A 953,951-nucleotide genomic window follows, 5' to 3' on the forward strand; every position below is an offset into this window, starting at 1 on the left:
CCTTGAATGGCACGCGGACGATCTCGGCAGGAAAAGTAGATCGTCGAAGCGCGGTGATAGTGACGGATCACCTGTTAACAAGTCTGTCCGACCTTTTGCAGCTGGTGCCGGCCTACCTGTCGCCGACACGCGGCGGTTTCGTCGCGAGAAAGGAGATACAGACGTGCACACCTTCGCCTGTACTTCTTTTGTGTCTCCGCGAGCGCCGTCGTACGCGAAGTTAATTGGCGTGCGTAATTAAGCTTTGCCTATGCGCAACGGGGGATAACCGACGAATCAGTCAGGCGCGGAGAATCCTATTCAAAGATGATTGTATCACGTAGAGTGCGGCGAGGGTTTACCCGCAATCTACGTGATGTTTTTACACCGCGCGCGGCCTGTTACTTTGTAAAAACATTTCGCAATATAAAATAAGTTAATTAGCTGAAACTGAACGGGTAAATGAAACGGCTTCACAAAGGGAAGCGGAGCCTGTGGAGTCTAAAGAATGAGCTTCGCAACGAAATTGATTTTAGCGAACGATCGGCGATGTAAAATAATTGTTGAACGCTCTTATTTATTAACAATATTTTAAAACGCAAAGACTATTTCGTGCGCAACAAAAAAATGTGTTATTTAACTAATTGATTAATTAAATATTTGCTTCGAAAATCGAGGCTTGAGCGCTGCTGCGCGGGAGCCACATATACATCCGAGACGCAATTCTTTTTCGTCGCTCGCGTCGAGATGCATCTCAGAGACCCTGCACGATGGGCACGTCGACGGAGACGCGGCGATGACGAAATGTGTCAGCTCTCCAACTACCGGCTGCATTATTGCATCTCCTCGCGATACGATACGGACGATGAAACTCCGCTGTCACGGAAAATAGGACGAAAAACGGCGGGCAGCAGATGGCGTAGCCAATATCGCAAGGCGATTTGTGCAATTTCTGTAGATTGTAAATTGCAAATGACCGCGTGTTGCGGGGTACCTTGGCTAAAGCAACACGTCTGCTTCTGTGAATTTTACGAATCGTCGACAGCCAAACCGCGCTCGCCTTATGGCACCGCCACGAAAACCGACGTGCCTTCTTGTTTCGTTACGGAAATTAAAAATCCACGCAAAGCAGCGTCATTGCAAAACGAGCCGCCTGGTCCTCGCAACGATACTCGCCGCTTTTTAATTACGCGTACCTCGGAAAGCCTCGAGAACCACCGTGCTTCTTTAAAAAACTTGCCGCTTCGTACTTGATTTCCGCGGAAAAAAAAGCTCTCCGCAATTAGCGAAACTTCGTAGCGCGGGTGACTAATTACTTCGAAATTCAATTAAAAAAATATAAAGTTATTCAAAAATCTACACTTTTCTGCCGGTGGATTAATTTAAAGTAGATGCTGAAGCCGACACGTGCGATAACAATAGGGCAATCCCGCCGGTGCTATCAGAATTTACAATGCTAGGTGACAATCAACGTTATGACGCGGCACGATCGGAAAGGCAAACAGGTTCCGATAGATGCATGCAGCTCGAAACGTCGCGCAACCGGTTCGCGGGGTCGGCAATCGTCATTGTCAGGGTCGTTCCCGGACTCGGTTCCGCAGTAAACGCATTGTCGAGGCGTATAATTTCGCGCCCGCGAATAACGCGACATTAATCGAACAGCCGCCGGCGGTTAGGTCTGGCTCCGAAGAGCCATCAACCGGCTTGAATCGTGAAGAGAAGTCGGAAGACGATCTCGTCCGTTCGGATGAATAATAGAGGATTGCGCAAACGCTACTTATACCTTTTAGCGTCGGTCACTCGTGGCCCGAATCGGCTCAATTCACACTTTAATAGCGTTGCCCAACGGGTCGTGACCCCCCAATGAGAGACTTTAGACAGCTCTAAGAGAACTATAGCACGTAATATAGCACGTAATAGAAGTTAAAGACAAATAGTATACAGTCAATAAGAAACGAATAAATTTTTATTAATTAATATTTAAAAAAATACTTTAGAGTTTTATCAATTTATTTTAATTAATATTAAATATTAAATCGTAATCGCGATACGTTTGGCTGATAAAAAGATATTATTTATTCCAGTTACTTGAAAAAAAAAAAGAAAAAAATGTACGATTTATAAATATATTTTAAAATTAATTGTTAAGTCAGCGTACATGTTTTAAATACGCTTTTCTCTTGAAGAACGTCCCGACGATCCAGGATGAACCATAGCTTTCGTTACGAATCCGATTGCGGCTCGAGCTCGCTTGCTCATGTAAATTACTTATTGCCGTGATCGAACTATAACCTTATATATCATTCAACCGCGACTCTTCCTCGACTGCGGTATTGTCGATCGGCGATAAATCCAACCGATGCCGGGGAGTATTTGATGTAATCCTGCCCCCGGTAACGAGGCGCGTTCGCGATAATAAATGCAGCGGGCGCCCGGGCGCCAGCCACCTACCAGACCAGGAACCTAAAAGAAGGCATTCATGCGATTAGACGGCGGTATTACGACAGAGCGCTTTCTCCATTACATTAGACGAGAGCCGATGACAGAGGAAAGCGCGAATCCCAGCGGATGTGCACACACACACACAGAAACGGCGATCCGATCTTTTTGCGAAACTGGGACGAGCCATTCGATCGATGTATCAGCCTTGCGAGCGTGACTAACGTCTTACGTGAGTCTCTCAAGCCGGCAGAAGTCATCGTTCAGCAAGGCTTCAGCGAGCGAGGGGGTTAAAAAAACGCACCGACAGGTACTTAGCATACGTGCGCCACGGAAATTTGCCGAAGTCGATGACTCCTGCGAGATAGTCGCAGCACTAAAAGAGACATTGTTCGCTCGTTGACGTGCCGCGGGACTGCGCATACGGCGTGCGGCAAGGAATCGATATCGGTGGCACAAACGGCGACAACGTTCGCGTAACTCGACTTAACAAAGGAGGAACGAAAGCTTATACGCCGAAAGGCAGATTTGGCGACGGCAGCTAGCGAACGTGACTTTATTATAGCTTCGTGCGTCGAATTTCACATATACCGCATGTATAAACCGCGCCGGCCGGATTGCCGATGACTGATTTCTCTCCGTTCTCTCATCCCCTGCCTTTACCGTCTTTAAAATTACGTATGCTAGCCGCTGTCGCCGCAAAAAATGCCGTGTCTGCCCTTCGGTGTACGGCGAGCTCTTTGCCGGCAACGAGAAATCAAGAAGCTCCCTGAAACGCCGTCCCTTCTTATCGGGACAGGCCGTTATTGATCTTGGATTCCACGCAACCCGGGAAACTGGGACATTTCAATGTAGATTGTAGATTCAGCGATTTTAAATACGCCGGCTTTTTCAATATTTCAAGCGGAACAGACGCGGGTAGAATAACAGATACACAAGCTGTCTTCAATCAGGCTCTCAATGCTCTTATAAAAATTCTACATTTTTTCTTTTTACTTTTACCGTCGTCTTTTAGGGGCTTTATCGACTACTCGCGCTTAAACCGTCGAAGTAAGTGCTTCCTTGGTGAAGAAACGCGCGGGACCAATCGATGCAAACGCTAATTCTTACTCTTAATAATAGCAGTTCTTTGTTAGGCAGCTGAGTTCTCTATTGACGAGCAGTCGATAAAATGTTTAATTACGCGAGTGTTAATATCCAGTAAAATCTAAACTTCGAATAAAATATTAATTAAAACTAATGGAAACGGGAGATTTTATAAAAAAGAAAAATTTTGAAACTTTATTACCGTGCCCCAGATGCAAATGGTGACATCGATCATCGATGATACTCGGGCATGTAAGATATCTCATTGGCACGTATAAGGAACGCGGGCTAATGGCCTTTTAATGACTATCACACCGCGTTTGCACAATTGCTTATTATCTGAGATATTGCACGACTCATTCATGAGCGATCAAACGGGAAAAATCCAGCGGTGCGCGAACAAATCGCCCCGCTATTAGCTGAACGCGACCGTCGATCTGTGGAGTTGATTTTGATCAAATTTGCGCACAACGTGCGCTCATTACCGAGATACAAACAAACGGATTACGCCATATAGTTCAACGAGCTTTTGATATACCGCATACGAAGCGTTAGAAGTACGAATCGTTCGAACGATTACCGCCGAATTGTTTAGAGCGACGCAATCGGAACGTGTTCGCCAATGACGCACGCTTGTTTCAAAATTGCTCGTTACACTTTGCGAGCGCAATGATTAAAACAGGAAATTGGACAGCGTAAAATATCGGATTTGCCTCATTATTACAAAACAAGGCGGTAAGTCGATCTGTTGTAGAATACCGGTTTCAGGTATACCTCGTTTACTCGTAAAATATCACGCGGCTAATTGATAAATAAATGCGAATAAATGAGACTTCTACGGCAAAACGCATTCCGTATATTTCTTTCTTCCTTTTTTTATTTTTTTTCTTTTTTTGTTATTCTTATCTTAAAAAATTCGTGTAACGCGTAAATTAGCTGTTAATTGTTACTCTTAAAACCGACGTTGGTTAGTTAATTAATTAATTTGCAACTGGGATCTTTTGAAAAATACGTGCAAAAAATGTGAAGCGTGCGCAAAATTTGTTTTAGTAATTAAATAAAAAGATAAGGATAAGCGGCGTACGTGCCGAACGTGAGCTACGTTCCCCCACTACCTCCACCATCGCTCTGTCCTTCTCCAGCGGTCGAGCGAGACGTACGTACGCAGCACGTGCTCCGTACGTATTAAAGATCTACGCACATTCGACGGGCCAGAGGGACATAATCTGGCGTGAATTAACATCCTGGATCAATCGTGCGTACCGGCGACTACATCTTTTCGATATAAGGTAAGTTAAAACCACGTGTACGTGTACATGAAAATCGTGTCTCTTTGCCGTAATCTAAGTGTCAACGAGTACAGTCGGACTCGAGAGAAGAGAGATTCGATCGACGAGTTCGCAATAGATTCGGGAGATATTCATTCGAGGTGTAAGAATGCGAGGCTTGAAAAATCTTTTCGTGAACGTATTTTTGTGGCTGCGTAGGGATCGAGAGTAGAGGTCGGTCGGTCGCGCGCGCGGCGGAGCACCCAAGTGCACGGGGAAAGGGGATGGGTGCTCGCTAGCGGCAGTCAGCCGGCTCGTTTCTCATACGTATTGCGTAGGTTCAGGACTCGACGGCTGTGGGCACGGGGAGCGCGGGGAGTAGAGGGAATGATGGGCGCTAGCGTGCTAGCGCTGAAATGTGCGTCCGGTCACCCGCAACCCAAACACGCGCGCGGTAAGAAAAAACAATACGCGTTGAATAATCCCTTGAACAGAACAGAATATTAACTATAATTTTTCTGTTTCAGATAATACTCTATCATTGAAGAAGGACCACCCCGACATCCCGCAGACATCCTGAGAGGAGGAGGAGGCCCAGGAAGGGTATCCTGCCCCAGCAGAGCAACCCCGGGGTAAGTATCAATTTTTTTTTCGTAATAAAACGCATTAGATTTTTTATCACATTTTTTCATTATTTTATTTAATTATATGTAATATCTATAAAATAATTTTTTCCTTTTTCTGTTACAGATCAAGAGAAACTCCGCTGGGTCGCATCGTTCAGTGATAAATAGTGCCGCACGCCGATATTAAATTATACGAACCGCAGCCGGTTCGTCGGTCGTTTCGGGAGTGTCGATAGTTACCGGGCGCTTTTTTACGATTCTTTTTTTTTGGGGGAGTGTCGAAAAATAACGTGCGACAGTGTTAAGTCATAATCGCGATTGTAACTTCACCCGGTCGCGTTCGCGAGTTTCCAGTGCGCGGAAGGATGACTCGTCACGTCCCATCTGAGAGGAGGAGCAGGCCCGGGGGGCATCCTGCATCGGCGGAGCAACTTTTAGGTGAGAATTAATTCTTTAAAATTAAACCTTTATTTAAAAAAAATTTTTATCTTTTTTTTTATTAATCTTATTAATTTACTAGCACGTCTACATTAATATTTTTCTTTTTATGTTACAGTCACCGGCAGAATTTTATAACTCCGCTGTTTATGCAGATTGGTAAGTCAAATAATTTTTTTTTGTGGTTTGTAATTAGAGTCTCATAGAAAATAGCGCGTGTAGCGAGCGCATGGTTTCTTCTAGTATCTTAAATTGTCCTGTTCAAATTTTTATATTTTAAATTATGCCGTGCGATTCTTTTCTATTTCAATTTTCACCGACAAATCATAGAATAATTATAATCGATGAAGTGCGAAATCGTACGGAGGTATCGCCGAGGACGATGATCATCGCGGCTCACTTCGACGCTTTAAAGACCACGGGACTCATTACGAGTGTCTACACGCACGTACGTCGACATACGCGATAAATCACAATTATTAAGAGTAAGAGGGAGCGTTTGTATCGATTAGTCCTACGGGTTTTGTTACGGCCGAGGAAACAGCCTCTATTAATCTTCGAGCATTTGCTTTATAATTGAGTACATTCAATAAAAAAAAAAGAAAATATGTTACACACCCTATCCGTTCTTAACAAAGAAAATACCATTTCACAAATAAACTTATTAAAAAAAAAAATCTAAAAATATATTAAAAAAATTTTTTTTTAATCTTATCACCGATTATACTCGTGTTTCTCTTGCCAATCTTATCACTTATAAACTCGATTATGTTCACGGATAATTGGATATCGATTACTGTCCGTGTTGCGGGGTAGAGCGAAGGTGGAACAACAAGAAGAGTTGCGGACATAGTTTCAGCGATCTCTATTAATCTCCTTGGATAAAAACTTTTCTTTCTAATAGATGCAAAGTATTGTGCATGTCGCGCCACTAATCGTTAAAGAACAAAAGGATTATAAAGGAACGGTACCCTGATGCGCGCATAAAATAATTTCTTGTAACGCACGAAGCGTTCTTAATAGCCAGCCTCTTCGTATGAAGTGGCGATCGTACGCGGCATCGCGAGGAATCGGCGGTGATCAATCGCATAACAGCACGCTCGTAGATGCGACGGTAATGCAGACGCAATATCCCGCGCGCCGCGGACGCGTGATTTCACTTTTCCCCGGATTACGACAACGGGAATTATCGATTATCCCTGCGAATATGACATTCGGAATGTAGATATGTGATTTGATGAGAGAAATTCCATGCCGCGATTGCGCGAGATGATATAACTTTGCTCGTCGGACGTTAGCCGATCGTTCCCGGTGGCTAGCTAACTAATCATACCGCGGACTTCTTGTTGATTGCGGTATATATCGCGGGGCGGTCAGCTCTTGACACGTGGGCGACAAAAGTGCGCTGTTGAAAGAGCGCTCTTTATCCACAGACGTAATGAAAGATCGCGGTTAAACTTGATTAATAGACTCCGGGCTCGCAAAACGGTATCCAGGAACAAACGATACAGCAGCGGCGTAAATCGTGAACGTCGTGTACAACGTCGCCTGGAAATTAACCGATGATCTTAAATCATGCCCTTAGCGAATGCTGCATGCGGAGCGGTAGTTTTGGTATTCCATTCGCGAAATTCTGTTGAAGTTTAAATCGCATTGTCTCTGAATTTTCCTGGGAATACATGCCCTGGAGTTTCGTCCGAAATTGAATTTAAAGTAACTTAAAATATAGCTCAAATGTATAAATATAATATACATATAATTAAGATAAGATAACAGATACGTATAATAAACACAGTTAAATACTGTGTAACAACAATAAAAATCACTATACAAATTTAATTTGCCAAACGACCTGCTTTCGCGATCCAGCGAGTAAAAATAAATTTATCGCGTAGGTAAGAGGCACATATTACGAGACCGCTATCTGCATCTCCGAGCTACCGAGCGAGAATAAATAATTGCACGCCGCTCGGCGGAATCCGTGATCGAGCGCTCTCGCCGTCATCCTCCGGCACTCTCGATAACGGGGCTCGCGCCTAAACGTAGCACGCGCGATCGCTCGCGCGCCCGGTCGCCTCTAACAAAGACGCTTATCCGATATTATTATCGTATAATCCGATCGCGGGGATCATCCTCTCCTCTCGCGAGCGGCGAGTTGACATACTTTCCATTAAAGTGGTACGCGCCGGGTGTGCGGTCGCGGAACTCGGGCCTCCTTGCCACCGTGCTCCGTAAAACGGGGGATTTAGAGACGACGAGATTGTAGCCGCTAACGAGCGCGATCCGCGACGGAATGTAGAGGAATTGGGGAGAAAGTCGCCTCGCCATAATAGGCGATCGGATCCTCCGCAGCTTCGTTCTTTGCATGCAACCTCGGCGCAGCCTCGAGATGCCATCCTTCTCTCATGACGTCTTCAGCAGACGTCGGGATGATAGATGGGGGCAACGCCGCGGATCGCCGTTGCTCGCATAAATTATGACGCGTCTACGATAATGCTGCAGGATCCGCGAGGATCCTCTTTTTTTTTTTTTTTTTTTTTTTTTGCGAGAGAAAGGGACGCTGCGTAAAATGTTTATTCCGCGCGTCGGAAGCCTCTAATTTCATTGCTGAAGCGAAGCTAAATGCAACTTGATTTATTGTCTCGCAAGGCAGGGAGACCCTTCGCCTGATTACCGAGGGAAGAACATTCGATTACCGAGACTTCACGGACGTCTATCTTCCGTCAAGCTAAGTCTATCGGCGACACGGTTGGTTCGCGGCCGGTTGTCGGTCTTATGAGTAGAAGAAGGCTGCGTTCGTGAGTCTCGGAAGAGAACCGTACGATCCTAATTGTTTTACGTTTCCGCGGGCATAAGCGGAGCTTCACTCGTTACATCGACGTTATTACAACTACGCTTTCTCTATTCGGCTCGCGTTGAGCAAACCGAGTGCTCTCGCGGAACACTTCTCATGTGTTAGCAGACGTGAATGCCCAGCCTTGGGTCCGACACGGGGTCATTTCTACCACCACGAGCCGACTCTAATCTCGGTCCATCTCGCTTCTTCTCTCGTTCCGTCTTAGAATATAATATAATAATAAAAAGCGATAAAAAGTGGAAGTGATCAATGGGCGTTATCGGTTCCTACCGGACGGCTTTCGAGCTCTCAATAAGTGTATAATCGAGGAAAAGAAGCTCAGGAAAACAGGCTAGTTTCGTCTCTCCCACCCGATACGCAAAGTAGATGAATCGGCATCCGAAAGCGGCCGGGAAAGAGCGGTTCCACGATCGCGGGTTAATTACCGCCTTGCGCAATTACCTCATCCGCGCGTGACCTCCAGCATCATTCTCTCTCCTTCTTTTTTATTTTCCTCCCCTCGCCGTGAGATCGCCCGAGATTCGGTAACACGTCGTGTCATCAGCGCAAAACAGAGGCAACGATCCGAATCGGCATACAAGTCACTGGCACGGTGAAAGCGTTCGGCAATTCGCGTTCGCGGAGAAATGGCACGTGGTCCATTGCAAAGTACGTCGCTTAGGCATGTAATTGCGCGCTCAGATTACCGTCGTTGATGCATTCGACATGTTCCTCGATTCGGTTGCGCAAATATGTGATTAAACCTAAATTTGTCGTAATTTGATAGCCGTTATAAAACGGCTAAAATTAATTTCTTCGAGTTAAATAACAGCTTCAACACTAATACGCGAGTTGTTAGAAAAAAAAATAAAAAAACTTCCCCAATCGCATATCCGAGAAGAAAATAAATGGTAATATAATTTAGAAAAATTAAAAAATTAAAAAATGAACAGGTTTATTTGTCGTGAGGTAATTTTTCCGCTGTTTTATAAGAAAATACACCCCGCTCGTTAAAACCGATAATTCCCCCGATAATCGACAGGAATGTAGTAAATCACAATCTTTCCATCTAAAAATTATTGTATCCTTAAGTGTAATAGCCGGTTAGCAAGCCTTAACCTTTTGGCTCACTTAACACGCGATGAATGTGACGATCACGAGAGCGCTAAATGAAAAAAATTAATTGAGCTTTAATATCTCTAGGGCAATACACGCATGCGGACGCTAGCTAAAGATCAAACTTGAGAAATCTTTGAAAAATATAAGATATAAAAAAAAAAAAAAAATTAAATAACATAAACGCCTTCCCGAGTGGAAATTGATTCCCACCGTTACCTAATAATTAGTTAGCCATTTCGTGATTCATCTCGTGACTGTGTAGCAAAATTGTCTCCAGCACTGAGCCAGAAATGTAACGCTCAAAATGTACTAAGTACGAGATAATTATTACTAACTAATAACGAGCTAGAAAAGCTAGATATGTAAACGTTTTTCGTCGCGTAACTAGTTTACTGCGTGAACCTTCTTACGCAATGCTCGACTGCCGAATCCGCCGGATCCGCCGACCGCCGCGGTAGGGTGAATGCGTGCGTGTGTTGATATCTGGCCGGCACCTTGTGCTCGAAGTTTGCAAAGTAGCGGACGCGCGGGCTGCGGTCGGCGAGAACTGGTTTACCTGGCGAATTCAGAGTCGAGCGTGCGTTAGCTAGGTCAAGACGCGTAGTAGACAGTACGCGGCGAAAAACGTTTAGACATCTATTTAGATACATGGCCCGCGCTGACTAGACGACCGATACTAAACAGATTTTTTTTTTTTTTTTTAAATGACAATTTTTCTTTTTGAAGACAGTTACTGCTGCAAAATTAGATTAGATAAATTTCCACTCGGGTTTCTATTTTTTACTGAAAGATTTCTTAGCATCATCTTTGCCCGGTTCCTCTTCGTTATTCCCTTCGGAATGCGCAGTAAATAGCGTAGTAATTGTCGATGGTTTTTATACGGCTGTTCACGCAAGCCTGTGCGTCATATAACCACCTTGGTAAGCATTTAATTCTCGCGCGATCAGCGGACCATATTTAAACAATAATCCGCGCGCCGCTCGGTGCCACGAGCGGCCGATAAGCGGCCCGTAAAACTAAAAAGCCTTAATTGAGCCCGGGCAATTGGCCAACACACAGTAATCTAACCGCGTACGCCGCGAGAGTATATCGTGGCCGATTGCATCAGCCACGACCTTTTACCGCCTCACCAGTAGAGCGCGAAGATAATTGTACGGACGGGTGAGATCCACGTTCAGAATCGGACCGGCCTCGATTTCAGGTGTCCCGTTTGGGCGATACAATGAGCCTCGCCTAAGTATTTTTTACCGAACACTCGGCGGCGTCCCCGAGGAAACGTCGCGCAGAACGTTATAAAATTGTTAGGACAATCAATCGCTTGTTTTAAAAATTAATTTTTTTCACGGAAGAAAAAAAAACAATTATCGAACGAGAAAAGAGCGCATATTTTTTTTATGCGGTAAAAGGTTTTGCGCAAGTTTTAAGTGTTCGCAAAAAGACTAGGTCATCGCATAATGCGGCGAATCAGCATTGCTCCAACGAAATTAGATAATCTTGACCTTCGCCGTTCTGCGGATTTCCAAATCGGTCGCGCGACAAGCACCGGTTATATGTCGATCTAGTTTTGTTCACTTTGTATGGAATTTTTTTTTCCACTGTGACACCCACCCGAGAATTGTCCTGTGATTTGTACAGTCATTAGGTTCGCGCGCGTACGGGTATATCGTCTATTATGTTAAACTACCGCGCCGATAGCGACTCTCGTTGCTTAACATTTGGATTTTGCATGGTATCTGATCGCACGTCCCTCGCAGCGTTATTTTAAGTGCGCCGCGATTGTGTCTTAACAGTTTATCCCCAACAGATTTTTAAAGATAAGTTTGACAGGTTGCAGTTATATAAATAAATGGCGTAGTAACATATTAAAGTACATTAATGTAAAAAAAAAAATTCTGTAGAAAAAATTAAAAAACGCTGTAAATGTTTGAATAAAAATGTTTCCGAGATGTTCTACGTACTTTTACATCGTGTTAGACACTCCTGTAGGCGAATATGACGTTCAAATAAGTAATTATCGGGTGGTTCTACTTACATTTGCGGAAAAAGCATGATGTTGAAGGAGTAACGATCTTCTTCCTGCCTCTTGTAACTCTTCAGACGGATACCGATCTCCGGACATTAATTTGAATATGTTGCGTCGAGGCGGCGAATTGATCTCGGTCTTGCTGAAGGCGGATGTCCATTCGCATTGTAGCCAAGGCAAAAGTTGCGCCACGAGCGGTGCCTGAAACCGAAAGACTCCATGCCTGAAAAGTTGGCCAACTCGAATATAGTTCTTACATATTGATTTACATTTGCAATTATCGTTAAAATGTTTTCTCCATTTTACGATGTTTTTAAAATCACTAAGCAAACTAATAATAATAAAAATTTAATTGAAAGCAAATTTTTTTGAATTAGAAATTGAATGAATTATCGATCAATTTTCCTCAATTAATTTTTTACCTACTTATTAATTGAAAACTGAAAACTTTCGAGGAATTAATTTTACAAAAGAATATAGTTTACAGACTAAAAAAACAGTCACCTCTTAAATGATTCACTACTAGTATACTAAATCATCAATAAAATAAATCATTAATAAAATGTTCGTTTCGGAGGGCGATCGAGCGGTCACGCGTAATCTAAAAAAAAAAAAAAACGCCGTCCTTGTAGGATAATTTTGCAACCGTGCAACAGAAGATCATACGTACATACGACCTCCTCGTAACGCTTACGATTTATAAACGTGCGTCCTCAGAAATATTAATCAGCCATTTATGCAACGGCCTCTGACCCCGAGCCTTCGCTACGATCGCTTCTCTCGCGTTTCTTCATTAGGCCGCTTGTAATCGCACGCGTGTTCTCGCGGGAATTTTACGATCGCGTTACAAAAATCTCGTTGCTATTCTTTTATAGCATCGTTAAGCCCGCATGTCAATTGCGAAACGCGCTTTAATTTTATTTTTTTAATCGGAGTACTCGAGTCGTCGCTGGAGCGCGGGTTGCGAGATTCCAGAAAATGTATGCTCGCTAATGCGCGCTTGTACATGCCGAATTACCGGACGCTGATATACACGCGCGATGAAGGGGAAGATTCCCTCTTTCTGGGTGTTTGCGCAATCGACGGTGGACGTTTCGCTGTCCTCATTTTTCCGGGGATCCGCCGCAAAAACATTAATGACGCTCATTAGTTTGCGCGAGTTATTAACATGTAGCCGCGCTGACACTAGCTGCGAACCACATATATCAAGCGTAAATGACTTCCTTAACAATTTATGGTTCCACTCTTTCAACGGTAATAACATTTTGCCTTCGGCGGGCGGATTCACATTTTTCGTTACAAATTGTCAATTAAAAACACCGAGGCTCTTAAAAATACGATTGTACATTTAATTTAGTAACATAATAGTTGTTTCTTTATGCACAAATGATTTACGTGTAACGAAATATTTAATCACAACATTAGATTGAAATTAAATATGACAATATTTCAGAAAAAAAAAAAGAGAAATATTAAATCCTCTACAAAAATCATCATTAATATTATTAAGGAGTACATTGTAAGGAAATATATGAAAAGATTATGACATTGTAAGGAATATATGATCATGATATGACGAAGTCCCGTGACACGTAAAACACGGCTAAACAAAACCCTGTAGATATTTATTCACATACTGTACAAAGGTATATTACACAAAGTCGATACACAACTACACGCTAAATCGCGTACTTAAATAGTGACCTAGAGACCCCATCTGGACGTGTCTCGGGATCGCGGCGGAAGGGCGCATCGCCGATCTCGAAGCCGCCCAAACGAAAGGGAACATTACCAACACCGTAATTTCAAGTATGAGTTAAACTTACTGTTAGCCGTAGGTACGTAGGAATCGCAACGCAGCAAAGGCGAATAAATAATTTTACGCGGTCCGCCGTAAGTTCCGACAAACCCACTCTGGGGAGTCTCTTAATTCTTTTTATAATACTGGATAATACTTCGACGGCTAATTTTGAGTAGAAGTATGCGCACAGAAAAAAAAAGCATAATTACTTTTAAACTCAGCCATTCTTTTATCATACTTTTAATAATAAATGTAATGGGTTTATCATATTTATCGTTAAACCATAAAATTGTGGATGAGTCCAAAAAAGATTACACTTTTTTTTTTTTTCAATGTACGATCAGACGCTCCGCCGAGTATCAATTTGATGAAAAATTAATACCGTCCAGAAAGTAACGCGTACACGTATCTCGAAAGCGAACGATAGTGGCCTCGTTAGGGGAAGACACGCGGGGAAAGGATTGAAATTGTATCACGTAGAGTCCGACCGGTACGGATACCCATAAGCGTGCATGGTGCAATTCACCACGTGCTACCACATTCCGCCAATTTCGCACGTGATTCAACAAAGAGACGAGCTGCAATTTGACGATGCGGCAGACCTGGTAGCATTACGAGAGGCGCGAGAACGTGTCAAAATGTTTACTCCTCTTTTACATTAGCATACGGAACAGTTACTGTTTTACACGAATATGTGCGCTAAAAGTATATAAACTAAATATAATTAAAAAAAAATTCTGCATCGGCAATTAAAGGTTTTGGTTCTTTTTTCGAATACAAAGATTAGTTAAATATTTTAAAAAACTGTAGATATATCATTACATGACAAATGTGAGTTAAACGTATAAAATTATCTTAATTAATATGTGCAAATTGGTTTGATTTATAAAAAAGACATAGAGAGCAAAGTTGCACCGTTCGCATATTCGCTGAACAGAAGGGACGAAGTATGGCAGGCATTATATATATTTCTTTTTTTTTTTCCTTCAATTAACAGTTACCGATGTTTCGAGGCGATCGATATTTTATTCTTAATCAAAAGGACGGCGAGTAATACATAATCTTAACGTCGGACTACAGCCGGTTAATTGTTACACTTTGTCGATCGATGATCGATCGGGACTCCGCGTATTAACCAACACGACTTACGTCGGTCGCGAGTACCAAGCAGCCGCGGCTCCGGTTTACATTACCGTGATCGATCGCCGTGCGATCTGCTTAATATCCGCGAGCGCAGATGTCAATCTCGGCCCCAAACCAAATCGAACCTCGTGATTTGAGCTCGAACAAGCTAATCCTCGGGTCGAATTAAATTTTCTCGAGTACCGTACGCAAATATAATGGTACAGAGATCGTAATTAATAATATAAAAAGTATAAAGTCAAAATTAACCGAATATCGACTTTTTGTTTGACAAGAAGTTTAATATATCATATCTGTCTCGGAAAAAATAGACGTAAAGTGGATTTCCTGGTTCGTTTATGGGCCCAGATAAACATCGGTTCACCGTTCGAAGTTGAAGTCCTTAAATTTGGGCTAAGTAGAGTGACACGGTAAGTGACAGCAATAATCTACTCCGACATATCGACAGGTAGACGTCTTCTGGTACTCCAGTGAGATTCTTGTCTCGCGAGCCCTTCGACGTGCGCGCAGCTCCGATCGGTCGTCGATTATGCGGCTTCTCAGCCCCACTTGGCGGCTATTGTGTAAAGCGACCTGAGAAGCTCGATGGCTCGGTTATCAGAAGTGGCGGCCTCGTTTTCTGATAAGGAATTATTCGCCTCCGAGACAACGACGTCCGATCTTCGGGCAAAGACGTTGGCACTTTCAGTAGTCGTGCGGAATTTTCGTCCTGTTCTGCTGCGAAACGTGGTAATAGGTATCGGAGACGATGTGGGCCTTACGGATGATGCCCGGGGAGTTCTCATCGTCGTAGAATTAAACGTACCAACCGCTCGCAGATTAGCTGCAATATAAAAGAAATTAATATTATTTGTATATAATATTATTCGTACGTAAAATATTTGCATAATAATTTCTTTTTATTTAATTTAATCTTAATTAATTTAATTAATAATTTAATTAATAATTTAATTAATAAATAAGAAATAAAATATTATTTTTGTTATGCAATACGTACAAATCGGGAGATTAAGTCTGTTGATGCCTGCGATAATTTCTCGCGATTCTTCCGAGCTGAATTCGTTGACGGGCAGCCTCAGAAGAGCGTCTATCAATTGCTCTTTCTCCTGTTCCATCGTTTTATTTTTCGGCCCGTTGCAGTGATTTATTAGTAGCAGCACTAATTGCCTCACCGTCGCGTTGTTGTCGGCCTGCTTCATCACCCGCATTAACGTACTCGAGCTCGTTTCGTTCAAATTACCGAACATTTCGTGCGCTTTAACCACCTCGTTTTCAGTGGCATTTAACACGCTGCCCGTTGCGAGTGGCAGCAATGTAGATGCCAGATTGTCTCGAGAAGCAGCGTTGGTTGACGTTACCGAGGAGGTGATCGTAGTCGTTATGCTAGACCGCGTTGTAATAATCGGAGTCGGCGTCGCCGTATTCTCTGGGAAAGTCGTCGGCAGTAGAGTAAACGTAACGGGCGGATTATTGTCGCTAGTCGCCCACTGCCAAGGACTCGGCGTGCTGGTGGTCCGTGGCTCCGTTGTCACGTCGAAGTCTAGGCTTGACAGAGTTGGCGACCTCGCAGTGCTCGCTGTGGGCCGCGACTCCCCGCGAATAGCGTGGCCGACTCTGCCGGACGATTGAGTGGTGCCAACGTTCGACTCGAGTCCGTGATTGATGTGCCGGGGATCCACGAATACCGTGGTCTCCCACAGCTGATTAACCATAGGCGAAGAAGTCCAATGATCGTTGTTTAGCTGACCCGAATGTCTCGACGCGTTCATCGGTTTGCTAGACGTAGCGCGAATGACGGTTGCAGTGTACGGAGTAACGTCACTGACGGTCGCGGTGACGGGATTTAATGTCCTAGCTTCGTCCCGGATTGTCGTCGGCGCTGTCGTTGTGGCAGGTTTGCGAGTATTTTCCACGCGATTGTTATCCAGCCTGTAACTGTTTCGATACTTGGTATAAGAGCTACGAGCAGTGGCGAGAGATTCCGATGGCGGCGTCGTTGATTCGTAGTAACGTATCCTGAACGGCTGCACGGTGCTGCTGGCGGTATTGTAAGTCGATTTACCTCTCGGCAGAGGTGTCGTCGAACGTACGGGCAAGATGCTGTTTGACACCTCGAAGTTTTTCACATTGCCGTAGTGTTGAGAATAATGAGGCGGCGTAAGATTTTGAACGGGTTTATCACCAGCTGAACCTCGGCCCCAGTTAGGTGTCGTTTCTAGCTCGGAATTTTGAAAAGACGCCACTGTCGACGACGCCACATAATTATTTATAGGCGTGGCGCCGACCGGCTTAACATTTTTACCGTAAGGCGAGAAGGTCCCCGCCGTGTTATTCTGGAAACCGCCGATTCTGTTTCGGCTTCCGTCCTCATCCAAAGGAAAATAATTGTCGTAGATCTGTGACAAATCAGTCGAATCTCTCGTGTCGCCATCGTAATTTTGAATATCGTTTGTCGTAGTGGTAGTAAAAACGCGATTCACTTCGAAGGCGAAGGTGTTGCCTCCTTGCGTCGATGACTCGTCGTAGTCTCTTGAATCGTATGACGAAGCGCTGGGCGGTAGCAACGTTGTGCTCGGATAATAAACTGGCCTTCGTGTTTGGCTCTCTGTCGTGTAATACTCGTCATTCGGCGTCGTGTAGTAAGTTGAGTACGATCTGTCGGTGGTTACTGGAGGCTGCAAAGTAGTGGGAAATGCGGTAGACGGTTTGCGTTTCCTAGTGATGTCGGTATCGTCCGAAAAATCCAAAACTTCGTCCTTCTCTTTCGTCACCGATGCGTACTCTTCCGCAGTCGTCGGGTATAGCGTTGTTACTTCGAACTGGCCGTCGTCGACAGTCGTCGTCGGTGGCTGCGTGGGCCTTATTTCCGTAAGTACCTTCTTAAAAGTATCTGGATCTTGTAGATATGCCGACAAGGCGTGAGTAAAGACTTGAGCTAGTTCGCGCAATTTCGTATTATTTGATCTCTTCGCGCCATTCACTGGGCCCTCGCTCTGTTCGATTTCCAAGTCATCGTCTATCTCGCCGCCAACGTCGTCGGCCTCCGACGTGAGCTCGGCCATTGTGACGTTTCCCTCAAGCGCGTTGTTTAAGTTAAACAGCTCAATGTACGAGGAGATAGTATGCTGCGTAAGAATATTAGTTGGCAATTCGACCGACGCGTTATGCGAATGACTCGCGTCTCTGTCTTCAGCTTCTTCGACGCTCGCGGTGGATTCGACTGTTTCGTTCGAGTCGAGATTGTCGCCAGCCGTTGCAAAATACAGAGCTAGCGAGTGTAAAGTGGACGGGCCTAGCGAAGAGGGCCGGCTTCGACCGCTCTCATCTTTCGTGTCGATTTCGCTCAAACTCGCGACATTATTTTCTAAACCTTGAAGAGAGTGCAGCATGCTGAGTGCGTGCTCTCGTTCGGCGTAGGGCCTGTCATCGAGAGTCGGCGGTTTACTGCTGACCTCAGGTAGATAAGTCTTAGATCTGCTCGTTACCGGAGATGACGTTTTCATTTTAGGTATTAAAGTGCTTGGAGTAATGCGGTAATTCGTCAGGGTGGGGCTGTAGGTAGGCTCAGTAGTCGGAGGTTTCGGCGTCGGAGTGGTGGTCATCGTAGAATAAACGTAGTTTTTCGTAAAAGGTACATACGGCCCTAAAGTAGACAAAACTTTTCCTTGTTTGTAAGTAAAACTAGTGTCGTACGGGCTCAAAGTTTTGCTAGTGGAGCTGCTTTGCTGATACGCGTTGGTGCTCCTCCACGGCTTCTCGGTCGAGCTAATCGAATTCTGCTGATAGCTCTGTAAAGTCGCGCGCCACGGATCTCCTGTCGTTCCTTTATTTTCGGTATTCGCGATGTTATTTTCGTTTTGATAATTGGCGTGAGTTTGACTACGAGAATTCTCGTAGAACGGCGTCGACGAAGAAGATGCATCCTGACTGGTGGCATTATGTCGGTAGCTCTCCGTGTTCACGTAAGAGCGCGTAGTTGCGAAAGAAATATCTATATCTTTCTGTTCGGTTACTCTGTTGTCTACGTATTGTTGATTCTGATAATTTCCAGACGCGGGTGGAACTCTCCCGATGGCGGCGGGAGTTCGTATATCGCTGTACGTGGTAAAGGACGTAGTTGGATAATTCTCGGACGAGAACGACGTCGCCGTTACGGTGTCAGCGTTAGCATAAGTAGTTTCAGGAATGTCGTTTTGTTTGTAGTTCGGAGTGCTGTAGTAAGGCGTTTCGGTAGTCGGCGTGTACTGCAATGTCGTTTCGTAAGGTGGCAACGTCGTGGTCCTCGCTTTGTAAATTGGAGCGTACGTAGATCCGGGATACGATGGGGCGCCCGTTTTAGGCGTAAAGGACACCGTTTCACTCTCCTCTTTTTTTTGAGGCACCGAAGTGGTCGTTTCGTGACCGCGAGAATCAGCCGTGGAGTGATCCCGGTAATCGTACGAGTGATAATAATACTGTCGAGAGTTCTCAGCTTTGCCCGCGTTAAAGCGATTCCCTCGATTAGACACGAAGGCCGCACTTTCAGCGAACTGTTGGTACTCCCTCGGAGGTGCCGCAGTGGTAGTTCTGAAGGTCGTTGTCTCCATGTACGTCGGCGTAGACTTTTGTGACTGATTAGAACTGAAAAGATTGTTTCGCGTCGAGGTACGCGACTTCTGGCTGTTGAACGCCGGTTTCTCGTTGCTGCGCTGCGTATTCTGATTAGACTGATAATTCTGCGGGCTGCTCTGGTAGTTTCGGTTGTTCTGAAATTTGTTGCTATGCTCGTTAAATTTGCCGCTCTGCGTATCTAGTTGATTTCTCTGCCTACTGGCCTGATAATTTGATCCGCCGTCGTAATACTGCCGCTGTTTCGGCGGCTGATTGTAGACTTCGGGCGTCTGGCTTATTTTCTCGTTAGTCCGTAGCGCGTTCGCGTTACTATCCTGAAAGTGGCGAGCAGAGCCACGAGTATTCTCGAAAACGTTGCTCTGCTTGAAGTGCTGGTTAGACTTAGATTCATCTTGCCTCTCCGGGATCTGATTCTGCTTCGCGGCAGACTGGCCGTACGGATTCGTTCTGCCATTTTGCCTCCCGTCGTAATCGACGTTCTCGTAGTAATCGACGGTGCTTTGCTGCTCCGTGTGATGAAACTCGGATTTCATCTTCCTCGCTTCCGCGCGCCTCTTCTCCTCCTCGGCAAGTTGCTCGGCACTTTGTTCGTATAGCTCAGTGGATTTGCTGCAGTCCACTTTGAACCACCAATCGCATATAAGCTGCGATTGCTGGAAGATAGTACCGTTGGGACACAGGAATGAGATCTTACGCCCATTGTCGCAAATGTGGAATACCTGAAATTACATTTGGTGTCGGTGACAAGCGCTTCGTTAATCGGGACATTTGCGTAAAAACATTACCGTCATTTTATTACTTTCTTAAAGACACTTACATGCATAAGTTACGTTAAAACTTGATATAAGTAATAAAGAAAAATTTTCCAAAAAGATCTTATTTTTTCTAATTACTATATTTAAGATTTATTAAATATATATATTATATACATATATATATTTTTTTTAATAACACAAATATTCGAAATTGGATAACTCATAATTCTCGCTCACCGAAAAAAAAAATCCCAGTCACTTTCGGATCCAATCATAATTTTATAATATTTCTAACGAGAAATATAATTACCTCAATTATTTTTATAATTGACTCAATCACGTTTATCGTCAGAAGTATCATAAGATTACGTCTGGGTCCAGAAGTAACTATTTTCAGTCATGAATCGAGTATCAATTTTTCGCGACGTTTGCTCAAATCAAACAAGCCACGTAATACCGATGTCACTTACTTGGCAATTCGTTTCTAGATCTGCGTAATATCCCCCTCTCAAACCGCGGCAGCTGAATGAAGTGGCCGGGATTGACGTGAGGGCTGGATAATCCACCCCCGGCTGTCCCTCGCCTGCGTGACGAAGTAGAGTGTTATTAAATTTTACAGCGCTTATCACGCGGCATTGGTGTCCATCTCGCGCGCTTTTAAAACGCACTTTTCATGCTTTTAAAACACAAATATTGCAAAGGCAATCGAGGGCTTGTGAGCCGTGCCATTGATTTTTGCCATGCGGGGGAATTTCTCGCAAGCCGATAACTATCAGTGCCAATAACAAGGATCGTACGTTACGCCGTTTCGCGGGTAAGATGACAAACGAGGGATTATCTGTCGATGCGCGCCGCGTTTCGAAAATTTAATTATCGAGCGTAACAATGCGATTGCGTCACGTTTGGAGAAACAACAGATCGGAATAGCGTCGTAGAAAGTCTGTCACTCTGGTAGAAAGTCACGAAGCGCCGGCTCACAATCGTCGTAAAACGAAAAATTGCACCTCGTGGGAAAGCAGAAACGCAGCCTGATCGCCCCGAGATAGTCGCACGCACTCAATGACTTTCGCTTACACGGGCCTTACATAATATCTGACGCTTCGGCGAGGCGAGACGCGACATGCAACGAGCCATCGGGAGCTCTCATTTTCCGCCGCCGCACCGCCGATGTACAAGGGGGGGCTGGCTCCGAATTCACCGAGGAAACCCTCCCGACAAATATTTGCGCGGACTCCCGCCGAGGTGCATTCATACGACTGCACGTCGTGTCTGCATGCGAAAGACAAATATGCACATGCACAATGCAAATATATACATGAGAAAAGATAATACTCGAGGCGCTCGCGAGTAAAAAGTTGGAACAAGTAAATATTGTTTTTTTGCACTTGAGCAAATAAAAAACGAAAAAAAGGGGGGGAGGAAAAAACGCGAAGAAAATATTTATTCATAACATTTTTATCCACGCTCGGTGTCTTCTGCGATTTCGCTCGAAACGTTCGAATTACCGGGCAATTGACGTGCACGGAATGCAGGTAAAAAAAAAAAAGAAAAAAAGCAGTTTGTAAGAGCGCTTTTGAAGGACGGCATTGTACAAACAGTTTTTATCAAAGAATTCGAACGATGATGTTAAGCAGTTTATTCTGCAGACGTATAAAAGGACGGACGATAAAAGGGGACGGGCGCTAGAACGGTTACATCAAAGCGACACAGCATGCACAGAGGGAAACGCTTTAAGTAATAATACCCGCTCCTTTGAGCCACTCCTTGAGGAGGTCCTCGTTACCGAAGAACACTGGCAATAAAAAAGAAAAGCGAATCGTTTTAGTCAGGTCGAGAAAAAGAAAGAGAGATTAGTAGTGCAGTCTCGAGGTTACTAGGACAGAATTGAGAAAAGAACCTTGGTAAACTTGGTACTCGCCGTTCTTTTCGGGCGCCAGCCTTTTCACGATTTTCTTCAGCGCTTCGACGTCCTCCTCGGATGCCTCGAGACTCGACAGGTCCAATTCCGTGAGGAACTCCGGCAGCCTCGCGTGCCCAACATCCTGCGATGCCTGAAAAGTAATACGTTCTCAGAATACGGAACCATTTCCGGAAAAACCGCTCCGAAAAGATACGTTATACTCGCCCTACAACTCGCTCCGCTTCAATTACTTCCCTCCTCGAGTACTTACGTCTTCCTTAGACGCTATGTATCTAGCGAATCTAACCGTTCAATCGTCACTTAAGATGGTAACGTTAATGCGAAATCGATTTAAGAAAGTACAATATTCTTCGTTCGGAGTAAATTAAAAACACAAACGGTCAGTTACCAGTTTGCCAAAAAAAAAAATTGTGAAAAAAAATTAATTAATTAATTAATTAAATAAAAATAAAATAAAATAAAAAAACAAGCAAAGAATCGAGAGATTCAACTGTAATCCCTATTAGTGATGAGATATTATCTCATTGAAAAATACCTCTTGAATTCGGCGTGAAATCTCTCGTTTCCCTTCTACCTTTTTTTTTTACCTCACATGCGAAGTGTGGATAATTAGGGAAATCAATTTACGTACTCGCGAGCCTGAACGAGCTGTGATGAGTGCATTAAATGCTATTGATCTCGCGTGCGCGAAGCGGCACGACGCACAAAATGTGAACGGGCATCGCGTTATCCCGCACACACGTGGAAATTCGATACTGCAACTTGCATCCCACCGGGCAACGAAAGTTTGATTAAATTTCGCTGCAACGCGCGCGGGAGGAAAAGCGGGAAAAGGGATGAAAGGGGTGCGAAAGGGGTGTAGTCGCCGTTACCTACCCCTACGCGTCGCGTAAATCATGGTTAACTGGCAAACGGTGCGTCACGAGCGCATGTTGATCATCGTCGGCATTTATTAGCGGCGTTAGGACGGCGAGTTTAAAGCAAGATACTCGCGTGAGCGCGCTGTAATTTCACCTAAAAGTGATTTTTCGCGGGGATTCAACTCGAGACACTGGCTGTAATTAGATCCGAATTGAAACCCGGTGTTACATTTGCGCGGATGTAAAAAGAAGCGAGCGGAGAAGCATTTCCACGCTCGCGGCCGAAAGTTTCGCGTAGCGCGGCGTCGTCCTTTTCGAATTGATCGCTCGCGAAATACCGTAAATCGTCGCAATAACCGTCGCCGTCCGTACGGAATTCTGCGAAAGTTAAATTGCCCCGGTTGAAATAAGGGCCGCGGGGAGTTTAATTACTTAGCCGCTAATTAACCCAGGCGTCTCGAGTGCCGGCCGAATCGGAGACTTGCTCCTCAAGATTACCGCGGCGATCGGTCGATTGTACTTGAGAGCGGAATTAAGAAAATCCGCGATAAATACTGCGGGATGTTTCTCCGAACCGAACCGGACGATTGATCATACACTTCGCGAATAGCGCGAGATATGATTCACGGATATAGAGCTCGTCACAGATGACTTTGCGTAAAAGTCGGGAATTTAATATTAAACTCGCGAGATTACGGAAGACTGAATTAAAATTATCACCGCGAGATAAGTCGCATAATATTTCTATGGAACTGAAAGTTACGCACTAAACCCCAATAAAAAAAATTTCAGATTTAATTTTCGAGTAATTTAAGTCTTAATCAAGTCCGAGGAAAAATATAACTTCTTACGACTAAAAGAATTCCTGCTACTTTATACTATATAAATTATATAAACCTATATACAACCTAAATTATTATATTAAAAAACTATATATATTTAATGTAATTATATATAAATAATGCAGAGTAATGTGTAAGGAGAAACGGAAAAGCGTACTCACCCTCGTTTCGCAGCGGCCAGGCGTGTAAGTAGCGGCGATACCTGAAAGTCGGAAGCGCGGATTAGAGCCGGGATTAAACAATCATGCGTCTCACCGTGTAAGGAATTAGGTCAGCGGAGGTGCGGCCGCCTAATCCAAATGTTCTACGGTTGTTCTACGGCGGCCATTTGGCATATTTGTATAACCGCCTTCGAGCTGTAACACGACGTTGCGAAAATACGCGAGCCGCCATTAAAGTCGTTCCCGCCGTTGAATAAAGAAGCTTTATCAACGACAAGCATACCGGTAGAATCGCATAGTCGATGCGCCCGTATAATCCCGCGGGTATTATGACGGAATAGAATACGTCGCAATTTTTTTTTTCTTTTTTTTTTCCCTCCTCGCTGCCATTCGAAATGAAACCGGACTGAACACACCGAGAACATTATATTGAACTTATCAAACTTCATTTCGGCTTACGAGTAATTTTATTCTACTGGAGGACAATGGCGCTTTGTAGGTATTGGACACCGAGAGAGCGGAATAATTTTATTTTATTTTTTCTGAGAGTACTCGAATATACGTATTGAAGTATCGAGAATGACGTTGTACCAAGAGAGATGAACACATGGATATTGAAAATACAAAAAAAAAAGAAAAAAAAAGAGAGAAAACAGTTTTGTTTTGTAAATTGTTTTATTTTTGTAGAGATAAAATTTTGTTCCTTTTGGATTCGAATCAATCATCAATAAAATTGCTGGCTAAAATTAATTTAATTTAATGGCTTCCGGAAAATTGTCGGAAGCGTGAAAAATTACGACTATCAGTCTCAAAGACCCGCGAGAAAATTCCCTGAAGAATCTATCGTTGAGAGAAAGCGCGTGACACCTATGACACGTTACGTAAGCGCAAAAACTCGGGGTCGGAGGTCGACAGGCCATCGTCACTTCGTCATTTGCATGTTTGGCGTATATTAAAAGTTCGCACGGTATTCAATAATATAATGGATGATAACTGAAGGCAATTCTCCGCATACCGTACATTATAATATTGGAAATAATGCTTGAACGCCTCGCAGAGATATCTGATGAAGAGGCGATTTGTTTTTCCTGCCCGCACTGACAATGAAAGAAAAATATAAAGTTACTTCTAAACCCAACGACCAATTTTCTGATATTTCCATCGATAAATGCGATCGAGTTAATTATAAATACAAATCGTCACTCATATTTATCGTTAGACATATTATACAATTATGATTAGATTCAAAAGTAATTGTGCTTTTCTCTCAGTGTACACACATACACTTCGAGATCACAAAGAAAAAACCTAATGGCGCTGAATATAAAGCCGTGTGGAACATTATTGGAAAACGCGACGCGAGAGAAGAAGGGACGCGACAGAGTAATAAAGCCGGATAAAAAGTGATACGAACGGAGTCGTAACTTGCTCCGCGAAATTCTTTACGGGATCGCAGAGAACGCGCAAAGTTTCGCGAAGGTAAGCGACGAACTTTCAACGGGCGATGAAAAATTTTCCGCGCATACTTGCAGTAAGTCCCGGATATCGAATCGCGCGCTTCCGGCGAAGTAGTCGCGAACTTTTCCACCTCGCTACGTTGAGAGGTTTCTCAAACGTTATTCAGTAGCTCGTTCAGTTAATCCAATATAACTCCCCATTTTGCGATAAATTGTTATAGACGAACTCGCGACAATAACGTTGCGCAAAGTTTTTTGCAGGTTTTTTTTAAATAAAAAATGCCGTACTAACATTTAATTGTTAATTATGCTTAGTAGTCATTTGTACATTTTTTCGGCATTTACTTAAATTTAATCCCGAATTTTTCCCGAAACGACTCGAGCACGTTGCGCTTCTCGACACCCTTCGCGCGCGATCTCCGCGGAGAGAGAAATAAAATTTCCATATTTCTGCGACGATTTTACAACGACAGACACGATGACGAATGCCGCGTGAACGGCCGGCGAGTCAACAGCATCGATCTTTTCGCGGCTCGGATTGTGCTCCTTGGCGCAGGAGAGAGAAGCGACGAGCAAACGGTCGTAAATTCCCGATCCTACGTCGAGGTTCACCTTCGCCGCGGAAGCGAATCCTTGACTTTATCCGCGACAGGATGCCACGGCGCTCCCACGCTGCCAGAGATGTGGCCGCACCGATTGGTCCACAATTATCGGCCAGCAGCGCGGATGAACGGCACCGATAAGGGAGAAATAATAAATAAAAAATACTGAGTAATCCTACACAGAGCGACGGAGATTAATCGTTTGTCCACCGCTGATGGCCGATGACCAGCGACGAGTAAATGGCGCGTTTCACCGATTGTATTCCCGTATTCCCATCGATCCTTTAAATGCCAGAGCGTGAAAGATAAAGGACGAGGAGGGTACAACGTCGATGCGCGCGAGCTCAAAAGGAGGAATTTTTATTCCGGCGATTCACCGCGAGCGAATTGATTCGACGGGGAACGAAGTCCGTAAATCGCAAGGGACACGGCTGCGAAAACACTTGTTTTATTGATGAAGTTCTTTGTTCCTAGGTTCACTAACGTCGCTTGTACATCGTTAGAGTTTTATTTGCACGTCGGAAATGAAAAAAGAATTTTATTAGAATATAATAATAATAAAGAATATAATATAATATTTTTAAAAATATATAAAATACAATGAAAAAGATTGTATTAGAAAATCTCTTTCTTTTTTTTTTTATTGCGATTCTCTGTACTTTAATTTGATTAACTTTTTAGGACGAGACTTTTTTGTATAATAAATCTCGCAACAATCAATGGTATAGAGTCCATTGTTTCATTTGCATTTAAATCTAAATTTTTCTCATTACTTTTTTGCTTTCGTACTACAAATATCAAAGCATTCGATATTCGAAGATGCATCGCAATCACTTTTTGTACCAATTTGAATGAATCTCGCAATTAGTTTCAGAATAAAAATTGGCATTAGTAAAAGAAAGAATTGTTTAAAATAAATATTGCAATTTTTTCAATAGTATAATGTTACTAACGTTATATATACTACATGTAATTTAATAATTAGTAAATTAATAATTAAAAAATAGACATTCCAATTATACTTACACAGAAGCAAAAGGATCATGAGACGTAACATGTTTGACCGACGCTTAGCCACGACTCTGTAACATGAATTAAAAAAAAAAAATTATTAAACGAGGCACAATGACGTTACTTCTTCAAAAATCAATTCAGTAAAAAAGAAACAAAATCTTTTACACACACGAATTATCAATATAAAAATATCGTCTCAGTATTTCACCCCCGAAGTAGCTGAAATGTTAAATGAAACAGAAACCAGAGATAGCGCACCGACGTAATGCTCAGAAGTGCTACGCGGAGCATACACGATTCCAAAGCAGAAATCTAATTAAGACATTAATTGTTCTGGAAGCGTGCCGTAATTTCGGAACCCCGCGGGCAATATCGGTCTATGAGGTAACGAGCGTAGATAAGTCGCGTCGTTAAAATTTCAAGAAAGAAAACGCCGGGGCGTTCCAGAGAGCCGGTTCACAGACGACGACAGATCGATCGAGAAGCCCGAAATCCGGAGCGGGCGTATAATTAGTCGCGATAAATATGCAACAGCGTTAGGTAATGTGACCGCTCCAGTTCGAGGATCGTTGATAAACCCACCCACCGTTGCGTTTCGCAACGGACACCCCTACTCATCTCGGTGATTATTTCGAATTTTATATCGGCGGGCTGTAATTTATTTGCGATTTGCGCATTTCGAAAGACTTTCAAAGAGATACCTTCGACGTCCCGGTTGAGGGAGGGAGAGAAAAAAAAAAGGAAAAGAAACGAAAGAACCGAGTCGTCAGCGAGTGACTCGCGATAGAAGAGGCGCTGATTTTGAAACATTCTCTAATAAATAATCCGCTGAGCGGCAAAGGTCCAGCGTTAATACCATGACGTACAATGGATTGCGACATGTATAATGTGTCGGCCGTGTCAAATATCTTGCCTCACCGTGGACGAGCGCGCGATGAGCGTATGCCATGTAATTGCAATTTGTGCGTGTAATGGCAGCTACGCCAAACATACGCGGGGTCCATGCTCAATGAACAGGTCGTTGAATCGTGAATTACGCCCGCTGACTTTTACACTGAGGGGCATTATTATCGATATAATCGCGTCCTTACTCACGCGAGCGATACAATCGCAGCCTCGGGCTAGGTCGATGGACGGTGTGCCGGCGCGATGGTCGGGAGTTTTGATCCGCATACGCAATAATTTAATAATAACCGTTATTTAACCATATATTAAGAACATATTTCACGGAAAGGTTAAATTAATTAATTAAGCGGGGAAAAGGTTTACGGTCGTCCACTCCTTGATAAATTAATCTCTCGCGAACATCGTCAATGTTCCAACGCCACATTTAATAAAGATATAATTATAAATCTTAGAAAAGATGTAATTTAATTAAAGCATTTGCGTTGCTTTCGGTATAAAAATTCCGTATAAAAAAGAAACATGAGTTTAAAAATAAAATAACACAATGTAAAATTAAATTAAATTAAATTAAATTAACTGTATAAAAATTTTTTTTATGATAATATTAAATTCTATAAACGTTATATCTCTTTTTGTAACTTTTACAAAGAAAAAAAATTGCCGAAACCCGGGATCGAACCAGGGACATTTAGATCTTCAGTCTAACGCTCTCCCAACTGAGCTATTTCGGCTGCTTTTGAACTACCGCGTGATAAAGGATGATGAAACAGATTTCTCTCTATGTACTCTCTATAGATTACCTAACAAAAAAAACAGAATTAAAAAGAAAGATTGCCGAAACCCGGGATCGAACCAGGGACATTTAGATCTTCAGTCTAACGCTCTCCCAACTGAGCTATTTCGGCTTACGATTCATTCCGACGCTCTCGCAATACTACCGTGGAATTATATTATCAATAATGATTACGTGTAATCACTAACTTTACTTTATCAGTTGTTTTACGTTGCATAAAGAGATAAGTACTCCAAACTCATTACGTTTTTTTTTACCTTTAAAAATTGTTTCTTTCATTTAAATATCAAATAAAAGTTTATTAAAAATATATATTTAATATAAAAATATTCTCATCATAAGAAAGATCTCTCTCGTTCGTTTCCAAAGTTGCGCGAACCGGGAATCAATCTGCGGCCCATTATACTCAAGAAATGGCTTCCGATTAACGCGGAGGATTATAGGAAATGTGAAATTATTCTCGGTAATTTTGCTTTCTTTCTGTCACCACAATCGCCACAGTGACTCCACCGCCCACGATTTTTGCGACAGGGAAATCTCGTAATTACTGTGAAAACCGTCGGATGAGCATCTCATTTCCAATGCAATTTAAGCAAGAGGCACAACGACACGATCACGACGAGCGTCGTAATGACGCACTTTCACCAACCAAAAGCTAATCTCCTCCTCTTTGGGTCCTTAAACGTCTACGTCTGTTCGAAGGTACTTCCCGGCTTTGTCGACGGGCTGGGTTAGAATTCCGCGGAAATCGTAGCGAATCAATCAAATTCCCCGAGAAATCTCGAGAGAGAGAGAGAGAGAGATAGAGAGCCAGACCGAACGAACTGCATTAGCGAACAAAAGAAAATTGAAGCGATGTAGGGCAACAACCGGTCACCCTTCGCCTTCCATGCGCTATCCAGGTGGAAGTCCAGGATTATAAAGAACCCGACTCCATTCAAACGCTCGGAGGAAAGATTGCTAGGACGGTCGTCGTTATGTCACGGACGCGCGCGTTCAATCCGCTTATAACGGAGTTCACGTTCATGTGCAAATTGATACATATGGAAATACAGATCTGAATTAATGCACCACGTCGTCGAGCAATTCCTGAACCTTGTTACCATAATAGAATACGGCTAGATTCGCAGGAGTCCGCACAGATGTGTAAAATATCAAATAAAATATTACGCATAATGATATAATATCGTGCTTTAAAAATCTCACAAAAGTCGACCATAAAAAAAAATAATAGTAATAAAAATAGTCGTACGAGCCGTAGAATTATCTTCCGGGCTAAACGTGGTGTCGATGATTTAAGACATCGATAAATGTCGCTGACAGAGCGCGGAACATGGCGTCCCGGTAATATATCAAAGGAACGCCGAGCATTATTCAGGCGACTCGTAAAGTCGCGACCAGTTGATACACTGGCTGCGCATACGCGATCGAATACGTAACGCCGCCGGGGATCTTCTTCCTAGGAAGCACGCACGACATCAGCCGGCAGCGCGAATGAAAGTTTTTACTTTCGTTTGGCGATATTAACGAACCTGCGAGAGCATCGCGCGAGATACGCGAAGTCGAACGACGAGGATGCACCGTTATAAATCCGCTCGGTAAAGGAAGCTAGCGCGCGATGTAGGAGGAAAAGTATGCGGCCGCTTTCTTACGCGTAGAAAAACGAAATATGTATATACAAAATAATTTAATGTATAAAGAATATATTAATTATTTTATTTATATTTTATTTAAAATATCAGGCTTTTTTTTATAATACGATTTTAAGAAAAATAATTTTTTACGTAAAAATTTTTATTTTATTCAGTTATTTATTTTAAGCAAGTAATACTTTAATCTTCGCTTTCAACGAGTAAATTTAGGCCGATTAATGGACCCATTCTTACACGAAAGGAAACTGCGAAATGTACAATGCCGACAAACTTGTTAAAACCATCTCTAGCCGCCGGCATTCGCGTGCGAGAAAACTAAACATCGTTCATCATGTCGTCTACGCGTCGTCTCCTCGTCATCTTCAAGATCTTTCTTAGTTCACGTATCTCGATCTATTAATTATCAATCCGGAGTTTGCCAGACTTGCAGAAATAATATAACACAAACTGCACTAAAAGTAATTAAAAAGTCAAATAAAAAAAATTCTAAAAATTTTCTTGTTTTAAAAAAAATTAAAATCGATAATCAGATAAATTTCTAAACAGCAAGAAATTAAATAACAATAAAAAACATATATGCAATTTCTATCAAATAATTCATATTTAAAGAATTATCGATTTTATATTCAAGATATGAATAAGAAGTCGGAATACTTTCCATTGAAATTAAATATTAACGCGCTCGAAGTAGTACTTAATAATCCTTACAAGATATCGATTTTCAAAAAGGTTTCAACGAGGGCTTTTCGGGTGTTTCAAATTAAATAATTCATTAAATTATTTTCAAAACGCCGCTATTCTATTTGGCTCGCTGTATTATTCAATACCGCGGCTCGAGTCTGTCGCGCTCTTTATTAAAAAATTGCAAGCCCTCTCCAGCCTCTCCGCCCAGCGGTACCGTCACGTAGCGATGAAATTGGCATAAAATTGCCACGTAAGCGGAAGAAACGTCGCAGTTATTGTCGGCCACCAGTTGTTGACCTTTAAATATGAAAAGCCTCCGGTACGATGCCACGCTCAACTTTCACCTTTTCGCGTTCAAGCGGAGACGAGCGGGCCCCGCGTGCGCGAGCGCCGGGGGAACATCCTTGAGAACGATCCTTGCCGTGAGCGAAGAGCGCTTTCGCGTTTTCCACATTGCGGGTGGGTCGCGACCCGACCGCGCTTCGCCGAATATAACTGAAATATCAACACGAAGATCATTTTGCAGACCCGCCGAGCGTACGAACCTTGTCACGCGAACGCCTGCGTTTGACATCCGCGCGTTCATTCACCAGGGAATCGATAAAATGACGGAATAAAAGTTGCTCCTGCGGAGAGCAAGTGGAGTTCGTTTGTGGCGATTGTACAGAGAAATGATTGACACATGAGTGTGTCGGCTAAAGCTCCGTCGCGACGTAGAGTCATAAGATGATACGACGGAAAAATAAATTGTTTTAAAAGACAATATGTCAAATAATACTTTCTTAAAAAAAAAAAAAAAAAAAAAGGCAAAGGAAACGAGAAAGATAATATACTTCTTTTTTTTCTTGGTTTTGTGCTTCGTATAGGATCGTGTAACGTGTACAACTAATTAAAATGCTCGGCGATTAAATAATAATATATGCAATTAGTTTAAACAGATAATAATCGGGTCACATGGCCACATCCGTTATTTCGACGGCCGAATTATTGATGAAAATTAATTAACTGTAATTATTATGAAAAGCGAAGCGAAATTAAAGAGATATTACACGCTGGATTATCCCGGTAAAATATACGAAGCATTATGCGTTTTCGTGCCTTTGACTGCCGCAACGGTGGACAGAGAAATGAGAGAGATTTCAAAATTACAGCTGCGAAAGATAAGCGAGAAAGAAACGCTGAATTATTAAAAAATGTTCTAAACGCGATGGAAACCAGATATATACTCTTTTTAAAACGTAAATTAATATATTTTATCAACTGTCCGCTTTCTCCGGATCAGATTTTCCTAAAAGACTTTGAAAACGCTGCGTCACTGAATGTGAATTTTCGTAGCCTCAAAACCATCGGTTTTAATGTGAAATATACAAATTAATTTTTTAATATAAAATGGAGAGAATCAACGTTTGTCATGGAAAATACATTAATAAATTTTTTTTTATTCCAATATACTCTTCATATCCATTTTATTCCATCCATTTTATTTCAATATACCAACATTTATTTTATTCCAATATACCACATCCAATATCTTATATATTTATACATATATATACCTACATATGCATTATTCGCGATCTTTCAAAAAGTAAGTTCAACAGAGAGAAATCGGCGAGAGGCATCCCGCGCCATTGAGCAACCGCTTAATTCGAAATATTAAAGACCATCGACGACCGCACGTAATCCCTGATAATCCCGTGTTGTGATTAGCTGGGCAGACGACGGCTCGAGATTTTCGCGAAAGGCGAGGGGGGAGTCCATTTGTCGCAGTCACGACTACGAGCGGGCCCGCTCATTAGGGGCGGGTCTGGAATTTCGGATTATCCGCGAGCGCTCGATTATTATTTTAATGCGCCCCGCGGCTCGCAATTGCTCGCGGCGAGTCGACGCTTTCAGGACCCACATAAATGCTCTAATTGCGCTGCTCATTGTCAGCAGGGCTCGGAGCTGCCGCCGCAATCTCCGTGAGTTCGAAGTTTCGTGGCCTGTATATTATAGTATCATATGCGCGGCTACGGGAGACTTGTTCGCGATAATGGAAACGTCGCGCAATTGGAGCACACTCTGATGTCGTGAGTTAAATCCGGCGGATATCGGAAAGCCACCAGTGTTCATTCTCGGAGAAGACGTCGAGGTGTCTCGCGCCGCGACAAAAACGAAGGAGGGAGAAAGCGGTATTCGTAACTTTGACGGACGATCCGATCCCCGATTATCGAGGTGCATTGAGACGAGCATCTACAAGCGGACGGGAAAGTGCAGCGTATGCTGCTGTGTCTCGGCTTACGAGCGGTAGCATCGTTGCTCATTAATGGAGCACTCAATGTTGCGCATATAACGCGCGGACGTTGCAGATGCATATGAATGCAAATGTCTCAGAAATCATATACTTTCTCCCGAGAAACTCTTTGAATATATTGGAAAGAAGCGTTTGTCTCGAATTCAAAGAGTTTTATTCAGAATTTCTCAAATGTGTTTGCAAAAGAGTGAGAAGATATTTTTATTAAGCCTCAAATTAATAATTATATTAAAAAGAGAAAAAGAAAAGCATGAATTATCGGCTACCTTTTTTTATTTTTTTTTCTCCATAAAAAATAACAAGATAATAAACGTATATGTATATTACACATATTTCCTTAAATAATTAAAATAGTTTTATCAAACTGTTTTATTAAAAATTGAAATGCGCACATTGATTTATAATTAAAACAAGCGATATCTATACAGTTAATTTGCAAAACTGCAGACTGCAGGTATGTTGATATTGATGCTCTGATACAATTAATCGACATTGCGAACCTGCATATTCCGTATAAAAAATATCGCGAAATTCTCCGGCGTGAAAATTCAGCCGCGAAAATAAACAGCGTTGCGCAAAAAATTCTTTCTTATAATCACGCAGAAAAAAAGAGAAAAAAAAAGAAAGAAAAAAAGGAAAAAAAAAGAAAAAATAAGAGGACAACTAATGAACGAAATTGCGCAAACGTGCGAATTCCTCGGCGCGAGACGACGCGTAGGACTACTTAATTCGCTCGAGATATTACATTTCGCGATTTTTCGCAGCGATCGACCACTTTCGTGTTTAGCGTCTCTCTAATAAGCGATACTGCGTGCGCGGCGCCGCGGCGGTTAATTAGAAACTTAGAAAGTAATGACGCGGGTGAGATAATTGTTACGTCGCCGCGAGTTTCCGCGTGGCGGTTACTTTCGAGAGTCTTCCTCCTCTTTGTCGCGGCACATTTCTCCCGTGTTTACGAGGCCACGCTCTCGGGCTCGTCCGAGCGTTTCTCCGGCGCGAATGCACTCGCCCCGGTTATCGCCCGGCATCTGGTCTTCCGCGCTGAATAGCGATTGAGAAAGAACACCGGCGGGTCAGCCTCCCGCACTCTTATTTTTGTGCCGCCTTTCGCGTGATAATTCGCGGTTTTCAATGAAACAATTGCTCAAAGGAGGGAAAAAGCGGCCCACGGCTAATTAAAACTTGTTTTAAGAGAACTTTGCAAAGAGGATAAAATTATGTAATAAATCATAAATTAATAAATAAACAAATAAAACCGCGTGTTTCGAGTTTGTCTTTTATATATATTACGAGGGTTTTGTAAAAGAAAAAAAAATAAAATAAAATAAGATTACGTGACAATTAGAGAGAAAACAATGGAAGTAATAAAAGGTATTTGTAAGATGGTATGCCGGTTAGCGATATTAATGAGACCGATAAAGACGAATTTCGTAACTTAATTAAAACAAGAAATGGTAATTGCTCCTTTATTAGAACTAATTGCGAGGCTCGTGAGCATCGTGATGAGGATCATATTTAACGTATGATCGCTAACAGTCTGCTTGCATACACAGAAACTGATAAATATCTAGGAAAAGACACGTGTACGAATAAAAATGACGAGAGTAAAAATAAAAAAAATACAAAATTAATTAAAATAATTATATATTGTTTTTATAAAATTTTTTTAATATTTTTCTCTTAACGCTGCAAGTAATCTAACTCCTATTAACTCGAAAGATCGTAAATCCGTGGATTATTCATGAGTACATAAATGCTCGAGAGAAACGGGACAAAGATAAGTCTTCGGTTTACATAAATGCAATCTCTTCTTGTTAGAAGGGAATGCTCGGTCCCACAGAAAGTTAATCGATACAATGTAAGTGATCGATTACCTTCCTGCATGATGCACGGCGAAAAACGAGGATGGCGGCGCGCAGGCAACCGTGAAAAGGACGGGGCTCGCGTCAGGTCGGCGGTTTTTCGCAATCAGCGCGGGTGATTACTTCCTTTATGCCTCCTCACGGAGGACCGACACGAAGCGGCCGAAGAAGCAGCCGCCGCGTTTTCTTCACTGGGATCGGCATGGCATTTCGTCGTTCGAAGATAATCGCGAGTGCTCGAGCGCTCTCTGTTCAAAGCAATGAGGCACCGTCGCGTCGTACCGCGGAATTTTGTCACAAGCGCGCCGTGTATAATTCGCGTGTCTCGAGGAGGACGACGCCGATTTTACGAATCGATACTCTAATTGAGGCCGGCTCGCCTGTCGATTCGGCTCGCGAGGAGAGCTCGCGTGATTATGACATGGCGAAAGGTCAGCGCCGATCGGCCGAAATCACCTGAGCCAACGGCAACGACCGCGAGTCACGATAGGATCAAAAGATCCCTTACACCTCCCGTTCCGTAATGCCGACTTGCTTTCGTAACCCGTTGCCCGTTACGTTACCGCGCTACCGGTCGCTGTAATTGAGGTCCGCGGAGCCTTCTGCCGTCGCTCGTAATCCCTTTAAATTTGTAATTGTAACAGCGTTTTAATTTCCGTCATATCGACTGCGCTTTCTCTCCGCGTCTGCCCTGATCAAACCGACTCCGATTTCGCTAATGGATTGTAATCGGTGGCCGGCAGCGTGGACGGAGATGTATCGCGGTGCCAGTTATTCTATTACCGTATGTATATTACCCCAGATGTCGTGAGCTCACCCCGCATGTAGGCGACTAGAATCTGAGATGTCACGAGACCGAGAGAATTAATATTAATTAATGGTAAATGACTGTCGAAGTAGCAAAGATCAGAGGTTAATTATTCGTATTCGATCACTTATTATATAAAGTAATTATGATAAATTACTTAAATAATTATTCTTTAAAGAATGGCAATGTAATTCGTATTAAAAAAAAATACGTACACACATAGAAATTTCTACAGCTGGTTTTTTCAAAGAAATATCTACTTACCGGAATTATTCATAAGTTTTTGGCGTCTATTTAATACCGCTGAGACATTCTCGAATATTAATTTCAAAGTTTCTCCGTAAAAAGTTTAAATAGCTGCGGGTTATTATGTTTATTATCAACGGCTTACTACAAAAGACGAGTTTTACCCTGAATTAGTTTAAGAATTCAACAAGTTGCGCGAATTCTGCTTTCGTACCATGTAATTATGTTGGCGCAGCACAGTTTTGTTTATTCCAAAAAATAAAATTCTGTTTAAAATACGATAGACGTGAATAAAAATAATAGATCTTATCGTTAAAAAAAAATCGGAGATTTTAAAGTCGGAGATTTGAGATTCGATCTAATTTGCAACTAAGATCTTTTGAAAAATACATGAAAAAAACGTGAAGCGTGCGCAAAATTTGTTCAAGTAATTAAAAAAAAAGATAAGGATGAGCAGCGTATGTGCGCGCGCGAGCTACGTTCCCCCACCACCCCCACCAACGCTCTGTCCTTCTCCAGCAGTCGAGCGAGACGTACGTACGCAGCACGTGCTCCGTACGTATTAAAAATCCTACGCATAATCGCCGGGCCAAAGGCACATAATCTGGCGTGAATTACCTTCCCAGATTAATTGTGCGTACCAGCGACTTCGTCTTTCTGATATAAAGTAAGTAAAAACCTCGTGTACGTGTACATGAAAATCATGTCTCTTTGCGGTAACCTAAGTGTCGACGAGTACAGTCAGGCTCGAGTAGAGGGTTTTAATCGACGAGTTCGCGATAGATTCGGGAGATATTCATTCGTGGTGTAGGAGTGCGAGGCCTGAAATATCTTTTCGTGAACGTATTTTTATGGCTGCACAGTGATCGAGAGTAGAGGTCGGTCGGTCGCGCGCGCGGCGGAGCACCCAAGGGTACGGGGAAAGGGGATGGGTGCTCGCTAGCGGTAGTCAAGCCGGCTCATTTTCGTACGTATTGCGTAGGTTCGGAACTCAATGGGTGTAGGCGCGGGAAGCGCGGGAAGTAGAAGGGACGATAGGCACTAGCGTGCTAACGCTGAAATGTGCGTCCGGTCACCCGCAACTAAAACACGCGCGCGGTAAGATAAAACAATACGCACTGAATAATCTCTTGAATATTAACTGTAATTTTTCTGTTTCAGATAATACTATCATTGAAGAAGGACCACCCCGACATCCCGCAGACATCCTGAGAGGAGGAGGAGGCCCAGGAAGGGTATCCTGCCCCAGCGGAGCAACCCCGGGGTAAGTATCAATTTTTTTTTCGTAATAAAACGCATTAGATTTTTTATCACATTTTTTCATTATTTTATTTAATTATATGTAATATCTACAAAATAATTTTTTCCTTTTCCTGTTACAGATCAAGAGAAACTCCGCTGCGTCGCATCGTTCAGTGATAAATAGTGCCGCACGCCGATATTAAATTATACGAACCGCTGCCGGTTCGTCGGTCGTTTCGGGAGTGCCGATAGTTACCGGGCGCTTTTTTACGATTCTTTTTTTTTGCGAGAGTGTCGAAAAATAACGTGCGACAATGTTAAGTCATAATCGCGATTGTAACTTCACCCGGTCGCGTTCGCGAGTTTCCAGTGCGCGGAAGGATGACTCGTCACGTCCCATCTGAGAGGAGGAGCAGGCCCGGGGGGCATCCTGCATCGGCGGAGCAACTTTTAGGTAAGAATTAATTCTTTAAAATTAAACCTTTATTTAAAAAAAATTTTTACCTTTTTTTGTATTAATCTTATTAATTCACTGGCACGTCTACATTAATATTTTTCTTTTTATGTTACAGTCACCGGCAGAATTCTTCAACTCCGCTGTTCGTGCAGACTGGTAAGTCATATAATTTTTTTTTGTATTTTGTATTTAGGGTCTCTAAAAAAATAGCGCGCGCGTAGCGTCGCATGGTTTCTTCTAGTAATCTTAATAATTTTATTAACAAAACGTTCAACGATGAAAATATTTCGCAAGTTTTTTTTTCTTTTTAATTGAGGCAAAATTACGTATTCATACCGAAAAGAGTATTACGCTTATTGAATCATTCGAGAGGTAACGCGAGATGATCAAACGTGATACAACAATGGAAACATAGAATGTCGAAGTAATACCAATGTAAACTGTGTCGAGCAACTTGTTCGAATCGATACCGATGCCGTGTTGCATCTCGATCCGCGCATCTAAACACTCGCATCCAGATATGCATACATGGATTATCATCAAAACGCTTGAACCAACGTTTACGTTTAAATGTAAAATAGAAATGGGAAGGCTATTTGCATGCTAAAGACTCATTATGTAAATATCTACATCACTGGTCAGGTCAAGTTGTATAATTTTGAGTATTTAAATTCGAAACTAAAAATAATTAAATTTTGCTGAAACGTGATGGAAATAATATAAATAATTAATAAATCTAAAGTCGTCAAATAAATTAGTTTTAAATAAAGTGCAGCTCGGTTTCGATCGAAAATTATCCCTTCGGTTCGATTAAATCAACACGTCAAATTAACGAATCGCAAACGGAGTAACCAAACGGTCTGGATTTTCCGAGCAACATCAGCCTGAACAGGTGCGACTGGCGTTAACAAATAATCGCGAGAATCGAAGAGTTAAAGTATTTCGGAATGCTTCATTAACTTTTATCCCCGGGTGACCAAGATTCTTGTCAACGAGCGGGTTTTCTATTCTCCGTCAAGAAGCTTCCCCTCCTCCCCCTTCTCCATCCCTCCTCGCGGCTCTCTATCTGAGATCGGCGGATCAATCGGTGGCGAAACGAGGTCTTCAAACAAGTAGAGTACCAAGGCGCATTCCCCCGCGCGGCCAATTCGGCGTGGGAGAAAGGAAGAGAGCGTTGCCCAAGCAGCCGCGCTACGTGGAACAGGAACGTAATTATTATCGCCGGGTTACGTATTCGGATGTTCTTCCGCTCGTCGAATCTTCTCACATACTACGCCGCGTGCATAGACGCGCGCGGAACAATAGCTCGGCCTCAGAAGCGATTCCCATATTATGCAAATACCAACGCTCTCCCTGCTCCGACCGGCTGCGCCTCGTTCCCGCCTCAGTTTCCCTCCTCGAGAGGATAGAATAGTTGTGTCGACTCGGTACAAGCGCAATAATTACGGGCAATCGGCTTCACGTGTCAAAATACTCGATCTTTTAAAGAACTTTCTGGGTCAAAGGTTCCGCTTGGGAATTTTTCAAACGGAAAAACTCCGGATTATACAGATAACGTTAAAAGAAAAAAAAAAAAACCCCAAATCCGTTGTATTATTCATGTTTTAAAAAATCCGAAATTGCGGCGCAAAGATTATAAACGTTCGCATTTATTTTGTAAAAAAAAAAAATTTTTTTTTAATGTATATAAAAATCTTTTACACGACGCTCTGTATATTTTCTGATAATATAAATTTTAATACCGCGATTCAATCGGAGGGCCATTTTCGTCAATCACCGCCGAAATTACAAAACACGTTGGCGTCGAATTGCAATTTTACCGTGTAAAAAAAAAGAAAAAAAAATACCGCGGTTATGAGAAAATCTCCCTCTCTCGTTTTCCAAGCGGCGTTCGCTTTTCGTAGGTCACTTTGCCAACTGCAAATGCAGAAATAAAATATTCAAAGCCGCTGCAGTTGGCTGAGTGCCGTTTATCTGCGCCAATATTAAACGCCTCCACGTTCTAAACTTGCCATCGTTTTAATAAGTGATAAACTAAGAGTGCTTTACCCACGTTTCATCCGACGTTTCTTAACGAGTTGAAAAAAAAAAGAAATCGATAAAAAATATTAAAAAAAAAAAAGAAAAAAGAAAAAAAATAGAAAACGAATCGCTAACGATACGAAGTGAACGCGAGCGTTTCACCTGTTCCACGTTTCGCAAGTTACTCAAACTCGCGCGTCGTCGTTACCGCGGTTTTCCGCGAGCGCAATTCATGTGAGCCTAAGGTCGTTACTTTTCGAACATGCCAATTTTCGCTCTCAGGGGGTACGCCGCATTTTCTCATATTGAGTCACCGTGTCGCAAGCTACGGGAGGACTCGTGTAATCTCATGTTTTGAATTAAGGGAAATGACGCAATCGCGGTGGAGAAGGTGGAAGGCCGCGTGCAGAAAATTTTTCGAAATACCAGGTCTTGTCGAGAAATTATGAAAGTTTCGCCTTCGGAGAAAAATTCGCGCGGGCGGATCAGAGAAACAGATAATACGGGAAGCTATTATTTGGCGGTCGGTGAGATCTCGGTTCTCTCCTTCCGCAATGAAAAGGCAATCGCTGTATCTCGACGGCGAGATCAGCCCTTTGAACAATCTCGTAATTGCAAATATAACCCTAAACGTCGCGGAAATTTATTATAGGAATTATTATAAGAAATTATAAGAAAAAAATAGTATTTAAAAAAAAAAATTAAAATGTTTGGGTTATATAAAAACGCTTCAGTATTTTTCACAAATGGAATCTGTATAATACATTTAACGTTTTTTAAGCAATATTTTAAAATGACGTTTCGACTGCGTTCAATGGGATTCGATTCCCACTTCTGTTTCACTCTTGATTCAGCGATAAACGCGACCGTTCCATTTCGAATTTTATCTATACGTAAATGTTCGCGTCGCCCGATGGATTGACGCAAAATAAAATCGTCGCGTTTATCGCAATATTTTATTTCACAACGCGCGATGCCGGTGAAGCGGAAATTCATCGACATTATTGCGCTCTCTCGTCTCGACGTTGCATTTAGCGCTCCGATTTCCGAGTGTTATTTGTCTAGCCTACGAGAGGCGATGCTTAATGACAGCAGTACTGGATAGGAGACAGCCGCATTTAGCATGCGGCGAGGATGCGAGGGCCAAAGTTTACTGCCGTGACCTAATTTACCATCGCGTTTCGCCACGTCGGCCGCTTTACATGCGAGATAACGAAATTAATGACTAATTGATCGACCGCAATAAAAATTACATTACAACCTCGCGATAAGTCAAGTAAAAAAAAAAAACAAGGCTGCTTGGCCAGCTGTTGTAAAAATCGCGGATTCGACTGGCAGCAAGCTCTCAATTTCAATTGAATCCAAAAACAGACGCTAATCAGAATCAGAGATTTTACAGCAATTGCAAAATAGCACTTTTCTGCCGAACGCAATCAATAATAACGTGCATGCAACAATGCCCGAATTGATTAAATTGATTTAATTGGCGTGCCTATAATTTAAACCAATTTTTGATTGAATAACGCGGCTAAGCGAAGCCGGAGTCTGGGAGGGAAAACGCGCGATTGTATAATAATCTCGGATACATCGCGCGTGTGACGAAGCGTGCAAGCGCCGCGAATTCAGCGAGAACGAGGAGGAACGGTAACGCGGGACGTCAACGTGCGCGGTGGATACGTGCCATAATCGCGTGTAATGATACTGTCTTCCCGCTTTCTCGGTGAAATAAAAGACTTTCTTTCCCACGCGTTTGCCTCGAAAAACCCCCTCGGCCCCCTCCGCCGATGCGCTCTAATCATCCGCCGCGAGCTGCAGCGTGCCGTGGCAACGATATCGCCTGGGGATTCTGCTCTGCTCGCGCGGGCACATAACTTCGCGATATCTCTTGTTCTGTAACAGGGATTTGATCTTTCCGAGCCACCGTCTCCGATTTTCTCCGCGATGACTCTTGACACGGTGCTCACCGATAACATATCTCGCGATCGAAATCGTCAACGCGGCGCGATGATTATCGCTAACGCTGCAATATCAGTTTAATAATTTTTATTATTTAATCATTTATTAATAAAATAAACACGAATTCTAGCAACGACGTATTAAAATAACGTTCTTATTCACGAGCATCGTAAAAGTTCTGTTATTAATTATTTTCCGTTAATTGGTAACTCCATACTATTAAACGAAAAACAGTTAAGAAACTTTAGTGGAGTTTACGTACAAGCTGAATAATTTGACAAATATGTAAAATAAGTATTGTTATTTTACTCGCATTAAACTCGGCTCGTAATAATTTAATAACGGCGGGCTATCATATCACCATCATATTTTCTCGATAATATTGCGCGAACTTATACCTAGTGCAATCGAAATTTTTATCCGCCCGAACGGTATTTAATCGCAAAAACCTATAATAGAACGATAAAGAGCGCCAGGAAATCTCGAGATCGAACCAACAACGATTTCCTTTTAGCTTGCCCAGTTATTCGCGGTGTATAACTCCGGGGAGACGTTTTTTTGCATGCCGCTTCCAATACAGTTTAAAAATAAATTGAGCGTTATAAAATTATGCAAGCAAGAGGAATTTTGAGAAAAAATCTTTCTAGGGTTTCTAAGAGATTTCTATTTTCGAAAAAAATTATCCGAAGTCGTCAAAAAAAAAAAAATTTCTCGCCGGTTATTATTTAATTTTAGAGTTTTTCAGACCCTTTGCTGCATGTACGCGGCTTTGATTCTGTACCACGAATTAAAAATCGCGTTCGGAGAGAGCACTCTTTTTACAGAATCGATTCGGAATTCGTTAAAAGGCCGCTGATGCACGGAACAGCGGACGGAAAAGGATCAGGGACACGCCGCGCGGAGAAAATATTCCGCAACTAATTTGCATTCTAATATTTCCGACGGGAATCTAATTCAATCCTTAATTTATTTGCGTCCGATTAGTTATCTCTTAAACCTTTCCCGTCCGACTCCATCCACTTGTTGTTCACAAAGCTGAAAATTAAATATCAAGATTTTTGTTTCCTTGAAAATTATTTCCTATCTGCGAATTTTTAGATCTCGCGGTTCTCCGGGATTTTTCTAATTGTTCGATCGCTTCTCAAGATTGTGATATTTACCTATACTTGTTAAGCTGATAGCGCAGCTACCCGAGTGGAAATTTATCTAGCTAATCTGATTTTACAGCTAGTGTTTAGATCGCGCAGATCAAATATATTTCTTAATTAGTGATTAGCTCGGTACAGAAAATAAAGTTGTCATTTAAAGAAAAAGAAACAAAATCTGTCTAGTATCGATCGTCTAGTCACTGTCCAGCGCGGATCATGTATCTAAATACATAGATATCCAATTGTTTTTCACCGCGTACTTTTTTACTGTCGTGTGTTGACCTTACGCAACGCTCGCTCGACTGCCGAATTCGTCGGGCAAACCAGTTCTCACCGTCTGCCGCCCGCGCGTCCTCCACCTTGCGAACTTAGAGCGAGAAAAAATTGCCGACCAGATGTCAACACACGCACGCACTCACACTACCGCGGCGGTCGGCGGATCCGGCGGATTCGGCAGTCGAGCATTGCGTAAAAAGGTTCACGCAGTAAACGAGTTACGCGGCGAAAAACGTTTAGATATCTAGCTTTTCTAGCTCGTTATCAGTTAGTAATAATTATCTCGTACTTGGTACATTTTGAGCGTTACATTTCTGGCTCAGTGCTGGAGACAGTTTTGTTAGGCAGTTACGGGATGAACCACGAATTGACTAGCTAATTATTAGGTAACGGTGGGAATCAATTTCCACTCGGGTACCTTCTTCGCCGCCGCGTATTTCCGTGACACTCGGAGGCGGCTTAATGCACAGGTCGAGTGATGACTTACGCGAAATACACCGCGCTGTGTGTTTAATTAACGTGACAGCCACCTGAGAACTCTCCGCACGCTAAGCTTCGCGTTTCTGATAGTCGCTCAAAAGGGAAGTCCGAACAAAAGCAGCTGGATAACGAGCCTGAGCCGGAACGTCTTAACTTGGAACGCGTGTGCACGTCGCGTCAGTTTTCTTTGTAATGCTAATTTGAAAATTATTTCAACGAAATTAGACGAGGGAGGAAACGCGAAAAAATAAAAAAAGAAACACGGAACATGGGAAAAATCGATGGCGCTAGTCCGGCGAATAATCTTTGGAAATTTTATGCACGCACCGCATATCCCACGCGTTTCACCATTCCGCTTTTTCCAAATTGACGCACGTCATTCTGAATGCAAGTTTTTAATTAACTTACCGAATTTCACGTAACGCGAGAGAAAGATACGCCGATATCGATTTAATCTGCGCGAGCGGAAATGTAACAAACTGTTTATGGAATTAATGTTTAATCAAATCTATTATCAAGTACTGGCAAATTTCCAAGTTTGATAAATACACCGGATGGATGAAGTACACGTATGTGTTCCCCTCGCGAGCGATATATTCGTTATTTAGTAAGTATATCCCGTGTGGAAATTGAGCTTAACCGTTACCTTATATATAACCAGCCAGCCAATTCGTGGTTTATCTCGTGGCTATCTAGCAAAATTGTTCAGCACTGAGCCTTATATGTAACGCTCGAATCGTTGCTAATACCAAGTTAGCCACTAGTCAAGGAACATATCTAATCTGCGCGATCTAGCCGCGCTGCGAAATCAGAACGGCTATGATGAATTTTTACTCCGAACTGCGTGTCCCGCAACAAACCTCGAAATATCCGCGGAATTGCGGCGCGTTTTCGCGTTTATCGTCAAACTTTTCAAATTCGGGATAAAAAGTAGCGCGTAAAGTTTGTTCGTTGGGTGAGGCGCGGGGTAAGTGTCGCGCAACATGCCGCCGGGCGTAATATCGATATCGATATGGCCGCACGCGCGACGTCAAATCGCGTGCTGGGGATCCATAGCGTGCTCCCCAGTACTATTAGATCAATAACTTTGAACATTCGCCGGGACACCCTCCCCATGTCGGAACACGGCTGTCGATCGATTGCGAGCTTGGACGGTGCCCTCTCCCCCGCTGTCGAACACGCGAGATTCAAAGACCCCCGAAAAAGTAATAACGACGGAGTTTTGTTTACGGCCTCAATAATGTTCTTCCCTCCCGAAAAATTCTCCGATATTTTTTAATAAATGAAAGAGCTTTAAGGCTGATGAGCTGGATATGCAATCCGTCCCGTGTCGTAACGTTGCAGCTGCATTTTTAATTAAAGAATGCATGGTGCTTTATTTATTTATTTATTTATTTTTTTATTTTTTTTTTTTAATTCTTTTGATACTAAAAATAATATTAGAATGTTGTAATATTTTAATTTAAAAAATTCTAGTAATATTAAATAATATTAAAATATTGTAACAATTAAGTTTGAAAATATGTTATTAAAATGCATATTAATTTTCGCGAGTTTAATACTTCCGAAAACTTTTGAGTTGTTCGAAATATATCAAGTGTCCCGATTGAAATCAGAGTCGATTCGTGTATCTGCAATAACGACGGCATTTTTATTTTTAATTGCTCTGTAGAAACATGTCATATCTAGATACAGATATTTTTCTAACTTTAGAAAATACCATATAAATATCCCGTACACATATAGTGCCTGCTCTAAGATTTGCAATAATAGCTTCTCATTAATATGTCACACATACTATTTCTGCAGAGCTGTAAATGTACTTTTGGACAAGAACACAGCGCACCGGCTGAAGTATAAATTTAGTGCCGCAGTTCATTCACGTCCTTCTAATAGCAAGACATTAATCTCCTAGTAACGCAGGAAAAGTCCTTAAGAAAGTAATCACCTTCGCTAAAGTAGCATACTTAATACAAGTTAGATTTATAAATTATTTATTTTATTCCCGTGTATTTACATGCAACAATTTTAATAAATTGCTTTCATGCATTAGCAAAGTCATCAAACATTAAACTAAAAGAGTTGAGCTCAAGAGTCGCAATTAAAAATTAAAAATGCTCGTAAAATATAATTGCAATAAATGAAAATGTTCGGTATTAAATCAGAAAAAAATTTTGTAATACTTTAACAGAAGATTTCATTAATAAACGGCGAAACGTCAATTCTTTTTTATATATCGCGTTCATTCGAGATAAAAAGAAGAGGAGCTCGTCGAGCGGCATTATACTCGATGTTCACGTCAAAGTGATTACATTTTATCGATAATGGGATTCGCGTTGGCTGTGCGACTTGTCCACGGGAGTGGCAGCAGCCAGAGCCGCTTTGATGTGAAGACCGGTCAGACGCTACTAGTAGTATAGCCAGAAATCGGGCATCCGACGGATCGTTTATCGCATTAGCAGATGGTCCACGGTTCCGCGCGCGGTACCTTCGATAAATTGGGAATTACGGCAATACCGAAACTTTGATGTGGCCCTGCTAGTTCCAGTCCGAAGTCATTTCCCGAGTCGCTTTAAATACAAACGCTAGGCCGTCGCCGAGATAATCGCGATACCCGTGCCGAAAATGCTCCCGGAAAAAAAAAAAAAAAAAAAAAAAATTTAGCGAGTCCCTTAGCGCGAATATTTGTCCGCGTAATTATATTTCGATGCAGCACCAAATTAACCAGTCACTTCTTACTTGCTTCTTACTTAAAGAAAGCTGTTTTACTCCTAATCAACTTCGGAAAACGAACTACGGATATATGTGTGCGTCTTGCAGGGTACATTAAGCACATCTCGTTCTTTAAAATATAATTTAAATATACATTTAAATATTAATTATCGTCGCTCTTTTTCCGTAAATACCGACCGCGACGTCCTACATAATTATAAATGCTATAGTCGTCGGTCCGGCGAAAAAGAGGCTGTTAAATAAATCTCGCGCGTGTGCCCCGTTACATTCTGTCGCAAAACGAGCTTAACGTGCCACGTAATGCTGAACAAGAGCATTTACATTGCACGCGATTAACGTCACAGGGCGAAGCGAATTATGCGCGCAGTACGGAAAGCGCACCCCCTCGAAATGCATCGAACCCCGCGAGCTCGTCATTACGTCGCGCGGCCGAATTAATATCCATCTATTGCATATCAAATTATATTAAACGCGCGTTTATGTTATCGCGTTTGTGACTGCGCCGTTATATCGCGGTCGTAACGTCGCAACTTATTGACGTCATTAGCTCTAATATTGAAAGGTACGCCCATAGAGACGAAACTCGACGGAAAATTATTAAATAGCAAAGTAATTTCTGCTTTTGTTCACGCAGCGCTCTGTCGAAAAACCTCTCCGTTGTGATAATACGCGGATCGTGTTTGCCGTCGGATTTGTTATTTTCAAAACTCGGATTTCGCGTTGATATTCAATTTCGCGTCGAAACGAAGCCCGATAAAATAATAAAATAAATTAGCGATTCGTCGCATGTATCGAGTATCATTTACATCGCACGATATTTGCGCGACACAAACAGGCAGATTTTATCGCCGACACTGCAAACGTTCAACGGATTTATTTTCACTCATCGGTCGCGTCGTGTTCCGAATAATCGCCCTTTCTTGCCGCTCCGATTAAAGAGTTGAATCACTTTGCGGGACCGACTGCCTTTTGCACCCGGCGGTTTTTGTAAGTATCGCAAACGCACGCGCGTTCCAGAACTACAATCGACTCCAGAACTAATCACTGTAATCCGGATCTAATTTGGCGCCGCGCTGGCAGCGAGCGAGACTCCCACTATAGGATCAATCAGAGACAATAATTGGAAACTTGTACCAAACGACAATCCCAAAGACGACTACAATAGTAGGCAGATAATTGATATCGAATATATCAAGCGATATATTTCGGCGCCCACGCGTGTGTAAAATTTATAATATATTAAAAATTTGCAAGAACTTTTCAATTATATACATAATCGTCAAAATTATATTCATCGACAGAGATATTATAAAATTATAATCAAGTCCGGAATTAACTATACTTCCTTCTTAGTCTAAATGATACCTACGTTTTAAAAAAAATTCTAAAGATATTGTAGGGCTTGAAGGGGTCTAATCAGCTCAAACTCGTAGTTTCGCGTATCGAAAGTTCGACTGCAATAAAATTCTTCATCGAGAAGTTCAAGCGGATCGCGCGCGTGAATGAAACGGAATTCAGCACCCGTCCTTTGAAGGGAGATGTGAAGGCCGAGGGAGGGTGGGGGCGGGGAATTAGCGGGATGAAGACATTTTATTGCTTTATTAACGCGAGGAATGTTCCATCGTCGCTTTCCCTCGCGCGTAAGGGAAGCTCGCTAGAAGCTCTCGGCGTTGCGCTCGCGCATAATTACGCCGATGTCGGCCACACAGCAGCGTGGGACCCTTTTGCGCCACGTTTTTGTCAGACGAACGAACGGGGAGCGAGATTTCTACAGGCCACCTCGCGTGCCTGGAAGTTCGCGTGCAAAAATGGGTCGCACATTTCGTTATGACGTATTGCCCAACGGATCCGCCGCTTTGTCCGCGTTTCTGCGTGCCCCGCGCATCTAGCCGCGGATTAATTAGAGACGGGATTAATTAATTACGGCGACCTCGACGAGTTCGACCTAGGAACGTCCCGCTTTGCCGTGTTCGACACGGAGTCGAGCAAGAAGTCGGTTCTCATCACCGAAAACACGGGTTCTAATTACATTTACACGTATGTTGATTAATTGAGACGTAATGAAGATCTGCTACATTTGCTACATTTGTTACGTGCGTTTTGCTCGAAAGCAAATAATAGCAGCATGAATAAATGCTATTAACTTCGTTAATTGTTTCATATAATTAGTAGCGTGCGGAGTTTAATTTCAAATAAAATATGTGTTTTGTACGAGATGTGTTTCGTATTCCTTGCGAAAATAAAAAAAATAAAATAAAATAAAATAAAAAAAAGAAAATTAGAACATTTTGGAGGAACATGTTTTTGAGTTTAATGCCAGCATTGCTAAGTATAGAGCTCGTAACCCTCTCTCGCCGAGAGGCTAAAGTTAAGGACTTTCAGAAGGATTTCTCGACACGATAGCACAAATTGGGTTTGCCAGATCCACATGTAAGACCTTCCTAAAGGAATGAAATTTGCCTGACGTCGCCCAACTATCTTTCAAGTTATTCCACCGTGCATTATTTGTCTGGCAAAATGTAGAAAGCTAATCTATCATTTAAAACGCGGGGAAATAATTAATAATTTATAATGTAGCTGTACGGCGGCTGTTGCAAATGTTATTACGTTAAACTAATTATAAATGTAATTAAGCTGAAATAAACCAAGCTCAAAATTAATAGAAGGAATAAAGAAAAATGCCGGCTCGCGTTCACAAGCTCTATGTTAATATTACTTTGCGTTAATGAAAAATAATATCAATCAAAGCGGTTATAAAAAAAAAAAAATATTGAATAACAGACCGAAAAATGACGTGTCAAGTAAAATATTGGTATTCAGCTTAAGCTACAGCGCGAAAGTTTGACGGCGGGGTGAAAGCAAAAAGGCTCTCTCGGAAAGATCTGTCAGTCTCCCGCGATAATGGAGCAGCGAAATTTCCTTTATGCATCGCGCAAGCTGCCTCTTGGTAAATAATTTCGCCGAGTCGACTGCCGGCGACGGATGCAAAGCGGATAATGATACCCCGGCAACCTAATATCATTGATATCGTGACATTTCCTATCGCGAAATGCCTCGCGGATTCGTCGGCCCTTGTTTGCGATACACCGCAAATATTCCGTGTCTAGTTTCGTACGATAAACGCGAGGAAGATCGGGTGTGCCTCCTGCACTTCCTTGTGCATTGTACGTATAATGCCGGATATGTTGCACGTTACTCATTATAAATAACACGAGCGTCTGACGTATCGGAGCTGCTGCTAATCTTCTTATACGTCTTGGGATTTAACTGACATTCCGATCATTGTGTTTTAATGACTCGCGTTACTTCCGGCAGAGAGAAATTTTTACGTTTAGGATCAGCGTGGCGTAGTTATCAACCGTCTCGGAATTACGCTGAGAGCAGACTGCACTCGCTTTCGGAGCGAACTACAATTTTATATTTCTACCAATATGCTGAACTCGATTATAATACGTACCTATAATTGACCCGAACATATTTATCGTTAGAAATATAAGATTATGATCGAAAAGTAACTATACATTTTCTTGCCAGCAAAAATACTTAAGCTTCAGGTTTATTCTGTCCGCGAAAAATTCTACATAGTGAATTGAATAAATTTTCACGAACGCGAAAGACGAAAATAATTCCTACATTATTATCTACAATATTGCAAGCAGTTTACGACGGAAAACAACGACGGAAAATAATCCGCCGAAAGCAAACGAGATGTTGCCGCGTGACAAATATTTTTCGCGACGTCGGCAACCGCTATTTAAATGCGCTTGAAAAACTGCGTCTTTCCTGGTGTCAACGAGAATAATACAAATGGGTGCGCGGGTGGAGGCCGACGCGTGGAAACGCGCCAAAGTTTGTTCGATTCAATGGCAACCCCCTGATACGTTTATAACCCTCGACGAAGGGTTGGGTAGACCGTAACGATATTAAGTGGCGGAACGTTGGGAGAGAACACTAAATTACATTACTCTAAATTTCCATTAAAAACTTGATTTATACAACTAACTGTTGAGGTCGCGCCCACATATAAACGACAAACATTTTATAAATCCATTAACCAGCCTTTCGTTTACATTGGTATTTTCAGTTTTATATAAACGATCCATCATTTTATTTGCAAATAAAATAAAATAAAATAAAATAAAATAAAATAAAATTAAAATGTGCAAACAAAGAACGGATCAATGATGGATCGTAGCTCGAGGATTAAATAAATTTACAGATATAAAGTCGATATTTATGATATAAATCAATGCGGTGCTCAATTTAGACTTTGTCGCGCTTAATTACTGGGACACGTTCGTCGGGAAAAAGCTGTTTGCGACTGTAGCAAAAACCGTGAATCTAATTAACATACGCTCTTAATTTCGGCCGAATGTAGAAGCGCACGGCAATAAGGTTTCCTTTTTTTTTTCTTTTCTCTTTCTTTCTGTTTTTTTTTTTGCAAAAATTGTAAAGTAGCTCTCGCTGTCGCGCGCAGCCAAAAAGGTTCGATAACGAGACGAATGCTTCGATTATTATGTAACAAACTTCAGAGAGAAATGTATTTCGCCAACGGCAATGTGCCGAAAGTACAATTTGCTTTGGGCTAAGAGGATTATTTGTTAAATATCTCCTTCTTGTGAAGTAACGTACCATCGATTCGCGTCAGCGCGTGTTACATCGGCTACGAAAACGTCGACGATGACCCTTCACCCGAACGGGAGATCCTCGTACCTAATGCGCCTTTAAATTTTCCTCGAATTTATCGGTACATTTTTACCTGAGCGCGATATTTACTGGCGCTCACCTGCCCTTTATAATCAGCTGCTTCGAGCGCGAAATCCCTCGCTCCGATACAACTTGTGTAAAGTACATGCTTTAAAGAGAAAAGCATTTTTTTTGCGCTATAAATAACGGCGACGAGGAAACCGGCGGATCGATAGGACATTTATATATAACAAAAGAAAAAGCAGTGTAAACGACGGATAAGCACTTCGCTTTTTAAACCGGAAGACGTGCCATCCCCGTCACATGTATCACCTCAGACTTTACGCGATTTACGGCAAGTTCTTCCAAACTTCTTGGTAACTTTATCCATTAAGTAAATATGCATTTGTCTTTAACTTGTTTTCTGGATAAAAGCAACGTGACACCTGAAGAAGCGAAACACATGACATAGACGGACGTTAAAACAACGGGTCCCAAAATCGCGTAAATCTGATGGCAATATTACGCGTTATCATACGTGATCGGTGCAGAGAGCAACTAGTACGACAATTACCGTACCTGGTGTCAAGCCGCGCGTACGTCCGTGATGAAAATACTATCCCTTCAGCTGATTTCCTAAATCTCTAAAACCTCCGAAGTGCACACACGCGGCCGGGAAAAATAAAAAACGGTAATCGAGGCGGCGAGAAGCGTCGCACGCGCGCGAACGCGGCGCGATCGCGCGGTCAGATGTTCGACAAAAGGGAAAAGGGAGATACGAAGGCGGAAAGAGAGAAAGAGAGAAGAAAGAAAGAAAGAGAAAAGGGAAAAAGAAAGGAAAGAGAGTCGACAGCGAACAGCCGTGGCGGAGGAACTAGGAGCGAACTCTCTCGTTGCGAGGGAGTCGCGGCACGATACTGACGAGTCGTTCGTGGGGCGCGCGGACCTCATGCCTCCACCAGGATCTCCATCCCCACCGGTCCGGCGCGGCGCCGCGCCGATATTCAGGGCCGCTTGATCCCGCAGCGTTTCGTCGCGATCCCGAGACGATTCCCCGTTTAATATCTCTTGGAGAGGAGGAGCTAATTAATTGCCCGCGTATTATACCGCGCACGGATTCCGCATTTTACAAATTATCATTTTGTGCCATTCAACCGTTTCAACGTGAACGAACGTACGTAAGCTTAGGAGAGCGACTTGAAATTGAGAATAAAAAATTGCGTAATAGTCTGGCGAGAAAAAAAAAAATTCTAGGCAATTACTGGGACTGAATTAATAGAGAAAGCTGTACATGATCGCTCAACAGAAAAAGAAAAAAGAAAAGAGAAAAAAAAAAAATAAAAAAAAGACATCGTTATGTAAACTACTTTTAAGTGAGATAAGACAACTGACTTTTCATCGCTGCAAATGAAATTAATCACTTAATTCACGTTAATCGTATAAAACGCACGGGCAGCTCAAGTAATAATTAATTAAGCGATATTAAAGCTGCGAAGAGTATAAATGAATGGAAGTTAATGAGAGGATATTGATTATAGGGACGCTTATGAGTGTAATTGCCATCATCGCAGGCACCGCGCTGTTTCCGATACTAAACTAACTTTCGATTATCAAGGAAATTAATTAAGATTTCAATGAGCCGATAACATCTTTCTATTCTATCCTTACTATTGCGGCGAACATAGGGTTCGAAAAAAAATTGCACAAGACAAAATCTCGCCGCCAGCGATTACGTGACGTAATTAAATTGCCCCCCCCAAAAAAAAAAAGAAAAAAAACCCGAGCTACAAAGCGACTGTGCGAAAGGGTACGCTCTTTAAGTATAATACAAATCGGTCATCAAAACATTTTCGAACGTTAATTCGCCGGAATAGCAATATTAAACCCACGCGCGCGGTACATTGTGGAATTGTATCGCGAATCACGTTCGTTTGAAGTTACGCCGCACTCTCATCTCGTTTCTAAAACCACCCCTCGGGCTTTTGCAAATCTACCGGGCGCGCTTGGAGCAAGCCCGATAAAGATAACGCTAAATATTTAAACCTAGAATAAATGTTTATTCGCCAATAAAACGCCGTCGTAAATGGTCGTTCTTAGTTATGCCCGTCCCGCGGGTATGTTGAGGCCGTAACGTTCCATTCAGGACGCGGGCACTCGATTGCTATGAACTTTCGATGTCACGACTCTACGATTCTTATCGGAGTCCTCCTCGGGGATTGCGTCGTTTATTACGTATCGTCATTATTACGTACACAAGGAGGCTCAGCTGGCTAATTTTCAATCGCATTATCGACTACGGTAATAATAGAAATAAAGATTGCAGGTTTGAGATAAAAATGCGTGGAAAAGCATAAATTGAATGTGAAATTGAGCGGCGGATTGAGCATTAGAGACATGAATAAAAAAAAAATTGCGTTTAAAGAATTTAAAATAAAGACGACGATAATTGATAAGTATAAACTCATCCGCGATAGGATGCGGGAGGAAGCGGCACGAAGGCGGAAAGAAAAGGCGGAAAACAAAAGTGATTTCTGTTCTTTTCAATCTCCATCGTACTCCCGGAGATCGAAAGGTTAGTCCCGCCAATTGGGTCCTTGCTGCTTTCTCCTTTTCTTATTATTAGCCGCAGCTCTTTTGACTCGCCAGTGATCTATTATCCGCTTACGTCATCGCCCGATACATTACAATGTGTCATAAAACGAGATAGGATCCGCGAAAATCGCGCAAAAATCTTTCGCTACCTCCGAGGCTCATCCAACAAAGTCGTTTAAAAGATTGACGCCAATCTTACGAAACAGAAGATATACGATCTCGGGCGCACTTTCTCCCGACCTAGTGAGCAACGTGGGCTGATATAAAAGGACTCTTTTCAATGTCAAGGCGTGGATACCTTCGTTAAAGAGATATCGATCATTCCAATCGCCCAGAAAACCTCTTACGATCAAACCTAATACCCCGTTCTAGTTTCTTTCTCCTCCTCATTCTTATTTTCTACATTTCGTACTCCTGATTAAAACGTTAAGTCGTCTTTTCGCCGCGGAAATAATAAAAATAAAAAAAAAATAGAAAAATAAAAAAATAAAATTAATCTCTGGTTCGCAAGAAAAAAAAACGGCAAGACGGGACTTTATCTTTTTTTCTTTTATTCGTCTGGAGGAGATCATTTCTAGATACGTTGAGGGATAATAGCGGAAGCGGCGGAGCCTCGAAGCGATACGATGTATCATACCAGATGCTCAACGGTTTACGAATTGCCGTGAGGGTCACGACGTGCGCTGTACCCGCAGCGGAATCGTAAAAGTAACCGCGGAGCGCAACTTTCGATCGTTTCTCGTGATGTGACGTACCGATAGCGCCCGTAGTAAGCGCTACCCAGTGAATGACACGATCTCCCACGCCTCTCTATCCGTCTTGCCGGCTGCGAGGAAGTCTCTCGAAGAGAGAGGCGACTCGCGGGCGCATCCTTTTACTGATGAGCGCGTCGCGCCAGTAAACTCACTTTCATCTGCGATATTAGCCAAGGCGAGCGGAGAAGTCGCCTTTCGATTCGCGCGGAACACGATCGAGAGGCCTGCCGGCATCTACGAGCGTCCTCGGATCAGCGATTAACTCGCGAGGGTGTTCGATTCGATCTATGTCCTATATAGAAGCTGACAGCACATAACTAGAATGTTCGCTATAAATCTGCGCTATGAGCGCGGCTTGGAATTAACACGTTACTCAGACCGTCTATGTAATAATTTTTTTTTTCGAGATTGAATCAGGATCTACGACATCAGGATATTTTTCACGTGAAAAAAAAACGAAAAATTCTGGCGATTTAACTGTTTGACGCGACTATGATCTGCAAACGTGACAGTGACGAAAATACAAGAGACACGGCGTTTGCTTTAATCCTGCATTGTCCTCTTTTCCTGGGAGTACATTGTACGCGCAAATAAAACGACATCGCCGCGCGCTATTGTCCTCCGATGCACTTCTTCGTGACGGTAATAACGGCGGGCGCGTGTTGAAAAAAAGGAAAAAGAAAAAAAAAGAAGAAGCAGAAAAACACACCCTTCGCGAAAAAGTCAAATTACAGTGGAAGTACCGGCGCGGCTCGCGGCGAGCACTTTTCTTGAATAACGTATGCGGACGTGGTTACGGTGCGACGTAACGACGAAGCTAGGCAGTACTTAAGAGGCGTTGAAATATGAGAAAGAATATTTTTAAATGTGCACTTTAACACTTCCCCTTCCCGCAGAGAAACCGTGAAAATCGTAAAACTTTTGATTAAAAAACTAAATTGATGGGCGCGTGTATATTTTACTATTACATTGTTTTTATAATGCACCGGACAGCACTTTAAGCGACGCTGTCGACGCTAGTGATTATTAAACACGTTCGTTTCAGGACGAAATTTGTATGCGACTTCGGGTATCCACAATAGGTTCCTTACGCGTTGCATCGCGTCAACTTGCCTGAACATTCAATTCTATTTTGGAAAGTTACCGGCGTGTCTCGACTTCGCAACTATAGAATCAAGAATTATTCATCACGCGCTATAAATTACAGTCGACAGTTTGTTGACGTCGCGTCAGCCAGCCTAAGGACTCACTTTCTTCCCCGTCATGATGCAAACTAATTGTTCGGTCATTGTCCTCCTACTTCTTTACGTTTTCGTTACGCCTAGCTCACCATCTGGTATTTCAATAAAACCGTTCCCTAATTCGTTTAATTAATTTGCGAAAGAAACGCTGACGGCATGTGTTTGAGATATGATGCGCCGCCTCGTCGGGGATCGTATTTTAATTTTCCATACTCGCTCGCAGCGAGTTATTAAAATTGTACAAAAGTCAATTCATATAAAACGCTCGGAAAAAAATTTTGATTCGATATTTATCAAAAGAAATAAAGAACCACAGAATGGATTTAATTAATTAACTTCGTCACTGACCCCAAGATAGAAAATGAACTAAACATTTTTCCGAAAATAATGGAAAGTGAAAACCCGGTGCGTGGCGCGCGTTATTACATTCGAACGTTAATTAAGCATAATTAATTTCGTCACTGAGCCCGAGATAGAAAATGAACTAAATATTTTTCCGAAGATAATGAAAAGTAAAAACCCGTTGCGTAGCGCGTGCGTTATTACATTCGGACGTTAGTTAAACGTAATCATTTCTTTATGATAATTATAAATTGAGTGGCGTGTTGCCGGTTCACTTACATTTGCAGAATTTGGTTAGGTTAGGAGAGGTTATTTTCCGTCCGTCCGTCTTTCCTTCCTTCCTTCCTTCCTTCCTTCCTTCCTGTCTTTCGTCGCAGTATTCCAAATTATCCTGACATCTTGTAGTACTTTACATCACTTTACACTGTGTTACACTGCTCTGCTTTTTCTTAATAATCACTATCACTGGTCACTGACACTATCACTCGAGAGACGAACGCCCGAAAGAACGACGCTGGATTATCGCGGCGATTTTTTCCGATTAAAATTGAGAGGCGCGACGAACGATCATTCGTTGTAGAAATTGGCAATCGCGATATTCATGGCGTTGCTTACTTCCACCGGATCGTCCTCGGTCACAAGAAACTGTCCTGTAGATTCTTCTGTTAATTCTCGACGGAATGAACGAGGCCAGGAACTTGTCCCAAGCGACGAACGAGACGGGGCCGCGACACGAAATGTTCCCCGCGCACTTTATCTTCCCCGAGATTCTCAATAATCGCTTGCTCGAAACGGGACGAGAGTCCTCGGCCGAGACGAAGAAGACTGACGAGGTGCAGATCTCTTCCTGGTCCTCCTGCACTATGACGGTTGCCGGAACTTTCCGAATAAAAATTTTAATGGGAGCCGGGTCGGAAATGCCCGAGGTGGAGGCTCACGTCGGACGCTTCGCACGCTGCGGTCGCCATATAACCCTATCGTTCCGAAGCACTTTTTTCGAAGCACGAAACGAAGTATTAAACGATGAATAGGATAGCACAGGCGTACCGAAATTGATCGTTCGTATCCCAGTCGACGACGTCGACACTAATTCGGGTGCGAAAACTTCCTATCCGCGGTCAAAAATACGCGTAATTGCGGAGCGGTCAGTAATACGTCCTCACGCCCGGGTCGCCACAACTGGACTGAAGTAGCCCGTTAGAGATTTCGGCCCTTGGAGAGAATGAGAGAACCTCGGGAGGAAGCGAGACAGACGATGGCGCCGATCGTCTACTGACCGTTGTCCTTCTCGCACCGAGTTCTCGGAAATGACGAGCTCGACGCCGAGTTGATCTGTTTACAATTTTTTTATGCACTCGGTCAGCTCGAAACATCGAGCCTCCTCGAAGATATAAAAGCAAAGCGTTTGTTCGCGATTAAATTTTTTAAGACATCACACTCAATAACGTGAACAGCTGACGATTACTCTTCACGAGTAACACTTTTTCTTCATAGAAATTTATATTTAATATTTAAAATTTATTTATCGTCAATAAAAAGAAAACTAAAGAGAAAGAGAGGTGTATTCGGTTCAAAAGAACGTTCGCAAAAATAGCTTTAAAGCCTTTGAGTGTCTAAGAAAGCAACACTTAGAATCTTTCAGTCGTCGTTTACTGAAACTTGTTGATTAGCTTCTTAAATACTACGCGACAGTGGTATTTCATTTCTCTTTACGATGCGTAAAAAGTATTTTCACAAGTGCATGAGAATGCACGGTGCTCCGTAATAATGTCAGATGTGGGAAACAAATCAGAGAGCTGTAATTTCGCATATCAGAATCGCGGTGCTATAGCGAGACGTGAAATTATCATCTCAACTCGGGCTATTATTCTCCGTCGGAGCGAAGGTTCTGAACTAATCATATTGAATCTAAGATGCCGGTAGCGAGAAATCGCACGTAATTTCTTCTCGCAGTAGAATATACTTGTAAAACGTTGCAATGAGAAAAGAATATAGTCACTTTTGATCCCAGCCATGATTTAACAATACAATATTTCCAACGATGAACACGTGTCAAATATAGATATAATCGATCCGTGGTTTTTCCATCAGAATTAAAATTACATTTTGTAACAATTGAAAAATATATTGCTAAAAGAAAACATATTTATCGTTAGAATTATCACAAAAATTACAGTTTAATCTAAAAGTAACCATAATATAATAAAAAAAAAATGTATAATGTACAATGCAACAAAACTTTCCCGTCCCACTTAAACAGACTGCGGACTGTCGGTTGTACATATTTTTAATATTTTCTGTAAGTACGACCGGTGTGGTTAAAAATTTTTGATGCATTCTACACATCATTTCTCTGAAAGCAATTTAATATTAGTACAAGTAAATATATGTAATATATGTGTACAGGCGCGCGCCTGTATTTTAATTCAAAGTAATAAGACAATTGTCTTATTTAATTCATTAAATAAGAAATTTGTAAAAAAAAAAAAAAGTATTACTTCTCTGAAAGTAAAATATATATTAAAGCATATGTGTATAAAAATATATAAGTATACATAAAACATATATAATATAACAATTAAAATAAAGACATTTAAATAAGAAATTTGTAAAAAAAAAAGTATTATTTCTCTGAAAGTAAAATATATATTAAAGCATATGTATATAAAAATATTTAAGTATACATAAAACATATATAATATTTAAAATAAAGACATTTAAATAAGAAATTTGTAAAAAAAAAAAGTATTATTTCTCTGAAAGTAAAATATATATTAAAGCATATGTGTATAAAAATATATAAGTATACATAAAACATATATAACAATTAAAATAAAGACATTTAAATAAGAAATTTGTAAAAAAAAAAAAGTATTATTTCTCTGAAAGTAAAATATATATTAAAGCGTATGTATATAAAAATATATAAGCATACATAAAACATATATAACAATTAAAATAAAGACATTTAAATAAGAAATTTGTAAAAAAAAAAGTATTATTTCTCTGAAAGTAAAATATATATTAAAGCATATGTATATAACAATATATAAGTATACATAAAACATATATAACAATTAAAATAAAGACAGTTAAAGGAATTTGTAAAAAAAAAAAAAAAAAAGCATGCAACTTATCAATCTGCATGAGCTTCAGCGGAGTTGTTGTCGGTGACTGTAACATAAAAAATAAAATATTAATGTAGACATGTTAGTTACTAAGACTCATATAAAAAAAGTAAAGGTTTCTTTTTAATAAAGATTTTAATTAAAAAATTAATGCTTACCTTAAAGTTGCTCCGCCGATGTAGGATGCCCCCCGGGCCTGCTCCTCCTCTCAGACATTCACATGAAATCCTCGATCACGACACAAGAAACTAGTTACGATGTCAAGTCACGATGTCACGTTACGATGTCACGTTACGATGTCAAATCCAGCGAAGTTGAGTCACCTTTCGATTCTTCGGTTAAATCCCGTCGGTGTAACGAACGATGTCCAGAGCTTGTACCAAACAGCAAATGAGACGGGCCGCGATGAAATGTTCTCCGCGCAGTTTATTTTCCTCAATTTATTAAAAGAATTGCTTGAATATGATGTATCTTGATGTATCTTGATGTATCTTGATGTATCTTGATGTATCTTGATGTATCTTGATGTATCTTGATGTATCGTCGATGAAATGTTCTCCGCGTACAAGTTCATTCGCAGGATATTCACGACACTTCCGTTAAGTGTTCGTTAAATGTTCGATCTTGTCCCAAAAAACTGTCTATGACGTACAGCAAATGTTCTCCGCTTACTTTATTTCACTGTTCTGCTTCAGTCTCTTTTATAGTCATTGTCTGTAGTCATTTTACTCGTACTGTCTCTTAGAGTTCAAATTATCATAAAACAAAGATTAATTGTTATATTAGAACTTATAAAATACTAAAAAATGCACCGCACCTCCGTTGTAACGCGAATCCCTCCAGTAGAAAATGAAGTTCTCCGCCTTGCATGTACTTATGAGACACGGCTTACCAGTGTGGAAAATCGACACCACCACCAAAGATCATCGCGTACGACGGCTGTGCGATAATCAATTAAAAAAAAAAAAAAAAAAAAAACGCGAATATTCTATTACGAAAACGCGAAACAATATTTCGATCACGAAAAAACGACCTTGTTTTATGATAAATTAATGTTCTCCGCGTAAAAGTTCATTCGCGGGATATTCACGACACTTCGGTTAAGTGTTCGATCTTTACACAGGAAACTGTCTATGACGCACAGCAGTCTGTCATTTTATAATTGTTCGGTCGATTTCCATCGGTGTAACGAACGATGTCCAGAGCTTGTTCCAAGCGGCAAATAAGACGGGCTGCGATGAAATGTTCTCCGCGCATAAGTTCATTCGCGGGATATTCACGACACTTCGGTTAAGTGTTCGATCTTTACACAGGAAACTGTCTATGACGCACAGCAGTCTGTCATTTTATAATTGTTCGGTCGATTTCCATCGGTGTAACGAACGATGTCCAGAGCTTGTTCCAAGCGGAAAATGAGACGGGCCGCGATGAAATGTTCTCCGCGCAGTTTATCTTCCTCAATTTATTAAAAGAATTGCTTGAATATGATGTATCTTGATGTATCTTGATGTATCTTGATGTATCTTGATGTATCTTGATGTATCTTGATGTATCGTCGATGAAATGCTCTCCGCGCATTAGATCACTCGCAGGATAGTCCACGACGCTTTCGTTAAATCCTCGATCTTGACAAAAGAAATTGTCTGTGACGCACAGCGAGATCCAGCTGTCACTTCTTGATCCTTCGGTCGATTTCCATCGGTGTAACGAACGATGTCCAGAGCTTGTTCCAAGCGGAAAATGAGACGGGCCACGATGAAATGTTCTCAGCGCATTTTATTTTACTGTTCTGCTTCAGTCTCTTTTATAGTCATTGTCTTTAGTCAATATCATCTTACTGGTACTGTCTCTTAGATTTTAAATTATCATAAAACAAAGATTAATTGTTATATTAGAATTTATGAAATACTAAAAAATGCACCGCACCTCCGTCATAACGCGAATCTCTTCAGTAGAAAATGAAGTTCCCCGACTGGCATGTACAGTGACCGGCAATAGTGACCTGACTTACTACGGCGACGGCAGCTAACGCGCGTGAGCTAGGATGCTGTGCGTCAGACCTTACCGCGGATCGCGTACGTGAGCCCTGGAGTACCGAAAGAAGCGAGAGAACGAGGGAAAGTTGGAGGAAGGCATCTTCATGCTCTGTTCTGTTCGCGACCGTGCATGTGAGAGAGAACACATAAGTGTCGCTAAGAAATCATTAGAGGCGCCTATAATGATTTCTTAGCGATCACTCATGCGTTCTCTCTCACACGCACGGTCGCGAACAGAACAGACCATGAAGATGCCTTCCTCCAACTTTTCCCTCGTTCTCTCGCTTCTCTCGGTGCTCCAGGGCTCACGTACGCGATACGCGGTAAGATCTGACGCACAGCACCCTAGCTCACACGCGTTAGCCGTCGTCGCCGCAGTAAGTCAGGCCATTACTGACGGTCACTGTCACACCAGCACGAAAAATCGACACCACCACTAAAGATCAACGCGTACGACGGCTGTGCGATAATCAATTTAAAAAAAAAAAAATTAAAAACGCGAAAATTCTATTCCGAAAACACGAAACAATATTTCGATCACAAAAAACGACCTTGTTTTATGATAAATTAATGTTCTCCGCGCAAAAGTTCATTCGCGGGATATTCACGACACTTCGGTTAAGTGTTCGTTAAATGTTCGATCTTGTCCCAAAAAACTGTCTATGACGTGCAGCAAAGTCCAACTGTCACTTTTTGATTCTTCGATCGATTCCCGTCGGTGTAACGAACGATGTCCAGATCTTGTACCAAGCGGAAAATGAGACGGGCCGCGATGAAATGTTCTCCGCGCATTAGATCGCTCGCAGGATAGTTTACGACGCTTCCGTTAAATCCTCGATCTTGACAAAAGAAATTGTCTGTGACGCACAGCGAGATCCAGCTGTCACTTCTTGATCCTTCGGTCGATTTCCATCGGTGTAACGAACGATGTCCAGGGCTTGCACCAAGCAGCATATGAGACGGGCCGCGATGAAATGTTCTCCGCGCAGTTTATCTTCCTCAATTTATTAAAAGAATTGCTTGAATATGATGTATCTTGATGTATCTTGATGTATCTTGATGTATCGTCGATGAAACTTTTATTTAATTATTACTCCTCAAGGCGCTGACTCATCGAAGTGACCGTGAACTTGAACTTGAACTCCGGTAGGGAACAGTCATCCCCCCTTTACACATCCGTTCCCGACTACGTTTAGGCGCGGACTGAGGGTAGCGCGGTCGTGATAACGGTACTTATGTTGGGGGGGTAATTAATTGGCGCACTAGGGAAAAAACGTTCCCACCTATCAGGTGATAAGAGAAGGGTTGTAATTGGTCGGCATGGGGATGATACTGCGAGTGTCCAATGAGTGTAAAAAATTTTGTATTGCGACCCGTTTATTTTTACCGTTATGCGCACTTTTTTGGCGCCGTTCATTCCGCTGACAACAAACTTTTTGAAAAATAGCGGATGCAAAGCGTGCACATGGTTTGTTTTAATATTAAAAAAAGAAAATAATTTAACCGGCTATAGACAATTTTTTTCCCGCGAAGCATACTCGTAAAGGCAATTATTTAGACATTTGTCGGTATAAGAAAAAGAGAGTTCGCAGTTTTACAATAAGTTAATCCGTAGAAAGCGAGAGTGATAACGTGCAAAAAAGCCACTCAATTATTTCGACGATTATTGTGAATAAAAATTAGACATGCCGCTTCTCACCCGCGATATCGTAAAGTTAAATAGCGTTAGTGACCAGCACACGCGAGTGATTCCTAGATGCGCTGTGTAAAACGAACACCGCCAATTAAATTATATATACAAATTTAACCCACTCATTAACAGTAAGCGATCCGATCGATGGCGTTCGTTTTAATCTGGAAACGTGATTATAAATCGAGATTGAGTATCGCATAATAGCTACGCGCATTAAAGCGCGTTTCACTGATACACATATCGGCAAAACAGTCACCGCGGAACGCTCCGGTAGCTTTAAAAGGCTTTAAATATTCTCGTCGACGTGAGGAACAGCTCCGAAGAGTATGTACATAGAAAACCTATCGGTACAAACACTGACGATGTGTCGATAAAGCGTTACGGTTGAATATCCAATTTTTCATTTACAGTACACTAAAAAGCAGACATATCAAAGCATAAACATAATGGGAAAAGAATTAATTTATTTCTATTAAAAACTTTTTATTATCTTTTGCACTAGATTACATTATTTTCTGTATCGGAGTAAAAGTAATGCTCTCTTATTTTCAAGTATTTTTCTTAAGATTCTTCGAGCGAAAGTTTATGTTATCGCAGTTCTACGTTATTTTACACGGAATAAAAATGCAAAGTCTTCTCAACAAAGAAAATTTTTACTTTTTTTCCCCCGCAAATTGAGTTCCCCATTAAACGTAATCGTGGAAATTGTACGGAATGATAAAGGGCTTATAAATTATTTCATTAAATCGATAATATTACATTTTACTTGCCTTCAACGTACTCGGATTGATATTTCAACAGAATAAACTCGGGAATTATTTTATTATCTTGTAAAGTCGCTTCCATAAAAATCAATTGATTTTCTAACAACCTCGCGGTAAGAGTTAAAACGATAATGGCATAAGATGATATTATTATATGCATTTCGCGACGGAGCGTCCGCTTTCCTAATACAAGGAACAATCAGACGGGGTCTAATAAGAGAATAATGATCTCCGCGTGAAACTTATTACGACTTGTTAGCCAATCTCAAATCCTCGAAGGCGAAATGTCACCGATGGATGGAAGGACATCCATTATGCCCGAGAGGATTCTCGCAGGACAGCGCGAGATTGGATAACATCGTTGAAAGACGAGAAAAATAAAAGATAAAAAAAGAAAAAAAAAGGGAAAAAAGCGTATTACTTACTAACGTTCCTCGAGTCACGGAAAGGAGAACGCCCTTTCGTGATATTACCGACAAGAGCTAGTGCGACCGATCGCTAATGAAAGTTCATCGCCGTCACATCGATCTTACGCCGATCCGTTGAAAGGGAATCGAGAATCTTGATCGAGCAAACGGAGACGGAAATGACGGATCCTACGAAATGCACGACGACATATACGGCGATTGTCTTCTAATGAAATTTAAACTGTGCAATCTTTTCTTTTTTTTGGAGGACCTTGATTTTAATTTCTTTTAATTTACAATGGACGCGAATTGAAAAAATCGGACGTGTTGCCATAGAAAGATTGCGACATTTCCATTCAGCAAATTTCGATTTCACCGGGAGAGTACAAAAATTGTGAGACCGTCCTTTGCGATTTTCACGCGCTTCAAAATTCATTGAGGAAAGAAAAAATGTGGCAATATTTCTGCCGCGAACGATAGTTCACTTTCAGATAATTTCCAAGTACGAATTAGTTAAAAATTGTTTCCCTTCCGGACAAAGAAAATTGCAATCTTAAGAACGGTGCGCACTTGCTTCGCTAGCGTTAGAATGTGCGTCCGGTCACTCGGCACCAAAACACGCGCGCGATACGATAAACGCGCGATACGCACTCAATAAGTCATTGAACAGAACAGAATATTAATTGCAATTTTTTTGTTTCAGATAATAATCTACCATTGACGAAGGACTACCCCGACATCCCGCAGACATCCTGAGAGGAGGAGGAGGCCCAGGAAGGGTATCCTGCCCCAGCGGAGCAACCCCGGGGTAAGAATCAATTTTTCTTCGGAATAAAACGCTTTAATTTTTTGATAACATTTTTTTAATTATTCTATTTAATTAAATATAATATCTACAAAATAATTTTTTCATTTTTCTGTTACAGATCAAGAGGAACTCCGCTGCTGTGCAGTGTTCAGTGAGGAAAAGTGCCGCACGCCGATATATGATTATACGAACCGTAGCCGGTTCGTCGGTCGTTTCGGGGGTGCCGCTAGTTATCGGACGCTTTTCTTTGCGATTATTATCTTTTTACGGGAGTGCCGAAAAATATCGCGCGAGTGTTTAATAATTATCGCGATAGTAATTAATCCGGGCGCGTTCGCGAGTATCCAGTGCGCGGAAGAATGGCTCGTCACGTCTCATCTGAGAGGAGGAGCAGGCCCGGGAGGCATCATGCATCGGCGGAGCAACTTTTAGGTAAGCATAAATTTATTAAAAAAAAATACTTTTACTTTTTTTTGTTAAACTTATGAACCAACTAGCATATCTACATCAATATTTTTCTTTATGTTACAGCCACCGGCAGAATTCTTCAACTCCGCTGAAGCTCATGCAGATTGGTAAGTCGCATGATTCTTTTTCCGTAATTTGTAATTTAAATAATAGATTACTTCATCGTTATTTCGTTGTCCCTCGATATCTCTCTCCCAGGGCCACCTTCTCTTATTCTCTTGTTCTTTCACGTCATTTACACAATACTCATTCGCGAAAACGCGGTTAATTATAATCGCGCGCGCGTACACTAATCACCGCAAGACAATGATCGCGCGGCGCTTTAAACGACACTTGCAACGCTAATCGTACGCGATTATTTTATGATTATAAGACGCGCGTTTGATTACACATTGTGACGGGAAAATAATAAACGGAGAAGCGCAATCCGATTATGTCTTCTATGGAGTGTCTGATTCAGACACTACCATGTCTCTTGATCTCATTCGAAAGCAGTACGAGTTAAGCTTAAACACAAGAAAAGTTTAAGGAATGGTGTAAAAAAGAATATAAATATTATAAAGGAAATAATTACCGCTTAATTTCTACTTATTATATTCATTATTTCAATGTGAAATAATTAAAATCCACGGAATATTGTTTCAAACTGTCATTGCAAAAAAAGCTTGAATTATTGAACGTTTAAATTAAAAAATTACGCAAACCGACAATTGCTAATTGTTAAAAAAATAGGAAAAGAAAAATAGAATTGAGTTTTAAACGGGAATAACAATATATGTAACGTTGACTATTGACGTCAAAAAATTGTAATTAGCAAATTGGGTGGGAATAAAATTTTACAAGATAAAACATGTGTGGGACAACGTTACGTTGTCGGGGGTTTTAATCCGCTGGCGAGATCGTGGATTCTTATCGATGTCTTTCCAACAGTCAGGACATCAGCGTCGTCAAACAATAGGCGCGGCGGGTGCGACGTAACGCCGCGAGGCGTGGGAGAACGCGTCCTTCCGGCATTTTAATATTCTCCTAGGTGTTACACGCGTGTTTCCGCGTGCCTGTGCGCGAAACAATGTAACAAGCCGGGACGAGAAGGGAAGAGTGTGGCAATTAAGCGACACGCGCTCCCACGCCCTGGGACATTGGCCCGCCGCGCCGGCTGCGAAACTGACACCTTAACTTATCGCGCGCATCCGTCCCAGTCAAACGACAGCTCCGCATCGCTTCTCTAATATTAATCTCACGACGATAGTCCTGAACACGCGGCTTGAGTGATTAAACCGCGATTATTATCACTTTCTCCAGTGATCTTTCACCTCTCTGCCTAAGCCCGAAATTCAATTTGCCGTACGTTTACAATACAGCCTCCTTTTGTAGTTTTAAGAACCATGGTTGAAATTGTAACCAAATGATTAACGTATAGACGTACTAATCACCTATATGCAGGACGAGGGTGGAATTAATTTATTATTGTTGGATAGGATATTGTTGGATTATTGTTGGATAGGATATTTAAAATATTTTTGCAATTTCTGCGCACAAATGATAACAGTTTCGATAAAAGTGACCGTGAGCAAATCCACTTTCTGACCTCTTCGCGAATTTCGCTGAAATAAGTACGACTAACTTTTATGCCCCACTCGCATAATATAAAATAATGAGGCGGGTAAAGATCGGGGGATTGCGTCACTCCGGGATGTCTGTAATGCGGTCTTGTCGGTAACAATAATCACGGCGGAATATCGCTTTGGAATAATGGAATAATACCGCAGCGATGAAATAGATGGGCGTTGGGGATGGATTTCGGCACGAGTTCGACGACGAAATTGTGTTGTGAGAAAGACGATGTTTGCACAAATCACCGTTTAGAACCGTCGTTACCTAACGTCTTTGTTAAGAAATGGTTTGTGCAACTTACAGTCAATGTAAATTATCCCACTTACCTTTGTGTCCTCTCGACGCGTACAGCTTCCAAAATTATCTTCATTCGCGTGTAACACGTCTCCGAAAGCTTCATAACGCCCAGTAAATTTTGCGTAACATGGCTTAGAAGTAATTACAGCTTATTATATATTTAATTATTTATCGTATTTGAAGATTAATTCGAGGATTATAAAAAAAAAAAATTTTAATAATTATAAGAATTTATTTTTATTATAAGAATGATACAAGCTTTAAAATATTCCACAGTTATATAAAAATTATTTTTATCTTTGTACATACACACAGCATTATCTATAATGTTATACAAAGTTTATCAAAACTTTTTTTTTCCTTTAATTATCAAAATATATACTTTTGTTCGCGAGATAGCAATATTAATTAATAAAAATTACAATTACAGACAACTCCAATATTAATCCGTAACTGGAATCGGTTCTATATCGTCATCAATAATTCCCTGATGAAATCTTTTATAAAAGTGTAACACGATGGTCTTGACACGTTCGCACTTCTTCTGGTTCATTATCGAGCTCAAATAGTTTTCGTATGCCAAGTTGTCTTCCATGAAATTAATTGTTTGAAATTTCTTGAGTTCATCCTCTTCTGCCAGAATCGGATTGATGAAAGCGCAACCGATGATCAATCCGTAAAGTGAGTAAATTTTAAACTCGGCCTCCAGCCACTCGGCTCCGAATTCCGCCAGAATCTTCTCGTGGACGTGTAATCGGCGTAGCTCGTTAAGTAGTTCGTTGTGATAGATCTTAACGAGGCTCTCGAAACTCCGCTCGATCAAAGACGACCGCACGCTGCTGTACATGAAGTAAAGAAAGTCCGTGGTGACAGAAGTGTATCTGAGAATCTGATAGTCCACTAGCTTTAGGTCGATTATTTTGCCGTCGTTGTTATGCAAAAAGAGTAGGTTGTTAGTCCATGGATCGCCATGGCAGATCGTTTCGTATCTTCGCTTCGGCGAGACGAATAGTGGACGTAGCATGTCGTACATTTTTTCCGTATTGGTAACAATATAATCCTTGATTGTTTCCACTGCCTCTGTCCGCGGCTCTATAATGTCTAAGTATTGTATAATGGACTTCATGTAGCTCTCGGTGCACGACCTCATCACCGCCGTCTTCGAATCGTCTCTGTATATCATCTCTTTTATGTCGCTTGTTAGCGTGTCGAACTGCTTCGGATTGTTAAACTTTATACCCAGGCCTACCGCGTGGAACTTGGCAAGTTTCTGCAGAAAGTTTAAGAAATATATACTACATATTAAATATATTAAAATAAAATATCCCGAGGAACACGGTCTAGTTGTATTAGCAGCGACAGCAAAAATATAGAGAATGTTGCGTTCTGTTTTATTTGCATTTGCCGATTGACAGCAACTATTTTTTTTTTTTTTAATATTAGCTGTGCAAGTACAGAGACTGCTAATAAAATAGTTAAAATTTATAGCCATTTTAACTACATTTTAACTACATGATTGATGTAGTTTTGACAGAAACCACAAAAGGCAACATTACTTGCAAAGAAATTATGCAATTTTTTTCCAACAAAATAACTGAACAGCAATTACGATAATAGCTACGATAAGACTTTCAAAACCTAACAGTTTGTCTCATTTTTGCTGCCGCAACATCGACAAGAACCTCTAAAAACAAATATAATTTTTACGCATTGACATTAAAAAAAATCATAAATTAAATTAATTTAAATAAAAATTGGAAATTAAATGTTACTCGACAACAATAGAAATATATGTTACACTTATAATAATTTTAAAATTTAAATTATATTGATTAGTATGATATATCATTCTGATTAACATTACTTTTCTTATTCATTATGCTTTTGATATCATGAACACTTTAACATCGTATCTCTATATCGCTAAATGACAATATCGCGAAGTAGCGAGATAAGATAAACGACGCATGTTCCAGAATGGCATTAGTCGAAACGTACTTTTAAGGCAAACACAGTATGATCTAAGTCCAGGTAATTGCGTCTTTCGCAGTTAACGTATCCTTTTTCCGCTAAATCTTCCATTATAATAGTATTTTCATCGGCGTATATGCACGAAGGGCCAAAAGGTCCAAAGACAGGCAGTACTTTTGTATAAGCATGTTTTTCTATATGAAATAACTCGGAGAGATTTATAATTGAGGATATATTCTTATTTGGTTGAATTATTTTGGTCATGAAAGTTTTGGAGTACGCTGCACAGAAACATATAAAAGAAATTTAAGAAATTTAGATTTTTACACTCACACTAAGCAAATCATTATACATATATACAAAGCAAATAATTAAATTTTGCCATAATTTTTAATTAAAGTATAACGTTTTTATTCTGAATAAATAAAAATAAAGAGTAAAGTAGCGTTAATGCGATTATATAATTTCATAAATCAAAACTTTTGTTCTTTCGCTGAATCAAAATTACTGAATTTATCGATAAATTTTGTTTGTCCTTGTTATAATGTAAGCCATAGCTAAAAATAGAAGTAACGTGACTAACGACTTCCGTCTCCTCGTGTACCGACGACTTTCGTTCTAATCATTAACGACGTGTAGTTATCACCGAGTTTCGATCCAGGCTTGTCCACAGCCTCATGGATGATCAGCTTGTCATCATTTTCGTACTTTCTTAAATAAGTTTGAAACTGTTTTATCGTTTCTGAAAATTAAGTATATTAAAATAATATCAAAAAGTATTAAAACAATATTTAAGAAACATTGAGATAATATTTAAAAGTCGCTTAAAGATAAATTATTGAATTCAGAAAAATATCAGAATTATTTTTAATTTTATAAAATAAAATTGTCTTATTTTTTAAATATAATTAATATCCATTTAACAGCTGGAAGATATAATATAAAATATTAAAACTGCACTAGAATTATCACTCGTCACACATAATTCATCTCACAGATTATTTCATGGTCGCAACATTTAAATGAAATTGACCTTATTCGCGGAACGATAAAGCAGCAGAAGCGTCAATCATGGTACAAGCTGAAATTTTTCAATGTAAGCATTGATAATCACATAACGTGCCTTAGCAAAACATAGGAGTTAATCTTTCAAGTTATGAAAAATGTTTACAATATTCTTAATACGCTATTTAACTGTATTCTTATTAATTGCACTTTGTTATTCTCACAGTGCCATTACAAGCTTAAAAGCTGTAAAAGAAATATTAACTTTCAAGTAAAAATAAAAAAAATAAAAAATTGTAATAGTATTTGACGGAAAGCACCATTTTTCAAGGATATTTGACGTGATGTTTATAAAAGCCAAGTGCAAATTAAAATCTTCGCTACGGATGTTCATAATTTGCGGCCAGACCATTACGAAATCAATCAAGTTATAAATTATATGTTCAGCTATAATTCCACGTCCGGATAATTTTCTAACACAAATTATATAATATGACACAGTAGGTTTTTATTACGCATTCATTTAATAAAAATTAAAATATATGTATGTAATAAATGACAAGTATTGAAAGAAAACTTATAAAACATCTAGCAAACACTTAACGACTCTACTACGCACAATAAAATACGCATAAAAAAAACTCATTTTCATAAAGAGCTCTTTAAAACGACTGAAGAATTATATTTAATATTAAAACCTATTGTATTATGATACTCTTTTATTGCATGTATCAAAACACTTTCAATATTAATTTTTTTTTTTTTTTACTACAATTCAGGAAGAATAATCAAAATTAAGCAACTGTCTGTCTTGATAGTTAAATACTTTTTTTTATATCTCTAGGTAGATTTAACGTGGCGTGTCTGTTTTATAATTTTGTCTATATAATTTTTTGACGCAACAAGAGAATTTTTCTTTAAAATTTTACGTACCTTCCGGAGACCGGTTAGGAATAAGTGATCCGTTCTCTGTCATTGTGTATTCCTTTATTGGTCACTATCATAGACTTTCGTTTATCGTTTTTAAATTGCTAATTCCCAAGCGCGACATTGATCATCACAGATGAGCGAGTCACAGCTTACTGCGAGAAGGTCCTCTGCACGTGCCGTTTTACTCGCAATGTAAACGTGAAAATGACGTAAGATTGCATGACGCTATGCAAGATTACGTAATCGTATCGACTATGAAACTCGTTTCTTGAGTTTTTGCACAATGAGAGATTTGATAAAGCATCCTTGTTACTCTTCCCGTAAAGTTTTATTACTCTTCGTATTGCTAATGATCTTATCTATGAGATTAGTTAACAAAGAAAGATAAAACAAAATAAAAAATTTATAAAATGATAAACTGCACATATTTAATGTATACGGTGAAAATAGCTGAAAGGCATGTATCACAAATATGGTATTACAAATTTATTTTATTGACTTAAAAAAGTAATTATACTGTTGAATTATTATTGATCGTGATTAAAAAAGATTTAATTTCTAATACAAAGCATTAATTATATCAATAAATTTTTTACTTACCTTTATAGCTTCACAATAATTAAACAAATTTTTTCGTTGCTCTTGATAGAAATCGTAAATGAAAAGAAATATATAACGTAAAATAAGTAAAGATAAAAAAAAATAGAAAACGTAGTAAATGGAAAGAAGGAAAAGTGTCTTGAGGAGTTATGAATTTTTCAAGATTAATATGACAAACTCAAATTCACATACAGGACAACCTTTATTACTTAATGCTGTACTAGTCACAATATAATACTACGAATTATTACAATATTAATAATATTAACATAGTCATAATAGGTCATAATTTTTAATATATATGCGTATATTTATATGTATACTCTTATATGTGTATTTGTAATATATTAATATACTTATCTATACCTTGTTGTTACATAATACACATTCCTCTTTCTTACATTATCACGTACCATATATAGATATAATATATATAGATATAGATACGTACATATATATATATGTATATATGTATATACGCGTACACAAATATATATACATATATATATACGTCATCAGGATGGTATAAATAATATTGTATTTCATAAAAGCACTTCTTGTTGCTTATAATATTATCGTTTTCATATTGTTTTTTCTACCTCTGTTAATGCCTCTCTTTCTCAACTTTTTGCCATTTTCTCTCGTTTTACCTCATTCTCACAACCCTCGCTCTCTTTTTTTAGTTCTTCTCTTTCCGTTTCTCACACTACACACATTCATCCATACGAACAAACCTACACATGCACTCTCTCTCTTTTTCTTTTTTTTTTTTTTTTTACTTATTCACTCACTTCTATACATGTCCATTTTCACATTTTTCTTCCTCTCTCTAGGACGTCCCAAAAAATTTTTCACCGTTTACACCAATTTTGGATTTATACTATCATTCATTTAACTACCTTACAAGTTCCACTGCTTCCCCCTTAGCCGATGACTGACGTTTCTTTTCTTTTCTTAATTTTTTTTCGTACACGTAATTTTCTCCTTCGTTACTTACAGTTTCGGTTTTGTATTTTTTTTTTCTTTTTTTTTTCTTTTTTAGATTTTCCTGCAATTTATAAATTATGAAATTTGCCGCGATTTTACGATATTAATGTTCCTGCTGCCATGGTCCACTAACATTCCTAGAAAAAATACTCTTTGCCCCGATACTTTATTAACTATATACGAGAATGTACTACTTACGAACGGATGCTCAAATCCTTCGAGTGCTCTTTTACTTTTTGTTTTCTTTTCTAATTATTTAGGCAAAATTTTTCTCTGTTAATTTTCGTTTAAAGTTCCCCGCATTTTCTTCGCGCGTCCGAGCAATTCGGGGAAGAAATACGCACAACCAAAGGGTCGAGAAGATGCGAGATACTCGAATTCTTTGTCGGATATTTTTAACTCCAGATAAAATATTACTAGGTAAAATATTACAAGAATAAATTGCACAAAGAATAACGTTAGTAAAAAAGGAATTATTTTAAAACATAAAATACTTTAATACTCGCACAGGTATTAATTTAAAAAATTAATAAATAAATAATAAAAAAGATCAGAAGGTAATTCTTTAGAATATTTGTAAGAAAATAATTTTTAGAATATTTATGCCAATTGCATGTCTGATTTATTGTCCAGTCCTGGAATTCGGAATCGATGTTGTAATCCTTTCGGCAGCGACAACGTTTGAACGAATCATACGAGAGCACTCGCCGACTTCGTATGTTAGTATGGATTATCGTTGAACTTTCGAATATTCTCTGAGAGAAAAAAAAATACAGCTACTTTTGGTTTCGATTGCAATTTTATGATATTTCCAATCATATTATTCGTGGTTAAAAATATTATAAAGTTACAGTTGAGACCGAAAGTAACTACATTTATTTCCAATTGAAGCATATGCATAATAAATGAACCAATTAATTTTCTTATGCATATATCTTTTTGCATCCACACAAGTTTGTCTGGACAAACCCTTAACAATCATACTCGTCTACGCATCGAGTCTAATCACGAAGAGACTTACGCGAAAATGACCGACCCGTTTCGGCTTTTCGTCTCCCTTTTGGCGATAATTCGCGTTCCTCTCGTCCCCCATAAATCGTCGTCCGTTCGTACGGATGATAATCGCTTATTTAGAATACCGTTATCTCGATTTACTTATGTTTAACGTTATCCAATAAGTAGCTGCTTAACGATAATAGTGTTTACGCGTATTCCCGGACTAAACATCGGTCGCTTAACGCGATAAGCACGCGGCTATCACCGAACTTCTTCATGCAATTTCACGTATCCGTTCCTAACGTGAAAACGCGCCGCATTAATTAATCCTTAATTAATCTGCTCCTCGCAACGTAATTTTTTTTTTTTTTTTTTATTTATTTTCTCTCGTTTATCATCCAGATTGGACACGCTGAGTCGAAGGAACACTTATTCGTATATACCCTAAGATTCTCACGTACGCGTATATTTTTCTTCGTGTCGCTTCCTATTGTTGGCACGTGCCGCACGATGTTTCCACTTCCTCCGAGCATTTCTTGGCTTCTTTTTATTTTCCCTTCTCCTTTTCAACCCCTTGACCCGGCGTGACCGTTTCATCGAGAAAACAACGGTCAGGCTGCCTTGTAAAAATCGACGTTTATTTATCTTCGCGCGGATAATGAATTGCCCCGGGTTTCTCTGGCGAGCCACTTTCATCGCCGGCTCTTCGCGGGCGCTTCATCGTCTGGAGAGCTTTACGTTTATCTCACCCGGCGTATCACCGATTGCGCCGCTGAGTGATAAGAGGGCCGGGGTGAGATATTTTCAATCGCCATTAGCCAGCGCGAATCGCGCCCACCAAGAAAGATATACGCGTCTCACTTTACCTTATATTTACTTTGCATGTACCCCTTATGAAATTGTTTCGTAAGTCTTGTGTGGTTTTGTGTTGTCGCTGTAGGCCACGTCAGCCGGCGGGAGAAAGTCTTTTTAGAAATGTACGGGGTTCGGCCAATGATTCGTAATAATTGCGTCCAATGCGTAATGGTTTTTCGAGATTTGTTTCACGGTTTTGTAGCCTCGTGGCTGTTGGAGACTAGGGATTAAAAAAAAAAAAAGACATTATCGCGACGAATAAATATCAACTATCAGACATGTGTCGACATGTTTCCCTTTGAAGCAACCAAGCTGGTACGATCCGCGTACGATATCATTGGTTTGCAATTTGATTGTAAAATACTTTATTAATAACGGGAACGTCAGCATCTTTTTTCTCTGCACCGCTTCCTTTTATTATTCCCTCCCAAGGGACTTTTACATAAAAATACACGTCTAATTTTCCGCTCGTATTTTTCCCTTCGTTTTCTAGATGCAGAAAAAATGTGATACCATACTAGAGCCGCGTGACTTTTCTCTCGTTCTATCGACGATTAAGTATTCTCGTTTCTTCTCACTAGCTTTATCCTATATGCGCGGGAGCGTGGACTTAAAGTTAGATTAACGTTAACATCCGAATCCCCTTTTGGTGCGCCCGTAGTTAAGCTCGCGCGAGAACATCGTTGGCTGCGTTCGGCAGAAGCTTTATATTTGCAATTGTTGTGAAAAATTGGAATCCGATTGGCGCATGCTCCTTGATTCAATCAAAATTAAATGTTTAAGAAAGTTCATGATTTTTACTTCGGCTGCAAGCAAGACAAGCTCTTTCTGCCGAGCGCAGCCATTATTTATCTGCAAAATGCAGGCATCGTAATCACGAGAGATAGCAATTAATCACAAAAACGCGGCGGAAAAACGATCACGACGTCCCGTCTTCTAAAAATTGTTTCCTAATACGAATAATCCTCCGAGGGAGTTTGAGAACTGCCTCGGAGATGCATTCCCTCGCGTAATCAAAAATGCAAAAGCGCTCGCGTGTCGTTAATCACATCGCAGTCCCAGATAAAATCCGCTTTAAAGCGACAACCTGCCGCATTATCCCGTCGAGCCAACGGCGCTCTTACATCTCGGCAAAAAATTTACACGAACACAAATCGGTCCCTACACTTTTCGAATTTCAATCGAGAACCCATTTTTTTGTTCCCCATCGATACAAATTTAACTCGCGTATAATTTTTAAATTTCAACAAGATCAATGCTGCTCGGTGAGCCTTTAGTTTCAATTGGCAACTCGACGACTTATTTTAATATCACGGTCTTATAAAAAAAAAATTAAGAAACAAAATAATAATAATACAATATATTAAAATAAAAATTATGCGGTTTCTTTTTTTTTTTCAACTTCGTCGCGAATTAAATTTAATTGCGAAGGAACTAAAGTTCGTAGATTCCGCAGTCCAGACGCGAATCGGCGCAAAGTACGCGGCTTCTCTCGCCCCGGTGTGATTTCAACGATTTTAAACAAAGTAAAGAATGGCTAACGGCGAGTGACGCTATCGCCGATTAGGAGAGAAGATCGTGTGCAGTATCCGACGCTCTTGTTTCTTGCAACATCACTTTCGCTACTTTCGATTTCTAGAACAAAATAAACAACCGCGTTGCACAACGTCACTGCCCCGCTACGTTACCCCGTTGAAATTTTGCACGACCTTTTTTTTTATTTACAATTAATTGAAAAAAAAACCTCTTGTTGTATAAAATAAAAATTTTCTCAATTTTCTTTTGTAATTTAAGACTAAAGTTCTAAAAATGATTTGTCGGAATAATGCTCGCGTCATTAGGTAATCAAATAAATGAGTAATGCTTAGTTTGATTCACACTTATCAGTTAATAAAAAATCCCCAGGATTTTTGCAAAACCGCGAATGCAAATTTATTTTTTTAAACGAAAATCACCGAGCGAGATTACAATCAAGCGAAGTGTAACAAGATAATTGGACACAGTACGATCGAGACAATCGGAGAGATTTTCGTTTATATAATTTAATAAAGAGAGTTACACGAAAGGCTGCTTATAATTCCGTGACAAATGTGTCAGAACACTTTCAGACGCAACCATCTTAATTCGGGAAATCACTCGATGTTTTCCTCACCCTGATGATATATAGCGATATTTTTTTTATTTTTTTTATTTTTTTCTTTTTAATTCTGCTCGTTCGGCGTTTCTAATCTAATTGTGGATTTTTCGCAAACGTCATTGAGACATCGGTATCCCGATAAAGGTTTTCCTTTACGGTACGAGTGGCACAAGTTAATCACATACATGCTACGAAGAACACGATTCACCTCTACACGCTTCTACCTTTCCCTCTCGCTTAACTTCATTCCAGAAGGCTATACTCCCTAAGGATAAAAAGGACAACGCAACTATTTCCCAATAATAAAATTTATTGATAACTCTTCGACAGCCAGTTATTTTTTTGATAGCCCCTCCGACCCGCAGGTCATCACTAATTATTACCTTGATAATCGTTAATTTTATTATCGATAAACCATTGTGTCGTCCCATACAGTCGACGATCTTGATTAGCCCCGCTCACGGCCTTTTAACGATACTTCAAGCGCGAAAACGCGTTATCTCGCGTGCAACGCCCGTCCAGTATCTCATACCACCCTTCAATACGCGATCGAGGTAGGAGAATACTGCCGCCTAGCTGTATCGGTCGCCCTTAACGCTTTAAGAATTACACAGCGAAGACATTTAATACAGAGACACTTAAGACCATGCAATGCTTACGTTTGTACATGTGTCGGTATATGTGCGTACGATATATGCGCCTATTTAGGTATATGTCGAACCACCGGACGGCCCCGGGGATTCCGCTACGTTCATCGCACTTTCATATTTTCGTTTCTATATTCCTCTTGGGAGGACACCGCGACGCGGACACGCGCCCTCGCGATATGCTGCGACGATGATCATTCCGCGCTACGTTCGTTAACAATGCCCGCGCAACGAAAAAGTGGGTCACGAATCTTAGCAACAATTTCTATCGAAACGAAAAGCTTTCCCCATCGTCGATACGACGCCAGATTTGCACGCCTGGCCCGATAACGCATTTTAGATAAGCCGTTATCTGCTGAATACCAAATCGAAATTCGATTCAATAACCTTCCAGGCAGACAGAAGCTTCGATAAAAATTTCTGATGGTAGATTAGTGGGCTAAGGGAATTAAAATGTTACAAGCATTCGTCGATCCTTTCCCTAAGAAAATATGGAGACTAGGTTATGCCCTTTACAGGCTCGCAAAAAGTTGATTACTGTAAAAGTTTAGATATATCATTACGCGTGCAAATATATATGTTTCATATGTTCCCGCCTAAATATATATGTATATATAAACCGCAGTCCTAAGATATAGACTTCAAGACTTATCCTAGTTATTCCTAGCCTCTTATCTTACCGAATATCAATATGTATTTGAAGATATAAATTTGACAACAATCACGAATAGACGTCCTTCTGATTCTTTGGCCAAAAATAAGTAAATGCAAGTTTTTGATTCGACGTATATTTAGATTTTGTTAGGTTGCTCGCGAACGAAATTGTGCAAAGTCGACTTATTTTGGACCAAGAATTCACGTCTCGTCGAAATCGCAAGTTTTTTTTTCTTCTTTTTTTTTTTTTTTTTTTTTTTTTTATCAAACGTGTCGTTTTACTTTCGACAATCTCGTGATAACCTTCTCGCTTTCAACACGTTCTCTTTCCCGTAACGATGTAGTTCCTTTTGTTCCGGTTAAGTGTCGAATGATGTCTTCAAAGAATTATAAACTAATAAAATGCTGAAGAGGAAAAATAAAAATATTCAAAATGCGATTTTTATAAAATTACTTAATATGATTAAAAATAATTATAGAAAAAAATGTTTGTACGATATAAAAATGCAAAACGTAACTTAAAAAAAATATATCCAATAAAATGAAAATAATCTCGAAGATTATTCGAAGTTCTATGAATTTTAGTATAATACTTTTCTTTTGCTTCGCAACATTTCGTATTTATTACTTTATGTAGTAAAGTTCCAATAAAGTCGACAAAACTGCGCTATTTTTTTTTTTATTTTTTTTTTATTTGATATTATGGTTTTAATAAAATATATAAGTTCAGATTTTTACGAAAGAAGATATTGTGCTGCGCCTTTCGACCGTAAAAAATTAATAAAGCACACACTAAGATATTATTTTAAGAGGAGACAATATCTATAGTTAAAATACAAATCTTACCTGATTTATATTGCGTATCTCTAGCACGAGGCGACGCCTGAGAAATTTTTTCCCTATTCAAAATCTATCCTGAAATCGTTCAATTTTTCATTTCTCATTTAATCAAAAAATATAAATTTACGCATTGTTCTGCAATCGTTGTTTCACGATTAACGGGAGGTTCGTTAATAACTCTCGGAATTAATATAACAACTAAGCTTTCGCGTACGCAAACAGATACAAAATGTACATATATAAAATATAAGCAATTACTCCGTCTTTCCTTCCACAATTCATTGTCACTTATTTAATCCGAGTTTGTCGTTGGAATCGCGTAGAAAAAAAAAAAAAAGAAATTTAATCGCCCGCGTTTAAGCGCACGACTTCTCATATTTATTTCTCGAAACAATGAGACCCCGCAGAAGATGATCCCGTCTTATCGCCGTTGATAGCAATCGCGTAACCTTCTCGATTGGTTAAGGAAGATTAAATATCCACTGTCTGTATTTCCATTTTCCTGATTGTAATCGTTTTTTTTATTTTTCGATATAATAATAATAACAATAAAAATAATAATTAATAATAATAATAATTAATAATAATAATAATAAGAGCAATGATAAACTGGTGCAGACGATAATCATATTAATAGCCATTATAATATATTAGTACACGTTAAACACTAGGTACGCTTGGTTACACTTAGGTACGGAGGCTTCGTGTGCTCCTCTCTCTCTCTCTCTCTCTTTCTCTCTCAGACGGCGAAAGAAAAGGAAACAGAAAAGGAGAAACGTGGAATATATAAAAGTAGCGGCATTTCGCGAAATTGAACAGATCGATGGACCGATCGCTTCGCTCTCGGAGGCCTTTTTAATTACTCGAGTTAACCAACGTATTAATCAACATAGCATATATATTGGCACACTGTCCATTAATTTTATCCTCCCTTCGCCGTTCCATATCGCAACATATTAACGTACTTTTATGGCAATCGATCGGGACAAAACGAAATTGATCGTGAAATTGTCAAAGAATGCGATCGTCGTACTTTTTCTTTTTCTTTTTTTTTTTTTTTTTTTTTTTTTACATACATAAATAAAGTATTTAAATAAATTTACGTCGCAAATTAAAAGTCCACACCGCGTTATAAATTAAACAAACCACAAAGTCTCTCAAATGCCCGTCTATAAAAAAAAAAAACAATGATCACGCGATAAAATCGATTAGAATAATACGTAATATACGATTTAGAGTCAATCTCGATAATATTTATATAATATATGTAATATGCAATAAAATATATATGTATATATTAAAAAAATTTTTAATAAACTATGTCAAAGACGTTAATATATATTCATCTGCCACTAATGACTAAAGTACGTAGCTATTAAATGTCCCGTAAAGTGTCATATTTAATAATTAATTTACCTCCTCGCGAATTAATTGTCAGATTGGAGAGTTTGATTATGGAAATCAGCGATCCGATCGAACGTTTAATTAAGTCGATGGCGATCAATAAATAATTATTTTGATTATTCATTCCGATTGTTCAGTACATTGATTTAAAAAATAATAATAATAATAAGTATTTGGCGCAACTAACACACGTAACAAAATCAAACCTTTAAATTAACAAAAAAAAAAAAAAGAAAAGAAAAGAAAAGTAAAAAAATACAATGATCTCGTCCGTTCTTTTACAGTATTCTCTGTTTTCCTTTTCCGTTTTCGATCAATGAATTATCTCACACGTGTCCGTGTAAGTTTAATTCTCTCATTCTGCCCGTCTTCTCTCTCGCTCTCTCATATCACCCACACACACACGCACGCACGCACGTACACGTAGCAGAGCACAGTCTCACACGCACGCAAAGCGTGTTATAGAATACCCTTTTCTCTGCTACCTACTTATCCGCTAATCCGCGCAAGTACCTGGATCGAACTAATTAAAATCATACGGAACTTAAGGGCCTAATTAACTACAAACGAAGAAGTAATGTAATGCTCACAACACAGTGTTACATACGCGTGTCCGTGGGTGTGTTTCGTTATATGTGTGTGTAGACCGTCGTTAGCGTGTAGTGTCCTACGTCTTACCTACGTCGTGCTTCCTTTACTAGCTTTAATTAATACTCGCGTTTGTGTGTATAATTGGCATAACGTTATACTCACAATAATGCTCGCCAAATAGAAATAAAAATAATAATAATAATATTAATAAGGAGTAAAATGACGATGACACCGATGATGATAATGACGACGACGACAACGATAATGACGACAATAATAATAATAATAATAATAATAATATATATCTATATATTCATATATTTATTCATGTGTAATTTTTATCATGTATATATATATATATATTCATATATCATATAGTACCGCCGGTTAAATATACTTTTATATTATTGATATCTGCGTATATATATATAGATATATATATATAATATATAAACCTTTGTTTAAATTCATTTACTTACGCTTAATAATAATAAAATCATATTTATTAATATATATTTATATATATATAGCGTGTACGATTACATTGTCACATTTGAAAAGTACTTGTCTAGAGCATAGGGATGTTGGCGTTTCACAGATTCGTTTCAGAGCGGAAAGAACACTAGTGCGCCTACGTCACTTCCTAACTGACTCAGTTCGCAGACGCCGACGCTCTTAATTATTTTCCCCCTTTCACAAACCTTGTTTCTTTTCCCTCGTTACCTGGATATAGACTTGTTCTAGCGTCGCGGCGAAGAACCCGCCGCGATTTGATCGTTCGACACCCCCAAGTCGATGAGAAAGACGTAACGCGGGAAGGGTCCATCGTCCACGATAGTACTCAGTCCCTTTATTCCCTAAGAAAACTTAGTCGTCGACGCGTATATTCCGCGAACTGCACGCACGTCTCGCAGTTTATTCGCGAGCCTGTTTCACGGTGGATTTTCTTTTTATTTTTTTATTTAGTTTATTTTTTTTTTTTTCGTTTTATTTTATTTTTGGGAAAGTAAAATTTCAGTCGTGAGAAGATGATATAACCGAGCCTAGTACCCAAGAGCTCACTCGTCGGTAGGTTCGTTAATACCCGTAGCGGTCTGGCCGGTCCTTCGTGCTTCGGTCAGTCTCCCCGCGATGCGCCGCGAGAAGACGACGTTCGTTCGCAGAGAGTGTCGGAATTAGTCGAAAAGAAGCGTATATCCTTTGAGCATTTGATTAATCCTTGTCCGTGTCTTTCGTCTTTTGGGACGATCGCTCGCGTCGCGCGATCTCTCGCGATCGCCGTGCGAGCCTGGAGAACTTTCGACGCCCGACTCTCGAGTGCAAAGGGTTGAAAAAAAAAAAAAAAAAAGAAAACAGTCTAATGATAGCGATATCACAATTGTCGACGTTCCGCCGCGCGTGAGAAGGACCTCGGGAAGCTCGCGCGAAGCTTCTCTCGCGATCTCTAGATCGCGAAGTGAAGTAATAATGTGCGAAAAGCACACGTCGTCGCGCATTTTTTTTTTTTGGACGAAAACGAGCGAGGGGCACCTAGAACCGGGCAGAACGACGAGATTGGCATCGCCGAGGTGCTTTACGGCGCGGAGAACACCGCAACGGAATTTCAAGAAGAGGAGTCGGAAGGGAGGGCATCATCATGTTCGGGGTCTTAAGGCCACTTCGTCGATCTAGTATCCTATCTGAAAGATCGCGCGGGGGACGAGTTTGCTGCGCGGAGTCTCACGATTGCATCTTACGTGCCTCTGTGTGCGTCTTTTTTTTTTTTCTTTTTCGTCCGATTTTGCAAACGGGAAAGGAGATTTACGAAAGAAAAACGTCGCGAAAGGAGAAGGGAGCTCAATTAATTTCCGCCATTTCCTAGGAATGTGTCTCTCTCTCTCTCTCTCTCTGTGAATGCAATCATGTGGTCAGCAAATGCAAGTGGACTTTCTTTTCGCAACATCTCGACTTCTCTCTCTCGCTCTTTTTCACTCTCTCTTTCTCTTCCTTCCTTTCTCTCTTTCTCTCTCTCTCTCTCTCTCTCGTTCTCTTCCACTCGCGCTCTATTCTTCTCACACGGATAAAAATATTAAGGCAAAGTATCCATAACTTACACATAAAGGACGTTTGATTATGTTCGTTAGGTGTCTCTCGTTTAGAAGAGTTACAGTTATTATTAAAAATACTCGCCACTTTAGTTCACTATTACGAGATTAGTAACTTAGCGCCTAAGTGTTAGCCTTACCGTTAGTTAAATAACTTTTACGCCTTAAAAAACGTTCACGGATTCAATGCGTTCGCTCGTCCGTTCTCAATCTCCGCAAGTTTCCTTTTGCTCTTCGTTAACCTATTATGCTTATTTTTTTTTCTTTTTTTTTTGGGTTTTCTCTCTTTTTCTTTCTCGTACTTTCCTACGCGCTATGTGCCCTTGCAGTCGAGTGCTCTCCTGCCCTCCGTCTACTATCGCTCACCGTAAAGCCCTCGCGACGCGATTCACAAATCGTCGAGACACGAAATCGAATCTACTAGTGCCAGTTCGTCGATCGGATTCACGGGAAAATGTCGTGCCGGCCGCAGAAAAAAAAAAAATTATCGGGTCTCATCTCATCTCCGTTCTCAGGCGAAACTCGATCCTCGCCTGCTGCAAATTGTAATCGCGACTCCGTTTGCTCGTTCGACTCGGCCACGCCATTTTCCAAGTCTACGGTTAACCTTTGTTGACCCTGTACACTCGAGGGGGCTCAGTCGACCGAGGAAATTCAGGGCGACGTGCTCTCGTCGAGAGAGCGAGGGGGAGCTTTCACCGTCATTCACGGTACCGTGAATTCGAGTCGAAAGCGGCCCGAAGTTCCTTCGAGCGGGAAAACTAATTTTTCGCCGTAATAACTCTTCCGTTCACGGTGTCACGTGCAGACGGCCGAAATCTACGCGAGAACAGAGAGAATACTAGTATTTTCAGGTAACCCCGCGCAAAATTCCGATCACTGCAAACAACGTCGGGAAGTTTTTGGCGGTGCGACTTTGTGCGCCTTGACGAGGCAATGATGAACGCGCTCGCACCGACGACGACACGCCGCGATTTTTTTATTCCTTATTCCCGATCGAATCCATCCCGAAGAAGTGCTTTTGTCACCCGCACCGCCGCCATCGAAAAGGGCTGTAGTTCGTCTAATTATTATCAGTTCGATTATTTAGTATTTACACTTTAATAAATTCACTATTTCCTTGCCTCCCCGTGCAGTCTTTGTCGAGCAATACAATTTCAGTATGCGTATTAAAATTTTGTATGTACAAAATAAAGGGAGAAACGTCTTTGACTATTAGTAATTTCGGCTTGACTGAACGCGCGTTTAATTATTCAAAAAATTGACTAGTATATAGACTTTACTTTTGAAGAACGTCTCGTTTTTCATCGGTCTGAGTGTCCCATCGATAAATGGCGACCCTTGTAGCAGGTCCACCCGCCATCGAAGGGACGTGGGAATACAGAAAAGTTCGAGAGAGCTAGTTCCAGCAAATACCGTCATTGTACCGTTTTAATACCGTGATAATACCATTGTGAGGATCGTGTTGCACAGTTTTTCTTTTTCTTTTTTTTTTTTTACCTCATTTCGCATGAGAGAGAAGTATTCTGGCGATCGTTCCCACCCGAATATCGGAGAACCGCTCGATACCGAACACCGAGCTTCTCAAGTCACAGACTCCAACAGTTCGTGGTCATTTTGAAACGTCGACGTCGATTTAAATGAACGGGAACATTTGCAGTCCGCTTGTGATCCCTACGTTTGATGCGTCGAAATAGAGTCGGCGACGCCGGGTTTCAAGACGAATGAGATTTACGGGAAACTTAATCAGTAAGTAGAGTCAAGATCGACTGTATACGTTATCACAAAGCACTTTCCAGTTGCCCACGTCTTTCTTACGTAGTGCTCGAAGTTGCGCGACAGTCACGTCGCGTCTTTCTTTTCTTTTAGAAGGATGTCGTTTTTTTCCTATTTTTTTTTTTTTCTTTTTCTTTAAAAGAAGAGTCAACTAGGTAAAGCGATATTTCGAACTTCCGTCTAGAGATTAGAATACAATCGAAAAATATGTGCGAATTGATATCGACAAAGTTACTTTATTGATCCCTCGTAAGTGCGCTCGCGATCGGTCTTACGAAGTCGTCGGCCCTTAATTCGGTCGCATTCGCGCACCCTCTCTCGCCCTTCGCGAAGGGAACTCGGTTTTATTCACCGAAGCGTAGTGGTTAATATCGAGCGTATTGAGAAATCGATCTCTTCAGGTCACATCGAAAGTACGCGATTCGCAGTCCCGCGGCTGTCGACTGGCGTCTCGACAGCACGTCGTGGATGAATAAGTACAGTGGTACGTCCATAATCGTACGCTAAAACCACGAGTGCATTCAACACATACAATCGATCGAGCGCTCGGTGATTTTGTAATATAATTGGTCCACCTCCCGATTCTTCTTGGAATCTAAGTGTAGAAATCAATTGCAATTAAGAATCACCGAGCCCTTAGCGATCAGTTGTGCCTCTTGAATGCAATCAATATCTTCGCGGAGAGAGACACTTCCGTCGCGCGATTCCGCTCGATGATCGAAGACTCCCTCGGATTCGGCCCAGGTCTTGCTTACGAAACTGAATATTTCGTCGACTACATATCGGAGCTCTCAAAGTTTTTTTTTTTTTTTTTTAATAAATAGGAGGGAAACAAAAGATTCGAAGTCTCGAAACCCGTTTCCCTCTTTGGAGGCAGAGATTCCGCCGAGCGGCGTCGGCAAGCGCGTGAATTAACGAAGCTAAAGTCTAATCGCAGATAAATCTTAAATGTACAGAATACAGAAATACCACTATAAATTCATGATCGTTACGCGTACCTATAATATATTGCACATTTATTGTAGTCGTTACAGACAGTGCTGCTGTTTCGTCGATTCCGTCACCATCGCGTGAATCGCAAAGAAGCGTCGAAGGCCCAAGACAGCTTAATTAATCACTAGGAGTCGAGACTGTCCGGTTCAATTTATCATCGCGTTTAACTGACGTTAACTTATACAGTCCTAATTGGTTAAAAATTCATTATGCTGCTGCCGAAATACGCTTCTTATTTCATTTCTTCCGCCTTGACGGATTGAAACTCGACGTCAAACGCGATTTATGTTAACAACAATTAATGAATTTCTTCTGGCGATTATAAGTTAGTTTAGAAATAACGAGACGATCGGAAAGAACAGACTCCTCCTTCGTTTGAGACAACTGTACCGGAGCGCGACTAGCGATATCACCGCAATATTTTATCTTCTTGTTTTTATTATTTTTTTATTTTTTTTTTTTCTCCCTTTCGCGATACATACTTCTTCCGAAGCTCTCGTCTCGAGGTCGCAAGAACACAGAGAGAATCGCTGGGCGAAATTTGTACAGACCAGCGACGAGAGAAGCTATCGTCAGATGAAAGCCCTACGAAAAGGTGTGAACGGTGCTCGCGAAAGTCGATGACTAGGTGTACCCTTCGCGAATTCTCGATTACATAACGGAATCGACACGAGCCAGCCTCGGTTTCGGACATATCTCCTTGATTTCTCATCTTTCGTTCTCGCAATCCCTTATTTCTCCCCCACCTAAGTCTGCCAATTTGTGCATTGAACTGACGCAAAATGCGTTTGCAAGGTATGCCTGTCAACTCGGCGAGTATTACGTCTTTCTGAGGTGAACGAAGCTGACGCGAAAAGACGGCGTGGAATGATGCGGAGGAACGGGCGAAAGTCTAACCGAGTCCTTCGAGACGCCGCGGAGATTTTCGGCCGCAAAACCGAAATTGACCGGTAAATGCGGACAATTTTCTCGCGAGGGATGAGATGAGCTCTCGCGTTCTCTCGCATTGCCAACTCGCGAACGTCATTACCTCCCGACGCATACCTGCGGCCACTGTTATTCTTACTGGCTTGCGTGAACGCCGGCTTACGCAATTTGTGCTGAACTGAGCATTGGTCTTGCAAATCGGATACAAAACTGGACTCGTAAAATAAGAAGAACTTGTCAAACGCGACTCGTCACCCGCGGCGCAAAACGCGCCGCCTCGATAAAGCCCATCCCGTCCCGTAAGAAAGTAAGCAAAGTCCTTCGGTTACAGCGCTCCGGAGGTAGACAAAAGCGTTGTTCCGATCCGTGATAATAATGAAGAAACTCTCGTTAATTTGTTTACCCTAAACTAGACTGACTTTTGTACTTAACAATTACACGAGAGCTCGAGTAGCGCCATTCTGAGTAGTAGAAACGTGAAAATAGTGCTTACACGGGAGAAGGAAAAGGCGCAGATCGCGAGTACAGCGGTGATAATTAGTAACGGCGATAACGATAGGAGCGGCAGAACAATAGTTTGACAGCAATAACCGTAACGATAATAATAGTAATAGCGGCGATAGTGACAGTAATAGTAACGGTAGCAATAAATAGTAATGATGACGCAGTAGTAACACAGCAGCGAGAGTAATACCGATAATATCAGCGACATTAAAGACCGTCGCAAACAAAATTCCGTAAGCAGTAAAATTTAAGACTTAGGAATTTTCAGCCACAATGGAATTTTCAGCGTTGCCTCGCTGTATGAAAATTACTGCGCGAGTTCTCTCGACTGTAATCAATCGCAGTCTTACGTTCTTGCGGAATTTTGCGCGCGACATCGGCCTTAGCCGGCGCGTTGCGGTGTTTAATAACGATATAGTGACGATACTGATTTCAATTCCGCGACGAACGGCGATAATGGTGGGACCCGCGAAATGGCTCGCCATCGCGAGAAAACGAAAATTTACAGGATAGCAGCGCGGAGTGCCTTCCGACACATTCCGCAAAATCCGCTCGAAATCATTCCTGTGGAAAGTCCAGAGAACGGTACCCGTCTCTGTCCTCGTTACGATTTGAAAACGTATTCCTTCGCAGTGGCACAATTAATTTCCGTTTAAAGATACACATTGGAAAAGACAGATATCACAATATCGATAGGTAATACCTTTTAAGCCATACAAAGAATTGAACTTGAAACACGCGAGCCCGGCGAAGTGTTTCCTTACACGTAAACTTAAGGTATCACCGACAACCTGAAAGGAAGGGAACGCGTTACAATTGACAATATTGAGGAGAAAAAAAAAAGAAAAAAAAAAGGAAAAAAAGCACGGAAGGGAAAAGTCTTTAATATCGAGCAGCCGTTCGCGCGCAGAAAGGGCTGTTGGAAAACGACGCGCCATCGATATTATTGCACAATAATTTCGTCGTAAATGATAGTCCAACTTTTTTTTTCTTTTTTTCTTTCTTTCTTGTCAATGCGGCTGTATCAATCGCCGAACGACGGGATTATTCTGCGATATGGAAAAGCGGTCGTGATCGCTCGCCCGGGACGCGCGCGTCCCGCGCGTAAATTGCAGCATGCGAGTATCACTTCCGGGTCATTATTGTCGGTAACGGTATTAGATCGCAGTTAATTTCCCTCCCCATCCTTGAGATCCAGAGCGCGCGAAGATTGGCAAGACTTCGGGTTCTAGTTAATTGGCGTACGATCGGGCGAGCTTCGCGTTAATAAATTCGATCAGTCGCGGCGCGATATTGCCTCCGAAGCGAGATTGTGTCGGTTTTTTTTTTTTTTTTTTTTTTTTTTTGGGAAAGTAATGACCTTTCGAACGTTCACGTTAAATTACATAGACAGCCATTAGGTTACACAAAGTGCTAAATTAGACAACCATTATTGCTAACATTATTATTATTAATATTATTATTATTATTAATATTAGTATCAGGGTATTATTATTATTACTATTAGAATATTATTATATTATTATTATACTTTTATACTGGATCAATAGACGTTTTCGACGAGCTCCCGAGATTATCTTATTAATTTAATAAGCTTTCAATAGATACACACAATGAGACCGCTTTGATAAACGCTTACGGGCACTTATAGATTGCATCGAGATTGTTATTACGGAACACAAAAGTATAATTATCGAGGATAGCGAGTAACTACTATTAAGCGACAAACAACTAGAATTGATGCGATTAGTACTGTTATCGTAAATAAAATACAGCCGACTTCTTCGTTCCTACGACGTAACTGAATAAATAAGTAAAACGGAAACGTATATACACAGGCGATTCTCGTACGGCGCGTTATCGCGGGTAATCTTGTCGCATTGGAACGTCCATTCCGTCCGCGAGGCTGTAGGACCAGATCTCGCGTGAATCCGGAAGTAATCGACGACGAAATAAAATGCATCGCGATGGAAAACGATAATATAATAGCCTCGCGAGAATTAACGTTTTATTGCGTTAAAATAAAAATCGCCGTATTGAGCTTAGTGAATTAAAGTTTACTCAAATTTTGCGACACTTTAAAAAAACGCGCAATTAACTGCGAAGCAATTCGGACTCGCGCCGCGTAAAAAAAAAAAAAAAAAAAGAACGAATTGTACTCTTAAGAATCTTTGAATTTTTAGACAGATATCGTTTCCTTAGATCGACAGAGAGGATATGGATGGTTTTTTTTTTACGATTACTTTAACGCACGACTTCCTTACGTAATTTGTAAAAGCAAGACGTGCCGGGCGTTCCCTAAGTCGTTTATAAAAATAAGCTTGAGCGCGAACGGCGAATAAGAAACCCAGAACAAGATCATTACGCAGCGAAATTTATGAGCTTAATATCAAAAGTACCTTATCGTCTTATTGATTTCGATCGGTTTACACTCGAAGAGCTCGCAGTCTGCGAACGGAAGCCTTAAAAAGTAATTCAAAGACATTCGAGATCCGTGAAAAAATAAAATTTAGCATTTCCTTATAGCTTAATATCGAAACAAGTATCTTGGTCGTAATCTCAGTCGATTACACGCGTCCAAGGAGAAAAATCTTAGAAATAATTTAAAAAGCGCGAGGTAAAAGTAACATCTTTGTCAGAAAAAAGTACTCCTAGAAGAATTCCCTCCTCTGAATGCCCTCAAATAAATACGCAGATATCCTCCGATTAACCGGTAAAAATTTATTAATTACAGACCTACCGCGATCTTAGTCGACAATTAGATTAACCTTCAGCCGACAATTAATTTAATATCACGTCGCACATTAATACGTATCGTTTGAATTTTGGGCTTCTTTATACGGTCCTCCGCGGTTATCTCGTTCGACGACGCGAAACGAGGGTCGTTCGATATTCTTTCGTAAAGCGCGAAAGATCATCTTGGAAAGAAAGTTCAATCGAAGCCACATCCCCGCTTGATTTTCACGGAAAAAAAAACAGAAGAAAAGTCGATTAATTAGCGCGCGATAAACGTCCCTCTCGCCGCAAAAAGACGGCCCCCTTTTTATCGGGGACTCGAGCGTACCGCGAGAAGGAAGCAGGCGATCTAATTGTAAGTCACACGCGAGGATCTAAGTGCGGAGAAACGAACGAGTATACCAAGGAATCAAGGCAGACTTGATAGACACGATGGCAAAGAACTATGACGACTAACAAAGCGTTACGAGCTACGGTCGATAGAATGGTTACACTTTTATAGAAAAATAAGTATGAACGCTTACGGACTAAGATGGCATGTGACACACTTAGAATTTTGCAGACTATTTCCTCACTCCCGGGAGCGACAGTCCAAGTTCTTTTTCATTCGGGAGTTGGGCTAAAGAGACCATCCCCGGTTAACACGAACGAAATCGAGGTAAAGGCAGGAGGGTTGAAGGGACGGGCAAAGAGTACCGTTTCGATCGACGGCGGAAAAATCGTCGCGGCGAGACATCGTCGAGGGGGATTTTCCGGGCACGAAAGCGCGTCGCAAATCTCAGTTATCCGCTAAACAGACGCCGATAATATACACGTCGTTGGAAATATATAGGTCGCGCTTTACACGTAGAACTTACGAGATGTTTTTATAAAACCCTTACCACCGGTTTCAGGTACGTCGAAACACAGCAGGACGCGGTTAACTTCATGCGGAAACTAAATCGTAGATATTCGACAGCGTAAAAACGAACTTAGCAGCGAGAGTTAAAATCTAAATTAATATACTTATTCGGCGCGTGTACGAGATATTATTTCGCGTTGAACTGCGCGAGAGTCCAAAATCAATTATTAAAAAAAAAAAAAAAATAGTAATAATAATAAAAATATATATATAATCATTTGATATCTGATCGGCTATCGCAGACGTTTCAGCGGGGAATTTCGCGAGAAGAAGGTGAATGAAAAATTGCAAGTAATTGTAGCTTGCAATTTCATCTCGATAGTCACGCTTTATCTTCCATACGATTGCGCAACGAAGATAACGCGCTTGCCACTGACGCGTCGCGTGCCGCTTCCTGCAATCGTAGAATTTCGACGGACGACAACAGTACTTTACTCGGCGGCATTAAGCGCTACGGACGCGAAATTCTCGGATATGTAGATAGAACAGGACTCTTAGAAGAAAAAGAAAGATAAAAAAAAAAAACGTGCGTTACGATTAACTCCCCACACTCCCTACAAAGATTGAGATTGAGTGGAACTTTTGCTTCCGTTGAGAAGCTCGCGAGAGCACTTTTACAACCTTCTACGCGATAGCGTAGTACTTTTGCCCGCGGAGTGAAAAGAAGAGACGGGAGGACAGGAAGGGAAGAACGAAGGGAAGATAGAGCCCCTTAATAGACGCATCCCTCGGATCTTGTGACGTTGGTTTCCCTCCCAACAGTTATCTACCCTAAAACGCGAAATTACATTGTACACCTTTCGGCTTCGCACATTTTTGGTCGTTTTCACGGTCACGCGAGTTTCTCTCTCTTTTTCTTTTTTTTTCGTTTTTTTTTTCTTTTTTTTTTTTTAGCATTTTTCTCTTTATCCGCAAAAACCTTCGAACACGTACACACACTTCCGGATTATCTCTTACGTATATGTAGAGTTTCCCTTAAATATATTATTATATAGATGTACCTTAAAGACTAACGCGAAAAGAAGGACAAACGCCAACTATACTCGTTAGAATGAACGTCTGTCTTATCGGACAAGACACGAGAATATCACATTGCAGATGTATATGTATGTGTATGTGTATGTATGTGGGTATGTTAATTCCTCTTCTTTCCTTTCTTTTTTATTTTTCCCCCCCTTAATTCGTAATAACGTCGCTTAAGAGCTAAGGAGTCCTTATGTCAAGTTTTACACTATAAGACATGGGCGCGCGTGCGATGTGTGCGTATATACGTGCGAGTACGGTATGCGATGGCTACAGATTCTTTTTTATTTTCTTCCTCCTTACTCTATTTTTTTTTCTTTTTTTTCCTTTCCTGTCTTTTCGATCGACGTTACAATCGGTTTTCGGATTTTGGTATCGCGACGAGGACGAAACGTGGCACGCGAAAGTTATCGCAGCTCAAAGAACTCAACGTCGAATTTTGCTTTAAGTTGACGGAGCGTTGCTTTAAATATATTATTATTATTACTAATGGTATACGCGTTCAAGTGAAAAATAAGTAATGTGGAGGGCTTTGCCAGATTTTAAAAACGCCATTCGCACTCGAGGCACTTTAAGGACCATCTCTACCAACGCGAATTAAATTTAATCTCGGTTTAACTTGCTTTTTATCTCGTCTTAATTCTTAGAATTAGAAGGGGATAAAAGACAAGTTAAACCGAGATTAAAGTTAATTCGCGTCGGTAAAAATGGCACTATACTGTTCCTCATCTCACGCTCTCGTCCCTCGGCGAAGAGACCAACGCTTGGAATAATCACCGATTAAATTGCCGCATACGACACGTTTAACAAGCCCTTCGTTTTATCCCTTATTGCTTTTTTTTTTCTCTTTACATTCGATCTGTTGGAGCACGTACTGCAAGCGTTTGTTTCCGTACGCGGCACATCTGGAATAATATTTCAACTTGCGGTATTGTGCACTTCAACCCCGCGGCTTCATCCCTCAATTAATACCGGAGCTATCAGAAAAAAAAAATTTGTACGTTTCTTTGGACCACAAACGTGTCGTTTCATCCTTCTGCGGATTTACGCCACGCTGATCATTGGGCTTACCGATATTCAAAACTGATCGCACGATTCCATACTCTATTTTGATCTCGAGTTCGCGTCCGTGGACTGCAAGATAAATTAAATATCGCAATAAAATACACGCGGCAAAATATGTAATAAGTAAAGACAAAGCAAAAATAAAACCCGATGGGGCTTAATCTAAAATATTTATTTTTACAAATCCATGAAAATAACTTAAACTCCTTTTTATAAATCATATACTGATATATTAGACCTGATATTCTGTATTCATACGCAGGATTGCATCTGCCGGTCATATTTATTACACAAAATATTCAGTCTAAAGTTTACATAACCTAGGTACAACATATATCTCGCAATGCAGCATTGTTTAATACGAAAGAATCGATTTCCTTTATAATCATCTGCTACAGGTATTAAATAAACGTGTTACGCAGCGTTACAATCCACACGATCAGTTCGTTGATTGATTTGGCGAGCCAATAAAAATTGTATAACACAGTGGTATCACATCAAATCATGTGCAAGCTAAAGGCGTATAGAAGCATATATAAAATTTACAAAACTCGAACTGTAAAATTTTCTAAAATCTTTAAATCATGATACAAAACCAACGAAAATTGAGTTACTCATTGTTAATTTTCAAACTTTATTTTTTTTTTTCTTTTTTTTTGTGCAATCCTCAATACAATTATAAAGACGTTAAAAATAATCCATTTTCTGCAGGTGAAGAAACTTTCTAAATTTTCAATTTTGATTATATATTTATGTGCATCAATATGGTAATAATTGAAACACTTAAATAATATTTTACAAAATGTGAAAAAATAAACTCTGCAGATAATGTATTAAAGCCGATTGCATTTATAATATATATAAAATAACTATCTGTTAACTCCGCCACACTGGCGTGTGCTTACTTTTAAAATAAATTTAATTTCTTGTATACGTGTCAATTAAATTCTTTTATCATCACATTCGTTATTTAATTTTCGTGTTTTAATATCTTGCCTCTTAACACTCGAATAAATATCGCAACCTTAGAAAGATTTCAAATATTATTCCAGCTGTTAGCGTAACGAAATATTCAGTATTCAGCAATTTAATTTCTCGAAAGATATTCAGGCGCTATTTCACCAAAGTAAACCTTTTTCGCTTCGCGAGGTTTCGCGTTCTATTTAAGCTAATTCTGCAGCCTCGTTTTCGGAGCGGTACTTTGTTTTTAGCTTCCTAATAAGTACTTTAACGCGTGTCTTTTAGTCGCATAGGAAATAACACTGTAGGCTTACAAATCGTTGATTTATATATATATATATATATATATATATATATATATATATATATATATATGAATTTAATATTAAAGATACAATACCAAATAAGTGAGAAGAACCTCGTTTTGCACGAGCGAATGACAAAGTGAGACTAGAGATTAGAAATTTCGGAACGTAACTGTTTATATGACTATAAACAAGCATTATTACAAACGATTCTGAGTTTAATGCCGGTATTAAGGTCTGATATGAGATTAATATCGCAAATCCTGTGTCAAATTATGAACGTGTGTACGTGTAATGTGTCCCGAGTATAATACTGCTGTCCGGTGATCGAAACGACCCGAAGCAAAAAGTTCCTGAACAATTTTCTAAGTCGACGACTAAAGAAAATACTTTGCGTAAAATACCAAAAGCTTCCGTTAACCATCCTTCGACTTTTCCCAAAATCCTTTCCTATCGAATTTTTCTGAATTTCCACACGTAGAATTACTTATTTTCTAAGTTTTATTTCCTAAGTCAGCTGCTTGCCAAATGAGTAACGTTAATCAACCTCAATAAACTGAATTATTTTCTTTCTATATCTATGTTAACATGAGACTGTAACGTACAGGAATCGTTAACGCGGATTTAACACATTAATTAATTAATTAACCGTTTATACAGTTCAATAAGATACTGTTTTCGGGGATACTTTCGCGTTCTGTCGCGTCTAGTTTTATCAACGCAAAGTTCCGATGTGCGATCAAATAGGTAAAAACGAAATGCATTCTATATGTACATAAATTATACGCGATACTAAATTAGTGACTCAATTACTAGGAAACACGGGAGTTTGTTTAGATCCGCAGTGGAAGAAACATTTTGTGCTACATCTCGCGAATCATTTATCTGTTACGACCAAAAATAATTTGTGTCACATCTCGGACTTGTAGCAAACATGGACCCCGTGCGTAAAATATATATTTTACGCCACGTAATTATCTAGAACTCGAATCGATACGTGCAGTTAATAAACGAAATTCGAACCGTATCCTGTAACCTGGAATCAATCATCGGAACTACAAGCGTGCGAGAACCTTCTTAAGTCAAAGATAATTACCAAAGTAATCGGTGCAAGTTATTCATCATGATAAGCGGCGTGTTTCTAAAACAATTAAATGGTCTTGGGTCCGTTCGAAATTCCAATTTGACTATTTTCATGACTCCGACTAGGATAGGATTCCAAATAATAACCGAAACAGAGCGGCTCTTTTAAACTACCGATCTAATACACTTCACAGACGTGGTCCGATTCAAAGATTTCGTTTCTACTACTTTAAAGAATTTCAAGCGACTTGGCGCACGCGAACTAACACGCGCCGGGAAAAACTCAGCCGCGATCGCCTGTGACCGTGAGGCCTGATCGTAATTATGGTCCATAATAGAGCGTTACATCAGCTTGACGGAGCAACGCTGATATTTCTGAACAATAGCTAATGCTGTACTAAGTGATGTGGTATAACACGACGATATCGACTTATAAGACCTGGATAATCTTTTTCTTACGGACCATTTGCGCATCTCGGAATCGCGGCTGTCACGCGCGCCGGACTCTGTCGAACGGATAAATCGCCCTAACGACCGGGATGAAAGCGTCATGAAACGAAATACTGGCTTCACTAACAGCGCGATTTCGACATTGATCCCTCGGCGGTACTTAAAAGAATGACATTAGAGCGACGTCCCAAGTCGTCGTAAGTCAGGCTTTATAAAAATATCAGACGGAAGTTCAGTGATCGGGTCTTACAATTACACAATGTCCGAAGGAAGGGAAAGGCACGCGTAAAAAAAAAAAAAAAAAATTAGATTATTAGCCGCGCGAAAAGAAAGCCGACGAGTCGTAATGACGGCGCAACGGCGAGGCGATATGTTCTAATTAATAATTAATGTAACTCTATGTAAGCGTTTTGACGAGCTATTGCACGTAATGCACGACCGCGTGCGGCGTAACGAGGAATTAGAATACTGTTGTATACGATCATTTGTACCATTATTGTTGCGAATTGATATGAAGCGATTGTCACCCGACAATAAATGCGAACCTTCCCGAGAGATTGAAAAATCTCGCTAGGACTACCGACTCGAATTTTCTTTCGTTTTTTTTTTTTTTTTTTCTTCTATAAATAGGTTGTCGCAAAATCGCTGTCGCAAGTTTCGCTTCGATTACACAACTTGTTAAAGAATTATTTTTGTTATCACATACGACAGCAATGATACTGCTTTATTTGGAACGTTCGCGCGTTTTTTATTATTTTTTTTTTTATTTTTGATCGAATTATTTTCTATCTACAAAAGTATCAATGTCACGAACGAAACAGATATTAAACGAGAACCGCCGTTCCACCGTCATTTCCGTTATCTTGAAGTACTTCCGGGACACAACGGACGTCTTACGACCTACAGACTCACCTACTTCCTTTACTTATCTCCTTCGTATAAAAATATTTCATTTTAATAGTAATGTGATAAAATATCATTGCATAAAATTTGAGAGTAAAAAATTAACGTGCTTCTAAAAACAGATTTTTCAAACTCATTTTCTTATATAACGTGAGTCTCAATTTCTACAATGAATATTATAAAAAGAAAACGAAATTTACTCGACTTGGGAGCCATTTCTACCAACGCAGATTAACTTTAATCTCGGTTTAACTTGCCTTTTATCTTTCTTAATTTTAAGAATTGGAACAAGAAAAAATGCAAGTTAAACCGAAATTAAATTTTATCCGCATTGATAGAAATAATCCATAAATATATATTGGCAAAGACACGCACACACACACACACACACACTCACACACGTATACAAATTAAAAACTAGCTCAAAATAGAAACAAAGATCGTGTAAAAATCTCACACTGTCAGAATGATATACGAATAATTTACTTTCTTGTCCCATTAACTATTTTTTTTTCCTCTTTTTATTTACTGGACTTTTCTACCTCTTTTGTTTTTCAGCTGTTATTAATCGTCAATAAAACAACTGCTTTGTAGCAATATTTCCAGGTGTGTGCGCGTGTATATGCATTAACAAATTTAATTATTATCTTACATCCGCTAGTCAGTCCATTTTTATCGAATTTATCGTGTTTGTTGTCTCACGACCACGCGTCACCGCGTGTGCATTAGTGTGAATGTATCTGTGTGAAATGTATCGAATAATAAAAGGCAACGAGTTAGAAAGATTAAAGTTAACTCGCTATAAAACACGAATAAGCGATAGGCTACGCGTGTCGGTATCGTTAAAGTGTTCGAACAATTAAAAATTATACTTTTTATATTACTCCCAATATCACCCTTATCGCATTAAAAATTATAATACACATATATGCGCACACGAATGTGTATTATCATTGTATCTCGCACTATTTTCATCGCGATGATCGACCGATCGTTCCACCCAAACGTGCCCGCAGTATATACGCACAGATTTCACGCACGCACATTTACAAGTACGCATTTTGCACCTTTCGGGGGGCTTTATATATGTGTGTATATATATATTTTTATATATATTTATATATTTTCTCTACATATATGAAAGTCAATAATTCATTTTTCAGCAATTCATGCTCGGTTTCGCCGATCGGCTACTCCCAATTGGTTGTTTTGTTTCTCTCCGTCGTTCAATTATTATTACAGATATTATTTTTTTTTTTTATCATTACTATTATTACCGCGATTACTTATGCACGCGATTGAAATTTATCCCTTAAGCTTTACGGTACTAATATTGAAATCCGTCGGATTATATGAATTATCCCATACTCACACTGTAAGAGACCCTAAACACCTAAATATAAATACCTTGGCTATTAATCACTGTTATCACAACAAATTAGCGTTAGGTTATCCGATTTACGTTCTTGGCTAACTCGGGGAAGAATTCCCCTTTGATTTTCAAAATTAACGGCCCTCCAAATATGATTCGATCTCTCAATTAGCCCTCTTCAAATTAGCGTACGCTAATTCACTCGCCTTGCACTTGAAATGTTTACCGAAACTAAATAAAAAAAGAAAAAAAAAAAACTGTAATGAAAACGCATGTTTGCAGGTATGGGAAAAAAGCAAACGAATGATATTCGCGTGCTCTACTTTCATACCGCGTTTCGTTTTTGTGAAAGCTAGTAATTAGATTTTTGCTTCTACTTGTTCCTTTACGTTTATTTCCCTCATTTACTCGCTTCATTTGTTTCACTGACTCAATTTTTTTTTTCTTTTTCTTTTCCACTCAGCTTCATTCATTCTATCGCCTGCCTCTTCACCTGCATCCATGAATTTAAGTCTTCAAACACTTACGTCCTAAGTTTACACCCTTAAAATCTATACAACTGTTAGAACGCCATTATATATTCCCATTTAAAAACTCCCTACCGTTTACTCTAGTCCTCTTAAAATAATTATTCCAAGATTTCATTCGGTGAATTGTTTCGCCAATCCTTGTCAGAGCTTATCACCCACAAATACAGCTATGTCGTTACCTAGTTAGTAGTATCGGTAGTTCGATAATCATAGATTTAGGGTACGTAGCATAAGCGTGCAGCATAAGTTCATAGAGTAATTACACCTAGCGCGATTTCCCCGCATACTCCCGTTCCTACACACTGCTAAGCTTTGTTAAGTAAAATGTAGGGAGGCGTTACGCCATACATATACATATTACATATATATATGTACGCACAGAGGGAGGATGCCTGTGTTACTATATAACATAGTAATGAGAGATTTTTATGAGACCCGCGTCGTATTTCTGAGAGCAGTCGGTCACGCAACTCGAAAGGTCCAAATTGACAGTTCGATCAGCTTCCGATTTTAATTTCCACTCGTCGTATCTCTCGTGAGACTCGTCGTGGCTCTGATTTCGAAGGCAATCGGAAAAGGCAGCGAGGAATTTATTTTGTCAATTATTATAATAATTAAATGTCAATCTAATTAAAAAATTTTCTTTTCCGCCCCCTTTAAACATTTTCACGAATTTAAAAGAAGCGACGGGGCAGACGAAGTCCACAGATTCAATCCTCGGACGAACCCGTCCATGAACAGTAAATGGAATCGATCTGAAGCTTTAAAGCCCTTAAGCGATCACACTGCCTTACTTTCATCGCCTTAAACACTACCGTCTTAATACTATCCCCAGTGTCACCGCTTAAAAGCTCGCTCTCCCCGACTTGCGTGGTGTTCCGTTCTCAGGAATACGACGCAGTTATGTACAAGAACGACTCTCACAAGCGGCGCTCTTTTACTACTTTTTTTTTTTTTTGTAATTTTTTTCTTTTTCGTGTATTGTTTTCGCAAGGGCAGCTCACGTAGTCGTCATAATCGCATCGTCGTATATCTTTCAACCACTTCCGCCCGAACCCTATTTACGCTACACAGTAATTATGAATATCTTAGATTATGCGTTCTTACGAAAATATTAAAATTAAATATTACGCATGACAACACTGGCCGACAGAGTCGAAGCGACACGACCGGAGGAACCACGCGGATTTCTCGTCGCGCGGTCATCAGCATGGACCGATGCGCCCCGTCCTCGCGAAATACTTTTTGATGACGTCTCCCCGCGAGAAGCGATCCCTTTCTTTCTCCCTTCTCTCCCCCTTGGAAGGCAGCGAATATATAAAAATCCCCAATGTTTTGATTTATTGATACGCCGAAGGATATATGGTCCGGTATCCGCGAGGATCGACCGATCTCATGGAAGCGGCGGAATCGTTGTCGACCAATGCTACTGTACGTTTCCTCAGCTTGGCGTGTTTGACATTTAACTGCAAGTATGCAGGTTCAGTCACGTATGCCAAACGTGTGTGATCGACGTGTTGTGTGTATGTAGTTGTTCACTTTTATTGCGCGCGTCTCGCTGAACAGCATCCTGATTGTATCTTTTTTTCCTTCTAGTTCTTATATACGCTTACACATGTAATATATATTTATATATATATAATTTTCTCTCTCTTGCTTCTCTCTTCTACTTCTTTCAGTTCGCGAAGGAAAAAAAGCCGCCTCTCTCATGTCGTTCGCGGTTGCGCCAGTGATTGATCTCGCGAAACGCTTCCGAAAAAAGGAAAAAAAAAAGAAAAAAAAAAAGAAAAAAATACACTCCGCCGACGCGGAGAAGCGGAAAGTAAAACTGTTGTGCATGAGTAAATAACGGTTCGCTTGTTCGTCGTTTGGTTATCAGTCCGTTCAGGTACCTTTGACGTTGAAGAGAAAAACTAATTTTTAATTCACCCTAGACCGAGCTACGCAATGCGCCCGTAATAAATGCCATACGTTCGTAGCATCGCCGTTGCTCTCTCGCGTTGTGATCCCACGCGAATCGTAGTGACTCCTCCAGTTCGAACATCACTAATGAGAAGCGTAATGTTCTACGTACCGGAGACCAGTACGTAGCGCTCGTTACAGGTCTTCGCGTTTACTTCACGTAAACCCGACTTTCGGCCGTGCTCGCCAGTCGTTTCGTCGGCACTTTTCCCTCGGTCTTCCTTCAATCTTCATCTCGCCATTTTCTTCCCTCGTTCTTTCTCTCGCGTGTAACTTTTCTTTCTTCTTTTTTATTTTTTTTTTTTCTTTTAAATTCTACATTAATAAATGGTAAAGAGACACACTGGACATTGGCACGACAGGTGGCATCTAGATTTAATATAGAATAAAATTTACGTTATTGCGATAACATTTGGTATCGTTGCGTCGTTGCCCAGTTGATCTGATATCCCTGCATTCCTTGTTCTTTCCACATTATTCGTGGGGGCTCCGGAGAGTACGGTGGGGGACGGGGGACGTGGGTCGGGGCAGAACACCAGGCAGCGACGTCAATGCTTGTTTTTTTTGTTTTTTTTTTTTTTTGTTTAAGGTTTCTTTCTTTTGATTAGATTGATACAGTCTACGTTTGATACTCGCTGCAGTCTTCAGAACTGTCCAGCAAAAATGGAACACTCTTTGACCTGATCAGAGACCCTCGGCCGATAAATCTTCAATGAAAAGCGCCCGCCATTTGCGATTGAATGGCGGAAAGCGCGGAGTTCTCTTTTTGTCTTCTTCATCTGCCTTCTTCTACGCGTTATCTTCAGATTAGAAATGCTTACTAGGTTGGCTTGGAAACGACAAGAACCTCGCTGGTTTGTCGTTAGTCGTGACAAATCGCACGCAATATACGCACCACTACATTAATAAAGAGACCGTTGTAGTTGGTACAGCTTGATCTTCCGCAATCCATAGATCTCCTTAGAGTAATGACGCGACCGCAAAATTAATATTTGCATGTGCCTTCTCGTTCTCGTCTGTATTTTGTCGACGAACGTGTTGTGTATGTGTATGTGTATTAAGTGTGGCTTGTCATGTAAAATTAGATATTTATCGCACGAACTGGCTGCGTGCCACCGCGACTTCTTTTTCTCTTGCTTACGCGTGTTCTACTCAAGGCGGATACGAGGGTAATAATGTTTTTTTTTCTTTTTTTGTTAAGTAATTCGTTATAGTTAATTGCGTTTCTTAGCAATATAATTGACGTTTCGTGAAGACCTCGTCCGTCTCATTCTCTCGCACTCTTTCTTTCTCTCTCGTTCACACTCTCTGTCATTCTCTAAGCCTCCCTTCTACTCCCGCGTCCTCTCATGTGCTCGTCTTTTCTTCAATAACTACACAAACGGATACGTCTGGCATCCGCTTCAGCCAAAGACACTGATCGATACATGATAATACTAAGATATACAAAATGTAATCGTGTTATCTTAAAGAAATGAGAGGCGGGGACTAAAAGGGAAGTAATGTACATTCAATCACGAAGTTGCGTCAGCCGAGCTGCATATCTGGACTTGCGTAATAAAGCAAGTGGGCTTTTTAGTTATTTGACGAAATTTCGGGCGGATGGCCTCTCGTTCTCTACATCGACTCACCTCCCAAGAGATCTCCCGGTAAGTACGAGTTGAGAGAACTGGGAGTTGCTCGTTGCTGATCGCTGTTGTCAATTCCCGCGTTGCTCCATAGGGAATTACTGGTGGGCGGAGCGCCCCAGAGTTGACTAGAGCTGCCTCCCCATGTGTCGGGCGGTGGGCCAGCTTTATTAGTTGGTCTAAGGCCCCAACCAGCTCCTCCGGAACCACCGGCTTGTTGCTGTCCGCCGTGACCGAGTTGCTGCAGAATCGTAGCAACCTCGCTCTCTGCGGGTGACTCGGCAAATATCGTTGTGTTACCCAGGACGCAATTGTTTAGGGCTCCTTGAGCCTAAAAAAAATCAATAATTAAATAGTTATTATTAAGAATAAAAAATATATATTAGTTAAATTAGATTCTTTAAAAAAAAAAGCAGCGAATTATATATTACCTTGATTGCTTCGTCGCGAGAGGAATATTTTGTCAGAGCTATTCCATGATTCTGGTAGAGACGGAAATCTTGAACCGGTCCATGCTGCATGCACAACGTCTTCAAAGTAGAGCCGTCGATTTGTGGAGTAAGATTCTTTAGCAGAAGCCAAGTAGACATCCAGCCTGAGTTCCACGAACTAGATGACCTACTAACACTTCCTAAACCGGCACCCCAGCCATTGCTCGTGTTCGTAGCTCCTTTGCTGCTCAAACCAGGAGGTGGACCGCGTGCTTTGCTCATCGGTGCACCCCAAAGTTCCGAAGTCACGGCAGTAGGCGGAGGAGCGGATTCTCCCCATGTATTTTTGGAAGTGCTGTAGATATTGAATTAAATGTTTAAAAAGTATTCGAGAAAAAAAGCAGCGATAATGTACGCTCATCATAAACTAAAATTAAAATTTATTTTTTATTATTATTAATTTAATTAAATTATATTAATTGTATAATGTAATTTAATTAATATAATTTATTTAATTTAAAATTGTTACCTAGTAAATGCACTAGGTGTAGTAGCTGGCGGATTAAATGTCCATGTAGAGTTGCTCAAACTTGGTATTGACGTATCAGGATTAGCTGTTTGCGGTGGCGGTGACGTTTTGCTGCTCGATGAAAAGATCGTGTCAGTGTCTTTAATTGTGGCCAGAGACAACGGAGAACGTACAACAGAGCCAGGAGTGATGCTAGGATCATCTTCGATGCTTTTTATCTGGGTACCCTAAAATGAAATGAAATATAGGTGGACCTGGATAAGCATTAAATACTAACACACTGTTTTTGTTATATACAATATATCAATAATTCGCAAATTTTATATATATATATATTTTTTTTTTTTTTTTTTTTTAACGTTTAAATATTCATTATAAAAGTAGTAATATTTGACGGTATTGGAAATGGATTACCTTCCATGGCTTCCCTGGCTCAAACTCTGGCACGAGATCAGTATATGCGGCACCGCCTGGTTGCCAGTCTTTTCCATCGGTTGAATCGCTATTGCTCGGATCAGGCCAGCCACTGTCACCAAGTCGAGAAGACCATGTACCGTCTCCCTGACCTAGCAAGGGATTCATATTCGGACTGCTATGCGACTGAGTCAATCCACCAGGTGTTGCCGGTGGCTTGCTCGTCGTTCCGGGAGCACGAGAAAAATCATTTGATACCAAATCGCCGTCCTTGTCAATCGATGGCAATTTCCACTGATTTAATCTCGATTGTTGCTGACTCTATAAAAAATAACGTAAAAATATAGATTAAAATTATAACTGCTCGTATATAAATTTTATATTTCTTCTATAAATCACGGATACGTACCACTGGGGGTTCTTTGTTCATTGCCAAATCGCTGAAACTGTTTTGCAGAGCTGACATAGGATCGTGCACGGAAGATTTGTAATATTCCGATGCTTGCGATGGAGGAGCTGGATGTTGCTGCTGTTGTTTCATGTATGTCGCCTGTTGAACCGCGATTTGATTTTGCAAATTCGTGATCTGCTGCTTAGTCTTTGTGATCTGAACACTGATCTGCAAAGCGGACTGGTTGCTTCCCTTCATCGTATTTTGAACAGCATGCTGTTGATGTAACTGCTGCAGGACTTTAATCTGTTGCAGTAACTGATTTAGTAGCATCAAAGTTTGAGGGGCCAATGGTTGATTTAAAATTTGATGATTCAAATATCCCTCGTGTACGGCTAATTGAATTTGTTGCACAAGCATTCGCAATTGCTGTGTACTTGGTTGATTTTGCGATGCGCGAGATGCCTGAAAATTAATTTTATCATTATTATTTTATTAGCATTATTAATTGTAAATTTATATTAATCCGATTAAAAAATTAAAATAGATACATAATTATATTTTTAAAACGTAAATTATTGTAATTAATACCAATTGTATTGTATGTATTGTTTATCGAATGGTTATAAAATGTTAATACTTTATTAGTAACATAATAGTGATTAACATGCATAGGATTAATATAACTTCAAACGCAAATTTAAAAATTAATCGTGCATTTAAAAATTACGCTAAACAAAATAATTAAATGTAAGCTAATATAAGAAATAGAAAGAGAATTGTCATTACTTGGTAAAAATAATAATATTAACTATCCAACCCATAAGATTACGACCCAATAAATTTTATTAATAAATGTGGCGAATAAAAAATAATTTTTACTATAAATTTTCTTGCAAGTATTCACAATGTATGTAAATCTTTTTAATCAAAATACACTATAAAATATTAATTTTTGATTATTTTTCTGTATAAAAAAAAAAGTTTTATGTTAAAACTCGTAGTGCTATTCACATGGTGATAAAATTAAACATTTATCTTATTGTAAATTTCTCGTAATCAAAGAAATAAATATTTAAAAACTATAAAACTCCAATGTATATGTAAAAAATATATGGAATTTCGTTAAATATGAGTTTCACCTGGTTGAAAGGGGGTTGTGGCGTATTGGTACTTGGTTGCTGTTGCTGTAACGGAACAGCTGTTTGCTGCTGTTGCTGTTGCTGAAGCTTGAGAAGACTAGCACTGGTGACAGACCCACCCACGCCCCCACTGGTTGCCCCACTGGGCACTCCGCCGCCACCCTAAGTTAAATACAAATTGTACCCCAAACGAATTTTCTCTTTCTCTTTTTTTTCTTTATTTTTTCAATGAAAAAACTGTAAAAAGTACACTTTCTTTCCTAGATATCAATCAAGAATTTACATCTCTTTCTTTATATTCATATTTCATATTTTTTCAACAAATCAGTCGTTATTATTTCCAAACAATAATAATTAAAAAAAATTCATCACACGTAAGAAAAAAAAACAGTTAGTAACTACTCCGCATTTGCAAATATTCTTTTGTTAGAAAAACTTCTAAAAATTATTTAACAAAATAAGAATACTTAATATGAATTAAACTTACCGGAGGGAATGACATCTGTTGTCCGACGTGATTAAATCGGGGATAAGCTGGCGTGGTGGTTGTTTGGTGTGCCGGATCGTAACCGGAATGTGTCTCGTGACGTCTCCACTGATCGACAGGACGTAATTGATTGAGAAGTTCCAATGCTTCTTCTCGGTTCATCTCTCGGTTTCTTAATGCTACCTCGACATCCTCTTTCTAAAAAAATAAGAATAATAATTTATTTTACGATTTATATATATATATATATATATATATATATATATATATATATATATATATATATATATATATATATATATATATATACACAGGATATTCAAAATAAAACGTCAAAGATATCGTACCTTAAATCCTAAATCGCAAAGGTAACGAAACTCGCGACTATTCCAAATAACTTCTTTCGTTAAAGCAGGCTTTGCAGGATGCGCCCAACTAGGAGTAGGATCCATATCAGAATCGGTCCAACTACCGGCAGGTCCCATAGGCTTTGGCTTGTGCGCAGTTGGACCACCCCAACCGGGATTTAATGGAGGTTCGTTCCATGTAGCCGGTGTCTTAGGATCATCCCAAGATGCAGTATCGTGCGGCCCGTCTGTCCATGTTCCATTACGTCCGCCCGGAGCTCCGGGATGACCCCACATAGGGTTGCTTACATCTGTTGGTTTCATTCCAGGTTGGCCTGGCATTCGGTTTTGCGGCATACCCGGTGGACACTGCATGCCTGTGGCAAAAATCACGCAGATTAGTATCATCAAATTAAATTTTAAAATAAAAATTAGTGCATTATTTAGGTTATTTAAGAATCGTTCCTTTCCCCGTTTTTTTTTTCTTTTTTTTTCTCTTTCTTTTCTTTTAACAGTATAAAACAAAGAATAAATTTTGGAACGCTCTGCAAACGCGTACCTCCACGAGCCAAGTTAGGTGCAGGTATATCCTTCCAGTGTGAAACCTTGCTACCTGGCATAGCACGTTGATTAGCAGCCGGATTTCCCCAGAGGCTAGTTCCATCGTCGTAATTGGGCACGTTACGTCGTTGCGTAGGTGGCGAAGGCTCTTCCCAACCAGACGGTTTGCCGGGCATAATGTCCTTCGGCGGTTGTGCAGCCCATTGATTCATGTTCGACGGATTAAGCATCTTAGCTGGCGGTCCAGAGGGGTGTTGGTGGCCCATTTGGTGATGAGGTGGTCCGGGTGGTTGACTCCACATGGCGTCCGCATTTGCACCATGCAATCGACCTGATATTCCGCGTGGATCGCCACGCATGTCGGCCATTCGTGGATCGCGCGCCATAGGATCCATCACTCGCATATGATCTCGAGGATCCAACGACATACGATGATCCCGAGGATCACGCATTTCTCGTGGATCCACAGATCGTAAGTCCCTTGGATCTCGATGATCAATTCTGGGATCGCCCCAATTGGATCCTGTCGCAATCAATGATTCTTATAGTCATGATTCCTTCGTTGTGTGCGATAATCATATCGATTTATAAGATTTATATTTATCTGAACATGATTATGCTTCGTCAAATCTGCATTATGTTTAATATTGCAATTTTACAAAGTATTTAATTTTATATACGCAGATAATGAACAGAAAAATAATCACTTATAAACCGATAGTTTGATTTTGCCTTGCAATCAGTTGTAGAGCAATTAATATAAAAAATTATGTGAATTATAATAAATAATAAACGAGTTATACAATTTAAAAAATAATAAAAAAAGCAAGATAAAAAATATTGTAATTATATTAAACTGTCGTTTTTCTATGCACATGTTAATATGAAAGCATCTAATATAGCACTTCCACATAAAAAACGTATTTCCATAAACTGATAGCACTTGCAAAGGCAAATTTGCAAAATCAAATGAAAATCGCTTTAACTGTAACCTCCAATTTTATTTTAAAGCTTTGTAAACGCCGGAGTCTCTGTTCAATTCACTAATTCATCAAATAGTAATATGCAAAAACCCAAAAGTATTTACTACATTAAGTTTAACTAAACTTCTAAAACGTTATCACAAAAGTGATACTTTTCTTATACAATATACGAATTATAGTATACTACAGTATTTTTTTTTTTTATTATTCTATAATTCTACTAAAAATTTTTATTAACAAGTAAATAAGATTCGGGTTTCTGAATATAAAGAATACGTTAGCAATACGCTAACAGACACATTACAAACAGCTAATACTATAAAAATGAAGAATATTTTTTAATTAAAATCAAGTAATTTGGAAAAATATTTTGCCTATAAAAATCTACTATCTCCAGCCTTCACCAGCCTATCTCCCCACATACCGGCTTGATTACCGGCGGCACCGGTCCACTGAGCCGCGCTCGGCTGAGACTGTGTCGGTGCACCGGTCCACATGTTAGACGAATCTGCTGTTTCATCGTCCTCGCCCCAAGTGCCGCCAATGTTGGTTGCAGGAGTATGACCCCACGGTGTTTTCGTTTGTTGCTGAGGCGGTGGCTGTCCGCCGTTACGCAAATTCGCCTCCCACAAATCGGTGCCGTTATTTACCGGAGGCTTCCATATCGGTACACCATCTTTAGTAATGCTTGGTTCGGGTGATGTTGGAACGTCCCAATTTGTATCTTGATTAACGTTTTGCTGCAAAATAATTCATTATAGTTCATGTCACATTAAATATTATATGAAAAAAATAAAAGCATATAATTAGTATCTTTTTTATAATTATAAAGATTATTGGCGCATATTATTGTATTATTTTATATTATATTTTTTTTACATATAAAATTAAATCTTTTATCAAATAATACAAATAATTTTAATATAACCATTTTTAAATATATAATTTTACTTACACAACCCCAACCGTCGTGACTGAAAAGCGCTTCTCTCATTGTGTTAAGTTGTTCAAGTTGCTGCTTCGTAGACGGATTATTAGTCGTTGATGTGTTACCAATGCTTACAGTTCCTTGAGTAGGATTATTGGACTGATTATTATTTGCGCTTGAACTTGAAGATTGCTGTTGTTGAACGCCACTACTGTTGTTGTTCTGCACTGATGGATTTTGTCCAAGACCGCTTGGGTTATTAGATTTTCCCTGAGACCATTGGTTATTATTCTGATTTCCTTGAGTAGGGTTATTTGATTGAGATGTTGGAGGACCAGATTGTTGATTCGATTGTTGATTAGGATTATTAACTTTACTCACATTACCTAAAAAATTAAAATAGAGATCTTATTATAAATTAAAAGCAAAAATAAAATTGTTTTTCAATTAACATTAAAATAATTTTGTAAAGATGTATTTATACATATTTAAAATATTCATATTTTAATATTAATATGTAACATTATAATATTTTAATAAATCTGAATAATTAATACAGTATTCAATTTAATAGCAATTGAAGTAGATAAAATTATTACACAAAGTAATTTGATAAATATTAAAAGTTTTTATAAATACTTGCGAATATTTTGAATATATACATACAGAATTAATAATTAATGCTCTTACCTGGATTATTTTGGTTTCCAGGCGGTCCTTGATTTTGATTTTGATTTGGATTACCAGTGACAGATCGGTTGACAGTGTTTCCGCCCCAATTATTCGGCGCATTAGCACTACCGGGAGGATTGCCGGGTGTACCGCCCCATCCACTCTGGTTAGTATTATTATTATTTGGCGTAGTGGCTTGCGTAGTTCCCCAGCTGGTAGCTCCTCCGCTGTTCAAAGAGCTTTCACCACCTCCTACTAAGCGCAATCCCATCGGTATGCCCCAGCGTTGCTTGTAGCTTGTAATAGACTCGTTGTAATTTTCATACAACTCAGAGATGCATTTGCGAAATAAGACATCCAGGACAGATCGTAGTCGGCGTCGGTTAACTTCGTATTCGTATGTGTTCGTCTTGTAAGTTTTCTGACAAGCAGAAATTAATTCACGCACATAGTGTTTGAGGAGGTGACATATCGTAGTCGATAGAGAGAAATCTTCGTTGCTGTTGGTTGTGATAGCGTTATCGTCATCATTCTTACGACTTTGGTCGTATTTGGGAGTATCTCGGTGATATTTGCAGATCAACTGAGCGTCATCTTTCGATGTTGCGGTAGCCTTGAGCTTGTCGGTAGCAATAATTTGCGCATCTTTAAATTTCGTCGCGTCATAACGACACAAGTCATCCTTATTAAGATCATCTGTATGACTTAGCAACATATATTGGATACATATTTGGTCATTTTGGAGTATATTGAAATATTCCAATCGCATATCATTGTCGTTCGTGCGGCTCTCCGCCCGAGATACAGGTACAACAATTGTTTGGGATGCGACGGTGGCTGATTGGCATGTAAGCGTCATCGTAGGCTTGCAGGTAGTCATTATAGGAATGTTGACAGTCAACTTAACTTGCTTACTGTTGTCAGATTCGTCAAGTCGAGCGGTATGAGATGTTTCAAACTTAACGTTACTACACTTATCGCTGAACTTAGACCTAAATACAGACTTAATGGTAGAGTTAGATTCGCGACCGGCAGCGACCGATCCCCTATGTCTACTAATCTTAAAACAAGTGTTTAGAGGCTTATTGTTATCCTGAAATAAAAGAGCACCAACAGTATATATTGTTGCTTCGGTACAACTAATACCATCATTTTGAGACCCTAAGATCCTAACATTAGTAATCATCATTACACTAGTCTTGTAGCACACAGCGATGTCAACAATGTCTCCGATAACATCTGGATTATTATTACTAATATTAATTTCTTCTTCAATACTACCAACGTTACCGTACTCGTTATTATAATATTCATTATAATTATTACCAACGTTGTAATCATTACTTTTACATATTATTAATAGTGGAACACATATGTGTTGCATCAGCTCGGTCACAGTGACATTACATAATGGAGAAATAGAAGATTGTACATATAGTTGTGTGAGATTTTTCAGGAAAGATCGCAAAGTGTGGTCAATTACTTCGTTTCTGGAAACGATAAGCGTAATGGAAGAACTTGCGGTGTACATCGCGAAATTCCGAGCGCAAGCAGACACCGGTGGTAGAGTGTTGTAATTCAAATGCGATTCCAAGAAGTGTCGTGCTATTCGGCAGCTCAGCGAGACGCGGATGCCAGAGTTAGAATCATCCAGAATTCTATCGTTTGCAAGCAGTCTAGAGATCTGAGCAAAACTGGTAACTAGGGCGTACTTATCACCTAGTAGTTTCATTCTATTCGATGTGGTGGTGGTAGAATCGTCCCTTTTAATACAAAGTACCGGGATAACAGCAGCTATCTTGTCAAAGCCACCACTAAAGAGGAGGTAATGGTTACTGTAACTGGTTGAGCTGAGCAATATCACAGATTTGGAGTTGTTATTACTTATGTAACTAAAATTAGCCTTAAATTTATTGTTGTCGCCTAGGTCAAGGCAGGACCCTAGTAAGGAGTAATTGTCATCAGAGTTAGGGAGGTGTAACAACCGTTGGGGACTATCAGACTTGGGTATCCTAACTAGGCTAGGTACCCCAACGATGTTGTAACACACTTCGTCCCTTACAAAATTTACACTTACCCTTATATGTGTTATCCTAATGTATACAGTACTAAAGCTAGTCTTATTATCACTTAATGTCTTACAAGTAGACTTAGAGTTATTGGCGGAGCTGCCCAGCTGCGGACCAAGCAAGCCCGGTGTGTTTTGCTTTCTGTACTTGTGATGATTATGTTCTGCATTGTTGTGATTATTTATTTTATTATTATTATCGCAGATTTGAGGGTGATTTGTTGGGTATTTTGTGGTTGCTGGCGCCACTGACTGGCAGGCCTTACCTATGCCGGTTGAGTTGAACTCACCTGCAATTAGAATACAATGTTGCGCCATGGATTTAATTTCTATTTTCCTACATAATTGCCAATATTCTTCTTAGACGTTTAAAAGCATTTATTTCTTAAAGTAAAATATATTTTTAAATGCGCAAAATCAAAATTATATTAAAATAACTAATAAAAAATTATTAATTGTACAGCAGTAACAAAATTATTGGTAATATAATTTAAAGACGATATTCACATAAAAAAATTTAAATAAAATAATTTGCTTTTAATACAAATACGCTTCTTGCAAAATATTAATTCCAAATATTTGTCAGCTGAGCTTAGAATTTTATTCAGCTTTACAAGTTTATAAAATAAATACCAATATTCAAATAATATTTTAATTTCCAAACAACATACTTAATTTTGTATATTAGTACATAAAACATTAAATAAATTTAATTAGATAAAGATAAACAAGTTCAACAAATATATGCAAAATATTAATACCATTAAAATATATAATTCACTCACCAGCTTGGTTCAGCAGGACGGTTGAAAAGTCATTGGCGGCGGTAGCTTCGGGATGGCTAATAGGTGCTGCCATCATGCTGCTGTTTGCTATCGATTCGATATCACAGTACCTAATGTGCTCTGATCCTTCCCCTTCCTCCACCCCATCCAGACTGCTTTCCTCTAATACTACTACATCCCCCTATAAACATATAAAAGTAGCATGTAACGTTTGCACTAAATAAAAATTATTATCTTTAAACAAATAAGATTAATAAACAAATAATGCGAGAAATAGTACGGTATTAAAGCGATATTATTGCGAAGATAAATGAACACCAGATGACTGTAGTAATTGCAGATAATTGTAATTTACAAACTATAAATTTGCAAAAAAATTAAAAAAAAAAAACAATTTAACATATCTGCGCGTATAAATGGAGATAATTAAATACTCGTAATAAATGATGCAATTTTAGATTGCAGCAATATCTATAAATACTATTATAAGTTATACATGTGACTGCAAAGTTTTTTCAAGTCGTTTCAATACAAAAAAAAAATTATTTTTATGTATAAGTTGTACACAATTTTTATATATTTATTACTTTTAATTTAATATATTATAGACATTATTTTATATTACTTTTATATAAGTTAGTTTCAAAAAGTTTTTATAATTTTCACAAAGTAAAATTTATGATATAAAAAGTTTAATAATTTATAGTATCACATCGCCACCGTATCATTACAAATTAAACATTTATATGCCGGTGATGTGACACAACTATTAGTTTAAACACTTGCAATATAATGTGCACATAATACATACCATGGAATTTTGTACGAAGGCATTTGTTTCTGTAGAAATCTCATGTGAACTAGAATTGTGTGGAAACATTGGGCTCAGTTCTTCTTTGGCAGGCAATGCATAGAAACCAAGATCTTGTATGTAAAACACAAATATGTTTGTCAGTAACTTTTTAGTTTTTACATAGCAAAATTTTTATTCTATCAGATATATTATTAGAAATATAAATTTTTGTGTAAAAAAAAAAATTTAGATATTTATGTACGTAATTTTACAGACAATATAATAATAATAAATTGTACCTCGTAAACTAACGCTATCAGTGCGCTCCTAGCTCCATGCCAGTGGAGATCTAAAAAACAAAAAATTAGTACCATTATAATTTTGCAATATTATAAAATTGATTAAGCAATGCATTTTTATTAGAAACAAAAACGGAATGTTTTTAAGTTTACAATTATCAAATAAGAATACATTGCAGAATAAATTTTAGAATAAGATATTTTCAATAAAAACTACACATAGAAAAAGCACGTTGAAAGGATCTTTGTGCATTTGTCAATATAATTTGACAAGTAAAAATTCGGTTAGAATAAATTTACTCAGAATTATAAAACAGATAAAGCTATTTCATTCATTTACAATTCAAAAGACAGTTTTAACTCTAAAAAGACGTTCTTTCATTCAGTATACGCTTAGTATACATCACGTAAAAAATAATAAACATCTCAGGGTTCAAGCAAACTTATAATTTAACAAAAAAAAAAAAAAAAAAAAAAAAAATGGAAACAAAGAAATTTAATCTGTAAATTACATTAATACATAAATATTATTTAAACTTAAAAGAAAAATCAAAATTAAAAAAAAAATTAATTTATCTTCACATCGAGTGATTCTCTTTCGAGTGTTCAAGCAAATCCACTGCGAACGCAGTCTTTCCTACAGCTCGCTGCTGCTATCGATCGCAGCACTTCAAAGCAGCAAAACGAGAAAGAAGAGCGTAAAAGATCCGTTCAAGGTTAAATCTAAGTTTTCTATAGCCGGGTGCGGAACCGAGACCCGTTAGTCGAACGTCACGACATTGTGCCAGGACCCTAACCTAAACCGACGTAATTGCCGCACAGGCCATCCTGGCTCACTCGATGCCCGAAATATCGCACGGGCGGGCGTTTAGCATCTCGGCCACTCGCGGAAGCGACGAGAATGATCAGCGTTCAACTCGACTCGACGGCGACGACGATGGCGAGTGCGACGACAGAGAAAAACGCTGCGCGACGATATACGATCGTTTGATAACGCGACATTATTTACGTCCGTAGATGCCACCTCGATGCTCCGAGCCTCCGAGGAGTCCGGGGTGTTCTGGGCAGACTCCGAGCTCAGCGCGGTGTGCGACAAACGTCACTGGTGGTGCGAGTAGCACGACGCGCGACGCACTTCCCGGTGAACAAGCGGAGCTCGCAAATGTGCCGAGCGCACGAAGCACGGAACAGAAAGAGCGAGAGAGATAGAGAGAGAGAGAAAGAGGGGATAGATAGGGGAAAACGACAAAGATGCTAGCACGGAGAATGGAATAGTCGTAGAAAAGAGATAGCGAACGAGAAACAGGGAAATTTTTTTTATCCATCGAGGAAAAAAAAAACGTACCTCGAACCGAGCTTCGCACATCGGGTCACTCGGGACGATTAAAAGACAACCGACGTAGGATCCTGCGTACTCCCTTCTGCCCTCCCCGACCGCGCGAGACACATTCGCGAATGAGCGTCGGCAACATCGGCGTAGCCGCGTAAATTCCACTTAAAAAGGTTAAGACAGCGGCGGCCACGGCGGTAGTGGTAGTGGGCTGCGCGTAGGGACGAAAGGTAAAATACGAAAAGGGCCACCGCGGGGAGTGCCGCGCGAGTGACCCTTCGATCGCGGCCGGGGTACGCGACTTCGCCCGCGACGATGACGACCGTCGTTTTTTTTTTTTTTTTTTCGAACTTACGCTCGGCTTCCGGGCACACGAAGAACGGACTCAGTCTCAGCACGAAGCTATTTCGCTAGAACGCACGGAATAGCGAAGCGTAGGTCCGCTCGCTCAGGCTGGCCGTTCCCGCGAGCGACCATCCTCCCCCCGCCGTATGCAGTGCGAACGTTGCGCCGCGTCGCGCGCGCGATCGGAGCGATCGGCGCGGCGAGGAGTGGCGCGGGCGACGTTACCTTCCTCCTGCCTCTCAACGCTACGTTTCTCGCCCGTCGCCGCTCAGCTGCTGTGCTTGTCCCTCCCAGTCGCACGGTACCTAAGCTGCCGCGCGATGAATTGGACGAACTTTTTCGCGAAATCGCTACCTTGTATTCTTTCCAGGCTTTGACTCCATCGCCGGTCACCGTGCGGCATTTTCGCGTTATTTTTTTATATGCTCATATTGCTCTCTGGGGAGAACGTATCGACATTACGATTAGCGCAGAAATGACATTTCGCCAAGCAGACGACATATCGACGCCACGAAAAGACCATTAATATTTCGATGGAGCCTCCAACCAAGATTACGTAAAATTATTTAACGCGTTCACGACTCCAAGTTCGGATTTCGTTTTATCTTCCGCCATGCTAATCTTAATCTCTCACCCATTCTTTTTCTTGCCTTCCCTTTCTTTATTCTTCTGCCTTTCTCTCTTTCTATCTTTGTCACTCCACCTTCTCTTCTTTCTTTTTCTTTCGTCGAAAAGAAAAATTCTACTCGCGTGTCACATAATCGGTTATGACAAACGCCATAAAAAAAATCTCGCGCGAGGTCGCGCGCTTCATTCAAATTTAGCCTCGCTACCACTTGCGATTCCGCATCCGTGCGGGCCACATTATTTCCGTACGGTTTATCGACTTAAACGGGAAGCCATCCGAGAATAATTTCCGACGCGCAACCGAACCCGAGAGCGGATCGCCATCGCAGACGCCGTCGACTAAGACGCGAGGGACAGAAACTTGGTCGTGAGATCTTGAAAGACGAGAATATTGAAACGTTTATCGACCCAGCAATATCCATACATTTTTCCAACTTCGAAATACTAAAAGATTAAGACTGACAAATACAAGAATAATACTTTCTATTAATTTAATGCTACGTTTTATCAAACCTTTTCGCAAGGAGCAGCCAGCAATTTTCCGAAAGCCGTGTAAAAATATAACGTTAAACGCGTGTTTAATTAGCGTTACTCGGAAGTAACAAGCGTTCCCGCTTGATGATTATATAGAAAGAATGCATGATCATCCGCGGAACGCTTGGGCTTTTTCAGCCACAGGTATCCGTTGTACCACTTCCGCGTCAATACGAGCAAGCCCTAGGAAAAAGAGAGAGAGAGAAAAAAAAAAAAAGGGGGGGGGGACGTCGCGACGTCGTAGCATTTTCGGATCAAACTCCGGCAAAAATTATGTTTGCTTTAAGACTCCGTGAGATCTGATTTTCGCAGCAGAAGCGCACGACGCGCTTTCAACACTGCATTATCGCACGGTTGTTAATCGATATATGCCAATCTCTTATCTAATCTAATAGTTTACTCAATGAAACGCGCACGGTTGCGTATTTTTATCAGGCATGGAGAGAGAGAGAGAGAGAGAGAGAGAGAGAGAGAGAGAGAGAGAGAGAGAGAGAGAGAGAGAGAGAGAGAGAGAGAGAGAGAGAGAGAGGTGGAGATGCGGGAGGTGTACCGAAGGGCGTTCCGGGAAATACCCATCTGATTAAACGTACGTACGTCTCTGCAAACTCGCGTAAAACAATTGCAAACAATATTCTCGCCTCTCTATTAAACCGCGCACGGTCGAGGCTGGCTTATATCGATTAAAAATGGCGGATCGCTCGGACTCCCAGAGTGTCTCTAGCGCATCGGAACGCGAAGCGCCGCTATTCGACGCGACTCTGTCTCTGTATGTGTGGCGTGTACACACGCGCGCGCGCTTGACTCCGCTTTACGTGTAAAGGAAGCATCATCTTGCCTGCCGCGATCCGCGGGGCATTTTCCATGCGCATTTCTTCCCCGCGTTTACCCACCCTTTTCCCCTCCGCCCCCGCCGTTGTCGTCGTCGACGCGACGTAACTGCGTTGCATGCGCCGCGAGCGCGTATTTTGAATGTCCCGTACGCGAGTATCAAAAATTATTGATCCACTCGATGCCGCTGCGCGTGTGTGTTGCGTGTACGCGCGCGCGCGCACAGGTAGTCATTGTGTGCACTCGCAGACCAGTGGCTTTCAACCCCCGCGCATTCGCACCTAGGTATGAGATCTACTCGCGAAAGTCGCTGATGAATTTCACGGGACTTCTTCGATCTTCACCACGACACGACCGAGGCGATTCGGAGTATTCTGAGCAGAAAATTGGACGCCTTGAATAGACGAAGGTACTAACCTTTCATATCCTACGTAAATCTCGCGTGAGCGGATATTGCGGTATTTTCGAAATTTCCGCGAGTATTAGATTCGGGTTACGATTAACCGAAGTCGTGCAAGCAGCTTCGAACCGAGTACCGTTATTTCGAAGGCTTCGACATCGCGCTCGGGGACGGGAACGGCGAGGAAAAAAAAAAAAAAAAAAGATATACGCGATCTGTCAATGTAAGCGTGGAGGTAGAAGCGTCGTCGTTGGTGCGCGCGTCTACGACCGGTCGGCGGAACTGCGTCGTTAGGAGCAGCAGCCACGGAGACTGAGAACCCCGGGACGTGTGCGCGAGTGCACGTAGGGTGCATGTATATGTAAATACGTGCGGAGACGAGTAACGCGCGCTGTTCTCTCTGGCGCACGTCTGCCCTTCTACTTCGAGTCGCCGCTATTTTGAATACATCCTAAAGATAGCGTAATAATAGAGTGCACGTAACCATTACCGTCGGATCCGAATCACTGACGAGACTAATTCGCACGGATCCGCATCCCGCATTCCCGGCGACGAAACAAACGGCCCGGATAAATTGATTCTCTCTCCCCCGCTTCCCGCGGTCGCTACGCCGAAATAATAAATAACTTTATCTCTCGTTATCAATTATCGCGAGCCTCTTTTCGGAACTCTCGAGTCGGATTTTTGAGGAGATATCTAGCTCCTTTAGCCGCTCGAATTCGAGCCAACGTATCGCAAAAGTAGCACTTGCCACATTGCTCACTGGTGGGTACAATATCAGTCGCGTGGCACACATTTTTGCGCGATATTGGCGACCTGCGAAAGGTCTGATGCTCGCTAAAGAAATTTGCGGTCTCGTTCCGCGAGGGAAAGCCTCTCTCGTTATTAAAGGCGGATTAAAGTAACGAGCTGTTTGCCGAATGAGGCCGTCGCAATAAAAGTTCACTCCCTCCACATCGAAGGACGTGCCGATAAGAGAGGAAGACGAGGAAAATTGATACCGTCCTTCCTCCGTGGAGAAAAAAAAAAAAAAAAGAACGTCTAGTAGGGCAAACGGTACGGCACGGCGAGTTGGCAAAGTCTCGTTTATCGGGACACCAAGGAGTTATTATCAGCTCGAAAGAACTCATTAGCCTCTTTATATTGTAACACTCGTTTCATAATTATTCTTAGACCATCTGGCGTTATCGTCGAATCGGGCGTTATCGTTCACGAAACTCCATTCATTTCTCTATTTCTTTCAATTCTATTCCGCTCCGTATTTTTCCGCAAAAATACCATCAAAGCGAAAATTATTAACGACGAAAATTGTTGCTCTCTTCCTCCCACATTTTTTTTATCCATTTTACGCTGCGCGCCGCTACGCTCGCGAGAAAGACTATTTGAAATTTGAGATCGCCGAGAGAAACGGAGTTGGTTTTAACGTTAAAACTTTCGTACTCGCGAAATTAAGAGATTCCTCCGAATCCGGAATTCCGGCGCGCAACTTTTTCTCCCTTGAAACGCAACGCGGTGGGAAAAATAATCCCGTTCCCGGGGAATCGTCTGTTCGGAATTAAAATCGGATAAACGTGATTTGCACGCGAGATAAATTTTCACGCGGCGCAACACAATTCGCATGCGGTAGTTAATTCGCGCGATGACGCTAATTGTAGCCATGCTAATTCGATTACGTTACGCGGGGGAAGGTCATCAGTGGGTGCGTTCGTGATCAGATGCAGCGATTTTATCGGATCAGCGAACAATGTGACGTCTCTGTATTGAATTGTCACGAGTAATGGCACCCCAATCGCAAATGAGATATCAAATTACTCAAATAAAACTCCCGTTGGTGCAAAAGTACGTCAAACACGGTAATGCAATTACACGATTTATTCCGCGGAAACGTAACGTTTAATCGTAACGCGTCGATATTAACATCAAAATGCTTATAAATATTGTTTAGGGATCACTGTAGAAAATTTATTGCGAGACATGTCACCGCAGCCAGCGGTCGACCTTGGATAGCTTAATAAATTTTTATCGAAAGGGGAGGAAACCAAGAATATTCTTAATGGATACTTTTGTGAGTAAATTACGTTAGAATTATCATTGTTGCATCAGATCGACGATATACAACGATCTTAAGTTACGCAAATTATATAAAAAACATAAATGTGTATTAACGTTCTCGAGCAATCGGCAACAATTAAGTAATTAAAACTCTTGAACTCGATAATCAGGGAAGTGATAGAGAAAACTCATAACAATAATTAAACAGGGGGATAGTAATTAAGAGAGACGTATAGATTATACGTTTGGGAACTCTAATGTACGACTCCGAGCTAATATGAGCGATCTCCCCCTAATCTACAAAGCTAAATGAAACAATAAAAAAAAAAGAAAAGAAAAATTTTACGATTGCGTTCGCTCGACACGTCCATCCGGAGACGGATTTCATTTGCGAAACAAAGTTTTCGAGCCAACTTCCGCGGGCACCGTGGATCAATAAGAGACGCTCGGTGTCGACGAGCACCTCAACCTGTGTGCTCTTCAACCGATAACGAAAGCTGAAACACTCGCGATACTATTTTTCCATGGCAAATAACTCGGAAAATCGTTCGAAATTTCCTTTTTTCATCGAAATAAATACTCGATGTGCTTCGTTAGATCATAATAATTCAGAAATAAATCGTATTTTAATTATTGCATAATAAATATATGATAAGTAGGCGCAAAAATAGACGCGAAGCGTGAGCCGAACGTGCCCCGATACGCGTTTGGCAAAAATGCTATTTAAAACCCAGGCACGATGTTTAATGCAGAGCACGGGAGATAAGAATAAAGTGTGGAATAAAAGAGAAGACACGCGGCGTCGACTGCTATTGATGAAAGACGCGTGACATAATAATTACAAATATTTAGCGACCGAATCGATTGATATCTTCTGCTCCGCCGGGTATTATCGAATGCGAGAAAAAATAGCCGGCGCAGCCCGAGGTCCCGGCATTGTCTAATCGGCGTAAATGCATTATCGGGATAAATAGAGGCGTAGGAAAATCGATTTTCATTGTGAGCCGGGTCATGTGTGTCCCGCACTGATACCGCCGCTAATAAACTGCCCTCGGCGCGATTACATGTGGTCCTGTTGCAGCAACGGCAAACATAATAAACGACGCTTTAACGGCCTGTCTTCGCGGCGTCTTACGTAACGGGTTTATTTTTATTTCCGAGCGCTCCGAAATGACACGCCAGAATCGCGCCGACTATATTCACGCGCACATAAGTATGTATACGCATGTGCATTAAGACGCATTAGGAAGTGCTCGATAATGCGGCAGCATCGCGAGCGATCTTAATTAATTATCACTCAACGAAGACAACGAAATTAAATCTCGGGCCTGACGAGAGTGGTCTCGTAACGAGGAAAGAAATGTGCGTGAGGGATTTTTTTTTCTTTTTTCTTTTAATATAATTTTGAGTACGTTACACGAAAATTGGGAACCGGTTTCGTCTCGCAACATCTGTAAAGTTGGTCCCCCATCTTTTCCAACGTCTAAGTTTCCATCCGAGAGTTCGAATTGGGTCAAAATCGGGTCAGGGTTGAGTAATTAGTTACTAGATATGCTGGTTACAGCGGAATTAATTTTTTTGCCGTCGTAACTAAGATATCTATTGACTAATTAATCAACCCTGACTCGACTTCGACTCGATTCGAACTCTCGATGGAAACTTAATTGATAATTGTTCCCTATATCGTTTCGCAATCAATGGCTGTGTTTTAGCTGCTTCGCAGCTGCTGCGAAAATCATGAGTCCGATTAGCGTGTGATCTTTAATTCGATGAAAATTAAAGGCATACGCCAACTAAAGCCGCAATTTTTTAACAGTTGCAAAGTAGCCTTTTTTTTCGCTGAACACGCCGGCCATTCACGCGTGCACGGGAGTTTCGCGAATGCACGCGTCGCACCGGTTCGCGTTCGCTATGCACGCAGCGTTAGCTTGGCAACAAGCTGTTGGCCAGCCGGTTGCGGGGCAAGGTCGGCTCTTTCTCCGTCTCTTTCTCCCCCGGCTCGATTTTATCCCGGGTATATATTTATTACGAAACTCCCGTGCGGTATATCTTGTCTCTCTGGGCGCGTTGAAACCCGCTCGCGCAGAAAATCACGACTCCGACACGTTCGCGGGAGCTCTCGCTGCAGAAATCGGCGCGTATTCCGGTATTCCGTAAAAAAAAAAAAAAAAAAAGGAGGGGGATAAATGCACACGAAGCAAATACCCACAGAAACGTGCACAAATATGCACAGACTGGAGGATCGAAGCACCACCGGGAAAGCATCACACGCGCATAAAATCGTATCGGTGAGAATATAGTGAATGTGATACGACGATGTCTTTTTTTTGTTTCTCTCTCTTTTTTTTTTTCCTCGACGAGTTTCGCAAAACGCTAAAAATTCGCACAGTCATCCTCGCAGGTTTTACACGTTTCAAAAGACGGCTTGGAAGGATTCGATCGGCATCTGAATACGTGCCGGAAGTCGCGGAGAGAAAAAGAGCCATATTTGGTTTTCTACGTTTGTAAATTTTATTCCCTTTCGTATTTAATTTTGATTTAATTTTAATTTTTTTTTTCAACTAATTGTATTAATAACAAACGTCTATTAATTACAGATTTATTAGTTTTCTTGTTATTTACGCCTTCTTTGTGAGTGTCGATAATACCGTCTGCTTCGCGATAGATGTAAGTATAGCACATTATAATAAAAGCAAATATCAACTTGTTGCACAGAAGAATTTGCAAAAAGCGTCCGTACAAGCGTCAGCTGTTATTACAGCGCAAAAATAACAGAGATTTAGATATTAATAACGACCGATAAATTAAAAATTCCTGAAAATATATGCATCACGTTAAATAAAAAAAGAAAAAAAAAAGCATCCTGCCGTTTCAATCGGAACCCGTTAAAACACTTCGTATTCTTTTCGCAAACGACAAGCTGCGACGGCATTATTATTCCGCGATGCGCGATCAAAAATTCACGCGGTGAACAATATACAATCGCATGAGACATCGTTGTTTTTCAAGTCCCTTCGAATATGCAGTTTATAACACCTCGAACTTTCCCCGCGCGAATTAAGGATAATGCGCCCAGATTCGATACGTGGGCAGAGCCGATTTTGTCCTTCCCTCCTGACTGACCTACAAAACGATTTTCGGAGCAGCTTCCGATAGAATATCCGATCTCTTTCGCGTGCCCGGTCGCCGGCGTTCGCGCAAGTTTTCCCGGATTTGCTGCACGAAAGCGATTTCAGTGAAAGCGAAGCGCGTCCACTTTTCTCTGCCTTATTCTTCCGCGTGCCTTGGAATATCCCTCTTCGTCCGCCTGCAAACGCAGTTCTCGCATTGTCGTTAAAAATAAATGACGATAATAATAACCGCGACCCTTCGCACGTTTCCATTTGCGAGTAAATTGCAATTGTCATGCGACGCATCCTGTTTTTCGCAACCGGCAGTCTTCTATATCGTTTTCTAATGCCTTCGTGAGCGGTAAGCGTTAGAGTGGTTGGACGATTCACTCCGAATGCAAATGAAAGAAAGAAGGGAGCTTCGCCGCGATTCGGATTTCGAAATGCCGATAGCCACGGAGCGAGAAAAATGTTCGATGTGTCGAGGCGGCTCAGATAGTATCGTATAGTTAAAATAGTCTAAGGTGAGCGGGCAACGAGATAAATAATGTAATTTTCACAGAAAAGTCAAAGCCACTCACCTAACCTCTTCTCTGTGCGCGCGTGCGCAACCTAACCTGTCCTCCACTCGCGGCAAAGAGGAAGAGACCAAATTATTTTCGCAGCGCGGCCTCGGGCGTCCGTAATCAAATGGGATATCTTTTTTTTCTTTTCCTCCTTCTCTTTCTTTCTTTCTCCTCTTGATTGTCCCGCGCGGCCCTCGCACTCCCGTTTGCCCGCTCACAATCTACAAGCTCTCCATGCCGCGCGAGAGGAACGGCCAATTCCTCGGCCAGTTAACATCGATTAGCTTCGTCAAGCGCCCTCCGACCATGCCACGTAGTGCCCACGAACGCACGATACGCGCTAGATCCGTTAGATACCTTTGTATATAAAATCGAACGCGTGCCCCGTCGTCTCGGCGCACATTTAATCCGTATTACATCGGACGAGCAACGGAGGAAAAAAAAAAGAAAAAGAAAAGACCACCCGTGAAACTTTCGAAGACGAGTATCGTTATCGCTATAAGTTGAAAAAAATTAAAGAAAAAAAAAAAGTTATTATCTTATCCTGATTATTCTTAGACAAGGCGCGCAAGAAATCTAAACTCGCGAAGCGTAAAAGCACGACGGGGAAGTAAAAATCGCGAGAGTCCACGAGCCAGCGATACGATCTCGGCTGAAATTTCGACATTACAGAACGGATTTCTACGCCCGGCGCTGATAAGGGAAACGGAGCAAATGGCGTAGGCACCCATCGGATTCCCCCTGTTTTCTTGCCCGCTGGAGAAAATTTTATCCGCGTCGCCGGTTAGAATGTTCTCTTTTATTCCCGGTCGGACACGCAGCTGCCCCGGCAAAGGACAAAAAGGAAAGAACGAGGCGTCCGACGCTTCCGTTCCTTCCCCCTCCTCCCCTCCTATCTCCCTAAGAAAACCGGGCACACGAGGTTGGGCCAATCTCCGCGTGTGCCGTCCTCTCGGCCTCCTCGTTAGAGATTCGCTTAACCTACGCGACACGGATTAGAGAATCTTCGTGATGAGGCCTGGTGGCGTGAGAGCGCGCGCGTCCCTGAGACTTTCTCCTCGTTCCTCGCGCATCTACGCGGCCCTGCGAGCTTCACGAACCGCACACCTCCCCGGCGAGTGAAACGAACTTCGTGAAGTAGTCGCGCCATCGAATCGCTCGGTTTCTCCACCTTCTTCACGTACACACGCATATACTTCATATACACGTACACCGTATTTTTCCCGCAGAAGTAAAAGTAATAAATAAAAGCGAAATACGGAATGAGAAAATTTTCACAAATACGTACATGCACGCGTCTTTGGTAAAAAATATATATACGAGTATATTTTCGCGTACGCTTGTATACTATATATAGACATTGCATAATGTGTATAATTACATATGACATGTACATGTTCGCATACATGTACAGCTCCGAAAAAAAAAAAAAGACGAATACGCCGGACAATAATAATTTTCGACCCGGGCAGTCGCCCGGACCTAGCGGGTCGCAAGCGCCGCCGTCGTTACCTCTGATACTCCGTTGCGCTCTCGTTCCCAACGAGGGTTCTCCGTTTTCTTTTTTTTTCTTTCTTTCTTTCTTTTTTTCTTTCCGTTTATTCTTTCCGTTCCTTTTCGTCGACGCGGAATGTCTCTCGATCCCGTCGCGATCCCGGGTGGCCGAGGCGCTGAAAAGGCTGGTGCTCCCGAGCAACGCCAACCGAAAGGTAGGAAATGTCGGCCGAGTGACGTGCAATATGGTAACCGGCGCGTCGCAACGGCGGAGCGGAAATGCGGCAGGGTCCGCGCCTTACATAAGTATTTCCAACTCCCCTCGGGGCCGTGCGGGCCTCGTTCGTTCTCTCGCGACGCGAAGCGTCGTCGTCGGGACGCGTACGTGACGTCAGCACGCGAGCGCAACGTCGATACGCGTGCGTTGCGACGTTACACCTCGAAGCCTGTTTCTCCTCAGCGCGAAACGACGTACGGCGCCGTGCAAGAGCACGGGAGATATCTCGTTGTTTCACAAGCGAATAAATCTTACCTGCGAGACGGTCCGTCGTGTGCCGGCGCTTGTCTCCACAACGTCGGTCTCGCTTGTCACACGTCGAAATCACACTTTTCACACACTCAAAAACCACATCTCGTTACGATCACAGTGTCCTTATTGAAAATGCTGTTAATAGAGAACGTGCGGTGCCGTTAAATGGGGCATCTCTGGCGTAAGGGACTTCGCGGACGGGCTCAAAGATGGCGCGCCGACGACGGAGATTTTCCGTACTGAATCTCCGCGAACTCCGCGCCCCTTTATTAACAATCTGCAGTGGCAGTGCCACGAACTTGCGGGAATGAACTATGTTCAGACTTGTAGAGATCTCAGCTGGAAAAGAATTAATTTTAAACGTAAAATTAAAGCAGCGCGCTCGTTTACTTGTGTCATTAATTAATATTTTTAGATCGCATGTGCTTTCATTAATGCATTTTTTTATACGCGCTAAAACAAAATTGAAAGTCTGAACATTATATACTGTATTTTTATATACTTTAAAATTATGTAGTTTTAAAAATTATCAAATTTTATTAATGCACTCAGTATACATTTCTCGTTAGACTTAAAATTAAATAAATATATTTATGTACAAATAAAATGTGCTAATTAATTATTAGATTCTTTCATACATTCAAATAAAAAGTGAGAATACGAAGTTTAAATATTATTTATTTAGAAAAATATATAATGTAAAATAGAGTGTAGATGTGTGTACTACATTTTGTAGTGTCATTTTATACATTTTCTATTTTTTAAAAGTTACGTAGCTTCTCTATTTTATACACCGTAGGTTTTTCTTAAATAAATTGTTCAATTTTTAAAATACTGTTCAGTCTTTGAATTTCTTATTTATATATATTTAATTTTGTTTCATCTCTTGATGCTATTAAGTTATCTCATGAATTTAAATATGCATGTCAGTTCACGATAGTCATTATTTTTGATATTCAATTATTTTCGTTATTTCAACTTATAATGTAGAACCAATATGTCTCATTAATCTTTTTTAAAAGATAAAATAATAAAGTTTATTACATAGAAAATTGTATAAAGTAATTATAAGAATAATAAAAAGTTTTATATCTGCTGTAACATTTTATCATGTTACATTCAATTCAACCCAAATAACGTATCTACGTCATTCAATAGTTTATAGACTTTTGTACGATAAAAATAATGTAATGATTATTTTTTAATCTTAAAAAAGGAACGCGCATTGTTTATTAAAATTATTCGTCATTCAGAAGAAAACTTATTCATATGTCGACGTTTAAAAGTGGTCCCATATTAAAGATATCTTATTTTACAACTATTCTCCATGAAAAATCTAATAGTATATATATATCTCTAAGTAAATAATAAAATTATACATATAAAACACGTTCTGTTAAGGGCTTTGTAATTGCTTATTATCAGATTTTGTTTTTGTAAGTGACATATTAGGTACAGTTAAACTGTCACTTCGCTCTTGAACGCTTTCAGATGTATTTGTAGTAGATCTCTCGCTATTGGAATTGGAATTATGAAATTTAGGCGTGGAAGTTCTTCCTTTTAACAACACAGCTTGTTCGGTACTCTTGCTAGCCTCTTTGATCGATATCGACGATACATCACTGATATCCGGAAAACCATTCGAATCATGTTGTTTTTTAGTAGGAGAAATCATCCTTCTAGCTGTATTTATCGGTGTAACATCTGAATTTGAAGAGGAACTAAGAGCACTTGCTTCTCGCGTTTTCTTTAGTGTCGTAACTGCCCAGCCCAAACCTAATTTTTTCAAAGCTATTTCCATTTCTTCTGGAGATGAATTATGTTTTAACATTTCTGACGAGGGAGAACTCGTTATTTCAGAAATTCCAGATATTCCGGAAAAACTGTACAAACTAGTGGACGTTGTTTTTCGTTTACTTTCTTTATGCACATTATTAAAATCGGTACTTATAGAAGAATCAAGCTTTTCTTTTGTTTGAGAAACAATTTCCTCAGTAGTTGTATTACCTTGTAATTGTGTGCTACATTTTTCAAGCATATAATCCCGCTCAGCCTCAACTTCTGTTCCCGTAATACAACCAGCATTACTTTTTAACTTTTCGGGAGAATTGCAAATAGTTGTAGCTTCTTGTGATTTCTGTACAAAAGATAGCTTTTCAAAATTTTTCATACCAGGCGATAAATCCACTGATTTCTTGGCAGAATTTTGATCTTGCTGAACAGGTAAAGGAGCGACATGAACCGATGGCTTAGACTTCGTCGGACTCTTGTTACTTTTATTAACTGTATCCGTTGTATCAAATTCCACAATCGTCGATAATTCATGTCCTGATGATTCTAATTCTGGTCTGTTTAAATAAAAATAAAATCAGAATTATTCATAAAAGATAAAATATCGTTAATATAATTAAAGAATTTATGCTAAACAGAATTTAGATTAATTTTACCTGTACAATCCATTTAATAACGTAACAGGAGGTTTAGGTTTAGGTCTTGCACTTATTAATGTTACATTTCCGTGATTACGCAATATTTTCGGAATGCCAGTTAACGTAGGAATATAATTTTCTCTTTCTGTTGCTTTCTAAAAAATAATTTTTGTTTATAAATGAATAAATATACTATATACATATTGTTGCGCTCACGCTCGGTTACGCGTGAGTTGTGAACTTCGTGTTGAGCAGAGACGGGCGCAATATGTATAACATAGACAATAATATTAAAAAATGTTACCTCTGAAGTAGAAGTAAGTTCCTTTGTAGTACTACTGTCTTTTTCGCATTCCAGTGAGGTGCTCCTTTTTAGATCAAGCTCCTTAAAAGACACATTATGTGTTTCGTCATTTTTTAAAGCTGCAAAAGCGGTCCTTGCTTTGTCCAAGTTTTTACTCTGTTCTAAAATTTCTTTTGATAATTTGTCTATTATATCTTTTTCGTGAAGAGAAAGTATACATGGAGGCGAAGAACTACGTTCCGATGCTTTTGTTGCTGCCGTTGGTTGAGGTATTTGCTGCATTTTAAATTGGTTAAGTTGTACATTAACTTTTTCATTACTTATAATTTTTGGTTTGCCTTCTACTAATTTGGATTTTTGTATATGTGTTTTAACACTATCTACTAATTTACTTCTTGGAGTAGAAGTCATCGCTTGAATTCCCGCATCATGGAAAGTTTTATTTCTTGAAACTGTTTCGTTTTCTCGCATAATTCTTTGTGATTCAAGGAGAGTCCTTGCTAATTGGGCATGAAATCCTTCTATACTGTCGATTAATTTGCGTATTTCTTGTGCATCATTACGTGCTGGGGTAGATGCTTGCATTAAATTTGTATCGTCGTTGATTAACGATAAATTAATATCTGTAAATAAAATAAGTATTATTTTAAGTGTTCCTACAAGAATATAAAAAACATTAAAAATCGCTAATATCGATTTATATATCAAATAAATATTTTTTAAATAATATTTTACCTTTTTGATCATTTCGTACTCTTTCAATGAGATGAGTTAAAGACGCTATTCTTTCTGAACATAAATTTTGTAGCTCTTCATATTTTTGTAATATCTCAGGACAATTTTTCAAAGCATAATCGTGAATATTATTAAATTTTATATGTAATAATTTACACTGAGGATTTCGGCACGTGCAGCTTTCGGACGATGGTTGTTGCGAAGTAGTAGCTGTACGTTTTGACACACCTGCTTCAGATTTCTGATAAATATCTGATTGATTTGTAAAGGTGGATTGATCCTTTTGCGTCGACGACATCATATTACTATCATTAACCTCAGAATAACTATTATTAAATTTAAGCATTCTACTAATTTTATCGCGATGTGGAATATTCGATGGCATCATCATTGTACGTGGCGAAGGAGTTTCTGGTGTAGAAACAGGACTAATCTCCTGTAACCTTCTTAATTTTTCAAGTCCTGGATCAGAGAACTCTAACATTTCTAAGATTGACGTAACGTTACTCAGAGCGTCAAATACCGACTTGGACTTTATCGGCGGCGGACTTGCAAACGACGTTGACGTATCTGAGGTATCCCTTACTCGAATCCATTCTTTCCTTCGACGCTGAATCCGATATGGTTTATCTAAAGCTTGATCTTGATCGTTCACGCCTGAATATGTTTGTGAACTTTCTGCGCTAGCATCTATTGATACTCTTGTTTCCTGTGACGGATCTGAATCGTCATCGACTTGAGTAGATTCGCTCATATGCACGTCAACTCTGCCAGCTGTATCTGACGAAACAAAACATTCCTTTTTTTTCTGAGGAGTGAAACGAGAGCTTGATTGAGTCCTTAAGAATTTTTTCACAGGCGATACCACTTTAGAACCAACGGACGTTGAACGAATTTTTTGATAAATTCTAGGTGATAGTCGCTTCGATGCTCTCACACTACTTTTTCTTTTTTTAGGTGTAACAATTACTTCTTCTTTGTCAATTTCAATAATCATCCCATTAGTCTCCGAGTTCGATGAATTATTACTACTATCGCCTGTTTCCGGTGTAATAATAATAACTTTTGCTTCAATCGGATGGGGTGGTCGTTCAATAGAATCTCTTTTGGAATGTTGTATGTGCATATTTTCTTGAGATAATTCCACTTGTACACCCTTATTTTCCACTGGGCCCGTTTGTTCCAATGCTGTTTGAACAGCAATCTCAATTTTTTTCGCAGGTGATTTACTTGGGGTTTTCATTTTACGATCCTGTTTAATACATTCGTCACTACTAGACATATTTATAACTTTAATTTCAGGTGATAAAGGTTTGGCAGTATTAGTCTCGTGTTCTTTTGTCGGCATTTTATCTTCAAAAAGTGATTTTGTACTGACATTAAATATATTATCTGGTAAAATGGCCCCAAAATCTTTTAATAACAATCTCTTTTGTTTTTCAATTTTTTTTAACATATCTAGTATTTGTTCTTCACGCGACATTTCGCTCTCTTTATCCCGTTGTGTACCACAAACATCTACTTGCTCTTCGAAGAGATGAGCATTTTGACACGTGGAATCTGGTACGTCGTCACGCACGCATTCTCTTTTTCGTGCTGGCAAAGTAATAACTCGTTTTGTAACAGGAGCACACCGAGTCGACGGACTGTCTGTACAAAAAATTCTTTTAACTGCACGATTCATCTTTTTTTGACGACCTTCTTGACTTTTAATTCTTTGATGTAATCGTATACATGGATCTTCGTCTTTCGAACAAATTTGACTAGCTTTTAATTTACATTCTTCCTTTGCAAGATCTAAATTTTTTAACAGAGCCTGATAATCTCTCCGCACTTTTTCTCGCAACATTGCATCTTCGCCGCGACGTTCAACGTTCGATTTGTGGGTTTTTAACAAAGGCGCTTCCGAATTCTCTATACGTTTCATAGCTCGCGCTACTTCCATTGCGTTCGGTTCATTTCTGATGTCAATTCTTTGAACTATACCAAGAGGTCTATCACATACATGTTTTCGATGAATATTACAATCACAATGCGATCGTAATTTGTACTTTGTGGAACATGGAGTTTTCGGAGTCTTTTCGATTGTAATTTGTTCTATGGTATCTGAAAAGTATGACGAGTCGTCACTCGTTGAATCAGAACTACTACTATTACTAACGCTACTTGATGCATTTTGCGTATAATCTTTTGGATTATATATTTTTTTCGTATCTGCTTTGTCAACCCTAGTCGGCATAGTGCTCATAATCGGTACTGTTTTTCGCGGTACTTGGTCGTCGCTTGCGTCGTCAATATTACATCTATTATGATCAGCCACCTGTTTGTCTGTTTTTTTTCTTGGAGATAACTCGTGAGATTGTACTGTAGCTTTCTTTTGTAATCCTGAAGGACCTGGCTTAGGTGATACTGTTCTTTCGGGTTCTTTTACATCCGATTTTTTTACTTTTTCGGGTGATTTTTTAGGCAAAACTTTTTTACTTACTTTTTTGCTTTCCTCCGATACAAGCGGCTTTGGAATTTTTGATACCATTGCAGCCCTAACATTTTCTATTTCTCGTACTTTACGTAACCTTTCTTGATGTACTGCTTCAGCATCATCTGTCTGCTTTGCTTCCTTCATCCATTCCATAGCTTCCTTTCCTCTTTTTAATGCCATGGCTCTGTCTTTCTTTCCTTCTTCTTCTATTATCACATTTATATCTGCTTGTAAAGCAGCAGAGGCATGAGCTTGACCAATATCCTCTAAATCTTCTTGATACTTGTTTTGTATGTCCATAATCTTTCTATCATGCATCTGCCTGAGTTCTGACTTCCCATCTTTCTCTAATTTACTTAGTGTGTCCCTCTTTATTTTATTAGCACGTTCTACAATTCGAGTTGATATCTCCTTCGATTGTTGACGGACCTGTAACAAAAGTTCCATCAATGTTAGAACATTAAAAAAATCGACATTTTAATTTATTTAAATTCCAGTTAATAAGAATCGAAAATCTATGCTTTACTCGTCTCGCTGAATCGAGCGAGATTTGAAACTTTATTCCTGAATTTACATACCTGTTCTATGCGTAACCTTCGTCGACGATCACGCTCGTTTTTCTTAATTTGATCCAGATCAGATAGCACCATTCTCCCACAGCGCACGTTCAAAGAATTCCCGATCATGGTAACGTGCATCGACATACTTCATTGAGAAAGATTGTGATGAACTTGCACGAGATTCTACCGACACAGCCGTGCAATACAGTTTAACTCAAATTTAAAATGACACATACGGCCATGTCAGATCCAAGGAATGGCTACGATCACAAGACGCGTACTCGCTCGTCATCGTCGACCACTAGGGGGCGAAACTCACCGTCTGGTCTTTGTCAATTTTAAATTTTCATCCGGCCAGTATCAATTGTCCATTGTGACCAATATTATTTCTCGACAAACAAGATTTTTTTTTCCCTCCTATTTATAATAGTTTTTGTTCGCACATGCAGTTAAAAAAAAAAAAAAAAAAAAAGAAAGAAAAGAAAAGAAAAAAGAAAAAAAAAAGATAGAATTTCTCTCAGGAAGAAAGGGAAAGAGGCGGAAAATCCATTTACTCTGTGAATTTGCTTTGCGAACGCCCGTGCTACGCGAATGAGCGCGCTGGTCGGTCGTGTTCCTGGACAGCCTGACACCCTGGCAGCACTGATTGTAATGGTTGTCAATGTTGATAAGTGGTTTGGTTATACGGCCGAGCGGCAACGATAAACGATCCCGGGCAGAGGTATCGAGCGTGGTCAAGCGTTATGCCTGTCAAGTGAGATCTCGTACCGATGAGAATCCGCGCGTTGGCCTGGCCGTCGCGCGAGGAATGGCAGCCTATGGAGACGTGGAGGGTGTACGACGTGCCTTGGACGTCGCACAAACTATGATTAACTTCACCGCCGATCAGCTCGACGATTTGCGGACCCAGTGCTCGGTTACCACGGAGTTGACGCAGCACGAAATAAGAATGCTCGAGGTGAGGCAATCCTCAAAGTCTGGTCGTAAAAATTGGGAGAAATCTGCCCGTCGTTGTTGATCGTTATGGCCCGGCGTCTCTTTGTTGATTGTCAACAAGTTGCAAATGTGCCATCCGAATATTTATTCTAAGCCTTAAAAATCTTCGAGTTTTGTCTCTTTAGCTAAAACACCGGAAAATACTGTCCTCTCGGTGCTTAGCGCTCTGACAGTATCTGACACTTGCATTTGTTTACATTGATTTTACAAATATTATTCTGCTATTTTTTATCTCTGAATGAACAAAATTGTAATATTAATTGCTATTGCAATTCTCCTGAAATATGTAGACAATATTGTTTATAACTTATTATTTTGTAATGTTTGGAATTATGATGTAATGATTATTAAGGATGTTTCAATGAGAAGAATTTATAGAGGGTGTTCAAAATAAAATGTCAAATCATAAAACTGTGGTAGTTTAAAAAAAAAAAAAAAAAAAAATATGATGTTTGATTTAAATCATTAATATTCTTGGTACATATTTTATGATTGAACATTATATTTTTAGCACAAGTTAACATTTATTTAAATTTATTTATATTTATAGGAGAAATTAATAAAATTATACTGCAAACAACTTGTGGCAAAGACTAGATTGACTGATCCATTACCACTGGATATAATAGAATATCCATCATTACAACAATGGTTGAGAGTAGTTGGTCTTACTCAAGATTCAATTCAGGTAATATAAATGTGAATGTGAATAGATATTTTATAATTTTTTATGTTTATTATAATGTTTAATATGGTTTTTTTATTATAATAGATGGTGTGTTCCAAAGTAAATACTCTTGAGGACCTGAAAGAGAAATCTGAACTTGAATTAATTAATATGTTAAATGAAAATTGTATATATTACAAAGAAGAATGTCGTAGGCTTTGTAAAGCATTAGATAATTTATGGCGATACATGGGTAAGTAAAATTTAACATTATTGTAAAAAAAAAATTAATTTCTTTTTGTATATACTATATTATTACATTTTTATTAGATGTACTGATAAAAGGAGATACAGAGAATGATTTAGATCTATACTGGGATTCTTGGGACAGTTATCATTTACGTAAAGAAATTTGTCCTAAGCCAATTTTATCCCGTGGACGGTGTTCCATTCCAACAGAGACTAGCATTCCATATCATAATAACAACAATGATGTACTTTTAGCACCTTCTGCATCTATGATATTAAGTAGTAGTCCTCCCTGTATTTCTTCATTACTAAAGCAAGAATGTGGTAAGTATAAAAAAAATATGTTAATTACTATTTAATCTGATAAGATCTACGAACGTTAAATAATTAAATAAAATAATTTATTTATTAAATTTGTATATTTTTTAATTGCAGAAATTAAATTTCCGTCAAGTCCTCCTTCGTGTAAAAAACAGTTAATTAGTGTACAAAACAGCTCATCAGAATCTGAAGTGTTTCCATTAGCTAAGTCAAAATCTCACGAATCACAATTGGCGTGTCGACCTGATAATATTCAATTTGATAATGACGATATGTCATTTAGGTAATACTTAAAATAATTTAATTTTATTATAATGATTTTATCGATAGACACTTATATTTATTAAAATATATTTTAGTTTTAAAGATGACTCTTCTATAGAGAACAAAAGTGATTCTTCTGTGAGAAGATATCTACCAACTGAACAAAGTTTAGATTGTGGTACAACAGACTCTGGGAAAGAAGAAAGTTTTTTGTCAAACAGTAGTAGTCCTATTAAATCGCCTATTAAATCTCCTCCTGTTAAATCTCCTGTTAAATCGCCTACCATTAAATCACCTGTTAAATCACCGCTCTCTCCTCTTTCTATTAAATCATCTCTTTCCTCTATTAAATCGCCTATTAAATCACCTATCAAATCACCTTTTAAATCTCCACCACCACCGCCAATCTGTACTACTACAAATGCAGAAAGTGAAGATTTTATGGGATCAGGTGTCTAAATAAAATAAAAAATGTGATAGAACAATTTATCACTGCTTTTTACAAATAAATTAATATTCTTTGTTTTATTTTCAGAATCGAGTCTTGAAGTGCCAAAATCTCCATCTACTCCTGTGTCTCGCGGCATGTGTCACATAATTGCTCATCGCTTTATCAAATCTTTTAATGTAATGACAGTATGTGACTATTGTGATAAACCAATGTTTATGAACACTTTAAAATGCAAGGAATGTAGATATAGATGCCACCGAGAATGTGGATCCAAAGCACCTCCTTCTTGTGGCCTACCTAGAGAATTTTATGCGGAGTTTAAACGAACTATACAGTCTGAGAGTACGTAAAAATATTATAATTTTAAAATTGTTGTATAATTATAATCTTTGTGTGTATCGAAATTTTTTTTAATATATATTAAAAAAAAAATTTTTGATAATATTTAATAATTAGTATAATAATGAAGAAAAAATTTTTTTAGGTAATTTGTTGAATGTTTCCCCAGTATTAAAAAGGCCTGCCATGACATCTTTAAACAATATAAATTTATTACCTCCTTTAACTCGCAGAGACAGGAGATTATCATATACACAATCTTCCATGAATATACCTTGTCAGGTATTTTAGTCTTTACCAATATATATATTTAGTAAATGTTAAAAATGTATCAAGTATTACGTACATCGATTGTCATAAAAAAATATAAAATTTATATTTATTTATATATATATAATTTATATTTATTTTTAGGGCGATTCCAGCTTAAATATTTTGAGATATAACCGCTCAACACCTTCTAGTCCAGCATTATTATCAAGCACTTTTAGTCATAATACACATACGATATTAAAACAGTTTCATTTTCCAGGTAAAGACATTGATTATTATGTTACGATTTGTAGTTTTAGTTTTAAAATGTTAAAATTTACTTTGTCTTTAGATGTATTAATTAAAAAAGAGGCACTTTCTGAAAAACTGCACGAGATGAGATGCAAATCTGAATCAGCGATTCCAAACGAGAAGAGAAGGAAAAGCAACACGGATGATAAGTATGATGACAGGAATACTTCGGAAATTAATAGTTCAGATTCAGAAGAGATACCAAAGAGAGCTGATTCTCAGGAATCTCTAAGCTCTGATGATGATAGCGAAGTAGCTGAAGAAACAAATTGCTGGCCAAGACAGGATAGTGTATGTATTATAGTTTATATCTTATTAATATCTTGATAAAAAATGTAATATTTAATTAAAACATATTTTACAGTTGTTGATGCAAGAATGGGATATTTTATATGAAGAATTGAAAATTAGACATTTGATTGGAAAAGGGAGATTTGCTACAGTATACAGAGGTTTTTGGCATGGCGATATTGCGATTAAATTTTTAAATATGAGTTATTATGCAGAAGACGAGAAGATATTAGAAACATTTAAATCAGAGGTAAGAGTATATAACTATATAAAAATACCAAATTGTTGGTACGAAATACTTTATAAATAATTTATATATTTTTTTTATAATAATAGACATTGTATATTTCTTATTATTATAGGTAGCTGCATGCCGAATAGCTCGGCATGACAATTTAATATTGTTTTTGGGAGTTTCTATGAAACCTCCTCAATTGGCTCTGGTAACTAGTTTAGCTAGAGGCATTTCACTCTATACTTATCTTCACGTACGAAAAGAGAGATTTACTTTAGGTGAAATTAATTCTATAGCTCAACAGATTTGTCAGGTAACATTTTTTAAATTATTTTTAATTTCTGTACTCATTTTATTTCTATTAATTGAATTAAACACAAATATACATTTTGATTAAAAAGTTAAAAAAATTAAAGATTTATTTAAATTAATTTATATTGTATTTTTAAACATTATTTTTCAGGGTATGAGGTATCTTCATTCTCGTGAAATAATACATAAGGATCTAAGGAGCAAGAACATTTTTTTGAACAATGGAAAAGTTACGATATCAGATTTTGGTCTATTTAATATTACCAAATTGTGCCACGGAAATAGGTAAAATTTATTTCTACCAAATAAGTTATATTCAAACATTTAAATTATGCTCATTCATGTAAATTTTTAGGAAAGGAGAAATATTAATTATACCACCAGGTTGGTTATGTTACTTAGCACCTGAAATTATTCGACGACTGAGACCATTAAATCGAGGTCAAGATAGATTTTTATATTCAGTTGGAACTGATGTTTACGCATTTGGGTTAGTATTTTAATCATATCAAAGTGCATAATTTTATGTTAAAAATTATAAAAATTTTGTATAATATTAAAAAAAAAAAACTTTGGCAGGACTCTCTGGTACGAATTATTATGTGGTGAATGGCCATTTAAAGGTCAACCTTGTGAAGCTATTATTTGGCAAGTTGGGAAAGGGATGAAACAACCTTTAGCAAATTTGCAAGCTTCCCGTGATGTAAAGGTATGTAGAAAAATTCAGAATATATGAATACAGTACATTTTTACAAAAACTAAGAAAAGTTTGTGATTTTTATAGGATATTTTAATGTATTGCTGGTCATACCATCCAAGAAAACGTATTGACTTCATAGAGATATTAACTCTACTCAAAAGGCTGCCTCGCAAAAAATTAGCGCGTAGTTCCTCCAATCCTACAAATTGTTCTCGTTCTGCAGAATCTATGTTTTGAATAGAATTAAGTTTATTTAAATATACTGTTCTTGTAATGTAAATATAAAATTATTACTTACCTGCGATCTTGACAGCACTAAAAATATTACGATTTTTTTTTTTTTTACATTTAAAATTACGATGTCAAACCTCTCTCATTTTTTTCAGGACGCGCCATGTATTATTTTAAAATAATTATAAAGAAATTGTCTATACGCGGATGTATATGTTCGACCTCAATTTATTTACAACAAAGTTAAGTTTCTTATTTTCGATTAATCTGTTACTGTACATATAATTACATATAATTACACAGTTTATACACACAAACGAGTATAAATCTAAGTCTTTTGTTTTTTACTACTCGGCCCGCTATCTTGATCGTCGTTTTGAAAAATCGTTTTTGGCTGCGTTTTCTTATATGCGGGTGCAATCCAGTACGGTTCTTCCTCGGCTATTTTGGCATATTTCAGGATAGCTTCCCTTGGATCCTGATCGTCCTCTATTCGTTTACTCAGACCTAGATTGCGTATAACGTAAGAGCTGAGCGTTCCCCCTGAGGAAGCCACTCTGCCACCTTGCCCGGAAGTAATGGGAAGATCAGGACGCCTTGACTTCACTGGATCGAGCCGGTCTTTCTCCATTTGCTTGCGGACTGACTTGGGTCTGTCTTGACGAAATAGCGGAAGTGCGTGTGGCGTTATAATCTGCTGAGTGGACATTATCTCGATGTGCTTCTGTTTCATGTGCGTTTTAACAACGCACAGCTTGGCACCTCTCATACTCTTTTTCGGGTCGTAATACACCTTGACGATGCCGTTACCGCACCCGACAAACACCTGATTCAGTTTCGGATGCCACAAAGTTTTTATCACGTGCGAATTAGTCACAGGAATTTCTTTGACCAAATCAAACGTCTTACTGTCGTAGAATAGTACTCTGCCAGTGGTTTCCCCCTTGTTCAAAGATTCTCCCGTGACGATCATTGAATCATCCGGACTGAACATGCAGTCCGTAGTGTCGTAGCGCGAGAATAAATTTTTGGCTTCGAAGATCGGCGATTTAAACGCTCGTAGGTCCCACAGTTTCAAAGTATCATCGCAAGCTCTGCTTGCCAACATCTGACCGAGGTACGAAAAGCTCAGGCTGGATATCTCGCTGTTTTGTGCGTGAGCATTTCTCAAGACGAGAGATGGATTTACGAAATTTTTTCTATGGTCCCACATTTGAATCGAACCGTCTATACAACCACACGCAACAGCCGCTCCTTCTCGGCTGTAGGCACACGTGGTGGGAATGGTTTTTACGCCGTTTTGCGCTCGGCATTTTATCAGACTCTTGTGCCCGCGCGGCCTGAACAGATTCCATATTCGACAAGTGCTGTCTTGAGAGCAAGTCATATATTCTTCCTTGGTGAACGGATGCCAACAGCCGCTGTTCAGACTGGCGGTGTGGCCTTTCGTACGTGCCATATCCGTGATGTACTGATCGCCCTTAACAGTTTCACATTTCTCAAAGCCATCTCGATCTAAAACTTTTGCCTGCGCTGCTCCCGAGATCACCAGTATTACATCACCGGTCGTGGAGTACTGCAGGCACTTGATGGGATGATTTTCGCAAGGCTGCAAGGTCCTAAAGCTTTTCATCGATGTGTCCATGCCTGCAAAATCCCAGAAGCAGACGTCGTAATCAATAGATCCGGACGCTAGTCGAGCTCCGGACGGATCCGCGGCAATGGCGATCACGGCTTTGGTGCCATGAGTCATCGAGACTTCCTGAGAACAAGGGATCTTGTCCTTCAGTGCGAGTTCTTCTTCCTCTTCAGTATCTGACGATTCTTTATCATTATCATCGTCATCGTCGTCGTCGTCGCTCTCATTCTTCTCAGTCTTTTTTTCTATATTTATTTCTTTTGTCTCTTCTGAAGCAGCTGGCAATAAAGACGGTATTGGTGGGCCGATGAAATCGTCGTCGTCGTCGTCGTCACTCACCTCATCCTCTTTCAATTCAGCTACTTTGTTAGATTTTTCCTTGTCAACTGTGGTTGCTTTACTAACGTTAATAGTCTTAGTGATGTTTTCCATCATCTCCTGCACGTCAAACGACTTAGCTTTTTTACCGAAGCCTGAGATGCCCATCATTTTCTGAATGCTTCGCGTTTCTTCCTCGTCCTCCGGTTTAATTTCGTCCATCTTCTTGACATTGGTTTCCTCGCGTCTTTTACCGAAAGTACCGAATCCGGAGCCGGAACCGGAGCCGGAGCCGGAGCCGGAGCCGGAGCCGGAACTGGAGCCGGAGCCGGAACTGGAGCCGGAGCCGGATCCGGATCCAGATACTTCGACGGGCACTTCAAGCACTGGTTTATTCAAGTTGACGCTGATCTTGCCAAAGGTTATAATCTTCTTTGAATTCATGTTTGCTAAACGGCAGCGACTCGGTATCAAATATTAAATCCACGTACAATTTCTATTACATATAACAAAATAAAAAGTTTTACTCCGAATCTCGCGTAGCGTAATTATATGGCAATTATACGACTCACAGGTTTATTACGGCTTGTTATTGTGATTTGTTTTGAAGATTACAGCTGATTACAGCGCGATCAACGATCCAGCGAGGGCAGAGAGAAGCGAGAAGCTTTAGAGGCCTGCGCTTAGGCACATAACGCGGGAGCCGAATGCAATAGCGAGGTAAACCTAACCTCAACAACACTGACGCTGTCTCGCACAATTTTCTGCGTCTCCGCGTGGGAATGTACCTCCGTGTTTTTTTAAAGAGTAAAACGTTGACTGTGCTCGAAGCAAAATGACGTCTCAGAACCACGAAGTGTCGTGGTCCGACCTGGAACTCGCTGAACTCCTGGAGGACGAGGAGTCCCACGTGCACTTTGCTAGGACAGTCAAGCACCTCGCTTTACATCCGTATCATTTAAACAACGTTCAGCGAGGTTTAAACCAGATTTTGAAGTCGTCGTTGAATTCTTACGATAAAGAGTACGGTATTACTGTTTCTTTTATACAGAAGTATACGATGTTCATTTCTTTAACGATTATGTACACGTTTCAGCTGAGTTTATTCGGTATTTGTAAAAATAAAACAATGAAATAACTAAACTATAAATCACATGTTAGATTATACATTAAATAATTATATATCGAATAATGCACAGTAAAATAATATTTAACAACTCTTTATTTCAGGTTAAAAGGATTTGTGCTAGCTTTTAAAAATCCTAAATTACTTAGCAATTTTGGAGAGACACTGTACGATTCCCCTTTTATTCACATTGACATTGAAGCAGATTTTTATCTCTTTCGACCAACAATTGGATCTTTTTTGAAAGGTAACTTATATTTTTACTAGCCCTTGTTATATGATTTGTTTTATAATAATTTATTTCGTTATATTACAGGAGTAGTAAAAAAGAAAGGCTTGGATCATATTGTACTATTGGTACATAAAGTATATACTGTATCTATTCCAAAACCAGATGATATAGAAGAATGGACCGGTGAATCTGTGGAGATTGATCAGCAAGTGAAATGTTGCATTAATCATATAGATAACAGGAGTAAACCTCCATTCATCCGAGCCACTCTGAACTCTGATTATTCGCAAGGTTGTAGATTGCCAGATAGCATAAATAAAATTGACAACGTGGACAGTACAATTGAGAGTATGAGTAGTAGTATAAAAATTGAAGCTTTAACTAACGGAATGTCGGAAGACGACAGTGTTTCTGAGAAAGAGAAGAAAAAGCATCGAAAAAAACATAAGAAGTCTCGTGAGAGTTCAAGTTCGATCTGTAAAGTGGAAAGTGAATCGGAGTCAACCGATAACTTAGGAAATATTATTTCTAAAAGTATCGATTATGAAAAGAAACCAAAATATCAAAATGTACAAGATACTATATTAAATTCTGACGAGTCTTTAAATAATTCAGCAATCAATAATATATCTAAAAAACATAAAAGAAGTAGAAAAAAATCATTAAGTGACGATACAACGTTGGATGAGCATATAACATTGCATAAAGCAGTGAAAAGGGAAAATTCTATTCCATTAGATACTGAACCAGAGACGAAAAAGAGAAAAAAACACACGAAAAAGTCTAAAGAAACTGATTCAGAATTACAAAACGAAGAAAAAATAATTAATACAGAAAATCCTGTTTCCAGACGTATTAAATCTGAAAAAATTGAACATATGACACTTAATTCAAACGATTTATTTTCAAGTAATTTAGAAGAAAGTGCACCTAAAAAACACAAGAAAAATAAGAAAGTGTATATGAAAATGTCAGAGTCCGATTCTGAAGAGCACGTTGTTAAAATAAAAATTGAAAAACCAGATCCACTCATAGACGATAATACTCAAGTCACCCAAAATTTAAAGGAAACTTTAGAAATATCCAAAATTGTGAAAAAAGAGATATCTATTGAATATGATTCCTTCGAAAAAGAAGGAAAAAAAAGTCCAAAGAAAAATACTTTAAAAGATTCACCGTCAAAGTCTGTCAAAATTAAAAGTGAAAACGTAATTAATAATGTCGATGATATTTCAGAGAAAGAAAAGAAAAAGAGTTCGAAGAAACATATGCCAAGAGATTCTGAATGTGAAATTAAAATTAAGAGCGAAAATATAACTAGTAACATAAATAATATTTCTCGAACAACTAAACGTGAGCCTGAAGGGTCTCAAAATATTAAGTATAACATATCAGCGACGGACAGTAATTTGAATGACTTAGACCACGATAATGTATCGAAAAAGTCTAAAAAGAAAAAATCTACAATATTATCAGATTTAGAATTAAAATATCCTGTAAAAATTGAAAAAAATGTGAATTAACGTGCTGGACATATATCGTGTCATCTTGATTATTCATAAACCAATTCATAAATAACGTAGAAAGTCCCTTTATATTCTTACCTCTATGTATCAGGCAGCATAAAATTTTTACTCATTCGACTCTCAGGTTTTATCTATGTGATAAAGAAATAAAAAATTAAAATACTAATAAAAAAATTAAATATAAGCATACAGTACAACAAATATTTTTATGATTGTATGATAAATTGTAATCTTTAATAAATTGTTAAACGATAAAATAAAACAACAGGATTAGTAATAATTAGAATTCTACGTGCACGTTGTAATTGTCGTGTACTCTGCGAAACAAATTTAAATACTTAATTATTTAAATTTGCCCATCGTTATCGTTACATTTGTTGGAAATTATAAGTTATATACATATTGTAGTTTATTTCAATTTTATTTCTTGATTATTTTTCATAATCAGCAACTCTAACAACAACGAATCTCTAAACAAATATAAATATTTAAACAATTACATGTATTAGAGCTGAATTTTTCAAATTAATAGGAATCTTCTCTGTTCAACATTTAACGATTTTGTACTTAAAAAGATATTAACACTGTTAATATCTAGACGATTTATTAAAACATCGATAAATCGTCGCGTATCGGAGTACACGATATATTACTTGATAATTTTCTTTTTAATACACATGATGTTAATAATCACATAATTTCTTATATATTGTATGTTAAAACAAAAAAATTTTTTTTGCCGATGTGTATAAACTTATTTCTTGTCAAAAAGTATACTAATAATTTTAGTCGTTCAAACAAGTACATAAATATACTATAATAAAATTCTGTTCAAAAAATAGTAAATTTTCCGTTGTATATAAAAAAGAAATTTTCGCAATAACTAGCTCGAATTTATACATAAGATTTACCATTCATTTATGCCAAATACAGATATAGACATCGAGATGTCTTATGAATATCTGTCATTTCTTTTTTAATATCGACAATAAATTACAGCAATGCATGTCATATTATTTACAGTAGTTCTTACCTTACCACATTCCATTCGTGTCTCTATAAATATTACTGTAATATTTCAGGTTCGAGTCGTAAGTTATGGCGAAATGAAATATACAGGAGTACGGTAAATCATGCAATTCAATTATCGGCATAACATTTCTATATAATGTGTTCGGGAATCCATATTTGCACATGTAACGATTAAGCTTCGTTCATCCCATATGTGTGTCGAGTTAAAAGATTTATTTTCTGAAAGTCCTCACAGATATTCCTACGATTAAATTAGGTACATTTAAACGGCAGATCGCGCGTGCATTCACGCGCGCCTATGTATTTACATTAACGTCAATTTGTCACATAGTTATTCACACATTATTGTACGCACTATTGTCACACCACCGTAATCTTTAAGAGCGTTCATTAACGTTCACTCATATTTGCAGCTAAGAGCAGCATTTTTTTTTCTTTTTTGTGAAATGAACAATAAGAGACAAAGGAAGAAATATATTATTCAAATTCACGGATATCGATCTTAAAGAACAGTTAATTAATTGTGATTTGAAAGTTCCATTTAAAAGTTACGGTTTGTTAAATTTAACAGAGTTCTATACCTTAAAAGCACCATTTCAGCACCAGATCTCGTTCGATCGTTCTACGTGTTTCGTTTGACCAGATAACTCTGTACTCTAAAACCGCAGACTAAAGTGCGTATGCATTATGGCAATGGCCACGGCAATCCGGAAAAGTCCACGGGACCACCTAGACCCGCATCCGCCTCTAGCAGACTCATGATAACAGCCATCGCTGCCTCGTCGTTGCCGTCGGACGGGATCGGATTTGGCGATTCGTTAATCGCAGTGCCGCCAATCATGTCCATCATGTCGTCGTCTGGTGACGCTCCTGAAAGGAGGTGGACGTTACGTTGTGCGTGATATCGTTAATATCGTACGTGCGATTGGACTATATTGTTAAACATAATCAACGCTACGTTCCGTGTGGTATATCAATTCGCCTCTCGTAATTTCTCTCGAAAAGAAATTTTATTAAATCAGTAAAACTGTTCTCACAAATGCACGTTGTCAAAAACGTTTTCTCGCTTGAGAACTTCACTCTGTACTTCCTTTCTTGTTTAAGAAACTTTGGCGAGCGCATTACACACCAAGAGAAACGACTCCTTAGAGACAGTAATAGCTATGACCTTGGTCGTTCGCGATGCTGTTGAGCTGCACGTTGTTTGATATGTGGTTGAACGTCGACGTGGGGTTGTTACTGCTGGTATCATTGCTGATGCCACCCGGTTGAGAAACGTCAGGTATCCTCTCTGGCGACGCTGTCGTTGTAACTTGCGACTAGAAAGATTGATAAATAATTAGAAACATCAGTTAATCTCAGCTAAATTCATATTTACCTCAGTATTCAATAAACCGGTTTCTGTTGTCGGCCTAGGACTACTACCCGAAGAAGAATCTTCACCGCGTCTCTGTAAGTCCAATACCTCTTCCGCTATTTGCCGACCGATTTTACTTACCTCCACATGACTCGAGATCAGTCTTTCTAATCCACCGTTACCTGTTCATGAGAAATAAAACACGATCTCTCAATCAATCGTTACGAAAAATCACGTTTGTTACATAAGCGCATATCACAAATCGCACTTACTCTGCGTAAAATAATCATAATTGCCCTGCACGCTCGAGTCTTCAGATCTGTTATTTCCACCTGATCGCGCATCACAGCTGAAAAAGGCAGAGCTCTTTATACGATAATATCGCGCAACACGTAACATAAAGGTAATCAATTATTACTTACAAAATAGCGGAATTCTTAGCGATTAGATACTCGATATCTTTGGTCCATGGATTTCTAAAAGACTTCCATTCGGACTGCAGCCGCACAAAATTCCCATCTTTACTCCTGAACCTATAGATCTACAAAAGCGATAATGCACGAGATTAAAACGCGGAAATCATTATTGCAAACATAGAATTTTTGTGTTTTCGATAACGATATCGCGAGAGTATTAAACATTTTAATTTTATTATAATTGCAAAGTAACAATAGTAATCACCTGAGTGGTAACGCATTCCGAAGTTTGCAACGCAGCTTTGTGAGATTCTGCCAGATGAGGAATATCATCGTGGTGATAATATTCGTACATACTGGTACCCAGCAATTCTTGAGGTAGAAAACCCAATACTGGAGTAGCTCTAAAATAAAAAAAGGTAATTCTGTATATAAGATGTTTGAATATTTCGACAATATTTTTTTGATCCTGTAATTAACACTTGAAATAAAAATTAATTTAATTGAAATAAATAACCAACTTTATTATACCGACCTTTGGTCCACGAACAGAAATTTGCCATCCATTGCGTGCCGCGAGACAAATTGTATGGGTCTAGAATGGGGCTTCCTCGACGATAACGTGACTGTTGATATAGCCGTTTGAATTCGGCCTACCGCTACCAGGCAAGATAAATTGCAAGCTTCGCCATCGGCTTCGCCTTCTTGTTCCTCCACGCCAATCTTTGCGGGCGCCCAGGACTTCAGATAACCCGTGCATTGAATCACGCAATATTTCCAATCTGAAAAAAAAGAAGAGTCTCTGTGCAGATGTGCAGATGCGCCGATTTTAAACAAGTTCGAAGCTTTTACAAATTAACATTAATTATAAAATTAATTTTTTTATTTCACTGTTGCAATTTATATTTGTAGAAGGGACAAAATTACGGAAAACAAGTAAAGGAAAAGTACGAGACTTCACGATTGCCGGTAAAATATTTGATGAGGATATATCAGCCTTTCACCGGCGTTTCGCTGCGATACACGGTTTCCACTTTTCACCTTTGACGAGCCATGCGACAAATTTACGCGCTGTATCTCCGATCGTGCGTGCGGCTATCTAAAAGACGCGTTTGCAACCCCGGTTCAAACACCTTAAATCGTCATATTTTTTTCGCATTGTGAGTGCTTTGCTTCTTAAAAGAAAATTGAATCCGCTGTTGAAAGAGAGACGCGACCCGGAATTATTTTCTTTTTCAAAGAGTTTATTCGAAAAAATACGGCAAAAATATTGGCGCGTGTAGCACAACATATTTTTATAAAAAGTGAAATACTTTTTGATCGATAAAAAAAAAAAAAAAAGAAAAGAAAAATGAAAAAATTATTTTGCCGATAAAATCTAAACTCCTTTACGCATATCCTACTCACGATGGCGGATTTAAATTCCAAGCTTTTCCGCGATTGTCGAGTAATTCGTGAGCTTCGGGTAATTAAGGGCACTCACCTACGTTTTGTTGCTTCTTTCGCCTGTGGCAGCCAACGGCAGTGTCGGTCTCCTCTTTCACCTGCATCTCGCTGCAACGGATCCCGTCGACTTTACGCTTCATCCGACAGAAAAAGGACCTCCGCGCACCCGGGCAAAGTCGCGATACACCCTGAGGCACGTCGGTTTTCACCGGTAACATAGCTAGAAACAATCACAATTATAAGCAACGATCCATCTGTCGATCAATAGTTTCAATCATCACCTTCAATCCCGCGTTTTTTTTTCCTTTAATTTTCGCTTTTAATCTTATTACTATGTCTATCGCATCTGATATTTCTTCCATACATTTTATCCACCGTATCTCTCGCATGTCTATAATAAACATTTATTACACGGTATTAGTGTTACGGCTAATACCGTGCAATAAATTAATGTCTTAAATACTTTGACGATCGAAGCGCTTCGCATGTAGAGATCGCGATGCAACATCCAAGGAATCCTGGTATTAGACCCGTTCGGCAACTCGTCCGTCTTCTTTCCTCATTCGGCGTGAAGCTTTCGCAACGCTCTTATCTGGTGGATACGCTAATTCAAAGATGTTTATCGACAAAGCTTAAGCGAGCAAAATGCTGCTGAACGACTGACATTTATCAGGTGAAGGTGGTGGAAAAGATGAGCGGCAACTAATTCGCGTTCGCGATGATCGACGCGTCGAGCGTGAGGCAACGTCGAGAGGACGCTATAATTAATGGCTTTGAAGGCGGAAAGTCTTCGCGTCGGAGAAATTAATGCCCGCGCGAAGCCGGTCAGCTCGCAATCGTCCGAAAATTCTGCGGGAAACAAATTCGGAACAACGACGGATCAGCTGGCTACTCACTTTTCGCATCGATCAGTCGCTCCCTCGGACTGAGATCGGAAGACGAGAGCTGCTCCTTTACCTTCGCAACATCCTTGGGGTGGAGGATGTCGAACCAGCTTTGACCCAACAAGTCACCCTGTGCAGAGAAAAAGAAAAAATTCTCGTTCCTTTATTTTAAAACTTTAGAAATCTAATGAAATCGCGGCGAAGAGAACCGAAGGCGGCGGAACGACTGATAAGTTTGTAAATTATATGTTCGTAAATTACGTTACGACACGGTGGCAATAGCGATCACTGTCAGTCAAACGTGTACGGAGTACCCGTTTCAAAACATAATTTATAATCAATGAGATGAATGCGCGGCAGGCATTACTCAGACAGAGGCTAATGGTGGCGCGGACGTTACGATTAATTAGCCATTGAAGGGAAATTCTTCTGCGCGCGGGATAAATAATTCGCGCTTTCACGCGATGATTCTATAAGCCGCCGGTGGGTTTCGAAACGCAATGAAAACTTGAAAGACCCCAAATGTGACCTCGGTACCTGGGAATAATTGAGGGTCTGCGTGACAGACTCGGACACGTAGAGGATTCTTCCGCGGTCGCAGCCCACGACGAAGACGAAGCCTTCCGCGGCCTGGAACAGGACAAGCTGCTTTCCATTACGCTGTGGAGAACAAACCGTCAATCGCAATCGAGGGGATTGTTGCACCACCTCGAATCGCGCGACTTTCAACGAGCGAGGCTTCTATCGCGCGGTTTTCCGCAACTTCAGCAGCCGCGCCGTTATCATTGTCAGGAATAAGAATTTAAGGCGATCTGATTAAGACGCGCGACGGTCTCGCTCATTGACGCTAATGAGCAAACGAGCGACGTCAACTCGAACGCAAATACGTAACATTTCGCATCGCAAATTAAAAATTACATTATTCATATTTTGCGCTTAATAAAACTGGCTTCTAAATTTACGGTAATCTATTAATCATCTGTATACGAGTATTAGTTCGTTGATTGTTAAAGCGGGAGATAAGAAATACATCCAATTAAATAGTACGCAAGAAAACTCGTTGATAGATTAATTGTAGCAACGAGTAAAACACTTGAATTAATGTCGCGTGTCGAACGAGAGATTTCGATGAAGCAAGACGAGTCGAAAGCGCTTTAGTTTCTTCTCGCGCGAACTCCCGGTCGAAGAAACGTCCATTTCGTCTCGCCTACGATTCGTATCGCTCGCAATTTCGTCGGATAGCCGGAGCAATTCTCTCGATATCAGTGTATCGTTTATCGTCCGCAACAGCTAGATGCTAAACGTCCGTGTTACATAATCGTCGGCGAGGTTTGACGTATCGCCGATCGCGTGTAACGTTCATTAATTAATCATGTAGGCGCGATTCAGCGACGTGCCATAGTTCCTCGTGCCGCGCCGCTCGCGTTTACGTTTCCGTGAGTCGATGGAGGCTCGGATACGATCGGGAAATACTGAAACCACGAGTGAAACTCTCTCCGCGTCGCGGATATATCTCTAATGTCGAACCGAGCGCGATAAATGTACACGTTTATTGCCATATACGGCGAGTTTCGCGCGGAATAAGCGCGCGCCGTGACGTTCGCGTTGATTTTTACCCCGCATAATCGGCGAGGAGACTTCAACATTATTCCCAGCCGTAACGCGCTTCTCGATAATAGTAACAAACACACCGATACGCAACAGGAGAGCTCTTTACGTCGCCGATTATGCGCGTTTAGAGCCGATCTGACTTGGTATGCCGGGTGTGGTCATTCACTCGCGGACATTTCCCTGCGGCAACCGCGCGAGAACGAGCGAGGAGGAAAAAAAGAGAGACCCCCCTCCCCTTCCCCTGATAAAAGATAAACGCGAGTAACGCGTACACACGACAATGAGAAATGCCTGGATCCGGCATCGGGTCCCGGAGCCGTTTGAGCGGAATCTAGGGTGGATAGGAGTTATCGGCCGCTCAAGTTACTCCTTTTTCTCGTTTTTCTACGCGAAGCGAGCTTTACAATACGATACGATTTTATCGTCGTAATAAATAATTATGCGACGGTTTTTCCAGCAAAGACCCCCGAGACCACATCGGCGAGAAGTAAATTTTAATCACGGAGTATTGCCGTTACAGCAAAACCTATCTTCTTATCTTGTACGTTTGTTATAATAGCGAGATAATTATAGCGGGTAACATAGATGCGCATTGCTATCACGGAAGATTCGTTTCGAAGGAAGATTCGAGCAGATAGTAATTCATTGGTCAAGAAGCTAAAGGCTCGAAGCGCGTAAACGTATGCAGGCTCGTTCGCGGTGGAAGAAAGTCTTCTGTTGACGCACGTTCTCTACCTGGGACCTCTTTCGCGTTAATCGGCTCGGAATTAAAGGCGTAGGTGATTCGAGAGCGCCTAAGGTACTATTAAGCGCGGTATTATAAATCTACATGCCTCGGACCTTTCCTTTCGCCATGCCGCGGCACGAGACCAAGCCGAATAAAAATCTGTAGCACGCCGGAGAAAGGGAGTTACCCGCCGGTTTCGCTCCGCTCGATCTCGTGCAAAAGGATTACAAAAGACGCCGGGCCGGCTTCTCATGAGACCGCGGCAAAAATACGCGTCTTAATGAATTTCGTGCTAACGACACCGGGACCAGGCAGGTTCGGGTGCGTTACCCGATCTCACGATCGCGTTTGATTTTAGCACGCTTCGCGCGTAATCGTCCTGCTTTATTCAGAAATGTCGCCGTTCAAACTGAGCGAAACGCGAACGATGACGCAACGGTGGCGAGGAAATTGTCTATCGATTTGTTGTGAAAGGAAATTAAAAAAAAAAAATTTAAGTTATTTTTATGGAATAGTAAAAAGGATTAAAGGTATTTTTGTCGATCTATCGCAGTCACGTATTGCGAAGAGCGAAAGGATTCTCTTGATAATTTTAATCGCCAGTTGTGAAATTTAATTTAATATATCTCTGGTCTCTAGCAATTGTTTTGTAGGTGTTACGCAAGTGTGCCGTTCAAGCTGGACTTACTTGAAGTATAAGCGTCTTGAGTTCCTGATCGCTGAGAAACGCGGGCTTGTAGTGACCTTCCGTGTATGAGGTAACTGCGCCGAGGATAGTCTTGAGATGCTGGACCGCCATTCGCAACACGGTTAGCTTGTCCAGCTTTCGCGACATCGCGTGGCACATCGGTACCATTGCCGAAAGCTCGGTGATGTACGTGTTCATCTTGTCTCTTCTGCGTTTCTCAATTTCGCTATGATTCTGTCTGAAAGCACAAATACATTTCTTCAGCATGCTGTAAGCGGCATTATTTATTAATTTCATTGGCAGAAAAAATTAAAAGTAATTTTTTAATAATCGCTTAATTATCGCCCGACGCGGCAATTTTTTTAGACAGCCAGTTTTAACGATATATGTACATATCCGAATATCTCGAGTTAATTTTCTTTTTTATATTTCGTATATTTTTAATAAGATTATATTAATATTTTATGTGAATGCTCGTTAATCGCGCGGAGTCTTATTACCATTCTCCGTTTCATATAAATAACAAGAAAACAAAAACAAATAATTGGAGTGTACGGAGGTATCAAATGATGTAATGTAGCAATAGTTAATTCGCTGATACGAGCAAAATTTCTGCAAAGATTTCATTCACGTGGATCGAAATCACGCGCACCCTTAAAACCGCGTCTCTCCCCTGTAGATTGTTTTAAGAAGCTCAGCAATCGCGTGTGGTATGACGAGGTCGGCAACCGATGATGTCACATCGTTTGCACGTGAAGAGGAAAAAAGCGATTCGTAAAACGAATTTTTGAGCGCACGCAGATTTGTCTCTCAAGAATTCGTTCACATCGTACTCGGAGGGAGAAACATTGCACGGCGGAAATCGCGGAAAAAACTGGTCCCGTTCGACTCCACGCTAGATTATTACATCGCGTAATTATGTCTTGATTCAAGTGGACATATCGTAATAGTTATCGTAATATCCGTTGGACCTTTACATCTATACGAGCGTTAAACGGGCACCCGAGACTTTTCACCGATTCGTGAATGTACGTACATATTAAACACGTATATAAAATTGTCAAAAATAAAAATATATTATATAAAAATAAGTTATAAAATATATAAAAATTTCCCAAAAATTTTTTTATCATAAAATACTGAAATCCGAAAAACGAGAAAGCTCTGCGACTGAATGACTATTTTCGCGAAGCGGTTCACAACGCAAAGTGGTAATACGTCGGATTTGGTGACGTCGCTGATGAAGCCGGAGCAAAGTATCTGAGGTAGGTCAAGGTGGCACTCACCTTGATAGTATTCGACATAATACTACGTAATCGCCGATCGACGATTGCGCTAAAAGCTTGGACTGATTGCGAAAATCCCGTTCTTTCCGGGAACAATAGACATTTGTTTTTACAATTTATACTTTACGACGGATTACTCACTTTTTACTGTCGTCGTTTGTGCGAACTGACTTGGCATCATCTCCCAAGTCGTCCAAGAGATCGCTTCCAGCGCTGAAACAGACAGTAATGAATCGGTTAAAAAATTATTTTCTAATTGTAATTAAATTATCACTATTGCTTATTACTTTTACATTAATCAAGAAATTTTTATTTTGACGACAGAAAATTATTTTACCGTCATTCTCTTTTGTAAGATATAATTTTGCCGATTAAACGCGACCAGCAATCTAGGCATGTAATTGACGAGATCCCTTCGTGGTGACTAAATTCGGTCGAAACATCACAGGAAAACAATTTCTTCGGCATATTACGATACCCTAGCAGACGGCGTTACCCCTTTGACGGGAAATTTCACGAAGTTTCGGCCGTGTAAAGCTTCCTTCACCCTTCCACCCCTGTCTTTTATGTCTCGAGTTCGAAAAGTCACACGTGGGTTTCCCGTTCTCGCGAGAAAATATTCGTCAACGCGATTTCTTCGTCGTGACTCAGAAACGGGAGACACACGCAAATATTTACAGCAATAAAAATGCGCGCATGCATTTCAATTTTGCTTAACATCATCAACGGCAAGATCAGGTTCTCGTATACGCACGTGATATCTTTACATAATAATCCATGCATGTTTATAGATCTGCGTTGCAAAAAAAAAAAAAAAAAACGTTGACACTACGAATTGCGGGCGCGTTACGTCCAGATCAATTCTAGACGAGGCAAAAAGATTTCGCAGACTCGAACACGTGGATGACGCGAGCGGTTGCGCGAAAAGAGACATCGTTCGTGATCGCGATGCTCGAAAAGAGATCGTAACTTTGACGCTGTTCGACGGGCATGTCCCGGCCACGTAGCAGCCGCGAGCAGGCAATGAAGGTAATTGCCGAAGGCAATTTCGACGGGTCGGGGATCTCGGGAGAGAGAGAGGCAAATCTTCCGTTCCATCGCAACGATTAAGTTCACCCTTTGACCGCGTATCCGACACCTTGATTGGGTAATTACTTGGAACTACCGGGCGAAATATCTCGAAACATCGGCATCGATGAGTATTGAGAGCGTGGAGAACGGAGAGGGTAGGGAGGAACCCAAGAAGGTAAGTCGCGGGTTGTTTGTCGCAGCTCGCGAGGCTCCAGACTTCTTGGCGGAGGCACATTTGGTGGGCTTCGTTTCGCGCTTCATGCTAATGTGTAATATTCCGCGATACGACTTCCACCTACGTGCCACGGAGTCGCGAGCCGTACGCTTTGTGCTCCGGTAAACGGCGCGGTTGTTGCCACGGCTCTCTTAGGTATGTTCGAGTGCCGCGGACAAAAGAACGTTGTTCCACGTGTCGCGAGATTCCGCGTAAGAATTTTCGATGAGAGCCCCGTATTTCAAGTGCTTCTCCCCGCTCGTTCATTTAAGATAGTATTTATGACGACGCGTTGATAGTCGATTCCGTCCGTTTTTGTTCTTGTAAACGTTTAAATCGCCCTTTCCTCAAATTAATCGATATAAATACAAGTTTGTTGCAATTAACTTTTCGTCTTATAATAATTTTAAACGCTATTTATACGCGATACATTTTTCTAACTTGAATGTCTTAAATTTGTCGTCGATTTATTAATAATGTACCATTAATAATGTACCACGTCAATGATAATTTCTGGCATATAACGATCTGTTACAAGTTTGGCCAGTACCGTCTGGTCTAAGAGGAACAGGTGAAATCAACCGTTAATCCCGTGGAGACACGAACCCCTCAAGGTTCTCAGATAAATTACGATCGGACTTACTGACAAGAAAGCTTTCGCTTCCTGGGAACCGGCGCAAACTCGTCTGAGGTGTCGGTAGCCGGTCCATGGCTAGGCGTGGTGGACGTACTACGATGATGATGCCGATGATGATGATGATGATGATGGTGGTGATAGTGATGGCCGGAGGCGGGTGCCTGCTGGTCGGGGACCATCGTCGGGGGTGTCTCCATGTGCTGGGGCGGTTCAGCCCCCGTTGCAATCTGCGGGATGGTGGCGGTGCTGCTGGTGGAGGTGGTGGTGGTTGTAGTAGTCGTGCTTGGGCTGCTGGGGGTGGTGGTGGTACTGGCGGTGCTCCCGCTGCTGCTGCTGGCGGGGGTTGGAGTCGGGGCGAGACCTTCGCCACCACCCCCCGCCGAGGCGGTGGTTAGCTCTCCCACCCCAGAACCCGTGCCTATCTCGCCGAAATAGACCGTGGAGCACAAATTTCTGCAAGCAAATTTTACACAGCTAGGTAAAACGGCATTTTAGCCGCGATCGTAAACTTGAAAGCGCATTGCCGTAGGCGTAGAATGACTGCCGACAAGCCGATGAAGTCGCTGCTATAAAATATAGCACGTAAGATCGTACGAGACACGCGGTATAAGTATCTCCAGGGTCCCGAGGGTATCGTACGGATGAAAGAAATTTCCATAAGCACGTACATAAAAGCTGTGCAAAATATGGCCAGGTTAGTGCAAAAGGAATTACTGAAAGAGAAACTTAATTCCCCTGTATTATTAATAAAAGTTTCAAATCGTTATCTTTTGAGTAACGAGCTACTTAGTTATCAAGATTTACAAGTATTTTAAAGACCCGAGGGAACAGGGAAAGTTGCAGTCGCATGGGAGTGCACGGCATTTTTTGTTTGTAGGTACGCTAATCATATGCGGGGCGTGTAATATGTAGTTACACTCTCGTCACATCCGGGAGTATTGAACTATCGTCATCGACCTTACGATCTATAAGCTCCTACGAGCGATACCGATCCAATCACTCGATTTACCTTACCTGTTCAAACGTATATAGAACATTTCACTGATCGATTAAATCTTGATCCTGTTATCACGTTGTCAATCGCATTTACGCATATAAGGATACGGCAAGTGTGTAATCGCCAGTTAATCGCCTAGCAATTTAAACACCTATTCTAATTATTTTAATTATATTAAAAATCACTCTCAATTTTTATAATACTAAAACCGTAAAGAATTATCGTAACATCTTATTTCTAAAATTTTCTTTCAAAAATCTTTCTACAAATGTAATTAATAAATATTAAAAAAAATTAAAAAATTGATATTGAATTAATAGGTCATTTCCAGACGCACGTATTTGTTTTCTGGTTTGAAGAACGTAGGACTAAGGCCTTCCTGCAATCTCGTCAACGGCAGATAGTTTTGTATATTATGATGTAATGCCGGCGATTAGCGTAATTCTATTTATTCATAGATATGTAATGACGCTGACGGCGATGTCATATTGTACGCGACACGACAGGTGGAAACTCACGTGTAGCTTGACGAACCCGATGCTCATGTATTTGCAATCCGAATTAATCTCTCGGGCGTGTTTTGATTCAATTTCTAAAACGTAAAGTATAGCCGAGCTTATCTAGACGATGGCTCTCCTACCTCTCGTCCCGATTTAATTTTCACCGGAAGAATTTTTGAGGCAAAACCTAATCAGTCTAGCCGGTGTAATTACATTGGCTAAGGTTTATCGAGATAGATCACGAGTTGCACGGTACTTGCTTTAAAAAAAAAAAAAGTTTTAAACAATTTCGAAGGCGTGGACGCGAAAGTGAGAGAGTGCGGCGTCTGATCGAGTAGCCAGCGTGGTGCATGAAAATTGCATTCGTTGCGGTACAAGACAATGATAAAGAGATGAATTACGCAATAGATCGAGACTCGTATAAAATATCGAGGGTCGGGATGCAGGGCGAAAAAAAAAAGTACCGGAGATAGAATAGAAAGCGCATAGACCTCTCTATCGGTTCTCGTTGCTCGCGATATTGCAACGATCGACACATCGAAATTAAAAGAAAGAAAAGAAACTATCAACCGAACGCTCATTATCTCGCGTGAACGACATCGGCACGTTTTATTCGCATTGCCGTTAATGCGTTATTATGAATGTACATACGCTATTTAAATCCGTTAGAGCGTAAATGCTCAACCGGCGATGACTGACAGAGTCCTTCGCGTCGTCTTTTGTCTTGCACGTGCACTGCAGATTGACGTAAAAGTAAGTAAATTTTATCAATTTTACCACGTAACGCCACTATCTGATAGTCACGTGAATTTAAGTCGCGTTCTATTCTTTTCGCTAATTTCTGTTGAGTACGACAGATTCGGTTGCCGCTAAAAAAAAAAGGAAAAAAAAAAAAAAGAAAAAAAGGAAAAAAAAAGAAAAAAAAACCTTGGTATACGAATCAATTCCCCAGCGATTTCAGGTATTACCAACGCGATAACTCAGTGTCGACAGCACTGATCATAATTCCAAAGCCGATTCCGGCAGATTATGTCAAGAGGCTTATCGACTGCTGCCGCACACAATGCGATATAAATAACGTAGTATCGCACAAAATAGCATAATGACGTAGTTCTGTTCATAAGATTAAGAGTCCGACCTAGCGTCGCAGCGATATTCTTATACCGACGCCGGCATACAACGCGTGTACAATAATTATGATTGTCCTTCGCATTATCATTCATGTCATTCGCGACGAATGTGACAAGAGATACGGCTGAACTTACTGCACGGACGAGAGATCATAGTAATCTCGCTGATGCTGCGGCTGCTGGCTGTCGCCTCGTTGCTGCTGGTGATGCTGAAGGTACAGCTGCGAGGCGGACGTGGCCAGTTGCGCGCAAGTGTCATGCACCGCGCGATGATGCTCCTGATGGTGAATGCGCGGCTGCAGCTCCTCCAGGGAAATATATTCCTGCGCCTCCTGGGTCGGCACCGCCGAGTGCAGGAGCTGCGCGTAGCTCTGTGCCATTTCCTGCGCCACCATCTCCTCTTCTCCTTGTCCAGGTGTGCTCTCGGGATCGCGGAATCGCAAGAGATCGCGCAGCTCCGACTCCGCCGACGGGTGCTGCTGCTGTTGATGGTGATGGTGATGGTGATGATGATGATGACGCTGTTGCTGCTGCTGATGAGGATGCTGTTGATGATAATGCAGTATGCGATCGTTCACGCAGGCGCCATCGTCTGCAGCGATCACCGCGTCATCATTCTCGACGCCGTCTCCGTTGGTGTCCGGCAGTAGACCACCCTCGTCTGGAGAACGAAAGAACGATTCGCCACTGGTGGATTCCCGACTGGAAGCGCGGAAGCGAAAACGCGTGCGGCGTACGAAGGGCTTTTCTTATTTCTCGCGCGAAAATAAGACGAGATCCCGGAAGAGGCCTCGACCGAGATGGGTCTCGCGATGAAACTTAATTTCATGATTTTGGTTACTGGCCGCTTTTGGCTCTCCCCAATCTCCAAGATTACGAAACGTCCGCGTGCACATTCGCGTAAATGATTATTTGCGTAATGTAAAGAGCAGTCGCGATCGCGAAGCAAACCGACGGTCGAAATACGGAGGCTGTTCTCGACCTGCTGTTTTTTTTTTTTTTTTCTCACGCATCGATGGCCGAATTTTACAATTAATTCCGTGTACCCGCAAAGTATCACGCGCCGTCTCGCATAACATCGCACATCGAGGAAGTGGACAGGACAAGACTGTCACATATATGTAACGTAATCTTCAACCTTGGGTGACAACACGCCAATGTCACAACGCGATTGCGAGTGCCGGTTATACACGTATTACCGGACGTCGCGCGACTTCGGAATGCGCGCAAATCACCGTCGACAGCACGTAGAGTATTAATGACGCAATAACGAGGAAGAAAGAGAGAGGAAGGCATGTACCCGTTATCAGGACGTCGCAAAGGTCCCTCATCGGGGAGGCGCCAAAAGCGTGAATTTACACCGGCGGTGGCTGAACAATAACGCGAAAGGTTGATGCCTCCTCCGGCACTAATATACTTTCCTCGTTTGAAAAATTTCGCGCGTACCTCGCGCGTCCGTGCGCCGTCCATCCGGGAGATGAAGAAGCCTCACAAAGGACTCACGTTTGCGCAAGATCGGCTCTAGATCGGCGAGAACGAAATCGGCAATCAATCAACGCGAACCCATGGCGAATCCATCCGCCTTCGGACGCGCATTAATTGCTACCTCGTGCCGCTGCCTGTCAGGCGATTCTGCGTTTTTATGACATTTCGCCTCGGAAAGTATTAATGCGCGTACGTGATACAGGCAATCGACGACAGCAATTGCAAACGGGAGGAATGTTTCCCAGTGGAAACCTCGTCTTGAACGATTTAAGTCTAGAAACCAGTTCCGAGGGGTTGAACACGCGAGCCGTGAATTGAAGAACTATTTTTCCTACGGGATAATATTTTACACGTCCATACTTTCACGCGACTATCTCTCTCACTGTTTTTACAAAAAAAAAACTTGCGAAATTTTGGTAATAAGATCGTAATGACCGCACACATTTACTTTAAATACGATTATGAACAAACAGGCGTGTGTCTTCTTCATCAAGCCGCGACGGATGAGCGATGCATCATCTCTCGCGATTTCCATTACGTTAAAATTTAACGTCAATTTTTGCAGGTACGTGAACTCTTCGGGTATATATCTTTTAATTAAAATAATTCTCCCGTCTTGCGAAAGCGCCGGTACGAGCTAAAGTTTTTAATCCTGTCGCGATAAAGATGAGATTCGCGTATACGAATGTAGTTGATGGAATTTAATCTAAATGCTAGTGTTACATAAGATTACGATAAAGATCTACGTTTAATCATTGTATAAGCAGCGAGTGCTCTTCAGAGAAGAATGCACGTTCGATGACGCGTAAAAAAATTCCTTAGAATGCAAGCAGAGCGACAATTGAGATAATAGTGACAATGACATTACCTAGGAGCTGCACAAAGCTGCACGTGCGCGCAACCTTCGATAACGACCGTACTTCGTAGTGATTTTATCAATGAAAATAGCGATCACGGTGTCACTGACATCGTTACATCGACAGTGTAACATGATGACATTTCTTACAATTTACGACACCAAAAAGCGCGACAACTATTTCGTGATAAAATAATGTCATTACATCGAAGAATTTAAGCATCCAAATGGAAATACGACTTTATTGCCGCGATTATAAAATAACGATAGAAACCGGAAAAGGCAGTGCTTTAAAAGATACCATTTATGATCCAAAAAACGAAATTGTCGGTAAGATTAGTAGTCATTTGTTGCAACGTAATAATAAAAAAAAAAAAGTACCTGAGATGACGGAAAATAATCCAGTAATTATTATTGAAATAACGCATTGATGAAAACGTGTGTAGCGCCTAATAACGTAGCACAAGATATCACTGACACAAGCTTCTCAATGAGAAACATAAATTTAAGAACACAAAAAAAAAAAACGATATGTACCACTCAAAAAAATATTAACGATATACTTAATTAATAAAAAATTATTCTATACTGAATAAAACATTTATGCAAAAATCGCGGAGCAGAGTTTCGTAATTTTGAAGCGCACACAGATTTAAAAAAAAAAAGGGATTTTCTCCCAGCGACGTGACCAGGAAAATCACGTAGATGCTTCGCACGTCGCGGGCGTTCGCGGGTAGTCGCGAGAAACTTCTTACCGAGAAGCGCGTACATCCACGTCGTCGTCGACGACGAGGAGGCGACGGCATCCTCGAGAAGAGGCCAGAAGGCCTGTCGCCTTCCCTCTTGGTGGGCGATACCCTCGTACCTCGAAGGTCGGGCCTCCTCGACTGCGACGACGAAGTCGTGCCGCTCGTTGAGCACCACCGTCTACACGAGTCGCGTGTTTTCGCGGAACAGCAGCCGGCACGTGTCGCTAAGCGAACGGTGAATTTACGAGGGGTGAAGACGAGTAAAAGCACCGCAGACTTAGCCCTCGTCGACGCTCGTCGACATCGAAGCCACGGATACTGTTTCTTGTAGGGTCAATCGGTGATGAAACCGCGATCAGAGATCTTTCCTCTCAAACTCGCGCGGTGGACAACGCGCTCGTCGACAGACGCGTCGTCTGTTTGACACTGAGAACGCGGGTGGGTGTTGATGACGGTGACAGCGATGGTGGTGGCGGTGGCGGTGGTGGAAGAGGCACCTCTGCCGACGACGGTTGTGACGGTGATAGAAGCACCCGTTATCGGCCGCGATGCTGTAGGGTACACCGGGGTGTCGCAACGGATACCACGTGGTCCGGACACAGGTGGGAGTGACTAAAGCCGCCCTGCGCCGAGGGAGAATCGCCCCCGCGACGACGAAGCTGTACCCCGTACCACCCCTACGTTGCAGCGGGGATGATGTATCGCGAGAATTCTTTGCGGCCGCGACTTCTCTCGAATGCTCGCCGAGTGCTCGCAAGCTCGTCGAAATAAAGCTGACTTCTAAATCTACGTATACCGCTAACGAACTTAAGATTTATATCGTTTGTTTGCTTGTTCGCAGCAAGTGCAAACAAGATTTTCGAATTCGACACAATAACGTAATCGTCGGGGAAGAAAAATACAAAAATCGATCGAGCCTCGCTGAGGAACAACTATTAAACGCGTGTAACGATACACCATTACCTATCAACGAAAACTGTAATTAGATTGTCGCAATTTATTAAAATTCAAACTGTACTAACTCATTAAAGTAATCAAATAATAAAGAGGTAATAATCGGTCGCGGGGAAGGAATATATCATTAATGGCTCATGGTAAACTTGCACACGCAAGACTAAGAACTGTATCTTGCCATTTTCTTGTTGCTCATGTCTGCGTTGAGAAATCGCGAATACGACAGTAGCAATCAGCCTCGCTACGCGACGTGACTTTCAACACGTCTAATTTAAAGATATACGCCCTCCAGATATATCACATTTTTTAAATATTTTTAGGTGTAACATGCATTTCCTTGCTGAGCGTTCCCTCGCTGACCGAATATTCCTTTCAATATAGACATTGTTTAATTCTTTTTTTTCTGATAAGTCGTTTGCTTTGTGCTATCGTAGAGTTAATTAACGCACACGTTTCATCCAATAATACGTAACGATATATGTGCACTTAAAGCCAACTTTAATTAACGTATGCCATCCTAATGCCTTATATAACTTTATTAATTTATGTATACGTAACCAGTTGGCGATAACATTTTAATATTATATATTTAATTAACTAATAATTAATATATATATATATATATAATTACATTCTGAAAAAAGTACGAATATAAAGGAGTGAAAGTAATGATTTCTTATAAACCATAACTTTCACCCGTTGTGTCTAAAATCGTGCCTATAATACTCGTCTTAAAATTTTTCTAGAATAAAAACTATTAATTAATTATCGAAACAAATAGGATGAATTGATTTGCCGTGACGTCTTACAACTGGACCATGGGCATCAGATCGGCGATCGATGAAAAACATACGCACGCACGCACGCACACGCTGGTAGACGTCCGTTCCACTTAATCGCGTTTTTCACCCCTTAAATCCGTGTCGCCGAGATTCCCGTGACCCAGCCGATTGCATTGTATTAATTAGCGCTAATTACACGAGCTAAGCCTACCTTGACCGCGCGCCGCTGTACAGCCGTTTGTAACAGAGCCGTTAATTATTATCGTCAATACGCTTTTGTCTGATACGCCATGGGTCCGGTTTACGATCGGCATTGACGTTTGAAGTGACCACAACTCGCTCCCGATCCACCCCCTGCCTCTCTCTCAGTCAAATCTCCCTCCATCCACTCATTAGCGTGATTTTTCGGTGACCAAGGATTAGCTTCTCGTTGATTAATTTACAGTGATTTCATAGCACTCCCCCCCCCCTTCTGTTTTATCCAATTATTCGCGTTTTTAGCAACGATCTTCGACCTTCGTTAACGCTCGCCACACGTCAACCGCGTCGCCGTTGACAAAATTTCCGAATAAAACGCAACGTTCTTCTTTCACCTGGATTGACGAGTTTTCAAATACATGCCGCGCGGACTCGGTGGAAGACAAGCCGTGAAAAACGACGATTGAAAACGACGTTCATATCAGTTGTCCAACGTTGTTCGTAAAATTTTAAGCTGCATTTATTAAAGATTAAATACCTCGTGGCATTTTACTTTAAAAAAAAAAAAAGAAAAAGAGATTCTACAATTTCTAATTATCTCGGTGCGTGTTAACACATAATTGCTTCGTTACCTATTCGTTAAACATATTCAGTATCTCGCCAATAAAATTAACATGATTACAATAACGTCTTTATTGTAACTGAATCGTCTTATTATGCGCTTCGCAACCATTAATCAAGCGACGATTAGGAAATCGGGGAAGGGCCTGAGTGACACAACGTTATTAACATTTACGCGTCAGGACGTAACTGGGATCGGACACGTCCTCGCACTCCTCGCGAGCGTATCAAGTATCAATTTACTTCGGACACCGCCGAGGAGAATGTCGGCTGCATCCTCGAATTCCGAACTGGCCGGCGATTCGGAATTCGTTTCTTAACATTGATTGGTAAACCGACACTGACCCTCCGCCCGTAACACAATACTTTCACGGAAACAACCGTAATCATTGTGTCATCTTGCCCTCAGCGACGTCATCTTATTATCTCTGCCTCGGCAATCATTCTTTATCGTAATCGCGTTGTCGGTTAACGAAAGCGTTAGTTTCGCGCGGAGGCCAAAATGTTAAAAGTAATTAGCTAAGATGCCGATTGGCAGGCACTTACCTTTAGATTCGTATCGAGCCCTTCCATGCGCCCATTCATCTGGATGGAACGTACCAGTGCCTGGAAGCAAACCGTGAGCGAGTGAGTCGTAAAATTATTAAACCTTAATTGATTCATCCGTCGCGCAAATTTTTATAATTGGACGCCTGTTTTTTCCGCGACGGTTTTTATTGTTTGTCACGCCGGGACGCGAAACGAGGGACGAGTAAATTTTACGCTCGAACAGGCAAGACGGCGAATTAAGAAGTAAATTAAGATTCGCAATAAGGAGGCTAGTTCAATATTTTACAAGGCAGGAAAAAGACACCGATGTGAGTTCCTCGTTTAATACACATTGTAGGTGGAATTGGCTTCGATAGGCGTAAAAATCGAAACAATTAAACGGCGTATCGACGTATGCATAATTAAGCGGACAGCCTTTATTCATGAATCTAGTTATTTGTCTGTCACGATATGAAAATTACACTGTAAGAAATAAATATTGCGTTTCCTGGAATAATATCAGCAACAATAGAGCGCAATAACGAGATACAAGAGTTATGTCAGGTGCACTGAGCGCTTGTTAAAATGTTATCCTTCATTGTCGCATTGTAACGAGCATCTGCGCCCTTGAGCAGCAAAATCGACACGTCCCACGTAATCGTAAGGAGATTTTTTCAACTTTTTATACATAAAATAAAACGCGGGAATCGAGGCTACTTTTTAACCCGCCGGTTCAACTACGAAACGCATACTCTCTGCTTAACATAATTTTTCTTTTTTTTTTGTTTTTACACACCTGTATCAGTTTAAAGCAAAATGAAAGATAAAACTGATATCAAGTAGATAACGAGCGTACCTTCGAATCTGCTTCGGGATATGTCACGCATCCATTCGTGCGGCCTCATAGTACCGGTATCTGCACAAAAAAGAAATGAAGACGAGATTAGTTTGACAAATTAATTAGGAAATTTCTATAGTCGATCGAGGTGACTTTGAATCAACGCGGAGCTTTCCACGAAAGCTTCCCACGGGGAAAGCTCCCCTTAAGCGCGCCGAACACGCAGCGGTAACACATTTGCCCGTTTCTCGTGAGAATGCGATTGAATTCCGGTTACGTAAGCGCGCGGACAACACAGTGTGCAACAATTTAACCACGTGATTATATAAACATCATCAGCGCCTGTGCTTGACAGATTATGCCTTGCCGACGACATCCCCTATCGTCGTCGCATCGACAAATCACAAAAACAGCCCTGTCGTCCCACCTGCGCCCGCGTTCCACGGCGTTTTAAAGTATTTGTTAACGCTGGAAAAGTCCGTCGCAGAAATCAAGCGAGAGTTTTAATTTGCCGTAAAATATTTTTATCGCGAGCAATAATTATTTCGCGTTTCAAGCCGCAACTGTAAGTATAAATATGTGAATCATGCGTTAAAAAAAAAAAAAATATTGCACGGTAAATCTTATATAATTGTAACCTCATTATAATGTAAGACAATCTAAAAAAAAAATTAAAAAAAAAAGTACGACAGCTATGAGAAAATAGACATTTAATAGACAGCAACGACACTTCGTTAGTATATTTCTCACAGAATCGCACACCTGTACTTGGAAGTCGATCGAACGCGAGATTTATGCTCCTCCTCGGGTTTGGAAATAAGAGAGAAAGGAAAAGAAGTTTCAACATACATGTGCATTATAATAAAAACGACCTCTGCATTGACGTCGTTAAATTGAGCAAGATAAGAAACATAGTCGTAAGAAAATGACTAAAAGCGTAGTGTTAAGATAGATAATTAATGTCGGGGAAAAAAAAAATACATTGACATGGATACTTGGTCATTAAAACGTGACAGAGTATCAGAGATCTGTCGATTTCCGTGTTAGCTAACACCCAAGGAGGAAAACGAGCGGGAACATCGATTTCCGACAAAAACGGTCGAATCGCGCCTACTAGTTGGCAATGTCAAGGCGACTCGCTTATTTCCTTATCAATGTGCGGTTACATAACCCGACTCCGAATACACCGATATCCGGACTCGCTGCCTTCGTTGTTCGCTATGCGCTTGACCCGTGAACACGCACGCCACGCACACACGCAATCAAGGCCGTAACGTAACATTCGCAATGATACCGTTATGTAAATTTAAATCGCGGGCTTTCTAGATTAACGCCATCGCCTTCGTTAACCGGTTCGGCACCTTCGGGTCTTACAATTATTACAAAAAAGTGGGAGATACGCGATTCGGCATCGGGACGAAAAGGAAAGTCCGCGCGGCACAATTTCGCGACGGATACCTAATCGACATTGAATATGTTGTAAACGTGAGTTATCGTCGGTATAAAAAGTAATTCCGGATCACATTCTCGTGACGAAAATCCGGGAATACGAAGGACGAATACGCGAGGACGTGCTCTTTTATCCGCGACACGTGCATGAGCCGAAGACCGAAATTGCATCTCGATGACGGTTGTGCGCCGTCACGTGAAAATGATCACCGCACGTGAAAGGACGTCAATGGACCGATCTCGGCCGACCGGCCGGCTGGATTTACGTCTCGCATTTGCAGACCCATACGCGCTTAATGCAATTTGCATTCGAGATACTTTGACCTTTTCAGAGCTGTGCACAATTCGAGGATTGATGCCTGCATCCATTTCCCGCGAACACTTAGCTCTCGTGTACGGATAGCAAACAAGACCTCCCGAGATAATTCGGTGGCAGGCGCATCTCGAGTCGCGAGTGAAACGGAGCTAGATCGGTAATGAATCCGGCGACGCGGAATCAGCTCGCGACTCCCTCTCCCCGATTACTTTTCCCTCGATCCTCGTCACATTAAACCGCAGGTTAATTACTACGCGGTAAATTCCGCCACCGGTCGGAATTAATTTGCGGTCGTTTGGAAACCCGCGGTTTCTTCACGACGGAAACCACGATCGCTTAATAAATATACCAGCGGGCTGTCGGTCGCCGTCGCGTACGTGCGGCGTGTGCACACACGTTTAAACGTTACGTAATGCTTCTTGCGTGTTTTGCTGTGCGCATTACCTCATATCAAAGCAATTCTCGAGCACGGCGGTCATTTTCCCACCGAGGCAGCCCCTCCCCAAGACTCGCATAAGCGCCCATACCGAAGTAAAGCGATCCCGATCTGCTCGCGGATTTAAAAGCGGTCACATTCCGGGTCTCCGAACGCCGTGACGCCGGTCGATTTCCGTCGAAATCTTCCGCGTTCGATCGACGGATCGGCGAAAGTCGACGGTTCCCTATTAACGACGCGCCGCGGCATCTTTCTTTGTCCCCCTTCTAGCGATCTCTCGAAGCGCCGGGATTCACGCGCGGAACCTCGGCGGATTAGACTTATCAGAATTACCACGTCTCAGATAATACGATTTCGCAGTCGATCGGTCACGATCGAGGCGATCGCCGTTCGTTTGGCTCGCGACTACGCGTGGATCTTTACATAACGCCAAGAGAACGGACTCGCGAGAGCGGCCGGGAAAAACTGAATCATCGATTACACTTGCAAGGCTTTGCCGGCATGGGCGATGGCTTCCTCGACCAACCTTGAATAAGTAATCTGTTTCTCGGGGTAATGCGCCGATCGTCCGCGAAAAAAAAAAATCGCCCCGCGAGCGCCATCGGGAGAGTTATCGGTCTTCCGCGGTGAAAGTACATATCGTGGTTGCGCACGGAGTATATGTTTTACTATCGGCCACGGACCTTCATTCACACTCGTCGAAGCTGAGACCGACTTGGCAAAAAAAAAAAAAGTGTCGACAGTTCGTCGAATTATAACTAATCGAAACAACTGTTTCATCTTTCCTTTGCGATTTTAGCGCGCGATTAGATCTAATAATTTAAGTAAAAATTTCAAACGTTTAACGAGTATCTAAGTACTTAAAATTTTTTTTTTTTTTATATTAAATAAACGTTTGCCTTCAAAACTGATCGACAAAATTTTACTAAAGCAAACTGTGTGTCGTTTGAAAAAAAGAAAATATTATAATTTAAATTTTTAATTAAAACATACTTTTAATTAGTACCGCATAGTAAAGATAAGTTATGAAAAGTGTGTGTTGAACCCTGTCGTACAGCTTTTAAAGGATTACAGCAGATGAATGGGTAAAGGCATACGGAAACCGGTCAAGCACCCATATCATCGCTGTAATGAAAAGAATCATATTCCAGCCGTTCCTTGAATTTTCGCGTTATGTAATCTATTGATGTAATAGACGCGGAATACGTATACAACGCTAATTATCTTTTAAGAGGCCGAGTCGAACTGGTAAACAAACGGGAGATCGAGGAGAAAAGAATATCGATCAGCTGTTAAAAAAGAAGAAAGGAGGCGAAGGTAACGTCACTGGGAAAACTGCGGGACGCGCGAGACAGATTCGCCGGAAACAGAAACGTCCGCGCGCGACAATTGTAAAGCTTTCCGCGTATACGAAAAATATATTTTCGCGAGAGAGCCCCCCGCTTTGTCTTCTTGCGTAATAGTTATCGCCGCTCGGCTCTCTATATCTCATCATTTTTAACTATTATGCAACGATCAACTGATACCGCGATCGCGGCCGAGTGCATCGCAATTGAAGCTACTTCATCCGTCAGCTCTGCTTGCGGGACATCCCCCAATGACCACGAACGCACACGCACAACGACCATACATATAATACCATATAAGACGACAATAAATCTTTAGATAACAAATGTGAGATCGATCCGGCTTCTCTAAATTACGAGTTAATTTTTTTGTAGCACGTCCGGTTTTAATTTTCATTGGATATGACGTCTATAAATCTATACTCGGCTGTTGATCGAATTTTTTTTAGATAAGATTAATAAACGTCGGAAATAAAAAAAAAGAAACCAAGAAGGCGAATGAACTGCGACGGTTCACGTCGTTAAGGAATCGCATTACGGGGGATGATCCGGTCTGCGCGGCTAGCGCGTGCACGGCGTCTCCACGAAAAAAAAAAAATCTTCCCCGTCAGCCCAGGACGCGGAACGCGTGCCGCGCAACCATGCGTCTTGCGCGTGTACGCGTGGACGCGCTGACGGACGCACGGGTGCATGCACTTGCGCGCGCGCGCGATAAGAGCCGCGTCGCGACGCGGCCGCGTTATATCACTGTCTGCTGTATGCGCTGTGATATTGTGATACGTTGCCTCCGGTTTCTTCAGCCATTGAACCGCTCGCTCTCACCCGCGCCCGCCTCAATTGCGGATCGCCGCCGACAAATTGGAGCGGGCGACGAGCTCTCGCGGACGAGCCGCAGCCTCCGGCCTTGTCCGGCGGTACTCGCGCGATCGCGTTATCGTCTACCGAGCTTCCGCGTTTCTTCGCACAAAAGCGATACATCGCGATAAACAAAGCGCGCATAAAAGGATAAAAATTGCGAGCCACGCGAGGGCAAAAAACCAACCCGGAACTAGAACTTTTCGAGCGATCGTACGATACTTGGCAGAAAATTCTTATTGTTCGAGAAAAGTACAAAGGCCCGGCTGCGAGCGATTAAATTGGAGCTAAGCGCGGCGAGCTCGCGGAATACCCTCCCGCACGCGACAGACCTGCAATCGATGCATTTACATGTCCTACTTACAGTTATTTATCGTTCCGGTCGCGGGTGCCATAATCCGTCGATCGCACGTTACGTTTGAATCGCGGAGCGGATCCGCTGCGCCGTCTTGTCTCGAAATATCACCGCGCGGCTAATTTCACGCGTTCGCGCGATGCAGGTGGGATGCGCAGAGGGGAGAAAGGGGAGAAATGCGAGGCAAATGCAGCGGCATTTTTGTGTCGCCGATGCGGAAAAACTCGCCGTCGAGTTGCGGTAATCGCGAGGGTTTTGAACACTCACCTTTTCGCCGTCGCCGTCGTCGTCGTCGTTCGACGTTTCGATGCACGCGCGCGATCTCTCACGCCGCGCGAATCCGCGTAGTACCCGCGGCAGCGTATCACTTCCGCGTTGCGGAACACATAAAGAAAACTAAAACACTCGCGCACGTAGGCCGAAATCCGCACGGAACTACGAAACACGCTTGCCTTTCGAACGCGCGCGCGGACCCGACGAACGCGACAGCGAATCGTCGGAACGCCGTCCCGCAGATTGCCGCTTACCCGGCGGAGCGCAGTGTTCTTTGCGGCCTCCCCTCGAAGGACCCGTGCCACTTGAGATGGCGCCACCGTCCTTATCGCCGTTGATTTCACAGCAGAATGACTGACTTCGCGCGATTGTTTGACCCCTCATCGAACTCGACATATACGAATTACCGTGTACACCGAAGAACAGATATGTCGTTTTTTTACAGCGACAGCGGCTAGAATACGTAATCCTAGGCGACAGAAGCAGAGGATGAGAGAACGGAGAGAAATCAGTCATCGGCAATCCGGCCGGCGCGGTACATACATGGGGTACTACATGTAAAACTCGACGCACACGACGCTAAAGTTACGTTCGCTATCTGCCGTCGTCGTATCTGCCTTTCAACGTACATTTATCATATATATATACATATAATATTTTTCTTGTATTTCTTTTCTGTTCGTTAAATTTATTTTTCCTATTTTTCATTCTTTCCCCCCTCTCTCTTTATATTTAATTATTTCGCGTAAAATAAATCGCATTACACCAGCATGTTAGGAATACCAGCATGCTGGCACTCAAATTTATTTGAAACTTATAATCTAAGCGAAGTATAAGAATGTACTTCGCTACGTAATGATAATTATATATTACATTATTAAAATTAATACCTTAAGATGAAAACATCTATATACAAAGCGACGAGAATTATTCTTCACGCTTGCAATACTGGTCTTTCGTGCTTGCCCTCCAACGAATCGTTAACAAATGAATAACCAGTGCCACCCTATACGAAAATTACAAATTTTATTCTATATATATAATTAATTTGCTATTATAATTAATAATGTTAATGCTATTATAATGAATAATAATAATAAATAAAAATAAATTATAAATAATTATATTGTTTCTATATTACTTACTCTTTGCAGAGGAATAATATCAGCCGGTGTCAATTTGGAATTATCGAGAGGATTGATCCAATCCTTTTTTATCAATTTTTCTACACATTCCATCGTAACTACATCACCTCTGCAAATATAAAACAATTAAATAATCAAACATAATAGCCATTATAATAAAGCAAGTTTATTCATTACTCTTACGTAGTTTTTATCACGGCACATGGAATGTTGTTGCCTAAAACGTCGTGTGTAATGGGACACATGTATCGTGCTTGTTTAACGATAAGTGATCTTTTGTCATCTGGATCCTGGACCACAGTGAATTTTATTGGAATCAGATCTTTCACTTTCAATGGCTTTCCACTAACGGGACAATAAATAGTCTTGTCAGGTTTCTGTAAAGCAATTTCTTTCACTCCTGGTGTCTTCGAAGGTATCCAAAAGCTTGGTAGAATTTTGTCCTTGCCATTTTTCATATTAGAGACTGAATCTTCATCTGTTGTACTAGGACCACTTGATACAATGGTTTTCTCACTTTTTAAAAAATTTTGTAGCTTCTTTAGTTCTTCGTTGGCCGTCTGTTCTTGTGATTGTTCCTGTAATAAATAAAATATAAATATATTACCTGTCTAAATTTTCACATTATTTTACTGGCTCAAGATTCACTTATTTACTGGTATAAAAATTACATAATATGTATATCAGTTAATTTACCTCTTCCTTTTGCTTTTGCTTCTCGTATTCCTTCAACTTCCGAGCGTATTCCCTTTTTTTGGTCAGAACATATTCTAATATTGCCTCTTTGTCAAACAGATAGCCATCTTTCCTGCAACAACAACGATGTTAATTGTGATAAAGAGAGACAAAGCTGTGTAGACAAATGTCATAAGTATATCGCAATCTTTAAAATACATACGTTATCACCGGATTCCTGCAGGGTTGTAGAGTCAGGCAGCAACAGTCGAAATCTTTGACAGAGTCCTTGCCTACTCGCTGAGTGTTGGTGCCATAACCTGACGCCGCGGCGTCCTTTTTCTTCTCGTGGTACGTGTACACCGCACCCGCCGTGCAGTTCCTCGCGTGTCGCGTCATCGCGGATCGGCAAGTTCACGAAAATACCTCTTTTCCTGGGAGAAAAATATTTCTCGTATCTGCTTCACTTTTGCTACAGACGCTGGCAACGTGAAACCAGCAGCACGACAGAAGCCATCTTAGTCGTCCTGAGCTCAGATTGGCTGGCGTAAACGCTAGTTGTCTCTCTCTGCTCGCGTCTTCACAGCGACCGTTTTTCCATTCCAAATGTGGTTTTCAAAGCCGAGATTGCTTCGAAAACATGCTTTTCTCGTCTTTCTTTCTTCCAGCGAAGGAAGACAAAGAGTACTTTGTCATGTAGCTAAATAAGTTAGATGACTGCTATGCTTCTAGAAATTAATGACCTAACGTTTTTCGCGTTGCAGGTTGATTCAGAACTCTGTAGATTTTATGTAGCACAGTAGAAAATGTATCTTTACGAATTTATAACATATTATACAATACTATTTCTGGTTTAATTACTTATTTTCGAATAAGTAGATTACAAATGGGTTTAATATAGGCTCGTCGCGTCTCGCGGCATTTTCAAAAAATATGCAATATGCAATTCAAAATACTATAGAATGCAATAAACATTTCTTAACACCGCACCACAAGATTATGTTAATTAATGCCGTCATTTTCGAACGGATTAGGAAACTGTGCGATGCAGCATTGCTCCAATTCTAAAAATAATTCTCAATTGATTTGCCTTACAGTACTTTGGGCTTCTGTACGACGAAAAATCGTGGAACGACCGAGACGTTTTCCCACAAATAAAATCATGTTAAATGAAATGAGGCGATGAAAATATCTAATCGCAGTATCAAGAAGTAAGGTAGAAGTAATCAAGTCTACATTACGGAACGTTTGAAATATTTCGTCAAGTTATTTTTTAATTCTCACAATTTCCATGACGTTTTTTTTTTACGAGAGTTGCAGCTTTTTATATCGGTAAAAAAAATACATGATTTTATTTAGACTCGAGTTGAAACGAGAATGTTAAGACGACACCTCCTGGATGGAGAAAAACGGCTGAGCACGCATACACGCGAAAACGTCAGTCATGCACCGTTCAATATTCAACGACAGAAGGAACTGGAATGGATCGAAGGGCACCGAAAAATTTATTCGTAACCAAAAGTTCATTTGTTTTTACCGTCGCTTTCGGAGGAACTATCTTCTCGCCTGCGTCTCTTACGTTTCTTATGCTTAGAACTTTTTCTCTTCTTCGTCTTCTTGGACTTCTTGTCTTCCTCGGTGGACGAGGACGAGGACGTGGACGAGGACGAGGACGACGATGATTCAGACTCGCTATCGCTGCTCTCCGAGCTCCCGCGTTTTTTCTTGCGCTTCCGCTTGGTCTTCTTCTCGCGGCGTTTTTTCCTCGCGTCCTTGAGTTTCTTCCGCAGCTCGCGCTCGCGCAGCTCCGTCAGCGGCGTAACGTAATTCTCATCGCTGTCCGAGCTCGTGCTGCTCACGTCCAGCACGATCTCCTTATTCGGATCGACCTTGATGAAGTTGCGGCACTGATAGGTTAAGTGCCCGGCGTAGCCACACTTCTTGCAGGCCGGTCGCACTTGCTCCTTGCTCTGCGGTATCAGTCGCGATAAGATGTCGGGATCCATGACTTCCTTCTGAATACTCAGCCACGCCGAGAGCCGACTAACTCACGATTTCAAGGGCAGTCTCGGGAGCGACCACGCCGAGATGCGCGTCGTCTGCCGGACGGACGCTGCCAGGCGCTGTATCGCTTGAAAATATGAAACAAGACGATCGCTCGGTGGCAAATCTTCGGGCAGCTGAATCTCGAGGACTGGGACGGAGACGTTATTATGCAAGCGATTCCCGGCACAAAAAATTCCCAGGCATGGTGAATCCCGGGGAAGCGGCTTGGCGAGCGAAACTCTCTTTTGTTCCTGTGCGTAGCTAAAAATCATGACAAAGGGCCCGGGGCAGGTGAGGCCAGGCGGGTTCTCAAAACGTGGTCGATCGGCGTCAGCACGTGAGCCTCGCGCGCGCACACCTACACACTCACACATACGCGCCCAGCTTGACCGCGTCTTCGAGCTATCGCGATGGTTCTAGACTTTCCGTGCGTGACGTTACATCCGGCTACCACGTAAATCGCGCGAGCGGTGCGGCCTGACTGCGGCCGAGCGGACGCGCCTGGCGCGGAAAATCCATTCACGTTGCGCCGCGGACAATTCTCGGGCCGATTTCCGCGAGCGGCCTGGCGCGTCGCGACGTCTCTGGCTTTCGCAAAAATTGCCCGGCCAGATATTCACTTGATAGAAGGTTCTGGAAACGGGCGGGCTTCCGCCGTCAGTACCTTCTAGAATATTCGGCGTTCAATAAAAGTGCGGCGCTGCGCGCCACTATTTGATACTCGTTACTGCGACCTCGTGCTGAACGGATCGTCACTCGTGAATTTTATCTAAGTGCTTTAGCGTGCCCCAATTCGGTGTGCGTTCTGCATCCCGTGCGTCACATTAATTAGTGGGTTCATCGCGCGAGCCCCAACGCTCGTTTAATACTGCGAGAATAATGCCAGAGGACGTGAGCATGTCGGAAACCGGCGATGTGGAGACCTTCGCCTTCCAGGCCGAGATCGCCCAGTTGATGAGCCTGATCATCAACACCTTCTACTCGAACAAAGAGATATTCATCCGAGAATTGATCTCCAACTCGTCCGACGTGAGTGGTTTTTGTAATTTTTTTTTTTTTTTAACAAAATTTACTTGACGTTGTTGTGTCTTTTCTATTACTGCTATTTATTTGTTAAGAATTATTTCGATTTTTCAATGATGTTAAATCTTGAATGTGTCTATTTAGGCTCTGGATAAAATTCGATATGAATCTCTCACGGAACCATCCAAGCTGGATACGTGCAAGGAATTATTCATCAAAATCGTCCCGAACAAGAATGACCGTACCCTGACAATTCTAGATTCGTAAGTATTGATTTTTTCGAAAGAAATACCATACAGAGTGTCTCACAAATCAATGGAATAGAATTCGGTATATAGGTTAAGTTTATCGAGACAATGAACAGTCCTGTACACTCAGTATAAATTTATATTAATATTTTATGGTATATTAACATAATAAAAAATGTGATCGATATAACTGATCTTTAAATAAAATTTTCTTAATTTTTTTTAGTGGCATTGGCATGACTAAAGCCGATCTTGTTAATAACCTGGGTACCATCGCGAAGTCTGGGACAAAGGCGTTCATGGAAGCTCTGCAGGCTGGGGCTGATATCTCCATGATTGGTCAATTTGGTGTAGGTTTCTACTCTGCATACCTTGTAGCCGATAAAGTAATCGTCATCTCCAAGCACAACGATGACGAGCAGTACTTGTGGGAATCTTCGGCCGGAGGTTCATTCACAGTTCGTCCCGATAATGGCGAGCCGATTGGACGTGGTACTAAGATTATCCTGCATATTAAAGAGGATCAAGCTGAATATCTGGAGGAAGCAAAAATCAAAGAAATCGTGAAAAAGCATTCTCAATTTATCGGCTATCCTATCAAACTCGTTGTCGAGAAGGAGCGCGACAAGGAATTGAGCGAGGACGAGGAAGAAGAGCCTGCGAAGGAAGAAGAGGCAACAGAGGATGAGAAGCCTAAAATCGAGGATGTTGGCGAGGATGAAGACGAAGATAAACCTAAGGATGAGAAAAAGAAGAAGAAGAAAACCATTAAGGAGAAATATACCGAAGATGAAGAACTGAACAAGACGAAACCGATCTGGACGAGAAATCCAGACGATATCACACAAGAAGAGTATGGTGAATTCTACAAGAGCTTGACCAACGATTGGGAAGATCATTTGGCTGTGAAACACTTCTCTGTAGAGGGACAATTAGAATTCAGAGCCCTCCTGTTCATCCCGCGTCGTGCACCGTTTGATCTGTTCGAAAACAAGAAGAGGAAGAACAATATTAAATTATACGTTCGCCGCGTATTTATTATGGATAATTGTGAGGACCTGATTCCAGAATATCTTAACTTTATCAAGGGTGTCGTGGATAGCGAAGATCTACCTCTCAACATTTCTCGTGAGATGTTACAACAAAATAAAATTCTTAAAGTCATCAGGAAAAATCTCGTCAAAAAGTGCTTGGAGCTCTTTGAAGAATTGTCTGAAGACAAAGAGAACTACAAAAAATGCTACGAACAATTCAGTAAGAATCTTAAATTGGGCATCCACGAGGACAGCCAGAACAGGAAGAAGCTTTCGGAATTGCTGCGCTACCATACTTCCGCGTCTGGCGATGAAATGTGTTCACTCAAAGATTACGTTGGCAGAATGAAGGAGAGCCAGAAACACATTTACTACATTACTGGCGAGAGCAGAGAGCAAGTAGCCAACAGTTCATTTGTCGAACTCGTGAAGAAGCGCGGATTCGAAGTCGTGTACATGACAGAGCCCATCGACGAGTATGTCGTTCAACAATTGAAAGAATTCGACGGAAAGCAGTTGGTGTCTGTCACAAAGGAGGGTCTGGAATTACCAGAGGATGAGGAAGAGAAGAAGAAGCGCGAAGAAGACAAGACCAAATTCGAAAACCTTTGTAAGGTGATGAAGGACATTCTGGACAAGAAAGTAGAAAAAGTGGTCGTATCCAACAGATTGGTTGACTCTCCTTGCTGTATTGTCACGTCGCAGTACGGTTGGACGGCGAACATGGAGAGGATCATGAAGGCGCAGGCGCTCCGAGACACGTCCACCATGGGATACATGGCCGCAAAGAAACACCTTGAAATCAATCCCGATCATCCTATCATGGAGAACCTGAAGCAGAAGGCCGAGACTGACAAGCACGACAAATCTGTGAAAGATCTAGTCATGTTGCTGTTCGAGACTGCGCTCCTGTCGTCCGGTTTCGCGCTCGAGGACCCACAGGTGCATGCATCTAGGATATATAGAATGATTAAACTTGGTTTGGGCTTTGAGGAAGAAGACACAACGAACGCCGAAGACGAAGAAATGGACACGGAAATGCCGCCGTTGGAAGGTGATTCGGAAGAGGCGTCGAGGATGGAAGAAGTAGATTAAGATACTAATTAAACCAGTACGATCAAACTTGAATATGATAATTAAATATCGAATCCAAAGACTTTTAGAACCGTGAAAAGCGAGAGACAGAACTTTTTTTTTAATTTTAATGTTCGAGGCGCTCTTGTTCTCGTTTTAGTCTCGACAATATTAAGTGTTACATCTATAAGAATTGCTTGATTTTCTTATAAACTTTACGAAATATCTTCTAACATACGTCTTCGCACAATTCTATCGACAGGCAAATATAGCCTTGCTACATTTCATTTTCGTTAGAACATCACATCTTTTTATATTTTGTATCTCACTTTGCCTTTTATCTCGTATTATTTTTTTTTTTTTCTTTTTGTAATTTTGAGCGTTTCACACTTACATCATTCCATCATCAAATAAATTAATTAGTAGAATTAAAGATGTAAACATTGTGCGCAATAAAATGAGTAATACATGTTTCAACCAATAAATATCTTTCCTGCTAATCCTTGATCTCAAATAAATTATAATTTATTCTGTAATCTAAGGAATAAATAAAATGTTTGATAGAAATAAAGAATTTTTAATATATTCTTTTAAAACTAATTTAGTTTCATATTGATGAGATATAAAAAATTGCAAGTATCCCTCGATATTATTAATCTTATTCTTTCAAAACCATTTTTTTTATTTAACTCGAGAAAAATTAATTAGATCATACAATTATATCATTTAATATTCGAGTTCTGGGCGTACATTTTGTAATGAAAGCTCGTGTCTCCTCGCGGAAGAATCTATCGTTCGTTATTGTTACAGAATGAGTGTGCTGTTTTTCGAAGGCGCTTCTCGCACCGTCTGCACTCGCCGAGTGCACGTACGGAGCTTGGATTAAAATTAAAAAAAAAGAAGAAAGAAAAAAGAGAGACAGCTCCGAGAGGAAAGGATTATCGCGGGTGGGCCAGATGCAACGGTGCTAAGTGCTAAAAACGAACGGACCTCGGCACGGATTTCTCGCGTAAGTCCACCACTCTCTCGCGGCGCGTTGGCTCAAAGGTGGAGCATAGAGTGCGACACCGTGTCGCGCGGCGTGTTGTCGCGTGTGCCACATCACCACCGGACCCAAACGAATCTTGGAAGCGTGTCGCCCCGCGGTGTGTAGATCGCGCTCGCGCCGATCGCCAGCCACCTCGCAGAACCTCGCGGTTGTACGTGGAAAGGAAAACGTGTGAGGGCCCCGCCGCCTGCCTCCGCAAGCCAACATGACGACTCGTCACTCCTGAGCTCGCAACTCGCCTCGCGAACAGAGACCTCTCCTTTTCTTTTCCCCCCTGCGACGCGCCACGAGGAGTGATAAACCGCGGAGTCACGAGCGCAGCTGCTATCCGAACCTCTGACCCGACAGAGAGGAAGAGAGAGAGAAATAGAAAGAGAGAGAGAGAGAGCGCTCACACGTGCGGATCGCTGAAACGGAGCGCACCCCGTTCGTTGTATCCCACCGATTTTCTCGTCCGGGAGTCATCATGAGCGCACCCCAGGCACCGAAACAGCGGAATGGCGTGGTCAAACAGGTGAGAGTGCACGGGCTTTCGCACGGGAAGTATTACATTCCCGGGGACTGCTGCCGTTTTGTGCCGCGTCGACACTATATTAATCCCCTTGCTCACTTGCCCAGCTGGCAGGTAGCACGTCGTAGAACATATGGTTGCATTCGGGAATATCGTCGGCGGAGCGATCCGCCACATGTTCCTTGGCATCTTTTAATTATTTGTTATGTTAATGAAAAAGTTTTTACTATCTCTTTACTTTTTAATGTTTTCCGATTTGTTGCAAATTGAGAAAGTTCAATGAAAGGTATTAGTAATTGTGTAATTAATATTCTGATTAAAGAGATAATATATTGTTAAAGATTTTGACATATTTTAAGTTTTGCCAGATTTTAAAATCTTTATTTTAAAGGTGACGTCAGGAGATACTGTTGTCATCCGTGGGCAACCTATGGGTGGCCCTCCGCCTGAAATGACGATTACCCTGTGCAACATTACTGCTCCAAAATTAGAACGCTGGAAAGGAAATGACAGGTACGGTATTTGTAAAAGTTTTTAAATAATAGTTTTATTATAAAACGTAATAATTAATTTTTAGCACGGACGAGACCAAAGATGAGCCATATGCTTGGGAAGCACGGGAGTTCCTACGTCGGAAATTGATTGGTCAAGATGTCTATTTTGCTACTGAAAAGTCGGTAAACACTGCTAGAACGTATGGAACCGTGTGGTTAGGGAAAGGTACTTGTCGTTCACAGCGTACGCACGTATTAAAAATGAAAAAATTTTAATTCTTGAATTTAATTGTAATTATTATGCAGACAGGAGTGGCGAGAATGTCATTGAAACTTTGGTGTCTGAGGGTTTGGTGAATGTTAAAAAGGACAACCGCAATCCTACGGCCGAGCAACAACGATTGATAGAATTGGAGAACATTGCCAAAGTCGCGAAAAAAGGAAAATGGTCGGATTCACCGAGCTCTGAGCACATACGGGACGTCAAATGGACTGTCGACGATCCTCGAAAATTGGTAGAGAAATTCGGCAAGAAACCAATCAAGGCGGTGATCGAATTTGTTTTCGACGGCTCTACCGTAAAGGCTTTTCTCCTACCCGATTTTTACAACATAACATTAATGATTTCGGGCGTGCGTTGTCCTGGCTGGCCCAATGGACGTCGCGAAAATTCTGTCGGCGATCCTTACGCGGACGAAGCAAGATTTTTTGTAGAATCGAGACTCTTACACAGGGATGTCGAAGTAGTCCTGGAATCAGTTAACAATAATAATTTCATTGGCAGCATTATTCATCCTAAAGGTAAATTAATTTGGCAATCAAGTGCCCGCACACGCTGTCTTACGTATAATAAATATTTAAAATAATTATATTAATGTTTCTTTTTTTAATTGTGTGCATTAGGAAACATCGCTGAAATTCTGCTGAGCGAAGGTTTTGCGAAATGTCAAGATTGGTCAATCAGCAATAGTAGATCTGGCGCAGAGAAGCTTTATCTCGCCGAGAAAGCGGCGAAAGAGGCACGTTTGCGCCTGTGGAAAGATTACAAACCATCCGGACCGCAGATCGAATTTACTGGCACCGTTGTGGAAATTGTTAACGCAGACGCGCTTATTATCCGAACGCAAAACGGAGAGAATAAAAAAGTATTTCTGAGCAGTATTCGACCGCCCACTCGTGAAAAGAAGAACACCGAAGACAGCAATAATACTGCTCGACCGAAAGATTTTAGACCTCTTTACGACATACCGTGGATGTTGGAAGCGCGAGAATTTTTGCGTGAGAAATTCATCAGGAAGAATGTAAAAGTGGTGGTTGATTATACACAACCGGCCAGGGATAATTTCCCGGAGAAGCTATGCTGCACTGTGACCTGTGGCAAAACGTGAGTGTATTTATATTTGTATACTTTAAAAATGATTAATAATTAATAATTTCTATCTTGCTAACATGTTAACAGAAACATCGCGGAAGCACTAGTCGGTCGAGGTCTTGCCAGAGTGATCAAGTACAGGCAGAACGACGATCAACGTTCCTCTCATTACAATCTTTTACAAGTAGCCGAGAGTAAAGCGGAAAAATCGCAACACGGATTACATGCGAAGAAAGACATTCCAGTTCACAGAATAGTGGATCTATCGAACGATCCATCAAAAGCAAAAGCATTTTTGACATCACTTAAACGAGCACAGGGAATCAGAGGAGTTGTCGAGTTTGTGACGAGCGGCTCGCGACTGAAGCTCTACCTTCCTAAGGAAGACTACGTAATCACATTTGTACTGGCTGGAATAAGAACTCCGCGTTGTCAAAGAACATTGCCTGGTGGTGGAGTGGTAAAAGCCGATGAATATGGCGAGAAAGCTCTCGCGTTCACCAAGGAACACTGTTTTCAACGAGACGTAGAAATCAAGATTGAGAATACGGAATCGAAATTGAGCGGTTTCATTGGTTGGTTAACTGTGAACGATGTCAATATGTCTGTCGCTTTGGTCGAAGAAGGTTTGGCTGAGGTCGTAAATTTCCCGGACTCTGGAGAACTCACAAGAACTCTTAAAGCCGCGGAAGAACGTGCACGAACAAAAAAACTTAATGTGAATAAATAATTACGCTTGATTATTAATTAATAAATAGTATTAAAGAAATTTTTTAATATGATTATAATTTATGTTTTAGATCTGGAAGAATCGCGTAGAAGCGCCAGTGGAAACTGATAAAATTGTGGACGAAAAGGAAGGACAAGAGCGAAAGATTGATTATCAGAAAGTTGTAATTTCCGAAGTTACCGATGATCTTCATTTCTATGCACAGTTTGTAGATCAGGGCTCCTTGTTGGAGAGTATGCTTCTGCAATTACGTCAAGAACTGGCTGCTAATCCACCACTTTCTGGCGCTTACAAGCCGACCAGAGGAGATTTGGCGGTTGCGAAGTTCAGCGGCGACGATCAGTGGTATCGCGTGAAAACGGAGAAAGTTTCTGGCGCTAATGTCAGTGTATTCTACATCGATTACGGCAACAGAGAGACCCTTAACGTTACGCGAGTCGCTGATTTACCTGCGCGTTTTGCAACTGACAAACCATACGCCCACGAATACGCACTTGCGTGCGTGGCTCTCCCAAGCGATGTAAGTAATTAATTTTTAATTTATTTTTTGAAAAAAAAAAAAATTAGATATTTGTAAATGTTTGATAATACTTTGCAGACGGATGACAAGAAAGCAGCAGTGGACGCATTTAAGGAAGACGTATTGGATAAAATTTTGCTTTTAAATGTTGAATACAAATTAAGTAACAATGTTATTGCCGTGACACTGGTGCATCCCAGTACAAACGAAGATATTGGAAGAGGTCTTATTTCCGATGGATTTTTGCACGTTCAAAAGCATCGAGATAAGAGACTCACTAAATTGGTTAGTTTCTATTATATTTGTAATTTACCATTATATTAAGACTACGTAATCTAATTTAATCGTAATATAATTTTTTTTGTTAAAATATTCTTAAACTCATTTTTATTACAGATCGAAGAATACAAAAAAGCCGAAGAAGATGCAAAGCACAATCATCGCAATATCTGGATGTACGGAGATGTAAGACCAGAGGACGATGACAAGGAATTCGGGTTGTAATTCATATAAGCGCTCAATCATGTGGGATAAGCATTATCAATATGGGGGAAAAAAAAAAGACAGATCGTATTATAAAAGAAAAAAAAAATTGCATAATAAGCAACAGATCATGATTCTATACTACATAGATTAAAAAAGAAAAAAATATTGATGGATGTCGATATGAGAGCTACATGTCGCGTTAGTCTGAATGCAATTATATATCTCATTATATAAAAAGGTATTTGTACATAACGACTTTAATAATTTCTTTAATACAATGAACAAAGTTCATATGTCTGTATACGGACATAGATCATGGATGGAACTATGCAGCGATTGGCATCACATGTATTCTCATTGACATAAGCAACCGTTATTAATTTGGTGCCACAAACACAAATTATTTGAGCATCTGATGTTTTTAATCTGATATGAAATCTTCAATGTGCAATTCAACATGTTAAATACGTTAATTGCTTTTCCTATGAATGAACGGAATAATCATGTTCAACTCATATACGCGCTCAAATCAAGTTTTATATGTAAAGATTGATCATGTAGTTGTAGAATTTGTAATCGCAGATTTAATCTGGCGCTGTTAAACCGAGATAAGGAAGATTCATATCAACAGAATATCAGAGTATTTTCAATTAAACGACGTTGGTTTATTAAAAAAAAAAATGAACCTGTCAATGTTTCAATTTTTGAGTGGCACGACTGCGCGCGTGTGCGTGCACAAATTCAGCATAATATAAATGGGGGATCTATAGTAATAATAATGTGAAGGAAGATACTGTAAAATTATACTTACTTGCCATCTCTTTCCGGGTGAATTTCACGTTATTCATGTACGTTATATGCATAAACGAGTTTGATATTAATGTACTTACAAGAAATTATTTATGCACAGTTATCCTACAAATCAGTCCTACAAATTGCAGTACAACAAAATATAAAATTTAAATGTTCAAAAATATATTTACGATAATTGTTATCTACTGTGTGTTCGGGAGAAGTAACTCGCAATTTTTCTGTGGTACAAAGAATATATGTCGATTCTATGCACCATGGAACAAAAATGCATGTTTATTTTATCAGAATTACTCTACACATTATAGCGTATCTTTAATTTATATCATCTTTAATCATGCTTGATAAATAACTTAAACTTTTTTACACACACTTTGTAATGTAAACTTTTATTCGTAATATTTTGTTCACGTTATCACGTTGTCATTGAGTGTAAATAAAATCCTATTGGATATTTGATATAACCGTACACACTGTAAGATGAGAAAGAAAACGAAAGCTTGTTTCGATTATGTTAATAGTATTACTGTTCTTTTAAAGATCCACAAGATATACAGAACGTTCTGTTATTGCTATACTTGACTCCTTTACATTACTGTTATACATAGCGATATACTTTATATTTTGAATATTTTTTTCTTTCTGCAATAAAGTAGAATACATTGAATAAACACAAAGTATCATAACTTTGTTGTAGAAATGTCTGAAGCAATGATCAAGAATAAATGCAAGAGGAATGTTTTCCAATATGTTAAATGTAACTAAAATTCTTTACACCTTGTACTACCGTTTAAAAATTAAGTTTTTTTTGTGAATTTTTGCTTTTACATTAAAGTTATCACTCAGTTTTCTCTAAACTACGATCTGTATTTCGTCGTTGATGTGTAATAAATAGTTTTCAATATCTCGATGGGAGAAAAATGTTCATTATATTGAAGTGTTGTTTCAATTAATAAATCGAATATTTTACAAAGAATTATTTTAATATTACAAAATGTTAATATATTCTTAAAGTCATTTAAAAAATTTTAATTTACGTATATACATGTTTAATCACTTTTCCGTCCCAAGCACATGAATATAAATCATCTTTACACCATGCGAGTCCTCGCACAAAATCACTATGGTCATTAAATATATACAACTCTAACATCTCCTTATTAGTATCAAATATTTTTATCACTTCGCTATCGAAACAACATGCTAGTTGTTCTTGCCTGGAAAATACATAAGCTGTTATAAGTATACTATCGTCAAGAGTATAGCATATGAGTTGTACAATCAAATAAATTGATATTTCCAGTAAATCTTTACCTTTCTGAATTTGGATTGAATAATAACTTGTGTATGCCTCTATTATTTTTTACTGATTCGTGTAACGGAGTTTTTGTTTGCCTGACATCAATTAAAACAATTTCGCCATTAGTTGTCCCTATTGCTATAAGATGATCTAAAGTAGAATTCCATGTTACTGTAGATAAAGGAGAATTATTCTTCTTGAATATACCTAAAAGAAAAAAAAAAGAATTAGAAAATACAGTAATATGAAGCGTAAAAACAAGATAAAATGCAAGACTGCTGTAAAAAACCATACTATTTGCTGGTTTTGCTCGTCTGATGTCCCATAGTAATGATTCATTATCAAATGATACTGATACAAATATAGAATTACACATGGGCTTTACATCTGTACTAGTGATTACATCTGTATGAGCATAGCTATAGGAGTAAGTTGAGATTAAATCCTCTGTGTCCCAGATTTTTAAGCTGCAACAAGTAAAAGATTAACAACCTTTTATCTCTGCTTGGAATGCCACATGCTTTGGCAATACTTACCAACAGTCCATTCCTCCTGTAACGATGTTTCTTTTATTGGGAAATACAGACACAGTTAGAACGCTATCGTCGTGCTGACAGGCATACTCAAGTTGCTGAAACTGAGATTGCCGGTTTGATTCAACTATCTGCTGGATTTGTACAGCTCCACTGTCCTCTACAATAACAAATTTGCTTTCACTGAGATAAGCGGCGTCGCAAATGCCACTTTCCATACGATGTACTATAGTGGCTTTGTCCCGAGAGAAGTTGGAAATATCTTTGAAGTTCCAGAGTATGCCGTACCAGTAGAGGTCGACCATGTTTGTGCCTCCGAGAATAGCATTGTGTTCTGAAACAAAAATCATATGTTAGAACAGAATTAACAATCGCCGAGCTGCGATAAAGAATACGAAGCCGCAGACGCGCTTTTTCACCGTCATATATTGCGAGAAACTGCAGTTGCTTGGTGTCTATAGGCGACCGGTTCTCCAAACAAGAGATATTTCTGAAAACATCCACGTTTGAGTTCGGCGTTATTAAGGTGGTCATCGCGAACCGGTCTGACTGTTAAAGACGGCAGAGGGATCAGATCTCGAGCGATCGGTTCTCGGGAACTTCTTTCTCGTAGCTGTTTCGGAGCATCGATTTTTGGAGCGTCACAGAGGTTGGGAACTTCACGAACATACAATACGCGTGTTCAGTTATGCGCATGTTCGTCGAGTGCATGCGTACCAACAAGAGTGAGAGGCGTGGGAGTAATAATCCAGCGGAAAATACATTCGCAAAGACGTGAACGGAGGAGGAAAAGTGGTAGGCTTAGAACGTGCGAATAAATAAATTATTCAGGCATCGATTAAGAAATCGCGAGAGAACAGAACCACGTTTTTCCGCTTCGGTGCGAGAAGGAAAGCGAGTGAGGAAAAACGAATAGACACAACCCAGGTGGGTTAATTGTTCCTCGACGATTAAACTCGCCGCCGTGTTTCTTTTTTTTTTTTTTTTCTCCTCTCGTAACGTGAACGCTCGCATGTAGTCTCGCATCGCCGCGCGGAAAGTGCAGATGGTGCAGGTGGAAAAAAACCGTGCGGCGGCCGTGACGTAACGCGAGACCTCGCGCGCAGTTCTTCCGGCGCTTGCGCATCGGCGGGCGGCCGCGAATCGGAATCAGTCCAACGGAATCTCGGTAAGGACGCGGGCACGGACGTGGTGAACGGCGAACGCGGGGAAATTCGCCGACGAGCACCCGAGCGCACCAAGCGACTTGTCAATACGCGGGGCCCAACGCGTCGTCGACCACCCGTTGGCGCTTCAGCAGACGTCGACGGCGGCGGCGGCGGCGGCGGCGGCGGTGGTAGTAGTGGTGGTAGTCGTGAAGAAGAAGCGGAGACGGAGGTGGCGGAGGAGGCGGTGGTGGAAGACAGCAACAAAGCCGTGACTCGGCCGTCGGGAAGTCCGTCTTGAGACCGCCAGTCAGGATGTCGTCGAGGCCCGCCGAAAAGCCAGAGCAGGTTTTAATTATCGAGCCGCAGAACGAGCTGCGATTCAGGGGTACGCACGCCGAAAGCAAACGATTCACAAACCCTACGTCTACCCGCGATCGTGCGCCGCTATCTATTGCCAGTTGCGTGTTCCCTACGCGAGGGTCCGAGCGAGTGAGCGAGGAAGCGCGTCGCGGTGATAGCGACGTTCGCGGATCCGAGGAAAATCGCTCGGCGACCGACTACAACGTCGTCGCTACGTCGTCAAGATGACGTAAGGCCGCGCGATCGTCTTGCCCGTTCGCTCGCGCGCACGTTCTTCGCCGCGCGACGAGCACGGTGAATCCATGATCTCGCGATAACGTGTGCGGTCGTATCGCGTCACGTCTCGCCGCACGCAGCGAGGAGGGCCCTCGAGGTCGAGCCTCGGCGAGCGTGTGCGCGACGTCGTCCGTACCTAACCCCATCTGTCCCGTTCGTATGTCATTTTGCTGTCATCTGCCACTCGGGGCTCGAACCCGAGCTCTTCCCGGTCTCCCTGCGGGTTCCCTCGACCTGGGGAGATCCTCGAGGAACCTTGCCGGGCACTTTCGGGACGAGGAAGCAAGCGGCAGGTGACGAGACGGCCAACGGTTCCCCGCGCCCTCTCTGCCCGCTTCCGCGATTTTCTTCCCCCCCGTCGCCCGACGGAAAAAGAGAGCGAGATCGGTCGATCGTTTCCCGGTGTTTCGTGGAGATCGATCGGCGCGGTTCTCGCCTCGCGTCGACCGTCACGATCCGCTAATCGCCGATACGCGGAAAGCCTATTTATCGAATTTATACCGCCGCTCTACTTTGCCCTCGCTAGCACGCGCCGCCAGCGATCCATAAGAGCCTCGTTTATTTATGCCCCCGCGACAGAGAGCGAGCGGCGCCGCTCGAACTTCCTTGCAACCGCCTCTCGGAAATCGTGAGAGATATCCCCCTCGGAGATGACACTCTTCTTTCTTTCCCTCCCGTCTGTTTCTCCCCGTCGCCGCTCTCCGAATTTCACGCAACGATATGTCATCGGATATTTGCGGACCTATCGGTTCGCAGGCACGTTTGGCTCGGAGCGTGAAGTTTCATTTAACGCTTCGAGCGCGAGGAGTCTGTTTACACGCGTGACGAGAACCCGTCCCCCGGCCGCGCACTCTCGCTCGGACTACCGCGAAAAGCGATTCATTAATTATGCTTAAATCGTATGATGCAACGTCCTTCGACTCTGCCCGGTGTCGCGTGTGTGTCGCACGGAGAGAGGCAAACACTCTAGCTCCGATCGACTGCGATTAGCGAGCGAACAGGCGTTATTGAAACCCGAGATACGTCCGATCGCCGAAAACTAATCCGAATTCCCCGACTAAACGTTACTCCCTCGAATCAGACGTCCCGTATCTATCCGGCTGTGGTCGTATCTTTGTGCCTTTTGACAATAACATATCTTGCGACAATAAAAAACGTAATTGTAATTAGCAGCATCTTGTCTTTTTGCGATTGGTAACTGCGATAGTATATCATGAATCTGTTTATCGTTTAACATATACATATATATATATTTCTTTTTTTTTTTTTTTTTTACGCGAGGAGTTTGAACGTTATCTAACGGAATGATGACTAACAGCCGAATGACTGGCAATAATGATGATTGATCTTGATCTTATTCTTTGAAACACATAGCAGGTTTGCTTCACGCTGCATTCTTTCCGAAGAATGTAAAAATTTTATTAATTACGTAGTTGATTGAATATGAACGGCTCATCAAAAAGTATAGCAATCGCATCGAGTTGCTTACGTATTCGCCGAGAGTTGATCTTCTTTATACTTTGTATCAGTAATTTTCCTGCTCTTTTTTTTTTCTAATATTCGTGCTTGATCTTTGTAATCCTAATGTTATTAATAAACGCGAAAAAAATGAATGTAAATGCTTATCCGACATCAAAGTTATAAATAGTTATACTTTGTTGTAAATTGCTAGTGATTTATTTTATTTTCTTATATTTCAGGCCCGTTTACAGGAGGTCCAGTCACATCGTATATCAAATTAATTAATCCAACGAATAAAAAGGTATATTTTAAGATAAAGACAACTGCCCCAAAGAGATACTGTGTACGTCCAAATTCTGGAGCTCTCAAGCCAAAGGATGTCACTGAAATAGCAGGTTCGTGTACATTACAGAAATTAAATTTAATTCTTTACACTTATGGAATTTGCATAATCCTCAAACGAATCTCTTAGATGATGTCGCCGCCATTCGTAAAATTAAAAAATTTTGTTTTATTGCAGTATGCTTACAACCATACGATTTTGACCCATCGGAGAAAAATAAACATAAATTTATGGTGCAGACTGTGGTAGCACCAGATGACGACGACGATGAATATCCAATTGATGTGGTAAGCGAGTAATAGTTTTGTGTAACTTTAAATAATAATTAATAAAATAATTATTAATTGTACAAATTGTATTTTTCAGTGGAAGGATATTAATCCAGATCAGTTAATGGACTCTAAATTGAAATGCGTTTTTGAAAATCCTGTAACTAGTACTACTACTAGTACAGCTAAAACGACTTCAACTTCCACAACAACTAAAGCAGACTCTAATGCAACTAATGGAAAAAATAAGACAGTCGGCGATTCAGTTAAATCGTCGCCCAAGGTAACATATTAAGTTTATTGCTATAGATCGAGAGTAATAATTTTTTTTTTTAAGTTTTTTACATTTCTAAGCAATATGACTCCCCAGGTTCTTGGTGAAGCAGAAGAAAAACTATTAAAAGCTGCGCAAGAGGTTAATCAGCTTAGGGTAGAGGAAAGCACTCTTAGGCAGGAAAATCTTCAACTTAGGGTGAGTATTAATATAAACTTAGCTGTTGCATTTAGATATGAATTTCTTAAAATAATTTAATCGCTCCATCTTGTTGTATTTGTACTAGCCACGTCTATACTAACGGGAAAATTATTTGATAATCTTGCTATTTTAATAACTCAATAAATAATTAGCAGTATTGAGTTTAGAATTTTATAAAATATATAATTCAAGGGTGTTGCAAAAAATCTACTAACAAGAACATTCTATATTTTTGTTTTACAGGAAGATTTAATGAAGTGGCGAAACGCGGCACTGGGCAGTGATGGTAACCTTGCAGCAGCCAGAGGATTAACCTCGCAGAGCAATAGCCAGTTATCTCCGACGTCAACTAGTATTCTCATCGCCATTGCCATGGTTATAGTCGGCTATTTGCTGGGAAAACTATTCTGAACAGCCTTTATCTTATTGTATACCTCAGTATATCCCCACCGCCCCCAAGTTTTTCTAGCCTGTCTTCTGCCGTCATACGCCACCATTCGATCGCAGACACAGACTCTAAACGTTGCGTTATTCGAATGTTCATAATAAACGCTATAAATACGAACGGTAGTGGTCTACATTAATAGAATTGCTCGTTACGGGTGTGTGTTTAACCTGATAAAATGCTTGGTTTAAAATTAATTTTATTTATTTTTTGTCTCTGTAAGAACGTTAACTTTATTGAAAGACACTAAATAACGTTCCACCAATTTATGTTTGTCATAGTTATATTCTTACTTTTGCGCTTATAAAAGTATCTTTGCTTTCTCGCGCCCCAAAATAGCAAAATATTAATAACAAATCCCATGAATAATGAATCATGTGATTTTATGTTTAATATATACATATATTCAAAGTAATTTGTCATTTGCATTGCTCAAGCCTTTTAAATCTTGTTCGCCGCCGGGAATATAAGTTACTAATTACTGATTGTTATTGCACTCTTTCTCAGATTTATACTTCACTTATTCTCTCGTAATAGGCCGAATCGTACTGGTGCAAAAGATCACACACGAACGAGTAAGGGTGCTGTTATTGTCATATAGCATCTTTCTCTACGTAATGTAACTTACATCACATTAATAATAATATTGTACAATCGGAGACAGACATAGTGTTGCTGGTGTACCACGTGAGAACGGTTGTTGCCCACATTCGCTCCATTTGCGCTACTTCGGTGCATCCGCGCCGGGCGTCGTTCTCGTTCCCCGTTGTACATATTGTGTCCATTTGAAAAATATATATAATACACATAGTGTCGGGGTCGGAGGGGACGAAGGGGATTAGAGGCGAGGCTGGCTGAAGAGTAGTGGTTCATGATCTAACAATTGGTTATGCTGGTAGTTGTATTCCGCCAGCGTTGGTATTTTAAGTGAAAAAGATTAAAAAAAAAAGAAAGAGAAAGAAGGAACGTTATAAAATGCATTGAACTTACTTGACGCTTCAGTGTACTTTTTATTTCTTTATGTTTATCTTATAAGATAACGAATAAAAATATGTCTCGGATATCACAAATACCGAAGGGTTTTGAATTATGCACCTCTCAGCTTGAATTGCCGTTGAAATTTAAGGTACACGATAATTATACATGGACATGATATTATTTGTCGAGGAGTCCGAAGCGTGCGAGTCGCTCGATCGAGTTTTACGGGTTGAGCCGACAGGTTGTCATATTAAAATATTATTGTTGAGCACGTAATATTTATCTCACATAGGTATAGAGATTTATATAATTGTGCCTTAGAACTAGAGGCAATATAGCGTAAACACGATTCAATCTGGCTTCCTCCGTTGCTACGAATTTTCTTTTTATCGCCACACTATTCGGTCCTCAGCAATTTTTAGCGAGCCACGAATTTCCGTGGCCTTTGTAATATACGATATAAAGATTGTAAAGAATACGTTCGGTTGTTACTAAATCTGACACGTCTTGTACAAATGCGTTTCGCTACGCGTGGTACTTTATATCGGTATGAAACTTCCAGCGCTGTATGAGTTACTGATTCGTAGGCAGTTTATATTCGGACTTCTCTTCAATAGCTATTACTTTCCGAGACATTCCTGCAAACGTTTGGCGCGCGAGAAGGACTTAGCGGTTCTTATCAGCGAGAGAATAATCTTAGATCTTGAATCGTGTAAAGCCGAGCTCTATCTCTCCTTACATATATATATATATATATATATATATATATATATATATATATATATACATATATATATATATATATATATATATATATATATATATGCAAAACGCAATATGCATATATATATTTTACATGTGTACCCCGTGCGTTAATTATGGAGTTCGTTTATTCGAACTTGATCTATGTCGCGTCTTTGTAAAACAAAATATGTGTACACATATACGTACGTATGCTTACACATATGTACGTGTACATGCACATATATGTATGTTATGTATATGTATGTATGTATATTCGTGCCTAAGAGAGGGCAAATGCACGTTTTTCATCTCGTGCGCGTTTTAACTGCACCAGAGGTACTCTCCGTATTCCGTAGAAAAGAAAAAGAAAAAAAAAGAAAAAAAAAAAACCAAGCGACGCAATTAGTATGCACAGTGCGTAAAGATCCCTTAGATACTACTACGTTAGTGAGATTTTATTACAGATATACCAAGAATTTGTTGTATATGATCTATATACGATTGTTATACGTATAATTATATATATCATTGCCGAGTTTTTGCGGTTTTGCTTCATGCGTGACCACGCCGTCACGTGCGATTAATCTATTAACAGCGATTTCGTTAACACTCGTGTTTGAATAAAAGTATTCTATTAAAGAATGTACCATGATGAGACTTCTGATGTTTCGACACCACAGCGAGTAATTAACTTTTTTTTTTTCTTTTTTTTCTGACCGATCTGAGACCTAAATCTAAATTTATAAATTATCGCTGATACTTTATTTCACACGTCTTTCAATCGGCAAGAATTTAAATGCATAAAAGCTGCAGAATCGCGGTCCAATATCAAGTTTTCATTGTGTTCGCGTGTTCTTTGGAGAATGAGACGTGCATGACACACATTCGCGGCGGAGAGAAAGAGACGTGTCTCGATAATATTTCGCGGTGATATGATACATTTATGAATAGAATCGAGTGATCCTAAATTATTTCGTGTATTCGCGTAGCTTCTTGACTTACCGGCTGTCCGAGTGGCTTGAATCTGAAATACCCGGTCAAAGCGGAATTAATGTTGGATCGGAAATATTGATTTCTTTTTTTTTTTTTCGGACAAGTTTTGATAGCGTTAATAATTTTAATATCAATTATTCCCTCGGGGATGAACGGGGTCGGAACGTACGGGGGAAAGAGGTTTCGTGGTTAATAGGACAAAACGCCGGGGGATCGCGGCCAGACGATTCGAGCGAGCACCCTCGTGACGCGAGACAGTTTCCCGAAAGGGGTAGCATCCCAGGAAAGGGAGCGCGTGGGTAGATCCGAAGTGGAGTAGGTCAACTCATAACCAGACCGCAATCTACGTATGTCTCCCTACGCTTCTGTATTTTCGATCACATCGGAAAGTCGCGTCCACCCATTGCGGTAAGAACGCCCAAGTTATAAGACCTCGAAGAGAGAAAGACACGGGGGAGAAAAGGTGGGGAGGGTGAGTCCGGCTTTTTTACACTCGTTCTCCGTTCGATGTTTACGTCATCGGTCTAAGCGGAAGATCAAATCGCTTTATACAAAAAGCTTCATTCTCGTCCTCGTTACGTCGGTCAAGCCGCAGCGGTTGCTCTATCAAAGATTTTTGGCAATAGCGTGCCACGTTTCTAAATATACCGGGCACACAAGCGGGAACGATAAGACGTGATCTAGATAAGAATCGCCACGACAACTCGCGATTTAGCGCCGAACGTGGGGCTTTGACCTTTACCACGTTATAAGTGGTGGGTCGACTTTTTTATTTTTTTTTTCAGCGGCGTTTTTCCCGGAAAGAGTTAACTTCGGGTCTCGCGCGGGGTGAAAACTGTGGGGTACCACTTCGGCGCTTCCACCGACTTTCAGCTGGAAATGCGTCGTGAGAAAACGGCAATCATAAAAGCTTTAGCGATTCTTAAGTTTCCGTGTCTAAGCAACCCCTACGCAAGGGAAGGCGACCCTTCGTGAGTAATCGCTGCTCGTTCCGCCGGAGCGTTCACTTTACAAATCGAAGGGCACCGTGCTCCTCCCCCTTTGAAGACCGACTCTTTAAAGTCGACGAAGAGGATGGAGTGGCGGTCATCGGAATTCCATGCGCCGCGACGTGTTACCGCGACACCCTCTCGTGTCGCGCCCTACTCCCTATCGGGTCGCTCGGTGACCGATGACGCTCGGCACCGAGAGACGTTCGGATGCAAACTAAAGTCGGGCACGACTCGACTTCCTCGGTCACGCCGTGTGGATAAATCGGGATACGGGGAAGAGGGAGGAGGCGACGGCGGCGGTGGCGGATGCAGCGCAGAGCAGCCTGATCAGGGTGGCGGCGGCAGTAGCGGCTGGCTATTGATTTCAAGGGCTTCCTTAGCCCCCCGCCTTGCCGCTGAGTGCCCGACGGCTTCAGGTCGCCCCGAAGGGCTCGTGGAGCCCGCGACCAAAAAACGCCCCCGACTCTTCTTTCGCGTGTCCGTTCGGGAAAACGTCTCAAAGCGCGAAGGGCGGTCGTCCTAGACTGGCAACGCGAAGGCTGGCGCGATAACGCGAGAACGCTCGCCTTTAATCGTTTCCGCGCGAGATCAATAATCTTCAGCCGCGAATCTACCATTTGGGCTTTCGCGAGGAGAGGAGAAAGGAGAACGGGGATATCGGAGGGACGGAGAGACCGATCGTCGAAAGGCCGCGCGGAATGGAGAATGACCTCGAAGAAATGTCTTCTCAGGGTTGTCGAATGGAATGATAACGCGCGGGTGCGGCACGCTCCGAGGAAGGGTTAAGAGATAAGGTCGCGCGAAAAAGGGGGAGAGGTGGAGGGCTGCGCCCGACCACCCCCGTGCGGCGGACGGCCCCGCTCGCGTTACGGTACTGCGCGCGAGTCGGGGTGAGCACAGACGCGGATCGCGGGGTGAGCCGTCGCTCGCCATACGTCGAACAGGGTGCCCCGCGTTGGGGCGTCTCCTGGCATCAGCGGGCATCGGTGTCGTGCAGTCGATCGGGGGACGAGCACCGTCTTCTGCGGGTCCCCGTGCGTGTAATCGCCGCGAAACAGAGAGAGAGAGAGAGATCGAGAGAAAGGGGGTGAGAGATATAGAGAGAGAGTGAGAAAGAGAGAGTGAGCGCGAGAAAGGGAGAAAGCGGGAAAGAGGGAAAGAGCGACGAAAGAGTGCGTGCGTTTTGTGCGTCCGTTCGACTCTTTTTTTTCTCCTTTTTTTTTCTGTTCCTCTCGCGAACCACCCCCGGTCTTACGCGTACGGCGCGATCGGGCGCCAGCCGCGGTATCAGCAGCAGCAGCACCAAGCACGCGAAACGGGGCGCACGCCAAGGGGCGCGACGACGATGACACTGCGACGATGTTACTCGGGGTGGTAGCGCGACCGCGGTGGTGTAATAGAGTGGTGGTCACCGTTGCGCGAGCCAGCAACAGCAGCAGTAGTAGTGCAGGCGTCGGCGTCGTCGTCGTCGGGTGTGCACGCGATCGTACGGGCGAGGAGGAGATGGTGCCCTCCCCGGATCGCAGGGAGGTGAGAAGTGACCACTCGTCGTCGTCAACATCATCGTCGTCATCGTCATCGCTAGTCCACGCTAAAATCGCCCGCGGTGCGGTCGCTACCGCCGCCGCCACCGTCATTGAGTTCTCCGCGTACAACGTCGTTGTAACTGCCATCTCCGCCGCCGCCGCCGCCGCCGCCGCCGCAGTCATCGTCATCATCGTGGGTGCTGCCGCCAGTCCCGCCACTGCCACTACTGCCGTTTCCGACGCGAGCACGTTCGTTGTCCGCGCTGCCAACGAGGCTTCCACCGCGACGGTCTAACCTCGAGAGGGTGAGTGCGATCATTTCCGTTCTCTCCGCTTCCTACATTCTTCTCTGCGCCGTGTAAACCTGACCCCGTGAGTTCTACATGAAACAACAGACGAGTCCGCTTTCGTATCCTCGCCTGTTTTCGCCGATGGTGGAGAACGGTGCGAGCGCGCGTCCAGGGTACGAGGGAAAATTCGGGGACGGACCATTGAGCGCAGAAAGCGGTACGCATAACGAAGGGAGAAACGGTAAAAGACGATTAAGAGTAGCGCGAGAATATGTAGGCGGCATTTCTCCGTTCTTTCGTTTCTCGGATCTTCCTTCCTCTCTTTCTTTTTGTGTGTTTTTTTTCCGCTTTTTTTTTTTTTTCCTTCCTCTCTTCACCCTTAGCTTGCTTGCTCGCGTCACGATCGCCGTGCCCCGGCGGCGAGTCCCTCCATATAACTTTCGTCAATCGATAATACAAGACGTCCGCAACGTCGTGCGGCGGCTCGCAAGATCGGCCCAGGAGGACGATGAGATTTGTGCCTTCGTGCCTCCCGTGCGGGTAAACGTGAGCGACGAGCTCACCAGCCGTTGAAGGGAAATGCGCGAGGGTGCTCCGCTGCGACCCTACCCTTGTTCGAGCGCGTTCGAGTCGACTCGAGCGAGCGAGCCATCGAGGGTTGCGTTCGACTCGTGGACGGGTGGACGGACGGACGGACAGACGAACGAACGAACGAACGAACGGCAAACACGAACGCACCCTCAGCACCCCTTCCGCACACGACAAGGCACGTCTTACACTTTCCTTCCCTTTTCCGTTTTCTTTTTTCGCCGGAATTAGTCGAGAGCACCCTCTAATTTCGATCTTCCGATGAGTCTGCGATCGCGAACCTAGCAGTCCAAATTTTTACACCTTCTCTCCGCGCGATCAAGTCTGACGGTAAAAATAGACCAGAAAATGGATCGTGTTTGCAATCTATTTATTACGTAAAACCCGCTATCTGCTCGCAAAGTGCTCTAGAATGCGAGTGTAATTAAAAAAAAAACCGTTCTAAAACGAGTATGAACAAATATGTCCATCATTCAGGTTCAAAACGAATGCAGTCTTAACAGAGCTCTCGATTCAGCCGCGGAGATAATATGTTTAAGGCTCAAGTTAAAGAAAAAAAAAAAAGAAAAAAAATTGATTCTAAATTTATCTACCCTTGACATATTGGATTCGGGGGCGCACGCACCGTGCACGAGAAAACGTCTGGCGCTCCTTCCGCGCGTGGAAAGCATTTCCGGTGGAATAAACGTCAACGATCAACGTTACCCGGATACGACGACGCATTCCGACGCTGCAGCGCCGAGTAACTCCGCCCGGCGCGGCGCGTCGCGACGCCTTGGCCCTAGACCGCGCTCCGAATTCCGCGTCCGATGGCTCGACTCGCGTTCACCTAGCTCGCGTGACTCCCTTCGATGTTGCCTAATGAGATTCGGGAGTGCACCGGGGAAAATCTCGGAGTTTCGCGGCGCACGGCGGCGGGTGCTCCCAGGTGCGAGGATTCATTTTTAACCACGCGACTCAGCAACCCGTTAGTTTCTCCCTCCCCCCGGCTAATGATCGTATCAGAGCGTTCTTATTTCATGGGCGGATCTATAGAGCGTCCTAGAATTGGCAGACAATCGATATATAGCCGCTGCTCCTGGCCGGAGTTAATTTTTCCTTGGCGCAAAATGTCGAGGGAGGTCGTCGCTTTAGGCGCGCTAAATTTCAACACGCCTCGACGGTCGGAAGGTCGCGCGCGGTGCCGAATGTTTTATTAAAATGAAGATTAAAACCGTCCGGCGTACCTGGACTCGAATTGACAAGCGGGACGAATTCCGCGAGGGAGTCACGGCGCCGCGGCCGCCGCTGATTTCAGCGCGCGTCGTCGTAAAGCCATTATTATCCGCCGGTGAAAAACCTCGCGGAGCAATTCGTCTCGCGCGTCAATTTTTCAAGACTCTCGTGAAAATATTCGGCCGCCCTTAGGAAGGGGCGTATTCACTCTGCAAGTATCCTAGAAGATATACAGCTGCTCATACGCTCTGAAAAATGCATGGCAACTCTTTGCGCGATTATCTTTCCGCCGGGGCCTTCTGAAAATTATTAATTTAGGGCCTTTCTCTCCCCCTTCTTCTCCCCCTCCTTTCGCGAAAAGAGTTCTTTATTTTATTCGCGGTACGTGCCGCCGTCCGTTTCGCTTCGGAAAAACCTTGTGGCCGATGCGTCAGCGGCGAATCTTCTTTGCGCATCTGCGGACACGCTTTCCCCGGGCGTATCCTCGTAACGGGGCGAAACGATAATATCTAAGGGCCATGCCGAACGAGCTAATGACGCGCGTGACGTTAATCTCGTTAGTCGTGTCGACGGCTTTTGCGGCCCAAGATGGGTCACCAGAATACTGCAACAATCCCAGGCTTTCGTTCGTTGATACGAGATTACACAGCGCTTCTATAGATGCATCTTCCCGTACGTATTAATGCATTACGTATGCATCATCGGAGCTCTCGTGCATCGAGCAGAGTAAAGACTTATCTTCGATTCGTGAGGGACAGGCGGAAGTGCGCTTTCAAGACTCGCGCTACATTCTTTTTTCATTTCTTTTTTTTTTATTTCAAGAATTATCGCAGCGGGATTGATTAATATTTATCACGTGCGTAGAGAAAAGAGAGAAAAAAAAATGGGGAATAATGCAACGCGAATAAAGCGAAAACGTGAGATTTGCATCGGGTCGCACAGCATCGCGTCGCGGGAACGAAAAGTTCGGGCTTTAGGGATGATCTAAGGGATGAATCGAGGGACAGGCAAGTAGGTCGCGGGCAATACGGTCGTCGGAGGCGTCTCGCACCGTGAACTTCGCGAATCCGCGGCTGAAACTTGTCGGCCGATGTCGTGGCCGAAGATGCATTGCGGGAATCTCCACAGCGACGAGCCGACGTGTCTCGTTCTGGGGCCGACTTCCACCACCGCCACATTCGTATACGAGGATAAATTCAATCCCCCTGCGGCATCGCGCCCTTCGAAATAATCGCGGAACATTTTCCGTCTTCGCAGTAACAAGCGGTTATTAAATTTCGTCTCGCGATTATGAATAGAAACGACGCGATACCTTTCTTTCTTTTTTCTTTTTCTTTTCTTTTCTTTTTTTTAATTTTTGTAATTTTTTTTTTTTTTTGCGAGACACTGCACCCAATGCGGAAGAATTAACACTTCTGACATTTACGAGGCACCCTCGGAATGAGGTTCATTAAGGTCATTATCGTATAAGTGGCGATCTTTAAGTTGTATAGCTATTAGGCGGAGTATGAGTAAAGGACTTTATTTTAAACGTCAGAGGACTTTTTATTTTTAAGACTGCTTCGTTATTTTCAACAGGATAAGGAAACGTTTATACTTTTGTAAGAATTGACTTTGAATATTAATTTTTACGTGTTTTCCTCGTTTACTTTTCTGATATAAAGCTGAAAAGGTTTTTCTGTTAATTTTTACGTGAAATAACGACATAATCGATGAATCGTGCTCAGTACGTTTAGGTTTCCACACGAGAATCCATAAGAACGAAGTCAATTTATGCAATAACAGCGTCTCTAGGACTGATGACTAGAGATAGGGCACATGAAAAATCAACATTACGGCGCGTACATAATGATGCACATTATACAGACCATTTTACAAAGCACGCAGCGAAATTCCTACGGTAATCAGGCAAAACGGTTCGAGAAGAATAAAAATTCTCATCGGCAAACGCTTAATCAAATGAACTCGGGAATCATTAAAAACTAATTTGCGAATATTGCCCGATTAAAAACATTTGATGAAACAAGCCTGGAAATTTTCTACGATTAAAAAGAAAGCTCTAATTAATAGTCATTAACTAGCGGAAAAAGAAAGAAAGAAAAAAAAAAAAAGAAATTCACGAATTATGCCGCATTGACTCAATGCAATAAAGAAGTGACAAAGATTTTGCGCGACCACGATTTATCGAACACCCAGTATTTTTCGCGTTGCGCTTTTACATTACGCTCTCGTTCCACGGCTGCGAAATATCGCGGAAAACCGCGAAAGAGGGAGAGATCCGGCAGGCTTGGCGCGCGCAAACCTTGACGGCGAAACGACAGTGGGAGACTGTTGGATGTAAAAGGAGGACAAGCAGCTCGCGATTATTAGTCAAACGAAGATAAAAGCAAAGTGACTGCACGTAACTCGCGGTGGTAGGAGAAACCGAGACCGAGAACCTGGAACGAGAGAGACGTAGGCCGAGGGAACCGAGAGAAATCCAAATGAATTCAGTACAGCTCAGTACAGTTTCGTGTCGAGAACCGAGCTTTTCGTAGGGCCTCGGCTAGCGCTTTGATGCACCTTGATTTCCGCGCGACGCGTAGCATAGCTCGAGTACCATCGTCGGTGCACACCTCCGCATTCCAGCCAGAAACGCGAATTGACGTGCCCGGTGCGAGCGAACACAGGCGAAAGTGTTTCTAGATCATCGTCGAAGCCGCTGTAAATGTGTCTCGTGTCAGTGAACGCGAACTGGTTTCCCGCCGGCAGATGCCGTTGGAATTTTCACGACGGACTTTTCTCACGATCAGGTAGATTTTTCTTGAAGCGCTCACCTACGGAAGGTTTTCGCCGATGCAATATGGCTCGATATATTCGTAACCTACATTACTCTCGAATTAAGCCGCGGTGCTAATTGAACAGACGTCTTACGCGTTTATTTGTATTTTTAGGAGATGAATGTGATTTCGTGGTCTATTAATTTATTTCGATTTATTTTCAGGCCCCTTTATGTTTGACGAAAATTGTTTTATACGCACGGGATAATAATAATTATCGTTTCGCAATTTGTGACTATTAATGTTGATAACGATTGGTGCTTCAAGTCGGCTCTTTATCTTAATTGAAATTTCATGAGCGCTGACATGTGCCCGTAGTAGCGACATGATAATGGTATCACGAGGCATCTTCACTCTCGACTATTTTTACAGTTTTTGCGCTGTTATCTAAAACGATTAAATCGTACAATTGTAATTGAGACGGAAATAACTAATTAATTACGTAAGCAAGCAGCCAGGGAAAGAAAGAGGAAGAACGCAACGAGTCTGTATTTTACTCTGTTAACCGAGTTATGTTTATCGCTCCTCTCGGCAATCACTTTATTACTCCCGAAAGCTCTATATTTAAATGAACTTTGATCAATGAGTAAATCGAATTTTTATCGTGGAAAAATCGTCGCGTAACAAATGCTCTTTTTTAGTGACTCAGCCGCGCTTTGTCTTCGTTTATTCACGTGCCGGGTGTCGCTAGAAACGTGAAAAAGTCAGAAAAAAAAAAAATTGATACTTTGACAGAAAACGTCGGCGTGCGCCAGTTTTATATTCCTAAGAAATTCGGTTGTCGACCGATTCGGTTATTCACGGTTGCGTTAAAGCTTAAAGCGACCGGCGCGGTGCAATATTCATAGCGCGGGCGAGAAATGCGGTCCAGTCGAGTCGAAACGCCGGTCACATTCCGAAATTCTGACTTGACGTAACGACGAGCGAGCGAGAGATACCTGGCAATAAAGTCATATCGAAATACGCGACACGTTACGTTTACACAATTTGCTACAACAAATTCTTCTCGAGCCGAACAAGCCCGGCAGAGCTTAGCGACGGTCTCTATAATCCGAGTCTTCTCCGGGAACTCATAATTTACGATAAGCAGGTGGAATATAAATGATTCTGTAAAATCTACTGGCTGGAAGAACCTGGAGATTGTCGGAGCATGCCAGAGATATGCGCGCGACTGACTATACCACGGCATAAATCGAAGAGGAAATACGAAGAAATAAGCGAAATAATTATTTGATCAATGGAACGTAGAATTTTAAATACAAATCTTATCTGCGTGCGATGAGATTGTAGTTTCTGTCGTGTTTCGAGGTAGACAATTTCCCAACGATCGGGATTGCGTCACGATCTTTACGCCGCAATAACTTCTCTTGATGAGCTCGCGGATTAAAAAAAAAAAGTCTTTCTCCTAATTTTTCTTCTTCGTTTGCTTGCCGGATTGCGTGATCTACGCGTCGTCGAGAACAGATAAATTCGCAGCATCTAGAAACGATAATTTTACGCGACTTTTAAGCAAAGAGCGTAGCTCCCTTTTTCTTTATTCGACGAAATAATTTTGCGCGAAAGTCATGAAGATATTTTTAAAGAAAGTCATCGCGCAGTCTCGCAACCTCGACGCTGACATTTCCGCAAATGTGACTTGAATGCAATCAATTAATTGATTCTGTCATTTCTAAAGACTTCAGAACAAACTATAGAACGCTACAATAAGCTTAAACTGTCATTCCAACGGGAAATTGTCCATAGCTCCACTTTAGATAACGATTTTCATCTCACTCTGCCATCCTTGTAATAGAAAAGGCGCCGCTATTCTTTTCCATTATTGCGTTACCAAGAATAGAACGCCGGTCGCAACAATTTTTTATTATCCTTCTCCCAGTTTTACAACTTCATAGGTTAATCAAATTGAACTCTGCTTTTTTTTTTTTTTTGTGTCACGCAATCCCGTTTTATAAATACTAGAAAAAACCATGCGCGCGCTATTTTTTAAGAAACCCTAATTACAAACTAAGGAAAAAAAAATCATGCGACTTACCAATCTGCACGAGCTTCAGCGGAGTTGAAGAATTCTGCCGGTGACTGTAACATAAAGAAAAATATTAATGTAGACATGCTAGTTGGTTCATAAGTTTAACAAAAAAAAAAGTAAAAGTATTTTTTTTTTAATTTAATTTAAAAAATTGATATTCACCTAAAAGTTGCTCCGCCGATGCATGATGCCCCCCGGGCCTGCTCCTCCTCTCAGGTGGGACGTGTCGAGCCATCCTTCCACGCACTTGAAACTCGCGAACACCCCGACCGTGATTTTATAATCGCGAAAATTACTCAATAATCACTTTCGCGCGTTCCATGTTCGGCACTCGCGTTTATAAGAAAGCCGTATGTCAAAAAATTCTGCCCGAATACTTAACGAACTTCCGGAACGACCGACGAACCGGCTGCGGTTCGTTATAATTAATAATATCGGCAGTGACGACACTTTCGTCGACAGCAGTGGATGCAGCTGCGTCGATCTGTAACAAAAAAATATATATATAATTTAATAAACGGTAACAATAAAATCAATTATCAGCTATTCAAGCGTCACATAATTTTTTTACAGATAAGATCCTTCTCCCAGTTTTACAACTTCATAGGTTAATCGAATTGAACTTTGCTTTTCTCTTTTTTTTTTTCTTTTCTTACGTCACGCAATCCCGCTTTATAAATAAACGTCGCGTCAAAGAAACCGGAGTGCTGAGATACCGATAACGGTGTTATAGTGCTCGAGTTCGAGTTAATCATCGCATATCGAATTTTCGTTATCGCGTTTTAATCAGTAATACATAGTCAATGAGATATCGGGGCAGTCTTGTCGGGTACTGATTGTTCGCTCGTTTGTTACAGGTCCCTAGCACTGGCCGCCTTGTACCGAGCCCGACACCGGTCCAGTCGATCGAAATAAAGGGTGCCGATCTGAAGACGCAAAACACGCCGGTGTTTCGTATCCACGGTGGAAATCTGCGCTATTTCCACCGTGCCGTTTCACACCCGCGTCTACACCCTCGTTACCCTTCTTCTCCTTTCCCTGTATTGTTTCGGCGCTTTCCTACCCGCCGGCGTAATCTCTCGATAGCCGATAGATCGGATCCACGAGGCTCTTTCTTCGTCGGGAGCGAAGCGAGGAGCAGGTGCGAGACGAAACGAGTCGTGTCGTGATATATCATCGCCAGGCACAATGGCTTGCGAATTCTTTAAGGTGAGTCTGTATTTCCTCATCTATGATAGATGGCCTGTTTCGGGGAGAGGAAATCTCCGCGCGCCGCGAGTACAATAACGTCGATCATTACGAGTTCCGCGCGGAGATCCTCTCCCCCGAAACCTCGCGCTTATTTCGCGACAGACTACTTTCGGAATCGTCGTTAAGAAACATGACAGGCGCCGGATTTATGCGACAATTACAGAGCGCGGGGGCTGCTCAGCTCGTAATCAGTCCTCTTTAAGTATAAAATCCCGTCTGCCTCCGAGAAACGGTACCTACATAAAGCAACCCTGACGAATTATGGATTCGCATCGCTGCGGTAATCCTCGCGTACGCCGCACGATAACTCACCCCTATTTCTCTATCAGCAAAAAATATTTTCGAAACCAGGCCCTCGCGATCGCGAAAAGCATTTTGCAACTAAATATTTTCTTTTCTTTTTTTTTATTTTTTAATTTTTTTACTTGCAACAACTTGTGCAATTACTTGGTGATGTCGCGCGGTGCGTTTAAACGCATTTAAAAAATAGAAGCGTTTATTAATTGGAGTTGGCCGCGGTGCAGTTTTACGAGGGTGGTTCGCGCACTCTTGCAACTAGCTCGCAGGCGAAATCGCGGCTCTCGTCGCTGCGAATCACTCAGCGGCCGTCCGAATGTGATGAGTTTAGTTTGTTCACATCCCTACGGGCGAGGGACAACTTTCGCCCCGCCGGGGACGCACTTCGGAAGGCAAACGCTATTACATCAGTTATCCTTTACTTCGCTCCGGCGTCTCGTATTATTTATAATATGATATTATTAACGCGGGCGAAAGTTTCCGCAGGCAATAATAGCCGCGCGTAAACTCCCGTGAATCACTTCTCCGCGTCGTCTGGCGTCGAAGATGTCCGCTGCCGGGTTTCGCGCACACCTCCCGGAACACCTTTTAATTAATTAATATACGCGTGCCCGCCACGATGCGTTACAGATGGCCCGCGAGATTTAATATCGAGGAGAGCAGCGGCGTCGGCTGGAGTCAGCATTTCGTCAATTAGCGAAATATCGCTGTCATCGAGATATTCAGTATCGCATTTGCTCTTTGCAGCGCGCTGCTTACGCGCACGTGGATCAATGCCGGCCGCGATACGCGATATTATTTTTTCGCTGTATCGCGAATTTCGTTGGCTCTGCCTCGTAAATGTTCGTACTACGATTTTTGATAATAATAATCGCGGACAATGCGGCCGCTGTGAGCCGGCAAAGGAATTGCCGCCGGCATCGTTGGTGCACGTAGAACGGTTAATTGTCGCGCCGGGATGAAAGGCGAGGAGCACGACGCTGTCACCGCTTCAGTTCTCTTGTCTTTGGGCGCAGCTTGAACGATGGCCGATTCACGCGGCTTCAAGCCAATAAACCAGTTGTGGCAGAGCGCGACGGATCAGGATTCGGAGTGTCTCTACGAGGAGGACCAGGGCCGGTCCCAAGAGACGGACCGGCCGGCTGGTGCCGCCGCTCGGCAGCGGGGGCAGGAAGAACAGCTGGAGGACAACGTCGGCGGTAGCAGGAAGAGCCTCGATTTCGGGGTACAGGTTGGCGAGAGTAGCGACTTCTGGGGCGACTCGGGCCGGGAGGAGGCCGTCGCTCGGGGTGGTACCATCCCCCGCAGCAGGGCCGACAGCGGCGCGCGATCGCGCAGCGGATCGGTCGATCGCCGGCTGTCGGATCGAGCGCGCTCCCGGGATATCGTCGTCAGGGTGGAGGAAGAGCGCTATGCCGCGCGCAGGACCCACGTGGAGTCCGGTACAGGCGCCGTACTGCCGCCTCCCGCGGCATCCGGCCAAAAGCTGACCAGGGGGCGAGCAAGCTCTACCAACACCGTCGCCCGGTACTTGCACTCAGCCAGCACCAACACCTCGGCGGCGCATTACCATCACCATCACCACGGGCAACACGGCCAGTATTCCTCCGGCAGATCGACCGGCAGGCATCACCGCCACCATCATTCTAGTCGCGGCTCGTACAGTAATGAGACGCAGGAAGAGGTACAGGAGGACGATGAAGCCACTCTACGGGAGTTGCTCGTAAGGTACGTTCTACGTATGCGAGCACCTTACGCGGTACGTGGTAGACGAACACGGTCCCCGACTCCCCCAGTTGTCGGTGTACACCACTCTGAACCATCGGTTATCGCGTTATCAATACAACTTCCGTAATACACTACGCCAGCAGGAAGAAGAACCGTTGTTCTAAGTTTTGTTGATCCCTCGATAAGATACGAGCCATTGAACGAAACAGTAATTGCTATTACATTCTCCGCTCTCGTTTTGAAAAACGAGAGAACCTGCGAGTCTATAATGCGCAATGCGGTTACGTTACCACGATGCTTTTACTTACAAAGAGAAGAGTTTAAGATTCTGTCGCGTTGATAATTATTCATGAAACGGCTCATTATTGATAATTTATATAATTATCTCGAGCTCGTGATGTAATCACGGAAAAACCAACAAAGCTTTTAGAACAACCTGATGTCGAAACACGTTATTCAAGGACAATTGGCGTCGCCACCGATGTCTCTAAGAATTATCTGGATTGTTGAACGTTAGGCAGCGCCGAGAGAAGTTCGCGAAGAGATCCGTGCCATCGCAAACTTCGCGTCGGCGACCTAACGTTGCAAGCTACTCGGCGCTTTTTTAAAAAAATTACCCCATTTATAAATGACCAAAATCAGATTCAAATGGTTAAAAGCTCGCCAGTATTCGCATTGTTCGCGCCAGTTGAAACGTTAAGCTTCTACGACCGGACGCGGATACCGCGATGCAGAAATAACACCTGAAATTAAAAGAATTCAATTTTTCGCGTATTGCGCATAATCTCTCTTCTTTTACAACGACGGTCGTGGAGGATTAACGCCGCGAATGTTGCGAGCGTATGTCCGAGAATTTCTATTTAAAATATTGTTCTAACATAGCTTAGCCTTTAGAATTCTGTATTGACTTTCACATTAGTAGTGACCTCTTTTTAGGGCCTTGTATAGAAATCGTACTTTACTCTTTCCATGACGAGTAAAGCGTAGAAAAGTTGACTTTTTTTTCTTTTTTTTTCTTTTTTTTCTTTTTTTATTTTTTTTAGTCTCTATACCTATCGCATAAATCTCACGTGGCACGATCGAATCGCCATTATCTGAACGTTCAACTTCACCGATTTATTCTCAATCCGTTCTATTTCTAATATTGCTCCTCCGATCGAAGCTAAAGTCGCGTAATTTTAAACCCTCGATCAGACACTCGCGTTTCTCATGCAATAAAATTATGAAGAGCTGTACGTTGCGCTATAATGGCTGAGGAAAACGAGCATTTCTACACGATTCGAAGAAAGGAAGCAAATTATATAATTACAATGTTTTATATATACATACGTATATGAATAATTATTTCGTTTGCTCGATATCAAATGTACCTTCTCGCTTATCGCTGAATTTGGTTATTTCAACAACATGCTCGCTGGTTCGCATAATGGGCGGCTCCATCGCGCTAATGTTAACAGTCACGAGAGACTTGGCCCTTTGAATCTCTCACGAGTAACTTAGCTTAGTACCTCCGGTAGAGTGGCGTGTATGAGCTCTCGAGACTCGCATACCAATCAAGGGGACACTCTTCGCTCTCTTTTGTCCGCTGTGTTAAAGTGCGCTCCCCTCCGCCCTTCCCCGAATCGATAATACTCATTTTATCGATCATATAAGCTTCGCCACTGACGAAAACGACCGTGCCATTCCATAAACATCGTTCTCTCGAGAACCTAACTGTGTTGCAAATGCATCCAGGTAATTCCGGCCTAAGTGGCGGTGCCTTTACCTTACGACAAACACGTGCCGGCAGGGGAAAAAAAAGAGAAAAAAAAAGAAAAAAAAGAAAGAAGGGGGAAAAAGAAAAACGAAGAAAGAAACGGACGTCTTCCCCGCTTATTATTTTTATATAGACTCTCTATGTATTCGAGAATGCAATGCAAGGCTTTGTGCCGTGCCATTTCATCATTTATACATATGTCACACTCGCTCTTAAACTTATTCTTGTACATACTACACACTCTCGGTCTCATCTGACAAATCGATGATCAGACACTACCGACACGTACCGTTGTTATTAGAACTTTTTGGCTGCGGCGCTCGCAGGCTTACCACTGATTGCTCATTCCATTCGAAAATCATGCCTCCCTCTCGAAGTCAGGTGCACAAATAAGCCCGCAATAGCACCGCCAGAGCTCGAAACGAGGAGTAAAGAACGGGAAATCGGAAATGGTATCCGGCTTGGACACGGTATACTCGTTACCGGGACACAGGCAATTAGGTCTCAACGAAGCGACTCGCGGTGCAATAATTCTGTTGGTAAAAAAAAAAAAAAAAAAAAAAAAATTGCGATTGCAGCGGAACTGTCCACGCGATTGTAAGAATATGCTCTAAATGTGAGGAAAATTATCCCGCCCGTTGGCTTAACGGAAGAATTGCAATTTTCACTGTGTGCGTTTTTAGTATTTCAAACGTCACTCGCTTTTCTGTTAACGCAACGTTCAGTCACGAGCATAACTAATTAATCACGAGCACGATCCCGCCGCTCAGCCCCCGATGCTGCGTGTGCCGTAAGACTTTTCTTATAAGACTACCTCACGTGCCGTCGCTGTGCGACTTATTTGTGTGCGTGTCTCGTTTCTCTTTATCATACTCATGAGGTCATGCTGATTTTTTGTAAATTATTTTGCCGACTGTTCGTTCCGCATAAAGTGATGGGCCATTCGAATTGTGCAAGCTCGCTTGTGGACGCGGGCGTCTAGGCAGGGGTGAGTAAGCTGGCGGTGCGTCGCATGGTGATGTGTGAAAAGTCTGTCTTTCACACGTGACGGCTCCGTCTTCTTTTTTTTTTTTTTTTTTTAATTAAATATATATATATATATATATATACATATATAGAAGCGAATTGGACGTCACGGTTACTAAATGCGAGCGAATATATCATTATGACATGATTTTATGACTGAACCACGACTGTGTTTCCAAACTAGGTAAAGTTTTACAGAGTGAGATAAGAGAGGAGGCAGGGGCGGGCGTCGTCGGGCCTTATACCCCCTCCCACCGTGTACGTTACCGTTGTGGACAACCACTTGACAACAAGCAGTTCAGAGTCAATTGATTGGATTTGGTGGATAATCCAACGTACGTACATATGTCGTGTGAACAAAGCAAAGAACAAATAGATCTCTGTGAGATTAAGACGAAAAACTGAATCAAGAGGAGTGAGTGGGGAGGCATAGAGGCTACTGTAGTTTCGGAACACAGCCATGGTCTCCTTACCTCCCAGGTACATGACAACATCATCACTGCTCTCTCTCTCTCTCTCTCTCTCTTTTTCTTTTTCTCTCTTTCAATCTGCCCTCGCTCTTTTTCCCTCTCGTCTGTCTTTACGTACACATATCAAAAATAGAATTGTACCACTTAATTACGTTTTTTTTTTTTAAAAAAATCAGTCTAGTATTGCGTCACGATATTAATCTCTCGATCTTTGGATGCATAAATCACTAGCTGCACTCGTTCCCGAATGCGTCTTTCGAATGGATCTTTGAATGCTTAAATCCTCGGTCTACTTTGTTCCTCCATCTCATTCGTTCTCGATTATTCGAGTAGAGAAGTGGTACAATCCTTTGCTTGATACGCGTACAGACTTCCGTCATTCTATCTTTTTCCTACATCTTTTACTTTCCGTCTTATCTGTCCGCGCCTTCGAATCATGTGCTCATTCATTTCTGCTATCACCTATCACTCATCATATATCATAAAACTAAGAAACTTTCGGTCTCTTTCTTTTTTTTTTTTTTTTTTTTTTTTTTGCTTTATTCTATTACATTTTCATCTTGAGTCTCACCCTTTATGCTTGGCTGTGCACATCGACCGATGAGTTTGCCAATTCACGGAATCGTTGAGTTTCATGAACCTTCATGTACATGTCGTACACATGAAACGTGTGCGAGATTTCAGTCATTTTTCATTTTACTCGCACCTTCATGCATCGCGGCCATGAGAGATAATTGCATACATCGAAAGAAGCGATACGTAACAGACCGGTGCGCGAGAATCCTAGACTTTTCACGAACGGAAAGTATCGCGAGGATGCTTTTCAGCAAATATCTAGCCACTTATATCTACCTATGTCTATTTACACATACGCGAATTCACAAACTTTCATCTAATATGTGCACAGCTGCGAAAAATATATTTGTACTACTACTATATATTACCACTTAGTGCCTATCACCCTTCACACTCACCACACACACCCTAGACGTGCTTTTAGTGGCGTTTGTGTTTTGTCTGCTATCGTTTTCTGCAATTTGACATATTTATTACGTAAATATATATATGTATATATATATGTACTATGTAGAGAGAGAGAGAGAGAGAGCCGATTGTACATATATATATACGTATATATATATATGTATATATGCATACGTGCATATATAAATATACATATATAGCTATTTATTCACGTATTAATATAATATCACAACATCGACCCAACATTTCCCATGGCTGCCGAGCTAACGCCGGCTCGCCGCGCTTTCGAGCTCTCGGGGGTAAGGTGTTCTCGCACTTTGCACCTGTCGAATCGTATCTTTTTTCATTCATACACAACGTCACATAGCTCCGCATCCTCATACTTCAAGTATAAACGCGACGTAAACGCGATACGAGCGCGCCGCGCTAAGCGAATACATTCGCAGGCGGAGAAGGCTCGGCAGTTAAGCGCGGAGGTAGTTGGACTTATCTTAGGGACCTAGGCAACTAGAGCTCTAGCCTTGAACGTCTAGTGTCAGTGTGCTCGGCAATATTGTCGATCCTACTATCCCGTACGAATCAGCGAGATTCACGCGGGGATTATGTGTGTGGGGACAGTCTGCAGAAACAGGTCAGCGTTATGAGTATGAACCTGAGTGCCAAGCTGGACGAGCTGCAGCGGGGTGACCGCCAGCTGGAGACGACCGTCGCTCTCTGCGAGATCCGCACACAGCTGCAGGAGCTCACGAAGAGCGTTGAGTCCTGCCAGAGCGAGGTCACCGAAGTCAAGCGGGATATGATTACGATAAAGGTATTTCTAATCTGACGTCCGTCTTTCGCAATTTCTACCGATTTACATTTGATCCCGATCTCGATCCGAAAAAAGATATACGATAGAAAATATCGCCCTAAATAGATGTATTAAATTATACATTAAATAATATTAAATATAAAAATGTTACATGTATGTACATTTTGACTTTGTCACTTTGTGATAAATTTTTTTTTTTTTTATTTGACAGTAAAAAATTCAAGGGAACTGTTTACTTTATTTATTGCAGGACAGTAACGTTAACGTATCAAATTGCGGTAATTCGAAACATGTAAAGGCGTGTATGCGCTTAACGAATAAAAACAGCGACCGCGAACATTCGTCGTGATGTGTTAATATTTTATTTTTTAGTGATTGATTTATTTATGAATGTTCGCTGTTCGTTCGGTATACGTTCGCTAAGCGTATATACACTTTAAGAAAATCAAATCGTGTGCGTAGTCGTAAAAGAAAAAAAAGAAAAAAAAAAATTAAAGTTGCGCGAGTTAATAGAAAATTTTACGTCTAAGTTTAAGAATATATATTCTTTGCGTTATTGAAAGAGCTTTTACCGCCTTTTCAATAACGTAAAAAAATTGCGTTTGGTATGTACAGAAGTACTGGAAATGTACTTTTTTCTTGACACGCAGCAAGAACTAGATACGGTACAGCAGGTCAAGGAAGAAATAGAGGAATTACGAGAGTACGTGAATCGACTGGAGGAGCACTCCCATCGACGGAAACTTAGGCTCTTGGAGCAGGTGACTTCCGATGTTAAGCAGCGTTGCTTCACTTTTTATTTAATTTACTTTTGTTGCGTTAGCGAGACTCGACCGAATGCGGGTGTGTGCACATTTTACGAATTTTCTTTTTTTTAGAAAACCATTTATGATTTTGATTTTTATTTAATTTTTACAACGATGTATGGACTTTTATTTTTCGTCGCACAGCGCTTGTGCAATATTATTAATAAAAACGAGATGACTTTTTACGTTTTTATGTTTTAATTTCATTTTGCAGTTTGCATCCCCGTCGCACTTTCCTTCCTCTTATTATTTATGCCGCATGTATGCTCGTGTTAAATGTCGTGTGATGTGTGTGTACGAACGGCAATTGTATTTCATGCTCAAGTCAAACGTTAAGTCCGGGTGTTCGCAGGGACTGACGCTTTTCCTGTCGTACGCGATACTGGCGGCCGTATTGGGGATGCTGCAGTTCGGATATAACACTGGAGTGATTAACGCGCCTGAAGTGGTACGTCTATCAACGCGTGAAGTCGCGTCTCTGTGTATACACGGCTGGTATAATTTTGATAAGCGAACACTTGTGTAATATGCTGTGTCCGAATTGTTTGCAGAATATAGAGAATTTTATGAAAGACGTGTACAAGGATAGATACGGGGAGGACATTTCGGATGATTCTGTTAAGACGTTGTACTCCGTGGCCGTGAGCATATTCGCGATCGGTGGTATGGTGGGTGGTTTCAGCGGAGGGACAATTGCCAACAGATTTGGCAGGTCGGTGTCTGGCTCAGCTCAATATAAACACGTTATTTTCGCGCGACTATAACGAGAGATCAGCGCTTTCCAAATTATAATCTTATCGTTATTTTTATATTTTCCGAGTGGAAATTGATTCCCATCGTTACCTAATAATTAGCTTAACCAGTTCGTACGTTCATCTCGCGGCTGTCTAGCAAAACTGTCCAGCACTGAGCCAGAAATGTAACACTCAAAACGTACTAAGTACTAAAAGTATTACTAACTAATAACGAGCTAAAAAAGCTAGATATCTAAACGTTTCGCCGCGCATTTATATACATGGTCCGCGCTGGACAGTGATTAGACGACCGATACTAGATAGATTTTTTTTTTTTTTTTTAAATGACAACTTTATTTTTTAAAGACAGTCACTAAATAATAAATACTTTTTTATAATTTATGGCTAGCACTAAGCTAATCACTAGTTAAGAAATATATTTAATCTGCGCGATCTAACCACTAGCTGCAAAATCAGATTAGCTAGATAAATTTCCACTCGGGTTGTGTTATAAAATTATAAGAGTTACACTCTTTCATGATTTATTTTTAAAGCCACGTTTTTTGATAAATAAATATATTTATCTTGGTTTTATACAAATCTTTTTTTTAATTATATTTTGTAACGCCGCGTAATTTGGAAAGTTTCTAAAAAAAAAAAAAACGATAATTGTTGTTTAACTATAAAATAGAAAGAAGCGGAGATTAATGTTAGCCTTCTGTCCCGAACCGTAGAAAGGGAGGCTTACTGCTAAACAACGTGCTGGGCATCGTGGGGGCGTGCCTGATGGGTTTCACGAAACTCGCTGAGTCGTACGAGATGCTGTTTTTTGGACGGTTTATCATCGGTGTCAATTGCGGCTTGAACACCTCGTTGGTTCCCATGTACATATCGGAAATAGCGCCATTGAACCTGAGAGGCGGCCTAGGCACGGTGAACCAGCTCGCTGTTACGGTGGGCCTCCTGGTCTCCCAGGTGCTGGGCATCGAGCAAATCCTTGGAACAAACGAGGGTTGGCCCGTACTCTTAGGACTAGCTATCTGTCCTGCCATTCTACAGCTACTGCTGCTTCCAGTTTGCCCGGAATCTCCAAGGTACGTGTCGAAAATAATACGCAATTGCATAATTAAAATTTTTTTTTTAAGTGGAGTCCTCGGAAAACTTGATTAAAAAATCTACGATAATACTGTACGAATTTTTTTACATTTCAGTGCTTGTAACTACATACGCCTGCAATGTTAAACTACACTAATAGACGAAACATTGTTTCAGATATTTGCTCATTACTAAACAGTGGGAGGAAGAGGCTCGGAAAGCTTTGAGAAGGTTGAGAGCCAGCAACCAAGTAGAAGAAGATATTGAGGAGATGAGAGCGGAGGAACGAGCTCAACAAGCGGAGTCCACGATATCTATGACAGAGCTTATATGCAGTCCAACTTTAAGAGCACCTCTCGTTATTGGTGTGGTTATGCAACTTTCGCAGCAGCTTTCGGGTATCAATGCCGTGAGTAATAAATTTGTTTCACCGTACGATTTTCTTTCGTTATTTTTTTTTCTTTTTTTTTTTGTTCTTTTCAGTAATCGCGGCGATCTGATTGAAAATTGTTACGCGTTTCAGGTATTTTATTATTCCACGAATCTGTTCACTAGTTCTGGTTTAACGGACGAGAGTGCCAAGTTTGCAACCATTGGCATAGGTGCCATCATGGTTTGTATGACGCTAGTGTCTATCCCACTCATGGATAGAACAGGAAGGCGTACGTTGCACTTGTACGGTCTCGGTGGCATGTTTATCTTTTCAATATTCATCACAATTTCGTTTCTCATAAAGGTGAGTTGAAATTTCACCCCATTTTTATCAGACACGTTATTATTTATCGCTATATTCACTTATTGTTACTCTAATAAGAAATCGTAGCAGACAATTTAAATTTAGAATTGTCTCGTCGCTCGACAATTCACAGTGATGTCTTAAAACAATTAATTCGATATTATCGATTTGGAACTTCGTTTCTTTGTAAATATTAATTATAAGATCTTTTATTAACATACGTACGTAAAAAATTTAAAAGATTTTAAAATAACAGACGTATATTTTTATTTCGCGTTGAAGTGAATAAATGAGGTTTTCGAAAAAAAACTTTAGAAGCCGAGGAAATAAAATCTTAACTTTAGACAAATTCTGTGATAAAATAATTATGTTTTATATCAAATAATTCAATAGAGAAATTTTGTCGTTGTATAAATAATGAAGGAATGGAAATTCCAGACGACTTTATTTCTTAATATTTCTCCGTACTGTTAAGAATTGTACTTTACTCGGGAAAACCGCATCACAAAGAACGTGAATTGTAGCTACGTATCTGTGCTTTAACACTTCATGCACCTTGGCGAAAGGTGTATTTAACACTTTGTTCACAGCTGGAGTGCGGCACTGCACCGACAGTGAGAATCACTATTATATATATACATATATATATATATATAAATATATATATCAATACGAATTTGCATCACAAAATCAACTCATTTTAATTTCTCCCCGCCATTCATGTAGCCAATAAGTCACGTCCTTTGCCCGCATGCCGTTTCTTTCATTTGCGCTGTAGAATTTTTATGTCCCGATACATGAACACCTACATGTCTCACGTGAAAAATAAAATATTATTCGAGCAATTATTATTACTATTAACGTTGGTTTATTTTTTTTTTTTTTTAATTAAACGCGTGATTAAGAAACCAATGATGGAAAATCGAAAAAAAAAAAATTAAAAAGCAAGAGAGACATCAAGTGGCGCATGTATCGCGTATCGCACGCCGTTTTGTTATTCTGGCTTACTAGTGATTCTGCTTTTTAACAATCCGCTTCCCCATCCCCTTCACCACTGACGACCTCTTTCGTGACTGTCTGGAGGAGATATTTAATTCCCGTTTATTAATCAGCCTATGTTCTCTACTTGGCTCAAACCTGTCACTGTCTTCGTATGTCACATTACATCAACAATTAACATATTATGCGCGAAGTCTCTAATATATCAATTTACATCCCTTGTGTATAAATTTTACTAACGGTCCCTCAGTTGCCGAATGTTTAGCACTGACGCTTTCATAGAATTCAATAAAGAGTAATTCACTATTACGGTAGTTAATTATTATTAATTAGAGGAGCCGTCAAGTACGAATTTGCATCTCACCTCTGCGCTAAAATTACGAGAACGTTATTTTTTCCGTACGAAAAAAAAAAAAAAATTTGTAAAAAAAAAAATCTAGAGCTGTCGAATGAACTATTTAGATGTTAAGTCTCGATTCGGGACTGCTTGCACATGGATGTTCCGTACGTACGATTAATCGCATTATCTATACTCTAATTGAGGTCAAAGCAAATCCTGGCACTTATCATGAAAAGCAGCGTACCGTGCTTCACCGCTTAACGAGAGATTGTACTGTACATAACAAGGCACTCCGTCGTTATACGAAATACTTTGCCGCAATCACTTTGTCAATGCCAATGCCTTTCATTACACAGGGTTGAGCTGCGCACTGCATGCGGCATTACAAATTATTACGCATACGTTCGACGTGTATTATCCGAGCTTTTCAGTTGAATCTTCTGGCCTGCCGTATTCTTTTTTATTTTTTTATTTTTTTCCTGGGGCTCCTCCAGCCGCTCAGGAAAGAAGAACACGATTCTACTGCCTGATAGGAGTTCTTCGGCTATGTGCAGGAAATGATTGACTGGATGTCCTACATCTCGGTGGTTTCGACCTTGTGCTTCGTCGTGTTTTTCGCCGTGGGACCCGGATCTATACCCTGGATGATCACGGCGGAGCTGTTCTCGCAAGGCCCTAGACCCGCCGCCATGTCAATCGCAGTTCTCGTTAATTGGATGGCTAATTTTTTGGTCGGCATCGGTTTTCCAAGCATGAAGGTAAGATAATAACGGCCAATTGTCAACTTATTTCAAGCATATTCTCTCCTGCTCGCGATTTAAATAATCGAACGGAACGCAATCGAGTGATATCGGAAATAATTGAACGGAATAAGGACAGAAGGGAGCGCTGTAACGTGTAATCGCTACGTTAACGTTATTACGGATCGTAACGATCGCTGGGCGTAATCGTATCGGAATCCCAGATCCGATTTGATATAAACTCGCTACGTGCGCGTCTTGTGTGTTACAGAGTAGCCTTGAAAACTACACGTTCCTACCGTTTAGTGCATTTCTAGCCATCTTCTGGATCTTCACCTACAAGAAGGTTCCTGAGACCAAGAATAAAACATTCGAAGAGATTCTAGCTTTATTCAGGCATGGTAACGACAGGTATGCAGCACATAAGCAACTTACTACCTTCCCCAGTACGTACTATAATAGCAAAATGTTATATACATAGTTGGATATATTCTGCATCCGCCTCTCTTTAGTTTCTTTCAAAAGGAGGTCTCTGGTATATATTTGTATACCTATATATACGTATGTATAGCTTAAATTCGCGATAGCTCCTCCTCAATCTGTATCCTCGTATTATTTTTTACTCCACTCAGATTGGGTACGTTTTAAATTTAAGTGAAAAAGAAAAAAGAAAAAAAAAACAGAAAAAAAATACAAAAAAAAATTAAAAAAGTCGAAAGAGTCGAAATTTACATTTCGGAATAGGATTGAATCCTAATAACCCGCACAATCTATTTAATTGCACGAGAGAGAAAAAAAAAGGAGAAAAATTTAGATGAATTTAATTCTATATCGTACTCGATTGTACAATGTACTGTTATCACATCCGTCCGTACGTCCGTCCGTCCGTTTGTATTTGATAATGACGAAATTATTTCTTACTTATATTAGGGATTTCTCAAATATTCAAGAAAGAATTTTATAATTTACTAATACGACCCGTATACATATAGATATATATATATACATACATACATATTTTCTCTCTATTGTATTATAACTCTATCTCTATTTTTCGGGATAGTATATTAACGCTACGCATTCTTGCATGCATCGCTGCTTGTTCGAAGCAATAACAGAAGTCGAACTGTGATAAAGTTTCGTTTTTTTTTTTTTTTTTTTTTTTTTAAGGGAAGGAAATTAGGTTCCACGTATACGGAGTACATGACTTGTACATATTTCTAAGTAACGTGCTGGAGTAGTTTGTAAATTTCGCCTTGAGGTTTCGTCACCCCGCTTGGTTACCCTTTTATTGCAAATCCCGACATTCCGTATTCCTCCTTTCATTTAAGCTGTTGCAAGGGAATTACGTACATTTTTACATATACTTACTAATAAGATGCAATACTAACCGATATAGCAAGTAGAAGAAATAACATGCACGACATTGTGAATCATGTAACGTGATTATAATACGACAGGAAAAGCGTTTAAAGAAATGGAAACCGTATCCGTAGGTTATTAGTTTCCGGAAAAAAAAGTTGTAAATGCCACAGAACGTAATTTTAGCAATTTTATTTGCGGATTATTGCGAACAGAGTACGAATCAGCCGTCTCGCTGTTGAACCTCTTGAACGTTCTGTTGGATTTTCAGGGAGAGGGCTCGTGAAAACGTGTCCGCTCTTTATTACGTTTTAAAGACAGTCGGTTACCACCGATCTATTTCATTTTTTTTTCTTTTAACGACATTGCGATTTCTCTCGATCTCTTATGTATTACGAGTTATTTGTTCGAATCGCGATTTGGATATTTTGCTGTCTTACTATTATATTTTCAAGGCCAAATGGATATACATTCTGTTTGTTTAACGTACTGTACCTGTATCATTTCAATAAATCAATTATTTCCTGGTTCTCTGGAAAACTTTCTGGATAATTTTCGTTAATTTGTTTCCGTGTTTCGTTACTACGATGACCGACTATTATACTGTGTTCGATATATCGTAACTGTGCTTTCTGTGTTATTCGGAGCAGGAGCAGCTTGCGGGACAGCAGACTTTATGGGTGAGTCCTGCTACTACACATTTCCTGTTACTGTGGTGGCTTTGTTGCGAGATATATTATACCGAACATACCGATTACTACTTAACTGCATGAAGATAAATGACCAAAGACGCCACTAGTTACGTCCAAAAGAGGGATTATTTTTTATGCGCTGAATAAAACGCCCGTAATTCATCAGTGTGCAAGTAGAATATATCTTTTTTTTTTCTTTGCTGCAAAAAGCTGGCTTTAAAGCCATCTCACGCAGACGTTGGGACACATTAAAATATAGAAGAGAGGCAGATGGAAAATCTAAACGAAGGTTTTCTCTTCTCGTTTCGCCATTCTTATTTCGCTTATCGTCGTCTCAGACCGCCGTTGTTTGAGACGCGGTTACGAGGGATTTCTGAACTGTTTAAAAAATAATCCTGACTTAGCAACGCGATTATCGTGACTTCAATCCGAAGGCCTGGCATGTCGAAACATCTTTACTATCAGCTAATGCGAGTCTTATTGCGTAATCAGCCAGGCTGACTAAGATAATCAGATATACATACATAGCTGCATGAACATAACTTGTTATCATGTTGTATATATATATATATATATATATATATATAATAAGATATATATATATATATATATATATATATATATATATATAAATTATTCATTTTTCTTTTGTGGAGATACATTTCACAGTTTCTAAAAGTTCGTCAGGGCTATTATGTAATCGATGAGTAACGTGCATATATTATACCTGCGTCGCGATAACCCCGACGATGTTCGCAACTCCGCGCTCTATCACTACCGTTCAGAAGCTACATGTATATATTTCTTTTTTTTTATTTTTTTATTAGAAACAAATTGTCGTGTTTACAAATCCTTTCGATCGTACGTCACGCTCTCGTGTCCGAGGAAACTTTTGCGTGCCGCGAAAGCTCGGGCGAGGTTCGAGATCACGTACATAACAGCCCCGATTACTTGACTTCCTCCTGGAGCCTTGTATTCTACAGCATGCTCCTTTTAGCGTACATACAATGCCCAGTTAAATGTTTCGGCGACAGGCAGAGTCTTGAAACAGTTTTTATGTCGATAGCTGGCACGAGTTTATGGCGCTGTACTGTGCGACTGCATGTTAGTGCTTACGTTACTGTTTGGCGTACCAAAGTGATTCCTAAGTTGTGTTAAGAGATACGATACCACAATGTCTTTGGAATCGGCGAGCGGGACACTTCTGTAAATTTAACACCGCGCTTTCGGCACTTCGATACGATTCGTGAAATTGTGGCTTTTCCTCAGAGAAATCGCACGATGTTGAAATTCAAAATTACATTATATTGAACTTTTATTGTGCAGAACATTTTTTTTGGTCGCGATTAAAATCGATTTTGGTCTTAATACCTTTCAACAAAAATTATTTAAATAATAATAATAAATTTAAAAAAATATATATATATACATTTTTTTTTTTTTATTCTTCAAAAATTGTTTGCAAGAATCGTTCAAAAAAAAAAGATCTTTGGCGAAAAGCAGACAGTCCAATTACGTCGAAATCGTGCACCGAAAACGGAGAGTTAATTTTAACAGAAGCTGAACGAACGCGACTTCAGTTCGCCGCTTTTTGCATCGTTTTATATCGCCGTTCGTCGTCATGTAAATATCGCGGGTGTTGATTGCGTTTAATTAATTTCCCCGCGATGGAAGTCGATAAATTTTCCTTTATATGACCAGTGCAGCTCTCGATAAACTCATATACGAGATATATATATATTCTTTTTTTTATTCCCTACCGGTTTCTCTTTTATTTCGCGATTCAGGTTTTGCCGAAACATTCATTAACAATTTAAACAGAAGTCTGACCCGCCAGGGCAGCTAAATCGATTATGACTTAGCGAAAGTTTCGCCAATCTGTTTGTTTCGAGACAAGCTAATTAACAAGGGCCTGTAACGTTACCGTGCTTGCAATTGGATGGTAATTAACATTGGATCGAAGATAGTGCGCTTGTGAGCTTTTTCGCGTTTTAATACATTTGTATTTATCGCGTGATAGCCTTCGAAAGCGAAAAAACGGTGATGGAAAATATTAATTAAGATACAAATATTAAGTGTTTGATGAATTGACTCACACGCCTGTAAATTTGTTTGCTTAATGAATAACAAACTAACAATACGATCGCTCTGCAGCTTGTAACGTTAATGTTGAAGCGACTGTCTATGCTGAGTTGTATCTTGACTATCTGATTTAATTGCTCTTGTGTTAGCGCACAACGCGACTTCTCTTTTATTTTACAGTTCTATCTTTAATAGGCTAGAAAAGAAGACGTAGTTAACCACAGTTAGATATCAGTACAATTAATTCATAGAATATTTCTATCTTATTTTAGAAAAAAAAAAAAAAAAGAAAAGAAAATAAAGTTTTTTTCACAGCAAACGCTAAATTAAAAAAAAATTCTTTACCGAGAAATAATAAAAAATTTAACCTCGATGATTTATTAAAGCCGACAGATTTTAAATTAGATAAAATTTACAAGAAGCCGCTTAGTTATAACGCTATGTCGTCGATTAGGTTCTCTACCTTAGATATAGATTACACGCCATTTATCTTGTGTGCCGGGGGAGATTATCGGTTCCGATCGCGACGCGGGAAATAACATTTTAGAGACCTCGGTCAGTCAGTAGTAGAGCTCGGCTGCCAGATACGATATTCGAAGGATACTTGGAAAAGAAAAAAAAGTCCTTTTCTTTTTATTCGACTGCGTAGGGCACGCGTCTGTCTTATTAGCGAACGGACTTGAGACTCGTGCAAATTCGCGCGAAAACGAATAAGATTTCTGTGACACGAAAGGTGAAACGATTCGAGGCCCGATCGCCATGTAACGTTGTTGTCTTACAGGGAAGAGGAGCTCGCCACTAACTCTAGCAAGGAGACCGTCCTATCTGACGCCACCACTGTCAACCATACCCACGCTACCAATAAACCATAAATCTAAACGTTAACGAGAACGTTTTAATCATCAATCGAGTCAACTGTTTATTAAAAAAAAAAAAAAATCTATATATATAAAATAAAGACTGGTGTCTCAGCTGCAGACTATTATCGATACTATACATTGTTATATTTCGGATGACACGTGAACTGTAGTAATCACTGTAGCGTGAAGCTGTTAATCGATACGCACTGTGTAATTCACGTTGTATTACTTAAATCTTGAGACTGCTCGTTAGTATATTATATTAACGAATATTTCGGCATTACCGAGTAAGGGCGTGAAATTTCTGGTTTAATGTTGTAAAATAAATCTGTTTCTTTATTTAATTATCCGGATTGAGTTTTTTCCTTCCATTCGTGCGATCGGAAAGGGGGGGCAGGGACGGGGGTGGGGTCGACTTTGATTCTCTCGCGGCAAAGGCGGAATCGAGGTGCGGCGAGAAATCGTGCCTTCACTAAAGTATGTGTAAATATGTGTATTATAATGATTCGTCAAAGTTCCTTCGGACGTTTCTTTTGATACTTCTGGTAGGAGACTGTCGACGAATTTTTTGTTACGTGTACCTGCCACACAGGCTGCCGATTATAAATGTTTGATTCTTAGTAAGTATACGTCAAGTTCTACTACACAGGCCAGTGAAAACGTTGTATGATAGTACAAGATTAGAAACTGTGAAATGAATCGTTGCGTATACATATGCATTTGCCGAGGGTGCAGCCGCAGCTGCGCGCGGATCCGCGAGAACGGATTCGTGAAGAAGTTGCTTCTCCGGTTTCAAATTCACGAACCCGTCCCCTCCGCGATCGCGGGGGATCCGCGCGGGTCCACGCCTCCGTGGGCTCACGAATGATCGTTACGATTATTGCAGAGGAGAGAAGCAAGTTTAGCTTGCTGCGCGCAAACTGAACCCGTTGAGCAATTCAGCTGTTTAACAATAACTGTCTGAATGCCGTCCAAGCGAGACTGGGAACGCATTTATTATCCCATCGTGTATAAACGATCTTAGATCAACATAAAGACGAATCTACATTTTCCCACCGTAAATCTCGCATCTTAAGTTTCTCTTTGCATTTATGTAGCTATTTTATCTCTCCTGCATTCGATCATCAATCATTGTTCAGAATATCATGCATCATCATATTTAATAATTCAGCTGATCGCGGTATATGGTAACGTTCCGACGAGTTCGCAATAAGATCGCAAATAATGGTACTGCTCGCACCGCGAGATTCGTGGGATCCGAATAGAAGCGAATTAATTACGTTAAGAGCGCGAGCAATAAGATTAAGTCGCGAGTTTGCCGTACGCTTTGATACGTTGTGTATCGAATCGGTGCTTCAAACGAGAATTTGTATAACGATGAGAGGGAGTAAAAAAAAAAAAAAAAATAATAAGAATCAATCAAAATGTGATTTAAAGAAGTGAAAATTTGGACAAGTCGCGTGATGTTTTACAGGAGCATGCTAAACTGTGTGAATGCATTAGAGGGACACATACCGCCAGCAGAGAGCGCAGCCCTGATGGTGGCAGAGGAGAAGCCACATCCTGATTCATGTAAGGCTCAAAAAAAAAAAAATCTGACCAGCATCAATCACGATACATTGTATAACACAATAATTTGTGTAACCCCAGTCATCTTTGTCCAACGACAAACAATTCTCTGAACGCGAATACGAAGTTGCGACCTAAACTATCAATTTTTTTTTTTTTTTCTATTTTCAAAATTGTTGCGATGATTAGGGGGTGATCAGTGCTGTCGACTCACCAGGCAAGCTCGAGTCTTCGTAACCTTTATCCCGTCGACGTAAGAATTGTCCTTCTCGACGACGATATTTCTACACTCGTTGAAATTTACGTAACCCGCCGATCGTCCCTGATTAAGTTCCAAAACTACGGAAATTTAACTACGCAATAGTTACTTTGCCGCATTTAAATTTTTACATCTCTCATAAGTCACATGTCATTCATTTTTTAACGCACACACACACATACAGTATGTGTTAAATTTATTTCAGTTAATTTTGTTTCACGCCTGATCACCTCATCAATCATACGCATTGTACTTTCCGCCGCATCTTTTCGGGCGCGTTAAAGGCATCGAAATTTTAAGAGCGTCGACAATTGACGCCAGTCGACGTCGATCATCGAGGAATTGTTTGCCACGCTTCACGCGCATATTCATCATCTTGCATGCCATAATGCTGTATACATGTATGTTCGTAAGTTTTCCTTATTTGTAGTCTCATTGTGGAACATCTGTTTTTTAATTTATTTGCGAACGTTTCTTTTCTGCTTTCAGTATAATTCAGAAAGTGCAGAGGCGTCTAAGTGCTGGTTATACGACAATCAAACTGTACATTGTGCCGCTTCGCGCTACAAGACACTTCGCGAGTGGTCATAGCGAAAAACACTATCAAACGTTATTCACCTTTTCGCGTTGAAAACGGCTAATTAAAAAAGGAAAAAAAAAAAAAAACTAACAAAGTTAGACTGATATCGGTGCAACGTGTGCCGCACCGAGAGATCAGACATTTGTATCTGTCCGTGACGTTACTCACCATTTAGAACAATTTGCACATATAAATTTTCCCTTTTTTTTTATTTTTTTTACCCCTAGTGTGCCTGCGAGGCAAATTAAACTTCACACTAAACCTATTTCTATCGATTTCCAACAGAAAATACTTCTGCCCGCGTTCACGAACCCTCGTTTTTCACCCGATAATTGACGTTGATGACAATATCTAATCTACTTTTTATTCTTAGCTTCCCTTCTTGTACTGCTTGAATTAGATCATTCTCGTGACATAAACCCACTAAAATTTCCCGCGAAGGAGCTTATTTTTCTGACAGTGTATTGCAGTAACAACTGTATCGAACGCGCATAGACGCGAATGGTACGTGCAGCAAATTTACGTCACACACGAGACGCACGATCGAATATCTCGGAACAGTTGCCTTCCTATTGTAAGCGATACCGTGACGATATCTCCCTCGCGTAATAAACCGCGCGCGATGTTTCAGAATAATAAGCTCCACGCGTATCACACGCATTTACTCGTCGCCATCTCTGCCGCAACACGACAATTCTCCGCCCTGTATCGTATCTACACTTTGGACTCGATTAATGCTACGTAATCACACGATACGAGAAAGTGGTAGACACTCACGTATATACTGCTTCGTTTCTACGAGTATTATATTATATTATCGTGTATTATGCGCTACTCGACACTGGCCTTTGTAGTAGTTAAAAAAAAAAAAAAAAAAGGAAGGCAGGCCAATGTGAATATATGTTTATTCTTCCCGATTGACACATTTATTATAGCGATGTAGCATCGGAGGCGGCCCCGCAGCCGGGGACTTGTTCCGTTACGCAATAACTTCTTAGGCCACTGTACATACATATACTTGGCGTTGTTGTTAATTTTAGTACGATCCGCTGTATAAAATCAATTTTCGCAGCATGAATGGTGTAAGAGGCATGCGCGCATGAATGTAATCTCTAGTGCGTAGGTGCCGAAAGTAACTTTATCTGCCGCGTGAGTTTCCCCCCCCCCTCCCCCCGTTTCGAACGTTTGGCTTTGAAAACCTTAAATCGCACGAGTCGGATCTCGCATAAATGACGCTATTACAGTTAAGATAGTCGAAGGAAGCCCACGGAATATATTCTCATTGACGTATATACAAATGAGTGCTATCTTGAGTCGAGTCCGCTGGCGTTCGAACGTCGCGTAAATTTTCAAATGTATCATAGACAGCAATAATATTTCATTCCACGTAGCGCGATGCCATCGTTCTCTTGTTCGATAAAAAAAAAAAAAAAATTTTTCTTTTTTAATACTCGCGATCAATAAACAATTATACTTTGCGGCACGAGGACGTTGTTTACCCCGTGAATACCTATCGCATCTCGGACACGATATTTTCCGCAGTTAACCCTTCTTTTTGGCCAATTTTCTACAGGCGCGCTTAAATTGCATGGGATTAGTTCTCAGCGGCTATAAAGAAGGAGCTTATCAGACACTCCGCGTGGATACTGCAAATAATTAAATGTAGACGATGCGTACCTATTTTCCTGTTAACGAGCCGCGTTTCCAGAGAAGTAAAAAGAAGTAAAGAAACGTTTCTCGTATCGAAGTCCGTCACGGTGAAAATTAATTCGACCGCAGGGAGAGTATGAGGCGGCCGCCGGTAGGAGCAGTAGAAGCTTGCTTGCTCGTCCCCCATGAGATACATACACACGATACACCTTTCTTTAGCGATGTGCCCGAGGAGTAGTTGGCGAGATAACGCGCGGACGTGTGGCGGCTGTACGCGCCCGCGTTTACGAGAGGTAGTCGCGTGCCGCGAGACTAACGTGCACCCCACAGTTGTGTTTGCAGCTGGATCCGAGCGCTCTTCCGTCGCTCCCGCTCAGCCGGAGAGACCACCGCCCCCGCTTCCCCCGCCACGCTTTCCGAACAGCGGTGTCTGACAACGGGAAACAGCTCCTCTTAATATCGGTAACCTAGTGATTATGAACGCGCCGATACCGCTGCCGTTGCTGCTCACCACCAGCAGCCTCAGCCTGGAGACGCAGCTCTACGAGATCATCACCGAGAGCAGTAAGGCGTGCGCGGCGTTCCTGCGGCACAGCCTCCGCCGCGCGATCAGCCTCGGCTGGACCGCGACCGAGGGCTTCGAGACGACGGCGGGCGACGCGATTTACAACGAGCACTGAGAAGAAACCGGGAAAAACGGAGTCGGAAAACGGAGAGAATTTTCGTGCGACGACGGCGACGACGACGACGCGGGCCAGGTGTGACTCGCGAGGCGCGCAGCATCCCGCTGGACCAGCGGTAGATCGCTCGGCGGACGACACGTTCAAGCGGAGCGTCGCTCATCGGTTGATCGCGTCTCTCTGCGAGCCCGGTTAGTTTAACGAAGAGCACGGGGTCGATCGGGGGTAACCCGTTGGGAAATTATTGCCGACGAATGTTACGAGAATATACCTCAGATTACGATAAGATAAACGAGGCATCGCGATATTTTCTCCACCGATTGACTGCCCGGTAACTGCTTAATCGTTCCGTGATAGTTGTTAAACGACATTACTCGAGCGATCTTGTGGAAGATAATTACGGTCAGGATCGTCGTAAAAAAAAAGAAAGAAAAAATCTGTTCCGACGCCGCGCTTGCTTCTCGCGTCGAGGCGAACCCCCCGGTCGAGCCTTCGTCTCGACGACGCTAGCGACGACAAATTCATTCGAGATGGAATAGTTTCGAGTAAGATAAATGCGTCACGAGGAATGCTGAGAAGCGCCTGACGGGCGAAATCTCTATAACAATAAGATAACGGCGAAGGCGAGATGATCCTCTTGGAAAGCGGAACGGCAATGCTCGCCGGTGTTCTTCGCGACGGAGGGTGTCACCACGCGTTAACGAGGACGATGGAGACGGGGCGCGCGATCGAGATAGATTAACCGAAATGTTGCGAAAGTGATTTGTGCCTAGACGAGTATGCTTGGAAAGCGGGAACGTGAATTATGGGAAATAAAAATCGCCGCGTCGCAGTCTCGCACACCACGCGAGTGCACTTTCGGGACTTCGTGCGACGTCGAAGGACATAAAGATCTGCGGAAAACGCGCGTACGGGGGGGGGGAGGGGGACGTCGAAGGCGAAAGGGAAAAGGATGGCTCCCCGTTCGATTCACCCCTCGTCGTCGCGGGCCCTTCGCTCCGCGGCGCGAAGGGCGGACACGTGTATCTATATATATCTTCACTTTTATATCATTAATTTTCTAGGACTCGTGTCGGGACTGCGTGTCGTCGTTTTTTGTATCACGCACACTGTCCTACGTACGATTCATCGCACCGCGTTGTGTAATTAATTAGACTGTGCGCTGTTACTTTCGCGACCACGACGACGACGACGACGACGACGATGATGATAATTATGATAACGATGGTGTACTATGCGCGCGACTGCCATAAATCCGACAACTTTAAAAGATTGTACGAGCTGCCCTCGAGACACTGTGATATTTTCTTTTCGTCATTTACCGGCGCTCAATCCCGGAATTATTAAGAGCGAAGTTACACGCTAATCGCCGGAGGAGACGGAAGCGTTCCGAGTTCGTTCGTTTCGCGAGAAGTAGTCTCAATTAATTTGACGAAGCGAATGACGAGCCCGACGCTTCAAGGGTTTAAAAGAAGAAGGATTCGTTAAATCGGGAGATAATTTCGTTCGTTCAAGGGCGCCTCGTGAAAGTGACGAATTGAAAGGGATCAAAACGAATTTCCGCCGATCCCTTTTAATCTGCCCATCTTATCGAAGAGAGTTCGCTTTGCGGGGAAAGCTAGTAATTTTTTTACTGAAAATCTCCGGCAGAAAAGGGGACCCGAGTGGAAATTCATCTAGCCATTCTGATTTCACAGCTAGTGGCTAGATCGCGCGGATTAGATATATATTCCTCAGCTAGTAACCAGCTTTGGTACTAGCTGTAATTTGTAAAGAAGCGTTTGTTATTTAGTGACTATTTAGCTAATGCCCAGCAGTCACTGTATAGGATTCAAAAAGTGAGAGTTGGGTCATTAAAAAAAAAATTAAATTAATAAATATGTCTAGTATCCGTTTAACCGCTGTTCAGCGCGAGTCATGTGGCGAGACAATTATTACAATTATTAATAAAAAAAAAACTAGAAAAACTGGATATCTAAACGTTTTTCGCCTATATTTCTGGCTCAGTGCTGGACAGTTTCGCTAGATAGCCACAAAATAAACCGCAGATTGGCTAGCTAGTCATTAGATGAAGCTTAATTTCCACTCGGGGGATTACTTGCCTTTTACTAATCGCGGCGCAGTAAGATTGCGTTTGCGAGCCGGCGTACGGCGACTCTCGTATCAAATGTCTGAAATTGGGCATCGACCAACCGCGTTAAATTAAATGTCAAAAGGAACCTACACGGAAAATTAGCTTTCGATTAGCCGCAACCTCGACGACGTTCGCGATCACGTCGTACTCGTACGGTGCCTCTCGACCGCAGTATACTCACGAACCAATCAATCGTATTTTATCTCATAAAACGCAGGGTACACTTCCGCGGTACACATCACCCTTCGGCCTAGCGGACGTGTCAATTCCTACATCGCTCGCCAAAATACTTCCGCAATACATTTCAGTCCTCCGAAATCGGCATTGAACGTAACTCCGAAATGTTATTCTCCACCCCCCGGAAAAGCACGCGAGCGAGAGGAGATCTGTCGAAAGACCTCGCGGGGTTCTTTACCGAGATCCTAAAATTTCAGCCTTCAAAATTTACCCCGAAGTATTCACACCCCCTCGCGTAAACTCCGCGATTGGTGATCGGCATCGCAGATTGCAGATGCGTTTCACCGCGGCAGGAATCGATACCTTCTCGGCCGAATCGAGGAAATCAATAACAGCGGCCAGTCTGCGCAAAGGCATGCCTTTTCTTACTCCATCATTGACCTCTCTTCCTCCTCCCGCCCTCCCTGTTATCGATCTTTTTAACGAAAAGTGCACGCGATTCGATATTTCGGGATACTCCGAGGGGAGGGACGACGATCCTATCCTACGCGCTGTACATACGTGTGTATATACTTGTATACTTTTACCGTGCTCGAAAGAAAACGTTGCTGAACCACACGGCAAGTGTATAATAATGCCGTGTAACCGGAAATATATAGCGTACTCCGTTTCTCGCTGAAGTAGCATTATCGACGAGTGACGAAAATGAGAACGGACATATATATCTTTGACTCGGAGCTGTTTCGAGTCTGAAAGAGAAATACCCACGGCGAAGATATCGATGTCGATCGAAAAACTCTTTCGAGTAATCCCTCTCTATTTCGCGACAGCGAGCGAACCAGCGAAATTGACGATCACATCCCGCACGCGGCTTTTATCGTTTGTCGTTAAATTCTTTTATTCACACCGAATAAAGACCCGGCGTGGCACGTTTACAGATTTTCGTCCGATTATAGAGTCTAAAAATCGGTGAATGTTCGGACGACTTAATTTTAACGCTTCTCAACCACCGATAGAAACGAGTAGTTCAATTCCCCGGATTCAATTGCCCGTTAATAATCGGACAACGGTGTCGTTTAAAGCGAAGTACCTTTGAAAAATTCACAATTATTCTTGCACGATTGCGAGCCATAAATCATCGATATCAGATTGATTTAAATCCTTTCTTGTTCCGCTCACCTCGCCCTTCTCACGGAGTTGAACAATTTAACTCTTCGAATAAAATTATCAAGATCGGTCGTTAGGCTTTATTTACGAAAGAAGAGAAAAAGATTAATTAATCGCGCCTACAAATGCAGGAACCAAGGAGGCTTAAGTCGGCGCTTGATTGCGAATCTAGAATAAACCTCCGACGGTTTCTCTCAAAGCAATTCTACTTGCGGGGGCAAACGCGGCTTGGATCGATATATTATTTCGAGTGTCGCGACGTAAACGCAATATAACAATTTAGGATAGAGAGACTAACCGAACGAGGAAGAAGAACCACCGAGATCCGAATAAGAATCACGTACGATATCATTCGATCGAGCAGTCAAGGAAGTTTTTAATTATAAGCTGTCCAAAACATACAGAATCAGTGAGAAAGGCAATAAAGGCTATTATTCAACTGAAATAAAAAAAAAATAAAAAAAAATGATATGATAAAGTAGATTTCCTTGCATTATGAGTATTATCAGAGAATTCAGAATACTATATTAATTATCGATAAAGCTAGGATAGAGGCGTATATACATATAGAAATATATATAGGCTACTAGACGATAGTAGCACGGCGTAAACGCGCTAATTAATATAATTGGAAACTTCACCGAAACAGACAACTAAACTCTCTCTCTCTTTCTCTCCCTCCCTCCCTCTCTCTCTCTTTCACGCATCTCTGCGACGGCTGTAAGATAATTATATCGTGAACCGCGAGTATATATATCACCGTGTATCTCCACTTCGAAGTCGCAAGCTTATACCGAACCGGGAAACCGAGCGATTATTTTAGCTCGCGCCCGGTCGAGCTCCCAACGATCCTTGAACCTCAACGCGAATCATTGCGTTCTTTAATCTAAACGGTAAAGGAACTCGAATGCGCGTTCGGTATCATCGTAGCCGTAAAGCTGCCCGACTCATTCGCGTTGCGAGAACCCGCGGGACAACCTCCTTTTAATCACCACCTCACTAATAATAAGAGAAAAGGCATGCTGCGATATGTGTTCGCAAAAGACAGATCACATTGGCGTCACAAATTAAAAAAAAAAAAAAAAACAAGAACAATATATATCATTTACACGAGCGGCAATTTTTACCTTCGAGATGCAGTATGCCGTATACACAAAGTCAACGCGGGATCTGTAAGGAAGTTATGAAGGACGCTTTCCCTCCGCGTTACGTATGTAGACTTGCGTTACTTTCGTTACTTTCGAGCGAGAACGTCGGACGGGAAGGCCCTTCCTAGCCCTTGTGCGAAAAAAAAGAAAAAAAAAAGAACTCACCTATCTGTAACTGATCCACGTATAATACTTATAAACAAATAATTCATTTCTAAAAGCGATTGTAATAACGTATACATATATACATATATGCATATACTATAAAGATGATTACTTTTTAAACGCGAAGACTTTAATCATGTATTTCGCACTCATCACAACTTTGATAAGAAGATAAGCAATGATCGCATCAATGGTTTCGAGTCAATGATAACAATATTAAAATTCATTGAGTATTACAACATTAGCCTTCAAGGAAAGCAGCAAAAGAGAGAAAGAAAAAAGAAAAGAAAAAAAAAAAAAAAGGTAAAGAGAAATTTTCGAACAGTCCAAAATAAGTGATTACAATAACGATTTGTAAAATAAGTTCACTGCCACTCAAACGACTTGCGCTCCTTAGGTGAGCGCCAATATTCCAAGATGTGAATGTGTACAGTTATGTGAAAAGTATATTATAATATAACGTAATTATATTTGCATATGATACTAATTAGTACTATGTAAAACTAAATAGCATATAACGACACTAAGAGTGGTATACATACGTAGGATATAGTTACCAAAGAATAAAAAAAAAATACACATTGATCGCAGAGCTAATCCAAGGAAAAAAAAAATAATAAAAAATAATAAAAACGTTTACGCGCCCGCTCATTTGTATATTACGATATTAAAAGTTAGCACTATACATCAATTCTCTCCGCTGAACGATAATCAAGTTCGATTAATCTTTCCTTTCGTCGTCTCGCTTCTAAAATGGGAAAAAAGGGGCGTCTATTTTTACTGTGTAATTATAAGTTCGAGATTTCAAAGCGTCACTACTGACAGATCCAACGAAAGATCTGGTCGTATATTTAATCAGCCTTCTATCTTGCGCGCGATTGGCAGTGCCACGTGATACGACGTATGTTTGTTGTTTCGGATTAATGTACCGTCTGATATTTTGCACTTTTTCTCTCATAGAACGCGCGATTGTTCTGTGCGATTTGAATTTATTAAGTGTTATGTAATTGAATTCTTTTTATAAAAGCCCTTACATTCTCTGTGAAAATATTTTATTTACCTCGTCACCATCCCCCTCAAAGATTTTTAATATTATGATAAAATCGATTAACGTCTGTACGTGTAAAATAATCGGTTATATTCACAATATATATTCACAATCTTATTATTTTAGTATATACAATAATTCGTAAGTATTAAATACATTTAGAAAAAAAAAAAAATATATATATATAATATATATATGTCAAATATCATCACTGTACATTGTGTACCGACGAAGTACACGTAAAGATTATTTATTTAAAAACTTTGAAATGTCTATACTTTACGGTTTGCACTCCTGATGATAAGGCTCCAAAGTTCGAAAGTCTCTCCAAGTTGGAGGAAGTGCACTGTGCAAATATAAACCGCAACGTTTGCACGGTTCGCTGAACAAGTTGATTAAACTATGAAACCATGTCTAAAAGAAAGAGAAGTAACGTAATAACGCACATACCGTGCATCCAAGATTATTAATAATTAAAAACTGTAGATTACCATAAACGATCGTACTGCTAATTCAGGCAACGTAGGCGAATAGAAATGCAGCATCGCGGCATGTGCGTTTTCTGTTACTTTGCGGAAGACTTTATATCTCGACTCCGTCCATAGATCCATTGTTTCTCCGTAACCTTTGACTACCACTCGTTCGATCATCAACCCTTTAAAAGCTATCACAGCTTTCAGGACGTGGCCTAACGTAACGTGTAACACGGCGTTTGACGCGAACGGACGGGAGACGGATACCGTCATGTCGTTAAACAGCCGGTCAAACGTCGAAATCATAGAATCGACTTGCCTATGTGTACAAAAATCGATCAAAATTCACATTTCGAAACGTGTGCTATTTTTTTTTTTTAGTGGAATTATTAACTGCATTGTAAAAATTAATCAAAATTGCTTACGCCTGAGGAACATTATGATTGCTGGTTTGGTATCTTCCCCTCTTTGTCCTACTCGCACTCGTGTAGGATCTCTTTAACGAATTCTGACTGAGCAGGCTCTGGGCGACATTACTATATTCATGAATCTTATCTGTCCATTTATAAGTACCAACAACTGTGCTATAAAGCGCCTGTCTGTCCTGTATAGTTTCCTGACTGAGATAAGTTGTGCTGGCCAAATTAAACGGGCCAGGTGGGGGATTTAAACTACTTATCGCCTGTTCTACATCCCTATGGTATTACAAAGTGGCAAAAATTAATTTGTTCCTTATGATAATTCTCAAAATTAAAAGTTGATCTTGATTACTATTACTAATTACCTGAGGTTAACATTCACAGTAGTTAACAGTTCCTGTAATTCAAACAAATACTTGGATTCTTTATTTTCATCTCCATGTTCTGCCCTTAAGCCATTTCCAAGGGAATCAAACACCTGCCCAACGTTAGAACGCAGCACTTTGATAGCAGTTAATGCCGTTTGTAACTGATCCATTTTCACACCTACTATAATAAATATGTTTTGCAATATACAGCATACTTCTCAATAAAACCTTACTAAAAGTTTTTTTTTTTATAATTAATAATTTATCTTATACATTACTTGAATAGTTTTAGTAAACAATAGTCTTCTTTAATGTAAAATTCATATTTTGTACGAAGTATTAGAAAATAATTAATTTAACAAAATATACAAAAATGATAATTCAAAGTGTCAGAATTTTAAATAAATTACTCGTTTTACATTGTTTTTTGGCACTTTTATCACATGCGATTCTTAAATTTGCTTTTTAATGCAATGTTTTATGCTTTCTAACCTATAAAAAAATAATCGTAATCAAAGTACCTTATCCAGGAAGTCGATCGTAGTACCAATAAGCGTTTTGAAATCTTAATAAGGCAAATGTGGTAATTCTATCTTCAATTAATTTCCAATTGCCGTACTTTCTTTTTAAATGAAACCAAGGATGCAAACCTGCCTCTCTCTCGATCGCATGCTCTTTCTCCTTTACGTACATACATACATACGCTCTGTCAGCCTAACCTATTACCTAACAGTCGCTAGATGGCAATTCGGTCGCCATTCAAGTCGTTTTTTCGCCGGCGAGCTCATCGTGCTCGTCGTGCTCATCATCTGATGCATCTGACGACACGTGTTTCTTTCCCTCCAACGTGCAATACGAGAGGTTAGAGTGTTACATGAGGGAAATTCAAAACAAAGGCAAGGCACTCGTCACGCGGCGATCAAAAAGCTGCAATCACGCGCGCGTGTTATCGAACCGGTGACATTAAAATCGGTTGTCGAGTCACCTGGATCTCGTCTTAAAGGAGGCTGCCTCGCGTCCTAACCTTCGCCCGCAATCTCTGCGAATGACGATCTGCACGAGACAAACACGGCTGAATACGGTGCGAGCATGAGCAACGCGACGAAACTCGACAATGTCAATCTGCCGGAAACCGACAGCGCCGAGGAAGACGAATCTGACGACTTGTTCTCAGGTACACAACTACTCCGAATCGCGTCAATAGAAATCTTTCTTTTCTTTACACGCACGAATTTTTAGATGACGAGCCTGAGATTATCCGCAAGCCTAACGTCTCCCTGGACACTTCGGCACTCCTTCGCTCAGGGACACCCTCGGCGTTATTCGATAATCCCGATACAATGTAAGATATTTTTACGATGTTATTTTTAAATGCTATTGGTTTCTAAGATAGTGAATTTAAAGCGAGAACACGTTTCTTGCACTGTTAATAGTTATTTAATTATACTGTTTGTTAATAATGCTTTTGTTCAGCTCTGATTTTTGAATAATTGTGAAATTTTTAATGACAGAATGCCAACTGATGCCGTAATTCCATCCACACCGCTGAGTTTAATGCCCTTTCTAAATAAGATAAATGACCAGTGGACCAGTGACCTAGAGACTCCTCAGGCAGAGGCCTGGAAGAACCAAGTGACTACCTCAACAGGAAGAGTAATACATTTTTTTTTAAAATAAACTGTTGCACTTGTGTGCTGTAATTCACGATCGAGTTTTAAAACGTCGCGTGTGTCATTAAAATTTCAGACAGAAACGACACCTCGGGTCGAGCAACGTACGCCAGATGTTTCAACTGTTAAAACCGTAGATAAAATTATTTCTGAATCCCCTGTTATTGCCTGTAAAGCGACACGGAGACGTTCCAAGCGTCGTATATTCAGATCTTTCACACCTATAGACCCAGTAACTGTGACCAACAATGAAGATGATACTGTAAGTGCGCAAGAGGAAACACCCACTACTTCTGAAGCTAATTTCGTCGAGCGGCATTCGCTCGATTCATCTTTTGGAACGACTCGTGATGATTACGAACCGAAGGACTCCGTTAAAGATCAACATCCATGCAATAACGAGAACTCGGAAATGAATGCAGCGTCTGATAATTTAAATACATCCACGCAAGAGTTCTTTAACAATGCCTCGTTCAGTAAGATAGATGAGTTATGCACGAAAACTTTTGATAATCTAAAAACAATAGAGACCGCTGCTGTGCAGCATAGCAACGAACGAAGTATCGAGGATATCGGCAAAGAAAGGAACATTGAGGCGAATAAAAGTATAAGTTTTTTTACTGCGTGCGGTACTGCAATTAATGTCTCAAAGCATGCATTATGTAAAGCGAAGAGACTGTTTGCAGATACCTTGGATACAGACGAGATGGAGAACTTTGATTCGTTCGTCAAAAGAAATTTCAACGAAGAGAAAAGCAGGCATCTACCGTCTACCTCGTTTGCCAGTAACGTTTCAGCCAGCATTGCAAAAGAAGCGTTACCTGTATCGAGAATGTCAACAGAACAATCGGGCATTTATGATAAAATATGTACTGCAGGTTGCAAAGAGACGATTATAAATAAAACCCCGAACGAAGGAGTTAATAAAGTTCCTATTTTATTTTCAACGGCTAGCGGCAATCCCATTAACATCTCACGAGAGGCGCTATTAAAAGCGAAAACGTTATTAGCAAGTGAATTGGACGAGGTTGACAATGAGTCAGTAAAATATTACGAGAGATCTACCGATAAAAATTCTCTGACAGTAAAAAATGTGGCTAAAACGAGAACGTTCGCGGAACAGTCGGATACTACCGTTGCATTCACTTCCAGAAATAAAATTAATATCTCTGATGTTTCTGATAATAAACAATGTAATATAAATGTTGTTCGTAACACACCTATTAATTCCGGGCAAATTAATTTTAAAACGGGAACGTTGCTTGCAAAACAATTAAATAATTCGTCAGAACCAATCGTCGCGAAAAATATTCACAGCAGTGAAAAGGAAATGAAAAAACAGGAAACGAATGTTTCGAAAATTGGATTTTTTACTGCTGGCGGTAAAGCCATCAATATCTCGGAGCAGGCTTTATCCAAAGCAAAAGCGGCGTTAACGGAGTACTTGGACGACAGGGAAAATTTTGCAGAAGAAACCACCTTTAGTGATAATGAAAAATTAGAAGTAGAAATGGCAAATATTATATTTCAATCTATCGATGATATCCCCATTTGTAAAGAGAAACCGATAGAAAAAATGTCTTTCATACAGTCGAATCGAAGAGAACCAGTCGTCGCGGGAACAAATAAAATCAACGATGCCATAGAAATCAGACGAGAAATAAAAAATCAAAGTATCGGGTTTCAAACCGCGTACGGAGCACCTATCGAGATATCTGCTCAAGCGTTATCCAGAGCGAGAGAATTATTTGCGGATGAATTGAATTGTCCTTCAGGAATGGACATTCCTGAGAACACCGGCGGTGATGACGGTCGAAAGATAAAAACCTGCGATTTAACCACGCAACCGCGTGGCGAACTGCAAACTGCAAGCGGCCAACGGGTACCGGTTTCGAACAATGCTGCATTAATAGCGCAGGAATTATTCTTCGATGACCGCTTGGATGAAAGTAATTCCGACTTGGGGCGCGCATCGTTGCAAAAGCGCAAACTAAGCGAGACTAATGTAGACGAGAGCACGCCCCAGGGCAGAAATTGCACGTCCGGAGCGAAGAAAGCTCGTTTTGGCGGCGAATTTCAAGCTCGAAAATTGTTTGCTGATAATTCGAGCGTCGATAACGACGAGAACCGGGATCTCGAAGAGGGAACACATCTCGTCGCGGATTTCGCGCTAACACCGCCGAAAAAAGACGCGGCAGAGTCAGACGAATCGGACGTAGCCTGCAGTCCTGTTATTGGAAGGCAGGTAAGCTTCTTGAGAAAGCAAAAGAGCTCGGGATATCAAAAGAGCGCACGCAGCACTTTACGAGCGGACAAAAAGATACTAAATAAGGAGATTACAGAATTACATGAGAACGTTGCGCAAGAAAGAGCATCCTGCGGAAAGATCGGGGACGATAAGTTAAATATAAAGATGCAGAAACCGACGCTAGTCGCGAGGGAACAAGTAAGAGACAGCAACATGGAATCGACCTACGGCGACACTCAACTAATGATAGATTTTGTCGATCAATCGACGAAAATCCTGCACGATCGCCTGGCAGCTGCGTCAGAACAGGACGCGGAGATCGCCGCGAAAAAAAGACGTGAAACGAAGCAATCAATGGGCTGTGTATACCGTTGTAGGCAGATCAATTCTATCGCGCGTTTGTCGTTGAGGAAAATCAGCGGCGACGCACCGCCCATGCCGCGTCGCCGCGAGGAGCTTGACGATCCACAAATTCTAAAGATCACTGCCACGAACGCGGTGACGTACCGATTCTGTTGCGCCGACTTTTACGGGGACGACGTAGCATTTAATAACGTGCACGGGATAAAGATGCCGGACGGCGGGCGTTTGATTCTCGACGAGAACGGATTCGCGGGAGTCTGCGAGCTTCAACGCGCGTTTCTCGCTAGTCCGGGCGTAGATCCAAATCTCGTTCCCGCGCGTTGGCTTGAGAATCATTATCGGTGGATCGTGTGGAAACTAGCATCAATGGACCGACTGAAGTTCGGCTCGGCTGAGCTACCCAGGTACAATAAAATCATCGCTGAGCTAGATTAAATCGCGCGGAATCGGCGCGATCTCACGAAACAAATTGCCTACATTTTTTTTTTGTACGCTTCAGGGCATTAACACCTTCGAACGTGATGGCGCAATTAAAGTATCGGTACGATCGGGAGATCGACCGCTCCCAGCGACCGGCGATAAGGCGCATCTTGGAAAAGGACGACGTGGCGTCGAAGACATTGATTCTATGCGTGTCGTTGATAGTAGAAGTAATATATGTTCGTCGCAGTAAATTTCGCGAGGCAAATTTTAGTACGTCGTTCACGCAATTTTAATTTTTCAGAATAATAACGTGAGTTTCGAGACAGGGAAGAGTCCGCGTATGGGTGTGCCGAAGTGGAAAATAGAGCTGACCGATGGCTGGTACGGTATAAATGGCTGCATTGACATCGGTATGGTGAAAAATATCTCGACTGGCAAAGTGAGAGAGGGCACGAAATTGGTGGTATCCGGCGCGGAATTACTGAACTGCGACCAAGGTTTCCATCCACTCGAGGTAGGTCGTCACGATTTTTATCGGAGTCGGAAGCGAAAACCGGTCAGCAGCTTTGATTTCTCGTCCTCCAGGCACCGGCTGACGTGTGCTTGAAATTACACACAAACTCAACCAGGCGCGCACGATGGGACGCGAAATTAGGATACGTGCTGCGTACGGAGCCGATATCCATCAAGTTAGGTAACGTGTGCCCGAGTGGCGGCCTAATCAGCAAACTGACGATCGTCGTCTCTAGAGTGTATCCGATGTTGTACCACGAGAAAACCGCGTCCGGAGATTCGAGTAAGATATCGTTTGAATCTAACTTTGCGCGACGAGAGCCAGCAACGTAATTCTTACGTTTATCTTCCCGCGACAGTTATCAGAAACGCCAAGAGCGAGGAGAAAGCGCAAAGAAAACACGAGCAGCAATGTTTGTCTAAGATAGAAGACATTTATGCCGACGTGGAGGATTTTCAAGGGAAAGGACTCTCTTGCGAAGACGACGATGTAGCGATTTTATTAAGCGAAGATTACGAAAGTTTGTCGACAAAGGTATACTCGGTTTATTTTGCAAGTTATTTTTTAATATATTCGTTAATATTAAAAATAGAGTTTTATTTCTGTAAAGCGGCGTAATGAGATGCTGCAAGAGCTGCGCGAAAGGGAGGAGCGTTTCAAGCAGAGGGTGCAAACGAAGATGCGTAAAATCTTGCCGGGACCACGACAGGTTTCCCAGCTGCTCAAAGTACGCGTGTGCGACGAAAACACGAATGCTATTCTTTCAGTTTGGTCACCTAACGAAGAGGTTGTCGACGCTCTCAAAGAAGGCGCGTGTGTTTCGCTCTACAACGTCGTGGCTTCCGGAAAGAGGTACTGTTCTCATAAAAACAAGTAACTGTATCGCCGCATGGACGTAATAATACGTAATGCTGGATTTTATGAGCATAATTGTTTAACAGGGGTACCGAATTGCAACTCACCGCGCGCCGGTCTGCAATTTTTAAACCGGGAAAGATGCGCGACACGTCTTATCCCGCTCGAGTGTGCACGTCGCTGTGCGAAATAGCGCATTCTGAATTTGCCCCAGAATACGGGGAGTTCGACACAGTCGGCCTTATTTGTTCAGTTGGTCCTGCCCCTTACGTAAGTGTACATTTTCTATTTTCAAAGTCTTTAATAGCCAAAAAAAAAAAAAAATAAAGTGCAAAATATAAAAATAATATTTAAAAAATATTAATAAAGAACTCTCGAATTAGCCTTTATTTTACATTTGAAATTCTTTTCGATATAATATGAAAACGTTGTAGGGTATGAAAGACTTCGAGGCTGTACATTTGGCACATTATAAAGCGGATTCAAGCAATGCGTCTTATCTCACGATATTATTTTGGCAAGGAATAGCCAGTTACGGGTATGCAGAGATTCTTACTGTCGGGTCTATCGTAGCTTGCAGCAATTTAGATTGGCGAAGGGCAACCTCGTGGAATGTCCCAGCGGCGTATTGCACCGAAAGAAGTGTTTTCACGTGCAATCCGCGCCGATATCATTTATACAAATCATTTGAAAATCTACGAAATCTAATCACGGTATGTTTCACTTTCTCTCTTTTCTGTTATGTATTTTATATAATATATAATTTTAACATAACTATTTGTTTAATTTTTTTGTAACATGCTTTGTAGAATTTTTTTGTCTCAGCTTTATTTATTTTTATAAGAATTTCTCCTAATTTAAATATGCTAACTCTAATTTTTAAGGATCCAACTAAGCATGTTGAAAAATGTATTCCTGAGCTTAACGTGGAATTGCAAAAGAAGTCGACGCCTACGCGCTACATGGCGGGTAAAAATACACCAATTAAAATGTACAGTTCAACGTCGAGTGTCGACAAAAAATTGGCCAACTACACATCGCCGCTGGCGACGCCGAAATTGGGAGCAGGCGATAGCTCCAGTTCTATCACATCTAATTCTTCGATTCAGAAACGGTACAAAAAACTCGAATATTATGGGGAAGCGCCCAAACTATCGCCTATTACGTTGAAAAACTCAAAGAGAATTTCTTTGGACTTTCGATCGCCCGTCGCGAATGCAAGCCCGAAGGAAACGAGTATTAATGAACCAGAGAAATTAAATTTATATAATACAGCAGAAAAGCATTGATAATTCTCATAAATTAATTTTATATTGTTTTACGTTGTAAATTTAATTGAAAGCGTGCAACGGCGTATTTTTGTTAATAATTATTATATGTTCATTCATAAACTACTTTATTATATATATATTTTTTTCAAATAAAGAGATATTTATAGAGTTTCAGCTGTACACGAATCCAGGTGTTCAGCCCATCTGTTACCCCTCTGCAGCTGGTCATTTTCACTTAATTTTTCTAAGCGTTAATAAGTACGGAAATAACGAGATTTTTCTTAAATACTTTTAAAAAATCCTATTTGATGTAATTATTGTGATATCATATTACGTAATTCAACGAGAAACGAGCTAACGATGTTAACGTCTAATAAAAAAAAAACAAAAAAAATTGTTTTGTTTCGTTTTTTTTTGGCACATTCAATTGTCAATGCTCTCGCCCGGTTTTTTTTTTATCTCGAATCAATTGTTTCTCGTATCAATAAATGCGCAAGAGAAGACAGTACTTTTTCTTTCTTCTGGTGAACAATACCGGTCTACCGTGCGGACCCTCTCAAGCGATTGGATCGCATGCGCCCATAGCAGACCGCGGCAGGAGAAACTAGAAAAGGACTGCGCGTGGAGTTTGGCGCTCAGTTTAACACGCGCCGGCGTACCGTGCGTCTCGCTTGCGATTTTTTTCCCTCGGTTGCTCCTGACCACCTGGCGTACGGATGGCGATTTAAAAGCCGGACGTTAGGCGGTAAGGGGGCATTAATCGTGTTGTGTTTTGTTTTTCCCTACGAGACTCGAGCGCGGCGATGATCCGCGTCACAGATGTGATCCGGTAAGAGAGCGGCATTCCGCGGCTCGTAGCGGCCCGTTGGTTGCGTTTGCGATCGCAGATATCCGGGGCGATGACGGCCGAAACCCCGAAGGTGGAGTTCGCCCTCGGCAGCGAGGTCTCGCCGGGTCGCTTCTTCAAGAGTGCGTTCGCGCGGAATTTCATCAGCAGCGGCCGCGACTGCAAGTCCCTGGATTACGAGCCGCTCGACAACGACGTCGCGGAGAACGGAGGTGATCGCAACAATAACGCTCGCAACAACAATTTCTTCTCGCTCGTGAATTTCGCGGACAGCAGGCCGGCGAACGGCGACGGCGCCGCCGCTCTCTGGGAGCAACCGAAGTCGAAGGAGGTGAATGCCTTTTGTACTGTTTTGCAGTCTTTTCTTTCACAACGCGATTCTCTTAATATCCCGCGGTAACGGTAACTACGCACGTGAAATATCATCCACTCCGGAGATGATGTTGCGGTATCTTGTTATATATACGGAAGGCGGGGGGAGGGAGAGGGGGATACAAGAAACGTTCTGTCGATACCGAGATTCCCATGCGTGCACAAAAATAATTTCCTTCGCTTTTTGATAATTTCCCGCCGAGGTGATTGAGAAATCTACGGTGCGATCGCGAGATATCTGGCGCATTCCTCGCGGATCAATCTTAAAGACGTGATACCATTTTCCTACTTGTTCCGGAAAGCTTGAATTACGACGGAGAGTAGCGATAGTGGTTACTCGAGTAGCGCGTGCTTGCCTACTTTACGACTAATTACGAAATTCGTAGCAAAGCGCGATGAAAGAAATCCTTGGAGCGTTAGACCACGCGCTCGGTTTTGCAACTTGATTTAAATACAATAAATGGGATTTCTGCTGGATAACGCTGGCCGTGTACGTGCCATTGTGCCGGACCGATTAAATGTCGAAAGACGCGGCGGCCGCGCTTATGAGCACCGGGATATCGTAGTCGGGAGGCAGAGGTACGCGTTACTCTCGTTGAAAATGCGCGCTTAATGCGTTACATATAAAGCGGCGGCCGTCAAATAATTTGATACTTTCTATTCTTGACAGGCGGCACAGCCGGCTGCAGATGCGAATGAATTGGAGAAACTTCGAAAGGTGAGTTTATTTATGCCCCGTCGACTTTATTATTGCACATTCATCCCCGACGCATCTCACGCCCGCCGTGCGTTGCCCGCGACGCGCGAACGTTTACCCCTTTATCTCGTTCAGCGCGTTGTCAATGCTAGCGGCACGGCTTATTTAGGATCCTGAAAAGGGTAGCCCCGGCTTTACTGTTTCGAAACTACTCGAGAGCGCGGTGTGCGAAAGCCGGAATGCCACGGCGATACTTTGTTTAGCACAAAGGAATTAACCTGCACTTTCTGTTTCATAACGTAATCGATTATTTCGGAGAATGAGTTTCATGCCGATCCGCGATCCGCGGAGTCTAATGTAGAGAAAAGTGCAAATCTAGCTTTATACATCGGACGAAATTGAGACAGAGGAAAACGGGTTAAGTCGATCTAATTGTTTTTTTTTTCTTTTCTTTCTTTTTTTCTCCAAAGGGTTAGAAACTCACGGCTTCGTAGAACGAAGGCTCTGTTGCGTCTTGCCGTACGACTTTAAATTCATGTTCTTCCGAGAATCACTGTTACGATTCTTTTCTTTCTGCGACGCGGTGGAAAAGGGCCAGGTGCTCTTTGGCCATTTTACAGCTCGACAGAGAGCTCTTTCATGTACGAGAGTCGCGATTATTTATTCCGAAAGTAACAGACCACGTTTCCGCCCGTCTTTATTTCGTTGTTAAGTGTTCCCCTGATTTTACCATCGAGCGGATGGTGACTAATCGGTCGAAACAACGAGACGCGACGTCGCGTAATATACTTTTTTCATGCCCATTTCCTACGTTCGGTGCACGCGCGTTACGCTGGAGCGAGCGAATCTCATCAGAGATATTCGAACAATCGCTATGACCCGACACTGCCACTCGGTCACCGAATATTCACACAGTGAGTGGACCGTCTATTCCCAGCTTACTGTGGACTCTATTTAGCAACTGTAGCGTGGCACTAAATTCCGGCCAATAAAATACCGTCCACATATCTCAATAATCGCAATTATAATTTTAATTCTTAAATAATACGACTGCATTATTAATAATCAAAGCGATTCGCTTTAGAACCTGAGCCATCAAGATTTCTTAAGCCAATCTGCCGGCTTTTAATTTTTTGTTTTCTTTTTGTACTTTTTCATAATTAAACGAGAAGATTGCCGTGCTGTAAAACATCTCGAGCTAACCGCGCGTGTCGATTTGATTGTTTAATCTATCCATCCGCAAAAGTCCACGCTATAAATGTCGCGAAAAGCGTCGAAGTCGCCGCCGTTCCTGAAATATCCGTAGGTGGTTTCTCGCTGTCCGACAGTCGTTCGCCGCGGATCGGGTGTATGTCGAGCGGAAGTCCGCTTCAGCCCCTCCCGTAATTATTATCAGCCGGAGGGACCGCGTGTAGGTCCCTTTGTGGGACCTATCCGAATGCAGGCCGCGTGTGTCTGTGCGCGCAAACGTTTGTCCGGCCACCGTCGGTGACGCGGAGCGGACCCGCGTGATGTCGCCATCCTGCTTTTTCGATCCCACATCGCGCAGCCCACACCGCAACACGTCGGTGGCCGGTGCAAAGAAAATTATCAGCCCTTCCCCGCGCCAGCGGCGCAATAACCTGTCCCGCGTGCGAAACCGAAAGAGCCGAGCGGCAATCCCTTCGCATTGCAGCGAGCCTCCTTTGTTTGCGTAAGATAACCGCGGGATCCTATCACGCGGCGTCAGTCACCGTGATAAAGTTGATTTCTCGGAAGATTTATTGCAAAATTGCGACCGGGGCTTTAAAATAGCGCGCGTTCCCGCGATTGGATTCCATCCGGCTCGTCGTCGCGCGTCCTCGGTACTTTTATCACCGTGGGCGACGTTCGCCTGGTTCTATGAAGTTATTTGCCTAAGCCTCGAGAAGTGCGTTTTAAGGATGCTTTCGTTGTTGCTTTCATTTGCACACCTGCGTAATGCATACATCACGGCACGACACGCACCCGTGATTCCCTTCCTGATCCTCGCCGACGGTTTTACGAGTCACGCGGATAAGATACGATCGTCCAAGGAAGGTTCGTAAGGGCCGGAAGAGCCCTTCCTGTCGATTGCGAAATCGCGCGTCGCGCCAACCGGTTCGCAACAAAGGATAACAACGCAACGCTTTTGCAAAAAAAAAAAAAAAAAAAAAAAAAGGGAAAACCTCTCCCCTTGAAACCGCTTCTCTTCGCGACGTCGCACTTCTCGCCTTAAAATCTGAAAACGTATCGCGCCTCGTTTTCTCCTCTCGCTCTCCATTCGGCGCCCGACATGTAAATTTCTCTCTTTCGTCAGCTCGTTTGTCGCACGGGGAGAAAGAGGCCACGGGGAATTTTTGCGGGCCGGCGGTAATTAGCGCGAGCACGGCCGATTAATTAACCCGGAGGTGAATTGGAGCCGCGGTAACGAAACGCGGATCCCGTTGCTCGCGTGAGAATTAATCGCGCGACTTCTCCTCTTTTAACCCGAAACGTTGCCGTAGTCCGCATTTGCAGGCGGCGGCGGCGGCGGCGGTGGCTAATAAAAGGCAAATTGCAGGCGCATTCTCTCGCCCCGCTGGCAATTTCAAGGCAACCGTTAACCTTCGTACGATTCCTTTGATCAACTTTTATTTTATTTTTTTTTTTTCAATATCCGTCTCGATGGCTCCTGTTGCATCGCCGCGATTATAAAAGAGAACACTTCTTTTTATAGCCCCGTGCTCTTCCGTGTTCGCGCGTTATGCCATCCATCTTTGTAGCGTTATGTAATATCGTTAAATCGAGCTTGGCGTTTAACTTTCCCCGTATTTTATTTTCTCCGCAAATATAAAAAAAAAAAAGAGCATACGCTACTCCGTTTGACGAGTTCTCTAACTACGGCAAGAATATATGATACGAGATGCATAAGATCGAACTTCATTCGTTTGTAAAATATTTCATGTCTTTACGGATATCGCGATTTTATTTTTAGCAAAGAAAGAAAAAAAGTGTACGAGATAATTACCGCGTTTCGAGAAAAATCCGTACGGCGGATTTATTACATACTTTTAAGCCGCGTTGAAGCTATTCAACGCAGTTAATAATTCAGGGATATAAATGTCGTTGCTAAAATAAAAGATAATAAAATACGCTAAGTAAACGCAGCGCGACAATCTTGACAGGAAAGTAGCGCAATTAGTTTCCTTTTGCTCGGGCTCTAATGCTGCCGCTATTTTTACATAGCTCAGCTCCGTAGAACGAAGCCACGCAGTTTCGAAGAAACTTCTAAACGATATCCGTTCAGCTTGCGCTCGCCAGAGATATACGATGTTTACGACGCGAAGTGGATTCGTGCGAGCGCGGCCGCGAAGCTTGTAAGAAAGGAAGAGATTAATCCACCGGACAGACCGAGGTGTTATTTCATTTATAGCGTCAAACCCGCCTCTCGACGTTTCTGAGAACAGCGAAGAGGAAGCTAACTCGATGATCACGTGATGAAATATTGACATGGAATAACGAGCGATCAAACGCGAGCGCGAAGACACGAGAGAAAATTGTGTCCGATTGTGAGTCGGAGAATAAATTAACGAAACATCTAATACTGCTTTGTTTATATCCCAATAAATTTATTTTAAAAGATCTTTAAAAAAAGAAAAAAAAAAAAGAGAAACAATTAAATTTAAATCGTTCTATCGACTTCGTCGCGATCATTAATTTCAACGAGGAATTACATTTTACATCGCGCATCCTCCAAGACAGCGTGTAACACTCCACGCGTGAACACTTCGTAAATTTAATCGCCGTTACCTGACGGCCCTAGAAATTCCGCGTGTCATCGGCACCGCGATGAAAATACCACGTTCCATTCACGTCGTACCGCGGCGTTCGGTATTAACGTCGGATCTCGCGATGTGGGAGGATGAGGCGAGCGAGAACAATATCGCGCGGAGGAGTTACACTTTCCGCGATCGCGCCCCGAAGCACCGTTATTCGATATCGCCGGGGAAGAGCGAGCGGGGCGCTTAACCCGGCGCGTTGTTCGCCGTATCGTAGCTATTTACATAACCCAGTCCGTACATTAGCGCACTCTCGGGAATGCAGCATCCAGCGGCATACTCGGGCGCGGGCTCGCCTCCGCCGCCTCTGCCTTCACCTCGTCCCTAGGTGCATGCACGGCTCTTCCGTTTGCCGCAGCCGCCTATGATTGCATGCCGCAATAATAATAAAGCCGATCCACGTGAAATCCATACATCTGACGAGAGACGCGGTGATAAATTACCGCGGTTTGCAATTACCGTCCCGACGTGCTTTGAATCGGTACGCGAGAGCGAATCCACGTTAGATCGATCAACGAAAACGCTGAGTGGTCCGGAATGTATGTGTGAAATGATGGATTGATGCAAAAAAAATCTCGAGGGGGATTATCTACGTTCTCACATTTTCCAGAGATGAATTTTAATGTCTTTCCTTTTTTTATTTTACACTTACGCGAGAATTAAGCAAGATTCGCCCGCATTGTTTAGAACTAACGCGATCAGCACATAGTCTGCTTTAATGGCTCGTTAAATATTTGATGTATCTTTTTTTGTACACGCGGCGAGATATGGAGTATCTTAACTCACGCAAACTCATAAAATCATTAAACGATAATTTATTGTGCGCACTGAGGGCGAATTAAAGCAACGATATTATTAGACGGGATGGGATCGATATTGTAAACCTTTTACTAGTCGCGAGGCTTTTTCAACAATTTATAATTTCATGTCCGATTAAGTTGTATGGGAATTATTTTTTTTTTTTTGTCGAAAGGTTGATGGACTTTTCAATAAAAATGCTTCACGCGTGATATCGATGATATAAGAAGAGGGAAAATTACTCGATACAAATCGAGGCTGTTATAGTTTTCCGATATTAGTCTATTTAATGTGTACGCAACATGTGTTATGATGTGTACGCGATAAACGATGAGAAACTCAAACAGATTTATCAGCGTGTAAAATGTATATCGTTACAAGCAGGAACAGCCTCGAGAGACCGCTTCGTTCCTCATTGTTGGCACATTCCTCGATCTAGATAAGGGCCGAATTGCCACAATGAGGGCGCCTAATGAATATTCATTTCATTTACACTACGAAAGAAATTGCAACGGGTGCATACGTCTATCGATGTAAAATAGAATAATGAGAATTTGCTTTCGCGAAATCGTCCGTCTGGGAATGGAAGAAAAAAATATCATCGCGCAAGAAATCCGGCGTTTGATTCAGGTATTTTCGTGAAGGTCGCTAGCTATATGAATATTTATGTTATCCGAATATGTTAATCAAGCTGACCGTTCCGAGAACGGTCCAGTCGAACGAGCGTATATATCAGTCCTTTTTACGTTCGCTTACAATATGTGGAATTTTCGTCGTGAGATATTACGCGAACGCGATAGATACCTCCCTCGGCCTATTCTCGGAATTTCGCGAGAAATTAGCTACGCGGACAAGGCGATTTGACGTTACGTCACTTTCGTCCAGAGATTGTGCATTACGCGGTCATAAAGCACAGTTCAATGATCCGCGCAATCTAGTTTGTAGATCGTAGCGCGAGCGTTTCTCTAGTTCTCTCTTCGTTTATTTGAAAAAATGAGCCGCGGTTAAACTCGTCGGACGTAAAATATCGAGTCAATGTTTGGCTAATCCATCGTTTCCAGTCAAGTTAACACAGACCGCTTCTTTATTTTTTTTTTTTTTTATTATGACAAAGACGAAAAAACGTATCTATTTTTAATTCATTTTAAAGCTGAATCTAAATTAAGAATCTTATAAATCTATATTTAAGTACAAATATGTATAATTTTAATTATACATATATATACACGAGTTAATTAAAATTATATAACAGATATAATGCTGCGTTAGTCAATTTATTAACTACGTCCCTGCTTACGAAGGTCCTTATTTGACGATTACTTACACCACAGTGTCATTACTCTCTGCACCGTCGAGCCGCGTTCCACTCGGGTGCCCTCAGCCTCTTCCGGTTGCCTCTATCCACGAAATACGCACCTTTCCGAGCACGTACAACATGCATTAACCGCGTACATTCCTGCGTGCGTACATTCCGACAGCCCTATCTCTTTGTCTCTTTTGTTGGCAACGTTTACGAGCACTGAACACTATATATGTATGAAGATCATGTGAATTTATCGCATAGCGTAATGTTAATTTATAACGCACTTCCATTTGTAACACCGAGAAATAGGAACGTGAAATAGAAGCGGAATCCGTAATACAGCATATTTCTAATTTCTTACAAAGTTACAAAAATAGAGTTTAAATTTATTAATTGTTAATTTTGAATTTCAATATTTCTATCTTGACATCGATTCGTAATGCAAGAATTAAATCAACTGATGTATTAACGAATACAATTAAAAATGCCAGAAGTGTGGCGCGTTGAAATAAAATCCCCGTTCGCATCCCACATTTAAATCAAAGAGTCAATAACTAGTTGGTTCTCGATTATGAGACGAGATATCGCGCGTGCCTAAGGGCTGCTTTGTTCATTTCGTTTTTCTATCTCGGGGAATCGAAACGCGGCTCTCTCCTTCGCGGGTCGTACTACTTGCTTTGTTTTCGCAATAACGAGTGGTCGGCGCGATAATGAGGGGAAGAGTCTTTAAATGCGAACCACCATGACTGTCAGGGAAGTCATGATATATAACGTTACGTTGACATTCAATTTGCATCACTTTAATTATGCCGCATGACACATTTACAATGAGTCTTTGCTACTTTTTTTTTTTTTTTTATCACGAAGCAAAAATAATAATTGAAAAAACAAAGTCCAGAATAACCTGACACGAATAAAAATTTATAAATAATGCTAATGTGATTCTCGATTCAATCTCAATCTCATGAATTTTTATTTTCCACGTCCGTCCTATATTAACCCCATTATTCAAGTACATAAACTTTAATGCGATGGAGAGTTCGCACTCTGCTTGAAAACTGTTGACCCATTGAACTATCGGAATACAGAACCGGGGTATGTCGAAATTACGGCCGTTTTGCGGCCAACGAAAGAAAAAAGAATGAAAGAAACGATTGCCACGAATCGGTCGATCAAGATCAAACGATTGAATCGAATCGTTCTCCACGTTCGCCAAATAAGTCGGCCTTTCTCGAGGCGGCGATTCAAGCATCCCGGGCAAGAAACGAAGGTAAAAACGGCATGAGTCACCAGATTCCTTAATTTTTACGAGCACTCGCGGATTCTTCATGGCCATCAAGATCAATTGCCAGAACCGATGGCCAGTGTGCCTAATTGCCACGTGACCTCGCGCGTTCGGATAAAACATACATACATACGCAACATAAGCGACTTTCCGATGCAGCGAAGAGATGTATGCACGCGAAAGCCGGCAAGCCGTGAGCTCGTCGTAACTAATATTCTGAGACTAACGAGTGCCAACGTCAAGGAAGTTTTTTTCGCGCGGCCGTAGAAGCGGCCGAGAGACGCTCGTCGTGTTGTTGAACTCTTAATAGTCGTCGAAATAAACGCGAACCGTAAAATTACCTACCGGATAGTTAATCCAGTCGGACCCTGACGGACTATAAATCAACAGGGGGAAACTCAAAATTCTCGCGTTCCTCGCAAATGAATCAAAATCACGTCGTTCCATCTCTCAAAGTGTCGCTTTCCGTTTGCTCACTTGCCTATTCCTGTTGCTCTTTTCATTCCGGGAATATTGCAAGATAAAGGGTGGCCGAAGAAAAGGGCTCGGTCAGGGGCATCGCGCCCGAGAATTTTTCCCGACAACCGCTGCGAACCGTATTCGAGTGAAAGCCAAACGTATGCGAGCGCAATGCAGTCGCGCGCGAACTCACCTACCTATAACTACGTATATATACGCACGTAACGGCGCGTTTTGTAATAAGCCGGCTCGCGAAGCCACGTTTCTCATCGTCGTTCTGCGTATAATAATTCGTCTGCGGTCTGCGCGTCCTCACGAGGGACGATCATTATTCCAGAGTGCTGGGCAAGTAGGCTCCCCTGCCGCTATCGCATCGGGGCGCTTATCTCATAATCTGATCGATAATGAGCAAACTGCTAATCAAACGCTTCCGGCATTCGTTGCGACCATCGGTTTCTAGCAAAGCTAGAAACCCGGAGTGTTTACGACAGAGTTTCTAATCGAAAATGACCGCAGCTTATTTAACATTTACCTATACCACGTGCTGGTTTAATTTTCGTGAAAGGAAATTTTCCAAAAAAATACTTGATAAATTAATGGGAGTCTCGATTTATATTTAACACACACGCACGTTAATACGTACCGTTATTATAGTCGATTAAAATAGTAATATGTACATCTTTTATATTTTAATGTATATATTCTGTGATTAGCGTAGCGTTTTAAGAGGAACCCACCCGTGAAAAATTGCATATCAAAATATTTATTAAAAACGGAAACTTTTCGTAATGGAGGGAATACTTTTTTTTTTTCCTATTCAATTGCAGGGTGCTATTAGCATTGATGGGCCCATAAAGACGTCTGGAAACTGGCAATTTATTACGAGTCCCGCAACAATGGCAAATAATCTTTTCACTTTCATGCGCGATCGGCAATTAAATCCGAATGCAAGAGACAGTCGATACAATAAAATTATAACCTTACTGAGAATAATCCTTAAGGACTGCAGTAATTGCAGTATGAATACACGTACAATGCGCGTGCCGATAAAAGTCGCGACAACTTTTCATCCGAGCTCTGCACGTCGGATTACCGAATTTTTCCTAGAAACATCTCTTTCATTTACTCGGCGCGCAAAAAGGAGACGCGGATTGTGGACAAAAAAAAAGTTGTAAAAGACCTATCTATTTCCGTCTCTAACACGGCCTTGAGAAGCACAGTCGTGCTTCCACGTCTCTCCTTCTGTGTTCTTCATCCTCCAAAGTCTCGTTCACGACCGCGATTCGACCCCCTTTTTGCTCCCTTTATCCGCCGGTCGGCATATTCGGCATACCGTCGAAATAACTTGCGCTACGCTTCTTCATCGCGCTCCGTTTGCTCCTATCGATTCCGCGGATCTCGGGAGCGCTTTTACGAGCCTAAAACCACATCCGCGATATCGCCGGGATTTATCCGTCTATGAAGAAACACCGCTATACACTCGCTCGCATTGGGAAACGCGCAACGACGATATTAGCCTCGCATTTCCTTTTCGCACGTGAACTCCACGGTTCAGATCGAAATAGACTTGTTCGCGGCGGAATACGCTAACTATCTCTAGATTATATACGTCGCGGATTTAACGGGTTCTCTGGATCCTCCCAGGAACAGTAATAAAGCTGGATTTTTTTTTAATTCGCTTTTAGATAATTCCAGTAAGAGAGTTTTAACTTCAAAATTAATTATTCGCAATTCTAGACATATATCTGTTTTTCTTTTTGTTCTGTTTAATTATCTTATTTATTGATGAGTATACAAAGCGTCGGCGAGAGTAAGGGTCAGACACGTCCTAATTGCGCGGCTGCCGGACGCGGGACATCGTTAATCTAATAATTGGCTTCATTAATTTATCGAACGCACGCCACCCCCTGGAACCACGTGTTGGCGGCGAGATATTGACACAGTTTGTCGCAATTATCATCGCGTGCCGCGTATCCCTTAATTAAGTGCACACCGTGCGTCAATTAAGGTCTGTTTAATGCACGCCCCCTTCCTCAGCGATTCAATATGCGAGCCTATGCACGAGAGCCTGCTTCTCTCTATCTTTCTGCGTGCTGTCTGATTTTCTACCTAAGCTGAGTCATCGCGCAAACCGCCGTAAAATATAATCCGCCATGTCTCGCAACGCGGGGTTTATTAAATTGCGCAATTGGCAATTAAACGGGGTAACCAGACTGATCGTGAGTTAAGTACATTACGCACAAACTACGAAAAAAAAGTCATGCGACTTACCAATCTGCATGAGCTTCAGCGGAGTTGTCGAATTCTGCCGGTGACTGTAACATAATATTAAACAATATTAATATAGACGTGCTGGAAATAGTTTGTGTTTAAATAAGAAAAAATTACAAAAATGCATTTAATTATTTAATAAAAAAAAACAAAGTTAATAAAGTGATAAATTTTAAAAAAGAATTAACTCTCACCTAAAAGTTGCTCCGCCGATGCATGTTGCCCCCCGGGCCTGCTCCTCCTCTCAGATGGGACGTGACGAGCCATCCTTCCGCGCACTGGAAACTCGCGAACGCGACCGGGTGAAGTTACAATCGCGAAAATGTCTCAACACTTTCGCGCGTTATTTTTCGGTACTCCCGTGAAAAAGATACGCGCAAAAAAGACGCCCGGTAACTATCGGCACACCCGAGACGACCGACAAACCGGCTGCGGTTTGTATAATTTAATATCGACGTGCGGCACTATTTATCACTGAACGATGCGACGCAGCGGAGTTTCTCTTGATCTGTAACAGAAAAAGAAAAAAATTATTTTGTAGATATTATACCTAATTAAATAAAATAATTAAAAAAATGTTATCATAAATTTAAAGCGTTTTATTCCGAAAAAAAATTGATACTTACCCCGGGGTTGCTCCGCTGAGGCAGGATACCCTTCCTGGGCCTCCTCCTCCTCTCAGGATGTCCGCGGGATGTCGGGGTAGTCCTTCTTCAATGGTTGAATATCATCTGAAACAGAAAAATTACAATTAATATTCTGCTCTGTTCAATGTTCTGTTCAATGTCTTATTGAGCGCGTATTGTTTATCGTCCCGCGCGTGTGTTTTGCTGCCGGGTGATCGGACGCACATCCAACACTAGCGCAGCTAAGGCGTACCGTTCTCCCTTCTCCCCGCGATCCCCGCGCCCACAGGCATTTTTACGATAAAAATTAGGAAGCGCGACGAATGATCACTCGTATAACTTTACGTACTCGATATTCGTAGCGTTGCTTACTTTTATCGGGTCTCCTCCGCGCATTGTCTTTCCCTCGTGCTCTCAACTTTGATCTAGAATGCGAGTTTATATAACACTTCGACCGCGAATATTGCAGCTTCGATGCTCGCGTATCGTCGCCCGATTAAAAGTACGCGAAACTATCACCGCGGAATAAAGAACGTGATGATTCACCTTCATGTGTCGGGTCGAACGTCGGTGAATGGGCATCGGCGGTGTCCTGTGCAAGACACTGCGGTTCATAGGGCTTCAGGGCAAGGCAAGACATAAGTACACGACGATAAACCATGCTAGAAAACACCTAGATGCCTCGAAATCCATCCCGAAAATCTCTCCGTGTAGACCGCGTGGCCGGCGTATGGTCTCTACTACGCGACGGGTCGTACAGATCGTTCGCGATCAGGCAATCGATAGAGCACTGCGATTGGTCGGCGCGCTAAAGACTCCCATCACCCCCCTGTCCGTCTCGAAGATGTTTAACCAATTCATGCGTCACACCAATTTTTTTAAATACGATTTAATAAATGCAATATATTGTATAATCATATAATTTAGTGGTTGCGGGTGAGGCGCGGGAAAATCGTCTGCTTGGAATTTAATTTAATATTAAAATTAAGTTTTTAATAAGATTAATCAATAGTTTCTCTCGATCGAGCGTTATTTTCTTTAAATACTCGCGGGATCCGCGTAGCAATGGAAAAAGAATGCCCATTTATTTCCGATAAACGACGTATAGTTATGGCCGAATCGCCGCGTGAAAGTAAAAGCGCATGCAAATGCGAACGCAGAAGGTCTTGTACGGGATGTTGTTGGGAATCGGATCAAGGAGAGTGCCGCCGATTATTTGGACGGCTGTTGTCGGCCGGCAGCGATTTCTCGGTGCAATCTCGTCCTCTCGTAAACTGCTTGACGCTTTCGTGGACACCGAATTTAGCGATTGGATACACACACATACATACACGAGCAATTGCCTTTCGACCTTTGCGCGCTTTCTGCTCTCACGAATCAAACGACGTACGGAGAAAAACGGCAAGGGACGCGTCTGCATGTCGTTTGATTAAAAGAAAAAAAAAAAAAAAAAAAAAAAAAAAATTGAAAATGACGCGTGAAGATTACTTAGTCGCTTTTTTTTTCAGGGAAAAAAATCTCGCGCGTGGATTAAATCCTTAGGACATATACCGCGATATGGTCGATACGAAGCGCGAATGCGTCGTCCCGTGTTGCGCGTGTGAAAAGTCGAGTCGCCGAGTGCAATGCGCGCATGTAATATCTCGGTATGTAACATTACACGTGCAAGATCACGGTCCAGCAGTCGTGATACGGCGTATCGGAGCTGAGAATCTGATCTCACGATGCGGCACCTCGCCGCTAAATCTCGACGATGCGAGACGCGAAGATGTTATGCGATAGTCGCGCGAGTACTCTCTTCGTCTGACGCAGCGTTTAGTATCTGCAGGTGTGAATAAAATACGCGGTGGTGCGCGTAGCGTACATGTGCGCGAACGGAATTCGCACGCGTAACAAAGTATGGGAATTAATCGCGCCGTTCTCGGCAGCGATCAATTTCGTAAGCCTACAATTTTTAATATGAATCAAACGTCCGAGGGATATTTATTTCATTCTATTCCAGTCCTTTTTCTATATTATCAACGTCACGGCCGTAAAATGCGCGTTAACTGGGGCTTAAAAAGGATTTAGCCGTGATAAAAACGAATCTCCCGTTTCTCTGGAAAGACAGAATTAGAAAATAAATTTTGAAACGGCTGCGCTCGAGTTTGTAATAATACACGCTAATAAAATGCTCTTCTTCCACACTGGCGGTATATATATATAGAACTCTATTTCCGAAGGAGAAAGACAAGTGTACGAAATCAGAGTTAATAAAATTAAATGATTTACCGCGTCAACGTGTGCGCGCTTGTCGAAACGGCACGTAGGGAGGCTTAATTATTGACGAAACTCTTCACGGTGTCGCGTTCGCGTTCGAAGGGCGTTACGTCAGAACGAGTTGTACGCGAGATTTTATCCCGCCGGTAATGACAAAGGAAGCCGTTGCGCGCATCTAGATGGATGACACAAGCGTGAGGAGTTCTTCGACTTCCTGACCCAGATAGATACGCGTTAGGTTCTAAATGCGGTCTGCGCCGGTCTTTTCGGTGGTCCGGAAATTCTAATGCGGGTACCAGTGTACGCGTTCGATAGCCGGAAGCTCACTCGAGCTACTATAAATTCGAATAAGTGTGATCGTTAGGGCAATTCTAATTTACATCGGTTGAAATTAGTCGGATCATCAATTACAATTAAAATGACCGTGGCTGTCTATAATACTTGATAAAACAAAAGAGGTTTGTGTGCCAGTTCGGAAAACCTTTTTCTTTTTTTATTCCACCGATGTTTTCCAGCAAAGCCTATAGAAAGAGCGTTTTGCACGACTGTAACGCGCCGCAACGACGCGAGAATAATTCGACCGGTGCGCGCCTAGGTGAGTTCCGGTAAGCGAAACGCGCGCTTTGAGATCCGGCCCGAAAGAAAGAAGACCGTGCCGAGTGCAGTACAACGCCGCAATTGTGTGGAGCAGCGGTCTCTCTAATCGCACGCTCTGATTACGCGTATGTACATCCGCGCAATGATTCCGCGGCGACGCGGCGATCACAGATGAGTCATCCGAATACCACTCAGGTGGAAGATTAATCGATCGTTCCGGTGAGCGTCAAGGACTCGCGACTACGAATCGAATCTAATTTTTCCGGCAAATTCCCTTTTCTTTTTACTATTCTTTTTTTTTCTAAATTACCGGAGGCAGAGACACGGCTTGTCGTGCCTCGTTGCTCGATAGCGTTGTTCATTGCGCAAAAATATTTCGCGAATTGCGGAAGAGACCACGAACTGCCGAACAGAATTCGATCCTCCCTCCCGAGTGGCATAAGAATAACGACGGTGATTTGTCCCACTTGTTTCACGCTCCAGATATCGCGGCGCTATTTGCATTTGCTTTTTAATTCACCGAAGAAACCAAGGAGCCCGCGTTTTGCCGTGGCTCCGAATCCGGGGGAGCCGTCGTGGTTTTATTTCCCCGTCTCTTTCGCGTCTTTCCCGCGGCGGATGCCATCCGCGAGGCGTGACCGAGCGGCGTCTTCGTCCCTTCTCGTCGAGCTAGCTCGATGCCACCGGGGCTCACTTTTTGGCGCCTCTCCTCGCGATGCACCGCGCCGTGCGTACAAGTCGTGGACTCATGAATGGCGATGGTGGAACTATTCGTAAAAGCCGACGGCTTATTTTCAGATCCACATTTTGACACGCGCGTGTGCGCCTCGAATGCACGCGAGCCGCGCCGTAACGCATTATACGTTATATCGCCACTTTTATCGTTCGCGCGATTCGCTACTCCGTCCGTATCTCACGTCAAAAATATTGCAGATATGTTTTAGCTGACGCAAAACAGCAAGCGTAAAAAAAAATGTTAATTATCAGAGCGTACGCGCGTGGATTGGATTACGAAATTTAATTCCGAGTTCTACCTCCTCCGGGATCGCGGAAATCATAACTAATTCCGCATTTTAAAAAGTCCTATATACGCGGGCAGGAATTTCTAAGTACCGATAAATTCCCGTCATAATTGATTGTAATTTACCTATTTTTTTTTTTTTTTTTCTCGGCGAGCACGATATACCGCGCGCAAGTGAAAATTGCGTTTAGAAAATATGCGGCACTAATCGCGCCGTCACGCTTCATATGCAGCTAGTACTCGCGTCGGCGAAATAGAAGGGATAATAACCCCAGCGAAGGCGACGCCGTTAGTCGCTCAAGAAGAGATTCACGGAGACGATGCCGTGAGTCACTAAACGGCGATTCGTATGCAGCGCGTGTAGCGCCGGCGTTTACCACGCATTGTGCGAGGGAAGTCGCATTGTCCGCGGATAATGTGATTCTCGCGGGGCATAAATTTCAAAATTCGGCACGTTCCGTACATCTGCGACGTAGCGACGCGACGCGAATGCCGTATACGAACCGTGATCATCGTATTACGATGGCCCACGGGAGCCCCGGGGGGGTAATTGGGACGAGCCAGCGCGCGATAACTGTACATAAATTACGGCGTTTAACACAGGCAATTTCTCGAAAACTGATAAACTCGCCCGAGAATTCTCTTCTCGCGCGACTTCGCGAGGGCGAGAACGCCGGCTAAATTGTCGGAGCGGCAAAATGGCGCCCAGACTCGGTCTATTTTTGGTGCATTCCAGTTGAACGGATGGAGTAGCCTAACTTGCAGACGCTGGGAGGAATCGCCTCTCATCTTGTTGGAATGCCAACAGCCTTCCCGCCCCGCCACCCTTTTTCCTACCTCTTTTTTCCCTCGCTCCCCTTCTTCCATTTCCTCTCACGCTCCGTTTTCGCGTCGGTTTATCACCACTTTGTCACTACAATCTTAACGTGCTCGCTGCCAATAACTACGAGAAAAAACAAATGTAGCAGCGAGTCTAGCCTAATTCTAATTAATCAGCTGTGCTAATTAATACACGAAAGAAGCTTTCACGGTCACCTTTTCATGTCACTTTTTTCACGTTACGTTTTCGAAAGTTTCTCAATATAGAACGCCTTGTAAAAAGAAAATCGAAAGGTTGTAATTTGATGTTGAGACACCTGTTATCATGACGTACTTTCATCCTTAGCTTCTTCGAGCACTTGTTATTGTTAAAAAACAAAAATGATAATAGGAAGAAAATAACAGGGTCATCGGTTTCTGGCATTGTGCAAATGATAAGACCCTGTTCGCCTAGTTTCTCGAGCGGAAGCGATTATAAAACAGATAGATTAATTATGCCGCTCCGTCACTTGACAATAACCCTTTCTGAAGGATAATGAAAGACCTGGCCGGGTCATAATTACGTGGCGGATGTCGATCTTCAGGTGAAAATAATCATTAATGTAGACAATAGGAAAGCGATTTGTGTCGCAGCCAAGGCGCTCTCACGGCGAAAGCTAAACGCGCGAGAAAAAAAGCCGGGACTGTTTGCCAGAAGTGTTTGCGCGACACGTAAAATCTACTTTTCACAAACGGAATTTCATTGAATATTACAATTCACTTTTCTCGTTATATTCTCAGTCGCGATCGTGCCAATAAAATATTTGTTCAACGTTCTAGATGCCAGCGAAGACAAATTGAATCTAAGTGTCGTCTTAATTAATTCGCAAATCTTAGTTTGTGAAAAGCATTAATATCATTATTCTCATTAAACGTTCCGAGTTCACACTCGGCCGCAGATATTTCGGCTTTTAATCGGGCGATTGTCTCTAAATAGCCTTTATCTATCGCACGATCTATGATTATTCATAAATTCATACTTTCCTTACTGCGGGGTCATCGCGGGTTAACGACTACCGGCTCGTCGCGAACTCATTCCCAATGTCGGCTGGAAACCGTTTCGTACGGTACCGAAGCTTTTTCTCATTAGTCTCGTCTCGTTCTCTTCCGTTTTTTTTTTTTTTTCCTTTTCCTCCTTTCCGTTCGGGGGAGAATGATGCATACATGTCGTAACTCGCATCAGTCGGTACAGTTTCGCAATTTAGTTTTTTCGAATTATCGTCCATGTAAAAGCCTTCATTTTAATGCAGGGAATTACAGACCGAGTAACGTCTTTCTACGCCACGCTTCAGAGCTGGACACTAAGATTTTACGACTCTACCGCGGTGCGATATCTCCCGGTCATAACGGCGCGGAGTAATGTCACGTTTAATTAAATTACCGATAAATTTTGCCGGCTGAATTATAAATAACGTGCGTTTGATTTAATCCCGCCTTCAGTTAGACTCAACAACGTTATTAAATGCAAGAGTAATGCTCCCGCGTGAGCGTACACGATACACCTCCCCGGCAGCGAAGTACGAGCGCGCGGAGCGGCGCCTGTGACGCCTCTCGACCGAGGGGCCTCGCAAAATGAATGGATTAAGTGGATCGAGATAGATTGTTAGGGGCAAATCGTCGAATGCCGGTCGCGCGGCTGCGATATTACACGTATCCGCCGCCGTTGCTGAGAACAAGTCGCAACTGGAATATTTACTATCGGCGCGAACGAGTCCGAGTTAATTCTCGAAGGATGCTACGCGCGGCGATCCTTCCTCTCTTTCTCTTTTTTTTTTTTATTCTTCGCTCGCCGCAGAAACTCGCCGTCGCAGAAACGCCGCGGAGCAGAGCTTTCTCACAAATCGACGGCAAAGAATTAAGCTCACCTTTCGGAGAGTAGCGCTCGATAACGAACGCGAACGGCGCATTCCACGCTTGGCTATTGTAGACGGTAAAACCGAAGAGGAGGGGGGAAAGGAACGCGGGTTTACGAGGTGCTCCCGCAATTTCATTCTGATTCCAGTAACAGCCGCACGAAATGAAGAATTAATCCGCGAAGCCACTAACGTCGCCACTCGTCCGAAAGACCTTCCCCATTACGCGTTCTAATACGTGTAACAGGTACATCCATCGGTTTGCGGAACTTCATCAATTTCTTCCCACGCGCCTCGGCAAATGCCAGGGCATTCAAGGATACAATGGCAGGAAAAAAAAATAACGTCGGACTCGTCGGGCCGTCCATCTGCGAAACGCTCTGCACGAACGCCGGCTCGAATAGCTTCCCTCTTCCCCCGCGAGAATTTTTCTTCCTATGTGTATTATAAAATAAATGCTGCGAGAAATGCGGCAGGCACCCGCGCGCGGTATAAATTGCAGATTAATCTTTGTGCAATCAGAAACGAACATCTACGCCAACGCGCGCGCGATAAATATTCCGCATCGCTTTCTGTGTACGCATATATATCCTCTCTCGTGTGAAAATCTCCCACGTGAGGTGAAACCTAACGTTAACTTCTAACGACGAGCGGGCCGGCAAGCCCGGGCCGCGTTGCTTTGTACGCGCGATTCTCACGGCGTCGGTCAAAGCCAGATTAATTTTTCGAACGAAGGAAAACGCGGCGATTACGAATCCGCGCGCGCCGGCGAACGCCAGTCTGATTCCGCGCGTGGGTCGCAAAGACGTTTCGCGGGGAATAAGTGAAAGGAGCGGTGCAACTCGAGCATCCATTTCATCCGAACGTGAGGGCAGGACCCGAGGAATGTGCGCGATCACGTTCATCTTAATTAAAATCCTAATTATTGGTTCTGACGGAGCTAATGAAGGCAAGGAGTATGAAGAAATATTAATTGAATATTTCTTTTTCTCAGCTGTGGAAAAGTCAATATAAATTTCATTCCCGTAAAAGATTTAGAAGGTTTCCAAGTAAATTGCACATTTATATATACTTTATCCATGCGGGAGTCTTAATTAACGTTCCCTCCCGCGTACGACCAAGTTATCTGCATACTCGGTTATTCAATTGAGACGGCGATAAATTCTCTACGGATCTTCTATAAGCGACGAAAGAAAAAAAAAAAAAAAAAAGGAAAAAATAGTACAGAACGGATGCGTCGAGGAGATAGAATCACGAACATTGAAGATTTCAATCGAGCACAACGCAGCTGACATTGACGTTGAACCATTTAGAGAACGGTGCGAATATCCGAACAATAGCGGTCTCGATGTCGTTTCTAATGATAGTCGTATTTCGATTTCTATTCCGTTCATCCTTTGTAACCGCGAGCGGATCGGCTCCGCGAGGGACACGAGAAAGACTTCTTCCTAAGCATTTCCATACAATAGCGGGAAAAAGACCCGTGCATATTGCGAGATATCCGGCGATGGCCTCTGGATGATAGCGAGGCCAGCGTGAAAGATGTCGAAAGAAGCCGCGTGTCCACAACAGTCCGCGTCTCGATCAGATTTTCGCGGCGCGACTTTAATACGTCACGGCCTACGTTACGATTCTTTTACGGCGGGGGAGAGGGCAGCCGAATGTTGTAACCGAGGCACGCATTACGGCGCAAGTGTAACGGACGCGGCGTAAAAAGTCGTTCATTGAAGTAACCCGATGTGTGAAAATCGGTGCGCGATCGGCGTCGAGTGGAGTCACGCGATTTCGTAACGCGCGCGCGAAATTGGACTATATTTTTTATTTTCCTTTTTTCTCTTTTTTATTTTTAGTCAGTAATTCCCGCCCGATGTTTCCTCCGCTTTTCCATCAAGTGCGCGAGGGTACATCTGCGAAAAGTTGAAATTTTCATCGGCGGCGACGGCGGGGGCGGCCAAGCGGATGGGGTTACGCATGGTCGCTCAGGCTGAACAGTCCACCGGCTGAATACTATCGTGACGTCACTCGCTACGGTCACTGCCTGAATTATTCAGTATTCCTTCGTTTCTAGCCGTTCTGACGATGCCGCGTGCAATCTCGTACGAAAGTTTGTTTTTACGCACGCGGCGCGTATAGTACCGACGCGCGCGTCTTATCGTAATCAACCTTTTCGAGACAGAGGCGTTACGACGAAAGTGAGAACCGCGTCCGGAATATCCGTTCATCGGCGACTTCTTGTTGCAACGTTTTCGCGATTAGAGACACGTCGGTGCGCTCGTTAAGCGCCGATTAATTGGAAAATACCGCGACACTATCCCGCGCGCGTTTCAGTGGCGCGAGCCTCGCGAGTTTAAGCGAGGATTCCGCGTTGGGATGCAATCACAGGTCGACCCTTGTAACGAGGTACCTTTCGAAGGACGACCATGGCCGTCCATTAATAGCTATAACGATCCCGCTTGGCCACGCTGCCGCCAAGGCGATGGCTATCGAAATTAGATAGAAAATTGCCTTCGTCTTATTCTCGACTTTCGCCGAGGGTTTCATTAAATTCTTCGGGAGATGCGGAATCGATAGATCCGCGCCGGATGCTATCATACGGTGTATCGGTATTGCGAGCGGCCAACAGCTGCCGCGCGCTGGTATCAGGCCGATCGATTAAGCGTTCGAAGGGAAAACAGGAACGCGCGCGAATAGGACGATAAGCATCTCGGGAATTAATACCCCGCTTCTTTCGCGGCGTCGCGGGATAAGCGAGATATATAATTTCGCCGGTTCGTTTAGAACGCTCCCCGTGGAAAACGTGGAAAGTGAAGCTGTACGTACCTTGTTAAATCCGTGCCGATTCTCTCCGACTTCCCCCGTGACCTTTTCTCGCCGTAGACTCTGATTTATGGACCGTCTCTCCGCCCGTTCGCCGTCGCCTTGCATCCACCTAGAAAGCAGATAACGTACGTTATTCGATGAAACATTTCCACGTCGAAATAGAGAATACCGAGTTCATTAATATATATAATATACATATATAGTGTGATGAATTAATGAGAATAATGAATCGCACGACGTTGATAATTATCGCGGGGCCTCTTTTTTCTTTTTCTTTCGCTCTAGCGACATATCGTTTAATTGTTTAAGCTTGACAAATTGCGCTGGAACTTTCTAAAAACAATTCGCTTAATAATTTGAAGCGTGAAAAAGGCGAAGAAGTGTGGCGGACTGTATAAAATGCTGGAGGTAGGGAAAGTATGGAAAATCTCACGATCTTAATGAATATATCGATAAAAACGGGAGAGTGTGTGCGTTGTCAATGGAAGGAGGTTTGTAGGTCTATGCTGATTACGATTGCATTTAATTAATTAACCGATGCGCGCGGATTACCGCAAAGCCGCCATTACATACCTCGTTTAACGGGGAGTATTTTTCTAATTTTTTTTTTTTTTTTTTTAAACGACGCTGTTATATCGTCGGACGTGATATTAATCGATATAAGCACTCTACATAATTAGCGGAATAGCGTAAAATTCATAATAATACGCTCACCGTCAATGGCGTCCTGTGATTAATTGCGGAAAGCTATCGGCGCGCTCGCCGTTTTTTTTTTTTTTCTTCGCGTGCGTCTCGCGTATGTTACATCTCTTTCATCCGCCTCGCGTTTCTCGCGACACACGTGGACCCGCTATTCCGCGCACGCAAAGCCTCACACCGAATCACCCTCGTTAGAATCATGATTTCGTAGAAGCACCGACTATTAGGCGCGCAACTCGTCCGTGTCTCCCGTCTCTTTCTCTCTTCTCTCTGTCTCTTTCTCGCGAGTGCGCGTGCACGTTATACGTTCCGTCTCTTTCGTTTCTCTACCTACACACCCGAAGCAGATCGTTACTAGGGTAGAAACGTGAGTTTTTTGCTAGTAAAGCGAGGTGGAATGCGCGGCGAGGCAGCGTCAATGGATCCATAAAGTCCAGCTCGCGCACCGCGAGTTCGAATCTAGTTACGACTGCGTGCGGCGCAAGATGAAAAAGAAGAACGTCGGAAGGAAAGGTATTGTCGGAAGAAAGTCCGCGTGGAAAAGCATGGCGAATTCGCGGGCGACGCGTGTTACATTTATTTTTATGGAGAGCAACATGCCGCCGGGAGAAATCTCACGAGGAAAAGAAAAAATTTATTCCCGCCCGAAGAAAATTATCCCGCAGAATTTCCCGCGGCTGATAGAAGCCCCTCTTCCATCTTTTAATTAATGATGCAAAACCCCATGGATATTTCCCTTTCCCTTCCTCAACTGCCTCTCTTTCCCTTTTTAAAACCAGTCGTGACGGCAGCATTGCATCAATCGTAATCTTAAATCTAAAGTATCCGAGAGAGCACGGATCCCGAGGATGTATAAGTAACGCAGTCTTGTTTTCACGTTGCAGCAATGCCAGTCGTTGAAGAAGGAAAACCGGAGGTTGCAGAGCGCCTTCCTGCAAAACGTCTTTCTTCAAGCGCGAGTCGACACGCTCCAATGGCAGGTCAAACAGGTTCGTAATCGCGTGATAGCTAAAGATCTGTAAAAGAAGAAGCGACTGATAACGCAGCCAACCGGTTTACCTCGCTCCGGTTACTCGATATCGCGTCACGTAACAACCGGCCGGCAATACGATCGGCTACTTTTCCTTCTTGGCTATCCAGACGATTTTCGTCAAGGTTTTTTCTGCACGCTTATCTATTATGTCACTTTACGAATTAACTTTCATTCATTCCGCGACCGATCTTCTAATTACTGATAACATCTCGCTTCGAAAGCGCTTCGGATTCTTAGGAACACGACTGCATCTATCCTTTTTTTTTTTTAAATAAAATTATTAATTTTTTTTTTTTGTGTAATAAAAAATCTATTTGTGATATCTTGGAAGACTTGTATTTTATATCTTCTTGCTATGGAACTCTTCACGGAAGATGTCAGGAAGTTTAATACTCGTTGCAAGAAGACTAAAACATCGTAGATTACATCGCGCGGGATTGTGAAAATAAACTATTAATTTTATAAAGATTCGCATCGGCTCATGTTATCGCTTTCTTCTTTTTTTTTTCTTTTTATTCTCTTTCTCGCAAACGACTTTATCGTTATATATTACGTTAGATTATGCTTTTTATTAATAGCGTAATTAATTCTCGGATAACCTTCGCATAAAATGTAATAAATTTGTACAATTAAGTGAGCAGGAATTAAGCTTGGCTCGTTTGCAGGTCGAATCGAGCAGGCAGATGTACCGTTCTACGATGGAGCAGGTCGCTCACTTCTTGGGTCGGGCTCACAGGAGCCTGGAGATCCTGCACGCCAAGGACAACCTCAAGGATAAGAGACGTGTGCCGCGTAGCCGTAGCGTGCACACGGTGGTACACGCGGATCCGTCGCCGAGCCGTGGTACCGCGACGCCGTCGACCTCATCGTCGACATCCTCGCCGTTCACACGGGCCAAATCGGTCACCCAGATCGGATCGCCTAGCGCTACCTGCCTGCGCGATTTCACCTGGTCGGTTCTGCGAAGAAACGACCCGGTGCACTGCACATCGCCGCGCGTCAAGTCACCGTTGGATCTCAGCAAAACGAGCGACGTTCCCGACAACGTCGTTTATCGCGAGCCCAAGCAAACGGAATTGAATCCGAACGACATACCGCCGGAAAAGCTATCTCAGGAAGCGTTCAGGTACGCGGAAAAATTTTTTTTACAAATATTAAAAAAAAAATAAATTGCTCGCAAGTTGATTTAACTTGTTAAGAAACATGACTAGACGTAGAAAAAATTTTTACAGGTTACTAAGGACCGTAGAGTCCTTGTTATCGATGCGAGAGCCGGATTTGGCGAGAATGACGCCGGTCGAGGAGAATGGATCCTCTCCTTCCCCTACGGTGGACCACCATCGTCATCACGACACGTCGTTCTCCCTGCTGAGCGGTAACATTGCTAATTCGACAACCTTGCAAGAAGCTGCCGCCTACTCCGGATGCTCCAGCAGCAGTCGCGGAAACGATTCGAGTAGCGGACAGCAGAGTGACAGCAGATCGCCAAGCCTGGCGAAGACGTCTGTTACGGAGTTTACACGGAATCTGCAGAACTTTGCCCCGAATGTGAGAAGGTCGCCCGACACTGCGTCCTGGAACTCCAGTAGCAGCAAAACGACCGAAGAGGAGGACATTGCCACGCTTACCACGTCGTCGAGCGTGGCAACGTCCAGCGGCACGCCGATCTCGACCCTCAGCAGGGCCGCGAAGCGACTAGAGAAGAAGGAACTCGCGGGACTGGCTGGCAAGGTTAAAGTAAAGCCGGCCAGCAGTCCGGTGAGTAGCGCCGAGGGCGAAAGTGGATTTTTCTCGATCAGCTCTTTCCAGGAGGTGGGCTTGCCCGCTTCGACGGCCCTACCAATTACGCCGATCAAGGGCTGCCACACGGAGGTAGGCTTGCCGGAAGTGCCGTTGGACAAGACCAGGCATCGACGGTGGTCCTCGACGCCGGCGGAGATCCAGGCGCTCTTCAAACAGCATCGGGCGAGCTTCGGCGGTACACCGCAAACCACTGCCGAGTCTGTCAGCGTCTGCTGGGTTTGAGTATCGCGGCGGCCGTCGATTATGATCCCACCGCAAACGAACGTCATGAGTTTCAGTCGGATCTCGCAAATTAAACTAGCTCGGACCGCGGGCAACTTTCAGGAACGACACTTAGATTAATCGATAGAGAATATCCAGGAATTTTGTAAATAATTTTCTTACTCAATTGCTTTATTTTTTTCTTTCTTTTCTTTTTTTTTTTTTTTTTTTTTAATTACGTTGATGAAGCATGTAGAGCTGTAGTGTTTGACGAAACGCCTGACGATTATTGCGATTCGTTCGATTGTTCCGATAAGATGACTCGAATGTACACGCGCAGTTTATAAATCCTCTCACGAGAAAATTATCTATTGCAAATTTACTGCTAATGGAGAGATAAGAAGCGTATTAAGAATATAAGGAATTGATGTACGCCCGGGTAATTGGGCAAGTTTCGTAGATAATGCGGCCATTATGTAAGTATAGAAGAAAAAGAAATAGTACAATCGCGACATTTTGCAATCAGCCATATTTCTTGTAGTTCCATTAAAGATACGAATTTCGTGCATATCCAGTATCGATGAAACTTGTTATCTATTACTGCATACGCGTGTGTTACGATTATGAATGACTGTGTACGATGACGACTTCGTCCGGTAAAAAATGACGGGCAAGTTTGATAAAAATGACGCGTTAAGTACGTTTTGCGGTCGACAATCACACCCATTTGACCGTCATTGAATAACTTAAAGATTATTCAATAAACTATTTTTTTTTTCTTTTTTAGATTCGAGTTAATTTGATTCAATTTGTACGTGACTAAAGAGAGTTCAATAATTTATACTAATATACCGTGATGTAGTTCGTGTTAGCGTAATTCGATTAGAAGACAAATTAAATTCGGAAGAACGCAAGCAATAAAATTTTTTTTTTATTTTAATCGACAAGTATTCCGCAAATTTTGTAAATTTTAATTGGATCGCAGTAATCCAACTGAGATTTGATTACTTGCACGATAATCACTTTGTTTGATATCCCGTTATTGCTCACAACGCGCGACGTTCATTTTTCAGGATTTTTTCGACATTGACAGACAAAAACCGTAATTCTCACAAGCCATTATACGACTATGTACTCTAATTCATGAAGACAACATATCTTTTAATGTAATAAAACAGCGTGATCTGAGATTATCATAGTTCTAGACTTTACAATATTGCGTTCTCTAGATATTCATCATTGTGCGTAATTTGTCATTTTCATTCGTAATTATATAATACAGTTGAATATCATGCTAAAACGTCTTATTTTATTTTTTTTTCCTTTCTTATCCTTGCGCTTTTCCACAATCTACTCTTATTATTATATTTTAATAAAATATATTTTTCACATTTCTGCAATGTGAAATGTAATTCTCGCAAAGTACCGAAACTCATTAAAAAAATTGACACGTTACGATTTAAGAAAATTTTATTTTCTTCTTTTTTAATATTCATATAAAAATCGCGAATTTATTTTTACGTCTAATTTAAATTAAATAACATTTGAATCTACGTACAATAAATTATTTTAAAGATATTTTATGTAGCGTCGTGCGATAAAGGTTTCGCTGTAGCCATCTAGTAGGAAGCTAGAAAGCTGCCAACAGCAGCCAGACATACACGAATGTATTCGACTGCGTTTATCATTCGATAGGAGCTCTAATTATCTTATCTACAAATCCATAGACTTAATAACTGCTAAGTATCTTTCATTTATGTCAAATGATAACTTATACGGTTAAATAGGTCACACTTGGAAAGTTTCCCTTCTAAAGAGAAATGTCGCGGGTCGATATCTGGGGACATATAGCCAATTTAATGGGGTTAAACGAACAAGACTTGGATTATTTAAATTAGCTCGATGTCATTAAATTTTCAACGTTTCGTGTTTTGAAACTGTTTTTCGATCGTGATCTGGACCGGACGACCTCAGCATCCGCGAGCGCGCACCCAAGAAGAGTGCCCCGGGTCTCTTATCGAGGCTGATCCAGAGAAACGACTCAGCTGCGGCACGTATTTCGGATATAATATCGTCTACGCGTCGCGTCGCTCCGCTATCGATGCGACGACGTTCCCAGCCGTTGTCGCCTCCGCGACTCGATAACACCAGCTAATCGGGTACGATATGTCGAAGGAATTATCACGCGGGCCGGGTGCGATCGAACGGCGCAAACCCGGTGCCGATCGACGTCGGTCGCTCTGGCGCGATGCGGCGCCGCGATGCGGACCCGGCGAAGCGGAGTAGCGCGGGGTCGCGAGTGCGCGCGCAGGCTCTGATAACGCTGAGACAGGCAAGACACGACGGCACGGGTGCCCGTTATCAGTGTGGCAAGGCGTCGGGCGGGCTTAAAACGGCACTCGGTCCACCAGTCGGCCAGGAGATCGCGCCACGAGGCGAGCCACTTTTAGATTGATTTTCAAGAGCACCGCCAGCACGGGGCCAGCGCTCCGCGTTTATTTTAACGCGCCTAGAGACCGCGAGAGAGAAAGAGAGCGGGTATAGGGAACGGGTCCGCGCGCACACGGCCGCACAGGCGTTTCAGGCTGATTGAGATAGTGTGAGGGAGCGACGTGACGACGTGGTGAGAGGTTCGGTAAGCGCGAAGCGCCTCTCCTCCGCGGCACGGCAAGACCGGTCTCCGACGGTACCGTCGCGCTGTTTTCCTCGAACGTGTGCCTACGGTCCGAGCGCACGCACCACGTACGCAACGTGCGAGCACGACGACGACGACGACGACGACGATCTGCGGCCGCGGGCGCGTGTGCCGTCACGAGGGAATACCGCCGAGAACGAGACACCGCGCGTACACATCCCTGGCGCACCGCACGTTTTTCCTCTCCTACGGTCGTCGCACGGTAACGTCGTCGGCTTCGTTCTTTCGTCGTCCGTCCGCCTGACCCTCCGCGCTCCGCGCCGAGCCGCCCCGCGCGCCGAACCGCTCCGTTCCGTCCCGTGCCTTCTCTCCGATCTATCTATACTACTCGTGCGCGGTGTGTGCCATCGAGTGCGTCTCCGCGTGTGCGCTGCGGTAGGCCCGAGGTGTGCGCTTGTAGGCTTCGTGGCGCAGTGCGTGAAATGAGTGACAAGGACCGCTCCTCTCCCACCCTCGTCGAAAACAGTCTCAAGTCGCTGCTCGACCAGCCCAGCATATTCCCGCTGATCGGTAAGTGTCGCCCCGGCTCTTCGTCTGATTGACCCGCGAGGTCCTAATTCATTCATCCTTGCGTTTATACGCGCGAGCGTACGTACACGACGCGCTGGCATGCGAAACGCGCGGACTTCCACGGTCACGCCGATCCCGTGCGTCGGCACCGTTCTTCACCGCTCCGCTCTCCTCGCTCTCTTTTTTTTTTTTCTTTTTTCCTCCGCTCCCGCTCGACCGTCGGATCTGTTCCGAGCGGCTTTCCGCCTGTCAACTCACGACGAATGTTCCTCGAAAGACTCGCCCGTGAGCATCTCTTTCCTGCTTAGCTCGTCGCTTCGCACGCCGGTTTCGCCCGCGGCGCGTGATCCTTGCGTGGCTCGCGCTCGCGCCGGTCAGTTTCCGAGGAGCGTAAACGGCGAAAGGCGACCCGCGCGAGGAGGGGGAGGGAAAAAGGATTCATTTCCTGCTTCGAAATTCGCGCAAACACGCGGCTATCACAGCGCGGACTGGCGGCGATCACGAGCGAGCGCACCGTGCGCATTACGTCCCACGGGAATTTGAATATTTTCGATGCGATCGCATTTGAATTTCGTGTCCGGCGATGCGTTCGCGTGTCCCTTGCGCGCTATAGGAACTCACGCCTTTTCCTATTATCGGACTGTGCGACTGCCAAGGAGGGCCAAAGTGCAAAGGGCGAGAACGCGAAACGGTCAGAGAGGGAGAAAGAGTAAAAGAAAGAGAGAGAAAAGAAAGAGAGAGAGAGAAAGAGCGGGGCAGATGGAGGAATAGAGAAAGAGCGGAGTCATGGAGGACAACGAGCTTGTGTTTGTGCGATCGTCGTCATTGCGCCGACGCTGTTGGTCTGCCGATTAACCTCGTTTAAGACCCCGTGGCGCACCACGTGATGCTGTCAGCCTTACCTCGCCCCGAAGCAGACCCAACCTACACGCTCGATTCCGCTCCGCTCGTCGAAGCGAGCGTGAAGCGACTAATCTTACACGACGCGCGGCCGAGAAGGCCGAGATGTTGGGAAGCCACACGATAGCGCGTTCTAGCTCGTCTCATTAGAGTGGACGCAAAAGAGATCGAGATAGTTGAATTAAAAGTGATCGATAAGAGCTCATCCCGCCACGTTATAGACGTTACGTTATCAAAATTTGAGACTAGCCCGAAATTTTCTCGACTAACAAACTTCTTCTTCTTCTCTTTGCGATCTCTGCTTCTTCTTTTTTTTCTTTTTTTTTTTTTATTTATTCTTTATTTTTTAATAGTTAATTGTAACGTTAAAAAAGGCGTGAATCAAGCTACTCTAGAATTATCATATCATATCTAACTTATCAATGATATAAAATCAACCGGACCAGTTATTTCGGTTGTGATTATCATCGCGTTCCTTTTTGTTATTTACTTAATAATTGTATAATGAGAAATAAATATCTCCCACTTTTAATGTTTTATGCACAAAAAGAAAAACCGCACGGTATAAGACGAAATAATTAATTTCTTATGAAAGTATAAAAATGATTAAAATTTGGGTTAGAAAGTCATGTTGTAAAATGATACCATAGTGTTGCGGAGTCAATTGATCTTAATTTATCTAATTTTTTATCCGGTTGATTACGGAACGCGCTTTTCCAGGAAACGACGCATCGTTTGATGTAAGTTGTAATCAAATGATGTAATTTTGCAATGCGCAACTTGCTTCGTTACGAACGACACCAGTTGCATAGCCAAATGGGAAGTAACTCGTTATGTTGATTCAGGAAACTGTCCCTAATTTACTACCTCACTGAATCGGATTATTAGTGCGATGGAGATTAAATAATTAGCAACGAAAACATGGATGCGCGCGTACGAGGGAGATAACGTTAATCGCTCAAAAAAAGAAAAAAAAAAATTTTTTTTTTTCTGACTCCGGTCAGCGATATATTGCATCTTTTTTATCGGTTAGATAACAAAGCCGAATCGCTTTCTCGATTACGCAAACACGATTATTTGAAGTGGACTCGAATCTCTCGCTATTCGAAAGATAAAGACGAGCGGAAAAAAATAATACCATTTCTGATTATTCCCTTTTTCTTTTTTTTTCTTTTTTTTTTTCTTCTTGCAAGCAGAGCTCATTACACAGCCGGATTGATGATTGATTAATTTTATCTCTCGCCTATTTACGTTATTCTTCGCGATACGCGTGACTTTCGGGCGCAGAAATAAACCTCCGCTAGAATAATTCGGCCTCGAATTCAATTGGCACTCTGTTCGCGGCTGCCGCGCATTCAAGTTTGGAGGGAAAAAAAAATGCGTCCTCGCCGTGCCGCGATATCTTCTCGTGATAAAAGATACTATGTGCCTGCAAACACGCATGATATATCACGACGGCGAAGCGACGCTTCGCGTTACTTTTTGATACTGCAACGTCGTAAGAATAAATCCTTTCATTCGCGTGGTTTGTAACCACGGCGACGCGGTTCTATTTATTTTCGGTATTACGACATCGCCGGCGTTAAACACTTACAGTGACTCGTATTGTGACAGCGACTGTCGCGGCATGTCACATGAAAATGCAATAATTTTTTTTTCTTTTTTTTTTGTGTTTTTAGCAGTCGCTATTGTTTTTTTTTCTCGTTTTTACATGACGTGAGAAAGCCTCGTCATTCCAGGCCACCAGGCATTTTTTTTTGCTCTCACATGCGCGCATATAACCTATGAATATAATAAAAATATTGATCATCTATGCGCAATCGACGGGGAGACCTATATATAAACCAAATTGATAGTTTACAGCCTGGGATATAAATTAGTGTGAATTATACATGCGCGGATAATTGGGCTTCTAAGGGCCGCTCTGCAGTCAGAAAAATTCACCCAAATTGATACGAATGGGAGCTCAGCTGGGACCTAACGTAACACGGTGCTCGTGGTTTAAGATTAAAGTCTACCCGGTCTACCGGGCAATATTACGTTACGCCGAGACGTGCACAAGACGGCCCGAGACCTCCCGGAGAGACGGGGCGAACTGCACCTCGTATTTATGCCGATCGATATGAGGGATATAAACGAGAGTAATAGTAGAAGGGCAAAGAGCCAGGGAGGCTCTGGACTTTTCAATTCGGCCAATTACGCCGTCGCGTATACCTACGTTTCTCCGTCTTTCGATTATTCCCACAGGTTTTACCGTGTCTTCGCTTCGCCGTTTGTCTTTGACGATAATGTAGCCCGACGCTTTTCCGCCTGCCAATTCACTGCGCAATGTAAACATTTCTCAAACACGTTCGGCAATTAAGAATCACCGTAGACGTTAATTAAAATTAATTGGAGCCGACTCGGCGGTTTACTTCCCTCGGGACTATATCTCCAAACCTCCTAAATACCGTTTAACCGTTATTAATTATTAATTTATAGGGTGAAAATAATGCCGAGGGCTTTTCTTGTTTTTTTCTTTTTTTTTTTTTAATTTTGTAGCACGCACGTAGTCGAGTGTGCGGAGCGCGTGAGGACGAGAAGAGTCATCCTTTATCTGTTTTCTAGCTGGAATAAAAGATTGGCGTATTGTTTGTCCCGATTCTATAGCTTGTGAGTGATCGATGTCACTTATGGTCACTGTCGCGGACGTCATCGTTAGTGACCCGGCGACTGCCGACGACGAGAAATGCAAGCCGGCAAGTAGACGCCGATAAGTCGCGTGCGTAGCGTCGTTTCATTTTTCATTCACTTTCCTACGATCGATACTTACGTCGCTCTTCGTATTGTGTCATCTCGCCGTAAGACGGATTACAGATTCACGCATATATATTGTCAATGAAACATATGTAAAGCAAACAAATATAGCACGCCATTATCGTACTGCCCAGCGCCCCCGAGCTATTATTGTACTAATGAGTTATGTTACTACTATTTATAATTTTTATTTCTCGCCAAGTGATTAATCTGCCGATTATAAAATTGTAATAAAACGTGTTCGATATGTGTCTGTTGAGAGAAGCTCTTTTAATGTTCCACTTTTCTCGTCTACATTTTCTCTTTATATAATTAGCGTGCCCATTTCTAGCGTGGCTAGAAAGATTATATTTAACATGTATTGTAACTGCTGTATGTGTAATAAAATGAGAAGTGCACATTTTATTAGAGGTTATCAATCATTAGAAATTCTAGATAAATTGCGACGTAGGTTTCAATTTTTTAAACAACCTGACCCTTCGACTTCGATTATTATCTTTAGTCTAAAAAAAAAAAGGAAAAAAAAAAATATATATATATGTAAAAAAAAAAATATAATTTAAAGCTATTTCTATCTTTCATTTTAAACATCGGTCAACAGGTTTTTAACTTAATCAAACGCAATTGTATAATAATTAGATAGCTATAATGTCAAGGTCGCGAATCACTATCGCGACGATAAATGTTTCAGTCATACAAATATTTTATAAAATACGAGATTGCTTATAACACATTCGTGAAAGAAAAAAAATAAAGAAAAATACTACGGTTTGTTGCTTAATAATGACGTTTAGTAATTAAAACTTTGTTTAACGTATGTCTCGCTTGCGGTAATTATCGGCAGACGAGTCGCGTCGGAAGTTTAGTGCTGGCATTACGATCCGTTTCTAACTGCGGTTCGTGCTCTTTTACAATATGCTGAACGATTATTTTTGGCGTGCCAGGTCCGTACACACGTCAATCCGTTTGATGGATAGGCTGGAAGACCAGAAAAGAGTACAGGCAACTTGACTATTGCCCGGCACAGTTGGGCCGTGCTTTCGCGTGTGACACAGCTGAGGAAATAATTCGCGCGATTTAATGTTTAATTTATATTTTATGCCAGCCATGCTCCAATTAATTCCACGTGTACCTCGACAGTTGTAATATTTTTTACGTACGATACAATTTCTGTTCAACAAATTTTTATCGGACCAATGTTTTTTTTTTTTTTTTTTTAAATCCACTAAATTCATACTCGATTAATAATGATTTATATATGGGAAATGTCCGCTGTTCAGAATATATCGTGTTTCATCGACGCATAGCATGAGATCGTTTTCGATTTTATTAATATGATGGAAGAAGAAACAATTGGCTCGCAACGCGTAGTTCTCCGCAATCTTTCTTCAGACGACGCATAGTAGTTATAATAGTGCCAACTTTATGGTGCACCAGATGCTGCCTGGTCGTTCCAAGTTGGCTCCAACATCTGCCATTCGCCGACAGTCGGTTTTCGATGCCGTTTTAAATCGTTCGAACGTACAGAGATCAAGGTAAAGGTTAATTACTTCGTTTCCCGTCGACAATTTCTAGGTTCGCGTCTTATAATAATTAAATTATCGTTGGTTTGGAAGAAGTCACTGGGACAGGAAAATGATAAAAATTTATATCACCGTACGAACGTTCATTTTTTTTTTTTTTTTTAATCCGCGAATTCTTTTTTTTTTGCGGAGACAGAGCGGCAATAAAGTTATATAACTGTCAAACAATTATTCCCCCCAAGTTATTTCTTATGTTTCACTATTATTACCAGCAGGCCAATTGGAGAGATTATTTGTCGAGCCTTGTGCATCACTAACTTCAAGGTCCCTCGGCATATCTGCGAGTCTTGAGAAGCGTTTAGCACCGCGCGATTTCGCTTGTTAGCACGTGTCGCTCAGGTCTCGTTCTGGTGTTCGGCGCGAAAATTTTCCTAATGGCTTCGAAATATAAAAGATCGCGAGACGGGTCATTTCCCGGCGTAAGTTTAACGAGAATTTCCTAATTAAGTACAAACAATAAGCTTCTTAACTTATTCCGTTATCCCGTACTTTTACGACTTGCGAGTTAACGGAGATTTATCTTGCTAGGAAGTTGTACGCAGAACGATAAACTTATCAAAGGTGGAATGTTAAAGCGTACCAGTTTCAATGGGTATTAATTCAGATAAGTCTTTTAAGGCTTCCATATAACAGGTAAACTTGCGCGCGTTAAAAAAAAATACATGTAAATTTTTTGATAAATGATTATCGCGCGTACTTATCGAATTAAATTTTTTTCTTTTTTCTCTTAATTTTAGCTATCGAGATAACGCTGGAAATTCATCATTTGCTTTGCTTTATCGTTTATTATTTATCATTGGCGGATCAATTCGCGATTTTTTTTCCCCGCGACGACCTCCCCCTGGTTAAAGATTCGGGCTGAGAGACCGATCGCTCGTGGCCTGGCGTGGCCTCCAAGCGGGTACCGCTTTTCTGGCCACCCGCCAGAACTTATGCCAGGTTTCAACATACCGGCCGACATGAGTATTTTCGGTTTCGCGGCGAAACGACGACGGTCCGTCTCTCTTTCTCTCTTTTCCCCTCCCCCCGCGTCTCTCTATCTGTTTCTCCGCCGATATGCCTCTTTGAGAGAAAACGTAAGGGACGATCTTTCCGCCATTACATTGGCAAAGTAGACGAATGGTGTTTTCGTTCGGCGAACAACTTCGGCGATTCAAAGCAAGTCGGATTCAGTCCTCGATGTAGCGTAAGCACGGAAGTCACGTTTATTATTCCCGCCGCTTTGCATAACGCCGTATATTGAACTGAAATTGCACCTGATTTTCCGAGCCCTACCTCCTGCCCGGACACTTGTCGAAACACAAGTGTAAATGTTTAATTATCGTTCGACACGATGGGGATGGCGGCAGCCTGCGATTAGTCTCGTAATAAACTGCTTTCATCGCGCCGGTACACGTCACTTAATCATGACCGACGGGACATATCACAATCGGTCTTTGCTAGACCTATTTTCCGCGAGATCGCCCCAAGAGCTATTTTCCTCTACGTTCGCGACATGTAAAACAACGGCCGGTTAAAATAGCGACAATGACTTAATGATTTAATATTGCCATCCGTTACTAACAACAATAATAACTTTTTTCTTTTTTTTTTTTTTTTAAACGCATTCAGTTTTCTATCGATAGACGAGCGATTAATAGCCGAGCTAAATTGAACGGAGACCGGTTTATTAACGGTTTATCGGGTCAGGATAAAAATTATCTTTTGTATCAATTATTGTCGCCGTCTGTTAGTTAACTAATTTGTCAATAATGTATGAAGAGAAAAAAAAAATTTAATTATTTAAATCGCATAAAGTATTACCACGTATCGGAATGCGAAGCCTTAGTATCGAAATGCCGAGGCTTCCGCGTTGGAAGTCAAAGTGTGCAACGGACTGGAGATAAAACATTACCTTATCAAATTGATTTTGCAATAATAACCGACGGCTCGTCGGAAGGAAAAGAGAGGATTGTCTTACGGTCATTTCAAGCGAACAATTTTCACGTCACCGAGCGTTTATCCGTACGAAATGCGCATAATAAATCCGGCGCGATAACAACGTCGATTCCAACGATCCCTCCTCAAAATAATAATTTTCACGCCGATTGCGACAAGCGAGTCGAGTCGATGGGTGGTGGACGCGCGAATATGCGGATTCGATATTCAATTTACTAGAATATATACGACGTTGGGATTGCGCTCGCGAAATTATTGGCCGAAACTGTGGGAGGACGACGATCCGGCCGCGGAATAATTCGATAGAGTCCAAATCGGCTATCTATAGCCGAAAATTGCTGGCCGGGTAGGCGGAGATCGATCGCGGTGAGCTCCGTCGAAGGAGCCCTGCCTCTAAAATATAGCCGGCTCCGTTCTGGAACGTAATTTGCATACGCGCCGCATACGCATGCACTTATCGTTTCACAGCTGGCGACACGACGGGGCAAAACACCGCCGCGGTCCGCCGTCGACGCGCGTCTTGCGTCTAGTCCTAGAGTTGCTAGGCGAAATAGTCACGCGGTGCGCGCATACATGCGTGCGCGGACTCGTCATTAGCGCGACTATCATTAGCCGACAAGGCCGCGTCCAGGGCTGTCGAACGAACGTCACGGATCCCCTGCTCTTCGGCGCCGACGGGTTTCTCAGGCGGGTCGGATTTCGCGCCGCAAAACAAGCGCAATTCCGATTGAATCTCACGATCGTGTTTCTGTACGTCGCGGCACCCGCGATGCGCGGAAATTGAAAAACGAGTACTACCAAGCGTTGGAGGGACAATTTTTCTGTATAATTAATATATAAAATACACGATACGCTGGGGGAATATGTATAAATAAATGTACACGACTCTCAAAATACGTGTAGAGATGTAAAACGGCGCGCCGTAAACGCATCTTTCGGCGACAACATAAATTTGTACATCTGCTCATATTTCAATGTCTTCGTTCTTTTTTTTTTCGTAAAAAAATGTCTAAATGTCATCGGACGTTGTTTAAGGACCGACAATTTTATGGAAAGTTCCGCGAATGCCGCTCGTTTGGATATTCACGCGTGAAGGTTTCGTTTCTGCGAGGATACTCGTCTTTCTTGTCCGCGTCGTTTCTCTTCGGGTGCATAGATGTTCGCCTCCGTTTCTATCTCTCTGGGATCAGCGCGTGTTCTGACTCTTCCGTCATTTCTTTCTCGTTTTTTTTCTCGGCCCGCTCTTCTCCTTCGACGTCCTCTTCGAGAGGTACGTCCGCCCCCCCTTTTCGCGCGTGATCTTCCACGTTTTCTTCGCCCGCTTCTGCCTCTTCTTCTCTTTCTCGCGCTTTCTCTCGCTCGTCGTTTCCTCTTTGCCTGCTCTCTAGCTAGCCTTGCCCTTCTCTTTCTGGCGTTCAATCTAGCTCTTCTTCGTTTTCTCTTTCTGGCACGTACGCCGAATCGCCACGGCTGGGACGGACAAGGTTCTATCACTCCGTCACCCGTGCCGTTTCCTGACAAGAGGTAGTCGCGATTGCACGAATAGTACCCTCTGGGAAGAATGTCAATACGGCGCTTTAGTATCGGCGGCAATCGGTAATCTCGCGTAAGCTATGATAGATTACCACAGCCGCGGGTTCGTCCTAGAACTTTCGTTCGCAAATGACTGGCGTAAATGAGACGCGCTCGTCGAGAAGCAGTTTATACGCGGCGGAATTCCTTTAAATATATACGCGCTCAGTTACTCAGCATTTGGAGGCCGAACTTACGAGTCTTTTTAATAGCTAAATTAAACGCTTTTATCAACGGGTATTACATTACGTTAACACGAAGCGCGCGGGGTGTGACACACCGATTATTTGATCAAGTGAGAACATTGTGTGCGCGATCAAAATATTTTTTTACGAAGTGGGTCACGTATCGCCCCCGTAATCGTGTCATAATCTATTGCGCTTTATTTTTGACCCAGCGGCTTTATCACTGGCATTGATAAGAGAGTTTTTCGTATTGCAGAAAATATAACATCGTAAATACGTTCAAACATATTACGCGATGGTTATTGCCTTTCTCTCGTAATAACTCGGTAATTCTCGAAAGATTAAATCGTAGCTGTCATTCCGAAATAACATCCGCGCGAATAGGGAGCGTAATATTTAATTTAATATTGAAAATATTTTAATTGCAAATCGGCACGGCGAGCTTTAAATATAAACAAGTGTAATTAACGGTATCGTTTAAACGATCGGAATCAGCGTTAAATCTGTACCTCTTCGAACGCTTAAGAATCCCATAGGACAATCCGCGTTTTAAAGCGAGCTGGACCTGCCGCTTGGTTTCCTCGCTGGGAACATTGTACTCCTGGGAAATATAGCTACTAATTTCCCGCATTGTGGAGCCTTGCACATCTTGCAATCTACGAATGGCATTTACAACCAGGGCCTCGATCTTCGGAGCCCGTCTAGCAGGCATGTCGGCTATTTAAGCAAAATGCATTTTTTTTTCTTTTTTTTTTTAATATACCTTGTACGCATAATGCGAAATCAGCGGAAGCTTATTATTTGTACGAATATTAATTTTTGCCCTAAGAATTTTTAGTCTCAAAAGTATACCTAAATGTAGGGATACCTACGTACGTTATGCAGAACGTGGCGGGAATTAATTTAATGATTTTTTTCTTTCCAAGAATGTGTATCGCAATCCATCAGATACAAACGGCTCAATAAAATGTACACTCTAAATTATTTTAATTCCTTGCATTTTTTTTTAGTTGATAGTTCTAATTCGGCACGCAAAATTTTTCACGAAACGGTATCCAAGGGAATGATCGTCAATCTCAAAACGATTATAGTGTTTTTTTTTTTTTTGTATCGCTGTAAATTAATTTTCTTTTTTTAAATCGAAAATATTGAAATCGATATAACGAAATTAACGAATCAATAATTTACTATACGTTGTAGTTGATGGAAATTATACAAAGTCTTCTGACGTACTATAGACTTTATTTAAAAGCTTCCTCACTTTCAACTAAGAATGCGAATTTTAAATTATGTCGCATTTGACGTATGTTCTTTACCGGTTTTCCTTGAACTTCGTTCCTGCCTATCTGGCATAGACTTGTAATCGGACTTATAATAAAAGTACGGCAACGAAAGTCTCCGAGGCAAGTAAAATTACAATCGAATCGGATATCTGCCTGATGACTGCAGTGTTTCGAATTTGTCAGCAATCGGCACACTTAAATTAATATTGACATTGCCCGATAATGACGAGAGAAATAATTTTTTAAAACTTGAATTACATTAATTTAGATTATTAATTACTTTAATTAGAGTGTTAAAAGTCACTATTATCATAGAAAAAAAATTATCAAAAATCTATTTGCGGCAAACATTCTCGTTCTTTCATTCTCTTCTTCCCTCGCTCTTTTTCTACCGCTATCTCGAACAGAAATAAGACAGCGCAAAATGGCACCAGAGTAGCATGTCAGACGTTTGTGTCGTGACAGCTCGGAATTCTTTTCTTATACCTTCGTAAATATAGTTCTCTTCCGGCTATTTGAATCTCTTGATCAAGGCGATACCAGGCTTTAGTGGCTACTATTATCATTAACTTCAAATAAAATATGTCGAAATTTATCACCGATAAATTGTACTTTTCGTGTGAAACGTGACTGACGTGACATTTATTCTATGTGAGAAGTACATTATTTTGAGAGACGTAAAAGCTAATTTAAGAGGCGTAAAAATCAATTTATATATACGAGAATATCTCGGGCATTTTGTACAATTGACAGCCAACATCTTTAAATCATCAGTCGATTTTCTTATTACACGATATACGTGATAACGAAAAGTTAACGTCTGTCTTATCGCGGAAATCGACGCGACTTATCATTTTATCGATGGTGTTGCAGTTACTGGCAGATATAACGTGTTTTATTAGATTCATTTATAATGTAAATACAATCAAAGCACGTTAAGAATTATCGACTTAATTTCTAAAGTATACAGATAAAAAGAAATACGCAGATTAATTGTAAAATTGGAAGACGATATTCTTTCTTTAAATCCTCAATTAAAATAAAATAATTTTGAAATATAAATCAATAAAAAAAAAAAAAAAAAAAAAACAAATACTTTATGTGATTCAAACATGTATTTATATGTTTCATAGGCTTTTTTAACTCTTATGGGTGCTCGAAATTTTGTTAATGCAAAACTTCGTATGCATTGCTCTAAAAATTTCTACTCTATGAAAAAAAAAAAAAGAGAGAGAGAGAGAATATCTATTTCACATATATTCTTGTACAATTTTTTTTTCAAACAGCGAGCTGACGTATTTATGGAAATTAAATTATAATTTGAAATAAACTATAAGAGATCCTTCGGTAAATCGCGTTGGAACGAGTTCCTGCAGAGTGCAGCACGGATCACGTATGGACTCTGCCGGCATCTGGTACCGCTTCAAGGGAATTGGTTTCGCCAAAAGTCCGTCATTGATACTACGCCCGCAACGATAACGCAGAAATCGTCAATGCCCATGTCTGATAGCTTCCCCGGTGCGATTCGCTTATTTCGAATTTGATTTTTGGATCGCGCTCTAAACAGCCCGAGAGTACGATTAAATAGAAATTAAGGTGCTTCGAGGCTGCGAGAAGTAATTAGCAAACCTGCGCGCGGCAAAGGGTCACGGTGATGGGCCTTTTCAGCACACGTGGAGGCACATTAAAAGAAAATTATCTATGAATTGTCAGAGAGACGATACATATGCATTCTCCAAGCATTCACCTGCGCGTGCAAGGGCACCGGACATACGGATCGCACACACGAGCATTGCGGACCATCAATGTGCCGCGCGTTTGTCACACGCGACACACACGCATGTACCCGTGCAAATGATGATTACTACCGGTGTATCAATGTTATGTGCTCAATAGCGCTGGAAACTAGTTTCAGTAAAAAAAAAAAAAAAAGAATGAAAAAATCTATCGTATTTGTGTCACGTTGCAATTTTATGATATAATATATTGTTCGGATTTATTTAAATTTTTGGATAGTAAAAAAGCCGAGTATGTAATTAGATAATTAGAACATTAGAGGCAGATGGAATAATTGGAAAATAAAATAGAATAAATTCTGCATCTTTCGAATGCGCTTCAGAGACGGTAACGCACGCTGATAAACGCCGCGCTGTCCGCGTTCTCCAAGCTGACGGGAGTGACAGAAAATTAATTTATGAAATAGGAAATATCTTGGCATTATTTTATTAATGCACGTGTGTAAGTACGCGCCGCCAACGCGTGCCCATTGTTAGCATTTTCGACCTTGCAGCACGCGAGAGTGTGCACGGGGGAACAATCGGGACGGTCAAGGAGAACTTACGGAATAATCGGTTTCGCGAGGGAAAATGATTGCGCTGCCTATGAATGAAAAGAAGGAAGCCATGAATTTCTGATTACCGTACACTTTGTAAACACCGTTTCGGAGCGGAGCTCACGAATAACGACGTGTCGTCTGCGGACAAGCAAAAACCTTTACCATAATCGTACCGTCACTTCCCAGACAGATTTTTGTGACAAAATTATAATGACCGTGGAATAGTCTTTAGAAGAGAGAGAGAAAAAAAAAAGAAAAAAATTATATCCGTGAAGACCAATCGTATTTAACGAGATATCATTGTCAAAACGTTCACACGATTATTTCAAGAACATCTGTAGGAATTTGTGAAAATGAATAGAGAGTAAGATCTCGCGGTATTAACAAACGTGATAATTGATTACATTCATTTGCATGTTCCGAATAGAGAAATTCCCCGGGTGCCTTCTTTCCATTTTCAGGTATTCAAAGAGTTTACGGAACAAATGTATCCCCGCCCGCGTGCTTATTAATACCGGCGAGACGAGACGCGCGCGGATTTGGAGCGTAATCATCGTGCGCCTCTTACGAAGTTATTATCGCCGTAAAGATGAATCCATAATATCGAGGCGAGCCGGCTCGACGCGGCCGAGCGAAAGTGCCTCAGCCGCATAAATGTCGGGCCGACTCGGCCGGGGAGGCGAGAAGGTGGCTTAACGAATGTGGAGAGATCGGTGAACCGGAAGCGAAAGGCGCGCGCAGCTTCACGATTCGTTTGGTACGACGTATACATAAGATCGTCAGTCTTCCCAGCCTTTAACGCTTCGCGGAACTAGAAATCTGTTTTTCACGCTCGAACCGCGCGAGCTTTGTTCACGCATCTCTATATTGTCGTGCGTGCGAATGAGAATTTTCCTTCTTTTTTTTTTTTTTTTTTTCCTAATCGCACGCCAGATGGAGATTAACCGTGAAGCGTGGACTGCGAGCGTCAGTAGACGGGACTGTGAAATATTCGTTCGACAAACGTGGAATACGATGCAAGTCATCAGCGGGTAAAACGTCTGATGAGTAATTAACATGTAGCGTGATAAATAAAATTTTGATAATTATCCCACCTCTGTGTAAATTATTTAAGCCGCAACAACCGCTGCGTTTTCCTATTTCGGCGACCGGTTAATAAATTTAATTAGATCGATCGTATCTGGCTGAAATATTTTTATTCGCGCTTTGCATTTATCGTGAGAAATAGCTGTTTCCACGTGTCGATTGAAAAGGTAATTACTACGTTACGCTTGCGATGCAACGCGACCTTCGACGCTGTCGAGCCGGACGCGGATGTTTCTAGGCGCGTCCGCACCGAGATTGCCGATCTAACGTGCGCTTTCGCGCTCGTAATTTTACGACGAGATCCTTCCGGGCAGATGTGTTTTCTTTCCTCTCTCTCTCTCTCTCTCTCTCTCTCTCTCTCTCTCTCTCTCTCTCTCTCTCTCTCTCTCTCTCTCTCTCTCTCTCTCTCTCTCTCTCTCTCTCTCTCTCTCTCTCTTTCTCTCTTTACGTGAACAATCCTAGATTTGAAAATTGGAAACGCGATATAAATGGAACCTGACCTCCAATAAGCCGGAGATACCCGGGATGCAATACCGGCATCGGAAATAGGCGCCCACGTGCGCTCTTATTAGATGCAGCGCGATTCACGTGGCGTAACACGTGAGCAGGTAGCTGCGACGGGAATTTCTACCGAGGGTGGCTTCGCGGATGGCGGTTGGGCTAGGTGGGGATCGTTAAATACGAAGCAAACGCGTGAAAGGGGTGAGAAAGGCGGTTTCCTCTCTTCAGCTGTTAATCATAATGTAAAGATAATTGCGCAATTATTATTACAGTGCGAAAAAAAAAAAGAAAAGAGTGAAAAATCTTAAACGCAACGTTGGCCTAGACTTTTTACAAGTAACCCTGGACAAAGCCGCGACCGCGGATATTTTTCAGCCGCGTTTTTACGAGAGTGTCCGTCTTCCTGCGCGATCGAGCACTTGGACAATTTATCCGCTAGATCTGAGAATAAATTGTTCTCGATTTTCTATTTGAGCACGCGACAAGTTGCGACGCGAAGAATCGCTGCGCGAGTCGCAATACTGCCGACGACAATAGAAGCGATGAGAGAATTACCTCATGCATGGCGGAGGCGGACGGAGCCACGGGGAATCGCCAGATCAATTTATATTTTAATCGTCCCGTCCGCGCACGGGAGCGACGAAGGGAGGGAGGGAGCTTTTATCTGTCGCATGGCAGGCGATGGCCCATCCGACCCATCTGACTCAATCATCGATCGGAGAAGAAACAAATGCGGCACCACGCACGACAGAGTCGGAGTCGACCCGTGCCCGATCTCCGGGTCTAAGCATCAACATCTACCGGGATACGATCGCCGCTCGACCGGAAAATACAAAGGGATGTGCGCGCGACGTACGTAGGTAGCTTCGGCGTTGCTGCAGTTGATGGATCGGCCGTGGGCGAGGAGAAGAATGCTCGTTAACCTAACGGTTCAGACAGCCCGTAATAAACACCGCGTATTTGCCTCTAAATTCGACGTACCCGGCGAAACGTACGCGATTATCCGGCAAGACAAACCGACGGCGCAGCTAAAGAGATAATAAAATTTGTATTAATCGGCCATGTGATTCAGGATTTATCCGCGTGAATTTCGAGTCGATCGAAAATCTCGTTGGGAATCAATGCGTGCAAATTTCCGTGCACCCTGCATTATACTCGATATTTATCACTGACTACTGAATGCGTGTACGATGCTTATCTATGAGCGGTAGACGCCGGGGTGCGCGCGATGCAAATGCAATGTCAGGTGAAAAGAATAAGGAGAGGTCAGAAGCGGGAGAAATTCCGAAGACGATGTATGCACGAACGAATGCACGAGTACGTTGACCTGAAATGACCTGACCTGCGACAACTCAACGTGTCCGGCGATAAACTGTCACGTATCAGAGTAATCTCATGCGTGGATTATCGCCACGCCGATTTATACGATAGATGCGTTACGCAACGACAGCGATGCATCGTTTTTACATTAATGGAAGCGTGCGGATGTTTTCCGCGTACGTATATACGACGACGATCCGCTTCCGCTACATCGGCTATCAATGACTGCGGCAAGATCGAAATTAACTATCACCAAACTTTCTCAAAACGTTAAGAGCTCGACGTTCTAATATTATCACACGCAGATAGTAATGCGGTACTTAAAGTAGCGTTTCTATAAAATAATGTGCAATGTAAAAATAGCAGTCAAAGTTTGACGATTTTAGAAGCATTGTTGCACCGCGAGTATTGTGAACGACCCTATTCGCGTGGAAAGGGGAAAAGCGAGGCTCTTATTCTTGGTACGTTTATCCTGTTACACCTGTATTCATTTGCCAGCTCGGAATTAACACCGGGGGTGCGCTTTCCAGAAATACCCGAGTGGGGTTGTGGGCGAACACGTGACTGGGAAACGTGCTCGCCGATGCACGTGGACCCCGGGCACATCCCCCGACATCGGCCGCCGACGCGCCTCGTGCCCTCAACCCTCTTTCGTTTCGAGGTGGAGGAGAAGCTTCCGCTCGTCTCAGTCATCGCCGAGTCTCTTCGGGTTGCGTGCGTACAAAATTGCATCGACGATCCCTCGCGACGACGCGGCCGCCGCGAGCCTCTCCTCCCCGCCCGCAAACACGTCCGAATTGTTACAAAGACGCGTCCGTTCTCGACGTTATGGTGCGTTTACCGGTAATCCCCGCGTGGTCGCGATCGCGACCTCGTCGACTCGCGTCGCGACGCCGGAGTGACAATCGATAGATCTAGATAAGTCGCGGAAGGTCGGCCGGGTACGCGCGGCAACTCCACGAGTTTAATCCCGCGGATCGTCGAACTGCAGATCGATCGAACCCTTGCAACTTCCCTTTCCCAGGGGACAATCGACGCACAGCGGAACGTAACTCTTGCTTCCTTGTCATCATGATTTTCCGCGTTACTTACTTTACGCTACACTCGTCCGTAATACATCCGACTTGCCGTTCCAATCGCACAATAGCACAAAAAATAAAAATAAATGTCTATATATTTTCTTATCTTAACGTGATATAAAGTTTCACTTCTTCTTTTTTTTTTTTTTTTTTTTTTTATACATAAATGTGATATAGGATATACGCGAAATGTTAATGCAAGATTCGTGTAATTTCGTGATACGGTGCTGCTGATAGTTAATTTATAATTTGTACAGATAAGAATCATTAACGTTAAAATTTAAAAAAGAATTAAAGATACGGATATCTCGTACGCTTTATCTGGCTTACTTTCATTAATGTGATGTATCGCACGCATATTTAAGAAAATGAAATTAGAGATTGATATGCTGAAATACTTTCACATTTTTGAATGAGATAATCAATATTAAAAAAGAGTTGAGTTATATACTATTAAAATAAATGTGAGCCATGTAATTTTTAGAAACATAGATATTTTTCCATTATTTTTACATCGCCTATTTTTCTTTCTTTTTTATTTTTTAATTATACTACGACAGGCACAAACGAGAAAAAGACTATAAAATATAAAATTTTGTTTGCTTTTTCATATATTTTATCGGATGTACAAAAAGTTTTAGAGAAATAGCTACATTCAATTACGTATTTAAACCCATTTGCTATTGCGCTATTGTTCGCGAGATCGGATGAAATATTACGGGAGGTATACTTGTATGACTATTTGCACGAAAGAGCTTCTTCAAGTCGTTAGTTTCTGTACAGAATTTGTAGACGTTTCAATGGTAATTTGCGAAATACTTAAATACGTCATACGAAAACTGAGTGCAAATATGATAGTTTCACTAATTTGTGACGGCTAAAAAAAAACGGCTAACCTAAAAGAGATTATTATTAAAATATATTTAAAAAATAAAAAGTAATTTTAACCGAAAGTGAATAAATAACGAGGAAAATTGTAAGAACCAGTTATCAATTTGGCGGAATTGATGAAATAGTAGTGGACGCAAGTTGAAGTCAGACATGACGCCGACTCCGCTTTGAATAGCGAGTGATTGTGCGAAAACTACCCAATATATCGTACGGCACGTTCAGCGAGGGGAAAAAAAAGAAAAAAAAGAAAAGAGCTACTGTCGAATCTAGAATGGATTCCTGCGGCTGGACGCGAATGGGAAACGAGGAGGGTGAAGGGATGGCTGGTTCAGACGCATCCGCCTCTTGGCAGCACTGTTACACCTGGTGCACTCCGTACTCCCATCCACACCCCCACCATCACCACCTGCATCATCCCCGTCAGTATCAGGGTAACCAGTATCAACAGCTACCGGGAAGCGCCTCCGCTACGACAAACGCTACCACCCACTACCCATCCTCTCAACAGCATCATCTGCAGCTGCAAAACACCCAGCCGCCGCCTCTGGACCAACAGCAGCACCTCCACCCTATTAGAGGACAGGGCGGGCTCAGGAGAGCCGTTCCTTATGACGGACCAGGTATCCAACTCGGTGTGCAACGCAATTTTTGATAACATCGATCCACTTCGCAATTGAAAACGAACGAGCCAAACGATTTTATACACAAAAAAAAAAGAAAAAAAAATCAACGCGTTAAGCTCAACGATTTATTCCTGATTATTAATTACTAGTATTATTTTGCGCTAATAATCTTAGCCCTACGCGATATTGATTTTACCGCCGGCGCGGAAGTTGATTGTATTTCTTCGAAAATTTTTACTCCGCTTATCTCGTGGGTATTCCAAATCGTCCTTCTTCTCTGGGGAAAATTTCTCAAATTATGTAAGTACTCCGGGGGTCCATCGTCACGCGATGTCAATCACTAAATGGATCGATCTTATCGAAAGGATTAATGTACCTCGTCGGTTTCAAGTCGGCCTCCAAGCGCATCCTAAATATCTCATGTGTTCGACGCTATACCCAAGAGATTTCAAGTTCCTTCGTCGTGAATTTTATGATACCGTCTTTTATCGGTAATGTAAAAAGTGGACATGGAGACGGAAAGATTCTACGATTTACGCCGCCACGGCGAAAGGGAAACCTGATCAAAAATAATATTTGCCGTTATCGGAATCTCGCGCACTAGCGTCCTTACTCTAACTTCCTGCCGATGATGTTACTCAAGATGATCCAATTTTCTAAAGACGATAGCGGGCGATTATAATAATGAAAGCCTTACAGCTGCAGGCGAAAGAAACATATATCGCGCGACGCAAAACGTGTGTGTGTGCATTTTTAACAATTTGTACAACAGCGCGAAAAGAAATGTTAAATATTTATGCAATTGCGCGAATTATACTTTGCGACGATAAAATATAATAAAGCTTTGCTATTTATAGAATACGAAGATATTAAAGCGAAGGCCTGGCTTCGTGGCGTTTTCACAAATTCTTTATTAATAAATTGTGACACAGGTTCGCGAATTAGTCGTTTCCGCACGACGGCGGCGTCAGAATGGCGAATACGCCGAATACAATTTTTCCGAACGCACGTTTGCGTAACGCGCGTTTCGCGACGAAAGGGATTTGCCACTCCACGAAAGCTCTCGCAAAAAGGCAAGGAAGAAGAGAAGTTGCCCACGCAACCATCGGTAAATAGTCCGCTGAATTATTCATGGGAATCTGTTGCTTCCATCTAAACGGCTGTACCGTTTTGCGATGCGGATTTGTTTAAGCAAAAGATATATTAGAGAAATAAATTGACTTATTGAGACTCGGTAGCAGATATTTCCAACGCCTATTGGCTTTTTCATCGCGATACAATACGCACGCGACATGATTTATTTATCGTTCGAATTATCATTTTTGCTTCTCTTCGGCGAAGTTTCTAGCTTTAAAATTCTCGACGCTTGTAAGTAACGTAAATGAGAAATAGATAAATTAATAGATCGTAATGCGACTTGATACAATTAACGGAACAGAACCTAAGCTGTGAATAACGCGACTCGTTATAATGTGATTCTTTGTAGAGATGACGCATTCCAATGACATCATTAAAATTGCACATACCCATCGTAATTATACTTCTTTGTTAGTATTTTCCGCCATGCGGCGCGTCCGCACTTTTCGTACCTATTGTTAGATGAGCGCATTATTTATTTATGACGTTCTCACATAAATATTTATTAATCCCGTTTATCGTCTACTCAATGAAACACAAACTTTATTCGTATCTCCAGCGATCTATTTAATCCCTTCGTTCCAAGAGCGAGCGATTACTTGTCGCGGGCCGAAGCTTATAATTTAGTATATAGATCTCAAATTGATCCGGTAAATACTCTATAAAAATGTGACCAGTTCCGAAAGAAATTAAAACGTGCTAATAAAGTTATCGTGCACTAACTCTTCGATAATTGAGACAACCGAGTTTCGTGAATGTAAGTTACGTTTCAGTACCGTATAAATACTCATACGTTACGACGTTTACAATCGTTCAAATTGATCTGTTTTGAAAGCCAATTACATAAGGGCTGTATTATTCGTTCGTGTTTATCGTCGGAGAAAATTTTCTAGAACGCACTGGGAGTACCGAGACAACTATCGTATCTGTCCGAGAAAAGTGACTGCAAATGGAAAATAGTCGTTACGAATGCGGCAACATTGGTGCATTATTTTCTCCCTCATGAAATTTTGAAGCAATCCCGATATCGAAATAAACAGCAGCGTCCATCACGCGGCGCGACGTAACACGAAAACTGTATCTAATCCCGGGCAATTTTCATGGACCGGGATCCTTTTTTCGCCATATCTTCTTTTATATCCACTCCGTTATTCAAATTGCATCTTGTCCGATCGGTTTTAAGATGCACGAGAGAATAATTCCCTATCTTTCGCAAACGTATCGCGATCCTCGTGAAACCTTTTTTAGTTATTACTACGTTTTAATTTGCACTGTTGCAAATTGATTAAAAAAAAAAAAAAAAATTAATAATGAGGATATTAAATATGAGTGTATCAATTGAATTGCGTATATATCTCGACGCCGATACACATTGTAATTTATGAAATCAAACGAGACGCAAAAACTATTAGATCATATGTTCTTTTATGGAGTTATAAATAATGCATAGAATAATAAGTGTAAAACTTATGATTAAATACCAGTTTCGAAATTTTTCAATTCCATTTTTGTTTCTCGCTGACTATTTCATACTTCAGAATTTTCGCTTCTGGTCGTTAAATATCAAACGTGTGAAAGTATATGATTAATCGAATGATTAACAATGTCGTGGAGAGTAGTGAGTGGAATGGAAATGCTACTGCGCGAGAAGTACGCCGATATGCGATGAATTATAGCGCGATCGTTTGATTAGCGGAACGACATTGGACGAAACACGTATCTTCGAGCAGTAACGTAAATCTATCCGCCGTCGGAACTCAATTACGGTAACTTCTCGCACACCGCAACGTTGTTAAGTCGCGGCATATTACTTATTGTTATTTCTCTACTATCACGCACTGTATGGAGGCAACAAATCACGGTACAAGGATCGGTCAAACTCACACGCGACAACAATACCGCAAAGAAAAAAAAAGCAATATTCTAGCTTATACAAAAAATTATAAAAATTATTTTACGTGTGAATTATTAATTGAAATTTATTATCAATAGAAGTGATAAACTCTGCCGCCTTGTCTTACAGAAAATAAAGTTTAAATAAAAAAAACAATCTCTTGCCTCAATTAACGAAACATACACGCGAGAACATGTTTTTGGATTATTTCTAATAACCGGTAAAAAACAATAAAAAAGATCATTATCGTCATAATTAACTTCCTTCCTGCGAACACTAATCAGATTGAAATTGCTCGCGGATTACTCGTTGGATTCTAAATGAGCGCGATTTCGTCGTCTCTTTTTTTTTCTCATCCACATGCGCCGATGAAAAATCGCGATACTTTATCGTGGTCATTGTGACTGTTCCTACTTTGTTGTATGGAAAAAAGATCGGATCGAAGGTTTGCGGAAAAGAGGCGGATTAAGACAGACGAACGAGAGGACGAGGGAGGCGTAACGTCGCGAGAAATGGTGGAAACAGCGGAGTTAGAAGAGTCAGGAGGCTAAAACGGAGAAGGAGAAGGAAAGCGATTACTACGACGACTCGTATCCTGCGCCAGCTAGCTCGGTTAGAAATAAACAGCGGTCGCTGGTTATCCTGAAACGTTGCATTATCCGTTGCAGCGAGATGGAACGCCTTGGACAAGCGTCCTTGAGCGCGGAAACGTACTTCAGATATCGCGGTGGTACCGTAGGCGAACGGAAAAATCAACGAGCTAAACGAGGATCGCGCTCGCGCCATCGTTTAATTATCTTCAGCTCTTCGCCTCGATTTAGGCGCGAGCTTTTCTCAATTTACCTCGGAGGAAAAATCTAGCACCGCGGTGTCTTTAGTAATTTAATGCTCTATTTAAATTTACTGGAACAAACCATGCGCACGTTTTGCGTGCGCTATTTTTTGAAACGTCTTAATTCGTGCGATTCATTATATTTGGGGACATCAAATAATTACAATAATTTCTACTATGAAAAAAAAATTATAAGACTTACCAGTCTGCATGAACTTCAGCGGAGTTGTAGTTCTTTCGGTGGCTGTAACATAAAAAAGAAAATATTAATGTAGACAATGCCGGTTACTTGATGAGATTAATAAAAAAAAAAGTAAAAGTTTTCTTTTAAAGAATTTATTTAAAAAATTCATGCTTACCTAAAAGTTGCTCCGCTGATGCAAGATGCCCGTCCTGGGCCTGCTCCTCCTCTCAGATGGGACGTGGCCAGGTGCGGATTTTTATCTGGACATAAATATTAATCAAATATTAAAATTAAGTTTTTAAGCAGCAACAATAAATGGCAATAAAAAAATCGATCGACATCTAATTCAGGCGTCACACAAATTTTTTTAAATAGCACTCTATACGAAAAGAAGCGTAACGTTTCCTAATTACAACCTGCCGAGTGTCGAACCCCAATACGTTTCGTACGATAATTATATATTTTTAAAAAACGATTAATGTCGCAATAAAAAAATAAGAAAGTCAGTGAAAGTAAAGAATAAAACCCACCCCATGGTTGCCCGATCGCTTTACGCCTGCCAGATCTCCTCCTTCTCTCATTGTCAATCTTTTGGTTACACAACGTTCTCGTGAAACACGATTAATCGCAAACGTGTACTAATTACGGACAAGCGTGTGACAACTTTAAACTTCCGACGTTAATCATACTCGATACTTATATTCGTCAGATATTGGGTGGTGTGGCATCGTCATATTCGGTATTAATTAACTTGAGTTCCTAAAGAAATTTCTATATACTGATCGACACGATATAACTAAGACAATCGAGATAAAAAAAAGATGGACGTTACATGGCCGGTTGCCATTATCTTTAGAAAATATTTAAAAAAAAACAGCTTTAATAAATATAAAATAAATTATGTAATTTTTTTTAACAAGATATTTCAGTGATATAACAAAGATCTATTTTAAAGTTCAACATATTGATACCTTTCATTAATTAATATCGTTCTTTGCCATTTTATTTTACAAATAATTAAAGAGCCGATACCTTTTGAACGGAAAGCCCTAATTATTATTAAGATTATCGACACGCGCACATATAATCGGTCACTTTTTTTTTTTTTCTGTTACTTTCTTATGCAATCACTACTGTAAAGGTGCGACATTTCTAAGTATTTACAGCTCAATTATTATTTGTCACCGGCCGATATCATTAGCAAATATCATTAAAGCAAAAAATGTGCGCGAGCGTTAATTAAATTTAACGGAGAAGCTCCCGACTGTAGAAATTCATTGCAATAAAGTTAAATAAAAATAAAAAGCAGGCTGATTACGTGTTTTAAATTATTGCTCGAAATAATCATTGCTCATTAGAATTTCATAACAATGTATACTTTACCGCGAGTGAAATTGTAATAGATGCGATACGAGGACACCTACGGGCAAATGTAACGCCTTAGATTAGATAAATGACCGCCCGGTTATTTGTCGCGTGGTTGCATCAAAACGTTTTCATCCTTCGCGCTGTAATTACCTTTGACGCGCGCGCTGTAAGACTCGGCACGAACCGGCGGGTACGTTAATGAATAATTAATAATCGCGAGTGAATATAATCGCGGCACGTGCAACGGCGCGATGCGACACAACGCTTGACTGTCGCTATGCTGGTGTTCTACGTTCGCCGTTTTGAAATAATGTCCGTGGCGGTGTAGCGGGTGGTGCCGCGGGCATCACCGACCCTAAGGTCGACGGAATCCGCCGTGCGGCGGCGATGCGGAGAATCCGAGAGCAGGAAAGTGGCCGGGGGCGCGTGGGCCCGGGTGGGCAGGGCCTTAGGGTCAGGGATCATCGGGCGGCAGAAAAGAACCGGGAAAATGTTCCTGCCGCGAGAGATACTCTATCTCTCGGTTCATAATACGCAAGTGGGAGGCTGCACGCATACGCATAGAGAAAGAGAGGGCGGGAGAGAAGGAGAGAGAGAAAGAGTGTACGCACGTTATGCGCTTGTCCTCGTATGCATCGCGATGCGGACGTGCAATCTCCGCGAAAGAAAAGGGGCCCTTTTGTCCGCTCTTCTTCCCTCCTCGCTTTATTGGGCTTTGTTTTACTTCGCCTCCACCTCCGGAGAATGCGATTCGTTGCGCCGCGGTCGCCATATGATCTTCGACACACGCGCGAGCATATAATATGTCGTATATAATGCACGTAGAATGAGAAAGAGAGAGGAAGAGGAAAGAGAGGAGATCTCTAATCGAAATTCGTTTAGAAATTTTCCCTCTCGGTTTCTCTTTCGTTTTTTTTTTTTTTTTCTTTTTTAGTCATAACGTTCAGAAGCGTTACTATAATTGTATCGTTTTCAGGTGACCCCATGATAACATCCTCTCTGAAGGGTAAGTGACTATTGACGATCTTTTTTTTTTTTCTTACTTTGCATATCCCCCTTCCGAAGGGTCCACGAAAGGATTCCCGCCGTAAAGTGTTCGCCCGAAACTCACATAAAAAACGACAGTATGATGAGTCGCTTTTTTTTTGCATGCATTTTATTCCGTTACGTTATATGCGCGTCCACGCTTCTTATACTCTACAATACTTTTGTAGATTATAGAGAAAATAGAAGTTTCGATCATGCAAGGCATCACGTAGCTAATTATTTTTTAAATTCAATTACTGTACATTTTAGAAAAAGTATTATATTTTAGGACAATATGAGCAGAAAAATGCATTAAATATTTTAACCCACGGTTAAAAAAAAATTATGATATATGTATATACACGTGGTACTTAATTACTTCTCAAAAACAATTTTATAAAACCTTATAAAGATTAAAGACTGAAAATAAAATTAGAAAGACGAAACAACGAAAGAACTGACGCGGTGCAAATGGATGAAAATTTCAAAGACTGAACAGATATATCGGGCAGTTAGAACGGCGGATGCACAGGCAAATTATCATTATACTGGTATATGCAATGGCATTCAATCGACGTGTATGCGATATTTCGCGAGAAACGCGAACAGGAAGGGTGGGAGAAAAGCGGCATATATGTGAAGAGTCGCCCGGCCTTGTGATGTCACATCCTGTCATGTCTTCGTATCCACTTACGTTACGATAGTCACGAAGCGAATGAAGAAAATTTCATGCATACGTTTAAAATATTACTTATTCGTTATGGCGTTTTCAAGTTGTGAAAGACAAATAATTATCAATATATAATATTTTGTTTAAACTTGATTTAATTTTTTTTTAAACGAATCATTATCAACGAGTTAGGAGAGCAAATCTCGTGACACATAAAACCGCTGATGCGTCTATTTCTGATACATTATCTCTTGCATACGAGACAATTTCTCGAGGCAGTCGAAAAAAAGGAGAAAAAAAAAATTTACGATCATGTACGATTACGTAACCCTAAGACAGTTCATCCTACATGTCTATGAAAAATTAATATTGCGTGTCGACATCGCGTGACACTCCCGCCTTTTCCCGTGAAGTTCATCTCGACGATTACGACCGAATTCTGGCGCGGATGCTGCGTTTAACAAAGGGCTTTAATTAAATGCGTGCCGGTGACGGGTAAACAATGCGTTTGTTCCCCGCCTGACTTAGCGGGGAAAAACGGCGCATAAATGTACCGTTGCACAAATACCGATTTCCGTGCGTGAACGATTCGCATTGCTTCCAGAATTATCACGGTACTTTCCTCTTCGTGCGCCAACTATTCCTAACAATCTGCAATTGTTGAGCGTCAATTACTACCGGAGGCTGCGTCAGATAATTGACCGGTGTTGTACAGAAAGAAGAACGAATTTAAATATATCTTCGAACGAAAAACCGATAAAATGCCGACTGCAATATTCTCGATGATGTACATTTTTCGACGGGGGAGAATTATACGCTTGTTTGAATTCATATCAAGTGTCCGATTGTGATGTTTTCATGGAAGAATATTTATTTCGCTCAAATTCACGAGATTTTTTTCTTTTTTTTTATTGAGCTTTCTGATTTTAATCGAGTGTATCGGATCAAAATTATTATCGATACGTTTAGTGAAAAATATAATTAATCAGAATGGCCTTGGCTCAGATATTTTATATGCTGTCGTGCTTTTTCTTCAACGTTTTTATCCCGATTGCATTAAAATACTTTACGTATTTGTCCGTGATTGAAATACTCCTTTTAAATATTCATAAATATAGAAAAAAAATATAATCCAGATAATTTTTATTCGACTAGTACTATTATTCACATTTTATTAATTAGCGAAAGTCTGTCATGGTGATAGGTTAAATCTACGTCACCCCGCGTTACTGATCATAATTGCTCCAATAAATTATTATATTAAATACCGCGCAATTTTTTGCAATTGCACGCCCGGGTCTCCTTCTCGACATCATGCATGTAGAATCTTATACGTGTTTGAACTCCCTTTTGATCTGACAACTTCTAGCTTAGCTCAATTAACAGCTGACGAGCAGATGTTAGCGGCATCGCGGAACATTTATGTCAAAAAAGATTATAAAAGATACGCGTGTAATTTCAATGCGCCTCTGCTACGCTTCCCGAAGACGACGACGTGCCGAGAGCACGTGCCGGGATCCGTTGAATTAACAAATAAAAAGATTAAGCAGTTTAAACGATCAGATGTTGATTCGCGGGATCACGTGCATTAACGAAACCGTCAGTGATAATTCAATCACAATTTTATTTTCAACAGTGAGAGTGCCGACTGTGAGAAAACGATAAGTTTGGTGCCTCTTCTCCATCTGCGTGTAGAATGCGAGAGGAGAGGTCTTCAGATTACACGTTTAATATGCCTCAAAAGTCTGACGAATTAAATTAGTTAAACGAGAACTTTTCAAGTCATTCTAAATTTTAATATACCTTCCAGGAAAAAGGGATTACTTTGGGAAAACAGCACACAAGCATATTGGGAAACGATTACGGAAGTCTCTGAGAGATGAACGTTCTATCGAACGTCGGTCCCGGCTAAACTTCGCGTCTTGGCAATCAATTCGAACGATAATGAGTACGTGTTGACTTACGTAGACGTGCAGTTGGCAGTCGAGAGTTTGTGGTGGTGTCGGATGCAAAGTTATTGCCGGGATTCATTCGGGTCCCTGTCATGCACGTTGAATCCGCGTGTGCGAAAGGTCGCGAACGAAAGTCCCGCGAACGGTATTTACCGAAAGGTAATAATTAATAAACGCGCTGCCGCTTCCAGGTTCACGATTTGCACCGCAAGCGCTCGACAGGCAAACTTCTTAGTTTTCGCTCTTCGCGAATCAGCTGTAGGGATGGAGGCTATCGCCGCGCGTTAGACGCGACGGTCTTAAGAACGGTTATCTAATGCAGGCTCTGCTTCACGTGCGACACGCAAGTAAGAAATATCGAGGTGACAGAAATCGATGAAGAAGAAAAATAAATAATTTTTTTTTTTTTTCAACGATTATTAATGCAAATATACGCGCGATGTAGATGATATCTGTACTATTAGAAGTATAATTAATTACGTTTATATTACTTTATCTAGTAGAGAGATTTATGTCGTAAATGGTATGAACGGTAAATTTTCAGATCAATAATTTAAGTATTAAAATAAATGCAAGGAAATAAAAATTTATACGGTATTTTTATAAGCAGTAAAAATGATGAACGTGGAAAAAATATTTATCGCTACACTCGTGATGTCAATATATTATAATAATAAATTTTTCATAAGACTGATTTGATTTATCGCTCTATATTTATGATTCACGTACGATAAAATTTTTTCCAGTTATTCTCGATCGGAAATTCAAGTTTATCAAACGCAGGAAAATCAAATCTTTCTTGTGCTTCCTTCTGCGCTGTTTATTGCATAAATTTTGATGCTATCAACGGTAGTGCGTAAAATAATTTGGCCAATGCGGCTCGAAGAAGAAACTGTATTTTCACGCATTCCGCTCTTCGCGGCTGAATTATTATCCGCATTCGCGAAAAGAGGCGTCCTCCGTAAAGAACCGAGCCAAGAAGGCAAGGCGATCCACACCCGATTCTGCGATAATGGCGAGAAGGAGGGAATGCACGTCTAGGTGAAAGTAAGTCGCCGAAAGTTTCGTTTTCACATCTGGCCCGGTCCTAAAGCGACCGGTTCCGACATTCTGATCCGATCCGTTGCTTCCAGATTGCGAAACTACCGGCTATCAAGATTCGGACCGAAAACTGCCGGACCTCGAATTGGTTTCCGCCCTGTGTCTTGTTATTGAGCGCGGACTAAAAATTCGCTGCACGACTAATTTCGGAAAATTGAAACAGATAATTTCAACCGCGCGAAATAATGAACTGGTTACGAAATACACGAGCAGATAATATCGCATTATACTGCGATAAAATCAATGGCATCATCTACCTTTTGCCTAACACGAATCAGAGATGGGAGTGAAAGGGTCCAGAATCAACAGGTTGCTCGATACCCGTTTCAGTTCTCGACCGACCTTTAGCCGGAAAGTTGTGGCATCTTTGCTCGCATTAAGATCTCTCGAGCTAATAGAACGCAAATCCGGAACGGCGTTCAATCTATTTTACGCGCAAACGACGTTAAAAATATTTTTTCGGATTAAAGAAAAATAAAGAAAAAAAAAAAAAAGAAAAATTTAATAATAAATTAATTGTCGATAGAATTATTTCAATTTTTGTACTATAATTATAGTAACAATTATAAATAAAAATTTCTAATGTTGTTACGTTTAGGATAAAATTTCATTCTTTTTAATTTTATATCGTAACTGCAATGATACTGCAAATATTTCACTTTCAAGAACGCAATATAAAATATTCAATATTAAAAATATATTCGCGTGCAATTAAGTTGAGCAAAATTTTGGTCAAAAATACCGGACAAATACCTGACGAATCTTTTCAAAATAAAAGGGAATTAAAAAACAGAAAAAAAAAAATTGGGGAGGAGAGAAAGAACGAGGGAACTAAAAACGTAGCAGGCGATATAAAAAGAAGTATACTGAGCAAAGAGGAGAAAGGAATCCTTCCGTGACTCGCGAGAGTCCGCAGGTCTCTCGTGGTTTCCGCATTCGCACAACAGGCATCGGCGTCTACCGGACCGGTTCTGGTGATTCAGAGCTTCATGCCTTCACTACGTAACTTATGTCGAGCCCTCCCGCACTCTCTTTTTTCTTTACTCGTGTGGCATACGATCGTCACGAAGGGAGAATAACTGCGACCTACGATTAACCGACAAACTGTACTTTAAATAAATATAAAACGCCGAAAGTAATTATTTCGGCATTTAAAATTATAATTTTTCGTTTTCTATGGAAACCTTAAAATATCAAAAAAGATTTATTTGCTTTAAAAAAAACGAGAAAGTTCTTTTTTTTTTTTTTCGTGCGAAGTGTTTTCTGATATTTCCTGATAAATTTTCACGTAAAAGGAAACTTTCTACAGATTTTTAACGTAGATAAATATATATTATAATTAAGCGTTATTATTCACAACTGCCTCTCGTTTTAGATTATTAATTTTCTTCTTTATTTTTCTTTTTTACTTCATAGTTGTTTTTATTTATCGCCGTATTTCTCCAAACTACACTAAACCACGGGCTAACTTCGACGCTTCCGCGTTCGTCGAAGGTATAACTGAGATAGCGGGATTTTTTTTGGATCCTGCCCACGAACGCCCGACCCTGATGGCCCTGACCCAAAGCGAGACGCGCTTTCGCGTGTTATAATGGCCGCCACCGAACATCTTTGTCTTCGCTCGCTACATTAAATTTGGATATTAAGTTAACTGTTAATCAAATTAAAAAAAAAATTCTTTTCGTTATTGAGAATAATTCGTCAAGCCTACATAAAGAATTCACTTTGTTGCATCATCCAAAGTACTTCGCAATTAACTCTATACATCATCTCATATCATGTGATGAACTTTAATGATCTAATAAAAAGAGAGAGAGAGAGAGAGAGAGAGAGAGAGAGAGAGAGAGAGAGAGAGATAAAAAAAAAAGAAATTGGTTGGACCACGGTCGTTCCGAACAATAACAAAGTGGGCTACTCTAATAACATAAATTGACTGGCTGTATAATCCGGAAATAAGAGAGTTTCTATTTTTATCGGCATTGAAATGCGTGAAAAGTTAAACGGGCGGACGAAAATTGAAAAGTGAGTGGCCTCGTTATATATAGAATGACACACTTCCTCAGGCGTGTTTCAATTGACCAATTTCTGAAATTAACGATAACGGAGCATGCCTGCGCTCCTTCGCTAAGTAAAATCGAAAGTGGCTAAATACCACAGTCGGGGCGAGACAAGGAGATAGCGTTTCAGTCTGGCGGAGAGAGGTGCATTACTTGGTGGGGGATACAGTTTCCTCTTCTACCGTACGCGATAGGAACGAGGACGACACTAAAGCTTAAAGTCGAGATGCGTCCCGATGTTTATCGATAAATAATCGGACGTTTAAATATCCGGGCGTCTTTCTAAATAAGGTAGCCCGAGAACTTGGAGGAACGAAGATCGCGGGAACGAAACCGGAAAAAGGAGTACGTCCGGGTCTGCATAATTGAAAACGGAGAGTGAAAACGAAAAATTCAAGGCGCTCGAAGCGTAACAATTAAATCGCGAATAAAAGATCTCACTTTGCTCCGCGGCGCTCGACGGTCTAGCTACAGGTATCGAGAGTGGTGATAAAGTAAGTAGAGACGAAAGGTGAGCCACGGACGGGACAAGTGAAAAAGTGCGGCGTGATCAGCCAGAGCGCGCAGACAGGCGGGCAGAACAGGTAGATTAGAGGAACGGTGGCGTTCTCCGAGCGGGAAGAAGAAAACCAGGCCTGGATCCTAGAAACTGAACAGGGACACCGATAGAGCCGGTGCTCGCTGGCGTATACGTATAGGAAGGAGAGACATCGTCGGCGAAGCGAAGAAGGAAGAAACCGCAGCAGCGCACGGCGGGTGTGTGCGCTCGCGCTTTTGCACGGCGAGTGGGGTCAGGTTTCAGACGTATAGTGGGAGGTGGGGGCGGGAAAAAGCGGATGTTGGGGTGGAGGAGAGCAAGACGGAGTATCGGCGGGCACGATAAAGAGGGAAAGAGCCTCTTGAACGGCGTGGCGCTTTGCGATTCACAGTGTCTTTCCGGACGCCACACGTTCGAGACACGCACGCGAGTTCTCTTTTTCTCTATCTCTCTCTTCTCTTCTCTTCTCTCTTTTACTCCAACCTCTTCCTCTCTCTTTCTCCCTCTCCCTTTCCTGTACCACCCTCTGCCTCTCTCTTTCCTACCGTCTACGCTCACCCGGACGCCTGTACCTCCGTCTTCCTCGCTCCGTCCTTCCTCGTGCTATCTCTCTACGCTCACCTCCAGGACGACGCAACGTCGAGGCACATCGTCCGTGCCCTGCCTCCACTCGCCGGGCATGGAGTGGGACCAATAGGAGCGCCGCTTCCGGCAACGATGGTGCTCCAATCGGCACACGACGCCGACGGATAGACGCTGACGAGAGGCGATTTTGACAGTCGACACTGTGCTACTCTCAGCGCTCGCGGTTTAATCGCGCTACCGGACTCTCTTTGAACCTGAGATCCTCGCGATTCGCGACTACGGAGTAGTGTCACCCTTCGCGAGCACGCGAACACGCCAGCTTCAAGACTCGTCCAAGTGTTCCTCCCGTTTTCGTATTAAATTTTCAGTGAATCACGATACGTCCCGAGCCTGCTAAGTGAGTGTATTATCAATGGGAATTCAACATCGAATCGCCCTGCCGGTATCAACGAGCTGACGATGACGCGAGAAGATTAGCAGCGAACACGTGGTCGAAGAGATAGCGATCCGCGCGGGGTTACCCGCCGAGATCTCTACCAAGCGAAGAACTAAGCGATTACGAAAAATTCCACGGCTGATCTATAAGACAAACTCCACGGGCGTTCTCACGAAGATTCCCGCCTCCGGCATCCAAAAATAATCGTATGCTCGCCGCAACTCGCCGCGTTTGGCTCTGGAGCCGAGTTCACTCGAGAGCGGGCGGTCAGCCTCGGTGATCCACGGACGGTGATAGAGATCCAAGTGATATTATTCCGTCGACGACATCGCGTTGGCTCCTCGCGTCGCGAATGCGTCGTCCGTCTCATCGCGAGTGAAAGGAACCTCGGTGAGGACTCGTCGCGCTGGACATTACGGGGGCGCGGGGGGGCGCGCCGCAGAGATACCGCCGGAGTAATTAAATGCGCGCGTGAGACAATCGGATGAGCTGCGCTATGGAGTATCAGCAATTGGCGCCACCGCCGGTACCAGCTGGGGTGCTGCACGCCCAGGCGCACCATCCTCAGCCCCAGCACCAGCAGCAGCCGGTGCAGCCGCCGCAGCATCCGCACATCGTGGTCGCGCCGGCTCATCAGCAGCCGCAATCCCAACAGCCGCCACCGCCACCCCTGCCGCCGACCTCCCACGGTCATCAGGTCCACCCGCCGCTTCCGCCTATTCACGAAGACAGCACCAGTTCCAGGTGGTCGCAGTATCAGCACTTATGGAGGCAGCATCACGTTTACATGAACGGTAGGCTACGCGCATGGTCGGGACACGCCGCACCAAAGCGAGAACGATAGATCGATAAAAACGTACCGTCGGCGCGTAAATCCTCTCCCGAGATATTATTTCCCACCGGCCGTGTGGGCAGAAATTAAAAATGACTTTTCATAGCTAATGATCGCGAATCGAAGTTGGTAACGCGCGCATATATCATTTGAAAAATCGACTGCAGAAGCGGCGGCAGCGGAGAAGGAGTAGTCGCCATTCAGTAGAAACGCCCACCTGTTGCTTACGTTAGCCAGCCTACACTCGGTCCGCGACTACTGTACGACGATCAGCACGGAATCAGCGTGCTTGTTCGTCCACGATGTGTAAATAAAAAAATTCAAGATAAAACGCGCACGAGTAACGATAGTATTTCGACAAGGCGCTAAAGGTTTCAAACTTCTATCTTAAAAGATGTTGAAGATAAAAGGATGTATAGAGAAGAAAAAAAAATATATATATACAAATTAAAAAAAAAAAAAACATCCTTGGTAATAAAAAGAAAATAAAAATGTGCATTTGCGTAATTAATTGTTCTAATTTAAATAATGAATGATGCAACAAAGTATACTTGTAATGGACTGTCATCGCGTCGTTGGGAAGCGTCTTATACCTGCGTCGCTTATCGCGAAACATATCTGTTAACTAGGCGGGTCGGGTTAATCGAACATGGAGCGTGAATCATCCGTCTCCATGTATGTAAACGTGTGAATTCATCTATGCACCTATCCTAGTTACAGCGGATTCGACTCAAGGCTTTTCGCATTTGCATCCTCCCACGTCCTCAGCTCGTTTCACTCCTGCTCGCGTTCTTCATTCTTTCTTTTTCTCGCCTATTCATCTCCTTTTGTCGTGCGCAAGTAGAAAATTTCCGTGGAGAAACTATTATTGTTTATTTCCATACGCTCCCGAGCCGCACCAATGTCGGATTAGAACGAGCGTGCTCTATTCTACTTCGTTTTATATATTCAGTTTCCATATTCATTACATTTTACATATCAAGCGTAACAAATTTACTTGCACAAACAAATTAGATACGATATTTATTCCCGGTAAAACGTGTAAAAATAGAAAAATAATTGCTAGGAATTTTAACGTCGTGACTGGGAGCATTAAAAAAAAAAAAAAAAAATATTTGCTGCAAAGTTACTGTTCGATTGTATAATTATATAATATTTATTAAATAATCAACGATTAGGATAAGTTGTTGATAACAAGTATCAAGATAAGAGGTGTGAAATTAATATAAAAACTGGCTCGCGTAAATTATTTTCGTTGAACTTCGTTCAAAGCTGTATGCTGATTTAGGTATACAAATTAGTGACCGATATAACTTTTGACTAGATGATTGTCGGAGTGATACTCGTATCCGCGATGTCCGCGATTGTTGAGCACAATAGATTAGAATCGCGTTTTAGGATGCACAATGCGAAGGATGGGTTAGTCTAGCCTCACCTAGTCCCACAGCATATAACGTTCTATTGTTAGCATCACGTCATTGTAATAGCGACAAATTCGAACCTCGAAATTATATTTTTCGCCAGAGTCACTCTAACTATATTAATATGTTATCCACATACTAGAATGCATAAAATGCATAAAATACGAGAGAAATTAAAAAACAAAATTTTAAGAGTCTTTATAAATTTTTAAAAACCTCCGATAACATATTGGATAATTAATAATTATTTTTAGATTTTTTTATCAAAATAAAAAAATGTTCTCGAGAGAAATTATAATTTTTATAACTATCGTTCTGAAAATAATTATTTGAAACCTGTTAGCTTTCTTACTCGATAAATTTTTTTTTTAATGAATTCGCGTTATTTATCATAATCGATCTATCTAGTTTATGGATATTAACACTATGAATATTAACACGCCTTTTAAACGCTCGAACTGATTACATAGGAATTATCAGACGTAAAAGCCGGTTAAACCATGACGCAAAGTAGACAATCTCGTCGATATTGAATCGCATCTCCGACTATAACGGGCGGAGTTTCCGAGTTAACTCGCTCACTGACCTACGACCTCGAGATATCTCGCTCTCGACCTTGATGTGTTCCAATTGAAATTCTACTTAAAAAGTTTCACATAATTTTTGTGAAAAATAAATCAAATATATTCATAACGATGCAATAAAGATACTAGAAAATCGCGAGGGGAAAAATAAAGCCCGCAAGAACTAATTTTAAATATCAATATGTACTATTTGCAAAATGGAATTATAAATTGTCTGGGACATATGCGAGAAAGTGTACACTCGCTTTTTTTCTTCAATAGCCACGCGGCTGCTGTATAAGATTCTATGCACGATGTCTGCCGTGCTGTTTTCTCGCACGAGCACGCGGTGTCGTTCGTACACGTATTCCGATAAAAACAAATGAAACTACAAAGTGAATCGTGCGCGCGTGTACGTAAATACGCGTGCACATGTGAGACATTTTTTTTTTTTCCCAACTTGCTAGTATATACCGTTGGACAATAATACGCGCACGTTGCGGAGTGTATTCAGAGCACGAGTGCAATCCACGTGCTCCGCCTTTTAAAGAAGTCTATACGCGAAATCCGATTTCGCCGACCTCGCTATCGCTAGAGACGATTATTAGTGGATTAGAACACTTACCCCTGATCCCTGAGGAGGCTCTCTGGCGAACGTTAGGAGACAGTCCTGTAACAGAAAAATCATTTGTTGATTAGAATATTGAATTATTCACATACGTTCATACGTAAAAATACACGCTTATCGAATTATTTATGTATTATTTTTACAAGACACGCTGCAAGTACACGCGCACGTGATATACTTTCTTCTCTAATCTTTATCGTGTCCGAATCGAAGCAAATTATCGCGATAGAACGAAAAGCGAGTGCGTATTCGTTTTAGCATTAACTGACTAATAGCTAACAACTGACGAATCGTTCTTATCTTCTTCCAGGTAAGTTTCACCTGCGAAGTTAAGTCTGGTTGCATGTAAAGTCGATCGTATTACGTCAGTGCATACGTTTACGTATTGCTTACTACATATAATAGTTTTAATAATTTCATCGGGATTCGTTGATTATTAATCGTCATTATTAATTGTTAATCCAATCACACGGATAAAAATGGCCTTCGATGGGCTTGCGATTAGTCGAGTGTTAACTACGCGGTAGATAATAATTACACTGGTACCATATGTCACTGCCGAGATAACAAATAATTTTTTCAACGGAACAGAGAAAGTGCGTTATGCAAACCTTCTTTACATTTGTGCAACAATATTGCGACAAACTGCGAGAAATTTAACTGGAAAGATCTCAAAGTTCGCTACTGTACCATGGCTATACTCGCGGATAAAAATATAATAGAAATCCGGTTACTCAAATTTCCGGGAATTTATGTAATTGGCTAACAATTATCATTCCATTACTGATATTTAATAATTGACCAGCGAGCTCTAATATACATGCAGAATTGCAATTTTTTTTTCCGAATATTGATATATTGGAATAGAAAAGTGCAACGACAACTATTTGCAATTCTGCATTTAATTACAATTATTAATATTCCTCGGTATAATTAGGAGAAGAAGAAACTGTTTTTCTCGAATCGCTGTGAAAACAGAAAAGAAATGCAAAATGTTGCGGACCATCGGACAATGAGCCGAATTCAAGTCAAATTGCTAAACATGATTAATATAATACGTAATTTTTTTTTTTTTTTTTTTTTTTACATAGCAGTTGCACGTGTGGATTCAACATAATCAAATGTTCACGATAAAGAGAGTAAAGAGTATGTAAATCGAACGATTTACAGGCGACCCGACACTGACGACGTGATTACCTCGTCCGAGACCCCTTTGATAACATTTTCTTATTTCTTTTTTTTTTGGTACACTCTATTTCCAGATGTAATACTAATATCTCAATCGCCGTATCGGTTAACGTTTCATTGTAACGTGCATACTCGAAAATTCGCAGAATCTTAATTATGATGGCCATAATCTGAATGTTGGGTCCTATCAATGCAAAATATATACATGAAATCCCGTTATTATTCAATCGTTCAAGGTTACATTCCCGAGCAGGTCAGTAAGGTTAAAGATTGCCTTTCGATAATTATCCGATCGATAGTCATTTGGAATGTAATGTGTAATCGGACTGTAAAGTGTTAATTATTCCACATGGCAAACATATGAAGAAAATAGATCGGAATAAAAAGATACGAAAGTACTTGATCCAATTCTAATGGAACACACTCCTCGCCCCTGACAGAGTTCCCGAATTTAATTATTCGTTTAACTAAACAATTTAACGTGAACTTTACGCTACGAGTTAATTCGAGTCCGCCGAGTCAAAAATCCCAGCTGGTAGTTTGCAATTTCGCGATTGCAATTTTCACGTGTGCCGTCACGCGCGGGAAAAGTCCCTCGATCTCACTCGCCGACGTCTCGCGAGGCTGTTTCTATCGCGCAAATCTGCGCCGCGGAAACCTGGCTATTCAGTCTCAAACCCGGAAGACAGCTGGCGTTGCGCACGACTACGTCGTCATCGTTGCGTCGTCGTCATCGTCGCTGGCATCGTCGACGAATGTCCAGCACTCCGTGCAGGCTGTCGGAGAAAGTAATCACGTGCCATTCTCAGGAATAGACACCTCCGCGCTTTCCGCAAGTGGCTCTCGTTATTGCCCGTGGAACTTTGTCGCGAAACGCATAATTGTCTGCGCATCTCACGTCGCGGGATGGTTTATAATATAAGTCCGCAGGCACCGAAATGCGAAAGGACCCGAGCTCCGCGGGATTGAGTTATAACGTCGTTAATTATGCCGCGAATAATCTCGCGATAACGAGGGGCGCTTGTTCTTAACTTTTTCAGTCATCTTTAATCTGCGAAGACGTGTTGTACGTCCGATAAATGAGAACAAACAAGAATCTGAAGATTAAAAAAAAAGCGACTTTACGATATTAAATTATAATTCTCGTGGCGAAGTATAAATAAATATGAAAGCGAAATCGTCGAAATAAAAAAAAAACTTTTAAAACTTCCTAGATACGTAAGAATAAACAAGTAGATAACCGGTTCCGTCGCTGCGGTCGATGTGAAGATATATTAGCTCCTGTACCAAGGGGACGAAAAAAAATGGCAACTCGATGACGATCGACTCTTAGAATCGAAGAATATTCTATACGATAACGATCGAGGGATCTACCCGTTTGGCGCTAAAAAAAACGTCGCGATTAAAAAAGACGATCTTGTTCGACGTAAATACCGCCGATAACGTTAATACAGGCAACGCGAATTACCGTAATTGCTCTTAAATACTTGAATTTTGCAAGGCACAGAAAATTGAATGGCTTCGTAATAAATAAACCAATTCTTTACCGATAATTACTTAAACGAGCAAAGTAGGATATGATTTATAATACAAATTGCCGCGTAAATAGGAAAACGCCAATTGCAGTTTCGTAAATTGCGGATTTAACGTGCGATCTTTGCTTGGGAATCACAACTTTCTTAATGTAATAAAATCACAAGAGAGTCATAAAAAATTTTATCCATTTTTGCTACCTTTTGCTCGTATAGAAAATTAGATTTGGCCGGATATCTCTCTTCGAGCGACTCGAATATAATGTGATCGATAAAATGACGTGACGTTAATAGACGGAATTAACTAATTCTTGCACGTTATAACAGTAATATGCATTAAAATCCCTTGGCATCTGAACGAGTATAATTTCTCAGAGCAGTAAACGTAAACGTAACCATAAGAATTAATTATTAGTTGGACATTAAAATCATACTCGTATACGCGTATATAAAAAAATATATTAGAAATGCTACGAAATAGTGCAGAGAGACACGCGACGTATGAATGAATATTAAATTCGAATTCGCGTGCGCTGCCTTTTCACGAACGTGGTAGTAATCAATGAGGGATTTGATCTCATTAACCGGCTAATATTACCGTGATCGTTGGACGCGCAGTTGGTTAACAGAAACGGTGTTTCAACCTGCTCGAGCTAAAACTAGTTCTGGCGCACTTCATAAATCAATGATAAATTCTCGGCCGAGCGGTGTCCCAAGGTTTCGCGGCGTGCGGTACGTTCCACGTGTCGATCTCGATGAATATAACGCTGCCAATTCTGTTATTATATTGTAACAAAAATCCATCGATCGCGACGCGTTAAAATTTAACCGAAATAATTACGTGATAAAAGGACGCACAATAAAAAAAAAATTAATTGATTTAAAGAAACAAAATACAAATTGATATGCGACTCACGAATGGTAAATCTTTTTTTAATATTTGGATTTTAAATTCATTATTTGTAAAAGTAATAAAAGCACTGCAACGGGTATATATCCGCATAATCTTTTCAACTGTCGCGTCGCATTAGTTCAGGATTCTTTTTCTTTTTTTTATAGATGATATATTAATCGACAAGAGAGGAAATCCACTGCTAATCCCGTCTATTAATCGTTATTACAAGCCGCGCGCGTTATTTCTATGCGAGAACCCGAAGGTACTATGATTCCTTTATACGTGAGAACTGGACAAACGAGCTAGAGAAGAACGAATTCGTTAAATTTACTCGCACGCGTGTATGCACGCGTACAGGTGTATAATGTATGGAACTTATGCACGTGTCATTATTCGTTATTATCTAAACGGTCTTTAAATAGACCGGTCGAAACGAGATAAAAAGCTTCAAAGCGCAAAAGACCGTCCCATCGAAACGGTAACATTTTTACCAATTCGCGATCTAACGTTACAAGTTTAATTTTATCGTTTATATGCGCGAGGAAAATTTTAATTTCTCGGACGACTTTAAGTTAAACTTGCTGCGAGCGAAAGGGCTTTGTTTGCCCCCGAACCCTTCCTTCAATAGCATGCGTTCGAAAAGTAATTTAAAGACGAGTTTCTCTTTTCGCACAGGAAAAAGGAACAAATAAAGAACGAGAGAAAGAAAGGGTCGCGCTGTTTACGAGAGAAAGGCGAACCGTCAGAGGAGCATACGTACGTGCGTGTTCGTATGAGACATATGCCCGCGGATATACGCAATCGTTCCTGCGTCCCCGTTATTTCGGTGAAAGTGAAAGTCATGCGGCACGCGACTTCCTACTTCGATCAAGCTTGCTAGACAGATAATTTGTAATACGACAGAGCCTTTTAGAAACGGTGAAATATTTCAGGGAATTATTACAGGGCAGGGAGACTTTTTTTTTTGCAAATTCGAATTTTCTCTTTGTCGAAAGAAATAAAAATGGTAATGAATTCGCTGCTTAGCGTTTTACTGTGCCTGCTTAATTTAACGTATCCCTTTTTACTCACGCCCAATTCTCGAAATTCAAACTCGCTTGGCATAATTGAGTGACACACTGAACGATTACTAATAATTAAGAGTCATTTGAATTAATGAAAAGCGAAACTCTCTCTCTATTTCTCAACGAATCCAGAAATGCAAATGACGGTCATAGTCTTCGCACGTGGGAACAGTCGAAATCGAGGATACTATCGGCCGCTGAAAGCGTAGCTATGCCAAGACTTTCCACTTTCCGGATATTCACAATCATTGCTCAAGTCGAAAAAGTGCAGTGCGAAACTTTGCGAGGGGAGATATAATCTTGCACGTTATATTGTATTAATATCGTGCGCGTATTACGATTTCGCTCAGCTTGTCGCAGGGGTATCGAGAATTATAGACCGAGAACTACGATTTGTCAAAGGTCTCGGCGATTATTTGCTCACTTTACGAAATAAAACGCGGAAATTCACAATGATGATTTTCCGCGTTCCATATCTGCATTATCCTACTTCTTGCTAGTCGTTTTCCACGTTTACTCACGTTTGATAATTAATGAAGGAAATGCGCACAACTGCTCGCACCGCTTTCCAGCGATATGGAGCGACAGGAAGGAGCTGCAAAAGCTAATCTTTCGTTACCGAGTAGGAAGTCTCGCACGAAACAAGTTTCGTTTTTTTTTTCTTCTTCTTTTTTTTCCTTTTTTTTCGCCGACTTATAATACATACATTTTATTCTCAAGCAGACTGACGTCGCGCGGAATCACCGTTTCGTTCGCACGTCCGGTGTATTCAATTGGGCTTCGCGTAAAGAGGCATGCCGAATCTTTTCCTATCCGGGGTACTATTCGCCGCGCACGGTTCGACTGTATCGAGACAACTTTTATTGTCAAAACTTTTACCCTACGCGCGAGATGTATTCGAGACACCGCCATGCAGGGCTGACATTTGGATGGCCTCCTTTCTCCAAGTGGCACGTGGGCTTATACTTTTCGGCACAGCAACGAGAAAGTTGTTGCCGTTAGATATGCCGACCCGCTGTTAACGAATACGGGTCCAGTCTTGTGAAATCCCTTTTTTTTTTTTTCCCCCTGCCTTCAATCCCGGAACTGTATATCATAACTGCCTACTACTTTTCTCACGTCTGAAGTACGTTTTAATGACTTTCCTTGAACGATTCCTACTCGATGAAAAGAAAAACAAAAAGATTGCTTTTAGGTAGCTGCGAGCTAAGGCTTGATGCACCTAACGTGAAAGTATTAAATAATACAATTTAAACAAGGTGTCGAAAAAGAAAAAAGAAATTTGTTTACGACTCCGTATACATTAGAGACTCGTTCAATTATTCTGGAGTGCTCACTAATTTCCTCATTCTATGAATAAAAATACGAATCGCGTCGCGGGAGTGGCCGTAGGGAAGAAGGGAATATTCTCGTCGCAGAAAGGAAATAATTGGCATATCTTAATTATCCGCCTCGTACGGTGTTTCCAATTAAAGATGTCTCGTGACGGGCGAATCGAATCAATTAAAATTGACCTTATAGAACGAGGCGAGTATCGCCTCGATCTGACCGTGTACTAAGGAAAGGAAGCGATAATTGTCAATTATTGTCGCAATAAATTGCATATCCTGGTGAAACGTGAGAGCGATAAGAGGGTCGATTATCGGGCGAAAGGTAATTATTGCGAGTGACACCGATGCATCTTGAGAACGTTCGGTAACGACCGGATAGGAAAATACTCGCGAAAACAACAAGATATACAAATATATAAAAATGTCGGGAATAAATCAGCGGGCCTTACGCAAACCGATATTTATCCCGCAATGCAATTTTTCTTACTAGACCTCTCGGGATAAATTTCGAGTGTAATTACGTTACGAGATAAATGGGCATAATTTCCTTCAAATGGAAACAAACTAGAAACTCTACTTAGACACCGAGTGGAAATGCGCATTCTTCAACGTGCGCACTGGGTGAAAATATTACGTTTTTCTGGTAAACGAAATCAATCATTATTTATCGCGATCGCGGTGGAGCATTAAGGCACGTATAATTAACACGCGTACGCGCATTCGGCACTTCCTCCTTTCTCTTCTTCCGGCTCACGCACTTTTTTTTTTTTTTTCGCCGTACCACCGCGAAGAGGTTGACGGAAAGAAGCGGAATGCGGCCTTGACACGACATGAAAATAATAAAAGCTGGCGGAATAAGCATGGATGCGCGATACATGCGCATCAGTCGTCGGCAGCTGTTAGGAATTAATTTTAGATTAGACGGCCAGCGGGTGCCTGACTAGGTCAACTTCGTTCGAGTCAACGAGTCTCGTAAATGCACGTCGTCTTTCTACTAACATGCTGAAGCGAAATCGTTCTCGGTATCTTTCTGCGCGTAGAAAGAATTGTCATTTAAAGCGTGCAAGTTGAAATGCGAATTTAAACTACACAAAATTCTAAGATTTCCAATCGGCCGCGACGTTAAACGAGGTTTTTCGCTACCGCCGTCAGCGACAAGATCACCGACATTTATAAATTGTTATACCGTTTAATTTGAGAACGTGATAACGTCGCTTGTTAAACAATTTTAATAATAAAATGAAAAAGTCTGCGTGTAATGCATTATCAGGCAGTGTGTCAATTTTGCTTCCTGAATCCACGTTGCACGCCACATTTACGCGTTTCACGTCGTATGCATGCACCACCAACACGCATCGAGCGGCAGTCCCGTTTCCGCGAGTTTTACACGCGTGAGAAAGGGAGAAAAAAAAAAGAAACTCTTTACCGCGAGTAAGTAGCAGAAGCAGAAGAAGGAAAGACATGGTTACTCTTCCTGACTCGCCCCCTCCTGCTTGTATCCATTCCTTTCGACTTCTCTTTCTCTTTTCCTCGTTCTTTAATAAACCATGCCCTCCTCCTGTTCCGCTACGAGCACGGATTTCTCTTTCATCCTGGCACAATCTGATTTCTCTGGGCGTACGCGGGTATGCCGCGCACAGATCGATGGACTTGACAAATAATTCAAAAAATTCCCGTTACGCCAAATATCCTCGGATCAAACGCTGATATCAAAGAGCTTATATTTTGCCGCGTGTAATTTCGACTATTAGAAGCTAATTTTATTAATTCTTGGCATAGAAAATTGTTGAAAATAATAAAATAAAAATCTGCGCATTGCGGATGGATTTAAACATGTTTTTTTTTTTTTTTTTTTAACTAGCTTTTAAAATATTTTATATACATTTACAATTATGTATTTCCTCGCAGTTGTTAATAACGATTTATGAAATTTCTGTTTTACAAAAATATAAAATTATACTTTTTTGCACGGAAAAAGCTTAAGATATTATTTCGTATATACGTATATATTCCGTTTGTGAGACCAAGAGGTGTAAATCTGTCATTGCGCGTCACGTTTAATCACGCAAAAATATTGCGTCGCGACAGGGCACCTTTCTGTCGGCGTACAATGCTCAGGACTCTTGTTTGCGGTGTTATTCGCGAAGCGGTGGTCTGGTCTGCCAGCAAGTGAAAGTTGCTCCGGCCACTTTCCCTTGGGGAGAACCGAGCGATCGCTCAGCTGGCTTCCGGGCTGCGAAGTCGCGATAAATGCCAGAGATCCACCGCCCTGAATCGACCGGACTTTGCGTCACACTATCTTTATAAATTGATAGAAAATGAATTCTGCCTCCTGTCCTCAAATAGCGACACTTTAACAGACCCATAAAATCCCCCGCGCACGACATAAATCTTCGAGCTCCACAAAAATTACTATTAGCGCTGGAATTAACAGATAGACAACGTTTGGAATATACTATTAAATGGACATTTTAAAAGCGACGTGTCGGACGCGACACGATTTTCCACGTCAGCCTTAGCGTCTCGATTAATAACAGTTGTCGGAAGAAGGCGCACCCCTTCATCGGGCGGTGGTTTCCGCGTACACTTTTCGCGACATTCGTAAGAGTCGCGCGTATGTACCGGAAACCACGGTGTCGCGAGGACGCGTGTGCGCGCACGTGCGCGAGAAAAGAGGCCGGGCGTTTGTACAATACGGCATCGCTTGCCCCCTTCCGTAGCTTTGTAATTTTCAGGAGAATTGCGTGTTCGCGGGAAATGATCTGTAAAATTACAGTCGCGGCTTCCTGAGCTCGCGCTGACATCGCGCACCCAAGTGCGGACGAGGCATATGCGTATCTGCCGCGTGCAAGCAAAGCGTCGCTTCGTGGACTTCGTACTACATCGCAAATTGTTTCCTTTAACGCTCGCGCCCCGTTCTCTTTCTCTCTTTCTCTTTCTCTCTCTCTGTCTCTCTTCGCGGACTTTCTCCTCGGATCGATTCGTATAATCTAATTGGTTCGGCGAGCGTAGCTGCGCGCATTGCGCGAACGGCTGGCTGCATCGTTAACGCGGAACTGATGCTCCCTCCAATTTTTACGTGAGCCCGCGGTAACGCCACTCTTCGCGATTAAATTTTTACATTGCCCAGCGTCGAAAAAAACACTCTTAGAAATGGCAATTTTTTTTATAGGCTGCGTTATCCGCCGTGAATTAAATTTTTTAGTTATCACGTTCGACACCGCTACATATCACGGAGGAATACGTATGCGTGCGTACGAATCTCATTTTGCGCGACGGCGTCTTATACTAATCTCGTATTAACTGACGACGAGCACGACAATCGCGCCAGGTATTTACTAGCGCATATATAATTTATCAAACGCTATAACGCCGGTCTTTCTTGGGATAAAAATACAATTGAAGATTCTATTCAGCGAAATGCGGTCAAACGCGCGTTGCCCCGGGTCAGTTTCCGCGTAACTTTCGCCCGTTGATGCCCGCGCGCTTCTCGTTACCCAACAATTACCTAATCGTGTCGTACACACAACGTCGATTAAGCGAACGGGCGTAACGCATCGATAATCGAGATGCAGCCTGCCTTGAGAAAAAGAGAGGCGAATCGCGCCGCGCCGCTTCACGCGTTACACTGTCAAGGACGCGTGTCTATTTTTTTTTTCTTTTTCTTTTTTTTTTCTCCCAACCAATCACCAGGAAACGAAATAATACGCTTGTATATCAAGGAGAGAAAATATACTATATTTAATCGATCATACGTCATTCCTAGGATTGCGAGAAAATTAATATCAAGAATGCAAGAATCCCGCGCGTTTAATGAAACTTGGAAATACATCACATTTAGCTCGATCATGTTTCCACATCGTGACGACATCAATTAATTGCACCTGAGTTTCCTTTGCCGCGATTACTATTCGTGAAAAATGCAAATTTATATCGGCAACGATCGTAAGATTACTTGTGTGCAGAAATTAATTTTCCGCGCATTTCTATACTGCGCATTGCGGGTATTAACAATAATAAAATTGAAAGAGCCGGAAGAAATTTAAATTATATTATTACATATTGAGTCATCAGGTTGAAGGATCAAATAAAAAGGAGCTCGGCTTTATTAAAAAAAAAAAAAAAAAAATTTTAAGACCGCATCTGATTACAAAATTACCAACATAAAAACGTTGTCTTTCACTTTCATTCAAGCACTAGATGTATTTGTGCCAGCGGCACTCGTACTGATTATTATTCTATTAACGTTTCGAAGATACTTGATCTAAATTAATCGTATAGCGTCGGCGCTATTTTCTTTTCTAGCAATCAAAACTCGACGATTATTAAACGTGCTAAGAATTGCAATTAAAAATCAAACCACTAATTTACGATTATGATTTTCAAAAATATACATCTGTTAAGCATCGAACTTTTTCAAAGTTTTAGTGAAACACCATAGAAAGAAAAAAAGTCAGAGACAAAAGAAATTATACATATATAAACGTTAAAAAATATAAAAAAAACGCGATGACGATCGAACGTATTGCATCGATTACGTGGAACGTAACGGTTAAGAATTACCTAAAAGAATTACCACACACGAGTGTATTACGCGGACGGCCATGTTCCACGGCCAAGGACGAGTCGCTATTCCGCGTCCCTGAAGGACATGTGTGCCTTTCGAAACCAGTTACTGAACACCCGATCGCGGAAAGTACAGCCGGATGCGGATTTATCTGTTCGACGTGTATCGGTATCGCTCTTTTTTTTTTTTTCCCCTACTGGTGTTATTCTCGATATTAGAGAGAAAAAGAAACGAGTGGAGAAAGAGTTATTTCGCACTGCACCTCGTAGAAAAATTATTCATTTAATTGCTAACCTTTAATTATCTATTATGTTGCGGCGCAATCAGCGCAATGAGTTATGCATATTTACTTGTTGCAAAGAAGTCCGAGAGACATGTAATTTCATTCGAGGTACATAAACGCATTGGCATGCCTCACGCGGAAGATATTCTGGTGAACATTTATTGCTCGTATAATGCATATCTGGCGGTTGGCATATAGTTATAAATCGTCTAGATCCTTTTTAAATGCTGACGTCGAACATGGGGCGGCGTACACAGGCGGAAAACTTTCTATAGCGAAATTATCGAACCGGTAATCATCGTAAAATACACCCACGTACTTTCTAATCAAACTACTATTTAAAACACGTCTCGTGCAGAGGGGAACGAAAGGGCGGGAGCGATTAGAAACCGAGAAAAAGATATCGGTCGATAATTGCAATATATATACATATAGATAAGTGAAAATAAAGGAAGAAAACGAAAAAGTCGGTCAATCGATCGCGGAATTGTTTCGTGAAGCAAATCTCTTAGTGATAGACGACTGTCGATCAGATAAACAGGCGTAATTAAGAAATAGTGAAATTCTGATTAAATGTACCGAACCGTTTAAAACTTTGACATTTTATTGCAATGGATAACATTAATTTTGACAATGACTGCGACTAATATTTAACTTCTATTAATATTTTCCGTCTGCCGTTCGACGTTTATTCAACGTACACTTCTCGAGCATACGATTGCCTATTGGGAAGCTACAGGTTGTCGCGATAGCGACAGCAACGTAGACAGGAAGTAATGCCGTGAGCGTGAACGAAAGGGTGAAAGCTGAACCTGGTGGGGAGAAAACGCAAACAGCCGGCTGCATTTCCGCGATCTTAACCGATTCGAGGCATTTCCTCCCGCATGACCAATCTTTCCATTTATCTGACACCGGGCGGCCGATTCGTCTCCGCTAATTCGTTTAGAGTAATCACACTTACGTCATCGTCTGGTCTTAACGGCGCGCCGATGCAATCGGGAATTACGATCGTTTCTTCAGAAAACTTTTCTACATCTAACAGGATCGAATGCAGGACGGCTACGTTAAGCAATCGCGAGTTAATTGTAAAGGGGTGCATCCGTTCGTAATTCGGTTTACCATTTCCGGCTCAGACACGATCGCGGACGTCTGCTCTCACGGTGGGATGACGTACTGCGATCTAGATCGGCATACGATATCGTACGCTGTTTCTCATACGCTGTTTCGGTTGACAGAGCCGCGCAGAGAAAACGAGAGAACTCGTTTCTAGAGCTGATCTACGCCGTGAATATTCGCAAGATCTTTATATTTCGAATAAGCTTGCGTATTCGCGGTTTGAAAAATTTAATTCCCACAGAGCGTCTTGATTTTGTTTTGTAATCGCGCAAAGTAGTACGTATAAAATTAATTTTGACGATAAACGTGCGTATTTCGGCGAGTCTAATTACCGTCGTGATTTCTGGCGTACATAATTATTAAACTGACGGACTTGTCGTTTGGTCTCATCTACATGTAGTAGAGTGGGTCACCAGGTAAAGAGGAAACGAGCGAAAGACTACCGCTGCGTTCTACGTCGTGCTCGAGGAAGCGGGAAGGCCTCTCGAACGAAAGCGAAAACCTCTTTCACTCTCTTTCGCGTTACGCGGATACTAGCGAGCCTAGTTTCACTCTTTATGAGGCGAGCTTGTCTCTCGAGGCATAACTAACCAGGTTAAGAAACGGTTCTCGCTCGAGCATCAATTAGTTAATGATAACTCAAGGAATAAATGCCGCGAGCGGCGCAACATTTCGTGCATTGAATTGATATTCGAATTATTTATCGATACTGTCAAATTTTTTTTTTTTTTTTTGCGTGATTGTTTTATTTTAATTTGCGAGCCCTCTAAATTATATTCATATGTGGCCGCGCGCATTTGCGGTTGCGCCCGATGAGAAAATCCACGCACGTGGTTTTAATCCGGATATGTGCATCAGACGATATAGTGTTCGCACACGCGTGCAGTATTAGCTAAATGCACGCGAGCGGAGTTAGCGTTCGTAAAAACTTGTGCCGTTTCTGGGGCTTATTTACAATGCTAATTAATATTCGTAAGTAATGCCACTCGAATGCACCGCTATTTAATTGGAACGCTCTACTTGCCGTACAAATATATCCGTATATTATATAAAATATGCACTTGTGCATTTCACGCGCGGTATCACGATTCGCCCCGAGAGAATAAAAATTCGAAAGAACTTGTTCCGAAATTGAAAATCTAAAGGACGTCGCGTGCGCTCAGATCATTACGTGAATTTTATTCATACGACGAACGATAGAAAACCATTTCTAAGAGGTCTAGCCGCACTCGGAGGAGCGGCCAAGGACGACTTCGTGGCTCACTGCGTGTTAGTTCGTTACATGCAATCATAAACAGACAGTAATACACGCTGCACATCTACGACCCGCGATTCTTATTTCCTGTCTCGCGTTCGGTTGTGTTCAGCAAACTAAATTGTACCGGTGTGTAAAAATCCACCGAGTACCGACAGTGAATGATCGAGAGAAAGAGAAAGCAGGAATATAAAATGTCTATTACAGTCTTCATCAACGGGCTTCGAAGTAATCTAATTCGCGAAAATTAATGTCCGCAGATATGAAAATTTATGCGCGTTCCTGCGAGGTGAGTGCGCAATATGTGATACGTACGTTCAACACGTACATGTGGGAATATTGAAGAAAATATTTCTTTCTTTTAAAGACATTGGAAATTATATATCATTGATTGCTTTAGGTTTCTAATACAATGTTTTATCCTACGACTTGCTGAAAAATACCCGCGCGAGACGCTGATGAAAATGGTGTTGGCTTAGAAGTTATTCGCTAATTAAACCGATAATTTCGCCTGTATCGCTTTCACAGTTGATAATATATGTCCTTGGCGGCGCACCTGTTCACACCTCACATAGCCGGCAGACAATCGGACAATTTCGTGTCCACGGGGAATTCGATCAAGCCGTATTTAGCACAGATCGATGAGAGTTCGTTATACGACGCGGAAAAAGCAGCAATTATTTTGTCGCTTGTAAGCCTCGCGAGCGTATGGTATCTTTTCACGAGGGTAAAAGCGGCAGTGGACGAACTGATCTGACATATTATCGATCACTGTAATCGGTTTAGTCATTTGGCCTCTGCGCGATATACAATATGTATATATATTTGCACATCCGCGTGCGAGTGAATACACCGCGACCTTTAAGCACGAAACGTGATTCAAAGGATTCCTTAATACCTCTAATGCTTTCGTATGTAATCGCCTGTTGCATTTTCCACAACGTGAAATATATATGTATATAAATCACTCTGCTGTTGTTGCTATGCGCGTATACACGTATGTAAAATATTAAATTGTTAATTATTTTGATTTAATTTTTTTTTTAATGCTGAAATTAAATCGTATAGCCAACTGCTCGATATTACAATTACTGGAAAACCGTTTCAGGGAAAAACGTAAAAAGAAAATCGTGAGTCACTGGACTCGAGTCGCGTCTAAAAAGTAGCGATAGGAATAATGAGGCCGTGTCGGGACTGAAGATAACGCCGCGTGCGCGCACACAAGCGCATGGCGAAAATCTAAGAAAACATAGGTACGAGGACTCTATAATTCTTGCCTGCATTTTCACGAGGCTGCTTCTCGAAGCAAGAGATAAGACTGATAAACACATGCACCATTGTGCGCGGTGCGAAGCCAGCGGTGAAGCGGCGGGATAGCTTTCTAGGAAATGTGTTTCGGCCGCTTGGACGATCGTACGTTTCTGTACGGACGGAGGGAACGAGGAAATGCCTTTTCTTAACGCTATTGCATGAGAAATCTCGCGTGAGAACGTCACCCGCGCCACGGTGCAGTAACACGCGGTCGCGGACCATATACAGCGCACCGCGCATTTCGGAGCGGGTAATATTAATTGCATTATGATACCATTATTCGTCCTGTTGCAAAGGCGTTACGACGGCTCCTCGTCGGGTGTAATTTCTTTCTCATTCCGCGCGCAGTCATCGCGAGTACGAGCGAGCGACTATAATTAAAGACGACTGAAGCTAATTAGAGCGTGCTCGAAAAGAGAAAGTGTTTTGGGAAAATAGAAGCGATGCCGGCGCTTCCGGCACCCCGTAGGAACTTATTACATACTGATGCGAGTTTTACGCGGATCGGTGTCTCGTAGGAGTCACCTAAATTTAATAACGGCCCGGATTATACGTTGCATTCTCCGGTGATGCGTGAACGGCGGAAAGAGGCGCGAGGCGGAAGAACGGGCGCGTGAGTTATGCAATAACGAGGTATCACGACTCGAGTTTTCATCCGTTGCAATTTTCATCGCGCGGCCGTAACGCCGACTTCGTACCCGGGTATACCCTGCAATTGCTGGGTATCTTCGCGTCTTTAATAGAATCTAAGTTGATACCGGTTACGGGCTGTACTTCAGAACGGTCGATGGTAACTTACCGCACGCACAAATCATCCAAGTACTGACAACGGCGCAAGATTTACAGATCGTAAGTCAAGTTCTTCCCGTACCATCGCGTTCCGTATTATGCTGCCTCTTGATTTTCCCTCCCAGGTATAGTTAACCGCAAGAAAATGCCGCTTCGACATTCTACTTGTTTAACGCCCATTGCGATTGTTTCACGCCGCTCTGATCGAATTTAGATTTTCTTCGACGTTTCCTTTCACGGAACCAGCGAAGTAATTAAATTGCCGGCTGGCATAAAATTTCATAACTTTTTGCATCGAAACGCTAGCTTTTACGATTATTTGTCGGTTCTTTGTAGGCCACTTTATGAAACTAGTTATTCTTTCATATTTTTATTTCTCTTTCTTGTATGCAGAAAATATTTATATTTTATAAAGATACCAATGTTTTTTTTTTTTTTTATGAGATTATTCCAGGTTGTTTGATAGCTTGAAATCCAAGTTTGATTAACTTCATTAAACGCATTACGGTTTCGCTGTTGTAAACGAATATTATGGCGATTTTGCGATTTTAATCGCGAAAATAGATCACAACGACGGAGTCGCGGTAGTAGTAACGACGGCTAAACAATCGTATTTGTTTGGAAAAGGTTTCCTGTGCGGCCTTGGTCGATAGCTATTTTGGACGGTCAGCCTATCCCACGAAGCTATTGTGTATCGCAGATTCGATTGATCGGGAAAGGTTTATCGACGGATACACCGTGCCGCCTATTGTGACGGAGAAAAATCGTACAGAACAAGCGACATTTCTACGTACAACAAGTTTCAATTGAAGGTTTACAGCGCCGTCTAGAGCGATAGATCAAAGGGGGAATCTATAATTTGATTTTTCGAAGCGTTTAAGCACAGCTGTTGTTTACGGGGCAGGTAAAATGAATTGGCTCTCTGGAGATATGCATTTAGATGTCGGTGGGTTACAGTTATTATCGAGAATTCCGAGGAGAGAACGGGCGCGAGAGTTATGCCAAAAATGCATTCACGGGGCACCCTCGCGTGTTCACCTGCCTAGACACTCGCGTGTCGTCAATTACGTAAATGACCAGCGGTATCGGAGCGGTTATTTTAGAGAAAAAGAATAAAGGCGGAAACTATTTCAGAGCCCGACCGAACATATCTTTCGAAAGCATTTCTACAGGTATTTCGTTAATTTCTCTGAAAAATTTCTTAAAAAAAACTATACTACTTTTTTCTTTCTTTCTTTTTTTTTTTTTTAAGTCGGGGGATAAAATTATGATTGTCAGTTACGGGCTGTGACGTAACGCAGCGCACTTGTGAGCGCGAAGATCGATAAATCAACGTCGACAGATACGAATGTGCGGTGCACCGTAGCGACGATGTGTGCGGTTTTGTCACCGAAGTGTAATCTTAAGAGCACGCTGCCAAGGCGACTATCTAAACAATAAAGCGCTCTGCAACACGCAGGTTTTTGCGTTCGCTGCAAGGTTTATTCAGTATTTAAGCAGCGCTTAAAGTCCCAATGATTTATTAGCCGATCTATCATTTTGCGAAGAGATTCTCTCCGTCGCGAGAAATGCGGTGTATTCTTTTTCAATGTCATAACCGTGGAACTACCACGCTCCACGATGAATCTTACGTTATTTCATTAACAGCCGTATAATTTCTGCATTTTATTAGATCATACACTAATACGATCGGTGAATAAGTGTTTTCTATCTTTAGCGAACATATTTTTCCAGTTATTCTTCAACATAAATAATGGCCACGCCATAGCTTTGTTAAAAAGTAGAACGCGTACCTGCGATACGTGCATATTTACGTCCACCGTAATTAACGTCGTTATCTTCGCGACTTTTATCTATCGGCGCAATTAACAAAATGCAACTGAAAACTAGTTCATATTGCATATTTGCAGGCATAAAAACGTCGGTAACGTTAACGAAATTTTTCCAGACCGCGCGTTTAATATTTTTATTTCTAATGATCGTAACTATTGCTCACCAATTAATTATTACAATTGTTGCAATTATATAAAATTTACAATTTAATCAGCCAACAATTTTAGCGCGTCTAATATACAAACTTAATAAATAAAATGAATAATCGAATAAGCATCTCACTGAATAGATAATAATTAATTATCAATTATTAATTGTCTGAACGTGACCGGTCTCATTGACCCGAAAATTCCTACGTACACTTTTGAAGAGTATATAAATTCCGTTCTACAGATTTATTTGCGTTGAGTTTCGCGTCGCGAAATCGCATTTCCGGTATCGCGAGCATAGTAATGGCTATCTCTAAAGGCCGGCTATTGTAAATAAACGAGGGACAAACGAGGACGCGAAAGAGAGAGAGAGAGAGAGAGAGAGAGAGAGAGAGAGAGAGAGAGAGAGAGAGAGAGAGAGAGAGAGAGAGAGAGAGAGAGAGAGAGAGAGAGAGAGAGAGAGAGAGAGAGAGAGAGAGAGAGAGAGAGAGAGAGAGAGAGAGAGAGAGAGAGAGAGAGAGAGAGAGAGAGAGAGAGAGAGAGAGAGAGAGAGAGAGAGAGAGAGAGAGAGAGAGAGAGAGAGAGAGAGAGAGAGAGAGAGAGAGAGAGAGAGAGAGAGAGAGAGAGAGAGAGAGAGAGAGAGAGAGAGAGAGAGAGAGAGAGAGAGAGAGAGAGAGAGAGAGAGAGAGAGAGAGAGAGAGAGAGAGAGAGAGAGAGAGAGAGAGAGAGAGAGAGAGAGAGAGAGAGAGAGAGAGAGAGAGAGAGAGAGAGAGAGAGAGAGAGAGAGAGAGAGAGAGAGAGAGAGAGAGAGAGAGAGAGAGAGAGAGAGAGAGAGAGAGAGAGAGAGAGAGAGAGAGAGAGAGAGAGAGAGAGAGAGAGAGAGAGAGAGAGAGAGAGAGAGAGAGAGAGAGAGAGAGAGAGAGAGAGAGAGAGAGAGAGAGAGAGAGAGAGAGAGAGAGAGAGAGAGAGAGAGAGAGAGAGAGAGAGAGAGAGAGAGAGAGAGAGAGAGAGAGAGAGAGAGAGAGAGAGAGAGAGAGAGAGAGAGAGAGAGAGAGAGAGAGAGAGAGAGAGAGAGAGAGAGAGAGAGAGAGAGAGAGAGAGAGAGAGAGAGAGAGAGAGAGAGAGAGAGAGAGAGAGAGAGAGAGAGAGAGAGAGAGAGAGAGAGAGAGAGAGAGAGAGAGAGAGAGAGAGAGAGAGAGAGAGAGAGAGAGAGAGAGAGAGAGAGAGAGAGAGAGAGAGAGAGAGAGAGAGAGAGAGAGAGAGAGAGAGAGAGAGAGAGAGAGAGAGAGAGAGAGAGAGAGAGAGAGAGAGAGAGAGAGAGAGAGAGAGAGAGAGAGAGAGAGAGAGAGAGAGAAAGAGAGACGGAGACACGGGGAGTACGGAAATGCAGTTCTCGGTGAATGAATGGATAAAATCAGGAAGATCCCCCGTGTCCCCCGGCCCGATTACATCGTGCCCCGAACACGCTGTTCCCCGCCCGTTCTCTCGGTGGTAATGCCGCCTCGCAACACGAGATTAGTTCCGCAGAGTTAGTCGGCCGGCCGACGAGCAGCCTTGAACCAAATTACGGGCCTGCCGTTGTTTAGTTGTTTAGCCATCGTGCGCTGCAGAGAAATCCCCGGCCGGGAGCGCCTAAGGCGACGCTACGGGCGCGGTTCGATCGCGATCTCGCTTTCCGCTCCTTTAATCGGCGCTACGTGGACGCCGATTATTTTTAGCCAACCGGTAATCGGCCGAATATCCCTAGCCTCGGTACGTGTTCCCCGCGGACGCGCGTTATTAAAATTTTTTTCGACGACGATGTTCTTGCCGCTGCCAAAAAGTCCCGCCAGCGACTCTCTCTTCAAGAGAGTTCGATCGCGCATATCCTATTCCGCGGTTTTGCGTAAATGTATATTCAACACACTCGCCGAGACAGGACGCGGTATTGTGGAGTACAGCCTTGAATTTACAGGCACGACTGTAACAATAGTTGAATAGAACGCGTTGGTACATCAGAAACCACAAACCTCGGTAAATCGTTCGCGCGAGAGTGGACTGCCAATATTCCGTAAACCGAAGAAAAAAAAAAAAAAAGAAAAATAATAATAATAATAATAGAGAAGTGACGAAATTAGCATGCCATTAAATAGAGAGTTACGTTACCCTTGGTTATATTTTAAGCGATGTAAAACCCGAAAAAGATGCTGTATTTAGAAAAAAAAAAATTCTTTGACGGGACGACTCAACAGTTAAGGTTTAAAGCTTAAATTTTCTACTCCGTATACGTCGTTTACACTTTTTTTTTTCTTTTTTAAACATATTTGCTGAACGCAGTTGTCAATTAGGATTCTCGTCATTGCTGTCACGATTATTATCATTATACTCATCATCATAAATATAATTGTCATTATTATCATTACTGTCATTATAATTATCATCATTCGTTTTATTTCTATCCAATATCTCGGTAACCAGCATCGAAACATGACAAGGCACGTTCTCATAGCCTTGACAGTCGACCCGACACTCCTCACACTCGATGACTATCGAAGTAGAAACACGAACCTAAATAACTGAACGATTTTGTCAAATTCTTGATAATGCGGTAAATAAAAAAAAAGAAATATGCGAGAAGTACGTGCGTATCAAGTGTATATACGTGCGCGATCATCTATTCGTCGAAAAATATTAATGCAATCGCGCGAGAAATTTAGTGGCTGTCGAACGCAGCCAAATAATATTAAATAAATTATATTAAATAAATATCAAATAATATTAACTAAAAAAAAAAAAATGTGTAATGACGAATACTTTTGATATATTAAAATTTAATCAACTTTCAGGGAAACAAGGTAAAGATGGGCCAGAAGAAAAGAAGGATACCGACGGCGAACTTTGGGGCAACGTGGAAGCGCAGGCCGCCTTTCTCGGGCCTAATCTCTGGGACAAAACTCTGCCTTACGATGCCGACCTGAAGGTATTGAACCATGTATGTATAAAGGCGCGTTACGGTAAGCGTATTTTGGCTGAATTTTAATCCCAAAAATTCCAATTAAATAAAATCAGAAAATCAAAACTAATCGTTTGTCGTACGTTTTGCCTTTTAAGTCGTTACTTATAAATTACTATTCAAATTGTTGACGTAATTTCTGTGTGACTTAATTTTCCTGTTGCGATAATAACGTTACCATATCTTTTTCAAAATTATATGTAGAATTTTTTTTTTCTTTTTAATTGATTTACGAAATATGCTCCGCAAAGCTCATATCATACACATCCCTCAAATTGCTATATACGCACGCCTATGTAATTGAATAAAAAATCAATGTAGAGGACTGTAACACTTATTCCGTTATAATTCGCCTTCCTGGGTCGAGAAACCGGGAAGCCGAATATTAAACTGCTATGCAATCGCGACGATAGCGGTCGCTTTCTCCGTTATGCCTCGGCGGAATCGAGGAAGTTTCGGCTATTCTTTTCTATTGCCATTATTATTTTTAGTCAAGTTAACTAGATAATTTATCAAAAAAGTATATCCTTGCAAATAATTCTCAATATAGAATAGCGAAACTTTAAAAAAAAAAAAAAAAGAAAGAAAGAAAATGCTTACTTCATTAAATAGTATATTATGTGGACCATTTATCATCTTAATTGATTTGGGTTTTTTTTAATAATAATTAATAATTAAAACGTTTATGCGATACGAATAAATTGTAATAAATAACGTAATTTTTGGAAAAGCATATAGAACTCTTCATAATCCTTTCGCCAACTTTCACCGCTTGCGTTCCTTCCACCGATACGCCGCTTGAATCTCAATAAAGAAACAGGGCAAAATTACAAAGTACAATACAAAATGAAATAGAAATGAAAATATTTTTCTACGTGAAAGCCTATTTCTTCATTATATTTAAAAGTTTCGCTGGGAATATGCCTTTTCGAAAATTAAGAGCGGTGTATGTACAAATATGAATAATTTTCACATTTATATTATAACGTTATAAAATTTTTTTAAAATTGTGTACCGAGATAAAATATTAATTGATATTTTAATAAGATACCTACAATTAAATGTCTCGATTCTGAATTTTCGTAATATTTTTAATCTCGTTGTTCATTATAAAGTATTAATTTTTTTTTTTTATATTATTGTGGGCTCGTTAAAAATGCGGGTTACTGGACTTTCGTTTAGAAATCTAAGACAATACCGACTCGAACTTGATAAAAGTTTCGAGGAGCCGTTTTCTGGGAAATAACACCTCAGATCTCTGTTGATAGTACGTCGATCTTGATGAGTTTCTTTCCGAAAACGGCATCCCCGTCGATGGCGTGGCTGGCGGCGGACAGGGTGCCATGCAAGGTGGCCAGATTCATAAAATCAACAACACCGAGGCTACCGGACATCAGGGACCGGCGGGTTTACATTTGGAGCCAGTTACCAAGCGCGAGAGATCACCGTCGCCGAGCGAATGTTGCTCGCCGGACACTCTGAACCCACCCTCACCTGCGGATTCTAGTAAGTATAGCGACGGTATCATCGCTCTTTCAGATTTATTTCTCGTCGTAGCCGTCGTTCGTGATATCGAGATCCTGAGAAGTGTCTTACCGCGACTCTCGCGTAAAAGGATGAAAAATTTCAGACGTCTAATAAATATCGATAAACATCGGTATGGGATATCAGAAGAAAAAGAGAAATAAAGCACACCACAGTGGGCGCAGGTGTGGAAAAATGAAGAAAAGTCCAGCAAAGTGCGAGAGCACTTGGAGTAAGAGAGAAATGCACTAGAAAGTCATAAATGGAAAGTTATACTGAAAGTAAGCGAGTTAAGAACGAAGTGACGAAAGAAAAGTACAAAGAAGCCGGCACTCTGACGTAAATAACAGTAGCCGCATTTTTACAGCGGGACACAGAAACGATAAGAAATACACGCTATCTCAGAATCGGTATTGCGATAACGTCGAGCTTGTCGAGGGCATCAGAGAAAACTAGACTAACGTCGACATTGTCGGTTGTTCCCCTCCCGCGCAACAGATTCAGAGGACTCGTCACGAATACAATATGGCTTGTCTCTTGTAGCGCTCTCGATGGCCTCATCGGGGCGAGACTTCGATCCACGTACCCGGGCCTTCTCTGACGAGGAGCTCAAACCTCAACCTATGATCAAGAAATCGCGGAAGCAGGTGAGCCTTCATTTACGTAATTATATTGTTGCCCGCGAATCGCGGCTCTCGACGTCAAATCCTCCCGGCTGTTGGTATAAACTCAATCCCTCGTTTCAAACTATAAAATATTACTACGCGCTGTTCTCGACACAAATGTACAACGAGCGTTCTAATGTTCTTATGCTTTTCTCTCTCTCTCTCTTCCGTTTGCGGCCACAGTTCGTTCCGGATGACTTGAAGGATGACAAATACTGGGCGCGTCGTAGGAAGAACAACATGGCAGCGAAACGATCGCGAGACGCACGCCGTATGAAGGAGAACCAGATAGCACTCAGGGCCGGCTTCCTCGAGAAAGAGGTAAATTTTCTCACGGTTGGAAATTTCAACCCGCTATATAGATCGTCTCTGTCGATAAAGCTCGTTGCTTAAGAATATAAGATCGACGACTCATGAGGAGAAAGGGGGGGAAAGATCTAAATGAAATCGAGACTTCCTAGAATTTTTATCGAGACAAAAAGAGAGTGTGAATGAAATTGAAGTATATCTCGCGCAGCTTTTAGCCGACTCTTGATTTTCTCGTCTCGTTTGCAGAACATGGGTCTGCGGCAGGAGCTGGACCGGTTAAAAAACGAGAACATGTTGCTACGCGACAAATTGAGCAAATACACGGACGTCTAACACCTCGTCAACGGCCATGCACCAGCTCGAGCGACACGCGAAGAAAGAGAGAGAGATGCGGACACGAGGGTGCCACCAGCCCCAGCTAAAACTCACTCGCTTATAGTCGCAGCACGCAGCAAGTCTTCGCCATCGCGGAGGTACCGAAGGGGATGCGGAGCATGTTGACGAATACTACAAAACTCCCGAACCGACTGCCGCCGCCCTAAAGTCGACAGAGCAACTTTATGAGAAATTTTCCAAGATCCTATTCTCTGCCATTCTCTTTCTCTCTTTCTCTTACTCTCGAATAAAATTCTCTCTTAATGGGTCCTCGCTCCTTGTCCCGCTCTAGAAAAACTCCTTCACTTGTAAATAGTTATATGTATAGCTAGATTATATACACACACACGTACGCGCGTGCGCGTTACATATTTGAATATATATACACATAAGAACATTTATATATTCGTATATATATATTTGGAGTAAAAGGAAAAGTATATATATACATATATATATGTATACTTATATATATGTATATAAATATATATATATAGACAGACACAATACAATGAATATGCGTTTGAGGAAGGAGATGCGTTCGTTACATGTAAAAAAAATTTATTCAACGCATGCAGCGCACGACGAGACACGTCGATTTACGCGGTTGACTATATTCCAATGGGGATTGAATTAATGCGAGAATAAGCGTGTAAAACGATTTCTCGAAATAGGGCTTGCTCGGTAAAAAAAAAAAAAAAAGAAAAAAGAAAAAAAAAAGAGACGAATCTCGTCGGCGCTCAGCACTGCCACACGTAAAGAGCTACAACGTTAGGTCGACATGGAGCGGAGGCAAGCGATGGTTGGGAGAACACGACGCTTTTCTGCGCACAGGTTAATTATCCTGGTTCTCCGAGAATGCGTTAATTACTGTAGCGTATCCCACGTGGTGATGGTATACAAGTGATTCTAGTTGTTTTAATCGTAAGATAGATGATGTACGTGTTTCGTTTTCATCGTTTCTTTTTTTTCTCTCTCTCTCTCTCTCTCTCTTTCTCAATCTATCCACCAAACTCTATCTCTCTTTTAGCGTGTAGCGAAAATTAATCCGGCCACGCGAGGAGTGCACTTGGAGTGCGCGAAAGGCGTCGCGACGCGACTCTATCCCTTTTCTTCTTTCGTGAACACCGCCCCGCTCGACCCACCCCCCAACGTCGGCGGCTCGGGCAGCGCGAATGATGAATACTGGCCCGTGCCGAGATATCATTTGCTGCGCAGCGAACAAACTTTTGTACAGGATGCCCTCTTGTAAAATATATACTTTAAGACGCATCGTGTAATTCTGACATACGGACGGTGACGAGCGCCGTTGTCTTTCACGGGGCTCGTCACCGCGGAACATGATGAAGCAAACGAAACGACACAAAACGAATCGTGTCCGACGATCGGATCGCGTAGTCTCCTAGTATAGGCGCGTGCCCCATCGACGGGGTGTAATATCGTAGGCATCGTCGTAAAAGTAAAAATTGTTACATGTACACGACACCAAGTTATGACCATCGTGCTTAAATGTAAGCTAGCTACACAGGCTCGCGTGCACTGGCCCTTCTCTACCCCTCCACCCTGCCACCCCTTTCTTTTTAAGTTTTTAGATGTTTATTTTTTTTTTTTTCTATCACCGTGAGAATCGGTGACGGTGATCGAGAGAGCGAAAGTAGAACCGACGAGGAGATATGCGCTTTTTATGAAGTAGCTATAAAAGTTATAGCTATAGAGAGAGAGAATCTATATTGTACAGATCAACGCGAGATCGAACGACATCTGAATGTGAGCGGTTACCGCTCGTTGCAAAATTTAGTGACAATAATAGTGACCGATGTATCGTGCGTTTTCAACAACGTGGGCGAGTAATCAGAACGTTGAGCGGCGCTGTAACCCGATCGCTGCAATTGACGATTTAAATTTAAAACGATGATTGCGCCAAGGCGAAAGCTTTGTGGACCGGCGATACGTAATAGTTTGGTTTTCCTTTTAACTGTACGAAAGAGGCACTCGAAATGCGCAAACGCGAAACACGGACATTCTGTACATATAACGTTGTCCTTTTTTTTATATAATCGAGAGGGTAAGAGAATCGACGTGCGGGAACTTTCAAATCGACCTGACGGTTGACGGCAAATTCGCTTAAATATCTTAGGACAATTTTATTGTGCAAAAACATCGTTTTATTCTCGCGATATTCCTTAAATCTCTCGAGCGTGTCGCACACACGTCCATTTACTGCAAAAAAAAAAAAAATTGCACACGTAACTGTAATTTCGTCGGAAGAAAATAAATTTTTTTTTGTACGGACAGACTGTCATGTATTCACGAGCGAGCGAAGTGATCCGGATGTTCGATGCCTTATACTTGTTCGAGTGATTTGCTGAAAGTCGCGCACGAAATCGTCCGAATACCGATGTTCTTCACGATTGCCTTGCACATTCTAACAGAAATACGTTGCGTAAATAACAAAGGATTTCGCACGATATCTACGACGAATTACCAAATCGATATCATGCGTCGACAGATTTAACGAACGCCTGCGCCCGATAGATTGCATATAATTTTTTAGTAGCGGCACAAAATTTTATTTTTCGAAAAATAAATCATATTGTAACTTATCTGAAATAGTTACTGCATGGCTTATTACCCCGGCGCGACGAGTTAAATGGGTGAAAGTAGCGCGGTATTGCGTATAACGGAAAAAAAAGCGTAATAGCAGATAACAGAATTTCGCGTTTGATTGTATACGAAGTTTCTCACGTTATTCTTTAAAGCGTATAACGTAGACTGCAAGGAAGTTTTTCAGTTATCTACAATATCCATTTGAAGTTTAACACGAGTCAATATCAGCTCGCATGTATTCTACTTGTTGCGCACACTTGTCGTCATTAAAGGCAATACATAATTTTAGACGGAAATAACGATCTCCTCTCTTGCTTTATTTTTATATATTTTTTTTTGTCTTTTACTATTTATTCGAAATACGAGTTTTAAAATAATTTCGAGTCGCAAAGTTTTCGTCAGAAAGTTGTATTAGAAATTGAACTGATCTTTTTTTATTTCTTTCATTCATTTTTCAACGCCGTTAATGACGCCGAGTGTGCGACATAATGTGGATCTCGGCACAAGTTATTGGCCTATAAGAAGAACGTTAGCGTGATCGACACACATTGCAATTCGATAAATAAAAATAGTAATAAAAATAAAATAGTAGAGAATTAATATAGCAGCGCGAGAGACAGACGCGGCCGCCCGGCTTTGTTCCAAATAGAACGGTAAGAAAATGAGATAGAGAACAGACGCCGCGTCTTCGATAAATAGGCGTCCGATCCACTTAAATAAAATATGAAAAAAAAATATAAGAAAAAATTAGATATGACCACCAACACGAGAAAACCTCTATTGTATCACATTTCGAGAAATATATGTATTTGTTATTGTTTTAATTGAATCCTACGGTTGTAAACCATACCCTGTTCTTCCACGCTCATCTCCTAATTAAACTTGAATACATTTAGCATAATCGAAATTATTATTAATATTTTAAATCTTTAGTATCGCAAGAATTTAAACCGACGATACTTGATTGAGTTATACTAGGAACAGAATCAATAGCGTATTATTTATTACTGCATACGTGCTCTATATGATATTTCCTGACATAAGAAACGAACGCGATGAATAATAACGTTACGGAAGTCTAGAATTATAAATCAACAGACAGGCTCATAAGCAGAAAGAAACTTCGGTCAGTTACTTTGTGTAGCATACAAAGTTCAATATGTCACGTCTGATGACTTCGATAAAAATGACACGAATATCGAGACACAGGTATTTTTTTTTTTTTTTTGTATAAGATTAAAATAATTTTTAAAATAAAAAATTTTTTTTTACACCACGACAAGAGATATTTATTATTTGGATCTCGTTTTCTAATTTTATCTCTATTTAAAGAGTGCTTTAAAGATTACATTTCCAACCGCTATTGTGAATATATTTTTCAATCTAATTGACAAGAGTCGTCAGATAAATCAACGAAAAATTTTGCATTAATTCAAACGATATCAAAGTAGCTGCGCTTTATTGCGTCTAGGTCTCGTAATATAATAAAAAAAAAAATTGACGGTAATTAAACGATAACTATAAGAAATTCATCTGCTAACTTTAAATAACGAAATAATATACTTAATATCGTGCAGTAAAGATATCTTTGTGGTGATTAGTTAATAAAACGTGCACAAGATATCCTACCGTTTTCCCCTACCATCAACCAACAATGACTCCGTTCAGAGCTATTGCAGCGCTATCGTTAGTCGTACATTCTACGTCGTATAAAGCGGACGCGTGATGTGGAAGTCTACGACCGTGATCTTCATCCTTGCCAGCGGCGTAACTCTTTTGTTCCGGTAGGTTCTAAGGATATATCGATCAATATCTTACATCAAACTAGACGTTCAATAAATTACCACGTTCCGATTAGTAAAACGTATTTTTCATTCTCGTGTCAAAATTATAAATAATTACCTAGTAATCAATGGTCAATTATGAAAAATAACACGCTGTTATCTTATCTGGTGCACAGATCTGCACCTCTAAATGTACCAGATTTGCCAGAGACGTTTTGGGGTCCGGAGAAAAATAGAGGCGCTTCGAAAGAAGTCCGGCCGTTCGCGATCAAAATAACAAAGTCGGTAAGTCAAAGTTGAAAAGAAAATTGATACTTATTTATCAAGCCTAGTCGTACGTCTCAAGGTTACATCTAACACCTTTAACGGTTCGTTACATAACGTATGATGATATATTATGAAGTGTTTTCGAAGTGTTGTGTCTAATAATAAATTTTAATTTCATATCAATTATGTAATATATATTTTGTGACTTATCTTGTTTGGATATGAAATCAGTATCGCTAAATTTGTTAATTTTATCAGCTCGCTGATGTCTGAAATTATTTTTAACCGAAGTAAATAACTATTAATATATTTATATACATATTTCTACATAATTGAATAATTCTCATGACTTTTTAAGAACATTTACAGTTATTCAAGAAAAAGAAATGTCTAATGCTTGACATATCAGTTCAATTAATGCAAAGTTTTTCATACATTTGTAAGTTTTAAAAATACTTGAATGCTCGTTGAATAATTCAATTTGCGATAAAGATAAAGAAATACAAAAGAGTCCACGTTAAAGGGATTTATATTTTCTCACACCTTTAGATTATTGTTAGTTACAAAATATGTGCAAGAAAATTTTGTTTGTATATTAAATGCTTCAAGAGTAAAATATTTTAACTTAAAAATTAAAAAAAAAAAATATGAAAGAAAATTAATAATTTAGTAATTTGTAATTTAGATCAATCGATTAGTTAATTTTAATTTAATGCAATTTTTTTTTTTTTATAAGGTAATTGAAGATTTAAATGAACGAATTACAAAAAGAAGAGAATTTGTAGAACCATTGGAGGATTCTGCGTGGACTTACGGTATCAGTACGACATATTTGAAAGATGTACTTACACATTGGAGCACGAAGTATAACTGGACTGAACGTGAGGCGCTACTCAACAAGTATCCTCAATACATGACCAATATACAAGGTAATAAAAATTTTTTTGTTTTCGTGATTACTTTGCGATAATTGCGTAAGATTCGTTTAGAAACGAGTGGTGGCTTTGCGCTCATTAAATATTTTTATCTCTTTCCGGCATTTGCTGTTCTCTTTCTGCTTATTATTAGTAAAAAAATAATAAATTCCGGCCCAGATAACCTAACGACGTTCCGTAAAAGTCCCGTTAGAGTGCTTTGCCGAAACGACGAGCTTGTTTTGCGCCGCGATAAGAATAGAAACAAAGAAAATGTATTTTCATTACTTTCATACCGGGAAAAAGAAGTGCAAATATTTTCGTTCGAGTATGTACGCGTGCTAATAAAAATTTTGTTTAGAGCGTAAAGCTAATCGAACACGTCGAAATTGATGTCAACAGGTCTGGACATACACTTTTATCGTGTAAAACCTTATATTCCACCGGAACGAAAGAACATAAAAGTTTTGCCGTTGTTAATACTTCACGGCTGGCCAGGATCTATCGTGGAATTCCAAAAAATTATACCGATGTTAACGACACCGCGTCCCGACAAAGACTTTGTGTTTGAGGTGATCGCACCTTCGCTTCCGGGATATGGATTCTCGCAAGCGGCCGTAAGACCAGGATTGGCTACACCGCAGGTAAAGTTGTGAAAACATTCCTATTAACCTTATTCAATAACTCTATTCACAACGCCTGACACAACGGTGAGCGATAAAAGAATATATTAACACGACGAATTAATTTTTACAATGTATAAATAATTAATGTCAATTGTTAATTATTTTTAGATAGCCGTTATATTTAAGAATCTTATGTTGCGCCTCGGCTTTAAACAATTTTACGCGCAAGGCGGAGATTGGGGCTCGGCTATTGTTTCACATTTATCTTCTCTTTTCCCGGACAAGTGAGTATTATCAACGAAAACTCGCTAAATGATTTTATGAAGGGTAGAAATTTAAAAATAATGATCTTTCTCTGTCAGCATTCTTGGAACCCATATGAATATGTGCACGGGTATTATGGGTACGTCTAACCTGATTTGGAGAATAATCGGTTCCTACATCCCATCGCTCGTCGTCGAGAGCGAACATGCTGATAAAATGTATCCCTTGGGACATCATATGAGTCGGCTCCTCGAGGAATCAGGGTATATGCATATACAATCTAGTAAACCAGATACTATAGGTAGGTACTTGATTTCACAAAAGTATACAGAAGCGTTTTTGCAAGACCGATAGAAAAATATGTTACTAATTTTTTTAAACATTAGATTATTAATACAACAAGCTTGTGCTTGCTTATTTAAAATAATAATCTTATCGGTTAAAGCATGAAAGTAATAGAAAAAAAATTTTTTAAAGGCACTGCTGCGGGAACTTCACCGGTCGCGTTAGCGGCGTATATTTTGGAAAAGTTTAGCACATGGACGAATCCCGAGTACAGATTTCGTCCCGACGGTGGCCTACTTGAGAAATACACTTTAGACGAGCTTCTAGACAATGTTATGATTTATTGGGTCACCAATTCTTTGACCACAAGTGTACGACTTTATTCCGAACATTTTTCGAAGGCTCATATGGGAAGCAGAATTGACGAGTACGTTTCAACTGTATTTTTACTTTTAGAAAAAAAATTTTGTTGATTTACTTTTAATAACATATGTCTAATTTTCAGATTGCCCGTTAGCGTGCCCGTAGCGTGTGCAGTATTTCCTCACGAACTATTTTATCAACCAGAAAGCCTTATTAAAGACAAATATCATAATCTGGTACAATTTAATCATTTACCGCGCGGAGGTCATTTCGCTGCATTCGAGGAGCCGGCTCTTTTAGCGGATGATGTCTTCAAGTTTGTCGCTACGGTTGAAGATTTAAAGAAAAAAAATATTGCTAAAAACAAGCAGAACACGGAGAAGAAAATAAAGGAGCCTACAAAAATTTAAATAAATATTCATTTCAATTAAGATAATGAGATGCAGATCAACAGGACTTGATCTACATATTTTCGAAAGCAATATCGTTGCATTTTTTGTAATTGTGTACAACATAAACCTTTGAATAAAATTATTATTTTCATATTACTTGGTTTTTTATTCAATCCTATTTCCGCAGAAAATGCATGTTAATTATAAACTATTAAAAAAAAATTTCCTATAATATTAAATTTCTTAATTTTATTATTTATTATATCCTTATTTGTCTTATCTTCTAAAAAGAGGCGTTTAATTAAAATTTTATATTAGTATCTACAATTAAATACATTGCACGCGTGTATTTTATCACAGTGTCGTAATTCTCACTTCATGATAAACAGCTATGTTAATGTGTTTAACGTTTGATGACTCTGCGAATATATTTGCGATTAAAAGCCTCGCACAAATCCGCTTCAATCTCTCTTTCAACGTGTCGGAAATAATCAATCGTACGTATCGTAGAAATTTATTTTATTCCCAATTCAATCCTAGCTCCCGTGTAATCGCGTGAATATATTTTACCTAAATCGTAGAAAAATACTTTCAAAAAATCTTTTAAAGGATATGATCCTTTATAAATATCCGTTCCTTCGTGACTTGGAAATTGAGGCTTTTCGACCTATTCACAGATGACCGGACGGCACTCGGCAGGCGGCGAGTAACAAAGGACCCCATAAGAACTCCGTAGAAGGGGCAGCGACTGACCCTCTCCGTTTCCTAAACGTGACGCATGATGCGCGCAAGTGCGATGAAAACGAATTGCCTGTGCCAAGTCGTCGTGTGACATTCGCAAGAATCTGGACTTTAATCTCGATCGGTCTGCTTTTTCGGTGCCGCAGTGACTGTTTGCGTTGATTTAAAATCTATTTCAATAACGCCGAGATTACGTTGATTTCGCGTCGTCGTATCGCAAATCAATATCAGATATATTTTTGTGCGAGTCAGTGTTAATAATTTCGTTTCATCGTTTGTTTAATTAATCAAACGTTTTCCTACGTCCAAGAATCCGCAAAAAAAAAAAAAAAAAAAAAAATTAACGATCTACCTAACGACATGTGCGTGCGATTTAAACGTGTTCGTGTCGGAGTAATTGACATGATTGAGCGGTTTCGCTAATAATTCTAAGTGAACATCTTATTCGCCTACCGATAAATAACCAACGCGTAGAGCGAAGGGTCTAACAATTGAAGGGAAAAGTGTTATTTTTAGGTACAATTTCGGAAAGATTCCCAGGTAGTCAGACACAGGCAGACGAAAGTCGTCAGTTGGTCGTGGAGTGTCGATCGGTCCGCTGCCGTAACACCGCTCGCTCAGACCAGGCAATTCTCCTAACTCGTCATTTTTCTTTTTTTTTTTTCTTTTATTATATAATTTCGCAGTGCGGTTAAAGGCATCGATATTACCGATATATCGCGCAGAATGGAGATTTCGTTTTTTTCGCTCGCGCGACAATCGTTTTAACGACGCGACGTTACGTATCGTCCGCGGTAACGGTGCGATTACTTTCCTCGTCGACGGCGAAGACTCGTAAGCGCGTGGGCTGCGCTGCGACAAATTCCAATCGACAGCGTAGGACGATCGGCTCGAAACAAGAGAGAATCCCGACGACCCACGTGACGGCACAAAGTGCAAGACGCCGGCGCAGTGTAATCATTTCGTTCCGGTGATATGACAGGCGGGAGAATGGGAGCAGAAGGAGACCCGACGACGATAATCGTCTACGCGGATGTTTACACGCAGGAAATCCCAGGCACGTCCGAGCATGGGCTCACGAGGTGAGTGCGCGACGTGTTGCGTGCGAATAGACAAATGCGCGCGTATGGGACAAACGCGATGTTACGCATTCGTTACGAGGTTACATTATAAGTCTGCCGAGCATCACGCCAAGCCTATGTCACTTGCCACGGAACACCGGCAATTGAACCGTACTGGCGAAAGACACGAGAGAGTATTGACAAGAATAATGCCTCGAATAAATCAAGAGACACGTGAAACGATACAACACGTCTTTTCTTTTATTTCACGTGACTTGCTGAAATGTCGGGATAGAACAACCACGTCTGGATTGAAATGTATTATTAAATCCTGATTTCTTTTTATTTCTCTAAGCGAGTACTTGACTATTAAATAAAAAAAGAATTAATAAAATAGTTTTAGACCTACGATAAAATAGCGGAAATAAAAAAAAATCGAAAAAAAAGAAAAATACTTCTAATAACTTTTCATTGACGAAATAATTCCTTTTAGAAAATGCGAGCAAAGGAAAAAAAATTTGTAAGTTTTTAGCGTACGTCTGCGAGACTTGAGCTCGGTTCCAAAGGTCTAACCGACACAATGCACATGCAAAAGTTTTCTGTTACGGTCTGCTTGACATTCGTGGTACGATTCGCACATGGGCCGGCGCCGTGCAACCATATCGGCACACTCCTTAACGTTAAATATCCCGTCTCTCCTTTTGTACGTGATATCTTGCCTTCGGACAAGCTTTCAAGTGCCCAGATAGCGTTATGTGTCCCCGGACACTTTGCGTAACTCAACACCGCGCGCTAACTCGCCGAGCGAATACGTGAATTCTCTGGGAAACTAATGCACGCGCGGCGCAAATGAATCTCCTCGCACGTGCCATGCGATGCGCGGGAATCGGTTTAACGCGCGTCAAAATCCGGGCTGGCGAATGCGGCTGTCGGATCTAAACCGCGACGACGATTCGCCACGCCGGAAAGATCGAGTTTAAACTCTGCACGCGAACGCGAGCGCTAACAAATAGCGGCTATTATAATTTGTACAGGATATATTCCACGGGAGACGTCGCGGCACGGGAGTTCCAATTTTTTTATCCTCACACGCTTCTCTCTCGCTTGCTCGAGGAACCGGTTTCATATCGACTACGTTTACATGCGCGTCTCAAAAAGGAGGCGCGACGCGAGCCTGAGAAAGGAGCGTAAGGCACCTTTCGGCGAAGCGCAAACACTTTATTTGATATTCGGCAACGGGAAGGAGAAGAAACGGCGGAATTCCCGCCGCGAAACCAGCCAGAGGAAGCGAATAATCGAAGATCTGCCGAAGTAAAATCGCAACGACTTGCTAAACGATCCCCTACGTCGGCCGATATATTCGATACGTCACGGTACGTGAAACTTTGTTACTGATTCCTCTCGTTTACTCGATACCGTTTCCACGCGATTTCCTATTTCCAAGTTCCGAATTAAGATCGACGTTTTGTGTTATGGGGTTAATTGCTCGTTTTATTGTTACTTAAAGAGCCGATTGTCAGTGGCGAACAGTTACACGCGAAACCGCAGTGCATCGCGATTGCTCGTTTAATGAGACCGGGCATGTTTTCGGACAAGTACGAGAGGTCGTGCGATTACGCGCAAAGAAAGCTCGAAGTGGAAACCGAGAGGTGCAACGTTTGGAAAGTTAGGGCGACGAGTCTCCTCAAGTGAGTTTGCTTTCATCGCGCGTGTTTTATTAGGCACGACGGAATCCTTTTAATCGCGTGCTTTTTACACTCGTCATAAATCGTCTCTTATCTCGCTCGGCGCAATCAGTACCGAATATTTAGTGATTCGCTGCGTCGAGAGTTGTTTATGTCGAAAGATCGAAGCGAGAGAAAAAAACAATTGCAATACTGATTTTATTCAACGATTCTATTTAAAGCAGCCAGTTTACCTTGACCATGATTATAATTATGCATGCCCAGCCTTTTTGTTATCTGTACAAGCTCGAGTACCTAATTGAGCTGTTAGACATAAAAATTAAAAAGAAAAAAAGAAATAAATATATATAAATACTTATTTGAAAACGCGTTATTCCAGATGAAGTTTACCGCTATGCAAGTTAACATTAGTTAATCGCGAGATTAATCTCGGTCTGCTTATCCAAATACAGAGGTGCTCAATAGAACGACGAGAGTTCTCGCTCAATTTATATGTTAAAATCTACCTGACTCGAAACATTAACGAGCCGTATTGAAAAGTATTCAATAAAATATTCAGCGTTCTTTCGAAACGTTTCGTGAGTATAAAATACATCGCTAATTACTTTTTAACATTAATAAAGCCGTTTTGGAAGACAAATTAACGCACTTTCGACCGAGTAGAACGTAAGAACCCGATCGAATCTCTGCTCGTAGAGAAGTTAAGATTGAGATCAAGGATGCCGCTCGAGAGACACTGTAAATACTAGCAATTAAAAACCGTGCGGTTCATCGACTGTAATTTACATGCTCGACGGAAGTGAGAAAAGGTGTAGCGTAACGATTGTATAATATTGCCTCGATCTGTTAACGCGTGTAGTGCAAAAAGCCAATTAAAGAGGTCAGAAAATAAATTTCCTCGAAACCGCCCGTAATTGATTTACCGTAACGCGATCCCTCGTTATGCTTTCGCGGCACTTGATTATCACGCAAGTGATATACGCGTTAAATCCACGTTAATATCGTCTGCTCAATCCTCTCCCGTATCCTTCACCGTCCACGTCACACGGTGTTACGCGACGTTCAAGCCGCATACCTCTAGAGTTACCAGTCTCGTGACACACAAAGGTGAATCTTTCTTCGATTTTAACTGTGACCGCTCATTATAGACATCGCGCGAACCTCTGTGCAGTTTTTTTTTTCTTTTCACGACGCGCTTTTCCGTCCGTGGCGTGGGAGTTAAATCCACGAAAGATTAACGCGTTCGCCGCGATGACGGAGCTAAAGACTTCAACATGCGCTAAGACGCGCAATTAAGACGAATGTTTGTTAGACGCGTAGTGTGACACGGCTATACATATACAGTGAACGGTGATTTTTGACGACAGTGACCGGATCGAGTAAGCATGTTCGGTTACGGGAAGTCGCGCGGTCACAACAGGATGAAAAAAGAGAGCAATAGCAAGAAGCATCACATTCGCAACTGGATGCACACGAAGAAAAAGCTAAAACACGAAGCTAACCTCTTTGCGTAAGTCCGACCTCTTTAACCTAGCTCTTTTCTCCATGACGATCCTACCTCCGCGCGTCGAGGCCCGGGGTTTCATTTTCGTCGCACGAAGGTTTCTACGGCCTCTAACTATTTTCGTATTATCGTCGTCGGTGATCTATCTTTCGCAATAAAAGCCAGGAGATTGAACGCGTCGCGCTTCCATTGTCACGAACCGACATGAAGTCCACGAAGATCCGTTTTCGTAATACGAAGATTCGTGCGCCGTGCGTTCTTCACGACGCCACGCCGCACCGACGTCCCGAATTTCAATTCACGCGGCAAGGTAGCCCCTGGGTCGAGTCCCTTGTCCTGGCCGACGCACGCGCGCGTGATTATACACACGCATACCTGCGTGAGCAAGATCGCTCGAGATGCCTTGGCAGCAGTGCAGTTTTGTTCGTATCCTTCATCGATCGCGGCGATCGCAACCGTACCAACGGCAACGACGAAGCCTGGCAGTCACGCTTGCGTTATCACCAACGTTTGCGGAACAATGCGCTTTAAAAATCCGTTATGGCAGCATGGGAGCTACAAGTAAGTCGAGAGAAAGAGAGAGAGAAGAGCGCTCGGTGTGCGAATGGGTTTTAGGTTAACCTGCCCTTCGCTCATCCTGTAATCCTATCACGTGTTCGCCCGGCTGAACACGGTTGAATTCTTTCGGTAGTTTGCAGGAACGACCGGCTCGCACCGTCGAGCAAAAACCCGGTTTAATTTACAAGTCCGCCGCCAAATCGTGTCGCTTAGCTTTTTTAGTTTATTGTTTGGAGATATACTCGGTTTTTGTTGCAAAATCTCTCGTGACTTTTATGTATTAGTCGCAAAATTTTTTACTAAGATAATTAACTAAATAGATTCTGCTCTTAGTCCTTTTTATTATTTTTTTTTTTTAACGTCGCGAGTATACGATAAGATAAATGGCTTTGAAGGATCAATTAGATAGGATACTGTGACAGTTTTCTTTGAATTTTTTGCTTCGATCAATATCATGTAACGGTGCTTGTAAATGCTTAACGAGACGAATCGTAAACGTGATCTGATAGTTCACTGATTTTAGAACTGTTAGTAGAAGTCCACTTTGACTTTGGAATCGCCTACTTTCTCTTCAGTGCTTATTTTTTTTTTTTTAGTAAAAACGAATATAGAACTAAACTGAAAAGATCCTGATTTTTTTTAACCTAATTAATTAACTTCTAATCAAAACCTACTCTCAATTGAAGCAGCAAAACAGCAAACATTTCTAACGACGAGTCTCAAATATAGAAACGAGTTGCTTAAAATATTTGATACCCAAAATATCCTATTTCCTTATATATAATTTTCTTTTTTTTTTCTTCAGTACTTAATCACTTCATTTTTTAACAGCTGAAAAGATATTACTAGATACTGAGCGCAAAGAAATGCAAACGATGTCAAATACATCTTGAAATGTTAGAAACTCAATTTTACAAAATTTTCCATTGATTTTTTTCCAACTAATTGTGTGATTTAATCGTCTCTGTATTTTATCTATATGTCTATGTGGAACCTTTGTGCCCGGTACGGCACTGCCGTGTAACACGTGTAAAGCTCACCCAAGGGTGGGATAATGTTCTCAGGGTTCAGGTCGGACAGTTTCACGACGACCGTTGACGGTGTATGGTTGCGGTACTCATTTTACAATACCGGTATGCGTTTCGTACCGTCAACGTTTTAAATATAAATTTTCGGTTACGTACAGTTTGCCGTTCGGTCTTGATCATTTCGACGTGTGCACAGGTGTTGTAACATTGATTAGAAATATTATTCAATATTCGTGTTAAAGAAAAGAAAAAGAAAAAAAAAAAAATAAATTAACCATTCATGACATAATACGTTTGGTACGGAACCACATGCCGTTATTAATTTATCGCCATTTGTGGTAATTTTATCAAGTACTTTATTGGTTGATTAACTTGTATCTTTAACGTCTTAATTAGTAAAAAATAAATTGCAAGTTGGTAAAAAAAGGAACGAACTGATGCGTCGAGTAGACGAGATTGAGCAAAGTCAGCCTAACAAACTTGGAGCTTATTGTTAAAATAATAGAAAACTGCACTTGTGCAATACTGTGTTGCGAAAATGATTGATGTGACGGGTTGTTTGCATTTCGTTATGAGTACGTTGCACGCATAGTATTTGTTAATTCAATGTGTATGCTACGTGTATTGTAAAAACGAATGTCTTCTATTTGTTACATTTAATCTTCGAAAATTCCATACGTTTTTACGTCGAGACTCAGTCTCTAATTTCTTAATTAAATTCACGCGATTTTTGTCAGCGGAGGTATAATTGTATACGCGTCACACACTACTGGTTACTACCTTGACTTTGTTCGCAGATTTTTTTTTTCTTTTTTTTTCAAGATTAAATTTGTATATTCATAATCAAATAAATAACTTAATATGCAATATGATTTAATTATTTCATGAATACAATAGCGGCTCAAAAAATTATGTATGAAAAAATCGCGGCCGTACATATGTTCCATCGACGATCTGACGCGTAATCGCAATTGTCATCTGCGCACGTAGAAACGAAGGTTACCATTGACTTCGCGTAATAGCTTTTGTGTTGACACGAAATTTATTTCAGCTGCTCCGTAGCACAGCTGCAGTTTTCCTTCCAAGTTTGACCTAGGCGAATACAATTGGTTGGGTGGGTCCAGAGCCCAGATGTAACGCCGCTAAAACTTATCGTTTTACGATATCCACATGGAATTTTTCCGGCCCTTTTTCTTAAATGATTTTCTGCTCAACTACGTGTACATTCTAAATTTCAAGGAAAAACAAATGTTTCGCCGTTGGTCTCAAAATTTTCGACTTGACATTTTTATTACAAGCGCGATTTTGCGAGCGGGTTGAATAATTTAGCATATTTTACGTGAAGTAATACGAGAAAAAAGTGACGTATATTATTTTTCGACAAAACCTTTAAGACTGGTTTCGTGTAAAATATATATTTTTTTAAAGTGGTTTTAGACTTAATTTTATAATCTGTTTCCCGGGAAAAAGAAGGGGCAAATTCAAGATAAGATTCTGCAAAAGTAATAAACTACGTTTGGTTATTAATTAAATCTTAATCGATGATATGTAACAGATTTTATTGACGATCATTAACTTTTATTAGCCGACAGAATTCCGACGGCATTCAGTCTGCTAATGCACTCCACGTGCTTCAGACTTGATCAATTGGGACGTAATCGGCGAGAGTGATGTACCAGATGTGACACAGATTATATGTATACATAATCGTAATAAAAGTATTTTATGACGGAGGATTCTGCGACGTTTACGCAAAAACCTGGGTACCAACGAATGTATATTTAGACGTGGAATCGTAAGCATGTATCTAACTGCCTATTCTCCTGCAGAGGCAAATTTTTTTTACAGTTATTTTGTATGTTTAAAGCTAGTAAGAATGCGAAAGTTGATTAGATTAGATGGACTAGATAAAGGTTACATCACGCTCCCCGAGTGGGAGTGCAAAGCATAGTGTCTCAGCGACAGAGTGCTGCGATAAAATTACAGACATTTCACGTAACGAAAAGTTGGACTTGCGAAATATGAAACAAGTGTCATTTTATTCCACCCTAACCGCAGAGGAAAGGACTCGAGCGCACCCTTGCAAGAGGACTAAGTGGTACGTTCCCCTTCAAGGAATCCCGGAAATCGTAATTCTTTCCCGACCTTCGTAACACCCAGAGAAGAGACATTCCCTCTTTATTTTATTATTATCTACTATCTGGCGAATGTACATGCACATAGAAATGAAATGTTGTTCTCTAAAAACAAACTAGCAATTTTTTTTAAGTTATTAAATATTCCTATCAAAATCAAAAACTTTTTTTTTTTAACTTAACAGATGTTGATAATATATTCCGTTTGTTTCAGCGTGATGACCTCTAACGATCCGTCATCTCCGACGCAGGCGTCAATATCTACAACGGATTTCGATGTGGTCGACGATGCGAGAATCGCACTGGAGAAACGATTGGACAAGCTTAGTATAAATGCGATAACATCACAACCTACGAAACCTGCGACTATGAATACCGATGAGATCGAAGAAGAGGTGGCGATCATGCAGACGACGTTACCTAAGCCCGAGATGAAGCCGAAAGTCGAGAAGAACGGTATCGAGACGAAGACAAAGAAATCGCCTGACGAGCCGAATGACGAGTGCCTAATCAATTGCATTTATTATACACAACAGTGTTGTGACTGCACGATACTTTGAGATCGTTTAACGTCCTTAGATAATGAGTTGAAGAGAGAGCGATCTCGCGATTATCCTTATCAATTACGGAGTCTCGGGGGGCAAACTCTTTCCGACGCGAAATTTAGGATCTGACGCTACATTAATTATTACGCGCCGTTAGAATACTTTGTGATACACGAGAAATATAATAGAAAACTCCGATAGCGCGTGAAAATTTTGTGCATGTGTGCGAATGAATGCATGATGGTCGTTATGATATACATATAAATTTTGGTATCGCATATTTAATCGAGCACTGACTATACGATTAAAGGCGCTTGTTAAGAGAACACGGCTAACTAATTAATTAATATGTTTAAAGTTTATCTCATTTCGTAAAAGTATTTCAATCTATGCAAGTAACCACTGCCATTACGAGGTAAAAAAAAACAAAAAAAGAAAAAATATTGCACTAAGAGACGTCGCAAAAGTCAATTATTAGTCCTAAGCATTCCCTCGCAATATGTTATAGCAATTTGTTTGCTATATTATATGTCTTCCTAACAAACTGACATTAACATTAATATCAGTAATACGCACTCGACAGTATTAATCGCGATAATTACTTGGGGTTTATATCTGTTTGTAATTTTGTAAATTTACGAGATAAAACAGATCTGTAATTATTTAAGAGGTATAGACATTCTTATACATAGAAGTATTATAAATAATATTAAATTGTCGATTCACGATTTAATCGTCGCTGCACTTTTACCATGGCATAAAAATCTGATAAGCTATGCCCGTATTTCATAGAGAATTTAAATTTGTATAAATATTAGTATTTATATTTCGATAATAATCGGAAACTGCAAGTATTAGCGTGTAATTTATTCAAATTTATTCATAGATGAGGACTAGAATATTTTGTAATATTACAACGTACGAATTTCATGTGAAGATAATTCTAAATAATAATATACATTTTTTTAATGTATTGTAAATACGTATCTCCTAAAAATAACATTACACACGACTAAATGTGCAAAATCAAAATTTAAAAAAAAAAAAAAAAATAGGTAAGTACAATAGGTTAAGGCTCCTATAAGAAAAAAAATCAAGTTACGTACTTTCAAATATGACAATTGAAAATCTAAAGTACTAACAGCATCTATTATTGATTCAATATTTTAGGCAGGTTTGATATTTTGGTAGGCGCAGCTAATGTTGCGTATTCATTTATTACTAGAAATAATTTTTTTTCTAATAATAAAGCAAATTAATTTTTAATTCTTTAGAATTTTTATTATTTTTTTTTTTTTTTTTCTAAACTAAATTAATTTCTTCCTTTGCTATTCTTTATTTCAAATACACGATTGTATGGCAATTTATAAAATAAAAATAAATAAATAACCATTTTCACTTCGTACATATATTCAGATGAAAACTAAAGAAAAATTGTAAAATAAGAAGTTGATATCCATAATTTTACAGCACAAAAAACAGGCTGTATCGTTTTATAAATTTCTTTTTAAGAGAAAAATCCCACAATTAATAGACGAAGTGCGAGAGCTCGAGGAACTTCGTTTAAACAAATTGATAATTGTGATAGTTGGACATTTAAAAAATATATTTATAAAATAGGTATAAGGAAAATTAAAATTTCTTGTGTATATAATTTTGTTTCTAATGCGTTACGAATCATATATTGGTAACGGATGACCTTCCGAATTGAATACCCACCTATCCAAATCTATCAATTGCCTAGTGTCATCAAATAACAAGTACAAATATTTTAAAGTTTCGGCAAACCAGAAACTTTCCGTCATATCCTGCTGACGAGTGTGTTGAATATTTCGGACGTTACCGATACTCGTGTACCCAGCCTCGACTTTGGTATAATTCTCGAAAGCCTGTCAAGACGCATTTCACATTAGAATTACGCTACATCATAAAGTTTCGTGAAAAGAACACTCACCTGGAATATCTGCCAACCCCAATCCTGATAAGTTTTATTCCCCGTAAAATACCACATGTAAAATAGACTCTCAATAAATTCGGGCCTCAGTAAATTATGAGCGTCGTTCGTTTTTACATACATATCCATTTGATTTTCACCCTCCATTTTCTACGTAAAACGATAATTATAAATCCTTTCCTTTCGCTACATTTAGTTTTATCCGAGTTATTATAAATCTTTCGAACTTACTTGTATATTAAAATAAGTAATCTCAGGCGCGAGGAATGTTGGCTGGATTGCATATGTTTGATAACAAGTTTTAACAAGTTCTTCCGCAAGAGCATTGTGCTCCGATGGCATTCCGTGATGCACGCCTAACGCTAAAGTACCTCCTAAGTAGCACGTGAGATGATCCTACAATATAAATTTGCGCAACTGTAAACTCTCGAGGTATATCGACTTTAAATTACTTTTGCATTTAAGCTAATTACCATTTTTGGTTTAATTTCCTTATTCGCGCCAACCAATTCGGCGATGAACAAATATTTATTGACTGCAGTATGTTTAACGAGATGCTTTTGCGTTCCGGAAATTCCAAACAAGTAATCGTCGCGTAGGCTAAAAATATCAACGATACAGGCTTGACTTAAGACTTATTTCATACGATTGCACCCTCAGTAACAAAATATACTAACTAGTTTATGGTTTTTCCAGTTTGTAACCATTGTTTCAATAAGTATTCGTAATAACTATCACCGCGAGCACCTAACGTAATCGTAGCGTACTCTCGAAACTGCCCGGTATTAGCATTAATAAAAATCGGGACTAAACCTTCGTATTTTTCTAATTTATGTACATGTTCGGAAACTCTTGCCGCTGCAGTCTGAAAAAAAATCACGACGTTAAATATTCACTTCGAAAGTCGCTTCGATTTTAAAATTACCTCAAATTTAAGTTCCCCTGTACTACGACTAAGATCACGAAACTCTAATTGAATAGAAGTAACTTCACTCGTGCTACTGTCAGGACCCCATTTCGGACTGTGCGCACTTCTAGTACCGAGATTTACGTCAGAATATGGAACACCTGATCTCGTAGAAAATGCTGGCATCATACGATCACCTAAGTCCATCTTGGATATAAATTGATAAATTAATGTTTACATCTAATTTTGTAAAAATTAATTAAAGTTGAAACTACTTTTTAATACTTACAGCCTTATTTAAAAAAAGTATATCACCAGAGAGATGATACGCTGCTAATAATCCACCTAATACTCTAATTGTAACTTCAAATAAATTAACATCTCTATTCATTGTAAACACTAAATTATCTTCCACCCATTTCCTTGCTTTCGCATACTCTGAAATATAATATAATAAGACCTCCCTTCTCATTTTCGTTTCGCTACTTATATGTCAAATATTTTAAAATTTAATTTTATACACACCATCGTATAATCCCATTATGTATATAGTATCTAATGAATCAACTATAGTAAGACCTAAGCCAAACCATTCATGATATCTCTTTGATATTGGTTTAACATTATCATGACCCCACGCATACTTTTTATATCCATTCCAGGAATGTTTAAATGCAGCTACAACGGCTTCTTGCCTGCTATTTTGTGGACCTAAAAGTCCCAAGCGTTACAACTGATTTTTAATCTAATATAATTATCTATGATATTATCAAGTTAAATTAAAATCTACCACTAAATTTTAGTATGTTTGGTTTTGGCTGTGGTGGTTCACCAATTTGATCATCATCAACTTGATTAATTTCTGGTTGAAATTCAGGCTCTTCAATTACTTCACCAGGTCCAGCAGCCTGTTCTTCATTATCTACAACAACTTCATCTACTGCCTGTGAAATAAAAGGAGCTTTGATATTTTTCCCGCGGGTTTAAGAGTTTTTTTTTTTTTTTTAGAATGTTGCTGCATACCTTTTCATACTTCGCAGTTTCTTGTACAACCTCTACATTACTATAATCTACCTCATTATCAGAAGTACCAGCTTTGGTTTCGCTAGGCAGAAGATAAAATATGACAAGTAAAACTGTAATTATTGCAAAGTATAGAATATTCCTTTGGAACCTGGACAATTGGTTCCATTGCTGAAAAACAGACGAGCAGCGAAATGAAGGACAGCTATATGACAATCTAAATAAATTATGTGGACTCGAAATAAGAATACACTTGTGACACTTTTCGTCGAAAATATACATACCCTCCATAAACTACGTGAAGTGCCTCGTGCGAATGACCCACTCTCATGAATATTTAAACTAATATAATCTGATTTACCCGAATCTCTCGGCGAGAACATATTTTCAGGCAGGTTAGTTTGTTCCGGCACGTGTGGAAACTAATCGTGCTGCCAGAACGCTTAGAGTACGACACTGTGATAAATCAGTCCAACATCCGAAGGTCCTCATTTATATGATTCGATCGCGTATACATTTAACTCGTTTTTACATTTTCATTAAATTCATATTATTATTGCTTTGTAACGTGTATCCTGCACATGAAGCAGATGGCGTTCACGTGCTCTCACGAATCTTACTCTCCCCATTTTACTACTCTCACCTACTCTAGTCATATGCACATATACTAATATAATTTCTAAAGTATTAGTTGTGTGATGTATCGCATGTTCGACTGACTGCCGGTATTTGTATGAAGAGTTTTTACGAAATAAATAAAGAGATAAACGTGATAATCGCCTCATATTTTACTACTTGACTGGTTTTAATAAAAGGACTTAAAATACAGTCGACAATGTGCCTCGCCAATATATCCGGCGTCCCGGATAAACATTGGCAACCACCTTTTGTCGTTTTTGAGACCACGTAAGTGCACTGTGTGCTTCCTAACTTAAAACTCATTCCCTACGCGTTTTTAATCGATTCTAATTATCAGGATGGGCGAGATAACCCTCGAGCTCTACTGGAAACATGCTCCTATCACATGTAAAAATTTCGCCGAGCTCACACGACGTGGATATTACAATGGCACCAAGTTCCACAGGGTTATCCGAGACTTTATGATTCAAGGTAACGCATTAGAAATTTGCACAGAAAAGTTTTACAAAATACCTACACTCATAATGATTTTATCTCTAGGTGGGGATCCCACTGGGACAGGGAAAGGTGGCATGTCTATATATGGTGAATGTTTTGACAATGAGATACACGATGATTTAAAACATACAGGTAATTTTGTGATTAATGATTAATAAATAATGTTGTTTCTATGTGAGTACTTTGGTTATGCAATATTAAAATTTACATAGGTGCTGGAATATTATCAATGGCGAATTCTGGGCCAGATACAAATGGATCACAGTTCTTTATAACTCTTGCCCCTACCCAGTGGCTTGATGGAAAGTATACTATATTTGGTAAGTTGTTGCAAATTAGCTGTGCTTACTATGTAACTGTATAACTTGTTACGTTTGTATTTATAGAAGTTAATTTTTTTTATTTATCTAACAGGTAGAGTTCATACTGGTATGACAATAGTAAAAAGAATTGGACTGGTTGAGACTGATAAAAATGATCGGCCTGTGGACGATGTTAAAATTGTAAAAGGCTCTGTGAAGAATGCGTAATTTCCACGAGGAAATATTTTTTATAACAAATATTAATTTTTAAAACATTAAAATAAAATAAAATATTTCTTTCAATCTATGTATATTGTTCCTTTTTGGAGAATGTATGTCATGATAGATAAATTACTATCAAGAAAAGTAATATGAAATACAAATATTTTTCTTTGTAATAACTTGCAGTTTCCGAATTATTATTGCCAATAAATAATTTATGTGAACATTTAAGAAATTAATGCAAAGTATTCTGTCATATGTATTGACGTAATTAATTCACGCGATGTATTTAATTAATATTTTTTATTTGAGTGTTGAATGAGGTAAAGTTGCTAACGTATACCGGACTATACGGAGTTTATTCACGCGAGGGAACGCGGTTACCGCGAGGAAGTCATGGCACTGCCATCTGTAGTGGCCGGCACATTTTTCGTCGATAATGCAAATAGGATTTACCGTTCGCGGCGACGACCCTGCTTGGATGCCCGAGGATCCGATCGATGACGTTGCAAGGGTTTATATCCATCACTTGTCTTTTCGGCGAACTCCAAGGGAAAGCTCCGTCCAAGTATCCACGATATTTGGCACCACACGACAAATGCACTGATCACTACACTATATATTTTATTTCACATCACATTTATGAATTTTTACAGCATATTTTATGCCGTATGATTCACTTCGATATGGTACCGATGACCAACACTCGCGTAAAAGATTCGTTCTCGCTGAAACGACGCAAAGCGAGTCGAACCCTCGAATCAGCCCCACGATCGTCCGATCCGAAGTATCGCTATTACGACGAAACGAGATATTCAACCCCACCGATTCGATTGATACACTCCCGGAGGTTCGGAGGGCCGAAGGATCGGGACGCCTGCTCGGGCGCGCAAAATCTGGCGACGGTTTGAAAAGCGCCACTGGCAGCGAAGTGGTCGAAACGGATACCTGCTCGATCGCGATTCCAAGAAATGCTATTGAAGAAGCAATGATGGCTGAAACGATGATCCTTTTTTGACGACGATTCCATACATGGCGAGGTGGCGAGTCGGCGAGTTAACGAACGTCTCGTATATCGATGATTAGCTTACGAATGTCGTTCTCGATGTTCTGGAAGCGCGAGACAAGGCGAATTTCCTTCCGGCCCATCCCCGAACCTTAGATTCGCGTAACCAAGTCGCGGCGTACCCCCTTGCTCCTCACCGAATTGCTCCGGCAACGGTCGCCCGGTGGAGTTTCGCGACACGATGCTCTCGAAGGCTTCCTCGAGCTTGTGAACACGCGACACTGTTTCTGATACTGACGACGACAATCCACTGGCGAAATTCGCTGTCGAAGCGCCGAAAATCTTCGAAAGTTCCCGGACGAAATCCGCGGCCGAACTGTTGCACCGCGACGCGTACCGTTGACTGAATTTGAAATGTCGGCGCACTTACCAATCAAATTGCAAGCTTGCAACCGAGGTAATGTCATCGAATATGTACATATCTATGTAACGAACTCATAGAAAAATCAAGTGCAAGTAGAGCAACATGGCTCACAGTCGATATTATTTTGACGAATAGAAAAAGAAAATTAGCACTAAGAGATAGTCGACGATAAAGTTGATCGTAGTGTTCAGATTTTTATGCCAAAGGAAAATTTGTAAGAAAATCATACATTTCAGGGGTATTTTTGTAACTCTCAGTCAGTTTAATGTACAATAAAAATTTTTCTATTTGATTTGTAGTCGAGTATGATAATCAATTTTATTCCTTAATTATTAATTATTTTCACAATCAACGTGTCAGAAGAATCGTTAACGTATCTTATGATTCGTATGCCGAATAATATAGAGCTAATTGCAATTAACTGTGCATTTGTAAGCGTCGTGTTGCAATGTATGTACATGATATGATATGAAAATTAAAAAGAGTAAAAGCCAAAAAAGCAACGATGGAAGCCGAGAGAAACGACAATAAAAGCTGACAAAAGTAACAACAAAAAGTAAAAGAAGCAACGACCAAAAGCTAACAAAAAGAGAAGAAACGATGGAAACTATACGACGTGGAATTTGACTATTGTAATAACTCTTAAATAATGTTATTTTAATTATTGCATTTATTTTTTAAATTGTTAATTAAATTAATTGTTAATTAAATTGTTAAATTTTTTTAATTAAATTATAATCCGCTTAAAAAGTGCTGACATTTTTTTAAATCGTGCGGTTGGAGCAATGCAAATCATTAGCTCGTGCTAACTTCATAGTGAACGCGGCGGAAAGTCGGCGCGGACGTGTCTCGCGGTCGCTCTGTATTCGACGGATTTTTTTGTCGGTCAAAGCTCGTTTTGCACGCAACTAAACGTCGGTAGAGTTAAACTGAGCGGCGAGGATCGTTTTGATCTATAAATCGGCTCGCGGAAGTTTGATACGGCGTACCTATCCGCGTTGAAAAATCTCGTCGCGCGGGAACGGCAACGGTTCGGGAATATGGCGGACCGTGTCCCGTCTCGTAATTTCAACGCGGCGTCTCAGAAAATCGACCGTCTACATTGCGCGGCCCGTGCTGGCGTGATTTTGCGTCCGATCAAGCCGGCGATCGCGCGGTACGCCGGCACGCAACCGCGCCGAGTCGTAATCGTACAAAAATTCGTCGTCACGAATTCGTTCGATTCAGCCGGGTCGACGCAACCGCGAAAGAGACGCCGATCGTCGTTCGTGCGAGCCCACCCGCGAGATGGCGACGGACGGCGCGGCCGGACGATGCCGCCGCCTGGTGCGACGTCGGTGCAACGTTAGTGTCGCGGGACTTGGCGTGCGTGGAAGTTTCGAAAAAGGTGCCCGGGCTCGAATGTACGGCGAATTGGCGAGGAGGTAAGTGGCCGTCGGCGTCGCGCCTCGCCGTGCCGTGTGCCGTGTGGACTTGACGACGCGTGTGCCGGGAGTTAACCTGAAAAAATGGCCGAGACGAGCGACTCGGCGACGACGGTGTCGGACGACACGGAGACCGGTGCCGTGCCTGGACAACAACCGACCCCCCCGGAATCGGAGGCCCCGAGGTACGAGGACCCGTCCGACCGCACAGGTACGTGAAACTCATCTCGAAACGGTGTACCGCGCGGCGCTCCAGTTTTCGCGAGCCGTTTTATTTAAATTGTGAGTGCGTCAAGCGTGGCCGTGCAACAAGTGGCACGGAGCAGCGTTCTTGCATGCTGGACAGGTGTGTAGCGAGACGCCGCGACTCCCTCACGTATCGGTTTCGGTCGGATAATAAACGCCTGGCGAACTTTCTCGGACTCGGTACGTTACTTGGACGATCGCACGTGATGTTTCTTACGCGTTGTTGTCAGTGGCTACGAGCATCTCGCTCGGCGAAATGTCACTTATGCGAATAGTTACGCAAAGAGATGGTCGTTACGTAAATAAAAAGTGACCAATATTTATTCCCGATATGCTAAAATTTCATATTTTATAATGGAAATAGGTTTAATTTATTTTTACCCACCCAGAAAAATTAATTTTTGTTCAGTCTTTTTATTCTTGTAAAAGTAACTTCTTGAATAACGCGATTGTTGGTACTGAGCCTCTTAAATGCGAATGAATGGTGCGTTTAGAAGGCATAAACAACTTTCAACTGAACTTTCGACTTGCTATCTTTTTATTCGGTTTCTGCTTAACTTGTAACTAACTAACTAAGGGAGATATCGTTGATAATTACTAAAATACTTGCATGAAACGGGAGCATTATCTATTTAATAAATATAACGTTGATAAATAAATAAATAGATTAAAAATCATTAATCTGAATCAGCCTAGGAGATGATCAGTGCACGCGATGACTAATCGTAATGGATAAGCTACTTCAAATTTATCTCAAAAGATAAGAATTTACTTTTTCTTAGAAAATTTGTGTCTTGCATAATCGACTTACATTTTTATTTATATCAATTTTTATTGCTCGGTCTCGATTAACGTTTAATATTTTTTATGGTTCTATTTGAAATGATATGGAATATTTATACTTAAATTAATATTTCGCACTTTATTCGAAAGAAATATTGAATTTTGTTATTTCTCTCTTCTCATCAAAAAGTTTCTTACGTAGCTCACGAAATATTCTAAGCATTCTGACCTGTCGCAAGCGGACCAGATAACGAAAAGGAAGAAAAAAACATATATATGTTGTAAAAAGTAAAATGCAACGAGTTTCTCTCGGAATTTTATTGCACTGTTCGTCGTCACTTTCTTTTATTTTCGGCAACGATATTTAACGCGAACTTCCAAATATTGCAACCTACGCTTTACACGCGAACGCATGTCCTTATTGTATATTTCGATAGTATATTTTATAAGTCTATTGCAAATTAAATTTTCAGCAACTAAAAAATAATTTAGTTTTCAAACATGAATTTCGAGCGCAAGTTAGACATAAATTAAAAATATTTCTTTTGCATATTTTAACTTGACATACGCTATATTTAATAAAATTTTAATTATTACTCCGTGAAATGTACATTTGTACACTGAAAGGCAGATATGACGTTTGCTTCGGCGACGGCGGCTAGCGTACGTGATCGTACGTAATGTGCGTCGAGTCACACACGAAGCGCGCGCGTAGATGTTCCGCAGAGTATGCTGGTCATCGAGGACTGAGGGGGAACGCATTCACTGCTAACCCCCTCGTCCGCGGCGGCCGAAGAAGGGTATCGAGAGGGGGGAAGTCACGTATTCCAGCTGGAGTAAACGCGATATCTGTCTTTCAACGTACACCGAAAGACAGATATGGCGTTTTCTGCGGTGATAGCGGCTAGCGTACGTAATCCTAGGCGGCAGAGACAAGGGATGAGATAACGGTGAGAAATCAGTCATCGGCAATCCGGCCGGCGCGGTATATACATGCGGTACATGTGAAACTCGACGAACAACGCTAAAGTCACGTTCGCTATCTGCCGTCGTCATATCTGCTTTTCAGCGTACATACATATATGATAAAAACGTGTGCATGTAACGGTTGGTATTATCGCGATTGCAGTTGCCTGCTGATACGATGGTAATACACGTTGAATTAAATATTTTACGAAATAATCCTGTTTTTAAATCTAAACTATATTTGAAAACGAGAGAATTGCAAACATAAATAATTAAAAATTGATACCTTATTTTTAAAGTTACTGATAATCTTTTGCGATTGTGATACATACCGCTCTTCACAGAGGACTCTATATTTAAGTTAATTCTCCAGAGAAACTGCACTTATTAGGACCAGTCTATACATTTGAATGAACCTGCATAATTTTTGCATTACATTTGAAAGATATTTCGTGAATATTTATGCGTTGTAGCGAAAGTTGCAAGCAAACATTTACATTTAAATTTTACACTTGACAACTATATTTATTTAAATACCGAGCCACTTAAAAATGTCAAAGATGTTAAGTACTTTTTATTGTAAAAATATACAAAACGCTTACGCTTATTTTCAATTATTTAATATAGTATATTTTTATGCCAATAAAATCGGTCAAGAAATTACGATTCTTGCCGTCTTAAAATTTTTTTAATACTAATAAGGACAATCAATTAATGTAAAAACCGTATATATTTTTAGCGGAGAAAAATACAAGGACTATTGTGAGTGAGGCTGTGGATAAGGAGCAAACCATGACGCAGGTTAACGGTGATATCGGTGAGCGACAATTTTCCATTAATAACATTGTCATTTCCTTTTTTAATAATGCATGAAAGTATTTTCGATTCAACTGTAATACCACGTCTTTTATCGTGCTTAAATTACTCAACACCCAGACAGCCCGCGATAATATTAATACCAAAATAAAAATTTATTCATAAAATCGTCGTCGGTAATATTCTTAATTAAATCGTTAGTTTCGTGCTGAAAACTTCGGAATTCGGAACCGAAACGCTCGTTAATTATAAAAATATCTCCCAATTAATTACTAAATATTATTTTTTGAATTTTTTTATCACGACGGAACAACGTTTCTCGGAGGAATATTCAGAAAATTTAATTTTCGTCACGTTGTACAAAAACCAAGGAAAAGTCCTACGAAAAAATGCATTACTATTCGCGCGCGCTATGCTCATTCACATTCGTCATTATTATTCTGATGGAATCCAGCTGTCGCTGACTTCCTTTCTTGCTCTCGTTCGTATTCGCATATCCTATCATAAATTCAAGATGCTTCCGCGTTTCCCGTCTCGCGCGCTCCCAGGCGAATGAGCGATACGATTCTGATTTTAGTAACTTCGGGGGGGCTACGGTAGTCGATAAGTAATGTCGAGGGTGAGATGCGGGGGCGACGAAACGGTCGTAAATTATATTGCCGCCCACCGATTACTCTTCCGTACTGAAAGGACGGCCTTGACCCTGATCCATCTCTTGCAGGCATCCGAAAAGCACCGCGCGTGGCGTAGCGTGTGAGAGACGGCTCGTTTTGGCCGAGCTCCGTAATCGACGCATCGCGGTAGAGTAAATTCGCGTGTTGCACGCGATCTTGCACGAGCGAGCAGGAAGTATCGAGTTCGTACGCGACGCCGATGAGAGGATCGCGCGATATTCGGGATGCGAGAGATATTCGCTATTGCGGCAGAGACGAATCTGCATAGCCGATTCCATCCCCTGACATTCAAAGTCTCGGTCGCGCGGCGAATGCAATATAAATGTCTTAATCATAGAGTGCTTCGTGCTAGTCTGCCTATATCTTCCGTTTGCAATATTCGACTGTAAACTAAATAAATAATTAACACCGAGATCAAGACGGAACTTTGTATGTATAACGTGGATTTAAAAGAGACGATTAAAATAGAAAGGAAAAAAAAAAGTAAAAAGTAAAAACGAAGACGATTGAAAGTTGAGTCTTAAGAGCGTCCTCTTATTTTCAATAGCGCGATTTCTTTAGTCGCCTCATCCTTTTATCGAGAGCTCTTGTTAGACACAATTAAGCCGGAATATCGAAGATTCAAGTTCAGCTAGTATCGATGCACCAGGCGCATGATTTTCGAGCACGACTACGCGATATACATGCCGATAGTACGGATTTTTGTTCTCAATAGGAGGAGCTTTAATACGCTATTTAGGGTGGGCTTGCGATTAACAGTTAACGGTTACGTTACATAGCGTGTACGAGCGGGTGAGCGGGTACCCGATATGCGTATTTCGAAGCCCGGTAGCGGAGCTTAAGCTTGCGCCGTTTGCCCGCCCTCGCTCTCCTTTTCTCCACTTGGTGGGTCGATGAGCTATCTCACTCCGACTTTCTCTCTCGCTCTCGCCCAACGTCGAAGCCTTCCTCTCTCTTCCGCCGGGTTGCTCCAGGTTCTCTCTCATCCCCAGTGCGCGCATCGAACCCGTCCTGGACGAAAGTCCTTCCCGCTCCGTCGCATGTAGAACGCACGTTTCCTCATCCCGACGGTTGACGTTCCCGACGTTTCGTCCCGTGCATCGGATTCGCGATCGTTCTCGCGATCGGCCGTCGCGTTTCCGGTTCCTAGTGAGCGTCGCGTAATAGAACGTCGGTCACGATCGCACGAGCGATCGCTCAGCGCGGGTGGATTTAGAGAGATTAGTTTGGTGCATATTTAATGGTGGTGCTCTCACGAAAGAGGGAAAACGTTCGTGATCGATAAGGTCGATTAAAGGAAACCGAGGAACAGGCGGTTTCTCGCGGTTGCTGCGACGGAGATGCGCGATGGTAACGATTACAGATCGGAGATAATCGCGCTCGGCCACTATCTAAGGATTATGGAAGTGGTTGGTAAATATGCTGTCGCATCTTATCCAAATTACCAGAAATGTGTAACCGATATGTAGGGTTGCGAGCGCCGGATATTGAAGCGTTGATAATATTCACGATAAATGAGATTATAAAATTTATGTCGCCACGCGCGATAAGATCGATCGTTATGAATTTCAATAAACAAAGTATCTGGAGCAGACTTTGCGTTTCTACGCTATTAATGAACTTTAAAACGAGTAGATTAATTATAACCGAGTTTAATCCTATCGCGGATGTAAAAGGTTCGTATCGAGAGCGATCGCGTTCTCGATATGTGCTTATTAAGATGTTATTGGAAATATTCTATAAATTTATTCTATTCACACTTGGTGCTACAGTACTACGGTAGATAAAGAATTTTCTGATAAACTCGTCTTGTTTTCCCGCTTGCTAATCAATTTATCTACAAGTTTTCTTCAAAATTTAACAATTAAAATCAACGACCAGGGAATAAAATTCAGTGCGCCGTAACTGCAAACTTTCTTTAGTACATACAAGAAAAATAGAGGCCCACCGGTATTGCCGATAAATTGGAACAGTCAATGTTATCGCGAAACGACAGAACGAAACCTCCAATTGAAATTAAACGCAGGGAACAATTGGAGATCGCTATTAGCATCGGATTTTCGATTTGTCTGAAGGAGACTGGTCTTTCTCTCCGCCAACAAAGGCGCGGTTCAATTTCTCGTTGGACCCTTCCAGTTCGCGAACTATCGATCAACCTGGCGGGCTTTGACGTATAAATAGCGCCGTGTTAATTTTACACATACCAGAAACGTTCGACCGTCGACCGCGTTGTGTAGACAGAGTTGGTTTTTATTTGATGAATCAGAATAACGAACGCGATATTTTGACGGCGGCGCATCTTCCCTGTTCAGCCTCAGCCGCGGCTTGGACCATTCGCATCGATTTTTTAAAAAAAAGTTTTGTCGCTATACGAGAAGCATTCTGACGAAAAATTAAAAACTTTCAAAGATAATTTAATACCGATACTATTATATTTAACGGAGTAATTCTTAATAAATAATGACGAATGGCAATAAATATTGTGTAAAGAAAAAATTAATGTACTTAACTTATTTTAATTTAAACAGAGTTAATCGGTATTTTTTTTTTTTTACACGAATCTACAAAAGAAATTTTAGCAATGTCCGAATAAAGTAATATTAATTTTTGCGTAGATATTCTTTTTGTTTTAAGTAATGTCATTTGCATGGACAAATTTTAAAGCTGTTTATTTTATGAATGTTTATCGATAATATTATTTCAGAATAATAATAATTTGAAATCTAAATTGTGCATTAATTATATGCATTCGGATTGATTTGGTACCTAGCAATAACAGCTAATGACAGCCATCAAAGCCATCGTGCTTTCAGTCGCTATATAATATGTACCGTTCGGTTAGATAATTGTATCGAGGTTGAACATCGTTATATCAAGTACTGCTTGTTACGGGAATTATATTGCTACATTTTTCAGAGATAGGATATTCAGTTTGCGCAATTTTTCAACCAAATATTTCAACGTATGGAGAAAAATAAAAGAGACACATGTTTCATATAGAAGCTCGAAAAAAATCCGAATAGTTATCGATTTTATTGAAGCAAATAATAGTCTGAATTCTGTGCGCGAAAGAGAAACTTATTGACGCTTCGATTCCGGCGATATCTATTTCTTTTCCATTTCTTCAAGGTGCTACCGATCCGTCGTCGTACAATCGCTATTGTCGGCCGTTTCACGGTGAAACGACGACACTGAAAAGAACGGTACTCGCGTCGGAGTCCAGTGTCACTGTAACCTGATCAATCGAGACTCGGACAATGAAAGAATCGTGTGAGAAGTATACTGACGATTTTGACGTTTGAGGAGGCCGAAAGGACGAGAGTGTCGTTGCGGGCCGGCAAGTTTGTTAGTGTCGTTTAAAGATCCTCTATCAGACTGCGAAATTAAATAAGCTTTTGTCTTCCTATTGTTCGTGAGTGGCACGCGAGCCTGTGAGTACCGTGCGCCACGTCTGTTAACAGTGGAGTGGAAAGCCGATAAGCGTGGCGCGGCCGCCTACGCTTTAAATCGTTTTCTACTTTCGCGTGTGCCTCACTTCGGTGAGCGAGTCGCTCCAATCTGTCGCTCTCGGAAGTGGTGAGTTTGTTGGGCCTCGCCGACGACGACGAGGTCCTAGCGGGCACGTCAGAGGAGAATAGGAAACGCGCATTGTGGCAGTTTTACTCGACGGGTATGCTCACCCACAGCCACAGCGACGGAGAGTTCCCGATTTATTCGCAAGGTGGGTGCCTGAGATAAGTGGACATGACACGCGAAGACGAAACAAGATACGCGCATATGCAACGGGCGGGTATGTCTGTCCGGTGGAAGGGAATAGGTCGATAGGTATTTCCTGCAAGCGGTTTACGGTTACGGTAAACTTTACCCGATTATAAAAAAAATGAGACGGTCTTTTAATACGAGGTGTTGGACGGATATTTGTATAAATAGTCCTCGAATCGATAGCTATAATTGTCGTGCGATCGTTGCGCTTCGCCAACTCGCTGCGTCAACGAGCGAAAATGCATGTCGTCTAAAAAACTATTCGCTTGCGCAGGTAAATCATATGTACGTCATACCTGGATTTATAAAGCCTGTGTATTTTTATGCGTAGCGGGTGTATAACAAACGCAGGCATCGTATGTGCCCCTACTGTATTTCTATGGCGATATAATGAGGAAATCGATCCGTGTTCGCGCAGATACACTATCCACGCTTTTCGTCGGTCGCGAAAATTTCTGTCGTCGTTTGTTTATCAGGAATTTTATCAGGAATGATACTAACTTTGACTACGTGGCGTATAATAGTTTAATTTAATATTAAAGTTATGAATTAATGAGGCAACCATTTATAATTTAAAATACTAGAAGAAACCACAAGCGGGCGTAACGCGCACTATTTTTTAAAAGACCCTAATTACGTACTACTACGAAAAAAAAAACTGTGACTTACCAATCTGCATGAGCTTCAGCGGAGTTGTAAAATTCGGCCGGTGACTGTAACATAAAATAAAACATTAATGTAGACATGTTAGTATTTAATAGTTAGTATTTAAATTAATGTAAAGATAAAGTCCTTTTTTTTATTTTCTAAAAAAGAAAAAATTTATATTTACCTATAAGTTGCTCCGCCGATGCAGGATGCCCCCCGGGCCTGCTCCTCCTCTCAGATGGGACGTGACGAGCCATCCTTCCGCGCACTGGAAACTCGCGAACGCGACCGGGTGAAGTTACAATCGCGATTATGACTTAACACTGTCGCACGTTATTTTTCGACACTCCCGCAAAAAAAAGAATCGTAAAAAAGCGCCCGGTAACTATCGGCACTTCCGAAACGACCGACGAACCGGCTGCGGTTCGTATAATTTAATATCGGCGTGCGGCACTATTTATCACTGAACGATGCGACGCAGCGGAGTTTCTCTTGATCTGTAACAGAAAAAGGAAAAAATTATTTTGTAGATATTTTATCTAATTAAATAAAGTCATAAAAAAATTTTATCAAAAATCTAAAGCATTTTATACCGAAGAAAAATTGATACTTACCCCGGGGTTGCTCCGCTGGGGCAGGATACCCTTCCTGGGCCTCCTCCTCCTCTCAGGATGTCTACGGGATGTCGGGGTGGTTCTTCAATGACAGAGTATTATCTGAAACAGAAAAATTACAGTTAATATTCTGTTCTGTTCAATGGATTGTTCAGCGCGTATTGTTTTTATCGTACCGCGCGCGTGTTTGGTTGCGGGTGACCGGACGCACACATTCCTGCGCTAGCACGCTAGCGCTTACCGTCCCCCTTACTTCCCGCGGCCCGCGCTTCCCGCGCCTACACCCGTGGAGTTCCGAACCTACACAATACGTACGAAAATGAGCCGGTTTGACTGCCGCTAGCGAGCACTCATCACCTTTCCCCGTGCTCCTTGAGGTTGCTCTACCGCGCGCGTGACCGGCCGACCTCTACTCGCGATCACTGCGCAGCCATAGAAATACGCTAACGATAAGATTTTTCCGGCCACGCATTCCTACACTGCGAATTAATATCTCCCGACTCTATCGCGAACTCGTCGATCGAATCTCTCTTCCCTCGAGCCCGACTGTACTCGTCGACACTTAGATTACGGCAAAGAGACACGATTTTTATGTACACGTACACGTGGTTTTAACTTACTTGATATCGAAAAGATGTAGTCGCCGGTACGCACAGTTAATGCGACAAGGTAGTTCACGCCAAATTAGGTGCTCCTGGCCCGTCGATTGTGCGTAAAACTTTTAATACGTACAGAGCACGTGCTGCGTACGTACGTTCCGTTCGACTGCTTGAGAAGGACAGAGCGAGAGTGGGAGTAGTGGGGGAACGTAGCTCGCGAACGGCATGTAGGCTCGCGCTCGCTCTTACCCCATCCCCTTTCCCCCCGGCTACTTATTCTCTCGTTTGATTTAATTGTAATATTTCGAATCGATCGAAGAATTAAAAAGACCTCGCTTTATATTATAGATGAGATAACGGTGTTTGTGAATAATAATAAATCGGAGGTATTATAATTGTACGGATAAAATTATAAATATTCATAATTATGCTATTTTAAAAATAAGATGTTCAAATTTAATTGTTGCTTTTCCCTTTTTCGCGGCGGAATACCAAAATCAGTATCAATGAATGATATAAAATTGATTAAAAGCAGAAAAGTTTAAAAAAGATTTTTGGAAAGCTTTATAAAGTGTATTGAGTTTCTTAGCAACTTCTTTATACGGGGTTCCATATCAGTCTTAAATCGTCAGTCAACCCACCGGCAAGACAAATTTCTCAAAAGACGACAACGTATCGCTGTGTCGTTCGCGATGCGCGAAAAGTATGTATGAGAAAAGTTGCAGATGCCATCGTGAAACGTAGTAACATACGGAATCTTCGATAAATCGTGCGCTACACTGCACACCCGGTCAAATCGAAAAGAAAAGCAATTTGCATTTCGTTTTCCGTGTCATTTCACCAGCTTGGAGACGCGAGTCTTGACAGCTACAGGGAATAAGATCGCGTTCTACTGTTCCCGACGGAATGTCAATTTTCGTAAAAAAATTTCATAAACGAATTTCCATTTTGTCGAGTTTTTTTTTTTTTTTTTGAGAGAGCGAGAGAGAGAGAGAGAATACTTGACGGAATAAGAAATCACAACCGCGTTTAAAGTATTATCGCCAGATATCATTATTACACTTCACCGTATTCTCACCGACGAAGTTCAGTTGACAAATCACGGTGTTCTGATAAAGAGGCTACTTTGGCTCTTTGGCTGAGCTGACTGTTCCGATTCATCAGCCACAGAACCGCACGAAGGTTGAGAGATTTGTAGACATTCATAACGAGCGCGAGGAAGAGTGTAGAGACGCAAGAAGTCGTACAAATGGACTACGATACTTTCTTTTTCCTTTTTCTTTTTTTTTTTTTTTTTACTATAAATCTTTCTCTATTCTACTGGCGACCGTACTACGGAACTATCTGACCGTGAGGGATCGAAGGGTGACAGGAGCACGCGTTTGTCATGTCCACGTATTGTAGGCGATTTTTTTTTTGCTCTGCGGAAAAACGAGAGTCATTTCGTTTAAGAACGCGATCGCGGAAACAAGCTTGCTAATAAAACAACGAGGGTACTGTAATGAGGAGTCTCACGCCGTGTAAACGCCGTGATTTAATTCTTACAACGTCTCTGTTTCTATTTCTCACGTGTAAATTGTGTGCATTAACCCTTTTAAGACGGTTTCTTCATTATTTAAAATTGATTATATTTTAATATTGTAAAAATTGTATACACTTAAAATATAGGTAGAAATTTAGCCAAAGCACGTAAAAATAATTTATGATGTACGATTTTTTATTTTTAAGAAGCATTTTTAATGCGTAACTTTAACACAGCTTTTAAAGGTGATATATCTGAAATTTATTTAATTCTTTTTTTTTTTTTTTGCTTTTGATTCGTTTTTTGATTTATGTCGGATTTGTAAAATTTTAATCGTGAACAGCAGTCAACCTTGACGAACGTTTTTACGCAATAATAATTGTGCGCCGTTTTCAAAGGATCCGAGGATAATTCATCGTTCGCGTTGACTTAATTGAAATCCATCTCGCCGCGCGTTTTCGCTCGCGTGGCGTAAACGTATCAGCGAGCATTACGGACTTGCTAGCGTCGAGGAATGGCATTAAATCTCACGGTAGGAATTAAATTTCGCGCAGTCTCTTGGTGGACGTTCGTGGAGAGATGGCGGCCGAAATTCGTCTTTGTTATTTCCGCGTCGACGGGAAATTAAGTCAGAACTGTCGGCCTGAGGAATGCGAGATGTCACATTAACAAGCAGAATAAAACGTGTTTGCTCTAGGCACGCGGGTTAAAGAGACAATTGAGAGTGGCACTAAATATATTTTGAGTATTTTGATATTCGCGTGGTCACTCGGTTTAATGTGCGATATTTCGCTTGAATATGAGGCTTGTTTTTTTCGCTAAAATCACTAGCCTACAAAGTAAGTGAGTTTTATTGCAGCACGCGAAGCGAAAGTTTATTCGTTCTTTTAATTGACAGCCCGAGCGTCGAAAAATCAAATTTAATCTTTCGCTAATTTTTATTCTGAGACTATTTAGAAACGAGACACGAAACTTTAATAAAATTTATCTACATTCTCCTCGTGCTTTCGGCAATTAACGGTGAATAAATAAAACGAGAAAACGATGAAGACGTTACTTCGCTCGCAGTAAAGTTAATGGCGGTAATCTCATGAATCTCGGCGGGAGGAATCGTGCTTAAACGTATGGAGGCACTCAAGCCCGCGCCCAAATTAGCGAATACTCCGTGAACCATCTGGTCAGCCGCAAAAGAAATTAATTTAATTTGCATTTAATCAACGCAGTGTTTTATATGAATATTCAAAGTATTTTCTTCTGCTGCAACGTTTCACCCGATTTCCCGAGAACAAATCGTAAAATTCGCACTAGTACTATCGGCATGTATTTTGCATCCTCGCTTTCTTTGTCGTTCATTCTCTTTCATTCGTTCACCCTTCGACTCTGATATTTTATTCGTGCGATCGTAGCTGCGAGGCACACTAAAAATTCGTATTGCATGGAAAGCTGCAATTTAGGCCTAGTCAAAGGTACGTGATTGCGCGTTATTTTTGCATGGAATTCTTCTTTTATCGCCGACGCACGGTGGAATTTTATGCAGTCTTTGTGCGAGCCAACAAAGTTATTGTTACCGCTCGGCACGTTATGTAACGGTTTAAACAGCTAAATAATAAATGCATACATTATAATAAAATGTCAAACAAAATATAAATGTTTCGGTTGAATTTTTTAAAATTAATTATAATACTAATTACCGACATTATTTCGCGTAATGCGGGAAAAATATTTGTCAATCTTCGCGAGCGTAATAAGCGGCAACGATAAACGCTAGTAGATAAAAGGCGGTATGGACCACAATTATTCTCACTTTGATCGGTCGCACGGAAAAAAAAAAAAAAAAAAGCGGGATCGCTCCTACTTTGCAGTCGACTACAACTTGCTTTGCGAAGTAGATACCGAGGATAAAAGAAGACGAGCAACTTCGTCATTCGCTTCTCTACCGGCTGACTGAGCCTTCGGGAAAGTTCATCCTCTTAGTGGTACGTTAAATATTCACGAGAATCTCTGTTTAAGCGTTGCATTACCGAAAGTCCCGTAAAGATCCCCAGCGAACTGGTGCCCTTTCCGACTTTATCTGGCAGCGTCGTTGTCCCCGGAGAAACGTGCCGTCACCATTCGCCTACACAGCGAATTTAAAGACAAAGGACTCGTTAAGATTGTCACGTTCAAAATCAGTACGCCCCGGGTAAAAGAGCTCTCGAGTTTCATTAATCCACCGCCATGACTCAGATTTATGGTTACTCTGAGAAAGACGATGTTTATATCTCTTCGATAATTGCTTTCTGAAATATGAAAGCGCCAAGTCTCACAGTGTTTTTGGAGCGTATCTTAAGTTTCATAAATTTTTAGATAAAATTATGTTCTAATTATGTTGACGGGATTAGTTGTTAGTTTACAATGTTTATTTATTTATTAATTTTTTTTTAAAACAATTTTTGGTTATCATGTCGAAATTGGAGTTGCAAAGTCGTTGAATTCTTTTATATCTTTATCGGTTTTATAAGAAGCAATATCCTTCCAATACTGTTCTTGGAAACTGTCGCTACTTCGGTCGATCCAATCAGTAGGACGAACTCCATTGCGGAAATCAGCAAGGCCCACAGAGCTGAGTAGCTTCCTTAGTTCCGACAGGCCATCGTAAGTTGAGGGCAGCGCGTCAATATATCCGTTAGCTATCGACACGTCGTCGTACAGCAGCTCCGGTGAATTAGGCCGGAACTGTTCGAGGTGAACACCATAATCGTTGTAATCGATATAGTCCCCATTTCGTTTTACCGAGATATCCCACGGTCCGTAGAAACTGTGTCTTCCGACATTTTGCCAGATAGATTTTCGCCCTACATTAGCATTATCAAATATTCTCGTTAGTTGAAAGATGAAATAATTATTTTCTTCCGCCTTTTAATTTTTTATTTGAACAAGTATCTGTTGAATATTGTAGTTATTAAAAATCTTTAATTAAAAAAGAAAAAAATTTTAACGATAATTTAAACAAATCTCTGACTTTTTTCCGACAAGTTATAGAACTTTGAAGTCTTTAAAATATTATTTCAGACAACTAATTTGAAGGTATTTACCCAATTCGAAATCGCTCGTAGGTGCTGACGTGACCTCGATCGTCGCTATTGCAATGAGAACGAAATGAAAGTGACTGCGGTGCTCCATTGATAATTGTCGCTCTGTTACTTCTCAGTTTACAGCTGATACTGGCCTTAACTATTTTGCACAATCGCTTATATACACTGCCGCAGTATAGGCAAATGTTTGACCGTATGTTTAGCAGGCGATGAAGTCCTTGCGGTAGTTGTAGCCTTCCGCGGGAACTAATTTAACTAATTGTTGTTTATTCACTTATTAAGATAATCACCTTAAATCAACTCAGATGACGGAAATTTTCAAGATCACGGTAGTGTTTTCGATATTCGTGGAATATACCACCGGAGGTATCAAACGTAATTACTTTTTTTTTTTTTTTGGTCACATTTATTTAATAATAAAATTTACTTCTAACAATAAGAGATACAGTGTAGCTACGTATATTTTATGTGACTCGTGTTAATGAAAATTGTTTAAAATAAGAAACTCGTAGAAAAAAATAATACATTATATGTCCTTAAATAACACCTACGATATAAAGCTATATAAAAGTTATACGCAATTTGTTCTTAGACGCAATTTGAGTTAGTGAAGTTTTCTGGACATTCACGCTTGGATGTTCCACCCGTTTCTCCTCAACAATCTCTTTTAACGACCCCAGCCGGCACTATTAAAAGAAATAATTTTTCTTTACATTAGTCGCTTCATTATAGTTGCGTTTAATTTAAATGTTAACTTTTCGTGTCTCTGTTCCTCCAAGTTTATTAGTTTTATTTAACATTTTTTTAATTAAATGTTTTATATGCTTCTCTTATAATAGTTATAACGAGAATTAAAAATAATCGTAGAAGGATATGAGTTTCATGAAAATAAAAATATTTTACTTCACGTTTAATGTAGCTCTTAAGTTTTTACAAAGACACGCGTTTAAAGCACTAATAAAATATATCTTTTTTTTTATTAATAGTAAATTTTGCGATAAAAGAAAATTTTTTTTTTAAGTAAAGACTGGTTGCGCTTTTAATTGGTTCTTACCCGACATTAACGTAAGACACGGTTGATGATCTACGCTTTCCATCTAAAACTTGTCCTCCGTTAACAATTTCATCGTCATTGTCGTCATTAATAGGTCTTCTGTACCAAAACCATGGAAAACCATAGTATGCCGTGTCTCTAGCAGCTAATCCTTCTTGACCACCTGTCAGATCAAGATTACAATATTAATTGTTAGGTGTATTGTATTATTCAGGTACCTGATAACTGGGCAAAGTTGAAGCTAACTCACCATCATCGAATTGAGGAAACGGTAGGGCGTTAATGAAGTTAAGCACCGCGAAAACAATTGCGAGGTACGTCACGAATCTCATTGCGCTTCGTCGGACATAAATCGTACTTAATAGGCGCTGAAGTTCGGTCTGAATTACTGCGCGACATTTTACCTTCTTATATATATACACTCATCTTTCGTTCCGCCTTGGGTTTTTTTATCGAATAATAAGCGAGACGTTAATTTGAAGACGTGACTCGAATGACTGATCTCGCTAACGAAGTCGGCAAACGGTAGCATTCTATGGTCGGCGAATTCGCTGTTTGTTACGACTGAATACTCCGAAAAGAATTTCACACGTTCTTGTTGACAAACGGTAGTGCTTTGTCGATTTTTTCAAATTTTATTTTTTTTCCTCGTATATTTTTCTGTCTTTAAATAAATCACAAAACAAAATAGAGAACTAAAACGGCAATTTTCTATCGTGACTTTTATTTATTCACCATATGGGATTTAGGGGATGTTTGAAAGTGATACCCCTTTCGATGGTTGGTAGCTGAAATGCGCAATTGGGACTTGTGTAAATTATGAATGCTTTTTTTATCGATGCTTACATAATTTCCCAGGAGAGCCGACGCTGCACGAGTCGCGGAAACGGAACGCCTGCCTGCATGTGCTGGCATTTCTGTATTTGCGCTATCCGAAACTCTCTATCGATCGTCTCGCCTTTTTGAAACAGCATCGTAGTTTAACGTGCCCCATAGCGAGAAATCCTGGAACTCTCGAATGACAATCGATTCGATCGGATTTATCAGGCTTATCGAGTGCTATCCGCGGCGAAATAAGCGTTTTGTCAAGTTTCTGCCTACAGTCTATATGTTTCTTTGCGTATTTAATTACACGACACTTTATTAGTTATATGTACACTTGATTATATACATATATTAGTTGAGAAACGAATTATTACGAGCATATTTAATTTCCATTTTTTACCAAGTCAAAAGATTACGTTTCCGTTTATTTCTAAAATCTGACCGTTTATTCCTTACATACCGAAAAGGATTGATGCCCAATCTCAGTGATTTTTTGAAAGTTTCCAAGAAGACGATTACAGGTAATTTGTCACTCTGTTGAAAAATGAAAAGTATCGTTAGGCGTCTCTTAATTAATTTTCTTTCTTTGAGCGATATATTTTAACTTATGCCTTCCACATATCTGCACAGTTTCTAAGATCGCCGATCTATTTTAGCGATGGATTGAAAATTCTTTCAAGGCCATTTTCTTCGCCACTGAACTTGGAGAATGACGCTTGGCATCTCCATAGTACTTCGAAAATCTTTTCCAGCTCATGGGTACAAAAAGAGAGATCTCCTTCCTCAATGTCTGTAGAAAAAAAAAAAAAAAAAAAAAATACTCGCGTCATGAGATTCTCGATGGCGACCAAGGCGCTTCGTCGATCGATTATCGTTATTAGGTTACCGCTAACTAGCGCTTTGAAGTAAACGACTTAGTCATGCGTCTTTCTCATAAAGAATATCGAGAAATACCTCTATGAGATTTTTCTCTTTTTTTTTTATTTTTTAATCATTGTTTCGCAAACAACATACGACGCGATATCGAGAGCTTCGCTGCATTGATAAGCATTTGTCAAGTAAAAAGAGTGTGGGGTAATACGTCGTCACGTAGCGTGAATGAACAAACGTTCATTGAATAGTTAAGATCTTGTGACGCATTTCCGGTTGCGGAATACGCCGCTTTTCGCGCGATGTTAGCTTGCTTTCTTGTTTTATCGAGCTACAGTGGTTACTCGGTTCTTTTCCGACTCGAACATTTCAAATGTTTAACAGGATATTTTTACTGCAAATTTAAAATTTCTAGCGTCGTGTCGATAAGACTGCACTTGTTTTGTGAATGTAAGCAATATATTTACATATTTTATTTTTAACGTGTCGCAATGTTAGCTCTTAATTTTATAGACAGATATTTAAGATATAAATCGTTTAAAATAAAAAAAAAAAAACGCGAATAGAGAGCTTTTTATTGCTGCAGATGTAATTCAGTCAATGATAAGTTCTATTATAGAAAATCACGGATTATTGATCCCGCAGAGACGGTAACCCTTTATACTTCGCGGATACTCCAACGGGCCGTCTCTGTTATCCGATAATTCTTTTGTCGGCGAGTAAGAATCACACTTTCTCTTTTAATCTTCCGCTTCTCGTAAGATTCAAGACCTTTCGTTTTCGAGATTTGACGTAGTCCGATCACGTAGCGCGTTTCCCGGGTTCTCGTCTGCCGGAGGAGCAATTCGGAGATTCGCTCGAGGTCTCGGGTGGTTTAACTGGTAATACTCTATACCGTGACGCTTTCGTGCTGATGAAGGCGTTTTACCAACGTGGTGGCATACACATCTTTAATAAAAAAACAGCGAATTGTTAATAGAATAAACGCTCGTGCCGCGGGAACGTGAAAACATTAACGTCAGATTCGGTACAACTAAAAGAATTAAAATCTAAAATTAATAATCGATATCGAACGAAAATATGAATTATCAATCTACCCTTTGACTTCGCTGACCCTCGGGTTTAATCAATTAATCGAAAGACCGTGCTTCAGTAAGTGTTCCTTGGCATCGATCTTGGGGGTAAATATATTTTACCTCTATCCAAGGATGACCATCGACCAGATATCCCATGACCTTCTTCCTTGGCTTCGCTTTAATGGTGGATGCCACCACGCGGACCGCGCTATTTGCGTCATGTAATGTGGCCGTAGACGACGATCGCTAACTATTCTTAGGATCGATCGCGATGATCGGACGGCGCTCGTCCGGGAAGCATCGAGGCACGACGCGCTGGCCGTCGGCGTGCAATCCGATCATACGCTGGTTGGTTGATCACAGAAAGAGAGAGAGAGAGAGAGATAGCTTTCCCTCTCTCGTGAAGGGAATAGTTCACCGCGTTTAGCCGCCGATAAGCGAGCGTCGGTGTTGGTGTGCTACCTGAAACGACGGAAGCCTAGCAAGGTGTGGTGCCGTCAGCACGTTTCAGTCCGGTGTAAACACGAAGCCCAGGTCGGGCTCCAGTGCACCCAACACCGTCGACGGGAACAGCCACGCGCGATTTTTAGAGTGACCCTTTCGTCATGCGACACGGTTCGCCGCGCTCGTCGAGCGTTAATGATTCGCGCGAAAGGATCCGCGGTCGAAATTTAATTCGCTAAATCGTTATTCGGACTGTCGCGCAAATTTCGGACGATCGGCCGCCGACGAGTTTACTTTCTTGCCAGCGTTTGCATTCCGGTGTAGTGATGAGATTTTAGAATTCGATGACGCTGTAAACTTTTTAAGTGGACTTGCGATTGACGATGTACAATTCTATTTTAATGTGATTATTCCAATTTAATATTGTTTTCCCAATTGGCGTTTAAATGAACTTGATATAAATAAAACTTCGCTTTAAATGCACATTGAACCTATTCAAGCGAATTGTTTGTCAACGTGAGTGTGCCACATGAATTGATTAGATAAGATTATCAGATATCTGGAAGATATATAAGTTGTCGAAATGGCAAATATTAGGACCGGAAAAACGATCAATGAGTTATCGATACGTTAGCTTTTGGCACGAGAACTGCACTATTAATGTATCCGTGACCATGTTAAAATATTCGATTGTGATAAGATAAACCGTTTCACGTATTGATATTTAACAAACAGTTCGATGGCGTAGTGCAAAAGAACTTAAATAACCGAAATCATCGAGCTAATGATTAATTTTCACTGATTTACGCGAACTTTTTAACAACTATTTAACCTGGGAGCCTGTGTCAATAGAAAATGCAATTTATCTCTGACGAGACTTGCGAGTGCGGGATAATTGTGGTGGTTTTGTTTCATTTTATCTGTACCTAACGTTGGTGAGGATATTATCAAAATTTACAGTGACTACGTACGCATAAATCCATCAAATCACTAAAACATAAAATTTCATTACACCGATACGTAATTTCGAAGGGAACGGACTTTATACAGATTGATAAAACGCGGGGCCGCGAGCGTAATTAAAGAAACATCCTGACGAGTTGCTCGTGTAAATACCCCTGCGGTCGCGCCCAGTCTGTTCGGTCTGCAGAGGGTGTGTCTTTCATGTGCAGGCTAGTCATTAACCACGACTGAGGGGACACATTCCGCGCTGTCCTAGAGGGATAAAGTTAACTCCGTATTTTGCTAGCAAAGTAATGGCAGCTGGGCACGATACATACGAACGCGCTTGCCTTGTCTTCGGATGATAAAACCATTTCAAGGGTTTTTTCTGTCCCTGAAAAACTATTTACGTGAACAAGGGTATTTGAAATATAAATAACTCGATATAATTAATTAATTTAAAACTAATTAAATTAATAAACGGAGAAGATTTTTTTTTCTTTTTTTTAATTTATTTCGCAGAATCGCGACGATATAGTTATTTGATATAAAATATATATATTTTACGTATTATTAATACCATAGCGATGGTAATAATACGAGACTCGTCAGGAATTTTTTGCTCAATTTTTTAAATAATTCAAAAAGATTTTCCCTCTCGGGCGGAATATCAAAGGGGTTTCTCATATCACATGCATAGATGCGATCGAAAACAAGCGCACGGAAGTAGATTGAACAAAGTCGAAGCAGTAACCTTTGTGCTTGGAAATGCAAATCGCCTTCTTGACGTTGGAGTAACGTAGAAGAAACTTTATACGGAAGAGCTTTTAAATTTGCTATTGAATACGTCGCGAATCGATTACGCGGAAAGGTTGATAATTTTATCGCAAAAATCTTAGTGATATACCGGAGGTTTACGAGTGTTGCGTGTTTGTGGAATTCTCTGCAAGATGAAGTAAAGGTGCATATTGCGTGATCTAATACTCGACTGGTTGCTGCTGCGTGTCCCGTTTTTCCACACATTGCGCAATGAGCTTGTGGCGGTTTGGACCTTTTAAAGATGGTACGTTTATTCTGTATGTGTACGTCACACACTCATGTATCGCGTAAGAACCAATTAATTACTGGATTGAAATAATCGAAGTGAATTTATAAACCGAAAGTGGCAAGACTTCTACTTATCATTTCAAATTGATGCTCTTTTCACTCCATTTAATTTTTATTTTATCATCACATATTTTATTTCGGATTTGCAATTTTTATATTTTATTCGCAGCACGTTTTCTTACACGCTAAGTAATGTATAGCGATACTTTAGTGCAATAACATTCAAGCAAAATTTATAATTACTGAGGATTAAAGATAAGCGTATTAAGAATAATATTCAACGCGATGTAGTAACCGAGAACAGTGAACGCGGAATTTATTGCGCTTATCTAAACACGCGTCGAGTGTCACGCATATACTTCGATGAGTCGAAAAAATCAATTGTCGATTTACGTCACTACCGGGATAAAAGCTTTTCTATATACCATCAAGCGAGCAGTTCTACATGCGCCATAGAATGTATCGCTTGCATAAATGTGCAGCAAACGTATATTCTCTATTCCTTCGTGAAATTTTCGTCCATGATGCACGGCTGTGATTAGATCATGACCTTTCATAGAACAATGAGATATTTGCATTTGCATTAGCAAAGAACTTAACTGGTTGCGACGGCACGTCTCGCGGTTTCTGTAAATGACGATCAAATCTTTCGAGAAATATAGTTAAATTAATATCTTTTACTTGGAAAGTTCTATAAACTTTTCTCTTTTTTTTCTTTTTTTTTTTTAATTTCGACGCAAAGAACTTTTTCGTAATTTATTATCGATTTATATTCAGCGTGGAGTGGAGTAGCAAAACTTTTTCCTATTCAAAATGCGCGATTGTATTCTTTTGAATTAAAACTGTTTTAACATTTGAAACTTTTTTATATGTAATAGAATTTGCAAATATTAAAGCCATGTCTTTTTATTTTATTCGTGCACGGACATTTATTAAGTTATTAAGGCAGCGTTGTTTAAATTCATAAATTATTATTGCGCTCGGAAATTCTATATTTATTTTTGAGAGATAAATTGCACGTGTAGTTCATTTCAGCGTTATTTCCAAAACATTTCCGATCGAAGCACTTCATCTAAATAAAGAGCATATCTTTTACGTCGACTTGGCAACGAACGACAATGGGCATTTAGGTCATCGATTGCTCTCGAGGGATGCAGTGTCCTTTTCCGGAGTCTTTCGAATCTCGTAGATGAGCCGTGAATTTTCAATGTCAATATATGTGATTTGTGCATAAATAATTATTATTGCTTCAGCAATAATAGCTAGTGCGGTTGCGTAGCGTAATTAAATTTGTAATACTATTTATTTTCATTTTTTTAGTTTTTTATCGATAAAACTTTCGATGAAAATGTTCTTCACTTAGACAAAGATTACCTCGGGACCCAGGCAATTCGACGTAATAAAATTTTAACTCCGATTTGATTTAAATCTCGAACGACCGTAGTTCGACGTGGCATTTTCTCGTGTCAATAAAAAGATATTTTAGTCGCGTTTACTGTTTCACACATTCACGCGTAACAGAAAATCGGCATTGATCAGATTATTTCACGGGTGTGTATAAAATTTAGCACGCGCCACACAAACGGGTTTGGAAAATTTAATTTATATTACGTGTTAAATGAGTAGTTCAATATACCTTATTAAAATTTAATATTCCGTAATTATACAATATACGTAGTCGCAATAGATCTGATTGTGAATTCACAGCGTTGTTTCACGCGGCAATTTATTTTTCGATAAGCGCCGTGATAAATATTTTTCCGGCACAATTTCCGACCGTGGCAAAAATGTACCAATTTTTTTCGAAGAGGCAGTTTTTATTTCTTTGAGAGATCTCCGAGTTACTTTCGCGCCGCAAAGACTTTTCCCGGTGTTGAAAGAGGTTGTGCCTAGGAAAGGGTTGCGCCGCGTTCGAGAGCGTCCTCGGGGAATCGCTGACGCTGCGGTGTTTCATTGTTATGTAACCGTTGTTATCCCCCACGGAAAATCGTCCCATTTCCACCTTACGCTTTAACGTGTCGTTTTACTAACTCTCGCTTTATTAATTCGTACCGTTCCTTTCTTTTTGATTTTGTCAGAGTTCCCTTTTCCCCTATCGGCCTTTAATAATCTCACTTCGCTATCGTTTGCGATATGTTTGCGATGAAAAAAATGTGCACGTACACAGTTAGCGGAGTTGAGCACTCGGCGAAAGCCGAGATGATGTTTGTCGCTTAAAGTGCCACTCTCAAGAGCTCGCGGTTTAGATATGAGATACAATACGACAACCGCAATAGATCCTCTTTTCAGGTCTTTGCTAGGCAGTGAAACATGCATTTCTCTTTATACGCGATATTTGATCGCGATGGGAATTTAAAGAACACAATGTCACCTTTCTCAAATATGTGACGCATTATTTTCTGCGTTTTCAATTATTAAAAAAAAAAAATTGATACTGCTATTTATTAAAATTGTACTTATTAAGAAATAAAATAGTATAAATGATAAATTTAAATGGATAATTGATTATTTAAGCATAAATTACATACATTTAATTGCGCGATTATCTCTAATACTCATCTTTATTTCATATTTGTGAATAATAAATTGCATTAATTTGGATTTAATCTTTTAATCAAGTTTAGCATCGAGTAGCAAAAGTCTTTAAATATAATTTAGAAAAGGTTTGTTTTTAGAATCTTCTTTGGACAATTTAATGGGCAACGTTAACCTCGCACCCATAAATTTCTCATAACCCCGATTCCACGTAGATACCTACTTTTATCGGGTCGTCGTCGCCATTTATCAGAATTTTCAGCGACGTCGTTTTGTCCGGGATGTTCCAGCTCGCTCCATAAAAGCATCTTCGAAGTAGACATCGCGCTATCGCTTGCATACTACCTCATTTTCGCTTTGGTCATGTGACGCGAAGATACCGGAATAAGCTCCCGCGTTTTTCCGCCGGTCTATCAGTAAATTGACGTTTGTAAAAGCGAGAGCTGGATGGTTCTCAGAAAAATAAGTACCGATCTACTTACTCACACTTTTCCCCGTTGTCCCGTCTCGGCCTTTACTTTGATATTTTCTACCGATCGTGAAAGTTTCGTTGACATGACCGGATAAGACGCGATCGCGGATAAAAGCTGGGATGCCTCTGGCGGAGCATATCGCGGTAGAGTGCACGGTTATTGAATAAGGCAAGAAATATTGCAGGGACGCGACGTCGAAAAACTCGATGAGCCACAGGCACCACCGTCATCATCGTTGCGGGAGGGGATGAGGAGGGGCGATCAGCTTTGTCTCACTTTTTCTCGCAAGACAGCTCGCGACCCGGCTCACCGCCGTCTATCGATTTTGCAGCTTCGAGCACTCTCGATGTAGTGACTATAATATGTCGCAAACTTGCGTAAAGTGCGCACGGAAATTGGTAAACAGACTTCGCGAAAACCGTCGCCGCCGTCGTTCGTGAAAACAGTAATCGAGAGTAAGTAATTTAGCTCGGAGGCAAAAAAATAGAAAAACATTGATTTAAGAAAGTAAAAAAAGTAAAAAAAAAATAAAAAAGTTTTTTTCTTTTCGGTAAACGTAGTAGTCATTAAAAAATAATTGACATGCCATAAATTACCTTAACTTGTAAAATAAGCTGCGCTTTCGAGAGATTAAAGACCTAGGTTAATTTCAAACTTGTGACAATACGCGGCAGTCTGTTATACATATATTAGGGTGTCCCTTAACGAAGTAATTTTGCTAACAAAGTTTCACGGTAACGCTCATTACGTGTTCGGAAAATCTTCTTTGCTTAACTCTTTGACAACGATATTTGCCACTGATAGTAAGAAAACTATAACGGCGTAAGCTGCAATATTGTTGGTAAAACTATTTCAATAACAGTACGGTTCCTAACATACGCCACCTAACTTTGCTACCGAACTTCTTGCCTACTTGTAAAGTTCCATACCAGTTACTAAAAAAAAAAAATTTTATGGTTTATGAGAAACGACAATGGAAACGGTAATATACATTTGCAGTAAACGATATTTTCGACATCTAGAGAAAAGTCAATGTTACTTTTTACTCTTCTTAATTAGCTAAAGCTTGAACCGAATATGATAAGTAAGAATGAATTAGCGAAAGAACATTTATCATTCTGTTTCATTTTAATGGGCAGTTATTGTAATATAGAGTGAAAATAAAACAATGACAATCGTTAAACCATGTAATCAGGGCGTTAAGACATGCTCTCGTGAATAAAACGGACGTATAAGATGAGGTTTAAAAATGCGTCTTTTGTGGAGAATTACTAAAGGAATTCAGTATTAAATTTCTCTATTATTGTTACGTACAACTTTCATATCTATTTCATTCCGTTGCACGTTAACAGCGAAGTGTGCAAGTTCACTTGGCTCGAGAAATGAAAACATTTTACCTACAAGTCGATGCTTTTATCATACTTTTACAAGCGACAGTAATGAGAAATAACGTTAGTTCCGCTTAGTTTGAGTTTTTGAACAAAATTTCTACGCTACTCTCGATCAAGGTATCCGTTGAGCACAATTATGATCTCTAATTGGAATTTTATCGCCAAATGAGATAACCCGTTTCTCTGGTAATCGGTGAAGAGTGGCTCTGTAAAAGTATAATTGCATTAAGAGACTTTATGCGACTCATTTCAGCGACTTAAAATCTTTCTTCGAATTTAGGTGGCCGTTACAACGAGTTATAGGCGTGGAATCGTAATCAATTATACGCGCAATAATCGAGTATCGATCGCGCATACTTTGCTTAATTTCAACGACAATTTAACACCTTCAATCGCGACTTTTTGTACATTTAATTGTACACGTTGCATGTATTAAAAAAAACTCTTTATTTTATTTTATTCTAGATTGCTTAAGAACATATGGATTATATGTCGAGCATATTTATATCGTTTGATAATTAACGTGTGCCTGGCTTTTTATATTTTACTCGCGGCATATACATTTTTAAATCTACGTTTCACCTTTCGCTGCTCGATATATCTGATGGAACTGTAACTGATTCACGGGGCATGCAAAGTGAATTCCTTTCTGTCGTTCTTTATTTTCTACTGCGCGACGTCCTAGAATACTGCAGGTTACTCGAAACCGGTTACGACATAACGCGCTTTCGCACTTCTTGTGCCGCATTCCACTTTCATTATACATGGTGGCGAGAAATAGCACGTAAATAAATTTTATGGAATATATTAAATGATATGAAGAAGTCGAGATTATCGTGGAATTATTCGTAAAATGGATCATAATAATATAGGGTACATAAAATATGCTTTAGCATAAAGAAGAAGCTTCTCTATTTGAAAGAAGTTAAAAGTAATAAACCTTCAAAATTTCTAATTAATTATAATTGCACTTGTCACGGCAAATATTTAAGTTTTAATGCATGATTATATTTTTAAAATTAAGTTTTTTTTTTTTTTTTTTTAAATAAATCTTAGTAAAAGTGTATTTATGGAAGATTAAGATATTACTTTTTTTGTACATATGTATTACTTACATCTTATTCGGGTCACCTTATAGGTTTGTAGTCCGGACGCAGTTACGACGTGCGGGTAACTTGTTTATGCAGCCAAACGTGGCAAAAGCAAGGCGATGTAGAACTAGGTGCAGTGTGCTCGATAATCATAGTAGTAATATACCGCAAACGATAATGTCCTTGTGGCACTCGAACTACCGTGCAACGACCGATTTTAATGAAGAGCAGTTTCGCGTGCGGCAGATTAGGTGTCTCGCGATTCTAATCACCTTTAATGAGATGGTGTTACAGAAATTTGTTACGGTTGTATCGGTCTCGAGCCAGAGAGATACGCGCGATATCAGAAGCAAGTAGATAGCAATTTCAAACTTCCCGATTAATTTCGAGGGAGGTTAACATTCGATGTTATTAGTATTTTATTTAAATCTCTTATTTCTCTTCAGCTGTTTTTAATTAAAAAATAAAAAAAGGCTAATTTACATTCTTTGTTCTGTTAAATTAAAAGTTATTTAAGTATACTCGGAAAAAATTTTTATTTTAATATACGTTTTTAATCTTTTATTTTTTCTCCCCCAAGTTTTTTAACTAAATAGAAAGAAAAATATTTCTAAAATTATTAAATCTGAAATATGTTTTATAGCGTAAACGTAGGATGTGCTTGCTGGCACCAGCCAGGAAGAATGCATCTGTCGCGAGAACAATACATGTCACTCTGGTACATTTTGCCCGTGTCCGTTTATCGCAAAAATTTATTTATGAAAAATAGAAAAAAAAAATTGGCAGACAGGTTGCACGTGTGTGATATGCAGCGCGTTTTATTCTTCTAAAAGCACATTTTCGCAAAACTCCAAAAACTCGAGTTTTTCCTAAAAAAAAGTCTTCTACGTTTAGTAACGTATACTGAACTGAGGCCTGACTGGCCGCACATGCGCGTAAAAACCCGTCCCATCTAACATAACTGCCCGCGATGCGAGATCTGGTCGCCGCATGCGGGGGCCATTGATTTCACAAAATGAGCACTCGCAAAACTGTTTCCGCACAAGTGGATACGTCGTTTCCCTCGTATTAGAGAAGCCGTTTCTTAACGTCCTATCTTCTATATTAGAGGTGCTGCAACCGTCATAAATAATCAATGAGAGAGTACCAATCTATTCCGTGGTTATCAGTTCTAGCAAAGGTTGGAATTTTTCGACCGACATTGAGAAACGAAAGATTATGATGCCGCAGTTAGAATATCTAATACGGAATATTGAGAGGTCCAGTGGTTCTATTATGCATTCTTTGTCGTAGAAAATATTACGTACCCTGAATCCGGGATATTCGATCTTATCTAGGTCTTTGCATTTGAATCACGACATTATGAAGGCAATATAAATTGATGTACCCATTGAGTCTTTTTTTATAGTGATTTTTGTCATTCTATCGATATTTCTCTACATTAAGAATGCAAACAAATTTGTGGATGAGGGGGATGAAGATAAGAGGAGACGGTATATAGCTTTAGGTGTGTTTTTTCGTATCGTTTTTAGGTTGAAATATTCTCAGTCAGAAGTTCGAGTCAAGCCTGATTATTTCTTATTATCAATCTCAAACAATTGCCTCGCGATAACGTGCGTGTTAATTATTCTTGACGGTGACAGCGATGCGCAAGCATTATACAGAGAAATCTGAATACGTGTGCAATACCCCGGCTCGTCTTGAGCTTTTACTAATTTTTGGAAAAACAAATCGCCGCCGTACACGATTATGAGATTCGCGAGAAGTTTGCACTGTGCAACGTTACTTCTCAACTCTCTGATGCAGTCCGCAGCAGACTCATCGGAAAGTTTTCGTCGACACAGAAAAGCAAACAAGCAAGCGACGGGCTTACTCCTAAAAGCCTGGGAATGAGCTAAGCAAAAGCGGGAGGAGAATTCCATCAACCTGCGAAAAACCAATATCGCGCACGTGCCGCGTTCGCGGACGTAGGATCCGTCGGTCCTTTACGGCGCATTCTGCAGGAAAATCTCGTTGCACTCGCCACGGTTATTTGTAGAATTCAATGTGCAATGACGCGAAGTGCTCTCAGGAGGCCGCCGGCGTCTTCCTCGAAATTCTATCATATATGTTTTCGCTCGGAAAACTGTTGGCGCTGGATCTTTCCCAGTATAATTCTCGTCTACATAATTTATTTCCAAGGCAGGATGAAATAAAAAGGCAATAATTTAAATGCGACATTTTTGTCTCGATTTCGCAGTTAATAAAGATTTATATAAATTTGTATATCGGGTAGACACGGTAATTATTTTTTCCTTATAGCTCGATAGTGACGATTCGATAATAACTCGGGAATCTACCGAAGGATGATCGGTGAAACGAAGGAAATGACTGGCAGGAATAGATTGGTTAAAAAAAAAAGGGTTTGCGGCTTGCGCGCGATTTTCCATTTGTAAATCGATCGACTCATACAAATTGGAGTGCCGTACCTTTGCTTTATTGCACGGTGGAATGGCAATGAAACTTAAATAGAGAAGAGAGAGAGGGACAGATTAATCAATTTAATCTTTGCATTGATCTCCGATATGCGGAATCGGATTAATAAACTCGTAACTGCATTCTCGTGTTACAGAAGTTTTGAAAAAATTACTTTTTCGTGTATTTAAATTACTTTATGTATGTTTTTATATTTATTATATTATTTGCATATTAAATTAAAAGAAAAAAAAATGAATAACTTGAAGATTAAAAGACTTATTCGTACACAAGCGAAGGGTTAAAAAATTTTAATACTCTCAGCAAATAAAGCTGATTAGAAAAATATTTTTTACGATTGTCTTCAAGTCCGCGACCTTATTTTATTCAGTTCAAGTAATCTGCTGATTGCAAACCGTTTTATTCTGGTTTCATTGCATTACAAACCGTGTTGTAAGCTACCTCGCAAACGACGACGAAACTCGTGGAATTCTTGAATGACAAGAACGTTATCCGAAGAATTTCCCTTGCGGTCGTTCTCCGACTGACGAGGCTGTACGATATGGAGGACGGAAAAGCTGGAATTAAAGCCAGCATTCTGGCCTTCGGATATATGTAAGAAAGTTTAGTTACCCGAACTGACAGTAATGACAGTGACGAAAATGAACAAGCAAAATCAAATCTGTATGTGAAGATATTTTCGCAATTAACCAATCAAGAATTTTACGTATTTCAACACCGTGACGAGAGTTGTAACAAAGTTTATAAAATATTTGGTGCATTATGTGGTCAGTTGAGTGACATATTTTTATAACCCAGATGGTTGCACCTGACATTAATTGATATATTACAGCACGTTGCATTTATCATGCTTATCTAGCTGTATTTTATTCGCGACCCTATCAACTCGCTACGTGCAGGTTTATCGTAAATCATTAAATTCTTTATTTACAAATCGTAACAGCAAATTATTAAAAATATGTGTTAATCTATTAATATTATTCCTTTATCGAAATCGATAGTTAACTTTTTTTTCTCGATAATTATTTTATTGCCTGATATTGATATCAACTTTAATGAACAAATCGGTTTATTAATTAATAAATTGATAAAAACGTAAATATTTTTTAACAAAATAAAATAATAATAGAGCAAAAGTTTAATTCTTATTCGTTCGTCAATTAACTGACGAGTATGGTTCTCGATTATACGTAGTATGGTTTATTTCATTATTATACTACTGAGGGTTTCTTTCGGTTAAGCATGCCTCAATAGAGTCGGTGCCGAGAAGATGGGTAGCCCCCAGCGCCTTGGGTGCTAGTGGTCGGGTTTTATACTTCTCTATGCGCGATTGTTGTTGACCTCACTCTTTCCGCTGGCAAAGTATTTCTCTCTGATTAAGTTAATTTTCTTTCTTTCCCCTTCCGTCTTCTTTTCCCGGCTTTATATTCCTTTGAGGATTATACTCTGTGTCTTGCTACTCTCATAAGACGCAGTTCATCCTTGAAGGTAGAGAAAAGTGGCACCTCCACCCTTACGCAGGCTAATCTTGCTAAAGGACTATATGTGCCAAACATTTTTTTTTTTTAATTTATTTTTAGTAATTTCCGATGTATATTAATGTAACGTAATTTTGTTTTACGATACGTGTGCAAATATAGAAATTTCTAAAAAGAAAATATTTTTTTCACATATGACAGCTGGAAAATATAAAATTATAATTGAAATTTCAATTCACGTTTAATTCACATTAATGTCACTTTTTATGGAAGCGATATTAACTGTTCGTGTTTCGCATGTCAAAGTTAAATAATATCCCGATTTCTCTGACGATCTTGTGCACAATTTTGCAAACACCGAAGTCGTATATCGCTCGAGTAATTTAATATGTACCGTTGTACCGTTTTAATGACATCGAGAGGATTTACATTGCGGTGAATTTTGTGTTAATTAATTGCAACTTGAATTCCGTATGTTTTATAAGCGGTGAAATGTATATCATGCGGAGTAGCTATTCTCTGCGATTTCAGGAAAAGATCTCTCTCCTACGATGATATTTTCGTCTGGGGTGTAACTCGCGCGATTGCTCGTGTCTTGTAAGTAACTGCATTCAGTACAGAAGCACGCTAAAGCACGCTGGACCGCATAAAATGCAACGCCAGCTGTTCGAGTCGCATGCAATTTGCCGTTTACGTATGGACACTTCGCTTTAACTATACATTTTTACAATTTAACGGCAATACGTTCTACAACTCGGACCAGCTGATTTATTATTCTTACCGCAACTAACGATACATCTAAATGGGTGATGTTTAATCGGAAAATTTTCAGAAAATTATATTAAATTACATGTCTATCGATTCTGCATATTTTTGTCTGGTAGCAATTGACAAGAATTCGATATATGAAATGCATATCGTAATAACTTTTCTTAATACCGCGGTTATATAAATTCAAGCAAGAAACTCGTTCACGTAGCAACTGCACGGTTAATCTTAGAATTTCTACAAAGAGCTCCTCCGTGCGCGCATCTCAGTCGACGCTTTTCGATAGCGGTAAAGACGAACGTAATAAGTCGTTCTCCGAGAGATTGCTATTTTTCAGGAATATGTAGATTGACCTTAATTTATTACGATCGATGAAGCGGGTCAGGAGACAGTTTGTAGCTTGCTTAACTTTGCGAAGACGGATTTTTACCATCCGCGCCGGCAAAAAAGATCGAAAGTTCTTTGACCGTTGAACTGAGGAGATACAATGCAATATTTTGACGTCGCAGTTGTTGACTTACTGATGTGCGGTAATGAGAGCGAGCTAATGAATTTTATACGACTCCGATTGGAGTTATTTCCGAAATGTGTTTACTTTTAAAACGTCGACTCGGGTTCAGCCAATGTATTTATAACGCCACGTGGGCTTTTTAGCCACGGCATATTTATTCGAGATAATGCGACGAAGGACTGAATTTAGAGAGAAGTGCGGCATGTTAAATTGCACAATGCGATGTGGAAAAAGTTGCCTGCATAATGTCGCGGTGGGACGTCCACGGTGCATACATAATGTTCTTTGCAATCCTTCCGACGTGTGCAATTAGCAATTTCTAAATAAGCAGGTCTTGTATACCGTTACTGACATACGTAGATTAAACATGTATTAGGCTTACGTTCGCAATTCCTCGCAGTTTAGTCGCGGCGAAAACACGTTGCAGATATGAGATGAACCCAGGAATTAGCTCGATATTACATTTACATGCAAATAAGAGAATTTTTAAATCCCCTCTGTTCTATTAAAAAAAATAATTAATTGCAGAAGAACAGGCGATCTCTTAAGGGTGATTCCCCGTTGTGCAGAGCCTGGCTCCGCATATCTGAAATTCCACTATAATCTGATAAATCACGGTGCGATAAAGATATAAAAATTCATAGGTCAAGCTATGCAGAGATTATATTGCAAGCTATTGATTATTAGCGCGTCCTCGTGCCGTCATGTTAAGTACATAGATACTTTCTAACGGGGCGACCTTCGGGAATGACAGGATTCTCAACCCGTTCCTCTCGTAAAGAGCGGAACGTTTCTCATATTTTAGGCTCTAGTTGCGGCGGCGGTGAGACTGGGCCGAAACGTCGGTATAGAGATTCGCGAGTCAGTTTAAATTAAGGAGTCTAGACGCCGTAGAAATACCACGTGGTGACGAGCGTCATACTGTATCCGCTGTCTTCGGATGTTCGCACCTCGCCACGTCCGCCCACCATCTCCGAACATTCGTCTCGATCCGTGACAGTTCGAAAATATTAGTTTGGTCTATAAAGTGATCTTTTGCCATACGCGAGATAAATCTGCTTAATTTGTCGTGTTATCGTAAAAAATATAACGCGCCGCGGGTATTTTTAACTTGCTACTTGTTGAGTTATAGCTCTCGCGATCGGAATATCTATCCGCGTTTTTTATTTTTAGTTTTCTTTTTTCTTCATTTAACGCACATCAGTCACGAGTTGTTGAAATGTAATTGAATTTTCTTGTCGAGAATTTTACTATTATCACCGACGCATTAAATTATCTTTTCACCGCGTGTTAATAATACTAAAAATTATAAACTGTGTACACCGAAGAGCAGATATGACGTTTTCTGCGGCGACAGCGGCTAACGTACATAATCCTAAGCGGCAAAGGCAGGGGGTGAGAAAACGGGGAGAAATCAGTCATCGGCAATCCGGCCGGCGCGGTACATACATGCGGTACATGTGAAACTCGACGCATATGACGCTAAAGTTACGTTCGCTAGCTGCCGTTGCTATATCTGCTTTTCAACGTAAATACATCAATGTAATAAAATTTTTATTTCTGTTTCAGGTACGTTTCTGAAAAATTTCTAGCTGGCTATTAGTCTTCGGCTCGGCTGTAAGTTATAATTTTAATTAAAAAAAAAAGGGGGGGAAAAAGGAAATAACGATTTACGTCTTTATCTTCATTCGAATTATGATAGACGTACTATATTTACGTCATCCTTTCATGTTTCTTTATTCTACTACTGTCTCGCGTTTGCCACACCCATGATTGTCACTTTCACACGTGCAATCTTCGGACTTTATGCGTGTAGATATTGAAGAAAACATATGAAACTGACAGTCACTTGATAAATAATCGTTTGCCATTTATCATAGCTTATTACTCGCGGACGTGATTTAATTGTCACGATGATTGACGTAGACAGGAGGGCACTTAAATTTTAAAAACAATATCAGCTGTAATCAAGTATATCGATTCACGTAGAAATGCGAAATCACCTGTCCCTCCGATTTAATATTAAATTTATATAAATCCACGGATTGCGCAGCGAAAGCTTTGAAATTGATGAGTACATTAATGATATTTGTCGCGAGACTTCAGCATCGTGACTTCGGAATTCTATCGTCTGACGTATCTAATATTTCTCTGCGTTACACCTAATGGTTAAACCCGGTACTAATTTATGTATTGGCACTGCGTATCAGTGGCTAGGTCGGTCCCTAGGGCTGCCACATTCCACCTAAGATAGATGGTACAGTCGATCTGTCTCAGGTATTCAGGCAAAACTATCTCAGGTAGAGAATCGAGAACGGGAATATAACAAAAAGAAGGCTACATTAGAAGGATTACGGGGAATTAGACCGAGGTCTCGGCACATTATGCTTGAAGCAATACGTCGATGCATTAATCTTTCTCGTTGTCAATATTTGGAGAAATGTTAGCGATCCACCCACGTGGCTCAGCTGATTTACAGCTTAGATTACGACGCGGACCGCCCTGGACCGAGGTTTTTCACGTGGTCGTGATCGTTAGCGTCTCGGGTGCGATACAACGGGAGCGTAACGACGAGTCGACGCAAGCAACACGTTAATTGGAAGGGAGTTACGGCAAATGCACCTTAGAAGTCTTTACCGCGCCCCGCGTCCCGCTGCATCTTGTCTCATCTCGACGCTCGGCTGGGCTCGGCTCGGCTCGGCCGCGACAGCCGGCTGCTGCCGTCTCGTGCTCGCCTGGCGGCTCTGGTGGAGGCCGTTCGGACGCGAGAAGGCGCTTCGGTCGCATGGCCGCCCTCAGTACTCGCGAGCCTCGCTCGGTGTGTGTTTCGTGGTGCGTTTGTCGTCGCCGTGACTGTCGTTTCCAGTTCTTCCCGGCCGTCTGTCCCACACGTCGGGCTGTCCGCGCGACGCTCGCAATTGATTCCGTTCGCGAATCCGTCCCGCCCGACGCCCCCGGCCGTCTCGTCGCGAGCTCCGCCGCCGCGAACGATATCCCCTCGCGCTCTCTCGCTCGCTCTCTTTCACTCTCGCGCGTAACAGGAGGTAGAGGAAGAGGCAGCGGCGGCGGCGGCGGCGGTGGCGTCCGTTGAGTCCGCGCGGCACGTATCCGTGTGTCAGTGTGTGTGAACAGTGCGTTGTGTACGATAGCGTCGTCGGAGCCGTCAGCGACGAGGAGGATCGTCCGGGATCTCCCGGGCGCCGTTTCCTTCCGATAACCCGCGCGTGTCTTCGCGCCGACGACGAACGGGTCCAATTTCTACGCTCGTGCCACGGAGTTTGGAGTACTACGCGCCGCTCCCCGTGTGTTTACGATCGTTGCGTCCTCTCTATCGCCGTCTCGCTCTCCTCTCACCTGCACTCCTCGCCGCCGCAGCGCGGACAGGTGTCCCGTGGAATCAACGTAAGAGAGAGAAAGAGAGAACCGACGCCTGCTCTCTGTGATAATAACGTCGGGCCCCGCGGTAGCCTCGACGGCCCTTCCCAAATCCTGCCGAGAAAACGAGCCCTCCACTGCCCGAGTCGTCTACCGTCGATCGCCGAAACGCACGTATGTATTTGTGCCGGACACTGCGGCGCCGGGGTACCGTGCCTTCACGGGTTCATTCTTTCGTTCGCTTCTTCCGTCGTCGTTTCTTCCGCGAGCGCCTGTGTGCGTACGTGTACGAGAGCACGAGGCGAGGAAAATTATTTACGCCTACGGATGGTTACAACACGCCCTCGTATCGCGACTGATGTTTGTCCTTGGAGGTTAGTCGGCCGTGCGAGCGACGAACGCTTCTTCTTTTTTTTTATTATTTTTTTTTCGCGCGCGCGACGCTCAGATCGCATTCATGAAACTGTCCCGCAAAAAGAAATGCTCGAGAGTCAGCTAGTGTGTTTCCGTTCGTGGAAATTTCCAATCGTAAGGATCGCCTCACGACCGGCGGAGCGGAGCTGATATCTGTTGAATGTCGCAGTGAACCGCGAGACGGGAGCTCGCTCGCGAAAGATCAACTCTTTTTTTTTTTTTTTTATGTATTTTTTTCCTCCCCGCGTGAGCTATTTCCGTTCGAGCAATCTCCCAAATTAGGTCGTCGGGGCGTGGTTAATTAATTAAACCAGATAATAATATTAACGTGCCGCGCGTAAGTGCGATCTCGCGAATGGTATCGATGAACTCGCGGGGTTATTTTAATTGCGATTCGATAAAAGACACGCGAGGATCGCGTATTTGTGCATTTAGCTCGGGGAAACAATACTGGCGCGGCTGAAAGACGGATCGATTTCTATTTTTACACATGCGCCGAATAAAGTTATTATCGCGTCATTCATTAAAACGCTCCCGGCCTGGTCGGCCCTTCGACATTATTTCGCCGATCGTAGGTCCGTCTGCGAATCCGTGCCTAAATAATTAAATATCGACGACCGGCGTTTCGTACCGCGCGGAAAAGCCGCCTCCGATATCCCTCGCGAAGTGCGGGAACAGCGCAATCCAATCTATCGCCGGATGAATCGATCCCTCGGAAAAATTCTCTTCATTTCCGCCGGGGCTGCATCCGCTAAATTTTCCTCAGCCTTGATCCGCATCTCATAAAATTCTCGGGCGAGATAAGGACTAGGTTGAGCTCGAGGAATGTTCGGGGAAGATAAGGTGGAATCGGGATTGCGAGTTTCTTACGTGAATTAATTATATAGCGCTTCCCTGATTTACTGGTTCGTTATTTTCTATTATTTTATTAATCTCCCGCTCGCTTCGATCATTTCCGAGCAATATTGCGACAAATCGAGCTCTCGTACACGTCGTTAATAATTTTTATTTAACGTCAAATGTTATCGGGGAATGACGTAAGATTTGTGTCAATTTTTTATGGGCCTAAGCAAAGTCTAAATTTAATTTTTTTTTTTTAGAGTTACGTTTTTTAAGAATTTTTATCGGTATGTATAAAATTTTTTTTTTTAATATCTGACACGTCGTTCGTTGTATAATTGTCGGTTGCTCGCGAGCGAACACAATGCGTGCTATTCACGACGGTCGGACAGTGGCGGTTAACTTTTCCTTATTCGATGATGCGCAGGGACGTGATTCTCCTCCAGTCATCAACGTCGTTCTCGTGCGAGTTATTTTCCGTGGTATGTGCCAATCGCGAGGAATTCCGTTGTAAATAGCCAGTGATTCTTCACGAAGCTGGTCTCGATCTAAACGACTATTTTGTGCGTTCGTCCACCCTGGATCCCATCAAGTTGCTCCGTGCCATAATCTCGATAGAGTAACGAAGTCGCTATCCGCACCGAGAAGAAATTTCTGCGTGGAACGTGATGACGCAAGATAATTAGCGCTCGACGTCTGCAATCGAGCGGGCGATAACGAGAGTGTCACTTGATATATACAACAATTAGGCGCTTAAACAGCTCGCAAGAAAGATCACAGCGTACATTCGGCGCGTATTTACAAAGCGAAGATAGAAGCGGCGAAAGATCACTCCGAGCGGATTCTACTACGCGACGATTCGGATGTGCGCTCGCCCGAGTGTGATCAGCAATTGTCGATAGAGCCCGTCGACGACCAGGACGGGCGCCAGGCATTTCGAGGATTATTATCGTTGTTACGAGATCGCGCTTGAGCACGTGGGAGCCGCGCGAATCTCACCGTCGAGCCGTGGAGCCGCGAACGAGAAGTGGTGAACGACGACGACGCGAGCCGCCGAACCCTCGAGCAGGTGCACACCGGGATGCACGCCAGGTTGACGGGGACCATCCGGTAGCTCTGTTGCCGGCATTCGTAGCGATCCTAAGCCCGTGGCGCCGAAAGAGACGGGGTCGCTGCAAGGATCGGGCCCCGAGCGCGATGTCCATACGCGTGAGTGGCGTTTACCTGGTGCCTACCAGTCCGGGTGCCACCGACAACGGCGGCAATGACAAAAGCGGCGGCTTGGACGGCGGCCTGCATCACCAGCAGCAGCACCATCATCATCATCACCACCATCACTCGACGGCGAAGACGGTGACGATCGTGACGGCGCCGCAGCGCAGCAACAGTCTGGATTACTTGAACTTTGAGGAAAAGCGACAGATCATCGCGTCGTCCTTGTCCCTAAGTGACTTTTTGGCGCATGGACCGGCGGCGGCAGCGGCTGCTGCCAAGGAGGTAGCAGCGAACACAGTTATAGGTGAGGGACTCAGTAAACATATCTTTATCGATGATTAAAGGTGCGCAATTATTCGCGCTGCGCGGGCGTGTTAATTATGCAAAAGGATAAGTTACGCGACAATTGACTCATCCTCGCAGATAAGAAGGTACTCGCTTTCGTTGGTGACATTCGAAAAGACATTAATTACCTCAGAGAAATATTAGATACTAAGATATAATTTCTAGCAGCTGTCATCAGCGAGAAAATTTAGTGGTGACTTCCGCGTTTGAAACGAGTTCTCGCAAAAGATAGCGCGATGCAAAGAATTATTAGTGTAATTACATCGAAGAGTTTCTATCATTGGTTGCTTCGCATGTGTTAGATGGAACGTAGATAATCGAACAAGATATTCTTGCCCGATCCGGTTTTGTATTTCAAATGGCATTAACGTTCTCATTTATTTACGACAGTGTCCGGTTTATCACATTTTCCGCCCGTCTTTTAGTTACGATATTAATAATTATCGCATTAGCGTGGTAAAGCTTCATCATATCGGATTTATTTTAATCAAGCTTATATACTTGGATATTTAAATGCTATTGCAAATAAATTGCATTCTAATAACGGATTATTTTAAAATCATCCTTATATTTTATTATTTTATTAAAATTAAAAAAGAAAAAAAAAGAAAAACATTAAGTTAAACCTTTTTGAGGGAGTTTGATTTTTCTCAATATGTTATACAATTAAATTTGCTTAGCTTCATCAATGAGAGCATAAACACGAGATGCACAAAAACCGTGCAGTCGCTCTTTTCGTTGAACCTCAAAGCAAACTTGATCGTCTCGCGTCGCTCGATCTTACGCAAGCTTGCACTTTATCGCGTCGATCCATAGCGCAAATTGCGTTAAAATAAATTAAACAAGTGCTACAGTAGTTTTCTATACCTATAATTCTGATCGAAAAAAGGGATACGTTTACGGCGTCGAAAGGATTAACAAGCGATGACGAGGCGCGTCAACTGCCACCGCGTTTGGATTACCTCGACGATAATTACCAGCGATTCGTTTTCACCGCCGACGGTTGCGTGATTTACGAGTGACGGGGGGGAAGGGTGGGCTAAGGATCTCAACGTCGTCGTTAGCTGTGTGGTCTCGGCTCGTCCTCCGGCGCGATATGGGGGCTGAGGTGGTCGGCGAATTGAGATAATCGGTGCGGCCGCGAAGGCAATCGGGGACGATGATGACGAAAGGAGAGCGAGCGGGGGCGGCGGTCCAGCAAGGACGACGAAGGGAAAGACGACGTAAAGAAACACCGTGCGTTGTACGCAAGGTGGAAAGCCACCTTGCCGTCTCACCTCAATTCGAAGTCAAGGAACTCTCGGCAGCGCCTTGAGAGAGGCGCGCCTTGTAAACAAACCTCGCGTGCGTAGCGTGCGTGCGTGCGTACGTGCACGCGGTGCGTCGGGCCACCTACACGGTGTTCCAAGTGAAATGGTCAATATCGCCGCGAGCGATAATATCGGCCTCGAACAATGAGAAAGCTCTCCCTCCTCGAACGTTTAGCATTACCGAGAATTTTCCTGTGCATCTCCCCGTTCGCCTACCTCCCGTGCCCGGATCTTCGTTTATCGCGGTATCTCGCGGGGTCGTCGGTCGTTGTGGGTAAAAAGGGACAAAGGGAGGCGTTACAGCATGGCGCCGGTAGTCCGCTTTTCCTTTCTCTCCTCTTCCTCGTGCGACTACGCGAATGCATCGCCCTTATTATCTCGTTGAGGTAGCGCTTTATCCGTAACTCTTTGGAAACGACGCGGGAAATCGCCGAGGGCGAATAGAACAGATAGAAAGAGATGTACGTGTATGTACGTATATACTTTTACGCAAAGTTAATACTCGGCATACATTCGCCGCGGTATTTAAAACGCTGCCATAAAGAGTCTTGCGCGTAAACAATGATTCCGCTGATGACTTCGTTATCGTATTATCGTTGGTTCAATTTTATTAACGTAATTAGGGTTATTTGCTTTTTTTTTTATCGCGCGGAAAGCTGACGGTGATAAATTTTTTGCCACAAATCCCTCCTACATTTCGATCTGCGATGCGAATCTGTTACGCACCGTTATTACTAGGTACTATCGATAAGAAATGTGCATAATCTTGCCCGGTCAGAGCTCTCAAATCAAATATTATGTTACGGTTTCGAGATCAATATTTGCCTCGTCCATTAGGCGAGATAATTAATCGATAGCAATGGTAAAGTTTCACGATCTTCTAAAGTGTCGGTGTCGATTAATCTCTCGGACAATGTTGGTTTATCAGTCGAGCGTAAAACGAAGTGTATGCAATTGTACTTAATTACATTTTTTTTTATTTAACGCAAACCTTACGTTCGTAGCGATAAGAATTAGAGCTGATGAAGATAGTCATTGATATGTTAATATTAATGATTTAATTTATAGAAGTTAATGGAATTTTACTGATTATCGCTGGATTTTTTTTTAATTGGGTTTTAATCACGGTCTTCCCGGTATGACGGACATGCATCTAGGCCCTTTCACCTTTTTTTTTTTTTTGCCTCTGAGAATTTCCTCGAGGCGCATCGCTGCATGCCTCGCGACCGAGCACCACAACGACCGCGCCTATACTGCATTGTAGCTGAATCACGTGCTCATGTCACGGTGATGATCAATCATTCCTGTGCATTCGATACACGACTTTAACTACGCATACTAGAATTGACTTTGAGACATTAAGTTTTGTCTTTGGTATTTTTTCTTCTAAGTATTTATACTGTAACATTAATTCTGCATAGATATTACACGTAGAAAAAGCGTAGACGTTTGCTTTTATTAATTGGCAAATTTTGCCTTTGACAATTATTTTCTAAAATTCTTTTTTCCTCAATGTAATTATCATCGAAGTCTAAAAAGAAAAAAAAGAAAAGACGGGAAACAAGTAAAATTACGAATAAAATCGATCGTCGCTGTAAAACCGGTTCTCGATTCGCTGTATCATTTAACAACAATGTAATTAGCGCGCTGCGAAACGACTAATGAATCAGACGCATTACGCAACGCGTGTAATCGTTCGCGTTCGGGAGAAAAAGGCACGAGATAGCATTGCCGATGCTGTAATGGGTGCAGAATGCAGACGTAGTATGGCAACGTTGCGCGGAAATCATTCATTGAGCAGAGAGCCGCTCTTGGTCGGTCGACGACTGGCTGATCGGCTCGGATAAGAACAGCGGAACTTTGGTAGCGAAGGGTTCTTCAACGATAACAAGAGACCCGAGTTCGGTAATCCGATGTCTGCGATGCGTCTTAGAGGTCTTGGAAGGAAACCCTAAGTCCCTTGTTTAAACACACACACACAAGCCAGATGTCTTTTCTCACGAAATTTACGTTAAAATTAGTTACCGTCAAGCACGTTTTCAATTACATTAATTGCATAACGTTAAATTCCATACTTGCGTATGTGATAATATTTTAAAGGGCGCAAAGTAACACGTGATTAATTTATTTAAGAAAAAAAAATTTTATTGCGAGGAAAGATTTCTAAAATTAATGTATTTTAATCGCCGTAAACTCGGTACGTTAGATACAGATATATCTTACGCGTTTAATGTGTAATTTTCTTTGATGAACGGTAAAGGCGGGAGAGAAATCTTCTCGATACATGTACGGATGTACGATGGGTGAAACGCTTAGTTAATTACTCTGTAAAAATAAAAGCTATTTTTCTTCAGCCACTCCCATTTATTCGAGGAATGTTATCATTCATTTTATTGAATTTTTTGCTATCTCCCTTGCGAATAAGGAACTTTTATCCACTTTCATCGATTTTTTTTAAAGCGCCGTGTTATTAATAATTTGCACTTTTATTAACGATATATTGAAGATAGTTAATAGGATTGTAAACGTTGTGGAAAAAAAATCTCGGAAAATTTTTTTTTTTTTTTTTTAGAATTTCGCGTTTAGATTCATCATTTAATTTTGCCTGTATACAAGTCTCTCCACGGCGGAAAGTTCGTTTACGTGGAGTTCATCTCCTTCAAAAGTTGTCTATAACCTTTTCCAACTTGTCAGAAACTGTCTTTTGATTATCTCGACATTGAGGTAAAAAGAAATTTTAATTTTACTGTAAAATTGAAGTGTTTAAAAGTAAATGAAATTATACCTGTTTTCGCAGAGAAATGCGGTACGTATTATCATCAATTTAAGGCTGCTAAATCTTAGATATAGGCACGTTTCTCTGTTAGTTAATTATTCAGCCGCGTATTTTTTTTTTTTTCTCTCTCTCTCTTCTCAGTGTTGCACGAAAGGCGCTTCTTTGCGTAACACCGGAGCTCGTCTAGCTCTCCTGCATTGGCAAGAAGAAATTGTGACTCATAAAAGATTCATCGTCTAATTTTGCAGGAGCGGTATACAGAAGTAGACGAGCTTTTCCACGACGAATAGCTCGTTGTTTAAAGAAAAAATCCATCTCTTTCGCAAGTTACTCGCGGTCTTTTTTAATTCATCACAATCGTCGATTAAATAGTTCAGTTTAATTATTATAATCCGTTTTAATTGAATTACGTTTAAAAGCTGTGCTCTGAACGGTACAGTTTTATCTTACTTTATCAAACGCGATGAAAGTATTCGTTGAAATAATTTTGGGATCTATCCCACTGTATATTACTATGCTTGGGGGATTGTATTTTAACGTCGGTCCCAGTCTCGCATGCCAAGAAAGTCGCCGCGGGCATATAACTGTACGGCACAAATAACATCTTATCCAGAAAAGCGTACGAAGTAAGCTAAGGGAAAAGTTTGCGGCCGAGATTGAAAGTCGTCTGGCGTAGTAGGTACATGTTCAAAAAAAAAAAAGTAACTTTGAAGTATGTCGTGTGATATATGTTTTATACACGGTTGGTAGACACCTAGTTCGATTTATGTACTGAAACAACGAAAAGTGACATTTACAGTTTTGAGATATTAGATTATTAAAAGCAATACTTTTTTTTAGCGGATTAATTAAAGAAAAAAAAAAAGAAATTGTTATTCACGTAATGAAAAATAATTATTGGGGATAATTTCGTATTTCAGTTTTACTTATTCGCGAAAAGGAGAGACTAATAAAATTTGATACTCAATTGTACGAGACAAATTTCGGTTCCGTACATCTTTAATAGAAATTGCTACGTATTCTCGGCTCATTTCGTGCGCTACGTCCTAATTTCACTCAAGGCCGAACTCGTTACATTTCGCGACTTAACAAGCGGTCGCCGTCGTGTGATCGGAGGAAGACTCGAGCCACGCCGCGAGCTAGTAGCCACGTCTCACTCGCGGAATGTCAAGGTTGTTGGTCGGAGGGAACGTAAATTTCTACGCAGAACGGACGAGCACGTTGCGCCTGCGAAACGTAGCGGGTATATCAATGGAAGATGTTCCGTCAGCTTTTCTGCGTCGATGAGCTCATCTATTTCGCGCCGTGCGCCAAGAAGAGCGAAAGCGAATGCGACCTGACGTGCGACACTCGCTTTTCGATTTATCATCCTTTACTTTTCTCCGCGAGCCTTTAGCTTTGTCCCTCTTCCGCCCTTCCGTCACTTGTCTTTACCTCTCTTTCTTGTTCTCTCTCCGCGCTTAACTCCCCGTGTAATTAGCTCCTCTTTGCTCTCGGTTAAAGAGCCGCGCGATTCCCACGTGCTATCGTCGGCGAGTATGCATGACATTACGAAAGCCTTGTCATCTCACCTCTTCGCGATGCGTTAACGCGCGCAATAAATGAGCTATTGCGTTCGCGTTACGAAATTTACGACGACGCGGATGGGCTCGCGCTATCAAAACCGAGAAATTATAGCGATGTAAATTACGAACGACAGTACATCTTGCGATTAGATTTCAGTATTATATTCGCAACAAAAGAGTTATGTAATTTTTTTTTTTTCTTTACGCCGCTTCAGAGTTTAAAGATATATTTTTTTTACGAGCGTTCTTGAAAAAATATTCACCGAGGTACTTAGCAATCGTAAAATGAACAATTCTTGGTTGTTGATCATCTGTTTGCAATATAAATATTAACCCCGTATTTTTCCATCCACTTTTTTTTTTATCGAATCACCTGGATCGGAAAGATCGATATATATTCATAGCTATTTCTATAGCGCGGGCAGGTGTTTTTTCTTCCCAACCGCACCCTACTTCTTATTTCTTCGACAATGCTCTCTTGTTACGACAGATAAAATTCTCTCAATAATACTTCTTTTTTCTTTATATCTTATTCTCATGTAATTATTCAATTATATAAAAATTTAAAGTTAATTTTTTTTGTACCTAATTATCAAGCTGTAATTCGACATAAAATATGAAGAAAATAAAAGTTACGGGAATAATTAAAAACTTGATTATTTATAATAAGTACATTATAGAATTAAGCGTGCGTTTTATCAATTATATACTTTTATAAACAAAAAATCAATTTTACTTTTTCTTTTTTTTATCGTGTCACTAGTTTCGACGCAAACGCGTTTAACGAAAACTTCCTGGAGAAACATGCCATTTTATACGTCTCTCGTATTAAATATCCAATCGTGCAAATGCCGCGCAATTTCGCCGTGGACTAAGGGCAACGGTATAGCCAGATTTATCCCAGCCGTTTACCTAAAGGATCGTTTTCGTCGCGAGGCGGATTGACCAAGTCGAAAACCTTTTCCCATAATAACAATGGCTACAATTCGGAACGTGTGAGCGTGTGATCAAAGCGAACACGTAATACGAAGTGAAATCGAAGTGCGGCGCAGTGTCGATGTAGGAAACTTTACTCGGCGCCATCGCACCCTTTCTATGGTTCTCCGTACCAAGTTAAAGTTCTTACTCGTCCCTTTGTGAGGTCTTTGTAGGGAACGGCGGCGTGCACGGACGCGTACATGTGTTGCTTTTACGATGGCGTCTCGACGCGGGTCAGGTGAGCGTTAAATCATTTGCGGGAACCGAAAGGGTTAATTTTAACGCGCTCGCAACTGTCCGAAGGGATTTTCATGGCGCAAATTCTGGTAGTAAGCTTTCTTCCGTCAAACGCCCGCGGATTAACATTAATAAATTACTTCTCACAAATTTATTGTTTGCTATTTGTTCTAACATTAATTTATTAACAGTTCGCGATATTGAATTAATGTCACGTTTTCCCGGTACGATATATTGGCTGTTGTTGATTCATCGGTTACGTCAAGCACAAACTCGTCAGAAATGTATTTCTCGATAACCTATCTCATAAGTAATATAGCATGTAGGTAATCTAGTGGATGAGGAAAAAGATGATATATGAGTTCAAGTATTATTTTTGAAATATAATATTTTGGTTGTAAATTATAATGCCGTGAAATTATAGAATTTTTGAGTAATATTATAAGTATTCGCACAAATTATATATTTATACAAACGTTATTTAGAAATAAATTTTCTTGCAATGTGACAGTCCACCGGTTAAATGCGGGATATATTATAATAAAATGTTGTCGCGTTTGCATAAGTCGAGGCGGATCGTCGTGAGATGATTTAGATTTCAGATTAAATTGTATCGTCTGCAGTTTCCACGCGATAAATTGCCGCGGACTGGTTGTCTTAAGAATTACTTCGACGATAATGACGGTAGATACGTTGTCGTTAGTCATACCGCGACGATCTCGACAGAGCACAGTTTTTCACCATTCGCGTCATACGACGCTCGGAGAAACCGTCGCGATTAACGGAAAATCATGTAACTATTACCGAGGGATCGTGCGCGAACGAAATGAAAGATATATAAAATATGTTGGCATAACAGGTTCCTTTGCGGGCAATGGACACGAGTTGCAAACACGTTATTGCGCTGTTTGCCTTATTTGCGATTCAAGTAAACGCGAATCCACGCGATAAAACTGTACTCTGCCCTGTGCCCTTTTTATAGTTCGCGACAGGTTTTATCGACAGTTTTACATCAATTTTAGTTTAGCGTGATAAATATAGCATAAGCTGTGGAACGTATGCGATGAGAAGGAGAAACTAGAAACTTGTAAATTGTAAGGCAGGCTCGTTGAGTAAAATTCTAAGTATTATGCGAAGTAGATATATTAAGTTTTAAAATACCAATATGTTGCAATAGGCAAATTAGATGCAGAGAGTCATCCAAACAGGAACATTCAATGTAAAAATATTTTAAATTAGAAATTTAAATTTACCGGTGGCAATACTGTTTTTTTTTTTTAGTTTCTCGCGGTCAACTAGAAAGATGATTAAACAAATTGAATAAACGCGATCGCTGCAACGTGGAAATAAATGGTCGACTGCTTTTCTTCTTCTCTCTTCCAATTATTCTTCGTTTTCTTCTTTACCCTCTTTCTATCTTACGCTTTAATTGCAATCATTTAACATGGGTTAGAGCAGAACTCCTTGCGCAACTTTAGCGAAACAAATTGCCGTATTCCTGGCTGCCGTAAATTTTCGAGGTCTATTTTCCTTACCGCCATTTTTACCAGTGTACGTCTCTTAATAACCCGCAGCGAAATTTTCCCCGTTCTGATCTTTAAATCATAATTTACTTCAGAAGAAAAATGTAAGGGAGGAAATATTAAATGACTTTGGGAAATATGTCTGGACTTTTCTTCCATACGCGCCGTGCATTCGTAAGTTTCCCGAGAAACGTGACGGGATTTTTTTAAACAAAAGTAGCCCTTTATGATTGAATTATCATCTTTATGAAACGCGTAGCATACGTTAGACGGTTATAATGAAAGTTCTGGGTCGTTGATTACTGACTCGTGCAAATTTTGACAATATTTTTTAATCTGCATGCACTTGGAATTTTTTTTTTTTTTGTATATTGAAGCGAAAAAACCACGTTTTTGCGTTTTGCGTTTAGGATATTAAATATCATATTAAAATATTTTTTGCTGTCGCGTCGAATATATATTATACAGTAGTACGATTCCATTCTCGGAACTGCATTACTCATTGTTTAACAAAAAACAGTATTCTACCTTTTTTTTCTAATAAATATTTCGTATACTGAGGTATCGATTGCCAATACGTTAAAAGCAAATTCGAATATATTTTACGAAGAAGACATCGCTTCAAAAGTTGCATCATTCTGAAGAATGCACGCGCTGCCTACGCGGTAATTCCACTAATAAAACTCGCCTAATTAAGAGCCCACGGGTTCAACGCGCTTTAAAGCTGTCGTATCTGTGTTTAAACTTTAAAATTTTAAATTACTTTAAACTTCAATAATATAAATTATAGGATATTTAGATAAACGGAACATAAAAAAGAAACGAAAGGAATTTCGTTTATATTAGCACTTGGTTACACTTTATGTAGTAGTGGAAATGAAATGTATATAGACTTGTTGAAGCTTCGAATGCCAATAAACGATAGAACGAGTTTCTGCTCCATTTTACAAGGGCGCAATTGCCCGAGAAATATATTCGCGACGCTTTCGCAAGATCGACGGACTCAAGCGGAATAAGAGAAAGCATTTAATAACACGCTATACGAATTAACGTTATTATTCTTACTATTCTCAATTGCCATTGTAACAGTTTTCTTCCGCGGCTAGCGTTTTCATTTCATGCTGACCGAGTGCAAACATGGTGATTGCAAGCAGTAAAGTAAAGCATTAACGCGCGATCATATTATTTAATTTTAATTATTAATTACATTTTTTTTTATTAAATTATTACGAGAAATATTAATATGTAGATATATGTACATTTGTAACATTTAATAAATTTAAGGAGAAGCGAAAGGGGCTTTTTTTTGCAACGATATTTCTAATTTATGGCTTTATGGTACGTGAGAATCATTCGTAAAAAGTAGTCCGGAAAGTAGTGGAAAGTCTTTGCGACAAAGTAGCCCGGAGAACGATGTCGTAAACAGCCAGTAGTAGACGTCGATAAAAGTTTCACGGCTAGATAGACAGCGGTGGGATAGACGAATATGGATGCCGGACACGAGCATCGATCTTTCTCTTCCGGAATTTCAAGGCGCTCATAAATAATCCCCGGTGAATCTCGGGGGGCCGAAAGTAAGAAAGTGCAATTCACGGGATAAACATATAGGCGCGCAGCGTGTACGGAATGCAGGCATTGCACGTGTGTAATTGCATCCTGCATGCATGTATATCCGCTCTTTCTCTCTCCTTCTCTCTCTCTCTCTCTCTCCCTCGATTCTGCTCTGGTATCTCGTTTGCGGGCGAAACAGGACATGCCGCGTTAATTACTCATTACGACACAGAGGCGAGCCTAGAATATTTCCGGGTAGCGACACCGTCGGAATTAACCCTAACAGGGTCGTGTTCCGATTTGTACCACGGCGTATTCTGAAGGGATCAATTATTATCCATTCGTGAAAAGCATATCCCTACGCTCCGAGATATTCGACGTAACATTAATTGATAATTTATTATACATATTAAAAACTAATTTTATTTTTAATCCGGACGCACGCCTAGTAGTTCGAATATTGAATATTTAAATGGATTTTTGGATGTGACCGGACCGTTGTAAGCTCGAGGGGCTGTTATTTTTTAATTTGCAATATCATCGGTGTTGTGACAACGTGCATTATTGCGATATCGTTCACTTAATGTGTTGGAAAACTCGACAGATTCGGTGAGGCGCGACGTTCGTAAAAGTAACGGATTTATGCGTTATTTGTTCAACCGTGACGCCGTTACCTCCAGGCATTACCGTTCCCATTTTTCGCCTCGATTACGATCGCTAGGGAAAAGGAATCAATCTAGACGACGTTGGTCGCACGTCTTTGTCCCGTCGTCGTGTCGATCGCACGTGCTTTTTATGACGTCAGAAAGGCCGGTTTGTACCGTCATTAATTTGCTGTATCACGTAGGGACGAACGGTTTTGCTATCGCGATCTATATTTCACATCACGCACTTGTTACACTTGCGACAAACGACCAACAAGTTGGCAAGAAATTTTTAATTTCTGAATGGCAGTGCTCAATTTATATTTTAGCTCGAATAAAATATTTTGCAACGTAAAAGAATAAAAGTAAGAGAAACATAAAAGTTGTTTCAACGTTGTAACTGCGAAGTCGTAAATTATTTTATTAAGCATTTGAAAAATAACGCGTTATGTTGTATTTTTCCTTCAACGAAATATTTATTCGTCACATATAAAAGGTGCCGAGCTGCGTCGAGGTATGCATTTTTCATCTCACATTTTTTTTTTCCGTGGTAAGATCGGTGTTTCCAGGATAATCAGTCGGTTATGTACAGCCTTCAAGAATCGAACGGAATGATAAATGGAAACCGTGAGGAAACACGCGATAGAAATTATTACGAATTTAAGTATCTTCTTCCTTAATCTTATCATATGCAGAGAAAAATTAAAACGAACTAGATTAGCAAAATTTACATTAAAAAAAAGAAAAAAAAAATTTAATGCTAGGGAGCATTATTCATAAAAATGTAATTTTTTCGTATTATTACGCTCGTTTATTTTCACACGTTGCATGCAATGATTGCCCGTAGCCGGAAGACTCTTGATAACGCATTCCATGTTCGAATTTAACGCGGATGACTTAGAGCACGGTTGTTACTGTTCTCATCTATTTACCTCCGCTACTCGGCTATTTTCCTCGATAATAGCTATCCGCGCCTACATTGCTTCCCTCGTGGTCGCCTATTGTTGAGATCTTAATGACTACACGCGGTCGATTCTTCCGTTATCTTCTTCAAGACTTCAGATAATTGGAACGTGCAACGCGGCGTTTCTTTAGTCGGAATTGAATGATTTCTTCTGATTTCTTTGGAACGATCCGACGTACATGGAAGCCGAGTGTGTTTTTGCGTTTGCTGCAATGCCGTTGTCCTTTCTCGCCTTGATCGTATCCGGCGTTAAAGGATTACAGTAATAACGACCTATTTTTCAGATTGTTTTGCTCATAACGCCAAGTTTTTCACACGTCCAAGTGAGAATTTATTTAGATTCTTTATATTTTACTAACGAATTTTCGAAGGCGAGAGAGAAATAGAAAATTACAATAAATATATGTGTACCTTTTACAGTAGCTTGGCATGTTGATGCATCCAACATTACTATCGAGCTTCCAAACTACTTGGAATGCGACCAAAGATGTTGCTGATGCAATTTGCAATATTATAGCGGAAACGAAGCTTGCATTCCTATGTCAGAAAGCAAGATTGCGCGGTTATTGCGGTATCTTGCTTTTTGAATAGAACCTCTTTCTCGCTCACCTTTTATATCTCTGACTCTCAGTCGCGGGCACTTGACTAAGAAAGTGTCTGTTTCTGCGGTCCTGAACGGTTAAATTACCTCTTTAAAAAGCGAGACATATGTTGAAGATATTTACGGTTATCTAAATCCATTTTCACATTATCTATTCCCAAATATCGTAGAGGAAGAATGTTCATTGTCGCACTTTCGTGTCCTCGTTTCTCATCCCGTTACACACTTGTGGTGATAGTTAAAACAGCAATAATGCATCGAACGCTGACTGCAAAAGTTTAGAAAAAATGCAGCACGCCTTCGTCACATTATGTACCGTGCACGTAATTTTAGAGAGAGAGAAAAAGAAACGGATCTTTTTTAATGAATAAATTTTTTAATCGCAATTCGCTACGCAAATGTTTATAATAGAATTTATGTTAATTTAATTGATACAGCAGTTTATTTAAACGTATCGAAATGTAATTATTTTATTTTGCTGAGGTATCGCGAGATTAAATGATTAATCTGTTTGCGCGTGGAAAATCGATTTCCAGCAGAATGCTGATTATCGATTAGATTTACTATCGTCGTTCTTTTGATAAGTAGCATTAAAATCTTCATGCTATGCCGGATTCAGCCGTTGTAAAAGGTTATATGGGCGCGCCGAGACCGTTTTATAGGCCGATGCTTCGGTATGTGGTCAGGGTCGGAGTATTGACGTTGCTCTACAAGAGATATGTAGAATAACGACCGCGTATTTCGACTTTTAGTATTTCCTTTCGTTGCAAAAATTTTTTTTTAACGCGTAAATTTTTTTTTTTACATCGAAATAATTTAGGAAAGAAAGTAAAATGTGGTATAATATTTATAATATTTATTTAGAAATTAAATGTACGTCGATTGACGTAGGTACGTCCGCAATCGTGCAGTTGCATCAGCGATAAATCGCGAATGGGATGCGTAATTTCCGGTTTCGTCGTAGCTGGAAGATGCGATTGTATCGAACGTATATGTAGAAAAATTGACAGGTATTATAATATCTATTTAATTGTGACAGTGGAAATTAAAAGTAATTAATGACAATTACTTTTTGCTCTATAATAAAATTTGTTTATTAAAATAAATATATCGCGCTCGATATGACGATTAAAAAAAAAAAAATTATTTGTCGATATGATGTTAATATTGCAAAATCAATTTTTCTTGTATAGAAAATTGTATAACATATACATTTCGAGATATAACCATTCTTTAACAGCCAACGTACGACCGATTTTTTTTTAAAAACGTCTATATGAAGTGCATTGCAGCAAGCGTCAAAAACCTTTACAAACACAATTGTTTTATTGGTCGTGTATTCTGTCTACAAAATGAAAGTAGATTGTGAACTTTTAACGTTTTTTTTTTTACATAACTTTTTTTTAACTTTCCGTTAATTTTTCGATCTCGCGAAATAATAGTCTTAATTTATACTATACGTGCAGTAAAAATAGATTTTTTTTAATGAGCGTTACTCTCGGAGAGATTAATATTAAAATTTAATCCGCGTTTTTTAGCACGTGATACAATTGGCCAAAAAAAGAAAGTGCACCCGAACTTTTGTAGTTAATATAATTAGTTGTGATGTTTTGATAGCCGTTGACTGCGTTAATTTAATATTTCCATTCAAGCGTGTATATCGTCGACGTAACTATCAATATAGCGAAACTTTCAATATTTTTCCAATTCCATCATTCTTTTCAAGAGGCGGCAATCGATCCGACTAAATTAATGCTATTGAATAATATATGTAATTAAATGAATATTCTACCTCTAGATATTAAATTATTCCGTTCGTATAACTGATAATATTTTGACCCATTAATTTTATTATATCGCTTACATAAAGCCATTGCGCAAAAAAATTTTATCTACTTATTTTGTTCTATTATAAATATACGTTTGATTATCCGGTCGTGCAAAAAACGTTTGGGATGTAATAAAAGTTTGCATTGCAATGACGTAAAATTTTAAGTAATTTTAAGTAGTCAATTATATTTTGGGTAACGTGATAGACAGGTGTTTATTTCATGTCGTTGCGTTGCGGTATTCGTCATCTTTGTTGCCGGTGCACGAAGATGACGCGGACGCTAGTCGACTATTCGCTCATTCATCACCGCGATTCCGCCTCTGTTGTTTCGAATAGTACAGCAGCTCTTTGGCTGCCAAGGTTGCCCGCTCGTCGGGACAACCTTGCGTTGATTTCTGTTAAGCAAGATCCCGCAGGGACGACTGGTGTCCGCACAAGTCATTTGGGCGTAACGAGCTTACGGACCCGAGCTCATCATGTTGCAAATATTCGCCTACATTTACATACCCGTACACACATATATTGTACCTATACATATATTATTCTCGGATAAACGTAGATTGTGAATCACGAAACTATTAAATTAGAAATACGTAAAGAGTGGGTTTTTTTTGTTTAACGGATAACGGCAAATGGCGAATAATATTTTAGATTATATCTGTTACGATTTTAATATATTATTCTTTGGAATTGCGTTATTTTAAGGTTAATAGATATTTTTTGGAATATTTTTGCGTTAAATAATGACAAATGTGATGGTATAAACGCAGTGGCGAAATATGCAATTTTCTTTTGCTGAATATGCAGGAGATGGCCACACGGTTTTCGAAAAGCGCATCTCACGCAATTTTAATAGACGCAGATCAAAGCTTTCCCCTTGATCATTCAATCTACTCTTTGGATTCAGCTTCTCTTCGTTCAGTGTGTTCGAAAATCGACCAGAACGGAATACGGAACGATTTCATTTATTTTCCGGATTAAACGGCTTTTCAAGAGAATATGCGTTGTTGAAACGTTGAATATTATTTTTTTTTTTCTTTCTCGTTCAGTCTAAAAATTTTTTGTTTTTATGCCGAAATCGAAATTACTTACGTTTTCAACTGGTGATATGTATTTACCTTGAAATCAACTTACGCAATTTATTCAACGTAATTAATCGATTCACGGTTAAAAATAAATAAACTGCCTAAGAATTAAATGATAATTCGTTTGCTTGACGAAGCGTCACGAAAGAAATAAAAATAAAAATTATCTTTATAAGGAAATTTGTTCCAATTATTCATGAAATGTGTCTGCAGTGTGATTGCATATCAGTCACGATGACTATCAGGCGAACGTGACCAATGATCACCATGTTCATTTCTCCTCGTCGAATGCTTTGTCGGTTCGCGGATCGAGTCGCTTTTGGCGAGCTTCCACGAGGAAAATAGTTCGCCTTCGCCACACTGCCAGCGGCCTCCGATGGCAATTGGGTCGTAATTTTCAGGAGATAAACGAGAGAACGCGACTGTGATTAAAAAGGCGACCCTTGCGCTGCGATTTGCGGAAAAAAATGTCTTTGAGTCAGGCAATTGAGAACTTTATCATGTAACTCGAGAAATTTTGTGTCACCGTAGTTGTCACTCGCGTTGGAGTCAAACGAAATTTATAGGCAAACAAGAGATAAGTAACGAGATATATATATATATATTTTTTCACATTTTGCGAATAAGATGCACGGTTACATCATCAATTTATTATCTAATTCGTTTAAACGTTGGCGTTTTGTGCGAACTCGTCATTATACATATGTATTAGCCGTGAACATGAAATTAACAACGCCGATTATCAGGAATTTAATTATCGGGAATTGATGAGTAAGAAATATCATTTGCGCTGAGTCACATGGCGCCTCGGAAACACCACGTGAATGCCTACGTTCGACTTTGGCACGAGTATATTTAACGGTTAACATGCGAGCGGAATACCGTGCCAGACCGTGGCCTTTTCCATTTTGCGAGGTATATTGTTACCGTATTGGTGAATTTATTAGTTTTGTTCGTTCGCACAAAGTTATGTAAAAAGATCGTAATGCGTGCCAGACGACGTTAGCTGTATAACGCGTGGCATCGCGCTGATAAAACGTTCCCTCGCATTCCTCGACAGAGTTCGCCCACTTTTCGAACTATTTGTCAGACGCGACGAAAATTTCATGGCTCGAATTGGCGTAGGGGGTCTTTTGGAATTGGGCCATTTCTATAACGGATTCCATGTATGGTTAAATATGGCCCGGTGCGCATTTCGCAGGGGAATAATTATCTACTACGTAACAAATATCTCGGCTGCTTTGACATTAATACGCCAGTACTTGACAGTTTTTAAATCTTTATTTATTTTTAAAAAATATTTTTTATATCGTTCCATTAATTAATTCCATTTTTTTTTAAATAATATCGCTGCGTTATATTTTTATAAACGTGTATATCTTCGTTTGCGAACGATATGTTTTACGCGCATCCTGAAAACGTTAACATTTTCATTCCCATGGTATGTGCCCACGTCGTGATATTGTCCGTCCCACCCTTTTGTTGTACACTACTTGCGGATGAGGTACCTGTTCTACCACGTCGATCGCTTTGAGAAACATAACGGTCCTTCGTGAAAAGAGAGGAAGAGAGAGAGAGAGATTGAGAGGCGGAGGGAAGAAAGATGGGGAAGGATGATAGGAAACGGAAGAGCATATTCTCTTTGAACCTTAATGCTCTTGGCCTCTTTAACCAGGAAATATAATACCTCGTGCTAGATGTCGAGTAATAACACGCGATGAAAATTGTTAACTGCGAGAACGCTCTACTTGACCACGTGGGTTATTACTCACGTTAATACCGCTTCAATAATATCCGCGCTGGCGTAATGTAAAATATTAAGAAATAAATTTTTAAAAGGCGCACTGTCTCGCGTCAGTTTTGAAAAGAATGTCGAGCATTCGGGAGTAAGTCGACTAAAGTCGAGAGACCGTTTCGGAACACGTGCGGGTAACAACGTCGCGGCGAAGGGCTTTTCGGAACCGATATCGAGGCAATCCGTTCAGAAACTAATATTTTTAGCGCGCCATTTATTACCGTCGATCGTTTCCTTCTACCGTGCAAATAAAATGCAGCCGCCCACGTTTAAATTCGTCGCGGACAAGGCTGCCTCCGTCCGTCCGCTTTATTTATAACGCTCAGCAATTTCGTATCTGCGAAGGCTCGTAGAAATGCCTGAACTCTGTCGTTCACCGCTCGCGATGATCATTTTTCTCTAGCACGTTTACCACCGGCGCGAAATTTTTTTTCCCCCGACTTTCGACGTTTGTCTTCTTCTGGAAGAGTTTCTCTATCCGTGTAACTCGCGAGTCGTATATTAATATTTTTTAGTCACTTCATGCATATAACCGTATTATTGAAACGACGTTTACGCGAGTCGCACTTTTTGTAGAAACGATACGTAGATTTGTTGAATTATTAAAAGTCGATGCCAACGAGTATTAACCCGCATTTCCAATACGCAAAGTGGGAACTGCAAAAACGAGATCGGACGTGTAGTAATGAGAAGCAAGCGAAGTTGAATTACCAACGAAACTGAGGAGATAAAGTGTGAAGATATTCGAGAAGCGCACAGCGAAGAAAAAATTAGAATAGGGTGACAAAAAAATATATATATATATATACACCTGGATATATTGTATTATCCAGGAGTTGTTCCTTTGCACAAGCTATGCAAATACAAAGTGGCTATTGTAGCTACAAAGTCGAGAACACTAAAAGTGCTTCAATTAAGGCTGCGCGCATAACAATATACAAGGCCGTTCGGAATAAAATCACAAGCGAGCAACTATGCATAATGGAGTATCGGAAAATCGATCCTGGAATATCCACCAAACCGGCACCCGTGAAACTTTGTCTGTTGTCACGCGTAGAAAATTAACGACTGTGTCACATACTACTGGAAAATTAACGACTAGTTTTCACATGCCATTATACATACACCTACATATATTACAGACGCTTCTGTTTTTGAAATTTGGCAGAAATATTTATTAGAAAAAAAAGGGTTTATCTTTGTTTCTCACGATTATCTGTAACTCGATTTTGTTATGTATTTAATAATAAAATAATATATTTAATTTTTCAAGCATGTTAAAACATTTTTGTTCTTATTGCACCATAATCTTACGGTTGTGCAATCAACACATCTGATATATTATCAGAAACGAAGCTGTTATTAAATTCTTGTGCAAATTTCGTGAACGATTTGGCGTTTTGTGTGTATGTGTGATTCTTATTTTTGCATAGCTATAATAAATTTTCTATTCAACTTTGCAAAATGCTCCCACTCAAAGTTCTTTCCGCACGTATAAAATATGCTAATAAGAATTATTACACGCATAAAACCGGACGATGATATGACTCCGTAAACTCTTAAACGCGTAGGAAATTTCGGGCGTAAAAAGGCTTGTCGTTTGTTATTCGGGAAACGAAACTTATAATATTTTCACATAATTTTTTTTTTTCCGTTTCGTGAAATTTATTTCCGTGCCGTTTACGCAATGAATAATTCAGTTTACCGGAATAGTGGTCAATCGATGGGAATATTCAGAGGATCAGTGTTCGTTTTGATATTTCTGATTTGTTAGGGGGAAGAAAGAAAAAAAAAAAGAAAAAGATTTTCAGCGACGATTGCAGTTTGTCTGACATTAATGACGCGCTTCTTGTGGAATGCAACGCAAAACATTTAATGTTTATACTCGTTTTCTTATTCTTTGTTCTTTCGCATAATCATGTTGTTTTATCGAGCAGGGACAAGTACCCATCCACGTTGCTTCTCCTATTTCTTCTCTTTCATTGAGTTTTCCACTTCCCTTCGACGATTCAACGACGTCGCGCGCTATCTTGCATTATTACGGTATGCACAGTTACGTGACGTGGAAACAGATATTTTCGCGAGAATGCGTTATCTCCGGAGACGATTCCGGTCGAATTTTAATACTTGCTCTGTTCGCGCTGCTTCCTATTCATATATGCATGTATATGTATAACAGTCTGAATAATTAATTCATGACCATACGTGATGATATTTTCGTGCAAACGCTTTACATTTTGTAAATTTTTTTTTTACTGAGTCGCATTAATTTTATTCTGCCCTTTTGCACTTCTGTTTCCCGATCGCGCTTATTTTCGATTATTTAATTACCGTGCAGAAGGTTTTCAAAGTAACTAATTGCATAGATAATTACGCTTTTCATGGAAATGATGATGTTGACGGATAAGTTTGAAAGTGGTAGCTCGAAAATCTTAATTCTCGCGGATACATTTTTATGGGCATTGAAAACTGACGCGTATTGAATGTTTCGCTTCGTTAGAACGAGCGTGACGTGCGTCGGATCGATGCGACTGGAGAATGCATCTAGAAATATCTTCCGGAAAGGTTTCCCCGCCGCTTTGCCCGCACACGCAATTGAATTTACACGACATATGCGGTTTACAACGCACGCCGAGAAAGTGCTGTATCGATCCGCGACCGGCGCATCACGCCTCTTGTTTATCTTGCGACAGGTGTGTCTCGCGTGCAGCATTATTTTCCTGTAATCGTCGTCAGATCGGTATCTCTCGCTGGAGACACTCGAGTGAAAGTCGGTTTACCTAACCGTCTACGCGGGCTACCTTTTTTTTTTCTTTCCCCTCCGAAAGTCGACCGATCTCAGGGCGATCGGCAAAGATATCGTTATGCAATCTAGTCCGGCGCCAATCACGTATTCTATTTCCGTTAAATTTTGTATGCACGCACTTGTGGCGCAGCTAAATGCATTGTTGTTGTCAAATTACGTAAAACCGTAGGCGGCATTTCTACTATTTTAGCGATGCTGTCACGACTCGAGCTTACCTCCCGACTAGCTTTGGTAAAGTAACCAGACACGCCTTTTCACGAAAATTTTAGCGACGTATATGAAATCACGTGCAAATTTAGCGTCGTCATTAGACAATTACTCGATCTCGAAGAGAAAATTCGAACGTGCGTGTTTTTTTCTTTTTTTTTTGCGTGAAAATTTAATTGTAATTCAGCACACTTTCTCAGGCAAGAGTTTACGATAATTTTCACCGCGTACGTCGCGTTGATTATCGCGAAAGTAATTTCACGTATGCAAATGCTCTACAAATTGCACCAGACTCACGTCGTTTCGTTGGATATTGGTGAATTCACGCTGGCAATCTGTCGCGATCTTACATCGATAAGTCATCTTGCTTGACAACAACACATATTTGTGCACGCGTGGCGCCAGAACGACGCGCTTCGCACTCCGACATTTTTCCAGCGACCTTACTTTAATCGTGCTCGCCATTCATCGTCACTCGTACACTGCCAAGATCTTTGCGCTCGTGTCTCGCGTCTTTTTTTTGTTTTGGCACCTCCATCTATACCTCTCTCACTCTCGTTCTTTCTTTCTCTCTTTTTTCCTTTTTTTTCCTCTGCCTTAGCACATTTACAGAATTAAAAAGAGCAACACGCTTAACGAAAGACAGAAAAAGAAAGACGAGAGACGGAAAAATCAATTTATTATCCCGGTCCGAACTCCATCGAAATAGATAACGAAAGTATATATTAAATATTCCTATGATAACGTAACAATAATAAAAATATCATGTCACGATGAATGGCAGCATTAAAAGAAGATGTAATCTAGATACCTAAATGTTATAGTTTATCAGACTGGCATACAAATGCGAATGCAAAAATTGTTATTTAAAATGCGTAAAAATATAAAAATTACGACGCGAGGCAAAGCAACATATTATAGTTTAATAAAATAAGAGGAGGAAAAGGAAGGCATGCAAAGTACGTAGGAGATGATAATAGAGTAACGAGAGGGAATCTTTTTTCTCCAGCGGAAGTCGAAAGTCAGTTCTCTTCCTCCTTTCTCTCGAACGATCGAGCGCTTTTGGCGATTCGCCAACTCCCCGGCGATCCCACGATCACGCGCGTACACCAACTAAAATCACCGACGAAGTATCCGGTCGTCATTGCCGTCAGGGTAGAGGATGATCGAAATTGTGCAGGAAGTTGCAATCGCCCGTGAAAGAAAACGGATTCGGGGTCGCTGCAATTATCTTTTATCGCGTTAACTGCAGCGTTAAACTGCATCGGGATTAATTCGTCCGTCAAGAAAGAATTAACTCATTCGAACCGCGGATTACGAAAGTATCTTATATAGTTCTTTGATTAAAAAAAAAAAAAATTCGTTTATCGTAATTTATAATTGAATTACGACGTTCCGAGTTGAAAAAATCAATTGGAACGATCGGCGTTAATTAACGTTTCGTTTAATTCGACAATACTAAATTAAATGCTGCTTCACCTTTTTTTCTTTTTTCTCTTTTTTAATATAAAAGTAAAATATTTTCATTGTGCATTGTCTTTTCTGTTACAGGTATGTACCGTCAGTTCTTTTTCAGTTTTTTAATTCGATTTTGCTGGTGCCGAGTCATTGTAAGTAAAATCACATCTTCACGTAAAAAATAATTTCGATTAAACTTATCGCAAATAATTATGGTGATGTAGGACAATTAACTATCGTTATCAAGATGTCTACGATGTAAGAACAATCACCGCGAGAGTAAATCTCATTGCAATTTTTATTCTTTTTTATAATTATATTCTATTATTTTTTAAATAAATTTTTATTATTATTATTTTTAGAGGTGTCGCGTATTATTTTTAAGCGCATTAAAAATTAATTATGCGCACCAAGCGCACGATATTCTCGCGCGAGGCAATGATCGGACTCCAAACGCGCGAGCCACGTACGCCGCCGAGATTGTCGTAGGTCCCGCGGTTGTCGTAGGTCGTAATGTGGTCAGCCGGCTGTGCCGGACGATGTTTTAGCACCACGCGCGCGAGCTTCGACACCGCCCGCCCTCGTTGGGCCCTCGCTCGTCGCTCGCTCGCTACGCAGTAATAACTCGAAACAAACGCGCACGGCTTGGTCGTGGTGGAAATTCGTTGACCGTAATTCGTCGTTGAAAATTATTAAATGTAAAATTGTAAAATAAAAAGCCGTAGTCCATTAAATTTTTGTTAGGTAAACGCTATCTTTTGTTTAGTGATTCACTATGTTAGCAGATCGTTACACAATATATGTTTATGTCAGATAAGTAAAACGAGAACATGACTGTGTACTCTTTTTCTACGTGACTTCAGATTGATGATATCACTTGACAAATGATATCTTCAAAGTCAATCTGTCCCGACAACCAACAATTCTCGACGACTTTGTCTACCATCGGATAATATGGAACGAAAATTTGTCTGATTTTCTTTATTCTTTATTGTTATTGTAAATTAAGAAAAGCACTTTGCCGGCTTTAATTTAATTCACAGCTAATACCTGCGGAACGAATTAAAATTATAATCGCGATCTTTGTAGCGATGTACTTATAACATAACGCGAACAATTTCACCTCTCTCGCACAGTTCGTTGAATAATAAAAGACCGAGAAAAACCTCGGACGTTTTCGCTGGTGGAACGAAAATACAACTGAGACGGCAAACTTTGCGATAAAAACTAAAAGAGAGAGGTTGTTCGTGCGAAAATTTTATTCCTCGCGCGTCGTTCCTGTCGGCTTTACAGATGTCGACAGCAAATTTTTAGGATTTCATACTACTGCCGGTCTGATTTTGTGCATGTTTGTTTTCTGAAAAATAATGAATCAAAACTCTCGAGTTTATGCCGTATTATAAAGCTGTGTTGGCCATTCGTTTCTTCAGAGTTAAACATTTCTACTGCAGTTTCATCAAGCTGAACCAAGCAATTATTCGACAACAAATTTCGCTATTGTAGTATTTAAATTGAAAATTTTTACATTTAAATAGATTTTTCAAAACTTGCTTAACTTATAATGTTTTCTTGTAACTCTTTTTGTAATTATTTTTTGCCAAAAATAAAATATTGCTACACACGTTTCGATATCACCAAAAATGTTTTAGTTGCATCGGAATTATACGTGTTTTAGTATGTTTCGTAAGTAATCTTTCGAGCAGTGCTACATGAGTTAAATGCTTATTTCGGTTGCAAATTCATTGACCTCGTTTAATGATAGAGTTGCTTCTTAGCCACGAAGTTCCGAAATCTTCTTTCGCCTAGAGCACTTCTGCAGAAACGCGTTCCTCAAGTACGCCACGCTTTCGAAACTGCAGCTAATGTTGGCGGCCAAGAGCGAGTAATTTACTTAAAAGCTCGGACTTTCATTCTACGTAAATGTTGATTTTATACAGATACGCTAGTTTAAACGATAACTCGCATCTCGTAAAAGTATTTAAGCATTCGCATATTTTACACATTCGAACACCTTTCTCTTTTTTTTTCTCCTTTTTTCAAGGATTAACGTGTTATAATAAATGGATTATAAACGAGACTCAACAAACGAGTCAGAATCAACTTGTAGTTGAGAGTACGATAGTTTAAACGATTATCAGGTATATATTGTTCGCTGGAAAAGTTATCGCGGTGCCTGCCAAAATTTTATTCCTTGGTGATCGAAGTAATTAAATTCATGGGTCGTTGCGTTTACCGGTAAATTTAATTAATTAATCTACTGTATACTCGGAGGCGCGCGATCGAAGCTGGAATTCACTATCCGCAACAAGAAGCTTAATGGTAGTGGCTCTATTAGTTTCGACACAGTCATTAATCAGAATGTTCAGTCATCAGTTACAAAATTTGTGGCGCGATGAATGCGGTTGTATTTTTTTTTTCTTTTTTTTTTTAATGGCGCAGATCGCAAATCATGTCATGACCACTTTCGGTCGAAGTGCAAGTTAAAAATTTTGTCGAATCGTGGGTGCGTAGTTAATTCATATACGTATAAATAAAATATATTGCTGAGAAGATATTTGTTTGAAATTGTTATTAAAAAATTTTTCGCGTTAATAGCACAGTTTGCAGAAGATATTTTGCATTTTAATTTGTAGCATTTTAACTTAAATGTTGACTAAACTAAATTGTCAACTTTAATTGTCAACGCGTTGCGATTGCCGAGTAGAAAGTTTATTACGAAACGTTCCTCTCAGGTTTCTCCTTCGGGCGTATCAGAAAATCGAATCTTATTTCTTTGAGTACCGTTGACTTAATTTTGGTAACGAGTTTTTACATTACGGTGAAATGTATCGAGGAAAAGAGGAAAAGTAATTATCGCGGAAGCGCGCAACGATTATAAGCGAGTCGTAATTTCCAAAACCGGTTTAATTTAACCGCTGTGGGGACTTGTTTTTATTTATTGCTTGATTTAACATCAATTAAAATTATTCTTAATTTTATATTAATATCTACGTAAAAAAAGAAATTTGTTTTCCATTCTATTTGAAGTCATTAAAAAAAATGGTCGAGAGGTTATTTAAAATTTTGAAATTTTAAGCTGAAATATCACTGTTAACAACGCTGATGTTTTTTCGTCGTAATTTATTTTAACTATACAGAAACCGTGCGTTGTTGTTTGGTTCGTTGAATAAATGACAGGTTCAGCGTTTTGTTCTTTTCTTTTTTTTTTTTTTAAATCGTGTTTGCTCCTATTTCTTTTCCAGATGCTTCGGTTGTAAAAAAAAAATAAAAAATAAAAAAAGAAAGAAGAAAAAATATTGTGGTTGCTAGGTTTCGCTTTTGTTGCGGATCGCTTCGATTGCGTACGTGCTCTGTTCCCTTGGAGAAATAATTAGTGCGCTATGACCACGTGTTGGGAAAGCTCGCGTGACCTACGTAGGTATATTATTGCACGCATTGTATACGGCCGGCGTAAACGCATTACCGGTAATGTACTGCACAGTAGTATATACACGTGAACGTAATCCTACGAGGGACGGCGAGTAACGGTGCTAGTCGTACATGAGAGCTCGTAACGTAAGATAGAAAGAGAAGATAGAAGATGAAAGAGAGAGAGAGACAGAGAGAGAGGAGAGTTTATTAAGTGGTCGAACGAGTAGAGCGGCCGTGTGGCCGCGCGCGGTGCAGAGTTCAGTTGTCTCTGCCGTGTCGTCGGACTCGAATGTGAAAGAGCACTTGGACGGTGGGACGAACGATGCACACGCGATTTAGAAAACTGCTCGTTTCCGTCACCGTGACTCGCCGAGCGACATTTAAACCGCAACGGTACTCCTTACGTTTGAGAATTATCACTGGTGCATTAACAGTGCTCACGAAGTCATTTTTCATCAAATATAACGTTAAAAAAATAGAAATAATAATTAAAAAAAAATGCAAATTACAAGCGACGTCTTCTAATTGTTTTTACTTATTCTTATACATTTTTTTTTATAATAAAAAAATCATAGTTTCGATTACGTCGATAACAAGCTATGACATGTTGAAAGTTTAAAAGCTTTATTGGCTGTCGTTGCAATACGTTAGAAATTTAATCGTTTATCGGCGAGATATAAGTTTTCATTGCAAGCACATAACGCAATATAAACAGCTTGCGCAGCTTTACGTGAGCACGGTATTGCACGTTGAACGAGCGAGAGGCGGACAGCGTGGATGAAGTCGACGCTTTTAAGGCTTTTTATTCGCGTATCCGTCGCGTACTCGCCAATCTGTGAAAACTACTTTTCCGTCTGCGTTTCATCAAATTTATAACGAACAGCGAAAGTATTCGAGCAGCATTGAGAGTAGTTTTGATTTTTCCAGTAACATTGTTCTCGTGTTTCTTTCCGTCGCAACGCTGCATGCTGTTATAATTTAATATCGATTGCGAGTTTATTAAGCCAATTTTATTTTAAGAAATATATAAAAATTTAAATATCTTTATTAACGAAGTGATTAATATGAAAATTTTGTATAATAACTTTGCTGTTATAATTTTGTATTATTTTGTAGACTATAAATAATATTAGAGAAAATTATTCTTTTATTTTGATTAATGTCACTAATTTTTGAGACATTTATTATTTTTTCTAACGAGCTCGAAATATTTACGCTTTAAAATTGGGAACGGTATTTCCTTTATTTGAACGATGACGTAATTTGTCGTAATTGATGAAATATCGACTAAATAGTCAGGCACGCCAATTACTGCTCTCGAAATAGCTACAATTTCAGAACGGTATGTACCCTATTGTTTCATTCCCCCTAGAGGAATTTCAGTAATTACATTTCAATCCGTGGCGGTTCTATCCTCCGTCTTGTACCTAATCTCTACGTAACGATTGAGGAAGTCATCTTTTCGTTAAAAGGAAAGAGTGGCCCGACTTTTCGCCTTTCAACCCGCACCGAATCGTGGGTCGATTAATTTTTTTTTCTAACCACTTCTAATTGACTTTGATGTGTGATTAAAGTTGTCGAACATTCATCGAGTTATTGACGGTGAGATTCGATTGAAAGTAAAATAATTAATTAGAGACTAAATAAAATAGCAAATTTATAACCGCCAGACGTGAGAATGCGTTACCCAAGATCTCGTGCCCTCTCGTAATCCTTTTGTCGACCTCGGCAAGGATATTTTGATAGAGTAAGCTGATAGCGGCGAGCATGCCATCATGTTTCCGATGCTTTGTTCCACAAAATTCTGCCTGACATCGAGCACGGTTTCGAACTTAACAATTCTATCGTACGAACTGTCTGCGTACAGACGACTATAAGCTTTTATGCACTTGAATTCTGAATCACGAGAAATGTAAAAAAAATAAAAAAAAAATTAAAATTAAAATTTATTTCCTGAGAGATGCTGCCTAACGAAATGTTCTGAAAATCAACGCGCAAACGACCGCGTTTAGTCATTCTCGTAAAATATTAGAAGGTCAACTCGGTACGAATATATCAGGGGGTTTCAAGTTGACAACCCGCGGCCAGGTAATTGGAGAATGGAAAACAAAGTGATGTCTCCATAGCAACACCCCAGCATCCCTTGACGGCGAACGAGACGGCCGCCGCCATCGCCGCGCTCAGGGCAACGTGCCGTTTCAGCCCTTATTCTACCCTTTTTCGCACCGTGTGCCGGTCGTCCGTGGTGTCGCGAGGAGGAAGGTGCGCGAGGACGGGGCCTTTATTATTCCGTTAGCGATGATTTATAGCGCGATGCAGAACCGCCACGACGCAGTGACAGCGCAGCGCGATATCGTAATACGCGACGTAGCTCGATGTCTAATACAAATCGTCTTTTGCATCGTTTGCGACAACACCGTGCGTTCATCATCCGCGTGAATATTCGTTACTATATTATTAGGGAGCGCGCGGAGTTGAAAGCAAAAATGTTAAAACAGAAATAGACGCACGGTGTGCTATAAAATTGTAGAAACGTGCCTTTATCTTTTTTCCCTTACGCGTTAAAATATTCTAATGTCAAGTATAGCAAAATTTTCAGTAACTCACCCATCAGAAAAGTGGTGACCGTTCTCCACGCGACAAACGTGTCAAATAAGTAATTAATTTTAAATTATGCAAAATGGTTTTTTTTTTTTTAATTTTACGCGTTCAATTATCCTAGTGCTAATCACAGTTAAATTTGCTTGTTATTAGAAAAGCAGTGACATACCACCGGAATAACGCTAATGTGACTGTGTTGATTCTGCCGTCTGTGTGTCGAGCGTGCATATAATAAATTACATCATATTAACAATCGAAGTTACATAACTTTGTGTTCTTGTTACGCGGGACTCGATGTTGAAGCTTATTACCTTGGGATATTTTATTGTTCAGAATTTCATAGAAACGCCGTAATGATTTTACGGATAAAGAGAACAGTATATAGCTCTTGAGCGTTCGAGCTGCTTCGGTTCAAGGGATTTCTATCGGTCTGTTTAGCCCGGGCGAACTGTTCATTGTCAGTCGATTGCGGGATTGTTCGGCACGGTCCAAGACTCGTTGACAATGACGCGTGTCTATTGTTACATCAGATGCGCCTGTTGCATCGTAGCTATGACGATATCTAGCTCGAGTTCCTGGTCAAGTGAGGACGCATCGCCGCGGCTCGACCGGCATTCGGGGCCCCATTTGTCTGGTTGCCGCATCGATACCGCAACTCGATTAGGCGACGTATTACACTCGCTCTCTCCCACGAGCTGTTTTAATGGGAATAATTAATTCCTTCCTACCCGAGAGCGTTTCGCCGGTGCAACGAGTTCTGCACTTGATTTCACTCGCCCGGATTCTCTGTAGCCCTCACCGTCGAGCGAGACGCACAAGCCCGTATATCTTTTATCATCGCTTTGTTATCGGTGAAAGGCAACGATTACGTCCGAATCCTCATATTTTCCGGGCGCAGTTCGATTTCATGTCATTAAACTTGCGCTTGACCCGTGAAATATAATGTTCGATAGGTGTGACACCCTTGCGCGAACGACACGGTTGAACAGATATAAATGCAATTTAAAATAACACTAGCAATATTTGCGAATAATTACGTTATGTTTGTTACAATATTACAGTGGTTATTTCCAATTGTTGAATAATGGGATTTAAATATTATAGTTTAATACGAGAGATTAGTGAAATTATCTTTTTAAATAATATTAATTTGTTTTTTTTTTCCTTCCTTTCTAGCGATTATATTAATATACGTGATTCGTCATGTATAATCTATATATAGATTAGCGACTGTAAATTGCTGAAATCCCAAGCTAAATATTTTATCGCGTGGCCTTTATCGATATAATCTTATACATATCTATCGTTGAAGCCCAATTACACATTTGCAAATGTTCGCGTGTGTAAACGTTTGTTACGCTTCATTTGTAAATTAATTATTCTACCTTGAAATTACGAAATACGATGCAATTTGATGTACGCTCGCAGACAATAATGCGTGAACAGTCAATTATTGATCGACGCATTTCGAATCGACCTCCGTCGCAAGGATTAATCGGATTAAATTGTAATCGTATTGTAAAATGAGAACTGCTAACTTGAAAATGAGTTAAAGAACTTAGTACAGATTATCCACCCGTCGTTGTAAGTTATTAAAAACTTATTTTCGAGAAGAACGAAGATTTTAATTTGTAATTTACAATGCAGAGTGTATAATTAACGAAATATAACCTTTTTAATTTAAATTTTTTTAAACCCTAACAATATAATGGAACAAGCTTACGACAAAGATTTGGTTTTTTATTGCTGTTGATTTTTTTTTTTTTTTTTTTTTAGAGGGGAGCTTCTATTACACACGTTTTATTTTAAGCAACTAGGCTTTCCTAACTTTCCTAGTTCTTTCTTTTGCGTTGTATAACACGAGTAAGATGATCATCGTCTAAGACGAACATCTGAACAATGACGAATACGGTCTATTGCGTTAGTATTGCCATTGTTTGCAGACGACGGTGCAAAAGCCCTCCGCGATCTTCGACGCGCACATGAATAGGTTTCCCCGGAACAGCGGAAGTGCTTTGTGGCGTCAATTATTCTACTTTGGCATCGGAGCCATACTCTTCTTCCTTTTGTGGAAGAAAGGAAACATTCCACTCAGACGCTAAAGTGAAATTTATTGCATACATTTTATCTCAAAAACAAAGTTCCATCCGTTTGATTTATTTCCAAGCAGTCGTTGCAGTTATTGCTAAAAGCGGTATTATTATTATTATCATTGTAAAGTGCTTATTTCTTCGAGCTCGCCTTCTCGCGCGAAATTAAATCCAACGTTTTTACTTCTTAAATTGCCGCGACGTGTGTCAAGGGTTCTATTTCCGATGTTTACTTCGCCATAAACTTTTGATTAGGAAGATTAACGCTCACGGCGGCTAATTAACCGATCGTCGTTTACGCGACTTTGATGTACGCTACTCGTCACGGTCTGAAGTCACTCTATTCAAGAAGTGTTCCTTCCAAGACGTGGGAGTCACGAGGGTCTCCGAGGGGTGCTTAAGGTCGCTTCTACCTTACGCTTGCGAAACTGCCCTACCGCACGTTATCGGCTATTATTCCCCACGGGGGGTTTCCTCGGAATCGCCATTTGACAGCATTCAGCCGCACACGACGCACTTTTCTTTCCGCTACGTTTCACCCCCGGCGTCGTCGCTCCCCCGTAACTTCCCCCGCGGTATACGAGAATTTTGCATTATGCACCATGGGGTAGGCGCCGACGCGAGCAGGGCAATGTGGATTGTTTATGGTTGGAAGAGTATCGCGTGGGGAAAAATTTTTTTTTTCCCCCCCTATCGCTTTCCTCGGATAGATTTCGAAGATTATAACTTCATATTAACGGGGCAAATATGTGTATATAAATAATTTTTTTAAACTCAAAATTTTTTGGGGTGCGGAAAAAAATTAATATTAATTATTGCGCGCAATTTTTTTCTTACAATTGTTGCAACGTTTCATTAAGCGATTACTAAATCTAACATGAATATAAATTAAATCTTGCCATGTTTTAAATTAACGTAATTTACTCTTGACAGCTGTGAAGATTTCCTTGCGATATCTTTGATTTACAGGTCTTTATTTGGAAAATAATTTTTTACTTTCGTAGGGCGATTATTCTTGCGTGGAAGAGTATCTCTTAACGCAAGAGGGTAGTGACTGTATTATATACGAAGGGCGTTACAAACAAGAAGGTAGTAGATGGCCGATAAGTGCAGGTTGAAAGGGCGTATTCATAGAACGGTCTTTTAAAAGAACTCTTTCTTCTAAGATCTTAGCGGCGCAATAAAGATAGAGTTCAGAATAAGACAGACGAGCGTTTCGTTTCTAAATCTCTAGAATCTAGGTTTACATTTTGCTGAACTAATTTTATTAATCATACTAAAATATATTTATTTGTTAAAATATTTTTATTTTTACGCATAGTTTTTTTTTAATATTAATTTATTTGTTGCCGAAAGAAAATTTAATTGTATTCGCATCTATGTTATCACAATGAAAAAGTTACAAAATTATTTAAATGTGTTTAGTCGTTTGCCAGTTGTGAAATTTTAATAAATTAGAAGAAACCATTTGCGCACTACGCGCGCGCTGTTTTTTAAGGAACCCCAATTACAAACTACGAAAAAGAAAATCATGCGACTCACCAATCTGCATGAGCTTCAGCGGAGTTGTAGAATTCTGCCGGTGACTGTAACATAAAATTAAACAATATTATTGTAGACGTGCTGAAAATAGTTTGTGTTAAAACAAAAAAGAAATTACAAAAATGTATTTGATTCTTTAATTAAAAAAAAAAAGTTAATAAAATGACAAATTTTAAAAAAGAATTAATTCTCACCTAACAGTTGCTCCGCCGATGCATGATGCCCCGTGTCCTTCCCAGGCCTGCTCCTCCTCTCAGATGGGACGTGTCGAGTCATCCTTCCGCGCACTAGACATTCGCGAACGCGCCCGATAAAATTACTGTCACAAAAATTAATATTTTATTTAACACTTGCGCACGATAGTCCACGACACTCCCGTTAAAAAAATTTTTATGTAAAAGAATGACGCCGATTACTTTGCGGAACTTCCGAATCGACCGACGAACCGACCACGGTTCGTATTTATATAGTTTCGGCGTGCGACACTTTTCTCCTTCGGATTTTTATCTAAGCAGAATTATTGTTTCGCTCAGATAAAAATCCAAAGAAGTGCTGAGCTGTAATAATATCAACGTAAATCCCATACAAATGTATGCGATTTACATTGATATCTGAAATTGAAATTAAAACAAAATATATGGGTTAATTAAAAATTTTTTTAATTTACTAATATCGTTTTAAAAGCTTTATTATTTTAGATTACCGGCGCGGTGTGTTATTATTTTATTTTATTTAACATTTATTTTATATTTCATACTAATGTAATTATGCCGCGGATATTATAAAAATGTTTTCCCACCCGAAATGCTAAGTTCTATATAAGTTTTACAAAATAAAAGCATGCGACTCACAGATAGATATGCAGGCGGCGGAGTGTTGGTAAGATGATCTGTAACAAATAAATGAAAAAAATTAAATTGTAAAGATCTCAATAATTATTTAGAAAAAAAAAATTATACGCGTCTCTGATTTTTTAATTTAATATCACAAAATTAAATTAAATCGTCAAAAATAAAAAAAAAATTGATTTTTACCAATGGGTTGCTCCGCCGATGCACGATGCCTTTCCTAGGTCCTCCTCCTCCTCTCAGAACTGGCCACTTCAACAGAGATGTCAGGCTGGTGCTTCTTCAACGAAAGTCTTTCTTTGGATTTTTATCTGAAACAAAAAAAGTCATATTTGATTAGTAAAATGACGAAAATTAAACGTGCTGCGTTACAAATAATTACAACTATTCTATGTGAAGTATTCACTTCACAGATATCCGACACGTACACATTATCAATCGCGAAGGTCAGTAAGCATCAGCTAATATTGTATAATAATGTACAGTTGACTACGGCAGCTGATCGGCCGGCACATACCTATGTACGTTTTACCTGATAACCGCGCGAGATGTGTACGCCTTGCGCGTGATCGACCGACCTCTACTTTCGATCACTGTGCAACCATAAAAATACGCTAACGAAAAGATTTTTCCGGCCTCGCATTCCTACACCACGAATGAATATCTGTCGAATCTATCGCGAACTCGTCGAGTTTTACTTACTTTATATCTAAAAGACGAAGTCGCTGGTACGCACAATTAATCTGGAAAGGTAATTCACGCCAAATTATGTGCCTCTGGCTCGTCGATTATGCGTAGGATTTTTAATACGTACGGAGCACGTGCTGCGTACGTACGTCTCGCTCGACCGCTGGAGAAGGACAGAGCGCGAGTGGGAATGGTGGGGGAACGTAGCTCGCGAACGGCACGTACGCCGTTTACCCTCATCCGTTCCCCCCGTCTACCTCTCTCTCCCTCACCTCTGCACAATTTAACGCGTTATAAAATAATTTTATATGCTGAATATTAATTGCAAATTGAACCTATACCGAGTTTTATCTACTTTTTTAAATAGGAACAGATCTTGACTCCTATCGAGCTTACCATGTAACGGATCGATGGTCGTTTACTCGTTTCCACCCTTACGAATGCCGATAAGGGGGTTGTTGGGAAATCTAGCATCCCTGGTCGGTAAACGCGGATAACATAGGAAACTTTGTACGTTTTTACTAGAAAAGCGGAAAACCTGGATAACATATCTTGAGTTGATAATTTTGCAAACCTGAATAACACGAGCGTATCGTGTGCAAGTAATTACTTTGTAAATTAATTTACGTAATTGTTCTTGACAGTAAATTGTACTTTTTTTTTTATGTGACAACTCATAATATCACGACTGCGTGAAATAGAAATGTTAGAAAAACAACTTCACATGCGAGAGTTTCGTATCTTCAACGAGTAACGCAACGAACTATAATTTTATAAAAGAATTTTAATTTATTAAATGTTGATATCTAAGATTATTCTATTTCTCGTTACAGCGAAAAAGCAAAATGGTGCTGCTCTGCGAACAAATAGTTTGGGCTCGGGTGCGAGAACGCCGCCGTTGGAAAGAAAAAGTAAATTTTCTGCCCTCGGTAGACTCTTCAAACCTTGGAAATGGAAGCGGAAAAAGAAATCGGATAAATTCGAAGCCGCTTCTCTGTGTAAGTACACGATGTGTATTTTACAGAATAAATTATTTTAATTTTTAACGCGATATATATTTCTATGATTAAAAAAAAAAGAAAAAAAAATTTTAATGATGGATTTTAAGCTTATTATTTTTGTGGTTGACGTTGCTTTGTCACGAAAAATCTTTGCATTTTAAATTAATGAATGCCGTTAAATTTAATTTATGCATTTAAACAAAATGTTTGTTTAACTCACTTTGCACGAAGAAAGAATTTTTTTAATGCATTTTCAATTAATTTCTACCTTTTAAATTACTGTGCCCGAAGTTTAAATGTTTATTTTAAACGTTTGCCATGTGCGATACTGTGTCGTGAAAATATTTAAAAGACGCTGCAGATAATAGAGCAAACAGCGTAATGACGTTCGCGTATGTTTTCTTTGTCTTTGTTAATAGCGCTCGAGAGAAAAATCTCGGTACGTGCCAGCAGAGATGAATTGGTGCAGAAAGGAATACTGCTGCCCGTGATACGATCGACGTCGTTTCCGGAAAATGGTGAGCTTGCATCTTTTAATTCCTATTTGTATTTGGTATTCTGTTCACTATTGTGTCATGTCGTCTTTTTTCGGACTTGCTCGTCACTGATGTTTTTTTTTTTCCTTTGACGGATCTTTTTATCAATAATTATTTCGTCGATTGGTCGTTCTGCATTTTAACAACTTGGTCTCTCGACAACTAGAAGTTCGTTTTCCATTACTGTGTCGATACTCCCCGTGAAAATTTCCACGCCAGACAGACATTTCCGTTTACCTGCCGCGCCGAAAGTGGTGTCCACCCCCTTCGGTAGATTGCTCAGGAAACGAGAAACAGAATGCCGACAACTTGCCACCCAACGGCGAAGGTCGTAATTGCGTTTACAGTCGTTACTATGCAGCAAACGCGAACTCAATTTCCTTAGTTTCGCGACTAGCCTATTAGCCATACCTAGTGCTCGAATGACGCAATTAATTTAAAGCAATTTACCAATATAAGTTTCTTAAAATTATTTATCCCATCTGCAAAACGGATAACGGCGCTGGCATTATCACGATGTGATATCACTGTGATCCTTTTTACCGACGAGCTGTACAATGTTTTAAAAGTTTCCATTTTGTTCGGACGTGGAGTTAGTTGATCTTTTCACGTTTAATGTACAATATTGATAAAGAATAAATTTTTTTTAACTCGTGATAGTTATCTAAAGTTTCAAGAAATATCCTTACAACTAATATTATCGATACAAAATTAATATAATTATATTACTTGATGAAAAATATAATTATAAGTTTTTTTTTTATATTGTTGAAGAAATATAAATTATTTGTTTATTGAGAAATCTACGACGGAAGAATAATTGCAATTCCCGAGGTATTTTATACAATGATGCTCGTGGACACGTGCGATGAGGCTAATTAGCAGCTAGAAGGTTGATTTCGAAACGCTTCTTTAATTTCCCTCGCTACTCGAGGGTCTCTCGGATAATTAATAATTATCTTTCCTTTATACTTGAACACGTAACAATAGTTAGCCTGTGTATTCGTGGTCGTGAAAATTCTCGGAATCTCATTGACTCTGAAACTATTTCGGCGAGTTCCCGTCATCAGTCACATCCTCGTTCGAACAGTCGAAACTTTTCGAGGCAAGTTTCGAGCGCGGCTTCTACATCCCACCTTTTGTAATTAAAGTATTCTACTCGTAGCTTCGCACGATTATCGCAGGAAGTCGCGGAACTCGTCGGGGGTAGCAGTCTACGACGATGACGTAGGGCTATTTATCAATGTACGTCATCCTGTCGGTTTTCTACTACGTGGGAAAGAGAGAGAAAGAGAGAGAGATACGCTTATTTAAATTAACCACAAAATCGATGGAGACCCCGGGAAACGTGGGGGTATGAATAGCGGAAAATACAATGAGATATCGCGTGGGAGTGAAAAACATTGAAAGAAAACCACCGATAACGGTATCAGGCATGCATAAAAAAAAAAAGACTCAACATTGTTATTATGTAGCTTACATTCAAATTGAACGTCAATGTTTCAAAAGGCTGGTAGTGAAAAGACTTTATATTGCAACCGTGTTTGTATGGAATGTAAAAAAATATTTACTAGTAAATAAATTTTGCCGTATGGCACGCGTAAAAAAAAAAAATTGATACAATTTTTATATTTTACTTTACCACACTTTTTGGCTTTTACGTACATTGTATTAGTATTAAAAACATTTTTTAATATCTGTCAATATTTAATTATACATATATTTTTTTGTATTTTTTTTGTGTCAACGGCTGCTAAATTTTTGTACTCTTTGCTAAAATTTAATTCGGTTAGCGTTAGAGGCTTAATAATGTCGCTTTTACTTCGGAGTTTATGCGTCGCAGTCGTATCCACGGTGAACCGCCGAATTAACGCGATGCCACTACGGCTATAATCGTTGCATTGTTGACTGCACAAAGCTGCTGTTACACTCTGTAATTCTCCTACTTCGAGTTCTAATATGACTGATTGCAAGTGAAACTCCAGCTATGTACCGAAAACACACGGTCTTTGAAATTTCATCCGGGTTGATGTCCGAATGCATCCTACGTTAAATTAAATTCAATCTATCTATATAAATTTGATCCGTCTGTCCTTTGTGTGCTCCCATCTATCTCTCTTTTCTAGCTTACTTTATAATTTCAATATTTCGCCGTTCGGTGCTTTTATTAAAGAAACCTAATGTGCACTTTGCCCTTTTAACCTTTTGTGCATGCAAATTTCTCATAGCCGTCTCAGAAATTAGCGCGCGTCACGGACGTTCCCGAATTAATCGCGTCCAGATGTGGTGTTCCGAAAAACGACGTGCGCTCCCTAAGACCACGAAACTCGAGCGAATTAATATTCAAGACCGGATCGCACTTCTCGTTGCAGAAACGATAAGCGAGTCGGCTACGGATTCGCAAAAACCACCGTCGCCGCAGCAAATGTCACAGCAGCAGCAGCAGCAACCGTCGCAGCAACAACAACCACCCGGTGTCGTCGTGACCGGCGGCACCGGGGGTGGCGATGGTACCCCCGTAGTAACACCCACGTCCGCTGGTAACGTGCAACAATCCCAACAAGCGGTACCTTCGGCCACGCCGACCCCGACGACTGCCAACCCGCATTCTACTGCAGGACCGCCCAGCAGCAATCAACCGTCACCTCATCCCTCGCCTCTCTATCCTGTGATACCACAGCAAGCCAGCCAACTCAACGGAAGCACGCAAGGTGAGTCAAAGTTATTATCGCTAACACATCGAGCTCGAGCTCGTAGATCGAGTAGTTTTGTTCCGTCGTTTTGCCGCTAATAATAAATTTATTATAAAATAAATCGGATAAAATGCGTTATCCATTTGTAAGAATTAATGCGGATTTACCTTTCTCATGGTTTTCTGCATTAAAAAAAAACCCCCCAAAAAAATATTTAAAAGGTCTAAAAATATAATTACTTAATTATTTTTATAATCTTACGATCTCTTTAAACAAAACGGAAGCCTCGAGCAAAATTCCTAACGCAATATACCGAAAAGCTTTTGCAAACACGATGTCTATGCCTGGCAGCGGTGTCGTGCTGGATTTTTTGAGATTTTCTTCGTCGCTAAACATTGCAAGACGGCGGGAGGGTGCTCAGGAGTGCGAATTACGCGCCGCTTTCGTGACAAGGGCGACGAACGAATGGCTCGGGCAAACAAAGAGCGAAGCGTGTACACGAACGGCTGGTTCAGTATTACGCACGTACTCTTCGTTTGTCCCGCGAACGTGAAACAGACGTAAACGGCGATCGATATGTCTCGGCGAATACCGTGACGAGAGTCTACGGACCCTCGTTCCCTATCTTGTTCCCAGCTTAAAGCCGTCGAAAGGATTCGAATTGTCGACGAAGCCATTACCGGTTCGTTAATCACCACATTCGTATCTTCACAATCCGTTTAGAGAAAACTCAATCCGTTGATTGAACTTAATTTTTTAAGAGAGTAATCTAAACGCTTTAGCTGTTCCACCATTGTATCTGTACGGCATGTGATATTAGATACAGCGTCGCGTCTATGATGAAACCTTGATATCGATACGCTAACATTTTTTAAAGAGTTTGAAATTGGCATTATCATAAAAATTTCGTCGGATAAAAATTTTCAACTAAGAGAAAACTGAGATCAGAAAAATATCCAAAGAGCACGCGTAAATTGTTCTTTATTTTGGGCGACAAGGGATGATAAAATGAGATAAAAATAGGGCGCCATTCGTTCAGCCGTATGTCTCTGCTCCGCGGCGGGCAATATATTTTTTCATTTTCAAGCCGAGCCGAGCCGACAACTCAACCGTAGCTAATATCGCCGTATGGTCGATAGTCGCGGCAAGAATCACGTCTGGATTCAATCTGTTCGATCGTTCGTTATTTAACACAACTGCAGGGTCGTTCGTCTATTTGAAGACGTTACTGATTTTCATTTTCCGTCACATCCTTTCTAGTTCCGTCTCAAGGATGACGCGCAGTAATCGTTGCTGAACCGAATTGTGAAATTTTTATCTCGTTCAAACACAACTTTGAACAGACGGTTTTTCTGTCTACATTTAGCTTCTTAATATAACAATTTTATTATTAATAATTATTTAATCTTTTGTACGAGATATAAAATGTGCGTTGGCGAATTAAATAATCTCGGAATAAATATCTTTTGTGTGTTGTACAGAAGTTAAAGAGAATAGAGACATAAGCAAAGACATTCAATAATTCAAACATTGAAAAACAGGAGACGTACTAATGTACATATTTCACTAGGGTGAAAGGCTCGCACTTTCCCGTCTGTATAGTCGTTGTATAGTTTCCGTAACATATAGGCGTGCAAAGAGACGACGAGACAGAAAGGAAGGAGAGAGACGCGGAAACGGAGAGAAAGAGAGCAAGTGCTTGCGGATCGATATTGACGCAGAACCGTCGTGAAACCTTACGCCGACGTTGACGACGAAATTCACCCCCGCCGACGTGCTTGGGGCGACTTAACGTTTCCTCTGCAATTCTTCCTTTTACGTAAATTCGGTGTACACCGGGATCTTAATCTCGTACGTCGTGATTTCACGCTAATCTTGTCGCGCCATCGAAACAATGTCGTAACTACCGCGGATTTAATCGTAGGTCAGTCCATTACCTTTTACGTTTCTGACGGGTTTTTTTTTATTTTTTTTTTTTTATTATTAGTTTAATTTTTAACATTGAATGCAGCGTAGCGAACTCTTGTGAACATAAATTTCGGATTCTCGCAGTTGTGAGACACGTCGCGTGTTTATCGCGGAATTATCGGCAGCCATTCGTCAAAGCGATTTTGTAAAAGAGTTACGGGAAATCGATATCAGGTCGGGTATCAATATATACGAAATATAGGTATTGCAGTTTGTGCTTCGCGTGTGACCATTATTTTCTGGTTTACAAGACTGAATTTGATTATATTTTAGTCGCGCAGAAAAATATCATGTGTTATTATCGCAGGATTAAAACGGAACATTATTTTCATACACAAAGAAATATTTTTTTTTTTTTTAACATTTTTTAATATGAAATTTATCAGAAATACATTTAATATTGAAAAAAAATTAATTTTTTTTATTTTGAACGCGGGGTTATATCGCGGATTTTACGCGCGATACGAATTTCACGTACGGTATTACTATCTCCTTTTCATCCGAGAGAAAAGATATTGGGGAAAAGGAAAATAAAACGCGCAAATTTCGCATAATGAAAGCTGTGGTCAGAAAATGGGGTTTGGCTTGCGAGACTTCCCTTTCAGGTTCCATTAATGTAACGCAAGGGTGGTTTTAAGGATAAAGTGGAAAATTGAATCGCAATGATAACGGCAGGAAGATTCACTTAACGTCGACAGCGATTTAACCCTTTTAGCGCACTTGCAGCGCGCGTGCGACGACGGATTCTCGCCAGAACGGATCTGTCGGGCAAGGGCATTAGAATTTTTGCTCGGACGACGTTCTTCTTTCTCCGACGTCTCCGCCGTGCCGCGCGCACCACTCGAACGATGAAAAATCGCGTGACGAAAGTTTCAACGGAGTTTGAAATATACGAGTAATACTCGAGAACGTGACGAAGGACCGATAAATTTTTTAAAAATAGAAGCGTGATTTTATTTTCTTTTTTCGCGTGAGAAACGGAAGAAAGTCGCGCGTTTGCGGTACGCTTTGTTGCCAAGGCATTTCGGTGATATCTTGCGCGTTGTTAAATATAATGCTAACGGTGCAATTTCTAACTGCGTGCATAATTTTGCCAACTCCTATAGGTACATATATCTCGCACATCGCTTGTTTTCGTGAAGGAAATGGATTCTCAGGATATTCGAGGAGAGTTTGACGACGAAACGTCATATCCTAAACGCGGAATTTCGATGCGGGTCTACCGGGTGAACAGAAAAAGTTTCCGCGTCTCTCAATCTTCGGCGTCGCCGTTCTCCGGAGTTCTGCGACCGACAGACGGTGCGCATTCAAAGTTGTACCGGCTCTCTATATCACATTCTCGACAAATATCGGGCTTCGGCGCCCATCGTTTCTGTTTTTATAGCATAAACTTTTACGCGAAACATTTTCAAGCGTGCTTTTTTGTGATAAAATACCATGAGGTGAGATATCCGTTCTATTGTTTCTCATTTTGTTTTCCCGTCGTCATCATGCTGCGACTTCGCGAATTGCATCGATAGAAAATAGTTCTAGCCCCCGTAAAATGTTCAACGTGACGGTTTCCTAGTTCTGCCCGGGTAAACTTTACCGATATCGTACGCGAATTCCCAAACACGATAAAAAGCCAACTATGAAGCTCGGTTTTTTTTTTTTTTTTTTTTTTTTTTTTTGTACGATAAAATCGAACGGAGGGTTGATGTTCGACACGTATGACAACAGAGTATTCGATTGAGAAAGGAGCGATCAGCTATATTCTGAAAAATATAGATTGATGGATCGTGATTTCGCGAAAACGTCGCCGTTGGCATGATTTCAACGAAAAAAAAAAAAAAAAAAAATAAAACGTATACGCGCGATTAATTTCAGGGCGGATCTTCGTGGTACACGCGATGCAGGAAACGCGTCAAACTCGATGGAAAATATCGATCGCGGTCCTGCGGGGAGGAAGTATTTCGTGCGTGGGAACCGAACGGGAAATTTTGCGATGCGTGTGACAAGCGGATCTGTCATTCACGACGGAATCAAGCGGATTGACGTCGAATGGAATCGATCGAATTCACTTCGGCGATACAACGCGGTGGAACAAAGCGCACTTGGGGATGTTAATCGACGGCGTTCCTCGAAAAATGTTTTTCGCGTGCGCGCGGGCGGGACTGAATAGAAAATTCGGCGCGGCGGTGAAGCACAACGGTTCGCGGAATGCGAACGAGAAAATTGCAGAGCATCTTTGGCAAAAGCGGTTTGAAGCTAGCGAAATTCCTTGTAAATTTTCTATCGTCTCTGTATCGTACTGCCGGGAGGGTCGACGAACCCTCGAGGTTGCCGAGTGCTTTGATGTAATTCTATGAAGGTTACCAACTTTGCGCGCTTGATCGCTCGCGGGAGGCCGGGGAGGGGGGGAACACCTCAAGTGACCGCAACGTACAACTCGTTGAAAACGTGCACACGTGGTAAATCCGCGAAAACGTCCGCGGCGTTTTCTTTCTCCCTTCCTTTCGTTCTCGGGTACATCGCACGTGGTCGCTGGTCGCATAAGTTAAAATTGACGGTGAAATGGGATTACGTATTCAGTCACAGAGACAGCTTTGAGAAATCGAAAAACTGGTTTAGTACCACTTTATGCAGTTGCTCTGAAAAGAAAATTTTCTTATCGCGATATAAAATTACATTTTAAAAATGTTTCCAGACGCGACGCTCGCGACGAGCTCTTGTCGCAGTGACATTTCTCGAGGTTTTTTCTTGAGGTCTCGGGTGCGCTTTTCACGTAAATATATATATTTTTTTTTTCATAGGGCTCAGATAAATGATGGCAAGCGGCAGTGTGAAATGTGTAGCGCGGAATGAGAGATGGTGGCGAATGTATCATTCATTCCGTCCGTCTGGGCGAGAGTCTGCTTCTCTCGGAACAGAATACCGAGCTACGGTCGGAATTTTTCAAGCCGACCGGCGAAATGTTCACGGTCCATTGTAATCTTTAGCGTGCGGAGGGAAGAATTTTCTTACGTCGGATCGATAATTTCTTCTGGTATCTTAAATTTTTACCGTGATCGCTCTCTTTTCGAATTATAATATTTCAGAAAACCTCTCGTATATTTCAACCGCGGTAAATAACAGAACTCTGGCTCGATTGCCTAAGAGGCAAACGAAACTTCTCAATTCAAACGGGCGACTAACCCGAATGGTTTTCGTGAACCCACCCGAGTTTAGCTACGACTTCGGAAGACTGATGTCGTGACACCGAGAATTTCGTTTTCTTCTTGTATTCGTAAAGATGACTGAGTTTATCTGGCACCGGTATCGTGCGTTGTCGGAAACAAATCTCACGAACTTTATTCAGCTTTAGAAATATACATAACATTCGGAAATGCATCCAAGAATACATTGAACAAATTAATTATACTTGCAAGATGTATCGACAGCACGGAAATGAATACTTGATTTATTTTACGTATGGCTCAACATAAAAAGAAAATTATATAAAATAAAAATTTATTTTTTATATTTATATTATAATCAGATCGGATAATTTACATCCCTGCTAAATTTAATAAAAATTATTCGCGAACGAGTCGCGTTAATTCTAATCGAGATATCAACCGATCGCCGATACGATGTCCGTCCGACATTCGAAATAATCGAGAAAGCTGAAAGCTACGAACGCTATTATATTTCGCTTTAGTGAAATCGTTGCATACCTCGTCTGTTACGTTTCTGGCGAGCTTAATTTGAATAAAGCCCATACAACCCGCCTGGACGACGTCGAATAATTTACGTTTCGCGCGGGTCGTTGCGGTGGATTTACACCCGGCGGCGCGAGGGTTAAGAACCCTTGGATTACATCGTTTCTTCGACATGCGCCATCGGCGCGATAAACTTAGCGGTTTTGCGCGCGCTGGTACATAGACAGAAAATTGGAAATCGATATGTCGACCGAGTCTGCACGTACGGTATAGCACCGTGCCTCGCGCGCCGTATCTCGCGTATGGATCAACTACAAGCATGTTTGCACGCGCTGCGTCGTCCAGGCGAGGCGCGCGTTTGCTTTGAAACGACCACCGTCGTGGGAGTACGAGTCAACCACTTGTCGTTTAAATATAAAGAGGCATGTGGGTGATCGCGACGATAGCGTCACACGGGCCGTTGTTTCTTGCCCGATGCGTCACATTTGCGTGTAACACGTCATCGATACGACGGCGAGACTTTTTAGATGACCGTCATTGCGTTAGATCCGCGTGCTTTTCTGCGAAAATGCACTAAGCTATTTTTTTTTTTTTTTTTTTTTTTTTTAATATAAAAAATATTCCTTTAAATGATACTATTGATTATCTCGATCTCTGCATTCATGTTACATTACGAATTTTGTCGCGAAGTTGTAAAAAAAATTTTGCGATAACAAGCTTAATTTCTGGACTTGGAAATATTTTTGCGTCGCCTTTCATCTTCGAAGCGGTATTATTAACAGCTCGCGGATCTGCTCTTTGTTACTAGAAACTATTACTTTAGGCATCAGAACTTGCGCGAAAGTACTTCCTTTTGACTCCCTTGCTGTCTGCGCGTCATTTATCGCCCTTAATTGTGGCTTTCTTAATTGAGAGTTTAATGTTGCTGGGAAGGTGCATTTGTGCCATAATAGTCTTTGATCTCGGCTTCGCGCACTCGAATTTGTCTCTATCTATGACGCTTCTGTCGCCATTAAATTTCGCAACGACTTTGTGTTCTCGTTTCGTCAAGCGGAAATAAATCCTATGTACTGTTTGCGAAAAGATATTTATATCGCCCCTTGTCATTATCGGAAAACCCTCGTGACATTTTGCATTTTTCATATATACATTTTTTTTTTAATCAAGATATTTTTCCTAGTTTTGCTATTACAATTAAAAATTTTATTTCTGCGTATTATCATTTATTTAAAAATTGAAAGAAAGTTTGATTATAAATGAGCTGGATCTTCTGTTATATGTTAGTCGCAGGTTATAATTTACGAAAGACCAGGATATAATCGTAGGTCGAACTGTCACGAAATGAAACATATTGTCTCATCGAGTGCATTCATACCGGCGGTTGACGAGAGACAAGGGAATATTGAGCGGTTCGCGCAAAAGTATATATGTATATATGTATTAATCTATTGAAGTCGTCATGAAAATCAACGGTTGTCTATTAGCGTGCCTTCGGATATTTTGATGAGTAGCAATTGCAAATTTACGAGATTATAACGAGATAACTCGCAATTAATTTCTTAGCTTGGAAATCGGTGAATATCTACGAATACCCGCCGAGTTCCTTAAATACCCTCCCGCATAAGTAGGTCATTTGAATTGGACTTTTGTGATAAAGACGAAGTGCTTAAAACGGAAAGATCAAGCCAGTCATCTTTACCAGAGAAACCTTTTCGGCGCAGATAAAAATCTCGTACTTTTTCACGAGTTTAATCAATATCGCATGTCCTAGAAATAGTAGATTTTGTCTCGGAAAGCATTCCTCGCCATTTTCTTCTGTAATATTTATTACAAGATAATTTTGTGCGATCGGGCACTGTAAAATGTAATATTAAAGGAAAAGTTGTCGGAATAAATAAAATTAGTGTTCGGATAAGCAAAGGATCATTCGAGCTTTCTTAAAAGCGGGCTTTTCCAGCGGACTGTTTTTCTGTCAAAATAAATTTTTAACTACATTATAATTATCTTTTAATTCGGGAGAATGGTGAATCGCTGTGTACGGCATCGTTAGAAATTTATTAGCCCGTTTGTGAGACGATTTAAAGGAGTATCAAACTCATCAGACACCTTCGAGAGTTGGTGCGCCAGGTGCACGGTCGTGGATAGGTGTACGGACTCGGTGGTGGTAGGTCGGTATGATCGGTGGCGGTTGCAACTGCAGAAGGAGAGGGCTAGCAGGGGGTGGAGGGCGAGCCGGCTGCCCGACGACGGGGTCGAGCTCACCCCGTTGAGGGGAAACCAGCGCGCAAAGGTGGCGTCGGCGTCGCGACGCCCGGAGAGAGTCAGTCACCAGCCGACCTCAACGCGCCGCGTAACTTTACTCCGATTTAGTGAAGCGCGTCGCGGTAGTGTGCTCTTCTCCGTTCCCGGCAAACATATAGAATTGTAAACGCGAGACGGCCGTACGCCGGTTGCGCGTATCTTGCCGCGTGTTACACCGTTCGCCATCGAGATGTGCATCAAAAGATCGCCGAACGCGTATCGCGCCATGCTGAATCATGCACTCGTGGTGCGGTCCGAATAGTGATGCGTTCGATGTCGCCGTGCCCTTTCGTTCCTACTTTTTATCTCTTCGAGTGTACCCAGGCCGCCTTTTCGCGGTGGTGTTAACTGGCGATCAGTAAGTTCGGGCAGGACTAGAGGCCGCATCTCTCACGTTGACGCGCGTAATTACCGCGTGTCGGGTTACGTACGTGCAACGTAAATTTCCTGCGGGACTCTTTAACCTTTTTCCCTTCCCCTGCGAGCGTGACTTTCGAAAACTCGCGCGCAGGAATTTCGCTCTGCCGTGATACGCGGCGAAAAGACACGCGGTGTTCGTCTAGCCGGAACCCTCGAAGTAGGTCACGTTACTCGCGAGTCGCGAACGGCAGTGACGTCACTGACGATCCCCAGCCTCGCGGATACTGGTTTTGCCGATGCCTCGAGCACGAGCCGAAGTATCGCAAAAGAGTGTCTTGACCGTGCGCCATGCGTCGACCCGGGTATCCGCGTGACCCGGCGACCTAACGTAGCAGTATAGCTGAGGTCACTGGGTACCCCGCCCGGATGCAATTGTCGTGAAATTCTTTACATTTTTTCGCCTTTTCCTCCGATTTCCTACGGGAAACAATCGGAACGAGACGATTCCGTTCTTTAAAATGATAACAGGCAAAATAAAGAAAAGTTACAAGCTTCATGTAATACACTTCACGTAATTCAATTCGCTTCTTTTATGTTTAGGGATCTCATTTTACGTGCGCGTAATTGAAACGACGCGATTAAATTCTCGTGTAAACTGTTAAAGAGATATCAAAGAGGGATGTATGTAGAATGATCATGTAAACGAGCGTGTAAGTTTATATCCGCGATCTTTCCTTCGCCATTTGTTTGATAGGCAAACGTTTTCGTAGCTTCGGGTTACACGATTATCGCGTTGCTTTACAACGTTACAATCCTCGTTGGTTATCGAGCCTGCGATATTTCATCCCCTGTACACGGCGTGCTCGGACAGATTCGCGTTTCTTATCGAGGTTTGGGCATCGTCGCTGCATCCCCTTGATAAGCCAGTGTTTACGTTGAACGGACATCCTCCGAGCACGTGCCATGCTGAAATATCGGGCATACTAAACGGACCAACTATTTTCGCGATTTTCCGCCGTCAATTTTTTTTTCTGTATCCAAGAGTAACATTAACACGTTACAATTATTAAATGCAGTACTCTTTGATTTGAGCTAACAATGCTTCATTAATATTTTGCAAGGAATACCGAGTGGGATATACGTTACAATTGTTATAATTTATATAATTGCATTGAATAATAATTCCATGGATAAATTTTAATATAACGTGTTATTAATTTTCGAAAAATCTGCTCGTTACGCATTCGTTAAATTTTTTAAAAAGTATCGTTCGGCACGGATAATATTATAATAATTAGGAGGATATCGCCGTTGCTACGTTCTCCCGATAATGCTTCCTCGTCGTAATGCAGCAGATCGAAAGGATCAATAGATTGATATCCTTTTCGCGTGTGAACGCATTTGCGATTGCTCGCGCGATTACGTCGCCGTACGTGCCCGACGGACACATTCACGAAATTTAATCCTCCCCCCCCGGGGCGTTATCCCGCGAAGTGTACCGCTCGTATACCGATCGTGAGATCTCTGATCGAGGGAGGATGCGCCGATGTGCGACGTGGTCGAGGACGCGTGCTGTCGTCGGGAAACGTGCGAGGACGTCGACGACAACGAGCAAGCAGTAATCCGTGCCTCAGAGTCGGTGACCTCCCGACCATTCGCAGTCCTGCGGAGTGTGATGTTTGATGCTGCAGTGGTGTTTTATACGGCGACGACGGAAAGGTGCGCACCTTATTACTCGCCGTACAGTACGGTATAACCGGGATGCTAGTATACGGTCTGTTTAATCTAATTTTATTGACGCTGCTTGGACTGCGGATGCAGTTGCAGCATCGTCGGTCTCCTACTTAGGTTCTTTCCGCTGCTCTCTCCGCGGTACCTTCTCCCGCCGGCGTCCTCGCGGCGGAAATTTCTCGCGATTTTCGACCGCAGTTTTTTCGATCTTGCACCTGCTTTCGCGCGTGTATGGAGATATTAGAGAATATATGTATCGAATAAATGCTTTCTCGCGACAGATGTTGATACGATTCAGCTTTAATCTCTGTTTCTTTCTGCTTGAATGTCTTCTCTCTGCTGTACGCTTTTCTTTGGTTGCTTCGAAACGTCGCGTTAATTGAGACAGGTTTATAATTAACGTATATTTTCGCGATTGTTGTGAACAGCAATTATTTCATGACGTTCGATAATCTCGCGTCTATGAATCGACGTTGCACCTAGACAATGAACCGTATTAATTAGTACGGTCGGCGCGGATCAGATAAACCCGTGGATAGCGTTTAATCGTCGATTTAGGCTCGGTAGAGAGTATCGCTGCGAAAGGCTCGATCGATTTCCAAGTGGAGAGCTTTCCGGACGGCCGAAAGGAGGAGCGCGGCGACGATCCGACTTGCTGGAGCCCGGGATACTTCATCTCGTCGGTGAAGTGTTGATGCGAGAGAACGACCGGGTGATCCAGTCAATGGGTCTGAACGGCTCCGTTTAGTCTAACGGGCGGTCCACGAAACGCGCTAATCGGGAGTCGTTGTCAATTGATTCACTAACGTCGACCTTGTGACGCTTTGTTCTGCTCTCTCGGATCGTAAAGTGCAATGCACCGTTCCGCGCATCTTAATTTCAAGCGATCCTCGGGTCGATCGTTCGGCTCGCAATCGAGTCCTTGATTCCGTAACGCGAAGCTATCGTGCGTCACAACACGACACGCGGCTCGTCAACGCGTTTACACGCTCGGATTAGCGTGCGATGCAATATGGCGTTCTCGCGGTTATCGATCTGAATATTCTAATTTGAATTACGCTCATGTATAACACGCTCGCTTACGCGTAAAAAGTCTAAGTTGTTGTAATATTAGAAAGTTACGAAGTGCGATATCAAAAGACACCTAACGGTCTTCTTATTCCTGATTTTGTTCTTTCAATTATCTCTTACGTTATGGAATTAAAAGTTATCTACTTTAATTTATTTACATTTAATTTTATTTAATTTTCCGATTATTAAAGACGTTAAGAATTATTGAATGTTTATTATTTTACTTAATTTTCTTAGGGATTAGGATGTGATAATAATTTATTCAAGTTTTATCAATTTCCTCTTTTTTAATGTTCCTGCATTTTCATGTACGGGGTTGTACACGATTCAGTGACACGACCTAATTTTATAGTCAATGCTTTCAAGATCTAAAGGTCTGTAAATGGAGTTTCCCTTTTTGTCGATGTCACTAAAATAATCACATACCGGATCTTTTTACTAAAATTTTTAATTGCTACATTTTCCGTATGCGTAATCGCATTTTATCGCTTAATACTTTTCTTTTCTTTTTTTTTATAGAACTTATAATCCGTTATAAAAATAATAATTTAATTGTCACAAATTTTGCATTTTTTAATTGAAGAAAAGCTATTGAATTTTATTAATAACGCGAGTTAAGATTTATTGTTCTATTGGTTATCGATATTGGCAATAAAATTCAAAGAAATTAATAACATTTTTAATTATAACTTTATAAATTCTTTATAATTTCTCCATAAATTAGCGATTGTTATAACGAATTTTCTTAGCGTGTTTCTACGACTGCTCGGATTTGATAATCTCGTTGTTTGTTCAATTTGTTAGAAAGTTTTTCTCAGCTTGCCACTAAATTAGAATAATTATTTTGAAAATAATTGACGCAATAAACGTATTATATTGAAAGGCACTTGTTATGCATCCCCTTGAAAATGACACTTTATGCGGTGCTTGGTGAAGAATATTTTCATGATTATCCGAGTTTTCACGGAGATACTTTTGAAGCTACGCATTGTTCTTGAGTGCTGACAAAGTACTTTATTTAGGAAACAATTGCATAAAAGTGAATAGTTGATACCGTAATAGAGATGCATATCCAAATGTATAATAAACTCGCTCGAGGATTTTGTACGGTTAATGAATCAGAAAAGTATAAAATGTTATACGATTCTAATACGTTTATAAATTATATATTAAAAATTATAAACATTAAAAGTAGAAAAAAAAATTATTTTAAAAGTAGATATTAACATATTAATTTTTAAAACTTGTAAAATTGCAATTACAAATTACTTTACGCGGAGCTATTTTCCGTGGTTTTGTCTATGCAAATAATACACGCGCTGTTTCATGCGTGAAGCGACTGGCTTGGTTTAACAAAGGTATTAAGCACTGAACAGATCACATATGAATCTCTTGCTTCCCGTAATAGACAGTCACTTGGATGCCATTGCAGAACGCATGATATTTCAGGAATTTTCGCTGACGCAATATTCTCTGTCTGAATATTCCTCGGAGTTCTATTACGCGTATTGTTTCACTGTGGGTTGTATAATAATTGCTATATCGTATTTACGGGTATCGATAATCAATCTTAGAACAGTGCTAACTAACCTCCAGATTCACTATCTATCGCTGAATTCTATTCCCGCTTCAATGGAGGAAGGAAATTGAGTTGGTCGGAATTGGATAGCTTATAAACACGTTGATGCAGTTTTATATGTGTCGGCAAATAAAAATACTGGGTGCGAAACCATTGAGAAATTCGGCAAAGGATTTCAAAGCACGGTTACTCGAGAGATTGGCGATAATCGGTTTTTTTTCTTTTTCTTTCTTTTTTTTTTTCTTTTTTTCCTATTGATCAGAAAAGCAACTTCCTTTCTTTCGTTTCCCATCTCGCCGATGGTATGCCATATGTACGTACTTCGTCGACCTGTTGTCGAAGGCCAAGCACAAAGCGGTCGCGCCATCGCCATTTCCGGGTCAAAGTTCAACGAACGTACTCTACGTCCCGTGCCGCGACGTTCATAGCGCGGCGGGGGTGGCCGGCTAATACATATACGCAAATGCAGACGTATAGCCGCGAAGAAACACACGCACGCCGTTTCGCCGGAGTCCGTATGCAAATCTCAGAATAGATCAAAGGATTGTCTCTAATGTGCATCGTGTGTACTTGCGGTAAAGCGATGTATTTTTCGATCGTACGTCTTGCACAATGTCCTTCTCGTACGTCAACGTTAAATTGTCCATTGAATCTTTTTTACGTTGCGTTAAATTGTTTACGTCGTTTAATTTTTTTCCTTTCACCGTTTATGAGATTTTCTTTTTTTCTTAAAGATCGTAACGTATAAACGCGAAATGAATTAAATGGGGAAACGCGAAGATTTTATACGTAAAACGTTCTGCATTTGGAAATTAGATTTTACGACGCAAGAGCAAGTTTAATTTCTGGCCGTGCTTCACAGCACACTTGTTTCGTTGCGGAATAAAGGTTCTTCACCGATTAATTTTGCATCCTTGAGGATGTTCGGTGTGCGTCATGAGCCTTACGTCATTGGCCAGGGTGTAGGTAGGTCGGCGAACTGCGACCTGGATTCGATGGATGGATGGATTCCACGCATTATCTAACGACCGCGAGGCAATTCGGTATTCATCGATCCGAAACGCGTAGCAAGCGTATCGACCTATCGGCTTGATTCCTTGCGCGAGCTTTATAACGCGCGATGTAACTCGATATAAAAATTTAAGCGTCTCGCAGCATCTACTTCCTCTCACCTGAAGTTTCTCGTAAAATTCGTAAAAATCTGAGAGAGCACAGATTTCGTCAACCAGATCTCTGGTACCTTCACGATTTCGATTTATTTTTATTCCTTTCTTCTGGAAATTTTTTTTTATTTTTGTCACTTTTTACAACTTTGTATCTAATTCAACAAAGATAATAATTTTACTTCTATCCGAGGCGTCCTGATAAAATAAATTTTCCAGAGGAACCAATTAGCAAATAGAAACTGGCACTGATACCAAGTTTCTGACTTGACACAAACTCGTCTTTTATAAATTAAGTTGCAATTAAATCTCTTTATAACCCGCGTACCTCTCAGTTACGAATCACGTTTAATTGTGTGACGCGCGAGCGATACTGTTCGTTGTTGGACCACGCTCGGAAATAACCGATTGAACCACTGACATCGAATGGCAGGGAAAAAGCGTGGAAATAACGAACTGAAGAGTTACGTCTGCTTTCTTTCATTCGTCTCGTACTGGTCAGGGAGGCGCCACTCGATTCTTTGCTTCTTCCAATCTTTGATGACTGAATAGAAGCGATTACTTCCGTATAAAATGCAAGTAGTAATTAATTCTTTGACGCAGTGATTAATTCTTTTTTTATTTAAGAAAATATACTGTATATCGAACGACGAGTCATCAAAGATCGTACTACATATTTTAGTAACTTTATAAATTTATAAAATTCACGACTTATTTTATAATTTAGATAATTTCACATGAATATGACTTAAAGTAACGTCATTTTACTAATTTTTCAGATTGATTTTTGTCGAATAATACGAATTTCAAATTGTATAAAACGTCAAAAGTTTATGAAATTAAAAGATAAAATTCTCAGAGGAATATTGAATATTTATTTTTGTAATATGTATACGATAAAAAATATAATATTTTCTTAAATTATGGATCGTATTTGTGAATTTATAAATTTATAACTCGTCCTACTTGGCTTCGTGTTTAAACCGATTGACTGAACGATTGGTTTTTCCCATTTTAACTCGCGGAAAACTCAAAGCCTAGCCTGGAGGACGCTTTCGTTAAATCCAGTAAGTCGTAGTGAGCCGCGTCGCGTTCTCACGATGTAAATCACCGTTTCACTCTTGATTCACTCCGGAGTGCCTTTCGAAGGATAAACCCTCGCGTATTTCTCCCGCATTGCATACTGAATAAGATTCAGTAGCGAACGAAACCGAATTCGCGCCGCAATAATTTATTTTTTTTCTCTAAGTTTTTATTCGTACGATTCTTTTCGCTATGTCTACATTCTTTTTATTGCTTTAGTAATATTTTCTCCACTTAACACCAATTTTTTTGAATCCTTTTAGTTTTAATTGAACGATTAATTAACCCATTAACCGGGAAACTTTTTTATTTTTTTTTTTTTAAGCATCTGTAACGAGTTAACTCGTCATGCGCACTGAAAAAGCACTTTGTAATGACGAATGAACTCGTCATCTCCAGTTATGGGTTAACTGAATAACTAAAATCTAAAAATTTATATATTACAATTTATTATCTTTGATATCTATCGATGGCGTCAAATAGTTTTTATTTGATTTTTTTATTTTAACATCAATCTCTTTTTTTGTTTTTTTTTTACGTTGATGGGACTCGATAGTTTTTTCACATTCTATTCACAATAGCCGCGGATTCGTGCATCATCGTTTTTTTTGTCTAAGGTGGAGGAGCTGCAGCGAGTATCCCGGTCATTTATCTGCACGATCGATCCGCTTGCATGAGTATACAATTTATACGTATCTTCTCGCGTACGAACTTTATCAATCGACAAACGATGCCAATCGTTTTTCCATAATATTTTATTTTATATAAATTTATGGAAAAAATACGCGTTTTCAACGAAATTTAATCTGAATTTTCCTTCAAGATAGAAGAATGGGTTACGAGAAATTATTGTATAAACTTAAATTAATTATCATGAAATTGCGTATTACTGAAAATCGCGATTACTCTTAATACATTTAATAAAAATTAATTATATATATTAGTGCGAACCAATTATACGATGAAATCGTGCAGTAGCATCACATTCAGAGAATTGTATTATTAAGCAAATTATACCGATTGGATTTTGCATTGAAAACATTACCAAAATTTATATCCTAATTAATACCTGTCCTATTTGTTACTTTGTAACGTGACGTTAATATTATCGTACAATATTTTATCGCGATTATAATATTTCCATTTTATTTTATATGACAATAGTCACAGTTTAATTAAGAGGAAAAATTAAATCCCTTTTGTATCATTATTAAATCTATAATTATATTTGGACGTAAACTATGCATTGCTAACTATTCTCAGAACATCCCAGCGTATAATTAACCAAGTTGCATATACATCGTCACATTATAAGTTTTCGAAATTAACACGCGTCGCGATATCGCTCTCAAAGTTCCGAGGTTCTCGATGTAACCACTTGCACAGAAACGACCGCTTTAGCACGAAGTTATTCGTGATTTATTTCGAATTTTTTTTTTACATTTTTTTTTCTTTCAAGCAAATTCTGTCGTGCGTTTATTAACAAAGTACGAACCGTTTGTTAAATTTTAGCACAAATCTCTAATTCTTTTTCTTACACAATTAAAAAAATTCTAGCTGCATTGTTAATATATCAGGTACTCAGATTACAACACTAATTTACGACAAAGAAAATAAGTTAATGTTAAAAGGATTAACAAAATAATAAATTATAAAACAAAACCGAGTATAAAAAAAAGATTACAACTGCGGTTAAAAACATTTCATAATTTATAAACTTTGTTAAGCTGTATAAAATATCGTATTTCAAATAAATTTTTTACATTACGCTTCTATATAAACTTACCGTTGACGTAAAACCGACATTGATATTTTTCTTGGTCGAGGAATGTACTAGAGAAATAATTTGTTTTATTTCCATTACCGATATTGGCTATTTTTATGTCATTTATATCGACCCTCCAAAATTTCACGCACATTGGACAGCTGCGTTTCGCGATAAAAGTACCGTAAAATTTACTCACGACTTCATTGCAAAATATTATGTAAGCCGGTTATTCTATTTTTATATATATAATAACTAGTAACTTATAAATGGACTTCTCGAATTTTGCTTTCTTACATTGAAAATTCAATAAAATTCCTAATTGGGTCGCAAAATAAACGTACTTATTATATCACCGTTATTGCTCTCGACGCTGACCTGCAGTCACATATAGAAGGCATTTATCGTATTATGATCGCGGTAATTTTAAAGAGCACGTATTCATTAATTATTTATCTTATTATACTTTTGTTATCGGATAAATGCTCCCAACTTTAAATTTGACTTTTTGAGGGCAAAAATATTTTTTATAGGAAATAATGTAATTTTTGTTAAAACATGTTGCATGGAAATAAATATAAACCGAGTAATATCTTTTATACTAGGAAAATTTCACGAGAAATAATTTTGAAATAGGCGTCACGCGTACAATTCTTTTAAAATCAAGTTACTTGAACTTTTTAGTGGCAGGAGCATGTCAGAGGGGCGCGTAGTAGTGAAGGTCCGTGTTTAATCAGACGCGGGACGGTCGTCGATGTATAGCGTAGACTTGGCGTGCAACTTCGCATCGCAATTTTCCCGTCTGCTAAGGAAATGGTTTCCTATTTTTCGCATGTGTACGTACGTCCAAATTGCACATTTACTTCGCAGTTCAACTTCCTACCTATTAGTCGGTTTAGGCGAAACTCTGAAAGAGTATACAATATCGAATTTTGCCCTTCACGATACATCGAAAAATTTGTTATAAATTTACATTTGACGTTGTTTGACCAGTCGAATATTCTCTTATTGGCACGAGATAATTAGCAGCATGAAATGCGAATGATTGGTTGAAACACGATCTCGTGCAATTTGTCACCGTGCTTATGAAACAATATCCACTAATTTGGCGAATATATACTGATACGCCGAATTTCAATACGGCTCTTCATTTGTTATCGGTTGCGCTCGGAAAATCACGGGATCGAAATGCAATGTATAAATTGCGCGAGGATTAATTAACGCCATGTAAACGAGGCGCGACCGGCCAATGGTCACGTATTTGCTGAGCTCGCATTCGCGGGCGCCACTCAATCTAGTTTCCCATCCGGCACGTATCACGTTGATCCTCCACCGTTCACGGTCCCCCTTTTGCGGCTACCGCGGATTCCGCTAATGTATCGTGACGAACAATTGGAGGCAAGAATAGCCGGTGATGGTAAAGATAATTAGTAACCGAGTGATCCGCGGCGCAACGCGAGACTCACGTTTCCACGCTTAGCCCCAGCATCCGCGAGCCGTATTTGCGCGTACGTGCGGCTTCTCTGGTAATAAAATGCGAATGTGTGCCCGCCAACGGCATAGAAAATTCATCCGCTTTTCAATTCCATTTGTATCTTGTTAATCTTCCCGATCGTGAAATCTGCCGTTGTTCGGAAACGCATTTGAGATAACATTTTTTCGGTATCAAGTATTAGACGAGCGAATATGCGCTGGAAAATGGTGGGGGAGTTGAGGCGACGGAATTACTTAATTTTTTGCAGCACGCGATAGTGGACAAGTGGAAAAAAACTATTCTTCTTCAATTGTTACATCACGATTCCTATTGTATTTATATTTCAATCGTCTCGATTGTTAGAAATATACCGCCGGAAATCGGTCAACAATTCGAACGACGTATCGCTGTTGCGTGCAAAATTATGATAAGATTGTGTATCTTTGTATCTTCGGATAAATTATTCCCCGGCCGTTTTTCCGATACAATTCCGCAACGTTGGCGGTTTATCGCCGTCCATTCTTCCATTCGCAGAAACGAAAACAGATAACAACACGTAACGATAGCTAGCTTGAAAACTAGGTCGATCCAGATCGCGATTTATTCACGTGCAATCTGCGGATTCAGTCTTAATGAAGAGGGGAGGGAGGAAAAAAAAGAAAAAAAAAACAGGCTGCGATTCATCATTAACATTCGCCGCACGTGTGCGCGCAATGCAGGCGTATGCCAGAGCGAATATAAATTTCTGTCAGATATAATGCATGCTCATGAATACACGCTCGCTTAGTTTAATATTACTTCGCTCGGTCAACCCCAGCAACTGGAATTAACTGATTTAAAGTTTCGATGACCCTTCCCTCCACCTTTTCCAGGTTCTTGTCCTTTAAACAACGGCCGCGTTTTCACGATAGAAAATTAAAACGGCACCTTTAATATCCATAATTCTTGCCGATATTAATTACCGTCTGTGTTCGAAAAAGCCATTTGTTCCATTATCCGGTATTACAATAACGCCGGTGTTTGTTAAAAGCACCACGTCGTTCGTTCGGCGCAGCAAATGAAATACGCTACCTATTTCTGATTACGTTTATTCCTCGCGGCTATGTTAAAGCTTGTGCTAAACGTAATACATAAACGAAGTCACTTCGTAGGATACTGTTGGGATCGATCGCGAGCGCAATATTTAACAACGTATGTAGGAGAGCCCGAGTCGCTACATGCCGTACCGTTTCATTCACGCCGCGGTTAGTCTACGATTCCACGTCAACGATCTACAACCTGCGATCTCCGATTCATCGAGCATCACGTAACGTTCGCACGTGCGATCGGCGAACCGTTAGCCTCCGCCAGATCGTTGCCCATTGTTCAATGGTAGTGCGCGTCGTGGCGTCCACAACGAGCCGCGCCTGAAAAAGCGAGCGGGAGCGCGTCGTCGTCGTTAGTGCGCGATGTACCGCCGGTTAGACGTTTCCGGTCTCGCGATCTTGATCGTACGCTGCGTCCGCGAAGCTCGTCGCCGATCGTGGGGAGTAACACCGGCGAGCTTCTCGCCGCCGCTGTCACCACCGTCATCGTCACCGTCGCCGTCACCGTCGCCATCGTCGTCGTGGACGTCGACGATCAGGTCCCCGATTCCCAGGCCCCCCGGATCGGTCGCGCTGCGCTCCTCCCCGCGCCTCTTCGCGAGCTGAGGGCAGGCCGGAAGGTCCTGGGCGGCGGCCGCACCGATGATGGGATTTATTATGGGCTGCACGTGTTTCAAAGGTACCAGCCTGTCGCATCTCTTTCAAGGTCGGTACCGTTTGAGGTTGAGCTCTCACGAAAAATGCACTTGTACCGAAAAAGCCGTCCTATGTGGTTTGCACGACGCACGTGCGCGCGTGTATGTACGCACACGTATAAGCACGCAATTTTGATAAGATGATTAAATGCCCGGAAATGGATACCATCACGGAGATATTTCGCAATACAGTTACGAATAACTGTGTTTTAATCAACGTCAAATATTAAAAAAAAAAAAAAAAAAAAAATTATTTTTTTTACTTTTTGTTAACCTCTTGACATTTATTTTAGCCGCCGATTACCTATTCCGGGTCGAGTATTCCCGTTTTATCGATCAGAACAAATATTTCGAGTTGTCTATTAAATTTTATTTCATATCTCGAAGAAATACTGATAACACAAGTAGCGTGTGTTTACGTTAAAAGTTTTTTTTTTATCAAAAAGAAAATTCAGTTACCTATCTAAGCACTGTCGCGAGATAATAATTTATACGTCTTTTATTTCTTACGTTTACGTTATCCAAATTCAACGTTTCGATGTTCGCTTATGTAATTGTTGACACATTGTCAAGACTAGTCTTACGCCGCGGTGCAAGATTAAGCTTTATCTGGTCTAAAAAGATAAAGATACGTGTCCATTATTTCACACGACGGACAGGTTGTAAAGTGTTTATCGCCGAGCAAATACGCAAAGTATATACCGAGCTGTCGTCAGATTCTGTTCACATATACGAGACGGGTTCGCTGCAACTCTCGCCGCGCAAGTTTCTTCGTACGTTAACTTGTCGCTAATGACCGCCCTCGTTAAGGCACCAATTACAGTCGAGTATCTTTCGCGCAACTTATTCCGTTGCTCCGGTTTAAAATCTGCTTATCAACTGCCGTCGATCGATATCGCCGCACCGACGAAATATGCCGCGCGTTGTTGCGAATTCGCCGACTGCACGCCGCCACTCGAGCGGGGATGGATGGAAGAGCATTATTTTTCGCACTCTTCTAACGCGCATCCACGTACATACACGCGTGGCACGGTGTGCACGTATGACGCCTGACATTATAAAGTGAGCCGAAACTATCGAAGCTCGTAATGGTTCGCGAGTCTCGCGACGCGTAACTGTCACCGCCGTAAGGCTCGCATTCACTTGCATAGGTATATACATATGCGTACACGTGCACGCCCACATACGTATGAGCTCATCCTACGGTTCCGTTTTACTGTTATGCACCGTCCCCGTATTTACAGACATGGATACGGTATCGTTTGCCGTTTCGTAGACACACAGGCGAATCACGTCAGAGGTATGCGTCGCACGGCGACGAGACGACTAAAGTCGCGGTGCGCAAATTGCTTTTTTGCGCAACGCCGTATATAGAGATCGAAAGGGAAAAGAGAAAGAAACATTTAGCAGCACGTTTCATGTTAGCTTGTAATTATTTTTATATGGAAAGATCGCACGAATCAGTTTTTCGCGAGCTACTTTGTAATTTATTTTAAAGTTATTTGTGGTTTCTATTTAAAATTATATATACGTGTTTTCGTCTTCTAGAATCTGTTCAAAGTTTTACGAATCTCGCAGCTGTACAAAAGTGACACTAATTTTTTTTTTTCTTGGTTTATTTAATTTATCTCACGCTTATTTCGTGAAACGTATTTGAACTGTGTCCTACATCTCCGTTACACTTCGACATGTTTTCAGCAAAAGATTTTTTTTTTTCGTTATTGATTTAAATAATCGATGTGTTTTTAAATATTTATTCTCATATTTTGCGATATTCTCTTAAAATAGAAATACCGAAAAAATCGAAATAGACGTTCTAAGTAAAGTAATCAAATAAGTGATTTGTACAATCGTCATGCGATCATCTCGTTAAAATCTAAATATATTTGCAATTGCTTATCTCGAATTATAGTGTGACGAGTCGAGTTCCTTTGAGTCACGTGTCGCTTAAGAAAAATCGTGACTCTGCGTTGGACGGCGGCCAGACTTATATTGAAGTTGAATTGCTTTGATAAAATCATAATTAATTCAAGGCGCGTGCTTGCAACGAGATAAGTCATAAATTTACGTGGCATTACACGTACTGTACACCGATAAATTTGTACAATTATTCTTCACATTACTCCCGAAGGTTTAATTCACGTCGGAAAGTACGGTTCGAAGAGGAACTTGGGGTAAATTCAAGACCTCCCGGTTTAATTAAGATCGATTTCCACGTCACGGTAAAAGTTATTAAAGTTGCGCACGGATTATTTCGTGAAATAACAATGAAGAAGCTCGTGACAAGTGCCACAAAATTTCTTTCATGTAAGTTGTCATGTCATTAACGCGCGTTTTAATTAAATACCACGTTCGACGGGAACAAAAAAAAAAAAAAAAGTTCTGAAACTAGGACATTTTTGAACCGTCGGATCTTCCCAGTTTTCTTACGAAAGAATTCCCGACCTGGCCTTAATTGCGCTGCGCGAACGAGCACGATGTCAGATGGCGAGAAGAAAATCAGTGCGCAATTCTTTTTCTTCGTTTATCTCTGATTTGCCGCGTGTCGAGATTGGCGATTAGGACGGCCTATAAAAACGCGAGTCGCTGCAGTTTTTCTTCAATAGTGCCGTATTAGAGTCAATTGAATCACGATAATGAAGAAAAATATAATGAATAAAATTGTAGTTGAATTAATACCCAGACTGATAACGTGATAAATTTAAAACGAAAATGTGGAGGCGCCACATCTCGTGGATAGAATCTGCTGGTGGTACACCAGTCTTCGTACAATCGATTGAAGAGAAAGCTTTACCGGCTGCCGATGGGAATAAAGAAATTTTCGTTTGCTTTTGCTACAAGAATATAGCTTTACTTAATTTTAAACACGCAATTGGCAAAACTTGCACTTTTTCTTTAGACTTACTACGGCGATAGATTTTTTTTTCTGCAATTTTCTCTTAATTTTTTCTCAGTTTTCGCTATGATAAATCCACGCGAGGTTTTATTGATCGCTAACTAGCAACTCTATCTCTTCGTGAGAGATGGCGGTACGTTTCATTTAAAACAATGCTATACCAACATGTAAACGTTGATTTAATTCTAACAAAATAAACCTAATTTTTTTTTCTGCAATTTCGCGTGTGTTTGATGATAAGCATTTTCGGTTATTAAACAATGTAAAAAAAAATACAGAGATAAAGAAACGACGAAACAGCTGTATATGTGAAGAGCTTACGTGTGTAAAATAAAATCGATGTAAAGTTTGCTAAGAGAAAAGACTGACAGAATACTACCCTTGTAATATTAAATCGATATCGTGCGGCGGTCTTAAGAAGGTTGAAAATAACCAACGTTGAAAATAGATTCAAGCGAATAAAATACCATCGAGTTAAACAGGAATTACAAAATTTGCGATAAATGCATTAAAATAAAATAGCTCAAATTCGATTGCCTACTTACAGTTTTAACGCAGAGCCAGAATGCCAATGTATTAATCTAGTTGGAATAAATTATTGAGGCGGTACATACCTGAAACAGAAAAAAAGAAATACAATTAGTATAACATGGTCGAGTCGTTGTAGAAAAGTTGCTTCGATTGAGAAGAAAAAGTAAGAAGCAGTAATAATTAATTTTTAATCTCTTATAGCTGGTGAATTATATTTATACATTTATTTTTAAACTTCTCATAGAAGATGACTGAATATTGTTCATTTTTTTTGACGTAATATTAATTTAAAGCTAGCATGAAATTTTTATTTAAGTTTACGTAATTATTTAAAACGATAATATAACTCAGTTTTATTATTAAAAACAATTTTGTAGTAAACTTCTCGAGCCCTGCATATTAAATAATTATTGCCAGGCGTATTATTAATACGCAAAAGTTACTCGAACGCAACGAAATAAAGCTTTCACAGTTTTTACGGACAGCTTTCGAACGACTGACTTCCATTACTTCTCACTTGCTGACCTAATTCGCTACCTTGGTTCTTAGCACGTTCGCGGATAGAATTATTTACCAGCACGATCCGTACAATCGGTTTAGTATATCGGCTTCCGCCTATCTTCTAGTTGACCCTTAGATCGACTCCGGAGTACATTGAAAATAAATTATTCATTTGGGAATTACAACGATTGGCAATCGATCGTGAGCGTGCTTAGTTATTACAACCAACGATTTATTAAAGCCATAATTTTGTTGTACGTACTTCTCGTTCAAAAATTTTTTTTCTTTTTTTTCTTTCTTGTCTTTTTTTATTTATTATTACTCAATTTTTTATTTCCGTGAAATTTTTCTATTTTTAATTTGCGTCGCGAATTACTTAAAGTTATCTTAACTTCGCCGCTGAAGTTTCAAGATCATGTTTCGCAAGATTTTAATACGTCCCGCGAATACAGGAGTTTGTGCGCACTTGCCGTCCTTAACCCATATCACGAGACGCGTTTTAGCCTACACGTGGCGCCCTTCGAGCATCACGTTTCTCTCGGAAGCGCAATCGATGGCTACCATCCTCATTCCTCTGTAATACGATTCCCATTTCCCAAATCCGCTCTTCGATTTCGATTAAATCCGCAATGTAATTAAGGATGATTTTACGCGGATTTTATACATGCTTAACGCGCCGGGAAGAAATAAAAATCATATCACGGCGCAATATTTCCCGTTGAACATTTCTAAGGCAGTACAATGCGTGGACGTTTTGCAATTACATTCAAAATGGTCGCCGAATTAAATTTACACATGTTATGCATGTCGATTGTTTTCTATCTTCGTTAAAGCTCTCGTAAACGACGGCCGATGCGCAAAACGAGAGTATCTCCCAGCGGTAGCGTTTCATTTTCCAAACCACGGCAAATCCGCGTGTCAAAGAATAGCAAACGGCAAAGGTAACCGCGACGAACCACGGATCAGTTTTTCAAAATGTTGTTTTCTGATCAGTGTCGTTCGTTACCGGTCAAAATTGACCGCTGACAAACCGAAACATTTCTTTCTCTCTTTTTTTTCTCTCTTTTTCCTTTGAAATAAAAAACTCGCATCCGCTTGCGACAGCAAGATCAAACCTCCTTCATCTCTTTTATCGCGGTTCAAAGGCGTTCACAGTAAGAAAAGAAGCGTGCTTCGTCGCGTAGCCGTTCCTCAGCGGTTTCCGACGAAATTTACTTGATATTCTTCGGCCTAGGGCGAGTTCGCGGCACGAATAAGGAATCGCGGCGAGATGTAGCCCCCCCAGAAACGAATGGAGAACGAACGCGAGCGCGACCGGATGCGCGCATCCGTGACCTCGATGTATTCAGTCTTCTCGATCTCATTCGAGACTGCGCCCGGAGCCCGGGTCGTCCGGAGTGCTTTAAAGTGCTCTGGAAAATCGTACCCAACGCGCTATCCATTATCCGGTCAAAAGCTTCCCCGGGTTCTTTTTTCTTCCCCCGAAAACTCCGCGGGCACATTTACTCTTTCCTCTTTCTTCAAACGGCGAAGGTTCCGCGTTAGAACGATTCGAAAGTTCTCCGAAGACACTCCTTTTCATATCTTACAAGCATCTGTTTAATCGTTCGGTTCTTTTCTTAATCACTCGCGTGTAAAATTTAACGGCATTAATCGATAAGGGAACGTTCGAAAATCTCTATTGGTAATCGTTATCCAATATCGGTTGGATTTTGGCAAAAGTTCCATTCCTTACCTTTTGAAATTATTTCCCCGTGCAGTATCCGTTATCTTATTATCTCGCGAATTAATCGAATCATTTTTAAGACTTGTGAGGTAAGGCAATTAAGGAAGAAAAATGATTGGTTTCTTTGTAACAATCTTTACGAAGAATCTTATTTTTAGTCTTTATCGTTCATTACCTCAATCGGACCTAGAAACGTATCGCCAAGGTGCGCTACACTCATGAGCGCTTCGAGATTCATTTACTTTTCCGTTTCCGCTTCGGTCGAAAGTGGACGATAAAAAGAAAAAAAAAAGAAAAGAAAGAAAGAAAAGTAGCATGGCGCGGCGCAATGACGTTCGGAATCCTCGAAGGAAAACCGCTGCTGATCGGAAACCACTTCGCGAGGCGTTCTTCTTTTGGAAAAGTAAATGAGAGAATCGCGTCGGAACGGTGTGGAGGGAATCTGACTTCTCGTTATACGAGCGTGTAATTGATGCGCATAATAGATACGCGGGTGCTGGTCATTATGCACCGGCATGTGCAGAGCATTTCGCAATCACCGTATACATTTTAAATAATTTATTACTTTTTATTCAAGCGATAATTACCCGAGTGGAAATTTATCTAGCTAATCTGATTGTGCAGCTAGTGGTTAGATTGCGCAGATTAAATATATGACTATCTTCAAAAAATAAAGTCACTTAAAAAAAGAAAAACAAAATCTGTTCAGCACGGATCATGTATCTAAATAGATATCTAAACGTTTTTCGCCGCGTACTAGTCTACTGCGCGTCCTGGCCTAGCTTTTCTAGCTCGTTATTAGCTAGTAATAATGAGTATTACATTTTTGGCTCAGTGCTGGACAGTTTTGCTAAACAGCCACGAGATAAATCACGTATTGGCTAGCTAATTATTAGGTAACGGTGAGAATCAATTTCCACTCGGGTACATTTACTATTCAGCTGATTCTGACATCACGTAGATGCACGAGAGTAAATTTCAGTTTAATTTTTATTATTTTTAATATTTAATTTTTTTTTAGTTAAAAAATGGAATATAAAATTACAATTACGTTTCGCCGCGTATGGAGATTTACTACGTGCGATATCTTACGTGAGACGATGATCGGACACCGCCCGCCCTCGTTGGGCCTTTGCTCGTCGCTCGCTCGCTACACAGTAATAACGTGAAACGAACGCACGGCCTGATCGCGGAAATTCCTTGGTCGTAGTTTATTGTAAAAAATAATTAATTGTAAAACCATTTTCTTTTACGAAAAAGAAACAAGAGTAAATAACGCGCTCGAAGCGCGCGCTCTGTAACGTCTAGTATTTAATTAAAAAATATGAAATTTATCTTTGTACATTGTAATATTAAAACCTTATATACTCTTTTACTTTTGTTTAATATTTTGGACATATTACGAAAATCAATTCTATAAAATTTAATTTAAAAAAATGGTAACTTTGAGATATTCGCAAGTTCTTGTTAAAAATATTGGTGCGTCACGCGTGAATTAATTTCTTATTCTTACCGCTTTAATTATCGGTGCTTCTTACGTAATTCGATTATCATTTTACGTTATTGCGCTCGATAAAATAATTAGTCGCGGTGAGAGTTCTGTTTTTGTGGTTCCTCGTTTTTACGATTAGTGGAGAATTATTTATCAGCAGCGAAGGCGAATGCATTGCGAACGCTTTTTTCCGCGCTCGTGTTTTATCGGCAAATGGCGCGGACCTTAATCACGGTAACGAACCCGACGAGATCGCCGAGTCAATCGCACGTGTCTGTGAAAGAGTTTATAGCCTCAAACAAAAAAGCTCATCGTTCACTGTCACCGGATTTAGTCGAACTTTGGCTATTTGACTGCGACATGTCGGGGATGGTCTTGCGCGTACAGACGAATAAAAAAAATTTTTTTTAGAAATAACGACGTTCTATGTGTTGCCACGTATATAATATACGTACTACATACCCGACAACACTTTTAATATGGCATCCGGGTAATCGATCATTACGTGATAAATGGCTTTCTCTGCAAAAATGGAATATTATGCAAATTGCGACACTTCTCTTGGTCGTCAAACAAGAGAAACGTATCATAAACCGCGTGTTCTTCAAATTATTTAATTTCAGTTAATGTCTTGTAAAAAAAAAAGAGTCGAAATTTTTTAATATTAATTATTTACATTTTAATAATAAAAACAAAATATATGCAATTTTTTGGAACTAAAAGTACAACTTTGTTTAACTTAAAATATTAGTTTTCCGCTTTAAAACTAATTATTTTAACTTCGATACGATGCAACTTTGATCAAAAGAAAAGGGGAATTGTTTAGTAAATTTAAACTACTTATATTACATGACATACTTATTCTAATGAGATCTACTTTAACGAACTTGCAAGCGAGCGAACGTGTATAATGGCGCACACGTGGCGCTGAAAATCCTTATAAACTCATTATTGGCAAAGTTATATTTTGCAAATATCCTATGCGACCTCGTGTACAAAATTTGGACGCCAGATCAAGACCTGCATTATTAAGTTATGCATTGAATCCTGATTTTGTGCGCGCAGTAAATTGCAAAGGTACTATTGTTCCCGGAGAAGGTCAGGCAAATATAATATTGGTAATTATCCACGAGTTAATATGGGTCAGTTGTTTCAGTGGAATCGCACACACTCTGTGAAATACGAGCCGCAACGCACACCATCAAAATTTACATAAATATAATTACATATAATTAATGACAAGCCCGGAGTAGTAATCTAAAGTCAAATCTGTTTCGCCGTCGCAGTAGCGCACTTAATTCATCAGTTAATTGTATTATCGAGTAAAACTCCTCGCCGCTTGATATTTTTCCGCCGCATTAAGTGCGACACCACGGGGCGAGCATGAAACAAGCTGACGCGCCATCGCGGGGGTGTTTGCTAAGCGATAAAACAAAATGGAGAGTATTTTCGAACTCCGTTTTAAAACGTGCACTTTACCGCGTGTCTCTACAAAATTCCTATTACGAACGCTACGGTCGCTATGAGCTTCCCGTTTCCCTTCGAACGTAGATAAAGTAACGTATATACATGATACCGACAACGGCTTATATGCTGACTAGTACTCCTCTCACACGCCCGTTCTTACGTCTGACAGAAGCACATATTTACATTCCCGGTGATTGCCGTTGCTATCTGCGTGTCCGATAGAAATCGATTGACACTCGGAGGCGACGCGAATTTCCGATGCAGGTCTCGAATGCGCTCTCGAAACGGCTGCACGTCCGGGGGTCTTTCCGCAAGAATTACGATTCCGATGCGCCAAGCTTGCGCCCCGCATTCCAGGAACTGGATTTCAATGCTGTCGATAAATCTCGATGATAATCCGACTCATTGTGACACCCGACTGCGCTGCGACGAACGCGCTCTGTACAATCGCCGGGTGATCTATCGCCGCGAAAATTGTAGACAACGAAATTGGATTATTTTTCATTGGCTCTCAAAAGATCGCCGTTCCGCAAAAATTTAATTAGTAAATCGAGCTTTCCGTTTACTTTACTTCCCTTTTCGCACTTACGTGTCCGAGAAGGAAAAAGAAAAAAAATTCCATTAAAAAAGCAGAGACCTTAACACCTGTATATGTTTTTTTTTAACAACGTGCAGATATATGCAAATACGAATACATATAAATGTATATTTAATACGTTTATAGTTTACTCGATTTTGAGATAGAGACACGATTTTCATGATGCAGTTTGTTTTTCTTTTATTAACGTTAACTGGCTTCTTGTTTTACTTTAACGATGTGAAAATAACAGGTTTGATTGCATATTCAAACAACTGAAGTCCGTGGAATGTTTTTTATTCAGCTTTAACTCGCGCTTTGATAAGAGGAATCATATATTTGTTGTCTATTTCTTTTCTTTTCTTTTTATTTTTTTTCTTTTTTTCTTTTTAATTTTTTAACACTCTTACTTTGAAAACGCGAGAGAGGACGATTTTATCCGCGAAATATGGAATATAATCATAGCGAGAATATAACAGTGACACGGTCGGTACTTAAAGCTGAGAGACAAGGCTAATGTCAAGGTCGCATTCAGTAAGCTTCCCTAGATTTTCTCCAGCTTGGGTAACCTCAACCATATCTTTACCGTATATCCTTGGGCATTAGAGATGCAGATCGTAATTCAGAGGCGGCTTCGCAAATCCGCGAATCGCTCTTCGAATGTAGTTCACACCGCAGTGTAATAACAGATTTGAAGATTTCCTTTGCAGCTATGAACGTACACCGCATTAAATTCCGAATCAGCCTCGATTTCGAATATATTTATCGTCACGTGAATATAGGAGTATAAATGTTTTATAGGGCCATTAAAAATATCGTTTATTAAATATCGTCGATTGAAATGGATTGAAACGCGTGCTGAATATGAGAGAAACGCGCGGAATTTGTAATTTAACTAGTTGATGTATTTATATTCTTTGCGAAAAATATTTCCAAATTTCCGAGGCGCTTGTAATGAGAAGAGGACTCCCCGGATTTCTCGCGCAGGACTTTCGCTTGATCCTCTATCTTCTCATTTGCGCACTTTTACGCGATCTTAAATTATATACGAACGCTTTATAAGAATGCGTTATCCTACATCAATCCGATACATTTCCATCGCGAACAACCTTGTTGTAACTTTGAGCTTCCATGCGATTGCCATACGCGCGAACGAAGTTTCCTCTACTCTGCTTTCGTCGGATAACGACGTTCCCGATCGCGGCTGGGGATGTAAAAGGAACTTCGTTTCTTCCTTCCTCGCGAATACAACTTTTTCTATCTTTTCCGATCCTTCCAGCTACTCTCTACCTCGGCGGTGGCAAAGAAGTATCTTATTTCCCATCTTAGCATCGTGATACGCGTAAGAAGCGTGACGGTTTTTCCCCGGTGGTTCTGCCCGCGTTTCCGAGCGGCTTTCGCGAATGCGCTCTCATGTACCGCGACTAATGATCTTCGTGATTGACATTACATCTGTACGTGTCTTATTCGGGCAAGCGAAGAAACGTGTCCTCTCGAAACGCAATTTCTTATCCATTTGAAAAAAAAGAATTTTATTTATTCGTGAAAATGCATTTTTCCACCCGACCGTTACGTAATAAATATACATATATGTATTCATATCTGCACGTTGTTAAAAAACCATTGTAAAAAATTTTAAACTTTAGCTATTACTATGCAGATTCTACAAATTGCTAGTATTAAGCTTAGAGGAATACATTTTCACTTGATTTGCGGCTACTCTTTTTATCCTTCTTTCTCTCTCTCCCCTTGTTTAGTTTGAACAGAAGTGCCTTTTAAACCCTTTGTCCTTTAAATGTTAAGAGCGGAGAACGGAATTAAGCGTTAAGAAGGCAGCGAGAAGGCTCCGAAAGCTGCAGCTGCAGCTGCAGTTGCAACGCCTGCCTAGGCAGTGCGGTGCGGCGTGGGTGCGCTGTATCCTCGCGATTCGTGTCCCGGGAATTCCGTGGCCCTGGCTGCCTCCACCGCCGCACCAGTATCGGCCTTGTCGACGCGAGCGTGCGAAACATACCGGCGCGATAAGCCTCGATGTAACGATTCCGACTTTGTTCCGATAATAAAATTGTACATTATAATTTATGAATTTTAAATTGCTAATTTTTCGCGATTTAATTCTATCAAAACGTGTAGAATGTACATGTCAGAGAACTATCTCGAGAGAACTGTTATAAACGATTAGATGCTCGCAGCCACGATGAGTTATTTGTTGTAACATCTGTTGTAACAAGTTGCTCGAATTTCCGCGCGCACCGAGAGAGGTATATACAATTAAATAGTTTTTTTTTTTTTAAGTTTTGAAGGAAAGAATCGACATTATGTCTATTAAGCGATGAAACTCTGGTCAAGAATTCTGATTGAAACACTTTTTACAATTTTTCCTAAACGATGTGAACCGATCGACCTTAGCTAACTTATTATCAATCCAATTTTAAATATCTGCGTTGTCCTTTGTTATAAAAGAAAAAGGATTATTAGCGTTTGGCTAACCTGTCCCGTATGTCAACCTGCCCCGATCTCCCTTACTTCGATTTAGTCCGGCATGTCCCTCTCATCCGCGCTCTATGGACGTCGCGGTTAAAACATCGCGCGATAAATCAATGGCGGATGTCTCGCGCCAGCGCGGAGACCGGGATGCGGCAAGGAAGAGCGAGAGGAGGCGGGTGTGGTCGTTATGCACTTGTATCAACCGTAAGCCCCGCTACGTCGTTTGTTCTTGTCAGCCGGGCTAATCTAACCAGCACTCCCGCCCGCGTTACGGCATTATGGATTTATGCCGCCCCTTTCGTAACATCTCGTTACAGCCTCCTCTTCCTTGCGCACTGACCCTCACCTCCCCCATCTTTCTCCGTTCCCCTTTTCGCAATCTTTCGCAGTTTCGGACAAGCCCCCGGGCCTGATCCACGATACTCGTTTCTGTTTCCTTCGCGAAAATGCAAAATTGAGTGTACATTGTCATGGCACGATATCTCTCGGGTACACGTGTCTCTTTTCTTAGAAAGAAAATATTTGAAAAACTCTTAAAATCATAAATTTTATCAGAAATGAAGAAAAATGTAATATTCAGATTTCTATTTTATCACAAAGTTTCATCGCAAGTATATTCTCAGAAATGGTGAATTATAAAAATTTAATTCTTTTCTAATCTAATATTTGATATGATATTTAAAAAGTCTATTTTTTTCTCCTTCCCGAAAAAGGAATTAAATTAAAAAAAAAAAAAAAAAAAAAAAAAAAAAACCCTTGCTTGCGTCAATTTAAAATTCAATTTTATGTGAAAATCTTCGAGCGGATTAAAATCGCTATCTAAGGGCGTGACATCGACGATAATCTTCCGTGAAAGCTCGGAAAAGGAAGGCGAATATTGTGTAACGTGAGCTAATGCTAGTCGCGAGTCGTGCTTTTATCATCGGACTTACTGTCGCGACGGGAAAGTCTATCCGTCTATTTTCTTGCTTGCTTTTCCATCGGAAGAAATATGCTGCGAACGAGGGTCGTTTTAGAAACCTGCGCTCAACCTTCTTGCCGATGCCTGGGTTAAGGTCGCGGTTCGCCATTAATGTTGGACCCTGCCCGTTCAAGGCACGTTATTTCGACGTGTATCGAGATAAAAATATCGCGGTACGAGAAGACCGTCGATTCGCATCGCGGAGAGAGAACTTTTTGTGCATTTTTACGTTGCATTAAATCCCTAAGCTATTTACGTGCTCCATTCACGTCTATTATTGTACGTATTACTTGTGCATGCTAATGACGGGCTTTTTCGTTTCACAACAATGTGAATAAGTCTTGTAGAAATACACGTTTTATTCCGTGCTTCAATACATTACGCATTACAACTAATTGGGTTAAAAATATTTGAGAAACATTAAATATATATTTTTACTTTGAAAAGTTTGAAATAAATACGAAACATGTTTGGTTTTGTTTCTTTTTTTTTTCTCTTCTTTTTATGTCACATCAAGTTGCAGAGTTGTATAATATTAACTATATTGAATTTTGTTGTTTACGTAAGGCAGAAATATAACATACGTTACGTAAAACATTTTTTTAATATATTGTCACGCGAGTAACGATTGAATTGCAGCGCAATTTTACATCACTAAGTCGGCTGTAGCTTTAATGCGACGTTGATATGCACTTATCGGGAGATGCTAATTTCATAATAATATTCTATAAAAAGCTCTGTCGTTCACCTGAACCCAGTTTCAAGTAACACGAATGACCTAGCGCGAACATCTCGAGATGGGATTGAAAGTGCGTCAACGAGATAAAAAAAAAAAAAAAAATATTTTGTGCGGTTTGCATCAAACGAAGGTGTTGGCATGTTAGCAAATTTCACGTTGCTCCGGCAGCTACTCTAAGACGATTGGCACCTCGTTTGAATATCCCAGAGAGTTTAATCTTTAATGCCGTCGCTGTCCTTGAGGCGATGAAAATGAGATTACCAGGCGCTCCGCGGTCTCATACAATTCAGCAGACTTGTCCTACCTGCGTTTCTGCATAGTTTGCTGCGAAGTTCTTGCGCGCCGCGGGATTTCGTCGTCAAATCGCGAACGTCAGTTTTTTATTATATAATCGCCGTGCAAAGCAATCGTATTTATTGACTCGAGCATCGCGACTTGACGCGCGCGAATCGAATAGACGGTGTCAAAGTGAGAAGGAACATGACACGCGCGCTAATTATCTCGGTCGTTATCAAATCCAGACGCGTAGCGGGATTTTCGTCCGTCGAAGAAGCCGACGCTCTCTCGCCGCGCGATCAATTCGTTCGGAAAATACGGACCGATTGCGAGATGACGCACTCGGGAAATTTGGCCGGCGCGCACGGTGATCGAGACGAGATGTCGAAACGTCCGCGGGTGCATCTATCGCGATTGTGCGGTTGCAGCAGGTGGCGTGGTTTTGCATGAAATTAAAAATGTATTGTCCTCGTTTGCATAAGAACCCCGAGGCGGTGGTGTTTGGCGTGGATGGTCCCGACGGATGTATTGGATTATTCAGAGCGCTGGAGAAACGTTAAAATGTGGGTTTAGGATAAGCGCCATAACGCGCGGAGCGTTCTTTGCATAAATTAACGTGGAAATTAGGGAATTAGCTTTTACGAGCGAAATGAAGCGTCTCTCGCGCTGCCGGTGAGAACAAGTAAAATTACAAATGGCTCACGGGGCTACTCGATTGCGACTTTCATTCTCGCGGTTATAACGAGCGCGTTGAAGCGCGGCTTTATGCGCTATTGAGCGAATTATGAATTACACGCCGCTCTTATTTAAACATTTAACTACACGATAAAGAGTGAATGGTAAGATACGTATCCTAGTGGTTAACTACATGATGTTAAAGACTCGTGGGAGAGCGCATGTTTCTTTATAAATCTAACCGTTACCGAAGGCGCATTCAATTTAATTACGAAAATTTAATTACTTAAAATTTAATTTTATTTTTTTGCGTCAGTCGAGAAAAAAGGGAAGGATAATATTCTTATAATTATTAAAAATTAGTTCGAAAAGTAAATATGTAAACGAGCCACTACAGTCGTCTCTCTTTTTCTCGACAAGTCTAATTAGCGTTTTGAATCGGAATTAATTAAAAGAGCGTACAAGATTTCATTCGATTCAATATTTGCGCGTTTTCTGAGATCGCGCTCACGTTCGTTTTCTCCGTCGACTCCTCTGAGATGTTATCGTGAACACCGCGCCTCCATCATTCTCAACGCTGTCGCGTTTATACGCGGGCGTAATACCCTCATGCGAGAGCATTCAAAGTTGTTGAGACTAACCTAGTTCACGTGCGCGCGATCAGGAATCCTAGGGGAGACGCTCGAGTGTCGGATAAGATAACCCCGAAGGTGTCCGGGGTAATGGTATCTTCTCGCAGTCCACTTCGCGGCCGCCAGATCGTCTCTTTTTCTCAGAACGGGTCGAAAAGCCTGTTTCGGCGGAAGCACTCTCGGCGGAGTTACTCGGCGTTTCTGTTATTGGCCGTGCATGCATTTCTTCATGGGTCCTATCACGAGCCCCCGAAATCCCCGAACCAAATTGGATCTCTCCGCGACGAGATGAAAGAGGATTTCGATGTCCGGTCGGATCTTACTTTCCTCGAATTAATTCGAAAGGCTACGTGTGTCAGCGCGAACATTTTAAGACAATAAATTATATAATATGCGGAAACTCATGTTTGTATATTTCAGAGCATCGTTAGAACGAAAAATATTATATCGTTCAAAACGGTATTTCTCATCCCTTTTTTTTTTCTTTCTTTTTTTTCTTTTTTTTAACGTCATTTTTTGCACCTTCGATTTTCGTAATAATAGAAACACGGGCTCGTTGTCGCGACGAGACTACTCTCCCAGAGAAAATTACGATGCGTTTACGACGGCGGAGCGCGCAGAAGCTATTTCGCAGTGAGAGGACGCGGAAAAACGAATAAAACGGAAAATGTCCCGGTTAATTTTCACCGTATCCCCCTGGCTTACGCTCCTGTAAACCTAAAGAGATATACGCGGAACGTCTGCGCGCACGTGCGGAATGAAACAGACGATATGACGCGACGCAATTATCATCGTTTCTACATAATTCTGTCGAGACAAGGCGTCACCGTGCACCGCGTCGTCATTAAACATTCTTGATTCCACCTCGGAGAATACAAAGTTTCGCGTCTGCCATTAGGACTTTAACGGACACGTACGCGTACGAGTAGAGCGTTGCATTAATGATTACAGTTTAGTTGAACAGACGAAACGTTTAGCCGAACAAGCGTAAGCTACCTAAAGTTAAAGTGCTATATCGCGTGCAAAATTGTCAAGCTTCTGTCGCGTCAAGGTATGCGATCGAGATAGTTCATCTCACGGCATCGTTAATGCCATTTCGCAATAAATGCAGAAAAGAAAAATACCTTTGCATAATTTGTTACGCGACATCTTCCCTTATACATTCATCGCTTATTCCAACGTGTCGAAGGAAGTTACCAAGTTGTTCGCGTGAAATTTCTTCGGGTAGGAAACTTTCGATTCAAGGCGCATTACATTACGCTTCATCGCATGTAATCTCTCCGCTGTGTGAACTCGGTTGATCACGGACGCACAGAATTATTATTACAAAGCCATGGAAACTTGCGTTTGCCACCGCGCTCGCAGCGGTGCTACGTGCAACAACCAATAGACGTTAGTGCATCGAAGTTAGTGTTAAATTTCGGGCAGTCGGAGTTAATATCGACAAACCTCCTCCCCCCCTTCGCGACTGTAGCCCCCTTGTTATAACTTCGACCAGTCCCTATTGCCTTTCCGTTTCGGGGCCGCGTGGGCACTCCGCTAGAAACGCACGCGCGCGTAATCGCTTCGATAACATCTGGAGTCCGTCGGAGATGATACAATGGCACAGTTGAAATGTAAAGCCGGTCCGCAATCGAGCGGAAGGTTGTTACAACCGGCTCGATTCGACATCCTGCGAAAGTGGCCGCAGCAATTAATACTACTGACGGAATTCCATCTTGCGCCGTCGCGTTTAGTTAATAACTCCCATTTCGTTATCATCATCGTTTGTCATTTGCCCGGCAATTGTTCAAATGGATATGCAGCGACGAGGCAGCCCGAGTAATTCGTTATGCAATTTTCCCGAAAATCGATTGTCCTACCTCCGAAAGGTTTCTCCGAATCGAGTTAAACGCGCACGAAGTGTAATTATATGTATTTGCGTTTGAAGAAGTGATGAAGAAAAGAAAAGAGATTGTTTCGCATTTATTAGAATTATATTTTATAACGCAATGATCAATGCATAATGCTTTTAATGGTGAATTTATTCGTTGCGAATTGTAGAATTATACTACGAGAGTCTCACGACCAGTTTTCGCGAAAATTAACTCTAGTATCATAAATTTAATCGTGGCCGGGGAAACGTTTAGCGCATTTAACGCTTGATAACATTTTATGCAAACACTAGTAACTATAGACGCCACTGACAATGAACATGGAAATGTTAGCTTGTAAGTTGTGTAATTATTACAGATATTAATGTTTCAGCAAGCCTATGATAAATGAAATTTAATAAGTTCTTTAATAATACATTAACGAGAAATATTTGTTATTCGGTATTAAATTCTGATATTCCAGATATTATAATTCAACGAAAATGACGCGATCATCGCATTGAGAGAAAATCTGTTATTCAATTTCAAGTACGGTTCTGCAGAACCAATATATTTCGTTGAATTCAGTTTAAGTATTTTACCTATACATTTCGATCGCAATTATACGCAATAGAGGCGATTTATTTTAAAATTTATAATTCCGTCGCGAATGTAATTTCTATTTATAATTACTCGCGAATATCTCAAAACTAAATTTTTTTTTCTTTATTTTTTTTTTTATTAAATTTTATAGGATTTTCGTAATATATAAAGCGTCAAATGAAGTAATTGTGGTAATAATTATTTTATTTGCTCAATCGGTTTTGTTTTTGCATGCAATTTTTTAATCTTGTTGATGGTTGGAATTCCGAAATATATCCCTTCTTAATTTTTTGAAAACGATCGCCGTTCTAATCAATTATTGGGAAAAGTGTGGTTTGGTTGATTTTTTAATTTCTTTCAATTTAAATATTTTTTTCTTTGCGCTTATTTCTTCGTTAATCATACGAATATTAAAACTAATAGTTGCGACGATAACGAAGTCGCAAGTTAGTTTGACGTATAGCGGTAGCCTTTAGCTATCGATATCGGTTAAACTTTGATGAAGCCGATATCGATAGCTGAAGCACGAGGGTATCCTGATAACAGTCGATCCGTAAGGCGTATTGGACCTCATGGTATTCAAAACAAGCGCGCGAAACTAATATCATTAGTACTGGTAGCACCCGATATAGGCAGGGATCGATCACCGAATTTCATTACTTCATCTTTTCGCATGGGAATTAATTTTCTTTTTATTATAGTCTTTGATTTTTGTTTTCTTCTATATTTCTATTTTATAATATATAAAAGAATGAAATGAACAAACTGCTGATTTAATTATGCCCGTTGTTACGGCCGTTGTTAAAATTAGAGATGTTAAATGATCTTGGACTGTTTTGTGTCGAGTGAAATATTTCACTGATAATTATTTTTGACTTTGAAAAAGTGAAGCTGAAGTTTATAAGTTATCACCGGGGGAAACAAGTTAATATACGAGATAGTTTGCATTGTTGCGAAAGTTGGGTTTATCTGCGTAGATAAATTATTACTTTCCGTTGCCTATATCGTACGTATCGTATATAATTAGAAATAATTCAGAGAACGGCATTTCGATTCCTCCCCTCACTCTTCACCCGCGTAGGATGAGTCATGGTTATTCTCGCAATCGTTGATTGATATTAAACATCAAACAATGCGCCGTAAACACTAAATTCTCATATGAATATACGTACATGTAGGAAATATATTACGTGTTAAATATTCGAGTGCAATAATAAATCACAATCACGATTAATTGAACATTGCGCGAGTACGAAATTGATAATGGCGAGCAGCGTATCATAATTTTCCGTTAAAAGCGAGCGCATCATTTCGCGCAGAAAACAAATAGGAAAGATCTGCGCGTTTCTCAAATATCAAATAAATGTTAATTGAACAGTTGACTGAACGTTCCTACGCGAAAAACGAAGCTCGCGTCTCTTTGAATAGATGTCCACGCGTGAGAAATTTAATCTATGTATAATTACAAAACTTGAATCGCCACGCGCAATTTTATATATTTTTAAAATAAAGCATTTCATTGTCAGAATAAAAAAAAAGAATTGTAAATACAGTGACACACGATGGAAATGTGTATTAATAGGTTCTCGAGCGAGCTATATGTACCGTCGACTAAATCGGTTATGAGAACCTGCCAGACCACAATCCGCAGAGCTTAACTTTAATTACTAATTGTTCCTGTCATTAATATCTTTATTTTCTTTGGAAATATTGAGTCCCGCTTTCGTTCCATTTTCTAGAATTATTGCAATATTCACGACAGACGTACGATTAACCTATTTAATATTGTTTTTAAATGAATTTTTTATTTTTTAATTTTTATCTGATAATTAAAAAGTCACGCAGCTGCTCTTACAATTTTCCATGTAATTATGAAATGAGCCACATCGACCGACGTCGTACCGTTGTTGGCGCATTGCGCTCTCATAATTCGCGAAATCTCGCGGGCAGGGTCGCGTTTTCCCTCTCGGGGACGATACTCGCGAACTCTTCGAGTATAATGCATCATTCCCGGGGTTTATCTCGTTCCGACGTGGCGCGTGCACGCCTCTGCCGACTTTCGGGAGCTCGCACGCGAAAGGGGGATTCGATCGGGCGGCAAACCGGTCAAAGGGAGGGAAGGTTGTCTCTTTACGGATGTCGAAATGCTCTTCGATTATCGCGTTCGTGCAGGCTTTCGTGCAATTGCGACTGCAACGAACCGCGTGTTATTTGTGTTCAAGTGTATTTCAACGGTACGTGTGTGGGTACGTTTGTAAAGTCGCGCCTCGCAGCATCACGAGTCCGCGGCACACACGGAGCTCAGGGTTACACAGCTGCACACAGCATCCACAAAACGTAGGCGATAGTCAAACAGAATGCGCACGCTTCCACGGACTTGTAATTCCACGGAACCTAATACCGATCTACCGTGGTAGCTCATCGTGCACGAGAAATGCCGAAGGTAGCGCTACCCCCCTCAACATTAATCTCTCGAGCGATGCTCGTAATGTTTGCGCTTAGTAAAAGTTACGAAGGGTTATTGAGTTGGCTGTTTTAGCTCGCTAGTTTGCTGGCGGTCCGCGGAAAATATTCGGGGTTACGAAACTCTAAAACTCGAGCGCTTAAATATTCAAAATTTATTTTCGCTATATTTATTCTAGCTTTTTATTTCAATTTTTCTTTTTTTCATTTTTTTTGCTCGCACTTTTTTTTTTAAAGACACGTTGAAATTTAATTAAAATTTAAAATTTCTAAATTGTACGTGTGAAACTGCGTTAACTAAAATACGTTGTGTGTAATCGTGAAAGGTAAATCATTACGACGTTTATGCATCTGGAATTTCCCCAGACATCGGGTGTGAACTTCCAATCTGCCCGGAGTTAGGCGGAGCGCATATATACATAATATTGGTTGAGATAGCGCTTAAACACGAACTAGATCTCTCACCAATCCCGAGATATGAAACACGTGTAATCTTACATGCCTCACACGAGCTTAGAACATCTGCGGCGAAGTTGTGCGATAGAAAGAGGAGCATAACGATGTTCGCGGTAAAGATAATGGCGCAAATCATTATCGTAATCGAGAGTGAATCGTTCTCTCATTAACCTGCGAAAAATTGGAAATCCACTTTTCTGCCAATGACTAATTTTACAACCGCCGCGCTAATCTGAGATATATGAGACGTTCGCGTGATTGCGAACGAGCCGAGCCATTTATTTATCTATTCCATCATCATTTGAATTCCCTTTACTTAAGCTGCGAAAGAAACCCGCATTCCCGTCGTTCCCTGAAAATCTCCGCGAAATTGGCTTAAAGTGAATTTTGCGTGATCTCATATGCTAGACTTGTTTGAAGGGCAGCCTGGCTTTTTAAGGTGAAACAATTTTAGACATACTCGAGTAAATTAGGTAAGTTTCCCCTACCGGTGGTAAATCTTAAAGTTTTTGCCAGGTTTTCTCTATTTTATTTAAAGTTATATACATTCTATTTTTATGAATATAATCTATGTAATTTTAATTTATGTGTGAGATATACGATTAAGAAATATTTAAAATTTGTAATTAATATCTTGCAAAAAAAAAAAAAAAAAAAAAAAAAAGAAATTAGTGGGCAAGCGGAAAAGTATCGCTGTTACCGAATTTTCTCTTATCACCGCGGGGGGAAAAGGTGGGGTGTCGATTTTCTCGCTTTTCGAGGCGCGAGTCTAATCATTTCTCCGCGTGCTTCGTTGTCACGTTTCTCGCGCTTTGAAAGCACCCAGTCGTGAAGCTTCGCCGGCGTTTTATTTTCTCGGAATCGCCGACAAGAGCGAAAAAGCACCGTGACGGCAGGCGGAAGCGTCCGTTCTATCTCGCGAGAAACACCTCCTTCTTAGACAGAGTTGCGATCACGTTCAGGAAGCCCGAAAGCTCTTTTTTTCTTACTTCGCAGCGTCTCCCATATGTGGCCCCGATAGGTGCCACCCGCCTTTCTCCAAGGTTAATCTAATTCAAAACCGACGATTTTGTTTTGGGGACTCCCACGTGCACTCTCTTTCTTTTTCTCGTTTCGTCTGACTCGATTCGCGACAGTGGCGGTGCTCGAGAGTGCCGAAAGCACTCACGCCCAAGTTCCCATCACGCTTGCGGTTCCGCGGCTCGTCGTTGAGATATGTTCTTACTTACTCAACTCTACCCGCCGCGTGTGCATGTGCCCGCGAGATATATTGTAGGTATTCATCGCGTTCAACGCAAAAATTGCGCATCCAACGCGCTCGCGAAGGGAAAATCTTAAATCAACGTTTACGAAATCTCCCGGAAAATGGCAAGTCTCAAAAACTGTAGCGTTGCGCAAAGTATTTTGTAAAATAAATGAAGAGAAAATTATTTTATACGTTTTACAAATTGGCATTTTCGTTTATCAAGTTGTTAACTACAGAGAAAAAAAAATAGTGAATAATACCCTTTTAATCGAGAGCTTTACAAAAGTTATTAAATCTATTTTCTCCACAGAATTAAATTTAATTAAAAAGTAACAAAATTTATCAAATATTGCAAGATACCGTTTTTATATTTAAAACGAGTTTAATTAACACATCTGTATAAAACATTCTTTGTTTCAATGAATATGTAATCATAAAAGTTCCATTCCTAAAAATAGCGAGTTTATTTATTTATTTATTTTATTAATGCACGAGACATTTTTATTCTTTTTATCACCAAAGCGTAAAACACGATTCGACTGATTCCAACAACAGGGCTGATACTTTCTCGAATACAGAATAGACCGCTTTTCTTTAGCACGTAAATCAATTTAAACCGCGCTGACATAATTGCATTACGTTTCCGCGCAAGAAGAATTGTATCGTAATGCCCAACTCGCTCGCCGTCTGTTGCCCGGGTTATGGTTGAATTAATAATTCGAATAGGGACGTAGCGGCGGCCGCGCCGGGGCGTGTTTGCGATGCAATCGTAAATCTAATATTATTTTTTTATTTCCCGGCTTGCGAGAATTTGCGCGCGCCCGCGCGGACTCGGAGGAAACGCTTCCGCGCGCGACCGTTTATTTTGCTTGATGCTCGTGTGAAATTAATGGCTCGTGACATTCGCGTTTTCGCGGGCGGAAATCGCAACTATCTTTTTAAGCGAGCGTATATAAATGGGCCGGCTCGACGGGCGCAATCCACGTTTAATCGAGATTTAATTCAGACGGATTATTTACGCTCGAATTAACGTACGCGGCGCGTATTATCCGGAGGGATGCGCTTTAAATCCCGCGAGCGCGAGAATACCGTTCGCGAGCTGAACGAAGATCGAAAGCGGTATCGTCTATTCTAATGTCGGCCCGTGCAATAATTCTCTCACGCCGTTTAAATGCACATTGACTACGAGATATTTTTCGCGTGATAACCATTTGCAGCCCACCGAATCGTGCCAACTTCTCAGTTTCGCATCTCTCGCAATTTTTTTTTTTTCTTTTTTTTTTCTTCCCACCACGGAGCTATTTTCCTCGCGTATTGCCGCGAATTCTTGCCCCGGGGGTAGAGAACAATGGGCGTGCTATTATCGTCTAGCTTTCATCCGCTACCATCGCCGCTCTGATAAAACACTCGGGCGATTTTTGAGGCAACTTCGCCGGGAAATTCTGGCATCGGCGGAAGACCGGTTGCGTGTCTGGCAAAGATAGTGAACTTCCGTAATAACTCGGCGCAGCGGTAGATACGAAAGGCGATAACTTACTCGACAACAAAACACTTAACCGCGCGCCTCGTTTAATCGTTTAAGAAGCGTTTAAGAGTCTCAGAGCGCTATAATGAAAACCGTTGAATTGTATGTGCATTGTGGAAAATTTCCACGCTAATCTGCAGTAAGTATAACTGTCAGAACTGGTTGAGCTACCTCGTTTCGCAGTATTGAATTTATTGCCGCGCGATGTTGGACGGGATTCAAGCGATTTTAATAAACGCATCGAGTAAAATTAATTTTTATTAAGAAATTAATTGCCGCGCTCTCGATACTTTTTATATATAAATATACATTTAATAGTAAATTATAATATATATGGCTGCATTCACCGGCAAATAATAAAATTAACTCAAACTCGATTGTTTTAGAGCATTGTGAGTTTTTGAATAAAATTTCTACGTGCTTTGTAAGAGTTTTACGCAATTTCTATAAAAAATAAATTGAAAAGCATAGAATTATATAAAACAGTATTTTTTTGTGAAGTTATTTGTCATAAATTTGACGTGCAGCATATTGTTATAATCTATAAATAATTATATGTATAGATATTTTTTTTTAATTTCCGCGGAAAAAAAAGTTGAGAAAAAACTTTTCTCTTAAAATTATTCAGTTCTTCTTCCAGCGATTTAATTAATGCCAGCATTAATACCGTTCTATTGTGATTCGTTATAAACGTAATCATAATGAAAAGTAGCCACGTTTTTTAATTACGAAACGTTTTTACAGCGTAACGACGAGTGAAAATATTTATCGGCAGAGTCAGCACCTACGTGATATTATTTCAAGTCTTCGAGTTCACGTCAAACTCTCTTTATTCTCGCCGATTTTAACCTAACGTGTTCCTATTGTATTATTTTATTTTATTTTATGTTATTTTTTTTTTCAAGTAGGTTATTATTTTAAAGCAAAGTGCGCCCGAATGTCCCGTAATGTCCGGTGACCGCGGCTAAACCAAAATAAACGATTATCTGCAGTCGACCAAGGACACCCTAAAGCCGGAGTAAGACGATTTTAGAACGGCCGGGAATCAGGATTACAGGGGAAAAAGTTAGTCACGGAGGATCGGCCTCGTCTCGAAGGTCGGAAGTAGCTGCAACAACCTATTTTACGCGATCCGTCGTCACTCGTAGTCCCAGGGGAAAGAGACACGGCGCCAAAGAATAAATTTCAAATATAGAGACGACGAAACGCGATCGGTATAACGCCGATAGGCGAACATTTACGAGCATCCGTGCGGATATTCTTTTACGTTGCTACTTTGGCTTGATTCACTAGCGACCCCGCCTCGAACGTGTGAATTGTACAGACTCGAGGTTAAAAAATCACCGAGATAGCCCGGTTATTTTCTTTCTCTCGTACCCTTCCACCCTCGTTTCCCCAGCGCGATCGCTTAAACCGACCCTGTTGCGACTTACATCACACGTAAGAACACAATTTGTAACGTAGGTATGTAGAAATTCGCGCTGTTTAAGCGCTAAAGTATCTAATATGGCGATGAATGCTGGTTTTCCCAGCACGGTCGCTCAGTTGTTAAAGTACCGCAAATACTGCGTAAATAACATCAGCTCGTAGGAAATAATGCCTATTGAATCGCGTTAACCGCAATCTACAACTGTTTGAATAATTTTCTATTTTCGCGTGCGGCACAGCATGAAAATAAAGCTAGTACTCGGCCATTGTTATATGTTTCGTCGACCAGTATACATGTATTTTCCGTTTAGTTGGCGCTAAGCCACGCCCGTGTCCGACATAGTTTCCGAATTGCCTGCTTTATGCACCACGTTCAATATACATTAATGGATATGGCAATCGGAAAGTAACATCCCTGAAATCGCAACCTAAAACCCTAAAACCTGTCGGGGCGAAGCGCGATAAACGGCGCAGGTATATCAAGAAAAGTGCATTCGGCGTGTTTTACTCGTGTAGGTATATTAATATAGAATAGATAGTATGCATATAAAAAAAAAGAAAAAACCCCCAGTGAATGCCTTTCGCCGGGCGTAATATGTTATAAAAAAATTCTGACACGAAACGACCGCAAGATAGATGAGATTGCCAGTAATCTCTTCGTTTCATGTCACGAGGGTGATTTATTGTTTCTTTAAACGCGAATAATATTTACGTCACTTACAAATATTCGGCATACACCTGTGTTTCCTCGTAAACGTTCATGTTTTAAGTGTCTCGTATCGGTGGCGCGTGGTATATTTTACCTAAAACTTTTGTTTTTATTTTATTTTAACTTCAATTTTTCTAAATAAAAAAGTTTGGATGTATAAATATGAAAAATAAAAATAACTAGTCTCGACTCTAAATCATTAAATCATATGACAAAATTGTATAATTTAACAAAAGCCACGTATCAGTTGAGATCAATCCCTGGATATATTTCTAATTTTTAACCTCCCTGGATTTCTCTAGCGAAAAATGTGTTTGCTGAATGTGACTGTTGCATAATGCAACGAAGCTTCATGACGCGAGATGATACAGCATGAAGTTTCAATTTTCAATTTCATACTACGTTTTCATTTCCGATTTATTTTCAATATAAAGAAGAAAATATTGTATAACCATATCATGCTATTAAAAAACTGCTATAAAAAACATGCTATAAAAAAACCTGCATTATAATATCTGCAGGTTTCGTTTGCAAATGTCACATTTCTTTTTATACTCCCACGATTTTCGAGAAATTAAGAAAGAAAAATAATGTAATTCGAAATCTAATACGGATGCGTCGCACGTGCGAAACAGAATACGAATCAACGAACGTGTTAAATGCAAAAAGAATACTTTTATTCAGACGCGTGAAAATCGCAGCGGCGAACAAAAATCGAAAGGCCAAGAATGCAAGGATAAGTCGCGAAACAAAAAGGTGTTCTTTTCACGGAATTTCGTAATGTCAGGGCCAGTTATGCGGCGATGCGTACCAAGAATTGCTGAGCTCGAAAAATAACTACCTCCCGATATCCTTTTCGTTCTTTGCTATTCGCGAGAAGACAGACTGATGCATATCCGCTTCAATCGAATACTCGTTGAATTCCAGCGATTAAATATCCACCAACTCGAGAGGAATTTCGCCTCTACCGTGAAAAGGATTCCCAAGGCGCTTTATACAATATACATATATTAAAGGCAGGATCGTGAATTTCCTAATATACAAAATGCGCAAGAGCGCAGTTAATCGGGTAAGCTGTTTTTTTTTTTTTTTTTTTTTTTTTTGCAGCGCGATATGCACCGCCAGAAATTTCTCTACGTAAACTTTTAGCAAAAATTGCCTGCTTACCAAATTTTATATGAAACGTTGCGTGCGTATTTAAAAAACGCATGTCAGCGTGTAAACATTATATAATTCGATGATCCGAAAGGTGCGTTAATTATTTCTGTGTACGAAACCGCTCCGAGGGAAGAAATAATTATTGTCCACGGTCATTTGATCGTATAATACTTGACCGGTTAAACTGCCGGCGATTGTTTACTTCCGCTGTGTATCCTTCTGGCTGAACTGTGTCTGAGGGTTACTACTAGATGCGGCGCCCGGTTCAACAAGACCAATTAATTACAATTTGAGTAGATAGGAATCGAAACCATTACAAGTAACATGAATTACAGTATCGGTACAGGGAAACATCTGTTCGATAAAAACACGCACCGTTGTCTTAACTAAATCATTATATACTATATCAATATTGAATTGATTAATTTTCTAAATTAAAATTTATACTAGAAATAATTGGAATTAATGGCTTGAGTGATCTCGTCGAAGATCGCTTTTATCTTTTAACACATAAATTAATATACGTTATAGATTGTGATTGATACCAAAAATTGCATTTATAACTAAATTTACTTTTTATCAGAAAAGAGTTTTAGATTATTACACTCTCTGGCCAATATCAAACAAAGATATATTTGAATTGGCGATCAGTTGAGCCATGTTCCTATTACACGCTGGAAAAGCAACGTGATCGATTCCGGATTTCGATGACTATCACGTATTTCCCGTGGCACATGCAGGGTGTTCCAGAATCCACTGAAAGTAGTTTTGGGCCAAAAATAACGTTATATATATATCCCGTTAATAAAAAGTTGCACTTGGAGTTTGACAAATAATCTAAAGCGAAAAGTTTTGATATTAATTGTCATCGATCCGCGCACGTGCTGTGAATAAAGAAATATTTTTTTTTCTTTTTCCTGTCGCCGACGTATCTCTCACGAATTTTCGGCACACCCGATAAACAATCTCGATCGCTTTTCTATCTGCGTCCATTGCACGTGCCACGATCGTACGTATAGTGCTTGTTAAATGACTGGAACTGGAGGAGTAAGGAAAACGAGGTGTAACAGGAGAAACCAGCCTCGAGATTACGTGGGGGTAAGGCTTGGAATAAATCGATGGCGGCATGCAAATTACATTCCTACTTGAGGGCTGCTTACACACGTAAATAGGAGCGAAATATATGGTAGCCCGTCTACTGCTGCTGATTTACCTCGCGTTCACAAATTTCGCTTATCCCCGCGATAACGAGTAATATAATTGAGACTATCGAACCGACAATCGAATATTACAGGATTTTAACAAACAATTTCTTAACATATAAAATACGAATATGTATAGTTTTAAACAATAATATATTAATACGTATATAAAATATTAAAATACGTTTGAAAAAGCAAAAAGTTACATTGGAATAATGACAATACTGTAGGGATACAAACGTTGAGTTAGAAATTGAAATATTAATTGATTGCATTCTATTATTGCGATTACTTTGCCTTATGTGATATATTATCGCGTACATTAACGTAGTTTGTGGTTACTAATTGTTTTGGATATTCGTGCCAGCGAGATATTCCAACAATAGCGACGGCTCTCCGCCGACCGTGGATTACTCTCGACGGGTGAAGAACGGGCCTATATATTTTATTAACAAAATTTCGACCGCAAAATTGCCGGCCGTATCTGTACTCGCTGCACGAACCGATTTCAATCTACGATTCAATAGGCCAGCGCGAGACGAAGTACAGGCAGTTATGAATTGGAGCATGAATTCTAAACGAAATTCCCGATGTCGTTATCGATACTTCCGCCGCAATATCCCCGAGTGATCCTCATAGTGATGAGATTGACGCATTCCTACTCGCCATTAACAACTGAAATTCAGGGAACTCTTGTGCGATGCGATTTTTTTTTTGTTTTATATGTATATTACCGATGTATTTAAAAGTAATTGATGAAATTTTATACGTTTGAGGTAATATAAATTATTAAGCGGTTTATTAGTGCAGTTTTTTGAAAGTGGAAACAATCCGATTGCAATCTGCAAGCAGAAATTTGATCAAGCTCATCGCTAGTTAGTTCCTTCTTGTCAATTTATTTTCCCCCGCAAGCGCTGGAAAATCTGGGTGGAGTTTCATCTGCCGAAATCGATGCAAGGACCCTCCGCGAAACGCCCCGAACGACCGATGTAGAACTAAATCGAGGTCGAGGTCTTGACCTTCGAAAACTAGAAAATTCGCGGTCCTGCCACTAGCATTTACTTTCTGCTTTCCTCTCGCGTTTTTCGCATCAAAGAATTTGCGTCTATAACTTTTTAACCACGTTGTGCGCTGTTGCGGTTTATTATATATATTTTTTAAGTTACCAAAAGGATTGGTTCTCCTATTTTATCCATTTAAAAAATAATACATTAGCGACAACGTATGCTTTTCGATCTTGCCAGTGACAGTCAGTTTCTTATATTTCTCGCAAGACGACACGTTTCAGTTTTGCTGTCACGTTCGAGTTTCCAAACATTCGAATGTCTGAAACTGGAGCTAACATTAAATTCTCATTAGCAAATTAAACTTGAGGTTAATTAAGAAGCTAGAAGTTTCACACTCAATTTACATTTTCGTGGAGAGGGAAGATATACGAGATTCTTCGATTTTCAACGCGAGATAACTTCGCCGCTCAACTCTCCCTCCGTCGAACTATCGCTATGGAAATTCGATACTGAAGCCGTCCAGAAGTCCGCACTTGAATGGACATTCGGTGGGACACTTTCTATATACGGATTTAGTCGCCTACGGTTACGAGTCGCGAAGTGACTATATAAAATCACGTGAATGCGCGCCTCCGTATCTTTGCGCGAAGTCGATGACGGCCAACGAAGTACCGTCAAGAATTGCACCGAAATAGCGTCGCAATGGCACGTGAGAGAACGACGGGTTTCACGTTTATTGCACCGACACAGCTTCGTGAATGGTTCACGTCAAGGATGAGTGAACTGTCTGATATCGCGTGACATCATGACGCTATTTAGAATCGTTCGCCAAATTCTTCCGATCTCGTACGATTTTAAATCGAATTACGGATAAAGCTTTTTTTTCAAAATTAAATACACGCATAAGAGATTGGGGGAATCGAATTGTTTCTTTTGTATTCAATTTCCACGAATACTACTAGGTTGAAAATTAGGACTTCCTAGCCGTGATACGGTCTTGAAAAGCTCGAAATTTAAAGACTTAGTATGTCAGCAAATCGAAAGTCGCTCGGACGAAAAAATTTCGAAAGACATTGCAATTTTCTTGCAACCGAAATGCGGACAAGGTCAATTACTATTACTATATCGCCCAACTATTATATGATTCTGCTCTTTTAAGCTTTGATGTCCGGTGAACGCCGTCTATTCTACAGCCTGTCTCTTTCGGAACTCGGTCAGGGTTGACATCAGTTGAATATCGTATTTAGCCTCTGTAAAACGCCGCAGTAAAACGCGATGTGGCCGACGATATTTCGTCTACATTCTTTATTTCTTTAAATGATTTACGAAAATGCGTTTCTTTCGCGAACCAAAATGGCATTCGCGTGAAATATTTTATGATGGTCTCGCAGTTTGAAAAAAATTATTTTAATTTTTGAAAAATGCAATATTGAGCAAAAAAAAAAATCTTTTCCTTTTTAAGATTCTAACAATTTTATTACGTCTATGCATTATTAAATTATTGCAATGAAGCTAAAAGCTTCGTTGAAACATCATGAGAGAGTTTATACCATTTACATTTCTGTCTAATAAATTGCAATTACATGGATTCACGATAAACGTCAAATGGTTTAAGCGAAAATAATTAAATAATGTCGCCTCTCTCGTTCAAATACTGATGTAAATGCATTTAGCAGCGCGGATGTGGCAAAAGTTAGGAGCGGTACGCGACAAAGTGACGAACGTGTCATGAATTGTTTAACCGAATCATATAATTGCGGAGGAGTATCGTTGATTATATTTTCCCTAGCAAGATAGACGTGTACGCGACAACCAGCTAAATGGAAATGGCGTAATTAAACGTGTGATTTATTAGCACAGAACACGCGTCGTTCACGGGCACGCGAGTTTTATTCAAACAGCACGAATGACGCCCGATTGTACAAATATGTAGCACCGAAGGTACTCTCCGATCGCACATGTACGATTATTTTTATCCCAGCTTTCCTTCATCTTCTTACCTACACACGCGCATTTCCACGCACGCGTGCTACGAAAACGTCAACGCGATGTCATCAATTCGGTAATATCTGTTTTGCACATGCAATCAGTTCTGGTATTTGAATTTTGATTACAGTCTATGATTAAACTCTGGCGGTAATAAACCATGATACTCTAAACGATAAATAATTGGAGTGTCCCCCCCGACTCGGTTCTTTAAAATTCGCATTCGTTACGGTTAAACAATGAAAATATTAAGGAAACTGCCCTCGTTGCATGTAAACTATTTTTATACTTCTATAACGATCTAAAATAAATCACTATCATTTTTTTACATCTATTCGGGAAGTAACGTCGAGCGGAAAAATCGCGTTCAAAAATAAATGTCCGTGTTTTCAAATTTAGATATAATTAAACAAAATGGAGAGAAATGGAGATGAACCGTTCTGGATCGAGTGACACGTATGATTTTCATGTACACAAAAAATGAATGCCGTTTTATCCGATTGTGCATTAATGACGGATGAGAGGAAAAAAAATATATAAAAATAGCACCGCGATTGGTTCCGGCAATTAACAGTATGACAACGCGAACACTTGTATCGCGTTACTGCTTTAATCTTTGCGGTTTCTATCCGACGATCACCCTGTTCGCGTTCGCCGATTTATCAATCTACTCCAATACGGATATCTCCATCTTTCTTTCATACTCCCAGTACATATTTATCATCGCCAAAGATCCCTAGAGCTATGTACGAATGTACCTGCGGAGACTGGTGCTGGGCTCTGATCGATCATTGCCCCACTAGTCTCTCCTTGGAGGCAATCCAAGGTGAAATGACCACTAAAAGATTAAATTTTCTAGAAGCGCGAGTCATTTAATGGAAAAGTAATGTCAATCTCTCGTGTCACGTAAAAATAAATTAATTAAGCAATGACTACACAGGTCCATAAAAAAAAAGAAAATTACCCTGTACTGGCGATCTGAGCTAAGCTAGATTTATAATAAACTAAAATTTAATATTCGAAATAATATTCGAGCGCAGAGGACGTTGGAGTGGAAGAAAACGAAAAAGTAAATGCGCAAAGCGGTGCGTGAGATTCGTTACTTCGGTTTGGAACGGCGCGTTGTGCGCGACCGGCGGCGGTCTCGGTGGAGTACGTGGCCCGAGCGCGCGCGCGATACACGGGCCCACAGATGGCTGGACTGGTTACGCGACAGTCGACGTGAGGTAGGTCCGAAACTAGGTCACCGACCTAGCGCTGCGTCCTACTCCCCGCGTTATTCCTACTCGATCGCGTGCCTCCGCCAGCGACCGGCCACGCAGCCTGGCGTCGCGCGGATCTACGGTAAACTTTTCGATGGCGTACGTGGCCAGCAGACCTCTTGCCTTTCTCGTCAGAAAGTAATTCTATTTAATTTAATTATTTATCTCGTTTGTAATGTTCTTTTTTATACATATATAAAATGCGAAATTACGTTATCGGTCGCAATGTACGATTTTTTTTTTTTTTTTTTTTTTTAATTAGGGATTAGTAATCTTTCCTTGGACATAAAATGATGGGTCGTTTAGCGTTAACTCGCTTGAAATCACTTTACTCTTTTTCAAGGTAGGAAATATCGCGAAGAAATTGTTTGCGAAACCTTGACATTCTTTTAATTCCTCATTGATTCTCTGTGGGTGTCCGCCTCTATAGAGTTTCTTGCGAGAGCGTTCGCAGCTGCACGGGATATATAAAAATTCAGTGGAGGAGTTTCAATCGTGTCGCGCACAGCCGTATCTTTCAAAATACATAAGCTAACACCGAAAGTATACTACGTCTCAACAGAAAGTTTTCGCTAAAGTAGTAGACGAACGTGCGAGATACCAAACCGACGTCGGATAAAACGGAGGGGCAGTTATTTCGCAATCTAGAAAAGAGTGCGAAAACGCTGAGGGGCTAGCTCGCGAGAGAACCCATCGCTTAAATAGTTATTCCACCGAGTCCACTTATCGTTAGATACAGAAGAACTTTTCTCGCGAGACGCACGTGTGAACGGCATCGCTTGCAGCGATACGCGAACGTGCGATAATAATTAATTTAAAAAGCAAATTATCGGCGAGTTTTAAGCTTTCAAAGACGGGTTAAATTTGTGCGCGCGATATCAATTGCGATGTCGATTAAAAAAAATGACGGTAATTATTATTATATTTCAATCAATTGCACGTGCAGCGTTTTTTTTCCTTGGTTTTTTTTTTTAATATTCCATCGCTATATTTATCAACTCACTCTATCAAACGTTGAAGTATCACATTTTTCAGTTACGAGTAAAGAGCTGAAGGCGTTTCTCACTATCGTCGGAACAATTCTCGAGACAAGCGGCGTAACGTTTCTAACGAAATAAATTTTCCATCGTGAGTGAAAAAATTCCGATACTCGAGTACAGTCGCCCGCGGAAAAACAATTATCCGGTTGCTATCGATATTCGCCGCTCCTCGTGAAGTAATTAATTACTTTATCTCGCGACCGAAGGGAGTGAAGGAGGGGTTAGAAGAGAAAAAGGGGGCTTACCAATGCAAGTTTTCTTACGCTATTATCGGGCGTTTCTCGTGCGGCAAAATTCCGACACTCTTTCGTTATGTATGCGAGTTCAAAGTGCGCGAGAAGTAAATAATGTAAAACCAACTGCAATCCTAAGAGCAACGAATACTCGACTTTTTTTTTTGTTTTTGCGTGACAAATTTGTTTGCACAGCATTTTCCTCGTCTCTTACGAACGCCGCGCTTGTATTCGTGTAATTTTCTTTCGAAACTTTTTCCACAAAACATTGTATACGTTAACGTTGCAACAGTTTCTATAGTCTCATTCGTGAGCACGTATATATCGTTTGTGACACGTGTATAACCCATAAAATAGCAGCAATCCGGATTTTGCAGATGTAAAGTTGCGAGAAATAGAAAGAAGGAAAAGTTGCGAGTTTTGAAGTAAATAAATCTCGAAAGTACATTTTATTGCTGTTTAGCGGGAATAAAAACGCATACCATCGCATTTGCATCAATTAAGTGCCATTATTAAAAATCCAATTAAAAAAATTTCTTTTTTAATAAATACTAGAACAAGCCATACTCACGCTTCGCGTGCGCTATTTTTCGAAAGTTCGACGACGTGTTATCGGTTTGAAAGACCCTATTACATATTACGAAAAAAAAATTATTTGACTCACCAGTCTGCATGAGCTTCAGCGGAGTTGTAGAGTTCTGCCGGTGACTGTAACATAAAATAAAACATATTAATATAGATATGTTAGTATTTAAAGTAATATAAAAGTAAAGCTTTTTTTTTTGATTTTCTAAAAAAAGAAAAAATTTATATTTACCTATAAGTTGCTCCGCCGATGCATGATGCCCCCCGGGCCTGCTCCTCCTCTCAGATGGGACGTGACGAGCCATCCTTCCGCGCACTGGAAACTCGCGAACGCGACCGGGTGAAGTTACAATCGCGATTATGACTCAACACTGTCGCACGTTATTTTTCGACACTCCCGCAAAAAAAAGAATCGTAAAAAAGCGCCCGGTAACTATCGGCACTTCCGAAACGACCGACGAACCGGCTGCGGTTCGTATAATTTAATATCGGCGTGCGGCACTATTTATCACTGAACGATGCGACGCAGCGGAGTTTCTCTTGATCTGTAACAGAAAAAGGAAAAAATTATTTTGTAGATATTTTATCTAATTAAATAAAGTCATAAAAAAATTTTATCAAAAATCTAAAGCATTTTATACCGAAGAAAAATTGATACTTACCCCGGGGTTGCTCCGCTGGGGCAGGATACCCTTCCTGGGCCTCCTCCTCCTCTCAGGATGTCTACGGGATGTCGGGGTGGTTCTTCAATGACAGAGTATTATCTGAAACAGAAAAATTACAGTTAATATTCTGTTCTGTTCAATGGATTGTTCAGCGCGTATTGTTTTTATCGTATCGCGCGCGTGTTTGGTTGCGGGTGACCGGCCGCACACATTCCTGCGCTAGCACGCTAGCGCTTACCGTTCCCCTTACTTCCCGCGGCCCGCGCTCCCCGCGCCTACACCCGTTGAGTTCCGAACCTACGCAATACGTACGAAAATGAGCCGGCTTGACTGCCGCTAGCGAGCACTCATCACTTCTCCCCGTGCTCCTTGAGGTTGCTCTACCACGCACGTGACCGACCGACCTCTACTCGCGATCACTGCTCAGCCATAAAAACACGCTAACGATAAGATTTTTCCGGCCACACATTCCTACACTGCGAATTAATATCTCCCGAATATATCGCGAACTCGTCGATCGAATCCCTCTTCCCTCGAGCCCTACTGTACTCGTCGACACTTAGATTATGGCAAAGAGACGCGATTTTCACGTACACGTACACGTAGTTTTAACTTACTTGATATCGAAAAGATGTAGTCGCCGGTACGCACAGTTAATGCGGGAAGATAGTTCACGCCAGATTATGTGGCCCTGGCCCGTCGATTATGCGTAGGTCTTTAACACGTACGGAGCACGTGCTGCGTACGTACGTACGTTCCGTTCGACCACTTGAGAAGGACGGAGCGAGAGTGGGAGTAGTGGGGGAACGTAGCTCGCGCTCGCGCTCGCTCTCACCTCGTCCCCTTCCCCCCGACTACCTATCCTGTCGTTTGATTTAATTGTAATATTTCGGATCGACCGAAGAATCGAGTTTCAGCTAATTTAGAACGTCTCACGAATTTTTTTTTATATTATGGGAATTTTATTTTTATATTATGGGAATTTTATTTTTATATTATGGGAATTTTATTTTAATAGGATTACGCGAAAAATGTTAACATGAATTTCAATCGTACTCGGATTAGTCTCCCTACGGCAAAATGGCTACTGAATTTCGTATGCTATGCAGATAATCCCCACGAGAGCGAAGATGTATTTATATAACGTACTTATCGGCCGCTTTGATCTTCCCGTGATACGAAATTTCGCACGAAAAGCTTACCAACTCGAAAGGGGAAATTTTTGATAATCTCGAAGCTACCGACCAGAATTTCCTCTTGGGCGAGAGCGCATTTTCCGCTTTAATACCGGTATTTCGTTTCGCTGCAATGCACCGCGATTACCAAATGTTTTACTAAGCCTGTCACGAACTATACTATATTATATTTTCTTAGAAAAAGCTGCGGAATGTGAAATAAATAATGGAAAGTACAAAACTTAATGATTTTTCTATCACATGCTTCAGAAAATCTGATAAAATATATAAAAATCGGCCTTCATTCTTTTTTCATCGGAAAATGACGATTAAAACTAATTCGAATAAGCAAAATACGTATAAAAAATTCCAAAAAAAGATTTAAAATTTTGCAAAAAAATATTAAACGCATGCTGGTGTACGCGTGATTAAAGTATTTATTTTGGTTAAAAGGGAAGATAAAGCTCGCTCTCCCTTAATGTGTCTGGCGAATGGAGATATTAAATAAATACCACTCGAGGCCCGGTCGCGAAGTACCGTAGGGTCCATTAAGTTTTCAGAAAGCCGCTTTTTCTTCGTTTCTCTACGCGGGGCACGTGACGTCAGAGACGCACGTGCTTCGATTTGACGGTGGACTTTACGCAGAGGTGGTTCACGCATTGACGTAATTCGCGCTTTGTGAGTGGATTCGTGAAGGGGGAGGGAAAAACAAAACCTAAAAGCTCAAAAACCGCAACGAGATGGAAACGAGTTAATGTATAAATATTCACGACGGCGAGTACCTATTTATATACATTCGAGTAATCGATCATAAGTCAGGTATGGTAGAAAAAGTTGGGGTATGTTTCTCATATATAACTTTTCGCATCACATTTTTTACTTTTTGCAAGATATTAAAAAAAAAAAGAAACATTCGGACTTTCTCTCGTTAATTGTAACTGTAAGAATCGTAAATATTTGCCGCGGAGAAATTTTTTATTCTTTTTTTTTTCGCAATATCAAGAGCCAAGTATTATACCCGCGATATATTTTTTCACTACATTTCCACACTTTTCTTAATGTAACGCAGCTACTTTCTTTTTAAAGATTTACTTTTACAGAAATGAAAAGAAAGAGAGAGATAGAGAAAACTGATATTAATTTAAGTTATTGTAATATATTTTTTCTTTATTTTTTTTAGTTTTTTATTTTATATTATTTTATTTTTTTTACGTATATAGACTTGCTGTTATTTTTCCATACATTTTTTATTCGGAATTCTATAAAAATATTTTATTGCACCGTGAGAACCTGAAGATGAAAATCATCAGCGTAGTTAGGTATATAGACCCGACACGAAGTGATGACGGCATGGCACTTTAATTAACGAGCCATCCAGTCGCAGTATTCTCGTTATAAAGTCTAGGAATTCGTTGGCGGGAGCAATTCACTCGAAGACGGTTTCAAGAACGCTCGATTCGTATCAAGGCGCATTTTGTGGCCGCGTTCATTTATTTCCCTTCCGTTCCCTCCATCTGTCTCTTTCTCTTTTTTTTTTTTTTACGATTACTATAAATTTGTCTTTTTTTTTTACGATACACTTTGTATGAGGTTTTTTTTCGGGAATTGCTTATACCCGACGCGACGCTGGATATATTTTTCCCGGCTCAGAGTGGAGCTCTAAGCAGGCTACTAATTGGCTGCACAAAATTGAAACGGTGACCGTTCAGACGATTCACGAGAGCGAGTCAATCCAATAAACTAATGTTTTACCTTATTACGTTGCGCTAGCTGGGCTACATATTACTTTAATAAGTTAAATGCGACTACATACTATTTAAAATGTAACACGTGTATGACATCTATCCGTGCAATATTCTAAAACGTCCCTTGATATTTAATTGGTGGTGAAGACTCACCGCAACCGAAAGCGCCGCAGGATAGACGGCGCAATTAAACAGCAGGATTTTAAATATATTTTTTATGGTTGCTGAAAGGACCTTTGACGATCGTTCACGCGTCACTCGCAGGACGAATTCTCGATGAATGCGTTTCTAACGCTCGCGAAACTACGCGACCAAGCTTTTTTTTTTGTTTTTTATGCATTTTCAAAAGAATTCCTGTTTGCGTAAAATATTCTACGACAGCGACTTTTGAAGGTGAGTCTTTCAAGTTACCGCGATATTAATCGTGAAACATTGCCTCGGGTGAGGTTTGCAAATTATCTTTTTCCAATATTGCGATACTGAAACGTCGCGTGCATCTGCTTTCTACTTGGCGTTACTACATAAACAGTTGTACGTTATTAGGGCCGTCTGCAGAAGTGAGACGTCGGCCAGATTTTAAAGATGCCATTACGTGAGATATGTCGCGTCCAACTGCGGCGACTTTATGCCTTGCGTAATGAACGTTTTGTGAAATATTATACCCCTTGAAATATTATATCCCGTGGCACCTTTTCAAGCTGAGGGTAGCTTTTAGATTATAAAGTAAATATCATGTTTATGATGGCCGCGTGAAAACAGCGGTGAAAATACATAACGCGTGGGACTAGTCGGTGGTCGCACGTGTCCTTCTCACCCTCTCGTTATTCGCGTCTCGGCGCCGTCTCATCCGCTGGCTTACCGGATGCCGTGGTCCAAGGTCGACGGGCGTTGATGAAGTCTATACATGTCGATGGACCGCGGGTAGAGAGTGCGTAGTAATCTGGGGGCAACAGATACCAGATAGGGACGACGAGGGATACATTATGATCGATATTTTCCTGCAGGAATGACTGGTTCGCATAGTCATTCGAGCTTAAAGTCACGGACCCGGCAGCTTGATACGCCGCGGTCCGCCGTACGGATTTACATATTATACGCAGGGATTTAACGGCAGCACAATAAATATTTGAGGGAGACGATGGAAAGCGAAATAGGAAAAAAGAAATTTAAGAGTAACAACAAGAGCCAGGTCAGCGTGTTTGATGAGGCAGAATAGCGAAAGCTGAAGCTCGTTCTTCATTTATATTTCTTAATAAAAATAAAAATAACGATCGATGCTGCTGATATTACAGCATGGATCCCGATCGCGCGGATAAAAAAAAAAGAAAGCTGCTTTCTCGCTCTCTTTTCTTTCCTTCTCTCGCATCTCTCGCATTTGGAGCACAGAACAGCGAATTTTCCCTCCACCTTCGTCCCTCTATTCGCTGCCGCGGTTCCCTCCCTCCAGACAGCAGCCGGCGGCGGCACCCTCTCGGAAAATGAAAAGGCCCCTCCACCGCCACCCGAGTTTTCCCCAGTAACGATCGGTTCCCTTGCCCGGGGTACGAATAGCGGATTGCACGACGCCGGTTCCTTCCCACCCCCGCTAACCTACGACGAACCCTCGTTCTTCCTCGATCCCTCGTGCGATCTCCCTCTCCTCCACCCTTTTCTCCTACTCCGCTTTTTAGCTACAGGCATGGATTGTAGTTGCGTAGCACCCCATTCGCTCGATCTCTCGTTTGCGAATTCGAAAATCGTCGACGTGTGCACGGTACGTTCTGTCCCCCGCGAAAACGAATGACGAAACTCTGATACGCTGAATTTTGCAGCACGCTTCCCTCTCGATATACTTTTTACGCGAGAAATTTCGGGAGAGTTCACCGCCGCGCGATCGTACCCCTCTAGGCGCGATTTTATATCGCATACTTCCGAGTTAAGAATGAAATACGTGCGCGTTGAATAATGAAGTAGATTTGTAGTAGGTATACGCGCACGTGGCCGGTAAACTGAAGTGAGGTGTACGGATAGCCCGTTGCCAATAAATGTACGATCGAACGCGCGAGCTTTATCAGAAATACACGGATTACGCAATGTAAATATTGCGATTGTTGCAGAAACGCCCGCGGAAATGCGGCCGGGGGAAATTAATCGGCGGGCTGCTCGTCTACGTCTATCGAGCGATTATGTTTTTGTGCAACAAATATTGAATAACGCGAATAATTATCGCTAAATCGCCGATACGCGATAATACCCGCGAGACAGCTTTTCGCGAAAATAATAGCAGTTTAATTCATTATCATTATCAAGTACCCGTGCTATCTTAGCGGATGGCGCGGCAATACAAATATTTTTCCGCGCACGATGTAACGTTAAAATTATTAAATCAAATTTTCTTCCGAGATATTGATCGTGCGCGTTACATTAATTTTGCAGCTACGTAGAACCTCGGTATTAACAAAAGCTAGGGATATTAATTGCACGTGTAGATATTGCTAGTGCAATGTTTATTATAATATCGTAATTCGTATGCAAGCCAAAGTAATTTCATAAAAATAGAATAGCGCGCTAGCCGCGCAATGCCGAGTACTCGTATATACTATATGTATGAGAGGTAATATTTAGGAAACTTCTCTCGCAAGTTGCAATATCATTTCTGTTGCGATCATAATTATGAATATTAAGACAAGGCTAAAATAAATTGAAATAATAATTCGCATCACTCGCTACGGACGTAATAAAATGAGATGCGAGATTATTACGGATAATTATTTCGGTATTTAATACGGAGACTTATAAGTTATTAACTAGTAAAAATGCCTCATCCTCAGTTGTCATACTATGAGGCTATAAATGCGTTCTAAATATCAGTATCGCATTTATCATAAAACTCAATAAAGATTAACGTGCATAAAATTTATGTCGAAGGATATTATTATTTACGACTTTTTGAGACATTAATAAGATACTGCGGAGTATTAATAAACCGAATTTTATGCTCTTCGTTATTTCGCGTTGTATTCGTAAAATAAAAAAGAATGGAAAAATGTTTTTACGCTACCACGATAGTTGATTCGCGCATGGGGGTGGTGAAGCAAAAGTTTACGCGCAGTCTGGAAATTCTGAAAGATAAACAGGCTCCGCCTTTTTATTTCTATGCATAAGATCGATAGACGCCACTTTTCGTTATTCGAAATGATTTTGTCGTTCATATACAGGTACAATCATAAATTTCACGCCAGGTGAAACTCCACTCTTCACTTCCGCTTTGGTACATTACAATCAGCTGTCGTTTCTTGCTGTGTGATAAAGCCCGCTTCCCAGTACACGTCGCGGAGATAAATCTCGGTTTCTTTCAAAACCCAGCGCGCGATGCCTCTCCGGCTAGATTCGTCTTGAAAGTTTATCGGTGCAATTTGTCCGCTATATCTCTCGAACGGTCCAGCCCTGTCTCCATCCTTCGGTAATCCCCCTACCTCCCCTACCCGCCCGTCTCCGTTTGCAACCGCAGCGCCGGCCGAAACACCCACACGTCTTTCCGCGTCGTACGAGCGCGTCGGAGCAGCCGCGGTAATCTTCCGTTTCTATACCACTTGCATGCGCAGCCGCGATCGCGACCACTTTGGGATGCGCGCGCTCAGCCGGCTTCGACTACTGGGAACTTGCAGCACGCAAGGTGGTCCAGTACGGGGCACGTTCTCGCGTAGGGTGCACGTCGTTTACCGAGGGTAGGACACCCTCACTTTCATCGCATCCAGCCTACGCGCGCAACTGGTGATCGATTCGCACTTCCGGCGTGGGTCGACCCCCTCCGATACACGGTGGTTCCTCAAGGTCACTCGATCGAGAGCATAAAGTAGATCGTGCAATTAACGAAATCACAGCACGGGCCGAGCCTCGCTTTATCCACCAGCGACACGTTTCGACGGACGTTTTTTTTTTTTTTTTTTTCCTGCTTTATGTGCTAGCGACTGTACCGATAAGATATATCGTATTACTTTCAACCGCGCTCTCCCGTTCCTCAACTTCTGTTGCGCCGACACTTTTGCTTTCACATAGTGCGCTGCGAGGATCATCGGCGGAAAGGGTCACGGGTTCATTTTCGTGTAGAGTCTGCTTTTTAATGTGAGTTCCGTTTTATTGTTCGTTGTGCTTGTTGAGGGCGAGGTATCGTTAAAGTTTTATTTTTTTTTTATTATTATTATTTTTTTTTAATCTTAGCCATGTTTTATTTATTAAAATTATCGAGGTCTGTTAAAAATCATCGTTGTGCAATGTTGTAACTAGCATGAAACAGATTACCATCAAAGGGAACGCTGCATATCATCATCTCCGATCATCTTCGTCCGCATTTAATCGATTTGTCGCAACAGATACACACATGCGAAACTTCCGGCAGGAATCTCGAGTGAGTTTTTATACGATAATAGATGAAAAGGAAATGTACTTTTCGTAGACAGAACGCGAATGCGCGACGAGAATGTAGGCGGGGTCGTTAAAATTTTATAAATGAAAAGTGGCCGACGTAAGTAATTCAATAAAAATGTTGCCGCGTTTATAAACAATTTCAGCGACGATGGTACTTCGCGATCGGGTACCAAAATCTATTCGGTGCATCCTAGATCTCACAGGATATCAAATATTTCCGCTTTTAATAATGTTCTTGCGCCTGTATATCGAGCAACTTAGTACGCCTCGTTTTGAAAACGCGACTTTTGACGCGAAATACTATGCAAGCTCGGTAAAACGAAATATCGTCGCGCTTTGAATTTGTCGTACACGTAAAAACGTGAACGCGGCGGTTATGCGCTTCGTGCGCATTTTAATGTTATTCAACGCATAAATTTTTGCACGCATACTTTAACCAAATCCTGAGCGTTGTAACGTAAATTGCAAGCGTTCAGAACTCGTGAAAAATTTTGATAATCAAATTCTTTGTGCATTAAAGTCCGTTTCTACTTGTGAGCCGCTTTTGCGGGGAATGCGATGCAAATTCCAGTAGTTCGTCTATACAGCGTTCCGTGGAAAAGTTTGAAATTGCGCGGAGCTCTGCAAACAATCTCAATCGATCGAAAACTCTTAATCCCGAATATATAATATTTGGATCAAGATAAAACGTCGAATAACGAACGATGAAATAGTATTCGAAGGCGAATTACGAAAATTTTCGGTATAAAATTAACTCGGTCTTATTTTCAACGAGCTTGCCACGTGATAAGAATTATCAGATTAATTGCTTTTATTGTTCTTATTGTGCGCATTTAGTCATTCGCGCAGTAATAATACTTTTTACTACCTTGATGGTTAACAACGATGTATATGAATTTCAAGAACGGTGTAAAATCGTCGGTGCCGCTTTAATTGCAACGATCGTTTTATAATGGCAGATCTAACCGCAATTAGAAGACGTCTTTAGACTCGGCAAAAAGTTCAATCTCATTTCTAGAATGGTTTCAGCGCTTTAATCTCGCGCCGACAAAAACGAGAAGAAGATAGAGGGAAACTTTTAATCCCGAGCTAGAAATTCTACTTTTTTTTTTATTTTTTTTTCTTTTTTTCGCGCGAGGAGAACACGTGCTTGATGAAACCCCATTTTACATTCGAATATTTTTCCCGTGAATATCGCATTATTTTACGTCGCGATTTGATTCGGGACCACCGCGAGAAATGGAGCAAGTTGCTTCGCGCTTGATTCCGAGTCGAAAGAAGCTTATTCGTCGGGGTGCGGTAGGATTAACGACCGGACGCGATTAAAAGTTTTTCGTTGAATACAGTTGTTTGTAACGCAGATGGTTTACGCTTCTTATCTCTTGGCGTGTATAACGACCGATTTAATGCGATACTCGTTATTAGGGCGCGCAACTGGTGATCGTTTTAAACTTCTATAGCAAAGTTATTTCGATTACACAACTATTGTCGTCGTCAAAATAACGGCGCGTTGCATCTCGCTATTTTTCTCTTGCGCGATATATCAGTCTCGCGCGATATATATTGCGCCAAGATGTAGTACGGTATGAAAATATTTATGGGCAAGTCGCATGACATTACCACGATACGGATAAACTATTAAATAAACTACAAATAGAACGAAAATTATTTGTAAAAAAAAAAGAAAAAGTATTTTGCTGGAAAATAATATATGTATTATTTTTTTCGTTTATGTGACATTTATTCGCCACCAATTTTTTACTGCGTCGCCTCTGTCGTCATGGTTTTACATTCGCGCCTACATTCTCGAATTTTAATTTTCTATACTATACTATAGCGTCGCCATGTCATCGCAATTTCCTGCCGTTCGCATTTCATCGCGCTCGCATTCTTGAAACAGTGTCACGTCATATTGTCGGTGTCGCTATTATGATACATCGCCTCGCATTAGCAGCCTAAAATTTAATCACGGAAAAAAAATGTGTTTTTCCCGAAGCTCTCGCCATGGTTTCCGCGTGGATTGCCGAACCGATTGACTGACTGGTCGACAATTCGTCGGTCACTTCCGTTTCTCAATTTTCACCGAGTCCACCGTAACCGGAAGCGACGAACCGTTTGGTTTGCCACCCGGGGTTTCGTAACCGCAAACAGAATCGTTCGGAGGGCAGGTCGAGCGTGAACTGGGACGAAGAGACCGCGAAAACGAAACCTAGGCGGGAGGACATGAGCGGGGTCGGCTTTTTGGCGACCGTCAAGACGTTCGCGCCGGGCGGACGTCGGCGGCGACGCTGCGAGAAGCAGCAGAGGGTCCTGGAGCTTCCACCGGGTTATGGGATGCAGCCGGATGTTGTACCCCCCTGGGACATGGCGCCTCCCATCACGCCACCCGCTGCATTTTTGCCGCCGGGTTACAAAAAGGGCTTTCCAGGTGAGCTCTTTCCCGAACAAAAGCGTCTTTATCGCGTGGGATTTCTTTCTCGCGCTGAGATAAAATTTTCGCCGTCAACTTATTCAGAAAACTCAAGAAAAGATCACTGCAAACTTCGGATCTTTGTAATAAATATACCAACTTTTTTTTTTAACACATATGCAACAGATACGTTTGAAGAATAATGCGGATTTTATTTATATTAATACCTAATAATAATTTTATGATATATGGCTATTTTATTATCGTTTATTATACCGATTGAAAACGCAAGTCTGGGAAATAGAGTTCGCGTTGCGGGTTGACGCGATTGACGACTGCGGCAAGATTCCTCTCTTATTTGGAGAAAAGAGAGGGAGATTTGAGAAACAATAGAAACCGTGCTGTAATTTAAGAGAATCATTTAGAGACGGACCGCTCTCATTTACCACGATTTTTCTACCTGGCGCTATCGTGAATTCCTCTCGAGGCAACCTCACCGAGAGGTTTTATTTTCGCTTAATCTTTATCGCACCTCGCGCTATGGTGCATATGGAGCCGCGCTGCTCAAGCCTCTTGTTTCCTCTCCGCGTCGCTCTCGGGCGCACTTTTCTCGCATCGTAACGCGATTGTCGCGACAGCGCAACATGAGAAGAATGATGACGCGACGCTTCTTCGTGCGACCTTTTATCTCGAACCTGCTCGCACTGTCGGGAACAGCATCATTATTATGTATTATATATTTTATTACCGCTTTTATATTTTCCCTGCTTTCCTTATTTAATATTAAAAGAAAACGGCTATAAATATCCCGCTTTTTTTTATATCCACCTTTAATTGCTTCAAGAAAGTTATTACGCGGGCCTTAAGCGATTTCGTGTCGATTAACTCTTCTGATCTCGCAATCTTATTCCGTTTAATCCCGCAACTTACAGTATTCGCAGAGGCAGACAGCGAATCTCGCCGCTGGGCAAAATCCGAGCGTAGAAAATGGGGAAGAGAGGACTCGCGACGTGATTTCCAGCTATGTGATTCATTTCACGGTAAAAATTTGATCGGAAATTTTCCAATTGGCCGCGCAATCGACTCGCAACATCGCCACGGCTCGAAACGATAACGGAGATGCTGTTGATCCGGGGGCAATGGTAAAAGACATCCGCGAGATGAGAGGTTCAAGTTCGAGAAACGGAGGGAACTTTCTCATCATTTTTCCACGTGCAATCTTGTAAACAGAACGATTCTCTTTCGAGTAGATAGCAGGGCGGTTATCGGCAAATGGAACCTACGTGTGTCGTATACAATTTAAAGTTAATGCTGCTTTAATAAATTTTCGAAGGAAATGTATATATGTAATAGGTTGTTTAATAATTTTTTAAATGTTAACCAACGTTAATGATCTTTCATGCAAATAGGATACTCTGTCAAATATATTAATTTTTCTGAGAGAAGTTTTTTTAGCGTTGATATCTTTTCATATTTTCTCGACGTGATACGATAACGCGCACGAGTTCCCGAATAATTCATAGCACGTGCAGGATCTCGGCCGAATCTTCTACTGATTAAATCGAGGTCGGTAATTTTCTTTCCACGGCTGGCGCTTTGCTCGTCTCTCTCTTTCTTTCTTTTTTTTTTTTTCTTTCTCTCTCTCTCGAATATCAAATTTACCGAGATTATTTACCGTCGTTGTTATTAGCGTGAAACACTACGGTGATAACTGGGCCGAATTTTTTTCATTGCTGAATCACGAAGCGTCGGCATGCTCGTCGAATTTCGACGCTTGTGCGTCCCAGTTTTATCTCGCATTCTTCCCCTCTTTTTTCCAATTTTCTCCGATTTCTGTTGTCCTTTTTCCGTTATCTTTCGCGGCGTCGCTAAAATACGATATCTGCATCGCCAACTATAAATCCACGCGACGTTCCTTTCTTCCGCGCATTTACAACGTTTGATCGCGTCATATCCCTCCATCGAATAATATAGGTATCGCTTGGTGCAACGACGACACTTGGCGCAAATGATTAAACTATGCGGAAGTCATGCGGAAGTATTGCACCCGAGAGGGCCGAACTGTCAGAACGTGGAAGTAATAAATGAGGTTGCGGCTCTACCAAACTTTTATCACCCCTCATTAAGCTGAAGGCTTGGGTGCATTAATATTATTTAAAGTAAAATTAAAAAGAACACTTCCCTGTATTTTTGTCAAATTTTCTTATCTTTGCGGACGGCGGTCGCGAAGTCTCGCGGATGAATTATAATGTTTCGTGCGCTTTTTTTTTTTTTTGTATTTCGCTGAGGTGGAAATCAATATCGCGTGCAGATCTCAGGCACTTTAGCTCTTCATCTGGCCATTACGATGATGGCCATTGTATATACAGAAAGACACGATCGGAATATCCACGTATAAATTATATCGCTCATGATTCGCAAATACTTGACATTTGATAAACGAGCTTTTTGTTGTACTCGTACACGGATTATTCTTGGCGTAATACGAACCACGTTCAACATGTTTTTTTTTTGTTTTTTTTTCTCTCTTTTTTTAAGCTCTTTAATCCCCCATATGGAATTCGTAATAGATATCGGTGATATATTTATACACTTTGCAAAAAAGTGCGGAACTAGCGTTTGAAAATTTTTCGTACTTCCTCATGTACTTTATTATACTGTGCAGCTTCTAATAATGTGAAATTAAATATTATTTCTAAAAATATTATTTTTTTAAATCTAACCCGTTCGAAATGACGTTACAATTGTGAATTTTAAACGCATTACGTTACAGTTTTTATTAATAAGAAATAAATTAAATGTATTTTATTTCGTGAATCATGTATGTCTGACATCTGTATTTTTCTATTCCCTTTTTTGTTTTTTATTGTATCGCCACAGGCTCATGTGTAATTCACAAACGACCCAACCGCGAACTTTTATTTAACTCGTGCCCTTTTCTACTCGCCACTCGACAAATATTCACGTCTATGGTCTTGTCAGTGAGCTATAAATGGGACCATTTAAATAAATCGGCACCCAACGGCGTTCGAACTTGCATTAGAAAAGTCACCGTCGCCCACGTTGAAACTCTGCCACGTGCAAAGTATAGTTGTAAATTATATAAAATTACGTTAAATCGCTTACTCGAAACTTATCGACGAGCAAGATGGAAGCAATTGAAGTAACGTAACAATATGAATTGACAGGCTTTTTAATACAGATATACATTTGCGTTAGTTTGATAAATGTATCATTGTTCAAGTTTTAAACCCACGTTGCAGATATTACTGTAAATGATAAGTACGCAGAATGCTCGCGTATAATTTATGCAGCGATTTGCAAATAAAAAGCGTCTTTCCGATCGCACCTCTGCGCCCCGAGCAAAGCGATATCGCGCCGTTCGTAATTAGCGTAGTAATTACTTGGATAGTCGAATAGTTCCCATAATTACTGCCACGGTAATTATTGATAAAATCCCACCGTTCGGCGTTCGCGCTTTAATCCGGCATGGATATAAGCCCTCATGTCTGTAAGATCGCGGAAATTGTTTCTACCTTAATGTTAAATTAATTCAACACCCGCACAAATTCTACCCGCCAGCGCTTTCGCAGCTGGTTGCAGTTTGTTGTTGCTGTTACCTGGTAAAGTACGTAACAGTGTCCATAAACCAACGTTTCTCCGCTCCGATCTGACGTTATGTCGCACTTGTACATAAATTACTCGCAATTTACCTTTAAACCAAAGCGCAAATATTGATCCGAAGCGTCGTGTTAATTTGTACCGATATTTAATTGCAACGATTTAGGAAAAATCTCCCAGATTTATTAACGAAAGGACCGCCTAAAATTGATATTCTTTTATTATTTTATATTTTTTTTTTTACTCGCAACTTTCCGAAGTTTTATTGTATCTACTTATTGCAAGAAAAAAAAAATGGCAAAGTCGTAATTTCTTCGGACGAAGTTTTGCCGCGAACGCAGTTTCCACATATGTGCAGTAATTGCATGTGAACATTTGACGATACGAGTGTTCAAATACGTCTGGGTAAACATTTGGTTATTCGATAGAACCACGTGTGTAGATTTAAGGTAGATTAACAACTTGCATAACCGATTTGAGCTTGTTAAAATAAAGTACAAACGGGACCGAATTATTTCTACGACGATTGCCACGAATGCATATGAAAATTCGTTGGCGAAACGTAACGGGCCAGAGAATATTTCAGCGCTTGATATTCATCGGGGACGAGGGGAAATTTATTTTTAAACGCAGCTCGCGGATCCTTCGTTAATTAATACCGTGCAAAATTCTATAGACTGGTTAATTAAACATATCGCGTTTGGGACAGCCCTTATTCGCCGTGGAATTTTCAAGCGGCGCATTCAGATCGATCCAAGTGTTAGCTTTGGCGAGACGGCGCAACAAATGCAGTCGCTAAGAGATGACACGCGGCGGGGGCAAACAATGCCCGTATAACCCGCGTTTATGAGGACGGCGCCATCGCGTGTCATAGACTACAATTCCCGCGAGCTAATACCTTCAAACCCTTTCATCCGGCCTCGTGATTTACGCGCGTGCCGGTTAATTCGGCGATGCCTCGCGCGCGTATATGTCGGCCGTGCATGCAGGAGCGATCGATACATTAGCGCGGTAATATATCTGCCGAGTAATTATTTCGCCGGCGTAATCGCGCATTCCGCGATCGATATATCGGCTGTGAAACGGTTTGCCGAAACCGGCGAGCAGAAACGTACCCCGGCGCCGTCGTAATCACGACGATTATCGCGGTCGATTGAGACCGGATTAGTTTGCGAAGTAACGGATAATTTTCCATCACCGCAATCCCGTCCGCGACGTGATCGCGTTTATTAATCGTTCGGAAGGTTATCACGCGCGAAAAGGAACGCGATTTAATCCGGCGAGGACCCCGGGTACGTCCGACCAAAGCTACGCTCGCACTTGCAATTAATTTGATGAATTCGGTTTGGTTATTCCGCGTCCCAAATTCGCATTTCACAGATGGTCAGCCTCACCTTCCTTCCCTCCCCTCGTATCTCGATTGTCGGCCGGCCTTATTTAACGCGAAATGAGTTTAAATTAATTTGTTTGACTCGCATTCAAATAAATGGTAATTTATTTTAATTAAATGTGTCGCGATTATTATGACATGCCTGCGTGTGTTGACTGATAAGTTATTTTCTATCGAATAACATTATCGAAAAATCGTATCATGAATTTGACAGGTCGGAAAAATGTCTAATGGGAAATCGAAGGAATCGGACAGTAGAGACGAAGATCTGCGTTTTGATTTTACTAATATTAATTCTGATATTTGCGCCGTCGATGTCGCGTTTCGTTCCGAGATTCGATACCCAGAGGTGTTTCGGGGCGCCCGAGGCATTGTATGCACGTGTTTCAATTGTGTTGCGCGATCGCGTGGACGCTTCTGGCTTAGTACCTCGATTATTCTCACGACAAGACACATATTTTATTGAAACGTAATAACATCGAGCCACCGCTGTGGCTAACCGCGGCACTGTGTCGACAGTTGCTAAAAAGCCACTTGCGCTTGAATGGAAATGGCAATTGTTAACCCTCCGGCTTGCTGTAAAATCGGTTCGATATGCGGCCATTTGACAAACGTAATCAAGAATAATAAGATTCTTGGCGTTTACGCCTCTATCAATTTCACGCGTGGCAATATATGTGCAAATATATCTGCTCGTTTGAAAGCTAACTGCGGCACTGGACCGCGTCGGGGGAAAAAAAATCGCTTTAAAATTATTTTACAACGAGGCTTACGGCGACCATTCGGTGCTTTCTAGAAATTATACTTCTGGAATTTATACTTGTATTATTTAAAATTTATAATTAGCTTATATATGCGGAATTTTAATCAGCGGAATAATGTTGATTTGCATTTCACAGAGCTGCAAATCGTATGAACCCATCGTGACAAACGGTGACGAAAGGTGAACGACATTTCAATTAATTCGCGATTTGTCCCGTTATTTCACATGCTCGCATTATTCGTAAACGTGTGCGGCACGAAAAAGCATTTTCGAACGAAGCCCGCGGCAAGTGGAAAACTCGATGTCTACCCTGTCATTTATTCGCGCAATTCGCGCATATATTTCTCCCCTACGATTTCGTCGGCTTCCGTCTGTTCACCTTGTAAATGTCACAATTGCTGTATTCCCCGATCGCGATTTTACTTCGTGCGACGCCAAATGGCATCCCGCGGTTTAGAGATATACCCACGAAACGCGCACGATAAAGCACGATAGTCCGCCGCCGGCGAGATTCGAGCGACGCCATTCCGACAGAAATTAATATAATCAAATCAATAGTCGCTTTGCCGGGACCGCTCTTTGTAACAACGTGTCTATTAATGAAAAGTTTTACGCGCTGCAGACCACATTCCGATTCCGGCGAGAGCTATTTCCCGGGATTAATGCGTAAAAGCCGTGCGGGAGACGCGGTGTAATTAGGCAGATGGCTGAGAAAGCATACAAAGGATCCGAGGACGTTTAAAATATATACTTGCGAATGGTTCCCAGAAACTCGCTGTTACACGGGATTACATTACGTTACGTAAGGTTACTGTATGCGACACGGCGAAACGATTCCGTCTACTTATCAACAGGTGACTCATAGATTCGCAAGCCAACCTTTTGACAAAATTGGAACTGCGGGCGATTATCGGCCTCGTTGGCGGACAGAGAATAATGACGACGCCGACAGCTAAATTAGTCCCGCGGCCGTCAGTAGTCGGTCTTCGTAAACTCACGCTGTTGAAATGCGAAATTTCAAAATCGTTTTGACGCACATAAAGCAGACATTCCGGGGGGTATAAGGGGGTACGAGCGTTCGCATCCGGAACGGAGATTGCGCGCGACCTGGCTCAGGCTAATTGCATCCCCGCGATAACTCTAGCCGACATCATCCTTATCTTGTTCTCCTAACGGCGAGGGCTGGTAGAGTTTTAATTGGAAAAAAAAGTAACTAACGGCCACCGACGTCGTTCCCTTTTTGCTCTCGGCGACACTGGAATTTTTTCGAAGGAAATCCGAAACCATCTCGGAAACTCGCGAGAGAGCAAAAGCGACGCGAAAGTATCCACGGAAATTAGTTTTCTGTTTCGCGCGGGGTGATCTAAATTTTTTCTTTCAAGACCCATACCTACGCCGCTTCCGCGTTATTATATTCTAAGCGCGATCCGCAAAGACGAATATAATAAATTACGTACGATAAATCAGATAAAATTTGCATCGTACTTATCGGTCGCATCGGAAAATTCTCTCATGTATATTTACACCGGCTTTTTTCGTTTCGTTTTACCCAATACGCCGTAAATCGCATTAAACGTTTTTTTTTTTTTTTCTTGGAAAAAGCTGCATTCGCTCGACGACTCTGCGCTGCCTCGCTTCTCGCAGCTGTTTCCAGCCGAAACGCGGCAAAAAGAAATCCTGCCACCCACCATCGGTATTAACCTGTACTTTGTCGGGTACTGCGCCGGGAGGTTACTCAGAGGGGCTGCTCATTGTAGTTTAGAGGGGTACGCAGATGCAAAACGCGCAAAAAAGTTTGCCCACCCGACGAATGGCGGAGAGATCTCGTTGCCGTAAAATCTCGATGTAGTAGGAAAATAAGCGGCGAACAAAAAAAAGAGTATCGCCCCGGATTTGCATCTTCGATGCCCGCAATGGCGTCGATATCGCGGCAATTTTTTATTCTCTTTTTTCATTTCATACAATTCGCTTTTTTTTTCTTTTTTTTTGTTTGTCTCTCTTTTTTTTCCTCTCTTATCTCCTAGAAGTTGATAGTTCGCGTGCTGCTGCAGCAGGCACTCGTTACTGTTAGCGGAACAAATATACTCAAAGCCGGATCGACGTTGTTTGGCGTGGAAAAGCGAAAATACTTGGACGATACGTGGCGTAGTCTATCTTTTTATTATGTTTTTTAAAAGCGCTTAAAGTCGAAGCGAGGGAATAAAGTTGCGAAATCCTCTTTCAGATTTAATACGTGACTTTCTGGTGAAACAAAAATTAAAGAGCAGTATAAAATAGATACCGGCGATGTTCGTGCCCGCGACAGCTGTTATTTTCATCGAAAATATATAATAAGGGTTTTTTTTTCTTTTTTTTTTACCGATAACATCGAGCCTCCACCGCGTATAAACATTCGCGCTGTAAACACATTCCAAAGGCTGCTGACCCCGTCCCTTTAAATGTATGTTTCGTCTTTTGCGATGACGGGCATTATTCACATCAGAATATTAACTTTAAAAGCAAACAGCGTCTTGTGACGAACAGAGCGTTTAATTCGCTAATTGTTGCCAACAACAGTTCTCTCGAAGTGACACTTGCCGGCTAGGCTAACTTCAGCGACGTTTCCTGGGTTAATCCGTACGCGACGGTTATTTCGGAATCGCGTAGAAAATATGAGTAAAATGTAACGCATTGAAACAACATATCGCGAGATGATGAATCATCTCTCGCTTTGCTTCGCTTGAATTATTTTAGATTTCTAAACTGCCTGAGAGTTCACTTAATTCATTGGGAGCTAATTCAATACGATGTAATTGTGAAATTATGAGAAATGATTGATTGCACTTCGTTTAAGCCGGCCGTGGCACAATTCGGACTCGCCTACTGGAATCGTAGGCGGGTTGATTTACGCGATATTTACAGATCGGCGACACAATAGATCAGAAAATCCGATAATATTTCGTACATACTCCGCGCTACATTCGCTTGATAAACTAATTGCGGAAACAGTATCTTTCGTTGTATTTTACGTTTTCCTCATTTTTTTTTTTTTTTTTTTTTTTTTTAACAGACGATTGCAGTATCCAACCTTGCATACTCGGTATAACAAAAGCCAACAATAGCGGCCGCGGTTTGGGTTTCCGGCTATTAGTTCATGCACGAGAATTGCAATACGAGAATAAAGCTCAAAATTTATAATTCCGACGACGTGCGCACGCGAAACAAAATTAACTCTTTGGAAAATCGACCTAATTTGCCAGGAGAATTTTTTCAATCGTTCCGCGCTTCGGTTCCTCGCCGCAAAAATAATTCGCGTGTCGGCTACATCATCGTGGCGAACAACGGGTCTCTGCCTGCGTTGGTGCAGATTCATCACGAATTTTCATGGCTCTCGTCGCGGGAGAGAACGCGACACGTACGCGCACCGCGTAACACGCGCGACACATGCATACATGTTCCGCGAATGACGCTCCAATTGCGGTAATTGCGATGGATATGAACGCCACGTCGACGTGCCCATTGGCCGCTTGAACCATCCATAATAAATAGCGTTTCTTTTGTAATCGATGTATACTATTGTGCACTGGCAATCTACAACCAGGTCAGACCGGAAGAGAGAAAACGAGATTGCGCGGGCGCGCAATTAAAATCGATCGATTTAAACCATCGAAAATATACCCCGCCGTTACCATTCATCGCGATATGACAAAAGGAAAAAACTATTTTTATTCTCAAATCACCGTATCAACGGCCTTTAGTGATATAAAATATCTTGGCGAAAATTTCATCGCATTTAATACTCCATAGAATTGTGGTGATATCTACGATGTTATTATAAAACAACGAGAAAGTTATCTTCGCCCGACAACACCGAAAAGGGACAACGTTTAATCACACTTTCGCTAAGTGAGAAGTGCCTCTTCTAAATGGCACGTACGTTAAGTTCGGCGGTTTAATTTCGATTCGTTCTGTATATTTCTTTCACGTGCGTTTCGTAATAGCTATATGAAGTGTGTTGAATGAATAAAAAAAGAAGTAGAAAGAATTTTATCGCGCGGTTCTATTAAAGCTATCTGTAGTTTTTACGCAATTTTATCTCGCGGAAAAAATAAAACTGACCGGCGTCATCAGCGAAACTGAGAGAATGACAGTCGGATTCTTTTACGAGAACACCGTGTTCTAACACTTGGCCGCGAAGAAGGGCGTTATCGCGTTGATCCCGCATTGATAATTCGTCTGAAAACGTTAGTACTTTTTACACACCACCTCGAGTAAAAGGGATGAAAATTATCTTTTACAAGCTCGCCTTTTATACGTAAATCTGCGGCTAGAAAAACCCATCCGGTTGAAGAAAGCTCTTTTCTCTCAGCGGTTTTGCGTAAATGCGAGAAAGATTCATGCGTGTCGTGAATTTTTTGTTATTTACGTTGTTATGAAGTGCGACAAAGACTTTCGCGGAAACTGTTTATCGTTTTTCAGCGCAAACGTTAATGCCACTTCGCTCTGAAAAAGGCAGCATTATTTTCGCGAGTAAAATGAAAAACCCGGAATAAAAATGTCACCGCGAGTGGTACGCCACAGGTTTTAATACGTGAAGTATTGATACGTAACCGAGCGAATTGAAAAGCGTATCGCGGCCGTTTATCCGAAATCCCACGTACGGTAAACTGACGCGGCCAGGTTTGCATTGCACCTCCCGGCAAGACACGTGTTTGATTACGTTATCTCGTCGAGTCGCTGATATTCGTTTTCACGAGTACCTACACATGACAACGACGAGAGCACCTCGCACGATCATTTTTCAGTGCAACTTTTGCAACCGAGGAAAAAAAAAAAAAAAAAAGAACGAAGTGACGTACACCATAGGGTAGACATGACGTTTTTCGCAGAGACCGCGGCTAGCGTACGTAATCCTAGGCGGCAGAGGCAGGGGATGAGAGAACGGGGAGAAATCAGTCTTCGGCAATCCGGCCGGCGCGGTATATACATGCGGTACATATGAAACTCGACGCACACGTCGCTATAATAAAGTCACGTTTGCTAGCTCTCGCCGCCATATCTGTCTTTCAGCGTACAACGCATGTGAGTATGTGATTATGCACCGTGAATATACGACACGGTTAAGAACAAGGATTTTTTTTTTTTTTTTACGAGTACGATACAATCGCGTAGCGTTTAATTTGGATAATGAAGTATGATTAATTATTAACGCGACTGTCACGTGTATCTGATGACAATCCGGATAAAGCGACGAACTGACATGATCTACCTCAAATTACGCGAAATTGCAGCCGCAGTATGATATACATCAACCGCGATTAGATCGCCCACGAGTTTCCCGCGTGCGCACGTGGGTAATATTTGACCATTGCTGAACGAGCGCTCAAGGGAGATTGCGATTTTTCGACAGCGAAAAATCGCCGACGTCACGCTTCCGCGTGGTCGTTCTAACGTAAATCCCGCCGGGAATTCACGTCGAAATAATAAAAGAAGAAAAAAAAATATACGGACTCTGTGCAGCAGTTTCTGAGAATTATCAATTCGAGCAGATGTGATTAGTCGAAGTTTAATATTTAATTGGAATAACGTCCGCGGTAAATGAGGGATTAGAACGCGCGAGACCGCATGTTCGCGGGTAATAGAACGAGAGAAATTTCGTGAGCAGCCAGCTAATCGAAAGCGATTAGAGAAACCTCTTTTCCTAGCCAGAGACCGTTCGTGGAATTCCGTACTGCCCGGAGGACCGGGAAAGTTGGGTTCGCACGAACGGGAGGGTGAGATCAGATAGAAACGCTCAAGTATGCTTCAAACTCGGGCGCGGTCCTGTAAACAATGCCGCCTGTTCTAGATAACGTCAACCCTTATCGCACGAGTCGTCGACTCAACGACGCGAATCTGCGATTTAGTGTTACTGTCCGGGTAAAACTGAGGACGAATAATAAATGATTACACTCTGCCGTGTAACATCGTCTCTCGATAGAAGACGGGAAACTTATTCCCACGAGCTCGCCCACCGCGCGCTCAATTATACACTACAAAGAACAAAGGAACAAACAAACGGCGTAGCCGAAGTTATTCTTATCTTTAAGTTAAACGGACCCGGCCTTGCGAAACGGAGATCCAAGAACTTTCCTCGTGAATATTGCGAGTGTGCAAACAGAAATTGCTCAATTACATTTGAAACTGGAATATTTTATATACTACATTTAAAATCAGATAAAAACCTAATATCAATTTGAGATAAGAGCGTGCAAGATGCGTGTAAATTTTTTTTTTCTTTTTTTTTATGTGTACATTTCTCTATATCGCACACGTGAGGTTTTCCGGAATGGCATTTTCCCAGGTTCGTTATCTCGTCTATCTCTTATCTTATTTCGAGCCTCGTGGCCGTCTATTTCGGTCGGTTTTCTATTTGCGGCGCCTGAGCAGGAAGCAAAACATTTCCGGAAAACGGAATTGGCCGGTGTCCACGCGGCGAATTCCATCCTATCGGGTAACAGCACATTAAGCTTTGCGGAATGTGCACGTACGGAATGTCCTACGACCAAATAGCCCGACCGTTTATCGAAACGCACATCGGCAACCGATTCGCCAGCCGTGCGAAAGCTCGCGCCGGGGCGCTTGCTACCTGGTTGGGAAAAGAAAAATGGTTTTCTCGCGCGACACATTTTATAAATAACCCTGCCCGTCTCCGGAGCGCGAATTCTTAAAGTTTCCAAGCGGCAACGTGCTCGGAACGATGATGTCACGGGTCCGCGTTGCCTGGTTACGCAAATATCTCCGACCGTGGTTCGCGGCTGTCATCCTAACAAGTCGCGGGGATATAAAAACCCACACTCACCGTCGACGTCGTCGGCACGTCACATTGATATTCCGTCGCAGTAACAACATCCCGCTCGCGTTCCCGAAACGTCACTTCACGTCCCGACCTCGCTGGTGGACAGTATTTCGTACTAAATTTACTAAACTCACGGTAACGAGTCAAGCACCGTAGACAAAACGTCGTTCGTTCGTACGTGGCTTAACGAGATCTCTATCGCCGGATTCCTGGGAAAATGGGAATGCGAAAACGCGGAGCGTGGAGTCGCGACGCCGAGAGTCCACCGAGGAAGATCTCCCGCGGGGTTTCCGCTGGAGAAACACCCCTCCCTCCCTTCCTTTCCGTATCGTGAAACTTAAGTAATTAACATGAGCTCGCGTCTATCACCTGGCGCTTCGCCATGCGCGGTATGCACCGCGTGAGCCAGACAAATGAAGGCACGCGTCCCTTTTGTCTCTCGCCCCGTGCGCGCGAGACGGATCTCTCTTCATTATGCAGCCCGTCGCCGGTCTACGGCGTAATTTATTTCTCCCATTTGTTAACCGAACGGCCGCGGTGAAGAAGACGCCATAGAGCCGCTCTCGCGATGCGCTGCGACAAGGTTTATGCGTTTTCTCGCCGGTGCGACGCCGCTGCCAAGGGCGTTTCGAATAGCGCTTAACTCTTTGAAATATTGCAGCTGCATCTCGCCGCGGTGGGTCACACGTCGAGGGCGTGGCGAGGAGTATAACTTTCAAGTACGTTCAAGGTGCGCCCGCAATTGTATCAGGGTGAGAGAGACGCGCTCGCGAAACTCGCGCGAAATGCGAGTAAAAATTCCTTTCGGCCGTGACAAGATTTACTATTACCGCTATTTACCTCGAAACCGCGCTATATGCATATATGTGTCACGGCCGAAGCCTACCGGGGCTCTAAAAATCCTCTGGCACGCGTGGGGTTCCGCGCTCTATAAACAATGCCGTTTCTTTGGGCGATTAGCTAACCGTGACGAATTTATATAAATATATATTTTGACTGGTGCAGAAAACAAACAACAGAGATCTCGCGCGTTTCTCAAATATTAATTAAATGTTAATGAAACAGCTGGCTAGACGTTTATTCCGAAAAATAAAATTAAGTTTTCAGCCTCCCGGTGAATACTAATTTCAATTTTTTACCATTTTAATAACTATGACTTTTGTGGCTCAAATAACGCTAACGTTTGTTGCTTAAATTATTTTATAAATCCCATATCCTGTCATGGATAATAAATTTTAGCTAATATTACAGTTAATAAAATATTAAAGATTTTAATTTCTCGCATAAATATAATAAAGCTTTTACAAAATGTATATTTTGTAAAAAAAATATTTTTTTAAATTTTGATTATTGTATTGTCGGTGTTTTTAATTATGAAATTAATCAAGTTTATTATTTTATTAATTTTTATTATTTTAGGCTCCGCGGAGGTTCAATTATAAATTAATATTAATTTATTTCTTTGCTTGGCTCACTTCCGCGAAATTAATGTCAACGTAATTTTGGTTATTCCGTTAATTTTCGTCGCTTTGTAGACTTTAATTATCATTGTTTCTACGCATATAAAATATTATTTCCAAAAATCTTACCTGTGACTTTCTCCTCATCCTCTCAGTTAGGGGCGTGCTTTTCCTCTCAGTTTGGAACGTGCTCATCCTCTCAGTTTGGGACGTGCTGAGCCGAGCCTTTCTTCTGCGCACAAGTCACTCGCGAAAATCGCGACCGTGAATTTATAATTGCCAGCGCTAATTACTAAATGCACTGTTTCGCGCGAAACTATATAGCACTCCCGGAAAAGCGACCGACGAACCGGCTGCGATTCGTATATCAAATATCAGCGACGACGATATCGGCACAGCTTCTCCTCTGGAACAGAATAAAAGTTTTGATTGATTAATGACAAATCAAGTATAAATATAATTAGAAAGTACAACTAATTTACGGTGCGCGTAGAGACTCGTTCGTGTCGCTAGCTGTACAGTCGGTCGCCATACACGATGCGGTAACGTGAACTTGCTTGCGAATTTCGTACGCCGCTAAGATTGCCGTAAGTCGCGCGCGACGTTAACTACTTGGTCGATTAATCGTGTGGTCAGCCATATTACACGCCGCGATCGTGTTAATAACGCGCGCTCGAGCCATGTACATGTATATGTACGAACACAGCCCACGTCCTTGACCTCAAGCATACCCTAAATGTATCACGAATTGTTAACTACTGCGTGTATGCACGATTCTCGTCGATGAAGTCTTATTTCGCTCGAGCTCCGACCGAACTAATTGACGATTAACTTTCGATGCTAGTGTAACTTGAGCTTGACGGAGCAAGCACTGAATCAATCACCCGATCGGCCCGGAGAAGAGCATGCAATTTTTTGTACAAATGGGAATATGTCTTACTTGGAATGAAGGAAATGTGATGATGGATACTCTCCACGCACAGGGCATAGTAGCTTTCGTCGAGGTTGCAGGTCCCGGTCGTCGAACGTGCGTAGAACTTCCGGGACGAACGGAGCGCGTGGTGCGTATATCCTACCTGGTCTGTGGTCTGCGGGGGAAAGAAAGGGAAGTTGCGCAGTGGCAAGCACCTGTACGGCGCACCTGCGCGCCGGCGCGCCTGCACAGTTCGCGTTTCCGAGTGTCCCGATGGTTAGTGACTTTCTCAGCCGCTGCGAAATTTAAAGCGTTATTAAATTAATTATACGTCGAATATTATAGTAAGTATCGATTAAATGTTAAGTTTAATATACGTGTATGTACCGCCAGTTCGAAATTATTCGTAGAAATCGCTGAGGTTACCTCGCCGTGCCGAGTCGCCAAAATGCATCGTTCATGACTAGCCGGAGTTTTCGAATTAAATGCTACAACACGACGCAAGCTTGGCGAGATCGTCGAGACGCTGCTGATGTATACGAACACGTCGGTACATGGGCTGAATTTCGATCCACCTTCGCGTACGTACACTTGGCAAAGAAGTTCTGCGCGGAAACTTGTCCGGCTCTCTCGTTAACTGCTAATTGAGATTGCTACGAAACTGCGGTGGTCCGTGCGCTTTTTCCGCGTATTATTTATTTGAAGTTTGCCAGAGGGTCGACTTCGGTTGTGCGCGTAAAATTCGATTTGCAATTTACAGAGAATTGCAATTCCCGAAAAACGCGGAAACGCGCGGAATGCTGATTGTTTGAAGAAAAAAACACGCATGGCTCTATGTCAAACGCGATCTGTGGCGACAGTGAGCGGAAGGTTACCGAATTGTTTTATATGCGTACCACTCTGCCTCACGAAAGTCATTCATCTATTTTCGTTCATGTGCACGGACCCAGCGGCTCCTAGCTCGCGATCAGTCTCATGTGAACTTGGCGGCGTGTCGGAGGAAGGCAGTCGCGACCGATCTTGAGCTCGACTACCCGTGCCGCAGTCGGGAACATTAGTCACCGATGGCTCGTGTCATTCGTTTCGAATAACGTAACTGCGGCGGCGGCAAAGCGACAAGCGGGACACTCAGAGGACTAATTGTGAGATTCGTTGCGGTAATCACTCATGGGTCGCATCGTTCATCTCAACTGGCGAAGTAAGTGATCACGCATGGACTAATTACGCGTAACTCATAGACGATGACGCGATCGCGAATCGACGAAGCGTAAAAGTAATAAATATTAAAAATAGAAAACGTTGAATTTTATTAATTATTAAACGAACTGCAAGGCGGCACGCTTTTATAGTACGCGATATATTGTTGACGTTATTAGTAGCGTGTTGAAAGAGTAGACGCCTGCGCATATTTTCAAGATTCCTTTGGCGATATCCCAAAACGCGACGTCGGCGGAGCTTCCGGGACGCGAAAACTCGGCGGAATCGAATCGATCTTCATCACGCGAGCGAATGGGGGCGAGGTGTATTCTTTCGGAAACCGAGACCACCGACAATTTCTCATCTCTATTCTCTCCGCGGCTGTCCTCTTCCTTCTTTTGTACAGCATTCACGACACCTGCCCCTTAATATTTATCGACGTCCCATAGTAACTTATCTTCCGTGCCCTGGCATCCCGTTATTTAGCCTTTGTGGTGTAAAAGAGACGCCAAACGCGGGGATAAAGCTGCACGTATTTTTCGCGAGGAGGATCGATCGCGTCGCTTCAATTTCGCCCCCGAGACGCGAGGTCGATCCAGGTGGTATAATCGTTTTCAATTACGGATATTAATACGTTTGATCTTAAATTCAGCATTAGCGCGCGCGCATCCGTGACTCCCGTAATTCCCGCGAGGCTATATATCGTATCTTTGTGCCTTTCCTCTCGAATTCGTCCCGTTCTCGTTACATTCGACGGGTATATTTGGAATAGCATTTCACTTTCAAGGCGGTAATAGTCCCCCGTTCTCATCCTTTGAGCACGACCGCTCTCAATTTGCGGATTTATTACTTCACCATCATCTCTTAATGATGCGCGTCGTCGCAGATAATGTACTACTCGCATCTGTCCCGATAGTCTCCGACGATTTATGCTCGTCGTTAAAATTTTATACAGCCCGCGTTTTGCACGTTCCGTCGTTTTCTTATGAAAACGAAGCCGCGCTCGCATCAAGATGTATTTCAAACGGGGATTACGAGGAGATTAAGTGTAGTGGCGTACTAGTTTATTAAAGCTGCGCTTCGTAAGTTCTTGGTAATGAGTCCCGCGTAGTGGAAAATTTATTAAGAAAAATACAAGCCGCGCTTGTCTCCCCCGTTGACATTTTCACTCGCAATTTTTCATAATTACTGAAATTAATTGGCGTGTTAATTAAGCAAGATCACGTGTGTCACTTTGAAATTAATGAGCGTTCGAGTTTTCCGATAATTAATTAAAACGTACGCGAAAAGACTAATCAAGCGACGAGTTTCGTATTTCAACGGACAATCTCTTTTCAATTATTTTACAACGTAATGAGAGACAGGACGGTGGATCGTCCCAGGGAGAATAAGGGGAGGATAAAGCGAGGAAAATACTCAGGCTGCTCGGCATCTCATAAAATCGCCGATTGATTTATTGACGACGACACGTACGTTAACGTCGCCGGTGCAAAAGGAATTTTTTAAGGCCAACGCGTCGCGTTTTAATCGCCAGCGAATCGCGAGAGTATCGACTTTTCGAAATACACCACGGATTTCCGAAACCGACAGTCAGCAGTCGATAACGTGCGCGCGCGAGGAGCTTTTTGTTCCGTTTTACGTACAAATGTGTCCGTCCTGGAAACCGACGTATCCTTTTTGCGGCACGTGTCACGACGCCATCGCGCCGCGTATATCGAACTTTCGCTACGTCGGACAGATTTTCGTCGACAGCCAGTCAGCGGAGTGTCCGTTATCGGTCGAAGACAAACCCAATTTGATAGCATATCCCTCCCCGCATTCGGTTGGCGAGTGCCATCAGCAGATTTCGCCGTGACCTGTTTTTTCTCTCTTTTTCGCGGGTACTCGAAAACTAATTAATGAACAAATAATGCTGAATGTTTGTTTGTTATTCACAAAAACAAATTTATAATTTATTATCGGTGTCGATAAAGATTCGTAATCGAAAAATGTATTAAACGTAGAACGGCACAACGAAAGATTTAATCTGATGGCTTTTCACCGTTATTAAATCTAGCTCTTATTTTTTAAACACAGGAGTTATTTATTGATAGCTTGTTATTTTTATAACGCACACATAGTATTGAATATTACTTAACGTTACGTAAAAACGAGGGTGCTCGCTTTTGCAAGTTTAAATATATATCCAGCGCGTTGCCCTCGATCAAGAAGTGACTTAACGGATTACGTCGTCCCATCTATGCAACCGTAATGCACCGAGTAAACCGATAAGCTATCTCGGCGAGCACGTCGATCGAGAACTGTCGCCAAAATAACCGCACCATTTTGCGATAGAACGATCGGATTACGGGCGGGATCTACATCTTCTTTTTCCAGATAATTCGATAGAGCTTTTCTCTGAGCAAGCGCGCGTCGTCCGGCTGAAAAATTTCGCGAGGAAACAACGATGGGTGGGCCGCGGCCTCTAATCCGCCTCTCTGACGACGCATATGTCCCGCTACGGTTCTGACCGGAGTCGAACTTTTTTTTCTGTTACAGAGCCGAAGAAGGAAAAGACTGAACAGAATGCGAACGGCGCGATATCGCCGAACGGCGAGCCGCAGCCCGCCAATTTGGGCACGGCCACGACCGGCTCGGCGATGCCGGTCCCGGGTCCGGCTCCGGATGCCGGGGACCAGCAAAAGCCGAACAGGCCGAACACCCTCGACGCCAGGGTGGTAGCTAGGAGGCTGATCTTGTTCGACAGTGAGTACAAGCTCATGCGTGTCGCGTATCGTCGTCGCTCAGAGAAAAGTTCACCGAAAATCAAGCGCGTCGATTGGAAAACAAGCAGGTTACAATGAGGGGTGGAATAAAAATTAAAAAAAAAATGGAAATTAGCACGACTGAACAAATGGAAACTTTAACTAGTAAACTCCGGGTTGTCTAATTAAATTTCTAAATGATACACTTTCGACTACGATGTTAAAAGAAATTTAATATAATATTTAAACAGGCACTTTAGTATCTAGTTCTTCATTTCTCAAGTTTTTTTTTATTATTTTTTTTTTTTTTAAGAGGAAGTTAATTATTTTTTCATAGAAATAAAATTCTCAGGAAATTTTCTACGAGAGATCAGACACGCTGTTAATAGCTTCACGTTTAGTGAAACTCGATAAAGCGTGCACTTTCGGGCAATACATTTATTTAAATAAGCTTTAAATTATAATAATCGCACTGGCGTGCGATAACGCGGCCCGTATTATACGTTGCCGTTTAAAATTTTCACGATATATTTTGACGAGGCCGGAATCAAGTGTGTTGGTGATCAAACACAGCCTGACGATCCCCGGGGAATGTGTGGTAGCCGAAGTATCTCGCTCGACAACCGCCTGGAACTTCGTCCTTTTGTACGAGAATTTCGGTGTGCGACATTATCAAATGGCCAGCAGCGCTAAAGCGTGCATCCGCCGACTTGTTTAACATTCCAACCAATACTGGTCGCGAGTATCACGGCGAGGCCGTTACTCATGAAAAATATGCTGGTCTTTATAAAACGAAATTTCAGAAATAGAAAAAAAAAAAAAAAAAAAGAAAATAGAATACCTCGCAGCCGTGAGCCGTTAAGCAATAGCGCCAAATTAAAAATTCCACTCGGCGTTCCGAACGCAACGGGATTTAATAATAAATAAATTCGGCGAAGTCCGCAAATGATGTTTCGCAATTCGCAACTCCGGCAGCTGCAACGAACGTGAGCTCGTGGCATTCGTTCGTTTGCCAAGATATTGTTGCTCTTGCGCTGCGAGGTAAATCACGTTTCTCGCGACAACTGGCTCCGATGTAATTTTATTGAACCGAGCGCCTCTCGAACGTATTGGCTGCGAAGGTCTTTACCCAATTTTGAAACAACTACTCATGTCTTTTTTTTTTATATAAGTCTACATGATTTCGATGCGATATTATATATCCTGTTTTTTTTTCTGCTTTCAGTGGACAAGGGGGTGCTGGATCAGAGCGCCGACAATCAGCAGGTAATCGAGAGATGTTATCCGTTACCGCCTCAGAATACCCTGATGCTGTCGGAGCTGCCAGAGCCGCCGATTCCACTGAGCGAGATCGGCCCAATACCACCCCCGCCGATGTTCAGCTCCCCAAGTCCCACTTTGCTAGCGAGGCAGCGGCAAATCCCGCTCTCGGACTGCGAGGACGAGGGTAAGTGTTTGTAACGAAACATTAATGCCACGTAAGAGAAGAGTATTGGAGCAATTAATTGGAGCAATTAATCACACGGCAGAAGCCCTTCGTCGCTTATTAGAGTCTCCTCCGCTGACACGGTTCTAAGATGACCGATAAATCACCGTCCCGTGTAAGCAGCAACCGTGCGCTCTTGCCGTTTCTGTTGCTTTATGATTTTCAGCATCGCGATATAAAATTATTCAATTACGGCGACCGTCACGGTGTGCATTATTACGGAATTATTTAATACTGTTTATCTCATTATTAGGAATTTAATTTTAATGACAATTATCAGCCCGCGCTAATTGACAACCGTATTTTCCCGTTGTGCCAACGTACTTGCTTCCACGATGTGTGCCTAGTTACCCTCACTATCGATCGTAATAATTGTGCCAGTGAATATTCATAAATTAACGACATGGCGCGTAATTATATGAATCCAAAGCAGCAATCAGCGCGTCTGCATGTTTATAAAATTCTTTTATTTGTTCGGCATAAAACATAAGATTTCCGATAAATGATAAAATAACCGTCCGGTATTTTTGCGGATTTGTAGGATTTTGCTGGTTTAATTTTCATATTTCGTCTTGCGCGCTCGATGCCTCTTGGTCACGGAAGTTTTCTTACCTTGGTAGATGAGGAGGACGTTGATGCGGAAGAAGAGGAGGACAATATGTACGCCTATAGGGTGTCACAACCAGATCCGGCGATCGACACGTCCCGCGTCGAGGAGATACCGGCGAAGGAGCCCAAGTTTCATGCCATGCCGCTGAAAAGCGTCCTGAAGAAACGGGGCCCCGGAAGCGGGCCTGGCACGCCGCAGAACACGCCGACCCAGGAAAACAGGCCGCTGACGCTTCGCCAGGAGCTTCACGCCTCGTTCAAGTTAGTGACCTCAAATAAATTCCCTGCGACTTGCAGAGATTCGCTTCACACACTTTTGAACATATCCATCGCTGCGAGCGTTCAGCAAGAGAAATCGAAATTTAGAATCACTTTCGTTGCGCGTGTCAGTTCGAAGAATCGGGCAAAAAGAGATCACATAATGCAATTAACAACAGAGAAATTAAATGTGACATTTTCATTAAACTTTTTTTTTTTTATTCTCCAATATAATTTGTGAAAAAGTCAGAATGGAAAGAGCCCGAGGAGAATTTAAAATTCAGTTTATACTTGGAAAATTATTTTTAATTTATTCTCGCACTGAAACTTTCGATCGGAAAATACGTTGTCTCTTTCGTAATCGCGAAATTATTGGAGTCTCTTTGGATAAGCTCGTAGATTGCACCTCTGCGTAGTAATGCCTTACAACGCTCGAGACAGCGTTTAAGAGTAAAAAGAAAGGTATGAAGTGAATGCAGAGCGCGCCGGTATTTGTGGATTTCTTTTGAACGCTTCGCACCGAAACTCGAAACTCGCCGTAAGAATCGGGCGCTCTTCGAGAGTCACCCGGCGCAAATTCGCCGGGATAATCCGCCTTCTACGTCGACGACTTTTCTTTAATTAAAAATCGCCTCGGTTCTCAAAAGCCTCGCTTTCCCGCGGGTCTCTCGCTGCTTGATATCGAAAGCATCGGATCTACAAGCAGGCTTTGAGTGCTCTGCTTCGTGCTGTTATTACGCCCGATCTTAATGAAAAGAGAAGAAAAAAAAACAGACGTCGAAGAGCCCTAATTTCTTCCGAACGTAGTCCTTTAATTTCCCGTCTCGTCACTTGTAGTCTTCTTGCCAGCTTGTACCGGCTGCCCGAGTAAAATGGCAAAATTAAAACAAAAAAAAGAATATGTACAATAGCAAATCTCATTCAAAGTATAATTTGATATTAAGATTGCTTTAAGAATATTGAATGTATGTAGATATTTATTTTTAGCCTCTTAAATATTAACAAGTTGATCGCTATCCGTAAATAGTATCCAAACTTTTCGTAACACCCTAGTGACTAGTGCCATCCAAAATTTTGTGAACGCTTATAGAAAGTAAATAATTATTTAGTACAAATAATTTTTAATTACCTAAATAGTTAACGAGATAAAATTAGAAATAAAAAGCTGCGAGGACAGATTCATTTAATGGCATTATGAGAACAATTTGTCATACGTCAATGGTAATGAAAATCTTACCGCGGTATGCACAATGAGTCACGAATGGGTCGAGAAAACGTGTTGCACGTTATTGCTCGTAATGTTACGACGAAACGCGAGACGGAATTATTAAAGGAATGTACGCTCTCGCAAGCGAGTACTCATGGAATGTAATTCGTGCACCTATCATTAACATGTCAGTCACTAGTAAAGCATCGTATTTTTCTTGTGCTTAACCAGAAGGCCACCGTTGAGGCCTAGGATGAGAATATGGTAATTGGGCATTGGTCTCTAATTAAGCATGTTTGCGAACCGATGGTATATACATATATGTACATATATATATACGTATATTGTGTATATTGTCTTTTACGTATTTTGTCTTACGGCGCGATTGATCGCGAAAGAACCAAAGTGCCTCCAAATCCCGCCTATCCACCTACCTTTCGGTGATTCCTTTCGCGAGCGCCGTGAGCATGGCAACGCGCGTCCAACGTTTTAAGCATGAGAAAACCTTAGGGAACCCCATGAAAAATCTCTCGTCTTACGCTTGTCACGCCGCACCATTCGATCACGCATGACACACCACGTGAATCGAATATCGCGCGAGAGACGGACGGGGTTCGTTAATTTCCCCCTTATTTTTTTTTTTTTTTTGCGCAAAGCAATCGGTCTCGCAAGTCGCGATCCGTCATCCGGTCGACGGTATTATTCGCGGAAGTAACTCGCGGCATTTGAGCGAGTCGGATAATTGCGAGAGGAAGTGTCGGTTAGCCATTTTTCTGTGAGTATGCGATTTTTCTTCCCCCTCGACTTTTCCGGCACATTTATCTTTGATATTTAAATTATTTATTTCGATTGTATTTTATGTGGCCCTTTTTTAATCCCGTTACATGAATAAAATAGCATGCTGCTCTTTCTATACATTAATAATTATTTCTGTGATGTATTTGATCTTTGAATATGTTTTATGTAATGATGGATAAGGCCGTGTATTAATTATGATTGTTACGATGAATATTACATTCTTGCCTGTAAAGTCCTCCCCTTTTTACCGCAATTTCTGCACAACAAAAAAATTTACGAGGAAGATGCTTAATGGTATTTTTAATTAATACAAATGATATTTAGTTGTCAATCGTTGTCCATGATTTATAAATATTCATAGAAACTACTTATTAATTTTAATATTTGATTAATATTAAGTTAAAATGTTTTTTTTTTTTGTTCTTTGCCTTACGCGAATTTTAAGCACGTTACAACAAGAAACGGCAGTTTCTGTCGAAGCTTTTGTTCGTATTACATTATTGCTTTGATGCTTTAAACACGCCTTCGGCTTTTCAACCTTTAAAAATATTTGACTCGAGGCACCTCTCGCTTCTGACGTCACGCACTCCGCTTAAGAAGAAAAAAATTTTGTATTAAAACAGACATGTAATTGGCAAAGATTGTAATGGAATTCAAAAATTCCCCGGCGCGAAGCGCAGTGCGCTTCATGGATCGAGCCAAGAGCCGCGAGTCCGAACACGTTGAACGTTGAGTTTCCAGAGTTATTGCAATTAGTGTTCGGGGGTTTTCCCCATCCCGTGCGCCGCGCGGCTTCCAATTCGGCGATAAATTCTCGCCGTCACGTGTCGCCGACTTAGATCGCGTTTGATACGAATAGGAAAGTGACATTCAACGTGTCGAACGACAACAGCAGCCGGGCTCAGGTGGACGTGCGAAATACGCGCGAGATTTTATCGTTTCACGTGGCGTGGTCCGCTGTTAAGTACCTATCCCTTTGTTCCCTCTGCGCATATACCCCATCTCGCATCTCGCCCTTGTAGCACCGTAGAATAGAAACGTTGGTTCATGTAGCATCAATAATTCCCTGTACTACTGGAACTACGGTATTAACGAACCCGCACGTGTATCGTGCCTCGTTCTTTCAGCAGCCGACCGGTCAGATTCGGCCTCGCGCTGCCCTGCACCCTGGAGAACAAAGAGAACGCGAGACCTTACGTCATCCGGGAAGACGCGGACGGAGACTCGGGTGACGGCCAGGTTCTCTACAGAGATGATTACGACGACGAAAAAAGTGAGTTACTTTGCTATCAATATTGTGAATTTAATCCTCAAATTGCGTGGTGGTCGTTTCGCAAAAACGTTTTGGACTCGAAAGATTATCATATCCCTCAGTTTGTATTTTAGTATGGATTTAATTAGATCATATTTAATAAAAATCGTATATGCATTCCGATGAAATTAATAATTATAATAAATTTTATTTGTGTTACTCGCTTAACTGATCAGTAATTGTAATTACTGAAAAATAATTATTGAACGGAATTACTTTTTGGCGAGAAAGGCAAGAGGTCCGTCTTTTTTTTTTTTTTTTTAGACCTTTGTTACTAGAAGATGTTTATTAGCGTCGGTCTGTATCAGCTAAATTTACGCAAAACTGCACAGATTAATGTGGAGAACAAGTACACAATACTGCGTGGCACGCAGTTTATACCGCAATAATCAGCGTAAATAGTAGACTGAGTTTTGCAATTTCGATTTTACCTCGATGTTTTTTGGAGCACGTGCTTGCCTCTCGGCAATCAATTAGGCAGATAGTAACTTCACGTTGCTTCGTGGAATTTTGATGGACACTCCACTTGCTGCGCGATGAAAAACTACCGCCGTGTCGATCGACGAGGCCTCTCGGTGAGAGCTGAACCGTTTTTCTATAAAAAAAAAAAAAAAACAAGAAAAAAATGCTCCCGCAACCCGCGAAGATCCATATCGCAATTCCGCCAGAGGTGGAGGTTTAAATCGCGCTACGTCTATATGGCAGCACGATAAAAATGTACGGTCACGAATGCAGTTACGCGAAAGCAAGCGAGGGCCATGTTTATTTCGCGCTCCCGCTCATGCATTTTTCCATCGAGATACGAGGTTTCAAACTCTCCAGACGTGATTTGGTTGAATGGACTTTCGAACGAATTTATAAATAGTCGCCTTGTCGTGTGCTCACGATAACGTTTTCTTGCGAGTGGGAAAAGAGAGAGAGACGCGACAAACCGCTTTAAATCTCGAAGGTATAACCGGGAAGGAGAGCTGAGTCGATCGCAGGTGCCAGAAAAACTTTGTGGAACATGAAAATAAAAGAAGAAGAAAAAAAAGAACAAGGAAAAAAAGAAAAAGGCGGAAGTTCGAGGAAACTCGGCTGATGGGCTGGAAGCGTTTGCGAGGGCTGAGAAATTCGAAAAGAAAGTCAAAACTTCGATGTTGACGGCGTCAAATAATCAATGTAAGCGCCTCGCGACGAACTTAAGATTCATGCTTTCGCATTTAGCATTTCGCTGAGTGAGTTTCGCTCGTAATTCGTGGCACTGAATATCGGGCAACGGAAGCTCGCTCGATTCCGTTAAGCGTCCAGAATCGAATTTTAATTTCCTACTCGTTATGAAAGATTCTTTATGTGCCGATTCTCCGCTCCGCTTTAAAAGATCGCGCGTAGACGATTAATTATTCGTAACCGGGGGATTTCTATAATCGGTATGTTAAAAGAGAATAATCTCACCGGCGTCGCTTGTAGCACGGCTCGCGGATTAAACGTCTCACCGGAGATGTCGCGTTGATTTTCCCACGATACATCTGCGCGATTGCTCAACGTTTTAAATCAGTCTTCAGCAACCGGGACTAATTATACTCGCGCCAGGTCACATGTACATGTTCGCGGGCGGCTGCTTAAGAGGTGGTTTATATCGATCCCTTAAAATAACCGGCGAGTCGCTCAGTTCCTCGTCGCTTCTTCGTCCGAAAATATTATCGCGAATTCTCGCGGATTCTCGCTTGATGAACTTTTCATTAACCCGCGTGGGCGACGCGACGGGCCGCGAAGCTGTGCCGCCCCTCGAATTAAGCTGATCCCCAATTCGCACATCCTCTCGAAATTGATTTTCGTGATACGATCGAGGGATAATACCCGGGGCGTACGTAGCGGATGCCGTACAACGCAGAAAGGTTGAACGCGAAAGCCGACGGTAATTAATACCGCCGGAGCGACGATTGCAATCCCTTCGGACATGCTTCCGTGGGCTTTTCGCCTCGAAATCACGTTCGTAGGAGACGACAGACGGAGTGAGAGATACGATGCTGTCGATATGGACCGCGTCGACGATGTCTATCATTTGCGCGTCGATCGAGTCGACCGAACACGCCCCACCGCTGTTACCCCGCAGCTTCAGCTGCTCGTTGATCATGGACGGTAATTAATCAGCAATCGTAACGCGCTATCGGACGAGAAATTAATTAACATCGATACGCACTTTAATGAGCGTCTGTGTGAAATTTACTCTAAACTTTACATGCTGATTTAAATCCACAATGTGTGAAAAAAAAAAGAAGAAATTATTTAGCGCGTTAAATAATTATCTCGAAATTGACTTGTTTTCATTTAAATTAAATTAATTTCTGCGATCCTGTAATAAATCACCCTTTTCCTTCGCGCATCGATACTCGGCGAGCGAAGAGTGGCAGATTTAACGAGCTAAGAGCAGATTCGACACTTTCTGTCTCGATAGGCCGTCTGGCAGCCAAAATCGCGCGCAAGGAATCGCTTTCGCTGAAACTCGCCCTCAGGCCAGATAGACAGGAGCTCATCAACAGGAACATCCTTCAGCTGCAGACGGACAATGAGAGGCAAGAGACGAAAGAGGCCATTGGTGCCAAGCTTATTAGGTGAGAAAATTATTTAACCGTTTATCAAATGATGTTCACACGATCGCGTCGAGAATAAGAGAATTTCAATCACGCATTCGTCTTTATTTTCGGAAAAATTGTTATTGCTCTTGCAAATTATATATTTAATAATATATTTCGAAGAACACTGGCGAAACCTCCGGAAGTTTTATGAATTTTTATTGAAACGATCGCACGACCAATCGTTTATGAAAATATAATTATTGTAAAATATTTTTACGCGGCTTAAGAAAAGTTATAGTAAAATTAGTCAGAGAATATCGATGGAGGTTTATTATCTCCTCACCCTCCTAATGCTTAATGTGCACAATCCGGATAATCTTCTTGTTTTTCTTTCCTCGTGAAGGAATTGTTAAAATCATTTTTCTTTTTTATAGTAATAACGGAGCTGCGTATACATATTTTCGGGAGATATTCGTCTCTTGTTCTCGCTCTTTTCCCATCGACGTCAGTTCGTCAACTGACAGATCTGACTCATGTGAAAACGAGCTTGAAATAACAGCTGTCTCTCGAAAAGATTACGCGCGAATAATAGGACGAGTGGTCTCGCGGTGAATCACATTGTTTGCACAAAGCGGATGCCTCGTTTTCTCCCTCGAATATCTCCCTCGCTCGTGAAGGAAGATTAAAGCGGCCGATGAACTTGCACTGATTCTCGTGCCACTTTCATTTCAGGCGGCTGAGCATGCGGCCGACTCAAGAGGAACTTGAGGAGAGGAATATTTTGAAAAGTAAGTTCGCTCTATTAGTTTTCGCGTTTTTCAACGATAAATAACAATCGAAGATTACGGGACGTTATTTTAAAAGTAAATTTGAAAAGAAATGTAATGCAATTTTTTTTTAATTATCTACGTTTTTTTTTTAGTCGAAATAGCAATATCTGTACTCGAGTACACTCTCTGTTTTTAGAAACTCCGAATTTATAAGTAATTTTTTAATTTTTTTCCCTTTTCTATTCAGAACAAAGTCCCGCCGAAGAGAAAAAGCAGAAAGAAGAGAAGAAACGCTATCTACTGCGAAAGCTAAGTTTTCGACCGACCGTTGAAGAACTTAAAGAGAAAAAGGTAAAACGAAAAAGGTTCCTTCGTAAATTGTCACAAGTTTTTGTTACACGTTACCTGTATGTTTTTCTTTAAATAGGTATAGATTTTACCAGAAGCTACCGTGTTCAACCGGTATTTTAACATGCATCACTTTACGGAGATGCTATTTTCTTTCTGATAAGAGCTTAAAAAAAAAAAAAAAAAAAAAAGAGAAAGTTATAAAAGTTAAAACTGATATACACATACTTATCTTTCCCCCGTTGTTTTGCAGATTATCAGGTTCAATGACTATATCGAGGTAACGCAGGCTCACGATTACGACAGAAGAGCCGACAAACCTTGGACACGATTAACTCCAAAGGACAAGGCTGCCATTAGGAAGGAGTTAAACGAGTTCAAGAGTTCGGAGATGGCCGTTCACGAGGATAGCCGACACCTCACCAGGTACTTGAAACTACGAATTTTAAAGCGAAACTTCTTCAAAAGCACACTTGGCACCATCTCAGCATTTTGCTAAAATGCTCCACGAAATATATGCAGCCTTGTAAAAATCGAATTGGAGCACATATAATGAACTCGTCTTGAATTATCAAAATAAAACTATACCCGATAAAATTTAATCATCTAATGAAAATTGGTTGAAGTTGATAAAAACTTCTATAATTATTGTATATGATTGAAGCGCTGTTCTTTTGTAATTAACACTTTGGTTTTTAATTGCAGGTTCCATAGGCCATGACAATTGCAATGTGTTGAGGTGCTACAGTGTGGTGCGGGTATACGTGAAGGTGCAGTGTGGTGGCTTCGTCGTGTTGAGGCTGGATGAAGAAAAGAAGTAAAAAAGAATCGGCTAATCGTTATTTCCGGATTTAAGGCCGGAACGCGCGATACTCGTCCGATCGGTGACGGTGATTTCTTTGACGTTGCTGCGTCGTGCCGTTTGTCATTGTTGCGAAACATCATCCACTGGCGCTTCTTCCATCATCGTCATTATAACAACGGCAAACGCCACCATGACGTCGACGAAGATTGTGATAAGGTGACTCGCCGCCCCGTCGAAGAGGACTTGGCGAGTCGCTTGCCGATTTCTTTTCATAAGGGTCGTTCACACCCGTGCTTTTGGCCGAGCAGTTTTCCGACATCTACCAAACTAATCTTCATATTTGTATCTTCGACACTGATCTCGTTACAGTACACGCATTAAGGCGTTCATATTCTCAAGGTATCTTGGAAATATTCTTAAATCTCTACGCGATAAATTTTCAAGTAGATATTGCGCAAGTAAATCTTTCCGCATTAAACGATCATTGAAACTTAAAACTGCGATCTACTCTTCGGATTCAGCTCTTGAAAGCTTGTCGTTGTGAAAATCAAAACGCGCTGTATAGTAAGTAAGACTTTTTTATTAAAACGCTCATGTGTGTCCGCATATTTATGCTGAATAAGATCGGTAGTCATTTTTAATTACATATCCTGTTTCATTCATCCACATTTCTTGTTATAAATTTTTTTAAAAGTTATTTTCTTTTATTATATAATATATTTAAGAATTATATGAGAAACGTGGATACACACGTCTCTGTCACGAATGTATTTTAGCGATAAAAGAGTACGGTGGAAGCGCACGTCACATGTATACCGATGGGTGAAAGTGTATAGACTAATCGCATGCAGATTGTGTAAAATTTTGCGTGATTCTATGGACACTCGAGCGCGCGTGTGAACATACCCTTATACATGTAAACATCATTTTGCAATCAAGCTAGCTCATCAGTGTCACCTGGCATCATTATATGTATGTAATGTCTCTCAAGTTTTGAGCCGTTGTAACACATATGTGATACGTTTCGTTGATATCGTGGTAAAAGAATATTTGTCTTGTAAAGAATATTTAACGATCAAACAGGAAGTGCATCATATTACAAACGATATATCTCGTAATAACGTTGAGTAAATTTGATTTAGTTAAAAAAAAAATTGTTTTAGTGTTAATATTTTTATACGTTGACGAATGAAAACGGCAGAGAATTTTCTCAAAATCATTTTTCGATATAACCCTCGTTTTTAATAATTAAGATTATTCGACTGATGTTCGAAAATGTGATTTAACAATAATTCCACGTTCTCACGATTTTCGCGCAGAGAATATTTATTGATTGAAATTTCATTAACACTATTGCGTGCATAGCTCGTTATAAGCTCTTTGTCTATACTTACATTGTGCGAAGAACGAAAACAGTCATGAGTTCAGTGTTTGTTCGACAATCGGTCGACTGTTCGATCGACAAAACTGTTTTCCTTTACTGCCAGGTATCACTCTCTCGTGGAGCTGCCTTGAGGAGCAAGCGCTTACAATTATTATCCTAAAAGAAAAAAAAAATTAATAAAATTGTACTACTCCATTCGTGGGAAATCAGAAATGCATTGTGCAATTGAACTTTGTACAGAAATTAGATAGGATGTACATTAGTGACTATGATTATCATCATCATTGTTATATCGATAATATCGCTATAGGGACGCTTTACGGTCCTCGTTAATTTCGATCGCATGTGCGCTTTAATCACGGCAGTGTTAATTAAATCCATTAAGAGCAGATCGGTTGTTGTTCCGTATTCGTTGAGTGCGAATAAATTTATGATAAAATCTTGTTAAAAAAATGTTTAAACACATTTATAATAAATACGTACGTTTATTACGTAGTTTGAAAGACTACTTGGCCCAATAACAGAAGTAATGTATCTTTAATAGTTAAATTGGCCATTTTATTATTAGATTAATTTATACTTGCATCAACCACATCGGAGCATCAACAATAAATATTCTGCTCATGTAAAAGCAATCTCGGTCAACAGTGAATTATAGTTATAGACCTGTCTATAATGCTGAGAAACAAAAAAAAATGAATTAGGCAGAATTAGTTTTAACTGACGTCCGGTAACAACCGGCTCTTAGTATCGAAATTCGTTCAAGTTCGTTGTTCTCAACTGAGAGTAGAACAAGGAAAAAGAGTAGTCGCATTACAAATCGCCCATATTGCGCGCAAATTTGTATCTAGATTCTTAGCAGATCGAAAGAACCATAGAGATAAGAATACCAGGAGAGAGCTTAACATTGTAGGGATGAAGCCAAAAGGGCAAGAAATGAAGTCTACATTGACGGAAATGAACAACTAAGAAGCCGCCGAGCGATTTTCTCTCACTTCTCTGGCTTTATACCCCTCGCTCTCAAATACGGTTTACGCTCCTTCCTGATATTCTTACCTCCATGAAAAGAACGAAGTCCAACGACAAAGAAGGAAAAAAAAACTAGGTAAAAGACAAGAAGACACGTGCCTCGATGTGCGATGTCTTTCACGCTTATCTCTGGAAGCTTCTTACATCCCTCCCCTCTTATCCAATCCCAGTTGCAAAACCGACCCTCCCGTTCACGTCGTTAATGTGACAAAGGTTCGTTCTTGTTTCGGTGAACCTGCGAGCGAAGTAAAAAAACGAAAGAAATAGAAATCGCGAGCTACGATCTTGCGCGCGACAAGCGAAACCTACGACAGCAGTGAGTAAAACGAAGTCGCGATCGACAGTCTACTTTCCTCTCCTCGTTTAGAAATCCTAGTTTTTAACGATCGTCCAATGGGGTGAGAGGATCGGTGTATAATGTGTCGATCTTTCTCTTAACCCGTCGGTGAACTCAGCTGTTCGATATTAATTCGTCAACTTCGAGGTCGTCGAAGGTATAAAGGACGAGACGCCTCTACCTTCGGGAAATACCACGAAGAAGCACGTTATAAGGAACGTCATAAGATAATAAGCAGGGAGATAAAGTGTCTCTCTCGTTCCATTGGTCGAGCGCTGTGGCTACCATGTAGTCGACAAATATATCCATTTCCGGATTGCCTGAATTAGTATGAGTGCGTTACCGCGTATGTGTATGTGAAAAGTGTGTACCGAAAAACAGGAGTGCGAGAGAGAAAAAGAGAAAACGTGTATGGTATATACGAACAAATATTTTAGGAAGAAAGTGGCGAAATTTGAATGAAGCGTCTCTGCGACAGTTTTTTTTTCCCTGAACTACGTTTGAAAACGTATCTTTATGTCGTCCTTTATACAATTTTTTTGTGAAAAATGCCACAAAGAGTCCCACGCACAGACTGGAAGTTAATGTAGAAAAATTAAAAAAAAAAAAAGCCGTTTTCAGAGTATATAGTGGTAATATATTTAACTCAAGGAAGTTACGCGCTCGTGATGAACTAAACGTGATTAAGTAACAAACTTATATCCCTTAGTTTAAATTTCAATTTAATTTGATAAAAATGTTAACTCAAAATTAAAATTAAAACATTAAAAGTATAACGATTGCGATGATTTCCCGATAAGGAAATACATCTTAGATTTTTTAAAGAGATTGTATTTAAAAGAGATTATATATAAGAGTAGTAGATCATATAAATACTTTATAAAGTTGCGTTATGAAAATTAAACAATTAAATAATTCAACATCGCTGTCGATGGATCATCATATTTAAATAAGTAAATGATTGTTCTCTTCAAACGAGAATTGCGTCTACCGGAACGTTCGGTGTTCTTCAATATAGCTTCACATCCTCACATCTGTTCGAAGCGTCTACTTTCTGAGCGTGGAACAAAGGCGGAAAGAACTATAAAACGAAGTATATGCGAAACATACGTTTAATAATGAATGGTTTTGTGTATGTATATATATTCGCATATTGTAAAACACCGTGATAGAAAAGAGTCCACTGCTACACTCAACACGATATTACGCAATGTGTAAACGGTGAATACCTATAAATAATTTTTAGATAACGACGCGCTCTAAATGCAAAACAATACACCATATACATATATAAATATTATACATAGATATATATGACGCGTACAAGCAGTATGTGCATTTTCCAGCACAGATAGTTGGTATTTTGTGTACAAAACTAAAACAAAAAGAACAATTGTTGGACATTCTTTAGACGCGCCGAGTTCAAAGTCGCGTGCCGTGACGGAGGCAGAGGGATGAAAATTAGCGAAAAGCTCCGTTACAGCCATGTCGAACGATTGAACAACGAGGCGATCAGCCGCTCGACGACGCAGAACGGCACGGAACGCGCGTCGCAAATCATCGATTCTGTAGTCACTCCATATATCGTCATTTCATCTGAATATAATGATATCATCCAAGCTTAGCATTTTCTCTTTTTCTCTCTCTCTCTTTCTTTCTCTCGTTCACATCCTGTTCGACGACGCGCGTCCGAACCGTTCCTTTCTTGCGTTTCGCGCAAGAGACATACTATCTATTCTGCAAATCTGAAAACGTTGAGATTAATAGTCTACAGTCTTCAAACAATTCTTTAAATTTCCATCAAATCTTGGACACTTCTTGTAAAAGAAAGAGAAAAAAAAATGAAATGTTTTATTTATAAAAATACAAATTTTGTGAATTTGTTTGGAAGATAGCTACAACTCTTAGGTTCCGCGGGTTTGCAGAATGAGAGAAGTCTAGCGCGATAATCGTAGTGAAGTCGGGGTTGTAAAAAGAAAAGCGAAAGGGAGAAGCGTGAGAATTTGTCGTAATTGTAAACTGAATTGTGAAAATAGACGTGTGGAGTCTACTGTATCATAGCATCTTACCATAGTGAATACATTGTAACAATAGTAATAATAATAAGTAATAGTAATTTAAGAGCAAGCGCGTGAGGGAGAGAGTGTAGATACGACGGTGCGAACCGGTGATTCTCCAGTTCTCCAACCCTTACACGATGCTGAGGAGCCTCCGGTTTTGCAGCCGCTAAAGCAGGGCTTAGGACGCCCTTTACGCGGGATACAAATCGCACGAATCTCGCGCTCGGACTCAAATCTGCCAAAGGGGAAAACGCGCAAATGTCGGAGTATCCGGCGCAAAAAGGGCAAGCCTAGAGATTTTTACTAAAATGACTCCACGAGAGGTGAGGACGGATGTAGTCCGTCATTTCGTTTCGCGAATGAAAACCTACGCTTGTGACGAGGGAAATGTTCGGAAGTTCTGCTGGCGTGATCACTCGGAAGGAAATTTTGTATTTTACTGCGCGCGATCTTGTAGATCTTATCCCGGTTTCATTTATTGCAATTCTACACGAGATGTAATCGTCGTTTCCGGAACGTCCGACAGGCAAGGGTGTGCAGCTCGGCCTTCGTGGAAGATTTGAAATGATCTCCCTACGTCTTTTTTTTTTTTTTTAAATTACTGCGTATTTTCGAACGCGATGATTATCGATAAGATTAAGTCCCGGCTGTTAGTTTAGCATGTTTAGATAATTTTCTTCTTTTTTTTTTTAAGCAATGCGCTGAGAGGCGCTTGAATAATTATTTTGCGCTAGCAACAATTAGCGATGTAACTATTCGCGCCTCATGTCGCCGTCGAATATTTTACCTTACGTTCGCATTGTTTAAAAAAAAAAATAAATAAACGTTATTACACGCGTTATCGCATGTTCGAAGCGCGCTTTATTTTCCGTTCGGTTCGTCTACCAATATTAGTGTCACTTTGTTTAGAATAACTCGGCCAGTGATCGACTGCTGACGCGTTGTACGGGACGTAATTTGAGAAAATTGTATTATATATCGAAACCGAAAGATCCTCTACACATGGTAAATTTTGATTAATTGCACTCTCGAGAGAGAAGCTGCTCCACTAATCCAATGGGATGAATCAAGATGCACCGAAAACCAGGAAACGAGATGGGAGAAGAAGAAATAGAGAAATTCACGAATTTATAAATATATATAAATATGTATATATACATTAATAATATATATATATATTTATGTATATATACATATATCATATATATATTTATGTATAGATATAAAAAGAAAAAGAGCACGTTGTTCTCGCATTCATTTCGACAAATACTTACTATGTTTCTGATCCAGATCCAGATCCATTTTTGTTTCGTTGTTAGTTTGTACGCACTACGATTATCGCAATTTATTATATTATCGACGAGATACTGTAACAAACAAAAATACTGTTAACTATTCTTAAAAAAATTAAAACTTTTGTAAACTGAAATGAAACGGCTTGCAAAAACTTCACTCATTCGTCGATTCCTTTTTCAGGGTTGAACGATTCTTCCAAGTGCACTGAATTCACGTACACATTTACGTACACAACATGCATAAGTAAATTAAATTATTTATGACTTAATCATTATTTAATTTAGTATACTATTTTATTTAATATATCAGGTATTACAAAACGCATGTTTCGCGTGCGTCATTTGCTCTTTATTCTTTCTTAAAAAAAAGTGACACCTCCTTTTTGCAATGGCCATCACCCTCCATATGCATTTTAACAATTTTAAGTAAAAAAAAAGTGTTTTATTGATGAAAAATACGTGAATCCTCGTAATTATATTTAGATTCATGTCATTTTGCTCGCGACGTTTTACTCGAACATTAATTCAGGGCGTAGCTTTTGGTTTCAGTTCGTCATAACATGGTCTCAGAAAAATTTGATTTTTCTTTGCCGGATTATAGTACTCGTGGCCCTGAAACATTTCCAAATTAATATTATATAAATAATTTAACAATTATCTTTCTTCGAATAATAGCAATACCTTAGACCAATCATAAGAAACGGCATAGGCAAATATTTGGCCATTGTGATTGAAACAGCAACGTGTGATAGACTGTTCCATCGTTTCAGAAGATTTCAATTTAGTGCGTGCGTCTTTGTCCCAAAAACCAAAAGTACCATCTCCACCTACAGTGGCTACTGTGCCATGTACTGGATGGAAAGCTATATCATTCACCTGTTTATAAATCGCAAAATTAATATATTTATCCACATAAAAAAATGTTATAAGTTTTTATATTTAATTTATGTTTACAAACCGCATATATATCTTGATATCCATTAGGCGTGCCATTAGTTCGGTGGCATTTGAATGTGAAATTCTCTTTTGTACTGAGATTTAGATGATGAATCGCGACGCGTCCTTCCGTACTTCCTATCGCGAAACCAGTTGGTACTTTCTTTTTGTCCCTGAAGATTGCCACGCAACGATATTGATACTTCAAGCTCAACTCAACTGGTTTATATTCGCGCGGGCTACCTTCTAGTTGATAGACGATTAAACCACGTCCTGCTGTTCCCACAACTGCCATGGGATACTCCTGAAAAAATACTTAATTAGTAATGATTTTACATGCATTAATAAATGTTATTATAATATACTTACAACATCTGCACAATAACACCTTTCAGGCAAATTGATAGTCATTGCAGGTTTAGGATTCCGTAAATCCCAAAACTAAAAATTTTGCATTTTAATAAAAAAAAATTATATTAGAAAAATGTTATAATAATAATTATAAACTAATAAAAAAATAATAAGCAAAAAAACGATAAATTATAAAATATAACATTAGTTCTCAAAATAAGATTGGCTTAAATATTAACCCTTAGTGTCTTATCCCAAGATCCAGTCATCAAACAAGAATATGTAGATGCTTTTATCCAGTGACAGGTTCTAATTGGTGCATCATGAGCTGCTACTTGTATACTTTGATTTGTAGCTAAGTCCCAGCACTTAGCAGTTTTATCACAACCGGCCATAAATACTTTAGTTCCATCCTAATTATAATTTTTAAAATAAATGTTATTTAGTTAATATTTATTATATATAACTATACAATTATTAATAATTAAAAAACTTACATCACTCCAGCATACATCCAGCACTGGAGCTGCCATACTCTGCATGGATTTCGGTACTGTTTTGCCAGATTGTTCTACTTCCCAACAACGAACATTGCAGTCCCAGGAACCAGCTACTAAAAAGTTTTGTGGTATGGATGCTGGGCTAAACGCCAAACTGGAGACCGAATCATCCGGTGACGAAACAACCTCAAAGTCTTGCATCGGATTTGATGTGTTGGACGTAGCGGTCCTTAACGAATTACTTTGATTAAACATTCTTGATGCGATCTATTTGGTTTCTCCCTCACTTTGCTCCTGACAATTTTTTTGAAGTAACTTCTTTTTTAGAGTAACTTCTGCAACAAACAGATTAATTCTGGGAATTATTTTCTCATGTAAAACGTGCGATTACGATTTATATTTTAACTAATCTCACAGATTCTTTAAATCATTGAACTCAAGAAAATTAATATATTTAAGTGCAAGAAGCTAACGAAGCACGGATCGAACACAGTTATACTCTGTTAATGATAAAGCTCGCTTTTTTCTTTTTTTTTTACGAGCACCTATTCCTAGCACAATGATATCGTGTACATCGCTTATAATTTCATGCAAAGATATACCTGCCTCGAAGTATCGAAGACAACTGCCAGAAGATGGTTATACTGATTATGTACACTATGTACACATGTGCAGTGTAGTCGCGCCATCATGTTGCATTGTACTTCTAAAAAATGCGTCTACTAGCTTAGATGGCGTTACTCTGATCGAAACTGGTAGCCAATATCACGTTCCTTGCTCGTAGAAGCGGCTATTTATTTTTACCGGATACTTTTCAGTAAAACAAGACCGGCGAGCATTTGATTGACGTTCGAAGCGACGCCCAAAATTGATTAATTATTTTCTGTCGATTCAAGTTTCCGATCAAATTGACCAGAGCTCGATCGAGCCACGGGACTTTAAAAGGTTAGACGTTGCGTGGAAAGTAACGGGGGCGAGGCCAATCGACGATGACGCCGATAGGAAAGTAACTAAGCATTGTTGCGAGGTACAAATGTTCAACGTGTCACTTCGGCGTGTGCAAAAATTTCAGGAAAGGTGCGTATCTTTGATAAGAGCGTTATCTCGAAAGCTAATCAGCCGCTCTACGCGTTTTAGCTACTTCCTCGCTCCCCGCTATGTTTTCGGGAGTATTTTCTTGACCTGTCTCTTATCTCGTTTATCAAAACCTGCGCTGGCTGTCACAGCATACGTCGGCAATGTGACACGTATACTAGTAAAAGCAGGATATAATTAAAAGACAACTTTATTTTTTTTTAATACTTTCGCGTAATAACATGTATTACAAACCGCCGGTTTCTCATAAAATGTATGTTACATTCATATGCTATGCAATGCTTTGACTATCACTGGTTGCTTCTAGAATAAAAACTGTATTGTACTATATGTTTGTGGAGTAATATAAACGATAATAAAGTATTCTTTCTTGTTTTAGGAAAAATGTAGCTTGTGAAAAAATATCTATTTGGTATTTTAAAAAAGTTAAAAAGACTTTACCAACATGAACAAGCCTTCAAGTTAGTATGGTTTGATATTATGTACATGATTATTAATACTTTTGTTAAAGTTGTGATATTTTGGCATATGTATATATATTGTAGATATATGTATATATTACAGGAACTGGACAAACACTCAAGTATGTGAGTTTAGTTACTCTTACACTTCAAAATGCTATGGTTGGCCTTAGCATGCGGTATTCACGTACCAGAGCAGGGGACATGTTTCTTTTTTCTACTGGTAAGTATTAACTTTTTACGAAAATTGTAATAAATATTATTTTAAGATAAAAAGTTACTTATATTTTAATATAGAAGAATAATAATGTATATAATTATATTTATATATTTTATTTTTTTTAGCTGTTGTAATGGCTGAAGTAGTGAAATTACTTACTTGCCTTGTATTAGTATATATTGAAGAAGGAAACTTTGAGAAATTTTACAAAGCTTTACATATGACAATTGTGAAGCAGCCTGTTGACACTTTGAAAGTTTGTGTGCCATCCTTTCTGTATATTATTCAAAATAATTTACTTTATGTTTCCGCGTCCAATTTGGATGCAGCTACGCATCAGGTAAAGCATATCTCTAAATAAAAAATTAATGTTAAAAGAAAAAGAAAAAAAATATATATAGAGAAATAATATACGTACTAGCCGGTACTCTTAAATATTTTAACAGTAAATTTATGTAAATATATATTTGATATAAATTTTATTCTTTCAGGTTACGTATCAGTTAAAAATTTTGACGACGGCCTTCTTCGCAGTGACGATACTACGAAGATCTCTGCTCCCTACTCAGTGGGGTGCTCTTGTGATTTTAGTCGTTGGAGTGGTCCTGGTACAGTTGGCACAAACCGTGAAAGCGCCGTTACCATCGGGCATCGAACAAAATCACTGGCTGGGCTTTTCTGCCGCTTTAAGCGCGTGCTTTCTGTCTGGCTTTGCTGGAATTTACTTCGAGAAGATACTGAAGGGTTCTGACATCTCTGTGTGGATGCGAAACGTGCAACTGAGTGTATTGTCTATACCGTTCGGCCTAGGCACGTGTTTCTTACATGACGGTAATGTTATACGCAAGTTAGGATTCTTCTTCGGTTACGATCTCTTTATTGGTTACCTGATTGTACTACAAGCCGGTGGTGGGTTAATTGTAGCCATGGTAGTCAAGTATGCTGACAACATACTAAAGGGATTCGCCACATCCCTGGCTATCGTAATATCCTGCGTAGCTTCTGTTTACCTGTTTGATTTTCGTTTATCGTTCCAGTTTAGTCTTGGGGCATTCTTTGTTATCTGCTCCATATTCCTATACAGCTATCAGCCGAAAATCTCGTCCCTTGACAAACATACATCTGCTGAAAAAGTTTGATAGTGGTTAAAATACTTTCGAAAGTATTTTCAACGGAAATTATCAACTCAACTCAAGTTTCCTTAAAACTATTACTGATTAATATCAAATTTATATATGGACTTTTAAATACTTTTAGAGTAGAAGTAATTTTAATATATTCATAAAAATAATGCATTTAAATAGAAAAAAAGATTCAGCAAACGCTATTTTTGAAGAAAAAAAAATCTAAAAGTCGATTGCAAGTCTTTTGAGGAAAAAAAAAAGAGAAAGAATTGTTACGTTGTATATATGAAAGAGTCGTCACAAGTGCAATCATGTTTTTACATTAAACTGATTCTGAATTATCTTGTGATAAATGAGATCAAGAAGAAAGCAAAAAAAAATCTATAGAGATATTAAAACAAATTATACACCGTGTAATGCTATTCCAATTTATTTTTATATAGCTTTAAAACATTTTCATATGTTTGATCAAAGGTGTGTTAATAGGCCAGTTAGTCATATACTTGCACTATGTACTTAATTTAAATAGATTTTAATAAATACAATTTTTACAAGAACTCATGTTCTGGAGTCTATAATATAATTTTAGAATATTTAATAATTATTTATTAGATTACATTTTCTAAATAAATTTTAATAAATATATTAAAAAATGTTAAGTATTAAATTCTAATTAAATTTTTTTTTAGTTTTCAAGAAATCGGCCACGAGCCGCCACCTTCATCGGGAAATCGAGGTAGTCGTGAGATTCAAAAGACGCGAAATCAGACGTCCCCTTTTTCAGTAGTACGTAAATAATTTTAATTTAATTGTTTTAATAATTTTTTTTTTAATTTTGTATTTCAAGTTTTAGGACCGAAGATCGCGACATTTTATTTTCGCGCCAGTCGAGCGGTTGGTAAGCTTGTCCCAGCCGGTGTTCTAGTTTTATATGAAACTTTCTTACGAAGACGGTGCTTCGGAAACTCTCTATCGACCGGCCAATCGCCAGCGACGCTGTCGTACGATGCGGCCGATATTATCAGTGCTTACGGGACACCCGCGTGAGTGTGACATCGTGGTTTTTCATCTCTGCGCGCGAGCACGCATAAATATCCACGGTGACCATGAGCGAGCCTCAGTCGAAGAAAAGGAACATGAGCTCGTTGGACCAACTGAAGGGGCTCACCACGGTGGTCGCCGACACCGGCGACTTCGAAGGTAAACCTACTAAAATTCGAACAAATTCGAATTCGATCGTCTGACACGATCGTCACGTCGTCTTGGCGGTGTGAAGGGGTGTTCAGGGTCACATAGAGAGTAGGGGGTCTTGCTGCGTTTGCACTTTTTTTTTCCTCTAACACATTAGAGCTACAAGTGATCGCCGGCGATATTTCTTTTCTCTCTTTCTTTTCTTTTTTTTTATTTAATATAAAAGCTACACTTATTTTTAAAGACATTTTTAATTAATATAATTTTGGAGAATGCCTCTTAGTCAATTTATCTTAAAAACGACGCTGTTACGCTTTATATTTTATAGAATTTGCAGAAGTTTGTTGAAAATTAAAATTAAACTGAATTATGTAAATCGAGTCTATTAAATATTTAAAATTGTACTTTTTAGAGAGTTCAGGAGTTTTCGTGGTTACGGAACACGTTTCGTTGTGGTGACGATAACGTGCTATTACGACAATTCGATTAATGATAATTAATTTTTTTATTAAGCGTTTGAGTAGAATTTTTTTGTTGTAATTTGATAGATTTTAATTTTTGCCATAGTATTATGCAGATCGGTCGAAAGATTGAGAGTTTGGAAAATCGAACGATGTCGAGTAAATTTATCTGAGCGACTGATAAGGTGAATCGTATCAATACATGTGAAATTTCTCGACCTCGGCTTGCCGAGTGACCTCTAAGAGTGGAATACTTATCATGTCCGTCCTTGATAAAGACAAATCGAGCAAGATCAATTAAATAAATTATTTGATTGAATAATAATAAATTTGTTAATGTCGATGTAAAAATTCAAATAAAATAAAAATCGCAAGCAATAAGCATATAGTAATACGTAAGACTAATAAATTAACGATGTTATATTATTTCTTTTGCAGCTATGGAGCAGTTTAAACCGACAGATGCAACGACAAATCCCTCATTAATTCTCGCTGCAGCTAATCAAAAGAAATACGCTCATTTAATTGACAAAGCTGTGGAATGGGGCAAGAAGTCTGCCTCGTAAGTATGTTGTACCGTGACTAGGTTTTTTTTTATTAAATGTGGTGGTCTGGTTACTGTGGTTGTAATTAAGCAGGCTTGACCTTAATGTTACGGTATTTCGAATATTATTTGATGTAGACATTTTCTTTTAGCACTCTTCTTGATCAAGTTGAAGAAGCCTTTGATATGACCTGCGTTTTATTTGGCAAAGAGATCTTAAATATAATTCCCGGAAGAGTTTCTACAGAAGTAGACGCGAGATACTCCTTTCACAAGGAAGCCAGTGTCAATAAGGCGAAAAAATTGATCGGACTATACGAAAGGCTTGGCGTGAGCAAAGAACGCATCTTAATTAAGCTCGCGTCGACTTGGGAAGGCATTCAAGCAGCGAAGTAAATGCAAGATTAAATTAATACATTTGCATTTTATGTTTAATTGATAAGTGAATAATAAAATATTTTTTTTAGAGAACTGGAGGAAAAGCATGGCATTCATTGCAATTTAACGCTGCTGTTCTCTTTTGTTCAGGCTATGGCCTGCGCGGACGCTGGTGTTACTTTAATTTCACCGTTCGTTGGTCGAATTCTTGATTGGTGAGTATCTTAATTTTATTTATTTACAAGTGTGTACTAAAGTCGTTACTAATCGTTATAAAAAATGGTTTTTAGGTACTTGGCAAATACAGATAAAAAGGGTTACAAACCAAAAGAAGATCCAGGCGTCGTTTCTGTAACGCGAATTTACAATTATTACAAAAAGTATGATTATAAGACGGTCGTTATGGGCGCCTCGTTCAGAAATGTTGGCAAGTATTTTAATTTATATTTGCGTAATGTATTTTTTTTTTTTTGTATTTCAATGATTATTTAAAGCTTTTATGATCTCTAGTAACTATATTACTACATTTTATTCATTGAAATATTTCGATTATTAGATGAAATCAGGGAACTCGCCGGCTGTGACTTGCTTACTATAAGTCCTAAATTATTGGAAGAGTTAGAAAACAGTAACGAGCCCGTGCAAAAAGTTTTGAGTGTCGAATCGGCCAAGAAGTGTGATATTGAAAAAATGACGTTGGACGAAGCTGGATTTAGATATCTCTTAAACGAAGACCAAATGGCAACCGAAAAGTTGAGCGACGGTATTCGCAAGTTTGCCGCTGACGCGCGCAAGCTTAGAAAGCTACTAGAGGAAAAGATTCAGGAATAAATTAGCGGGATTAAAAGAATGAAGCGTAACATGTTGGACATGTGCAGATATACACAGTGACCTAATAATTTACAAGAACATAATATGTTGAATATACAAATACGCATAATTTCTATTTTTATCGAAATATTTGTAAAATAATTATTTTTATTAATTAACTTGTGTGTATAGGAAAATGTAGAGAGATGAACTAGTTAAAGGAACGAAGGTTGTATATTTTTGGATATACGCTTTTTTGTAATTTACATTACAGAAAATAAATATAAAGGAAGGGTAAAGAATATATTTTGTTAAAGTAAACTACTCAAAATTATTATCGTTGTAAATGTTAATCTTTATATTAACTCGATATTTCTAATTTGTCGTCAAATGTATTAATGTTACCAATATTTGATGCGTGTCTAGTTTTATAATTATTTAATGATTGTGAAATGTAAAAGAATTGTATTTAATTATTCAAATTTGTACGACGTAAGCTCGAGTAACCGTCAAGTTTTATTTTTTATATTTATAACTGTGTTACTTGATTCGCCAGTAAAAAGTGTAAAAGGTACACGTGCGACGAAAGTAAACGAGATGTAATAGAAATACGAAAGAAGCGAAAGCATTCGGGCAAATGGTATTTCACGGGAGTGCCAGTTTGATAAGTCGTACGAAAAGGCGAGCTTTCTCGAGCTTTCGTTTCCAGCAAACTGCATTTTCGTCGTTTCCGCTTTTTCCGACGAGTCTCGTTTTCTCGCGGGGTTTGCGGAGAGCTCGGGGACAGCGCGTTTGGCGCCATCTTTCAGCGCGCCTCCACCAATCACGCGCAGCGGTGCTATGGTAACCCGCCACCGCTGACAGCCGAAGCTGGCAGCAGATGATCCGGATCAGACGTCGCTCGGTCGTGCAGCGCGACGGATGTGCCCGTTGCTATCGAAGTGTTAGACGAGTGCAGCGTGTCGGTCTCACGGTTTTCGCGACGCGCGTCATCGCGCGAATTAGTGAAAGACGGAAGCCCCACCGATCCCAAAGACGACATCGGAGCCCGACGGCGCGCGCGGCGGCACGCGCCCGTGGAGAAATTTCATCCCGTTTGCGAATCGGGTCGCGCTCCCGCGGCCCACAACATCGACAGAGGTTAGTGCGTTGCGCGACGCGATTCAAATTCACCGGGATCATCGCGCATCCGCGGAGACGTTCTGCCCTTTTATTATTTTTTTCTTTTTTTTGTTCCTTCCAGCCGCGGGGACTTCGATTGACCGCGCGCGACATGCAGCAGCCGCGTTCACTCACCTTTTACCCACCGCCATTCGAAACCGTTGAAAATTACGAACCGCCGTTCGTATCTTCGTCGCGGCATTAAAGTAAATCGGTCTGAGAAAAAGAAAAAAAGAATGCGGCATTCGAGAATGAAATATATTTCCGGCGTCAGGAATATATAAAGATCGGGTTAAAACGCTTTTAGAACATGATAATCGAGGTTGCCGAGCAATTTAGACCGTTGGCAGTTTTGGTGGGAACGAAGTCAGCGTTTATTTGCAACGAGCGGCCATTTTGTTTTTATCAAAATGATAATCGCGGCGTTAATTTCACGTAATCCGGGCGACGTGTCGCCCGTGCCGACCCCAAAGTTCACGAAGATTGAGAGATTACGATTATTAGAATGACTCATCCGTCTCGCGCCCGCCACTTCCGGGTTCGATTCGTTAACGTTGGATTTCTCGGACGCGCTCGGCAGCGTCTATTCACAAGCGCGAAGCACGCGAGAAATCGTTTGGGAAAATTCCTAAAAGATAGAATTGAGATTAAAAAGGTAATGGGATAACTCACGGGGTCTGGGGAACTCTGCTATCGGGCAACGCATTGCGCGGGCAAAATTTTTCGCTTTATCATCGAGATCAATGTTTCTCATCTCTTTAAGCGCCGACGTGATTAAAAAGTCTTCCCGTTCACCGCGTCGAATTTCATCCGCGCGAATTGCCTCTCGAAAACGACTTGAGATGAATTGCGCGAGAAACGCGCCGAGAGTGGCTTACAAAAATATTCCCATCGCATGTTCAAACCGATTTCGATTCGTTTCTCTATTTAATATTTATTTAATATTTAATATTTAACGCGCAACGCGCGCAGAAGTAACGGCACAGAGCGACGGAGTATGCTCTGATATTGATGTTATTGTTTCATCTCGCGGCACTCGCGAAATCGAAAGGTAGAAATTGGATGGGAGATATTTGCAGCATCTTCTTTTCCTCACCCTCCGCTATGAAAAGTCGAACCAGTTATTGCGTTTTTGCGACGTCGAGAATTTACCGCGTCGATTTTTCGCGGTTTCCGGCGTTTCGACATTCCCAGTCGTAATCGGAGACATTAAAGACATTCGTTTCCCCCGAGCGGTTTTTCCCGCATCGCCATTTCGCCATCGACGACTTAGAGCCTCGTTTTATGTACCTCGGGTAAACTTCAATTATTTCGGTATGCCTGATGTCGAAACGGAGTTACCTCGTGTCAACATACCGCAATATGACGGAGAATTATTATCGATATAATATCATATCAATATAATTACATGAATACGAAATTTTATATATTTTATTTTAGTTTTTTTTTATCTTTTTAATTTTTTATTAGAAACCGGTTCTCGCAATTTGTTATACATTTATTACAATTTTATAATCATATAGTTTACCGTTGACCGATCGTTAACGTCGCTCTATTTACTTAACGGTTTTAATTACCTCGCTCGACCTTAATACGCGCGGGTGCATTATCGTATTAAACAGACCGCCGGCAAAATTTTATATAGTCTTCGTTACCTGTGTCCTTCGCGGGTGGAATTACACGGTAAACATTTGTGGTGCTCGTCAAATGACTAATTCACAATTAATAGCCCCGTGAGTCATCGCTGTGGAGTAAATTATCAGCGGGGCGATAAGGTATTGCGATAAAAATTACGGAATCGTGATCGTAACATATTTCTGTATACAAATATCCGGGTTAAAGAAATATTTAGTTCTTTAAAGAAGGCACGTTTAATCTACCTTGAAAAATAAAGTAAGTAACGTAGCTTCGAACTTTCCTGGACAAGTACGCCGGATGTCGGTTACGCGAATTCGTTTAGCCTTATCGTGGAAACAACGTAATCAAAGGGAAGATTGAATTGCAGGAAGCTGGCGACGTGAAATCCGACAGCCCGAAAGAGAAACGGACGGCGCGTTTCGTAACGGCGGGGTACCTAATTGCGTCGTTTGTTCGTCGCGATTTAGTTAGCCCAGGTCCAATTTTGTCGATAATTTTCGGTACTAGGAACCAGAATGAAATAAAGAGTCGGTTGATTAATAAATGATTAAAATGACGACGTTGAATACGATCAAGAAAAATAATGTATTTTATACATTAGACGCTCTCCTTTTTTTTTCTCTCTCTCTCTCTCTTTTTTCCTGTCTTCGTACACAGTGTTATATTCAGATCTTGATAGTAACGAAAAAAGAAAGAACACTTAGGTGACTATAGTTAGCACTAACCGAGGCCGGAGAAATCGATCCTTCTGCTTGACTACAACCGTGTCGCTCGATTTTATTCTAAGGAGAAAGAAAAGCTTTCTCTCGCGTTTTTTATCCGTGGGGCAACGTTTCAATTATGCAAACTCGTCGCGTTACAAAATTATAATTAACCATTTTAATTGTTTGCTTTAAATACCGATTTAGCGTTGCGTAGCACTCAGGCGCAATGTTTTTGTTCAGTTAAATTATGAAAGCGTTGTGACTTGAAGGAAAAACTTTGATCATTACGAATAAGCTGTCACAGGATTGTAATTAATCTTTGTTGTATTTTTAATGATAATGGCGTATAAACGAAAATGCTGATTAATTAATACAGTCAGGGACAGTCGAGCGGCGAGTAAATTGGTAAAAAGTCGATACTGGTTTTTTTTTTTTTTTTTTTTTTTTTCTACAACTGTCGGCATATAAAGCCGAGGAGCGCTAATATGGCACAGTAATTTATATTTAGAAGCAAATGTCTGAAAAAGGGAGGCTCCGGCGATCTCGAGAACAAAATCGATGGCCGTTGTAGCGTGTAACCGCTCGCGATGCATGAATTTTATCGGTGCGGACACGTGCACGTGTTATCGGGGAAACACGGCGTGGAATGCGCGAAATGTATCGATTGTTTTAACCAGCGAACCAAAGCGTAAATAGTTGCTGCATATCTTTCGGAAATTGTTTAATTTAATTAAAAAGTTGTCGGCGCGGGGCATTTCATTTATTGTTCAATTTAGTTCGAAATTGATTAATTTAATTGAACTCGAAAAGGAAATTACGTTCGATTTCGTGAAAAATGTTTCCACCGATGCCTTTACGGCCACGTCGTTAAATAAAATCCCGGTAAGGTATCCTGCGTCGTACGTCTCGCTAATTGCGCACAGATTCCAAAAGACCAGTCCACTTTACGTAATTCAAACATATCGCACAACGAATTATGCGGAATTTAATTGCGCCCTCGAAAGAGAACTCGGCCGTTTCTTTTCCCATTTGCGGCTCGAGACTTGTTCCAACGTTCTCGCCCGGTCGCGAGCGAAACGTTTGTTTCAACCCTCGTCTCGCGCGTAACGCGTCGGTGATAATAAACTCGCGGAGTCCGTAGACCGTAGACCGTCCGCGGGCAGCATCCGGATCCGGAACACGCGGGAACGGTCTCGTTCGCGCGCCGTAAATAGAAGAAGCTAACGAGTGATCGCCGCGATGAATGAGGTTGTTGTTAGCGCATTGCCTCGCTTCCAATTACGGCGCCAATCGGCTTTTCTTCGTTCCGCGGCGGGTCCCAACGGCCGCGTTTCCCCGTAAAACGGCCATATCGAGGCCCGTTCTCGGCCCCGTGAGACCTGCACATGTGGCAAATCGAGCCGGTTATGCGAATGGGTCGGCTCGAAAAAAAATGTTATGCCTTCCGCGTGTCTTCTTCCTTTTTCGCGAAGCGCGGAATAGGCGACATCCGTAAGCCTGTTAATTCTTTTTTTCATCGCAACCTGTCGCGACAAGGTAACGTTATATGTATACTCTGCATTCTTTCTTAGAGTGTCTGCATTTTTTTTCTTTTTCTTTTTTTTTTTTTTTTTTTTTATTCAAGCACGCACGGAATTCGGATCGTCTGTAGCCTTGGTCTACCTTCGTATAAGAGGAAGAGAGAGAGCGAGAGTGAAAGAAAGGGAAGGAAGCTGATTGAAATATACGCGGTGCTCGAAGGAGTGGCGTATGCTAATAATGTTGTCTTTCGTGTCTTGTATAACGCACATTAGTTAATGAGAATTTAATTTCACAGTTGATTAACGCGCCTGTTAATGTCAAACTAAGATTTCTCTGTTGTCACGCGTTCGTTTATCTACTTAACGTATGACAATTATGCCCGACCGCGCGTTTTAAGATCTCTAGCGTTCCGTTTGCAATGCTCCAGCTACTCGGCGTTTTTCACATCCTGTTTCCTCTCTAAAAATCCACGCGTCAGTTAGCATCGCATATGGCACGTATTACTTCGCGTTCGCAGAAGCTACGTTATGCTACGCAAAAAGAAAAAAAAAGTAGTTACACGAGTAACTAATCCATGTGTGGAATTCGAGAGAGCGTTTATACAAAGCAGCTTATTTGCGCGAAGCTACCAGAGAGAAAATTCCCCGCCAGTCGATTCGCGCGGTAATCAGGGCTGATCAAAGCGATATTAAATCCGCGGCAAGAAACTCTCCCAGCTGCTTCGACTGGTCCCCGATCTTCCGAGAGCTTTTCGCGACGCGTCATCTAAAAGTTCGTCGCATCGGGAACTCGATCTAAGCGCGCAGCTACCTTCGAGTGCATTAGTCCTGCCAGGGGCAGGTGGTGGTTATCCCGGGCGAGAAGATGCTCAATTATAACGAGGAGGGGTAACGCGTGCTGCCGGTTGCACAGCTGTCGGGTGGCGTGCGACAGCTGCGTCGTCTTGGCCCGCAACGCCGCGGAAAAGAAAGCGGGTCCCATGGCGAACAGAGGGGTTTGTTCGCCCTGTCGAGCCCTCGACTACCTTCCCTTCGCTAGTATCGCGTCTTGAACCTTGCATGCGAAAGGTACGGTTTCGGTCTTCCCGCGAAACTTTTTTTTTTCCCGCGGAAAGTTACGGAGGAAAGTCGCGCCGTGGGTGGACCCACGCTAATTAACTCGCTGTTTGACCGTGCGCTAAGTAATTACGTCGGGATGTGTCCAAGTCGAAGGGCTGTGTGCACGAAAAAAAGCGGCTGAAACAAGGCCGCGGGATTATCCGAAAGAAAGGATTGAGAAGAAAATTCTTCTTGGACTGATTCCGCTGATTAGCGATAATTGATCGACGACAGGGTCGACTTTGAAGTCCCGACTGAAAGACCGATTGTATTTTTTTTTTCTTTTCTTTTTTTCTTTTTTTTTTTTTATTTCACGAGAAGCGTTAATATTAATATTTCCATCGTTAATTTTTTTTATTCTTGCTCGTCGGGATTAAATATGTATTACGACGGCTTGACAAACCCGACCGTAAATTACTGAAACGCACGTTTTACGATGACTTCATCAGGGTCCCGTCGTAAGAATTCCTCTGGTAAACAATTTTAAGAATATTATATTAAGCGTGCTTTGGTGCTTAATAACGAAATATTTACGAGACCGGAATAAATGCAAGCGCTTCTTCATCATACAAATAATTTCCGTTTAAACGATCTTACGATGATCTCCGTGGACCATTTTCCTCCGTGTCACCCTCTTCCGTCTCACCCTGATTGACCCTGGTAGCAAGTATCGACATATCCGTTTCACTATCGCGGGAAAGCCGATCGTCGGCACCGGACGACGTTTCCCGTTAAACGACCGAGCTAAATTTACGAATATTGGAAAATGTTGATTGTTAGTCGTCGTACGTCCTTCGTGGCGTCGTCGCGATAATGGTAGGCAGATAATATGCAGGCGACTAATTTTAGAAATGACGGAACCCGGCAGACTTGGACTCACGACCGGTCGTTGCTTTTGCAACGAAAGAACACGCGCCCGTATTGGCAACGCGACGAAAGCGAAATAATTTGCGGACGAGTTCCTATCTTTGTTTTCTCTTTGTTCCACCGCGCCTAATGAACGCGGCTCGTCATCGCGGGATGACGTCGGTGCAAAACGTTTAACCCGCCGTGACGTAAACGTTTAAACCCTGCCCTTCGCGAGGCGGAAGAGCGAAATAGTGTCGTCGTACGTACACATCGGCGATATTCGAAACGCGCGTGCACGGAGAACCGATAATTACGTTTGCTCCTGACCAACAGTTTATTCACGTTGTCATTTTGTCTCGGGACAGATCGGCCCGGGCACTCTGAAACCACTGTGCAATTTAAATGAAAGCACAGGTACAGGATGGTGTATCGATTGGCCGATCGAAGCGTGGCCCTCGAAAACAAAGCGTGAAACTCTCTTCATAGCTGCAATTTTTATTTTATTTTTTTTAATTGTGTTTTTTTTTTTTTTTTTTGAAAATTAAATAAATCCGCGATTGATGGAACGGTAAAACGAGAATCCGCCGCCTACGAGTTTGCACAATAATTATTTATTTGCGAATCGATGTATCGTCGGGTTTGTTGAAAATAGCGGTGGCGGTGTTAATTCTGTCGACCCTGCCCGGTTTTGCGATAATTTAAATGAATATAATTACGGCGTAATGGAAATAAATGCGCCTCCGAGGGGAATCGATTTTAAATTAACCGGAAGTTCCATGCGGATCTCTCTCTTTCTCTCTCTCTCGCGGGGCTGAAAACATTGCGTTTGCATTACCGTTGGATTCTGCGAAGATGCTAATTTCGGTCGACTGATTTCCGTGGAAAACTCGCGGAAAACTCGCGGAAAACTCGCGATGCACGCGTATCGAGTCGGGCTGGCACGCGGCAAGGTAAATCGAATCAATCACGGCAGATACACGTGGTTATTTATAGCGATACCGATCGAATATTCCGAAGACAAGCCACTTGACGGACGGTCTCGCAAGATGCATGCGAGGGCGAGGTAGCTGTCTCCAGAGACTCCGCTTTGTTCGAATTAATTATTCGACGCCGCGGAACAACCGGACTTGGCGCAGAAACTTGTTTTTTTTTTAATTCCCTCCTTTTAATCGCGATTGCCGTCGGCGATTAGAAATAGAAAGAGGAATGTTTTGCAAACGCTCGAATTCACAGCGAGGTCGTCTCCGCTAACATTTACTGCTACCGTTATGTTTTTACGTAAAAATTAAAAGAGTTTCAAGTATCGGCAAACGCGTTACACGTAAAGCGTAGTTTCCAGTAAAATTAAATTATTTCTCTCTCTTTTTTTTTATGTTTTTTTTTAAAGAGGGAGAGAAAAGAGAAATCTCGTAAATATTACGTGTGCTTTCAGAATTTACTGCAAATATTGAGCAAAAAAAAAAGGGGGAAAAAAATTAATAAAATAAAATTTATCGTTGTTCTTTGTTGTCAAACGGTCGATAATCTACCACGTGCGTAATTTTGCCCTCGCGTACAACACTTTCGCGTAGGGCGGCTTTGACGTGCACCTTCCGCCGAGAAATTGCGCAGTCCGGCGCAACGATCGACCGCCGGCGATCATCGGCGTTGTTTGAAGTCTGAACGAGCACGCGACAATAAACAGGTGCACCCGAAAAGCGCCGACGTGGGCGCCTAAACAAAGCCCCGCGGAAAGACCAAAAGAAGAGAAACGGAGAGCGAAAGTGTTGGGCGATCGATCATTCGTAACATGCCTTTTCATCAGCTCTGCAGTTTAATCAGGATCGAAAATTTGAGAAACCTTGCAAATAAAATCTGATGATTGAAATTTATAAAATACTAATCTGGTATTGAAATAAAAGAAAGAAAAAAAAAGATAATAAAAATAAAATAAAATTAGCGACTTTGATGCATCGGGGATTAATTAAATTTCCAATTAATATTCAACATTTTTCGAATCGCCGGCGCTAATAATTTTTTTTTTTTTTTCAAATATTTTCCTTTCAGTACGTCCAAAAGATCATTTCCTCGTTTATAATGGGATATTGGACAGAGCTCGGCTTATTGAACTTGAAGCAAAATGAAATCTGTACGGAAGGCTGGCTCGGGTCGCTCGAGTTTTAATCGACTGCTCGCTGTCAGTTCGTGCAAAGGTGAATGAGAGTCTCTGGCTCGCCTTGACGCTCCTTACAAATCGATCCAACTCTGGCAAAGGTAGTGCCTTATATTGTGCACTCGTGTGGACGAATGTGAGCGTACGGGCGCGCGCGCGCGCGCGTGTGCGAATGAAGCGTGCGATACGGATGTCGTCGGCTCGTATTACATTTCATTTCCAGCATTAGGATCGTTCGCACTCGTTAAGACGAATTGTACGAGGGGAGAGAGCCTCTCGATTGTCATGACGACGGCGCCTTGACGCGATTTCGACTCGCTAAAAACTAAAAAATAAAATAAAAAAAAAAGAAAGAACCCTAAGCCATGAAATTTCACGCGCAGTTGTTCAGCGGGCGCGAAATTATTTTTTATGCGTCTGTAAATGAAGTCTGTAAATGAGTTTATTTATGCCGGCCTGAGAAGCGATATCTTGCGCCTTAATATATAAAATAAAACTGTCACGTGGGAAACAAAGTAAACATCATGATCCCGAAGTTATCCTCTGGAGGAGTTCTTATTCGTGTCAAGGCTGATGGTATTGTAAAAGGCTGTAGGTGGCATCTATGAGACATTTATGAGACGCGCAGTAATCGTAAATTATTTCCCTCGGCGATCTTTTTGAAGAAATAAAAGACCGGGAAAGAAATCGGTATCAATGGGACCGTCACCGAACGCAAAACGTTCGTAGAACCTTGAAATAAATTTGCGGCTAAAAGCAGCAGTTCCAATAATTCGAATATAATCACAACGTTACGATGATAACATTTTTTTTTTTTTTTAAAGCAGCGAAGTCTTTATTCCATCTCTCCTACATTCGTAACGCGAGCGAACCGTATAATTAAACGGAAATCAGTTTACTCCACGTGGTAGTTTCACCGTTTATTAATTATTATTTACATTCGTGTCGCTTTTACTTATTTCTGCGACGAACTTCTCGACGAGAAATACTACGCAACTCTCGGGGAAACATAATCTCATATTAAACCTTCACGTTAGCATCTCGCGTCGAGATTATCCGAGTAACGCGATAATTTTTTTTCTTTTTCTTTTCTTTTAAAAATATATATATAATTTTTTTAAATAAAAATAATTGCGTGTTTTAATTCAAAATTGCATTCTTACCTTCATCCATGCTGTCTTAATTCCCAGGCTTTCAATTTCCAGTATAAATTCCTTTTCGGTCTTGAAGCGGAAAACGAATCGAGCCTCTCCCCTCGCTAAATTATGGAGATTATGTCCTCGGGTTTCGCGGATCTCTCTGAAAAATCTTTCTTCTCTTTGCAGGTGGCGTGGGGCACAGCCGTGATGGAACTGCAGAGTTGGCTGCTTTATCACTTGGTCGCCGTCACTGACTGCAATCAAGGTAGCAAAGAGAGGCCCGGGTCCCGCGCACATCCAAGAACCATCATCTGTGTCACGCACGTGATTCGCTAATTCACCGTTTAACCCTTGGTTATTTTAGTTACGTTTGCCTGAGTTTGCCGGGCCATTATTCACGCACTGCTCGCAGCTTCTTTATTTATTTTGCCGTCCCGCTATCACGGAGGAAACGGTGGTCCCGCCGATGCCACGGACGGTGAGTCTATTCGTGCGAAGTTACGCGAGCGAGGCCACGCTCTCTTCTCAGGATGCTGGGGAAATTGTAATGCGTCTCCCCGAGTCCATCAGACTTTCTGTTTTTGAATGTGTGCCATTCCGAGCGCGCAATTCCTTTGTTCCGTCGTACATTATGTGTCGCGTTGCGACGCGGATTCGAGGAAGCGGCTCTTTTCTTTCTTTTACCGCGCTACTTTGACGTCGTTCAGCGGCCGATCGAGTGAAAGCGTTCGTATCAAGCGCGATATTGTGGCACCTTACATAACACTCTACGCAGCAAATCATGAGGAACATTAAAGTTATATAAGAAGAATACGAAGTGGGAAATTGATATTAAGTCGTAAGCAAATCGAGCCGGCGTTTTTAATTAATGGAATGTTGAACAGAGGCGCGAAGAATTTGTGTTATTTGGGATATCCGCAGTTCGGGGGAGCTTTTACTGGATCCGACGATCTTCAAGCGCGATAAAACTCGTCGCACGGCCACGTTGTAGCTCTTGAATAAAAGCGAGAACGAAGGCATACAATTCGTTCACCGTGCGAAAATGTTTCAGTGATGCAGTCGGCAAACACAATTGGAAGTGGCGGCGGGGGTGGAGGCGGCGGAGGAGGATCATACGCCGCCAGTGGGACCGGAAGTCGCACTCGCGATTTAGGACTGCGCGCCCAGAAGAAGCTACTCGGCCGTATAGTGTCGACTAACGCTGGTCGGTCGCTCTTCATCGACGACGCCACGACGTCGTTGCTCGACAATTTGTACAAATTGATGGAGAACGTCGCTAAGAGCAACCCACACTTGGACAAAAAGGAGCCCGAGAAAGTCCTGAAAAACATTATCAAATTGTCAATCAAGGTATATATGTATCAGCGACACTTCAATTTCGCTAGTACCAAAAACTGAAATGTTTAAAGAAGACAGTTGACTTAAATTTAATTTAACGACTAATTAAGATAACATTCAATAAATTTTAAAACGCGATTCGTAGATTGGACTCGTGCAACGAAGCCATCAGTTTCGTACGAGCGACGCCGAAAAGCTGGAGGAGATCCGGGAGGCTCTGGGGACAGTGGCGATGACCGTTGTGTCGTTCTACGAAGTGGATTATAGTTACGACCAGGAGTACCTGACAGGCTCGATGGAGCGTTGCCGAACGCTGCTGCAGCAGCTGATAAAACCGCACCTTACGGACAAGTCGCTGCAGCGTTGCGACCAGGTGTTCGACTTCCTGGCGTACCCTAAATTCTTAGACTCGGCATTCCGATACGACTCCGAGCACAGACCCATCCTCGGCATGCTAGTCAATGACCTCAACAAGGCGTTGGATGCCAGACGACTTTGATTTTACAAGAGGGATCTTTATTTAACGCTGATAAGCAGTTGGCCGATAACGCGGTTCGATCGCCGAGAAGATTACCATCACCTTCAGCAGCCCAATTGACCCGACGACTTCGCGATCGCGATCACGATCGATGCCGACGAGGGTTAATTGACGAACGCAGCGGACGACCCGTTAAACCGCGCGCGCTTCGTTACACTTAATCTCACGGCGGGTAGACGACGTGCTGCATACTTTCAGTGTGACGACAGTATAGTTTCTTGTAACAGTAGATAAAAGAAAACGTCTCTTACTTGTACCCACCCAGTAGTCGGGTCAGGGTATCCGGTGTGGACCATTCGCTCACTGATTTATGCAATAATTGTCTAATACTTCGCTTATTTTAAGGGCGCAGCCTGCATTGCGCAATTGGTGTGTTACATACTATATATTATGTGCAGGATGTCAATCCATACCAAAAAAGAGAATACAATGAGTTTAGTTTAAGTGGAGAAAAATTAAAAATGCGTTACGTTTAAAATCGCGACTTGTACGTAGCTTTAAACTGCGTATTAAAGCCTAATTTAACTTAGTATACCATATTTTGTTTAGTTTACACGACGAACGGGTGTTCAAATTTTTTTTTTTTTTTTTTTAATTAAAATAGGTATTTCTTTTACTCTCAATTTATATATGAAGTTAATTTGCGATGTGCATTTAATATCTTTATCGTGTTTAGCGACTTTCAAAATAGTCTAAGATTAAAGTCGTAATTAAACTTTAATTTGTGAAAATAAGGGATTTTCTTGCGAAGTCCTGCGGTAAAATCAAATTTGTGGTTATCAAATATTGTAAGGAGTTAAAAATGAAAAATGAGAGAAAAATGCTTGCACGTGCACATTTTTTACAACACATTCGAATAAAGAAATAATTTCTACATATCTAATTTCATCGCGATTTTATCCCGATGATAATTAGTATAGGACCTCGTAGAAAAAAAAACGTAGAAGGAAAAAAAAAAACATTTCGCGCCTTTTGTACGCGGTGTACACCCACTTTACACGTTATTTGTGATGATTGTCAATGTTATACAAAAGATGTATGGGTATACTATACCATTAATAAATTATTAACAAACACCAAAATTTTTTTCTTTTTTTTTTTGTTACTCACTGTTGCACTTGCCCTCAAACATTTATCTATAAAAAAAAAGAAAAAAAAAAAAAAGGCAAACGACATATCAATTTCAAGAACTTTGTATATTTATTTACATAGATATACGAAGTCGCACATGTATAAAGTTACAATGATATAATTAATCCGTCGTTTTTTCCTTTCTTTTTTTATTCTTTTTTTTTCATGTAACTGCAGTGCGCGTGCAAAGGTATCGTCGTGTCATGGAAAATTATCAAAAATTACCACTTCAAACCTTGCCACTGTAACGGTTTTACGTTCACGCTATTATAATATAGCATTTTATTAACATGAGTACAACGCGATAAACTGAAATATTCAGATCGCACTGCGGTTGCATTTACATATTTTCAAGTATAAAATTATCAATGTCACTTGTATAATACTCGTCTGTTATAAACCAAAGGTGCACTGGGTGTGACAGGGGTTTGAATTTGAATTTCTATCAGCTCGTTTTGCATATTTCCAAAGAGTCTGGAGGGATGTTACGTCGGTCTCGAAAAGGCTACTCGACAACTATTGCTTGTTTATAAAAATAGGCTATTAGAGATGCGATGTGGGTGATCACGGTTAAAGTTAAATTCAATTTAAACGCCTGTCAGAAAAAAAAGAGATAGACGACACTTACAAATTTTTACATGCGGAATTCCAGTTCGCATAAAGTGCATTAAAATATTGGATTTAAATATTTCTAAGTATTATATATATAATATATATATATATATATATATATATATATATATATATATATATATATATATATATATATATATACGTTTTGAACGTATAGTTTGGTACTGTAGTGTTCTTCTCTGGTTAATACTAAACGATGACGGATCCTCTTTTTACCGTTTTGGCGAACGAACGACCCGTGGCGGCCTTACGTCCTTCGATAACTCCTATCTATCTATATATATATATTATGTATATATGTATATCGTTTACACATAGAGATGAAACGCGTATCGATAAATCTACTAGAGCTATCAGATACAATGCACACATTTATCTATTTCATATTATATCATGAGACCCCGTGATTATTATAATTGTTAACAACTTGCAATCTCTCACTTTCGTTCATTCGCACTTTCATTAATATATGCGGATCGGAAATACACCTCGTTAACACCCATGCTCGTACGATGATTTAATGAAGGTTTTCATTGTTCATCGATCCTCTCACTTCGTCAATGTACTACCCTATTACTAGATCGCGTCGAAGCCGCAAATTTGTGACACGCGTGGTGACCGATGCGTTTAATAAGGTGAATCTTATCTCGCTTAAGTACGCCGCGTTATACAGCATCTTTGTATGCTAAAACCAATAGGTTTCCTGAATCATCTTTGAGCGTGTCCGACCGAGATCGCCGAACTCTAACGTTACTGTAAGATACTTGGGACGACCGTGACAATACATCGTATTACAGAAACAAATGCTATCTCGATTGCACGGTAAACGCGACATTTCGCATAATCACAGGTCGGCGCTTTCTTTATTAAATGCACGCGCCTAATTCCACAATGTTCTCAAAGTGTGCGCCAAACAGCATGACAGGAGGCCAGCGGCACGCTTGGCAACGAGCTTGGTCAAACTTGAACAGATTATACTCGTTTATACTCGCATTAAACTTAATAAATTTCAAACGCACAGCAGGGAGATACAATTAAGTCCGATTTAAGCAATAAAAACAAATAAATATTAAAAAAAAAATGTAGATGAACATGTTCCTAGATTATTGGGCTACTGATGTGTTTAGAATTTTCTTCGGGTTATTATTACTAAATAACTTTGTAGACGTTGTTAACATGTAGTTAGTCGTAGTAAAAAAGTGATACTAAGATCTCCTTGCGGTATTATTTATTACACGTGAAGAAGTAGCATGCAGATGAAAATTGCGACGCTATTGTTAAAATAAGTATATGCTAAACAAAATTCATTGCGTGTTGCTATTTTGAGGCCGGTATTTCAATTTCAACTCGATAAGTTTGATGAAACCTAATATTCATCGCTATAACGTTCGTTGATATAAATTTTTTGCTCTGCCATTTGAATAGCATTACATTTATATACATATTATACGTAAATTAAATTATACACATTTTTTCACAGAAAATTTTCATAACTTGAATTAACATTATTTAATATACTTATCAAATTTGATAAAAAAAAATAATAAAAATAAATATTCATAAATAGCAGATGCTTAAATGAATAAAAAAAACTTTATAAGATAATTTTGTCATGAGTTATCCATAATGTTTCAATAAGTTAAAAAATATAATCCGGGTGTATATATATGCATATACATATATACATTGTATATATGTATGTGCACATATGCATTTATATATATGTATATATAAATATATATAAATAAAAATTTATAACTAATACTTTCCTGTCTAGCCTGCCTGGAAAGATAACTAAAATTAATTAATATTAAAACAATCGGTAATTAAATATACGTGTTTTTTTTATAAAATTATGATTTTAATAATTTAAATGTTTTATACTCATAATTACTAATACCCTCGTTCTTAGTTATGAAATATTAAATCGGCTTTAATTTATCGTGTAATATTTAAACGCAACATTAATATTATTCTTAAATTAAATAAATTTTTTAATTAATTTGTTTTATAATAAAATAGCAATCGATTCTTATTACTTGATAATCTGATAGTTTTATTTATAATCAATTTTTTTCTAACTTATATAAATTAATTTATTATACTTTAAATTATCTTATTTTAAAATTTTTTAATTAGTGAAATAAAAAAGTAACTTTTTTAATTCACTCATTTAAATTAACTAAACTACCACATGTTGTACGATATAATGTTATTATAATTATATGTCTTTCTAATAGAGCGTTTTTCCTTTCTAAAAAAATTAACTAAGTTTTTTACATTTTGTTTTTGGATTATGACCTGTTTTCACCGCATTTTTAATAAAGTACAATAAGTTAAAGTGAAACAAATGTACTTTTTTTCATTCTAATTTATTGCATACTAATGCAGTATTTCGCAAATAAAGCAAAAACGAACAGGCCGGACAGTTTAATGCAATTGTACAAGTATTTAAAAATAAATTGCTTATAGTCCCAATTTTTTATGTAATTTAAAATTTATAATTTTTAGTTGGAAAAAATTCAACAAATCAAATAATATTAAAGACAGTTAAACATTGTTTCACAAGTTTATCGTCTTTTTAAGACTCGAAATAAATTTAAGAGATTTTAAATATAGTCTGTAATTTTGAAATAATCGAAATATAAGTTTTTGTGACAAAATCATAACTTTATAATTTGTTTCATTTAGCAATTATTATATTTATTATTTTGTTAATTTAAACCTTCATTGCCATATCCCTGCATAGTTACCATATAAATTTGCCGGTAATGGACCTCCTGCCGTAAATAATCGAGTCCCCGATGCATCATAGCAATGTGTGTAAATAGCGGGAGTGTACTTCACATTTTGAAAACCATCTATATATTCTTCATCTGGAAACTGAAATCCCAAAGAATTAATATATAAGTTATTTAATAATATATAAAATGCATTAAAGGTATATAAAATTTAGTAAAATTAAAATATTAAAAAAGTCACGTATAATTAGTCTAGTATTGCTAACAATTTTTACGATATGACTTTATGAACATATCATATGTAATTCGCAAAAACATTTGAAACTAATTCAAATCTAAAAATTACAGTGACTAATAAAACAATCTCATTTTTTTATTACAGAACGCAACAGTCATTTAATTACCAATTTGAAAAACATATGAATCATCATCATTATTAAATATATAAATCATATCATTATTAAATGAAACTTACCACGTATCCTTTCGAAGCTTTTAACACAACAGTCCTATTGGAATTTATAGAAGATTCCAAATATTTTTGAGCTCTAACATCGTAAAACATAAGCATTCCTAAACCAGTTCCGATGGTTAGAACAGATCCTTGAAAGCTTGCAGATCTGATTCCACAACCACTGTACCTGTACACAAAAATGTATTGTTTTACTTTATTAAATGAGTTTAAAATACATTAAGAAATTAAAAGAGAAATTTATTATTACCGCGATGGTATTTTTTTAATCGGTTGCAGCGTACGCGCGTCTAGCAGAAGAGTATAAGATCTGCATCCAATCGCGTAAACACCATCGTCCTGTACAGCAAGACAAACGTTTTCTTGGCAGGCTGGCAGCTTTCTAGATATTTTCTGTTTGAAGGATTCGGCCGACCAGATATGTATAAAACTATTGAGAGTTAGTGCTGCAATCTCCTTGTACGCTTTATTAAATGCTAGCGCTCGCACTTTCTGTGCGGACTTACATTCTTTTACACAGACAGGTTGAATCAATCTATGCAGAAATGACAATTATTAGAAAATTTTTCTTAAATTTTACTTTCTCGTTTTTAATTTAGCAGAAAAGTAAAGTCTTAATTGTGTGTTTTACCTATGTGTAGGCACATCTCCTTTATCAGGAGCCTCAGCGAGATCTTGATCAAGTCGCCACAAAGCCATTTTCGTATCTCGGGAGCCTGACACTAAAAATTCGTCGTCTAGCCAACACATATCGAACACCCAATCCCTGTGGCCGTTCTCACCGACGCAAACTGGATCTAAAGTCGGCAATCTATATATCGCTATTTCGTTACTATTTCTCGCTCCGGTGGATAAAAGAGTTCTATAATATAAGAATATAAATTAGATTTATGTAATTTAACAATTATTTATTTTCTTTAGAGAATATTAGAAAAGAGGTGAAATTACCTTGAAGGATTAATTTGAACGGAATGAATGCCACATTGCTGCTCAGGCACGACATTGCCACCTGGACTAAGCTGTCTTCCGTGAAGAGATGGAATCTGGTCTAGTTTTTGCGTCGCTACGTCGTAAACCATAAGCTTATTGCACTTTGTACCGAATACCACTTGTCTATCACTTAACCACTGAGAACAAAATACTTTATTCATGTTGGTTAAAGTAACCGAGTATTCTTTGAATAGATCATGTGTCAATATGTGACGGGAGCCGTATTCCTGATTGATATTTCGTACTTCGCGCGTGTTCGTTTCGCGGGCGCGTACGTAATCTACGAAATTGAAAGACGTTCTCAGAAATTGCTTGCCCTCGATCACCGTTTCGGCCTCGTCGTCGCTCGATTCGTAACACACAAAATCGTCCGGTTTGTCCGGTTTTCTGTTTCTTTCATGTCGCAATGCTAATCTGAAAAAAAAAGAATAAGGTTAGTATAATCCTTAAAAAAATACAAATTCGAAATTAGCAAGTTAGTAATTAATTCTTACCTCTTGGCTCGACGTTCGTCAAGTCTACTATTATTAGCACATGGAGGGGACCTTCCATATACCGTCACTCTTTGTGTCTCAGCCATTATTATAATTAAAAGTTTAACAAGTTTTACAGTAATCAGGCAACTTGCAAGGAACACCAAGTATCGTTATCGAATAAATCTTAGCGAAAGTAAGAACCAACAGAAATTATTTATATCAGAAAAATGTGTAAAGAAAAGAGGATTGGCAACGTACAGCTTGTACGATATTTTTTCTATTATGTACAAGCAGTCTTTGATAAGGTATTAATTAATCTACTCCCTTTTTAAGTCTCTGTCTCATTTGTAAATAAAAAAAGTTATCCTTATGTTTTTTTTTTATTTTGGATACTTTAATTGTTATATTTGTAGAAAGATAATATTTATATTGGTTAAATTTTTTTTTTAACTAATGAAAATGAACATCAATTTTATTCAATTTCATATTTTTTCTGCTAAGACATGCAACAAATATTTATTCATAAAAATCTGCTTTCTAAATTTTCTTTTCGTTTCCTTTAGTTACTTGCAAATTTACCAATGTCTTTAGAATCAAGTTGTTCAATTATTTTATTAATCAATATGTAAATAAAATATAAATTTCTCAATTGACATCAACCATCTACAGTATTAAAAAAATGTAACGAATGTAGTTTTTAATTATAAATAGGCTGCTGCAAGACATACTTATCAACAAAATACATAAGGAGCGCTCTAAAACAATCAATAGAAAAATTAGTTAGTACACTTTTGCAAATATGTTGACTCTTAAAAATATTTATATTATGTGAGATCAGTTCTCTCAGCAACGCTACATTTATAAAATAAAAGACAATAATCTTAGCTAAATATCTTGTGCAAAAAAAACAATTTTTTATAGAAAAAAAATTAGTTAGGCATGTAAAATAAAAATTAACATTGTTACACGATTAACCTGTAATTTTACTTCGTGTGTAAATAAAAGCATACAAGCTGCAATACTTGAAGCAGTTTTACAACACTTGAACAAAGGAGGTAGAAACAGAATTCTCAAACAAAAAGAGAGCACTTTAGCGAGACAGAATCTATATCTCCGCGAGTTGTTTCTATCTCTGTATCTCTGCAAACTCGCCCGAGTGCTTCTTTTGACTAGACGTCTCCGGAGCGCGCAGCGGCAGTAACTCGTTGCTGAGAGACCCGGGATCGCTTTCAAAAGAATGTGATAGGTGCAGATACCGTTTTTTCTTCACCGTGTCAGTGATTTCAGCTGCTCGTGCGGGAGAACAATGGGGTGAGGATCCGTCGCAAGCGGTTCACGATGGTCGAGCCGCGACGGGTATCCTCTTAACTTGCTTAATTGTTCCTCTCGACGTGCGCAGCGGTTGTGTTTTGCGTCTCGAAGCGGTGGAGCATCAGCCGCGTTCGATTCCAGAGTCCAAGGCTCCTGCCTCCGCGCGGAGATGGTCTTGAGTCAAACGTGTGGCGACGGTAATATCGACTCCTGGACCGATCAGTGTCGTGCGATTCGTGCGTGTGAATCGCGAGCAAATACGATGCTGATGGTGCGGACGTGCTGGCGGCGTTCGGACGATCCACTGTGCGTCATGACGCGCATAGAGGCGCACGAGCGCAGGGTGACTGCACGGACGACGGCGCCGCCATGTTGTAGGCGACGCTTCAGCGCCTCGACGAGCCCGAGGAACGCGTCCGATCGACGCGGGTGTCGCGCGAGTAGTCCAGGGAAACGCTGCCGACGATTTATCATGAGAGCGTGGCACACCCAGCCGCGGCGATGATTTACGTCATTTACGACAAAGTGCTTTCGCGTCCACCACGTGCTCCCCGCACAAATGTCAACATCAGCTTGACCATCTCCTCTCTCCCCTCTTGCCCAAGGGTCATTAAATCCTCCTCTCGCATTCGTGTTTACTGCGTCGTGCTTTGACGCACGGCCGCGGCGATAAGATTGATTCACTCGTAGGGGAATGAAATAAACTTTCCAGCAAGATATTACTCTTCTTTCCTTGTTCAACGTTCGTTTCTTGACGATAAAAATAAAATAACCTAAAAAATTTGTCTGATTAAACTGTAGTTGATAATATATCTTACTGAAGAGGCGTCTGACCTATCGTCGATTTATACTACTGGCGCGTTCTCTGTGTTGCGCTGTTTTCTCGCAAAGTGCAGTACTGAGCTAGGCCAGGGTTGGTAACCTACGGCAGCAGGGAGGACCAACAATGATGGCGCGACGGTAGTGCGTGATCATGTGTGATGCTGTATGTACTCCGGCTACCACGTGGTGATTGATGTTAATTAATAATTTTCTTTTTGGAGATTGTAAGACGAATTTGTTACAATGAATGCGAAGCAAGAGACGCATCGACCAGGTGCACTCAAACAATCCAACAAACAGCACAAAACGGGAAGACATCGGAGTAAAGGTGCCATCCAAAACGCTATCAAAGGTAAAGTTTTTCTTTTTTTTTTATGCACAGTATTAATACATTTTTTAATAAAAATATAAAAATTATCGCGCAACCTATTTAATTAGTCGACAAAATGGCAAGTTTTTCATAAATTATAATTATAAATCGTAACCTATACATAAATGTTTTTAAATATTTTTTTTATTACTGTATTATACAGGAAAACAGAACGTTATCGGAAAGCCGTCTAAACGTTTTGAAAAGGACGTTCGAAAAGATGCGCGAAGAAATCAAATGTTGCAACATAGAAAAATGAAACGCGAGCAAGTACTTGAGCAGAAGAGAAACATTGGTGGATTTTCTTCAGCTCCCATCCTAATCTGTGTTATACCATTGCAAAGTAAAATGGATATAAAGAACATTGTGTCTGTTATAACTAATGCAGATGAAAATGCTAATATTGCCACTAGTCCAAATGGTATTACCCATATTAGGTACAGTATAAAACAAAAAAAATTATTTTTTATTTTTTGTTAGTAAAATAAATTAAACATTAAACTAACATATTTTTCTTTCCTTATTAATTTAGCATACCAAGATTGAAACAGCGATTTTCTATCATTGTACCACCTATAAATGATATTTTAACAACATTAGATGCAGCAAAAATTGCTACCACGATACTTTTTGTAACTTCTGTTGTGAATCGGGCAAATAATGATGCGCAAACAGAAATTATAGATGATTGGGGCAAGGAAATTATTATATCTATCCTTGCTCAAGGTTTACCTTCCACAATAGTTGCTGTGCATAATCTTCAGACACTTCATATTAAAGTAAGTAACAATGCATTGTTATATTTCAGTATAATAAATTCCTCATTAAAGAACTTTCTTATTTTGACGATATCAACAGAAACGTCAAGAATATAAACAATCTGTACAACGTGCAATTTCAAAATGGCTTCCTGAAGAAAAAGTGCTTGAGTTGGACACTTCTATGGATTGTTTAAATATGTTACGACGCGCTGGATCGCAAAAACAAAGAAATTTATTTTATAAAGATGTAAGGCCATACCTTTTAGCTGAGCAAGTTTCCTTCGAATGTGATGGAGTATGTAAAACTATTTTGTATTTTAAATTGTGTAAAAAAGTAAATTGAATACCATTTAATTATTACATAATTTTTGACTTATATTAGGATTCTATTGAATTTGGAACTCTCATGGTTAGTGGATATTTACGAGGCACAACACCGTTATCGGTCAATGACTTGGTTTATATATCAGGCTTTGGAAACTTTCAAATGTCACACATCAAAACATTGGCAGATCCATATTTAATTGGACACATTGACCGAAACAAGTATTCGTCTGGTGATAAAATGAATGTAGAACGAAGTAATCAAGCTGAAATAATTCTAACTGCTGATCCAGAAAAACAGGTTTCTCTAACATATTTTAATCTTAATAATTTGTTTTTATTACAAATTTTGAATTAGATGCGATGGTTAAGAAATATTTTTGAGCAATAGCTTTTTAATTAATCTTTGACATTGAAAGAAATTATTTATAGCAACAGTAATAAAATTGTATTTTACTATATGTAAAACTTAAAATGTATAGGAATCCCTTGAAAGTGAATACTTTCATGATCCAATGGATGCTGAACAAACATGGCCTACAGAAGAGGAATTGGCTGAAGCAACAATCAACAGAAATAAAAAAATTGTAAAAACTGTGCCAAAAGGCACTTCCGAATATCAAGCTGCATGGATACCGGATGAAGACGGAGGTATTACAGTTTATCAAGCTTTCTTTTTCTAAAAAAAATTACATTTAATCTAATTTAATTATTTTAAATTATTTAAACAACAAATTTTTGTATCTAGAGAGTCTCGGTACATGTTCAGAGAATGAATTAGACGACAATATGTCTGTGGAAGAAGCCAGATCTGAAGCAGCTAGTAGCAACGATTTGGAAGATGACGAACAATACGAAACTATTACGATATCAGAGGCGCCAATGGATGAAGAGCGTTACGATCAAGAGATCGATATGCTTGAAGAAAAGCAAGCTATGGAAAATTTCAAAGGTTACATGCACCTACCATAATTAATTCAATATGCAATTTTTAATTATCACTGTGATAATAATTTTCTAATAATTTACAGAAGCAAAATTGGATGCACAATTTCCTGACGAGGTGGATACACCTCAAACCATTTTGGCTAAGATGAGATTCCAAAAATATCGAGGTCTCGAATCATTTCGCACTAGCCCATGGGATCCAAAAGAAAATCTTCCCGTGGATTATTCGCGTATAGTTGAATTTGCTGATTACGATTGCAGACGAAAGCGCATTTATAAAGAACGCAAAGATATCGAAGGTGTCAGAGTATGTATGCCAGTCTTTTTTTTTTTTTTTCCTTTGCATATCTGTATGTATTTATGTGTGCTTGTATATTTTCAGCCGGGAAGTTACATACAAGTTTCTATAATTCACGTTAGTAGAGAGGCTTTTACAGCATTTGCCGCGATAGAAAATAAACCATTAATAATGATCACTTTACTTCCATACGAGCAAAAAATGTCTCTTTTAAACGTTGTCTTGAAACAATCGGGCAATTATACACGAGCTATCAAGTCGAAGGAGAGATTAATATTTCAATGCGGATTTAGACGATTTGCGGCATGTCCTATATTTAGTCAGCATACTAATGGTGTTAAGCATAAGGTGACTCAATGCATCTTTATTTTATAATTTATAATTTATTTTACAAGTACTTTTTGCACACAAATATTACGTTAAATTAATTTTTTTAGTACGAGAGATACTTTCATCCCGATAGCACTGTCGTGGCTAGTATGTTTGCACCGGTTACTTTTTCACCGTGTCCAGTTCTATGTTACATTGAAAGTAAGAGTGGCAGTCTGGTGGGTATTTTGTTAATATTATTTTTTTTTGCATTGAATTTTTATCACAGAATACCAATATGCAAAATATCCTAATTAAAAATAACAACAATACTGTTTTAGGAATTAGTTGCAACTGGTAGTGTGTTATCTTGCAATCCCAACAGAATTGTCTTAAAACGTGTCGTTTTGAGTGGCCACCCGTACAAGGTAAATAAGAGATCGGTGGTTGTACGTTTCATGTTCTTTAACCGTGAGGATATTGAATGGTTCAAACCGATACAATTAAGGACAAAATACGGACGTAGAGGCCATATAAAGGAACCACTTGGTAAGTCGATTAATTACCATTAGTTGACGCTGATAACAAATAGGTGCATCTTTGAAATCTATTTTCGATTTCTCATAGGTACACACGGGCACATGAAGTGCGTCTTCAACGGTCAACTGAAGTCTCAAGATACAGTGCTGATGAATTTATACAAACGAGTTTTTCCGAAATGGACTTACGAGCTTATAAATAAATAATGAATAAAAGCTACTCGATCTTGTTAGTTATAGAATTATCTCTTGCAGCAAACGTCGATACAAAAAGTATTCTTTACTATTTTTCTATACGCCGCGATATTCGTCGATCAAGTCATTCAATTATAATTTCCTGAATTATCTTAAAAAAACTAATTAATTAAATTAAATAATGTCCGAATATAATGCGCGCGCTTTGTAATCTCAAGTCATTTTAAAAACTAGAACAAACCAAAAAATTACAAAATAAAAAATCATGCGACTTACCAATCTGCATGAGCTTCAGCAGAGTTGTACAATTCTGCTGGTGACTGTAACATAAAATAAAACATTAATGTAGACATGTTAGTATTTAAATTAATGTAAAGGTAAAGCCTTTTGGTTTTTTTTTTTGATTTTCTAAAAAAGAAAAAATTTATATTTACCTATAAGTTGCTCCGCCGATGCACGATCCCCCCGGAGTCTGCTCCTCCTCTCAGATGGGACGTGTCGAGCCATCCTTCCGCGCACTGGACACTCGCGAGGTAGTCCACGACACTCCCGACCGTCTCAAATCCTCGAAGTCGACACGAGAAACGGGCTACGACGCACGGATGCCTCGACATTTTCATTTCAAACTCGAACCGCGTGATCGCCGTGTCCTCTAGTAGTACGTAGTAACACGAGTCACATACTATGAGAGTTCGAGGATTTAAGACGGTCGGGAGTGTCGTGGACTATCTCGCGAGTGTCCAGCACGCGGAAAAATGACTCGACAACTACTTCGTACTACTAGAGATCACGGCGAGCACGCGGTCCGAGTTCGATACGAAAATGTCGAGGCATCCGTGCGTCGTAGCCCGTTTCTCGTGTCGACTTCGAGGATTTGAGACGGTCGGGAGTGTCGTGGACTACCTCGCGAGTGTCCAGTGCGCGGAAGGATGGCTTGACACGTCCCATCTGAGAGGAGGAGCAGACCCCGGGGGGATCGTGCATCGGCGGAGCAACTTATAGGTAAATATAAATCTTTTCTTTTTTAGAAAATCAAAAAAAAAAACCAAAAGGCTTTACCTTTACATTAATTTAAATACTAACATGTCTATATTAATGTTTTATTTTATGTTACAGTCACCGGCAAAATTGTACAACTCCGCTAAAGCTCATGCAGATTGGTAAGTCGCATGACTTTTTTTTCGTAGTTTGTAATCAGGTCTCTTGAACCGATAACACGTCGTCGAGCATAAAACACTTAATTATAATGACGTGCACGAATTGGGACTTTTAGAAAAATAGCGCACGCTTTTGCGTGCACACGGTTTGTTTTAGTATATTTAAAAAATTATATGTTTATATACAAATAATTTTAATTTTTTTTATATTCTACGTTTCGCGCTTTATTAATGTACAAGCGAAATGTCAAAAATTCTGGCAGTGCTATCGTCAGAAACTGAGAGCGCTTTCTTCTCGTCACTAAAAAGAAATACAAAATCTGATAAATATCACTGAAGACATGGTATAAACACGAAAGTATTTTTCTTACTCAATTAATACCCATATCATCAAAGATATATCTACTCAAAATTATTCCAAAAAATAATTCTAGTTTTCATAATTAATAATTGATAAATAATGATATACCTGGATAAACATAAATCATATAAGGCTGATCTGTGTCCTGAGAATGATCGAAGGTATTGACCTGCTCTTGCATCAAAGCATCTTATTTTACCATCTAATCCTGCTGTCAATAATATCGCTGTCTTAGTCCAAACTAATTTTGTGATACCTCCGTCGTGTTTTATCTCGTGTCTAAGAATCTGAAGAATATTACAAGTTAGAGCTTGCTACTTATATCCGAAGAAAAAATTTAAATATAAATAAAAAAAAATACTTGTTTAGAGATGTCCCATATGTAAAGTTTTCCTTCTGTATTGTTAATGATTGTACCGGTTGCTGCAGCAGGAAACGTAGGATCTTTGCAGAATGCCGCAGCCTCTACGTTATTATTGGTGTTACTGTTAGCTCCATTTTTATTTAAATCCTGAAGTATACAAATTACCTAAAAAAAAATTTCAAAGTGCATTATTTTTATGATGTAAGCCAACAATGAAAAAACTTTATAATTTTTTCAAAAATTACCATTTTAAATGCAAGAAATATATAGAAAAAAATAGAGCAATATAATACTACTTTTTCTATGCATAAAAAAGTGTATTAAAATTTCCTTTACCTTCCCGTTATGTGCTGTACTTAATATAGTTTGGCTCTGTAGCGATATCGAAATCAACAAATTGTTATCCATATGACAATCGATAGCAATGACACCACTTGCGTGTCCACGTAATCGTGTTTGGTCGTGAGGAGTAGTAGACAACACAGTATTAGATTTTAAATCTAATACATAAATCGTACCGCTTCCATATCCTATTGCAGCGCGTTTTCCTGTAAGAATTAAAGTAAATTTAAATTGTTTAATTCCTTAAAAAAAAAAAAAATTTAAAAGCATATCGATGTACCATCTGGAAGAATTATTCCAGTCTCCGATCTATCGCCAGTGCCTTGTGCAAAGACTTTGAGGAAATCATTCTTTCGCGTTTTTACCATATAAACCTCTCCTGTCACAACACCTGCTATTAAAACGTCAGTAGAATGATGCCACTGTACCCACTGAATCATTTAATGCATAGAAAAAATAAATATTAATAAATTGCTGCAGATGATTACATTTAAAATGCAATAAATTAGTTCTTTATAGCCAAAGTATATCATACATATAATGCATTTTACATATTTTTTTCTTTTTACAGTAATATCTATTTTATTTTAATTGAAAATTACAATGTACAGCTATAAAGAACAATTATTACAATCAATAGTTAAGAGTGCTCACAGTAATATCACTTGTTAAAGTAGTTTGCCAAACACAGCTCTTATCGCTTATCCTCCATAAATTGATTTTGCCACGCATGTCAGCTGTGGCTATGTACTTGTCATTGTAGTTAAATTGTGCAAATATAACACTGTCATTGTGACTGGTACCAGTGTTAAAAATACACTCGCCGGTATTGGCATTCCAGATATATGCCATGTCATTTTCATCTCCCGTTGCCGCTAGCTTACTATCCTTACTAAGTGAGCAGCAAAACACAGTGTATTCTGAAATGAGAAAAAGTCTTAATATTAAACATGTTGTTTGGTCTCACGTAAAGATAAAATCATTTCTTACTGGATTCATGGCCGCGAAAAACGCACACGGCATCGTCCTTCACCTCCGCCGTCGAATCACTCTCATTATCGGACGAACTATCGTTCGTATTCTCGATCGAATCGTCCAAATCAATAATCTCTTCGATATCGTCCAGTGTCGTTAATTCAGTATCTAGTACTCCGGGCGGAGAAGGAGGACTATTTCTATCTTGCATCTATAAAAAAAAAAAAACGGGTTACAATTGTTCAGCCTACTTAATTAATTTATCAAGTTAATACTGACCATTACGATATAAATACTGCGATTAAACGCAAACCTGTTACTCCTCTAGTTTGGAACGATGATGAAACCGGTGAAACGTTAAATGACGCATGTGCTTACAAGCACGTGGTGCTTTTGCTCAATCGCTGTTACCTTTTTTTTATTCTCCTCTCTTCTTATCCCACTTTGATAAACAAAGATAAGATAGTTATATATATAACACATTAAAACTAAAAAAAATTCGTCTAATTAAACTTGTTTTTAAATATATTACTTTATGCTGGTCTATTCCCAACCCCACTTCGATTTCCACGTGGCGACTCGTAACAGGTTTTCTCAATACTAAAAGATCTCAAGTATATTACCTCCAGTAGTCTGGTGCTCCAGTCTAATAAAATGTTATTTTAGTTTCAAACAAATCGACTACGCGTCGACTGTAGTCCAATATCAGATTGAGACTGTCGAGATTCTCTAGGGCAGGATAGGTTTGTTCCTGTAGCTTTTTTTGCATATTTTTATTGTAATAAAAAAAAAACATATTAATTCAAGTGTAATTAAACGAATCTCTTTAATTTGAACGTGTTGCTAATCGTGTAACAAGCCCGCTGTACATATTTAAATCTTACGTTATGTATATATTATTTGTAATATATCTCACATTCACACGGTATACAATAACAGTCTGTGATAAATATATTATATACAAATGTTTAAACATAAATGAAGACGATATACAAGAGAACAGATCGACGCAGCGTGTACGACAAAGTATTTACACAAATACTTGTAGAATTGATTTAGAATCGGAACTCAATCAAGATAACACAGTAACTGCATTTTCTATATGGCAGAAGTTTGTCTAGCTGGAACTTGTTGAACTGCAAACTGCATTCTATAAATGTCTAAGTTTGTTTTCATTATTCCACCTTCAACCGTTTCTTCTCTTTCTTCTTGAGAGGATTTTTCTTACAGTCACTATATATGTGATTGAGATCGAACGCAGCTTGTACATTGTCCTGAAAAGAAAAAAAAAATTTAGACGAACGAAGTAGGGATGATACAAGATTTTAATCAACTCAATCTGAGTAATAAAGCATACCAGTGAGAAAAGAAATTTAACAAGCTTTCCCTTGTTATCCGAATAGGGACGACGCTCCGCTTCTTTTTCATCTTTAAAGAGTATTAATGTTGGTAGTTGTTTGCTTGTACTGGCGTCGCTGATATGATATTTCGCCGCTGCATCCGGATATCTTCCGACATCCACTTTGCCGAATTTGAAATTTTCCAATGCGTATCTAAATAAATTATTTTCGGTAGCAACAAATGTACTTTTTTTGTGGCAAAGGAAAAACTAAATTGCATTCAGTTAAATCGTCTTACTTGGCAGAAAGTTCGGAGAATATCGGCGCGAAAGTCACGCAGGCGGGATTCCAAGCAGTATAGAATGCCACCAGCCAGACCACTCTAGTGTCACGCTGTAGCTCTTCCTGCAGCCCGTTGGCTCCACGTAGATAGATGATATTTTCAGGTCCTTGATACGTTGGTTCTGGCAATACTAATCCGCATACTGCGCATATAAATGAAATTAAATAATTGTTTATATAAAAAACCACAGTAGTGTCTCGCTCGTTAAGTGTAGATGCAGCGAATCTAAGCCGTAGTGAGATCGACCGCGTATCTTAACGTGAGTAGCCGAGTTAGCAATGGCTAAAATATAAATTATTTTATATATATATATATATATATATATATATATATATATATATATATATATATATAATTTTATTTTATATATTTTATATAATTTTTTCAGAATAATTTTGTGGTTCTTACGTATAAAAATTAATGCAAATAGAATTCCCATCCGTACATCTGCATAGAACCACAGGATTAAATTGGCCACTTTTGTATATACAAAACTAGATGTCAGATAGTTTATCATGGTGACACTGCCTGTCTTTCTCGTTCGTATCATGATGACGATCATAAGAAAGAATAGAATCTCTGTTTCTCTCTAAAAACATAGGTGCTCGTCAATTAAATAATTAAATGCCATTAAAATCACATTTTTTAAATTTTAAATCAGCATCACTTACCCCGTCGAGCTCGCAGTCGTCTTGAGCAAAAATGTAGTTACAGATTATAGGAAAGCGCTTGGACAGGATGTAGGAAATGCTTAGAAGGATATTTATCAAATAGTACGGTTTAACGAGCAGCTTCAGATCCTTCTTGAACGACATTTCATGCGGTAGAGAGTAAAACGGTGGTCACTAGGATAACAGATTAAACATGAAGTGTCTCAGAACGTAGAAATATTATTAAACCGCGGTTATTGTGTGATTTGTCGTGAGACCACCTATCTTTCCTCTGACGATTCACTAAGACGATCAATATCTCGTGTACATGGTGAGTAAGGTGGTGTCAGCTGTTTTGCGGAGTTCATTCATGGATGGCGGATGTGATCGATGAACTGAGAGCGGCGGTCGTGAAAGCGGTTACAGGCTATCCTTATTTCCGTGTATTATTGATAGTGCGAAATTGCGAATCACACTACCGTTGCAAAGGCATTAGATTCCACTGATCAGATTGCCCATCGAAGGCCGCAGCCAGCTAACCTGTAGATAAATGGCTTATGTTATCAGGCGAATTCGGTGAGCGGAATAATAGTAGAACATTGACATTGTCGACAATCGGCGTATAAAAATATTTGAATAATTATTTATAATTTATATCGGTAATAAATAGGAATAATTTTTTTTTCAGGTGTTCTTTTTTAATGAACGTTTAAAAATTATACATTGCGATATTTTCTTCGACGTCAGAATTGCCGTTGCCGACGATGTTTACGTGGTTCAACGCACTCGCTAGAAAAATATTAGCAGTGTGATAACCTAGTTGTATATTTTTTCAGCAATGTAACAGGTTAGTAACAGTGAATTACGTTATCAGCCAGCCAGACTTAATCTCTAGCACAATAGGATGTATTATATGTAAGACGATTGTTTCAACTTCTCGGTAAATTTTTCGTAACAAGTACGCATTTATCTATTTTTTTTTATTTTTTTATTTATTTATTTTTTTTTAATAAATAGGCATAATAGGTAAAGTTTATCAAGAAAATTGAACAATTGGCACGTAGACATGTATTTCTTGCTTATCAGAGACATTTTCTCCCACTATGTGCAAAAGTTGTAATATATAATGACAACTGATACAGTATACTTTCAGAAGTCACAGGCAGAATGAGGGCTGCCAGTTTTGTGGGATTCTCATTCCTCTTTGAAGTTTGCTTGCTGATTAATGCAGCTGACAAACAGAATCCTGGCAGTTCTAGTAACTTTCCTGTGATAGTAATTACCTGGAATTATAAAGATGCAACTGAAAAAGGTATATTGTAAGATATTTAAAAATTAGAAATGTATAGAGAACATCAGAGGTTCTCACCAACTTTTAATAACACTGTTAATTATTATTTAAGCATGGGATGTGATTTATAATCAGAACAGAAGTGCTTTGGATGCAATAGAGGAAGGTTGTTCCCTCTGTGAGGAACAGCAATGCAGAAAGACTGTGGGATTTGGTGGCAGTCCAGATGAATCTGGAGAAACTACACTGGATGCTCTTATTATGGACGGGTAATAAAAATAATTAAAGCAAATAAACGCGGTACTTTTTAATTTTGTGAATACAAAGTGTTTGAAATAAAATAACAAATCATAAAATTGTAGGTAGGGAATTAGAATAACTATAATTATACTGTGATAATATTAATAATTCAAAGAATATATTATTTTCTATAGATCGACAATGGATGTAGGTGGAGTAGGAGGACTCCGAAATGTAAAAAAAGCGATTTCTGTTGCTCGCAAGGTGCTAGAGCACACAAAGCATTCGCTGCTGGGTGGGAGTTTAGCAACTAATTTCGCTGTGAATATGGGATTTAAAAAGGAGTCTCTGCAGACGGAGGAATCTAAAGAAATGTGGTCACAATGGAAAGCAAATAAATGCCAGCCCAACTTTTGGAAGGTATTTAAAAAAATACCATACATCTTTGTATTTTGTTTTAAGATTATTTTACTGACAATCGTGCTGTTTCTCGTAGAACGTTGCACCGGATCCAACAACTACCTGTGGACCGTATAGCGTAACGAATGTCGTAGAAGACTACGAAAATACATTCGTAGGAAGCGAGGATAATCATGATACGATCGGTGTACTCGCAATAGATTTGCAAGGACGTATAGCAGCTGGGACATCCACAAATGGCGCCAAGCATAAAATACCCGGACGCATCGGGGATTCTCCTATTGCAGGAGCTGGCGCGTACGCCGATCAGGATGTCGGTGCAGCGGCCGGCACCGGTGACGGGGATATCATGATGCGATTTTTGCCGAGGTATTCATTACATCGATACAAACGCATGTTTTTCAAATATATTTTAATGCGAATTATAAATATATTTATTATTTTAATTTGTTTTAAAATTCTCCACTATTATTTTAATCATGTTTAGCGAAATCAAGTTGATATGTAACAAATAATATTTTTTACAGACAAAAAAAAATATATATATATTTTTGTAGCTTTTTAGCTGTAGAAGAAATGCGACGTGGAGCAACGCCGACTGCAGCTGCTAAAACAGCAATCGGCAGAATTGCTCAGCATTATCCAAGTTTCTTCGGCGGGGTGATCGCGTTGAACAGAAAGGGAGAATACGGAGCGGCATGTAATGGAATGTCCGAATTTCCTTATTATATTGCAAATTCTGCTTTGGGTTCTAAGCAGCTTGCCGTTCAATGCAGTAATTATAGTTCACAATAGCTGTAAAAGCGATAAAACTCGTTGATTTGCGCGTGTTTTAACTTTTAGTAATACAAAGCATAGTATAATACTCTTTCCTAATAGATATAAGTGTAAATGTTTTATTAAAAAATTCTATTAAATATAAAGAAATAAAACTATTTTAAAAGTTAATATAAACGCAGTATAAATTTGAAGTCAAGAATTACATTCGTTAATTTATCGTCGATTAATTCGCCACTGTTTCAATTTACCGCTAGTGGCTACTGTCGCTTCGAGTTTAGTCAGAAAAATTCTTGGTAGTTCCATCAGAATCCACTACGAGTACCACTGACTTTATCGAAGAATTGATCAAAAATAGTTCGAGTCAACAATAAGCCGACGAGGAATAATTTTTTAGGTTCGAAATTGAATTGCAAAAACTGAATCGACAGACGTTATCCCTTCGCAATCGTTCGTGAGATGTAAATTTCACGCGCAGCTTAGTCCTCAGCACGCAAACCGCGCGCGAAAGTAAAGCAGCTAAGTGACCGAAATACCGAATTCGTAGTTTGTGACGTTTCGAGGCTCAGTTTTAGCTGGGTCGAATCAGAGATTAGGTTAACTTATGTGTGTCCATACAGATGGGAAGTACTCGCGCCTGATCGAATCCTCCGAAGATGATAAAAATTCGCGAGGACGTGCGAGCGGTGGGACGAATTACATGTACGCGTGCTTATCGCAGAACTCAGAACGTTGTTTTGGTCAATCGCGTTCGCGACCTGCTTTAATAAGAGGAGCGGACAAGGGTACGCTGTCAACGTGTTGCGCGTGAAACGCTTGGTATGGATTATGCAACGATCATCGACGACGCGGTCAGGCAATTTTACTCGGCGGGCAATAATGAGGCGCACTCATGGCTCCTACAGGTGCAAGCCTCCCCCGAGGCTTGGCAATTTGTCTGGCAACTCTTAGACTCTTCCAAGGTGCTTATCTGCCAGAATTTTCTATTTATTTACCGAATTTCTTTCTTTATTTATGTATTTTCTTTCTTTTTGCGTATTATTTTATTCTAACAGTTAATTTTTGTTTTTTATTGATATATAACGAAAACATTATTCATTGCAGTCATATGAAGTGCAATTTTTTGCGGCAACAACTCTGCATGCAAAGATATCCAAGCAATGGAATGAAGTGCCTGAAGCAGAGTATCAAGTGTTAAAGGAACGTTTGCTCAATAGTGTGAGAAGGCCCAACATCCCCTTATGCATTCTTATAAAACTTTGTCAATCGGTAATGCATCTTTTTCTATATTATTATAATTTTTTATATATATTTATTATATATAAATTATTAATAAATAAATAATAAATTATAATAAAAAAATTACTGTTTAAGTTGTTAATTATCTTACTTATGTTGATTTCAGTTAGCTGCATTTGTGGCCAATGTTTATAATGCAGAAAATAGGGAGCAGGATAGGAGTGTAATTGATGAATTGCTTGATATGTTACCTTATGATTCCCCATCTGCATTAGAACTATTACTTCGAGTACTTTCAGTGCTTCCTATTGAGGTAAAATATAAAAATATATGTAGATTGTGTTTGAAGATTATTTAATTTTTATTTTTCAACGATTTTAAATAAACGAGCATGTTTAAACAATCATTTTCAGTATGAAAAGAGACAAAAAGCAAAGATTGCCAAACTGCAGGGAGCAAGTGTCAACTTAAGCAACAGTTGGTGCCAAACCGCTTGGTTTTTACAGCGGGTCTTTTCAATGTGTAATCCAGATTCTCAAGGCAACGATGGTGTATTATATTCTTTGGGACTGGAATGCGCTCAATCGTGGCTTAAGATTAGCCAGCTGTGTTTAGAAACCATTGGCCAGATTTATCCTTATTTATTAGTAGCTGCAGCTCATTATGCGCCTAATAAGTAAGTTGTATTATTAAAAGATTAATGAAAATCATAAACTTTAATTGTACTATTGTTTAAAAAAAAATATATATAAGTATTATATATATTTATATATATAATAATATATAAATATATATAATAATAATATATATAAATATATATAAGTATTAATTAATTTTTTTTTCGTTAAAGAGACGAGAATCACGACGATGACGAGAACAGTAAGAGTTGGGATATAGTACAAGATTGTTTAATCATGATCATAACGCATCACGATCTTCACAAGTGGCCGCAGACATTTTGGGAATGGGCTAAGAGTTTAGTATTGATGGCGAAACAGTGTAATAGAAAATATTTCTGCGAGATATTAACCTCCGTCGGAGAGGCCCACAGCCGTGCGCTTCTGATTGCTCTAGCTGAGAATTCCAACGAAGCACATACGTGGACGGCCATGGGATTGATCGAGCTGTTATTGGAATGCTCGGAATTGGAGGGACGTTATCCTACCGATGAAACACGCAGCTGTATCCCGTTTGGATTCTGGTTCATATTACAGGATGATCTCGCCACGTTAGATCAACCATTGGAAAATCGAGCTCTAGAAGCGTTAAAACCGATTTATTTTCGTCTCGCTCAAGCATTACTGCGAAAATCAACGTTACCTACGACTCCGAGTGAGAGAGGAGACGCAGACGAGCGTGAACTTTTTAGATGCTACAGACAAGACGTGGCGGACACGTTAGACTACAGTTATAGCGTTCTCGGCAATGATCTACTGGCACTTCTCGGGCAAAGATTGAGTCTGGAGGACTCGCCGTGGACTCAAATAGAATCAACATTACACGCATTCAAAGCTCTATCCGAGAGCGTCGGTACTCAGGAGTATTGCTACATCCCTATGCTAATAAACTTGATTATTGTTCACATACCTTATCATCTTTATCCTGAAGAGGTACGATTTATTTTATAATTTATTTATAATTATATTAATTTTTTTTTACATTTGAAAAAAGTTATTTTTAGTCAGCTTTTAATCGTTTTTTTTTTCCTAAAGTAAATTGGTTTTTTTCTAAAATAAAAAAAAATATATATATATTTGTGTAACGACATCTTATAAATATTTTATTCGTTTTGTCGCCAGGTATTAACGTCTGCTTGTTCAACGTTGGGCGCGTACGCCGAATGGATTGGAGAACATCCGGAACCGTGGTTGGAGAAAGTATTGCATCTCGTGACTCAGGGATTAACCAGAGGTTCCACTACAGCACCTTTCGCGAGTATGGCATTGAAAGATTTGACGAGAGAGTGTGGACAATATCTCGCTCCTTATGCGCCATCCATTCTTCATACTATCAGTCAAACATTACCAAACGTTGAGCCTGGAAGCGGGGAAGGTCTACGACTAATGTACGCGGCTGGAAAATTGCTTAATGTATTGTCCTCTGTAGAAGAGCAACTGTTGCATCTGGAGGCGACATTGGGATTATGCGTGATAAAGATAAAGGAGTTATTGGAACAGCCTTTATTTACGGCGCGAGTCGGTGTGGCAAATTATTTAAAAATGGCTACCATGTTCTTCAGCACGATCGAAGGTACGATCGGCAAGGCCGTGCTTGACGGCATTTTACCAGTGTTCAATCAGATCATCACACATCCCGAGTGGAGTCAGGATAATATCACACTAGAGGCGATGCACATGTGCGCGCAAGGATCCTTGCCAGCGTTACGGCAGCCGGAGATCGACGCACGACCCCTGCTACCAATTTTGTCGACCTCTTACAAAACTTGGCCGCATCCAGCTGCTCTAAATCTATTAAAGCAGCTGGTGCTCCTATTCGGCAGAGATCCAGACAATATTGTGAGTCCGGTGCTCGCGGAAATGAGCTCGTTAACTTTGAACGGTGTGAAGGTGTGTAGATCGGTTCAAGGCGATCTGTCCGAATGGTCAGATTTGATGGAAGCGTACATGGGCGTTCTTGCACAAATATGCAGAAAGAACGCCCGACTGTTATTGCAAATCCCAGATCAAATACCAGATATGTTGCAATGCGGTAAGTATAGATAGATATATTAGTAGGAAAATTATATTTAATTGTATACAATATTATTTCTTTTTACAGGGATCGCGTGTTTAACGCTCCCAGAAACGGCGACAGCAAAGGCAGCCGGGCATTTTCTCAGTAATGCAATTGTGCAAAGTCCGCACTTACAGACATTTATTCAACCTATCGGACAGGAACTTGTCGCCGCAATTTTGCATTGTATCGGTAAGTAAAAAGTTTCAAAACGATACGCTTTATCAATTGTAAAGTTGTTTGTTGAATTGCCTATTTATTTTGTTATTTTTAGTAGGTGGAACAGTGCCTCACAATTTAGAACCTCACGCCGAAGTTCTTTTAGCGTTAAATAAAACATGTCCAGAATGGACTGCGCAGTGGTTACGCGCTGGACTAGAAAATCAAAAGAATCTGGCCGCCGTATTACAGAAAGACGATGTCACTCGCATTTTACGCGAGAGAAACAGAACTCGACTTTACAATTTATTAAAAGAGTTTAGTAATCAGTGCCCGCAGAGAACAGATGTACGACAATAGAACTTTCGTGATTACGAGTACGAGTGATAATTCTCATTGTATATGAAATGCTTGATTTAAGATATGTAACACAGAAATTAGAATAATTTATCTCTTCATAATAAATTCTGAATAATGTATATAATTGTGCTTATATTTATGCATTTACTTAACATTTGTAAAATATTCATCGATCGATGGAGTGCTTAATGTATCAAACATAGACATCAGTGTGATGCAAACTAAATAGTGATAATAAACGAAATATTTATAGTAAAGATAGTAAGATACAGAAGCAGAAAGGAAATAAAACGTAAGTATGTCCAATTCCTTTTTATATTCCAGTTGAGTGATTATTGAAATGCATTATTTTAATCTTTTTGTGCAAGACGAGGATTGTATAGTAAAGTTAAAACATTTTATTGGAGTTTATATTTCTGTTTCGTTGTTTGCTAAAACAGATAAGAAAGACAGGTAAGTTTATTCAAAATAAAGGTTTCTATTCAGGGATTTAATATCACTTTTTTCATGTTTTATCTTTTACATGTATAACACAATTATTGTGTATAATGACGCTTATATGGAAATTGACAATTATGTTGTAATATAAATTCATATTTCACAACTTTCTAACAAGTGGGCTTCCTTACAAAATAATACATTACATATTTTGTATTACTAAATAAAATTTATAAAAAAGTATATTCCTCTAAATAATATCAGAGTACAATTTGATCAAATTGTACACATGCAATATGTCGCAGAATAATAAAATATACTATAAACGAAAAAGAATGTAAATACTGCAGCTACCAAAATCTTCATGATTTAGTTCTATTATCACTTTTCAGGTATACATTAAGTTGTGTATACACTTAGCGAACGAAACCGAACGAACCGAAAGACTATACTGACTGCCACATTTATCGATGATGTGTTATTTTTGTAGTGATTGATTTAAATATTATAAATGTTCAAGTTTGTTTGGTATTCGTTCGTTAAATGCATACATATCTTTATAATTAGATTAAAAAATCTAAATAAATAATTTTCAACTTTTTCTCGTAATTGTTACAACTTATTTATCTTGATTAAACATCGTAAACTCAAAGCTGTTATTAGTGAAATGACATTAAGACATCGTGAAAAATGTAAAAAATATAAAATTATTCAATATAAAATAATTATTTTCACTTATATTTTTTACATCGTATGTTACGTGTATAAATTCAGTGCGTATATATACATTTAACTTAAATAGATCTTCTAAGTATTATTTGGTACACATACATAAGTACGAAAAATTTATAGTGTGTTAATGAAAAAGTTTTTGAAATGAAATATGTACCGACTCATTAGAAATCTTTAGAGAAATTGTCTGTTTTTATAGAAAACGAACGATAGCAAGAAAAATGATGGATCGATATAATTATCTTGTATATACATGTAATTGCAATGTTCTATACCATCCGAAAGATAAAGTAGTTTATTGAATTTCCGCACCTTTCGACAAGGGTGGTGCGCCGAATTTTGCAGCAACGCGCGACTTCCTGGGTTTAGAGAATTTCCCCGCATTTTGCTGTGGCTGCTGTAATGTCTGTTGCTGTAATTCGCTCGACGTTTTCTCCTTGGTCTTATTTACAATTTCCGGTCTCTGTTTCTGCGTAAGAAAAATTGATTAATTATAAACGAATTCGATTAAACAAAAAAAATTATTTGTATATTTTTACTTTAGACAAAGTTTCTTCTTGTTTCTGCTGATGTTGCTTCTGTTGTGCTTTAGGACTCGAGCTCTTCTTAACATTTAGATTAGTTTCTCTCGAAGTTTGTTGTACACTGGCATTTCTATTCTTTTTTTGAGCTTGTAACGGAACAAATGCAGTGCTATTTCTAATCTCCATTTTTGGTCCGTTCTGGGGTCCTTTCTGTTGTCCTAAATGTTTCACTTGCTGTTGTCTACCTTGATTATACGATGCAATTTGTCCGAATGCTGGATTTGGTGGTAATTTTGGATTCCATTTCGGATAAAATAAATTAGGCTGCATAGGTATATTCTGCGGGACTGGCGGTATTTTCAGAGGAGGTCCCATAGGAGAAGGTATCATGGGAGGCCGGATATTTTGAATCCAGTTGTTTTGTTGTTGAGCATTAAACCAGTGAGGTGCCATTACTATTTTCGTATCGTGCATTGACGTCTTATTCAAATTTAATGTCTAAAATAAAAGACTACATTAGTAAAATTAACAGTATAAAAAAAAACTTTTTATACACTTATTACCTTGTAAGCTTTTTTTGCAGCGCTTTCTGTGGCCTGCTCGTGAGAGGTGCAAGGATCGCCTTTAAAAATTTTCGAATTTTCCAACATAACATGGGCGTTAATTAAACCTGTTTTCTCATCAACAATGTAACTATATTTTGGTATGCTAGCTCCGTTGTATGAAAAATGTCTCAGTAATTGCGAGCTATACCATACCGGATTTGCTTTCTCCTTTGTCTGTTCAGTTCGCCGGGCATGCTAAACAAACAAATGTAACTTTATACAATGTAAAATTATTACAATATAAGCACAAGTATGTATTAATAGAATATAAATGCCTACATCAAATAACTGTTGTACCAAAGGTGGAGGTTTTAAAACTTGATCTTTTTGCAAAACGGTCGTTTTTGGAGACGTTCCTGCGAATTGTACTGCAGACTGTTGTTTACATTCTTGCTTATTCGGTTGCAAATTTACATCAGGAATTTTCAACATAGCTTTCAAAAACGCACTAGGATCTTGCTGCTGTGCATTTTGAACACATGATCTTTTAGAATAATATTAAAGCAAATAAAATTTTAAAAGTATAACATTCATCAGCTTACTTGTTTTACCATAACGTGACTGTTGCTAAATGGCTTGATCTTCATTGGATTAGATGCTATTACCTTTTCCGGTGGTCCGCTCGGTTTCTGTTAAAGACAAAGTAAAGATCGCCATAAAATCTACAAAATAACTTCTACATTATTACACTTACTTGTATCTTGTGCAACTCGTTCCACAGTTCTTGGAATTCAGTTGCTTGATTAGGCGGTGCGTTTTGAGGATTCTGTTGAAACGTTTTGCACGGTATTGTTTTAGGATTCAATTCTAACATACCATGTTGCGCCATGCGCAAACAAATATCACGATTTAATTTTTCGAGTCCTTTCTTAGCGAGTTGCATTTGAGGAATTGTCTTTGACGATTGATCGTTATTCTTATTGGGAGAAGCAGTATTTGCCATTTGCTGCTTTCGACATTCAACCAATTCGTTCGCCGGATTTCCCTGTTCTGTTCTCTCACCAAAACTGATGTTTATAAAATCCACGGTTGTCAAACGATAACCTCGAAATTGAGAGCAACCGTTTAATGTAAGACCACCTGCAATATACGCATAAATAAAAAATATTTTATTAAAATTTTCATATACTTAGATCCATTTCAACCAATTTCAATCAATTTAATTAAAGATAAATTAAACTCTTTCATTGGATTTCCTATTGAATTTAATTTCAGAGTAAATTCATTGCAGCTTGGTTGAAGTAGGCCTTAATATTTGAAGAGTTTTAAGAACTTATGTTTCTTACCCATAAAAGGCTTATCAAACAAAACATCATACGTAGTATCAATTAAATTGCTCCCGTTTCGTATTCCTATGATAGTGCCTTTAGATCCAAGAGGTACGCTAAAACCGCTTCTGACAGAGCGTATTCTATCGAATAAACGATTTTGGGAATTGAGATCGGGCGGTACACTCCGCAGATGTAAGCCTGGTTTATAAAGTAACTGTGGTTTCACTTGCAGATAAACTGTTTTCGCAGTAGTTTGTTCAGCCTCCAAGAATTTCTCCACTTCCTCTTCAAGTTGTTTTATTAAGTCGGTTTCAATGACGTCCATTCCGCAAGGACGACTTTCCAAACCATGTAATTCTGCTTTCAGCCATTTTACTGTATCCATTAATTCATCCGATCTGTATAACGTCCACGTTTATTGTCATGTCATTATATATTTGTGATATAAAAAAAATATGTAATATACCCTTTATCGAATAAGTCCTCTTCTTGAAAAATGTCATTTGTTACATTTTTAGCCAAACGTTCAAATAATTTAGGACATTTCACCATGTAATTTCGAATTAGTTCAATTGCTTTCATGCTATACAACCATTGAGTGTTCTCCTTTTTAGTATAACCGGATACCTTTGCAAATTTTATTTAATTAATAAATAATCTAAAACGCGTGTAGCATATATTAAATATATTAAATTGTGTATATTTTTTACCTCTTCATTTCTTTTATTAAACTTCAAGTTTAATCCAACGTTATGCTTCGTAAGTTCGTCCTTCGAAACTGCTTGTATAACAAAAATTGTCCCAGTGATTCTGCTCAAAAGATGACTGCTTATTCCAAGACGTTGCGCGGCAATACTGCCGTGCATGTATCGCGTTTTCTGATGTGTGTAGGCTTGTTTGATATTTTCAAATATAGGTTCCCTTACAGCTTTTATAAAAATTTTGATTCTGCGAGATTTTGAAATATCCTTATTTTGCATGACCTGTAGATTTATAAAATATTTTTAAGTAACTCTCGTTTTAACAAATAATTAATATAACGCAAAAAAAAAAAAATTAAATGCACTCGTACCTCTCCCATCGCACCGTAATAGGGATGTCCCAACATAAAACAAAAGGTTCCTGGTATAAAAATATCGTGCATAGTTTCGTAAACTGGCAATGTCTTACTGTAGACAGAAATATCTTTGACTACAGTTTGGTAAGCGTAAACCGTGGAGCTTTCATTCCATTGTTTTTCAACTGTTACTTTTCCCTGAGAACCAAAAATATAGTTGTGGCCCAAATATAAACGAGTGTAAAGTAATACATTCGTATCACCAATATTTATCCCATGACGTGACATTAATCTAAAAGCAAAAATATAAGTAATTACATTACGTTGCCAATCTAGTACAAATAAAAGGATTAACAATATAATTTTACATTTCTTTGATTTGTCTATCGTATCCGCTCCATTCCGCGGCTAATAGACCTTTAACGTCTTCTTTCTTTAGATTATCGTGACTGTAATTGCCTAATGAATCGATTAAACTGAGTTTCGTATTACAGTCAGCCACAGCAATCACAAGAGCCTCTTTTAAATGTGGCCATTCCACATACACTGTCTTTCCCAATAGTTCCGACGCTAGGGTTGTTAAATTTGGTGTTTTCTTCGATATTATGCTTAGAATCATATTTTCTTCAAGTGAATGTTGTTGAAACACTTTGACCTAATAAAAATATATGTATAACGACTTGTTAAAATTTAAGACAATATTGAATTTTATTATATGTATATACTTTCGCTTTTTCCAAATGCGCTGTATGATCTAAATGCCGTAATGTAGGAAATCCTGGATAATAAACATTAAGATCAAAGCCTGGAGATAATCCTCTTATTAATTTTTCTCTTGGAACAAATATATCATCGCGATTCATTAATTTTACTTCTGATTGATTATTAAATTCTGGAAAAAATGCAGTTGCTGTATAAACATTTCGAATTTCATTACTAAAAGAGTATAAACTCATCGGTCCATGTTTATTCCTTGCTTGTTCTTCCACTGATAATCTCGATAAGTGTGGCTGCATAGCTGTAACAGAATAAGTAAAAACAAAAGAAAAATTTAAGTATGCTTTATATTGGTTTTATAGTAACACTTAAAAAATATTGAGAATTCAATATTTAAACTTTATTCCATAGAAATATTAAATATTTTCAAAATATAAAAGAAAATAATTACTTACCAGATACTAACAACTTTTCGTCAATAAATGGAATAAGGACGACAGCTTCCCATTCTTGTCGTTTTCCATTTAAATCAGTTTTAAAATTATGTGGATAATAATTAATAATAGGAGAAGACTCCTCTGTTAATAGTGATTGAAATGCTTCTGGTAAAAGGTCTTTGCTAAGTGCAGGTAATACCGCTAGCAATTGTTGAAAAGGTAAAAACGGTTCTCCTAAATCGAATTCTAATTTTAAATCTTTAAAATCCTTTATGTCCGAAATATATGGAGCATAATGATGCGGATAATACCACGACCAACTGCAACAGCCGTGATAATAATAATGCAAGTTCCACTGTATCGCTCTCACATAGCCCTCAGCTTGTGAACGTAAAACTTCCCTGAAAATCGAATATATAAGTTATAAAAATATTAAAGTATCGTATTTTAAGTATTTTGCGTAAAATTGTACGTTAATAAAATACTCACTCATCAACATTCTCATATTCTAACTTGTTTATGTAATAATCTTTTTTATGTTGTACAAATTCCAGATTGTACACATCACTATCGGATTCGTCATCCATTAAATCCATATCTTTGTACTCTATAAAGACGTCATCATCATCATCAAAATTACCTAAAAGCTGTTAAAAGCATTAATTACGATTTAGCCATCTACAACGGTCATTAAAATATATTTAAGTAAGTACCATATCCGCGGTATCTTGAACATAATCTAAATCTTTAATTTGTGTTTTCTTTGGAGATGCATTTTCGATATCTTCCAATTTTTTATATACATGACGTTCAGATTCATTGGGCCTTCTACCTGTTTTACTTTCAAAAAATTTTATATCGGCATAATGCTCGTTAAATTGTTCTACATCTAAACGACTAAGTTTCTCCATAAATTTTTCAAAACGATCGAGTTTTAATGTTCCTGCTTCATTTATGTAACCTGAAATATAATATTATATTTAATTATGTAAAAACGTGAATTTTCTTAAAATAATAATCAATAAAAATTACCATCTAGCGTTGGTAATACTTCTTTGTATGCACGGTACAGAATTGGCAGTGCACCGTTGGCAATATGTAAATTTGGCAGGTGAGGAATAAAATCATTTCCTACCAGAAAACCCATTAAAACCCAGTCATCGATTATTTTTTCAATATCAAATGGAAAAGGTAACTTATCTTTGATCGGCGAGAACTCGTGTTCTATGTATTCTCGCAAAAGCGACAAGTGAAGAAGGCAAAATTTTGTTTCTTCAGGGGTCAATTTCACTTGTTGCTTGCCAAACTTGACTTCTTCTCTCAAAAGAGAAAAATTTGGTTCATGTGAACAAAGCCCTAACATTATTAAATCGGCATCCAAGCCATATAAACAGTGTCGAGAGTCACTATTGTAATCCTTGCTTGCTTTCATGTATCTTATGTAATCCATAATTTTATGCTCGCCTTCTCCAGGGACCTAAAACAAGTTAATTAATTTTTTTTTTCTCATAATAACAAGTCTTAACTCTATATTATATTATTATAAAAAAAAGATAATATATATTTTTCATGTTATATTATTAAAGTACCTCAGAACCACTGAACAGTATTTTACATTTTTTCCACTCATCATTAGTGGAAATTTTATGTTCAATGAAACATTTGAGCTGCTCACTCAATTTAGACATAAAAAGTGTCCCAGGGGTTATGCAATTCGAATCAAATCTCTTTTCAGTAGGTATTGGTATACCCTTTGATCTAGCTTTAGCCTCTTGTACCTCAGCATCCTTGGCAGCTCTGAAACGTCGACCTCTCTGTTGATTGATCTTAGCTCTAGGTGCAACTCCATCAATCGCCATAAAAAACAGCTTTTGAGGGCGAATCATGTTGAATAATATTTCTATATAGTGAAATATATTCTTAAATATCATCTCTTCAGAGATGCGAAAGCAAACATCATCAGTTGGATGGGAACATGTATGTATGATACCGTTCATGTCCAAATATAAATAATCGAATTCCGGTATCTGAAAAACACAGACAAAACAATTTAAGAGAATGATTATTGCGTGAAACTGTTACAATTATCCATTATCTTTTTTACAAAATATTGGGCCACTAAAACTCTTTTCGAAAAAGGCACAAAAAAGGTAAGGAGAAAAAGAACAATAAAAAAAAACGTGAGGAAAAAGGGGTTTATTGTTCCAAGGTCAACATTATATTTTTCCTCCTATCTTTCTCCCTTGCTCTTCTCCGTTAATACCTGATGTTCCTTCACGATTTCGCTGAGACAGGGATACCTCTCGCTTATGTATCTGAAGAATTTCGGTACGCCCATTGTGAGGCTTTGTTTCCGAACCGCCAAAATAAACGTGCTACCCGATCAGGATTCTGTGCCCGCAGTTCTGCGCGTTCTTCTCGTACAGATGTTTTATCAAAATTATAGATTTCACGAATGCGCCGTATCAACTTTGCCTCAACAGCAACGTTCGTCGCGGATTGTTCGTTTATTAGCCTTTAGGTAGATGGGAAGACGAATGCGGAAAAACCCGGGAACTGTGAACTGCCTCAACCGCCGCTCTAAAGCGCCATTTTCGTGGAGACGGCCGGAAGAGAGAGGGAGAATCGAGATATCATTGGAGACCGATTTTTTTCCTCGTTCAAACAATGGGCGCTGATAATTAATCTATCGAGCAGTAGTTTTATTCCGTTATTCTGCGTTAATTAATAATAAATGAAATAATAAATGGTTATCACGAATAAATTACGTTCGTTTATTATTTTAGTAAACTTAGGAATTAATTAATTACATACATTTTGTTTGAGCGGCAATAATTGAATTCATAATCTTGATTAAGTTAATTAGAAACTGCGATAAAATATTACAAATCAGCGATTAGATTGTTATTATCCGATTCAATGCCATCTTTAGAAAAATTCTGGCATTTGGTATCGGAGCTTTGAACGAGCGCGGATGATAAGAATGGAAAACGAGCGCGTTATATCTTTAGAAGTAAGAAAAACGTTAAAAAAAAAGATATTACATAATTAAGTATACACATGGAATATTTAATACGCGTACAAAATTATATTCGTAGACTGAGTGCGCAAAAATGCTATATTCTAAATTAAAACTCGCTCGCTGTACATTTTTTATTAAAATTGAACTTAATCGAATTATAATTTAAAAGAAATTAATTTTACCGAATCGACTAAACAAAGATTAGTTTAAACAATTGTTTGCTGCTATTTATTTATAAGTTAATTATTATAAGGACGCTTTTCAAACCTGCGGTCGCTTCCGGTTTTCGATTCCGGAATCTTAAATCGCATTCGGCGAAGGCGACGCGGTTTCAAAACTGAAAGACGATCGCCTCTGTATTCTCCGTCGCGAATAAATAAAATAGCGGTTAAGCATTTTCGAGCTGACGCATTGTTCAAACATTTTGATAGTTGCCACGCAGCGCGGCACGTGTTAACTGTCTTGTGCTCGACGGCGAGCTTCTGCGAGCGAAGTAGATCGAGCGATGTGGAAGCGATCGCAGACCCTCATTATTGGCGTCTCACAGAATTAATATTATACGCCAACGGCGACGGTGGGGAACGTTAGAATTTTTAATCTGGTACAATCTGAGGAAAGCAGAAAAAAGAAGTGACCGAGAGAGAGAGAAAGAATCGGGGGATCTTGATAAATTGCGAAAAACGCACCATTTACGAGGGTCTCGCTATCGGCATCGTTGATCTCTCGGCGCGGACATCGTTTCTTTGTCTTGCGTTTGAATAATTAATTCATTCGTCGTAAACATGGTGCGTTGCACCACCTCGGGTGACCGTACGGTGTGTTTACGCTTAAACAGATTGTTTAAGATAGTGGTGAACAGTAACCCCGGCACAGATTTTTGAAATTACAAAAGGCTGATTTCCGTCACGTCCTTTGATCCAGGAAATACTTGACTTTTTAATTCGAGAATGCGATTTAATTTTTGAAAGTAAAACTGATCTTTAGTAACACAAAGCGATAAGACATATATCCCATATGTTTAATCTGTCAGAACAAGATATCTTATTAATCACTCGTGTTTCCTGTTCCAGGTTTATCCCGCTAGAGCTTTCGCCGTTCTCTTTAAGTACACTAGCTCGATGCTTTTCTTCGTACGACCCGACTCGTATTTCGCTTCGATGAACAAGCACAATTTTATCTTTCGTTGCATTTATACGATACCTATTGAATAATGTTTGAAAAACGAAACTGAATTTTGCGACGTAAGAATTTTAGAAATTTGAACTTGACAAAAAAAAAAAACTGAGACGAGAAATTCATTATTAGATAATACGGTAATAATAAGGTAAATCGAAAGAGGAGAGAGATAGTATTTTCCGCGAAGAAAAGAAAAGGACTACATTTGTGTCAGCGATGCAATCGCGGACGAAACTGGGAGTCAGAAATAAAAACGTGAATCTTTGCGACATTCTGTTCGTTGGAATCGATAAGTATGCTAAACGGATGGATACATCGGCGAGCTAGTGGCATCGTGATCGATATACAGTTTCGATAAAGGGAGAGCATAGCCGGTCGGTCGAGATGCAGAGGACGATGAAGAAGCGAGGAAAAAGGAGAAGGAGCTGGAGAAGGAGAAGAAGAGAAGTCGTGGCGGTTTTAGATCAGATGATATAGGTGCCATGATATATAAGCGGTTCGTCCATGTCTCCGTCCGTGGCCGGGCATACATAATCGGGTAACCATTTACGTGACACGACGCGGAGAACAAGTCGATCGAAAAACACGGCATTTTGATAGAATCGACCAGGTCGATAAGACACGGCCAGTGTATATAAGTCACAGATAGACCTCTCGCGCGTTTCAGTTGCCCGGAAACCCTTACGAGTTCCGTAACAGTCTATTCTTTTCTATACCGATACGCCTTTTTCACCGGCGAATTCTCGTCCTCGTTCTTTACGCCTGCCCTCCTTATATCAGTATCTCCCAGATTCGCCGCGTTCTCCAACCTTTTCAACATTCATCCGAACCTATAGCCCTTTGGCTATAGGTCTTGTAAATGCGTCGCTGATGCATACGTTTACATATTAACTAAAATATACCGTGCGTTCATCATCGTACGTCTCCCTGTTTCTCTCCTCCTTGTTTTTTCGTTCGCCACTATCGTTCTCGTTCTTGTCCTGTCCCTTCTCGTCAGGAGTCTTCCTTGCCCTTTTTTGTCCTGGCTACTGGCGAACGCGTCGTCTTCTTCGTCCTCTCTCCCTTCCTTTACCCTCTTCCAACCCGTCTAACTCTTTTTCTTCCCTTCTTTCTAACTGCCATCCTCGTCGTCGTTTCTCCCCGTTTTGCTTTTGCACATTCTTGTTTACCTCCTCTGCAACGAGAGCGCTCGAGCCCTCCTGTATATATTGTACACTTCCACTGTGCAATTGAATGGAGCTGGAATTTGACAAGGTACATTAATTTACACGTGAAAATAAAAAAGCTAAGAAAAAGATATCAAAAAAAGAAAAGAAAAGAAAAGAAAAAAAAAAAAAAAACGGGTTACTAGGATAAGAGTGATAATGTTGGAATGGTGCATCGGAATCGCGACTGTCCCGCTGGCTGTCCTCATCTACTTTGCATATTTCTTTAAGTTCAACTGGGTAAAAGTGAGTGTTAACTAAGTGATTTAATTCGATTTACCTTCAATGCTTTTCCGTTCCTAGGTATCCCCTCGAAATATAATTTGATATTTCTTTAAAGGATTTGAGAAGTGAGTGTAAAAAGAACGACAACGTTTACATGAATAGTAAAGCACGGAAGGTGGGCAAATTACCTCCAGTCTATCCAAACGGATGGTTTGCCTTACTCGAGAGTTCACAGTTAAAAAGAGGTCAGGTAAAACACGTGTGTGCTCTCAGCGAAAATTTTGCAGTATTCAGGTATTTTCAGAATGCAGAGTTGCTTTCTTTAAATTAATTTCCTCTACTTTTTCCGTATACCTAAAATATTTTATAATTTGAAACTGTTGCGATAAGATATTTTACATACTTTTTATATATAACGTTTTACCAATATTCTTAAAGAACCGAAAAAGGCGTAGTCAACATTTTAGATGCGTATTGCCCGCATTTAGGAGCAAATATGGCCGAGGGTGGTCATGTCAAAGGAGATTGCTTGCAGTGTCCCTTTCATAAGTGGACGTTTCGGGGAGAGGACGGTTACTGCGAAAGCATACCTTATAGTGAAAAAGGTAATAATTAAGTTTTACATAATATCTATTTACCTTTTTACTTCCATAACTTCCTTGTACTATAAATTGATTAAAATGTTTGAATCAAAAGTCTTTCACATCCTAAAACCACATTCTTACATTAAAATGTCTGTGCATTTTAACATACAAATATTTGCGTCTAAATTTCGAGCGTCTGTGCTGTCAATCTCTTGCTTGTTGGTCTAGTTTTTTTTTTACCATTCTCTTATTTGGTTTTACATGCCATGTATAATATATGTATGTATAATATAAACTTTTGCATTATATTCGTTTTTGCACAGTGCCACATATTGCTCGAGCAAAAGTCTGGAAAAGTTGTGAAATAAATCGCCTCATTTTCGTCTGGTACCATTCTGAATCAGCTGAGCCAAACTGGCATCCCCAGTCATTTACATGTATTTCCAATGGTGAATGGCGCTACCAAGGTCGCAATGAATACCTCATTAATTGCCACATACAGGTGTGTCACATATTTAAACCTTTAATTTAGTAAAAATTATACTTTAATATAAAAATCATAAAAAAAAAAAATTTAGCCACAATGTATTAGATTAATCATTAGTGTTTACTCAAAATTAATCTTTAGTTATATATATTTAAAAAAAAAAAAAAAACTTACCTTTTTTTATTTCTTTTTTTTCTCTATTTCTCTGCCTACTCCATGAAATTCCTTTCAATATAAATGTGTATATGTTGTTCTATATGTTGATTTATGCCTAACCTAGGAAATTGCTGAGAATGGGGCTGATCCCGCACATCTCGATGCAGTGCACGGTCCAGCTATGTTTCTGCCTAGTAGTTTGTCCTGGCTGGCTCGGCATATGTGGACCACGACTAAAGGATGGCAGCCGCATTATTCCTGCGACAATGAGGCAAATGAAAATGCAAGCACAGACACAGAAACACCAAAAGTTCATGTTAAATTAAATAATAAGGCACCGATCCATCAAATCAAGAACGAAGATCGTCGCCTCGCGGTTACAGAGAGTACGTCCGATAAAAAAGAAAAGCACAAGGCCGGCCTGCACATGTGTCAGAAGATGATTCTGCTCGAGCGCTTTAACATATGGGAAGTTAACGTACGTGTCGAGCAGATTGGGCCTAGCTACGTCGAACTGATGATTGATACCTGGTTCGGTCCTATCTGCATGTTGCAGACAGTAACCCCGGTCGAGCCGCTGCTGCAACGAGTGACCCACCAGATCTTTTCACCACGTCTCCTGGCGCCGTATGCTAACATAATTTTTCTCAGCGAATGCATGATGTTCGAACGCGATATCCGGATCTGGAATTACAAGAAATACGAACGGCAACCGATTTTGGTACGCGAGGACCGTGCCATTCTCGCATATCGTCGTTGGTACTCACAATTCTATTCTGAACATAGTCCCACCTACGAGACTGCCATGAAAGATCTTCAATGGTAGAGATACCCCTCTGATCAAATTTAACTTGTATACTCTTCAAATTGTATTCTTAAGCATTATCATTAAAATAGAGTAATTTATGTTTAAAATTATTTTTTAAAACGCACTTGAGATCTGTTAATTATAGTAACTGATTTAAAATAAGATTAAATAATCAGAATATATATTATATCATATCTCTTTTTTTTTATTATTGCTTTAAAACTTATTTGAAATGTACATATAAGTAAATATAATGATATATCTTTAAAAAATGAGCTCTATTTTTACGAATTAAAATTAATAAATTTTTCGTAATATACACTTCTATATTCAATTTAATATGACGTGCTCTTTATTTTCAGAATCGACGAATGAGTAAATGGAAAAATTGAAAATTCAAATGTAATCATACACAAGCAGCCATACGATTTATTAATAATTTATTAATAACGTTCGATGATTTATGCGGCAGTTCAACATAATGTAGTCTCATAAATATTAATTAGCGACGCGCGTTTGATTCAAATCGCCCCGCGATCAACAACGTAAAGTTAGCTGCACACAATTGCACACAATCCTGCGTTGCGTGCCATCTTCGTCGCGAAGCTTGTTCGTCGCGTTGACGTTGACGTTGACTTGCATTTGATTTTTGTCGAAATCATTTGTTTCGTGCAGACAGTGCTCTGTTGTGTAATCTCGCAGCTGCTAAAAAGTGCTACAAAGCCGTGTCACGCCGCGAAGACATTCGATGTGTCACGGTCGTTATATTTTTGTATCAAGAAGCACGGAAGTCACAGCTATTTGCCGCATATGTGTGAGCACCATTATGGAATAAGAAGAGAGGTTAAAATGGCGATTAACAATTACAGCAGTGCAACATCCAAGGACAAGGTGATTTCATTTTTTCTTCGTTATTTGCGCGTAAGTACCTTACTGTTTACTATATTGATCATTCCTTCGGCAATCTTGACTGGGAGACAAATAACGCGCAGCACTGAGCAGAAATTAACAAATTGATATTTAATATCAGATATATTTCTGATAATTCGTTGGAAAAAAAATTTTTTGTTACGTTTTAAGCAGAATTACAATGCTTTTAACATTTTTATTTTCTATTTTTGTACAATTGGTTTTAACAATTTTTTATACATATATTTTTTTTTTTTTAACTTTAATGTGCATGTATCTGATTAAGGATATGACACAAAATTCTTTTCCCCTTTTAGTTACAACTAAATTTGAGATGGTTAGTTTCTTAGTTTCTACTAAAATAACAATTTATTATAATATTATAATATTTATGTAATAATAATTTTAGAGAAATATTCTTGAATATTATAGTTAAATCATTACTTACTTTCCTATTGAATGGAGAATTTATAATAATATTTTTATAAGATATTATATAGCAAATAATAATAAAATTCGAAATACCTTATTTATAATTATATAAAAATAAAATAATACTTAAAATAATGAAGTAATACAACTAATTAAAACTGATTAAATGTTATGTTAAATTTTTCCTTAAAAAAAGATATTTTTTTTACATCAAAAATTAAGGAAAGGTGAGGGAAGAACATTTACGTTTAAAGATGTTGAAAATAGACCCACAGACCGCCTTTCGGAGTCGGCAAAATGGTTCCAGGGACCATCTTTAAAGGTACTTGCGTCTTTGGAGACAGTTCCATTCTGTATTTTTTTATAAGCATAGCCAAACCTGCCTTCAGCATTAGCTGAGCCATTCTCATACCAACGCAAATTCGTGGACCTTCACCGAAGGGAAGATAGGTAAATTTTTCGATACTGTTTTTTCTATCTGGATTGAATCTTTCAGGATCGTATTCCTGGGGATTTTCCCAGTATTGAGAATCGGTGTGCAAAGCTTGGGCGGGTATTAAAATCGTCGTTCCAGGTTTTACCCGGCAAACAAGCCCATCGGATCCTTTCAGCTCAAACTCTTCTGTGCATCGTTTTTTCATGAGCACTCCTGCAGGAAGTAATCTTAATGTTTCACTAATAACTTGATCCATGTATGTCATCTCTTTTAATCCGTCATAAGTAATTTCATCTTTGTATTTTTTAAGCACAGATACGATTTCTTCGCGCAGTTTCTCCTGTACTTTTGGATAATGGGCCAAATGGAAACCGATGAAGCTCATAACACTACTGGAGCTCTCGTAGCCGTCGATGACGAACGACATTACATGTCCTGTGAGCATCTCAGTATCAAACGTGTCATTCTCTGACCGCTCCAGTTCGGCCATTAAGTGGAGAAAATCGTATCTAGGTAATCCATCTTTTCGCCTTTGCTCCATGAGTTCTGCAACTAGTGTTCTAAAGAAATTATCGACTTTTTTTGGAATTACACTTACTTTAAAAATTCTATTTAATGACGGAATGAGAACCACAAGAGAGAACATAATTTGAGTTCTCAGAGACGGCTGAAAAATGCTCTGTCCAAGTTTTCGGAATGATATCTCTTTATTTGCTTCGTCGAAGCAGTATCCATCGACGCCGAAACCGGCGGCGGCAACTACTTGTGCGGTGTATCTAGCGAACAAGGACTTCAATTCAAACTCCGCTTTGTCGACATTCTGCAGCTTTCCATCGATATAATTTCCAAACTGCGTGCACACTTTCTTGACGCTCTCGAGCAGAACCTTCAATCGCATTGCACTAGAAAATGCATAAGTCAAACGCTTCCTGTTGTGCTGCCACTTTTCACCAGTAAGGACGAAGGGATTATATGACATAAGTGGATCCACTTTGGGATCGAGCTCAACGAAATTTTCCGAAAAACTTGAGAAATTGGCCTGCATTACTGTTTTCACTAATTCTGGCTCGAGAATCATCAACGATGGTGTTATAAATTCATAAACTCCAACCATGCTGTGTTTCTTGTTATCGTTATAGACTTTGCAAGAAAAGTCAGAGAGCGTTTCTCTCATGGATATTACCGACAACATGTGACCAAATATCGGAAGGGCTCCATCCGCACAAGGAATGCCACGTTTTTGCCAATAACTGTTTTTTTGCCTCAGATAAAAGTAAAGAGCCAGAAACGCCCCTAGAATCAAAGATAGTAGCACGACAGACATGTTGCTTCTCGTGAATAGCAAGTGACGGTTAGTTGTACAAATAGATGTAGCCTTGACCACGCATCAGACTCTACTGACCATTACGTAGCAGAAACGCAGAAGCGAATGTTGATAGCGTCAATTAACGATTGACGAGCATGATTGCGAAACAGTAATAAAACTCACATCGACGATGTAGAATGTTACCAAGTGAATTTTATCACTAAAATTTTAAGTAGAATATATATTTAAAAAGTAAATTTTTTTTATATCGCGTTGGAAATTATAAAAACGTTTTAATAATGACAGAAGTTATTTTGAGGTTGCAATATGTTTAAATTAATTTTTGTTTAAATGTCAGATATTTTATTGCAATTTGTAGCTTTGCAAAAATAATCGCGGCATCAAGAAATCATCACTTAAAATCTTTATCGAGTAGATTGACCTTACATTGACTTTATCCAATGAAAAAACAAGTTACTGCACTTTGTTATCATTATTCGCTATCAGCATATATAGCAATAGCAATAATAAATTGACAGTCATGATATAAGAGAGATAAAAAATTTTCTTAAATTTATTAAACATAATTTTGATATTATAAATATTACGTTACGTTTTTTAAAACTGAATACAGTTTAAACATAGTTTAACGTGACATGATATATGATCCATTTTTTGATTGAATAATAGCCTGCAATTGTGCCATTCATCATATATTCCAATTTTTAATATTGCGTCTCTCTTTCTATCAATGTTAAAAGTATTAGTAGTCTGTGATGTCAAGTTATTTTTATTAATAATGTGAAAGTAATGAGAAATATATAATTATAATTTTAATCGCAATGATAAATGATTTTTTTAATAAAAACTTTGCGTTAAAAATTATGTCATGTTTTGCGTATATGCAACGTGATATTACATAAATTCAATAATAGGTATTACGTAACACAAAGTTTGGTCGATTATTTATACATCCTGTAATTATCTAGCACACTCGCTGATAGACGACATCACTCTCGAAGTTATTTTCGAGTGGCAGCAATTGATAAAACTGTTTGACTCTTTAAACCTTGAATTATTCACTGCTGTTCAGTTCTCTTTCAGAAGAGATGGCAGTCACACTTGTGCTCTTAATTCTCGGGGTTCTGGTAGCTATTTACCTTTATTTAACAAAAAATTATAAATATTGGCAAAAACAAGGAATACCTTACGCTGAAGGCGTCGTACCCGGGTTCGGTCATTTTTTGAATGTTGCAATTGTAAAGAAACCTTTTTCTGAAGTTTGTCTCGATATTTACAATGATTATCGGAAACACAGCATGGTGGGAATTTACAACTTTATGACGCCGACGTTAATGGTCAATGAGCCGGATTTGGTAAAAACAGTACTGCAGACAAATTTTTCGAATTTCCACGAGAATGGCCTTAAGATCGATCCTGATTTGGATCCTCTTCTAGCGAACAATCCTTTCTTCAATTATGGTGAAAAGTGGGTGACTGGAAGAAAACGATTGACTTATGCGTTTTCCAGCATGCGATTGAAAGTCTTGCTCGTGACCGTCAAGCTAGTATGTGAGAAGTTTGAGAGCTATTTGGATAGAAGAATAAATAAAACTGGAAAAATAGAGTTAGAGTTAAAGGACTTGTTCTCTAGATTTACCGCACAGGTGGTATCTAGTGCCGGTTTTGGCGTGGACGGAATGTGCTTCGATGAGACAAAAGAGAAGGAGTCTTTTTACGCGATAGGCAAATCCTTCCTTGAACCAAATATGTGGAACAACATGATTTTAACTATTGTATTCTTTATGCCATCGTTAGCAAAATATTTACGTGCGAGATTCCTACCTAAGAAAATCGATCAATTCTTTAGATCAATAATTAAGGAAGTAATGGAGCAAAGGCGGAAAGATGCAACACCTAGAAACGATTTTCTTCAGTTGATGGTCGATTTGGAACGAACGGAGGGTGATACGTTTGACCTGGAGATACTCACGTCTCATGCAGTGTCATTTTTTGTAGACGGCTACGAGACTTCCAGTATTGTTTTAAGCTTTATTGGCCACAATTTGGCTGCTCATCCGGAAGTACAGAAAAAATTACGCGAAGAAGTAGTCTCCGTTCTTAACAAGCATAATGGTGAAATTACTTACGAAGCTTTAAAAGAAATGACGTACATGGATCAGGTATTCAGCGAATCGCAGAGGGTGGTACCAACACTGGGATTTTTACACAAGGTATGCACAGAGGAAATTGAGTTGAAAGGATCCGATGGAATCACTTACCGCTGTCCGCGTGGAATGGAGATTATGATACCCGTCAGCGGTCTGCAGGCAGATTCTCGATATTGGGAGAATCCTGAAACATTCGATCCTGAAAGATTTAGCCCGGAAGGAAAGCAAAGTCTCGAGAAATACGCCTTCCTTCCTTTCGGCGAAGGACCACGAATGTGCGTGGGAATGAGAATGGCCCAGTTGCAGATAAAAGCATGTCTGGCTACGCTTCTAAGAAAGTACAGTTTGGAGGTTTCTCCGAAAATGAAATTACCATTGAAGATGGTTCCTTCGTCCTTTCTTGCTGCTGCGGAGGGCGGCCTTTGGACCATTATCCGACCCATTTAATCACGAAATTAATTTTTACATTCTTTCAATCAATTTTGCTTCGCTTTAAGTTTTTCTCTTAAAAATATTTTTGTAATGTTAATTTCGGTGAAAAAAAACATTGAATAATATTTTTCGTAATGCTTCGACATGAATTACATTTAAAAGGCAACAAATATTAAAATATTTTATTAAATTTACTAAATATTTTAATTGTTTGTTCTTTTAGAGTGTAGATAAGAATTAATTTCTGTTATAAATATAATTTTGGTTCATATCTATTATATTATAAATAAATTGATGTGTTTTAAATAATTTTTTTCACTTGTCCAAATAAAATTGATCGTAAAAAGAGAGATAATGTTCTGAGAGATAATTTTATAATAAAATGCTATCACGTTGACATTACATGTATTGCGCGCAATTCCGAGATGGAAGTTATCAATCACGAGTTGATAACAAGCTGTTAAACGGCTATTATTTTATTATAAGATGACAGTGCACATTTATTAAAAGACTTTTTACGTATGGAAGTCAATAATGTGCACAGAGTATTTTAAAGAAAAACACAAAAAATAGTTATTTTGTAATATATAATAATTCCAATGTTCGTACAGAGATAAGGAAAACCACATTGCTTGTTTTACATACGGAGTTTATTTGTCAAACATATATGTATTATGTGCGTATATCGTACAGTAGCAGTTTAGCATATTTTTTCGCACGAGAATTTATATAATCTTATCTGTTATTACAACTAAGTTCTCATTACGTTATTTTATGACGAAAGTACATTAAAATATACGTACATTAAAGTTTATTAAAGGCACTGTACGGTGAAACCAAAACATAATTAATCTTGCGGACAATAATTGTTACACGATTGACAACTTTAATTAATAATTCGGAATATAATCTTTTTTTTTCTTTTTTTTTGTCACAGCTTAAACTTATTACATAACAGACGTATTGTTTATCATATATCATATCGTATTTGAAGTCTTAAATCTTTATCATTCTTAAATTGACGATTGATTTGTATTTCGCCGATAAAAATCTAGACTTTTAATCTTAATTCGATGATGGAGAGATAAGGAAAGAACGGAAAAGAGAGAAAGATCGAATTATGCTTGCTTTTGGTGCCAATTTAACAGTAACATAACAGCTTCTACGACAAAACCTTTAAAGAACAAAATTGGGGAACACGGGCGTAGCAGGCAACTTGATGCGCGGATTTTTTTAGAGGTAACAACGGTAACTTAACAACAATGCAATTTTGCATATAACAATAACCAAGGATACATAACAAGGATCAGATAACAATAACGATTATACGTGCGTTTGCGGTGGATTTGTGGCTGGCCAAGTGTTTCTGACGATTTAAATGTTTGTCATAGAATTTAGCTGCAAGAAAGTTAATTGACAACGAAATTTATCAAGGCAAATGAAATACAGTATTTTCATCTAACATCTGTAATATACCGGATAATTGTTGTCCGCTTTTATTTAAAACGGGGGGTTTCTTTTTTTCCTTTTGTTTTCTTTTTTTTTTTTTTCGTGCATTACAAATTATTTTCAATCAAGAAAGATACATTTTTTAACGAGCTTTACATGCGAAATTTGAACCTTTTATTTTTAATTCAGATTTATATCTATTTTTTCTTTTTTCTTTTTTTTCTTTTTTTTTTTTTGGAACATACTTTTTACCGTGCTTGCGAGAACCGTATTTACAACATCGAGCAAAAACGTAGAAATAAATTTTTATATATGCCGGGAAAGAAACATAAGCGTAAACATTATTAATTGCCCAATTGGAATCGATTTGATTGAACGCCCTGCCGTCGCATTGCCAACAATAATAAATCTGAAAATGTAATGGTCTCGTAATAAAATCTAAATAGCAAATATTAATAAAGATAATCATATTAGGGATCAAACAAAGGGATGGGGTAAACAAAAAACGGTATCAATAACGAGCGAGATAAATGTCTGTAAGTAACGATTATACAATAATATGTTTAGGGCAGACAAACTAATAACTTTAACTGACCAAAATTCAACTTAAAACACGTTTTAACTTTGCTAGGAATTTTTAACAACAATGATAACGGCGAGATAATGATTTTTTTTTCAATTTTTTTTTTTTTTTTATGGACTTGGAATGTACGGGGATTAAAAATTGACACGTACTTTTACATTCACATTCTGTGAATCTATTTTTTTTAAATAATCTAAGCAATATCGTAATAATTTTTTTTTATCACTGGAATATCCTGATGGCAGTGGAAAGTAAGTTTTTATGTTTTAACTTTGATAAAAGAATTGTGATAGCTTCTAACTATTTTTAGAATTAAACTATTAATAAAAAAATACCATAAGTACAGGAAAAATGTAATGACATGATAAACTTTACGATAAAATTAATATTCATTCAAAATTCGTTAGTAGCCAGTAAATGAAAGGAGCGAAAGAGAAGATTAAGTAGTTTTAAAATCCGTACAGGAGATTTTTGAATATGTAGTGTAGGACATGGGGTTTATGTGGATGCATGACGATGATTCACAACACGAACAAAGTATTAACAGTACAAATTAACAAAGGATTAACAGTGTTAAACATAACTTTCGGGAAAAAAAAATGAGAACATGTGCAATCTCGGTAATGGAAAACATGCGATAAAGTAACAGGGTTAAACAGGCATTAAAGGATAATGGAACGTAACATATCGGATAACTTATTAACAGAAATAACGTGCCAAACAGAAATTCAACGTGAACAACGGGATATCATGGGGTGAGGGGGAGACGAAAATTACGTCGGGCGACGAAAAAACGTAAAATTCGACACAAACGTAAACAATAGAAACAATAATTAAAATTCAGAGAAGCAACATATAAGGAGCATTCAAAAGCAGCATAATACGTTTGTGTGAGGTGTTTGAACAATTCTCTTTCGTTAAATTAAATTAAAAAAAAAAAAAAACACGTCTCCTTCTTTTACGAAATGTACCTTGAACGCTTACGTTCGGATCGTATTATTCCGGACAGAATTTACCATTCAATCGTTACCACAGGCAAAGTACAAATCATATCCATGCCGTAAATTCGTTTCACTGAAAAACCGACACTGAGCTCGTCGACAGTCCAGTTCAGTGATCTTTCATCTGGGTAATTAACATAAACAATTTTGTTTCTGCAAAAAGTTGGTATATGCGTTTACCCTAGACCTTAAAACTAGATCGTAAAAAATTAATTCGGTATAGTAGCGATACACGTATAAAGAAAATCGTTAAAGTTAAACCGAGTTGGCTCATTTGTTGAATATATATTAATATGACTGTTCTTAAGACTAAGAAAAGTTCTGCTTATGGTTATTTTTGAATAAATATTCACGGATTAACATACTGATCGATCTAAACTAATCAATTAGTCCTGTCGCAAAAATTAAGATTTTTTTTAAGTAATCTATGAGATGAAGCTGATCAATTGTAAATTGGTGTATGATTTCGAACTTTCGAGCGAATGATGTAAAACTTGACGGTGGATAACGTTAACGCAAAAATAAAAAAAAAATTTACATTATAATTGATTTTTTTAGAAAAATATTCTCTGTTAATTTGAGTATTTAATATTACCTTGCAGTATTGAAATATTATTAACTTACAGTTGATAAACGGCATCTCACAACGCCAAGTACAGCGTTCACGACTCGTTCTTATTACTATTCACAGGGGTATCATCCATTTGTGTCTGGCACGATTAAGCGTGCCAGTAACGACATTAAAAGTTAAACCTAATCGCAAAACACTTACGATACGATTACATATAAATTTTATGCGTACGTATTAAGTAATTTAACGTATTAAGTAACGTTCTACATCGCGTGTATGTCGACAACGAAATGGGTTAATGAACGAATTTAACGAGCATATATTTTTTTTTCTTTTTTTTACGTATCTTGCGTCTATAAATGGATGAGCCGGATAATTCGAAAGTGCGAAGTAACTGAAACACGCAGATCTTGAAAGAAACTCTGTTGGTCTCGCAAAACGGCGTTATGTGGTACGCAATGCCTACGACGATTTTGCGAAACAAACATTTCTTTTTACATTCTTTTAATATCTGCGTATAGCAGTCGGAGTTCTTGAATTCAAATAACAAGTACACGTGTTTATGCCTATCTCATCTTTAGATTAAAATTACTTTTGTATTCAGTCGTATAAAATTATATTTTTAGACGTGTCGGTTTGTAGGATGCATTATTTTGCGTAGAACGTATCACGCTTTATATTAATGCTAATTAACTCTTTTCCTTTTATCTTTATTTTTTTTTTTTTTTGGGTTTTTATGTTCTTTTTATGGATAAAAAATAAAATAAAAAAAAAAAACAAATAAAGTAAAAGAAACTAAAACTGAAAACAGGCTAAATAACTGATCAATTTGTGAAATCGTCGAGGTAGAAAAAAATATGTTGAATTTTACAAAACTAGAAAACAAAATACGTAATATGGAATAGTGAAACATGAAATGGAGTTCACAAAGCGCAGTAATAAAAATTTTTAATTACGACATATCAGATTTTTCATTTGGATGAGTAAAAGTTCATCATTTTTACAACAATCGGACAGCTTATGCCAAGTGTATCAAGTCGTTATTGACGATTAATGGCACAATAAATAGTTTTGGTGATTTTAACACGGTTTCTATACGTTTTTCACAGACATTGAGATCGATGTTCCTAGTCGTAAAAATGACAAAACTTTCCACTTCATTTCTTTTATAATAATTCAAGTTCTGTTATAATTAAATTTATTGTAACTATTGAAATACGTGATCCTTTGTGCCAACATAAAATTAATGAAACATATTATACTTATGTATTTCAAAGCGCTTTATGCTTTAGTGTTAACGACGATTTCACAAAATAAAATTAATCGAACGAAATAAAAGTAACGGATAAAAAAATTAAAAAAAAAAAATTAAAAAAATAAAAACTGAAAATAAATAAACTAAACCTACGTGAATTTTATAAATAACTAAGTAAGTGCCCGAAATACAGAACTGACGGTCGATTTCTACGATATCGTACAAATGATTTTCGCTTCCCGGTAATACTTACGCCCGATCGATATCGTTAATGACTTAAATACAATCTAAGGTAAAGTTATACAATTAGAACAAGGGATAGTACCTTTATTAATGGTCCCACGACGTCCCGCGTTGTCTGACTCAAATGACTGTGTCTCATGTTGTTCCTCTGTGATTTGGTGCTCGCGTTTTCCCATGTATGTCCAAGAGTGGTCGTCCGAGGGTAAGTCCTCCGATGAATTTCCACGAAACACAATTAATCCTTTGTTGCTTCTTGATTTCTTAATTGCAGAACACTTCTTGCTTGACAGGAAAAATAAAAAAAGTCGTCGATTAGATAAGATCTTTACTGAGATTGGCTTGTCGAGGATTCTTGCACAGTCGGAAAAGTTCGCGATTTTTTTTATCTGCGATTTTTTTTTTATTTGCATCGAGCCAGGGTGCTTTTCGATGAGAATTTAATTCTTGATCCAGATACGAGTCTTTGATGCGACTCGCATCGAATTTGTTGCCCCGAGTGCAGAGTTTGGCGTTCGAGAGTTCGTTCCGAGTAAATAGTCGTCGCCGTTCGCATTTTCTGGCGGTGTTTTTGCGGTAGTTTTGCATCCCTCAAAAGTGGCTTTTGAACGTAATTCGGGATGAGATATATAATCAATTTACGCCGCTACAGAGCCGCGTGCAGAAGTTTTTATTTTTTGTAGTAGCTTTTTGACACAGTAAAAGTTCGCAAGGTTCGCTGGCAATTTCTATTTTTCAGAGTATCCTTAGATTGGACCAAAAAGGACTTCGCGTGTACTGTTTTGCGTAGCGTCATTCGCAAATAAACATCATAAATTCGATCGACTGTGATAATCCAATTGCCTTTAAGACTCGATATATAAATTGATTCGACTAATGACTTTGATTTGATTTAGGGGGAATGACATCTGCTCTGAATATTAGTATTTTCGCCCACTTCCCTGGATTTTGCTTGTAAAATTTGCGCGTGTCGCTTTTGAGATCTGTTTTTGAGCGCTGCTGCTTGCTCTCTGCTAATCATTGGTCGTTCGAGAAGTTACAGGTCTGGGGGTGTTTGACGGTACGTTAACTCGTCGATCCGAAATAACTTTACGAATTTCGATCGAGAGCCTCGATTAATCTTCGCCAGGTTTGAAATTTCTGGAAGTTCGTTTTCTTCGGGGCGATTTATAATCCGTTCAGCGCCGTTTCGGCTGCGCGGATGTAATTTACGTCGTGATTACCGATTTTTTGCGATTTGGCGCTTTTGATCTGCTCTGAAGCCTCAATTTGCATGCCGTCGAATAACATGCGCGTTGGTTGTCTCCTGTTTGAACCGTGAAAATGGTCAAAATAGTCTTGCAGAATTGCTTTACCTAAAACCGCTAGACAGCTTCAAATAATCGTCGATAAGTCGTGAACGTGAGCTTGGAATCACGTTGCATCTCTTTGGTAAATGTCGCAGCGCGTAAAGAACGTAAGGGAAGTGTAACGAGAAACGTGCTTTTTCTTTCTCTCGCGGTGCGATCCGCGGAATGCCTGTAAACTGATCTTTGGATACAGAAAAAAAATATAAGAAAGGCCGCGCGTCCTGCTGCGGCCGTTTAGCGATGCTCTGCGAAATCATAAAATCCCGAAAGTGCGAGACTTGCACTTGTGTGGCGGCGTGTAGACCGAAGGGTTGTGCCTGGTTGAGGTTGGAGGAACGATTCCGTCCATGCCGTGAACCTTTCATGAAGAGAGACGTTTTGTCCTTTCCAATCCAATTTTGAAGCGAGGTGGTCCAGACTCTCGCAAATTTTTTTTTCGCGCTGCGAAAACAACGCGGCTTACTTGCTAATACTTGCGCGTGCGTGCTGTGCGTGTTTGATTGTGTATAATTGCCTTTGTTTTCTTCCGAGGTAAATTGCATTGGCCTTTTAGGTGAGTCGCGTGATGCACGCGCTGTTGACATCCATAATTTTTGCAATGATTTCGGTGAATTTCCATCGATAGGGTTACTATCATTAATATTAGTATTGTTGGCTGGGAGGATAAAAGTAACGTCGGCGTTTTCTTTTTTTTTTTTTTTTTTTTTTTTTTTTTTTGAAGTAATAATAATAGTGATAGTAAGTGTGTAACGTTTCCCGGGTTTGGTTTTTTTTTTTCGACGATGCTTCCAAGTGTTGCGTTGCAGAAGGTTTGAGGAAATTTCGCTGGATAGCTTTTGCTCTTCGGTCCGGCGAGGAACGACAGGTGCAGCCGTCGCCAGTCAGGAGATTTCCGAGTTCTGATAGTGCCCCCGTTGGTGATCGAGTATGTGGTGATTAAGCCGTCCGGAGTAGACTTTGTTCAAACAAAAGGTGGTTGATTCAACGAAGAAAAATAAAAAAAAACATTAAAAAATGTCCATTGTTGCTTTGGTCTTGAAATCGGAAGGTCCGTTCGATACCAGAATTCGCAGAGCTTTGTTACACGCCTCGAGGATATCTCGTTCGAAGGCGCTTTCGAGTGTGCAAGATAAATCATTAGTATCCTCAGGCTCGCCGGGTAGACACGTGAAAGCCTGTTTTCCCCTCTTGTGCGAAAGTGTGTGAATGCGATAACTTCAACTAATGATGCGCGATAATTATGATGAATCCAACTAATCCCGTAGTTATAATCAATATAATAGACTGCCTGGTAAAAATTGAAGAATAGTTGCGACCGCCGTTCTTGGTCCCCGACGATCCCTCGCGATCGTCGAGGGAACGCGATCGCGCCGGATACATTCCTTTATCCATTTTCAGTACTCGTTTTTGCTCCTCGCCGGACAGCCGACTTCCGCCTGACGCCGGTATCCGGCTGCACCCGCTGATTTTGGCCCTCCCGCGCCGTTCCGTCGACTGGTTGATGCCGGGATTGCCCTTGATTGCTGCCTCGTTTTCCCGGGCCGTCCGAGTGGTGAGACCTGGAAGGGTGTGAGCGTTAGCTACGAAAAAAAACATAAAAACACACAAGGGCCGGTTGTTCACGTTTTTGCGCGTTGAAGCTCTAAGTCTACCCGATATCTACCAAATGCTCTTTAGTGACGCTAAACAAAGTGAGTCCTTTGAGATTTCAAGATAGTATTAGTGGCTCGAAAAGTGTGCGTGCGGTTGTTCGCCAAGCGTCGTCTTTGAACTTGCGAAGAAGTCGGATGCCGGGAACACTTTTTGTCCGTTTAATTAACAGTTGTTTTAACAGAACTCGCGAGCACCTTGAACGTCTCTTGTCTCCGGACGAGTTTCCGTGGGCGAAGAATTTTCTATCGGTACAGGCGTATTCTTCACAAAGCTGCAAAGTCAATGCAACACTTTAGACTAGCATCCGTTCGTTTTTGTTTCACGTTGGTTTTAGCATTTTGATTAAAAAACATTTTACGACGCTCGGCTTTGCGGTGAATTTACATTGCGTTCGGAAAATTTAGCTGTGCTGAAGTAAGATATTGATGTAAAAAATTTACAATTATGCGGCTGTGATGTGGTGGTCGGAAGGTCCTTTCTTTGAAATTTGAAATCAACATTTGGTGGATATCTGGCGAATTATTTTTCGACATGCTCAATTTTTCTATATCATAATATTTCGTTTAATGTCAGTCTCTTCGTAATTAGTGGTAAATCATTTTTGTATCTTGGTTTCAGACGTGAAATTTTGAATTCTACGTTTAAATTTACGTTTCTTGAAACTGCGGACAATCTTTCGAGATTTTGTATTCTATTAATTGAATTAGTAATTTTTTTTTTTTTTTACAGTGTTTTGCGAAGTGGGCCTTGAAATTCTATTTATTGTAAGTTCGTGTACTTGATTTCACAGACAATTCGTCATTCTAATAGATACGATTATTTTAAAGATTGCAGAAACACTTTTAAATCTTAAACGCAGTTTTATTTCAGCCGTCGTAAACATAAATGTGCGTCTCGATTATTTTCAGAGAAATCTTATTTTTATCTTTGGCGTATGCGAAGGAACTTTTTCGTCAATATTTCGTTCGTAAGACTTGTTTGAATTCTTTTGAGAGTTTCGCATATAATAAATAGCCAGGATGAGCAGATTTAAGGATCACGATATATCCGCGACGTTATCGATGAGTCCGAGAGATATCTCTGAAGAATTTGTCGTCCAAGCTTGTCCGTTCTTATTAGCTACATTTCTTTACTCTTCTTGCGTTGAAGACAAACGAATGGTGTAGAAAAACTCGATATCAATTATATCTTTCTGCAAAGATTTGGAGGTTGAGAAGAATATCTTGCAATAACGTAATTCCAAATAAATGAATAGATCGCGTCGATGAATCAAGATCGAAGTAATTTTGGAAAAAAAAATCCTGCAAGCGCCAGATTCAGGTTTTTTCTTTATTTTTTTCTGTTTTTTTTTTCTTTTAGAAACGGTATAAGATATTGTAAAACACAAGCTGTTAATTTTAATTTTAATTTTTTTACGATTGTATAGATGTATTTTGCAAAAGGTGTTTTGGACGCTCGTGTCATAGTAGAAATCTCAAAGTTTTTATTTGAATTTTCTTCAATATCCGTGGCACTTATACCGCTTACCACGATTAAACAAATACCATGATAAAAACGCACTATTGCGAGCAGCTGGTAGCAACCTACGATCTCGAATGTTGAAAACGCGTGGCTTTTTGCTAGTGATCCGTCGACAATATGTCAATTATACTCGCGCTCCGGAGGGAGGAACGGAGGATGGATGAGGAAAAGGACACGAGCACGGAAAGTGTAGCTGAGAGGAACAGAGCGAAGTGAGAATCAAAGACCGCAATGGTTCCCTGTAAGTACAACCGGAACAACCGGCCCCGGAAAAGACCGGAGTGCACAAAAAGAGGGCGAAGCGTGAATCGTGGAAGAGAAGCGTGGCCGCAAGAGAAAAAGACAAAGAGGTCGTGCTGTTGTACTGCTGATGCGAGATGCTGGACCGTGGGACTCGTAGGCATTATGAGTTAGTTAGTCCCTTTTACGAGGTTCTCTCTCTTCCCTGGGAACGCGCGTAAATCACGAAACGCGAAGGGGGAACACGGGAGCGAGGTGACGAAAATACCTTTGTACGGATATAGGAGGGCTGGGCACATGAAGCGTACGAGGGACTCTCAAAGCGGAACTTTCCTTCTTTTTCTTTTTTTCTTTCTTTTTTGTGGCTCGTTAGATTCTTGAAGACCATGCGACAATGCCGTGGCTCTTTGTTACGCGAGTTCGGCCTGCTTCGCGTTTTGATGTCCGGAATCTTTTCTTTTGCTAACGATCGCGTGGTGTTTCATTGATATTTGGCGTTGATTTAGACCGTTAGAGTCTTGACAGATTTCTACGACTGATCTTTGTCGATATGTTACGTAGGATATCGTTTTGAGCGTTGGACTACAGCTCGGTATTATTATACTACTGCGATGGTTGATTTAACGCATTATTCGGGCTTGCGTGAAACTGATGTAATGAAATAATCAAATATTCCATCCCTTTGGTCTAAAATGTTTCTTCGATATATAGATCACTATTTCCATTAATTCTAACACGTCTTTCTTTATAACTCGCTGTCGAAATTTTGCAACTTTACGACTGAAGGAAACTTGGTATGGTCAACGATTTGTTTCTCGAAATTATTTTTACGATATTGGTTGCGATAACTAAACAAGTCAATTTTTATATCTCTCTTTTTTTCTTTTTTGGAAACAAAACAGATTTATTTAGCAATTTTCTGACTTTTTCGGAAAGTATTACGAAAATCCAAAGATATTTTGTACTCGTCTGAAGTGATCTAAAATAATTTTTAGTCATAATATCGGAGTCAGAAATTCTGATTTGAATGCTATCGAAACAGTTTTAATAAAACAGAGAGAATCTTTTCTAGCACAATGTTAAAAGCGACATTCAATCATCTGTTTGGTTATATTGTTGCACTTATTATAATTTCGTCGTGCTTCAAAAAATATGTTCTTTAGTTCGATTTTAAATTTAACATTCACTTTAAATCGAAAATATTCTTCAGTCTTTGTCTTTTCTGGTTTTTTTGAAGTTTTTTATATATATATATATTTTTTTTTTAAATGGCAAGTTAATTTTTAAGATATTTGAAAATTTGAAAGGACGTTTCAAAATCCAATTATGAGCCAAAATATAATTACTATTATTTCGTTTATGAATTTACCGTCGTTGTTCTATTGCAAGGCTACATTTCAAATATATTATTTTATTATTTTTTATACGCGATCTGAATTTTATTCAATGGAGTTTCAATATAAATTAATACAGTACAATGAGGACTAGTCAAGATACAGGAGAAATACTGATGATGAAACAAGTTCAAATGATTTATCCAACAATCAATCTATAAAAATACCTCAATTCTATTTGAAGAAACCAATTTCCGTATGCGCGTTTGTCTCATAATGTAACTGATTTCAGAAAAGTATCGTAACACGAAAATTTAGACTGTAACGTAAAACATTGCTCTCGCGTGGTGGCCGGGAGTCTCGTTATTAAAAGACGGTGGATTTTCAAAATTAGAAAATCATTATTTTTCGTTTTATCATTTATAGACAAATCTATATATATGCTTTTTTTTATCGTATATTCTCGTTGGTTGTAAGTAAATCCAGTTAGATACGGGGATGAAACCAAGTAGCACTATATGCGGCACTATGTCCGCGTGAGTGAATTTTTCGGTGTGATCTATAAACCCCTTTGAATATGGAAATGCATTTGGGAGGTCAATTCCTGTTTGTCGATGTATTCAGTGACCGAATCAATGCAGTATTTCTACGGATGTAGGCTGATACCATCGACATGCTTTTTGCTTCCGGTGTAAATTTATGGGGAACAAAAAACCGATTACTTTCACACACTGGCTCGAATATGTGAACAGGTGAAATGAGTGTCTGAACGATTTCTTTTGCATTCTCGATAATATTAAATTTTTTATTTTATTTTTGTGGCAAATTAATATTTTGTTTATTACATGGCTGATTTTGTGGGTCTTGCATATTTCGTTTAGAATAAAAAATTCTTGCAAAGTCAGAAATTATCAGGAATTATTATTCTTTTTTTTTTTTTTTTTTTTTTTTTGATAATGCTGCTAAAATAGGATCTATTGAATTTTGTATAATTCCACATTATTTTTGCTGAATCTGCCGTTTCAAAACAACGTGACGTGAAATATCTTAAAACTTATTATGTTATTGAGCTAAATACAAGTAACAGATTCCGGTTTTTGTAATTTTTATTGCCAAAATTTTGCTCCACCTTTTTATTGTCTTATTGCTTGTGATATAAAATTGCATAGATATTATTATTGCTTTACTCGTCAAATCAAAATATTCGCTGAATGCAGTAACAAACGATTACATTTTTGCGATAAAGAATTTTACTTAATTATCGTCAAACAAATCTTATTAAAAATACTTTGTTCGGTTTTTTTTATCTTATTCACTTTTCTTTTCAAATTACAGCAGCAAATTTAAAAGTATAAATTTTATTTTAACTTTTGTTGATCCATTATTTTACTATTTTCTTGTCCAAATGGTACGACTTTTTAATTCGTGATAAAAATCTTGTTTCGTATGTTTCATGCATTTTAAATATCCTTTTGAATTTATTTTATTCTGCAAGAAGGCTTGTTTGTATTTCGAACAGTGCTTTTGAAATGATTGAAAACTGTTAATTTAGTGTTAGTTTTGTTCCAATGTACAATATCGATTTAAAGATTGATCAAATGGATTATATAAGCATGTTGTCGATATCAGCAGAGATATTCATAAATATTCGTTTAAAAATTACAAGATACTTGTTTCATTTAAATATCACTGCATTGATTCATTACAAACTTCTAGTAGCAACAAATTTGAAAAGAACATTTTTTTAATTAAATTTTACATTCGTTATAGAACTGTTGCGAGTGTAATATTCTTACAGCAGAAACAATTGTTTTTTTTTTCTTTTTCCAAATTCGGCAATTATGATAAATGTTCTTAACTTGAAGCTGAACGGCAATTTTAACGAGACAATGAATTGATAAAAAAGGGAAAAAAAAAGTTTCCAAGTGAATTACGCCAGAATGGTTGATGTCATTTTTCATTGTGTTGCGTTCGAAATTAATATCAAGGGAACAAATTTCACCTGCTTGAGTCTGCACATTTTTTTTTTTTTGAAACCTAATCCCGCTATTACGTTACGAAGTTACATGACAAAAATTTCGATAAACGACACTTTCCACTTTATGTAAGAGTTCTTACGTTGTCTCGGTGTTGTTTAACGCATAAAGGACATGACAATTTTTCGTTTGCGGGCCGTAAAGTATGCTCGACGGAAATACTAAAGTGTCTACGCATGCAGGTTTATTGCAGGTTTGTTTAAGCAGGTGGGAAAAACACAAAATTAATAGATCAAAGATTGAGTTGGTACAGAAACAGCAGCTCAAAACTGAGAATTTAACGCGCACACATGTGACGTGTTCATTAATCATGCATTTAATTGCACAAACTAATTACACTGATGGATCTGTACATCTAATTGTTGATCTACGAACGACTGCGCGACTACGAGCGCACGAGGGACACTCGTGGACGTGCGCGATGAACAGCAACTGAAAACGTTTTGAAAATCAGTATAGGAGAAGCTGAGAAGTGCGTGGTATCACTACTCATCATCTCGTAAACGAGGACTATCCAAATGATTTTAGTATCTCGACGGGTTGCAAGCCGTACTCGAGCGATACTGAAAAATTTGGATCGATTATGCCGCGCTGACCAATTTAGTTATCCGTACGAAGATTTTGCGAAACAATTAACTCGTATGGAACCGTTCGCGCGCGTATCGGCCATGTAATACAATCATTAACCACGAACGCGGTGCTGTGAGTAGTGATAACGCCGTAAGCAGTTTGAAGAGAGCGCCTGTTTTTAGACGAGTACAAATTTCGTAGGATCGCCATTGCACACAGAGCAAAATTTCAGACGTGAAAGAGATATGAAACAAAAGCGGACAGGACTTTCGAACACAGCGGCGAAAGAACGGGGGGTAGGACACGAGCAAATTTCAAGTCACATTTTTTTTCTTTTTTTTGGGGGAAGGGATATTAGTGCCTGGATAGAGTAGGTCCGAATGATCATTACGCGCGCAACTCGGAATTTTGATCGTAGATTCACGCTATTCTGTCTCGCGAATTATCCCAAGACGCCTCCGTCGCGATTGAATTCACATTTAAAGTCTCTCGGTATGTCGTGGCAGTTAAGTTTGTTTTTTTTCTTTTTTTCTCGTTTTCAGCAATTTGGCCGTTTTCCACCTGCCCGAAAATTTTCACCGGTATTAAGTACCATCCGATAAAATCAGAACACCGTTTACGAAACAAAAATCTACCGCGTTTCTCTCTCTTTCTCTGTTTCTGTGATATTGTTCGTAAATTCAAACATGCAACAATTAATCGTGCAGTTAGTTAAACAAAGCATGCTCTTTGAAATTTAGTTTGACTAAAATTCACTTCGAATTTTTTAGATATTCCTAAATTTCCAGGTGTTCTCATTTCCCGATGAATCGTACTGTACAATCGACTACCTCATTCGCGAGGAAGGTGAACACGTTTGAGAGACTTTCACAATTTCACTCGGAGAATATCGGTATGTTCGTCTGTTTAAAAAAAATATGACGATAAGTGTAAATCCGTATCTCGTATAGTAACAAACAATCGTCTACAAATGTACTTCTTTTCGGAACGAACGTTAGTAGATGCGAATGCATTTTGGCTTTTTTTACCGAAGCACGAATCCCGCCCAGTTATTTTTTTTTTTTCTTTTTCTTTCGCGTGCGATAGTCGATTGGCGATTTGCGGAAGTGTGCAAAATTTTCCGGCTTCACGAGGCAGAACGTCGAAGATCCGCGGGGCCGAAAACCAGATTTAGACGACTTTTAGCGTAGTCTATCGAAGCACCAAGATCACGTGCTAGCCAGGACAAAAACCCGAAACTATACTCACCATTGTGGGTGGTAGATGCTCCGATTGAATCTGCGACAGAAAAATGATGACGATCGCCGATTAGATGACTGCAGCTTACTTCCTCTTCCTCTCCCCCGTCCTTTTCACCGGGATCTCCCTCGACCGTGACCAGGGTTGGCCGATCGGCCGAAGAAGAGGGCCTCCTCTCTTCACCGTTGACCGTAACTTTCTGAGGTCATTGCAGGCCGTCCAGGCCCTTATATACTCGACAGACCCTTCCTTCGTTGCACGTGGTGGTTGATGGGGGCCCTTCAAGGGAGGCTCCTGGGAAAACGGTTCGGCGCAACGTTTCTTTTCAGCCATCCTTCCCACTCTCTTTCTCTCGCAGGGGAAAAGAGATTGTGCACCGGAGACGGGAAGGTCCTCGCTCCCGAACACGTTTGCTCCTTACCTGTTTCTGTACGCAACGTTTTCTCTCCCGATCACCTCCGCCGAGGGATGCTAGCCCACCCTCTTCCCCCCTTGAAAAATCTCGAAGGGGGCGAACGGCCCAGGTGCCAGACGGAAAGATAAACTCTGGAACTTTCTGCCAAATTTTCCGCCAAACAGGACTTCTTCGTGACGGTAGATCCGAAACGCAGCGCGTGAAAAGCACCTCCAGGTGGAGATGCACGAAAGTGAGATTTATTTCGCTCACGTTCGCCTCGTTAGAATTAAGATTTAGGGCGCAGATAAAATTTTCTTTGTCGAGCGACGTCGAAGTGCTCGACGTTTAAATCACTTCTCTGTACATTTACAGTGTACATAAAAGTAAAGGATTAATTTAGTCAATTATTTGTAAAACAATATATAAGAAATAATATTTTTTACCATTAAATAACATATTAAATTATATTATAAAGTAAATATAATTAGAACAATTCCAATTATTGCATATCAGCAATTTTAAAGCTCTAATCCAAATCGCTGCGTTAGATTCTCTAAAATTTTTATTTTATCAGCTTGATTTACATATATCTAGTAATTTCCAACAATATTACGAGTATCAAGCGAAATATAAATATATATATATTTTTTTTTCCATTTAAAAAGATGCAGCTTCCGGCGCGACTGTTAAACTCTTTAACCGTTACGCATCCCCTTCGCGATCACGTAAGAGTTACCGGTTTACCGTTCGTATGTCACGGCAGCTAAATCGATTTCCTCTTTTGCATATCTCAACGATTTCTTCAACCCTTTAATAATAGTCGCAAATCCAGTTATATGAGTTTTATCCGCGCGTTGACCGTTTCTCGTAGACCGTTTTCTTTCTCTCATCACCCTTCTCGAACTTTTCACCAAGGGCCAGAGCGAACGCACGTATGACTTGTACATACAATGCATACAAAAAGAGAGAAAAAGTCTCTTTGAACCGCTTGCGAAATTATTTTATTAAACTTTCCCACATGCAAGTATTATTAAAGCCGTCCAAGCGAACAGACGTGCTACTGATTAATAAAAAAAAAAATTAAAAAGATATTCCAGCTGTTCGCTAAATAAATCTTTCCTATCATGCATTTATTCTTATCAGTCTATTTAATCAAGTGTTAATTAATACGTCGTTTTTTTTTCTCTTCCTGATAATTGATTCTAGTTTACGTTGTATAATTATTTTATGTGCTACCATGTCGTTTTAATTTTTTTTTTTCTAATTTGTAGTAAAATATATTTATATATATAAGATTGTAATTTATTTTATACTATAAATGTACCATTTTTCACAATTATTATATGTAATTTACAGAAATCTAAATCTGGCTGTTTTGGGAAGACCAAGCTGAGCTCCGAGACAATCATTCTCCCGCCTGGGTTGATTTTTGACAATATCGACACGCGCCGCCCGCAGAACGCGATATGCTCTCGATGGGAATTTATTCGTCAACTATTCATGCAAGATAGACGTGAATCATTCGGTAAGTACAGTTAAATGAATTCTAGTCGACGCGCAGCGTTAACTATGCGGGTATCCCTGGGGGAGATTACCGGGGTAGATAATTAGTTAATGACTCCCGCAACTCTGATCTTTTCCCGCGTGTTTGTCATGCTAGCACGATGATTAATTAAAATTTTTCGTGCTACACAAATTTTGCCACAAATGGTACATCAGTATAATAACATCCGTCAGTCCTCTATATATCTGAAAGTATTTGAGAAAAAGAAGTGGAACCTTCAGACTTTTAAATAAATAATTATTGTAAAAAAAAATCCTGCATCGGCCTTACTACTTTTAATTTAATAATAATAATTAAAAGAAAATAGATATAAAATAAAAAATAAATTGCGTTTAGAAATTAATAAACTTTATTTATTTTTTTATTTTTTTTCGGGAGTTTACAAATCTTGCGATTTTAAATCGAACAATTTTTTTTACTTGCTGATATTCTACTTGTTGGTTCACTTTAATGTAATTTGATTTCTACGCTTGTCACGATTCACGATTAGCGTAATACCGCAATTGCTCGTTATTTCCGATAAAGCAGATGGCCGGAAATACAGTCCAGTTTCTCGATGCGGCACGGGTAGTTATTTATGCAACACTTAGCGCGCGATCAGAAGGGTGGCCCTGGCGATTTCGGGGTGGGAAACGGTGCTTCGGCATTTTTTACATCCCCCTGCATTCTCACGCGAACGCCGATACAAATGTAAAGCTACCTGTGCAAGAGTATCGTTTTTCAGACAGGTACGCGTGTGTATGATTCGCTTATTTTCGTAGATTTTATCGTGACATTATAATAAACGGTATAACGATTTTGATTTAGGTATAAAGATATTGCTTTATTTATTAAGTTAAATTGCAGATTAATTTATTAAGCATATATATTTATTACTTATTACAATTATATAAAAAATAAATAATAAATTCCGAGTGAATTGGATAAGAGTGAGAGAAACTTTAATTATTATAATAATTATTGAAATATTATTATATATAATATGTAGATGCATCAGATAAATTTTATTTTAATCTCGCATCGTTTTAAAGTTTCTCTGTCAATTAAGAATAGAATTATTAATCGATCAAGTTATATAAATTTAACTATTACATTTTATTCTTCTATACAACAAATCGGGATATTATAATTATAATAAAATGAAGACATATCGCTTTTGTATTTTTTCGTAGAAATATTTTTTATTTATAAATTATTAATTTCGTAATATATATATATATTTTTTTTTTTCTAAATTCCAATAATCTTTTATAAATTGGTGATTGCTTATTTTATTTAGATTAGTTAATAAAAAAGAATACTTTAGTTTCTCCACGCCAACGCAAAAATTATAAATCTTTTTTTTTTTTTGCAAATTTATAGCTTATTTTGCTTGTTATACAGTGAATTCAAAGAGAGAGCACGTTATTTCTTGAACCCTTCGACCTTTCGACCCTCTGGTCTTTCCTGACCCTGATCTAGACTACGGGTACTATTGCACAGTCGCTTGCTTTCGTGCATTTCTATACTCACATCTGCCTTATGTTCTCACGCTATTTTCCTTCCAGCTTAAAGTCTCCGCGTAACGGCGATGAGCTTTGTTATCGAGATACAAGGGGTTAAGCTTGTGTCCACGAAATAAAAAGGTCGATTTCTTTTACCATGCCAAAAAAATTTGAATTTTCAAAAATGTTCTCTGCGATTGATCAATATTTCTTACGTTGTATTTTTTACGCTGGTAAATATCTGTGAATAAAGGAACAAAACAATATTATTTTGTATGTTGGATATTAAAAACTGAAGTATTGTAACTTGATAATAATATCGATCGGCAAAACCAATTTTTTTTCCCTTATTCACATTTTTTATGTAATATAAATAAATATGCGGGCTTCTTATATAAATTAGTAGTATAGAATAATTAATGATAAATTCGTTCAACTTTATCATTTTTGCTTACGATAGTTTAAAATTTTAATAAAATTGCAAAAAAAAACCTTTAAATTCACAATTAATTTATAATTAGAAGTTAAATATTTCAATAAATCCTCACTAATAATTTTAAGCTTATTTTAAACGAAGAAACAGAAATAAAATTATACGAAATAATAAATAATAAGGTTGGTTCAAATCTTTTAATATTTAATAATAAATCATACATAAGATTCGGGAAACTCGAATGTTACATCCCGTCCAGTCAGCTGTTTGTACACTGAAGCGAAAGTATCGACCTGTTGAAAGATAAAAGATTAAATCACAGAATATAAGTTTTTTTTTAAGAAAGATAAGCTCGTAACTTTATTAAATATACCTTGTGCTCGATATTTGTTTGTTCATTTTTATCCAAATGAACCTTAATCACTTGCGAGCCATCGAGTTTTACCCGAATTCGCTTGCCCACAATTTCTACAGGATAAACAATATCCTCCAATAGGGCATCATAGACTGATGTCAACGTACGGCTAAAATAAATTATATAGATATCTGAATTATAATTTTGTCGAAATAAATAAAAAAAATATTATACCATAAATATTGATATAATTAAATTGTGTTAATCTAATTACAAATAAAAACAAGTATCCTTGTTTCTTTTTTACCTTCTAGGACGCTTCTGCTTATTCTTTGTACGTGTCTTTCTTGTTGGTTTCGGCAAAATCTTACGTTCACCAACGAACATGACATGCTTGCCAGAGAATTTTTTCTCCAGCTCGCGTACCAGCCTTGTCTGAATCTTTTGGAAAGCCTTCAGTTTTGGCATTGGTACATATATAATGATTGACTGTAAAGAATACAGGCAGCTCAGCACAATTTACAGCAAAGATTAAACGGAAAAGTAGGCGGAAGGTAAGGCGAAAGATTAACTTACTTTCTTATTATTTGCTTCTAGTTCTTTTGCCTTCGTAATGTAAAGTTCCCTTAAGTGCGATTTTAAGTCACTATTCATCTCCAGTTCCAAGAGAGCATTGGAGATACTTGCCTCGAACTGATCGGGCGTTGCGCCGCCGCTTTTCATTATCTTCGTGTTAGTAGTGACGAGCATCTGAAAAGAAAAAAAATGAAACTTCAGGTTAGAAAAACAACTCGCTGTCCGGGCAAAGAATTCGTCGGAGAGTCGTGCAGCGTTAGCTTGCGCCAACTCCAGCATGGAGTTTCGAGTCTCTGGAAGCGGTTCTCCGAGAATACGACGGTGTTTTCGATAATACCGTAAACGGAGCGTGATGGTGAACAGCGCGGAGCTTCCGGAAGCGGACGAAATCTGCCGTAATCGCAACGTGGACGCGAGATCCGGCCGGGATATCAATCGCCTCGCGGATCGCGAATTTTCCGACGTAGCGCGTCGCGAAATTTCATACATCGTTGTACTTTTAAAAGCCGCGAGGTCCAAACACTCAGAAAAATGCCCACCTTGCCGACCTGACTACCACATCAGAGAAAGAACTAGGATCAAAGGATATAGCTAGAGGTTAGAACCCTCGTGCGTTTTTCCCGTGTGTCGGCTGCAGGGATCACTCGCAATATAGTTGGTAGCGGCTCGTAACGGATTTCCTCGAAACTACTGAATACTACAAATCGTACGCGACCGTCATCTCTTGCTCTTTTCTTCAACATGGCGGTAAGAGCACATTTCTCATTTTAACAATTTTCTATATATTTCAAATGTATCTTTTATACCATTTAATTCCATTAAATTATCACGTAGAAACAATGATGTTACGAACTGTCGGAAATATTGAACTTTTCTTTAAACCTCTATATTCGGAACTGTCCTTGCGTCGCGTGGACGAGACCTCGTGCTCTTTTTACAATTGATTTTTGTATAACATATTGTTATTAATTTCATTTAACGGTAGAGCCTGTAGATTTATTAATTTTCAATTAGTTGATAATTAACACTATTGCTTGTATTTTATTGCGAAGTGGTTGTACATAGGTTAAGTGTACTCGAATTTTGGAGGTTAATAATTGTATTTTAATTGATTAGGATGTGAAGAAAGCGCCCGAAGAGAAGGTCGGAAAGAAGACCGATAAGAGGAAGGTGAAAAGGGAGCCGAAAGATGCGTCCAAAAATATAATGCGTGAAGTAAAAATCCGAAAGTTGTGTCTAAACATTTGCGTCGGCGAATCCGGCGATCGACTGACACGCGCTGCCAAGGTAAATTTTCTCAGCGTACCGTCTCGATTTTAAATGAAATTTATTTAATTCTCTCGAATCTTTAATGTAACGAGATACTTTCATACAGGTTTTGGAACAACTGACTGGTCAGCAGCCAGTATTTTCCAAAGCTCGGTATACCGTGCGTTCATTTGGTATCCGTCGTAATGAAAAAATAGCCGTTCATTGTACCGTACGTGGCGCAAAGGCTGAGGAAATTCTGGAACGCGGCCTGAAGGTAAATCGAAGAACACAGGTGCGATTCACATTTATATTTTTTATTATTAACATGCCATTTGTTTTAGGTGCGAGAGTACGAGTTGAGAAAAGAAAACTTCTCTGGTACTGGAAACTTTGGTTTTGGCATTCAAGAGCACATTGACTTGGGAATCAAGTATGATCCCAGTATTGGTATCTATGGCTTAGACTTCTACGTTGTACTTGGACGTCCAGGTTAGCTGGTGCTATGTTAATCTTAATTATATACTGATAAATTTTAGAAAAAACGTTTTATATGTTTAATATATATGTGATTTGTAGGATTTAATGTAGCACACAGAAGAAGAAAGACTGGTAAGGTTGGCTTCCAACATCGTCTTACTAAAGAGGACGCCATGAAATGGTTCCAGCAGAAATATGATGGTATCATTATAGCTGGAAAGAAATAATATATATTGTAATATATATTAATTTCGTACATAAAAAATTAAACAGTAATTGGTTGTTTTTAATAATGTACCTCATGTGACGAGTTTATGCCATAATTTTAAATATATTTTATGTTGTCAGAGAGATTCTAAACTAATAGAATAGGAAAGTTAATATTTTATAAAAATATTTTGCGATCATTGAATAAAAAATTGTTTAAGGACAAAAGAAAAATAATAAGCTGAAAAAAATTAATTGGATAACTACTAAGTTAAAATATATATAAATCGGTTTAAAATAATATTTTTGATTTTGTTAGACGTTTGAAAAAAATTTACTATAGTTTGATATAATTTATGATAATCGTTTATTTTTAGAAATTTATTTACAATGCGTTTATAACGTGCAATAGTATATACATGGCTAGCTTTTAACGCGCATGTTCCAAAGAAAGCAGCTGTTGACTTGATTGGCCATTTTCTCAGACTACTACACCATCGACACCACGCCGACCACACGTAGCCATTAAATCCGACGAGACACGGCGCACGAGGGTTGCGTGGGACGCGAGTTACGTTTCGTGCTGATGAGTGTCGGAGTCGGAATATGCACTCGCAACGAACAGATTGTTGCGAGAAATTGAGTTTACTTTTACAAATTGTTATCTTTTTTACTGCACGTTGTTTATGATTATTGTTTAGACACATTGGTTAGATACGAATCTAGGAATTCTTTCGTCGCAGAAAATATAAAACAATTGTTAACATTAACAATAAACTTATGTCATGGTTCGTCACGTAATGATAATAGAGTAGAGCTGCTTCTGTTATCTTTTACTATAATAAATTACTCGATATACTATACTATAATAATTCGCTATAGCGAATAATTTGTTTTGCAGATTACTCAAATCATGGGAAAAATTTATTCCAAGTTGACACGACCCATTCGTACATTCAATATCGAAAATCGAGCAGAGAGAGTTATTTCTCGAGAAAAGCCAATACCTGCTCCTCAATATGCTACCACAGAAAAACAAAAAAAGCTCGCAGATAAAGGTATTGAACTGTCAGTATAATTAATTCGAATTTTATTTTAATATAGTTTTAATAATTAAAAAATAAAACTTTAATTGTTTACTTTATCACGTCTTTTTTTTCAGTCAATCCACATTTCATGGAGGATCATTATAGAAAAAATGTACAATTAGATCAACGATTGAAAGACGTTTTTGTTACGTCAACTGACCCGGAAGTATGATCTTTTAGATTTCTACTTTTAGATACTGATTTTATTTATTTTAATTATTGATTATGAATAGATTTAATTTAAGCAGATGTAAAGCTTTGTGGTATGTGCAGGGGACGAAAGAATCGAAGAAAGAATCTGGACTTTTACCTCAAAACAGACATAGCTGGGAGAACGAATTTCTTTACGAGTCTTTTGAATCTATAGTAATTCCTGCAGGGAAGTGTTCACTAAAGCAGGCACTTTCATTTATCTTGCAACATAAAACCGATCCAACGACATATAATAGTGAACATATAGCTTCAGAGTATAATTTAGATAAAAAAGTAGTAGGTATGCAAATTTATTTGTTTCTTTTTTCGATAAAATTAACTGAAATTAAAAATTCAACACATTTAAAATTGTTTTATATCTGCAACAAAATTTATATATTTACATTTTTTAGATGACATATTGAAATATTTTAAACCTTATGTGAACGCTGATACACCACCTATGATAGAACCAGACGATGAGATTCAAAAATTGGTAGACCTAGCGATCAAGTTAAAAAAAGAGAAAAACCTGCAAAACAAAAAGTAGTACACACTTGTGTATAGAAAAATAATTTATTAAAGTTTCTATATATTTTTTTTTCTTTGCCTAAACGTCATCGTGCGATGTTCTACATTAATCTTTGGAAGTGGCATATATTTTATGATACAAAAGTATTTTATCGCGCATATTAAACATTCAGTGAGTAATCTAATATATTTCCCAATTTAGTCGCTCATTCATGTGAGATCTGTAATTAAAATCAGTGTTATTGTAGTCTCAACGAATAAACTATAGCAAAAAAAAAAAAGAAAAAAAGAAGTTTAAATTTGAACATAACTCACTTGCTATAATGTGATAAATGGCAACGATCACAATTAAAACATGGAATTGCCTACTGGTGCACGGCACAGCGTGGGAATAGTCAGGAAAGAAGTCTCCACCTAAACCTGTTTCTGGAATGGTCATAGTCTTCGTCATCATCCAGCGAAATGCCATCATTTTCAAATTCTTTTTTAATTCCGCGCCGACCTCGACTCGTATACGTTTATTGTAGTTATTCAGCCAACGTCGCTGGTAATATACATATATTAATATCGCAAATATTTATAACTCTAATTTTAATAATTAATTTTAGTGAATTAAAAACTTACATGCAATGAAGTTAACATATTAATATCGATAAGTTTCGGTTCGTAAGGAACTAGAGTAACATCTCTAAATTGAAGGAACCTTTGTTCATTACGAGGCTGAAAGAATCGTCAGCTAATAATTAAGAATTAATATTAAAAAATTAAAATAAAATACAATAATGCAGCTTCATTATATGGAGCGTAATAATAAAATATTTTAAGTAAAAACATGTCAAGATGTACCGCCGGAATTACTTGAAGGATATTCTCTAAACGAATTCCAAAATCGTCTTCTTTGTAATACCCCGGTTCGTTTGAGAGAAAGAATCCTGGTTTCAACTTGATGGAGCATCCTGCGTTTGAATATTTGCATCCATAATACGACAAGAGGATAGGCGCTGCAACGCGTATTGTACCACTAGAATGGCTTTCATCAATTATAATTCCATATTCTCGTGATGTAACTATTTTACAGAGAACTGTAAATTACGAACATTCGTGAACTGAAGAGAAGTGACCGATTCCGTGACCGGTGCCGTGCATATAATCGTAACCGGTGCTCCATAATGGCCTTCGCGCAATAGCATCCAATTGGCTCACCGTAATATCACTGGGAAAGATCAAAGATGACAATTCAATTGAACCGATGAGCACTCTCGTGTAGGCTTTTCTCTGCTCGTCGGTCGGTACGCCGAAATGAAGAGTTCTAGTCACGTCTGTGGTACCATCTGTTACATAATTTTAATTTACGTTTTTTATAATTTATCGATTATTATTAGTTAACAAAGAAATAGAAAATATGGTCATTGCAAAAAAAAAAAAAGACAAAGAAAAATGTAAATTAAGTGATTTTGATAGTTATCTTATTTTGCTTTAATTTTCACTAGTTTCAAACATAATATAAAAGAAAGATTTGAAGTACCCAAATATTGCCCTCCAGAGTCGATCATTAACGTAGACGTGGTCCCGATTTTAACATTCGTCAAATTATTAGGTTCGTAGTGTGGCATAGCGGCATGTGGTCCGTATGCCGCGATTGTTGGGAAAGCGATACCTCTATTATCATTTTGCTCATAACGAATTTCATTGATCACTCTCGCTACTTGCATTTCATCCCATCCATTGGAATCCAATTTGTACTGTTCTTCCAAGTAAGCCAAAAAATCACACATGGCAACCGCATCTCTGAGATGAGATCTTCTCATACCTGCCGCCTCGACTTCGTTTTTTTCCGCTTTTAAATTGATTATTGGTGAGGGTTTAACCAATTTCTTTTCGAGTGGAATCTGAGAAAAAAAAATTCTACGTATTGCATTCGTTCAAATATATATTTTTTTAATTTGATTTTTTTAGACAGATTAATTTCGATAACAAACTTGAAATAGAATAAAAGAGTTAAAAAAAAAATTAATTGTATAATATTCTCATACTCAAAATTTGTAAAATCATTACTTCTGTGGTCACACTTACAGAATTGTATATCTCTTTAGACGCACCAGGCGAGTAGCCGCATGGCGATGGGACCCAAACTATATTCCAAACTTGTGACATAGTCTTTAAATCGTACCAAATGTCTGTATAATTGTGCCATCTGCAATGATAGAAGCCAGACATTAAACAATTTTCATTAAACATTTCCAAATATCTCTGAATTTTATACTGTTTAAAAAAAAGCTCTTTTACTATTTTTAAAATGCAAAGTGAAACAGAGTTCTGCATTATTCCATTCGTTATTTTATTCATCAGCAGGTTTTAGATTTGTTGGTCTCTAGGCTCTACTCGTTCACTTACTTGACGCAATTCGCATGGGAGCAGGAGTCGATTTTCAAGTGTATGTCGACGGATCGTAGAATCTTATGACGCGGCGCGTAAAGATGGAGAGACCTAGAAGTAACGATCGCGTAGGCCCGGAGGACAGGTGTGTGCGGAAGATCGTAGCCGCGGATGTTAAAGAGCCACGCTATCTCGTCCAGGGCGGTGACGACGAGCGCATCGGCCGATGAGAGCTCCATTTCCTGCCGAATACTGTGGACCTTTTCTTGCCATGGTTTGCCGGAGTACTCGTCCGCCAGCGGATATGCTGCGTGCGGATTGTACTCGGACCGGCCCACCTGCCAGATCAAGTCCACCAGGTCGTTACGGACTGCGACCAATCTTACGGACGAATTTGCTGAACACGAATAGGATTGTTAGTCGCGTAAAAGAAAATCGGGTTGTTTCTTTAGTCCTTCGCGGTTGACGATCTATACTATTTCTATAGGATTTATTTCGAAAACGAACTAAAAAGTATTTATTATGTCAATATTTAATAAGCGCCTAACAAAAATATGAATTTTTATTAATGTTTAAACTATTTTTATAACGATAAAAATATATTTAGACGTGTTACATGTTTGAACAACATCGTAATGAAGAGATGCTGATATAAGGTTACTCGTTACCCAGTTCGTTCTCCCACGTGTTCCATATGAATGCAGGTATTAATTTCGGATTCGCACCAATTCGTACTTCCGATCGATTTTTGAATTCATGTATTAACCATTCTGTCATCGTTGGTACCTGAGGATGAAATAGAAACTCATGAGTAAATATTCAAATTAATTCGACATTAAAAAAGAAAAGAGAATAAAATTAATTTTGTCTTTGTAAACAAATTAATAACCACTCAGAAAACCCTTCTTCCCATCCCCCTTCGTACTGAGTACAAAGAGCAAACGGTCATCGATAACAGAATCTTCGAACTAGTCGAAAATTCGTGTCGTTCTCACGCTCAGGGAAAAGGATTACTCCTCGTCATCGTGGTTACATCAACTCCCATGTTAGGGAGGGTGAATGAGATCAACTCCTACAGAACTGATCCTGTGAAGTATGATCTTAAAATTTAGTTCTCAAAACACTCAAGATATAGTAACAGTAAAGGATTTTGAACTGCGAGTAAGTAATCTTTCTTATGGCCATCTAGCAAATTGCAGATCAGTTAAACTGAGAAAAAATCACAGTATCGCTATCTGGTGAAGATTATTCAGACTAAAATGATAATTAAAACGAAATCGCAAATTTCAATTTCAACAAAATCTGCTACGAGCCACCACTGTCTTCATTTCTAAATTGACCTACTACAGATAAAAAAAAAAAAATTTCTACTAGTACAAATGGCCTTTATTAGGTAATAATTATATTCAAAGAGATATAAATTAAAGTCTTTGCCCAATATAAAATAATAAAAATAATTAAATTAATTTACGTACATTATGTTCACCTTGCTTCATTAAAATCCAGTTGCAATCAAGCTGATGGTTCGCTTGAACGTGGTATCGACCATCAGTCCAAAGTATTGCCTTATCAATAGTGATTAGTGCTTCTCCAGCACTTCCGTAGAATCCAGTAAGAAATTCCTTCCTCATATCGTGTGGATCCACCGTTTCACTCTACATGAAAAATAATATATTATATTTACACGTAAATATATTTTAAATTTTATTATTTAATATATTGGGAAACATGGATTTAAAAAAATCAAACGTTGCACCCAAAATCAAATCAAACCTATTAAAAACATGTTCTTAGTTAATCGACGTGTAGCGTATCAGCCAAATTATGTAAAATGTTATTTTCTACTCTAAAAGAAGCTTTCAAATAGTACACTACGCGAATATACCTCCAAAGGGCCATCACGACCGTGAGAAACGAAGCTCACTGTCTGAAAATGTAAGCATAATAAGAGAAACTATATTTATAACAAATTAATTAACGTAGACGTATCAGTTTTGCTAACACTTATTTTTTTAATCGCCATAAATAATTTCGGTAATAATTCTACTTTAATATGTATTATGTTTTATATAACTCTATACTTTTTTCTTTTAATATTTTAAAATAAATATGATGAAGAAAGAGTTCAGTGCGGCATGTATACCGGGAGTTAGCTAAAATATCTTTTCAGAGATATAAGTCGTAGTTATCAGTATTACGTGAAATGAATTTTGTTTGATGTAGAACATACTTGATGCTCGTCGTCCGAAGTAACGATATAACCGTCGAGAGGTGGTCCTTGAACTGCCGCCACTCGTACCATTTCTGATCTCAGTTGCCTTAGTCGCAGAGAACTATCGGGTCGATTGACCGGTTGGTTTCTGATATAAGCGTTTGCCGGACAATATAATCTTTCAGCGCCATTATAATCGTACTTTGGCTTCGGTAGAGTACTGGTACCAGCTTTAGTTAATCCTGCAACAAACGTGTTTTGTTTTACAACTCACAGTTTTAACAATTGATTTCAAGGTAAACTGAGAAATGAACAGATGCTAAAGAAAACTTAAATCATACTTGTATAAACTCTAGTAGAACGTGTTGATTTTTACACATTTTTTTTAAACATACTTAATATTTTGGATGCGTTAAAATAGTATATAATATAATTAAAATAATATAATAAAGAAACTAAATTTAAAACAAATAAAAAGAAATTTGGAGGCGCCGGGTATCGATCCCGGTACCTCTCGCATGCTAAGCGAGCGCTCTACCATCTGAGCTACGCCCCCGAATGAAAGTCTTACTCTAATAAATCTTGATGAACCACTTTATGTTATCTATACTGATATTTATACAAGTATTTTATATTTTTTTATATTATACATTTTCTCCCCCAAATTTATTGTGCATTATACATAAATTACAAGACAATATATAATTAATAAAATAAAAGACAGACGACTTGAAAATTCTAATTAAGAATAAATATGATCAAAGTTGAAATCCGGAACTGAAACGAAAAAATTGAATTAGTAATGAGATAGATAATTGTAATTATAAAAGATAACTAGCAAACTGAAGCAATGTTTGCATTAATGTTTCAGCAATAAATTATGATGCGCTTTTAGAGTTATATGGCTCTATAAGATGAACGAGATGAGCAGTCTAGATGATGCGATTTATATTGACTCTATTGATCGGAGACTGGTTTGATTTCCACTGCGCGCGGTACATACGTCCCATGGGAATTCAGAGGGTGTGCTAACAGTGGTGCGCCGGTACCAGAAAAGCATATCGAGGCTGGAGCTTGATCTTTCCGAAACGCGTGTTTTGATCGCCACGTGTATCAAACCTTCACCGAAGTCTTGCAAGTAACGCACGGCCGATCGATTAAGCAAACATCACCTTTTCCATTTTCTACGCCTCTTATTATTATATTATATTATATTAATTCTTTTTTGCCGTAGAGCCCCGCCTTCCCAGACAAAAGGCACGAAGGGACGCGTCGCATTTCGTTCCTCGCAACGGGAAATCAATTTCCCGAATAAATATGGGGCACAGATCGAACATAATTTAAGTAGGACATCACATATTCGCACTCTCACTTTGTCATTAATGCATCGTAACCGGGTCAGCGTATTGTTTAATTTAATAATTTAACGTAAACATCAAGTAATATTAAATATATTACTAGGGGAGTAGGAGCGCGCAGTAGGAAACTTTTACTCCGATGTAACCTTACAATTTTCAGCTCAGGTAATTTTCCCTGTAATTTTCTCGTGAGCTAGAAAGGTCACGTCGTTTATTCCCCTCGTCCTCTTGGCCACTTACGAATCTCTCCTTACCCCTTATGTCTTCTCCGAAAGACAACTGCCACCGGAGAAAAGAAATTCCGTTGTGTTATGCACAATGGGTTTTGTATGTGAAACGTATATTGATAACATAATAATTTCAAACGTAGATTTTTTTTAAATAATAGACTTAATTATGAAAAGAATGAAGTGGAATTACTTTACCCCAAAGTATTGCATTGTTTTCTTATTTAACAAAGAAAAACTAATTATTTAAATTAAAATGTAAAGTTGTAAAGTATACTCTTGCATCAAAAATATAATTAAAACTGTTTTTTAATAAACGATTAAGTGTTTTACGAATTGCATGTGTAATAGTCAATTATCAGATAAATATATGCCTAAGTGCATTTACTTATATCACTTTGCAATCTGTTCTTAATGTCAAAGCTATGTTGGCCTTTTTATAAGCTATAAGTTTTAAAATAAGACCTAACGTGATAAATGCGAAAGAGCATTAATAAATATTTTTTTATATTAAAAATTGTGACTGCAAGAATGCATAATACCCACGTGCATAATATGCCTATAGTAATTCTTCTACATATAGTTAAGTTAAATTAATTTTTTAACTTCTAGATTTCCTACAAGTGAAAATAATTTTTCGTAGAAAGTACCAAATAACATTTGATGATACAAGACGTGTACGATATTAATGTTTCAAATTTTCCATATTCCGTATCAAGTACAACTTTAATATAATTTTATAGGTACTCTTTTGTCTCATTATTGCTCTCAATGGAGGTTCGATCGATGGAGAGAAGATTCGCTTTCCTGAGATATAAGGTTATCATGAATTTCTAGATTCTCGAGCGTAGGATAAGTTACAAAATAATACCGAATAAATCGGAGACGCGAGAAGCCGAGAAACATAACGAAAAAATAATGTCTTTTTAATCTTAGCCGTAATTAAAATTTTCACGTACATTAAACTAATTACTCGTAAAAAAAAGTAGCAAATTAATATTGTAATACTAACGTTTCACTTTCAAATCAATCTTAATTTTACCTGATAAAGATATTTGCAAAAATAAATAATTAATGTTTTTTATAATTACGATAAATAATTATTTCGTGACAAGTGGCTATAACGAGACTTGTCCTTTGCTGTTTTAAGTCTACTTTCGTGGATACTGTTCTTGTCTCGGACGTGCTCTGAATCGAGCACTTTCTTTCCTAAAAAATATCTGGCTACCAGGAATTGTTATTTCTATTCATTCTCGAACACGCAAAACATGAAAGCCCCGAGCAACGTAACACTGAGGGAATAGCATGTGAATCGATATCGCGGAGTATCCGGAGAAAATACATTTTTACGAAACATCATGGAGGATGAGCTAGACGAGGCTAAAGTGATTCGCTTTCTTACTTGATACCACGTTGCCGTTGTCGATCTACCATTTGTTCACCACTCACTTTTGTGCTTCAGACTGATCCAGCGAATAGGATGACGAAGAGTTCTATTCCCTGCGCGATTCTCGTGGCGCAATGACCGTGGCTTATGAAATTTTACGTTAATTTTATATTAATTAACAGAGTAACATCTAGTCTTGATATATTTTACAAATAACTAACTTAACATATTATTTAATAATCTCTAATATGTATATACACATACACACGCATATGTACACACATATATGCTTCACCTATTATGTTTAAGATTCAGCAATCATTAATACGTTTATGAATTACTTAATACTGACAATTAAAGTAATCTGAGATGTCCGCAAGAATGCGAACTAAATTTTCAACTAGCTGTTTCACGTGGCAAACGTCGTAGTGGCAAGTTCAAAACCCATCCCTGCCAAATAAAGACGTTTAATCAATCATATGAATAATGAAGAAATTAATGATTCATTTCGTATATACAAAAATTGCAAATAGAAAAAGGGAATCTTGTCACTTGAATCTTACCTTCCAAGACGCAAAAGCTTATCAGTCGACTTGTCGCAGTGTTTTAATTGGGAAAATAATGTAGGGACGATCGTGCGATGCCATCGTAACGACACCGACGCTTTGATGTTTCACGTGTAAGCTTTCTTTGCTATACATATATTAAAACAAATGAAGAGAAAGACGTGGTGAGAGTAGCCAATTCGTTGCGCATACGCATTCGCGTATATCTGTTTGCATCTCCGGCTCGTGCTTTCCACGCAGCTGCATCCGTCGCGCGTGTTTGATGCACACGGACGTAGGCAGAGTATAACGGTAGGTGGATACAAACGCGGCGATGGACGGTGCGCTGGCGCGTCAGGCGTCATCGGCGAAGATCGATAACCCGGAGGGAATTGGTTGGTGTGCGTGTGCACACCCCGGCGAGGCGGCGGGAGAGAGCCGGACGGGAAAAAAAGAGCGGAAAACGGAAGACGGAGACGGCCGGTAAAAAGACATCGTAAATCGCTCCCGGCCGCATCCCCGCGTTCGGTCATCCTTGCCCCTCCTCCGCCCGCCCCGCGTACTCCCCCGCCACCGGCGGCCGGTCCATCGACCGAACCGTTACTCTCTTCCACCCTACGGAATTCGAACACGGCTTCTCGCCACCAACCACCTCGCGCGCTATATGGTCCTGGCCGTAGTGAGATAGTCACCTGCTTAAGTGGCTCGCTGCGATCCGCCGCCAAGGCCGCAGACCTCGTCTCCAGGCGTTTACCGGGCAAAAGTCGCGGCGCGAAAAAGATGCAGCGCAGATCCCAGGTTTTTAGCGGCTCCTTCCGACGGACGAAGCGTCGCCAGTGCCCGCCACCGTGCCAGGATAACAGCGTGCCATAGAGGTGCATCTCTACTATGGAAACACCGCGTCTGGTGCGGCGGATGCGCGCAGAGTTTAAAAGCGGTCGGGATTGGCCGGTTTCGCGCGCAGCCTTGGTAACGCGAGAACCGCGCCTAACGCCATGTGAGCGAGTAACGTCATCCGTTGGGACATTGCAACTTGCAAAGAAATGTAGATCGTTGACATTTATCATCGTTGTTAATTTATCACGATGACCAGTAGTGTTCGACCGCACTCGCACTGAATTCACGTGAGATTGAGGCAGAATCGAAATTATCGCGGCCGCACCGGGGGCGGTCGGCGGCGGGCAGAGATGAATCAACGTCACGGTGAATGACAATGAATAACGAGTGAATGGGAATATCGAATCGGAATAGGAATTCCCGATTGGCGTGCCGAGCAGGATGGCATACGGAGTTAGAGGTGACATTTCTTGTACTGTGACCGCTCGTCGCGACGATAGCGACAAGAGCGCGGAGATCGATATACCGAACGCGGGCCAAGTTCGCGGTCCAATGGGAACTCGACCGGAAGCGGAATAGGCCGCCATCAGGCGACGGCTGGTCTCGCGCATCGATTGTGATGGCGTCCTAACATGCCGAAAATCCGCAATGACAGGCTGCAGGTAGAAGCGTGCGCAACACTCGGCCGTGCTCGAATTTCTTTTCAACCGTGAGAGCGGCGTTTGGCGGAAATGCTTTGTATTTATTGGAAAACAAGGGCGGTTCGGTAGCAGGGTAACACGAGGGCACAAGGAGTGATTTTCAGCCGCCACCCCCGTAAGGGGGGTAGCGTATTTCACGCAGTCAGTTGGTTACCGAAACGCCATGCCAGTCATCGACGTGAGGGGGGAATAGTCTCTTTAATCCTGACGGTCTTCCGGCCGGTTCGACAGATGTTCCCGATGGCCCATGTAATTACGAGATCGCTTCCAGCCGCAACCACTCGAATTGATAACCAGCTGCTTACATCGGATTGTTAACTTTCGCTCCTAACAGTAATTACCACGTCAAACGGTAACGCTACAATTTCTAGCAATTAAAAAAAATATTACACCTGTATAACTCTATTTTAATACAATGCCTTTTATACTCGTTTTCTTTTCAGGAGAAACGTGAATATGTATCTACCTTGGTAATAACGAAATTTATTTTTCGTAGGGCAGACTCTGGCGCGCTCGAGAACATTGCGAAATAACGCTGACAAATTTAACTTGGAAAGATTTGTATACCTTGCGATATCGCTTCGATTTCATCAAGGAGATTAATACAACGAGAATGCGAGGAGGTGATCCGCGCTTGTTACCGCGATATTAGAGGAGTATCAACATTGCGGAAGTCTATGTATGCTTGATCCGCTGAGCCGCGAGAATTGGTATCGGTCAGGACTGCGATTTAGCAAGGCCGAGGAACGGAATCCGTTACGGGACGTCCACGCGGAAAGCTTTAACCAAACCGAGTCGAACGAAAGTCATTTACAGGAAGAAATGGGTTAGAACAGAGGAGACACTCGAATATTAGGAACATAAGAAGACAACATTGGTTTCTAACTTGCAGACACGTCGTCCGCACATTTGACGTAAGTAATTGCAACAATATAGTGTTGTTCATAAAAATATTCAGGGATTGCTCTCCATTAAATATGTGCCAAGTGCATTAGGGAGAGCAACAAGCACGACATTCGCAGTATTTTTAAGTTAATTAATTTTATTGCATTTATGTATAATTTTATGTATGTATATATCTATATTTGTATTTGTAAAATAATAATATTAAATTAATTTTTTTTTGTAATTTGCAAATTGCACAGGCAAACAGCACGACGGGGTGATCTTTAATCAAGGGGGAAGAATATTAGATAAAAACTCCAGGCAAAGTTGCGGGCGCAAATCACGCGTGCTTGCGGGTGTGCGTGTCCGTTAAAATATATTTTTTTTTTTTAATTACCGTTGCAACAATTTGCGGTAAACAAGCGATAGTTTGCAATTACACAGGAAAACAGAAGCTGCAACGAAGGCGAAAAGCCGGTGGCGTTACATTTGTAAACGGAACTCGGCGCGCGACATAGTAACCTGGTACACGATGCGACATTTTGTGTTAAAAAAACGCGACCCCCGGCTATCGCGCAAATATTTCTCGCGATATTGGCACGTGAGGTGATCGGGTGGCAAACTACTGTATTCGTATCATGACTCGAATCTTTCCGATAGATACAGAATTTACGGACGAACTAATTACATAATTATTAATACCTTATTTATTTATACATATATTTATTTTATCTATTTTGTTCTTGTTAAATTCCACGTTTTCGATATGAAATTCGAAAAATATAATGTCCCGACTTTTTGCTTGAAAAAGTCAACTTCTAAGTCGTCGTAGAATACTATTAAAATTAAGATTGCAAATTTTAAAGCTTGTCTAAAGTACAAAATTATAATTTAAAAAATATGCACGTATACGTACCACTCATCTTAAAAATAGCTATTTTTTTTTTCACAAAACATGTCGCTGTTAACAAATGTTTTTTAATTTCTATTTTTTAAAAGTTACATTACTTCATGACATCATTGTCACGCGGGAAGGTATAGAATCGTTAAATGGCAAGAGCATTCTCGTTAACATATGTGCGTGCGTACAGCGTTGATTTGCGCGCGCTAAAATGCATTCTGGCACTTATACATTGCACGTACGCACCGGCACGAGTCATTCATCTTACTCCCACCGACGAGTTAACCATTTTTTGTTTACAGATATTGGATAAGTGACAGCGCGACGTAACAGGACCGAATAAACGCGCAGGGAGATCGCATCTCGAACGGAAGGAGGAACGTGCTCGAGTGTCGTTCGCATTCGGGCGCAAGTGGGGACATTAATTAGGGTGGAACAATAGAGAACGAGAATTTTTATCAGGACTGCATGGCGTATAAGAGGTCGAAGTGTGGGAGTAGGATCGTCATCGACGCCGGGACCCAGCGAAACCGCCGAGCCTTGGCGAGCGGACTGCGGTCTCGTCTTTTTCACGTCGATGGGAGAAAAAAGTACGAGGCTGAAATAATGCCACGCAGATTTATTCAAAACTTGGCGCAATCTGTCGCTTCGACTTTCAATATTATTTTTTATAAGTTAAAAAGTTAAAAATTCCTTTGAACGAGAACGTTTTGTATCTACGGAAAAACTTTAACGATGGATTTTTCGACGAGTTCAGTTTCTTTTCTTTTTTTTTTTTTTAAATAATATATACGTTTAAGAATTTTTTTTTTTAATGTAATAAAGAAATGTAATTTGGATTAGCTATGAAATTTAACGGGTTTATTTTTAGCATTAGTTGTAGAAAGATAATAACAGTTGGCTTGGTCGATTTTGCGATTGATCTTTGAAGTTGACGAAAGAATTAGAATGTAACAGAACTTGGCAAGTGATCAGAGATATAATATAGATTATGTAAGATTTATAAATGTGTTTATGCGGGTTAACAACATGTGTAAGATGCACAAGAATGCTCGCGTGATTAATCGGTCTATTCGTGAGTGTCTGTCCATTGAGGTTTCTAATAATAATTTACGTAAGCAATTACATAATGTTTGCACATTGTAACTCGTGCACGTGAACCACTGTCATCCGAAATCTTGCTTAATATTCGTTGATTTTCTTGCATCGAATGCACTATTCTTTAATAACTAACATTTTACGAAAAACAAATTAAAGCTGGACAAAACAGATTCTGATTTTTTGCTGAAATAGAATACGGCTCCATTTTTTACTGCAACGATTCAAAGATTATTTAGGATATCGCAAATTTTCTTTTTATCATGATCTCTTTTACAACTGTTTTTTGATATTTAAATACAATTTAGCTTTAACAAGAGCGTTAAAGACACGCCAAAAAATGCAATTGGCAAGATAAGAACAGTTACTTATTTCACATATATTTGCAGATAAATTCAGAAGATCTTGTCTCACGGATGCAACGACATGAAGGGTATAAAGGGCCTGGGGGGCGATGCGTGGCCTTACCAAGGCATCAGCCCCTACAGGGAGTGTTCGAAGGGCCCGTGGCCTTCTCCTTGTGTGCAAGGACGGGCATCGTGTATGCATACCATGGCGACGAGTACGTGAGCACATACGCACGCACGCACGCGTTCCCCATGGACCGTGTGGCCTCCACCGTTCGACACGCTCGCGCGAAAACCACCTCGCTTTACGCACTACTGCGCGTACATCAGTTACCGGGAAAGCATGATCTCCGCCTTGCTCGCTCCAGGTCCTCCTTTATTCCTTTTTGGACCGAGGCCGAAGCCTGACTGCGGTCCAACTGTGCACGGAACGCATAAACAACCAGCATCCTCGGGTAGTACTACGTGCCGCGTACCCGGTGCATCCGCCGATCCTAGATGCCAAAAACGACAAAGGTAAGATGCTCTTGTCACGTCAATCACATTTTTTCCAAGTTAATAACAATTTTTATATAATACTTTTATTACCAAGGCAATTAATTTTTGTATAAGCCATTAATATGATTTCGTCCTCACGTTAGTTAATCTGCAACGCTAAGATTCGGACGTTACGTTGTTCTGAGAATCCTGCATGCTGCCAGTGCGCGTGCCTGACGTATTACGTCAGCGTATGCACACACGCATTATTAGGGTTGCAGGACGTGTCACGTTTCCTTCTATCGTACCTGATTCATGCACGTACGTACGTAGGTACGTACGTGGATGCGCGACTCCGTTCCGTTCATGCGGCACGTCGCGTACAGACCACGTCCGCAATAATAATACTTGATAAATACCGATGCGCTGAACAAAGAAAAAACATGCGGGGCAACAGGAGAACATGAGGCGCCAGGGGTTGAACGGTGTAGGCCTATATATGCGGGTGTTTCTTTCGTTGGCCCTGCTAGGGGATGGCGGGTCAACTTTCGGGGCTTTGAACTTGTCTCGATGCAACGACGATGCGAAAAGCATTTGTATTTAATCCAACTATTATTTCAATTTCTTTTTCTACGTTATCAACGTTCTTGCTCGAAAAAAACACTCAGGTAATTCTTTAGTTGTTAATGTAAAACAAATTTACATTTTATTGTTTATTTTAGTATATTTGAAGTTATATGCATACTTGATATAAATGTATGAGAAGATAAGAATGATGAAATTATCATCGCGTTTAAGATCTTTTATTTAAATTCACTGCTGCAGTAGTTTGCATAATTAATATTGTATTATTGAGATAATTAATTTTAAAAATCAATCTGTAGATATCGAGAATGTACAAGTTATTTTTAAACAGAACGTAACCATTATAGTAATGTTACTCCAGAATTATAAAGTCGACATGACATGTTACTAACAGCAAGCGCAGGTGACGGATTGATTTAATGAAAAATTCTTATGCAAAATTGTTATAATTAAGAGATAAAGATAAATCGTTCAATTGGTCAACAAATCTGTTTAACAGTTATAAATGATTGCAGTGATATTTGAAGAAGCGCGAGCGAGTGAAACACACGCAAACTATATGCTCGCAACTGGCCGTGCTCACACAAACGTAGGCACGTATCGGTATAAGGAAGTTGAGCTACGTGTGCAGATTAGAAAGGCGGATTAGGGATGGCGCGTGAACCGGCATCGGCGAGCCAGCATCAGTTTATCTGGCACGCAATGGTGCTAAATCACTGTTTAGAATCATCCGGAGAACATACTACCCGAGAAGGTCGCTAGAGGAGCTAAGCGAGCTTAGGCCAGCGCTGGTAGAATGTCTAAATGCTATACCTACCTTGGTGAGACACGATACGACGAGTCTTCGTATAAAGAGAGCCAGTAATAATTAAGGTAATCGACAAATTAAAGGGATGTGCGCCTCCCTTTTTTTCCTCCTTTTTTCGCCGAGAAAGAGATTATTTTTACAATCTACTTTTCGGAAAAAAAGAACGATTAAATAGAAAATTATATAGACTTAAAGTCTAAATGTAGTTAAAGTAGTATCTTTTGAGATAAACTTTTTCTCATAATGTTAATATGATCCTTATTATAAGAGTCGTTCCACCAATTTTAATTTGAATTTATTAATTGCCCAAGAATCAAAATTGCGTTCGACGTGCAGCTTACTAAAGTTAAAAGTTGAATTTATATAGACAATATTATTAAATCCCGGATTTAAGATGAGCCGATAATGACCCGTTCCGATTAATTGAAATTTTTATATCTCGGTCTATTGCCAGAATCAATATTACCGATAAAAAAAAAAGAGGAAAAAGAAAAGAAGGATATCAAATATACGTTATGCCAAGCAGAAGTTAAAAAAAAAATTTTTTTTATCACAAGGTTATTAAAACAAAATAGAATTTAGCGGGATATTTTTTATTCCACTGGATTTGAACGATAAATTAAGTGAATCATAGGAGTACTACGGAAGTCGAAAGGAGGAAGTCGCGCGGGCTGCGGCGCTTGTCGATTTCTCATTGATTACCGATAGCCGATGTGACCGTTTCGCGGTGTGCGCGTTCGACGGGCCGCGATAACCATAAGCACGCCCGACAGATGTGGATACACGTTCATTCATTGGATTCCGAGTGCGATAGCACTACGGCGAAAAGAGACAAAAGTACGATTGCGAGAAACGTAGACGAGGAAAGCCGAAAGGAGGGAGAGAGTGAGAGGTCCTGCTAACCTCCGTCGTAGTATGGTAACCTGCTACATCAGGCAGCCTCTTTTCCGATAATTTGCCACTCATTAACATAAAACCGGACCACATGACGAGCGAAGACCAGTGTTAAACGGCAGAAAACCGCGTAGCGGAAAGAACGGACGCAACTTTTTTACTTCTGCACGAAGGTATAAAGACCTCGCACTCTTGCGTATCGTCAAAGAGAATATGCAAAACTGCGCGAAGAGGGAAAGCAATCGCACAGTTTTTAACGTAAAACTGATTAATCTGCAATATTTTGCTTCGATTAAAAAGTCTAACCTCTTTTCGATTAAGTATTTTATGAAATTAGATATATTTTGCGTGACTTTTTTTGCAATTTTTAGGACTGCGACCATTTACTCTAACATTAATTATTTTGATATTAATTTTAGAAGCTATTTAATTAATTTTGGTTCTGTATTTTGCAGATTGACGTGGTTCAGTGACATCGACGTGATGCGCTGCAGCGTTTTGCATCGGTAAGTCAAATATAATTGCGAATTTAGTTATATTAATAAATAATTGTATTATTTTATAAATTTGTTACTTTGAAATAAGTGAGCTAAGATAAATTGAGCAAATTAACGAAAGTGTCATGAATAATCGTTAAATTTGTAGGTAAAATAAAAAAAAAAAGAAGAGGAGGATGGAGCATGAAGAGTTTCTCAACTTCGCCTTTTTTCTTCTTTCGCGAGCATTTAACTGGACGAGAGCTCGAGCTAAATTTCTGGGTTTGCGGTACGTAGTTCACAAACATAATTCAGCAATGCTTGGAAGCGTCGAAATTATCGACCTTTATCTTCCGCGTTTACGAGAGGAATCTCTGGTACGCTGTCTGTGCATAGTTGGCTCGAGTTTGCAGCTTGCTCGTATTCGGCCAACCAAGTAAACAGGTTTCGCTGCATTTAACTAGCGAGGCAAAATCGTTACCTTACGATCGGAAGTATCTAGAAGTATTGGCGATCGCATCAATTTCCACGTTAACTTGTATTGCATCGCTCGCGCTCTTTCCCAAATCAATTGAGACAGAACTTTGTGCGATTGCGTTTGCGTCAAATAAAAAAATAGGAAGGTAATTCAAGTGCGGAGAAAAAAATCGCGGATGAAATAACGGTCAGCTTTCTCGGCTTAAATTCATAGTTAAACATTATGTTCGTGATGATGAATTCGAGTGGTAGCCAAGCCGCGTGTCTGCTATTAGAATACAAAGTCGTTACTATGTAACTTTAATTGGGTTTAAAATGCGGTTAGATCGCTCGAGCAACAGAACTCGACTCGCGTATACTCGCAGCAGAAATCAACGTAGGGCTATGTCTTGTTTTTTTTCTCTAATTTTTTTTTTTTAATCTATAGGCAAATAAGCGCGTGACTTTTGTGGGCTGTTTATTGGCGCGGATAATTGTTTCGTTCGTGATATACGATGGGAAAAGTCGCGGATGACGGGTTTACAGCCGACCCGGTAATTTTCGACGGCAAAACTTCAAGCGGCGGCACGACCGCAAAGTTTCGTTATTTATAGGCCAACCTGGGTTCTCTTCTGGGGTGCGTTCACCGCGCGATCGCAGCCAGATTCCAGCGTTTATTATATTACGCGAAGAAATTTGCGCGACCAGGCTTGTTCACGCATGTGGGCCACGTATCGACGGAATTAAATTTCTGGCCGCTGTCCTAAACGTGATATTCGATATTTTGATTTGCATACCGCGAAACAATTAAGACTACTACTGTGAGGGGTGTCTGCGATTTCTACGTTGTATTCTCGATTTTATTGAAAGGCTCTAAACCATGCAAATTTTTTTTTTCTGCGTTACATAATTGAAGTATTCTTTTTTGTTTTGTAATACAAAACAAGTTCTATATCGGGGTAAAATATTTATGTGCGAGATATTAGATCGCCGAGGTATTTGCGCTTTTTCCAAGTCTTATCGCCGATGTATCATAGTTTATTTAAAAACACGCATTTTGGCAATGACGTGAAAGATGACGTATCCCACGCTTCATTGAAAAAGCTTTTTTTGGATGGATGATGACGACGTGTATAAATATAAACTAGTGACGGGATAGATAGGCGCGACATTTTTGCTAAGTCTACGCTTGTACTGGCGTATTCCGATCCCCTTTTTACTTCTCGGAGATTAATAAAACGGTCAGCATTTAGGATATTAGGTTTTACGAATAAATTTAAAGCTATGAACTTCAATATACGCGCCCGCGTATTATGATTGATTTTTAATATTGTTAATAAAATGGTATAAATTATAAATACTAATTTAATAAATCCGGAAGTAGGAAAGTAACGCTAACGCTGTTAAATGACGTAATCATAAAATTATTAAGTCGACCGCAAGAGAAGGGACGGTTGCAATCGTTTTATGACTCTCATAAAGGATGCGACACTGAACTTAACTCCTTAATAACTTCCGGCGATTGAAACGAACGCAAACACATTGCGCACAAAACTGATAACGAAGTTCGCAATGCCACTTTTAGAAATTGCAACATACGTTTGATAAACATTCCAATATCTAATTATTATATTATCGTTTAAAAATAGATTTACGAGCCTATTTTGTGGCAATTTTCTGTTAAGCCGCTGTGTCAAATTTTTATATAGACTGTGATAGATTATGAAGGGCGTATCTATAATATTAAATGAAGTATTTGTATGAGGGTCAAGCGATGCAATCAAGCAATTAATGGATCGAAGAGTCACGAGATAATTGGACGGTCTAGTAATTAAGTACGCTTTTATAAAAAGCATTTGATTATAAAGCAAGGTTAAATTATTAGGTCTAATCAAGTTAATTTCGAAACATGATACGGTAGGCCGCATTTTCTTATTCCGACCGTGCAATTTTAAACATGCGTATCCAGAAAATGTTTTTGTTGGCATTGCATTACAAATTTTAGGACCTACCGCTTTCGAAAGAAGTGTTGAATTCTAAATTTGTCCAGAGGGACCGAAAGCAATCATCGATTTAATGGTAACGTCAAATAATGACGAAAGCAAATTTAGCGACGTTCACATTCTCTTTACTTATTTTTATTTTTTGTTTTATTTTACATAACAAAGAGAATTAAATTAAGAATAAAAAAAAACATTTATTTAATCAAAAGTACGGAATTAATTAATATGTACTTACCTAGAATGCAAAATGTAAAAACAATTCGGAAGGTTAACTTCTTCATGATACGAAAGTCTTTTCGATAGGTAACGCTGGCGCGTAAAGCTCAATCTCGGCAGGCGTCGAATCGGAATAAAAAGGACGACACAATTTACGTCAAAAACTCACGTTCTTATTTATATTTAGACCGTACTTTAGTAACAGTATTAGCTGTACCGAGGGAGAAAGCGATGCCGGAGAACAGTGTAGACTGTTCGCCGCGATAAAGCAAAGTTTTTCCGGTTTTCAGATATTAGGTACGTCGCGACGTGATCGAGAATCAATTTCATTGAAAATTGGAGGCGATTTCTAATAGATTCTTTTCTCGCAAGTTCTTCGACACTACACTTCATAAATTAAGCTGAACGTCATTCGTAATTGTTCGCAATAATTTCGCACGAGCAATGTTGTTTTTGCTTCGTAAAGCGTTTTCGAGGGTATAGTCTCCTGATTGTAGTGAAAAATCAAGTTGAATAAACTACTGAGTACAGAAACATTTGCTGGTAGACATGATCTATACGGTTACTGGTGTAAAACACCGTCGAAGCGATACGCGACACGAGGGAGACTGATCGCGCCAGACTCTAATTTTCTCGGTCTCTTCTTCCTCCTCACTTCTTCCCGCTAGATAATCTCGTACAGTTACGGAGGTGGTAGAGTCTACTTACAAATTTACACTATTTTTTTGTAAACCACAAAATTTTAACATAAAACAATAATCGGTATTACTGGCGGATAGATATTAATAAAATATATTTTACAGATGAATAACGGTGGCAATAAACGTTTCAAACTGTTATCGAATAATATGTAGAGAGTAGAGACGAGCAGAAAACACTAAGATAGAAATAGTATGTAGTTTTAAAATAGTTCAATTTATTAGAAATTTTGATTGAATAATAATTAACTTTGCGCGTAAAATTTATTATTTGAAATTAGTGGAAGTCAATCTGAGCATTTCTGTAATTTATATTTTTTATTTATATGTTATATACGAAATGGTAAGTCGGAAATCATTTTTAATAATACATTATGTTTGTAATGTTACAGGGAATTCGGGAGTGTCTTGTGAATGAAAGAGGATCCGGAGAAGAGTCAACTTACCGATTTTCGTTGCCGATGTCAGTGGAGGAACAGCGGCATCGCCAGCGAGTCCATCGGGTTTGCTTCGAGGATGCAGTTCACGTAAACGGGCACAAAAAATAAGTAGATACTAATGTTTAAAATTGAAATAAGCTTCTGGAAAATGGAAATTAATACTCCAGTATGCAATAACGTATTATCAATATTTATTCATTTCACTGATCATGACAAAGTAATAATTACGTAAAGCTGTTAAAAGTAAGACCCCGTTATCACTAGACTGTATATCGTATTTACAAGTATAGTTTGCACCTGACAAAATCTTTCATGTGACATATTTTTTGTTTTTCTCCAGTGTAATATATATATATATATATTCTTTTTTTTCCTGTGGCGCGTTAATTCTTCCTCATCGTACAAAGATCAGGCGGTAAAAGCTAAAGTTTAGTTTTTCTTCTCTTTCTCTTTCTCTCATTATCTCTTAAATGAACAAACAGTAAGCGCCGTCACTGCCACAAGAAAAGATTATTGTACCCAAAACCCCGTTCAGTGAAGTAGTCCAAGTAAAATACTCTAGTTAACAATAAATTATTAAATATCTATTCACAAATGTATGTATAGACTATCAGTATTACTATCAGCGTCGCCAATCACTGCCATTCTCGCCATTATTCTCGATGTCTTTATCACTATTTTTACATACGTACCGCCTAGAGCTTACTGTGCTTGTGTGTGTTATTTAATGTGGGGATCGGAAATTTACAAAATGTCATAGTAAATTTGAAGAATCGCGGATTAGGTATTAAAACATATCGAGATGATAGTCAGTTGTGGATCATTATAAACATCCACGGCATAATTCATCACAAGTAACCATCAATACTATAAAAGTCCATCATAAATTCTAATTAATTTTTGGTGATTTATTCTAGTTATTAACAACGGATAATTATTTGTAATACTAAGTAGATTTTGTGTTATAAAATGAATTTTCTCTACAACAAGAGATTTTTCTCGGATAATATATTGTACATCATTGTATAAATAATCTCGAGCGAGTTACACCGATGGTTAATTAATCGTAATTTATCTACTATAGCCAGTATCATGAAAGCAATCTGCGTACACGTAGAGACACTATTGAAATTTATATATACTATTTTAAATGTAATATTATCTATTCTTTTATCGTTTTGTCTTTTTCCAGATCTCATTTTAACAGTATGATTAAAAATAAATTTTCGTCATTAACGATTAACGTTGATCAGCTTGGTGCAACTCTTCTCTAGATTTTTTAAATTGAGATGCTTGCTAAAATCTTATTGATATCTAACAAGCATTATTAGAACTTTTTAGAGGTCTGACGTAAAACATAAACGACAACATAGTTATTATCATTTGTCACGCTTGAAAATTTCATACATAATTGCGTAATTTATTTCGCTAATCATTTCATTTCGTTTAGACACATTAAAGTAAACGTTTACTCGCGCATTTGTGCGCGTATCTTCCATAATATAAATCTTCCTATTCGTCTGTATATGTATATGTGTGTGTACATTTCCTATTTCGCGCTTGAAGATGACGTTTCGAAGTTTTGCCTTTGGAACTTCATTTCACCGGAAAACGTAGCACGATAACTCTCTCTGCACTAGGTATACATTAAGTAACTTTCCGGCCGTGTTCTTATCATCGATGAGTGCGATGTCTGATTGTTTGGAAATTTCATAAAAGATACCACCAGAGCCAAATCTATTGGAAGAGAATATTTTACAAAAAGTTTATTCACGAGATAAAACTTAATAAGATCAGAGATAAAAAATGATCACAATTGCTCTCATTGAAAAAACTTCCTGCAATTATAATTGTAAGTTTAACCCTGATTACTGCAAATATGCGTACATTTAAGATATATGCTACTGGCTCTAATTGTTTGTGCCGCTGGGTATTGCAAAATTTGGACGAATCAATTTTTACATTTGGTATAAGCGCGTTATCATATGGTGTTTCCTTTACAATTTCATTCTATCTCGCACTCTTCGTATAGAATATGACTTTCTTGCAATCTTTATATACACGTCTACCTCTCATTATAGACTTTGCTAGTTAATCGTCCGCTAGTTAACCGATTTATATAACTACAATATTCGACTGACTTACAATAATGATCGCCATCGTTGCAAACGCGCAGTTGCATTCGCACCTTCGGTCTGTATCCTTTCCGGATACTCGTTTTATTTCGATCAGCTCGCCATGCAAAAGTCACGCACGCTTGCACCGCAATCGTGAGTATGACAGTTTTGGTTTGTGTACTTTCTCCGCTTTTTTCTTATTAAAAAATTCGGGAGAGATTAAATTGGGAGAGATTGGAATCGAGAATAGCAAAATTGTTGGACAGCCAACATCTTTGTAGAGGATATCGATAAAAAACGGGTAAAGGGATACGCGTGTTAAATGTTATGTTACAAAACGTTTTACAGGACCTTTTTTTTAAAAAAAGGTGGTTTAACGATTTACCGGTGATTTTTTTGTTTTAGTTTTTTTGAGTGACTGACAGTTTCATTTTCAAAGTTGTACAAAACAAGGTTATATCGATGATTGATGCAATCTATTGAATTCATACGCGATATAACTTGTCGTCGAAATATAATGCTTGAAAAAATATTGACAGAAATACTTCAACAACGCACGTACACAAATGGATATTATCAACGATTTGATTTATTAATTAGATTTACTTTTTTTTTTTCTAACATATAACGTGAAAAAATTTCCAGTCTTAATAACGCTTCTTCGCGTGCTTTTGGCAGAGTTGTAATTATTGACGTAAAAGAAAAGAACGCGGCTACATCACCGACTATCCGTCACGATCTTTAGATAACGTTTACGTTATGAATGTACATTTAAGTGCAAAATAGATCGCATTGCGGCTGGAAAAGGAAATGGATAAAGCGTTTACATTCTCGCAATATATTTTCTTCTATTTTCATAACTTTCTCGCACGATCTCTCATTCTCACTTTCTTTATTTTTGCTATTTACAAACGTGTGGCTTAAATAACGTTCGTTAACATTTTCATTCTGCTTTTTCTCACTCTCGCGCGCTCTCTTTTTTCACTCTCATTCTCTCTTTTTCTCTCGTCTGTATACTTAAAATAATTATTTTAATTTAAATGTTTCGCTCGCTCTTAAAGTGCGATCGAGAGCAGACTACCTTCTTTTTTTTTTATCCTCTTCCATCGATTCGTGATTTTATTGTGTGTTACACAATGGGTCAAAATCGGAATAGATCGAATAACGCTGTTTACATAAATAACAGTTTTATTATCGCAAAGTTAACGCTTTTAAGATAACGAATAAGAGAAAATAGAAGAATAACGAATGGAGTTTTTTGTCGTATAAAGTAGTTTCCTGATAATAATATTACGTAATAAGGATCGAAGAAAAAGATTTCGTTAATTCGAAGGGAATTTCTTCAGTCTTCTGTCGCTATTTAATTCTGATCCACTGTGTACCGTCGTAATTTTAATATTACATATGTATATTTATATCTGTCGGTTCCATCACTGCCGAACGAGAATTGTCAGTAGCGTTCAATCTCTTATAAACTTGTGTGGCTTATAAAGAAGGAGCTGGGCGATACAGAGGATTGCCCTTGATAGGAAGCACATGAGCTTCAGAGTTGAATACCCAGTCATCTAGACTTATGAGATCGTCATCACTGAAGAGTAAATAGAGATACTGAAAAAAAAGATAGAATTTTTTTACATTTTTATAGTTTATAGTAACTGAAATGTGTAAATATTAAACGTTTAAGGCGGTCTCCGCGGAAAGTAGTGTAAATCAAAATATCGCTCCGTTTCTTCTTACCTTTAATGTTTCAGCAAAGAAGTAACTTTGTTGGACGTCGTCTTTCGCCGAGTCGACTAGGTAAACATTGTTAAGTCCCGTGAATCCTCCAGGAACCCGGCAATGCTTTTCCAATGCTTGAACCGCCTCCCAACCCCATTCGCGATACTTCGGATTTTTCGTTAATCGCCACATTACAAAGTAGGATTCGAAAGTCTGCAGGGAAAGACATCTCATTTTATCATCCAGTAAACGATCAGTTTGATAAATTTTATAATATTAAGAAAAGAAAAAGAAATTCTATTTCCACAAATTTAAAGTAATTAAATGTATATGCACGTTATATTTTCACGTGATGAAAACCATTTACGAATAGGAAAATAATTGTTAAGCGTGCAGAAGAACTTTTTTCTTTCTTTTCTAAAGAAATTTAATTATGATAGTGATGATGTTCCATCAATTCGTGCAGGTTTCACTTTTAGATAAAAGCGTAGACTTACTTCTGGTCGTAGTATATAATATTTTTCGCCGTTCTTCAAACTTCTGGCCTCGCTGCCTTCGATAAAGTGGAAAGCTTCGGGGCCGAGCTTTGTAGCGCTTCTGTCATACGATTCGTGACACGTGTTGGTCAAACCAGCAGCAATGTTCATGTATTTGTCAGACAACTCGTTTTCCAGAGTTTTAGCGCCCAGAGCAAACATACCACCTACAAAAGCCATGATAACGTTATTGACAAGTTTCACATATATCTTTATTTTACTTTTTATCGAGCTGGTAGTTTTTTACATTAATAAAAACAAATAGCAAATTCCGTTTTAATCAAAGTTCTGTTCAATGAATAATCCTTTGCGGTTGCTGTAAAATAGGCGAGTTGGATTGGCGCATGTTTCTAATTTTGGCAGAATTTAAAAGCATATCCTAATCGAAATCAGAAATTTTGCATCAGGTGCAAAAGTAGCACTTGTGCTGAATGTAGCTATTATTTTGTGGTATGTATTTAAGTATCAATGCTTGATAATGAATTAAAATGAGAGTAATGTATTTAAAAAACTTACCGGCGAAGCAAGCCAAGTGTCCCATCTTATGCTCGAGTCTGTCGTATTTTAAATCTGACACGTACACGAGTTTACCAGGAGAAGTCTTGATCATGTGCTCGGTTATAGCGGCTATAGCGTCGTTGTACATTTCACGTGCCTCGACGTCTTCCTTACCCGACTGGATCCAAGCTTTCAATAGGTATTCGTAGAAACTGTCGCCGAGTCCACCGAGCGACATGTGATCTGCAATTTCCGCGAGATGTCTTATAAATCAATTTTTAAATTAATTATATATTACTTAGATTCTTTTCCAATTGATAAAAAAAATATAAATCTATAATAAAAGGCTCGAGCATGTTATAATCTGTTAAAACTATCCGATATTATAATATTAATAAATATACATTAATAATATAATGTTGGTGGACAGATAACAATGATAAACAATAAATTTTTTAAATTTTCAAATACAAACGGCAAATGGTTTGCTTTTGCCAGATTAAAAAAAAAAAATCTCTGGTGCGCCGATTCGTCTTATTTTCCATTCCTTTCATGTTGAAGCGAAATTAAAGACTTGCGGACGACTCGTTTTGCAAGATAAAACGGTTGTTCGACTGCTTTAAAAGAGATACCGCTTTAAAACGGATAGCAACGGTAATCGCAAACGAGATAAAGGAATGTTGGAAGAATCTTTTCCCGGGAAAGAGAGTAGAGTTTGTTCTCGGTGCTGCAGGGCTACTCCGATCACGTTTGAGTCGGACGAAACAAAGGGCACGTTTCTTGATATCTACCGGGTTAATTTCTAGGTGCCTTGGGTTAAAAGCACGATTTCCGTTTTATGTGAAATTTGTGGACGACGGGACATATAATTCGCATTACCTGTCCGATTGTTTCTTTCAGAGAATTAAGAACGTTGTCATATAAAAATCTATGAAAGTGCCGCGAGTTTAAATTTTTAAATATACTTTAAAAGTTCTCATTCCTTTAAATGTACTTTATATCATACGTATATTAATTATATTCATTTCTTTTGGTCAATTAAGTAAACTACAAATGATTCACTTAATTGATCAAATACCGTTACGTATTCATTATTTATAGATTCGCGAAATATTGATCTTAATATTGAATTAATATTTAATATTTTATTTAGCATGTAACAGTCGAGATGGACAAAGTCTCTGAACTTCGCACTCTTGCGCGCGCGCATGCGTGACGGTGCGCCCTGCTCGGCCGATGCCCGTACATCTGCCTTTCCCCCACGGACCGCCGACCAGGTAACATCTAAGAAGACGCTGCTCCCTTTGTACAGCGATTCTACGCATATTTGTTAGACGAGGATGCAACGACGGCGCTAATTACTTGCTCCTGCCCATGCCGTGGATGCGGAGAGCACCGACAATTATCTTTTCTTACTTTAAAGTAAGTATTATATCCATTTATACGCTCGTTACATTTACTCTCCTGTACCGATTGCTTTATTTAACGAATTAATTATTTCGACGGACATATTCAACAGTTTAAAGTTAAAGTTAAGTACGTTATTACTGTGCAGAGATTGCGGCAAGTGCGGTGTCTACGTCGTCACCTTCCGCGCGGGGTCTACGTCGTCACCTTGCGCGCGGGGTCTACGTCGTCATCTTGCGCGCGAACGCCAAGGACGCAGTTAAAGGGACGGCGTTCACGGTATCGCTTGCGCATACGATCGTCGAGCCACAGCTGACGTCGAGCACGCTACCTACGGCAATCCTGCGACTTACGCCAAGCTCGGCGGCATACGAGACGTGCGCGCGGCATCAGAGGTCATCGGCTCCTCGCATTTCGTACGATGGTCGACCACACGCTGAAGCGAGCGAGTCTGTATACGCGCCCGCGACATCCCGAGAGGAGAAGCAAACCATGGAAAAATACAACGCATCGGAGAACCCACCCGAAAATAAGCATGACTTTATTTTTATATATTTAATTCATGTAATAATGAAAGACGTAGTTAAGTTTCCTTCTTCCCTCGCCTTGATTTGTTTTTGGAATGTCGTACAGAGTATATAGCGCGATAGAATGTGCTTGTAATAAAGATGTATAAACAAAGGTCGGGTGGTCGAGGGCGCGCGGCCTTGACGCCTGATTCCAGAGTAGCATGAGCCGGTAGTCGAGCGCGTGGTAAATATGTGAGACCAGAGACCTTCGTACGAAGGTTAAAATCTATTACTTTTATATATTTAATTCAAGTAATAATGAAAGACGTAGTCAAGTTTCCTTTTTCCCTCGCCTTGATTTGTTTCGGGAATGTCGTACAGAGTATATAGCGCGATAGAATGTGTTTGTAATAGAGATGTATAAATAAAGGTCGGGTAGTCGAGCGCGCGTGGCCTTGACGCCGGATTCCAGAGTAGCATGAGCCTATAGTCGAGCGCGTGGTAAATATGTGAGACTGGAGACCTTCGTACGAAGGTTAAAATCTGTACGCGACTGATAAAATACAGTTATCGGATACCGCGAGTTCATTTCTGCGATTAGCAACAATACTTTTATTTCTCGTTACGTGGCAATATAATTTCAATCCTTCCCGTTGTAGCTCTACATCTCTGTACTAATAGCAATCATTTATTTTTATGTTACGGGATATTTTTCGCGAGTGTGTGCTCAATGCATGGAAGAAGAATTCAACCCATCTCAGTCATCCTGAGAGGAGGAAGAGGCCTCGGAAAGGCATCATGTGCCGTCGGAGCCATCCGTGGGTAAGGATCACTTTTTTTGTAATACAAAATTAATTGTTTAATTATTTGATTATCAGATAACTTTTTTTTTTTAATTATTTATTTCATAAACGAACTTAGAAGCGTATATAATTTTTTTTTTAATTTTGAAAATTAATTGCAGCATTTTTGTAAGTTTATTTTATATTTTTCTGTTACAGATCGACTCGTTTTTTTTCGTCAGCGGTATAAGAAAGCGGTATAAAAAGTATTATTTAAACTTTGTTAACGAGAGTACCGAAAATGTCGCGCGAATAGATTCACTTATCAATCCGCGCGCGTATTCGCGAGTAACGCGAGTGACCTGTGGATCTGAGTGCTGAGAGGAGGACCAGGTCCAGGATGGACATCGGGCACCGGCAGAGCAACGATTGGGTAATTATCTTTTCTGATTTATATTAAAATAAGAATTTTTTTTTAATTTTTTTAAATTAATAATTATTATTTAATGCATGTTTTTAATTATTTTTACTTGTCTGTTACAGAATATCATCGTACCAAGGCATCATCGTTGCTGATCTCTGCCCGCGTCGCATCTAAGGGTGAGTGATTTTTTTCTTTTTATGAAGGCAACGAATTTATAAGAAAAAAAATATATTTATTGTAATATTTATTGAATTGTCACAATTAAAGCAGTAGAACTTGTAAATTCGTTGCTTTCAACAGTAGTAGTAGCTAGAAAAGTAGTTAGCTCATCAACGAGAAGACCTTTTTCGTCTTCATCGACTACTTGACGTAGTCAACTACTGTGACAGTAATACTGTCTAATTAGCAAAAATATTATTTAACTCGTTCTTTCGTCTTTCGATTATAAATACAGATTTAAAATCATAAATCGAAAATTATAAATCTAAAAAATAAATAAAAATATAGTTATAAAAATAAATAATTTGCGGCGTGAAAATACCGATCTGTAAAAAAATATCGTTAATTAAAATTTATAAAATTTCAAATAGAATAATAACAAAATTAACTTATATTTATTCTCGCGGCACCTTTGTACCTGTCGTCTCTTAGTAATTATACATATCTAATCATGTAAAACTGAATGAACAAATATTCTACTTACGTTGACCCCACTTTCCTGTTCTCGGATGAATGTAATTCGGGTATAAACCTTTCGGTTTCTCCAGGCTCTTGAGGACCTTTCTTACGTTCTCGACTTTACTCTTGAACACTGGATTATTCGTTATATCGCTCAAATAGGTAAACTCGAGATGCATCGTTCCGATTTCGGATAAAATACTGCAGCCGCTGCTTGCCCAGCCGTAATTCTTGCTAGACTGAAAAATAAGCGGAAGTTTCGGGCTAGAACTCATCGCGATATAAAATGTTGAGAGTAATAAACGGATAGGTCAAGCAGGGTACGATAACGGTCTAAGAAAAAAAATTATAACATGCCGATAATAATGTAATACGAAATATTTCGCGACAAGCGGAAGAGAGAAAAAACAATAAAGAAGTTTAGTATGCAAATTTTATTTTATTCATGTAGATTAAGAATTTATTAATTCTTTTAATAAGTCTGACGTATTTAAGAAATTTAAAAGGCGATTTAAATTTATATCGCGCGAGAGAATTTACTTATCTAGTTTCATAGAATATATGAAAAGCAAATAGATTGTAATACCGACGGTATAATTGGTGAGAGCAGCCAGGAATATGCTAATTCTTTGTGAATAGGATCACGATATTAAGGATAATATGAAAGCTCTGTAGAATAAAATCTGATACGGTTTTGAATAATCAAAAGCCATTGTTAAAACGTCGAAAATCCAAAGAAACGAATAAGTAAATCTGTTCGGATATCGTCTGAATATCTCGTAACGAGGATTTAGGTAGATGACGCTTGGTTGAGAGAAGCATAATCGGTTTATAATTTAATCTACCCAATTAACTTCGCCATCATTTCACCGCGGCAAGAAAAACTTGGGGGAAAAAAAAAATTATACCAAGCGGATTGATAAAAATACGTGCAAGTCTAATCATGATTTCTATAACACTTTCCTGAACAGATCGTCTTAAATATAAATTGAGAATCCTTCTATACTTTAAATATAATAATTATTTTTTTTATTGCACCTATCACTTAAACTTTTCAATTTTATTAAAAGGTAAAAAAATTAAAAAAAAAACTTAACTTTAATTGTCTTGGTTATAAAAGAATTATTTCGACAAGTTTCTCTTTCGACTCGATTGCTGGATTTAATTTCAACGCGATTAAAATATAAATGCGCAATTTTGCTACAGCCTATATAAATTTGCGATGTTACGATATCCGTGAGCTCTCGTTTCATCCTTTAATCCCAGCGCAGCTAATGAGCGGGTATCTTTTTCGGGAGAAATGAAGTTAATGTAATATCAAAGTACATCGAACCCATCTCGGCGCGTTGATGCGAGTTATGGCTACGAAAAGCCGCACTTACCCCGGTATGGAGGTTGATGAGGGAATGAGGAATTCCGGTTTCCGTCTGGAAGGCAGGCAGCATCCGTTCGCCAAGCTGCGCCGCCTTATCCCGGAACATCACGTCTCCCGTGAGAGCGTAACAGGCAAGCAGGCTTCCCATGAAACGAATATTCGTCTCGAACAGCGATATTTCGGAGTTCTGAAACAAAACGAGCAAAATGCACGGATTAATAACATGTTGATCGTTTAATCACGAATGGAAAAAAAGTTATCGCGGTATATAATATATCGTTCACGTACACGCATCCGTCATCTTTCCGTACAATCGATTATTACGGCGAATAACGCGTTGATTATCCTCTCCGTTTCCCATTGCAGCCGTACGGCTGCATATTACAATTTGTCAAATGGATTATAGGCCGTTAATAAGAATTATTTTAATATCGATAGATACATAGCCTCTTATTATTTTATACAGTTAATTAAAAAGAAAAAAAATATTATACGGTATATATTAATATAGATTTAAAACTTATTAATATATGGAGAAAATTCTTTATATCTACCGTCGTTATTTTACTTATAAAAGTTAATACAATATAAAGAGCTTATAGAATTATAACTTTCTTGATATATTTTGTGCCATTGCGAAAGCTAAAAGGGTGGGTTTTTATCTTTAATAACATTATAATGCTAATTTATTACATATAACTGTAATAAAATTAAGTTGAAAATAATGTAAAAAAGTTTATTACGGGTGTAAAAAAGGTTTTGCTGAAAGTATCTGAAAAACCTTTGCAGAAAATAAAAGCATATAGAGCAGGAATTACATTTTTTTCAAAGACGATTTAATTTAATTAAAATATTTTTATTATGCGTGTATATAAATTTGCGTTTAAAATTATCTCATCTGTGGTATCACTTTGAAGTTTGAAATTTCAAACTTTTTATTACGAAAATGTCGTCGTGTGAGTAAGATCAATTGCCGATAGTAATAATAGTTGTATATATTCGTTAAACATTCGGAAGTAACTTGATAATTAGGAAAATCTGAAAACGCACAACCGTAGAGATAATGATGTGTGCCACATGAAAGCAAGTAAATTGCCGTTGTTCTCACGTTTGCGAGGTATTGTGCCGCTAATTGACATTTATGATGCACGTTGCGATAGGAAGTACTGTGGGAAGTTCGTAAGCAATACATTTTCATGTCGATTATGCTCCGGGACTAAAGGCTTCTTGTCAACTCTAAATTACACTTTAGATAGATTTTCCACCGAACCTGCAATTTGACTATCACGTTACACGCGCTTAGGAAATTAAATAAATCATACAGATAGATTATACTTAATAAAATAAAATATAGCATGCAAAAATGGTAAAATAAAATAATACATAAAACCGATGCAAACACGCGCGCGCGTGTTGTGTTGTACATTAAATTAATTTGCAGATTAATTAAAACTTTATGGACGGGAAACATAAATGGAAAAATCCGTTCAACATTTTTATTATCCAAAAAGGGGGTCAGTTTAAATTCCATTTAATTCTATTAATTGATTTGTAATAAGCCGGACATTTTTGCGGTTTACATAGAAAAGTGTCGCGGCGTTAACTTTTTAACGTTTAAATGTTTTATTCGCATCTTTATTCTCGAATGTGATAGTCTTCATCTTTCTTTTTTCTTTTCTATTCTTTTTAGTCTTTCTTTTCTCCACTTATCTATACGACTCCTTTTTTTCTTTTTTCTTTTATACTTTCTTTTACGGCAGTCCTTGTTTCTGATAATATCTCGCACTCCATTTACAGTCGCTAATAACGATAGTAAGTTTTAATGAAAATGTTACATTTATAAATGCACACACACACACACACACACACACACACATAAATATGTAGAAACTCGTATATACGTCGCATAGTGGCATTGATATTCGTGGTAGCACGTGCATACGATACAATCCAGACATGCCTTCTCTAGAATTCATGAACATGCGTGCCACAGTGCACGGATCCGATGAATTGTTGGTATTTTACACGCGAATCTTTGATTATCCACCCTGTTGCCTCTTCAATTTAGCCGTTTGAAACATGGCGTGTTGAATGGCTTTAAAGTTCCATCGATATTTACCCCCGGACAAGCACATTTTCTTCTCATTTATCTAACAAATTCGCGGACCGCTTTTTTTTTCTTTCTTTTTTTTCTACAAACTAATTCGACGCACGGAGAATTATCACCAGTCACAACAGAAACGCAGGTTTTAAAGCAGACTTTTATTTCCGATTTAATTGCATTTTTTTTCCGGGTTTGAAAAAAAGAATCGAAAAATTCCCGTGTGACCTAAAAGCTTGAAGGGGCTTTAAAAGTACTCCTCGCACTAGGTGTGAGTAATCTTTATATATTTTTCATACAACTTGCGGCACTGGATTCGATATAATCCCGTGGAAAATATTCTATTTATTACAGCGTAGGAAATTGTTGCCCGCGGTAGATTTGCAAAAAACGTTTTCGCGTCGCGAGACTGTTATTTCACGGCTCTCCGATCCGATCCCTGTCTCGTTGATTCCGTGGGTGGAGTCGTCGGTTGAAATAAAGCCAGACGGAAGCCCGGCCGCTAGGCGTCACGCTATTTTCCACTAGCTCAGCGGCACGTCGGCCACCCTCGTCCTTCCTAATCTCACCCCGCCGGTTCGTAGACGCGTTGTCAGTTCTGCATAAGATCCTCCTTATCGCTTCGCGCATCTCTTTGCGTACAATAGCCAATGAGCTGCAGGCATTTCGGTGCGAAACGTAATATCGCGGCCACGTAAATTGTTGCTCGTTCATCTTCTTATGCCGAGGAAGAGAACGTCGGCTGTCAGATGCTATGAAATTACAATGTACGTCGTAATTTCTCATTAAGTAACAAATATGAACCTTTAAGCGTTTTTCAATTGTAACATATTAAAAAAACAAAAAAAAAAGAGAAAAAAAACCTGTACAGCTGACGGCGTCTTCGAAGAACACGGAAATTACGATTATATCGCCGTTTTCGAGTACGGTCGTCGTAAATGGAAATGTGCCGAGGTAACTCGAGCGAAAAGCATTGTGAGGAGCCGAGTCAATTGTTTGAAGAGGGCTTTTTAACAGAGAATGGAGCTACGGTTGGACACGCAAGTGATCGCAAGTGTCGATGCAATCTTTGGAACTGTTTTGTAAATCTTGTGGGGAAACTGGTAGCTTTGGTATATTTTGTAAATGGTAAAATTAATTCTTAGACTCGAACGGCGCCTTTCTCGTTTATTAAAAAAACTAATTATATATTTTATTCGTCTACAAAAAAATTAAATATACATGCAAGAATTTATAGAAATACTATCAAATGCAATTTAAATTAAAATAAATTAAAATAAAATAAAATAAAATAAAATAAAATAAAGTCGACAGTAGTTCAACTAGTTGCAGCCTCACCGCAACTCCATTCTCTCCGTCACGCGCACTAAAGCAAGCTACGTAAGTTTTGTAACATAAAGTCTCGTAAATGTAACACGACCTTAAGCATAGGTCACTGTTTGGCCTTGCAACCGCGTTGCACGGGGAAGTTTTGCGAGTTTAGTAAGATGAAATTACATTGCGGGAAGTAACAAGAGCGCGCGGCAAACGAGAGTAAACCAGTTATTTTCAAAGTGTGATAATTCTTGCTCGTTCATCACTTTCGTCTAGTTTTCATTATTCATTTCGTCATTCAATTTTTTTTATCTTAGCTTTACTCGCTCGTCGATTAAATAACCGTGTACATTTTTTTTTCTTTTTTTAAGAAATTGATTGATGTGATATTCATATTTCCGCGTTTTTAGCTGTATACATTTTATAATATATAAATAATTTAATATTGAACAGATTTTAAAAGTAATTATCTTACGATTAAAAACGTGAACTCATCTTACTGAATATAATTGTAATTAGCTGCGTAATTAAGTATCCAACCCTGACACTAGTGTCATATTCTTTCTCGCTATTATTATCAATATTTTTAAACGTTGTTAGGTTTATTGATTTTTAACCATAGTTTTTTACGAACTTTTTTTTTTTGTTTTTGTTTTCTTTGTGAAAAAAGTTAGCCGGGAAGGAAACAAAACTTATACGTAATCATCGGTTGTGGTTACGCGGCTATTAGGCGAGACACGTTATAAACTCGATTGCAAGAAGCTCTCGCATGCTTTTGCGCCACTTGTAAAGGCAACTTGTACAACGCTGCGGAGCTCGGCAGATAGTCACGAAAGCACTCGCGCGAGTAACAAGTTTCGACACGCCTTTATACACGCTCCACTTTTGCCGGAGCCCTATACGATAGCTCGCCATCCTAGGCCAGTCGACGTGAGGTAACAAAGGAATTTTCCTACGAAGGGATTCCGCTTATCTTAGGAAACTGCCGCGGGGTAGAAAAAGTGTTGTATACCTGTGTGATAATGCCGCGCGTCGTATCGCCATGTTGACGAGGGATGACTTTCGAACAACAGCCCTCTCGGGATCTGGTTTCCTTTACCCTTTTTTTAACGTGTCTAGACGACACGATAAATCAGCAAAATAGCAAGGACGTAAAAAAAAAGAAATTTTTTTTTAATAATTAGATAATCGCGACTTAGTTTTTATGTTAGATTGGCTGATGTGATTTAGAAGAACGTGGAAATAAAAGTTTGATTTAAACGTCCTTTTTATTGAAACGACTGTAACTGTCGCGTAGACTTTTTTTTTTTTTATACGTGCGATTTACGGCTCGAGTGTTATTAATGAATATTTCTATCGAACGCCAAACCGGAGGAGAATCTTGACGCATTATGCACGCCCCACGGCCGACAGTTCTATTCTTCACAGTACTACCGCACATTTGTTACACGGAGGGTAAGACGAAGGAGGTTTTCGGTGGAAGAGAGCGTATTTAACGAGACCGGTGGAGAATGCCCTAAAAGATCGTAGATCTCTCTAACGGGAGAATTACGGAGATTGAAAAAGATATGGCCTTTTTCTTATTATTCACACTTCGGTCTTGATAATAACAACTGACCAACACCGATCTTCTATTCACTCGCGAAAAATAAGGCTAAATGAAAAATAAGACACATTTTGCACGTATTTTTCACGTATTTGCAAAGTAAAATTTTGATATATGTATCATTAAATGCATTTAATTCGCGAACGTTAAACGGAAAGATTTGTCACATGTACTTAATAATTTTTTTAAGGTCTCTCTTTCTCAATCTGCTGTTTTATACCCTTCGCGTACAAAAAATAGCCTCCACACGATTTTCTAATTTCAAGTAGATTACGTTATAAAAAATTGACCCTTGTCACGCTCGAATACTAATTCGAATTTTACGAATCGAATATGCTATTAGACGGAGTAGTCGTACTAGCCGACAGCTGTGAAATACGATGCGGAGCGTGCTAATTTCTGCCTCGGTACGCCCTGGGAGATTTGTGCGCGACGAGTTGCATGCGTTCTTCGTACTTATAAGCGATGCCGATAGCGCTCCCAGGTAGAGGCTGCTCGTGGAATAGAGACATTACATTCGTAGTTTAGATAAGACATATTGCGTGGTAACACGATGTCAAAGGATCCCCCTTCAGGCATCTGCGCTTATCAAGATTAAGTCGCCGTTTATAATCGGGATTTCACGAGCCAGAGCAATCGAGACGATTAATCGTTAAAAAAATACAAATTTATTCGAAACGCAAAATTAATTTTTAATCAAAACGACGCTTTCGATCTTAATTTCATTACGCGTGCTAATAAATCCGTATATTATTCAATACCAATTCGTTTATTTTAAACATTTGCAGACATATATTATATTAGCTATTTTCCAGTAGTGTCAAGGAATAATTTAATTTCGGGGGGTATTTGAATATAAATTAATATATGATAAATTCGAAATGTTCGATTATCCAGGAGCGTTACTTTCTAGCTAGTACAATGCACTTTTCTTTATAAAAGTGTTTAATAATCGTAATAGTTTATTGCTATAGCTTGCGATTACAAGCGCACAGAATAAATCACCATGAAATATGATAACGATGAGCTGACGAGCTGCAATAGAAAATATAGAATTTCTTTTTAGAACATGCTATTATTTTATTTTTAAACACGTAATATATTTAGAAAAAATATTTTTAGAAAAAGAAATATTTTAAAACTATATGATTCCCACGCAAATGATAATACTTTACCGTAGCAAAACCTTGCAAAGACGGCAAATATAAGCCAAGACACACCGTAAGGGTGGACGGTTTCATACTTCGATACGTTATCATTACGAGACATTTTTGTATTTTTAATGGTGCCTCGTACCATCGAGTACTGCATCTGTGATTAATCTATATTAATTAATCTGCTATTATAAGCAAATTTAATTTAAATCTTAAATTTTCTCTGCACTCACATTTTCTTAAATATATCATCGCTATAATCTATGACTTTTTGACCGATGTAATTGCAAAAGAATATGTACAAAAAGTGAGTGGCAATGTATAAGAACGACATGCTCGCACCGCCAATATTTTTCGCCATAATGCATTCACAAAACTGCGAAATTTGCAATTTAAAAAAAAAAATTGTTACACGAAGTTTGTAACATAATTAGAAACCTTGTAAACTCACGAGATACATATTGATACTCAACGATGTAACGCCGAGAGGTATTGCAAAAAAATGCGAAATTGAGAAAGTGCGTTTCAGGAAATCAACGAATCTTGAACAATTATCACATAATAATGTAAATTTAAATGCTTGGAGAAAAATTATTATAATATAATAAGTCATAAAGAAGTACTAAAAAAAAATTAGATCACACTTAAATATTAAAAAAATATATTTTGAAACAATTAAAGAAGAATTTTATGAATTATAATACCATACTTGATAGCACTTCGATGATTATCGACAGCCTTCACGATGCTTTTACTGTTAAATTTTTCTGAAGAGATTAACCATTTTATGTGGCTTTTATTTAAAGTACGTTCGATTCGATAACTAAAATTATCAATCAAATAAAAAATTAAATTTACATATTAAATCGTAATAAAATCTTTATAGGGTTTTTTTTTTTATTAATATTTAGAAGTTTATTACCCAGTAATTTGAAACATTGAGCATATATGTTGCACATACATTATCATCAAAGTTTCGGTGGCTATCATTATACTGGTACTGATAAAGGCTATCAGAAACAAATACAATGTTAACAAGTTGGCGTACTTCTCGCGATCGATAAAAAACTCCATTGCAGTTGGAAGCTGCCACGATTGCCGCGATTCATTTAACGGTATCACGATATTGAGAATACTTGGCGAAAATAGCATTAATATAAGGAGAAAAAGCGTTGAATATAACCATACTGCAACAATAAGACATCTTTCAATTCGAATTTCAATTTCCGCTATCGATCGATATTGCAATTAACAGCGCTCTAAAATTTTCGATTTATTATATCATTACTCACGTAACATAACGATTGTATAGAACCTTCCGTTGGTAGCACGTTTGTGCATGATTTTAAGTTCCTCTTCTTCTTTTAGAGAATTCCAATCGTATCGTATTTGTTCTATAAGCTCTTTCACCTAGAAAAGATCCTAAGCAATAACTAAAATAAGATATTCACAAACGTGGTGAACAAATTTTAACTACTGTTGTCTGCGAGAAAATGCAGTTTTAATTATTCATAAAAATCTGGGTTATCGTCGTACGATTTTTGAAGATAATTATGTTGCTTTCAAACTCACTTTATTCCTGTTAATAAACGTAGCGAAATATTTAAGCGCGCAGTATATTGAAGGCCCGACGATCGAGAGAACATTTAATAGGAGATCTATACTGTATTCCTTAGTGACGAGCGATGATAACTAAAAATAATGTTGCGTGCAATGTCTGATATTCATACCTGGCACAAAGCCGTAACAATATAGAATTTCAAATTAAAGATTTATACCGTATAAATTTTATACAACTATAGGAAGGATAAAAATAACTAATTGCAAATAAATATCGAACTCGGAAATTTTGCCGGATCGGCGGGAAAACAAACCTGAAAAACGGTACTAGATAGCAGAAAGAGAAACAAAAATATGCAGTAAACGTATTTTGTGCATTGCGTATAATACGGCCACAGTCCAAGGCAGGTTAATAGTATTCGATTGATTCTATAGTAGTGACCACCGGCAAAGTCCATGCTGCGCGGTATATGTGCTCGAGATACTATTTCAACGGTAACTTGTACCTATATATTTTTCCATTTTATCTATCAGTATATATTGCACGATATTTTTATCTGCAAAATGCCGAGAATTGCAAGTAGTAAAATTTAATTTCTACGAAAAGAGTGACGCGGTTAGTGTCAGAAATGTAAAAAAAGAGACAATTTTCCAGTCATTACGTGCATATCGTATCACATCTGTAGGATAATGAAAGAAAATAGTTTAGTGAATTGTACATAAATAATACGCTTTGCTCGTGGTAGAAAAAAAAAGAAAAAAAAACACACAATGAAGGTGTTAATGCGCGTAGTTTTTCACTTTGCATTTTTTTATCTCAACGCTTTTTACATTTATTTGCACACAGTCATTCTACATTTTCTTATGGCGACTCGTTCGAATCTTTCCTACTTTTACTCGTAATTTCAAGTTTCAATATCGATGCGGATTAATTTTTATTCCAATATATGAATATTATACGTATTGATGTTGGGAGTATTAAAAATTTCGTTCTCGAAATGAACAGGAGAGACCGTTATTATTTTGTGAAATTCAGTCAGATCATCGGATCGAATAAATTGCGATCGCATAAATTATCCGTTTGCTTTGAGAGACATGACAATTTAACATCCATGCGGAATGCAATACGCAACAACGGCATACGCAGGTATCACGCCTACGACATTTTATTAAAATATTTCGTAATAAAACCAATAACAAGTTTCTTGTTTCTTTTTAACTTTCACCGTGCTGTCAGCATGAAAAAAAGTCGAAACAGCACCTCACTACCTAGGTTTTTTTTTATATCATTTATTGTATATGCAATAGTACAAATAATTAAAATTACAGTATTAGATTAATTGCACTTGCATTAATTTGCTTCCACAAAGCGTATTGTAATAGCATTAATAAATTCAAACTACTTGCTTCGTAGATTTTCGCGTTTTTTTTTCTTTTCTTTTTACTATTTCATGCGAATCATTAAAAAACGGAACAAATTATTGCGAAATACGAAATCGACGTGCTCGCGAGCTGAAATATAAATTAGGTTATAGCGCGTATAAAATAAAAATAAAATTAATAATAATTATTAATAATTTTACCGTGGCAAACCCTTCAAACGACGAAACGAACAAGCCATCAATGACAAGCGTGCAATGTCGCACGCCTCTCTGCATTATGAGCAGCAGTAATTTTTGAGCTTTCAATGGAGCTACGTACCATTGCACGTTATATCTAAAATTTGCTATTAAAATATTATAACTGAAACCTTCGACGATGTCAAAAATTTAATTCTTTTTATTTTATTTTTTAAATCAGTATTTAATTTGAATCCGACAGTTTTAACTTTTCAATAAACTCGTTACTTACGTTCTATAAAACATATCACTGCTATGATTAATTACTTGCTGTCCCATATAATTCGTAAAAAACATATACCAAAAATGGCCAAGAATAAATATAAAACTGATAACTGTCTCGAAATATTCCTTGGATGCTATCAATTGAGAAAACTGTAACACATAAATGATTTATTTGCTTAGAAAAGAAATTTAAAATTTACATTTATATAAATTAATATATATTTCGATACTATATTGTTAACATTCAATAGAGATATATTAATAACTTAACTTTTATTAGCCGGAATTAGCATGGTTTACATTACGCGTGAAATTCAATAAGTTACGTAAATAAACAATTACTCACGCGATAGAGATTAATGCTGAGCGAGATTACCCCTAATGGTAAAAGTGCTGAATATGTCCATTTGCAAATTACTTTCAGCATTTCGACGAACCTTAAATGACGATAAATCTTGAATGCGCGTAGGGAAAATATATATTTACACAGACGATTGCTATTAATTAGGAGTGCTAATGATTTGCGCGACTTTTAAAATTTTATAGTCTCCCTTAAAATAAAGACATTGCGGATGAATAAATTACTAATGACAGTTACGAACTCGATTGCTTTCTTGTACATGTCGAAGCCGCTGATTATCCCCTGATATATCATTGAATTTCTTTTGGCGGTCGACGCGACACCTTGCACTTTGTTTTCGTGCAACGCCTGATCTATACGATGACTGAAATTAACGCAATTGTAATTCACTTGTAAATTAAAACCAATTGATTTATCCGCCGAAGTCTCTGAACATCGTCTTACCCGGCTATTTCGAATAAACCACACGCGTGTTGTACAAATGACATGTTGAGTGTTTCAGAAGCCGCCACTGTCGTAAAACCGCTTACAACAATAACGGTCAGTTGAAAGAAAATTAGGAAATAGTGCTTTTGCTGATCTATAAAACACTCGATTAAGATTGGAAACTGTCGTGGACAAGATTCATTTTTACTGGACATAATGTCCAGTAAAACGTTCGATAGAAACATTATTATAATAAAACCAAAGATAGATACATAGATGAACACTGTAAATTAACGGAGTAAGGATTAAAGTGGGAAGTAAATAAGGAAAAAAAAAATTAATTCGAGGCAATTGAATGGAGAAATAATGGCTGCGTTCAGCAGAAATGCTACGTTTGTAGCTGCTGTAAAATTTGCAAATCTGATTGATGTTAAGATTAAAAGCGCACGCTAATTAGATCCATGAGTTTTACTAAAGTTGCAAAGTAGTTTTTTTTTTTATTTATTTTTTTTTTCGGCTGGACGTAGGGAGTTACTAGATATATTTCTTACGTGTTACTATTAATGTGACAAATCTGCCGATGGCCGCGTACTCTTTGATTATTTCGATCTCGTGCGTGTTACTTAATTGATTCCAATCGCAACGCACTCGCTCTAGTATATCTCGGAACTGTATCGACGAGAGAATAATTATTTAATTATCTTGAAAATAATCCCACGCGATTGACAACAATAATTTATTTCCAAGTTTCAATACGAGTATTTTATTTATCGGGTATACGTTTTTACCTGTCTCATTTTTAAACAGCTAAAATGATATTTTAATGTGTAAGCAATCCACGGAATGGTGTACGCGAGAATTTGTAAAAGAATATTTACATTATATTCGTGGGTGATAAAAGGCGTTAACTAAAAAGAAGAAAAAAAAAAAGAAAAAGAAAAAACGTTTCGTTCAAATTATTTCTTTTTAATTAAACTTAGTCCTATTAATAATATCATTATTATTTCAATGAGATAAGAGAAAAAAAATATTAATAAGAGGCGTAAAATAGAAGAGGATAATATACCTGAAATACAATACCCGATACCAGCGTCATGGTCGTGAACGTAACCGCGATATGTCTAGAACTAGACTTTTGGTTTGGCCATAAGCCAACGCACAGCAACAAAATTCGATTAACCGCGTAGTATCTATTTATCGGGCAATAATGGCAATTCTGCCATTTCGATATAAATGTTGAAACGCGTTCTTGTCGAATTTTTATCCACGACTCGACACTTAGGCCCGGCATGCTAAAGTTCGATCTGTTATTTCCGCGTGTTCCAAGTAATGACGATCCGTTGTAGAATTGCGAATGGGTTCCCTGGTCGCTAACAGTCAATAGCAAATTATAGCTTTAGCATACATTTCGTCGGCGTTCGTACCCGCAACCCCTCGCGAATGTTATTATGAAACCAGCTATTTTTTTTCTTTTTTTTTTTTCTTCTTTCCTCTTCGTGTTAAATATTTCCCTTTTACACCACGACGCAGGCGTAGTTGCAGGGTCATTCTCACGCATTTCCGACCGCTTTTCACTTGCATTCGAGACGCGGAGCGTTACGGTACTTGCCTTCCCTTGTATTGAAGTAACGTGTGCTAACATCATTCAAGATTAACTGGAAACGGTATTACGCGATTGCAATTGTCGAGAATTGATTTGTGTACCGGCTCAGTGTTTGGCAGGTATCGTGAAGATTTATTTTGAATTCAAGCTCTATATTAGTAAGCTGTAACTAGTGATGCAGTGTTTGAAATGTATTATAATGTGCCGTAATTACCCTAACGCACTCGCGAAATGTAAATACGCTTTCTAATTATATCAGACTTGATGGCAATAACGATATTATACATGTGTATAATAACGTCACGCGCGTTCCCGTTTTTAGGATATATCAGTTGAAAATTCGGATAAAAGTTGCGCCATGTAAAATTTACGAATATTGCATTTTTACTTCGTTAATAATGCGTTAATTTTTATAATATGCAGCTCTCCATAAAATATACAAGTACTGACAAATTTCACAGAACCTCCACTTTTGGTTACACGACAGACAATATAATAACAATAGCAGATAATAATCTCGTAAATTATTTTTGTACCGCTATGCCGACAAAATTATTGCATCGTGACGACCTATGTGCTTGACTAGTAATAAATTATATGTTACGAGCTCGTTCACTGGACGGAATAAATAACCATAAAATACGAAAGTGACATGCTTATCATCTAAAATAAAAAAGTTGTACTCTTGACAATAACGTAGAACGAATGTTCGACGACAAGTAATTATTAGTACGGAAACTTTACCGTGGCGAATCCCTCTAACGACGGTATGAATAGGCCGCCGAGCGTGATTGTGCAATGTCGCAAGCTTCTCTGCATCACGAGTAGCAATAACTTTTGCACTTTCAATGGCACCATATACCACTGCGCGTTGTACCTACATGCCATTTAAAAAATCGTATATCTAAATAGTTAACTTACATGTTGAATAAAATATTAAAAAAAATAAAATAAAATGAAATACAATACAAAATAACAAAACTCTTCCCCATGCCGCGCGTGTAAAACATGATTAATTAACTCTCACGTTTTATAAAAGATATCGCCGCTATGATCGATCACTTCTTGTCCCACATAATTGCAGAAGAACATGTACCAAAAATGTCCAAGCACGAATAGAAAGGTCGTTACTGTATCTTGATACTCGTTGCTCGATATCAACCGCGAAAGCTGCGATCATACAGAAGGTTAATTTATCGCACATGTGAAATATGAATACTGCAATGTGCGCAGATGTGCACGGGGAAGGGCGGAGACGTGTTAATTCCTCGGTGCCATTAGCAAATATATAAAATTAATAATTAAAAATTTTTTTTATTAATAATTACGCACGCGATAGAGATTGATGCTTAGCGACAGCACGGTCACTGGTATCGTGATGAGATACATCCACTTGAATGTATCTTTCGACATTTCGATAAACCTTGAACAACGACGTAAGTAGAAATAAATATACGAAAATAATTTCATTAGCGGCAATTACGCGTGCCTTAAAATTTTTTTTTTAATTCCGTATAAAATTTCTCGCACTTGAAATTCTACGTCGGCTCGAATTTATTAGCGGAAGTAAACGTTTAAAGATAAATCAATTAATTGTCAAAAGCTAGAGAATAAGAGAAATTTTCTCGACTAAATTAATAGGAATTACGGACTCCATTGCTTTCCTGTGTATATCGACCGCGTGGGTGATTCCTTGACGCATTATTAAATTCTTTTCGGCGACGGATATGATATTTCGCGCCATACCTCTGTGCAATGTCTCTTCTATGCGCCAGCTGAAAAGTAACGTAACGTAATTGTAAATGCTAAGTCATTTATTTGCTTCTCAAAACTTTTATATCCACGACACGTATGTATTTACTTAGCTATTTCGAATAATCCGCATGCGTGCTGCGTGTAACACATGTAAAGCGTCTCGATGGCTACCACGGTGGATAAGCCACACACGACAACAAGAAACGCAAAAAATAAAAGCAGAATAAAATACTTTTGCTCGTCTATGAAGCATTCGACCTCCGCGGGAAGTCGTCGCACGCGAGACTCGTTTGCAGCCGTGGTGAAGTCCAGAACAAAATTAGCCAGTAGGTGTATGAAAATAAAACCGAAGGTACTTAGATAGATGAACACTGTAACGATCAAGTCGATCCTAAGTCGTCGGGCGTGCCTTTCCGAGTGAAAATTGATTCACGTCACTTACATGTCGTGATTAACGTGATGAACTTCCCGATCGCCGCGTATCGTTTTATTATTTCGAGTTCGCGCGCGTTGTGCAATTGATCCCAGTCAAAATGCACTCGTTCCACCAGTTTTTGCATCTAAGAGAACACAATTACTTATTATCCTTCTCGAGACGTCTTAAATACATTATTGAAGTAATACGAAATATCATATAATTAAATAGCATTACCTTTTTCACATTGAAACAAAGTACATTGTACTTTAGCATGTAACTGAACCACGGGATGCTATACGCGAGAATCTTTAGGAGTAGCTCTACACTGAATTTTTTAGTGACAAAGGTTGTACACTGAAAGTAATTCTTTCTTCCAGACATTTCGATTTTTAATTAAATTAAATTAATTTTGTTAATATTAACGGCTTTGGCTGGAATAATTTCGTAGCAGCCTCGAAAAAGGAATTATTTCAATATACATTCAGGTCCATACATATAGAATGTGATAGTTTTAATTACCGTTCGATATTACTAATTTCGTCACGAGCTTATGATACGAAAATTTTCTCTGGGGGAACTTTAAATTAATTATATGTTCCGTTCTCGCGTGCTTCGTATTGTTAAATTTATTATGAAGCAGCTGCATCAAATAAGCCGTTATTGAAAGTGGTGCAGGTCTATTTATTTATACATTGAGATATTTAAGAGTTTTGTTAAATTCGACTAAAAAATATTGACAAACGTTCCGAAAACTACAAACTTGTTAAATTTTATTCTGTAAAAATAATTAATAAAATTAGTAAAGAAATTAAATGATTGTTTTAATTACAAATGGACTTGTAGCACTTTCGAAAACGACAGCTTAAATCGTATTCATGATAGGTACGGATAAGGTTTAGTGGCGTGTACCTGAAATATCACACCGCCCGCAAGTATTGTGGTCATCACCATTATTATAACACATCTGAAACCAAATCTTTGATACGGCCATAGACCAATGCACAGTAGTAGTTTTCGATTAAGATCGTAATATCTATCCGACGTATGAGTCATTTCAGTGCAAATGCCGCGCGCTATATTTCTGCTAAATTCTTTTTCGAAATATCTTTCTCTCATCTGCGTTTGCTAACATGGTCTGATGTAATTTTATATTTTCCGTGCTTTTTTTACTTGCCCATATGTCGCACAAATATTAAACTATTGAAAGGAAATTGCAAAACGCCACTATCACAATAATAAAATTGTGACCAATTTAAAATATCAATTTTACCTCATTACCTAACTAAAGTTTATGAATGTTGGAAAAAAATATTACTAGTGAAAATTTTTTTTCTTCCTATTATTATCGCTCCGTGTAAATTCGATCGACGCAAGCGCAATTGCAACGCCGTTTTTGCGTAGTTACAACGCTCTTTAGTATGATTCGAGACGTTGGACATTGCGGATGTTTTATTTTCGATTTGTGCATCGATATCAATACCAGTGCGACATATATTTAGTACGTTAAATGAGATCCGGTAATCTCAGCTGCCGCCTATTACCGCGTCTCTTGATTTTCGGTAAATATTTTATTATTAATGTTTGATTAGCTGAGTACACTTTTTTTTTTAATGCAAATGTATTCACAATTTTTAATATCGCATTTTTTGAGTTCTGAAACGTATGTAGTTAGCATAATGAGCGAAACATATTCATAGAATTACGAAAAGCACGTTCGATGTAAGCAAAATAAAGCAAGAAAAAATATTTGAAAAGACTTTAATCCAAATAATATTCATATAAATGTTACATAATTATCGTAAAAATTTAAATTACCAATAAAGAGATCAAGGAACATATTTCTTTTTAATTAAAATTTTCAATGCCATTGGTTATTAAAAATATTTCGTTAGAATTAATATAATTTTGTGAACTCGACATTTGGATGAACGTTATATGGAGCATAAGATCGTCAAGAAAGAAAGCATTAAACTCATAGCCTAAAAAAATAATATTTATAATTCTTGTTAGTTGATATGCAAATTAATATTATTTAACTCCGATTAATTGTGCGATTCCTTACCGTGGCTAAACTTTCCAAACAAGGACTAAATAAACCGGCAGCATCAACTCTGTAACTTTTAGTAGTTTTCCTCATCAGAAACAGTATAAACTTTTGTATTTTTAACGGAGCATTGTACCATTTTGTATTGCATCTACATTACCGAGAAATGAATTATCCAAAATTACATACATTTTTAATTTGTATAATATTATATTGTGCAACAGAACATGTTAGAAAAAAAGCATATTGATATTACATACATCATTCGATGAACATGTTCGTCGCGATTTATAAATTCTTGTCCAACAAAATTACCTATGAATAAAAATAGCAAAAGAAAAAACGTGTAACATATTAATTTAATGCTCTCCAATTTTTCTTGGTGTATCGTCAATATCCGAAATAACTGCAAGCAAAGTTGATGATTGCGACAAATATCATTTGAAAAAATCCGACGTTACTTAACGAGTTTTTTACATACGCGAAAGAGACTAACAGTTGCCGAACCTATAGACGCTATAACCATAAATAAATACGACAGTCCGAGGCTCGCTTTTAATACATCTGAAAAACTGATGGAATACAGATTTTTCGTTATTATCATAAAATTATAGAGTGCCAGTATTGTAGTTATTCCGTAATACTTTATTCGGTTAAAAGATATTTTTGGAATTAATGGCATACTAACTATATAGCTCTCCTGTGGATATCTACCGCGGCAGATATTTTATTACGAAATATTATATAGCTTTTGGCTATAGGTATTTGCGACACGTCCATGCTTAACATATGTTTCATACGATAACTATAAATTATAATTAAAAAATTTTTGTACGCCATGAAAAGGATATATGGCACATTATAGTATAATTAATTTAAAACTTGTAAGAGTGAGTATCGGACTCTCGTTTATAATATACCTAGTAATTTTAAACATCGCGAAAGCGTGTAATGAGTATGATAATGAAAAAGTCTCGGTAGCTATTCCAGTAGTCCCAGAAATTAGTATTCCGAGAACTTCATGCAACATTGTGAGATAAAAATAGTTTTGTTGATTTTCAAAAAATTCTGCTCGATGAAGAAGTATACGCGGACGAGACTCGTTTAAAGGATCTATGATATCAAGTAAATTTGGATAATGTTGGATTACAATGAAACAACCACTTGCAAAATAGGCACAGACTAAAATTAAAAAAAAAATTATAAAGTTTGTTTAAATTAACGAAACGGATATGCTGTTATTATAATGATAATAACGAGTAATAAATATACATTCATGGTCAATCTAATTACGTCAGCACTTAATAAATACTTTTGACAAAAATAGAAAACGAATTTAATGTTGCTTTGTTTCATCATCGATTTTTATCGCGTTGAAAAATTGACAAATATTGAACTGCTTTGAATTACGTAATTATATTTCAATATTAATCAAAGTAAAGTAAAGAAAAATCTATTAGAAAAAGTTTACTCACTCATTAGAGCTACTGTAAAATGTTTCCCAATGATAGCATATCCGTGTAATATATCGATTTCTTGATCGTTTACTAAAACATTCCAATTACTTTGCATATTTTTTCGTAATTGTTTTACCTATTAATTTACACCGTAAACTTTATTATTTATTATTTGTACAGCCATTAAGTTCAGATAAAATTATTATTTAGCGAGTAACTAAAATTATTAACTTACATTTCCCGTAATAAAAGAGAAAGTAATGTATTTGACAAAAAATATTAATATGAAAAAATTTAAAGCTAATACTTCCAGAAGAAGATCAAGGCTGTATTCTGGAGTAAGTAGTTTCAGAAACTGTAAACAACATCAACCGTTGCGGGAATAATATTTTAAAATTATAAAATTAATAGTGGATTCTGCATATCTGAAAGAAAAGTTATTTAAAAAAAATTCATACACAAAATATATATTTAAAACATACATTAAGTGCTTATGTTATTATGCATTTATTTTGCGAGTTTAAATTACATTATCGTTTATTGATAATAATTTATTTTTATGTCGAAGTGAAATAGGTAAAAATCATGTTTAATCATTAGAGGTGATGAAAATTCTCTGTTTATGAGTACAATGCATGTATAATGATCTTTTCAAAATAATTTTTTTGTCAAATATGCAGATTATATTTTTATACAACAAGCCGTAGTTATACTTCAGTATCATTCGTAATGTTGCATTTATATCGAAAAATCGAAATCGCATATTAACGTTTTCAATTAATAAAATTATTATATTACACGCAGATCTAAATTGTCGTAATAATACTCACGAACGTAAAGAATTATTACAATCAAGTGAGATTCTTGCAATTAGAAAGTATAACAAAATACATCCGAAAATTCAGGTAATTTATTTCACGCACAGAACATATATTAATTTCTCACAAATATCTCGCAATAGTGTTTTTAATATTTTTAACGAAGCAGAGAAACAAGATACCTGAATTATAAAAAACGACATGAATATCAGTACGGACAATATCATTTGAATAGCTTTAATGGTGGCATTATTATCGTATGGCCAGAGCCCGATCGATGACAATAGAATGTAGTTGAACTTATAATATTTCTCTTCAGAATGCTCCATCGCAACTAACACTCGAAACGTTACTGAAAGCTTGTAGTCTATAGAACTTACTTTTCTTTTGCCCTCTCGCCGCGAATTTCTGTCATTATCGCATTATTGCCATATCAATTTTTCAATTATAGCATTTTACTGTCGTACAGTCTTATATACAATACAGGCTTAAGCCGCTTATATTCGCGGCAGAATATACGAAATATAACGCGAACTAAAAACATGTTTCTTTTAAAACGTATAATAACTCTAGTTTTTCTTATACCTTATTGCAAAAAAAAAAAAAATTATTGTATTTTATGATGTAATGTACTTATTAAATTGGCGGTGCATAGGCAGTGGAGAATAGGATATTTCGTACCAACAGAACAACATTAAGCGTGATGTATTACGTACATATTTTATACTCGAGAACTCTTTAGAATTGGTGAGAATATTCAAAACGTAACAGGTATTAACCGAAAAAACTACAAATCTTGAAATGATAAAGATAAAAAGTTCACACAAGCAGAAAATATTTACAGGCATACAATGTGTGAATCAAGAAATATATTTATTAGACTTTATGTTATTTATTTCGAAGCAGACGAGCTAATAAAGTAAAATATTATAAAAGATAAATTAAAACGTAGTAAAATAATGTAATTAAATTAAAACGTGGATAAAAATAAGTCTGCTTTTGAAACAAATAATCTGAAATAAAATTGAAGTTGTAATATTGTATGATAATATGATTAAACGCAAGAATTATTTATTTCGGGACGAATGTAGTGAAAATTTAAGGTATACCAAAGTATGATTGAAACCTCTTGTTTGGCTATTTTATTTTTTTACTGTTTCAAGTTTTATTTAAAAACCAGTTTAGCAAATATATTGTTAGATTAAACGATTATTTTCGTAGTGAACAGAGAACAGTAAAATATGAGAGTGACGCACTTGCGAGCTAGAATAAACAATTGATTTTTTACCTTCACTTAAGTAATAGGATTGAAAAATTAAACAAAGAGTTTGTAATTACCGCTGTGAAACCTTCCAATGACGGGCAGTATAAGCCGCCGATGTTTATTTGATAACTCTTTATGGTTTTTTGCATGAGAAATAATATCAGTTTCTGAGTTTTCAAAGGCGCGTTATACCATTGTACATTGCATCTTTAATTACAAAATGCTATTAGATAGCGGAACGTCAATTTCTATCTGCGCTACTTACATTTTTATATAGATATCCGCGTCGTGATCTATAAATTGCTGTCCGGCATAATTAGTCGTGAACATATATATGAAGTGGCAAATGACAAATATGATGCATTTCAATAAATCTTCCATTGTACTCGACGACATTATTACCTGAAAGAACTGGCGGAAGAAAATGATTGTTGATCAAGTAATTACAAAGAAAAAAAAAAAAAAGTGTTTTTATTACTCCGTTTCTTTTATTGTACTAATGTACATTAATTACATTTATCTTTATTTTCGGAGACGAAATTGCGTTACCAGAAATAGATTCACGCTCGATGAAGTTACTCCAAGCAATATTAAAGCCAAATAGGGTATTGCGAAAGTTGACTTGACAAACTCGGAAAATCTTGAAGACACATAAAATATCTTTTTGATACTAATCAATGTTAACAGTCATAATTTATGAATACTTGTAATGATACTGACTCGATTGCTCTCCTGTGGATATTTACAGCGGTCACTATGTTGTTGTGAAAGATGCAATGTTTTTCCATTAATGTATTTGGCGCATTCTTATCGATTACACGTTCCATGCGATAACTATAAAGACAAAAATGTAAACTGAAAGCAATATCGTTAATTTGTGCGATTGGAAGGATACGTGGCATATACCTAGTTATTTTGAACATTCCAAATGCGTGTATGGCAAGGGTCAAACAAAACGATTCAGTAGACATGATTGTTATTGCGGCAAGAATAAGCCCCACATCTAAATGAAATTGAATCGTGTGAAAATATTTCTCCTGATCAAGAAAATATTCGACTTGAAATAATAATTCGACTTGCCGAGTTTCATTTAACGGTACCACGATGTCGAGAATAATTGGCACATATTGAATAAAAATAACCCCGCCAATGGATACGTAGATCACTGCTACAATTGTTAAATTAAAATTAAAACTTTGTAGCGCAAGATATTTGATGCCGTAGTTGATATTACGGCACTTTCGCATATAATTGTATAAATATTTCATAAATTCACGCTTGAGATCGGAATAAAAATGTTGCAAAATGAAAATTGTTATATTCGCCAACAGGTTGAACGCCGTATAGAAATAACAAAATGAATTAGATTCGAACATTCAACGCGTTAATTGTATAAAAATATTTTTTACTTGCTATAGTCGTGGTGAAGCTTCTTGCTATTTTTGCATATTGACGAATTATGTCGAGCTCGCCCTTATCTTTCAATGCGTTCCAATCATTTTGAATTTGTTGCATTATTCCTTTTATCTGTTATTTAACAGATGGCAAAGAAAGAATAATATGTATAACTTCTTATTATAACTCATTACTTAAAAATACAACACTTTTTTTCGCTCCCCTTGCAATTTATTTGCATTAAAGATGCCTTAAAGTAAAAGTCGGACAAAATAATTCGTACTTTTGTCTGTTCTTAACTTTTCGAAATAAATGTTAACTCCTTGACATCGATAAAATTGTTTAAAAAAATTCTTAACAAACGTTCTATACTTACTTTCTCTGTAACAAAATAAAAAGTGACGTATTTTACAGTAAATAACATAAATGGCAAGGCGGACGATAAAACTTTTAAAATGAGTTCGACATCATGCTTGGTAGTGATCAGCTTTAATAACTGAAAGTTATATGCATATTTACTTTTCGTACATCTAACGAACAATTAAATAAAACAAGATAAATGAAAAGTTTACGAGAAAAGATCATGATTGGTATGTAATGAAAATGATTATCTGAATTACTTGAGGAAATGTCGTTGATAGTAAAATAAACACCGATACGAAACATTGAATTTGTCTCAAAGTAATGTAACTGTGTGGCCATAAGCCAATGGTCGACAAAAAAATACGATTAAGCTTGTAGTAATGGTCAGCGCCGAAGTTCATTTTCTACACTGCTAGGAATATCTTTGTTCTCCAAGTTGACGTTGCACTTTGCACGCACATACTTCAATTCAAATTCAAATATTTTCTCTATCACAAATTTTTTTTTTATAGCGCGTGATAAGAAAATATTTTTCGCAGTAAATAGTGGTATTATTTTAGAATTATTAATAAGCAAATGATAAGCGGGGGAAAAAAAAGGAACATACTTTGTTTCTTTCCGTAGCAAACTCAAATTCGTTTGTTATAGACAAGTGGTAAATTACGTAAAATGACTTGCAATTCAACGACATATCGCCCTTAGAAGATAATATTGTTAAATATTTTTTTTTTTTTACAATTTGTCTCCGCGCAAGCGCAATTTGTTCACGAATTTAATCTATATGGGCAAGGGTTTAGTATTGCGTCGATAGTCACCGGATATACAACAGATAGTAAGCAGATAACGTACGATATCACTTGATGAAATATGAGCGAAAGAAAGCTTAATTACAATTTACAAATACACTTCGGAAAATGTACTGAAACACGCTCGGAAAAGTTGAAAGCAGGTAATTAGGAAATTCCTGTTTTATTAAATTTATGGGATCTTTATTTCGTTTACAAAAATATTTCAATACTTTTGAAAGTATATTTTTATACGCTGGAAAGCAGATATGGCGTTTGCTGCACCGACGGCAGCTAGCGAACGTGACTTTAGAGTCGTGTGCGTCGAGTTTCACATGTGTCGCATATATGTACCGCGCCGGCCGGCTGCCGATGACTGATTTCCCCCCCGTTATCTCATCCCTTGCTTTGCTGCCTAGGGTTACGTACGCTAACCGCTGTCGCCGTAGAAAACGCCATATCTGAACTTCGGTGTACAGTTTCGAATACTATTACATAGAGTAAAGAACCATAAAGTAAGAAAGCGACATACTAAAACTCTGAAAAAAAAGATTTTTTTTTATTACGCGATAGCTGATTGTAACGAATCATAAAGACTTGGTTAATTAATCAAGATTTCTTACTGTGGCTAAACCTTCTAAACAGGGAACGAACATACCACCAGCGTCGACTTTGTAACACTTTGTGGTCTTTTGTAATACAAAAAGTATCAATTTTTGCGTTTTCAACGGAGCATTGTACCAGTTGGTTTTACATCTGAATAATTGAAAACAAAATATTAAACATATAATTATAGGTAATATCGCACATAACTCAATTCCAATATTACGGTAATATGAAGCATCTAATTAAATTTAATTAAATATTATTCGTGTGACTTACATCGTGTTGTAATAAAGCGTATCACCATTTATAAACTCTTGCCCAGCGTAATTACCTAGTACGAAATATACTAAGTGAATCATTATTAAAAATGCAGATTTAATAATTTCTATAACTTCTCTATTATCCGCCATTATTTCCCGAAATATCTAGAAGTCACAATAATTTATATAAATAGTTATTAAAAATATATTAAGTTTTTAAGAAAATTTTGGAAAATTATAATTAAATATAATTTCATATTTTGGATATAACGTTACCTACGTGGACAAAATTAATACTTGCGGAACAGATGCCGAAGGTTAGTATAAATAAATACGATGGTCCGAAACTGGTTTTTAATAGCTCAGAAAATCTTGTAGAATAAAATGCATTATATCATTAATTCATCAATTAAGTAGTGAAATTGTATTAAAATAATTTTTAAAACGTTCTTTAATGATTTTACTTAAAATAAGCTTAATGCGTGCGTAATATTGATGGAAATGAATCTCATCGCGACTCAAAATAAATGTCTTATTAATACGTATGTGTACGTCCGTACTAACTCGATCGCTCTTCTATGAAAATCTACCGCAGCCATTATTTTATTACGAGTTACGAAATATTTTTTAGTTACACACATATGTGGATCAATTTCGTTTAGTACGTTTTTCATACGATAACTAGAAAGATTCGCATTGTTAATTAAACCAAGTACTTAAAAGTTATTATTACTTACGTAAGAAATCACTCATAAAATCAATAAAAATGTAAGTAAAGTAAAGCTGCAGCAAGTTATATAAATGAGATGATGTTTACCTAGCAATTTTAAATAACCCAAAAGCATGTACTGCGTTTGATAATGAAAACGATTCAGTGGCTGTTACGCACATCATTTCAGCAATTACTCCTGTACACAGGTATATTGATATGACAACAAAATATTTCTCATGATCGATGAAATATTCTCCTTCAAACAAAAGTTTGCGTGGACGAGATGCATTCAAAGGCATTATAATATCGAAAAGTATCGGAGAGAATTGAATAAATATATATGATGTAATTAAGCTGCCGCTGCAAACTGGAATGGGCAGAATATCAGTAATTTTTTCAGTCGTGTAATATGTCGTGATAACTGCAAATTTTTTTCACGGAAAAAAACACCTAAGTATTTATTTTGGTTTAAAATTGATGTTTCTCGCTAGGAAATTTTGCAAAATAATTGTTTAGTATTTAGAATAATCATTTAACAGTTACCTGCTATAAATATCGTGAATAATTTTCCATACAATCCGTGCTTACATATAATCTCATTTTCTTGATTATCTTTCAAAGAGTTCCAATTACTTTGAATACGTGCTCGAAATTCTTTAATCTACTAATAGGTGTGATAAATATTATCGTAATATATCATAAAATTTTTTTCGATTAATTAGGTGTGAACTTACATTTTTGCAAACGGCAAAAAACGTGATATATTTTACACTCCATGCGATAAGTATGAGGTTGTAAGATAATACGTGTAAAATAAGATCACTACTGTATGTTGAGATATATATCTTCATCCACTAAAATAATTAGAACAATCGATGTGTTAGTGAAGTTTTAAAACTGACCATTCAATATTATTACATAATATAGTACACTTAAGTACACTGTTATTAAAATTCTGAAAGTGATCAAAAAGAATACAGGATAAAAAATTAGGTTTTTATACACTCATATCACAATAATATGTTATTTTTACCTAAAATATTAAAAAAAAAATTTTTGACGTAAAGTTGTAAAGAAATAAAAAATATACGGTATACATGTAGTAATACCTGAGTGACAGTCATCGGTAAACATATTGATAGCCATAATATGACACAAATATATCTAGTTTTTATATCATCGTATGGCCACAGTCCAATTGTTGATAAAAAAATACGGTTAAGCTTGTAGTAATGGTCAGCGCCGAAGTTCATTTTCTACACTGTTAGGAATATCTTTGTTCTCCAAGTTGACGTTGCACTTTGCACGCACATACTTCAATTCAAATTCAAATATTTTCTCTATCACAATTTTTTTTATAGCGCGTGATAAGAAAATATTTCTCGCAGTAAATAGTGGTATTATTTTAGAATTATTAATAAGCAAATGATAAGCGGGGGAAAAAAAAAGGAACATACTTTGTTTCTTTCCGTAGCAAACTCAAATTCGTTTGTTATAGACAAGTGGTAAATTACGTAAAATGACTTGCAATTCAACGACATATCGCCCTTAGAAGATAATATTGTTAAATATTTTTTTTTTTTTACAATTTGTCTCCGCGCAAGCGCAATTTGTTCACGAATTTAATCTATATGGGCAAGGGTTTAGTATTGCGTCGATAGTCACCGGATATACAACAGATAGTAAGCAGATAACGTACGATATCACTTGATGAAATATGAGCGAAAGAAAGCTTAATTACAATTTACAAATACACTTCGGAAAATGTACTGAAACACGCTCGGAAAAGTTGAAAGCAGGTAATTAGGAAATTCCTGTTTTATTAAATTTATGGGATCTTTATTTCGTTTACGAAAATATTTCAATACTTTTGAAAGTATATTTTTATACGCTGGAAAGCAGATATGGCGTTTGCTGCACCGACGGCAGCTAGCGAACGTGACTTTAGAGTCGTGTGCGTCGAGTTTCACATGTGTCGCATATATGTACCGCGCCGGCCGGCTGCCGATGACTGATTTCCCCCCCGTTATCTCATCCCTTGCTTTGCTGCCTAGGGTTACGTACGCTAACCGCTGTCGCCGTAGAAAACGCCATATCTGAACTTCGGTGTACAGTTTCGAATACTATTACATAGAGTAAAGAACCATAAAGTAAGAAAGCGACATACTAAAACTCTGAAAAAAAAGATTTTTTTTTATTACGCGATAGCTGATTGTAACGAATCATAAAGACTTGGTTAATTAATCAAGATTTCTTACTGTGGCTAAACCTTCTAAACAGGGAACGAACATACCACCAGCGTCGACTTTGTAACACTTTGTGGTCTTTTGTAATATAAAAAGTATCAATTTTTGCGTTTTCAACGGAGCATTGTACCAGTTGGTTTTACATCTGAATAATTGAAAACAAAATATTAAACATATAATTATAGGTAATATCGCAAGTAACTCAATTCCAATATTACGGTAATATGAAGCATCTAATTAAATTTAATTAAATATTATTCGTGTGACTTACATCGTGTTGTAATAAAGCGTATCACCATTTATAAACTCTTGCCCAGCGTAATTACCTAGTACGAAATATACTAAGTGAATCATTATTAAAAATGCAGATTTAATAATTTCTATAACTTCTCTATTATCCGCCATTATTTCCCGAAATATCTAGAAGTCACAATAATTTATATAAATAGTTATTAAAAATATATTAAGTTTTTAAGAAAATTTTGGAAAATTATAATTAAATATAATTTCATATTTTGGATATAACGTTACCTACGTGGAAAAAATTAATACTTGCGGAACAGATGCCGAAGGTTATTATAAATAAATACGATGGTCCGAAACTGGCTTTTAATAGCTCAGAAAATCTTGTAGAATAAAATGCATTATATCATTAATTCATCAATTAAGTAGTGAAATTGTATTAAAATAATTTTTAAAACGTTCTTTAATGATTTTACTTAAAATAAGCTTAATGCGTGCGTAATATTGATGGAAATGAATCTCATCGCGACTCAAAATAAATGTCTTATTAATACGTATGTGTACGTCCGTACTAACTCGATCGCTCTTCTATGAAAATCCACCGCAGCCATTATTTTATTACGAGTTACGAAATATTTTTTAGTTACACACATATGTGGATCAATTTCGTTTAGTACGTTTTTCATACGATAACTAGAAAGATTCGCATTGTTAATTAAACCAAGTACTTAAAAGTTATTATTACTTACGTAAGAAATCACTCATAAAATCAATAAAAATGTAAGTAAAGTAAAGCTGCAGCAAGTTATATAAATGAGATGATGTTTACCTAGCAATTTTAAATAACCCAAAAGCATGTACTGCGTTTGATAATGAAAACGATTCAGTGGCTGTTACGCACATCATTTCAGCAATTACTCCTGTACACAGGTATATTGATATGACAACAAAATATTTCTCATGATCGATGAAATATTCTCCTTCAAACAAAAGTTTGCGTGGACGAGATGCATTCAAAGGCATTATAATATCGAAAAGTATCGGAGAGAATTGAATAAATATATATGATGTAATTAAGCTGCCGCTGCAAACTGGAATGGGCAGAATATCAGTAATTTTTTCAGTCGTGTAATATGTCGTGATAACTGCAAATTTTTTTTCACGGAAAAAAAAACACCTAAGTATTTATTTTGGTTTAAAATTGATGTTTCTCGCTAGGAAATTTTGCAAAATAATTGTTTAGTATTTAGAATAATCATTTAACAGTTACCTGCTATAAATATCGTGAATAATTTTCCATACAATCCGTGCTTACATATAATCTCATTTTCTTGATTATCTTTCAAAGAGTTCCAATTACTTCGAATACGTGCTCGAAATTCTTTAATCTACTAATAGGTGTGATAAATATTATCGTAATATATCATAAAATTTTTTTCGATTAATTAGGTTTGAACTTACATTTTCGCAAACGGCAAAAAACGTGATATATTTTACACTGCATGCGATAAGTATGAGGTTGTAAGATAATACGTGTAAAATAAGATCACTACTGTGTGTTGAGATATATATCTTCATCCACTAAAATAATTAGAACAATCGATGTGTTAGTGAAGTTTTAAAACTGACCATTCAATATTATTATATAATATAGTACACTTAAGTACACTGTTATTAAAATTCTGAAAGTGATCAAAAAGAATACAGGATAAAAAATTAGGTTTTTATACACTCATATCACAATAATATGTTATTTTTACCTAAAATATTTAAAAAAAAATTTTTGACGTAAAGTTGTAAAGAAATAAAAAATATACGGTATACATGTAGTAATACCTGAGTGACAGTCATCGGTAAACATATTGATAGCCATAATATGACACAAATATATCTAGTTTTTATATCATCGTATGGCCACAGTCCAATTGTTGATAAAAAAATACGGTTAAGCTTGTAGTAATGGTCAGCGCCGAAGTTCATTTTCTACACTGTTAGGAATATCTTTGTTCTCCAAGTTGACGTTGCACTTTGCACGCACATACTTCAATTCAAATTCAAATATTTTCTCTATCACAATTTTTTTTATAGCGCGTGATAAGAAAATATTTCTCGCAGTAAATAGTGGTATTATTTTAGAATTATTAATAAGCAAATGATAACCGGGGGAAAAAAAAAGGAACATACTTTGTTTCTTTTCGTAGCAAACTCAAGTTCGTTTGTTATAGACAAGTGGTAAATTACGTAAAATGACTTGCAATTCAACGACATATCGCCCTTAGGAGATAATATTGTTAAATATTTTTTTTTTATTACAATTTGTCTCCGCGCAAGCGCAATTTGTTCGCGAATTTAATCTATACGGGCAAGGGTTTAGTGTTGCGTCAATAGTCACCAGGTATACAACAGATAGTAAGCAGACCACGTACGATATCACTTGATGAAATATGAAAGAAAGAAAGCCTAATTACAATTTAAATTTACACTTCAGAAAATGCACCAAAACACGCTCGGAAAGGTTGAAAGCTGGTAATTACGAAATTCCTGTTTTATTAAATTTATGCGTTCTTTATTTTGTTTACGAAAATATTTCAGTACTTTTGAAAGTATACTTTTGTACAGTTTTGAATATTATTACACAGAGTAAAGAACCATAAAGTAAGAAAACGACATACTGAAACTCTGAAACAAAAGATTTGTTTTTTTTCATTACGCGATAACTGATTGTGATGAATCATAAAGACTTGGTTAATTAATCAAGATTTCTTACTGTGGCTAAACCTTCCAAACAAGCAATGAACATACCAGCGGCATCGACTTTGTAACACTTTGTGGTCTTTTGTAATATAAAAAGTATCAATTTTTGCGTTTTTATCGGAGCATTGTACCAGTTGGTTTTACATCTGAATAATTGAAAACAAAATATTAAACATATAATTATAATATCGCACATAACTCAATTCCAATATTACGGTAATATGAAGCATTTAATTAAATTTAATTAAATATTATTCGTGTGACTTACATCGTGTTGTAGTAAAGCGTATCAGAATTTATAAACTCTTGCCCCGCGTAATTACCTAGTACGAAATAAATTACGTTTACTACTATTAAAAATGCAGATTTAATAATTTCTATAACTTCTTTATTATCCGCCATTATTTCCCGAATTATCTAGAAGTCACAATAATTTGCATAAATAGTTATTAAAAATATATCAAGTTTTTAAGAAAATTTTGGGAAATTATAATTAAATATAATTTTATATTTTGGATATAACGTTACCTACGTGGAATAAATTAATACTTGTAGAACAGATGCCCAAGACTATTAAAACTATATACGCTGGTCCGAAACTGGTTCTTAATAGTTCAGAAAATCTTGTAGAATAAAATGCATTATATTATTAATTCCTTAATTAAGTAGTAAATTTGTATTAAAATAATTTTTAAAACGTTCTTTTATGATTTTACTTAAAATAAGCTTAATGCGTGCGTAATATTAATGAAAATGTATCTCATCGCGACTCAAAATAAATGTCTTATTAATACATATGTACACGTCCGTACTAACTCGAGCGCTCTTCTATGAAAATCCACCGCAGCTATTAATTTATTACGAGTTACGAAATATTTTTTAGTTGCACACATAGTTGAATTAACTTCGTCTAGTACGTGTTTCATACGATAACTAGAAAGATTCGCATTGTTAATTAAACCAAGTACTTAGAAGTTATTATTACTTACGTAAGAAATTACTCATAAAATCAATAAAAATGTAAATAAAGTAAAGCTGCAGCAAGTTATATAAATGAGATGATGTTTACCTAGCAATTTTAAATAACCCAAAAGCATGTACTGCGTTTGCTAATGTAAACGATTCAGTGGCTGTTGCACACATTAATTCAGCCAATAATCCTATACACATGTGTATTGATATGACAAAAAAATATTTTTCACTATCGATGAAATATTCTCCGTCAAACAAAAGTTTGCGTGGACGAGATGTATTCAAAGGCATTATAATATCGAAAAGTATCGGAGAGTATTGAATCAATATGTATGCTGTAATTACGCTGCCGAAGGAAACTGAAATAGGCAGAATATTAGTAATTTTTTCAGTCGTGTAATATGTCGTGATAACTGCAAACAATTTTTTTTTTTTCAGGAGAAAAAAACACCTATTTATTTCGGTTTAACATTGATGTTTCTCGCTAAGAAATTTTGTAAAATAATTGTTTAGTATTTAGAATATTTATTTAACAGTTACCTGCTATAAATATCGTGAATAATTTTCCATACAATCCGTGCTTACATATAATCTCATTTTCTTGATTATCTTTCAAAGAGTTCCAATTACTTCGAATACATGCTCGAATATCTTTAATCTACTAATAGGTGTGATGAATATTATCGTAATACATCATAAAATTGTTTTCGATTACGTAGGTTTGAACTTACATTTTCGCAAACAGCAAAAAACGTGATATATTTTACACTGCATGCGATAAGTAAGAGGTTGTAAGTTAATATGTTTAAAATAAGATCACTACTGTATGTTGAGATACATATCTTAATCCACTAAAATAATTAGGACAATCGATGTATTAGTCAAGTTTTAAAACTGATTATTCAATATTATTACATAATATAGTACACTCAAATACACTGTTATTAAAGTTCTGAAAGTGACCAAACAAAATACAGGATAAAAAATTAAGTTTTTATACACTCATATCACAATAAAATGTGATATTTACCTAAAATATTAGATAAAATTTTTTTGACGTATAGTTGTAAAAAAATAAAAAATATACGGTGTACATGTAGTAATACCTGAGTGACAATCATTAATGAACATATTAATAGCCACAACATTATACGGATGAATCTAGTTTTTATATCATCGTACGGCCATAATCCAATTAATGACAAAAAAATACGGTTAAGTCCGTAATACTGCTCTTCTGGCAGTTCCATTTTAGACGGAAGCTCGATCAACACTGAAGACGAATCGTGTATAGAAATTTTTTTTTTCCATTTTTTACATTGGTATGATTTTACTTGCACCCTTCTTTTTTTTGTTATTAATTATTTTATTAGCTATATTACACTAGTTTGCTATGTAGAGTCGAGTTAAAGACAAGCAATTTTTTTAAATTATACTCGTGCAAATACAAAAGGCGGTAAGATAATAATGAATAGGGGAGATGCAACTCTTTTTTTTTCAACAAAAAAAAACTGTCTCTGTCTCTGTATAATGAAAAGTAAAGTGTGTTTCTTATAATGATCAACGTGGGAGGATATATTTTTTGTATCTATAGTTTTTTGCAAATGTTACGAAATATAGTGTCATTTCACTGAAGCTTATTTCCTCAGATAGTAAAAATTTTTTTTTTTATATTTTAATTAAAACATATCGCGCAAATAAATATATTAATTATCAATTTTAGCGATTTTTCCAGATCCTTTTATTACGAAAATCTTCTGAAAAATCATTGGAAAATCACAAAAGGTGTGTGAGCTTTTTTCTCGTATTTTGAACAAAATAATAATTACAAAATTCAAAAGATTTTGCCTTAATTATATTCATTTTTTTAACAAAAAATTAAATTAATGATTAATGAAATTATTTTGAGGTATTAGGTTAATAAACAAAACGTCGATGTGAAAGTATTTATTATTAACTGTTACGTTTTAGTGACATTTTTCATAAAAATTAATAAAAAATTTTTTTTATATTGTTTGTAGATATTTTATTCAATTATTATTTGTTGGATTAAAATTTGAAGTTGACTACGATTTACGTTATACATTTTTCTTGCCGATAGTATTATTTATGTGTCGACCAAAGTACCGTAAAGTATGACAGAGTTGTGCTCATAAGCTAAAATTAAAAATTTAGATTTTTTTAGCGATAAATATGTCTTAAAAAATCACTTTATAGTATAAAATAAAAAAATTTCAGTGTTATATTTGACTTTGCATTTACCGTTGCAAAACCTTCTAATGAGGGGATAAACATTCCACCTACAACCATTTTACAACTTTTCATGCTTCTCTGCATTATAATTGGCAATAATTTTTGTGCTTGTAAAGGAGCGCTTTGCCATCGTGTAATGTATCTAAAAATGCATTTGGATTAGTAGTTTTCACAAGTTTTTTTTTTTTTTTTTTGAAACTTTTATGAATTCCGTAACGTGACATGTATTTGAATGCACGACTTACATGTTCTGAAAAATATCAGCGCTATGGTCTATTAAAATTTGGCCCACGTAGTTACCCAAGAACAAATATATGATGTGACCGACGATGAAGAAACTTAGTGTAACGATTTCATCAATTGCCTTTTGGAACATAACGGCTTGGAAAAACTAAAACATGCAAAGAATGAGCTCGAACGACATGGTCTCGAATTAAATATTAGGCGCGTTTATTGACAAAAAAATTTTTTTTATAAACGGAACTTTAATTGCAGAATAACTCATATGGGTGTATTTATGTATAATACACTGAGAGACAGATATGGCATTTGCTACGGCGACGGCGGTTAGCGTGTGACATTGTCGTGATGTGCGTCGATCCTGACGCGAAATCTATAGTTAATATACCGCGAACCGCCGGCCGCTGAGAACCACCGAGAACTGAGAATAGACCCAATACTTCTTCCCCTGTCCCCTCGATCGCCACCCTGGGCTGGGCCCGAAGGGCTTGGGTGCCAAATGCCATATCTGACCTCTCAGTGTACAAAGTGTCTCGTCTTTGACAAGAACTTGCGAGGAAAGAGAACGAATTGAATTGCACAATAAAGTTCCATGTCGCAAAAGACACGGGACTCTTTTGCTTCATCTTAATTTTATCTTCTCACGAACGTTGCCGTGCGCACATACCGACCCTCTAGTGCATCCTGTCGTATATATTGTAATTATCGTGCCACCTGTTCTGGGTAGGTACAGTTTAAGCTGAATATAAAAGTCCTGTATGAATGTTAGGCACGAATGACGCGTGACGGTAATAGACGGACGTTTCCGCGCGTACAACAATCGTAACTACTGACCTGTGTCATCTTCCTGAATCGCATAAACGTACTCAAAGCCGCAGATTTTTGCCAATAAAAAGTACATTTATTATCTCTCATATTTATTACAATCGCAAAACAACACGGAATTTTTCTATTTAGCTTTTTTTTTTTTTTTTTCTTGTGCCAGTTCTACCTTCCTGCGAGAGATAATACGATAATTACGTAAGACGTGCGTTGGGTAATTATCATATTATCTCTCGTGAACGAGTAACGCGGATTAGATTAGAACATGAAACGTAGATAAGAATAATCGAATTAATACGACACTTTAAAAGAAACCTGTTACTAGAAAAAATAACTGGTTTAATTTAAAAATATTACTCACACAGAAAAGATTAACAATTAGAGATGTGATGCCAATTATGAGTAGGATGCTGTATGAAATCGCCAGAGAGGACCACAGAAATTCAGAAAACCTTAAATAAATAAAAAAAAAACAGTTTCGCGCGTTATCCTTTTTATTTTTGTGCAATTTTTTGAGAGATTTTTGGATGTAACATTATAAATGTTCTTTTAAAGAAATAGTTAGATAATTATATATCAATCAACCGGCCAATATCGTATCTTTTTGCTACTTTACTTTGTTTTTTATAATATACGTGCATTATACCGACTCAAGAGCTCTTTTATGAATGAATATAGCTTCGATTATCCTCTTGCAAATGATGATCGATTTTTTTTCAATAGGGTAACCTTGTACAAACTTGACGTTGAACGCCTGATCCATTCGATAACTACATAAATAACGATTATAAAATTAAAATTTAATTGTTAAGTAACTCAATAAATGACTAGAAAAAATTTAAATTAAAAAAAAGAGAATTTAACAACATAGTAAAAATAAGCGAATTAATTAATATTGTATAATACGTTTATTTAGCTTTCTTTATTTGATTACCTGGCAATTTGAAACATGCCACAGGCATGTTGCACGTATGTTACGTACAACGATTCGGTGCCTATTAAAGTAGCGATTATTAAGCCTAAAGCAACGTCTATTTGCAATATAATTGCGTAAAAGAATTTTTGCTGGTCAACAAGAAACTCTCCCGGAAATAAGAGTTGTCGCGGACGTGAAACGTTTAGCGGTGCGACAATGTCGAGAATACTTGGCGTCAATGGTATGAAAAGACAAACTATTACACTCGTACAACCTATAACTAGAATGAAAAAAAGAAAAAAAAAAGAAAAAAAAAACGAACTCTTTGAAAATTTTATAGCCACTCAGGAAGCCAATTAGTCATGTATCTTTTCTTACTTGTCAAAATCAAAGTACACATACTTCCTACGTAAGTGTATCTTTCTATGATTTCTACTTCTTTTTTGTCCTTAAGGATATTCCAGTCTTCTATGACATGTCTCATAAGATATCTTATCTGTTTAAAAAGAATTAAAAGACAAATAAGCTTGTACGAGAAAAATTAATAATTATTTTTATAACAAGGGTCAAAATATATTTTTAATAATATTTTTAACGATGTCACGTTGCACCTTGTTTCTTGGTGTTAGAGCAGCAAAATAGGACGTAGACGGTAGAGTGGACCACATAATATTTTAAAGTAAAAAATTTAAAAAAAAAAAAAAAAAAAAAAAATTAATCAATAGTAACTGTTCACTCACTGTTTACCCACCTTATTAGCGACGATACAGAATGTTTGATATTTTATAATATAAATTACGCAAATTATGATAGGAGATAGGAGTTTCAGTATGACATCACGTCGTCTTAACGATATCAGTTTCGCAATCTAAAATTTTAATGATCCTCGATAACAGTTACCGGGAATTATTAATTTTCAAAGTTTTACACGATACTTTTACCTGACAAATCGTTGTGTATATTATAATAACGTTACAAAGTATCATTTGACAGTACTTGTAGGCTGAATGTTCATATGGCCACAGGCCGACTAATAATAAGAGACGTCGATTAAGTTTATAATATCCATCTCCGGCGAAGTTCATCTTTCCGCGGCTACCACGATAGTGTCGAGACGGAAATATATATATATTTTTTTTCCACGTTTGTCGAACCTGTCGTATTTTTCCCTACATTGTATCTTTAAAATCCTAATGTAATAAGTACTGCAATAGACGTTTAATACGACTATGTAGTTTACGAAATTACTTGCGTATATCACAAAAATGTGCGAAAATGACACATGCGGAGGAATTAGGAATTCACGCAATTACAATGCGAACCCCTTTCCTTTACAGAGGGATAATTTTCTTATACCGCATACGTTCTTTTTTGTATTTTTTTTTTTATCTTTTATGCGAGATGCATTGCTTTTTATTATTCGTCAAGTCTCCAGTCGCGTTTCAAGTTGAATCAAGCAGGTAAAACGTAGTCTTAAATTAAAATATATTATTAAAAATGTGTCTTAATTTACAATAATTTCAAAAAGTAAAGAGATGCATGTAATATATTGGATTTATTTCAAAATTTAATAAATAGGCAGGAATGTATATGTGATCACGTATTATAAACGTATTTCAAAAACGGTGAAATGGGTGTGTTCTAAGCATGATTACGTAATCTATACGTAATTCTCTTTGTGCGCACCCATCGATTGAAGAACCATAACGTAAGATATAGCCATACTCATGATCTGTGTAGTAAATATTGAAAATAGTAATAATTATTAAATATCGGTGAAAATAGAAATCGATTCTAATATTTCTTACTGTAGCAAAACCTTCGCAGGACGCGCAAAATACACTTCCGCATACTAAAGCAGACTGTTTATTACTTCTTTGTATTACGAATAGTATCAACTTTTGCAAACGTAACGATGCAGTATACCATTCCGAATTATATCTGAGAGACAAAAAAAAAGCAATTAATACACAAAAACCTTAAAAATTCGGAAAATATGTTTGATACTTACGTTGCCAGACGAATGGCAGTACTACTATCTATAATAGTTTGTCCAGCGTAATTTGCGATAGATACATAATATAAACTCAGAGTCAAAACACCACCAAACATCAACGATTCCGTAACGTTTAGAGATGTCACTGCATTAATACACTAATACACAATTGAATATTACTTATTAATTATATTTTACAGTAACGTATTATTGTGTATCATAATAATAATCAGCCTTCTTCGAATAAAATAATAGTGCATTCTTTTTGCAATACCTGCATTTGCGCTTACATTAAAGACACAGAGACTTATCGCGGCAACACCAAATCCTAATAATAAGACATACAATGTTGCAAAAGATTTCGTCATAAAATTGGCCAAACTTCAACAGCAAAACGTGTACTTATTATTCATTTGGGGCGGGAATACTTTAATCTTTGCACTCGACCTTTTCTGCGAAGATTTACAGTCATAAATGTAAAAAAAAAAAAAAATTTTAATTAATTAATCTATCTACGAAATTTGTTATTTTTTCACACGGATTAATATTTCGTAATACAGCGCAGCAATAAATTAATTTTATTTTATTCAAGCAAAGCAGGTTTCGAGTGCAAAGAAATAATACACGTCGATACTAACTCCACGGCTCTACGATGAGCATAAATAGCATGCGTTAGGTTGTTATAAAATATATATTGTTTCAAATCCTTCGGTATTAGTTGACCATTTGCGTCAAATATGTGTTCTATTCGGTAGCTGTGAAAACACAATGCACAAAGAACTTCTTGTTACATTTAATTTTTTTTTTTTTTTAGACAAATTAATGAAACTTAATCTATTTAATAGAGCTTTAATTTTTACCTGGCGATTTTAAACATGGCAGACGCGTGAAGTACACACGATGTAAGTATTGTTCCGATAGCTATTATCATCATAGTCCCAGCAAATTGAGATATAATAACATGTGTCAAAATAGGGAAAAAGTACGTTTCTTCGTCGACAAAGTACTCCACGGTAATGATTATTGGTCGCGATCGTGATTCATTTATTGGTACGATCACATCGAATATTGAGGGTAAAAATTGTAATATTATGAATGCAATTGCAGTTATAATAGCCATAACTGAAACAAGGGAATTATAGATACGTATTAATTAACTATTAAAATTAATTATCTATTTGAGTGGAAACATGAATCATAAAAAATATATAAGTTATATAATAAATTAACAAATAGTTAAAAACAATTAATATACATTGTGAAAAAAAAATTGATTAACCAGAATAATATTTGATTTATTATCTTACTTAAATAACCGAGCGTAAGTAGTTTTCCATTTTCTGCATATCTTTGTATTACTTTTAGTTCCGTTTGACTCGTTAACATATTCCAATCACATTGAATTCTGTGGAAAATATATTTGATCTATGATGAGAAATAAATTATGTTATTTCACAAGCTTTTTCAATGTTACTTGCTTTATTAATTTAGTTTTTATTATTTTAATAACTTGAAATAAAAAAGGTAAAATAAATTATAGCTGCAACACAAGTCTTTCAAGAACGAAACGTTAAAAGTTTCGAAATTAAGTCAACACTCACATTATCGACGCGTAGAAGACATACGTTATATTTTGTAATAAAAATACAGTTGAAAAGAATATACATCAGAACTTGCGTAACTAAATTAAGGTTAAATTGTTTTACAAAAAATGTGTTGCACTAAAAACAGTAATGTTATTAGATAATTTTGGCAAGACTATACGCTAAGTCGCGTAAAATATGTAGTTTGTGACATGAAAAAACCCAATACCAGGCATATTATAGAGGACGCGAACGTTATTTCTAAAAAGATTACTTGAGTACTTTTTAACAATGAGACTTGATCGGGCCACAGACCCAGACACAGCAGGAGAATTCTATTTAGTTTGTAATACCGTTCGCCGACGAAATTCATCTTCGGGCGAAGACTGAAACGCGTGTATCAGGAAGAGCGCGGCGAAACCGCGTCTTTCCCACCGCGGATCGAATTTAAACGCGCGATGAATTTATCTCTCGGGTTCATAAGATAATTTTAAAGGCGATGTGGGATAAACGGCAGATGTATGAAATTTACAGAGCGCCAGCGTGAAGAAATATAAAATATAAATAAAGGAACGAAAAAAGATAAAATTTTATCCCGCCGGCTTGCCGGTAGAATAGATATCGCGAAACTTACGTTGATTGCTGTACGTAAGCTATCGAAGTGATATTATTGAAATTGCCCACTTATCGTATACACGTTTTCTTCAGAAATTTTTCTGTACTAACGTTAGAGTGGAGACTTAAAAGTTTGGCTTAGATCACTTTATCACGCGCACGGTGATATTTTTCGTACGATCGTTAAGCACGACGCGATGTCTTTGCAATATATACGTATGCGCACAAGGGTAATATTTTTTATATGTTACAAATAATTATCTATTAATTCGAATAAGACAATTGAGTTTTACAATATAATTATTTGATAAGTGATTTGCAGAAGTATTGAAAGTACAGATCACGACGTTACATATAGGTTAATGTCCACGGGAGATCTAAATAATTAATACAATATACAGTATTTAATTATACATGTTACGTGTGCGTACGTGTGCGTGTGCACGCACGTGCATATTTATATAACTGAATGTATATAATAAAAATGCGTGTTAAGATCTATAGTACATATACTATAGTACATATAATACACATATAATACAAGTAGATATTTTTTAAAAACATTATTTTAGAACTTGTAGTTACCTGACCAGATAAGATATTTAATACGTGACATAATACCGTCACATTAAGTAACATTAAATAAATTAAAAGAAAAGATATTCTTATGTACGCTTTAAAATAATTTATATAACACTACGAAAAAGAGAATTTTCTCACTTATACAATTATCTCGAGATTATAGAATAAATCACCGTGAAGTAAGATATTGACATGCTCGCAACCTGCAAATTTGGAATACCCGTTGAAATTAATTTTGTAATATGTACTTATTACATAATTAATAACGTTACGTTTTTACCGTAGAGAAGCCTTTCAGCGAGATTACAAATATTCCTCCAAGCACGAAGGAGAAATTTTTCGAAGTTCTCTGCATTATAAACAATAATAATCTCTGTGCACGCAACGGTGCCGTATACCAGCGTGAATCATATCTGTATGAGAAGACATAAAGAAGAAAAAGAAAGGGAAGGCAATTTTACTTATGAAATATATTCGGTATTTGTTTCATCCGGTGGTGACAACGCGCTTTAACGCAGGTCTTATTTTTTTTTTTTTCTTTTAGAAACATATGAAAAATATATTCTTTATTCGTACCGTGCTATTTATCAGACAACTAATTCTTTTGCATATGCACTTACGTTGTGTTAAAAACTTTGGAATAATGATCTGTAATTATCTGCCCGGCGTAATTTCCTGCATATAAATAACATATTTGCGTGGTGACAAATATAAACGTTGTAAATAGCTCGTTTATATTATTTGCAGACAACGCAGCGAAAACCTAAAATCGAATCGGTTATAGATTTATAACGAGCCGAATATACAAATATTTTAAATGAATCGATTAATGCATTCCAATCTAAGAAATTAACACCAACCTGAAATAAATTGAGAGCTAACGAAATCATCCCCACACTGAGCATTACGAAAAGTGGCTTTCTTACGTCAGATACGATTAAATTAGCGAATCTTTAACAATTATTAATTATAATAAATTTTTTATATAAAATATAAGATATAATAAATATCTTATATTAAGAATTATTCAAAAATACAAACTCTATAGCTTTTCGATGAATGCGTACTCCGTTGATAATTTTTTGACAAATTGCACAATCTTTTTGGAGAGACGAGGTTTCTACAGAAGTCTCCGTCATCGCATCTCCGATGCGGTAGCTGTAGACGTGATAATATGTTAAGACCTTTAAAAACTTAGAAAATTTATGATTACATTCGAACCGAATTACCTTGCAATTTTGAACATCGCACAAGCATGAAAAGTGTAACTCATAAGCATAGTTCCGACGGATATTATCATCATCAGTGCGGTCGAAATGGTCACAATGGTATGCAACAAAAGCCAAAAGAAATATTTTTCTTCATCGATGAAACATTCCATTAAGATATAGAAATGCCGCGGTCGAGACGAGTTCAGCGGTTCGATTACGTCCAGAATAATTGGTAACATGTGGCCTATGATTAAAATAAACATGCCCAGGACAAAGAAGTCTAATCAAAATTATAAAAATAATTATCTGCCCGTCATATTTATTTTAAATATGTCGTGGATGAAGTCATATTTTACGTTATCCTTACGTAGCATATATATCGTGAATCGCTTGGAGAACTTGGTGTATTTCTCTAATATCGCAACTTCTTGTTCGTCTTGGATTATGGTCCAATGATACCACATTAGATTCGTGAGATGTCTCATCTGCGATTACAGAAACGTCGCGTAATTTTCTTACGACAGCCGCGGGATGAGGAGAACGACTTACTTTTTGATTGTTATAGAAAAAAGCACCGTGCTTCAGGATGCATACAAACATGGGAAGAACGATCGATAACACTTTTGTAACTAGGTTTATAGTACACTCGGCGACGATGAAAGTTGTAAGCTAAAAATATTAGTTTCGTATTTTTTTTTTTTTTTAACGGTATGATTATTAGTGCTCGTTAAAGTATCGATGTGTCTTCCAGACTATCTTTCGTCTGCACATTTTTATTTTCAAGTTAAAAAGAATTTTTGCATCGCTGCAAATATAAAATCCGTCGTACCTGAAGTATTATATATGATAACAAAATAGTGACGTAGAATGCAGCCTGGATGTTTTTGAACTTTGATTCTTGATAAGGCCACAAGCCGCATATCAGTAAAAGTAATCGGTTCACATTGTAGTACTTACTCTTAGGAACGAACATTTCTCTTTGAGTGTTGAAACTCGACTGTAAGGCTATCACGCAAATTATTCTTTTTCTCCCTTCTATGCTATTGCATTATGAATTCTATTAATTTTCTTCTTGCATTTTTTATTTAAAAAAAAATAAAAAGAAAAATACCGAGTGTATACCCTCAACGCGAATAAATATAATAATTGATAGAACGAGTAATCTTCCGTGAAATATGTTTCTAACAGAACAGTTGTGACCAATTTCATCTAATTATGTGTTATTTTCTGCAACTTTTAAAGTAAATTATTTCTCGCGTTTGCGATTCGTTTTTATTCTTTAAAATGTCATGAAAGATATGGGGGGAGGTTTTTTTTTACTTTATGATACGCAAAATTTTACACATCTATGTAATGCATTACTTGAAACCGGTAGACAGTAGAATAAATTGGGTGAAGTATGACAGTCGATATTCTTGGTGATATCCACGTCTCTCTACTTATAATTTACTATTTTAAATTTAGTTAGTGGAATATTATTAATTAATTTAACCGTGTAATTGGTTTTTAATTATATTATTTTTCTCATAAATACACGTTCATCATTGCGTAGAATAGATTACCATAAAGTAAGATACTGACATACTTGTAAGCTGAAATCGTTATTTTTTATCTTTTATTATATGTATAATATTATTTATGTACAATATATATATATATATATATTTTTTTTTTTAATTAAACAAGAAACATAATCTTATAAGAAATATAATCGGTAATATTATAATATTGCACAGAGACTATTAATAGCAAGATTGCGTTGATAATTAACTAACATTTCTATCGATTACACATTAATGCTCTCACCGTGATAAAACCTTCTAATGAGGCGACGTAGATTCCTCCAATGACTAGACCAAACTGCTTTGTATTTTTTAGTAGCAAGAAAAGAATTAATTTTTGCACTTTTATAGGCGCTACGTACCACTGCACGTGATATCTAAAAGTCGTTGCGCGATATTTATTATTACGCAATTAAGCCAGATTTTTAAACTATAATTCCAGTTTTCCAATAAATATGCAAAAAAAAAAAAAAAAAAGAACTTGTGACCATTATACTCACAACGTCTTTAATACATCTGCGCTATGATCTGTAATTGTCTGTCCGCCATAATTTCCTATGAAAATGTAAACGAAATGGATAATAACGTAGAAAGTAGATATCGCCAGTTCATTCGCGTTATTTGCAGTTAATGCGGCCTGCAGTGCCTGAAATTAGCATATAAAGCAGCATGTATAAAAATATTCGCGAAAACAACATAATCGGTAACGTAAAGAGCAATTGTATTCACATGTAACATGTTAATGGCTAATGAAATTACACCTATCCCAATCAAAAAGAAGTAGGACTCTTTAAAGCTGTCTAAGGCACGTTGCGTAAACCTTCAAAGCAGCAAAGAAACGGAATATTTATTCATGAATTATTTGAGCGTCATAATGTTCTTCATTTGCATAAAAAAATAACAATCAGTTTCTGTATCAAATAAATTTATCTCCTTCGTATTCGTCGTTTGAAAGAAAATGCTAGATATTATATCATAAGTAACTGTATACATAAATATAAATTATTACTGAAAACAATTGCTAGAAATAATCAAACTAAATGTTCAGCGTAACGATAATAATTTGACTCTGAAATAAAAAAAAAAAAAAAAAAAAAAAATTAAATTTAAATTTCAAAAATATCCCGACGCGTTTACCGCGCTTTCAAAGAGAATCATTACTCAAAATTGCTACCAACTTCATGGCCCTGCGATGAATGTTGACGGCGCTAATTAACTTTCGACACATTAGGCGATTTTTTTGACAAATTGACATATGCAGCGTGTTGCTGTCCAACGAATGCTCGATCCGATAGCTATAAATGTATACTTCATGTCACAATTAGAGCACGTTCTGGCAAGTATTTCACATGAATATTGAAGACTCTTACCACGTTATTCGGAACATCGCGCAAACATGCCGCATGTAAGCTAAAATCATTGACGTAGTAGTCGTCATTACGAAAACACCCACTAGAACAACTATGAAGAATAACGTGGTGTATCTTTCTTTCAAAATATACGACTTCTGGAACTCTTGCATCGAGTCGTAGTTTTGTCTTAAGAAAGATTCATTAGCTGCCGCATTATTACTGCCAATGATAGGACCAATGTGCATTGCGATCAGAAAAAGCCAGCAAAACAAAGCGCACACTGAAAAATTCCTGAATTTGCAAATAAAAAAGATAAAAAGAAAACATTTATCTAAAGGTAGATGTGCTTAAACGACACAGTCGTGAATTTATCTAAATTTATCTGAGTCAAAGAAGACCTTTCCAAAGTTGTTTCTTACAAAGTAAGGCCTGAGTAAGTCGCCTCGTAAACGTTCCGTACGTTTTTGCTATTTCAACCTCTTTAGAATCTTTTAATCCACTCCATTCGTCGCAAATTTGATTTAACAATTTTCTCACCTACAAGTAAAGCGCGATATCTTTTTTTTTTTTTTTTTTTTTTGCCAGTAATTAAAACAAATAAAATTTCTTAATTAAAGAATATTTTACTATTATTTGTACAGCTGCTTTATTGCTAGATAAAATAATGATCTTTACGTGTGTAAAGTAAGGAACTCACTTCAATCGGTTTAATCAAAAAAGCGATAAACTGCAATATACACAAAATAGCAGGAAAAATGTCGGAACAGATTTGCAACGCTAGCTTGAAGTTGTATTCGGAAATGAACAGTAACACAGACTTAAAAAAAAAAATTATTAATATAAAAATTAAAAGGAAATATGCAATAATTATATCTGTATAATATTTTTGTCAGATTAACGTGTACCTGATAGATCACGAAGGTGACAAACACTCCTAATATGAATATAGCTCGTACGTACCGAAATTTTGTACTTTGATAAGGCCACAAGCCGCATATCAGTAAAGTTATTCGATTGATATTGTAGTACTGACTCTCGAGCACAGTCATTTTTTCACGAGACGTGAAACCGCGAATGCGCGCAATGACAATGAGAACCTTGATCTCACTTCGTTCTGGTGCTATAGTTGCATTACAGGGTGGCAGGCGCGAATAACGGTGATAATAATAATTGCGAAATTGTCCGAAGTTATATGTAAAGCATAAAGAAGGGTGTCGGTTGATTACCTCTGTACGTTTTCCAACACTTGCGCGAGAAAGTAATAGACTTGAAATAACCAAACGTTCAACGTGTAGTAATTCTTAGGGGAGAAAATATAATAAAATAAAATTCATGAGATATGGTCTAAGTTAGCATAAAAAAAACGTACGTTATCATTCGAGTTTGAGTTACTCGAGTGCTGTAAGGGTTTTTTTTTTTTTTTTTTGTTAATGCTTTTCTCGAAGTGGACGTAGAAAGAAAGGGAGAATAAGGTAGTAATTATATTTGTTAGAATAATTAGAGAATGTAAGAGCGCAATTTGTCAGATGAGTAGATAAGTAAATAACATTTCAGGAATAAAAAATATTAATTGTTAAATCATATATTAATTTTATAATTAATTTGCAATATATATTTCTATATTTTGATGGATATTTTTAGTAGATCATAAAAATTTTTTCACTTTACACTCGAAACAAGTCATAAATCATGAATTAATACCTAAATGACTATAATTGTTAAAAGATATGTATTTTTTTAAACGCTAAGTAAGAGAAAAAAAATTGTTGTTTTCTCATGACACAAAGTATTATTTGTCGATGAAAAAAATACCAGAGAACGTTATTTTATTTAGCCAAGTTATCTATTTTTTACTATTTTATTCTACCGCGTGTGTAGAAAGTCTCTACATATGTATATTATGCTATAAGCAGCTACGCTTTCTGAATAAATTTTACGATTGTACGGAATAAATTACCATCAAAAATGATATCGCTGTGCTCGTGATCTATAACAAATAATCCAATAAAGTTGATAACGCGCAGCTAGAAAGGTATTGCCGCGTTCTATGTTTGTGCTTATCTTACCGAGGTAAAGCTTTCCATTACTGAAACGTATACACCTCCAATATTTGGAACAATACTTTTCGAAGTGACTCGGATTAGAAACAAGTAGAGCTTCTGCATCGTTACAGGTGTCTCATACCACAAGGATAAATTCCTAAATAAAATTTTATTTAATTTGATAATGAAAATTCGTTTGGGCGAAAAGTTTGAATCTTTCCTTACACCGCAGCAAATAATTCGTCAGCGTGATTGACGAGGTGTTGTCCTATAAAAGTACTTCCAAAGAGATACAAATAATGCGCCATAATAAAAATTAAGGAGAATATAATGTCGTACATTTTATGCGTAATTGTCACCGCAATCAGAAACTATTAATGACAGAGTAATTTGATTATTTAATTTTTATAAAATATATCTATGTACAGGCGACTGAAGTAACGTTAGTATTGATCAAGTGCAAATTTAATAAAATTAATTGTATAAAAGAGAAAGTAACTTACTCTGTACATAACTGAAACGAACGAAAACAATCCTAGCACTAGTAAAGCAAGAAACGGGACTGTAAAATTGGTTATCAACAATTTAAAAAGCCTTAAAAATCAAATAAATCAAATAAATAAATCGAACGTGGCAAAACGATTAGATAGCATCACAATGGGATACCTACTTTAGTGCTCTTTGATGAAGTTTTACCATTTTAATAATCCTTCCAACGATTACGATTCTCACATTAGAACACGCCAATATTTTCTTATCAATAGAGTGTTCTATTCGATAACTGACGACATTAAATTCCTATTTAGTCGCGTTAGCAATACAATTATTGTTCATTGTCTTACTGCATTAATTCAGAAAAAAATATTTCTAAAAGTTTTACAATCTCTCGCGATTCTTACCTGCAAATTTTGAACATCGCGCAGTTGTATAAGGAACACAGTATCAACATCATACTGACGGCCATTATTGAAAAAACTCCGATAAAGGTGGATGCAAAGGCATACGTGTAAAAATAATAAAATTGAATTCCTTCGGTTATATTATAATTTTCCAGCATTAGTATATAATGCGTGCGTGATTTGTTCAATGGCCGGAAAAAATCGAGGATATCCGGTGTCAGTACCAATATTAAAATTAAAAATGACAGAATCACTAGCCCCACTAAATTATATAAGATATACCATAGCGGTGTACAGAACGTAAGTAAAGTCGCCGAAATTTGAAGATGGATTACGCGAAATCGAGAGGCACTAATTTTGTAAATCTCGTGATAGGTAATTATGCAATTAATTAAGCTATTACGAAGCTGGCCGAGTAGTGCACGACTTTTCATTTTGGTTTCGCACGATCCACCTCCAATTTTTGGCAACTTTATTTACGACGTTACGTATACGTTATAATATTTTTTTTTATGTTTGCTTCTACTTTGAGCGTAAAATCATTATCTACAATGTATCACGCCAAATCGGATTAATAAAATTATTAATTACTAAATTAATTACTAATTAAAATCATATATTTAAGCTATTCTAAACGTGCTTCATAAACATTTATAAATTAATATTATTACGTGTAAGCAAAATTGTTATGATTTTTCCTTGATAAATATAATGTTCTACTATCTTAATTTCTTTTGGATCTGTCAGCATTTGATGATTGTTAATAATTTCTTCCATTATCTGTTCTATCTATATTGGATAAGTTTCAAATTAAATAAAATCGTAACGTGATCGGAAGTCTGTCGAAAAAATCAAATTTTGCTCATTATAATTAAAAACCAACTTTTGTAGGGTCGAAGAAGAACATGTTAAACTTTATAACGCATAAACAAGTCGGAAAAGCTTCCGACAGAATCTTAAAAACGACGTTTACACTAAAGTCGACTATAACCAATTGTGTGAACTGGAAAAATATATAATAATAAATTTTTAACTGCTCCGTTCCACAATATCAAACTCGCTAAACAACTACAATATAGAATAGGAGCAAATGTAAAATTCATACCTGCACAATCATATAAGTAATGAGTAATATATTGAAGAACTGCGCACGAAAACGTTCAAATTTCGTTTTTTGATAGGGCCACAAACCCAAGATTCTCAACAAATTTATATTAAACTTACTATACTCGTCAAATACGTTCATTTTCTTACAATGGTTAAAAGACGAATGCGAAGCGGCTCTGAAAGAGCGTATGTCACCAAAGGGCTAGATTAAAAAAAAGAAAGAAAAAAAACAGATTTCTCTCCGTATACTTTTCTCACCGCAATAGTTTATTTAGCATATCAGGCAATTTTTTCTCGGATTTCTCGCGATTCGTGATTGACAGGGGAAAGGTACGTCGAGAAATGAGTGACAGTTGTGGCAATTTAAGCAACGTTCGTATCTGCGTGGCAGAAGCGAAAAAGGAAATCGAGTTTCTTCGTTGGCCATTGCTGATATAGCGAGATATAAACAAAACGGAGGACACGTAAACCACGTAAATGGTCAGTAAAGAAGAGAAAAAAAAAAAAATCTCGTCGCTAGAAATTTTTCATGAGCAATTTTACCCCGTTGCTGGTCCCAGGGTTGACGCAAGCGCGTAGTCTACCGCGATTTTAGTCATTCACTCGCACATGAGCCGTTGAACTGAACTTTCTCTTCTTCGTGAAATCACACCGACGATATATTGTCTTTTGTTGAATTGTGCCGTGATAAATTGTCAAGAACACGTCACGTATTCGTACGCGCCCACGATGACGCTCCGTTGTTTCACGGTTTTACGAATATGTTACATATATTCGGGCGCGAGTAAGTAGAAAACAAATTTTTCTTGTACACTAAATCGAGACGTTTAATAATAAAAAATAGATCCGCTTATAAGTTACAGTTAATTAATATTTCTTTACTATGTGCAGATTGTTTACTGTCATCTTTCATTAGCTACGTGTTATTTATAATCAACGAGTTCACTTGCGTCACGTAATGCTTTGTTACATTAGAGTATAAATCACCGTAAAGTAAGACATGGACATGCTCACGAGCTGTAACACACATTTGTTAAGCGCTTCCATTAATGAGAATCTGTAATTCTTTCGATATATGTTATCTTCCTACCTTGAAGAAACCTTCCACCGAGGCAAAAATTAAATTGCCAATGTTCAAAATGTACGGCGTTGTGGTATTCTGCATTATAAACAGAAATAATTTCTGGATCTTTACTGGAGCATCGTACCATTGTACGTTGTATCTGTTTGCAAAATATTATTTTACTACAACAATTCTCAAAATTAAATTAATTCGATCAATTTGATTTTAAATTATTTAAAAGTTTACCTTTGGCTCAGTCGATGTTGAGAAAAATCAAAATAATTAAATACTCACACGGTATAAAAAACTTCGTTGTTACAATCCGTAATTTTTTGCCCGTAGTAATTACCCAGAAATAAAAACAGGAAATGAAAGATGATAAATAAAGTAGATGCAATAAGCTGATACATATTTTGCATCATTATCGCTCTAAGCAGCTGAAATATAAAATATAAAACATGTACATCGATATTAATCGACATTTTCTTTTTTTTTAAAGAAAAGAAAAATTTTAAAAGAATTACTTCTCACCCGAAATAAGTTTAAGCTTGTAGATATAACGCCGATTATAACTAGCACAAAAAAATATGCTTGAAAATTGTCTTCGAAAAACTGGCTGCATCTTCAACAATAAAAGGCAGAAATGAGTAGTTTAAATCAATCCGAGCACAGTTTTGAGTACGGTACGCATTAAGATTTCGCAAGAAAGATACAATGTATATAAAGATACCAACTTAAGAGCTCGTCGGTGTATATCTATCGCGGCAGTTATAGTATATCGATAAGCCGCGTAATTTTTTTGCTCGGAATTATTCAACGCGTATTTGTTTAGCGAGCACTCGATCCGGTAGCTGCAAATTTATTCAATCAAGTCTCATCTTTTTTTTTTTTCTCTCTCCTTTTATCTCATCTTTCTAATACAGCGACCGGCGTGAAAACCTCACCTGGCCACTTTCATTAACCCGCAGATATTTTCGACGTATACGAGTTCTAGCGTACCCGTGGCTAAAAATACAAAACAACCGAAACACAATGAAAGTATCCAGTGGCATAGAATTGGATAATAGTACGTCGTTTGGTCGACAAAATATTCCGTCAAGGCATGTAGCTCGTGTGGCCGGGTCCCATTTATCGGAACGATGAAATCAAGAATACTTGATAACAGTTCGGTAAACATGTACAGAATTATACTTGTGACGACACTCACTGGAATTACGTACGAATACGTGACATTTTTTTTTTTCAACATTAAGTTCAGTTTATCGTGTAAATTAATAGTAGCAAATAAAAAAAAATTGTAGAAAATAAGTTGCAGAAATAAAATATTTCACGAGCTTCCAAGATCGTACGGTATTTTGGAAGAAATAATAATTAATAGTAATAATACTGATCGATTAGATGCTTTTCTTTCATAATTCTCATACGTGCTAGTAACATCGTCATCAGTTCACCGGAAGATGAATGCTGTTGCATTATTTTGCGTTCGGTTTCGTTTTTCAAAAGACTCCAGCTGTCATGTATGTCTTTCCAAATTCGCTTCACCTGCGGAATTATTTCATAAAACTACCGGAATGCGGGGCGAAAAGTAATGACGGAATGAGAAAGCGGCTGACTTACACCGTTGCGATTAGTGCAAAACGAGACGTACTGTACGATATACAAGCAAGACGGTATGGCATACGAAAGCACCATAATGAATAAGTCCAGGGTGAATTGTATTGTGATAAAGGATGTTAACTGAAAGTGACGAAGACGTACGCGGTACATTATTACATTTACTTGCACGCTCCCTTAGAATATAATATAAACTTAAGATTCTAACTTCTAATTTAATCTAAATAATTTTACGATGGTAGTACACTAGCATATTATTAGAAGCGATTTTTAATTAGACTCTCCCCCGAAGTTAGTCGATACTTACGAGACGCTAGCGTATAAAAATTAAATTGCACACCGGCTAAACGTATAATAATGAGAATATATGTGTAACTACCTGAAAAAACACAAAAGACGTCATTATGACAAAATGGAAGATGTGACTAATGTTCGTGAACTTTGAACGTCGATACGGCCACAAACTAACTGCCGAGAGTAACATTTGGTTCAATTTGTAGTAACGATTCTCGGGAAAGTTTGTCTCCTCGTGATTCGAAAACATATTTAAAAAAGATTATTGGCTGGGACACACTGTGCGGTGTGCTTTCCGATGGTATAATGTAGCTGTTTGTCACCCTCGCCAGGTGCTCTTTTAAAATATTGTCATCAGCGTTCGCGGTGTCGCGCTAAGTCAGGGGTTGGCCATCGATTACTCGTAATTTCACGCCTAAGGGAACGGCAGGAAGTCGAATTACCGAAATTGCACGTTATGCTCATCTGATGCAGCTTTCCCAAAGCGAGGGTAAAATAATAATACCTCTCGGTTTTTTTTTTTTTATGTCGACGCAAGCGCGCAAGTTTCCAGAAGGTTTCTCTCACGCGACACCCTCATAGTTATTCGGGACGTCGCGAATATTGCACTGCGAATTGCTCTGTTACGTGAACGTTTTTCACGAGGTGCCGTGAAAAAAAAATTTATACTTGGTTTTCTGTTGAAAATGTCAAATGTTAATGTGCAAAATGTGCAATCTCGTTAATTGTATATGTGAGTAAAATTTATAACGAAAGATTAAAAAAAAGAAACGTATATTTATACATATAATAAAGGGAATTAAAAATTATCTTCTTTTTAATAATAAACGTTCAATCAAAAAAAAAAAAAAATTATTTAATGATGTATAAATTCTAATTACTTAGTTATACAACGTAAGGAACGTAAGATTACAAATTAGTTCAGATAGCTGTAATCGCAAGTTTTGATAATTTTATCAATCAAACACGATCTCTCGTGACAATTAAAAAAAAAAATATTATATGTATATTCAATTCCTTATTAAAGAAAAATATCGGCTGCTTCAGGTGTCTCGTGTAATTGTCTACGACGGACTACTAAATGCTATTGCGTCTTATGCGATTATTGTGTGGAATAAATCACCGTAAAGTAAGACACCGACATACTCGCCATCTAGAATACATATCCACGTTTTTTTTCAAGGTAACGATAAAGATAATCATATTTATATATTTAATTGTCACGAGTGTAATATATTACCGTGGAGAAGCCTTCTAGAGAAATGTTGAAAATGCCTTCGATAACGAAATAATAATTTTTCGTATTTCTTTGCATTACAAAAAGCAGCAAGCTTTTGCGCTTGTAACGAAATCGCATACTATTGCGCAGAGTATCTAGGTTAAAATAATTAACAGTCATCAGTTAGTCATAGATACGTAATTTTAAGTACGTAAAGTTGCATGGTTAATTTCGCAAATTGCAAAATATAAACGAGACTGTTCCTTTTAATTTATACTACTTTTAAGCCAAAATCATTGCAGCAAATTTATTAATACGATTTAATTACATACAATGTGTTAAAAATATTAAAATTATAATCTGTGATTATCTGGTCAGCCAAGTTACCGATAAACATGAAAATAAAATGTATAACAACTAATCCGAAACACACTGCCGCTCCAAACAAATCGCTCGAAATTATCACGAATTGCAGAAGCTGTTCCACAAATTTCGTTTCTCGAAAAAAGATTGGGATCTTTATCGCGCGTAGGTATATTAAACAGGGCTTTTTTTTCTTATATATTTTATATACGGCACAGTAAAAATTTTAATATCTATTATTAATATAAGCAACGCAAGCGCAGTAGTTGTTACAAAGATCTTTCGATTGTCGAACGGTTTTGTGCTTGTACTTATCGTTAGTTCCTTCGCGTCGAATGTTTCCCCCAATATTAATGTAAATGTATCGGTGTAAAATACCGAAATAACGCATCGGCACAGTAATACTCTAGTTAGCGACTGTGTTACTTTCGCAGATAAATTAATTTTTGCACTTGAAGTATATTTATCTTATTTACGTGTTGGCAAGAAAGTCATTATTTCTTTTACTTTTATTGAATAGAATACATCACGGCGACGTAGGACAGCGCGGTATTTAGAAGCTAAAAAGATAATTAACATTTACATCTTTATAAAGCCGTAGGGTTTTTGTTTTCATCAGTAGTTTCTTCTTACCATGGCGTAATTTTCCATCTTTGCCACAAATATAAAACCGATCGAGTAATAAAAATCTTTATTAGTTTTTCTCAACAAAAATAAAATCAGCTTTTGTGACGTAACGGGCATTAAGTACCACGATGAGCCATATCTAAAAAGGAAATACGAAAGAGGTATAACAGTATTTTAAATAAAATAGTTTATACGCGTGCATAAAATATGCATTAATAATTTTACACGTAAAACCTCGTGTGGAAGAATTTATTCCAATATAAAAAGGTTAATGTCACTTCTTGAAATGTAAATTTTGTCTCCGTAATGTTTGACTGATTAGTTATACTCTACTTACACTGATCTAAAAACATCGTTGTTGTAATCAATAGACTTCTGCCCGACATAATTTGCCACAAACATGTAAAGTAGATGGCCTATGGTTGTGGAACAAGATAAAAGTGTATCCTCTAAGTTTTTCGATACCGTTGATATTGCTTGAACAAACTATTTGATGAAAAATCATTATTCTTATAAGCCAAATAATACGGCTAAAGTAAATTTATATTTAGTTTATACACTGAGAGGTAAAAATAAATTTAAATCTGATTGTCATTATATGACAAACACGATCGTGTTTATTAGTAGAATTATCATAAAACTCGTTGAATTTAAAAGAAACTATAATTTTCTCTCAGTGTGCAACTGTATAAATATATTATAACTAATAATTGTAAGATAAAAGGTGTGTCTTTACTCTGAAGAAATTGACACTCAACGAAAGTACTCCAAGAATAAGAATTATACAATACGGCACATTAAACGACGACATTATAATATTGGAGAACCTTTAAACACACAAAAGAAAAAGAAGAATAAATTAAGATGAGAAGTCTTACGGAAAAATCTTACGTAAAACAAATTATCCTATAACGTAGCAGATAATATTTGAGTTTTTATAAGTTTCTCCGAGTCTCATTTTTTATTTTAAGATGTTAAGATTCTTAAATTCATATCTATATCTTCAAAAACGTTCGTGAACAAATTATTGAGGAAAAAATAAAGAAAAAAGAAGAAAAACGATACAACAGGAATAAATAAAATGCAGGGTACTAACTCCATAGCTCTACGATGTGCAATTACAACATGGAAAATCTTTTCGCAAATTACGCGGTGGCAATTTGGCATACGCAACACACGTTCGTCGATAGAATGTTCCATTCGGTGACTGAAAAATTTCATAGTTAAAAGTTACGATTAACTTTACGAATATATAAAATTCGATTCTTACCGGGCGATTTTAAACATCCCGAAAGAATGATGTGCGCACAATAGCAGTTGTGTTCCCGTAGTTATCAGGATTAATATCAATAATCCAGCAACGATAACTTCATGAATTACCGCGGTATAGAAAATATTATCCAGAGGGATAAAATACTCCACCGTAATAAGAGTTTTGCGTGATCGAGGTTCGTCCAGTGGCAAAATAAAGTCGAAAATGATCGGGGAAAATTGCACGACGACCATGCCCGTGAATAAAACCCCGCCGATCCCTGTAGGCAACAATTTTTTAAACGTGCTATAATTTATATACTTTTTACTTTTGTAAAAGCGAAAGGTGATGATAAATTATTGCGATTTTTTGTAAATTTATATTTATTTATGTATGCAACGGACAGCGCGAATAATTTAACCATAATTCTTAACGATATTGACGATACTATTTTATGACGTATATTGACAAATATAACTCGGGATTAAATTGATAAATAAGAATCAGATTATAATAAAAAGAAAAAGAATATCTTACTAAATAGAGAGATGATATTATTCTGGCAGTCGTAAGTATGTTTCTCCATAATATCGTATTCTAATTTACTTTGCATTATCTTCCAGTCCTCTTGTATTAAATGATGCAAGATTTTTATCTATAATTAAAACGTTTGGTTTAACTAACGCCAGTTAGATATTAACCGCGTCCGGAAATAAGCTCTGTAATTGTTGCCGGTACAAATAAATCTAGGAGAAACTCACGGTATTTGATTTGAAAATAAAAACGCAATACTTCAACATAATTAATATAAAAGGGAACACGAACGACATTGTTTTAACGAATAGATCCAAGTTGTACTTTGATGTAAAGAAAACTGATAACTGAAAACAATAAATATAGCATTACATCACTGAGAAAATCGAAATGTATTACGTTGTCAGTGGTGGGCGATAAATGAACAGTTAAAACATTTTATTTTTATATCACACTTAATACAATATTAATTTGAAAATTCGAGTTGAAATATTATTTACGTGAATTTGAGATCGATTAGCGCCTTCGCGAAGTAATTAAAACTACTCTTTAAAAGTATTATAAGATCAATTATAAATTGCATTACGAGTAAATGATTACCTGTAACATAATGTAAGTTACAGTTAAAATGATAATCAGTACTCGTTGCAAAAGTACAATTCGTGATTGGTCATGTGGCCAAATGCCCAAAATCTTTGAGAAAGTCTTATTGACTGTATAATAATTTTCGACTACAAGCATGTTGCGTTAAAAACAAACTGCGAGTGATCGCAATTGTCGGAATATATGTATATCAACATGATAAACGTTTGCTCGATACAACAGACTATTTCTTGTTCCTTAAATTGTCTGGGAAACGGAAAAAGACGAATAGTGAAATATATTTTTGCGACATAATTGATATCCGTTGCAAGGCATTGAAATTATTCCGATAAAGAAAAAAATAAAATAAAGAAAAAAAAAAAAGAAAAAGTTACAGTCACGTCGGAGTTTCTTGTCTAAAAGGAAAACAGAAATTATCTAAATTATGGTAAAACTTTCCCGCGCTGTAAGATAATAATGCTTTATATTATCGTTTTTCATAATTTTGATACACATGCGCAGCGAGAGCCGCATGTTCCGCAATATTAAACGATGCTTTAGTCTTTTCTTAGCCACCAAACGCGTTACTAGTAGAATATACTAGGTAAACACAGTCTATTGTTTTAATAATTTTTTATCCATCAAGTTATTTAGAAAATAGACGATTGTTGCGATTAAATTAAGTTAATATATGATAAGAATACCAAAAATTAAACTGCTTTATTTGTTCATCAACATTCCGCTTATATTGCTGAGTACTCGAGCAAAATATGGATTAATTAATTTTTTTTTCTCTTAATGAGTTATTTATTTATTAACGTGTCAAGTGTTGAGAATAAAATAATATACATTTATTAATTGTCACTAGCATATATTTTTCGTAGCGTACCTACGCATGCGTTGCACAACTATATTCATTTGGAAAAAAAGTCTAGCTAATTACAAAACAATTTTTTTTCGTTGATTTACTTTTGTTGTACAGAATAAATCACCATGAAATAGGATAACGCCATACTCATAACCTGGAAAGTGAATATTACTTTGTATACGGCACAAACGTTAGGAATTTTCTCTTTCGTCAAGGAAATTTTAATTTTACCGTGGCAAAATCTTGCAAGGATGCAACTAATATATCGAAATACGACAGAGAAATATATGTACTTGCTTTTTTCATTATAAATAATAACAATTTCTGCGTAGACACCGGAGCTCTGTACCATAATGCGTTATACCTACGATTTTTAAAAGCTATTTTTCTCCAAGGTAGCGCAAATATGTAGCGTTAATTAAGAAAAATGCACTTACGTGGCTTGGTACAAATCTGCTCCATTATTGATTATTATTTGCCCACCGAAATTACCGACAAATAGATAAATTATATGAGTTAAAATTATGATAACAGTTATGAACGTATTATTCATATCATCGGATACTACTTGTTGACTTAACTGCAAGAAATTGTTATTTAACAAGCGGTTCAAAATAAAGTCAAACGGAGAAAAGCAGAGTCACTTACTACAAAACAGTTGAAAGTCAAAGAGGTAATGCCAATTACAACCAAAAAACCAAATGGGAAAAGAAAAGTAGATTGCACAGTTTCATTAAACCTTTAATGAAAAACTGAATATTGAAATTATTTTATTATTAATTTAAGTACGGTATCGAGATATGTTCGTTCACGATACATTATCCGTAAAAAAAAAAAAATGTTATCGCACGTTAAATATTCCACAAATATCGTACACTTAAGTTTCCTTAAGTTAAATTTTTCTCAAAGTATCCGCTAAATTTGAGCATTATAAAATTAATTGTAAATAATTAATTTAGATTCAACTCTTCGATATTGATTAATTAAAATTTGATTAATTCAGTTTCAACGTTGCATTTAATATAAACGTATCAATAAGCGTTGAATATTAAACACGCGATTATGATTATTGTGTCGATATAACGGATAAAAAATATAACAAACTCCATAAATAATAACGATAATAATAAATATTTCGCAATAAATTTTCAAACGGTACATATACTGACTCGATAGCTCTTCGATGCATTACAACTGCGCGCACAATTCTTTGATGTAGGAGATACTGCTTTCTCTTTGGATTCGAAATTGCTAATATGTTTTTCTCGAAGACATTTTCTATTCGATAACTATAACTCTATTAATATGAATTGAAACAAGCTCTCGGCAACAGTAACGAGCACGATCGTGTATTACCTTGTGAGTTTAAGTAACGCACACATATGCGTCAGGTAGATTATTAGTGATAAACCGATACTCCACACTGTGATGAATCCTATGCAGTAAACTAAACATTGGTGCAACATGATGTATTGAATATATTGATCCTGATCGACAAAATATTCCGTAAGTATGAAATGTTGATAAGGTCGTGATTCGTTCAGCGGGAATATAACGTCAAGAATCAACGGTAAACGTTGAAATAACGTAAAAATAAATATGCTAATATAACAAATCGCTAGAAAACGTCAAATTTAATTTGAATGTAATATACGCATGTTACATTGATTTTCCGTGATTGATAAAAATTGTTAAAAAAAATGTGCGGCAAAGAAAAAAAAAAAAATTTATTTTCTCGTTAATATAATATCGACTCGGATGAAATAATTTTACGAATATTATATTAAATGTATTGATTTAAATTGTATTACCTATTGCGTATATTGTTAGCGTTTTTATGTAGTTGGCATACTCTTCTAAAATACCAATTTCCAATTTATCCTTTATTGAGTTCCAGTCGTTTTCAATGTCCTCTATTAGTTTCTTCAACTGTTTTATTTTTCCTTATGAGCATTTAGAACACACTTTACTTCATAAATATTATATTACGATTAAGTGCTTAAATGGACGGCTTGTCTTGTTAAACTTACACTCTCAGCCTTAATGATCATAAGCATATACTCCATAACCACAAAAACAATAGGAAGAACGAATGATAGAATTCTGAACAGCAGTTCTTTATTGTACTGCGTTGTAACAAATACCAGCAGCTGAAAGCAATATTTCAAACAGATATTAATTAAAATTTATTCCTGAATATATACTTTACGTGAGAAATTAATTTATTAAAAAAAATAAAATAAATAATTAAAAGGTAAAACAAAATCTGCTCGAGTAATTTACGTGAAAAATAATTTTCTTTTAAAAGTGCTAATAAAGGATATACGTAAACGTGTTTGTTAATGCGTGCAGAGGATTGTCACTATTTTATCAGAAGCTTGCAAAATTTGATATTTACCTGAACAAGAATAGCCGTAAAAAACATGGTGGTCATTAGAACTCGGTATATTTGCGTGAGATACGTTGGCTGGTAAGGCCATAATCCAACCAACTTAAGAACTATTTTGTTAATCTTGTAATAACCTTCCCAGAGCGCGTACATTTCACACCGAGAACTGCGTGCGCGATGGAAATTATTTTTCTCGAATATATTTGATGAGCGTCGAATAATCGATAGAACAAGAGGAACGGTAACAAAGTCTGCTATTTTAACAATGAACTGACACTTCGTCGTAGAGAAAATAAGCAAATTAGTCTGCATTATCTCAATTCGTAATTTAAAATAATGATTCTAAGAATACAATTTAAATAATTTGTTTGCGCAGGCGTAATCGTGACTTTTATTTCTCGGTGGCTCGAGGAAGATTCAGTTTCTTCAGAAACGTCACAGCAAACACTTCTAGAGCCACAGAGTGCATTGTAAATAAATTAAATGCAAGACATTAATTTAGAGACAGTATATATAAAATATAATTTAAAAAGAAATATAAATTTGTCTACAAATTAATTTAAGTAATTAATCCAGTGCCAGAAATGACTTTGGCTGCCAGATTTTCGTTGCGTTATTAGTAGTAGATTTTTTCCACGTAAGTCTTATCTTTATTAATAAGAAAAGTTAAAAACAATGGAATTAAATGATATTTACTCTATTGGATTATATTTATTTCACATTCAAAAGCACATTTATTCAGATACTATTAGGTAAATTAATATAATAAAGGTAAATTCAAATGAAAGATACAAAATATAAAAGCTAACATTTTTCATAAAAAGTAATTTGCATCAACATTAAAAATTTAAATATTTTACGTATTTCATATATTTATATATTATATTTAAAAGATATACGTTTCACTATACATGTCTACGATCACTAAAATTATGAGAATTTGCAATATTCGTTTTTTGAATTTCTCGCAAAACTTTTATTTTTTCCCCCACAAAATATTTCCTTTCTTTTCGTAAATTCTCATAAAACTATATAACAATTTATTAATGCAGGCTTATATAATGCAAAGCTCGTTATACCCTGTTCGCGTGCATATTTTACGAAGAGATAAATGTTCATGGATAATTTTATCCGAAGCAGATATCAATCGCATAAACAATTACACGCACGAATGATGTTCGATGAATTGCATATTTAAAAACATTTCGTGATATGACTCATGCACTGAGGGCTCGCTTTTTGTAATGATAAAACAGTTCAACAATACGTAATTAACTAAATAATTAAATAATTAATGAGCGCAGCTGTACATCACAGCGACGTAAGACATTGAGGCATTTAGAAGCTAGAAAAAAGAAAAGAAAAAAAAATAGTAAAGTTTTATATATTTAATCGCAAAATGCAAGTATTATTTAGTTCTTTGCGTTTCTTACCGAAGCAAAAGTTTCCATCTTTGCCACGATAATCATGCCGACCACAGCGTAAAGTTCTTTGCCAGTTTTTTGTAATAAAAATAAAATTAATTTTTGCGACGACAAAGGCATCATATACCACGACGTATTATATCTAAAAATTAGACAGAAGTCTCATACAATTTGAGAGAAAGGGGGAGAAAAGGAGAGCCAAAAATACCAACGTTAAAGCACTTGTTTTCTGATTGCCGATAATACTTGTAAATAGATTTGCTACTTACAGTAATGTAAAAAGTTCGTTGTTAGAATCGTTCACTTTTTGCCCAAAAGTCATTGTCACAAACATATAAATTAGATGATTGAGTGTCATAATGAAATATAGCAATATATAATTCATATTTTTTGATATCATTATCGCTTCTACTAACTGTTGTGCGAAAAAAAAAAAGAAACATAATTAGTATAAATATTAAACAATTAACGACGGTGACAGCTACAGCAAATTTATGACAAATACATAAATTACTATATATTTTATCTAAAATTTTACTTACTCCATACAAATTGACACTTAACGAAATTAATCCAATGATAGCTATGATGCAGTACGGTACATTAAACGACGATATAAGAATATTAAAAAATCTTAAAAAAATAGAGAAAAGAAAAAATTACACATAGAAGAATTACGAAGTTATCATTTAATTGATAGCAATTTATTTTCATTAACACTTAAAAACAAATTTTCATTGGATACATTTTAAAGTGTATTTAATATATTAAAAACATGTATAAGGGCAATCCTTTTCTTTCAAATAGAATGTAATAAGAGAAGTTATAAAAAAATAAAAATTGCTCTCACTAACTCCATTGTTCTACGGTGTGCAATTACGGCCTGTACTACTCTTTTGTAAATTGCATATTCCTTTTCGGAATTCGACGCGTGCAACACGCTGTCCTCGATGGAGTACTGTATACGATGACTGCAATATTTATATTTAATCACGATTGAATAAAATTAAATCGGAGTTGTAATTCGATCAGTACCTGACAATTTGAAACATCCCGAGCGTATGAAAGCAGAATACTAACAATTGCGACGCCGTGGCAAACATAATCGACGCCACTAGGGCGATAAGAAGAATTTCATGCAATGCCTCGGTGACGAAGTATTTGTTCTCAGGATCAAAATATTCTGCCGTAATGATAATTTTACGTGGCCGCGGTTCGTCCAACGGTAAAACGATATCGAGAATATATGGAAGAAATTGCATGAAGCTCAAGGCGATCACCACAAAAACAATAAACACTATAAAACGAGCGAATAAAAAGATGAGTGATGAATATTGCAATACTAATTTTATAATTAATTATAGATAGGTAGAGAAATAAAATTAATGCTGCCTTACAAAATAAAAAATGAGCACAAAATTGGCCGTTATGAGCGTATTTCAATATAATATTGAATTCTAATTTATTTTGTATTAACTTCCAGTCCTCTTGAATGAAATAATGCAAATTTTGTATCTGTTCGTTTAAATATTTATTGACGTAATTAACTTTTATCAAACTTATTAAATCTTGATGCATAAATAAGATTATTATCATACGTGTAAGTAGATTTCGAAGTAACTTACAGATTTGGATTTTAACATGAAGGTACAATACTTCAACGTAATTACTATAAATGAAAAAATAAACGAGCTGACTTTAATAAAAAGAACCATATTATATTTCGTTGTAGTAAAAACTAATAACTGGAAGCAATAAATATAATAATTACAATATGGTATAATAAAAGTATATTAATTAATTTATTTTGAAGATTGGTAAAGTTACAAAATAGTTAATGTACAAAAAAACAAAAAAAAATTAAAAAATATATCGATGGACGTTATTAAAATAATTATAAATTATGTTTCTACGACTCATTAAGTAAATAAGCTGTTACCTGCATGCCGATGTACGTAAGAGTTAAAGTAAGAACTAATAATTGTTGCAGTAGCGAAATAAATTGCGAATTATTATGAGGCCAAATACCTAATGCTTTTAAAAAAGATTTGTTAATTGTATAATAATGTTTCTCGATCAGACGCATAATACACCGAGGGCAAACAACGACTGAACGATATTGTTTTAAAATACATACGAACACGCTATACATTTATATCTATTTCAACATCTTTCGATTTAAACTGCCCAAGGAACGAGCAAGAGAGTATTCTGGCTGAATATTCAATATTTATCACCAAATGCGGGCTTGCGACGCGTAATGAAAATTATTTCGTAAGAGAAATAACACGTAAAAGAGATGTGGTTCCCCTTTTCTTGAAATATTGCAAGAGAATACGAAGTAGGAAGGAAAAGACGCGTATTATTTAAATTGCTATAAAATTGTCTTTACTGCGAGATGGTATTATTTTATAGACGCATCTACTTCGTTTTTTTTTTAAGTGCATGCGCAGAAGTGAGCACATACTACGACGTATCGAACGGCTCGGTAGTCTTTTCCGAGCCACCGATGCTCACGCTTAAGTATAATTACGAAACGGTAACACATTTTGCACCGACGCGTTTAAAATCCGGTTGGTTTTAAAGGTCTTAGTCTTCGTAAGAGATATTTATATTTTTAACACACAATATTCACATAGACATAAATTGACATCGTACTCCACGTTTACACTTCCTTTTAGTTAAATTAAATAAATGTCTGTCCAACTGAATATAATATATTTATCATTTCGATTTTATACGGATTTTTATTTTACGGAATAAATCAACGTGAAATAGGATACTGCCGCGTTTGCAAGCTGAAAAAAAAAAAATAGTGTCAAGATCTGTACAATTAAACATAAAAATTTGAGGCTTTTCGCTGTTAAATAAACCGCAGAGGCTGTTTTTTACCGTAGCGAAACCTTCTAAAGATATAACAAATATACCGCCGCACGTTAAACCGATGTTTAGTGTTTCCTTTTGCATTATAAATAGTAACAGCTTTTGCGTGCGCAACGGTACCGCGTACCATAGTCCATTGTAGCTGTAATTTGTTTAAACAGTTAAGGTAAAATTGTTCAGTAAGAAGTTAACGATAATTTTACAATATAATTACGTTATCCGTGTATTACGAAATATCAGAAGTCGTGTACGCCAACAATTCAAACTTCAAACTAACAGCCGCGTTCGGCGGAAAAAGCTGCTTCGCAGCTGTTCTTGTGGGAGTTGAATCTGATTGGCGTGTGCTCTTATAAATTTCGGTGAAACCTAAGGGCACACGACGATCAGATTCACGATTTTTACAACAGCCGCGAGGCAGCATTTTTCTTTTCTTTTTACTGAACGCAGTTCAATGTGCGTAAATACATGCATACGTCGGTTTAGAGTCTATACATATAAATATACAGCTTTAAATATATTTGTAGAACGTAGTACTCACGTTGTTTTAAACATTTTTAGACCGTGATTCAATAATTCTTGCCCACCATAATTAGCAACAAACATGTAATTCAAATGTAAGAGTATCAATATAGCAACCATGGATGCTTGACCGGTGTTCTTCGTTAACGTTATCAATTGAAGGAACTACGATGAGATAATAGGTTGAAACAACAAGTCGCGATTAATTAAAGTAAGATACGGTGTTACTTACTTGAAACAAATTGAAAGTTAAAGAACTGACGCCGAGTATAATCAAGATAGAGAATAACGTTCCGAAACTGGACGTTAGTAGTTCAACAAACCTTTAACGAGTACATGTGTCTATAAATGATTATTGTAAAAACCAAGCGTCTATGCGGTATTTTAAAATTCAGAAAAATATTTTTACAGTTAGTCAGCTATTTTTAATAAATAAAAAATAAAAAATTTAATCTGTTATAAAAAAAAAGGGAAAAAAAGTTACTTGCTAAAAGTCTGATAAAAGTACTAACTTGCTGGCTTTTTGATGCATAATCACCGCATGCACAACTTTTCGGTAAATAAAATATTCCCTTTTAGGACTAGGAATCATAAGTGTGCTCTTCTTGATTGCGTTTTCTATACGGCAGCTGTATCAACTTATTTAAGTAATATCTCAAACGGAACAAACGAAACACGCTGGGGTGAATATGTTTCAATATTACCTTGCGATTTTAAATAATGCACACGCGTGGAGGATGCATGTCATAATTATCGCACTGGTACCACACAGCGCGGTAGTTCCTATAATGTAAGCTAATGCCTCGTGTAACAGCATAAGATGGAAATACTTCTCCTGGCTGACGAAATATTCCGTGGCCACCAAAAGGTAATGTGGCCGCGAATCATTTAACGGTAAAAGAACGTCAAGGATTATTGGCAGAAATTGGACTATCCCGCAAGATAGCAGGCCAAAGTAACAATATACTGAGAAATGTTAAAGCTAACTTGAGTCAAATTACACGAGTTATTAAAAAAAAATTTTTTTTTAATTGTTTAAAATATATTATATAATTTTTGTCTCAACAATAAAAAAATTTTAGGTATTAAGAAAAATATAATGTACGTTGCGTATATTATAATAAAATCATAAGATTTGCGTTCTTACTCATTACAACGATTGAGAACAGTCTCGCGTTGCAGGCGTACTTTTTTATGATTTTAATTTCGAACTTGTCCTTCAACGAGTTCCAATCATCTTGAATTTGATCCAGCAGTCGCTTCAACTGTTTTATCCCATATTTTTTTTTCTCAGTTAAAAACTTAATAGTCATTTTACAAATAATTTAACGAAACTCTCGAACGAACGACCGCTTCGTAGACTTACGTTATTTGCCTGAATGATAAAAAGGCAATACTTTGTTGTGTCGATAAGAATGGGAAAGACGAATGAAAGAACTTGAAAGAGAAGGCTCGTATTGTACTGTTGGGTTGTAAATGGCAGTAACTGAAAACAGGCGTTTAAGGTATGCGTCGGTTATAAATTACTTCTACGCACCGTTCGATGTTTCGTAAGTAAAATAAAATTAAATGCGTAAAGGTTATATTTTACGACAGAAAATGGGACGTAAGTTTGTTTAAGTAATATAAAAATAATGATCGTTAATAAGTGGTTTATATAAAAACAAATTTAAGTAGACGCTAATAAAAAAAAGCGATAAAAAGAATTATTAATCTTATATATTTAGGAAATATCAAGTAAAATTAATCGCTTCCACGGGTATCGTATAAAATTTAATATACCTGTGCAAAAATAAACGTTACGAGAATACTGACAAACAGCACTTTCAGAAGTTGCGAGAAATATGATTGATGGTAAGGCCATAAGCCCACCAGCTTCAGAATTATTCGATTGATTTTGTAATAGCGTTCGATCGCGTGCATTTCACACGAGAATTGCGATACGACTATGCGGACTCTAGGCCGTCAGCTTATTTTCCACTAAAGCTTCTGCGAATTTTAAACAATTGATATCGCTCGCGAGGCATCGCGAAGAATAGCAACTATCCATTAATAGCGAAATAATAAATTCGCGTTATGGACAAAAGCAAATTAGTCTGAATTACACCAATTTGTAATTGAAAGTAATATCTCTAACACGTAGAGGTGAAGAATATTTTTACGCGGCGACTTTTTTTTTCCTTTTTTCTTTAATGAAATAAGTTTCAGTTTCTTGTAATACTCTGTAAAATGCGTTTCGCATTTCGTATCGTACAGTATAGAGGATATGTCGCACATAGTACGATAGTAGTTATCGTTAATAATTTTTACGCGACTGGATATGCATTCACACTTTACTCACCGCAGAAACGCGCATCATTCAGCTCGCTAATGACTTTGTAAGTTACTTACCTAAAAACAGAAAAAGAACAGTATATTAATTATTAATATTTTAATACACGCAATTGTTTTATAAAATTATTAAGAAAATATTCGTATTCTATAAATATAATTTTTTTATTATTTTTTATTTTTTTTAAATTTTTATACGAGTAGTAGAAAACTTTCGACAATTAAATTAAATGAATTATTTTGATCGCTTAACCAACGTTTGAGGTTTTCTTTGTACGATGTGACGCTCTTCCTACGTAATTTAGTAATTTAGTAATTGTAGTAATTTGTCGTAATAACACGATGACTTACATTAAACGCTGTATTTTCATTCAAGCAATACGTGTTACATCCAAAACGGTTTACTGAACAAGCAAATTAATATTTGAAGAAAATATTACGTGTCTCCTTGCTTGTTTTAGTCTAGTTATAAACGCCGCTCCAATTAATGTCGTATTTACGATCCATGAGACATTAATGTAATTTGAAACAAGCAAGAATATTGATTTCATCAATGCGAAATATTATATTAATATTAAATATTCAATATAGCATAATAATATATTAACATTAAACTATAGTTTTGGAATAGGATGCATTCACAGCTATCAATTAAGTAAAGATACAAGCTGCTCAATTCTATTTTTTATTACGCATGTCGACATTGATTTTTAACAAATACTAGAACGTTGCATTGTGCGCGACATTTATTTTTCAAAATAATTAAACTTAATCGAAATAATACAATAAGTATAATTGTTTTACTTTCATTTGCATTTAGACATCATTACGTACCTACAAAATTTTTTTTATTATTTTTCGCAATCAATACGTGTACACTACATTAAAATTGCTATGGATCAGAATTTTTATCAATTACTTCATCGTTACAGAATACATGACAGTAAGGTATGATATTGCTGTAGTTATCAGCTAGAAAAAAAACATTGTAAATTTTCGAACGTTAAGATATAACTGTTGCACATAACGTTATATACAATATAATTATTTTTCTAAACATGTTCATAAAATGCGGTAGGTTAATTTTTATAAAAAAAAAATTCTTTTTGATGTTAATTTATTCTTTACTATAAAATATTTATACCGTAGAAAATCCCTCTAAAGATGATACATAAATGCCAGCAATTGTTAGAGTATGGGTCTTCAAAGAGTTCTGCATTACAAATAAAAGTAATTTCTGTATCGATAGTGGAGCTAAATACCACATCGTGCTATACCTAAAAATTTTACAAATTGACAATGTTATTTGCAACAGGTTTATTTTTATTTTCCGAGTTGATTTAACAATATGTAAGAAGATACTGGTTACGTAGAAATTGAATTTGTTGAAGAGACAGGTTTATTTTGTTCATTTAGCGTACGAGATTTGAATATTCGTGACGTACTTACGCGGCATTAAACATTTCCGCACAATGATCAATGAGCGTTTGTCCGATCACATTAGGTACAAATATCAGCATGAAGTTAGCTGTTACCATACCGATGGACATTATTATTTCGGATATCTCATTTAACGTCGTTAACGCATAAAGTAACTATAAAAATCGTATATTAATGTTTAACGTAATATTAATTCATGAAATAGCAGATAATGAATCAAGACAAAATATAATTATATTAAGCGACAAATATCAAACGCACGAGTGTGCACCACTCACTCGAAAAAGATTGCAACTTAAAGATATTACGCTGATCAATACTATAGCGAAATACCATTTGTTCATGCTATTCATAATGAATGTAGAAAACCTTGGATAATAAAAACAAAATTTAATTTATAGATGTTAATTAGGGGATTAAATTAAATAGATACTAACTGAATAGACTTCCGGTGGATGCGTACAGCACGATTAATCTTTTTGTACATTACGTGTACTTTCCGACAAGCAGGAACTTGAAGCGTATGGTTGGTCACTGTACTTTCAATTAAATTACTGGAAACAGTTCGAATGTATATTTATATAACAGCAGTTCAGGGAGTTTTTTTTTTTTTTTTTTTAAGAAAAATTGAGTTACGTGCATTCACCTAGCAATCTTACAAGTTGCGCAACAATGCCTGAAGAATGCCAGCGATAACGATCCCGTGGCAAGTATTGTAAACATTCCGGTTAATACTACCGTGATTTCAAATATAAAATATATATAAAAATACCGTTGATCGTCGATAAAAAATTCAAAGCCTAATTTTATCTTGCGCGGTCGAGATTCATTCATCGGTACAATAGCATCGAATATAATTGGTATTAGCTCGATAATTATAATTAAAAATACAGAAAGGGCAATGAGAACTGGAAATATTACGAAAATACATCACTTTAATTAATTTATCTTAAATATGCAATTAAAAAAAAAAGTTTAATAACAGACGATATATAATTTATTTTTAAATTTACTTACAACCCAGAAATAATGCCAAAAGACGACTTTCAAAAGCGTACTTTTCTAATATTTTAATTTCATTATTATCTTCGATTGCATTCCAGTCCAATTCAATTTGTTCGAACATATATTTTACCTGTCGTTTAAATAATTATTGCTTTGTAAAACTTTACTCTCACGTCCAAAGAATGAAAATATCGGATCAACTGGATCCATCATAAACATGAAACTTGAAGCGGTACTTACTTCTTTAAAATTGAAATAATAGGAATTATAACTTACAATGTATAACATAGTAACTAAAATATATGAAAATTCTTTAAAAATAAATTCCAAGTTGCACGCTGCTGTTAAAAAAGTAGTGAACTGCAACGTATAAGTATAATAATATACCAAACTTATTTAATAAAAAAATTATTCAAATTAATCGGCACGTTTGCAAGAAAAAATTTTAATTTTACCTGAAACAAGAGAGTGAAACAGTACGTGCCGAAGCAGAATATATGCATGCCGATCGAGGTTTGATAAGGCCACAAACCAATCGCAGTCAACATAATCCGGTAGATATTGTAATAACGTTCACCGGAAAAGACCATCTTGCGCGACGCACGGTACATGTTTGAGAAGGAAAGAAAAAAAAAGAAAAAAAAAATATCGCGAATATTTCAAACGAAGGCGCATTATTAGATATTCCGAAGACTTTTCTATTTTCAGTAAAATGTTTCTCGGGGACGGTAAAATGTATAGTATGACCATGCAATTTAATAATTTTCCGTAATTACGCAGTGAGAATGGAAATTCTGTAACTCCGTCAACTATATGAAATGACGATGTATGCTGCATTAAAGACAGCTATTCACGTAATTCGGACAGGCGCAGTTTATCGTAGTTCAGGAAGAGCGTAGTTAGTTCACAGTGCGAGGCTTTAGCGGATAAACGAACTCTATTTTCGAAACGACTAAGAATATCTGTCATATGTAAGGAATTTAATATCTCCAAACGTTTGCACAATTAATAATAATATAACTCTTCATTTTAATTATTAAAATATTATTTGAATATCTCAAAATCTATTCCCTTTAGATTTTTATTATTATTATTAAATTATTATTTTATACATGAAATATATTAGAATTTAAATTCTTTATCTAAAGCGTGTATTGCTATATATGACTGAAATATATATCCGTGATTCTTTTGGTATTATTTAATGGAACAAATTACCGTGAAGTATGAAAATGACAAACTAGTGATCTGAAATAAGGAACTTATTTTTTATTCGCGTAAAGTAATTATGTTCTAATGTAACGAGGAATTGAAACATTTAATTACTGATGCAAAGCCTTCCAACGATGCCACAAACACAGTGCCCACGGTTAAGGAAGCACCTTTAATTGCTTGTTTCATCATTAATAACAGTAACTTTTGAGAATGGAGCGGAGCATTGTACCACTGCGACGAATATCTGTAATATACGTACACAGTGTCTAGAAAAATGTTTAAGCCGATAGCTACAGGTAGATTATGAATGTCACATTACAGAACACTCACATTTTACAAAAGACTTCTGTGCTTTGGTCTATTAGCTTCTGGCTAGTGTAATTACCATTAAATATATAGTAAATGTGACCAAAAACCAGTAGCATGGTGATGAGACATTCTTCTATATCGTCTAGATATTGTGCGGCTAAGAAAAGCTGCGACAAGAAATTATTTATCTTTCGTAATTTTACACCGATAATTTCTACGGAAATAAAAATTGAGCGAGAAACTTACGCGAAGTAAACTAGCAGTCAGAGATGTGACTCCCAAGCAGAGTAAGAAAAAGTATGAAATGACAAAGCCGGATTCTAAAAAGTCGACGAATCTTGAATAAAACAAACATTTTGGTAAGAAAAAAATTTTTTTTTTTAATAAAAGAAAAAACACGGATAATTATAACGATTGCAATTAATTAAATATCGGATTTAATTATTATGATTGTTATTCCTAAAGACACCAACTGCAGAGCACGTCTATGAACGTGTACGGCATTTTTTATTTTCCCGCAATGTGAACAACATTCCCGCGACGTCATCATGTCCAGTACTTGATCAAACGCGTGTTCGATTCTGTAACTGATTAGATCCTGAGTGTCACTAACTAATTTCATTTGTTGCAAATATACTTGAATTAACCATTCACCTCGAGACTTCGAACATCGCTATGGCATGCCGCGTATAGACTGTAATCAAAGACTCGGTGGAAATCACCGTGGTAAATCCTATAAAAGCCAACACGTCGATGTGCAATAGAATCGGAAGATAATATTCTTGTTGATCGGCGAAGTATTCTGCGGTTAGCGGTATGTAATGCAACCGCGACTCGTTCCGCGGTGATACGATATCGAGGAAATTCGGTGCGAATTGTATTAACAAATAACAAACCAAACCAAAGTATACTCCCACTGAAAGCATGTAAAGTATAAATATACTCGCTAGATATTACTTGTGCTAATCAATGGCGCGTCATTAAATGCTCTTTAATGAAGAGATAAAATCCATCGTAGATATTCGAGATTAACGCCAAGTATTAATGTAAGGTAAAGGTTCTCTCACGCGCAAACACCCAAGTGAACAACCGTCCGAAATCACAATGTCTCTTCATAATTTCCACCTCGGCGTCGGTTTTTAATAAAGTCCAATCGCTCACAACTCTCTCCAGAAGATGTTTTACCTATTATAAATTTTTTTTTTTTTTTTAGTCTTTGTTAATTTATTCTAAAAAGCGCTGGTGGAACAATTAACGGGAGGGTGTATCGTGTAAACTTGATATCGCCCTGCATTAATAAGTACTCCTAAGTACTGTCGACTTACTGTTTCGCTACCGATGCAAAAAGTAAGATACTTTAAGATAAACACCATGCAAGGCGTTGCGAATGACAGAATCTTAAGTAGAAGATCCAGACTGTACTCAGCTGTGAGAAATTTCATAAACTAAAAAACAATCGTTTTAATTATCTCACTTTGTTTGCTCTTATTATTTAACTTTAATGCATTTCTATCGATAATAATCGCATTTAACGAACAAAGTAACAAGTCGCGGAGCTATTAGTTAATACGTGCACACAAGCGGCTGCATAATTCTAAACATTAATCCGATTTAGCGTACTTAAAATTGGTTTACCTGGATAATAACGGAGGATGTCAGAATAATTAAAGAAATTACCCATTGGATCTTTTTCATTTTCGGATCTTGGTACGGCCACAGGCCAATCGAAGACAAAAGAATGCGATGTATGTTGTAGTAGCGATGCATGTTACTTGCTAGATCCATATTCGCTCAATGAATGAGAACGTTTATTTATTTGTCGCTAAAAATTAACTCTCACGACTCTATTTCGTTTCGTCGATCCTTCAGACCTTTTCACATTCGACAATTGACATTAAATTGCAGTTATTGTTCAAAATTGCAGTGCTATTTGAAAAAAAAAGAAAAAGCACTTTTATTTCTTTCTCTTCACTGAATTTCAGCAGTAATATAAGTTCAATTTCTTTTTTTTTTTGCGGTGTTTAAAGGTAAAGGGGAGTAAAGCTGCAATTATTTAAATTACTTACATTACGAATTCCATAGACTAAGGCGACGAATATAGAAAAGTTTTTCCTTCGGTAAACTACCACAAGTGCGGCCGCGACACATGCGTATTTAATTTGTCTTGAAAGCATCATCCTTTCTTACAGTCCGATTTAAAACTTTCCGGGCTTATTGATAAGAATAAAAAGATGTACGAGGCAAAACGCGCGTTTAATTAATTAAAAAAAATAAAATAAAATAAAAAAATAAGTGACATATAAGAATATTGGTTGTAATAACAAATTAATGTCTAAGATCAAATTGCATATATAACTGTGATTTTTCGTGCAGAACGCGTAAGTATTACGTTGTGCTATTAAACATTTCATACATACTTGACAACAATCTATTTATTATTAACAACGTTCGCGCTTCAAATACGTTTGCGAATTCAGGTAGTTCTGAATACATTTTAATTACCAAATACAATAGCAGTAACAAACAATACGTACGGTGTAACTAACAGAGACGATAGTGCAATTTATCAGGTATTAATATAATATTTAATGATAGATAAGGAACACTAATCAAATTAGGCGAAATTAATGTAAACCGAATATATAATACAATGTTCTCAATTTTCTATAAATTATTCTAAAAGTTTTCACCGTCTTCGAACAGTGAATGCTTTATTAGACACTACATTTTCACTCTTCGCAAGCTTCATTGCTGCACAGAATAAATTACTGTAAAGTACGATAACGACATACTCGCGAGCTGGGAAAATAAATCTATTATTTCAAGGCGAATTAAAAATAAGACTCATTATCGTATCCGTGATGCAACTTTACCGTAGTAAATTGTTCCAGTGACACGTAATACAGTTTGCCCATAACTATTTTGCAAGACTTCATGCTTCTCTGCATGATAAACAACATTAACTTTTGAGTTCTCGAGGATGTTGCGTACCACTGTGTGTCGCATCTAAAAGAACAGCGTCTCGGTTTTTATTTTAAGTATTAATTAAATTCACTAGCGTTTTATATTTGCCAGCAATGGTAATTAGTAGCACTTGCAATGAAGTAGATAATTAATACGTTGTAAAAATAATTTTCAAATATGGTATTAAAACAATACATTGTATAACATAAGAAAAAAAAATAAAGAGTTTAAATCGTTATTTCATTAACATACTCACGCTTTTTTAAAAATGTCTGTACTGCTGTCTATAACTATTTGTCCCATATAATTACACATAAACATGTAATAGAAATGACCAATTACAAATACTATATATAGTACAATCTCTTTCTTCTGTTCTGATAGAGTAGTGACTTGAAAGAGCTAAAGCGTATTAAGAGAATTTTATATCTACATTTTTATAACATTATAAATCCAACATCGAAACAACATACGTATAACAAAAACACTTTTACCGGCATATACCCGAGTGGAAATTGAGCCTAAACGTTGTCTAATCACCAGCTAATAACTAATCAGGACAGTGGCTAGACAGATTTTTTTTTTAATGACAGCCTCACTTTTTGAATTTTAAGAAATAATATCTAATCCACGCGATTTAATCACTAGTTGTAAAATCAGAATAACTAAATGAATTTCCACTCGAGTATTAATGCGATTAATATATACATATAATGAATTTTTATGCACACGAATATTGATTAATTTATTACTTACACGGAATAAGTTTATACTCAAAGAAGCTACGCCCAGAATAATTAGAGTAAAATAGGACAATGATAATGTGGATGTTAAAATTTCAAAAAGCCTGAAAGAAGAGTATAGATTTTGTTATATCAATAAGAATTTTTAACAATTATCCACGAACTTTATAATAACACCAAACGAATGTTATAATACAAATTCATTTCCTTTGCTTTAATATTGTTGATAAAAGTAGTGGATTACCAACTCGAAAGCTTTTTGATGAATTTTTACAGCTGCAATTAATTTGATACGAATCGTATTCTCTTTATTTAACGTTAATAATACTGATAAGCTTTTACCGAATGCGGACATTATACGGTAACTACAAGCACAAAATAATTAACAATCGTATATTATTCAACATCTGAGCTAAAATAGATTTTCTTGAAGAATCTAGTCGCGTAATATCTTACCTAACTATTTCAAACATACCGCAAATGTGACAAAAATATGCGAAAGTCAATGTCTCCGTAGTTACAATTGTCACAATCCCGATAATAATCGCCACGATTGAATGCGACAACAAGAGATAAAAGTACTTTTGTTCGTCAAGAAAATATTCTACTGGGAACGGAAGAATTCGCGTGCGTGATTCGTTCAACGGTGCCACAATGTCGAGAATGTCTGGCAAAAATGGCAACGAAATGTAAGCCACGGTGCCGGGATAAGATACACCTAAAATCAGAGAATATTTGAAACAACACGAGTGCGAATAATTCGCAGACAAATTTTTTTTTCTTTTTTTTTTTACGGTGTCCTACCCACAAACGCATACAAATATGTTCTCGCCGTCCTGGCGTACTTTCGTATTATCTCAAGCTCTTCTTCGTCTTGCAACTCGTTCCAATCGACTCGGATGCATTCCATGAACTCTCTAATCTGCCTCACGCACGTTTATTAAATGTGTCGATAAACACGTGATTAATAAATAAACGAATCAAGTTTCGCGTAACGCCTTACCTTTCGAGATTGTATACAAAACGTGACGTATTTTAAGAGATAAACTATGGAAGGAATAGCATACGACAGATCAGTTAATACGAACTCGAAAGTGCATTCCATCGTAAATAGTTTCAACAACTAAAAATTATAAAATCGTGTATCGCCAGCCAGAAATTATTGCACATTAATATTCCACTTACAATTAATTAATACGAGTGATTTACAAATTGTACCTGAGCAATTATCAAAAATAGAATCGTTAGGGTGCAGAAAATCGTTTGAATACGCTTAAAGTGTGAATCACCATACGGCCAAAGGCCGAGTGGCAGTAGAAATATTCGATATACTTTATAGTAGCGATATCCGTGAAATTCCATTCCTTTCTAAGACGTCTGCCGCGTGTCTTCAAAATACGGCCTCTCTTACTTGGACAGTGCTCGCTATTAGATACACTTTTCCTTTTTAAAATAAACCGGCTCTATAATTCCGGCCATTATCCAAATCGCGAAATTCAATTTAAAGTAATAGCAGTTTTGCAGGGTGAGAAAAATAACGAAAAATAATGTTTCGCGAGAAAAGTTACCGCTGGCAATTATGTAAATTGTGCCTTTATTCTATGGTACTATTCTATAGACTTCGAACCCTTTCTTAGGAACTATTTAATATTTTTTTTCTTCCCCTGTTAACCACCCAGTTACAATTGCGCTTTACTTGGTTCGTTTATTAATATTATTTTATTCGTATAGTGTATTATGTTTCATAATTTAATTCACCGAGTCCAGAAGTATAAAACCTTAGGCGCCATCCAGAAAAACTCGTGGTAATATAACGCAAATATATATATATATATTCTTTTTACGTCAATCAAATAATTTTGTGACGATTGCGTTTATTGAAAATACGTTGCACGATCATTTACGGACTGAGTACATAACCATGCAGTAAGATAACGACATGCTAATAAGCTGAAAGAATCTTGTTTTGTATTACTTCTTTTTTTTTGGTTACGGTATATGTAGATGGGATTAATATTTATGTAATTTTATATAACATGTGCGTGATATTTTTTTTCTTTTTTTTTTTTACCGTGGCTAGACCCTCTAGTGACATAACGAATAAACCGCCGACACATATCTTGCTGTTTTTGGTACTCTGTCGTAATGTTACGAGTAACAATTTCTGAGTACATACCGGCGCCATGTACCATTGCGTGCTGTATCTGTATATAGAAATTTATGCACATTTAAATTTATAGTTTCAGTCAAGATATGTTGTAATATACATCGAGTACTTTTTTGTAAAAATAAAAATTAATATTGTTTTAATAAGATACACTCACACTTGTTGAAAAAAATATTCGCTGCGATCAATTATATCTTGCCCGAAGTAGTTCATAAAAAAAGCGTAGCATACATGAGCGTACACAAATAAGCCGGCTGCGACAGCTTCGAATATATTTTGTCTCGTGACCGCGTCAAATAACTGTCGTTGATAAATGTAATTGTTGGAGAATCACTCGTTACTTTGATATGTCTTTTTTAATCAGCGGTGTTACTCACGCGAAATAAATTGATACTCGCCGAACCCACGCCCATCACAAACAGAGCAAAGTAAGATATTGAAAATTTATACTGCATGGTTTCCACGAATCTTAAAAAATGTTAAAACAAGAATACACGTTACGAGTGAATAGAAAAAAGCAGCAAAATACAAATCATATATGACAAAATGTGTGAATACAATCTCGTTACGATTATAAAATGTTAATTAGATTTTGTTTTTTTTTTTTTATTCTTGATTTCACGATTACCAGTATTTCAGAGTATATCAAGTACTCACTCCAAACAATGTTGATGAGCGGTAAAAGCACTTAATAATTTAGTGCATAGCTTGCGTTTAATGTTTGGGGATGTCGTTTTCGAATATGTATCAAATGCATATGTTAAACGATAGCTAAAAATATAAAGGCACCTTTAGTTTAACTTTTTGTCTAAATAATACTAATTACAATATAATATTTGTTTAAGATTTAATAATATCAAAATTAAATGCACAATATCGTTTGTGTAGAGAGAAAAAGAGAGAGAAAAAGAAAAAGTTTCGTTATTTTACCTGATAACTTCGAAGAGCGCACAAGAATGCTGTACGAATATCATGTACATATTTTCTGTGGCCATAATTACGGTCATGCCCAGTAAAGAGGCCATTATAATACCAAGTAAAATATAATAAAAATATTTATCTTGGTCCAAAAAACATTCTATTAATATTGGTAATCGTCGTGGCCGTGGATTATCTAGCGGTAATATAAAATCAAGAAAAGTTGGTATAAATGTCATTGATAAAAAGGCCAATGTCCCAGAATAAACGATTACTGAAAATATTAATAAACGATATCTAAATTATTAGTACTGTATTTAGAAGGCAATCTTTTTCTTTTTAAGAGGAAAATAATTTAATTCAATTTTTGCACCCATTCTTAAATATATGTCCCCGAATTCGCGCGTTCTCTTCTACTTACATCCCGAAATAATGGCATAAAATCTCGTTTTATGCGCGTACTTTTTAATTATCTCAAACTCGTCCATGTCCTGTATCAATTTCCAATCGCCTTGAATTTGATCAAACAGATTCTTTACCTACGATTACGAAAAACAGGCGATTGAGTTATTAAACGGCTGTGTTCCGTCAAGTAAATCTCTGTCTAATTGACTTCTCAACATTAATTTAACCAACTTACGTGCTTCAAATTAAAATATACTGTATTATATTTTAAAACATAAATTAGACAAAGAATACTAAACGAGAAGACCTCAATAACTAGCGATGTACTGTATTCGTGCGTGATAAACGGTGTTAACTAAAAACAGAATTTACATTTTTCTTTCTTTAACACTTTTCTTTTTAATCGCAAGCAAAATAAACGTTTAAGCTAGAAATACACGAAATATTGCGGGCCGTTGCGGGGAAATTTTCTGTCGCAATGGTTTGGGAATCTTCCAAAGCTCGCGAAAAAAAAAGAAAAAAAAAAGACTTAAAATACGTCTAGAATATACGGATAAAAGTTGCATTATTACTCGCGAAAACGTGTGTACAATATATGCAAATGCGAGCGAGCGCAGCGTATTAAATCTGAGATCCGCGAGTTCGCTAAGCCTAAACGACAGGATCGGTCCTGCAGTAACGATAGAACTGGTGCAAACAATCGGAGGCCTACCTGTAGCACTAAGCTTTGCGTGAGAACGAAGGACACGCATACCATACGAACGATTCGACGTTCCGGCTTTTCGTAGGGCCACAGCCCAATCGACTCCATTAGATTGCGAGTGAAGTAATACTCGTTGTTAAAAAAATCCATTCCGATCGGTGTCCGCCGCGCGACTTAGCGAGCGCGGATTCGCGAAGACTTACCCGAGGCCCGCCGTTATCGGAATATTTCAGTAGCTATTACGAACTTATTTCCACGCATTTCCTGCGGGATAATGACGGTAATCCACGGTGTATTACGGAAAATCTGATGCCGGCGGGAGAGCGATTTATAAATTAGCTTATTACGAAACGATTTTCGAAGTAAGATCGGACACGGAGGGTCGGTTCGGGATATACCGCATGCCGTAGACCACCGCAAGGCTGATTGCGACGTAAAGTTACCGAATTACACACGTTCAATGTAACCACCAGTGATTTTCCCAGGGGCAGAATCGCAGTAGTTATGGAATTTTTACGCGCGCGCAATGCGACAAGGAGCGTTTTGCATTTATAGTCGTTTGGAGATCGTCGCGATGGTTTCTCTTCGGAACGAAATGCGTTTTAATATCGAGTCGGAGAAGATCTGCGTTATCCTTGGAATTAATTACGAAATAAATAGCGAAAATTGTTTGGAGAAAATACGCGATGGATATTGGAATGTTACATTTTACCGTGCCATGCTGATATGAGTTTTTATTGTGTAATAGTATTATTTGAAGTATAAAAAAGAGATTACAGACAGGTTCGTAGGCCAGTTTTGTGATATATGATGTATGTAAATTATGTCCGAGTGGAATAGAGCAGCATAGAGTATGACAAGGACGAGTTAATGAGCTGTAACAAAATTTGTTTAACCCTCCGTTATGCTAAATGGATTTTTAAATGTCTTTTGATAATCTTTATACTCGTTAAAATACTTGTGTTAATTAAACATTTAAATGTATTTGTTACAGAATAATTACCGTAGCGACTCCGTCCAAAGAGAATACGAATATGTTGCCGATTTCAAACAAGACATTTTTCGAGGATCTGTGCAGTATGAATAATATATTCTTTTGAACATGCGGAGATGCTTTGTACCATCGCACATTATAACTGTAAGTACACACAATTAGTTTGTAACCTACAACGTATCTTATATTTATTGCAAATTCGGCAAATTACGTTTGCGTAAAGACGTCGGCGCTGTTATCTATTAACTTTTGACCGAAGTAATTAACCCACAACATATAACACAAGTGACCAAAGACAAATATACTCGAGTAGAACATTTGGCTCTTCTGTTTTGATTCGATCGCTTTTAAAAGCTGGGATCAAGGAAAAATAGTTTTCCGTTAATTAAAAAGAAATTACCGGCGATCAAATTATTATCCGGCGCTTTTACTCACCTCAAATAAATTAATGCTTAACGAAGTAACGCCAAATATGCACAAAAAAAAATAGGAAATAGAAAATGTGGAGCATAGACAATCGACGAACCTTGAGATAAGAAAAAAAAAAAAAAAAGAGAAAAAATAAATTTTTTTTTTAATATACATTACTGTACGCGTATACGAATCTTTGATGTATAAATAATTTATAAAATTAAAATTTCCATTTGTTATCTGCACTGATATATTCTTAAATTAATACGCACTCTAAGGATCGTCTGTGGATCCTGATAGCATTGGTCAATTTAACGCAAACGATGCATTTTGGTTTAGACATGTTCATCTGCTGCAAGCGATTATCGAATGCCGTCAAAATACGATAGCTAAGGCAATGTCGTTCACAGAATTCAAAGTAATTCGGATACCGATAATATATAATATATACAATAACGGGAATAAAATAATATGTAACAACAAATATCTCACCTAGTGAGCTGCAATAGTCCACAGGCGTGTTGTACGCATATCATGTACAAGGTTTCGACGGTAAATAGTATTGTTAAAATTACTCCGGCAATTACGAAAAAGTTTAGAATAATGAAGAGAAAATGTTTTTCCTGGTCGAAAAAGGTTTCGATTACGATCGGTAATTGATGTGGCCGGGGCTCGTTCAACGGTGCCATAACATCGAGAATATCCGGGATGAAAAACATGCCGATGAAAAGCAACATGCCAAAGTATAGGCTTACTAAAATAACAAGCAAGGCGCAGATACGCATTTTTGTAGTCGTGATATAATTTAAGTGACAAGATGTTTTATTAATTCTCCCTAACACGATATTTCCTTACGTCCTGAAACAATTGTATACAATCTCCCTTTATTCGCGTATTTCTGTATTATTTCTATTTCCTTTGCGTCGGTTAGACCACGCCAGTCGCATAGAACTTGTTCGAAAAGATGTTTTACCTGCCGATTAAGTATCACAGTTGCTCGCAACAGTTAACTCTACTATCAACGTATATGTATAATGAAATTTAATCAAGAAAAAAAAAAGGACAAAAAAGTACAAACAACTGCTGATGGTCAGTTGTTTGAGCAAAATATTGCAAATGCCAGTCGGAATCAAATAAACACCGTTCTATTTTAATTTTAATTTTTTTCTTTTTTTTTTTTAATTAATATACATTTAGCTTCTGCAATATTTTATTTGCTGCGGTACAGCATTCAAATCGTTCACTATTTTATGCTCGGCTATTACGGAAAATTTTCTTAATTAACTCACTTGTTCAGATTTGAAATATACCACGTTATATTTTACAGTGCCGATAAGAATAATAAAAGAGAAGGAAAATACTTTCGTTAGAAGATTCCTACTGTATTCAATTGTAATAAAGCTCATCAACTGAAAGTAATATTATTTAATATTATCGTTAACTGTGCATATAAACGTTTAATTTTCAAATTTAATAAGTTTAATTAGATTGTTTAATATATTACTAATTTTATATTTAAAAATAAAAAAAAAAATTATATAACAAATAAATCTTATAAAAAATAATTAAAAAATAACAAGACATGACAAACTAACAATAGTAGAGTAATATAGCAAGAGCAAAATATATCTGTTAAAATATGTACCTGCGCTGTTATACCTTCTGCCAACAAAATTGACACAAGGATCATTTTAATCCTTCTGGATCTTGGTTTTTGATAAGGCCACAGACCAATTAACGACATGAGAAGACGATTAATGTTGAAATAGCGACTTTCGAACAAATTCATTTTGATTACACGTTAGAGCTACATGAATATAAAGTAAAAAATAAGCCCTCCTTATTTCTTCCCTTTCTTTTAGTAGGTGTTATCGAACTATTTTTTTTCCCCTTTTTTTTATCTGCCTCGACAGCTTTTAACGCACTGTTATTCGAGATAATGCTAGTATCCGGTGTCTTTTAAATTAAAAATTTTTCTGTCTTTACAAAGGGAAGTAAAAAACTTGTACAGGTCAATTTCGTTAATAGATCTCTTTGTTTTATCCAGGAACGTGGGTGAATAACATGGCACAGAGGAAATTACACATAATGATAAATAATCGTTATGTTAGGTACGAAAGAAAATATATTCCCTGAAACAAAACCCTTCCCCTTTTTTTTTTCTTTCTTTCTTTTTGATTCGCGCAAACGCAATAACGCGGTTGCACTTCTTTGTCGCCATTCACGATTGAACAGTCGACCAGTGCACATTATTTTTTTTTCTCGAGATCGTGGAACGATAAAGCGTTTGTTCGACTTTTAACAAGTGAGTGTATATTAAGATGGCGATTAATATATCGTATAAACGTGTCGATTATTAATTCGTGCGCGTGATTTACTCTTGCTTTTTCTACGTTAAAAAAAAAAAAAAGTTTTAACCGACGAATATCACGACGTATTCTCCGATCAGAGATTTGATACTTCAAAATTAATATTCGCCATATAAATTCCTCTGCAGCGCGTTAATCTGCGTGGAGATGAAATAGGAACAGAAATCAGCTGGGCTTCTTTGTAAATAATAATCCCGGATCACGTAAAATTTTGAACTATCACATAAAATATTTCCAGAATTACTATACGCTTGAGTACAAGTCGTACGCATATAACGGCCGCGTTTGACTCTGAAAACCTACTTTGAAATTTTTATATGTCCCAGACATATCCGTACGTTTGAAAGCACGTGCTGCACGGATAATGGGAAGCCAAAATGGGGCTTGACTCATTTTGCAATGTATGCATCTCTCTATGTTGAACGGCATAGCGCACAGCGCTGTTAGACGAGGCTCGGCATAATTGTGCGATACGTGTATCTCGCATATCTCAGCGCACAATCCTTCCTTCCGTTTCGCCCTTCGAGAGCTACCACGCCGCATGCCTACCAAGCGCGGCTTACTCAATGTCGACGAATAACGGGGGCGGCATGTCGATATGTTGATTCGCACGTACCACATACTCGGTCGACGAAACGTTCGTTCTTCCAAACAAGTAAATCCGCACCAATTGCCGTCAATTCGTAAAAACACTGTTTAAATCGATCGCGACGTTACAATTCACAAAGATCAATTATATCGCAATGTAAGTAGAAAAATACGCAAAAAAAAATTAATAAAAAAACCAACAAAGTATAAGTATGTAGAACTTTTCCGATATTTTGTTTTTTTTTCTTTTTTTTTAATTATGCAACGTTGCTTGTAGTTATTCTTCACGATGTAGGATCGCGAACTGATAGCAATATAAATTCTACTTTGTTGCAAGATTTACGTACAAGCGTCTTTTTCTTTAATCTTGTACGGTTATGCGGTATATTAACGTGAAATGGCGGCGTCGGATATTAAATGCGGCCGTGCGGTATCTCGTATTCCCCTCGCTGGGCCCTGCATCTTTAACGGATAATACGCGGGCGAGTCGTCGTTTTGCACTCGGGGCAGTTAGGCCCCTTCGGATGCAGTTTCCTTCCCGAATTTATCGCCCGTCCGAATCACGGACAAGTCCATACGGCCTGTCCGTGGTTCCCACCTAACCCGTCCAAAAGCTCGTCGCGCCGTTTTCATTCTTGTATAAATCTCATTGCCGGCAATATATATTGCACGGTGTTTCTTTAGCCTCCCGTATCGGCCCCGTTGGATTTTATCCCGCCAACCGGATGCGAATAACCGAGATGAATCGTGGCCGGTGCCGCCTTTTAATTTCGCCCTTTATCGTTCTTATTGAACGTGCGTGCGATATTAAGTATTTCTGAGTCATCCTTATTCTTTTCAATTTCAGATGCCGATTGCAATAATAATTTCGAGACGATTTCGCATACGCAATAAAGGTAAAATGTATTAATATTCTTATATCTGAATAGATTTATATGTTGGCGAAGAAATTAACGTTTAAAATTTTTAAGATTTTAAAGAAAGAGAGAAAGAAAAAATAAAAATAAAATTAATAAATTTACAATGCAAACGACTGATGGAATAGTCACGATATTTTCAATTTAAGTTTTGTAATAAAAAAAGTTTTCTTTTTAATTTCTGTAAACATTGTTATCTATGCATGCACGAAACGCGAATAAATGATTGGCGAATTAGGAAAAGACAAATCTACGGGGTTGTATCTAATGTTCTTTGATGTAACTTTGCATTCCTTGCAGCCAAAACGATACGAGAGACGAAAGAGTTTCGGAAACACTCGCGAAACAATAGGCATAACTTCTAACACGGTTGACACGCCAGTAACCGCAAGCCGAAAGCAGCTAATACAGCAAGTTATCCACTTAGAAATCCGACGGAACATTGCGAGAGAAGAGTTTGAGGAGTCGGAGGGAGGTTGTTACCAACTTTGGATAAACCGGGCTAAGTTTCCTGGCTCGGTACTTACGGAACTGCCACGCGAAAACGTTCAAGTTTATTCTTCCCGCACGCGGACAGAGAAATACCGTGGGCATCGATTTACATAACGATTAAGTTAATTAAGCGCTTAAATGCGCTACTTATCAGAGGTTCATCCGAAGGTAACGTATCTTGAAAAATTGTCGACTTTAAAGAATAATTCACGTAACAAAATAATACGTACCTATATGTATCGAGCAAGCTTTAAAACATAACTATTTCCAAATAATTGCATTAACTGTTGTAATGTATTCGTTGCTAAAACATTGTAGGATCGTTAAATATTGCCACGTCTAAACTTAACGGCATTAAAAAAAAATAAAAAGAAAAGTTCTCGTCCACAAATTTGTACATCGCGGGAGTATTTAAAAAGAAGTTGTGCAGAGTAATATTTCAAGTTTTACCTGGACGAAGAAAATGTTTGACATCGCAATGAAATATTTTATGTCGGGGACTTTAAGCTGGCAATTTGTGTCTTACAAATGGACCGTTGTGATATTTTATCGAGAAAATATTGGATCCACTCGAGGATTTGAGATATTTCACTGGGTCCTGTTCTTTAAAGATAAGATTTTCGTTTTCCATCAAGGTCCCATATCCACGAAGTGGCAAAAAAAATGTTATCAGTTAAAAAAGAAAAAAATTATTTTAGGTAATTTTATTATTTTACACTTTCCTTCACTTTTTCGCACTGCTGTCTTTTCTTTTTAGCAATATCTTCTTACATGACGTACCTCGTAATTAAAAAATTGTGCATTCTCATATTCTTAGATTTAAAAAGAGATAATGGAGATAATTATATAATTAAACTTTCTGTCTCGGAATGCGTCTAAAATAACGTTACTGCTTCTTTATTACAACTACTACTACTACTTATTAGATTTTATCCGAATAGGTCGTGCGCCGGGAGAAAATCGAAGGATGTCTTCGACATCTCGTCAGGACGGGACCTTCTCTTCGAGCAAACACATTTCCGGCATGTTGTATAACGCAAAAGTAAAGGAGCGCAAGTACGGAGAGGGAAAATAGTGTATGCAGACACGGGCCTATATCAAAAGTTCGCTTCCGTTGGGGCCCCGCGAAAAAGGAGACGATGACATGGCTGCGTCAGATAAGTTGACTCAAGACGAAATTGGTTTCGACACGTGTCGGCAAATGTCGAACTTTCATCGTGATACCTTCACTTAGATAGACATCACTGTACTTTCGCAGTCATAGAGGGAAAGATGCAGAAATTTTTCCGAAAAAAGTACGGACGGAGATAAAAAAGAAATAATCTCTCTCACTCGTAAGTTTAATTAAATATATCTCGAAACCTTTATTATTTGTTTTTAGAATAATAATTTTTTTATCGCATTAAGTGTTGATAAGAACGGTATAAGATTATTCTTATTTTTTTATATCTTATCTTCAATAGATATAATCAAACGTAAATGTTACTTTAGAAGACAAAATATTAATATTACTTTACTTTTGCAAAAAAAAATATAAAAAAAATAAAAAAATATATCGTAACTTTCTACAGAATAAATTTAGCAGAGAAAAAATATTGCATATTTAACGTAGTTAATACCTCTCGCGATCAACGTCAATCATATTTTCAAGAGACAATTGAAATAAAAACGTAACAGATAATTTATTCAAAGTAACATACGTTGAATCTGTCATATCGTACATTTTATAAAAAAATACGTACTTTAATATTTGATTTGTCTAGATATTAAGATAAAGTGGGCTTGCTTTTACAAATTTTTATAAGAATTGTTTCGTTAGAAACAATGTTGATTAAAAATATTACTTTTCCGCGCCGCTTTTTAAAGGTACGCGGTATAATTTGCTGCAAATTGCTGATAGATATTATCGAAAGATATGCGGATATAAAATGAAAATCAGTACTCACGATATCGAAGTCCAGATTCTCGGCAATCCAGTCGCGTCCCTGTTTAAATTCATCGTGAAGGCCCATGATGTAAAGAGTATCGAGTCCATCGACGATGGTCGCGCCCATGTTCGATGCCCCGAAGATACTGGCACTGTGACCTCTCTTCGAGATCGGTCTTAATTCATTTTTTCCCCATGCATACCGCACGTAGTTGTCCCAGCCGTGCTTCATCATCTGCGATAAGAAAAAGAAAAAGAGGCACAATGAATTAACGCAAGTTTTCAAAAATAAATACGACAGCGATATTCGAATTATTCATTACAATCGCCGTAATTAATATTATAAATCATAATAATGTATCTTCCTTTTGACTTCCAACTGTTCGTGTGCACGAAAATTTCAACTCCCCGAAAGGTTTTACGGCAATTAAACGCCGCCTCACGTCAAGAATTAATCGATTAATAAATAAAAGTAATAAGTTAATTTATAATAAATTCATAGCAGGCTGTATTAAAAATATATGAGCGAAAGTCTATGTCTCAGAGTCTTAAACTCTCTTTTCTTTAATTAACGGCACGCATAGCGAAAGCATTAAAGATATCAGGTTTCTAGGATAACGCCCCACGTAGGCTGTTCCGTGAATACCAAATGCATCCGCTCGTTCGTTGACCGTTATTTCCGCTCCTCTTGATTTCTCGAGCCGTTTGTCGAGCACCCGCGGTCATGGTCGCTTCATCACATTTTTATGACGGCATAATTTAGGGCCAATATAATATCGAAAAGACCTGGCCAGTGGCATCACCAAAAGGGTCTCCCGTTCTCTCCCTTCCTTCGCTCGCGAGTGTAATAAAAAAAAAGCGCGGAAATCGGGGAGCGCGAAATGGCAGTGGAGAAGACAGAGGGACGCATCACTTTATAATCACTGCCGCGAATCGTATTTAAACGTAAATCGCGATAAATTTATATCCTGGGTCTTTTATTATTTTTTTTTTTCGCGACATGCAACGGACGTTAAACGAAAGTAACGACGCGTTCGCATAATTATTTTCAGACAGTCCATTGGTCTCGACGCGCGCGCGCGATGATAAAAATCTCTGATCATCAAGAGACTGATAACTGCGCGAGGGTGAAAACGCCGAGGCTTGGCTCATGCGGTAAATATGCAAAATTCCGCGATGATGTCGCGTTATTACACCGGTCCTAGAGAGCGCCGGCCTGGGCGACGCAGAAAATTGTAGAGGACGACCGTGCGAGTTGACGGACTTGACGGCGGTCATCGAGCGTCGTGCCGTTCAACGCCTTCCGCTATTATCCGTGTAATCATGGATAATTTGTTCCGTGGAAACCGCGGCGAATGCGCGGCACATGTCGGATCCGTAGCCGGTAATCTGGTTAACATCCATGTTAGGATTAAACCATTAGCCTCGGTGTCGGTCGGCGGATCGAAAGAGTACGGCGAGAAGCGATGCGAGAGGAAAGAGGGGGAGGGAAGGGGACGAAGATGCGAGAGGCGGACAAGGAGAAGGCAAAACCTCCCGTCGGACGTGTGGCCCCGTTCAATTATTCTCTCTTTGTTACGTCACATCCGTGGTAACCGGCTTCTCTCCCCGACTCATCCGGAGGGCCGAGCTTCCTTTCCTTTTCCCTCCCCCCTCTTTTTTTTTTCGCCTTTGTAATCCAAGAGTAATCCATTAAAACCATTTAATGCGGTTAAGCGGTAAGCACCGACTCGAATAAAGCGAACCGGTGGTGCGAAACATGCGCGCGGGACGTCTATTTTAATCGGGAATAGAATTATGCGAGATTTCTTTCCGCCGGCGTACGCTCGCAACTGAGACCGGCGAAGGTATCCCGAACGTGCTCATCGCGCGACAATTTCAGTATTGCTTTTGACTATCCCTATTTTCCCCACGCGGCGTTTGGACGAAGCTTTGCGGGATGTATTTATTACGCGGTTCGTAGGCACCGAAATTCGTCGCTAATTAATTCAAGCTTACGGATAAATTCATTATTTTATTTCCCGCGCGTAACTCGCGCGCAGACAAACCGCGATGGCAGGTCGGGCCATCGCGGGCGATATGAATTCTGTAAAGCACCCGCGGGAGCTCTCTCGCGTTTCGAGAGAGAGAAAATATCCTTTCAAATTGCCTGCGCTCCACGCATTTCCATTAATAAACAAAACACCCCCGGTGGAAGGGAGAAAAAGCAACGGTGCAGCTTCGGCGAAAAGGGGATGGGCGGGCGGGGGAGGAGGCTGGCTGCAGGACGATGCTCCGTCAGACGATTGAGTATGCATGGTGCACAAACAAAGCAAAAGCTTTGGGATACTCGAGGGGGAGGGTGCGCACACCCAGGTGCTCATCTGTGTGCGCGTGGCTGTATTGCCGATACCGGGCACGTATAAGTGTACTTAACCGTGGCGCTTTTATTTCCTCTCTTTATTTCCCGCGGTTTTCAATTTACGTTATTTATTGCCCTCCGCGACCGTCCCAGTCGGCGTCCCACCGTGATTTTGTGAGGGCACGAACTCCCTCCCCCTCATCCCCCCGTGCCCTCCCGCCGCCGGCTCGCACATCCGTCCGTGTGCGCGTGAACCGGAGCGAGCGCCATCAGGAATATACGCCCCCGTGTACGCGATATCCCCCCTTTTTTTTTTCCTTTTTTTTTACTCGCGCCCACGGTCAGCCAGCACGAGGGTCAACGTCATGAAGCCTTTTAAAAACGGTCCGCGCACGTCATAAAAATCTAACCGCCCCGATCACGCGCGGAAAGGCGAACACATTTCACGCACCGCGCCTCCGAAGAAAGCTCGATCGGACCGGGGGAAAGCTTTAACGTACGTAGCGAGAAGAAGAGGTGAACGAATCGAGTCGACGAAAGAGAAATAATGTATATTATAAAAGCAACTAAACAAAAAAAAAAGAGTGGGGAGGGGAAGTTTGATGGGAATGGAAGTTTGATGGATTTTCAATCGTTTATTCATCAGCATCAGCGATATTTAATGGCACAGAAATAATAAGTCTCCCGAGTGAAAACATATTAATATCTAATGACTTTCTCATTTGTTGACTTTACAATTATATTCATTTCGTAACGTGACAATTTTAACGTAAACGTAATATCACCGCGGTTAACGATTAAAAATTTTTTCCGCGAAAATTTCTTAAATTTTGTATTACATACGTGCAATATTTGCGTTATAATCGTCCGCGAATCGCTTTAATCCGCCCGGTAACATTTTTACACCGAACACATCAGCGAAATGCTTGCCCGACGGTTCCGCGCATCTCATTAATTTATTACATGTTTACCAGATATATTTAGCGTGCCGCGAATAGATGCATCTCTCGCGCAAAGGCGCCGTTGTATAATTGAAAGCGAACGCGCAGTGGAAAGAAATATAAATGCATATTCATGCAACGTGTTGCATGCACCTCGAGGCCTTGGGAGCGTGAGAGCAGGCGACACTAGGAAAACCGTCGCGTAAAGGACGCTGCTGGAAATTCTACTCATCTCGAGCGTCTCTTGGCACATGTACGACTCCGAGCTCAATGCGGCGGGTTTAGGTACAAACGGCCTGAGATATGTATGCGTTCGCTTTTAGAGGAACGTTACCGCGGCGGGAAGTAAGCACGAAGATCGCGTGAGGGATAAAGGAGGGAAAAGAAAGGGAAACCAGACGACGGGAAAGCTGACGAGAAACCCCACGGTCCAAAGGGGTTGCCCTCGCGAAGCCTTCAACGTGGCTTAATGTAATTACGGCTGTGTTTATTGTTGTCGGGCAAATTGCGTATTGCGCGGGAGCCCTTAAACCAGGGCGAATTAATCTTTGCTAACGATAAGTGGAGTCAATGTGGAACTGGTAGTCCCATCTCTCTTGCCGAGCGCCATTCTGCGAGATTCGCGGATGAAAGGTAGATTCGGAAAAGCCCGCGATTCCCGGGCGTCCCCGTCCCGCTTCGTCAACTCCGTACTTCCGTCATTATCCTATTCTACCCTCCCTTAACTAGCATCTTTCATTAAAGGAAGCCGTCACCATTGTGCCCAACTTGTATGACTCGATAGACAATGCGACTTTGTTGGATTCCCGCAGTTACCGTTCACGCCGCTTGCTCTCCCTCGGATTCCCTCCCGCGAAATTTCCAGATTTGTAAATGCGAACTCGCGACGAAGAGAATGCACGCCGGAGACGTTATCGTAACGAAGCACCTGGTGCACCCCGAAGTCGATGGAAGAATGTCGGATAATAATTTGTCAGCGATAAAGGCTGGAAAATATTCGAAATTCTTTTTCATCCGAATTCTCGTAAAATATTAGGCTGGTCTTTCTTAAAATATCTCATTGTCGCCGGGGATAATTATTATTTAAGTTTGAAGAAGCCGAGAATTTAATTTCGGATACGCGCGATTAAATGAAACGAGGGGGTACACGCCTTAAACGTGCGAGCATGAAAAATACGCGAGTGTTTTAATCAGTGTCGGGTTCGTGGCATGATAATGGGTGGTCACGCCTACTGCATTAGCACGACTGAAAACAATTAGTTCGACGGCTACCCACGGTACTTCGTTCGGAATTATTCAAGAACCCCGCGCTACTTAGCGATCTTCCTCGTTTCGTCTAAAATTACCACTCGCGACGCCGTCGACGAGGTCGCGCAATGAGTTTAGCGTCATTCACAACCACACAAAGAAAGGAAGCAACGCAACACGGCCACGCTAAGCTTAAAATTCAAACATGAAACCAATTGGCTTGAGTTAAAATACACGGGCTAAAGTGTTGTCACTTACTATATTAGTTAATTTCCCTGCTTTATTTTATGCCTTAGTTTCGTCTTCGTAAAAAGTAAAATAAAAGCGTACTCTCAGGTATAAAAGCTTGAAATTTTGCTTAATAAAACTTTCAAGCGCATAAAATATTTTTTAAAATAGTGCTCTATTTTGAAATTCGAATGATACCTTGTACAGTTGTATTTTTCAGCACCTTTTACGTCATAAATATAAGAAATAAAAATAAAGAAACAAATTTTAAAGATGTAGAAAAAAAAGAAAAAAAAATCGCATTGGCACCAAAAACATATCGAATAATAAAATGCTAACAGTTTTTTCGTTCGTTTTCAGATAAAAATGCGAGACGTTCATTTTGTGACATTCGATACGATCGAATTAATTAACTGCCCATCGAAATACGATCGGGACCTCTTTTCGGTGAGCACCTGCTCGTCATATGTTACTGCGAAGGACAAGAATCGATTAAACTCTAAATTGAGATGGCTGCGTTGGATCAACTTAGTCATACTAGGTACGTCATGGAACATGACACATTCGTGCGCCGGTCAATCCAGTTTGACACTTTACCGAAAAGTTATCTGTCGCTCGCGATTTTTTTTTTAACAATCGATTATTCGGAAGTTAATTGATTGAGTTCTGTTTGTCCATTTTTCGAAGTTCGGTATGTCGCGATTCATTAATTTTGCCATCAAAAATTATTGTACAAAATTTATTAAAAATTTTATAAGTTTAGTTTTATTCAACCTTTATCAATTTTCTAAAATTATTGTATAATATTGAAGATTTTATTTTATTAATTTTAATTTTAATCCAAATGTGAATATTGATGTGACAGGACGAACAAAGAGCCCACTGGTTTTCCCTTACGAATCTCTTTAATTTCCGCCGCTATTTTCTATGACTCCGCAGTGACGAACGACATGGCAATAGTAAAAACCACTGGCGAACAAAATGAGTTTTCGGAAAATGTAGGTCTGAATGTACGTTTTAAATGTAGAAAATAGATATTTCATCTCCAACTTTACATTTATTAAAGCAGAGGTAACGTAAAAAATTCGAGTTATTTTTAAATATTAAAACGCATGCAAAAATGTACTTATAATAAGTATATATAAATGTATATACGCGTAATTATGATAACATAAAATATTTCATGTAAAAATAAAAATAATTGTTATAGATGCTTACCTTCCAGCGATTTGCATAACGTCATCATATTCTCTTTCTCTTTTTTTTTTTCTAAATTTTAGCATGCAGAATAAAAATTGAGTGCGATCTTACCTCTTTGACTTTTTCGCGACGTTGATTGGTCATGTCGTCCAGAGGAGGATTCGGCGGTTTAATAACGTAAGCGCCGGGAACAGGCACGACCGCTACTTCTACCACCGAGGGCTCGAATTGTTTTCGCCTGACGCCTATGCGTCGATCACGATCTCGATCTCTATCTCTATCTTTATCTTCGATTTCAGGCTCGTCCTGGCCGGGAACCATGTTATCCTGGACCCAGGCCGGGTTCATCTGTTCGCTACGTTCTTCGGGCGCAACGCCTCGGTCGACGACACTCGCGAGATCACGTCGCGTTATAAACGTTCCGGTTAAGAGGAGAATCAGGATCACGGACAGCAGTCCGCTGATCGCTAATCTTTGCATGAGCCTCATGTCGTTTAGACACTTGCAGCTTGACCAGCCGCCTGGACTTTCGGACTGGATTGCGTTCGTATTGGCAGAGCTACGAAGAGAATGCGAAAAGTTCCTTGTCAAATAAATAAACCGAGGATTCTCGTGGCGGAACCTACTGATGTAATGGCAACCGTTTTCAAATAATTAAAGTGCTTTAAATTGGCAAAAGTTGACGGAAATAAATTAAAAAATAAAATAAAATATAAAAAAACGCATTGATATTTTTATAAAAAATAATTTTTATCAAGACGAATAAAAATGTTTTAATTAAAGATTTTAATACTCTGCGGACGGAATTAATTTTTGATTTGAGCATTCTTCTAAAAATTCTTCTGCCAAAGTTTCGCCGCTCCATTGAGCAATTTAATGCTAATGTCGCGGACCAATTTAAAAAGAATGTTACCATACATCAGAAATTACAAGTGCGAATCACAATCTGCTGCGTCTCGTGGTACTTACTTGCCGGACCACCTGTTAAACGTAATTTGAGCACGGCGGCGAATAAGTGTGCGACTTTCGTTCCAGGTTTTCGCAATGGGCTTTTTCCTCGGTGATAAATTAATCCGACGAAATGAGGCCCACGGTTAGGTCTCGCGATTATCGGCAGCAACTGCGAAGGATAAAATAACGGCTGCGTTAACCTCGCAGTCTCAAGCTGACCAAAAGCGGGAGATTACTCGACGATCGTCTGCAGTCGGCATTACGCGATTCGAAGATCGCCCGAAACTATTGCCGGGGCGAGAGTTCGTTGACTCGAAGGTCGCGCGCGGCTGATCCGCCCGGGTGAAGGTAATTTTTCGAGGAGAACGATTACATCAAAGCGTCGCGAAAAAAATATTAAAGACGTGCGAGCGCTGCGAGGGACGACGGGGAAGTGAAGGGCGGTATCGCCGATCGGAGGAGGTAGGCGAAGGTGCGAGGAGGTGAGAGTCAAAGACGGCGAGATAGTCCGGAGATTCCGGAGTCTCTGCCGAAATGTGATCACTGCATTTTTTATCGAGCCCGAGGGATCGCGAACGGTTACTCTTGGGTCCTCCCTGCATCCGTGAGCCTGCGTGTGCATTTTATCGTCCGATCGCTGCGGGCGTTACACCTGCAGATCCCGCGTCTCTTTCCTTTTTGTTACGCAACGTGCCTTTCAGCGCGGCCTAAAATCACCCGGCTCTGCCGGCTCGTTCGTTATCTATTTCCCGGTCAAGAGCACCTCGGAGCTGGAAGTCTTGAAAAACGTCTCGAGTTCGAAGGAAATTTCGCCTTCATCGATTAACACGCGGCACTTCTTATTTTTGAGGTAAATAAATATTAAAATATTATCGAAATTGAATTATTTTCTTAATGATAACGCAGGTATTAAGATTCTTATTTGTTTTTTTCAGGGATGCGTTTCTTTTCTAGCGGAACGCCTGTATCGAATAAGTTATTTCTGCGGCATCGACGTGGTGGTTGCCGCGTGACGTACTAATAAGACCAGCTGATCGTTTGTCGGACTTAATGTACTGTTAGAACCGAACGACGCGGTGTCGCTTCGCTTCGTTAATAAAACAGCAAATTAGATGGGAGCGAGTTCTACACAGTATTGCGCCTTAAATTATTTACCAGGCCGTGAGTTTGCAACCCGACAACTGTCGATACTGCAAAATATCGACGAGGCGGAAAGTTTGACATATCGAAGTTCAGGCACAGGCAGAGAAGTAGCGTTTCAACGTTGATTCAACTTGATCGTAAGCGATAGTCGAAGTAGAAAAAAGAGAGAAAGAGAGACGAAACAGAAAGGGAGGAAGCGGCGTAGAAAAAAGGAATGCAAAGGACGAGAGGGAAGGAAAGGAAAGAAAGGGCAGAGGAAAAGGGAAACGGAAAGAGAGCGAGGTAGTATAAGAGGAAGAGAGAAACGGAGGGGGAAGATAAATCGTCGAAGGTGCACTCGGTGGCCAATAAATTGCGCGGTGCAGCCTCGAGGTTACCAAGATTGCTACGTGTCACATTCTTACGAAAAATTGGATCGATGGAAGTATTTTAAAGCCGGGCAAATACGCGTCACGAATGGACCGTGCATGCGAACACGTCGGACCACCCACCCAATTGTGAAACCGCAGGAACAATCGTGAATGCCGCCGATTCATACCTCGGATCCTCGACGCGGTTAAAAATTTACAACTAAAACAAATAATTTTATTCTTATTAAATTTACACTTCGAACGCTCGCGTTAAGCTTTCGCCTTTTAATTAATTATTCGTTTACGATTTTTAATTTACGTGCTGTACGTTCGAAAACGACGGCTTTAACTATCCCTTCTTTCGCGGCGGGATGCAGAGATCGCTCTTTTGATCTTGTTATTCTGGAAGAATAAGCGGTCGTCGATCGTAAGGGTCGTATCTCCCGGCGCATCGAGTTCAATGAGGCTGACGGTGATTTGCCAAGAGGAAACTCGCGAGAAAGAACACGAAGAAGGAACGTAGGGGAGCGAAATAAGAGACGCGAGAATAAGAGCGAGACGTCGGGAGGTTAGCGGATGGTTCGACCGATCTTCCACTTCGCGCGAGGCTTTCCGTAGAGGGTAACAAATAGGGATGGCGGAAAGGAAGGACGATCACCGAAGGGGTGGCCGGGGGTGCTTTGGGTGTTTACGAGAAGACCGGCGCATGAACACGTCAAGGTAGGGCCTCGGGCATGTCGATGGTCACCGTCCCGAATATCCAGCGTGTGTGAATTCGTATACGCGTGTCTGCGTAATACACGTACACACAAAGAAATGACTGGGACCCTGGAACCTGCCCAAGTTGGGTGTCGAGGCGCGCTGTACCTCGCTCTGAATACTCGGCATTAAAGCCAAATATACCGCTCTTTGAATCTCAATTATCGGCGATTCTACCTTTGAGAGTATGTAAATCGGCGTATTGGTGAAAATTATTTTTTAGAATATAAATTAATATGTTTGACAGGCGTTCTATGTGCAGCCTCGTAAAGTATATCGAGCGAGAAAAGAAGAAAAAGACAAGAATTTATATTGAAAAAGGCATAAGATTATTTTCAGGTTTGGCGCAATCAATTTGAGTTATAAGTGTAACGAACAAGACACGAACGGTTCTTTTAAATTAAATAGATACGGAGCTGATAAAGAGCGAATTGTTCGTCTATCTCGTGCAACTTGCAGCTGCAAAACAAAGCTATTTTTTTTTTTTTTTTTTTTTATAACTTTTACTATAATTTCCTTTTCTGGCAAGTACACTGGTTGCGTGACATATTCGGGCATTTGTTTCCGGCGTACTCCGTAATTTACTCAGTGCGTTTGCATGTTTTATGGACGTTATATAAAACGTCGGAAATATATGGCGTCTCAAATATTTAAAGTTCGCTGGGGAATACGAGGCGAGACCTTCTCGCTCTTCTATCCTAGCTACGTTTGAAATTTCCACAGTCAATCTCTCTTTGCGCCTTCCACGCCGCTCCGTATTTCGCCCAGCCCCCCGCCTCGTCCCTCTTCAGAAACCCGTCACGGCGTGCAAGTCTGCAGAAGCTCCGATGGAAGTTTGCTTTCGTAAGCGAACGTACGCTTCTCTAACTAGCGCAAACGGAAACAGCTGAGAGAGAAAGAGAGATAGAGAAAGATAGAAAGAGAGAGAGAGAGAGAGAGAGAGAGAGAGAGAGAGAGAGAGAGAGAGAGAGAGAGAGAGAGAGAGAGAGAGAGAGAGAGAGAGAGAGAGAGAGAGAGAGAGAGTAGAGAGAGAGAGAGAGAGAGAGAGAGAGAGAGAGAGAGAGAGAGAGAGAGAGAGAGAGAGAGAGAGAGAGAGAGAGAGAGAGAGAGAGAGAGAGAGAGAGAGAGAGAGAGAGTGCACACTGGCAAATCATACCTAAACTCCGGGGTTTGATTCCGACTCACTCCCCGTTGATGCAGCCCGAGACTCTGGCCCGAAGGTATGTCTACTTAGTTTGCCAACTCATTACCCAATTATCGTTATAAGATCAGAAACCAGTCCGACTTCGTAGCAAAAGCAAATCGGAGTAGTCGGGCGGAAGGCTAAAGCAATGCTAATTGCGCCCTTCTGATTCGAGAGGCCTCGTTAGGTATGCGGCAAAGTGGAGATTTAAAAACCAACTCCCGACCGCGGCTTCTTCCGCCGTGTATCTCGCGGTTTAAATAACCGTGCGGCGATCTCGCGCGAAGTACAACAGGCATCGCGAAACAATTCCTCACCACGTACGCCGGCCGTTTAAGCGCGCGAGCTATTAATCAAATCGGCCGCGGGCTAAGTAAATAAGTTTTCATGATGCTGGCCGGCACGGCGATTAATCCCAAGACGAATACAGGATCCGTAATTAACGATCCTCGTCAGCGTGTACTTTACCGACCGTTACATATTTATTCACGTCCGTAAATGGGTGCGCGTGCGGAATTAAACCCACACGAAGAAAGTCAGACGACCGAAGACAATGCGGGCAACGTGTTAATCCCAGGATACCGCGTGTTTATCGTGGCTCGTCCAAGTGCCTCGAGGATGCAGTTTGGTGTTCCACGGTATTCGCTAAGATATCAAGGGCCCGAGGCTTTGTCAGTAGTGGTGCCGAAGTCACCAACATCCGTGGCCACTAACTTACGTCACGCGATTAAGTCAAGGACTTCCCACTTTCGTGCACCGAGTAGCGCCGCGGAGACGTATATCTGCCGTTTCGGGCCACGGGGATTTATGCATGTATACGGCATGGTCCTTGCATTATTCCGCCCGTTGAAAAATAATTCGACACATTTTGCAATGCCGATGCGGCGCACTTTATCACGGGTGACGTTTACGTTGATATCTCATTATCGGCACTGTAGCGATTTCGTTTTAAATGCCATTGTTTTGATTGGCGTTAATATCGTTAGTGACAGTTTACGTGGTTATTACATTGCACAATATTAAACCGGCATCGAAATTACGCAAACAACCGTGTACGCGTCGCTAATTAGCTTACAATTTCCGCCGTTGCCCGAGTATCGAATTTTTAACGAAATAATCACACGTGATTACGGAATCGCGAATCGAATATTATCGGTAATCAAGCCGCGATTAATTATTACCGCGCGCCACCGAGATTTTCATGCCAAGATAATACAAAATACCAGCGCGGCATTGTAATTAAATACCATCGGCGGAAACGTTCATATTTTAATATTAAGATTGCCGCCGATGTATTTCATTGTAAAATAACTCGGGTCTTGCGCTCGCTTTACGGAAATTAGATTAACGTTTCGGCATTTAATTGAGATGAGAGAAGTCGGAAAGAGGGGGGCGAAACTCGCGAAAGAAACTTCTTCCCTCCCCACCTGGCAATCATAGAGCTTGGCAATTTCATCACGGTTCAACGCAAAGATACGATAAATGATTAACAAGGTGTCTCGTTGGCGCGGGGGTCATTGGCTCGTAAAGTTTTAGTTGGTACAATGCTACGTGCAGCGCAAGGCTGCCTTGGCTGGCTTCTGTATTTTACGTATACGGTTTCTGTCGGATTTTTCAACGGAACGGAATTCAACTTCTCTCGCGTCGCCCGAGGAAAAAATGAGCAGGGCATACGAGGCCGGATGCAAATGCGCGCAATTAAAAAAAAAAATTTTTGATCCACATGTAATTGCATATGATTGTATACGAGCCGCTCATTTTACAAACCAAAAAGTTAGATAGGAAAAAAAAGAAAAAAAAAAAAAAAAAAAAAAAAAATTGCGATTAATCGAATGCTTTTTCTTCTCCATAAAACTTTTTGCGAATAAGTTATTAGTGATTTTGTAAAGCGCGAGTGTTCAATTAGTTGTTATTCGCATTCGCGAGAAAGCTGACAGAAGGTTAAAAGCGATCAGTGGCGGATATCGCGAATGCACGCGACGAATTTAAATTTGGCACAGGTCGTTCGCCTCCATTCCTCACGTAACACGACTGGAAGAGACTACCCAACCTGTTGGCCCCCGAGACCGCAACCGCCGGAGACATGAAACCTTCATTCAACTTTCGTGCCTCGTGATAAAAGAATATCTGACATATCAATTTAAATATGTAACGTCCACTTTATTATTCGGTAAATTTATATTTCAAATTAATTTTCGGTAACTATCTGGGTAAAAAAAAAATGTTTAAAGCGAATAAAACACTGGGTAAATACAATATTAATAACACGGCGTCCATTTTATACCGAAGTAAAACAAAATGTAACTAATTAACTAACTCTTTTAATTTGCGAAAAATCTCAGGCAAAATGCTGAATCTATTCTCGGATTTACATTTCGGAGAGGTACAAAGTCCCGCTTCCGCGCATGGGTGGAGCACTGTCGCGTCGTTATTAAAACAGTCCCAACGGCACTTAATCACCGAGTACGAAATCCGCAATACGAAATACACGAGCTTTTTGCAGCCGCAATTTCCGCCGGCGTTTTCGTACACTTGACTGGCTCTCAAGCGTGCTCGCCGCGCTTAAAATATTACTGACGAGGTTGATTATGCATGAACGTTTTACAAAGCTGAAGACATCGTCCTAATCAGCGCATCGTAACAAATCAAGACCATTAAACGTCCATTAATACCGGCTATTATTTTATAAATTTAATTATTGTAATTAATCTGTTGAACTTCATTTTAGAACAAACAGAATTACTTGATCTTTTCTTTTCTTCTACGAAAATACGACAAAAGAATTCGGCGCGTCCGAATGCCCTTTGGCATTTCTTTTTTTTTTTTTTTTACAAGATAAAGAACAGCTATTGTTATACAAAAGTAAAGTGTCGTTTTTCACTGACATTTTTCTAGGTAAGAATAGAAAGATAGAAAAATGCATTTCAGTATTGTCGAATATCGAAGCATGACAAGCATAATAGACAAGCTGACGGTTCTTCCGATGTCATGGCATAAATAACGTTACAGCCGTCGACGATTCATAAATTCATGCTCGCGTGTCCCTTTATCTTGACTTGCTCAGTGGTGTTTTTTTTATTTTACTTTATTGAAAGGTCTTCAATATTTTTAACTGCTTTTAAAAAATATAACCTGCACTTACTGACATATCATATAAATTATTTCAAAAATTATTTTCAGAAAAAAAAAAATCTAAAAATAAATCAGAGAAGAAAAAAGGGACGTGAAAATTTAAACCGAAACTAAGTTAAATATAGACCCTTGTTTTATACGGATGAGCAATTTTTTTTGTGCAGAAATAAAATACGTGTAACATAAAATTCGAAAAATTTTTATTGCTTGTAAAACAGTTCCTTTGTTTTTCTTTTCATATACATTTTAAATGTACAAGAAAAATTTCACAAACGTTCGTGCTATAATCAACAATCGTCGAATAATTTATTAATTATGAAATTTTAAATAACGTAAACACGTGCGTTATCAGATATGAAAACATTTCTAAGATAAGTACAGACGGCAAAGTAATGCTAAGAGTTCAAAGAAATTGTAGCAGGAGTCGATTGCACAAAAGTACAACGAAAAGCTACAATGACTAATTAGACGAGTTCGAAGTCTCGGGTTGACGAGGATCTGTAGAAACTCGTCGAGTTTCAGAAGCAACTCAAGAAGCTTTATGTTGGATAAGAGAAGTTTGAAGACGAGAATACGAGGTACATACTTTGGAAAAATTATTATTAAATGAAAAATTATAAGAGAAAAGCCATTATTATAATGTGAAGAAGAAATAACGTATTCTTCCACTGTAGGTTTTTTTTTCTCTTCGATGTTGAATCACGATATACAAGTTTACGACACAAATTTCATAACAAACGTTTACCATTAAAAAAAAAAAAGAAAAAGAAAAACAAAAAAAGTATGTTGATGGGACGTAAAATAATTTTGAAATTCTTTCAAGTTAATTTTAGTAATAAATATCGCTGGCGAGTATCTTAAAATTCACGAGTTTCCGTCTCTTCCTCTTATTACCTTCGGCGCATTTTACTTACTCGCATGTTTAATCGCTTCATAATTAAAAAGATTCCGGAGAATGGGGTGTACTTGCTTTAAAGCACATTCCAGAGATTGCAAAAGGAGGAATTTTACAAGTTTTAAATAAGCTACGCTCGCCAACTTTTATCTATCCTTAGCTCATTCATATAACATTTAATAAGTCTGATTTAATTCACGAATCGAGAGCAGCTTTAAAGAGGGCTTTCCTGTTAGCGTCGGGCGACGCTCGCATGAAAGCATTCCATCGGAATTTCAAAGGTACAGGGCACAAGAATCTCACGGTATCTCCGAGGGGCTCGGTGGTCACGCTCCGGGTGGTGCTTTCGATCCACGTTTCCGAAACGATAAAGATTCGCTGGAGATTACAAAAATTCCTGAGCGTGTAAGGGTACAAACGATCGGCGGCACATCGAATCCAGAAGCGAGCGCCCGGCATTCGCGGAGACCCTCTCGACGTATCCGAATGGCTCGAAGGGACACCGAAGGAACCGCGAAGCGTTCCGTTCTGCCCACCAACGCTCAACGGACACTCGACTCGCATCAGACGTGCTCTATGACCATGTCGACCCCAGTACCCTCGTAATCGCTATCGAAGCGATTTATCTTGATCCGCGTGCGAAATAAAAGAAGGGCGGCCCCGCGCGAGGACGGGCGGGAGCGAAGGGAAAGAATTTGCGGAGCGGTCCGTGAGATCGTTGAACCGGCGCGACGCAGCGTCTCGACAACGATCGATTCAGCTCGAATTGGACATAATAATTGCGCCCAGCTCTTTATTTCGAATTTACCTACATCCCCTCGCGGAGAGAATTAAATTAGATTCAACAGATTATTTTACGTCTAGTCATTTTTTTATTTTTTTTTTTATTTTAATACATAAGTAGGTTTGTTTTTCTTTCAACGGTGACTCTAATAATGTTAAATTTTAATTATATTTAATTATATATATTTAATTATTTAAAAGCACAAAACTGATCGTGCTGCTGATAAAATAATGAGATTACCTTTTGCTGCCTACATTATTCATGTCACGTCGATCATAAACAAATAGACAATGAATATGAATACGGGTGAATAAAAAAGTTATTGGGGTTATAATTTATCGGCGAAAGAATTAGAACGCGCAGTCTCTTTGTTTAAAAAAAGATCATAATCGCAATCGCATTCTTCATGCGCCTCACAAATTGGAATAAAGGAGTTCCCCTCCCGAAGAGAAATACGGGATGACGCTTGTTTTGATCGTGGCATGGAAGAGAAAGTGGGTCACAAATGATATGACGACATCCGGTTTCATGAAGTCGACCGTAGCGTTTTCATGCTAACAGCCTCAAAGATTTATAGAGAGAATTTATTTCGCACGAAATGCAACATTATGTCGTCTCGATAAACGGGAACGTATTGTTTCTAGTCTTGAAAGCTCTGTCAGAAAGTATCAAACATTTATTTGCTTCATATTTTTATATTTATTCTTATTCTCTTCGCGCGTTATAATTGTAGCATACGTTGCAGCTCGGAAATAATTTTCAGATATTTGTCAGTCGATAATTAGTTCTATTAAAGGTAAGTAACGATCTAAAGAGAGTTAGGTTCGGCTAATTATATATTGGCTATTGATTCAAGACACCGCCGCGGTTACGATCGGCATTTCAATACAAGAAACGGGACTAAAGACGATACTTTGTCTATATTTCAACTCCACAAATTATCTACAGACCATATCGTATTACGTGTCCGACATTTTACGAGCAAACTTGCGTCCCCGAGTTTCCAGCAACATGCTGCTTCCATCACATAGTTGTGGTCATGATACCTGAATCGAATGTGGCTTGTATGCGGCTCATGTGTGCGATGCGCACGTTACATACTTTGAAACTAGAATTCGTAAAACGTTTTCGAACTTGCTCTGTAATCGTAAAATTTCGGCTCAAATGTTGCATACTTTATCGCGACGCTACATTCTTAAGTTCTTTTCAACAGGAAACAAATGTGTTTGATCATTCCTAAGTAAAAAAAAAATTTTGTCAGGTATTAAAAAATACTTTTTTTTTTTTAATTTATTAGGAATTTATTAACAGTATACAAAAGATCGATTCATATTTATAATTTTTGGGGGCGGCGTCGCACTTCGAATATTGGTGCAAAAAAGTGTCCATCAATATCACGCGTTAACGCGCCTACGAATTTTTAATTTTCAACGTGGCTTAAACGGAACAACACGCGATCGATGTGCACTTTTACATTCTCCGATATTAAATTTCCGCATAATTAAATACAGCACGCCTTGTCGCGACAATTATATAATTCCCTTATCCGAGGTAAAAGCGTGAAGCATTTGCAAAAAAAAAAAAAAAACTCAAAAAAGAAAGTTGGTATACGCCATTTAATGATGACGCGTATGACTTAGATTTTCGCCTCGGGCGGCGTTTCTGGTAACGCGCTCGTTTCGCACGTACCGGTTTTTCAGACGATTATCGGCCAACTCGCTCCGACAGCGGGTCCAAGTTGGCCTTTGCGGTCCGGCGTGTCGAACGAACGCGAACGAGCCGTTCGTTATAAATACCTCGGCAAAACGGACCCCATTAATCAACCCCGTTCTTCGTCGCGTACGAGAATGCTAGACGTTCTGGTAGACCGCTTAGCTGAGCGCATTCGCTAATAAATGTTTCACGGTGACATGTACACCGGCGACGTTCTCTGCGGTTCAACGCCACTGCCGGTCCGTAGTAAACGAAACGTCCGTCTGTGCTCATCCTGCTTACTTACTCCCCCGTTTGCAGGTGAGCAGCGACTATCGGCTCCGCAATCCGTAATGTCAAAGAACGAAAGTCTGCGCGCTGAAATGACCGTATCTAATTCAGTCTACTGTCGATAGACGTCAAAGTCTTTAATTTTACATATACATATATAAAAACGGATTTTCGTATCGCAACAGCGTACGTCCATGCACGTGTTAAAAAGTTAAAAAAAAAAAAAATTTTTTTTTTCTTTCTTTTTTTCTCGTTATATTAGATTCTCTTTTGTTTGACATGCAGAAACGTTTTTGCGTAAGCTCGACCCACTGGTTCCTAATTCTGCGAATTCTAAATATTCATTCATTAAGCAAGGAAAATTTGTCGAACAAATTTCATATTTCCGTCGCGTTTCGAATTTCGACTTTCCAATATTACAAACGCGGAGAGACCCGCTCTGCCGGCAGGACACATAATCTGCAATTGTATTATACGATGTACGGGTTTTCCGCCGTATAGCTGTACGGATTAAATTAATTTAGTAGCGCGCGACGTTGGAAACTGCTAACGCATCGACTAGGACGCATGGGAATTGCTGCAAGTTTTCGGGACTGCGTTTTCGTCGGTGTTCCCACAAATTCTCTCCTTCCCGCTCGTACTTAAATTCGCCTTTTCTTCATCCTTTTCTCTCCCTCTCTCTTTCTCTCTCTCTCTCTGTTCTTTATAACTATGCGACATGTTGTATGCATCTCTTGCCATGGACGACACGTGGATTAAATTAATTTTCCGGCGAGCATCCTAGCTACTTGCGCAAAAGCGGCGTTAATGCTAGCGTGGCAGGTGGTTGGGCAAAATGATTTCCATGTGAAAACTGTAACCAGAACCCGTGGTCTTAAATTAAGAGCCGGGATTAAAAAGTGAGTCGCGCCGCGCGCCCCGGTGAAGTCGTAAGTCAGATCATATTTATGAGAGACTTTAAGTTTTGCGCATTAAATTTCTCTCTCTCTCTCTCTTTCTTTTTTTTTATTTTTTTATTACTTAAGAGCAGACATGTCCTTATATAAAATAAGTAGCCGATACCACTCTGCTTCTTTTTTAACGATTCCTAAAGTAAACGATCGGCGGTATATTCGTCGAGACGACTCGGCGTCTCGACATAATTATTTTAATAATCTGCATTCCATTTAATTTTAATATTTCTAATGCGTAAACTGAAATAAATTATTATACAAACGTAGGTAATAATTTCTAAAAAATATAATACCACTTGTCATTAAAGAAAGAAAAAGAAAAAAAAATCAATTCTTGCACGGACGCGAGAATTCATGTTAATTAATTATCCTTATTACTAAACTCCGCCTAACAATAAAGCAGAGATCAAGCTTTGACGTTTGATTTTGCGCGTTAGTACGCTAATGTATTCCCTATTAGCGTTCCCGACCAAATTATTACCGGGCATCGATCATAGAAATTTGACACTTATATGCACCGAAATTTCGTTAACACCTCCATGGTCCTGTGCTCGAGGATGATCGATTGCCCTTTACCGTGATTGATCCAGAGCTACCGTGTAACGTTCGACGCGGGCTGAAGGGTCGTACCCTTCTCTCAAAGCATAAAGGAACCTCAGTCGTACGCAATCGATCGCGGCAATTGGAAAATCCTGACTGACCAATCAGATAAGACGGTGAGGATAATCGATCAAGGCCTTGTTGATTTAAATGTGACTAATCTCTCTTTTAGTAATTATGTAAATCAACCGATAAAAAAAAAGGATATAAATAACGAAAGCAAGTAATTGCATGTTTCACTTTTAATAAAAAGCAATAGCTCTTGTCGAACATAATTGTAAATTACATTATGTTAAAAAAAAAAAAAAAGAAAAAAAAGATTCTTACATGAACCAGTAAATTCAATGATAACAGACTGAAGAAGCAATTTAAACAAGTCGATAGGAAAAGTCAGGATTCATATTTATCGCGCACGATAATCCTAAAAATCTTCCAGACGTTGCATCGTCTTTGATCATTGATTACAGGGATCGACATGCTCTCGATTGGTTGACATATTGTTGCCAGTCGATAAGACACGATATAATTTTGCTGCGCCAGCCAGAGTAAATATAGTTATAATCAACCGCTGGCTTTTTTTCGAGGTTGGTAATAAGCCCGAGTTTTTTCGACGAAGAAAGACCGGGCGGATAAAAGCGCCGTAAGGGAATTTGCGAGAATTCTTCAAGATCGATGTACGATACCGTAGATGAAGGGCTTATTTTTCGAGGCTTTCGATATTACATCGTTGCTCGTCGTGTAATAAGTTAGTAAAAAAAAAAAAGAACAAAAGAAATCTTTCCATAAACCCGTGGAACGTAATTACGTGATTTTTTTACATGATTTTTGATGCAATATTCGATGCATTATTACGAGAATACAAAAGTAATTTCTACACGCAGTATTAGGAGGCATAAAACAATAGGAATGTCTCCACTTTATCACGTCCGTCGACTCGTTTCTATTTCAATGAACCACGCTGTGGTCCGCGCGTTCTTGACACATGGCAAGAGCGAACGGTGTCGCTTAATAGCAAAGATCAAGGCTCTGCGGTCTCCTTAATTTGAATCAACGGCTCCGGCGCGGCGGTCACGTTGCACCAGGCATCCAGTTTGCCCACTAAACCTCAAGTAGACAATCTCGTCAAAGTGCATGCCAACGTGCGTTCTCCTAGGTCAAATCCGTATGCCTTCGTGCATGCGTCTCGACGCACGTTCTCGGTTAGAATATGTCTCGCACAGTGCGTCCTCCGCGGAAATTTCACCGACGGCATCGTTTATACGTCGACGTTGCTAATCAAGTTCTACGGTTGCGTCCCGTCGGACTCGTCTTTCGTTCTCTCCTGTTACAACAAGCGCTTAAAGTACTTGAGAGAACGGTCACTTACCAAGCGAAATACCTGCACTAACCGCTTACTCCTGAGACTCCCGAGGACTTAGAGCTGTTTTTAGCGGTATAAAGTGTCCCTTACAACTTCCTAGCAGTTAAGACTAGCGGTCTCCGGTTACCGAAATATGCATAATGCATGGCGGGGCCCCGCTTCTTCGTTCCTCGAGTGGCTTACGAACGTCATCGCGCATTATCAGTATTCAACACGGTCGCGGGCGTAAGAAAGTACAACGTTCGATGATTTTTATCAGTTTGCATCTGGTAATTGAGCGGTAAATCCGTGTGGCGGATGAGATAACGCGGCATATTTTTATTTCATATGATTTTTTTTTGCTTCACAATATTAATTTAAATAATATTATAAATAATAACGATTTTTCCTTCCCTTTTTTTTTCCCCCTCCGTGATATATTCGCGGCGCGAGTATCGGCGATCATCGGCGTGCGGGCGAATTTCGAGCGGAGGCACCCCGAACATTCTCAGACAAATGAGTGTTTATTGGAATTTTGCTCGGGCACAAAGCGAGACGAGCCGGGGCACTCCAACGGCGCGCTCGCTTTCATCGAGGCCCCTCGCATTCATCGCTCTTCCGGATAGTCCTTTTCCTGCTTATGGCGAGAGCGCGACTGCCTCGGATATTTCCATTTACCTTTTACTCCGGCAAACAAGGAGGGATCCTCGTGGCTGTTCAAACGAGATCTCCAATAGCTCGTGGAAATTGGGTAGACATTGGAAATGAATCGAAAGAGCAAATAACGCGGGGGCCGAGGGGGGAGTGCGCGCGGCGCACTTCGGTGAAGTGGCGAACCGATGAGTGGCGTCGGGACTTGGTCGCGGCCTTTGTGTCAGCGACGGTAGACAAGGGGAGGAGGGGTGGGCAAGAGGGTACGGGGGGGGTGGTTTGAAACAGCGAGGAGCTCTGAAGCGCACTCCGACGTACATTCGGAACACGATTTTACGGCACTCACGAGGGATGCTAGGAACGCCCTCGATAATCCCACGAGCGCTCTTGATCTGCTTGATCCGTTCCCGCTGTCTCTATCCTCCGTCCTCCGACCCCTACGTCGTCACGAGACGTTTAAATGGCCCTGATACGCGGCGAATTTCGTTTGCGACAGTTTAATATTAAGCGGTATCCCTGAATGTAATTTGACGACGAGTCGATTAGCGAGAGGAACTTTCGAGGGCGAACTTCCGATCGGTATGCATATTTAACGGAAGTTATGTATATATGTGCTATATATATATATATATATATATATATATATATATATATATATATATATATGTATATTATATATTTAATGCGGCGGTAAAGCTCACAAGTTGTAGCGGCGCATTTTAACATTGCTTACGCGGAAAGGTTACGAAAGTACTTGCTAACAAGTCCGAAGTTTCTGCATGGAGAAAGAGGCGTGTGCTCGAGCAAGAATATACGTCTGGAATTAATAATGCACCACTAAAGCTTTACCCATATAATACACGGCTAAGTACGGCAGGTGCGCGACTCGCCGCGTATATTTAGGTTAGTCGAGCCAACGCGCCAGCATTATCGGCGTATTCGTCGCTGGTACCACTCATACGCGAGAATTACGCGTTAATATCTCAAATTATATTACGAGTTATTTATACGAGGAAACCCGCGACAGTCGATCTTTCTCACGGTCTTAAATACGTTAGGAAAAAAAAAAAGAAAAAAGAAAAAAGGAAAAATTACGTAACGTCGAAAAATATAGTTTCCCATTTACGCTCAACTTTCATTATTTTATTTCGCTTAAGTTCGAGTCGTACACCCTTACAATTTTCTATATTTAATTTTATCCCTATTTTTTAATCAAACGTGGCAAGTTTCTAACATCAAAGTGTCAAGCTCTTCGATCGTTATAATTTATTCACATTCTCACCGCGCTGTTTTTCAAAGAATTTCCCCACGTGATGGATGCTAGATAGCGCTAGTTCCCGTCATAATTACGTCGCCATATCGCGTTCCTGACCGCAGCGGGGATAGTATGTCATCAGTGGTAACAGGATAACTATGCGATGCCGCACATAAATTGCTTAATATAGAATGTAGAACAATTCCGACTGTTCCATCCTCCGTTCGCCAAAGTAAACCCCGTTTCTACTCGCGCGGCGAATTGGTCCGCCCGGTATCCTGGCGAAATTGAATTTTTCCCATCTGTCGCGGGAACGACGAAGACGAAAGTGTAAAGTGGGAAATATATTCGCGCGGGTTATTTCCGCGTTCTGCGTCCGAAGGCGCGGGCGCGAGGCGGAAAATACTATCGCGAGCCGCTAATCGAACGTAGAACAAAGTTCGTAACTGATGGCGGTGATTATTCAGTGCCACGCGCAATATTAAATTAGCCATCATCACCGCGTTACAAGGGATGAGAGCGCATAATTCACATTGACGGATAACACCGGCAGGTGAGAAAATGCAGATACTTTGCGCTAGGGTTATAAGAAACAGCACTGAAATATCGAGACCGCTCGAACATGATTATTAATTTCGCGAAGAATCGTTTGATTTAATCAATACGTCAAATTCAGCGGAAATCATCATAAATATCAAGCCGGTAACGATAGGTGCTCCTTAAACATTTAATACGCTAGGTATTCAATGTTATAATTACGCCAGTTAAATTACGTGGCTAATCTTTTGGCTCTAGGATTAGTAAAAGTGATGTTTAGTTTAAGAGCTCATTTCGTTGCCTTTCGCATAGAGAATATTCGATGGAGAGTAGAACACAATAATTAACAAGACGTAAATTGCGCGTTAAAGGATGTAATGCAGTGCTGGGATTTAGTTGCACACATCGCCAGCTGATTTCGCTGCCGGCGCCTAATGCTCCTCTCCCGCCGTCCGTTTCTCACCGGGAAGACGCGCTAAGCGAGCGCAAAACAAGTCACGCTTCATTTCAAGAGAGCATTTCTTAGTTTTTATATGTATTGTGTTACAAAAAAAAAAAAAAACAGTGCCGCGCGACTTGTTACGCGAGTCCGGCATCACACTTCTAAGAAACGGCCGGCGAGGCAAGAGAAACAGTAGACATCGGCCAACGGAACTTCACCGAGATCTTTCCCGACTTCTATTCGCCTCGACTTGCATAAAGAAGAAATGTAGAATTGAAGGGGGTTAGTGTAACTTAATTGGACAGTATGCCGCGCGTTCTGGAAGATTTTGCATAATTTGCATAACGTCGGCAGCGCGAAACGCGCTTGTTATGAAAATAGGAAAACAAATCGCTGACGGCGGAAAGCCTAGTTTTCCCCTAACATCCCGAGATACCCGTGAATTTTAATACAGCCCGCGAGTCTCTCTTATACTTAGCCAACTTTGCCGCGAAATAATTCCCCAAGTACTCGAGGCGGCTACTCGTTTTTCGCTTTTTTTTTTTTCTTCTTTATTTTTCTTTTTCAAATTAACACGACGATCGGAACGACGCGCCCTTAAAATATTTATCGAATCGAACGCGCGAGCTTGTACCGGCGAAAACTCGCGGAACGGATGCGGCGCGCGCGAAATAAATTTTTTTGCCAGTTTTTATTATTATGTATGCACTCCGGACGGGTGTTTATTCGATGTACAATGTGAACGTGACTATCCATCTCGGGGCGCAATTTCTTGCCTGGCGTTCGCTCGCTCGCTCGCTTCCTCGTTCAGTATTTGCTCCCGCGGCGAAGGAAAATGCGAGCGTCGCATTTGCACGTTAAATCGGATAAAACGAGCGCTCGATTTACCGCGGAAGTAACGCGCCATTTCAGTCATTTTGCGACACATCCTCGTTACACAATATTCCAGCAAAAATATAAAACTTGGTTAAATTTTCAAAATATTCGACTAAGTAACTTGCAAACGTTATTACTCCGTTCGCAGTATTATCAAAATTACGCGAACCCAGTTTCCATTTTCCTGCATTTTACGTTACTGAGATTGTAAATTGATAAATATATTACGGCGCGTATTTGTCTCGAAGAGTTTAAATTACGTTGAAAAAGAAAAAAAAAAATTCCCGTAATTGATATTTAAACAATTGGCGAAGAGACATAAGACCAGAAGCGTTACTTCACTTATCGTCGACTTGATAATAATTCAAACGAGTTAATTTCAAGTCTCTAATTACGACATCGTCAATGCTCTCGGAAACTTGGATGGTTAAATACAGAGGCAGGTAAATGCGCTGAGTTTGACAGACGAATAGTGCAGCTTAACATTTTCTTTTCGTTACGCAAACTAGTTGGCTCCTACTGCTCCAGAGAAACGTAGCACCGCGCCGTAAAGCGCCGTATCTCTCGTTAGAAAAGAGAAAATGGAGCTTAGTAAAGGATGGCGTGCAGAAAGAGCAGCCTTTACACCCGTGAGAGTATTCTTTATTACACAATGTACACACAGTACGTCGTTTTCGCGAAAGAATTGTTTTCGCAAAATACACCCGCATTATCGTACACGATCAGTCTCGCGATAAGAATCCTTTCAAACGTTTCATATTTTTTTAATAAATAAGTCGCGAAAATGAGAAAACATAAAAATGCTACAGAGGCTTGAAATAATTACAAAAAAAAAAATTTGTCCTATTTTCAATAAAAAATTTCAGATATATATCTTAGCGATTTATATTTCTCACGTAATTTTTCTTCTTTAAATTAAACTTTAATTAAACATACATTTGAAACGATAAATGTGAAAAAATAATGAGATATGATAAAATATAATTTAACAAATTAGAAACTTCAAAAGCTGTTACATTATTGCACGAACTCTGTTAAACTCGACATTTACGTGCCATAAGAGCACTGGTTTATCCACAGCTTTATGTAAAAATATAAACTTCCTCTATTTGATAGCTGTCTATCATTGCGCTTGTTATGTAGTGCGATACAAGAAAACCGATATTAAAGAGACAGATGGTTTAAATGATTTATATAGCTAAATTGAAATGGTTTACTTTTACGAAACCACAAAATGCAATCCACTGAGAGATATCGATTACTTTTTGCACGGCATTTTTGCAATTAATTTTATCTTCTATCATCGAATACGCAACGAATATGCAATAAATATGTGACGTACTTGGCGTACCTATTAATAAAATCTATCCAACGTATTTGCGTTTCATATATACGATTAGAAGCTTGACGTGAAAATTTTGGGCTCGTAGAACAGGTAATGCATTGAAGATCGCGTTCGTTTTATATTATTCCAATCGATTAAACGTGCAGGCGTAATGCAATAAAAAATTTAGATAATCCTTTCCCTCGGCGTTGCTCTTCTATTATAAAATTATTTAACCGAGCCGGGTACATTATACATTCGGGCGTTTCGCTAGAGTTTGACCTCGTTAGAATAGATAATCAAAGAAGACGTAACCTTGCGATCGGTGACCCGATTCACCCGGCGCAAGATATGGAGCTACGGCGCTTTGGGGCTTCGATGGCCCACTTCTCAAAGTTGGCGAGACGATAGGGCAGTTTGGTCGTACGTCGACAATGGACCGCCGGCAAAGGCGAACATTGTTACGGCGAACAATGAGTTTCAACTATTCTGGCCGATAAAAGTTCCGTTATGGCACGCGTGTCAAACTATCTCAACGTTTCACATCAACGTGCTTAATAAAAAAAAAAAAAAAAAAAAAAAACACGTTTGATAGTAAGCACAACTCTGATATCAACGCGGTCATTTCGAAACACTAAGAGAGGAGATAACCGAGATCTGCTTCAATTTTATTTGCATTCGCTTCTCGGTTAGATACATTTTTTTTTTTTATCAAGATAAATTTATGGCGCAATGCACGCTTGTAACAAAATTCCGCGGTCTGTTGTTCGTCGTGAAACAGCTTTTAGTCGGCGGAATTGTATTACTGCTAACGAGATTATGTCGATGATAAGAGCGAATGCAAAGCTTCCATTAAAAATTACACGTATTGCAGTTAATCGCGATGAAATTTTCATCCGGCCGGCTCAAATGACGAATCGCTCGTCAGATACGCGAGGGCGATGCTGATTGCGCGAAGGTACGAGGCGCGAGAACGCGAGTGATTCGCGGAATAATCGATCGCGGTGCATACATTCTCCTGCCAATAAGTCGATAAATCATTGTGACGGGACGAGGAAAAAGTTTTTAGGTAAGTCGAAGGAACCACCGGTGTGGTCTTAGACGAGCAAAAACGGCACGGATTTGCCGAGCTCGCTGGCATGCGAGACTCCGCTCATCCTTTCGGCTCCCTTCTTTTTTTTCTTTTTCCTTTATCTAAAATTTTATCTCAAGATGAAAGAAAAGTATAAATCGAGTATCGCGAGAATTCTGTGCAAACGCGACTCAGATTACACATTCCAATACGGATATTTCACAAACATTCAGGTGTATCGCCAGACTCGGCAAATATTCGACTAATTTCGGCAGCTTCGTTAATCGTCGCCGTGATCGCTAAGTCTGATCTACGACGTGGTGCACTTTGATCGCGATGACAAGTGGAAATTTTCGGATCGGGCGACAAAAAAAGAAAAAAAAAAGAAAAAAAAAATAGTCGGCATACCGCGCGATTCTACGGCTCGTTAATCGCGCGAGGGAGATAAATCGGTCGGGCATTCCTTTAGGCTTGAACGATCACCACGGCAGGGAAGAAGTAAAAACGCACCGGTTTAGATCAACCCTGGGAAGATTCCAATGAAAGTTTCCTCGGTGAACTTTCATTACGTACGTCGTAACTCCTTCCCGCCGCGCCGGCCGGTGGCTGCTCGCTCTCCGTCGTCGCGAGGACGTGAAAAGTATGATTGGAAAAGTTGGCGAGATGAAACCGAGTGTTTCCATCGATTTTTGGACGAGGTTCTTACGCATACGATTAACCGGCGACTTTAAGCACTCGGTAAATCTCTGTAAGAGACAACTCTTTTAACGACCCGCCGATCGTTCGATTTATCGCGAGCGCCGATGAAAGTAACGTAACTTCCGTCCCGTTTAAGTTGCAGAAGCCTGTCTCTCCCGAAGAAGTTTAATCACTAATTTCAGTCATAATCATCAAAAATTGTTCCGCCGATCGGCTTGTCAGTCACCGCGACCGTTAATCTTTCGGATATTTGCAAAGTATTGCGTCGCAAGACCATTAATCTTTGAATATCTCTTTCACATTTTGCTAACAAATGAACTAAGAGTGATAAATGATAGCGCTCGCTTGTCTAAAAAAGTAACAACAGAAATGGTAATGAAATATATAATTGCGTCTTGTAGATACAATGTCATAGAGCAAGAGATAAAAAAAAAAAGAGAAGCGTTACAGAAATGTCCCGTGATATTTTCAACGCGCGATCTTCGTCGCGAGTTCATTATTATTATTGTCGTTAAAGCCAATCCTCGTAAAAAAAATGTATAGAAATATCTCGCTCGCACGTACGTCGAGTTAACAATTTTTTTTAACGCAAAAAAAAAAAATTTGATTGCGAGCGCACGAGAACTTCAGAAGCGCAGCATTCGCGTATTACGGTCAAGGTAAGGATGACGAAGAGGACAAGAAGATCCATTCGCGATCCACCTTTACTCTCGCAGATAGCTCGCTATGCGGCATGAATGGCAATTCGCTTCTGAACGGATCATTCAGGCGTCGCGGTCCACGTCTTCCCGTCACGTTTATTACGTTCCACCGCGCGGCTCACACTTCGCAAGAACAAGACGTCGGATCGGCCGGCCATAGTCGTGCGATTTCCAACCGTTTGCATTCCGCGTCTATCCGGCGAACGGCATTTCGCACGCGCAGCTTGAATGCAAAAGGCTCGGACCGGTAGGAGGAAGATGCGGAGAAATTGCAAAATCACACGGCGACGTTAGCGTCTCTGGAGAACGCGGGGCCCGATTCCACCGAGCTGCATTATGCAAACGCCGCGTTGTATTATTTAAAAATCTTGCGCCGTTAAATTTTATCGCCGAAAGGAGAGGATCGGAGAGAAGAAACGTCGCGAGTTCTTCCGTTTTTTTTTTTTCTTACCCCCCTTCACCTCGCGGAGACGACGTCGTGACGTATTCGGCTAATTGGCGCGGAAAAAAAATGCACGGTGAGGCCTCGACGTCGACGAATGCTCTCGCCGAGCTTTCACGGTCGTTCGGTTTAAGCGTAACCTTGTCTGCTCTGGCTCGCGGCCATATGACACGAATATCTTGCGCCTATGCGTGACACACGAGCTACTAACAAGCTTACGTATGACAGTTGTCGACGCGAATCGGCCGAGCAAACAGGAATTTCAGCGCGGTGCGGCGCGAGTGTGGAAAATCAACTCCGCGATTTCGCAGAGACGTGAGATATACTGGAATACATTACGCGATGATCCGCGCTGACCTTTCACGTGCCAGTCGCTCACGCTATTCGGTATGTTGCCAGGCACAGCGGTCAAACAGTCCGGTAATTCTATTGTTGACGATCGCACGATAATGTGCGCCGGTCAAGCGGTGTTTGCCGCGAATTTTTACAGCGAGATAGAATCAACAAGTTATCGGGCGAGCTATAACGCAATTATTTTATTCGCGGACCGTTCAAATCCAGCGCGGAACGATCGTACAGCACGGGTCTTTAAAAATAAGTTAACGTGTGCACACTGCCCGAAGAAAATAAAATAAAATAAAATAAAATAAAATAAAATAAAAAAATAATAAATAATAAAAGTAGACGCGAGCTTTAACTCGCCACTCTCGCGAAATGTTTGGTTTACACGCGGACGATGCGCGACATTTTTAATGCAGTTCTCGCAGGTGAGGTGTTTTGTTCACCTGCACGTTACTCCGGCCGTCTCGAACCCCCTCGCCTGGCTATTACTTTTTCAGACACGCTAATGCCGCGCTCGTAAGGCGATCCGACGTGACGTCTCGCCGCTCCCGGATTTTCATCCCCGACGCTTTATTCTTTTACGCGACAGTTTACTCGCTTTTCCGAAACGGCCAGCCGTCGCGCGCCTCTTCCTTGATTGCAGCTATCGAGGTAACTCCTTGCATAATGCATATCGGCCTAGCACCGAGCGGAAGATAGGGCGAAATAGTAGAGGGAAAAAGAGAGTAAGGAACGGGAGAGATAGAGCGGTGACTGCGATATAAAGGTGCGCCGCGCAAGAGTGCAATTTAAATTTTCGGACTTGCTCAACGCGGGGGCGGCAACTTTTTCAATGTATATAGTTTTTAAAAGCGCCCGCGTCCCGTCCTGCATAATGCAAAGTAGCCTCGTATCATCCGCACCGTTTTACCGGCGACCATCCGCCGCCTCGTGTAGAATTTGTACGAACGTGAGACATGCGAGGTGGACTATGCAGCCCGGCGTTTTTCTTTTTCCCGTCGCGAGACGCTTTAAAACCGGCCATTTAGATTTACGATTTCGACTCACCGACCATGCCGTCTTTCTCTCTATTTTTTTTTCTCCTCTCGCAAGCCGATTCGGTGAAAGGACACAGGACCGCATTAGATTCGCGCATTAGACTTTCATATTCGCCACGCGCGAGCGTCCCCTGCCTCTTCGCTCGGTTTCCGTCGTGAATAGAAATGCCGGGTTGGAAAAACGACCGATAAACGCCGAATTACGACCGCGGAAAATTTCCGCGTATCGCGAGGAGCGACGAGAGCTCGCCGAGTGAAATATATATCGCGAGTGGCGGCCGATTTGCCTAGCAAATTGCACCGTTTGATACGTTTCCGCGAAAAAAAATTTTCAAACGGGATATATACGGCCGCGTCGCGAAACGTATATCGCGAGAACCGAAATCATTTTTCCCGCGGCATGCGAGAACAGACTGGGCCGCGTAGAGTCGCGAGAGGATGGAAGCAACCGCTTTAATCGGCGCAATCTAATGGCTCGATTGGTAATCACGGACGTACGCGAGAATACGAAGAAGTGTGCGAAGCTGGACGATTCATTACCGTAAAATGATCAATTATGATTTGTTTTAATATTAATTACAGCCCGCAATTGCGGGGCGCGGGTCGGAAGGAGGTAATATAAACGAAATTAAATAAATAAATTGACATTCCACTTAATTAACATTCATCGAAGCCATTGAAATTCCACAAAATTATGGCTTCGGTATATAGTATATTGCGGTAACACTTCCCGATAATTAGGTAAAAGGTAGCGAAATTAACTTCCATTAAATAGATAGTGAAGAAGTATGCAATAAATTTTTATATTAAAAATAATAAGTAAATATATACATATATATATATATATATATATATATATATATATATATATATATATATATATATATATATATATATATATATATGTATGTTTATATTTTTTATAATTAAAAAAATATATTAATTTATATGTATTTTTTTATTTTAAATCAACTTTAAATAATAAAAATTTATATATCTATATATATATATATATATATATATATATATATATATATATATATATATATTATATATATTGTTTTTACGCTCTCTGCACAAATTCGATATCCGAAAATATATATAATTCCTCCCAAAATCTACCTCGTCGGTGCCGCGCTAAAAATAGACCTGAACGCGGCCTTGGTCAACATTCTTTGAGGTCGTCGGCTTCAGCCAACACTCGTGTATCCCGTGAAGATGTTTTTTCAATTATACCTCTCTTCCTCCCCGCACAAAAATTACTAATGGGATTTTCGACGAGGATTTTCGTCGTCGAGTGGAAAAACTTGCAGCGACGCAAACTCTTTCAGAATTAGCCCTGCTCGCATAATATTGACACGAGTCACGCGCATTTCGGTAAACACAACGGTAAATATCATAGAAGTCCCATATTATCACCGATACTTTTTCATTTCTGATACCAAATATTTTTCATCCTAAACACTCATCGGGCGGGAATAAACGGATAAAGAAAGCGATCTGGCGAAATATCAGGTCTCGGTTTTTAATAAAAATTTAAACAATAAAATAGTTAAACGCGCTTGTTTTTCTTTTTCCTCCTCTCCTCCGCAAAAGGAATACGGAAGGGAAGGTTTCGAAAAATTCCTTTGTAATCCCGACGAAAAGGTGAAGGAAATGAAATCACGCCGTACAAAGAAATGCTCCGACCATATCTCGGCCGTCGGTTTGCGGTTTCTCTCCGCAGCGGCGTGATTTAATAATCTCGCGGAAGATCGCTAACCGAACAAACGAGTGTCAAAGATTGAATTTGGCCGGCGATCGTCGGATAAAGTCGGGAAATTGTCGGGACTTGCTCTTTTCCGCGCGTTCCTCGCAGGGTTTCGAGAGGAAGCGTCCTCGTTCGATTTCACGTGCTCGCAAATTTGCCGGCGGATCAGCCTCGCGAAATTCATTCGCACGGTCGGGTGAGGTATCAAGTCGCCGGTTTCGTTAACGACACTTTCGTGCGGACTGCAGACAGCGCGATAGCGATACATTAAGATGAAACGCAGCAACAGCAGGTTCCGAACAAACCCCGTTACGTAATCGGGTACTTCGGTCTATCGGAATTAGCGAGCCGAGCGATAGCGCTAATTAACTCTTCATTAGGGATTTATTTCGCCCCGTCGAACCTTTGTCGTTTTTCCCGGGAACGTTTCACTTAAAATTCAAGATCTGATATGCTTGTATCGTTCTGAATATACGCGACAACGAATAACATTAAACGGAAAATAAATATGATAATTAATTTACTATTCGTACTGCAATGTACTGTTTTTATTTCATTTATTAATTTTTTTTTTATTGCAACGCGGTCAACCAGAATCAGTTGAATATTGCTGCGTTTTATCTTATCGCCGCGAGATATATGAGAGAATAAAAATCCGTGACTTCGGATTTCGTCAATGTACCGTTATTTCCGGAGACGGTCGAAGGATGCTCCTCGGTCCCGGCGAAATCTCGTAGTATCACAAGTTTTATCACAGAAGAATGGACAGTGGAAGATATTCGGCAGAACACTCAAGTGTATCCGGCTCGAGATGGAAGATCGATTCGTGGCCTTCTTTTCCGCGGTGGAATCCTGAGATTCGGATGTTTGCCTCGTGTTGGCGCACTATGAGATACACAAAGCACTAATTCGTACGCACGAAGATCGGCACCGTTCGAAAAAATAAACGACGCAAGCGATCACGCCATTCCGAGCCGCGTCTGAAAAGATCACGAGCGGACTGCTGCGTGCCTTGACGGTAAACGAAAGCCGTAGCTGAGCGAATAGTTACGAACGGCGGCAGTTTCGCGTCGTTTTTTCGTCGAAATAAAAGCGCGACAAGCAGGCGAGACGCACGTGTGCCGCAATCGGAACGCAGCCCGGCAGTTTGGTAGAAAGCGAAGGAGCGACCGGTGACAAGCCCGCGAGACACACTGCCACGTCACTTCGCTCGCGCGCGGCGTTAAGTTAGTCACGAACGACGCTCACTTCACACACTCGCGATCTCCGCCATTTCCGACGCTTCCCGAAAAATTCGTCGACTCGTCGACCTTCTCCCTTGTCGAATTCCGTCACGCGTGGCCGTCACGGTTCGCCGCGTGTACGCCGTCGAGATCGCTCTGTCGGACACGTCGGGCGCTCGCGCGGAACTCCGGGAACGCGCGGAATGTCGCGGGACGACTCTTGGATCGCGGTCTCGTCTCTCTTTCCGCAAACGGTCGTCGGGCTCCGGCGCCCGTCTCTCATTCACGCCGTGCACTTGGGCCGCGGCCGGGCCGCTCGCGGGCGACGAGAACGACGGCAGTGAGAAAACGGAGGTTCCGAGTTGAATCCTGTGCACACGCGACCGCGGTTCGCTGCAGCATCTACACGCGCGCGCGACCAACCGACTCCGAACTCCGCGAGCAACTGCGGAGTGCGACCGCGGCGGGCGGTTGACTTCGGGCGGTTCGGTCGTCCAGGTCGGCGAACAGACCCGAGCGGTACCGAAGTCTGCACGAAGTATCCATCCGTCCGACGCGACGTGCGGCGCGTCCACTCCGTCACTCCGCTCCCAACCTCCAGCCGAAACGAACGTGAGAAATCGCCCACCGGAGGACCTTGGCTGCTCTCGCCACGCAGATCAAACCGCTCGGTTTTTCAAGAACCAAGTGTCCGGTCCATCGAGCACTTCCGGTACTTCAAGTTATTATTAACGTCATTAATTTTTTCCAATAAGTTCAATGTTTCAATCAGAGATAGCTCTGCACCCACGCGTTCTACATTTCAAGACGTATATCATACCGCTGATAACGTTGACGATAATAGACTGTCTTCGGAAAGAACTGTCTCACTTTTAAACAAATGATCTGACGCGACGCTGATGTTACGTCAAATCCGGAAATTCTCGCGTTACGCAACGTCAATTACGATCGTTGCATGCGCTTCACGTCGAATTAAAACATGCACGATCGTCGGTGCGTGATGGAAATCGTTTTCACGCCAGACCTCAAGATTCTCGTGCCGGGGATCCGATACGTGTCGTACAGCCGCGGTGCCGTACTCTCAAGGGAAAACGTAGGCATCGTATATTCAAATTCGGCAGAGCGCCTAGTTAACATCTCGCGGCCTGCCGAACTTTGATCTAATAACAAAGCTCACGCAAGCCTGTCTAATAACCACTGCGATTAGATCTTCATTAAGGACTGTCCGGGCGTGGGTTGTACGTCGAGATACAGATCGCGTGTATTTGCCTTACACCGCTAAGTTAGTCGTAAGTTATGCAAATATCCGTCATAAACGTCACATACGTAATTGCGTACTCTCGCCAACGAGAGCGGAAAACGATCGTAATCTTTAATCAAATATCGTTAGCTTCTTAGTTTCTTCAATTTCTTTTTTTTTTTTTTTTTTTAGAAACAAAGTTCAAAACGTGCCTATGACGTAAGATTGCACGGAGTACGCTTAGAAAACGTAATGTTGCAAAATGTATTTTCTCTTTCATTAGAGAGATTATTGCGATTATTCAATTACACGCCGCAGCGTTCAGCGGGTATTACATATTTATTTAAGATTTTCATATCGATGCGCCAATCGCGTCTGCGTTGTAAGAAACTCGGGGGTTTTCTATCTGGTGAAACGCGTGCTGCGACGTTACGAGTGTCTCGTATATTCTTCATGAATCGCGCGTACGCTCCCTCCGGACTTTCCACCGAAATTTCCGCGGAATTCCCGTGTATGCACGAAAAAGACTCCGGCGAAATTTTATTACGCGCATAAATCTCGACGCGCGTCGACGTTCGGCGATCCCACGCGCACGATTTTATTTCACGTCGGTGCTTATTTTCCACGACGGCGGACTTTAATTGCCCCCGCAAACTCGAATCGAGCGCAACACGCGATCGTCCCTGGAAGAAAAACATTATCAAAAGAGCCGCGTATCCTATGCACGGCTTCCGGACGAGATTACGAAATCCCGCGGCCGGATGCGCCGCTCGCTTTACATTTTCATTACAGCCGGGATTGCAGACTTCTCGAGCGCCGTTGAAAGCCTGTCACCGTGTAATAAAGCACTCGGAGCACCCTTCCCTTCGTTTCTTTCTTTTCTTTTTTTTTTTTTTTTGCAAACCGCCGACACATTCCAACTTTGATCTTCTTTTCAACGACGACCTTATTCCCTCCGCCTCGTCCCGCATCCCCGACGGTCCATCGACTTCGCTTCGTCGCGCGAGTTTTCCCCCGAACCTGCCTCCTAAACGACTCCCCTTCTCCCTCATAAAAAATACAATATTTTCCTTTCATTTGATCCGACAACTCGCCCTCGTTCTCTCGTATCCGCCGGCCCGGCCGCGTCTGCTCGCCTCTTTGTGTGCCTGGCGGATCTGTAAGTTTAATTCGACGCGGAAGTCCAGGCGGGTCTGCGCCACGACCGCTCTCTCGCTCTGGGCGACTTGATTGCTTTGTCCTCCGAGACTCTAATATGAATTACAAACCTGCTCCTTGACTTCCCCGCTCGTGTCCCCGCCGCTTCCTCGCCCGTACCGCTATGTCGTCGTATTTCCCTGCCGATTGCGCGCTCGCGCCGACGAATGAGACAGTTATGAGGATATTGCGTCTGGTTGCGTCAGAAACGCGAATTAAAAGAGGAGACGGTCTATTTGCGGCACTTGTAACCGGCGCGCGTTCGCCCTCGAAGTGTATCGCGAGCAAAGAGGACCACGCTGGCCGGCGTAAAATTGCCTCGGCGTAATAAAAATACACCTCCGCAATCGACACTTAAGTTTCTGCAACGCAATCGCAATTTGCAGTGTATACACTGCACGGAACCGATAAAAAAAAGAGCCCTGACGCGCTCGGACGTGCGCGTGTCCTTTTTACGAGTTCCGCAGTGTCACGGAAACGCATCTCCGGATGCGAGCGATAAAAAGAACGTACCATTCGCGATGATCGTATTTCTGCGAACAAAGACACGAGGGTGGCAAACAGGGCGGGGGAGAAAAAAAAAACTTATCGCACATTTTCGAGCAATAAAATTTCTATAGTTCCGGTTTTATAAACTCCCGTTCTTCCCGTGGAGATTATGGAGCGTGAAAGCCGTAATATTCCGTAGAACGTTCTATAAATTCGAAATGATCACTGATCATTAAAAGAAATTTGATAGCGCGAGGACATCAGAGGTGGCAAAGGTATCAGGCAAGCGGCCCGGGAAAAGCTTTACAAAAGTTCAGGCCGATTCAAATGATTTCTCTAATTTTGATTCCCTTCCGCGACACGTGGCGATTTATGCGGAAATCGTCGCGCGGGTAGATGCTATGAAATCTGATATTCCTATATCAAACTTTCATAGAGGATCCGCGGAAAATCTATTTAGGATGGAAGAGAGAAGCCCCTTCATAGATATGCGATTACGATGCAAGGGAAATGCGGATATGCAAAATAAAGGCCTCTGTAAACGAAAATCTATAGAAATGTGGAAATATGAAATCGCCGTTCTCTCTGCTTCTCCAGTGATGAATCGCCGCGAGGACATAAATGTTTCCCCGATACTCCTTCAGGAAATCGAAACTTTTTTTTTCCGCTTTTAAATGATACAGAAAACAATTAGGGTTAACTGCGTTTTAATTTTTTTTTAAATATATTTAGCACAACTATTTTAATTAAAAAAAAATGTTTAGGTATTCACGACGTATTTATCTTTGATATAAATCTTTTAAACGAATTATCTATCGAATGCGTTCGCTTCTAACATTCCTAATTCGACGCGAATTGAAAATTCACATTTGTTTGAACATCTATCGGATGCAATTTGAAAATTCATCTCTTTGCGCGAACGATTCGTAACGTGAACGCGATCGTACTCTGAATGCTTATGGGATCTACGGCAATACGTGGATTCGATAAATCAACAGCTAATCGCGCCTCTCGTATGCAAAATGCTGTATCTGAATATCGCGAGGAGCAGTCGAATAAATAAATGACGTTTAGAGCAACGGTCACATAGAATTGTTGTTCTAAACGTCATATTTATTTATTAGTTCATCGCGTATATGCACAAAACATTTTATCAAATATTTTGCAACGGCTTTTACCTCTACGCTGGATGTGTACATATTGATTTACTGGACCGTACACACTGGACGCTATATAACAATAGGTTTCTAAAGCTACTCGAAAGTATAGTGCAAATTCCGCCTTTATTTATGCAGATATACAAATGCGCTTTAGAACGCCTATAACATACATTATATTTAAATATGAAAGATATTAAAAAAATATATATATATTAATAAGTAAGCGCGTACAAATTTATATTTAAAATATTGTAGCGCCGCATGTTTGACGAACTAATGACACGGTAAATATCGTGGAATTTAGACGATCGTGTATTTTCCGTACGTTTTTAGTACCATTGATTGCTACATGAGTTGCGTCGTGTGCGGAAGCCAGATATTCGCGTCACGTTCGCGGACCTGACGAGTAAAGTGGTTTATCTAAACGTACAGGTCAAGCGTGTCATGAAAATTTTCTGTCGGCTGAAAAACTTTCGAGGGCGGAACGGGAAGAAGAGGATAGGACGAGCGTACGTTTATTTCCCCTTCCTTGTATCCGCGAAACGCGACGATTTAAGGTAAATCGTTCACAATCGAGTCGAGTAACCGAATGCGATAATGGAGTATTACGGCGAAAATTACCCGTGGTCCCGGGACCAATTAACTTGATCGTCACTGTTAAACAAATCCGTGATCGCAGATAATCAAACGAACGTACGCGATAATAGGTGCAGTAAAACGTCGAGTCGACTTCGTGGAAATTTGAAATAATTGAGGAAAACTGCCAAGTTCGCGAGAGAACGAGAGAGAGGAAGAGAGAGGGAGAAAATAGGTACTAACGCCGGTTATAATGCGTTTCCGCCGCGTGTCGCGAAAATTAGTAACAGCTGGCTGGAATATGTATTTTCACGGTATTTCCAGTTTATACGTATTGTAATTAAGATCCCGTTGGCATATTGACGTCGCGATGAGACTGCAGTAAAGTACAATAGATATTCACGTAACTCACAAGAGCTTTACGATACACGAATTTATAAAGATTTGTCTATCAACGAGTATCCGCGTTGCAATGCGAAAGACGGCGTGTTGGCCTGCGTTAAACTTTCATTTTCCACGGGCATCGAGCAACAATGTGAGGAAGAGGACTCTTTGTAAGATCATTCGCTCACAAAGGCAGCATCGAGCACAATGGACCCTCTAAGTTCTGTGAGATGCGTTAGAATGGCGGTCCCAAGTACGGGAGGACCACCTTCGACGGGATGTTTGTCATACAAGCATACGCGTCATAAATGTTTGATAAAACTCGATACAAAAAGGAAGGAGGAAACTTCAAAGGACATTTTATTTTTTCGATATTTTCATTCATCCGATAATTTATTTCTCAAATTTTAATTAATTTCCGATTAATTTTTCAGGTATTAAGTACGAGGACGCGTGCATATCTTACATTTATTTCAAACTTTTCGTTCCTTTAAATATCAATCGGATATTAATTACAATTCGTTTAATTAAGTTAATGATGTAAAGTACTGTAATCGATAAGTAGATACCGTGACGTTGCGCGAGTTATAAATTCAAGATATCGACGTGTCGTCATGTCGAATATTCGGCATAATATTCCACAAAATATTCAGCGCGTAAATTATTTTACAACGCGGTGACCTGCGTAGGGGTGAGGGACATAAACAAATCATACTCGGCGCGCGTGATCTCGGCCCAGATTCCACAGTGCCAGTCGAGTCGCCCGATTGTGTAGACACGCAGAGTCATTGAGGGTGGAAACGAGCGATACGCAATAAGATGCGGATAGTCGAAAGGGTTTAGTGAGTTTAGTAGGTTATTAGCGCATGAGCCGTGACGCACTTCTCGCGCTGCTCCCTCCCACTCTCATTCCACTTCCGATCACCGAGCACGCAGCACGTGGTCGCGAGACGGTCCGTTCGTTCGCAGGTGTTGAAGGTGATACGCATGTTAGATCGCGCGGAGATACAACGTGATTTGACTTCCTCGAGAGATGTTTCGGACGCAGTAAGGACTTTGTCGAAAGTATTTAAAGCAATTACGGTCTCCATTTACGCGGTGGCTATTACATGCGCATTTCTAGAGTGATCGTCGCCGGGGACAATTAACTTTGATCGTTTTCGGGCAAGCTCCGAGCAATCCAGAGCTCGGATGTAATATCAATATAATATTGGGAATAAAACGGTGCGTGTAACGCAGTGCGTAGCGCGCGCGAGAGAAAGAAAGAGAGAGACACACAGAGGTTAGGACGGGCGAGGGAGATAGAAGTGCGGCGCACGAGAGAGACAGAGGTCGCAACACGCGGGAGAGACAGAGATAGTTGCGCGGGTGATGTACGTGTCTCGTGCCGTGTTCAGGTTGTCGCCTCGACGGCGGCCATCGCGGTTCGAGGTGATAATGCGATTGTCGGTCAAGCGCGCAGTTCGCGTACGTAGTTTAGGAAGCGCAGTTGACACAGGTTAAGATGCGTGATTAGTATAGATTAATACGCGCCGCCAATTAACACATTTCCCGATCGTAAGCTGGCACAACTGACTTGAACTTGTTTCCTGTGTTAGGAAAGGATTGAGAACAGAAGTGCATGTGTCGTCGTCACCGATATTTAATAAACGAGCCGCGGCTGGCTCGTCGGTTTTATTTCGCGAGTAGCGTGCAAAGTCGCGCGATTATAATTCAATATCCGCGTTGTTCGCGAGTGTTTTGGGTGTGCAAAAGAAGGATCTGATCCCGACATCCTGAGAGGAGGAGGAGGCTTTGGACAAGCGTCATGCATCGGCGGAGCAACCTGGAGGTAAGAATCATTTTTCGATAATAAAATAACAGCTCCTCGCCATTCAACGGCACCGATTTGTCGTCTCGATAACGTGAAGTAATTAGAAATAGTATGAATTTAATAATTAATAGAGAAAGCAGTTTTGAATTTTATAACAGGCTCGGATAACACGTTTGAGCAATAAATACCTTCATTTTTAATTATCGAGTTAAGAAACAAATCAGAGACGGGTTAAAAAAATTTTTTTTCAACAATGAACATTATTTCAAACATCTCTATAATTTAATTTATTTATTTCTATGTTACAGGGCCACAGCTGTAGAAACTCCGCTGCTGCGCATCAATCGGTGAGTCAAAAATATTTTTTCCATTAATTTCATTCAGGTGGGATGTACACTTCTTTAAAAAGTCGTATTGATACCATAATATAAAATAAAATAATTTAACCCAGTAATATAAATTTAAAAAAATATAAAAACGGGAAAATAATAGTAATAAAAAGAAGATTCGCGTAACTCGCGGTATACAAACGGGTAGGCGTCAATAACGAATTCGAAACAGCGGATCGCGACAATGTTATTTCACGAGATGACGAATACCACACCGTATAGCTCGCGGAAGTAGATTTTTCGTAAAGGAATTTCGATCGCTCTGGATTCTGAAACGTTCGAGTAACCCATGATGGCGGCGCTGTGTAAACTTGGAACAGAAATACGACAGCTAAAGGGACGACACCCTGTGCTGAGTCATGGCCACTGGAACTATCCGAGTCCCAGACCAGCTCAGCAAACTATCGAGACGCGCCTGATTCTAAACTATCGACTTTTTCGTAACTGTATCTAAGACGTACCCCCAATCAACCAGAAAACTGCGTCCACCACAAAGGAGATAAAGAGAGAAATTACGATTATAATCTTAGCTACGTTAAATTCTTAACTGTAGGAATTGTACTCTTAAAAAAAAAAAAAAAGGAAATTATTATTATTCAATTTTTTTTTAAAGACGACTTGCATGAACGCCATGCAATATCTCTTATTTGACTATTGTAGTAATTACAGAAATACGGGGGAAAGAATAATGTAAATTGTATTGCATTACGGGGAATTAGAGGTATAAGGGGAAGTTTTACGTTCTACTCTTGCACGAGTTTAACGCTGTCTCTCTTTATCTCTTAATTTTCTCTCTCTTTTTTTTTTCTTTTTTTGCTTTATTTTTTTTTCTCCTTCTGCAATTTGTATTCAAATAAATTTGCAAAAGCATCGAATCCATTTACCGGGTAGCCTTTAATAAAAGTAAGTTGGATACGTTGCCGCGTTCTCGCGAACAAAAGCGGGAATATAATAATAATGACCGTAATTTACAGTATTTGGTGTTCTCACGTTCTAAGCTGCTAAAATATTTAGTAATTATTCTTTCCCCCGCGAGGCAGTAAATGATGCTTCGTTATCGGTTTTCCGAGCACCGCCGAGAAAAGATGAATCCTCTATGGAGGTCGGAGAAGTGCCTTGTCATTTCACGGCCGTTAATAAATCATGGCGCGAAGTCTCGTTTTCCCAATGCGCTGTCGAAAGGTAGAGCAAAGAGAAAACGACTCCGGAAGAGGACCCGTACGCTACGTCAAACTAAGGGTGATATAAAAAAAAGATATAAAAATAAAAGAAAAAAAAAAAATAAAAAAATAAAAAAAAGAACGTGTGCAGTGATCGGACCAAAAGATATCTATTCGCGTATATACGTTTTCCATCGATATCGCAACGAAAATACGAGCACGCTTTGTTACACGATTTACATGTTCGCAGCGCGCGTTCGTCAAGCGACAAAAAACGTTTTTGATTTTATCCATAACGGACGTCATGACATCGCAGGAGAAATATCACCTTTTTTTTTTTACACGTATTTGAAGTAAAACCCGACTTTTCTATTGATAATAAATCATTTGCACTCTCAAATGCATAGTTTTTCGCGAGCGCGGTGCGCATTTCCGTCCGGCGGGTAAAATATTTTTTTTTATTTAAGCGCCCGCGTGTATGTATATATATTAAATTATCATCCCGTCATTTTTTATTTTCGAAATGGAGTTTCGATGCGGACCGATCGATCTCTCGTGATGATAATGCTCGTCTGAAATAACGAGCTATTTTTCAAAGATTAATGTCAAAAGCACGAATTAATTCCGAGATACCGCATAAGTCAACGTAACCGTGCCACTATGGAATGTTTCGAATAAAATGCTGAATAACGAGCGATAACAAGAACCGCCTAACGAGGGAGATAAATATCGGGCGTGGGTGATTAGACCGAGTATCGAAGGACCCTCTTTTGTTTGTTGAACGACTTATGGAACGAGTTCAAATGCTGGCTTTACACGCAGAGATATAATTTTTCTTTTTTTTTTTTAATCACCTACGTATAATATTGTCACCTATAAATATTTATTACACATAGCTCTTTACGTATTTATTTTTCATATGCTTCAAAATAATAGCGTCCGTCATTACATTAATTTTAATATATCACCTTTCAACACGTTTGTGTTGGAAATAAAATTAATTGTGCGTTTTAACTGTCAGTTCCCTTTGGCTCTCATATTTCCGCGGGCGAAGTCTAATTCGCGGTAATCTACAGCGAAATCGTTATAATTGCAATGATCACTAATCATTATTATTACACGTTATTATTTTAAATATCGTAACAAGCGGAGAAACGAGCGTCTACCGTTTCCGCCCTCTCCCACCCACCACCCTTTTTTTCCTTGCGACGCATCAATTATTCTCGGCTTAGCGCAAAGCAAAATATATATTTCTCGAAAAATTTACGGCGAATCGAGCAGCGCGCTATTAATCCGGGACGGCGAGAACGCTGGATGACAGCTCGGATGTCAAAGTAAATGGCACGTTCCAGCTCATCGTTACGCTATCGCAGTATTGTCAATATAGAGATACATGCAGAGCGGAAAAGCGGATCGGGCGAGTAAAAATATTTTTGCGGGGTTTTAAATGGATGTTATTCCGGGATGCGCACTTGCTGGTCAATCGAAACTGTATTTTCACATTCTTTCACGGTATGATCCTGCGTGAGCGAAGATATAATTTTTTTTTTTTTTTTTTTTTTTTTAATCGAACGGGCAACAAGTGGTGAGAACGGCGAATCAGTCACCGAATGGGATCATATTGAAATACCGACTGACACGAGAGAGCTGTACTCCACATCGGGAAAGAAAACACCGCGTAATCTCGCACCTCCATCTGTACCGTCTGTCTATTATACAATACTTATCGTTAGTAAAGAGCTCTCTCGATAATATGACCGACTTTTTGCCGAATGACACCAAGTTCTATTGATTGTCGCGATGGATTTAGCGTGCATTTATCACTCCAGCTGGTGACACGCAACTCTCTCTCTCTCTCCCCCTCCGAGCTCACTCGAAATATTCGAAGCCGCTCGTCCTAAATAGATTTTCTGTGGATAAAGGGGCGATCAAGCGGCGCGCCTTTCGTATTTCGTCTGAAAATAGCTTCGGTCGCGTTTATATAAGCTATAGCCAGGGTAACGTTATCGATTACGAGAGCACAATGCAATTTGAGGTATTACTGGCAAAGCTGCGCTTTTATTGGCAGTCGACACGAAGCGATGTCGTGGCGAACGAGTAACCCCGAAAACTGCGAATAAACATGTACAAACGCTATTATATTGAAATAAAATTCCTACACATACATACGTGTACGCGTGTCCGAAAAGTAAATTTCTTAAAATTTTATCATTCTTATTAAAAAAAAAAAAAAAGGAGATGTAGAGATGGCAATTTGTTCCCTTGCTTGGTTCACTTAGTGTCGCAAAAGTTAGCTTTTATTTTTTCACGCGTAACATAAAAAAAAAAATTAATTAAAATTGCAGTAATTTTATTAGGAATCATATTTTAGAATAAAATTAAAACGTGTGTGTTTTTTAAATAATTAATCAACATTGCGCGAGGAAATGTATTCGTAAACAACGTTTATAATGCAACTGTAACGTATATGAAGCCGTACGATTGCCATAAACCGCGAATGTAATCAGAGTTATAGATAAATCCGCTTTGCCGGCGACAATAAATTTCCGAAATCCACCTACGGCCGTATTGCGCGGATTCTGTGGTAAGATATAGCGAAACGCGTGAGGGGAAATTTGGCCTGGGGACGTACCCACTAATCCTTCCGTGGTAATCGACGATTTCCGTCCCTAAATTGTCCCACTGCCGTGGAACTGCATAGTTAAGGGCCTCCGACGAAATTAACTTTAGATCGGGCCGTACGAGACCGTCGGCGCTTTTGTTCTTTGGCAGCGGTAGCGGCAGAAATAATTATTTCGATTACATCAACAAATTGCCGGTTCTTTTGACAGCGAGACGTCGTTACACCTCTACTAAAACCACAGGTATATATATTATACAGAGTATAATCGAAGCAGAAGCTTACATTCGCATACGATCTCTGCCTTGAAAATTAAAATCAATTTAATTATATTTTCAAGAATGGATTTACGCGCCGGGCTATAGGACGTTTTTTTCTCTTTTTTTTTAAATAAATAACATGAGAGTTTTTAACGCGTGGTAGAATCTAAACGTTTGAATATATCGCTGCCAGGTTCCTATATTTCACTAACATCTCTGACTTTCCCCAAGACGGATCGAATACGCATATTTATCCGTGATGAAAAGCCCTGGGCGTCTCGGCAAACACTAATAAGCACGCCCTTCTATGTACGTGTGCGTATTACTGTTACGCGAGCCGGTACGCGCACACCCGCAATACACACAGTAAAATAGTTTCCATTTTCGACCGAAATATGCGGTATCCAATTTCAATTAGAAGTTCGGCTCGCTCGGTCGAGACGCCGCAGTCGGCAAAGTATTTAATCGAAGTATGCGACTCAAGAGGAAGGTAATATCTCCATCGATCTCGGGTAATTTTATTCTGGAGACAATACTAATTGGTAAATAATAAGAGACTAGACGATATAATTTAGCAAAAGCTTTTATTTGAGTTTATATATACGTTTAATAGAATAATAGAAAGCGACACATTTTAATTGCAAATGATTGAGTTTCCGATTATTTGAATTCTTTATCTAGTATCGTTATAATAAAAAATAAGAAGACTTTAATTAGAAATCATAATATAAGTGAAAAGCTAATAACGCAAAATAGTCTCACGTCAAAAGTAGCAAATCTATTGATAGTAGCAAGATTTTTGAAATACATATTCCACTTTCTTTTTATCAAATTGTCACGTGCAAGTAAAATTTTATTTATATAATACTTGTTTTGTATAATTCTGAAGTTCAATTTACGGTAATTATGCATAAATTAACATGCACGAATTTCATGTGAAAATTATTAATTTCTGTTCGATTATTATACAGTGGGTTTTTTTCTTTTTTAATATCATATACGTTGCACAGCAATTTAAATATTTGATTATTATTTATCGTTACAATTCGTTGAGCAAAAGCGATAATAAACCGAGCAATACGAACAAATCTGGATTCAAAGATACCGATTTGAAGCAATTGAATTGGATATTAATACTCCGTACTTCCAGAAAAAAAATTTACTGATCGACAAGAATTTCTCTAGCAATAGCTCCCCGGTGGCAAATAAAATACAAAACGTTTTAGCACCCGTGCGTGTATCCACGTAATTGTTTAATAATTAACTTGTCAATTTCATGAAGTTGCCAGTTCAAAAATTAGATTGTAGTTAATTTGGCTAATTTAATTAAAATATACTAATTAAAATATAACACGAAGTTTGTAACGCGGTAGTTCCTTGATGATGCAGTAGTTTACGGTTAAAGCATTGGGCGCACGATTCGCGCAATGCCGAGTTTACCTTTAACAATGTGTAAATTTCGTAGGTAGTTAATGCACGTTACATGCAACGTCACCAAGGTGTACGAACACAATGGCCGTGCTTCTCCGTTGTGCGCTCGATATTACCGCGGTCCATTATATCGCGTCCGACTCCGCCTGGGCAACCGTGGAGGTTGATGAAACCGTAGAGCGACGTGTTACTTTCGTACCATCAGAAGTGTTTATCTCTTCATCTGGCTTCATCCGGCTAGATCAGAGGGGCTTGCGTCCCCGTGAAAGCTCCTAATCGCGATCCCAGCTAGACAAGCGCAATCTCGATTTAATTATCTCCCTCGCGCGAAGAAAGCGCCGAGGGGGTAAAACGAAATACTGTCTCGACCCTGCCGTTTTCATTTTTCGGATTTCCGATAGCCTCTCTTTACTTTGCCGATCATCGAGCTCTCTCTTTCTCTCTCCTCTCGCGAGGAAGACGTAACTCGGAAAGCGATACAAAAAAACAGAGTCCCCCATTCTTTCCTTTGGCTTTAAAGTTTCCCAGTTTAAAGTTCGCTTAATTTCATTTACCGACTAGAGAACTAGGAAACTAAAATAACACCGCGTAACTTTTCATTACGACTCAATTACTATTGTAACGTTATTATAGAGTAAAAATATTAATTATAAAGCATATCTCGTGTAATAAAAAAAAATATACAGAGGGTATACTAAAAAATAAAAATTAATAAATAAAAGAAAAGAAGAAAAAAAGAGGAAAAAAAACAAATTTTAATATGTAAAATGTAGCTATTATAAAATCTGGTCTCTTAGAAACGGTATTAGGACTTTTCCCTTTGGCTCGAAGCCGTTTGCTACTCGGAGGAAGTTTGCGTCCGTTAGTTCGCGCCCGGCTACCAATAAATGATTTTCCAGCGGTACCGGTAACCGCAGGAAGGAAAGCCGCGTTGCGCGGAGACACGTGGCAATTTCGGAGCGACAACCGCACCATTTTCACCCCCGCGACACCTGTACAAACGGAAGCAGCTTATTCTCCGCGTAGAAGTTTGCGGTTTCCATGCGCGAGCAAGCCGCTGTTTGCTGGAACAACACGGACGAACGACCATTTAAGGGAACAAAGAGCGGAATCCGATGCATCGCGAGAGTGAATTTTCGTAATACCGGGCCTCTTCGGCGCTCGCAAAATATTAGTCGAGATTGTTTTCAAACGATTCCCAACCCTCTCACGGAGAAAAGACACTCATCGCGCGGGAGTAAACACTCTAACGTCCCGCGAACAAACCTCCCCGGAAAGAGCAAGACAAAGAGCCGCGCTGTGCAAACATTCTTGTCCGTTTTCCTTTTCAGTGCAATACCTTTCATTCGCGAGTCGAAGAAAGATAGACATTTTTCGAACGACAGTGATAAATCGGAAGGGGGGGAAAAAAAAAGTTCCCTTTGTTGTATTGCTAATGCAATGAAGGCAGCAATGACAGCTTAATGCAATCGAACGTGTAACATTAAAAAAAAAATAAATAACTGGAAATACTTCCTAATGACTCCTTCACTTTAAACTCGGTTGATTTATTAATGAAATAAGAATTATAAGGAATCGTAACGTTGGATGTCGAGGGATTTGTGGAATTTCAAAGAAATGCACGATTATAAAATCGTATTTATTTGATTACTTTATTTGATTAGCTCATTTGATTAGCTCATTTGATTAGTTCATTTGATTAGTTTTCGATGCACACTGGTTCGATTTTATCGTGATTTTATACCGTGATACGTCCTCGGCAAACGTCTCAAGTAACATTTTAGCTGTGTAATTAAGTAATTAACGATCTTAATGCGCCGGGTGTCGTTTGTAGACAACCGGCGACTAGTTTTACACTCACCGGTTCGTGATTTCTAGCCTGGGTACTTTAATTGGAAAAATCACGACGCATGCCATCCGGTTCGTTCGAAGATATCATTAAGAAGGTACTGAAGTCGCTATCGTCATTACATTTTCACATACTTTTCGACTTTGTTACCACCGTATCATTATCGGTGATCGCTCACGTTAATTTATTCTCATTTGTATATAAATTGCAAAACTTTTGCGAGGCAGTGGTTTAAAAAAAAAAAAAAAAAAAAAATGCATAACAAGTATTTTTCTCATCAAGAAGACATAAACAATGCTTTCATTACACCGCGTCGTTTCTTTTATTCTTCAGAATTCTTCAAAAGTAGTTCTATGATATTTTATTCGTTCCATTATATTTCTAGCGTGCATCTTTTTTTTGGTTTCAACAACGTTCGTCATTTTATAAAAGAAAAAAAAAAAAGGAAGAAAAAAATGTTACAAAAGTATGTAATTTAAAAAACTAGATATTACAAAGCATGTCATTTACTATTATTTCTTCTATATATGTTAGAGAAAACTGTTTTACGTTTAATAATTTTCAACGACGAACTACGGAACTCTCTTACGTGGTATTTTAAATAGTTTTCCATTCTTTTGAATGCAATTTATATCATGCAAATATTAATCATATTCATATTCTTCGGTTAATTAAATAAACTACAAATAATTGATTTAATAGATCGAATACCGTGACGCGTTTATTAGTTTCGGGACATCGGGCACCGCCGGAGCAACGATTGAATAAATTATCTTTTCTGAATTATATTCAAATAAGAATAAAAAAAATTTTTTTTAATTAACAATAAGATAAATTTACGTGACAAACTTGAATCACAAATTTCGCGAGCTGCTTCCGTTGAGTTTTCCGAGCATCCTAGTTATGCCCTGCCTTTCTTTTTTATATCGCGCGAATATGCGCAAGAAAAATTTTTCCGCGCAATACTCCCGCGGTTCAAAGTAAGCAGTATAGAAAATAAAATGGCTCGCGGGGGTTTCTGGGAAAAGGACTTTTTCGCCGAGGCGTGTTCTATCGTTGCTCGCATCCCGTTCTGTGGATTTTGCGACGGATTTTCAGTTCTGGCTCGCGGAGAGTTGGTTCAAAGGTCCCCGCATTTGCTCACCCCATGCAATTCTGTCGCGTTATTCCCTGTGCTATACCAAAAAGGAGAACGGAAGGGGGAGAGAGGACTAGATAGAGATAGAGAAAGAGAGAGAAAGGGGCGAGTGGGGTACCACTGAACGTTGAGCGACCACTTGTTGCTACTTCGATCCGACTCGGCCGCTTGCACTCACCCTTTTGTCTCTCCTTGCGTCATTCTCGAGAGAAAAAGAGAGAGAGAGAGAGAGAGAGAGAGAAAGAGAGAGAAAGAGAGAGCAGGCGTGGAAGAAGGGTAACTCTTGATAAATGAGGAAAAAGGCGTAAGGAACGAAATGAGAAATTATTAACCTACGCACTCGGGCGTCCATACCGTTATGACTCGTGATATTTTATGTTTAACATCCCTCGCTAAACGCGACGTTTTAATTTCATTGTTATATATACGTTTTTACGACTATACGATTTTAATTGACAATTAGTTCTGCAATTGTAATTAACTCGGTCGCGGTACGAACATCACGAAAGGCGAAGTATGTGGGGAGGGGAAGGGCCGGAAATAATCATGATTTTCATTTACATAACATCAATAGCTTTTCGTTCCGTCCATCGAACGCGCGCGTAGAAAATTTAACGATTCATTGACATTATAATATAAAGTAAAAATATAATGCACATAAATATTCGAAAATAATGTTGTGAACACTTTCCGACAGTATAAAAAAGACATATGTTCGGACGATAATTGTAGCCGAAGTAGATGGACATGTACAACGTGTCGATGCAAGAGCATATTCGTATCTAATAGTGGCGCAGCGGACCGAAATCGATGGTGAAGCAATTTGCCGGGCGTTTACGCGACGTATTAATGCAATTTGCATGGCTGTATGGTTCGAACGGCTCGACGAGCTTCGTGGTACGAGTCAGTACACCCGATTTCGCGTAGATCGTTTTTATCGAAGTTCCGATATGATTTGACGGCCGGCAAGTATAAACTGCGACATTTATATCTCCCTCGTCGAGTAGCTATCCCCTTAAGAATTTTCCTGCGAATAATTGCGAGTGAAATAGGACGTTATACGAATAGCCTCGAATATCAAATTGTAAAATAAATCTGCGAAAATCAATTAATAAATTTCAGCCCGTCGTTATCCTACGGCATCGATACCCTTTCATTCGTAAAGTCAGTCTTAATTAATCTCTCCACGCGTTTATATTTGTGAACGAAATTTATTTCGCAACATGAAATTTCTTGCAGCCCTCTTCAAGTAAATCATAATAGAAAAAGATTTTCCCGGCGATACAAATTTAAAGCCTCTTAAAATGTTGAATCGTGCTGGACAAGGTAAAAAAAAGAAAACGTATTAAAATGACAATCTACTTACAATTTTCCTGTAACATTTTTCAGAATCAAAATTTATTGAATTCCAAGTTTGCGCAAAGTAGTTTTCTTTTACAAAACAAATTTGAAGCCATTGAGATTTTCGTAAAAGGCCGAGAAGGAGAAAAAAAAATCACACGACTTTGCGAAATAATTCGTAGGGTTTTTTTTTAAAAAAAAAGGGAATATATTTAATTACAAACGATATAACTAATAGGTAATAAATATCTTCAGTTCAAGTATTTCTATTTTAATTTTACTTGAAAATGACTCCATGCGAATAATACGAAAGCGCAGCCTTCGGTATTTTCCTAAGACCACGTACACGTTTTAAAAAGCTCGTAAATCTAGCCATTACTTACGCTTTTTACTGCAAAATAAATTGTCCGGGTAAAACCTATCTACGAACTTTCTTTGCCTGTACCAGCCGTGTTATTACGACTGCCGTTTGAAGCGACAACTTCTTCAATTTTCAAGGATGCTTATTTTGCATCTTCTGCCTTATAAGAAACAAAGTTATCTCCTTCTCCCCGTAAAAAAAAAGAAAAAAAAACGAAAGAAAAATTAATGCTAGAAATTTTACATACACTATCGTTAATTATAACATATTAAATTTTTTATATCATTATTCTTCAACTTGGAGTAGTTAAAGAACGCAACGGGGAGCGTTAGAAATAATAATTCGAACAACGATACGGTACAAGGCGTGAGTAATTAATACCCCGATCAAAATTAACTTCCCAATGAATAACGCAAAACTGTTGTAAATAGAACGCATGACATGACATTCAGTTCCCGATATATATGTCCTTAATAAGGACGAGCCAATCTCCGAGGAGATATGACGACAGCATCGCGGATAACGACTTAATCACAGTTTCAGCGCTATATTGCCGTCCCCCGAGATATATCAACCGGGTTTACCGTTTCCATCCTCTTTTTTTTAAAACGTAACCAGCGAGTCAGATATTACGCCACGTCCATCGACCCCTTCGTTCTTTACCGTGAAAGTTGGACCGCTCCGCGTTACATCGGGCCGTGACGTTCTCATACGGCGTACACGTCGCATCCTCGGTAAAATTAATTGCCTATAAAATGAAACGGCTATTTTTATGATCCCAAGTCCAATTATGGGGCAGGAAGACGGCGAGCGTATGGCGGGAATGTCGCGGAAGGGCAGAAATACGACAATGGACCGCGGGGGCATTACATATTTCGCCCGTGCTTTCGTCGACGATTGTTCGCCGTTGATGGCGATAACGAAGTGCACTCGCGGTTCGCTCTCACTTAAGATATTTTCGTTCCCCTTCTCCCTTTCCGAGTGCCTTCGACAACGTATTAATTAATCGGAAAATGTACGATATGTTCTTACGCGTATTTGAATATTATATAAATCGTTGTGCAATTTGTTACTTCCTCGCGCAGATATAAAAGTTAAATGGTAATTTAAGGTAAATTAAAACGATTCTGGAGAAGTATGCATTAATCAATGACAGCGGGATTCGGGGCGATTTTACGTCGGTCGGTGCAAGCCGATTATTGGCGGACATGTGCTCCGCGGTTCTCGATAAAACTCAATGGCACGTCGCTTCCAGTAATCGACGATGGTAGATTAATATCGCGGCCGTTCGCAGATAGCGCGCAGAATGCGATATTAATCCGGAATGACGACACGCGCATTGACAGTGACATACGTATTGCGTTCGATCGCCAGGGCCGCCGGTCATTTTTACGCGCGGCAGCTTTCCGCTTGAATCGACGCGCTCGGAAGGTAGGTAGATAGGTGGGTAGGTAGGTATCTCCTTCCCCGAGAGGATTTCTCTGCGAGTGTCGATCGCGTTTCCCCAGGGTTCGAGTCGATGTCCGGCAATTATTTATCGTCGTCCTATCGTCCGCCCTACCGTCCGCCCCTCAGTTCGCAAAGCGGTCGGGCGATTCGATTCTCGGAGGGTACTTTATAAATCGCTTATAAGCCGACGCGGGTCTTATTTTTGATATTCGCGAATTATGTGCAGAAAATCAGCTGCATTTTTCGTAATTCAGTTTAATTAAAGACGATATTTTATTAATCAGCGGAATTGGCACTGCGATCGACGAAGCCGATTAAAGTATTTACTAAGAAATGTATAACGTGTTAATTGAATTAATTTAACCGGCTAGCCGAGAGAAGCGCATATTGCGAGAGCAAAGATAAATCGAGACAAAGATAAACCGACTATAAAGGCGGTTTCTAGTGTTTCTCTTTATGTACAGCGTTTTGTACATAAACATGACGTATATACTCGACGTCGCTGCGTAATGCGTTTCCAGAACCGCATAATATGCGACCGCCTACGGTGAGCTCTCGTGGTATGTTTCTCAAAGTCGCTTGACATTCTCGACAAAAGATGAAATATTGGGAACACGCGTGCTCGCAGCCCAACAGGCCGCGTTGCTGAGCGCAGAACCATTTGTCGCGCCGGCGACCCGCTTTAGTTATACACCCGTTATGCCGCATCTCTTTTTACGCTGGGACAAAGAATAATAATTAGGTATTCGCGACATCTTCGACTGCGGCTAATCGCACACGTTACATAAATATGCCGCAACGACATGAGAATCCTCGAACTGTCCAATACAATTATTCTAGTAATTCGAATAATATATATACATATTAAGTTAAACATGAATTATTTAACGTGAAGTATCAAATAAATATTAAATAAATTTACGTTAAATATATAACATTCCCAAATGCATATGTAGATCAATTTCAAACAAGAAGTAGTTCAGACAAGACAGAAGTAGGTATTTAATAATTAAAATAATCATAAAATTAAAAAGACGAATAAACGTGAAACTATATTTATAGAAACGGATTAACGTTAAACGTGATTTTTCTTTAGACTAGCAAGAACATTCAGGAGATCAGTTTTATATAAGAATTACTTGAAATAAAATGGAAACGAATAATTAAGATAGTCGAACATTTATAAGAGGCGGGCAAACGTGAAACCTCATTTACGTAACATTATACGTACAGTATATATAATTGGAATTAAAAGCAACGATGTATGTATGTACCATAAAATAGTATAATTCGAGTCGCGATAGTAATATTCGTTACGGATAATTATTCGCTCTCCCGCTATTATTCGTCCCAGAATGCTGGCTTTAGTTTAAAGTTGTGGATGGATCTCTCAGGATCGCGTATAATACTTGCTCGGTAATTTTGAGGGCCGCGGTAAATAGTCTGCGCAAAATGGCCGCGAGGGATAAGGGAAAAGAGCGGTGGTAGCGAATGCCGAGATAGATAACGGTAACCGGTGCTAATTTATTTGCCTTATCCTATTTCGCCCGGTACCAACGTGCTCATGCCACTGTGGATGCTTCCTGATTACATACCATTGTTTTCATCCCGGCAATGTACGTACTTGGATTAAAAGCACGAAACGGCATCATTGTAATCTTTTATTGTGCGGTAATACGCGATTTGTACACTACCGCTGGATTTTAATCTCGCTCTAGATTGCCCTCCCCCCGCGTTTTAATTGGTAGAAAAACAAGGTGAAACGGCCGCTACGCGCGAAATTTTCTTCGAGAAACGAAGGTTATTTCTGCTCGTCGCGAAATAAGATGCGCGACGGTAACACTTTCAAAGGGAATGTGACAAGCCCGGCGTTACGGTACTATTCGCCATCCTCATCCAAGCAACACGCTCCCCTCTTAGATGATTACTCTTCACTTCATATTTCAAACCGGCGTGCGAGGCTCGTCACTTCGCGCAGAGTTCGCTCTCGACTTTTACGCTGGGATACAGCGCCATTTGTATTTGCATATTTCCCCTGTTTCGTAACGGAGAAATTTTAAGGTCGTCGCATCTTTTATTAACGAAACGTCAATATCACGCTTGGTCGCTACTTGATCATTATGAAGCTTGTCAACAAATTTATTACGTAAATCCCACCACTCCTTTAGAAAATGTAGAGACCACTTACTGAAATGTTTCACGTCGTTATAATATATTTTTAATGAATATTGTACTTGAGCGTGACACACGTCGCTCTTATTGCACGTAGACAGACATCGCATTTTAATTTATTTATAATGTTTGACGTATTTCCATATGTCCAACGTTGAAGATCCGGAATTTCGCCGAGCCGGATTTCCACGTAATAAAGCAGCAACGATTCCATTTTCTTTTGAATGACAATGCAATTTTACTTACAGTAGAATTGACGACCGGGACAAGCCAGTAAGGAAATCCGAGTACTTTCTTTTATATGAAAATTGTCCAATAGTCTTACCTGAAAAGAAAAAATAAATCAAATTAATTGTACATTTAATAACACTGCGCTTATACGAAACAGTATTAGATTATCGAGTTAAATCGAACGTTTCAAAATTAATATAAAAAAATTTGCGTTTCAAAATCCACTCGATTTAGATCTAACCTGTTTTCTTCATCAAGTAAAAATCAAAATTTGATGAGTGTACGCGGATATCTTTGTTATTTACACGAAACTAACGAAGCGAGAAACATTACTTCGTTCGCGAAAGGGGAAAGATGCATTATTAAAATTGTCTTTCAATATGCCTGCCAATTAGAGCAGCAACTCATATTTAGTTTCTCTTATTAAGCGGACAAAAGATAAAAAGTTAACCAAGTCTGCTAATTAGGCGAGCCGCGCTTTTACCATCCATAATTTTAACAAGCTACATTGACGTCATTGTAAAAGTCTGTCGATATTCAGGCGGCGTGCGGAATCTAATTAGTACACAGGGGAGGGGAGGGAGTATCGCCATAAGATGTATTTGTACACGAAACAGGTAATTTGAAAAGTAGTCCGATTCGAATCGAGAAACCGGAAGCGATCGCGGAGAACCTGGGATGTGCCAATTCCAGAGCGAAGTGCGCGGGTACTTTGCGGCCTTCTGGGTCCTCATCGTCCGTTGCAAGTCTGATTCTCGGGCGCCAAGGGTTGCCGCTGAATGATGCTAGAAAAGCAGACAATCAGACACGCTCCGGATGCCAAACCGGGCTCTCAGAAACCAGTCCTTTTATTTTTTTTTTTCCTCTTCTCTGTATCTTATTTCAGTCGGCGTTTCCCTTTTGCGGTCCTCGACGGTTCACTTCGGATATTTGTACCCCGCGCTTCCACGTTACAGGGAAATCCACTAACGAGGTCCCGAGTCACGATGACAAATACGTTGTCAAAAAAAAAAAAAAAAAAGCCACGTTAATATGATATAATGTTAACTAAAATCTCGCGCGCTGCGTCTTTTGATACACGGTCGGGAGCATATATCATCCGGTCATTCGGAAGTTGTAGGAAACTGCTCGTCGCGAAACCGCACGCAGAATTATCATCGGTCATCGTTCATTACCAAGTGCTCGCTCACGTAAACAGCTTGTATAAAACCGCAGACGAGCTTAATGAACGACTTGACGAAAGTTTCGGGGATCGGCAAAATCCCCCGGAGGATCGTGCATCTGTACAGACGGGGATTCGGGCTTAGACTATAAGGATCCGCGTAATGTGGTTTAATGCGGTATCCTTGTTCTCGTCCTATACCCTCTCTCGAGATACGAGTCTAGTCCTAGCTTGTGAAGTGGGTTTACGAGAAATCGATTTGCGAAGAGGATTACGGGACACGGGGAGGAGGGAGGAGGAGGCGAAGGGAAGGATGGCGGTTGTCGGTCAAGCCGCGGATGATCGATATTCGCGCTCCTGATATCTCGTGACCTTTCCGCATCCTTTAATATTCATCGCGCTGCGAAAAAAAAAGAAAAAAAAAATCTACACTTGGTCGACCCGCACCTTGATCTTACGTTGCAAATTCATCGTTACCGTTACATTGACCGCGGCGGCAATCGTGCGAATGACGCGTAATTAGGCGGGGATGAAGAATTGAAGCGCGCATTAATTACTATAAAATATTCGCGAGTGCAATCGACATCGTCGTGTTAGGAGCACTTGAACCCGTCGGCCGCTTTATTCGATTAATTGCCTCGGCGTGTATTAAATTTACGCCGGTGCAAAGAGACGGTCGAATTATATAACAAAATGTTTTAGCCAATTAATCGATCGCGTTGATGGCCGAAAGCCCGGCAGTGCCTCGTTGTCGAATGCATATATTGATTTTCGTAGACAAAAAGTCTGGTCCAGTTGCCGGTAGTTATTGTTAAAATCATTTCGTCGGTGCCATGGGCCGGTGATTGCTGTCATTATCGTTACGGTATTGGTCCCCGGTGATAGTATTACCAGTGTTCGTGTTAATATCGAGGACATTACTACGCGATCACCGATAATCGTGCTAAAATAACGATGACATCGCTCTCAACAATTACCAATCACCGATACGCGATCGCGTATGTAAATCCCCGCGACGTGACGATCCTTAAAACATTAATCGACAGAGGGGTCCGGTACAAAAACTACAATTAAATCGCGACAACGCGAACTGCATTTGGATTAATTGATTGTTCGTCGAATCGCGTATGGCGCGGGAATTAAATATTTTTAACGAGATGTAACCGAGAGTTTCGATGAAAAAACGTGTGATGTATATTAAACTCAGACATACACAAATACATACACGGGCTCGTGTGCACGTACGTAAAGCAAATAGTAAAAGCGTAATGACTGAGCAGCATTTTGAAAAAAAAAGAAAAACAAAAAAAACCTTAACAATGACTAACAAATTAGCACTGTGGCGAAAAACAGAAAGCCTTTCATTTCGTTGCCGAGCTTTTGTCGAAATTTCTTGGCGAGGAAACGCCCGGGGACGCGAAGGCGAGGGATGAGACCGAGACTCGTCCGACAGTAGGACAGCGAAGCATAAAGCTGAAATAAGAGGGAAAAAGAAACGGGATAGGACGACGAGAAAATATCAAGGGGTGGAGCGAGAAAAAGACTCGCACGAAAGAAGAAAGGCGGGAGAGAGGATGGTAGAAATAAATTCTTTTCTCGGATGCCCCGTGCCATCTCACAAATAGCCCATAGAGTCAAGATGGTTTGTATGGGTGCCGTGGGACTACCTCGCACCTTTCGGCTTCTCCAAATACCCACATAGAAAACCCCGGGAACCGCATCGACCAAGACATCCGCGGTTATTTACTTTTATCCAGGATCGATGCCGCTACTCCGCACACAAACTTTATCCCCCCGCTTTATCCGTGTGAATATCAACGTATCGCCGCAAACGTTTCCCTCTGTCTTTTCTCGGAGGTCCCAGGTTCTTGCGATAATTAGCGCGACAAAGACTTCACCGAAATAAAACCGAAAAGAATAATATAATCCTAATTCCCGAAAATAACCGTAATTACGAGCAAATAGTAAAACGTGATATTTTTCCTTCAACCCGGGTAACGAAGCCTCAAAGTGAGCCGCGCGAGAAAGTAAATTAGCATCGCGGAAAAGCGGTAATAATTAGATTTCCACGTCTTTTTTTAGAAATAAGACCACGCGATATAAATTTATTACACAGCCGGTGTTCAAAAAGTAACACTGTCGAAAATTATATGATAATTTAGTATCGTAGTTTAGTAACTTGAAATAATATTTTTAGTCGCGCAATAAAAATATCCTTCGGCCGATACCATAGTTTTAAATAACAGCATATGGTAGACGGATGTCGTGATTTACAAAAACTTGCGTCCATCTTATTGCCTACGGGGGAATATCGATGGCTATCGCTATCGGATCATTTTGTTCAGAGTCTCTTCCTGCACACGTGTAGACCCTATATTGTATCCAGTCCAAATCTAACTCGATGATATTGCTTCTTGTCGAACAATCAATGGCATCTTCGAATGCTCGCTGAAAATTTATTATTTTTTTTTGCAAAACTAGCGCTTAAAAAAAAAAACGTTTTCTATTTCGACCACCACATAACGTCGAATATCGTAAGAAAAGAAAATCAAACGGTGATATTTATATTTATGAATTTAACAAGCTTCAAAATTTAATAAGCAACTAAAACTATTTCTTGAGTGTCAAGTTAAAAAGCTTACGTAGTTGGAAGTTATCGAGTTACGTTAATAAGATCATAATTAATACCGTGAAAATTTAGATCGAATAATTCGATTCCGTCGATATTTTTAATGCAAATTGTGACTGGCTCGTCAATATAATTTTTCAACAATTTTCGATACTATGTATTATAAATCACATGCGGATAAGTGGCAATTTGCCGCTTTCGCGTTCGTAATATTAAAAATTTGCCTGCGGTAATACCAAAAATTTGACGAGCAACGGAAATAACGATGAACGTGGTGCAGTTTTACGAGCCACGCAATGGATCTATGTCCGACCTATCGTGCAGCTGTTTCGCGATCGATTATCGTAGCCACGAGGCGAAATCCTGTCACGGTCCAGACCGAGAAAATCCCGGCGCTGGTAAGAGGAAAGAGAGATCGATGCATCACGCACGGACTTCGCGTAGGAAAGATAGGGAACGAGTCTAAGAACGACACCGTTATAATAACCTATCCGTAAATAATTCTTTATCTCGACCCGTAGCTTCTCGAACGCCTCCCACATAATCCGAACGCATGTCAGACACAACTTGGTCCGTCATTTTTTTTTCTTTTTTTAACAAGAAACCTTTTTCTTTCCGGCGAAAAGACAACCCATGTGCTTCCGAGAATTAATAAAAAATAATACCCCTGGCATTAAGAAAAAGCCCGTGGATTAGCGCAATTGAATTAATACGAAATAAGAGACAGCTATAAACGCTGCGGGTGAATTCTAACGGTCGCATTTCTCAGGGAGTTAATCTCGACGGCCAGGCACGGTGTTACACATAACAATGCTCCCGTGTGCAGTATGCAAATTCTGTATAGGTAGAGATGGCGAGTAGAGAACAGCCGAAAAAGCGTCCGGTGTATCGCGTGACACGAGCAGGAAATTATCTCATCTTCGCATGATCCTCGTGTCATTATCAACGTATGCGCAACGTGAAGTGGCACGTCGAAAGAGTATGCCGGAAAGAACAGTATGTGGACGAAATAATGTAAAAAAAAAAAAAATTAATTAATTAAATTAACGTTATAAAACCTTTTGCGTGCAAGAGACGGTAAAAAAAAAAAAAAAAAAGAAAGAAAGTAACCGCTCTGTTGAATTTAGACAATGTTGAAATAATACGGGAGCCAAAGAGAGGCTTGCGAAACTCAAAAGATAACCTGTCTCCCATACGTACGTACGTTTGCATTTAATTAAAACGATATTAAACCGGGATACGGGGAAAATCATTTTGTCACGCCCGGCGCGAGCATAAATTGCTGATGAGAAAATTTTCTCCGAGTTATATGGCTTAATGACGATCCGTCGTGCTTCGTGCCGTTGCGCGAGCTTGATGGTTCCTTAAACAGGGACTAACGTCTCTAACGTATTTACGATACGATATGAGCGCGCCAACGGAAATCGTAAAGTTAAAATATTTTCTACCGGCGGGAATGAGAGAGTGCACTTCCTTTCGGCGCGAGACACTCCTTAAATACAGTTTGATGGCTACTGCTCGCGCTTTAAAGCTTGCAAGAGCGATATAATTTTTAATGAAACGTACGGGAGAAGCTTGTCTTTGTCCCGTCTAATCCCCTCGAAAGCCCTCTATTAAACGAGGCATATTACGACTGCGAGGAATTCGATTTCGTCGCGAGTTTTATCTTTCGCCCAGCTGTAACTTAATAAAGAACACAAAGAATTATTTAAGTTCCTGAGGGATCAAAAATGGGATTAATTCCGCTTCCGTCGCATTCGGCTTGCGTAAGGGGGAAGCTGGTGTGTGTAAACGTACCGCCTCGATAATTGACGGCGAACGCGAGAGCGCGATCCCGATAGTCGTAGAATCTTCTCTCGTCGGAACGGTCCACGGTGGAAAAACCGGTCGGGAAGTATGTACGTTCTCGCCGCGAAGCAAATTCCACTTTGCTTGGAAGGTGAACGGCGGACCTGGGAACGATGAACGCGTTGATCTCATCCGGAAGTAATGATGCAACAAAGAGACTACGCTAGAAGACTCGCGCTTCCATGGTACCGGCGCAATGAATATTTTATCGAGAGGGCACGCAGTCTCACACGGAAACGGACACGCTCGTCACTCGAACGTAGACGTACCCGTTCGCGTTCGAGAGTCTCACCGATGTTAGCCGCAATTTCTAAGACTATTACGATCGCAAACCGGTAAAATTGTACAAGTTATAACGCGTTCGATATCGTCTGTGCGTTCTAAATGTCTCAATTAAAACGAACATGCGCTTTTCGATGATTACTCCTCGGTCTGGTTATGCGAACGATTTAATTTCCGCGATCGAAAAGAAAAACGTTCGAGATCGAAGCTTGTAGAGAGTCGCATTTCGCAAACGTGGGCGTAAATAAAAATAATAACAGTAAGACGAGAACGTAGAAGAGTTGCGTTTGAGAATTGCGGTCGATATTTCCGTTCGGTTCGGGCAATCAGGGTCCGAGTCCGCGAACAACCTTCGCAAAAACGAAGCGCGCGAGGACGCCGATTCAGTTCATTCCGGCGCCGCAGACTAATCCGGGAAACTGGGCTCTCGATTGCATGTCGGTGCCGGGATAACCGGCGGATTTTAGACCTACGGCCACTGCGCCCAGCCCTGAGAGGTTTGGATAACATATCGATATCGAAGAAAAAGATTAATACCCCGCGGGCCGAGCACAGCCGCGCCGTTTGCCGCCATTTGTTCGTAAGCCAATACGAGCGATGAGAGACACCGAAGCCATTGTAAACGTCGAGCACTGCCGATTTAACGCACAGGATTCCGTTATCACAATAACCGATATTATGTGACGATAAGAACGCGAAGAAAATTATATTCTAGAGATACAAAAAAAAAAAAATTTTTTTTCCCACTTCGGCACGTGAATAAACGTATTCAAAAGAAATTAATATCAATTTGCGTTACTTGGGTCAATTTCATTAAATATACGACTGCCGAAGACTTCGGCAGGCGAGCCGATTCTCAAATAATGATCGAATTTGCCCTTCCGCGTTGCAGCTGCGGCGGACATAAGCGTGATTTATCTCGTTTTGCATACCAATTTCGCCTGCCTCCACTCGGCCATTGGGATTTTCATTCGAATAAATTATTCTCCGCGCAATTTATTTGAGTACGTTTCGATTTCGGGGGAATTTTCAGTCTTACGGTTAGCCAGACGATCGTTTTTTTATTCACTTACCAGCTGCAACCCAACCGCGCGTTACCGTGGCTCTAGGTGCGACATCAATATAATAAGCGTATAAAAACACGCCCGTATAATTCGAATACAACGTAGTGTCAGAATTTCAAAGCGATCGGCAAAGAACTTTCAGAGACTTAAGAATTTGAACAAAGGAACGTTTACATTTTTACTTACACAGATAGAAAAATTGTGTACAAAGAACAGAACTAATTTCTTTTCCATCCTCCTTTTATTTTTTTTCTCTTCTAAACGCGCTTTCTCGAAATCGTAATTTTTTAATCCTACCTTTAACGCTTTTGTTAAACGACTGAAAAATTGCGCATCTCGACGTTGAAGGGAGCAGTTTTAAATAAATATAAATGGAAGCGTTTTGTTCTCAATTTAATTCCCGTCAAATCAGAAAGCTGGCATGATACAATTTGCCGCGACATAACGCTTTAATATTTTACTCGCGATCCAATGCGAGAAGCAGTCGTTTCGCACATCCTCCCCCTCGTCATTATGTCGCGCCGCGTTTAAGAGAGACCACGACCCACGAGCACCGCGCTCGCGGGACAAGTTTAGTTTACGTTAGCCCTTATATCCGCTAATGAGGAAGCTATAATATTACGCTTCGTAAGTAACGGACATACCCAGTACGTTGTTATGACGAGGCTTAGCCTCGAGTGCTGGTTAGCGACTAACGATCCGCAACCTTATTCCTTCATTTCGCGATCGCCTCGTACACTCTTTGCGTTCTATCGTACAATATGCGTAAAACGGACCCTTCGAAATTGCGTGATTAAACTTTTCGGAAGAAAAAAAAAAAAAAAAGATAAAGGGAATACAGTAAAAAACAGATTTTTGTCAGATAATCATTATACTTTTTATTGCGATATTTGCCCATCAATATTTATTAATAAATCGGCTGTATAAAATCGATTATGTACTATTCTCATCTTTCGCTTTCGATAAATGATTGACGCTCGATTTCTCTCGCCGTGAAAACTGTACAGTTTCACATTGGCCGTTTATTCGAACGTCTATTTGCCGCGAGCTTCGGGTAGCCGACACCGCCGGGTAGGATTTACCACTCTCGTAGCTTTCATCTCGATTCCTCTCGCCGGATCACCTTCTCGCCGTCTCTCGCGCGAGGGAGACTCTCCGGGGAAGAGTTAGGTCGTTGTTTCTTACCCCGTTTCCCACTCCCTGTAAATACCTGTCCATCGTAGTTTACGGTGCCGCGTGCGCGTAAAGTTGTCACGCTGACTGTAAAGAAGTCTAACGACGGCCTGGCCCCCGCGAATAATGAATGATGCGTGAGATAACAGGCGATGTTATCTCGGCTACCGTGTTCCCCCGTGACGTGGAACATGATAGACGACGCTGGCTCGCGCCTCAAAAAAACGCATTACGCGCCGCTCTTATCATTGCGAATTTCCAGCTTCCGAGAAGAAACGGCGGCGTCGATAATAATTATCAAACGCGCATAGCGTGTGAGAGATTCTCTATTAATAAAAAAAATAAAAAAAATAAAAAAAAAAAATAAATTACATATCTATCCGTCGTACGTTCAAGCGTATCGCGTTTACTTTCACATCCGGATCGATGAATATACACGTAACTCGTGCGATCGGATTAAATGTCAATTTTGCGGGATGTAAGCTACGTTTCTTTAACCGTGCAAATTCGGAGAATTAAAATATCTGACCTGGTATATACTCGGCGCGCTAGGGTTCAGAGTGATACCGGCTAAAAATGGGAAATAAAGTCGCGCGTGGCGTGGGGTCGGCGCGGTTAAAAGATATATCGCATCCCCTAATGGCCGCTTCGGGTAGAGAAAAAGCTATTTATTCTATGGATACAGATGGCCGTTTGCGCGTGGGGGGATAAGACTCGTTTCTCCGTGCGCCTCTGGGCGCCGTAAGCACCCAGCTCTCGCCTTCCCCGATAAGAAGTTCCCGGGAACTAAGTACTACATCTTCTTCGAGCCGGTCCGCTGCGAAAGATGCGCCGGGAGATGCGTCGCTACGCATACAACGTAACGTCTACAGCGTTCTTTCGCGCGATATCGATCTCGCTGGAGGAAACGTAAAGATGTTGAACGGTCACGGTAAAGATGTTAGTCGGAGAGGACTACCCGCGTAAAGGGAAAAAAATGAGAGAGGGAGAGAGAGAAACAAATTCTTCCCGTTTCGCATTGCGCGAATAAAATAGCCGAGTCATCGGCATTTATCGGCAGCCTGACGCAGCAACGAAGTCGCGAGCTGCAGTTAATGATCGCATCTCGAGATATGATTTTTATCGCGCTCGCCGACTGTCCGTTTCACTTCGATCTCTTAATCGGTGCCGATCTCTTAATTACTCTCGCGGTTAACGCGCTACGTCCACGCGCGCTTGGGTAGCCGATCGGGGGGTCTGCGAAGCGCGCACTTGCGAGTTAACTAACACGCCGTATCGGAGGTAACTCAATCACGTCGAGAGGAAGCAAATTCTCAGCGGTAATGGCGAGGAGCCATCCAGATCCCACACATGATACGACCGGCGGGCTTATAACATAATCTAAAACGCAGCGGTGCGTTTCAACGTGCACCGATAGCGCCTCCCATTCTCGTGTTGTGTCATTTGTCGTTTAATTACTTATGTATCGCTTTAGGAGAGAGCATAGAGACGTACATTTAGCGGACACCTAACGTGAACATTGACACGTACCGTTGCATCCGCGAATTGTAGCGTTAATTAACGTTTCTTTTATTATCACACGTGTCGCCTAATTTTATCAACCGTTAATTCCGTCTCCGTTCGCTCGCGATGCGCTATAAATATTGGTTTAATAATTTTAACCGGTTTGCCAGTAAATAATTAACCAAAAAAAAAAAAAAGAGAGCCCGGCTCAGGCGAGAGGTCGAGTAAAACACTCGGGGACTCGAAGAAGAGCTACTTGCCGCGATGTTTTACCTCCGAAAACGCACCGGTACATAAATAGATTCGGACGGGCTAATTTCGCGCGGCTAACAATTATCGTCCGGCGTGACGGAGAACTGGCAGCTCTCATCAACGATAATTTGGCCAAAGACGAGAAACTGAAAATCCACGTGGCGTGGATGATGAGAACGGGCGCCGGGTGGGCCGCGAAGGGCCACGATACCGCCGTTCTCCGCCGGCGAGGTAACGGCGTTCCGACTCGGCGCGTATTCGTATATGTACGTATATATATACACATATATACCGGCGGGAAATAAATCCACATCGGTTCTCTACGCACCGACACTCCACCACCGTTTCTGTCGACAGCAGCCGGCTCTTCCCGCAATATATCGAACGATACAGTCAGAAGAGTCCCCGCGCTATATCTCGCTTCCCTGCATATCAACGAGAATGCACGATATACCAGGAGGACGAGGAGTTTCGTATGACTACCGTTTCTCTACCGCCCCGGTCCCTCCACGGGCGGAATACGGCACGAGACAGACATATTCCGCTCTGTATTGTGTAACGGGAACGTTTTAATAATTAATAAGTAGCTACTTCGGTCACATTTTTTTGTTTCGTTTTTTTTTCTTTTTCTTTTTTTTTTTTTTGTAGCCACTCTCGTGATTCTCTCCTTCAGCGGAAGTTTTCTATTAATATATTTAAAAAAGAAACTTAAGATAACCCGAACAGCCATCCGTTATTAATTATATTAATTAGTTATAGTAATTATATATCGCTTAATTAAACGCTTGCTTTATTTACCGATTCAATCACGTCGAGTATTATCAAATACTTCTTCGAGCGTTATGGTAATGATCGATTTAACAATGGAGCAGCGATGAGAACGCCTGGCAAGTTACGCTGTTTAATTTTTCCGCGAGATTCTCTCGGCAATCAAAGTCCGGCGAAAGGCAAAGAGAAAGAATTAATGGTTTATCTTTATATAAAACGTAGAACAAGCGTGCTTATATAATAAGACGCAAACCGCCATTAAACTTGCGAGAAAGAAACTTGAAGTTTACTTAACTCTTTCACCACTGGTTTTATATCGCCCACTTCCACCGGTCTTTCATCTCCCGGTCTTATTTTCCTTTTCCACAGCCGCCGTGCTCTCGCACGCCTTATACCTTCGTCCATAGGGTCGAGTACATAAGTATATTCATGGTTAAAAAGGGCATTGTGCTCGCCACGGGCGCGCAGCTGTTGCGTTATTGAAATTTTCTTACGTGTTTTTAGGCACACGTCAAATGTAGGCGAAGATATTAAAACAGGTGCGCTTAATAATGTCTCGGAGCGTCCCGATTATCACTCATATACGCGAGAGCCGTTAGCAAAATAACAAGTGGCGTAATTAAATCCTTACGTTCGCGCGGGCTCGAACGTCGCGTAATGCTTTTTTTTTCACATAAAAGCCAAGTTTGTTCTTCCTTCCTCGCACTCTACAAAACGCGCTAAATCATCCGACATTTCTCCCAGCTTTTTCTCCGCGGCGGGTATCGAAAACGATCGGAGCCGCATTATTGTATCGCGACGCGGCTATTCGTGACCGGTCGGATAAAGAATACGTCGATACCTCGCGTTATTAGATCGGACAAAGGGTCCCATTGTACTAACCGCTTTTCTCTTTCTGCTTCTTCGAAGGCAATGTCGCCCACGAGAGCGAAAAACGATGATGCGTACGGTCGCGGAAGAGCCTCGACGGAATTCCGAATTAGCGATCTCGTTTGAGTGCAGACAAACTCACGCGTTCTAATAAAATATAAGCCCAAACCAGTTTTAGAAACGAGACGCGAGAATTTATTTCTTGACAAATTGCTGAACGTGCAGGGATCTTTTAGGAAATACTTGTTCCCAATCTCGACCAGAGCCCGATTTTATTTTCAATCAAAGAGAAATGCTTGCCTCACGTCGGGCAAGAATAACCATCGTGTAAGAGCCTTCTAATTAATTTGTATACTTGAGAACGGATCGTACCAGACGTTCTGTACGATACTCGGTGTTACATCGCGTGATGATTGCGCAAATAGCTTCATCGAGATTCAAGCAGAACGGCACGATCGTACCTCCGGGTTCGGTCGAAGCGATCGACTGGTAAATGGCACAGCACAATGCAGCCTCGAGTCTATTACGTCTACATGCGATTTATTGTTATAAGAAGAAACAATCGATAGATACATAGCTCCGTGCATTTACGCGCTCCACGCCACTTTAAAAAATATTTTAAAGACTTTATCTGGAAACGCTCATGCAGGCGGTGGACGTCTGACTCGCGCTGCAAAATAATAAATATCATAAGCATAGCGGATCGCAATAAAAAGTCGATGGAGAGAACGAAAAAAGTGCGCTAGAAAAACAGGCGAGAAGAAATTTTTTTTTTTTTTTTTTTTTTGCGCACGATTATAATCAAGCTACGAAAAATTAATCCGTTGAAATTAAATGAGTTTCTAAATTGAAGCGGGATATGCTAAATATTTGGAATGCCCATCCTTGCTATTTCCGAATCGACAATCGCGCCCGTTTTTAATCCGCTGCCTACGAATATTTTGCAGTTCCGTGAACAGCATGCGCAAGTGCACTCGATCGATGTGGCAAATGCAGGCTCGCTTCGTTTCTCTTACGATATGCTGCGTTTAGAGCAGACAGTGTCTGTCTGTGCTCATACGGGATGAAGTGGAGCAATATTCTCGTAGCTCGAAGTAATTGCTCCCAACGCCCCGGGAGACACAACTCTTGGTGGATTATTGCTGTGATAAAAGTCCGGCGCGCATTTTAACGTTGTGCGTTTCATTAAAGGAGGCATAAAAAAAAAAGGTCGCGAATACAATTACTTACTTCATATCCTATCTCCTAATGCGCATAAAATTTTCCAAAGGGAAGCTGACCATTAACCTTGAAATCAGTAAAACACTTCTACGGTCTGCTCTTTACGTATTTTAATATCGCAATTTAATTGAGTCACTGGCACAGTTATTTATAAATTGCGTAAGAAACATTTTTTTTTCTTTCTTCTTTCTTTTTTTTTTCTCTCCCGCTCAACTGTATAATTTTCATAACGCGACCGTGGATGTATAAAATTAACTTTGGTATCCCAACATTTAAATCTGAACGAGAGAAGGCTGCTTGCCTCAGATATCATCCGTGGATTTTCTAGTAAGAACGTAATATAAAATTTCATCCGAAAAAGATCCGATCGATTATCGATAAACTGATTATCGCTCAGGCGCGATTATCGGATCTTCATTATGTGCTCCAGCGATCTGATAAAGTAGAAGTTTCTCGAAAGTTTAATTGAAATCCGCCCGGGATGCGCACGTTGAAACCATTTTTCAGAATCATGAGTTCCCTCAAACGACTTTTGCTCTTAAACCACTTCGGGACTCTTTTTATTCATATTACCGTTAATGAGTAAAACGACAGTCAGGCTCTTCGACTTTTGCTGCGGATATTAATTTTTAATAATTAGCCGTCCCAGGTAGCTCGGCGAAATAAAATAATAACCCCGCGCTAGAGAACAATTTTCCTCCGATTTTTATCACGATATGTTTAAGGGACTTATAGAGAGACAATAGAAAAATAAAAGAAACGGAAATATACGCAATAAAAATAAAATAAAATAAAATAAAATAATCTCGTTACGTTTGTTATTTCTTTTTAATTCTTTCTACGTATATTTTAATTAAATAAATAATATTATAATAATTAAATAAACGTTATTTGGCGACAACGCAGACACATTAGCGAATAAATAGAATTATTTAAGTAGCCAAGATACTTTGGCTTTCTGTTTCTCGAAACGCTTCAGAGAGTACTAATGCACCGCCCACGATCACGTTGCTTGAGAAGGCTCGCTTCGCATGCACGATAAGATTGTTTGCGCCGCACAATTGTAGGATTGTATCCCCCAGGAACAATCAGAAATGTCTTATGGAAGAGAAAAAGCGAAAATGAATGTGATCGCGCGGTTGAGTGTGGGCAAAGAGATTGTGACGAAAGATGCTACGTGCGATTCAACGGGAAAATTTTTCTCGCTTTTATCGGCCGCGTGGTCGGCGCGGTTTTCAACTTCCGTACGAGCCCGCGATTCATCAAATAAATTAAATCCATTAAAGCGAATACGGCTAAACTCGAATATAGAAACATTTCACATTTTATTTAATAACAGCGTTAATTATAAATACTTTTACCGCTAATGTGTTTAATTAACTCGTCACGTTATTTTAAATTAAAGAAAAAAAAGAGCGCGTTAAAAATTTATCTTTTATCTCACATTTTGAGGTCGATATACTTTAATTTATATAATAGGTCGTAAATAATAATATATTCCAGTTATATATTTATCTAATATTTAAATAAGTCGTGCATTGTGCGTGAACAAAACTGCACACAACCATTCGTATATCGATTAATCTGTATTTTGTTGTTTGAACGAAACCTCCGCGTACCAAGTTAAGTGTCATTGTTGAATATTCAATACTGTCAAATGGTACGAATAGCATTGGTCAACTCTCCTTTCCACTCTCGCCCCCTTTTCTCTTCACCGTAATCCATCTCTCGTCGGGAACAGCAATCGGCACTTCTGAAACTGACGCCGCGTCGCAAACATTGAATACGATCTTCGCTAAACAGACAATTCAGAGAAAACGCGAAGCACTTGTTACAGATAAAATTCGCAAAATGCATATTCCTATCATGTAACACAAAGCCCTAATAATTTTCTTTTATATTGTTTTTTTATTTTCTTTTTTCTTTTTTTTTCGGCGCTTTCTACTTCACTTGCTCAATTTTATTTTAAGTCCGCAAAATTGGCAGCGCTATCGAAAAACTTCAATCCAAACACTTATTAAGTAATGCCGCGTATCGATCTTGCGAGAAACGTAGCAAAGAGAGTGTCTCTAAAAATACATCCGGAATTTGAACACAACGCTGATTGAACGGAACACATGCGATTCTAGAATACGACCGTAGTTTCCTACGTTGTCTGCTCGCGTCCTAAAAGAATCGCCCCGAATCGAACTGTTCGAACGCCGGAGGGTTGGGGCAAAAAACAGGATGAACGGGAAAGTAATTCGATATCCGATCACAATAGCCAATCAGAAATGAAATGCCGAATTATCCGCGGCTTGTCATCCACGTAGACTCTCCTCGGACCCGAGAATCGGCAGATGCATTATCCCAACGATCTTCCGACACACCGGTGTAAAAGATCGACGAATTTGCATATCGACCCGGCAGTCATTTAAAAGAAGCTCGCGGAGGAAGATGATTGCTAACGATAGGGGGTGTTTACATTGATACGGTCAGCGAAGATCGACTGGAAAATAAACCAAAACCCACGACGGGTGGGATTGAAATAACATTAATTTCCGCAAGTCATCGCCACAACTGCACCACCGTATTCTTTATAATGCGCAACATTATTACTGAATGCTTAATCATGGATCAATTACGAGAAGTTAGATCTTTTAAAAGTTTGTTACTAAAAGTCACTTCTGTCGACCGCCAATTCGTATCCTATTCGACTTATGGCGAAGTGATAATTTAATCGATAATGTATTCATATTATATTTTTCAAGCTTAAAAAAAAAGAATTAAAAAAATAAGAAAACGTGAAATATGAACCTTTTCATATTTATGCAAAGTAACGCAGCGTTGAAACGAGAGTCTTTTTGAAATATTCGCGAGTTTAACTTGAGATATATTTCAGGTACTTAATAAGTTCGTCTTGCGATTTTTATTAAGCGTGACATTCAGACGGAAATAAACGTATTTACGATCGAATATCTAGGACCGTGTTACTAATCTAAATAGTAAGATATTTTCGGTAACGTTCCAAAGGTGGATATAAAAATTTGGGGACAAATAAAATTTACTTCAGTTGAGATATTTCCGGCGCGAGCTCAAAGGGTCAGTGAAAGAGAATTTTTAAACAGCGAGCTTAGTAAATGTGGGTCGACCACGAAAATTTTCCAAGCAGTTCTCGGGCCGAGTCTTATTCTAATTTCGAATTTAACGTTACCCTAAACTTTGCCCGGCGTCGGACGACTCTTCCGAAGGTGACTCGCGTAAAATGTCTGAATTTTCATGCCCCCGCAAAGACAATTCTCCTCTGTTCGCAAAAATAAATGGCAGGACAAAAGGTCCTTAAGAGTTAAAATTCATAAACCAGTCAGCCGTTTATTCTCCCTCGGCCCCACTCCAATCTCGCCATCATCCCTGATGACATCCCATTTCCAACTTCCACTTCGTCTATCTTATACGCCTGTCTTCAAATCCTCGTTGAAGAAGTTCAAGTTAAATGTTTCCTCATGACATTTCGAGTAAGACGTGCCCGCCAGCCGCACGACGTAAACGTCTCCCAAAGCCGAATCGATCGTGATTGGATATTAATTCGGCCGGTATAACCTTTTGCGTGCGCGACGACGAGTGCGTGTTAAATCAATATTTAATTAAGAGAGGGTAATTCGGTTGGAATAATGACCGAGACGTTAACAATGTACGTAAACTCCTCCGGTTCTTCTCGTAATAATAAGTTTACCAAGCACGGCGACACTCGAGACACCAAGACGTGTAATTTGGTTCGAGCGTAGTTCGCTAACGACAATGCTGTAACAACAAGCATCCACCCTTTTCGCCCGACACTTCGTTTCTCCCAGTTTCATTTTCGCTCACGCTTCTCCGCGCAAGTCGGCCGGCGAGAGTTTCCGTCGTGCTTGTAGGAAAAAAATTACTCGGCGAGTATTTGTATTGCGTTTCGATGGTCGTTAGCAGGGAATTTACAGTAATTTAAGTGCAGCGGCGTGTAGCTCTCGCCGAGAGACGGTATATACCGAAGTGTGTAATTTTTTTTTTCTTTTGAGCGTCGTTACACTCCAACTTTACGCGTGGTATTTTTATTTTTTTAATTCGCTTTTTTTTTCCTTTTCTTTACGCGGCGAGCACACTTGCAACGCGAGTTGATACACGTATGACTTGAAAGTTATACAAATCTTTTTGTCCCCACCTGAAGAATTAAATGAACACTGAGCAAACGCGAATGATATATTTAACGTGACAGCTTCTTGTTAAAAAAAAAAAAAAAGAAAAGAAAAAAGAATTGACTTCAAACACATCCAAGAAAAGATCCTTAATTATTTAATTTAATTTAATTTAACGTGACAGATAGCGACATACTTAAACATTTATGTGCAAAGAGACAAAGAATTATCCGTTCGAAACGTTTTCTCGAGAGCTCTCTCTCTCCTTTCGTCGTAGAAATTCGTGCGGATAAAACGAAGAAAAGTTTACAGCTTTATTTTTAACGCGCGAAAAATTGTTCTAGTAATTAAAAAAAAAGATAAGAGGAGCGGCGAACGTACCGCACGCGAGCTACGTTCCCCCACTACTCCCACCAACGCTCTGTCTTTCTCCAGCGGTCGAGCGAGACGTACGTACGCAGCACGTGCTCCGTACGTATTAAAGATCTACGCACATTCGACGGGCCAGGGGCATAAAATCTGGCGTGAATTACCTTCTTAGATTAATTGTGCGTACCAGCGACTTCGTCTTTTTGATATAAAGTAAGTGAAAACCTCGTGTACGTGTACATGAAAATCACGTCTCTTTGCCGTAACCTAAGTGTCGACGAGTACAGTCGGGCTCGAGTAGAGGATTTTAATCGACGAGTTCGCGATAGATTCGTGAGATATTCATTCGTGGTGTAGGAGTGCGAGGCCTGAAATATCTTTTCGTGAACGTATTTTTATGGCTGCATAGTGATCGAGAGTAGAGGTCGGTCGGTCGCGCGCGCGGCGGAGCACCCAAGGGTACGGGGAAAGGGGATGGGTGCTCGCTAGCGGCAGTCAAGCCGGCTCATTTTCGTACGTATTGCGTAGGTTCGGAACTCAATGGGTGTAGGCGCGGGGAGCGCGGGAAGTAGAGGGGACGATAGGCACTAGCGTGCTAACGCTGAAATGTGTGTCCGGTTACCCGCAACTAAAACACGCGCGCGGTAAGATAAAACAATACGCACTGAATAATCTCTTGAACAGAACAGAATATTAACTGTAATTTTTCTGTTTCAGATAATACTATCATTGAAGAAGGACCACCCCGACATCCCGCAGACATCCTGAGAGGAGGAGGAGGCCCAGGAAGGGTATCCTGCCCCAGCGGAGCAACCCCGGGGTAAGTATCAATTTTTTTTCGGAATAAAACGCTTTAGATTTTTTATCACATTTTTTCATTATTTTATTTAATTATATGTAATATCTACAAAATAATTTTTTCCTTTTTCTGTTACAGATCAAGAGAAACTCCGCTGCGTCGCATCGTTCAGTGATAAATAGTGCCGCACGCCGATATTAAATTATACGAACCGCTGCCGGTTCGTCGGTCGTTTCGGGAGTGCCGATAGTTACCGGGCGCTTTTTTACGATTCTTTTTTTTTGCGGGAGTATCGAAAAATAACGTGCGACAGTGTTAAGTCATAATCGCGATTGTAACTTCACCCGGTCGCGTTCGCGAGTTTCTAGTGCGCGGAAGGATGGCTCGTCACGTCCCATCTGAGAGGAGGAGCAGGCCCGGGGAGCATCATGCATCGGCGGAGCAACTTATAGGTAAATATAAATTTTTTCTTTTTTTAGAAAATCAAAAAAAAAAAAAAGGCTTTACATTTACATTAATTTAAATACTAACATGTCTACATTAATGTTTTATTTTATGTTACAGTCACCGGCAGAATTTTACAACTCCGCTGACGCTCATGCAGATTGGTAAGTCGAAAAAATAATTTATTATTCTTTCGTACTTTGTAATTGGGGTCTCGTAAAAAATAGCACGCCCGTGGTTTCTTCTAATTATAATAAAAAGTAGAGAGCGACCGGAATACGCGGACTAACGCGAAACCAATATATCGCGGGTAGCAATCGTTCTCATAATCACACGGCGATCTACGAGATGAGATAGCGCAGTCGTTAGCCCCTAGGCCAGCTCGCCGGCTTTACTGCGCGCTCCGCCAGTAATTAAATACTGATCGTCGACGCATTGTCCCCGGCACGCAGGCTGCCGGACGTTCGTTACTCGTTACTGTTTGCCAGGAAACCTCGACCAGCGATGACCTTTTGTTTCATTCCCGTGTGAGATGCCGCGGTACCGATTTGCATTCGGATCACCGGCGCGCGATTGACTGTAATGATCCCTGAGCCGAGCACTTGCGTCCTCATTGTCTCCGCCTTTTCAATCTCGGCCCAGTCGAACGAATTCACGTTCGCGAAAATACACTCGGCAGTCAGTCACATTTTCGTTACAGCGACAAATTCGTAGTACCCGAGCGTAGAGCACCCGACAGGCAATGCGACAATTTTAATACGCAGGAAAATATTTTTTTCATTAAGGAAACTGATACGCGACAGACGTTTACTTGATCGGCCGTGACTTCTCGCCTTTTTCCACTCCCCGGGGAATTTCCACGGCTATGAGGAACGACGTTTCGATTATCACGGTTGTATCAAATAGATCTCCGCTCGCGAGAACGTCGATACTGTATCCCGTTATTTTATTAGGTGTCAATACGGTTCTAATAGCTACAGATATATTTCACGGAAATGCGAAAGACAGCTAATTATGTCGCCGTCATTTCTCTTGTTTAATTTGACGGTACGTGGAAACAGCGTAACGCGGAAACTTTCATTTACACGTTTCATCAATATTTCAATATTCCAATAAATCATCGCTGTTAATCTTTATAAATAGACGCAGGAGTACGTGTAATTAAGAAGGTACAGATATTCAAAGTTCTCAACTTTTCACGTGCGCGTATTTTTTTTTCTTTTCTTTTTTTTTTTTACGTGTGTCACTTCGTTAATTTTGATAATTATTAACTCGAGTGGATAATTGAGGTGAGGAACGTCGGTCTATTTCGGCGTCGCAGATGCGCCCACGGTATAACGGCGTCTCTGTGCTTATGAAAGAAAATTACTGTGGGATCTTTAATCGCGATGAGTATAAGTAAATGAGAAACGCCGGGCATTTAATTACTCGAAGGAGCCCGGCTCCCGGGCGCAATTATCCAATCGTTCTTCGCGCATTGATCTCATTAAAAAGCGTAGTAAATATTCCGTGCCGGATCCCAGGCGGAGCCGGGCGATTTTTCACCCCTCTCGTGTCTTCCGCTTACTCTCGATTTCTCGAGGATCGAAGTAATTACGCCCAAGAATGTACGAGCCACATAAATTGGCGGCAGCCGAATTGGAACTGAAAGAACGTAGAAACATAGGTTTCTTCCCGTCGCTTCGTGACCGCGGATCCGTTCGCGATTTATTGGCGCAGAAGCGGTCAATGCGTTCTCGTTCAAAATCGTAAAGAGGTAAAAGAGAGAAAAAGAAAGAGAAAGAGAGAGAGAGAGAGAGAGAGAGGTTAATTAATATATGGTTATGTAAATCAATTTTCCAATATTTAAACTTTACATTTCTTTTTTTTTTTAAGTAAAAAGCATATAAAATAATTATAAATTATTTTCGAGCTTAATTCTGTTAAAAATTATCACTTTATTTAATTTTATGTATTCTCGTAACATGTAACATTCGACAACGCAATATCAAATTACGTTACATAACTCCAACTCATTATTGCGTTACATTGTTATAAGTTTCATAAACGGACGTGTTATATCCATATTTCCCGCACAGAGTTTAATTTTATATAATAATTTAATTGTTTTACGCGCGCTTTCGAAAACAATGGTATAATACGAGCAATTATCTCACGCACTTGTTACGCGGATAATAAAAAAATAAAATATTATAAAATAAAAATAAAATAAAATACCAAAGTAAAGAAATATTAATATTATTCCCAAGTAATAAACGTATACGTTGCTTGTAGCTGACAGACGTATGTAAAAGTGCGTATGCTTTTACGTAAAAGCATAGAGCGTCACCGCGTACGTGTAGACGAAAATTAATTTCTTCACCCGTATAACAAGATATTCCTCTTATCTGCTTTCTTTTTTCTGTAACCATTTCTCATCATCTTTTACCTTCCGTTTTTCTCACTTCTTCCTCTTTTTTTCCTCTGCCTCTCCCCTATCTTTCTCTTTGCAGTACAGCCTCTTTATAGTCGTTCATCGTCATTCATCGTTTCCTTTCGTCCTTCCCTGTTGAAAGAGCTTGCTCCTCGATGCTCCTCGCCGTCAAGCGGCAAACTGTAGAAAGGTAGACGACAGCCGCTCTCTTTTTGCCGCAGTGGTTGTATTCCCTTTCTGTGGTTCGCCACTCAATATGCCGGCAGACTCACTTATTTAGAGCCGCCCGTAAAAGAACAATGATGTCGTACTTTGTCAACACTCGGGGAGCGCTCGCGCTTAATTGAGCCGAATCTCGGGAAAAAAAAAAAAAAGAAAACGCGAGCCTCTTTGCCGCATTGTTAGCTTTTTCGAGCCTCCCCTGCTATCGTAATTGCACAGCCGAGGAGAGTTCTTCATCTTTAACGTCATGAAACGAGCTGTCTCACGTCACCGTCGAGTAATACCTAATTCTTAGATCGGCTGGCTTTCACCTCTCTTTCTTTTTTAAATACTTCCGTTCTGTTATCCATTTCGTAACGCTTCCGTTAGCATGCCATATCGTGAGCGCGGCTACGTACATGTGACTTTGCACAAGTCAATAGTCCGCGGGGCAGTAAAATATCAATTCTATGCAATACAAATATTCAGCGGGCGAGTTTAACCGTGCAACGTTCACCGTCAAAATATCATGGTGTTACCCAGGAAGCGGAAGGAGCAGAGCGTATATTTTTCAATGGCCATCGCCCGACTATGATTTATGCGAATGCGAGGAAAATACGATGTGTGTGTGTGTGTAGATACGGGGCATAACGTTTGTAGGTCGCGGAGGAAACGAGAACGAATAGATCACGATTATCCAACGACAGACTCCGGGAAACTCCGAGGCATGCCGAGGCGACACATTTCACTCCGACTCCGGACGCGAGTCGGATAAATAATCCAGCATCTTTGAGTACACGCGAGTCCACTCGAAGGATCTCCCTAACTTGTGATTTGCTGTAAGAGCTTCGGTCTCTCTCTCTCTCTCTCTCTCTCTCTCTCTCTCTCTCTCTCTCTCTCTATTCGAACCGTTATCTTTTCCCGTGACGCGTGAAAGAGACTTGCGATAATTTAAACAGCGCGCGTTCACGCAGAGATAATGTAAGAAGCGTAAAATGGAAGGTAGAACTTTAAATAATCTTAATAAGCTCGACCGAGGTGTAAAGAGGCAGCACGGAAAATAACTATGTAATACCTGGTAGCATCTTGTGTATTTGAGATACAAGTACCGTGGCTCGCGACTGATAAAAGAATTTAGGCAAGAAATTCTGTAAAAAAAGGTCCCCTTACAGAAACGTGAATAAATTAAAGACAGTCTACTAAAAGTTACGACACCGCCGCGAAATAAACGACGTATAACTTAAAAGCGATTACAAAGGTTATGATAAAAAAAAAAGAAAAAAAAATAATATAAATAAATGTCGGTCCGTAAATCAACCAGCTTCCGTTTCTGGTCCTCGTCAGAAGGCATTTGTCGCGGCACCGTGTTTCAAGGCCGCCTCCTCGGCTTAGATTTCCAAACGATACGCTGCAGAGAATGAGGGTTCTGTCTTTACGCGAGGTAAATTTGACTTCATCTTTCGTAGATACACCCGCGAGATATGACAATCGAATTCGGTTTCCCTCGCTTTGTGACGTCATTACCTGGAGGAAAGATCCGGCCTGAATCCCCCTACCCCCCCGGAGACTGTTAACCTCGAGGGAAACCCACCGAAACGTCGGTGCCTTTCCTAATTTCACAAAGTCGCGTTGTAACTCGCAGCTCGGCCACAATTTATGTCGCAGACGCTCTTTATCATTGCGCGTACGAAACACGCAACGTCACACGTTGATTAGCGTTAATTCACGTTAATTAGGTCTAGATTTAATTATAAAGAATCGCTGTTCTCCGCAATTAATATTAACGAGACTTCAAGTCGGAATTTGACGTGTAACGATATATCTGAGCCGTGATCGAGCGCGACCGCGACTCTCTGTAGGTTTCTTATTGAAGGAAACGCATCAAACGTTATTTCGATTTGTATCTGGACGGTTCTTCTGGCGGCAGTACGATTTCATCCTGCGATGGGATCGCTGCCAGCACCTAGCAATAATGCGAAAGTTACTGCAATCTTCTTGGGGCACGCTCAACGGCTCGATAAATCGTGGACAGCCACTTCAACGTTCAGTTACGAGGAAAAGGGCGGACAATAAAGGGAAGCCGATTTTCTCCCACCGGACATTTCGTTCCTCAGATCAAATAGTCTCAAAGAATGAGAAAAGCATTTTTCGAAAATCATGCAAACAATTTACCGGACGGGAAAGAAACGCGGAATTTCTTGTCACACACGCGGATGCCGCGGGAATAGAACTCTCTGTTTGCTGAATGGAACTTTTTATTAAATTTCAACAACTTATATTTTATTTAGTGCACGCCGGTACCTCGCGAGAAAAATTCCCCGAGAAGGTTTAAGGAAAAAAAAAAGTCAGAAATAAAACGCGAGAAAGAAAAAGAGCAGATTGTTAATTAGCGTTTTTTAATAAATCACAGCGTCCCTTTCTTTTCTGATATTAAAAGTAGAAAGCAAACCGTATAAATGGAAGTATTATGTTTGCGACACGAGCATAAATACAGCGAGAAACTCTCGTGAGATCGGAAAGTTGACGGTGCAGGGAGTTCGTGGACCCCTGTAATCGGTCACGACAGCAATCAGGTATGGACTTCCTGTGGTGTCAGGGACTTCATAGTCCCAAGTTCACTCCAGTTCACTCCAGGCCCGATCGACCTGACTTTATGAACTCTCGGCAAGATTATCCCACGAGAACCTCGTGCCGTCCACATGTCCTCGCAATTATTACACTGCAAAAAGTCCATCCGTGCGTCGATCAACATTGTACACTCGCGTTTTTTTAACTTTTTTTCCGCAATTGCACCGTGAATATAAAATCTTTTTTTAGAACGGTTACAATAAAAAATAAACTTAAGCTACGTTCGAACGCGAACGCTCTTCAAGATATGCAATAATTGCACATATTTCTTTTCGCGCGCCCTTAAATTAAATTAAAGCTGTAATTAAAATTTTATTTTTAAACAGCAATTTTTATTCTCTAATTTAAACGCGATAAATTCCTCTTTAATGCCTGCTAATTTCGTTATCATTCTCCAGGCTTGCTAATTAAGATTCCATCGAGTATATTAACCTGTTTTATCATAAAATTGTATTTAAAAGTACTAAATGTATCGATTAATTTTTTTTTGTTTCTTCTTTTCTCTTTATTTTAAAAGCTCTCACGATTATTCACGATTTACGAGTCCGGCTGAAATATCATTCAAAGTTCGATAAATCGCTTCTTAATCAGGATTAACGTGCACTCCGTGTCGATACACCGACACGAAGGCCTTGAGTTTCGGCCTCGGTGAACTCACGCCGCGATATACTGATGCGAGATTATCTCGCGATCCCGAGTCTCTATTATGATTCAACTGACAAGCTATTTGTAGTCCCCGAGGAAAAAACGAAAGGCTACATCGCCTTCCAGGCCACGGCAAAGAATAGAGGATGAAGGGGAGACTCGGTCGCGACGGACATTATAAAGAGAGGACACGATCTTACCTTTTCTCTTTCTCTCTCTCTCTCTCTCTCTCTCTCTCTCTCTCTCTCTCTCTCTCTCTCTCTCTCTCTCGTTCTTTCCTTTTATGTCCCCCTTATTCGTTCCATCTCACGCCGAGTCAGGGCTAACAGTATGGGACAACGGAGTCGCGGAATTTTTGCCACGACCACGAGAATCACGAGCACCGACCGCATCACCGAGAAGACCCCGAGAACGTAGATGCCGACCCGATACTCCCTTCGTATCCCAGCCCGACGTGCGTGGCATTCGTGAATCGTAACGTCTCTTATCACGTGCCTGAGCGATCCCTTCGTACGACCACCCTTGCTGTATCGCGACCTTTAAAAATCGCGGAATTAATTAATAAAACGGTAGACTTGACAATGGCAACTATTCAAGATAGCGAGCTAGGTATTTTCTTTTTTTTTTTTAATCAAATAAAACGCGGTGATAAGAGGGATCGATCTTTCCCGATGCGTTCTTTATATCCGTTACGTCGTTCGGCAATGAATCATGAATATCCAGCGGCGAGCTTAACAGCGGGGACCCGCAGAGATGTCCCCCGGGATTTACCATCGCGAAGGTGCACGCCGGAGGTTTTCGTATCTGACGGCGAAGAATCCGGCCGGCGGATCCCGTCGCGACGCGCGTTTACCGTGGCCCTTATCCTCGTCCACCCGCTAGTCGTGCGACTGGGCGACGCGCTTAGAGCTGAACGTGGATTGTCGTTGTTGCATGATGTATCGCCGGTGCCGGTTCGGCTCGCGTCCGAGGCCAGCCGCCCGCTGAGCCCCACGAAAGGGAGGCCTCGCCGCGGCCTGCTTCAAAGTGCAAGAGAAAAAGCTAGGTGAAATGGCCTCGACGGCCACGCGGCCAAGGCCGGTCTCGTTCTGCATCACCCAAAGGTGGCGGACTTCCGAAAGTTTCCGGCGACCTCGGCACTCGTTTAAACAGTCCGATCAAAACTCCGTAGCTGCATAAGAGTCCTCGGGTGTTCGGGCGGTAGATATTTGTCACATTCTTTTTTGTCACATTTTACTTTTTAAGAAGCGGTTAAACGCGCAAATCGACCCCGGAGATATAATTTGAGACAGCGCGCCGGCAATGATGACTGAAAACCGACGCTATCGCGACTTTCGCGTCAATGACGAAGGTGGTATTAGAACGTGCGTGAGGCGCCAAGTATAATCAGAGCGAATTTACATGCGTGAGACGGTATCAGCGAGATAAATCAGGCGTACGCGTCTCGAGAACTTTCTGAGATTAATGATACCGGGGATCCACGATGCGGATTTTGTGCCGCATAATTTATTCCGGCTCGTGATGAACCCATCGCGGGGAGCGTGCTAATTAATTTGTGGGGACTTTATACGCGGGCTTCAAAGTGGTGCCGCCGTTTACAACGGCATAGGAACGAAAAAAAAGGGCACCGGGAGAGACACGGGAAAAGGAAAACGAAGAAATTCGTTCGCGCGAACTCACTAAGTTCTTGCGCAAGCACTTCGCTCGGTCGACATCGCTGTCGTCTGTGCGGGGCCGCGATTGAAAAGCATGCTTTTATTTCGCTGGCATTAGCGGGCTTTTTCTACCTCGCGAAGAAGAAAAATAGCGTGCAGTGAATACGATTGCATTAGCGCAAAGAATACACGCGGCGATATTTGAGAAAAAAAAAAAAAAAATTAGTGAATCGTCGGAGAATAAATAACTTTTTGGTCGGAAATTTTTGTACCGGTTTCCGTAAAATTAAGTATTTAAGCTTTAGCGAGCCAATTAATTTTCTTGAAATAAAAAATAACAGAATAAAAAAAAAGAAATTAGCCAAATATATTAACCGAAATAAATTAACTCCGAATTAAATCAAAGGCGCGGTTGCTTCACGGCGATAAATCGTCCCCGATTTCGATTTAAGGGTGGACGTGATTGCACTTGAGCTAACCTCATCGCGATGATGATGTAGTGATACAGATAGCCGGCGGACGCGACGGAAACTGAACGCTGGCGCATTGGAAATGATGTCGGCTACCTCCGCACACTTCCCCTTTCTAACGGGGGAGGAAATTCGATCGCGGGACGAAGCAATCGCGAGTCCGAATGTAAACGGGCGATTTTATCCCGTCGATGGGTGGATCACTAAATCGCGCATACCGCAGCGAATTTGTCACGGACACGGGAGGCTCGCAGGTTGATCGACGCACGTCGATGAAGCGAGCGCGCGGCCCTTTCAGAAGGGATTTGCGGCGTTTTTAATCGGGACGCGCCGAGGGCAGCACGTAATCGCCAGTGATCTACTTCTCTATTAACCCTGTCATTCCCAAATTATGATTTATCGGCTTTAACGATTTTCCGCCCCCCGCCCGGATTGATATATTCGGCGGGAATTCATCGTCGACCACGTACAAACGCTCGAAAATTCACGCGAAAATGAATATTAAGCGGAACGCCGAGCGTTTCGACGAGTGCCTCGGCGAGACCGAGTTTCTTACGCATTCCGTTGGCGTTAATTAAACGACAAGGGAGGAAAACAAAAAAAAAAAAGGTCGACCACGCTACATTACAGAAACATTAGCGTCGATAAAATAACGCGCGTCTTTGGCGCAGCCTCCCTCGGAATTAAACTCACCCTTCTTTTTTTTTTTTTTTTTTTTTTCTCCCTCGCGTAATCTCCATTAGCGCGAAATGCAAATCTCCGTAATGCTTCCGGCGGCAAAAAGCCGGCGGATCCGGCTGATAATTGAATTTGCGTTGACACTAATTGTTTCCTCGGTTAGCACGAGATGCGTGCCGCTCCAGGCCGGCCGTTGTTTCGTCACGGCCGTCAAGTCACGCGACACGCATGCCGTTCCGTAACGAGGAACCGTCGTCGCCGACGGAAAGCTCGGCTCCGCGGCACGAAAACCGCCGATTCGTATTCCCCGCGGTTGATTCGTATCGCCGAGCTAACTATTACCCGCGAGATTATTAAATCGAAATCGGCTCGCGCGACACGTCAACTTCGTGACGTAATTAACGCGCGCGGGTGGCGTTCAACAGCCACGCTGATTTCGCGCAAAATCACGACCTTTCCCTACCGCGCTCCCGACGGCAAATGCGACGCAATCGTTTTCAAATACCGACTGTTCGCTGTGTCAATTAAAGCGCACGCAGCGGACATTCGATCCGCGAGCGAGAAACGCGGCAAAGTGCCCGCGGTCATCTTCTTTTTTCATTCTGAAACTCTACGAATACCGTAAAGCGGAGTTCTAAGTAAAGCCGGTGCTTTGCGAAGCGATAACAGTCCGTAAATGTCTTTCTATACTTATCGGGTAAAATTGCAAACGTACCTACGTCTCTCTAAATTCTCCGTTCTGCGCGGAAAATCAGTGCTCCGGCCCAGGGTCGTTCCTCAAGAAGCGTTTAGCGAATTTAATTTAGCGCAATGAGAACTGACCGCGGTGAAATACGCCCGTAATGCGTAGCAGATGGCCGCGGCTATTTATCACGATGACGAACTGCCGCAGTTCTTTCCTTCGCCATTTTATTGAATAAGGGCGCGAAACAAGATTTACCGGGCGGCCGCGTATTCTTTATGGACTATCCGGGCGACTCGTAAACTCGGAATCGGCCCCGCACGGTCAACGACTTCTTCCCGATAACTCCCCTCGGAAGACGACGATCGGCGAACGTTTCTCCGGGTCTCGCCGTTCCCTCGGCATCTTTTAACGGCGAACCGTGACCATTTCGGTATTTATGGTCACCGAACTCGCGGCGCATAGAGCGGCCCGCGAGCGGAAATAAAATTCGATGGGGCGGAACGGCTGATGATGGCAGAGCGCCAGGAAGGGGGGCAAGAAAAAAAAAAAAGAAAGAAGTAAAGAAGCGAATCGCGGCACCGGCTTCGCGTGCATACGATAAATCTCCATAAATATGTATGAACGCGCGATCGTCCGGTGGGAACTCCTTGTTCATGTAGCTTGGAGGGCTCGAAATCTCCTAGGCCGCCGCGTGCAGCCGGCGACTCGCGAGATATTAAGTTCATTGATCCGGGTCTACGATTTAACGGTAATCCAGCCCGAGGATTTCTCGAACGGCGCTATCGATTCGGGCGCTCGAATAATAATAACTCATTCAGCGGAGTCCTTTCGTGACGAGCAATTAATTATTCAAGCGAGTCTATTATTGCGTAAAAGATATCCCCGGTGGTATGCGGTAAAAGTTTCAGACGGTGAAAATAAATGTAACCGCGCGCGGATGAGATAGCGACAGGTATTTTAGCGTCGTCCAATTTATTATTCCCCCGTTGCATCGAAGATCGCTTACTCGATACCCACCTTCACCGAGTAGACGAGCGACGTCGAATTGACGTCATCGGGAGGGACCGGTGTCATCGGTCATCCAGAAGTAACGTCGAGATACGGGCCGGGTTCCGGCAACGCGAGCGAGATCATTTTTCAGCGGCGTTATCGATAGCGGCGAATCATCCCGCGCCAAGACTCCGCGGCGGCGACGACTACTTTTATGTCAGGCAGGCGGATCCCGCGGCCGTAATAATGTGAAAGGCCATGAGTGATGTCGCACTCGAAACGTCGCTATCGCGCCGACGCATAACGCAGCACGACGTTTTTCACGTGCCAGTCGACTTTCCGGTATTAGAAAATCTCAAAGGATTATCTCGCTAACAGTAAAATATCACGCTGGGAGATAACTCGCGGAGTTTGCCGAAGGTAATAAAGCTCTCGAATAAAGATAATTCGCAGCGGAGGGTCGAATTAAAATAAAAACGCGAGACAATCGTACGCGAGTAGAAGACCGAGGCCGCCGTTTTACATTCGGTTTTAGGTCGCGACTTACTCTCTCGGAATAATCTGATAAAAATTGTTTTCACGTAATCGCACGTAATTTGTCCTGTATTTTGTGTAAATATGTCGCAAAGATATGGGCGACGGAAGTAAATTTTGCCGTGAGCAAATGCACACAAAATATCTACTAAAATGGAATTGCTGAACGGCGGCGAGCCCATTAAAATCGAGGGCCGCACTTCAAAACTATTAAACGGTTCGCCGAACTTTGTCCATTTCGTTGGTACCGAATTCAATTTACGACATTAAATTAAGGACCGGAATTATAATTAGAGACGAGCGTAGATTTGTAGCAAATAGAATTGCGTATTGAGAATGTACGAATATAATAAAATATATATAAATATATATATTTGATTTTTGAAATTAACAATGTACATTAATTAAACATATAAATATAAATGGAAAATGTAGAGTACGTGCCAGAGGAAATTTTTCAAAAATTAAATTACATCTTTGATTTACATCAAATATCACTTTTGAAAGAAGTAAATGAAGATGTTAAAAAATACCGTCCGCTTTCTTTTTTTCTTTTTTTCTCTACCAATATCGGCTTTTTTTTTTAAATAAATTACAATTGAACATTACATCGATGATATCGAGTAAAATGAAATTCCAAACTGAAATTGGTACACAGGGCAGTATTCCGCTGCATCACGATTTCCCGTTTGTTGGCATACACATGCACCTGTGGTCATCACCTCCACGTCGACGTAGTTAATAGCATTATTTGGGAAAACAAGTACCACATTGCGTGGCCGCGAAAGCGTGCAATTTTCAATTGTTCGGGCGTAATGAAGCTCACCGCCTGTCAGCCACCACATTTATAAATCTCATTTAATCGGTCACGTTTCTGGAAGTAATTCTCGTGGATTCTGTGCGTGCGACACATTTGTACACATGTATAACATTCTCTAACCGCTCGGAAAAAAAAAAAAAAAAAAAAAAAAAATTACCCCGTTTACAACGGTACGGTCACACTTTAATAAAATATTAATTCCCATTGCGACAACGTAATGATGACTGAATGTAAGCTCGAAAGAATTTAATTTCACCGTTTTCCGTCTATTTACACGCATCGGCGAGCACAAAGTGACCGTAAAGTGGACAGTTACGCGCGGATCGAAGTATATTAACGACCGTGATCCAGAGGGCCGTAAAAGATACGCCGAAAGCCGTATTAATAACCGATATAAACGCGAGCTCGTTAAATACGTCCCGAGTTAGGTTGGCCCGGGTGCACTTAACAAAATTATGACGGCTTCCCGCGGGACATGAAAGCGCGCTTCGAATCTTTCGCGTCGTCCGGTCCAGCGCGACAGCGGGATTTCGGCCACATCGCTGACATTACGTCGCGATTGCGCTCGCATTAGTTATCGATACGCGCACGGGGGCAAGATAATTCACCGTAAGCATGACGTCGAAGTTGCGCGGCGTGAAATTGCGTTATTTACGGTCACCAAAGTGCGGCACGGACAATCAGCCGTTGCTTTTTTTTTTTCCTTTTTTTTCTTTTTTTTTTTCTTTTTTTTCTTTTTTTTCTTTTTTTTTTAATCCGACAATTTCGATACTTCATGTTATTTCACCATATTTCAATATAAATTTGTCACGCGCGACGTCGAAAGGTTGAGGGCGTAAAATTGTAACACTCCGCTATGGACGACGTACTGAAATATGAATTACTAACACGAGCTAATTAAGTTGATTACCTCGCGCGACTCGCAAACGATCTCGTTGTTCAACCAACCGCGCGAAGAAACGGAAAAAAATGTTTTATCGCGAGTTATTATTCTCCTATAAAATGTATACTAATAATTTCACTCCGCTGCAATCCCGTGGATTGTAGTCGGCGTTTGCATGTTAACGCCAACAAGGCGAGTCTCCTCGTTTCATCTCGTAGCGAAAAGAAATCCTGACGCGGTCACGTAGATTTCTTGCGTGCGCGGAAAAATCCACGAACTTAATTCCGCACGTGAACAGTCCGAACTGGCTAATTCTGGAGCACGATGCCCGTGGGAAATTAAGTGAGATGATTGATACATAAAAAAAAAATAAGGCGCAACCGTTGCTAAAATAAAGCCGGTAACTTCGAGATAACATCTTGCAGTTATTCTTTCCCGTTTTATTTTCTTACGTTATTATTATTACTTATTTTTATTTTTATTTTAATCGAGAAAGTCATACAAATTCCTTTAACGCTTATAAAATTATCAGATTCTATTTATCACAGTAATTGGAATTAAAAAAAAAAAAAGAAATATAATTAACGCTAAGAATAATGTTCAATTTTCGTAATTAAAAAAACACTAATGCACCTCTGGACGCATCTTTCCAAACTTATTAACTCAAATAAAATAATGAAGCAATAAGAGTAAAGGGTAAATATTACGCGAGTTGGTAGAGAAAAATGGAAAGTATAATTCAAAGCCCGTTATTTGTAAACCCAATGTACACTTGTAAATGCGAGTACGCTCGGTAATTTCGACGATGTTTTACGCGTTTAGTAGGTTTCGCGGAAAATTATTCCCTAGAGGGGTATCGCGAACACGAGTAGCGATGAGAAAGGACGCATTGTGGAGAATCATGCAAATGTTTTATAGCGCAAGGCAGAAAACACGCCGGCTACGAGATATTTGAAACCTTCTACTTGAATTCCACTTCATTTTATTATAAATTTACCATTAAGAGAGATTAATTACCATCTAAATGATAACCTCAAGAATAAATTGCAACACTGAATATAGAACGATCCCTTCTATACTAGTACAATCAGATTTAGATATCACCGATTTAATTTTAATTATCGAGTTTAAAAAAATGATAGAATTAATTATCTTCTTGATGAATAATTAAATGTCGTTGTCTCAGCCGATTAAGTTGAGTAGAGCTATCGATTGAATTTCGAGCGAGAAATCTACGGGGCGAGCGCCGCCGGACTAAGAGTTTCCAGCTGTACAATATAGCGAAATCATTTTATCATTTTATATCCGAGTCGACTGTAGGAATGCCAGTCAAAAGAAAAGGACGTGGCGGAAGAGCTGCAGTATGAAAGCAGCCGGAGGGGGCGGGGTGGTTCAATGAAAAAGAAGAGCGCCGTGTAAAATGTTCAAAGATATAAAACTCTTCCGATGTTGGAAGTTATACCTATTAAAGATTAATAAACCATCAAGGTGGAAAAGAGCCAAGATGGTGGCAATCTCCAATGGGAAGATGTGAGATCGGCGAGGATGGAAAACGCGAAAAGAAAAAAGAAATAGAAAGAAAAAAAAATACCGAGCAGATAAGGGATGAGCAGCTCCGGCCATTTGGCTTAATGCCACCGTCTCTTGAATTATTTACAATTTTCTTGCGAGCTCTTGCAAATTCCGTTTCACCGACAGATTTTTATATGAATGTAAGAAATAAAAGTGCAGCCTGGCGTCTTAAGAAAATAACAGACGAGGAGGGAATTCGGGATGGTTTAAACATTTCCGATTTCGAACCGGAACAGTTGTCGCGTCAGCCGCGCGAGATAAGGTGAACAAACGAGGAAAATTTTCCGCGGTAAAGCCGCATTCGTTATTACTCGGAAAGGAACGCTTAATCCGCGTTAAATCCTCGACGTTACTCAACGACGCGACGAACCGATCGGCGTATTCTTCCGTATCGGAGACCGGGTCAACGGACATTTCCGACACCGTTATCCGGCCGCTGCGGACCCCCCTATGATAAATAAACGATAAAGTCGGTCAGCTGTAAATCCTGCGAGCCGGTCATTATCCCCCGTTTAATCGAATAAATCAATTAGCGGATCGGCCGATAATGATAATGAATGACTCACGACGGCGCGGCGCTTGGCCGTGCCGCTGGACCGGCCACGAACCGCCTTTCAGCGTCACCCTGTTTAATGACGTTTTAAACGACGTTCCCTGCATGCGCCCGGGCCCATTTACTCCGGGAACGCGTTAGCCCCTGCCGGAGGGGGATGCGAAACGAAATTTACCACTTGCCGACAATGGTGCCCGCTGGTCGGCGGTAATGGTGACTTGAAGGCACAAGCGTGGCTGTAATTGAATAGTCGGAGTTTTACGGCTGTTTGCACCTCACTCGTTCGACGGTGAAAGGAGTAATTTGAACGTAAATTTTTGTAGATCTTTCCCTCGAAACCTCGCGTCGCGGGCGTAAAAGTCACGGCCAGCGCGCCAGATGAATTCGATAGGAAGAAAATCACAACGTCCCGGTTCATAATTTTTTTTTTTTTTTTTTTTTTTTTTGCGGCGTTTACTTCGCTCGTTTCACCGAAACGTTCCGTCGGTGGAGAAACATCCGACCGTGTTTTACGCATAAATTTCTCACCGGAAATTATTATTGCGTTTACTGCGCACGCGTTTTACGCTGAAATCATTAGGTGATAAAACGTTCCTGAACGCTGAGTATTTTTCGTATCGATGTCTACTTGAATGAGGATACGGTGGGACTTTTCCAAGTCGATTCCCATCCGCTCGTTCTCATGAATAATTTTCGAGCGCAAAAATAACGAGATTATAGGGACCGAGGCGTTATGCGGTATATCAAAAAACGTAACGACTCTTTTTCCAGTTTGGAAACGACGGCGAGCCTCGGTGCTCGACGAATAACTTCGACGCGTCGCATTCCCCTGGTGGGGAATATTTCGCGGATCACCGAGTGTAACCAAAATTTATAGAGTAAACTCCCGCGAGGTGTCATTTCTTGAGGCCGAAATTAAGACGGGCACCGCGCGAAACACAACCAGCTCGGGCGTGCGAACTAATGAAAGTCTTAACGGGCGAAACTATCGACGAAGAAATCACGCCGGCGAGAGAGAAGCCTGGCGAAACTTCTCCTTAAGCAGCTGCGTATTATTCCCTGTCCGAATTACGCGCGCCCTTCTCGTGATTAAAACTAGGGAATTAAAATGTGCCCCTCACGCATTTCGGCCTTAATTAATCCGGAGTCGAGCTCGACGGGGAGGAGATTGAAAGGACAACGGCGAAAACGTCAAGTAGGCAGAATCGCGCGGAAAAAAAAAAAAAAAAAAATTAAAATAAATAAAAGAAAAATAAAATAAGATAAAATAAAATAAAATAATGTCGCGATTAAAACAAGGAAGAATGAATGGCACTTAACATTTGCGATTGTGTGAAATGGCGTGCGGTTAACAAACGACCTGGGAAAAGTTGGCGATATTTCACATTTATGGTTTTCGAGACATACGAGTACTCGATAGAATGAGAAAAGTTTAGTTTTAGGGACCGTTCTTCGACCTCTTTCATGAATTATACTCTCGTCTCGAGGGGCTCATTCTGGATTATAAAATAACTCCGCGATTACGTCTGTGGCATAAACAAATTAATGCTACCGGCACGATCCCTGTACACTCGGAATATCCTTGTTTTAATTAATGATATTGCATATACGCACGCGCGCATACTTAATATTGCCGCGAGTGAATTTTTGAACGAAACAACATAAGAGCAAGAAAATAATTTATCAGCGCTTTGTCGTTTTGTCGCGCGTTAACTTTCACGCGTAACATTCGAAATATTCTAGGCTACCGGAAGAAATATCGTTAATAAAAATTGGAAAGCTGTTCAAGTAGTGTATCACGATCAAATGCGCATAATACGGCCGAACTGATAGTCCGCATTGATTTTAGATTAAACCGTAACAAGGAGGATCGAAAACCATTCCGTGGCCACTCATGACCACTTATGGTACTCTCTCAGCTATCCGATTAGGGATTAAATTATGACGTATCCCGGCGCCGCATGTACAACGCGGATAACGCGCACTGACGACGGTGCATATGCGCGCCGGCACAATACTAATTTATATCTCTTTACGTCACACCGTGTGGTCGGCATTGATGACGAATACATATCGCACGCGGAAATTGCAATGGTTCGCGATACGACATATCCGTCTTTTGTTCTTACAGCGTTGAACAAACACTTGCGCCACAGAAATACCTTCGGTCGTAACAATAAAAAAAAAAAAAAAAAATTATATTTACGAAACGCCTGAATTGATTAGAAAATTTGACGGTAGCGATAAAAAATTATTAATGTATTAATAAAGAGAATATTTCTCTCAGCCGGTCGTCATCGGTTTGTAACGATGCCAGAACGCAGTCCTACGCTCGAGGTTCGAAAGATACATTAAAACGCTCGGTCTGATGCGCGTCCGACCGCAGAGGGTTAAACAATAGCGAGGGGCGAATCACGATCACGCAAGATGTTCGCATGATAATAATTACACGAGGCATTACGGGACACCCGAGATTTATGGCGCGCATTATGTATTATGTACCGCGGTATCGCTATGTGGCACATAAAGAACCGGCCGAACGTGTGACGGGGGCTTCGACAAACACATCACGCGAAAGAGATCTATCTTGCCGTGGCCCAGGGCCACCGCGTTCATCAACGCAAATAGCCTCTTTATACCGGCGGTGATGTCGGCTGACGCCCGGCGATGCGAGATGGCATGTATAGCTTAACCCCCGGACCCGGTAGCGCGCACACTCTCCGTCGAATAACGGGGCCGGCGGCCCCCGGGGGAAAACGCGAAATTGATTTTACCCCTTGATTTATGCAAGGCGATCGTCGAAAAAGTATGCGCCTCCATAAAGGGTCCCCGTATCGACGCGGTCGCGTCAGAGGCACTCCGCGCGAATATTGTGCCGCGACTTTTGGATGCTGATCGAAGTCACGCCCCGCGTAGTTTAACCTCATTGCGTGACAAAGTTCCATAACGTTCAATTTTTTTTTATTTTCTTTTTATTCCTCTTTATTATTAATTTTTATTATTTAAAATTTTTTTTTTTTTTATTTCTTTTGCGAGAAACCGCGAATATATACCTCATCGCGACTCGACGATCTCAGAACGAACTTTGGTCGCCATTACGCCAAAGATACTCACTTCCGGTTTGCGACGATTGTCGAAACAACGTGTCGGTGCTATTAAATTCTATGTGGCGGGGCGTAACGTGCTGAAACTCGAGCGATATCACGGTCGAGTACACGCTTAACGAGCTTGTATCTACAGGCTGTAATGTGCATCGAACGTGTCTCACGGTAGATTTTCTCTAATAACCAATCTCCTTTCATAAGCATCGAGGTCCGCGACCTAGCAAATGCTGCAAACAGAATCTGTTTAGAGAGTTCCAGGGTGTCGCGAGAAATCTATGATAACGTTAGCAATTCCAAGATGTCACCTCGGGGGATTGGCGCGGGAATATATTTGCGAATTTGCCGTTATTGATCTGTTATCATTTTCGACGACGCGGTATTAATCCTCCGCCGACGTCGATTTATGTGGTGCGATATTTAGAAAAGTAGGTACGCCAGAACGGCGGTATAGCGGTGCCGGTAGCGGCCAATAATGCGATCGATTCTTGCGTACATGCCGAACAAGCTTGTATCTACAGCGTCCATGGCGTACACGGTGTAGATCGTAAACGAGAGGGGCTTTAGCTCAACGCGTTATCAGGAGTAGACTACCCGGCCGTAAATACCTGCTGGTGCTTTTAAGATTTTAAACCGTGAGCGCGGCTCTATGAAGGTAATGTAGGACGAGTATCTGGCTAATGCAATCAGATAATTCATACGGCGGGATATTAGATCTAATAATTATGCGCAAACGCAATCTGGCTGCGCTGCAGTCGAGGAACAACGCGAGGGTTGGCGGAAAAGGTTGTTTGAAGATAAAAGAAAAAAAAGGAAAAAGGAGGGGAAAAAAAAAACAAGAAAAAAAAAAATTCTTTGCTGATGCAAAGAACTCGCGCGAGAAAATATTTTTGACCCCGCGCTTTTAGCTGATGTGAAATTTATCGACGAGCGTCGAGATACAGCTGACGGGAACGGCGATCGAGAACGCATGATCGGCAAAATCATTAGGAAACGTCTTGAAGAATCGGACAACGAAAGGCCATTTCCGAACGGCAATCTGATGTTCCGACGACGGCAGCTCGGGCTAAACCAACACTTCGGGGCACTCGCGTTTGCGTACATGACGAGCCGATGGCGCGCAATCTATACGCCACGGCGATAAATCGTGATTTATGATAACAGAAGTTCCATTGAAATGAAATACAGGCGTAGTTTCGCCGTCTGCTACAAGACGTTGCCGGCATCTCCCCTAAGATTCATTGCTCGCACGCGGGAAATACTTTGCGCAATCAACATTAAGGCCACTCCGAAATTCGTGTTAAAGTTTAATTCAAATCGCAATTAAAAATATTAAAACAAAATCGATTTCTTTCACCGAGCTCCTTACCGAGCTCTTTAAAACCGCGCCTCAAAAACGAAGGAAAATTATATTAAGCGAAGAACGTAAGTACCACGAGCTGCTGCGATATTTTCCTCCCGTCGTTTACGATATTAATATCTGATCGGCAATACCTTTGAACACTGGTCAAAGACACTCGCGTGCCGTTTACAGAGTGCCGAACAGGGGAGTTTCTTTCCTCCACCTTCTCGCCGCGTTCACCCGGTAAATCCCATGATCCCATTACCCGTGTCTCATCCATAGTGATGCAGATTACAATAACAAATAGGCGGTGAGGTCGTGGCCCTCTTCGATATCGCGGAACAGGCCACCCTTTTTTTCCCTTCTTCTTCTTCTCGCTTCGCCTCTTATTTTCGCCACTCGTCCTTTCTCTCTTGAATCCTTCGGCCCCGCAGATCCGACGACACTCCTCGGCTCGCCGAAAGAAGAAAGGGGGCCCAGGTAGCACGAGGTAGAAACAAAATCGTGACTTCGGCCGCGAGTCAATTTTCAGGTGTAATGTAAATGCTCCCGCGGGACAATGGGCGCCCGCCGTACGACGCTCTCCGTCTCTTCCTATCCTCCCTCGCCGTGAAATGCTGACTCCTCTGCGAGGTGGAGTGCAAAAACTCGGCGCGAACATCGCTCCTCGTGTCGATCGATTCGGTTGATTTAGTTAGTTCTCCGAATGGGCAACGGTAAATTCAGCATCGCGATCTCTCAATTAATGGAACGGCCTGCGGGCCTCCGGGCCCGTGTTTCGCCGCTGTTTTATGTGGAACCGACGGCATAAACCGGATTTTGTTATCAAATACATTTTTAACTATTAAACTTCGATACTGATATCAACGGAAAAAAAATCTTTTACTCCGCAAGAGTTTATTTATTTTATTTTTTTTTTTGTTTTTTATGTAATTTAACGTAACTTGGAAAAGCAAATATGCGAATTCGTTTTTCACGCAATAAATTTAATTAATATATGTTAAATACACATACTAGACCGCAGATCTATTATGATAATTGACAGCGCAGTTAATTATTTTACAATAATATCAAAAAATCTAAACTGCGCGTTTTACTTTACTAGAGATTGCAAAAAAAAAAAAAAAAAAAAAATTAATGACGTTCGTTTGGACAGCGTGGTGAAACGTGTTTCCACGGTTTTCGCAGTTTTTATCACGGTGCAAAAACCTAAAGGCGAGGACATCGAATATCTACGAAGTGCTAGGGAGGATGAATCGCGGTGTATAATAGCAGGGAGGGATCCCTTTGGTCCGTCTTGTCTCGTGAAACTTCATCTGAAAGGTATCTACGAAACGGCGGAAGGCATTAAACCGGATTTCCTGTTATCGCGCCGCGATTGGGAACTCCATGAATAATAATGCCTTTATTTATGTATTTCGAGAGAAAGATAAATTTCCGCGCTCCAGAGATCTCTTTAAAACGGAGATTTTCACTCCGCCCTGTCTCACGAAGGGCCCCCAACCCTCCTCTGATTATCTCGTGAAAGGGCTGGGTTCCAATTAAGCGTCTTGGATCTTCCCGAGAAGGAATGAAATCGATCGCGAGGCGACATCTCACCCGAGTCGATTCACGTACACGAATTGACGATTCCACCGCGGTACGAAATTAAACGTCCCGATTAGATTCCTTTCCTTTCTACGATCATTACGTCGCGGATCTCAATTGATCGATCAAAGGGTAGAGGCGTACATAATACATATGGCTTTTCTTTCACCTCGCCGTCTTGCATTTTATATCCGAATGCGTAAATAGATGCGCGATCGCTCGCTTTTTATTCGAACAACGAAATGTGAATAGGCACACCGGTTTCGCTTTCTCGCTATAACGAATCACTTATTTAATTTTCAGTCTATTCCGTATAATGAAATATACGCGGCGCTTTGCTAGCAAAGAAAATATCTCAATTACATTTCTTACGTTAAAACTATTTTCCTTTCATTTCGACGACTCGAAACAGCGTGCATAATAATGGCAATAAAGTGAGTTTCAGTGCGGTATTATCGCGACAGTTTTCCACAAAGCATTTAAAGGGCCAAAGGCGATGAGCAGAAGAGGTGTATCGTAGGAGTAAATATTTGCGGTTTCCGACGAGATGATGTTTACCGTGGAACAACGCCTATGGCGCGAAAGCTAGACTGAATTAGAACAGCAGTGCAGAACACGTCGAGCAATTGCGATTCAGCTAATTTAGCGAGATTTCTCGTAGTTGAATCCCTCGTCTATTATTACCGGCGAAAATTATTCATATCGAATAAAGGAACGATAGAAAAACGATCGGGTAGATCGCGAGGCTTTTACGCCGATATTAATCTTTCGCGGAAACGCGAAGAGAATATTTTTATCCCTCGCAAGTCTCGGCTAATTTTTTTTTTTGTTTTTTAAAGCGCGTGCCAACGAAGTATGCTAAATGATTCTAACGAAATAATCGGGAGAAATGCGATTTCGCAAGCCTGATTCTGAATTGCGCTGCAGACTTGCCTTTTGCTTGTCGGCGAAATTGTTCAGAGACCGCGATGTCGCTCTCAAGCGGTTCCGAACCGGATAAAGAGCTTCGGTTTTCCGCAACATTTACATTTGATTAGAGTAACTCGCCGCGGTTCCTCACAGGCATCCCGGCATTTTTCCGTATGTCTTTCGCTAACCCCTCTCTCTTTCTCTCTCACCCCCGCGTGTCTCATCGAAGGTACGATCGTACACTGCGACGAGTTGCTTATCCGGAGGACTTAAAGCGACGGCGACTTCTCTTATTGCAATTTCTCCATCGGAAAGGAAATGGAAAATATCGGAATACTTACCCCCTCCCCTTCTCCGCGCCCTCTATTTTCCTAGCCCGCCCGCTGGCGAACGTGTAGTCAGGAAAAATGCAAATCAATCGGCCCGAGGGACGTATTGCCCGTAGATCGTATTCCGCTCTTCTCAAATTTGAGACGTCGGAGAGAATTTGATTTCTGCGATAAAGCCGAGGATCTTTATTTAAATTCGCGATCGAGAGAGGGAGAAAAAAAAAAAAAATCGGTAACGTGACGGATGACGTAGAACGCAAAGAGAAACTCGTTGAGGCGATCCAGCGGAGGATCAATCATGATTCAGGAGATACGGCAGGACGTGTCGCGGGGGGTGGGTGGGAGCTCCTTTCTGGATCGGCGCAGTTATGCTACTTTGACGTGGCAGCCATATCGGGCTTTCGCGCTTCAAGAATTAGTCCGATTCTCGGGCGAGTCGCATTCCTTCGGATCTCCGAAGCCGTGAGGAAGCTCCGGCGAAATTTCATTGTTACGCCGCGCCGAGTTGGCGGCAGCCAGATTCGGCATACAAAGCGGCTAATCCCGGACATTGAATGCAAGTCGCGAGTTCGCCGGTGCGCGTCGATGCGACTAATAACTTTGTCCAGGCCAGTCGGCTACCGGTCCCCCAGAAAGCTGGATTAAACTCCGGGTTTTGAATTATATCGCGAAGAGAGACGTAAGCGGCCGGCTGGGCAAATGGGAAAAAGCGGAGGGGCCACCGGACGCGTTTTCCACGCTGCTTTGGAACAATGAGCCGCGAAAAAGTAATGAAACACCCCCTGACGCGGCTGCCCGAGTGTTCCGGAGCTAAAGCAGCATTATCTTTTTCGCGGGTGGACAGGAAACGACCCCCTCGCCGACGACTATTCTTTTCAGCGGCGCCGGCATCCCGGGACTCTTCTTTAGGATTTATCGCGGAAGGAAGGGCTGCCGGGAATTATGAAAACTTGACTGGCCGCCGGCGAAGGATTCTCCGGGTTGCGCCGCTGTTTTTGAAAAATTTATCGCGTACTTTGCCCCCACGGTTTAACGTCGATTCCTTAATATCGTCCCTTCACGTCGTTTCTCGCCGCGGCGGAAAGACGCGGCCCCGCGTTATAATTTCCGCGTGTTCCTCGTGTCAAGCGAACGACGAAACGATTACACCGAGAGAAGTAGACGCGAGTCCAAAATGGATTCGGAGCTGGTCGCGGAATGTTTGATAACCGAGCGCGAGATGGAAAACACGCCCGCGTGTGTTTTCCCGCGGAGTGCACGAGGGCGAATTCAATAACGCGGCCGGAAAATGGAGAAGAGTCTTTCGAGACTCTCGGCTTTGAAAAGAATTTCGTACACACAATAAATAATATGACGCAACGACGGAATACCTTTAGTCGGCCGACCAAAAGAGCAGGCAGTCTCCTCCGCGTAGAAAGAGACCACTTCGACGGATAAAAAGAAGAGGTGACTGTAACTTTTGCGCGTGAAAAATCGTCTGGCGCTACCCTGGCAGATTCGGCTTTCGCGATATCGCGAGCTGAATTTCGCGTTCGGATCGTTCTAATTCGAGGTAGCCTGATTTTCACGGCTTGACGTTGAAGCAGCGAACTTTCGGAGCTCGCGGAGTAGCTGCATGGGAAGCAGCAGACTAAACAGTTCGTTAGGTCGAACGAATGCCGCTATGTTCGCGAAACGTGACGCACACTTTCGCGTCGTGTATTAAAAAAAAAAAAGATGCGCGGGGATTACTGCATTACACAGTAGGCGAAGTATAATCCTAGCGAAAAAAAGAAAAGAAAAAAAAAAGTTTGATTCCGCGTTGAGACATCTCCTGATAAAAATAAAACTGTCCGAGAGCGCATTTATTGTGCTCTGCACTGTCGCGCTGCGAACAATTGCAGCTTTGAGCGGCGGGTTAAAGTCGCCCGGGACTTTTATGCGACGATCCTTTCGGCCGCGCAACTTTCGGCGAACCGGCTTTGGCCCGGTTATGACTCTACTCTGTGCGATCACTATAATTACGCGACGTCGTGGCGGCTATTAATGGCTATCTTATTGCCGCATCTAATTGCACCTGCGGACCGCCGTGGGCGGCTTTCGTGGCTTCTCTCCCAGAAAAGAGTTTGCGCGCAAAATGACCGAGTGCCCTCGAGCTCGCAAGCCTCGCTTTTAGCCCTTTGCTCGGCGAAAAAAAAAGAAAGAGAGAGAGAGAGAAAAAAATGCGCAAGTACCTATTTACGGCAAATTATTTTTATGCGCGACCCGCCGCAAACTTCATTCCAACGTTCCGCCGGACTTTTCGCGAGTTTTCACGAACACCGTATAATTACTGCATTCCTCCAAAAAATTATTATGACCCCCGGACTAGAGATCTTTTGCGCGCTGCGCGGATTATTCGCAGCGTCGTAATATAATAATACATTTCGCGAAGCAGGAATCTCCATTCATCGCGAAGCGGCGAGTATCGCATTGATTTTCCCAAACTTTTCTCACGAGACTCGCAGCTCTCGATCGAAATATTCCAACTGCGTGCCGCTTGAAAAAATTCCTACAAAGATTCACGACAAATTTCACGGTCAAGCCGACAGCGCGGAGACAAAAAAATCTAAATCTTAGCCCTAAAGTATCGTATTCCTTAACAGAAAGAGATTTCTAATCCGCATCCCCTTATGAAGCTTGACCCTTTTTCCGCGACGTTTCTTCTTCCCTCGCACGCGGCTTACCTGTCTCTCGAGAAGATCCACACCCACCCACACACACACACGGCGAAGGAACGGAAGAGAGAGAAAGGGCGGCGAAAGAAAAACGGCAAGACACGGACAAGAAGTAGGGTGGCAAAAGATATTAAGCTTCCGACGTTCGATCGCATTTCAGATTGCGCGCCGGGCTTGAATTCCACACGGGATTGAATGGGATCCCATTCGCTATACGGCCGCTATACGGAAGCGGGAGGGTGGGAGGGGGGAGGGGGAGTTGCGGGTATATATTCCACCTTTTCCGTCGGCGGTTAATCCGCTTACGCGGAAAAATTTCGATACGCCGCGCGCTTTGAATATACACCCACGCGGGCGCGCGTGTGTGCGCGTCCACGTATACGACGTAATCTCTTTTTCGGCGAGCGGGCGGATTCGCGAAGCGGGTGTAAGTCAGTATATACGCGAACGCGCGCGTGTGTGTACGGATACACAGAGGCCGATTGTGGTCGCAAACGTCGTAGACGTATTTACTTGCGGCGGGGAAAAGTTGGTTCAACCGAACCGGCTACAAAGGTTTCCCGCCCGGAGCTGGATTCTGGATATATTTGGAGTTCCGGCGCGGATTTGCGGACGGCTTGAATTCACCGCGAGCGAACAGCACAGGCAGATGATTGAACGTTTACCGAAAAGGAGAGATAAAGGATATGCGTGAAATTTATTCAAGAATAAATAAATATACTGGGAAATAAAAGTATTAAAAAAAGAAAGTAAAAAAAAAAAGAAAAAAAGAGGGAGAGAGAGAGAGAGCGCGAGGAGTGCGGCGAGCAGAGATAAATATTTTTTATTTATTTATATATATGTATAATATTTATATATTAATTAATCAATATGGACAGTTGCGTTTATTCCTCTCTATAAATTTCACTGCAATTTTCCTTCAAATATCAATCGTGACAGGAATTAATCATCGATAAAACGGAAGGTGGACCAGGCATGGACTTGCAAATCCGCCAACGAAACGCGTGCGCGTTTTAAGATATATGCAAACGGTCGTTAATCTCGATACTTATGCCGCATTAGACGCGAGGCGTAACCGGATCGGGCATTACCGTCGGGATCACGTAATCTCCGTACGGCGAAAAGCGCGCGTTTTGCGCGCCGGGCCCGCTATCGGCGAAAGCGCGATTACACGCGGCGATAAAGTAAATCGACCGGAACACGTGCAGGCGGTTTATCAAATTGATTCACGGCCTACTAATGTCAGTAATCGGGCGATACGCGGCCCGTGTTCCGGGTACGATCGCACGAGAATCACCTACGGTGTTCGCCGCGGCTCGACGACAGGCGGCGGCGACAGAGTCGCGGGTCTCGGAGATTTAGAAGAAAACGTTACCACGCGAGAGATTTTTTTTTTTGCGAGTTGTTACGGTCTCGTTGATTTGCCAAAAGAGAAGCGCGGCTCGAGAGGTAAACGGGCAGATCCGATCGCGGGGCGATAATTGAGTCGCGCAATCACCGGCGGCCTATTCGCGACGTCGGTACGACATTGTCCCGCGCGCGTGCACGCGGAATCGGCGGTATTCTCCCGTATTCTCCACGCGTCAGCGAGACGGCGAGCACGGGCGTCATAACCGGCTTAAAATCGCCGGTTGAGCACAAAGGCAGCGCACGACAATGATGCCCGGCGCAGTCCAGCGCCGCGGACATCAACGGGGCCGACAATACCCGGATTATCTTCGGCACGACAAAGCTGCCTCGTAAAGCCAACCCGGACAGGTCAGGCATGCGTCCGCTCGATCGCGAGTACGAGTAGCGTAGTCATCGGCACGTGTACGATAACGCGGTAGTTTCATTCCTATTTGTTATACAAGCAAACGCGAGCGTACAGAATAATTAATATATTTTCGAGCCCGTAATGTATCTTCTTAAAGGATTCTTTATTTATTTAATAGGTTCTTTTCTTTTTTCTTTTTTTATTTTTTATTTTATTATTATTAGTTTTTTTTTTTTTTTTTGGGTGCGCACGTAGGACCACCCCGTGCCTTGCTATCACGTTGATTTTCGGGAAATGAAACATCCGAATGGCGTGCCGATGTACACGATATCGCTTTGAGTTTCGGGTATATCGCTTTCCCGCAGTACGCTGCTTTGTATATGGTGAAATAATAGCTTGCCAATTTGTCCGACGTATCGAGATAGCATCGTGTGCACTCGTACTCCTTTTTCCCCATATATCATTTTCATTCCTCATTTTTAGATATCGCGGGCGTTTGGAAATCCAATCTTTTGTTTTTATGAATTTCTCTCCACGGAGCTATTCGAAAAGATATACTAAAAAATAACTTATACACGTTAAAAAAAAAAACTATTTTATTTTATTATTATTTAACTTAGAATTTCTTTTTTTTCTGCCAAAATTTAATTTACTTAATTTATTATTTCAGAAAAAGAATTTCGAAACGATCTCGTGGAAAAGTTTGTGATAGAAAGACACGTCAAAGTGAGGCATAAAATAATGAATAAGAGGCGAGAGAAATTGATTAAGATCATCGATTAAACGGCTGCAGGAGTTAACTCGATCGGAATCGTCGTTCTCGTGTCTCGACTTCTCATGCTTTCTCGGAGCGTACGTTTGGCGACTAACAATGAGAATTAGTCTGAGAATTCTCCATCGCGGCTCTTCTCGTTTGGATGCGTCTCGTGTTAGGTCTTCGAGTTTCCGTGAACATGTCAAATCGGACAACGACTTTCAGCGGCGCGGTTTCCACGACCTCGACGTACTGTCGTGTCGAGAGCCGGGCTTACATGCCACGGGAATACTTATTGTCCGAGTCGAGAAGTAAAATTGTACGGAGGACCGCGCGCTCTTTTAATTTTTATCAAACTTCGTTGCGGCACCCGCCGAGTAAAAGTTTATAATTAGCGGCGCAAGTGGGGATTTAATTAAATGATAAAAGAAAAAGCAAACAACCGCCGTTGTAGACATGTGCCCGCCGCTTTAGTACCGAAGATAATTTCTGCTTACGTGAAAATCTGAAAGGCTCGGGCGAACGTTTCAAGGCATGACGAGAAGGTGGAAGGGTTCTTGGCGAGTTTCAACGAAGGATTCAAGAGTTCGCTCTGATTGTAGCTATACCTGGATACGGTTGCGGAGGCAATTACCAGGAGATTACTGCAATTGCGAGTGAACGGGGCTCCTATACTTCCGACGACATTGATATTCAACTAGGAACATGCCGCTGTAATTTCCCGTAGCTATCTCCGTCTCGCCACTTCTAAGATGATTTCCTTTGCTTTACCGATCCGGCTCGGCCGATCGGGGATTTCACCGACGATAATTAGCGATCGATAATCGAAGAGGAATAATGCGCAAGGAGTCAAAAATACCGCAGCGCTCGATGCAAGACTTTACGTTTCGTAGCGATTATTATTATTTCTCACCGGCTTGCAATTAATTAATTGCGTTTGAACCGCAAAATAAATAAATGTCGAATAAAGAAGCAACGTTTCGAACACGTTCCAGCCGGCGGAATAAACGTCTCTTGTCAAAAAAGTGACTCGCAATATTTCGCGAACAACGCGTCCGGGTATCAAGTGCACGAGGAGGGTGCCGCGCGATCGAGCTTGTGGGTGTAAATCACGACAAAACGTTTCGCTGAAAAGGAACCACGACGCGCACGAGTACCGTATGCATACTGGTCGCTTCATCTGCGATAAAAATGTATTAGAGAATCTTATATTCAGGACGAAACCCTTCTCGGGGGAAGATAAAGCCGAGTGCGATGCTTCCTGGTACGTGCCTGATCTGCGTGCCAGGAAGAATAACACGCCTCCGGTCGTTTTCGTTGTCGCCTACCGCCGCTTCGGAATCCACTTTTTTTCCCTTAACCAAGCCCGATCAACGCGTTATCCAGCGCAAAAGTGCCATTCGCCCGGCTTTTCCGAAAGGACGCGGTCCGTATTTAATTACCGCGCCAGTAAATTAATTGCAACGCGTGAGCATTTTCCTTTATCGGCGATTTAAGAAGTTAAGAGTACGAAGCAAATAACTTACGTGATTGTATGTACTTTTCGCCTGACTCGCGTGATGGATAGCGAAGCGAATAAGCCTCTCGGTGGGTTAAGCCGTCGTTTAGTTGAACCCCCCCAATGTTTCCTCCTTGATACATCGCCCGCTCGGTAAACCGAAGACGCTGCGAAACACGATCGTGAAACAGTGTTACGTGGGTACGTGCGTTATGTGAGGGAAAGACTGTCCGGGGCGACGGTAGCAATGACACACGGCCGCTCGTAAAACATCGCGGGAAAGCGCCTTAAGGTACCGGACGTAGATACACGTACGCGGTTTATGCTCCAGATTCCAGCCTCGTCTGGCCACGGCTCGATTATCTCGAGCGTCGCGAGCTGAAGCTCTACCGTTTTCCGCCGCGGCGAAAAACCCGCGAGCGATCGCGCGCTTTTAAAACGGCGCGAACATACATCGCCGATAAATTCTCCCAAGTTTAAGTCGCATTCGGAAATACCTTCTGTTTTTTCCTCGGGAGCTTACGCTTGCATACGGTCTTCCACCTATTTTTGTGCGAGACATATTAGCGAGGAAGAAATCGTTCTTTTTTTTTTCCTCCCGATATACTTTCTTTACATTTTTTTTTGCTCGTCTCTCTCTCTCTCTCTCTCCCTTTCTTTCTCTTTCTCTCCGTTGTTCCACAATATTTATTTATTTATTTTTATTTTTTTATTTTTTTTAACAATTGGAGGAAAGTATATCACTCCACGTTTAAATCGTCCGGGAGATTAGATGGAGGATATTTCCAAGTGAATCGGGTATTTGAGGAAATTGTCAACAAAACTCGCGGACAAAGCAATATCTGATCATCTCGTAATCAAATGTCATCAAAAGTTGCAGGAACATGATATCCCTAGCGATTTAAATGTTATCATTTTATGCAAAGCTCAGGCTCGAGATCGAATATATACAATAGTTCCAACTTCGAAATAGAATTTCATCAAGTTTCAAGCGATCGCGGGCGAACATCATTTCCTGTCCCGGTCTTTCTCAGCGACGATTCCACGGTCGATGATGGACTTTTGTTCGCGTGATTTCGCCCCGTAAAAGCGGACATTTTCCTTTCGCGCATTGGACTTAAAATTTCACGAGGCACGTGACGCTGAAAAGAGCACCGGGATCGTTACTTCTAATTCTTGAAAAGCAACGGCGCTTGAATTTTGCGAAAGAGAAAAATTAGATGAAGGTAATTTATATCCTCAATTAAGTTCGAATTAATGATTTTCAACAAACCGGAACAATATAAAATTCTTTTTTCTAATTTACTTCACCTTTCTGATTAAAAAAAAATATATATATATATATATGTCAAAATTCCAACCTGTACATTAAATTAACAATAAAATATTAAATAACGACTTTTGCAAATACTATCTCATAGAGGAAAGTTAACAATAAGTGCCGTTAAAAGAAAACAATGCAACGTAGTTGTAGCGCCACTTCACCGTCATATTTAGAATACTGGCAACTTTGTTACCTGCCGGTTAACTTGCGACTTTATGGCAAACAGCATCATCACGGTCCACGAAACTTTCGGAGTGTTGTTCCTAAAGTCGATTCCAACGTTACCTCCGGCCTCGTATACGTTTCACAAAAATTGCAAATTATTGCCACCGCAGGCGCCGCGCGAGACCGGAGAAAAGAGCGAGGCGGAAAGGAGGTCTCGGAAAATCCAGTTCGTTTTTATCATCCTGCCAGGCTCTTAAGCAGAACTGATGCGAGGAACGACATTTTCGTTAGCGGCCGAAAGTAGAGTTGATCTCGTCGTTGGGCAACGTCAGGATAAATCGCCGAGTTTGGTCTTCTTGTTTCAGTAAGGAATCCGTTACTTCTTTTTTTTTTTTTTTTTTCTTTTCTTATTCCTGTCCCGCTCGCGCTTTTCCCTCCATTTCCATGTAATTCCGTAATTTGTATCTCTCTTTCGTGTTTAAAAATATTTAAAAGCACGCCGCTCGTGGCACCTCGGGCGATCACGTCTGAATATTTATCAAACTCGTCGTTTGTAAAATCCAATCAGATTCGAAATAGAACGTACTCCTGCAAGCGCGCAGGAAAAAAAAATAGCAAATATGGAAAAGAATTAATTTCAATATGTATTTTAATTATTAATGGAGACAAAAACCGAGGAGAATGTGGCGAAACGTTGCCGGAAGTAACGGAAGATGGCCGACGATAAAGATTTAATTTAATTTAAAACAAAAATCTTCCTCTCTTTCTCGCCGATGCCGGATAACGTCTTCTCCTGTTTCGAAGATAAACCGGTCAGCCTTTATCTCCCGCTTCTTAGCTCGAAAGTGCGAACTGGTACCCCTCCATTACTTTCTTTTCCCGCCGCTGTCAGTGGATCCCCGGGACTTGATAAAGTTTCATTTTCTTTTTCTTTCGCGGAGACCACCTCGTTCCGCGATTACTCACAGCGGCTGAAGATCGCTTCTTCAATTTTGTCAGACAGTCGCGAGCACCTCGCCGGGTGCCCGGATTTAATCAACGCTCTGTCCTTCAACTTGTATAAATTTTCCAACGACATCGGAGTTTGAGTTTCTCATCGAAAGTGACAGACTGCCGATGCACCCTATTCTTCCCGGCGCTTCACCTTAAATTTCAACGCTCGACGAGGCGCCTCGCGAACAGTCGAACCGTTTCATGAAAATTTAATAATTATATTAAGATTGTATGAATTTCATGATTAAAGTCACGCGAAGGGAACCCGGGCGCAGCGAACGTAATCGCAATTTATTAGCTCCGCGGGAAACGCGCGTCGAAGAGAAATCCGCGATTACGGGAATTGCGCTACAAATGGTCGCAAATACGATTTATTAAGCCGGATAAAGCGTACGTCTCTCTCGAAAAAAAAAAGGGTGGAAAATAAAAAAAACGCGCATAAACAGCGGTTACACTTTGCGCGATACGACCGTGTCGCGATACCATGATAAAAAGTACCGCTCACAGTAGTATTTGAAAAATTTAATGCAAATGGAGCCGCGCTTTATTGCGTCGAGAGAGACCACGGAAGTCATCTAAATATTTCGAAAACCGTGCGGGTGATCCGGACCGGGAACGACGTCGAGACGCGAAAGTAATCGCCGTCTAATCGCTTCGCGTCGTGAACGGCGGACAACAATGACCGCGAGGGATGTTACGATGTATATAAAGCGACGTGTCCGTTGAATTGTGGCGTTACATTTTTATTTTAAGCGGATTCGCGCCACCAAATCACCCTCCCGGCATTTTTACCTTGCACCAGCACCGGATTACGACCTTCGCGTTATCTCAAAATTACTATTGCATATACATTCAAAACGGCAAATATTCGTTTAAGTTTTTACATTTTCCAGAACTGTCGTGACGTGAAAAAGAGAGAGAGAGAGAGAGAGAGAGAGAGAGAGAGAGAGAGAGAGAGAGAGAGAGAGAGAGAGAGAGAGAGAGAGAGAGAGAGAGAGAAATAAAAAAAAATTGTTTTCCATCATGGGAAAGTTAATAATATTTTTATAATATTATATTTGCAAGCGCAATATTTGGCGTTTGATATCAAGACTGAATAAATCGAACAAATATTTCCAAATTCGCAATACATATATATATATATATATATATATATATATATTTTTTTTTTTTTTTTTTTTTTTTTCAGCGCCTTTGATTTTCAAAATAAATTTTATCAGTTTCGCAATACACTAATGAGTTTTTAATTACTTTAATTGTTGAAAGTAAACGGAAGGGATCGTTTGTAAAAATTTCAATTCACAAAGCTTTGCGCACGCGATAGCCAATATTATTTCTTTTTTCTTTTTTTTTATATTCGAGCTATACACGTTCGTAATGCGATGACTGTGGCAGAGATGCCAGATCTAAATCAGTGCGCGAGTGTCGTTTCGAGTCGAGGGCGAGCGCTAAACATTCTCGCTCGACTGCATTTTCCGCCGTTAAGCTCCTCGGGGCGGCGGATCGAAGGGAAGTCTGAAGTGCTTCATCGTCGGCGCAAAAAGCGCTATTGGCGCGGTGCTATCGCGTAGGGACCACCTAGTTTTTATTCTCCTCCATTACACGAGACCTTCCTGAATGGGCCACGGGAGAGGACGCACGGACGGGTCATTACGCATTCATGAAGATTATATGCAGTTCGGGCACGTCGCGCGTGGGAAATTGGGCCGAGATTGTCCTTATCGTTATAAATCACGTTTGATGTCGCCGACTTTTCATTCGCAGCCACTGTCGATCGGTGAAAACTTTGGAGTTCTCTCGCCAGCCTTCTTGCCGCGGCGGAAATGTACTCGTTTCCAACATTCGTGGTTACTTAGAGATAAACTAGTTACGTCTTTTTCTAGTCTCTAAAATATAATTTTTTAAAACTTTGCTTTGTTAAATTAGGAAAAAAAAATTACAAATAATTAAATAAACGATTAAAATGATCATAGAATCCACCGCATAAAAATGGCGATTGATTGAAATAAAGTTAATTCTTTTACAGCGCGTTAAACTGCGTAAAGGTGAAACGTACAAGGAGAGCGCGGGGAGACAGGTAAGGAGATAGGTGGTGGGGAAACGAGCGGTAGGCGGCTAGCGGTGAGCGCGAGCTACGTGACTTCCCCCGCCATACTCATTCGGCACAGGTAGACTACGCATCACGTACTTAAAAAAGCACGCGGTCGCACCGGAAGTGAGGCGATTATTCGATGTACGGAGACGTATCCCGGCACGAATCGCATCTTCCACTCTTCTCTTTACACGGAGAATACGGGCGAACAGTTCCCGACTCTTTAAAGTAAGTTTGATTCCCGTTTACGTATCATACGCATATCTCCGGGAAGGTTATCTTAGCTCGTCGAACGATCATTGTAGATCCTCTTCTGATCAAGCTCCGAGCAACCCGATTTCGGTATAAATTCCGTTGTGTAATGTACACCGGTGTAAAGCGGGCGAGATTGAGCAGCGGTTACGACGTAAAACATCGGTATTTACGTAATAACCTTGAGCTGGTTGCCTATGAGGCACGCAGTTAGGACGCACCGACAAATATCTTTTTACTAATCGTTCACGTTTCTGTTTCAGATGAGGAGAGGCTGAAGTACTGCATTCCATTCCAGACAATTCTGAGAGGAGAAAGAGGCCTCGGAAAGGCATCGTGCATCGACGGAGCAGTTCCACGGTAAGAATTATTTTTCTTATTTCTCTAATATTAATAATTTTTCAATAAATATTAATGTGAACGCTCCTGCAATTTAATATTAATTTTTGTGTTACAGGATCTTGGTGAGCTCTACATCCCCGACATCCTGAGAGGAGGAGGAGGCCTCGGAAAGGCATCAGGCATCGACTCAACAACTCGAAGGTAAAGATCACTTCAGCTTTACATAGAATTTTTTTTTGTTAAGCCTGACTTGATTTACAGCATGTCACTAATTTCCATTTTCTATCTTTTTTTCTGTTACAGATATTACAGTGCCGTTATCGCCGATATTAATATTTAAACGAACCGCAGCCGGTTCGTCGGTCGTTTTTACGGAAGTGTCGCAAAGTATTCGGACGTGTGATATTATAATACGATTTTGTTTTCAAACGGGAGTGCCGTAATTGCATCGCGCGATAAACAGTGTTAAATAAGTAGTAGTTATCGCGATTTTAAATTCACGGTCGCGGCTCACGCGAGTTTCCAGTGCGTGGAAGGATGACTCGACACACAAACTGAGAGGAGGAGCAGGCCCGGGACGGGCATCTTGCATCGGCGGAGCAACTTATAGGTAAGCATCAATTAAAAAAAAAATCTTCATTAAAAAAAAAACTTTATTTTTTTTTAATTATTAATCTTATTAACTGACATGTCTACATTAATATTTTTCTGTTTATGTTACAGTCACCGGCAGAATTTTACAACTCCGCTGAAGCTCATGCAGATTGGTAAGTCGCATGATTTTTTTATTCGTAGTTTGTAATCGGTTCTCTTTAACCGATAACACTTCGTCGACCATAGATAGTAATAATAAAAAATGCGCTGCCGCAATGTAAGTGGTATTTTGTCATCGCAAAATTTCCTGCCGATATTTCGTCGGGAATTGAATTTCGCGGAGAAGAGTGCCGATCGAAAATAACCGCGGTAAAGAGAAACAAGGATAACGACCGCTTTGCGTGCTCGCGATAATCAACGCGAAGCGAGCCGAGTAAGAACCACGGTTGAAGAAAGGAGGGCAATGAGTTAGGATTGAGGGTGAAATTAAAAAAAAAGGAAAAAAAGCATCGGACCCTAGCGTGATTCTTTATTGCGCTTATCTCTGATACTTTGGGATTGAAATACCGACAGGGAGAACGGTATCCGAAGGATCGTACCTGCGAATTATCGCGGGGCTGCGACGACAGGAATTAAAAATTAGTCTCGCATTCATTGCTGGCGAAATATGATTAATGACTAGGAAATCGCGCGCGACGCGTGAGGAACGGACGCGAATCGAAATTGAAAAAAAAAGATAAAAAAAAAAAGGGAAAAGCAAGCGTTGCACTCGCTGGAAGAAGTTTAATATCTAACGCGTAACGTATTAATCTATCATTTCCGGCAACGATTTTTGCCTCCGTCGGCTCAAAATCCTCGACGACGGACAATGAATCGGGATTCCTTGCATTTTAATAACCTCGTCGGCACCGCCGTCATAATTCATCTGCGTACGCACCTAAGTCATTGCGCGGCCCGCAAAACGTCACGCGAACCGCCGGGAGTGGACCGTAATTTCCATCGGTTGCGGTAAGTGGTCTCGAGCAATAATCACGTGAGAACGCAATTTTACGGTCCGTCATACCGGCGGAGGCTCGCAGTTAAATTTCTATTGCCCCTCCGCTGCCGCCTCGTTCCGACGGCCGCAGAATCATTATTTCGACGCATCGGTTAATTTTACGGCAGGGCCGAAATGTATCCCGCTGAAGAACGTGTCGCGTCGTCACTTACGGCAATGCAAAATTGCCTGCGGCACTGAACTACCTACCGCCGAATGCATCATAGCCGCAAGCTAAAGTTCCGCAGTCTCGGCTTGCAAGCTACGTAAATTTTTTTTCGAAGCGACGGAGACAAAGCGTAACGCATCGCACAAACGATATGTCTCCTTTGTACAGTTCGCGTACTGGTAAAAGTAGAAACGAAAATTCTTCGAGGTTCTTCGCTAGGGTTATGCCGCGGAACGATCCGAGAACGGTGGCTGCTCTCTCAATCTTTACCGGGTAACGGCAGTAGATTCCCTCGAATAGATGCAGACGGTCCGGCAGATTACGGGCAACACGCCGCAGATATACGCGGCGGTTCGTCGAGTTCCCATCGCGTGACACGACGATATACCAACCGTGAGGGTCAAGCCGACTGCCCTCGGCAGACGAAAGCGGAGAAACGCTCGTTTCGCTCGCGCAGATCGCGTATAAGGGCGACAGCGAGACATCTGCATTTTTTCTTTTTTTTTTTGCTTACGCGACAAATTCGGACGTCTCGCCGTTGACATAATTAAGTCGGCCGACCGTTCCGTGGAAAATTAGACGTGCCGCGCGCGTGACGTACATACGTCCTGCAAAAATGAGACCGAAATCTCTCCCACCAAAATAACTTTCCCGCGGCGCGGCATTTTAACTAGCTGAAAAGGGATTTAAATGATCCGGGTGTGGCGGCCGCGGGAATTCGAGAGCCGTGAATTTAATACGCGTGGCCCTCGCCCGGGTGTCTCGCATTTTTGGACGACTGCCAAATACGATTTTTGCGTTATTTATTTTAATTTTGTTTTTTCTTTTTTTGCGAGCGAGAATGAGGGCCGGCCGGGCTCGCGTCGCGTCGATGTGCTACAATGCATCCCGCGCTTGTTCCGACGATTAAAAACTAACGACTCCGCCGCGAGAGGGAAAGCAGTAATGCGAGGCGAGAGATATTTAACACGTTCCTGGTGTTTTGCGTGTAATTAAACGCTTTTGTTCCGCTTTCGCTGCTAATTTCCGCCATTAATTTCGAATAACTCTTATTCGTACATTTATGCCGCTGTCCCTTCTTCACGGGAATTATCGCACAATAAAGTTGCATTCGGAAGGGGAGTAAAAAAAAAAAACCGCACGAAAGAAAAATATCCCTTTACGCTTTCAAACATGTTCTCGTCTTTAACTTGGGTTTCGTGCTGGAGAAAAAAAAAAAAAAAGAAAAAAGAAAAAAAAAGAAACCTAAAGAGATTACTTCCGCGAGCGATCTAATTTTCTCGAAAGTGAAGAAAAGAAATCTGCCGTCTTCGTTTGAGACTTCGGCTCCGTAAGTTTCGCGGGAGTATTTTAGGACCGGTCGATAGTTAAAATTCTCACAAGCCGACGGCAATCAGTAAACCAATAGAAATCAGGAGATCGAGCGGGGCAAATACTGCCGTGCGGCGAATTTCCGCCAATTCTATTACCAAGATCTCGGGGCTCCGATATATACGGTAAATATTCTGTCGCGATGTGATGACTGCCGCTCATCCACTTCGGCACACGTCGCGCACGAGATACGCCTTTTAATGTCGAGGACTCTCGAAAGTCTCGTTACCCTCCTTCCCCGCTCCTGTGAGCCTGTACTTCGACATCAGAGAGAGGACTTGTTTAACGGCGAACGCTTTTACGAGAGCATCCGTCGAGAGATCTGAGAAGCCGCGGGTGGCGCATTTTGACGAGCTCGCGAAAGAATGGGAGTCCGAGGGACAGTCTCTCTCTCTCGCGAAAGCGATACCGTAACGCGCAATAACGAGATAGATCGTCGGGAATTAATGCCGAATCAACAAAGCGAAATCTAATCGTGCGTAAACTTAATTTGAAAACGCCACCTCGGCGCTTCGAGGTGCACGTCACGTTCGCGGATTTTTGCGTCAAGTAAACGGGATATTGGCGCGACCGCGCAATATCGTCGGTGTAATTTCTGGAGTGGATGCAATGTTTACGGAGAGCCTCCCCCGCCTCGGTAAAAGCGCCGAAATTTGGCGGAAAATTTATAAGCGCAATCTCGAGAGAAATCTCTGTAAGACCTTGGGTAATTCTAAGGTTTAATATAAGTTTCACTCGTCTCCTCTCGGCCTCGTGTACAAGAGCGAGACTTATTTAACGGTAGATGCTCTTATGAGAGTGCATGTCGAGTATCAGGAAGGCCAGGGACCGTCGTAGATGAATGTTGACAAGCTCTCGAGGAATGACGCAAGGAGGCTTCGAAAGTATGTCCTTTCGTAACGAAACCTCGTAATGAAACCTATGTGAAACGTTTCTTGCGCGCGGCCGCCCTCATTAAGTCATGGTTATAATATTACGATAATAACATAAAAGCCACCGGGTGCCTTTTCATTCCTACGAGCACAAAAAAAAAAAAAATTTTACTGAAAAATACGATAGAAAATATATCGTTATAATATACTCTTCGCGTTCTCGTGCCATTTATATTAAAATTATATTATAATTAGACGGAAGAACTGCAATTAGATTTTTTTTTTTTATTTAATTTCAATTTATTTATATAGGTGGACTCTTTTACGTTTACTCGGCCAATATATTTGTCTATCATTAGTGGAACATCTGTCTGTACCGAAATACCTTTTGTTAACGCGGCATACTTGACGACTGAAAGCTCCGAGAAAGCAGCCTCGGACGTGGATAGGCTAGCTCGCGCCGGGAGATTGATGCGTTCCGGGCAAAAAAAAAAAAAAAAAACAACTCGCGTGGGATGCATTTGTCCGGGGTTTCAGGTGAGGAGGAAAAAAGGCTACCTAACGTTGGAACGGCCGAAAGGAAACTTTCCACGCGAAAGAGCCGGCGGGAAGGGAGCAAATGACGAAGGTCGCGAAAACGAGTATACTAACTTTTCTCAGGAATACCAGGTCATCGATGCGGCGGGTGGGAAAAAGGGCTCTCTCAGACCCTTCTCGATAGGTAGTCAAACATCGGTGCCTTTTGTAAGTTCTCACGGAAATGATCCTCTCCCTCGTCGTATCGACGCGACGTAGATATTCGTGAAGGAACCGATCGATTAAAGATTTTTGACAGAAATAAAAATGCAAGATTGAAGCTCGCGAAAAGACGAAAGTATGTTTATAATGCACGAGCTGTAAAATCGAGCAAATAGTTGAAATATTATAAAATTTTTATTACCTGACGCTGCAATTTAAAAGCGTTTTTTTTTCTTTTTTTTGTAAATAAGCGATTCGCACATATTAAACGTACGTTTAATTAAAAATGCATGCGTAACGACACAAAACCGAATAATATTTTTAACATTTCACAGTACATTTGGTAGAAAAATTAAACGCGGAGAGAGAGAGAAAGAGAGAGAGCTACGGCTAGAATTCACTTGTAAATGAAATATAAAGTTAATCTTTTTTTCACTGTGGTGAAAATCAACATTTATATATAGGAAATACCACATTAACACATTGTGCCTCATGTGCATAAATATGATTTAACGTAGCAAATTTGGATGCGAGAAAAATATCGCCCGGCCCGGCAAATTGTTTTCATTTTTCACGATTTATTTTGCGCACTAACGTATTGATTGAAATTTAATTCGCAGAGATTCTTTAAATAATTTCAAATTGATTTAAAAATAAAGGACATTACTCAGCGTTCATATTACCCATTTCTCGTGTTTATCTTCGATTTCATAACACGTCTCTACTTTTGTAATAATATTCGATATATTATCAGCGTCCCACGCGTGTTAGCGAACGGTGAAAAACGATTGTTTTACGAATCGGTCGGTAGTATTAAAAATTATTTTTCTTTGTGAGGAATCTTTAATGTAAAATGAAGAGAAAGACATTCCCGAACGAAGTATGCGCGAGTGTAATACAAAAAAGCAGCTTTACAAAGACGAAGTTATCGATCTGATGTTTGCCGTAATACAGAGACGCTCTGTTATCACATACCTTTATGTCAATATCCATGTACTCTGATGTAAAATGCAATTTAGAAAAGGAAATTACACACAGCAACGCAATCGAACCAAAAGAAAAGGAAATTGGAATAAATTATCAAATACAGAAACGATGTGAATGTGTTACATAATGTAATATACGTAAAAAAAAAATATATATATACTGTTTCCATCTTTCTCATCTTTACATGAGACTTGCCATACCTGTTCGTACTTATTGAAAATTCAAGTTAAACACAGATCTGAATATCTCTTTATCATTGTAGAATTATTCGGAAATATTGCACGTTATTACTCGTGTTGTATCATTTACTGCCAGAAAAATATGTAAAACATTCTTGAAACCATAAAAAAATTTTCTAGCAATCACGTGAATCGATGTAAATTTTTAATATTAAATTAGATTTAAAAAAAGAAGCAAAAGTAAATGCCGATCCTGCCAGGATTCGAACCTGGAATCTTCTGATCCGTAGTCAGACGCGTTATCCGTTGCGCCACAGGACCATTAAACCTGTGGCGTATAAGTACACGATATTCACAAGTACCGAAATAATAATACTTTCCAAAATAAAAACGTTTGTTATATTAATTTACGCATGCTGTATGTTTTTTCACATAAAGAATAATTTTTCAGAATGTATCTTGCTGAATACGTAATAAATTAGAGAATTAATGCAGCTGGTGCTATAATAATATTAAATCAATTAATTTATTTAACGATGTGATTTAATCAAAAGAAATCCGATCTTAGAAAATTTAAACTAAAAAATTTAATTTAGATTATTTATATCATATTATTTCCAGTTTGAGGTGACTTGTAAGACTTACTCTCGACCATCCGGTATGGTCTAGTGGCTAGGATACCTGGCTTTCACCCAGGAGGCTCGGGTTCGATTCCCGGTACCGGAATCTTTTTTGTTCTTTGAAAATTTTATTTTGTATAAAATTTTCAGCAAGATACTGATGTATATTAACATTTATAAATTTTTTTTATTTTTAAATTTCTATTAAATATTGTGTTAAATGTGAGCAAATAAAATTCAGTACACAATTAATGAACATTGTCACAGTTGCAGAACGAAAAAGAGTGAATAAGACTCAATTATTATTCTTCCCGAAAAAAAAAACTTTTTCTTATTACAAAAGCCACGTCTACTATTCGCGAAGACTGTCCCAAAACGGTCCCATTAACGCCTCGCCAAACAAGCCGCGTCAAATTGGAAAAAGTTCCTCAATTAGAGTTCTGGGTCGTTCCGAAACTTGCTCCGTATTCAGCCGAAACTCAAATTCTTTCCTCTCCTCGTGCACCGCTTTTTGCACAACCGCAAGCACGTACTTCTCGTGAAGTTCAGGGCTCCGTGACCACCGTTGCTCGAACTTTTTTCGGCTTGATAAGTCGCGCACGTATCCGCGGTACAATAAGGAAAAAGAATATATAGACAAGAAAGAAAACAACAATTTCCGAAGTTATACATGTTTCTTTCTTTCGGACACTAGAAGCGCATTTAATTAATACGTTAGAAAATTTAAAGGCTAATTATTTAAATCAATTAAAAAATTTTTTTTTATACATCGCAGTATATAAAGACACACGTCATTTATCTTTGCAAAAAAATATAAAAAAAATTTGGCCCATGAGGGGATCGAACCCGCGACCTTCGCGTTATTAGCACGACGCTCTAACCAACTGAGCTAATGGGCCAACTTGGCCTTAGATGTTTCTTACAGCTTCCTAACCCTCTCGAATTACATCTACATTACTATATCAAATTAAAAACACAAAGTAATCTCAAATACAATTATTAAAATTGTTAAAATAGAGACAATTTATTATTTTGCTATTTTCTAAAATAAATAATTTTACCGTTAACTAAATATTTAAATAAGTAAAATAAAGCACATTATAAGACGTTTAAATAGCGTTCAATTATCTTCTAATTTAATTCAATCTAATATTTTTAAATTTATCAGATTAATTTTATTGAAACAAGTCAGAAGGAAACGTCTGTTAAATATCAATTAATATATGTCACTTTGTTTTACGAGAGGCGGATTGATATTCCGAAACAAAGAAAGATGCAAACATTATGTCGAACGGTGCACGCAATAACAATCGTTACACTGTCGGATTGATATCAATCGATACGGAATTATTGTGTAACGATAACGAGCGTTATTGGACACTGCCGGATGAGGAAACGGTAAATATTTGACGAAGATGGGAAGTGTTTTATGCAAAAGAAGAACAATATGGACTGGCGCATGAAAAAGCGTGACGAGTATTTAAATTATACCGTGTTAATCGCGCGAGTTTTGTTGTTCGGTATTTCCCAGTGAGAAATGATTGATTGAATCGATGTCGAAACCGTCATTGATTCGACATCTTTTCAACCATTATTTCTCCCGGGATTAAGGCTTTGATATACATATATAGTATATATATTTCTTTTTTTTTTAACAAAGCTATTATTTGAAATATTTTCCGAATATATTTTCCAAGCTGAAAATTTTGAACTAATTAATGCAATGTCGATATACCATCGAGGGATTAAAAGAAGTACTTTATTTTCGTTATATTGTTCCTAAAATATTTTGTAGTATTTGCACGAAATTTTTTTTTCCTTCTTTATTTTTTTATCTATTTCTTTTTTTTTTAATAATAATTTCGGGTATGCGGTTGTGCGTATATGACCCAAGCACTAAATTTATAGAACGACCTGGCGAGTCCGATAACTGCTCAACGTTTTTTCTGTCTCGTACAACTATAATATATAATTCTACAGTTTGCTCCCTCTCTCTCAATCTCTCTCTCTTTCTCTCTCTTCTCTCTCCGGTAAAAATATCGTCGTGAAGTAAGTCTACCGGCTATCATAAAGTATTAAGCCGCTGCAGGTGTCCTGCATGACCCTACCACGGCATCAACGAACTTTCCTTTCTTTTACCTTCGTACCTGCGCCCTGCAATCTGCTACCGTCTGGCAGAGCTTCAGAAAGAAGAAAGAGTAACGTTTATGAACTTCAGCGGCTAGAACGCGCGAAGAAATGTGGCCACGGATACGAGTTGATCGTTCATAAAGAATTTACAGTCCCGTGTGACTCGAGAAAAATTTAAGATATTTTATTAAAAAAATAAAAATAAAAAAATATATATGACGTGCATTAAAAGTTACTTGGAATTTGTTTAATCGTCATTAGTCAATAATTTATTTTGTACAAACGAGATATTTTACTTCAATTATATTTTTTGCCGGTGACGGAGAAGTTATATCGGAATTCTTATCATTATCTAAAGATAATAGACATGTGAGATTCGATTTCAATTTTTACAGACTTGAAGATAAAATATTTTATCAAGAGATATAAGTCAAAATATATTTCTTGCAAACTGTGTTTCACATTTATATACTACAACGTAAAAGAAATTTTTAAGACTATTTTTATATCGATATTCGTGTTTTACGAAGCTAAATAAGAACATTCTTGATCGATAAAAATCGAAAAAAAGTCTTTTTCTTTACGGTATTTTATTCAGTGAATAACATTAAGAAACGAAAGTGCTAACTAACAAATAGTTTAGTGACATTTTCAATAATGTAAGAATTCCGATTGCAAAAGAGAAAAAAAAAGGGAAAAAAAAAATTACAGTCGCCAAGTTTAAACGAAGTATTTTCATTTGCGTGAATAAATCGCCATAAAATGGTCGAGCAAAAGCGATCGGACAAACTGACCATGTTTGCCGTCGACTCGATGCTCGCAGCATGTCCCAGTTACATCGTAAAACTGTCGTTTTTTGGCTCAATCCCGACTAGCCGAGACTAAATTGAAGCTCGTCCCATATCTCGATTTAACTTACACATACACATATATATATGACTGATTCCACAGGGGTTGAAATCGAACTCAACCGACGTAAAACGAAAAATAGGAAAAAAAAAAAAAAATGTGTTCAAACTGTTACGACAATGTACTGAAAAAAAAACTGCTGAAAAAAATATCCTTTATTCCTATTCTCTTTCTATAAAACTCTGCGAAAGTAACCAAGCTCGCTCTAATTAGAATGACAAGATTTTATTCGAATTTAATATCGTGATCGCAATGAAATACTTCAAGACGCAACTTTATTAAATAAAACGGAAATAACACTCGCCTAAGTTTTTATTTCTTTTTTTTTCTTTGCACGTTGGCTTTTAATGAGATTACATGTCGAACGTTGCTCCCGGCGTCTGTCGCAATTTCGTTTTAGGTGAACGGTAAGAGTAAGAGCACGGGATAATTACGGCGATACCTGCCTTCTGCCGTTTCGTGGCGAGGCACCCGGGGTCGATCGGGAACGTCGAGAAGGTGAAGGGACTCGAAGTGCGCGGCGGACCTCGACGGTCCCTGAACAATCAGCGACAAATGCCGCTACTTGGGTGGCAACCTTCCACCTTGCCCTCCTCCGCTCGCGCCCATCACGAGTTCTCGGCTGTGAGATTCGTTTCTGGAATCGCGACACGAATTTCCGACGATGCCAAAAAAGAGTCCCCGCGATGAACGGATCGTAAGATCAACGAATATGTCAGACCGTTAAAATCTACGGCGTTATCTTGGCGATCAATTAAAATATAAACATCCCGGCGATATTATCTTGAATTAAACGGCTAAAAGCATTCGAGCAAAACTAAGACTTTATTAATATCCATTAGACGTTCGCATAGAAAATTTTTAACTTCGAAATACGTCAGAGGTACTTTGAATTTAATTTATGTACTTTCGATGGCGGATAGTTAAGCCGTCGCTTTGTCGAGCTTGATAATTGATCGTGAAGTACGTGATCGCGTAAGGCAGCGTGTAATTATCTCCTTAATAAGACAACAATAATAACCCGTTTGCTGTAATTGCAGAGTAACATGCGCGACACAAAAGCCCGAGCAATCCGCAATTATCACATATATGTATATACTATATATATCATATGTCGCGCGTCATAAATGTGTCGAATATGCGTACGCGATCAAACTTTACGATGACGCGCCTTTCTCACGATTACACACCCCGCGGGCGCGTACACATTGTTTAAACTAAACGTAACAAGTTATTAACTTGATACAGCTCGGCGCACCGGAGCTCATTAGACAAAAGTAGTCACGCACGTCGCGAGCAATAGTCGCGCGTGTATAACTTCTGTATTTGTCGAATCTACTTAGCAACGATAACCGTTTATCACCAGCGGATTAAATTATCAAAACACGGGAGGCATTCGCGGAAAAGAAATTAGGCGCGCTGAGATACGAATTAAAAAGAAATCCCCGCTTCACGACGCGGCCGAAAAGAATCCCGCCAATTGAGCGATAAGCGATAACAAAGTTATTTCCGACACGCCGAGGCCCGTCGGCCCTCATTATCGCGAGAAGCAGATGCAATTAGGGCGAGTTTACGAGGTGTCTTCTCGCGATCTGCGGCTCTCGTCGTTTGGAAGAGCCGGCCGAGCGGTCGCGTGCGACGGCGGCGTATTTCAAAAAAGAAAAAAAAATAAAAATAAAAAATAACACCGCGCGACGCCTGAAATTTATTCTCGATTACTGCCTATTACGCGCGAGCACGACCGGGTGGCACCCAAGTCGCAGACGACGTCTCGCTTTCCACTCCCTCCCCGAAGGGGGAATTTCTTACGGATGCAATTACGTTTTCCTCGATGTTTTGGCCTACCTTCCTCCTGTTCTTCCCGCGGCGCCTATTACCGGCAAGAGTCATTAGATGCGCGTCAGATGATCCGCAACAGCACTCGTTATTATTCACGGCCGACACGGAGGCCGACGTTCGCGATGTGATAACGGTGATTATGAGGATTCATGTTGCATGCAAAAGCGGAAGATTTATTCTGTTGACGTTTCGATGATTAACAGTGCGTCTGAAGCTTATCGCGTGCTTCTTCAAGCGAGAAACTCTTACCGCATCGGATTCGTTTTATATATTTCTTCAACAATTTTTTTTTTTTTTTAAAGAATTAATTTAATTTAATTATTTTTAATTAAAAATTGGTAAGGGATATTGTACAGCGAGATCGATAAGATAATACGTCGTATAAAATCGATCTGCGTCGGCAGCGGAGTCGAAATTGCGCGTCGAAATGTGCGTGCTTAGTTAATTGCATGAAATTCATCGAGAAAGCGGCAGTTGAAGGTGCGGAAAGGGGACAAAGGGTGGGATGCACTACGTGCGATTACACCTATTTGATATGCCGCGACACTCAAAACTCGTACATCACACTTAACCGTTGAATATGGAACAGTCAGTGCCGGCAGTGGCGCATCCAGCATGCATATGTAGACCGCAATTATGGCCGTTAACTATCGTCGGCACGCACGCCGAGCACGAATTTTCTATTTCGCCGTGGAACCGCTCATTTTTTTTCCTCCTCTCCTCAAACGCCTAGCATCCTAGAAGTGGTGCCTTCTCTTTTGCAATTTCGGCAGTTATAAATAACGTGAAACGCGTTTTGTAAAACGTAGATAAGCGCACAAAAAAAAAAGATCCGGAGATTTCAAAATACTGTTTTTTCTTTCAAACCGTTTCCAATCTTTATTTCGCATTGAAACTTTCCGCGAACGATACAGGTGCGGTTTGTAAAAAAAAAAAAAAAGAAATAAATTCGTACGCCGTCGGTACCACCGTCGATAGAGGATAAAAAAAAAAAAAAAAAAAGAAAAAAACCAGCGAAAGGAACAAAAGGGTAAGAAAAAAGACGCACATTTGGACTCGCGGTGCTTAGGACAGGGTCGGGATTGATGTAGTTGTGAAGGAAGGAAAGGTAGAAGCTGCGGAGGGAAAACGAGATGGAAGCGGAGAAGAATGTCCCGTCTCCGTGTCGCCGCACCCAATAACACGCGAGTAATCACGATTTAATAGCTCAATAACGTCTGCCACCGTACCCTACCACGGGCCTCGAAACAATTTATCGGTCCCGCCAGTCAATAAATTTAGTTTTTGAGTTGTATACGGGTCTGACCGGTCCCGCGAGGCCGGGACGCTTAAATCTCAAGCGAACGCGTCGAATTCGGGAACGGCGAATTGCAAAATAACGCATACGAATTACCGTAAGAACGAATAAACACTGGCCACGACGTTCGCTCTATTTTTTTAACTCCAATATCGATCATCCCCGCTTCGTGCAGGTAATAAAATATAGTCGTTATAAAATGCACATTTGCGTCACAACATATTTGTTGATGTAACAAAGAAATACATTAATTAATGAACAGTTGTTTGCCGAGCAATAAAATTGCATTCAATCTACGAATATTTTTTTCTAAATAGAGTTTGTCTAAATACGTGAAAAATTAAATCTTACAATAACACGAATTGAATTGACGAAAAAAATAACGACCGGTTTGACCGTAAAATAATAATATAATAATACTTGCATTAATTGCAATATAAAAAAAAATTTTAAAAAAATTACTCCCCGGCGGGGAATCGAACCCCGGTCTCCCGCGTGACAGGCGGGGATACTAACCACTATACTACCGAGGACTCATTGAGTTCCTCTCTCACTGTAATCTACTTCATTGTAGTCTGTCAGTGTGTCGTAACGTCACTATTTAACTTTGCTCTTAAAAATTTTTATAAATATGAATAATGTTGGTTAGTATCTCCGCCAATTACATGAGAAACATGAGAAAATCTTCTCTTTTTTTCTCTCTCTCTCTCTCTTTCTCTCTCTCTTTTTCACAAATTATATCGCCTAGATAATTTTTCGTGCAAAAATAAAATTAATTTTTAATACAACAAATACGATCAATCTGTATTTCAAATACAGCGATATATTTCGGACATTCGTCAAAACAATTGTTATGTAACAAGTGTTACAAAGAATTCACGTGCGTGGCTGTATCCGCAATACGCCAAGCTACATACGTGGCAAAATATTCGATATACGTATAAGTATAAAACGGTCGTACTTATTGGCACGTGAAAGCGTGACACATAATTTGGAATGCTTGCCGCGAGCTGTCGACGCTTCTACCAAATTTTTATTCATAATTTCGAAAATTTATGGATCGCGGAGCGAAATACCTCGTACCAACGTACGCGAGCGTTCGCTTAAAAACACATTCGGTACCGAACTCTACGTGGAATTTTCATGATGCAGCGTGGCGTACCGCGTTCGTCTATCCCGGTGAATTTACATCCCGTTATTACACCGGTATTTCGGTGCTATATGTTTGTCGCGTTCCGCGTTTCATCATCCGATACGAGGGCTGTTTGTCTTCCCCTATGTCGACGTTAAATCTGATATTAGAATAGGCGTACGCGATCACTCGTCAATAGTCCAAGCGCGGCGACAAACCTATCGATTGTCTGCAAAGTCGATTTTGTAATTTAGATCGATGCGCGCGGACTCGGGGTGCTTTTGATGTCGCCATATCGTATCAGCGGCGGCGCGTCGAATATTTCGACGGTCGAATTACGGAATGATCAATCAACGCGCGCGCCCGCATCGCATTTAACGTTTTAAAATTGCACGTAAATGAAATATTCACATTCCGTAGTAACGTATCTCGCGTCATTTGCACACACGGCCCCCTCCGAGTTGACGGTGTCGAAGGAACGGGTTTCTACATCGTCCATAATTAAATCGACAAGCGTGAATCAGTTCGATATTTTTTTAACTATGATTGAGGAGAACGTTCGGTAATTCTCCCGGCGATCGATTTAAACGTACATTTGCGCGTTTATTTCATAAATGAAAAGGGCGCTTCGACGGGCGAGTAGCCGCGGGATTGATATTAAGGCACGGTGAGGTAACGAGCCTGATGGACCTGCCGCCGCGGCAAGGAATGAGACGCTGTTCGCGGGATAAATTATTATTTCGATGGTACAACCGGCGCCGCCACTTTGACGACTGGTAATAGAGAATTATGCGTCATTCGCGTCTCGTAAAGCGGCGCGAATGGACGAGAGGCGCGCGCGGAGGCATTTTGTCGCGTCGCGAAATCGCCGGCTTATTTTATTCAACCCGTAATAAACGTATCTTCGACTTTTACGCCGGCCGATAATATACGGGGACTTCTTTCGCGCGACTTGTCGCCTGCCGTTTGCGTCGGGGACGAGATAAGCCTTCGCGTAACTCGCGGATAAGATAAGCGCGCACTCGCTCATCGCGGCTCACGAAATATGAGAAGAGAAACTTTCCGCGAACGGCAAGTGGGAGGAGAAAGAAAAAAAAAAAAGAAGAAGAAGAAAAATAATCGCGAGAAGCGGCACGATATTAGTAACGTTACGAGAGTCCCACGGGGATGAGTAACCGGCGCTTGCAAATATGCCACTTTTTATACTTCGGTGTACCGTTCAGAGAAAAGATTCAAGCAATTTTATTCACCAGACGAAAGACAAGCGATACGAGAGATGAACCGCGAAAGGGAGATGCCTCAGTTTTAGTATTATTAACGTCGTTCGTGAAATTTATCGGGGGAGAGAAGCGGTGAACTTTACGACGGGACGATGGTATCGGAGCCGAGTTAACGCTCTCGAGATATCACGCCGCTGTCTCGCGTGCATGTAACAAACGTTGCCCGAGCTTTATGCTCGCGTAAACAGGTTGTATATGCGTGGGCGTTTTCGATGCCATCAAGAGACGTCATCTCGGCCAGTCGTCGTCGTCGTCATCGTCGGCTTGGTCCCTGGCAACGGGCCTTCATGAGAAACCGACGCGGTGTGATTTACGACACAACGTGAATTTCAGTTCGCGTGCGAACCCGTCGCCTGCCCGTTCGCTACGAAAGGGCGGCCTGTCCTTCCGCGCATAACCGGCCATTAAGCGACCGCCGGCTATCGCAATTCGATAGCCCGACTTAAGTAGAACGTCCGACGCCGCGAGCGATACTTCTCGCGACAGGAACCTTATTTTCTCGCGGCAAAAGCGACCGTAACGCAAAGCCTACGCAGACCAGTCTCGCAAAAAAATGGTTAAACGCGCTCACCCTATATGGGACCGGTCGCATTGATTTGTGGCCGAATAACAGGAACAATTCGCGTTTTATCGTCACGGCTGGCGCGATACGCGCCTGAAGACGACCGTTTGACAATTTAATCAAACGACGTGTTTTATAACTCCGACATAATGTGTATTATTACGCAGTGAACGCGACGTCAAATTAATTTCGCGCAAAACTACGTTTTGGACAAAATCGTCGAAACGGAAAAATAAAATCTCGTATAAATTAATATATATATTTGAACTTTAATTATACGGACTGAAATTTTTAGATATCGCACATTATGCGATTAAATAAAAAAGTAAACTTGATCGCTATAAAATCCATCTGAACGGCTTGCAATAATAATGGCTTTTGAGAGAGAGAGAGAGAGAGAGAGAGAGAGAGAAAATTCCGGTAGAATCTCAGAAAGCAAATACGAAGTTTTCAGTAAAAATTGGATTTCAGGACAAATATTATTTGTCACAACCCACCTCCGCTATTTTATCTTGTTGCTCATATCGCTACGTTGCGCGGCTTCGGGGACCCATGCCGTTTATGCGAGCCGTCCACGACGCCGTGGTAGTAAAGTAAGCCATGACCGTGAATCATCGAGATGACTCCGTATTCGCTATGACCCTCACGCTGACCGCGAAATATGAGAAGAAGTGCTTTCCGAGCTCGAAGAACGAGAGCATCAACGACCGCGGATAACGACAAATCCCCGGCGGTGTCGCGAGAATAACGCCGAAGAAAGCTGCGTTTCAAAAATACCTCCAAGAAGGGTGCATTTAAAACGCAAGTTTTATATCTCAACTTCATTATCCCGTGCCGTGAATAGCATCATACGGCCCGTAATTTCATTGTGTAGCAAATTGTAGCTCATAAAAGTCATGTCAAATTATTTGACGCCGTGGCGCGATATAGGTGTTTTATCGGGCGGTGAATTAAATTCATTTTCGCGCCGCCGCTTCGAAGAAACGATTTTAAAGCGATTTAAAATTCGCACGCTACCTTCCCACCTCGCGGTACGCGTCTAAACATGCAATCGCGCTAAAAAAATATAATCGCATTCCCCCCCGGCCCGGTCGCAGATGTTCGCTCTTTATAGGACGAATCGGAAAACTTCAGACGGCATCCGCGCTCCGCGTATCCGCGAGATCCCGCGCAAATCCGCTAGTTGAACGCCGGACGCGAACTGACGGCTGGAGAAATCCTCCGTTTTATCGCGCGGAAACTGACGCGCGACTGTTGCGAATTAATAGCGAAATAAAACGGACGCGCTGACACCCCGGCGACGAGTAATCCCGAGGGGAAGGCTCGATACACGCAGACCCTCGGTACAAACGCGAACGGTTGCACTTTTCGAAGACAATTCCGAAGAGGAAAGTCGATGGGTGAAGGAGGGCGAGAATTTGCGCTAAGCGAGAAAAACGCGCGAATGTATATCACGAGCACCGTTTTCCAGCGGGCTCGTATCCGGCGGTATTCCTTTTTTCGAAACGTCTCCCCGCGCCTTCGCTTCGCGCGTCGAGATAAAAGACGCTCTGGGAATTTACAGAGAAGGCGACACTTACCACTTTCCGCAAGTGTTGCTGAATTTCACCGCACAATTTCCGCCTTTTCATATTTTTTTATTTTATTATCTCTTTTTTTATTTTTTGAAATATCCGCGAGAAATGTATTCGAAGCGATAACAAATGGCACCGAGTATAACAATGTTTAATATTTTAACAAACTAAATTACGCGAGCGTTGACGGCGGACCAAATAAGCATCCTGATAAGAGCGACTCGAGTATCGACCAGCGTGATGAAAGCTCGTAATGCGACTTAGGTCACAAAATTTTCCACGTATTTCGGTAAAAAATGTAACCAAGATTTCAGCACATTTTTTTGTTCCCTCCCCCTCTTTTTTTTTCCCTCCACAAAAGGTTTTGCCATACGCGGAGGTCTCTCTTTACTATGCAGGAGCGTTTCACGAACCGCGGCTCCCGTCATAAACTCTAAACTCTATAAGCTGCACGCACGCAGCATGGGTGGGACCGCGGCACGACCGCTTGTCTCCTTCTCGGTAAGGTTTCGTTGAAGTAAATTATGGAAAAGCCGTGAAAGCCGTGCGAAGAGGAGCCCCGGCGAAGATCGACGGGACACGGGCATAAACGTCGGGCGTAGCACCGATCCTTTGAATTTGCAAGCGAACGCGCCCGTTCCGTACACCGTATACTATCGGATGAATCCGATAAAGCACCGCGGATAAAATAACATAATTACCGGAACAACTCTCGTTGTTTTTCGAATGTGAGCGCCCGCGGTTAAAATATCCCCGGCGTCACTTGACCTTTAAGCACCGCGCTCCGTAAAATAATGCCGATAATTACTCCGAAACTCCATTCAAATTTATCTGCAAAAATTTTAGGACTTCGATAACTCCGCGGGGAAATATTTTCAGATAGAATGTAATATTTAAATTGATCCCGCAACGGAATTTCGATATTCTCTCTTCCGCTGGATAATATAATTAAGTGAGTTTTGTAATTTGATGTAACGTACACGCGTGAATTCCGGGGGCATAATCGGTTCCGCGGTAAATAAAGAAAAGCGGAGTAATTAGATCAAACGCGTCACGTTGTTACGGAACATGCGAGGAAAAGGTTGGAAATTTTCATGCCGCAAACCTTTGTTCTTTACCCCTAATCAATGTAGGTACTGCGTATCTTTAACATTCTAGCGTACAATGCACTGCAAAATATTAATTTTTAAAATCGCGAAATTGCCCGTCGAGTTTACATTTTCCATAAAATACCGCAATTTCTTGAACATACGCCGAACTTTTCGTAAACCTTTCTCTACGGCGGATAATTTTCCAAATTAATTAGCTGACGTTCCCACATGCAACTCTTGTAATTCTCCCATAATAAGTCGGTTGCGCGTAATAAAACGCTTTTATTCGGCATCGTGAATTCGCATTACGTTTCGGCAGATCCAAACGGGGAAAGCTTCCCCGCTTTCCAGTCGATGAAAACTTAAATCGTAAAAGTTTAATAGGTCTGTAAAAGCCATTTCGTTCGCGCACACACGCATACACGTCACGCTGGATACACATCTCGAAATAGATAATCCGCGTTTAACAATTCAATCTCATTTTATTCTATTAAGTAAAAATAAAAAAATTTTAAATAAAATATAATAATAACAATCTTAACGCGGAGCGATTCAAACCTAACCACTATGCTTATCATTATTCGACACTTTTCGCCGAAAACTGACGAGATCTTTATTATAATATTTAATACGAAATATAATATTAATCGTAAAAATGTTCATTTTTATGTTTATTATTTCGAACTCACGGTACGTAAAATTTTTACGACGTATCGAAACGAGAGCGAATCGAATTATTTAACATTTTTTTTTCTTTTTTTTTCCCCTTGAGAGAGAACGAGAGAGAATAAGAGATTGGAAATTTATTTCAAAAAGTTTTAAGCAGAGGGAAGTACCGAGAGAATACTGAAAAAGAAAAGAGGTCGCGAAAAAAAAGAGTAGAAAAGGAATAGGAGTTTCGATTGTTAGAAGCGAATCAGAAATTATTTGAGAGTCAGCCAGCCGGAGTCTCTTTATTACAGCACCTTCAATAAACTTTTTAAAATATCCGGGAGATCAAAATGAAAATTAAGTCGCTTTATGCCGGTAATAGAAATATATGTCTTTTAACAGAACGCTGTCACGTGCAAGATTAAGATATTTGTAATTAGTCAATTACACGTTTGGATCTAGCAGAAATTCCAGCTAATTTAGGCAAACTTTTCGACAACTTGAAAGCAGAAGCATGTCGGGAGGAGAGAGTTTGCAAGATATATTGTTATCGACAACGTTAACCACGGTCGTTTAGCAATTCCTTTCCGCCTCGTATCTCCATCTATTTAGTACTTTCGCGAAGTCATACCGTTCGGGAATAAACAGCATTGATCACGAAACTCCAGCGTAGAACGGTAAAATCAAGTTCATTTATTTGCAAATTATAATCAATACTAATATCGAGTAAAAATTGAGCCTAACCGTTATCTCATACTAGCTAGGCCGGTGCGTGATTTTATCCCGTGGCTGACCAGCAAAACTGTCCAGCGCCGAGTCAGAAATGTAACGCTCGAAACGTGTAGGTACTAAATAATTATTCCCGGCTAATAACGAGTTAGGAAAGCTAGATATCTAAATGTTCGTTTTCGCGACCCAACGTTTCGCATCCAATTATTGGGCTCTTCGTGGGCGACGTGTCCAAGGCTCAAGAGCGGTCGTACCGTCGCCGAAAATCATACATCTGGCCGAGAGGCTAGCACCCACCGCCGCGGCGGGCCACACCGACGCTATAAATCTTCGGCTTTATGTTACGATCTTGAAAATGCGCCGTGCGACGTGTTGGCGACACGCCAACGACCGGTCAAACGGCCGACTCGCATTTTCGCGCACGTCCCGATGCCACAGACATGCAAAATAGACTTCCGCCGATTAATTTCTGGAAGCGGGCGAATAATTTCTACGGGCAACACCTCGAAAAAGTATCCCAATCCCGTTACATTAACTATTCCTAAACGCGAGAACGATCGGAGAACGACGCGAGATGCACGAAAAATTGCCAAGCAAAATCTTTTAGAGATCAATTTCAACGATGAGAAATAGTCTACGAATTTATCTCGTGAAGGACTACGAAGAACTTAAACGCGCCGAATTTTAATATTTTTTCGAATACTAACAGGCAGTATTTGTAGCTGAAAAATATTTTTAAGAAACGCGAACGATCTTAGCAGGACCGCTCGTATAAATGCACGAAAGTAATTTCTAATTTTTTTGCTAATAATAAGAACGCTAGACACCCATGAAAATTGTGAGTCCCATGTGCGCGTGATGAGACCATCTTACTCCTCGCGTTTATTTCTCTTTTTTTTTCCGTTATCCTTTTTTGTACGTCGTTTTGCGCAGCGGAAAATGGGAATGCGAATCTAAAGTCCTTCGAACGAGAGGTCTCGGGAGAAGTCAGGCTCGTTAGGAAGTCAACGGACGAATGATGGCGAGAGCACCAGCTCGGGAAAATGAAAGTTCGTCGCTCGGCAAATCACAAGAAGTCGCCGATGAATACTTTCAATTTACTACAAGTGTTCCTGGCTGAAACATACGAGAGAGAGAAAGAGAGAAAAGAAAAAAAAAGAAAGAGAGAATATGTTCGTTACGCGCTAACGAATAATCGTAAATACCCTTCAACAAAAAGAAAGAATAATCCAAAGATGATAAAGCCACAGTGCGTTTTCATAACGACTGCCGGAGAATCGTTTTAATTTTTAACTGCAACTTATTATGCGCTGAGCGAAACGGCAGGCTGCAGACCTTTTCCTTACTTTATTTCTCTCTCACGCACATTTTATTCCTTTACGGTGCACAGGTCCTGAAATTTTAACAATCATCGCGCTGCTCCTCCACGCGTATTGGCAACTAATAAACGTTTATATTAGACCGAATTCACCGTCGATTATCGCGACACGCATCTGTACTTAATAATCCAATTTTATTTCCGAAGCCATTCAAGTATACAATATATTTATCACTTAGTGCGCGTAACAGCGCGAGGAGGAATTACTTCGGTAATAGAGAGTCGAGAGTGTCTCGCCGCTACCGAGTATTATCGTTATTAGTTATTATAAGTAATAAGACCATCCGCTTATAACAAGATCGAGACTTTCGTTTACTTATAATAACTATAGGCTTAGGAAACTTGAAGGTGGTATTACGCCATGCGATATATTCCAGCAAGAATAAACGCGCTTTCGGCACAGTCTACGTAAAACGCGGTATCAATTCTGCGCCGAAGACATTGGGGAAGACGTTCCGCTAATAATCGTCGGCGTGCCAGACTCATTCCCGCGTGCGCGAATTAATTTACCACGGGCACCGCGTTCACGTTTTCGACGCGTATTACGCGTGCAGCAGCGGCGCCGTTTTAAGTATATCGCTCCCATTAATTTCGTTCGTACCGAGCTGTCTATTAAACGCGGGGTGGTTAAGTGCGGACCGCGGGGTCAGCCTAGGACCGATTAAATCGGAAATCGAGTCGAAATCGAGACGAGACGGATCGAGAGGCGGACCCGGTAATTGGCCTCCCCGTGCTTTCTACGTCGATCTCAATTCCCGGCGTTTCTACGCGGCCCACCGAGTCGTTAATCTTTCCGGGGATACACTTGATCATTGCACGCCTCACTACGTCTTCGTTTACGTCGAGAGGGATCGGCGCCGACGACTCCCCGTCGTTGTTTCTGCATTTTGCTGCCGGGCCGTAATGAAAGAAAGCCGGCTAATTGGGTGCGTTTTATCATCTATCGACGCTCAACCTGGGAGCTATCTCTCATTCTCTCTCTCAGTGTGTTCCTCTCGCAAAGAAATTACTGAAAATTACACAAGCGGATCGATTCGCGTCTTTCATTCACGTGTCATTACTAATTCACGACCGGTGACGGCAAGAAATATCCATCGCGCTGATAACTGCGATAAAAACATTCCGAGAGTTCGAAATAGAAGGGCTTTATTTTAGAAAATCATACAGTTTTATTTTAATCAAGGGGGCGGAAAAAAAGTGGTAGCCGCGATATATAAAACGATATTTAATTAATCGTCTAGTTACAATTAATCGTACGACTAACGCGAGGCGAGAAGCCGATTCAACGCGGAAGCCACAAGTCGGCACGGCAGGCGGAAATTATATCGGTCGTCATATTATTAGGACACTTTCGGAGAAATTCGATTGCGGCGCGCGCGGCCGTCGGCTTATCTCGAACTTAATCAAAACGCTCGCGCGCGGAGACTCTTCTTATTTCGATTCACATTCGCAGCCGCGGTGAATAATCCCTTTATACGGCGCATTATCCGGCCGTGACGTGCGCGGAGGGCGATAACAGCATTTCCGCCTCTCGCACGACTCCACTTGTTATCGTTCCAAACACTTTGTGCATCCGCGCCGCGCGCGTACAGGGTGGCGAGCGTGTCGCGACACGTATTCCCGTTGCACATACCGTGCGCGCCGTTATCACGTGCAGCGTAGCGGGACAAAGGCTAACGTATTTGCGGGGGCTTTGGCGAGAACGATTCGCGAGCTGGACTCCGTAGTTTCGCGATTATCGCGGGGAAGACAGAGCGCTGCAAACGCGTACGCGTGTATTGCGTGCCCACATTCGCGCGCGAATGCGCCGGAAATTATGCTGCCCGACCGTGCATGGAAATTGCTTATGGAGGAACGTAATGCGAACGCCACAGCCCGTCTTCATCCCTTCGTAATCATTTCGCGATTCTTCAGCTCGGAAAACTGTACGCGTATCTCTTCCTCTCTCTCTCTCTTTCTTTTTATCTTATCAGCGCTTAATTTCGTGAGCTATTCGAAGCTTAATATTCCTGACGCGGATTATCTTCGATCTTGACAGATATTTAAGAAAAATTAATACACGTGTGAAAAATAATTAAAAGTAAAAGGTAATGAAAGCTTCAGACATCCACAAATAACTTTATAATTTTTTTTTTTTTTTTTTTAATAATTGTGATAAAAAAAGAAATCGCGTTGTAGTTGAAGTTTCGATAGATTTGACGAGTATTCTACATCTCTCGTGTCCGAAACGGGCGACACTGTTCTTACGAGAAAGTTTATCGCAATCGTAACCGTCTGAAACAAACTTTGACGGCGGAATGTCTTGTGACAGATTACGGTCCATATTCACGTGGGATAAAGCGCAAACAATCGGGGGAGAGCGCATCTCGCTGATATACGGATGTAATTACCCTCATTTAACGATCTGGACGAGACAGGGTAATGTTATTTGGCGTTACAAGCCAAACAATACAATGACTTGTCAGCCGCATTTCAACTGAGATGAAACTGAGTTAGCTACGAGATTAAAGCGGTCTTTCCCGCCGGACTTAATAAATACGACCTCAATAGTTAATTTGTCACTGGCAATTATTTTTCATTGCAATAATTACGCGTGCAATTAACTAACTAGCAAAAAAAAAAAATTTAAAGAAACGCACTAAAACAATATTTCCGCGATAACATTCGTTTAGAAAAAAGATTTCGAAGAGGAAAATAATCGCGATTTCGGGACCTCTTTCGATTAACCGAAGGGAATTAGAAGTATCAGAAATCAAAGTGTCATTTGACAATGGCGAGGCATCTTGCGAGACGAGCGGATCGAATGTTGAGCTTAAGAGCTTTGAGATTTACGGGATTTCGCGCGAGAAACTTAGCTCAGCGGTGAGGCGAATTCGGATCGGGAGGATTGTAATACATCGAATTAGTTACGATAGTTACGATAGTACAGCGAAGTTTGTTACTGATATTACCACGGGCGCATCTGTATCGAACCTTCAGAGCGAATATACCTATCTATACGGGTTACGTTTCGCCCGAGACAATATCGAGATATAAGAAAAGCGACGTTGTACCCGTATTAAAACAAAATGCGGCGCTAGATAATTTCTCGCTTTTAAAATAAATTACAATTGGCGACAGAAAAAAAATAAAATAAAATAAAATAAAAATCTCGCGGCAACGTTGAGTTTCCGGTCCAAGTTTCGTAGACGAACTGTAGTTAGGTAATAATAACTAAACGCAACATTCCGTCGATTCGCTTTTGAATCGCTCGGACGTGAAATATGCGGGAAGGAGCGTGGTCAGGAAAAACAAAAAAAAAAAAAAAAAAAAAAAAAAAAAATAAGATTTAGGCTGGAAGATCGGTAGACAGAAGGGCCGCGGAGCCGTCAGATAAGCTAACAAATGTCCCCAATGAATAATAATAAGCAGCTCGGCCCAATTTGTATTGCATTTACATCAGGCGACACGTTCCGCGCGTAATTTATATACGCCCGTCTAACCACCATTCTTGCGCGCGTCCCATTCCGTTCCTACCTTTCTCCACCGGCTTTTAGATAAGATCGAATTAAGCCCGTTCTACCTGGGCCTCATTCTTCGCGAGTATGCTACACCGAACTTGAGATATATAAAAAAAAATATATAAAAAAAAAAGAATGCTACTCGATGAGCGACTGAACAGCGGCGTATTTTCACGATTCGGATATCCTGATAAGTACAACTCATTTTTGTTGCGGCAACGGAAATATTGTATTCGGTGGTATTCCAAAGAACCGGGATTAGGAATCGATTGACTACGAACGAAAGCAGCCCCGACTAAGATCCGGTTGCAACAGCGAGATCACGATCGTACCTGGCGTTAATTTAATGACGTCTCAATCAAGCTGATTGTACATAATTCTCGCAACACCGATTCCAGGCCGAATAACGCACGCGCGTGTACGCCGGTATATACACTTGCATCTTCCGACCGTGTAACTTGGAATATTTGATACGTGCTCAGTGCGCATTTCGTGTCGGGCTTTGCACGAATATACGTTTAAAATAGCTTACCGACTGCAATACGGCATGCATACGTGTGTTAGTCAATAGCGTACCGAATTTGAGCCGGCACAAAGTGGATATTGCTACGGTAAATTACGAGCTGCAGAAAGCGACGGTCGCTCCGAAATATCGCTCGGTGTAACGTCAAAATGCACGCTGCCGGTAGCTCATCCGAGCGCTCCTTACAGGAAGCTTAGACAGCGCGTACGAGATGTGTTCCGTCGTGCAATTGCAAAACGCGATTTAATTCACGTAGAGTTTGTCGCGCCTTAACGAGAACGTATTTTTGTGTGTTTTTTTTCTTTTTTTTCGAAAAAAAGAAAGAGGAGAGAGAAAAAAAAAGAAAGAGAGCGGGAGGAAGCGTAGAATATCAATGGCCGCGATCGAAGCGTATACGCGGTGAGTTTAATCACGTAGCTTTCGAGCGCGCGAATCAGCGGGGAACAAGCGAAAAGTACGAACACGACCCCCCTGGGAATCGAATTGCCGAGGGGCACACCAGCTGCAAATGTACGAAAAAAATGGAGAAAAAAATCGGCGTGTAACACGAGCATTGACCGCGATATCTATCTAGCAGCTGTCTACGAGTTCTAGTTGATCCAACAATAAAATGTCTAACGATATCTGGCGTGCAAGTAAAAAAGGAAAAAAAAAAGAAAAGAAAAGAAAGCTGGAAGATTTATTACGTTACTCAAAATCACGTTTATTGCCTCTTATATTAATATTTACGGCGCAAAGACGAACGTCGCACAATTACATGTCGTTGCGCGAATATTTCTTAAATAGCGTGTATTTTATTAGTTTTAATTAGGTTGATGCAGAATTTAGAAAAAAAAAAGAAAAATAGAATAGAATAGTATAGAAAGAGAACGGAGTGCTTCGGGTGTATTCTTACTTTCGGTCAAGGTGAGTCTCGTCGCGTGGAATTACGAGATAGTGGAGGCTGGCGAGACACCCGTTAAGGGACACGACCGTATCCCCCCGTGCGGCAGGATGTGCGGCGCGTAAGGATTTACGAGCAATAAAATAGCAATAACGAGAGCTATATTGGAGCCGCGAGCGCGAGCGCGACCGAGAATATCGCATTGTGACCGCGAAATTCAGCGCGGATCTTGCTCCTCGCGAATCCCGTGTACTCCCTGGGGACAATGTGCTTTATGTGCCGTGAGACGTGAAAAGAAACGCACAGGTGTTTACGCGGTTGCGTCCATTTTGCACGGCCAGTTGTACCGGCATCGCGTAATCATTTTCCTATTTTTGCGATTAAAGTTCAGAGGGCACAAACTGCCGCCATGTGGACCGAAGATTTAATGAAATAAAATTCTAAAAAGCTATAAAAATTTATGAACAAAAGTCTACTTTAAGATGCGAGTTCGTTGCGTGAGCGTTTCATAGAATAAGGAATTGAGAAAAAGAAAATTAACACTTTTTCTAAAAAAAAAATTTTTATTTTATATATATGCATCGTTTATTTTTATCGGCAACATTTGGACGTTGATCGGCGTTTAATTTGACTTTTGAAGAATGTATCGGAAAGCGCCAACGTTGCGTTGGGTCAAGGAATTCCGGGGCGTAGAGAGCTAACTTCGTTCACGACAACTTGTATACGAGTTTATGGCGAGTCGTAAAATAGTCCTGAGACAGCGAGTCTCTTTCGCATTCTCAATAAAGGTGACTGCTAATACAATAGCTTTTGACCAGAAACCATCACCGTAGGTGTAGCAGTGCCATCGATTTTATAGCCGGATAGAGGCACTGTCTCGTCGAAAAGTATTTCTTGAACCCGCGTCGCGGAATCCCGTCAGCGTTGATAAAAATATCACGGTTACAATTAAGTTAACACTCGCGGTGCAATTATAAATTTACAATTTTCCCGAAAGCGAACGCGCGGCGGCTCCCGGGGAATTTTCGTTCGATTTAAATACGGAGCACGGTAAATATTCAAATACAGCGGATAAAATATTTCTCACGTACGTCGAAGTAGTGAGGAAGGGAGAACCGTAGATTGCACCGATCTTTCCGCGGACGGTCTCCGAATAATTTTCTCGCGGTTGGCCTCACCGCGTCGACTTTATCTCGGGAGCGGAGTGTACGGGTGCATTTCGCCGGGTAAAGGTCGCGGACCTCTAATCTTGAGAGGGTCGAAACGCAAGGTGGCGAGCACTCGGCGAGGTCGTCCTATATTTAAGGGGCCCTCCCATAAAGGACAAAAGTTGCGCCGTATCGCAGTCGTGGGAGAAGCAGGCCGTCGCCGGAACGGTTTAACGTCCCCCGGTCGTCCGGGGGACCGGTAATGGCCCCGGTCGGAATAGTTTCAGAAAAATGGCCACGGCGGCTGAACTTACAGTTAAATAAACGCCGGTGTGTCCGTGCGCGGCCTGGATAAAACGATTTACTGGCGCCCCCGCGAGCGGATAACGCTCGCCATTTGTACGTAATTCCAGCGGGCGCTCTCGCGTTATCCGCTCCGCGAAATTGTTATGGCGAAACGAGTTTCCGTCCTGCCGTGTCGCAGGTATTCGGGGTCACCTGGCGGCGGCAGACGGCCGGAGTCGCCGCCCGATGAATTATGACTACCTCGAAGTCGGGGATTAAAATAATTTTTGCATTTTGTATATCATTTAATAACTCGTCTGCGATTTACGTTAGAGATCGACGAGCAATTGTTCTCGCGATGCATCGCTTTCGTTCCGAATGCCGCGTCTTTTTTCCTTATTTTATTTTATTTTATTTTTTTTGTTATCGTTATATTGCATATGTGATAGAGATGTTTCCTAAGTTTGACGAGAAAACAGAGCGCGCGGCGCCGGGACGTGCTTGTATTCGCTTGATACAGGTAACTCTGCCCTATTTTCAATCTAGAATTTGCTATTGCGACAATTATTCTATGCGTCGTCGCGGGGAACACGCTCGAATTCAAGGGACGCGTTACATCTTAATTACGTTCACGTCGTCGGATACGAATCCAGGAATTCGAGCCCGTGTCGGCGCGCAGGGGAAGCTCGTAGGTGGAAGCCGGGGAAGAATGTCCGCGGATTAAGTGGAACGAACGTGACTTAAATCCATTGTAACCCCTTGGAACGTCGGTATCGTTTGTAACCGTCACGCTTGTATCTACAACGTGAGAGAGGACGAGAGGATGAAAAGAGGAGAAGCGGCGAGAGAGGGAAATGCACAAGAGTGAAGATGAGGAAAGTGAGAAAACAGAAAAGAGAGAGAGAGAGAGAGAGAGAGAGAGAGAGAGACCGCGAAGGTGGAGAGAAGAAGGAAGAGAGGGAGGATTCTCTTAATCTCGCCTTTACGTGCGCTTGACAAACGAGGAATGCGGATGACACCGGCATTGTACTCTCCCTTGTATTATCCGTGCGATCGCGCGGATCTTGCATTCTACTTGTCGGGCGTCTTTTGCAGCACCTCTCATTTGCGTGTTGCCACGATGAAGATATCGACTTAACACCTAGATACACTCGAATTGCTCGAGAACCGGGGGAGGGCTCTCACGACATCTCGTTACGAGCATCTCGTTGTCGCGGTAACATTCCACGAGAGCCTACCAATGGATATGGCTCTTGCAAACTTGATATCCTTGTTACCTTCTCCTTTTGTCGGCAATACAAGAAGACCTCTTTCTATCTCCTTTCCCGTTTCTTCAACAATGTAAGTTTTTCTCGCCGAGACACGCCGCGAATTAAACAGTTAAATATTCAAGCCCTCTCGTAATAATACCGTTGGCCCGTGATAAAATTATGCAAGCTGCACTTGCGCGGGTGCGGTAAATTTCGATATTTTTTTTGAGCCCCCCTCCCCGCGAATAAAATTAAACAAAAGGGAAATTTATATTTCGGTCGCGAGTCTCTAAATCTTTTTTCGTCGCGCGTTCGCTGACGCGCTCTCACTCATACTTTCCCGTAATACGCTTAGTTCAATTAATCATTCGGAGCCGTTAAATAAATTCAATTTGCGCAAAGTTAACAGCAAATATTTACTACATAATCATTCCCGCCACTATTGTGCCGGCGACTAGAAAGGCCGAAGGTATTACAAAGTTGGAGTTGCAAGTTACTTCGCATTGTGCAACTTCTCCCGTGAGTTCCGCGTCTCGTCTTGATTTCAAATAACAATACTATTTTATATTCCTTTAAGCTCGTTGACACCACTGTATATATTTTACTTTTCGAAAGAATTACTCGCGAAGCACCCGATGAATTTTATTCGACTAGGAGAAGCCACGCGCGCGTTGTTATATTTGAGGACATTTTTTAATTACAGTTTCTTTATGATAATTACACTTGAATGAACCACGATTGACGGCGTGTTGCCGGTTCACTTACATTTGTTGCTTTCGGTTAGGTTAGAGTAGGCTATTTTTAATCTTTTCGTCCGTCCGTCCTTCCTTCCTTCCTTCCTTCCTTCCTTCCCGTCTTTCGTGGATTCCGCAGTATTCCGCAGTATTCTGGATTATCCTAACGTGTTTTAACACTTTAAATCAATCGACGACACTATATATTACACTGCTCTGCTTTTTTTTATAATCACTAATCACTACCACTATCATTGACACTGTCACTCGAGAGACAAACGACCGAAAGACGATAGATTATCGCGGCGATTTTTCACGATTAAAATTAAGAAACGCGACAAACGAACGTTCGTTGTATAAATTTCGGTTCTCGATATCCGCGGCGTTGCGTATTTTCACCGGGTTCTTCCTCGATTCGTCCTGGATCTCGGCACGAGAAACTCGCTCCGACGTAAAGCGAGATCACTCTTGATCCTCCGGTCAATTCCCGTCGGAAGTGGAACGAACGACGTCGAAAATTAGCACCGAGCCCCGCGCGAAATGTTCCCCGCGCACTTTATCTTCCTTCGAGCTCCTCAAAAGTCACTTGCTCGAAACGGGACGAGAGCCTCGACCGCGACGAAGAATACGCGCGAGGTGCAGATGTCACGCTCCGATAATGGCGACCGCCGAATCCTGCTGAACGTCGCTGAGAAAGATGGCGAGTGAAGGCGACGGTAACGCCGGACGCGCAGCACAATTCAGATCGGACGCTTCGAGCGCTCCGCCGGCGACATAACCCATCTTCTCCGAAGCACTTTTTCTAGGCGCGAAACGGGGCACGAAACGACGAGTGCAATAGCTCAGACGTGCAAAATATGATTGCTCGTACCCGGGTCGACGACGTCGACATTAATTTGTATGCGAGATTATCCTAACCGCGGTCGAAAATACGCGAAATTGCGGAGCGATTAGCAACGCATCCGACACGCTCGAACCTCCGCAACTAGACTAATGTAAGATGGACGACGAGATTTAGACCCTTGGAGAGAAAGAGAGAACCGCGTAAAAAAAGTGAGAGAGCAATACGTCAATTGAACAACTGATCTTCTCGCTCGTGCTCGGAGGCACCAAGCTCGACGAAATTCTCGGAAGAGCCGAGCTCGACGAAATTCTCGGAAGAGCCGAGCTCGACTCCGAGTTTTGTTTACGTTTTTTTTTTTTACTAGCACATCGAGCTCGATTCCCGAGATCCGCCGTCACTTTCGAGCTCTCAGATCGTCGTCGTTACGAAACATCTGTTCGAGCCAGCCGTAAAAATAATTTAATAATCGGAATATTTTTTAGTTTCTGAATGAACGAGTTACTTCTCAGTTTCCGTCTCGATTGTCAGCCGCTGATATGCGACAACTAAATATCGCTTGTAATAAAAATTTCACGAGCTAGAGCTTATCTACGACGCGCTAGTCAGCAGAACTTGGAGATAGCGCTCCACGGGATCATTTCTGTATAATAATTGAACGTATTCTTTCTCTCTCTCTTCCTCTCTCTCTCTCTCTCTTTCTCTAAAACGCGAGAGCTGATGTAACCACGATAAAAGACGATATTCTTCGCCCGCGGCGTAAAAACGACACGAGTTCCTAAGTTATTCGTGATCCCTTCCGCACTCGTGATCGATGACCGTTCATTCTTTGCCCCTGATAGTGTACCGATAATGGAAGAAAGGGCTTCTCGAACGACCTACGTGAGCACGAAAGTTTTAATGCTCCTCCGCCTTATGTTTAAAAATAAAACTGAAAATTTTAGCTCGCAATAAATGCGCGCGGAGGGAAGTTAACGGCAGTTTAGAGGACGTGAGTAATGCCCACCGTTTCGCTTTTATCAAATTAAATGTGCGTTGAAAGCTGAGCGTAAAAATAAATTGTAGGTTTATTCGTATATACTCTTGTTGGCGCGCAGTTAGCAGGGATCAATTATCGCGCGCTACGGCTGCCGATGAAAGCGGTCGTTATAACGAGCAGCATATATCTCAATTAATCTTTTGTTGCTATTGATACCGCTACAGGTGTCGCGAGTTAAATATCGGCACCGATTGAAAGTCCCGGTGCAAAAATCTACCTCGATTAATCAGAGAGAGCCTGAATCTTAAACTACTTGCCGTGCATGGAAAATGCATGGAAAAAACTCGGCGGAAATATTCACGTGAAACTATCGCGTGAAACGATTCACGTAAAATAAAAAAAATAAAATAAAAATAAAAATAAAAAAATTAAACAGACAAGGCGAAAAAGAAAATAGAATCAAGGGGAAAGTGCATAGGAAAAGTGCGAGATGCACCGAAAAGCATATATGGCGTTTGCTGCGGCTAGCGTACGTGACTTCCTCCCCCTCTCGGAACCCCTCCCTTGGCCACCGAGTTCTCGACGCACACACCACGCTGACTTCACGTACTCTAGCCGCCGTCGACGAAGTAAACGTTATATCTGCCTCCCAGCGTACATACCGCGTGGCACAATGCACCCAGTCCTGGCCGTAGTGTAAGTAATGTACGCTCGTATTGTTTGCCGTCACCTTAGCGTGTTGCCGTGGGACATTGCGCCCTGCCGAACGCGTACGTGCACCCACTCGCAACGCAGCTTCGTCGCTGCGTCGCACGCACGCGTGCACCGCGCCTACGCGACACCGGGGGAGTTCGCGCCGACCGAAAACGGGTTCGCCGTCGCGTAAAACACGTCCGCGTGACACCGAAACCGTCGGGTTAACCGGCAGCCGCTTAATTCGCCGTTGTGTCATGCAAATCCGGATAATGAAGAAAGGTGAGTGGCGGCCGTTGGCCACTCGTCGCGACGCTAATTCGCGCGAGAAAGTGCGCTCCGGGTCGACGCGAACGTATCACTAAAAACGCAAATGCGGAGTAAAAGGCGTACTTTAGATTTGTAACGCGACTCGCGAAATTTTTGTCGTTGTTGCGACCGACAATGCTCGGCCATTTCCCCCGCTTCTCGCGGGCGCTTCTCCTCTTTCTCCTTCTAAAATTAAAATTATTAGACCGCCGTTCTCTAATTTTAGTTTCATGTCTTCGTTAACGTTGTAGGAATTAGTCGTTGATGTAACCTCGTAACGCCGCAAGAGGAGTAACTACCGCACGGTCGCGGATCTCCCAATGCAATATTCTTCCCTCTTGACGTTTGCGGCCGTCTGTTTTTCTCCGTCCGTACCTCTTTTCCTCCGTCGCGGACTTGCGCTACTTGTTAGCCGTTCCTTTCAAACTCGCTACAGAAAAAAGGCGCCGACGACTGCAAGTTCGACACGAGGTCCTAACTAGTTGACGGGACAGAAGTTTGCTCGGTCAGAGGTTAAAGCGACGTCCGTTTGTTTATTAGAGAAGTCGTAATTGAAACGTTAATTCTCCAATTTTCTCGTGAGACAGAAACCTGAACGCATTTCGCAAGTAAATCCGTCAGAATGTCATTCGATTTCGCAAGAAGAATTTTAAATCCACGTCGCACTCTAAAAGTGGTAGATATTGTCTTATTATCTGATTAAATATAAAACTATTGATTAAACAATCTAATTCCAAATGTTGAAAATACTTGACATTTCGTTTGATAAAAAAAGAAACGATTGAATCGCGAGTGAAATTTGCATGACCGATAATGCGAATACATTCTTAATTTGTAAAATTACCGCTTCAAATAGAACACGGTCGGTAGAAAAAGAAAAAGAGAGCCGCCGAAAAAAAAAATTATATTAGATTATATGCGCGTGATTTTTTTATCCTTTTGCGCGGAAGCAATAACGATCGCGCAGAAATACGTCGATAGCCAATTTCTTAGATATCCGATATATAATGCTCGACTTCGGCGCCGAAGCAATCTCGTTTTTATCGATTCTCACAAAATCCTCCAATTAGCTCGCATAACATTACCGTAATTACGGTACCCACCTATCGACCGAAGCATCATCGGTAGGCTTAATATATCTCCGCTACATGTATATCCAATCCCCGCTTTCTCCAAAATTGCATTCTCCACCGGCACGAGTAGCGTATGTGGAATTAGCAGATAGCTCAGAAAATTCGCAATAACGCAAATAACTTCATATAAATCCATCGCGTAGCCGAAAAAAGCCCTGCCAAGAAATATTACGAGTCCGTACCGTCGGAAATAAAAATATTACATCAAACGCGGTCGATCTACAAAAATCGTGAGTCGAGCCGGGCGGGAGGCCGTTAATTAAAAGGGCAGCGTTAATTAATATGTTATTTTAGACGTGCACGAGGCACGCAAACTACTGCGAGAAGCAGAGGGAGCGAGGTAGGGAACCGCGAACAGGTCATCTGTATCATTTTAGAACGACAGCGGTGTGCCACAGCGTAATAAGACCGGCGGTAGGAAGTTTCATGGGGCGTAATTAACTCCACGGAATCACCTGTGTGTTTCGGCGAGCACTCGTGGGGCCCAAGTTCGCCGGTCTGCGAGCGTCGCCGTCCGTTGTTGGCCCGCCTTAGACAACGCGGCTCGCACATAAATTCTCGCGGGTCGGTGGCGCAGATGCGATGCGTCGACGCCACGGCTGGCTCGCAACCAATCCTGATCGCGTTACAAAGCAGCTTGCGGAAGCTTAGGAGAGTACCGCCGGATTTGCATTATTTATCGCGTGCAATCGTACGCGCCGGATTCCCCCCTCGTTTCTTACGATTCCCATACCTCTGATTTTGCACGTCCCGATTCCTCCGTTCTTCCCCCTTGAATCGTAAACTTCGAGGAGGAACGAAAAATATAAATTGGCTCTATCTTACGTCAGTATCTTTTTATTTTTTTATTTATTTTTTATCTTTTTTTTGTATGTGTGTGTGTGCTTTCGACGTTATTGCCACTGATTCTTCAAGTTCCTTCTGATGTTTCATTGCTCTGAAAATCGCCGCAGTAAGAATTCTAATTTTTGCCAGGACTCGCCGGGGAAATATTTCAGAGAAAATTCGATTTCATATTTAAAAAGGTCATAAAGAGTGTGAGCGTTTTTTTTTTTTTTTGACGAAAAGTTTTATGCGCTCTCCGCGCGGATGAATCGAGGAAACACTACGACGCCGTTATTTATAATCGGAGCGTCCTGAAATACGCGGCAGCGTATCCCTTTTTTGCGCCCCCGCGCGCTATCGACATGAATAATAACGTGGTGCGGGCATAAGTATTCGCGAAAGTTCAATTTCCCGTCATGACGCACGATGATTTATCGATGACGCTACAAACGAATGGACATTATTTACTGTCGCCATTCCGCCGGCCGGTCGATATTTCGAAAGAGTGAAATCCCGCGTTTACGAAAGGCGCGCCCGAACGTGAGAAATCACCCGGCGTAGGTGAGAGGATGGGAGAGACGTTTCTTCGCGGCTCGTCGAGCTTTATGATACCTGCCTTTTAACACGTCAACGATTATCAATCATTAAGCTATTGCTCGAACTTATACACGTATATTGCGTCAGAGAAAGAGAGAGATAGATCGCTGTCAAGACGTAGTCAGAGCTCGCATATACACTGAGCGTCACGGATTATCGGATCATCGGCATACCGATCGGTGCATTGACGTTCCGCGCGCGGCTGGGAAGTTTCGAGAAAACGCGCGTTTTCGACGAGGGAGCGCCGGGACCGGGCACTCGATTAGCTCGGAAGCCTTTCAGCAAAGCAGTTTTATCTACGTAATGATATCTCGCGCGGAGCGAACGAGGTAGGGTAAGGGACCGAAGGGAAAGGACGAGTGACCGCCGCAGGGACTAGTTTTCAGTCGCTGAATCCTGACAAGGAGGTACACCGCGCTCGGCAGACGGGACTTCAGGCACTGCTCTCGGAACGATGTTCATCGCATTCTCGACGTAAGTAAATAATTCCTAGCGTAGAAAACCGACTCCATTATGACTGGCAGACGTATCTCGAAAGGCGGTCCGTCTCGAAAGGGCGTAGGGAGGCAGCCCTTCACGAAGAACGGAATTATCAAGCCGCCGCCGTCGAGCAGAATGCTTCTTTGGTACGAGAGATTGAAGATAACGCGAAAATATCCTCCTAATTGCCGGCAATTAAAGTAATAAGGGTTTCTATCGTTCTATACGTTCCGCAATCCTGCAATGACTCCTTCAGAAGGATTATTTAGATAAAAAGAAGCGATAACGATCTCGAAAGGTTTACAGCTGAATTTTTAACAATTGTTTATTAAATCCGTCAATTTTTTTTTGTTTTTTTTTTAATGGCTTCTTGACAAACCTCCTCATTAAAACTTCTTCCGAGTAATCCAAAGCACGGAATACCGATCGGTGCTCTTCAAAGTTGCGATAGGCGTCCCGGGAGCGCGACGGGACCTTCGTCCAGATCGACCAAGTGGAAATTCCAGTCGCCGTTCGTTCCCGTGCGATAACAAAGCGACGTAATCAACGGCGCGTCGTTTATTTCGTCCCCGTGACGTTTGTCAAGTTCACCGGACGCGCGCCATGCTGCCGTTAAAAAAAAAGAAAAAAAAAGACACCGCTGGTTTCACGTCCCACCGTTCGCCGCGACATGCGTAAGATTACACTCCATGCGTTCGTTGTAGATGCCCGCAACACGCGCGATAATACTCCCGCGGTACGCCCGTGCGAAAACGTACAGCATCCGGTTTTGTCGCGCGGCAGCGCAGCCCGGCATCCCGCCGCCAGCTGAAATACCCGATAAAGCGGCGCTATTAGGTTTCGCCGTCTCTTTTACGAGGCGACAATACGAACGAGCGTGTATATTTGGCGAGGATACGGCAATGCTGCTCGAGACGCCCCGGCCTCCGCGCTTGGTTTACGAGACGCCGTCTCCGCGATCACGCGGAGGGCGAGAATCGCGCGGCACCAGGTGCACATCCTGGCGGTTTCCGATTGTCCCGCGGCAACGTTAATAACCGGCTCTCTCGGCCAGGCCGGAGCTTGGCACAGTCCGTCGGGGACGCGGGCGGCGGTCGTCTCCTTCGGTTAACTGTAACTCGCATTTGCATACCGGCGTGTACTCGACGAGGCACGCGCATGAATAAATATCCCCGAGAGCCGTGCGACTTAAACAGAGTCCAAACGGCGGGAGTCGCACGGGCAAACTCCCGTCATCCCTGGGCCCTTCAGGGTGGGCCGCGTCCTCGACCTCTCGTTAACTCCCCGAGTCACCGTCGGAATTTCCGCCCGCTGCGGAAACAAAGGGACCCGCGAAACCGTACACGAACACCTAATGAAACTAGAATTATACCATCGGACTTGGAAGATAGTAAATGGTAGGATCGAGATAGTTCCGAGACTCCGAGCGGTTATATGCGATGCACTGTATCCACAGAAAGTTCCACTTCTGATTAGCTTGGGAATCTGTATCGAACTCGCCGCGACAATTGACGTACCGTGCGAGGTGTTTATTCCGCGCGCTATAGACAGAAGTTGGTAGTACATGTTCGCGAGAAGAGGTTCGCAAAATAGATTTTGATACAACGGATTACGTTACGTGGTCCATAACATCGCGCGGCTCTGGATTATTGATTGCAAAGTTTCGCGACGAAGCGCTCGCCGATAAACTGTGAAACAAACTCGGGCGGGCTGGCTATCCTTTCGGCAGTGGATACTCGGTTCAATTTGCGGAGTTAAGGAGCCGGCAAGTCAAACAGCAATTAGTAATTCGCAGCTGCGCGAACGATGATCGCTGTTTAACCCGCCGGCAAATGAGATTCCTACCGCACGTTCGCGCCAACTTGGCCAATATTTCACTTTAATCGCCGTACGTCAGCCGATGTGGATGACACCGAGGAAACCTGGCAGACAGAGACCGAGGGATGAGCGTTTGTTCTCGGGCACGCGAGCGCGTCTCGAACTGAGAAATTTTTTTCTTCAACAAAGAGATATGAATAAATTAATTTGAGTGGCAGGGCGTAAAAAAAAAATGTAACGACAAAATAATTAAAAAATTTTGTTCCCTAACTTATCAAGCTCGAATAAAAAATAAGACGAAAAATTAATAAACGCCGAAAGGAATGTAATTAGTTAATCAAGTAAATTAAATAGCTAAACCGCGTGTAAGCACTTGACGAACGTGAACAATCGCGCCTGCTCCACTTCACTTTCTTTTTCTTTTTTCTTCTTTTGCACAACGTGCGATACGAACTTACCGAGTTCGACCGCTGTCGCAGGGTTCGCGAGAATTTACAATCGATACGCTAAGCGTTCACGGTGAATAGCCAACGCCTTGGGAACCGGTTCGACGCATTTACGGCTGCTAGCGTGTAACGCGTCGCTGATAATAAGTGCGCAAACATGAGTTTAACGGCGCGAGATAGTCTGCGAATTGACTGACGGCGCAAAACGCGCGCGGCACTCGCCCGAAATTACGGTATTAGCCACAACGCCGCTATCGATCGCCTGGCTATCGATGCTAACGGCTGCCAGTCTTGCCAGACCCCTTATTTCCTGAGAAATTACGATGCGCCGCCGTCGCGCCGGTCATTACACCAGCCCTCCCCCGAAGATTAAAGCGCGCGTACTGCCGTTTGTTTAGCGAGGAAACTCAACCGCGCGAGATAAAAGTTCTCCCGTTACTCGCCGCGCATACACAAGTTGTTTATAATATGCAACGAACGCGTAGGGATTAATAAAAAAAAAAAAAAAAAAAAAAAAAAAATAGTTAACAAAATAAACCAATAATTGCGCAAACTAAATCTAACAAATGAGTAATTACGTTGAGAATTAAATTAAATTAAAATTAGCTCTTCGTGCCGCAATCGATTTGCCGGCATTTATTAGTCCGCCGCGTGTTAATAGAAATGATAGAAACCGACAAGCCTCATCGCTCACAAAGCGAGGAACACCTACGACTCTCTTGCTTCCCGGCAATCGCACGGGTTAAACGTAACGCCATTGAGAAACAAACGATCTATCACGCACCGAGTGCTTTAACGGGCCGCCGGGGCCGTTAACGACCGCCACCCTCGTCGTCTCTCTCCCCCTTTTTCTCACCGGTACAATAGAAACAATTACGTGTAAATCTTTAACGGCCGCCCGCCCCCGTCCGCGGCACCCTCCAGTCGTTTCCGACGCCTTTCATCAAACCGCTCTCGCGATTTTCAACGTGACTCCGTCCGTGACAATTACGAGCCTTCACTTAACGACAAATGTCACGGAGATACCTTTTCGAGCCCTTCAAAAAAAAAAAAAAAAAAAAGACAACAGCGTTCTGTCGTTTTCCATTCAAAAATCATAAAAGGTATAACGTGCCCGTCCGAGAGAAGTACGTCCAAACCCACACCATTTCAATATTCAAATGCAACAATATTTTGCAATGGTTTGTTCCGCGACGAAGCGCAAAAGAGTCAGTGCGGGTAAACACCAGCTGTTTAAATTCTCGACCGCGAAAAGAGTAAAAAGTCGTAGGAAGCTCCTTGGGCCGGGAAAATTTCTACAATTTGCGTATCACAACAGTCGTCTTTTCCTACGAGGCGGTCAATTCGCGTAATAGCAGCTCTTGGTGAATCGTTTCAGCGGTCGGAGGGGGAGTGATAAAATCCGAGGTAGGTGGGAACGCAGGGGATGAGAGGCAGAAAGGGAAAAAGGGCGGCGGACAGAGGGATTCGTGTATAAGCGAGTGAGTTGGCAACTTCGGGCACTCGGTGCCCGGTGTTTGCCCTCTCTTCGGGGTCTCTGGAGATGTTTGCGCTGGCTCGGCACCTCGGCCCTTCACGCGGTCCGCACGATGACTGACTGAAATGATTTCGTCGACTGGCGCGGCTGGAGTGCACTTTTGTCAACGTTGCAACACGCGCCGCCGTAAAAGGGAATCCTCGAGCGGCGGAAGCGACGTAACTTGAAGTTTCACACTTGTTTTTGACGTTACGAGTAATTGTCGAGTAAATCGTTAATATTATAAAAGGGCTTGAATCTAAATGGTTTTACGCGCGGTGATGTAACACGCCGCCGTGGCGAGGAGGACCTTTTTCCTGTATCGCGCGAAAATACCTCCGCGAGATATATATTTACGGAGAACGCTCCGACCGTCGTTCCCAAGCGTTTCTCTCGAATTAGCGAAGTTAACGGAGCATTAGACACGTGGGGCATAAAATTATGGAGCGCTACGGTGATTAATGCGAAGCTGCAACAAGGAGGAATGCGTCGGGAAGCGTTTATCGTTTCGAAACGATTACAGAAATCGTTCCGGACAGAAGGTAGAATTAGACGGTGCGATTTTAACAATGCCCCGGAGATTTCGCGCGGAGAGACTCCCCCTTCCTCCCCACTCCGTCCGAAGTTGTTCGAACTTTGCATTAAGTCGCGGGTGAGACAGTGAGAGAAAACGGAAGAAATCCTGACGGTGTTCGCACGGAGAGAGGAGAGCCCCGTCGTATTTACAGAAGAAAGTGGAAGTGGGAACTCGAGGGCGACTGTGATGAGGATTGAACAAACAAGAGAGTCTCGGGCTCCAAGGCGATGTCGGTCATCGTCATTAACACCGGATAATCCAGCCGCGAAATACACGCACCTGGAGTGTAGCAGCCTCCTTCTTTTTATCCGGCGAGTGTTGACGCTGCGAGGAAAAAAAAAATAAGAACGGACTCCGGCCACGTATCTTCCTTTCGACTCGGTAAGCAACCGAGTATATCGTTAACCTGTATAAATTACGCGTTTACGCAACCGTATAAATTGTCCCGTTTGTTCTTCTCGCCTGCGCCATCGATCACTCTGGAATTGCTAAAGCGCCGATAAAGAAAACTGGGGAAACACCTGCGCGATCCTTCATCCTCACAACCCGCCGCTAGTTCTTCTTCGAGCTCTCTGCGATTCGAGCCGAATATGTTTCTAATTTATTTATGGATAACCAACGGAGGTGTCTCCGTTAGTATTTCGTCACGATCGCGTGCTCCTGATTTCGTTGCGCCGACGTGTTTACTTCCACTCTCGAACGTAAACGAACGTTATTTCTCCATGAACCGTAATGCCAGTTTGCATAAGGACAATTGTAGATTTCGCGTCGCCCGTAACTTTCTATCGCGCTCGCGAGCGTAGAATTGCCATCCATTTTCCGCTTGAAACGTTACCGTCCGTAAGTTAAATATTATGTTTGCTGACGGAAGACGACGTTTCGAGTGCAGCCGAAGAATATGAAACGTGCCGATCTTGCAGCGCAAATCGCGGCAGAAACCCAACGGAATGATTTTTACTTCGTTCCTCGCTGAACATAAATCACCGATACATAATAAATTTATGTATTCGTATCCACTACAAATTCTCTCTCTCTCTCTTTCTCTGTTAAAAGTTTTGATAATTGGCAGATCCAAATCTTTCAGTGACATTTCGCGACGAGAAGTATCGCCTCCTAAATAATTACGCAGACAACTTCGCCAAAAAAAAAAATAAAATAAAATAAAAAAAAAGAAAACTGTAAATTATAAACAACGCTTTAGCAGTCTTCATTTTCATACAGTCATAACCAGCAGACTTGATAGCAATTAAACTGCAACGTTCATAATGACAAACAGCCTTTATCTTATCCTCGAAGAAACGTCGGGAGATCAAAACACAGAGAGCGAACTAGTTCCGAGTAACAATTTGGTCTCAGATTTGGAATAATATATTTCGTAATACAGAAATTATCAAATGCAATTAATTACGCAAGGAAACAATGCCCCGTGATGCAAAATGTCGAGAGGCGGGTCGCGGCTCCCCGGTAATATCCCCGAGACACCGAGGGGGGAGGTGAAAAAGTTCGCCTCATAAGTAATTACGAGTTCAACCCCTCCGTCGAAAGTTGTCCCCTCACCCTCAATCGCGACTGCCACAGCCACCCCCGACGTTTCCGGCCGTATCTGACATCTCTGCCTCGATGTTTCTTCTTTCTTTTGCCCGCCACGTGGTTCCTAGCTTCCCACCCCCGACCCCTCTTTTCTTCTGGCCGCTAGCTACACCTTGCACTCCATCTCAGCAACACGTTTCTTGACAGAAAGTTAATAAAGTTTTCCAACTCGCATAAATCAACGACCTTCTTTAACCTCCGGCTTCGCGGGCTGTCAGGTACGTACTTGCAGCGTGGCAAACCTCGCTTATAAAAGCAACGAACTTTAATGCGTTTCAATAAATTCCTCGAACGCTCTTTCTCCACTTTGCTCGTCCCGGCCGTCTCGACTTGTCGCCCTCGCACTTTCCGGCGAAAAGTCGTCGAAATCGTCGCAACGCACGTCAAGCGGGACAAAGAGAAGTATAAATTTATGTGCAACGACAATCTTTCTAATAAATACCTGTTCGTGACATATCTCCCTTTTTCATTTTTTTTTTCTCTCAAGTAGTTTTCATTTATACTGCAAGAGTCGCTAAATGCATTTTTTTCCCCTTTTAAATTAAACTTTTCGCGCGAATTGAAACGGCAATCTTTCTTCGACAATGCTGACAATGATAGAAAAGATCCCGGCGGTACCTGTTAATCTTAATTCTTTCGTTTGTCTCTCGTGGGATGTAAGACTGAAGACACTTGCACACGAGCGCGCCTACTTAACGAAGAAATGTTGAAATCCGAGAATTTTTGGACCACCGCGGCTGCTGCTCCATTTGAATTTATCGAAAATAAATCTCGCAATCTATTTTAATAAATAATTTTATACGAAATATAATTTCTAAATAGACTCTCAAGAATATTATAAGACTTAAAAGACGTATTTCGCGATAAAGTTGAAATTCAGTAAGTATATTAAAAAACAATTATTAATATATTTTTACCATTCATAACGAGTATAAAACATAAAATTTAATATTTATAATGAGCTGCAATTTAATAGCATTTTTTCATTGAAATGTTTTTTTTTGTTTTTTTTTTACTGTGCTTACGGCTTTTCCTTTTTTTTTTCAATTGAAATGACGAGAGGAAGAGAGACGGTTCCCCTTTCGATTTTATCGCGAGACATAAAGAAGGAAGTCCGAAGTACTGGCAAAAATCCGCGAATAAACATCATTTGCGTTTTCATAATTAAGAGCCGTACAGAGACGGTACAGAGAGTCGGTCGCTCGTCTTGATTTTAATCCACGGTCCGGTATGAATTATGGACTGTAAGCTTCAGGAAAAAGCTCCAGGAGCTGTACCGGAAGTTAATCAGAGCATTTCTTTATGCCCGAAGGCACGCGAAACGCGAATATTCTCCTTCGCGGGAATAAACTTGAATTTCCTTGCAGAATACTAGTAAATTCGAACGTTGTTCTCTTGAAAATTGCGCTATAAATAAAAAGAAATAGTTCTTGTTTTTAATACTATATAAAAGCGCACGTCATTTACTTTTCTTTCTTTCATATCCTATTAAAAAAAAAAATATAAAAAAAAGGGGAGACGTTAATACTGAGAATTATTGCGGGCTGTTAAGCCATCGATTATACTATCGAGTCGCAAGCTAGAAAGCGACTGCAAAAAAAAAAAGAGACTCCCCCCAGGAAATCAATTAAGTTCGGTATACTATTACGAGGATAACAATTATTAATTTAGGATAACAATTAATTAAATTAAATATTATTTTATGACGGAAAGTTTATCGTGAGTTAAATGATCTCTTCGACGGAAACAATTACGTCAAACGCGTTTTTCAGCTCGATAGTTGTCAGACTGAACGGAAAAGTCTGAAAACACGTTTTCTACGTGTACTCATGTTGTATTTGCGCAATATTTCCATTTTTACGGTTGACGGAGCGCGCCTACTGTCGAACATCGCCGCCGTTGTCGGCGCCGGGATAAAAAAAAAATCGTGTAAGCGTGTTTAATTGCGAATTTTAAGTTGCGTGAACGCGACGCGACCGGGGCAACGGCACGCTATAAATTTATAATGCTCTCGGTCGCCAGATGTGCGTAAACATCGCCGGAAATTATGCGCATATCGCGGCTCGCTCTTCCCTCCCTTTCCCCATGTAAAAACGAATCGGCCCGTGGAAAATCGTTTTTTATATTATTCACGATACTGTATGCAACGCACTCGACTATTCAGTCAATCTGTATATTTAAATCGTCGCCCGCGTACATATGCACCGCGTGGCATTTACACGTGCGTGTAAGACTACCTTGCAGCCACCCACCCTATTTAAAGTTTTCCATTAGCAAACGAAATGGATTAACGACGATATTTTAACGTAACGACGGTTTTAATAATAATTACTTCAGACTCAATTTTATGTCGAATCCAGGAACGTAGTTTTTAATCAACAAAATATCATTTTATTCACATTTAATCGTTCGACGTATCGGTTCGATATAATATTATACAAAAATAATCCATGCGGAATTAATAAATAAATTTTCATAACACGTATTAATTGTCAAAGTACTAGATTTCTCGCGCTTTTCTTTTTTTTTTTGATTTTATCTAAACGTTATATTTTTTTCTTCGAGTGTCTCGCGCAAGAAATTGCCGGAAGCCGCGAGCGGCGGAAAATCCGCCGGGTAGGAAACTCGGTTGGACGGAATCTGAACGTCTGGGCCTTTCTCGCCGGAGACACTCGAAAGATCTTCCCCGACGCCGCCGCTTCCTCGGCGGTCGATGGGCTCAGACAACCATCTATTCGCGGGGCGTCTCGTACCATCAGCATCCCCGGGCCCGAGCCATTTCCCATTCCTCGAAAGCGGCGCTGCACATTTCCCAGACGTGCCTCCGGTGCCGTGCAGTCAAATGCCAATACGGCACTTATCCTCGAACTAAAGCGCGCCCCCGTTCTCGCCCGCTTCGCCGACGCCGCGCGAGGGGCTTTTAAACCATTATGGGAAATGACGCATCGCGGGTCGTGCCGAGGAATTCCTCCGGCCATATATTCGCGATGTGTCTTCGAGAGCACTCCGACGTCATTTATGGAGATGGATGCGCCGCGACAGAATCGAGAAAACCGGTCACCGATGTCGCGCGCGAGTTTATTTAGATCGTAAAAGTTCATCATCGCGCTGAAAAGCTGTCTAGGACAAGTGCTCGAGGTACTCATCGCGCGTTCAAGCTCGATACTTTCGCTTGTGCCATGCTTTTTTTTAAATTTCTTTTTTTTTCTTTTTAACGTTTATTAACAATTTGTTTCGAGAACATTGAATCGCGAATTAACGCTCCGCAGTTTTCGCTCACGTACGGCTTGAAAATTATTAGTTAGCAGAATAGGGAATAACGAACGAGTGTTCGTCTGTAAGATAACTATCAGGTGGATACATTGATCGGTGTTTGTCTATTGGTGTTTGCCAGACTATGTTAAAGCTGATTGAAACGAGGGGTGGATCCACAGTAATGTTTTATTAGGGTTGCCTAGAATGGGTGTGGTCAATGCCAACAGAGCGACATGTCAATGGGGCCACCGATTGCTCCGAAGGGTGATAAAATTACCCTCGTTAAAAATCGATCGCCTTCTATTACATCGTAAATTAATTTTGAAATTCTTTTTCTTCGTGTCGACTAGTTTAAATTAAAAGAAAAAAAAAATAGAAAAAAAAATACGGGAAATCTAGATAAGAGTACTCTTTAGTAAATTCCGTTGGAACTTACGGGAAGCACGTAAATGTTTCGCTAGCCTGACATTTCCGTTTAGGAAGTGGGATCTGGAGATTTAGTTTCACCTACGGCAAGTAAGAGAAAAAGATTTTTAGCAGTACTTACAAGTACTCGTCCGTTCGTTCCGAAGCTCGCGAGGTATCGATGAAATTCGTGGGGAAATAAAAATCGAGGTTGTAAAAAATCGAGATAATTTAATTAAAATTTTTTTACATAAAGTAACGAGCATGATATTTGCCGCGATAAAAAAATTTTTGCGCGCTTAAACGCCCGTGTAACTTCACATCCAGCAAAACTTGATCCCGATACCTTCGTATCAAAATCGTAGTAAAGAAAGGTGGATACTTTGTAATTTTGTTTTCGAATTAAAGAATTTAACATAAGAGGAAAGCGCGGCATTAGGTGCGTCGTATTTTGCGCATTCCTATATTATAATCTTTATTACTCTGTCGCGTTTTGACAGCTTAATTTTTCAATAACGTACGTTTTCTCCGAATGGCTCTGCGACCGCTCAAGCGGGACATCTCTCGCGACAATCCACGTTCTCTTCGTCCCTTGGCGCGCGTTTTCCTCGCTCGCGATTCGGTCCTCGCCAAGCCCTCATAGAAATCCCGCACACGTATCGGGCACGTATCCAGCCGGAATAATCGAGCGGGCGATTCCGTTCAGAAACGATCAGCGCAGGCAGAAGGTTCTCTTGACTCGAAACATGATTTCGAAGCGGGCAACAGTTTGTCGTGCAGCTCGCCGGGGACTGTCGCTTTACGCGAGAGCGCTCTCGGAAACTATCCATCGACTTGTAACTCGCCGTAAGTCCGTCGCGGAAGCGCGCGATCGGAAGAATTTCAAGAGGAACTTTCTTTTACACCGATTACCGACGTAAAACGTGCAATTTACACACGGCGTGTCCCACCCAGGTCGAAGGAACCACGTTCCTGCCTCGCCGGAGGATTCTCGAATAAAGATAGCTCTCGATATATTTAATTGATCTTATTTACTCGGACTCGGGAAACGTGAAGAATGAATTGCCGTTGCCAATGCTCAGCTATTTGTCGATATCAACATAAAAATACCACCGGAGGACGGTCTTTTCTGGTTGCAAATTCTATCCTCGCGTAGCGAGCTGATAACATAAGTGAAATATAAGCATGGGTGAGATATTGCTTCGGAAAGAAAGGAAAATTCGGTGGGATGGATTTTCCATCGGGTTCCCCGGCGTCGACGAGCCAGCTAGTTTTCCGATTATCCCATGAGAAATACGCGGGGATACCGGGAACAATTCCCGGATTGTTTACCAGAAATTGTTGGGAATTAAAGCTAGAATATTCGTCTGCCTTGCAACGGCATCTGACAAGGTTGGACGTCCCGACGTTTTCCTACCTCGGCAATAAATCACTCTTGATAACATTCGGGAATATGCTTTCCCCGCAACTTTTTTTCAAAATCCTAAAAACGCAAATTAAAAAGACGGTCTCGCTTCGAGCCAATTGGTTACAGCCTCGCGAACGAAGCAATAGTCGTCGCGCTGAATCCATAATCAAAATCGCGCGATATCTCGTATCTGCTATAATTCAATCCGAGTTTCCAAATTTAAACCCTCAAACGGCCGTTCCATTTCCTATTGGCTGCACCTTGGGACCATAATGCATCAATCTCGAAGCGTTTTTTAAAGAAAAAACAAAAGTGGCGTGCGCCAGCTGCCTCGCAAGAAACAAATGGTTTCTGGCTCCGTTAAAGAATACGAGAAAGGACACGTAAAAGTTTAATAATCGCGCGTCACGCGGTTCTAGGGTGTGAATAAATGGCGCGTGTATATCGCGGCGGTAATTTAAGTCGCTTTGCCGGGGCGCGAGTGGAACCGACTGTTCAGCGCGAAGACGATCGGAGCCCGCCCGCTCTCACGGCGAGCGCGAATTCCCGCGATAATAGAGAAGGATGTCACGGTTGTCGCACGAGCTGCGTGTACCGGTGCCGTTATAAATCAGTTGCAGTCGCATCCATGGCTTATCAGTCACGCCATATTCATACCGGCTCGTTCTGAGCCGGTGGCTCCGACCGGCCTGTTGTCCGCCCGCATATAGCATCCGGCGCAAACATGGATCACTAAAACGCCGCCGCGACGAAGACCTCGTTTCACAGGTATCGCCCGCGACGAGAAATGTTATTCTTGAAGAATGAAACTAGGAATCCGCGTACGCAACCTTTACGTTACTGCGCGTTAAGTTCGCGCGGTCGTTGATAAAATTATAGCCGAGGTGGACGTTTAATTTAATTTTAATATTGCGTGTAATACGGTTCTGTAGCTGACGAATATTGTAAAATAATTGGTTCTCTTAATTTTTATTATATATAATACCTATTTTTCTCGCGAGGTACTTTTTGCTAAGAATAATTTGCAGAGTAGGCTGACAATTGCGACGACAATTATTTATCGAGCGTTAGACACATCGGCGCTTTCGTTGGAATAAATCGGACGCGTTTACCGCACGTCGCGATGGCTCGACGGAGCCCAGCGCAGATTTGACAGTAATACTCAATAATCGTCTAATCGCGGCTCGAAATATCCTGTCGTCTGCATAAATTACAGGCACGCCGGGCGCGGCGCCGATAAATAATGCATTCTATAAGCGCATCCCCGCTGCGCAGCGCGTGCAATTTCCTGCGACTTTCCCCCGATCAATGTTTCATGCGCGACATAACCGCGGTCGCCATCCACGACTTCCCGGCAACAGAGATCATCGATCTCACCGCGTCTCCTCCCCCTCTTCCTCCAACGGTGCATTTAAGCGTGCATACGAACGCACGTGCGTTTAAATCCCCCTCCGAACCGGGGGACCTAGTTGCCATTGTCTTACCTCCGGCTGACCCTCGCGGGGTCATAGATCACGGGCTTCCTGGAGTAGCCCCGCGGCATAAATCATCGGTCGCGCCGGTTAGCCTTAGCGAATTTATCGTCCGCGTCCGAGGCACTTAATTTATCAACGAGACAACGAACGGCACGCAGCGGACCGACTCGCTTCTCGAGTAATTTTTTTTTTTTTTTCTCTTTTTCAACACGCGTGTACTTTGGGCATTAAAAAGTAAGCGTTCGAGCAAACGGACCTTTTCAAATATCACGCGGAAGCTGCCATCGCGCAGCTCACAGCGATTATCTTTACAAATGTATCCAATAAGGGAGGCGAGCGGATCTAATACCGAAATCTTTTATCGGAAGCGAGATGAAAAAAACGATGAATTTGCCGATTTCTTTTTTTCTCTTTTTTTTTTCTTTTCTATTTTTTCTCGGTTTCGCGAGATGAAAAGGGACAGGCATATTTCTCATCGACTTCGATACGTACGCGGATACTGGTGAACCTACGTTTAGCAGATAGCGCGGAATGAGGACGACAGGAGGGAACGGGGAGGGAAGTATAGAAATTGAAATTCAAAGTTACAGCCGTATCCTCGAAAGCCTTGTCCGCATGCGTGTCTCTCAGCCGAATGCAACGCTCACATGCTGCTTCGGGAGAAATGAAATCCGGAGTTCCACTATCGAGGGCAATAAAAAAGCTCGTAACGAAAAGAGGTAGCGCATAGGCTTCACCTTTGTCCACGTTTTCCGCACGAGAACTACGTTGGAAACAATCGGATCGCGTCGATATAAGAAATTTATTATTAACAATATTTTTCGCCCGTAAAATTTTACGACTCGCAGCGGCACGCGCCTCTAAAATTCGCCGTTCCGATGTAACGTCGCCCGACAGTCAAAAATAAAATCGGCGATTTAATTTCGAGCGCGACCGGTTAAATAGAAAGCATCGCGCGGGGACGGGATTAATGGAAATTCAAATTAAATGTGCGAGAAGCAAAAGTTGGCCGCGTGAAAACTTTGCAAATACCCCGAGTGGAAATTGATTCCCGCCGTTACCTAATAATTAGCTAGCCAATTCGTGGTTCATTCTCGTGGCTGTCTAGCAAAACTGTCCAGCACTGAGCTGGAAATCTAACACTTATTATTACTAGCTAATAACGAGCTAGAAAAGCTAGATATCTAAACGTTTTTCGCCGCGTGCTAGTCTACTGCGCGTGCTAATCTTACGCAATGCTCGACTGCCGAATTCGCCGGGCCAGTCGATCGCCGCGGTAGTTGAGTGCGTGCGTGTGTTTACATCAGGCCAGCAGCCTTCACGCTCCAAGTTCGCAAGGTGGAGAACGCGCGGGCGGCGGGCGGCGAGAACCGGCTTGCCCGACAAATTCGGCAGTCGAGCGAGCGTTGCGTAAGGTCAGCTCGACAACAGTAAACATGTACGCGGCAAAAAAACGTTTAGATATATCTATTTGGATACACGGTCCGCGCTGGACAGTGACAGACGACCGATACTAAACAGATTTTGTTTTTCTTTTTTTTAAATAACTTAATCTTTTGAAGATAGTCATATATTTAATCTGCGCGATCTAACCACTAGCTGCAAAAGCAGATTAGCTTGATAAATTTCCACACGGGTATAGGCTCTCTCGTCGGAATATCGGGGAAAATAATTCCGTCTCGCGCGCGAAGAAGAAAAATATGTTGCAGCGTATAACGGCCACGTCGAAATGTTCCGGTAATCCATTTTCAGAGCTCCTTTCGGACGCGGATAAACCCCGGGCTCCTTATTCGCGCTCTCCTTCACATCAGATTAGACACCGTTGCGCGGGGCTCTTTGAAAGCGATTGCGGAAAAGGCACGGTCGTCTCTATACCTTTACCTTTCCGCTCCTTTTATCACCGTCATCTAACACGCCGGACTTCGCCGTGGAGTCAATTAGTTAATGGCTCGCAGACATTTACGTAATCCGTGCTGCGGTACAAATGAAAATATCGCCCACTATTTGCGGTTTGCCTGTTGATTCTTTTACCGGAAAGAGCGCGCATAAGGATGAAGAGCTATACGAAAAATCGAAATTACGAAACGACGTGATTTTGCGCGAGGCAAATTGATTCAGGCGCTTCTTTTTTTCCCCTCCCCCTTTTCCTCTGTTATTAAAATGACGTCGAAAGAGGAGAGGCGAATCGTGATCCGATCTCCCATCGATACACTTCTTTTTTCACGGGATCACGTGCGGCCCGGGCGCGATGGTGTCAATTAGTTAATGGCGAGCCCGCGCTTAGGTAAGCGTGGGTTACATAAAATCGCGGCAATAGGAAAGCGCATCGTGAGTGTCGTGCCGGTCCATTAAGCATATTGCGCGGCTCTACTTGGAAAGTCCTAAAAAGCGAAAAAATCCCATGACACGGAGGGGGCATGATGGAAATAATCCTAATAGCCGGAGCACATGTAGACCTCCCCCCCGGCACTTAAATTAAAGCCCCCTCCGCTTCCCCCCTTTTTTTTTAGCTACATTATGTCGGGCTGTCGCCTTTTGCGTTAAATGGATTTCTAATGAAATGCGGCGTTAAGTTTTATCGCGAATAACGCCACTGTTGGGAGGGAATAAAAATAAAATAAAATAAATTACGGCGACACTTTTGCCACGTGAAATGTCATATCTGTAATATTTCAGGTGCATTGTTCGAACGTTCGGGCTTGTTACCTCGGTATTGATTGACGAAGAGGAGAGAAAGAGGAGATTGCCCACGTATTTTACACTTATCTCATAAAATGAAAGCGAACTTTCTTATAAATACGCAAGAGTACTTAGCTCCGCTCCGTAGCATGTGCGCCCGGTGTGCTCGCATTGCATTATTAATACTTAATCCTCGCGAAATGAGAAACGCCGAGCGCGCGCGGCTGTAGCCGCCGAAACGACGCTACGATTATTTAAATATCCATTTTAAGACTACGCGCCGCGAGAAGCACCCGATTACGAGGTACGCTTGCACGAGGTCCTTATTCTCGTTAAGAATCTCTTATTATATTTTAAACGCGCGATTTAAAGAGCATTTTCTTTATCACCGATAAGACGCGATTTTGTCAAATTCATTCGTCACAGATATGCGGCATTGTACATCTTAAAGATTCATCGCGAAATATTCAATTAATGTCTAAGAATATGTCGGGCCGTCTCGCGGTGGTATTAAAAAAAAAAAAAATCTTTATTTGCAGATAATAAATTGTTACCGTTTACTTTAATACGACGATTTTCCGCGACAGTTATTCAAATATCGCCGTACCGAGCGGCGTCTTTCAGATTGATCCAGCGAGACAAAACCAAGTATTCCCATTTGTTCTTCGGCGCTTTGATTTCCTTTCCCCTTTCTTCGTCGAGGCCACTCGTCACTCGATTACAAGTGCCCCTCGGTTCGAGGGGATTTTAATTAAATGCTTTCCTGCTCAAAGGTCCGTCGTTCCAGGGAATTCGTCCTCGTCCGTGCGCGATCAAGGCGACCGAGGGATTTCGCGATCGGGACATTTGTTTTCCCGGGGAAACGAGAAAAGAATAGATCACTTCCGTCTTTCGGAACTTCCCAGATGGTCGATTAATCAAGACGTTCCGAGCGGCAAAATTGCACGAAAGAAGTTTCCCATCTGAAGATTATTCAGTGCTTCCTCGCGACTAATTGCTTGAAAAGTTAAAGATTGCCCGTTCCTTATTGCTGTCAAACTCGTGCCCGCAATAAAAAAAAAACCTATTCCGAGGCGCCAACGTTGGATATATGTAATTAAAACTAAACGTAGCTTTGAAAAAGTAAATTATATTACCGCATGCTGGTTTTACTTTCGTTCTTCGCGGGCTATTACCGAAATTAAGCGAAAATTTTCTTCGAATTTTGGGCATAAGTTTTCAGTGGCTTACGCGATACACGTATTCGAGTACATTTAGGTAGGTATATTAAAGCCGGCGCGAAAAACGGCGGGGTTTTAGCGATGTATTTCAGTGTCGTGGCTGATTTAACGTGAGATTAGCTTTGCTGAGAAATACGACTTTATTAATCGCACGTTAAATCCGGAAATTATTACGCGGTAACCGTGCGCCGTACTCGCTGCTAATTTGCATTGTAAGCCGCAATTAAACTCGACGTACTGCAGTCGTGACATTGTATTCGGCTACGTATTGTTAAAGTTTGCGAAATTATAAATGAAAAGTCGCAACTCGCGGGCTGCATGTTGCCTGTCACACAGCTTGGTCGGTCCCAGCTTTTAATCCGGTTGTTTTTCGCGGAAAGGCAAAAAAGAATCTTTGAACTTGATTTATGTGTCTTTCGGTTGCCGTTTGAAACTTTTATACAGGTGCGTGCAGAATTAAGAATTTTATTTACAAAAATTCACGAGCTCCGCGGCCATTGAAAGGAAAAAAAAAAGAGTATCACAATTAATTTTAATCAATTTAAATTAAAAGTGAAACTAATAAAAATAAGGCGAGCGTCAAAATACGCGAACGTCACAAAAATTACAGAATCAATCGTACACTTTTCGATTACATCCAGTTGTAATTTCCAGTTCTGCGTCTTGGCAAATTAAAAAAATCTTTTTTTTTTTTTCTTTTGAACGTAAAATAAACGAGCCTCTCAGGAGTTCTACAACGTAACCGTAAATAATAACGTTGAAAATGAACGCTGCACGTCACTTCGATATGCGCAACGTAACTCATACCGCACCGCCGACGTAAAAACGTTGGTCGTATATCACGCATGGCTATGCGTAACCAACTGCGGCACTAGACTCCGTACGTACGCGCTCTTTCAAGTCATTTGCACTCTGTACGATTTTTTTTTTATCCACGTAAATTAAATTCTCATTTCCGCAATGGGTAGCTAATGCGGCGCTAACGAACGATGTTAATGAACTCAAACCTCGAGTGTTTGTCGGTGTCTAACAAAACACAATAAGCATCTGTGTGACAGGTATTCGTAATTATTATGTTCTTTTTTAATTACGTTATTGCGAAATATGGTAAACGAAAAAGACAAAAACTAAAAATCGGGGAATTGAGTCTTTTAAGGAGCCCTACTTTTACCGGGATTTTTTATTTCACCGCGAAACCCAACTTTTGCTAGAAGACAGTGGCGATTTGTTACGAGGTAAACGAAAGTTTAACTAGAGCGATAATTAAACCAGTTAATGGTACGCATGGTCGACTAATCCATTAATTTAACATTGTGCTCACTCATGAAGAAGCTGCCCGAGATGGTGCCGGTTAGATCGATAAGCATTCATGCGCAAAATCCTTAAGCGACGCTCAAGAAATCGTAATACCCACTGTCAGTGTTTAACGGTATATTTTATGGATGGAATCGACACCCTCTCATGCTTATTCACGCTTCGTGAAATCTCGCGGTTCCTTATAGACGTCGCTTCCTCGCTATTTCCAAGACAAAGTCAATCGAAACGGAAACGTCCTCGCCAGAAAAGTCTTTATTGATTTTCGACAATTTATGCGAAATTTATACAGATTTTATAACTGATTTCTTAAAAGTAACTGTTATTCGAGTATATGTGAATTTATATACTTTGATTTTTTTGTACGAATATCTCGTAACAAATTTTAAAAGAATGTTTTTTTTTAAATAAAAATTAAAAAAAAAAACGGAGCATTCTCAGAAGAAATATCAAAGTCGAATTAAGGAATTATCGATACGAAAATGTCGGGACCTCGGGAAATGTTTAACATCAGTTAGTCTAATTTCCTAAAATGCCCGCTTTTACGAGGAATGAATTTCGCGTGCGCACTCAATGGAAAATCGTGTGCGCAAAGTGGAAACACGGAGACTCATTTAGATTGTCGAATGGCGAATGGAAGAAATGCTCGATCGATCGCTACTCGGAAACCCGCTGAATCCGTTTCACGGAGTTTCCGCGACAGGCTTTTAACTAACGTCAGCCCCCGTTGGCACTCGCTTTGATATCTATTTTGGAAGATACAAGGACTTACTTTGGCGTTCCGCTAAATCTATTCCTACTCCCGCGCTTACTTCCTTCCCGTCCAAGCGCCTTCGATTCGATGCCAGCGCAGTAGATTGAATTTTATCATTTTCAGGCGGCGTTAATTACCCATTTTGACGTCGCTTTACTCCCCAATATCCTGTCAGACGCCGAAGCGTCTCTACGTACTATACTAATCACCGATATTTATCTTAAACTCGTTTACGACACATGTACGGAGCAAAAGCATAGAAATGATATCGAATTTTTTATTGGGAAACTTTTCTCGTGCGCCTTCTTGTCATCTGCCGTTTATCTTCGTCGCAATAACGTAGGAATTCGATAGATCTCGACAAATTGTTATTTAATAGCGTTATTAATAACAAGGATATCAGATTTATTAATTTTTATACTATGTTATGTAATTATGTGATATTTTAATGTTGTGCGTGTTGTCGCTTTTTCTCCTCAAACGTAGCTTCGAGGGAAGGAATTGCATTTTAATTATATTTGTGTTATATTTAATTCCGCCCGTGTGGCTGCGAGTTTGAATACGCCTCTACGTCTTGCTGCGATGTGGGATCAGCGTAATTACTCCGTAATATCCATCTCTCTGTAAATCCGGCAGACAACTCCGCTAAGTACCAACGTAAAATGTCGATAATCCCATCATCAATAGATTAAAGCTTGCCAGTTGAAACGTCGCGTTTACGCTATAAATCCGCTTCGAATTGCCATTGAATTCGCTACCGTGCCTCATGCTAATGCGATATTACGATTTGATTAAGCGAAGAGGATTTCCGGAGGCTACTTAAACGCGAAACTCGGTAGGGCATACGCTTCTCTCGCGCGGCGCCGCGGTTAAAAGCAGCGCCATTCTGAAAATTTCATCCCCGGGTGCCGCGGTACGTTGTGTAACTTTTGGATTACAGCTTTTTCCGTGTAATTTACCACGATGTCCCGATTCAATTAAGTGACAAGAAGTCACGACATGGATACGGCGGGCCTGTCCCGAATTAAAAACAATTTTGCTACAACGACCCATTTTTTTTTTTTTTTTTTTTTTTTTTTTTTCCTCGTTTTGCACTTACGTAATGAAGACTCGCTTGTTCCGCTACTCATATTTCCCACAAAGCAGTTTTGCGGCGGCGTTAATTTTGCAGGGCATTATTCCTTTACGCGTTTAAATTAAAATATCACAATGATACGTAACAGCAGCGATAAATGAATTATTCGCTACGCTCTCGCCGGTAGGAGATAACCTCAGAGAGAATCAACGGACTTTATAATTAGCGCGCGGAAACTTCTTTACGCTAAATTAACCCGTCAAGTCTGATGGCGGGCCCGTGTTTGTTAATTATCGCTGGTTTGAACGTCGAATTAACATTGCTCCGGTGTAAACACATCGAAAGCAATATCGCAACAAGTAGGTCGTAAACGCATCGTAAGCGGCGTGGAGTATAGAAACGAGGCGATTTTATGTCGCACGTAAAGGTACTTGTGTCAAGTTCTACGGTCTCTCGGATAACAGCCGAACGTTTCAAATAATTTTATCCGATTAACTCGGCCGCATTCGATCGCACTGATCTCTTGTGAAATTAATAACGAGCTCGTCCACGACGATTCGCGTAGGACGCGCTTTCGTTCGCTTTTGAAGCGCGCCGCGTTTCCCGCAGCCCGCGTACGGAGACGTTAAAGCACGCGTCGCCGGTCTTAGCGATCGCACGGTAAATCACGCCGCAGATGTAACTACTGTAAACGAGAGCCAATTAGTCATCCGGTGGTGATCGACGATGAAGTAGTCAGTTATCCTCCGACGGGGAGGAAGGGGAAGTGAGAAGGAGGGAATGCGCGCCGTTCCGAGTAATTGAAACGTGTCTCCGCGGTATTATTTATCGTCGCTCGTAAATCGAATTTACCTACCTGTGTACCCCCGGCATCGAGATCGGATTTATCGCCGTCATAAAAATATATCCCCTTTCCTCCTTCTCCCCTCTCGAATTTCCACCCTTCGCCACCTACGTTCACCGGCCAGGGCTTTCCCCTTTCGCGAGCCCGGCTCTCCGGCGAAACGATTTCCGGCTCGGCAATCTCGTCGTTTCCGTACGATAAGGTTTTACGCCGCTAATAATCTTATTCTCGCAACGGCACGGAATTACACGGCACAAGATCGTGCGTCTCGGCTCGTCGCGATTTTTTTATTTTTTTTTATTTTATCGCAACGCAGCCTGCTTTCTTGCAATTGCAATAATTGCGGCGTTTTATGAGCTCGTTCTAATTGCTTTCGCTCTAATGATTAGCCACGTGAGTGACGGCGGCGCAAAAAAAAGTTAGCAAAACGCTTCATTAACGTTAGGTTATTGATATCACGGTCATCTAAATGTGTATACCGCGCGAAAACGTAACTTTTATCTCGTTGTGTTTTTTTGCTCGATTATTTATGACTTTATAAATGTCCGATCTCTACGTGGAAAGTATCGATCGCAGAAGCTGTTTCAAGTTAATTCATATCAGCGAATATGTTATTTATTCATTATATTTATTATATCTATAAACGAGTTAATTTTAATTACCAGGCTTGTCTACTGAGAAGCCATTAGATATATTAATTTCGAATTTATAGAACCATCGAATGCCGGCAAAGCGATCTGCGAAGTGCGAAATAATTATAATGGATAAACACCGAGTCGACGGTTTTCGCGTGGTGCTTCTATCGTGTAAATATCGCCGTTTCGGGCTAGAGAGAGCGCGTTTAAACCAACACGAGTGCGACAGGACCTGGATTTCACGCTCGCGAATCGAACGCGGCGAATTTCAAAAGCGCGGCGCCCGCTACTTGAAATACGCGAAAATTCAATTTCCGCGTAAACCCACCACCTCGAGCGACGCGGAAAGCTAAAAACGTGCCTCTTGACGCCGCCCGTGCCTCTTGATTGGAAGCTAACGAAGAAACATTCTGATTCGGCGTGCAAACACGAAGGAAGCGCCCGGTGTTTGCGCGGAAAAAGGCAACTCGGGCTGCCGATTTTTATTTCTCCCCCGCCGGATACAGCCGAGCAAAATGCAACTCCCACCCGGTACGGCGAGCGTGTATTGTCACGGTCGTCGAACCTGGTTCAACGCCGTCGTTATCACCGCGTTATGCACCGCGCTGTACCAGACGTCTAACTAATATCCAAGTTTCGACGAGCGGAGAACGACCGGACTCGAGGCGGACAGCGGGAAACGCCGGTGAGTTAGGATTGATACCAAAGTGCACGGCATCGAATCGGGAGAGAATAGAGAGCGAGAAAGACGCGGGGGTGCGAGCCGAGAGCGAGAGCCGGGAAAGACAAATAGAAGGCGGAAAGTCGGATGAACAGTCGCGGATAGGGCGGGGAATATCCCGCAGGGAATACGACGCGGGAAATGCGGCGGGATACGGCCGCAGGAAACGATAGACGCGACATCGACGGCAAATAAAGCGCGAACGGTCGGGGGTGGGCGCGGGTGCGAAATAGAACTCCCTCGATATAAAACCGGCCGGAGAGCGAGACGGAAGTGGAAAGTCAGCGGGTGGGTTGAGTCGCGCCCTTTCCCTCTTTGCCTCCATCTGTTCTCTTTCCTCTCGGCTTTTCGCCGCAGCTTCCCCGCGGTTACAGGCGCCGCGCGGTTTCATTTCGTTCCGATGGAGCGCTTATCGCGTGTTTATCTTACGTCGCATTGTTATTTCGCGCTCGCGCCCGTCGCCGAAGAAAGAACCCCGGGATAATTGAACGGCGCCGCGTCGCCCGGATTCCCCCGTTGTACGCACCTTTCCAGAATGCCGGAGTTATACGATGGTAGACGTCGTCCGGGGGTCATTATGTCGACCGTTTCGCCGCGGTTTGCCCTCCATTGTTTCCTGCGTGAAGGGGCTAATTAAAAGATGCGCTGCACGAGTACACCCCGGTAAAATCGTAAATCCGACGTGGCATAATTGCGAGAGTCGCCCCGCGTTTCGCGAAGCGTAATGCACGAGACGCGTCGTCGCTCCTAGACTTTGTCATTACGCGCGAGATCCAAAAGCTTGACGATCGTAGATAAATGCCATTGGAATTATTCGTTATGAACTGATCTCGTACGGCGAGCGAGTATCTCGAGGGTGCGCGTGGTTCACGTAGACACGTCAGAAAAGATGATAGCGGCGGATGGGAGGCGACGTCATTTAGGGCAATTTCGAAGGCGGGTCACGCGCAGGTTGCGCTCGTCCTGCGAGCAATATCGTATATCTCGCCTGTCGGTCAACCGGAGTGATATTTATGTCGAGTCGCGTGGGATAAATACGAAAAGGATATCGGGACGAAATTATAGTTACATCCGTACAATTTTCAACGTCGTCGTATATTTTGAGAGGACGTTCGGCGATATATAAGTAATGTATGGGATATTCATGTTTATATTATTATCGGCGCCGAAGAGATAGCGGTGCTGTTAGATTATTCGCGTCAAAGTAATACAATTTACGGTAAATTCGAGTTCCCGTTTAGTCGCTGAATGATTAAATAATGTAAACTCGTTGAAGTGAACGCAAATCAGGGCGCGTCAACTATTTGCGACGCGTTCAATAGGAGAGACAACAAAATCCTCAATTTATCACCGGAGGATGAAAGATTCGGGACACCTCCGAAGGAAAGCCGTAGGTTTCAAAGGGATACTTAATTAAAACGAGGATTAACATAAAGAGCGTAATTTGTTCAGCGTTAATTAACAGCGCAAGAACAGCGCGGAGCTTAATATCGAAAGATATGCAAAAGTAAAAAAAAAAAAATCATTTGCCACCGGCATTATCGAGCCTTTTTTTTATTCGCAGTCACCGGCGCTATCTTCAATTAAGCTTTTACAACGCAACTCCAAATTATCCCAATGTTGTTTATCGCGTTTCTGCAAATGTCAGATATTCAGGAATTAATTTTAACTTTTCATACATTCGTGATAAAGCGTCGGAGTGGGCTTTTAGTCGCCAGACCAAGGCGAGGGAAAGAAGTAGATTGCGGTTGCTTATATACGCCAATTAAAAGAGAGAGTTATATTTCATGGAAAACCACCGTGGCGCTATAAACTTGCGAGCGTAGCGTCGGCGTTAATTAATCCGCTCGCGGACAAAATCGACGACGGATGGACGCAACTCTGGTCAAGTTCCTCGATCGTCTCCCTCCCCCCCTCCCCTGATCGTGTGTTCGTAGAAATTCCGAAGCTTTACCATTTTCCGATATAATTCTCCCGGCGGCAGCGGTCGCCGCTGCCGCACGATTGGGAACCGCGCGCGAATTTGCATTAGCCGCGGCAATGCTTAATTAACGTGCCTTCGGCTCGTTAAGCGTTCGGTTAGCGGCGACGCGCAATATTCCCACGTTACGAGAGAAGGTCGCTCGATGAATTCGCTTAATATACAGGCACGCCCGGAGTAATTAAATGACGTATCGCAAATCCAGATGGTACGTCAAAGGCGCGTCGCAATTACGCGAGCCGCGCGTTACAAGCTTATCGCGTGCGCGATGCGCTCTCGCACGTGCGTACCCACACGCGCAAACAACGCCAGGCTGTCCCTATAGACGACGTTAACGTCCCCCTTTTCCCGCGGCCGGGCGCGGCGGTTTAAATCAAGGCAGATGCGATCGAACTGTCGTATTTAAAAGTTAATTAGCCCGGACTTCCGCGGCCCAGCGCCGGCTTTCGCGCCCGCGTTAATTGCGCGATCCTGCACTCGGACTCGTAATTCCGAGTCGATTCACGTCGTAATTAGATACAAGAATGCTGCAGATTTTCCGCGTCTTTTTTTTTTTCTCCACCCAGCTTGTTTCTCTTCTTCTTTTATTTTATCATTTAAATTTAAAAAGACTTCGAAAGTATAGAGAACTCTTGCGAGTAAGTTTTTATATAATAACGTCGTGTATTAATGTATTAATTTTTTTTTCTTAACCTACCGGTTTAAGCTGTGAGTTACTCGAGATACCGACGTCTAGCGAAAACTGCTGTCCATAAAAAGTCACTCACCTGGAACAAAGAGACAAATAAATTATTAACCGCTGTGCTTAATCGCACGCCGCTAATTGTTAAAAACACCCGCGGGCACTTCGAGCCCCGGCTCACGGCAGTAGATCAATCAAAACTGAAGGAGAAAAGGGGAAAGAGACTTCGACCCGACGACGTATGACTTATGGAACATACCACGTAATTTCCTTTGCAATTTAAACTAAGTAACAAGATCCCGAAAGAGAGTAAACTTCATTACAGAGTATACGTATTTCAGAAAGCCATTTTCCGCACGGCTGCGTTTACACTGCATCTATTTCGCATTCGCGCGATTTAAACGGCACGCGATTCGTTAGCGCGAGATACTCGCCCGCGATTCTGGTAGAAAAAAAAAACCAGATCTCTCGCGAACCGAAGCATCCGAAATGCGCTGTGAAATCGGGAGTGAACCTCGCGAAATAAAATGCGACAGGCGACGGGAGGCAAGGTAGCCGCGAAAAGTGCGAGAAAAATGATGCACTTGAGGCTGAAGCGCGAGACAAAAGGGATGGAAGAGTGAAACGTGAGGCGTGACGGCGTCAGAGAAGCGTTAGGCCGCCTCGAATGAACGAGATAAAGCTACGCGATTTTTCCTCACGTGCCGGCATGCGACTGCGAATATAAACATGGTGCTTTCCTCGCGCGAGTTTCTGGCCGCGAGGTGTGCCCATAGAAAATCTGCGACAATTCAGGCGGCGCACGGTGCACAACCGAGAGAAACGAGGCAGCCTTTGACGGGGCGCCCCAGGTCGCGAGGGGGTGGCGCGAGTGAGGAATGGGACCGGACGAGGGTGAAAGTCGCGTGGAAGAAGGAACGACGAGAAGAAAGGGATCCGGGCGACGCTGCGCACCCGCCGAGGTTCAATTCCGTGTGAAAACGCTTTCGAGGCTTCAAATATATACGACGGCGCGGCTGGAAAACTTCAGGGAAACGCGGGGCGACTTTTCTCTTTCCTCCCTCGTATATGCGCGAGCCGTTTTGATACACCACGTACAATTAAACTTGAGGCTCCAAAGGTGCGAGGAATAATTAAGTCAATAAATTACATAATGCCATCCGCCGCATATTCCAACTCGATGCACTCGGTATACTGTCGGATATTGCATTCGCAAAGCTCCCCGGAGCTTTGCAATCACTGCCGGCGCAGGTAGGTACGTACATTCCGAACACTCGCGATCGTATCGTATTATGCATACGCGGAATATGGATAGTACCGCACGCAAATTAGGCTCCCTCGCTAAAATGTAATGCAACCGCGGCGAAACAATCGCGCGATAAGTTCGACGTACGCGCCGAAGGCACAACGGGACGTGGAAGTAAAAACGTTTTCAATATCTGTATACGCGGGCCTGGCTGGGAGACATCTTTCCAAAGAGTTAGACAAAAGCGATGGGAACGATAACGAAACTCAAGACGGTTGTATAAATTGAAAGATATACACGCCCGAGAAAACGTGCACTCGCCGGCGCGAACGAATTTCACCCTCTATGCGCTCGTAACGATGCAACCAACCGGACGACGCTGCAGGAATGAATAGGCACTTGCATTAAGTAAACAAGTTACAATTTGCATATATTCGCCGTGCGAAGCGCAATGCGGTTTCGCAATGCTCTTACTTTAGCGCACCTTAATTTCAGCGAGCACCGCCTCCATCACAACGTATTCGAAATATTTCAATATCTTGGTCATATTTCATTCGCCTCTCAATTGGGCTCGGAATACCTTCTTGCAAAAAGCTATCCTGCGAGCGCGACGTCAATTACGCGCGAATATATTTCTGGACGGGGAAAAGTGTAAATATTTGTAAATTAAGGACTTCCGAGATGCACTTTTATTCTCGCGAAATTGAGTGTCGAATTTTGCGCGACGGTAGCCTGCATGCATAATTCGTCAATTCCAAGGCACTGCACGCTTTAACGAGCCGCACTTGGAAAATCGTATCATAAACGTGAATTCTCCAGCGCGGAATGCTCGCGCCAGGATTCCGAATGGAAGTTTCAAACTGCATTAAATTATTTCAGGTGTTTCGCGCGCTCTTACGCGAAAGTGCCGCGATACGAAATAAATTGCGATTTATCACCGTTTCGGAAAATTATTACCGGATCATTAAAATGGGTTTAATAGCGTCGGCGGTATTCCGTAGGATTTAAAAAGATCAAATAGTCGAGGCAACGATGGAGCCGCGAACGTCAGAAGCGCGCGAGTTAACACAAGCAGTCCCGCTTCTCGAAGGGCAGTAATGCGTCAGCCGTAATAATCGCGCGACGCAAATGGAGCAGCAAACGCGAGTACGCGCGATTCTAAATCATCAGAGCGATGTATCACCGAGGTACCGGTGGGATGCGCCTTTCCTCTCGTCCGCGTCGCGGCTGAACGCAATTTCGTTGACACGCACAGGCCGTTCGCTCGCAGCCGTTGAAATTTCGACCCGCCCTTGTTCCGCGACGCTACATGAAAAATAAATTCGTCGCGCGCCACCCGCATCTCTCTTTTGGGGGCGGACGATGCATTCGAAATTTTAATATTGTAACACCGTCTCCGCGCAGATATATTGCAACGTGCACGCTACGCGCGATACTGCACTTCGGGCCGTTCCCTGAAGATATTGTTCCCCTGACAGCATCCAAAGACGCTTCCGTGTTTCCGAATGTTTTTCACCACCGGCTCGCGACGCGAAATTTATGAAAGGATAACGGGGAAAAAGTGCAATGGGCATTTCAGTTTCGCTTTTACCTTGATTTTGATGACGATAACGATAATAATAGTAATACGAGCGCAACGACCGAGTATCCCGATGCCAAAGAGTAAATTTCGCGGCAAAGAACGATGTAAAACAGGCTGGCACCTTGAGCTAAAAAAAATCGAATATTTACGGCACGTCGTGGGCTCCTCGTGAGAATTCCGCGGTTCCTGTCGAGCGAGATTTCGCGGCACGATCAGCCAGATTCGTGCAAATGAGATACGAAAGTGGTCGCGAAACGTGCATGAGCCTCCGAGGAAGTGATAACGCGAAAGGCGAGGTATTCCCGTCAGCTTACTTTTTTTCGTTCTTTCTTTTTTTTTTTTTTCATAATTTAAAATCGAAGATGCGGCGTGGCTAATGAACTGTTAAACGAGCCTACACTTCAAACTTTGCCACTTCGACTCCGCGGAAACGGAAATTAACGTGGCGTAACGACGCTCGGTCGGCTGCACGAAATCGAATTGAAACGCGGAACGATCTCACCGCTAACCGAGCAAAGGTTACTTCAACACTCTCACATTACTTTTCTTAGAAATGTTTGCCGGTTACAATTAAAAAACACAATGATATTTGTCACGCGATAACAAATTAAGAAAACTATGTATAATCACGATAAGAAATTTAAATGTGACATATCCATCGAGAAAATAGCACTCACGTTCCTTTGCAGATATTTTTCAAAATCTAAACAATGCATATTTTACTCGACGAAAAAGAAAAAAAAACCCCTAATACTTTTTATAATTAATTACTTTGATTTTAATGCGAAATCAAAATTGACGACAGGTTTTAAACTTTATCTCACGTTCTCAAATTCTTAATGATAGCCTTCGGAAACTTCGGTACCGAGCAAATATTACGAGAAGCACTTTCCGTCGGCAAAGTGCTTTTAGAACGCCGGGTTTTCGATTGTCTCCGGCGTGATCTCTCGCCGCCGTCGCTTCTGCGAGACACCTCGACGTCAAATCCAAAAGATATTTTTTGACCACGCCGACGATCCGTCCGCAGGCCGTCGCTTGGTAGAAAACTGTGCGCGACGACGTGATTTATTTTAAGGAATTAATTTTCGCGATTTATTTTAAGGAATTAATTTTCGCTATCGCGCTTTAATTGCGCAGAAACGTCTGATTTCTTTCGCCGCGACGAGAGAGATGGACGAGGGCTCGCGGCTCGCACAACAAGGCAATATTAAATTTGCAGCCTCTCGCGCGGTGGATCCCGAATGAAATATCGCTTCGACGTCGTCGCCCCGTCCCGCAGCCACTCCACCCTTTCGTCCGCAGCTTATCTTTTCGCCGTACAAACGGGGAGATTACGCGCAATGGAGAACCCTCGATGTGATTATAGTTCGCCGAGAAGCGGCGCTTGCGTTACAAACAGCGGCTCTCGATGTTCGATGGTTACCCTTGCTTCACGAAAACTCCACGGTATACGAATCGAGAATATCTTACGTTGCGAAATCGTCCGATTTGAAACGCCGTATACACGAAGAAAGATCGGTCTTATTTTTGCGAGGCCGGAACGGCAGCTCTTAATCGTCGCGCTTTAACGAGGCGGAAAATTCTAAGGAAATAAAAACCCCCGCGTTTTCCGGACCTCCGCGAAGGTTTTTAAAATAAGACGCGATTTCCTGGCGGAATCGCGAGAAGCCGACTGACGTTCACCGTCAGGTCGACGTCGATAAGTCGATACCATTTTGTAGACGAATCTATGAGAGACGACAATTCGGGCGGGTCTTCGGAAAAGAATAGAGAAAGAAAGGAGTGCATGACGGCCGATCTTCGACGGCCGAGCTGGCCGAGTGGTACCATCTCTCCCCGTGGTTCCCCCTTCGTAATCTTACAAAACCTCACGGATAATCCAGTATACGCTAGAAAGCGGCGAGTGCGCTGATCGAACCTTTTATCCGTTTCACTGCCGCCACCAGCCATTTACGTGTCTGCTCGTTCTGCCTTATCTCGCTACCGTTTCGTCCTCGCGATCCACTCGCGTTAAATGTCGATTCACCGTAACGTTATCGACGCTCCCTCTGCCGAACCCCTTCAGTCCCCCGCCGGAAAAGCTGGAGCACGGAGGAGTTTATCGGCCGCGACGTGAATGATCCACGATATGTCCTGGGAATCGATTATCCCACGGGGGCACATTTTCTTCCGCGATAACGCCTCCGGCCGACGCCCGCGCTCCTGCATCCGTCTCGGCCGTTAATAACGCGGACAACTCTAACTTTCATCAGGTGCGCTTCGAAGTGAAGTTCCCGTCGACGGTGCACGATAACGGCGACACAGTGCAACGGTTACTCACCGCCGCAATCGCGCTCTATTATTCAACACCGAAGCGCGAACGTCGATGAGGGATATCGAGCGTCCGTCAATCATCTCGTCTATATCGATATTAGGATTAATGCGGGGCATGCGAATGGGACAATTAACAGAGCGCGTAAAATAGCAATCACGGGCAATACTAAAATAGTAAGCGAGTAATGATAATAATATACATATATTAATAATTTTATTATTCTGCTATCTTACACTTTTTTTTTCTTAATTAATTATTTCTTAAATTTATTTCAAAGAGAAAACTATAATTACTTTATCTCGATCTATTAAAAAAAAAAGAAAAGAAAATGTATAAGTAAAATCTTAAATACTAGTAAGAATAAAATCGCCGAGAGACTTTGCGGCAAAATTGATTTCTCCAAAAGATTCGGTGTCAGAAAAAGTGAAATCGGAAAGAATATATCAAGTTTAACCCGATAATTACAATGTCTTCGTAATTAGCATACTGGAAGAGCCTTGTTAATATCGATCTTATACACTGATACAATTTGAAGCAGGTACTATCGACCCGCCTTGAAGGCGGCTTTACTATTAAGATCAGACCTTCTCGAATTAACGACGGGATTTGGCTAATGACAGACTCAGGCCGAGAGATCGCTACTAATTGTGAGGAAAACGCAGCCCCGATATGCCTCGAATATCAGCTGTTTGCACGGTTCACTCGATATTTTTCATAAAATAAAATTTAAAAAATCTAGACGCACACTTTCATCGAGTTTTATTATATTGTCGCTAAGAGATTCGTAGGATCAGCTTCGCATAAAAAATACAAATAAATAAATCTACCTAATTTACTATAAAATTCCGATTGTTCCAATATTCGTATAATTAGACAGGATTGAATAACAAAAATCCAAATTGCATAGATACGAAGATACAAAGATTTCCCTCGGGTCTCTCGCCTTTACTAGGATACGTCCTCGCGGCGCGAAATCTTGTTTAGTCACTTTGTAGGTTCGAAATGACGCGTCAGCGAAATAATCCACCGACGGCCTCTACTCGTAAGAATTGGGTTCATAAGCGAAAACCCTTGAATCCGATACGGCAAAGAAAACTAACTGCAGAGTCAGCGGGAGGAAAGCTGCCGTAACAATGATGTAATATCCCTCGCGATCGTTTCTCCGCGTGTCTCCCCTTCCGCCCGCGTTTCTCTCGGAAATAAAACCCCGCGTCGAGTTTCGCAAAGGCAAAAATACAAACTGACGGGATCGCGAGGAGATATGGATCGCGATGAAGGGGGGGCCGAGATTTTCCGGAGATTGAACGGTGGGATGTGCCGGGCCGCAGTAAATTACGGCTCGAAAGAACCCGCAGATTTTCCTCAGCGAAAATCGCCGTTCGAGAGGACCCGTCAAGTCAATCGTTATACGCGACTACGCAATGCGCGTTTTGCAAAATCGCAGAATGTCCAAGCGGCTCGTCTTAAGACTCCGTTGCACTTGGCGCCCGGTTAACGACGATCGTGTTAAAGAGACACGGGAAGGACGGGACATTAATTACGCCCATCATCGACACCTTGTCCCGACGAGTCGATAATTACTCAAAAGAACGCCGACGCGAGCGTTCGATTTTAAAGAGTTTCCCCATTATTAAACCGGCACATCTTTTTCCTCGCGTTCCTTCTCACTGTGATTGCCATCTCTTGCCAATTATTTTTAAATCCCTTTACGTCTCATTATGGAGAAGGACTGATTTCCGCAGCTGTTTGTCAACGTCTGTAGACGACTAATAGCGTCTTATCTGCGTCTCGCTTTTTATCATTTTCTTTCGTGTTATCGTTCCTTTATCTGAAATGCCACGGTCGCATCGCTGCTCGTTGCAATCGCACACGCGCAACATTTATTTATCATATAATTATATTTGTAAACGCGTGCGTGTGAATAATTTATTATTTTGTATACGTAAAATAATTAGTCTAAGCGGAATCGAATACAGCGTGTCTTATAGTCGGGAATGGAATCTAGACGATAGTCCAGCGCACTCTTCTCATTCGTCCGACAGGTCTACGGTCGCGATCTTAAGCCTTCGAAAAGAAGCTTATCTTGATTGACGGAGAAGTGGAGACGCTTGTTGCTCAAGCTGCCGGATTGACGGTTTACATTGCCGTTCTCTCGCATTAGTTGACTTAACTTTTATCCCGTGTCATTCCCGCCTTCGTTGCCGGCCCCGTCCTTCGATCAGAAATCAAAATCACGGCCGCCAGAGCTCTTTACCGCATAAGCCTACGATCTCTAGTGATCTAGGAAGAGATATTTCATCCGCCTTTCTCGATATCGACAAGTGTTGGGCGAAAATAAACCAGGGAGGAACGTGGATTAGATCTGTCGCGCGCTCTCAGGAACCGCCGCGATAAATCCGTCGAAATTTCATCGAAGATTTCAGAAGACGGCGACGATCTTAAGCTTTATGGACGCACATAGAATTTCGGTGTATTCGGTGTAAAGTCTTCGCGGGGATTTATGTGACACTACCTCGGCGAAGTGTTAAACTCGCGTCTCAAACTAAATCTCGTAACCAAAGCAAAATTGCTTTTCGCCTTTACTTTATTATTATTGCGTTTTACAAAGCTTTACGGCGGCGGTGGGCTTTACTCGCATAGGTAAACGAGAGCGAGAAACAAACTTCGAATATCCGAATATTTAAAGTTTCCCGGAGAATATCTGGCAGTCGTGTCCGAGTAATCGCGTACGCGATTAGCTGTCGATTTACGTTTCCACGGGGCTTTAAAGAGAAGAAGGTAAAAGGGCTCCGTTAGAATATTCGCTCGAATGGAAAACGCCGCGTTGACAACGGCGCGAAAGAAGCAGAGGGACGCGATGCTGGAAAGCTTCCTCGCAAACAGCGTTGAAGTGGCTCAGCTATTTCCGAGCGGAGCCACGTTGATGCCGCGTGCGGATGCGCAGTTTCAATCGTTATAAAGCCTTTCGCCCACCTGAGTTATAATAATTGCATAACACGCCAACGGCGGAGTTTGCGGTTACAAGGAGCGCTCTGCATTGTTACTCTAATTACTAGCCGCAAGTTGTGTTAGAGCAGCGCGGAATGAGGGGCCGCCATCGATGCCTCCGCTCTCTTGTTGTTGCTGCTGGATGGCGCGACTCAAGAAGGGGGCGAAGGGGGAAACGAGAGCGGTCTGGAAGGGTTGAAACGAGAGCCACTCGCTTTGCCCCGAAGTTCAAATCCTCTTCCGTGTAAACGCTTGTTATCTCCGATCTCGTATCAGCGTGCGCGAGCGATTCTCGCGATGCCGGGGGAACGGGGAGGTCTGAAAGTTATCGGGCCGAGCTCTCGCGGAACACGCCTCTGTGCAAACTCGTTTCACGACAAAGATAACCGCGCGATATCCGGTCGCAACATCCATAAGAAGTCTCGCGGAACTGCGCGAAAATACGGTTCTCGCTTATTCGCGACTGCGGGCGTTATCGTTGAAATTACGACGGGATCTTGCTGCGAAATGAGCACAATTGACGATTTAGTGGCGGCAGAAATTTCAATCGACTGCACCGCGATAACGTAAAAGTAAAGATTCGAACCGCCGTTAGGGCTCGCAAGAAAAAAAAAATAATAATAAAAAATAAAAAGTAATAATCATAAAAATCGATCTTGGTAGGAAATTAATGTTATCAATCGTACATTATTTATTTGCATCGATTTACATTTCAAGATAAGAAATAACGAGGGCGGTATATATGTCGGCGTCGCGCGACAATTTGGACTTGTGACATAAGATTTGTAGGGAGCACATACACGCACGTGCTCGGAGCGGAGCGGAGCGTGCGTTTGTATATAGTTTGAAAGCTGTACGTACTTTTGAGCAAATGATGCATCTCTGAAAGCATGCACGCCACCGGACGAGATTAGCATAACCCGTATTCACGTTCTCTCATACACGAATGCTATGATTCAGAATTCTGTATACGTTGCGCATACCCGCGGAGTCTACGAAAACAGGCGTAACGCGGCAAAGGGAATTAGCATAGATACCTTCGCGATTGCGTACATCTGTGATGAGATCCTAATCCAGACACGTATATATATAGATATATATTTTCAATTAAAATTAACCAGTCTATATTTTGGCCCATACGCTATTCCTTTGACCAGCGCGCGTTTAAAATCCATATGTCTTTCACGGCCCTTCAGCGGTGCTTTTTATATTCCAGACATCTGACCGCGTTTGAATGTAAGCCCCGACTTTGATCGAAAACACGTAAAACTTTCATTTAATCAAATTCAATATTTAATTTATATTTTATTTTAAAATGCGCGTGAACGATGACAGATATTAAACAAAAAAAAAAGGTTTAATTTTTAATATTTACAATATAAATAATATAAATAATATATATAGACAAGAGTATTATAAATGGGGGGTGCAATTAATGTCGATACGTTCGCGTCGGGGGTGTATGCGTAGTGATTGCATTGTCTCTCCCTTCGTAGGTGCATATCGCGTCCGATATTCGCCGGCGGTGCCGAAAATCTACGGCTTACATCGCGTACACCGGTGGATTTTCCGCTAGTGGCCGACGTCAGTACTTACGGCCCGTGTAAATTGCCGCGATACGAGTGTGTTAACTTGAATGAAAAGTGCCAACACGGAAAATCCGCAACGGCCCTCGCACGTGTGATCGCGCCGCGTATTCGCCGAGAAACGTGGGATCGCTATGTGCACACACGGGCGCACACAGACCTACAAGAGCTGATCTCTTACGTATATTCCCGTACATGTCCTGCGCGTGGCATACGACCAATGAAAGGGATTAACGCGGGGGCTGTCCACAATTGCTCTCTAACACAGTCCTCCATATGTGAAAGCAACACGTGTACGAGCGCATACGCGGGCGTTGAAATTGGAAACGGGAGACGTCATGCTGCAAGGCCGCATTTTAACGTGACACAATTTGTCGCGCCCTAATCGCCCGCGGGGCACTTCGCTCGTTGTACGATGAGGTTGTCGACCGGCGTTTCCGGTTTAACAACGAAAGAAAAGAAAAAAAAAAAAGAAAAAAAAAAATTCCGAGGATGCGATACAAACCGGAGTGCACTTCGATCGTTCTCGAAAGCAAGACGGGGGGAATAATCGAGCGCGAGGTCGACCGTTAGGAAAATTCAAGTCTAATAACCAAGGTATCCGGATTCTCGCCGACACTTTAATTACGCAACCGAGCGCCAAAGCGGAGCCTCGCGCAGCGTTAACGAGCCGGGAACGAGTAAGGCAACAACGTGAGATGGAGTCCGGGGCGTAAACAGACTTATCGATACCGAGGGGGATTTCGATCGCTCGCGCGGCCGCCAGGTAGTACCCCGTAGTACCTGGAAAATCCCATCTAAGTGCATAATCCGCGAGTATCTATCGATCAATTACCGAGGATACATCGCGTGTGCCTCATGCCGGTGTGCGCCGCCTTCGATCACGTGTCGTCTTCTCACCTGGCATTTACCCTGCCTGTTTGCTCCCGCGAAACCCCCGTACCCCCTCTCCCCCTCTTGCGCTCCGAAAATATTCACCAACCCGGAAATGTCGGTATAAATCAAGATTAAGCTGATTATGTTCGTCAAATTAATTCCGCGAGGCAGATTCCCTCATTAATCATTCCTTATGATCTCAAATTGTTTTCCCCATTATCCATTTGATAGAGCGTGAAACGATCGCGCGATTATAATAACGCCCGGACTAACAATTGTACGTTTATATCGAGTCATATATTACGATATTGTTAAATCATCGGCTGTTTAAAAAGAAAGGAAGCGATGAAATTAATGGGCGAGTAAAGCTTTGTTTAAGAAACTCGCAATATCACATTGCCATTTTAAACGGCGATTGAATAATTCCCTCGAGTAATTTCAGAACTTTCGAAGGAACAATTGGAAAATGGTCCTTGTCGTTACCATGTATTATTCAAAAGATAAATTTAAGGCTGTTTGCTTTCGTTTTTTTTTTTTAACCATCGAGATTGATCGGACAGGATTTCAACGCGGTGTTTTGCGACCGGGCCGATTATCGATTTTGCCTGAAATTCAGATCATTGCTTTCCCTTCTGTGTGAACATAGTCGACCGCGACAACGTAAACACGCGGCCGTCGCGTAGCTTTACGCATTCCATTAATCGACGAAAGAGGGACAATGTCGGACGTGGGAGAGCGTAGCGCAACTTTAAAGCGCTTAACAAGATTTTGTGGTGAATGGTAACCGTCGATCGGCTTTGCGAGCCGCCGGACGCTAATACGGTTTATCGTAAATTGTTTCTCGCGGGTTACCGCGCGGGTCACTACGTAAAAACACGCTCGCAACTACAGCGGTGTCCGCTGTCTTCGCGAGTCGTAGGGAAATTCGTCCCGGATAGCCTGTTATTCAGTCGGAAGAGAAAAAGCGTAGAATAATTATTAATTTATATAGACGAGACTTAAATAAAAGATAAAAATTCCTCGAGATATAAAAACGGAAAAGGGACGGTGGATCGTCCCTTGGAAAGCTACGCAAGAAGCAACAATGCCTAGACCATTTTTAAACGCGAAAGAATCGACTCTGATGCTGTACGAAGCACTTCTTGAGACAGCCTGTAATCCAAATGCTACCCTTTGCGCCGTGCAGTCGCTCTTAGAATCGAGTCCCGCCCAAAGCTTTCTTGCGTTCGTCATAAGAAAATTTCTAGAGAATATGACATTCCATTAAAATCCGCGCTTTGTTCGTAGATAAGTACCGTAAGCTTTTGAAAATATATTCCGAAAAGAAGCATGCTGAAGAACAAGCATCTCGTGAACTGGCATGTGTAACAGTAATATGTCATAAAACAAATTGCTCTCTCAAAAAAAAAGAAAAAAAAATAGAATTTTCGGTTATTATTAAAAGATGTATAATTATTTTTTAACAATGGAAATAGAAATATTAAGTAAACTAATAAAACTGCATGAAAAAAAGAAACTCTTGCTTCGCACCATAAATTGCAAGGTATTTAATTATTAATTTAATTAACCAATAAGAATTCCGCATTGAATATATAGCTCTAAACAATTTTACGAAGTCGTTCCCGAACCACGTCCGATAGAAAATACGGCGGCGATAAGTGAAAGACACGTATGTTGTAAAAGAATTCGAGGTGACAGTGGCGATATTAAATATGAGGAGACCGGAAAGAGAGGAAATTCGTTGAAATTCGAAGAGCGAGGCGGCGTGTAAAGGTCGAAGATAAAGCACCGATCTAGCTATCGCGGTCAAAGATGAAACAGGAGATGGAGGCGCAATCACGGCTTCCTTATTTCGCCCGGATTCTTTTATTGCCGATGTCGAATGGGACCGGATGATGAGTTCTCTCTTATTTGTTTTCGTCCAATAAGCGAAAAAACACACACGAGCTCGCCGCGCAGTCCTCCATCCCGTCGTTTACCGGAAGAGGCCCCCGAAGACTTGTCCCCGCGAAGTGAAACGAGCCACCTGAACTCCTTGCAACAATCACGGTCCGGGAGCTCGACCCGGGACACATTCGAATGAGCAGCCACGCCTTTATTTCGAACGAACGATTTCGGGCGTCGGGAAAACGCTCGATATCACGAGCGCGTGTCCTCGCAAGACCGACGGTACGATTTCAATGTTTCATTTTCAGCCCCGCGCGCAGCTATCCGCGAGAGAAAATTAAAGGGAGAAGAGCGAAAATTGTTATTGCGCCATAAAAGGAATTAAATATGTAATAACGTTAATTGTACCGCTGGCAAAACATTAATAAGCAAAGATACTCGGCGCTAATTAAAACGATATTATAATTATTATCGCGAAGAAATATGTATATATACAGGGTGTCCCAGATCAGTGGACGATGCCGAAAATGATAGGTAGATTTAATCGAATTAAAACGAAAAGTCCTGTACCATTTTGAAAAATTCTCAATAGTTTTCAAGAAAAAAATTAATTTATGTACGCGTAAGAGCGACGAGGAAGCGTGGGCTGAGTGAGCGCGACAGACGACGGTGCCATTTCTAGTCATTCGCCTGTCGCGCTCACTCACGCGCAGCTTTCTTGTCGCTCTTACGCTTATAAATTTTATATATTTTAATTTTTTTCTCGAAAACTATTGAGAATTTTTCAAAATGGTAAAGGACTTTTCGTATTAATTCGATTAAATCTACCTATTATTTACGGCATCGTCCACTGATCTGGGACACCCTGTATATACGTGCAGTATTTATTATCGGCGCATATTCGCGTTGCATGTGTGCTTTCTTACTTCATTGTGTCAAAGGTATCCGCCGGTGCGTAAAATTGGTGCTCGCGCTATATTCGCCAGGGGCTCACGACCGATGCGCGATACCGATTTTAAGATTTCCCAGGTGACATTAGAGCGATATATACGATATCGTTAACTTGACTTGAACTTTTTCATTACGTGCGGCGAGCATCAAATTCCAACTTTTCTACGTGGCGTACATACATATACGTGTACACGGACGTGGACGCCCACTTGAAAAAGCCCAGAAAATAAATAGCCGGAACTTTCGCGGCGCGCGACGGAATCTCCGAAAATTAAAGCCGCGCTCGCGGAGATGTTTCTTAATTATTTCTCACGATCGCGCGGATTAACCGAGATAAAGTAAAGCAGATTCGCCGTTGCGTTCCTCTTTATTACACGACGCGGATTAACGCGCGCGATTTCGTCGCCGTCGGCCGGCCGATTTTGTTTCGGCCGACAATCGTTTTAATTAACTTTCCCATCGGGACCGCTAAAGTAAATCGCCGCGTAAAAGCGTTTTCACCGTGAAGCTGATACATATATATAGGATTTTTTTTTTCCCCCAGCCTAAATCAACGCGCAACGTGTGTAACTGCGCGAAGAAATAATTCATAACGGAATTAACGTTTTTCTATATGAAAAAGAATTGGAGTATAACGAGAGGAAATGGAGCACGCGGAAATTATTAATAAATTTGATATTAAATAAATATTCAAAAAACAATCACTTAATTACCGAGCTCTGGCGGAGTGCGGTAATGGATATACAAGCATAAAACCATATCGAGTGAAGAATCGGATAAAAAGGCTGGCTAAACTCAGCGATAATATTTCACTGCAATCGAACGCGCATAAATCGGAATTGTTTCAAGCCGTCATATTCGATTATTGACAAAATTCGTTATCGACGTTGAAGCCGTAGAAAAAAAAAAAAAAACCCCTCCGACGAAATTTTTGCGAGTTAATATTTCTTTTTTCCGAGGAATTCAAAATTCTAATAAATAAAAACAAAAGCGAGTATCATTGTTCACAATTACACAGCAGGCGTCGTAAATAAAATCCATTATTGTTTAATAAAAATCAATGTTGTTTCATGCAAATGAGCGTTATGCGTAATTTGAAGAAATACATATAATGCCCGCGAGTTAAATGTTGATGCGTAATTAAATTTCACGCAGCCAAACTAAATTGCTTGATACAGAAACATCACGCATCAGCAATTACATAACACATTAGATAGAAACCATAATTTCAATTATGCAATACGCGCAGCAATGCGATAATTCAAACATCATGCGGCACCGTGATGTAACGAATTCATAATTAATCAACGCTGTCGTAATGTTGCACCGATACTGCGCTGCTTGATAAATTCACCGACGTAGCAGAATTTTCCAAAAAGTAACGTCAACTCGTTGCCTTACTTCGAAATCGCATTATATTTTAGCGCGTCCCTTTGCCGCACGAGACACTCGATTCTCCATTTTGTTATAGTTATCAAACTCACTCGACCGATAGATTAGCAAGTGCCCGAGTGGAAATTGATTCTCACCGTTACCTAATAATTAGCTAGCCAATTCGTGGTTCATCTCCTGGCTGTCTAGCAAAACTGTCCAGCACTGAGCTAGAAATATAACGTTCAAATACGTTTAGATACTAGACAATTATTCCTGGTTAATAACGAGTTAAAAAACCTAGATATCTAAAGTCGAGCGCGCTTTAACTGGATCAGGACGCGTAGTAGACTAGTACGCAGCGAAAAACGTTTAGGTATCTATTTAGATACACGGTCCGTGCTTGGATGGTGACTAAACAAGCGATACTAGACTGATTTTGTTTCTTTCTTTTTTAAATAACGACTTTATTTTTTTAAGACAGTCACTAAATAATTAATACTTTTTATAATTTATGGCTAGTACCAAGCTAGTCATTAGTTAAGAAATATATTTAATCTGCGCGATCTAACCACTAGCTGCGAAATGAAATTAGCTAGATAAATTTCCACTCGGGTGTATACGAAAATAATAGCTCCGAATGACCCACCAGAAAATAGTTCATTCATTAAGGGTTTTGCTAAATACCGGAAAAAATTTTTTAACGACAGATCGGTTCCGTTTCACGTCAATACTAAAATAAGGCGCTTTAACGAGAAGATATTTTTATTTATATTCAATCGGGTCGTCGAATCAAATCTATAAGCGGTCGTTATTGCAGTAGGTATTCGTACGATTTATTCAGAATTTGTTACAGCCAAGAAATCAAAACTTGATCGCTTCAGATTAGGAGATTAAAAGATAGGGTTCTTTACATTAAAAGAAGCATGTTTCTTTTCCGAGAGTTTATTTCTTATTCTTACAAAAATCTCCAAATCAATATTGAATAATAAAAAAAAAAAGGAAAAAAAAAAGTAAGAAAAATAAAAAAATCTTTTTTTTTCTTCTTCAGTATTAAAGTTAAAAGCGCTGGAAGTTTTCCATCGGGATACTTTGAACGGGCGCTTTATCCGGCGCCCGGTGAGGGCTAGCGGGAGGGAGTCGGCTCGCCGTCTAGTCGAGGATTTCGCGCGGAAGTCCTTGCGAGCTTGACGAATGCGTTTTACGTCTTCTCGCGTGATTACTTCGCACGTAGCGCGACGCCAGACACCATGCAGCCGCGAGCGGGCGTGCTTGCAAACGTCACCGTGACAAATGGCGACCGAAAGCGGACGAGTAAGGTTGCGACGTGACCCCCCGCGGTAACCCCGCCGAGAGGAGTGCGCCGGGGCTCCTCGCGGAGGGTCGTAACTCTCGCCTCGTTCCCTCGCCTGTCAGGCCCCCGGCAAAAATTATTCCGTTGCTGCAGGAAGTAACCGTCGCCTAACGACTTCATGCACGAGTATACATCGCGCCGAATTAATCAGGGGAGGAAAGAAAAAAAAAAAAAAAAAAAAAATAGACGCCGTTTTCGAAATTAAATTTCAAAAGTAAAAAAGGGATAGTGACATCTCCATTTTGCTCCTCGCCCGGGCGAATATCCAATTTAAAACTTCACCCGCCCAAGTATTTAATAATCGGGCAGTTGCGTAAGAGGGCCGATTAAATTTTCGCCAGGCGGAAACGCGGGCAATATCGTCATATCGTTAGCATCCGCCGGCGCGGTATCAGAATCTATTCGAGCGGAAGGTGCGCGGCGGAAGGGTACATTGGACCGTCAAGGCGATTCGCCCCGAGGTAAGAACAGGTTATCTGCTTTATCGAGCAATCCGGAAATTGAGTCTCAGCCGTCAAGGGCTAATATCTCGAGGAAGGGTCGGGGAGAGAAGACGCCGACCGGGCGTTTCGCGTCGTCTCCCGCCGCTTCGGCTTTCTTTCGAGGATTGCCCCGATTTAGACGGAGGCTCGGGAGGAGGGCGCAAGGGCACGTTGTTCTCGTTTCGATTACGGACCGGCGTGGAAATCCACGGCGATAATAACGCAAGCCCCGTGGCGCCGCTGATTTCGTGGAAATGCAATTACGAGGCTAGGACGGGCGAAGCTTCGTCCATGACGCCGGAAAAGAAATCCGGCCTCTCGAGACGGTGGAAAGAAAGAGAAAGAGAGAAAGAGAGATTGCTTCTCTCCGCTGAATTGCAGCAGAGTGTATATAGTATAAGTAAGGGCGTCTTTAGGCGAGCGGGTATAGACGGCGAGCACGAATGAGTTTTATGCAAGTTTGTCCCGCGGAAACTTCCGAAAGAGAGAGAGAAAAAAAGAGAGAGACATCTTATTAAGTTCTTGCTTTGCTGTTATGCCGAATGATTAATATTTTATTCGATCGCCGTCATGATACTCTTTTTGGCATGACGGACGGACTGTTTGTCTCGCTATCGCTGCACGGAGGATTTTCGTCGGCTATTTTATTCAATTTAGGAATTAAACTTCTACTGAGATTTTTACGAATATCTTTTATTTATTTTTCTCGTTTAATCGATATACTTTTTTTTTTATTAAACGAACGTTTATTAACTATGTATACTGTTGAGTAATATCGCTGTATAACGCGACCTATTAACGGCCATCTCAATATCCATCGTGTATCTCGAGACAATAGGCTCGACGCCTCGACGGTGAAGCTCGACAGCGGAAAATCTTAAGTAGATCGAAGGAAGGGCCGAAACTTGAGTGCTCTTTTGCAAATCCCCTTTTCTCTTCGAACGCTGCGTGCTTTATCGCAAAAGTGCAGAGAAGCAGAGGCGCCGGCATGCGAAAGAAAAACCGAAGAAGCGTGAAAATTTCATTCATATTTTATCCCGCGGCGGATAATAGCAATATTCTCAATGTCTTCTCATGTTCTCATTGAAACTTATATATGCGATTTTGATTTGTAAGCAATTTAATCTCAACCATAAACGCGGTCGAATAAAATTAGATACAACGATCGCCGTGTGTAGGCGCTTTTTTTAATTACGCGTAAATTAAATCGAAGCTAAATAAGTGAAAGGGTTCAATGAATTAAAATAGAAAGGCGGGAGGAACCTTTATGATTTATAAAAATTCCTATAATCGGGGATAATTAAACTATTTGCTCCAAGCAGCGAGATAGATTGCAGGAGAAAAATAATTTGCTTTCTGATTATAATGAATATTTTAATAAATCGACTTATTTTATTTACTCCGCTTCTGCTTTTTTCGTCGCGGCTATATTTATGAATAGAGATAATTAAGTTCGATGAAACGAGAAAAATATTTTTTGCGCGTAATTATTTTTTTTACATTCGACGGCCAAGGTTCTATTTTTAAAACTGTAACGTCGTACAATTAGAAAAATATATATGAGCGGGGTAAAAGAAAAAAAAGAAAAAAAAAAGAGAACGGGATGCAAATCGACCACTTACTTAGCGACGCGGAGGAACACCGCATTATCTTTACTCGGAATTGTGTAATCTAGTGGAAACGTGAGAGACTTTGGCAGCGACCAGACAATTCGAAGGGATTCCGTTTATTAGATTCGCAGTCATAGATACTTAGGGGAATTTCTTTTATTAACCGTCGACGACGACGTGATGGGAATTCGGATACCGCGCTTTGCTTAAAGCCGCCGGGTTAAGAATTCGTCTGGAAATCGATTAACGTTAATTGATATTTTAATTAATTGACAATTGAAAAACGAAAGAGGAGCTCGCGACATTCCGGATTTAAAGTCGGATTTAACTTCGCATGGAGTTGTAATCGGCCGTTTATTTCGGCGCCACGGAAGTGCGAGCCGGTATGTCGTAAAAGATAAAAGCAATTTCCGCTTTAAAATATATATCGTATCACGGTAATAACGCGACGACGTTCCGGAAGAAATATGTCGGGTGTCTTGCGAAGGCGAGCGCGTCCTCCCTGATCCGCCCGCGAAGTCACGTAGCGGAAAAATGGCTTAATCCCAGAAGTCCTCTCACCTAGTTTCCTGAACCTGACGGCCGGCATTCAACGGACCGGTCCTTTGCATTCACCGGCCTATCCCGAATATTGACCGGGACGGCGGAGGGCTGTTGAAATTTTCCCCGAGACATTCGTGCGGAAGTTAAAGTAATACGAATGTCCTCGTCAAGATGACGTAGCGTTTTGACTCGCGAAATATATAATACGCTCGCAACTGCGAAATTACCTACTTCACCGGCGAACTGCGCGAGAAAGGAAAACGCACGAGGCGAAATTTCTGAGCGCGTGCAAAGTAGCAACTCCCTGACGTATCTCTATTTACTCTTTAATTATATATTTCTTCTTATTATTTATTATATTATATTTATTCATTATTAGCATTTACGTTTCGACGTTAATAAAACTTTCGAAATAGCGACCGCTAAAATAAAACTGCTGTTTTATAAGTGGAAGCATGCGAGAAATAATGTAGATTGCATACGTCGACGTTTAATATTAGATACTTTACTAATTCCGTCATTTATTGATTATATAGTCAATTCGTAATTCCGTTCTCGGCGGATGCTGCGTCGCGGAAGCTAACGTATCTCGCTCGCGGCACGTGTGTGCTAAATCTTGAATCGTCGCTCAGGGCATACAGCTGAAGAGCCGCGGAGCTGTTGATGCGAGCGCAGCATCAGAAAATAAGCGCGATAATGAGATATCTGCATAATAAGGACCTGGAGATTTTCATTAAGGAGCGTGCACGCGCGCCGCATCGCGTTCATTACACTCGAGAGCACTCGAGAGTAACGCAATTTGTTAATTTACATGTCTTTACCTGATGCAGGCGTTATTAAGAGCAATCGTGTTTTTCGTTCTCCTTGAAACTAGTTGTACATTCAAGTCGCGTTAATCAATGAATTTCGGTGTGACGAGTAGTATAACCGTTGTTACAAAGAAGGGAAAAATATCACGTCAAGGGGGGGACTTCCCTTTTCAAGAACCCCTTGTCTTTTCTGATAACAGGAATAATTAATCGTTATGCGAGAGAGAAAGAGGGGGAGGGAGAGGGTCGGTTAGTCAAATCCGGTGAAAAACGGGCGCTATCTCGGGTTCGTACAGCGTGGAGAAATTCCATCGGGTTAAAGTGTAACATGGAAGTTGTTAACGTGACGAGTACCCTGGGACTCGCTCGCTCGCTCGCTCGCCGGCGAATGTGCCGACGCATTCCCGGAGGAACGCGACTCTAAAGGTCGTTCATTAGTGTCCGAGGACGCGCACGCTCCACGGGGTGGCGGGCTCGATCTCCGTCGTCGGACTCCTCAGAAAAACCCGGAGAAAATCGTGTACCCGGGATTCACCGAGTCCTGTGGAAGCGCTCGACTCTTTTTTCGCCGCGCCTTTACGTTTTTCAGCCGCCGGTACGACACCTGTCAGATTTCAGGGCCGCGAGCCCGGTGCGCGAAAAAGTCCGAGAAGCCATATCGACGGGGAAGAACCGCGCGCTCGATCGATGTAATTAACGCGCCCCCCCAGCCCTTTCGCAAATCGATGCGGTAGGTGATGTCAATGACGATCCAAAGTCCTCGCCGTCCCTCGTCTCGAGATCGCCGCGACGGGAGCTTTTTCACCGGCGGCTCGCGCGCCAGATCGCTAATCGCGGATCGTTCGTTAATTACCGGATTCCGCGTCCTCGCGCCGGGCCGCGCCCACGAGCACGATCGTGCCGAACGGTAAAGATTTGCACGCGATCTTGCCCCAGGACGATCGTGACGAGCGTCCACTGCCACGCTCTCGTGCCCGGACGATCTCTCGGACCCGCGCGATGTCGTGCCGGACTCATTCCTTAACCCTTGACACCCACCCCGTGTTTCCCATTCGGAAGGATTTTTCCAGACACTTGCGAGAATCTCGCATCGCAAACGTAGGTGGGATGTACACTGAAGAACAGATATAGCGTTTGCTGCGGCGACGGCAGATAGCAAACGCGACTTTAGCATCGTGTGCGTCGAGTTTCACATGTGCCGCATGTATATACCGCGCCGGCCGGATTGCCGATGACCGATTTTCTCCCCGTTCTCTCTCATCCCTCCGCCGCCTAGGGTTACATACGCTAGCCGCTGTCGCCGCAGAAAACGCTATATCTGTTCTTCGGCGTACGTGCGCTTCGTGCCTAGAAGTCTCGCCGGAGGCGCACGTTCGACGCTGACGAGCGTTACGTATTTCCACGGTTACGAGGAAAGTTGACAATGACGTCTGACGTTGCGAGCGATAAGAACGATAGGAGGGCAGGGGGACGGACGCGTACTAATAGCGCGGATGCGTATCAGAGCGATATTATAAAAACATTACTAAGAAGCTGGGACATTAATCGAATTCATTAAAATAATGGACGAGTTGATCGTAATGAAGTTCACGTTTACGGCACGAAAAAACAAATTATTATAGTTGTTATTAATAGGAAAGACACAAGATCCTTCTCTTCTCGTTATACATTTGCAAATGCAAATATCGAATAATTAGACGAAGAAGTCGTTATAAATTGCAAACGTATCTCTCATCGTAGCGCAATTAAAGCATCGCGGTTTCGTTTCTTTCTTTCTTTTTTTTTCGTTTTCTTCCTCAGAACCACAGAGCTCTGAAATTGAAGACAAGTCGCTAAATAAGGTGTACTAGTGATTCCCTCGCGGAATAGTATTCGGCGCGGGCGCACGGCCGCGGAATTTCAAACGTCTGCTTTGCATTCCGCCACGATCCTTCTCCGCCGGTCCGGCGCGCAGCTATTACGCCGGAGATCGCTGACTGGGAAATTTATACTTAACCATTCAGCCCGCGGTGACGGCAATATCGTTTCGAATGGGCCATTGCTCTCGGTTTTCCTACCTCGCCGAGTTATCCGCGAGGCTGCCTCCACGTCTTTCTCGGCGTCGACGTTAAGCACGGCTCGTTCCTCTTATCGTCCCTTTTGTCGACGGGATCGGATTAAGCGTGGCAATCAGATCTGAATTCAGTTATACAGTCACTGTCGAAGCGAGAAACGACGGTTTCGCTTATTATTTTATTTCGCTTGCGCGATAAGCTCGCGATAAATGTCCGCTCCGCGCGCGCACCGGGCGACCGTTTTCACCTACCGCGCCGGTATCGCGAGAGTCCCTCGCGAAGGCAACAACGTTGCAGCTCGGGACTTCAACCCGATATAGTCTGATATAGTCGCCGAACGAAACGAGCGAAGTGTATAATACCTATCTTCGATCCCGAGGCAACCTTTGTTTCCGCCGCGCGACTTCCGCGTTCTCGGATCGATCCCGCGCGCTTCCGGGACTTTAAACAAATTTAATTTCCGCGATAAACAAGTCCGACGTTGCCCGTCAAAATGTCAGAACGCCTCGTAGAGGCATTACCTGACTGCGTGAAGATCAAAGCCGCTCCCCGATTCGTATATGCAGCAACGCTCGAAACGTTCATTCGTCCCGTGTGAGCGTTTCCGAAAAAATGTCGTCGTAGGGTCGAGACGTTCATCGATCATTTACCAAGCCGTTGTTAAAATTCCGATAACAAGCGGTGCCTCGCCGTTTCTTCCGACCGGCCACTCCCGGTTCCGTTTTTCAGCGTGGATTTTCTTGCGCGACGAACGAATTACCTCGCCCGGCCCTTTGTTCCGACGTCGCTTTTTCCGCGGTTGGTGCACCTACGGAATCGCATGCCGTGCACCAAGTAGATCGGGCCGACCGGCAGCCGGAGGACGCATATTATCGCCGGGGCAGATTATCCTTTTTGAGATTCTTCTCGCAAAGCAGACCCGTCTCTCACGCGGCCACGATAATAAATGTCTTTCTCTTCCCACTCGATCGGCGGGGGATAAGGGAAGAGTGCGTCGGCCCTATATACGGTCCCTAAACTTGCCGCGGACCGGTACCACGTAGACGGATAATTGAACATACATCAAAGCGAAAGAAGCCTTTGCGATGCCAAGAACGACAGGCTGAAGAAAGATAGTTGGCCCGGTCGACTTATCTGAAAGAAGAGGGAGGAGGCGGCCCCGGCCTCCCCCTCGGTAAGACGAAAAGGGAGACGGAGATTATTTCGTGCGGGCCCCGACGCGACCGGAGAAAGAGAGATAGAGAGATTGAGAAGAGACAAAACGAGGAGGAAGAGGGGAGTTGCCGCGCAGCAGGAGGACATAAATTCAGTAAACGCCGTCATTAGGGCCAATCCGAAATACCGGGCGTCTATTAAACATGAAACTAAGATAATTATCTGTACTGGCTTATCCCGAGCCCGCGAATTGCCCTAAGGACAGCTCGGCGAAGGTAGGACCAGGGGCGTGAGCGGGAGAAAGAGAGAGATAACATCCAGGAGTGCCCTCCGCATTGTTAAGCTTCTTGCGGTCTTTCGCGGCCTCTCTCGACCGCTTCTTTTCTTTTTCTTGCCTCCGACTTATCCGCCCGCTTCTCGACCTGCCTTCGGTTCCTCTCTCGCGATGGACCGATCTCGGTGACCGTGGAATCCCGGCGCAGCTGCAGGAAAACAGAATCGCCGCGGGAACGAACGGCAAAAAGCGCTAAGCTACATTTTTAACCGGGCGTTACATTTGTCGAATACCGGAACCCGAATCCCGCTCTCGCGGTGAACTATTAAAAATGTCGCGCATCTTACTAGACGTAATTTTTTATAGCCGCTAATAGTCGCGTTACCCTTGATGTTAAATGACGTAATATAACATGATAAATTGATATAATAATGATCGATTTATCTCCTCTATTTTTGTCCGATCCAACAATATCAGTATTAAAAAAAAAAAAAAAAAATTTATAAACACGAAACATACAAGATAAACATTTTCGTTGCATGATTGACGGTTCGATATTCGTTTTGACGAGCGAAAACCGAGCGAATCGTGGTTAAATGTTTTGATTTCGCGTCGACGGGGGATAACAAGCGAAGCCGGAGAACTCGCCGGCGTTTCCTCATTTTACAAAACGAGAGAGAGCGAGCGGAGGGTCGCCGCTCAAAATTGAGTAATCGAGAAAGACGCTGACCAGGCACAGATGTGTCAAACATTCTAGTTCTCCAAGCGTTGACTGCGTCTCTCAAGCAACGTCGAAAACTCGATCCCGGGTACGTACCTCAAGCACGAGAAACAGCCGGCGTACGTGCGGGAATGTTCCAAGTACTTTTGGACTGCCACGACCGCACGTCAGTCGGTTCGTGATTCAAGACGACACTTAGCCCCGGTCTTTATAAGCCCCGAATCAACGGCCATTAGCCGGCTATATCCCCCAGATAGGCATCTTGTAACTTCTTGCACACCTTCGAACACCGAGAGAATGCGCGACGCGGAGAAAGCGGCCGCGCTTCTTTCTATTTATGCGCGAGAAGAGACACGGCGCGTTTCGATCTTTTAAACGCTACGGACGAGGACCAAAAAGCGTCGCGAGAACGAGTTACCTCGCGTAAGAATGTGTCCGAGGAGTACAGTGCTCGATTATCGGTCAGTAGCCTAAACTTGACCACAGGTTCTCGCGTTGAAATGGAAACATGAAGTATTTGTTCGATTTTCGAAATTAAAATAAATTTCTCTCTCTCTCTCCTTTTTTTTAATTAATATTAATGTCAAACGCGATCCTGTCTATATATTTCGCGAGTACATTTCGCGAATTAACACTTCGCCATTTCGACTACTAATCCCGTACATTATTACCAGCAATCAAATTCAGTCCTGTCGCGCAAATAAATATTGACATGTTAATGCTCTCTGGTTTCCGCATTAATATTCGATCATATTTCAGTCTGTTACACGAAAATAACAACCGAGCGGATCAATATCTTAAGTAACTAAAACTAAAATGTATAACCAACAATCTATTTGTTCAAACGTTCCGTATAGTTTTCATTTCGAAGCTTCACTATTTTCAGTGACTTTTCTCCTTTTCGAAACTTTGCTTTTTCGAGTTTATTCTGCTTCTCTCTCTCTTTTTCTTCTTTTTTTTAATTTTGTCCGTTGGAAAAATTCACATAAAGGCGGGTTTACTTTACCCGGCTGGTATTCCGAGTGATTGCGAAATGGAAAACTAGTAGATGTATCTAATAAATCCACCAAAACAGACAATATCCTCCCGTCAATCAAATTAATACAATTATGTCAATGCATGACAGATGAGCTGAACTGCTGGAATCCGCAAATGCCACGTTCTATTTCGAGCCGCAAATTGTAGTGCCGTGCAATCGTAAGGTCTCCGCGAAATCAAAGGTATATGGAATAGCGAAGGGCGGACGTTTCGCATCTCGGTTATGCCGTAACCCTCGCGAAACTGTGGGATTATCTGATAGAATGTGTCGGACCCTCTGTAATCCAATAACCACCAGCCTCGTCTCGCCTGCGAACAAGTAGACCCTTGCTGATTTCCTCGTCTGTTAATCGTTCGTTCCTCCGATACGCATATTTTTCTATTAGGCTATTTTCGCGCTATCACTTGTCGCGTAATTTTTTTTTTTTTTTTTTATAACGGACGAGCATAATGACACCGAAATGCTTCCGAATAACTTAAACATATCTCAATTAATTTTTTTCTATTTTTAACTGTTAATCGTTCGATTATTAGAAACTGTCGCGGCCCGTTTGCGTCTCCGGTTGAGCCGAGAATTAATAAAGTGCAAACTGCACGCGAGATACATTGGCGAAATACGATGTCTTATCACAGGCAGCTCTAATCAATGACCTTATTCGCTGATGACGCTCTGTATTCTCGCACGACCCCGTTCTCCAACTCTCCCTCTCTCATCTCGCTATCCCACGCCGCAGTTCCCGGTTGCACGTCCGCTCAACAGTAACGTACATCCTACGTCATGTCTCTTAACGCTTGCAGCGTCAGTCACTCGCTTTCCGGAATACATCAGCTTCGGGTGCTATATTTGTGCGCCTTGGTCACACGGGCGCTGTTCGATAAACTCGGTCACGAACCCAACCTATACGCGTCGAATCCGACGTTGACCGTTTCTCGAATCCCGCCCTCGATAACCTGCCCTGCCCTTATCGTCGCATTGTGAAGCCAATTTTAACCGCGGCCAAAGTTCACGAAGGTGGAAACCTTGCGGTAAACGTCACCCTAAATTCCCGGGGTTCGATGTCAAACGTACGGTATACCGCGTCTTAGCAATGTCCCCGAGAAACTCGCGTGTCAAATGAATTTTCAGAGAGGGCAATACTTCCGGATTGATATTCAAGAGTCTAAACTTTGATTAAGAGTGATTGCTATGGCGCTAACGACCATCTAGAATCCATTACCACGGCTTAGAAAACGAAAAGGCCCTAACTATTATCGGCCGAGAAATCTCATTGCAAAGTTTATGTAATCGATACGAGCTGTCCCGCGGATCTAATTTGTCACCGGACTTGCGTGATCTCGCGTCACGTAGCCGGCGTACGCAAGCGGGGATGTTTTTCGCGCTTAACAATGTCGAGGGCCGTACGCCGCGTACCGAAAGCAAGAAAAATTAGCTTTCCGAATTAAGTGCGACTCTACGTCCTGCAATCCGCGCAGAGGCTCTTTCGCCGCCTCTATTTTTTTTTTTTTTTCCCCTTCCGCGAACTTGTGGCGCGCCGGTGATTTGACATCGGAATGGAATGCAAATTTAAAAGCACCTCCGCAATTCCGCCCGGTGGAAAGATAGGTGGACGCGATGGGGAACGTCGTTTCTCGGCCGAGCAAACTTTTGCGGGCTTCGTTCGGCACGGCATACCTCGCGATTTATTAACTCGAGTGCACAAGCGGAAAGTCAATAACCGCGAGCCCGCGTTACGAATATTGCCCCGAAGAAGAATATGCCGGCGGTACACGTGTAATTTAACATCGCCGACAGTTTGCGCGATACAACGGTTATCCGATAGGTCGGAGGGGGGGAGGGATCTCGGTTGAACACCCGCAAATCGCATGCGGATTTCTGCGCGCTGAATTAACGACGAAAGTTGGGCGGTCGATGCCGCCGGAATTAACGGAGATGTTATAGAGCGGAATGAAAAACCCCGGGTGCAAGAACGACCAGCCGCGAGAGGAGGAGAATGTAAAGTATTTCTACTAAGTCCCGCGCTTTCTTCGTCTTTATACGTCCCTTCGGGGTGCTCATAGCTAGGACATATTAATATTCCAGTCAAGGACGCGTGCCATCGAGCTTCTACGGGTGCTGATGCAGTTCCGAGTCCCGCTGCCGCTTTCGGAATATCCGGTGTCCCTCTGGAACGGTACGTCGCGGAATAACAGACGTGCTCGTCCTAATACGTGCGGATTCCGCGGCACAATAATTTCTCTCGTGGAATATTCTTACGTTTCCGATGACTTTCCTACGCGCGTGCTTTATTTTCATTCGCGTCCGCGCAATTGCTGGGCGCAACGAATGCCGAGAGAGCTAAATAGTCCAGCGCCATAAATCACAGTCGATTTATAAATTGCAACGGAAAAAGAAAAAGAAAAAAAAAGAAAAAAAACGTAGCAATAATATAATGTTATACTAATGTAAAATTTTCAATTACAATTTCGCGTACGTTGGACTGAGAGCGAGCGAGAGAGAGAAATTGTGTATGCACACGTATTTAATTTACCGTGCATTAATACAATACGCATATCTAATGGGAAAAGGACTGCCGCTGATTAAAATCGAGTGCCGAATACTGCATACGAGCTATTTCGCATAGATTAACGTGAGATAATTATAACTATGCAATTCAGAATTGTGAGTCCACATATGCACACCTTCACCCATTCATTCTCGTTATCGATCGCCAACAATGCACTCATCTATTAAACCCACCGTCAAATACCTCATAACGTATTCTCTTCTCTCTCATTATACCTTTTAACGTTCCTATTAACTTCATATAATAATAATCACTTTAGCCTTAATTAACTCACTTCACCGCGTTTATTTTTCTTTCGATCGTACAAAAGCTCCTACAAAACGTCGAAATTTATAATTAAAAATAATATCTGCGAAATTGAGAATAACAATTAAAAAAAAATATATAAAAAAATACGGGAGGGAAGAAAAGAAATCTTTGTTTTAATCTCTGCTATGCTGAGGGAGGAAAAAAAACGGCAAAAAATCTTGTCCGTAATCAGAATATTAGTATTCGCGACGAGTTGCCCGATGTCTCGGTGCCATCTCTGTGCCACCCAGCATCCCTCTGGGCCGCGATGATAGATGGGTTTACTTCCTCCGGCAAGTGAATACGGGTCTCTTTGGGGAAAAAAAGGCTACGCGGACCAACGGTCGGTAAGGCTTCCCGGCAAGAAGCACGATGTGTAACGGGGCAAGAAGCTCCTCCGATACGTTGCGGCTGAGAGCGATCTACCAGAGGAACGGGAATCTACCCGGAGAATCCCGTACGCGGCCGCTGGATGCAGCGCCATCGATTTCCCCGGTTCCGAGCCAGTCCGCGACGTGACCTCGGTAGCCGAGGGAGAGAGTTATCTCGGAGAGCGAAAGTACCCGGTGAAACTTCCTCCGAGCGTTCGAGGAAGAATTCGGGTCGGCACGTCAGGTCGGCTCGGTCCGTAGGCGCGTTTCCTCGGCTCCCGAATTTAAGATTCCCTTTTACCTCTCCACGCGCGATTTCCCGTTCGCGTCAAGCGCGGCATAAATTTTCAGATATCATAAATTGAACGTTTATGACGCTCCCGGGCGTACGTGCCGATGAGATAACGCGGATCCGAATTTTCGTTCGTATCCGCGCATCGTTTCGCGGCTATTTAATTACCGTCATTGTGGCGTGCCGTGTGCAGCGTGCCCGTGGCAAAAATAAATATGAAAATTCCCCGACGACACGCGAACGCGACGGGACGCGATCGCTAATATGCAAAGCGGCGGAATCGTCGATACGCGATATTTGCATTTAACAACTGTTACGTGCGCCCGCGTTCGAGGGTGCCTCATTTCGCCTGGCTCTCATCCGTGGTCGTTGCACATCGAACCTCGATACAATTTTAAACGTGTCGTAAACACACAATCAGCATCAACTATTTCGAGATGAAATAAAACGGAGAACACTCTCCCGCTTTCCATTCCCGAACCGCGAAACGCGGACGCGATCGATGAGAAAAAAAGTAAAAGCACCGCGGAAGATGTTCGCGTTGATGTTTCATCCAGGGGTTCGCCGCCGATATTTCGTTTGAGCGAAAAAAAAAATAAAAAAATAAAAATAAAAACAGCCGAAAAAGAGAGTGAAGGAAATTTCGCAACGAAGCAGGACGTAATAACTCGCGTGCGGTCCGCTCGATATTCAAATTCGTTCGGCGCAGTGCCACGTCGCGCCGAAAAAATAAAAAAAAGAAAGAAAAAAGCCTACGCGTGTGTGCACGCGCGCCGGGCGCAATAAAAGGCGTGAACGATGGCCACGGGAAAAGTCATAATCCACTTTTGTTTGCGGATTTATCGGTCTTCCGTAATACCTCGTCCGGCGCTTTATCGAGTAGGTTTCGCTGCAAACGAGCGACGCTGCAACAAAAGATGGAAGCTGCGCGAGCTCTCGACGCGATCTTCCCTCCCCTCACTTCGTCGCCCATCTGCTCTTTACGCGGTACACGCACTCATACAAAAAAAAAAGAAAAAAAAAGGGAGAGAAAAATATAAAAAAAAAAAAAGAAAATCCACCGAACTCTGGCAACGGCCGTAAATGACTTTCGCATATTTCCGTTCCGACTGGCAAACAAATATTTGGAAAACCAAACAAAAAAGGAGAGAAAAAAAAAGAATACCGGAGAGTGGAGCAAATTACTTTTTCAATAGCCGCGAAACGATCGAGGACAGATTACAACCGGATCCGCGCCGATGTTCTGTGAAAAATCAGCGCGGTGTAATGAGTGTCCGTATGCCGACGTTGAAATCTCTGCCAGATCATACCAAGTAATCATCTCTCAAACGTACATAGATACGTGTTATCGATATTCCGCGATCGTAACGCGCCTAGCAAAGCATTATTTTTTAGTTTCGATTCACTGTGCTTTGCAGTAATAATTAATATTATTAATGGTTCATAATGTCATATGGCGACAGTTGACCGAGGTGCGAATTCATCGGGTTTGATAAAAACCGAGAAAAAAAAAAGAAAGAGAAAGAGAGAAAGAAAAAAGCATCACATAATTTTCGATAATCTTAAAACATTACAATAAATAACGCGTGGGTCTTTTTTTTTATCGCTCATATCGAGCAATGTAATTTTTCGAAGTATGAAACAACCGCCTTCTCATCGAGCCTCTCGCGATGATGTACGCGGGTGTATCGGAATAATATATCGACGCTTATCGAGCGAATAGCTGGGATACCGCAGTGAAAAATGGTCTCGGGCGAGAAATGGGAAAAATGCGAGATGCCTTGGCGCGCCGCGATGAAAGTAAGCGCGCGTGAACGGCATCGCTGAACTTACTTAGGTATATACCACGTTTATCTATTGGCAACCGCACCTACAAGAATCCGAGCTGGAAAGGTCGAGAATAATGCATCGCGGTACGCGACAGCAGATGTGGCTAAATCAGACAGAGCGCGATAAAATCTTAACTTAATGCATGTTGCAGCTGTGCAAATAACTAATTCATTTTTAAGTAAACGTTAAGTTCAGAAAGACTTGTTCTCTAAAAAAAAACAAAAAAAAAATTAAATTAAATTAATCTGACATCACGAATGCTTTTAAATAACAATTAAATATCAATTAACGTGTGTTCGCAATATCGCGGTTCTTCGAAACGTATAAGAATTATCACGAGATATATATCTTCACCTCCTTGGAACTGGAATGCTTTTAACAAAACCTTGCGATTTAATGTAATTATTGTCACGCGTCTCTTTCGCAAGTTAATATGACAGCGGTGACTCGCAGTGGAGAATTTCGCTGCGTCAACTTGATCACGCGACGCAGCTGGTAATTCCCGACAATTTTTCGTAAATTTTGACCCTCCTAATGACGTACTTTAGGCTCCGTGATGCCAAGCGCAGTTTCGTCGACATAAAAAAGTCACAGAATCGAAGCGCACTTCCGCCGATTATACAATTTCTAATTCGACCAGCAACGTCAGGGTATCAGCACAGTTTTCTTTTGCACTTTTTTTATATCTTTTTTCCCCGTTGCGCGCACTCTACATTATTTTCTGCCGTGGTCCCCCATAATAATCGGGCTAACGATCGTTCACGTCTCGACGGAAAACAGCTCTGGCGGCGGCGGAGGGACGAGCGAAACGCCGCCTGAGCGATTTCGGCCACTCAAAAAAAAAAAAAAAAAAAAAAAAAAACAAACGATATCATTCAACGCCGGAAACCACCACGAAACCGTTTATCGCGAAAGATGGGTGGTTCGAATGGTCAATTGTTATAACGTCGCCTCTCCTTTAACCGAATCGCAGGATTTTCCGGTTAACGGGCACCGATAGAGACGTATCCTCGTTGATATCGCGGCGATGCACGTCGCGGGGGCCCACGTACCGAACGGACGTAGATAAACACGCGCGTTTCCGAAGATATCGACTCGGTTGCTACACATCGCATCTCCGCTACGTGCGCGGAACCTGCAATGGAGACGTTTTATTGAACGACATCCCCGGGTCGTTTATAATCATTTCGCGGGCTCGCGCGGCGTGCCGCGCGAACTCGTGGAAATCGGAAGAACCTGGACCACGGAAAGAGCGGAGGGAGAATCGCGTAAGGCGATCGAGCCGCGATCTTTGACGGATATGAATGAAGGGAGACGTACGATGATCGCGAAAAATTTATACTTCGCGAATAGCGAATGCTGACATACCGAGGCCGATGGCCGTTTCGATGTCGATATACGATTCTCGCCGAAGGTAGAATTAGAGCAGCCGGCGACGTGGATATCGGAATTCATACCGCGCGATTACCGCGCGTCAACCGACCGGCCAAATCCGCAGAGCAGTCTATTCGGCGCATGTATAATTATCCCGGTATCAATGGGGAAAATACGGAGAGGCGGTGTGCTCCCGGTGCCGCACGCTTACGGCGGCAAATGTCATTAATTTATTTTCAGGTCAACGCGCGTGTCGCGATATACCGGCGCGTTTTCCGCAAAAGAGACGCCGAACGGCGGGCACGTCGCGCGAACTGATTAGCGGCGGCGATTTACATATTTGTAAGCGCCCGCCGATAAAACGTCGAAAGCGCCCGAATCGCGCGCTTAATCCGCCGGATTAAATGGGCGTCGATTCGAAAGTTGGGCGAGGCGGTGATTTTCGCGCTGTTAACGGGCATCGCGCCGCGCGAGATGGTCGATAATCGTAAACGCCGTTACTCATTTGCCCGATTTATTCACCCGGCGTTATTAATGCTGATTGATGCGCCGCGCAATACCTACGCGTCGCGTATTTTATCCCGGCGCTTTCGGGGGAAGGAATTGCACAGTGTAAACGACCGACGAAACTCCGATGACAAATGGACAGCCCTCGTAACCACACGCATGCCGCGTTTCTCACGCAGATCTCGAAATACACGCTCGGTATTTTTTTTCTTTTCTTTTTTTTTATGTAACCTTTAGCTACTGGAAAGCATTTATTATTAAAATGATATCCAATCGGGCTTGTACGTGGTGTAAAAATTTTTCCGCAAGGAAATTCCGCGCATTTCAAGCAGAACGTTTGCGTTTGCGTCGCGTGATCAAGGCGAGCTTAAAATGTACGAGAGTATTTTTAACGACAGAGCGTTCATGAAATTTCAAAAGACACAAATGAGCGGGGGTGAAGGGCAGTGAAGCAGGAGGGAAGAAAAAGGAGATCAATTGCATTTTCTGTTCCTCACAGAGCGATAATCAGGAATGCGACGGTCGATCGAGCGACGGCAATAACGGTGAACGTGAAATTAGGAGGGAATAACGAGGATTCTTAAAATATTCCCCCGCGCACTCGAGCCGGCTTTTGCTTCCGGTCTGTAACAATTTCGCGTATCAAATTTCCGCCGTGATACTCAACGCCGTAATGAACGTAATAGCGCCGAAAAGACGATCATAAGCACGCACAAAGAACCCCTTTTCGCTTCCTAATATTCTCGTAGAAGAAGTTCCTTATCTCCCGGATTTAAATATCGCAGCAAATTTCCCCGTTCGAAACTGAGAAAGTCTTCTATTACGCCCATTTTTTTTTATCTAAATCAACACGTTTCTAATCGGCTGCGATTTGATTTAAACGAGACCGTCGGTAGCAAGCGTGCAAGTGTATCGCACAAATATGCCTCCGTATCAAATGCGTTTCAAACTTGTTATTGACTTGCGAAAGCTTTAATTATTTCGCCCCGTCGATCCGATTCCACGGTTTACAATTTATCAACATGTAACCGATTAAACTGCAGTCGATTGATATGGATTTAGAGATCGAGTATCTCTTTAACTCCTCTACAATGAAATAGTAATAGCGCGGATCTCGCAATTGTAAGTGGTCGCCCACAATGGACAGCAAATGAATCGTTTGCGAATAGACCGTTTCGTTTCTCCTCTCACGTTCTCTCGAGAGACCATAAAGTAATTATCCCGTTATACCTGCCTTCGTAATTAAAACATCTGCTACGTAATAAATTCTCAAAATTATTTAAATAACAACAGAAATATATTATAAAAAAGAAAAAAAAAAACTCTGAGAAGAATAAAATCAGGGATTTTTAATTAAGAGAGCCAAAAATAAATCGGTTTAATTCTGGTGATTGTAATCAATGTACGATCGAATAGCAGCTGAACTTAAAACACGGAAAGTGGTTTGACAAAGAGTATAAATATTAACAGACGTGACGCATAAAACTTTCATTGGATCAATGCGAACGAAGTTCGAAAATAAAAGCTACGATTTAGAGTGATTAAAAATCAACGAAACCCGGACCGCTTGTCGCGAATCGAGCGGTTTAATAGCCCGATAAGCGCATAATGTCACTGCCGGTTGTTTACAAAGTCCGAGAAAGGTATGCCCTCGCAAATTTAATGAGCGATCAGATATGATAGTATCCGTCGTTATCTAGGCTCGCCGTGCAATTCGACATCGATGCGTTTACACGGCTCGGCTCGTTTATACCCCGCAAAAAAACTCCGGCGTGCATGCAGAATGTCAAATAAAACAGACCGCGCCGTGTCGCCGAAACAAGTTAAAATTTCGAGGAGAAACAGTCTAACCAAATACAGATTTGATTGCAAAACACAGGAAGATATATTTGGAACGTGGTTAGTTTAGCAAATATTAACAAATATAGCTTTCCACGGACAATAAACCTGCACCTACACTACGCAAACAGACCTCACGCAGTTCCTTTTTTTGTTATTTCGCTATTTTAACCGTATTTTTTTATACAATACCTACATTTTTAACGTTACCGTTCAGGTTTCGCGTGGCGATACTGCCCAAAAGTTTTGTTTTTTTTTTTTTTTTAGTTCATAAATATAATAAAATGCCACCAATGCGTGTATTAATGTCACATCAAGATGCGATAAATTATAAATCATATCCGGTTTACGTTGTCAATCTTTAATGCTGACGAGTTACGAAAAATAGTTTATAACTTGCAACAAAATTAATACAAAAAAGAAATAAAAAACCTAATAAAATGTCGAGCAGTAATCAGGTTTATCACATTTACTGTACGTTACATGTATCGATCAAACATATTTTCCGTCTAAAAGTAATCATCTCAATAGAAGTCACGAAGATGTTCTCACGGGCGAGTCATGAAGCGGCAATTGAAGGATTTATTTTGCGCGACAGAGAAATTAAATTTGTCCCGATTACCGGCGCGTGACCGTGCAACCAATACGACACGAGATTGGGCATAAAGCGGTCAATGCACCGTTGAGATAATGAGTTTGCAGGAACTTCTAATACAGCATTGTATGCAGTAAGAATATCAAATAAAAATACAAAACTTTTCCGGTTAATTAACTAAATTCTTGTTATAAAGAAAAAAAAATTAAAAAAAAACTAGTTATAGATACCAGAAACTTAATTAGAAATCACGAATACGTCACGTAAAAAAAAAAAATATATATATTTAACTATATAATATGACCTTCTACCGCAAAGATACTGAATGCGTTAAGATTGCGTGCGGATAGTTCGTTATCCACACATTTGTTCGTAAAAAAAAAAAAAAGATTGAACGACTGCTGCCAGCACGTGCACTGTAATTATATTTAGCGTTGATAATTTCCGCACCGACACTACCATGCCGTTATTAACGTCGACATAAAGGCTGAATTGATTCATCGAGGATGATACTGCACGCTCCGCTTGAACGCTCATTACTGCGATCAATAGATTTCAAACAACAAACAGTCACGATATTAATTCCGTCACTTGTTTATCGATAACCCCTATTCGCTATCGCCAGTCGCATCGTAATGCGCGGGCAATTAATAACTATCAACCGTGCGATAATCGCGCAATCGACGCCGTCGAAAAATAAGGACTCCGCCGGCATGACCTTTCATTTTTCTGTAAATTTGTATAAACTCTGTAATAACGCGCGAAGAAATGCACTTCGTTGTAAGCTATTCCGTTTGCAACAAGATACAATTTTTTTTTCTTCATCTTCTAACGGTAACAAAGCAACGGCAAATTGCGTGATTTGATATTTCCACACTATTGTTACTACCATATTGCACAGGATATCGCGTGACTTCGAATCCTATCTCACATCAAATGACGAATGGTAAACGATTCGTACACGAATGCAACGTAAACTTAATTACTAAATGCGTCGACTGGCAATCATTATTTTTGACCGTGCTCGAATTAACGCGCGCCAATTATAATTACAGTTTTTGAGTTTCTCCTTGGAAAAAAAAAAAAAAAAGAGAAGCGAAAAAGGATAAAAATCGAGAATTCCGTTACAACTTTTATTTTATATATCGAGGACGGGATAATTAAAACTTCTCCGTAAATGCACGATTTCCCAATTAAAATATAACATGCGCTTATAAAATTGCGTCGGCAATCGATACCGCCGCAAAATTGCAAATCGAACGGGACTGCGAATTTCATGCATTTTTATTCAGCCCAGAAAAGAGCACAAAACAAAAGGTGGATGAGCGGAATTAAATAAAATCGAATGCCAATATCGTGAAAAATCTACCTGAATATAACGAATTATCAGCTTACACTGCCGCCCAGTGAATTTCAGTTAAACCGGTCGGTAATTCCGAAAATTATATACATTGAGAGTTTTACGATAATTTTTTAAAGCAGGTGAAAAGTCTCATAAACACATGCATATTGCAAATATATAAAATAATAAATAATATGCTCTAACACTATTCGCCATAATTACTTTTGCAACCAAAAAATTTACATTACATAAACGTTAAATAGTCTGCATCCGGGAGTAACTATATTCCTCTCTCAGTGTAAGAAACATTGTTTTTTTCTCTTTTTTTTCACCCAAATGGGAGGGAAAGCTGTTCTTTTGCGACGCGCTAGTTTCGCCCGCGCCGATCTACGTTGTGTTTCGTAAAATAATGAATCGGGGGGTTTTTTAACTGACCCCGAAAAGTTCAATCTTCCGGCACAATGCACCACTCTATGCTCTGCATGCAAATTGCTTCTATAAAAACTACGGGATCACAACGATTTCTCGTATGAAGAAAAATAATAATAAAAAAAAACCTCACCGCGCTTGCTTGCATATTTTATATATCTATATGTGCATTTTTTTTTTTCAAAAGTTGAGTCCTATATACGAAACTAAATTTCGAAAAGAAGTCTAAAGTACAAATACACATAAAGAATATTTATTTATGGGGATTTTATTATACGTGGCAATTAAAATAAAAAAAGGCGAAATATGACAGAATTTATACGACGGTAGAAAGAAATAATTTTAAGAAAAAGTATTAATATTAATATATGTATTTTTAATAGAATAATAATATAGTAATATTTAATAATTAAAAATTATTAAATTATTTCTTTCTATTTTTCTCTCAGTGCAGGCGATGCACGGCATCGCGAATATATTTTAATTAAATCGAAAGAGACTCACCTCTTTCACTTTGTCCCTCTGTTTCCTGGCGATCGGGTCCTTATCCTCTCCACCGACGATTAACGGCAGCTTATCCGCGGGCGCTGGTGGCACTGTCACCAAAATCATTTCTTCTCTATGCACTATTAACGACGAGGAACTACTTGTATGCACTCGAGATTCACCCATATCCGGTTTCTCTAATGTCTTCTGCTGCTGATACTCCTCGTCGATTTTTGCCTAAAAATCCGGGACGAGATCGGGACATGTTCCGTGATCATTTCAGATGGCATGCGACGATAATGACGACACACGTTTTATTTTATCGTTAACGAATTAATGAAATTATAAATTTATTTTATTTTTATTAATTTAATTGTAACTAAGTGAAATAATTAAGAAGTCACGTTGACATGAAAGCGCCTAGATTTTAAAATTATATTTTCACATCCACGTTAGGGCTCAGAAATCGACTAAAAATCAATTGTAATTTTTTTCTTATATCTTTTTAAAAAATTTACTCGCTTTAATAACGTTAAGAAAATTATGCTACGTTTGCACATTAAACGTTATTATAAGTGCGAATGTAGCTCGAGCCCCGTTAAGCCGGAATGACTATGTGGATCGTTTCTGCAAAAAGGAAAGGTGCGCTTATCTGCGTGAATCGCTTGTCGATCTAGTCCATGTGAAAATCATGCCGTCTGCGATTCAAATATCACGGAACGCGACCCGCTCGTTTTCCCCTTGGTTCGCCTGAGAACAGGCGCACTCTCGAACGCCTTGCCACGGCATCGTTACAGAAAAGAGGAGTCGCGTGTGAAGGGAAAGGAAAGAGAAAGAGAGAGAGAGAGAGAATCACGCGTGAACTACTTTCGCCGGCGTCGTTTACGCCGCTACAAATCCCGTGCGCGACAATCAATATTCCGTCAAGTACAAAAATTAACAAATGAATTTAGGTCGCGGCGGCCGATGATTTTTCCGAGCGCGAACGACATCAGCTGTTATCGCGCGAGGGGCTCGGTCGCGTCGACTTACGAGCGTTACTGATACCGATACGAAGCGCCCTTTTGACGTCCGGTCTGCTAATCTCGAGCGAGCGGAAGGTCGCCCATTGAAACGGACTCGTGAACGAACGAAGTGACAGCGCGCCGTGCTCGCGCACGTGCGCGTCGGCCATTGTACGTACGTTACAATGGCCGTATGTAAACAAACGGAGGACAGTCTCGTGTAAAACGTAGCGCAACCACTTCGCGGAATCCTGACCGCCAGCTGATCGCGACGGTAAAAAAGAGAGAGAGAGAACAGGAGTAAAAAAGAGGCTCGAAAACGACTAGAACACCGAGGCGTTCGAGAGGACCGTTTCGCACCTGCAGCTTCAGCTTGTCCTCGAGCAGGTGCACGTCCTGATGATCGCTGCCTTCGTGGCCAGGTGGCACCGCGTTCGGATGGCCAAATGCGGCGGAGCGAGGATCCTTGGAGTCACTGGAGGCGCGCGGTGGCACCGGCAGCAGCAGCTCCGGGCCGGCCTTCTGCATGGTCTGATAGACACGGTAGACGCTGTTGACGCCGCCAGTGCGGAAGTCCGGCAGGTAAAAGAATGCTCCGAAACAGACCGCGGCGAGAGTCAGGAACACTAGGAGAATCAGGTACTTCTCGCGCGGGCGGAAGGACCGTCTCGAGAACAACGGCACCGGCACGCCGTTCGCGGGGCGCTGGTACGACGGCAGCGCGCCGGTCAACGCGCTCATCTTACCGCGGCACACACACCCGAGACACGTGCGGCACTCGATCGGCCAGCCTGCTAGACGGATACGCGGAAGCTCAAAGCACCCCGTGCGCGACTTTTCGCAGCACCACCTCGACTCAGCCGTCGTACGCCATTACGAATCGAGCACAACCTGCGCGCGACAGTTGACGATCTCGCGACTCTCGGTGGCAGCCTTCGCGAGCGCCGATCAGCTGACGTGGCGCGCGCGGGAAACTGCACCGGGACGAGGAGCAGCTGGCACGGCACAAAAGTACTCACGCGGTAAGGCTCGGGACGGCCGGCCAATTGCGATCGAAACCCGGAGCGGCCATTCTGAAATTTCAGAGCGGAAAACTTCGTACAGTTGAAACTTTCACCTCGAGTCTCGTCGTTTAGGTTGGTAGCCCTGAAGCCGCTGGAGTATCGAGTGATAGCTCGATAGCGTCTTCACCGTGTAAAATTTGAAATTTATTGGTAATACGGAAAGGTACAATAAGATATTTAACTCGAGAAGGCAATTTAATTTGGTTATAATCGCAGTTTATTCTACTTCTTTCTGATCCAGAAAACCATTGCTGATATCGCTAATTAATTTACAATAATTAAAAATTAATTGACTTATAAATCTATTATAAAATATATGTACAATACAAAAAAAAATGACATAAATGTTACTGTCACGTCACCACTTTATTGCGAGCGCAGTATTCATTTTCTCTATCTCGTGATACTGTGTGTTAAAATACGCGCTAACTTTGTCTGTGTGTTCTCCTCCCAACCAACTCTTGTATAAATTCTGAACAACTTTATTCTCTTCGGGCTGGCTGAGTGGCAGCTGACGATATACATTTTCTAATGTCGTTGCGAGTTGTCGAGGCTGAACGTTCTCGTCGGGTCTTACTTGCGCTCCGCCGTTTAAGCAACCTAAAAATAATAACAGTTATTATGCAAAAATTCAAGTACATTTTTTCACTGCTTTCAATTAAAATAAATTACCGCACGGGCACGCCATAATTTCGACATAGTCGTAAACGCATTTTCCCCTCTTTAATTTCTGAACTATGTTCTGAATGTTTCTGAATCCATTGATAATAGCAAATTTCAGTAACACTTGATCATTTCTCTTTAATTCTGCTTCTTGAAAATCGGGATTTCTGAGATTTTTGAAATCCACCGTGACGTTATCCTCGTCAAAAAGATTCTTTGCCGCGTAACGAAAAATAAAATCCGCATATCCACCAGATCCTGAGCCACTATGACCCCACAATTGGCTTCCGATCTCTTCATTATAGAAACCAAACGGCTGTTTAATTTCACCTTCATCTATTTCATTTAATACTAGACCATCTTTACTCAACATCTGCTCCAGTTCGACTGAAAGATAAAAAGTTGGTTTTTAATATAATGCAATTCTTAGTTTCAATAATTTTACATAATTTAATACAGAAATAAGAATATATGTATGTACATACTTGCCGTTATAACACAATCTACGTCTCTCGTCTGTTTTTGCTGATTGTAAAAGTCTTCTCTGGAAGCCTCTAATTTTTTATCGTAACAGGGCATTACAGTTACATGATACACCTGTTCTGGAGACAAGCCCATAATTTCAGCTAAATGATATTTGACTAACGATCCCATAACTTGTTGAGGCGATTTCGTAACGCTTATATGCGGCAATATAAAATTTCCGTGAGTTTTTTCGGCATAGCATACCCAACCTGTATCAAAAATAAGATTATTACATTTTATAAACAAAATATTATTTATTTTTACAATAAGACTTTTTATATTTGTATTTTTAAACAAAATTAGTCGTACCCGGACAAGAAGAGGACAGCATTGGTAGCTGACTTTTTATACCTTCTTTGCTAGCTTTGTAACGTTCGATAAATTCTTTGGCAGCTTCCAATAAAACAAAATCATCAGCCACTGTCATATCTAATACAGTGTCTGCTCCCAATCGATAAAAAAATCCTGCTAGCTTACAAAGAGCTTGCTCAGGAGTAAGTTCATAGCGTTGAGCCAGTGACAATACAGGCTGCACTGAGAGACTTACTACTATATATTTGGAATCTGCATTTCCTATATTCTACAAAGCCCAAAAAACATTATAAGTAAAAAATACATTAAAATCATTATCTTATAATTTTGTTACATCTCTTCAAATTTTATAAAAATTACCCATAGTAATAACATTTATTTTTTACCTGTTGAGCTACTTTTTCTTGAAATACCCTGAGCAGCTCTTCCTGACTTTGTTGAGTCACCAAGACACTTTCGGCAGATGTAATGCAGCCACTGCATGCTAGACAATCAGCAAGCGTAATCTCAACTTTTTGCAATTTTTCTGGTTGCCTAGTCTATGTAACAAAGCAAACTTTAGTGGATAGCTTTAAGACAGAATTATATCTACACGAATATTATGAATGTTTACTTCATTAAGCTCCAAATTGACTTCCGATTGTATTTTTATCTTCGCACCCGTTTTGCTTTTGGTTGCCTGCATCTCTATAGGTTTAATGCATTCCTGCAAGGAGTTTAATTAAAAATATGTAGATTTAATCTAGAATGACAGATATTTTTGTACCTGTGATGGGGTGATAAAGTCATCCAGATTTGTAATCTGCAACGCTCCGCTAAATCTCGATGCCATTCTCCTCTTCGAAATTTATTTTTTCCGTTCGGTGGTGAAGAACAAAAAGCGTTGCTCACGTTTTTCTACAGCAGTAATCGAGTGCTGATTGTTGAAATTGATGTCTTCTTAGGTTAGAAAATTTGTATCGACACGTCGCAGCTACTTGCAAATGCGTTTTTGTTAGAGCTCACAATTTTGCAATAAATAATGGCGTCAATTAGAAATAGAAAATACTTCGTTTCTGCAAAAATAAAAATGTAAGCAAAAATAAAATAGCGAAAAGCTCGAGTTGCATATTACTCGATGATAATATCTCTGTTTCACCATTTCTATTACCATCGGGTATGCTTCGAACTTTTCACTGTCGACCGAAGATGGTGCTAACAGTGAAATTGGCGGGAACGATGCGCTTGCCGTATCAATTCACTTCTTCTACACTTCTAATACTTTCCGAGCGTTTTCAGACATTCGTTGCCGCGTAACTCTGAGATTGACAGGTGTATCATAGACAGGTATGTCTTGTTTGATTTTAATTTCTCAATTACCTATATGAGCGTATGATCAAATTATCGTTTTTTTTTTCATTGAGAGTAGCTTATTGCGGAAATTATTAAATATAAAACAGCTTCCTTAAAGAAGGAACAAAGAGTATAAGTAACTTCGCTCAAAGCAAAACGCGCGCTTTATAACATCACACTTATGTAAAAAAAGAATGATATAAAAAACCAAAAGAAGTATAATTTAGAACTAAAATGAATCTGAAACTATTTCTACAAACGCGTCTGATAACTTGTATACAATTGAACGCAAAATATAATGAATCTCCCGGTGATGATATTTCGTTACATCGTATCACGTTCGGCAGAAGAAATTGCCTCGCGGTCGCTGATGTAAAAATTGTAAATCTAATGTGGCGTGCGCTTTAATATAGATTCGATGAAAATTTAGAGATATCGGACTCGCAATTTTCATAATGATCGTAAAGTGGTCTTCTCTGCCGAAACGTCGTTGTTGGATCCACGGCGTTACATTCCGCCGGCCGTGCAATAATAATCCGGGACGCCGCCGTCTTCGTAAGCGCGGCCCGTACGTAGGCGTGCGTAACCATATACTTGGGCCTTTTACATAAAGGCACGTGCGCGCACACGTATATCTCCCTAAAAATAGAAATTTGAGTAAGATATTATTATTAGACGATGAGTGTGTGGCCGCGCGGCTTCTTACCGCGGGCACCTCGCCCCGTTACGAAAAGCCGCGGCTCTTCTCCGCGCCACGCCGTTCTCGTCGAGGAATCTCTCGACTGAAACGAGGATGCTCGAGAACGCGGAACGCGTTCGTATGCTTGAGATATTGTGAACCAGCCGCGAAAATTCCGGCCGGATTGCGAGGAACAATCGCGAATTGCAAGGAACTTGTCGCCACGACAAGTTAAAAAATTCGAACCTTAAAACGGGCATGTGTTAATCGCAAAAAAAGGAACATTAGGAATGAAAAGATTACTTTTTATTCATTTACTTATTTTATTTTATTAATTTTTTTTTTATACAAAACGGATTGATTCGCTATGTAAGGTTTAATTCAGTGTAACGCAAGTCAGTACATTTAATGAAACGCTGCTTTGCTTGACAAGTTTCGCAACACTTTATTGCTCGTCGTATTTCGTGGCAATTATTATTACAAATTAATACGCACTAAAATTATATTTATACAATCGAAAATATTTATAGTAAAAAAAAACAAGTGGGAGTCGCTTGAAACGACACTTTCGCATATTTTTGTTATGTTTCACCGTGAGTACCCTTCGGAATTCTTCGCGTCTACCGACTTCGATGTATTTTTACTTTTCCGCGCGATCATAATTCTTCTCGGGGCGGAATTTTCCGTCATGAATCCGCGAAGATTTACACTTTCCAAAATGGACCTCGTGATGTTCAAACAAGCATGTTAATATGAGTAAAATTCAGTACGCATATATCACACGTGAGCTAAACTGTTTCATTAAAATTATACCGTGCCTTCGATTTATATAAATCTTCAAAAATAAAATTGCGTAAACTATAAAAAAAAAAAAGAGAGAGAGAAGGAGATTAAATTCAACAATATTGTAATATACAAGACTTTTATTCAAGAAATTAATAATAATACAAAAATATTAGAACTTCAGTTAACTCTTCAAAACTGAAATAAAGAAATTAACCAAGAGATTTTTTTTTTTAATTTATTTATTTGCAATTGAGAAGTAACCCTTTAAATACACTTTTCAAATTCTTTAAACGCAACAATATCGCAGTGATACATTTATATCATTACCGGGGATAAATATAACGTACTGTTAATCTACGGTATACGCGGGTGTCACTCCCTAGACTGCGAGGCATTTCTACTGCTTCTTTTTACAGACAGGTCATGCTCGATTCGTAGATAGCACATCCCTATAGCGATACATTACAATTTAACATACCATTTACGAATTTTTTAACAAATCTCGTAACCCGCCGCAGTGATTAAAGACGCGCGTAATATATCTGAACAAACGTAGAACAATTTCTTTAAAAAAAAAAGAAAAGAAAAAAAGTCACGGATGCTTTTGGTTAAAAATGATAGAAGGCGCTTTGCTCAATTAAACAATGTTGTCTATTGCAGCGGGTGATTTACATGTAACTCTTTTGTGCAGCGACCCTCCGGCGGTCGCCATCGCCGCCACCGGCGGCGCAGCATCATCAACAGCATTGACGTTCCCAATGTACACGTGCCGTGTGCAAAGCCTGCGTGGCTATGACTAGGACGCTCCCGACGCGAGCACAGTCATTCGAATCCAGTATTAGTGCGGTGTAGAGTGCTCGGTGTTTTGTAATCCATTTATTCGAATTCTTCTCTCTTTTTCTCTCTACGTTTCTCTGTCTGTACCTTTATTTTTCTCGCGCGACTACGATCGATTAGTGGTGAGTACCGACAGATAACAGTGTGGCGGATACCGTACTACACTATCAGACACTGTTACTGATAACGATGACGCTCTACTTTGAGTCGATTGATGCCGCGTATACCGGCGACAATGCACAAGCACCGCTATCGCTCGAAAAAAAAAAAAAGAGAAAAAAAAGTGCACGTAAAATCCCTGCGAGCGTGATCCACCCCGTGATTTCTCCGTTTTTCCCCCGTGTGCGCCCTTCCGAAGTACCGAGACAATACCACGAAAAATATTCGTCGAGTCCTCCCAATGCATGCACGCCAGATCGACTCTGATCCGGTAAACGGTCGCGTTTCTGATAGAATCTGCGGGGAAAAAAAAATTAGTCTGCGATCGAGTAACGATCTCTCCCAATTGTTCTCCAAATTAGTTCTTAAAATTGTGGCCGATTTCCGTTCACCTGGCCATTTGGTGACGGTGCCGTTTTTACGGGATTATTAATTGTTATTATTAAAAGACATAAATCAGCCCTTTCTTTAAAATTGCATCACGCGGAGAGATGTTAACGATCCCGTCGAAAGCCAATTCCGAATTTAAAATAAAACAATTTATAGTCCCGTTTAATAATGCAGACTAAGATGTGGCTAACGAAATTTACGGTTAACTGGCGTAAGTCGTAGATGGACAGGGCGAGGGACGTCTGTGCCGTCTAAGATGAATACGGCATGGTAGAAAATCTAATGCTCTTAATATTTAATCGCGTGCAAAAGTTAAAATAGATCCGCGATCACTGAACATAGATTCTATATCGCGTTATAATTAGCCTTACGCGGTATTAATAAAATTGACAAGCCGAGCTGCTCGCCGATTTCTTCGCTGATCCCCGAAACGCTCGGGAAGATAAGAGAGGTAAAAATAGTCGTGGTAGAAGGGTTGAAAAATTCGCGAGCCCGAACGTTTTTCCAACGAACACGTTTGTAATAAATAATTTTTTTTTTTACTCTTTTTTTTATGTTGTAAAATCATAAAAGTTATTATTATCGCGCGCATTCGAGTTACCAACCTCGTTAATTTTAAAAATATACGCGCACGCATTTTCCCCCGCTGTGTTATTCGCCGCTGAAATAGACTCTCGTTGGAGTTCGCGGCGCTAATCAAACTAAGTTATCAAATAAATTCAAACGGGGATATTATTACTATGCCAAACGGGCATGATTAATCAAATAGTCCCGGCGCTTATTTTATAAAATCATTATAACGTTACTGATAGAATAATCGTCAAATGTGAGTCTGGATGAAATCGCCTTCGTTGGATTTTCCCGGCGTAAAAGAGACTGTTGTTTAAACATTTATGCCCCTTAATATGATAAAAAGAAGATAGCGGCGGATGCTTAAGAATACATTAGAGATATCGTTATCTGTTGCAAATAAGAGGAAATTTAATTTCCCCTACAATTTCAACACGTAATTATGTTATATTGCTTAACGAGCTAACCCGCGAAGAAGTAATACGCGAGGCATAGGTGGATGGAGATTCTCGTGCGCCGTGATAATATTTTGACTCCACCGTCCCGACGTAATATCGGGAGATCGTATTTCATTTGAAAATGTTTTATTACGTGCACATGTATCAATTATGCGTGAGTCATCGGAAAATTAGACTTTCTTTGCGACGCGAGCAGCTTTTAGAAATTTCACGTCGCTTTAATGTTATCCGCCAGTAAATTCTAATCTTCGCGACAATTTAATCGGCGCCCGATGCTTTTTAGGGCAAAGGTTTCATTTTTGAATAGGGACACTTCGCAGTCCTAGTTCCAGGATACGCGTCGAGTTACCGCGGGTGGAGTCCGCGAATATGCGTGCGATCAGTAGGGGTAAACCGAGGAGACCGGTATCGTGGAGAACCTACCGCCTTCCCTAATACGGCCTCGCGGATTCGGCTGCACGCGTCCGCACGGATATAGAATCGCCCGCGTTCTCTCTCTACGTTTCTTTCTCCTTCGCGTTGCCGCCGCTTCTATTACTACGGCCGCTACTACTTGCGTGTCACATCGTCACCGGATACTACTGTCAGTAGTAACGGTATGCATTTGTGCGGCCGAATAGCCGAGCGTCACGGGGGTGCAACGCTTTGGGTGTTTATTAAAAGTATAATATGAATTAAAATTTATTATTCGGGAAATTTTTTCGCGTACTAAATATTTTTTTTTTTTAACGTTTTGTTTTTTCTTTATATTCAGCTGAAAATAAAACAATATTAAAATTTAGTTTAGATTTATTGCAGATTAATTGGGATTAATTTTTCAAGTATTAATGCATATTAACGTATGAGGGTTTTATATGTAAATTTTTTCATGAAGAAATATTGCGAGGAAACCTTTGTAGATTTTTTCTTTTTTTTTTCTTTCGGCACGTGATATACTTTCGTTCCTCCTTCTATATATTCCCTCCACTTGCTCAACTAACGCGCACGTTTTAAGCTGGCCACGAAAATAGAACTGGTTGCCGACGAGTCAGACGGAAACGCGGATTGTTTACGTCCTCGTAAGCGACTGGTTAGGTAACCGAAATGGGTTACCGTACCGACGATGATTCCTCCCGATATTAATAAAGATGCCGAGTTCGATTACGAATTACAAATTTTAAAATCCCGAACTTGTACGCGAACGCAATATCGCTATCAGATTGTGTTAAAATTCTCTCACAAGGTTTCTTTCAAACGTTCGGATAATGCACTTTTATTTGTATTGTCACCAATAAATAATTATTAAAAATTATTAAGCAAAAAAAATACTTTACACTACACTTTAACATTTTCCTCACTCGACGTGGCAATAATTAATCTCGCGATTGATTAGCAATGTTGTGTGTAATAACGGTGTTTCCTTTTCAGTATAAAAATGCCTTTCAAGCCCGTGGAAAATCCAAAATGCCCGAAATGTGGCAAATCTGTTTACGCCGCGGAAGAGCGGGTCGCTGGTGGACTGAAATGGCACAAAACGTGCTTCAAGTGCGGTGAGTAAGCAAACATTATTTTGTAATTTGATTGCAACGTAATTTGTAATTTGAAAATAGAACGCAAACAAGTCCTCTTAATCGCCCGAGTACCATCGATAAGTTTAAGACTAAAACGGAATCACCGAGGTCGTTTTATGACTTAAATACGGAATAAAAAGAGGATATGCAGCAAACGTAAGAAATGTTTAACGCGTTTCTTTTACAATTTGTTTAAAACTTTTTTTTTTTTCTAAATGTAATGAAATACTTTTCTCCGCGTTCCGTGTTCCGTAAGAATGGCCGAATAATTTTATTACAGAAAGCGCTATTGAGTTTTCTATTTTTAGGCTGGTTTAAAATAAGTTTTATGCACGGTTAGCCCGTCGCGATTGTAATCGGGCCTGCAGCTTGGCCAAAAATCAATTGTCGAGTGTCCGGTAATGCTTTCGGGTGCAACGACCGATGTGAATAATTCACAATATTTCCACTGTCAAACACGCGCTGCGTATGCTAAAGAAGACATAATAAAATAAATTAATAAATCAATTAATTAATCCTGCTTTTAGAGAGGAATACATTTTGATAAAATAAATCCTAAATAAATACCCTACTTTCTTAAAATGAGTAAAGACGGTGAATTAAACCGAGACGAGAAGTTAATCCGCATCGATGAAAATAGAAAACTTTGCCGGAATTAAAGTAAGCTAGACGTTGCTCGAGCATATAAATCGGGGTAAACCCAGTCCGCGGTACTTTACGCTATCGCACGAGCGGCACATTTAGCAGGAAGCGCCGTAATCCCCAACGACGTACGACGATCCTGTGTTGCAGGTCTCTGCAACAAACCGCTCGACTCGACAAACTGTTCCGAGCACGAGGGCGAGCTGTTCTGCAAAGTTTGCCACGCCCGCAAGTTCGGCCCTAAGGGCTACGGGTTCGGTGGCGGTGCCGGTTGCCTATCCATGGACACAGGCGAGCACCTTCAAGCGAAGAACGAGTGAGTGCACCTGCCGCCTGCCTCGACCTTCCCCTTTCGAGAACCCCCGTTCTTCCCTTATTCCTGAGTAGCGTACTATCAACGTGGTCCCGTCGCCGGGAGCATCTCTGTTGTTCCACCCTATCCGCGTAAAGACACCCTCGACGTGCGCGAAAACTGAAAACCGACCTACCGGCCCTCCGTGAACCACCAGCACGATTCTTCTCTTGGTCGCTCGCGCCTTCGGCATCTCCAGGAAGAAACCGCTGCCTGCGCAGACTCCAGGATATCGGGAGAGCGCGCGTCTACGTGCACAGCGTGTTCGGCAGAGTGTACCGCGTTCTTTTTTTTTTCTTTTTTCTTCTTCTTTTTTTTCTACATTTTCCCTCTTTTTTTAAATTCCCGACGCACGACGAGGAAAGAATCTCGTCTGCTTCGGCTTTTCCTCCTTATAAAAATTAGATCTTAGACGGTCCTTTGTGCCCTGACAGTGGAATCTAGACGGTCCCTTAGGGCTAAGCTGTTTTACTCTTACCTTCGTCTGTCATCGCTGTAGGCGAGCATGTCTCTTTGTCCTCCTCGAAAGATCCGTCCTCACCTTACCGATTTTATTTCTCGTACCACCCGATCGTCGCGAGAAACGTTCAGTTCAGTCTGCGTCTCCAACCTTTCTTCTGAATCCCCGTCGTCTTCTGTGACCGGCCAGCATCGTCACGTTCGATACATTGCGCTCTCTCTTCCTCTCTTTTCTCTCTTCTTCTTCTTCTTCTATACGTTTATTTCTCTTCTATGCGAATACACGCTAGTTTGTAGGATCATTTGTACCATCTGTAATAAGTGCCATTAAAAATGGAAAAAAGGGAAAGATAAAACTGGAAACAAAACAACCAAGCGTCTTTCATTAACGAATGTAACACACGTTTCCCCCCGTTACCTTTCAGTGTGTAGACAGAAATATCGGCCCGGTCAAAATTGCGAGGTCCTGAATAGTTCGCGCGAGCTTGCTTGGAGTTTTGCAATTTAACAGTAAAAAGAAAAAAAAATAATAAAAATAAAAAGCCACTACAAATTCAGATTTTAGAGTCACCACCGCGGGTAAACGCGATTTTGATCGGGACCGAACGACTCCACGTATCCACGGAAGTAGACCGTCGCACGTTTCCTCCTCTGTTTCCGTGAAGTCGAGCCTTTGCGTGCGAAACCCGCGTCCTCGGTCCTTCGTCTGCTTTTCTTCAGGCCCTTCCGGTCGAGAAAGTGGACGAAGCTTACGAAATAAAAAAAATAATAATAATAGAGATTTAAAAAAAATTATATATATATAAATATATATAAATTGAGAATAAGAGAAAAGAAACACACGACACACCCCGCCCCCGCCAGCCCCGCCGAGCACGAGCCAACCGGAGCCAAGCATTGACCAATATACCGTTGTTACTTTATCACATAGTACGAGCTGCGTGATAAAGAGAAAATACCGAGTACGAGAATGGTGAGCATCGAGTCAAATTGCGCCTCTGTCTCTCTCTCTTTCTCTTTTATCTCGCTGCCTCTTTCTCTCTTTTTTTTTCTCTCGCACTCACTCTCTCTCTTTCTCTCCTTTTTTTTCGCCGCGTGACGAAGCTTCTTTTTCTTTTTTGTAGCTTATATACACGTAGCTCTCCTGCATGGCCTCTCGCACCACTTCTAATCCCATAATCTCGCTAACACCCTAACCACTTGCGTGGGTGCTGGCGCGTGCGTGCGTGTACGTGCGTGCGTGCCCGCGTGCGTGTTAGTGTATTCGCATATACTGTATCGACGTAATGAGGTAACGGCGATCGACATCGATCTCGTCGCGAAGTGCCGGTGATAACGCCATCGAGACGAGCCACCGCACCTGCCGGTCGTTCAGCGGGCTAATCGTGATAAGTACTTGTGCACCGCTTCGCGTATTTCGTCGATATAAAAACCCATCTCAGCGGCGCAATTGTCAACGCTGCAACGAAAAAAAAAAAAAAAAAAAAAATAAAAAAATCCAGCCACGATCGGTGTCACCTCACTGTGCGATACTTCACCTCACGGTACGGATGCGTGCGTACGCACGCACAGGCTCTCCACACTGTACCCGACAACGGCGGCACTTCCGTATTCCCCTTGTTCCCGTCCCCCACGTTCTTCAAACCCCTATCTTTCTCTCTTTCTATTGGTCTCTCTCCGTTTATCTTCCCCTTGCTCTTTTGACATGGATTATTCGTTAGTATAATTATGCCGTACAGTTTGCTTCTCGGCTCTCTCCTCTCGGGGCTCGGCGGAAGCCACGTACCGTGGTTGCAAAGGGGAAAAGTTACACTAACACGTTGACTAACACTCGCCTAACAAGCTATCCCGTAACACCATTTGACGTACTTACATTTACGGTACCCACCGGCCTCATCGAATCCGACTTAACGCTCTTCGGCGTCCTCCGACGGAAATCGGATGCGAGAAAACCATCGGCAAACGCGATATATCGCGGCAATGTTTCCAGCGACCAGCAGGGCTGATCCTTTGCCGCGATATTCCGCGGTCGCTGGGTGGTTATTTAAATGTAAATGTAATTAAATGTTGCTAAGCAAAAGTTTCGGCTCGCGTGAAACTTTGTTGCCGTAGATTCCAGCGTTTGAGAACAGCTTGAACAAATTCGATATCTTCGATACACGGATTTTTCCGGGAAATTAAATAAAGTTGTAACGCTATTATTGATTCAATACCATCTATTTAATATTAATTAATCAAGACTTGTAAAAAGAAATTATTTTACCACGCAGTTATCCGCGTAATATTTTTTCTTTTTTTCTTTTTTTTTAATTATTTGCGACACTTGATAATAACGATAAGCAAGATTTAATATCGAATATTCGAAAGTAGAGCACCGTTTATTTTCCGCATCGCTGCATCCGATTATTCGTAAGAATCTGATACTTGTTAGAATGGAATGTCTTGACAGCGCTATTTGTTTTCTGCAGACTAGTTATAGTACTTAGACAGAACGTGTTGAATGAAAATGACGGCTCGCAATTCGATAGTTTATCATAATTATTGTAATATTCCATTTATTACTATTACTTACGTCTTCAGTAATTATTCCAATTATCGCGTAACAATTAGTCGTGCTACACTTACTATATATCTATCACTTCGCATGCGAACCGTCAACTTCATCCCTGAATTGTTCCTCCATCAGTGTGCTGTATTTAATGCCTTCCACGTTCGACGCTTACATCTGATTATTTAATTATAAGACTCGAGAGGTGAAACGGATTAATCCGGGTAAATCTGATCGCCAAGCCGTGTAAGAGATTGTGCAAAAAGCCGTAGCGAATGTAAGACGGAAGTGGCAAACGAAGAGAGAATAATCCCTTTCACCTCGGCCGTCACTTCGACCTTATTCAGTGAACGTATCTTCATATGAGTTACATTTTTAGGGGCGAATTCTCGCGAGGCTCGAACGCCATTCTCGAGCCGCGGGCGATCGCCAAAGCGCCCGAGGGAGAGGGATGTCCTCGCTGCGGAGGGTACGTTTACGCCGCCGAGCAGATGTTGGCCCGAGGAAGGGTGAGTTCGTTGAAAAAGATAAGCAAAAAGCGGTGCGCGTTTAACGCTAAACGCGATACGGAGACTTGTGAACGGTATCAAAATTCTGTCGGGGATATCAACACCGGATTACCGAGCGGTAGTCAATAGCGGCGACAATCCGGCGTTTAGCGTTGGACGCGCAACGGAGGTAGTCTCGCGTTTCCTTGGTGCTCCGACCAATCGTACGCCCGCTTCAAAGATTAAAGAGCAGCCGATGTACCAGTTAATCATCAACTAAGTATACAGTTTTTCCATTAATCTTTCGGGCCACGCGGAGTAGACCATTAATCTCTCGCTCGCGAGCTTCGGGACGCTGCGAATCAGCCGGGCGCAGGACGCGGACGTTTCGAACGAAAAACCGGGGGAGTCTTATGCGAAAATCGTAACCGCGAGGGAATGGCTTTTTCATTTCATCGAGCGACTCCTCGACTAGTTTTCGCGTCTGCTTTTGGATTGGCAGATGACAGTCGAAAATAGCCCTTTACTCGCTCCTCGCGGCCTTATTCTAGGTGCGCGACTCACCTGTGGGTGGACGCCAGCCTCGAGCCGCGAATATTTCGGCGGGCGAGGGCGGCTCGCGGAATTGCGGCGCGATTTAGCGCGCGGAGCAATAAAATCGGCCGGTGACGCGGCGACAGACAGATTGACGCAATCGGCGTCCTCTTCGTCGCGCTTACTCACGTGTATTTCGGAAAATCTGGACGGAACCGCGCCGCGGTAAAAACGCGGATTACAAAACGGCCGTGCGTCTAAATTCGGTGTGCGTCCCCGTAATCTTATCCAATCTCCATTTCATAACAATGTGGGGAAAAAAATAGCGAGCGGGCGGAGTGGAGCGACGGGAGTTGGGGGGGAGGGAAGGGGAAAGAGGGAGGACTCGCCGCCTCTGGACCGAGGGAGGTCGCGCCAGGCCAGAAACTTTCTCAGTGGTTTCGTCAGAGAAACGATTTTGGCGACGCACCAACTGGCCGGCCAATCTTAGCCGGCCCGATACCCGGCGATAAAATGGCTCGCTACCAGAAGGAGCGCCGGCAGAGAAATGGGGGCTAATTGCTGGCCGGCAATCTGGTCCAGCGATAATCCCGCGCGCGAGAACGGCGACGGCGATCCATCTTTCTCGCCGGGTCCGTGACTCACCGGCGTATCGTTGAAATCGCGTCTCGAGAACTCGGTTACGTAATCTCTCTTTGAGCGGCGGACCAGCGTCGTCTCTCTAGAAATTCGCGGTAAGAGGCTTGCCGCAAAAAGTCTTTAATTTCGATGCTAGCTTTCCCGACGCGAAGTTTTCGATTTCTCGAATTAAAAGATGCGCTTAAATCCGACGTACTCGAATGGAAAAGCACCCGACGATTCGTCGCGGCACCAAGAACCGATAAAAAAACATCTCGTCGCACTCGAGCGGACCGCCGTTTTGGTCAACCCTCGTTCTTGTGATTAGGCTTACCATAAACAGTGCTTCAAGTGCAAAATGTGCCGCCGTACTCTGGACTCGACGCTTCATTGCGATGGTCCCGACCGCGAGATTTACTGTCGAGGTATCTTCCGTCTGAGAAATCTACAGCTCCTCCCCTTTTTCTTTACACGGTTCCGGCAGTCTAATTTTCTTTTTTTCTTGTTTTTCTTTCTCTCTCGACTTGCGGCATAGACGTCCGCACTGGCAGTCCTGTTTTTTGAAACATTGGACGTTTTATCTCCCGAACGTATCTGTCTACATTCCGACCGATTCTGTTTCTGACTCGTTCGTTCTTTTTGTTGTTAGCTACTAAAAATCAGTTTGTGAATTCTTTCCGCGCCGCCAGGAAACAGCCCCCGAACGTACAAGGGCTGCGAAGTGTCACAGAAGAAGGATTAATCGCGCTTATCGCGTCTCTTTCTTTCTTTATCATTTAGGGGCGCGGATATCTGTTTGCCCCCGGATAAATTTAGATCGCTCTACTGCGGGAATAGCCATAAATACTAGAGCTAAAATTACGAGAAATACTGCTAGTGGAAATGCTGCTATATTTAGTATTAAGTTCTAATTTATTTAGCGTTAAGTTTTATTTAACAGTATTCAATGAAAAATTAAAAGAATTTAAAAATAATTAAAACCAAAAAACAATTTTTTGGAAGAGAGAAAAAAAAAAGATTGTACAATGCACGAGCCGGCGTGTAAAAATTTTATTAAAAAAAAAAAATTATTGGAATGACGCAAATATTAAAATAATTTAAATAAGAATAGACTCACGGTAGCATCATTAATCGCTATTGCCAGAAATCTCGAGACAAGTCTTGGCGGGCTGCAAGGAGCTCTTAACGTCTGTGCTCCTGAACGATTGTACAAGGGAGCATTATTGTACAATAATTTGTTCGCCTATCCTTAGAAATTTTAGTGACTAACCCGTCCTTTGTGTTTCGTGCAGCAATGGCACAGGGAATGCTTTAAGTGTGCCAACTGCTCGAAAAGATTAGACTCCGTCAACTGCTGCGAAGGTCCTGACAAGGACATTTATTGCAAAGGTAAGGACACGGTACGGTCGCGCGCGCGGAGACGTAATGCACGAGATGTGCGCGAGATGTGGCACAAAAATTGACTTGATTTGTAATTTATTGTACACGCGTGCAGGCATCTTTTCGCACGTGCAAAACTAAACTGAATTATTAACGAATTGAATTATTTTGAGAATGGAATTAAAGCAGTTAGAGAAATTAAATTAATTTCTTTTTCGTTTCTTTTTTATTTTTTTCGGGCGACCACCTTTTGAATCGTTAATGCATTGCCTGTGCGATTACGTCTTTGTCGCCGACTATGATCACGAGGTAAAGTTAGGCGACGAGAAAACTTTAATCGATGTTGTCTGCAGTATGCTACGGAAAGAGGTTCGGACCGAAGGGTTATGGCTACGGCCAGGGTGGCGGTGCCCTGCAGAGCGACTGCTATGCCAATGGGTGGGTTTTCAGAGTCGGGACTGAGATGGGAAGCACGCGAGAGAGAAATCCCGCCTCGGCTTCTACACTTTCACTATATATGATGCGCTTGTCTGCTTAACAGCTTGCTATCCGAAGAAATTCGGTCCGCGGGGTGTCGGCCACGCCGGGATTATGTGGATCGGGCTGCAGTGCGATATTGAGGACGAGGGGTACGCGCCCCCTTAGTTATGACGATTATTTTGCGCGCGTAGACTGGGTGCTCGGAGAAAGAGAGGCGCGCGAGTAACGGCAGCTTTATCTTCGAGCAATCTGCGTTAATTTTTTTTTAATTTTTTTTGTCAGAAAAATAAAAATTTATAATTGGGAAATAAAAAAAAAAGGTTTCCAACAAATAAAATTAAATGTTTCTGTTGAAAGAAATCTTTAAAATTAATTAATTAAATTTAAACAGCTGAAAAGTTTTTTTTTTTCTTTTTTGTTAATCTTTATATATTTTGCAAATAAGGAAAATGAGAAGACATTAAAAATTAATATTTAAACCTGCAAAACGACATTTTTGGGATTTCGGTCTTTGTCTCTTACTTCTAAAATATTCCAATATAATATTTTTGCAAACATGATTACACGTCCAAAAATATATATAGATTTCCTTTATCACTTATGCAACTTGCATAAGTAAAATCTTCTTTCATTACTTTCTCCTATAACGTAGCTTGACGTTACAGAGATTTAAATCAAAGGAATAAAATGTAAATTTTTTAAAATTGCCTTTTCCGATAAAAAAAAGAAAAAAAATCAAATCAGATTTTCTCGAAGAGAATTAGAAAACTGCCGCTGGCGTGCACTTTCTCCGAAACATTGTGACGTGCGCCTGTGTGTGTTCGTGTATATATATAATATACACACATATATATATACATATAATCAGAGTTGGGAAGTAATGCGTTATTTGTAACACCGTTACCGTTACTTCGATTTTTTTAATAATAATTAAAATTATCAGACAAATTTAATATAAAAGAAAAAAAAATGCACTCGCCACATAAGGACTAGTTCGGCGTTTTTTTTTATTTTAACATCGATGTCTATTTTTTAATACAATTCGCCGGATAGTAAAAATAATGGTAACAGTGCCACGTTACTTTTATAAAAGGTAACGTTCCCAACCCTGCATATAATAGACCGACGCCTTAACGCTTTGCGCTATTACTCACCCTGGCATCACGAAGGGATGATCCCAGATGGGCGCAGTGCAAACCGGACATTGCCAATCGGGTATCTCGTTCAACAGTCTCAATAAAAATTAATAATAACAGACATGTAAAATAAACGTATCTAAATAATTTGTATAATTAATTTAATAATAAAAAAAAAATTGTACCGGTCAGTGGTGCCTGTTTTGCACAACGCGCATCTGGGCCTCACTTGTCACGAGTCGGCTGATCGTATCGGAATATCGAGTGTCACTTCTCAATAGCGATCGTGGCTCGTTTTGTATTAGCGGAATGCTCACGTTCATAGTCGCCAGAGACTCTTCCGTGTACATTCGACATTCCTGTTACCACACGGTCTGTACGATCTTGTGTGCGTGCACTTAGAATCACCAAACTAAACCTGAAATACGTGTAGAGTCAAAATTGTTATCACTAACTGCTGTTATCTCTCCCCTTTTGCCCTCCCCCACGACTAAACACATTAGTAATCTGTATAACTTACATGCAAGTCAATTAAGAGCACTCTCAATTTTTCTTTTTTTTTTTTTTTTTTACCTTAACAGAAAATCATGTGTGACGAATAATTCGCTTGACGTCGTGGAAACGAAAACTGCGTAATCGCATGGCCGCGCAAGAGAAGTGAATACGGTAACAAATGCTCTCCAGTTCGAATTCAATTTTTAATTAAGTGGACTTTAGAAATTTTAATTGTGATTTTGTCGTGGTACGACCCAACGATCTGAACATTTCTTCTGCGACTTGCCAAGCGATTACGATCTACTATCCCGTCATTCGCATGCAATTTCGCTCGTTTTGATATCACAAACGAGTCGCGGGGATGAGAAAAGCGAGAGTTGAATCGGGATCGGGACGAAGGCAAAGTTGAGAGAATACCGTTTTCCCGGCATTCGAATGCTTGACTCAATTCACTTAGGGAACGACCGGCTAGAATCTATCGCTTTTCGCGCGATCCTCGCGGCTCGATGATCGGCCCAGTCACCGAGAACGAGGACGACGATAACGCGATGTGACTCTTGGCGATGCAGCGACGCGGCTCCCCGCACCACCGTGATCGACACCGCAATAATCAAGGCACCACCGGGCAAGGGCTGTCCTCGCTGCGGCGGCGTAGTTTTCGCAGCCGAGCAAGTGCTCGCCAAGGGCCGCGAATGGCACCGAAAATGCTACAAGTGCCGCGACTGCACGAAAACCCTCGACTCGATCATCGCCTGCGACGGCCCGGACCGGGACGTCTACTGCAAGACCTGCTACGGAAAGAAATGGGGACCGCACGGATACGGATTCGCATGTGGCTCGGGATTTCTCCAGACCGATGGACTCACGTAAGTCTCAAAGCTTGCCTGCCAAACGTGCAGAAAAATCCTTTTATTAATTAAAAAACGGCACGGGTGCTGCGGCATAATTAACGAGAAAAATGACAAGTACTAGCGCGATACCGAAATTGGAAGGTGAAAGGTGGAACTAAAATTAAAAGTTTCATGCGAAATTATCGCGATCGGGAGATAAGATCTCGCGGATTTCGGTGCACACGTCATTGTATAACATTTTACCATTGTGACCTATCGGTTTGAGCGGAATTAAACAGTCGACAATTAAGTTAGCATTTTTCCAACATAAGTAAGAAAGAGATCGCGTTCCAGTCGATTTAACGGCATAACGCTTATTATCCGCAGGGAGGAAGAAATTTCGGCCAGCCGACCTTTTTACAATCCTGATACGACTTCGATTAAAGCGCCAGCTGGGCAGGGTTGCCCCCGTTGCGGCGGCATGGTGTTCGCCGCCGAACAACAGCTCGCTAAGGGTACCATGTGGCACAAGAAATGCTTCAATTGCGCCGAGTGTCACCGACCCTTGGACTCAATGCTCGCTTGCGACGGCCCCGACAAGGAGATCCACTGCCGCGCCTGCTACGGAAAGCTCTTCGGGCCCAAAGGGTTCGGCTTCGGGCACAAGCCGACTCTCGTCTCGACGAACGGCGATCATGCCCCCTCGTAGTAAGTAGTACACCTCAACGAAGCGTGCCCCTCGGAGTGATTAGTTTCTGAAACACGTCAGCGGCGAAAAGTTGGCTATCAGGGAAACTTTAATGATTGATAGCGATCTTGATAATCGACCTACTTCTCTGATTAGAGTTTTCCCTTAGCGCTCAGGTAATCGCGCGGGAAGGAAGCTGCAGGAATGGATTATTAGACCCGGCGCGTATGATTTATGTACAAAAACGTCGGAGCGCGAGCTGTTGCTCTCCTCCGGTGTTTTATTTTTTTTTTCGTTTCTTTTTTTTTCCTCTTTTTGTTTTTCCTTCGCCGATGCACCTATGTGGAAAATCTATAAAACCATAAAAGTCATTAGAACACGTACAAAATTTTGTTCTTTAGCACTTTTTTCTGTCTACGCGTGAAAAAAATCTTATTAGAAATACTTTTAGAAATAGTAACGGGTGTATATGTTAATCACCTGCATGTCGACGAGTTTCTGATGAGGGTTTCGTTTTGCAGCCTCGACCCCAAGCCTCAGGTCGGCCAGAAGCGAAACGACGGGCATGGGTGCTCACGCTGCGGCTACCCGGTGTACGCCGCCGAGCAGATGATCTCGAAGAACCGCGTGTGGCACAAGCGATGCTTCAACTGCGGTGAATGCCATCGTTCCCTGGACTCGACGAATCTGAACGACGGTCCGGACGGGGACATTTACTGCCGCGGCTGCTACAATCGGCACTTCGGCCCGAAAGGCGTCGGCTTCGGCATGGGAGCGGGCACCCTTACGATGGCCTAATTAACCGGCACCTCCCCTGTCCCCCTTCCCCGCCCTTCCCCCTCGCACGCCGCCCGAGGTACAGCCCTCGGTCCAGTCTTATCTATTAATGTAAATACATCCGTGCATAGAGGCGTCTGACTGTGTATTCGACGACAGACGAACGCGCTGCTCCGGAAATTTCGACTTCTCCTTTCCCAGCTTACGACGATTCGATGGTATCGATGACTACGTTTGCCTTATCACGAACGCGCGCCACAGTTTTGGGCTAAGTAACGTTTAAGTTGACCAAGAAACCACCGCGAGTTGTTGATAGCGTTGCGCCTAAATCGAACTTAATAATCTCGTTATTCGTAATACAAGCCGCGGCACCAGCTCGTCGCTTTAAAAATGGCACGGTAACACCTCGTTTCGGAATACGTGGTGCTTTGACATTAAAGAAATCGGAACGTGCAAAGGGAAATGTAAAAATAAAAGTACACAATTTTTTTTTAACCCGTAAATTAATAATTTCGCTTAAGTTTTTTTTTTTTTTTTTTTTAACGTCTCCTATGAAACATTTACAAGCTTTTGTAATGCATTAAATTCTCGATGTTAGGAAAGGAATCCGACTTTCGTCATTATTAAAGCAACGCGTTATTCTAAGTCGCGTTACCTATCGACAACGTGCGAATTTGTTTTCGCGGTCAATTAGACTCATTCACGCTCAATCGTCACGACGACTTGCGCCGATTGCTACGAAGGTTTCACGAGATCTGCCGACGCGCCAAAGCTGGAAAGGCCAGTTTGCCAAATGCTCGTTCTCGCAGCAATTCGGGCAATCCTTTATTGGCGACGCGACGCGCGAACGATCAATCTGACGACGAACAATTAACGAACGTACGAAACTTTTTGTTTTCTTACATTCTTCAGCTCTTTTTCTTTTTATTCGGGGAAATAGGAGATTACGACTCGACAATCCGCGAGATGTCAGATTTGCAAAGATATCGCGAACTAAGTGTCTCTGAATTTCGGCTAAAATTCTTTTGCTCAACTTTCTTTCCTCCAGTAAAAACGGAGAAATCTTTCTAAATAATTCTCGATCTCTAGGTTTCTATTTACATTATTTTGCATTAATATCTGTCGATGGAAATTTTATTTTAAACTCTAAAGTCCTGAGCTCGCAGCCCTTTTTTTAACCCTTTAATTCGATCCGAATTAATTTATTAAGATATTAGATGTTATCAAATTATTCGACGTAAATAGAGATTTAAAGACAACCTATTTTATATTTAAGCGGAAAGATATTTTCAAAGTAAAAAGCACTTCGGTTAGCTAACGAGGAAAATTGCCAGACTGTTTTATGCCGTTGATATTGCTCACTAATTTAACATTTTTGATCGTTAGCATTGCTCAAGATTAAACGTACATTAAACGTCGCTTCTTTCTTTTCTCTGTTAGAATCACGAAACAGAATGCATCGTGGAAATTACAGTTGCAAAGCTTTTTAACTGTTTCGACTAACGGAGCGAAATTACGCAACGATCACAAGGACTTTTCCACGAACATGTTATTCAATTAATTTTTACGTTTAAGGTGCAGGTTTCGAATTTGCGATAATAATTAAATACATGTGGCATCGATTGCAGCGGATATCTGCGGACGACATGAACGAATGATGAATAAAATCTATTTAAAAAAAAAATAAAAAAATAAATAAAAATAAGAATAAAGAATATAAACCGGGCTACGACCAGCAGCAACGATGTAACCAACGACTAAGACGAAAAACTAATTTAATTATGATTTTCAATAAATGTGTATTTGAAATTTTCTGAACACTTATCTTTGCCTCTGAACGTAGCGAAAGGAAAAAGGTGTCTAATTGCATAAGAAAATATACGAGGTCTGGTAATGGAAAAGGTGCGAAGTTATCATTAAGTGGTAGATTAATTAAAATCTGTAACACAAACGTCATGAAATAATTTGAGGGGAATCACTGGAGCGATTTTAACGGAGAGAAGTGAGTATGAGTATGGTGTAAAACACTAATTTCATATATTTATAGCAACAACTGTACAAGTTCCGGTTCACACATATCGATAATTACCATTCGTTAATCTTAACAATAATGGCGGGAGCAACGAAGCCGTTCAGAGCTCACGAACGCTTCCTGGCTTGCGGAGACGAGCCTTTTCCTCCCTCTCGGCGCCATCGCGTATAATCGATAATGCGCATCTTTCGCGGAGGCGAAAGCGTGGCTCGCCACGCGCCAGTAAATACGCAGTTTTGTAAAAGTGCCTCGTTTAAAAAATCACATTCGTTATCGAACTGGGATATGGATTGCCTCGGGACACGATAGAAATTTTCGCACGCTCCACCGCCGTTAATTTTCAGAAGGCCCTTCGCCCCGCGAATTATTAACCCCTTAATAATATACCCTCTTTGTTCCCGGCTCGGCAATAGTCATCAGCGATCCATCGATTGGCAGCAGTTAAGAGAGACGCGCGCGATTGCCGGCCCTCTGAAAGCTACGGCCTGATCTGACGAGACTCGCGAAAGAAGGAAAATACTTTCAGGTGGACTATACATACCTTCGTCTTAACTAATGTACATTTATACATCTCACTATAAAATAGATTCAGTCGTAATCGATAAACTATACATACGCAGAGCGAGGTGCGCTCGTCGCCGCGAAACGAGTCGCGCCGATGCCGAATATAGTCCCTCGTATATTGTGATAAGACAGGTACCTCTGCTCTTCTTGGTACGAGACACACAGGACGGTATGGTGAGTACTTTATCTTAAGGATTTCCTAAGAAGAAATTTCCGTCGATCTACGAATTGAACGCAAACCCGGTCGCCTCGCGCCGCAGCGATTCCTGATATCAGACTTCCTTCCGTGGAGCTTTGTACACTCGAAATTTACACGTTCATCGAATTGGAGCCAACAAACAGCAATAGCATAGCTGAGAAACAGAAATTTCCTAACGAGATTGAATATATGGATTTGACGTTGAATTAATAGTCATTTGAAGTGACAATCTTAATTAAAAGTGTTTATCTTCAATGAACTAATTATTACTTTTTTTTTTACTCTCTTTAAATTTAATTTAGATATTTTTATATTTTTCACATTAATGGAAAATATTAATACAAACATTTTTTTTTTTTTGCGATCTAACAATGGAAAGAGTGATATATTATTCTGAAATATTAATTTTTTCCTCTTGTATCTGACAAAAGAATTAAATTTTCATATTCAGGGGTCGTTTTTTCATCGACACCAAGCGAGATTTCGTTCTCTTTCCCATTTTTCTCCATTGATCGCTGCTCCTAATATTTAATTAATTAATTTAATTATTCGACAGGTCGCTGGAAAATCGCGCATTAAATCAGTGCGAAGTACATTCGGTATTTGCGTTAAGGATTTTACTGTGAAAGTCTACGGTTTCGTGCTACTCGATATATAACACATATAATAAATGTCGTAAGAGTTTTTCGCGATAGCCATGATTTTCCGTACTTAAATCAATCCCGATAAACTAAGTTCATAACTGCGTTATTAACAGTCTTTTTACGAGCACTAATCTACACTGTGTCATCCCTGCGTTAATTCTAACCCGGCATTGGTGGCGGAAAGTAACGGAGGTGAAGAGCGAATGCTAGAAAGAGAAGTTTAATGTCCCGCGAGACTTAAAAAAATGCTATTTAATTAAAATAGCATTTTTATCCTATATCAAGTCTACCATCCTGGACCATAACGAAACCAATATCACTGATT

General features: G+C 40.3%; 67 protein-coding genes, 7 long non-coding RNA genes, 8 other non-coding genes and 1 pseudogene across 160 annotated transcripts; 28 read left to right on the forward strand and 55 right to left on the reverse strand.

Annotated features, from left to right (window-relative positions):
* Window positions 1-13,418: 13,418 nt before the first annotated feature.
* Thw (chitin-binding domain protein thawb) lies at window positions 13,419-57,351 on the reverse strand. Of its 2 annotated transcripts, none has more exons than XM_070654602.1 (8): window positions 56,438-57,351; window positions 26,994-27,049; window positions 23,909-23,949; window positions 22,022-22,175; window positions 21,869-21,916; window positions 20,595-20,707; window positions 15,756-20,088; window positions 13,419-15,581 (listed from the first exon to the last, which is right to left on the reverse strand). In XM_070654602.1, exons 2-8 carry the CDS (start codon window positions 27,022-27,024, stop codon window positions 15,298-15,300), a joined length of 5,004 nt encoding a protein of 1,667 aa, XP_070510703.1. In that variant the 5' UTR covers window positions 27,025-27,049; window positions 56,438-57,351; the 3' UTR covers window positions 13,419-15,297. The 2 variants fall into 2 exon arrangements, with proteins under 2 accessions (XP_070510703.1, XP_070510702.1); XM_070654601.1 differs by lacking the exon at window positions 56,438-57,351 and adding an exon at window positions 51,808-52,134.
* Window positions 28,546-28,618, reverse strand: Trnaf-gaa (transfer RNA phenylalanine (anticodon GAA)). Its single transcript has one exon. It is a non-coding gene; the product is annotated as a tRNA-Phe (tRNA).
* On the reverse strand, window positions 28,720-28,792 carry Trnaf-gaa (transfer RNA phenylalanine (anticodon GAA)). The gene has a single exon. It is a non-coding gene; the product is annotated as a tRNA-Phe (tRNA).
* Window positions 57,352-67,585: 10,234 nt separating the features above from the next.
* LOC139101790 (uncharacterized) lies at window positions 67,586-71,736 on the reverse strand. Its single transcript, XM_070655204.1, has 4 exons — window positions 71,283-71,736; window positions 69,928-70,086; window positions 69,372-69,625; window positions 67,586-68,643 (listed from the first exon to the last, which is right to left on the reverse strand). Exons 1-4 carry the CDS (start codon window positions 71,323-71,325, stop codon window positions 67,816-67,818), a joined length of 1,284 nt encoding a protein of 427 aa, XP_070511305.1. The 5' UTR covers window positions 71,326-71,736; the 3' UTR covers window positions 67,586-67,815.
* A 2,483-nt stretch (window positions 71,737-74,219) lies between these two features.
* On the reverse strand, window positions 74,220-124,997 carry Gw (trinucleotide repeat containing adaptor protein gawky). Of its 7 annotated transcripts, none has more exons than XM_070655201.1 (16): window positions 124,841-124,997; window positions 113,023-113,072; window positions 112,742-112,854; window positions 111,931-112,111; window positions 109,096-111,435; window positions 108,433-108,791; window positions 107,902-108,217; window positions 106,493-107,017; window positions 105,934-106,310; window positions 105,587-105,784; window positions 105,100-105,261; window positions 103,976-104,422; window positions 103,567-103,887; window positions 103,153-103,370; window positions 102,624-102,978; window positions 74,220-102,523 (listed from the first exon to the last, which is right to left on the reverse strand). In XM_070655201.1, exons 3-16 carry the CDS (start codon window positions 112,808-112,810, stop codon window positions 102,182-102,184), a joined length of 6,210 nt encoding a protein of 2,069 aa, XP_070511302.1. In that variant the 5' UTR covers window positions 112,811-112,854; window positions 113,023-113,072; window positions 124,841-124,997; the 3' UTR covers window positions 74,220-102,181. The 7 variants fall into 7 exon arrangements, with proteins under 7 accessions (XP_070511302.1, XP_070511296.1, XP_070511301.1 ...); XM_070655195.1 differs by having other exon boundaries at window positions 103,153-103,379; XM_070655200.1 differs by lacking the exon at window positions 124,841-124,997 and adding an exon at window positions 122,830-123,264 and having other exon boundaries at window positions 103,153-103,379.
* A 343-nt stretch (window positions 124,998-125,340) lies between these two features.
* On the reverse strand, window positions 125,341-131,596 carry LOC139101789 (uncharacterized). The gene is made up of 5 exons (XM_070655203.1): window positions 131,363-131,596; window positions 128,306-131,213; window positions 127,571-128,193; window positions 127,285-127,421; window positions 125,341-127,185 (listed from the first exon to the last, which is right to left on the reverse strand). The coding sequence occupies exons 1-5, from the start codon at window positions 131,486-131,488 to the stop codon at window positions 126,234-126,236; spliced, it is 4,746 nt and encodes a 1,581-aa protein (XP_070511304.1). The 5' UTR covers window positions 131,489-131,596; the 3' UTR covers window positions 125,341-126,233.
* Window positions 131,597-131,898: 302 nt separating this feature from the next.
* Ksr (kinase suppressor of ras) lies at window positions 131,899-137,035 on the forward strand. Its single transcript, XM_070654640.1, has 16 exons — window positions 131,899-132,302; window positions 132,891-133,028; window positions 133,113-133,260; window positions 133,338-133,580; window positions 133,692-133,860; window positions 133,937-134,292; window positions 134,377-134,634; window positions 134,777-134,913; window positions 135,046-135,163; window positions 135,236-135,486; window positions 135,560-135,736; window positions 135,849-136,034; window positions 136,185-136,318; window positions 136,389-136,523; window positions 136,613-136,742; window positions 136,818-137,035. The coding sequence occupies exons 1-16, from the start codon at window positions 132,006-132,008 to the stop codon at window positions 136,968-136,970; spliced, it is 3,030 nt and encodes a 1,009-aa protein (XP_070510741.1). The 5' UTR covers window positions 131,899-132,005; the 3' UTR covers window positions 136,971-137,035.
* Window positions 137,036-137,174: 139 nt separating this feature from the next.
* Window positions 137,175-139,577, reverse strand: LOC139101488 (gastrulation defective protein 1 homolog). The gene is made up of 2 exons (XM_070654658.1): window positions 139,494-139,577; window positions 137,175-139,417 (listed from the first exon to the last, which is right to left on the reverse strand). Exon 2 carries the CDS (start codon window positions 139,363-139,365, stop codon window positions 137,293-137,295), a length of 2,073 nt encoding a protein of 690 aa, XP_070510759.1. The 5' UTR covers window positions 139,366-139,417; window positions 139,494-139,577; the 3' UTR covers window positions 137,175-137,292.
* A 30-nt stretch (window positions 139,578-139,607) lies between these two features.
* On the forward strand, window positions 139,608-142,830 carry Polr1f (RNA polymerase I subunit F). Its single transcript, XM_070654660.1, has 3 exons — window positions 139,608-139,944; window positions 140,152-140,294; window positions 140,364-142,830. Exons 1-3 carry the CDS (start codon window positions 139,757-139,759, stop codon window positions 141,800-141,802), a joined length of 1,770 nt encoding a protein of 589 aa, XP_070510761.1. The 5' UTR covers window positions 139,608-139,756; the 3' UTR covers window positions 141,803-142,830.
* A 199-nt stretch (window positions 142,831-143,029) lies between these two features.
* On the reverse strand, window positions 143,030-156,298 carry Cyc (basic helix-loop-helix ARNT-like protein cyc). Of its 3 annotated transcripts, none has more exons than XM_070654655.1 (14): window positions 155,937-156,274; window positions 153,181-153,627; window positions 151,394-151,465; window positions 149,967-150,204; window positions 147,478-147,570; window positions 146,953-147,070; window positions 146,094-146,276; window positions 145,146-145,392; window positions 144,876-145,014; window positions 144,617-144,735; window positions 144,467-144,543; window positions 144,216-144,376; window positions 144,006-144,156; window positions 143,030-143,707 (listed from the first exon to the last, which is right to left on the reverse strand). In XM_070654655.1, the coding sequence occupies exons 1-14, from the start codon at window positions 156,194-156,196 to the stop codon at window positions 143,523-143,525; spliced, it is 2,490 nt and encodes an 829-aa protein (XP_070510756.1). In that variant the 5' UTR covers window positions 156,197-156,274; the 3' UTR covers window positions 143,030-143,522. The 3 variants fall into 3 exon arrangements, with proteins under 3 accessions (XP_070510756.1, XP_070510753.1, XP_070510757.1); XM_070654652.1 differs by having other exon boundaries at window positions 147,478-147,600; XM_070654656.1 differs by lacking the exons at window positions 143,030-143,707; window positions 144,006-144,156; window positions 144,216-144,376; window positions 144,467-144,543 and having other exon boundaries at window positions 144,613-144,735; window positions 155,937-156,298.
* A 6,532-nt stretch (window positions 156,299-162,830) lies between these two features.
* Window positions 162,831-170,202, reverse strand: LOC139101497 (nitric oxide synthase-interacting protein homolog). 2 transcript variants are annotated; one of them, XM_070654676.1, is made up of 6 exons: window positions 169,886-170,202; window positions 169,684-169,795; window positions 169,171-169,565; window positions 168,988-169,096; window positions 168,733-168,848; window positions 162,831-162,890 (listed from the first exon to the last, which is right to left on the reverse strand). In XM_070654676.1, the coding sequence occupies exons 1-5, from the start codon at window positions 170,059-170,061 to the stop codon at window positions 168,777-168,779; spliced, it is 864 nt and encodes a 287-aa protein (XP_070510777.1). In that variant the 5' UTR covers window positions 170,062-170,202; the 3' UTR covers window positions 162,831-162,890; window positions 168,733-168,776. The 2 variants fall into 2 exon arrangements, with proteins under 2 accessions (XP_070510777.1, XP_070510776.1); XM_070654675.1 differs by lacking the exon at window positions 162,831-162,890 and having other exon boundaries at window positions 168,616-168,848; window positions 169,886-170,201.
* A 65-nt stretch (window positions 170,203-170,267) lies between these two features.
* LOC139101500 (protein SREK1IP1) lies at window positions 170,268-172,098 on the reverse strand. The gene is made up of 2 exons (XM_070654679.1): window positions 171,200-172,098; window positions 170,268-170,390 (listed from the first exon to the last, which is right to left on the reverse strand). The coding sequence occupies exons 1-2, from the start codon at window positions 171,666-171,668 to the stop codon at window positions 170,383-170,385; spliced, it is 477 nt and encodes a 158-aa protein (XP_070510780.1). The 5' UTR covers window positions 171,669-172,098; the 3' UTR covers window positions 170,268-170,382.
* Window positions 172,099-172,405: 307 nt separating this feature from the next.
* On the forward strand, window positions 172,406-175,572 carry Hsp90 (heat shock protein 90). The gene is made up of 3 exons (XM_070654657.1): window positions 172,406-172,737; window positions 172,876-172,994; window positions 173,206-175,572. Exons 1-3 carry the CDS (start codon window positions 172,588-172,590, stop codon window positions 175,106-175,108), a joined length of 2,172 nt encoding a protein of 723 aa, XP_070510758.1. The 5' UTR covers window positions 172,406-172,587; the 3' UTR covers window positions 175,109-175,572.
* Window positions 175,573-176,200: 628 nt separating this feature from the next.
* Window positions 176,201-181,133, forward strand: Tudor-sn (staphylococcal nuclease domain-containing protein 1). The gene is made up of 9 exons (XM_070654641.1): window positions 176,201-176,649; window positions 177,038-177,159; window positions 177,224-177,366; window positions 177,447-177,941; window positions 178,044-178,524; window positions 178,600-179,230; window positions 179,313-179,762; window positions 179,841-180,047; window positions 180,159-181,133. The coding sequence occupies exons 1-9, from the start codon at window positions 176,602-176,604 to the stop codon at window positions 180,264-180,266; spliced, it is 2,685 nt and encodes an 894-aa protein (XP_070510742.1). The 5' UTR covers window positions 176,201-176,601; the 3' UTR covers window positions 180,267-181,133.
* A 395-nt stretch (window positions 181,134-181,528) lies between these two features.
* Window positions 181,529-183,955, reverse strand: LOC139101495 (methylosome protein WDR77). Its single transcript, XM_070654672.1, has 5 exons — window positions 183,311-183,955; window positions 182,895-183,225; window positions 182,653-182,825; window positions 182,373-182,565; window positions 181,529-182,275 (listed from the first exon to the last, which is right to left on the reverse strand). Exons 1-5 carry the CDS (start codon window positions 183,423-183,425, stop codon window positions 182,092-182,094), a joined length of 996 nt encoding a protein of 331 aa, XP_070510773.1. The 5' UTR covers window positions 183,426-183,955; the 3' UTR covers window positions 181,529-182,091.
* Window positions 183,956-184,269: 314 nt separating this feature from the next.
* Window positions 184,270-188,738, forward strand: Vap33 (VAMP-associated protein 33kDa). Its single transcript, XM_070654677.1, has 6 exons — window positions 184,270-184,424; window positions 186,376-186,531; window positions 186,657-186,766; window positions 186,846-187,031; window positions 187,119-187,220; window positions 187,467-188,738. Exons 1-6 carry the CDS (start codon window positions 184,352-184,354, stop codon window positions 187,632-187,634), a joined length of 795 nt encoding a protein of 264 aa, XP_070510778.1. The 5' UTR covers window positions 184,270-184,351; the 3' UTR covers window positions 187,635-188,738.
* Window positions 188,739-192,336: 3,598 nt separating this feature from the next.
* Window positions 192,337-229,177, forward strand: Glut1 (Glucose transporter 1). Of its 11 annotated transcripts, none has more exons than XR_011545556.1 (15): window positions 192,339-193,206; window positions 200,697-201,048; window positions 202,404-203,115; window positions 207,970-208,162; window positions 208,813-208,923; window positions 209,321-209,416; window positions 209,520-209,680; window positions 210,437-210,796; window positions 210,975-211,206; window positions 211,321-211,533; window positions 213,406-213,630; window positions 213,884-214,023; window positions 215,625-215,654; window positions 218,530-220,180; window positions 220,926-221,110. XR_011545556.1 is itself a non-coding variant. In XM_070654648.1 (15 exons), the coding sequence occupies exons 3-15, from the start codon at window positions 202,412-202,414 to the stop codon at window positions 220,928-220,930; spliced, it is 2,568 nt and encodes an 855-aa protein (XP_070510749.1). In that variant the 5' UTR covers window positions 192,339-193,206; window positions 200,697-201,048; window positions 202,404-202,411; the 3' UTR covers window positions 220,931-221,110. The 11 variants fall into 11 exon arrangements, 10 of the variants coding, with proteins under 10 accessions (XP_070510748.1, XP_070510749.1, XP_070510750.1 ...); XM_070654648.1 differs by having other exon boundaries at window positions 220,083-220,180; XM_070654647.1 differs by lacking the exons at window positions 218,530-220,180; window positions 220,926-221,110 and adding an exon at window positions 222,997-229,177 and having other exon boundaries at window positions 192,337-193,206.
* Med27 (mediator complex subunit 27) lies at window positions 228,865-231,242 on the reverse strand. Of its 2 annotated transcripts, XM_070654673.1 has the most exons (5): window positions 230,967-231,242; window positions 230,443-230,626; window positions 230,084-230,353; window positions 229,677-229,977; window positions 228,865-229,599 (listed from the first exon to the last, which is right to left on the reverse strand). In XM_070654673.1, exons 2-5 carry the CDS (start codon window positions 230,613-230,615, stop codon window positions 229,465-229,467), a joined length of 879 nt encoding a protein of 292 aa, XP_070510774.1. In that variant the 5' UTR covers window positions 230,616-230,626; window positions 230,967-231,242; the 3' UTR covers window positions 228,865-229,464. The 2 variants fall into 2 exon arrangements, with proteins under 2 accessions (XP_070510774.1, XP_070510775.1); XM_070654674.1 differs by lacking the exon at window positions 230,967-231,242 and having other exon boundaries at window positions 230,443-230,947.
* Window positions 231,243-231,264: 22 nt separating this feature from the next.
* Window positions 231,265-237,975, forward strand: LOC139101481 (breast cancer type 2 susceptibility protein homolog). Of its 2 annotated transcripts, none has more exons than XM_070654637.1 (12): window positions 231,265-231,619; window positions 231,685-231,787; window positions 231,957-232,098; window positions 232,192-235,130; window positions 235,226-235,376; window positions 235,451-235,663; window positions 235,735-235,945; window positions 236,022-236,197; window positions 236,256-236,515; window positions 236,605-236,788; window positions 236,953-237,231; window positions 237,403-237,975. In XM_070654637.1, exons 1-12 carry the CDS (start codon window positions 231,535-231,537, stop codon window positions 237,805-237,807), a joined length of 5,148 nt encoding a protein of 1,715 aa, XP_070510738.1. In that variant the 5' UTR covers window positions 231,265-231,534; the 3' UTR covers window positions 237,808-237,975. The 2 variants fall into 2 exon arrangements, with proteins under 2 accessions (XP_070510738.1, XP_070510739.1); XM_070654638.1 differs by having other exon boundaries at window positions 231,266-231,619; window positions 236,274-236,515.
* A 103-nt stretch (window positions 237,976-238,078) lies between these two features.
* On the forward strand, window positions 238,079-265,275 carry LOC139101491 (uncharacterized). Its single transcript, XM_070654661.1, has 5 exons — window positions 238,079-238,967; window positions 239,679-239,726; window positions 261,257-261,361; window positions 262,071-262,531; window positions 262,638-265,275. Exons 1-5 carry the CDS (start codon window positions 238,689-238,691, stop codon window positions 263,428-263,430), a joined length of 1,686 nt encoding a protein of 561 aa, XP_070510762.1. The 5' UTR covers window positions 238,079-238,688; the 3' UTR covers window positions 263,431-265,275.
* Window positions 265,276-265,857: 582 nt separating this feature from the next.
* LOC139101494 (thyrotroph embryonic factor) lies at window positions 265,858-328,544 on the forward strand. 8 transcript variants are annotated; one of them, XM_070654671.1, is made up of 7 exons: window positions 265,858-266,614; window positions 291,098-291,127; window positions 322,069-322,214; window positions 323,504-323,741; window positions 324,258-324,406; window positions 324,608-324,745; window positions 324,980-328,544. In XM_070654671.1, the coding sequence occupies exons 1-7, from the start codon at window positions 266,527-266,529 to the stop codon at window positions 325,064-325,066; spliced, it is 876 nt and encodes a 291-aa protein (XP_070510772.1). In that variant the 5' UTR covers window positions 265,858-266,526; the 3' UTR covers window positions 325,067-328,544. The 8 variants fall into 8 exon arrangements, with proteins under 8 accessions (XP_070510772.1, XP_070510764.1, XP_070510768.1 ...); XM_070654663.1 differs by lacking the exon at window positions 265,858-266,614 and adding an exon at window positions 281,481-284,703; XM_070654667.1 differs by lacking the exon at window positions 265,858-266,614 and adding an exon at window positions 281,481-284,703 and having other exon boundaries at window positions 324,303-324,406.
* Window positions 274,915-276,300, reverse strand: LOC139101851 (pre-mRNA-splicing factor 38B). The gene is made up of 3 exons (XM_070655313.1): window positions 276,015-276,300; window positions 275,577-275,627; window positions 274,915-275,345 (listed from the first exon to the last, which is right to left on the reverse strand). Exons 1-3 carry the CDS (start codon window positions 276,298-276,300, stop codon window positions 274,915-274,917), a joined length of 768 nt encoding a protein of 255 aa, XP_070511414.1.
* Window positions 328,545-329,383: 839 nt separating the features above from the next.
* On the forward strand, window positions 329,384-332,766 carry LOC139101493 (juvenile hormone epoxide hydrolase 1). Its single transcript, XM_070654662.1, has 8 exons — window positions 329,384-329,499; window positions 329,676-329,784; window positions 330,503-330,695; window positions 331,083-331,324; window positions 331,475-331,590; window positions 331,669-331,871; window positions 332,048-332,282; window positions 332,361-332,766. The coding sequence occupies exons 1-8, from the start codon at window positions 329,441-329,443 to the stop codon at window positions 332,626-332,628; spliced, it is 1,425 nt and encodes a 474-aa protein (XP_070510763.1). The 5' UTR covers window positions 329,384-329,440; the 3' UTR covers window positions 332,629-332,766.
* Window positions 332,767-332,853: 87 nt separating this feature from the next.
* Window positions 332,854-342,840, forward strand: LOC139101502 (uncharacterized). 8 transcript variants are annotated; one of them, XM_070654685.1, is made up of 4 exons: window positions 338,175-339,525; window positions 340,616-340,689; window positions 340,773-341,285; window positions 341,537-342,840. In XM_070654685.1, the coding sequence occupies exons 3-4, from the start codon at window positions 341,209-341,211 to the stop codon at window positions 341,880-341,882; spliced, it is 423 nt and encodes a 140-aa protein (XP_070510786.1). In that variant the 5' UTR covers window positions 338,175-339,525; window positions 340,616-340,689; window positions 340,773-341,208; the 3' UTR covers window positions 341,883-342,840. The 8 variants fall into 8 exon arrangements, with proteins under 8 accessions (XP_070510782.1, XP_070510781.1, XP_070510789.1 ...); XM_070654686.1 differs by having other exon boundaries at window positions 338,175-340,982; window positions 341,055-341,285; XM_070654687.1 differs by having other exon boundaries at window positions 338,175-340,982; window positions 341,059-341,285.
* Window positions 342,841-343,143: 303 nt separating this feature from the next.
* Alpha-man-ib (alpha-Mannosidase class I b) lies at window positions 343,144-346,285 on the reverse strand. Its single transcript, XM_070654659.1, has 11 exons — window positions 346,036-346,285; window positions 345,752-345,922; window positions 345,519-345,672; window positions 345,254-345,439; window positions 345,018-345,166; window positions 344,747-344,935; window positions 344,499-344,686; window positions 344,295-344,421; window positions 344,053-344,217; window positions 343,822-343,971; window positions 343,144-343,756 (listed from the first exon to the last, which is right to left on the reverse strand). The coding sequence occupies exons 1-11, from the start codon at window positions 346,132-346,134 to the stop codon at window positions 343,538-343,540; spliced, it is 1,797 nt and encodes a 598-aa protein (XP_070510760.1). The 5' UTR covers window positions 346,135-346,285; the 3' UTR covers window positions 343,144-343,537.
* Window positions 346,286-346,356: 71 nt separating this feature from the next.
* Cypl (peptidyl-prolyl cis-trans isomerase-like 1 Cypl) lies at window positions 346,357-347,493 on the forward strand. Its single transcript, XM_070654678.1, has 5 exons — window positions 346,357-346,657; window positions 346,728-346,861; window positions 346,931-347,020; window positions 347,101-347,208; window positions 347,303-347,493. The coding sequence occupies exons 1-5, from the start codon at window positions 346,587-346,589 to the stop codon at window positions 347,416-347,418; spliced, it is 519 nt and encodes a 172-aa protein (XP_070510779.1). The 5' UTR covers window positions 346,357-346,586; the 3' UTR covers window positions 347,419-347,493.
* A 2,738-nt stretch (window positions 347,494-350,231) lies between these two features.
* Window positions 350,232-523,309, forward strand: LOC139101507 (phosphatase and actin regulator 2). 10 transcript variants are annotated; one of them, XM_070654700.1, is made up of 15 exons: window positions 350,232-350,477; window positions 353,001-353,078; window positions 420,543-420,707; window positions 421,130-421,228; window positions 423,619-423,957; window positions 506,709-506,915; window positions 508,140-508,361; window positions 509,021-509,270; window positions 510,706-510,738; window positions 512,400-512,545; window positions 514,998-515,178; window positions 515,875-515,930; window positions 516,160-516,263; window positions 516,514-516,686; window positions 516,966-523,309. In XM_070654700.1, exons 1-15 carry the CDS (start codon window positions 350,351-350,353, stop codon window positions 516,979-516,981), a joined length of 2,196 nt encoding a protein of 731 aa, XP_070510801.1. In that variant the 5' UTR covers window positions 350,232-350,350; the 3' UTR covers window positions 516,982-523,309. The 10 variants fall into 10 exon arrangements, with proteins under 10 accessions (XP_070510801.1, XP_070510803.1, XP_070510804.1 ...); XM_070654702.1 differs by lacking the exons at window positions 350,232-350,477; window positions 353,001-353,078 and adding exons at window positions 353,089-355,160; window positions 356,881-357,472; XM_070654694.1 differs by lacking the exons at window positions 350,232-350,477; window positions 353,001-353,078 and adding exons at window positions 383,686-384,559; window positions 386,067-387,158.
* Window positions 363,279-366,449, reverse strand: LOC139101529 (uncharacterized). The gene is made up of 4 exons (XM_070654742.1): window positions 365,275-366,449; window positions 365,025-365,187; window positions 363,971-364,656; window positions 363,279-363,730 (listed from the first exon to the last, which is right to left on the reverse strand). Exons 3-4 carry the CDS (start codon window positions 364,056-364,058, stop codon window positions 363,336-363,338), a joined length of 483 nt encoding a protein of 160 aa, XP_070510843.1. The 5' UTR covers window positions 364,059-364,656; window positions 365,025-365,187; window positions 365,275-366,449; the 3' UTR covers window positions 363,279-363,335.
* On the reverse strand, window positions 419,026-420,536 carry LOC139101551 (uncharacterized). Its single transcript, XR_011545576.1, has 2 exons — window positions 419,209-420,536; window positions 419,026-419,063 (listed from the first exon to the last, which is right to left on the reverse strand). It is a non-coding gene; the product is annotated as an uncharacterized lncRNA (long non-coding RNA).
* LOC139101552 (uncharacterized) lies at window positions 475,983-480,563 on the reverse strand. Its single transcript, XR_011545577.1, has 2 exons — window positions 478,270-480,563; window positions 475,983-478,152 (listed from the first exon to the last, which is right to left on the reverse strand). It is a non-coding gene; the product is annotated as an uncharacterized lncRNA (long non-coding RNA).
* Window positions 523,310-523,424: 115 nt separating the features above from the next.
* Window positions 523,425-525,699, reverse strand: Rae1 (ribonucleic acid export 1). Its single transcript, XM_070654726.1, has 7 exons — window positions 525,560-525,699; window positions 524,955-525,292; window positions 524,697-524,870; window positions 524,476-524,547; window positions 524,129-524,410; window positions 523,852-524,046; window positions 523,425-523,782 (listed from the first exon to the last, which is right to left on the reverse strand). Exons 2-7 carry the CDS (start codon window positions 525,210-525,212, stop codon window positions 523,696-523,698), a joined length of 1,068 nt encoding a protein of 355 aa, XP_070510827.1. The 5' UTR covers window positions 525,213-525,292; window positions 525,560-525,699; the 3' UTR covers window positions 523,425-523,695.
* Window positions 525,700-525,876: 177 nt separating this feature from the next.
* Window positions 525,877-528,449, forward strand: Ugalt (UDP-galactose transporter). 2 transcript variants are annotated; one of them, XM_070654727.1, is made up of 5 exons: window positions 525,877-526,034; window positions 526,432-526,513; window positions 526,617-526,736; window positions 526,859-527,073; window positions 527,225-528,449. In XM_070654727.1, exons 2-5 carry the CDS (start codon window positions 526,498-526,500, stop codon window positions 527,870-527,872), a joined length of 999 nt encoding a protein of 332 aa, XP_070510828.1. In that variant the 5' UTR covers window positions 525,877-526,034; window positions 526,432-526,497; the 3' UTR covers window positions 527,873-528,449. The 2 variants fall into 2 exon arrangements, with proteins under 2 accessions (XP_070510828.1, XP_070510829.1); XM_070654728.1 differs by lacking the exon at window positions 525,877-526,034 and adding an exon at window positions 526,130-526,305.
* Window positions 528,450-528,863: 414 nt separating this feature from the next.
* Window positions 528,864-531,545, forward strand: Taldo (transaldolase). Its single transcript, XM_070654729.1, has 6 exons — window positions 528,864-529,057; window positions 529,948-530,071; window positions 530,206-530,445; window positions 530,521-530,646; window positions 530,722-530,858; window positions 530,988-531,545. Exons 1-6 carry the CDS (start codon window positions 528,964-528,966, stop codon window positions 531,260-531,262), a joined length of 996 nt encoding a protein of 331 aa, XP_070510830.1. The 5' UTR covers window positions 528,864-528,963; the 3' UTR covers window positions 531,263-531,545.
* A 108-nt stretch (window positions 531,546-531,653) lies between these two features.
* Window positions 531,654-545,405, forward strand: Sigmar (Tumor necrosis factor alpha-induced protein 8-like protein sigmar). 5 transcript variants are annotated; one of them, XM_070654734.1, is made up of 5 exons: window positions 531,654-532,381; window positions 541,689-541,767; window positions 541,867-541,980; window positions 542,554-542,852; window positions 542,986-545,405. In XM_070654734.1, exons 4-5 carry the CDS (start codon window positions 542,556-542,558, stop codon window positions 543,337-543,339), a joined length of 651 nt encoding a protein of 216 aa, XP_070510835.1. In that variant the 5' UTR covers window positions 531,654-532,381; window positions 541,689-541,767; window positions 541,867-541,980; window positions 542,554-542,555; the 3' UTR covers window positions 543,340-545,405. The 5 variants fall into 5 exon arrangements, with proteins under 5 accessions (XP_070510835.1, XP_070510834.1, XP_070510832.1 ...); XM_070654733.1 differs by having other exon boundaries at window positions 541,689-541,980; XM_070654731.1 differs by lacking the exon at window positions 541,867-541,980.
* A 948-nt stretch (window positions 545,406-546,353) lies between these two features.
* Window positions 546,354-551,529, reverse strand: Dcaf12 (DDB1 and CUL4 associated factor 12-like protein). 2 transcript variants are annotated; one of them, XM_070654715.1, is made up of 8 exons: window positions 551,078-551,529; window positions 549,840-550,576; window positions 549,304-549,759; window positions 548,987-549,217; window positions 548,606-548,890; window positions 548,359-548,524; window positions 547,896-548,025; window positions 546,354-546,924 (listed from the first exon to the last, which is right to left on the reverse strand). In XM_070654715.1, exons 2-8 carry the CDS (start codon window positions 549,923-549,925, stop codon window positions 546,857-546,859), a joined length of 1,422 nt encoding a protein of 473 aa, XP_070510816.1. In that variant the 5' UTR covers window positions 549,926-550,576; window positions 551,078-551,529; the 3' UTR covers window positions 546,354-546,856. The 2 variants fall into 2 exon arrangements, with proteins under 2 accessions (XP_070510816.1, XP_070510817.1); XM_070654716.1 differs by having other exon boundaries at window positions 546,354-548,025; window positions 551,078-551,524.
* Window positions 551,530-551,908: 379 nt separating this feature from the next.
* On the forward strand, window positions 551,909-555,779 carry Tsr1 (Tsr1 ribosome assembly factor). 2 transcript variants are annotated; one of them, XM_070654693.1, is made up of 13 exons: window positions 551,909-552,095; window positions 552,176-552,306; window positions 552,488-552,761; window positions 552,857-553,103; window positions 553,183-553,380; window positions 553,468-553,710; window positions 553,892-554,060; window positions 554,158-554,361; window positions 554,441-554,664; window positions 554,740-555,003; window positions 555,093-555,203; window positions 555,306-555,513; window positions 555,592-555,779. In XM_070654693.1, exons 2-13 carry the CDS (start codon window positions 552,198-552,200, stop codon window positions 555,708-555,710), a joined length of 2,370 nt encoding a protein of 789 aa, XP_070510794.1. In that variant the 5' UTR covers window positions 551,909-552,095; window positions 552,176-552,197; the 3' UTR covers window positions 555,711-555,779. The 2 variants fall into 2 exon arrangements, with proteins under 2 accessions (XP_070510794.1, XP_070510793.1); XM_070654692.1 differs by having other exon boundaries at window positions 551,911-552,306.
* A 700-nt stretch (window positions 555,780-556,479) lies between these two features.
* On the forward strand, window positions 556,480-564,132 carry LOC139101518 (N(4)-(Beta-N-acetylglucosaminyl)-L-asparaginase-like). Of its 5 annotated transcripts, none has more exons than XM_070654720.1 (7): window positions 556,480-556,700; window positions 556,815-556,858; window positions 562,384-562,542; window positions 562,634-562,790; window positions 562,956-563,181; window positions 563,258-563,550; window positions 563,739-564,132. In XM_070654720.1, exons 2-7 carry the CDS (start codon window positions 556,849-556,851, stop codon window positions 563,974-563,976), a joined length of 1,083 nt encoding a protein of 360 aa, XP_070510821.1. In that variant the 5' UTR covers window positions 556,480-556,700; window positions 556,815-556,848; the 3' UTR covers window positions 563,977-564,132. The 5 variants fall into 5 exon arrangements, with proteins under 5 accessions (XP_070510821.1, XP_070510822.1, XP_070510823.1 ...); XM_070654721.1 differs by lacking the exons at window positions 556,480-556,700; window positions 556,815-556,858 and adding exons at window positions 561,717-561,806; window positions 561,919-562,077; XM_070654722.1 differs by lacking the exons at window positions 556,480-556,700; window positions 556,815-556,858 and adding an exon at window positions 561,767-562,077.
* Window positions 556,785-559,527, reverse strand: LOC139101516 (angio-associated migratory cell protein). 2 transcript variants are annotated; one of them, XM_070654719.1, is made up of 9 exons: window positions 559,430-559,527; window positions 559,177-559,339; window positions 558,913-559,108; window positions 558,577-558,842; window positions 558,203-558,353; window positions 557,917-558,128; window positions 557,578-557,745; window positions 557,325-557,503; window positions 556,785-557,156 (listed from the first exon to the last, which is right to left on the reverse strand). In XM_070654719.1, the coding sequence occupies exons 2-9, from the start codon at window positions 559,177-559,179 to the stop codon at window positions 557,084-557,086; spliced, it is 1,248 nt and encodes a 415-aa protein (XP_070510820.1). In that variant the 5' UTR covers window positions 559,180-559,339; window positions 559,430-559,527; the 3' UTR covers window positions 556,785-557,083. The 2 variants fall into 2 exon arrangements, with proteins under 2 accessions (XP_070510820.1, XP_070510819.1); XM_070654718.1 differs by lacking the exon at window positions 559,430-559,527 and having other exon boundaries at window positions 559,177-559,392.
* LOC139101522 (thioredoxin-related transmembrane protein 2 homolog) lies at window positions 559,699-561,395 on the reverse strand. Its single transcript, XM_070654730.1, has 5 exons — window positions 561,252-561,395; window positions 560,989-561,169; window positions 560,536-560,722; window positions 560,255-560,450; window positions 559,699-560,171 (listed from the first exon to the last, which is right to left on the reverse strand). The coding sequence occupies exons 1-5, from the start codon at window positions 561,393-561,395 to the stop codon at window positions 560,073-560,075; spliced, it is 807 nt and encodes a 268-aa protein (XP_070510831.1). The 3' UTR covers window positions 559,699-560,072.
* Window positions 564,133-564,344: 212 nt separating the features above from the next.
* On the forward strand, window positions 564,345-568,573 carry Cdm (importin-13-like protein cdm). Its single transcript, XM_070654691.1, has 8 exons — window positions 564,345-564,920; window positions 565,063-565,227; window positions 565,364-565,510; window positions 565,611-565,873; window positions 566,048-566,807; window positions 566,997-567,906; window positions 567,976-568,122; window positions 568,205-568,573. Exons 1-8 carry the CDS (start codon window positions 564,780-564,782, stop codon window positions 568,447-568,449), a joined length of 2,778 nt encoding a protein of 925 aa, XP_070510792.1. The 5' UTR covers window positions 564,345-564,779; the 3' UTR covers window positions 568,450-568,573.
* Window positions 568,574-568,590: 17 nt separating this feature from the next.
* On the reverse strand, window positions 568,591-576,779 carry Pcm (5'-3' exoribonuclease pacman). 2 transcript variants are annotated; one of them, XM_070654690.1, is made up of 18 exons: window positions 576,494-576,779; window positions 575,820-576,257; window positions 575,263-575,707; window positions 574,944-575,191; window positions 574,720-574,877; window positions 574,249-574,631; window positions 573,802-574,094; window positions 573,445-573,731; window positions 573,092-573,368; window positions 572,730-573,002; window positions 572,486-572,646; window positions 572,035-572,417; window positions 571,443-571,828; window positions 571,291-571,377; window positions 571,028-571,207; window positions 570,707-570,943; window positions 570,159-570,641; window positions 568,591-570,088 (listed from the first exon to the last, which is right to left on the reverse strand). In XM_070654690.1, exons 1-18 carry the CDS (start codon window positions 576,566-576,568, stop codon window positions 569,915-569,917), a joined length of 4,968 nt encoding a protein of 1,655 aa, XP_070510791.1. In that variant the 5' UTR covers window positions 576,569-576,779; the 3' UTR covers window positions 568,591-569,914. The 2 variants fall into 2 exon arrangements, with proteins under 2 accessions (XP_070510791.1, XP_070510790.1); XM_070654689.1 differs by having other exon boundaries at window positions 568,592-570,088; window positions 571,028-571,210; window positions 576,494-576,777.
* A 1,429-nt stretch (window positions 576,780-578,208) lies between these two features.
* Window positions 578,209-582,202, forward strand: Nvd (cholesterol 7-desaturase nvd). Its single transcript, XM_070654717.1, has 5 exons — window positions 578,209-579,879; window positions 579,974-580,152; window positions 580,297-580,463; window positions 580,766-580,944; window positions 581,210-582,202. The coding sequence occupies exons 1-5, from the start codon at window positions 579,793-579,795 to the stop codon at window positions 581,909-581,911; spliced, it is 1,314 nt and encodes a 437-aa protein (XP_070510818.1). The 5' UTR covers window positions 578,209-579,792; the 3' UTR covers window positions 581,912-582,202.
* On the reverse strand, window positions 580,098-581,752 carry LOC139101550 (uncharacterized). Its single transcript, XR_011545575.1, has 5 exons — window positions 581,614-581,752; window positions 581,104-581,343; window positions 580,497-580,963; window positions 580,283-580,434; window positions 580,098-580,212 (listed from the first exon to the last, which is right to left on the reverse strand). It is a non-coding gene; the product is annotated as an uncharacterized lncRNA (long non-coding RNA).
* Window positions 582,203-582,984: 782 nt separating the features above from the next.
* LOC139101512 (cytochrome P450 6a2-like) lies at window positions 582,985-585,086 on the reverse strand. Its single transcript, XM_070654713.1, has one exon. The coding sequence runs from the start codon at window positions 584,992-584,994 to the stop codon at window positions 583,483-583,485; it is 1,512 nt and encodes a 503-aa protein (XP_070510814.1). The 5' UTR covers window positions 584,995-585,086; the 3' UTR covers window positions 582,985-583,482.
* Window positions 585,087-586,057: 971 nt separating this feature from the next.
* LOC139101513 (probable cytochrome P450 6a13) lies at window positions 586,058-587,888 on the forward strand. The gene has a single exon (XM_070654714.1). It carries the CDS (start codon window positions 586,086-586,088, stop codon window positions 587,592-587,594), a length of 1,509 nt encoding a protein of 502 aa, XP_070510815.1. The 5' UTR covers window positions 586,058-586,085; the 3' UTR covers window positions 587,595-587,888.
* A 6,820-nt stretch (window positions 587,889-594,708) lies between these two features.
* Window positions 594,709-604,210, reverse strand: LOC139101548 (uncharacterized). The gene is made up of 2 exons (XR_011545569.1): window positions 602,630-604,210; window positions 594,709-595,586 (listed from the first exon to the last, which is right to left on the reverse strand). It is a non-coding gene; the product is annotated as an uncharacterized lncRNA (long non-coding RNA).
* A 1,556-nt stretch (window positions 604,211-605,766) lies between these two features.
* On the reverse strand, window positions 605,767-608,077 carry LOC139101525 (small ribosomal subunit protein eS7-like). 2 transcript variants are annotated; one of them, XM_070654737.1, is made up of 6 exons: window positions 607,969-608,077; window positions 607,430-607,603; window positions 607,161-607,342; window positions 606,872-607,022; window positions 606,720-606,791; window positions 605,767-606,306 (listed from the first exon to the last, which is right to left on the reverse strand). In XM_070654737.1, exons 2-6 carry the CDS (start codon window positions 607,601-607,603, stop codon window positions 606,277-606,279), a joined length of 609 nt encoding a protein of 202 aa, XP_070510838.1. In that variant the 5' UTR covers window positions 607,969-608,077; the 3' UTR covers window positions 605,767-606,276. The 2 variants fall into 2 exon arrangements, with proteins under 2 accessions (XP_070510838.1, XP_070510839.1); XM_070654738.1 differs by lacking the exon at window positions 605,767-606,306 and having other exon boundaries at window positions 606,682-606,791.
* On the forward strand, window positions 608,045-609,433 carry LOC139101526 (large ribosomal subunit protein uL5). The gene is made up of 5 exons (XM_070654739.1): window positions 608,045-608,176; window positions 608,546-608,716; window positions 608,805-608,954; window positions 609,022-609,169; window positions 609,257-609,433. Exons 1-5 carry the CDS (start codon window positions 608,171-608,173, stop codon window positions 609,382-609,384), a joined length of 603 nt encoding a protein of 200 aa, XP_070510840.1. The 5' UTR covers window positions 608,045-608,170; the 3' UTR covers window positions 609,385-609,433.
* A 345-nt stretch (window positions 609,434-609,778) lies between these two features.
* Window positions 609,779-611,468, forward strand: LOC139101527 (NADH dehydrogenase [ubiquinone] 1 alpha subcomplex assembly factor 4). 3 transcript variants are annotated; one of them, XM_070654741.1, is made up of 5 exons: window positions 609,779-610,152; window positions 610,266-610,432; window positions 610,527-610,618; window positions 610,726-610,945; window positions 611,058-611,468. In XM_070654741.1, exons 2-5 carry the CDS (start codon window positions 610,384-610,386, stop codon window positions 611,192-611,194), a joined length of 498 nt encoding a protein of 165 aa, XP_070510842.1. In that variant the 5' UTR covers window positions 609,779-610,152; window positions 610,266-610,383; the 3' UTR covers window positions 611,195-611,468. The 3 variants fall into 3 exon arrangements, 2 of the variants coding, with proteins under 2 accessions (XP_070510842.1, XP_070510841.1); XR_011545563.1 differs by lacking the exon at window positions 609,779-610,152 and having other exon boundaries at window positions 610,266-610,422; window positions 611,058-611,347; window positions 611,424-611,468; XM_070654740.1 differs by lacking the exon at window positions 609,779-610,152 and having other exon boundaries at window positions 610,266-610,422.
* On the reverse strand, window positions 611,202-631,012 carry LOC139101509 (xaa-Pro aminopeptidase 1). Of its 9 annotated transcripts, none has more exons than XM_070654705.1 (13): window positions 629,984-630,991; window positions 615,782-616,005; window positions 615,437-615,478; window positions 615,027-615,206; window positions 614,220-614,337; window positions 613,570-613,948; window positions 613,249-613,369; window positions 612,701-613,064; window positions 612,273-612,506; window positions 612,034-612,176; window positions 611,800-611,895; window positions 611,491-611,719; window positions 611,202-611,396 (listed from the first exon to the last, which is right to left on the reverse strand). In XM_070654705.1, exons 1-13 carry the CDS (start codon window positions 630,027-630,029, stop codon window positions 611,386-611,388), a joined length of 2,187 nt encoding a protein of 728 aa, XP_070510806.1. In that variant the 5' UTR covers window positions 630,030-630,991; the 3' UTR covers window positions 611,202-611,385. The 9 variants fall into 9 exon arrangements, 7 of the variants coding, with proteins under 7 accessions (XP_070510806.1, XP_070510805.1, XP_070510810.1 ...); XM_070654704.1 differs by having other exon boundaries at window positions 612,022-612,176; window positions 629,984-630,988; XM_070654709.1 differs by lacking the exon at window positions 629,984-630,991 and adding an exon at window positions 619,973-620,139 and having other exon boundaries at window positions 612,022-612,176.
* On the reverse strand, window positions 614,439-614,654 carry LOC139102377 (small nucleolar RNA U3). Its single transcript, XR_011545689.1, has one exon. It is a non-coding gene; the product is annotated as a small nucleolar RNA U3 (small nucleolar RNA).
* Window positions 616,247-616,319, reverse strand: Trnaa-agc (transfer RNA alanine (anticodon AGC)). The gene has a single exon. It is a non-coding gene; the product is annotated as a tRNA-Ala (tRNA).
* Window positions 620,461-627,323, forward strand: LOC139101549 (uncharacterized). Of its 5 annotated transcripts, none has more exons than XR_011545571.1 (5): window positions 620,461-621,170; window positions 621,315-621,732; window positions 622,907-623,194; window positions 624,092-626,986; window positions 627,269-627,323. It is a non-coding gene; the product is annotated as an uncharacterized lncRNA (long non-coding RNA). The 5 variants fall into 5 exon arrangements; XR_011545573.1 differs by having other exon boundaries at window positions 620,462-621,170; window positions 624,092-625,984; XR_011545572.1 differs by having other exon boundaries at window positions 620,470-621,170; window positions 624,092-624,565; window positions 625,627-627,323.
* Window positions 631,013-631,271: 259 nt separating the features above from the next.
* Window positions 631,272-930,343, reverse strand: Alpha-man-ia (alpha-Mannosidase class I a). 2 transcript variants are annotated; one of them, XM_070654712.1, is made up of 10 exons: window positions 757,758-758,721; window positions 732,845-732,995; window positions 731,987-732,434; window positions 725,937-726,152; window positions 641,155-641,334; window positions 639,798-640,011; window positions 635,991-636,215; window positions 635,436-635,641; window positions 634,957-635,151; window positions 631,272-634,827 (listed from the first exon to the last, which is right to left on the reverse strand). In XM_070654712.1, exons 3-10 carry the CDS (start codon window positions 732,362-732,364, stop codon window positions 634,705-634,707), a joined length of 1,737 nt encoding a protein of 578 aa, XP_070510813.1. In that variant the 5' UTR covers window positions 732,365-732,434; window positions 732,845-732,995; window positions 757,758-758,721; the 3' UTR covers window positions 631,272-634,704. The 2 variants fall into 2 exon arrangements, with proteins under 2 accessions (XP_070510813.1, XP_070510812.1); XM_070654711.1 differs by lacking the exons at window positions 731,987-732,434; window positions 732,845-732,995; window positions 757,758-758,721 and adding exons at window positions 928,450-928,668; window positions 929,796-930,343.
* On the forward strand, window positions 636,209-731,884 carry LOC139101547 (uncharacterized). 5 transcript variants are annotated; one of them, XR_011545568.1, is made up of 11 exons: window positions 636,209-637,394; window positions 637,528-638,710; window positions 638,890-639,103; window positions 639,214-639,270; window positions 719,214-719,357; window positions 719,964-720,042; window positions 723,429-723,477; window positions 723,799-724,688; window positions 724,932-725,324; window positions 731,036-731,216; window positions 731,541-731,884. It is a non-coding gene; the product is annotated as an uncharacterized lncRNA (long non-coding RNA). The 5 variants fall into 5 exon arrangements; XR_011545567.1 differs by lacking the exon at window positions 719,964-720,042 and having other exon boundaries at window positions 723,799-724,158; window positions 724,309-724,688; XR_011545565.1 differs by lacking the exon at window positions 719,964-720,042 and having other exon boundaries at window positions 637,510-638,710.
* LOC139101852 (putative odorant receptor 85d) lies at window positions 644,214-648,561 on the reverse strand (the record flags this gene model as incomplete). Its single annotated transcript, XM_070655314.1, has 6 exons — window positions 644,214-647,203; window positions 647,344-647,479; window positions 647,556-647,698; window positions 647,774-647,864; window positions 648,032-648,145; window positions 648,245-648,561. Coding segments are annotated over 6 exons (855 nt in total), but the record flags the coding sequence as incomplete, so codon positions are not given.
* Window positions 648,473-649,374, reverse strand: LOC139101544 (uncharacterized). Its single transcript, XM_070654758.1, has 3 exons — window positions 649,197-649,374; window positions 648,895-649,014; window positions 648,473-648,732 (listed from the first exon to the last, which is right to left on the reverse strand). Exons 1-3 carry the CDS (start codon window positions 649,338-649,340, stop codon window positions 648,607-648,609), a joined length of 390 nt encoding a protein of 129 aa, XP_070510859.1. The 5' UTR covers window positions 649,341-649,374; the 3' UTR covers window positions 648,473-648,606.
* On the reverse strand, window positions 649,426-653,467 carry LOC139101534 (odorant receptor 22c-like). Its single transcript, XM_070654747.1, has 9 exons — window positions 652,580-653,467; window positions 652,302-652,421; window positions 652,065-652,182; window positions 651,532-651,796; window positions 651,329-651,451; window positions 651,073-651,163; window positions 650,734-650,876; window positions 650,466-650,598; window positions 649,426-650,394 (listed from the first exon to the last, which is right to left on the reverse strand). Exons 1-9 carry the CDS (start codon window positions 652,802-652,804, stop codon window positions 650,344-650,346), a joined length of 1,269 nt encoding a protein of 422 aa, XP_070510848.1. The 5' UTR covers window positions 652,805-653,467; the 3' UTR covers window positions 649,426-650,343.
* LOC139101542 (uncharacterized) lies at window positions 653,569-657,313 on the reverse strand. The gene is made up of 8 exons (XM_070654756.1): window positions 656,199-657,313; window positions 655,524-655,643; window positions 655,314-655,431; window positions 654,978-655,242; window positions 654,769-654,891; window positions 654,449-654,539; window positions 654,144-654,286; window positions 653,569-653,993 (listed from the first exon to the last, which is right to left on the reverse strand). The coding sequence occupies exons 1-8, from the start codon at window positions 656,403-656,405 to the stop codon at window positions 653,843-653,845; spliced, it is 1,218 nt and encodes a 405-aa protein (XP_070510857.1). The 5' UTR covers window positions 656,406-657,313; the 3' UTR covers window positions 653,569-653,842.
* Window positions 659,936-666,255, reverse strand: LOC139101531 (uncharacterized). The gene is made up of 15 exons (XM_070654745.1): window positions 666,103-666,255; window positions 665,728-665,847; window positions 665,537-665,654; window positions 665,099-665,360; window positions 664,846-664,962; window positions 664,562-664,652; window positions 664,298-664,446; window positions 664,039-664,171; window positions 662,644-662,763; window positions 662,282-662,399; window positions 661,593-662,040; window positions 661,422-661,512; window positions 661,138-661,283; window positions 660,947-661,079; window positions 659,936-660,871 (listed from the first exon to the last, which is right to left on the reverse strand). Exons 1-15 carry the CDS (start codon window positions 666,244-666,246, stop codon window positions 660,818-660,820), a joined length of 2,244 nt encoding a protein of 747 aa, XP_070510846.1. The 5' UTR covers window positions 666,247-666,255; the 3' UTR covers window positions 659,936-660,817.
* Window positions 667,234-669,851, reverse strand: LOC139101539 (uncharacterized). The gene is made up of 8 exons (XM_070654753.1): window positions 669,319-669,851; window positions 668,944-669,063; window positions 668,753-668,870; window positions 668,312-668,573; window positions 668,059-668,175; window positions 667,775-667,865; window positions 667,511-667,659; window positions 667,234-667,384 (listed from the first exon to the last, which is right to left on the reverse strand). The coding sequence occupies exons 1-8, from the start codon at window positions 669,460-669,462 to the stop codon at window positions 667,234-667,236; spliced, it is 1,152 nt and encodes a 383-aa protein (XP_070510854.1). The 5' UTR covers window positions 669,463-669,851.
* Window positions 669,947-673,316, reverse strand: LOC139101865 (uncharacterized). The gene is made up of 8 exons (XM_070655344.1): window positions 672,220-673,316; window positions 671,940-672,030; window positions 671,781-671,866; window positions 671,306-671,659; window positions 671,053-671,169; window positions 670,769-670,859; window positions 670,505-670,653; window positions 669,947-670,382 (listed from the first exon to the last, which is right to left on the reverse strand). Exons 1-8 carry the CDS (start codon window positions 672,456-672,458, stop codon window positions 670,232-670,234), a joined length of 1,278 nt encoding a protein of 425 aa, XP_070511445.1. The 5' UTR covers window positions 672,459-673,316; the 3' UTR covers window positions 669,947-670,231.
* Window positions 673,311-676,595, reverse strand: LOC139101540 (uncharacterized). Its single transcript, XM_070654754.1, has 8 exons — window positions 676,381-676,595; window positions 676,191-676,307; window positions 675,818-675,935; window positions 675,458-675,719; window positions 675,174-675,293; window positions 674,885-674,975; window positions 673,707-673,852; window positions 673,311-673,603 (listed from the first exon to the last, which is right to left on the reverse strand). The coding sequence occupies exons 1-8, from the start codon at window positions 676,522-676,524 to the stop codon at window positions 673,420-673,422; spliced, it is 1,182 nt and encodes a 393-aa protein (XP_070510855.1). The 5' UTR covers window positions 676,525-676,595; the 3' UTR covers window positions 673,311-673,419.
* On the reverse strand, window positions 676,983-677,967 carry LOC139101530 (odorant receptor 22c-like). The gene is made up of 3 exons (XM_070654743.1): window positions 677,451-677,967; window positions 677,248-677,380; window positions 676,983-677,171 (listed from the first exon to the last, which is right to left on the reverse strand). Exons 1-3 carry the CDS (start codon window positions 677,549-677,551, stop codon window positions 677,100-677,102), a joined length of 306 nt encoding a protein of 101 aa, XP_070510844.1. The 5' UTR covers window positions 677,552-677,967; the 3' UTR covers window positions 676,983-677,099.
* On the reverse strand, window positions 678,019-683,726 carry LOC139101890 (uncharacterized). The gene is made up of 14 exons (XM_070655400.1): window positions 683,718-683,726; window positions 683,489-683,634; window positions 683,233-683,365; window positions 682,256-682,474; window positions 681,976-682,095; window positions 681,794-681,911; window positions 681,445-681,706; window positions 681,257-681,373; window positions 681,076-681,166; window positions 680,836-680,978; window positions 680,496-680,628; window positions 678,743-678,860; window positions 678,296-678,557; window positions 678,019-678,190 (listed from the first exon to the last, which is right to left on the reverse strand). The coding sequence occupies exons 1-14, from the start codon at window positions 683,724-683,726 to the stop codon at window positions 678,019-678,021; spliced, it is 2,043 nt and encodes a 680-aa protein (XP_070511501.1).
* Window positions 683,288-686,603, reverse strand: LOC139101546 (uncharacterized). The gene is made up of 2 exons (XM_070654759.1): window positions 684,359-686,603; window positions 683,288-684,283 (listed from the first exon to the last, which is right to left on the reverse strand). Exons 1-2 carry the CDS (start codon window positions 684,583-684,585, stop codon window positions 684,133-684,135), a joined length of 378 nt encoding a protein of 125 aa, XP_070510860.1. The 5' UTR covers window positions 684,586-686,603; the 3' UTR covers window positions 683,288-684,132.
* LOC139101892 (uncharacterized) lies at window positions 686,274-688,532 on the reverse strand. Its single transcript, XM_070655401.1, has 9 exons — window positions 688,387-688,532; window positions 688,165-688,284; window positions 687,936-688,070; window positions 687,282-687,757; window positions 687,053-687,163; window positions 686,886-686,976; window positions 686,608-686,753; window positions 686,407-686,539; window positions 686,274-686,327 (listed from the first exon to the last, which is right to left on the reverse strand). The coding sequence occupies exons 1-9, from the start codon at window positions 688,525-688,527 to the stop codon at window positions 686,274-686,276; spliced, it is 1,407 nt and encodes a 468-aa protein (XP_070511502.1). The 5' UTR covers window positions 688,528-688,532.
* On the reverse strand, window positions 689,457-691,611 carry LOC139101536 (odorant receptor 22c-like). The gene is made up of 8 exons (XM_070654749.1): window positions 691,445-691,611; window positions 691,069-691,188; window positions 690,876-690,993; window positions 690,396-690,657; window positions 690,186-690,302; window positions 689,983-690,073; window positions 689,746-689,888; window positions 689,457-689,611 (listed from the first exon to the last, which is right to left on the reverse strand). The coding sequence occupies exons 1-8, from the start codon at window positions 691,607-691,609 to the stop codon at window positions 689,467-689,469; spliced, it is 1,161 nt and encodes a 386-aa protein (XP_070510850.1). The 5' UTR covers window positions 691,610-691,611; the 3' UTR covers window positions 689,457-689,466.
* LOC139101893 (uncharacterized) lies at window positions 692,568-700,939 on the reverse strand. The gene is made up of 6 exons (XM_070655402.1): window positions 700,887-700,939; window positions 700,627-700,759; window positions 698,835-698,954; window positions 698,616-698,733; window positions 698,161-698,428; window positions 692,568-692,762 (listed from the first exon to the last, which is right to left on the reverse strand). The coding sequence occupies exons 1-6, from the start codon at window positions 700,937-700,939 to the stop codon at window positions 692,573-692,575; spliced, it is 882 nt and encodes a 293-aa protein (XP_070511503.1). The 3' UTR covers window positions 692,568-692,572.
* On the reverse strand, window positions 693,043-696,670 carry LOC139101533 (uncharacterized; annotated as a pseudogene).
* On the reverse strand, window positions 702,447-705,983 carry LOC139101538 (uncharacterized). Its single transcript, XM_070654752.1, has 8 exons — window positions 705,802-705,983; window positions 705,386-705,505; window positions 705,167-705,284; window positions 704,724-704,985; window positions 704,532-704,648; window positions 704,252-704,342; window positions 704,039-704,184; window positions 702,447-703,642 (listed from the first exon to the last, which is right to left on the reverse strand). Exons 1-8 carry the CDS (start codon window positions 705,940-705,942, stop codon window positions 703,342-703,344), a joined length of 1,296 nt encoding a protein of 431 aa, XP_070510853.1. The 5' UTR covers window positions 705,943-705,983; the 3' UTR covers window positions 702,447-703,341.
* On the reverse strand, window positions 706,525-709,406 carry LOC139101535 (uncharacterized). The gene is made up of 9 exons (XM_070654748.1): window positions 709,251-709,406; window positions 709,036-709,155; window positions 708,808-708,925; window positions 708,437-708,698; window positions 708,228-708,344; window positions 708,069-708,159; window positions 707,800-707,945; window positions 707,495-707,627; window positions 706,525-707,322 (listed from the first exon to the last, which is right to left on the reverse strand). Exons 1-9 carry the CDS (start codon window positions 709,404-709,406, stop codon window positions 707,266-707,268), a joined length of 1,200 nt encoding a protein of 399 aa, XP_070510849.1. The 3' UTR covers window positions 706,525-707,265.
* On the reverse strand, window positions 709,425-711,761 carry LOC139101543 (uncharacterized). The gene is made up of 7 exons (XM_070654757.1): window positions 711,645-711,761; window positions 711,387-711,504; window positions 710,974-711,235; window positions 710,793-710,906; window positions 710,566-710,656; window positions 710,341-710,486; window positions 709,425-710,254 (listed from the first exon to the last, which is right to left on the reverse strand). Exons 1-7 carry the CDS (start codon window positions 711,759-711,761, stop codon window positions 710,089-710,091), a joined length of 1,014 nt encoding a protein of 337 aa, XP_070510858.1. The 3' UTR covers window positions 709,425-710,088.
* LOC139101537 (odorant receptor 33b-like) lies at window positions 712,846-715,388 on the reverse strand. The gene is made up of 9 exons (XM_070654750.1): window positions 715,245-715,388; window positions 715,030-715,149; window positions 714,831-714,948; window positions 714,483-714,744; window positions 714,275-714,391; window positions 714,040-714,130; window positions 713,540-713,685; window positions 713,193-713,325; window positions 712,846-713,118 (listed from the first exon to the last, which is right to left on the reverse strand). Exons 1-9 carry the CDS (start codon window positions 715,386-715,388, stop codon window positions 713,065-713,067), a joined length of 1,185 nt encoding a protein of 394 aa, XP_070510851.1. The 3' UTR covers window positions 712,846-713,064.
* LOC139101532 (uncharacterized) lies at window positions 715,897-718,731 on the reverse strand. Its single transcript, XM_070654746.1, has 9 exons — window positions 718,229-718,731; window positions 717,752-717,871; window positions 717,533-717,650; window positions 717,124-717,385; window positions 716,851-716,964; window positions 716,571-716,661; window positions 716,351-716,493; window positions 716,098-716,230; window positions 715,897-715,976 (listed from the first exon to the last, which is right to left on the reverse strand). Exons 1-9 carry the CDS (start codon window positions 718,367-718,369, stop codon window positions 715,923-715,925), a joined length of 1,176 nt encoding a protein of 391 aa, XP_070510847.1. The 5' UTR covers window positions 718,370-718,731; the 3' UTR covers window positions 715,897-715,922.
* On the reverse strand, window positions 718,844-722,459 carry LOC139101541 (odorant receptor 22a-like). The gene is made up of 8 exons (XM_070654755.1): window positions 721,270-722,459; window positions 720,914-721,033; window positions 720,480-720,597; window positions 720,117-720,378; window positions 719,897-720,013; window positions 719,649-719,739; window positions 719,425-719,567; window positions 718,844-719,355 (listed from the first exon to the last, which is right to left on the reverse strand). Exons 1-8 carry the CDS (start codon window positions 721,411-721,413, stop codon window positions 719,208-719,210), a joined length of 1,143 nt encoding a protein of 380 aa, XP_070510856.1. The 5' UTR covers window positions 721,414-722,459; the 3' UTR covers window positions 718,844-719,207.
* Window positions 830,990-832,182, forward strand: LOC139101553 (uncharacterized). Its single transcript, XR_011545578.1, has 2 exons — window positions 830,990-831,978; window positions 832,076-832,182. It is a non-coding gene; the product is annotated as an uncharacterized lncRNA (long non-coding RNA).
* Trnar-acg (transfer RNA arginine (anticodon ACG)) lies at window positions 838,155-838,227 on the reverse strand. The gene has a single exon. It is a non-coding gene; the product is annotated as a tRNA-Arg (tRNA).
* Trnae-uuc (transfer RNA glutamic acid (anticodon UUC)) lies at window positions 838,561-838,632 on the forward strand. Its single transcript has one exon. It is a non-coding gene; the product is annotated as a tRNA-Glu (tRNA).
* On the reverse strand, window positions 839,352-839,425 carry Trnai-aau (transfer RNA isoleucine (anticodon AAU)). Its single transcript has one exon. It is a non-coding gene; the product is annotated as a tRNA-Ile (tRNA).
* Trnad-guc (transfer RNA aspartic acid (anticodon GUC)) lies at window positions 845,163-845,234 on the reverse strand. Its single transcript has one exon. It is a non-coding gene; the product is annotated as a tRNA-Asp (tRNA).
* A 350-nt stretch (window positions 930,344-930,693) lies between the features above and the next one.
* On the reverse strand, window positions 930,694-933,434 carry LOC139102314 (probable cytosolic Fe-S cluster assembly factor AGAP009023). The gene is made up of 8 exons (XM_070656126.1): window positions 933,114-933,434; window positions 932,766-933,054; window positions 932,613-932,705; window positions 932,386-932,538; window positions 931,997-932,267; window positions 931,648-931,896; window positions 931,172-931,549; window positions 930,694-931,099 (listed from the first exon to the last, which is right to left on the reverse strand). Exons 2-8 carry the CDS (start codon window positions 932,829-932,831, stop codon window positions 930,858-930,860), a joined length of 1,452 nt encoding a protein of 483 aa, XP_070512227.1. The 5' UTR covers window positions 932,832-933,054; window positions 933,114-933,434; the 3' UTR covers window positions 930,694-930,857.
* A 2,160-nt stretch (window positions 933,435-935,594) lies between these two features.
* LOC139102315 (muscle LIM protein Mlp84B) lies at window positions 935,595-951,999 on the forward strand. Its single transcript, XM_070656127.1, has 9 exons — window positions 935,595-935,755; window positions 938,618-938,739; window positions 939,553-939,718; window positions 943,141-943,270; window positions 945,694-945,790; window positions 946,135-946,219; window positions 948,462-948,758; window positions 949,110-949,430; window positions 949,932-951,999. The coding sequence occupies exons 2-9, from the start codon at window positions 938,625-938,627 to the stop codon at window positions 950,206-950,208; spliced, it is 1,488 nt and encodes a 495-aa protein (XP_070512228.1). The 5' UTR covers window positions 935,595-935,755; window positions 938,618-938,624; the 3' UTR covers window positions 950,209-951,999.
* The last annotated feature ends 1,952 nt before the right edge of the window (window positions 952,000-953,951 follow it).

This window comes from Cardiocondyla obscurior, linkage group LG04, assembly GCF_019399895.1.
Source record: "Cardiocondyla obscurior isolate alpha-2009 linkage group LG04, Cobs3.1, whole genome shotgun sequence".
Lineage (NCBI taxonomy): Eukaryota > Metazoa > Arthropoda > Insecta > Hymenoptera > Formicidae > Cardiocondyla > Cardiocondyla obscurior.

Coding starts and splice junctions, on each gene's coding strand:
- LOC139101543 (XM_070654757.1), bottom strand. CDS start 711,761: ATGAAATTTCTCACAGCTGAGTACAGTCTGGATCTTCTACTTAAGATT. Junction 711,505..711,644: donor TTTGCATCGGTAGCGAAACA/GTAAGTCGACAG, acceptor AATTTATAATAG/GTAAAACATCTTCTGGAGAG. Junction 710,907..710,973: donor GCGATGTTCGAAGTCTCGAG/GTGAATGGTTAA, acceptor GGATCTAATCAG/TTACAGAATCGAACACGCGT.
- Vap33 (XM_070654677.1), top strand. CDS start 184,352: ATGTCGTCGAGGCCCGCCGAAAAGCCAGAGCAGGTTTTAATTATCGAG. Junction 186,532..186,656: donor GGATGTCACTGAAATAGCAG/GTTCGTGTACAT, acceptor GTTTTATTGCAG/TATGCTTACAACCATACGAT. Junction 187,221..187,466: donor AGGAAAATCTTCAACTTAGG/GTGAGTATTAAT, acceptor TTTGTTTTACAG/GAAGATTTAATGAAGTGGCG.
- Taldo (XM_070654729.1), top strand. CDS start 528,964: ATGAGCGAGCCTCAGTCGAAGAAAAGGAACATGAGCTCGTTGGACCAA. Junction 530,446..530,520: donor GAAGGCATTCAAGCAGCGAA/GTAAATGCAAGA, acceptor TATTTTTTTTAG/AGAACTGGAGGAAAAGCATG. Junction 530,647..530,721: donor GTTGGTCGAATTCTTGATTG/GTGAGTATCTTA, acceptor AATGGTTTTTAG/GTACTTGGCAAATACAGATA.
- LOC139101491 (XM_070654661.1), top strand. CDS start 238,689: ATGACGGCCGAAACCCCGAAGGTGGAGTTCGCCCTCGGCAGCGAGGTC. Junction 238,968..239,678: donor AGCAACCGAAGTCGAAGGAG/GTGAATGCCTTT, acceptor TATTCTTGACAG/GCGGCACAGCCGGCTGCAGA. Junction 262,532..262,637: donor CTATCTCAGGAAGCGTTCAG/GTACGCGGAAAA, acceptor AAATTTTTACAG/GTTACTAAGGACCGTAGAGT.
- LOC139101529 (XM_070654742.1), bottom strand. CDS start 364,058: ATGGAGCACCGCAGTCACTTTCATTTCGTTCTCATTGCAATAGCGACG. Junction 363,731..363,970: donor TACGAGCGATTTCGAATTGG/GTAAATACCTTC, acceptor ATGCTAATGTAG/GGCGAAAATCTATCTGGCAA.
- LOC139101507 (XM_070654694.1), top strand. CDS start 386,837: ATGTCCATACGCGTGAGTGGCGTTTACCTGGTGCCTACCAGTCCGGGT. Junction 387,159..420,542: donor AGCAGCGAACACAGTTATAG/GTGAGGGACTCA, acceptor TTCTCGTTACAG/CGAAAAAGCAAAATGGTGCT. Junction 509,271..510,705: donor GAGCTTCACGCCTCGTTCAA/GTTAGTGACCTC, acceptor GTGCTTAACCAG/AAGGCCACCGTTGAGGCCTA.
- LOC139101500 (XM_070654679.1), bottom strand. CDS start 171,668: ATGGATCCCGACATCTTATCGCGACTGATACCGCAGAGCAAGGAGCAA.
- LOC139101516 (XM_070654719.1), bottom strand. Junction 558,843..558,912: donor TTTTCGCGGCCATGAATCCA/GTAAGAAATGAT, acceptor TTCTCATTTCAG/AATACACTGTGTTTTGCTGC. Junction 558,129..558,202: donor TGGAATAATTCTTCCAGATG/GTACATCGATAT, acceptor TAATTCTTACAG/GAAAACGCGCTGCAATAGGA.
- Cypl (XM_070654678.1), top strand. CDS start 346,587: ATGTGCCTCGCCAATATATCCGGCGTCCCGGATAAACATTGGCAACCA. Junction 346,658..346,727: donor TTTGTCGTTTTTGAGACCAC/GTAAGTGCACTG, acceptor TCTAATTATCAG/GATGGGCGAGATAACCCTCG. Junction 347,209..347,302: donor TGGAAAGTATACTATATTTG/GTAAGTTGTTGC, acceptor TTTATCTAACAG/GTAGAGTTCATACTGGTATG.
- LOC139101537 (XM_070654750.1), bottom strand. CDS start 715,388: ATGGAATTTCACGGATATCGCTACTATAAAGTATATCGAATATTTCTA. Junction 715,150..715,244: donor TATTTTTGATAATTGCTCAG/GTACAATTTGTA, acceptor TATAATTTTTAG/TTGTTGAAACTATTTACGAT. Junction 714,392..714,482: donor GGTATGTTTGAAATAGTTAG/GTAAGATATTAC, acceptor TTGTGCTTGTAG/TTACCGTATAATGTCCGCAT.
- LOC139101526 (XM_070654739.1), top strand. Junction 608,717..608,804: donor GACTGACACGCGCTGCCAAG/GTAAATTTTCTC, acceptor ACTTTCATACAG/GTTTTGGAACAACTGACTGG. Junction 609,170..609,256: donor CGTTGTACTTGGACGTCCAG/GTTAGCTGGTGC, acceptor TGTGATTTGTAG/GATTTAATGTAGCACACAGA.
- LOC139101509 (XM_070654704.1), bottom strand. CDS start 630,029: ATGAAGAAGTTAACCTTCCGAATTGTTTTTACATTTTGCATTCTAG. Junction 615,479..615,781: donor CTTCGGACGACGAGCATCAA/GTATGTTCTACA, acceptor TTACATTTTCAG/ACAGTGAGCTTCGTTTCTCA. Junction 611,720..611,799: donor ATATGTTAACTTCATTGCAT/GTAAGTTTTTAA, acceptor GTATATTACCAG/CGACGTTGGCTGAATAACTA.
- Dcaf12 (XM_070654715.1), bottom strand. CDS start 549,925: ATGGCTGAGACACAAAGAGTGACGGTATATGGAAGGTCCCCTCCATGT. Junction 549,760..549,839: donor GACGAACGTCGAGCCAAGAG/GTAAGAATTAAT, acceptor TTTTTTTTTCAG/ATTAGCATTGCGACATGAAA. Junction 548,026..548,358: donor AAGCTTCGAAAGGATACGTG/GTAAGTTTCATT, acceptor TTGGGATTTCAG/TTTCCAGATGAAGAATATAT.
- LOC139102314 (XM_070656126.1), bottom strand. CDS start 932,831: ATGGCATCGAGATTTAGCGGAGCGTTGCAGATTACAAATCTGGATGAC. Junction 932,706..932,765: donor ACTTTATCACCCCATCACAG/GTACAAAAATAT, acceptor AACTCCTTGCAG/GAATGCATTAAACCTATAGA. Junction 931,100..931,171: donor AATTATGGCGTGCCCGTGCG/GTAATTTATTTT, acceptor TATTATTTTTAG/GTTGCTTAAACGGCGGAGCG.
- LOC139101539 (XM_070654753.1), bottom strand. CDS start 669,462: ATGAACTTCGGCGCTGACCATTACTACAAGCTTAACCGTATTTTTTTA. Junction 668,574..668,752: donor ATTCACGATATTTATAGCAG/GTAACTGTTAAA, acceptor TGCCCATTCCAG/TTTGCAGCGGCAGCTTAATT. Junction 667,660..667,774: donor CAAGTATTAATTTTTTCCAC/GTAGGTAACGTT, acceptor TGTGACTTCTAG/ATATTTCGGGAAATAATGGC.
- LOC139101542 (XM_070654756.1), bottom strand. CDS start 656,405: ATGAGAGAAAGATATTTCGAAAAAGAATTTAGCAGAAATATAGCGCGC. Junction 655,432..655,523: donor TTTGTTTCAATGTGAAAAAG/GTAATGCTATTT, acceptor GTGTTCTCTTAG/ATGCAAAAACTGGTGGAACG. Junction 654,892..654,977: donor GGATTATTCGAAATAGCTAA/GTAAATACATAC, acceptor GTTACTTTTCAG/CTGGCGCATAGAAGAGACAT.
- Ugalt (XM_070654727.1), top strand. Junction 526,737..526,858: donor CATGTTTCTTTTTTCTACTG/GTAAGTATTAAC, acceptor TATTTTTTTTAG/CTGTTGTAATGGCTGAAGTA. Junction 527,074..527,224: donor TGGATGCAGCTACGCATCAG/GTAAAGCATATC, acceptor TTATTCTTTCAG/GTTACGTATCAGTTAAAAAT.
- Hsp90 (XM_070654657.1), top strand. CDS start 172,588: ATGCCAGAGGACGTGAGCATGTCGGAAACCGGCGATGTGGAGACCTTC. Junction 172,738..172,875: donor TGATCTCCAACTCGTCCGAC/GTGAGTGGTTTT, acceptor GTGTCTATTTAG/GCTCTGGATAAAATTCGATA. Junction 172,995..173,205: donor ACCCTGACAATTCTAGATTC/GTAAGTATTGAT, acceptor AATTTTTTTTAG/TGGCATTGGCATGACTAAAG.
- LOC139101522 (XM_070654730.1), bottom strand. CDS start 561,395: ATGTCGTTCAAGAAGGATCTGAAGCTGCTCGTTAAACCGTACTATTTG. Junction 561,170..561,251: donor ACGACTGCGAGCTCGACGGG/GTAAGTGATGCT, acceptor CTATGTTTTTAG/AGAGAAACAGAGATTCTATT. Junction 560,723..560,988: donor ATTTGCATTAATTTTTATAC/GTAAGAACCACA, acceptor TTATATGCGCAG/TATGCGGATTAGTATTGCCA.
- LOC139101534 (XM_070654747.1), bottom strand. CDS start 652,804: ATGCCGGGCCTAAGTGTCGAGTCGTGGATAAAAATTCGACAAGAACGC. Junction 652,183..652,301: donor GCTGTTTAAAAATGAGACAG/GTAAAAACGTAT, acceptor TCGTCGATACAG/TTCCGAGATATACTAGAGCG. Junction 651,797..652,064: donor TGTCACATTAATAGTAACAC/GTAAGAAATATA, acceptor GTTAATTTACAG/TGTTCATCTATGTATCTATC.
- Alpha-man-ib (XM_070654659.1), bottom strand. CDS start 346,134: ATGTTCTCGCCGAGAGATTCGGGTAAATCAGATTATATTAGTTTAAAT. Junction 344,422..344,498: donor ACTGGAAAAACCATAAACTA/GTTAGTATATTT, acceptor TGATATTTTTAG/CCTACGCGACGATTACTTGT. Junction 343,972..344,052: donor TTACTTATTTTAATATACAA/GTAAGTTCGAAA, acceptor CGTTTTACGTAG/AAAATGGAGGGTGAAAATCA.
- Thw (XM_070654602.1), bottom strand. CDS start 27,024: ATGTTACGTCTCATGATCCTTTTGCTTCTGT. Junction 21,917..22,021: donor CGAGTACCAAGTTTACCAAG/GTTCTTTTCTCA, acceptor TTTTATTGCCAG/TGTTCTTCGGTAACGAGGAC. Junction 15,582..15,755: donor CAGACTTAATCTCCCGATTT/GTACGTATTGCA, acceptor TTTATATTGCAG/CTAATCTGCGAGCGGTTGGT.
- LOC139101530 (XM_070654743.1), bottom strand. CDS start 677,551: ATGTTTGGTGGTGTTTTGACTCTGAGTTTATATTATGTATCTATCGCA. Junction 677,381..677,450: donor ACTGCCATTCGTCTGGCAAC/GTAAGTATCAAA, acceptor TTTGTCTCTCAG/ATATAATTCGGAATGGTATA. Junction 677,172..677,247: donor CCTGCGAAGGTTTTGCTACA/GTAAGAAATATT, acceptor TTTACTACACAG/ATCATGAGTATGGCTATATC.
- LOC139101890 (XM_070655400.1), bottom strand. Junction 682,096..682,255: donor TATCATATATAATACTTCAG/GTACGACGGATT, acceptor TAATATTTTTAG/CTTACAACTTTCATCGTCGC. Junction 678,558..678,742: donor ACTTACGCTCGGTTATTTAA/GTAAGATAATAA, acceptor CCCTTGTTTCAG/TTATGGCTATTATAACTGCA.
- Cdm (XM_070654691.1), top strand. CDS start 564,780: ATGGATTATGCAACGATCATCGACGACGCGGTCAGGCAATTTTACTCG. Junction 564,921..565,062: donor AACTCTTAGACTCTTCCAAG/GTGCTTATCTGC, acceptor TATTCATTGCAG/TCATATGAAGTGCAATTTTT. Junction 565,228..565,363: donor TTATAAAACTTTGTCAATCG/GTAATGCATCTT, acceptor TGTTGATTTCAG/TTAGCTGCATTTGTGGCCAA.
- LOC139101494 (XM_070654663.1), top strand. CDS start 284,355: ATGGATTCCTGCGGCTGGACGCGAATGGGAAACGAGGAGGGTGAAGGG. Junction 291,128..322,068: donor GATAACATCCTCTCTGAAGG/GTAAGTGACTAT, acceptor ATCAACTTTCAG/GGAAACAAGGTAAAGATGGG. Junction 323,742..324,257: donor ACCCTCACCTGCGGATTCTA/GTAAGTATAGCG, acceptor CCCGCGCAACAG/ATTCAGAGGACTCGTCACGA.
- Glut1 (XM_070654642.1), top strand. CDS start 202,412: ATGGCCGATTCACGCGGCTTCAAGCCAATAAACCAGTTGTGGCAGAGC. Junction 211,207..211,320: donor AGCTTTCGGGTATCAATGCC/GTGAGTAATAAA, acceptor TACGCGTTTCAG/GTATTTTATTATTCCACGAA. Junction 213,631..213,883: donor TCGGTTTTCCAAGCATGAAG/GTAAGATAATAA, acceptor TGTGTGTTACAG/AGTAGCCTTGAAAACTACAC.
- LOC139102315 (XM_070656127.1), top strand. CDS start 938,625: ATGCCTTTCAAGCCCGTGGAAAATCCAAAATGCCCGAAATGTGGCAAA. Junction 939,719..943,140: donor CACCTTCAAGCGAAGAACGA/GTGAGTGCACCT, acceptor TTACATTTTTAG/GGGCGAATTCTCGCGAGGCT. Junction 948,759..949,109: donor CTCCAGACCGATGGACTCAC/GTAAGTCTCAAA, acceptor TATTATCCGCAG/GGAGGAAGAAATTTCGGCCA.
- Tsr1 (XM_070654693.1), top strand. CDS start 552,198: ATGAATGCGAAGCAAGAGACGCATCGACCAGGTGCACTCAAACAATCC. Junction 554,665..554,739: donor AAGATATCGAAGGTGTCAGA/GTATGTATGCCA, acceptor GTATATTTTCAG/CCGGGAAGTTACATACAAGT. Junction 555,004..555,092: donor CTAATGGTGTTAAGCATAAG/GTGACTCAATGC, acceptor TAATTTTTTTAG/TACGAGAGATACTTTCATCC.
- LOC139101790 (XM_070655204.1), bottom strand. CDS start 71,325: ATGACAGAGAACGGATCACTTATTCCTAACCGGTCTCCGGAAG. Junction 70,087..71,282: donor TCCTAACCGGTCTCCGGAAG/GTACGTAAAATT, acceptor CTTAATTTTCAG/AAACGATAAAACAGTTTCAA. Junction 69,626..69,927: donor TACACGAGGAGACGGAAGTC/GTTAGTCACGTT, acceptor GTTTCTGTGCAG/CGTACTCCAAAACTTTCATG.
- LOC139101536 (XM_070654749.1), bottom strand. CDS start 691,609: ATGTTTTCGAATCACGAGGAGACAAACTTTCCCGAGAATCGTTACTAC. Junction 690,303..690,395: donor GGGTTAATGAAAGTGGCCAG/GTGAGGTTTTCA, acceptor ATAAATTTGCAG/CTACCGGATCGAGTGCTCGC. Junction 689,612..689,745: donor AACGAAGTTTTTTATACCGT/GTGAGTATTTAA, acceptor TTTTGCAAACAG/ATACAACGTACAATGGTACG.
- LOC139101535 (XM_070654748.1), bottom strand. CDS start 709,406: ATGTACCGTGCGTCGCGCAAGATGGTCTTTTCCGGTGAACGTTATTAC. Junction 708,699..708,807: donor TTTGGCATTATTTCTGGGTT/GTAAGTAAATTT, acceptor TAATATTTCCAG/TTCTCATTGCCCTTTCTGTA. Junction 708,160..708,227: donor ATCCACCGGAAGTCTATTCA/GTTAGTATCTAT, acceptor TTATTATCCAAG/GTTTTCTACATTCATTATGA.
- LOC139101538 (XM_070654752.1), bottom strand. CDS start 705,942: ATGCACGCGATCGAACGCTATTACAAAATCAATCGAATAATTCTGAAG. Junction 704,649..704,723: donor GCATTATTTAAAATCGCAAG/GTAATATTGAAA, acceptor AAGTTGATACAG/CTGCCGTATAGAAAACGCAA. Junction 703,643..704,038: donor CTAAAAATGTTTAAAACAAC/GTGAGTACTACG, acceptor AACAAATTACAG/CTACAATGGACTATGGTACG.
- LOC139101865 (XM_070655344.1), bottom strand. CDS start 672,458: ATGGAACTGCCAGAAGAGCAGTATTACGGACTTAACCGTATTTTTTTG. Junction 670,860..671,052: donor TTTCATAGAAGAGCGCTCGA/GTTAGTACGGAC, acceptor TTATTCTACAAG/ATTTTCTGAACTATTAAGAA. Junction 670,654..670,768: donor CAAGTATTAATTTATTCCAC/GTAGGTAACGTT, acceptor TGTGACTTCTAG/ATAATTCGGGAAATAATGGC.
- Cyc (XM_070654652.1), bottom strand. CDS start 156,196: ATGGTGGCGCAGGAAATGGCACAGAGCTACGCGCAGCTCCTGCACTCG. Junction 144,377..144,466: donor TTATGATTATTTTACGCAGA/GTAAGTGCGATT, acceptor TCTCATGAACAG/GTAACGGTGGATTAGAAAGA. Junction 143,708..144,005: donor CAGCATCGCGAACGACCAAG/GTCATAGCTATT, acceptor ACCTCCTTTCAG/GAGCGTCACCAGACGACGAC.
- LOC139101525 (XM_070654737.1), bottom strand. CDS start 607,603: ATGCTCGTCACTACTAACACGAAGATAATGAAAAGCGGCGGCGCAACG. Junction 607,343..607,429: donor TAGAAGCAAATAATAAGAAA/GTAAGTTAATCT, acceptor TATTCTTTACAG/TCAATCATTATATATGTACC. Junction 606,307..606,719: donor TCGAGTTTCCCGAATCTTAT/GTATGATTTATT, acceptor CTTTATTCACAG/ATATTTACCAGCGTAAAAAA.
- LOC139101495 (XM_070654672.1), bottom strand. CDS start 183,425: ATGACCACCTTAATAACGCCGAACTCAAACGTGGATGTTTTCAGAAAT. Junction 183,226..183,310: donor GTTTCTCGCAATATATGACG/GTGAAAAAGCGC, acceptor TTTTTGTTTCAG/AACACAATGCTATTCTCGGA. Junction 182,276..182,372: donor TTCAATCCAAATTCAGAAAG/GTAAAGATTTAC, acceptor TGTATTTTCCAG/GCAAGAACAACTAGCATGTT.
- LOC139101546 (XM_070654759.1), bottom strand. CDS start 684,585: ATGCACATTGGTCCTATCATTGGCAGTAATAATGCGGCAGCTAATGAA. Junction 684,284..684,358: donor GCGATGTTCCGAATAACGTG/GTAAGAGTCTTC, acceptor ATACATTTATAG/CTATCGGATCGAGCATTCGT.
- LOC139101893 (XM_070655402.1), bottom strand. CDS start 700,939: ATGACTTTTGGGCAAAAAGTGAACGATTCTAACAACGAACTTTTTACA. Junction 700,760..700,886: donor AACGAACTTTTTACATTACT/GTAAGTAGCAAA, acceptor TCTAATTTTTAG/ATATAATACGTCGTGGTATA. Junction 698,955..700,626: donor AGATGGAAACTTTTGCTTCG/GTAAGAAACGCA, acceptor TATTGCTTTCAG/CTGCTGGTATTTGTTACAAC.
- LOC139101540 (XM_070654754.1), bottom strand. CDS start 676,524: ATGAACTTCGCCGGAGATGGATATTATAAACTTAATCGACGTCTCTTA. Junction 673,853..674,884: donor TAATTGTTAATCTTTTCTGT/GTGAGTAATATT, acceptor TGCATGTTTTAG/TTTTTCCAAGCCGTTATGTT. Junction 673,604..673,706: donor GCTGATATTTTTCAGAACAT/GTAAGTCGTGCA, acceptor ATGCATTTTTAG/ATACATTACACGATGGCAAA.
- LOC139101789 (XM_070655203.1), bottom strand. CDS start 131,488: ATGTCGATGCACGTTACCATGATCGGGAATTCTTTGAACGTGCGCTGT. Junction 131,214..131,362: donor GAAGGTTACGCATAGAACAG/GTATGTAAATTC, acceptor CTTTTGTTACAG/GTCCGTCAACAATCGAAGGA. Junction 127,422..127,570: donor AACTTACTTCTACTTCAGAG/GTAACATTTTTT, acceptor ATTATTTTTTAG/AAAGCAACAGAAAGAGAAAA.
- LOC139101892 (XM_070655401.1), bottom strand. CDS start 688,527: ATGAACGTATTTGACGAGTATAGTAAGTTTAATATAAATTTGTTGAGA. Junction 688,285..688,386: donor TTACTTATATGATTGTGCAG/GTATGAATTTTA, acceptor ATATTTTTCCAG/TTCACACAATTGGTTATAGT. Junction 686,754..686,885: donor TCGTTTCAGTTATGTACAGA/GTAAGTTACTTT, acceptor TGTCATTAATAG/TTTCTGATTGCGGTGACAAT.
- Polr1f (XM_070654660.1), top strand. CDS start 139,757: ATGACGTCTCAGAACCACGAAGTGTCGTGGTCCGACCTGGAACTCGCT. Junction 139,945..140,151: donor TTGAATTCTTACGATAAAGA/GTACGGTATTAC, acceptor TCTTTATTTCAG/GTTAAAAGGATTTGTGCTAG. Junction 140,295..140,363: donor AATTGGATCTTTTTTGAAAG/GTAACTTATATT, acceptor GTTATATTACAG/GAGTAGTAAAAAAGAAAGGC.
- LOC139101531 (XM_070654745.1), bottom strand. CDS start 666,246: ATGAACTTCGGCGCTGACCATTACTACAAGCTTAACCGTATTTTTTTA. Junction 665,848..666,102: donor TACCGATGACTGTCACTCAG/GTATTACTACAT, acceptor TAATTATTTTAG/TGGATGAAGATATATATCTC. Junction 661,513..661,592: donor ATCCACAGGAGAGCAATCGA/GTCAGTATCATT, acceptor TGTGTCTTCAAG/ATTTTCCGAGTTTGTCAAGT.
- LOC139101518 (XM_070654720.1), top strand. Junction 562,543..562,633: donor TAAAGATGCAACTGAAAAAG/GTATATTGTAAG, acceptor TTATTATTTAAG/CATGGGATGTGATTTATAAT. Junction 563,551..563,738: donor ATGATGCGATTTTTGCCGAG/GTATTCATTACA, acceptor ATATTTTTGTAG/CTTTTTAGCTGTAGAAGAAA.
- Med27 (XM_070654673.1), bottom strand. CDS start 230,615: ATGGATCAGTTACAAACGGCATTAACTGCTATCAAAGTGCTGCGTTCT. Junction 229,978..230,083: donor AATCATAATGTTCCTCAGGC/GTAAGCAATTTT, acceptor TTGTACACATAG/GCAAGTCGATTCTATGATTT. Junction 229,600..229,676: donor TAGCAGTACGATCGTTTATG/GTAATCTACAGT, acceptor TCTTTCTTTTAG/ACATGGTTTCATAGTTTAAT.
- LOC139101512 (XM_070654713.1), bottom strand. CDS start 584,994: ATGTCTGTCGTGCTACTATCTTTGATTCTAGGGGCGTTTCTGGCTCTT.
- LOC139101532 (XM_070654746.1), bottom strand. CDS start 718,369: ATGGATTTTTTTAACAACGAGTATTACTTCACTCGCAATCTAATGGAG. Junction 717,651..717,751: donor TATATTTTAATTTGAAGCAC/GTAAGTTGGTTA, acceptor TCGTAATCGTAG/GTAAAGAATCTGTTTGATCA. Junction 715,977..716,097: donor CACTAGAGGGTCTAGCCACG/GTAAAAAAAAAA, acceptor AGATTCTTTCAG/CTTATTAGCATGTCGTTATC.
- LOC139101527 (XM_070654740.1), top strand. CDS start 610,278: ATGGGAAAAATTTATTCCAAGTTGACACGACCCATTCGTACATTCAAT. Junction 610,423..610,526: donor AAAAAAGCTCGCAGATAAAG/GTATTGAACTGT, acceptor CTTTTTTTTCAG/TCAATCCACATTTCATGGAG. Junction 610,946..611,057: donor TTTAGATAAAAAAGTAGTAG/GTATGCAAATTT, acceptor TACATTTTTTAG/ATGACATATTGAAATATTTT.
- Ksr (XM_070654640.1), top strand. CDS start 132,006: ATGTTGATAAGTGGTTTGGTTATACGGCCGAGCGGCAACGATAAACGA. Junction 135,487..135,559: donor GCTGGCCAAGACAGGATAGT/GTATGTATTATA, acceptor CATATTTTACAG/TTGTTGATGCAAGAATGGGA. Junction 135,737..135,848: donor TAGAAACATTTAAATCAGAG/GTAAGAGTATAT, acceptor TTATTATTATAG/GTAGCTGCATGCCGAATAGC.
- LOC139101541 (XM_070654755.1), bottom strand. CDS start 721,413: ATGAATTTGTTCGAAAGTCGCTATTTCAACATTAATCGTCTTCTCATG. Junction 720,014..720,116: donor GGACTATTGCAGCTCACTAG/GTGAGATATTTG, acceptor ACATTGCCTTAG/CTATCGTATTTTGACGGCAT. Junction 719,740..719,896: donor ATCCACAGACGATCCTTAGA/GTGCGTATTAAT, acceptor TCTTATCTCAAG/GTTCGTCGATTGTCTATGCT.
- Gw (XM_070655195.1), bottom strand. CDS start 112,810: ATGTTTCCACACAATTCTAGTTCACATGAGATTTCTACAGAAACAAAT. Junction 108,218..108,432: donor GTCACGACGGTTGGGGTTGT/GTAAGTAAAATT, acceptor ATTATTTTGCAG/CAAAACGTTAATCAAGATAC. Junction 103,380..103,566: donor AGCCAGGGAAGCCATGGAAG/GTAATCCATTTC, acceptor ATTTCATTTTAG/GGTACCCAGATAAAAAGCAT.
- LOC139101544 (XM_070654758.1), bottom strand. CDS start 649,340: ATGGACTTTGCCGGTGGTCACTACTATAGAATCAATCGAATACTATTA. Junction 649,015..649,196: donor TATCTAGTACCGTTTTTCAG/GTTTGTTTTCCC, acceptor CATTATTTTTAG/TTATCATCGCTCGTCACTAA. Junction 648,733..648,894: donor CGTTTATTAACAGGAATAAA/GTGAGTTTGAAA, acceptor GATCTTTTCTAG/GTGAAAGAGCTTATAGAACA.
- LOC139101497 (XM_070654676.1), bottom strand. CDS start 170,061: ATGACGCGACACGCGAGGAACTGCACGGCGGGTGCGGTGTACACGTAC. Junction 169,796..169,885: donor TGCAGGAATCCGGTGATAAC/GTATGTATTTTA, acceptor TTGTTGTTGCAG/GAAAGATGGCTATCTGTTTG. Junction 169,097..169,170: donor TGTGCCGTGATAAAAACTAC/GTAAGAGTAATG, acceptor TTATATTTGCAG/AGGTGATGTAGTTACGATGG.
- LOC139101851 (XM_070655313.1), bottom strand. CDS start 276,300: ATGCCTGCTAGACGGGCTCCGAAGATCGAGGCCCTGGTTGTAAATGCC. Junction 275,628..276,014: donor AAAGCTCGCCGTGCCGATTT/GCAATTAAAATA, acceptor CGTTGATAAAAG/CGTTTAATTTAGCTATTAAA. Junction 275,346..275,576: donor GTTCGGCCTCCAAATGCTGA/GTAACTGAGCGC, acceptor ACCTCTTGTCAG/GAAACGGCACGGGTGACGGA.
- Pcm (XM_070654689.1), bottom strand. CDS start 576,568: ATGGGCGTACCGAAATTCTTCAGATACATAAGCGAGAGGTATCCCTGT. Junction 575,192..575,262: donor AGTATTACCAACGCTAGATG/GTAATTTTTATT, acceptor ATTATATTTCAG/GTTACATAAATGAAGCAGGA. Junction 571,211..571,290: donor GTCACGTTATGGTAAAACAA/GTAAGCTGATGA, acceptor CAAAATGCACAG/CAGCAAGATCCTAGTGCGTT.
- LOC139101493 (XM_070654662.1), top strand. CDS start 329,441: ATGTGGAAGTCTACGACCGTGATCTTCATCCTTGCCAGCGGCGTAACT. Junction 330,696..331,082: donor ATACATGACCAATATACAAG/GTAATAAAAATT, acceptor TGATGTCAACAG/GTCTGGACATACACTTTTAT. Junction 331,872..332,047: donor TAGTAAACCAGATACTATAG/GTAGGTACTTGA, acceptor AATTTTTTAAAG/GCACTGCTGCGGGAACTTCA.
- LOC139101502 (XM_070654680.1), top strand. CDS start 337,483: ATGTTCGGTTACGGGAAGTCGCGCGGTCACAACAGGATGAAAAAAGAG. Junction 337,608..341,536: donor CACGAAGCTAACCTCTTTGC/GTAAGTCCGACC, acceptor CGTTTGTTTCAG/CGTGATGACCTCTAACGATC.
- Alpha-man-ia (XM_070654711.1), bottom strand. CDS start 930,176: ATGAGCGCGTTGACCGGCGCGCTGCCGTCGTACCAGCGCCCCGCGAAC. Junction 928,669..929,795: donor AGGACAAGCTGAAGCTGCAG/GTGCGAAACGGT, acceptor CCGGATTTTTAG/GCAAAAATCGACGAGGAGTA. Junction 726,153..928,449: donor AGAGGGACAAAGTGAAAGAG/GTGAGTCTCTTT, acceptor TTCTTATCGCAG/ATGATGAAGCACGGCTGGGA.
- LOC139101513 (XM_070654714.1), top strand. CDS start 586,086: ATGGCAGTCACACTTGTGCTCTTAATTCTCGGGGTTCTGGTAGCTATT.
- LOC139101481 (XM_070654637.1), top strand. CDS start 231,535: ATGAGCAACGCGACGAAACTCGACAATGTCAATCTGCCGGAAACCGAC. Junction 235,377..235,450: donor GCGTGTCGTTGATAGTAGAA/GTAATATATGTT, acceptor TTAATTTTTCAG/AATAATAACGTGAGTTTCGA. Junction 236,198..236,255: donor ACGAAAGTTTGTCGACAAAG/GTATACTCGGTT, acceptor TATTAAAAATAG/AGTTTTATTTCTGTAAAGCG.
- Rae1 (XM_070654726.1), bottom strand. CDS start 525,212: ATGTTTAATCAAAGTAATTCGTTAAGGACCGCTACGTCCAACACATCA. Junction 524,411..524,475: donor GGTGTTATTGTGCAGATGTT/GTAAGTATATTA, acceptor GTATTTTTTCAG/GAGTATCCCATGGCAGTTGT. Junction 524,047..524,128: donor GATATCAAGATATATATGCG/GTTTGTAAACAT, acceptor ATTTATAAACAG/GTGAATGATATAGCTTTCCA.
- Tudor-sn (XM_070654641.1), top strand. CDS start 176,602: ATGAGCGCACCCCAGGCACCGAAACAGCGGAATGGCGTGGTCAAACAG. Junction 179,231..179,312: donor CACGAACAAAAAAACTTAAT/GTGAATAAATAA, acceptor TTTATGTTTTAG/ATCTGGAAGAATCGCGTAGA. Junction 179,763..179,840: donor GCGTGGCTCTCCCAAGCGAT/GTAAGTAATTAA, acceptor AATACTTTGCAG/ACGGATGACAAGAAAGCAGC.
- Sigmar (XM_070654731.1), top strand. CDS start 541,710: ATGGAACTGCAGAGTTGGCTGCTTTATCACTTGGTCGCCGTCACTGAC. Junction 541,768..542,553: donor CGTCACTGACTGCAATCAAG/GTAGCAAAGAGA, acceptor AAAATGTTTCAG/TGATGCAGTCGGCAAACACA. Junction 542,853..542,985: donor TTATCAAATTGTCAATCAAG/GTATATATGTAT, acceptor CGCGATTCGTAG/ATTGGACTCGTGCAACGAAG.
- Nvd (XM_070654717.1), top strand. CDS start 579,793: ATGTTGGAATGGTGCATCGGAATCGCGACTGTCCCGCTGGCTGTCCTC. Junction 580,464..580,765: donor CATACCTTATAGTGAAAAAG/GTAATAATTAAG, acceptor GTTTTTGCACAG/TGCCACATATTGCTCGAGCA. Junction 580,945..581,209: donor TCATTAATTGCCACATACAG/GTGTGTCACATA, acceptor TGCCTAACCTAG/GAAATTGCTGAGAATGGGGC.
- LOC139101488 (XM_070654658.1), bottom strand. CDS start 139,365: ATGAATTCAAAGAAGATTATAACCTTTGGCAAGATCAGCGTCAACTTG.